The sequence below is a fragment of the Ochlerotatus camptorhynchus genome, unplaced genomic scaffold (assembly GCF_037179485.1).
Source record: "Ochlerotatus camptorhynchus isolate MF236.1 unplaced genomic scaffold, CSIRO-AGI_Acam_v1.1 ptg000274l, whole genome shotgun sequence".
NCBI classification, from domain to species: Eukaryota; Metazoa; Arthropoda; class Insecta; order Diptera; family Culicidae; genus Ochlerotatus; species Ochlerotatus camptorhynchus.
In genome coordinates, this window is record NW_027040763.1 from 4,830,433 (window position 1) to 5,983,865 (window position 1,153,433).

The 1,153,433-nt window shown below is 40.0% G+C and overlaps 9 protein-coding genes, 1 non-coding gene and 1 pseudogene across 26 annotated transcripts; 5 read left to right on the forward strand and 6 right to left on the reverse strand.

Annotated features, from left to right (window-relative positions):
- The first annotated feature begins 6,999 nt into the window (after positions 1–6,999).
- Positions 7,000–551,247, forward strand: Ca-beta (Ca2+-channel-protein-beta-subunit). 13 transcript variants are annotated; one of them, XM_065227502.1, is made up of 16 exons: positions 7,000–7,073; positions 14,871–15,428; positions 216,860–216,895; positions 476,758–476,874; positions 476,948–476,995; positions 477,190–477,225; positions 492,680–492,799; positions 492,869–492,970; positions 493,075–493,195; positions 520,954–521,188; positions 521,249–521,372; positions 521,437–521,577; positions 521,655–521,822; positions 521,896–522,016; positions 534,099–534,134; positions 548,103–551,247. In XM_065227502.1, exons 2-16 carry the CDS (start codon positions 15,318–15,320, stop codon positions 548,690–548,692), a joined length of 2,106 nt encoding a protein of 701 aa, XP_065083574.1. In that variant the 5' UTR covers positions 7,000–7,073; positions 14,871–15,317; the 3' UTR covers positions 548,693–551,247. The 13 variants fall into 13 exon arrangements, with proteins under 13 accessions (XP_065083574.1, XP_065083575.1, XP_065083582.1 ...); XM_065227503.1 differs by having other exon boundaries at positions 7,054–7,073; positions 14,932–15,428; XM_065227510.1 differs by lacking the exon at positions 7,000–7,073 and having other exon boundaries at positions 14,784–15,428; positions 493,075–493,108.
- Positions 389,902–391,217, forward strand: LOC135705733 (serine protease snake-like). The gene is made up of 4 exons (XM_065227577.1): positions 389,902–390,074; positions 390,141–390,161; positions 390,229–390,744; positions 390,801–391,217. The coding sequence occupies exons 1-4, from the start codon at positions 390,005–390,007 to the stop codon at positions 391,118–391,120; spliced, it is 927 nt and encodes a 308-aa protein (XP_065083649.1). The 5' UTR covers positions 389,902–390,004; the 3' UTR covers positions 391,121–391,217.
- On the reverse strand, positions 404,853–406,123 carry LOC135705864 (serine protease snake-like). The gene is made up of 4 exons (XM_065227717.1): positions 406,028–406,123; positions 405,936–405,956; positions 405,339–405,875; positions 404,853–405,283 (listed from the first exon to the last, which is right to left on the reverse strand). Exons 1-4 carry the CDS (start codon positions 406,089–406,091, stop codon positions 404,958–404,960), a joined length of 948 nt encoding a protein of 315 aa, XP_065083789.1. The 5' UTR covers positions 406,092–406,123; the 3' UTR covers positions 404,853–404,957.
- Positions 551,248–572,835: 21,588 nt separating the features above from the next.
- LOC135705713 (uncharacterized) lies at positions 572,836–593,891 on the forward strand. Of its 2 annotated transcripts, XM_065227551.1 has the most exons (3): positions 572,836–572,990; positions 591,432–593,533; positions 593,661–593,891. In XM_065227551.1, the coding sequence occupies exons 2-3, from the start codon at positions 592,319–592,321 to the stop codon at positions 593,745–593,747; spliced, it is 1,302 nt and encodes a 433-aa protein (XP_065083623.1). In that variant the 5' UTR covers positions 572,836–572,990; positions 591,432–592,318; the 3' UTR covers positions 593,748–593,891. The 2 variants fall into 2 exon arrangements, with proteins under 2 accessions (XP_065083623.1, XP_065083621.1); XM_065227549.1 differs by having other exon boundaries at positions 591,432–593,891.
- slmo (PRELI domain containing slowmo) lies at positions 575,616–604,045 on the reverse strand. Its single transcript, XM_065227593.1, has 5 exons — positions 603,887–604,045; positions 603,631–603,690; positions 602,789–602,954; positions 582,597–582,902; positions 575,616–577,574 (listed from the first exon to the last, which is right to left on the reverse strand). Exons 2-5 carry the CDS (start codon positions 603,660–603,662, stop codon positions 577,434–577,436), a joined length of 645 nt encoding a protein of 214 aa, XP_065083665.1. The 5' UTR covers positions 603,663–603,690; positions 603,887–604,045; the 3' UTR covers positions 575,616–577,433.
- Positions 604,046–609,483: 5,438 nt separating this feature from the next.
- PGAP5 (Per1-like protein PGAP5) lies at positions 609,484–610,908 on the forward strand. Its single transcript, XM_065227564.1, has 3 exons — positions 609,484–609,594; positions 609,662–610,498; positions 610,566–610,908. Exons 1-3 carry the CDS (start codon positions 609,499–609,501, stop codon positions 610,752–610,754), a joined length of 1,122 nt encoding a protein of 373 aa, XP_065083636.1. The 5' UTR covers positions 609,484–609,498; the 3' UTR covers positions 610,755–610,908.
- Positions 610,909–617,869: 6,961 nt separating this feature from the next.
- On the forward strand, positions 617,870–659,973 carry Oscillin (glucosamine-6-phosphate isomerase Oscillin). Of its 4 annotated transcripts, none has more exons than XM_065227585.1 (3): positions 617,870–617,936; positions 646,258–647,032; positions 659,781–659,973. In XM_065227585.1, exons 2-3 carry the CDS (start codon positions 646,265–646,267, stop codon positions 659,820–659,822), a joined length of 810 nt encoding a protein of 269 aa, XP_065083657.1. In that variant the 5' UTR covers positions 617,870–617,936; positions 646,258–646,264; the 3' UTR covers positions 659,823–659,973. The 4 variants fall into 4 exon arrangements, with proteins under 4 accessions (XP_065083657.1, XP_065083653.1, XP_065083655.1 ...); XM_065227581.1 differs by lacking the exon at positions 659,781–659,973 and adding an exon at positions 658,500–658,671; XM_065227583.1 differs by lacking the exons at positions 617,870–617,936; positions 659,781–659,973 and adding exons at positions 631,970–632,025; positions 658,500–658,671.
- Positions 659,974–690,151: 30,178 nt separating this feature from the next.
- Positions 690,152–690,224, reverse strand: TRNAV-CAC (transfer RNA valine (anticodon CAC)). Its single transcript has one exon. It is a non-coding gene; the product is annotated as a tRNA-Val (tRNA).
- Positions 690,225–791,258: 101,034 nt separating this feature from the next.
- Positions 791,259–933,208, reverse strand: dcma (decima). The gene is made up of 5 exons (XM_065227592.1): positions 932,594–933,208; positions 895,577–895,743; positions 792,759–792,895; positions 792,521–792,697; positions 791,259–792,465 (listed from the first exon to the last, which is right to left on the reverse strand). The coding sequence occupies exons 1-5, from the start codon at positions 932,651–932,653 to the stop codon at positions 792,347–792,349; spliced, it is 660 nt and encodes a 219-aa protein (XP_065083664.1). The 5' UTR covers positions 932,654–933,208; the 3' UTR covers positions 791,259–792,346.
- On the reverse strand, positions 861,292–871,540 carry LOC135705793 (uncharacterized; annotated as a pseudogene).
- A 140,137-nt stretch (positions 933,209–1,073,345) lies between the features above and the next one.
- On the reverse strand, positions 1,073,346–1,074,977 carry LOC135705815 (uncharacterized). Its single transcript, XM_065227666.1, has 2 exons — positions 1,074,924–1,074,977; positions 1,073,346–1,074,740 (listed from the first exon to the last, which is right to left on the reverse strand). Exons 1-2 carry the CDS (start codon positions 1,074,975–1,074,977, stop codon positions 1,073,346–1,073,348), a joined length of 1,449 nt encoding a protein of 482 aa, XP_065083738.1.
- Positions 1,074,978–1,153,433: the final 78,456 nt, after the last annotated feature.

Sequence of the window (1,153,433 nt, forward strand, 5' to 3'; positions counted from 1 at the left end):
TGGCTGTCGTTATTGTCAATAGTTTAGTAGTTGTTGTGCAAATTATTAGTGTCCTCAAGTGGTCGATGAAAATTGTTACCAAGTAGTTTTTTTCAATTAAATATCATCAAATGAAACCAAAATATGGAAAATCAACCACAACCACTAGCGTACACAGGAATCTTGGAGGAGGAGGGGTAATTTTTTTTGAATGGTGCGTTCAATCTGGGGATGGGAAGTTCTCCAAAGTGCGTGATGGATGTTGCTGTCCACGCACCACTGTTTCCCTACTGTTCAATTTAGCTAATTTTATTTATTTTTTGCTCCGGTGGTGGTTCATCTTCTTCAATGCAAACACCTTTCAGACAGCCAATGGAAATTGGCAATTTAATCCCATCGACGATATCGATGATGATCGGTTCGTCAAATGGTTGTGATAGTAGGGCTTTAACCGAAATGATACATTTGCTGCAATGTTGTTGCCTTGGTGATTGGATTCAGCAGAAGTCATGTCAGATGGTGGCCATAGCACCGACAAACCGACATGAATGACCAATAAGAATCGCATTATCCTTTCGCATGCACACTGCGCCGACAAGGTTCAAACAGTGCGCAGTGTAGCAGTGAACAAACAGTATATTGCTGTTTTTGTCGCTGTCAGGACCTCAGCAATGGTATTGACGATGGTTGTTGCGTCTGTTTTCAACAGCCGTCTCACCCCCACGAATGTTTCCGCCGGCCGATAATTATCAATATACCTGATAACAATCGCCAACTGCTCTTGGTGGCCACAATCGCTCGTCTCATCTGCAATGATTGCCACTGGTTTTCCTAGCAAGGTTTTCGCAATGTTCCGCAACATTACACTGTGCAACGACGTAATCATGTCATCATGATTTTCTTGATCTTTTATAACTTGGTCATTTTCAGCGAGTACGTTGAACTTGAAATTTTCCTCAACAACCCTTTGGAATTTCATTCAAAATTTGATTCTCTCGGTATTCTTTTCGAAATTATCTTGAAACTATCTGCAGGATTCACTAGAAATTATTCACAGAATTTTCATGGAATCATCCCCAGAAATATTTTCTTTTGGAACTGTTCGCAGAATTCAATACCCTTGAGGTTCTTCTCGGGAGTAAAGATTAAGTTGTCCGTCCATTATCCAAAACGTTGTAGTTTTTAAACCAGAAATGTTCAATAGAACTGTGAAATTTTTACATCAGGAATTTTCAATTCTGCTTGCCCCTCCATGCAACAGATTGTTGCAAATCTTACTTCAGAAATTTACAACACAAACTTGCCCCCAGAAAATTTCAATTGACCAGAACAATGCAAATTATCCACCGTTAATGTTCAATAAAAATTGTTTCTCCAATCTTCTGATTGGTGCAGATTTCCTTTTTCCATTTTCCACCAGACATTTTCAATATAGCTTGCTTCTCCTATCATCAGAATGTTGCCCCTATTTTCAGATTTTTCATCATAAATTTTCAGTAAAGCAGCTTCTCTTTAATCATCAGAATGGTGCAAATTTTACACCTGAACTTATTCTTAAAGTTTGTTTCTCTATTCAGCAGAAGGATGCAAATTTAAGACCAAAAATTTGCCGAAAAGCTTGCCCATCCGTTCACCAGAAGGGTGCAGATTTACCACCAGAAATTTTCAATATAGCTTAAAGCTTGTGCCTCAATTTACCAGACCAGTGCAAGTTTTCCACCAGAAATTTTCCGTTTTATTTTTCAGAACAATGCAACTTTTGCACCAGAAATTCTCAATAAGGCATGCTCCTCCATTCACGAGAACGGTGCACCAAAAATTGTCAGTGAAGTTTGTTTCGCCATGCACCTTTGTGGTGCTATTTTCAGGCTTTGCCTCCAGAATGGTGCAAGTTTTCCACCATAAATTTTCAATGAAGCTTGCATTCATCAGAACGATGCAAATCATGCACCAGAAAAATGAATAAACCTTGCTTCTACATTCACCACAGTGTTGCGAACTTTCCACTCGGGAAAAAATCCGATCTCCGAAACGAGAAAAATGACTCATGATTTCATGAACACAGCGTATTTTCATGTCATGAAAATACACCATAAATAATATTCATGATATGCAATTTTTGCTTTTTATTCGATTTACCACCACGAAGGTGAATTTTTCAACCTTAAATTTACCCTCTTCTTTTAACCCTCCTTAAGCAACCTTGAAAAAAAAAAAAAAATAACACCAGAAATTTTTTGTATGCACCACTTGGTACAATTTTTTGACCAAAAAATGTCATTGAAGTTTGTCCCTTCATGCACCTTTGTGGTGCAATTTTCAGGCACCATCTCAATGGAATTTACGTAATGAACATTTTTCAGTGCAATTGCTCCACGTTGCCCCACCCTGTGCACATCAATGATCACGACAACGACTAAACTATTGACAATAACGACAGACAATATGTTCCCTTTGCAAAAGGTCACATCCCATGGCCAAAACGTCGGGCAGATTACATCGTAGTCGTTAGAGTGTTTTAAGACTGAGAAAGCCGTTAAACAAAGCAAGTAATAATAATGAAATGTTGTTACCTACTGTAAACGGATGAAACGTAGCTTGTGCTATCGGTAAAGAGAGAAAATAAATTCAATTTCATTTGAAGTACTAACACTACATAACCATGGTTGTAATCCGATCCGGAAATATCTAAAATGTGCTGTTGAACACAAGAGGGTCGATGTCCGCCGGTTCGAGTGACTTTTGATGAAATTGTTCACTTGTTCACCTGTTCAATGATGTTTAAGTTCAAGAATATTTTAGTGATCTAAAGATATGTTGATTTTCGCGATAAAGTGCTTTCATATTTAAGTCCTATTCTTCATAAACCTTACGGTTTGTAGTAGTTTAAGGTGATACTCTCAGGGTGAATCTTCAAAGGCACAAATGTCAGCTTCCACAAAACATACAAATTTGAAATTACTACTCTCTGTTTGTAGTAGCACAGCAAACAAGGAGTAGCAATTTCAAATTTGTATGTTTTATGGAAGCTGACATTTGTGCCTTTAAAGTTGCATTTGCCGCAAAGATGATTCTGTGAAAGAATTCGAGTTCAAATAAACCGTGGAGGTACCATATTCGAAGCGGTTTCTAAATCGACGCACTCAATAATGTTCGACTATTTTCAATAATTATTTTTGAAATGTTACTTCTGCAATTATTAATTTCAGTGCTTAAGGGATGATGGTGTAACTAGGTTTTAAAAAATATCTTGACAAAATGGCACGGTTTATTTATACAGCGATGCATTTCGTGAATCTTAAGGGGTGGAAGGATGCGTGGAAATACCGTACCAAACGCTCCGAGTTATGTTAAGATTGAATGGAACAGTAATATGTAATGTATGAATGGTATATACAATATAGTGTAATAGAAGGATCTCACAAAAAGCCTCCAATGTTAACCAAATTCCCGATTTCCATTTGATGTGTGTCCGCTGTAAGCTTCTGGTACTTGAAACATTTGAATGAAGTCCTTTCTCGGCAACATGATCACACTGAACCATAGGACGTTTAGGGTTTGGTGGTATGGCAGTGGATCCAGGAACGAGCTGTGGGACATTGCAGATACATAGAGCTTGTAGGTCCTGCACATCGTCGATGTACGTGTACTCGCTGAGTTCCGAATGGATGATCTTCCGTTGCTGATGATTGGCCAATTGCGCCAGGAATTGAACTGCTCGTGAAAATATAATTTTGGATGTCGGCTTTGGTGGCGACCCAGAACCGAGCAATCGAATCCAGGTTCATCTATGATAGTTGTTGACAGGATCCGCACCCAAGTTTAAGTAATACAACACCGAACAACGCCATTTCATTTAAACAGTTAATCACAGGTCATAAGTAGAATTTTGTATCGTGGAAAATGTGCTCCAATCACGAGACAAACTAACTCACATAAATTATTAATTGCAACACGTCCGCCTCTGACTAAATTTTGAATTTTTTGTTGTAGGACTACGTCTGTGATTTCTATATGGGGGTACACTTTGTGAAAACCGAAAATGGAACATGTAACAAAATCATGAAAGATTTTGAACGTCAATAACTCAGCTGCCCCTGGACCAATATCAATAATATTATCACCAATCGATCAGAAATATTTGCATCTGTTAAAGTTAAGACTGTTGTCACTATTGAAAATTGCACGAATTACAACTGTTGCTATGATGATTAAAATGATCACCGATTGCCTGCGAAAAGCGATTTCCCTAACACAGATTTCAAAGTTGAACTCGAGCTGGTCTCACCAAACGGTGTTTATTCATTCACCGTGTGGTGAGTGGTGGTGTTCTCCAGTACACATTGAAAGGCTCCCCGCAAGCAGCTAGCTGTAAAGGCTGGCCTCAACCGTTGATCGAATTCAGTTCCAATCACCGTGTGTGGTGGTGTCCGGTCGTCGGCATCAGCAGCAGCAATGCTTTCGGTACGAACATTGTTCTCCAGTACACAATGAAAGGCTGCCTGCAAGGAGCGAGCTGGAGCCCACATGAGCATCAATAGAATGAGGAAGAAGCTGCGCCGCTATTGATCGGAATCAATAGCTCTTCGTGAGTCGTTGTGGGCCATCTATGTCAAGCGCATCAAATAAAAGAGTGTGAACAGAGAGAACCCCGCTCAAATTCGTATTCCTAAACAAAACACAAGCTCCTGCTGCAGTTAACACTTTAGATTTATTATATAAGACCACGTAGTTCTACTTCACTATTGCGTATAACCCCATAGGGCTGTCCCTTTTAGTTTTTTTTTTCCTGTAAAGGTAATCCAGTTTCCTACAACTTTTTCTCAGAATTCATTTAGATTGAACAAGCCGACGTAGAGACAGAACTAGGAAGTGTGATAAGCGGAAGAAACTGAAGATAAGAAGCTACGCATCGCTTTCTCAAAATGAAACATAACGTTTCAAAATATTTGGGTGTACATTTCTTCGGTCTAACTTACTCAGGACTATCAATATTTTGTCTAACTTGCTTCGGTCCAATGATTCAACACTACTTTAATCAACGATTGTATCGTCAGCCACCGACGAGGATAGACTTACATGGAAATAAATAAGATTGCATGTAGCCAGTGTGCAAAGGTTCATTTAAATAAAGTGAGTTTTTAGTGGAAGATTCCTGGATCACGTTCTTCCCTTGGAACAAGCCTGTTTTTTGGTGTTCGCAACACAGTTTCCGCTACGCACGGAAGGTACAGATTCAGGTGAGCCCAGGCCTGCCCGCACATATTTCTGGTGATTTGGAGATCTTCTATGATAAGCCCTACATTCAAAAAGCAAAGTAATGAGATCTTCAAGCTGAAGTTTGAGCGAATTTCAATCATCAAGCCAATGTACTTCAAATGCAAACACATAGAATTTCGAAGTTATGCTGGAAAAAGTGCATCCCGAGCAACATTTCTGGCTTTATTATGTCATTAGAGTCCAATATAAGCCTTATAAACCTCTTCAAGACCATGATAAAACTAAAATTGTTACTTGGAATGTCCATCAAGGATCATTGAGAACTTCTAAGGCAATCTAAAGAACTTCCACACAATTTCGTTTACCAGAGCGCCAACTGTCAACTCTAATTTTTGGTATGTCAGGTGAGAAGAAGTGTTGGAAACTTGAATACGTTATGGAAAGTGTGATTGATTTATGAAATTACTTACCACATGTTCACATTAAATTGCATCCGTCGGTCACGCGCATATGAGTGCGCTGGAGTGAGGGTTCAATTCCAATTCCAGCCTGTGGAGCTTTTTGTTTTCCTTAGGGGCCATGCATTAATTATGTCACGCTTAATTTAACTCCCTCTTCCTCCCTTTCGTCGTATTTTTCCTGTGCCTAATGCATTGCTTGCACAAAATTATCTCAGATCGTGACATAATTCACCCCCTACTGGTCAACTGGGTTGTTGTGCGGTGTACGTTATCTAGTGCTAACACCAGTCTGTACCGAGGGGGGCGAAACATCTAAATCTCAAAAATCTCACACTAGCGAATCAATCTTCAAAAAATCTTCTTGCATTTCTCGCATCTACTTGCATCGCGCATCATCTTTTTGCAGGAAATCTTCAGAATTGTCATCAATCTTCTTTCTATCTACTCAGCGTGCGAACAGCTAGTCACAGCACAACACAATCTTTCCTGCAGTGTAGATAGATTCGTCCTCCTCGGTCTGTACAACTTCTGTTAGAAGATGATGCACATGGTATTTCTTTCAATTTAAATCGTAGGGAATAATATCTAATGTTGGACAATGGTTTTATAGATGGGGGCCCTGATAATAATCTAAAAATGATCAATGTTTCTTAGTTGAATTCGTCACGTGCCAACACAAAGTTGTCCAATAAGGTCCTAATGAATTTATGCATGGGCTCAATATTACTGCCACTTATGTCGACATTATTAGGGACATCAGCATTTTCTAGCATTTTAAAATCCTCATTTCCTCCGTTCCAGATTTTGCCCATTTTACAACGTACCACGTGCTTTCCCCCGATCAACCACGTGTTATCCTCTGTGCGCCAGTTTTGCATTTCCCGCGCTCTGTGATTTGACAGCCCCCGTCAGGGGAAATTCTGCACTGGAAGTCCAAACCCCCTCAACGCGCACACTCGTGCCCTTCCAGTAGGTTGGGGAAAACCCTGTGCCATCATCGCGTTGTGTGCGACCATAGGAAAATCACCCTCCCGAACGTTCGTGTTCCAATGACACAACCGGCCTGCCATCCTAGGGATATGACCTAATAGCCCAGCGCCATCGCACGGCCGACGTCAGCAAACCACCTGCTTCGGTTGTCTCGAGTACAGGTTAGCTGGGGGTCGTCGTCGCTTGGCCCGAATTTTGACAGCTGCCGTAGCCTACCATGCAGGCGCGCGCTGGTTTTGCCTTGGTGTGCGTGTGTTCGCCTACCCAGCAGCTCTGTTTTGGCGTAGCTGAGCAATTTTGACAGTGACAGAACCTGGTAGCTTCAGAGTCAGGAGTTTTTCGGTGTGACAACCTAGAATTCTTCGATGAAGTTGAGAGAAATAATTTGCGGAGTTTTCTAGCTGAAATTGGAGGTTCAATCAGGTTGGAATTGATCGGTGAATGTCTTGTGTTGCGGATTGTGTAACTCGGAGGCGTTGCGAGTGTTTTCGGGCGGTAAAAATCGATGGGCAGTGATGATGTGGTGAAGTTTTGTTCTTGCAGGTCAGTGATGGACCTAGAAATTTGAAGCAAATCCGGGAGTGCATTCTGTGGGAGCTGGGTGCAAAATCGAGGATTGTGGGTGGAGGGGGAGGGGATTGTGAGGTCTGGTGGGTGGCTGGCTGGAAACGGAGGAGTGTTGTACTGCAGGACGGGCAAACCGAACACCACCCGAACAACGAACGCCCGAATGTGGCCGTGTTCGTCGCTCGTCGCATAAATAATTTTTCGTTTGCTGGTCTAGTGTAATGCTCTAGCCAGTACTGGAGCTGCTCCAATTTGCCTGTGTGTTATCAGTTTGTTTTCGGGGAGTGTGTCGAAATAATAATAATTTCCCAAATGTCATCGCGAATGTGCTCGGGTGTAATTGACGGAGGCGTATTCCAGTTCTTGATAGAGCTATAAAGTTGGAGAAAGCCTAGGCGGGAGGCAATTTGTTCGATAAAGTGTGTACAAATAGATGTCAATCGATGATGGGTGGAAGGTGACTGTTGATTCCGTTTCGGAGGACGACTATACGTGAAGGAAGAGAAATCATAGGCGAAAAACCGACTTTGATGGATACTGGCCCTAAGGAGTAGAAAAGGGGGAAAAGTGGAGCTGCTGACAGCCAGGAGATAATTAAGTGATTTGTGTTTTAGCTCGCCCTCCTCGAGCTGGGAAAAAGGTTAACGAAGAAACGAAACGCATGCTGACGTTCGTATCGGCATATATGTGTTGTATGTGTGTGTGTGTGTGTTTGCATGCCAGAGCGCGTGTCTGTGTGTTTGTATGTAACTACACAACACCGGTCCATGGATGACACTGCACTGGTGCAAGGTCCGTGGCTCAGGGGTTTGAAGGAAATTCAATTACTAGTGAGCAGCCCCTCGTCAACACGCGCGACCCTGGCCACCTATGATGATCTAATTACCGTCATCTAGTGGACACTGGACCAAACCCTTGATTTGTTGACTGTGTTAAACGGATTGCCTACACTTTGGGGGGAAACTTTTCAACTGTGCCTATATTGGAACCGTGTGGATTTAATTACCATCATCAAGTGAGCAGGAATGTCAAACATGAGAGGTTAATTCGATGAAATTTAAATGATCCCAGATTCCTGGGGTGCGTGAGTGCGATACAGTTCTTGACAAAAAATAATACAAAAAGTGCTCTATAATTCCAACATCACGATGTTTTGACTCCAACCTCAACCATCGAGCGGAGAGCTGATCGATAAAGCACAAAACTCCTTCCCCCAAGAGTAAACGTCAACTCATGTGTAACCCCTTTAGGGAGGGACGGAATCACACCTCCTCGTCATCATCGGCTTGACTTGGCACGGCTCGGCGACAAACGACAACACGATAATTATCCGGCGGCCTAATTACGTAATCATTAAGTGCAACTTGCGGCTTCCCTCATGTTACAAGAGCGACGATGATGGGGCAGAAGATATGGGAGGGGAGGGGCAGTAAAGGATTTCTTGCTCTTGTTCCTATACGTACCTTCGATGACGGGTCGCCTGCCGGGCTCGAAGTGCGAGCTTATCATAAAATACTGCAATACGTATATTGATTATTTCATGCTCTTTCTCGTTGGAAGTAAAACGCGCCACGACGATAGACTCCGGTCCGGCTGGGTTGAAGTCAGTGTGGTGCTGACGGTGCTGGTGGTGGTGTTGGACTTTGTATACTTTGGCGCCCACCGCCCCTCGGTGCCACCTCATTTTCCACACGTCCTTGCTGCTATGTGGCTTGGTTGGTATTTTTTCTTCCACCGAACCATCGTCGTCGTCGGCGTCGTGTCGGTACAGTGGCTTCCATGTCGAACTGAAGGAGACAGTGAAGCTCGCCTACAACACATAATAACAACAACAACAACAACAACAACAACAACAGAATAGAGCTTGGGTGTCTGTCGGCTTTCAGATGGTTTGTATACTCTCTAGAAATATGCATGCCGATTGTGGTTCGGTGTGAGACGGGTTGTGGAAGTGTTGTCGAATTGTGTTGGTTTTTCTGGTGTTTTGATTTGGGTTCCTTTTTATTGGTGGACATGTATACCCAAGTAACAATTTTGGTTTTATCATAGTCTTGTGGACCATTATTTGATCCTGAAGAATGCTTTATAACCCTGATAAAACTTTCAATTTTTGTTGGATTGCTCCCAAGTAACAATTTTAGTTTTATCATGGTTTTATAAGGCACATAATGAATTTGAAGACAACAATAAAACCAGAAATGTTACTTGGGTAGTAAGGATGAGTGATTGACGATTTTTCCAGAGTCAATACATTTACATGAATATAGCAATGAAATTTTTATGATTTTTGTGGCAAGATTATCCAATGAGTACAATTGTTTTTAAAGACCAATAAGGCAGATGTTCAAATATGTCGAGGGAGAAGGAGTTTTCAAAAAATAAATAACAACGGACGAAAGCAACAGAAGTTATTTAATAAATTAATTAACTAGTAACACATAGTCTCCTTAATGGTCCTTCGCTCAATTCCAACTTATGTTCAGTTTTAACACTGCCGTACTCTAGTGGAACTATCAATATATCCTCTTCCGAACTTTCTCTAGTTAACACTTATCTAAACAGTGCTCGCACTTATCTAAACAGTGCTCATTCTCACGCTTATCGCACTTATCTAAACAGTGCTCATTCTCGCGAAGAGATTTCAGATTCTAATAGATAGCACACGTATTTATACAGATTCATAACATTCTCCGTTTTCAGGTTCATGGCTGCTTGAAATTGAAAATGAATGATATTTATAATCCTACTATCAAAACAAGCTGACATTTGTACACACTCTAAAACAAAAAATATCGGTGACAGTTACTCCTAATAACCCTGTACATTTACAGGATTTCACAAGATTGATATATTTTCTAAATTTCTAAGATCCATAGAAATTTTGAGGTTTTAAGAAATTTTGGAGATTCACGAGCTTCTAGAAATTTTTCAGATTACCCAGATTTAAACACATTTTGAAGAGTTGTGCATAGTGAGAACTTCCAATGGTCGAATGATGAAAAGCAGTCTTGTAAGCGGTCACGGTAATCGACACATTTTCTGTGATAATCGACTGCCTTTGCGTCCAACAGTTGCAAAACAAGCTATCATAGTACAGTACCAAACTTAAATGTCATATGACATGCTCTGTCAAACGACACTGTCGCCGAAGACCGTCACGAATGTGTGTATTTTAGTTTTTCTCATAACAAGAGCTGCTGATGTCGTGCTTGTGTGAATTCTGAAAATAGCAAGCAATGATGTCCTAGTAATAACATTTCTGATAAGAATTGTTTTATTTTACACACAATTGAGGAATTAGAATCAAATCACACATGTCATATGATAGTTATTTGATAATTTTCTTTTTGCTCGAATGTCGAATGTATAAAAGATCCAATGGCCCAAAGAGGTACATAAAGTCGAATAAAGTAAATGTCGAATTGTGTCAAAAGGTCGAATGATCCAAAGAGGGACAAATGGTCTGTGCAAGATCGAAAAGAAAAATGATCGAATGGACAAAAGGACGAATAATTAGAAGGGAGTCGAAAGTTTACATGGCCAAATGGTCAAATGGCCCAAAAAGGGACAAAAGGCTGAACGACACAAAGAGAAAATACAATATAATAAAACATACCGATATCTTATTAAAATAGATGAAATTAATATGCTGATGTTGAACCAATCGGTTTACAAGTTTATTGCAGTTTGTACAGATTTTGCTATCCCCATCCGTAGTTGCACTGACACTGATAGCTAGGATTGTATTATTAATATTTTTCATATTATTCTGCACAGCTCGCTCTTTTATATAATAAAAAAATGAATCGATTTTGATGATCAGTAATTTAATATTCAACGTAACGGTGATTAAAGTCTGTCAAGTATTCTTTCCACTATTTGCCATCTGGCCAAGTGTGCTTCACATCAAAATATACCACCATACGACCAATTATTTTCATTCAACCTTTTGTCTCCTCTCTCAGCATTCTACCTTTTCACCATTCGACCTTTTGTGCCCTTACTCATCAGTCGATTTTTTGTCCTTCTTTGAAACATTCAACCTTTTGTCCATTCAACTTTTTGTAAATTCGACCTTTTGTCTATTAGACCTTTTGTACCTTGTACCTTTTGTCATTCAACGTTTTGTCCATTCGCCTTTTTATTTTGTCTCTCTATGAATCGTTCAACCTTTTGTCTGTCTTTGAGTAATTCGAGCTTTTCCCATTTGACATTTTGTCCATTCGAACTTCCCCCTTCTCATCATTCGACTTTTTGTCCATTATACTTTCTGCAAAGTCGACCTTATGTCCATTTGACCTTTTGTGCATTCGACCTTTAGTCCATTCGACTTTTTGTCCAGTCGACTTTATGTCCATTCGAACTTTTGTCCCCCTTTTCATCATTCGACATTTGTCCATTATACTTTTGGACAATTTGACCTTATTTCCATTTGACCTTATGTCTATTCGACCTTTTATCCATTTGACCTTATGTCTTTTTATTTTGTCTCTCTTTGAATCGTTCAATCTTTTGTCTTTCTTTGAGTAATTCGATCTTTTGTTCATTCGACTTTATGTCCATTCGAACTTTTGTCCCCCTTCTCATAATTCGACTTTTTGTCCATTATACTTTTTGCAAAGTCGACCTTATGTCCATTTGACCTATTTGTACATTCGACCTTTAGTCCATTCGACTTTTTGTCCATTCGACTTTATGTCCATTCGAACTTTTGTCCCCCTTTTCATCATTCTACATTTGTCCATTATACTTTTTGACAATTCGACCTTTTGTCCATTTGACCTTATGCCTTTTTATTTTGTCTCTCTTTGAATCGTTCAACGTTTTGTCTTTCTTTGAGTAATTCGATCTTTTGTCCATTCGACTTTATGTCCATTCGAACTGTTGTCCCTCTTCTCATCATTCGACTTTTTGTCCATTATACTTTTTGCAAAGTCGACCTTATGTCCATTTGACCTTTTGTACATTCGACCTTTAGTCCATTCGACTTTTTGTCCATTTGACTTTATGTCCATTCGAACTTTTGTCCCCCTTTTCATCATTCGACATTTGTCCATTATACTTTTTGACAATTCGACCTTATGTCCATTTGACCTTTTTTCTATTCGACCTTTTGTCCATTTGACCTTATGCCTTTTTATTTTGTCTCTCTTTGAATCGTTCAACCTTTTGTGTTTCTTTGAGTAATTCGATCTTTTGTCCATTCGACTTTATTTCCATTCGAACTTTTGTCCCCCTTCTCATAATTCGACTTTTTGTCCATTATACTTTTTGCAAAGTCGACCTTATGTCCATTTGACCTTTTGTACATTCGACCTTTAGTCCATTCGACTTTTTGTCAATTCGAACTTTTGTCCCCCTTTTCATCATTCGACATTTGTCCATTATACTTTTTGACCATTCGACCTTATGTCCATTTGACCTTTTGTCTATTCGACCTTTTGTCCATTTGACCTTATGCCTTTTTATTTTGTCTCTCTTTGAATCGTTCAACCTTTTGTGTTTCTTTGAGTAATTCGATGTTTTGTCCATTCGTCTTTATTTCCATTCGAACTTTTGTCCCCCTTCTCGTAGTTCGACTTTTTGTCCATTATACTTTTTGCAAAGTCGACCTTATGTCATTCGACATTTTGTCATTCGACATTTTGTCAATTGACCTTTTGTCTTTGGATGTTAAGGCGTACAATGGGTTCAGAGGTAATTAATTTGGAATTGAAAAAATGTATGGAAACAATACTACTGACATTTTTAGAGACTCACATTGGAAATTAAGAAAATAAATAACATTTTAGGGGATTTATCCTTTTTTTCGAGTCCTACTGATAATTTGGACATTTTTTACTAAAAGTTGATATCTTACGATTTTGGTTGTTTTAATTTGTCCAATATCAGAAAAGAAATCTATGACAAAGGTCGAAGGACTAAAGGTCGAATGGACAAAAAGTCGAATGGACAAAAGTTCGAAATGGACAAAAGGTCGAAATGGACCAATGGTTCGACCTTTTGTCCATCTAAATTTAATTCGACCATGTGAATATGTATATTAGAACTTTTGTAATTGTTATTGAATGTAGCAAAAAAAAAAACAATCCTATAGCCCAATTTAATATTTTGCTAAAATATTCTCTGGAATACGATGAACCTTCATTTATCTCCCCGAAGATAAGTGGTAAAGAAGTGCCGCTGCCGTCATGTCCCCTATATTTAGGAGTCCATATTCCTTAAAAAGCACTGGATTTCTTAATATTTATTTTTGAGAGCACATCTTCTAATTGACCATTTTTGGTCAAATCACTGAAATAAGCAACCCAACACAAAGCCTGATCAGATCAACACCAATTTGATTACCGTTTCCGCTCATTATCCTTAGATCAATAAGAGATAAGACGTCCTCTGCTTGCTCGACAGTTTGTGACTTCCCCACTCATTTGGAAAACAATCATGCCCTGATTATAGACTTCATCTTGGCATCGAATCCAATCCCAACCGGATCCGGATCCGATCCGTTGCCAAACAATCGAAAGAGCCCATCGCTGCTGGTGTAGGAATTGGGTCAATCTGCCACCACTGTGCGGTGCCACCACACACAAAACCTCACAACATTATCGGGCTGAGCTCTACCGACCTACCTACGGTCGTTGGGGATGGTGAAAAACGGAAAATCCTTGTAGCAAAATGAAAACACAGCCCCGATGAGACCCATCCGTCGACGACGACGGTTACACGCTTTTCCACGTGCGCTCGGTTCCGTTGGTTGGTAGGGATTATTGTGCTTGTGTGTGTGTACATGTATAGCAGCATGGCCACACTGGCTGGCAGCTGGTTGCACTCGTCTGTGTGGGTGGGCGCACAATGCAGTATCGACATGGGATCAAGAAGACGGAAAATCGACCGGGTTTTTTTTTAATGAAGAGCAAAACCGGGGCGGTTGGCTTCAAACTAGACGGTTGCAGAACGGAAGAAGATTTACACGGTTTTCGAGGATCGGTTTGGGGAGGAGTGGTTAGGTTTGTTTTCCGTTCATGGAAAAATCATTGACCTCTTCCCTGTGGGATGGGAAATTATCAACGGATCGAAGTTGTCATAGGAATGATCACACCAGGTCTACAACAGCTGCATATCTCGACTGCTAATCAGTTTTCCCAGAACACCTCCCTAGGCAAGCCTCGGAATCGCGATAGAGCACACACTCACAAAATCAATATCCGAAAGTCAAACAAACTAGAACTAAACATTTTCCCGGCCCCTTCCCGCAACCGGTGCTTTGGCTTCATCACCCTTTCAGGTGGTTTTGGACACCCTTACCCCAACTGGTAGTTTTGCTAGTTATAGTTTTTCTCGAGCGCACGTCGTTCCAAAATTAGAGGTTATGGCAATCGATTCAACAAAATCCTCAAACATCATCACGAAATGTCAATATCTGAACGCGGCCTACGAGCGGCAATGGAGGGCGAAGTTTTTCCCGCAGCAAACCTAGAGTACACACATATGTCCGAATCGATTTCCGCTATTGCCTGATTGAGAGTAGGCAGTCCTTGTTCCGTTCGTCGTGGGGGTTAAGCCGCTAGTTGCACTATTATCTTCCCAGAGGAGAACTGAGCAGGATTCATCTCGATTTTTTCGCTTCTTTCTTTCCGTTTTGAATGGCAACAGAAGAGAGCATTCGTGTTGAGTGATTCGGAAAATGAAAATCCTAGCTGATTGCTGTTGAAAGTTATACCCCTGGTATAGTTGTTGTTGTTGTTGGAGCAAATCAATAAGCTGGAAATCGGCCGGAGAAGCAGAAGCAGAAGCAGAAAGTCTATGTAATATATGTTATGTGTGATGAGAATCGTGATGTGTGTGCGGTAAATGTTGAAGCTATGCAGTGAAGTGAAAATCCGAGCAATTCCATACTACCCAATGATTGTCGTAGTAGAGTAGTGGCGGAAGACTCTACTCTGGAGAAGATTACTGAATCAAACCTATTATCAAATCGACGCGCTGAAAAGATTCAAGTGGCAATCAAGTGTCCGTGTCCGTGTGTGTCGTGAGAGCGCGCCCGCGGAATAACAGAGACAACCTGGTCCCACCAACTCTAGTCCAACTCAGCGCTGGTCTATGGTGATTGGGATGAATGCGAGACATCATCTCACAACGTCGCTATCCCAAAATTTGGATACCAATTGTACCGAGTTCCCGGACGGATTCGAGGAGACGCTGCAGCTGCAGGTAAGTTTCTTGTGAATGGATAATTTGAAGAACAGCAGACCTCCTGGATCTTGCTTAGTTGACTTGGTACTTTATTTGAAGCTTGTGGAGTTTGGAGGTAGCTGAAGAGGGTATTACTTGTGTTATGGAGAGTCCAACGAAGGTGTATCTTCTTAGTACTAGCAATAATTAATACGAAATAAACGGTTTAAAATTGGCTCATTACATGACTAGCCCATTGGTCCCGAGTACATCTAAACGTGTACCCCATTATTGTACTAGAATCTGTGTTTGCGGACACTTAGTCCATTAATCCGGACATGTTTTTAATGTCGATTATTACTGCCTACAATGCACACTGGGCCAGAAAGGCAATCTAGCGGAGCAAAATCAATAACTCTGTAACGAAGCATTTCCGCGACTGAGTAGGCTGTGGAATTTTGACTTCTTTGGACGAGTTGTTTATTTTATCAAGATAAACAACTTTGCCAAAGCCTTCAAGTCTTCAAAACGCCATTTCAATGCATTAAGAAAAGTTATAGAAGAAAGTACACGCTCCACTAAAATGATGAAATCTCAAAAGCACCAAAATATACCTCTCTCAAATTTTGATATTTTGTTTATCGAGTATTGCTTAATTTTTGCTGAAAATGTCAGGCTACGGTTTTTTTGCGCTTTGATAGATATTAAAGTTCAAAAATTGTTATTTTTATCGGTTTTCCAATAATATCTTTAAAACGTGAAGCTTAAATCAGTATGTTATTTATTTAATGCATTTGCTTAAGAAAAAAAATATAACATTATATGGTTGTCAGAAAAAAACCCGAAACAGAAAAAAAAACCATATTTATTAAAAAAAAAATACTACGGACAGCCCTCTGGGGTTGTACGCAATGGTGACGTCGGACTACGTGGTCTTATATAATAAATGTTGTTTGTTAACTGCAGCAGGAGCGTGTGTTTTGTGTAGGAATAGGAATTTGAGCGGGGTTCTCTCTGTTTATACTCTTTAGTATGACTATGATTGCCCTGAGAAGAAGCTTTTGATACACGCAAACCAAAAATCTATTACAATGAATGTTAGTTCCAGGTCCTATCATCCTCTGTTCATGAACATCGCAACGAATGTTAGGACCATGCAGGCGATGTAATGGTTTTTTGTCTTTTTTTATTTCGTGTTCCATCTACGCTTTCGACTATACCAGTAAGCTTGTAGAACAACGACGCACATTGTAGAAGATTGTAGAACGACGCACACACTTGTCTCGAATCTCTCCAGCAGAAAAAGCATACGAAGTCGAGCATGCGAGAGAATGAGCGCTTCATGTTTGCTTTTAGGCTAACCATATTCAGAAGCATGGAGAGAGCAGTTGAGAAAGCACAGGTCTGATAGTCGCAACGTCCGTGGTTCGAGTCCAGTCGGCAACCTTTTTTTCTATTTTTTTCGACATAATTAATTTCACTCACTAATACACTCCACATTTTTCGGTCTCCAATTTTCTTACATCGGACCGCAGCTAGGTATATCGCATCCTCGGTTCATGCGGTCTCCACTTACATCCTCTGATGATGAATCCCACATAATTGTAAGCGAATCTTACATCCACCGATTGTATGAATTTTAGTTGGGACATGTTCAGAAATTTAACTCTTTTGGAAAATCTTGGTGGCCCTGAAAAGGGCCGATAGTAGTACAGGCATAAATACCATGATACTGTTGCACCTGTAGTTTTTGGCATACTTTCACTGATTGCTTCCCGGGGATCCTTGTTCAGCCATAGCAAGATGTGCATGTGAGGACTTCCACGGTGCTGAAATTCAATCGTGTCAACCAGCTTGTTGAAGTACACGCAGCACGTGACTTGATCATCATTCATCAGAGTTGCTCTTTGTACTGCAGTCAATTCCTGGATAGGATCTGTTAAGTCATTGCCATTGTGTCCTTCTGACAATCGATGTAGGAGATTCAACAAATGGGGCCACTTCATCTCACTTGCACTGAGTGTGATGAACATCGTAGGCTTTCCCAATTGTCGCATCACGGTGAACAAATTTCTCTTCCTTTGTTGCCAATACTGTACTGAATTCGGTATTGATTTGAGGACGGATAGATTTCGCTAAATGCACTGCTCCATGGATAAGGTGGACCTTAAGGTCCACGTGTAATGTTTGCGGTTGCCGTGCACTTAAAAGTACATTGCAAGCCTTCGGAAACTCTAAGCCGTAAAACTTTCATTGTCATATACAACAAATGTGGTTTGGCCACACGCCTGTCTTGACGACGAGTTTCACTGGATGTCATCATGAAATATGTCACCCGAACCCCTGGCATGAATTTCCGTAGATGGCCGAAACAAATGGCAGGAAAAGAGGAACCCTGTTTTGTGCGGGAGCGATCTCTAGGCATTTGTTCTCATACCAAAGGAGCGTTTCCTGTTGCCCAAGCAGCAATTCTGTCTCATTATCCACGGCAATGGTTTCTAGCTCAATTTGAGGATCAAGGGTTTCACGACCATCTATGGCGATCTGATCAATTGTGATCCCGTAGCGGTGGTACAGTGGTGTCGTAATCTAATAAGAAAGCCACGCTTTAACCGTAGTTTGGTTTATAAAGCCGGACAAGTACGACGACTTATGGATTACGTGCTTTTTGATGAACACGTTGAAGGCCTGATCATCATCGAGCTGACGGGGAAGAGAGCGTCGTCTCTCTTACACAATGCAAACGGTAGAACAACATTGGAGCAAAAAGAAAATTATCAAATGACTATCATATGACAAATGTGATTTCGTTCTAATTCCTCAATTTGGTGTAAATTAAACCATTTCTGATCAAAAAGGTTATTACAGTGGTGACCCGATTTTGTCAGCCCCCGATTTTGTCTACCCCCGATTTTGTCCACCCCCCGATTTTGTCAGCTTTTTGACCCGATTTTGTCAGTCTATATGATTCAATTAGTTTTGGTTGAGGTGGACTGTTTTGTACAGTCGTATTCGTATTTTATTGATTGTCGAGCTCAATAATGAAATTTTTCGAGAATTAAATGTGCAGTGGTGGCAAGACCAAAGCAGGGGGAGGAGGGTTGAGGGGCTAGTTGAAAATTACGCAATTTTTTTTTTTTTTTTATAGTATGGAAAGCTTCAAAAGCCCGGCCTGTCACTGTGTTGCGTGTTTGTTCTCCTTCTGGCACAGTGTGGAATTCTTAACCACTAAAACCTTACTCTCCTCTAGCCACTATCCCCCCGGAACTTTCATAGAGTATTTCGTCGGGGGGGGGGGGAGTGCCTGTGCTCAAGCACATCTCTTTAGCTCAGCTAGCCGGCGTTTCTAACTCGCTGATCATCTCTCCATTTTCGCTGCAGCTCCGACAAAATTTGCGTCACTGCCTTGCTGACGACGCTCCACGTCCTCTCATCCCGGCACATTTCACTGACGACATTTCTCGCGCTAAGGGCCGGCATCTCCACTCGCACTGCCTCAAATCTTGGGCAGTCGAAAACCACGTGCTCCGGCGTTTCGTCCACGTTGCCACACTCCGGACAGAGGGGTGACGTTGTGTGTCCAAAGCGATGCAGGTACTTCCTGAAGCAGCCATGACCAGACAGGAACTGCGTCAAATGGAAGTTGACTTCTCTATGCTTTCTGTTCACCCAGGTCGAAAGAATCGGTATTAGCCTGTGTGTCCATCTACCGTTCTCAGCTGCGTCCCACTCCTGTTGCCACTTAGCCATCAACTCCGTTCTCACCAATGTCCGTACTCCTCTGGTATCTCTTCGCATATAGCATTCGGTGTCCTCCACCAAGGTGATGACGATGGGTATCATACCGGCGATAACGCATACTGCTTCCGTCGAAATTGTTCTGTAAGCACTCACGACTCGCATGGCCATGAGGCGGAACGTACTGTTCAATTTTCAGCGCTGCATCCCAGGCTAGACCTCTATACCTCAGTATCGATGACGATACACTAGCCAGAAGACGCCTCTTGCTGCTGCTTGGTCCAGAGTTGTTCGGTATGATTCTAGCTTCTCACATGCGTAGTCGACGTGGCTATTGAAGCTTAGTCGGTCATTGAGTATCACTCCAAAATACTTCAGCACGCGCTTTGATGCTATGGCGTTCTCCCCGACGGTAATTTTTGCTCACTGAACAGCTTTACAGTTACTGACCAATAGCACTTCCGTTTTGTGGTGGGCTATCTGCAGCTACCCTCCTTGCATCCAGTTGGAAACCGTGTCGATCGCCTCGGTTTCCAGCATTTCCACCACTTCCAACGTTTCGCCTTCTACCGCCAACACGACGTCGTCCGCAAATCCTACGATCTCGACTCCTTTGGGCAGCTTCAGCGTTAGCACGCCGTTGTACATCGCGTTCCAGAGCGTTGGGCCAAGGATGGAGCCTTGTGGCACACCCGCCGTGATCCGAATTGATTTCTCTCCCATGTCCGTCTCGTAGACTAGAACCCGGTTCTGGACGTAACTCCTTACCCAAGTAACATTGCAAGTTTTATGGAGGTTTTAAAGCATGCTACAAGTCTAAATCATGGTCTACAGAACTCTTATAAAACCGAAATTGTTACTTGGGTATAATGCTACACAGGGAATCAGGAAAAGTTTGAAATTCCAGCTCCCCCGCCCCCCTAAATTGGCTCGTATATATTGAATGATTCCTAAAGCATAAATCTTGCATTATCAAACAGCATTTAAAGATATTGTGTTAAAAAAATTAATCGAAAAAAAAATGTCCCGATTTTGTCAGCCCTAAATTCATCAGGGGGCTGACAAAATCGGGACATTACTGTACTATGACATCGTTGCTTGCACAAGCACAACATCAGTAGCTCTTGTTATGAGAAAAACTAAAATACTTACATCCGTGATGGTCTTCGGCGACAGTGTCGTATGCCAGAGCCTGTCGTATGACATTTTAGTTTGGTACTGTAATTTGAAAGCTTTTTTTGCAAGTGTCGGAAGCAAAGGCAGTCGATTGTCACAGAAAATGTATCTACGACGGTGACCGCTCACAAGACTGGTCTCGACATGACTTTTATTCGCCTTCACACGGCACCATCGAAAATTGTTCTCTTCATGCAAAGATTGACTGTATATTGACAAGTTGCAGAGGTGTATTTTACTTTATGCTTCTTTGCCTTCAGTTCTTTTGTAAAATTCGATTCTGAAGGGAAACGTACACTAAAGAAAAAGTAGAAGGGTCTGTGTCTAGGGGCACGAACGGAAGCTTGACGTAGGACCGCTAGTGGACGGAACAAATGTGAACATTTGGTGTTTTTAATTGATCAATCATCAATTATCTTAACTCTTTCCGTTTTTTATTTGTAAGCGTATCAAATTTGTAGTATTTAATTCAAAGAGAAAGTTGATGAAGAGAATCCAAGGGACTGTCAACTTGAGTATTTTCGATTCATCTACCCGACTTTAAAAGGTTGTATTTTGTTATTTATGAATTTTTAAGTTTTGTGTATTTTGGTATTATAGTCAATTCAATTCACCCCTCACGAGATTTCCTTCCGAATTATATGAATGTGGCGGGGCGGAAAGTATCGTTTGTGCAGAATATGTAAAAAAGGAGGGACTTCGAGAGATTGAACTCGTGAGAGCTAATTTTCTCACAAATTTGATTTTATTGGCTTTCTGGGGACTGAATATACAAAGCGAATTATTCCCACTTCTCTCAAATTCTATACGGATTTTTAACACTTCCTACCAGCGTGTTCTGGAAAATGGTCGGACGATGATTAATCTCACCAATACATTCGGGCCTACAATTCCACACCTTCTATAGAGACCAGGTTGGGCCTTGATAGCTAGCTGCTTGCGGGAACTGATGACCTTGACAAATGTCCAAATAATACTCTTAACAAATTTATGGTGGTCCTGAAAAGGACCGTTTTGTAGTGATAGTTGAGTAATGCTGAGCTGAGCACGACGAGCTACTGATTCCGATCCTAGCCTAGCGGTGGGACTTCTTCCTCCTTCTCTATGTTTGCTCATATGAGCTCTGCAGCTCGCTGCTTGCAGGCAGCCTTTCGTTGTTGTTGTTGTTGAAAGCACTCCTGCTGCTGCTACTACTACTGCTGCTGCTGGACTGGACACCACCACTTACGGTGATTGAATGAGCACCGTTCAGTGGGACCGCATCGAATTCGATTTTTAAGTCTGTGTTAGGGAATGCGCTGTTTTCAGACATTCGGTGATAATTTTGATCACCATTGCAAAGGTTGGACATTTGGTATTTTTCAATAGTGACCTATTGAAAATTAACTAAGTGTTCATTTTAGCAGATTGGTAGATAAATTTCCAATCGTTTGGCTTGTTTAGAATTCAAATCTATCTGCTATTGGTCGAAACCTGACCTCTTTTCGTAATGCTGTGCATTTTGGTTTTTTGAAATTGCGTGGATTCTATAGATCCTGTGGAGATCTATCTAGCTCTGATGTATGTGTTGGTAAAGGGAAAAATGTAAACTTTGTGGAAGACGATGTCTTAACACTCGAAAGCAATTTTGTGAAATATGAAGTAAAACAAATCCTAGCTAGTTCTGCATGATGATATTGTTTGATTATATTTATTTGTAAAGTCGCCGGGAAATACCAGCCGTCGATTTATTTTTTATGATAACTCCTTACTTGAAAACAGGCAAAAACCCACAAACAGCCTGCTTTTTCATGGTATACAGTGTGATAATTCAATAATCAATAAATTATCTCAACATTTAGTTGCAAACCATTCATAAATTTTGGAAACATACAAAAAATTCTATAATCCACATTAAATTTCATATGTAAGCGCCGATTGAAACAATCTTTTCGATGTCACTACAAGGGTGATTGATTAAACGAAAAAAACGAATCGTGCGGAATGAAAGCCGAGGATAAACTAATTGTACCAATTCAGGCCTACAATTCCACACCTTGTATAGACAGGTTGAGCCTTTATAGCTAGCTGCTTGCGGGAACTGATGACCTTGACCAATGTCCAAATAATACTCTTTAACAAATTTTTGGTGGCCCTGAAAAGGACCGTTTTGTAGTGATGGTTGATTAATTCTGAGCTGGGTATTCAACACGGAGGAGGCTGTCGAGCTGTATGTCGTTTGGAGCGAGGGTGACACGCATGGCATAGATGACCGACCCGCAGCGACTCACGAAGAGCTACTGATTCCGATCCATAGCATAGCGGTGCAGCTTCTTCCTGCTTTGATGGTTGCTTATGTGGGCTCTGCAGCTCGCTGCTTGCAGGCAGCCTTTCGTTGTTACTCGAGAACAATTTCCAACGCTACACACAAAGCACTGCTACTGCTTCTTCTAATTTCGACGACCGAACAACACCACACAGTGGTGTGACCGTTGGGAGCGTGTGGTCCTGAGTATGGCGATGAGTGTGCAAAATATTACGCAATTCCATCCTCCCTATTCGCACGCGCCCGAGGATCGGAGGCGAATGCCACTTCGACTTGTTTCGTCTACTTACTACTCTCTGACGACTGTGCTGGAGAAGCAGCATATGCATGTAGGTAATTGGTGGATTTGTTAGTTAATTCCACGCTTTTGGACAATGCTGGACATTTACCAATTTTCCAATAGTTTCTTGTTGAAAATCAACATTCGGAAGCATTGTTATCGATGCGTAGCCATATTTCTGATCGATTGGTGATAAAATTATTAAAATTGGATCAGGGGCAGCTGAGTTATTAACGTTCAAAATCTTTCTTAATTTGTTACATGTTTCATTTTCGGTTTTCACAAAGTGTACCCCCATATAGAAATGAAAGACGTAGTCCTACGTCAAAACCATTTAGAAAAAAACATATATTCGACATTTTTTTCTTTAACTCCACACAGCAAAAAAATAATTTTGATATCACATCAAAGTGGATGCACTACAATCATGTCGAAAATTTCATGTAATTTTTATGACCACATAAATAAACAAATGCAGTAAAAGCAGCGTAATGTCAGTTCATGCATTGTATTAATGATAATTTTGTCCTTTTTAGCAAGTAATATCACACCATATTTTCGACATGATTGTAGTGCATCCACTTTGACGTGATATCAAAATTATTGTTTTGCTGTGCATACAACTCGAAACCAGTACGCTGTGGAAATTTTACGTCTTCAAAAGAGTTGTTCATTTTGTCAAGGCAAACAACTTTACCCAAAACATCAAGTCTCCAAAACGTCAGAGAAAGAAGTTAGATTTTGGCGCCATCTTTGCGGAAGAGTTTTGAACTATTTGTTTATGTCAATGGATGCTCCTTATTATGATGTGAAACTTTACCCAAGACACCAAGTCGCGGAAATGCTTCGTTTCGTAGGTATTAATTTTGCTCCGCTAGATTGCATTTTTGGCCCAGTGTGCAAACACCACGTACATTTTATCATGGTTTTTAGTGTCATGAAGGATCATCACACATAGTTACATTATGTTGCAAAGAAGACGTAATATTTAATAAAAAAAATAAATAACCGGATAACTGGACCATCCAGTATTCGGTATATTACGGTACCTGTTTGTGAATTTATCGAATTCATGGGCCTACATTGTGCAAACTGATCTGAAGAAGTACCGTTCCGATTCAAATTTCGGACGATTCAAATTTCGGACACTTTCATTTTTAATTAAATATTACATCCAGTTAGAAACAAAGTAATAATGTTAGATGATCGTGGAGGGCACTAGTCAAAAAAATTTAAAATTTACAAGACATGTGGATCATATTCGACCGAGATAATCAACTTTTAAAAGTGTCCGAAATTCGAGTTTAAGTGTCCGAAATTTGAATCGGCACGGTACATAATTGTAACTCATTGAGGTTGCGGTGTGTGTTTTTAGGCTGGATTCAGTTCTGCCAACATTCCAGTTTATACTGGATTCTTACAGTTTTGTTTTGGACGCATCCAGTCAAACAGTTAGAGTTTGAAATCCTCCAATTTTTTGGCTGATTCAGTTTTTACAGAGAGAAGGAGACATCTTTATCCATCATCACGCCAATTCTTTTGTATTCTAGCATTCCCATAGCAGCGCTGCCAAATCTTTTGACGTAGGACTACGTCTGTGATTTCTATATGGGGGTTCACTTTTTGAAAACTGAAAATGGAACATGTAACGAAATTATGAAAGATCTTGAACGTTAATAACTCAGCTGCCCCTGATCCAAAAACCATTGAAAAAGTGGTAAATGTCAAGCATTGTCCAAAAGCGTCAAAATAACTAACAAATCCACCAATGATGTACATGCATATGCTGCTTCCCCGACACTGTCATCAGAGAGTCGTTAGTATATGAAACAAGTCGAAGTGGCATTTGCCTCCGATCCTCGGGCGTATGCAAATAGGGAGGATACATTTGCGTAACATTTTGCACACTCAACGCCATATTTAGAACCACAAGCTCCCAACGACCACAAAAAACTTGGAAGCAGGGGTGCAAGTGATTTTGATCGATTCTCTTCATCGACTGTCTGTTTCGTTAATAACTCGACGGCAAACTCATTCATTGATGCGTTTGTTGTTCTGGATGATAGAAAAGCATAGCAGAAATAGTGCGAACTAGGTCAGTGAAGCAATGGTCATCAAAAGAGGAAATCGATGAAAAGAATTGACTTTCACCCAGGGTTACTTCCACTCACTTCGCTATAAAATAAGTTTTTCGGAATTATGGAATCATTGGATGCTATTATGAAAGTTTAAACGTGTCAGAAACAAGAAGAGATTGGAAGGTAAACTGCCAATTTCGCTTTCAATGCGTAACAATCAGCGAATTTATGACTCGTGAGCGTTCACTCAGAGTGAGCGCTCACGAATCGTAAACGCTTTTGGGTTACACTTGGTTGTTGCAATTCCGCTGTTCGACATTTTCGAAAGACCACCAAAAAAACATGAAATTACACTATTTTCTAGGGATGCCTAAAAGTCCAATGATTCGATTAACGATTAATCGTAAAGATTTTTCCAGCAATTCGAATAAATATTTATTGAATTCTCAATTATTCGAGCGCGTACCCGACATCCCTTCCTATTTCTACTCCTTTGATTTCGCGCAGTAGAGAAAATAAATAAAACTACTAATTTATCTGAACAGGGATGGAGAAGAACCATGACGTGAAACAGGATCATAAATTCGTCAAAAAAGTGTTAAGCGTCTTTCTGCTAAAGGCTAAGATTTACCAACTTGTTGAGAGAAAGAGTTTAACGAGAAAAATCTTAAAAGGAGAGGAGCTTTAGCTGGGTGGACACTGATATTCTGCGGCCTTCCAACCTGTCGCAGACATCAGTTCAACCCCTGTCCAGCAGCAGACGGGCCTAGACTCTTGCGAGTGCCCAATCATTGAGCGCTCAACTTCCGAGCTGAACAGATGTATTTTTGCTACAGTTCTGTGGAAGTCGAACACAAGCTAATTACCAGTGCCAACTGTGCTTTTTTTTTTCTCTTTCTGCGCATCGCTGAGCCGTTACGTGTCGCTGCCCGTCCAAACGACTTCGCGATGGGCCGTCGAGAAAACACCTTTCGCATAGATTTTGCGAACGTGCCGAAGAAACCGGACAATGCCAAAGTTCACAAATTCTGTGCGACCATATTGGGTCTGAAGCAAGGTGAAGTGCTACGGATTCAGAACAGCAGAACCCTCGGAGTTTCTTTCGTGAAAGTCGTCGACCTAGCGTTGGCGCAACGAATCTGTGAGGAACACGACAACAAACACGAAATTACGGTCGACGGGAAAAAATATCCGTTGAAAATCACACTGGAGGAGGGAGCAGTGGAAGTGAGGCTCTACGATTTGTCCGAGGACGTGTCGGATCAAAAAATCACTGATTTTCTAGGAAGATACGGTGACGTAATCGCAATACGAGAACAACGATGCGGAACCGATATCGATTTCCCTGGCATTTCGACCGGCGTTCGTGTAGCAAAAATGACGGTGAAACGAAACATCGAGTCGTGGGTCACGATCGACGGCGAAGTGACGAATGTATCGTATTTCGGGCAGCTACAAACATGCCGACACTGCCGCGAATACATGCACATCGGGGCTACTTGCGTGCAAAATAAAAAACTGCTCGTGCAAAAATCATACGCCGATGCCGCAAAGCAGACGCCGTCGCAAAAAACGAGTCCAGTCGACTATAGTGCGAACCAAACCAACAAAAACTCAAACCAAACCGCTCCCATTGCGAACCTAACTAAAACGACCTCGAACCAAGCTTCCCGTCCTCGGTTCGAACCAATCTCGGCCAAAGCTGTTACCATGCCACCACCGAAACAAATTCCCCAGCGTCAACAACAGAAGCTGTTACCACCAGTTCTGACCGAACAGAATTTCCCCACGTTAGCCCCTACCTCGGCTTCGATTCCCCCATCGGACAGCGGGTCGTTGACTCCCTATACAAGTCAACAACGCCCCGCTAGCGGCGGAGTGGATCGCAAAACTGCTAGTGGTAAGTCCGATGGAAACGAAACAGATTCGTCTGTAGGGTCATCCAGCTCCAGAAGACATCTCCGCACTCGACCACCAGGCAAGAAGCCTCGCGTGGATGACGACTGCGATGACAAGCGAGATGGGAGTAACCAACCGTCCTAATGGCTGAGTTCTCCAGTTACAACCTCGCCACCATCAACATCAACAATATTACGAACGCAACGAAGATTGACGCTCTTCGAACCTTTGTACGAACACTGGAACTGGATATCGTTTTCCTCCAGGAGGTGGAGAATGAGCAACTCTCTATCCCTGGCTTCAACGTTATCTGCAAGGTGGACCAAGCAAGGCGGGGAACGGCAATCGCGCTGAAAGACCACATACAATTCTCGCATGTGGAGAAGAGCCTGGATGGTCGTCTCATCGCTTTGAGGGTGCAAAACACGACGCTCTGCAACGTATATGCGCCATCGGGGACAGTTGTTCGTGCGGAAAGAGAAAGATTTTTCAACGGCACGATCGCGTACTACCTTCGGTACAACACTCAAAACGTCATCCTCGCTGGAGATTTTAACTGCGTGCTACGTCCGAGCGACTCAAAAAGTTCCAACACAAGCCCGGCTCTCCAAGCGACCGTACGGCAGCTACAGCTTCACGATCTGTGGCTGAAATTGTACCCCACAACCCCCGCACCCACGTACATCACACACAATGCGGCATCCAGGCTCGACCGCATGTATGTCAGCGCTGGGCTTTGCGAGCATCTGCGGAGTGCTGCTACGCACGTATGCTTATTCACGGATCACAAAGCGCTAACAGCGCGCATTTGCCTTCCCCACCTTGGCCGCGAACAAGGACGCGGTTACTGGTCCCTCCGCCCCAGGAATTCCAAGTGCGATGGCAGTTTTGGACCCGCCAACGGAGAAATTTCCCCAGCTGGATGACATGGTGGCTCTCATGCGCGAAGCCAAAAATAAAATCTTTTTTCCGATGGAAGTCAAGTGAAGTTTTCAGGACTTTCAACGCAGAACAACAACGACTCTACGAGCAATTACGACTCGCATATGATGGCTATTACCAGAATCCCACCATGCTGGTGACCATCAACCGCGTAAAAGCACAAATGCTCACGTTGCAGCGGCAATTTGCGCAAAACTTCATCCGCATCAACGAGACGTTTATAGCCGGCGAGAGCATATCCACAGTTGGGTGATAGACGACGTAAAAAAACAACCATAACAGGACTGCAGAACGAACGAGGAGAGCAAATACAAGGCTCTCTGGAGATCGAGCAACACATGTTTCGATACTTCAGGGACCTGTATGCGGCGCAAGAGACGAGGCAGGTGGGGGAAGAAATGTTCGAAACTGAGAGAGCCGTACCCGAGAACGACGAAGCCAACGCAGCTCTAATGGCAGAGATCAGCATTGACGAGTTGAAAAACTCCATCCGAACGTCGCAAAAACGTAAATCACCGGGGATCTATGGTTTGCCGGTAGAGTTCTACCTACGAACTTTCGACGTCATCTATCGAGAGCTCTACTTCGTTATTAATGAAGCTATGACGAATGAGCTCCCATCTGAATTCGCCGATGGCACTATTGTGTTGGTTAAAAAGCGAGGTGGGGATGGGACAGCAAGAGCATACCGTCCGATCAGCCTGCTCAACGTCGATTTCAAAATCCTCTCCCGCGTGATGAAGGCCCGCCTGGAACGAGTACTGCGGATCCATCGAGTCCTGAGCGACTCTCAAAAATGCGCAAATACCGACCGTTCTATTTTCCAAGCTACACTCTCGCTCAAAGATCGTATTGCGCAGCTAATCGCGAGGAAGCAGAAGGGGAAGTTGATCTCGTTCGATCTTGACCACGCGTTCGATCGGGTCTCTCATGAGTTCCTGCATCGGACCTTGCTCTCTCTGGGCTTCGACCAGGGTTTCGTCTGTTGGCTCTCTCGAGTCGCTGCTGCCTCTTCATCACGGCTGCTAGTGAATGGGTGCCTCTCAGAGCCGTTCCGTATAGAACGGTCCGTACGTCAGGGAGACCCGATGTCGATGCTGCTGTTCGTGCTCTATCTTCATCCCCTCCTCACACGGGTGGAGCGTGTATGCGCTGGTGACCTTTGTGTTGCGTATGCTGATGACATCACGGTGATTGCCACCTCAAAACACACGATCGACCGTATTTATCAGCTGTTTGGTAGCTTCGAGATCGTATCCGGGGCAAAGCTAAATCGGCTGAAAACAGAGGCGATCAATGTTGGTTTTATCAATGGAAATCCACTGACGATACCAGGGCTGCAGACAAAGGAGAATGTCAAGGTACTTGGCGTTATTTTCACCAACTCAGTGCGACTGATGGTTAAACTAAACTGGGACGCTTTAGTATCGAGGATCTCGCAACTCATATGGTTGCATAACATGCGCTCCCTTTCCCTGCAGCAGAAAGTGCTACTGCTGAACATCTTCATTACAGCGAAGGTGTGGTACCTCTCGTCTGTTATTCCACCGCAATGTGCTCACACGGCGAAGCTGGCATCAACGATGGGGACTTTCCTTTTTCGTGGGCTACCCGCACGAGTCCCAATGCAGCAGTTGGCGCGCAGCAGAGAGCAGGGTGGATTGAAACTGCAACTGCCGGCGATCAAATGCAAAGCACTTCTAGTCAATCGTCACCTGCAGGAGATCGTTTCCCTTCCCTATTATCAGTCCCTTCTCGCCCAAAATATTCCTCCCCCCGCCGATCTTCCTTGCCTAAAACTTCTCTCACAGCAAATTCCCTTATTTCCACACCACATCCAACAAAACCCCTCCAGCGATCAAATCCATCGTTTCTACTTGGAACAAACTGAGCTACCCAGAGTGGAACGAAACCATCCAGGCATCAATTGGAAAAAGATCTGGATGAACATATCATCGAGAAGGCTATCGTCGAGCCAGCGTACTGATCTCTACCTGCTAGTGAACGAGAAGACGGAGCACCATAGACTGATGAACGTCATCGGCCGTGCAAACGACCCAAACTGTCAGCACTGTGCGATAGGAATCGAGACTTTGCAACATAAGTTTTGCGAATGCCCTCGAGTTGCTGCAGCTTGGGCACACATCCAGCGAAAATTGACGACGACGCTCGGCGGCTGGCAGAGGCTGAGCTTCGACGATCTTGTACGGCCAATCTTGGGTAACATGACAACAGCGAGAAGAAATCAAATTTTAAAAACGTTCATTAAGTACATCAACTTTGTCAATGTGAATATTAATAATAGAATAGATGTAGGCGAGCTAGATTTCATTTTGACTCTAGAAGATTGATATATTTTTAAATATCTTGAATATGTTATTTAAGACCTAAATAAACAATATTTTACAAAAAAAAAAAAAAAAAAAAAAAAAAAATCAGTTCAACCCCTGTCCAGCAGGAGACGGGCCTAGACTCTTGCGAGTGCCCAATCATTGAACCGAAGAATTTAGGATTGTCCGGTCCGATTTACTAATCCAGCTGCCTACACGTCATCATCATCTTCCAAAGGGCCACTAAGATTTTCCAAAAGAGTTAAATTTCTGAACATGTCCCAACTAAAATTCATATCAAAATGTTCTTTTCAGGGCAGTCATAGTATAAACGCTCAAATTCAAGCTCCTGCTGCAGTTAACAAATAACATTTATTATATAAGGCCAAGCAGTCCTACACACTTAGAAATACCTAATCTTACATGAGACGGAATTCATCTTTGGCATAAAAAATGAGACGTAAACAAACATTTAATGTAAAATTAAGTGCTCCGAGACTGAAAAACTTGAAAGTACGTTTGATTGAGCTGAATTTTGCGTCTATTTGGACTCAATTTTATGTCAAAATCGACGCTCGTATATGTTAGTCTCTGAGCACCTAAATTTACATGAATTTTACTAAGTGTGTACGTGTACCCCATAGGGCTGTCCCTTGTTTTTTTTTTTTAAATAAAATGCATCGGAATGAGTGTCGTTCCCTTTGAGTTTTTCATATTAAAAGAAACATATTTTGTAGTCTGATTACCAGTACAGAATGATTTAGGACAGAAGGTACAACTGGAATCCCGGAACCACTTTCCGAACGTGCAAAGGACGGTGAGTCTTAGGCTGCTGATTTTGGAGTGATAGAGCCTGCCGTAGACACTGAGATTTGTGGGCAGTTCATCGAATTTGCCACTGATGTACTTCATGACCGGATCGCTTAAAAGCGTCCGGATATTGGCAGCCCCCAATTGCTACCAAACAAACTTCGAATCAAAATGGCGTCCGCTACCTTCAACTATCCATTTCCCACCGTTCGTCGGGCGTTGGAGACGTTGGACTGCGTGAGCGTCTGAATAATCCATTCAGCCCGAATTTAAATATACATCTCCACCACACAGGCAGCATAAATTAACGGCAGTAAATCATTGGTGATTTACGATGAAAGTCGACCAAAGCTAGGCTAGTTGCTTGTGCTTGCCGTTGCCGCTGCCAACCGACCGGCCAGACCGAGCTGATGCGATGCTCCTCCGCAATCACCACCAGAAACAACCACTCCTCTTCGCGGGTAGGGTGGCGTGGATAAATGTAGTAACTTGTCTTGTTGCCTAGATGGGTGCAAATTGGAAACGATTATATGCCGGTCCGCTTTTCGGAAGGGGACACATACCTACCCACCTAGAGCCCGAGCGTGAGATTAGTGCCGAAAATGTTCAAAAGTAGTTAATGATTTTTTATCGATCCACCTTTTTTTTTCGTGTGTGTGGAATTCATGTGAACAGTTGCGGGTCCATGCCCTCGCCGAGAGTTGCATAACCAACCACTTAGAGTTGCATTGTGGGCTTAAGCCCTTGATATGATTATGGTAGTTTGTTTTGGGCACTTTGTTAGGGCCTCGTTAGTGCTTTACCAACTGAAATCAATGGGAACACTAAAATTTCAAATTGATTCCGGCAACAAAGGCATCGTTATTGAGTTGGTCATGGATTTCGTTCCTAAAATTTGGCATCACACGTGTTCGTCACGAGACAAACCACATCACAAAGCAGACCCAGCAGCCAAACGCGTGCGTTGATCCGACCGATCAACCATCCATCCATCCATCTGGACGTCTTTCAGGCTGTTTGGGAGAGAATCAGCCTATCGACTCGACGACGACGACGCGCGCGCCAGTAAAAAGGTGTCGAATCGATTTGTTTACGTTTTCTTCGCAGACCGGTCATCCATCACGTAGAAGTCAGTGGACGGACGGTCAGCCGTCCCACAGTCGACACACTGACCTGCTCGGTTACATATAGGTAGAGGACATAGTTTCCAAGAGAACCAAAACAAACTCTCACCTACGTCGAACGAAAAATGTGAACACAAACAAACAATTTTTGAATGGCCCAGTAACGGATGAGGAAGGAAAGTTGGCGAAATGTGTGATTGACGAGATTAGTTTGGGGATTTGTCCGTTTTCGTTGCTTAGGTCTATGCTGACTGTCACAGTTCTTCAAACCTTGATCGTGGTCAGCGTGAGAACTCTCAATTAACAACTGTGGTAGAGTTCTGTTACCACTAGGTTGAGAAGGGGTAAAGAATTCCTTTCGGGACTTAATAGCCAGGAAGGATAAGAAGGAGACTTCGGCCAAGGTCAGTGGTTTTGGTTTCGTACGACTTTGCCAAAGACAATGACTTGCGATTGTCATTCGATCGGTTTTCAAATCTGAGTATGGAATATTTCATGACAGCAACTACAATTATTAAAAATTATTAAAAACCCAAAATTTTAATTTTGCATCCATTTGGCTTGAATTTCATACTAACTATTAACCCCATCGTTATAGTTGACCACTGCACTCTTACTAGCAAAGTTGGCATTTGTAACAGTTTGTGCATAATACGAATGTGCCGCTCAAATACTCCAACTTCGACTCTGGCTCCGAGTCATCAAAATTATGTCTAACGATTCTCACTCCGACTGCGACTCCTAGGCAACATAATTGTTTTTCTTTTAATATTGCGCGTTTCACACGAAATTGGACTAATAAGCGCGTTTTCACTTATTAAAAAGTGTGATAAAACTGCAAGTTTACGTTTAATCGTCTTGATGTCTTCGGTGCACTTATTCCTTATGATGCAAGCAATAAGTGCTCCGAAGACATTAAATCGATTTGACGGAAACGTGCACTTTTATCACACTTTTTGCATTTTTGGGACAGTCCAGTTTCAGATGCAATCAGCAATATGTTCCCGAAATTACAGTGCACGCACATTTACATCTCAAACTTCCTAATCGTAGCCCTACACTGTGAAAAAAATTACACTGAAAAACATAATTGACCACATTTTTTAACTCATCAAAAAAACTTAAATCCGAATGATTGACAAATTTGTTTTTTTTTAATTATTTTAATTTTTTTTTCTGGCCAAAAAAAAAATGTACATTAGACTGGTGCAAATATTCCTTTCACTTTATGTACGGCATAACTCAAAAGAACACATTTTTGATTACTAGAAATTAGGGTTTCTTCTATTTTTCGTGTTTATTGAGTAGTTTGTGAATGGCCAGCGCCGCTGGTGTAGTGGTAAGCGTGACTGCTTTCTCACCCCAATGGGTCTGGGTTCAATCCCAACCGAGGTCGGTGGGATTTTTCTGAGGCATAAAAATCTCTGGTCACGAAGGAAGCTTCGGAAGGGAAGTAAAGCCGTTGGTCGTGGCCCATGTGTTTTGAATGGGTGCGATATCCTACGCAGATGTGGAAACTACCTTCCTTACACATCCGATTGCAGTCAATGGATGGCAATCGATGTCCGTCGGTGATTGGCACAAGATTGCGGAACAGAGACGTTAAATAAAGGAAAGAAGTAGTTTGTGAACTATTCTCTATGTATATATGGCATCATATAGTTACGCATCGGCTCTTCCATCCATTTCAATTGTTGTTCTAGTTTTGTCATGGATTCCAATTTAACTTGGTGGTATGATTTGGAAAATAATTGCTCTTAGATGATATCAGTATTCCACTAACACATTCACCTGTTATGGGTTTTGTACCATCATGAAGCTGTTGATCACTTGGGTAGTCGATACTAAATTTCCATAGCTCTCTTATTTTTGTTGGCTTTTGTGGCAATTTCTGTGATAAAAATTCTGTGTTTTCAATTCAGCTGCATGCTGAATAATAATTGCACAATTTGTTTACCACTTCACTTCTTCTGCAAAACCATTGTTCACACTGGTTTAGCTAATCTATTCAACTGGAACACAAAGCTTTTTATATGTGTTGTCCAACGTATTCAGGAAAACATTTACCAACCACAATTTCTTGTTGAAGAATCGTGATTTTATTCAGCTGCATGCTGAATAACAACAGTGCAATTTGTTTATCACAACTACACTGGTTTGGAGAATTTGTTCTACTACGGCATTATAAGTATAAGGTAAAGGAGTAGAAGCATCTTTTACACAACCTTTATAGATACATATATCACGTTTGTAGACACTTCCTAACAGCTGCATCAAAATTTAGTAGAGAGAAAATCTGAAAGGCGTTTGTTACACGCTTTCATGACTCCAAATAATCATTATACAGCAAGCGGTGAAAAGCGTTGATTACACTTTTTCAAGACTCCCTAATAACCGTTGTGTAAGCACTCCTACGTTACGGGATGTAAGATCTACCACCGATTCCTAGTACTGACTACTTCAAACTAGGAGAACAGGATTTTTCAGTAATCCAAGGAACACATCTTAGTCTTCATCTATGTGATTCCTACTCTTCTATTCGTTGTTCTCTAGTTTGAAGTGGTTACGACTAGGGTTCTGATGCATGGCCATTATCGGTGTCATTCCTTAATTTTGTTGCTAAGGAATCCAATTTTGACTGACAGAGGAGCGTGCCTTTGGAGGGTGTTTCAACACGCTGAAGGGTATAAATAGCTGAACCTTTCAATTCGAGTCGGATCCTTGCGATAAATGCAAGAATGACAACTGTAAAAAAATCGAATACTTCATCATTTCTAAATAGTGATGGAGTAATACGACATGCACTAAACTAAGGACACGGGATATACTATAATAGATCAAATTACTGGTCGCAGTGGTGTTAGGTCCCGAACAGAGGAAAAAAAAGCACTCCTAATATTCACAGATTAAAATTAGTTTAACAATTGCCGTGGAACGCCAACATAAGTACATGTACAATTTGTATTCATCTCGTTTATTTGTGCACATTGAAAAAATTGTAATTATGCCAAAATTCGCATTCTGTGATGATGGAAGAAGTAGTAACAAGCCATCTGTTTAATCTTTGATTGATCTTCTTTCAATTAATCATTCTAATGATTAATTGAAAGATCTTATCTTGGAATTAAATTCTTGATTATATAATATATGCGCCTTAAATTAATATTTGCATTTATTAATAATACCTATGTATGATTTACAGCTGTGTAGGATAAAAGAGCAGCGCATGCCGATTTTCATATAAAATGGTCAACTTTGACATGATGTTACTTTGTTAACATATGATCAATTGTGCTGACACGTTCGCCAAAGAACTACAAATATGTTCAATTTTACGATTACAAAATTTTTAGAATCACCTGCCGGAAAGTGAGATACCAGGTAAAATTGTTCAAAATAATAGCAGGTTTTTATTTGAAGATTTACGTGCTGCAAATATTTTGAACATTTTTAACTATTATGTACATTTGTTAATTGGGTGGGGATTGGTAGAATTTTAAGAAAAGTAATATTTAAAATCTTAAAATTAAGCCGAAAGGAAAATTAAGAGTACTGCTATTATTTTGAACAATTTTACTTCGTGTCTCACTTTCCGGCAGGTGCTTCCAAAAATTTAATATTTTGTAATCGTAAAATTGAACATATTTGTAGCTCTTTGGCGAACGTTTCAGCTCAATTGATCATAAGTTAACAAAGTAACATCATGTCAAAGTTGACCATTTTATATGAAAATCGGCATGCGCTGCTATTTTATCGATATATCTCATACGAGTGTTTCGCGAAGCAAGATTCGAACTCATGAATCCTGGATTGCCGGCCGCTGCTGTTTCCATTTGCTCTATTCTTGATTACATATTTTGATCACATGAGAAAAGTATATGAAGCTCATCTTGAGAGACTTCTCTTGCATTGCTTTACGGTCATATATATCATATAGGTACGTTTTATCACTTGTTCTATTTTTAGCAACGAAATTATGATTGGTATTTATAGCCCAAGTTTTATAAGTCATTAAACAACAACCTCATCAGAATTGATTAGGTGTTGTAAAACGGCTTTAAAATAATTGAATAAATGCTTAATAAACATATCTAGAAGCACTGTTCGTTGGGAAGTTGTTATCCTGCCTGTCAAAGAGTTGCAGTGACGATTGCAGAACTCCTTTGCAGCTTGTTTATCATCTTTAAGGCTCAAGACACAGTCAACCAATTGGGATTCTTCTTGCTTATGAAATATTTTCCAATCATCATCATTAATGTACACATATATTCACACACAAGCTATCCGAAAATTGAAAGCAAGTATTTAATGATTTTTCATCGGGCAAAACACCATCACTGCATTTACTTACTTGTGTTCTTCGTAGCATTCCACAATTTAACGTAATCGAATACACAAAATTAATATAAACTGGAGGTCAAATCTCTTGGTGAACAAAATAAAACACCAAGAAAATCAATTCGACTCCACTTCTTTGCTAGCGAACGTAAAAGAATAATTGAACAAGCATTGCCAGATGTATTGCCTCTAGAATGAATATAAGTTTATTAAACCATGCAAATACAAAGTTTAAACCAATAACTTATTTGAGTGGATGTTTTTAATGGCGAATAAATATCGAAAACTGAATAAATAAAACTAAAAGGACCTTCTTTGGAACTTGAACGTTCCAATTACAAAGGTGAAAACAGATTGAAACAGGGAAGATGGCACCATTGCATGTAGCCTGTTATTGGTTTTCCCGCTCAGGGGTGTAAAAAAAATGTCATACAGTGTGAAATGTGAAAATGGTCTGGCAGTGTGAATGTTTTGTCTACGACATTCTTATACACGAGCATGTGTGACGTCACATTTGCTGTTGTGTTGAAAAGTAAAAGAATGAAAGAGATGCTAGATTTCGCTCACCATACCAGTTTTGGCACGGCGACGCACGCTACTAATGAATTTTACCAATACTATTAGAAAGTGATGATTTAGGAATACAAGAAGAAGAAGCATTAGCAAATTGAGTGATGGTTAGTTGCCTCTTAAATATCCTTCTGGTTTTTGTGAGGGAATAACCCGTACAGCACGTTTATTAAGCAATAAAACCACATAGCTAGAATGTCCTAATAAGAGTTGCTAAGTGTTGAGATAAGTTGTATAAGTTTCAGGACAACCTGCGTGACAGAAACTTGTAGTGTAGTTGAACAATGTGTGCAGTGTACGTCAGCACAATGTAAGTGTTTTTGGAGTATAATGCTTTTATTCAACGTTCTATACAGCTCTTGTCAATCGATCGGTGCTATAGAAGTTATCGTGGGTCGTAAGAAGCAAATAGTTAAACCAAATGCAAGCAATCATAGAAAAGTGCTCCATGAAATTTTCAAAGCTTTCAACCAAATGGCAAAACAACTACATTCTTGTTCAACTCTGGAAGCTATTATTCAACGTTTGATCATCTCAGGTGTTTTATAAGTGCTCTTAATTGCTTGTTAGGTTACTTCAATATTCTCCAAAAAATTGAAATTTATGTATTTTACCCATTTTATATACATACATGATTTTATCATTTTCACTGATAGACAAAATAAAGTTTGATTATTTTTTGAATATTTCTCACTTATTTGGTTCACATTAAAGTAAACACAGAGTAGTGAATTTTGATATCTTATTTTTAATCTTCTTTTAAGGTTTCACTTATGGAACATTTAAAAAAAATAGAGTTTTACTCAAAGAAAACACATCAATTTGTATTGAAAAAAAAAAAAAAAAAAAAACGGTTACAAAAAAAGCGCTTACTTATTTTGGCTCAAGAAAAGATAAATTTAAGTAAAAGAAAAGCATTCCACCAGGTTCTTTAGGTACTGTGGATCTAGTTCCTCCCAGGCGTGCTCCAGGGCTTCAAAACATTTATTTTTATTGGTAACACCAGTTTTGTCATCCCTGGTATCGAGAATCGCCCACAAATTATCGATGGGTTAGAATTCAGCAAAAAAATATTTAAACAGTGATTCAGCACTACTGCAAACTGAAATTTTGGCATACTTCATATTTTTCCTGGAACTCGGTAACACTGGATGCCGAGCATCAACGCAAACAACATGTTCACTGACATCGGTAATCTGATATGCCGAGATTGTTTGCCGAGATTCGGAATTGTAGCTTTCATCCGCCATTATTTTTTATTAATTAGAAAATTTTCGCATGTTGCGTGCCGTGGAAGTGCTTGTAAAAAAGGACTGAAATCTCGGAATGCTCCAGCAGGAAGGCGTAAGATAATACGAAATCATTCGTGGGTATAATTAAAATACATGTTTATATTTCATTTGAGTCGATTATATCTAGCGCAACTTATTTCGCAGAAGCCACGCAAAAGTTGTGGGCTACATCCACAAACTTCAGTGGCATATGAATAATCATATCCAGAACATACAATTTACACTGTCTGTACCCCAAATGTAGGTTCACATATAATTATTTGAATCTTTGAAGAAGCATATTTTGCAAATAAATAAATATTGAATGATTGAAATTTGTCTTCTCAATTAAATTAAAATTTATAAAATTTAACTGAATTCTCGGTAAAGTTCATAAGAGATTTATTTATTTATTTATTTATTTATTCAACAATCAATCAAATCGTAGACTACATGTTAACATTAGGACTAATGTTCTATGACTTAGCAGGGTTCTGAAATATTTTTTTAATTCTGTTGAGGGCATATTTAGGTCAATCATTTCACAATGATGATTATAAACAGTCATCATCTGATTTACAGGTCCAAATTTAGCGTAATTGCAGGGCTGGTAGCGATCAATGCTGTCAAAAATAGTGATTTTAGTGACCATGTTGAAGAAATAAGTGACCAAATAGTGACTTATAGTTGTAAAAAAGTGACTAAAAAGTGACCTCAGGGTAGAAAATTAGTCGTTCTGATGGCATACCAAATAAATGTTTGATGTTTTAGACTTATTCAATTAGAATCTCATAAACTCTTAAATATGTACGAAAGGAACCTTTAGAGCGAAAGATTCAATAGAAAGTTTATGACTAAACCTCCAAGTGTCTACGACCTGGAAAATCTGGAAAAACGGGAATTCTCAGGAAATTTTATTTCTCCTGAAAATACCTGGAAGTCTCAGGGAATCTTATCATTACTCAGGAAATTCAATAATTTTCTTACTAAGGATATTCCAAAGAAAATAATGCATTTTAAAATAAAAACTTTCGATATTCCTAATTATGTTGGAACATTTGAAATCGGAGCATAAGTCCTCGTAATTTTATGGTGAATACTTAGGGGGTGAAGGGGATTCTAAAATGAAGATTACAGTTAAATCTGAGAATAGCTCCAGATCTTCAAAGAAATTCGGAAAATAATTCCAGAAGAGATTGCCAAACAAATGAAAATGAATTCTTAGGAGGCTTTCAATGTGAGTAGAATTCCAAGGAAAAGAGTGAGATTAATAAATAAATCTGAAATGAATTCGATGAAAATTCTGAGAATCTTTTTTTTTAGAATTTCTTACTGAGGAGAATTTCAAGGTAGTTCCTAGGAAAATTAAAAGAAAATAAGATTCGGAGGATAGTTGCGGGAAGTATATTATCTTTAATCTTGTGATATTTTTAGAGAATTCAGAGAAGCGTTTCAAGTGAATTTCTGAAATAATTATATGAGACTTTCAGGAGAACGCGAAATTTCATGAAAAATCTCCGTTAAATATGTAATGGACTATTCTGAGGTCTTCAGAACAACTTAAAAGTTCCCTAAATATTCATGAAGTTAATTAAACTGCCTGGAAGTTCTTTTATAGTTTGAGAAACTAGCCTGATGCTCGCAATACTTCTCATCATTGTTTTAAGGTTCTCTAAACTTTTTTGGACTTCCTTTAGTTTCCACAATTTTCCTAACGATCATGAATCTTCTCTAAAGTTTTAACAATTCACTGAATTTCTCTAAACTTTTTTTAAAATTTATGTCATTTCGCGGCTCTGGAATATCTCTGCTGATATCTGTTCTTTCTTGAAGTTTTTTTTAATGAGTTTTTTAGCGAGACCAAAATCTTTCTTGAAACTTCTTTAAAGTGTTTGTAGTTCTCCTGAAGCTTGCTGTACTACCCTGAATTTAATTGAACTGTTCTAAAAATGTTTAAGCTTCCGTGAACTTCTGGACTTGTGTGAAAACCTCAATAATTTTTTTAACATCTCTAAAGTTCTCTGAAAATCTGGGAACTTCTTGAAATTGTCCGCTAATTTAATGGAACTAATGGAACTGAACTCCTCTGAAATTTCCCTTGTTTTTGGAATTTTACTTAACTTATTTGAAATGCTCTCGAAATGTCCATATAAATTTCTGAAGTTCTCGGATCTTTCTTTAAGTTCTATAGACTTTTATGAAGTTCTCGAAATATTTATGACGATCTCTGTACTTATGTGAAGCTTTCGAAGTTATTCTGAAATTTCAGGAACTTATTTAAGAACTAAAGAATTAATATACTTCTACGATTTTACTGAAGTTCTCAAGATTTGTCTGAAATTCAAATTATGGAACTATTTCCCGAGTAGCACATTTCCGTCACAATAAGATGCAGCAACTTGTTTATGACTGATATAAGTTGTATAGAAGTTGCCACAACCGATTTGTGACAAGCGTGCTACTAGGGTTCATAACTTCTTCAACAGTCTAGAGTTTACTGAAGTTTTTAAAGCTGCCCAAAATATTTCTCAATTTCCTTAAAGTTCTCTATACTGCCCTAAATATCATAGTGTTTTTTTTTAAAGAACCAACCATTTTACTGGAAATGATTGAATTGCTTTCAAGTTCTACACTTTTCCTTAAGTTTATAAACGCTCGCGGAACTTTGCCTTTAATCACTAATTTTCCCTGAAAAGTCCAGCCCTGAAGTTTTCTATGCTTTGATGTTTTTTAGTTGAATATAACAATTTGCTGGCGATGAACTACATACGACTTAATCCAAGTGAGGAGCTTCATCTCAATTCCCATTTTTTCTAATTGAAATCAGCATTGGAATAATCAATTCTTAGTTGAAGATGCTAATTTCAAATCACAGGCAAAAGTGGTAATTTTTATACGATAGATGAGGAGATGAAAGTATAGAATTGATAGTTCCGAATGCGGCAGTGTGAAAATAGCATATAGAGAGTAGAAAGCGAGCTAACAACTTTTAGCAAGGTACAAATCGGTTTTATCATTTCTCTTTACCAATGTGGAGTAGTGTTAGGTCCCGAATAGAGGAATGGGGTGATAAAACCGATTTGTAACTTTCTCAAGTTGTCCTAGCTCGCTTGCTACTATCTATATGCAATTTTCACACTGCCGTACTCTAAACGGAACTATCACTTCTATACTTTTATCTTTTCATCTATCGTATAAAAATTACCACTTAAGTCTGTTATTTGAAATTAGCATCTTCAACTATGTAAATCGTTGACTTCACGCAAAAGTAATACTAAACATATAGTCAAAGTATTATCAATTCTGTCAAACGCTTTGCTGAAGTCCGTATATAGAGCTTCTACTTGGCTACCTCTGTCCATTGCATTTAATACAAAGTCAATACATTTCAAAAGGTTTGTGGAGGTTAAACGAACCTTAAAAAAGTCGTGTTGTGCATTAGTTATTATTTGTTTTATATGACAAAAAACGTTTTTATTTATAGTTCATTCCAAGAGTTTTGGAATGCACGAAATGACAGCAATCCCACGATAATTTCGAATATTGGATGGTTCGAGTGACACTTGCCTTTGATAAAAAAAAACTCGTCTACTGAGGATTCATATTTCTAAAAAAAATCATCTATCAATGAAACAGTCATCGGTCGTCATTGAAAAGCAAAAAAAAATACTATGTTCTGTCAATCGAATTGAAACTTTTATTGGCTCTATTGTATTGTGATTTTTAGCTAAAACGGCCTCTTTTCTGATTTTATCTCTCAAAATACACGAAAACTTAGTTTGAACGAAATTTCTTGAACAGTATAAGGAACATAATATATCATATGGGTGGAAAGTTCGTAGAACAAACACTTTAAAATTTTTCACATTTTAAGATGTCTTCGAGCATGAAACTAAGCCAAACTTCAATAAAATCACCTTGAATAGTCAGCCTCTAGTCACAAAGTTGGTAGATAACACATAAAGCTTCGCTATGAAAGTTGTTACAGCAGTTTTCGTTGTTTCAGTTTTGATATACAAATATTATAAGCCGTAAATTACCTAAAAACCATAAAATTAACAGGTGCTTCAACCTGTAAATCATCACCGATTTTACTGAAAATTTGCACAGAAGTTCAAATTAACATGACGAACAGTAATCACGGTTGACCAGCTGCATTCCGAACATTTCTGGTAAAAATGAACAGGTCTAATATGGGTATTAAGTAGGATTTATTTTCCATTTCTTCGGGAATATACTGGATTCAAGTGACATATTGAACAGCCAGAATAAAGGGGTTGTGAGTTTAGTTACTAAGTTTTTGATAAAAATTGGTGGGAATCCCTCTGGTCCTGAACCTTTAGTGGCGTCTTAATCTCTTAGGCCAAATATCATGAACGCAAATGTTATTAGCGCCAACAGTAGTTAAAAGTCAGGAAAATAAGAAAAATATTCATAATCACGATCATTATCTGAACATTTCGTGTATGTTTTTTGAAAAAAAAAGTGACAAAAAGATTGCATATAGGGGAAATTGCTCTACGGATCTTAGATTGGGCCCATCGCTAAAAACCTGCTATTTATCAATTTAATCTAGATGAATGCGTCATTGGGACGGTGCTAATGGACATTTTTGGTCGCTATTGAAAATTTAGTCGATAGCTGAATTTATGTATGGGCCCAAGTTTGGGCATTTAGGCCGACATTACATCCATTTACCCTATCATCATATATATGCAGCCATTTTTTGCTGGCTCACACCATGTTTGTATCCTTGTTAAAAGGTAAGTATTTTGGATCTAAACTAAAGTTTATTATTTTAAATGATAGAAGACGCTTTTACAAAACTTTTGGTGTAAAAATATCCGGCTAATGTTACTTTATGATTTTTTTTAGAGAGCCTCAAAGTTCAACTTTACATCTCCTCTGAAATGCGGTAAATTGTTTCCATCTCAGCAGCATTTTGGCAAGGCACAAGGCCGAGCAAAGCTGGAGATCAAATTTAAATCAAAATTTGCTGTTGTGATGTAACTTATTTTGAATACTCCAGTTCATCCCATTTTGGTTGACTTAAGATTAACACAGCAAAAATGAGAGCAAATTTTTAGACTGTTGAATCAAACGAAAAACTAATCTTGCTTTCAATGAAATCAATTGGATTACTGATTTTGCATTCATAATATCGTTAACATCCATGCTTCTCACACTGAAAGACTTGCGTTCAAATCTCACCCCGGACAAGTCACGAGTGACCTAAAATGTGTTAAACCAGACAAATTAGTAATAAGTGTTAGCTCAACGACCGTTGATCTGAAATTACATGTTCAACAAGACGTTAACACCAAAACTTGAAGTTAAGTTGCTTTCATTTAAAAAACTCTAACATAATAAAAGAACCATATGCTATCAGACTTATGTCGCGATAATTGAAAGCAAAATTAAGTTTCTTTATGATAGGAACTGCACAATTTAATATCGATTTGTTTTCATTTTGTTATCGACTTTGCTCGAGGATACATCAAAAACTCGTAATTTTTCGAAATTTACCTACAATTTCCCAAAACTTTCCCGTTGTCTTCACATGGAAATTGCTTGTGAGCTTTCTTGAGTGATCCACTGCATAGTGCGCAGATATTCGTTCTCTTTCAACATGATAGCTGTCAACCACCTAAATGATCCTTGTCAATCCCCATTTTACGTAAAGTCAAAATTATCATCAATTGGCTCATCGCCATTTCTGATGACATTCAGCCAAAGATTTATAGCAGCTCTGGTCAGGCGATGACTGAAGCCAATAAAATAGTTTACACAAACTCTCTAAACTTATCCTCTGCACTATGCATTTGAATTTTGGGACCACATCAAGCGACCGAAAATGAGCAACAAAGTGAGCCAATAATAATCAGTTGTGCCTGAACTAAAAAAAAAAAAAAAACGGCCGATTGCTTCCAAGGAGACGACACATGTTGATTGCCTAGGCTGGCCTGAGTCGATGCAGCTATTTTTGCTTAGCCCACCTCAATGTGTATTTATTCAGTGCTGGTTTGTCAGTTGGTTTACCCGTAGAAAACTGGAAAATATGTTTTAAATTTTAAGCTTAGGTACTTCTTGCAAGATTGATGCAACTACGAATTTATTAGATTCTGCACAGAATTTGATGAACCATTTAGATTTACTCCTAATTTTTCTAGGCTGCGCTTAAACTTTGAAAACTTTTGACCACACCAGTGGCAGAGCCATCGAGGAGGTATCGGTTTCGCAAAAATGCTTTTTATTTTCGAAATAGACCGTAATGGGTGTTTGCTGCCGTACTGTTTGTGATCGAAAACTAAGCGAGGGGCGCGGCGGGTGACGGAACGAGGGGCAGCCAAAACTACCCGTAAAAACTCGTCCTATTTGCATAATACCAAAAGTTTTTAATGATTTCCCCCTTCGGATGGTTCGGTCTTCTTCCACAGCAGCAGCAGCAGCGTGGCCGGCCAGGTTGTTGGTAAGCAGGTAACAAAAAAAAAGCCTAGTGAAGAATACGACAACGAGGAATCGAATGAGGAAAAAAAACCAGCATGTGTATAATGAGTAATATTCGTATAATTTTTCCTCGGTTTTCGGATGGGTTTCTTTTATTGCGGGTGAGACAGAGAGCGAAGATGTGCGCGGTTTGTTTGCTATTTGATGATGATGATCATTCGGTTTCGGCACCACAGCCACATCCACCACCACCATCGAGGCGCAAACATGACTATTATCCAAACAGCAAACGCTTCTTTTCGTCATTTGAACCGGTTTCAGTACTTATTGGTAAAGTTTCTTTTTTTTTATTACCATACGCCAACCAACCATTTGGTTGGTTGAATTTTTTATGTGAATTATGAATAATGGCGGGTTGAGTGCCGGCGTCGGTAAGCGATCCACTGAATAGGAGGAGCTTTTTGATCGAGTGAGGACGCAATTAACTCTAGGGGGATGGTACTTTTGAGCTGATGATGTAAGAAGTGGTGAACGGATTGGTAAACTGCGGAAGGAGGCATTAGGAAATACGGGGTGATGATTTTTCTGAATGTGGCTACGCATACAATTGATAAACATATTTCATAATCAATTGAGCTGGTTCGAATAGATTTTATGTCATTCATTTTCCAATCAAACTATGCCATTTTAAAATAAAAACATACAGCTGTTACTATTAGATAGAGAAACTTCTTACGCTGCTTATTCTTCATGACTTAAGACGTCCCAACTGGATCAAAAGCCAGCTCGCAAAACTCAGCTTGATAACAGTGTAACACACAACGTTATGGTCAATTTAAGAAAATATATTCAACTCTTGGGTTTAAGATTTAAAGAACAGTCGATGTCGGTTAAGATTTGTAGTTAAAATTGATATTCTAAACTAATATGGTCTCTTCAAATGATTTGCCATAGTTTTGTTTCTTGTTGAATGCTACCGTCCATTTTTACCAAAATAGCACTTGCATACTTTTCTGTTATTTCATCTTGTTTCTCTCATTTGCGTTTTGAAACGAATTGCCCTAGAACTGGTTTTTACATTTGGATTTATTTTCTACAATTGAATATTTTTTTGCATTCTGGAAAGTTAATTCCAAATGCTTCCGCATTTATCAATTCCCAGGTCTGCATTAGCATTTTGACATCTCATGATGAGATGTTAAATGTCATGTGGGAGATACCCCGTTTGGCATATGAACGTTTGGTCGAATGGACGTTTGACCAAATAGCCGTTTAGCCGATTGCAATAATCTTATTTATATATTCAGAAAAACTTTGAAATTTATTTAGAAATCTAGGTAAACGCTCCTTTCTAATAATTGAGTAAATATATTAAATAATTAATTTCACCATGATCCTTTGTACAATTGGGAAAATTAAAATTATAAGCTCGGGATTTTTTTTAATTATCGTCAGGTTTGGGCCAAACGTTCTCAGAATGCTATAAAATTTCATCCAAAATCAAATCATAAAAAAAATTAATGCTGATTTTCCAGGAAAACTTTAGTTGAAGTTGTCGGATTTTCCCGGACATAACTTAATTTGAAACTTGATAACTCTTGAACTCTTGAATGTTGTATTTTAAAATGATAAGGACATCTCAGCAATTAACTTAAAACATTATCTGAAAAATCTTCTCGACGAAATTTTTTACGATGGTGGAAAATCTAAAAGAAAAGCAGGAAACCCATTTGTGTTAAAAAAAAACAGCGTTGCACAGTGGGACGAAATAAAAAAAAATTGGACATGGACATTTGCGACGAAACTATTGAGTGCAGCATTTTGATGTCTTCTGCAATGTTTCTTCTTTGTTTGACTTCTTTATTTGAGTGGTGAAAATTTTTGCTTAAGGGGGGGTATACACTAAGATGACTTTTTTTTATGTCTTGATAAAATCGATGAACATCTATGAAAACATTGTAGATGACATCATTTTAAGAAACTTTGTCTAACAATTTTCTATCTCTCAACTGGACGAAGTTATAGGATAGAACCTTCTAAAAAACGGTTTCGTACCAAACATTTTTTGATTGAATTTTCAAAATTTTTCAATGTTCTACAAAGTTGTAAGTGCTTTAAAAATACACATTTTTACTGGAGAAAGCAAATCTCTACCTCTTCGTTTTAAGGATTTACGTTCGTTTATATAATATTTTTAACGCTATCTATAAAGGGGTGTATCTTGCAGGTTAGTAGATATTAAAGGGCGAACACGAAATTATTGCGACACATTCAACAGGGCATAGCTTTTTTACCATTGGGTAAAAATCAACCAAATTTTGCACACTTTCTCATTGATGTGTATTGTGTACATGCTGTCAAACTCGAAGTCGTATTTTTCGATTCAACGAAAATGGAGGTGAACCAACGCGAGTTGAGAGAACAAATTCTTTCCAAACACCTGGAATTTCCTGACCTGTCGCACCGGCAGTTGGGAAAAATGTTGAACATTCACCATTCAACCGTCTCCAGAGTGTTGAAGCGGTTCCAGGAGCGGTTGACGATGGACCACGGCAAAGGAGCTGGAAGAAAACCGGGACCGGAGAACAAAAAGACGGAGGGAAAGGTGAAGCGGATGATTAAAGCAAATCCCAACGTCTCAAGCCGTGATTTGGCTAAAAAGATCGGCATGTCGCAGAGCTACGTCCAGAATGCAAAGAAGAGAGCTGGACTACATACATACAAGGTACAGAACTTCCCAAACCGCGATGAGCGGCAACAATCGACGGCTAAAACTCGGGCACGGAAGCTCTACGAGAAGATGCTGACAAAATATGGCTGCTGTGTGATGGACGACGAAACGTATATAAAAGCCGATTTTAAGCAAATTCCGTGGTTGGAGTTTTTCACCGGCAAGAGCAAGTTCGATGTGGACGACAAATTTAAGAAGAAGAAAATGTCGAAGTTCGCCTCCAAATATCTCATTTGGCAGGCCATCTGCTCTTGCGTACTGAGGAGTGAGCCTTTCGTGACAAAGGGCACAGTAAATGGTGAGATCTAAAAATCTGAGTGCCTCGAGAAGCGCCTTTTGCCGTTCTTGCAGCAGCACGACGAAGCTCCGCTATTTTGGCCAGATTTGGCATCATGCCACTATTCTAAAAGTGTCCTGGAGTGGTATGAGGCCAATTCTGTCCATTTTGTTCCAAAGGACATGAATCCGCCAAACTGTCCGGAGCTGCACCCGGTGGAGCAGTACTGGGCAATAATGAAGCGGGAACTTCGGAAGAGCAAGAAGACAGTCAAAGACGAGAAGGACATGTTAAGAAAATGGAAAAAAAAACTGAGAAACTGGTACCGGATGACACTGTAAAGACTTTGATGGAGGGCATCAAGTGAAAATGCGTTCAATTTTACACTCAAGGCTCCATCGATTAACTTTTCTTTTGATTTTTGAAGTAAATATATGTATAAAACTACCCTAAAATTTTGGTTTGATTCTAAACATTATAAGAAAATTGGCATGACATTTTCGGTGTCGCAATAATTTCGTGTTCGCCCTTTAGTAGCTAATCTCAACGTTATTTTGTTCAGCATCTTATACCCGTATGTTACATATGCAATTCATATGGGGATCCAAGGTGATGCCTAATGAATTTTCTAATAAAGTATCTCAATGTTTTGCAACGTTCTGCTTTTTTCATGTCAATTTTTCCAAGTATTTACATTAGGGTGAGTTCCTCACTGCTTTTTCAATGCTTAATCAGGTCCCCAACAAATGGGCAAAATTTGAAAGAATTCGGTTATACTCTCGGTTTGCGGGAGAATTTCAAAATTTGGATGTGAAAATATATAGGAAACTGAACGATCCAAATATTGCTCAAATTTCATTAAAACTCGGACTTAGATTGAGAATACAATGTTTGTCCAATCTGCAATCCACTCTAATGTAAATAGTTGAACAAATAGACATGACAGCAAAACGTAGCAAAACATTGAGCTTCTTTATTAGAAAATTCATTAGGCATCCCCTTGGATCTCCCTATGAATAATAAATAAGCTAAACTAAATTTCGTTGAGGTTAGCTGCTAAAACCTGTTAATCCTTTATATGAATAAATAACGATTGGTTTCCTCAGCAAAAAATTGTATTTTTAAAGCAGAACACCTTTTTAAAACATTGAAAAAAAAAAAAAATAAAAATACAATCAGAACAGTTCTGGTAAAAAACGTTACTACAGTTTGTCCTCCATTTTCACCCTATAACTTCGTTCAGTTGAGAGATATAAAATTGTCGTCTTAGACAAAGTTTCTTAAAATGACTTCATGTACAATGTTTTGATAGATGTTCATCAATTTTATTCAGACAAGAAAATGTTATTTTTTTATCTTAGTGTATATCCCCCTTAATGGAAAATGTTAACCACTCAAATAAAGTACTCAAAAAAAAAAAACAAGAAAAAAACATTCTAGAAGACATTAAAATGCTACACTCAATAGTTTCGTCGCAAATGGCCATGTCCCACTTTTTTTCAAATTTCGTCCCACTGTGCGTTGCTCAAAAAAAAAATCGTGTTATTTCAAAAGACCATGTACAAAAAACGGCGTTATTTCAAATTTCGTCGTGAAAAAAGCTGAGCAATTTGCTTGAAAATATTGCCTGTACTTTCAAGCCCTGATCACCTTCCGGATGCTCAGTTTTGCTCATTTTGGAATTCTCATACCACAGCGGTAATGTGAGCAGTATGTTACCTAGTTTTACTGATGTTTCACGACAAATCGGCTTGATATTCAATGCCTTGACCCAAGTGAACGGTACTTACCTTTCAAATCAGGCTAAGGCCGAACTCATCGACCACCTCGATTTCGTCACCGTCAATCTGAACTCGGGGTGGGAGGCTAACATTGTCTTCCCTAGAACCTCTTCCTTTCATGTATTTTGTCTTTGATGCGTTGATGGCAAGTCCAATCCGTCTAGCTTCAGCCTTCAGTCTGATGTACGTTTCCGCCATCATCTCAAAGTTCCGTGCCATAATGTCAATGTCATCGGCGAAGCTAAGGAGCTGGATGGACTTCCTGAGTATCATGCCACTCGTGTCTATCCCAGCTCTTCTGATCACACCCTCTAACGCGATGTTGAACAGCAGACACGAAAGTCCATCACCCTGCCGTAACCCCCTTCGAGATTCAAAGGGACTCGAGACTGTCCCCGATACTCGAACAACGCACATAACTCGATCCATCGTCGCCTTGATCAATCGCGTTAGTTTGTCCGGAAATCCGTACTCGTGCATAATCTGCCATAGCTGATCTCGATCGATTGTGTCGTATGCGGATTTGAAATCGATGAACAAATAATGTGTGGGCACGTTTTATTCGCGGCATTTCTGCAGAACCTGCCGAATCGCGAAAATTTGGTCCGTGGTAGAGTGGGCACCCATGAATCCCGCCTGGTATTGCCCCACGAACTCTCTTGCAAATGGTGACAGGTGGTGGCATAGAATTTGGAGAGTACCTTGTAGGCGGCGCTCAGCAGTGTGATCGCGCGGTAGTTGCAGCAATCCAACTTGTCGCCTTTTTTGTAGATTGGGCATACGACACCTTCCATCCACTCCTCCGATAATATCTCCTCCTCCCAAATCTTGGCAATAACCCAGTGCAGCGCTCTAGCCAGTGTTTAACCACCGTATTTTAATAACTCACTTGGAAGTTGATCTACACCAGTTGCTTTGTTGTTCTTCTGCCAACCGATCTCCTCCTCAATTTCTTGAAGATCAGGGGCCGGTAGCCTGTCGTCTTCTGCGCGTGCTCCAAGGTCTGTTGCCGTGCCACCTTCGTTTTCTGCTGCTTCACCGTTGAGGTGCTCGTCATAGTATTGCTTCCACCTCTCAATCACCTCACACTCGTTCGTGAGAAGGTTACCGTCCTAGTCCTTGCACATATCGACTTGCGGCACGTAGCCTTTGCGCGAACTATTTAGCTTCTCATAGAACTTCCGTGTGTCGTTTACGCGGTGCAGATTTTCCACCGTCTCGCGATCTCGGTCTTCCTGCAACGCTTCTTCCTTCGGAAAACCGAGTTTTGTCTGTTCCGCGCTTGTCTGTATCGTACCACATTCAATCTCGTGTGGTGTTGCAGCATTCTCGCCCATGCTGCATTCTTCTCCTCTATTAACAGTTTGCATTCGCCGTCAAACCAGTCATTTTTTCGGTCCGGGATTGCAGTATCTAGTGCCGCTGCAGCAGTACTACCTATGGCGGAACGGATGTCCCTCCAGCCGTCTTCGAGATAAGCTACGCCAAGCTACGCCAAGCTGCGCCAAGCTGCGCCAAGCTGCGCCAAACTGCGCCAAGCTGCGCCAAGCTGCGCCAAGCTGCGCCAAGCTGCGCCAAGCTGCGCCAAGCTGCGCCAAGCTGCGCCAAGCTGCGCCAAGCTGCGCCAAGCTGCGCCAAGCTGCGCCAAGCTGCGCCAAGCTGCGCCAAGCTGCGCCAAGCTGCGCCAAGCTGCGCCAAGCTGCGCCAAGCTGCGCCAAGCTGCGCCAAGCTGCGCCAAGCTGCGCCAAGCTGCGCCAAGCTGCGTCAAGCTGCTCTTCCGTGGGTAGTGCAACTTACAGCTGCTGCGCGTAGTCCTGGGCAACTCCGGCGTCCCGCAGTTGCTCAATGTTCGGTCGCGGCGTTCGACTTCGACGGGTGTTATGCACCGTCGAGAGTACCCCGAGAGGCTGCAAAGTTCACGCATCGTTGGCCGTTGTCGTTCGATATGGCATGCAGGCTGTTTGGCCCGATTACCGGTCTATACATTGCCTCCCGTCCTACCTGATTTTGACGTCCCGTTGCGAACAGCCGTCGTACAGCTGCTCCAGCTGCGTATAGAACGCTTCTTTCTCGTCGTCGGGTCTCCCTTCGTGTGGGCAGTGCACGTTGATGATGCTGTAGTTGAAGAAACGGCCCTTAATCCTGAACTTGCACATCCTTGCGTTGATCGGCTGCCAACCAATCACGCGTTGGTGCATCTTACCCAGCACTACAAAGCCGGTTCCCAGCTCGTTGGTGGTGCCACAGCTCTGGTAGAAAGTAGTCGCTAGATGCCCGCTTTTCCATACCTTTTGTCCCGTCCAGCAAAGTTCCTGCAGTGCTACGACTTCGAAGTTGCGTGGTTGAAGTTCGTCTTAGATTAACCTATCGCAACTCGGGAAGCCGAGCGATTTTCAGTTCCATCTTCCGAGTTTCCAATCGTAGTCCTTATTTCGTCACGTAGGTCTGTGCCGATTGTTCCGATCCATATTTCATTCTTCAGTATTTGCAACTTTTTTTTTCCAGGGCGGCTTGTTGGGCCTGCCCCAACCCCCAGTCTCGTCGGGGGACCATCGTGCACAGCTCTGTTTAGAGTCCCACGCTGGCACTAGGACGGTGATCAGCCGCTCCTAACATGGAGAACAGACGCCGTTTTGAGCCGCACCTCCATGATGAACAGACGCTCAGGTTTGGTGAAGCATTTCCTCTATCACCGCGTACTATGGTTACCGCGCCAGTGTTCGCGTCGCACCTCTTCACTTTGCAATTGCCGGACTGAAAACATTGCTCAGGCTACGCCACCCAGCTGTATCCATGTTTCAGCTGGTAGTCTTTTGTTATCATATGACTCGAGGAGGCGTGAAGTAGGAACTTGTGAGGACCAGGGCTAGGTATTCCGCTCCTTCCAGGTTGTCAACTCACAATTTTGTAGCCCCACGTGAACGGTGTTAGGCGCTAATTGGAATCGTGACTGCTGCAGTGGAGCATTTGACGTTAAATAGCGAAAAAATGAACGATTTACAGATCTTACCTCTCAGAATTCTATGAAACTTCGAATACAATTGTAATTGTTCGCAAGGTACAAATGAACCAGGTTTGGGCTGTAATTCGGTCACTCCCACTCTCGCATGGTGGAATCTGTTCCAGATCAGTCTACGTATTTGGGATCGATTTTTGAAGACCGTCAATAAAATATGTACGCAGTGGAAGCTTCGCTTCTAAATCCCTAAAAGAACTGAGCAACCTATGATTTTTGGCCATCATTAAAATCAGCTGCTAAAACCAAAAAACGTCAATACTTGAGAAAATTTGATGCAACAAGTTTTTAAATAACATTTCAAGCATAATTTTTCATTAGGACGTAAGTCACAAAATCTCATATGGACATTGCCATCCAATGTATCTAATTTCCCATCAAATGTTACATACATCCTTTTGAAAAGTTATGCTTGAGTTATTTTCGATAATTTTTATTGCATATTTTGCACCATAGTAGACTCCTGCACTAAAAATAATCCCTCAAATTGTTTTTTGCTTTGTCCAACAAATATTGATATTTATCATTTAAATGTAAGAAAGTGCTATATTTTACAATAGAGTATGATATCGATGCAGCTGTAGCAGCAAAAGAACTTTGATAATTATTAATTTTTATTTTTCTAGTATGAGCGATAAACATTTTTAACGTAGGAGTCTACAATTTGACAACATGTTATACCAGCATCTAGATTGTGGAATGCATGTAGTTCTAACATATTTGCAATAGTTCTAACATAATAGGAATTGAAATTGTTGCTGGCCAAATAGTCAAAGGTAATAAGATCCAAGGAATGAAGAATCCTTGACTCTGAAATCGGTGTTTAGCCAATTGGACCTAGTAAACGTTAAGCTATGAACTCTTAAACTGTAACCAGTGTGCGGTATGTCCTGAAGTAGAACCTTGGAATGAACCTTCAAAATAAATTCTACTGTTTTACTACAGAACCTGGTCCAGTTATGTTCTAGTTCCAGTTATGTTAGGTGAGTTCCAGTTCCAGTTATCGCTAGGTACCACTTATCAGAAAACTTCTAGTGCTACATTCATACCACAAGCAAGTCACTGGTATCACACGTTGTTCAACATTCAATGCATACAATTTCTGTTAATGCAATAAGATTCCCGAGCAAAGTCTGTGATCAAATTTAAAACTAAATTTTATGTTGTGATCAGGGCTGGAAAGCGCCTCAGAGCGTTTACAAAGCAACTTTGTGCATGCATCTCACAACACTCGACAAAAAGTGCCGTGGTTCTCCCATTTGCTTGGCACACTCTTTTCCAACTAATCTTTGAGAAAGTGATCCACACAGTGCGTGGTACACTCTATGCGGCGCATGGAGCGAATATAATTGGCGTTGACGGCGACTCTGTAGCTCTTTACTCTTATGGTAAAATCCATAAGCAAACGTCAGACTGTGCAAGAAACATGGTGGACTTCGTACTAAAGGGTTATACGGTCAAAATTTGGTCAATATCAACTTGATGTATTTCTTTCAATTTTGCATTTAAAAAACCTGAACACCCCTCATTTTGAAGGTGTGTGTGTGTAGAATGTTGCTCCTATTTTGATTTTGGAATTCACTCTTCAGTTGTCAAAATGCCGTCCAAGCAAGAAGAGCAGCATATCAAAATTTTGCTCGCGCATCGCGAAAATCCGAGCTACTCGCACGCAAAGTTGGCAAAATCGCTAAAAGTTGCCAAATCAACCGTTACAAATGTAGATAAAGTGTTTGGGGAACGTTTGACGACAGCCAGGAAGTCTGGATCGGGGGGAAATCGAAAACCGGAAGCCGCTGAGACGACAAAGAGAGTTGCCGGTAGTTTCAAGCGAAACCCTAACCTCTCTCTCCGAGATGCCGCAAATAAGCTGGGTGTATCGTCTACAACCGTGCATCGAGCCAAAAAACGAGCCGGACTATCGACTTACAAGAAGGTAGTGACTCCAAATCGCGATGATAAACAAAATACGACGGCCAAAGCGCGATCCCGGAGGCTGTACACGACGATGCTGACGAAGTTTGACTGCGTGGTAATGGACGACGAAACCTACGTCAAAGCCGACTACAAGCAGCTTCCGGGACAGGAGTTTTATACGGCAAAAGGAAGGGGAAAGGTAGCAGATGTTTTCAAGCACATGAAACTGTCAAAGTTCGCAAAGAAATATCTGGTTTGGCAAGCCATCTGTATCTGTGGCTTGAAAAGCAGCATTTTCATAGCTTCCGGGACTGTCAACCAAGAAATTTACGTGAAAGAGTGTTTGAATAAACGTCTGCTGCCTTTCCTGAAGAAACACGGTTGTTCCGTACTGTTTTGGCCGGATTTGGCATCTTGCCATTACGGTAAAAAGGCCATGGAGTGGTACGCCGCCAACAACGTGCAGGTGGTTTCCAAGGACAAGAACCCTCCCAACACGCCAGAGCTCCGCCCAATTGAGAAATACTGGGCTATTGTCAAGCGGAACCTAAAGAAGACCAAAAAAACTGCTAAGGGCGAGCAGCAGTTCAAGGCAAACTGGCTTTCTGCGGCGAAGAAGGTGGACAAGGTGGCTGTACAAAATCTGATGGCAGGGGTCAAGCGTAAGGCCCGGCAATTCGGATTTGGAAAAGCGGAAGCCTAACTGAATATTTTTCCTGAATTTTATACTAATTGAACTTGAAAAAGAAATTTAATTTGATTTTTTAAATAAACGATTTCACCGATTTACACGCGTTTTCCCTTGACCAAATTTTGACCGTATCACCCTTTATCCTTTCACTCCACCGAAAAATCCCATAAGAAACTGTCAATCTTTTCTAAAAGAGACGATTTTTCGACTGTGCCATCAACGCCAATACAAGAAGCGCTAATGTCTTCTTTGAGTTCTTTGCAGACTTTGCTTACCACGACTGCATGCATAGAATAACGAAGGAGAATATAATAGGTTTCCCATTTGCAACCCTACACTGAGTGGCGCTCTTTGCGTTGGAGCCGTCAGAGCGATGGCTACACATTGAGCTTTCGTTATTTCTGGGTGTGTATCTGTATTCTCTTCTCCGCTGCTTTGCACTTATGGGGTGTTTACATTTATGCTATTTCACTAGCGCTAATGAGCCAGCTGCTAGCAAAAAAGCATAATGTAAACAGTGCATCAGCGTCTACCTGCATGAGATTTCAGGAGCAACTGAAATTAGTGCTAGTTGGCTAGTACACTAGCGCTAGCAAATCCACACAGATGTTAACACCGCATTACGCAGGGTTAAGAGCAAGCAAACTTTGTGTTTGCTTGATTCTCACTTTGTTTACAGTGCCAGCACCATATTTGATGCAGTTCCTAATGGTGACGCACTTGTGTTTTTTTAAATAACATTTCGATTTTGGTGAGATATTTTTAAAAGCACTATCATCCCTAGAGCACCGGAACTAATATTTGCAACGTTAACATTTCAGACTATTTTACTAAAATGATCGAGTGCTTCAAGTTAGAAACCGCGTCAAATATGGTGCCTTCATGGTAGTTCAGAAAATCAGTACATTGCGCGCATTGAGTGATCAGATGACAGCCCTGGTTGTGATGTCGCTGATAATGATTCATTTATTTAATTTCTGTATCAACAGGCTCGTGGCCTCAATGGTGGTTAGTTAACACTGCTGACTGTCATGTACATAATAAAACATGTAGTAAAATCTAAAAACCACCGTTCTATTTTTTTTGGAGAAGAAATCGTTATGTTCTCCGAAAACGTAGTAACTCACGTGACATGTGAAACTCAAACACAGATGCAACTCGGTTGAATAATCTTTGAAGACCGATGATAGCGCTATGCAAGCCGTAGTTAGTTCTAATAAGCGGCAATCGAAGCATCTGGTTGTTTCTCAAGGACCTAGGCTGCACATTCATATTCATTTGTTCCAATACAGCTGAGCAATCAACTCGATTCTGCAGAATCTCAGTGACAAACATAGCTCTTAGAGTGTCACGACGAGTGTTGAGAGGGTCTAGGCATAGACAAACAGACATAACACATTGAATGTTTCTCACTGTAAAACATCGTCGCTAAAACATTACCGCCATCTGTTGAGTACACTGTGGTGGGCACTACACTGAACAGATGGCGGTAGTGTGTAAACGTCAAACGCAAGGGAATTGACTATGCACGCCACAGGTGGCGTTACTACCAACTACGATACTTTTAAATTGTCCGTTAAATGCTTGTTAGATGAACAACTTACAAGTATTATGTATGTTTGTCTGTGGTCTAGGTGTATTAAGGTTCTACAAAGGGTAAATAATTTGTCTACTTATTCTTTTTGAAATATTCTTCGATCATCATTTTCTTAATGTATTGGTAAAATTCATTGGAAGTACATGTCACGTAGTACAAGTACATGTACGCCAAAACTGTCCATGTTTCATAAATATCAACTGTTATGGTGAGGAAAGTTTAACAATCTCTACCAACTACCCAAATTTGGGTAGAATCCACCCAGTTCGGTCAAAACTGAACCTACCCAAAAATGGGTAAACTGTGTTGGGAGTGACAAGTTGGCAAATGAACAAAGTCGATCGGATTCATGTCGATGTTGTTCATTTGTCAACTTGTCACTCCCAACACAGTTTACCCATTTTTTGGTAGGTTCAGTTTTGACCGATCTGGGTGGATTCCACCCAAATTTGGGTAGTTTTGAAATAGCGTGTAAGCTCCAACCGGTATTATCCTCGGATTCAATCCTGATCACGAATGTCAAGCTGTTATGGTGGCGATATCGATGTTAATCATTACGATCTTTAACTAAAATTTGACACATCCTTCAATCAGGACCGGTATGAAATATCCGAGTTGGAGCTTACTGATCCATCTTTGTGATAAATTTTGTTCACCAAGAGTTTTGTGAAGCAGTCGTTTTGAGTTTCGTGTATTCGGTTGCGTGTAATTGTGCTATACTTCGAAGAACACAAGTTAGTAAATACAGTGAATGTGTTTTACCCAGGAAATTTTTGAACTAAAATCATGAAATACATGTTTTAAATTTTCGTATTCATAATGTATGGATGTATGTGTAAACAAATGATGATGATTGAAGGATGTTTAAAAAAGAAGAAGAACACAACATTACTTTCTTAATGATCAACGTTCCTCATAGGGGGCAGCTTAAAAGGATTACGCCACGGTAATCGTCGAAGTGCGTAGCGAATGAATCTGCGTTCAACTGACTCGATTCGCTCAACTCCATTATGATAAAAAGGGTTCCAAACAGTTCCAACTATATTCTAATGTAGATCGTACTAGGGAACAGTATAGCCATTTAAGGCAGTACACGTCAGTGAAATCCTTAGCTATCCTCAAGATAAACCTCAAAGATCAGTTGTGAGTCCAAGATAATACCCAGGTCCTTCACGTAACTTACTTGTTCAATTGACCACTTTGTCAAGCAGTTTTGGTGTGACTTTCTACCAGCAATTTCACAAAACTGGACCAAGTAATTTCTATTTTTGTTTTATGAAACGCACAAATGCTGGCTACTTTTCTCGAGGTTCTAGAAGAAAAAAAATCTCAAAATAATGTTTTATTTCAAAGTTCGAGTAGTAGTAAACGTCATTTTAACTGCTCGAATGAAGTGGTTAATTGAAATACCGAGAAGTGTGTAATTGAACTTTAAGGGCTAGGGTTTACTGTCATGCAGTTCAAGTCACACCAGTCACTGAATCTATCAATCTGATTTTGTAGAAACATAGCGTCAGCATGCGTTTGAATCTTGAGAAAAATCTCAAGATCATCAGCGAATGACATACAAGGTATCTCTAGTACAAAGTTTACATCGTTGAAATATATTAAGAAAATTAATTAATTACTCAGGGTGGTCGTTTTAACGGTTAATTATCAAAATTTAGAGCACTATCGAGTTAATTACAGATTATCGAAAATAAACGTTATTTAAAAGCTTGTTGCATGAAATTTATTTGGCACTTTCATAAACCGGAAGTTGCCATCTTGGATTTCAATATGGCGTCGATAATCGATTTTTGGCCTTTACACATCGTATCTCTTTCGAAAATATCCTTATTGTAGGGTATTCGACAGTTTTTCACAAACCGGAAGTCGCCATCTTGGATTCCAAAATGACCTCAATCATCGATTTCCTCTACACGTCGTCCCCGTTTGTGTGATGTCAAGGTTATTAAATTTATATTGAATTTACATTCAAAACTTATGGGGTCGAAAACATGTGCCCATCGGTTGTCCGGTCGACAGTATCTTTAAAGGTACTGAATTAATTATGGTTTTAATACGCCATACGCACCGATCGGCCATTATAGTTTCCTTAATTTTATTAGTGTTATTAGCTGAACCCCGAAGAAATAATACACAATCGTGGATCTGCGATCATGGATGGCTCAGCGACAGGCGGCAGCAGCGATCGTCGAGCTGAGGAGGACAAAAATGCTATCCGAAATCTAAAACAGGTTTGATGATACTTTGGAAGATGATGCTATTGAAACTCCGGTAGATAAATTGTCCAATTAAAAGTTTAGTTTTGAAATTTTTCTCGCAGCACTAAAGCTGTAAACCGATAATGTATGCAAGAGATGGATAGTACGTCAATTTTGATATTAATGCTAGCGAAACATTTCCGTCAACAAGCGAGGATTTTCAATTCCCCATGGTTACACATCACGCCATAAATCGACAATAAATCACTACCCAACAAATCGCAGATCGATAATTTCCCGTCCTAGATAATCGGCGAAAAATGTTTGGTGAACTAGTTATATTACCATCGATTAGTCCTACATCGAAAAACAACATTTTTACTGATAAATATGAATTTAAATCAACAGGATAACCTTGAACAAATCACACCCATTTTTCCAAGCAGTGTCGCGTGAGATACTTTTTTTTATTATTAAAGCAACCAGGATCTCCAACTGATGATCAACAAATTTTATGCTTCACTTACATCTCCACCCAGCATCAGCAGCAGCAGCATGGAGGAGATTCCGTGAGAGCTCTCAGCTCACTGCAGATCCCCTCGTAAAATCATAATCAAATTGAACTTGCGTAAGGTTGTTTTTATAGCCTATACGATTTTCGTGCAAATGTCAAAATTTGAATAACTGGCGTTAATTTCGAATCCAGCCAACTAGTGATAGCTTGTGCGGCCACAGCAGCCGCAATACACAGCAAGAGAGAGAGACGGGTTGCGTCCGAACGAAACAAAATCCAAATGGTCAAGCATCATTTGTCGCTCTAACCTCAGCTTGGGTATTTAACATATCACATTTAAGTATTTGAGAGTGGGTATTTTTTTCTTCATGCGATTGGGTACACTGCGTACACGGGCTCGCGATCCAAGAGGTGAATTAACCATAAAATGACATCAATATAAACAAAATTTGTTACTTTCAATTTACATATTTTAGCCATTCGGAGATCTCCCCATTTTCAGGCTGAGTTGTGTGATCTGCTTTGCGTCTTAGTTTTTCACCTACGTGGATTGGATTTACCTTAGTTCAGTGTTCGTTCCATGACATATAGGAATACTGCAGGTAGTAGACGAAATTATTGAGTTGATCGATGTTTGAGGTAATGTTGGTTAATTTTTATGATCAAGTAAATTTGATATATAGCAAATCTGAAGTTTAAAAACAAATCAGAAGCTAAATTTTTATGTATCAAATATATGTTCTGTTTGGTCACCGTAGGAAGGTGAAAAATATCCGGTCATATGTGTTGAAGTGAAGAATACCCTTTGTTTTGATTTCCCCATGGAAGTGCGTGACCCACCTAGAGGAAAATATGTCAATCATGTCACGGCACTAGAAGCGGATGATGTTGAGATGAAAGCAACGTACTAAATTTAAGAGAGGAAAGCAGTTTGCCAAAAGTTATTGTCTCAAGCATCTGTGCTACATATTTGCTTTTAGGCATTACTCAGAGGATTAATTTGCCATTACGTGGCAGAAAGGCCCTGCACAATAGCCTAACCCTGTGATTATGATGACACAAAAGTTTGTGCCTGAAGCGTTAAAGGATTAAAATTGATTCATGAGCGTTTAAGTAGAATTATTGTATACCTAATAACGTTGTTTTTCTTTTAATTCTACTACTATTGCATCACTATCACTTTCACTAATTCACTATTCACTTTCACTATCACTTTAAAAAACTATGTATATGACTAGACACTAGACTGATGCAAAATTTGACTTTTTCGCTCCACAGTGCTTAAATGGTTTCAAATCGGGTCCTGATTATCCTCTCAAAGTTACAACTCATTTGGTTAGAAACAGACTTCGCACAAGCCATTTGAAGTTTACATGTAAATTACTATGAGAAATCTCAACTTTTTGTTCATTGCCTTCTAGTCTTTTTCCATATTGAGCTGCGCAGCAGTTCGATAGCCATTCTTATAGAAAATTTTCTCAGCTACAACTTTGCTGAAGATTGTTTCTATGTAAAACGAGACAGAATAATGTTATTAATTATTTAAGAGATTGGTAAAGTTATGACATGATCATGCAGCTGCTCTGTAGGCAACACTGTATTTTGCAGTGTGACATAGTAGCCATGATTTGTGTGTCCTATTCAACACCCCAGAAACACCAATGTTGCCTGCTGAGCAGTTGATTGAGCATGTTCATAAGACATCAGCGCATTGAACCATTGATATCTTTCGATCCTTGCATTTAATCAAAAAGTGGTCTTCAGCAAAGTTGTAGCTGGGAAAATTTCCTACAAGTACAGTTGAAAACTTTTGAAGCAGACCGATATGGTGAATTATTAGATAGACATGAACAAAAATCTTGGTTTTACCATAATAATTCCCATACAAACTTCAAATGGTTTGTGCCATCTCAGTTTCTCACCAAATGGGTTCTAATTTTGAGAGGTTAGTCAGGATCCGATTTGGAATCGTTTAAATATTGTGGAGCGAAAATTTCAAATTTTGCATCACTCTACTAGACACAAAAGAAGTTTGCAAGTAGTAAACGAAATACGTATCTGTTGCAGTTTTTTTTTTTTAAAGTGATAGTGAAAGTAAATAGTTAAAGTGAATAGTGAATTAGTGAAAGTGAAAGTGAAAGTGATACAATACTAGTAGAATTAAAATGAGATTCAGCGATAAAATATGTCTTCGAGTATGTTTTTACATTAGCAGTTCCACGCTAAATGACGAATCGATCAGACACGACCATCTCCGAAGCAATCATTCAAATTTGAGATAAAATTCGGCCTTTTTTAATCATGCCAATTTTCCAAAATGCTGTATATCAGTGTCAACTATTTAAAGTAAGTGCTCATCAATTTCTCGCGAATAAAAGCTCACTCATGAAAATTAATGACACCAACGTGTAGACGAATGTTTCCTCTACCAGCTTGCATTGTATAGGGGTGAGCTTTAATTTGCGAGAAATCAACGGCTAAAGCCATTGTTTACAAAAGCAATTACACCCCTTTGAAATGTTGACACTGATATGTCATTTTGCAATAAATCGTAGCACGGAAACTTCACTTCAAATCGAACTGACGTCTGAGACAAAGTGGTACGGAATGATACATTATTTCTAGGAAGTGTAGGGTAAAAGTTGTTCAATATTAATTTGAGTAAAAAATCAAATAACGTGTAAAAAATCTCAATGCAGGGTGACCAGTGAATCGGGTAATCAGGAAAACCGGGAAAAAGCTGGCTATAGATAAAACTCAAAAAAATAGTTTTCAGAATTAATTCTTGAGATGAATTCTAAGAAAATTGTAACCAGTGGTGTGTCTGTCTGTCTGAGATTAGTGAGATTGTCGCGATTAGTGTTTCGTATTTTATGTATAACAATATGCCAAGGAAAGGTTTAAATTACAAGCTACTAACACCACCCATCGCCCACAAAATCACCCATTGAACAGTACACAGCCACACCACTAAACGACAGAAAGATCCTCTACCTACCACCAGATAGCACTGTTTACTGGATTTGGAGGCCATTAGGAGGTGGCATAATGGAGCCATGATGAGGCGAAATAGGGCGGAAGGACGATGGCTCATCGAGGAGGAGGAGAGGAAGGAGGAGAAAGAATAGCCCAGCCGTCATCGTTGAGAATCATTTGATTGGCAATACTCAACAGTGAGGCTTCGTAAAGCAAGTTTAAGTAAGTTTGAAATTCAGTAAGAACCGTGAGGACGTGAAAGAAGTGAAGAAGGAGAGTGAGGTGCAGAACCATCCAGGACCCCATAGTTTACCGCTGGCAATTCATCCACGGCGTGGTCAGACCCCGTAGTGTCCGTCATTCGGCATACGGCGCGGTTAGACACGGAGCATCTTCCGATACGAAGGTATCCGGGAATACAAACCAACGGCCCATCGACCGTTAGACGCCACGAGTATAGTGAGGAGAGAGAGAGATCGAAGAGCCATCGCGGAAAGTACCGAAGTACGCGACCGGCTTGAGAACCAAGTCGAGGGTTCAAAGTCGAAGGAAAGGAATCGACTGGACTGTAAAAAGTGCCCAGAAGGAAGCTGAGGAAGGTGAATGAGTGGCTGTGGAAGGACCAACAGCGGGGGCCCGCGCTGAATAACAAGAAGAAACGTTAGGCGAAACGATGTAGGAGATAGCCAATAAGAAAGTGGGACGAAAGTGGGAACAATACAGGTACCTACACAAGTGTTGTGTGTGTTGGATATTTGAGTGTTTCCTTGGCCGTGATATTCGAGCGCGCATGCCGACCCCGAGGTAGTGTAGAGAAGGGTCTCATTAGTGCTGGGCAGTCTTGCAAAGTTCAATGTATTTTTTTAGTAGCTCTGTGGAAAAATCCATGGTGATTGTGCAGAGGATCCCCGGATCCGTGAAAAATACTAAGGGAATCGAATTTGAGAGTACAATTCCCAGATTTTTTGCTGATGGAGGCGAGGCATAGCAAGCCGTTCGATTGCATAATTCTTCAAGTAGGAGGGACTTAAAATGCTTATTTTTTAGCAGTACCGTCACGTTTTCTTCAGTGCTAGGTACTGAAATTCGGCAGTGGGTGTTCAAAAGGGCCTACTTGTAATGGTCGATTCTCTTCATAGATTTTCTCTTTACATTGCTACAGCTAAGCGAAACAATTCCAGCTGAATATTGCATTAGGTCCCAAGTAACATTGACAAGATTCTTTTCGTCGACTTTCTCCTTGAATCCACTCGGCCCAGGTATTTTCAGCACACATATCGATAAAAGAAGTTTTTATCGAGCATCTAATTGGACAAATACAAGAAATGGTTATGTGCTCAAGTTATTAACGGAAGAGAAAGTCGACGAAGAGAATCGATCAATGCTACTTAGGACCTAATGCAATGTTCAGCTTGAATATTATCTGAAATTTGTTCATTGTGCTGTTACAGGTTGTATTGGGTATCAAAAGCAACAGCAAACGCACCGAGGAATGTTTATCGAAGCGATCACGGTTACGTCCTTATGAATGCTAACTGTCGAATTTGTAATCTTTGATAGGTATGGGAGTCACTTTTTTTTCCACCATAGAAACTCCTCGTGTTCTTATGACAAATTATACATGTGCGTCGACAAAGCGCGAACGAAATCTTTAAAAATGTTTTGCTCAATCGGTAGATAAAAGATGTACCGAGAACTTATTGGAGGGATTTATGCCTATTCGAGATCATCCCGAATTGCTTTTGTAAACAAACACTTCAATCACCGATTTCTCGCGAATAAAAACTCAGCCTAGAAAGCTAACAACACATTCATGTAGAGGAATAATTCTTCTGCCATTTGGAATAGTTTGTTCGCGAGATTGAGCTTTAATACTCAAGAAATCAGCGTTTGACATATTTGTTTACAATAGCAATTACGCCCAAATCTCGAAGTTCTCCGGAGCTACGAAATGTTGCATAACATTGGTGCAAAATTGTGCACTTCGTTTTTGTGTGTGCATTCTTATTTTAGCGTTTTGAAGTTGAATCGCTGAGGAAACCTTATTTCTAATCAATCTCAGTACCACATAAAACTTTCAAGAGCACAAATATCAGCTCTCACGAAATTTATAACAAAAAAAAACTGGAACTTCACGTTTGCTGCAGTGCAGTACACAAGGAGTTTCAATTTCATGAGTGAAGTCACAACCGTCCAAGATTTATGCCCTAGAAATCTTGAAGTGATAGGGAATATCAGCCATCATGGCGGTCATTGGTACAAGTTTAACAATTGTACAAGAGAATTGCTGCCATCTACATGGTAATAATTTTTAAATCGAAAACTTCGAACAATAAGAAAAACACAGAAGCTGTTTTGAAATCATCACTAACGTAATTGTGTGGGATCCTTATGCATTTTTCTCTACAGACTTCTGCCCATTGCTTTAAGAAAATAGCCCTAAATGAGTTTATTTTGATATATCTGCCCTCGAAATAAAAACGTTTCACTAAAGATCAGAAAATATTTACTAATCAAACTGCCTAATAAGTTTCATCTTATTATTCTTTATTGATTCCAACTGATCTTGAAATAACACACTTGAACATTTAACAAACTTCTTCGTTTTGGTTACCCTTTCCACATCCCAACTTGCTAGAAATAGCCTGCCAACAACGGACAGAAAACGAACGAATAATAAACGATAGATTATTTTCTGACCAAGACACCCATAATGACCAAAGAGACTAAAGATCTCCGTTGTAGCCCAACAAGCCGCTCAAATTGGAACGCAAAAGCCAAAGCCGGGAGGGGTGCGAAGCAAGACGTGAAATCTAATATCGAACAATTATTTTAATTTCGGTTCCATGTGACCATTTTCTCAGGAGAAACTTTTAAAGCAAAAGCAACCCTCCTCCTCATGCTCACACAAATACACGTACGTATGCAAATCAGGGGGCGCTGCTCATACACACGGGCTGTACCCAACCAGTGAACCTCTCTGGGCGGATAATTAATGTAGTGCGGCTCGATTCAAACACACAACCAGTGCCATCCGTAGTGGTGGAGTTGCTTAATTTGAGGCTGATGGTGTCTTTTGCTGGCCTCGCTTCGTTTCTTTTAATACAATTTATTTGAATATTTTAACAAATCCGGCTTTCCCTCCCGCACCGCCACTGCCTCTCCCAGCTGGTACTACTAACTTGCTGGACAACATCACCCCAAAAGAAGATGCTGTACGAAAGAGGAAATTTATAATACGAATTTATTTATTGATAGAAATATTTTGATAAAAAAAAAAACTAAACGCGTGGTCTAGCCTAGGTGAGGGACCTCTTGGACACGTAAATTGAGTGTCTTCTTTGGTCGTTCTTTCTAGGGGTCTTCTTTCGGGTTCGCCGGCCATCAACAGCCATTGATACCCCCGTTTCGTTTAGAGCTTTTGCTTTTGGGTAAAAACTTTTCGATTTGAAATTTTATTGCTTTATGGCTTTAATTTATCGAACACTACCCCGCACTGGGCTCTGGACGTCTGGCCTTACGGGTTCCTCACCGGGAGAACAGTCAACGGAACGAAAGACGCAAATGATAATAAGTGAGACTCGCTGGACAGCCTCCTCAGCATCAGTATCATCACACACGGAATAAACTGAGAAAAAATGTGCCTAATCAATGTTGAATTTGAAGACGATATAAAACTCCGAACGAAATCACGACTTTTTATGGGTTTTTACATTTGAATTTCCCCCGTTTCTCCATACGGCCGTTGGCTTTGATTGCCTGCGGATGAGGATGTGTTAGTGCAGAGGCTTTGCCGTGCTTCACGGAGATTACATATTGGTCAAAAAGTGCTCATATTAAAAATTTTAATTCAAAGCGATTTATTTCCCTGGAAGATGTGTTGGCACATAATTTGGATTTCGAAAATTATTTCGGGGTTTTAGGTTTCCGTAGTCTTAGGACTTTAAAACTAATACTAGTGATTTTTTTTATAAATGATATGAGATATCATCGAATGCAACAGGAAGAGAAATTTAAGTTTATTGTTCAGAATTTCAAACTCATGTATATTTGGAATTTTACCGTTTGAAAATAGCAAGCTACTTAGATACAGTTTTAAATATAGTGGTCGAACATTTCAAAATTAAGTAGGTAGGGGAAATGGCTGTAGTGTCGGCATCTCTCCCCTATAATTTCTTCGGCAATAGTAAAAAAAAATATCTTTACCTTACACCTTCATCCCAACTAGTTTCATTGGCTAAAATTATGGTATAAGAACAACAATATTGTTTTGAATCTCGTGCTCTGGAAGTTTACCAAAATGCTTAAAAACAAGGCTAGGCCCATTCCAACACTGATACCGATGAATCGCTCCGATGATTCAGTGGTTCATCTGATAATCCCTGTAGAGAAGGCTGCAGCGATAGGTCAACACTTCGTCAGCTCCCACAATATCGGACAGAACAGCAAACCCAAGTAACACTTGCAACATCTTGGAAAAAAAAATCCAGTTGTAAATATATATAACATCCTGTTTTAGACGCGTTGTATTGTTGTTTGTGAAGTGTTCAACCTTTTTGACAAGCACTTGTTATCTTGAAATTATAATTCGATATTGCATGTGTCAATTACCAGTTTATAACACATTTATAACTGATTGTATTTGGTGAAAACTGGCTAGCCTTATGTACAACATGTTTTCATATATCATTCTTGGAAACATGAATACATCTGAGATATAACTTATTGATAATATGTTATTAATAAGTTATATTTCAGTTGTACTCATCTTTCCAAAAACGACTTATGAAAACATGTTGTATATAAGGCTAGCAAGTTTTCATCAAAAACAATCAGTTATAAAAGTGTTATAAATAGGCATTTGAGAGTTTCCATACCTAATTATAACTTCAATATACGATACAAGTAATGCACGCTATGTCTGAAGGCACTTTTTTTTTGCCACTTTCATGTACCTCAGTTTTATCTTCCCAGGAAGTTCGTATCCATCACAGATTTGATTGTTATGGTCATCACTAACATCCTGTTAAGAAAAGTCAGAGGTACATCAATGTTGAAAAAAAAGTGCCTTAAGACATAGCGTGTAATGTTCTTGTTTTTCGTGTTATAAACATGTTTTGATAACAATTATGAAATTTCTCAATGCATTCTACAAACTGCACTACAATATGGCAGACCAATGAAGCAATGTATAGAATAAAAAAAAATTAATTTGCGCTTTCAACATCACATGAACGTTTTGTAAAAGAGAAAAGTAAGATAATTAAAAAAGAAAGTTGATAGGGTTAAATACCCCATTTCCGGCCTGTTAAGCACAACCCATATTAGTCTTTCTTAATCTAGATCAGTTTAGCACCAAACAGAATGTTATTATCACTGATGGCTTCCAAATTTATTTACCTTTCCGTACATACCATAAGATTTGAAAACGAGAAACCAATCGTTGAGATATTGTCAAAAGACCAACACTGCTTTTTGACGCCAAACTCGGCCTAACGCATTGAAACGCAATTGAAACGCAAATGAATTCACTTCGGCCTATCGGATGAAGATAAAAATGGATTCTGTCGGAGCGCTTCTTTTGTTTTTGGGAATAATGGGTGCAAACTTTCATACCACGCGTTCTCATTGACTTCGTTCGGTAGCTTATTAACTAAAGTATCGTACCAAACGCATTATTGACTTGTTAACTCTGAAATCATGGAGCTATTTAAAGTTTTCTGCTCGATAGGCCCAAAATGGGCGATTAGGCCGAAGTAGTTCTCTACCCTATTCTATTTTTTTTTGTTTTTTGCAAAGTTCGGGAATTTTATTTAGGATTTTTTATGCAATTCAATTTATTATTTTAAGCTTTTTCTAAGAGGCGATGAGTTTTTTAGAAGTAATATGTATAGATTTACCATAAATTTGCAACCTCATAAATGTTTGCAGTCCGGTATCTCAGTTTAGGCACTTTATTCGCACGATAAAATTCCTCAGAAGAATAAGTTGTGTAAATTGATGATAAACAAATTCCATTCGTAGGAAGGATGAAATTAATTTACAACATGTCCAATACAGTAGGTTGCGTTATAGTCATAAATAAGTTGCGCAAGTCAAGCATATGTTATATATAGATCCCACCTCTTGCACTTTTTTCGATATAAATAAGTTGTATATAAGTGACTAGACGAAAATGTTTATCGCTGATATTGTCATAAATAAGTTATGTAAACCCGTTTATGACAAATTGTGTTGCTTGGGTAAGTCCACACGAGGCTGCGGTTGCTGAAAACGCAGCCAACCTCCATCAGATTCACAACATCTTTCCTGAAGAATCCAAGATCACAGCTGACGAACTGTTGACCGATATCAAATCATTTAAAAATATGAAGGCCCCAGGTTTCAAACATTTGAGTTCCAGATTCTTCAACCATCTGGCACTGATTTTCAACCAGTGCCTCCAACTTGGCTACTTCCCCTCGGGATGGAAGTCAGCTAAAGTCATACCCATTCGGAAACCTGGGAAGGATCCTTCCTCTCCTTCAAATTACCGAACCATCTGTCTTCTCTCAGGGTTATCGAAGCTGTTTGAAAGGGCAGTTTACAGCCGGCTTCTAACATCAGCCGAAGAAAACAACATCTTATTCGAGAAGCAGTTTGGTTTTCGAAAAGGTCGATCGACCGTCCACTAACTGACCCGAACGTAGCGACATTTTTAGACGGAACGTTAGTGATGTCTGGCATGATGACCTGGTATACAAGTTGCATCGATACGGTCTTCCGATCTTCCTTATGAAGATCAAACAAAATTATCTATGGGACAGGACGTTACAGGTCTCTCTGAATGGCATCACATCCTTGTATCCTTGGGCCCATCCTGTTCAATCTATTCACCTCCGATATTCCGGCTCTCCCTGATGGTGGATCGTTGTCTCTGTTAGCAGACGATACATCCATCGTCTACAAGGGTAGGGTCATCGGAGCTCTGACTATCAAACTCCAGAGAGGCTTGGATGTCCTGGCTGAGTATTTCAACAGCTGGAAGATCCGTATCAACGTAGCGAAGACCCAGGTCATAGTTTTTCCACACTCTAAATCTCCCAGACTTGTTCCGTCTGAGAATAATAAAATCTGCCTAAACGGCACAGTGGTGAAGTGGTCCAAAGAGGTAGTCTATCTCGGACTGACTCTTGACAGTGGGATGCTTTTCGGGAAGCTTCATCTTGATAACATCATTGTATCCACTTATCAACAGGAAGTCCACCCTGTCCCTGAAAAATAAGCTTGCTGTCTACAAGCAAATCATCCTTCCCGTGTTCGAGTACGGTATGCCAAACTGGGGGAGTTGTGTCGAATGCCATCACCTTAAACTCCAAAGGATCCAGAACAAGATCCTTAGGATGATCCTAAACAGTCCTCCGCGGGCGCGAAATTCTGAGGTCCACCGCCTGGCTGGTCTTCAGTCACTGCAAGAGCGAAGAACAAAGATCTTGAAAAGGTTCAGAGACACCTGTCTGAGATCAGATCATCAGATCATACGTTAGGTTAAGTTATACTCGTTGTTAGGTAGGTTATCACTTTATTTCAATTAAAACGAAATAATCCCCCCAAGGGGTATTTCGTAAACTAGATGCAAATCGCAAACATTAAATTAGAATATACAATCAAACAAAGATGAAGAGCCAGGTAGGCTAATCAATTGAAATGATAAAGCAATTTGATTTATTGATAACTTGATTTGAAGGTAAAATAACTACATTTCATAAAATAAGGGCACTGAAAACGTCCCAAGTAAAACTTCAAGCTGAATATTAAGAACAGAAGCTGATTATTGGTTGATTTAAGGTGTACACAGCTGATTAACATCAGGCTGAATTTATAGTTGATTAGTAGTGCATGAAGCGAATTGTATCCCCATAACCCAACCTATTGATTAGCTGATCCAAAGGTTGAACAAGCCTTATTTAAGCTGATCACAACTCCACAAATCAGCAATGTGTTACACATATTTTGATAGCTTGATTTGTAAAATGTCGTCAGTGGCTGTGTAACTCGTTGCATGTCCGGCATTTTAGTTCTACTAAATTCGCTGCCTACCAGGCAGGCAGTGGCAGCAGTAGAGACAAGGAATAGGAGATTTTTAGGAATAGCTTCAGGTAGAAGTGGTTTGCGAGGACGTCGGAAGTTTTAACATTTGTACTTCTATATTTTGACTGTTCACCACTTTATATTGCACTGAATTTTCAGACCGCATTCCAAAAATATTACTCAATTATGGCACTAGCATCCAAATGACCATCAAAATAAATCGCGTGCTTGTGTCCACATTGTGTTAAGTGCACTTGAAAATGAGAGGAATGTTTAACTGTCACCAATGCTTGCAATTCTGCTTTGCTGTATGATACTCTTCCGGTTGCTGTTATTCAACTTAAATTTGACGTGCTTCAAGTTAATGATCATACCTTTTACCACACATATGCCTAAATGGTCCAGTAGGTATGGTTGACGCCTATGAATCAGCGACTGCCGGTTCGAATCCCGAAATGCAAAGGTAATTTTTAAACTTATATTAACAATATAAATATGTTATTCCTATTAGTCAGCAAACAAGTTGAAGCAGTTCCCATATAAATGCGTAAGATATGAAGCGGTCTTCCATTATTATTTTTGAAATAAAACTAGAAGGCTGAACAAGGGTTGGAAAAAACTGTTATTTATAGCCTTAAAAAGCTTATAATGTATATTACTGTTAAGCTTTTGGCTGATTAAAATCATCAGATTTAGATGTTTAAAAGTTCGACACAGGTTAACGTGGTCTATGTACAACAATTATTCAATCTAAGGCTGAATTGAAATCGATTAATCAACACTTGTTAAGCATCAAATTGTTACCTGGGCTGTTATTGCGTCATTTCCTTTGAGATGGTGCCTGAAAATTGCACCACAAAGGTGCATAAAGGGACTTCCATTAAATTGTTTGGTCAAAAAATTTCCCCACAGTGGTGCATACAAAAAATTTGTGGGGAAATTTTTGTTTCAATCTGGTTCATGGAGAGTTAAAAGAAGAGAGTAAATTTAAGGTTATAAAATTCATCTTCGTGATACTAAATCGAAGAAAAAGCTTTTTATTGAATATTACTTGTGTAAAAACATCATCAAGGTGGTGCATTGAGGGACTAATCAAAATGAAAATTGGAAAAATTGAATCACGGTAAAATTGTGGAGGTGCACATGTAACTGAAAATTTCTGGTGGAAAGTTCGCTACACTGTGGTGAATGTAGAAGCAAGGTTTATTCATTTTTCTGGTGCATAATTTGCATCGTTCTGATGAATGCAAGCTTCATTGAATATTTATGGTGGAAAATTTGCAGCATTCTGGTGCATGAAGAGGCAAAGCCTGAAAATAGCACCACAAAGGTGCATGGTGAAACAAACTTCACTGACAATTTTTGGTGCACCGTTCTGGTGAATGGAGGAACATGCCTTATTGGAAATTTCTGGTGCAAAATTTGCATCGTTCTGATAAATGAAATGAACGGAAAATTTCTGGTGGAAAACTTGCACTGGTCTGGTAAATGAAGGCACAAGCTTTATTTAAAATTAAGCTATATTGAAAATTTCTAATGAAAAATATGCACCGTTCTGGTAAACATGGGCAAGCTTTTCGGAAATTGCTTGGTCTTAAATTTGCATCCTTCTGCTGAATTCAGAAACAAATTTTAAAAATATTTTCTGGTGTAAAATTTGCACCTTTCTGATGATTGGAAGGAAGCTGCTTTACTGAAATTTTATGATGAAAAATCTGAAAATAGGGGCAAGTTTTATTTGGTGGAAAACCTGCAACATTCTGATGATAGGAGAAGCAAGTTATATTGAAAATGTCTGATGGAAAATGGAAAAAGGAAATCTGCACCAATTTGAAAATTGGGGAAGCATTTTTTATCGAACATTAACGGTGGAAAATTTGCATCGTGCTAATCAAATGAAATTTTCAGGTGTACTATTTTCAGGGGGCAAGTTTGTATTGAAAATTTTTGGTGCAAGATTTGCAACAATCTGCTGTATGGAGAGGCAAGCTGAATTGAAAATTCCTGAAATTGCACAGTTCTGGTGAATGGAGGGGCAAGTTTTATTGAACGTTTTGGTGAATGGGCGGACTACTTAAACTTAACTTCCGAGAAGAACCTCAAGGGTATTGAATTCTGAGGACAGTTCTAAAAGAAAAGATTTCGAGGGATGATTCCATGAAAATTCTGCGAATAATTTCAAGTGAATCCTGCAGCAAGTTCCAAGATAATTTGGAAAAGAATACCGAGAGAATCAAATTTGGAATGAAATTCCAAAGGGATGTTGAGAAAAATTTCAAGGGAATTCCGAGGATAATTTCAAGCTCATTCTGGGAAGAATTTCTGGAGAATGCAGAGGAAATTCTTCTGAAACTTTAGGGGAATTTCAGTTCCAAGGTGTTCTGAGAAAAAAAAGTTCTTAAATATTGCGAGAAGAAGCTCAAGGAGATTGAATTCTTAGACAGTTTCAAAATATTTCTGGGGAGGATTCAAAGAAAATTCTGTGGATAATTTCTAGTAAAGAATACCGAGAAAATCAAATTTTGAGTGAAATTCTAAAGTGATTTTAAGCAAAATTTCAAGCTAATTCCGAGGAAAATTTCTAGCTCATTCAGTTCCAAGGTGTTCTGAGAAAAAATCATGAAGAGTTCTAAATATAATTCCAGTGGACTGCTATGAAATTTTTCAAAAGAGCTCTTAGAAGAGTTCTAAAAAAAATTCGAGAAGAGCCTCAAGGATATTGAATTCTGAGGATTTCTGGGGAGTATTCCAAGAAAATTCTGCGTATTATTGCGTATTCCAAGAAATTATTATTAGTAGTATTTCAAGAAAATTCTGCGGATTTCTAGTGAATCCTGCAGAAAGTTACAAGATAATTCCGAAAAGAATACCGAGAAAATTAAATTTTGAGTGAAAATCCAAAGGGAATTTTAGAAAAAATTCAAGGAGTACCGATAATTTCTAGCTCATTCCGGGAATAATTTTGTTGAGGAAATTCTTCTGAAACACCAAGGGTATTTCAGTTCCAAGGTGGTCTGAGTAAAAATCAAGAAGAGTTCTAAAAATAAATCCAGATGTTTTCTGTGAAGAATTTCAAAAGAGCTCATAAAGGGTGTCCACGATGAAATTGCCACACACAAAATTGATTCGCAAAATTCGAGTTTTCATCCGATTGCCATCAAATTTTCAGGGATTGAGAAATAACTATTAAACTTCATTTTACCATTTTACTCGTATTTTATTTACAGTCCATACGCAAATGCCTGCACCTTGGCCTTAACCCCGGCCATAAGATTCTGCACAACCTGTGAATTAACCGTTTTTTGCATGTAAACCCATACTTTCTTCAGTTCCTCGACTGTCTTCACTACCTTAGGTCGTTTAAGAAGGTGCTGCTTCATAATCGCCCAGTACTTCTCGATGGGGCGGAGCTCCGGAGTGTTGGGAGGGTTGAACATTTTCAGCACGAAATTGACCTTATTGTCCGCATACCACTTCAGCACGTCCTTGGAGTAGTGGCATGAGGCCAAATCCGGCCAGAAGATTGTTGGGACGTTGTGGGCCTTCAGGAGAGGAAGCAGCCGCTTCTGGAGGCACTCTTTTATGTACACCTGTCCGTTCATCGTGTCCTGGGTCACGAAAGGTGCACTCCGCTTCCCGCACGTGCAGATGGCTTGCCAAACCAGGAATTTCTTCGCAAATTTGGACATCTTCTGAGTGCGGACATGCTCCGGAACGCTGAAATTATCCTTGGCCGTGAAAAACAGGTTGCCGGGGATCTGTTTGAAGTCGGCCTTCACATATGTTTCGTCGTCCATGATGCAGCATTCAACTTTCGTCAGCATGTTGAGGTACAACTTCCTGGCACGGGTTTTGGCGGACTTGTTCTGCTTCTCGTCGCGATTAGGGGCCTTTTGTACCTTGAACGTTCGAAGCCCAGCCTTAGTTTTGGCCTTCTGGACAAAATTTCGGCTTAGGTGCAGCTTCTTAGCCACATCCCTAACGGAGGCGTTCGGATTTCGGTTGAAGGCCCCAACTACGCGGTTGTGATTTTTGGTGTTGTACGGAATACTTTTTCCTTCACTTCTGGGCTTCCGATCGGTGGTCAACCGTTCCTCGAACCGCTTAATCACTCGCGACACCGTGGAATTCGCGATTCCCAACGTTTTAGCGATGGAACGATGCGAGAGATCCTTGTTCTCGTGATGAATGCGCAAGATTTTATCACGCACGAGCTGTTATTATTATTTAGCTTTATTTAGGAGGCTTTCAGCCTTAGGCTGGTTCGCCTCCATAACGCACGAGCTGTTCTTTCGACTCCATTTCCGCGAGTTTTGATCACAGGACTTTAAAACTTGCAGGATGTAAATAATGCACTATGAACTAAATCCACCCAAATTTTCATTAAATTCTACCCAACGGTTAAAAAGTTAGAGCAATTTCATAGTGTGGCAATTTCATCGTGGACACCCTTTAGAGTTCTAAAAATTCCAAAAAGAACCTCAATGAATTCTGAGGATGGACTTTTTTGCAACTGTACAAAGTTTAAAGACAGCTTTTGAATTCCCTGATTGAAAAGTAGGTATTAGTTTGGCTTTGAACCTTGGTCTATTGTTGTCTTACTAAAAATTCGTCTAAGAATCTTCTCTGAAAATTTCAAGTAATTTGTTTCCGTAGTTAAAAAGTTACAGTTTATGTGCGTTGCAATAAATTTGTGTTTGTCACCCCGACTGGCGGTACTTTGAGACGGTTCATCATCGACATCGTCGATGGGATTAAATTGCCAATTTCCATTGGCTGTCTGAAAGCAGTTTGGGAAACAGTGGTGGGTGGACAGCACCATCTCCCACGCACTTTGGAGTACTACCCATCCCCAAATTAAATGCACCATAGAAAAACAAATTACCCCGCCTTAACAAGATTCCTGCGCACGCAAGTGCTTAGCAGTGCTTCTCACTCGATTAAAGTATTGACAATATACCGAGGTTTCATTCTTCGTATGAGGCTTAAGTGAATAACTTGATGTACATTAAACATTAAAATTAGAGCTATTTCTATTAAACATATTTACTATTTCCTTGGGGCCTCGCTTAGTTCAGTCGGTAAATGCGCAGCTTTTGTAGCAAGACCATGCTGAAGGTGGCTGGGTTTGATTCTCAATTCGGTCCCAAAGTTTCAAAAACTTTGGTTTGAAATGAAGAAAGAATTTGATGTTTGATTTGTCTATTCACAATAATGGCAACCCCACCACCAGCTCCGTCAAGACGATTATTTCCTTTAATGAAATAATTTGCGTCCTTTTTAACCTTAAGGTTTAAGGAACGTTTCAGTTATAACGCTGAAATGCACGTTACGAACTCTCAAAAAGTTAAATAGCTCGTCTTGATAAATCGAAAATTCCAATCCAAAATATTTAATGATTTAAAATCCATTACTGAATTTCAAAGTCATGACGACATTGTTCGCAAATTTTACTCCAGTTTGAATAGCATCAAACATAGAACTAGTTTTCAGCATATCAGTAATCATGTCGATTAATAATTTCAGTAATGCTTCCTTAGTCAATATCATCAAAAATTTCCGTTAGAATTATTATGGCTAGAATTTTGATTTCTTTTTTCAATCAGCTGCAATAGCAGCCATTTACTTGCTGAAAATTGTTAGCAGCAAGTATAGATGAAGACGAATTTAGAATTTGTTCCTTGCTGACCGTTGTTAACAGGAGAGAAATAAGAACCTGGACGTGGAGCGTTTTCTGCCTGTATGATCGCTTGCAATTTGAACATTTAAAATTCTTAGAATCCTTCACAGGACAGTCGTCCTTTGTGTGAGCGGAACCACCACAATTCATGCATTTAGCTGGCATGTAGTAATTTTATATTTCGTGACCCCATCCCTGCCACTTACAGCATTCGGTGAGGTTTAGGAAATTTCCTCCAGTCTTCCTGAAGTGTTGCCACTCCACTCGGACATGGAGCATAAGGCTTGTTTTTTTCTAAGGCGTTAAGGTTGTTTAGTTCACCAGACTTGAAGTGAACTAAATAAAAATCATTAGAAATCCCGTTACGTGATTACTTGGACTGGCACATCTCCAAGTAATTTTGTCAGTTCATCTTAAATTTGATCCACTGGGCAGACCTTTCATGACAACCTTGAACACACGTTCAGTTTTGGTGTCGTAAGTAAAAAATTGGTGCTACTTTTCAGTAAGATACTTGAGAAGACGTTTGAATTCGTCCAAGGTTTCAGGCAATACACTGCAATACATTTGAAGTGAAAACTTGAATTTAACAAAGTTCAAAAGTTCCGTTCGAAGAGCATGAAAATCGGAAGTGATTATCACAATAGAGGGGACCTTTTTCTTCTTGGCATTAAGCCGGGAAAAGTTAAGTGTAATCTTGTCTGGATGATGGATCATTCTCATCATCCGTCAGCATATCAAATTGATTGCTCAAATAAATTTCATCAGAAGGGGGATCAAGAGATTGCCGTTTTCTTTTGCGTTTAGGCACCATTGCGGCAGTAAAACGTTCCAATTCAAATCGACTTCAAAGCAGATTACTATAAGAATCCGAAGGACCAAAGAAGAATTTTCCACATTGATGTCCAAGTTTGATTATCTGGTAGGGTCGAAACATGGATCGAAGACGAATAAGAGTTGAATAAGGTTGAACATTTGCACTGAAAAGTGCTGTTTGAATTTGTTGTAGCTTTAGGTAGCAGTAACGCTTACTTCAGCAAAAAGCAACTACATTCGCAAGGCAAGGGAGCACGATGCGGACTGATTGTATGCATGCTTGCTACATGTTTTCAACGGTGATTAGAATACATATTTTTCTCTAAGTGGGACATGATTTGAATTTCTTCAAATTTACTCAAACTTATCGATCTAATTTAGACCTTTGTTTGGAAGTCTAACAGTTGTTATTCACTTCTCAACATTATTTAAATTAGGAGGGAAGTCCATTCATCTCCCTCCAAGAGCATCCACCTTATCATCTGTCCACATGGTTTGAGGACAGCCCTCAATATGAAAGTGACAATTTTGCATAACTCAAAATGATCTAATGTTTGGAGAGCCATTTTTTGCTGGACATTCCCCTCACTGTCATCGCTATTAATCTCCTCAATCAAAATCCTTTCAAAGAATGCACTGTCACCCAATCACCATCTGTGTGACCTTCTCACAGTGTTCCGGACAGTAAATCTTCTAATTGCGGTCATCCACGGTTGACACCAGATCCTAATCGACTGCGGTCAATATCATCAAATTTTCATCTCGAAAAAAAAAATCGTTATTGTTGTTGATAGTCTCTGCCGTCTCCAACTAATATATGCAAGATTACGCTCGATAAAAGTCCGGTAATGATTCGGTAATGTGCTCCATGACAAAAGATTCCAAGTGTGTCGTCGTCGTCTTCGTCACCACAATCTACACCACCGTCCATCGCAAACCGTGAGAGTAAACATCTCATAGCGCAGCATCAGCGTCGTCGTTGTCGTCGGCCGCAACCTTGCTGCTGGAATCAACGAGGATCTACAAGAAATCCAATAGATTCAAAAAAAAAAAAAAAAAAATGAGCGAGAGGGAAACGCCGAAAAAGCCAAAATATTTTAAATTATTCAAATGATCATAGAGGCTAGATATCGTTCGGCAAGGAGGGGATAAGGGAGCTGAAAATAAAACAAGAAATTCGAAATATAAAAAGTATAATCACACGCTTTACTCTTTGATCCTCGCTCTCTCAACCTCCCCCTCCACACCGGCTGTACTCGACGGGGTGTACTGGACTGACCCAGGGTGGATGGGAGATGTTGGTGACGATATTCCACGCCTGAATCGATGACGACGAAGAGCGGTCGGTCGGTGGTGGTGGTGCTGAGCAACTGTCCCGAAAATTTATTTTCATTAAGTGTCAGTATCTCATGGGTGTCATGGCAATACCGGAGGGATTCCTCCGGAGAAGAACATGCTTGTCCTGCTAAAGTGGATCTATAGCACGATAGCCGGCAGAGCGAGCGTGCGGGGCTTCGAAAATATTCGTTCTAATACGATAAATGGAGGGGGGAGGCCGAGAGATCTAGCAAAGCGAATGAGTGGTGATAATGCCTCGGAAGACGAAAATATATAAAATTCCAAAATTGAACACAGAGTGAAGACAATTTGTCGCTTTAGGCGAAGGAATTTGATTTGTTGCGATATGGTGGGGTATGACTGTAGATTTTATCTTTCGTCAGGTGGTAGGTTTTACGATGCGAAAAAAAAAATACTTTTCAGTCAGGTATCAACAAGCAATTTGGTTCTAAATGATGTATACATAAATTTTGATCGGCGAATAGACCACCCAAGATATCCCAAAACATTAAGACCTTCAAATGAATTTATTAATTGATCAGCTAGCTTCAAGCATATAACTGTTAAAGTGCAACAATTGAATGTCAATTTGGAGTTAAACATAACTATCTGTCCTCATATCAGCAAATTGAATTGCACAAAGTTTGCTCTACCATTAAAATCAATACTATCCACCCATCCATTTGGCACCGTTGTTGTCGACCCCATGTTTGGCACTAATCCGAATCTCGCACATAGCCAATCGCTGGACCTCGGCCAAACCGGCAGAGCAAAAACAATCAATATTTACCACCCAAAATGCACAAACAATCGTCCTGCTTGTTCACGGCTTGTTGTTGGTTCCCCTGCTTTCACACTCGTTTATTTTCAAGCTTGTTAAAAAAATCAATTACCAAACATTTCACCCACGGCCGGGTGATTAATCGTGATATGATGCTCCCGGTGCGACTCCCGGTAGTGGTGCTTAAAGTTCAAACCGAATGTTTACATATCCCACTTGGTTTAACAAGCGCCCCTATGCAGCAGAAGATTCCACTCGACCAACCATCATCCGACCGCGACGTCAACGCCGAGATTGATTGAGATACCTCGCCGCATCGATGAGATTCCCACTGAACAGTTTTTTTTTTTTATTTTCGGAATGAACAGGTAGGCCAAATAAATAGAAATAAAATTTGTTTTGACGCAAACGGGTAATAACAAGAAGTGAATTCTCATTTGTACCCCTCTGCTCCTCCAACGCCCCATCGCCGAATGGTTTCAAGTAAACATACCCGCAGCGTACATTTTATATCTACCTCGAGAGGACGCCGGACAAACATAAAATCATTAACCGGACCAGCAACGGCAACAAACAGTGAATGCAAGCAGGGTAATTAATCATGTAGATGTAGGATATTGAAGGTTCATTTTTTTCGGCTCGATTGCCCGGTACTGAAGGCCTTCTGACAGTTTGTCTAGACGGGGGAAGAAGAATTAGTCATTTTGTACAATGAAATGCTTTTATAGATGAGTTGTTCGGTTGGTTTGTTCTCGAGAAGGAGCAATCAGATATCTACTGGAAATTACTTATGAATTACGCGTCACGTATAGTGAACATATGGTGGTGGGCATGTTATTTTTTTATTTATTGGTATTACGTCCGAACTCGAACTTCACGCCTGCCCCAAACTTAGTGTTTCTTTCAGATCTTTCACAACTGAGAGCATTATAAGTTTATGCCATTTAAGCATTTCAATACTGTGAGTCCAGGAAAGTCATGACCGAAAACAATCAAGGATCGGACCGGGAGCTGAACCTAGGTAACTGCCATCTTTAACATGGTCCTTCTTTAAAGCTGCGTGAGTTTGTGGGTTGTGTTGCGTATGTTAACGTTTGATCCTGCTTCTCTCAAGATTCTCGAGCATTCACACTTCCTAGATATTGCTTCCTTTATCTCTGGGTCTGACCAGACACGAGGAAAATATATATTATTTTGTGAGAATATTGTCCCGCATTCATAAAGGGTGTCCCACATCAAAATGCATCATGGAAAAAACGCTGTGGAAAATTACCTAGTTATCCGATCTTTTTCAAATTTTCAGACATTAAAATATAACCCATTAGTAAGCTTTTGGCATATTTATTTCATTCAACTTCTATACCATAACCGTACGTTCGCACCTTACGCTTAACTCCACTCATTAGGTTCTGTACAACATCTGGCTGCAGCTTCTTCTGTACGGAAACCAACTTTTTCTTCATGTCTTCCTCAGGTTTGACTTCCTTGGGATGCTTCCGTTGTGCCTGCTTCATAATAGCCCAGTATTTTTCGATGGGCCTTAGTTCCGTGGTTCATGTCCTTGGGTACGAAAGTGACCCCATTGGCCTCGTACCACTCCAGGACAACATTTGAATAATGATACGAACCTAGATCCGGCCAGAAGATCGTAAGACCTTCGGGTTGCTTCAACAGAAGAAGCAGACGCTTCTGTAGACACTCCTTGAGGTAGATCTCGACGTTTACAGTCCCGGGAGTCACGAACGGCGCATGTATTGCTTGGAAAACTTTGAAAGTTTCTGCTTCCTTACTTCCTCCGGAACATCAAACTTGTGCTGGGCGGTGAAGAACAGTAACCCTGGAAGCTGCCGGAAGTCCGACTTGACGTAAGTCTCATCATCCATGATGAGACAATGAGGCTTCGTCAGCATCTGGGTGTACAGTTTCCAGGCCCGTGACTTTCCCACCGTATTTTGCCGTTCGTCCCGATTTGGAGCTTTCTGCACTTTGAACGTATGCAGTCCCTACCGGTCCTTGGCTCTCTGAACGAAAGACTTGGACAGATTCAACTTTTTGGCCACATCCCTGACCGAAACATTGGGATTCCGCCTAAACGCTTTCACGACACGCTTGTGATCCTGATCACTAATAGAACATCCATTCTGACAGCATTTCTCCTTCCGTTCGATGCTCAGAGCTTCGTAGTAACGTTTAATCACACGACTCACCGTTGACTGCACGATTCCCAGTTGTTTTCCGATGTCCCGATGAGAGAGTTGAGGATTTTCCAGGTGCTAAGTAGCGCAAAATCAATTTGCTACATTGCTTTTCGGGTGACAACATTTTTTTTCCACTTTCGAATACAGTGTAAACAATACACTCTAAATTACTTCTACCTAAAATTTCAAGGGAAAATACCCAATGGGTTATTTTCTACAACGTTTTTTCCGTGATGAAATGTGATGCAATTACGACGTGTCGTTCAAAAACTTCTAGTGCATGCAGTCGAAGCAGACAAAGTTGTTGAAAAAGTTAAAGTCTTTCTAAGAAAAATATGTATGGGTCATTCCATGTCAAGTGACCACGTAAATTTTCAAAATTGCATCGACCCTCTCAAGACATCAAGAGATGTATTCAACAAAGCGATACAAAAGTAGTACAATCAACCGGTGGAAACTAACGATTTTAAATTGGCTCACTACTTGACTAGCCTATTGGTCCCAAGCAAATCGATTAACGTACCCCATTCTCAAAATTCTAGTACTACACAATGTTTGTTTTGATTCGCTATGAAAGTTTGACAGATAAAATGAGGGGTTAGTGGATTTTCCTATGTTTCGAGGGGTGAATCGATTATCAAATGTAATTTCTTCTGCACTCCACTTGGCTGAAAATGAAGACAACCTTAACAGATTGACCAACTACTTGCATGAATCTGAATTTTGACATAACAACAATCTCTTGATCATGGCAACCTCTGAGTATCGTAATCAACATTTGTTTTTCTTCATTTGTGGCTGGATGTTTATTATCACCTCCGTTGTTGTCAATATTAGTATTTGTCTTCATCTTGGTGCAAAAATTGCAAATTGCATTTGTAAACAATGGCTGTAGCCGTCGATTTCGCGCGAATAAAAGCTCACTCGTGAAAAATAATGACACCAATAGGAAGAAGAATGTTTCTTCTACCATCTAGCATTATTATTTTGAAGGGGTGAGCTTTGAGATGCGAGAAATCGACAGCTAAAGCCATTATTTACAAAAGCAATTACGCCTCTTTGAAATGTTGGCACTGATTTTCATTGTACATAAATATAGCGCTGAAGGACGCGTCGTGTAAGTTTTTACACACAAGCTGATCGCGCACGGTAGGACCCGATTTTCTACGTTGTGTTATAATTAAATAAAAGAGGCCGATTTATTGGCCGTCCTGCCAGGACATTAAACTATATTCATATCACAGGGATAGCACATGACAGAGAAACAATAACAAATAGTTAAAATATACAACAAAACTAAGTAGTTGCATCTATCGGTTGGTACAGTAAATTGTTTATGCTAAGGGTAGAGGTAGTAGTTGTCGCCTGCACGAACACAAGCCGATGACAAATTATTGCATCATGCTGAATTGATGATAAAATCCCTCTTTTAGGCTCTGGAGTCAACAATATTCAAAATAATCATTTTGCCAAAAATGAATTTGAATATTTTGCTTTTGAGGATCATTTTGACATTTTTGGGTTGGATAATCAAGCACAAACACGTATTCGTTGATGTATAATGAACTAATTTGTTCATTTTGCTCGTACGTAACAGCGAAGATTTTCAAAACAAACGCAATTCATCTACACGGGTTGAAGCGCTACTCCTTGCGTGTGATGGTAAATGATAAAAACAGACAATGATCATGAAAAAGACACTCCGTACCGTTGATGACAGACTGGATTGAAATGTTCATTATTTTTTTCTAAAATGAAGAGTAGTTTAGCCTTAAATGCAGTACACATGGGTTCATTTTTGAACCCATGCCTTTTTTCACAGCTTCAAACGAAAAATCTCAATTTTTAGTTATTATCCATTAGTTCATCACGACCAACTTGATAATAAAAAGCTTTGTTCACGAAAATAGCCTTAGATACGTCAGAATAAATCCAGCTTAGGTTTGCAGTCGTTATTATCCAGTAGAAAATGGTGTGTTCAATTGTATTGTGGTTAATAAGAAAATGTACGGGCGGAAAACTACATAGGTCCTCGCGGCAGTTTTGATCTCGGGAATGGTACCTGTTCAAACGTCGATCCGGTGTTTTCTGTTCGAAACCTGTGAGTGAAAGCCATGCAAATCAGTTTGGACAATTTCATGCAGCAAATCAAAAGCAATGTTGCAATCCTTTAATTGTGCATGCCAATTATCGGCGAAAAAAAATTCTATTCGACTACTAAAAAGACTATTCGACAATATATCACGAAGATTTTCATCATTACAGAGAGGATGTGATTGTAGGTCACAAAATCTGCGTTCAGTGTGGTAGAGCAGTTAGATAAAACACTGCGAAATTCAAGGGGTAATCAACTCTGCACACTGTGCCAAAACTCAGCACGGCACACTGTTCGGCACGATAGGGCACACTTTGACTAGTAGCACACAAATGATATAATATAAAATTACATCACTGTTGAGTGTTGACGTTTTGCCAATCGTTGCTATTCAGTTAAATACTCTATTTAATCAAAAGTGAAGCTAGTGAGAGAATTTGTTGTCATATATAAAACTAGTAAAACAACGATTCAATCAAGAATTTAAGAACGATAAACCCGTTTCGAGGATCGCTCCGAAAAAATATGCGAGTATTCTCTGAACCGTCAATCTAGCAAAACTCAGTCCGTTTCATCCGATTCACAGCAAAAATCCCAGTGGCTCGTGATTTCATCCAAAACAGCTTCTATTCGGGATTGACTTCAATCTAGTTCATCCACACCATGGCCGGTCGAGAGGATATTGTCGATACGGGAGTCAAGACGCCTGAAACTGGTTACTTCCAGCTACCGACGGTTGGTTAAAAGCTACCTATGGTGCAAACTAGTTGTATCCCGTGATCATGAAAACCAAAAACAAACCTGAAGACAATGAGTCGCTTATTACGAGTGTCACTTCACGGTGAAAACGAAATGAAGTGACCACTTGTCACTCATGGTGATGTAATTGCCGTGTAAATCAAATGGGAATCACTACACCGTGAGTGATAAATTGTCACTTCACCGTGAAGTGACATCGGTAATAAGGGCCTGAACGTCAGTTTATACACGTTCGCAGTCATTGGTCTCAATTGATATTGGCTACGATGGGATATCCAGTGGATTTTATAGGGATGTCCATATAATGTTGAATGAAGTCCCAGTACTGCTGGGGGGAAGTCAATAGGTATTAACCTCACATATTCCATCAGACCTGGATCGGAGTACGATTACCTTAGTGCAATAGTATAGGATTTATAGGAACGGATCATTGCAGCTAAAAATGCAATTACATTCTATTCCACGAGTCCGTCAAGCATACCATGACTTTACCAGATCCGGTAATTTCGCTGATGCATCTCTGTCATCATCCTTTTGTAGAACTAGCTCGTATCAAGGGACCCCAGAACGATGGGTGGTCTACCGATCGGTCAACTGTAAGGCTTTGCTCATTACTGAAAATTTGATTTGAGGCTTTATTAAACACTGGCCCGAGGATGTTGCTCCTAGGTTGGGATTGAATTCTCGCCCGTTCAAATTCTGAGTTACTTTAGTAGGTGGCAATTTCATCCATCATCGATCGGGTTACGCCTTCGTTTCTGTACATCTGCAAGGAATCAGCAGCAGGGACATCGAGCCGGAATCTGGTGAACGAGTTGAACACCGTACATGTTTGATGGTTTCCACTTCCTCTTCCACCTCCCGATCCGCAAATAGCACTAATGAGAATGAAGGGAAGCCGAATGCTTGCCTTGAGCCATCTGATAAATTGAGAATGTAAACACAATAAAAAAAAAGTCATAACTCTCGGGGATGCCAAACTCATGGAATATTGACATATAGAAAGGCACACTTGGATTGAAACCACGTTCGGCATAGCCCTTGGCACAGCTTTCGGCACAGTTCAATCATTCGGAACGGATTAAGGTGTGCAGAGTTGAATACCCCTTGGCGAAAGTAGCTTTGCTAGATGAACCGTTGAACAAGGAAGAGTAGTGAAATTATTTCACTTTCACTACAAATGCAAAAATATTGTTTTTACGGTAGATGCTAAGGAGATGCATAGTCCAGCCGAAGCGTGAGAGGATTCAGATGCACCCGATAAGATAACATTTTAAAAGGGAGTCCATATAATAAACTCTGTGTTCATGCTGTTTTATGTTTAAAACAGAGTTTCAAAATGACAACGATGGTGTGGAAGCTACTGCAAACCTCGAATAATCCTTTTAAACTCTTAACACTACGCTGGAATCGCTTGGTCAGTCACCAATTACTAGAACCAAGGTAGCCGTTCGAAGAAGTACCCCGTAAAGAAGTATTCCAAAGCTATAAAAGTTTTGAAAACTTCATTTGATGCAGTTCTCAGAAAAGAATGCATTTCTCAAGAAACAAATTCCGGAAGCGGACAATATGCAGCGGCGGGAGATGAGGCAACTGAAAGAAAAGTGTCGGAGTTTGTGAGAAAGCAAGTGACAAAATTCAAATTTTGTCAGTACTAACAAAATTGTGGAGTTTGCGTAAAATTCAAAGCAAGTTGAATTGATCTAGAGCAAAATTTGAAACTAATCATTTGTTGAAGATGCTAATTTCAAATAACAGACTGTAGTGGTAATTTTTATACGATAGATGGAGTAGATGAAAGCATAGAGTTGAAAGTTCCGTTAGAGTACGGCAGTGTGAAGATTGTATATAGATATTAGAATAGCGAACTAGGACAACTTTTAAGGAAGGTACAAATCGGTTTTTTCATCTCTCTTTACCAAACTCCCCCTTTGGAGAGGGATGGTGAGGGGTGTCCCCCCTCAATGGTCGAAAGGTACACTAGCAACACCTACCCCACCCGTGTCCCCTCGAGATCGTCAAGTCGACGATGACAGGAGCACATATCGTGGTAGGGGTAAACAATAGTTGCAATTTCCAAACCTACGACTGGATGCCTTCCTTCAAATAACAATTGAAGTGCGGTAAAAATCGGTAGAACTGTTTCAAACACACAGTTGGTACTTGAACGGGTCGGTTTTCATCTCTTTTTGCCAGTGGTGGCGGGGAGGGGACACCCCTCACCATCCCTCTCCAAAGGGGGAGTTTGGTAAAGAGAGATGAAAAAACCGATTTGTACCTTCCTTAAAAGTTGTCCTAGTTCGCTATTCTAATATCTATATACAATCTTCACACTGCCGTACTCTAACGGAACTATCAACTCTATGCTTTCATCTACTCCATCTATCGTATAAAAATTACCACTACAGTCTGTTATTTGAAATTAGCATCTTCAACTATGTAAATCGTTGACTTCACGTAGAAGTAATACTAAAAAACATATAGTCAAAGTAATCATTTGTGATTGATAATTCCACAGACGAGTTTGAGTGCTTCGAGTGATTAGTGCGGAACACGAAAAATGCGTTGAAGAGAAAGGTATTCTCTGTTCACCCTATCCCAAAAAAGGTCATCCTCTTTCAGAAGACGTCGTTCAGAAGGTTTTAGCATTTTACCGTGAGGCTGACGTGAGTAAGAAGATAGGCGGAAAGAAATAATTCAAGAGCGTTCGAGATGGGAGTTCTCAAGCTTCCGGGGCTACTGTTACTGTCACCGCCCAGCACAAGTTTGATGTTCCGGAGGAAGTAAGGAAGCAGAAACTTTCAAAGTTTGCCAAAAAATACATGATTTGGCAAGCGATCTGGTCATGTGGCAAACGGAGTGCGCCGTTTTTGACTACCGGGACTGTAAACGGGGAGATCTACCTCAAGGAGTGTCTACAGAAGCGTCTGCTTCCTCTGTTCAAGCAACACGAGGGCCCTACGATCTTCTGGCCGGATCTAGCTTTGTGCCACTATTCAAATGTTGTCCTGGAGTGGTACGAAGCCAAGGACATGAACCACGCAAACGCACCGGAACTAAGGCCTATCGAAATATGCTTGGCTATTATGAAGCAGGCACTACGGAAGCATCCCAAGGAGGTCAAATCTGAGGAAGACATGAAGAAAAAGTGGGTTTCCGTACAGAAGAAGCTGCAGCCAGATGTTGTACAGAACGTAATGAGTGGAGTTAAGCGTAAGGTGCGAGCGTACGGTTATGGTCACATGCTTGCACAGGAATCTTGTGAAGGAGGGGCAATTGTTTTTTTTCTATGGCGCATTTAATCTGGGGATGGGGAGTATTCCAAAGTGCGTGGGAGATGGTGATGTCCACCCAACACTGTTTCCCTACTGTTCAACTTAGCTAATTATATTTATTTTTTACTCCGGTGGTGGTTCATCTTCTTCAATGGAAACTGCTTTCAGACAGCCAATGGAATTGGCAATTTAATCCCATCGACAATGTCGATGATGATCAGTTCGTCAAATGGTTGCAATAGTAGGACTTTAACCGAAATGATACATTTGCTGCAATGTTGTTGCCTTGGTGGTTGGATTCAGCTGAAGTCACTTCAGATGGTGGTGATAGCACCGACAAACCGACATGAATGACCAATAAGAATCGCATTCTCCTTCCGCTTGCACACTGCGTCGACAAGTACAAGGTTCAAACAGTGCGCATAGCAGTGAACAAACAGTATATTGCTCTTGATCAATCCAATATTGATCAGTGGTGTTGAGTACTTGGCACTGATGAAGTCTGCAAGTAGTAGACGAAATACGCGTATCTGTCAAAAGAAAATAAACCAACTCACTCAAAGCTCTCCATAAAAGTATATTGCTGTTTTCGTCCTTACACTTGGCTTGTACTCCAGCAGTGCTGCCAGCCATTGGGCTGGCACCGTCAAAATATACTGCCAACACCTGCTCCCAAGAAATCTGCATCGCTGTCAGGACCTCAGCACTAGTATTGAAGATGGTCGTCGCGTCTGTTTTCAACACCCGTCTCACACCCACGAATGTTTCCGTCGGCCGATCATTATCAATATAGGAGAAATGACTCTAATGTTGGCCTAAGGTTGGGCCCATCGCTTAAAATCTGCTATTTATCAATTTTATCTTGTTGAACGCATCATTGGGACGGTACTAATGGATATTTTTGGTCGCTATTGAAAATTTAGTCAATTGCTGAATTCATGTATGGGCCCAAATTAGGGGCACTTAGGCCGACATTACATCCATTTCCCCTACCTGATGACAATCGCCAACTGCTCGTCTCATCTGCAATGATTACCACTGGTTTTCCTCGCAAGGATTTCGCAATGTTCCGCAAAATTAAATTGTGCAACGATGTAATCATGTCATTTTGAATACGGTTACTTGTGTACTGGCAATTTTTGGCACCTTCCGCCAAGTGTTTTTCCAGCACAAGATCGTAATTAGCCACCAACTGGGTGACACACTTTCCGCTCCTTCCGAATGTTCACGAAGTGGTCGGCCACCTTTGCAAAGTATGCGCATAATATCGATGAAACGTTCTATAATATAGCGATTTTGTAGCAACTTTATCTTACTAGCAGCAATCATACCTCTTTGTTTGGTGGTCCAGTTCTTCGTCGATACCCTTCCTGATTTTGAAATTTTTTCAAGAGTCCATACTACCATCATAGGTATCACTGCGATTGTGTTTGCCCAGCATCTCGGTCGCTTTCTTCCAATTTTTGAACCCTGTAGGAATCGTTGAAATAATGTTTTGCGGTACGCTCTTCTTTACAGGTTAAAAATATAAACCAAAAAAAAATATACTCTTCAAGGTACTGGTATCATCTTTTATGCAGTTACCTTTCTGAATTTTTGTACAGTACGTTTTTGTATATTTTGAAGGTATCGTTACAGTTTATTTCAAGGTTTTGTAAGCCACTGGCATATGCTGTTGTAGTTACACACGTAACTATTACCGTTGCGAGTACGTTTTTTTTCCTTGATTTGGTTTCCGTCGATCTTGTTTTCCGTGCTGAGCACCAATGCTACCGACGCCAGGGAGGCAGCTCCGTCACCTGGACCCTACCTTTCGACCCATTAACTCATGAACCGGGGACCAACGGCTTTACTTCCCTTCCGAAGGAAGGCGTGATCAGCGATGTTATGTCTCAGAACATCCCAGTGGTGCCGACTGGGATTGAATCCAGGCCTGGTGGGGTGAGAGGTAATCACGCTTACCAATTGCGAGTACGTTAAACTTGGTCATTTTCAGCGAATTTTGACCTAAATACCAAGGCTAATACGATCATTAAAGAGGTTTAACAAATACGTAACGACTGGAACAAACGCGCACAAAACTATTTTGACAAACGAGAACATGATTGTTAACGGAATGACGATTTATGTGAAGGATTGAGCATGTCAACCCTGTCCCAAAGTATCGCCAGTCGGGGTGATTGAAAATAATACCGAACATTCAAGATGTTTTAAAGATTATATAAAGGATAAACCCGAATTTATTGCAACGCTCATAAACAGCTGTAACTTTTTAACCACGGTAACAAATGACTTTAAATTTTCAGAGAAGATTCTTAGACGAATTTTTAGTAACACAACAATAGACCAAAGTTCAATGGCAAACTAATACCCACTTTTCAATTAGGGAATCCAAAAGCTGTCTTTAGACTTTGTACAGTTGCGAAAAAGTCCATCCTCAGAATTCCTTGAGGTTCTTTTCGAAATTTTTAGAACTCTATGAGCTTTTTCGAAATTCTACTCAGAAGTCCTCAGGAATTATTTTTAGAACTGTTCTTGACTTTTACTCAGAACACCTTGGAACTAAAATTCCCTTGGAGTTTCAGAAGAGTTTCCTCAGTTTTATCCAAAAATTATTCTCGGAATGAGCAAGAAATTATCGGTACTCTCTTGAAATTTTCCTCAAAATCCCTTTAGAATTACAATCAAAATTAAATTTTCTCGTAATTTTTTTTCAGAATTATGTTGGAACTATCTGCAGGATTCACTTGAAATTATTCGCAGAGTTTTCTTGGAATACTCTCCAGAAATCATTTTGAACTGTCCTCAGAATTCAATATCCTTGAGGTTCTTCGCGGATTTTTTTTAGGGCTCTTTTGATATTCTTCTCAGAAGTCCACTAGAATTATGCCAAGATCTCTTCATGATTTTTTTTTCTCAGAACACCTTGGAACTCAAATTCCTTTAGAGTTTCAGAATTTTTTTTCGAAATGAGCTAGAAATTATCCTCGGAATTTGCTTGAAACTTTGTTTAAAATCCCTTTGGATTTCACTCAAAATTTGATTTTCTCGGTGTTCTTTTCGAAATTATCTTGGAACTATCCACAGGATGCACTAGAAATTATCCGTAGAATTTTCTCGGAACACTCCCTAGAAATATTTTGGAAGTGTCTTAAGAATTCAATATCTTTGAGGTTCTTCTCGGAATATTTTAGAACTTTTTTTTTCTCAGAATACTTTGGAACTGAAATTCCCCTAAAATTTCAGAAGAATTTCCTCTGTATTCTACAACAATTCTTCCCAGAATTAGCTTGAAATTATCCTCGGAATTCCCTTGAAATTTTCCTCAACATCCCTTTGGAATTTTATTCATTTTCTCGGTATTCTTTTCGAAATTATCTTGGATTTATCTGCAGGATTCACTAGAAATTATTCGCAGAATTTTTATGAAATCATCCCCAGTTTTTTTTTCTTTTGGAACTATCCTCATAATTCAATACCCTTTACGTTCTTCTTGGAAATCAAGTTTAATTTGTCTGTCCATTCACCAAAACGTTGTAGTTTTTCTACCAAAAATGTTCAATAAAGCTTGCCCGTCCATTGTGAAACTTTTAGATCTGGAATTTTCAATTCAGCTTGCCCTTCCATGCAGCAGAATGTTGCAAATCATACACCAGAAATTTTCATTAAAAACTTGCCCCCAGAAAATTTTACACCAGAAAAATTTGAATTGACCAGAACGATGCAAATTTTCCACCGTTAATGTTCAATTAAAATTGCTTCTCCAATCTTCTGATTGGTGCCGATTTCCTGTTTCCATTTTCCAACAGACATTTTCAAATAAAGCTTGCCCCTATTTTCATATTTTTCATCATAAGTTTTCAGTAAAGCAGCTTCCTACCCAGAAATTATTATTATAATTTGTTTCTCTATTCAGCAAATTTAAGACCAAAAATTTTCCAAAAAGCTTGCCCATCCGTTCACCAGAACGGTGCAGATTTTCCACCAGAAATTTTAAATTTAGCGTAATTTAAAATAAAGCCTGTGCCTTCATTTACCAGATTAGTGCAAATTTTCCACCAGAATTTTTCTGTTTATTTCATTTATCAAAGCGATGCATATTTTGCACCAGAAATTTTCAATAGAGCATGCTCCTCCATTAATCAGAACGGTGCACCAAAAATTGTCAGTAAAGTTTGTTTCACCATGCACCTTTGTGGTGCAATTTTCAGGCTTTGCCTCTTCATGCAGAATGGTGCAAATTTTCCACCATAAATTTTCAATGAAGCTTGCATTCATCAGAACGATGCAAATTATACACCAGAAAAATGAATAAACCTTGCTTTTACATTCACCTCAGTTTTGTGAACTTTCCAACAGAAATTTTTAGTTAAATGTGCACCTCTAAATTTTTAGCCCGATTCAATTTTAGAACCAGAGTTATTCATTTTGATTAGTCCCTCCATGCACCAACTTGATGATATTGTTACACCAGAAATATTCAATAAAAAGCTGGTGAATTTTTTAACCTTAAATTTACCCTTTTCTTTTAACCCTCCATGAACAAAATTGAAAAAAAAAATACACCAGAATTTTTTGGATTCACCAATGTGGTGCAATTTTTTGAACAAAAGATTTCATTGAAGTTCGTCCCTTAATGCACCTTTGTGGTGCAATTTTCAGGCATTATCTCAAAGGAATTGACGCAATAAAAGGATTTCAATTTTATCTTCTAATCAAGTTATCAAGAAATTAGATATTTTTTATCATAACTTTGAAAATGTGAAATAAAAAACTTATTTATAAAAAATGGGGCAATTGCCCCCACCTTGCCCCACCCTGTGCACGCCAGTGGTTATGGTATTGAAATTGAATGAAATAAATATGCCAAAACTAATGGGTTATATTTTATTGTCTGAAAGTTTGAAAAGTATCGGTAAACTAGGTAATTCTCTACAGCGTTTTTTCCGTGATGCAATAATGATGTATTGTAACTGGTAATGTCTTGTTCAGACTACAGTGCTATAACATGTTACAAGGCTTGATAATTATCAACCAGTAAAACGTTATCCAAATAGCCTTATAAAATTACACAACAAGTGGAATGACCAATGTGCAGCTTCTTTTTCCTTTGATTTGTTTTCCGTCGATCTTGTTTTCCGTTCTGAGTACCAATGCTAGCGACGCCAGGAAGAAAGCTCCCACACCTGGACCCTACCTATCGACCCATCAACTCATGAACCGGGGACCAACGGCTTTACTTCCTTTCCGAAGGAAGCCGTGATGAGATATGTAATGCCTCAGAACATCCCGGGGGCGCCGACTGGGATTGAACCCAGGCCTGCTGGGGTGAGAGGTATTCACGCTTACCACTAAACCACCGGCGTCGCTAATGTGCAGCTGTTTGGATGTAATATGCATCAACTCTGTATTCGTTCTATTAGTAAGTGGTTTGTGTCTCCAGTGGGATGCTTTGGCCCTCTTATCATTTTCAAGAGCTGACATCCACTAAATTGACCTGAAAAAGAACTGGCATCACTGTCAAGTTCAAAACAAGGTGACATGCTTAACGCTTCAGTGGTGCCACCCAGACACATGCGAGCCCATTCCCTACTAAACCTTATTTGAAAATTATGTTATTGTGAGCGTTTTGTCTGTGACATTATGGTGAAGGACTGGGACGATGAGTACAAAATGTAATCGAGCAGTTTTGAAACGACCTTCTTTCAGAGGTTTTAGGAATATGAGGCAATAAATTTAAAATGTTGTAGGCCAAGCATAAATAAGGCATAGGGCATTTTAGTGGTTCTAGGAGAAAGAATCTCATAATATTGCTTAGTGCTAAAGTTCGAGTGGTAGGATAAGAAACGTCGTTTTAAACTGCTCGAATGCAGTGATCCATTCTCATTTAAACTACAAAGAGCAAGTGCAGATCGAGTTAGTAAGTTTTTCGAGAAGGTTCAGGACCTGCTTTGGAATCGATAGAGTTGGTGGAGAAAATATGGAGTAAGCTGGAAACCATTCGGCCTGATGACCATTCAGCCAAGGACACAACACAATTCACAAATTCATAAATATTACAGACATAGATAGCGCGCCGGCAACAGCTGTCGATGTGCACAAGCAACCCAATGTTGAGGGCAGGCGTAAACTTTCAGTTGAGTCTAACAAATCCAAAAAAGATGAAGAGCCCAACAAGCAAGTATTATAACAAATTGAAAATAGCATACCATTCCTCGGCCAAAGCAGATAATCACCCCAATTAAAATTGATAGGTTCCATTTTTTAATTACCTATATACGGCAGGTCAATTGTGACCGGATGGTCGTTGTCGTCGTCGTTCATGGAGATCACCTTCGAAATGGTAATTTTTCGATGAGGCTCTGTTTTTTTTTCTCTCGATTCGGCTAGATTCAGATAAGCAAGCACACAGTCAGGGAGGAGAAAGCACCACCACCACCACCAACAGTCAGTTCGTCGATTGCGCGCTGGACTGGTCGATTCGGTTCGATGATGCGCGGAGGCTGGAGAAGATCCGAAGCAACGGAAAATCAGGTCCGAAAGGAAATAGACAAAGATGGGACGGCGGAGGAAGACGAAAACAAAAATTATAGGAACCAAAAAGATGCCGTACATTAGATGGGCAGATAAATGCATGAGTTTAGTTTTATATATGGGTATTAATGGTAATTTATACTAACGGGAGGATAAAAGAAGAAATTTGAAAATTTTGTCGTCTAGTTGCTTTCTTCTTGCCCTCTCCCACCAGGTGGTTAAGTCGGTTATGTTGCTTCGGCAGCGGATGCCTGCCTGGGCTGGCCGGTATCAGGTTTAATTTCCAACTAGCATTGGATTGGAGTTTTTTTTCCTTCTTCCTACACCGCTTGATCTTTGCTTTTTTTTTGGACTTTTATTAGTGCGCGAGTGCTTACGCAAAGTGATTGTGGAAGATGAGAAAAGACACAACACATTTCGAGTTTTTTTTTTGATCGGTGGCATTAGCAGAGTGCCAGCGGGAATGTCAGAGGGAGATGACCGTAAGGAAATTTGAATAGATAAATTTATTCGATTTATTTATTGGACTTATTTTTTAGTTTATGTTCGGGGACATAAATTCTTCACTGCACGGTGCTGGTGTAAGATGTCGTTTGGGAAAGTAAGAGAAATCCGGTATGAGTGAGGAGTGCTTGCATTGGATGGTGTGCTGGCTGGCATGAAGTGACTCATGTTTAGATGGATAATGAAACAAGTTACCAGTGTCCGACTATGAAGTGGGTATATTAATCAAATTGGAGAAATACTCGCTAGAAAAACTAGTCCTTTATTTTGAGAGAGAGAGATATGGAATAGTAATTTACACTTAACTCCACTTCCTTATTTGCTTATCTTTATCCACTGTATTTACTCGAGTGTTAGTACAATACACTGAAGAAGTCTGCACATTGTAGATGAAATACATGTATCCGTCAAGGATAAGCAGATAAGGTAGTGGAATTAAATGGGCATTACTAATCCTTCTCTCTTTTTATACAGGTATTCGCCCATCAGGATTCCCTTATTTTGATTTCCCGAGAATATTGAAATTAATTCAATGAAATTTTATGCCTCCGGTTGTATGCCAATTAGAGCTTATACCTAGAGAAGTCGAGAATGCGTCCAGCTTAAAATATACTCTATCAAAGGAATTGCATTGAGCAAATCGACAGCCCCAGCACATGCATCCAGGTCCAAAGTATTGGATAATCAGTGATTGCTTCATACATATAATTAACATGTCAAATGAAAACAGGTACATTTGGTACCATATTGTATGCCAAATCACTGCCTTACCTTTTTCACACGATTCAAGTGATCGATTTTTTCCCGGCCACCCTTCTAACCCGCAATCCTGCAGACAGGCCTTCCACTCGCAATCCCATTCCAATTGCCCATAGGCTAACCAGTTTTAATTAAAAGGCATATCCCAAAAGTTCAATTCCATGTTTCGCTTTTGTTATGAATTGGTAGCAAGCGGTAGTAACTACCTCCATACCTCTTCGTGCAGTGCAACTTCGAAAAACACTTCAAGCTTTAATTGAAGTCCGCGGCGGCGAGGCCAAGCGATCAAGTTGCGCGAACCAAATAACAAACAGAGTAGGGAAATAAGAAACAAAAGCAAACCCTGGGTACCTACCGACGACGGCTGACTACCTGCCGAAGCCGAGCCGGGACAGGGCGAGAGAAGAGCGATCCATCATGAAACAGGAATCCGAATTAGAATATTACTTATTAAAAGTTAAATTGAAAATAAAGCAAAAGGGAAAGAAGCAAATCGCGGCCAATCTCCTCTCCACCATCATTGGCACTGGCTCTGACTGGCTGCTGCTGAGCTGAGACGAACTCTGATTGACGGGGGCCTTTCGCTGGATGGGGTTCATGCGCCACACGTACCTACCCCTCCTCACGGGATGCGGTGGAGGAGGAGGAGGCGGAAGAGCAGGACTCGAGAATTCGATCCATCCATCCGATCTGGGGGGAAGAAGGGGAGAGGGCATCACCACCAGAAGACGAATTGAACCGAAAAGTGAAGCGGAAAAATATGACAAGTAAATTATAATTTATCCGAAAATAATGTAACACACGCCGACAGCGCAGTGGAGAGTGCTGGGGGGTTGCAACTCTTTGCCTTCCAACCGATCGAGCATAGTCAGTCATTGGCTGACTGACTGCCACTGACTGCGAGTGTGTAGAGATATCGAAGTGGAATTGGTGTTGCTGTTATTACCATTAGTTATTCTGGGATCTCGGCCATCTCTCGCTCGGATTTGTTGTTGGCCGTTTTAGATTTGGACGCACACGGCGGAATAAGTGGCCACGGTGCGAGGGGATTAATTTTGTTCGTCTCCTTCGGATTGTGTAGGTACATTAGCCTGATTTCGGTACCAGGTTTGTCAGTACCCCATCGATACCGAAAAGGTTCCAATCGGACGACCAATAGAATGGGAGGCAAATGTTGAATTTATGCGTTTTTGTAGTGTATCGATGTTCAGTTCCAGTAACGACAGATACTTATTGATCTTGACATTTCTTGATTTTCAAAAATTCCTCAGAGAAGACAGGATACGAGCTTTGTATTCTATCAAAAGCGTAGGGATTTTGGAATGGAAATGGTTGAATGAGTGCTTTTGACTTTTTGTCTAAGAATCTTTCTATTGCTGAAAGTAGTGATCATTTTCTTCGTATAGCACAATGGAATGTAAGAGGAATAAATAACATGTCTAAGTTTGATAACATTCTTTTGTTCTTAGATAGTATAAAAATACCTATTGATGTGTTTGTTGTGAGTGAAACGTGGCTGAAAGCTGATAATTGTCCATAGTTCAGTATACCCAAATATAATTCAATATTTTCTTGTCGTGATACGTCCTCTGGTGGTCTTGCAGTCTATGTCAAGAATAGGTTGAGCTTTAATGTAAAGAAAAACATCTCTATTGATGGAATGCACTTAATTCATATTGAAATTAATATAAATGGATTGATCTACGATATTGTAGGAGTTTACAGACCTCCATCGTTCGATTTCAATCAATTTCATAATGAGCTGGAGAGTTTGTTGTCAACTCAGGGTTCACGTCCGCTTATTATTGTCGGTGACATGAATATTCCAATAACTTTAATTAATAATAATATTGTTTATCGTAACATATACAACATATTGTTGGAATACATATACAACTCGCCCAGTTAGTAATAACATTTTAGACCATGTTATTGGACGAAAGAGGATATTGCTTGTACAAAAAATGATACAATTCATTCGGATATCAGTGATCACATAGTAATTGTTTCATCCTTCAGAATAAGCAATCCAAAAGAACATGTCGTGTTAACCAAAAAAATGTAGTTAATTACAAACTTAATCAACTCTTTACTGGTTTTTTAAAAAGTTTCGTTTGCTCCGAAGATTTTAATGAATCCAGTATCGCTATAAAAACGGCTTATAATTAGCACAATGCACCAAGTTGAAAACTGAACGAGTGAATGTTTGTGGCAATGGATAAAACTTAAAAACAAATATTTGACAAAAGTAAAGAAAAATCCTTATAATGATCATCTGAAAGAAATGTTGAAACATATAACTAAAAAGACTGATATTGCTAAAAAAAACATGAAAAATGATTATTTCATAAAATTATTTGAGGACACAGGTAGTGTCAAGGTTTAGAAAATATTAAATGGAATATTGGGAAGGAAAAAACATGCTCCAAATATTGAACTTCAATATGATGGACATAAAACATCAAATTGTTCAGAAATTTGTGAAATGTTTAACCGATTCTTCTCAAACATTGGAGCTAATCTTGCTAGTAGTATTCGAAAAAATAACTTAAATCCTTTAAGTACTATAAGTCGCCTAGAGCATACTATTTTTCTCAAACCTACTGATGTAATTGAGGTTTCTTCCTTGATTAATAATCTAAATACTAAAAAAAGCTGTGGCCCTGATAATCTTCCAGCAAGTATCATCAAACATAACCTCAATGAGTTTGCAAATATTTTTACTCAACTTTTCAAATTGTATACTGAGACAAGTGAAATATCCAGATTGTCTCAAAGTAGCAATAGTGGTGCCTATTTTTAAAGCCGGCGATGTGTCTGATCCTTGTAATTGTCGTCCTATTTCCACACTGTCTGTAGTTAATAAACTTTTCGAAAAATTGTTAGTAAATAGACTTGTCAATTTCTTGTATAAATTTCAATAAGGGTTTCGGAAAGGATGTAGTACTTCTACAGCAATAGTCGAGCTAGTTGATTTTTTTACTGAATAAAATTGATAATAAATGTATCGTAGGAGGCCTCTTTATTGACCTAAAAAAGCATTTGAATCACAATATTCTACTGCAAAAATTAGAAAGCTATGGCATACGTGGATTGGCTAATGACATTATACGTAGTTGAGTGATAGGAAACAGTTTGTGGTATATAAAGAAGCACAGAGCTCTCTCCAATCAGTAAATATAGGGGTTCCACAAGGTAGTAATATCGGGCCTCTCTTATTTCTTATCTATATAAACGATATAGGAAATTTACCTCTTAAGGGAATAGCTAAATTATTTGCTGACAATACAGCACTTTTTTTACCCAAATCAGGATACTGTATCTATCGTTTCCTGCATAAACGATGATTTACAGGTACTCATGAGATACTTTGATACTAACTTACTTTCGTTAAACTTATCAGAGACTAAATATATGGTGTTCCACTCACCGAGGAAAAATTTTTCTCCACACAACAGCCCGTCAATTGGGTCTAACGTAAATAATAGAGAAAGTATCAAATTTTAAATATTTGGGCTTGGTATTAGATCCTACGCTCTCTTGTACGTACCATCTATATGTGGCCTAATGTATCGTGTTAGTAAATTTGTGCCTAGGAACGCACTTCTAACTTTTTATCATGGCTGTTTTCATTCTCATCTGCAATACTTTATCATCGTTTGGGGACATGCTTGCAAGGCTAAACTAAAAAAATTTTAAATTTTTTAAAATTTTTGTTTTTTAAATTAAAAAACAAGGCTAAACTAAAAATAGGTGCATAAAAATCATCTATCACCTTCCACACGCAAATAATTCGCACAGTATTCTTCCGTTACGCGGTTTGTGCAAGTTACAGTCTTGTTTATTTATATATGATTCGCCAAAAAATCCCAACATGCATCGTAACCTCATTTTATCGATCACAAATCATGATCATAACACTCGGTATGCGAATAACCTAATACGCTCGAGAGCATTCACATGCCTTGGTCGAATACGAATTTCTTTTTATGGTCCATCTGTGTACAATGCACTTCCGGAATGTTTGAAAAACTTAAACAACCGACTATTTTTCAAAACCAGATTAAAGCGATACTACAAATCTAAAATCAACGAGTTCTTGATATAAATTTGTTTCAACTATCGATTTATAACTATAAATTTACACTCTCTACGCTAAGCTTAAGATATTAAATTGTATGTATTACTTTGTTCCACTGGGTACATCCTAACTATGTTAATGATTGTTATTTTGCATCACACACCTTTAAAATTAAAAATGTTATATTTATATTTCAATATGTTTTCTCTTGTAACGTTAAAAAAATATTATCGAGGAGTCCACTACCAAGGGGCTCTCAGTGTGAGCTCTTTGGTGTGGAGTGTGTTGGTGGACCTCAAAAAAAAAAAAAAAACACAAACAAAAAACGCTGAAAATGAAACCTGTAGGATCGTGAAAAATTAATCCACTTCTGAAAAGTTTTTCTAGGGGTGCATCATATCTAAATCTTAATTTTAGATGATCGAAAAATCTCACGCTAGCGAATCAATCTACGAAAAATCTTTTTTCATCGCTTGCATCTAAATCCATCTTCTCACATCGCTCTCCACCATTTTGCAGGAAATCTTCCGAATCTTCATCAAACTTCTTTCAGTTTTTTTCTATCTACTGAGCATATGCGCATCTCACAGCAGTTAAGCAAAACTTTTCCTGAATTTTGGATAGAGTCGTCCCTCTTGATTGGAAGTAGTAAGACCTCCGAATTTTGTCATGTTCGGAAATATCTCGATCAGAGGTGGTAAACGTACACCCAACCAAGACCCAACCCAACTCCAAGATTGGCTTACAATACTAAGGGATTCATCATCGCAGAATGTTAGTGTTTTTGGTTTGCGTGTAGATTTTTACCGCAAAAATGTCATCACTAAATTGTATGCGGGAAACTAATGTCATGACATTTTCCCCCATAACATTTCCATGACATTTATCACCACTTATCTTGATGAATGAAACGAAATTTGGGAAGGGCTTCAGAATTTTGCGAGTCCGAGAACATTAGATGATAAACTTAGTCCAGAATCATGACAATTTTCACTAAGGCAGGAGTCATACCTCGGAAGCATTCGGAAGAACACGGTACGCATGTTTCAAATAGAGAAAGAGATAGAAATCATTAATTTAAATTAGTTGGCCAAAGATCTTCTGAAACTATGGCTCAATATCGCAAGATGTTCCATTCCCAATTGAAGTAGTTTAATGAAGGTTTAGCTCTTGAGTTTTAAAGAATATTTACCACTGAGTCTGTGAATTGAATTTGTTGCTATAATTCTTGTATTTTTGAAGTTTTTGCTTGGAAACATATTAACTTTTTTATGCCTCTTATACCCCGTACAGACTATGGCTTTTATCATGTAATATAGGCTGTCTTGCAATGAGCACTCATATATAGGATTTCCAGTGGAAACTAGATGTATGAGTGTTCATTGCAAGACAGCCTATATTACATGATATAAGCCATAGTCTGTACGGGGTATTAAGCTTGTAATCATGATCTTCACGGCTCCGAATTTTCAATTACTTACATTAATGTCAGTGTTGAAATCATGTTTTTATCGGTAAAGGCGCAGCTACATAGCAAAGACCATGCTGAAAGTGGCTGGGTTCTATTCCCGATCTGGTCTAGGAGTTTTTCGGGTTGGAAAATTTCTCGACTTCCCTGGGGATAGAGTATGATTGTACTTGTTACACAATTATACTAATGCAAAATGGTACAGACATCGAAAGCTCTCAATCAATAACCACAGACAAACAGACGTAACACTTCATTGTCTATCTTCGTTCATGCATTTAACGGTTGATTTGAATATTATCAGTTCCGCGAACTACTCGCCGCAGCGCTGGCATCGGATCACTTTGACGTTTCTATACATTCTATAGAACTATTATGCAATATTGTTTGCGAGTTAGCGAGCAAGCTTGTTTTCCGCGAGAAGCCCGAGAGATGTCGTTACTAAGTTTCTATGTTTTGATATACTATGTTTTCAAGAAATTTTTTCCTATGTTCTGAACAGAATATGAGGTTTCAGGTCAAATTGTCCTTCTCAAATATTCACTGTCCATCCATCGCCTTTCTCACTGATATTTTTTTCCTGTAGTAGATGCTAGTAGCTCGAAGTACTGCCCAGGTGGCAACACACCGAGTTTGTGCTATTCATCGCTACGTGACTTCCTACCTACCGAGCTCACGGAGGAATGGTAGTAAACATCATAGGAAATGTATGAAAATATGTAGTTTTCTTGTTGAAAATGAATGTTTTTGAATAAATTATGAACAGAAAATGTGTAGTGTAATGAAATATTAATATCCAAGTTTAAATTTCCAGTCGGAATGCTTTGTTTGTCCCAATATTTCGATTCCACTACCCCTGAACCAGCAGTATTACCTGGTGCAATATAACACTTTGGATCATGTTCTAATATAGAAATTTTGTGAAGTGCTTGAAAATGTGCATTGCTGAGCAACTTTGCTAACAACCTGAGTAGACGAGAATACCAAAGCAAATTGTACTTTTAACCCTCCGTTACTCGCGCTGTTGTACTTTGTACAACACATATTAGTTTTCCATTGCCATTTTGTTGCTGTGTTACCAATCGATCTGAAACCAACGAGTATTCCTCAAAAAACTTGTTTTGATCTAAATAAGCTAAACTTTTAATACATTAAACACTTAATGCGGATAATTGGAAAAATGTAATTGGAAACCGCGTAAACTGTGACCATACTACGTGGGATCCCAAGTAACACATAAAACATCTTTTAGAAAAAGAATTAGAACGGCTTGTTGTATAAATGTATTATAAGAGATGCAGAAAACATCCCACGTTATATATGAGGTTTAAAGATGTTTTCTTCATACTTCTTTGATTCAACATTTTCCAAAATAGTTTTCTTTTGCTTTTATCTTTAAATGTTATTTGAACGTGCATCTTACTGTTTTAATACCACTATAAAACTTGTCGTATGCAAAATCAATCCAGATTGACGTAAACATTGACGGTGCCATTGAACCGGTCTGTCATGCACATGCATTGATTGACAGTTTCTTATGAGGTATTCGGAAGTTTGTTATAAAGAAAGTTGAAAATACTTTTTTATGACATCTCATAAATTAATACAACTGAAAATGTGCAGGTTGTCTTATAAGGAGTTGAAAATACGTTTACATAACATTCTGGCAATTAGATGTAGGCGTGTTGAACGAGAAAACAATTTTCATGCCATTGGCAAGAACATGATAGATACTTATAACAAACCTTTCATCAAGCGGTGTTGGTCTAGTTAGGTAGTAACAACTCTACCCCGCCAAGGACCAGTGATCGAATCCCATGCTCAAGTTTTTTTTTATTTTTTTTTGTCGTTGGTTTTTATGATGTTTTCAAAACAGGTTATAAGACCAGTATTTAGTTGTATAAGCTCCGCGTCTTGCGCTTTTTAGGTTATATAAATGTATTAAATGATGTATTTTAAAGTATTAGTGATTCTTTGCGTTAGTATTTTCAACTTCTTTATGACAAGCCTTGTTGCTTGGGATTTGACTTAATTGATTACAACATGGAATATATCGAGATCCTAACCAGATAGAAAGTTACTGTCTCCGACAAAGTTGTTCAGGAAATCAAAGCTGGCGGACAGTAGTACAGAATTTTCTCACTACGTAGCGCTAGTATACATGTGAAATTCTCGCATGTGATATATCTCGAGATCCTGACCAGATAGAAAGTTCATGCCTTTCACAAAGTTTTTCAGGAGGTCAAAGCCTAGTGTTTGGTGCTCAATAGTTCGAATTTATTCACTATGCGACGCTAGTATACACGTCAAATTCTCATATAAAATATCTTGAGTTTCCAACCAGATAGAAAGGTACTGTCTTCTGCATAGTTGTTCAGGAGGTCAAGGCTTTTTCGCAAGTGGACAGTAGTTCAGAGTTTTTTCACTTTGCGGCACTACTATACATGTGAAACTCTTTCATATAACATATCTCTAGATCCTGACCAGATAGAAAGTAAATGTATTCGACAAAGTTTGCAGGAAATCAAGATCTTTTTGTTGGGTGACAATAGTTCAGAATTTTCTCACTATGCAGCGCTAGTATATACGTGCCTTTCTCGTATATTCAATAGCTCGAGATTTTTATCAGCTAGATAGTTGCTGTCTTCGGCAAAGTTGTTTAGGGGTCAATACTTTTTGGCTGGTAAACAGTAGTTAAGAATTGTCTCACCACGTGGCGGTAGTATACATGTACACTTCTCGCATATGCTATATCTCGAGATCCTGATCAGCTAGAAAGTTACTGTCTACGACAACATTATTCAGGAGGTCAAGGTCTTTTGGCTGGTGGACAGTAGTTCAGAATTTTCTCACTTCATGGTGCTAGTATGCATGTGAAATTCTCGCATATAAAATATCTCTAGTTCTTGACCACATAGAAAATTACTGTCGTCGGCAAAGTTGTTCAGGATTATACAAAATTTTTGCTCGTGGACAGTTGTTCAAAATTTTCTCACTACGTAGCGCTAGAGAATTGTGAAATTCTTGCCTGTGATATATCTCGAGATCCTTACCAGATAGAAAGTTACTGTCTTGAACAAGGTTGTTCAGGAGGTTTTTTTTTTGTTTATTAATTTTTGTTGTACAGGCTCAATCAAATAAACTTTACAGAGCCAAGTTATCATTTTCTTTATACATTATAAATGGCTGAAATCTAAAATTAAAGGATTTAGCGTTAGCGTTAGCGTTGTTATGATATACTTCGTAGATTGGATACTAGCGACACTCACGTCTCTTCTGAAATTGTCAGTTAGACTACTTTCAGGAATAATTCTGGGGAGTAAACATTGATTCCAATCTAAACAAGAGTAACAGAAGCATGACTGTCGCTATTCCCGGCCACGCCCATCTTTACCATAACTAGGGATAGGGAAGGAAATATTGATGTAGTACTTACTTAACGAGAGGCCACCGAATTAGCGACACCCTCATAAGTGCTACGGAGGAGTTGGAGGGTTGGGCAGGGTATTCGGTTAGGATTCACCTCAAGTTGCCGATGCAACCAAAAGAACACACTTAGAAAAAATCACCGACTTCGGTAATTCATTTACCGAATTCTCAACAGCTGAACGGTCGGTAATGTTTTCGGTAATCGAGATCATTACCGAAAAATCTGTAAACTGGATCAGCAAAATTAGCTGTCAAATTTACCGAACGATCGGTAACGTTTACCGATGTGCATTGCTTGATTTGTAGTCGACTTTACCGGAGAACTGTAATTTTGAGGGCGATATGCAAATCGAAAATTACCGAGAGATTTGTAATTTTCTAAAAAGGTAACAGACTCAACTGTAATTTTCTTTAATATTGTTTCAAGGTGGCAGTCACTGCAACCCATGCAAAAATTTGGCTGTTGTCGTGATCAATAAGTTAGTGTTGCAAATTGCACCACCAATGAACAAAACCAAGTTTTTGTCGGAAGGATTCGGCGCTACACTGAAAACAAGGAAGCTTTGGAAGAATATTCCAAATGCTGTTTTCAGATTGTCACCAACGGGAATGGAACTTGGACCGACAGAAAAAAAACAAGCAACAACATCGGCCATCTGTAATCGGTATTTATTTAGATAACGAAAATTAATTATTTACGGAAAATATCTACGATTCACTCATTTTGGTGTTGAATAACAGCCTCCATATTTTCACCTTCTTATTTTTCACGAAAATAACAATATGGTGGATTTGACGTTTACCTAGACCATTACCGAACTCAGTAATAGAACGCTTTGTTTACCGAAAATTCAGTAAAATATTTCACCGAAGTCAGTGATGAGGCTGATTTACAGAACTGCCGGTTAAAATGGTTACCGTTTTCGGTAAATTAAAATGAAATTACCGAAATTCGGTCATTTCATTTACAGTTTTCAGCAATAAAGCGAGAAAATACCGAAACATCTGTTATTTTTAGCATTACCGATCTAAGACGGTAATTTTTTTTTACCGAATTCAGGGTCTCTGTTTAAGTGTGAATGTATTGTTTATTTGTTGTTTATTTAATCTCTCGATAGCCGGCTATCGAAAGAACATATTTATTTTGTTTAGTGATCTTAAAGAGTCATGACGGAGAGCTTGGGATCAAACCCATGATTTTCTGCTCAGTAAGCAAAAACGATCCCTCCAGGGTCATCGAGCATCTCAGAACCATAACGCTTCGCGACAATACAGGACTACGTTTTCGCTTGATATGCAAATAGTTTCCGAGGTTGATGTTCAATATCAAATATACAAATGATGGTGGCGATTTATTGTGCTGTGGAAGAGCTTGGGGTTAAATCCATGATTTTCTGGGTCATCGAGCATCTCATAATCAACACACAAAACCCACCAAATCCACTTGCAGTCACAATCAACGATTCTACGAATCACGAGCGCTCACGAATCATAAAACGAAATTAACAGGCTCTTTGCGTCAAACACCCGCCCTCCAATCTCTTCCCGCATTCAACAACACGAATCTCCATTACAACATCCGAAAATCACTCATCTATAGCAAGTGAGTGGAAGCAACCCTGCATGGAACCATTCTTCATGATACACGTTTTCTGCCTATCTTTCTATTAGGCCTGTGGACATGCGTTAGCTTCGAAACTTCTAATCAAACTGGGAAAATTTTCAAATCACAAAAAAAATCTTGAAAAAAACTTTCAATGGTAATTACAAGTAAAATAAATATTGATTATTTTACGCAAAAACGAGCAAGTAATATAAAATCTCTTGTATCGCATGCTAATGTTAATTGACTGTAACAAAAATAATATGCTTAAATAAAAAAAATATTAATAAAATTATATGCCAAATTTACCAGAAGATCACTACTTTATTGGTGAGAAGTTTCTAATAAGCCCTCCCAGTTTCTCTGTATACAGAACAAATCTGATACTATAATCAGAATTGCTCAGTCTGCATGTAGAAGCCGATTTCACCAAAGAAGTTCTATTAACAACCAAGAATTAATCGTTTGAGGCATACTGAAGCATTAAGAAGGTGATAAGTGTCACTATAGGAAATCATCATCGTTGCAAATATAAAGAAATTAAACATAACCCTTTTCTTCAGTACCGTCACCCTCCATGTCCATGGGGAGGGAACTTAAATCTAAAATTAAAGGATTTGACCGATAACTCGCGGTCTTCTCGAGGTTAGTGGATGACAATTGTTTGGATCGGGAGAGGGGATAGGAGATTTGGATTATGATTTATGATTCAAAAGTTTCACTATTTCTAAAACATATACTTAATCCTATCGACGTTCTATCAACTCTGTAATTAAACAATTATTACAGAAACAAAAATACAAAAAAAAACCACACACACAAAATACAAACTAAACACAAGGTTAATCAAACTTACCATCTATAATTAATATTCTTAAAGAAATCATATATGAGTTGCATAAGCTCCAGATCGCGTCTAGCAAAAATATCCCGAACTGGGACATTAGGTTGTCTACCTCGAGCCCGAAGGGAATCGTACAACTCGGATCTGACTCCACGGTGCTCAGCACATGACCAAATAATGTGATCTGCGTCTTGGTAACCTTGTCCACATTCACAGAGATTACTGTCCCCCAGCCCAACACGGAACAAGTGAGCGCTTAGCGAATAGTGATTGGACATGAGGGTTCAGGAGGTTAAAGCCTATAGTTTGTGAGAAAATTCTGAACTACTGTTTACAAGCCAAAAGGCTTTGACCTTCTGAACATCTTTGTCCAAAACAGAAACTTTCTATCTGGTCAGGATCTCGAAAAAAAACCACATGCGAGAATTTCACGTGTATTCTAGCGCTACTTCGTGAGAAAATTTTGAACTACTGTCTACTAGCGAAATCTATCTGATCAGAATCTCGAGATATTTTACATGCGAGAATTTTACGTGTATACTAACACCACGTAGTGTGAAAATTCTGAACTATTGTACACCAAGCAATAGGCATTGACCTCATGAACAACTATTACAGCAATTTTCTACCTGCGCAGAATCTCGAGCTTAGCATACGCGAGAATTGTACACGTTTACTAGCACCACGTGGTGAGAAAATTCTGGGCTACTGTCCACCACCCAAAAAGTCTTCACCCCCTCAACAAGTTTGCCGGAAACAGTAACTTTCTATCTGCTCAGGATTTCGAACTATTTTATATGCGAGAATTGCATGTGTATACTAGCACCGAGTAGTGAGAAAATTCTGAACAACTGTCCACCAACGAAAAGATCTTGACTTCCTGAACAACTTTGCCAAAGACATTTACTTTCTCTCTGGTCAAGAGCTAGTGATGTATCACATGCGTTAACTTAACATGTACACGAACACTACCTAGTGAGAAGATTATGAACTACTGTTAACCAGAAAAATGATCTCCTGAACAGCTTTGCCTAAGACAGTAACTTTCTATCTGGTCAGGATCTCGAGATATTTTATATGAGAATTTCACGTGTATACTAGCGCCGCGTAGTGAGAAAATTCTGAACTAGTGTCCACCAGCCAAAATTACTTGATCCCCTGAACAAGTTCTATCTGCTCAGGATCTCGAGCTATTGCATATCCGAAAATTGCACGTATATACTAGCGCCACGTAGTGAGAATTTTCTGAACTACTCCATCAACGAAAAGATCTTGACTTCCTGAACAACTTTGCCCAAGACAGTAACTTTTTATCTGGTAAGGATCTAGAGATATTATATATATGTGAGAATTTTACATGTATACTAGCGCCGCGAAATGAGAAAACTCTGAACTACTGTCTACCAACGAAAAGTCCTTAACCTTCTGAACAACTTTGCCGAAGACAGTAACTTTCTATCTGGCCAGGATCTCGAGATATTTTATATGAGAATTTCACGTGTATACTAGCGCCGCGTATTGAGAAAATTTTGAACTATTGTGCACCAAGAAATAGGTTTTAATCTCATCAAAAACTTTGTCGACGACAGGTACTTTCTATCTGGTCATGATCTCGAGATTTTCCATGTTGTAACCAATTAAGTCAAATCCCACGTAGTACGGACACCGTTTACGCGGTTTCCATTCACATTTTCTCTATTATCCGCGTTTTTTGCGGGTTAACTGTGATAAAAGTTTAGCTTGTTTAGTTAAAAACAATTTTTTTAAGGAATACCCGTTGGTTTCATATCGATTGGTAGCTCGGCTGCAAAATGGCAATGGAAAACTAAAACTGTTGTACAAAGTCCAACGCGCGAGTACTCGTGTTACAAAAGTTACCGCGAGTAACGGAGGGTTAAAATTGGGGAACAGACCATCATAAATTGCTATTATAGATTGTATATTGTAGTGTAGATTAGTGACCTCTTTCTCGTCAAAAGGAGTCCACGAAGGAATAATATTGTTATTTCCAATGAAAAGGGAAATATTCAAATTGTCAAAAAAATCCTAAAAGCTTGAAATGTCCATAATCTCAGGAATCTTATAAATGATCTTAGTAATGCACAGATAAGTTTAAAGGTCCAAACAACTTTGGACTTTAGAATAGACTAATTACAATTGACCTGGATTGGATATGTTATCCATTAATATCAACTCCTTTTTCGTACGGAATTTGAGACCTCAATGGAAGATCTGTGAAGGTTAGAACAGATTTGTCCACATTACATATTAATCTGAAATTTGAAATTTCATTTGGTAATCTATGACTGATTGACGTTTCAGTCAGAGCGGCAACTCTAAGCCATAAATTTCAATCATCCTGTAGAAATAACACCACGTCAAAAATCAACGTAAGTGAAATTCAAAAATACAGTTGATTTCTCCCTGAAATGCCGGATAATCACATCAACCAATGGAAAGACAGGTAGTTATGCGTAAAATATAATGACTATTTTACTCGCCACATGGACATGTGCTTCTCTTCTATGCATGATCACTAGTACGTCCAGCGCGATCCATCGCTCGAATCCCATTTTGACACAGAAGTAGACCCATTTCACAGACGACGGACCACCTCGTCGGCATCTCTTCCGAATAGATTCGAGAAGTAAAGATATGTAACTAGGAATCGATCAAAAGGTAAAAAGGTTCGAAATTAACTGGACCTCCTTTGGATTGCGATGGATATAAAAGAGAGCCGAGCAACATCCAACGTATTGGATGTATAATCATAATAATGATATTACCATCATTGTTATTATTATTCCTGCCCCCTTCGGAATGGAAATCAAATCCAAGGTTTTTTTTTTGCATGACCGTTGAATCGTTGGAATGACTTCAAAAGCGTATTAGAAGCCCACAGAATTCCTGACCTGATAGATGGCTTTAAGCGAAAATATATATTAAAATTGTTCTTATAGCTCTATTTCTTTTATTGCGTTCCACTTTGTGATCGTTTAATAGAGAGACATGCAATTTGAAGAAACATTAAGTTTTTTTTTCGAATGATTGCTTAACATTCAATTCAATGTACCTGCTAAAACATATCAAAACCGTAAACAACACAAACATTATTCACCAGCCTCGTAACTATCAATTCGCTCAGAATATAGCAAATCATTACACCCTGCAATACAAACCCAGGTAGGTTGAAACGAGGAGCTGCCATTAAAACCAATAAAAAAAGCGGCAATCGATCACTAAACGGATTTATTCACACTAGAGCAAATCATAACCACTTTTTCAATTATTACGATCCAACCAACAAAGCGCGGCTCACTCGCTGCAGCCAAGTTGCATCATCATCATCAGCAGGACCATCATCTTCGCTTTGCGGCTTTTGTGCAGCCAAAACGGTGATCAAGCACCAAAATTGAGTTAGAGAGAGGGTTTCAATTACGTAGTTGGTCGGAATTAGTTCCCTCGCGTAAGCAGATTGGCTTTATTACTAGCATGTCTTTTTTTGCACGTTCCGTTGGTGCAACAATATTGATGAAATAATTATTGTGGAAGGAAACTGTAGCCGATGGGCTCGAACGGAGCAACAAAGCCGCATGGGGTAGTTAATCTTCTAAATCTGTTGCACTTCCTGCTACGAGAAGCGGCATGACATTCAACTGACCTACCTGTGCGCTTTTGAGCGGTGTGCATTCGGAAGACGTCCTTCATCTAAAGGTGCAAATCGATTGCCCCCAAATTTATTGGTCAAAGATCACGCGGCTTCATTGTTTGCAGCGACGACGACGACGATGATGAATTATCTCGATCGGCTTTTGATCGGCGAAAAAAAAAACAAACAAACTGACGAGTCACTTCGAGAGTGGCTGCTTCTGGTGGTCTGGAGGCGACGAAATTTTACGCTGCTCTGGAATTTTGCCCTGGACAAGTTCGGAAGCACACGTTAGCTGCGCGGCCTCATCCCGAGACGATCGAGTTCAATGCTTATCCAGGGAACTAGTAAATGAGGCGAAGAATGTGCGTCTAGAAGAGATCTATAAATTTGACCGAGAAGGCCGTTCACCCAAGCGTGCTTTTTTCGAATCAGGTAGTCAGTCAGACAGTGATTTTGAATTTTGGTTTTGGGGTTCGTCGCTTGAGATTCAGACAAGTCTCAGTCAAGTTTTCTAGTGTCCGATCAACATATATAATTGGTTTGAATTTATATGTATAGTATTTTTAATGTTTTGTGTCGAGTTCTAAAAATTGATTTTGTAGTATAAATCAGTATGTAATGGACGATCAGGGTTACTTGCACTCACTTGCTATAAAAAAAATGTTTTTCGGAATTATGAAATCATGAAATAGTATAATGCTAATTAGTACTTGTAAGTTACAAGAAGAGGTCATGAAGTATATGTTTGACACATAAAATCTGTCAATATTGCTTTCAGTGCGTCACAATCAGCGATTTTTCGACTCGTGAGCGCTCACTCTGAGTGAACGCTCACGAATCATAAGATCGCTGATTGTGACGCTCTGAAAGCGAAATTGACAGATCACACAGATCAGTCAAACACATACTTTACACCCTCTTCTTGTTACTAATACAACATATCATTATAACATCTTATGATTGCATAATTCCGAAAAATATTTTTTATAGCAAGTGAGTGAAAACAACCCTGTGGACGATAGCTCAATTTTTATAGAATTACAGTGCTTTCCAGATTTTGTCAGCCCCCTCTCAAATTTTAGGCTGACGAAAAAGAGAAACTGACAACACCGGGTTTTTTTTTTCTTTTATTTTTTTGATGAAAATTATTACAGAATAATTAAACTATTAAACTTTCGACTATTATTTGTGATAACTCTTCTAAACTATAAAATAATTAGAATTATTGGATCAATTTTCCTTTGATGATGAAGAAATATAGGGTAAATGTCTCTAATGTTGGCCTATGGATCTAAGATTGGGCCCATCGCTAAAAATCTGCTATTTATCAATTTTATCTAGATGAACGCGTTATTGGGACGTTACTAATGGATATTTTTGGTTGCTATTGAAAATTTAGTCGATTGCTAAATTTATGTATGGGCTTAAATTAGGGACACTTAGGCCGACATTACCTGCATTTCCCCTATATCCACTTTCAAATCAGGGAAAATGCTTGTGTGTTTATATTAGGGTTGTCCAAAATATCGATTTTACTCCAAGCTGAATCGATTCTCGGCAGTTCTAAGAATTTAGAGAAGTCTCATGATTATCAGAAAATTGATTACTAATTGATCTTTATTTCATTTATTTTCAGGTAAGAAATGCACATGCACAACGGACTGAAGGCCACATGCCTCCCAACGAGTGAGTTTGTTCGGCCCACGAAAAGCATTCAGTTTGTGGAATATATGCCCGCAGACTGACCAAACATTTCAATGATGCTTTATGTGTTTTGTAATTTTATAATAGTCATTATATGCAGAATTAACTTTGAATTTTCCGCAGAATTGTCTTAGAATTGCTGAATTTTCTTGGAAATGTTTATTCATTTCAATCAGCCACTTTCAAAAGTATGCTTAAAATTTTCCCAGAAGTTCTTTGATATTCTCCTTACAGGTCTCTTGTAACTTTCCTCATGATTCGCAAGGATGTATGCCCCGAATAAGAATTGACCATAGATTTTTTTTGAATCTGATATCAAATTGAGATTCATTTGGATTTCTTATCAGAATTCTCTTGGAATTCTTTTCAGGATACCCTTGGATTTTTTGTCATGATTTTCTTCAATTCTGTTCTCAAACTTATTTTCAGAATTCCCTTTAATTTCTCTCGAATCATCCATAAATTGTCGTTATAATTTATATCAAAATTATGTTCGAAATTTCTCAAAATTCGGCTATTAATATTTTTAATTTTGTTGAATTTTCCCCAATACTCCTACAGCACTATCCTCTGATGTTGCGAGTTAGAACTTCCATAGAATTTGACTCAAAACACAGATAAATAACCGCATCTTGGCGTTCCTTCCTAGAATTGATTTGGAATCGAATCAACTTCAGATTCCTTTTAAATTCTCATTAGTGTGTGGGAGATCCTTCAGCCGAGATAATCTCTCTCATTTCGTTTCCTGGTTTGTGGATCTTTGGAAAACTTTTGATCCTAGGTAGAATCTAGATCAGAAAGGCATAACAAAATTATAACAACTGGAGTTATGTATCTAACAAAAAAAAAAAATATGTAACAGAACATGTTATAAGCATTGGCTTGTTAGTTGTTAAAATAACAAAATAGTGGTAACAAAATTATAACAGATCTTGATATGATTTTATCAAAATTATTACAAAATTAGATATAATCTATCGCATTCAAAAATATACATATATAACAACCGTTGTTCTAAATTAGATATAAAATTTGCCATATTTCTGGCAATGGTTACGTTATTTATTTTTCTCTTTTTTTTAATCTAAGTCAAATAATTAATTGGAATTCATCAACTGTAGGTCATTTTAATTAATTAAGAGTTATTTTCCTGGCTTCTTTTTCCATAATATGCCAGAATTCGTTTCATAATGTGTGGTGCTTCATCAGCCAAAGATTTTTCAGCAGCTGGTTTGTCTATCCGATAAATGCGGAGTTCCATCAACCGATCTGAGAGAAAAAAAAATTGTTTTAGTAATTCTGAATGAATGAATGGCTTGGTTGCCGTCGTTTGTGGTCTTCCACATGGATTGTTAGAAGATCTTCCATCAAATCATGAGATTCCTATGGTGATGGAATTTCATTCATCATCTGGTTCAGAAGCAGTAGGCTGCCAATCTATTTCGGATCGCGGTCGGTAGGGTTTTCTGATGACGAATCAGAAAAATCTGAAGATATTATACAAGCAGAATTCTTCGAAGGATACGATGAAAGATGTTCTAGATCGGTATTTATTATCTTATTAATTTAAGGTACACAAGACTGAGAACATCCTATCTTTTTTCAGGAGCCTTCGAGTTACGATCAATCGGCAAAATTTCATGACAACATTCGTCTCAAAGACATAAAGTTTATTGCACTGAATTTTATACATAAGGCACAAGCTTACCCAAGGAGGTTTCGAAGACTTTATGAAAATGTTGAATGTTTTCACGATAGGCAAAACTTTTTCCGAAAGCTTTATCACTTTTACTAATGCTTTTCCAGCTCCGAAAGGGTTTATTTTTGTGTAAATTGCCATGATGGGTATGTTGTCTTCTTGTGCAATAATGACAGCACACTAACAACCTATTTTATTTTAAGATGTGAAGCTACTCCACAACCTGAACCTCTATGCCCTGTGGAAAACTGTGAATCAATTAAAACGGACTTTTTCGTTGCTTTTCCATAGATCAGCAAATTAGATAATGTTTTTTTTTTTAAATACTCTAAAGAAATAGCTGATCACGAGACACCGGTTATTACTTAAGAAATTCACGATATCAGCCGTTTATGATTCAAACAATCTTTTTTTTTTTCAACAGTCATTCGAAAATTTTATCATTTCTTATAATTATACACAGATGCCTCTAATGATCGTCACTTAGGAAAAGAAAATATTGAATAAACTTATATTTTGGAATCATTCATACATATTTTATGTATTGATAGTAATTAAAATTGACTTTGTTATAATTATGATATGATGAGAAACTTCGCACAAACCCCTTTTCTCTAATATATCAAAATATAACACACGTGGATATAAATATCAACCATTGATATAATTGTGTTATAATTTTGTTATGCCCTTCTGATCGGGATAGGGTTTGAAACTTTCAATTGACTCGTAGTGTTGCCAATAAACGCCTTGCACTCTTTCAACGTTTTATCCACCTGTTTAACCATAGATGGGAGGGGGTCAATCCTCAACGGCCTGTATGGGCCATTAGTCATGTTTCCGTCATCCGATTGTCATAGTCTTCTTAGTCCAAAAACACCACTGCATTACCTTTGTCCGCTTTTGTATATAATACCGGCTTTGTTTTCAGTTCTTTGAGAATTAAAATTTCCTCTTTTTCGGTTTTACTAAGTGATGTCCCTTTCCGTTTTGTATTGTCTCTGAAATAATATTCCTAGCAGTCTCGTGTAATTGAATAGGAAGTGTGCGAGTGACTGCAGTCTCCATGTTAACGATGGCTTCTTCCACGTCAGGTTTTGAGGAGATCGCATTCCCTTGTTGAGAAGTGTCAATTGTTCTTCTGAGAACTGCTGCGTCGAGTGATTTACCACACAATCTTCGATGGGTTGAACCACAGCTGTGTTAACTGAACGGTGTGATTTCTGGTCTCTCTGGTGTGTTGTGTATTTCAAACCGTATTGTAGTGACCCCAGTTTGTTGTTATGTAACTTTCTTTTCCTTTTTTCCTCGCAGTCCTCCAATACTTTTACTTTAGTCAAAAACAGTGGAAATTCAATTGTGAATTGTTTGTCCAATTTCAAATGCAGGGAATAACATTCCAACGACTATAACGGGTCAGCCATGCAGTCTTCCCGTTTTCAAGTAAAAGTGACTTAAGCGCCACTCCCGAAAGAGACCACCTAACAGGGATAGGGTTACCCGATCGAATAAGACCTTTCAGGAGAAGGCTCTGATTTTCCCAAATTTTGGGCGGGAAGAAAGTTGGCTGACTGAAATGGTTCGAGTGCAAAAACATGCAACGAACCCCAAAATGCAACTACTAGGAGCGTGTGATCAACTGTCGGCCGGCGACAAGTCTGACTAGCAACGGCGATTCTCATCACAGTAAACCGTCTCATTTCCCTTGGACCAACACGTATACAATTAGAGAGTTGCTCGGTTGGATTCAGAGCCAACCTCCCCAGTAAGTTAAATTAGCAAGTAAATATATGCGAACGAAAACCCAGCAACATGAATACCTATTCAGACAGTTTCACTTAATCGGGATCTACTCTCAGCGACAACTGCAAACATAAGTTTGAAAAGAACTTTTGTTACAAAGAACTTTATTCTATTGTTAGGTTCGCAAAAACAGAGGAGCTTTTATTCATTTGTATTATCCGTTGTCTACCACAGTACAGAGTGTTCATTTGTGCTTCATACTCGTCTTCTATCTACTCTAATTCTACCTTTCCATAGATCCCTATTCCTATCGTGTGTGTGCTTAGCTTGGGGTGCTTATCAATGAATCAAATTCACGTGCATTTATTCGTTGCTTAGAGCCAGAACGATTTTAGCGCAAGATCGAATTAGGCCAAGTACGGTTTATGCTCGTACGCCTCGTAACCGTGCATAGCAATGGTTACGTTTTAGAGTCACATGTGCATGGACACTCACAACATATAGTACATGTACTCACGACCTTGTCATGATGCTGGTGATGGACGGTGGCGGTGAACTATGCTACTTCTGCGTCGTTCGACAGCGGAGACTGCCGGAAGTCTCGATGAGTGCTACGTGCATCTGATGAACCGGTGCGTCTTACTGACCGACTCGTGGTCTTGCACGACGCGGTTCGAGTGTTGGTATCTCTTTGGTCGTTACCAACGGGAGGAAAAACGTGTTGCTAACTGCTGAGCTGTTGAATGGCCGATAGCCTTGCCTAGGGTGCGTCGATGATGTTCGCGTCCTTCTTCCGGCGTACTTCGGGACCTTTGAAGCTGACGGTGGGGTCAGAAATGGCCACGGATGGTTCGTGTGGTGTGTTGGACGTAAATCGGCACTGCCACGAAACTGCTTCTTCACCAAAGCACAACCCGATAACGCACGACCATTCTCTCAGCAAACACTTCTCACTTCTACGCTACGAAAAACTTTTGGACAACACCACGGCGTGAGAACTACTTTGGGCCACTCCTGCCTCTTCCACGGATCGGTTCAAAGGGCACGAAATTAAGTTTGTAGATCCTCAGAATAACCGCGATGTTGGAATCTTCGCTACCGGAAATAATGAAGTTAAAATTCTCACGCTCCCATTAGTTTCATTGCGCGCAATTTTTTCATCTCTTTCCATAGAACGATTTCCATCCCCCAACCAACCAGGATGGGAGAGAAAATTAGGGAAAGGTGAACACATCGTGAAAGGATTTTCAACGGGTCGACGTTCGCGGTAGCTACGCGACGATCGAGCAACCCAGCGCCTGTAAGCTGATAAGAGATGATCAAAGCGATCGCAAATGTGTGGGGAACTCATTTAATTTTACTTTGCGCATCTGTGTTACTTGTGAACAAAATGAATATAAGAACTCTAATCGGGTGAATATTCATTAGGCAAGTTCATAAATGTATCTCTAGCGGTAATTCATTATTTAAGTAGTTAACAAATATTATTTGATATTGATGGTTTCTGAAAGATTTGTTCAACTACTACAATCTTTAACTTACCTACATTCAGCCCCAATGGCGTTTGGCATAGCAGATAAGACTTTGGACATCTTTCGAGACCGCGATCTTCAAAGCATTAACTTAATTTTAGAGCTCAGAAAATTTGATGCAGTTTCATAGCAATTTTTTTTAATTCCAAATTATTGATGCAACGATATTTGTGGAAAGTCGCTAATAAGAAATTCTTTGAATTCGACCTAAGTTTGTCAACCTTGGCCTTTGTCACCATCCATCACTATGGCACTGAGTGTGGCCCGCACTCATTATAGAAACTAGCAATATGGCCCGAGATATGCCTTCAGGTGAGCACCACTGATATAGATCATCCGGATCTTTTCAACGGGTCATTGGATTACTTAAATATATTTTAATTTGGAATTTTGTGAAGGTTCTCTCCTCAGTGCAAAATAATTTCACAAGAATTATCTTCCGTGAAACATTAATTTGCTCAATATCAAGGATAAGAGGTCTTTATTTTATACAGGGTGATTCAGAATAACTGTCACCGATTTCAGAAATATGCAATTCTCAATGGGTAAAATGGGTATATGTTCAAGTATTTTTGTTTTAAAGTGTGTGTCACTATCAGCTTGTATTGATAGTAGGATTTGAAATTTCATTCGTTTTCGATTTCAAGCAGTCTTGGACGTGAAAATGGAGCATGTCATAAATTTGTATAAAATCGTGTGTTATCTTTTAGACACTGAAAGCTCTTCGAAAGAATGAAACATTTATTTTTCGCATCATTATAGAGGTAAAAAGGAACCATGCGTGGAAAATCCGTTCAATATCTGTGCTTAGACGCATCGCCAGGACTTCAAAAGTTCTAGAACTAAAACTTGCGTGCCAGCTGTGATTCGTTTTCGTGATAAATGTGGTTGGTAATTAAAGGTAAAGGGAGAGAGATTTGAATTAAAGTATGCTAAGTTGAAGGTTATATATGTAGTATATCTGGAATATACTGATATCAAAAAATAATGCAAGCGTTTAATCGTTATGACCGATTTTAAAAGTGACAGTTATTACGAATCACCCTGTATATAGGGGGAATCTGCTCCCAGACACCTGAGAAGATAACTCAGGGTGTGGGGACGGGAGAAGTAGCACTCCCGACCCACTAAGCCTTACCCTGTGCTCTAGGCCCTTGCCCTCCCCGGAACCGCCCGAAAGCATTACATCATGAGAGGGGGCCGGTTGCGCTATGGCGCATCACTAGTGTTGCGTCAGTCGTGACACTCGCTACTGCACAGTGAGCAGCTATGCAGGGCCTTTCTCTTGTTGTTCGCTGTTAGTTGTTCACCTGAGTTCTAGAGCAGACGTGATAGTCAGCCAACTGTCCAGGGTCCATCAGGACAGATGTGACCGCTTACCAGCTGCGTGTGCTAAGCACTCTAAGAACCCGGTGTCACTCCTGCCTTTGCACAACGAGGGTTTGTGCAGGGCTTATCAACCTCCTGGGACGAGCTGGATGGGGTTCCAGCCAGGGTGCCTTCCATTCATTTTGACTAAACAAATGTTTTATGACATTATGGAATAATAAGATAATATGATAATATTTTGTTTGTGTAAGCAATAAGAAAAGATTGTAAAGTTTGTGTTTGACACATAATACCTACCAATTTTGCTACATGAGAGTCGCAATAAGCGATTTTGTGATTTATCTCACCCATTCTTCGCTCTTCACTCTTCGCGAAGAGGCCATCAGAAAATCGCTCATTGTGACTCTGTCAAAGCTAAATTTGTAGGTTTGATGTGTCAAACACAAACTTTACAATCTTTTCTTGATACTTACACATACAAAATATCATCATATTATCTTATGAACCCATAATTCCATGCAACATTGTTTTAGTCAAAATGAATGGAAGGCACCCTGGTTCCAGCGTCCTTACTCTGCGGTAGTTCGTTTAGCCGCAATATCTCCCCCTTGGGTTCGATAATTAAAGTTTCTAGGGCACACCACGAGGAGGCGAACTACTTCATGCCCCAGGATAAGAGGTCTGACAAGGTTAAACTGTTGGTTCTTTTACATTCGCTCGTTTTTAAATGAAATAGCAAGTTTGGCGACACACTGTAACGTATGAACTAAGAATATGTTAGGATAACTGAAACAAAAAAATCACAATATCATGAATATCTGAATCCAACACAACAGTGTCTCTGGTAGGAAAACATTATTATAAAAAGCCTTAGGTGCTCCTCTTACGTTTAAGGCAAGATCAAAATATTCTATCATGGGTAATTTTTGACGTAGGACAACGTTTGTGATTTCTATATGGGGGTCCACTTTATGAAAACCGAAAATGGAACGTGTAACAAAAATATGAAATATTTTGAACGTTAATAACTCAGCTGCCCTTGGACCAATTTCAATAAGTTTATCACCAATCGGTCAGAAATATTTCCACGCATCGATAACAATGCTGCTGACTGTTCATTTTCATCAAGAAACTATTGAAAAAGTGGTAAATGTCAGACATTATCCAATGTGCTTTCATTTGTGATAGTTTAATCATTGTTTTCATGAGATAAACGTTCTTCCCAAACCCAGTCGTCATAATCGAGTACCAATTGGTTGCACATCATTCTGCTAGAACCTGAAATGAAGAAATGAAGAAGCAGCAAATGCAGCAGTAGGAATGTGGTGGCCGGTTAGGTAGTCCACTCTTCTACCTAACAAGCAACAATGCTCAATGGGAAAAAGGGCTTGGTAAAGAAGGCGACAAGCGTCATCGCAATGTTCTTCTTGATAACATCCACGGTATTACTAAACCCGCCATCCGTCGTCTGGCTCGCCGTGGCGGTGTCAAACGTATCTCCGGTCTGATCTACGAGGAAACCCGAGGTGCGCTCAAGGTGCTGGAAAATGTGATCCATGATGCTGTCACCTACACTGAACACGCCAAGCGTAAGACCGTCACGGCCATGGATGTCGTCTACGCTTTGAAGCGACAAGGACGCATTCTGTACCGTTTCAGAGGTTACATAATCACCAACTTGGGCAACAAAACGGCCCTTTTCAGGGCCACCAAGCTTATTACAGTAAAGAGTAGGAACATAATTTATCTGTGCCTGTTTGTCCATATTCAGAACCACACGCCCCCAACGACCACACAAAATGCTCTCCAGAGTTGTAATCTAGTTGCCAAACCTGGAAGCAGGGGTGCAAGTGACTTTGATCGGTTCTATTCATCGACTTCTGTTTCGTTAAGGTTCTACAAAGGGTAAGTAATTTTGTGTTCTTCTTCTTTTTTAAATATCATAAAATCATCATCATTAGTTTACACATACATTCATATATTATGAATACGAAAATTTAAAACATGTATTTCGTGGGTAAAACATGAAAATTTCCTGGGTAAAACACATTCACTGTATTTACTTACTTGTGTTCTTCGAAGTATAGCACAATTAAACGCAATCGAAAACACGAAACTCAAAACGACTGCTTCACAAAACTCCTGGTGAACAAAATTCATCACAAAGAAAACCATTTCTACTTTACTGCTTTGCTAGCAATCGTGAAAGTATCATTGAAACAGCGGTGCCAGATGTATTGCCTCTAGCAATGAATTTAAGTTTATTTAAACAATTAATTGCGAAGTCTGCCTTTTTAACATAGATGAGTGGATGTATTTAATGGTGGATAAATATCAAAAACTGATTAAATAAAACATAAATGACCATTTTAAACATTTTACCGGTCCAATTAAAAAAGTCACAGAAGATTGAATTCAACACTAACAGGGTTGATGGCAGCAATGCACGTAACCTGTTATACACTTTCCCGCTCAGGGGTGTAAACAAACTTGCATACAGTGCAGTCTGGCAGTGCTTATGTTTTGTCTGCTACATTCTTATCCACTAGATAGTGTGACATCACATTTGCTGTTGTATTGAAATGAAGGAAGAAAAGAGATGGTTAAGTTTTCCTCACCATACCAGTTGATATTTATGAAAAATGGGCAATTTTGGCGTGGGGACATGCCCTTCCAATGAATTTTACCAATACATTTAGAAAATGATGATCGAAGAATATTTCAAAAAGAAGAAGTAAACAAAATAACGACCCTTTGTAGAACCTTAATAACTCGGCAATTGTTGCCTTTTGCTTTCATTGTAATTCTTGTTCAAAATGACGCTGCTATAGGGGAACTAGGGGCAAGAAGGTCACCCGGGGCAAGAGTGCCGCCCTCAATATATTTTGAAAATGAAAACATTTCAATCCTATCTCACTATAAATCTATGCATGGTATTCCTATGAAGCATTCTAAAAAAGTTTGTCCGAAACGAAGTCTTAAAACAATACTAAAAAGACTTTGTGTTGATGTATTGGAAAGCTAGTTTTTATAAGAATGAGGCTTCATAAAAAAGGGTTTTTTTTTTAAGATTATCAATCTCTTAAACAATTAGTAACAATTTAATTTGACATTTGGCTGAAAAAAGAGACTGCGCAAAGTTGTAGCTTAGAAATTTTCCCGTAAGAATAGTTATAGAAATTTTCGAAAAAGCAATATGGAAAATGGGTAGAAGCCAATGAACAAAAAGTTTGGTTTTCCCACAGTAATTTCCATATAAACTTCGAATAGTTTGTGCCAAGTCAGTTTCTTACCAAATGAGTTTGAATTTTGGGAGGCTAATCAGGACCTGATTTGAAACCGTTTGAGCACTGTGGAGCGAAAATTTCAAATTTTACATCAGTCTAGTTGCCCTCTTTTCCCGTAGCATTTTTTAGAGCAGGTACGACATGACACGACAAAAATCATTGAAAACTTTTGATGGGGTTTAGTTTTAATTTCAATTATGATGCATGGAGAGAACGTTGAAAAACTTTAAATTCGAAACATAAACTCCTATAAATATTGACGTAATCGCATATAACAACGCACTATCTTAAGGGTGGCCTTCTTGACCCAAGTTTCCCTAACTCGAATTTTTAGTTATAACATCAATTTTGAAAAATTCCCTTAGAGGTACCATCTAATTGTAATGCATGCCAAGCGCGTCACCCTCATTCCAAACAACATACAGCTCACCAGCCTCATCTTTGTTTAACACCCTAATTGCCCCGTAACGTGGGTAGATCACCTTTTCGTGGTACGTTACGGGATGTAAGATCTACCACCGAATCTAAGTCTTGACTACTTCAAACTAGGGGTACAGGATTTTTCAGTAATCAAAGGAACACATCTTAGTCCTTGTTACTTTTTATGCCTTGTTGATAGTGATAAGTCCTCGGGTTGCCTGTACCGAGGATGATCTTGGAACAAGGAAAAAATGAGTTAGTTAGTCTTCATCTATGTGATTCCTAATCTTCTATTCATTGTTCTCTAGTTTGAAGTGGTTAAGACTAGGGTTCTGATGCATGGTCATTATCGATGTCATTGCTTATTTTTATTGCTAAGGAATCCCATTTCGACTGACAAAGGGGCGCGCCTTTGGAGGGTATTCCAACACTCCGAAGGGTATAAATAGCGGGACCTTTCATTTAGAATCGATTCCTTGCGATGAAGGCAAGAATGACAACTGTATCAACACAGAATACTTCATCATTTCTCAATAGTGATGGAGTAATACGACATGCACTAAACTAAGGACACGGGCTATACTACAATAGATCAAATTACTGGTCGCAGTAGTGTTATGTCCCGAACAAAGGAAAAAAAAAACACCCTAATTGCTCAGCATTACTCAACCATCACGAAAAAACCACCATATATTTGTTAAAGAGTATTTTTTGGACATTTTTCAAGGTCAGCAATCGGATGTCAGTCCCCATATGTTTAATTCTAACATACCATGTATTTTAAGGCAACATTGGGGGTGCAATTTCAAAAACCAAAGTCGGTCGCGGCATGAACATGGTCCGATTTTGATCCAGATAGGAATTTTTTAAAATGTCACTATTGAAAATTGCGCGAATGTGCAACTGTTGCTTTGATAATTAAAATTATCACCGATTGCATGCGAAAAGCGATTTCCCTAACACAGATTTCAAAGTTGAATTCCATCCGGTCCCATCAAACGGTGTTTATTGAATCACCGCGTGGTGAGTGGTGGTTAGACTGATGCAAATTTTGACATTTTCGCTCCACAGTGCTCATACGGTTCAAAATCGGGTTCTGACTAGCCTCCCAAAATTTGAACTCATTCGATAAGAAACTGACTTGGCACAAACCATTTGAAGTTTCTATCGAAATTAAATTTGCATCAGTCTAGTGGTGGTGTTCTCCAGTACACAACGAAAGGCTCCCCGCCCATTGGGGTTGTACGCAATGATGACGTAGGACTACGTGGTATGATATAATAAATATTTTTGTTAACTGCAGCATGACTATGATTGCCCTGAAAAGAACCTTTTGATATGAATTTTAGTTGGGACATGTTCAGAAAACTAACTCTTTTGGAAAATTTTGGTGGCCCTGAAAAGGGCCGATGGTAGTACAGGCTTAAAGCCGTTGGAAGATGATGATGACGTGTAGGCAACTGCGTGTTCTTGAAGTTCGTCGAGTTCATGAAGAAATATTTGCATCTGGACATGGCTTCAAATTCTGCGGAGGCAACTAGTGCCCAATTTTGTCACTTTTCAAGTTGCAGCCAACAGCAAAGCCATGCTGCGTTCATCAGAACTCATCCGACAAATTAAACGGACCTTTTCAGGGCCACACAAATTTTCTGGCTTAAGAGTTAATTTCTCAATGTAATTCTTCAATGCATTACGTGTAAATATTTACTTAATTGACAAATCTCAGGCATTCATGACTTTTAGATCTTTGAAAACAACGCGAATGAAGAATCTGTCATGATTGCCTGAGTTTTGTCAAAAAATGTAAATATTTATGCTGTATGCAGTAAAGAATAGGCAGTCCTGCAGTTTTGTATCAACCATATGCTATGATCACCATAAATACTTCTATTTACGGCTACTGCTGGACACGGGTTACGCCGGCGCCGGTGGTGTAGAGGTAAGCGTGACTACTTTCTCACCCCAATGGGTCTGGGTTCAATCCCAGCCGAGGTCGGTGGGATTTTTCTGAGGCATAAAAATCTCTGGTCACGTCTTCCTTCGGAAGGGAAGTAAAGCTGTTGGTCCCGGCCCATGTGTGTTGAATGGGTGCGATATCCTACGCAGGTGTGGAAGCTGCCTTCCTGCACATTCGATTGCCGTCAATGGATGGCAATCGATGTCCGTCGGTGATTGGCACTAGATTGCGGAACAGAGACCGACGTTAAATAAAGGAAAGGAAAATGCTGGACACGGGTTGACCCGGTGGTTGGAAAGGTAGCGAGCTTCGCTACGAGAAATGGGCACTCAGAGAGTCGGCCCAGTTGCTTCAGGATTGGTTGCTACCATTTTGCTGGTTTCAGGAATTTGGTTCATTCCAAGTTTATTAGAAAAGTAGAAATCCTAAACCATCTCTTTTGAAATTAGTTATTGGCCCTGAAAAGGGCCGTTTCCGAGAGCTAACTGTCGCTTGGCGTCTTCAGAGTAGGTAACAGCGTCACGAATGACGTTTTCTAGCAACACCTTCAGCACATCTCGGGTTTCCTCGTGGCTCAGACCGGAGATACGCATTATCACTACGATCCTGACGACAATCTTGGAACTGACGATGACGCTTGGCTCCTCCTTCGCCGAGTCCTTTGCCTTCCTTGCCACGTCTAGGCAATGTTTAAGCTGCCCGTTACGGAGGGAAGGCTCCTCCTGAAATCGCCCAGGACTTTCAAGTCCGATCTGCGCTTCCAGAGCTCGGCCGTAGCAGGAATCTAGCAAGACCATCTGGTCGGTCTATTCGAAGATACCAACCTGTGCGTCATCCACGTCAAGCGTGTCACAATTATGCTAGAGTACATTCAGCTGGCTCATCGTATTTGTGGTGAGCGCTCTTAATTTCTCCGTCGAAATCGAACAAAACTGGCCTTTTTCAGATCCATTACAAGATTCCACAAGAGAAGGGAAGGAAATTTCTGCTGCTTTCACTTATCGCATCACAGTGAATCCTGATATTAAAATTGCAACCAGCAAGTGCCCTAGAACCAAAAGCGGTGTGATGCTAGTTTTCATTGCTGTGACGACTGTAAGGGGCTAAGAAGCAGAAGGATGAAAGCCAATTCTCTATCGATTTCCTCTTTTGTGATAACCATGGCTTCAACTACCTATTTCGCACTATTTCTGCTATCTAGACCAACAATTGAAATAGGCGGAACAACCAAACGCAAATTCCTGGGATTGAACCCGACCTTCTGCTCAGTAAGCAGAAACGATAACCACTGAGCTACCGAGCCCTCGTCGTAATGCCACATCGACATGTTTCGTCTAGGAATGATTCTTTGATGACTGTGTTGGGAAAGCAACACAAGCATGTACGTAATAGGTCGATTTATTAGTTAATTCGACACTTTTGGACAATGCTGGACATTTACCACTTTCCAATAGTTTCTTGTTGAAAATCAACAGTCAAAAGCATTTCTATCGATGCGTAGAAATATTGCTGATCGATTGGTGTTAAAAATTTTGAAATTGGACCAGGGGCAGTTGAGTTATTAATGTTCAAAATCTTTCATAATTTGTTGCATGTTTCATTTTCGGTTTTCACAAAGTGTACCCCCATATAGAAATCAAAGACGTAGTCCTACGTCAAAAAAGGTTCTGTTCTATTGTAAATTGTAGTGCTAAACTACATTAAAAATATTAAATTTTTATTAATGTTTAATGATTTCGACCAGGAAACAGAGAAAAAGAGGTGTGAGCTCTGGTGAGCCGACGATGCGATTATTTAAAAAAAGAACCGAGGATCATCCACTCTCCATACTGACCCGGATCTGATAGCCGATAGCTAGTAACAGAGATGTAGCCTGGATTTCTGTGTGAGAGGAGAGATGTGGTTGTAGTAGCAACTAACAATCAAATAAGCTAAAATAATACAGCGAATAGTTAGCTTAAGCAAAACCAAAGCTGATTTACGAATTTATTTTGATTTCATCAATATTCTTTAGAAAAAAAATCTCCATTTGTGAGATGCTTTTTTTTTATTCTTTACTCAATTTTTTTTACAAGCGCCACCGTATCAGTGACGCAGCATAATGTTGCCCATAGTAGGGCATTGTTATAGATTCTATTTTAGTTCACCAGCAATATATCTTCCTGACAATCGCATTCGGTGACCCGCTCGCTAGAGTAGCAGCAGCCAGTAGTTACTACAAAGGGAACCAAATCCAAAACGAATTGCGGTCATTAGAGAGCCGACCCGAGCCAAGAGAAAGCATAAAAGACATTGAACGCATGCGGTGCGCATTTTCGCCGATCATGTGCAAGTGCATCTCGCTCACATCCACCGTTCCTTCCCTTAAGGCTATAGAGAGAACATGCGGCAGAAAATAGATCGGAAAACACATGATGCGTTGAGAATTATTCTTGAACCCTAACCAAAAGTCCATGGATGCACATGCGGCAGCAGAGTGCTGTTTGTTCCGATGGTGGCAGGAGGAAGAAAGAGCCAAACGATGCCGACACTTGCGTGGGTTCTTCCTTCTTGAGGTGCAACGAAAAATGCAAAGAAAGTATCTTCCTCAAATTCGTAGACCAAGACGCTCACCAAGCGAGGGGAGTGGTGCACCGAAAATAAATAAATTGCTCATCTGGGCCAAATAATTCTTCTTCCCGTCCCTGCTCCTTGCGTCTTAGCAATTCACCATTCGAGACACTGGAAATGCCGGAAAGAAATTTGGTGGAAGATAAATCAGTCAGCATATTTTAACATTTAAAAAGGTTGTCGATGCACTTGTGGTGTTTTCCCCCTTTGCACCGAGGATGGCAAGATGGATGGATGGATGGAATTGTCCAATCTTTGAAGTTGTTTAACTAGGACCAGCGTTGTTTTCTGTTCGCCCGGATATGGTCAGAACAGCAATGGCAATCGATGCGGAGAATGCAAATGCAAACAATTTACCTATCTTCACCTTTTTCTAGTTTCCATTGGCATTAGGGTTTGTTGTTGAGGTTTTGTTTGTTTGGTTCTATTTCCGTTCTGATGGTGCCAATTTTGGTTGTTTTTGGTTATTATCGTTTCTGGGTAGTGTAATCGTGGATTGCCAATAGGACAGGACGTGCTTGAGCCAGTAACATTTCAGTTATCAATGTTTGTTTTCTCTTGTTGACTTGTAGAAGTTGAGCATTGCTTCAAAAGCTAGTTTCATTACCTTCTCATTAGAGTTAAGGCTCCGATGTAAAATAACTTATATTTGAATTTTTTACGAATTTCTTGCATTTTTTCTGGCAGACGACACAATATTTTAGCGTTCCTCAAGCAATAAAACAATCCAAATGCACCCATTGAATCGCAAAAACTGCTACTTCCAACACTTCGTCGGCTAATCTCGTCGGCGGAGCACCCGCGGAACCCATCGACACTGGCTACTTAAGGTCGAACATTCCTTTTCTTACCGGACCCTCCTCCCTTTTATCAAGCTTCTTATCTCGTCCATCAATCAATCGCACCTCCCTTCAACCCCCCGCCCTGCACCTTCGACAACGGCCAGCATGAAGCGCGCATCACGAAGTTGCTCTCCAGAAACCAAACGGCAGCTAGTTCGATGGGTCCCGTCCGTCGGACGTCTCTTCAATCTCACTCCCATTCATCTCCGTGCGCAGTGCCTGGGTTTCACAGCGCACAGATTTCGGTTACTTGCTTTTGGGGTCCGCATCTTTTCGCCCTATATGATTAATAGAAGCAAATTGATTTCTTAACTTCGATAATGTAAATACACCGGGCAGCGTCTCAGCCAGCATCGTTTCATTAGCGAAGAGGAGCGTCATTGCTGCTGTGTAGTGGGTATAAGACCAGACAGACAACTACAACCAGCAACAAGTGAACCAACGAGACGGGGTTCAAGAAATGGATCTTTCGCCGTGCGGCCGACCTCGCGTAACTGCTGCTGCTGCTGCCGCGCTGAATCTGGATGGCACTGTAACGAAAGCGGTTCAATTCATCCGGAGATAGATCCATAACTTTTATGACTGTGCTCCTCAGCGAAAGCCAAACTCTTACTCTTCCCGAACCATTAGCCAATTTATCGAATATGGAGAGATTGAAGTGCGGCAGTGGCCCTCCGGCGGCGGTGTGCACCGCCGATTTGTAGTTTCTTTATTTATTTCTGACTGATCACGGTTTATGGATTTAATTGTAGAGGGATTGAGTGCCTGCCTGCCTCTTGCTGAGCCGTTCTCTCAGTGGGGAGCGCAGAATTTGGCGCCGCCACCACCGCCGATCGTCGTTTGAGTGGCGCAGCGCAACCAGCATAAAGTGCTTTCGATGCTTGGGAGTTGTTTTGATCCATGTGACCTAGAAAAGATGCTCAAGTGATTTGGACAACATGGAATAGCTGGGTACATGTGCTGCATGGATGGATAGATTTCTTAACTCTTCTTTTATTTCAGTTTGATCTGCAGTAATATTGTAATTGAAGATGTATTTATTTATCTGGTTGAAAAAAACAGCGCAGTATTTTGGTATTCACTAGTTTCACTCTCGTGTCGTCTCTGTTAGACCTAAATTTTTTTCACGCCGGTGAACAGTGGGCGAATGCAAGAACCGGTAGTCATAATTTTTGAAATTATCCAAGATTTTAAGTCATTTGACGCTCCGGAATCCACCAATTATTCTAGGGTGATTCTAAATGGTAAAAAGGTAAATGAAGCATTAAACAATGACGATGTTCCTTAATAAGTAAAAAAAATCTCCTTAAATAGATCGGTTTGCTCCTTGAATGATTGATCAAAATACGTTAAAAATCTTAAAATGCTCAGTAAATATTTAAAGTACGCTCCCTAAAATAGAGACAACTGTACATTAAGCATTTGAAAATGCTCCTTAGTATGCACCGCTTTCCACCATTTTAAAGTGTAATTGTAACATATATCATCGGAAAAGCTGCTGTAGAAAGGTTAATAAGTACCATGAAATCAGCTGAAATGTTCAGTAAATCATTGTGTGCATTTGTGCATTTTTACTGAACATTTCAGCTGATTTCATGGTACTTATTAACCTTTCCACAGCAGCTTTTCCGATGATATATGGTACAATTACACTTCAAAATGGTGCAAAGCGGTGCATACTAAGGAGCATTTTCAAATGCTTAATGTACAGTTTTCTCTATTTTAGGGAGCGTACTTTAAATATTTACTGAGCATTTTAAGATTTTTAACGTATTTTGATCAATCATTCAAGGAGCAAACCGATCTATTTTAAGGAGATTTTTTTTACTTATTAAGGAACATCGTCATTGTTTAATGCTTCATTTACCTTTTCACCATTTAGAATCACCCTATAATAATTTTTAAATATCTTATTTTGTACGCAAAATATGGATTCCGGAACGTCAAATGACTTAAAATCTTGGTTAATTTCAAAAATAATGACAACCGGTTCTTGCAGTCGCTCACTGTTCACCGGCGTGAAAAAAAATGGATTCACTGGATTCACCCGAACCCTCAGAACCCGAGCTGACCTCGGACAACCTGTGGCGGATAGTTGTCCTTTCTTTTCTCGGTCTAAAACCCTTTTGACGGTCCACTGGGACACTCCCACGGCGATTGAAATGTCTTTTTGCGACATTTGCGCGTGGGATAAATCACGAATACGCTGCCACTTCGTCATGGTGCAACTGTCAAACTAAGTAAATCATTTTCTTTTATAGACAGCCTAATACGGTATGAGCTATAGACTAGTATAGCTATAGCTAAGACTAGTAGATCCCGAAGAAACGTTCTCAACTTTTTGGCTTAGCTCTGGTACTATCTTCGGTCCCAAGCTAATCGATTCACCCCTCGAAACATAGAAAAATCCAATAACCCCTCATTTCATCTGTCAAACTTTCATAGCGAATCAAAACAAACATAGTGTAGTACTAGAATTCCGATAAGAATGGGATACGTTAATCGTTTGCTTGGGACCAATAGGCTAGTCAAGTAGTGAGCCAATTTCAAATCGATAGTTTCGTATTCATTGTTGATACTACACCCTCGAGTGGTCACTAAATATAATCGTGAAAATCGATCTGCATGCAAAAACTTCTGAAAAATGCGGAACGAATATTTTGAAAGGAAATGAAAGCTGGGTGCATTTTAGTTATAGATATCTAAACATTATGTTCAATTTAAAGCAGTGATTAAGCAATATTAAAACTAAGTTAAACAAACCTTTAAATGGATTTAAAGTCATTTTATTGAATAAAATGATAATTTTCATCGTGAAGGATGCGGAAAAATGATGCCATTTAATTTAACTATTTAAATGTATTGAATTTATATGAAGATCAATGTGTCATACTTACTTACCAATCAGGCTAAGGCCTTGTTGTCCTCTGCTGTCCGATGAAGTCGTCTCCACTCTACTCGATCCATGGCCACAGTTCGCCAGCCTCGTAGTCTGCGAAGGGTCCGCAGATCACCTTCTACTTGGTCAATCCACCTTGCCCGCTGCGCGCCTCTTCTTCTTGTTCCTGTTGGGTCGCTTTCAAGAACCATTTTCACTGGGTCGTCGTGCGGCATTCTTACGACGTGCCCAGCCCACCGTAGTCACCCAATTTTTGTAATGTGGACGATGGATGGTTCTCCCAGCAGCTGGTGCAATTCGTGGTTCATTCGCCTCCTCCACATTCCGTCATCCATCTGCACTCCACCGTAGATGGTACGCAACACCTTCCGTTCGAAAACACCAAGGGCGCGTTGGTCCTCCACGAGCATAGTCCAGGTCTCGTGGCCGTAGAGGACCACCGGTCTAATCAGCGTCTTGTAGACAGTCAACTTCGTGCGGTGGCGAATTTTATTCGACCGGAGCGTCCTCCGGAGTCCAAAGTAGGCACGATTTCCTGCCATAATGCGTCTTTGAATTTCTCTGCTGGTATCATTTTCGGCGGTCACCAGTGAGCCCAAATACACGAACTCATCGACCACCTCGATTTCGTCACCGTCAATCTGAACTTGGGGTGGGAGGCTAACATTGTCTTTCCTAGAACCTCTTCCTTTCATGTATTTTGTCTTTGATACGTTGATGGCAAGTCCAATCCGTCTAGATTCAGCCTTCAGTCTGATGTACGTTTCCGCCATCATCTCAAAGTTCCGTGCCATAATGTCAATGTCATCGGCGAAGCCAAGGAGCTGGATGGACTTCCTGAATATCGTCCACTCGTGTCTATCCCAGCTCTTCTGATCACACCTTCTAACGCGATGTTGAACAGCAGACACGAAAGTCCATCACCCTGCCGTAACCCCCTTCGAGATTCAAAGGGACTCGAGAGTGTCCCCGATACTCGAACAACGCACATCACTCGATCCATCGTCGCCTTGACCAATCGTGTCAGTTTGTCCGGAAATCCGTACTCGTGCATAATCTGCCATAGCTGATCTCGATCGATTGTGTCGAATGCGGATTTGAAATCGATGAACAAATGATGTGTGGGAACGTTGTATTCGCGGCATTTCTGCAGAACCTGCCGAATCGCGAGAATTTGGTACGTGGTAGCGCGGGCTCCCATGAATCCCGCCTGGTATTGCCCCATGAACTCTCTTACAAATGGTGACAGGAGGCGGCATAGAATTTGGGAGAGTACCTTGCAGGCGGCGCTCAGCAGTGTGATCGTGCGGTAGTTGCAGCAATCCAACTTGTCGCCCTTTTTGTAGATTGGGCATACGACACCTTCCATCCACTCCTCCGGTAATATCTCCTTCTCCCAAATCTTTGCAATTACCCAGTGCAGCGCTCTAGCCAGTGCTTCACCACCGTATTTTAATAGCTCACTTGGTAGTTGATCTACACCAGTTGCTTTGTTGTTCTTCTGCTGACCGATCTCCTCCTCCTTTTTGAAGATCAGGGCCGGAAGCCTGTCGTCTTCTGCGCGTGCTCCAAGGTCTTTTGCCGTGCCTCCTTCGTTTTCTGCTGCTTCACCGTTGAGGTGCTCGTCATAGTACTGCTTCCACCTCTCAATCACCTCACACTCGTTCGTGAGAAGGTTACCGTCCAAGTCCTTGCACATATCGGCTTGCAGGACGGAGCCTTTGCGCGAACTATTTAGCTTCTCATATAACTTCCGTGTGTCGTTTACGCGGTACATATTTTCCATTGTCCCGCAATCTCGGTCGTCCTGCTTACGCTTCTTCCTTCGGAAAACCGAGTTTTGTCTGTTCCGCGCTTGTCTGTATCGCTCTACATTCAATCTCGTGCGGTGTTGCAGCATTCTCGCCCGTGCTGCATTCTTCTCCTCTACTAACACTTTGCATTCGCCGTCAAACCAGTCATTTCTTCGGTCCGGGATTGCAGTACCTAGTGCCACTGCAGCGGTACTACCTATGGCTGAACGGATTTCCCTCCAGCCGCCATCTTCAAGAGAAGCTGCGCCAAGCTGCGCCAAGCTGCGCCAAGCTGCGCCAAGCTGCGCCAAGCTGCGCCAAGCTGCGCCAAGCTGCGCCAAGCTGCTCTTTCGTTGGTAGTGCAACTTACAGCTGCTGTGCGTAGTCCTGGGCAACTCCGGCGTCCCGTAGTTGCTCAATGTTGGGTCGCGGCGAGTTTTGAGCGCATGTATACTGCAACTAGGTAGTGGTCCGAATCTATGTTCGCACTGCAGAACGTGCGGACGTTGATAATGTCGGAGAAGAATTTCCCGTCGATTAGAACGTGATCGATTTGGTTTTCTGTGTGTTGGCCAGGTGATCTCCAGGTGGCTTTGTGGATATCCTTGCGGGGGAAAAAGGTACTTCGAACTACCATACCCCGAGAGGCTGCAAAGTTCACGCATCGTTGGCCGTTGTCGTTCGATACGGCATGCAGGCTGTTTGGCCCGATTGCCGGTCTATACATTGCCTCCCGTCCTACCTGAGCGTTCATGTCGCGAATGACGATTTTGACGTCCCGTTGCGAACAGCCGTCGTACACCTGCTCCAGCTGCGCATAGAACGCTTCTTTCTCGTCGTCGGGTCTCCCTTCGTGTGGGCAGTGCACGTTGATGATACTGTAGTTGAAGAAACGGCCCTTAATCCTCAACATGCACATCCTCGCGTTGATCGCCTGCCAATCAATCACGTGTTGGCGCATCTTACCCAGCACTACAAAGCCAGTTCCCAGCTCGTTGGTGATGCCACAGCTCTGGTAGAATGTAGCCGCTCGATGCCCGCTTTTCCATACCTTTTGTCCCGTCCAGCAAAGTTCCTGCAGTGCTACGACTTCGAAGTTGCGTGGTTGAAGTTCGTCATACATTAACCTATCGCAACCCGCGAAGCCGAGCGATTTGCAGTTCCATGTTCCGAGTTTCCAATCGTAGTCCTTATTTCGTCGCGTAAGTCTGTGCCGATTGTTCCGATCCGTATTTCTTTCTTCGGTATTTGCAGCTTTGTTTTTTTTTTCCAGGGCGGCTTGTTGGGCCTGCCCCAACCCCCTGTTTCGCCGGGGGACCATCGTGCACAGCTCTGTTTAGAGTCCCACGCTGGCACTAGGACGGTGATCAGCCGCTCCTAACATGGAGAACAGACACCGTTTTGAGCCGCACCTCCATGATGAACAGACGCTCAGGTTTGGTGAAGCATTTCCTCTATCACCGTACAATGGTTACCGCGCCAGTGTTCGCGTCGCACCTCTTCACTTTGCTATTACCGGACTGGCAACATTGCCCAGGCTACGCCACCCAGCTGTGTCCATGTTTCAGCTGGTAGTCTTTTGTTATCATATGACTCGAAGAGGCGTAAAGTAGAAACTTAAGAGGACCAAGGCTAGGTATTTCGCTCCTTCCAGGTTGTCAACTCACAATTTTGTAGCCTAAATGTTTCATGCCTTGGTTAAAAAAATACAGTTTTTCATCGAGTTTTCATCTTTACCGCTATGCACAAAATTCAGTTCTTGTCGGATTATCCTGAAATTTTGCATTTGAGGCTAAAATCTTTAAGCAAATCTGAAAAAAAAATGTTTTTAAAATAATAATGCATGAAACATAATTTTAAATACGACCAGCTTCGCCCCACTGTGCGGTGCCTTGTACGAAAAAAAAAATCCGTGTGCTAGTTTACTCCTATACTTGACAACCTACCTTGTTATACATATACAAGGAACACTTTTTTAGATGGTGAAAACGTTTAGAATAACTACAAATACTCGCAAAAAAATCGTTCCCATTAGTTCGAAAACTAAAGGTTTAACACGAAACAATCCTTATTTGAACATCTGGTTGGTGCAAAGGGGGGTCACTCTACACACTTATTTTGCGCCAAATTTTTTCTCAGTGTGCCTCAGTGAGCCGCAGCTGTGCTGACAAAGCCGAAAAGTCACTAAAGTGACTTTTGTTTGCTTGTGAATAATACATTTTTTGGCAACCCGGAATTTTAAAAGTTCTTGTTTTTGTTTTGTTTTTCGGTGTTTACAAAAACGACATGGACTCCAGTTGGGGCTACACATTGGAAGCAGCCATCTCCAAAGATGCCTGCAACGGATGAGCCTCGTTGCTACATGATCCTACCATCTTCGGCGGAAAGCCGACCCCATACAACGTCAGCCATGGATAACAACATAGCCGACACCGATAAGCTGCTCAATCTGTTCTGCTTGTACGGAAATGTTATCAGGATAAAGTTCCTGATGTCCAAAGAGGGTACCACCATAGTCCAGGTGGTTTGTTTAAAAGGACGTTAATAGATGGAAGCACCATAGTCCAGATGGGAGACGCCATCGCCACACCTCGGTCTAGTCACGATACCGCTGTCAGCTGTTCTTTGTATGGGAGGAAATGTGCCGTCACCGGTGTAACGATTTTGATAACGGAGTGTTGCTATGCAAGCGATTGCCCTGATTTCTTCAGGCTGGGTGGTCGGAATAATTGTACGCAGTCCAGCTGATGTACCTAGTCCTTTGGACAGGCATCAGGATGTGCGCTGACCATTCAATTTAGGAGAATCCATGGTGAGACTTCGTGCAGATTCACGGTTGTGATTATATTGTGGCAACATCAATAACAAATGTTGACACATGCACACTGCGCAGGCGCAGAAAATGTTCAGTATTGCCAGTAATTTTGAAGATTAGAAAAATTGAAACCACGGGTGCCAAATAGTGCCAATGACTGTGCCCAATCTTATTTTTGGCAGACTGTGTGGAGTGACCAATCCCTTGTGTTGGGGTTTGAAAATGCGTTTTATTTCTCTTGTAATAGCTACACATAAGTAGGTATTATGTTTAGTGTAAGACCATTGTTTCATTCTTCCTTCTTACCATAGACCATTGCTCAAATTTTTTTTGGGCTTAGTTACGGAGTATTGACTAGATTCATCTCCTGGGAAACCACTGGATGCCATTTTCACTGTACCACTGTTTGGTGGAATTTGAATAGTGGCAGCTCGCCAAGTCCGACCAGAATAGGCAATCCACCTCATGCTGCTCCAGAAAAGGGAGTAGTCTCTGGTGCATGGTCCCAGAAGTAACGAAAGTTTCGCTTGAAAAGAACCACCACTTTCGCATGTGTTTTAGGATCCCCTGGCTTTGCGGGTCTGCCACTTCCGAGTTTCTGGGAGATGGTCAGACTTTTCCCGAACCATTCCAGAACGTCACACACCGTGGATTGCGACAAATTCAAAAGTTTTGCAAACTCTCGAACGAATAGACCGGGATTTTCGTTTCGAGCGTGCAGGATCGAATCGCGACATGCTTGCTCCGGTGAAGCCATGATGTAAACAAATGAACTTATCCTGACGACCAATGCCTACTGTGATTCTATACACGCTTAGCTTGCTTCAGTGATTCAGTGAAACTTTGAAAAAAAATTTCTCAAAATATGCCTTAATGGCAGCGTTTTTAATGTGTCCGGATTTTTTCGTGTTCAACCTTTATAGTTCACGGTTCATCTCTAGTATTAAATTCATAGTTAACGAATATGAGAATGATTTTTTTTTTGCAAGTATTAACAATTACTAAGCTCTTACCAACTATTAAAATCTCCGTGTTCAGCCAAATTTTGATTGATAGGAATAGGAAAATAGGATAAATAAAGAGTTATTAGAAATACGGATGAATTATTAAAAATGAAGGAAAAGAGCTTTTTTTGAAGATATTATATCGTTTTCCTTTTTTTTTGGGCAATCAAAACAAGCCTAGGCTATGAGCTTGAGGGAAGGTACGAGCACTTCTGGAAAACTGGTACTTTCAGGGAAGCTAAGAGAATTTTAGAGCGGTGCATTCAGGAAATATGTGGAAACTTTCAAGAAGTTCATCCAGAGAGAGTTCAACTTCAGGGGTACCCAGAGAAGTTCAAGGAAATAAAAGAAAAGTAGTTTTAAAAACTTCAAATTCAAATTCTAAGAACATCAGGAAAGTGCAAACTTTCAGTGAAGTATAAAGATCTTCAAGCATCAGAAATATTTCAGGAACGTCACCGAAGTTCAGAGAATAGAACTGTTTAATTTACTTCAGGGCAGTACCAAGAACGTCAGGAGAGATGCGTGTGCCTCAAGAAAGCTCTGAGAACCTCTGGGCAGGGTGGAGTCTATGAATTCCTAGTGCAACTTCAACTTCAGAGAAGTTCAGAAAACCTTCGATAATTTCCGTAAGATTCTGTTATAATCTCAGATATTCAGAAAAATCGGAAACTTCAGAGAAGTTCAAAGAACTTTAGGGATTAAACTTCAACGATGCTCCATGTGCTTCAGGGTAAGTCAAAGAACTTCATAACAGTCCCATTAACTTCAAGAAAATTACAGTCACTTTCGAGAAGTTCTGAGGGATTATTTATGGGAAAATCTTAAGATTTTAGGTATCCTTCGAAAACTTCCGGAAAATTGTCGGATCATGAGGGAAGATTCGGAAATTTTAGGGAAGCACCGTGAACTTCTGGGAAGTCCAGAGAAGTACAAGGATTTTGTAATCTTGAATAAATGTGAGAAATCAAAGCAATTTTGGAAAATTGCGGAAACTATTCAATAGTTCTGAGAAGTTCAGTGAAGTCTAGAGAGCTTCCGGGAAATTCCAGAACTTTAAGGAAAGTCTAGACGTTTAAGGAAGTTAATAATCTTGAAGAATTAGAAATTCAGGGCTTCAGTAAAATCTTAGAACTGAGCAGTTCCACGCCAAAAGACGCATTGGAAAATCTAGACCTTCTCCGATTTGCATAATATTTCTGATACAAAGCTGTTGATAAAATTAAAGTTTTTCTGTAAAAAATATAAAAATTTATTTTTTTAAAAGTAATTTTGAGTAATGCCGATACTGTTTTAAAAACTGAAATATCTAAAAAAGTATTGATTTTGTGTGTGGTACTTGTCAACTGCATTCATTATTCCCTTATAATTAAGGGAAATGACGCAAACGTGTAAGGTTGACATTTTCTTTGCCATTAAGTTAAGCGCATTAAAAAAAATCCCCTGGAAGTAGTGGTCTTTCTGGAAGTGGTGGAGTTTTATCTTAAGGCCTTCGAAATCATCGACCCTCAATTGAACTTGATCCTGAACGAAGCGTTCCAGGAGAACGTGCACAAGGAAATCATGCAAGGAGCCGTGATTTTTTGCATGAAAAAAAAACTTCTCTCTATATAACATAGACTGAGTTAAGTAATGGGGAATAACAGTTTGTTAATTCCAAACCAAAAGTGTTCAAATTCAAAATGGAACACATTCAAAGACCGAATAGTTGAAGTAAATTGCAAAAAGAAATCAGGCAAGCTAAAATCATTTGATTTGGACCATAGTTTTGATCGAGTTGATCACTTCAGCTCTTAGGATGCCTGAAATTGCAATAGCTAGAATCACATCGCAAATCGGATACTTATTATGGGGTCGTTTTCCTACAAGACTTCCTATGGAACAACTTACAACCTACGCCACCTAATTGTGGCGGCCTTAATCGTTATCTTCTCATGGACAAAAGCAAATAACCTCTGGTGAACAGATTCTGCTGTAGTCTTGAGCACATACCGTTCACACGAGATCTGTAAATATACATAGTAAATCCACCAAACATTGCGGTCATACCATCTTTGCCTAAAATATATAGGGAAGATGGTGCTCTATCTAGTGGAACAGATCATAAGAAACCCGTCATCAGAAGGACTAGACAATTTCTTCCGTGACAAGTTGAAGCGTCCAAACATCGTCCAAGAATCGCATAGAGGAAAGTATGGAGTAAAATAAACTGCAAACATCTCACATCGGTTGAACGATCAACATTCTTCCTAACCGGCTAGACAGTCCCATGTGTCAGTTCTGTCGAAATGTTCCAAAGGATGTAGAACATAAATTTTCCTGTTGTGTTCGTGTTTGAGATTTATGGATCTATCTTTTTCTGAAATTGGAGGCAATGATTTTATTTGTCTGCATCAACAGGCTGTGTAAAGCCCCAATGATGATTTAAGTAACTTATATAGGTAAATCAAAAAAAAAATAAAAACTAAGAATAAAATACATAAATAAAACACACAATCATTCACGGTTAACTGTGCCAGAAAAGAACGATGAGAAGTATCTTCGTAGCAGCTGTCGAGGCATATGGAAATCGAAGATGCCCGAGACTCGATTGAACACTCGTTGCAGCCCACCTATTGCACCGTTCATGCCATAGTTTGTGCGCTGAAGTGGCAATCTCAGCATAACGTTGTTACGTAGCGCACGGGGTTGGACGTTAATGTTGACTTGCCCCAAGATTGCACTGCAATCAATTCTACCTTCTTCTAGTTCGGAGAGGCTCCAGATCGATCAGCTGGCAACGACTTTCATAGCTGGGCAGATGAAATGGGTCTCTCCAAGGCAGCTTCCGCAGAGCGAGCTGCAGAAAACGGCGTTGAACCGACTCAACTTTCTCAGCACCATTGTTGTAGTTTGGACACCAGACCACATAACAGTATTCCAGAATGGATCGCACCAAGGAACAGTACAGTGACTTCAAACAGTAGATATCGGAGAAATTCTTTGCTATCCTGAAGATAAATCCCAATGTCCTAGACGCCTTGTCGACAACGTACGAGATGTGCTGCTTGTACGTAAGTTGAGAATCTAGAATAACACCCAGATCTTTCACATGGTTCACACGGTCGATTACAGTGCCGATAAGTTTGTATTCAAATGTGATTGGTTCTTTCTTCCGAGTAAAAGTGATCACTGAACACTTAGTGGGGTTAACCACCATTCGGTTCAAATTACACCAGCTGGCAAAGGCTTCGAACTGACGTTGAAGGAAGTGACAGTCATCAATCGAGTGGATTCGTTGGTAGATTTTAAGATCGTCTGCATACGATAGTCGTGGGCCTTCGATGACCAAGTTCACGTCATTGAAGTAGAGTAAGAAAATCAAAGGTCCGAGGTGACTTCTTTGAGGTATTCCTGACGTAGCTAGATAGATAGTGGACCGGTTGTCACCAATGGCAACCATCAGTTGCCGATCAGTGAGATATGAACGAAACCATCGCAAGAGGTTGCCGCTGACCCCAAGTCTATGCAACTTGGCAATCGCGATGGCATGGTTTAGCTTATCGAAGGCAGCTGACAAGTCGGTGTATATGACGTCTGTTTGAGTCCTCTCTGCCATGCTTTCCGTAAGATACGATGTCAAACACAGCAGATTTGTGGAAGTAGAACGACCGGAAGTAAAGCCGTGTTGATCACCACTTAGATACTGCTTACAATGAGGAAGTAGAGGCTCCATGATGACTAACTCGAATAACTTCGAAACTGCGCTCAACGACGTAATTCCACGATAATTGTCCACATCCCGTTTGCTGCCCTTTTTGTGGATAGGAAACATATGTGCAAATTTCCAACAAGATGGAAATGTACCACTCGAGATGGACAATCGAAATAGGTGAAGCATGGGCATCAGCAAGCTGGCGATATGCTTTTTCAGGAATGCGGATGGAACGCCATCGGGTCCTGGATTGAAGGACGACTTGAGTTGTGATGCAGCAGTGGAAATCATCTCGACGTTGACATCCATCGCACCCAGTGTTTGACCGTACAGTGGAACATTACTAGCTGCTAGGGTAACGTGTTCGTCAGTTAATCTCTCATTCGTGAAAACACTGGCGAACTTCTCAGAAAACAAGCGACAGATCTGCTGAGGAGTGGAAGCAACTGCTCCATTCAACACCATTGAAGAAGGTAGGCCGGATTCCTTGCGCTGCTCATTTACGTAATTCCAGAAAGACTTCGGGTGCGACTTGAGTTTCCTCTGAATCCCTCGTTGATATCGCGAATAGCATCGACGGCTAACTCGCTTGAACTCTTAATTGAGCCTAACGTAGTCGCGTTTCAGCGAAAGCGTACGATACTTAGTGAATTTTCTTAATGCGGCTCTCTTGGTCGACTTCAACCTACGCAGTTCACTCGTCTGCCAGGGGGGATGAGCAATTTTACGGTGAACTCTTTTCGGAACATGCCTGTCAATGACATAAGCCAAGACATGTGAAAATGTTTGCGCAGCGGTTTCAACATTATCAGGATCGAGGATGCTCTCCCAATCTATACTAGATAGCACGTTGACGATACTACGGTGATCGGCTTTCCGGAAATCGTATGACATGGTCGTGGAAATGTCGTCAAAGACCCGATCGTGATTGTCAGCAACAGTGACAACCAAGGGAGGGTGATGATGTACTTGCTTTACTAGTGGAGAAGGTGCCGTGGAGATGAAAGGAGCAGTGTCCTGAACGCTAACGAAGCAGAGGTCCAGGCTACGGTTGTTTTCGTTGACTACGTGGTTTATTTGAGATAGTGTTGCTGTACTATAGCAGTCGAGAAGGCTAACTGATCCTGTATGAAATACAGAGTGTACAGGGTCTGGGTAGAGAAAGCCGCTGTAAGATGGTTTCCAAGAAACACCGGGTAGATTGAAGTCACCCAGAACGATTATCTCATCAGTTGGTGTCGCACTCTCCATTATGGTGAAAACGGACCGGCAATGGGTATCGATAAGTTCGTTGTCACGAACCCGGTCAGGTGCAATATACACCGCACATAGGTACAGTGTGCGATCGCTCAGTTCTACGGCCACCCAAACTTGTTCCACACAGTTCCACAAGACGTTTTCAATAGCTCACGCCTTTAACCCGGAACGAACTGCCACGAGAACACCACCTCCAGTAGATTTCCGACTGTTTTTCGGATTTCTGTCACAGCGGAAAACCTTGTATTCGGATCCGAACACCTGGATGGAAAGCGTTCGAGAATCGAGCCAAGTCTCGACAAAAACGATGACATCGTAGCACCGGTCCGATACAGCTAGGTGGTAGTCAAGAACACCAGAATTCATTCCGCCTACGTTTTGGTAGTAGAAAATGACGTCGTGTTTACTACGGTCGGTGGTCGCACGAGGTAAGGCGTTTTCCCTGGAAGTCATGGAAATATCAGGTGGCGAATGGACATGAACAATCTCAAGTGGATACTCGCCGTAGTGAGTAGGTTGGAAGACCCCCTGATTGATTAAATATTAGGATTTAAGTACTATTTTTATTCCTGAACTAATAAATACTAGAAGAAAGCCTCCAACATTTTTGTAAAATTGATAGATGCCAACAATGATTTGTCTGTTCTAGCTCTGGATTTTGTTTCAAATTGCGAAAAATTTAACAAGTAAATTTTGATTTATACTAGTGTAATAAATATGTTTACAAAAAAAAAGTTTCGACGATAATATTATGCATGCAAGTATTGTGCATTTAGATAAACAATATCTGTATGTCGCTGGTTAAAGCTGTCAAAGAACTAACAATAACAACCACATCAATCTTAAAGTTAGACTTCTGAACATTAATTTAGTGCTGACAAAACACAATTTTAACGAGGCCGGTAACATGGTATTAACTACACGCTCAACTGTGATTGACCTGCGTTTTTATAAATTCCTCATACAACTGAGTAAAAATGACTCTCTCCTTAAGTTAGTCTCAGCAGCTGTGTACACCCTCCCCCTTTGTCTCTGTAGACTGGAGCGCAAGAATAATCACCCACCACCGATGAAAAAGTCCTGGGTTCGGCACTACCTGTGTCCATCCACTCCAAGGCCTGTACCGCTGTAATCGTCTTCCGGCACTATGAATAACACCTACAACGATAGTGGAATTGATCACGCCAATCCTGAATCGTATTTGCCAGCATAGAAGATTCGAGCAGTTTAAAGGCATTGGTTACTGGTCTCATAACTTATCCAATTGTTTTCCTTCACCTTACTCGCCAGTGCCTACCCCCAGCATGAAAGATTAACCACTCAGTGGGGGTTAGAAGCCATCAATTTCATTACATCCTCCTTAAAATTAGAAAGCAAACGAACGTAAAATCCAAACGGAATTCATTTGCCTGCCAAGCATCAACGTTTGTCCGAAGTGCAATTAAATCCGAACAATTAAAGCTCACTAGGAGATCTGTCGTTCACTTCGCTTGAATCATCGTCTAATTTCGAGTGCTGCAATGGCTCTTGTTGTACTGCCTTCCTCTTAGAAAGTGATTGTAAGCCCACTGCCTAGCTTTTGATGACGCAATAAAAAGTATCCGAATGTATCGAGTGGTTAAATTTCTAATTAAAAACAATTTTTATGGCATTTTATCGATCTTACCTTAGAGTACGACTCTCACGAAGAAAGAGCGAGAAAGAGATGGCTTCCTCCGTGTCCGTCCGTTCATGACTTCAGAAAGCGATTATTCTCTCGTTTTTCTCGTTAATTTCTTCCCCCTCGAGGCCAAAAGTGTCGCGACAGCATCCGATTGTACTCAGTATTTAGTTTTTGTTTCTTACACGTTTCTAATCATCTCCCGTCCCTGCCTTGCCTCCCTCGCCGACCACCCAAATCACCTCCGAAAACAACATTAAATTCGATCCATCATCTTCTCTATGATCGGAGTTTGCCGTTCCTTCCCACCTCGCTTCGCCCGAGTTGACTTGACCATCAGTTCTTCGTGGGTCCAATCAGGCTAGATAGATCTTTACTTCATTACGTACATGTCGAAAATGGTCAAATGTAAAAAATCAAACGCGAGAATACCCAGTCAGGAGAGAAAAGTACTTGTCACTCAATCTCTTTCACTTCAATCTTACGGCTGCGCGGTTGTCCGCCGAAAAAAAAAGTCGAAAGAAACAATCCGAAACAACTAACCGAACACGAAACCCAAAGAATGTCGGTATTTTGTTGGTGGGTGGGGGACCGGAGAAGCCATCATCAGCAGTGCGTGAGGAGAAGCAAGGAGGATCACAACAATTCAAATTCAACGAAAACAACCAACCCACCACGAGGAGCGCGGAGATATTTAAAAACAATCCCCTCGTATGACCACCAATAAATATCAGACATTAAAATTACCTCGGAGCTAGGATTGGAAATACATAAATGATAGAATGTGGACCGGAGCCAGCAGCAGCAGTGGATGAGTGGTCGATGAGCGGGTTGGAAGGAATATCGTAGGAAAGTAGGGACGGCGCTGAGTTTGGCTTTCGGGTAATGTAGAAAGGTAAATGAGATCAATCGTAATTTAATCGTCAACCGGTTGCTGTGAGAGCATGCAGCTGTCATGGACCAGTTTGAGAAGGAGTGAATTTTCGGATTTGGTTCGAAGCTCAATTAACGTTTTATACGGAAGAAATGGGAAATCATGATGAATTTTTATCACGAAAGAGTTATTTGGATTAGATGATTTACTATATTCATATATCATCAATCGTACTGAAGTTGCACGAAATGGATTTTTTGTTGCAATTTCAATAGTACGCCGCTTCGATACATTTACCATCGTAAAATTGGACTTTCGAACAGTTCTGTTCTATTTTATTCTCTTCAAACGCCTTTTGCCAACACGCAAGATAAATAACATGAACATCAAAGGTAATTTCCTGCATCTTCTGCATTTATTCTTATATGTAGTGGCAAATATCACAATGGACTGCAACGTACAAGCAAGTTTTTCTAGAATTAGTATTTTCTTATAAAAAAATCACGAGATGATGTCCCAGTCCCAGTGCATTCGGGAACACAAACTTTGGTCGATAATTTGGAGACTTCCTTTTTCGAAGGCAAGCCGATTCCAGCAGGAGCTTGGACATAGATTAACTTAATCGAATGTCTGTTTTGCTTCATTCTAACAATTCTTCAAGAAAGCTACAGAGTTTTATAAAATTATCGGATACCGGACCAATAACAATAAACCTATGTTTTACACAATCCTAGTCGTGATACTGAGCAGTATCGACCGAATTTCATGCACGCGGATTGCTCGTATGAAGGCGTTCAAGTAAAGATTCAGTTTGAATATGTGCAAGCAGAACAGTGCACATCCAGTGGAAACATCATAGATATTGCTATTTATAGACTCTTCAACAACCTCAATTTGGAAAAGTTTTGGAGATCTCGAATTCATAGTTATCTTAAATCACTCACAAAATTAATTTGGAAAATAAAAACTATTTTATTCATAGTGGCTTAGTGGTTTTCATTTCTGATTACTCAGCAGAATGTTGGGAGGTCAATCCCAGGTCGGTCACCTTCCTTGCAATTTTTCACCATGATTTATTCTATTCTATTGCTATTATAAATCTTCCAGCTACGTTTATTGAATGTATTCTATGCACACTAAGATTATTTTACCGAAATCTGTGAAATTTTGCCGAAATCTGTGAAATTTTACCGAAATCTCAAGAGCTGAACGTTCGGTAAACAGTTCGGTGATTTTTCACAAATTTTCTGTAATTTTTCAACGAATATCTGTGAAAAATCACAGAAAATCTGTGAAAAATCACCGAACTGTTTACCGAACGTTCAGCTGTTGAAATTTCGGTAAAATTTAACAGATTTCGGTAAAATAATGTTAGTATGTGGCTTTAACCTCCACAAAAACAAACCTCTAAGCTCTTGTGACACTTATGAATGGTGGTAGAGTTCTCTTCATCTCTCTTAAGTAAGCGCCCAATTAACAATACATCCTATTCTCAGCAGTTGCAAGGCCATAGTCAGAACAATTCTCGATTGTTGGAGATAGGGCTACTTCCATCTAAGAAGCCGAGATCAATCTCAAATCTCGGTCAGTACAGTACCTCAACCAATCAATGGTGTAGGACTTGTGCCATGAATTTATATAACTTGCTTAATGCGAATGCAAATGCGATTTATGTAATCCTAGATATATAAATGATCTTAAACATAACTAAAGCTCGATTCAAAGTAAATCTGGACGCACGGTTTAATACACCACCGCGCCCCTGATGGTTGGAACAAAAAACTTTTGACAGGCATTTGTTGATGTTTCATTGACGAAGAAATTGGTGAAATGTTTTTCTCGATTTCTCGACGCATTCCGAAATTACGGATCATGGAACTTGAGAAAAGAAAATTAATTGTGCACAAACATCTAGAGAACCCTTCGTGAAGAATTACCACTCCAACTTTTCCACCGTGTGTAACATCCTTTCAAGAGAAAGATATAAGTCTTTTTGTGCCAGTAAACATTCGAGTCGCTCCCTGAAACAAAATTTAGTGGCCAAAAAGCGAGCACGGTTACTATACGAACGAGTTTTGACGAAATTTGATGGCTGTATTTTAATGGATGACGAAACATATGTCAAAATAGATTATAAACAAATCCTCGGAAAAAAAATTTACCTGGCAACTGGTCGTGGGGATGTACCTTCCAGGTATAAATTTGTTTTTGCTGATAAGTTTGCTCGGAAACTAATGATTTGGCAAGGAATCTGCAGTTGTGGCCTTATAACCAAGGTTTTCATTACATCTCACACTATGACGTCGAAGGTTTACATTAAAGAGTGTCTGAAAAAGCGGATTTTACCCTTCAGTCGGCAACACAAGACCAACGTTATGTTTTGGCCGGATCCAGCCAGCCGCCACTACTCTAAGGAGGTACTAGAATGGTATGCTGCAAACAATGTTAATTTCGTCGCCAAAGAGATTAATCCTCCGAATTGCCCTGAGTTCAGACCGATCGGAAAATATTGGGGAATTGTCAAGCGAAAACTTCGAGGATGCGGTAAAGAAGTGACAAATGCACAACAAATGCGTTTAAAGTGGAATAAGTTCATGATGGCATCGATCACAAGTAAAGTGCGACAGTTCGTTCGAAACGGTAAAATGTAATAACTTGTTATATGTCGTTTGAAAGCTGAATAAATACCCTTTTGATTGACGTTTTGATCAACCACGTAAGTTGTTTAATTCTTGAGTTATGATCATTGAATGCGTCCAAATTTACTTTGAATCGGGCTTTAACTTGAATGATATAGGGGAAAAGTCGGCTTCGGCAATACTTTAACCTATTATCGTCAGGGGGGTGAACAACGTCCTTGGGAGCTCAATTTTGGCATGTTAATACATTGTGTTTCAGAGCATCTATTAACCAAATTTGAATGCTCTAGGATTTTGTTTAGGTTAAGGTATTGCCGAAGCCAACATTTCCCCTATATCCACTTTTTTTAATTGATTCAGAGATGCACCACTGAGCACAAATAGGGGCTTTTCGAAGTATGACCTTAAGAAACCCTGCACAATCTATAGCTATAAAACAAGACCACGCTGGATGGAGGTGGCTGGGTTCAATTTCCAGTCATGTCAAGGTATTTTTCGGAATGGAAAATTGATTGTATATTGCCACACAATACTATAATGCAAAAATGGTACGAGCTCAATGAGTTCCAAGAGTTCCTGTACTTGGTATTAATTGACTACGAAAAAGTTTTCGGTCGACTAAACCACGAAAACTTGTGGGGCGCTCTGAGACCCAAGGGAGTCCCTGATAAGATCGCCAGCCTCATCGAAGCGCAGTACAAGGCTTTTTCATGCAGAGTGTTGCACAGCGGAGCTTTGTCTGACCCGATTCGGGTAATCGCGGTGTGCGGCAAAGATGTATATTATCACCGCTACTGTTCCTCATCGTAATCGACGAGATCATGGTTGCTGGGTTGCTGTGGCAGCCTATTACCAGCATCTCAACGACTTCGATTTGGCTGATGATGTTGCGTTATTAGCACAACGGCGCTCTGACATGCAGAGTAAGCCCGACGACCTTGTGGAACGCTCCTCTGCAGCAGGTCTAACCATCAACTTCAACAAGACCAAATCGTTGGATGTCAACACGGAAAACCGTTCCAATTTCACGGTAGCTGGGCAGGCAGTGGAGAAAGTCAAAAGCTTCCAATATCTCTCAATTAACAATTATGGAAGTACTCAAAGAAGTTGTGAGCCAGTGTAAAGTTCCAGTTCGGAAATCAAATTTAAGCCTACTTAAGAAATACTATAGGTGAAGTACAGAGACCTTAACACTAATTTGTGAGAAACTTTAGGGGAGAGTGAATACACTTAAACAGTGGACCGAAGCTGGTGGTTATTGTTTTTATATTACCGTGCGGGACCGAAATCCGTACACCTAAGCACGAGAGAATCATTAACGGTCAATACTAAATAATGCTATCACATTATGCTCTGTATCACATCTTTTTCTTTTACATTTATCTTTATTTTTCCAATATTTGCAAACACCAGGTCTTAAAATTACCTTCAATTATTAGAAAAAAGGATTTAAATTGCACATATCTTGAATCAAAATCCGTACAGCGTTTTACGATTGAATCAAAATCCGTACAGTTTTGAATCGAAATCCGTACACTGTGTTGAGGATGAATCAAAATCCGTACAGTCATGAATCAAAATCCGTACATGAATGTAAATCGATCCAAATCAATGAAAAAAAAACGTGTTGCTATCTTGAATAAAGTATTTTTTTTTAGTTGCTTGGCTAAGAGTCCAAAACAGCTATATTCGTTTAAATACACTAGTCTACAGCATATTTGAACTTTGTACGCTGATGGTCATTTCCCATGTAAAATCGTGCGCTGAATCCAAAAATATAGTCAAAAAAATCTCGGCAGGATAGTTTTGAAGATATAGGAGTAAGAGAGGCATAGTGAACAGGTGAGGCATAGTGAGCATCGCGCGTGCTCCAGCTTGGACTTCCGGCCGTTCAGAACAAATTTGTTGGCTGTAGGATCAATATCTTAATGATATTGACCCTACTACCAGTTGATTTGTTTCATGCAGTTGGAGATCCAGAGCCAAAGTACGGGATGCTCACTATGCCACGCCTGTTCACTATGCCCCTCCTTCCCCTAGCTAAAAAATGAAATCTCACGTTAAAAAAACTAAAACACAAATATCTCTGGCAGCAATGAAGTGGTGTTAACATTTTAATTAACATTGCTTAAAAACTTAGCAGAAATTCAATTTTTCTTAGGAAAACTTAAAAAACAAACTATTAACTAACAACAATACCATCAATCTCACTGACAATTGATGTTCAATTGATCGAACGAAAAAATGTCTTACCTCTAATTTAACGTTAAAATAATTGATATAATCTCATTACAACCGGAGATATTTGTATTATAGTAATCAAACTTGTTTAAAGTGAATTTTCATTTTTAACTGTATCTCAAAAACTATCCTACTGACATTTTTTTCGACTACATTGTTGAATTCAGTGCACGATTTTACATAAGAATCATTCTTCAAAAGTTCAAGTTCATTTTTTTTTTTACTTTTAATTTTTTAACTAATGATATCAGCGTTAGATTAATTGTGGAGCATCGATTCAAAGGAGAGGTAACTGAATTCTTTTTATTTAAGAAGGTAACTGTTCTGGATTTTTATGCTAACTAATATCATGTTTAAGGATTAATTTCTTCCAAATTTTATTCTTTACCAGTGCTTTGGGTTAAATATTCTTACTGGAGTTTTCCTCCGATCAAAACTTCGAGGTTTTTGAAATTTGACATGTGATAACGTGCAAGATGCGCCATACTCTTTATCAATTTTCGCCCGCACTACTTTCATGTGTATTTCCGGTCATTCCTCGCTGGTAGCTGGGAATGCTCTCTGGCCTATTTCTGTCTGCTCTCTGTAAGGGAGCATCCAAAAATGACGTAGCATATCTTTGATCAATTTTATACTCCTCCCCCCCCCCCTCGTAGCGTATTTGGCTATATCCAATACATGGCCGGTCACAAAATCTGAAACCCTCACCTCCCCCCTCAAATGCTACGTCATTTATGCATGGTCCCTAATTTGTATAGGCGTGTTGGTGATATCCTGTAAGGGAGCTGCGTTGTTTTACTTTTCGGCTGGTTCTTGACGCTCTTCATTAAAAGATATTAATAATATAAAGTTTACAATACGAATAAAATAAGAGAGTAGCGATTCAATACGGCATCTCTTATGGTGGTGAATTGAACGGCAAAATCCCTGGATGCTTCTCGGTAAGATTTCTCCGCACGCATCATTGCCACAGTCTTCTCCAAATCCTCCGGCGTGTATTTAGTTTCCATGATCTGCTGAAAAACATTGGATAAAGTAGAATCGTCATTAGTGATGCACAAGTGTACGGATTTAGAATCAGCTGTTATATATGGATCGAAATCCGTACAGTACTAATTTTGATAAATAAATACCATATGAACGATCCATTGCTTAGAATTGAGATATAAAACGATAAACACTTACCTTTCCGATCGATCTTCAGGAAACTACTTGCAAAAATCACTTAAATACGCTTAACAACTGGAAGTAAATCCGAGACATTTTCTTAGAAAATCGTTAAGAACGCAACCGATTGACAGAAATGCCCGACACGTGATAAGGTTTTTATTTTTCTTATTTTAATTGCATGTTATACTGCTTAATTGTTGAAGTAAATATCAAGCTGATGCATGAATGAACATGAATATGTATTCATGTATAATATTTACATTGTTATGATGCATACAAATAAACAAATTCAACAGGGTGTACGGATTTCGGTGCTGTACGGATTTCGGTCCCGCACGGTATTTTCATAATATTCTTTCCAGATTCTCAGATCAATTTTAGCATCACATGCATAATTTGAGGATAATCTGACATGATCGAATACAGTCAACTCTCCATTTATCGATGTTCCATATCTCGGTATTTCGCCTTATATCGATGATTTCCACAGTCCCTTCAGATTCCCATACATTCAATTCTGTATATTTCGATATTCTCCCTATCTCGATCGTTCTCTATGTCGATGATCCCTAGAAAATCTTCGGGAACACATTACTCTCTATACGTTGATGGAAAAATTCTAGTTCACTAGTTTTTTCTCGGTTTGAAGTAATACACTCCTCGATTACTTTTTCGAAGGGACGTGTCAGGTTTTGTAAACAATGCATTTGATCGTCGATTTGGCGCAACTGGTATCCCGCCCACGCTTGCTTAGACTACCATCAGATAGGGGAAATTACCCCCTGCCTGATAGTGGTGTTAGCAGGGCTGAAAAAAATCACTAAAATTCAGCAAAGTTCACCATGGATGATGCATTCATTTCATAGTGAATGCTTGTGATTTTTTCAATCCTGGGTGTTAGTATGCGTGCGCGAGCTACCAGTTACGCCAAACCGACGATCAAATGCTTACTTGCTTACTTAACGATCCTGTGCACCTCCAGGGGTGCAAAGGGCCTTTGTGAAAGATTTCCATCATGGGAGATTACTAGCTTTGGCCTTGACCTGTGCCCAAGTCAAATTTCGGTCAACGTTCTTAATTTCACTCTGGGTCTGCCTCTGCTGTGATGTCCTGCTGGATTCCAGTCCAGTGCTTGCTTGCAGATTTCGTTTTCGCTCCGTCGTAGTGTGTGGCCGACCCACCTCCGTTCACAAATGTCTGTCTCTATCGGCTTCTGATGGCAGAAACGATGAAGCTGGGAATTTCAGATCCCATTGTGGGGCCACCAGACACGAATTATGTACCGCAGGCATCGGTTGATAAACACCTGCAGCTTTTGAGTGTTCTCCGCTGATTCACACCATGTTTCACTGGCGTATAACAGCACAGACTTTTCGTTCGAGTTAAAATTCGGATTTTGGTGCGTCGACTGATCTGATTCGCTGTCCATACATTTAGCAAACTGGCAAAAGCAGTCCTCGCCTTCTTAATCCGTGCACCTATTTCGCTCTTGGTGCCGCCGTCCGACGCTTTCTGGCTTCCAAGATATTGGAAGCTTTCGACTTTCTCCACTGCCTGCCCAGCTACCGTGAAATTGGAACGGTTTTCCGTGTTGACATCCAACGATTTGATCTTGTTGACGTTGATGGTTAGACCTGCTTCAGAGGAGCGTTAAACAAGGTCGTCGAGCTTACTCTGGATGTCAGAGCGCCGTTGTGCTAATAACGCAACATCATCAGCCAAATCGAAGTCGTTGAGATGCTCCATGGTAATAGGTTGCCACAGCAACCCACGGTTCGGTACACGGTCAACGGCTCCAACCATGATCTCATCGATTACGATGAGGAACAGTAGCGGTGATAATATACATCCTTGCCTCACACCCGCGATTACCCGAATCGGGTCAGACAAAGCTCCGCTGTGCAACGCTCTGCATGAGAAAGTCTCGTACTGCGCTTCGATGAGGTTGACGATCTTATCAGGGACTCCCTTGCGTCTCAGAGCGCCCCACAAGTTTTCGTGGTTTAGTCGGTCGAAAGCTTTTTCGTAGTCAATGAATACCAAGTACAGGGAATCTTGGAACTCATTGACCTGCTCCAAGATGATGCGGAGCGTAACAATATGGTCCACACAGGATCTTCCAGCACGGAATCCTGCCTGCTGTCGTCGGAGAGTCGCGTCGATCTTCTCCTTTATCCGATTGAGGATAACTTTACACAGAACTTTGGGAACAATACACAGTAACATTGTTTACTAAAGCTGATACGTCCCTTTGAAAAAGTTATCAAGACTTTTTAAACCCGCACTTTTAAAGCACATCTAGAATCTTACTAGTAGGCTAATAAATTACTGTTCTGAATGTCAAATCTCAATCTCAATGTTCCCTTCAATTTCGAAGAAAGGAAAGTTGACTGAATTAAATTATTAATATATTATTTTTAACACAAATGGTAGAATCAGGAGCATCAGATTACTTAAAAAGTATGTTGAAAACAATTTTAAACAACAGAAAATTTTACGAACGGTTTTGGAATGGAGTTGTCCCGTTTTATTTTTGGGTGTATCTAAGTGGAAAAATTAAAACTGTTGTTATATATCTTTATGAACACTCTAAAGTCTCCAAATTTAAAAATGAATTCCAAAAGAAATTTTTATTTGAAAGAAGTCCGAACACGTATTTTGAAAAATTGGGAGAGACTTGATGACATACATTTTTGTAAAGTAAAGTAGACCCATAGGATTTTGTTTTGATTCTCTCGAGCCTCTGACGTGATAAATACATTCAATTCTATTTTTGGGACCACCCTAACCAGTGCTGCAAAATATCAATATCAATACCTACAAAATGCTGAACTTCTCTAGCCTACTGATATCAGTATCAGTTCACACTTATTGGCCTCAATGTCAGTACGCAAATGACACTGAAATCGTAAAGAGGGCACTGATATACAAAGTTCTGCCGCATTTGCTTCTTATTTACGCCAGCTAATCGAAAATCGATCATTAGAAAAATCATCAGTAATATTAAAACAATGCAACGGTTATACAAAACCGTTGATTTATTGAGATAAAAGTAAGATTTTCAAGTTTTCCCTAGTGATATTTATATGGATAGTAATTTGAAAGCCGTACCGCCTGATATCATGCTTACTGCGAATATCAGTGTCGGAAGTGAAATTCAGAGCTAGAACAATATCTTACGTCACAATAGAAGATTTTTCACTGATGAATCACGCATTGATGGATCCACTGGCTTCGGCGTCTTCAATGAATACTCAACCGCCTTTTGGAAGCTTCAGGAACCTTGTTCCGTTTATGTTGCTGAGCTAGCAGCAATCAACTTCGTATTGGGGATGATTTCCGATATGCCCATAGACCATTACTTCATCTTCTCGGATAGTCTCAGTTCGATTGAGGCTATTCGGTCGATGAAACAAGGTAGGCACTCATCTTATTTCCTTTCAAAGGTAAGGGAGCAGATGAGTTTGCTGGTCGAAAGATCATATATGCACGGGAAAAAAAGAGTTCCCATATTCGTGAACCACAGCCGTGAACCATAGTTCACGGTGTATATTTGAGAAAATTTTGTTCTGTATAGCTGGCCGTGATTTTTAGTTCACGGTCCGTTCCCGTTTTCGGGAACGGATTTTTTCCGAGTGATTACCTTTGTATGGGTCCCCTCACATTGCTCAATCCCAGGCAATGAGAAGGCAGACTCTCTCGCAAAGGTGGGCGCACAACAAGGCGAGATTTATGATAGAAGAATTTCACATGATGAATTTTTCCCATTAGTACGTCAGAGTTCTCTTTTAAGTTGGCAAAACGATTGGACAAATAATTCTCTTGGGCGGTGGTTACATTCCATTATTCCAAATGTTTCTTCGAGAGCGTGGTTCAAAGGTCTGGATGTAAGTCGGGGATTCATTCGAGTGATGTCAAGACTTATGTCGCTAGACGCACATCTCTATAGAACAAACCTCGTTGACAGCAATATATGTAGGTGCAGAACCGGTTATGATGACATCGATCACGCAGTTTGGTATTGCCCGGGTAATGACGCCTCCAGAGCACGACTATTGGATACCCTAGTGGCCCGAGGTAGACAACCCTTCCGTGAAGTAAGAGATGTATTGGGAACACGTGATCTTCCCTACATGCAAGCGATCTACGAATTCCTTTGTTTGTCTGATGTTAGAGTTTGATGTGACTATCCCCTCCTTTCCCAACAATTTCCCGCCATTGTGTCCCAGTCTTATTATCCACCTGTTTCTGTGCTACTTGCCCCTGCCCAGTCAGCATTTGGTTAACCATTCGAGAGTAGTATCTGAAGAAGGCTTCAGAAACCTGTTCCCTACCTAGCTCCTTCCAATCAAAATTGTTACCCATTAACTTTTTGCCCGCCCCGAGTAATTGGTACCCAATACTAACCTAGAAATACTGCTATTTAAAATGTAAATCAAACATTACTGATTTTGGCTCCGCAAAGTGTCACACACGACTGAGTCTAGTAAATAAACGAACTAGTTAAAAAAAATATCTTACGTCAACTGACATTGTTGACAGCACGCAGCAATGTCACCCTAATGACAACATCAAAGAGTCTAATGTTTTGCGATAAGGAACAAAACTACCAATTTTTACGAAATTCTGAGAACCACCATATCATTTTGCAATGGAATGGCTGTAAACATACTTGGTAAAAAGTAATTGCAAGTAATTTTAAGAAAAAACAAAATCAAAAAAGGTTGTTGTTGTTGTTGTGTATTACCGACACTTTAATCAAAAAAGTGGAGAGGTTTGAGTGGGTTGGTTTATTTCCTTTAAATTCCGTTATAATTGCTATTCTTTTGACAGATACGCGTATTTCGTCTACTACTTCGTCTACTACTTCGTCTACTACTTCGTCTACTACTTCGTCTGCTACTTCGTCTACTACTTCGTCTACTACTTCGTCTACTACTTCGTCTACTACTTCGTCTACTACTTCGTCTACTACTTCGTCTACTACTTCGTCTACTACTTCGTCTACTACTTCGTCTACTACTTCGTCTATTACTTCATCTACTACTTCGTCTACTGAAGAATCCATCCTCAGTGGTGTTGAGTACTTGGCACTGATGAAGTCTGCAAGTAGTAGATGAAATACGCGTATCTGTCAAAAGATAGGCAATAATAACGGAATTAAAAGGAAATAAACCAACCCACTCAAAACTCTTCATAAAGGGATTCCGTTAAGAGGGTCAACAAATTTAAAGGATTCAAAAAAGGTGCTTAATACTTAAATTACAGAAAATGACCCTGTTAAATATTTTTCTTTAAAAAACAAATTGACAAATTCTTTCTTCTGAGGACCACTTAAAAATTAACACCATCTTTTCGAATTTTTAGAACTTTTTGTGAAATTTTTCACAGAAAATATTATTTTAAATTTTACTGCATTTCAGGAAAAATATACACAGTAATTCAAAGTTTCAAGTAATTTTGGAATAAAATACAAATTACATAAATTACAAAAATGAACCACTACCATTTTTTAGAACAGTTTCGATTAAAGGGCTTATGATAAATTCTACCATCTGTAATTCAAGGTAGACACATAAAAAATTACAAAAATCATAGAACATCAACTTTTGTGTATATTGTTTTTTTTTTTACTTTAAGTTTACATATGTTTTTGTAAATTATTGCACAGAAGTCGATTTTTACAGTAAAAAGATTACTTATTAATTTTTTTTTAAATTATAGTTGGAAATGCACTAATAAAATTTGGGTTAAAAATTATTGTTTACAGAGTAAAAAAAATTTAAGAAATTTAGTTGTAAAATTTTCAGCCTAGCTTAAACATAGAAGTTGTAGGGAATTATGATTTTTTTTCCTATAGCTAAATATTTTCAATTTGTGTTTTTCAGTGCACATTGGTTTATTTGTTCTATTTATAGCATACACTGTTCTCAACACTTCTTACATTGATAGCATCTTAATCAGTAACTTACTTTTAAAATTCAAATAAAAAAAACTTCTTTAGAAAAAGATCGTCCTTCAAAAACATGGCCCAGTCTCTGTTCGACCTTAAATTATTAAAACTATATAATATAAGCGCGTGTTTGATCAGTTGGGATGCTTTAATATTTTTTGCCAGCTGGAATGGAAAAATTCCCCACTGTGCGCCGGGCCGTCCCAGACTAGTGAAGTTTTTGTGTCATTCAAATTGGGATTTATTGCTGAAAATGGATTTATTTGCTTGTTAGGGTGAGTTATGGGGCTAGGCCTAGTTTACATCCCGTAACCCTGTCTTTTTGTGTTGATAGATGGTCCTCATTATAATAAGACTCCAAGTCTCAGAAATGCATCGTTTGGGAGTTATTAATTGTGTCCAGCTAGCTTGAATTTCTGGCCCACTGTGCATGCTAGCTAATACAAAGTATTCTTGAGTGAAAACGTAAGAACTGCTATTATATAAACTTTCCACAATCTGACGCAAATTTTACTATAACATTGCCATCCGTCTAAACCAGCACTGGCCAACGTGCGGGCCCGCAGGCTGGACGTGGTCTCTGGATCTCAGCAATGATATCATTTTTGTCTAATTTTATTCATCATTAAAATTTTAGCCCAGAATGAATGAGAAACAAACAAAATGTACTTTGAAACATGTTCATAAAAGCAAGTTTCGAAAGGTTGGGCAGGCCTGGTCTAAACGAAACTTTGTGCAAACTTGCCCGGAAACAAAATTTTTCTGGATTTCGAAAACAAACAGCGTGGGGGATCAAGTGTGTCCAGTTTCCCTATTCAAGAATGGGTACTGGGTTTGTTATGCAGGGTCATGGACGAAAAACAATCAACGAATAGAAGTTTCGACTGAATCTAATTGTTTTTAATTCGATTTAGTAAAATCCACCTGGACCACTCCTTTCAAGAACTGTTTGACCCTCTTATCACACACCTTGACTGATCTCCCACAATCGCCAGCAGAGGTACACGAGATTCCTAACCCCGAGTCCACAAATCATAAATCATACGCCAGTTACCCAGCGGCGGCCGATTAGAAATGCTTCTCCACATCTATCCGTTGTGTCCGCGGTCGGTCATCCACGAAACGATAGGGAGCGGCCACCGATCGAAACAGCAAGTTGGTAAATGGAGGCTAGTTAAAAGGCACTTGTGTAGGTTCACTCATCGGCATCTCTTCCGTTGACGACGCGGTGTATGATAGGTTCAATTTGCGGGCGCAGCAACTACCAAGCCAGGAGCAATCGGTGGTGGAAAGGAAGGTTAAGGTGCGGGGGCAAAAGGCTTTAGACAAATTGACAGCCATTTTTCTTGCGTCTCGCGTCCCGACCGACTTTCTCCCCATCATCATCGCCGGCTGATGCCAAAGAAGCAAGGAGTGTTGGGCGAAAAAAATCAAAACAAGAAGTTTGACCAGTAGGAAAGGCCATTTTTCAGTCGCGGCTTTGACGACGACGGTTCGACGACGTCTGCTGCACGCAGATGATGATGAACAGTTCAAAGAAAGGAGAAAAAATAACACGCTAAGAAGCAGGGACGCTTTAAAAACGGTATCGGTAGCATGGGGTAATTGATATAAATGTGAGAGTCATAGCCGAAATGTTATATTGAGAAGCTGCCGAGGTAGTTCGGGGCTAATAATGACTTGGCTGAAAGGCATTCGGTTCGTGGTAAGAGCTTTTTGGCTTTTGAATATGAGGAGAAAATGGACAACAACCAGAAAAAGAAGTGCGCTCATGATGGACTTCAATTATTTTTAAACGAATGTTTGATGGAAGAAAAATTGCCTTTTAACCAGCGACTATGAAGTAGGTCTAATCTCCAGTGTAGTTTGCGCCGTATAATTATGTTAATATGGTTTAAAATGGCTTCGACTTCAAAAGGTGGTTACGGTAATCGTCCGGTAGCTACCGAACATTTTGTCATTCAGGTGGCGGTATCGTACAGATTTGCTTAGAACATTTCCAGACTTTTTTTTCATATTACGCTGTTTGAAGTCAATATCTTGGAATTACTTTCCAATATTTTTCTTTTTCTTCTTACTGGCTTCGACGCGCTCAAGTGCCAGCAACTTAGTGTTCTTTGAAACACTTCAAATATATTAAATGGTCTATTGTGTGACCTGAATGCTACTACTCTATACTACAGTGCTCTCAGCTGAGTGGAAATGTTCAAAGAATACTAACTTGAGGGCAGGCCTGAAGTACCAAGCCAATTAGTCATCTCTCATGTATCCACCTATTTTAACTCACATCTCAAATTTTTATAGATTGTGCCGGATTAATAATACATAACCATACAATTGCCAGCCGGTTAAGGGCATGAGATGAACCACTAGCCTGCTGCGGATCGCCCCGAGAGTCCTTTCTCGAAACAAATGAAACTTTCGATTGAGAACAATAAAGACTGAAAATGAAAGGAAAATGTGGGCACCATTATGGCATACTTGAACCAGGTAGGTACACTGACTCTGCAGAGAGGCAGTCGGGGTCGGATCGGGGGTGGATTGAGAGAAATTGAAAAGAGGTTTGAAATTGAAATTGAATTTAGATTGCTTCATATATCGATGCCGCTGATAAATATTTTTCCTCGTATTCCGACGCTTGGAGAAATTGAATGGCAGTCCTCTGGCATCGGGAAAGTAGGCCGAAAAATAATAACAAACTCGACGACTCCTGACGGAGACCGGTCGGCGCGGGGAGGTTGGAAAGGTGGAAGACAAAAGGGTGAGAATGGGAAACAGAAACCGACGACCAGGATCATATCTCGGCATCTAAACAGCCCCGTGTGCTCCGAAGGCACTCGGAGTGGATTAAATCTTTCTTATTTTGTTTTTTTTTTTTGTTGGATGAAAATAACTAAGGTGAGGAAACAAAATATGCGTCTAAATATTTTAGCAAGGATAACAAGACGGAGAGTGCTGGCAAAAGGCAAACGGGAATCGACTGTGATGGACTTTTTGAAAGTTTCAACACGAAGTGCACCTTCCTGAGAATTGAGAGGGATTTTTTCCCGGCTTTTGTTTGTTACGTTTCGGTTCTTATCAAGTGATGTTTATTGCACTCATTCATCTAGTTTGGACTAAGTTCAAACTGGACGAAACCAAGAAGCGAAACTTTGGAATGGAATTGATGTTTTGAACATGATCTAGATATAAATTGTTTGTTGAAAGCAAAAATTCATAAAATGTAAAATCAGAGACTTGTTTTACTTAGAATTGAAACCTAGTTTTGGTTCAGAATAAAAAAAATAAACTAACTAACTATAATTGACACCCTATTAAGATAATCGAATTATCCGTCAAAGGGAACAAATGGTAAAATTGATCTCGAAGCGTGAATGACTTTACATACTCGATCTTACCACATTTCAATTTCTGCTGATCCTTCGACCAAAGAGAGCAGCCGAGGCAACCAAGGAGATAGGAAAGTAGTTGAAATTAATCCACAAATCTACCTGGACCGTCCCTAATTTCGACCCTATTTTAAAATCGTTGCACAAATCAGCACTTCCTCCATAGTGTCGAAGTCAAAACTTAACTATAGTTGTGAACTACCCAAAAAGCACGTTCAGCACCAATTGTTCGCTTGTACCGTTTTTATGACGTGTCCCAATAAATCCAATTCCAATTTCAGTGAACAACGAAAAACAACGGACCAAACATGAGCACTATGAAAGTGTAAGCCGCTGATGCACAGAAACACACACACAGACACACATGCCTCTGGAATCCGGCAACGTAGAATAATCCCAAACAAGCACATATTTGAGCATCGTTTTTCGAAGATTCTTCCGCCCGGCCATGGCAGTGAAAACAACAAGAACATTAATTTTTGGACCGTAAAAAGAGCGAACAACAATTACGGTCGTCTTTTGCACCAGCACCAGGATACTGTTGCGCCACTTCTGCTCCTACGCTTGTTGATCATCTTGAGAGAATGGAAGACATAGACATGCACATCGAGAAAGAAAAACGAAAATTCCTCATCAAACATTCGTCAAAATTTCAGCACTGCAATCATTCATCAATATTTCATACCAATATTTGAAGGGGAAAGAACCACGCTCATATCTACCAAGTTGAACGTAAGGCATGGCAGTGTGCTTCCAGACTGTAGGGGAATTTGAATTTCATGAATATTAGTAAATCCAAACCGGGGTAAACAGATAGCAATGTTGATTTGCTCTGGGTTGTTGATGAGGTGTGTGTGGGATATTGTTTGCAAACTTCGTGATGGTCAACTAACTCAAGTCGAAGTAAACTTATTAGTAGAATAAATTTTCCGAATCTTGAATATCAAGAGTAAAAAACTTATATATGTTTGGGGGAAATGCCTCTAATGTTGGCCTATGGATCTAAGATTGGGGCCATCGCTAAAAATCTGCTATTTATCAATTTTTCATTGGGACGGTACTAATGGATAGTTTTGGTCGCTATTGAAAATTTAGTCGATTTCTGAATTTATGTATGAGCCCAAATAAGGGGCTTTAGGCCGACATTACATCCATTTCCCCTATCTGAAATATTACAAAAAATGTAGGTCACTGTTAATGTTTGTAAGCACAAGTTTTGAAATCCCTCTAAGTTTTTTAAAAGCTCTAATATGACGAAACACTTAAACTACCCATTGCACCCTTTGAATATTACCCCTTTGCCCTCTTTTAGGAAATAAGGAAACATATTGTTGATTTTCAGGGCTGTGAAGTCGGCTGAAAATCGATCGACTCCGACTGCTCTAATTTGAAATTAACTGACTCCAACGCACAGTGGTGCCAAGGGTATCAAAACACGCGCTTTTTTATTTACGCTGAAATGGTTGAGTAAAGGTACTAGGTGTCTTCTGAGAAGTTTCTCAGATTACAACACTACTTCTTATGGTAAAAGGAAATAAAAGATTAATCCACCTAAAAGTGAGATGTAAAATTTATATGATAAGATAAAAAATAATTGTGTTGGGCAAAGCTGTAGAGAACATTACTGTGAACAACTTTGTTGAAGACTATAACTTTCTAGCTCTTATAACTGCTGTGATATAAAGGTTATATTGTGGAGACATCGTTAAAATCAGTTTTGTATCTGTAACTTTTTCTATAATATTTTTACATGTTTGGCATGTTCTACAAAGATGTTAGAAATAGCAAACTACATATATTTTCATAAGAATGCAAATTGCTATCATTAATATTTGAAAAGTTAGTTACATTTTTTGGTTGAAAATTACCCAATTTCCAATACCAATAACTTCTAAACGGGCAAAAACGAGCAGGCTGTAACCAGTTGGTTACAATCAGTGGATTTTCGTTTGTATGAGTTGTTGTTGTTTGGAAAATTCACGTTTTGTTAAACCTAAAACAGTAGACACACACAAGAGCGAGAGGGTTTGTGCCACTGCAAACAACAACGTAACGTTACTGAAGGGAGGAATATCTTGGCTTTAAAATAACAATGGATGCGCAAATTGGATGATGAATAGCTAGCCATCTTAGATTTGGAAGATTAGGCAGAAGTAATCAGGCGTCCGTGTAGACCGGTATCGTGAAGGGTAGTGCATATTTAATACAACCCCCCCCCCCCCTTGTGAGGGTTTGGGCTGGAAAGCCTACCTCCGTTCAGGACCTCTTGTGCTTTTGTACATTTTGTACACCTCGTACCGGAAATAAAACGGTCTTACACGGCTCGGCTCGGAAGTCAAGATGGCTTCCGCGCTTAACAGTAAATGATACTCGATCGTCCGTCAGGGACGATTCCCTCAGACCGGTGGCCTTAATTGCCAAGGAGGGTCCCGTCTCGGCTCGACCAAGGTGGCCATGCCACGGTCAGCCGATGCCGTCAACGACGGAAGACGCCTGCCAGTCAAATGAGCCAGCAACGCTTGCTGAGCCGTATGTGGCTGATGAACGCCACCAGATCCGCCATTCTCCCAAAGCGGCAACAACACTGTCTGCAGCCCACGCCGCAAGTTTCCGGCCACACGGTAGTGCAGGAGCAGCCGTGTGGGCCAACGCCAGCGTCGCGACGCCGAAGGAGAATCTGCTGCAACAGTGAGTACCGTACCGTTTATAAACTCTCGCATACACGCCACATATACACGCAAACCAAAAATCTATTACAATGAATGTTAGTTCCGTTTCCTATCATCCTCTGTTCATGAACATCGCAGCGAATGTTAGAAGTTGACCTTACAGGCGATGTAATGGTTTTTTGTCTTTTTCATTTCGTGTTCTTTCTACGCTTTCGACTATACCAGTAAGCTTGTAGAACGACGCACATTGTAGAACATTGTAGAACGACGCACACACTTGTCTCAAATCTCTCCAGCAGAAAAAGCATACGAAGTCGAGCATTTTTATTTCGTGTTGCATCTACGCTTTCGACTATACCACTAAGCTTGTAGAACGACGCACATTGTAGAACATTGTAGAACGACGCACACACTTATCTCGAATCTCTCCAGCAGAAAAAGCATACGAAGTCGAGCATGCGAGAAAATGAGCGCTTCATGTTTGCTTTTAGGCTATCCATATTCAGAAGCATGGAGAGAGCAGTGGAGAAAGCACAGGTCTGATAGTCGCAACGTCCGTGGTTCGAGTCCAGTCGGCAACCTTTTTTCTATTTTTTCCACATAATTAATTTCACTCACTAATACACTCCATATTTTTCGGTCTCCAATTTTCTTACATCGGACCGCAGCTAGGTATATCGCATCCTCGGTTCATGCGGTCTCCACTTACATCCTCTGATGATGAATCCCACATAATTGTAAGCGAATCTTACATCCACCGGTTGGGTGTATGTGAAAACCCACACCCACACGCCACAGAATAGGGCAAATAAATGTGTTATAAAATGTGAATATTCCTGTGTTTCATACTTTGTTCGCGTAGCCCCTCCGAATACCCAGTAACATGCCGGCCCTGCGACACAGTTCAGGGGTCTCATGTCACTGAGCTAGTTACCCGGGAGTGTCTGGTCATGCCATAGTCACAAGGCCATTCTTTGAGCAATTGAAAGTACAAGAAAATGCAATGAAATGGTGAAGCAACCAGACCGCCTCCACTTGACCCTTACCCGAAATACTTGCATTGAAACTTGTCAGTTTTCAGAATTTTAAATGGCGATTTTGTGAAACCACGGGACTGTTATCGAGTAGGTGAGAAAAGAGGCATATAAATGGATAACCAAGCAACCTGGGTTATTTATAGTGACTAACAAAATTACTCGGGATCAAAACCAGACCACCTTCAAACGACCCTTGACTGAATCGGTTAATACTATAAATATTTTTCGATTTTGTCAATAAACAATACCAACATCATTCATGTTTAATGTTTGTTACGTTCCGATTCAAATTGTACGAATCTTAAAGAGCGCATGCAGTTTCCTCTTCGTCAATATCACTGTTCTCGCCGTTTTCATCTGTGATGGCCAAAAGTTGAAGAGCATCCCCGGAGCACACCTCACTTTTGTTTTTCGGTAGCTCTCTCATATTGGAAATTAACGTCAGGTAATAAATCATATGAATACTTGGATAAATGTGTATTCAACTGATAACTCTTATACTATCATCAGGCTGCGAATTTAACTGCGAGAGGTTCGAAAGCTACGGAATAGAAACGGCTCGTAAACAAGTCGATCTATATCCATGGTACTATCTCCCCGTGTCTGTTCATAAAGTGCTCATACACGAGGCGAAAGTGATTTCTTCGTTTCTAATACCCATTGGGCAACTATCTGAAGAGGCCCAGGAAAGCAGACACATAGCTACCAAGCAATACAGAACCCACCAAACAAGAAAGATTTCCAGAGAAGCCAAGAATACAGATCGTCTTCACCGTCTTCTGGAATCCTCCGATCCGTTAATTTCCAACATGAGTTAACTACTGAAAACAAAAGTAAGGTGTGGTCCGGGGATGCTCTACAACTTTTGGCCACACAGATGACAACGGCGAGGCATATAATTTATATTGTTATTTATATGACAATTATTTATATGTCATATTATTTATATGACAACGGCATATAATTTCATTGCATTTTCTTGTACTTTCAATTGCTCAAAGAATGGCCTGCTCGTTTTCGCCCATTTAGAAGTTATTGGTATTGGAAATTGGGTAATTTTCAACCAAAAACTGTAACTAACTTTGATACTAACTGATTAATGATAGCAATTTGCAGTCTTGTGAAAAGATATGTAATTTGCTATTTCTAACATCTTTGTAGAACATGCTAAAAATGTAAAAATGTTATAGAAAAAGTTACAGATACAAAACAGATTTTAACGATGTCTCTACAATATAACCTTTATATCTCAGCAGTTATAAGAGCTAGAAAGTTATAAGTTGTTAATAGTAATGTTCTCTACAGCTTTGCGGAACATATTTATTTTGTATCTTATCCTATTAAAAAAATAAACTTTGCATCTCACTTTTAGGTGGATTAATCTTTTATTTCCTTTTACCATAAGAAGTAGTGTTGTAACCTGAGAAACTTCTCAGAAGACACCTAGTACCTTTACTCAACCATTTCAGCGTAAATAAAAAAGCGCGTGTTTTGATACCCTTGGCACCACTGCACAGTGGTTCCTGGCTGGCCAAAACCTCAAAAATTAAAGTTGATATTTTTTTATCATTTTTACATGTTAAGAGTATCTTAAATTGAATGATTTGTGCAGTTCTGTTGATTAAATATTTTTTTATGGCTGTTATAGTGTAGAGATATCAAAATTTTTTGAAAGAAATCGTAATGTTTCTTGTTACTGTTTTGCTCATATATAGCAAAAACTAATGTGTTTATAAACTTGGTTGCTTCAGAAGAAACGTTCCTCGGCTTATTTAACGTCAAATGAATGGCAAAAAAAAAGTGTCTTAGTGTTTTTAGTGACAGTTTCTGATATAAAAATTAGCAAAAATATACTTTATTCGCATTTAGACTAAGCAAAACATATGACAGACACATCCGCCCACTATCATTTAGTAACCAAAAGATAGCTAGAAAAGTTAGCTTTCAGATAGGCTTTAATGTGTTTTGCGATTTTTCGCGAAACATGTTGAAATCAGGAATAAGAAGTAAAGTGTTCTTTGAAAATATCTGTTTCTTAGTTATATAATCTGCGGTGTATACCGTAGCAAGCTTTACAATGCCTTTTTCAAAGCACACCAATACGCACACACATACACCACCATATATCTATCTTTTATGGATCATGAGTTATGATTTTTTTAAACAAGCAGGTTAGGGTGGCCCCTAGACAATCGGCATTCTTTAAATATCGTTTTATACGTTAATTTCTCGTGAAATTTTTATGCCATGTACTTTAAGAACTTTTTATGACGCATATTTTTACTTAGTTGTTATCTCTTTAATTTAAAAGTTATGACTAGTTTTGTTGAAAAATATTACTTTTTTTAATTTAATTAAATGCTTAAAACACAAAAAGTTCTTGCAGTTTTTTTATTACCAAAAATGAAAAAAAAAAACGATGTTTCCAATGAAGTTAAATATTTGAAAATCGGTTTGCTCCATTCTGAGATATTGACAATCGAAAAGAGTCATTTTTTCGAAGAAAATAGCCTTTAACTTTCTAATCAAAAAAGATAGTAACCTAGTTGCTTGACCAAAAATGTGCGTCATCAAAAGTTCTAAGTGTAATCACAACAATGTTTTTGCAAGGAATTAACGCCTGAAAAGATATTCAAAGAAAACCGATTTTAGTGGCCACCCTAAACTGCTTGTTTAAAAAATCATAACTCATGAACCATAAGAGATATAAACGTTGTGTCTTCTACAAAGTTGCTTTGAATTTAATGTTCTACAACTGTTTCGAACACTGCTTTGGTCTATCTCAAATAATAAAAAGTTTGTATTTTTAATTCACCAATTTTATGGACCAGCCTAATTTTACGAACATAAATAGATTGAACAAAAAATATGAAGCAACTTTCCCTAAGAAACCATATACCTAAAACTGACAGTTTGAGCGCAAACATTTTTGTCTTCCTAGGTTAATACGGCTGAGATCATTGTGCATTGGTTTTGGTTCTACTATACTCCTTTTTGTGACGTCTTGATTGTCAAGTTTTCTTCGTACAGCTAAAAAACATCTATTTCAACTGTGTTTTGCCTATTAGCAACAATTTTGAGGTTTTGGCCAACTTTTGTTCTAAGGGCACTGTGCAACGCAACCAAATGCAATTACCAAATATACAAATCTCCATTACTTTTTCGAAGCGACGTATAAGCTTTTGTAAAAAATGCATTTGATCGTCAGTTTGCCGTAACTGGTAGCTTGCACACTAGACTGATGCAAAATTTAAAATTTTCGCTCCACAGTGTTCAAATGGTTTCAAATCGGGTCCTGATTAGCCTCCGAAAGTTTAAACTCATTTGATAAGAAGCTGGCTTGGCACAAACCATTTGAAGTTTATATGGAAATTACTATGGGAAAACAAAACTTTTTGTTTGTTCTTCTAGCCTTTTTACATATTGTACTGTTAACAAATTCTATTGCTATTCTTATGGTAATTTTCATCAGCTACAACTTTTCAGCCAAATGTCAAATTAAATTGTCATTAATTGTTTAAGAGAATGATAATTTTATGGCAAGATTAAGCAACTGTATTGTGGGCAACACTGTATTCAGCAGAGTGACATAGTAGCCATGATTTTTGTCCTCTATTCTACGCTTCATAAATACCAATGTTGCCTGCTGAACAGTTGATTGAGCACAATCATTGATTGAGCATTTTCTAAAGAAGAGTGAACTGGTGAATTTTGAGATCGATATGAACCGAAATTGTCGTTTCTTCATAGTAATTCACATATAAACTTCAAATGGTTTGTACCAAGTCAGTTCGCCAACTGTGGTGGTGCTCACCAAGGTTCCGACAGACAGTGCTCCAAACGCGAGGACTTCAAACGCATCCGAAAACAGGCGGCAACTAACAACCAACCAGGACGCAAGAAGGGCAAAGTCCCGGCATTTTGGACGGAGGATTTCCCGCCTCTTCGTGCTCCTCAGCAAAGGCAAGAGAATTCGCGGGTGCATTCCGCTCAAGCAACTTCTGGTGATTCTGCTGGCCAAAGCTCTCCATCCCCCCCTGGATTCTGGAGACAACCACCAGCGCAAAACAACACCCCCGATCTGTTCTCAGCGGATGAACTGATGGAAATTTTCGTCAACATGTCCGGTGCTCTTCGTAAGTGCCGCAATAAACCCGAACAGATCCAAGTGCTCGGTAAGTTCATCATCCAGTATGGTGTCTAAACCGCTAACCATCGCTACCTGGAACGCTTGCTCTGAAAAAGCAAAACAGATTGAGCTTGCCGACTTCCTCCGCAAGCATAGCATCGACGTGGGTCTTCTAACCGAAACCCACCTAAAGTCGGGTGACAGCTTCTGGTTGCCTGACCACAACATTATCCGGCTTGATCGCACCAGCTCCAGGGGGGGTGGTGTAGCGGTCATCGTCAGAAAGGGAATCAAGTTTTGCACTCTGCCCCACATCCGCACTTCTATCATCGAGGCCATTAGTGTGGAGGTGGAATCACCAACTGGAAACGTCCGGTTTGTCGCTGTTTACTGCCCACGCCAGTGCACCGCCAGTAATGGTCTAGGAACTCAATTCAAGAACGACCTGACCGCCATCACCCGTACTAACTCCCGATTCATCGTTGGGGGTGACCTGAATGCCCGCCATGAAGCTTGGCGGAACTACCAGAGGAACCGGAACGGATGTCTATTGTTCGACCACGCACAACATGGACTGTACACTGTACAATTTCCAGACGAACCAACTTTCATCTCTCCGGCGGGAAATCCCTCCACACTGGACTTTTTCCTGTCAAACATCGGACTATCCAAGCCGGAGGCGCACAACGATCTCAGCTCCGACCACCAACCGGTGGTGACTGAAATCGGTGTCAACGTGGTTCCTGCTAGAAGCTGCCTGCGTAAAGACTACCACCATGTCAACTGGGTGCAGTACGGACGAATGGTGGACAGCAACATCGATGAAAATCCACTGCTCGACACTGTAGCTGACATCGACCGGGCGTTGGAAGGACTCCAACAGGCCATATCGGTGGCTGACGAGGCGTGTTCTCGACAAGTTCCTGTGAGGGGTAAGTTTGTTGCTATTGATTCCCACACCCAATTACTTATTCGGTTGAGAAATGTTCGTAGAAGCCAGTTTCAGAGGACTGGAGATCTGGGCAAAAAACGTGAAGTGGCCGATCTGAACAGGCAGATTGCTTCCAGAATGGACTCACTCCGAAATGAAAGTTTCGGGCGTGTTGTCCAGAATCTGGACGACCGCTCCAGACCATTCTGGAAGGTAGCCAAGGTTCTGAAAAATCATCCCAAGCCCGTTCCACCTCTCAAAGTCGAAAATGATGACGATCGGCTTTTAATTACCCCACAGGAGAAAGCAAATGCGATCGGCAAGCATGTCGCTTCATCGCATTTGCTTGGCTCGACTATCCAAAGTCCGCTCGATGATCAGGTTGCGCAATGCGTTCAAAACCTAGATGTCTCCCCTTGTGTCGTGCCTCCGGCGGATATGATTACAGTACAACATATTTGCTCAGCGCTGAAATGCATCAAGAACATGAAGGCTCCCGGGTTTGACGGTATATTTAACTTGATCTTGAAGAGACTCAGCATGAAAGTGCAGTCTCTTCTAACCGCTATCTTCAACAGATGTTTGGAACTGCACTACTTTCCAAGCATCTGGAAGACAGCGAAAATCATACCTATCCGCAAACCCGGTAAGGATCCAACATTGTCTTCAAGCTACAGACCAATCAGCCTCCTTTCAGCGCTGAGCAAATTGTTCGAGAAACTCATTCTCAATTGTTTGCTCAAGTTTGTCGAGGAAAATAACATTCTCCTTCCGGAACAGTTTGGATTCAGAAAGGGGCACTCCACCAATCACCAGCTAGTGCGGGTGATGAATAACATCCGAAGTAACAAAGCTGTATCCAAGTCCACAGCCATGGCATTGTTAGACGTTGAGAAAGCGTTTGATAATGTCTGGCACAATGGGCTTGTATACAAGCTCTGTAACTTCAACTTTCCATTACATCTGGTTAAAATCACCCGTAGCTACCTCCAGCAAAGGTCGTTTAAGGTATCGTTGAATGGTTGTCTTTCAGACACGTTTTCCATCCCTGCAGGAGTCCCGCAAGGCAGTCTGCTGGGACCCTTGCTTTACAGCATTTACACTTCCGACATTCCTCCCCTTGGAGACGGTTGCGTGTTTTTCCTGTTCGCAAATGATACCGCAATAGCCGTCAAAGGAAGGATGCCTCGCGAAATAACGAACAAACTTCAACGATGCCTTAACGCCTTTGCTGATTATGCCACCACGTGGAAAATCAAAATCAATGCTTCCAAAACACAAACAATCATGTTCCTCCATCGGCAATCGCCCAAACTAAAACCAGCTCCATCTTGTACTGTAATCATGGATGGCACAAGGGTTGAGTGGTCTGCCGAAGTAACCTATCTCGAGATGTTGTTTGATGAAAAGCTCCTCTTCCGTTCGCATGTAGAGAAAACAGTAGTCAAGTGTTCTGCCTTGGTTAGGTGTCTGTATCCGCTGATTTGCCGCAGATCCCGCCTCTCAAGGGTGAACAAACTGGCCGTCTACAAACAAATCATAGCACCTGCGATCCTCTACGCAGCTCCGGTGTGGGAATCATGTGCACAGACTCACAGGAACAAAATCCAGGTCGCTCAGAATAGAGTGCTGAGGATGGTTCTTGATCGTCCTTTCGACACTAGAATAACAAATTTACACGAAGAGGCAGGCATTGCCAAAATAGATTTCAGAATTAACGAAATTAAGACTAAATTTGCACAAAAATGTAATTTATCAGATCATGCTTTGATAAGCAATTTGTATATAGTAGATTAGGTGTATATAGTAGTTGTAGGTTAGTTGTAGTTGTAAATAGTAGTTATAAGTAGTCTCCTTTTTCAAATTTTAAAACAAACCAATCCCACCAAGGTGGTCATTCTCTAAAACAGGCCTGATAGGACTAGGAACTGTAATTAATAATAATTGAAATTTCACAGGAACTAAAGTTGAAAAGACGCATCTGTGTCACTTGATAAGTTATACATGTAAACCATACAAATTCAAGAAATATAGATCAGTTAAAGTCAAAGTACCAAGTCAGTTTCTCACTAAATGAGTTCAAATTTTGGGAGGCTAATCAGGGCCCAATTTGGAACCGTTTGAGCACTAAGGAGTGAAAATTTCAAATTTTACATCAGTCTAATTGCACACACATACTAACACTATGGGAAAACTTCCCCTATCTTATGGTAGTGTTAGCATGCGGGGGTGAGCTACCAGCTACGCCAAATCGACCATCAAATGCATTGTTTACAAAAGCTGATCCCTTCGAAAACAGTAATCGAGAAATATACGTATGGATCTGAGTACTGAGAACTAAGTCAAAATGCCTGTCATCTGGGAGCCGAGTCAAACTGTCAAACGGGAGCCAAACATTCAAAAGAGCTCAGAAGTCACGTAGGTAGTTACTGTTTGAACCACAAGTAAAGGTGTTGACACCTACTGAAAACAAATTAAGAATTATAATTATGAAACTGTCGAAACATCAACCTTAGTAGGCGGATAACGTAAATCATCGAGCGTGATGCTCGAAAAAGTGTTTTTATTTGATATTAATCATGCCAAAACTGGGTTGCTGAAACAAGAATGTAATCAAACTTTATAAGAGTCATGTGAGCTTTATGGGCAGGTGCACTCCCATCACCATGTATACGTTATTTCTGGAGCAGAGGAAGAGGAGCCAAGAGTTCATTTGACAGCATGTATATACAATTTCGTGAGCTGTTTCAGCAAAACAATTTGAAACTTCGGAAGATTTTCAAGATGTTTTCTAGTTCACTTGAAAAAAAAAATCGGCTGAGTTCGCAGTAATCAGGTACACTCAAAAAATTCCACACGTCATCATCATGTGTCTCACATTTAATTTTGCGCTTATTGTGAAACACATTCATTTCATGTATGAATCTTATGCTATGAACCATGCCTTAACACTATGGATTTGAATTGTGACACACTTGGATTCTATGTGCCTCATATGGTGATATCAATAGCTTTGCACATCATAGTTCAATATTCTACTTTTTCGACATCTACTTTACCGTTTCTAAAAATTAATCGACCAATATATAAACAAAACTTCCAGAGGCCAGAGCATTCACATATCTTTTTAATGGGTCTGATTTAGGATTCGATCATGGACTGTTGGGGTGTGCTGCTGCCGGAGTCTTCGTTCGATCCCACTGTGCCACGGCTGGTTGATAGGATAAAGTCACAACTCTTGTTTTCGATGTTTACCTTTATGAGCAAGCAATTCACATCGTATTGAAATGCAAAACACTTTAAATCCATCTGTTTTGAACAGTAGTGTGATTCAATGTGCAATACACTTGAATAGATAGTGAAATATTTTCAACATTTCAAAATTTGAAACACCAGAAATTAACGTGTATAACACATTGAACCAAGGTGAAATACACTTAAAGTAAATGTGATTGTGCATTTAAAAAATCAAGTATTTAAACACTTCGATCAAACGTGTGGAATTTTTTGAGTGTATGGATGACCATTAAACACTGTGAAAACATAACAAAAATCGAAAAATTGTCGGAGTGGAAAAAAGTCATTTATTCAAAAGGGGTATGTTTTTAAGAACTTAAACTTACGTTAATCATCGAAAGAGTTTACAGTTCTGCTAATATAGTCCGGATCCATATCTCTTTGTTTGTTTGCGGTTTGCTGTACTCGAGTGGCGTTTGGTACAGGCCTTGGCCTTCATGACGCGCCACACTGAATAATCCAAGGGGCTGGATGGCGCCCACATATCTTTGGTCACACATTTTTCGGCAAGAATGGCAGATGTTCCTTCAGCTAATTCTGCGTGTGACTCGAGTGATGCTCCTTGAACGAAAAATCCAGAAAACCCATGTGCTAAAGTTACTGTTTTGATTATTCCCATTCAATACGCCCAACAGTCGAAAAGAAGCCAAACAACTAAAACGAAAACTCAAAACATTCCACCCGAAGGAATGTGACCCAAATAAGGAACGAACCCCACCGGAGAAGCTAGCGCTCTTTTGCGATCAATTGCGGCGATGATTAGCGAAAACAGCAGTAACTCATTTCTGTTGGCTATTTGTTTAATCTCTAACCTCGTATCTTTTCCCTTGGCAAACCCGTCAATTGTCGAAAAGCAGCACGAGGGGCCAGGTGGTAGCTACCTCTAATTCAAAAACACAAATTGTTTCCCTCTATGATGACTGATGACCATTTTGAACTCTCGAGGGCATCAATCCGGGAGTAGGTACAAAATCTGCACCGATCAGTCTGACCGTACTAGCCGTAGCTGCAGGGGGAGGATACCTACAGGTGTGTTTTGATTGATGTACCTCGCGCATCATCGCAACCATCATCTCGTCAAGACTCGTTTCTGGTTGCAGGTTAAGTCAAATAGTGTTGGCTGCTGTTAGTATCGACACTACCAGCAGTAGTGGCCACGTGCTACCTGTGAAGTTGTTCGGTATTTTGCGTAATACTCATTTTATTTGCTACACCAAAACAACAAATCCGTGCGTACAATGGAAGCTACCACAGCTCGCGTGATTGGATTTCAGTTGCGCGATATTTATTTCAATTGAAAGTGAACTTGAGGCCGTACGTCTTGCCCAATATCCAACGCTGGCTGGCGCCGTTCGTTGGCCGTCTCTGGCTGGGTTTGAAAGTAAAGTGTGACCAATTCGGAAACGAGAGCGAAAGACGAGCAAAACGCAGCTCCATAGATTGTGAGACGGTTTTACTTCATTTGCCTGGGCAGCGTAGTTCGGATCGATTGGATTGATTTCAATAGGATACTTTTACTTTCAATCGAAACGGTTGCAAGCTTCCTCGGTGCTTTTGCCTGAGCGATGCTGGATTATAGAGCTACATACAACTAAATGAAACTGAATGTCGATTACGCGTGAGCTAGGAAGTTATGCAAGAGATGTGCTGAATCAAGTCTGATTGAAATGCAGTTTGAAATCAGAAAATTACATTAATTTTCAATTTAAGATAAACATCTAGACTAATTCATCTGCATACCTTTCCCAAATAAGGTCATTTCAGCTCAAGCGTACACAAATTAGTTAAAAATCACTTGTTGCGTCAACACTGCCAGTGTACCAATGGGAGTCAGATTCCAACATGAAATAATTTTGGATTTGATTATCTTATCAATTTGGTATCACCAGATGAATTATTTAAAAGCATTTACTCTATCTCACATACGTAGTTAGAGAGGGGGGCTAGTGACAGCCCGGCCCCCTGTCTCATATCTATAGATCTAAAGTTTCAAACTTAAATAACTTCGGAGTTTTTTTATCTTATCGATTTGGTATGTTCAGATGAATTATTCTAAAACAATTGCTCAATCTCATAAGCATAGTTAGACAGGGGGCTTCATATATTCCCAGCCTCTTCACTCATTTCAATTGGAGTAAAGCTTCAAACTGAAATAACTTCGGTGGTTCTCATCTTGTCGAGTTGGTATATCCAGATGTGTTATTCAAAAATATTTGCTCAATCTTATAAGCGAAGTTGGATAAAGAGTGTACCTCCTCCAGTTCATCACTTATATCAAAGGAAGTAAAGTTATTCTTCTTCTTGTTTGCATTTCAAGCTTATTGCTTAGCGCATATTAGCTTATTGCGAGCTCTCAACTTAGTGTTCTAAATGCACTTCCACAGTTATTAATTGAGAGCTTTCGATGCCAATACCAATGCATGAATTTGTATATTGTGTGGCAAGCACAATGATACTCTATGCCCAGGAAAGTCGAGAAAATTTCCAACCCGAAAGATTCCCTCGACCGGACTGGGAATCGAACCCGCCGCCCGTAAAGTTACAGACTGAATAAAATTCGGAGTTTCCCATCTTTCTCAAGTTGGTATATTCTGAAGGGTTATTTAAAACCATTTGATCACATTAGCTGACGTAGTTCAAAATGGCAGAACATTTCCTTCAACTGTTTACATAAAAACGGTTGTGCCTGTTATGTTTGCTGAAACAAAAAAAAAGCTAGGTTGAATAACACATCTGAGCATACCAACTTGACAAGATGAGAAACACCGAAATAATTTCAGTTAGAAGCTTTAATTCCATTGATATGAGTTAGGGAGTGAGGGCATTGAAAACCCCTCCTCGACAACTACGTTTATGATATTGAACATTTGTTTTAGAATAATTCATCTGAACACACCAATTCGATAAGATAAGAAACTTACTTACTTACTTAAGGGTCCTATGCACCACCAGCGGTGCAAAAGGCCAACGTGAAAGACTTCCATACTGGGCGGCTGCTTGCTTTTGCCTTGACCTGGGCCCAGGTCAGATGCCCATCGACTTGCTTAATTTCCATGAGCCCCTGGGTTTGCCTCTGCTGCGATGTCCTGCCGGATTCCAATCCAGCGCTTGCTTGCAGATTTCGGTTTCAAGATCTCACGTTCGAGTTGAAAATTCGGATTTTGGTGCTTTGACTTATCTGGTTGGATCTCCATACGTTTCGTAAACTCGCAAAGGCAGCCCTAGCCCTCTAGATTCGTGCACCTATGTCACTCTTGGTTCCGCCGTCCGACCCTATTTGGCTGCCAAGATATTGGAAGCTTTCGACCTTCTCCACTGCTTGCCCCGCTACCGTAAAGTTGCAAGGGTTGCCCGTGTTGATATCCAACGATTTGGCCTTGTTGACGTTGATGGTGAGTCCCGCCGTGGAGGAGCGTTCGGCTAGGTCATTGAGCTTACTCTGCATATCAGAGCGCCGTTGTGCTAGTAGAGCAACATCATCAGCCAAATCGAAGTCGTTAAGATACTCCATGGTGATAGGCTGCCAAAGCAGCCCACGGTTCGGTACACGGTCAATTGCACCTACCATGATCTCGTCGATTACGATGAGAAACAGTAGCGGTGATAGTAAACATCCTTGTCTCACACCAGCGACTACCCGGATAGAGTCGGACAAGGCTCCGTTATGCAGAACTCTGCACGTGAAAGCCTCATACTGCGCTTCGATGAGGTTGACGATTTTATCCGGGACTCCCTTGCGTCTCAGGCTGCCCCACAGATTCTCGTGATTGAGACGGTCGAAAGCTTTTTCGTAGTCAATGAATACCAAATAAAGGGACTCTTGGAATTCATTGACCTGCTCCAGGATGATGCGGAGCGTGACAATATGGTCCACACAAGATCTTCCGGCACGGAATCCTACCTGCTGCCGTCGGAGAGTCACGTCAATCTTCTCCTGTATCCGAATCAGGATAACTTTGCACAGAACTTTGAGAACAATACACAGTAACATGATGCCTCGCCAAATGTCGCACACAGTCAGATCTCCCTTCTTTGGGACCTTCACTAAGATGCCCTGCATCCAGTCGGCCGGAAAAGTCGCGGTGTCCCAGATATTACAGAATAGTTGATGCAACATTTGTGCGGATAGCATGGGGACCCCTGGAGCCTTGTTGGATTTCATGCTTCGGATAGCTGTTTCAATCTCCTGCAGTGATGGGGCCTAGGAATTGACGCGAGTGATGCGCCGCACCCTAGGCGGATCATGCCGAGATGTTGATGATTGGTTGGCCGTCGAAACTTGAAGAAGTTGTTCGAAGTGCTCAAACCAGCGTTTCAGCTGGTCAGTGAGGTCGGTAAGCTATTGTCCAGTCGTGTCCTTCACTGGCATCCTCGGTTCATCCTTACTCCACTCAGGCGTCGTGAGATATCGTAGAGGAGGCGTATATCGCCAGTGTTTGCGGCTTTCTTCCCTTCGTCGGCCAGGGAGTTCACCCACGCTCGCTTGTCCCGTCTGCAAGAGCGCTTGACTTCCTTCTCTAGAGCCGAGTACCGTTGACGGGCTTCGTTCTTGGCTCCTCTGGTTCTCGCCCGCTCTATCGCGGCTTTTGCTTCTCTACGCTCCTCAATCTTCCGCCAGGTTTCATCTGTGATCCACTCTTTCCTCTGGGTGCGCAGCTCACCCAAGTTGTTCTCGCTTGTTTCTATAAAGGCATTCTTGATGGCCGTCCATTGTTCTTCTACGCTGCCACCTTCTGGAACGTCCGCAGCTCGAGTCTCAAGTTCTTCAACAAAAGACCTTTTTACCGCTGGATCTTCAAGTCGGCGTGTGTTGAACCGCCGCCCGAGTCTCTCCTCCCGTCGCTGGATCCGCGCCATGCGTAGGCGGATTTCGCCGATTAGAAGGTGATGGTCAGACGCGATGTCGGCGCTGCGTTTATTTCGGACATCAAGAAGGCTCCGTCTCCATTTTCGGCTGATGCAGATGTGGTCGATCTGATTCTCGGTATGTCCATCACGGGAAACCCACGTGACTTTGTGCACTGGCCGATGGGGGAAGAGCGAGCCCCCGATCACCATGTCGTTATTGCCACAAAATTCTGCAAACAGCTCACCGTTCTCGCTCATTTCGCCGAGACCATGGAATCCCATGACACGCTCATAGTCCGTGTTGTCGGAGCCGATCTTCGCATTGAAGTCGCCAGTGTAGATCTTGATGTCACCCTTTGGAACCTTATCCACGACGGCATTCAGTTGACTGTAAAAATTCTTCTTGTCCTGTAGCTCGGCAGCATCGGTTGGCGCATAACATTGGATTATGGTAAGGTTACGAACCCGTGTTCTAAATCTGGCAACGATTATCCTCTCATTAACAAGCTCCCACTTGATGAGCGCAGCACTTTCCTGGACGCTAAGTAGGAGACCAACTCCACGATGGCGGGGAGCGTTTTCACCTTGAATACCAGAGTATAGTAGTACCTGTCCCAACGGCAGTTTGTGTTCTCCGAAGTTTGGCCAACGAACTTCACTCAGTCCCAGGATTTCTAGCTTCATGCGTCGCGCCGCGTTGGCGAGTTTACCCTGCTGGGCTAACGTCAATACATTCCATGATCCAATTCGTGTCCGTTGTTTTGCGCTAAAAGTCGTTGCCGTTAAATCAGTTCGATGTCTTTCTCTGTTGGTTTCTGTAACAATTGTAAAGGTTTCAGAGACAGTAGGTGGTTGGCCTAAGGTCTCCTATCCGCCGTGATGGGGCTGCCATCTTAGGTGTAGCTTCCGGGGAAGAGCATTTCTTATTCAACCGCTGGATGCCAGTCAGACGCTGTTTGAGCCGCACCTCCATGGTGAACAGACGCTCGGGTTGGCGAAGCATTTCCTCTATCACCGTGCTATGGTTACCGCGCCAGTGTTCGCGTCGCACCTCCTCGCTCTGCTATTGTCGGATTGACAACATTGCCCAGGCTACGCCAACCAGCTGTGTCCATGTTTCAGCTGGCAGTCTTTTGTGATCATATGACTCGTGGAGGCGTGTGGTAGGAACTTGTGAGGACCGGAGCTAGGTATATCGATCCTTCCAGATTGTCTCTCACCATTTTGTAGCCCAAGATAAGAAACGCTACAGTTATTTCAGTTTGAAACTATATTTCCATTGATATGAGTAAGGGGGATGGGGGATAGTGAAAAAGTCTCCCCAGAATCTGACTTTCATTAGTACACCGGTAGTGCACCGTTCATTCTTCGGCAATGTTATTTGGTACTTCCTGGACTTTAGTTTTATATGATTAGTTGCATGGTTGTGGTCCATAGGAATGAAAATGCAAAAGGTAGGTTTTCCCAGACTAATTTCCGTACAAATTTCAAACGCTATGCGGAAATCCGGGTTACAATCAATCGTACTTATCTTTGTTTCACAGTTGTTTGGGACCCCAAATGGAACCAAACAAAAACAGTGTTCTGAAAAAAATTATGATGACCCATCCTAATACACATACTACCTGAGTTCAATGCACAGTGGTCCAGAAATGAAAATTAGGAGGAAAATTATATTTTGACCCAGAAATTGCAACGTTGCCGGCAAAGTGTCTTGCTTGAAGTTGTTGTTTATAATAAGGTTTTTATTAAAATAATTTAAAGCAACTTCTGTGACCTTAGCCTGACTGGTAATGTAATGGAGACAACATTTGATACATTTAAGACCCCCTGTCCTGCGTTGACAATCGTCTACACAAATTACCAAAAAAAAAATGGATCGTAAACTTTTATCTTAAAGTTTTGAATTCAATTAGATATTTAATTTGTAAATCTTAAACCGAAATACATACAATGGTAGCCGTTCTATGCGTCATTTTTAAAGTGCCCTTTCAATAAAGGTTGGGTTTGATTTTTTCAAACAATAAATTTTAAAAGATTTCAGTATCCTGAACTCAGAATAACGTGTTTTGAGATATTCTAAGAGACATTTTCAATGTCAATTTTATTTGTTTTGATTTAAATACTGTCACTGAAATTTCAGGAATTATGAAAGTATTCGATATTTCAGCATCATTGCCCATTTCTGAACTGTTTTAAAGACAATCAAAATATGGAAAAGCAAAGGATTTCTCTGAAAAATGAACAGGTTTTCAGACCTCCTCATCACCTAAAAAAAACATTCCTAGCTTCGTCTACATGTTCATCAAATTGGGAATCAACATCTTTAACGCTCATCAATGAGCTGGCTCTCATACAGACAAGCTAAGTTTGTTTTCACTCCGTTTTAATCGTCCAATTTTACTGTTGTTTTGATTTTAACTAGTGAACCGTAGTGTTTTTTTTTTTTTTTTTTTTAACTTGTAGTTATTAATCGCTGTAATTAGCGTTAATCAAAAAGGTGTTTTTTACGCGAATTAAACGGCGTGAGTGCTTTTTACGAAAAAAAATTTCGCGAAATTCCCCCTTTTGTCCGCTTATGGGCGAGGGGGAAGAGTGATTTTTCGCTATCGAAGAAGCGATTAATCCCGTTCGTGTGTGTACAGTGCTGTGGTATTTTAAGAGTTGAGCCTCTCTCCTCTCACCACACGGGCTATTAGTATCGGTGCTTTGATTGCGGTGGCCCTAGTGGGCGATTTAATTCGAAAAACTTTCCTCTGGGACCAGTGAAGTGATTTTTGTCGTCTGACCGCGATATATATCGCTGTCAATTCGTCGCTGCAGCGCTTTTCACCGAAACGTCATCAGAAGCCAGGTGAGCTGCTAGAGATTTTTATTTGGGAGGCTGGGTTGGGGTCGCCCTAATGGCGACTTCTATGGGGGCCCTCCATCATGGGGGGACCAACCGGATCCAGGTGGCGGCTATCGACACGGCGTAGGAGGACGTAATGGAGCAAGGTTACCACCCTTTATGGACCCGCAGGGGAATTACGGTACGGTGCAAATCCTACGTCTGCAAGGGCTAGGAGATCCACGTCAAAAATTGCCGAATCGACCTTTTGATATTCGCAGGGATGTACAGCGTATTGCAGGAGGACAAATAGAAGGTGCTTTCAAAGAGGCGCAAGGAGCCACCTACGCACTGAAGGTTAGGAGTGCTCACCAATACGAAAGGCTGCTGCAGATGAAGCAACTTAAATGCGGTATGAAAGTTGAGGTGATACCCCATCCCTCGCTCAACTCTACGAGATGCGTAGTAAGCTGCCGTGATGTGGTCGATGATACCGAAAATGTTCTGCTCCAGGACCTAAGCGAACAAGGTGTCAAAGACGTCCGACGAATCACGCGCAGGGCTAACGTTGGTAGGGTGAACACACCAACCCTCATACTCACATGTGAGGGCACGTGCTTCCCCGAATACATCGATTTTGGTTTCCTCCGTTGTCGTACCCGGCCATATTATCCGTCGCCCATGCAATGTTTCAACTGCTGGGCCTTCGGACATACACGAATGCGCTGTAGGTCAGCCAAGCCGATCTGTGGGAAGTGTTCCGGCGATCATCCGATCGCTGAGGACAGATCGTGCAACAACCCAAAGTTCTGTCCCCGTTGCAAAACTGATGAGCACTCAATATCCGACCGAGCATGCCCGAGTTATTGCAGGGAAAACGATATACAGAAGCTCAAGGTGGACAGAGATCTGTCATATCCTGAGGCGAGAAGGTTATATGACCAAAGCCATGGGGCTACCTCCTTTTCGGGTGTCGCCTCGGCCAGCCTGGAGGGAACTCTAGCAGAAATGAGCAGGAAAATCGAAGACCTTGCCAATGCGGTTCGTGACAGGGACACGGAGATCGCCCAGCTCAAGGTTGCGCTTGCTATAAGGAATTCTGACAACTCCAATAACACGATTGACGCCCCACCTGCTAACCCGCCGCCACTAGAGAATTTTTTCGCAATGATGCAGCAACAGATGCTGCAGATGAACGATAACTTTCAGCAGTCCATCAAGGCCCTCGTGGCTACCCAGATTACCACTCAAACAAAACTACAACAGATTGAGGCAGCCATGAAAACGTCCGGTCGGTCCCCTCCGGTACCGGCTCCCCAGAGACCGCTATCGCAAAGGCCGAAGGCCACATCCGCTCCGTTGCAAGTAGCAACGGGCAGTAAAAAGATTATAAATACGTTTACCGAAAAACCCAGCACCAAATCAAGCGTAGGAAAGAAAATTGTAACCACCGCATATGTGCCCACCTCGGAAACCAAAACCGCCGAACCGGGCACACCTACGGCTAATACTCCTGTTACAGTCTCCTCGCCAGTCACACCCAGAAACTCACTGGATTTCAACCTGGTTGAAGTGATTGACGTCACCAGCGATAGATCCACATCACCGGGGAACGCCAGTGACAGGACGATCACCCCTGACTTCAGTCCGAACCCAAATGCCAGAGTCGATACGCCGCTACCAATTACCAACACGCCAAAATCCTCCAAACGACCGAGTAACGTTCTCAGCCCTCCGATACGGCCACTCCACATAACCCAGCCTCCCATGATACCGAAGTCTCTTCGGTTATCTCCGGAACCACCTGATACCGTTTGAACGGAAGTTGCTGCTTCCGTTCAACGGCCACCGACCACCGCCTGACACTGGATATCTCTAATGGCCATTCGAACACCTAAATCACCGCAAGCTACGAACCACCACGAAACTAGTTCGACTTCTGTCCCGGGCAACCGAGGCACCGTTGAACTGGAAGCCAAAACCCCACCGGAATCTTCGGACACCCCTCCGCACCCGAACAGATCGAATGAAAACCATAGTGCCTCAAGTACACGGGGCACCTGCAGTGCGGACGTCATTCCCACACCGGTACTGCTGGACCACCCCTGTGGCTCGTGGACGAAGAACCCAAAGAAGAACCCAGTGATAGCCCCCGGCAGTCGGGGCCCCGTTGGTGCGGAAGCCTTTCCCACACCGGAACTAACGGTAACCCCCCGGTACCGGATGGAAACTGGAAGAGGGACGGACAAGGGTGGAAACACCTATTCCCCTAAGGATCAAGAAGAAACGAAGCATCATCAAGATATCGGGACGGACAAGGGATGCTACGCCCATTCCCCGAAGGACTCCGAGGGACGCAAGCCACTGAACACGTCGTTTGACATCTCTTCTTCCGTTGCTGGGACATCCCTGCCTTGGTTGGGTGGAATACCTCCATCTGTTCCTGGTGGGGCTCTGTCTCATGCAACATTGAAAATGACCGTATCGGAGCTCATCAGCATCAACACCACCTGTACGCCAAATGCAATCATCGATCCCAACACCGTTGGGACATCCCTGCCCTGGGTTGGCGGAATGCCTCCGCCTGCCCCTGGTGGGGATCTGTTTCATTCTGGACCCAACAAACCGTTCAATGTAGTTTTCACGACCGACGAAAAGCCCTCACCTCCCCTTGGTGGAATTCGATCCCAATCGACACGGTTTTCAACCACTGAACCGGAGCCAAGCAGGGTTACCCGCTCACAACCAGCTAATGACTTCGCTGACGGGATCAATCATCCGCAAACTTGCCTAAATGTACGTCCTCCCGTTGGATCACCCCTGCCTTTGATGGGTGGAATACTTCCGCCTGTCCTGGGTGGGGCAATGTTTCATTCGGTCTGCTGCTCGAGCCCACTGGCGGTTATTTCCGCTGTGCCATCTCCGTCTTGGTTGGATGGAACGCCTCTATTCAATCCAGATGGACCTCTGACTGACGTGGATCCCACGGCCGATGAAATCGACGTCACCAGTCGCATGAACGTATCCAGCGTCATACATCACGATAGCATCAACATTCCCCTAGATGCACGGTCCAATGCGAAGAAATATGACCAATGGAAGGCCAGCTTTCTCCCACACTGGGCACCTACTGCCTGCTCGTCATTCGACCTGCCCGACATTAATGCAGCACCAATACCCAGCCAAAACGTACGTCCTCCCGCTGGATCACCCCTGCCTTTGATGGGTGGAATACTTCCGCCTGTCCTGGGTGGGGCAATGTTCCATTCGGTCTGCTACTCGAGCCCACCGATGGTTATCTCCCCTGTGCCATCTCCGTCTTGGTTGAATGGAACACATCTATTCAATCTTGATGAAGCCCTGACTGACACGGATCCCACGGCCGATGAAATCGACGTCACCAGTCCCATGAACGTACCCAGCGCGTCGTTCGATCTGCCTGACACTACCGTCGTACTAATACCCTCGCTCGCTGCAACGGCACCAACGATTGCGACCTTTGTGGGAATTACACCTGGGTTGGCACCCTCAGTAAGAGCCAACACCACACTCGTCGGCAATCATCAACACCGAAACCGGAACATTACGTCCAATGGACCAAGCAGACGTGCAACGGAAAATGCTTTCCTGGCTATCCAGTGGAATATTAATGGGTTCCAAAACAACATCAGCGATCTGGAGATTATGGTTAGGGATCATTCCCCAGCCATTCTGGCTATCCAGGAGGTACACAAATCCAGCGTCATCAGGATGAATCGGTCACTGTCTGGGCAATACCGATGGATCCTCAAGAAAGGAATCAACATCTACCACTCCGTCGCCATCGGGATTAGATCATCTCTTCCATTTGTCAGGATCACCACACCAGCTGACTTGCCAATAGTAGCTGCAAAAATACGCTGTCCGATCGTTGCCACGGCCATCTCGATCTATCTGCCCTGCCAGAAGATTTCAGACCTTCGAAACCGCCTGGCAAAATTCCTTGACACCCTGGAAGGCCCTCTCATTCTGATGGGAGACGTCAATGCTCACCATCAAGCATGGGGACGACACCCAACGAATAAAAGAGGAAGCATCATCATGGATATCGCCGAATCCAGGAATCTCATCCTGCTAAACGACGGGTCCAACACGTTCGCCCGTGGCCGAATGTCAACGGTTGACGTCACGTTCGCTAGTGCCAGTATCATACACCGATTACTGTGGATGGTGAACGATGACCCGAGGGGCAGCGACCACTACCCGATTAGTATACAGCTTGATGAATGCCCACCCGAAATATCGCGAAGACCCCGCTGGATTTATAAGCAGGCCGACTGGGAGGCCTACCAGATCGCTATTGAGGAAAACTGTCGGCTCAATTACCACCACACCATAAGCGACTTCACTAAGATGATGTTCGATACCGCTTCGAAAACCATCCCAAGAACAAGCGCGACTCCGGGGAAAAAGGCCCTTCATTGGTGGTCCCCAAGTGTCAAAGCGGCCATTAAAGCCAGGAGAAAGGCCCTTCGGGCAGCCAAGAAACTTCCTGCCAACCATCCGGACAAGGAAACAGCACTACAACACTACCGAACGAAGAGGAATGACTGCAGGGATATCATCCGTGAAGCTAAAAAGGGGAGCTGGGAGTCCTTCCTAGACGAGGTTAACCCCAGCCAAACAACAGCTGACCTCTGGAGCAAAGTCAATGCGATAAGCGGTAAAAGGAGAGCCCGTGGTATCGCCATCGAGCACGACGGAACGACCACACGAAATCCAGCTGAAATCGTCGACATTCTCGGCAGCTACTTCGCGTCACTGTCATCGATCGACAGGTACGACCCAGCATTCCGCCGGAAGAATTGCCCGACTATCCACTCCATAGGAAACATCCCGATCCCGAATGACAGCGACAACCTGGACATCAATCGACCCTTCCGCATGGATGAACTCGCCCTTGCTTTATCTAAAGCTAGAGGCGCATCTGCTGGACCTGATGAAGTGGGATATCCTCTCTTTCGATACCTCCCTATCGGGGAGCAGGCTAGGATGCTAGAGTTGGTGAACCAGGAATGGATGGGTGACACTTTCCCCGACCAGTGGAAACACAGCTTGATCGTCCCAATCCCCAAACCGAACTCCACAGGGCACGAGGTGGACAAATTTAGACCCATTTCGTTGACCTGCTGTGCGTCTAAGCTGGTTGAAAGAATGTTAAACAGGAGATTGATCCTGTACCTGGAGGAAGGGAAACACCTGGACCACCGACAGCATGCTTTTAGACCAGGTCACGGAACCAGCACATACCTCGGCTCCCTCAGCGAAGCTTTATCGTCAATGTCCGCAAATAACCATCACGCTGAATTGGTTGCGCTTGACCTATCGAAGGCCTACAACCGGGCATGGATGCCAGGTGTTTTGGACCAGTTGATAGCCTGGGGTCTAAAAGGACACGTGTTGAAGTTCATCCAGAACTTCCTCTCGCACCGGACCTTCCAGGTTGTCCTGGGGAACTGCCGATCCAAGATTTTCGACGAGGAGACTGGCGTACCGCAAGGGTCGGTGATAGCGGTCACCCTCTTTCTCGTTAGGATGAATGGGGTATTCACGAGGTTGCCGGTCGGAATATTCATTTTCGTGTATGCAGACGACATCGTCCTTATGGCAATTAAGGAGACTGTCAAAGCGCTTCGAAGAAAAATTATTCAAGCCACGGCCTACATCTCGAATTGGGCATCAAACGCGGGATTCCAGATGTCCGCAGCAAAAAGCGGGTACACTCATATTTGCCCGTCCAATCACCGGATCCTCAGCACGAAGATCAGCATCCAGGACGAGGTAATTCCGTTCAGAAAAACCCTTCGGATACTTGGTGTGCATTTCGACCGCTCTCTTACGTTCAACACGCACCTGAACGAGGTAAAGAGTGCTTGCAAACAGCGCCTAAACATCCTGAGGACACTAGCAGGCCGACATCCTAACGCCAACCGGACCTCACGCTTCAATGTTGCGAAGGCTATAGTAAACTCGCGGCTGACCTACGGCATCGAGGCTACGTACCTTGCCAAACCACGCCTGGTGGAAAGGCTTACACCAGTCTACCAGCAAGCACTTCGGATTTCTTCCGGACTCCTTCCTGGTACCCCCGGGATCGCCACCTGCATCGAGGGAGGAGTACTCCCCTTCGACCGCCTGATTACCGCGACTATATGCAAACGCGCCATCGGGCTGAATGAGCTAACGTCAGGTACAGACGAGGAAGGTTCCCTCCTAAAGGAGGCCAACAAGTTCCTCAGGGAAATCTCCAACCGAGCTCTCCCCCCAGTGTGCAAGACACATTGGGTTGGAGCCAGAGGCTGGAACAAACCGCCAATTAAGACCGACCACACCATCAAACGGCACTTCAAGGCTGGTTCCAATCCCTCTGCGGTAAATCAGGCGGTATTGGATTTGCAGAGAAGGACGTACGCTGGATACGCCATCCGTTACTCGGACGGTTCCGTAGCCCAGAAAAGGGTGGGCATCGGCATCTCCGGTGACCACCTAAAGGAGTGTCATAGGCTCCCGGATGAGTGCTCTATTTTTTCCGCCGAGGCAGCCGCAGCTTTTATCGCAGTTACTACCCCGGATACACGGCCAATCGCACTTTTCACAGACTCTGCTAGTGTAGTCACTGCACTTGAATCCGCAACCAGCAGGCACCCCTGGATACAGGCCATCCAAGAGTACGCGCCACCCAACACGGTATTCATTTGGTTGCCTGGACATTGCGGTGTAAAAGGGAATGAGGAAGCTGATCATCTCGCCGGAACAGGCCGTCGTATGACCAAATATACCCGGAAGGTCCCCGGGCAGGATCTGAAGAAGTGGGTCACCAAGACCGTAGACCAATCCTGGAGCCGGGACTGGCTCGCCGGAAGTATACTGTTTATACGGAAGATAAAAGGGGACACCAGCAGATGGGAGGATCCACCTCTCCACCGTGAGCAGGTTGTTTTATCGCGACTCCGGTCCGGCCACACAAACGTCTCCCACAACTATAAGGGGGACGGACCCTTCCGGAGGATATGCGACCACTGCCACATCCCACAGACCGTCGAGCACTTCATCTGCATATGCCCGAAATACGATGGAACCAGGAGAAGCTACGACATTTCCGGCAGCATCCGGGATGTCCTCTCCGATGATCCCGTTCGGACTGCTACGCTGTTTGTCTTCCTGAAGGAAACCGGACTCTTCAATACGATTTAAACTACTCGACCCACGCAACCCTCAATGACTAGCTCCAACTACCGGCATACACGATACGTTTCAACCCTGAACCCTGATGACAACTTACCGCAATCCAATTGGAAGTCCAACTGAATTAACGCAGATGTACCACGCCAGTTCTTATTTTAATAGGGTATACGTCCCTAACCTCGGTCTAATATGCAGCCATCGATTACGTTTTTAATCATAACTCATCAATGAATTTACCTGCAAACGATATTCTACTGCTAAATGGTATGCTTAGATATGCTTATCATGTCGTTTGCTATCAGAAACCACGAAAAGTTGAAAAACTTACTTTTTTTAAGACAATAACTCACGAGGGAAATGTATGTAATATGGGTCTATTGTCCCCAAATTGGGTCTATTTATGGATGCAACTTCGTCCTATCTTGTTTGATCCTCAAAAAAACGCTCTTGGTAACGTTTTCTGATGTATTTTTTTTATCACTATCACTGTTAACTTAATGCTCTTCATTCCTCAAAACATTTCTTAGAGAAAATTTTACGAAAACTACATTAAATCACTCAATTTAAAAATTAAAAATTAAAAATTTCGCTTATTGTCTTTTGACCGCAGAATATCTAAATCAGAACATTGTGATGTTCATTATACAGGTTTGGCAGAAAAAATCTCCCTTCCTGTTCGTTCCTTATCATCCAAATGCAAAACAACATTGTTGACGTTACTCTTATTGCTATATGCTGTCAAATGAATTTCATGGGCCATAGTTAGGAACATAGAAAAGAAATGTGTCCCTAAAGTTGGGTCCATGTTTTACTTGTTAAAACGTTGTTAAACAATTAAAATAAACATAAAATATTCAAACAGCAACTGTAAGTTTTACGTCTAGTGTGTATTATCAGGTAATTCCAATCAATAAATGCCATAATCAGGCCATTTGATGATCGTCAGTCAACCTTCCCATCTTAACCTTATAAGTCATGGCGGCTAAAAACTCCGAACATTGTGATATTCTCAACCAGTTTTATTACTTACGAGAGCTGAAAATGTATTGAAATGTTGTGATATAAATTGATTTGTGTGTGGTACACATTTATCAACCATCAGTGATCAATATTTTCCTTATTTTTTGTGTAATATTCCTTAATTAATTATTTATTTGCATGATAGGCCGAATGAAAGGACTAGACCCACATTACATACCGTAACCCTATGTCCTTTATGTTTATACTGATTTGTGTTTTATGTTAATGGTGTTAATGGTTATACAAACACTGTAGCAGCTCTAACAAACCTTTTGGAACTCCCTTCTGGAGTTCCCAAGGCGAACCAGCCAATGGCTGAAAGCCTTGTAAATAAAGGAAAAAAAAAAAAAAAAAAAAAAAAAAAAAAAAAAAAAAAAAAAAAAATGGGAATGCACTGTATTGCAGCTGTAAATTCATATTTACATTAACCAGTAGCTCATCCTGTTCGGTATAAATCCGTTGAGAGTAAAAACAGCACAATGAATCATTCTTTATCTCGTAATTAACCATCCGTACTAGCCATAAAGTAACAACTCCTGCAAAGGGTTCTGAAACAAGTAAATTTAATCACACATCACATCTTTCCACCCTTCATCCATGTAGCATTGAAGCACACAAATCACAGGTACCACCGAATCACATTTAAACATCTTACACAAAGGAGCAGCTTAAATCGTGTCACAAGTGATTTACACGTTTATCAGATTACCACAGGAGTATTACCAAACAGGTAGAGAAAGAAAAAAAATGAAATCAGACCTCATCATAAACGATACCCGTAAACATTAAACACGAACTACCAAAGCTATCGTACCTTACCGTGGATTACGCGGGCTTCCTCTTTGGTTAGCCTTCTACTCAAATGTTTAGGAAGAGGTTGTGCTTGATTCATTGTATGATGTGAGTCGCCTCTACAAAGGGCAGTGGATACATTGTGAGTGGCTAATTTCTCATTTAAATAGTCAAATCAAATATAAGTTGAACCAGACTAAGAGCTCATTTGTCATAAGTGCGGTATGCGATTGTCACTTTTGGACGAATTTTAAGCTTTAACCCATTAATGCCCGAACTATTTCACATTCATGATAGGCATGCGATTTTTTTCAGAAGTGTTTAATCCCAGTTAATTTTAGTCTAAGGATGATTTTAATGTAATTTTTAAGCAATATTTTCGGTCATAATTTTCGGAAACGCACGGTGGATCATAAAATCTTGAAAATGGTTGTTGTAAAGGGCGAACACGAAATTATTGCGACACATTCAACAGGGCATAACTTTTTTTACCATTGGGTAAAAATTAACCAAATTTTGCACACTTTCTCATTGATGTGTATTGTGTACATGCTATCAAACTCGAAGTCGTGTTTTTCGATTCAACGAAAATGGAGGTGAACCAACGCGAGTTGAGAGAACAAATTCTTTCCAAACACCTGGAATTTCCTGACCTGTCGCACCGGCAGTTGGGAAAAATGTTGAACATTCACCATTCAACCGTCTCCAGAGTGTTGAAGCGGTTCCAGGAGCGGTTGACGATGGACCACGGCAAAGGAGCTGGAAGAAAACCAGGACCGGAGAACAAAAAGACGGAGGGAAAGGTGAAGCGGATGATTAAAGCAAATCCCAACGTCTCAAGCCGTGATTTGGCTAAAAAGATCGACATGTCGCAGAGCTACGTCCAGAATGCAAAGAAGAGAGCTGGACTACATACATACAAGGTACAGAACTTCCCAAACCGCGATGAGCGGCAACAATCGACGGCTAAAACTCGGACACGGAAGCTCTACGAGAAGATGCTGACAAAATATGGCTGCTGTGTGATGGACGACGAAACGTATATAAAAGCCGGGGTTGGAGTTTTTCACCGACAAGAGCAAGTTCGATGTGGACGACAAATTTAAGAAGAAGAAAATGTCGAAGTTCGCCTCCAAATATCTCATTTGACAGGCCATCTGCTCTTGCGGACTGAGAAGTGAGCCTTTCGTGACAAAGGGCACAGTAAATGGCGAGATCTACAAATCTGAGTGCCTCGAGAAGCGCCTTTTGCCGTTCTTGCAGCAGTACGACGAAGCTCCGCTATTTTGGCCAGATTTGGCATCATGCCACTATTCTAAAAGTGTCCTGGAGTGGTATGAGGCCAATTCTGTCCATTTTGTTCCAAAGGACATGAATCCGCCAAACTGTCCGGAGCTGCGCCCGGTGGAGCAGTACTGGACAATAATGAAGCGGGAACTTCGGAAGAGCAAGAAGAAAATGGAAAAAAACTGAGAAACTGGTACCGGATGACACTGTAAAGACTTTGATGGAGGGCATTAAGCGAAAATGCGTTCAATTTTACACTCAAGGCTCCATCGATTTACTTTTCTTTTGATTTTTTAAGTAAATATATGTATAAAACTACCCTAAAATTTTGGTTTGATTCTAACATTATAAGAAAATTGGCATGAAATTTTCGGTGTCGCAATAATTTCGTGTTCGCCCTTTATAATGATTAGGCGAAACAAAATATTAGCTGCTCGTTGAATATTGGATAATTACTCGAATAATTTGAAGGTCTTTGTTGTTTAGAACAAGTTATTTTCAGGTTTAACAGGTTCAACATCAATTGGCGATCAAATGCCATAAAAAATTGCATAATTGTTCACAATTCACAATTGTTCAGGGGCAATTTAACCCTCACCTAATTTTCCAAACAATTAAACGATATTTTTCAACAAATCAATACCACGAAAATGGCTTATCAAATCAAAATTATGTCTGAAAAAAAAAAGGAAAATAGAATGCATTTTAAGATAAATCATACACACTAAAAAATCTAAATATTTTGACAAAAATAAAAAAAATAACAAATAAATACACGATTCTCGACAACCACTAAACCGAATTGGACGCAACATCCGCCAAATAAAACGTATTATGGTCCCATAGAACATGCCGGAGCATGCTCTGGTTTATATAGGACATGAGGCTAATTCTGATCTCAAACGAATGAAATTCATCATTTGACAACTCAAATCACATTAGAATTCAAAAACTAGTTCAATGGTAGTCAGTAGGAAGCCCAGTACCTTGAATCACATTAAAATCTTGCATGGAACGTATTTAGTTTAATTTTGATATTTAATTAGTATAGAATAATTGGACAGTTCTCACCTCTTCTGCGGCCGTTGATTACTTATTGTGGAATCTCTTGTACTTTATCTCTCTAATGCTTAATATTTCTCCAGTCAGAATATCTACCAGTCTCTCGAAAGTCTCCCATGTTATTATTGATGGGTTGAAGTGGCCACATTCAGACTTGGATCAAAATCCATCATGCAATGCCTTAAATCACACGAGAATTCATCTATTTCCTCTCTGCCCTGTTTAAGAAAGTTGTAACTAGGAAAGTAAAAAGAAAACGTAGTTTTTTTTTTAAGTTTGTTCTGAGCTAACGGCTAACGCGACGAGATGACATCGATTCAAATCTGCTGCATGCGAAGGAAATTGTAAGCAAACCGAAGCGCACCTGGCGGCCAATGCAGGAAACAACTAGGTTCAATCATGATACAAATATGAATTAGGAATTTTGTCAATTATTCAAACTTTTTAGTAAAATTAATGTATTAATAGTCTGCTAACATGAACTACAACATTTTGAAAAATCAGGCCAGGGTCAAAATGGTGGAATTCCAGACCAATCTTGTCACAAACGTCCGGGATAAACATTTTGTTAAATATAGTATTTTTTTTTTCAATATTCTGGACTTAGATCATTGTTTAGCATTCTGGGGCGTAACAATTTGCATTTTTCATTTTTGCGAATATTTTGATGATTTTTTCGAATTTCGAATTTCAGATTTTCGAATTCTACAACAAGCAAAATTGAAACATTTTAGCACCGTAAAACGAGGTGAAGTTGATCGTTGAGGTGAAGTTGATCACTTCACCGTTCAACTTTTGATTCTTAGTAATTATTTTCATGATATTTTTACAATATAATTTGTTTAGTATTTCATTAAGCAGTTAAAAAGAGTACAACTTTAAACAAAATAAGTCGAGGTTGATAACTAAACTAGTTATGCGATAGCAACTGAAAACAAAAGGATATCTGGAATATCAGACTTGTTTTCAAGATGAAATCAGGTTGTTATTTTACTCTACTCAGATAACACATAGGGGAAATGACGGCTTCGGCATGCCAGACTATTTTCGGCAACCCAAATTGAAACACTATTTTCACTGGATTTTCTTACGAAAACACTTCGCTGAATGCATGCAAACGATTCTTTATGCTTTCAGCTTCAATTTGACTATATTTTTACCACTGAGAAAAAGCAATCTAGCAAGGTTTTCTTGAAATGAAACACACGCACTACAAATTGTAGCTGATTTCGAGTTGCCGATAATAGAACAGCAGATTTACATGCAGTTCAAATGGAACGGCTGCCGAAGAAAAACTGGTTGCCGACAATACTCGCTCTCACTAGAGAAGATTGGAGCTTTGTAAAAGCGTTTCAAAACAGTTTTTGACAATTCTTTTGACTGAAATTGTTAGAGCAGCTGGCAGCAAAAGATTGTAAACAAACCAATACTGCATAAGTGTGCGTTCCTTAGAGAAAAAGGTTATAGAAAGAAGGTCGCTGCTTAGGTTGCCGAGAATACGTAAATTCCCCTACATTAATGAATGAGGGGGCTCGAAGTTTTTCTTCAAATCCATGCGATGGGTGTGGCAAGATGGGCCAGCTGTACATCAAGACGGGTACCATGAACAGACAAATCTACCAGGACGAGTATCTCCAGAAGCGCCTTCTACCCTTCCTGCGGTCTCACGGAGGTAAGACGCTGAGTCCTGATGAATGTGGGCGTCTTAGTGGAATACCTGTATAATGAGAGAGAGAGAGAGGGAGAGAAGTATTAGTTATTTCATTTTAATTCCACTCCCTTATTTGCTTATACTCGACAGTCGAGTATTAGAACAAGACATTGAAGAAGTCTGCACATTGTAGACGAAATACGCGTATCTGTCAAGAATAAGCAAATAAGATAAGACGCTGTTTTGGACGCTGTTAGACTACTACAGAGACAACAATGTTATTTTTGTATCAAAAGACGTCAACACACCGAACGCGTCGGAACTTCGCCCGATTTAGAAGTTTTGGGCCATCATAAAGGCCAGACTTCGTAAAACATCTAAAGTGTTGGAGAACGAGCTGGCTTTGAAGAAACAGTGGGTAAAAGTATCAAAAGAAATCGGTCCCATCATTGCTCAAAACCTTATGAGTGCTGTCATGTCAATGGCAAGGCGCGGGCATTCGGTTATGAAACGGAGATCCAATAAAGAAACCTAACTATAATGTTGAAGGGGAATTTACGTATTATCGGAACCCTGAGCAGCGACCATCTTTCTATAGCCTTTTTCTCTAAGGAACGCACACAAATGTGGTATTGGTTTGTTTACAATCTTTTGCTGCCAGCTGCTCTAACAATTTCAATCGAAAGAATTGTAAAAAACTTTTATGAACCGCTTTTACAAAACTCCAATCTTCTCTAGTGAGAGCGACTATTGTGGGTAACATCTTTTTATTTGGCAACCTTTCTATTTGAGCTGCGTGTTAAACAGCTGTGCTTTCATCGGCAACTCGAAATCAGCAGTATTTTGAAATGCGTGTGTTTCATTTCAAGAAAGCCTTGCTAGATTGCTTTTCTCAGTGGTAAAAATATAATCAAATTAAAGCTCGTTTGAATGCATTCAGCGAAGTGTTTTCGTAAGAAAATCCAGTGAAATTACCTGTTCAATTTGGGTTGCCGAAAAGAGCCTGTCATGCCGAAGCCGTCATTTTCCCTAGTTTATTCCTTAAGAGTTTGAAGAAAATAAAGCTTAAAGTAAATTTTTGGCGACCATTTTTGTATGTCTCACTTTTTCGAGAAACCGCTTAGAAAAATAATCAAAATAAAGATTAAAATATGGAGGAATTACAAAATCTCAGAGTATGAACTATTTTCAAGATTTCGCCATGATTACTGCCTAGTAAAAGGATATTGACAGAGGGATGGAAGTTGGAGATTGTGTTGCGCATTACATAAAATGCATTCTGTTTAGAATGCCCTAGAAATTATCGTTAGAACTTAATTGGATTTCTCCTCACAATACTAATAGAGTTCTCAGCAGAACTATTTTGAAATTCTGCTTAGGAGTTCTTCTTGAAATTTGTGAAGATCTTTTATCTCCATAATTTCCTTAAATTATCCCTCGTATTTTTTTAATTCTCTTCAAAATTCGTTTGGAATTCTTCTAAAAATTCTCCAAAGTAATTCTAAGATCTTTTAAAATATTTTTCTGATCCCTCTAATATGTTTCAACAGTTTCTTAAACTTGAACTGAACCTTGATTAGTTCTCATTGACGAGAAGTCCCAGAATCTTGAAGATTTTATCTGCAATATTATATTTTTTCTACGTCCATGTTATCTTATGTCTTTGTTATCTTATGTATATCGAAACGCTTTTCCTTGAAATTTTCCTAAGTATATTAGATCAATCTTCACTATACAATATTCAGGTCTAATGACTAAAGTAGCCCACCACGCAAAATTTGCGGAGACCTTGAACAAATAAAAATGATAATTATGAGAAATTGATAATTTGAAGTTGACTGCTTGTTATTATTATTCTCCTTCTTCTTCTTCTTCTTCTCTTCTTCTTCTTCTTCTTTTTCTACTTCTTCTACTTCTTCTTCTTCTTCTTCTTCGCATTTCAAGCTTATTACATATCGCCATATTAGCTTATTGCGTGCTCTCAACTTAGTGTTCTAGATGCACTTCCACAGTTATTAATTGAGAGCTTTCGATGCCTGTACCATTTTTGCATTTATATGATTGTGTGGCAAGTCCAATCATACTTCTATGCCCAGGGAAGTCGAGAAATTTTCCAACCCGAAAAATTCCTAAACCGAACTGGGAATCGATCCCAGCCACCTCCAACATGGTATTGCTTTGTAGCTGCGACTTTACCGGCTAAGCTAAGCGAGGCCCTAATTTGGAGTTGAAACTTGAACATATTTAAAGAATCTTGAACTTATCAAAAAATATTGTGTTACTGAGGTAGGAGGGGGCGCGTCGTCTCCCTCTGCCCCCTCTGGCTATGCTAAAGCGTCTTAGTCTCCTGAACAACATCGCAAAAACAGCAACTTTGTATTGAGTCAGAATCTTAAAATGGCAACCTTAAATATACACAAAGCCACCTAGTGAAAGGATTTCAAACTTAACTGTGAGCAAACAATAAAAAAATCTCTTTGCCCCCTAAAAATTGCGGAACACAGCACATTTGAATATTGCAGCTATCGATCCTTTATGTGACATGAAATCACGCAGAGATGTCGATCCTTCATATACACAGACTTTGCCAGATCATTAGAGCAAAAGATCTTAGTCTCCTGTTCGATATCCAAGAAAACAGCAACCTTTTAAGTAGCAATGATCATGAGATATCGATCCAGCAAGTACCTGAAGTTTATCAGGACACTAGTATCACCTAGTGAGAATATTTCGAACTAAACTGTCCACCATTCACAGTCATTTAGCTTGCTGATCAAAATATCAGAAAACAGCAACCTTGTATATAGCCAGGATCTTAATATTCCGATTTTGAATATACACGAAGTTTACCAGAACACTAGCGCCACCTAGTGATAGGATTTCTAACTAAACTATACAACATTCAAAAGGTCTTAGCCACCAGAGCAAAATTTGAAGAAACAGCAGCTTTGTTGAGGAAATGGCTCTAATGTTGGCCTATGGATCTAAGATTGGGCCCATCGCTAAAAATCTGCTATTTATCAATTTTATCTAGATGAACGCGTCATTGGGACGGTACTAATGGGAATGTTTGGTCGCTATTGAAAATATAGTCGATTGCTGAATTTATGTATGGGCCCAAATTAGGGGCATTTAGGCCGACATTAGATCAATTTCTCCTATATAGCCAGGATCCAATGAGCTGAAAACAGGTGAGGTCCAGAAAATTTGTCGTCTCTTTTGTTCCTCTGCGTCATACTCCGTCAACCATTTAAAATGCGTAGGAATAAAATACATGACAAATTTTCTGGGCCTCACCTGTTAACAACTCATTGGGGAGGATCGACATTTTAAGTACACGAAGATAACCAGAATACTGGTGCCGCCTAGTGAGACAAATCCTAACTAAACTATCCACGATTTAAAAGATCTTAGCCTAGCGAGCAAAATGACAGAAAACAACAATATTGTATGTAGCAAGGATCTCGAAAAGTTGATCATGCATTTACAAGAAGAACACTAGAATCATCTAGTGAGATAATCCCGAACTAAGTTTTGTACAATTTGAAAGTTCTTATTACAGAAACAGCAACCTCCCTAAGTAGAGGGAAATAGCAAATCCAAAACGAAATAATAACAAATTTTACTTACAATGTATAATTATGCTATTGGTAAGTTGTGTAAAATAACTTGCTGAATGCTTATCCTGCTATCAAAGCATAATTTGCTATTGATATGATATTTTTGTATAATGATTTTGTCGAACTAGGACTGCCGTTTTGTTTGATTATAACGGTGCTGGGACTGCACTTCAACTTGTTGATCACGTTAAAGACCTCGGTGTCATGTTGGATGAAAAGCTTACATACACTTGCCACTTCTCAACCACGATCGACAAAGCAAACCGTTAGCTTGGATTCATGTTCAAGATCTCTAAGGAATTCCGTGATCCTCTGCGTTTTAAAGCCCTTTACAGTACATTTTTTCTCTGTTCGGGACCTAACACTACTGCGACCAGTAAATTGATCTATTGTAGTATATCCCGTGTCCTTAGTTTAGTGCATGTCGTATTACTCCAGCACTATTGAGAAATGATGAAGTATTCGATTTTTTTTACAGTTGCCACTCTTGCATTTATCGCAAGGATCCGACTCTAATTGAAAGGTTCCACTATTTATACCCTTCGGAGTGTTGAAACACCGTCCAAAGGCGCGCCCCTTTGTCAGTCAAAATTGGATTCCTTAGCAACAACATTAAGGTATGACACCGATAATGACCATGCATCAGAACCCTAGTCTTAACCACTTCAAACTAGGGAACAACGAATAGAAGATTAGGAATCACATAGATGAAGACAACTAACTCATGTTTTTCCTTGTTTCAAGATCATTCTCGGTACACGGAGAAAAAATACTACCCAAAATTTGAGTTCTTTTTACTTAATATTGACTTCAGCCTCTCACTTGCACTCGTTATTGTTGTCAAAAAAGGAACGAGAGATTCGACCCAACGATATAGTTCAGCCCAATAAGTTACTTTTGAGTAAATTGCATATTCTCAAATTTGCGTGAATTAAACTTAATTTTGGGTAGAATATACTTAAGAGTAGGTAATTTTTTTTTGCTGGTGTTAAATGGAAACTACTATATGCGATTTACTCAAATTTGGGTTATTGGGCTGAACCCCGGAATTGAGGGAAAAGTACTTAATTTTGGGTTGTTTTTCATCTCCGTGCGGACAAAGCCGAGTCTTGTCACTATCAACAAGGCATAAAAAGTAACAAGGATTAAGATGTGTTCCTTGGATTACTGAAAAATCCTGTTCCCCTAGTTTGAAGTAGTCAGGACTAGGAATCGGTGGTAGATCTTACATCCCGTAACGTACCACGAAAAGGTGATCTACCCACGTTACGGGGCAGTACATTGGTACGCTCACTACTGGAATTCACGTGTGTTGGCTGGAATCCCTACCAAGCAGTATGGAGTGCACGATTCGAAGCTGTTCAACGCAAATTCGTCAGATACGCACTGCGCTATCTTCCTTGGAGTGACCCGCTGAATTTACGACCGTATGCTGACCGCTGTCGCTTGCTGGGATTGGATACTCTTACTGAGCGACGAAACATATCGCAGGCAGGGCCCCACAAAGTCACTTTCAATCGAAAATCGTCAAGTGACGATGAAGCTGTCAACCATCACTTTCAATTGAAAGACATTCTGTCTTCTCTTTGAGCATATCCCCGTCAACATTAACAGAACCACTTTCGATCAGTTTTCATGCTGTTTGTTTTGGCTTGACTCGTGTTCATTTCTTCTTTCATTGTCAAATGAACTTACTTTTGCATTGAAGCGAAGCTGTTCGATCCAAATTCGTGCAGTTTTTATGACTTTTGTTGCTTGTTCACTCGGTTCATTTAAGAGTATGTGCATAGATCGGTGCACGTGGATGTCAAATTTATTACTGTCGGGTGGTTTGTTTACCCATCAATATGGGTATTTTTTAATCGGGGTGATGTTCAGAGATCCGAAAATTGATATGCGACGCCATTTTTAAATCAAAGATGGCGGCTTCCAATTTAAGAAAAAGTGGAGAATGCTGTCAAATTCTTACCAATAATTTTTTTTTTTTTTGAATCGGGATGATGTCTAGAGGATGAAAATCGATATCCGACGCCATTTTGAAATCGAAGATGGCGGCTTCTGATTTACAAAAAAGTGGAAATACAGTATACAGAAATACACATCAATATTGGTATTTTTTAATCGGTATGATGTCTACAGATCAAAAATTGATATGCGAAGCCATTTCAAAATCCAAGATGGCAGCTTCCGATTTCAGATTAAGTGGGAAATACTGTCAAATACCCATCAATATAGGTATTTCTGGAGTCGGGATGGCGTCTAGAGACCGGAAATCGATATCCAACGCCATTTTTAAATCCAATATGGCGGCTTCCTATTTCAGAAAGAATGGGAATTGCTGATGCCATCCCATCAATGTGGGTAATTTTGGAATCGGGGTGACGTCTGGAGATTGGAAATCAATATCCGACGCCATTTTGTAATCCATGATGGCGGCTTCCGGTTTGAGAAAAAGTTGTAAATTCCATCAAATACCCCATACAAACGATTATTCTAGAATCAGGGTAATGTCTAGAAGCCGGAAATCGATATCCGACGCCATTTTGTAATCCAATACAGCCCAAGCAACAATTTTTCTTTTATTGAAGTTCTATAGCAGTTGATACAACCAAATTATAAAACCTTCACTGACGACCACATTGCTTTAACAACCTCCTGAGAACCGCTATACAGCCATGTCATGGCCAATTGGCCCAGTTTTAATGCATTCATTATAACTTGATATGCGAACTACCGTAGGAGCAAAGGTTTTATGTTAGATTTATCACACTCTACACGTGGTTGTTAAAAATGCAAACATAAAACCTCCTCCAGGTCAGAAAGTTTTAACAACCTTTTGATGACTACCATTAAACTATATTACAACCGCATAAATCGCTCCTGAAGAAGTTCATAAAACATGATACGCAAAACATTTTGACAACCTTGAAGGTTTTCAGCTGGGGTTTTTTGATGATAGTTAATATTGAGAAATATTTTATTGTGGTTCTATTCTTTCGATGTTTGATGTGGAATCATGATCCTTGTCAGTTGGTAATAATACCTGATATTATTGTATATTGAAAATAAGACGACTTTATTACAATTTTAAACCAATCTGTATATGCTTCACAGCATGCCGTGCAATATTTGTGGTGATTATTATACCAAATAGGAGCATAAATTCAGTGCGCCATATGAATACTAAAAAATAGGGATATTTTTAATTTGTCTGTATTTGCACCATGCATTAAAGAGTCATTAAAAGATTATTTATTTAGTACAAAACTGTTACTACTGTTGAGCAATAACCAGTCATTTATTATATAATTATACATAGATGTGTGAAAGTGTTTTATCGCCTATCAATTAAAGCGTAATTATTCATACTGTGTTAAATTTGTTCATACGGCGACATTTTTTTCGTTATAACTTGCTACTCCTTAAAAATATCTCAATATAACATATTCTCCTAGATTGGAATTCTATAGCATAACATAAACCTAATGGTTGTATCTTAGCATTTCGTAGTCCGAATTGAGAACGTTAAGTTATATCTAAGCTCTATAATAGCTTGCTGGTTTTATTCGGTACAGCGAATCAAAACAAAACAAAAACCATGGCAACCTGTCAAAAAGTCAACATTCCAAGCGATCCTCCTATTTTCTCTTGTAATCAAGATGTAAGAAATGCTTATTGGATCTTTTAGAAGCTTTTACAATACAAGGTGTGAAGCCGTGATGCAAATACTGGCCATCGCCAACCGGATTTAGTGAAACTGTCTGCGTTTTTTTAAGAAGGGTTCGTGAATCTGTCGGAAGTGTATCGGAAAGCCGCTTATTCAATATTTTTATAAGCTCATTCACCACACTGTGCCTTATGTTGAATGAGAGAGCCCATAACTGTAGATACTCCAGGAGTTTCATTATGGCGATTGTCTCATTTTCATCGTGTTTAAAAACACTGAAGGGGTTTTCATTACATGTATCTCAATAGATTTGTTTTTTTTTTTATATTGGTAATAATTTTCAGAGTATTTTTTGTTATTGTTGTAGTATATTTCTTATCTGTAAATCTTAGGCCTCTGATAAAGATGATGGTTGTAATGAGGTTTTGATGAAGGTCTAAGACTGCTTCAAGTTTTATATCGGTCATAAAAAGTATGCCATAAAACATAATTGTATGTTTTGTTTTGGTTTTATTCTGCAGTTATAAGCAGTGATATAGAGCCACCTTACAGCTACCATTAAAACTATGAAGTCTGAGTTTTAATTTAGTAGTCATAAAACAGTTTTATATTCGACTTGACGGCCTGATTTTATGACAAGCACACAAAACCGTAATACAACCACAGGCTGCAAGGGATGCTATGATAAAACAATGATAAAATAAGAATAAATCTTCCAAGCATTTAGATTGTTACTTGGGAGAGGCATCCGATTTGGTTAAAATATGGTTATTTTCAGAATGGGGATGAGACGTAGATGCCGAAAATTTATGTAACGCCGTCTTTAAATCCAAGATGGCGGCTTTGATTAAGAAATACTGTGAAATACTGTCAAATACCGATCAATGTGGGTTTTTATGGAATCGGACTGACATCTAGAAGCCAGAACTCGATGTCCGACGCCATCTTGAAATTAAAAATGGTGGCTTCCGATTTCAGAAGAAGTGTCAAATAGTCTACAAATGGCATCGAATGTCGATTTTCAGCATCTACGCGTCGTCCTCGTTCCGAAAATACCCAGATCTTAGGGTATTTGACACTTTTTGTGAAACCCGATGGCCGCCATATTGGATTCCAAAATGGCACCGGATATCTATTGTCGGCAGCCACGCGTTGTCTCCGTTCCGAAAATTCCCATATCTCAGGGTTTTTGACACGTTTTATGAAACTTGATGGCCGCCATCTTGGATACCAAAATGGCGTCGAATATCGATTGTTGGCATCCCCGTTCCGAAAATATCCATATTGTAGGGTATTTGAGACTTTTCCTGACCCCGAGGGCTGCCATCTTGGACTCCAGAATGGCCTCGTTGATTTAATTTTCGTTTAATATGAAATAATATATTATTACTACATATAATCCGGATGCCATCCCTATCGGCAACCGATATTGTGTGGATACTATCCGGATACTATATTTTGATGCCTGCGTCGTCAGTTCGTGACAAGTCGAATGAGCCCCGAATTGAAGTGAAAGTGGAAAAAAAAACGAAGGAAGCAGTTTTCGAGTCATTCTTTGCGCCAATTGAAACAAGTCTTTGCTTCAAATGAAATGAACTGAAGCACTTGACGAACGAAACAAGTGATAGTCCAGTCATGTTTGAAGAGAGGAATATTCATCGTGACTCGATAACAAGAAACACGATGACTTACACGAAAATGATATTGCTCAAAATGAAGCGATTCTGCGGAGGGTTCATTTTCTTTTCTTTGTTTCGAAAATGCAGAACCCTGATCGCAGGTCGCCTTCGTTGCTAAAGTCTTGCTCGAAGAATATGATGTTCCTGATTTACTGCCCGAACACTCCGTTCGAGAGCCTTCCCGAGCAAAGTTGGAGATCAAATTGAAATCAAAATTTGCTGTTATGATGTAACTTATTTTGAATACTCCATTTAACGGTTTTTTTTTTTTTGTTTATTAATTTATTTGATAAGGCTCAACCGAATTAACTTTACAGAGCCGAGGATTCTTGGTTACTATACAATACATTTCTAAACTATAGTCAAAAGGTACAACACAATAAACACGTTATCTTCCGCTATCCAAAAAGCCTCCTCCATCAGAACTGGAGCCGCTTCCAGTAGTTTCATTGTATGGCAAATTGTTGTACGCCAACGAGGGTCAGAGCGCGTCCATTGCAGCAATGGACGCAAAACGTGATCACCACTCACACACTCATCACGAAACGGTTGCTTTCCAAAGTCGACGACGCATCGACCGAAAGAACTGCTGATGAAGAACAATGAGGAGGACCACACAATGGTTGCTGCCGAGAAAACAGACGATCGCGTAGCACACATCCAGAGTGGCCTGTTTTTGTCGACAGCCGAGTGAACACTGATCCATTTAACGGTTGACATTTAACGGTTGACACAGCAAAAATGAGAGCAAACGTTTACACTGTTGAATCAAACTGACAATTAGTCTTGCTTTCAAAGAAATTAATTTGATTTCTGATTTTGCATTCATAATGATGAACTGAATACGGGCCTGGCGTAAATCGTTAGCATAGGTTAGCATCCATGCTTCTCACGCTGAAAGACTTAAGCTCAAATCTTACCCCGGGCAAGTAACGAATGGTCTAAAATATGTTAAACAAAACAGATAAGCAATAATCGTTAGATCAACGACAGATGAGCTTAAATTAAATTTTAAACCAGACGTTAACAGCAGAACTTCAAGTTACATTGATTTCATTTAAAAAGTCTTGACTGCATAATTAAACCACAATATGATATGAGACTAATGTCGTGACAATTGAAATCAAAATGAGTTTTCATTATGATGGGAATTGCATAGTTTAATATCGATTTGCTTTCATTTTGTTAACCGACATGGCTCGGGAAGAAGTACATTTAACCAACTGTGCTGCAAACAGTTCCAGTTCGCCATTATTCATCAATTCTACGAAGTACCTGACCTATTTGACTTTGACATTTATGCCTCCAGATTTCGTCATCGTTTGCTGTCGGCTTATTTTTAATTTTTAATGAGTGACTATATTTAGAATTAGGTGTTTCATTGAGACTACCAAGTCAGATGGACTATAATAATCTATCTATAATCTATCTATCTATCTATATTTATAAAAATGAATTTCTGTCTGTCTGTCTGTCTGACCCTTATAGACTCGAAAACTACTGAACCGATTGGCGTGAAAATTTGTATACAGGGGTTTTTGGGGCCGTGGGTTCTTATGATGGTTCGAGACCCCTTCCCCTTCTGTAAGGGGGGGCTCCCATACAAATGAAACAGAAATTTCTGCATAACTAGAGAACTAATCAAGCAAATGGAACCAAATTAGGCATGTGGGGGCGAGTGTGGGGGTATAAGGAGATAATCATAGGGGGTAACCCCTTAGACAATAGGGGGGGGGGGGGACTACGTACAATATAGCATGCTTTTTTTTTAAATCGGCGGATAAACTCAAGCTAATATTGAATCCCGAGCAAGACCGGGCACACTCAGCTAGTAAATTAATAAATAAATCAATAAATGAATAAATAAATGAGCAAGTTTTGATCTGAAAGCAGAATAAGTTATGGCATCATTTTTTTTTTTTCTAATAATTCTTTTATTTTTCTAGGCTCATTTTCTGAAGTTTTGCGGAGCCGATATTCATTGTTAAGATAACAAAATTACTTAAAACTAACGTTAGTAAAGCGGGGGCCGATTACTCGCGGCTATCTCGAGGTTAGGGGTAACAAATTGTAGCAAATGGATGGCATGGTAGGGATTGTGAACACAAGGTTTAGAGAGAAATGTGTTGTTGATCTCGAACTAGGCGACACTCTGATGAAAAAGACAAACATGGGGGTACACCGATGGGCAGCTAACAACTTGAGAGAACACAAGATGACACTAACTACTAAATCCTCAAATCTATCCGTTTTAAAAACACATAAATTAAATTCAAATAGTCGAGGTCTCGGCTCGCCAAGACATCTCTAACGGGTATCGCGGGTTGTTTTCCTCGGGTCCTGAGGGATGTAGATAACTCAGATCTGGCAACACGGTGTAAGGTACATGACCAAACAACTGCCACACGCACATAAATTGCTGCCTGAGAGCCCAATTCGATAGAAGTGCGAATCTAACGAGAAGTGATTGGAAATAAGCCTTGATATAACGCGTATAAAGTCGCGGCTCATGTCCAACTCTTTGAACCATGGTTTGTTCGACACCTGTGGCAGAATAGAATGTAGCCATCTTCCCAATTCACCATCATTACATTTTTGTTGCCAACTGATGAGGACTTGCTGACGAGCAATGGAGAAGAATTCGTTATGGCCTTAAATTGTTTAATTAAAAAAAAAAATACATACCAACAGCATGATGAGATATAATAGCAGGTGATATTAATTAACTGTGATTATTGATCTTCTTTAGATATGGCAACAACTGACTTTCCTATTACTGAGTTATGGTCTCATAGATTTTATGATATTATTTTTGATGTTTTATTTCCTATATCAATCAAACTAATACAGCAAATTTGGATATTCTATTTACCAAATTTAATAGTAAAACTTGCTATTGATTTGATATTCTCATCTACTTGGGGCGCCAGTGCAGCTGCCTTTGTAAAACAAAAATCATAAAACAAAAATGAAAAAAACGATATTTTCCATACGCACCAAAGCCACCTAATGAGTCGCTTCCAAACTATAGTTTTAATAATCTTAAAGGAAATTTTCCCGAGAAAAATATTGGCGGATCCATGTGATCTCTGTGGAGCTCAATTTTTTCAACAATTACTAAAAATATAACTGATCTATAAAAAGTTCACTGGGCACTAATGAGTTCAGGCGTAATCGAAGCGATCTTAACTCATCAAAGATTTGAGAGCAGTATTCGGTTTTGAAAGTTTCAGAAATCGGCAATGAAAGTTTGTTAAGCCAAAACTCTCTGGAAAGTTTACTTACAGTTAACTGTTGTAGCACAACATTTTGCGCCACCACCTACCATCGACATCGTTCAATATATTGCAAGACTAGATAGGTTGTAAAATTACCACCCATTTTGCATACCATTTACCCCATTATTGTCGGTTTATAGTGCGTAAAATTTTACAATTCAATAAAACCAGATTGCCGTTTTACAAAGCTAATGCCAAACCACTTTTCGACGACATAAAGGGTGCTCCGGTGTTGCACTTAACACTTAACAGTTGGATTACGTGATTGGTAAAATATTTGTCTAATAACGATATCTCTTTCTGCGACCGATTCCCAACTCGAGAGTGGTACTAACCATCTCCGGTCGTTCGAACAAAGATAATGTTATGCAAAATGAGCGCTCTTAAAACTATCAGCTTTCATTAGATTGGTATAATTATGTAAAATCTCAATTCTTTTGCGCATTTCTTGACGCTTGTTGATGAAAATGGGCTCGCGCGATGGTGGGGCGGTGGAATTGAATTCGCGAGCATGTTGAAGAAAAGCTCCAAAAATTAATGAACGTGTTTCACCACCATCATCGTCATCATCATGGACACATTGTCGTGAATCGAGCGCGGAATGGTGGTGGCGTGCAAGTCGGTATGGAAATGAGGCGAAATAATCAACAACTTTCGGCAGCTCAACTGCGAATGGCCGCGCGCGGACACTTACTGGGGTTGGAGAGACCGGTGGGAACGGAGGTGACGAGTGCTTCACGATGGGGACACGGAAATTTATGGACATGCGATTTTGATGCAAATCGAAGTGATTTCTGCGCGTGCGGCACGGGCTACGTTCGTTTTGCGAGGTTGAAGATTCGGAAATACTGTCGTTGCAGGAAGCATCTTTTTATTGGTCTTTTCCATGGAGAGTAGAAAGTTTAGATGGGCTAGTTAATTTCATTGATTGATTCCGATATGGATGGATGATCATTTGTTAATGTATTCTTCTTTATGACGTCACTGGAGCCCGGTTAAAGGGCAACGCCATGAGCTCAGCCGCAGTTCAAAAGGGTGAACGATCTGCTAATGAGGCTGAGTCTGGGGTCAATCGATTGCTTCCTGATCTCATTATCAGAACACTGCTCACTGTTCGGTGGGTGATGATCTTCTCCCCCGCTCCGATGCTAATGCACAGATCCAGTTCGAGAGGCGCCCCCCATTTTTCGCGCCGTCCGTTCATGATCCACTGCGGGCAACAACCAACAACAACACCATCATCGTGATTTAAATGGATTGATTAATGAAATTATTTTCTATTTTACTTCGATTTGTGTTACCTATAATTTTCAATTTGCTTCCTCCCCAAACTTGGCCTCGCGCTGAGGAAACTGCGTGTTGGAAGCTGGGCGAGGAAGTTTGCTCGCACGTTGCGTACTTTTCCTAAATAAACAACTCATAACCAGAGAGCGCAGCGTTCCTCGTTCGATCCGGTGGCACGCTGAGGTGAGGAAGAAATGAGCATAAATTGTGAAAAATATATGAATAAAAGAATGCATAATCGATGGATTGGATTGGAAGGAAGAAGCTATCAACGGCCGTGTCTACGTAAGCAATGACTAACTGGAAATGGTAAGGGAAAGGGAGTCGAGAGGGGAAACTCGACGAAAGAAGAACGAGACGAACGCATGTATTTATGGTGCAATTACCAAATTGTTTACAGAATCTTAATCGGTTCGAGCGCTGGCTGGACGGGAAGTACTTTACGGTACTTGGGGCTGGATTGGTTGCATTCTTCCTGGTAGCGAGAGCACCGATGGAAAATTTGAAATCTCTTTCGAAATCAAACGATTATCGAACCCAAAATATGATGAGAAATTTTCTGCAGTGCGACCATCACCAACATGGGCAAGGCAGTGATTTCCAATTATCGCCCTGTTGCTTCCCTGCGGGTAGTGTTGCTGCTGGGGTGATCAATTGCTAGTTTAATAATAATTGCGGGTGAACTGCAAATGAAAAAAATGGCAAGTGGCGCCAACGTGACGATTTGGAACTGTAGTTTCCACCAGCCAGGCAGGAAACTAAATCGGCCTAATTGTAAATGTGCATGCACAGTCAAACAGTTTGAAAGCAGAGGGCTCATCATTTTCCACAAGGTCTAAACATTTCCTTAATGAGGTAATTGATTTTCTTTTTCTCTCTCTCTCTCTCTCTCTCTCTCTCTCTCTCTCTCTCTCTCTCTCTCTCTCTCTCTCTCTCTCTCTCTTGCCCTTGCGCTTGTTTATGGGTTTATTCGATTTGGTAATTTTCTCTGCAATTAAGTGATTCGGTTGTAATGAATGGGAGGTGAAGCCAAGAAGGGGGATATTGTTTAATTATTTTTCGATCAAAAGCAATTACATCGAATCTGTTATTTTATTTAACCATCAGTGCAGTTTAATTCCTTAATGCATAAACAATTGAGCGCGTTTTCCATTTGGCACGAGAGAAACGGTAGAAGGAAGACTTCGCAAATTTAGGTACTTTGGCGTATATGTTAAAAGTTAAACGTAATTCATAACTCTTCGATAGGATGCGGGACTCAGATACCTTAGTCATTTGGTGTATGGTATAATCAAGCCAAAGGAAGCGAGTTCGAACCCTGGTCCGCATATTATGCATGATAGCATGGAAACTAAGTCCGATAGCAGTGGGATCACCTATCAGCATCCACAGGACAGTAAATAATCTTCTTCCAGCAACAAGATCAAACAATTGGTCAAAAATGAGCCATCTAACAGAAGGATGCCCCAAAGGCTGGGGAAAAGAGCCCACCCTTTACATTTCGTAGGTTTACAACAGGGTGTAGAAAGTTGTACTCTCCCCATGCAAGTCGCTTCAATTAGGTGCCTTTGTACAAATAAACACTTAGGATTATAATTCATTGTTGAAGAATAAGAACATGATATTTGGCATCAGAGTGTACTCTTACCCCCCTCCCCCCCCTAACTCAGCAACAACATGTTTTTATGTTATTTGTTAGTTCAATATTCTTGACAAATGTTCAAGCTTCAAGTTCAACTTCTAAGTCTCAAAATAATTTGTTTTTCGTGGTTCAAAAACTTGCTAAAGCATATGCAGTTTTTCGAAGGCCATTAGATCGATCGATATTGGGTTACATTCAACCCAATTATTGGATAGTAAAGATTGATCTAAGATTTAATCCTTGAGTTGTGATAAATGAGATGTCGTGGGTATGCAAAAATATGATTATTGCAGACAAAATCTTTAAGATTAAGGGACTTATTGAAATTTCAAGATTCTCATACTACTTAGGACTTTAAACAGACTTCGAGAAAATATTCCGTTAATGTGACTTATCTAGATAAGTTGCAGGACTTATAAAAATTTCCAAGAAATGCATTTTTAAATATGATAGACGAATGTGATGAAACGTCGCTAGAACTATTCCACAGCCGCAAGTCAAACGCGCACTTTTTTGCCTGTAGATTCGAAGAAATACTTTAAATCTCCTCGAACAGTGTATGAGCTAGGTAAAGAAGTGTGCGTTTGACTAGTAGTATCACATTAATGGTCCTTCGCTCATTTTAAACTTCTATTCAAATTTCATACTGCCGTTCTCTAGCGGAACTATCCACCTACCCTCTTCAGACCTTTCTCTAACCAATAAATTATCACACTAAAGCTTCATGTTAGATAGCATTTCCAACGGCCTCTGAAAATCTTAAACTTCACGTATGAATATAATAGAAGATTATTGGCTTTGCAATATTTTGAAAGCTCTTAGAATTGGATTTTTTTTTTGTAAAGTCTAGAACTTCCAAGGATTTTCTTGAAAATTTTGAAAAAATTTCCAAAGGAATTCTGCGAAGAATTGACAAACAATTTCCTTTCCTCTCTTTTTTCCTTGACAGTAGCAGATTGGTGCAAGTAAGAACCCGAGTAGAGGAGAATATCAAATCAATAGCAAGTTTTACTATTAAATTAGGGGAACAGATTATCTAAAATTACTATCAGTTTGATTGATATAGGAAGTAAAATATCAAAAATAATATAAACAATTCTATGGGAGTAATAGCAAAGTCAGTTGTTGCCATATCTAAAGATAGCAACAATGATGTCAAATTAATATCACATTCTGTCATTAAATCTCATCAAGCTATTAATATGTTGTTGATATTAATAAATTTAATGACATATTAATAGCACAGCCAAACAGACATAACATTCGAAAGTTGTTCATCGAACAAGCTTTTAATGGACAATTTAAAAGTATCGTAGTTGGTAGTACCGCCACCTATGGCACGCATAGTCAATTCCCTTGCGTTTGACGTTTACACTTTATCGCCATCTGTTCATCTGATATAATAATCCTCACCACAGTGTACTGAACAGATGGCGGTAATGTTTCCATTCCTTTATTAAACGTTGGTCTCTGTTCCGCTATCCATTGACGGCAATCGAATGTGCAGGAAGGCAGCTTTCACACCTGCGTACGATATCGCACCCATTCAACACATATGGGCCGGGACCAATGGCTTTACATCCCTTCCGAAGGAAGGCGGTAATGTTTTAGCGATGATGTTTTACAGTGAGAAATATTCAATGTGTTATGTCTGTTTGTCTGTGTTAATAGCCAAATCTGCTATAAGTCCAACATTAGCTCTTGAACTCATGATACCAAAATATAATATCAATAGCAAAACAGAACGGTCTACATATGATTTACGACAATAAATAAAACTATGCTTTGATTACAGAATAAACTATTAACTTGTTATATAGCATACAACTTACCAACATTGGAGGCGAACCAGCCCAAGGCTGAAAGCCTCCTTAATAAAGCTAAATAATAATAATAATAACTTACCAACAACATAATAAGATATTGATGGTAAAATTTGATATTATTTTGCTCAGGTTTTGTTATTTCTCTCTATCCGGAAATGATCACACAGTTCTTGTGAGAATAAAATTATCATGAGCAGCTGACAATAATCCAGTTGCTAAATAAAATCACTATAGAGGAAACAAAATCTAAGAATATTAATATTGATATATTCCAAAGCATTTCTGAGCAGATTTTTTCATGAACAAAAAAAAAACATGAGAATGATACCATGACAATCAAGTAACGTATAATTTACTAATGAATTTTCGAAAAGCAGTTTAAACAAATCTCTGGAAGTAATCCTACAAAATTCGATAGTTCATGCTGAAAACGTTTTAAAGAGTAATTTTAAAACATTTGATAGAGGGTTCTCAGAATAAGGCATGTTCGTGACAAAATCTGGACACCCCTTAACACGTCCTGAAATATCTCATCAACGAGTGAAATATTGTGGACGTGGTGTTCTTTCTGAAAATACAACCTTTGTTTACATTAGAAGATCTTAGTTGAAAATGGCATCGAAAAAAGAGTAAATCCGGATCTCTCGATCATAAAACATGCCCAAATTTTCGTTTTCCTGCAAGTACTGTTCACGTTTTAAAATTGTTCGATACTCGTTTGACAACAGCTAGGATGGCGATCGTTAGGGTGATACAAATATTGCGGAGGAGGCCAGATCTTTCTCTACGTACTGTTGCTCGTAAAATAAAAATGTCGCCAACTTGCGTGCATCGACAAGGAATGAAGTCATTCAAGGTGAAAACTGTGCCAAACCGAAATGGTAAGCAGAATGTGACGCCCAAAAAACGTGCTCATAAGATGTATCGCGAATATTTGACGATATTAATTTTTAACTAAATGAAATGAATGGAGTCCATGTTGTACCGAAGGAGGCGAATCCCCCCAACTGCCCGGAGCTACGTCATGTCGAGCGATATTGGGCTCTCGTGAAGAGAGAGCTTTCCCAGTGCAAACAACACGCAAATTTCGAAAATCGTTGAAATCGGCTGCAGAAAGGTCTGCACTGACTTTCATAGCTGAAGTAAACTCAAAAGTTCGTCAATTTTTGATGCAGCCTAATTAAGTAATGATGAGTTGTTTTTAAATTATTAACGATGCACAAATAAATACAGTACTTGTTCAAAAACTGGGCTGAAAGTCCAGCCCAGATAGCAAATTCCACTCGCAAACTGGGCTAGCTTGTCAAACGTGTTGAGCTGGGAGACAGCAATCTCTGTTAATGTGGACAAAGTTACCAGGACGCAGATCACATCATTTGGTCTTGTGCGGAGCATCGTGGAGTCAGATCTGAGCTGTACGGTTCCCTTCGGGCTCGAGGTAGACAACCTAATGTTCCAGTTCGGGATGTTTTGGGTAGACGCGATCTGGAGTTTATGAAACTTATATATGTTTTCCTGAATGTTTTCCTTAGATTGTAAAGGGCGAACACGAAATTATTGCGACACATTCAACAGGGCATAACTTTTTTACCATTGGGTAAAAATCAACCAAATTTTGCACACTTTCTCATTGATGTGTATTGTGTACATGCTGTCAAATTCGAAGTCGTGTTTTTCGATTCAATGAAAATGGAGGTGAACCAATGCGAGTTGAGAGAACAAATTCTTTCCAAACACCTGGAATTTCCTGACCTGTCGCACCGGCAGTTGGGAAAAATGTTGAACATTCACCATTCAACCGTCTCCAGAGTGTTGAAGCGGTTCCAGGAGCGGTTGACGTTGGACCACGGCAAAGGAGCTGGAAGAAAACCGGGACCGGAGAACAAAAAGACGGAGGGAAAGGTGAAGCGGATGATTAAAGCAAATCCCAACGTCTCAAGCCGTGATTTGGCTAAAAAGATCGGCATGTCGCAGAGCTACGTCCAGAATGCAAAGAAGAGAGCTGGACTACATACATACAAGGTACAGAACTGCCCAAACCACGATGAGCGGCAACAATCGACGGCTAAAACTCGGGCACGGAAGCTCTACGAGAAGATGCTGACAAAATATGGCTGCTGTGTGATGGACGACGAAACGTATATAAAAGCCGATTTTAAGCAAATTCCGGGGTTCGAGTTTTTCACCGGCAAGAGCAAGTTCGATGTGGACGACAAATTTAAGAAGAAGAAAATGTCAAAGTTCGCCTCCAAATATCTCATTTGGCAGGCCATCTGCTCTTGCGGACTGAGGAGTGAGCCTTTCGTGACAAAGGGCACAGTAAATGGCGAGATCTACAAATCTGAGTGCCTCGAGAAGCGCCTTTTGCCGTTCTTGCAGCAGCACGACGAAGCTCCGCTATTTTGGCCACATTTGGCATCCTGCCACTATTCTAAAAGTGTCCTGGAGTGGTATGAGGCCAATTCTGACCATTTTGTTCCAAAGGACATGAATCCGCCAAACTGTCCGGAGCTGCGCCCGGTGGAGCAGTACTGGGCAATAATGAAGCGGGAACTTCGGAAGAGCAAGAAGACAGTCAAAGACGAGAAGGACATGTTAAGAAAATGGAAAAAAAAAACTGAGAAACTGGTACCGGATGACACTGTAAAGACTTTGATGGAGGGCATCAAGTGAAAATGCGTTCAATTTTACACTCAAGGCTCCATCGGTTAACTTTTCTTTTGATTTTTGAAGTAAATATATGTATAAAACTACCCTAAAATTTTGGTTTGATTCTAAACATTATAAGAAAATTGGCATGACATTTTCGGTGTCGCAATAATTTCGTGTTCTTAAAGGGCGAACACGAAATTATTGCGACACCGAAAATGTCATGCTTTATGTGTTTAGTTTGTATTTTGTGTGTTTGGTTTTTTTGGAAATAATTGTAAAATTATACAGCTGATAACAAGTTGAATAGAAATAAGTTCATGTTTTAGGAATAATGAAATCTCCTCCTCCTCTCCCCATCCATAAAATTGTAAATCTCCTCTAACCTCGAAACGACCGCGAGTATTCGGTTCAATTCCTGTAACTCTAGATTTAAGATTAGGATTAAGTATGTATAACGAAAATGATAACTTGGCTCTGTTAAGTTTACTCGATTCAGCCTGTACAAATAAATCAATTCATAAAAAAAAAATCGCATTAACTTGAGAACGGCTGCACTATGGGAAAAAGTTTTAATCTAAATCCAAATTTTAGATATTCCTTTAATTTTCTTGATAAAACAAATACATAAAGATTGCAGGCGAACTAACACCCACCCCCCCCCGGGTGTTCTGAAATAATCATCGTTTTACGTTTTTTAATATTATTTACTATTTTTTTCAGTATATTTTTTCCTCAAGATACTTTAATTACCTACAACCTTTTTCAAATGTAATCTTGATCAGATCAACAGTTTTCATGTTATGATTTTTTGAAGAAACATAATTTACTTTTTTAATACGCTCTTTTCAAAAGTTGCTGAGAGGAAAAAAATCATATTCAAATGAAATTTGCAACCATTGTTAGCAGCAAACATGTGAGTGCTGGAAATGCACTATATCGTTTTGCTATGGAATGGCTGTTTTGAGATACTTGAGTTTTTAACAAGTTTTTGGGTATTTTTTTCTCAAAATCACAAAAAAAAATTTGTACTTGTTTCCAAGAAGGACTTTACTTTTCTCTACAATTTTGTTTCAGACGTCATTTCGTGCAACCATTTATTTAAAAATGACAAAGACGCCATTTTGAACAAAATGGCCGAGTTCTTGTAAAAATGTGAATGATTGCTCATAACACACAATTATGCAAAGACCAACGTAAAACGAAGAAGGTCGAGATTTTCCGATAAAGTCATTTGGCGTGGTTTTGAGATCTTCTAAATTTCACTGAATTGCTCTGCAGTCTAATAATCTTATATGCAATTCAGCAGATGGGATTTCCTGAGGCATAAAATGAGTTTATGGGTCGATGAGAAGGGGTTAGATATGGGAGCTGCCTCCCTGGTGTCGGTAGCATTGGTGCTTAGCACGGAAAACAAGATCGTCGGAAAACAAATCAAGAAAAAAAGGAAATTCAGGATATATGTTCAAAAACATAAAAAAAATCATGATTCAGGAAAAAAAACTCAGTGTTGTGAAAATACATGAAACTTGAAGACATGACCTTTATTTTGAAATATACTCGCGTCAAGAATAAAATTGCTATTTTTTTTTTAAATCATTTTCTAAAGTTATTGACTATGCTTTACACGTTATTTGGAATCTACCCAGTAACTGGGTAGATGGTACCCAGTCTTGTAGCCAGTAAGGAGTTGTCAAAATCTGGGTAAATTAGTTTTGGTCTGATGAGTAGGATCTACCCAGATTCTGGGTAAATGGTTCTAATTGAAATTTTCTCAAACTTAAACATGGCGCAGGTTTGTAAGAGAGATTGTTGCGCTGCAAGTGAAATGTTTACTGTTCAAAATATACAATTCTGACGCTAAAAATGTTACATCTACGGAACTGTTTGGATTGCGAATGCTACCAGCAGCTATAGTTAGTAAGTATATTGTTAGTTTCTGAACTTTAAGCTTTCTTATAATTCTAGGTTATTCCACAGTCAGTCTTGTAAGCGGTCACGGTAGTCGACACAATTTTTTTGTGTTAATTGACTGCCTTTGCCTCCGACACTTGCAAAACTAGCTATCATAGTACAGTATTTAACAAACTAAAATGTCATATGACAAGCTCTGTCATACGACACTTTCGCCGAAGACCGTAACGAATGTATGTATTTTAGTTTTTCTCATAATAAGAGCTGCTGATGGTGTGCTTGTGTGATATTCTGAAAATAGCAAGCAATGATGTCCTAGTAATAATATTTCTGATCAGAAATTGTTTGATTTACACCAAATTGAGGAATTAGAACGAAATCACACATGTCATATTATAGCTATTTTTATAATTTTCTTTTAGCTCGAATGTTATTCTACCGCTCGTGTTGTGTGAGAGAGACGACGGTAGAGCATGAGTGTTCGAATACAAACAGACTGTCGCGCACGACAACGAAGCGAGTGTAGTTAAAAACGTCAACTATTTCAACCCCTGTCCACAGTTATACATTTTTTTCGATAATCATTAACAGGCTAGCTGAGCCGAGAGATGAGCTATAGTCGGGTGAGGTTATGTTTGATAGAGCTGCTGCAGCGGCCTTATTAATAAATTTCTATTAAATCGATTAAATTTACCCAGTAATCAAATGTCAACATCTGAGCAACCGTTACCCAGTTTCTGTCGCAAGTACGTTTACGCAGATTTGGGTAAACGCATGTTTTCCCATTTTTTGGGTCGGTTCAGTTTTGACCAAACTGGGTAGACTCTACCCATTTTTTGGGTAGTTTTCAAGTAGCGTGACTTTTTTGCTTTTCAGTGTCGATCGACCGCTTTTTCGAGCAACGGTTGTCAAAATTTAATTTCTTGTCTGTCAGAAATAACTATGCTTGGATAGCAGGGTTGATCAATAACTTTCCATCTGTCAAATTTTTACCAAAATTTTAAAAAAATCGTCAAATGATTCAGAGAATAAATATTTTCCAAAGCGATTTATTAAAAAAATTAGGTTGATCACCTAACTAACAATTGGAGATGATTAAAATCTGAAAAAGCTATTTGAAGCCGAAGAAACTTATTTGTGACTAAATTTGCTCTTATTCATCTTTCAATTTTATTGGCAGTTGTCCAGGAAATTGGAAAATCCGGGAGTCCAAAAAACTCGTATATTTCGATGACTTACCAGGAAAAAATAAAATTCGTCCGATCTCCAGGAAAACAAATATTGGCTTTGATTGAATGTCAAGACCCTTAGACTTGACTAGATTTTCATGATACATTTTAAGATCTATTAAGATAATTTTGGTGAAGTTGATATAAAGAATCAAAATCAAAAAAAAATTATGAAAAATTATAAATTCATCTGTTCAAAATAAAAACAAACCTACATTTCAATCAGTTCTATCGATATCTATCAGTTATATCGATTTCTAACAGTTATATCGGTTTGTAAATTCAATTCGCAGATATATCAATATCAGTAAATGTTGTAAAATATAACTGTAAAAGTCATAATTGTGTTTGTGATGTTCATAATGAAAACAATAAGCATCCTGATTGACTCTTAAGAAAAAAAAAACTTTAGATTTCAGTGATGAATGTGGATGCTCATTTTATAAAATAGGGTAAATGATGGCTTCGGCAGACATCGACTGTTTTTGGCAATCACAATTTAAACGTTAATTTCGATGTGTTTTCTCACCAAAAAACACTTCGCTGAATGTATTTAAACGATTCCTTAGTCTTTCAGCTTCAATCCTAATAAATTTTTACGACTGATCAAACCAGTTATGCCAGGTGTTTCTTCAAAAGAAACATAAGCTCATCAAAATACGGCTGATTTCGAGTTGCCGATAATAGAACAGCTGGTTAACACGCAGTTTAAACGGAAAGGTTGCCGAAGTAAAAGAGGCTGCCGACAATAGTCACACTCACCTGAGAAGTTTGGGGCGCCTTAAAAACGTTTTCAAACTGTTTTGGACAGTTTTGTTGATTGGAATGGATGTAAACAAACAGACACGTAGAGTACTTAACAGTTCTATTAAAGTAAGTGTCGCACAGAATCCTGATATCGTACCTGATCGTTGGAGGGACAGGGATTGATACCAATTTGCCGTCCATGTTCTGTTTAAGCTTTCCAAATTTTCAATGCTTTTCAAATTCAAATCGGAAGGAGTCGAGACAAAATTGACACATTTTTTATAGTTGAAGATGCTAATTTCAAATAACAGACAGTAGTGGTAATTTTTATACGATAGATGGAGTAGATGAAAGCATAGAGTTGATAGTTCCGTTAGGGTACGGCAGTGTGAAGATTGCATATAGATATTAGAATAATTAGGACAACTTTTAAGGAAGGTACAAATCGGTTTTTTCATCTCTCTTTACCAAACTCCCGCTTTGAAGAGGGATGGTGAGGGTTGCACCCCCCCCCCCGCCACCACTGGCAAAAAGAGATGAAAACCGACCGCTAAAGTACCAACTGCGTGTTTGAAACAGTTCTACCGATTTTTTACCGCACTTCAGTTGTTATTTGAAGGAAGGCATCCAGTCGTAGGTTTGGAAATTGCAACTATTGTTTACTCCTACCACAATATGTGCTCCTGTCATCGTCGACTTGACGATCTCGAGGGGACACGGGTGGGGTAGGTGCTGCTACTGTACCTTTCGACCAATGACAGTAATTGATGGTATGCTCCCATCCAGAGTTATGTACTTTGACTACCCGCGTCCCCGCGAGATCGTCAAGTCGACGATGACAGGAGCACATATCGTGGTAGGGGTAAACAATAGTTGCAATTTCCAAACCTACGACTGGATGCCTTCCTTCAAATAACAACTGAAGTGCGGTAAAAATCGGTAGAACTGTTTCAAACACACAGTTGGTACATGAGCGGTCGGTTTTCATCTCTTTTTGCCAGTGGTGGCGGGGGGGGGGGGGGGGGGTGCAACCCTCACCATCCCTCTTCAAAGCGGGAGTTTGGTAAAGAGAGATGAAAAAACCGATTTGTACCTTCCTTAAAAGTTGTCCTAGCTCGCTATTCTAATATCTATATGCAATTTTCACACTGCCGTACTCTAACGGAACTATCAACTCTATGCTTTCATCTACTCCATCTACCGTATAAAAATTACCACTACAGTCTGTTATTTGAAATTAGCATCTTCAACTATGAAAATCGTTGACTTCACGTAGAAGTAATACTAAAACATATAGTCAAAGCACATTTTTTAGTTTATAAATGTTTGATTGATGATGACATACCTCTTCAAATAAAAAGAGCCAGTTATCAGTTTAAGTACTGTGGACCCCGTTCCATCAAATGTATCTATGATTTTATTTCCATAATAAATTATTTTCATATCTCTTAAAACAGCCTCCCCTTGTAAAGCACGTTCTTTTGTGTCCTCAGTGGACTGCTCAAACATACCAGATTCCTGAATTCAAAAATTACAATATAGACTTTACCTCTCATGCTATGGATCGAGACTGTAGCGGAGTGTGAGAGTCAATAGATTTAAACCATAGCGAGTGGAAATCAAAGCTCATATTCATCAGGTATTTGAAGATCTTAAATACTTAAACAAAACACAAAAATCATAGTATTATTGCATCTCATCGCACAATTACCAATAATTATTTTCCCATTTTGTTTTTTCTCGTTTCAGGAATCGTCGCCAACTCTAACTTTAATCTCATCAAAAGTAAGTTTACGAAATACTGCAACAGCATCAATCTTACGATCCCACACAGCCATACACATACACACACCCACACACAAACATACTCTTTCTCTCTCATGACCAAAATCCCAAATTACTGTCATTACACTGTTCCGTCCGCCCAAAATGAGCTTTGCGACAGTCGTCACTGTGTAATCCATCGGGTGGTACAAACTACATAGATACACAAACAAAAAAAAACTATTACTAATAACACGTAACCGATCCACTGATCCAAGGGAGAAAAGCAATTTAAGTGAGACCCCCTTTAACAACAACTGCGTATCTACAGCTCTTTTGGGCTAAATACTCTGGTCCGTGAAACGCAAACCAAATCTCTCGTCTTACGAAATATGAAACGGCAAAGCAGCGAGCCAAACCAGCACCAGCAGAGCGTAATCTAAGTGTAACGTGACTACCTTCGTCTTCCGGCATCGCCCGCCCTCGCGATAATGGTTATGACCCGTGCGTGCCCCCATCCATGAGACCTTCCCACCACCTCCTATTTACCAGTCCCCGAAAACATGTGGATAGATGATCTGTGGGTACACACGAAGTGCAACTCTACTCTACGCGTGATTATTATAATCAGTTTCGCGGGCTTAATCACTTTTTCCGTCGTTTTCTTCTTGCCCGGTCCGAACCCCCATCCCCACTGGAGCACAGGTCCGAAAAGGGAGGGAATGAGTGTGCATGTAGCAAGCATAACATAGTATTTTCGGTGGATGTTTTTTTTTCTGTTTTCCGTTCACAAGTACCTCTCACTCTCGACTAGTTGTTATACATGCTGGCGCAAGACAAAGAAATATGAAATTATTAGCTCTCTGACCAGTTGCTGTAGCCTCTATGATTCGTTCGCCGGGATGAGGAGAGGTGGACGGGGTGTGGGTAGGCCAAAGTGAAAAGTGTAATTAGTTTTTGTCATTAAATCTAGATTTGAAAAGATTGATGTTTCTCTTCCTCTCTGTGTGTGAGGTTTCGGTTGTTTTGACATGTTGATGTTTTTTTTTTTCTTCTTTTGTGTGTGTACATTTTTAACTGTTGAAACTAAGTACGGTCTTTTGACGTTTGAAATTGTTTTACCAAATGCTTGTCAAATTAATGGCTTTCCGAAAATTGCCATGAAAATTTCTTCTCACACAAGTAGGTTAGCGCTAGGCGAAATTACCGATGCGTCTCCCTCCGGGTGGAAGGGTAATGCCACAGAGTTCCCTATGACTCTCCTCCGCCTTTACGCTCCACGGGTGGATTAGATAATTCATCTAATGTGGTAATGAGAGTCGGTGGATATGATTTGATACATACTGTTTTGATGGTGAACACAGGTCAGTCACGCTTCTGATCTGCTAATGAGTTTCCAGTTCGGGTAAGGAGGATAATGAGCTGCAAATAAGAGGCCAACTACATGGCACAAAAATGTTTTAGAAAATTTTCGAACCTACCGCTGGAATGTGTAATGTTTTGGCATTGCTAAATTGAAATCATTATTTCACTAGCTAGCAACACTTTTGACTCGAAAAAAAAACTAATATTTCGTTATACATTTTGCACACCACACTGACTGCACTACTGAATGTTTATTCATTTGTGAGGTCTCTGCTGCGTTTGAGAGCGAGTGAGGCCTGATGCAATATGCCCATATCAAATGATAACATGCGGTGAAATTAATGCATGCACTTCTTATTCAGAGGACTTACGTAAACGTAGTGGTCAGTCGACTCTTTTCAATCCAATGATTACGTGAATACCGGCGAGTTCATCAATGGGTTGTAGATGATAATTATATAGAAGTACGATATTATTTTTGATGCAATATTTACATATAAGGGAAATGGATGTAATGTCGGCCTAAATGCCCCTATTTTGGGCCCATACATAAATTCAGCAATCGACTAAATTTTCAATATCGACCAAAAATATCCATTAGTATCGTCCCAATGACGCGTTTATCTAGATAAAAAATTGATAAATAGCAGATTTTTAGCGATGGGCTCAATCATAGATCCATAGGCCAACATTAAAGCCATTTCCCCTCTATGTAGAAGTTCCAATTTCCTCGTTGAAATTTATGATCGGAGCTTAGCTGCTGGAGTGCTAATTCTTCATAATATAGCTAAATCACCATGGCACGGGTCTTCCCTTCATCATTCAAGATTCCATCAGATTATATCAGCTGGAAAACTTTTGAATACTCCCTGAACAACCAACAGTCTTGAAAGATAATTGAATTTTTAAACAGTTGGAGATCCTCAGAACTTGATCAACCTGAAGCCTCGGAAAAATATCCAGAGAACTTTACTAATATCTTTGTCTATATGGAGACTGTAGCTTATGCAACGTTTCCTGAACATCTACAAAACTCCCTTGAGTTTTACAAAATTTCCTCAACTTATACGAAGATCTCTGAATTTATTACAAATTCCATATTTTTTTCAATCTGTTCTAACTATACGAAGATCGCTGAACATTTTTGCACTTCTGGAAAGACACCTATCATCTACAAACATTCTTGAACATCTGGAAAGTTCATTTAAATTTAAGAAGCTCATGGAGCTTTTTGAGATTTCTGATAAATTGCAACGAAGTTCCTTAAACTAAAGCGAAGACTGAAGGACTTCAGGGATCAATCCTTAGAAGTTTATTGAACTATTTATAATCGTCTACAAAATTTCCTGAATTCTTTCAAAATTCGTTACACTTATATTATATTTTATAGAGGTTTTAAACCAACGGGTTCATTCGCCTCTTTGGAGAAAATTTGATTATATCTTATCATATAGCTTACATTTTTTCAGAAATTTTATAGCCTTCAATTCTTTGTTCCAATCGTTTCCTAATGTAATGCTAAGGTCATTATTGATTCCTATTTCTTCGTGAATAAGATCGTATTTTACACACTGCAATAAGATATGCTCGATTGTTAATTCGGTTTTACGTACGTCGCAGTTACACTTATATGAAGTTTTACGAATCCTACGAAATTCGCAAAACTTTTACAAAGTTTGCTGCACCTCTACGTTTCTTTTTGACTTTTTCACGAAGTTCAACGAACGAAATTTCTTGAATTTTTACGTAATTTCAATCCCTGAGGCGACGAATATCGAGTCGTGATGGCATAGATCAGAGGTCCAACGATGCCCACTGGAATGTGCCTAGAGAAGCTGAAAGTCATCGTGGAAGGACTTTTCCCGAAGCACGACCCAACGACCTGGCCACCTACACCGTGCGGAGAGGGGGAGGGAGATAACGTGGAAGTCACCAACGAGGAACTCATAACAGTGGTGAAAGGATTGAATGTGAAGAAAACTCTCGGTCCAGATGGAATCCACAACGTAGCGTTGAAGCGGTGATCCAAGCGTTCCCGGACATGTTCAGGATGGTGCTGCAGAAATGCGTCAGCGCCAGCTGGGAGGCCATCGCCGAAGCGCTACAGGGGTGCAAAGGGCCTTTGTGAAAGATTTCCATCCTGGGCGATTACTAGCTTTGGCCTTGACCTGTGCACAAGTCAAATTTCGGTCAACGTTCTTAATTTCACTGTTTAGGCTCCGCCGCCACGAGCCTCTGGGTCTGCCTCTGCTGCGATGTCTTGCTGGATTCCAGTCCAGTGCTTGCTTGCAGATTTCGTTTCCGCTCTGTCGTAATGTGTAGCCGACCCACCTTCACTTCCGTTCACGAATTTCTGTCTCTACCGGTTTCTGATGGCACAAACGATGAAGCTCGGAATTTGAGATCCAATTGTGGGGCCACCAGGCACGAATTATGTACCGCAGGCATCGGTTGAGAAACACCTGCAGCTTCTGAGTGTTCTCCGCTGATACACACCATGTTTCACTGGAGTGTACCCCATTAGGCATAAATACGTTAGGCATACGGACGTTAGGCATACGATTGTTAGGCATAATGGACGTTAGGCATAAAGTCATTAGGCATAATGGACGTTTGGCATAATATACTTTAGGCATAATGGACGTTAGGCATAAAATACCTTGCTGCTGTGCAACTCTAGAAAACTGTTTCGAGCATGGTAAACAATGAAATCCATTATTTATCATATCATAAGAAATAATAAAGCACACATTTGTTGTAATATATTCTTACACACATATTGCAAGTCCGGGAAACTTTGAGATTTGGGCGTAATTGTTTTTGTAAACAGACATGTCAATTGCTGATCGTGAGTAAAAGAAAAATCTCGTGAACAAACTATACCAAATGATAGAGGAACCATTCATCTGCCTGTTTGTGTTGTTAGTTTTTGAGATTGAGCTTTAATTCGCGAGAAATCGTCAAATGAAGTGTTTGTTTACAAAAGCAATTACGCCCTAATCTCGAAGTTCTCCGGAAATGTCAAAGAAGATAAGGTTTTCCTCAAAGAACAGCTCATGAAATAAAGAATGGTGAATTCTGTGATTTTTCATTCAATAACAAAAAAAAAAACAGCTAAGGTTGAATAAAAGATGATGTCAAAGAACAGCTCATGAAACGAAGAATGGTGAATTCTGTGGTTTTTCATAAACATATCTGATACTTCCAGGATTTACTCCCATACTTTTCGATACAACGATTATGTTTTTGTTGTCATCAGAATGAATACTAGCAGGACCGTCTGCTGATGTGAGCGAGCGATACTTCCATGAACAGCGACGAGTTGCTGAAACAAACAAGGAACTGTGGCAAACGTACCATCTGCAACCAAATACTTTGCCTGTCCAAGACGTCGAAAGTTTTCATGAGTCCCAAAAATTAAGGCTCTTTTATTACTGTCACCGATGTCAGCAATCAATACACGGTCCCCATTATCATAATTCTGGAATTCATCCGGTAGATTATGCCTAACGTCCATTATACCTAACGTCCTTTATGCCTAACGTCCATTAAGCCTACCGTACAATATGCCTAACGTCCGTATGCCTAACGTCGTGTACCCGTTTCACTGGCGTATAACAGGACAGACTTCACGTTCGAGTTCAAAATTCGGATTTTGCTTCGTCGACTGATCTGATTCACTCTCCATACATTTTGCAAACTGGCAAAGCAGCCCTCGCCTTCTTAATCCGTGCACCTATGACGCTCTTGGTGCCGCCGTCCGACGCAATCTGGCTGCCAAGGTATTGGAAGCTTTCGACTTTCTCCACTGCCTGCCCAGCTATCGTGAAATTGGAACGGTTTTCCGTGTTGACATCCACCGATTTGGTCTTGTTGACGTTGATGGTTAGACCTGCTTCAGAGGAGCGTTCCACAATGTCGTCGAGCTTACTCTGCATGTCAGAGTGCCGTTGTGCTAATAAGGCTTGTACTCGAAAAAAAAAAATGCACCATTTTTATCCGTGTGTAACTTTTTTATCCGTGGGTAAAAATTGATGAAAATCTGGGTATAACTAGTTTGTGAATGAATTGTTTACATGTCCAAAATTTCATAACAATCGGTTCAGTGGTTATTGAGATGTCATCAAAACAAGAAGAAAATCGCCGGAGAATTTTGCGCACCGTCATGGAAAATCCGACTGCGACCATGAGATGGATCGGAAGACAACTGGGAATCACCCATACAACTGTCGCTCAGGTGGTAAAATCGTTTAAGGAGTCCCAGACGACCGAGCGGCGGGCTGGAAGTGGAAGAAAATCGAAGACAGCTGACCCTGTGAAGACCCGGAAGGTGTTGGATTATTTCAAGCGTAATCCGAACCTTTCGATTCGCGACGCGGCTCTGAAGGCAAATGTTCCACCTGGTTCGTTCAGCAAACCATGAAACGAGCTGGGCTTCGTGTATTCAAGGTCTGGAAGGCACCGAACCGGCGTGATCAACAAAACACGGTGGCCAAATCCCGCGCAAGGAAGCTGTATCGAGAGTGATTAACGAAACCGATGTATGCGGTTATGGATGACGAAACCTACATCAAGGCAGACGCAAAACAGATACCGGGGGTGGAGTTCTACGTTGCCAAATCACGGTTTGATGTTCCGGAAGACATAAGGAAGAAGAAAGTGGACAAATTCGCCAAAAAATACTTGCTCTGGCAGGCCATATGCCAATGCGGTAAACTGAGTAAACCGTACATCACAATGGGTACCATCAACAGCGAAATTTACTGCACCGAGTGCCTCCAGAAGCGTCTGTTGCCCTTTCTGCGGTCCCACGGAGGCGAGACATTATTTAGGCCGGACCTGGCATCATGCCATTACGCGCGATCGACGTTGGATTGGTACAGAGACAAAAACGTTGTTTTTGTACCAAAAACCGCCAACGCCCCAAATTCACCAGAGATTCGTCTGGTGGAAAGATTTTGGGCCATAATGAAGGCCAAAGTTCGAAAATCGTCCAAGGTGTTTAAGAACGAGCTGGAGTTGAAAAAAGAATGGATGAAAGTGACCAAAAAGGTTGGCTCCAGCATTGCACAAAATGTAATGAGGGGTCTTTAGGGAAAGGTGCGGGCTTTCAGCGATGAAAAGGAAATTTCAGCGATGGAAAGGAAATAAAGTAATTATGCCGAAACATAACCCATATGTATTAGTTCATTCCCTGAAAGTTTCAAGAAAATCCGACTTAAAATAAATTTTTGGCGAACACTTTTGTGTGGTGCATTTTTTTTTTTCGAGGACAGGCCTTAACGCAACATCATCAGCCAAATCGAAGTCGTTGAGATGCTAATAGGCTGGTAATAGGCTGCCACAGCAACCCACGGTTCGGTACACGGTCAACGGCTCCAACCATGATCTCGTCGATTACGATGAGGAACAGTAGCGGTGATAATATACATCTTTGCCTCACACCCGCGATTACCCGAATCGGGTCAGACAAAGCTCCGTTGTGCAACACTCTGCATGAGAAAGCCTCGTACTACGCTTCGATGAGGTTGACGATCTTATCAGGGACTCCCTTGCGTCTCAGAGAGCCCCTTAAGTTTTCGTGGTTTAGTCGATCAAAAGCTTTTTCGTAGTCAATGAATACCAAGTACATGGACTCTTGGAACTCATTGACCTGCTCCAAGATGATGCAGAGCGTGACAATATGGTCCACACAGGATCTTCAAGCACGGAATCCTGCCTGCTGTGGTCGGAGAGTCGCGTCGATATTCTCCTTTATCCGATTGAGGATAACTTTACACAGAACTTTGAGAACAATGCACAGTAACATGATGCCTCACCAGTTGTCGCATACAGTTGGATCCTCCTTCTTGGGAACTTTTACCAAGACGCCTTGCATCCAGTCGGCCGGAAAAGTTGCGGTGTCCCAGATATTGACGAATAGTTGATGCAACATTTGTGAGGATAGCATGGGGTCAGCATTGAACATCTCTGTTGATATGCGATCGACCCCGGGGCTTTGTTGGACATCATACTTCGGATGGCTGCTTCTATCTACCTGTGCAGGATGCTGAGGAATTATTAAACGATACGATACAGACATGGGGCAGAAATCGATTAGGATCACAGCGGGAATTCCACAAGGTTCCATCCTTGGTCCAACGCTCTGGAACGGGATGTACAACGGCGTGCTAACGCTGAAGCTGCCGAAAGGAGTTCAGATCGTTGGCTTTGCGGTAATAGGTGAGACGCTGGAAGAGGCGGAAGTGTTGGGACACAAGATGATCGCCTTGATGCAAAGAGCGAAGCTGCACAGGTAACTCACCACAAAACGGAAATGTTATTGGTCAGTAACTGTAAAGTGGTGCGCGTGCAGAAATCACTTGACGTCGAATATGCCTGTGAGAAGGCTTCGTAAGTCATCAACGCGATAGCTAGAATCATGCAGAACAACTCTGGTCCCAGAGTATGAGAAGTGCATGAGAACAGCCAGTAGCCGTTTCAGAAGAGAGCGTAAGGAATGGGTTTTAGTGGAGCTGCACTAGGCAACTAGAGGATACCACACCGAGCCAACTTCACTACAGGCCAGGCTATTAAAGCTTCCTAAACCTTACTAAAAAAAAAAACATTGTCTCTGCTATGTCAATTCGAAACATTTTTCAATCCGAAACATTCCTGGACTGGACCGGTAATCGAACCCAGCCGCATCCAGCATGGTCTTTAGAGTGATGCAAAATTTGAAATTTTCGCTCCACAATACTTAAACGATTCCAAATTGGATCCTGACTAACCTCTCAAAATTTGAACCCATTTGGTGAGAAGCTGAGATGGCACAAACCATTTGAAGTTTGTATGGGAATTACTATGGTAAAACCAAGATTTTTGTTCATGTCTATATAATAATTCACCATATCGGTCTGCTTCAAAAACTTTCAACTGTACTTGTAGGAATTTTTTCCAGCTACAATTTTTTTGAAAACCACTTTTTGATTAAATGCAAGGATCGAAAGTTATCAATAGTTCAATGCGCTTATGTCTTATGATCATGCTCAATCAACTGTTCAGCAGGCAAAATTGGTGTTTCTGGGGCGTTGAATAGGACACAAAAATCATGGCTACTATGTCACACTGCAAAATACAGTGTGCCTACAGAGCTTGCTGCTTGATCATGTCATAAATTTACCAATCTCTTAAATAATTAATAACTTTTTCCTGTCTCGTTTTACATAGAAACGATCTTCAGCAAAGTTGTAGCTGAGAATATGGTTATCGAACTGTTTCGCAGCTCAATATGGAAAAAGACTAGAAGGCAATGAACAAAAAGAACCAATTCCACGCCAAATCGGTCAGTCACCAAACTTGACTATCTTCGATCTGAATGATACTTGGCACATATTTTCAGTATGATAGACCAAGTATTTTCCGCAGTATATTTTTATTATATTATTTGAATTTTGAGGTTTATTTTTAATTTTTTTTTTTGTAAAAAAACGATAAAAAAAATCCGCGTATATTTTTTTTTATAAAGCCTTATTAGTTTCCTACAACTCCTTCTTAGTAAATTTTTTTCTACAACCAACTGTTTTCGAACTACATTTTTTTTAAAGCATGTGTGCAAAAACACATAGGCCCTTTTCAAAAATTACCCTTGAGTCAAAAGGGTCTCCTCTCCTGCGGAAAATACTTGGTATATCATACTGAAAATATGTGTCAAGTATCATCCAGATCGAAGATGGTCGAGCACGATTTCAGGTTTTTTCAGCTCATTCTGGATGGAATCCCTTTGAGATTTCCTATAGTAATTTACATGTAAACTTCAAATGGCTTGTTCGAAATCTGTTCCCAACCAAATGAGTTGTAACTTTGGGAGGCTAATCAGGACCCGATTTGAAACCATTTAAGCACTGTGGAGCGAAAAAGTCAAATTTTGCATCAGTCTAATGGTCTTGCTCTATATCTGCGCTTTTACCGACTGAGCTAAGAGAGACTGTTTACATATGAGTCGTTGGTCGTTGGGTTGTAAACTTTTTTTTTGCACGTGGAACATTGATTTTTTTAGACTGCCAATGCTAGAAATGTTTTCTGTTTTCTGTACATATAATTGATGATAACCCTGCCAACACGTTATAGTTTCCATACTGATAAAAACATTGGTTTTTCAGTTTTGTAGAATTAAAAAGAAATATTTTCACCCAGTGGGGAGATTTGATTGTGATATTTAATCATTAAAACGAACAAAACTACAGCAACCTGACTAATCATTATCAGCGATATCACCAAATCAGATTTAGTTTTCAATTTGATCTCAGATTTTGCTCGGGTAGTGTAACAACTTTTTTGATTGTCACATCAAAAAAGTTGTAAAAATATTGAATTTATTCACTACTGACTGAAAAGATACAGATACTGAAAAGAATCAAAAAAGGGATCAAGAATCAACTTTTAAAAATGTTCGGATTTGTGGATCAAGTGTCCGGATTTTTCATATTTAAAATAGTAATAAAGTTTTCATATTATTGACCATCTTTTCTTGGGCGTAAACTGAAATGAAAATAAATTTAATTTTTTATGTTACGATGTACATCTTACCCCCTCTTTTCCCCCAATCACATCCATTCTCATTCCTATTCCGTAACGCCAAAGAAACAAATCTTGTCTTCCGAAATCAACAACCTCATCCCTCCCCTTTTCCCTCCCCCTCCCGTCATGATTCTAGTTCACTGTTTTATTAACCCACTATCGTGTGTTTTCCACTCACCCAACCGAGTAAGCCAAAACGATCTGTCACAGTACCGAATTCCTGCCGGGATCGACGGCCTACTTACGCGAGTGTCGCCCGTTCCTCCTTCCGCTAGACGTTTGAAATTATGAAAACAAACCTCGGTACAACGGCACATCCACAGCCCAGCTACTATTTTGTTTGCATTTATTTTGAATTATGTGATAGAATAATACCCGGTAATGGGACGTCCCGTTTAGACGCCGACAGGACAAGACTCTTTTGATAGTCCGTTCTTGTGATGAGCTGCTGTTCATCTTGTTTGGTTTGCGTGGATTTTTGCTTTGTGACCGCGCAATTTTCCGCGGCGATTAAAACATTTCAAGAAGCAATTAATTGCGTGTGTGCGATACCACTTTGATACACTGTTGTCTCGGTTCGGTTTGGAGGAAAAAATGTTCTTTAATGTTAAAAATACGGAGGATTATTAATGGGAATACAACGAGTACCCGAATGACAGCGATATTTTCACTTATGCTCGGACTGTCTTCCGCCCCCACCCGAGCCGTGCGCAGTTAAATGGGATAATGTGATAAAGCGGATCGGGCGAGTAATTTCGAGGGTATTTGTTTGACGGGTCGAGACAAAACAGCAATTAAAAATTTAGCGTTTGGCAACTGTTGACCGCCGCCGCGATCAAAAAGAATGCCTGCGCTGTGCCATGGCCATTCCAGATGGAAAAATTATTCAAAAATCATGCATTTCATTCAATTCGAAGTAGAATCTACTTTAAAGCATCTCACTCTCAAAATAAAACAGGAAACCATTAAGACGATAATAAATCAAATTGATTGCACGTGTCACACCGTTGACGACTCGAGCTTAGAATGTATTCACTTTAAGTACGGGTTTATATCTTGCAACAGTTCGGTAGCGTGACATCTTTATACTCGCAGTGAAGCTCTGTCCGTTTTGTGAAACTGATTCGGAATAACGCCTGTACATATTTTTAGTACAAATTAACCGTTTAACTTTTAACTGTTTCACTATTTGCTAACCAATGGAATCGTATACTATGCTTAAAACAACTAAACTTTCATGCGACCTGCCAATCGCTACGCGGCAAATTTGCTGATTTGATCGTCGATTTTATGCCTCCCACTTTTATGCCCCAAAGTTGAGGCTCTTCGCCGGAATTCTCCCTTCAATTTATTGGTCAGAAACGATCATCTGAACTGCCGAAAGCGCATTAGCAGATCAGAGCAGCAAATGCTACCACCACCAAAGGATACCGCGCGCGCATAGCCTGTGTATGATTCACTGCAGGAGCAGCAGCAGCAGCAGTTGCCTCTTGGTCTTCCTCCTTGTCTCATTTCATGGTTGCATTTTGGCCACAGGCAGGGATTCGCGCCAAAGCGAAAATTAATTTATGAATGATTATGAGCGCGGCTGAAAATTACCCCCCGGAAAAATCACCGATCGACGCCGTCGCCTCAGCCGCCGTCGTCGTCAATGACGCTTCTTGGACATTAAATTCCATGCAGCCTGGCAGCAGACAGCCACGACCCGACGGGATCATTGACGATTGACGGTTGCGGTGCAATTAAAATGTACTTAGCCCCGAAACGGGTGGCCTTGGGATTTGTGCATCGCAGACGCAGTCTCAGGTTATTTTATGTCGGATTTGTTCCTGGAAATGGAACGATTTCAATGAGGGGGGTTAATTTTAGGACCCAAGTATGTTAGGAGGCATTTATTTCTTTTTTTGCGTCGTCGTCTAATTTCGTTTCGTCTGATGCCGTCAAAGTAAATCACCAACTTTAATTGGAAAGTGAGCAATCATGGGCTCTTTTTTTTTATGGCTCGCGGAGACAGTTCTCGTGCAGTGTGCAGGCCCCTTTCCTGGAGACCAAAATTTTGCATCTATTTTCGATACAGTAAACATATTAGCATCACGCGAGGAACAAACGGTACATTTGTCCTGCTTTGCTCCCTTCTTAGGTACCTATATCCCACCCGAAAACATGTTAATTTGCAACACGAACATTGGAAACATCAAATGTGTTCGTTTAGCAAAAAAAAGGGCCGTAAGGTAAGGAACTTAAAAAAAAGTAGGAGGTGCTTCCCTTATTAGTTACGCTGTAAACTTAAATTTAGTGGAATGATTGCAAAAAGGGGGAACGTATTAGTTTATAATGAAAGTGCAATAAATATATGGTGGAGTATTCACACATGTTCCTCTTGCTCAATAACATCATTCCCATCGTTGGAAGATCAAACAATATGTTGTAGAATTTGATGGATTTCGGATTGCTATATGAGCAAATTATTCATATTACCTTTTTTGAAAAATTATTTAAACTTTGCGATGCACAGAGGAGTATTTGTTCTAGAAAGCAGGCCAGTTCCGAAAAGCGAAATGTATGAACCTAATTTTGTTTCGATTTTTTTAGTAGCAACACATCTTGCTCATGACATAACCATTACTTTAAACCAACTTAATGAGTTTTTAAACCCTCCTACCTGTCAATATCTTAGCCTCTGTCGCAGTCAGTTGGGTGGTTAATAAAAGTGCGTTCTCTCAGTCGCACTGTGTTAAAACTTGAAAATTTGAATTTAAAAGGTGCTATACAACATAAATCGAATTTATAACGGTAAGTCGATTGTTTTTGAACAGTTTGCATGTTTCAACACATAATTTGAACTCATAGTTTTTCATGAGCAGCAACAATGCAATGCATTTGAAAGAAGTTAGCAATCGCATGAAATTTAACTAACGGGTTTATTCAATTTCCGGGAACTTCCGGGCAAGTTGTAATATTCCATTTGAAAACTCAATGTTTAAGGAATTTAATGACATAATAAAATCTTCCTTATGTTTCCTTTTTTTGATTTATTTTTAATTTTGTTCGTTGAACTGTTTTTACCGAGTCTGAAACATTGCATCGTTTTATATCAAGGCAATATTTATGCCAGATAATGGAAACATGTTCCAAAAAGGTACTAAATGACCGATTATTGTTTGTTGAGAGCAAGCTGGCCAACATTTTGAGATGTCCTTCTGAACGTAAAGCTACACTTAAGCGTGAGTTCTGCCACTTCAAATCCGATTTCAAAAAAATATGGATTGCCTCCCTTTATCGCAAAAGTTTTTTCATCAGTGCCAACCACGAATAGCTGAATTTTGAAATTCAATTCACTTCTTGGGGTCCTCTAGCATGCAGAAAAGGACACCGAACTAAAAAGTTTGAAGATTCAAGTGAGAGGTCAAAGCGTAGGAGAACTTCAGAACTCAGAGCAACCGCTTCGTTTAACGAATTGACATATGTTGCTCAAATGGGTCAGCGAGCTTATGGAAATACAGCTGCTGCAAATGTAATAAAATCAGTAGCAGCATTCCCCTCGACAGCTGAGAAACCTAATCGAGTTATTCTTAACCCTCAAAATCCATTATATCCTCGTCAACATACGCCTGAAGAAGCTTTAGCTATTTTTGTTGAGGCTGACTTAACGAGAAAGCAATATGAAATTATTCACATGGCAGATAAATGTTGTTTTGTTTGTTTGTTTATTAAGGACATTTTACATCTCCGCGATGCATTCATGTCCGTAGCAGATAAATCGATAACAAGGGCAGATAAATCGATCTACCCTTGTTATTCGGTTTTGAAACAAGCAAAAGATCACTGTTACCCAAAGAAAGAAGCCATTACAGTTACCGAAATACTCGCAGAAGTGCGTCTTCAGGATCTACTGGATCACACGGCATTACGGCTTTGCAAGTTTCGGAGCAGTTATCGGACGAAGAAAAATGCAGTATGCAGCTGTTGACCAAGCGGGGGTGTGACGGATCTCAGCAGACGCAGTATAAGCAAACTCACCAGCTGCAAATCTCAACAACAGAAAAACCTCCCAGACGTCGCTAAGAGGCGCATGTTGAACTTGTACAATCAGTTCTTGGAGCTCAATATTGTTCCCGACGATTGGAGACGAGTAAGGGTGATAGCCATTAAAAAGCCTGATAAACCCGCGTCGGATCACAATTCGTATCGGCCCATCGCGATGCTGTCGTGTATTCGGAAATTGATGGAGAAAATGATCCTTTTTCGCCTCGACAAATGGGTTGAGACGAACCACCTTCTTTCAGATACTCAATTTGGTTTCCGTAGGGGTAAGGGAACGAACGACTGTCTCGCGTTGCTTTCCTCGGAAATTCAGTTGGCTTTTGCTAAGAAAGAGCAAATGGCTTCTGTGTTCTTGGATATCAAGGGGGCTTTTGATTCAGTATCCGTTGAAGTTCTTTCAGAGAAACTCCACGCTTGTGGATTGTCTCCATTAATGAATAATTTTTTGTACAATTTGCTGTCAGAAAAACATATGAGCTTTTCTCATGGAAACTCTACAGCTTTTCGATTTAGCTACATGGGTCTCCCCCAAGGCTCATGTTTAAGCCCCCTTTTGTACAATTTCTACGTTAGAGAAATTGATGTCTGTCTTAGTGACAATTGCACGTTGAGACAACTTGCAGATGACGGCGTAGTGTCTATCACAGGGCCAAAAGAGGTTGACCTGCAAGGACCCTTACAGGATACCTTGGACAATTTGTCTACTTGGGCTATTCAGCTAGGTATCGAATTCTCCACGGAGAAAACTGAGTTGGTCGTTTTTTCTAGGAAGCATAGCCCAGCACAACCGAAGCTTCAACTTTTGGGTAAACCGATCACTCATTCCATGTCTTTTAAATATCTCGGGGTCTGGTTCGATTCCAAATGCACCTGGAGATCCCACATTGAGTATCTGAGACGAAAATGCCAACTAAGGATCAATTTCCTTCGATCAATTACCGGAACGTGGTGGGGAGCCCATCCACAAGATCTTCTGACGTTGTACCGGACAACGATTTTATCGGTTTTAGAGTACGGTAGTTTTTGCTTCCAGTCGGCAGCTAAAACGCACATCATCAAGCTGGAACGGATCCAGTATCGTTGTCTTCGTATCGCGTTAGGATGCATGCACTCGACTCATACTATGAGTCTCGAAGTGCTGGCGGGCATGTTGCCACTATCCGTCCGTTTTTCAGAGTTATCTCTTAGGCTCCTCACCCGTTGCGAAGTAATGAACCCACTGGTGATCGAAAATTTTGAGAAGCTTCTGGAGCTAAATCCTCAAACATGTTTTATGACTTTGTACTACCTATATTTAACACAGGATGTCAGCCCTTCAAGAAATATTCCCAATCGTGTAATCTTCTCCGATTTCGGCAATTCAGTGAATTTTGATTTCTCTATGACGCAGGAAATCCGCGGAATTCCAGAGCATCATCGTCCTATGATTGCTCCGTCATTATACGCTGCAAAGTTTGGCCATGTTGATTCTGCGAGAACGTTTTTCACAGATGGATCTCTAATAGAGGAGTCCGCTGGTTTTGGTGTATTTAATGAATTTCATAGCGCCTCTCGAAAACTTGAAGCTCCTTGTTCTGTGTATGTGGCTGAACTGGCAGCAATTCACTACACCTTCGAAACTATTGCTTCACTTCTTCCAGACCACTACTATATTTTTACGGATAGTCTCAGTTCTGTCGAGGCTATCCGTTCCATTAGGCCGGTAAAGCACTTCTCGTATTTTCTCTTGAAAATACGAGAACTGCTTAGTACTTTATCCGTGCGCTCTTTCATCATCACCTTCGCGTGGGTCCCTTCGCATTGCTCAATTTTGGGCAATGAGAAGGCGGATTCACTAGCGAAGGTGGGCGCTATGGAAGGCGACATTTATGATCGACATATCGCCTATAGTGAATTTTTCTCTATTTATCGTCAGCAGTCGCTCGTTAGCTGGCAACATCAATGGAGTGAAGGGAGCTTGGGACGATGGCTACATTCAATTATCCCTAAGGTGTCGAAGTTTGCATGGTTCAAAGGGTTGGACTTGAGTCGAGACTTCATACGCGTGATGTCTCGTCTCATGTCCAATCACTATTGTCTAAACGCTCACTTGTTCCGTGTGGGGTTGGGAGACAGCAATCTCTGTGAATGTGGACAAGGTTACCAGGACGCTGATCACATCCTTTGGTCTTGTGCGGAGTATCGTGGAGTCAGATCACATTTTTATGATTCCCTTCGGGCTCGAGGTAGACAACCTAATGTTCCAGTTCGGGATATTTTGGCTAGACGCGATCTGGAGTTTATGAAACTCATATATGTTTACTTTAAGGATATTAACCTTAGATTGTAAGTTTGATTAACCTTGTGCTTAGTTTGTATTTTGTACGTGTGGGTTTTTTTTTCAATGTTTGTTTTCAAGATGAATAGAAATAATTTCATGCTTTAGGATTAATTAAATAGTTGTATCGTAAACCACATTTCAAACCTCCTTCTTCCCTTTTCCCATCCAAAAAATTGTAAATCTCCACTAACCTCGAGACAACCGCGAGTACTCGGTCCAGTTCCTTTAACTTTATATTTAAGACAGTAATAATGTATAACGCAAAGGATAACTCGGCTCTGTAAAGTTTATTCGATTGAGCCTGTACAAATAAAGTAATTATAAAAAAAATCTCAACAACTGTGGTGAGATTGAGTTAAATGATTTTTGCTTTACACCCGAACGCAAACGAAACTTTCATAACGGCTGGCAGCAGTCACTTCGTGTCTGCCATCGGTGAACAGTAAAAAGAGATAGCATACTATACTTTCTCTTTCTGAAAAACGATGTGCAACGGAATGATTTTAGTGTCTAGTCAACTCTCCGCTTGATTTTTGTACGTTGTGAATAGTCTCGCAATATCAAAGGAGCTTGTTTAATCAATTTTTTTTTCTTCTATTTAACGTCGGTCTCTGTTCCGCAATCTAGTGCCAATCACCGACGGACATCGATTGCCATCCATTGACGGCAATCGAATGTGCAGGAAGGCAGCTTCCACACCTGCGTAGGATATCGTACCCATTCAACACACATGGGCCGGGACCAACGGCTTTACTTCCCTTCCGAAGGAAGACGTGACCAGAGATTTTTATGCCTCAGAAAAATCCCACCGACCTCGGCTGGGATTGAACCCAGACCCATCGGGGTGTTAGAAAGCAGTCACGCTTACCACTACACCACCGGCGCCGGCTTGTTAAATCAATATCAAGCATGATATTTTGTTCCAATATCACGTGTGATATTGAGAGCGGAAAAATATAATTTGATTGATGATTTTGCCAACACTGTTTCCAACAATGGTGAACGGCAAAGTATGTAGCTCTGCAACAAGTACAATGAGAACAATGAGATGCTACGTTTGATGTGATGTGATATGAATGGAACCCACCATCAGTGCAAGGATTACCAATGTCTGCAGATACTTTACCGGTTGTAAAGTTCTGCCTGATGGTTTGTTGCAGCAGGGTGAATCAGCGTCATTGAAGACCTTTGGAAGACAAAACGACCAAATGGCCATCTGTAATCACGTGACAAGGGACTGACAAATCCACGAACCCTCGTCCAGTCAACAAATCCTTTGATTCCCTTAGGCTGCCCCTCCCCAACCCAATATATAATATAATGTTTTAAAATATATGATTTACAGTAATGTTCCACCACATGTTCAAAAATGTGCAGAAATTTGGCGTTCAATGATGATTTCAAATACACAAAAAAATGGGATGTGTGGAGAAAACTCAATTAGGAATTTGCCAAATTTAAGAGAATCATGTAAATTTAGTTTATATAGATAAAATCAGATACGATCTCACCAAGTTAGTCCAAATGAATCCACAGGAAGCATCCGTGCTATTGTTGCATTGTAGTTCCAATCAAAGACGGTTCGCTTGATGGAGATCGACATAAACTAGTCCCGTCCTATGTAGAACCAATTTGAAGTGTCCAATCGTCGAAAATGTTAACCGGATTATTAACCAAATAAGCATAAAAAACTCCGAGAAAAAAAACGAACGTCATGTTCGTTCACACGTGCAGCCTACTCTCATGATGAGCACTTCGACAATGAGATGCTACATTTGTGGAAAAACTTCTAAGAGCTTCAACAGTCTTGACAAACTTCAGCCTTCTAATCCAGAATCGTTCAAATTTGGATTGTCGATTTTACTTGCAAGGATTAGATTTTTTGAATCGGTATTGCATATTTCTTACAAACTATCTATAAAGAAACGGCAGGTAAGATATTTTGAAGTAAATCTAAATCTAAATCATCTTCAATTAAACTTCCATTAGGTCAGAGATCCTGCAGAGAAACAGATAGTTAAGCGCAGGAAACTTGACAATCAGAAAGCATTCAAATCTGAAATGGGGCTAATAGTTGACGTTCCCAATCCAGAAAAGTCAGCAGCCATAACAGGACTTGACATTCGTCTCATTCACCGGTTGACAATTATTCTTGAAACAATATCATGTGGATACCAAGTTGACGCTGACAAGTTTGCCAAATTTGCAATGGAAACCGCCAAGATGTAAGTGGAACTGTACGGTTGACATGCTATGACACCAACACTACATAAGATTCTCGCGCATGGAGCAGAAGTAATCCGTCATGCCTTACTACCTTACTACTCAACTTTCTGAGGAGGCTGCGGAAGCAAGAAAGTTCAGACTCAACTTGTCAAGAAAATTCTCTAGAATCCAGTGCAACAGGGATGTGTTGAACAGACTTCTTCTCAGCTCAGATCCGTTCCTCAGCAGCTCCAGACAAACACCAAGAAAGAAAAGCAAACCTTTTTCTACAGAAACGCTGCAGATGTTCGCAAAAAAATCAATGGCAGGGCAGTGCTGAAGAATTTTTAATCCTTGAGCATTGACCTGCTATAAAATGCAACGGCAACTAACTTAAAGTCTGTTCCAGCTAGTATTAGTTGTCGTAGCAAGAAACAGTTTACAGTGTTTTGATCTGGAATGATTGTGTTTATTCAGTGGTGAGAATTTCATCAGGATTCATTCACACGTTAAAAAGTTATCGAAGATGGAACGTGAGACAAAACGTGAACAAATTATGCACTCTCACGTTTTCACTCAACCAAGGAACCAAGAAGGAATGATCGCAAAAGTTCTCAAATTTCCAAAATTTACTGTGAATACCGTGCTTAAACGTTACCGGAAAAACCAACGTTCGATCGTGTACAACAAATCAAACGTAGGGGTGGAACATATGACGCAAAATAACTTGGACTTTGGACAAATTCCGGATCAAAAATGTGACCTTGCCAAACGTAAGGAGAATGCCCAAGTAACCATAGGCACGGTATTTCGCCTTTTTGGCTACATACAGCTGAACAACGGCTGTACCAGTGTTTTCAAGTTCTGATGAGCATGCATGGCATGCACAGTTGTACACACCAACTGCTCATTTGTTAAAAACTTTTCATTGAGTTGTTGAATTTTTTTTTCTTTATGGTATTTGATAGTTGATAGATATGCAAAGAGTAGGTAAATCTTTACATTTGAATCAACACCAATGAAGTTTCACCCTTAAAGTCCGAGATGTGCAGCTAGCATTTCTCACTTCATTTTTACAACGCAAAAACAAATACTGTTTATTACTTAAGGGTGTCGCACATCACATTGCATCACGGAAAAAAACGCTGTAGAAAATTACCTAGCTGACCGATCCTTTTCAAACCGTCAGACAATAAAATGTAGCCCGTTAGTAAGCTTTTGGAATGTTTACTTCATTCAACTTCAATACCATAAACATACGCTCGCATCTTACGCTTAACTCCACTCATTAGGTTCTGTACAACATCTGGCTGCAGCTTCTTCTGTACGAAAACCCATTTTTCTTCATGTCTTACTCAGAGTTGACCTTCTTGGGATGCTTCCGTAGTACCTGCTTCATAATAGCCCAGAATTTTTCGATGGGCCTTAGTTCCGGTGCGTAGGGAGGGTTTATATCCTTGGGTGCGAAAAGACCCCGTTGGCTTCATACCACTCCAGGACAACATTTGATTAGTGCCACGAAGCTAGATCCGGCCAGAAGACCGTAGAGCCCTCGTGTTACTTCAACAGAGGAAGCAGATGCTTCTGTAGACACCCCTTGACGTAGATCTCCCCGTTTACAGTCCCGGTAGTCACGAACGGTGCACTCCGTTTGCCACATGAACAGATCGCTTGTCAAATCATATATTACTTGGTAAACAATGATGCTTCGCCAGCATCTGGGTGTACAGTTTCCAGGCCCGTGAATTTCCCACCGTAAATTGCCGTTCGTCACGATTTGGAGCCTTCTGCACTTTGTACGTATGCAGTCCCTCCCGGTCCTTGGCTCTCTGAACGAAAGATTTGGACACATCCCTGATCGAAGCATTGGGATTCCATCCATTCTGACCGCATTTCTCCTTCCGTTCGATGCTCAGAGTTTCGTAGTAACGTTTTATCACACGACTCACCGTTGACTGCACGATTCCGAGTTGTTCTCCGATGCCCCGATGAGAGAGTTGAGTGGGTAATGCTCTATAGTTTTTTTTTCGTGATGCAATTTGATTTGGTACACCCTTTAGAATTAAAATCTACTTTTTTTACGTATGTATAACAAGCTTAAACTCAATTATATATACTGTTTAAAAAAAAAACTATGTTTCATCAACTGTGTGCAAAGTTATTAGTAAATGAGCAGTTCGTGACTAAAAGGTGAAATAACGTGCCTATGGTTACTTAGGTGCTCCGGGTAAGTTCAAGTTTGTCGCTTTTACGTCGTTTTTCCCTTTTAATTATACTACTATTGTATCACTTTCACTTTAACTAATTCACTGTGAATTAGTGATAGTAAATCAGTGGAAGTGAAAGTGATACAAAAGCAGTAGAATTAAAAGGGAAAAAAAACGACGTAAAAGGCATAAAATTATTCTAATTATACGTTAATCAATCAATTTAGATCAAATGTGTCGTTGCAGTTAAATTCACTCGCAAGTTAATGATTTGACAAGGCATCTGTAGTTGTGGAAATAAAACAAAGGTTTTCATCACTGGAGCGACTATGAATGGACAACTTTACAAGGAGGAATGTTTCCAGAAGAGAATTTTGCCCTTCATTCAGTCACATGAAGGTCCCGTAATGTTCTGGAATGACTTAGACAGATCTAATTACAGCAGGGATGCCATGGAATGGTATAAGCAGAATAATGTCGATTTTATTGTAAAAAGTATCAATCCATCAAATTGTCCAGATTTCACCCCATTGAAAAATTATGGGCAATTATCAAGCGTAAATTGAAGAAACAAACAATCAAAACACCACCGATAACAACGCTCTTGATTGGCTTCTGACCTACTTGGAAATACTAGTTAAAAAAATCCTTTAAAAAGCTCCTTGTATAGCTAGTCTAAAAATTAGAAGGGTCTGTGCAACGAACGGAAGTTTGACGTAGGACCACTAGTGGATGGAACAAATGTGATGAGCATTTAGTTCTTTTCATTGATCGTATTTTTATGTTTTTGAATTTTTGAATTGTAGGTGTACAAAATTTGTGTTAATTTTTTTTTTTCAAAGAGAAAGTAAGAATCGACCAAAATCACTTGCACCCCTGCTTCCAAGTTTGGTTACACGATTACAACTCTGTAGAGCATTTTGTGTGGTCGTTGGGAGCGTATGATTCTGGTAAATTCGATTACAACTATTTACTGTTATAAGCTTGTTGGTCTTGAAAAGGGCCGTTTTGTTTCCAAAGTTGGTGATGATTTAACCTCCGAAACCGTACAGAGTGCGTCTCTGTCGCTTCAAAGCGTAGATGACATCCATGGCCGCTTACGCTTAGCGTGTTCAGTGTAGGTGAAAGCATCACGGATCTAATTTTCCATGAACACCTTCAGCACACCTCTTAGATCAGACCGGAGATACGTTTGACACCGCCCGGCTGAACCAGACTACTACATACAAATTGCTTATCAAAGCATGTTATGATGTATTGCATTTGTGCACAAACCTAGTCTTAATGTCATAAATTTTGGAATCTTATTTTGGAACATCCGCCTCTTGATGGAGATCTGAAATTCTTGTGTCAAAGGGACGATCAAAGATCATCCTAAGCACTCTGTTCTGAGCAACTTGGATTTTGTTCCTGTGAGTCTGTGCACATGATTCCTACACCGGAGCTCCGTAGAGGATCGCAGGTGCTATAATTTGTTTGTAGACAGCCAGTTTGTTCACCCTTGAGAGGTGGGATCTGCGGCAAATCAGCGGATACAGACACCTAACCAAGGCGGAACACTTGATTACGGTTTGAGCGGAATAGAAGCTTTTTATCAAACAACATCCCGAGATAGGTTACTTCGGCGTACCACTCAACTCTTGTGCCATCCATGATTACAGTACAAGAAGGAGCCGGTTTTAGTTTGGGCGATTGCCGATGGAAGAACATGATTGTTTGTGTTTTGGAGGCATTGATTTTGATTTTCCACGTGTTGGCATAATCAGCAAAAGTATCAAGGCATCGTTGGAGCTTGGTTGTTATTTCGCGAGGCATCCTACCCTTGACGGTTATTGCGGTATCATCTGCGAACAGGAAGAACACGCAACCGTCTTCGAGGGGAGGAATGTCAAAAGTGTAGATGCTGTAAAGCAAAAGGCCCAACAGGCTTCCTTGCGGAACACCTGCTCGGATGGAGAACGTGTTTGAAAAGCAGCCATTCAACGATACCCTGAACGACCGTTGCTGAAGGTAGTTACGGGTGATCTTAACAAGATGTAAAGAAAGTTGAAGTTACAAAGCTTGTATACAAGCCCAGACATCATGCTTGGCATGCACAGTTGTACACACCAACTGCTCATTTGTTAATAACTTTTCACTCAGTTGTTGAAATTTTGTTTTCTTCAAGGTAATTGATAGATTAGGATCATAGTTAACTGTAGACATGCAAAGAGTAGGTCAATCTTATCATTTGAATCAACACTAATCAATTTAACACTTAAATTCCGAGATGTAGAGTGAGCATTTCTCATCTCATTTTTACAACGCAAAAACAAATACAGTTTACTACTTGCATTAACATCTACTTTTTTTTACATATCTATAACAAGCTTACACTCTATTCTGTCTTCTGCTTCAAAAAGAACTATGTTCCGTCAACTGTGTGCAAAATTATTATCAAATAAGCAGTTCGTGACCAAAACTGTGTATGCCAAGCATGCCAGACATTGACAAACGCTTTCTCAACGTCTAACAAGGCCATGGCTGTGGACTTGGATACAGCTTTGTTACTTCGGATGTTATTCATCACCCGCACTAGCTGGTGATTGGTGGAGTGCCCCTTTCTGAACCCAAATTGTTCCGGAAGGAGAATGTTATTTTCCTCGACAAACTTGAGCAAACGATTGAGAATAAGTTTCTCGAACAATTTGCTCAGCGCTGAAAGGAGGCTTATCGGTCTGTAGCTTGAGCTAGCGTTGGGTCCTTCGCGGGTTTGCGAATAGGTATGATATTCGCTGTCATCCAGATAGGGTTAACTACCCCATTTCCAGCCTATTAGGCACAACCCGCACTTACTCTTTCTTAATCTAGTGCAGTTTCGGACCAAACGGAATGTGCTTATTACTGATGGCTTCCAAATTTATTTACCTTTCCATACGTACCGTAAGATTTGATAAAGAGAAACCAATCGTTGAGATATTGTCGAAAGTCTAACACTACTTCTTGACGGCAAACTCGGCCTATGGATTCTAAACTCGGCCTCACGCATTGAAGCGCCATTGAAACGCCAATGAATTAACTTCGGCCTATCGGATGAAGATAAAAATTGATTCTGTCGGAGCGCTTCTTTTGTTTTTGGGAATAATGGGTGCAAACCACGCGTTCTCATTGACTTCGTTCGGTAGCTTATTAACTAAAGTATCGTACCAAACGCATAATTGACTTGTTAACTCTGAAATCATGGATTTATTTGAAGTTTTTTGCTCGATAGGCCCAAAATGGGCGATTAGGCCGAAGTAGTTCTCTACCCTACTTGGAAAGTAGTGCAGTTCCAAACATCTGTTGAAGACAGCAGCCAGCAGAGAGTGAACCTTCATGCTGAGATTGTTCAACACTAGGTTGAATATTCCGTCGAACCCGGGGGCCTTCATGGTTTTGGTGCATTTCAGCACTGAGCAAATCTGTTCCACTGTGATTGTATCCTCCGGAGGGATAACACAAGGGGAGGAATCAAGGTTGAGTACGCATTGCTCAACCTGAACTTCGAGCGGATTTTGGATATTCGAGCCAAGCAAATGCGATGAAGCGACATGCTCACCAATCGCATTTGCTTTCTCCTGAGGGGTGATTATGAGCCGATCGTCATCATTTTCATCTTTGATTGGTGGAATGGGTTTGGGGTGTGTCTTTAAGACCTTGGCAACTTTCTAGAATGGTCTGGAGCGGTCGTCAAGATTCTGGACAAGTCACCCGAAACTTTCATTCCGGAGTGAGACCATTCTGGAAGCAATCTCCTTGTTCAGATCGGCTATTTCACGTTTCCTCGCTAGTTCTCCGGTTCTTTGGAACTGGCGTCTACGAAAATTTATCAGGCGAATCAAGAGTTGGGTGTGGGAATCAATAGCAATAAACTTAACCCTCAAAGAAACTCGTCGGACGCACGCCTCGTCAGCCACGGTAATGGCTTGGTGGAGTCCCTCCAACGCTTGGTCGATGTCCTCCACGGTGTCAAGCGGCGGGTTGTCGATGATGTTCCTGTCTACCACGCGTCCAAACTAGGCCCAGTTTACGCGGTGGTAGTCCTTGTGCAGACTTGAAGCAGGGGACACGTTGTAGCCCAGTTCAGCCACCACCGGTGGGTGGTCGGAGCTGAGTTCGTTCAAGGCTACCGGCTTGGACAAGTCGGTATTTGTCAGGAACAAGTCTAGCGTCGATAAGTTGCCCGCCGGTGAGATTATTGTTGGCTCATTCGAAAACCAAACGGAGTACAGCCCATGCAGCGAGTGGTCGAACAGCAGACGACCGTTCTGGTCCTGCTGGTAGTTCCGCCAGGCCTCATGGCGAGCATTCAGATCTCCTCCAACAACGAAGCGGGAACCGGTACGGGTGATAGAGAACAGGTCCTTCTTGAATTTAGCCGCTAGTCCACTGCTGGCGGCACACTGTCGAGGGCAGTAGACGGCGATGAACTGGATGTATCCAGTCGACGACTCCACCTCCATACCAAGGGCCGCGATGATAGAGGGGTGGATATGGGACAGAGTGTGGTATTTTATTCCTTTTTTGACGACGACCGCAACACCCCCCCCCCCCTGGAGCTGGTGCGATCAAGCCGAATAATGATGTGGTCAGGTAACCAGAAGCTGTCACCGGACTTTAGATAGGTCTCGGTTAGAAGGCTCAAGTAGATGCTGTGCTTGCGGAGGAAGTCGGCAAGCTCAATCTCCTTTCAAGCATTCGATAGTTCGGTGACGATAGTTAGCGGTTTAGACGCCCTACTGGATGATGAACTTACCGAGCACTTGGATCTTGTTGGGCTTAAAGCGGCACTTACGAATATCACCGGACATGTTGACAAAATTTTCCATCAGTTCATCCGCTGAGATCAGATCGGGGTTGCTGTTTTGCTCTGTTGGTTGTCTCCAGAATCTAGGGGGGGACGAAGAGCTTTGGCCAGCAGAATCACCGGAAGTTGCTTGAGCGGAATGCACTCACGAATTCGCTTGCCTTTGCTGAGGGAGCACGAAGAGGCGGGAAATCATCCGTCCGAAATGCCGGGACTTTGTCCTTCTTGCATCATGGTTGGTTGTTGGTTGCCACCTGTTTTCGGATGCGTTTGAAGTCCTCGCGTTTGGAGCACTGTCTGCCAGAACCTTGATGTGCACCACCACAGTTGGCGCATTTTAACGCCACGGCTCCATCCGCAGGGCAGTCAGAAGTGGCGTGTTCGTGAGCGCAGTTGCTACAGCGTGACTTGATGTTGCAGTTGCGGGTACCGTGTCCAAAGTTGAGGCACCGCTGGCAATGAGTTGAGGCTAAACAGCAGCGCTCTTTTATATCTTTTCAGGAAAAAGCAGAATAATGTGCAACCAAGTGGTGCTCGATTATGACGACTGGGTTTGGGAAGAACGTTTATTTCATGAAAACAGTGATAAAATTATCACTTTTCATTTGTACATTGGACAATGCTTGATATTATCACTTTTATTGATGCGTAGACATATTTCTTATCGATTGGTGATAAAATCATTGAAATTGGTCCAGGGGCAGCTGAGTTACTAATGTTCAAAATCTTTCATAATTTTGTTACATGTTCCATTTTCGGTTTTCACAAAGTGTACCCCCATATAGTCCTACGTCAAAATGTATCCAGCCAAATTTAGTGTTAGAAGAAAAGAATGCGTGTCCCCACTTTTTTGGCCATAATCACAGAAAAAAACAATACGTTTCGCTTTAAAAATTGGGCTATAAACTGATGGGTGGCAGGTCGTCGCATAAAAAATCGGTGAAAGTGTCTACTTTTTTAATGCAAACGTTAATATTTACTGCGTGAAGCAAGGTGATGTATTTGTAAAAGCTATATAATTATAAATAAAGGACGTAAATGGATAAGGCATTACAAAGACATGAGTTCAGGAGTGCTAAAAATACATATAATTATTTCAATAGAATTGACTATGCCCTTGCTCCTTAAAGTGGATATCTTTCTCATTTTACAGCTGGTATAATCATTTTGACAGATCGATGTCCTACTATACCACTTTAAACCACTGAAATGGGTTCGATTTTTGATGATCGAGTTCCACATATGTCATGTGGTAAAACGCAAGCAAGTGATCCTCAAATGATCGACGTGCTTTTTTAATTTCAAATAAACCATTTCCCACAGTGAAAGTTTCAAAACCAAGATGATCTTATCAAAAACTGGTACCGAAGCTAAACAATTTTGACTTTATTAATAAGAACAATGGTGCAGAAGCCAGCAATTCCTTATATAATTATCATTCATCCGTCCTAGGCAGTCACCGGAAAGCACGGAAGCATTACTGCATCAACTCCACAAAATAATTGCCTAATTTGAATGCAATCGAATTTACCGTGGGATTGTCCCCGAGGAAATCCTCCGGACAAAACCTACTATATAATTATCGCCCATCTGATGAGCTATAATTTATGTTAATCTTGCGCAAATGGCCAAAAAGTGTCACCCGTGCGCATGTTCCGATAAATAACCTAGAGAGCATGGATACAAAGAAACTCCCTGTAGGTAACACACTCGCTTCAGGAATCCACCGCCGCCGGCGCGCAGAATTAAATGGCATGAAGTTTGTTTTATTACCAACCGCCACCGCCGGCGCCGCAGCCCCCTCATCTGCTTCGAAACGATTGCTCGAGTTTTCCTGCCTTGTCTTTTCCTCCAAAACAAAATTACTCGACGACGAGTACGAATTGAGCGAGCGCGACTGGTTTCACTTCCAAAAATTTATTTAATTTTAGAATTTTTAAGTGGGTGTCTTTCTTTTAATGTAAGCAATGGCCGAATTTGGGTGGATCTTGGTTCTGTTTGGCAGGAGAAGGGGAGAGCGAGGGGGGGCGGTCGACAACGATGGAGCAGATCATCAAATATATGTGCGCGTGTAAAGTGGAATTAAAAGCGAGAAGTTGGTATTAAATGCTTCAGCACACTGCAAATAAAGGTCGTTCCGAGGGAGCCGGATCGCATGAGTGGCTTATGTGATCCGGGAATTTTTCGATTAGGGCAACTGACGAGTCGATCTTGCTGGTACTGAAAAGGTAGGATTGGGCAGTGCGGGTGCGCCGGTTTGGTTGGTGGCAAGGTAATTAAGTAGTGCATTTTTATGCTGCGTTTTCGTGGTTCTGTCGTTTTGATTATCTTCTTGTTCGTGTATTTTTGGAAGTCAGACAGGCGGATCTTGCGACTCGTCATCGTGTGTATTTTGAGGAACATGCAACCGGCTTTCAACGAGTATGTTTCAGGCTTGGATTACGGCTTATGATTGACTCATTTGGTGCCGTTTAGCAATGAATTTGTTATCATTTCTTGTTAGGACTTGGTCACTTGTCAATTATTTGCAGACGTTGTGACGATTAATTTACTAGAACTGTCGAATTGTAGAGTCAGTTGGTACCTTTAATCAAAGCTTTCATTACTGCTCCATCTAATAATATAGCGGAAGAAATAAAAGACTGAAATACAGTTCTAATTAATCCTACGAAATAATCAAGCCACTCTAAAATCTAGCTATCACATCATTCGGTACTACTTCAAAAACCTATTCAACCCAAACCCGTGCCTAGCGAAAAGCGAAGCAGGAAGTGATATCAATATCCAAAAGTCATAAATCGAAATTGGCATGAAAACATCGGACAACAACTTTGAAGATTCCTCTTTCTCCGCAGTCATCGAAATAACAGCAACCGAGCTGAAGAAGACAAAAACCCGCTCCGAGCGGTCAGTACACAGTCGCAACTTACCGATAGATACTATGGTTCGCGGTCTTGGGGGCGCCTTTCACACAGTCCTGAATCAAAACACGGAGAGATGGTTATTATTTTTATTAGCTATTTTATTTTCAACCTTTTTTTTTCTATATCAATTTTCAGCTCATTCCGCAAAACTTTGCGAGGCCGTAAGGCTGATGAGCATCATCCTTTATCGTTGTGCACTTTGTGCTCAAATTGTCCACCCGGCAACGTAGATCACCGCGTGCAGTCGCAAATTTTGGGAAAGAGTAGGTTGGCCGAAAATACATCCCATAAATAACGGTACATCAAACCGCGAGACACACATACACGCAGCCATACATGCTGGGTGACCCATTGGACGCTTCACACATGTGACCATTTGCTTGGAGAAATAAGAGAGACCCCAAAGTTTTATGCGTTTGGTTGTTTTGAACTACCTACGAAAGTTGAGTTTTGCAAAATTAGACGCTCGGGAAGAGGTGAGGTGAACAAGGGACGTTTTGCTGCTTGCTCTAGGTGATACGATTTGATAAATTTTGCTTGCAACTTCCTTCTTGGATGGAGATAACCCTATCGAATCTGAGTTTCCAAAAATTTGAAATTCAATTATGGAACAATGGTACCATAGGGGTCTTTTTGTTTATTTGTTATGTTTGCATCAACAGACTAGAAATAGTCCCAATGTTGTAAAAAAAAGTACAGATTATGCAGACACCATATACTACAGCTACAAATGAAAATAAGAAGGATAATAAGTTACTAAAAATGTATAAGTCTTAAAATTTACACTTAGCTGTTGGGCGTCAAGCGCCTTCGGTCAGCAAAAAAGAGAGCTTCCCAAAATTTGGTGCACGTGAAACTTTTTTGCTTCATAATCAAGTTGATTGGATTTGACTGCATGTCTTGAAAACTAACATGATCTGAAGTTTGTATCCTTTTTTTAGTTTCGATTAATGCAAACTTAACTATTGTACGTTTTATGGACACAAAAAGAATGATAGTTAATGTGATTACGTACCAGCGATTTGTGGTGCAACAAGGAAAAAATAATCATATTTTTAAAATAGGGGAAATGGCTCTAACGTTGGCCTATGGATCTAAGATTGTACCCATCGCTAAAAATCTGCTATTTATCAATTTTATCTAGATGAACACGTTATTAAACAATACTAATGGATATTTTTTGTCACTATTGGACGATTGCTAAATTTATGTATGGGCCCAAATTAGGGGCATTTAGGCCGACATTACATCCATTTCCTCTAATATCCCAGAAATTTTTGATTTGCCTTCCTTCGGCGTTAGCAGCATTGGTACTCAGTACGAAAAATAAGTTCGACGGAAAATAAATCAAGGATTTTTTTTTATTTGATAGAAGAATTTGCTTATTCTCGTCAATCTAAGCAGCGTCCGCACTTCTTAATATTAGGAATTTCTCAGCGATACGCACAAAAATGCCATGTTTGTTTATTTAGATTTATCTACTGCTTGCTATTATATCCATTTCAATCCACAGAATTATCCAAAACGGGTTTAAAACGTTTTTAAAACGCTCCACACTTCTCATGTGAGTATGACTATATTATTATTATTATTTAGCTTTATTTAGGAGGCTTTCAGCCTTAGGCTGGTTCGCCTCCACTGTGTGACTATAGTCGCCAGCCACTTTTTCTTCGGCAACCTTTCCATTTGAACTGCGTGTTAATCAGCTGTTCTATTATCAGCAACTCTAAATTCAGCGAAGTGTTGTAGTGTGTTGGTGAGAAAGTACAGCGAAATTTACGTTTAAACTTTGGTTGCAGAAGTCAATGCGTGCCGAAGTCATCATTTACCCTATATTGATTGAGGCAAAATATTGTAAAAGTTACGGGGAGCAGGGTTGCTTCCACTCATTTGCTATAAAAAAAAAAAAAAAAAGTTTTTCTGAATTATGCAAGCATTAGATGTTATAATGATATGTTGTACCTGTAAGTTTCAATAAAAGGTTGTAAAGTATGTGTTTAACACATACAACCTGTCAATTTCGCTTTCAGAGCGTCGCAATCAGCGATTTTATGATTCGTGAGCGTTCACTCAGAGTTAGCGCTCACGATTAGTAAAATCACTGATTGTGGCGTTCTGAAAGCAACATCGACAAGTTGTTTGTTACAAACATATACTTCACAACCTCTTCTTGTAAATTACAACTTCTAATTATCATTATAAAATCTAATAAATTCATAATTCCGAAAATTAATTTTGGTCAATCCTAGACCATTGCAGGAACTGGTGGAGTTTTCGGATAACTGAGGCCTCGATGGGTGATAGCTCAATCTCGAAAGAAAGTTCAAAAACTCTTATTCGGTCTTGAAAAAGACCAATTCGTTTCGGCTGGACATTCTCCCAGTGCTCCGAGAAGGGTGCAAGTAACAAAAACAACGAATTTATTCTTCGAACTGGTGAACTGTATATGACGGGAATTTTCTAAAATCACTTATTTATAATGACATTCTTCTTCATTTTCTTCTCTGAACTGCTCTTATTTGCTACCAAATGGCACCAATCAAGCAACGCGCTGTTTATTTTGATGTGGTGGTGAAGCTCTGCTTGGGAAGGCACCGTTGGCGGCTGGTCGATAATGACGTTCGTCGTTGTGCACCACACACACACTCACACACACAAACACACACACACACACACTCACACACACACACACACACACACACACACACACACACACACACACACACACACGCACACACACACACACACACACACACACACACACACACACACACACACACACACACACACACACACACACTCACACACACACACTCACACACACACACACACACACACACACACACACACACACACACACACACACACACACACACACACACACACACACACACACACACACACACACACACACACACACACACACACTTGGTTTGCGAAAAGTAAGGGAGTGGGAACGATAATATTTCATTTTCAGGAAAGGGGTTGCCCGTTTACTATTACGTTTTCGCATTATAGTTGCGAACAAATTTTTTATAGCAAGTGATTGGGAGCAACCCTGATGGGGAGTTTTGAAAAAATAAAAATATACATAATACTTATTAAAAATTAGCTGAATAATTGAAAATTTCACTTAGTTTTAAGTTTGAATCGTTAACAATTGGGAAAAATTAGGTTTGTCCGACCAAATTCATTAAATTTCATTATGATTTTATTTGGAATCAGTTTCTACAAAAATTTTGTCAATATTCGATAAAAATGGCCAAACATTTTGAAAATTTTCGTTAGAACTTACGCTTAATTTAATTTACAAATTTATAGGGAGAGATTCTTTGACTTCTTTGGACAGATTTTTGTAATCATCGACACGAATGTTCATTGATCCACAGGTGAGCTTCTCTAGGTCCAAACTCGACTTTGAAAGCGTGGTACGGCAACCACAGTATGCGCTGCAAATTAAAATGCTAGAGGGAATTCAGAAAAATTTCCTGAAATTTTCTTTTTTTTTTTTTTCCTTTGGTTTGTTTGTTCCGTCGATCTTGTTTTCCGTGCTGAGCACCAATGCTACCGACGTGCCAGGAAGGCAGCTCCCACACCTGGACCCTACCTATCGACCCATCAACTCATGAACCGGGGACCAACGGCTTTACTTCCCATCCGAAGGAAGGCGTGATCAGAGATGTTATGCCTCAGAACATCCCGGCGGCGCCGACTGGGATTGAACCCAGGCCTGCTGGGGTGAGAGGTAATCACGCTTACCACTACACCACCGGCGCCGTTTCCTGAAATTTTCGTTGAGAAACCTTGGGTGAAGTGGAGAACAATTGCCAGCATACCAAGACCTCTGCTGTCTGGTGGACCTCGACACAGTGAGTACGAGACACAAGATCGTCGACATAATATTTTTCTGCAGCATACTGAGCGGACGGACAAGGAGTCCGTTCCTCTACGCTCGGTTCAGCTTCAATACCAGCCCAGTTTCTCTTCGTCGCCGAAGGGTGTTCGATCGTCCGTAGTTTCAAGAAACTACACGCAGCATGAGCCTACAAGCAGATTTATGATAGAATTCAACAGACTACAAGACGTAATCTCTACAAATATGACGCCAAAAGTAATTCGAAGTAGACTTAGGTTATTTTTGAAAAGCCTGCTTAATTTTTAATATGTGAGACATGTACTTTGTGTCTAGTTTTTATGTAGGGTAGCCGGCTTACAGCATATAGTTCAAATACAAATACAATTTCCACTCATAACCAGGCTTGCTGAAACTCCTCAAACTCACTGGAGGTTTTGAAACACTCTTGTCCTGCGAGTTTAGCCAGCCCTCACCTCGAGTGAGTGGTGGCAGGAATATGGAAGAAGTAAACAAAAACTCATCGAGAGAGAGAGGAAGAGTGAACTTCAGCGAGAGGATGATTTCAAACTCGCGAGCGAGGCTCCATCAAACACATATTTGCTCCTCTCTGTAATGAAACCCTTCTAGGCCCTTGTAATCGTATATGGAAAATGGCCACTGATGAAGATTGGAAAGTGGTGAAAACGTCCGTACCATTTTGTTTTTCAATTAAAGCTAGTTAGAATACTGTCGATTTCTTTTTACATGTCAGCTTCCGATAATTATTGGTGATGGTATAGAAAACGAATAAATGAATCCTGATCATCTAACCTTTCCCAATGGATACAAAAAATTATTCAAAATTTCAACCAAGCCAAATAGTGCAAAGAAATGCAGAAAATCACGACTCGTAATTTGACTACGTGCTGCTTCACAATCAAATCGTGTCCATCCATTCCAATGACCATTTCAAAACAAAAAAATGATCCCGTCTAGAAAATCTGTTATATTGGAAATGTTCTCGACTTCCTTGGGCATATAGTATCGCTGTGTTTGTCACACCATAATGTTCAAACTCATACAATGGTTGGCGGCATAGAAAGCAAATAACTACATTAATTAATATTATTGTTGTTGGACCATTTCCTTTTTTTTTAATTCGGAGGATTAGATCAGATTTCAACAAGCTGAACTCTATAAGGCCGACTGAGTTTGGGTCGAAGGCTACCTAGTGGCAAACTAGTAACCGAAATTTAAATTTGCATGGTAACCAGCATATGCCGTTGTTTAGACTTCTCAGAAGTTCCCGGTGCATCTCTACAGTAGTTGGAACTTCCCTATGAATCTGTGAACTTCAATAAAAATTTTCAAAACATCCCTATTTTTACATAATTTTCTGAAATTTCCTCAATCTTACTGAAGTAAATGGAACTACCCTGAAGTTCCTGCAAAACTCCTAAAGTTTTCAAAACTACCTTAAAAATTATGTATCATTCCTTAAACTTTCAAAAACTTTCCTGAACTGCTCTGGACTTGCCTGAAGCTAATGTTCTTCCATGGTAATGTTCCCCTAATTTTCAATAATTTTGCAGAACTTCTCTAACATGCCAAAAATTTTCCTGATACACACGGTAATTCCCTGAAGACCCCTCGTGTTCCTGAAATCTTTTGTAATATTTCAGAAATTCTTGGAATTTCTCGGTACTTCCTGAAAGCTCATGCAATTGCTTATTGTAACTGCTGATCATCCTTCAAGTACTGTGAACCTAAACTTTCCAGAAAATAATGAAAGTACCTGAAAGTCTCAAAACTTCTCTGGACCTTGATGATTTTTTTGGAAATTATTTGAGTTTCTAGTCCTGGAGTTGCCTTCAAATTGTCCACTTTAGTGTTTTATAATATAAATATATAAAAAAATCATATTGTTCTAGTGATTTCGATTTTAATGATTATTTGCTAGTTTTTTTTTGTAAACATATTTTTTTCAGTTTCAAATTTTTTCCCCGAAGTCTAATTAGTTTGCTACAACTCGTTCTTAGTCACTTTGCTCTACAAAAATTTTTATTTGAAGTACAATTTATTAAATAATGCATGCCCAAAAACACATTGGTTCTTTTCAAAAATTACTTTTGAGTCAAAATGGTCTTTTCACCTGCAGAAAATACTTGGTCGATCATACCAAAAATATGAGTCCAGTTCCATCCAAACTGATCATGGTCGGAGAGGATTTCAGATTTTTTTTTTCATTCTGGAATCCTTCCAGTTTCTTTGTAATTGTCCTCAGAATTTCCCTTGGACATGATATTATAAATTTATGAAAATACTCCCTCAAAGTTTCTTCAAATTTCCGGCAAAATTTCTATGCAAAGCTTTCCTTTAAAAAATCCATGTTATTCTATTCTCCTGGAATTATGCTCATTTTATTAAGTCATCCTCCAAATTCTATTCTCTTGGAATTCTTTTTGGGATTCTTTTAAAAATCTGCTCAAGATTACTTTGGAATGAAGCTGAGGATTTTCTATGATTTGTTTCCAAATTTGTGATTTTATTAAACTACCAGCTGAACAGTTCCACACCAACTGAGGAGTTGAGTTCCACCTCCGAATTCCATGAAACTGTTTGTGTCGGAATTCTACCATCCTAACTCGTGCCTAATTTTTTTTATTTTTCAGATAAAAAATAAACCCGGAAAAAAAAGTTCGCCAAAAATGAAAAAAAAAAAGCTTCAATGATTAAAGAAAAAACATGTTTTAAAGATTTTTTTAACTTATATTCATTTAAAAGCTTATCAAAAAATGCTTACTTTTCTGAAATGGACACTTAAAAATTGATCAAAAATGTAAGTACAGCTTTTGAACAAATTTTCCACAAATTTGTATTGTACGTTTATTTTTAAAAATAATTGAATCGAATGCACAAGTCACATAAATATTGTGTATATTCACAATTTTTACATAAAGTTTAGGTTTTACAATTCTGCTAAATGTTGACCATTGTGTCCATTTCTGTAAAAAAAAATGCATTTTTGATAATTGAAAGCTAATAAAAAACATAAGCAAGTTGCGAAAAGAAGATTTTTTCAGCACGGGTCGTAGTTTATCCAAAGAGGCTAGCCGAGCTGGCTGATTACGACGAGTGTTGAAAAAATCCAATTTTGCAACTAGAAAAGTAGAACTTTTTGGCACTGGATGCTGAAAGGAGTACTCTTTTACGCTGTTATTTTAGTAATGAAAAGCCATTATGGCCATTATGTTATTCAAAACAGTGTCAAAAAGTGACACTTTTCAGTAATGAGTGCTAATAAAGTAATTTATTCATTGAAGCATTTAACAGATTTTTTTTTAAAGTTTTTGACGAAAATTTGTGATCATTTGTGAGTGTTTTTTTTTCCGAATACGCCATTTTCAAAAATTGGACATTAGCCAAATGACCGCATTTTAGCTCAAATTTGATTCATTGCCCCTTGCTAACAAAGTATGCAAAGTTTTATGGAACTCTGAGTGGAAAATCTATTTTGTTTTTATTATTTTTCGCTATTTGGCCTGGAACTGCTCAGCTGCTTATGGTAGTGACATTATTCAAGGAATTCAAGCTGAACATTGCATTAGGTCCTAAATAACATTGAAAGATTCTCTTCTTCGACTTTCTCTTTGTATCCCCACGGCCATGTAGACCTGACCCTGACCCTGAAGACCCTGAATTTTGAAGATAGTCTTTTCTTTTTATGTCCACGATTTCAAAATGTTGTATTTTGGGTGAAGATTGTGCTGCAATTTGTTCTTCTGTCTAGTTCTACTCTTTCAGATGTATCGGAAACGAAACGAATCTACTAAATTGTGCATGATGATGATGATGATGATAGTGGTCTACCACCGATTGTAGCACGGAATCTAAGTACGATCGCAGTGCGCTCTCTCCTCTGTTTGTCTTGATCAAGCTAATAAGTGGGGATAAGATCCCGCCCTTTATCCACGAAATGTTATCAACAGGGAGTTGGCATTCCCACTCTCTCCATTCAAATACCTTCAATCGGGTGCCCTAATTGCCCTTCCCAATCGCAGCATTGTTTTGTATAAATATTAGCAATAATAAAAGAAATTAAATTTAAAACGATTACACCAAATTTCACTGCTTTTTCACCCTTCTGTCCAATTTTCGTTATTTCTAATGTGTTCTACGACATTTCGTCCATTATCTTTGTATGACGATCTTGAGTTCCTAGTTGCATTTTATAAAACCGTAACACCAGTGCTGAAAATAGACAGTGTCCCCGCGTATTTCTTTAAAAGCATCACTCCATTGTCGTATTGCATGTGCTCCATTTTGCAACTCTTATTTCTCTTTTACTTTGTAAACTCCATGGTACCGGAAAAGTTATAGATACATGCATTATTAGCAATGCTGTGATATTTAATTGGTTTCTGAAGCCTCCTTCAGATACTACTCTCGGACGGTTGACCAAATCTTAACTGGGCAGGGGCAAGTAGCACAGAAACAGGTGGATAATAAGACTGGGACACAATGGCTGGAAATTTTTTGGAAAGGAGGGGACGGTCGCATCAAACTCTAACATCAGACAAACAAAGGAATTCATAGATCGCCTGCATGTAGGGAAGATCACGGGTTCCCAGTACATCTCTAACTTCACTTCACCGAACCGAGGTACGCAATTGACTTCGTACTTCTGCGGTCCGAGCTCTCGAGTGTCACGGACCCCGGAGTTGTAGCGTAATGGAGACTCTACCAACGGCTTTTGGCGACCGCCGGGAAAAATTTCGCGAGAAACCAGACGGTCCGGCGACGATGGATGCCGAACTCGCCGAAAAATTCCAACCCGTACAAAAAAGCCCGTTGAACGAGCTGTCAAACGCAAATTCACAATATTACTCATCTAATATTTAAATGAAAAAAATAATCAGAAATTACCTTTTTGTATTTAGAAACACTATTTACACAGCGGTTTGAAACGTGAACTACTAGCTTCAAGCAAGAATAATCTAAATGCACAAAAAGAACAATTGCATTAATTAACTGACTCGAACACTTGTTTGAAATTAATCACCTTAATCTTTTTGATCGAATTTCTCTGAGTTCACACTTGACTGACGAACTTGAAAACCGTGTCAAACACTACTGCTCTCCAGCCGATTTGTTAGCGAAATGGCAGAGACTTAAATTTCTTTTTCCCAAGAAACCACGAAATTTCTTAAAAGATAAAAGGATCGGATCTGGTGCGAAAAACCAATGTTCGGCTTCGCCATTTTACTCAGGTGTTAATTTGAATCCTATCTTTTTCACGTTTATACTCAGCTATAAAGGAAAGCTATATCTGATAGCTTGCTATGAATGCTTCATATCTATAACAATCACAGGCCCTTTTCTCGTGTTGTGCGAGAATTTTTTAACTGCAGCAGGAGCTTGTGTTTTGTGTAGGAATAGGAATTTGAGCGGGGTTCTCTATGTTTATACTCTTTAGTATGACTATGATTACCCCGAAAAGAACCTTTTGATATGAATTTTAGTTGGGACATGTTCAAAATTTAAACTATTTTGGAACATCTAGCGGGTACAGGCTTAAAGCCTTTGGAAGATGATGATGACGTTTACGCAGCTGGATCAGCAAATCGGGCCGGACAATCCCATATTCTTTGGTTCAATGATTGGGCACTCGCAAGAGTCTCGGCCCTTCTGCTGCTAGACGAGGTTGAACTGGTGTTTGCGACAGTTTGGCAGGCCGCAGAATATCAATGTCCACCCAGTTAAAGCTCCTCCCCTTTTTAGTTTTTCTCGTTAAACTCCTTCTCTCAACAAGTTGGTAAATCATAGCCTTTAGCAGAAAGACGCTTAACATTCTTTTCGGCAAATTTATGATCCTGTTTCACGTCATGGTTCTTCTCTACGCCTGTTCAGATAAATTAGTTCTTTTATTTATTTTCTCTACTGCGCTAAATCAAACGAGTAGAAATAAGAAGGGATGTCGGTAATGCGCTTGAATAATTGAAAATACGATTGGACTTTTAGGCATCCCTAGAAAATAGTGTAATTTTATGTTTTTTGTGGTCCTTCGAAAATGTCGAACAGCAAAATTGCAACCAGCAAGTGTAACTCAAGAACCAAAAGCAGTGCGATGCTAGTTTTCATTTCTATGACGAATGTGTTTGCCGTGTTGGGGAAGCAGCAATGCTACATCGACATGTTTCGTCTAGAAACGAATCTCTGATGACTACGGTGGGAAAGCAGCATATGTATGTAACGTAATTGGTGGATTTGTTAGTTATTTTGGACAATGCTTGGAATTTACCAAATTATAATAGTTTTTTTTTGTTGAAAATCAACAGTCATATGCTATCGATGCGGGGAAATATTTCTGATCGATTGGTAATAAAATTATTGAAATTGGTCCAGGGGCGGCTGAGTTATTAACGTTCAAAATCTTTCATAATTTCGTTCCATGTTTCCTTTTCGGGTTTCACAAAGTGTACCCCCATATATGGAAATCACAGACGTAGTCCTACGTAAAAAAAAGCGTTAAGATTTACCTACTCTTTGCATATCTATAGTAAACTATGATCCTATCCTAATCTAATCTAATCTAATCTAATACAAACACAGCCAGTACGAGAAAGCATCCTGGAAAATTATTAGGTTAGATGAGGTCTAATCATTTTTCTTGTCAATTGATGTTTACAGCATTTCTGAGATAAATATGATATAAACATCAATACGGCCAGGCCTACTGCGTTGTATTTGCCGCAAAGATGATTCTTGGAAATGAATGGGAACATTTCTTGAATCTACAGGGGTGGAAGGATGCGTGGGCATACCGTACCAAATGCTCCGAATTACTATGTGTAGTTGTGTGTAAATATTTTTACAATATTGAAAAATCATAAAATAATGCAATGGAAGGATCTTACCAAATTTTCTTCTATGTTGGTAATGATTCTTTTGCGCTTAAAAGTTTCGTTGGATGCATCCGCTCTTTTTTATCATGGGGTTTGGGATGCAGTTCCTCGTCATTGCCCGTGGTTATGTTTAGTGATGTGATGGAGATCATTTCTTTAACTAGAAACTACTACTCCTGGCTGTTGCGCCAGCCTTGCATCGAGCTGGAACCGCAAGCAAGCAAATCAATTGCCTCCTCGCTCGAATCCTTCGTTGTGAGTAGTTCCGATCGATACGCGCCCATTTTGGCTTGCAGGCAGCAGCACTTTGCAGGAGAAAATTTACACGTTCGATTTTAACCTACTTCCACTGGATATCACCGTTTCCTGCTGGACTTATTTTGTAACTTCCGGCTTCCGGATCGTTATGCACTTGTAACTAAACCCAAACGATCTGCTTTTTCGCAACGTTTCACGGCGGCGGCGAAGGAAGAAAACAACCCGGTTGGTTCACTCGCGGTAATCTTAAAAACTCTTTCGATCCTATTTTTTAAATAACCAAACACAGCACTAATAAACACACGCGAAATTATTGAAAAAGTTTTCAGGTGTCCAAAATGCACTAGCTAAAGGACTTATAGCACTACATTTTCAACAAACATCTCGGAAAATAAAGCAGCAGCAAATTCAAAACACGTCAGTTTAAATGCACGGCCTACCTCGATCCTCTAAACTATGATCCTAATCAACAACTGAGTGAAAAGCTATTCACAAATGCGCAGTTGGTGTGACTACAGGCATATAGATGAGCTTGTAGTACCTACAAGCTCATCTATATGCCTGTTGTGGAAAAGTTGTTTTGTATAGTATTTTCAATCTAAGTTCGAAATTTGGTGATATTTTATAAATATTTGCCAGCCTTTAAATATTTGGATTTTTGGTAAGCAAATTGATAGTATCAATCCGTTTTCCATACATTATCCCATACAAAATTGAAAATTATTCCGCGAATCGAGACTATAACCAAATTTGATCAAATTTTGCACAGTTGTTGGGGACCTCACTACGCATTGAAAGAGCAGTGGGGTACAGGGAGGTGTGAAGTGGATCTACCTTATTAATCATGCATCAGGGCCCTCATTTTAACCAATGAAGATTAGGAATCGTATAGAAGATTCACAATTGCTTCCATGTTTCAAGATTGTCATTAGTGAACAAACCCTTCATGCGACATCTGATATTGTGAATACGTAGAAGTCAAATGTTTCTAAATCCGTCCACTGGGAGCGCAGTAATAACCGAACATGTTTATTCCACTTATGAATGGGTCAAGCTTCATGATTGGCAGCTAAAAAAATCAAACAAATGTGCAAAAAAATATCATAGTTAGGGGAATTTACGTATTCTCGGCAACCTAAGCAGCGACCTTCTTTCTATAGCCGTTTTCGCTAAGGAACGCACACATATGCAGTATTGGTTTGTTTACAATCTTTTGCTGCCAGCTGCTCTAACAATTTCAGTCGAAAGAATTGTCAAAAACTGTTTTGAAACGCTTTTACAAAGCTCCAATCTTCTCTAGTGAGAGCGAGTATTGTCGGCAACCAGTTTTTCTTCGGCAACCGTTCCATTTGAACTGCATGTAAATCTGCTGTTCTATTATCGGCAACTCGAAATCAGCTACAATTTGTAGTGCGTGTGTTGCATTTCAAGAAAACCTTGCTAGATTGCTTTTTCTCAGTGGTAAAAATATAGTCAAATTGAAGTTGCAAGCATAAAGAATCGTTTGCATGCATTCAGCGAAGTGTTTTCGTAAGAAAATCCAGTGAAAATAGTGTTTCAATTTGGGTTGCCGAAAATAGTCGGTCATGCCGAAGCCGTCATTTCCCCTATTTGAAAATAAATTAGACATTAAGTTCTAAACTGTGCAGATAATTTCCATGAAATTTATGAAAACACATTGAAAAAAACATTAAATTTAACGATTAGTTACAGTGAATTTTCAGGGATCAAATTTCAATTATTCATCATCCAGTTCCGAGTGGGTCAATCTAACAAAGCGATAAACTGATATCTTTCCTTTCCTATCTAATTCGGTCGCAATATATTTAATACTGTACGGGGTCTCAGTTTTTTGCTACTTTTCCAACGGTCACGACGCCACGATTGGCCGGTGCAGTTGTTGTAGGAAATGGCGAAGGTATAATATATTTACCTTTTTTTTCGGTATTCCCTCTTTTTGGACTTTGCTAGCAGTTATTTTGCTTTCGTTGTGCACATTTTCCCGGCCGGCTAAGAATATGTTTAATTTCGTCAGTGTGGAGTATAATTAGGCGAAATATATTGTTCCTCTATTCCTGGAAGTTTTGCCCCGAGTTTTATATTTTTTTTGTAGTTCGTTTTCACTACTCTTCGGGAGGATGATACTTTTTTTTCCGCAAAGGTTTCTCCGATGCCGTTATTCAGCATGTGCTTGCTCTCCATGTATGCTGTCTCCAAACAGATTAGGTTCGATATTCATCGGCGGATGAAAATTTCCTTCCCAATACGAGCGCTGATCAGCTAGAGGAAAGTTCATCGAAATGAAGCATTACATAATCTTTGAACCACAGTTGCTAGGGGAAAGTGTAAACGTAGGAAATGAAGGAAGTCCGTTTTTATGCATTTGGAAGTGTTTAAACTAGGAAGGAAAATCGTCCCCCATTTCTTGATTTCTCTCGATCCGGGAGTTGTGATGGAAGGTGGACGGCGACAAGAGGGGAAAAAAAGAGTTAATCCACATCTTATGAATTTTAAAACAAAATAAAAATAAGAGCCAAAGCGTGTTTATCTCTCACGACACAGCATCACTGCACACGTTGGTGACATCGTCATGTGCCGTGTTGAATATGGGTGTCTAGTTGGAGCAAGCGTACCAGTGAGTTCATTATGATTATTTATTACCAAATTTTGTTTTCATTTTTTGACTGAAAATTATTCGAAATAATCGAGTCGTAAATCTTTGGGTGATGCCAAGTGGTGTGAAGGCGCTTTCCATATCCCCTATCCCTAATGACGCATTTCTTTGCTCTCTGGGGGCTAGTACGCCGAGCTTCATGAAGGTAATATCTTTGCGGTGATGTCATCCCGAGAAGTATTTTGAATAAACAATTTCCTAACATGTATCTTCCGCGGTGCTTGATCGTACGAGCCAAATCCAACGCTAACAGCAGCTCAAGGCCATTAGCCGTGCTGGAGCGGCGCGGTACGGTGTGTGTTATTGAAAATCGACTCACTCCGGAAATGCCTTGCAGCATCCAATTATCTGCGGTGAAGAAACATCCTCGAAAGCCCGCTTTCCAAGAATTGGGTGTGGAACGGAATAGCCACGCTAAATCAGTACCACCGACTGCGGAGGTCCTCGTCTCGAGGCTGCAAGTCGGTGAAGGAAAGGTGCAATTGAGTGCAATAAATTTTTCCGCCGATGCGGTGTGTGGAGTGTTTCCCCGGATCCCTATTCGGTGATTGTGATATTAGTCAGTCAGTGAGCCAACCAGTCGGAACTGGAGCAAGATTGAGATCGGGCAACATGTGCGATGACGTGGCTTATTGATAATTTCCGCTGCGGCATGGCAACTCTGCATAATGACCCATTTATTGCATGTGTTCGATGACGATGGGGATCAACGAATTTTTATCGAATATGTGTTGGCAATGAAATTTCAACGAAGTAAAGTAGCAGTAAGTTTACGATGTATTTTCATTGGGTATGAATTTTACATTTGATCTTACATTTCAATTGATTTAGCCTGAAGCAGTAGTTCTTAAACTTATATCGATTGCGACCCACTATGGAAAATTTCACAGGCTCGTGACCCACCAATATTGAATTCGCATATTGTAATGCCAATATAACTTCTAAAAGGTCTTCATACGACATGATTGGCTGAAACTTAACAACAGAATGACATTGAAATGGCTTAAAAATGCCAAAATAGCAAGAACATAAAAAAACCGTCAATCTAGGAAACACTGACTAGAAGAGACCTACTGGGGCTCGTCCATGTCTCTCGGATAACTAGCTCAGTAACATGAGACCCCTTAACTGAGTCACAGGGCCGGCATGCTACTGGGTAATTCGGAGGGGCACGTGGAACAACTTGTATGGAAACTGTGGAATTTCTTAGATTCGGGATATTGAAGAATTTCGAAAATGTTTAATGGGAAAGGAAATTTATTCAAACAACTGTGTTGGTATAAAGTGGTCACTAGACTGATGCAAAATTTGACATTTTTGCTCCACAGTGCTTAAATGGTTTCAAATCGGGTCCTGATAAGCCTCCCAAAGTTACAACTCATTTGGTTAAAAACAGACTTCGCACAAGCCATTTAAAGTTTACATGTAAATTACTATGGGAAATCTCAACTTTTTGTTCATTGCCTTTTAGTCTTTTTCCATATTGAGCAGCGAAACAGTTCGATTGCCATTCTTATAGAAAATTTTCTCAGCTACAACTTTGCTCAAGATCGTTTCTATGTAAAACGAGACAGGAAAAAGTTATTAATTATTTAAGAGATTGGTAAACTTATGACATGATCAAGCAGCTGCTCTGTAGGCAACACTGTATTTTGCAGTGTGACATAGTAGCCATGATTTTTGTGTTCTATTCAACGTCCCAAAAACACCAATGTTGCCTGCTGAGCAGTTGATTGAGCATGATCATAAGACATCAGCGCATTGAACCATTGATAACTTTCAATCCTTGCATTTAATCAAAAAGTGGTCTTCAGCAAAGTTGTAGCTGAGAAAATTTCCTACAAGTACAGTTGAAAGTGTTTGAAGCAGACCGATATGGTGAATTATTAGATAGACATGAACAAAAATCTTGGTTTTCCCATAGTAATTGCCATACAAACTTCAAATGGTTTGTGCCATCTCAGTTTCTCACAAAATGGGTTCAAATTTTGAGAGGTAAGTCAGGATCCGATTTGGAATCGTTTAAGTATTGTGGAGCGAAAATTTCAAATTTTGCATCACTCTAGTGGTCACTTGTTCTGTGATGGTTTGGTTTGACTTTTTGCAATGGCGGATTGGCGGTTGTTGGACTCGATGGTGGATGGCAAGTGGAATGACGTTTCCACTGAGATTCAGCCACTTACTTGATCGTGGCTTTGGCTATCGGCGTCTCCCTTGTTCGACGCAATCGACGGACCATGGACGATACAGTATTGGTCACGCCGAGAAAGGTCCACTTTGATGGTTAGCGTTCGATGCCCCAGGTAGCCCTCTTCTAAACGGTCTTTGAATGGTGAAAGTCCTTGACTGCTAGACTTAAACTAGTTTCCCGATTTAAGCCGACTCGTGTGGAGATAAGGATTCAGCACAAAGACACAAAATGTCCTGTTGATATAATCAGGAGTGTAAGATGGACTTGATAAAGGAGCATAACTGATGTTCCGTTAACCTGAATGAAGTGGTATTTTTTTTCTCAGCTTAGGACATAAAATCCATACGGAATGTGTGGAACACGGATCGACGGTTATGAAACTGATTAAAAAAAAAACTTCAGGGAATATGACATAATTTTGTAATCGAGTGAATCTTTCTTCTTTGGCTGTTACGTCCCAACTGTAACTTTGTGGGCTTGGGCTTAGTATAATTTTAGCACTTCCAGAACCGTTTACTTGAAGCTTTTTAAGCCTGCACCATTTTGCATTCCTAAATTATGTAAAACGTCAATAACATTCCCTGTACCGGATCGCTAATTGAACAACCTGCCTCCTCTTGCTTTGTAGCTGTACCCATGCAAAGTAAACTTAAATTCGATCATTTCAGTCTTAAATCTTCCCAAATCACGCATACAATTGCGAGCGTACGAGTGCTGTTAGTCATAAGTGCTTCTCTCCCGTCAACCTCCGTGAACGCCAAATCTCGCTGAATCACTCAGTTTCCTTCTTCCTGTTGGAAATGCAGACATCTGCGGGATCTCATCGAAAAAATCGCCTTCCAGTGCGCTTCTGCTACCCGTCACCGTCGCACAGTGGGCCGACTTCTAGCAAAACCTGGACAAAATTCTGAAATTTCTCGACAATTACCAAAAATTTCGTTTTCGAGTTTTTTTTTATTTATTTACAGGGGGATGTTTCTCAGAGTCTTAAACTATGCTTATCATCGATCGAGTTTCCACTTGCTGCAATTACGGCCTCCACACGCTTCCGGAATGCACGGCAGGTTCTAATAATGTAGTCTGGATCCATTTCTCTCCAGGTAAGGGTCAATGTTTGTCTGAGGCTTGCTGTACTCGGGTGGCGTTTAGAACAGACCTTGGTCTTCATGACGCGCCATATTGAGCAATCCAGCGGATTAAGATCGGGGCTAGATGGCGGCCAAATATCCTTCGCCCAGAACGGAAGATGTTCCTGCAACCACTTCTAAGTGTGGTTCGAGGTGTGGCACGGAGCCCCATCTTGTTGAAATACAACATTTGGCTTCGGACCGTACTGTTCTTTGATCCACGGAAGAATATACAGTCAGGAATCCGGCAATAAGGATTCCAAGCCTGTGTCATTGGATTCAGGGTTTAATTGGGAACTACGCCGCTAGAGGCGCTTCACTTTTATGTTACTTATGACGGGTGCTATAATATATGGATCATAGGTTCAACATAGAATATTTGGTGATCCTGGCCATATAGAAAGTTACTGTCTTCAGCAAAGTTGTTCAGGTGACCAAGTCCTTTCGGAAGATGGTCATATTATTTAAGTACTCTCTCAATACTAGTGTGGTGGTGCTAGTGTGCACATGAACTTCCTTAATATGTTATGTCTGGAAAGCTTGTCCATATAAGATGTTGCTGCGCAATGTGAGGACACGAAACGGAATAGGGATGACGTGTAGAGAGGCTGTAAATCGATTTCAGACGCCATTTTAAAATCCAAGATGGCGGTCATCGATTCAAGAAAGACTGTCAAATTCCCTACAATATGGGTATTTCCGGACCGGGGACGACGTGTAGAGGCAGGAAATCTATTCCAGACATCATTTTAGAATCCAATATGGCGATTACCAACCGGATGCGGTTGGTAATCATGTGAGTTTTTTCCGTGCCCTTGACTTCGCCCCGCAATCTTCCTTTACGATCTTCCGTGCCGAAAAGTCACTGATCCAGTGTTCCTTTGCCATTTTCCTTATTGAACGCACTGGATTCACCCGAATCTTCCTTTTGATAGCAGCGATAACCCTCGGAACCCGAGCTGACCTCGGACGACCTGTGGTCACCTTCGCGGATAGTTGTCCTTTCTTTTCTCGTTCTAAAACCCTTTTGATGGTCCACCGGGACACTCCCACGGCGATTGAAATATCTTTCTGCGACATTTGCGCGTGGGACAAATCACGAATACGCTGCCACTTCGTCATGGTGCAACTGTCAAACTAAGTAAATAATTTTCTTTTATACACAGCCTACTACCAACAATCAATACGAAACTACCGATTTTAAATTGGCTCACTACTTGACTAGTCCCAAGCAAACGCTTAACGTACTCCATTCTAGTCGAAATTCTAGTACTACGTTATGTTTGTTTTGATTCGCTATGAAAGTTTGACAGATAAAATGAGGGGTTATTGGTTTTTCTTATGTTTCGAGGGGTGAATCGAATAGCTTGGGACCGAACATAGTACCAGAGCTGAACCAAAAAGTTGAGCACGTTATTTCGGGACCTTCTAGTCTTAGAGTTACCTCTATGCTACTACGGTATAAGCTAAAGGTTACGTGCATGCAAAGAAAACCAAAGTATTGTATGCACAGGTGAAACGGAAACCTTATTTGTACGATGGTGCAAACATTATCACGCATACAGTAAGATCCAAATTTAGCCTAATTGGCTAAATTCGAAAATGGTACCGGAACATTTCTAGCGTCAAAGGGCAAAGTCGTCTGCCAAGAATTCTGGATGTATTTATCCTGCTAGCAATTCATCCTAGCTCAACAGAATCTTCATACTATTTTTCTCCCAACAACCAAATTTATTCATTTTATTTATTTATTTTGAGGGAAACTAGTGGGCGCAAAACCTCATCATTTCAGCACCATCACACATCCTACAGATACATTTGCTTGAACGAAGTCCTAAACATATAAAAAGATATTAATGATAACATAATTAACTTAATTTAAATACAAAAAAAAACAGAAACCGTCAGGAAGTTAAAAGTACATTATAAAACAGATTCTTAAGCCTGACACGGGAGATATTAAAATCAAAGCAGTTATAACATTTGTTGAAAATTTAGCTTAAGCTTAAGTCCCAACATTTTAGTATCCTTAATCGATTCCTTTCAATCCTAAAGAATTGATTTCCCAAATTCCTTTGAAAAAAAAAAACTAGATTAAATTCCATGAATCGAAAACCTTATTAAATGATAAACCGATAAAAAAATGTATTACTAGGCAGTTGCGCAAACAAATTTGAGGAGTCAGAGAGATTCAGTACAGGGGAAACATGTCAGAAGGGTCTAACTCGAAACGTAAACAACGACTTAAATCGTCGGTTTCTTGCTAATGACAACACACCCACTCAAACTAACTAAATCATCTGACAGACCAATTTTTGTTTTATGAGCTGGTGTAGTCCGATTCCATGGGTGTGTGGTCATTCAAGAGAAATCAACGTTCAAAGTCATTGTTTACCTTTCGAGTTATACCCTTCTGACATGTTTCTCCTGAGTTGATATCCGGGAGCCGAGATGGTTTTATCACAGGTGGGCAGGAGTTAACGGTCTCCCAGTGTTGGTGAGTTCTTTGCCGTTAATGTTCACAAAAAGTTCACTATTTTGCCATACAGAAACTCAAAACAAAACAAAAATATGATCGGATTTGGACAGTTTTTGACCTGTTTCATACGACCAGAAGGTGTATGCTGGTCACAAATGCCGTGCCAAACTGATTTCCTACGCAATTATTCAACCTTTGATGTGAATTTCGCTAATAAACACGAGGAGCATTTCTTATACCAAAACTTGCCATAACAAAATGGGCATAGTTCATGTTAGTAAACAAACTAACACTTCTTCCTTGTGTGTCACCTTTGATGAAGCTCCTTTTCCTGGAGCGATCCTCGCTGATCTACGGGAACGACCTGACTTTTCATGCTTTCCAACTTCCTTCCTTGTGACGTTGTTTGTATAGTTGCTCTCTGTACGTGAGTCTAATCTAACCCTTCTTCCATCTCACCCTTCGATAACAATATGTTGTGCCCTACTAATCCCTTATGTGTGTTTGGGTGCTCATATAAAAACAGTCCGGTACTTACAGTCCGGGCCTCCCTTAGCTCAGTCGGTAAAGGCACAGCTACAAAGCAAGACCATGCTGGAGGTGGCTGGGTTCGATTCCCGGTCCGGTCTAGGAATTTTTCGGGTTGGAAAATTTCTCGACTTCCCTGGGCATAGAGTATGATTGGACTTGCCACACAATTATACTAATGCAAAAATGGTACTGGCATCGGAAGCGCTCAATTAATAACTGTGGAAGTGCATTTAGAACACTAAGTTGAGAGCACGCAATAAGCTAATATGCACTAAGCAATAAGCTTGAAATGCGAATAAGAAGAAGAAGACTTACAGCTTGCTTCGGTTAGGTGGGTTACCCGGGACGGACCTTACGTCCGGCCGTTGAGTTGTCGGGATCATAATCCGAGATATGCGACGCTCGTGTACCACTACAGCGGGCTTGGGGTTTGAGTTACCCAGAGAACGGACTCTCCGTCAAACCGTTGATTTATTTCATACAAAGGGTCTTCAAACTGAGCTTAGTGAATATTGGCATACGGTCCGTGGTCCGCCGTGCGGCACAGCTTAGTCATGAAATTGGAACACGATCGTTGGCCGGTTGCCGTATCGATTTTCCGGATGCACTTTTTGGTCCTTCTGGTGAGTTGCTTGGTGTCCTTGGCTTTCCAATTATCCTTGTATACCATGGAGCTCAATAGACCGGAAAAAATCGTCGATAGGACGGCACAGGTAGAATTTTCGGATTCCGGTCTTTTGGAACATTTGGTATATTTTGGCTTTCCACCGTACTTCCGGATCATCCAGTGGCATTGAGATCTCACGGTTTGGATTTGCTCGTAAGTTTACTCTGGGGATCTGGTTTTTTTTCTACAAGCTATTTCCTCCTTCCTTAGAGAGTCTTGTAGATGTGTGACTTCGAACAACGGAATTTTCTGGTCGCTTCTCATTGATTTACTAAAGCTTTGTTCACGCTAACTTCTGCTTACTCACCAGGTGAGTCGATCGTACTCACTTTCGTCCGATGTATCGAGTTGTCAAAAATTGAGTAAACGAGAAATGTCAAACTGAGTAAAAGCCACTCCCCGCATATACAACAACCATAAGAAGCGCCTAACCACCAATTCGGAATATAATCCCAACTTAATGTGGTACGGTCGTACCATCTATGATATCGCTAGTGTATGGTACCCGTTTATTAGGGTCCGTCAGCAAAATTCTGGACTTGGAAAAAATGCCAGTCATGTCGGAGGAAACCTCATAGGAAATGTTACTTAAAACCGGCTGAAATGCCTTCAGGTAAGTACGAATTGCTTAGGGAAACGGTTTTGAACCAGTTTCTGCTCCTGTAGAATGAATCCGGAGCAGGCAATTTTCATGTCCTTGAAAAAAAATCAAAACAAAAACCCTCCCCGCAACTGAAAATTCCGCCGAGTGGATTTGACTCAGTCTACGTGAGAACGTCGTTTACTCAAAAGTGAGTCAACATAAGGCTACTCAATTTTGAGTAGCCCTACTTGCCGCTGAGATGAGTACATTCGACTCAATTTTGAGTTAACCAGAATAAGCGTGTTGATCAACATGTTGTGCAGCTAACGGAGCCTCTTCTTATTAATTATCTTTGTTGGACGGCCGTTAGCTCTCTTCCGGGTTACTTCCATGGATGCCAGGATATGACAGATACGCGTATCGAGACGCCTAATACATAGGTGCCACAGTCGGAAGAAGTGTTAGTTTGTTTACATAAATGAACCATGCCCATTTTGTTATGGCATGTTTGCTATACGAAATGCGCCTCGTGTTTATTAGCGAATTTCACATCAAAGATTGATTAATTGAGTAGGAAATCAGTTTGGTACGGCATTTGTGACCAGCATACACCTTCCGGTAGTATGAAACAGGTCAAAAACTGTTCAAATCCGCAGATAAAAAATTTTGTTTTGAATTTCTGTATAGCAAAATAGTGAACTTTTCGTGAACATTAACGGCAAAGAACTCACCAACACTGGGAGACTGTGAGTTCCTGCCCACCTGTCATTTACCATCGTGTACGCGTATTTCGTCTACTACTTGCAGACTTCATCAGTGCCAAGTACTCAACATAGTGTGGTGTTGAGTAATTATAACGTGAAATAAACCAACACACTCAAAGCTCTTCATAAAGAGATTCCGTTAAGAGGTTCGACAAATTTATAGGATTGAGTATAGCGCTTCAACCCCACGATGGAAAATGAACAGGTGGGCAGAAACTCACAGTCTCCCAGTGTTGGTGAGTTCTTTGCCGTTAATGTTCACGAAAAGTTCACTATTTTGCTATACAGAAATTCAAAACAAAAATTTTATCTGCGGATTTGAACAGTTTTTGACCTGTTTCATACTACCGGAAGGTGTATGCTGGTCACAAATGCCGTGCCAAACTGATTTCCTACTCAATTAATCAATCTTTGATGTGAAATTCGCTAATAAACACGAGGCGCATTTCGTATAGCAAACATGCCATAACAAAATGGGCATGGTTCATTTAAGTAAACAAACTAACACTTCTTCCGACTGTTACACCTATGTATTAGCCGTCTCGCTTCAACCCAATGTAGATGAATTGCGTTTGTTTTGAAAATCTTCACTGTTACGTACGAGTGAAATGAACAAATGAGTTCATTAAAAATCAACGAATACGCGTTTGTTGAAATTGTCCAGTGCTCGATTATCCAACTCAAAATTGTCAAAATCAGAAATGATCCTCAAAAGCAAAATAATCAAATTCATTTTAGGCAAAATGATTATTTTGAATACGGTCGACTCCAGAACCTGAAACCAGGATTTTATCATCAGTTCAGCATTAAGCAATAATTTGCCATCGGTTTGTGTGTAAAAATTAACACGACACATCCTTCAGCGCATTATTTGTGTAAAATGAAAATAATTATTTTGCATTTGATTCTCAAAATCATCCCCACTAAGATGAAGACGAATATTAATATTGACAACAAGGAAGGCGATAATGAGCGGATGTAAATTTTACAAGGTCTGGCCCAACCGGCTTATTGGTATTAGTGAAATGTGAAAATGTCTAGTAGTGGTCGTATTTCATCGCAATGTTTATCTTTTCACACGAAACAGCTGGTTTCTGTGACGACACGTCTGCTAATCGCAGTATGGAATGTTGTGCTGCCGTGACATCGGTATATGCTCAGCAATATTTACAACATTTTTGTTTCTAACACTAGCAAGCTGCCTGTTGTTCCAGACCTTGTATGATTTAGAGTCGGTGTATAATGAGTCACGCCAAGAGAAAAACAGTTGAACTCGCATCACGGTTTTCGAAAGATTTCCATTCTTTTCACTTGGCAACAGAAGACTTCTACAACAACTTCAAATGACTTCTAGCGAGAGAAAAAAATGCGGCTGTAGTAAATCATTATATCAGTGATTTTGTCAAATTATCTTAACAAAAAATAGTAGAAATTCTCATTACTGATCATTACCGAACGTATCCCATGACAATTTAAAGCTCACTGCGTGTTTATGCTCATTTCTTCGATTATATTTTATATTTTATTGCAATACCTTTCGTGGACCTTTCATAGCATCGTAATGTTTGTTTACTTTGCCCGATAGGTAGCCGGTTTGACGGTTCGATAGGTAGACTTGGCTTCACTCTTGGCGTGACTCATTATACACCGACTCTAGTATGATTGACATCGATAATGAGCATCCAACCACGAATGAACACGGTTAGAAAAAAGTGCCCAAAATTAAGTTCTTTTCACTCATCTCGGCACTTTAGTGCAGGAACCCAAAAGTAGGTAAAGCGGGTCAAAGTAATTTTCATTTACTTGTGTGCAGTTCGTATGGAATTTTCCACTGGCTTTTTAACCAAAAGTAAATTAGTTGTACCCGACAGTAGGTAAATATGATTATACTCAACGTTGGGCTCCCACACTTTACTACCCCTGGTTGGTGGTTTTGCTCCTCCGTTTTTGACAACATTAGTAGGAGAAAAGGAGACAAACTAGTCAAAAGTAGGTAAAAGTGAACTGGCCGTTGGGTACTTTTTTCTTACCGTCAAGAAAAACAAATGTTGACTTCGATACTCAGAGGTTGCCTTGATCAAAAGAATGTTGTTATGTCAAAATTCACGCCGGCGCCGGTGGTGTAGTGGTAAGCGTGACTGCTTTCTAACACCCCGATGGGTCTGGGTTCAATCCCAGCCGAGGTCGGTGGGATTTTTCTGAGGCATAAAAATCTCTGGTCACGTCTTCCTTCGGAAGGGAAGTAAAGCCGTTGGTCCCGGCCCATGTGTGTTGAGTGGGTGCGATATCCTACGCAGGTGTGAAAGCTGCCTTCCTGCACATTCGATTGCCGTCAATGGATGGCAATCGATGTCCGTCGGTGATTGGCACTAGATTGCGGAACAGAGACCGACGTTAAATAAAGAAAAGAATGTCAAAATTCAGGTTCATGCAAGTAGTTGGTCCATCTGTTAAGGTTGCCTTTGTGTTCAGCTAAGTTGACATTTCTCTGCGAATGTGTTAGAATAGAATTGGAATCATTCTCATTTTTAATGGACACCCGTTATTGAATTTTGTCGATCGGAAATTAGGTGAAAAAGCCTACAAACGTTAGTGCAGTGGGGTCATTTTTCCCCTGGAAACACTATGTAAATTTGTCATTATGCATTAGGAAAGCTAAAATAAAAATAAAAGGTATAATTAAATTTTTAAATAGGAGATAAAACACGTCTATGAAAAATGTAATTTGGTTAGACATTTTCGCATTTTTCCATTTTGCAATTCTACCAAAAATACATTTTTCTACCGATTGGGAACTTGGATTTTCCATTAAAATTTAATGAAAATTATGTTAAAACTATCAAATGATTCGTACCACTTGATTATTTTTCAATTCAAGACCAATAACTGAAATGGCCTCAACTCCATTTTGTAAACAAACATTGTAAGGCTATTTTCTCGCGAACCAAAGTCCGCCAACGCAAACCAACAAAATGAACAGGTAGAGGAAATTCTCCTCTACCCGATTATGTGTAAGGTTTGCGAATGTAGGTTTCGGTTCGCTAGTAAAATGGCCTTACAAGGTTTGTTTACAAAATGGAGTTGAGGCCTTTTCAATTGTTGGTCTTGAATTATGTCCACCCTCTACCCACTGTGCGTCCGCGTCTTGATTTTATGTTCAGCCTTCTTCATCGAGCGAGAGCGCATACTGACACACTGACAAACATTTTAATGCATCATCCCGCAATCGTGCAGCTCTTCTCGAAACTGCAGCGAATGCATTCATATCAACAGCAACAACAACAACAACAACTCGCACACTCCAAAATGCAGAATATTTCCGAGAGTGTTGATATCCCCCGCGCGATCCGGTGGCCCCTTCACCGATTGTGTGATTCTTTGTTTTGATTCCGTGATTCTTCGCGCGCTGGTCGATCGAAAAACCGTGTAAAAGTAATGTAGGTACCTTCCCGGGGATGGCTTTTCGCTTTTTTTTTTTGTGAGATTTTTGCGTTTTAGTGGAAATAATTCGTGTGTGTATTTTTATTTTTAGTTCTGGTTTCACTTTTATTCTCGATTGCTTGCTTCTCGGCAGAGCACGTTCTTGCGTTCGCTTCGCCAAGAGGATGCATTTCGGTTGGTAATTTAAGGCAAGAATTTAAGTGATTCTTTTATGAAAACGGAAATTTATTTTTATTTGCTGTGCACATGCAACAGATTAACCGGTTAGGTGGGTGTTGCTCTTCGGAGCGGTTGTATGCTCGGTGAGAATATTATGGCTTGGTTTTTTGAATCTATTTCATTCATCTTGGCATGGAGGGATAAATATTTCATTTTGGCTCAAATTTAACAGCATGTTTTCTAAAGCAATCATTGCTGAATACATAATTGTCTATATGAATTCACCCAAGCAATTGGGAAAAGATTTGTTGAGGTGCTTGCCACTAAATAGCGATCCTTTTACTTTTCAACATATTCTCGTACTTTTGAGTTGTCTCGAAGTCTCTAGACCTGGAAGAAAACCCCAGTTAACAATCACAACATTCAATTCATAGTTTGTCCTTCTTGTCAAGCGAAGCTCTTTGGGGTGGTGAACAAATTAGCAATCAATTATTCCATAACGCAGCACTAGTGTTTACTTCCTGAATGTCCATATATTTGTCAAACTGATTGGAACTCCGATGAAGACTGACAACTCCTGCCTAGCTGCTAACTGCTGCGGAGATGGTCCAACATTGATTTCGAATGCATTATTTGGTGCAAAAATTTGACTTGGAACCAATTGAGGATGAATTTGTTGAACCCCTGAGTCCCCGAAGTTTCTTTCTACTGTTGGAGGATTCTAATCAATTACCAACGATTGCCTACCCGACTACGACTACACAGCAAAAAATAAATTTAATATTACATTCAAGAGGATGCACTTCAATCATGTCGAAAAATTAATGTAAATTTTATGGCTACAAAATAAGCAAATACAGTAAAAGCAGTGTAATGTCAGTTCATGCAATGTATTAATGATATTTTTTTTCCTTTTTAGTAAGTATCATTTCACCATATTTTCAAGACGGTTGAAGTGCATCCATTTTGATGTGGTATCAAAATTTTATTTTTTTTTTCTGTTTAACATTATATTCCTGAGGTTCATCGCGAAGCACCCAATAGTCCTTCTCCACTTGTCTCCGGAATAGCACTGCTTCGAATTTTCTTTGTCTTGCGGCCTCTAGATTAAACCGCCTTTGGACCACTTTGTGTCGAGCAACACACAGCTGCGAGAGGGTTAGTACCGCAGCCAAAACACTCGAACGATACTGAAGGGAAGAAAATCGTAGCCTTAAGGGGAGGTTTACTTGGATTTTTTCAAAAAAATTGATTTTTTTGCATAAAATGAAAGCTACAAGTGTGTAGAATATGTGGCCAAAAGGATTTTACGATCCGAAACATATTTAGCGAGTTATGGCGCTTTGAGCGAACCTTTGTCATGCGCGCTGAGGGACGCTACAAAAACTTTAAACGCGTTTTTCTCGAAACCATATTTTTTATAACAACTTAGAGCATAGGGCTTGAACAAATGATCCGATTTACAATCGGAAAATTGCGCTTTGAAGGATACTATTTTTTGTATGGCTTATACCTAAAATGAAATAAAAAATTGTTAGTTACTATTTTTTAAGCAAGGTCAAAGTGAGAAAAAAAGGGGTAAAAAAGCACTAAATTTTCAAATGTCCATAATTTGGTCAATTTTTGTCGGATTTCGTTTTAGTTAGGTATAAGCCATAGGGAATATTATCAACTTTAACCACAATAAAAAAAATCATTTCAGTTCACCACCAGAGGGTGTGCACTCGAAGTTCTGCAGCAAAACCTGACTGACACTCCTCAACGCGAGCCGCCATTTTGAGCCGCCATTTTGTTTTTTTACCTTCAAAAAATTTCCAAGTATTCAGGAATAGTGGACAAATATAATTATCGAAACCGGAAGTTCGTATGTCTTTTCATTCTCCTGAAAAAAAAAATTCCAAAGTTCAACTGTTTTTCAGCCAAATCCAAGTAAACCTCCCCTTAAGCTAAAAATGGATGCGCACACGGCCAACTCCAATAGCTCAGCGACTGAATTCAATTGACTCAGAGCATTTTCTTTCCATACGAAGTTTACCCATATTTGAAAAAAAAAAACTGCAGTTACTCATATCTAATGTTTTGAGTCAATTGAATCCAGGCACTGCGTTATTGGAGTTGACCGCGCATATGCTGAAAAGAGAATTGGCAAAATTGATTGAGGATAGCCATCTTAAATTTAGAAGATGAGGCAGAAGTAATATCAGGGGTCCGATAGACGGAGATATCTAAAAGTGCAGTGCCATTAAATATTAAATTAACACTAACCCCCCCCCCCCCCTCACCTTGCGGGCAAGGGACATTGGACTGCCTCCGTTCAGGTAAATAGGTTTGACCTTATCAATATCAGACAGCCTGATGGAAATAATACACTACCAATAGGACCTTTTGTACATCTTGTACACATCGTACCGTGTTGGTAAACGGTCTCACATGACAATCGACTCCATCAGGCCGCTGGCCTTAATCGTCAAGGAGCATCCCTTCTAGGCTCGACCAATGTGGCCATGCCACGGTTGCCGATTTCCGCCAAGGAAGGAAGACGCCTGCCAGCCAAATGAGCCAGCAATGCCTGGCATCTCCCAATCCCGCACTGTTTGCAGCCCGCGCCGCGTTTTCGGCCAAACGGCAGTGCATGAGCAGCCGTGTGGGCTAACGCCAGCATCACAACGCCGTAGGAGATCTCGCTGCAGCAGTGAGTGAGTACTAAATTCATTAAACCCTCGTATACACGCCACCAATCTGTGAAAACCCACACGCCACAGAAAAGGGCAAATAGGTGTGCTAGAAAATGTGAATATTTCTGTGTTTTCATACTTTGTGTCCCTTGATGAACCGGTAGTAAGCCGACTCTGACACCCAGTTCGAGGAGTCTCTTGCTACTGTTGTCGGGTTAACTGTTGGACATGGGCTAGTTACAGACTACGATAGAAAAAAAAATCCATGATCCAAAACGGTATAATATTATGGAGCTAGAAATTTCAGAAAACTACATCAGTAATGTAGATGATAAAAATCATCTATGGACCTGCATTCAATATCCCAGAAATGGTGAAATTTTCTAAATTTAATGGCATGACAAGTTGTAATGGATCTTAAATTTTCTAAAATATTAAAAATTCCAGAGTCAACGACATTGCTTGATTTTTTAACATAATCTCAGACTCTATTTTTGGTTTCCTGTACTATGGAAAAAAATCGGAGCTTGAAGAAATATTCATTCATATAGTTACAACCAAATATTGTAATACTCCAATGAAATTCCTGGTGCTCAATAATAATACATAATAATGACTTGTTTTGTCTTTGTAAGCAGAACGGAAATGAATTGTGTTCCCTGTTGTAATTTTGCTCAATTTTACGCTTAAGCTGGGTTTAGACTAGGCAAATCATTTGATCAAATCAGTTGAATTCAATTGGTTTGAAAAGTTGAGCCTGGTTCAACTTTTTTCAATTCAAGTGAGTTGATCAAGTCAGTTGAATGGCATGGTTTACACGTTCAATTCGCGTTCAAGTCAGTTGAATTCAACTGGCTTTATCAGTTGACTTGCCCTGTCTAAACCCAGCTTTAGGGTGCAAACTTCAAATTGACCAGTCACGTGCTAGTTTTTTTTCAGGGCTGATAAAAATCACTAAAATTCATCAAAGTTCACTATGGAGCAGTTCCACACAGATTCGCAAATCGTTTCGCATCGACCTTCTACGATTATGATGAAACTTTGCACAGTTGTTTGTTATTGCCCAACATGCCATTTTACATATATGGTTCCCTAGTTCTGCACACGACTAACACTTGAAAAAGGCTTATGCAAAAATGATACGCATCAATAGCAAAATATATAACGGCGCCGGTGGTGTAGTGGTAAGCGTGATTACCTCTCACCCCAGCAGGCCTGGGTTCAATCCCAGTCGGTGCCGCCAGGATGTTCTGAGGCATAACATCTCTGATCACGCCTTCCTTCGGATGGGAAGAAAAGCCGTTGGTCCCCGGTTCGTGAGATGATGAGTCGATAGGTAGGGTACAGGTGTGGGAGCTGCCTTCCTGGCACGTCAGTAGCATTGGTGCTCAGCACGGAAAACAAGATCGACGGAAAAAACAAACCAAAGGAAAAAAAAAAAATAGCAAAATATATATCTCGTGAACGATTTGTTTGATCTAGATGGTGTCTTGCGCGAAGTTGCGGACAAGTATTCTGCCTTCCAAAAAAAAATATACACTATAAAAAAATATTTTTTTTACAATAAAAAAATCAAAATTATTAAAAAAAAATAAAATTACTCAAATTGCATATTTTTTTAAAATTATTTTTTTATACTTTGACTATATGTTTTAGTATTACTTCTGCGTGAAGTCAACGATTTACATAGTTGAAGATGCTAACTTTCAAATAACAGACTGTAGTGGTAATTTTTATACGATAGATGGAGTAAATGAAAGTATAGGGTTGATAGGTCCGTTAGAGTACGGCAGTGTGAAAATTGCATATATATAGTAGAATAGCGAGCTAGGACAACTTTAAAGTGACTATATGTCACTCCATCTATCGTATAAAAATTACCACTACAGTCTGTTATTTGAAAGTTAGCATCTTCAACTATGTAAATCGTTGACTTCACGTAGAAGTAATACTAAAACATATAGTCAAAGTACATAACTCTGGATGGGAGCATACCATCAATTACTGTCATTGGTCGAAAGGTACAGTAGCAGCACCTACCCCACTCGTGTACCCTCAAGATCGTCAAGTCGACGATGACAGGAGCACATATCGTGGTAGGGGTAAAAAATAGTTGCAATTTCCAAACCTACGACTGGATGCCTTCCTTCAAAATAACAACTGAAGTGCGGTAAAAAATCGGTAGAACTGTTTCAAACACACCGTTGGTACTTGAGCGGTCGGTTTTCATCTCTTTTTGCCAGTGGTGGCGGGGGGGGGGGGGCACCCCTCACCATCCCTCTCCAAATGGGGAGTTTGGTAAAGAGAGATGAAAAAACCGATTTGTACCTTCCTTTAAAGTTGTCCTAGCTCGCTATTCTACTATCTATATGCAATTTTCACACTGCCGTACTCTAACGGACCTCCCAAGTAACAATCTAAATGCTTGGAAGATTTATTCTTATTTTATCATTGTTTTATCATAGCATCCCTTCCAGTCTGTGGTTGTATTACGGTTTTGTGTGCTTGTCATAAAATCAGGCCGTCAAGTCGTCTATAAAACTGTTTTATGACTACTAAATTAAAACTCAGACTTCATAGTTTTAACGGTAGCTGTAAGGTGGTTCTGCATCACTACTTATAACTGAAGAATAAAACCAAAACAAAACATACAATTATGTTTTATGGTACACTTTTTATGACCGATATAAAACTTGAAGCAGTCTTAGACCTTCATTAAAGCTTCATTACAACTATCATCTTTATCAGAGGCCTAAGATTCACAGATAAGAAATATACTGCTACAACAAAAAATACTCTGAAATTTTTTGTCTTTATAAAAAAACAAATCTATTCAGATATATGAAATGAAAACCCCTTCAGTGCTTCTGAACACGATGAAGATGAGACGATCGACAATATGAAACTCCTGGAGGAACTACAGTTATACGATCCCTACATAAGGCACAGTGCGGTGAAGGAGCTCTTAAAAATATTGAACAAGCGGCTTTCCGATACACTTCCGAAAGATCCACGAACCCTTCTTAAAGCAACGCCGACAGTTTCACTAAATCCGTTTGGAGATGGCCAGTATTGGCATCACGGCTTTAAAACTTGTATTGAAAAAGCTTTTAGTGGATCCAATAAGCATTTATTACATCTTGATTACAAGAGAAAATAAGAGGATCGCTTGGAATGTTGACTTTTTGACAGGTTGCCATGGTTTTTGTTTTGTTTTGATTCGCTGTACCGAATAAAACCAGCAAGCTAGTTATAGAACTTAAATATAACTTAACGCTCTCAATTTGGACTACGAAATGCTAAGATACAACCATTAGGTTTATGTTATGCTATAGAATTCCAATGTAGGATAATATGTTATATTGAGGTATTTTTAAGGAGTAGCAAGTTATAACGAAAAAAATGTCGCCGTATGAACAAATTTCACACAGTATGAATAATTACGCTTTAATTGATAGGCAATAAAACACTTTCATACATCTATGTATAATTAAATAATATGTGACTGGTTATTGCTCAACAGTAGTAACAGTTTTGTACTAAATAGATAATCTTTGAATGACTCTTTAATGCATGGTGCTAATGCAGACAAATTAAAAATATCCCTATATTTTAGTATTCATATGGCGCACTAAATTTATGCTCCTATTTGGTATAATAATCACCATAAATATTGCACGGTATGCTGTGAAGCATGTACAGATTGGTTTAAAATTATAATAAAGTCGTCTTATTTCAAATGTACAATAATATCAGCCATTATTACCAACTGGCAAGGATCATGATTTCACATCAAACATCGGAAGAATAAAACCACAATAAAATATTTCTCAATATTAACTATCATCCAAAAACCCCAACTTAAAACCTTCAAAGTTGTCAAAATGTTTTGCGTATCATGTTTTATCAACTTCTTCAGGAGCGATTTATGCGGTTGTAATATAGTTTTATGGTAGTCATTAGAAGGCTGTTAAAACTTTCTGACCTGGAGGAGGTTTTATGTTTTCATTTTTAACAATCACGTCTAGAGTGTGATAAAAGTGACATAAATCCTATGCTCCTAAAGTAGTTCGCATATCAAGTTTTAATGACTGCATTAAAACTGGGCCAATTGGCCATGACATGGCTGTATTGCGGTTCTCAGGAGATTGTTAAAGCAATGTGGTCGTCAGTGAAGGTTTTATAACTTGGTTATATCAACTGCTATAAAACTTAAATAAAACAAAAATTGTTGCTTGGGCTATCAACCCTATACTTTCATCTACTCCATCTATCGTATAAAAATTACCACTACAGTCTGTTATTTGAAAGTTAGCCTCTTCAACTATATTTTTTTATGTTTATTTTGTAGTTTAGGTAAAGTATTTCCTACTGACACTACTTGAGCAATTTTCGTGTCAGTAGGTAATAACTTACCTAAACTACAAAATAAATATAAAAAAAAATAATTAAAAAAAATATGCAATTTGAGTCATTTTTATTTTTTTTTTTTGATAATTTTGATTTTTTTTTGTAAAATAAAATTTTTACAGTGTATATTTTTTCTTGAAAGGCACAATACTTGTCCGCAACTTCCTCTAAGACACAATCTCAATCAAACAAATCGTTCACAAGATATTTGTTTTTCTATTGATGCGTTAATAAAACAGCAAAAAAAGGTTATCTTCCATTTAATTCCACTTAATTAATTTTGGTATCCATGACAGATACGTATTTCGACTACAATGTGCAGTCTTCATCAGTGTCATTCCCACTAAAGAACTTATCAAAATCTAACCCCCTTAAGTACTCATCCCCTAGGTATAAAAGTCAAGATCACAGGTATATAAATGAAACTACAATGTGTTGAATCGGAACCTACCTAACTAATTAAAACCAAAGATTTAAGTAAGCTAAAGGAGAAAAATCTATTTAACTCTCTAATAAGGAAAATCCCAAAGGCTTGGTAGCCATCATAATGAAGCCTTTGGGATTTTCCTTATTAGAGAGTTAAATAGATTTTTCTCCTTTAGCTTACTTAAATCTTTGGTTTTAATTAGTTAGGTAGGTTCCGATTCAACACATTGTAGTTTCATTTATATACCTGTGATCTTGACTTTTATACCTAGGGGATGAGTACTTAAGGGGGTTAGATTTTGATAAGTTCTTTAGTGGGAATGACACTGATGAAGACTGCACATTGTAGTCGAAATACGTATCTGTCATGGATACCAAAATTAATTAAGTGGAATTAAATGGAAGATAACCTTTTTTTGCTGTTTTATTAAAGCATTCCGCTAACAACCCAATTTCATTACTTCATTACTTCATATTGATGCGTATCATTTTTGCATAAGCCCTTTTCAAATGTTAGTCGTGTACAAAACTAGGGAACCAAATATGTAAAATGGCATGTTGGACAATAATAAACAACTGTGCAAAGTTTCAACATAATCGTAGAAGGTCGATCAAAAAATTTAAAAAAATTAGTCAATTGAAATGGAACTGCTGTATGGATGAAACATTCATTTCATAGTGAATGCTGGTGATTTTTTCAACCCTTGGCATAAAACGAGTAAAATTTTGACAAATAGAACCAAAAAGTTGTCCGTGAATTATAGAATTGATTATGACTTACCATTATTGCAGAAAGGTTACAAAAACTGAAGAAAATCATGCACAATAACTAATTATTTCTTGAACCATTTGTTTATGTTTCACTTCTCTCACACGAAACGTGAAACTCAACGCCGTCTACGTGAGTCAGCCATCCGTGCCTTTTCGTAAATTGAAATTTCCCTGCTGGTCTACCGAGAGTTGTGTGTTGTTCATCGTCTATTGTTAGGTGTTCAGTCTGTACATCCTCTGGTTGAAGACACGATGCCAATTGTATTTTTCAAGTGTTCCATCGCTCATAACCATTCATGAACTAGATTTATGAAGGCATACATTCGCTCTTGAACCCGTGTCTGTAGCAAAACGGCGCACACTGGGGCAGATCAGTGAATTTCCCGGAAAAAATAATAACTTTTGAATGAAGCATCCGATCAGATTATTGTCTTCTGTAAAGTGGATCGGAGGCGAACCAGCCTAAGGCTGAAAGCCTCCTAAATAAAGCTAAATTAATTAATTAATTCTTCTGTAAAGTTGCTTGTTTTAGTTAAGCGCTTTCTCTGAGTAACTTAATTAGTTTGCAACATGGCCGTATAGATGGCGTGCGAATCTAAATTTTGAGTAAAGCGTCTTATGGTGTTTCAACAAAGTTGTGTATCTATCAAAATGAAGCAAAGTTACACAATACATGCAACTTCTATAACCATTAGTTTCGGAGATATAGGGTATATTAAAAAATATGATTTAAAATTCTTGTATCTTAACTTTTTTATATAGTTTGTGCTGTCATTTATTCCAATGAAAACAACCTAGGTGCGAATAACGGCGCCGGTGGTGTAGTGGTAAGCGTGATTACCTCTCACCCCAGCAGGCCTAGGTTCAATCCCAGTCGGCGCCGCCGGGATGTTCTGAGGCATAACATCTCTGATCACGCCTTTCTTCGGATGGGAAGTAAAGCCGTTGGTCCCCGGTTCATGAGTTGATGGGTCGATAGGTAGGGTCCAGGTGTGGGAGCTGCCTTCCTGGCACGTCGGTAGCATTGGTGCTCAGCACGGAAAACAAGATCGACGGAAAAAAACAAAACAAAGGAAAAAAAAATCGGAAGGGATCCATCCATGGCAGTTTATTTAGCGCATATCTCAGGAACCGTCGCTGAACAGACGCAACTATTTCGACACCGTTGTTGTAGTGAGGATTCCAGACAAACGAGCAGTATTCTAATATGGAGCGAGACAAGGAGCAGTACAATGATTAAAGGCAGTAGATATCCGTGAAGTCTTTGGCAATCCTGAAGATAAACCCAAGACCCCCTTCCCTAGATTGTTTACTAATTATTAGTTGTCAGCGAATTCATTGGTGGATTTGCAGCGTTTTTGGCTTATGCCAAGGCAAAGTAAGGAAACTAGCTCAATCAGCTACATTACCCAGGTAAAGTTGTGTGTGTGACATCATCATACATGCGGTGTGCTGCCGTGTCAACGCGATCGTGTACAGCGCACAATTTTTCATGTGCGCCAATATGTCGGTAATTGGTATCCGTCAGCGTGATTTTTTTTCAGTGATCAATTTTCGGTGTTGCGCAATAATCTAAAAAAGTTGATATAATGGATTCACCTTCAAGTAAATATAAATTTAAATTTTCAACAGTTATTTATTCTATACCATATGCTCAACATGCATTCAGTTTAGTGATGTATCACAATTAATTTTAGTTAAGATAATAATGCGAATTAAATCACACAAGCACATCAAATTTTTCTGGAGGAGTAGGCTGTGCGTCCGTACGGCCGTGACGTTTGTTTTCTTTGTCGCGTTTGAAAATTTGGAAAAAATTAAAATTATTAATTTATGTGAGACAGTTTGTCTCGTAATTGGAGCACATTTTCCGCGATCCGAAATGCCTCGAAAATCCAGTGATGACCTGTGTTATATTTATACTTGGGTGCTGATCCGGTCAACAACTACCATGGATGGACCTGGATTCGATTGCCCGGTTCTGGGTTGCCACCAAAGCCGAGATTCAAGAAGTTATCTTTACGAGCAGCTCAATTCCTGGCGCAAATGGCCAATCATCAGCAAGGGAAGATCTTCCATTCGGAACACCGCGAGTGCAGGACCTACAATATCCCCCAGCTTGTTCCTGGGGCCGCTGTCAAGCCAGCAAACCCCCAACGTCCCATCGTTCAGTGCGATCATGTTGCCGAGGTAGGACTTTCAAGTGCCAGAGAGAAGCTTACAAGCTGACAAACGTCAAATGGAAATCGGGAATTTGGTTAACATTGGAGGCATTTGGTGAGATCCTTCCATTTCACTGTATTTTATATACGATTCATTACATTGCATATTACTGTTACATTCACTCATAACCTAGCTCGGAGCGTTTGATACGGTACCCGAGTAAAGGATTATACTAGATTGATAACAAGTTCTTATACCCGGTTATCAAGATTTGTTTAACGGAAAATGTTATCATTGCGGTTGAATAAACAGCCAACATAACAAATATTATAACAAAAGAATACTCCTTGCATATCACAAAAATAACTGATTTAGTTATCATTGAAAATATCTTGATAACAAATTCTGTGATCCATGCGAATTTTTTCAACAAATTTAAAATTATTTAATCGATTCTGTATAACAGTCTTACGCTGATAAATGAAATATGATTGGCAGTGTTTTTATTTCTTTCCATGCGGATATTATTGGAAGTTTTGAACTAACATTGCATCATTTAATTTTCTTTCATGATAACAACTGATAACAAAATTAGTCGAGGTTGATAACTAAATTAGTTATATGATAACAACTGAAAACAAAATGATATCTGGAATAACAAAACTTGTTTTCAGGATGATAACAGGTTGTTATTTTACTTTGCTCGGGTATGTCCACGCATCCCTTCACCCCTAAAGATTCACGAAATGCATCGCTGTTTAGATATAACGTGCCAGCACCATATTTGACGCGTTCCTAATGATGACGCACTGACAAGATATTTTTTAAAACCTTGTAACACCATCATCCCTAGAGCACTGAAACTAATATTTGCAGAAGTAACATTTCAAAAATAATTAATTAAAATAATCGAACATTATGGAGTGCTTCGATTTAGGAACTGCTTCCAACTACCATCTGGCTGCCGTGTGTTTTACGCTGATGACGTCAGAATATACATGATCATTAAAGGTATCGAGAACTGCTATGCTCTACAATTGCTGCTGAATAGTTTTGCTGATTGGTGCACCCGGAACATGCTGACGTTGAGCATCCACAAATGTAACGTTATATCGTTTCATCGCAAGCTCAACCCGATTACGTATGATTATTCAATTAATGGTCAGTCCCTTGAGTGTTGTCTTCAAGTTCGTGATCTTGGTGTCATCCTGGATTCAGCGCTGACCTTCCGATCGCCACTACAACGATATTATCTGTAGAGCCAACCGACAGCTGGGATTTATGTTCAAAATATCCTGCGAATTTACCGATCCTCTCTGTCTCTGGTCTCTGTACTGCGCACTGGTGCGATCGATTCTGGAATCCAACTCTGTAGAATGGTGCCCGTATCAGTCAACCTGGACTGGTAGGATCGAAGCAATTCAGGGAAAATTTGTGAGATATGCCCTACGACGCCTTCCGTGGCGAGATCCGTTAAACCTACCACAATATGGAGATCGATGCAGATTATTGGGACTGCAGACGCTTGAGCAGAGACGGAATGATGCCCAAGCGGTGTTTGTAGCTAAACTTCTCACAGGAGAAACTGACGCACCGGAGTTACTAGGTCAACTTAACCTTTACGTTCCTGAACGATTACTTTTTGCTGCTTGAGCCCCGCAACTCCTTGTACGGCCTTCATGATCCTGTCCGCTTTATGTCCACTAGGTTCAACGAAGTCTACATCCTCTTCGACTTCAACTCTACTGTGGCAACATTTAAGCGTAGACTGACTGAATTGCATTAATGGATCGAGTGAGATTCGTTATTGTGAAAGGTGAGTAATATTCCATTGCTACTAAATTGTAACGATTATGCTACCTGTATCCTTTTTTTTCTCGATTCACCACTGCCGACGAGGATTGCTTCGGATGATGGATGTCCAATGGAGCTGATAGAATTATAATTTTTTTATGTTTTTGACTACAGTTGATATTTGAAGCCATGTTCACTTTATGTTATGTTCAAGGATGTGCTTGTTTTGTAATGTTTGTACTGTATTGTGAAAATATATGGGGTTTTTACACCACTTAAATTGGCTTTTCCCCATCACATTCATTAAGACGACAAAAAGTCAGATGAATAAATAAACAAATAAAAATATGGTGCCTCAACGGATTATTTGAACTCGAATCCTTTCACAGAATCATCTTTGCGGCAAATCCAACGCAGTAGGCCTGGCCGTTTTGATGTTTTTGTCATATCTCAGATATGCTGCAAACATCAATGTTGACAAGAAAAAATGATTAGGTATTATCGAACCTAATGATTTTCCAGGATGCTTTCTTGTACTGGCTGCGATTGTATTAGATTAGATTAGATTTGACAAGCACGTCAAATTTTTCTCCAACCAGTTAGTTGAAAGACAAAAAAACATCATAATCAGGAGTTTCAAATCAAAATAAACCATAAAATCTCAATGGATTTGAGTAAAAAAAATGTGTTTTGCCTTTGAATTTGAATTTTGGAATAATGAATTGATGATTTTTTTGGATCAGGATGCACGGGTTACTTTTTGAGTCTTCGATTTCTTTTCGAAAAAAAATGAGGAGTTCTGGGTTCACAGATTTGGATCGTCAATTAATATACATACAAGCATATATTGAACTTCATACAAATATCTAAAACTGATCAGAGGGGTGAGGTCAATAAACGATTAAGCTTCTTCGCTTCCGATTTCAAGAAAAGATGGAAGAATTCAAAGCGAGAAATTGATCATTTAAAACTAATCAGCACTGACTTGATGCTTCAATTAGTTTTCACAATTTTGGTTTTTCTCCTAAAAAAAACCTGCAAACCAGTACAAAGCTTCGAGGAATGCTCTGAAAGAGCTAAACAGCTCAAAACCTAGGAGCTGAGATCCACTCACGCTTCACAAGAATTAACATTTGCAGCTCAGATGAGCTTGCGTGCCGAAGGGTCTATTCGGGCTGCAAGAATAAATAATATCTCCGAAACTAAAGTTTATGGAAGTTTCATGTCATGTGTAATTTTGCTTCATTTTAATAGATAAACAACTTTGTTCAAAACACCATACGTCTAGGACGCTTTATTCAAAAGTTAGATTCACGCGCCATCTCTACGGCCATGTTGCGAACTAATTAAGTTATTCAGAAGAAGTGCTCAACTAATAGAAACAACTTTACACAAGACAGTAATCTGATTGGATGCTTTGTTCAAAAGTTATTAATTTTTTTTTCCGAGAAATTCACTGATCAGCCCCAGTGTGCGGCGGCGTTACACCTCGATAAGCGGTTGATAATTAATTTCGGCGACGGTGACGGATCAACCAGACCGCAGCAACAGAGACCACCTTCGCGCCACACCGTCGAAAGGTCCTCTCGTTAAGGAACAAGATTTATTTTATTGCGCTCACTGTTGCACTTAATTTTTTAACCGAATCTACACGTACCGGATGGGATACCAGAACACAGATCATTGCTTATGTATGCAAACGTCAAATTGAATTTTGGCCACTATAAAAAAAAATACAGAACGCCGGGTGGGTGCGGGTACGGCGGCGGAGTAATAAAGGTATATTTTCATCACTCATCGTCGAGCTGCATATTTTAAAATTTAATCGACGCCACCACTGCGAGTGTGAGTGCTGGGAGAACTTATTATTTTTCCGCAACCTGTTTACCGACGTTTATTTGCGGGTTCACAATCACCACACTTCGGTCTATGAATAATTTCGGGGGGCTGCTGATTTCATTTCGGGTGCGCAAACCACGGCGTAAGTTCAGAGCAAGACAACGGACCGAAAACTAATTCGACTACAAAGTGTTTTTTGTTGTTTTGGTTGTTTTCAGTCCGGGCTTGAGTTATTACCCAAATGGCCCAATATGAGCTGCAGCGGTGGCGGTGCAGCTGAGAGTTGCAGCTGTTTGGTCTCGTCGCGTCGCGCACCTATCATTTATCGACAAATTGCCCGCTTCTCTGCTCCAAATCGCTTTTAATCAACTCGCGACCGAGATCGAAGCTAAATAGTCCTACAGCGGCCCATGGGCCGTGAAAATGATAAGACGATGCGTTGGGCAAGCGATTTCCGAACCTGTCGGCTAGAGGTGGCTAAGCCGGGATAAACGATTCAAGTGGCTCGTGCCTACCCATGAGACAGCAGCAGGACGATCAGCCGTTGAGAAATTGCTGCGAGGGAAAACACCCATCTCGGAAATTGATCCATTCGCTGAAACGGGGAACGTCGGGTCAATTTGAATTGCCTTGTTCATATCGTACTTGGAGCCTACATCTCACCCCGATGGCCCAACTGTTGAGTAAATATCGGGAGGCATAAATTAGACTGTTCTTCTCAAAGCACTTGCGCCCGGGAGAAAAACTAAAACTCCACAGGTCTTCGCCAGCCGACAGTCGATTTCTACTACCCACTAGTAGTAGTAGACCCAAGGAAGACACATGGAGACGCGCATTCAACGCAGGTTGAAAGGGAACAAAAACAACAATAATAGCACATAAAGCTGGCATTAGAAATTAGAGAAGAAGCAGCTGCTTGAATGCATAATTTGTTTTTCGGCAATAAACGACTCTCGCCGTGTGCCCGTCGCCGTTGTCTGTTTTTGTTCTATAAGCCTTTTATATCAAGACTCCTCCTCCCCCCCACTCAGCCTGTCTCCACCATTGTAACAATCTAATTCCCGAGTGGAGTCGCGCGCGTTGGCTCGCCCAGAAGGTTGTCCAAATGTTCATTTTTGACGATTGAAGCGCAAAAAAAAAGATACCGACTCGCCCAGTGCAACAAATTTGCCGTCTCTAACATCTGCGCTTGCCACTTTTCCGCTGCTTTTCTAGGGCTATTTCATTGGAGCGAATCGTGTGCTGCTCCATCCATATAATTTCCCCAATTTTGTTTAGCTTGCAGAGGGCAGCATCGTGTACCTTCTAGGGATTGCATGAACCTACGGTCAATTTGCGCTTGAACTATTTTGGGTACAAATTAACTGTGGAGCAAGGGTGCGTTCAGTTTCCAAGAATTGATCCCCGATCCAACAGCAAGGTGCAATAGTGCGATAGTTTCAATTGAATGCGATCTGATGATAAATTACTTAAATAGGAGATTCATAAAGTTGAAAATTCTATATGCCATCAAATGACGCTTTTGGCCTATTAGGCCGTGTTGACGCTGTGAAAATTGCATTATTAGCCAAAGGCATATAGCGTAGAGAAGATGTAGAGTTACACTCTTGCGTTTCTATGAACAAATCACAAGTAAAATGTATTGTAAATTATTTGTAAGGCTCAATCACGTTAGCTTTACGGAGCCGATAATTCATTGTCCTTTGTTTGTAACAAAATTCGCTTAATTCTATGTCTAGTAGGAATTGGGCCGATTACTCGCGGCTTCCCCGAGGTTAGAGGGATACATTGTCGTAGGATAGGAAAAGGGGAGGAGCTTTGGGGCAGGGTTTTGTTGTCTCATCAGAGCAATGTCGCCAGTATGAACGGTAGTGTGGTTATAGATTCGTCTGGAGTTCGACCGGCTATGGTGACCAGTGGGCGACGATGAGACTCATCGAGACGGGAGACAACATTAACAAAAACTAATAAAGCGATAAAATAGACAAACGAATTAAATTCTTATAATTAATCGACTGCATATAGCAGAGATCGCGGGTACCCAACACGTCTCTGAATGCTCTGAACATGAGTTGATTATTTGATGGCATGTCAATGTGCACATTTAACATAGCAATTAATCATTCTGCATTAATTTCCCTTCAGATGTCACTGCTTAGTTCTTGTGACATCTATCGGAAATGACGCTTACAGTTAGTTCCGTTGATTGTTAACAGCGAGCATTGCGGTCAAAACTTTTATGGTACCTCTATACCCGAGCAAAGTAAAATAACAACCTGATAACATCTTGAAAACAAGTCTTATTATTCCATATATCATTTTGTTTTCATTTGTTATCGCATAACTAATTGAGTTATCTACCACGACTATTTTTTTTTTATCAGTTGATATCATGAAAGAATATGAAATGATGCTAGGTTAGTTCAAAACTTCAAATATTATCCACATGGTGAGAAAAAAAAACACTGTCAATTATATTTCAGTTATCAGCGCAAGGTTTTAATACGTGGAAAATCCAGGCCAGTCCCACATGTGGATCGCGAAACAGTTTGGAATCGACAATTCGACCGTGTCCCATGTTGTAAAATCGTTGAAGGAGACCCAGATGACGTAGCGGCGAGCTGGCAGCGGAAGAAAAGCGAAGACGACCGACCTCGTGAACGCAAGGAAGGTTCGATTCGGGGCGTGGCCAAGAAGGTCAATTCTTCCGCCTGGTTCGTCCAGCAGACAATGAAGCGGGCCAGACTGCATGTCTTCAAGGTAGTAAGGAAGGCGCCTTATCAACCGATAAACAGAATACGGTGGTCAAATCCTATGCCAGGAAGCTGTACCGTGAGTCGTTGGTGCAGCCGAAATGCATCGTTATGGACGACGAGACGTACGTTAAAGCGGACGTCAAGCAGATCCCCAGCCAGGAGTTTTTCGTCGGCAAGTTCCACCTGGATGTTCCGGAAGAAGAAGGTCTACAAATTTGCCAATAAGTACTTAGTTTGGCAGGCGATCTGTGGGTGCGGCAAATTCGGCAAGCCGTACATAACGGCACCAGAAGAAGAATGCCTCCAGTACGGAGTGGTACGAAGCCAACGATGTTGTTTTTGTGCCAAACGAGGCAAATCCACCAAACTCGCCAGAGCTTCGCCCATTAGAAAAATTCTGGACGATTATGAAGGGAAAGCTCCGAAAAACAGGGAAGGTCTTCAAGGACGACAAGGATTTGAAGAAAGAGTGGATGAAAGTGTGTAAGCAAGATGGCCCAAGTGTTGCACAGGATTTGATGGGTAGCGTTAAGTCTATGTGAGTCAAGGGGTAAGTCACTCAGCATATTGTGCCGGAATAATATTCTACACAGCTCGGGCACATTTTCGGCATACCTTCGGCACAATCTCGTAGGCATTAGATTGTTGTAAATAAAATGGGAGCACTGCTGGACAACTGCCATTGAAGTTTTTCAGAACATTACGTGCTTTTTGACTGTATGTTCAGGAACATCTGTAACAAGTACGCTGTTGCATTTATTTATTTAATTATTTATTTGCACAGAATTCCTATTTATACAATTTTCGACATTTGCTTATATTGCATTAACTTTCGTTTTTCAAATAAACCCATAAATTTGTTCACCGCCAAGGAACGAACATCCACTTACGTAGAGTTACACTTGTCATACAAAAAAAAGTAATGAGTTCCCTACGTTCAGATTGAAGCGCAAATTCAAATATTATAAAGCCTGTCGAGCTTGCCGACGCCACGAAGTTACAGCGTCGTAAGGTGGACATCGACCCGCCATATTTCCATTGAAAATGCAATGACCTTTTTCCGTTCGGCTTTGCGCACTCCTACCGAATTTCGGGGAGAGAGATGACTGGACTCTGAATAGTCCGTTGGAAGAGATGCTGCAAGGCACTAATAATCGGGTGCACAATTACGAGTGTTTGGTGGTCGTGAAATTGGGTGTCGTCCAAGTTCGCGACTTCCCGGGCAAAGGTCACAATCTAGCGGCTATCTGAGGAATTCCTCAGCTTTGATCGTCGACTTCGAATCGATCTGTGGAAGAGGCAAGAGTGGTCGGTGTTTTGTCTCGTGTCGTGGTGTGATTAAAAAGTAGTGTTAGCTTAGTGTAAAACCCTAGCAAGCTAGTTAGTAGGCGGCAAAGTGTGTGTCTCGAAGAAAGTACAAGGTTCGTGGCAGCGGAGGCCATTTGCCGTCACACCACCCTATTCTCAGAGACCGCTTTTGACCCCACCTATCGGTTTCGGATGATTCCCGGGGCACACGTGGCCGGAAGAGGGTCGCTATCGCCAATTTGCGCGCCCTGGACAGGCAGGCCAATACTCGTCCCATCTGTAGTCATCGAACAACAGAACAGCATACGTTGCACGTGTTCCAGTGTTCGGACGATCGAACGCATGTGCCGCGTTCAAGCGTAAGCCCGCGTTTCCGGTGAGTGAGACATTTCCAGCATCAGTCGATCGCATCCGCGATAGTTTCTGGGCCGAAGTAGTGCAATACGCAGCTTCGGTACCGCCGCCGTCTCCTCACCCATAGCACCGATGTAATTCCTAGGTTTTCGAGTGAGTACATGCATGTATATTTTTCGTTGTGAACGTCCATGCGCATGAGACAAACGAAAGCTTCGCAAAACATAACCGTCTCATAGAATGGGTGACCCGAAGCCATCCGTCAGCCCATAAATTGTTTCATTGAATGGGTTAAACGTGAAGCCGAGAAACACCAGGAGAGCAGGAATCGTACGGAGGAAACTCGCACCGAACACACGTATGGGAGTAGAATGAATAGTGCAAACGCTAGGGAGTAGGATAGGTATGTTAGAGGGAAAGGAAAGAACAAAGACCTAGGCAAACAGACATGTAGGGAGCAGGTGAAATACAATCCGTACCGAATAAATAGGATGGGAGCTTTTCTCTTAACTTTGTAGTTGAGCTTTGCTAGTACGGTGACAATTGTCATGTTCCGTAATAAATACAGTTAACCCCCTAAAGCCATGGTTTTTTGGGTAGCGTACCATTGATGAACTGTCGAGTTAACTTCTTATGAAGGATTTTCATGTCGTTTCGTGTTCGTTTCCTGTAGTTTCGTAGAGTCAATGTACTGGGGAAGTCAGCCCTGAATCTGACATTTATTGTGCCGGCAACTCTCCAATCTTTTCGGATTGGTTCGTTTGGACTTTCAGGCTGGGCCTGTGATGAGAACATCCCCTAACGAGATTTTTGGTTCGGACGAATTGTCGGTCTTGTGCACACGTAATTGTTAGTGTTTTGTAGAGTTTCTGGACAACGGTAATTTTAGTCAGCCAGTCAGCTTTCTTCCCGTATTCGGGACATATTGACCCAATCCCTTGGATGGTCTCAGGCCGGGCAAACCTACAATCTGCTGGGTGGTCTCCTTCTAGGAGTGGCGCTTAAGCCACCCATCTAACGAACGGAAAGCTTGACGGGCTAGCGGGTTACACATCTTCTAATTGAATATACCAAAGGAACTCAGACCAGCAGTTCACTTATAGATCTAAATACGAAATGTAGGTTCTAGAGTGGACTCAAGAGGAAGAGGCAGTTAATCAGACCTCATTAGTACCCTTAATTCAAATAATGCTGCAAATCACACAAAACAAACTAAAGAAGTCTATTCATCACCCGGTCTCGGTAGTCGGTCTCTAACAATGCTCCCCACCGGTTCCAACTCTTTCCGGCCGAAAGGCTAGATTTCTTGTCTGCCTTTGAGGGCATTATAAAACACTAAACCACAGGACTTTTATTACCCTATGGATCACAAAACACCGAAAGTTCACACATCCACCACTTCCCGCGTCATCCTCAATCTGATTTATCCTTGCGATTTCAAACCAAAACATTGTCTAGGATGGGTATTTTACAAACAATCGCAGCTTGCTCTATGACCGACACAATCGGCATACTTGCGGCACACTGACAAAAAAGATGACCCAAGATTGGTGTGCGGAGTGACCTACCCCTTGATGTGAGTGCACATAGCAAAACCGTGTAGAACGGTACCACAACGCATCGCTTGTTGAACAGGAAAACGTAAGCGAAATTGACAGGTTTTATGAGTCAAACACATACTTTACTCCCTCGTCTTGTTACTAACAAGTACAACATAGCATTATTGCATCTAATGATTGCATAATTCCGAATAATATTTTTTATATCAAGTGAGTGGAAGCAACCCTGCTAGTAACCACTTCGAATCTTTGAGTGCACAAATATCAGCTTCCACGACACACAGTTCGAAAAAGTAGTGTAAATTTCTGTCACTATGATGCACATAAATGGAGCGTCACATATCATACAAATTCACATTACAGATCGTGTAAATTTATGAGTCATTTAATGAAATATTCTAAATATTGTATGCAACCATCCATCTTTGTAAGCAATATATCTTGCAAGTTGCTAGTTTACGTAAAAAGGTAGTTTACATGCTTCAATTTTAGCATACATGGATATTTACATCACCATTAAAATTCATAATTTTTTGGTGTGCACGTACCACAATGAAACTGTTAGTCCACGTTTATTGCAGCATTCATGAAGTAGAGATTTCAGGTGAAATGGGGCATTATTTCCTAGATTTGTTTAATTGAAAATTCGACGTGGAAGCGCATGCATAGCCTACGTGGCGGCCATTTGTGGAACCTACAAGGAATCACCTTATACCGTTTGAAAAATCCATGTAAATTTCTGCAAAATATAGCGCACATAAAATTAACGCTAGATTTGGCGTAAATTTACGCGATATTTCGTGTAAATTTAAGCGCAATATCGCATAAATTAGCAATATTGTATGCAAGTTTGTAAACGATTTCGCTGTTTATGCCAAGTATAGCTCAAAGTTAAACGAAGGGAGATTTTACGCGATAGTTAAAATTCAGATTTTTTTTCTGTGTAAGAATATGTAGCGTTCGGGTAAACGGTCGAATGACATTCGGGCAAATGGAATTCGGGAAAATGTAATAGAATCGCTATGGAAGGTTCGTAGTTAATCGTAGTCGATCTACAAGGTATTTTTGTTTTCTGTAACGGTTCAAGAAAGCTTTCGGTTTGCTTTCATTCATATTATTTAACGAAAATAACTGCCACCACTCGTCAACCCAGACATGGGAAATCATCATTGGACAGCGAGTACGCAAACAATAATAATTTCATCGAATAAAACAGTTTGAACAAAGAATCAACCATGCCTTCAACCCGCCCGAAAACCTTCCTCTTCCGCTAAACTACCATGAGGCAATAGCAGCAGCAGCAGTGCCAGACAGTTTCATGTTAGGGCACTTTGCGTCTGTTGCTAATTTCTGAATTTATTCCAACTCGCCGGTCTGTTTTCAAGGTCAATTGTCGTTATGTTTTTAAATTAACAAAAATTGTATGTTAATGTGTGCGTCGGCAGTCAGTGTTTTGTTGATTCCGCTCTGTTTACCCTCCGTGGCCCAACTGTACGTAGATTCTCCTCTGTTGGCACTCAATATTTTGAGTGTGACCCATTGTGTCTCGGTTCTATGCTCTCTGGAATGACAAAAAAAAGCATCGTAATATTTTAGCATAACAGTGAATGGGAGCAGACGGGTTTGAGGGGGAGTAGGAGGAAGCGAGCGGGGACTCAATTACAGTCTGGCACATAGAGAAAGAGAAAACAATTCGTCCATTTAGTAGTCCTCATAAATGCAAGCAAACCGTTTAGAAACTGACACTGCCGTTTCCCCTTCGTCTGTTCTGGTTCGCTTTAGCGCCTCACCGAAGTCTGGCTTATGTTTGGGGAAATATGATAACCAGGCAGAAACAAACTTTGATATGGGACACGATCGTACGAACAGCATTTGAAGGCACCATCCGCGAGCAATATCGACAAAACACACACGCAACTTAATTTTTGCTGTTGTACACTGAATGGTTGATGGCCGTCACTCGAGCAAATAAAAAAAAATGATCGTTTGAATTGAAGATGTGAATATAAATAAATAATCGATGCGTTTACTTTGTTGACCAAGTCTGCCTTCACTTGCTAGCTTCCTTGACGCATACGAAATTGAACTTTTGTTTTAAACTCCATTACAGATAATAACAACAATAATAATAGGCAACGTGAGACCTAGTCACTTAACCGGTGCTTAGTGACTTAATTTGGGAATTTATATTCCTTCAATGTACTTCCTTATTGCTATTTGTCAGTTTTGCAAATACTGAACTGATCTTGAAATTGTTGGGCAGTAGTTCAATCGTCTAATTCAATAACACCGTCGAACTAAGGAAAATTAAAATAAGACCGCTGTTCAATTCTGTCACACACAATCAAAAATCTTGTCTGAAACGTGCAAACGAAATCGAAATGCATTCAAGGTCACCGGATTGAAATTCATATGCAGTTTCCAGTCAGCCACCTGCGAGACCACGACTGCATCATCACCGTCATCCTGATCCCTTACTTCATAGCAATTCTCATACCAATATGGACAAATCATCGCCTTTGCAATGCCAGTCCGAAAATGAAAGAGAAAGCAACAAAAACTCAACCCAACAGGCTAAATACCTACATGCAATAAGAATGATGATGATCGAGAAACAAATGAAATATAAATAATTCCATTAGCGCACATGAGCGTGCGGAGGATGACTTTTTCAAAGTGCTGACCGGTTGTACTGCCGGTGGAAGCATAATTGTCCCATGCGTATATGAAGCTCCATAGAACATGGGACAATTATGCGTCCACCGGCAGTACACCAGGTTGACCAGTGTTCCCCGGTGAGGACAATACCGCTGGTCGCAGATGACCAAGATGCTGAAATGCTTAACCGAGGCGAGCATTGAACACCACCGGATCGACGAGAGCGCAAACATTCTGACTGAGAATTAATAACTTTGAAACGCGACACTCCCTTCCTGTGCCGATCGGGCGGTGAGGTTGGTTCTGTTTCAGATTTGCGAGGCTGAAGCTGCTGACCAATATTTTACTCTGGTGGAAGGTAGCACTGAACTGGAGAGGAAGGATCGAACTTGAGCATTTGGGAGGATAGTGGGTGTCTCATACAGTCGAATTTGGTTAATTTTAACTCTCTAGTATTAGATGGAATTTTGACATGAAACTCTGCAGATTTTTTTTATAAATACCACTTCGGAATTTAACAAATAAAAATACATAGATTTTGTTATTTTTGTTGTTGTTTGGGACCTCCCTTAGCTCAGTCGGTAAAGGCGCAGCTACAAAGCAAGACCATGCTGGAGGTGACTGGGTTCAATTCCCGGTCCGGTCTAGGAATTTTTCGGGTTGGAAAATTTCTCGACTCCCTGGGCATAGAGTATGATTGTACTTGCCACACAATTATACTAATGCAAAAATGATAGCAGGCATCGATAGCTCTCAGTTAATAACTGTGGAAGTGCATCTAGAACACTAAGTTGAGAGCACGTAATAAGCTAATATGCCATAAGCAATAAGCTTGAAATGCAAAGAAGAAGAAGAAGAAGAAGAGATTTTTGTTAATAGCTTAAACTTCAAGGAGAAACTCAGTGGTTTTAACGCGCGAAACGAAACGGCCCGAAAAGAAATACTCGTACAGAGTAATGTTTATCGCACGTGACGTTCAACGGTGCTCAAACCGAGTAAAGTAAGGTGGGCACACATTCGTTTTGAGTTTTTCAAACCCGTAAAACTCAATCATTCAACAATTGTTTGGAAGGTCCATACAAATTGGTAATGTATCAGACAAACTACAGGGAAGATGAACATTTCAAAAGGTCCTGTCTGCTATGATCGATTCTCTTCGTCGACTTTCTCTTTTGATAACCACCGCTATGGAAACAGATGAAATGTTATTATTGCTACATACAGTCCACTCTCCATAACTGGATGTTCTAAATTTCGATGTTTCCTAGTCCCTTACAATGATCTAGTATGCCTGTCATGTTCTATATCTTAATCTCTCCAGATCTCGAAGGTCCCTTCGAAATTATAAACCAAAGAGATAATCGATGAAGAGAATCAATGCGGATAGGACCTTTTTAAATGTTCATCTAGAAATGTTAATTTCAAATTAAAAATTTATAGTATAAACCAAACTTTGGCAGCATAAACCATGATAAATATACAGTTGGATACATAGAAAATCCTCAATATTTTGCACGTTGAATCGGTTTAATGAATTTCGTTCTCATGTATTAAAAAAGTATAGTGGATATTTGGGAAACAAATCGTATTTTACTGATCTTACGGGATTCAGTCGTCGGACGAAGTTACTGCAAGGGGCGTTCAATTCGTCCAATCGTAAATTTATTCAACTTTCAAAACTGTTGTAAACAACGAAATTTACAGTTATTTAATTTTGAATTTGACTCTGTCCTGTACATACCGGTGAACAAACCTGTTAAATCTGAGGTACTTTAGTCAGCTAATGATGTCGCCAGTGGAAAATTAGGGAATATTCAGAAATTAAAAACTACAAGGGACAGCCCTATGGGGTTGTACGCAATGGTGACGCGTAGGACTACGTGATCTTATATAATAAATCTTATTTGTTAACTGCAGCAGGAGCTTGTGTTTGGTGTACACGCAGGCAAAAGAACGTAATAATTCCATAAGAAACACTTATGAAATTTAGCCACAAGTAATCAGTATGAATTTCATTGATTTGCCTTATGAAAAATTAGCAAAAAATAATAAATCGGAACAGACTGGAACCGAACCATGGACGTTGAGATTACGGGGCCCGTGTGTTGACCACTAGTCTTTCCACGCTTGGGAAAATACAATTGTTAAAGCCGTATAAAAGCTACCTCATGTTACCATAAGTCACGCATATGAAATTCATATGTGTTGTTCATAAGACGAGCCTTATGAAATTCTTAATTTTATTTACCTCAGTGTAGGAATAGGAATTTGAACGGGGTTATCTCAATTTATACTCTTTAGTATGACGCGCTTGACACGAAGAGCTACAGATTCCGATCAATAGCGGTGCGGCTTCTTACTCCTTCTATGGATGTTCATGTGGGCTGCAGCTCAATGTTCAACGTCACGCGCTGAAAGCTCTGCTGCTGCTGCTAATGCCAACGACCGGACACCACCACACACGGTGATTGGAACTGAATCCGATCAGCGATTGAGGCCAGCCTTGATAGCTAGCTACTTGTGGGGAGCCTTTCGTTGTGTACTGGAGAACACCCCCGAGCAAAGTCCAACATCAAAATTACAGCAAATTGAAATCAAGTTTTGATATCAACATCAAACTGAAATCCTAATTTGATTTCAGTTTATGCAATTGACAAATTTTGTTTTCATTTTGCTGTAAATTTGCTCTTCAAAAATATGTTGTTGCGGGTTTGTTTTCATTGCCTCAGCATAACATCAAATTGAATACTTGTTTTGTTATCAACAGGAAAAATTGACATCAAATTGAGTTTTCAGTGTGCTCTCACTGATAGCAGAAATAGTTTTCAATGTGATGACACAGGAAGATTTTTTTGCTCTTAATTTTGATATTTTAACCGTTATAACGACCAAAACGACAGCAACCTGAGTAATCATTATCAGCGAAATCACAACATCAAATTTAGATTTCAATTTGATCTCAGACTTTGCTCGGGCCACCACTCACAACGCGGTGATTGAATAAACCCTGTTTTGGTGAGACCGGATGGAATTCAACTTGGAAATCTGTGTTAGGGAAATCGCTTTTCGCAGGCAAACAGTGATAATTTTAATTATCATAGCAACAGTTGCACATTTTCTATAGTAACATTTTGAAATATGATAAAGTCTTAAATTGAACAGATGCGTAGAAATATATCTGATCGATTATTTATAAAATTATTGAAATTGGTCCAGGGGTAGCAAAGTTATTAACGTTCAAAATCTTTCATAATTTTGTTACATGTTCCATTTTCGGTTTTTACAAAGTGTATAGAAATCACAATCAATAAAATTCCACTTGACTGAATTTTCCAACATGAATAACTTTAAGTTAATGCTTTCCGTTGATACTGACTCCACACCCGTTTGAACCACACCGAAATTTAAAATGCACCAAAACCACCAAGCACCAATTAGCAAAATGGGACGTATTGTTATTTTGACCATATTCGTAAATACAATATTATTCAGAGTTGATTGGAAATGCTATCTAACATATAGCTTTAGTGCGATAATTTATTAGCTAGAGAAAGGTCTGAAGAGGATTGGTTGATAGTTCCGCTAGAGTACGGCAGCGGAATTATCAACCAATCCTCTTCAGATCTTTCTCTAGCTAATAAATAGTCACACTAAAGCTTCTTGTTAGATAGCATTTCCAACCAACTTTGAACATTGTAAACTTCACGTACGAAGTAACATAAAATCACTTTGAATGTAATAATATTATTATATAATTATAATAATTATACTACTGAAAGGACAACTTCAATTCCAAGATTCTAATTTCAGGTAAGTCCTACTGAAGTTCAGGGAAGTCTTGCCGTAGTTCAGGGAAGGCCTGCCGAACTTCAGGGAAGTCCTGACGAAGTTCAGGGAAGTCCTGCCAAAGTTCAGGGAAGTCCTGCCGAAAATTCTGCTGAATTTCAGGGAAGTCCTGCCAAAGTTCAGGGCAGTCCTGTCAAAGTTCATGAAAGTCCTTCCGAAGCCCAGGAAAGGCCTGTCGAAGCTCAGGAAAGTTCTGCCTAAGTTCAGGGAAGTATTTCCAAAGTTCAGGAAAGTCCTGCCGATGTTCAGAGAAGCTCTGCTGAAGTTCAGGGAAGTTATGCCGAAGTTCAGGGAGGTTTTGCTGAACTTCAAGGAAGTCCTGTCAATGTTCAGAGAAGGCCTGCTGAAGTTCGGGAAAGACCTGCCGAAGTTCAGGGACGTCCTGCCGTAGTTCAGGAAAGTCCTGCTGAAGTTCAGGGAAGTCCAGCTGAAGTTCAGGGAAGTACTTCTTCTTCTTCTTATTCGCATTTCAAGCTTATTGCTTATTGCATATTAGCTTATTGCGTGCTCTCAACTCAGTGCACAGGTGCACAGTAAGCAATTGAAAGCTTTCGATGCCTGTACCATTTTTGCATTAGTATAATTTTATGGCAAGTACAATCATGCTCTATGCCCAGGGAAGTCGAGAAATTTTCCGTCCCGAAAAATTCATAGACCGGACCGTTAATCGAACCCAGCCACCTTCAGCATGGTCTTGCGTTGTAGCTGCACCTTTACCGACTGAGCTAAGGGAGGCCCCTGTCATTTCAATATCAGGGAAGTCCTGCCATTTCAATTCTTGGAAATCAGGGAAGTCCTGATGAAGTTCAGTGAACTCCCGCCGAAGTTCAAGGAAAGCCTGCTGAAGGTCGGGGAAGTCCTGATGAACTTCAGGGAAGTCCTACTGAAGTTCAGGGAAGTCCTGGCATTTCAATTCTTGGATATTGGCTTATTTTCACAATGGTGGATCGAAGATGGCGAATAGTTTTCAAAATTGTGGATTTAAAATTTTATTTAAAAAATATTTCCTTTAGGAATGACAATTGTGGGTGATTTCTAAATTGTTCAATTTATCTAATTTTCTTTGAAAATATCCAAATATAACAGAATACCTCCATCAAAAAGGCTGAAATGATCCCAGAATATCCTCGAAAACTTGTGAATCAACTTGTAAAAATTGAGGATCAATTTTGTTTAAAAAATATTTCCTTTAGCAATGGCGAATGTGGGTGATTTCTGAATTAGTTTAATTAATCTAATTAGCTTTAAAAATATCCAATAGAAAAAAGGAAAATATTCAAACACCGATAATTTTCACAGAATTTTTCGAATTGAAATATCATAAGTTGCGTTACAAAAAAATGGTTTGTTTTGAAATAATGCTTTTTACAGGTATATTTTCTTCTGAGGAAATGTTCCTAACAATATTTTGAAACGATCAATGTAAGTCAAATATGACCTTTCATAATAAATACTTGTGTATGTAATGAGCAAAGTTAGCGACCTCTATGATTGTGGTTCTAAAATTGAACTTAGAAAATGGTTTTCAAAAAATTTAACCTATAAATGGATCTTGTAAAAATTGCTAGTGATAGCAAATTAGGTTTTCAATTTTCTGAATTTTTCGTAACTTGTCCTATAGTTGAAATTCCTCAAAAGTCTGGACCTTTTTTTAATTCTTGGAATTGCCCAGAAGTTATTGGAACTGAGCTGCTTGGAACTTCTTAAAAGTTTTAAGATCAACTGTATCGTTTAATACTGTATTGAAACGGCTACGCAGTCTTTGATAATTTAAACGAGTATTTATTTACCCGACGTCTCGACACGGGGATTGGGGCTTCCAGTGTTGGAAAAATATAAAAAAAATTGGTGGGGTTGTGTACAAGACACGTACACTACGTTAAGCTGTTTAGTGATATTCTCGTGCATTTTTCTAGATATTGATTTTAAATACAGTAGAAGCAACTTATGATTTCGGTCGTATGTAGATATTTTGGATTTCCTACATAGTAAAACTTGATTAAATTCAGGACTTCATAAAAATGCAAATCCATATTCAATTCCATTTGGTTTCTAAATTACAATCACATATGAAGCATATGAAGGTAGGGCTTTTTTTAGGTGATTCCTTGAAGCGTCCAACAATCTCTGTCATGATGGCTGATATTCCCTATCACTTCAATATTTCTAGAGCACAATTCTTAAACGGTGTTGTGACATCACTCATGAAATTGGAACTCCTTGAGTACAGAACTGCAGCAAACGTGAAGTTGTTATATGTTTTGTGACAGCTGATGTTTGTGCTCTTGAAATCTTTATGTGGTAATGAGATTGATAAAAAAAAAAATTATTCATTCATTCATGCATTCATTTTCCATCAGATGTCCCTGCTGGTGTTTTCGGTGACATCTATCGGAAGCTACGCATAATCTGTTCTCTGTTAATTGTTCATAGAGGGCAGTGTAATGTAAAACATGTCTGGTACCTCTTAATATGCATTTAGATTAACATCTGAAGTCCCTTCTTTTTTACATATTGTGCCCAAAAATACTTTATAAGCCCCTCCCCTGAAAGGATTTCCCACCGTTTTTTTTATGAAAGGAGCTAGACAGAAAGTATCTTTTGTGCAAAATATGTCTATGGATGTTAATCTAAATGCATATATAGAGGTACCAGACATGTTTATTAGTGTCAAGTACTTTTTAATATTTACTTAAAACTAACTTTAGTAAAGCGGGGGCCGATTACTCGCGGCTATCTCGAGGTTAGGGGTAACAAACTGTAACAAGTGGATGGCAGGGTAGGGATTGAGAACACAAGGTATGGAGAGCAATGTGCTCTTAACCTCGAACTAAGCTACATAGTGTCAAGTACTCTATTTTGTAATCTGTGAGAGGGAAATCACAAATCAAGTGTCATCAAAATACATGCCATGTTGAGAGATTGAGCTCGAGATAGAATTTTCTCTCAAAAATTTTATTTTTTGGCTCTCTGGGGACGGTTAAAAATGTACGAGAAACAAAAAAAAAATCATTTAATTTTAGCTTGTTGCACTAATTTCCTGGAAAAAAAAAAGTGTTCGGCAAAGTTCCTGAATGATTTCTTTAGGTTGTTGTTAAGAGTGTGGGGTATAAATGGTCAAGAAATACTACGCTATTTATGGATGGTCCCTAATTTTACTTAAAAGCCTGTGTCCCAATTGGCTAGTTATATTTAACTCGTGGATAAAAGGGACAGATCGAAAGTTATCGAATAATCCTGCTATCCGACCGTAGTTATTTCTAACCTACTGAGTTCTGTTTGAAAACCGATCTATCGAAGTCACCGGGATTTTCGAACATCGAAAATAACTTTCGAAATGTCACTTTTAACCACGAGTTAAATTTAACTCGGCAATTGGGACACAGCCCAAGAAGTATTTGTAGAACGCGGGATCGTTATCACATCACTCAGGCAACGTCGATCCACTTCGAAGTGCTTGCGCCATCGAGGCGACGGGGTTCGCTGCCAGCAGTCAGTCATCTCTTCTTTCCCGTCGCGCAAGGTTCTAAATATTTCATGACTTCCCTGAAATTTTGGGAAATCCTTGAAGGTTCCCGCTTACCTTACCTTACCAATCAAGCTAAGGCCTTGTTTTCCTCTACTGTCCGAAGAAGTCGTCTCCACTCTACCCTCGTAGTCTGCGAAGGGTCCGCAGGTCACCTTCTACTTGGTCGATCCACCTGCCCGCTGCGCGCCTCTTCTTCTTGTTCCTGTTGGGTCGCTTTCAAGAACCATTTCACTGGGTCGACTTTTGGCATTCTTACGACGTGCCCAGCCCACCGTAGTCACCCAATTTTTGCAATTTGGACGATGGACGGTTCTCCCAGCAGCTGGTGCAATTCGTGGTTCATCCACCGTCGATGGTACGCAACATCTTCCGTTCGAAAACACCAAGGGCGCGTTGGTCCTCCACGAGCATAGTCCAGATCTCGTGGCTGTAAACGACCACCGGTCTAATCAGCGTCTTGTAGATATTCAACTTCGTGCGGTAGCGAATTTTATTTGACCGGAGCGTCCTCCGGAGTCCAAAGTAGACACGATTCCCTGCCATAATGCGTCTTTGAATTTCTCTGCAGGTATCATTATCGACGGTCACCAGTGAGCCCAAATACACGAACTCATCGACCACCTCGATTTCGTCACCGTCAATCTGAACTCGGGGTGGGAGAGAACCTATTCCTGTCGTGTATTTTATCTTTGATGCGTTGATGGCAAGTCCAATCCGCCTAGCTTCAGCCTTCAGTCTAAGGGTTGATACATATATTATGTCACGCTCTAGGGGGGGGGGTCTAAGATTTTGTGACAAGCAATGCATTAGGTGTAGGAAAAACGTCACGATAGGGGGGGGGGGTAAATTTCTCCTCGATTTAGCGTGACATAATTAATGCATGGGCCCTAATGTACGTTTGCGCCATCATTCCCGCTGCATTTTTAAAATTAATAATACTGTCCAAAAGTTCTTGAAGTTTTTCTAAGGCACTCGGTATTTCCCTGAAGTTCCTGCATTCTTTCTGATTTTCATGGAACTAGACTGAAGTTTTTTCTTAAGTCACTGGAACTGCCCTGATGCTATCGAAATTTACACTTTAATGTACTTACATTTCCCCAAAGCTCTGAAAGATCTTGAAATTCTTAAAACTACTCTGAAGTTTCTGGGACTTTCTTGAAGTTCATGCATCGATTGCTCCGTTTAATTGCAATTTAAGCTATCCAAACCAACGAGGTTCTACGTACTCGACTAACTACGACTATACATTGGTGTTCATACGCCACAGAACAGTCGTTCGAACTTCGAAAATCTTTCATCGTTCACCATCGATTGTCAGACTAGATGGCGCCTCCCGTAATTCCTCATCACTTTCATTTGTATCTTCTTCAGGAACCATCGATCATTTCGCTGTATAGTTGTACAGGATATCAGGCCCGAGGACCATTGGCTACCCAACTAGCATTTTTAGCTTTATAAGCCAACTTTTCCAGCGTTGTGCGTTTAAGTAGCTAAAACAAAGCTGCAGAAACAGCTACAAGCAGAAGCTAGCAAAGTAGTTTTGGAGAGTGTTTACTCAACTTTTTCACAACCATGAGTAAATATAGAGCTTCACTGAAATAGTTGAAAACGTAAACCCGCTGGTGACAAATCGTCGTTTTACCCGTGTAAATTTGAACTGTTTTAGTAGTGTTTTGTGTTATAGAGTGCGAGTTCGTTTGGTGTACCTCTGTGAAGTGTAGGATTTCGTGTAGCTTTGTGGATAAGTTGAGAAATTGTAGATTAAAAGTGTCGTCCCGTGGAACAGTGGTGTCAATCTTCATTTTATTTACATTTTTTGTTTTGTATCTGTCGCTGCACTACTGCTACCGTATTTAGCGTACCAAATTTTTTTTCGTTACGTGGTAGTCTTTGTTGCGTGTATAAAGGTTGCGTCGCATTTTTTGTGATCATGGCTTGCAAGAAGTGCCAAAAAACCATTTCGGACTCCGAACGTATTGTTTGTCGCGGTTTTTGTGGTGACACATTTCACGTGATTTGTGCCAAAGTTGATCTCGAACTTCTCGATCAACTTGGATTGTACGAGAAGAATGTCTTCTGGATGTGCGATCACTGTGCGGCGCTTTTTTCAAACGGCCACTTCCGTAATATCGTGAGCCGTGACGTCAATCAGACTTCTGTGGCTCCAAACGCGGTTGATTCGATGAAAGAGGACATCGAGAAATTGAATTCGGCTGTTATTGCTCTTGCAGCCAAAGTGGAATCGAAGATCCCAGTCAGCTCAACTCCACGTTGGCCTAAAAATGACCGCTTTGATTCCGGTCGTGGCACCCCGAAACGTCGCCGTACTTCATCTAGCACTGACGACAAGCCCATACTGTGTGGTAAGAAAGCACCTATCGACTCGGTCAGAACCGTGGACCTGAACGATGATCTGGTGTGGGTTTACTTATCGGCGTTTCATCCCACTACTACGAACGATGAAATTTCATCTCTTGTCTCTAAGTGTTTGTGTCTGGAAACAGACGAGAAACCTCGGGTTGCCAAGTTGGTTCCCAGAGGAAAAGATCCGTCAACGTTAAACTACGTTTCCTTCAAAGTCGGCGTCAACCAAAACAAACGGGATGTTGCCCTTTCCTGCGATTTGTGGCCGGAGGGCATTCAGTTCCGTGAGTTCGATGATTCCCGGTCAAAGAAGGTGACCAAAATCACCCGTATTGGTCCAGCACAGTGACACCAGTTCCAGGATACTTCCTTTTCAATTACTAACGTGCTGTTGGGTGGATCTGGGACGCAACAACACAGCGCTTCGGAAGCCTCTGATCCCTCCGAACCAGTCGAGCTGTTTGTAGATCTAATCATCAGAAGTCGTCCTGGCCCTGGTTTTGGAATCGGTGACGAGGTCTTCCAGCCTGTACTTACAGGCAAGTATCGATACGTTCCAAAACCTTCTTTTTCTGAGCCACCTTCCGCTTCCAGCAGCGAATACTTAACGCAACCATCCGATCCAACGCCTTCTGAAAACGACGTAGTAAGCTCGATGTCTTCTGAACTCTAGATGAACCAATCTGCTTTGCAACCGGGACGCATCGTGGAAAGCTTTATGGAAGCCCCCGGTTCCTCTAACTCAGTCGTGCTAATTCCTGTCAGCGTTCATCATAGTCGTCCTGGCCCTGATTTTAGATGTGGATTGGGGGTCTTCCAACTTGCTAGAACAGGCGAGTACATAATTAATAGCGCAAATACGATGTCTGATGCCGATCCAAATTTCAGCACCTTGAATGCCGCCGAATCAACTCTCGTACCTCGGAGCCCGGAACGTGCCGTAGAAAGCCTCGTGGAAGCCCCTGATCCCTCCGTCTCAGTCCAGCCATTTACTGCCGCCGCTCACCATAGTCGTTCCGGACCTGTAGTCGGATGTGGAGAGGGGGTCTTCCAACCCAGTCACTATGGCGAGTATCATGGTATTGGTATTGGTAGTGGTATGGTATTGTTAATGTTCATTCGCTGCCTGATGCTTCCGTGATTTCTAGGGAGAACAGACGTTCGATTGTAAGCCGCAAGCAGGACATCGTGATTTTCTTCCAAAACGCCGGCGGAATGAATTCTGATGTTGACGACTACCGGCTTGCTGTATCGGATCGTTGCTATGATGTGATTGTCCTATGCGAGACGTGGCTCGATTCGCGAACGCTTTCCAGCCAGGTGTTCGGATCCGATTATGAGGTTTTTCGTTGCGATCGGAATCCAAACAACAGCCGAAAATCTACTGGTGGTGGCGTTCTTGTGGCTGTCCGTTCCGGATTGGAGGCGAGAGCAATCGAAAATGAATCGTGGAACAGTGTGGAACAGGTTTGGACAGCCATTAAACTGGGCGATCGCACATTATTTTTGTGCGCATTGTACATGCCACCAGATCGAGTTCGTGATCTTGAACTCATCGAGACTCACTGTCAATCAGTCTTCACAGTAATGGAAAGAGCGACTCCAATTGATGAGCTATTCATTTTTGGGGACTTTAACCTAGCAGGCGTTTCGTGGAGACCATCCCATAGCGGCTTCCTCTATCCAGATCCAGAACGTTCTGTATTTCATGCAGGAGCTATCGGCCTTCTCGATAACTATAGCGTAGCAACGCTTTCTCAAATTAAATACGTAGTCAACGAGAACAACCGTAGTTTGGACCTCTGCTTCGTGAGCACTCAGGACAATGCTCCGTTCATTTCCACAGCACCTTGTCCACTAGTTAAGCTTGTTCCGCACCACCCTCCTCTGATTGTCACTGTTGAGGACAATCTCGTTCGTGATTTCGATAGTCTTCCTGCTGCGGTTTCTTATGACTTTCGAAAGGCCGACCATCGAAGCATTGTAGATGTGTTGTCAAACATGGACTGGGAGAACATTCTCGATCATGACGACGTTGAGGCTGCTGCGCAAACTTTTTCTCATGTCTTGGCATATGTCATTGACAGACACGTCCTGAAAAGAATTCAACGCAAAGACTCTCACCCTCCCTGGCAGACGATTGAGCTGCGTAGGTTGAAGTCGATCAAGAGAGCAGCATTGAGAAGATTTACGAAGTAACGCACGCTTCCTCTGAAACATCACTACGTGAGGCTTAATCACGAGTATCAGCGAGCCAGTCGTCGATGCTTTCTGCGATTTCAACGAGGTATTCAGCGTAACCTTAAACTACACCCGAAATCCTTCTGGAACTACGTAAACGAGCAACGCAGAGAATCTGGCCTCCCATCGTCAATGGAATTGAACAGTGAAGTCGCTTCCACTCCGCAGGATATTTGTCGCCTTTTTTCTGTCAATTTTGCCAGTGTGTTCACTGATGAGAGACTAAGTGACGACCATGTTTCCCTCGCAGCCAGGAACATCCCACTAAATGGTCAAACGCTGAGTGCAATTGATGTCAACGTTGAGATGATTTCTAACGCTGCAACGCTGCTCAAATCGTCCTTCAACCCTGGACCCGATGGAGTTCCGTCCGTGTTTTTGAAGAAACATATTGCATGCTTGTTAACTCCACTTCACCGTCTATTCCGGATGTCTCTCTCCAGTGGTATATTTCCATCCTTCTGGAAATGTGCACACATGTTTCCTGTCCACAAAAAGGGAAGCAAACGAGCCGTGGATAACTATCGTGGAATTACATCGCTGAGTGCTGTTTTGAAACTATTCGAGCTTGTTATTATGGAACCGTTGCTCTCTCACAGCAAGCAGTATCTGAGTGCTGATCAACACGGGTTTACTGGCGGTCGCTCTACAACCACCAATCTGCTATGCCTCACATCCTACATTACCGATAGTATGACTGAACGGGTACAGACGGACGTTATATATACCGATCTATCCGCGGCATTCGATAAGTTGAATCATGACATTGCGATTGCTAAGCTTGACAGGCTTGAGGTGAGCGGTAATCTCTTGAGTTGGTTCCGTTCGTATCTTACTGGTCGCCAACTTATGGTTGCTATAGGAGATTGCAAATCAGCTAGCTTCTTTGCCACATCAGGTATACCGCAGGGAAGCCATCTGGGACCGTTGATTTTTCTACTCTACTTCAACGACGTGAACCTGGTTATCGAAGGACCTCGATTAGCATAATCAGACGACCTCAAAATATTTTTACGAATTTGCTCGATCGCTGACTGCCACAATCTTCAACATCAGCTTAATGTCTTCGCCAGTTGGTGTACTTTAAATCGAATGGTAGTGAACCCAGCAAAGTGCTCTGCCATAACGTTCTCACGAAAAAAGCAACCGATTGTATTCAGCTATGACCTGCTTGGAACGACACTCGAACGCGTGTATCAGGTGAAAGACCTGGGTGTGGTGTTGGATTCACAGCTAACATTCAGGCAACACATTTCTTATGTCATCAATAAGTCGTCTAGGACTTTAGGATTCATCTTCAGGATAGCTAAGAATTTCACCGATGTCTACTGCTTAAAATCTCTTTACTGCTCCCTCGTACGATCGACGCTTGAGTATTGTTCTGCGGTTTGGAATCCGAATTACAACAATGGTGCCGAGAGAATCGAATCTGTTCAACGTCGCTTTCTTCGTTTTGCGCTTCGTAGACTGCCCTGGAGATATCCGCTTCGGCTGCCCAGCTACGAGAGTCGCTGCCAACTGATAAACTTTGAACCTCTCCGGATTAGAAGGAACACCAACAGAGCTTTGATTATCGCCGACACTCTACAGGGACGAATAGATTGTGAGGCTATCCTAAGGCAAATTGACCTAAACGTGCAACCCCGACCACTCCGTAACAACCTCATGCTGAGACTGCCACTGCGTCGCACGAACTACGGGGCATATGGTGCGATTTGCGGACTACAGCGTGTGTTCAATAGAGTCGCATCTGTATTCGACTTTCACCTCACACGTGATGCGCTTCGTCGGAGATTCTCATCTGTTTTCGCCGGCCGCAGTGACTGACAGAGAAAGTTAGTGTATTTCCATTTATGTTTTTTTTTACATTCTGACCATGTTGCTTTGTTTTTCTTTCTGTGATTATTTGACATGTAATTTTACTATTATTATTATTATGATTAGTATTATTAACATCACTTGGGCTACAGCCAGCCTGTTGATGTATGGGAACAATAAACAACCATTATTCAATTTGTCAGTTGTGCTGAATAACAACAGCCAAACGCTAATGTCACTTTTATACACATGCTAATCAACTGGCAACTTGTAACTGCAAAACAAAGCTAATAAAGTGAATATATTACTCATTTCATGGCTTATATAGAACCAACCACTCTTGCTGAATAACATAAACATCAAAAGTGCTTTTTCAGCAAATAAACAACCTGTACCCATACTTTTTTTTACAGTCATACAGTCAACAGACGTGTGCAGTTTTACAGCTTTTACTCTGCTTTGTAAAGGCTGAAGAAACTAGTGGAGAAAAGTGCACTATTTACATGCCATTCTACAACAAGATCGCTGTGTAGAGGCTTTATCTCTACACTGCGATCTTGCTGTAACGGGTGTTCAATAAAAAATAAAGTTAGTCACATAGCTAGTAAAAAAAAATTTCAACGAATTCAGTATTTTTTATTAAAAACATTATGTTTATTCTTCAAAAAACATCAATGAATATTGGAGAAGGGGCCCTGGTCAGCCGTACGACGCAACTTAGTCACGATGCTCTCACAAGAACGCTGGACGACACTGAAATCATTCTCATTTTGTATTGAACACCCGTTAGAATGACATGTAAATTTGTTTACGTAAGTTTAAAGTGTTATTCATTCCTTTATTTAACGTCGGTCTCTGTTCCGCAATCTAGTGCCAATCACCGACGGACATCGATTGCCATCCATTGCCGACAATCGAATGTGCAGGAAGGCAGCTTCCACACCTGCGTAGGATATCGCACCCATTCAACACACATGGGCCGGGACCAACGGCTTTACTTCCCTTCCGAAGGAAGACATGACCAGAGATTTTTATGCCTCAGAAAAATCCCACCGACCTCGGCTGGGATTGAACCCAGACTCATTGGGGTGTTAGAAAGCAGTCACGCTTACCACTACACCACCAGCGCCGGTAGTTCAAAGTGTTGGCATAGCAAAGATGGTAATATCAAGATTTGCCAGTGCGGTCGTCTCGAATTCGATTCCAGGTTCCGGTACAGTGTAAATAATTTCGTGGTGATACTTATAATTCATTTAATCTGGCGTCAAGAGAAAGCTGTGCAGTCAAGGTTGAGTAAGCGCCTTTCAAGTTCTTACACAACTAAACAGCAGGATAACAGCTGTATAGAAGCGTAAATAGATATTCAATAAGAGCTTGTCCCAAACCGTCCCAACAGCCATAAATAGCTGACTAAGTTCGCCAGATTTGCTTGTATAGAGGTTGAGTAAAGGTTTCCTCATATCGTATAAAATTTGAATACAGCTTGAGGCTGTATAAATGAAATTAGTAATGCGTTTACATTGCGAACATTGTTAGTTGGGTATCAATGTTGAAAGAGGGATGATTTCCCAATTTGGTGGACTTATCAGTCCCATTGACCTTACTTTAAATCCATCGTCAGTGGTCAACGCTCGATAGGTTCAGTATTTCGTCGACCCTGAAAGCAGTATACCCAAGTAGCAATTTTTATTTTATGTGGATTCTATAGACTATGAATTAGCCATATAGAATGCTTTAAACCTAGGATATATCTACTGTACAGTTCAGCAGATATATGAAAATATGCTCTTGAAGTGTTTCTTCCTATTTCAGCTTCAATTTACAAAATTGGGAATACATTATTGGCCAGATTTTCTCAGCCCCCTTTTTGAAAATATTTTCTAATGTTCTTTGAAACCCTTGCGCTGTTTCAGTGGCCTTATTGCACCAAAGTATACTTTATGTATCCATCTTGAAGATTAATGAGAAAGATTTTGAATTACGGTTATGTGAAATTATTGAAAGCTTAAAGACTGATGCGCAGAGGGGCAAACAAAACCGGGTCATTACTGAAAATGGTATCTCAATGTTAATATTTTGCCCTATTCTATTTTAATTAATTCCACTGTCCATTAAATTCGGTACTTAACTTGAACAACGAGCGATATTTAATGCAAGAATGTACATAAACTGACTCACTATGAGAAGCATTTTTTCGCACAGCATCCTTCTCTCTGCCGAACATGAATGACCAACTTGCAGTGCGATGAACAGATTTTTGGATGCTGTACTAATCATGAGGACACACAGATTGATGAGGAAGAGGAGGAGGAGGGCGGAAAAGGTGAAACCTTGTTTGCACCTCTCTTTCTACTGGTCCGTTTCTACCTGAGCTGATTCAAATGCACTTGTCTGCTCCACACCATCGTCACTGTCGTCGACGTCGACGTCGTTGCTGGTCGTGATGGTGGAGCGAGGGACGGTTAAAATGGGTAATGAAAAATTAAATAAATTATTTCGCCCAGCCAGAAAGATTGGACGCTCGATAACGACATTTACGGGCAAGAGGTAGTCCCTGATTCTTTGTACGATTTTTTTTTCTGCTTCCGAGATTCCGTTCCTTGTCCGTTCTGTCCGAATGCAAATGCAATAACTTTGTTTGGTTTATTACAGCCGGGAATTATTGCTGGTCGTTCTGTTCGAAGAAGAAAAGCGGAAATTCCAGACTGTAGTCGGGATGCTTGCACGCTCGTCCATCTATGGATCGCTTTCTCCAATCAGTTCCCAATAACTGTGGCTCAAATTACTACACTTTGGAGAAACTCAATCCTGGGGCTTGTGTGTCCTTCGCCGAATACCCGGTAAAAACTAATTAAATTTCGTTAAAAGCCGTAATTTCGCATGCATTAAGCATGCAAACCTTCCATCATCTCCTAGCCTGTGCCCCGGATTCTGCTGCTGCTAGTGTTGTTGTTGTTGTTATTGGTGATGATGATGATGATGATGATGATGATGATGATGATGAGGACTACGGTGAAGCTGACTGACCAGCAACATATTTCAGGATGCTGCTCACAGAAAGGAGTTTGCCTTGGAGCACACTGTGTTCTGTTTCTCGTCGTCGTCGTCGTCGTTCGGATGGTGTTATGATAAATGCAATCTTGATACGTTTTGGGGGGAGCCGGGGTGTAGAAGTGTGAGATGGAAGGCTACCCCGCAAACATTAGAAATTAAGCCGAAAGCAGAACAGTTGAAAGCATATCGGACAAAGGAGTGCAGGGAAGCATAAAATTGCGAAGCATTAGTCGGTCCAGTTCGGCAGGTGGGGCTGGGGAGGGTTGGTAAAGTGGACTGCGCATGCATTCTTCACGAGCGACGAGGAAGCTGGTTGTCCTTGGATTGTTTCCTGGAAGCACATAACGAATCTGAAACGGTTTCGTCGCAGTTGCAACCGGCAGTTTTGTGGTGGATAGAGTGGAGAGGAGCAAGTTTGTGCAGCTTTTTGGGTTCTTTTTCTCAGCTATTCTTCAGAGAAACATGTGGAGAATGTGGAACGATCGATGTTCTCGGGGTTCAATACGGACCTAATTGAAAGGAAATGGAGTCTCGACTAACGGTAAAACTAATTGGATAAAGCGGAATTGAGACACATTGTTGTTAAATGGAGAGTTTTTTGGTTTCAAGGATACAAGACTAGCAGTTTGAAAGTATGCATTTCTGTATGGTTACTTCTGAATTATGATTTGCAAGTAGGATAGGGGTTCCAGTAAGATAATAGTGAATTCTCTGTAGCTAGACTATATAACTTCTGGGCATGAACCAGCATTACACATAAATTGAACATTTGTTGATACTCAGTTGTTGAAATTTTGATTTCCTTGAAGCATGAGTATTACCTTTGAAAGTCTTCAACTCCTTCTACTACAAAGTACAGACTCTTATTTGAATAACTTTGGAGGTTGAAGCTTAAGCTAGCAACCAAATTATTCACCAACCTATTTTGGATAAGTACTTATCGCTATTTTGGGTAAGTACCTACCGCAAGGAGATGAACTGCAACAAAGTGAGAGTAATCTGTTGTACTCTTTTTTAGAATATCCGTTGGGGATTATGAAATTGTGCAGGAACACATTTCCCATACATTGGCCAACAAACGAAGGATTTCAATTTCGAATAAGACAACGTTTCTCAATATATGGGGCCGCATGGTCTAGTTGTCGGGATTCCTGCTTTTTTTTTTATCGCAGGAATCCAGTCAACTTGGCTATGCGATATATAATATAATGCTAAGTTTGTCTGAACTTAAAATTATGATAGGATGTATAAATTGAGTTCAAATGAGAACCCTATTTGTTTTTATTTTTTTTTGTTAGTTGCGGAGTAGACAAACTTGATCCCTTATTTTAATTTTGGATATATGCCAAAACGTGGTCCAAAACGGCAATCTAGCAGGAGACAAATATTAACTCTGTTGTAGACATTGAAATTGGCCTCCTTTTTGTTAAAATTATGGAAAGGGTGGTCCACAGTTTAAGTTAAATCAGAAATCTCAATTTTCTTTAAAGTTATAGCTGGTTACATTCTTCAGCAAAGTTGAAGATACAAATATTTCAGGCAACTTTGCACAAGAAAACAATTTTTCTAGCATTCTCTATCCTAGAGCTATTTTTCTGCTTTAAATTAGGGTGTCCCTAAAAATTCATTTATTTTATTCTAACTTTATTCTAATGTCATTTAAGCGGTTTTGTGGCCATTCTGTTATTTTTGAAATTTAAAGGCAACTTTTGTCAGTTTCTGGTCTAATTTAACATTTTCAAACAGTGACAGATCAGGCTGAATTTGAAAGAGTCACTTAATTCAATTCGTAACCAAGTAACTAAAAGTTCTAATAAAAGGGATTTTATGGTTTATAGCATTCTAAGCAGCTTATAAAGGAACTTGTGCACAATCAACTCAAAAAATAATTGGTTAAAGGTTGAACATGAAAAAATGCGGACACGAAAATCTTGTTGGAGTTTAAAAATGCGTTTTATTTTTTTATAGTTCAATGTAATAGCTATACATTAGTAGGTATTATTCTTATTGCAAGATCATTGATTCAGTCTTCCTTCTTACCATAGGCCATTGTTTGAACTTTTCTTCGTACACGGCCCATCATCTTTTGCACGAGCCCTGTTCCCACTTTTTTGGCTGCCAAATTTCATTTACGCTTGAAATCCTTCAGGTCAATTGCAGTCCAGTATGTGCTTCACAATTGGCGTAGCTAAAGGGATGCCAAGGGAAGCAGGCCCCCTTCAGAATTATCTAGGCCCTCTCCAGGAATTTTGGGTGTTTTTTATACACCTTTTTTTTGTCAAGCAGCTGCGAGGTTTATTTTTATTTGAATTGATTTTTATGCATCTCTACTTTTGTTAATGTTCTAGACTAGAAAAAAAACAGTGTCGAGAATTTATATTATATCGACATTTAATCGATAACATAATAAGACGTCTTCAGGCTCCACAAATTGACCAAGAGTTCAGGATTTTTCTTTAACCTCAGGGAACTTTGTAAAAGTTAACGAAAGTTAGTAGAAATTCTGGAAAATCCATAGACCTTCAGAAAAATCCGGAAAAATTCAGGGAATTTTGGAAATGTTCAGAAAACTACGCAGAAGTTAAACACAATCAAAATTCAGGGAATCTTATTATTTTCATTTGATTTCTAAAAAACATATTTTTTGAAGCCTCATGAGCCTGGAGTAGCGTTCAAGTTCAAGAAATTTCGTACGTGGAATTTTCACGGAAAATAAACAAGAAACGTGGAGGTACAGAAAACGCTGTAAAAAATTTGCGAATTGCGCAGCATTTTGAGGAGCTGCAAAAAAAATCATATGTGCAGGGAATTTTGTAGAAGATCTAGCGATTCTTTCTTCAGTTTTGTTGCACCTTGTAAGAGATCTTTCTTCAAAAAGCTCAATGAACCTCTTAGAAGTTTTGTGAACTTTGTTAAATTTCAAGAAACTTTGCAGATGTTCAAGAATATTTGTAGATGATGGGGGTCTTTCCAGAAATTAAGAGATTTTCATAGAATAAAAGAAGAGAGATGATGAAAATATGGAATTTGGAATAAATTCAGAGAACTTCGTAGAAGTTGAGAAGATTTTGTAAAACTCAAGGGAGTTTTGTACAGGGATGAGCTATAAACTCAGAGTGGTGCAAAACATACTTGTGATGCTCTCAAATATGGGAGCGTGTCTCTTATCTTTGGTAGGAGAAAGAGACAAAGGAGAGAGCGATTTCATATTTGAGGGATAGCAGTTGGACTGCACGGGTCTTACTCGCGCATATCACAATCTAATAGTGCACTATGTGTTGACTAAGTATGAAATTTATTCTATGTGCCCATTGCAAGGGACTGACATCAAATGTTTCTACTATGGGATTTCAAAAATTTGACAGTACCCTCAACTGGTCTATACACTTATGGCCCATAACAAACTTGAACAACACATTCAAACTTTGAGGCTGTATTGCATATTTTACAGCTGTCGCTTACAGCGCATGTATTTGTTTTGCGTTGGTTGTAAGTGTGTGAGTGAAAAATAGCAGACAACCGAAAAATGCTGACTTAGCAGTCCCTTCGCCCATTGCCATATTTAAAAGTCAGAAATTTTGAAAATTATAAATTCATTGTTATTCATTTTGATACCTATATATAAGATTTAATTGATGATTAAATATAGAAGATCTAAAAAAATCAAGTTCATAGAATTATCTAAATCTGAGAATTTCTAGCATAAGAATTTTCTTAAGTTTGAGATCAATAAAATCCTTATGAGATCCAGACAATATATAATTTCATTACAAATCATCATGGCTCATTGCTGATCATTGCTGATTCAAAATCAGTAAGCTTTTAAGGCTCCCTCAAGCGTTGTTATGAAATAAACATAATAATATTTATTTTTTCATTATTATAATAATAGTAAGCCTCGCCATAATAGGTCATATTATTGGACGAAGTAAAAATGTATCGAACAGGAAAATAAAATAACATATAGCCTTGGCCCCTTTTGATTGAATAGCTATTCCAGAGATTCTATTTAACTGTAGTTTAGCAAAACAAAACCAATGCTGAAGGCCCCATTCTCTAGGCCCCCTTCAGTAAAATTTTCTATTTACGCCAATGTTGGGCAGTATTCCTCAATTTGCCTTAGTTCCGAAGTATTGGCCGGATTCATCTCCTTGGGAACCAATGTGACGCCATTTTTGCTGTACAACTGTTTGGTGGAATTTGAGTACTGGCAGCTTGCCAAGCCCGGCCACAATAGGCAATCCACCTCATGCTGCTCCAGAAAAGCCAGTAGTCTCTTCCGTAGGCACTCCTCCTGGTAAATTTGCTGGTTCATGGTCCTAGAAGTAACGAAAGTATCGCTATTCACCCACAACTGCAGATTGCATGCCAGATAAGGAACTTTTATCAGAACGTCATACACCGTGGATTTTAACAAATTCAAAAGATTTGCTAGCTCTCGAGCGAATACACCGGGATTTTCGTTTGGAGCGGGCAGGATCGAATCACGATGTGCTTGCTCCGGTGAAGCCATGATGTAAATAAATGAACTTATCCTGCCAGCCAATGCCTACTGTGAATCATGCAGGAAGAAAGATTAGAATCCGCACAAAAACAATTTCTATTATACGCTCTTCGTAAATTAGGTTGGATGCTTATAAACATACAAACATTAAAAGAGCGCCGTGATTATGGTTATGGTTTCATTTGTAAACGATATTTTCGCAGCGCATTGACTCCACAGAATTTTTATCAAAATTAAATTTCCATGCACCTACTCGGCAACTCCGAAATCGAAATTTATTTGCCATAAAACAACATCGCACAAATTATGCAAAATATGGGCCAATAAAACGCATGATGGCCTATTACAATCAATACTGCGAAACCATTGACTTTACAATGTCTCGGCATAAACTAAAACAATATTTTTACTCCATAAGACATTATAACTCATAAAAAATAGGAAAGCTGACACTGCTTAATTTTTATTAAAGACAAAATTATACTTTTAACCTCTTTTCCAAAGTTGACGAAATAAATAAATAAATAAATATAAGAAAACAAAACTTTATTCGAATATGTACTAGTCTAAGAAATAAATAAATAAAAAATAAAACAAAATAAGATTCTATACACTGAAATGTTGAAAAAAAAAATACTCCAAAATTTAAAAAAAAAACTAGCGGCATCCCACTCTAAACTTTGTATTGCTCAATAAGTCTACAACGCGCACAAAATGGTCAATTTCAAATTGGTGTATTTCAGTTAAAAATGCCTATGAAATATGCCGAAATGCTGCATTTGGAAGTTGACTGTATATACAATGGTTGCTATGATGAGTTTTCATCGTTTGCCCTCCAGTTTTCAAAATGACGTCCAAGCAAGAGGAGCAGCGGGTCAAAATTTTGCTCGCGCAGTAAGAGAATCCGACGTTCTCACACGCCAAGTTGGAAAAAAAAATGCTGGATGTGGCCAAATCGACCGTGACAAACGTTTTAAAAGTGTTCGGGAGCGTCTGTCGACCGCCAGGAAGCCTGGAAGTAGTGGCAATCGTAATCGGGACATGTCAGCGACGACGAAGAAGGTGGCGGTGAAATATAAGCGGAATCCTAACCTCTCCATTCGGGACGTCGCTGGCAAACTCAATGTCCCCATATTACTGTGCAGCCGGGTTGTCGACGTTTAAGAAGGTGAAGGTGGCGAACCGAGTTCGACTGTATCGTCATGGATGACGAAACTTATGTGAAGGCGAATTTCAAGCAGCTTCCGGGACAGGAGTTTTATACCGCATCAGGAAAAGGGAAGGTGGCTGAAATTTTCAAAACCATCAAACTATCGAAGTTCCCGAAAAATATCTCGTCAGGCAGGCCATATGCACGTGTGGTCTAAAAAGCGACGTATTCATTACTACGGGAACCATCAATCAAGAGATCTACGTCCAGGAGTGCCTGGAAAAGCGGCTGCTACCATTCCTAAAGCAACATAATAGACCTGTGCTGTTCTGGCCGGACTTGGCGAGCTGCCACTATGGGAAAAAGGCAATCGAGTGGTACGATGCGAACAACATGGTTGTGGTTACCAAATATCACAACCCTCCCAACAGCCCAGAACTCCACCCTATCGAACGGTATTAAGCCTTGGTCAAATGGAATCTAAAAAGAAACTAATAAATCCATGGAAAACGAGCAGCAGTTTTAATCTAACTGGCGTTCGGCGGCGAATAAGGTCGATGAGACCACTGTGCAAAATTTAATGGAAGGGGTTAAGCGGAAGGCACGGCAGTTCGGATTTGGCAAACCAAAAGAATAAACGAACATTTTTTCCTTTAAATGTATGAGTTGAACTACCAAATGAAAAAAATAAGAAGATTTTTGTGATATGAATTTTGACTGTTGCAGTCCATGTTCCAGTCTACATATAAAGTTCATACTGATATCTAAGATACCTGGAAATACTTAAAAATACTTAAAATATTTTGCGTTAGTTTGTTACCATCAAACAAATTTAAATTGTTTTTTATCTAATGTCGTCTGGGGTTTTGTGTAAAAAATTGGAGCGTACTGATCCTTTACTAAATATCTACTACTTATTTATATACCTTTAAGGCACAAGTGATGATGGCGCCTATTTTGGAAACTTATTGCAAGATGTCACGCATTCTGCTTGCATTTTCAAGAAGTTCACGCCTTGGTTGTATTGTACCACTAACAGTGATCCGTTCACCATGTTACAGGAATCATCCTAGCTAATAGTCATGGGAATCTTCCACTCGGTGCTCGTTTATTTGAATTGGATCGTTGTTGTGCAAATTTCATCCATTAGGATCTTTACCGTGTGAAAATAACTGAAGTAATTTAGGCTGATCGAAGCTGAATTAGACGTTCCACACACATTCATGATGCAAAGTGCTGGTCAGAAGGTTTGTCAAATAATTTTATAACCTACATGCAAACCAACAATTTATTACAATGAATGTTAGTTCCGTATCCTATCATCTTCTGTTCATGAACATCGCAGCGAATATTAGAAGTTGACCTTGCAGACGATTTTTAATATTTTTTTTATTCCGTGCTCTGTCTATACTTTCACCTACACAAGAAAGCATTTACCTTGATTTTTATGTATAACATTGTAGAACGACGCACACACCTTGCCTCTATTCTCTCCAGCAGAAAAAGCAAACGAAGTCGAGTATGCGCGATGTCAACAACACAGAAAAACAAAACAACCCACCGCTTGGGTTTTTTAAACTCAAATTTGAGTTATTTGACCTCTGCCCGTTTCATTTCCTCTCGCTATTGTTGTCAAAAATAGAACGAAAGATTCGACTCAACCGTCTAGTTCCGTACGAGAAGCCAAAATTGAGTAATATGCGATATACCCAAATTTGAGTTAATTGAAATTAATTTTGAGTAGAAAAAATTGAAAATAACTTAGCGATGGGTAATTTTTTTTGCCGTGCTTAAATGCAAACTACTTTGAGCCGGTTTACCCAAATTTGGCTTATCGTACGGAACATGGGAGATGAGTGAAAAGAATTTAATTTTGGGTTGTTTTGAATTTCTGTGTATACAAGGTCTGGCCCAGCCGGCTTATTGGTGCAACCAGCGTTGCCAGGTCATTTTCAGAAAAATCTGGACCAGTTAAAATATAAAATCTTGAAAAATCTGGAAGGCTCCAAAAAATCATGTTTTTTAACAAAATGTTATTGAAATCAAAGTGATGTGCCAATCTCCCGTAAAAATCGGTCAATATGATCATCTGGAATTGATTCAAAGTAATTCTTGACATAATAGTAGGCAGTCGGCAATTTTATTTTAAAGTAAAATTCCCCTTGGCTGAAGTGGGAATCAAAGTAGTTTAGGTAAACTGTGTGTGAGTACCACGATGTTAGTGGTACTCGCACACAGTTTACCTAAACTACAGGCAACTCAACTATTTGCATAATTTCATTATTCAACTAAAATGAACGTCTGAAAGCGGAATTTATATAGGTCCTGGGTCCAAGATCATGATTTTTTTTTTATTAGTCTGAATTTACTTTCTTTTTTGCAGAATTCCATTTTAACCATCCTAGAATTCCATCATACTTCTTTTCTGGATTCCCCTAAAATAATCAAAATAATCTTGATAATATCCTAACTTTTTCAGTTCAGAGTTCTTAGCATTATCTCTTGTAATCTCTTATAAATCACTCTCCTATTTCACAATTCCCTCAAACTGGTAATAATTTCCAAGAATTGGTATAATTTTTTTTTTTTTTCATATGTCTCTATGAAATTTCCATAGAATATTCTAAATATTTTACTTGGTACACTCTTTTGAATGACCGTCACACTGTTCTCAGACTTATCCGATAATTCCCTTTGAGCTGCTTTGTAGGTAAGGTCAGAATTGTTTTGAAATCCTCTTCAGTATTTTTTCTATCTCAATTCTTCACAAAATCTCCATGCAATTGTCATCAGAGTTTTTAAAAGACAACTGATGACACTGTTTTCAACCAGAGGTTGCACATACTGAAAAACTTAACACTAGAAATCTGACAACACACCACACCCAGTAGACCAGTAGGGAAATTTTCAGGTTGCAAAAAGTTCCACTGGCTGGAGCGGGAATCGAACCCTCACTTCGTGGCGTTCACTATACGCCTGAACGACGGGTCACACCGCACGACCTCGGAGCTTACAAAGACGGATGGAACTCTACTCAGAATTAATTTGAAATTCTCCTTTGGTTTCGCAAAGAATTCGCCTCACACTTCACTGTAAACTATTTCCAGAATTATCTTAAAAAAATGAAATTCTAGAGCAATTTAGAATTCTAAAGAAATTCAGACTGCTGTAACTCAATATTTACAGGTACTTAAAAAAATGCTAAAACTTATCAGATGCCTTTAAAATTTTGCTCAAAAATCTCACAAACATACTTCAAACTTGGTGGTTGTCTAGATTCAAAAGCCATGCTAATTTTCCAAGACTAAATTTATTGTTTTCGATCCTGAAAAGTTTTCGATTTCTCTAAATTAAATACATATGCATATTCTTCTAAATTGAAATTTTGATTTTTTTTTATATGCAGAAAAAATCTAAATAAAAACTTTTACTAAACAAACATTCAGGCCCAATATTCGCTTGCTCAGCAATGTTTACAACATTTTTTGCTTCTAACACCAGCAAGCTGCCTGTTGTTCCAGACCTCGTAGGATTGACATCGAAATATGCGAGGGAATAAGTGCTTCTTGTTTGCTTTTAGCCTATCCATACACGGAACCGAAAAATTACCCAAAACCAAGTTCTTTTAACTCATCTCCCATGTTCCGTTCAATAAGCTAATTTTCAGTAAACCGCTTATAGTAGTTTACATTTGACTACGGCAAAAATAATTACTTACTCGTGAGTATTTTCCACCTATAATTATGTTCAATTGACTCAAATTTGAGAATATCTCATATACTCATATATTGAACGATAGTCATGAGAAATTCGAATCTCTCGTTCCGTTTTTGACAACAACAAAAAGTGAAAGTGGAATGCAAAACTAAAAACTACCCAAAATTAAGTAAGAAGAGCTTAAACTTAGGGTATTTTTTTCTCTGTGTATCCCGAAGCATGGAGAGAGCAGTGGAAAAAGCACAGGTCAGATAATCGCCACGTTCGTGGTCCGAGTCCTTCAGTCGGCAACCTTATTTTTTCGACATGATTAATTTCACTCACTAATACACTCCACATTTTTCTTTCTCCATTTTCATGCATTGGACCGCAGCTCGGCATATCGCATCCTCGGTTCATGCGATCTCCATTAACATCCTCTGATGATGAATCTCACATAATTGTAAGCGAATCTTACATCCCACGGTTGGGTGTAGAAAATATTGATTTTGGAAAAAAAGTTGCTTGATCACTACACACTTAAAAATACCTAATCTTACACGTGACGGAATCCATCTTTGACATAAAGGATGAGACGTAAACAAAAATGTCATGTAAAATTAAGTGCTCCGAGACTGAAAAGTTCGAAAGTACGTTTGATTGAGCTGAATTTCGCGTCTATTATGACTCAATTTTATGTCAAAATTAACGCTCGTATATGTCAGTCTCAGAGCACCTAAATTTACATCAATTTTTCTAAGTGGGTACATAATGCATTTGCCCAATTTTAGGGGCCTCGGATGGCCTAGTCAATATAGGCCCAGTATTACCACGATTCCCGGTTCGGCCTAGGAAATTTTTCGGGTTGAAAAATTGTCTCGACATCCCGGAATATAGTGCATCATAATGCTTGCCACAAATTATACAAATGCATGCATTGGTTGGCATAGAAAGCTCTCTATTAAAATAACTGTGGAAATGTTTCAAGAACATTAATCCAGGTATAAAAAGAAGCATGTGCCAACGGGAGTATCATTGAGATTCCATGAAGTTCCCTAAACGAGCAGAACGCTTTTTCATTAACTTACATTCAAAATTAAAGTTGCAACCTTAAAGATCGATTCCATGTTCATTCGATATTTCTCATATGGAACCTTTTTTCTTTTTGGTTGAATTTCAATCGAAAAATCATCAGTAACCATCAGGCCAGGGTAAGACGTGATCAGGGTGCAGCAGAGGAGGATTTTGACTTCTAATGCCTTGGGCACTTCATTTCTTTGCCTCTCTATGTGTGAGCTGTTTCTCTTCTGAATGGGTCTGTTCGGTCCGCGTGCTGAAAATTGTGCCCTTTTGCTGTTACTGTTGCTGCTGCTGCGGATTGTGATGACGAAGGCTCATATAGCAGCAGCAACAGCAACAGCAGTGCGATGGTATATTTGCAATTTTCGTGCTTCCTCTGTATTATACGAAGAAATTGCAATATACGGCCCCGGAGGCGAATGGATAACGGTACATTTTTCTTTCTTGGGAATATTCTTCCTCTATCAAAAAGGATGAAGCAGACATGCTCTTTACTCGGTGCCGAAACGCAAGAGCGACAGCAATTTAGCGATCCATCGGTTCTAGGAAATTTGCACCGTCCTGAAAGTTCGATTGTTAATGGGATTGTTGAAAAATCCCTTCTGAAGCTTAAAACATTTAGTTTGCACCATTACGTCACCAATAATTCAACTCAAGTCCATGTTTCATCATGCAAGAATCGTCATGTTCATTGCAGTTCAATATTAACAACCCTATTTACCTTCTTTCCCTCCTTCAGCGAAACAATCCCCACGCAGTCAATGGGTGGCTTTAACAGTTCCAGATCCCGTCACAAGGTTATGATTATGATAAATCTGACCAGGGGTAAAGTAGTAGAAAACGATTGAATCATTCAACAACAAAAAAATCCTTAGGATTTTTCTTATCAATCGAATATGAAACTCCCGCTGACGGGTTATCACAATATGTTAGCTTCGCCTAGCGACTAGTGAGCACGACTGCCTGCTCATTCCAGCATCTCCATGTCATCTCAGATCAATAAAATGTTCACCCAACGAAAAAAACACCATAACTAATAACATGTTGCCTTCAAAGCCAAAACTCATAATTTAATAAATCCCAGCCGTTCCAAGACGACGAGCTACGCGGATCAAAAAAAAAAAAGTCACCACTAGTTCACAGACTTCAAACATTCTCCTCACATCTCGCGTACGGGTGCGGGTCGGGTTAGAATCTCCCATCGTTTTCCCCCAAATACCTACACCAGTCCAACGACAAATCCGGAGTGCGGCGGTATGGAAGAAATAAAAATATTTCACTTCCGTCGCACACGCAATGCACAATTTCGTTCCGCCGACCACCTGCCCCGCCACTCGCTCTCATTATAAATTAAAATCCGTAGAAATGAGCAACCTCCCGATGCTTGAAAAGAAAAACACTTATAACACTCCGAAATATTCAGTGCGCTCCACTGCCACTTCCACCGCCGCCCAAACGTGTATTCAGCATACGTCTGGTGAAAGGCAAACCCAGAAAAGAGGAAAACGAGACAGAAATTACACACATCGCGCATTTCCACTTTGAAATAAATTTCCCCCACTCACACAGGCTCACCTGCAGCGCAGCGTCGCCGTCGTCGTCGTCGTCGTCCAGTTGCAAAAGTGCGACATCTAACTAGGACCTAGCTCCACATCGGAATTACCGACCAGTGAGAGAGGATCCAAGAGCGCCACGAGCACGTTCCCTCTGCTCAACTCAGCTCAGCTCATCGTCGAAGGTGGCGTTGTTTTTCCAACCATCCAACCATTCAGAAGCACTTTCCACCCACTTTACCCACCTCCCGTCGTCGTCGTCATCGTCGTCGCGGCGGCGGTTGTTGTTGACGCGGACAAGGAGGGCATCTCCGCGATCGCCACGCTTTTCCTCCCACCACCCACGAAGAAGAAGATGGTCACAGTTCCATGTTGTTGTTGTTGTTGTTGTTGGTAGCTTGCCTGCTTGCTTGTACACAATCAAATGCGAGAAAGTGAACGCCAAGACGGGCAGAGTACCGCGTCTAAGAACACGTAAAACGATATAAAAACTGAAAAAAGTTCTATTTTTGATTTCATTAAAATTGAACGGAATTATTTTTAAAGCTGCCGTACGGTAATAAATTTTAGTGGACGAGTATTTTCCGCTGTTTTGGTTGGGCATGGCGGCATACTAACTTGCGAGTGAAAGCGGTGAAGTGGCGGTGCTACGATGAAACCAGGAATATGATGTTTTGCTTTTATGGTGTTTGAAATTTACGCAACCAAGTGTTTTGGGTGCTCCGGGCTTCGCTACCACTGGACTTTCTTCTGTAAAGTTCAACAGTCAATAGCGATGCTCAATTGAAGCACTTAGTTGCAATCCACGGTGATGGACCTATTTTCTGGTGTATGTCTAATATCAGCTTTATTAACTTTTTGTTTAAAGCAAATCTACAGAGAAGACCAATTCTAGAGTAACATTTGAAATGGGCCTATATCCAAAACGTAAACAAACCAGAATTCATATTTAAGAAAATTGAAGTATTTTAGGCATTTATATTGTTCACAATAACAATAGTAACTGTATCTCAGTATACAACATCCAAAATATGTAAAAACCTTTCAAAAATATATGAATCGATAGCATTTTAATTTCATAAATGAATAAGCCTTTTTGTGAATCTTTCAATGGATAGGCCCTTTTTGTTAAGCCGTTGTGCTTGTCATCAGAAATGGTACACCCTTTGCTAAGCTTTTTCGCAACGTCAAATAAATTCAAAACAAATCATCGACCCTGCCTCAAGCAGTAGGGCCTAGCTTAGGTTTGAAAAGTTTCAATCATTGGCCCTTCTACGTCACTAGGCCTATCAATGAAATGAAATAAATGAATGGTTGGCCGTTTTAGCGTGTGGGCCTATTATTGAATTGAAAAATTTCGTTGATCGGCCTTTTCGAAAATCGAGTTATTTTTAATGATTTTTCTCGATTATGTGGAACTTTCCTACACGATTAGTAGCTATCAAGCAGTGCTAAATAATGGTATCAAAACCCGATTTGTTTACGTTTTGGACATAGGCCCATTTCAAATGTTACTCGAGAATTTACCTTCGTAATGCAAAAGATTACGCAGTGTTTCCAGGCCAAAAATGACCACAATGCACTACACTGAACCAAAACATCCGCAATACTTCGAATGATTATTGCATTGCTCGAGCTCTTTAACAATATGCATTCGAATTTCGGATGATTTTCTTATGGTTGAATTCGTCGTCAGATGATGAACATCCATATGACTGTCATCCAAATACAGGATGATTTTCGTTTGAAAATTAGCTATAAAACATACGGCACTCAGAGGACAAACATTTAAGAATAGTGTGACATGCAAGTGCTTTTAATTAGATTTATAATTTGATTATCTACAATTCCATACTGAATAGCCATAATAAGCTATTGCATTATGGATACAAAAAAAATCGTGGTGGAGAAAACCTCCTCCACCACGAATTAGCCAAACACTGGTTTTCATCCTTTATCTTTTTTCGTAACAGCTCTGATAGCGATGCATTTGCTTCCACCTCGTTTGTCAGCTCAGATCAGCAAATGACGTTCGATAGAATTATTTACATCATCGTTTTGAATGATTTGCGTTATGGGGCTGAACCAATACCATATGCATTTCCATTTAGTATGACTGTCATTCTGCAGAGAGCATTACGCATTTCAACTGAAGGCCCTATCCCTTCTCATAACAAGTTTCATCCCGTATTCGAGAGGAAAATCATCTGATTTCAAAACAACCCTCATCCGGTTGCAGCTATCATTCGAAAAAAGCGATTTCGGTGTTTTGTTTTGAATGGTCTGAAGTTTCATTCGATCAGAGGATGGTGTTTGTGTACAGTGTAGGAAGGTTAAGCGAACAAATGTTTATGAACAAGAAAAATCTTGAAATCAATGATTCTCAAAATTTCAACAAGCAACTGGCAATGCAGTAATAAGGTCCAAGACAGAGGTATCAGAAATTATTCAAATTCACTTATGGTGACAATGGACCAAAACAACGAAATTTACCTACCTTACAACATTCACATTTTAACAAGGAAAACAATTTCAATCGCCGCTGGTGGTGTAGTAATAATAGCATTGGGCGATCTCGATCGTAGTGAATCGATTAATTTTTTTTTTGAAAATAATAAATTCACCGATTTAATCAATTATTTTGAATCGATCTTTTGAATCGATTCATTTTTCAAAATGACCCAAAAATTTTTCAAATATAACGGATCATAGTAAAGTTGGTGCAGTTTAATGACAAGTTCAGTCTAAAGTTGATATTACGTAACATATGCTATCTTGTTATAACATTTCACTATTAATATTCATTTAGTGTGATGATTGATATCATTTAGAAATAAATTGTGTAGTACGTACGCAGTAAAAGTTGTGAGTGTAACATACATACATGATGAGCATATAGTAAATTACTATATTGATATCATTTTACATGTAGAAGTTTTAATTCAATTTAAAAAACGAAAGAAAAGCAGGTAAGTACGGAAAGTCAATCATCCGAGAGGGATCCCAAGAAAGCTAATTGAGCCATGCGTTTTGCATTGAGCTGATATCGATTCTGTGTGGTTTCACCAGTTTTAGAGAATAGCGTCTCTGACAGAATCTTATTACTTACTTGTTACCATTCTTGATAAATAATCTCGAGCAATGGGGATATTCAGTACAGATTTTCTCCCATGCTTGAAAAGGATCGACAGAACGTGGGAAAATAGGCTGATGCACGAAATTTTGTAATTCTACCGATATCCCTAGTAGCACGCTTGTCATATATCGGTTGTAGAAACTTCTTTACGACTTATTTCAGTCATAAACAAGTTGCTGCAACTATTCTTAACGGAAGTGTGCTACTTGGGATGCCACCTTGGCGATCCTGTTCTGGCATAGCAGAGGACTGATGAACCTGAAATGTGTCATAAGAAGTGAGTGTTTGTACATATGTAGATTAATCATTTTCTTTGCCATCTCGTCATGAATATCCCACAGGCCTCTGGCTCGTTTTTGGTGGGAGACAGATGTGTGCATATCATCGTATACTCTTTCAGTACTGTAGATCTGCTCAAACACAATTTTAACTGCCCGAGCGTGAGCTGAAGACTTTTGAAACGGGGATCAAGGAGCGTTGCAATGGCAAATGTATCCACCAGCTTAACGTCCATGTTTATGGCAAGTGATGTACAAAGGTGTAGACAAAACAAATCAATACTAAATTACAAATACAAATGCACTAAAAATTTTATTGAATCGAAACAAAAATCGAATGAAAAGGATCGATCCAGTCGATTTTTGTCGTGTTTGAGATCGATTCAAAAAATCGATTAGACGAACCAAAAGAATCGATCATTTGTTTTTCGATTCAAGATCGCCCATTTGCTAAGTAGTAAGCATTTAATCCCAGTAGGCGCTGCCGGGATGTTCATAATATCTCTGATCTCTGATTCTTTGGGAATGGAATTAAAGCCGTTGGTTCCCGGTTCATGAGTTGATGGGTCGATAGGTAGGGTCCAGGTGTGGGAGCTGCCTCCCTTGCGTCGGTAGCATTGGTACTCAGCACGGAAAACAAGATCATCGGAAAACAAATCAAGGAAAGAAAAAAAAGGAAAACAATTTTAAGCATGTGCGGTAGGGTGATGGTGGGCTAAAGCCAGACGTCCCCGGCTCTCAATAATATGTTTCAAGAAATTAACCGTTGCTGTGTTTTGTATTCCCGCAAAGTATTTCTTCGAACACTAAAGTTGATAATATGAAAAGACAAATAAAAACTCCCACATAAACTGTTCGATTACGAACATCAGGGCCGGTTTACAAAGCACCAATCTTTTAAGATTCATGATAAGTCTAGTTCCCACCGCCTAAAATGCACTCGATTTTATGTTTTAAAAAGAGCATCTTAGGGAGAGGGTTCTTGGGTAAAGTTGTAACTTTATGATATTGAGAAATGCTGCCCAGGCATCAAAAACCTATGATTTACAAAAAGTAGGCGTACATAAAAAAAAAAATACCGCATCAAAGGCGTTTTCACATTTTTTTACGGATATAGTCTAGAGTATTTTTAACTATGTGTGTTTGTTAGAAAGTCATCTCGTTTGTTTTCAGTAAGTCAGAACTGAAAACCAGAAGAAGATGAGTTGTACAATCAAATTATTGACATATGGATTGAACCGAAGTAGTATTACAAGTTTTTTCAAGGTTTTAAAGCATTGTATGGATCGAAATCATGGGCAACAAGGCTGTGATGAAACCTAAATTGCTATTTGGGATATAATCTTCTTCCTTTTTTATCATGAAATACTGCCTGTGAAATATAGCTCGCTCGGACCAGAAGAAGGAAACGACCAAATTTTTGTTAAGCTGCTTCACGAAGTAACGCCGAAGATGATACATGTGGGTTGATTTGAATATTGTTTGTTATGTTTTTTCTCGATTCCCGTCAAGCTATGTCCTCAACCATGTATATTTCAACAAAGCAGGCATACGTGGAACTTCATGCAAAATAAGGTGCCGGTGCCGCCACACGGAGGCTATTTCTAGTATATAGCGAGCTATGTGATAGAAAACTATATTATAGCCCATAGGAACACCTAAACTATGACGTGATAGCTCATAGTTATGACTTGCAAGTTGTAGTTTAGAGCTATGACATAGAGCGAAATTCATTGTCGTGTGTACACTCTAGCGATAGTTTCTATATCATAGTTGCAAGCTATAATCTATTCCATCAAGCCGGAATAGTTCATAGTTTATTGGTCATAGTTTTTTGACAGCAGTCTGTGCGCGGCGCTTTTGTTTTTGTTTTTTCGCGAGTTTGGATAGAGATTTGTATTTTGTGTGTGTATAAATGGACCGTGAAAAGAAATTTCGGTTCATCGAGTTGTGGGAGCAGCATCCGGTGCTGTGGGACCCCACAAATCCAGACCGGTCAAGGAAAGGAGCGCAGAAAAAAGCCCGTGAAGCTATAGCTGCCGTCGTCGGTCTGGACGAAAAGACCGTGAAGAAAACAATAAACGGGCTTAAAGCTCAGTTTTCTGGTAATAATATTGATTTGTTAAAATGATGATAAATAGTTAATTTAACTGAATTCATTTTAGGCGAATGTTCAAAAGTGAGAAAAGGTGGAAAAAGTGGTGCAGGTGGAAGCGAGGTATATACCTCGAAATGGCAATTTTATACTGCCTTACAGTTTCTCTTTAGAGGAAAATCCGGGTCAGGAGACCTTGACTCGCTGGTAAGTATCTCAACCCTTCATCGCTTACGAGTTCATGGGTAATTTTAAAGTGAACTTACTCGGTTTTCCTGAAGTTCGTAGAACTTTCCGGATGTTTTTAAAAACTTTCCGGATGTTTTTAAAAAATTGTGAATTTCTCGCGTAACATTTTAAAAGGATCTATCAACTTTTGCAAACAAAACTTGCAACGCTAATTTTACGTGAACCGAAGCTCGCCTAAGCAAACCAAGAATACTATCGAGAACGCTGAGTTTCCTGTACCTCATGGTGGGGCGAGAAGAGCGTTGTATGTTTTATATACAAACATTGATAAGCTATTTTCAAATGTTACACAAGAATTAAGAATTAATTATTAAAACCCTCGGAACCGTTACGAACGTTAACCCGTATTGGTCTGACATAAAAGTTGAAGTACATGAAAAAATCTCAGCATGGATTTCTTCGGGTGAATTTCAATACTATGGACATAGCCCTAGTCTTGGTTGATTTAGTAGTACAAATCAACTGATCTCCAGCCACAGTGTTCCTTAGAAATGGTCTTAGTAGGGAAATTTGACCAAAATTGGCACAGAAAATCACAAAGCCTAAATTTTATTCAGTTGACGTGCAATTTCTGACAGGTTTTCAGCTCACACATTACACGGTAACCGCAAAATACCCAATTATGACTACAAAGTAAGTATTTTCAAGGGAAACTGGGACTACCCATTTATGAGTAATTACAACTACAAAAACAAGTAGTAAGTATTCATTTTTGAGTAACAAATACTCATAAATGGGTAATATGTTTACTCATTTAATGGGTAGTCCCAGTCTCGCTCGAAAATGCTTACTTTGTAGTCATTATTGGGTATTTTGCCGTTACCATGTACGATAAACCGACCCGAGAAAGCAGACCGACCTTTTTTACCCGACTTGACCCACCAACCCACCGGAATTACTCTGAACACGGACAAAATAACCCTTCAGATATTTTTCGATAAAACAAGATAAAATTCCCCATTCAAACTAAAAATGTCATAAGGATATGTCAAAAATGGATGATATGGTGATTTTTTTTAACTTTAACTTTTATGTTTTTAAATTTTATTAAAGGGAGAAAACAATTCTTAAATTTATTATTTATTTTTTGCAGGATGATTCATCTCAGTCTAACGATTCGCAGGATTTCCATGATGAAAATTATGATATTCCGGATATTCAGTACGTCGAGGACGAACTCAGGGAGGAAAGCAGTTCAACTAGTTTCGACGTTCAGCCGCAGGTTTTGGAGAAGGAAAAACAAAGTGGATCAAAACCAAAAGCATCAAGGGCTAATTTGAAACGCAAAAAAAACATCTTATGACGAAATGACTCTGCTGTCAAAGTGCGTTAATATTATGTCCGAGCCAGCAGCAACAACAAAGCCGAAAAATCGCGCCACACTCTTGGGCGAATCAACAACCTCCTTGGTGGAAACATTGTGGACTGACGATTTCGTCCTTTACAATCAGTTTGCTATGGAATTGCGTAAATTGAATAATGATTTTGAGCAGGCTTACGAAAATCGCATGATCTATAAAATGTCGCAGAACCAAGTGATTGTGGTACCATCGAATGATGCAGAGCTGAATGACACGGAATCAAACAGCATGTTCTACATTGCATCCGAACAAGCAACCGAACGACCAGAACCTGATGCAGGCTTAGAAAGCATGTGCACCGTCGATTTCGACAATACTGCCTCTGTTGAGCCGCCTCCAATCAATTCACTTATTCACATTCAACAAGACACTTTCGAACCTGAGCTTGATTAGTTTAGGCGTACGGATTTCAGTCTCTCACGGTTTACGCTTTTTCTCAACTGTTTTTCAACCAATGGGTCTGATATTTTGGATATAACTAGTGTCAATGGTGACCCAACAAACAATCGTCTATTGAAGAAACGACTTCTTGGCCATTTTATTCAACTACATGCTTAATAGTACTTGTACTATTTTCAATAATAACTTCTGTTCAGGCTTTGTTCACACAAATCTGGAGAATTTATTCAACCACAACATCGAAATATTTGGTGTTGAATAAGGTATGTCGAGAAGCTTTTATTCGACATATATTGAGTTGTAACAGAGTTTATACGATAAAATTAATAATTATTCAGCGTTTATTAGACATCACTGCTTCTCCTTAAAACAGTGATGCTCTGTATACGCTTGATTCTCATGTGAAGTAACGTTTAATTAGACATTATTATACATTTATTAAACGATTATTCAACTGTGGGAAAATTAACCTGAAAATAAGATGAACGGGGACAGGGAAGGGGGTGTTGTGGTGTGTTTTTCTTAAGTGTATTGTATTTCATTATGTCTGACGTGGCTCGCACCACACAGATGTTAGAAAATTTATTAAATACTTATACATGTCGTTGTATGGTATGGGATTCGAACCATGTACCTTCCGATCACCAGCCGCTTGCCTTGTCATCTGAGCTATCCTAGAATTCATCATATGGGCAACTCAATAATCTATAAAAGCTTGCATGAAAGTAAATACCTATCAGCACTCCCGATCGCAACTCTAGCTCCTTGAAGGCCCTGTGGGAATGATTAATTAATTCATCGTTGTTTTGAATGAGAACAATGTTGCCTCTTCACATCTCCAAGTCGAAAGAAAGGATGCTCGGTTATATTTTAAACTAGATCAATGCATTCATTATCGTGAGTCATGTGATCGATGATTACTATTTAAATTAATTATTGTAAAAAAAAGGTTTGAGCTTGGGATTGAACTCATGACCTTTTAATTGGAAAGCGGAAACGGTAACCAATACTCTACTGATTTCGCCTTGTTGTAAGACTGAATCAGTGTTGTCGAATAATGAATCTAATACGTCGTTTATAAAGCATTTACAAATCATGTGATTACAACATGGACGCATAGTGGTATAAGAGCTATTATGCTGACTGTATTCACCTTTTTGTAAAGTAATGCAATGCAATCTTATAAAGGAGCTGGAGAACATTTATTAGACGTATAATAAAGCATGTTATTAAATCAATTGAAAACAGTCGAATTAAAGTGTCAATGTATGTACAAATTACACTTATTCAGTTTGTTATTATATCGAACTTCTGACGTTGAATTGGGAAGACATTTAACACTTTTACAGCTTTTAATAAGTAAATTAATCAGATCAGAGCAAACAGTGGAATAAATGTGCATCTATCGATCTCAATGAGCTTTTTCAGCATATAATTCGACAACTCTTTTTATTCAGCATTGTACACTGTTATACAACATTTATTCAATATATTTGCTTATTTGTGACTTTGAATTGTTTGTTGGGTGGTATAAGAGCTATTTTGCTAAGTGTATTCACCTTTATACAGCAATATTGTAAAGCAATGCAATGAAATCTAATAATGGAGCTAGAAAACATTTATTAGACGTCTAATAAAGCATATTATTAAATCAATTGAAAACAGTCGAATTAAAGTCTCTATGTATGTGTAAATAACACTTATTCAGTTTGTTATTAGATCAAGCTTCTGGTTCTGAATAAGGAAGACAGTCAACGTTTATAAAGCTTTTAATAAGTAAATTAATCATATCAGAGCAAACGGCGGAATAAAGACGCATCTATCGATCTCAATGACCTTTTTTCAGCACATAATTCGACATCCTGTTTTATTCAGCATTGTACACTGTTATACAACATTTATTCAATGTGTATGCTTATTTGTGACTTTGAATTGTTTGTTGGGGAACTAGTCACTTGCAAAAAATCAGATCGATTGGTTGAAAACCCACCGAGAAAAAAGTGGTGGGTACAACTCAGTGGGCGTCATATTATTTGGGGGAAACCTGTACCTGTATTCACTCAAAAATAAATTACATCAAAAAGCTTAAAAAGTATGCAAATTCCCGCTTCACCTTATTGAGTCCGAGCCATGATTACTTCGGCAGTGCTCATGCATAATAAAATGCGAAATAATCACTTGCGATAAAAATTTATCTTTTCAGTATTAAATTTTATTCTTTTAGCATATTAGTATATAATCAAAAATGATTCAAATTCAGTCACAAATAATTAAAATAGAATTATAAATGATTAAAATTTATTATAAAAAGATAACTTTCAATTTAATCAACCAAGATTAAACTGGTTTAATATCAGATGATTATTTTTTAGCAAAAGATATTTAATTTTTAATCATTTGACATAATCAACTGAGTTTAATGTCAAATTGGTTATGTTTTAACCCAAATGATAATCGTTTAATTTATCAGTGTTCAGATGTGCGTTTTCCACTTTCTTCTTGTTCCATTTTTCATTCAATATGTACGGATAAAAAATAGTACCCAAAATTTGAGTTCTTTTTACTTAATATTGAGTTTAGCCTCTCACTTGCACTCGTTATTGTTGTCAAAAAAGGAACGAGAGATTCGACCCAACGGTAAAGTTCAGCCCAATAAGTTACTTTTGAGTAAATTGCATATTCTCAAATTTACATGAATTAAACTTAATTTTGGGTAGAATATACTTTACGCGATTTACTCAAATTTGGGTTATTGGGCTGAACCCCAGAGTTGAGGGAAAAGTACTTAATTTTGGGTAGTTTTTAATCTCCGTGTGTCTTCGTTCCTCATGTTTCCATTGCCACCGCAACCGAAAACCTGGGACCGAAAACAATCATAGCAACCGATTCCAAAAAAAGGCGAAAACATTCTTCGATGTCAATCAGTCTCCATCAAGTGAAATGAAGCTACATTTTACCCGCGACTAAGAAGTTAAAACTGTAGGATTATCACAAACACAAACTTGCCGATTGAATGCCGGAAAGTTCCACTGCTTATATGGACCACATACATCGAAAAATCCCTCCCCATAACGTTTAATCGTTACAGCTCAGGTAGCTCCAAAAGGACATAAAAGATGTTCTTATATTTTATGCGCTTCCGGTCCGGATTCTAAACATGCGTAACAGGGATTCCAAATATTTCCTGCGGAGATTCAAGACGTTTACAGCGAAGATCCTGGATATTTTCCAGATGTTTCCGAGATAATTCCATAAATTTTTGACAAAATTCAAATAATCTCTTTTGGTTTGGTTTTTTTAATCAACAGATTTTTTTTATTGTTTCTCAATAGTTGCTGCACAGAATTTATATGAATGATTATAATCAACATTGTGCAGTCGCGCACGGAACCCCTTTGGATACGGTTCTGTTTGTTCTCTGTTTTGTGCGTGCGTTCGCTTTCATAGTTTTCGGCTGCATTTGCGGGATTAGCGCTGGCACTCTGCCTCCCGGACGGTTATACGTGTGTGATTGGTGGTTTTCTCGCTTTCTGGGAAGTTTTAGAATCGAGAAAGAAAACGTGATTCATCATGTTTGCAAGAATAAGAAGATTTGGCGCTTTCTGCGTTGTTTGATTTTTTTCTCCCGGACCAGATATTTGTGGCATCGCGAGTGATAATGTTTCATTTCAGTTTATGTACGCGGTGCAAGGTGCGTGAAAGAGCTTGGCACGATCGGTGTTGATGTTGGTTCACTTGCAACTATTTTTGCAAATAAAAAAAAAATTGAGTTTTTTCGAAAGAAATTGATATTGAAAGTGTACCAAAAGTGCTTCTGAACGTGTTTCACAGTTGGGTGGTGAAATTCGCGGTTGTTTTCAGTGAAAATTCCCTTTTTTTGCCGTTCGACGACATCGGGAATGCGCTCCGGGATATATTGATTTCGTGAGTACGTTCCAGTTGAGGATTGTTCTTGTACATTTCTCGATTGCATTTTCGAGGGGACGTGTCTGTTCTTAATGGCAGTGCGTTTGATGGTCGGTTTGGTAGTATCCTTTTAAATATAATGTCTCATGTCCAAATAACCTCGATTTTCGGTCTATTGATTCAATACTTTAGTATTATATTTTCAAAACATACAATGATGCATTATGTCATTTCATGGCACATAAAACAAAAAGTGTGTGTATAGGACCCAATAATCTAGGTTATTTGTATTTTGTAAAACATCTTTATTTTTTATTTTATTTTAAAATTTACTACATATTTTATATTCATTATATATTACATGATTATATATAAATTCATAATGTAAATTACAATAAATACTGGGAGGGGAGGGAGCATCAGGGCATCATTGAAGTTGTAACTGGACAATGGAGTGGAGTGCCAACCGGAGTCTAGGAGGGAATGTGTACTGTCATTTTAGATAGTTACATTTCATTCCAACAGTTGCAATGAATTTGACGCGCTCTTCTTAAACAAACCATCCCGTGGAAAGCTTAACATGTATTGCGAATTTAGTTATTCATTTTGTTGGATCATATTGTTGGAAGGAGATTCTCTTATTCCCGCGGGTTTCGCGTAAGTGCCTCTGCTTACGGGCCCGTCCAACCCTTTTTGGCCCTTCATACAGCAGTATGTTGAATTCAGAATGATGACGGAATTTGATCTTGCTGTTGAGTGGAGCCGCATGCAGGGCAAGACCCAAGCAGGGATGGTGGCTACTTACATACATACATACATACATGATTATAATCAACATTGTGCGAACATCGGAAGGAACGTGTTAATCTATACAATTATACTGCCATGGAACTTGCCCTTCGTGACAAAAGTATTCTGTGAACTCCTTTCGAATGGAACTTGCCTCATCAGAACCCCTTCGCGGAATATGTTGAATTGGGTACAAATTTGCCCCAATTTCTCTGCGCCAGCTCCCATCATCTTTTGCCGGTGAATCAAAAGTTCCCGGAGGGGCGTACAAATGACAGCTCTCTCGGGACAGCAAAAAATTATGCAACACACACACTGCGCGAACTATTAGAGACACTCGATATGGCGGAAGTTCTGATGTCCGCGCAAAACGCGGAAGCGAGCTGAGGCAATTCCAAAGGCGTTTCCACAATCCTTCGCGCCCGGGACAGCCTGTAGTTAAATATTCTTTCGTTTACGCTTTGATTTCTGAAAGAATAAGGCTTCATTATATGTTGATGAAGAGGAAATGCGTCATCCCCTAAAATGACGTATGGCACGGGTTTGGCCCTCTGGAAAAGTGGTCTCGGCGATGGGAGATGTAGCTCATTCCTATACATCGACTTGGCGAATGAGCAGTCAGCAAATACCCCGCCGTCACTGATTCGACCTTTTGCTCCTATGTTGGTATAGGTGAATTTGTATTCAGCGTCTACCAACGCCATCAAAACGATGCTGAATTGCTTTTTGTAGTTGAAGTAGTCGCTGACACTCTTTGCAGAGGCTTTTATGTTGACATGCTTTCCATCCAACGCTCCTAAACAATTCGGGAATTGCCATTTTTCTTCGAATCCCTGGGCAATTTTAAGCCACTCTTCTTCCGTTGACGGCATCTGAAAATACGTACCGTCAAGATTCCTATAGTACGGATTCGTTTTTCCGAATTACTATAGTACGGTTGCAGCTGGATTGCTATAATAGGTTGATCCGGCATTAACGAATACACGTACCATATGGGATTTGAGCTAATTGTACGGCAATTTGAAGTGATAACTTCCTGATGTCTTTGATGAAGTTGTTAAGCAGATAGTTGGCTACCTTTTGAGAAGAGTCAGCAAAAAAAAATCCCATATGGTACGTGTATTCCGGTTAATGCCAGTTCCTATAGTGCGGTTCTTATTAACCGTACTGTAGTAAACATGACTGTATTGGAATTTAAAAAAAAAACAAGCTTCTATGGTATTCTTTCATGCTACTTAAATTTACTTAACTTTAATTTTACCTTTAAGAATTCGCCCTTCAATTTTACGTAAATAGCATTTACTGTCTCTGGTATTATTTTGCTTATAGTCGATCTTCCCAAGCGAAACAAATACATCAAGGATGTGTAACTATCTCCTGCAAACACAAATATTAATATTTAACTGTTTAGTTAGTTGAAAAGCACTTCTTTTACCTGTTGCCAAGTATCTCAGAGTCAATGCCAATCGCGTTTTTGGAGTTACAGCTTTGCGCATGTTGGTATCCTGCTTGGTAATAACCGGTGAAACTTTCTCCAGCACATAATCAAAATCCTGCTTTGTCATTCTGACAAAATTACGGTAGTATTCTGGATCTTCATCGCCCAACTCCTTCAGAAGATTAGTCTCAATTCCGAAGCCTTCACGCCGAGCAATCCACGATTTTATCCAGATTGTACGACGTCTTCGATTAATTCGCCTCTTCAAGATGAGGTACGCTAAAACTGCAGCAATTTTTTTCTTTTTTTGTCTAAAGCTATCGGAAGTACGCATTTTTGCTTTCCTGCAATTATTTTTTATGATGTGGACAGGTTCATTAAGTGTACAAAACTGCAATCGTGTGTACACTCGAAAATTCTATTTTATAGCACTACGTCATAGTTTTCTACTACATAGCTACTATTACGTCATAGCTCATAGTTTTTGAAAATTGCTTCCCAAATCTCATAGAACTATGATATAGAAATCTAAATCGTCTATGTCATAGAGAACTATCACATAAATATCATGCGCCGTGTGGGTGACTAAAAGCTGGCCCTTTTTATGTGTTGCCATCGATCTGTCAAAATAAAATTTTCATGATATCGACACTGAGCGTTCACAAGGACCAATGTCAAAAACGTAAACAATGGCTTCTTTCGTAAATTTTTCGCAGTTCAAAGTCAAGTAAGCCACCAACTCTATCGGATAGGGGGACTCTCCCTCTACATAATCATCGTGGTGGTTTACTTGAGATGTTTCTTTATTCTCGATAAATTCGCGGAAAACGATTACGTTTGCCACATTGGCTCTTATGAAAGACAAGCAGATATATGATTGCATGCTCAGTAAGCATTGACGCTTTTCGACGACTCTGCAACTTTTTACTTCTATGGTAAAATCCCATGAACAGCTGACAATCTGTGCATGAAATCTAGCGAACTTTGTCTTATATTTTTACTCCACCAAGGTACCAGTGAGGCGCCGTCTCTACACGCAAAGCTTGACAGTATCTTATGGGATTTTCACAGGAGTGAAAGGGTAAGGAAATAACCACCATGTTTCACGCACAGACTGACGTTTGATGATGGGAATTTACCATAGGAGTAAAGAGTTACAAAGTGGACGAAAAGGCGATTTGTAAATTGTAAAGGTAATGCGACCATTCTTTTTTCGAATAGCTCTACAGAGGACTTATCAAAGGACTGTTGAACTAGTATTTTCAAGTTGGTCGGAAGCCAATCAAGAGCGTTATTAGCCAGTAATATTATTTACTGTGCTATTAGTAATCAACTTATGAATGTTATGATTTCAGAACGAAATATTCTGTTGATGGATATTAACGTTTACATTTAAAAAAAAAATCGTATTTTTTCTTAAAAAGCTAGAAATAAAACTAGGGTAAGTTTGCCAGTTTTAGGCCCTAGAGGTCCTCGAATTGGTCCTGTCTTAAATTACACATTTTTACATTATTTTATTTTTTTTTTCGATACGACATTCGAACATATGTTTTGCTATAAATCTACGCAAACAAAACCATGAACATTTATTTCAAATTTGATTTCGGCCCTAGAGCCAAACACTGAACCATTAGTGTCCAAACAAGTAAACTAACCATACTTAAAATAGATCCAAACGATTGCTTTCGTTTGTAAATAGTGCTTAATTTTTCTAGGAAGAATAAGCGTTCCTGGTAACTTTGAGACAGCTAGCTGTGAGTTCCTGCCTGGGACCTTAGCTATAGTGGTTGAAAAAGGTTTGTTAGGATCCTGTTTAGCTCCTCCTTTGCCTTTTAGATCAATCTTTCCACGTTCTGGACTTCAAAATGTATGCAGTAAACACCTAATTTGCGGAGTCGTATTATTCCTCCTACGAAACCAAATGAATTCAAAGGTTGATGCAATGGGTGCTAAACAATCAGAAAAAGTATGACGAAAAAAATGGTACATAGGGGAATTTACGTATTCTCGTCAGTCTAAGCAGCGTCCGAACTTCTATTAGCGATTTCTCAGCGTCACACACATACATGACAGGTTTGTTTGTTGACATTTATCTGCTGCTTGCTGTTCTACCAATTCCAATCGACAGAATTGATCAAAACGGGTTGAACATGTTTTTACAACGCTCCAAACTTCTCAGGTGAGTGTGACTATTGTCGGCAGTCTCTTTTTCTTCGGCACCCTTTCCATTTGAACTGCGTGTAAACCAGCTGTTCTATTATCGGCAACTCGAAATCAGCCGTATTTTGTAGTGTGTATATTTAATTTAAAGAAAAATATGGCATAACAGGATTGCACAGTCGTAAAAATGTAATCTGATTGAAGCTGAAAAGGTAAGGAATCGGCTTAATACATTCAGCGAAGAGTTTTGATGGGAAAATACAGTGAAATTAACGTTTCAATTTCGGTTGCCGAAAACAGTCAATGGGTGCCGAAGCCATAATTTACCCTATATTTTTCTTCTTCGTTTGCAGAAATAAACTTTAAAAATATACCCGCGCAAATGTAGAATTAGAATAATTAAACAAGTTTTTGCGTGGAGTTTCCCCAACTTTTTGCTATAACTACAGAAATACATTACGCATCACTTTAAAAATTGGCCTGTAAACAGTTACAATATGGACCATATGGTAGCTTGTAATGACATTTCAGGATTGCCACCCAACTAGGCATGAAATATTAATATATGTTTTGCTGTGTGAAGCAAGGTGATGAATTGGTTAAATACAGCTATGCAGCTATAAATAAAGGACGTAAATAGTTAACGATAAAAAAGTCATAAGTTCAGAAGTTCTAAGAAGTCATAGAATTAAAAAGCAGTTTATTATTATTTTAATAGAACTGACTACCCCCTTGATTAACTTTCTCATTTTACAGCTGGTATAATCAATTTGACAGATCGATGTCCTTCTATACCACTTGAAATCACTGAAATGGGGTCGATTTTTGATGATCGTGCTCCACATATGTTATCCTTCTACAACTCCGATCAATTTATATTACAGAGAGAGTTTATCGTGGTAGCAGTACAAAGCGTTTTGTTTTTATCGATGATTGCTTTATGTGTTTCTGTTCGCTGTTCAAGATAGATTAAAATGAGTGAATCCTAAATTGAGGGATGCTATAAACCAGACTTCGTTACTGATCATGCTTGTTGAATACGAAATATTGATGAAAACTGATATCAACTCTTCTCTTCACAAATTTACAAGTATGAGGAGTCGTAAAAAGATTTAGTTTATTCAGTTTAAATATGTGTTAAAATAAAAGCTGGTTCGAAAAATAAATTTAAACGAAAAGGATTATTGCAAGAACTTATTTTTATTTCTTGTGTGCTAGAATTTGAAAATTGATGTCAATTTATAGGGGGCCCCGCAAACAAAAATAGTCCAGGGGCTCCAAGGGTGGTTAAGACGGCCCTGTATTCATGATATGATATGATATGATATGTTTACGACTGTCATGGAAATGGTTGATTGAAATTCATATCCCATTTTACTAAAATTAAATACAGAAATAGACCAATGTTAAACTTTTTGGGGGTGCCGCAGGCCAAAACCTAAATTTGATTAAAATATCTTAAAATATGTTATTTTGATCACAATGTATTTCGTCTATATGGCCAAATATCACGTGCGGATTACACACATACAAATGTGTCCGCTGATGATTTTGGATGCGCCGTCTATGTAATATTTTTGTATACTTTTAAATTTTTAAAGACGCGTTTTTCACCAACCATTGCACATAGTAAAACACAAACAAGGTCAAAGTTTGAAAAACAATACCGTGGACTTCTGGTAAACTGACACGCCGTGCAAACTATTGGTCAAATGACATTTAGCAGATGGAATGGAGAAAAGATAAATGGAACGATGCGAAACGGAACGCAGAATCCAAACAAAACAGCAAATAAGAGCGAAGAGAGCTACCAGAAATTCCATTTTCTGATGGTCATAGGCTTACTAGAACTTCAAATTAAAAATGATCTCCTGTAATCAGGCATGGTAAATCATTTGCATTCATTTCGTGCATTCATTTACATTCATTTGCCCCTAACTTTTTTCATCAACAGTATTCCGCAAAATGATGTACAGAGTTTTTGAAGGTTTTGTTATTAGCTATAACTTTTGTCAACAACTCAAATCCGTATCTCTTATGTATGACGAACCAGAGCGAACAGAAGCCACTACTGTTTTTCAGTGAATGTACTTTACATTCACTGAAAAACAGTAGTGGCTTCTGTTCGCTCTAATTCGTGATGCATAAGAGATACAGATTTGAGTTATGGGCAAAAGTTGTAGCTAATAACAAAACCTACTAAAGTTCAATACATTATTTTGCGGATTGCTGTTGAAGGAAAAAGTTAGCAGCAAATGAATGTAAATGATTGCATGAAATGAATGTAAATGATTTTCCATGCCTGCCTGTAATATGCACGAAATGTCGTTCATGTTAACGGAGGTCCACGGTACACAAAATGACATTGTTTCGTTTTCATACACTGAGGTAAATATACTTAAGAATTTCATAAGGCTCGACTTATGAACGAAACATATGAATTTCATAAGCGTAACTTTTTTAACTGATTTTCGTCTTACATGTGGTAGCTCTTATACGCCTTTAACCATTTCATTATACCAAGCGTTGAGAGACGAGTGGTCAACATACATGATTTCTACGTCCATGGTTCGGTTCCAGTGTGCTCCGTTTTATTATTTTTAAGGTCAACATTATTTTTCATAAGGCAAAGCAATGAAATTCATACCGAGTTTCTGTGGCTAAAATTCATAATTGATTCTTAAGGAATTCTTACGTTATTTTGCCTCAGTGAAGGACTGATTTTTTGAATCGGTCAACTATTTCCGCAGGTACCGGAGTTTCAAGTACATCCACTCTATGCTCATGAAAGTCGAGAAAATTTCAAACAGGTAAGATTTTCTTGACCGGGCTGTAAATCAAAACTACCATCATCGGTTTGGTGAAACTGCCATAACTGAATAATAGGAATGGCCAGAACCCGTACGTGACCCTAACGCGAAATGTGATTTTTTTTTAAATAACCGTACCAGATCAGAACCCGATAATTTAGTTTTCTGAATACCCGTACCCAAACCGTCGTCAGGTACGGGTATGGGTTGAGTTTTGGGTAAACAAACCAGTTCTTGATCAGGTATAGTTCAACGAACACCTATACTTCAAGACTATACTCGAAAAAACGCAACAGACAAAAATACACACTAAAAATACATTTTAAGTCGCCAATTCCATCGCCAATTTCTGACAAACGATCATTCAAACAAGAAAAGTAATATCACCATCGGACAGATGATATAGTCCTCCATTTATTGGTAGTAGAAATTTGTATGATTTAATTGTTATTAGATAGATATTGACGATGGAATTCCAAAGCGACAGTTACGACAGTTTAAAAAAAATGCCACAAGCAAACCACAATAAACACAATTATATTATAAACTCTTTTGATCAAGATGAGGTTTACAATATATCTTTTGGTATACTAATCTTATAACAGACAGCCACAACAATTCAGATATCCGGAGAACTGTTTTTCACAAACCTGGTAGCAGAATCGATCAAGTTTTTGCAAATTTCCTCTATGCTCAAGATTGTATACAATTTAGCAGAAATAGCGTTCTCCTAGTCAACTTTCAAGAATTGACCATTTCCCGGTGATTCCGGATATGCAGAAGACCGTTTACTGACCACCCGGTAGCAGATTCGATACCATCACCAATTCCTCTATGCTCATGATTGCTTGCAATTCTGAAAAAAAAACAAGCATCTCTAAGTCTATTTTCAGGAATTGACTATTTTTCCAGTGATTCCGGATACCCACAGAACCGTTTTGCAACCACCCGGTAGGAAAATCAAAATACTACTGATGACCTCGGCGTAGTGGTTAACATCCATACCTCTCACGCCAAAGTCACGAGTTCAAATCTCACCCCCGGACAAGTCACGAATGACCCAAGAGTGTTAAAGTGACTATAATAGAAAACATTATTTCGGTGATTCCGGATATCCAGAGTACTGCTTCCTGGCCACCTGGTAGAAGAAATGATATGGTATGGATATTTTCTATATATATGATGGTATGCAATTTACCAAAAACCGCAGATTTTCAGTTCTACTTTCAGAAATTGAGCATTTTATCGATGATTCCGGATATTCGGAGGTCCATTTTTTGGCCACGCGGTAGTAGAATCAATATGTTGGTGGCATATTTCCTATTCATGATTGTATGCAATTTAGAAAAAAAAAACACGCAGGTCTCTAGGGCTACTTTCAGGAATTGACCATTTTCCCGGTGATAACGGATATCCACAGGACTCTTTTCTGGCCACTCAGTAGCTGAATATATATGGTGATTGCGTGTTTACTCTATGCTCATGATTGTATGCAATTTTGAAAAAAATCAGCGGTCTGTAGGTCTACTTTCATGAATTGATCATTTTCCTGGTGATATCTTAATTTTAATATTTGTGTTAGATACAGTGTATCTCAAAATTGATCGTACAGCTGTACATAAATTTTAGAAAAACGGCTCTAAAAGCACAAATTAAAAAGGTTTGTCTCTGAATTTTTGGCAGTTGACTCAACATACATTTATCAATTATTGGCTCAGTATTGGGCATATTTGGTTGGGTTTACAACAAGTTAGAGCAATTTAAGAAATACGCCTTTTTCACGAAAAACCTTATTTTCTTGATTTTTTTTTTTTTTTTTTATTATATTCTCCGGAGAATGGAGAGGCCTCAGAGTGAGTAACCTCAAAATGCATGGTATATTAACATTTTGTAAATAACTTTGGTTGCTGGCTCTTCAACTTATATCGAAAAAAATCAAAATATATGCAATAGTGAAACAGAGGAACAATAGAAAACAAAATGATATTAAACAAGCTATCGAATAATCCAAACAAAACAGAGCTCAGCTGGAATGGGTCCAATAGGGGAAATCCATCCAGCTGAGTTGTCCCGACGGCTGAAAGAAATTCCTGTTATAACTAGTGGTAGATTTTGGCTTCTTTTAAGAAGGTTACTACCCAACAAACAATTTGAGTTGATCAAAAGCTGAATAAGCCATTTTTTAGCTGAAGAAGCTTATTTTTGCCTGAATAAGCTATTATTCAACATGCAATGTTTGTAGGGTAGTGCTGCCGAGGTCGGAGTATCATTCTCGAGCAGATCCCTCATGCTGGAATTTAGGCAGAGCGACTTCCGAATATTTTGGAACTCCGGGTAGAGTTTGGTGTACCCGCTCCAAAGCCGCGAAATCACGCGTTGATCCCTCAGGTTGTCCTGTTCACTCCATGCTTTAGTTGATCCATTGACTCTGCAGATTAAGGCAGTTCTGTTGCGGAATCACTCGGCCTCCCATGCCACTCGAATGGTCCGTATGATCCACTAGACTGATGCAAAATTTGAAATTTTCGCTCCACAGTGCTCAAACGGTTCCAAATTGGGCCCTGATTAACTTCCCAAAATTTGAACTCATTTAGTGAGAAACTGGCTTGGCACAAACCATTTAAAGTTTATATGGGAATTACTATGGAGAAACCATAATTTCGGTTCATATCTATCTCAAAATTCACCAGTGTACTATACTTTAGAAAATGATAGCTGAGCTTGTTGAAAATTTTCTCAGCTACAACTTTGTTAAAGACCACTTTTCGATGAAATGTAAGGAACTAAAATTATTAATGATTCAAGTCACTGATGTCTTATGATTATGCTCAATCAACTGTTCATCAGGCATCATTGGTGTTCATGGCGCGTAGAATAGAGGACAAAAATCATGACTACTATGTCACACTGCAGAATACAGTGTTGCCCACAATACAGTTGCTTAATCTTGCCATAAGATTATCAATCTCTTAAACAATTAATAACTATTTAATTTGACGTTTGGCTAAAAAACGATTTTGTGCAAAGTTGTAGATGATAAAAATTCTCATTAGAATAGTAAAAGAATTTGTTAACAGTACAATATGTAAAAAGGCTAGGAGACAATGAACAAAAAGTTATGTTTTCCCATAGCAATTTCCATATAAACTTCAAATGGTTTGTGCCAAGTTAGTTTCTTATCAAATGAGTTTAAACTTTCGGAGGCTAATCAGGACCCGATTTGGAACCGTTCGAACACTGTGGAGCGAAAATTTCAAATTTTGCATCAGTCTAATGATCCACCGTCTGACGTCCTGAAGGAGTACCTTGTCGGTGAGTCTGGGACCCAATGTCCCGGCTCCGGCAAGGTGATCAGCAGAATCGTTACCTGTCACTCCGCAGTGTCCGGGAATCCATGTGTACACGGTGTTCGGTGGGGCGTACTTGATAATCGCCTAGATCTATGGGTGTTTTGGTGCTGCCGAGGTAATCGCTTGAACGACGCTGTGTAAGTCGGTTAAGATAAGTATCGGTTTGTTGGCTGGCGTCGTATCGGCACGGAAGATCGCTGCAGCCTCGGCAAAGAAAACCAAGCACTGTGGAGGAAGACTGATGCTTTCAGCAGTACCGTCTCCGAAAATCCCGATACCTACTCCGTTTATCGATCAGGAGCCGTCGGTGTACCGGTGTACGTGGTCGGCTTAGTTGAACCCAAGTAACTCGGCGACCGATCTGCGCAGAATCACGGATGCATCCCCTGCTTTCAAGCGGTTCTTGATCCGATTGTCCAATTGGATTCGTGAAGAGTGCCAACTTTTCTGTCCATGCCAATACGTAAAGCATATAAAAGGAATTGTTTTTGGACAGATTCTATGCGTTCTTCGTGTATGGAAATGTATGGATTCCATACTAGGTGGCAGTATTCCAGAATTGGCTTTACATATGTGGTATATAATAGCTTAATAGTGTATGGGTCTTCGAAATTATGACTGAACCTTTTAATGAAGCCTAGCGTTCTGTTTGCTTTACTAATGATAGTATTATAATGTTGTATAAAAGTTAGTTTGGAGTCTAGGATTACACCTAGATCTTTTATAATTTTGCTTTTTTATACTATTTGGTTGCCTAATGATATTTCAATATGCGGTGTTTCAATTTTTCTGCTAAATGCTATTGCAGTACATTTTTTACATTCAGTTGAAGTAGACTTTTACTAACACCAGGTGTGGAATATATTGATTTCATTCTGGAATTCTTCTGCATCGCTAGAATTACTTATTTCCATAAAGAGCTTCATGTCGTCTGCATATACAAGCAGTTTTATTTTTTTTAAGTATGTAGGAAATGTCGTTTATGTACAAAATAAAAAGAAGTGGGCCCTTAATGAGAACCCTGGGGTACCCCAGAGGTGACTGAAATTTGGTTCTGAAAGTTTATTTTGAAAACGAACTATTGAATATTTCTTTAAGCCAATTCAAAATTCCAGGCTCCAGTCCTATTTTCTGCAATTTAAGGATTAATAATGGCATGTCGATGCGGTCAAATGCTTTACTGAAGTCGGTGTATAGCGTTTCAACGTGCTTGCCACTGTCCAACGCTTTAAGAATGAATGATACATATTCTAGAAGATTAGAGGTAGTTGAGCGACCTTTAAAAAAACCGTGCTGTTTACTTGTAATTAGATTTTTCACCTGCTGAAAAATATTGCCGTTTACGATTGATTCAAAAAGTTTTGGAATGCAAGAAATAATAGCAATTCCACGATAATTTCGAATGTCTGATTTTGCACCTGATTTGAAAATAGGTACCAAATAAAATGATTTCCAAATTTCAGGGAATTTTCCATTTTTCAGAGATATGTTGAAAAGTCGCTCTAGAGGAAATGCGAGTTCTTCAGAAAGGTTTTTCAAAAATATGGGTGCGATGCCATCAGGTCCAGACCCTTTCGACGCGTTTAAGTTATTTAGTGCATTAAGGACTTCATGTTAAGAAAGTTGGTTGACAGAGATGTTTTTAGAAATTTCAGGAATGAATGCAAAGAAATCGCGGTCACGATCTTCTTCGGAAAATGTGATGTATACTTCTTGGAAGAAAATTGCAAAGAGATTGCAAATTTCAGAAGAATTCTCACCTACATTTGCATCCAAATTCATTCGCGAAGGAAAATTGTTACTTTTTAATTTCATGTTTACATAATTAAAAAAGTTCTTAGGACATGACTTGACTTCATTTTCGACTTTGCGGTTATAGTCCTCATATGCAAAGTTGATGGCTGTATATAATTGGTTGCATAAGTTGTGATAGTTTCGCAAATTGGTTTCAGTTTTTCTCTTTTTTTTTGTATTGTTTATGAGCTTTATGTTTTTTATTCTTCAAATTTTTCAGTTGTGTATTGAACCATGCGGGTAGTTTATTGTTTTGTGTTCATCTTCTTTTTTTTATGGTACAGTTTCTAAAATTAGGCTTTGCAGAATTGAGTGAAATTTTTCTACTTCAGTATCGACATTTCCTTCAATACTTATTGAAGGGTGATGAGACGGACATACGTGGCATCGGATGCTCTTCCTGGCGAACAGCTGGAATCCCATCGAGTCGGTCCATTTGACGACGGCAGAGACTGCCGCTTGCGCTTGTCGTAGGATTCGGATCTGTGTGGGACCGGTGGCCACAATCAGCATATCGTCAGCGTAAACAAATATGTAAATGCGCCCAGGTAGCCGGTCAAATAAACCCGTTCATTGCCACCAGAAACAACGTGACTGCGATAACGGAACCTTGAGGGACTCCGGTGTCCTTGCTGAAACTTTTCGACCGCGTGTTCCCCACCAATACACGGAATGACCGGTCGGTCAAGAAGTTTCGTATGAAAATTTTCTTGAAATAAAATGGTCGTTACTTCTTGAAATTTTGGTCAATTTTAGTTGTAATAAAGATCATTCATATGCCACTAATTTTACGAAAATTTGTCCACTGGGTAAAAAGATAAAAATCGAGCGTTTTACTAAAACAAATCTAATTTCATACAGGTTCTTCCAATAAAGACCAAAACTATAGCAAATAAAATTATATATAATTCCTCTAGGGTGTATGATCAATTTTGAGATACACTGGAAGTAATCTTAAGTAGTGTTTTCTTATTATTTAATATGTTCCAGAGCATGAAATTGAAGTAAAAAAAATGATTTTTACGTTATCAAATCCAAAAATTTTAAATTCGAGGAATTGTGAAATTTTCTTACGTTATGATTTTTCAAACCCGTAAACTAAAAAGTTCGAAATAATCAAAATATTCACAGCTTTAAAACTTTGTGAATTATAACCGCCATATAATCTTGAAGAATGTTCAAAGCCCGGAATAATGAAATAATAGCTATATTACATTATATGAATGGGAATTCATACCCTTTCAATGTTCCTGAACTATTATTACATTAATCGCAGTCCAAAATCATTAAACTTTTCTGAAGAATGAAAACTTTTAATCATGCTGAAACAACTAAACTTCTTTTATTAAATTTATAGTTGTTAATATAGTCGCAAATACTATTAGAGTTAAAATACTTCGTGGCATGACAACGCACCCTAAAAATAGCGAAGAACTTCATGAAATCATGAAGAACTTCAATAGATCAAATCAACAGCACCAAACTAATGATTACATTTGATTCAACTTATTCAAAGATTTGGGTTGTGGAAAATTTGTTTATGTTTCGGCATTGCACAAAAAAAAAGTTGTTAAACATTTTCTTGCTGACTAATGTGAAGTTCAAGGTAGTAAAAGTATAGAAACCGCTGTCAAAAAACCAATAGAATTGTAACTTTAAGTTTACCGTCATCTTGACGAAAATTTAAGGCTAATTATTTATACAAAAGCATTCTAGTTTTTTAAAGATCAATAATAATATTATCATAAAGAATATTATGGCACTTACAAACCTTGAAATTAAACGTACTAATAATCATTAATTGCCGACAGGTACACGGTAGCTCTCTTTAACGGTTTTGCTCTTATTGTTGGTCAGGGTTGCTTGCACTCACTTATTATAAAAAAACGTTTTTCGGAATTATGAAATCATTAGATATTATAATGATAATTAGTAAACTTGTAAGTTACACGAAAAGGTTGCAAACTAGGTGTTAACCACATAAAACCTGTCATTTTAGCTTTCAGTGCGTCACAATCAGCAATTTTACGATTCGTGAGCGCTCACTCTGCGTGAACGCTCATGAGTCATAAATTCACTGATTGTGAAGCACTGAAAGCGAAATTGGCAGGTTTTATGAGTCAAACACATACATTTCAATCTGACCAGTACAAACTATCATAATAGCAATGATTCCATAATTCCGAAAAAAAAAACATTTTTTAAAGCGAAGTGAGTGGAAGTAATCCTGTTGGTATCCATTTCATTTTGTGTATTGATTCGGCCCTTTTCACACAACTAGCCACCATTTGCAACATTTAAAGAGTTTTAAGTTTATAGATTTTATTCAACTAAAAGAACTAAGCGCAAAAACAATTGTAACGATCAATCACGGTCCTGGGTCAAACTTCCATTCGTGCCTCGAGGGACAGACTCTTCTACTCCCCAATAAACAATTTAAGCTGGTTAAAGACTGAATAAGCCATTTCATAGCTGAAGAGGCATACTTTTGACTGAATTAGCTCCTATTCTGCGTCCAATGTTTGTTGGGTTTTTATTTAAAAATTAACTTGAGGACCACCCTAATTTTAAAATCAGCCTAAAGAAAAAGCTTTATCAGTAAAAAAGTTTACCGAATGCACCTAATGTTTAAATCTAGTTTTGTCTTGCTAAATTCCCACCCTGGAACACTGTGCATTGTAGCCACACGACAGTCCAGAACAACCAAAAATGTACTGGATGACCTTTAAGACTCCTCTGTAAGATTCCAGAACTTCAGACAATCCCTAAAAATGCACACTGCAATCAAACTACTAACACATTTTCGCCAGCAGCACGAATCGCAAAGTGATCAACTGACCCATCAAACTCGCGATCACGACTAGTCAATTACCACTCGCACGTCTTCCTGTACTCATCAGTCAACAACAGCAAAATCCTAAAACTGAGGAAAAAATGCAAGGGTTTATTCCCTGACAGATTTTATTTCCTTCTAAAGCCACATGATTGATTGCACTTTTTTTTCCACCCAGTTCCCCCCGACGGCGCACACACATGCACGCACCGCAGCAAATGCATCCGATTCCGATCACAATTCCTTCGCTCTCGTTTGTCGTTTATCGTTTATGACCCGTGTGTGCGCGCATGTTGCACACCAACACTGCCACTACCATCATCATCAGCATCATCGCATCCGTTGATCCAGAGTCAGCCGGAGCAATAATTGTAGAATAGTAAAACGAACACGCACATTTATGATCGATGTCAGCACGTGCTTCTACTTATGTTGCGGTACTCTCCAAAAATAACAGCCAGCACGTGCCTCTCCCCAAGGCTAGGAGGAGAAGAGGGGGTGGATTGGCAAGAAGGGGACACCTACTCAGGAGCTAGGGGCTACACTTTTTAATTAAGTACACACATCTTTTGGAAGTAGACTAAGCGCACACGATGGCGATGACGATGACGTTGTTGCATATACATAAACCATATTACGCAATGGCACTTTCCTTTGTCGCCATGCACGCGTCTGTCTCACTGACTGACTGTGTGCTGGGGAGGTGCATTATTTGCTTTTGTATTTATTTTAATGTTTTTTTTTCGCTCTTAATGCTTAGCATTTCGTTCTGTCGTGTGGGATCAGTTTCCCCAAAATGCTGAGCTGCTGCATCTTCTCCCGGAGGACTATTTTCGGAAACTGGCAGTCGGGAAGAATGACACTGCAGCAAAAGTCGAAAGGGGAAAACATTCGAACGAAATACGATCTCATCGAATGCAAAATGCAGAACTTCTCCGTTGTCGTGTAGTGTTGACACGGAATGCGTTTGCAATGTAGTTTGGAGGTTTGGCCTTTTTCAGAAACATAGCTAGGATTTTCCAGAAGCACCTGCACAAAGTCAATGGATCTGTCTCACGGCTCAAACAACCCATTGCTTTCTAATGTTTGTTTATCTTTTCAATATTATGTCATCACAAAATGCACTAAAGCGAAAGAATGGGGACCGAGCATCGAATACATGTTTAATACACAAGCTAGAAGAATAATAAATCGGAAACGCACATCAATTTTAACATCCTAACACATAATTTTCTTTTATTTCATTTTCAGGTAAGTGTTTGAACTCCAACCAGCAACCCCTCGTTCTATAGCCGACAGTCTAATCTGCACTTCTTGGTTTGAGAGTTGAACAGCAACACAAACCATCCCCCCGACATACGCTAAATTTGAGTCTTCAAGTCGGTGCAAAACCCCTTGGTACGGTTTGACCAAACGCGATAAATTGTTTATTTATAGCCGGCTAGACGGCAGGAAGGTAATCAGAAAACAAAATACTATCAATCAATTTTCGTTCTTTTTTTTCTGTTTCTTCAATTTCGATATAGTTTGCAGTTTCCGTTTTGCTAGCGTGTTCTTTTCTTCTCTAAGTAGCTTCGTTTGCTCATTTCTTCATCGAATAGAATTAGATACAAGGATTTCAAAATTGTTTACCTACTTGCGTTTCTATATATTATAGCGTTGCCGTATTTGTTCCGATTTCCCTTAAAAAACATTAGAATAGATAGAGGGCAAAGAGAATGGATAGAAATAATAAACAGCGGAATTGTCGTACCACCCTGAAAGCATAGTGAAGGAAAAGGTGAATTTAGTCGAGGCACAATCCTATCGGTGGTGAAATGAGCGTTGCGCTCTCTGTTGTATTACCGGTGCAACATGTATGTACGGTCGAAAAATACTATTCAAATTCAGTTTAGTTTTTTTTCATTTTCACCAAAATTTTGGATATTTACACTGTAAACGAATCATACTCAGAGAGTGAGTCAGTTTTATTCTTTCGTATGGAGAAATCTCTAAAAACGTACACGAAAACCGCAAAATACGCAAAAAAAAAATACAATAAAGGACTAAATTTTGATTATAAAGTATGGATATTCGAGGAAAAAAGACCCAAACATAAGTGTATCTTTAACACGTCTTGTGTGTATCTGTTACTCATAAATGAAAAACTTTAATTAATTTTTGTACTAGCAATTACTCATAAATACGTAAAATTGTCATATTGTCAATTAGTCATAAAACAGCTTTTTTTTGCAGTTACCGTGTAGGTTTCTCATGGTGTGAGTGACTTACGCTTTTAGAAATTTCTCCTTTCGAATGAGTAACAGTTACTCATAAATGAGTAAAACTAACTCACTCTCTGAGTTAGTTTCGTTTTCAGTGTAAATCTTAAACAAAATTGTACGAGTGTATATGACATTTACCCAAATTCAAGTAGATTATACTCAACCTACACGGCCAATGAGATAGACCCAAATTTGAGATTAGTTTACTCATAAATCCAGAGGACTCTATCCCTGTCAACCATATAAGCAAATTTCCTCATCGCTAAGTTCACACTCTTTTGGAGATTATGAGTAAACTAAACTCGATTTTGTGTTTATCTCACTGGACGTGCATTAGTAAACATGGATTTACCTAAGAGGTGACAATACGGGGGCGAAAATGAACCACTTTTCTGTCAAACGTGATAAAGATAGAGATAGAGATAGAAATAAAAGAGGAAGAAGCCAATTGTCACCTCTTCCTCTTAGGGATTTAGCGATACAGGTAAACTTCGATATAACATACATTTTGATTTCACGAATGTATGTTATATCGAATTGTAAGCATGATTTTTAAATTAAGAAACACATTTCATTTTTCATTATTCAGATAAATTATAAGAAAATATAGCATATTTTGGTAATATTGTTCAACCTAAAAGTGCAAAACAGCCTTGCTTAAAAAAAAATCATATTTTTCTTGCACAAATGGAAACCCCGTCGGAGATAAACTGTCGCTCGCGATTTTATGTTGTATTTATGCATTATTGATTTTATGGACATGCCTTGATCTGCATCCTGAATTATTTTTACTTTGTCGGTTAAAACAACAACGGAACGTTTCATTGTTTTCTTACAAGATAATTCTTTGGGAATTTTCGGAGCCATTTTTGTGAATTTGTTTCGATCTGATTTAAACTTTGAATGAATGTGTCTAAGCCACTGGTCCTACATGTATAACTAAAGGGAAGAGGAGACGTCTTACTCTTTTATTTCTATTTCTATTTCTATCTATATCTATATCTATCTCTATCTATCTCTATCTCTATATCTATCTTACGCACTTCAAATCGACCAATCACGAGCTGGTTCGCGTTTGACAGAAAAGTGGTTAATTTTCGTCTCCGTATTGTCTCCTCTTCTCTTACACTGTACCAAAAAACCATGCTCTGTTCGAATGAAACCTCAGACCATTCGAATCGAAACATCGAAAATGCTTTTTCGAATGATAGCTGCAACCGGACGACGATTGCTTTATAATCAGATGATGCTCCTCTCGAATACAGGATGAACATTGATACGAGAAGCGAATGGACCTCAGTTGAAATACGTAATGCTCTCTGTAGAATGATTGTCATCCCAAATTGAAATGCATATTGTACTGATTCATCCCCATAACGCAAATCCTCCAAAACGATTATGTAAAGCATAGGAACCGAAGATTGTCTATTTCGTGGTGGAGGAAGTTTCCTCTACCAACAAAAGATTGTGTATCCATGATGGAATGGCTGTTCCTGGCTATTCAATATGGAAATATAAACAAACGAACTATCAAACCAATTTTAAGCATTTGCAAGGCATCCTATTATTAAACTGATATCCTCTAAGCACTGTATGTTGTACAGCCAATTTTCAAATAATTATCATCCTTTATTTAGAGGACAGTCATATGGATGCTCGTCAGTTGATGACGAATTCAACCATAACCGGAGAATCGTTACAGACTTTTTAGTTTTTTTCACAGATATTTACAGGCTTTTTAGTTTTTTTACAGATATTTACAGGCTTTTTAGTTTTTTTACAGATATTTACAGACTTTTGTAATCAAGGGAAAATTTTAAAAACTTTCAACGTATACAGTGTAAATGGATGCATTTCAAACTCCAATTAGGTTCAATTCGTTAAAAGCAGGTCGTTTCTGCTCGAACATGACTTTTACTGATATTTAAAATTTCGCATCTTTTTCATAACCACCACCACCCCCCGTCACATGCAAAACTGCTGCTAATTTTATACATTTCTGAAATTCACAGACATTTCTGAAATTCACAGACATTTTTCGCAGACTTCTGAAAAAAAAAAATCTGGCATCTCTGAGCGTATTACATCCAGCAGCTGTGAAAAACCAATAATGAAGGGCCCTTTTCATGCACACGAAGGCCGCCATTACCGAGTGTGGAAAGCTAAATACCTCATTCCGTCCCCTATAAACCAGTGTTTGAAAACGTTAATATCGATTCAATTCCATCAAAATGCTGAATTTTATGAGTCTCTTGAAGTGAAATTCAGTTTTCCAGTGTCAAACTAAATATCACTGACATGAATATCACAGCGGCTCTGCTGATATTCTCTACTTGGTCGCTTATATCTCTAAGTTGCTTAATTTGTCGCTACTTCGATGGAATACGCATTCATTCAATAGACATTTGACAGTGTTCCATTCTATAAACTCTCATAGTTTTTATTATGGGTGCGCATTAATTTAAAATTAGTTGGAGCTGGAAAATCACTAAATGTAATTAGTGCACAGCCCCTGCAGACTTTCAATACCTGCACCTCCCCTATGCGAGGTCTCTGGACGGTCAATTTGGACTTATAATCTATTGTTCTTGAATCTTGAAACACTAATTCTGATGATAATAAAAATAAAAAAATAATTTTGAAAGGTGTATCTTATATCGAGGTAAAATGTATCTTATATCGAGTGACGCTATATCGAGGGTACGTTATATCGAGGGTATGTTATATCGAAGTTTACTTGTATTGAGTAAACGGAACTCAAGTTTCAGTTGCATTCGTACACGGCCGATAAGATCAACTTAAAATTTAATGGTTTTCACTCAAAAACGTAGCTCCCTCATAGACTGAATAAAATTTTCCTCGCTTTTCCTCAAAAATCTGCTCAAATATGAGGAATATTGATTAAAATTTTTCCTCAGTCTACGTGATTGGGAATTTGAGTGAATGAAACTCAATTTTAAGTGGTTTAATCGGCCATACAATAGGGAAAATTATCCCGACCGTTTTATCTCACTAAGTTTTTGAGTTCAGCTTACTCAAATTCGCAATAACGCAAGTCACTCATAGATTGAGTAATCTTTCCAAGATTTTCCTCAAATGTCCTTAATATTGCTATCCATAAACAAAGAATCTGCTATTATGAAATTAAAAAAAAAACGGGGGACGCTCAGCTGATGCGTAAGATTTCTTTGGGCCACCCTCCAGTTTGATTCATAACCTTAAAACATGAGTATAATCTAATCTACACATTCACAGCCAATTCATGAAAGAATCCTCGAAAATGATAGACGTTCGTCTACCATTTTTCATGACAATATTAATGTTTTTGGCACATTAGATATGTAACACAATCATTAAAGCAGCCAGACCTACTGTGCAGCGTACAAAATTGGGTAGACGTCTCAACTCAAATATCTCGAGTTTTTTTTTTTTTGAGTTTTGAGTCCTCTAAAACATAAAGAATGGGGACCTCACGTACCAACCATTCCATTAATTGTATTAAATTCGATGAGAGTTCATGATGATATGGAACTACCACTCACTGTAGCAAGACAACTGTCGGTAGACTGTGGACTAAAGGGTGATACGGTCAAAATTTGGTCAAGGTAAAACGCGTGTAAATCGGTAAAATCGTTTATTTAAAAAATCAAATTAAATTTCTTTTTCAAGTTCAATTAGTATAAAATTCAGGAAAAATATTCAGTTAGGCTTCCGCTTTTCCAAATCCGAATTGCCGGGCCTTACGCTTGACCCCTGCCATCAGATTTTGTACAGCCACCTTGTCCACCTTCTTCGCCGCAGAAAGCCAGTTTGCCTTGAACTGCTGCTCGCCCTTAGCAGTTTTTTTGGTCTTCTTTAGGTTCCGCTTGACAATAGCCCAGTATTTCTCAATTGGGCGGAGCTCTGGCGTGTTGGGAGGGTTCTTGTCCTTGGGAACCACCTGCACGTTGTTGGCGGCGTACCACTCCATGGCCTTTTTACCGTAATGGCAAGATGCCAAATCCGGCCAAAACAGTACGGAACAACCGTGTTTCTTCAGGAAAGGCAGCAGACGTTTATTCAAACACTCTTTCACGTAAATTTCTTGGTTGACAGTCCCGGAAGCTATGAAAATGCTGTTTTTCAAGCCACAGGTACAGATGGCTTGCCAAACCAGATATTTCTTTGCGAACTTTGACAGTTTCATGTGCTTTAAAACATCTGCTAAAGGAAGGGGAAAGTCCTTTTGCCGTATAAAACTCCTGTCCCAGAAGCTGCTTGTAGTCGGCTTTGACGTAGGTTTCGTCGTCCATTACCACGCAGTCAAACTTCGTCAGCATCGTCGTGTACAGCCTCCAGGATCGCGCTTTGGCCGTCGTATTTTGTTTATCATCGCGATTTGGAGTCACTACCTTCTTGTAAGTCGATAGTCCGGCTCGTTTTTTGGCTCGATGCACGGTTGTAAACGATACACCCAGCTTATTTGCGGCATCTCGGAGAGAGAGGTTAGGGTTTCGCTTGAAACAACCGGCAACTCTCTTTGTCGTCTCAGCGGCTTCCGGTTTTCGATTTCCCCCCGATTCAGACTTCCTGGCTGTCGACAAACGTTCCCCAAACACTTTAATTACATTTGTAACGGTTGATTTGGCAACTTTTAGCGATTTTGCCAACTTTGCGTGCGAGTAGCTCGGATTTTCGCAATGCGTGAGCAAAATTTTGATACGCTGCTCTTCTTGCTTGGACGGCATTTTGACAACTGAAGAGTGAATTCCAAAATCAAAATAGGAGCAACATTCTACACACACACACACCTTCAAAATGAGGGGTGTTCAGGTTTTTTAAATGCAAAATTGAAATAAATACGTCAAGTTGATATTGACCAAATTTTGACCGTATCACCCTTTATCCTCGCTGTTCGACTTGATCAAGTTTAATAGCCTCTAATTGTAATCAACCTGCCATTGTATGAAGGACCAAAAACCATTTCGGTGAACCACATCCAAAGGAATCCATGGCATAACGATGATTTCGAAGAGCTCCCATAGATATGCTGCTGCTACTTCTTCGACCGGTGTTAAAAACAGTACTCTCACCTTTCGTTCCTGACACAGCAGCGTAAAGCCCCATCAACCACGGAACACACTCTAGCTGCTCCAACTAGAGGGATCTCAGTAGAGAAAAAAGTATTGCGTCCGCTTTCCATCACCAATCACTCGCGACACAACGGCATCAGTTCGCCAGTTCACAGTCTGTAAGCCTCAACGCCAGCTCAACACCGGCCGAATCAACAACGCCGAAATCAGAACCGACAACTCCAGCGACCGAAAACAAACGCGTCTTATAGCGGTCACGGCACGCTTTGACTGCATTTTTGAAGCACAAACCTGACGACCTGATCGTTTTGTCACGCAGTGAGAGTTAGAGGCATGGCAAACAACAATCACCAGTAATGGTCGCTGCTCACAAGTAAAACGTTACACTCGCTGCTGATGATGAAAAGCACAACGAAAACAGTGAAGACTTCTGCAGTACGATCATGAGAAAAAGCGAAACGACAGAAGAAAATGAAAACAAACAATACGCATGTAACGAGTACCATACTTCTGAATTCAATTTTCATCAATATTTGTTAGGAACATGAATTTAAAATAAATCTCATAAATAATCACCGCTGTCGTTGAGTGAATTCTATTAGTAGGTAATGAATTCGAGAGTGAAGTAGATATCCACCACTTGACATAATGAAATTGTAAATGAGTTCTAGTTCAGTAGTGAGAACCGGGGTGGTATTCATGTCCAATTGCTGCAAGCAGGCGGTAGGTAGAGTCGGTGTATAATGAGTCACGCCAAGAGAAAAACAGTTGAACTCGCATCACGGTTTTCGAAAGATTCCCTTTCTTTTCACTTGGCAACAGAGGACTTCTAAATTAACTTCAAATGACTTTTAGCGAGAAAAAAAATAGCGACTGTTGTAAATCATTCTATTAGTGATTTTGTCCAATCATCTTAACAAAAAAAATAGTAGAAATTCTCATTACTGATCGTTACCAAACGTATCCCATGACAATTTAATGCTCACTGCGTGTTTATGATCATTTCTTCGATTATATTTTATATTTTATTGCGATACCTTTCGTGGACCTTTCATAGCATCGTAATGTTTGTTTACTTTGCACGATAGGTAGCCGGTTTGACAGTTCAATAGGTAGACTTGGCTTCACTCTTGGCGTGACTCATTATACACCGACTCTAGCGGTAGGTTGCTCGATCGTCGTTTAGCGCGTACGTACATCGACCCGGTACGGATCCTTTGATGATTTGTTAACCTTTCTCGAATTTCTCTCCTATCCCTGAATTTTGAGCCGAGCAGCGAATTGGATGATTGGAGTTGTTTGTTAGAGCAAGATGCCGATAGCGGGGGATGCAATTGATGAGAGCATGAGAACAATTTTCGTTGTAACACGAATATCTAACTTCGTTAGATTTACGTGATTTCCGGTGCCGAAGATTACGATAATGCGTTTAATTTGAGGATCCCCAAGAATTTATCGATCACTTTGGACTGATCAGTGGAAGAGGCAGGAGTGGTCCACCCGTAATCTCGCGCCGTGGTGTGTTTAGTAAGGTAGAAGTGACATGAGGTTCTTTCTAATTAGTAAAATTTAAGAATCGTTTCCCATTAGTTATTTCGATAGGCATTATTCGTTCCGAGCGCTGTGTTAAGCGTGTGTAGTGATTTTGGAGGAAGAAGGTAAAACTGGTGACAATTTCTGGTTTGTGCGATAGAGGCTTAACACGTGCTTGTGCAACGGTTTTTCTTTATACAGATTCGGGGCGAAGGTTGTGCACGCCCGACACACCACTCATTCAGCTAGTGACGTGATTTCTGACCCCACCATCGGTTTCGAAGGTAACCCGGGGTACGCCGGAAGAGGGCCGCGACCGTTAGAAACGCGCCCTAGGCAGGGCGAAACGGCCACATTAGTAACAAAACCCGCGATCATCTTTTTGGGGACGACCAAAGCGCGATCAGCGATCGTACTGCGTCACACAAGCCACGTGTCGACGCTAAGTAGCATCGGGAGTTTCTAAACCGACCAACGCGTTCATCTGCAGCATTTTCCACCTGTATTCGTGAAGGAAAGGCACCGGATGATTCACCGCCAACCCCTTCCGTTCATCCACCGCATCGCCGTCATCTGTATTGCAGCATAAATGGTCCGTGAGTACTGAATGAATCCCTTGGGAAATGTTTCGTCCATGCGCATGTTGACTTGAAACTTGAGAGCCCGCAACCGTAGCACTTTTCCGGTCTTGCGAGGCGTACACATTCTAACCGTTGTCACGATTATCCAAAGGAGAGCCGTTTGAACACGCACAGGAGGATGAAACCTACTAGAACATAACCCAACACACACACGCTCGATAGACAGGTAGATAAAGAGGGAAAGGTAGAGGTAATTAGCGAAGACAACAAACCAAGAAGACTGGCAACTTTGCCAGAATCCAAGCGACAGATACAGTAGCGCTGCACTTGAGTGAAGGTGGAAGCAACGCATAGAAAAATGAGCAAATACACAAACCCTTCTTCTGAGGATGTAATCTTTGCTATCAAATTCGTTCGAAGCATTTACCTTTGAGCGGCAGATGACGCGATTGTACCTGTCTCATAGCGTTTGTATGAGAAAATGGAAGAGTTGCCAGTCTTCTTGATTTGTTGTCTTCGCAATTAGGCAGTAGGTAGACAAAGCAAACAAAATGAACATAACATGAACTTTCGCGCCTGTAAGTAGACTAGACAATACACATTTAAGGAATAAAGCTCTCTTTGGTTTTGGATAGGCAAATATGCAATAAAGTCCTGTAATTTCGTTATGCCAAAAAAGGTTGTTATAGATCTGCCTTGATGAGATAGTGAATCTGTTTGGAAGATTTTCATGTCACCGGTCTTTTTTTTTCCGCTGTAGTTTTTTTCTCTTTTGAGGTTTTTACTGGAGAGGTTGGCTCCGAAACCAACTGGAAAACTTCCAAATCTAACACGGGTTGTCTCAGGGTGAAAGTAGAGTCTTGGCCTGTGATGATTACCACTCGCATTGGTTAACCTTGGCCCGGGCGTTTTATTTGCAGCATTTTCTTCTCAGTTGCATTTACTTCACTATTTATAACATACTTTTTCTAATCGAATAGCTCTAGTCAGCCAACTCGGTTTCCGCCCAAAATTTGGGAAAAATAGAAACCTAATCCTACAAGGTCTCATACGGTCGGGCAACCTCAAAATTTGTAAATGGTCTCCCTTGCGAGTGGCGCTTAAGCCATTTTATTTTCAACGGAAAGCTCGTCAGGCTGACGGGACGGGTTACACGCAGTCCAAGTTCGTCTCGGCAGGCGCGACTGTGTGAGTTACAAACAAAGTAGGCAACATGAAACTGAAGCAGTTGGGCTCACTCACCAACACACTCACATAAGCAAGCAAAGCAGCAACTGCTTCAAAACGAGCACAGATGAGTGTCGTGATTGTCGGGAATGACCAGATCGGTGATGGATCACAACAGAAGACCACATTCACCAGTTGCTTTTTACTTCTTTCGTCAACTTGATGGATGGTCATGGAGAGAGCTTCGACGAGCACATTGATATGAATGTACAAAGCGTTACTACCATCAGCTGTTTGGCGATCGTGATTGTGATAGGTCGCAACTCTGACGACAACATTCAACAAGCACTTTTCGTCCCAGAGAATCAAAATCACCGATTCTGATAAAGATAATTCCATTCTTATTTTGGGTACTCTCATGATAAGTACAAACCGAAAAATCACAACGGACAGTTCTGGAAACGATAATGCAATTATCATTTGTATTACAGATCATGATCATAGCGGTAATCTCCGATCATCATCATCAACTGGTGTCTCTGAAAATTCCCCATTATAGACAAGAAAAATCAAATACTCTATCCGCCATCTTGGATTTCAAAATGACGGCGGACATCGATTTTCGCCATCTACATGTCATCCCGGTTCGGAAAAAATCCATATTGTGGGGTATTTGACAGTTTTTTCTGAAACCAAAGGCCACCCCTTTGATTTCAAAATGGCGTCGGACATCGATTTCCGAAATCTATAATTTTGTGTCACTCCCATAGTTTTTTGTCAAAGCATGCAATAAAAAATTGTACACAAAAGAAAGTGTTGCATTAATGATTGGAGTACAATATTTATTCGCCCAAAATACATCAGAAATAATCACTATGGTCCAACAGTCTTAATGATCTTCACTTAAAATCTCAAAAAAGATCTCAGATCTCCAATAATTCAAGTTAAAATGTCTAGAACAGTTTCAAAGTCCAATTTTCATTTATTTTTATTTCTTTATTCAGTCCGTGAGGCCATTTATGTTTCTGAACTTTAGCAAAATATAAAATATCTGAAAAAAAATGCATCTTGGACATGAAAAATATACAAATGTTACAAATTAAATAAAAGTATAGAAATAACTGCTAAGCACAAAGTGATGCATTGATGATGATGATGGTCCCACCTCTTACCCCTACAAAGGTTTGAGCTGGACGATTTATCTTTAGGATAATTAAATATGACATTTTAACCAGGTTTGCAAACAAAATCGAACTGGTTACAGTTACACCTGAAATATTCAACAGTATTACAAGCGATCAAGAGTTAATGAACAACAAAACATTCTGTTACACTAGCAACCCCGCAATCTGATGTTATTATAATTTTCATCAATGTCAGGAATGCTCACGAACCCCCAACATTTGCCAGAAAACTTACTACTAACTCAAAGTTTCTTCGAAATAAGCTTCAAAATTGCATTTTTTTTTTATAAAATGTTAAATTCAGTCCTCTATATTCTTAATACGCGTGCGTGGCTGAAACCTTTGTAGACTACCTTTTTTTTATTAATCTACTATTAAATCAAATATTAAAAATCCATCATCACCATCGTGGCGAACAGAAAAAGTTTTTGCAGTGCTACAATAATTATTAAAAAAAAGTCGTTATGAGAGCTATCCATATAAAATAATCCGTTAGAGATAACTTCGTCATGATACATAATTTGTCAATTCATAAAAAAACAGTCACTGGATAACTGTTCAAAAGACAGTTTTAACGTGTGAAATGCAGTGTATTTTAAATTCTAAGTGTTGCTGAACGTTTGAATGTCTAAGCATCGAATTGAAAACATTTATTCCTTTAAAATATAATGAATTTTGTGAAGTACAAGTCAAGAAATGCGGTGTTCTTATTTCAACCGCGTTTCTAGTATTATATCTATGAAAGTCACTTCCTCTTTCAATTCGATCACACAAATATCGAGACAGCAAACCGTTAACTACTTTAAAAATGAACACCATAGTCAAATATACAATTCTTTGCTTCACCGACAGCCATTGTAAGGATGCTAGATAAAGTTGAGGAAGTGAATCTATTACATCTCAAAATCAAACGCATTATTCTAATCTGCAAGCGCTGTAATCTCGATATTTGTGTTGCATTGGACAGAAATAAAATGGATGGGCAAAAGTCTAGATGAGGAGAGATGATTGATTTGTATAGCTGTATTTTACTGGCAATAGTTAAATCGTTTTTCAATCGACATAGAATTCCATACTTCTTGGCAATTTTCTTGATGACATTGTCAATGTGAGAGTTGAACTTAATTTGTCATCAATAATCACGCCAAGATATTTAATCTCCTAAACGCGATCAATAGTCTCATCATCAATTACAACAGAGACGTTCTCATTTAATCGATTCCGCGAAATTACCTAAATTTATGGTAGGTGGTTTTACTTGTATTCAATTTCAACTGCTTATACTTCAACCATCTACTTAGAGAACGCAAATCTTCATTCAAGTGTTAAACGGCATCATCTAAATCCTTAGCTGCAATGAATAATCCAGTATCATCTGCAAAAAGATTAATGTCGCAAAATCGTAAAACAAGTCGCAAGTCATTAATACACATAATAAATAATAGGGACCCTAATACACTTCCCTGGGGCACAAGGTTATTCCCTTCGGAACTGGAAACATAATCATCAATAACAGTTCGTTGCGTTCTGTCCGACAAATAGCTTTCAAACCATTTATATGCAGTTAGACCTGTTCATTTTAAACGAAATGTTCGGAATGTAACGGGTCAACCGTGATTACTGTTCGTCATGTTAATTTGAACTTTTGTGCAAATTTTCAGCAAAATCGGTGTTGATTTAGAGGTGCTTCTAGTTAATTTTATGTTTTCAAGGTATTTTAGGGTAACCAACTTGAATTGGACCCCTACATATTTTGGACCCTTTTCATATATTTTCCTCGCTTACTGTCTAGTTTCTTCAAATTCATCTGGGTTGATGTTGTAATTACATTCTTTCAATTACTTGCTATGTCTCAAGATCATTAGTTCACCTCAAATTGCTTACAATTGCTCAATTTATGCAGTTTTAGAAAATGTTATCGAAAAAGTTTCATGTTTCGACGTTTGTTAAGAGGAATCGGCGTTAGTGTACTTGTTTTAAATTTGGTCTAAAATATACAATTCAATGATTTTTTTTATCAAATCAGTTTATCTGACATTGGAAGATGTATTTCACGTGTTAATAAAGATTTCATCTTAAGATTTTATTTAAAAAGCATTAAATGAAAAGTGTCCAAAAAAGATCGTAAAAAAATGTTACCAACTTATTTTGGACACTTATCAAATAAGAATCATCAAAAGAGCGACAAAAAAAATTCCGGTTGGTCGATCGTGCTATTATCTCAGATTTCTGATTAAATTGGTAAGTAAATCAATCAAAATTATATGAATTCATTGTTTTTAAATATATTTCTTGTTTATCAGGCGATTCAAAATGGGAAAAACGGCTTTCCTAGTTTTCCTAGTTCCTAGTTTTCCACAAAAGTTTTCCTATCTCCCAAACGCATTTAACTAAGGGGCTGTTCATAAACTACGTAGACGCTTTAGGGGGGTGGGAGCGCTTGGCAGATGTTTACGGTCCATACAATTTTTTTAAATTTTGTGTTTGAGACTGTCTTCTACGGAAGGGGGGGGGGGTGGAAATCTCTCAAAAACCGTCTACGTAGTTTATGAACAGCCCATACAAAAAATAATATGGACTGCAAGCATAGAGTCAGGTCTCCGTATTAAGATTTACTTCTGAATGATTTTTTTTTATGGTATGATCAGTTGTTTCCTTATGTTATGTTATATTTCCTCCGTTACTCGCGCCAACTTTTGTAACACGAGTACTCACGCGTTGTACTTTGTACAACAGTGTGAGTTTTCCATTTCCATTTTGCAGCCGAGCTACCAATCGATCTGAAATCAACGAGTATTCCTCAAAAAACTTGTTTTGAACTAAAAAAGCTAAATATTTATTACAGTTAACCCCCAAAATATGCGGATAATAGAGAAAATGTAAATGGAAACCGCGTAAATGGTGTCCATTAGGGTGTTTCATTTTGAAAAAAGTGATGAATTTTTGATAGGCCACCCTCCAGTTCGATTCATAGCCCCAAAATATGAACCTGTGCAAAAAATGGTAAAGATTGATGAAGGTTTAGAGGTCGCGCCAATGATTTGGATTTTGTATGGAGATTTTGGTGAATTAGTATGGGAAATTATTGATTTTCGTTTACATTGCTCTAACTTTGGTTGTAGTTGTCCAAACGTTGAAAAAAAAAATATGTGGTTGTCATGACAATGATCAACAAGCCTGTTGTTGTTGCGATGAAATTGGCGTTGTTGCCTTGTACATATTCATCTGTCAATTTACCCTATTTTGCCATTTTTTCACATTTTTATAATTCTTGATACGCTGCAAAACTGAGCGTAGCAACTGTAGGCTTTTTGTTTATTGCCATAGCAATAACATACTAATTTTTTTCGACATTTGGACAAGTAGAAGCAAAGTTATAGCGATATAAGCGATTTTTTAAATTCTTCCACAGTAATTCCCATACAAATTTCAAATCATTGGCGCGACCTCTAAACCTTCATCAATCTTTACCAATTTTTGCACAGGTTCATATTTTGGGGCTATGAATCGAACTGGAGGGTGGCCCATCAGAAATTCATCACTTTTTTCAGAATGAAGCACCCTAGTGTCCATACTACGAGGGTTCTGACTTAATTGGTTACAACATGGAATATCTCGAGATCCTGACCAGATAGAAAGTTACTGTCTTTGCCAAAGTAGTTCTAGAGATCATAACCTTTTTGCTGGTGGACAGTAGTTCAAAATTTACTCACTACATAGCGCTAGTATACATGTGAAGTTCTCGCATGTGATATATCTCGAAATCCTGACCAGATAGAAAGTTACTGTCTTCGAAAAAGTTGTTCAGGAGTTCAAAGCCTATAGTTCAGAATTTTTTCACTATATGGTGCTAGTATATACGTGAAATTCTCATATAAAATATCTCGAAATCCTGATCATATAAAAAGTTTTTGTCTTCGGCAAAGTTGTTCAGGAAGTCAAGGCCTTTTTGCTGGTGGACTTAAGTTCAGAGTTTTCTCACTTTGCAACGCTAGTATACATGAGGAATTCTCGCATATAAAATATCTCTAGATCCTGACCAGACAGAAAGTTACTGTCTTCGGCAAAGTTGTTCAGGATGTTAGGATCTTTTCGTTGGTGTACAGTAATTCAGAATTTTCCCTTTACGTGGCACTAGTATGCGGGTCATTCAGAGATATTTTATATGCAAGGATTTCACGTGTCTTTCAATGTCACCTAGTGAGAAAATTATGTACTTTCCACCATCGATAGGGTTTGATCTCCTGGACAACTTTGCCGATTACAGTACATTTTTAGCAGGTCTTGAGATATATCATATGCGAGAATTGCACGTATATACTAGTACCATGAAGTGAAATATTCTGAACTACCGTCCACTAGCCAAAAGGCCTTGATCCCCTGAACAACTTTGCCCAAGACAGTAACATTCTATCTTGTCATGCTCTCTAGATATTTTATATGAGAGAATTTAACGTGTATACTAGAACTACATAGTGAGAAAATTCTGAACTATTCTGCACCAAGCAATAGGCTTTGACCTTCTGAACAACTTTTTCAAAGACAGTAACTTTCTATTTGGTCTATTTGGATCTCGAGATATATCATATGCGAGAAGTGTATATGTATACAAACGCCACGTGGTGAGAAAATTCTGAACTACTGTCTACCAGTCGAAAAGTCTTGACCCCCTGAACAAGTTTGCCCAATACAGTAACTTTCTAGCTGGTCAAGAACTCGAGCTATTGTATATGCGAGAATTACACGTATATACTAGCGCCTCGTAGTGTGAAATTTTTGAACTACTCCACCAACGAAAAGAGCTTGACTTCCTGAACAACTTTGCTGAAGGCATTTACTTTCTATCTGGTCAGGATCTAGAGATATTTTATACACGAGAATTTCACATGTATACTAGCACCACGAAGTGAGATAATTCTGAACTATTGTACATTAAGAAATAGGCTTTGACCTCCTGAACAACTTTGCCGAAGACAGTAACTTTCTATCTGGTCAGGATCTCGAGATATTCCATGTTGTAACCAATTAAGTCAATCCCACGTAGTATGGACACCGTTTACGCGGTTTCCATTTACATTTTCTCTATTATCCGCATTTTGGGGGTTAATTGTAATCAAAGTTTAGCTTTTTTAGTTCAAAACAAGTTTTTTGAGGAATACAAGTTGGTTTCAGATCGATTGGCAGCAACAAAATGGCAATGGAAAACTCATATGTGTTGTACAAAGTACAACAGCGCGAGTAACGGGGGGTTAACTTTTATGCATACCGTAAAACGGGGTGTAATTGATCAGCGGGGCAAAATTGATCGCTGAAATTCCTCGAGGTATTTTTTCATGTGTAACATGTTTTTCGTTACTAAGCGTACGAATGTATCTTTGTATACATTGTAAAAATATTATGCATAAGTACAATATTGGGTATACTCAGCGATCAAATTCACTCCGCTGATCAATTTGACCCCGTTTTACGGCACCTTCTTTGAAAATTTTCCCACCTAGACGGACCTAACAAATGCGAGATAGGAAGAAGTGACCGTCGTAATTAATTTTAGGCTCATAGGTTGAAAGAACTTTAGCATGTCCAAAATATATTATTTCCCATTCAGTGTGTCCAAAATATATTATGGACACTGTCCAAAATCAAGTGGAAGGGTCCAAAATATGTGAATACCATGATGTGAAAAGAATTATTTTTCGAGTATATATCAATAAATAAAACATCTAGTGACATTTTACATCCAAGATGAGTAGCTTTCGAACACAACCGCATGTAAATTGCATAATAATAATAAACAAATAATATTATTTTGACATAAACGTGACCTCACTTCCTCTAGGGGTCCAAAATCAGTTGGTTACCCTACGGCTTATAATATTTGTATCTCGAGACTGAAACAACGAAAGCTGCTGTAACAACTTTCATAGCAAAGTTTAATGTGTCATGTATCAACTTTGTAACCAAAAGTTGACTATTCGAAGTGATTTTATTGAATTTTCACTTAGTTTCATGCTCGAAGATATCTTAAAAAAAGAATTTTAAAGTATTTGTTCTACGAATTTTCCACCCATATGATATAAAAATGTGTAGTGTACGGCATAATGTTCCTCATATTGTTCTAGAAGTTTCGTTCCAACATAGTTTTCGTGTATATTTCATAGATTGAGAGATAAAAATCAGAAAAGAGGCCGTTTAGCTAAAATTCACAAGACAACAGAACCAATAAAAGTAAATTAGATTGACAGAACATAGTTGCATTGCTTTTCAATGACGACCGATGACTGTTTCATTGATATATGATTTTTTCATAAATATGAATCCTCAGTAGACGTGTTTTTTATCAAAGGCAAGTGTCACTCGAACCATAACAGCAATTTATAAAATAACGAACATTTTGAATATGTAATATAAATATAAATGCAGTGATCGTAATTCCAAAGCACTTGATTGATCTTAACAATAAGGGCCTAGAAATTGTTTTAAAAGCGCGTTTAAGATCCAAAAAACAGCAACAATCGTATCTTTACACTCCAAGTTATTTTTCCACCTCGCAATACCAAATTCAACGCGGTTTCAGATCCCGGTTGTACTGGTATCAACAACCTATTTCTATTTAAATACTCCAACAGCTGGTCTTTAACAATAAGTTCTAAAATTTTCTATAATGTGTGCAACATGTTGATGGGACGAAACTCTTCGGCTTTAATCGTTCCAGCAACTTATTGAATAGGGACCACTAAGGATTTCTTCCAAATTTGTGGCACATGTCCAGTTTGCAATGGTTCATTAATAAGGTCCAGCAAGATGTGGCCAATGACATGAAAGCAAGCTTGACTAACTCTAGCATTCACATTATCTATTCCAGTGGATTTTCCTAATGAAAAACAAATAACTCTAAGTTCATCTAATGTAATTGGGTGAAAATCTTCAAATCTACAACTACTATTAACTGGCTGTTTTATTTTGTCAGGTTCATCGACCAATTCAATGGATTGATTAATCAATGCAACACTGTCTTCAAAATAATCATTAAACTTTGATGCAATTACTTGTTCTGACTGTTCTAATGTTCTAATGTTCCGCGGTTTGCAATTACTAGGTTTTAATAAAGATTTCAAAAATTTCCCTAACTCTTTGCTGTTGTTTTGATGCTGATCGATCTTCCTTTGAACATATTCACAACGAGTTTTTTTTATCGATTGTGAATACTTATTACGCGCGATTGTGTACCTAGTCCAATGATTGTCATAATTTGACCGAATTTTTTTTTGTACCATTTGTCCCTTTTCCGTTTAAGCGCAAAAGATCCAAATTGTACCAGCTGTTCGAGTTTTTCAAAGAAACAAACTTTTGCTCACCTAGTTGATTGGTACACGTTTTCAAAGCGTTATTAAGAACAGCTATAGATTCATCTCAGCTACCGGCCGCGAATGGAAAATCCACGCTCCTCTCAACAAGATTGGAAACTGATTGCTTCGAATATTTCCTCCAGCACTTCAATTTTACAAAATTATCGTTATCGTTAACATGGTCTAAGACATTAATCACTAAGGTCTCATGATCGGTTATTTTCAAATCAATATCCGTAACTGAACAAATGGAATCAAAATTGGAATAAACGTGGTCAATTAAAGTTCTACTGTGCTTGGAAATACGCGTATACTCATTTACCGTTTGCTTTAAATTGAAAAAAAAACTGAGCTAAACGCTTGATTCGAATTAGGGTTATCACGCCAATTAATATTAAAATAATTCAATATATAGTAGATAAAAGGTGTTCTCCTCTGTTCGGGTCAAAATCACTGTGACCAGGTGCTGATCATAATCACTGCGTGAAAATAGTCTCCACTGTTCTCAAAAGTAGGGAGGTCCCCCCTTACCCCCTGGAACCGCCAGTGTTGATCAACATTCCTTTCTTCCGCCTTAATATTTACCAACCTCTCTGCCCACGTCAGCCATCCATCCTCGACCCACGTGTTACTCTCCCATATGTCATCGTAAAAAATTCCACCATCATGGCATTTCCAATTGACCACAACCCTATTACCATCACTCTGATCATTCAATTTCGATCGCTTGCGTTCGGTCACTCGCTCACTCGCTCGCTCGCTCGCTCACTCCCAACTGATCCTCCTCAGCTCAAAGTTCCCATCGGTACCGGTTCATCGTGCGCTGCTATTGCGGGCGCGAGCATCATCATTCCCGGTCAGTACACCGCCAAGCAGACAAGCTGCAACCTACCCGAAGCACTGCTTTTGTGTACAAATTTTCCTCCCATTTGAACATCAAATATTTAAATAAAATAACGCGAATCAACAGCGATTGTTGAAAGCAAACGACCAAGCAGCTCCACCATCCATCCGTCGTACTGTCCGAGAAATGAGACATACATGACGACGACGACGACATAGACGATGTGGACGACGAGCGCTAGAAAAACCTTAAACCCCCAAGCCGACTCGAAGAGCCAAGATTTTATTTTTAAACTCAGTCTGGGTCCTCTTCGGTACGTGTGAGGAAATACGCGAAAATCCGCGATTCTTGCGCGCTTCTCGTCGATTATTAGTTGTAGAGTAAGTGTCAGCACGGCGACGACGACGACGACGACGACGACGAAAAAAGGAAAAACCAACGAATCCGGACGCGCTGCTGCTGCTGCTGGCTGTCGGAAAAGTGTGCCAAAATTCCAGCCACTCGGAGCGAATTTCACACGTTCAAGGTTTCCGCACTCGACTCGATCGCGCTCTACGATCACGGTCAACGGCGGGTGGATCGTAAATATCCGAGGGGGAGCGAGAATTTCTTCTCATTTTGTTGGGATGAACCCACGGCTGGCCGTAACGGGGCCCGAGTGCTGCTGCTCCGTCAGCGAATCGAAAATCAAGGTCGGAATTTGGTTCTAATTCGGTGTACCTGAGCAGCGAAAGGAAGAAGGTGGATCGTGAGTGAGAGGTCATACAACAGAAGGAATAGGGGGGAGTGATCGGTGAGTCACGGGCATTCATTGATAGAAAATCGTTGAATGAAAGCGCTGCTGCTGGGTGGCCGCTACGCGGATTGATTCGGTATTTGTTTTCAGCTGTATATAGTGGGAAGTGTGCAGATAGAAATTGCCCGTGTCGGAAAAGCGCAAATTCAAAAGGTAACACGTGATATCCGCACGGCTAAAGGTGAAAGCGATAATTTGCCCTACTGTGATGGGTGTACGAAGAAAAGGTTCGCATGATCGTTTTGAGTGAAGTGAGGTTATAAAGAAATTTGTTTCGATTTTCTGGTCATTTAGCTAAGAGTCTTACGAAGAAAATTTGGTCGTCTGTATTTATTTAAAGTGATAAAAAAAATGTTGAAACCCACATGAATAAATACGCATTTACGATGTCTACGCTCAAGCAGTGATTGAAAATTGTAAACACCTGAGCGATCGTTTCCAAGACAGCAACAAGGCTCAGCCATAATGCTGAAACACAAAAACCACAACCGGCATCATCGCCACAACACCACCTACAAAGCACCGTTCATGAGGAATCGGAACCGAAGGGTGAGTGATCGCCATCATCATTATCATCATCCGGACGCATTGTACCTATTAGTCAACCTCGAATTGCGATTCGAAAAAATCCCCTATGGTAGATAAGTTTTCGCTCAACACCGAATTATTTCCCGTAAGGACATTTACCCATACAATTGTAATGTACTTCGAGAGTCAAATGAAAGAAAGTAAACCCCAAATGTGATTGGGAGATGCAAGCGATTTATTTTGATTCTGCTCCAACTGTCTCTCACGCTCCCAAGTGAGCGAAAAATTCCTGTTTTATTTTGTGTCATAATGCTCTCCTCAACCATCATCGTTTGACGTTTCTCCGGAAAAGCATCCCGTGATTGTGAGCATGCGCCGTTCGGGCATAACAAGAATTTTCCGACAGCTGTCATTTTCTCGCAGTCGCAGCCACCTGACAGCATACAGATGGGGCATGTCTCTCTCTCTATCTTTCTCTTTCACTGTTCACTTGGTTCTCGTTTCTTTTTTTTTCGTTTTCTCATTTGACCGTGGTGGGCAATTATCGTTCAACCATCATCGTCATGTGTGCATGGTTGACGAGGAGTGTTTTGAGTGGCTTTTCTGTTTGGAAACCTTCAGCTCGGTAGCGAGCCGCATTCCTGGTGTTTGTGATGACTGATGACACACTTTTGGATTTTCGATGTTGGGCACAAAGGGTTTGTGCTATATTTTATGTTTTTTTATGAACACCGAATTTCAACCGGGTTATCAAACTTCAGCCTGTCAATTTATTCAATGTTCGGTGCAGGTAACAAAAACAGATCCATCATTTATTATATCAATGCGGAAAAATAACATACCAGAAATTAAAGAAATCTCGCATACATCCCAACCATACGATGACCACATGAAAAAAGGATTATTTTCTTAAGAAAACCATCAACTGTAGTCGAACCATAGCTGGATAAAGTTTTGACCATATCCAAACTAGCAATAGAAAAGGCCTCAACTCCATTTTGTAAACAAACCTTGTAAGGCCATTTTCTACATTCGCAAACCTAATCGGGTAGAGGAGAATTTCCCATACCTGTTCATTTAGTCGGTTTGTGTTGGCGGACTTTGGTTCGCCAGAAAATGGCCTTACAATGTTTGTTTACAAAATGAAGTTGAGGCCATTTCAATTGTTGGTCTTGATATAAACTACGGTCTTTGAAGACCTGACCATACAACTAAGAGTGGTTAAGAAATTACCGTACGAATTCTCACATTATACTTTATACCATGACTACACACTAAAAAAATCTGAATTTTACTGGTGATGTAAACATCCATGCATGCAAACATTCCTGCATGTAAACTTCCTTTTCACGTAAACTAGCAGCTTGCAAGAAATGTTGCAAACAAAGGTGGAAAGTTGCATACAATATATGGAATATTGCATGACATGTCTCATAAATTTACACGATTTATAATGTAAATTTGTATGATTTATGACGCTCCATTTATGTGCATCATAGTAACGGAAATATACACTACTTTTTTTTAGCTGTGTATAGTCTGACCACAACAGCAAAAAGAAAGAAAAAAAAACGGCAGGACGCCGCTTACCGCACTACCACAAAGCCCACCCGAGCAAAGTCTGAGATCAATTTGAAATCTAAATTTGATGTTGTGATTTCGCTGATAATGATTACTCAGGTTGCTGTCGTTTTGGTCGTTTTAACGGTTAAAATATCAAAATTGAGAGCAAACATATCTTCCTGTGACATCACATTGAAACTTATTTCTGCTATCAGTGCGAGCAAACTGAAAACCAAATTTGATATCCATTTTTCCTGTTGATAACATAACAAGTATTCGATTTGAGGTATTGCTAAGGCAATGAAAACAAACCCGCAACAACATATTTTTGAAAAGCAAATGTACAGCAAAATGAAAACAAAATTAGGTTTCAAATTTGTCAATTACGTAAACTGAAATCAAATTATGATTTCAGTTTGATGTTGATATCTAAACTTGATTTCAATTTGCTGTCATTTTGATGCTGGACTTTACTCGAGCAAGGTTTTAGTATGATTATTCAAACCTATTTCGATTAGCGTTCTAATAAGGTACCCAAGTAACTTACTTACTTTACTTAAGTGTCCTGAGCGCCATGCCTGGCGCAAAGGGCCAACGTGAAAGATCTCCATCCTGGGCGATTGTTTGCTTTCGCCTTGACCTGGGCCCAGGTCAAATTCCGGTCGACTTGCTTAATCTCCTTGTTTAGGCTTCGCCGCCATGAGCCCCTGGGTCTGCCTCTGCTGCGATGTCCGGCTGGATTCCAATCCAGCGCTTGTTTGCAGATTTCATTTCCGCTCTTCCGTAGAGTGTGGCCAACCCACCTCCACTTACGTTCCCGAATTTCTGTCGATATCGGCTTCTGGTGACACCGTCGATGGAGCTCGGCATTCGAAATCCAGTTGTGAGGCCACCAAGCACGAATTATATACCGCAGGCATCGGTTGATGAACACCTGCAGCTTCTGTGTGATCTCCGCTGATACGCACCATGTTTCGCTAGCGTACAGCAGTACAGATTTCACGTTAGAGTTGAAAATTCGGATCTTCGTGCGGAGACTAATCTGATTTGACTTCCAGATGTTTCGTAAACTCGCAAAAGCAGCCCTTGCCTTCTTGATCCGTGCACCTATGTCACTCTTGGTTCCGCCGTCCGACGCTATCTGGCTGCCAAGATATTGGAAACTTTCAACCTTCTCCACTTCCTGACCAGCTACCGTAAAATTGGATGGATTTCCCGTGTTGATATCCAACGATTTAGTCTTGCTGACGTTGATGTTGAGACCTGCCGCTGAGGAGCGTTCGGCGAGATCGTCGAGCTTACTCTGCATGTCAGAACGCCGTTGTGATACTAAAGCAACGTCATCCGCCAAATCTAGGTCGTTTAGATGCTCCATTGTAATAGGCTGCCAGAGCAACCCACGGTTCGGCACACGGTCGATCGCACCAACCATTATCTCGTCGATTACGATGAGGAACAGTAGCGGTGATAGAATACATCCTTGCCTCACTCCAGCGACTACCCGAATAGGGTCAGATAGGGCTCCGTTGTGCAGCACCCTGCACGTGAAAGCCTCATACTGAGCTTCGATGAGGTTGACGATTTTATCCGGAACTCCCTTGCGCCTTAGGGCGCCCCACAGGTTTTCGTGGTTGAGTCGGTCGAAAGCTTTTTCGTAGTCAATGAAAACCAAGTAAAGGGACTCTTGGAATTCGTTGACCTGCTCCAAGATTATGCGGAGCGAGACAATATGGTCCACACAGGATCTTCCAGCACGGAATCCCGCCTGCTGCCGTCGGAGAGTCGCGTCGATCTTCTCCTGTATCCGGTTGAGGATAACTTTGCATAGAACTTTGAGAACACAACACAGTAACATAATGCCACGCCAGTTATCGCATACAGTTGGGTCCCCCTTCTTTGGGACCTTCACTAAGACGCCCTGCATCCAGTCAGCCGGAAAAGTCGCGGTGTCCCAGATATTGCAGAATAGTTGATGCAACATTTGTGCAGATAGCATGGGGTCAGCTTTGAGCATCTCTGCTGATATGCGATCGACCCCGGGAGCCTTGTTGGATTTCATGGTTCGGATAGCAGCTTCGATCTCCGGTAGGGATGGCGCCTCAGAATTGACGCGAGTGATGCGTCGCACTCTTGGCGGTTCATGCCGAGATGTTGATGGCTGGTTGACCGACGAAACTTGTAGAAGCTGTTCGAAGTGTTCAAACCAGCGTTTCAGCTGATCAGTGGGGTCGGTGAGCAACTGACCAGTCGCGTCCTTCACTGGCATCCTAGGATTCATCCTTGCTCCACTCAGGCGTCGTGAGATATCGTAGAGGAGACGGATATCGCCTGTTGCTGCGGCTTTCTCACCTTCATCGGCTAGGGAGTCCATCCACGCTCGCTTATCCCGCCTACACGAGCGCTTCACTTCCTTCTCGAGAACCGAATACAGTTGGCGGGCCTGGTTCTTCGCTCCTCTGGTTCTCGCCCGCTCTATCGCGGCTTTTGCATTTCTCCGCTCCTCTATCTTCCTCCAGGTGTCATCCGTGATCCACTCCTTTCTCTGAGCGCGCAGCTCGCCCAGGTTGTTTTCACTCGTTTCAGTAAAGGCATCCTTGATCGCCGTCCATTGCTCTTCTACGCTGCCACCATCAGGAATATCCGCAGCTCTGGTCTCCAGTTCCTCGACGAATGACCTTTTTACTGCTGGATCTTCCAATCGGCGTGTGTTGAATCGCCGTCCGAGCCGCTCCTCCCGCCGCTGGACCCGCGCGATACGAAGGCGGATCTCTCCAACGAGGAGATGGTGGTCAGACGCGATGTCGGCACTGCGTTTGTTCCGAACGTCAAGAAGGCTCCTTCTCCATTTTCGGCTGATGCAGATGTGGTCGATTTGATTTTCGGTATGTCCATCACGGGAAACCCACGTGACTTTGTGCACTGGTCGATGGGGGAAGAGCGAACCCCCGATCACCATGTCGTTATTGCCACAAAACTCTGCCAACAGCTCACCGTTTTCGCTCATTTCGCCAAGACCATGGCGCCCCATGACACGCTCATAATCCGTGTTGTCGGAGCCGATCTTCGCATTGAAGTCGCCGATGTAGATCTTGATGTCACCTCTCGGAATTTTATCCACGACTGCATTCAGTTGACTGTAAAAGTTCTCTTTGTCCTGTAACTCGGCAGCATCGGTTGGCGCATAACATTGGATTATGGTTAGGTTACGAACCCGCGTTCTGAATCTGGCAACGATTATCCTCTCATTGATAGGTTCCCACTTGATGAGCGCCGCATTTGCTTGGGCGCTAAGCAGGAAACCAACTCCACGGTGGCGGGGAGCGTTTTCACCTCGAATACCAGAATAGAGTAGTACCTGTCCCGACGGCAGCTTGTGTTCTCCAAAGTTTGGCCAACGGACTTCGCTTAGTCCCAGGATTTCGAGCTTCATGCGTCGAGCCTCGCTGGCGAGTTGTGCCAGCTTCCCCTGTTGGGCTAGCGTTAGTACATTCCATGTTCCAATTCTTGTCCGTTGTTTTGCGCTAAAAGTCGTTGCCGTAATATCAGTCCGTGATCTTTCTCTATTGGTTTCTGTAACAGTTGTAAAGTTTCGGGGACAGTAGGTAGTTAGCCTAAGGTCTCCTATCCGCCGTGATGGGGCTGCCATCTTGGGTATAGCTTTCGGGGATAAGCATTTCTTGTTTCAGCCGCTGGATGCCAGGCAGACGCTGTTTGAGCCGCACCTCCATGGTGGACAGACGCTCAGTTATTGTGTAGATGGGGCTGCCATCTTAGATTTAGCTGACACAATACAGCATTTCTTATTCAGCCGCTGGATGCCAGTCAGACGCTGTTTGAGCCGCACCTCCATGGTGAACAGACGCTCAGGCCGTGTAGGCCGAACCCGCTAGGGGCCCCCTTCCCTGTCAGCATATGACCAAAGCTCCCACCGGGGTTGGTTACCCGATCTTCGCTAAGGTTGCTCATATCCCAGGAGACACCACGAGGAGGTAGGGATAGGAGTTACTGGGTAAGAGGCTAATGGACCACTAATGGGGTCTATTTTATCCTTCAAGTACTCGCGGTACTGGTGGTACGCATTACCCAGTCGTTTGCCCCGCTGGCCAATGGCCAGCGGTGATGAAAAGAATATGATACTTTTACATCATCCCAATATCATCCCATCATACCCAAGTAACAATTAGGGTTTTACGAGGGTTCTGTAGACTACGAATTAGACTTCTAGCTTGCATTAAATCCGTGATAAAACATGCAATGTTATTTGGGTAGGATGGGTATAACCAACCATTGTTTTGTTATTAACTTCAATATATTCTATCAACAGGTAGAAATGATCATACTTATTAAGGTATACAGTTGCATCTTACGTGGGCAGTGGCGTAGCGTGACTCGGTGACACCCGAGGAGGTTAATTTTCGTGTCACCCCCTAACTAAAGGGTGATACGGTCAAAATTTGGTCAATATCAATTTGACGTATTTCTTTCAATTTTGCATTTAAAAAACCTGAACACCCCTCATTTTGAAGGTGTGTGTGTGTAGAATGTTGCTCCTATTTTGATTTTGGAATTCACTCTTCAGTTGTCAAAATGCCGTCCAAGCAAGAAGAGCAGCGTATCAAAATTTTGCTCGCGCATCGCGAAAATCCGAGCTACTCGCACGCAAAGTTGGCAAAATCGCTAAAAGTTGCCAAATCAATGTAATTAAAGTGTTTGGGGAACGTTTGTCGACAGCCAGGAAGTCTGGATCGGGGGGAAATCGAAAACCGGAAGCCGCTGAGACGACAAAGAGAGTTGCCGGTAGTTTCAAGCGAAACCCTAACATCTCTCTCCGAGATGCCGCAAATAAGCTGGGTGTATCGTCTACAACCGTGCATCGAGCCAAAAAACGAGCCGAACTATCGACTTACAAGAAGGTAGTGACTCCAAATCGCGATGATAAACAAAATACGACGGCCAAAGCGCGATCCCGGAGGCTGTACACGACGATGCTGACGAAGTTTGACTGCGTGGTAATGGACGACGAAACCTACGTCAAAGCCGACTACAAGCAGCTTCCGGGACAGGAGTTTTATACGGCAAAAGGAAGGGGAAAGGTAGCAGATGTTTTCAAGCACATGAAACTGTCAAAGTTCGCAGAGAAATATCTGGTTTGGCAAGCCATCTGTACCTGTGGCTTGAAAAGCAGCATTTTCATAGCTTCCGGGACTGTCAACCAAGAAATTTACGTGAAAGAGTGTTTGAATAAACGTCTGCTGCCTTTCCTGAAGAAACACGGTTGTTCCGTACTGTTTTGGCCGGATTTGGCATCTTGCCATTACGGTAAAAAGGCCATGGAGTGGTACGCCGCCAACAACGTGCAGGTGGTTCCCAAGGACAAGAACCCTCCCAACACGCCAGAGCTCCGCCCAATTGAGAAATACTGGGCTATTGTCAAGCGGAACCTAAAGAAGACCAAAAAAAAACTGCTAAGGGCGAGCAGCAGTTCAAGGCAAACTGGCTTTCTGCGGCGAAGAAGATGGACAAGGTGGCTGTACAAAATCTGATGGCAGGGGTCAAGCGTAAGGCCCGGCAATTCGGATTTGGAAAAGCGGAAGCCTAACTGAATATTTTTCCTGAATTTTATACTAATTGAACTTGAAAAAGAAATTTAATTTGATTTTTTAAATAAACGATTTCACCGATTTACACGCGTTTTCCCTTGACCAAATTTTGACCGTATCACCCTTTATCAACCATTTTTTTCAACGATTTCTATTTATCAATATTTTTTAAGCCATGCTAAAGATAAAAGTTACCCCCCCCCCCCCCATTCAGAAATTGTTAAAGATTGTACACCTACGGTTCCCAGCCTGGGATACACGTTATATTTCGTATGATACGCAAATTAAAATGCTCAAACAATAATTTTCTGTTATTTTCAAAATCTGAAACGAATTTGCAAAAATGTTTCATATGTTTTTTTTACGATAAATTATTTAATAATAGAATTAAAGTTGTTTTTTAACTCTTTATTTGTTCCGAATTCAAAATTAATTACATTTTATTTTAACCTAGGTGCTCTAGCTACTACAGTAACTTACCAGCCTTAATTGTTATGATATTTTCTAAGTGTTTTTACACTGCATGTCAGTACAACAATTGACACATTAAAACTAAAAACTAAAACTAAATCTTATTTAAATATAAAGGGAACTAATCGTCATGAGGTTGTTAAGCTCACTAGACTTGAAGTGAACTAAATTAAAACCATTAGAAATTCCCTTACGCGGATCGCAAGGACGGGATTTCATTTTCATTTTGATTACTTAGACTGGCATAACTTCAAGTAATTTTGCCAGTTCATCTTTGAACTGATACAGGGATTCACCACTGGGCAGACCTTTCAAGACAACCTTGACCACACGTTCACGTTCACGCACACGTGGTTATCACAATAGGGGGAATCTTTCCGTCTTGGCATTAAGCCGGGAAAGTTTACTAGAATTTTTCCTGGATGATGGATCATTCTCATCATCCGTGAGCAAATCAAATTGATTGCTCAAATTAATTTCATCAGAAGGGGGATCAAGAGATTGCCCTTTTCTTTTGCGCTTAGGCACCATGGATGAAGTAAAACGTTTATCCAAATTGACTTCCAAATCAATATCCAATTAGGATTACCTTGGGTAGGGTCTAAACAAGGATCGAAGAGGAATAATAAAATATAAATTTGTATTTTTTATTCAAATCGATTTCCAAGCAGATTACTACAAGAATCCGAAGGATCGAAGAGAAATTTTCCAAGTCGATATCCAAGCAGGATTACCTCGGATAGGATCCAAACAAGGATCTAACAGAGATAAGAGTCGAGCAAAGGTAGAAAATTTGCAGGTAATTTGAGCACTGAAGAGTGCAGTTTTAATTTGTTGTAGCTTTAGATAGCAATAACACTTCCTTCATAAAGCTTAACACTTAGTTTACATATAGCTTATCAGGTTCCTGAAACTTATAAACGAATGCTTTGAATTCTGTAGCAACGATTCAATTGAAATTTATGGAATCCATTTAAATTTTGACAGGGTTAGAATTCTTCATAACATTAAATAAATTTGTTTTTTGTTCGTTAAGGTGATACTCTAAGGAAGCCTTAGCATGAAACTTTAAAGGCATAAATGTCAGCTTCCAGAAAACATACAAATCTGAAATTGCTACTCTCTGTTTGTAGTAGCACAGCAAACAAGGAGTAGCAATTTCAAATTTGTATGTTTTGTGGAAGCTGACATTTGTGCCTTTAAAGTTTCACGTTAAGGCTTCCTTAGAGTATCACCTATGTTAAGTACACAATTGATCAATCCATTTATTCTAATATGTATAAATTATCACGCAGCGGTTATTGTCCGTCTTCCATTATTAATCAACAAATTTAAATATTCCTAGCCCAAGACATAATGTATTTTTATGCAGTTCGAGTTTTCGAATGTTTTCAAAGCTTCAGATTGTTCAATATATTTTGAGTAAAAAAATGCTACCATTTTCAAATAAAATTATGCTGAAGGCTATTGGGCTGAATTTCAATAAGTTAAAGATTGATCTAAGCATTTGTTAATGAAATTTAGAACTTGAAATAATATTTGATCACATCTAGGATCTTGAGACTTCAGAAAATTTTTAAAATTATAAGGTTAGAAAAAATAAGCTTAATATTTTCGACTTATTGGAACAAATTTCAATGCATAGAAAACCTCCCAAGAAATAAAAAAGCAAACATATTTCAAACTTGAAGTACACTGAAACCTCCATTTACGAACCAAAACGGGGGTTCGTAAATCGAATTAGTGCGTAAAAAAAACCTCGTTATTTGGGATTTCCTTCGTAAAAAGAAAACTCGTTATTTGGGATTTACTTCGTAAAAAAAGAGGTTTTTGAAAATATTGTCAAATACCCCACGATATGGGTATTTTTGGAATCGAAGTGACGTGTAGGGACCGGAAATCGATGTCTGATGCCATTTTGAAAGCCAATATGGCGGCTTCCGGTCACAGGAAAACAGAAAAATACCGTTAAATACACAACAATATGGATATTTTTGGAAGCGGAGTGACCTGTGAGAACCGAGAATCCATATCTGACGCTAGAAATCCAAGATATTGAAATCCGGTTACAGAAACACTGGGAAATACTGTCAAATACCCCACAATATGGGTTTTTTGGAATCGGGGTGACTTATTAGGACTGAAAACCCATGTCTGACGCCATTCTGAAATTCAATATGGCGACTTCCGCTTAAATATAGACATAAAAATAATGTTAAATAGCCTACAATATGGGTATCTTAAGAATCGGGGTGACGTGGTGTTATTTGCCAATTTTTCTGTAACCGAAAGCTGCCATCTTGGATTTCAAAATGGCGTCAGACATCGATATCCGGTCCTTACACGCCACTCCGATTCCAAAAATACCCATATTGTGAGGTATTTGGCAGAATTTCCAAGTTTTTATGTTACCGGAAGCCACTATATTGGATTTCAAAATGGTGTGAGATATTGATTTCCGGTCCTTACACATCACTTTGATTGCAAAAATACCCATATTGTGAGGTATTTGGCAGAATTTCCAAGTTATTATGTTACCGGAAGCCACTATATTGGATTTCAAAATGGTGTGAGATATTGATTTCCGGTCCCTACACGTCACCCTGATTCCAAAAATACCCATATTGTGGGGTATTTCACAGTATATCCCAGTTTCCCAAAATCAAAAAAAAAACTCGTTATTTGGAATTTACTTCGTAAAAAGAAAACTCGTTATTTGGGATTTACTTCGTAAAAAAAACTCGTTATTTGGGATTTACTTCGTAAAAAGAGGGACGTAAATTGAATACTGCGTAAAAAAAGACTTCGTAAACGGAGGTTTCAGTGTATTGTAATTCTTAGATTCTGCAAGTAAAAGGAATATTTAATATGTCAGACTTTAAGAACATTCAAGATTTTCTTGAACATAGAAATATTTTCTTGGTTCCGGCATTTTAAAGAATATTTAAGAGTTGTTTTGTTATGAATATTTAAAGAAAATTTTGGAGAGAGTATAACATAATTCTGATTACAATTTAATAGAAATTTGTATTTGCTTCTAATCTTCAATAAAAAAAATCTGTACAGACTATATTGATAAACCAATTAAACGCTACGAATTCATGATTTAAACATCATTTTAGTCTGACCAGGGTCATTAAGGGAGCACACATCATTGAAGCTTTTGCAATAACGATCTAACGGGTTGCTCTGACCGTAGTGGGTGCGATGCCTTGGGAGCCACAGTGATGGTTGGCTACGAAGTCTTCTTGCCGGAACTTTGAAGTTAATCCTTAAAAACAGGTCGGGGCAATCAATATTGCCTGAGAGAATGTCGAAAACAAACAGCCGATTCAGCAAAGTCCTTCTGCATGATAGAGTGTTCATTTCGATGAGTTGGCATCTATCCACGTAGGCGGGAAGCAGTTGTTGTTAGAACGTAGCGAAAACTTTTTTTCTGAACCCTCTCAATACGATCGCTCTGGGTGGCATCATGAAGAGCCTAAGCTTGAATGGCATACTCCAAAATGCTCCAAACGAGAGAGCAGAACACAATTTCCAGCGTGTAAATATCATCAAAATCAGCAGCAGTACGCTGAATAAAACCTAGCACTGCAAATGATTTTGCGGTAGTAGCTGAGATGTGTTCAGCAAACCGTAGCTTGCTATCAACGATGACACCAAGGTCGCTGATAGACATAACTTGTTCTAGTGTATTTGACTCAAGCTGATAATCATAGTACAGCGACGAGCGAGTCTTACAGAAACTGATGATTTTACACTTACCGGCATTCGCTTCCATACCGTTCAAATAACACCAGTTCTCGAGCTGACACAAGCCATCTTGCATGGCAGTGGAATCCAAGACGGATGAAATAACTGGAAGTAGCTTCAAGTCATCAGCATACATTAGTTTATCGGAGTGGAGGAACGAGCACAGATCGTTGATGAATAATATGAAGATAAGCGGTCCAAGATGGCTTCCTTGAGGAACACCTGACGACGCAAGCAATGTTCTGGATTTGTGAGGGCCAATCTTAACATACGCAGTTCTGCCGCAATAGTCCGAGCGAAGCCATCTGATGCACTAGGTGGGGAGGCCTAGGCGGTCAAGTTTTTTTACCGCCGTTTTGTGTGGGACTTTATCGAAGGCATTGGAAAAGTCGATGTATATTGCATCAACTTGTTGCCGCTTTTCGATACACGCATTAAGGGAACTAACGTACGACATGAGATTTGTAACGGTGGAGCGTTTCTGAACAAAGCCGTGCTGATAATCTGACAAACTTGGTCGAACAGCTGCATATAGCTTTTCATGAATCATCGATTCTTCGATAAACTACACAGAATAGAGATACCTCTGTAGTTGTCAACTGAGTGTATGTTGCCGGATTTCGAATCGATGTTACGGGAAAACGCCATCAGTGATTGATGAGTTGAATATCATAGACACTGGGAGTGCTAAATGATCAGCCCAATCCATCAGGAATGGTGGAGGAAGACCGTCTGGTCCGGAACCTTTGTCAACATTATATAACGCGACCTTAGTGTCGTTAGCGGTGATGAAGATGAATATTGTCCTCTTCCATCAGTAGAAAGCCGAAACCTACGCATCTTATTTATTTATTTATTTATTTGTCGTCAATCACTGTAGACCGTTTTAAAATAGTGCTGTTGCCTTACATGCTATTTTAAAACATACATTTTATTTGAAATTGTCAATAAATGTAGACTGCATATACAAATATCTAAGAAATAAAAATTGTTTTAAACTTAACGTGATGAAATCCTAGCAGTTAGTGTTCTCCTTACTGTATCTTTAGACATCGTTAGATCTATATGCTCACAATAATTATTATACACTCTCATCATTCTATAAATTGGTCCATTTTTACCATAATTCGTTCTGTGAGGTGACAGTTGAAATACATTTCGAGTTCTTAACATGCGTGATGGTACGTAAAAATTTAATCTTGCTAATATTTTTTTCTGAATTTACGCGTTGTGTGATAAAATCATTAACAAATGAAATCATGAAAATTTCTCTTAGTTTCTTAAGTGTTTCAATGTTTATCAACATGCAACAGGATTCATAAGAAGGAAGGGGAAAAGAGGTCCAGCCTAGTTTCCTAAGAGCAAATAACAAAAACTGCCTTTGAACTGATTCTATACGATTTATATAAGTTTCATGGTATGGAGCCCAAACCACACTGCAATATTCGAGAATTGATCTCACGTAAGCTATATAAAATGTTTTGATGGTATATGGGTCTTTAAAATGATAACTAAATCTTTCTATGAATCCCAATATATTATTTTCTTGGTGAATTGTGGTATTCACATGATCCACACATGTCAACTTCGAGTCAAGAATTATTTCTAAGTCCCTAATTTTATCGTACCTTACAACCAGCTGGTTTCCTAGAGTACATGTAAAATCTAGAGTAGTGTGTTTTCTGGAATGAAATATAATATTGCATTTTTTCACATTAATATCCAGCAGACTTTTAACGCACCAATTGTAGAAAACATCAATTTCATTTTTAAAATATAGCAAATCAGAGTTGTTAAAGATTTCCATGTACAGTTTCATATCGTCAGCATATATGAGCACATTTAAGCGATTCAACACAAACTCCACGTCATCCACAAATAAAATAAATAATAAAGGACCTAAATGAGATCCCTGTGGAGCTCCCGAGGTAACATTAACTGGTGCGGACATTTTTCCTTTAAAGTGGACCATCTGTATTCTTTCTGTCAAGTATGATCCAATCCATTTTAAAAATCTGTCCCCAGCCCATGGAACATGATGTTCCAATCGATCCTATCGAGTTCGCAATTGAATGCAGGTTAGACTGAATCATCGATGGTTCCATCAAGACGTAGCGGGTGTCAAGTCGTAAAACAAAGGGTTTGTGATCACGGTCAACACGTATATACTTTTTGCCGAAATTCCATCAGCCGAGTATTTTTGCAATTTATTTTGCTGAGAATCAGTAAAAAAAACTGTTGAGACTCAGCTAACAAATAACATTTTGCTGAGATATCAGCAAAAGTAAATGCCGAGGGGATTTTACCGAACTAGATTAAGTGTGTTGGATCGACGTAGATGGCTCGATGAATTCCGCGTTGTCGGTGTCATTGATGAACGCCAGATCAAGAATGCGACCGTCCACGTTTGACAGTGTGCAGATCTCTCGAAGGGCAGCTTCAATCAGATTCTCGGTAAGAGAAATTTCCAGCTCGGACGACGCATTTATAGGCATTAAGCCATTGATATCTTCGCAGAAAATCCTTGACAAATGCGGAAGTTTGTAATCGTCCAGAATGAGAATTGTGTAATTATCGTTAGCTACACACTTAAATTTGTTGACCGAGATGGGCACCACCAAGCAGCTGGGAATTTTATTTTGCTGGATCTCAGTGAAAAACTTGCCAAGATTCAGCTAAATAAAATACTTGTTATTTGAGACCTCGGAAAAATTCCCATTTGTTAGCTGAATCTCGGCAAGTTTTTCAATGAGATATAAAATAAAATGCCGAGCTGCTCAGTGGTGCCCATCTCGGCAAAAAATCTAAGTGTGCAGATCCTGAATTTGACCGACGGCGACCGAGTGTGAGCAGTTCAAATACGGTACGCTGTTGGGCCGGAGTTTGAGGGAGTTTTATCCGTACAACTATCTGTTCAAGATGATCACAGTTTGTTGGAGCGACAGGCACACAAGGGAGACCATTTTAATAGCTATCAGAACACCACTACTACGTGTGAACTGACTGGTTGCATTGCTACGATCACATCTGTAAACTGAGTATCCAGCAGCTAATTCGGAGTTGGATACATCCGGACGAAGCCACGTTTCAGTCGGAGCGGCAATGTCATAATCCGATGAGGTTGACTTTACTGCGCATACCACCGACATTTTCGTAATATATCGTCAAGTAGTATGTTGGGATATCACTTCGTTGAGCCAATTGCGTAGGCCACACAAAGGGCTCGTCAGAGGGCATAACATTTTCTGGCGCATTGTGGCGGTGTTCTACGGTAGCATCTCTTGTGTCTCCTGGAACACCGGAACAACTAGCGATCACTGGCTGCAATTGCACGGCTATGACTGGGGGATCGAGGGCTGCCATAGTACCAGCACCGTTGCGTCCCAGTGCTCGGTGAACCTCGTCCGTGGGGCGTGTGATACTGTCATAGGCCGACGTCAGATCTTGATGATTCAACCGACCAGTAGACGAAAAGCTAGAATCGGGGAACCGTTCAACGGTTGAATTGTTCGTAACGTGATTATAAAGGGTTTTCCATTAAGGTGGGTCCCACGATATCTCATCACTGCTTTGACCAAATCGGATCACTTTTGGGGTGAAGACTCGTTAAACAGATCTTGTGTACATGACCAAGGCCGATTTTTACCCCGTAACGTGGGTATGATCACCTTTTCGTGGTACGTTACGGGATGTAAGATCTACCACCGATTTCTAGTCATGACTATTTCAAGCTAGGGGAAGAGGATTTTTCAGTAATCCAAGGAACACATCTTAGTCCTTGTTACTTTTTATGACTTGTTGATAGTGATGAGGCTCGGCCTTGTCCACCGAGGATGATCTTGGAACAAGGAAAACATGAGTTAGTTAGTCTTCATCTATGTGATTCCTAATCTTCTATTCGTTGTTGGTTAAGACTAGGGTTCTGATGCATGGTCATTATCGGTGTCATTCCTTAATTTTATTGCTGAGGAATCCGATTTTGACTGACAAAGGAATAGATATTGCCCACGGAATAGATTTTGTGAGTCTTCACTCCACATTTCAGCAAATTTGGTCCATCTAGTCCTGAGATATCGTGGGACCCGTAAATCAACTCTGTGTTTCGAGAAAATCCATCATCCATCGACCATTTTTGAAAAATCGATTTTTTGGTCGATTTGACATGTATGTAACCCTATCTTGAAGAAAACAAACTGTGTGTGAGATACTGACAAGATTTATTTTTCGATTGAAAGGCCCATCAGTGCCATTATGTATGGAATATGACATCATTCAAATGGCCGCCTCAGCTTCGCTTGGTAGCGTGCATCCGAGAAGTCCAATTTTCCATTACTCTGGCGCACAAATCGGGCTGAATCTCGTTGATGGCTTGAGTAATGTTGGCTTTGAGGGTCATCTACATACGCCAGTTGGTTTCCCGGAGTCTCCTCTACTAGCCGGATACTGGGACGCACTCTTGTCGCTCGCCTTAAGGAAGCCCCTTTTCCACTCTCCGCTTTCGAACCCTTCCCTCCAGCGACCAGCAGACATCCCGGTCCTGCGCTTGAGTCGAGAAACGGGGTTTTCCGAAATTGTTTGCCCGACAACGGACCTACTTGCACACCGTTCTTACGAAACGCTACCTCTCCTGCTATTGGACCACCACCATCACCACCGAGACGCATCGTGGATAGTACTGTGGAAGCCCCCGATTTATCTTCCTCAGTCGCGCTTACTCCAACCAGCGCTCAGCATAGTTGTCTAGGCCCTGAGTGTAGATGTAGGTCGAGGGTTTTCCAACCAGCTATTACTGGCAAGTATATTGACGATTCAGCCTCTCTTTTACCAGATACCGCTTCAACTTCTAGCTGTGTTTCCGGTTCTAGCCACATCATGTCCATGCATCCATCCTGCCAACTGCCAGCATGAGATATCCGTCTACTACCAGAACGTCGGTAGTATCAACTGTGATGTCGACGATTTTCGCGCAGCAACCTTGGATCTTTGCTACGACAACATTGTTCTCACGGAGACATCGTTCGATTCACGCACGTTCTCTCGTCAGGTGTTCGGCGTCGATTACGAAGTTTTCCGTTGCGATAGGAATGCTGCTAATAGCCGGAAAGCTAAAGGTGGAGGTGTTTTAGTGGCTGTAAATTCTAGGTTTAAAGCGAGGTTACTAGAAAATAATGCTTGGATATGCTTAGAGCAGGTGTGGACGTCGATCAAACTGGGCGATCGTACCTTGTTTATCTGTGCGGTGTACTTCCTCCCGATACCTTTCCTGTATACGCGAGCGTGACCTCATCGAAACCCATTACCAATCGATTTTCTCTGTTCTGGATACTGCTAAAGCAACCGATGAACCGGCTTCCTCTATCCTGATATGGATACTCTGCCATTCCAACGCTTCGTTCCTTCTTGACAATAACAGCTTGGCCACGCTTTCTGAAATCAATCATGTTATTAACCAGAACAACCGCAGTTTGGATCTTTGTTTTGTAACACCCCAGGATATAGCTCCTTTCTTATGCGAGGCGCCCACTCCTCTGGTGAGACTGGATCGGCGCCACCCGTCGCTACTGGTGACGTTAAGTACTAAGCTGATGCTGATGATGATTTTAATATTTCACCTGCCACCTTTTCCTACGATTTTCACCGACCATGGTAGTATCACCGAGTTACTTTCCAGTTTAGATTGGGACGACTTATAGGACACCGTTGACATTGAGTCCGCCGCTCAAACTATTTCGAATGTCTCGGCATATGTCATTGACAGACACTTTCCGAAAAAGATTCATCATCATAAGACCCATCCACCATGGCATACGTGCGAATTTCGTCTGAAATCCATAAAGAGAACCGCCCTTAGGAAATTCACCGAGCACCTCACACTATCCCTTCAACGTCACTATGTCAGGATCAATCACGAATACAAACGAGTCACGTCCCAGGCAGTTTTGGAAGTTTGTCAACGAACAACGTCATGAAGCTGGTCTGCCGTTGTCTATGATACATAATGGTAACGTGGCCTCATCTACGCAAGATATCTGGCAGCTGTTTTCTGAAAAAAAAATTGCTAGTGTCTTCACGGACGAGAGATTGAGTGACGACCATGCCCGACTGGCTGCCAGTTACGTACCACTCTTTGGCCAAACCATGAGCAGAATCTACATCAATCCCTTGGACAGTTTGTTGTCTCCACTGCTGCACGTTTTTCAACGGTCCGTGGACGTCGGCGTTTTCCCATCCTGTTGGAAGCTAGCGCACATGTTTCCAGTACACAAGAAAGGCAGCAAACAGGACGTTAGCAACTACTGTGGCACCACTTCGCTTAGCACTGTTGCTAAATTGTTCGAACTTGTTGTTATGGAACCGTTAATCGCTCACTGTAAGCCGTATAATAGTATCGACCAGCATGGTTTCATGGCTGGTCGCTCCACTGCCACTAACTTGCTGTGCCATACTTCCTACATCTCTAACAGTATGTCGAATCGTGCTCAGATGGATGTCATTTATAGGGTAGGATGGTGCAAAACGCACCGTTTAAGCAAAATCGTCAATTGCTGGCGTATGGAAGTTAAAATCAAGAAAAAAGTAATGGTGTTTGGTTCATTACCATGTTTTCTACGAAGATCAAGTGATTTCGAACTATAGAACGATGCATTTTCATGATTTTCAAGGTATTTTATAAATTGGTTCCAATATGATAGCGGGGCAAAACGCCTGATTCATGGTGATCTGACGCCTGATGATTATTCCTTTATGTTACATCAGAAATAAGGTCGCAATAGAGTGTTAAGCTGTGATTCATTAAGTAAAACATCTAAAAAAATACGAAAAGTGAATTAGTTCAATTTTTTGCGATATATGCTGTTAAAAGCTTAATTTGAAGTCGACGATTTTAACAACTGTATCATATTTTGCACAAAATGCTATTTTCTAAGGGAATCAGTAGGTCAAAATATGATTTTATGATCAAGAATCAATTGTGAAACCTCTAGTTGAAAACAAACACAATCCGTTACCCGGAAAATGCATCTGAGGAAAAGTTATCGCTGTTTTTCTATAAGTGGGCATTTTACCCCAGGGGTGCATTATGGGCTGTTCTCCCTTACTTACTTATCTGCAGCCTGCTTAAAATCGAGTTTGACGTATGTTTCGCCATCGATCAAAGTGCAGCCCTTGTGTTTCGTCAAAACACGGTCGTACAAGAACCTTGCACGTTTTTGGCCACGGAATTCTGCTTCATGTGCCAGTTCGGATGTTTACTGGCTTTGTGCGACTTGTATCCTTCCCTGGCAAGGATGTTCCACACCGTTTTAAAGTTGGCGTTGTACCTTCTGGCCACATCTCGGATCGAAAGACCGAGGTTGGCTGTAACGCACCTCAACACCTTGCTGCGCAGCTGACGATCCCTGGTTCCAGTTTTTTCGTAGGTCCGCTGATTCTTTTCCACACTCAGGGTTTCCTTGTAGGTTTTGTGCACTCGACAAACTGTTGTTTTCGGCATCTTCAGCACTTTAGCCAGCTTGGAACCGGGCCACTTCGGATTTTACTGGTGTTTGTGCAAAATAATTGACGTTATTTCTGAACACGATCGACTACTTTGATCAAACTTTCACCAGTTGTTCTCTATAGAAGTGTAAACAAACCACTGTCAAAGATTTTCGATTCCCAACACTAGAGGCGTGCTAGCGTCGCGCGAGGGGCGTACCAATTTACTTTTAGTCAACCTTTATGTACATGTAGATATACAAATTCCTTTATTAGAATCCAGGGCACTTCCTGAATGAGGGCGCATGGCTTTGAGGTGGATGGGGTGTGCTTATCTAAGAAATCAGTGAGTAACCAGCTCTAAATTTACCATTACAGTACTGAAATTGACTCCTAAGTAAATATTCATATTGTCTGACATGGAGAATAATAGTGCTTGCCTCACAATACACTAGTATAGACTTATACATCTTTCAAGTATCTACCGCGGCAGTGAACACTAAGCTTAAAGCAGGCGTAAAATCTCATTTGGAACGTAGCTTGAAAAAAACGTTCAAATTATCAGCACTGACTGCGATGGGGAACCCCAGAAATACCATCGGCCAATTCCACAAAGTGTTTCTCTCTCTCTGAAACATAATCACCTGCTCAAAAGTTCCCACTATAAGTCTAACAGCGGTCTAATCAAGCTTTAGTCTCCTTCGAACAACCAACCACGTACGGCGATTATTATAGATCGCAAGATGGCATCGAAACTTTACCTGCTGAGTGCGATGCTAGTGACACTGATCGCAGCAGGTTCAACAGTTGAAGGTAAAAATCATCATATCTGGTCGCTCAGTGGATCCCACACCTAACGTGATTGATTTTAATCTCCAGGAAAAAGAATTTCGCAAATCAGTAAGTTCCTCGGACGATCTGTTACCATTCCTTAGGTTTTTAATGGTGAAAAACTGGTTTTCAACAGAATGTGAGGAGTTCATCCGTGGCACGCAGCAAGAAACCAAAGTGATCGCACTGACACTGAATCCTACGCCTATCGTGTTCAAATCATTCGTTTGTTCTAGATCGGTAGATCTGATCTTGGGTGGAGAGGATGCCAAGGAAGCCGAATTTCCGCATCAAGCTTTGCTCGGCTATAGGACTCAAGATTCGGATGAGTACGAATTTGATTGCGGAGGAACCTTGGTCAGCGAGTGGTATGTTCTGACGGCTGCTCATTGTATGAAGAGAGGCAAACCCAGCTTCGTTCGACTGGGGGAATCAAATTTGAAACAGAGAAGCGCTCAGGAGTTTAACATCGAAATTGATTATATTATCAGACATCCGCAGCATAGGTTTAAGGAATCGTATCACGATATAGCTCTCATCAAATTGATGGAACGTGTATATTTTTCTAATTATGTGCAACCAGCCTGCCTTTGGGACGATTTGAACGACACTATCTCCCCGGTAATTGCTACAGGCTTTGGAGTTACGGAAAGTATGATTTGAATCCTTTTGATACTACCATATAAACATTGAGCAAACGATTTGCAGGTGAGCGAAGGTCGGACAAACTACGCAAGGTGCAGTTGGAAATCATGGATTCCAGTGAGTGCGAAAACATTTTCTGGGGACTTAGAAGTTTTACACGTGGTATTGTGGACTCGCAATTATGCATCGGTAGCTCGCGAAACCAAGGAGACACGTGCCAAGGTGATTCTGGTGGCCCGGTTCAGGTGCTGTTGAATCCAAATGGGTGCATTTATCACGTTTTAGCGATCACCTCGGTTGGTGCTGGGTGTGGCCAAGCTTCAGCTGTTTACACGAAAGTTGCCAGCTATATTGAATGGATCGAGAACATCGTGTGGGCGTAACGGCGGAAAGATTGGAAGTGAACGACGAAGATCATCATATCCTGCTAATTCATCTAAATTGTAAAAATAGACCAAACAACTCCCTTGCTGAGTGGGTTCCCACATTGAATCCTGGTGTTGTCAATAATGTGTTCGCGTGATTTAAAAAAAAAATTATCCATTTTATACATCATTTGAACTTTCTTGACGAAAACGACTAATGGTGGTAATTTATAAGCTTATGGTTTGTAGTCTCTGATGCTGAAAAATGAGTTTTATAATGGAAAATGCAAACTTTTTGGGTCACTGATCAATAAAGAATCCTCAGATGTTCTAATCATTAACGTTAATAGTCCTAAATCCTTTCTAAGCAAAACAATCGCAAATATGATTGATCAGTTAATAACAACGATGGTGATTCAATAAAGATTCAATCAAACATAACTTGTTGTAAACTGTTTCAAATTATATGCACAGACAGTGAAGATTCAATTTTATCACGGTTGAAACAAAATTTTGCATGATTTATTTGAAACGTGATAAAGGGGAATTTACGTATTCTCGGCAACCCAAGTAGCGACCAGCATGTTATAGCCTTTTTCTCTAAAGAATTCACACATGTGCGGTATTGATTTGTTTAAATATTTAACTGTCAGCTGCTCTTTTTCAATTTCAGTCGAAAGAATTGTCAAAAACTATTTTGAAGCGCTTTTACAAAGCTCCAATCTTTTCTAGTGAGAGCGACTATTGTGGGCAATATATTTTTATTCGGCAAACTTTATATTTAAGCTGTGTGTTAAACAGCTGTGTTTTCATCGGCAACTCGAAATCAACAGCATTTTGTAGTGCATGTCATCATTAGCGTAGCTACAAAATTTATCTGGAGGGGGCCTAGGAAGGGCCTGTTGTATTTATTTTTTTATTTTGCTAAACTACGGTATAAACTCGCGAAGATGCTATTCAATGGAATTGCGTCAAGGTAACTTGTCTTTGGTTATTTTTTCTGTGACATTGAGTCTTACTGAAGGGGTATTCAACTCTGCAAACCTTAATCTGTGCCAAGAGTGTTGGCAGTGCCGAAAGCTGTGCCAAACGTTGTGCCGATCATTCCGAAATAGGCCGAAGTGTATAAATCAAAGCGTCAATATCCCATGAGTTTGGCAACCCTGAAGTTAGACTTTTGTGATTGTGTTTACTTTTTCAATTTCTTTAATTCGTGACCATGGTTCATGGCAAATATTAAGCTTCATTCTCATTAGAATCAGAGCGAATTGGGCAGTGGAAGAGGAACTGGAAGCAATACCCGTCCACAAGAAACGGACGGTGGACGAAATTTTCACCAGCTGCCAGTAAAATGCTCCCCGATAAAATCAAACCCAGAAACGGACGAAGGTTCACTTCCACCCTAGAAACAACATCCTCGAAACAATTCTGATCGACTCAGAACCACGCAATCTCGAAGACATCACCAAGCCTATCGTATCGCAAATTATGATGTCTCCTACCATCACCCATCCTTTGCAGATGTGATACCTTCCACATGGTACCACCAATCAAAACCAATGGCCAATGTTTACCAGTGAAAACTATCAATGTCCCTCCACTTCATATCTGTCATACCTCGGAAATGGTGCACGATCCAGATAAACTTCGCATCTGCAGTTCAACTGTACCCTGTGGTTGTTGTTGTTCATCTGCACGCCCATGGAATTGTAACGGTAGACATTTTCGTTAGATTATATTTTTGTTACTTGTTCTTATTTATTTTCAAATATCCATTCTTAAATTAATCGTCGTTCAATTTGTAATATTAACTTAAATGGACTGAAAGTAAGCTAAAAGAAACGAATTGTAGTTTGCAACTTGTATGCAAGTCAGTTGCCTACGCGTAAAGAGGTTAGCGAAACGTATTGCTTACGTAGCTTCTCCGAAGAGTTTCACCATTCGTATTTTTCGTTACTCGGATAGAGAAAACCGAATGGGATAGTTCTGAGAGTTGTTAGCAGTAGAAGGGAACAAGATAGACAGACCGAGTTCGATTGAAGAGGGAAAGAGATACTTCATTTGATCTCTCACGATCGTAACTAATGAAATCCGTTGAACTTCCATTTCCGGTAATCATGCCTTGGGACTTTTCTGAGGAAATTCAGTAATCGCCTCTTTCACTTTGATCCTGACTGTGATAGAAGAAGGGCGCGATTCTGTAGTTTTTTCCGCGGTGTGATTGGTTAGTAGTAGAAAACGTGAAGTGTCCTCAGATGTATTTTAATCGATTCTATGTTCCCCGTATAGGCTAAAGCTAGATAGCATTATAGTGTTGTAATTGTTGTGCGAGAGTTGTGTAAGCGTTCCAGATAACGGCAAGGTAAAACCAATTTACGAAATTTGTGTGTGCCGATAATAGGTTAATTGTGTCGTTTGCACGGTCAACGACTTTCCGCGTGTTCGCTTTCTATAGGATTCAACAGCCAACAAAGCGACCGTTGATCAATAGCGCTGCCTCGCACCGCGGCTTTGCTTATTGTCGCCAACCCTTACCACGCTCGGGTATCAATGCTTCCCGGTTGCCTATCCGAAGGGAGTTGCCTACGTTACCAAGGCACTTCGGCTAACGTCCAGCAAGCCACCATCCGCTGACTGAGTTCGGCAACTAAGAAACTTCAAGCGCAGTAGGAGGACATCAGCCGTCGTTGCAACGACGGCATCGGTTGGGCGAAAGCCCGTAAAGCTCGCCAACGTAAGCTTCAAATCCTGTAAGTAGCGAACCCACACTTGCATGCAAGGCCGTTAGCACGGACACAGAATGATAGCGCGCTAGGCGAATAGTCCATCGACCGCACTAGTCAGATAGAAAGATAGAGGGGAACAGTAGTTAGGCCGACCAGAACCAAGATTGTAGATATGTGAATAAAAAACCCTATAGATAAACTAAATAAAAGTAGAATGTTCACTCCCAAAATAAATCAGTGTTCAGTGTTAGAAAGTTTTGATTGAGAGAGTCTGAAGGTTATTTCACGTTTCGTTCATCATGTTTAGTCTTTTTCCGTTGAATTTGTTGTGTTACTCGTCTTCTAAATCAAGCTCGAGTTGATGGGTCAGAGGGATTGCTTCCTGTGATGATACCCCTGTTCGGATTGGTTTTCGGGATTGGAAGTTTTTCGGACTCGGTAGTTAGGATCTTGGGTTTTCGGTGGGTATGCTCTCTCCTTTCTTGAGTCACTCGGCTCAGTTGGTCTTGTTCCCGACACTGTTGACGAATTTGAGAACTGACTCATTTGGCCAGTATCTAGCCGGGCATCGTGAAACACGACAGGTGGTCCTTTTCGGAGGTGGCGCTTAAGCCATCCGTTTATGAAACCTATCGGGAACAAACAACAGCACCGTAGCTGCCTCGGGGCCGCTACAGGATCTTGCCAAACAGCAAGTCGTCATGCGTCATGCACTTTCGAAATTGACCAAGGCCTTATAATTGATTGATTGGTAGGCCACCCATCGCACGGGGTCCTTTAGTGAACAGAAGAGTGAAGATTAGATCGTTGATGATGGGGTGTTTCGCTAAGGCAATCGTCCAGATCTGATGGAATATTTGGAGTTAATACGCATAAACATCCCCCAATAAGTACTGGGATTTGTATGAACATCCCTATAATGTCCTGTGGATTTCCCATCGTAGTCCAAACTGGCAAGGATACCTAAGGAAAACGTAGGAGTAAACGATAAAATGTTCATCCCGGAAGACCCTTGGCAAGACTGGGATTCAAACCTGGCCGAAATACAAAACCCATCACCCTATGATGCGGTTTTCTTTTCTTTATCGTTCGTTCTGCATAGCAACCTTGTAAAACAAAACAAATATCCTCCGCAGCTGGCACAATATTGTCGTCGTTCAAATAATTGTTGCCCATTCAGTTCGCCGATTGTATTTCGCACCGTACCGTCGTATTGGACGATCTTACAGGCATTTGACTAACCGTTGCTGGAGGGAACCCATTTTGGCCATCTTGACTGTTGTATCGACCCTCTAGAACGACCATGGTGTGGAAGAACTCTGTTGGCGTGAAGCTGGACGAAACCACGAGCCACTGGAATTTTCGCTACGAATCGGATGAGATAAACTTAGTTTCATGGTGCAGACAGGTGCAGGCAATACTCACAGCATTTTTTCTTGGAATCCGAGCCCAATGTGAAGCCCAATGCAGTAAACAAAGAAGTCAACCTTAGCAACGGTTGGCAAAACATCAACTCTCGACAGTGATGCCGATTTATATGATGTTGATTGTATCCTACTTGTCAACGTTTGTCCTAAAGTGCCGAATAGTGTGCCATGCTGTGTTTCAGCACAGTGCGCAGATTTGATTACCCCTTGGACTAACTAATATTTTAATGGTGCAACAATAGATTTTAATCATAACAACGATTGGGACCTCGATTGTAGAAGCCTTAAAAGCTTACTGATTTTGAACAAGCAATGATCGTTTGTTCATACTTTCTGTAATGAAATCACATATCGCCCGGATATCATAAATATAAGCATATCAATCTTAAGAAAATTCTCAGTATAGGTAATTCCATGAATTTTGTAACTACCTTTTTTTAAGATTTTGAATATTTCATCATCAATTAAGTCTCAGACATGAACTTAGATCAATTGTCATAATTCTAAGACAAAGATAAAATTGCAAGATCCTTCCTAGACATTAATTTCATAAAAATTCTAGTACATGAATATTAAAAACAAATCAAATAAGAATTGTTATATTTATAATATGTTTAACCTAAACAAAAGCTTCATAAAAACTCCATAAATATGCGTGAACAAAAATTGGACGAAATTTCGTTCAAAATAAATTTTAGGCAATAAAAAAAAAGTTTTGACAAAGACTTAGACATGCTACAAATCTCCTGGACTTAAAAAATCCTAATTCAAGATCTTGGGAAACTTACCTAGATTCTGAGACTTGCAGCGTTTTTCGAGAGGAAAATTCTTCGAGATAAGAAAGTAAGAAAAAATTAAGATTTAAAAAAATCTTAATCGGAAAATCTTGACATTTAACAAAAATGATGAAAAATCAGGTTATAATTTAATTTAATCAGGTTTTTAAGATACCGGATTTCAAAACTCATTAGATTCAATAAGCCTGTAAACGTTTGAATACTCCCTGAACAACCTACAGTCTTGTAAGAATATTTGAATGTTTAAACAGTTGGAGATCCTCAGAACTTGATCAACCTGAAGTCTTGGAAAAATATCCAGAGAATTTTACTAATATCTTCGTCTTTATGGAAATCTTTGAATGTTTCCTGCTGTTTAGGAAGGATGTCTGAAAAAATATTCTAAATTTTGTTAAACTTAAGCGGGTTTTTTAGATGTTCAGAAAACTTTGCATAAGTTATAGGAAAAAAATATCCTATAACTTATGCAAAGTTTTCTGAACATCTACAAAACACCCTTAAGTTTTACAAAATTTCCTCAACTTCTACGAAGTTCCCTGAATTTATTCCTAGATTCATATTTACGAAGATCTCTGAACATCTTTGCGCTTCTGGAAAGACACATATCATCTACACATATTCTTGGACATCTGGAAAGGTCCTTGAAATTTAACGAAGTTCACATAACCTCCAAGAACTTCATGGAGCTTTTTTTAAGTACGATCTCTGACAAACTGCAACGAAGTTTCCTAAACTGAAGGGAGGATCCTTTAAGTTCTTAGATGTTTATTGAGCTATTTTTAAATTCAACTAAATTTTCTAAACTTTTTCAAAATTTGTTCTACAAGTTTGCTAGTATTCTACGTTTATCGCGAGGTTCCACGAACGAAATTTCTTGAATTTGTACGTAATTTCCACTACTATTCAAAGTCCAAGAATTTATATAGAGGTTACCGATCAATAATGAGCTTCTCTGAAATAAAACAATATTCCCTTAACTTCTACGAAGCCCCTTAAACTTAAATAAATTTTCTACTTCTACACAGTTTTCAAAACTTCTCCAAGTTCCTTGTTTCTACGATTTTTTCAGAAGATCTATCCTAGAATATCAATTAAATTGCCTCAATTTCTATGATGACCCCTGAACTTCTTAGAAGTCCTTGAAGTTTTACGAATTTTCCAGAAGTTGAAGAAAAATTCCTGGGCTCATGGCCAGTTTGTAGAGCCTGAAGACGTCTTATTATGCCATCGATTAAATATCGATATAATATAATTTTTTAAATTTTTTTTTTCTTCTAGTCCAGAATATTAGACAAGTAGTCAACTTAAAGGAAAAAAACGTTTTTTGTGGTTCAATTTTATCAATCGCTGTTGAATAGTAACATCAAACTTGACAAGCTTGAAAAAATACCGCTTTAATAAACAAATATCATAAACGAACTGTATTCCGGATGGGTAAACTATCCCACAAATGGTCTGGATGATACCCCGAACACGTCGTTAAGTTTTTTTATAGTTATTTTTATTAGGTGGGGCTAGATAATTCTGAAGGGGCCTGGTCCCCTTGGCACCCCTATTAGCTACGCCAATGCATTTCATGAAAACCCTGGTAGATTCAAGGGGTATGCCGAATGATTGAGCTGTGCCGGCAGCTCTGCCAAGCGCTGTACTAATTTCTTTGACGGATCATGGCAAGCAATCAGCTTCCCTTTATTCTCATTAGGGTTGATGCATATATTATGTCACGCTCTAAGGGGGGAAGGGGGTCTAAGATTTTGTGACAAGCAATGCATTAGGTATAGGAAAAACATCACGATAGGGGGGAGGGGGTAATGTTTCGCTAGATATAACGAGACATAATTAATGCATGGGCCCTTAGAGCGTTAGCGAATTGGGTGGTGGAAGAGGAAGTGGAAGCCATCAAACTTGTAGGGTGTTCAAGCAAGTTCGACCCATCCACCAGATTCCGGATCGATTTCCCTTTGAACTGCTGATTCCTTGCAGATTGCCATCTGTCAAATTCTAAACGACCCTAGGAGCAACATCCTGGAGCCAGTTTGTATTAAAGCCTCAAATCAAATTTTTAGTAATGAGTAAGGTCTTACAGTTGTCCGATCGATAGGCCACCCATCGCCCTTGGGGTGCCTCGATACGAGCAAGTGCATCAGAAGGATGATGACAAAGATGTATCTGCAAAATCACCGGATCTGGTGTCAGGGATGTACTTGATGTGGATTAGATAAAATGTAATTGCATTTCTAACTGCAATGATCCGTTCCTATAAATCCTATACTATTGCGCTAAGGCAATCGTACACCGATCCAGGGCTAAGGAAATATGTGGGATTAATACGTATTGGCATCCCACAGCATTACTGAGGCTACTTTCAAAATGAAATGGGCATCCATATAAAGCCTTGTGGATATGCCATCGAAGCCCATATCAATTGAGACCAATGACTGGCAAGAATAACCAAGGGAAAACGGTGGGGAAAATGTGAAAATGTCTATCCCGGATGATCCTCGACAAGACCGGTATTCGTATGTGGGGATAAGTTTTTTTTTTCTTATTTATTGATTATTCTGCGTAGCAAACTTATACCTCAACTTTTGCAGGACGTCCTGTTCTGAACCTTCGTTGTACGCTTCGAGATCGGATATCCACGACAGTACAAAATATTTAGTGGGTGACCTTTGGCGAAAGCATATGGGCGAGCATATGAGAGTTCATCGAGGTTCATCCCCACCATATAGGGAATCCATTTGTTTAATATTGATGCGATTGTTTGCATGGCCTTTCACATGTATCATCAAACGCAACGACTGGGCATTTTTCGGTCGGTAAGCCCCAGTTTGACCAGCTTCAAATTTCCATACCATTACCCTGTCCCAGCGTAGTCAAAACTTGTCGGATGTACAAACAATTTCCTTCTCAATTCCTTGAAGATACGATCAAACTTCTTTAACATTTCTTACACAGACGGCTTAATTTTGATTTACGTCCCAACAAGGATACGTACTGCGAACGTGCATGAACTGATGTTCAATGTCTTCAGGTTTGATTTTGATTTTCATGATCACGGGATTCAACTAGTCTGCACTATAGAAAGACTCATCGACTTCGCCGGCCGTATTCCGAATTGTACCGTCATATTGGATGACGGGATCTTCCAGGCTTTTGGCCGACCATCGCTGGAGGTAACTCGTTTCAGCCGTCTTGGCTGCCGTATCGAGAAGACCCTCTCAGCCGTGATGAAACTTGATTGAATTGAAGCCCGATTAGAAGCTGTAATGGATGAAAACACGAGTCGCTGGAATGTTTGCTGTGAATCGGATGAGAAGGACTGAATTTTGCTAGATTTGAAGAGATTAACGGTTCAGAGAATACTTACAGATTATTTTTTTCGAATGGTCTTCGAAACCGGTTTGTCGTTCTTAAATTTTAATTGGCGTTGACGGCACCGTCGAAAAATTTGCTCTTTCAGCAAATATAGACAGTTTCTTATGGGAATTTTCGGTGGAGTGAAAGGATAGTACAAAGTCCGCCATGTTTCACGCACAGTCTGACGTTTGCTTATGGATTTTCTCATAGGAGTAAAGAGCTACAGAGTCGCCGTCAACGAAAAATTGAATCATTGTTCTACCAGTTTTATGTATGACAACGAATTCTCTCACTAGTCACTTTTGGGTAAACAAAGTATTCAATCGAGAAGTCAACCTTAGCAACGATTGGCTAAACGTCAAAACTCAGCAGTGATGCCGTTGTCGCGAATTGATGATAAGAAAAAAAATGAGACGCAGAGAAAAATGTTCAATGTCTCGGACTTAGACAAGTTTTGACAATTTTAGGACAATCTTTTTTAATAATCTTGGATAAAGAAACGCCTCCAAAATAGAACAATTTTCATAACTCAGGGACATTACATTTCTACATCTCATTATTCTTGGATGATGAAAATATTTCCAAATGGAAAGATCTGGAACATAGAACATTTTGCATGCGCCTGTTTGTGTGTGTATTCAATCCAATCCCCACTGGCCGGCAGTGGTCGAGACCGAGACGGCTAATACATAGGTGCCACAGTCGGAAGAAGTGTTAGTTTGTTTACTTAAATGAACCATGCCCATTTTGTTATGGCATTTTTGCTATAAGAAATGCGCCTCATGTTTATTAGCAAATTTCACATCAAAGATTGATTAATTGAGTTGGAAATCAGTTTGACACGGCATTTGTGACCAGCATACACTTTCCGGTAATATGAAACAGGTCAAAAACTGTTCAAATCCGCAGATAAAAAATTTTGTTTTGAATTTCTGTATGGCAAAATAGTGAACTTTTCGTGAACATTAACGGCAAAGAACTCACCAACACTGGGAGACTGTGAGTTCTCGCCCACCTGTCATAAAACCGTCTTGGGCAGTGGTATTATGGCAGAAATCTGCTTGGAATCAGTGATGCCACATGTACAGATTTATCTGTAATCATACAGATTTTTTTTTCAATATTTTGATACAGATATCTGTATATACAGATTACAGATTTTTGAAAAATATACAGATTTTTCAGATTTTTCAAATAAAGGGAATATATTTTGTATTGTTTTTTTTTTTTTAATAGATATTAACTAATTTTGTTCAATAATCGTTTCTTCCTTTTGAGCAGCTTGAATTCAATCTGAGCATCAAACCCAAATCGTTTTTTCACTAAATAAATTATTATTGTTTTAGCTGGACTGATGTTCTGATTTCTCGTTGGAAGGAATATTAGTTTCTCTTTCTATTTGTTTAATTAACCATGTCACATGGTGACAGATACGAAGGGTTATTAAATATATTTGTGTCAACTCGGTAAACAAGTCATTTTAGAAAACCCACAAAGTGATTGATTACAGTTTGTGAGTCGAAGAATCAACTGGATATTTTTACATTTAAAAAGCGTAATTACAGAGATACATAATATTGCATGCAATTTGACTAAAGTTTCTGTAAAAGTTCTGTGTTATGTCCAATGTCCAGATAAAGGTTTGCGTAATCTGAGACATAAATAAATCAAACTCTAGGGAATTGTGATAGTTACTTCAATAAGGAAATTTTCAGTCGGAAACAGATTTGTCTCATGTAACTGGTACTTAATGTTTTGTTTTTTCAGACAGTAGAAGAGATACAAAACACTACAAAAAATCAACATTGTCGGATTTCAAGATTTTTAAAATAGACAAATTCTTTAGAAAGCCAACTTTAGTAATTTTTCATGATTCTAAACATTGAACATACTCCTTCTGAACTATGAATTTGATCAATGGAGATTTACGTAAATCCACACTGAGATCATAATATAGAAATTATACAGATTTTTCTACAAATTTTTGTCTGTCAGATACAGATTTTAAAAAGATTTTTTGCGATGAAAATACAGATTGAACTTCAAAAAAATGTGGCATCACTGCTTGGAATAATCCTTGAAGTGACAATTGAATACAGTGTTCATTCGGCTGTCGACAGAAGCAGACCACTCTCGATGTGTGTCACGCGATCGTCGTTTTCTCGGCAGCAACCAATTGTGTGGTCCTCCTCATTGTTCTTCATCAGCAGTTCTTTCGGTCGATGCGTCGTCGACTTTGGTAAGCAACCGTTTAGGGATGAGTGTGTGAGTGCTGACCACGTTTTGCGTCCATTGCTGCAATGGAAGCGCTCTGACCCTCGTTGGCGTAACTGTCATACAATGAAACCACTGAAAGCGGCTTCAGTTATGATGGAGGAGGAGGCTTTTTAGATAGCGGAAGATAAAGTGTTTCTTGTGTTGTACCTTTTGACTATAGTTTTTAGTTTATAGTTTTATAGTTTTGTAGAAGAATCCTCGGCTCTGTAAAATTAATTCGTTTGAACCTTATCAAATAAATTAATAAACAACAACACCAATTGAATGCACCTTTAGTCCGTGATGTAGATTGTGATAGCTCTACTGCAGATCCAGCCATCCACTTCAGAATGCCACTTTCACATAAAATAAACACTATCGTTATCATATGGATAATGGTACTGCAAACACACTTCCAGATTTCAAAATGTGAATATTCCAAATCAGGCAAATATTTAATAGCAATTGGAAATATACATTGTAAATTGATTTACCATCAGATAGATCTCACAAAATTCCACCCAGGCTTGTTCACTCGCGGTATTCTAAAAAAATATCCATTCAGCCGAGCATGGCATTTGCAGCCACACGAAATTCTTGAGTAAGTCTCCGGGAGTCCATTAGTTAAGAAGTATTTAGTTTTTCACACTACATTTTCACTTAACACCCCGTAAAGACTATGGCTTATATCATGTAATATAGGCTGTCTTGCAATGAGCACTCAAAGATAGAATTTCCAGTGATAACTAGATGTATAAGTGCTCATTGCAAGACAGCCTATATTACATGATATAAGCCATAGTCTGTACGGGGTATAACACGCAGTAAAATTCGCGAAAAGTAAAGCAACAACAAAAACCAAACAAGTCAATTTCAATGCATAGCCTACCTCGACCTCTCATAGAAAATATTGTATGCGCCTGGGACTAAAATGACAACCTTGCAAATAATTTAAGATTACGGGATACATTTTAGAGATTTAAACCATTGTTTAACGCTGGGACTCTAAGTTCAAGATCTCTAGATAAACAAATTAGGAAAATATTGCTCAGATTTATGGCTAAATATTAGTATAGATTTTAGGCTTGCACGCATACAACAGTTAACTCATGCATTGATGTTGGCATCGAAAACTCTCAATTAATAACTGTGAAAGTGCATCTAGAAAACTAATTTGAGAGCACGCAATAAGCTTATATGCGATAAGCAACCCAAACAAAAATTTTAGCTGCAGGCTAGCTTATACAGCCGAAAATGGCCTTTTGCAGTTAATTTTTATCTGTATAAGCTGATCTGCAGCTAAAATTGTTTGTTGGGAATAAGCTTCAAATTTGTAGAAGAAGAACAGCTACGTTCATGAATGGAAAGTGTTTTTTCAACAAATGAAAATAAAGGCTCAAGGTTTATTTCTTCTTTATAATATAATAAAAAAGCATTCTTGCTCGTGAGATTGCATCTAAAAAATAAATTAATTACTCAAATAAGGGTATTATTCAACCAACAGTTGTCATCCATATCTGAAATTTTATGTATGTACCTGCTTATCTATCTGATTTCATCGTACTTCAGCACAACATTTTGGCTGTATCCCATAGGAACGTATTTTTCACTTTTAGGACCACAATTAAATTATTTCTTCTTCTTCTTCTTCGCATTTCAAGCTTATTGCATATCGCATATTAGCTTATTGCGTGCTCTCAACTTAGTGTTCTAGATGCCTTCCACAGTTATTAATTGAGAGCTTTCGATGCCTGTACCATTTTTGCATTAATATAATTGTGTGGCAAGTACAATCATACTCTAGGCCCAGGGAAGTCGAGAAATTTTCCAACCCGAAAAATTCCTAGACCGGACCGGGAATTGAACCCAGCCACCTCCAGCATGGTCTTGCTTTGTAGCTGCGCCTTTACCGACTGAGCTAAGGGAGGCCCCAATTAAATTATGGACAGAAGTAAATACACGAGCTACTTATGATTTTATAAGATGATAGCCCAGAACATGTGAAAAATACCATAAAAATATTATTGTGCCATCGACGTAAAGGAATAAAAAATATTAAATAGCTTTGATTTTCCACCAAAAAAAACTCAAAACTACCATTCACTCATCTGGTCATATCTCAAAAACTATTTGTCCAAATCATTTGTCCTTGGAAACACATCAAGTAGAACAGTTTTCCAAAGTGTGGTGAAAATTTGACCCCAAAACATTAAAAAATAAAAAATCCCGCTCATGGTGAAAATAGGCCATTTTTGACAATTTTGATACCTACCGCTAATCAGTCTGTTTACTGTAGTTACTATAACAAAAAAAAAATGTGAGTACACCTATAAGAATCTGCATTAAAAAAAAACCTTAAAATTGATGTTCTAAGACCGCAAATAGCTTATTTGGGTGTAGAGTAATCTCTTTTAAAGTTGAAATTTTTTTAAATCTTGAAAATCTAGGGTTGTAGCCGGTGTTTGTCCAGAATGCCAAAATAAGCGTTTTGGCCAAGTTTGGCTCAAATCGGTGACATCTACCACAGGTGGTGTGCCCCCTTGAGCTGGAATGATCCATATAATGGACTTGCACTGGAAACGCACTAAAGATTCAGCGACATGCATAGGGGGACCAGAATTTTTTAAGAAACCTCAGAAAATGTGTGATTATTATATGATCACAGGTAAGAGAGAAAATGGGCAATTTTCTATTCTGGACAAATTTTGTAGATAACACACTTGAATGTTTAATGCACGGAGTTGAAAAACAAAATCGATTTTTTTTTCATTCCGTCAACACCAACTGGACAGTTCTGGTCTGTTCGCAAGTCTTTTCGTCAGACTTTACACGCTGATTTTTAATTACTCTTTGTCGCACAAATTTGCCAGCAAATTTAGCTGTCATTTTATGTTACTTTTTAAAGGAAAATCCTCAACTCTGAACATTGGTCGTAAAAATGTGACTTTAGTGACTTATTTAAAAAAAAAACAGTGATTAGAAAATTTATTGTAACTCATAAATGCCTGAATATAGCAACTTACAGTCTTGTGCAAAAAGGAAGGCTATAGCTGGTTTTAAAAAATTTCGTTGCACTACTTTTTAATGTGATGTTAAACAAAAAAGTTCGAATTAAAAAACTGATTTTTGTAGGGCACCCTAATAAAAAGCAAAAGAATAGTTCTAGCAAGGTCAAATGAAGAGCTAAACACATGATATCTTCAGCAAAGTTGCTTGAAATGTGATTTATTTATAATATATTTATTCCAAAAACAATAAGGTATTAGTCCAATTTACCCAAGTCAAACAATCATGATCCCCATACGACGCTTTCGATCCAGTCAAGATAGCTGGCTACCTTGGTATAAACAGCCGGTTCCTTTTTCCCACACACAGATCCAATCGATGTTATACCAATCACATGGTAGATGCATCCTTTGGGATTCAACAGCACTTGAATCGGTCCACCCGAATCGCCTTGACACGTATCTCGGTTATCTTCTCTACTTCCGACACACATCTGCTGGTCCGCCATTCCCTCCCTGAAACCTCTAGTCGCACGGAATTGCTTGTCACATTCACTCGAATTCTGAACATTAAGCTGCACTTTACGAAGCGTGTTGGATCCCTCCAGATCTGGAAACAATTATGTTTAACAGAGCAAAACGAGATACGCAGTCCTGAAACTTACTGAAAGGGTTCGTTTTTCCAAAACCCGTCGCAATGACAGATGAAACGTTCGTGTTCGTATCATCCCACAAGCAGGCAGGTTGAACAAGCATGGAGAAGATTACCTTTTGCTTCAGTCGAACCAACGCTATGTCATTGTAAGATCGACCAAAGCGATGCTTCGGGTGCTTCAGAATACCGTCAATCTGTACATCGAATTGATCGATACTGTCGTTCATCAAATTCAATTCAGCGAAACGCACAATTGTGGGTTGAGGATGCTTAACGGATAATTTCCCAGTACAGTGAGCAGCCGTTAGCACATATCGGTCACTGATCAACGTTCCACCACAGTCAAATAAGTATTCCTGGGGAGTATCGGTTTCCCACCCAAGAAGCACATGATGAGGGAATTCCCCTCTTTTGGCGTTTTCTCCACCAACTATCAGGTCCACGGATTTCGAGCAATTGTAGTATTTTATTTTCATCGGAACCGGATAAAGTGTCATGTAGATAACACTGGTAGTGATTGTTGTGTCATTGATGTACTCTTCGCATTCTGTTGGAGGACAGAAAAGCTTCAACGAACTGAAAAAAAGCGTTATACTGATGTACTTACTTATTTGAGAAATTCTTTTCCCTGAAAGTGGATTAGTGACAACGTTTGATTAGCTAATAGATAATGTTGAGATTCAAGATGAAAAAATAAACCTTCAGCATTGCACAAAACGATCAGCCACGCTAGAAAACTGAACTGTAAGAATTTGGTGAACATTGTTAACGCTGCTACACTGCCAACTGCTAAGAACAAACTGATAGGATGATTAAAAATTATTGCTATTGTATTATGACATAACTAGGGTTGTAGTACCGCTAGTACCGGTACCGATTTTACCGGTTGTTAACGCAAGATCCTCGGATGCCTAAAATAAATAAAAGAAGTGAATTGGAACAATAAGTTTCTAATTACAAATAGAAACCAATAATACTTACCTCCAACAAACCATACCTACCTTGAATTTTATAACACCACACACACGCAATAAAACTCATTCCCAATAAACGCAATATCACATCACGTTCTTCCACACAAGAAGTGTAAACGATAGTCGAAATACAGTTCATTTGATAACATACATTTATTTGTACAACATCACATTTAAGATAAGACATAATCAACAATAGTACGCCACAATACTCGGTTTGCGGCTGCCGCTCTCCATCCTCGGTCATGCCCAATGCTCGCTAGATCACGCTCTACCTGGTCCGCCCATAGTGCTCTCTGCGCTCCACGCCTTCTTGTGCCACCCGAATCAGTAGCGAACACCAACTTTTCAGGGTTGTTGTCCGGCATTCTTTTAACATCCCCTGCCCACCGCATCCTTCCGGCTTTGGCCACCTTCTGGATGCTGGGTTCGCCGTAGAGTGCAGCGATCACGTGGTTCATTCTTCGCCGCCACTCACCATTCTCCTGCACACCGCCGAAGATCGTCCTTAGCACACGTCGCTCGAAAACTCCGAGTGCTTGCAGGTCCTCCTCGAGCATAGTCCATGTCTCGTGTCCATACATAGAGGTCGACCGGTCTTATTAGCGTTCTGTACATGGTACATTTGGTGCGGGGGTGAATCTTGTTTGACCGTAATTTCTTCTGGAGCCCGTAGTAGGCACGACTTCCACTGATGATGCGCCTTTGTATTTCACGACTCACATTGTTGTCAGCCGTCAGTAAGGATCCAAGGTAAACGAATTCCTCCACTACCTCGAAAGTATCCCCGTCTATCGTGACATTACTTCCTAGACGAATCCTGTCATGTTCGGTTCCGCCTACTATCATGTACTTTGTTTTTGACGCGCTCACCACCAGTCCGACCTGTGCTGCTTCGTGTTTCAGGCGGGTGTATAGCTCTACCACCGTTCCAAATGTTCTTGCGATAATGTCCACGTCGTCCGCAAAGCACACAAATTGACCGGATTTCGTGAAAATCGTACCCCGGCTCGTCGCATTACACCTTCTAGAGCGATGTTGAAGAGTAGGCATGAGAGTCCGTCACCTTGTCACAGTCCGCGGCGAGATTCGAATGAACTGGATAGTTCATCCGAAACCCTTACCGTCGATCGTTGCTCAGCCTGATCAGCCTCCCAGGAAAGCCGTTCTTGTCCATGATATTCCATAGCTCTTTGCGGTAGATACTGTCGTATGCCGCCTTAAAGTCGATGAACAAATGATGCGTTGGGACCTGGTATTCACGGCATTTCTGGAGGATTTGCCGTACGGTGAAGATCTGGTCCGTTGTCGATCGGCCGTCGATGAAGCCGGCTTGATAACTTCCCACGAACTCGGTCATTTTAGGTGATAGACGACGGAAGATGATCTGGGATAGCACTTTGTAGGCGGCATTCAAAATGGTGATCGCTCTGAAGTTCTCACATTCCAAATGGTCGCCTTTCTTGTGAATGGGGCAGATTACCCCCTCCTTCCACTCCTCCGGTAGCTGTTCTGTTTCCCAGATCCTGACTATCATCCGGTGCAGGCAGGTGGCCAACTTTTCAGGGCCCATCTTGACGAGTTCGGCTGCGATACCATCCTTACCAGCTGCTTTGTTGTTTTTGAGATGCTGAATGGCATCCTTAACTTCCCTCAGCGTGGGAGTTGGGTCAGTTCCGTCCTCTGCTGCACTGACGTAGTCGTTTCCTCCATTGCGCTGGTCTCCCGTGCCTACGTTCTCCTCACCATTCAGGTGCGCCTCGAAGTGCTGCTTCCACCTTTCAATCACCTTACGTCCGTCCGTCAAGAGGCTCCCGTCCCGTCCTCAGTTGATAAACGACCAGCAAATCTCTGGAATCAGGAATCTGTTCCGGCCTCGTTGTTGTGTTGGTGCAGTGTCTTATCAGTGACCATATCCGCAGGCACTTTGCTTTGTCGATCTCGATCCGTCCAAGACGAGAATTGACCCACACTTAGAATATACAAATAGATATTAAGTGGGAGAATTGCCCAAGGCTCACTTAGAATATAAATTGCCATTGTAAATTGACTTCCAGAAAGCCAAAAATAGCCTACCGTGTGAAAGCGACCACGTTGCTAACTTTTCAAGACCAAAAGGCCTCAACTCCATTTTGTATACAAACCTTGTAAGGCAATTTTGTCGCGAACCGAAGTTCGCCAACGCAAACCTACAAAATGAACGGGTATGGGGAAATTCTTCTCTACCCGATTGTGTTTCAGGCTAGCTTATGTAGGTTTCAATTCGCGGGAAAATGGCCCTATAAGGTATGTTTACAAAATGGAGTTGACGCCTTTTCAATTGTTCGACTTGTTTTATTCATCGCATTGCACTGTGTGTATCGTTGCCAAAGTAGAAAATCTTTTGCTGCTAGTGCGGCGGGATTTGATTGTGCAACAGTGAATAAGACGCCGCAAGTTCGAAGACACCGGGGAAAACCTGCGAATTAACCATTTCAAGCATAACTATTCAAACCGACGTATCTGCTTTTGTAAACAATCACTTCAACCGACGATTTGTCTTAACTGCTAAGAGCACCGCCACCGAAGGCGTTATCTCTATCAATATAACCATAGAGGCAAGTCTAAGACCAGAAGGTCCCGAAGAAACGTGCTCAACTTTTTGACTCAGCTCTGGTACTCTCTTCGGTCCCAAGCAAATCGATGCACCCCTCGAAACATAGGAAAATCCACGAACCCCTCATTTTATCTGTCATACTTTCATAGCGAACCAAAACAAACATAGCGTAGTACTAGAATTTCGACTACAATGGGGTACGTTAATCGGTTTGCTTGGGACCAATAGGCTAGTCAAGTAGTGAGCCAATTTTAAATCGTTAGTTTCCACCGGTTGATATAGCCACGAAGAACATCGTCATATTGTTGTAATATTTCATTTTTATCGGTCGATCAATGTGGCAAAAACTACAAGAGACAGCCCTATGGAGTTGTACGCAATGGTGACGTAGGACTACGTGGTCTTATATAATAAATCTTATTTTTTAACTGCAACAGGAGCTTGTGTTTTGTGTAGGAATAGGAATTTGAGCGGGGTTCTTTCTGTTTATACTCTTTAGTATGACGCGCTTAGCATAGATGGCCCACAGCGGCTCACAAAGAGCTGCTGATTCCGATCAATAGCGGTGCGACTTATTCCTCCTTCAATGGATGCAGCTCGCTGCTTGCAGGCAGCCATTCGTAGTGTACCGGAGAACACCACCACTCACTAAGCGGTGATTGAATAAACATCGTTTGGTGAAACCGGATGGAATTCAACTTTGAAATCTGTGTTAGGGAAATCGCTTTTCGCAGGCAATCGGTGATTATTTTAATTATCAAAGCAACAGTTGCACATTCGTGCAATTTTCAAAAGGGACATTTTAAAAATGATAAAGTCTTAAAGTGAACAGATGCGTAGAAATATTTCTGATCGATTGGTGATAAAATTATTGAAATTGGTCCAGGGGCAGCTGAGTCATTAACGTTCAAAATCTTTCATAATTTTGTTACATGTTCCATTTTTGGTTTTCACAAAGTGCACCCCCATATAGAAATAACAGACGTAGTCCTACGTCAAAAACCCGAATATCAACAGGGGTTCTCGTGCATAAGCTGAGTGACTGTTTTAATATTATTTCTCCGAGAATCCCACGTATAGCGATTCACAGTTTCGGTGGCGATTTCGAATGTCCCGAAACTTGTTTACAAAGATTGTTGCAGAAATTAAAGCCGCGAATCCCTACTGCGTGCGAAAGCCTGATGTGGCTGGTAAACTAGGATTAACTGGCCTTCAAAAATGCACCGTCGCAATCCGTCAGCTTGCATATGGCATGCATGAATACATCAGGATGGCAGGATTTCATGGAATGCTAGGATCCTTGGACAGCAGCCGTTACGTATCTGCCTTCTGGTTTGTTCCTTTGATGGGGTCCTGGGACACATCCTACCACGCAAGACAAAGCGCCGTATCTTCTTCGGATGTCCAGCTTTCACCTCTTGAATTGGTATTCATCCTCACAAAACGCAATGAAATCGATTTTCTCTTTGCATTGCTACAGCTAAGCGAAACATTTTTCTAGAATTTGTTCAATGCAGAGTTGTAACGGGTTGTATTGGCACCGAGAAACGTTAATTCTAGTGAGTTATTAACAAAAGAGAAAATCGACGAAGAGAATCGATCATCGCGTTTACGCCCTTATGCGTGCTCACTGTTGAAATGTACTGAACCACAAAGCAGCAGTGTCACAAGCAAACCTAGATAGAGCTGGAATTAGGGCGTAACAGCTTTTGTAAACAATGACTTCAATCGATGATTTCTAGAAATTCAAGGCTCGCCCACGCAAACCAACCTCCTCATCGGGTAGGGAAAGACTTCCCCTATCCGATGGTTATGTTGGTCTGCGTGGGCGTGCCTTGGAGTTTCTAGAAATCATCGATAGAAGTCATTGTTTACAAAAGCTGTTACGCCCTAATTCCAGCTCTATCTAACAAAATAGCGACCCAGACCAGAGTTTTAGTGGGGCGCCAAATATGAAAACTTATGATTTATTTCTTGTTGCGTTCTCATTTTCCAACCCCGTTTAGCTACTACCGGTGCCGACATAAGTTGCTATATGGGGCTCGGAAATAGAGATAGGGACCCGTATGGAGACTCCAGTGGCGGTGCTCGAACTCACCCACGCAAACAAACATCATCAGGTAGGGCAATCTTTCCCCTACTAGCTGGTGTTGTTAGTTTCTATGAGTGAGCCAGCAGTCGATTGAAGTGATTGTTTACAGAATCAGATACGTCGATTTGAATAGTTACTCTTGATTTAGTCAAGCTCCGAAAAAAGGGTCCGGTACTGACAACCCTAGCCACAACTCGCACGCCTGGGATGACGCAGTATGCCACTTGATAAGTGAGCGGTGTCAATAGAGGGATTCCCAAAGATTTGACCTTTTCACTGAACGCAAATAAACTCTCGTTAGACAGAACACATTGTTACAGTAGAGTCCAATCTTATCAAATGAATAACAATCAACCCTGACCGCAGTAAGCCATTCGTGGATTGAAGATGAGCAAAATTTAAAGCAAACCATAAGAAATTTCCTTTTACTAGCACTCCCTTCTGATTATCGAATACCTACGCCGGACCACTGACTCTACTGCTGCTGATGGTGCGGTGGTTGATGTCATCTTTGTTCGATATGGTTTTGTCTCTGCCATCCAGCGTGGCGCCGCGCCGATCGCATTGCAGTAAATCCCACTGAGTAGTTATCTCATCCTGCCCTGCACTCAGAATAAGAACGAGAACGTGTGACGACACCGAGTCTTACTGCAAACGGACACGCTCGTCACCACTGTCCGTTTTGTACGCAAAATAGGCCGTGGTGGAGAAAACCTTTTTTTTTTTAGGAAGGGGAGTGGTTTGTGGAATTGGGTGCAAAGTTGTAAATCAAAGGCGGTTGATGGTCATTGGATGCTGGGTGCGTGTCCTGGTTACTGGCCATGACATCGATTTCAGAAATTCAATCGTAAAGAACACAACTTAGGGCAAATGGTGGATTTGGCACCCATTGACTATTTCCGGACACCAAAATTTAATCATCAATTTCACTGTATTTTCTAACCAAAACACTTCGATACTTATACGTTACTTCGCAGTTGATACCCGATACTAAATTGTAACAATCATTGTTGTGTGGAATAAAATAGCACAAGATACAATCATCCTGTTATTTCCTTCTGGTCAGGAGCACACTTATTTGTAATATCAGCACTCCCTATGGGAAAGTAGGCCGAAGTCGTACTGAAGAGTAGAACAACTTACTGTGATGGTCAGGAAAAGAATGAAAAAATCTAGATAGAGCTGGAAATAGGGCGTAACAGCTTTTGAAAACAATGACTTCTTTCGATGATTTCTAGAAAGCCAAGGTTCACCAAAGCAAATCAACATCACCATTGGATAGAGGAACACTTTCCCTAACCGACGGTTATGTTGGTTTGCGTGGGAGTGCCTTGAATTCCTAGAAATCATCGAAAGAATTCATTGTTTACAAAAGCTGATACGCCATAATTCCAGCTCTATCTAGAAATCTTATTTTATTTTATTTTAAATATTTTTATGTAGTAACATGTCAGATAGTCAACACCTACTGGAGTTCTGTAGTTACTACACCTTCAACACTCCTTCTTGACAAACTCCAGCTGCTTCCCTGAAACGTGTTAATTGTTCGCTGCTTAAGGGCTTCGTCAACTTGTCGGCTACCATATTTTCGGTTGGACAGTACTGCATCTGAATCATACCATCTTCTTTGAGTTGATAGATGAAAAGGTATTTTGTATCGATGTGCTTCGATCGGTTTGTTGAACGGACGGACTCCATCTGCTTGATACAGGACTGATTGTCTTCGTGAATCAGTATTGGCTTAGTTGTTATCACCGAAAAGTCTGTCAACAATCGATCAATCCACGAACTGTGCTTCCGTACTACTGAAAGCAACGCATGTTTGTTTACGGGACCCCCAGCATATTGGACCGCCGCCAATTAGGAAAAGGTATCCGGAGCTAGCATTATGGGTTTTCTTATCCCTTGCCCAGTATGCATTCAAGTAAAGCTCCTAGTTGGATTCTCTTGATCCCAAGAAAAGTTCGTGGTGCAAAGTGTACTTCAGATGACCGAGAATTATTTTTGCTTTAGTCCAATCGGTGTATGTTGGTGCACTCACAGATCTACCCAGAATTGATACACTCACTGCTATGTCCGGTTGAGTTTTAATGTTTTAATGATTTTTTTTTTGTATTCGTCCTCACCGTGGGAAGCATTTACCATGTCATCCACGTAAATTACCAAATCCGTGAAATGTTTGCTGCTGCGCCTCAAGTACAAGCACGGATCGTTTTACGACTGCTGGAATTTCATCTGCTTCAGGACTTGGTTGAACTTCTAGTTCCAAACATAGCTTGCTTCAGTTCATACAAGGATTTCTGCACAGCCTTTTTGAAATCAGCTTCAAACCCGGGTGGCTGCAGCATAAATTTTACTCCTCAGTTCTCGGTTCAGGTATGCGGTCTTTAGATCAGTATGTTTTACCAGCATCCCGCTGGCAACTGTCAATAGTACTCGAAACGGTACTTGACGTACCACGGGTGTAAACACTTCATCATAGTCCATCCCGAATTGCTGAGTGAAACCTTGTGCGACTTGACGGGCCTTGTACCTTAACACATTACCATCTTCATCTAACGTGCGTTTGAAAAGCCATTCACTACCAACCGCCTTGCGACCCGGCGGTAAATCGGTTAGCTTCCATGTACCATTGCAATGCATTGTCGCTTAGAGATTGTATCTCGTCATCCATGACTGCTTTCCACAGTTCAGCTTTGGGACCCTTCATGGCTTCTTTGTACGTCTTTGGCTCGTCATTTAGTTTCCTCACCTCACCAGTTGTTTCTCGAAAACGTTGGGGTTACACTCCCTAGGTGCTACGGGATAACCATCGCATTGGAGTAGCTTCTTCGTTGTCACCGGGTTCAAATTCGTTTGATGTATCGTACATACTATAGACTGAACCTGCAAACTCCTTCTTAAACAAGATTTCATTGGGTAATCTGGCTCTGCATCTTCGAAATTCGACATTATGTCAAGGGAATCAGGAAATTCGTCATTGGGATCAGAACTGATCGTGGTAACTTCAGACTCGTACTCTACATATCGATGAACCGGAACGCTTTGTGGTTATCGGTATACCCAATAAACGATAGCTTTACCCCCTTCGGATCAAACTTTTTTCGTTTCTCAGCTGGCACATGAACGATTGCCGGGGCACCCAAAAATGTGCAGATTGCTGTCATCCGTTGCTTCCCGTACCACAATTCGAACGGAGTCTTCTCAATGGATCTTGACGAAAGGATGTTTTGTAGATATACAGCTGTAATCGTGTTTTGTATCTAGTAGCATGCTCTCCACTAGTTGCAGATTTTTGCGTTCCGCAACTCCGTTTTGTTGCGGGAAGTTGACCAGGTAAAATCTTCCCAAACGCTTCGCCTTGTATTCACCGCCCTGATCTGAGCGGTCATCACTCATTGTTAGGAAGTATCTTGATCCATCTGGCGTCACGGTATTCATTGGAGGTGTGCGTATGATTTAGATCCATCACCATCATTGAATGTTTCCCCATCTTCTCCGCGAAGGGCTTCCGTGCTATCTTCCCTCCTGCACTTTGCACAACTTCATCTCCGACTTCCATTGGACTTTGTCAGAATACCCATTGGATTCGTCTCAGAATTCCTTTGGACTTCATCTCAGAATTCTTTTGAACTTCATCTTAGAATTTATTTGGACTTCATCTCAGAATTCCTTTGGATTTCATCTCATAATACCTTTGGGATTCATCTCCGAGTTCTTTTAGACTTCATCTCAGAATTTCTTTGGAACTCGTCTCTAAATTTCCTCGGCTGTCATCTCAGAATTCTTTTGAATTTCATCTCAGAATTCCTTTGGATTTCATTTCATAATTTCTTTCGAATTCATCTCAAACTTCCTTTGGACTTCATCTTAGAATTCATTTAAAATTCATCTCAGAATGCGTTTGGAATTCATCTCCGGATTGCCTTGAACTTTATCTCAGAATTCCTTTAAACTTCATCTCAGAATAAATTTGGACTTCATCTCAGAATTCCTTTAGACTTCATCTACAAATTGTTTTAGACTTCATCTCAGAATTTCTTTGGAAGTCGTGTCATAATTCCTTTGGATTTCATCTCAGAATTCCTTTGAACTTCATCTCAAACTTCCTTTGGACTTCATCTTAGAATTCCTTTGAACTCCATCTCAGAATTCCGTAGAACTTCATCTCAGCATTTTTTTTAACTTCGTCTCAGAATTCCTTTGAATTTCATCTCAGAATACCTTTGAACTTCATCTACGAATAGTTGTAGACTTCATCTCAGAATTTATTTGGACTTCGTCTCTAAATTTCTTTGGCTTACATCTCAGAATTCTTTTGAATTTCATCTCAGAATTCCTTCGAACTTCATTTCATAATTTCTTTAGATTTCATCTCAAACTTCCTTTGGTCTTCATATTAGAATTCTTTTGGACTCAATCTCAGAATTCCTGTTGCATTTCTGGATTAAAACGTCATTTGCCAAGCCTTCAAGGACAACTCGTTGGATCGCTTCTTGATATCGACGCTCTAGTTTGCGATGTCAAGAATGAACCTTTATGCTTCGCTCAGTACATGTCTTCATTTTTTTTTTTTTTTTTTCTTTATTAGAGAGATTTTTGGCCTAAGGCTAGTTCATCTCTTTTAAAAATTACAAAAAAGAATTGGGACCTCAAAAGGAGGATCCCAATCTTGGCAAGTGGGCATTTAGCTTAATTATATAAAAGATTGTAAAACACTACCAAAAGGGCCAACGAATTCAAAAGCACAAACAGAAAACACTCAAATGTTGTAAAAAAGATTCGCCTCCTTCAGGAAGGCGATGAGGGCGTCTGCTGCCGGGGACTCGTCGCCAAGCAGACTTCGTATGCTGGTTCCGTCCAGACCGAAGGCAACCCGAAGGTCCTCGAGCTCCACACAGTTGATGAGGATGTGTTCTACGGAGGCTGGCACTCCGCAGGTTTCGCAGGTTCTCCGGAACGGTGTTCCTCCGAAATTATGGGAGGCCCTGCTATGCCCGGTGCGCAGCCTGGACACCACTTGCTGCTCCTTGAGGCTCGGTCGATCCTTCCAGGGATCGGTGGTCGCCTTGATTTTTCGTAGTTGGTGAGTTCGATTGTTCCTCCACTCGTTGTCCCACGCTCTCCGAACCGTCCGCTTGATCCATTTTTTGATGTCCTGGAACGGAACATTGTCAGAGAACCTGGGTCCGATGGGGACTGAGCCGGCGAGGTGGTCGGCGATCACGTTCCCCTGGATACCACAGTGCCCGGGTACCCACTTGTATACGGTGTTGGGCGGCGCATGCGTTACCGTCCCTTGTATCCACGGATGCTTTGGTGCTTCATCGGTTAGGGCCATTATTGCGCTTTGTGAGTCGGTAACGATGAGGATCGGCCGATTGGCCGGAAGGGTGGTTGCGTGAAAGACGGCCGCTGCCTCAGCGGAAAACACCGAGCACTGGGCCGGAAGTGAATTGCTGACGACCAAACTATCTCCTGAAACCCCCATTCCCACTCCGCTGCTGGAGAGCGAGCCATCAGTGTACCTGATTTCGTGATCTTGATAGTGCGCCCCGAGAGTTTCGACGACTGTCCGGCGCAAAGCCAGTGTGTTGTCTCCTGCCCTGAAGCGGTCCTTTATTCGGCTGTCGATTCTGATCTGATGTGATTGCCAACTTTTGTCTCCGTTCCAGTGGACCCTGGCCACTGGAGGGAGATCTACGTCGGCGACCGTGCGGAGGAGTCGGTTCGCCTCGTCGAGGAGAAAGATCCTGCTGTTTCCCGACGTTTTAGCGAGGAAGGCAGCGGCTTTGGTAGCGGTAGCTGCGGTGTAGACGAGCCGAAAAGGCAGAATACCGGCTTCCACGCACGCGGCGTCGGCCGGGGTGGAGGGCAGGAGACCGGAGACTGTTCTTACGTATCCGTTGTAGACCGGTTCCAAGATTTGGACGGCTTTCTCGGCGGCAAGGCACGTTAGTTCTACGCCGTACAATAGGCGACTGTCGATGATGGCTCGGGCTACTCGGAAGCGGATTTCCAGGTTGTTGGATCGGTGGGGGCGGGAGATGGTCTTCATCAGGTTGGATCGACTACGACAGTCCTTCTTCACCTGTTGGAAGTGCGGCTCGAGGGATAGGTTCCGATCGAGGAGCACTCCCAGGACCCTTATTGTGTTTTTGGTCGGTATCGCTTGCTGTTTGATCATGATGGGCTGTCCGTTGTTCCGATGCCGGGTGGTGCATATATGGCAGTGCACGCTCTTGCCGGCGGAAAGCTGGAACCCAACGGAGTCAGCCCATCTGACCACCGAGGAGACTGCCGCTTGCGCCCTTAATTTCGTCCTCTGCAGGGTGGGGCCCACCGTTACAATGAGGACGTCATCCGCGTAGACGAAAATATATATGTTCCTGGGTAGCTTGTCGAAGACCCCGTTCATGGCCACCAGGAAGAGGGTGACCGCGATGACCGAACCCTGTGGTACTCCGGTTTCTTCGCTGAACCTTCTGGATTTGACGTTTCCGACCGACACCCGAAAAGATCGGTCGGTCAGAAAGTTTCGGACGAAGTGTAGGATGCGTCCTTTTAGTCCCCATTCGGCTAACTTCTTCATTACTGCTGGTGTCCACGTTCTGTTGAATGCTTTGGAGATGTCCAGCGAGACGATCTCCGTATGATGGCCTTGGTCCTGTGCCTCCTTCAGGACTTCTCCAAGAGTGGCGAAGTAGGTGGAGGTACCGTACCCTTGCCTGAAGGCGTGCTGTCGATGGTCAAGCAGTCCCTTAGACTCCAGGTATTGCTTGAGCCTTCTGTTGACCATCCGCTCCAAGACTTTGGCCATGCAGCAGGTCAGCGCGATGGGGCAAAATCCTGTGACGTCCTTGGTCCCTATATTTGTTTTGGGGATCGGGATCACGAGACTTTCCCTCCATTCGTCCGGGTATTCTTCGTTGGTCCATAGCTGGTTGTAGAGTTCGAGCAATTGTGTTTTCCCTTCGAGCAGTAGATGCTTCAGCAGTGGGTATCCGATTTCATCCGGTCCGGCCGAGTTTCCATTGCTCCGGCTAGAGCGAACGAGAATTCTTCCCAGAAGAATGGTTGGTTGATCGGTAGGTCGTCGTTGTCTGTGGGAATTCCGAAAGTGGGCACCGAGGACAGCGAAGGACCGACTCGTCGTTGGAAACTTTCGCTGTACTCCGCGATTCCTGATAGTTTGGCGAAGTATTTTCCCAGTTCATCTGCTACGGCGTTTGGTTCGGTGATGGTAACGGTGTCGGCTTGCACTTGTAGCGGCGATGATCGCCGCTTGCCGCTGAGGGCATTGATGCGGCTCCACAGTTCTGCTGACGATTGTTCAGCGTTGATGCTTTCCAGAAAATCCGACCAGCTATTTTGCTTCGCCGTCCGGATTTCCTGTCGGCATTTGTTGTGCTGCTGGCGGTAGTTTGCGAGGATTTCCTCTCTCGCAGGGTCGTTCGCAGAGGTTCGCTTGAGCTTACGGAGTGCCTTCCGTCTGGCTTTTACAGCACTTTTCGTGTCTTCATTCCACCATCGGAGTGCCCTCCGCCCGGGAATACTGCCTGTTCTTGGGATGTTGGTGCTGGCTGCTTTGTGGATGACTCTCGTGATACTTGGGATGTCCGTAGGTTCTTCAGTCTGCGCGAGAGTTCGGTAAGAGAGCTGATAGCCCTCCCAGTCGGCTTCTCCATACCGCCACCGTGGTCTTCTGGTGTTCTCCGGTGCCATTGCGGCGGATAACCGGATCTGTACCGGATAGTGGTCGCTGCCGTGCAGATCCGGGTTGATGCCCCATAGCATTTTGCCCGCTAAGGAGCGGCTAACTGCGGACACGTCGATGGCGGTGGTGTGCCGTCCGTTAAAGAACGTCGGGCCCCCGTCATTTAGGATGACTAAATCTTCCTCCTCAAAAATATCGCAGATGGTGACCCCTCGTGGGTCCGCTCTTGGACAACCCCAGGCCGGGTGATGGCCGTTCAGGTCCCCAATGAACATTTTGGGTTCTGGTAACTGCCGAAGTATTCTGCGAATCTCGGTTCCTAGATTGGGTAGTCTTCCGCAGGGCAGATAGGCGCAGGCGATGTAGATACTAGTTGGGTCTTGGATCCGAATGCCGACAATAGGGAGGTCGGTATCGAGATCAACCATTTGATGGGGGACATTTTTACGGACTCCTATGGCCACAGATCTCCGAAGGTTAGATCCTTGTTTAATGGACCATAAGTAATCGCCGCCAAGTGTCTTATTCATCCGGTCCACCGTGACGTTGTTGACCTCTTGCAGGGCAATCACCAGGGGGGACGCACCGCTGCAGAGGAGTTCCAACTCCGCCAAGTGGAGAAAGTAGCCGCTGATATTCCATTGGAGCATAAGATTCACCGGAACCGGTAGGGCGGGGCAGGAAACCCCCGCTCCGATCCGCTGGTTGAAGGTCGTTCGATTGAGTGGTGATGGCTCATTGCGTAGTAACTGGAATTTGGGGGTGTTCCAGTCGGACTTGCTGCGGCAGAACTTTGTGCCGAATGAGACGAGCTTTATGGGTCTTTTGGCCGATTGGGGGGTTGAAAGGGATTTCAACGAGTGTTGTGGCATAGGAGTGTCGGGTTTCTGGCTATGTTTTGTGTAGGGGCTGGTTTCAGGGGTGAGGGTTTTGTTCGCATCGGATTCCGATAAGGCCGAGAAGTTGCTAGACACAGCGATGACTTCTTCTTCGGCCTCCTCGTACTCGTTCGTGGTGGGGGGTTTTTCAGAGCTGATTGGGGGGATGGTTGGGGGAGCAGTTTGGGGTTGAACGAGGCTTTTTGCTGGTTGGTTGGTACGGGCTACGACGACTGGTGTTCGAACGGCGGGTTGTTGAGGTTGGTTGCTTTGGGTTTTGACGACTGTTTCGAGCTCGTTCATCCTTTGTTGCGTGTTTGCAAGAACGGTCACCACTTCTTTCATCATTTGTTCGAAGTGGGCCGCTTGCGCCTTCAACATCTCTTGAAACGCATTGATGGGTGCTTCGGTTGGTGTCGGAGTCGTGTTGATGGGTACGGGTGCGGGGTTGCTAGTGCCGGCCATCTGCAGTGCGGCTTGCAGCTGCGCGATGACGGCGTCCTTTTCGCGAACCATGTTGGCCAGTCCTTCAATTCGCTTTTCCATCTCGGCGAGGGCACTTTGCGTCCCTTCATTCGTCACATTTGCATAGGAGTTACTGCTGTTACACCGTTCAAACAAGTTTCGCGCTTCCGGGTACGAAATCCCACGGTCAACCTTGATCCGTTGGATCTCGTTCTCCCTCTGGTAAGCGGGGCATGATCGGTGCCGCAGCGAGTGCTGGTCGGTGTCGCAACGGGTACAGTAGGCCGGGTTGCTGCACCTTTGTTCTGTATCAACCGGGTGATCTCCTGAACAGTTCCCGCAGACGGGTTTCCCCACGCGACATCGTAGCTTTGTATGGCCGAAGGCCCAGCAGTTGAAACACTGCATGGGCGACGGGTAGTACGGGCGTGTCTTGCAGCGGGAGTAGCCTACATAAAGGTACTCGGGCGCGCATGTGCCATGGCAAGTGATGATGATCGAGGCTGTGTTGACTATTCCCTTGGCATCTTTTCTGGTGATTCTTCTGATCTCCTTGACCCCCTGCTCCCCCAGGTCTGACATCAGATCCCCATCGCTCTCCTCAACAGAATCCCGGCAGGTAATGACACATCGGGTCGTGTTGAGGGAGGGATGCGGTATCACCTCAACTTCAAAGCCATTTATTAGTTGCTTCATCTGTAGGAGCCTCCGATAGTGATCGGCGCTCCTAACCTTCAGGGCGTAGGTGGCCCCTTGGGATTCAGGGAACTCACAAAAGGAGCTTCATTGGGTTCTGAGATGATTTTGAGCTTCACTGGTTTAGTTTTGTGTAAAAATGGTACGTTAAAAAAATCAGTTCAGGCATGAAAAAGTTTTTGCAAGAAATTTTTTTTTTTTCCTTAAAAGTACCCATCTTGCAATGTATGGACGGATGGTAGTAAACATAATTACCTATCTTGAGGCAAAGTTTCATCCAAATCAAACATGGCCATTTTTTTAAATCGACTTAAAATTTTAAAAATCGATTTTTTTAGTGTAGGTCTCAAATGAAATTTTTTCAGTATATTTTTTTCAATAATTTGGTCAATTTCCTAAAAGTCATCCATGGAACATATTTTTGTTGGAGTTGTCATTTTTCCATAATATTTTTTTGAAAAAAATCGGCAGAAAAAGTTTGGTCCTTCTCAAATGTTAGTCTAGATAAATTTTGGAAAAACTGATTATGCGAAAGTGCTTATTTAGTCAAAGTCTACACATCCAGAAAATTTTATTGAAATGTGAGAGGGTGCTGCCAGCTTCGATTCGATTTGGCGCGAAATGCTTCCGTTGTAACAGAACAAACGATTGGAACCAGCTCCATGAACATCTGTTGCATTTCCATCAGCAAGGGTAATGGTTACACCTGAGCTTCATTTCTTTAAAAAAAAGATCACTCGCAACACATATGACACGTTGCTCCCGAATCTACGATCCATGCCTTCATTTGCTTCGAACATTCAGTTGAAATGAACGCAAACAATGAGACTTTCGTTGTATTGCCTTTCGATTTCATCTTCTGGTGCTTATTTTTATGGATGACGTATTCGCCTTCTGTCCTTACCATAGGACATTCACGCTTGACATGTCCAGTTTTTCGACACTTGTGACAAATTATAACCTTCTTTTGTTCAGCTTTGGTGCGTAGGATGGACTCACTATGGTGAACTTTTTCAATTCTCTTTTGCTTTTAGTTAGGCCTGCGTTCGAACGGCTCTCTACTGCCGACGTAAGATTGTCGATGGATTCTGGCATGCTCTTCAGAACCATTGCCACCTTCAGATTCACATCTAGGGTTAAGACGCATTTGCCAGACTTGAACAAAGTTCTTCCATCCGGAACAAATGGCCCTCCGAGTCGCCATCCTCGTTGTATGCTGCTTTACAAAGTTTCTTCAACAGCGATACCTTGATCGTCATCGTCGTCTTTTGATCATGATTTTTGAGTTCGTTCCACGTATTCCACGCCGTCGTGCAATTTTGGATTAACAATGGATTGACAGTCGTTCACAAGAAGAGCAATCGTAGTCCACTCATCTGTCTGTGGGTTTGGAGCGACACGAACTTCCACAAATTCTCCCGGACTAACAGCATCTCAACCTTGAACCGCCAAGTTTCATATCCGCCGCTGCTCAACTTCTCTATGGACAATTTTTCTCAATCCATAATGGAAAAGATCTTGATATTTCGGTTTTAAAGGAATTTAACCTCGACTCACAACATATGGAAAAATAGGCCGTAGTCGTATTGAAGAGTAGAACTGCAGAGTTGCGACCTATCACAATCACGATCGTCAAACAGCTGATGGTAGTAACGCTTTGTACATTCCTATCAATGTGCTCGTCGAAGCTCTCTCCATGACGAAAGAAGTAAAAAGCAACTGGTGAATGTCGACTTCGGTTGAGATCCATCACCGATTTGGTCATTCCCGACAATCACGACACTCATCTGTGCTCGTTTTGAAGCAGTTGCTGCTTTGCTTGCATATGTGAGTGTGTTGGTGAGTGAGCCCAACAGCTTCCGTTTAATGTTGCCTGCTTTGTTTGGAACTCACACAGTCGCGCCTGCCGAGACGAACTTGGAATACCTAGGCATTATTTTCATTTTCTTCTGTCGTTTCGCTTTTTCTCATCATCGTACTGCGAAGTCTTCACTGTTTTCGTTGTGCTTTTCATCATCAGCAGCGAGTGCAACGTTTTGCTTGTGAGCAGCGACCATTACTGGTGATTGTTGTTTGCCATGGATCTACCTCTCACTGCGTGACAAAACGTTCTATCAGCGATAGTCGGTTGATGCGTAGACGAGTGTCACGTGAGTGTCATGATATTTTGCATCACTGAGTAGAACAACTTGCCTGTGTGATGGTCAGGGACAGGTTGAATAAATTTTTAGCAGTACACACTTAGAAAAATTCATGTAAATTTAGGTGTTCGGAGAGTGGCATATAGGAGCGTAAATTTTGACATAGATTTGAGTCATAACAGACGCGAAATATAATTGAATACAACGTACTTTTCGTCGAGAAACGAACTCGGAGCAAGTAATATTACATGGCATGTTTTTTACGTTTCATATTTTATGTCAAAGATGGATTCCGTCGCGTGTAAAATGAGTTATTTCTAAGTCTTCTAGTTTTACGTTTATTTCGGTTGATTATAATTGTACATTGATTTAACATTTCAATTGATTAGCCTATCTGGCTCTTCATCTTTGTTTCATTGAATATTCTAATTTAATGTTTGCGTTTTTCAACTAGTTTACAGAGTACCCCTTGGGTGGGAGGAGGTGTGAATTGGTTAAATTGAAAAATGTGATAACCTACCTATCTGCGAGTATAACTTAATCTAACGTGCTAGATCACGTATGATCTGTAGATCTGATCTCAGACAGCTGTCTCTGAACCTTTCCAGGATGAAAACTCTCTGTTCTTCTAATGTCTGAATTCCAGCCAGGAGGTGAATTTCAGAATTTCGAGTCCACGGGTGACTGTTTAGGATCATCCTAAAGATCTTGTTCTGGATCCTTTGCAGTTCATGATGATGGCATTTGGAACAACTCTCTCAGATTGGCATACCATACTCTATAACAGGCAGAATTAGTTGTCTATAGACAGCAAGCTTATTTTCAGGGATAAGGTGGACTTCCTGTCGATAAACGGATATAGTGATCTTATCTAGATGTTGCATTTGGTGCTAGTTTTATCAATGTGCTCCCTGAAAAGAAGCTTGCTGTCTAGGGTTAGTCCGAGGTACACAACCTCTTTGAGCCATTCCACCACTGAGCCGTTCAAGCAGATCTTATTATTTTCAGACGGAACAAGCCTTGGTGATTGAGAATGTGGAAATATGATGACCTGGGTCTTTTCCGCGATGATATGGATTTTCCAGTTGTTGAAATACTCAGACAGGACATCCAAGCCTCTCTGAAGTTTGGCGAGCTCTGATGACCCTTCCATTGTAGACGCTGGGTTTGTCATCTGCAAACAGAGACAACGTTCCACCTTCTGGAAGAGCCGGATTGTCGGAGGTAAACAAGTTGAATAGAATGGGCCCAAGGATACTTCCTTGCGGAACACCCGCGCCAATGTTGAAGGCATCAGAAGTGATGCCATTGAGAGAGACTTGGAATGTCCTGCCTGAAAGGTAATTTTGAACGATCTTCACAAGGAAGATTAGAGCACCGTATCGTTGCAATTTGTACCCAAGCCCAACATGCCAGACATTGTCCAATGCTTTTTCAACGTCCAACAATGCCATGGCAGATGTTTTAGATTCAGACTTGTTCCGTCTGAGAATATTGCTTACTCGAGTCAGTTGGGTAGTAGTCGACCGACCTTGTGGAAAACCAAACTGCTCCTCAAGTAATATTATTTTCGTCGACTGATGTTAGAAGACGTCGGTATATCGCTTTTTCCAGAAGTTTTTATGTCCCTGAGAAAAGGCTGATAGGTCTGTAACTGGACGGAGAAGAAGGATCCTTTCCAGGTTTACGGATAGGTATGACTTTAGCTAGCTTCCAACACGAAGGGAAGTAGCTAAGCCTAAGGCACTGATTGAAAATCAGTACCAGGTAATTATAGAATCTAGAACTCATATGTTTGAGTTCTAGATTCAAGATGTTATCGAAACCTAGGGACTTCATGTTTTTGGAAGATTCGATATAGGCCAACAGTTCGTCAGCTGAAATCTCTGAAACTTCGGTGAAGTTGTTGGGAATCCAATGGAGGTTGGCTGCATTTTCAGCAACGGTAGCCTCATGTGGACTAATCTGTTTTTGTTTCGAGCGTATGGGAGTTGATGAAGTGCAGGCCAATCACAGCAGCCTTCTCAACAGGAATTATCAGATGAACCAATGAATCATCGGGACGATTCAGTGGAACCAGTGGTGGAATGGGTCTGGGCTTATTTTTTAAGATTCTGGTTAGCTTCCAGAAAGGTTTTGCTCAATCTGGGAGAAAATGGATCTTATTGGCAAAATCGTTATTTCTAAGGTCCACCATCCTGGCCTGAATGATCTTTGTTAATCGATTATAGAGTGTTACTCACCTCTCTGAATACTGGCACGTGTTGCCTCCTGGCCCAGGCAATCGCCTCCTTGATGGTATGTAGACACCGGTCAACGTTTTCGGACCTCTTTGATTGGACATCGTAGTCGATGGTTGTGTCAACGCAGTGTTGATATTGAGCCCAGTTGACACGATGGTAGCTGCGCCGGTAAGCTTTGATTTGGTTCACCATGAACGAACTGCGACCACTACCATCATTGAACGAATCTTACATCAAATGGTGTGAAAAGAATTGAAATCCATTCATAAATGGCAAAGTTATAAGCGTTTAAAACGTGACACTATTTCGTCGCACAATATTTTTGATTTGCACTCCAGTATAGCCCACAAAGACGTAGTCCTACGTCATAAAAGTATTTGCAATCTCATAGGCTACCCTTCAGTTTGATTTATAACTCCCAAATAAGAGCATTGATTACCATGGAACCAGTTTCAATTTTACAAATATCGTTCTAACTTTGGTTGTAGTTGACGAAACGGCGTAAACAATTAAGTTGTGGATGCTACAACGATAACCAACAAGCCTGTATTTGCGAATCAATAAAGATAAAACTGTGGAAAAAATGGCTTAATAGCATTGAATATGTGCCTGTCAACAACAACAGGCTTGTTTATCGTTATAACGGCAACTACATATTCAATTTTGATGGCGTTCTGACAACTTGAACCAAAAATAGAGTGATAGTAGTGAAATTTAAAAAAATCCATACAAATTTCAAACCAATTACATGACCTATAAACCTTTTTTCTGAGCTGAGCACCAATGCTACTGACGCCAGGAAGGCAGCTCCCATGCTTAGACCCTACCTATCGACCCATCAACTCATAGACCGGAGACTAACGGCTTTACTTCCCTACGTGATCAGAGATGTTATGCCTCAGAAAATCCCGACGGCGCCGACTGGGATTGATCCCAGGCCTTTTGGAGTGAGAGGCAATCACGCTAACCACTACACCACCGGTGCCACTGACCTCTAAACCTTCATTACTATTATTTGAACAGGCTTATATTTTGGGGTTATAAATCAAACTGGAGAGTGGCCCATTAGATGCTTTTTTTTTCAAACAGAGCGCCCTGCTACACATATACGTTAACGGTAATGAGGTTACCGCATACAGAGACTCTGTAAAAAATTCTAACGATCATTTTAATAGGATTTCATAACATTGAATGTAATTCAATTGAGTTCAAAGGGTCACTTTAAAAATCATCTGAAGTTTTCGTTCGGAATTATAATTTTGGAAAAAATTCCTTGATCGCTACAGTTGTCTGCAAGTACTACCATTACATTCCTCGTAAGAAACTTTTACAGAAGATGTGAGAAACCATATTTACATTCAATGATTTTTTTTGTCTTGATTTGTTTTCCGTCGATCTTGTTTTCCGTACTGATTACCAATGCTTCCAACGCCAGCAAGGTAGCTCCCACCCACACCTGGACCCTATCTATCGACCTATCTACTCAAAGACCGGGGACCAAAGGCTATACTTTTCTTCAGAAGGAAAGCGTGATCAGAGATGTTGTGCCTCAGAAAATCCCGGCGGCGCCGACTGGGATTGAACCCAGGCCTTTTGGAGTGAGAGGTAATCACGCTTACCAATACACCACCGGCACCGCTATCAATGAATTTTTATCAAGCAAATGAAACGAGATCATTAAATCCAAGTCCAATGCGTTAAAAAACGAGCCATGTTAAAGCACCATGTGCCTCCATCGAACTGCTACCGCACGGTGGAGAAACATCTCCCCAATTCACCATTGCACCACCATTTTTCAACACCCCTCGAGACACGATACTTCACGATCTCTGTTTCCAAACAATATTCCCAAAACAGATCCCACCACCACAGTCCCTTCCCGTGTGCGTGAGGCCGAAAGAACGAGAGAAAACTAGACCACATTCGCTGAGCTGAGAAAAAAAACCGCCTGCCACACCGAGAAGGGTGGAGAGAGCCAGCAGCTGACTTGAACTCCACACTGACAGCACTTTATCTCACCACCCATCTGACTGACTGGCTGACTGGCTATTGCTCTCCTATAGTCTGATGGCACTGACGCCACTTTTTCGAAGCTGATTGTTCACAGGCGAAGAAAAACCCCCGAGTGGATACGGAAAAGTGCGTTCCAATTGTGAAGTTTCGATGTGACGGCCGTGTGAATTAAATCCGGCTAAGGTTCGTGAAGATCTTCCCCATTCTGAATCCTAGGATTTGACAGTGAGTGGCACTGAAATCGAGTTTATTTGGTTCAACATGTTTTCAATTGTATCGCTTGTTCCGATTTGCTTCCAAGTGGTGGGCGGCTGGAGGAAATGCAAACTTCTGAACTTTCATCGCTAACGATTTGGAAAAAGTGATTAGTTTTGTGATGGAAATGGAATTTCATCGCATGTAAGTGTGGAAAAGTAGGATATTTGTGAAGGAAACTCGTGAAAGTACGGTGTTCAACTTTGGTGAAGTTGCTTATCAGCAACATATTGCTGAACCGTAAACAAGATGAAAACACCTTGAAAAATAGTGAACCGTGGTCTAAGTGTACCAATTAGAAGTGGAAATTCATGGAATCATAGAATTAGTTGATTGAAAATTGCAGCTGATAGTCCAGCTGCGACGATTGGCATACCAAGTGACAGGAACAACCGATTTTCGCAATCGTTTCAGACTATCTCATCCCAGCACCGAAAATAGTGCCAACAAAACGTCGATTCGAGTGTTCATTTACCAATGCTCTTAAGCCAATCAAGTGTCGAATTTTCCACTCTAAAAATAGTTTCATTGTTTATCGGAAGATTTTCGTATGCAAGAAGCGCAGGGACGAAAAACAGCCAACGGAAGAAAAATATAACATCCAGAGCAAGAAATTAGCCCAACGCACACACACAAATACAAACATTTCAGTAGCTGAAAATCAACATTCCTCCACCCTCGTGTTCTACTTTCATCAACTTCATCGTCGTCGTTGTCGTCGAATATCGTCATCTTCATTCACTGGAATACAGTCTCCATCCCGAGCCGAGTGAGAGCGATCTCATTGTGTGTCTTTAATCCGCGACGACGGACGAACGGCTTTCCTTACCCCCGTTCTAGCTGTGAATTTTCCATCATCATCGCATTCCACAAACTGCTGGCTTTTCCGACCACCTCACGACCACCACCATCGCAAAGAGGAAGGATTTTGCGTTCGCTCGCGTCATCATCATATGTCAAGTGATTTGGTGTTTTTCTCGTTTCGCATTAGTTGCTCGCACGGGTCATACTGTTTTGGCTGCGTTCTGCGATATGTGTATGTGAAGAGCAGACCGAGAGAGCGAGAGAGATAGATTGCACGATGTGATGTTTTTCCTGTCTGGTGAAAATTCGAAACCCTTGAGCATGTGTGTGTGAGTGAGGAAGTGGTGGATAAGGGGCTGTGAGCGAATAAGGCCGTGCTCGTGTGTGACTAAGGAAAATGCGTGCAGAATTGGATTTGGAGCGTTTACGAAATGTAAACTAATGGGCTGATGATACCAACACTAATGAGTGATACATTGCCGTTTCAAAATTGTTGTATCCACTGAATGATCTTTTATTGCAATGACGACAGTGAGGTGGGTTCACGGAGTTTTTGCTAGAATAAGATTAACTCTATATTCCCCGACTGTTGCCGGGTAGAGTCAAAGAGCTGGGACATTATTAATTGGATTTTTCAACAAATGCTGTGCTAACCCTAATTAACAAATACCGTAAATGAAATCTCAAATTGTAGAACTATTTCACAATTGGTTTAGATGATGCTCCGAACACTTCGTTTAGCAAAATAACCAAACAATCTTTATAAGGGAATGTTTGGAAAGATGCACTAGGAGAAACGCTCCTATAGTTGCGGTACGTTAGAAGCGTTAGGTTCCTATAGTTGTGCATGAAGACTCAATACACAACTATAGGAACCTAACGCTTCTAACGTACCGCAACTATAGGAGCGTTCTCCTAGTGCATCTTTCCAAGCATTCCCTAATAAAGATTGTTTGGTTATTTTGCTAAACGAAGTGTTCGGAGCATCATTCTTTTTTTTTAATAAACTGAGTGCTAAATCATTTCAAAAATTGTGTTGAAAAAATTTTATTTTCTGCAGCAATTGAATAAGCTCTTAATTGTATTTAGAATAATAACCAATTAATAACCTTTTTTTTAAATGCAGAGTAGATATTGCCCTTTTATTCTAGTTCCAGCTTGCCAAGTTTCATTGAAAATCTTACAATTGTTCAAAAATAATAATTATTATGCACACATTGAAATTTAAAAAAATATCAAAAATTTTCAATCATTTAAATTTGTCGAACCTCTTAACGGAATCCCTTTATGAAGAGCTTTGAGTGTGTTGGTTCAATTCCTTTAAATTCCGTCATAATTGCTTATCTTTTGACAGATACGCGAATTTCGTCTACTACTTGCAGACTTCATCAGTGCCAAGTATTCAACACCAGTACTTGGTGTTGAGTACTTGTCACTGATGGAGTCTGCAAGTAGTAAACGAAATAAACCAACACACTCAAAGCTCTTCAAAAAATTTCACCTAAGTTAGAAAAGAGCAGTTCTCGCAGTCTCGAGCATTTTTTGTGTGAGGTTCTTAAAAACCATTTCTATCAAACTTATTCGATAACTCTAGCTATGTATATAGATAAATCGTTCTACAGTTTGTTGAATCGATGAACCTCTCATTAGCTAAGGGCTCGAACAGTTTAAGGAAAAGATTTGTTGTTAATTGAATGGACATTATTTGCAAATTATTGTATGAATTAAATCAATATATCTCCGAAAATTAGGAAAAATCAAACAAGACACACCGCCAAAGTTGTCAAGCAGTGGTTTCAAGATAAACGCATATGAGTGTTGGATTTTGCAGCCTCAATCTCCAGATCTTAACCCTATCGAGAACCTTTTGGAGATCGTTAATCGTGTAGGTGCTCGCAATAAGGATCAACTGTTCGAACAACTCCAAAAAGGCCTGGGCAGCGATTCCACAAAGCTTCATTGATCACCTGATCGAGCTATGCCTCAAAGATGCAAGGCTGTAATCGAGAATAAAGGATTCGCTAAAAATATTGAAAGCCAAATATAATGTGTTGAACATTGTTGGGTTGCACTTGTTTTGATCATCTATTTTTAAATACTTTTGATACATTTCTGAAATTTTGAATTCGAGGTATGAACTTTTTGATTAATAAAACCTGAAGAATGTTGTTTCTAATCAGTTGCATAATTACTTCTTCAAATTGACTAAATATAACCTTTTATATATAAAAAACTAAATTATATATAATTGGATGCGCTTGTTTTGTCCAATACTGTACGATAATTACGACGAGTGCTGATCATCCGTGAGCATGTGGAATCGTTAGGGTCAATTTCGTCACAATTAAGTCCCTGCTCTCCCGCTTTCGTATTTGGTGACTACAATCAAGCTGGTCTACAGTGGCGCTTAACAGACAGTGGCGCACCATTAATTGATCCACTGCTTTCGCATATGCCGGTTGCTTGCTGTGCTCTTTTGGACGGTTTTAACTTTTACGGGTTCACACAAGTGAATACTTTTCCGAACCGAAATGGACGTTTGCTAGATCTTGTCCTGGCAAATGATTCCACACTACCGGGCACTTCTGTTTCCTTGCCCGTCGAGCCACTGATTGATCTAGATGCCGATCATCCCGCTCTCGTCGTGTCATTTAGTTTACCTGCGCCGATTCTTTTTACGCCGTCATCTGAGTGCTACTCTTTGGACTTTCGCCGGGTCGATTATGTTGCATTGAACAATGCGCTTGCGGAAATTGATTGGCAATTTATCGAAACTGCCGCTAGCGTGAATGATGCAGTGGATTTTTTCAGTGCAGCACTGGAAGATGCTATTTTCCGCATTGTCCCAGCTCGACGACCTCCGCTAAAGCCTGCATGGTCTAACCCACGCCTACGCGTGCTAAAACGTCAACGCTCTGCCGCCCTCCGAAAGTATTGTAACTCTCGCTCGCCGTACTACAAACGACTGTTCAATTTTGCGAGTCGTAGTTATCGAAATTACAATCGTTTTCTCTATAATCGACACGTGAGACGCACGGAAGCGAACCTTCGCACGAATCCGAAAAGTTTTTGGTCGTTTGTCAACTCAAAACGGAAGGAATCCGGGTTGCCTTGTTCCATGTTTCTCGGGAATGACTCGGCTAATAGTGAAAGAGAAAAATGCGACTTGTTTGCTCGTCATTTCAAGCAAGTGGATGCTGCTGTTGGGATGCCACGTGATGTGTTTAGTTTCGTTATTTCGCGCATTTCAGAAGGCATGGTGATAGCCGCAACACGCAGACTGAAGCTATCGTTCGCCTCCGGACCTGACGGCATTCCGTCATCAGTTCTAAAACGTTGTGTAGTCAATCTCTGCCTTCCACTTGCGAGGCTATTCAATCTCTCGGCACAGCAATGTGAGTTCCCCTGCCGCTGGAAACTTTCTTATCTGTTCCCAGTGCACAAAAAAGGAGATAAACGGAATGTCATAAATTATCGTGGAATCACCTCCCTGTGTGCCTGCTCAAAACTGTTCGAGATTATCATAAATGGTGCTCTGTTCGCACGCTGCAAAAATTATATCGATACAGAACAACACGGTTTCTACCCGAAGCGCTCCGTGTCCACGAACCTGGTGCAGTTCACTTCTAACTGTCTGCGATGCATGGATTCAGGATGGCAAGTCGATACTGCGTATATGGATCTAAAAGCTGCATTTGACACGGTGGACCATAATATCTTGCTGGTCAAGCTGGAGATACTTGGCATCTCGTCAACTGCTGTGGATTGGTTCAGATCTTACTTGGTGAATCGCTATGTACATGTCAAGATTGGCGCGTCGGAATCGGATGTTTTCTCAAACAACTCGGGAGTCCCGCAAGGCAGTAACCTAGGACCGCTACTATTTTCGATCTTTTAAAACGATGTCGCCTTGCTGATACCATTAGGATGCCGCGTTTTCTATGCAGACGATACGAAAATCTACAAAATTATTAAAAGCCTCTTGGACTGCTGGGATCTCCAGAATATGTTAGGTATTTTTGCTGACTGGTGCTTAAGAAATTTGATGAGTGTAAGCATCGAAAAATGTAACATTATTTCCTATCACCGAAAAATCGAACCAATCATGTTTGACTTTGTTCTCTACGGACGCTTTCTTGCTCGTGTAAAGCACATAAAGGATCTCGGCGTTACTTTGGACTGCAGACTCACATTCAGAATCTACTACAATGACATCATCTCCTGAGCTAATCGACAATTGGGCTTTATTTTCAAAATTGCCGACGAGTTCCATGACCCACTATGCCTCAGGTCACTTTACTGCTCGCTTGTGCGATCCTTATTGGAGTCAAGTTCAGTTGTTTGGTGCCCTTTCCATGCTAGCTGGATCACTAGAATTGAATCCGTTCAACGCAAGTTTGTGAGATATGCTCTTCGTTTCCTCAACTGGCGTGACCCAACGAACTTGCCACCGTACGAGGAGCGTTGCCGTCTCCTGGGAATCGAGCCATTAGAGGTGAGACAGACGGTCGCTCAAGCTATGTTCGCTGGAAAGCTGCTTACAGGTGACATTGACTGCCCAACACTGCTGTCACAGCTAAATATGTATGCCCCTGAGAGGTCTCTTCGTCAACGCGACTTTCTGTTTTTGGAACTACGGCGCCGAAATTATACACAATACGGGCCAATTCGAGCAATCAGCCGGCAATTCAACAACTTTTTTTATATGTTCGACTTCAATGTATCAGCTGACGTGTTTCGTCATCGGCTACTTGGCCTTTTCCGTACCGTTGACCGTAACTATTTAGTTTAAGTTTTATTCATTTAGACAGTATTTGTCAGTTGAATTTTTCAATGAACAATAAAAAATAAACAATAAACAATAAAGGGTGATCGGTCAAAATTTGGTCAAGGGAAAACGCGTGTAAATCGGTGAAATCGTTTATTTAAAAAATCAAATTAAATTTCTTTTTCAAGTTCAATTAGTATAAAATTCAGGAAAAATATTCAGTTAGGATTCCGCTTTTCCAACTCCGAATTGCCGGGCCTTACGCTTGACCCCTGCCATCAGATTTTGTACAGCCACCTTGTCCACCTTCTTCGCCGCAGAAAGCCAGTTTGCCTTGAACTGCTGCTCGCCCTTAGCAGTTTTTTTGGTCTTCTTTAGGTTCTGCTTGACAATAGCCCAGTATTTCTCAATTGGGCGGAGCTCTGGCGTGTTGGGAGGGTTCTTGTCCTTGGGAACCACCTGCACGTACCACTCCATGGCTTTTTTACTGTAATGGCAAGATGCCAAATCCGGCCAAAACAGTACGGAACAAGCGTGTTTCTTCAGGAAAGGCAGCAGACGTTTATTCAAACACTCTTTCACGTAAATTTCTTGGTTGACAGTCCCGGAAGCTATGAAAATGCTGCTTTTTAAGCCACAGGTACAGATGGCTTGCCAAACCAGATATTTCTTTGCGAACTTTGACAGTTTCATGTGCTTGAAAACATCTGCTACCTTTCCCCTTCCTTTTGCCGTATAAAACTCCTGTCCCGGAAGCTGCTTGTAGTCGGCTTTGACGTAGGTTTCGTCGTCCATTACCACGCAGTCAAACTTCGTCAGCATCGTCGTGTACAGCCTCCGGGATCGCGCTTTGGCCGTCGTATTTTGTTTATCATCGCGATTTGGAGTCACTACCTTCTTGTAAGTCGATAGTCCGGCTCGTTTTTTGGCTCGATGCACGGTTGTAGACGATACACCCAGCTTATTTGCGGCATCTCGGAGAGAGAGGTTAGGGTTTCGCTTGAAACTACCGGCAACTCTCTTTGTCGTCTCAGCGGCTTCCGGTTTTCGATTTCCCCCCGATCCAGACTTCCTGGCTGTCGACAAACGTTCCCCAAACACTTTAATTACATTTGTAACGGTTGATTTGGCAACTTTTAGCGATTTTGCCAACTTTGCGTGCGAGTAGCTCGGATTTTCGCGATGCGCGAGCAAAATTTTGATACGCTGCTCTTCTTGCTTGGACGGCATTTTGACAACTGAAGAGTGAATTCCAAAATCAAAATAGGAGCAACATTCTACACACACACACCTTCAAAATGAGGGGTGTTCAGGTTTTTTAAATGCAAAATTGAAAGAAATACGTCAAGTTGATATTGACCAAATTTTGACCGTATCACCCTTAATCAAATTTCGTAACGAGTTGCATACAACATTTTTTACACTCATAAGAAAAGTAACACTTTTCGAACTGAAATTTTAGTTATGTATGTTAGGCGGTGTAGTGGTAAGCGTGATTACCTCTCACTCGAAAAGGCCTTGGATCAATCTGAGTCGGCGCCGCCGGGATGTTCTGAGGCATAACACCTCTGATCACCGGGAAATATAGCCGTTGGTCCCCGGTTCATGAGTTAATGGGTCGATAGGTAGAGTCCAGGTGTGGGAGCTGCCTCCCTGGCGTTGGTAGCATTGGTGCTTAGTACGGAAAACAAATTAAGAAAAAATTGTAAAATAGACCGTAAGGTTACTCAAAAGAATGTCGACAAGTAGTACTTTTCGGCTCTTAGTGCGAAACAATTGTGTTGTTTTTTTCGGATTAGTGATGCACCGAATATTCATATTAATAAAGTATTAGACCGAATATTAAGCATTGGCTCTCGAAATTTCTTTCAATCACCTTGTCTTAGTCACTTGTTGGCTGAGAAATGGTCGAATATCAGATAACGTTTTGGTGTAAACGCCGATTACCTGGCCGAATAGCACTATTCAGCGCATCACTACTTCGGATCACATAATTCTTGCTTCGTAAGGAATAATTGCACCGACTCGCACTTTCATCACACTTTTTTGATAAGTTCAAATTCATTTTTTGTCCAGTTTGTAAATTAATACGCAATACAACAATAGTGAATTTCTATGTATTTTAGTTGGATTTTTTTCCTCTGTTCGGGACCAAACACCACTGCAACCAGTAATTTCTATTGTACACACTTAGAACAATTGATGTAAATTTAGGTGCTCTGAGACTGACATATACGGGCGTCAATTTTCACATAAATTTGAGTCATAATAGACGAGAAATTCAACTCAATCAAACGTACTTTCGAACTTTGCAATCTCGAAGCACTTAATTTTACATGATATGTTTGATTACGTCCATCCTTTGTGTCAAAGATGGATTCCGTCACGTGTAAGATTGGGTATTTCTACGTGTGTAGTATATCCCGTGTCCTTAGTTTAGTGCATGTCGTGTTACTCCATCACTATTGAGAAATGATGAAGAAGTATTCGATTTGTTTACAGTTGTCATTCTTGCAAGGATCCAACTCTAATTGAAAGGTCCCGCTATGTATACCATTCAGAGTGTTGAAACACCCTCCAAAGGCGTGCCCCTTTGTCAGTCAAAATTGGATTGCTTAGCAACAAAATTAAGGAATGCATAGCATAGCATAAACCAGGTTGCACAATTTCGTAGGTGGTACGAGCTCCAAACTGTTGTTAAAAAGGAGACCCACCTTCATCCGTTGCTGTTAGATAGTAATTTGTGATTAAGAGGTAGTATTCTTGGATAAAGGATGTGTCTCCCTCAAACAGACCAGAACTGTCCTGGCCACGTCCTTGCATCTGGTGGGGAAAGGGGAGGAATGTTAGTCCGACACTTACTTAAGAGAGATGCAGAGAACTCTACGACCCCTCATAAGTGTCACGGGAAGGGTGGATTTTTGCTAGTAGGGAGGGTAAGCCATAGGATACGCCCAGCTGGCGTTGCTGGCAATCGTTATATCAAGCATTTGATAAATAACAGCTGTAAGTAGTTTATCTGTCCGTTGTTGCTGCCCATTACCTAAACATGTTATTCAAAACAGTCTTCAGATTTTGGAATTAAGAAACGTTATCAGCTCGATCCTGTTGCTCCTTTGCGCCTGAAAATGTTTGTTGATCCTAAATATATGCACAATTTATTCTGATCGATAGGAGGTTCTCATGTGTAAAAGGTTATTAATAGTATGTCGAATCGTTGATTAGAATGAAGATTCGCCCTTCGCCTAACTCCCACTGTCTGGCAGTGGCATTATGGATAAAATCTGCCTGCAATCATTTCTTATGAATGCAAGAAGCTTGAACCCGGGAGTTAGAAGGTGACAGCTATACCGCAGCTACAATAGCCCATTTCAAGAACGCTCCAATACAAAATGTACTGAAACTTTCAATCAAGCAGTAGTGCAATACTTGATTGACGCGTATTTAGTAAGTTTTGGAATGATCTTCTTGAATTAGATGGATATTTCCTATCGAGGAATGAAAAGGTAAATAAACTTAGCTGATTGTAACTACGCGTAGGTTAGAACAGTCGGCACCACATGCAACGGATAAGAACTTGAAAATTTTCACCTAATTCACTTTTCAACATCACTTCTGTACTTTCAAATTAACACTTTTTAAAAATGAAATTGTAAATTTAATTTATAACATTTTCACTAGAACGAAAACGATGCAACAAAACAAAAACACGTCATTTTTGCAGCGCGGCCTACTTTAATCCTTAGCAACAAAATTAAGGAATGACACCGATAATGACCATGCATCAGAACCCTAGTCTTAACCACTTCAACCTAGGGAACAACGAATAGAAGATTATGAATCACATAGATGATGACTAACTAGCTCATTTTTTCCTTGTTTCAAGATCATCCCCGGTTGATCGCAGCCCGTGAACTTATCACTATCAACATTCAACAATCCTGTTCCGCTAGTTTGAAGTAGTGAGGACTAGGAATCGGTGGTAGATCTTACATCCCGTAACGTACCACGAAAAGGTGATCTAACCACGTTACGGGGTATTTTTATTGGATTCCTTCCACGGGTAACCATCATTGCTTTGCAAATCGCATATCCCAATACTTTCACCATGCTCCTGTACCGCTAGTATTGGTTCCACCTCAGTGCCACATATCGCCCAAATATGTATTGGTGCAAGGAAAACAGTGAAATAGTTTCCAATTTTCCCTTCTTTCAGTCTACTCACACTTTCCCTACATGGTCTTGTCTCGCACCAACACCACCCATGGCCCATCCGTTCAAACACACCCATACACTCACGTTTGGCTGCGTACTGGGAAGGGAAATCGAGTTGGAGCAAATGTGACAGAAAGAAAAACTCCAGACTCGGGACGGCGAACGGTGTGTACAATACAAGTACAACAATACAGTACATTTTTGGATTGTGGATGCGAAAATCGACCGCAGCAGCAGCAGCAGCCAGCCAGCCAGCCAGCAGTAGTAGTAGGACGGTGGCACCGTGGAAGGACTCTCTCGCATATCTGGTGGTCGGTTCAGTTGTCGTCGTCATTGCAAAGTTCTTTTTTTCCATAGCAGTATTCTGTTTTTGGGAAGTGTTTTCCGAAAATGAAAAACCCCAATTTGGAGTTCGACGCTTGAAAGTGGGATCTTTTCCATGGATTCCAATAGTGCGTGACGTTTCGATCGGATCGAAGAGCTGTGGAAATAGTGAAGCAAAAGTGGTTCCTTTTTTCTGTGTCTGGTGGACTCGGTTGGATGAAAATCGAAATTTTTCCTTTCTTTTCGGCTACCTCCTCTGCGGGCGTCGCTTGAATCTGGAGAACTGCGGACTTTGAAGTGTGCGAAGTGTGTAGTGCCTCCGGGGTGAGTTCAACTCTTCTAAGGGTAGTCATCACAGATAGAGTAAGGGCTTGGAATGTGGTGCCAATCATCATCGTGAGGGCGAGTGATGTTGGCAGATGGAGTCCATCGGGAAGGAATGCTGCATGATGTCCTCTTAGTAACAACAATAAGGGGGCGACATCGACGATGACCACGACGGCAACGACGACGATGACGACGACAAGCATTCACTATTAGATTATGTCGTGGCAATTAAAAAATAATAATTTTATTTCCTCACTGGATGTTTTTGCCTCATCCTTTATGTGGATGCAGGACATTGGTTCTACTCGAAGCACACAGGAAGTGATCGAGAGCGCACAGTGTCAGTATCTGTAGTGGAAAGCTTTTAACTTATCTGCACTTATTTTTTCGGGTTATCCTTGTGTCTTACCAAGATAAATAAAAAAAAAAAAACAACAAAAAAATCAGTGTGATAGGCCAGTGTGGAGCAAAGTACAATACGTGAGAGTGAGCGAGAGGCAAGATGCGGAAAATCAATGCGTGGAGAAAAACCTAGCAGAGAGAGAGTGCAAGGCAGCATCATCAGCAGCAGCAGTAAGCGAATCTCGAGCGTGTTTTTAGAGTGTGAAGTTACAGTCATTTCCGGTCCGGCGAGAAGCTGTAAAGTGTGATGCTGTGCGCTGAAAATTCAACCCACTAGTAGCAGCTCTAGCAAAAGTAGAGGCCCAAAGGTGGCCAGTGTGAATCAAGTGTAATATTTTTTTACGAAATCAAAAAGAACAAACTACTCCATACTGAACGGGAAGAACGGGAAACGGCCTAGGCTGAGGTGCATTCCCACCGCAAAATATCCGATCTACAAGAAGAAGATTGGCGGCCAGAGCGGCCCATGGTTCAACGTGCCTCGTCGGATGCCCCTTCCGTGTCCGGGGGGCATCGTGAATCGCGTATGAGCCTCGGTATTGGATATCCGTCGTTCCAGAGTGCCGGATACAATAAGCTATTTACGCAGGTAAAGTTGGCCCTACGGGATGAGTTACGCACCGACAGCCGCTTGTTGGGGAAGGTTTATTTTTAAATTCGTAAACGTAACCTTGAACGGTAGGCGAGTGAATGGTGTCGTTCTTTGTTTTGTTTTAAGTGTGTGACAGATTTGACAACGTGTCATCGGTTTTGGAACTGGCAAAGTGTTATCAACAATTCCCTTGGCCACAATAACGAAATGTTGCTTGACGTCACGTGTGACGAAATAGGCCGAGTCCAAGCTTATGCATAGCTCAATCTTTAAATCTATAACAAACGTTTACTATGGATTCACACATGAATACATTTTGAATTTTTCAGGGGTATCATTTAGCCTAATCTGTTAAAAACCGGTATAACTAAACCCGGCCGGTTTAGAAAATCTGTCGGGCTGAAAGTTTTGTCTACTTTCCTAAGCATGGAGAAACATTGTGCATGCATTGTTGGCCTAGAATGCTGCCAATTAGTTACTGTGGAAGTGTTTCAAAGACCATTAAGTTGAGAACAGGCAAAACGCTTACGTAGAATGCGTCTAAAGGCAGAAAGAAGAAGATGAAAGATTTCATTACACAAAACACCAAACCAAACATTTTAGAAATTTTACAAAACTATGGGTTTGATCAAACGAGGCTTACGTCAAAATGTTCTTCTTTTAAAATAAACTTTCAGCATTGATGAAAATTCTACGTTGTATTTATTTAATGTTATGGTTTTTGGGTAATTTAAGTCTTTGAATTGCTTAAAAACCTCCACAAACTGGAATATAGCGTTTTCATAGACTAAATCCACTACTAAATATGCTCGATGTGAGAGATTTTATTAAACCAGAGAGATTGCATTTGTAAAAAACACGTCAATCGTCGAATTTTCGCAAATAAAATCTCCATCACGTAAACAAACTGTACCAAATGATTAAAGATTCATTGCTCTAGCTGATTGTGTTGTTAGTTTTTTCGAGATTGAGCCTTACGCACAAATCCAGAATCACTCCGAAAATGCAAACTACATGATTCTTATATATTTTCTTACCGTTACCAGTGTTTTATGATTTCCTCACTTTTCTAAGCATTTTGCACCAACAATGTGTAATATCTGCTAGAACTGAAATAAATCTATAAACAATACTCATCAATCAATTTAGAATAAAATATACGATAGAGCGTTTCCAGCCCAAAACGCACGAACAAATTTTGTCTCGATCCATTCCGATTAGAATGAAACTTTACTTATATATTGATTTTTTTTTTTTTAATGTTGCATTTTTATTAATATATGACTAGTTGAGTGTGCCCACCCTTGCTCGGGATTCAATTTTAGCTTGAGTTTATGCACCGATTAAAAAAAAAATCATGCGATATTTTTCTATTTTATTTGTATGGGGTCTCGAACCATCATAGGAACCTTTCCCGGCACCAAAAACCCATGCATACAAATTTTCACGCCGATCGGTTCAGTAGTTTTCGAGTCTATAAGGGTTAGACAGAAACTCAGGTAACAAATTGATGCTTAACAAGTGTTCTTTCAACGATTTTAATTCAGGCTTAGTTTTAATAATTGTTGTACATAGACCACTTTAACCTTTGTTCAGCTTTTAAACATCTAAATTTGGTGATTTTAATCAGCCCAAAGCTTAACAACAATCTAAATTATAAGCTTTTCAATGCATTAACCATCAGTCTTTTCCAACCCTTGTTCAGCCTTAATTTGTTATTTAAAAAAAATATGATGGAAGACCGCTTCATATCTTATATTTTTTATGAGACTGCTTTAGAATGTTGCTGACTAATTGGATTTACATATTTATATTGTTATTATATGTCTAAAAATTACCTTTACATTTCGGGATTCGAACCGGCAGTCGCTGATTCACAGGCGTCAACTATACCCACTCGACCACATAAGCATATTTGAGGCAGAAGGTATGATCATTAACATGAAGCACGTCAAAATTAAGTTGAATAATAGCAACCGGAAGAGTATTATACAGCAATGCTGAATTATAAGCAACAAATTGTGACAGTAAAACATTCTACTGCTGGTGCTGCTTGGGATTAGAAAGGTAGGCAGTGAATTTAGAATAACTAAAATGTCGGAAATGCAACTGACGACATTTAACAATATTGTGCAATAAATTCATATTATTCTATCAAGCTATCAGAATATTTGTAGTGTATTGCTGGTTTGTGGAGTAGTATTAAGCTTAAATAAGTCTTGTTCAGTCTTTATATCAGCTAACTTACTGAGGTTGAATTATGGGGATACAATTCGCTTCATGCACTACTAATCAACTGTATATTCAGCCTGGTGTTAATCAGCTTCGTACACCTTAAATCAACCAATAATCAACCTTTGTTCTTACAATTCAGCTTGAATTGTTACTTGGGAATGTTGGCCTATGGATCTAAGATTGGGTCCATCGCTAAAAATCTACTATTTATCAATTTTATCTAGATGAACGCGTCATTGGGACGGTACTAATGGATATTTTTGGTCACTATTGAAAATTTAGTCGATTTCTGAACTTATGTATGGGCCCAAATTTGGGGCATTTAGGCCGACATTACATCCATTTCCCCTATATTTATACATTATTTTTCAAGGCGTATCTAAAAATGGATTTTAATTTTTCAAAAAATCTTCTGGTAAATTACTTATCTGATCAAAATGACTGCTGAGAAGAAGTTTATGGTAATTAAACGTTCTTTGAGAACATCTACACTGGAAGAAAAAAATCAGTAAATTCACGTCAAAAAATAATAAACCTTTGATTTTCTAGGAGAGCCCTGCCCCTGCGATTTTCGTAATATTTTTATGAAATAAGCTGAAGCTATGTCTTAAAAGTTGGCAAAAAGTGTTAACCGGCAATTTGGTTAATTTTTTTTTATTGAATTTTAGAACCATATAAATCTACATTACATCCATTTCCCCTATATAACAAAAAATAGTGAAAGATCAGAAACAATACCTCTAATAAAATGAACTGTAAGACTAGATGAGACTCACCCTAGTGGCTCAACCAAGACTCCCGGATAACTAGCTCAGTAGCATGAGACCCCTGAACTGTGTCACAGGGCCGGCATGCTACTGGGTAATTCGAAGGGGCTACGCAGAACAAAGTGTGCAGAAACTGTGGGATTTCTCTAGCGATGGTGAAATTAATTGAAAGCTAAAGTGTGGGTGGAAAAAGTCTAAAAATTTATTGAAATTGTATTATGGTGCGGATGGTTTTATTGAGCTATTGTGGGTGTAGAACGGTTTCTTTTTATTTGGTACGTACCGGTGGTGTTTGCTGGACGATGGCGAGCGCTCGCGGGTGGTGATTATGTTGAGGCCGATGTTGTTTGACCGCGATGGCGGTGCGTAGCTTGATCACTCTGTTGACAATGGCGGATCGGTGGCTTCAACTGGGCTGGAAGATGGCGCCTGGTGACTGGAGCTGTGGTCACCACAATGGTGGATCAGAGGCTTGTGTTTGAGCATTGCGATGGCTGTTCGCAACCAGGGAATGTAGCGATCCCTGTGCAGCTACCGAAGTAGCCTTTTTTGTTGGCAACGGCGTCTCCCTTCGTTGGAAAATATCAACTGACCGTGACAAGGCCACCTTGGTCGAGCCGAGAAGGGTCTTCCTCCTTAACGATTAGGACTTCCGAGCCCGAGGATGCTCTCCTTTCTGGCAATTACAAGCCGGAGAGTGGAAGGTCCTTGAGTTTTAGACCAAGACAGTCGAGACTGACTTGGTCGAAACGTGCCGATCGTGAGGATATTCGGGGAACAAATAAAAAAGGTCCTGAACGGAACAGAAGAAGGTTGTTCACTGAACTTTGAGGCACTTTGTTCGGTTCACTCACGTCTTGTACGCACGAACGCTGGTATACTTCTCGGCAATTGCAATGGTCGACCATCCCAGTTATGGAAAGCCCTCGTTTTCCCATCCAGTTTTCAATACGTTCCTTATTTCCTCAATTTTCCTTCCTTGTAGCTTATCACCACCCATCCATATCATCTCCTTCGTCTTTTCAGTTTTTCTACCCCAGTTGATAACAACACCCTTTCGATCCTGTCTCGTCCAATTAAGTTTATAAAAATATCAGTTTAAATCTAATCCTACTAATACAAATTTATACATTTTACAATTTACAGCAATTTTACCAACAATCCTACTAATCCTACTAACCCAACACTGACACTGAACAAACACTACAGTTTCCTAAGACAACATGCACAAATTAAAACCTTGTTACTAAACGGTTACAACTGATATGTTGCAGCTCAGTATTGATTTCTAGCGGCGCCGGTGGTGTAGTGGTAAGCGTGACTACCTCTCACTCCAGCAGGCCTGAGTTGAATCCCAGTCGGCGCCGCCGGGATGTTCTGAGGCATAACATCTCTGATCACGTCTTCGTTCGGAAGGGAAGTACAGCCGTTGCTCCCCGGTTCATGAGTTGATGGGTCGATAGGTAGGGTCCAGGTGTGGGAGCTGCCTCCCTGGCGTCGGTAGCATTGGTGCTCTGCATGGAAAATAAGAAAATCAAGGAAAAAAAGTATTGATATCAATCACTGTTATTTTGAATAACACGGTAATCCAAGCCCGATAATCGAAAAGGGATGATTATAGCGAAAGATTTAGGAAATGGAAATGTTTCTTAAATACGGTTTTGAAAATATAAAATATTGTTTAATTTTCGAATAACAACAGGGTTTCGACTACATGAGAAAATCAAGGTAATTCTGGGACTTCAATTTTTGACCTGGAAACTCAGGGAATTCCAGGGAATTTTCATTTAATTCAGCTTACCACCAATCATTTAGGAAAGTGAAACAATGATTTTTTAAAGAAGGCTTAGACTTCAACAATTTAAATCCAGGGAAAATTTCTTTGGACTAGCAACATGTTTTAGAGATCCAAGTCATGAACCATTTATGCAAGGTCCTGGGACGTATTTCATTTTCACGGTTTTGTACTTTTGTATTCCTTTGCAACTGTCTTCACAGACGACGAAGTCCAGTTTGGTCCATCTCTCCAGGTTTTTTACTGAGCAAAATCTTGAAGATTGTGGACTTAACTTTTAATTAATAGCTTTGATTTAAAAAATATAATTTTGGATCATTTGAGCTTCGACGAATTCCAGATTTATTAATATTTTTAATATTCTAAACCGGAAAGGTGCGCAAGGTACTCATGAATTTTTTTACGTTGGACAACGTCTGTGATTTCTATATGGGTGTACACTTTGTGAAAACCGAAAATGGAACATGTAACAAAATTATGAAAGATTATGAACGTTAATAACTCAGTTGCCACAGGATCAATTTCAATCGATCAGAAATATTTCTATGCATCTGTTAAATTTAAGACTTTATCATTTATCACAATTTCACTATTGAAAATTCCACCATAAGTGCTACGACAGTTAAAATTATCACCGATTGCCTGCGAAAAGCGATTTCCCTAACACAGATTTCAAAGTTGAATTCCAACTGGTCTCACCAAATGGTGTTTATTCAATCACCGAGTGGCGTGTGGTGGTGTTCTCCAGTACACAACAAAAGGCTCCCCACTGTCAGCTAGCTATCAAGGCTGGCCTCAACTGCTGATCGGTTTCAGTTCCAATCACCGTGTGTGGTGGTGTCAGGTGGCGGTATCAGCAGCAGCAGCAGGGGTTTCGGCACGTGGCGTTGAAAATTGTTCTCCAGTACACATCGAAATACTGCCTGCAAGCAGCGAGCTGCACCCCACATGAGCATTCATAGAATGAGGAAGATGCCGCACCGCTATTGATCAGAAGCAGTAGCTCTTCGTGGGTTGTGGGCCATCAATGCCAAGCGCGTCGTCCTCATTCCAAACAACATCTGTTTTTAACACCCTAATCGCTCAGCATTACTCAACCATCACGACAAAACGGTCCTTTTCAGGACCACCATAAATTTGTAAAAGAGTATATTTTGAACATATGTCAAGGTTATCAATCGATCAGTTCCCATATCAAGATAGAGCTGGAATTAGGGCGTAACAATATAACCGACGGTAATATGGGGCAATTTAATTGCAAGGCGTGCCTTGAATACCTGAAAATCATCAAGAGAAGTCATTGTTTACAAAAGTTGTTACGCCTAATTCCAGCTCTATCTAGATATGTTTAAATCTAATACACCATGTTTTTGAAATTTCAAAAACCAAAGTCGGTTGCGGCTTGTAAGTGGTCTGATTTTGATCTAGAGATGATGGATTTTAACTCTTAATACGCCAATCGATAGGAATTGGCAAATCTGTTAAAATTGAGACAGTTTTTGCTATGTTAATTAAAATTATTACCGATGGCCTGCGAAAAGCGATTTCCCTGACACAGATTTCAAAGTTGAATTCCATCCGGTCTCACCAAACGGTATTTATTCAATCACCGCGATGTGAGGGGTGTTGTTCTCTAGTACATAATGAAAGGCTGCCTGCAAGTACCGAGCTGTAGCCCACATGAGCATCCATAGAAGGAGGAAGAAGCCGCACCGCTATTGATCGGAATCAGTAGCTCTTCGTTAAGCGTGTCATACTTAAGTGTATAAACAGAGAGAACTCCGCTTAAATTCCTATTCCTACACAAAACACAAGCTCCTGCTGCAGTTAACAAATAAGATTTATTATATAAGCACACGTAGTCCTACGTCCCCATTGCGTACAACCCCACAGGGTTGTCCCTTGTAGTTCTTTTTTTTTTGTAATTTCGAGGTTAATTTTGTTTAAGACCCCAGTCTTGAAACAAAAACCAAGGTTGCGAATAATTTGAAATTTATCGGATCTTCGAAACAGTTTAATTAAGATCTTGGAATAAGGAAAAAATGCAAGACCTAGACTTGCAAGGCTTTGAAATATTAATAAGATTCCAGACGAATTTTGAGCTATTTCGTAGATGTTAAAAATGTAATATCTCAAAATAACAGTTCAGTATCCTCAATTTTCATTTTTTTTTAATTCTAAGCTAAGACATTTATAATGTGACTTTTGATATCCTGGAATTTTGAAAAAAAAATCCGGCATAGAAAAAGGATCAGCTTCCAAAACCCAGACCAAAAATTGAGCTGTAGGACTTGAAAAAATCGATCCCGGATTTAAGCAAATTTCCAATATTCGTATGCATTAAAATGTTAACATATTTCGAACCCACCAAGATCCCGACTTTGATGCACTTATTTAGATCTGGTTGAATTCTCAAATCATTTTGAAAAAAACATCATCTTAACTCGATTGTTTAGTTTAGATATCTACCATTTTGTTCCGATATATTTCAATCTATTTTTTTTTTATCAAATATATTAATTAAATTTGCCGTTTAGAATATGTTGAATATTTCGAACATCACTCCGTATAGCATGACCTCAAAACCTTTCAGCTAATATTTCAAACTAATTAAACGGATTTCATCGAACATCATTCCTAATCTTGTTTGGCAACTCACTAGGTAAGCAGCCTTCAATCTGATCGATCCCTCTTATTCGCTGCGCACATCTTTGTCTTGTTCCAGTCCGGTCGCTACCAAGAACCATTTTCATTGGATCGTTATCCGACATTGTTACGATGTGCCCAGTAGACTGATGCAAAATTTGACTTTTTCGCTCCACAGTGCTTAAATGGTTTCAAATCGGGTCCTGATTAGCTTCCCAAAGTTAAAAATAATTTGGTTAGAACAGACTTCGCACAAGCCATTTGAAGTTTACATGTAAATTACTATGGGAAATCTCAACTTTTTGTTCATTGCCTTCTAGTCTTTTTCCTTATTGAGCTGCAAAACAGTTCGATAGCCATTCTTATAGAAAATTTTCTCAGCTACAACTTTGCTGAAGATCGTTTCTATGTAAAACGAGATAGGAAAAGCTATTAATTATTCAAGAGATTGGTAAACTTATGACATGATCAAGCAGCTGCTCTGTAGGCAACACTGTATTTTGCAGTGTGACATAGTAGCCATGATTTTTGTGTCCAACGCCCCAGAAACACCAATGTTGCCTGCTGAGCAGTTGATTGAGCATGATCATAAGACATCAGTTCATTGAACCATTGATAAACTTTCGATTCTTGCATTTAATCAAACAGTGGTCTTCAGCAAAATTGTAGCTGGGAAAATTTCCTACAATTACAGTTGAAAGTTTTTGAAGCAGACCGATATGGCGAATTATTAGATAGACATGAACAAAAATCTTGGTTTTACCTTAGTAATTCCCATACAAACTTCAAATGGTTTGTGCCATCTCAGCTTTTCACCAAATGGGTTCAAATTTTGAGAGGGTAGTCAGGATCCGATTTGGAATAGTTTAAGTATTGTGGAGCGAAAATTTCAAATTTTCTATCACTCTAGTGCCCATCTCACCGTAGTCACCCGATTTTCACATTCGATCTAGATTTATTAACTCACAAACCTGCTGCAATCCTACTTAATGAGTAATTTTTCTACAGTGATTCTTCAATTTCCGAGCTAAATCCAGGTTTTTTTTTCAAAATTGGTTTAAAATTTTTAGAAGTGAGTATTCAAGAAATTCCTAATTGAGGTGACTCTTTTCAAAGCAGAATCAAAACTGGGTCTGAACTTTTTTGAAGTGAGTTCAAACTTTCGAATAAGTCATCAACATTTTTCTAACTGAGTCTAAACTTTTCTGTTATGCTACCCGAACAAAGTAAAATAACAACCTGATATCATCTTGAAAACAAGTCTTGTTATTCCAGATATCATTTTGTTTTCAATTGTTATCGCATAACTAATTTAGTTATCTACCTCGAATTATTTTGTTATCAGTTGATATCATGAAAGAATTTGAAATGATACTAGGTTAGTTCAAAACTTCAAATATTATCCACATGGTGAGAAAAAAAACACTGCCAATCATATTTCAGTTATCAGCGTAAGGCTTTAAGGCTTTAATTAATATACTACAATAGATCAAATTACTGGTCGCAGTAGTGTTATGTCCCGAACAAAGGAAAAAAAAAGGCTTTAATACTGAATCGATAAAATAATTTGGAATTTTGTTGAAAAAATTGGCATGGATTACAGGATTTGTTATCAAGATGTTCACTAAATCACTTATTTTTGTGATATCCCAGAAGTATTCTTTTGTTATGATTTTTGTTATGTTGGCTGTTTATTCAACCACAAAGTTAACATGTTCAGTTATCAAATCTCGACAACCGAGTATCAGAACTTGTTATCAATTTGCTATAATCCATAGCTCGGGCAATAAATCCTTTTTAAAGTTGTCAAAGTTCTCCTGAAGTGATCCAACATATCCCGAACTCAACCTTTAAAGAATCGGTTTTGCAGTGATGCCACATTAGCTGATTTAATCCCTTTCCTAAATGAATCCAAAGTTTCCCTGCGTTGATTCAACTTTCCAAACTAATCAGAACGGGTTTGACATTTTCCTAAGTGAGTCCCAGATTTTTGTTAACTGCTTTGACATTTGGCAAGAACACAATCTTGTTTGGGTCATCTAGTTTTCCTTAAAGTTTAGAAAGTTGTCCGAAGTGAATCGACACTTTTCGAGCTTAAATTTTCCAAATGGAGTCAAACCTTTTCTGAAGTGGTTCAATGTCTTCTTTTGGGAATCCAAACTTTTCTGTTGAGTGATTGAATTATATTTAATGTTAGTCTGAGCTTTCCTTAAGTGATTTAACTAACTTTTAACGTAGATTACACTCCCCTAGACCCCTTCCTCGTTATTGTGAGATTCAATTCTTTGAAAATTAAGCTGATATTTTAAAAAATGGACCTTCGTGTGTTCATTAGACTGATGCAAAATTTGACTTTTTCGCTCCACAGTGCTTAAATGGTTTCAAATCGGGTCCTGATTAGCCTCCCAAAGTTACAACTCATTTGGTAAGAAACAGACTTCGCACAAGCCATTTGAAGTTTATATGTAAATTACTATGGGAAATCTCAACTTTTTGTTCATTGTCTTCTAGTGTTTTTCCATATTGAGCTGTGAAACAGCTCAACAGCCAATTTTCTCAGTTACAACTTTGCTGAAGATCGTTTCTATGTAAAACAAGACAGGGAAAAGTTATTAATTATTTAAGAGATTGGTAAACTTATGACATGACCAAGCAGCTGCTCTGTAGGCAACACTGTATTTTGCAGTGTGACATAGTAGCCATGATATTTGTGTCCTATTCAACGCCCCAGAAACACCAATGTTGCCTGCCGAGCAGTTGCTTGAGCATGATCATTAGACATCAGCACATTGAACCATTGATAAATTTCGATCCTTGCATTTAATCAAAAAGTGGTCTTGGGCAAAGTTGTAGCTGGGAAAATTTCCTACAAGTGTTTGGTGGTTTTTGAAGCAGACCGATATGGTGAATTATTAGATAGACATGAACAAAAATCTTGGTTTTACCATAGTAATTCCCATACAAACTTCAAATGTTTTGTGCCATCTCAGTTTCTCACCAAAGGGGTTCAAATTTTGAGCGGTTAGTCAGGATCCGATTTGGAATCGTTTAAGTATTGTGGAGCGAAAATTTCAAATTTTGCATCACTCTAGTGTTCATACCTGTTGGTAGATTTTTTTAAACAAGCACAATTGTTGAGAAAACTGGGTTTACATCAACAAAAGTACGTATTTTTATAGAAATTTGGATTTCTTGATCAGCCAAGTTGGAGTTTGTCTCCGTCCTTTGGAAAACAGACTTGGATTTTATAGAATAGACCTTTGTGAGCTCATACGTGATGGTAGATTTTTTTTGAAGCCAGGTTGGATTTCATATAATGGAACTTGCTGAATCCATGCGTGAAGGACGAACCTGGTTAATATTCTCAAAAGTAGGTATTTTCATTTTTGATTTTGATTTTTCTGTTTTGCCGAACTGAATTTTGGCTCCTATCTTTGAAAAATAGGCTTGTATTTTATAAAACAAAACTTGCTGAATCCATATATAATGGCTCAATTTTTGAGAAACCTGAGTTTACAAAAGTACGTATTTTCATGTTCAACTTTGATTTTCTGTTAGGCTCCGATCTTTGAAAACAGACTTGGATTTTATAGAATGGACCTTGCTAAATCCACATGTCAGGGTTTAATTTTTGGTTTTTTTAGAAAATCAAGTTTAAATTTACAAAAACACGTGTTTTGATGGAAGTTCGCGTTTCCTGTTCAACCAAGTTGGATTTTTGCTCCGTCCTTTGAAAAATATGCTTAGAGTTTATAGAATGGACCTTGCTGAATCTAAACGTGATGGTACATATTTTGAAGCATGTACATTTTTTTTTAGAAAACTCCATCCATAACAATTTGGGTTTCCTGTTCATCCAAGTTGAATTTCGGCTCCTTCCTTTGAACATAAGCGTGAATTTTATAGAATCTAAATCCATATGTCTTTCGTAGGTTTATAGATTCTATAGACTGGAACTTACTGAATCCATACGTGAAGGACGAACCTGGTTAATATTCACAAAAGTACCCATTTTCATAGAAATTTGATTTTTCTGTTCTGCCGAACATCGCCTCATATCTTTGAAAAATAGGCTTGTATTTTATAGAATGGACCTTGCTGAATCCAAACGTGAAGGTTGAACCGGGTTTGCAATTTGAAAAGTATATTTTTTATAAATTTGGATTTTATAGAATGGACCTTGCTGAATTCATACGTGATGATTATTGTTTTAAGCACACACAGGTTTCATGTTCAACCAAGATGTATTTTGGCTCTTTCCTTTGAATACTTGGCTTAGATTTTTTGAAGCACGCACAATTGTTCAGAAAACTGGGTTTAAATTTCCAAAGTAGGTATTTTCATATCAATTTGGATTTCCTGTTCTGCCAGGTTATATTTGAATAAGGAGGAACTATCGAAAACATAACGTTTTTTTTTCGATAAGAACTATTACGTTTGTGGTATTCCACTTGATGGTTTACCCGGAATTTATAAAAACCCAAAAATCAGTTGCTTTGATCCTGTTAATCTACATTATTACCAATGTTCTTCCCTGAAAAGTTACAAAAACTTATGCGCAAAATGGCTTGTTGATAACCCTAGTGTTACACATAATAAAGTTACCATTTGTGGCTCCTGTTATGCATTAGCGTAAAAAATCACGGCTTCAAAAAAGTATAAGGCTAAAGCGAAGGCTAAGAAGTAATGTAAAGGTTCGAAATATATGGTTTAGATGTGATGTAAAATGAATTTTGAATGTTTTTTTGTGTTTATTTTTTATTCCCCTCCCACTCGACTGGTGTGAGCATCGAGTGACAAAAGAAAAACTTGTGATTTGTTCCGGCCTAATTTGCTAATTACATTGCGTTCGTAGGTGGTCCAGTTAAGTGTCCAGTATATAAGACAATATTTCTTACAATTTGGATTTTCGAATGGCCTGGAGATATGAAGTCCAAGGTTATTGATTATTGATAAAAATTTATAAATTGTGTTAAATCGCTGTTGTTCATGAATCTGAGTAATGTTAAATAGCATAACAAGTGATAATACAGGTATACCTCGATATAACGTAACTGTCACACGCTATGTCTGAAAGCACTTTTTTTGCAATATTCATGTACCTCAGTTTTTTCTTCACAGGATGTTTGTATTGATCCTAACAAACAAATCTGTGCTGGTTTTAAAATATTTCATCTTGGGTTTTTTGAGAAAGAGTGTTTTGAAGTTTACAACGCCGATTATGAAAGCTTTTATCGACTATTGCCGATACCAAACTATTACGAATTGAACAAATGCAGTCAAGCAAGGTTCAAAAGTTGATTTAATTAATGCAAATGGCGTTGAAGAGCTCTCTTTGACTCGCAAGTAAGATCCGTATTGGTTATGACGAGTTTGCACAAAATCAATTAATATTTGTTGCTAGAACAACTTCTTGTATAATTTCTCTTCCCTCATTAGAGTTAAACAGAAAGAAAACGAGCAGGACAATCCAAGACATCCTCGTTATAATAGTAGGCATTGATTATCGTCCTGTGTCGAGTGTTTTTTTGTAGATTTATCTACAATTTATCTATCATTTATCTGGAAAAATTAAAATGATCTCACGAAGAAAATAGAGAATTCGCTTGTTGTACTCCGGAAAAGCGACCCGTAAAAAAAATTCACTCCGCTTAGTGACGATCGTCGAAAAAAAATTATCGGAGCTCAATAAAGGAGGTAGTAAGTATCCGAAATTTTTGTGTCCCGTTTTCAGTAGGTGGCGAAGGCGGCGTTTGCAATCCTGACGGGTGGAAAATTTGCTTAGATTTTTAAAAATAAATAGAAGTGTTTGACTCAACGGCGAGATCGAAAATTAATTCTGGTAACCATGACAAATTTGTTTGAAAATCGTTTTACCGATAATGCCCATAATATATGAATGAAACCTACACGAGGTTAGCTACTCTTGTGCAGTATGTTTAAGTAGCCCTTATCTTGAATTACTACAGCATTTTTAGAGCTTCTTGCAGTTCCCCAGGAAACTTTCAGGAAGGTTCAGCAACTTTCTAGGAAACTCCGCGAACTATAGGGGACTGTAGTTAATTTAAGGAAAGTTCTGTAAACTTTAAAGACGCTCCTCCAAAGAATCAGAGCAACTTTAAGAGAAGCTCATTGAGCTTCAGGGAAGTTCTACAAACTTCAGGAAAATTATTCAAACTTTCAAGATGTGCTTCGATCTTCAGAGAAGTTCTATGAACTTCAGGAAAATTCTGCCAAATTCAGGGACGTTTTGTGGGCTTCAGACGAGTTTATTGTCTTCCTGGTAAGTTTTACGAATATAAGAGAGTTTTGTGAACTGTAGCAACATTATATGAATTTTAATAGTGCTCTGCAAAAAGTTCTTTAAACGCAAGGAATTTTTTTGCAAATTTTAGGATGGTCTATGAACCACAGGGAAAATTTACTAACATTTGGAAAGTACTGTTAACTTTAAGAAATATCTGAGAAATCCAGAAAAAAATGACAAACTCACACAACACATAAGTTCTAAGATCATCAGGAAAGTTTGAAGAATTTCATCGATGTTCATCGAAATCTGAATAGGGATTTGAATTTGAATGTAGCTTGAATGTAACTGTCTCATCGGGAACAACTTCCACTCCATGTCTTTGAAAACAGGTATAATAGAGAGAATTTGTTGCGATATATATCTTTCTCTTTTACGCTTCCCTTATGAAATGTGATCCGGGTGGAAGGGGGTAAAAAATGAGAGTTCGCCACCTAAAAAAATATCGTGATTACGGCTCACGCATGTTACATTGCCGTTGAAGTTCACAAATATCCAGAAGAAAGATGTTAACAAGAAGTTCAAACCATTTTAACTGCCGAGGTGTGTAGAAATTTGCAAATCATGTCTGACGCAGGTTTCTCCTAAGAAACGTCATGCATGTAGTGAAAATCGGAAGCTTCAGTATCTCTCCGAATTGGCTGACGAAATTAAGGATCACTTTGCATTAGAGCACCGTTTCTCAATCTATGGGTCGTGACCTCCCTAGCAGCACACTTGTCATTTAACTGATGTGGTTACTTGTATGCACCTTATTTCAGTCACAATCAAGTTGCAGCAACCTATTTTGATGGATGTGTGTTGCTTGGGTCGCAAGCTACCCTCAGGTGGGTCGCAGAAATTCAGATTGTTGTTCATAGGTTGTTTAACTAGCATGTAGAATAATTCTGATTTTAAAATTATGCAGGGGTAATCAATTTAAAAGCCATTTTGGCATAATACAGCCAGTTTGGAAAGTCTAGTCCATTTTGGCTTATTTGGACCATTTTTGGGTATTTTAACGTGTCATGATTATTATAGGAGTTGTCATTTTCACGCTGTTGATAAGATTTGTAGACCAATTAAGCGTTTATGATGCAATTCTAGGTCGTTTTAATCTTGTTTAGCGATTCTGAGGCCTTGTTGGTGTTCTGACGTTTCTAAGTCATGTTAGCGTTTTGAGGCCTTTTTCGCGATTTAAAGCCTTTACACTGAAGTCTGTTTTTACACGGTTTTTTTCACGCGGTTTTTTTTTTACACGGTTATTTTTACACGGTTTTCCACGATTTACACGGTACGTTTTTAACGATTTCTCGACAACGATACAACCTATCGACTTGATTCCAATCACATTATCCGTTTCAAGCTATAGGTAATCGAATGGCATACTTAAAAAAAATCACAATTTTTGGTGTAAATACAGAAATTTTTAAAATATGTCTGTATGGACCATATCATGCTTTAATTACAAATGGCATCAAAATCCGATTTTTTAAAAACATTTAAGCATGCGAAAAATCAAAATCTCGTAGGTTTTTTTCACACGGTTTTTTTTACACGGTACGTATCCCCCGTGTAAAAAAAGACCTGAGTGTATTTTGGCTTCTTTTAAATAATCAGTCTGGAGTTAAAAGAAGGTCTTGACTCTGTTTTTTAACATCGTTATTAGGTGGTTTTCTAATAACATTGAACTTTCTACAGCTCGATATTCAAGGGACCATCAAGTTATAGAATTATCGAGTTATAGAATAACAATGCCATACAAAATCGCTATTACAGTAGCCATGTAATTAATGTTTACTATGATTCTAAAACTCAAAATCGAGTTAGTTGACATCGAGTTGTGGAGAGTTGACTGCAGTTTTAAACTTGATTTTTTTTTTTATGTTACTCATGCGTTTAGGTAGCTCTTTCAGAGTCTTCAGATAATGTTTGGATGGTTTTACCTATTTACCACAAATTTGTCATCGATTCTAGTCATTTTATCTTTGGATTGGATCATGGATTTTAAACATCATTTTGGCCTAATAACATCTCCATATAATATTGGTGGGTCACGAGCTTATACAATTTCTAAAAGTGGGTCGCAATCGAAAAAAGCTTGAGAACCGCTGCAGTTATTACAAAAAAAAAAACAAGCCGAGGCTAGTTTTTCAAACGTCGCAGGAAGACCAGTGGGTTTAAATTTGAAACAGTAAGATTTTTGCTTTAGATTTCTCACGAAGATTTACTCAGCTATAAGGAAGATCTTAATCTGAGTGTTAATAAGGTCAGCATTTAATAACTATCCAGCCAGGCCTCAAATCAGCTATGAGGATAGACAACGCGGCCAAAAATGATCCCAATAACGCTTCAAATTGGGTGGCTGCCACAAATGCAACTTGGCATGGGCAATTTGGATTCGCTGGTTGCCATTGTAGGTACTTGATAAACGCCATTGCTTGATAAATGCGTAGTTTTGGAAGGATGTAATTTTGATCATCAACTAAAGGTTTTGGACAATATGGATGCTATTATGAGACATTGTTTCGGTGATAAACTCATGGTTGAGTGCATAGGTTTTTTTTTTGGTTTATCGAAACCTCCGGTAGGCCATATTGTAAAATATGAAAACATAGATTTTAGCAAGAGTTTAATTATTTTATTAATTTAAACATTATGAGATCATAACAAGTCTACGACATCTTATGGTACCGAAAAAAGAATCTTACTATACCATTGAAGCATAGTATTTTGACTACTTTAATCTCTTTTGAATCATTTTCAGCTGAATTTGTTTCGATCCGTAACAGTTTTGTATAGTCAATAGTCCATATACGCCTTAATAAACGGCTAAGTGTACTTCAAAACACTTTTTCTCAAAAAACCCAAGATGAAACATTTTAAAACCTTCACAGATTTGATTGTTATGATCAATACTAAATTCCTGTGAAGAAAAAACTAAGGTACATAAAAGTTGCAAAAAAAGTGCTTTGAGACATAGCGTGTGTCACTTTTGACTCCTATCGTCGATTTGTCCTAAACAAAAACACACATAACATTTCCTACATATATAGGCGTTTATTTCATCTGTCCAATGATGTGTTTACTTAGCGTGGTTGAATGCGATAAATTGGCGATGGATGTGCAAAATGACAATTACGCTATATTGAAACTCGTTGGAAACTGTGCAACTTCTCTTTCCGAAAAGGTCCATGCAAACGCAGAATCGCTTACATTAACGAGTGTTTAACCATGCTTCTCCATAAATATCAGAATTTCCACCATCTGTTGTGCACCAGTTCCACACACACACACATGCATTCAAACAAAGTTCATCGCAAAGTTTTCCACGAACAAAGTTGCCCTGCAGCAGAGTAGAACCACCCCGGGAATGCATATTATATTTCCGTTACTATTTTGCTTGTTTTCCGGACACGGGCTGAATGCTCAAAGGACTAGCTACCTAGCCTGCTGCCGGAGTGTTTACCCTCTCCATTTTTCGCCTCATAGCGTTGGTAGCAACAACAGCAGCATAAGCCGCTCTCGCTGCTGCAGTAGCCGAGGGAAAACAAATTTCTGCAGTAAAATGAGCAATAAATTTCGCCATCGTTTAATATTCTAAAATTTATACACTCACCCTCTCTAAACTGTGTCCGGGCGGCGGCTGCCGCCCAGCCCTGTGCACTTCCACATGCATCATGCTTCATTTGAGAACGAATAAATACCGGACAAGTTGCTGGCTGCAGCAGCGGCAACAGCAGCTTCGTCTCGGATGGGACTCCGGTGTTTGAATAGGAGCTCTGTGAATTATATTATGGGATGTGTAATTATCATCAATAACTGCGTTATGACTCCGAGCCGCAATTATCCGAGCAATCGATCTAAAATTAGACACAGAGGTTTGGCACTTTGCTCAGGTATTAATAGACTCGGCTGGATATTTATAACCTGATGGTTGGTAAACAGACCAGGTATCGAATGATTTTCGCCATCCGCATATAGCTGGAGAAGGTTGGTTGCTCTTTCGCTAGCTCGACGGTTTGGTCGGACGATGATCGATTCCAAGGTTCGGTTTTCGAATGCGTTGGTTCGTTGTTATGATTCCGAGGTGCTATTTTGAAATATAGCTGGCATTTCGAGTGCGATGACTCAGAGTAAAAGTAAACACAATTTGGAGGCGGTGAGTTGAACTGTAAACAAATAGTGCAATGAAACGTAGAAAGACGTAGACTGCGAATGAAATTGATGGAATTTTTCGGCCAATGTCAGAAAGGAAATTTTATGTATCAATCACAGGAAATTTTTCGCTGCATCCAGCGCTGGGCAGTCGGATCTTAATCGACTGACTCCGACTCGTTTGATTTGAAAATAACCGTCTCCGACTCCGATTCAAACCACCAGCAATATTTCAGTGTTATTGAGTGAAATATTGTTCTAATTAATTTAACTCTACTGTATTTAAACAAGAGTATCCCACGAAAAATCCTTTGAGTTTTATTGATATATTTTTTGAAGATAAGTATTTTCATATCACTGGTTCAAATACGCTGGATAAAAATTGTTTATTGAATATCATTCCATCTATTAGCAGTTCCACGTCAAATGACGAATCGAGCAGACTCAACCTTCCCCGATTCGCATGAATCTTTGCATAATTGTTTGGTATGGGCAATTATTCACATTTCTGCTAAAATTCTGCCATTTTAAATTTTGCATATTTTTTTCAAAATGGCATAATCGACATTTTTTAACAAATCGTTTTTTTCTAATGGTTCCTTAGCCTTTCAGCTTAATCTTATTATGTTTTTACGACTGAACATTAGACTGATGCAAAATTTGAAATTTTCGGCTCCAAAAGTTTAAACTCATTTGATAAGAAACTGACTTGGATCAAACCATTTGAAGTTTATATGGAAATTGCTATGGGAAACCAAAACTTTTTGTTCATTGTCTTCTAGCCTTTTTACATATTGTACTGCAAACAATTTCTATTGCTATTCTTATGGGAATTTTTATCAGCTACAACTTTGCAGAAAATCGTTTTTCAGCCAAACGTCAAATTAAATAGTTATTAATTGTTTAAGAGATTGATAATCTTATGGCAAGATTAAGCAACTGTATTGTGGGCAACACTGCACTGTATTCTGCAGTGTGACATAGTAGCCATGATTTTTGTCCTCTATTCTACGCGCCATAAACATCAATGTTGCCTGCTGAACAAATGATTGAGCATAATCATAAGACATCAATGACTTGAATCATTAATAGTTTTTGTTCCTTACATTTGATCGAAAAGTGGTTGTAGCTGAGAACATTTTCAGCTATTATTTTCTAAAGTAGAGTGAACTGGTGAATTTTGAGATAGATATGAACCGATGTTATGGTTTCTCTATAGTAATTCCCATATAAACTTCAAATAGTTTGTGCCAAGTCAGTTTCTCACAAAATGAGATCAAATTTTGGGAGGCTAATCAGGCCCCAATTTGGAACCGTTTGAGCGCTGTGGAGCGAAAATTTCAAATTTTGCATCAGTCTACTGAACATACGCATTTTGTCAGGTTTTCTTGTAATAAAACATACGCACTACAAAATGCTGCTGATTTCTAGTTGCCGATAATAGAACGTGAGCACGAGCATGATTGACCACCCGCGTTTTCTACTCTGTTATTGCCAGATCAGCTGTAATTACACAAAGAACCAATAGACGATGCTTGGGACTAGCAATCATCCTCATTGAGTAAAAACTAGTGATCTCAAACTAAGCAATACCAGTGCCGGCCACGCCCGAACACAGGTCAAGAAAGGAATAGGTAGAAATGTGTTGACGTGACACTCGCGTTGATGGAAACCGAGAACACCTCTGCACTTCCACGAGGAATTACTGGGATGTTGGATAAGAGAGTTGGGTTTGCAGCAGGGTTCGTTTTGGTAAACATTGGCTGAATTGATAACCTAACGATCATATAGCGCGAGAGAGCCGTTCTTCTGCTCAGTAACGTTTGCATTTCAAAAAAATGGACAAAAATTGTCGATTTTTCATGGGTTTGCCTTCACCCGCACTGACGAAACTACCCATGCAGCTTTAATCATAGTAACCCATGAGTCAGCAGACAAAATTTGACAGCTCTATCAGTCAAACTCTAACTGTGATGACAAAAACAGTGAAGCAACTCCGTTCAGAAGTGTGCGCGTTCAAAGAACGGCACCCCACCGCGTCGCAAACGGTCATCGTACGCCCGTTCCGGCATCTACAACATCTTGGCACTATTAGACAACAATCAGAGCATCGAAAGAAAGCCCGGTTCCGGACGGCCAACGACCGGCCGAGCGATAAGAAGCTCCAAAGGATGTTGAAGAGGAAGACCGTGGGAAAAGTGGCTACATCGCTGCGTGCAACCGGCCAAACAGTGAAAAAGTACCTGGCGAACATGAACATACATGTCAAGAAGCGGAAGTCACGTCCACTGGTTTCGGAGCTGCAGGCAATGACGCAGCGGCAGCGGCTGAATAAGATGGTGAAGTTCATTTCACACACCAAGTTCCTCAAGAAGGTGCTGCTGTGGCTGACAATCAGCGAGAAAGAGATGTCAAAGCCGCTCTTCTTTCGCTCCGGACTGGCCGTGAACGGGGAAATTTATAGTACGAATAGCCTGCCGGAAATTGCGTCGTTCATCAAGAAATACCATAAGGGCGAAGGAGGATCGTTGGAGGAGATGGAGCGGCTGAATATCAATGTGGTATCCAAGTCCAAACCCAACGTCCCCCAGCTGCGTCCCATCGATAATTTCTGGGCCAACCTGAAGCGTAAGATCTACTCCAACAGTTTTGTCGCGAAAACGAGGAATTGATAAATAAAACGAAGAAAGATTTCAAAAACATGCCTACACGCATGTTTTCGTCTGCCATGGCGAATGTTCCAGTTAACTGCCGGAAAGCCGCTCGCAAGGGCGAAGAATTTTTTTGCAAGTAAGCTTAAATAATTACCTTACATGGGAAATGTATCAAAAGAAATTATCTGTCTTATCTTTTTTTTAATCACCATCCGAAAAAAGTCAATTTTTTTAATGCAAACGTTAAGCAAAAAACGAGCAAACGAGCGTCGTTTTTATCATCGAATTGCTGTTATTTCCATGTAGTCATATTAACAAATAAAATTATTGTTAAATATCTAACGTACGCATATATCATCTAAACAAATGTTTGTCTGTACCGTTCAGCCCGAATTATATCAGTATTGTTTTTTTTTTTACAATAGAGGCCCGGGATAGATTAATTCAGGCTTGGGTGCTAACCCATGATCTTCTAGCCAGAAAGCAAAAACGGTTGCTCTAAGTCTACCGTGCCATTTACCAACATCACATCAAGCTAATACCGACGATATATCAAGCCCAGGTAAAAATTAAATTCAAATAAAATGGCACCCCCGAAAGCAGTTAACAATGTTTTTTTTTTTCAAACCGGATCAAGCAATTTTAATATACTTATTACTTTTTCCGTACCGTTACGCCCGAGGTCTATCTGATACGATCTTTTACAATAGTGGCCTGGGATAGATCTTTACATCCTTTCCCAGCAAGACTCAAACATGTGTATGAATCTGGGTCGTGAAAAAGTCATTCTACCGAAAATAATGCTTTTGTATTGCACATTTTTCCAACAGTTTGCCAACGCGTACCTCATTAGTACAATAATACATTATTAATGAAACTTCAATCTAAACCTTAATACAATTAATGCAAACAAAAATCATTATACAAACCTCAACTGAAACACACTTGTTGTATAACTCCACCCTCATAAAGCGACATGAAACCCATTTTTTTACGTAGAACTTTGTCTTTGTCGACAATACTGGGATGCAAATCAAAAAATATGTATGGTGAAAAATTGTTAGGTTTTGAACGCTTTTAACTTTGTCATTTATAGATGAAATCGATAGGATATTACTTTACAAATCTACTGAAGTAAACATATTTTCAATTTTCCATAAAAAAAAAACTTTTGTAAAATGTACAAATGATAATTTTATCACTGTTTTCATGAAATAAACGTTTTCCCCAAACCCAGTCATCATAAGCGAGTACCACTTGGTTCCACATCGTTCTGTTTGAACCTGAAAAGATAAAAAAAAAAGCAGCACTGCTGTCGTGTCTCTGCTTATTACTGCTTCGGACGGCGTGGCGCTAGCACATCCGCACCCTTAGAGGAGGGGGGGCTGCTCTCCATCTACTGGTTAGGACGCTAGAGAAATTCAAATAAATTTGTAACAACCTTTGTGAGATTATGAATTTTTATTGGACCTATCGAAAAATGAATCATGTTGGACCTTTTTTTACCAGTACTAATTTAGTCCAAGAAAGTCTAAGAAACTTTTTCCAAAAGCTCATTATTATAAAGAAAAAGATTTGTTTTAATGATTAACATATTTTTGGATTTTTTTTTAAAGTTTTCAAACATAGCTCACTTTTAACTAATTTTCCCATCAACATGGTTCACTTAAGAACATCCACAAGAGGAATGATTACTTACATTTTCAAAGTTTTGGTGCTGTTAAATACTACTAAAAGATGTAAACTTAATGCTGGCAGACTATTATTGCATTAACTTTAATGAAAAATTTGAATATTTGGCAAAATTCCAAATGTATATTTGTATCATGGTTGGACCTAGTTACTTCCTGCATTGGCTGTTAGGTGTGCTTCGCAATTTCCTTCGCGCGCAGCAACATAATTTTCTGTTTATTTTCCTATAAACAATTTTCATAAACAGAGCATAGAGTAGATGAATTCTCATGTGATTTGAAGCAACGCATAATGGATTTTGATTCAAGTCTAAAACTAGCTACTTTCCTAGGGGTTTCCGGAAATTGACTGGATCCTGGCTATTCCTAATAACTGTCATTGAACTGGTTGTTGAATTTTAATGTGATTCAATGGTTTTAGACCATATTCAAAAACTGGCCACTTTTCCGAGGAGATCGGAACATGGCCAGGTGTGCCCAATGTGGCACAAGGCCCCCCAAATGACTACAATTGAACTAATTGTTTAATTCTAATGTGCTTTGAGGTGTCACATGATAAGTTTTATTCGTTTGAGGAACGAGCTCTTGCTCTGACTTTGATATTCAATAATTGAATCCCCCGTAATTTTCAATTAATGTTGTACTAAGCACCTACTTATTGGAAACCAAACGTTTGATTTGAGCAAAGTCACAGTATTCTATTTTGCATCATTCTACGAACACGCTGTAAACTACATAATGATGATGCATGACAATTTTATGTTAGGGTTGTCCTCAAAATTGAAGAACAAAGAGGTGCTTAAACCCCGTAGGATCGTTATACCCCTTCCTCCCCTTTTTCGCTGACATATGAACCAACATTTTGTTCAATATTGAAAGTACCGTCTTCTGACAAGGAAAACAACTGCCTGTTGCGTTATCATAAAATGCAACCTTCACTCTCTTCTCTGCTTCAGAGACCTAATTTAAAACTAATGATGAAGCTACTGAAAAAAAAATAACGTATTTTTTGGCAATTGTTTCATCCCACAACATGTATGGCGTCTTTGTGTATACTGGGGTGCTACTCCAAAATTTATAACGGCTTGTTTAGAATCCAGGAAAAATAATTGAACCAACATTGAACCAAAACCGAAACAATGAAATACTTTAAAAATTTAAGGCAAAGTATAGTAGTCAAAAATGCATCGATTTTGCGTAGTTCTACGTCATACTGCGGTCGTGTCTAGGCCGCACAATCACATATGATAAACTGATCCATATCTCTTCATTTCTCCCGGCTGGCACGCTCATCATCGATCAGCCACAGACCAAGCTCAAACCAAGCTTGGGGCCTCCCTTAGCTCAGCCGGTAAATGCGCATCTATAAAGCAAAACCATGCTGGAGGTGGCTGGGTTCGATTCCCGGATCGGTCTAGGAATTTTTTGGGTTGGAAAATTTCTCGACTTCCCTGGGCCTAGAGTATGATTGTACTTGCCACACAATTATATTAATGCAAAAATGGTGCAGGCATCGAAAGCTCTCAATTAATAACTGTGGAAGTGCATCTAGAACACTAAGTTGAGAGCACGCATTAAGCTTATATGCGATAAGAAATAAGCTTTAAATGCGAGGAAGAAGAAGAAGAAGCTCAAACAAGGGCATTTTATTCCATTTCCCCTTCAAACCACTCCGTGCACAAACACAATGCGCATCGCAAAAACCCAACCATAGATCAGCGCGGTCGAGTCACACCGGCAACAAAAGGAAACGCGAGAGCACACCAAGCACCCAAGCAACAGGTAAAACAGCTGCACAAACCTTTCCCAATCAAACCATCCCGGCCGGGACACAAAACCTACAAAATACGAGCACCGAAAAACTGCACACCAGCACAAAGACAGTGGAGTGAAATCACAACCGTTCTCGAATGATACTCAAAGGGCACTCTCTGCTGATTTCGAGTTGCCGTTAATAGAACAGGAGATTAACACGCAGTTCAAGTGGAAAGGTTGCCGAAGAAAAAGAGGTTGCCGACAATAGTCACACTCACCTGAGAAGTTAAATGAGTTTTAAAACAGTTTTTGACTAACATTTGAAAAAAACGTAACTCCAAAATTTAAACAAATCATATTTTGCCACATAAAGGGCGAACACGAAATTATTGCGACACCGAAAATGTCATGCCAATTTTCTTATAATGTTTAGAATCAAACCAACATTTTAGGGTAGTTTTATACATATATTTACTTCAAAAATCAAAAGAAAAGTCAATCGATGGAGCCTTGAGTGTAAAATTGAACGCATTTTTGCTTGATGCCCTCCATCAAAGTCTTTACAGTGTCATCCGGTACCAGTTTCTCAGTTTTTTTTTTCCATTTTCTTAACATGTCCTTCTCGTCTTTGACTGTCTTCTTGCTCTTCCGAAGTTCCCGCTTCATTATTGCCCAGTACTGCTCCACCGGGCGCAGCTCCGGACAGTTTGGCGGATTCATGTCCTTTGGAAGAAAATGGACAGAATTGGCCTCATACCACTCCAGGACACTTTTAGAATAGTGGCATGATGCCAAATCTAGCCAAAATAGCGGAGCTTCGTCGTGCTGCTGCAAGAACGGCAAAAGGCGCTTCTCGAGGCCCTCAGATTTGTAGATCTCGCCATTTACTGTGCCCTTTGTCACGAAAGGCTCACTCCTCAGTCCGCAAGAGCAGATGGCCTGCCAAATGAGATATTTGGAGGCGAACTTCGACATTTTCTTCTTCTTAAATTTGTCGTCCACATCGAACTTACTCTTGCCGGTTAAAAACTCCAACCCCGGAATTTGCTTAAAATCGGCTTTTATATACGTTTCGTCGTCCATCACACAGCAGCCATATTTTGTCAGCATCTTCTCGTAGAGTTTCCGTGCCCGAGTTTTAGCCGTCGATTGTTGCCGCTCATCGCGGTTTGGGAAGTTCTGTACACACAGAGATTATTTTACTGGGGCCAGTAATTTTTTACTGGGTTTTCAAACAGCTGAAAAAGTCAGTAAACTGAAAATAACGGTCACACGTAATGCAACGAACAATTTTAACATATTTTATTTTTATCATCAAATAAATGTAATAAGAACACAGTCTGTATAAATTTCAAGAAAAAATCACTTTTATACAATTTTTTACAATTTTTTTAAGTTTACTGACTTTTTCAGCTGTTCAAAAACCCAGTAAAAAATTACCGAACAGGGAGGCCGTGATTTTGTGTGTACCTTGTATGTATGTAGTCCAGCTCTCTTCTTTGCATTCTGGACGTAGCTCTGCGACATGCCGATCTTTTTAGCCAAATCACGGCTTGAGACGTTGGGATTTGCTTTAATCATCCGCTTCACCTTTCCCTCCGTCTTTTTGTTCCCCGGTCCCGGTTTTCTTCCAGCTCTTTTGCCGTGGTCCAACGTCAACCGCTCCTGGAACCGCTTCAACACTCTGGAGACGGTTGAATGTTGAATGTTCAACATTTTTCCCAACTGCCGGTGCGACAGGTCAGGAAATTCCAGGTGTTTGGAAAGAATTTGTTCTCTCAACTCGCGTTGGTTCACCTCCATTTTAGTTGAATCGAAAAACACGACTTCGAGTTTGACAGCATGTACACAATACACATCAATGAGAAAGTGTGCAAAATTTGGTTGATTTTTACCCAATGGTAAAAAAGTTATGCCCTGTTGAATGTGTCGCAATAATTTCGTGTTCACCCTTTATAGATGTAGAACAGTTCACAAACTACTCGTTAAACACGAAAATGTAGAAGAAAATATCACTTCAAATCATCAAAAACGTTTCTTCTTGCATGGCGTATTTGCAACTTTCAACTGCATCTGGTTGTTACGACTTGCACCAGAACTACGAATTATATTATTTTAATACTGATTCTGTAGTATCTAGTCACGCCCGATTAATTTGAAATGCATCCGATTGACATTTCACGTGTAAACAACGAACAAAAAGAAGACCAAAAAAATCTCCGGGCGTAATTCCATTCTCACAAAATTTGCGAACGAAGAATCAAGGCGGAACAACAAACAAAAAATCCCAATGGTGTATTTTCAAGGCGTATCACCAGTGTTGGCAGTTCAAAGGATGGAAGATCCGGGGGGGGGGTAACAACACGTAAGAAATTATCAGGGCGTATGATGTTTTCTTCTCAATTTCATGACAAAGAAAACTTTTTTGGAGTTTTTAGTGATGCATGCTGATAGATTTCAATTTTAACTATATGACAAGCTTGGTAAGTCAAGAATTAGGATTAATTTTTAGGCCATCAAAATTCGGAAGCGATTTTTTCGATATGGTCATTTTGGAGCTACGCCCTTTTCAAATGTTAGTCTAGAGTTTTGGACAATTCTATCAAATGGAATGGATTGAGCAATATGCAGCTGATGAATGTAAACAAATACACGCTTCATGTGTGTGTGTTACGTCGATAAAAAGACAATAGAAGCTCGTGGAAACTGCGTACATTTCCGAAAATACGTAAAATTCCCTATCAAAACATGTCATTGTTTAAAATTTTTTATTTTTCGTTTTCAAAAAATGTAAACTTTCAAAATATCGAAAACCTTGGAAAATTAACCAAAATCGTAGAACATCAACGTTTAACCAAATATTTGAATTTTTTTCGTTCGTACATCTGTTTTGTAGTCTTTTCACATATTTGTGACCTTGTGAATAGTTGGGAGTGCAAAAGTTACTAAAATATTTCTTTAAAAAAGGTCAAACCATTTGACCAAAAATGGTTATTCTAGAATTTTTGAAAATTTTAAAGCTTACATCGATTCTGTTTGAAGTCGCATCGGTAATAACGACGAAGGAACCCAGAGTCAGCAGAACGTGAGACAGCCACGTGCCTTTTGTTAGGGACCTCAGTTTAGCTTAGGGAGTAATTAATAAATTAAGTCTTGTTCCAACTTTCAGTAGCTTCAGTTCTTTTTTTTTTAAACCTATATTTATTAAAATAATACAGTAATGACCCGATTTTGATATCCCTTCCGAGCATCAGACTTTTATCTTTCAATAATTTCACACAACCGTTATTCCCAATCTTTCTCATTCATCTTCAAGATGGATGTGTAAGGTATACTTTGGAGCAAATAGACCGCTGAAAAAGCGCATGGCTTTCGTAAAACATTAGAAAAGATGTTCAAAATGAGGGCAGACAAAATCGGGTCATTACTGTATTATTAATAATAATAATCGGCTATTGGATCTGGCTACTTATGTAGGTCAAACATCAGGATTACCTGAGATTTTTCAAATTATATAACTATGCTGATCCCGTACATCGCACAATTCTTCGTCGTGTGAGAGCAACCCCAAAATCCACTCGAAAATCCCCCAGGAATCAGGCTTCAGTCTTCAACTCGTTCGGAATAACAAATGGCCAACCGAGCACCATTCGGGAGAATGAGAATGAAGCAAATCCTTTCCTGCCTCTATGGAGCCCAAGAGTGGCCAAAACCAAAAACGAAAAAAAAAAAAACTAACAGTTCTGCTCAATTTTGGCAATGGCTGATGAGAGCTCAGCAGCAGCAGCATAGCCATTATTTGTGACAAAGCAGTTTTCTTTTTCAGCACATTGCCCCCTGTGACTGCCGAAACTTAGTACCTACACTGCACCACCCAGTAGTACACAATATATTGTAGGCACATGTACAAGCACATAATTGGATTTCCTTTACGGAATTCATTTCGTGGCTCATTCTCACGACGTCGACGACGATGACTGGAAAGCCAACCCCAGTAGGAATACCGTCTACTTATTATGAGTGCAGGCAGACTATACACTTATTTCTTTATTCCTTCCTATTTGGTAGTTTTTTACTTCTCTCGGTTTTCAGGGGGGGAGGACAAATTTGGTTGGGCGTCTGATATGTGTGTGATTTTTCGGCCTTGTTGGTTTCGATACTTCGGGCTTGACGATAGCCGAACACGTAAATTGACGCGGTTGTTGAACATACCATGCTAGAAGGGACGGGTTCGATCTGGTCCGGGGTGTTTGAAGCTCTAAATTAACAACTGTGAAAGTGCTCAAAGAGTGCATACGTTAAGTGCCAGTTGGGGCGTGTAGAGTCATGAAAAAGAATGGTTTGATATGTTCGACAGATAGCCTTAGACGCACCTCGTAATCACCTGCGTCCAGCGTCGTCAGCTGTGTACGGAACCCGGACGACTCAGTTCAGTTTGTGTTCGATTTCGTGCGGTTGTGTTCAGTTTAGTGTTTATTTGAACGAATTATTTAAAATTGAGCGTGACTCATTTCAAACCTAGACTGTTAGTTAAGATAATCCGTTCTCAATGCCATATTTCTGCAGCGAAATTCAAGAATACTTGCTCATGAGCTACTTTGTCAAAAGAATTTTGCTCTACTTGAAACCAAAAGCCTTGTATTGTCCAGTGCGAAGGGTAAAGTGTTATTAACTGTAATAAACTACATTTCTTATTTGCTGTGTTGTCATTGCTTTAAATTGTGGTTTACTTTAGACAAATCTAGAAAACCATGTTTGAAAATATCTGAGTAATATAAAGACATTTTTATATAAGGAAAATATCTATTATAAATAGTGTTAAATTTGAAAAAGACTATCTTTAGGTTTAGCATTTAGCATTAGCTCACACTTTGATGGGTGAGGGGATTTGAGGTATTTCCTCAAATCCACAGGCAAAAGAGTGCGCGTTTGACTTGCTCATATACTGTCTGCGGTTATAGAATAGTTCGAGCGACGTCATCTCAGAGAGCAGCAGTAGGGTTTAGCAGTAGATGACTACGTTTGTCATGACGAGAGCTTTATGTAGTGATGAACGTCGCTAGAACTATTCTACAACAGCAGACAGTATATGAGCAAGTCAAACGTACATTCTTTTGTCTGTGGATTTGAGGAAATACCTCAAATCCACTCACCCATCAAAGTGTGAGCTAGGTAAAGGAGTGTGCAAACAAGCAAAAAAAAGATTTGGCTCTAGCTATTGGATGTTTATGTGAGATTCACTATCTGTAGAAATAGTGCCATTTTCGACCATATCGTGATGTCTTATTAAGTTTAGGATAATGTTTAGAAAAAGTGGATTAAAATAAATTTCATTGAAAATTTCATTCCCCTTCCCTTTTGAGTGGACCTAAATTAATCGATTTAAGAGCTGATATTTATTTTAGAATGACAGGCATTACAGGGTGACCAGCGAATCAGCAAATTGGGAAAAACCTGGAAAAGTCGGAAATGTTTAATCACTGGGAAAATTCCGTGAATTTTATTGCAAAATAGAGAATACATAAGATTCTAGACTTTGAAAAATTTTACAGACCCTTGAAGTAAACTGGATTTTTAAGATAAATCTCTTTGAAGCATTCTCAAGAAAATTTTGATGAAAATTCCATACTTATTTTGAGAAGATTTCAGAAAAAAATCAAGAGGTCATTCAGAGAAAATTATCAAAGGGAGTTTTGGGAAAAACTCAAAGATTTTTAACTAGAACTCGAAGGCAATTACATTAGTTCTGATTGGAATTGTTAAGAAGTCGACAGAGCTTCTTAATAATTCTAATCAGAATTAATGTAGCTCTGTCGAAAATTCCATGACGACTGCGAAAAGGATTTCAGGATCCGTGAAAATTATTAAGGGAATTGAATTTTGAGCGGAGGAGTTCTCAGAAGAGTTTTGAGAAATTTATCGAATAGTTGAGCAGTTTTTGGGAAACGCTCTACCAGAGATTATAATAAGATTGGGCAACTCATAGCTGATGTTTTGGGGAGCGCATAACTAAGACCCAATTTTTAAGGTCAGGGCTCTACGTTTTCAAAGCTCTAAAATTAACTCAAGTTTTGTTTCTCACATGCAACTGAACACGTTTTATTTCTATAACACCTAGCTAGACTATCAGCACGAAATGAAAATGAAAAAGAAGCACCTTAGCACGCGGCTGGCGGGGAATTTTCTCATTGTTGCTTTGCTCACCCCTTTCAATGAAAGTAACGTCGATTTTCGAATTGAAACGAAACCTCATTATGGCATTCAATCCCTTTCACCGACACTGTCGCCTGCTCTGTCAATTTGTCAATGCGTTTTGTCCCATTTTCGTCACATTTTTTAGATAAATATGGGTATGGTAGATAAATGGTGTGTTTTCCACGTGAGCAATGCTTAAGATATATATTTTCATTTTCCGTCATATACGTCATAAAACCTCGGTTGATGTGTTCTATGAAAGACGACACTATCAAAGTCGAGCGCTGATTCACTCGTCCGCTTCACCGAAGCATGAAATAAAGACGAATGAAGTGACGGAATAAAGAAAGACTAACGATTGAAAATTTGTTGGTATACACCGACTAGAATGCTGTGAAGCTGCTCGAGTTCAACAGAAAAAGAAAGCTAGCAGTTTCTTCGTCGCATCGATTTTGTCGATTGAAACTGATATTTTGACGGGGTGAGATACGTCATTTGAAACTGCTCGAATGATGTGATCCACTCCAAGGGCATCTCGAGAAAAATTTCTAATGTAAATCTGATCAGTAACGGGGCTAGCAACTACGTTGGCACGGTCTTTAAAAAAAAAATGTGAAAGCTAGGAAGAATTCTAACGAAAATTCAACGAGAGTTTTTTGAAGAATTTAGACCAGAACTTTAACTTAATTTTGAGAAAATTTGCTATATAATTCGGTGGTTGTTAATTGCATGAGAATTATTAAGAGAATGATTTGATGAAGGTTCAGTGAACTCCTGGAATAATCTTTAAAAAAAAGTCGAAGAGATACATAGGATGAATTCATTAATTTTTTGGAATATTCCCCACCTAAAGTAGCCTTCTATCTAGTCAAGATGTCAAGGCTTCAATCAAAGCGAGTGTCAGGTCAACACATTCCTACCCATTCCTTTCTTGACCTGCGTTCGGACGCGGCCAGCGCTGGTATTGCCTAGTTTGAGATCACCAGTTTTTACACATTGAGGATGATTGCTAGTCCCAAGCATCGTCTATTGGTTCTTTACGTAATTACAGCTGATCTGGCAATAACAGAGTAGCAACCGTGAGCGGTCAATCATTATCAAGCTCATGCTCTATCTAGTCAAGATGTCAAGTAAAAGCATACATTTAAAATTGTATTTGCACACTAGTGTCACCTGGTGAGTGATTTTTTAACTAAACAATTTAACTCTTAAAAGATCTATCTGTTTTCCATATTGAACATCTAGTCACTCTACCGAAGACAAGAAACTTGTATTTAGGCAAGCTTTCATGAAAAACACCTCTGCCGCCTGGTGTGAGAATTATGGACTGTGAACCATGCTTTTTAGATAATAAAAATTTAAAGAATCGTAAAAATTTAAATTAAAAACAAACAATTAGAAATTAAGATCCGCCTGAAGAGCACATTCTTAGCTGGATTGTGGTATTATATTATTAGCTTCCTGCATTATTGTTTTGACGTAGTAGGTGTCGCCGATACCCTCGTTGCAGCAAGTTGTTGGTGAACCAACTGACCGAACCCTCACGAGCGAAACGCCAATGCCGGATAAAGTGAACGGAATGACAGAGGTAGTAAACAATACATATGCATCGATAGTGAGCAGTTTTGAATTGTTTTGCACTGGCGATCACGCCTCACCTGCCCGGATTTGTCCGGAAAGGTCTCCAAAACACGTCCACGCTCCCATCGATTCCTCGAATGTTCGTCGACTATCACGACTAGATCGCCAGGTTCCAGCGGCTTTACCGCTTCGAACCATTTCGTTCGCCTCGTTAGCATCGGGAGATACTCCCGCACCCATCTGCGCCAGAATGTATCCACGATATGCTGCACAAGCTTCCAGCTGTCTCGCAGGATGTTTCCGTTTACAGGATCGGTTGCTGGTTGCTTGATGCCGGTTGATCCGTACAGCAGAAGGTGGTTTGGCGTGAGTGCCTCTTCGTCTGGTGCTTCCAAGGGAACGTAGGTCAGTGGACGGGAGTTGAAAATAGCTTCCGCATCCAACATGATCGTCTCCAACACCTCGTCGCTCGGATGTCGTGGACTATCCATAATAGCCTTCGTCGCCACCTTCACGGACTTGACCATACGCTCCCATGGTCCTCCCATGTGCGGAGCTGCCGGATCGTTGGAATGCCACTGGGTATTTGCATTGGTGAATGTGGCGGCGCAGTCCTCGATGATGTTCTGGATCCTCTGTTTCTCCTCTGACAACTGGCGATTGGCTCCAACAAAGTTTGTGACATTGTCCGAAAATACCTCCAACGATGAACGTCATCACGCAGGCGATCGATAAAAAACTGGGGACCAGCTCTAGGTGGACAGCCCGTATAGTGAGACAGGTGAATAGACAGATCCACCTTTTCACCACGCTGCGATCAACTTTGACTTCGAAGGGCCCCATGTAATCCACGCTGACGTACGTGAACGGACGAATAAATGGTGTTAGGCGTACCCTTTGGCAGTGACCCCATCAGTGGTGCCACAGGGCACAGGAACTGCTTTCTTGACCTTGCAGTGCTGACAACTTCCGCTAACTTTTCGTACGAGCACCCGGAGGTTGTGTATGTAGAACTCCTGCCGTAGGTCATTACAGACTGTTTCCCCGTTGGCGTGCAGGAACCGTTGGTGAAAAGAATCCACCAAAAGGAAAGTGATACGATGATCTCTTGGCAGCACAACGGGATGTTTCGCCGCGTATACCCGAACGACCCCGTATTCATCCAAAAATGGAACCAGCGAGTGCAGTGAACTTCGTTTTTCAACGCTGTGACCATTTGTTAGCTCGTGAACCTCCTCTGAATACGCCTGCGCTTGAGCCTGGCGCCAAAGTGTCTCCTTTGCTTTCACTAAACCATCTCGATCGAGGCCTTGCCGTCGACTTTCTCCGTACATAGTTTGCTTCCAGATCCTTACCGCACGGTGAACGTTGGCCATCGTTCGGAATAGACGACTCCATCTCGAAAAGCGTTCAACGACAACTACCTGGTCAGCCGTTTGATGTACGGCTACCATACGAAGTTCTTCACTTGCCGCATCCCTTTCGTCCACGACTACTGCTGATTCTCTTGGCCACTGCTCTTTTGTATCTCAAATCTGTATCTCGTAGGAATGGTGGGCCTTGAAACCAACGGTTATCTGGATCGAACGATGGTCCAGAATTCCACTTGGTGGCATCGTCAGCCACGTAGAGCTTTGAGGGTGCGTAATGCCATTCATCCACACTCGTGAGCGAAAGAATTTCACCAACCCGAAAAGATACGAACTGATGGTATCGGCGGCGGATCGAAGCCACGCCAGAACTAAGTCAGCAACTGAAAAGAACGGTGTTTGTTCCAACTTACGGGAACAGTAGGACTACGACTTTGTGGACTAAACTGGGATGCAAATAAAATAATTGTGTAACAAAATAGTGTTAGGTTTTCCACGCTTATATCTTGGTCATTTTTTGATGGATTTAAATTCTTTTCATACCACTTGATTCAGATTTGATGTAAAATTCGTTTGGTATAAACAATATAGCAATTTATTACATATTAGTAAACCAATGAAAATTGAACAAACTTTTATGCCGTAATATACCAATCACGTGCTCGCTTACTATGACTATCGAGAGAACAGAGAGAGTCGACCGGTTTCGAGGTTATAAAAGAGTTTTTTTTAAGAGGCTTTTCCCTTCAAGGGCATTCGTCTCTGAAAATTTAATAATTAATATTCACAAAATATATACATTTTAATTTTTCTTATATTTTCTATTTTTGTTTTTTTTTTCAAAAAACTTATCACTTTCACTTCGGCATCCTTACTGTTTCTTAATACAAATTCTACGTCGGCGGAAAACCCACTTCGTGACGCTGTGAGTTGAACTGTTGACAACCGATTACGATTTGATGAACAGTTTGGTTCCTTTTACAGGTATTGCAAACGTCTTGCGGTTTCCTTTCGAACAAATGGTGTTTTGTTAGCCAGGTGTGTCCAATTCGAAACCTCGTAAGAACTATTTGGTCTCTTCTGGTCCTTCTGGTCAATCCATCCAAAAACTGATGGTTTAACAATCCTAGTGATATGCCTTGCTGATCCATCCCATGTTGACTGATGAGTTTTCCATATTTCACTTTTACTCCATTCGATAATATCGCGTACTGGAACATTGTTTGTAGTTTTCTCTCGCTGTCGACCTTTATTTGCCGCTCTGTCAGCCTCTTCATTTCCGGTTATTTTCGAGTGACCGGGAATCCAGCAGAAGCAGATATCCTTTCCTTCTGCCTCCTTCTAGATAGCTTGAACGTACGGGTTCTTGGACTTTCCTGCTTCTATAGTGCTTGTAGGCAACAAGCAGAGTCGCTAAATATAACTGACTTGCAATTTGCTTCACGAATTGCCCATAACAAAGCTGCAGCTTCGGCTGTGAAAACTGATCTTTGGTCACGAAGACCAGCTTCAATTCTAATTGTAGGACCAATTACACCGAAGCCAACTTTACCATCAGCCAAAGATCCGTCTGTAAACCACGGGTTGTGCTCTTGGTATTTGTGATCTACTAACTCACGGATAGCTTCCTTGCTAGCTGAGGCGTCTGTCCTGCTTTGAATTTCGCTTTGATTGTCCAATCGATTGATGGTTTCCGTTTGTGCCAAGGTCTATGCTGAACAGTTACGAGTTTTTTCAATGGCGGAAGCGATTTACCCATAAGGTGTTGGAAGGCAGTGTTGGCTTTTTTTTCCATAAACTGTTGTACTCGTTGGGTAGTTTTTCCAGCACGGAACATGATTTCCTGATTAGTGAGATGGTGACCCTGTACTGGAAAGGTAAACATCACGATTCCACAGCCAGTAGTCCTGTCTTGCTCGTACAAAGGGCATCTGAAGCGATTCTTAGAATTTGGTTGTAGATCTGGTAGGTTCTCTTTCCTGATAATTTCCATACCATAGAAAAGTTTTGATGTTATCGTTGCATATGTAAAGAAGGGTCTTACTAGAGAGGGTCTAGTATAAGAGAGGAGCGGATTTTTAAAAAAACTACCTTGGCAACCTATGGCTAGGTGATTTCTAGCAACACTGCCAATGCAATCAAGATAGGCGCTGCTCTATTGGCTCTGGCTTTGACAGTTCGTTTTGCTCAAAACCAGCCAATCCGCTACTCTCTTATACTAGACACTCTCTAGGTCTTACAGTCTGCTTTTTTCGAATTTAGCTCTTAACAAATTCGGACTCGCTTACTATGACTATCGAGAGAACAGAGAGAGTCGAGCGGTTTCGAGGTTATAAAAAAGCTTACCTCTACGTTTTGCTTCAGACGGTTGTCACATCATTAGACGCCGTACACGGCCGATGAAACTAACTCAATATTGAGTAGGATTTATCTTAAAATAGTAGAAAGTAAGTAAAATTTTCCTCAAAAATCTGCTTGATAAAAAGATTGCGTCTTTTAATTCTATGAGTACACTAGTACACGTAGGTAGATCACCTTTTCGTGGTACGTTACAGGATGTAAGATCTACCACCGATTCCTAGTCCTGACTACTTCAAACAAGGGAAACAGGATTTTTCAGTAATCACATTTACCTTGTTGATAGTGCCAAGACTCGGCTTTGTCCACCGAGGATAATCTTGAAACAAGGAAATGAGCTAGTTAGTCTTCATCTATGTGATTCCTAATCTTCTATTCGTTCGTTTCTAGTTTGAAGTGGTTAATACTAGGGTTCTGATGCATGGTCATTATCGGTGTCATTCCTTAATTTTGTTGCTAAGGAATTTAATTTTGACTGACAAAGAGGCACGCCTTTGAAGGGTGTTCCAACACTCCGAAGGGTATAAATGGCGGAACCTATCAATTAGAGTCGGATTCTTGCGATAAATGCAAGAATGGCAACTGTAAAAAAATCAAATATGGGAAATGGCTCGTATGTTCTAGAAAAAATTTCTTGACCGTAATAGCTAAAATTTCATTTAAACGGCGCTCACTTTGAATTTGTTTAACGAGTATCCCTACGTATCCGAATGGCGCGAGGCAATGTAATGCAATTGTGAGTTGAACTCGACCCAGTTATTTTTTATCGGCCGTGTTAAATTTGGTTAAATTTTTTCTTGATTTTCGTTATGTTCGAGCAGATTTTAGAGGAACATTTGACACGCTCAGTTAGTAACCCCACTTTCTCTATTTTAAGTGAAATTTTCCGTGATGTCATGGTGGTTAGAACTATTTGCATTAAGTAACAATCTGCCTTAATCAAAACATCTTACTTTCATATACAATTTACTTTAATCGGAAATCTTTCTTGATGGGTGGAGGCGAACCAGCCTAAGGCTGAAAGCCTCCTAAATAAAGCTAAATAATAATAATAATAAATCTTTCTTGATCAAACATATACCTTCTTCGACAATGTAAGGGTTCCTGGGGTAAACTGCATTTTTTGCCATTCAAAATACCTTTTTTACCTCATTCATTTTAGCATTTAGTTAAAAAGTTATTAAGAATTAATGCTGGCTAAAAAATGTCTAAGGGAGTGAAAACATACAAACTGCTCTCAAAAATAAATACGTTCCACAATTTGACGCAAATGTCACCATAACTTTACCTCCCGTCTAGACAAAACTATGAGGAAACTCACCTGATTATTAAATTTACTCTGCATTTCGAGAAAACAGGGGGTGTCCCCGGGGATCAAGTGTGTCCAGTTTTGCCTACTGTAGCAATTGGTTTTCCATCTGCACTGCGGCTGCAGCCCACATTACAGGCTCACTCTTTAGTACCTAAAGGTGACGAACACACGAATCACACAATTCATTCACGCGAGTACTGCTCCATTTTAACGCTTCTTGATAATTTGATATTCCCCTGGTCCCGTATTTTTTTCAGAACACTAGCATTATTTTCCTCTGCTCACTGCATGTCATCGAGCAACCAGCGAAAAAAAACCTGCGTTCGTGCCAGTTTCCCGGTGTGGTTGCAGATTTGTTTATTTATTACGCTAAATGGAGCGTGTGTATTCGTCCTTGCTGCTCATTCATTTTCCCCCCAACTACCGCCATCCCAGCAATGCGCCTAGTTCAGTCAGTATGGTGACATCGTGTAACAGTGGGATAAACCTAGCGGAAGACTGAACTTGGATTCCACAGCATAATTTGAATCCGAACCATGCGTCTCCACGACCCAAATAAGTTGAGGAATTCTAACGAATTCCAATTTAACCAACCAGAAAAATCATCAATAAAATTTCCAGCTTTGCCTAGACGAGTGTGTCGCACATAGCAGCCTCTCTCTCTCAGTCTGTGTCTACCTCCATGGACGGGTGGAAGGTGGAGTTTCCCAATGGGGATGGGGACTCGCGAATCCACCCTGCTCTGCAGATGGCGTGTAGCCTAGATTAGCAAATTTGATATGGTTGAATGTCGTTTTCTTTTGTTTAATGAAGAATCGTTGTTTTGAGTTATTGCTTTCGGTCCAGTTGGGACTGAGTTCTAGAGCAGTTTTACCGTACTTTCGTGCCGACAAGAGTGCCGTGTCATAGCAATGCAGTTTCGGCTGCAATTATGCAGAACAATTACCTACCTATAGAGAATGAAATACGGTGATAGACCTAGCGATAAGGTGTTCCGTTCCAGCCCTGATAGAGGGACGTTTTCGATTGAAGATCGTTTGTTTCTTAGAGAAGACAGCCTAATATTTGCTCGTGTGAAAGCATACAAATCTAATTCTGAATTTTCCTCTATTTTCCCACAACAGGGTTCAGCGGATTCCAATTATTCTCAACCATCGTCCGATCTGTCGCTAGACGAGGAAAAAGAATCGCTTCGGCGAGAAAAGGAACGTCAGGCTTTAGGCCAGTTGGAAAAAGCAAGGGTGAGTATCTGGTTTTCCAAACGCTTCCAACCACATCCACACACTTCTCTAATCCTGCTTTATTGATGAATAGACAATTCCAGAGAACGCCACCATCACACACACGAACAATACACACACGGTAGAGAAAAACATGAACTTTTCCGTTTCTGTTTCCATTCTGTTGTTTATCGGATGCCTGAATTGACTCTGGTAGCCGCCGTCAATTCACGGAATCGAATTGTTTTCGCAAAATTTTGTTGTAGTCATTTGAATCCATCCCATCAGCAGGTTGTGCGCTAATTTGAAACTTCCATTTCACCATTTTCCATGCAGGCCAATGAAACTGGACCATTCAAATTCGATTCTGAAGTAAGAAAAAGGGCAAAAGCCCGTTTTGAGCAATGTTCTCTCTTACAATTTTGGCACTTTCGATTTTGCGATGAATGCTTATTGTTTCTGTCACATCGACTGCTCTGGAATTTTGTTGTAGCTTGTTGTGTGCATACAGTTGTACGTAACCAGTTACAACAGCCTGCAGAGCAGAGAGCTGTCCTGCTTGTCAGTCGACAACTGATAACGATCAATCTAAGTTTTGTTAAAATTTATCTTTACTGTTCCCTTGATGCACCTGTTTGTTTACTCGCTTCTCTTTCTATTACCCCGTTTACTGTTCTTTCTCTACAATTACTATTATATTTTAATTTCCGAGCACTATTCAGTACTTTCATTATCTATTTCTCAGAGTTTTTCTTCTCCTGTCTGTTAAACTTGTAAATTTCCATATTTTCTTCGTTCTCTTTTACCGCTTTTGCTTCAAGTTCTGTCATCCACGAACAAAATAAAATAATAGTTAAAACAAGATTTTCAAGCTCACAGGAAAATATAAAGTTCAACAGACCATAAATCATGATTCGTTGGAGATTTCATAGCCCTAAAGGGAAATGATCAGACTTGCTGCGGTAGATGTACCGATCATGGCTATACGTTCCTATTATGATGTGTTCCAATTATGGCGTATGGAATTCCCATAATCCATAATTGAAACACATCATAATAGGAACGTATAGCCACGACATGTGCACTGCTTATAATTGCAAATCAGTCCCATATGGATTTTCATAAGTTTCAATATTACACCCAACAAACAATTGCCTATTGAAGAAACGACTTCTTGACGATTTTATTCCACTTCATGCTTAATAATAATTGTACTATTTTTAATAATAACTTCTGTTCAGGCTTTGTTCACACAAATCTGGAGAATTTATTCAATCACAACATCGAAATATTTGGTGTTGAATAAGGTATGTCGAGAAGCTTTTATTCGACTAAAAAGAGTAGTAACAGAGCTTATTCGATCAAATTTTTGATTATTCAGCGTTTATTAGACATCATTTACTTCCTTAAACAGCGATGGTATAAAGGTGTATATAGACGCTTGATTCTCATGTGAAATAATGTTTAATAAGACACTATTATACATTTAATATTAAACGATTATTCAACTACGGAATAATTAATCCGAAAATAAGAACGACACAGAAGAGCAGGGTTGTGTTCTCGTCAGTGATTGTTGTGTCATTTATTTCGGTCGAAGCACGCGCACCCACCATACAAGATCTAGAAAATCTATTACATACATACATACATACACACACATTTCGTTATATGGGATTCGAACCATGACCTTCCGATCACCAGCCGCTTGCCTTGCAATCTGAGCTATCCTAGATTACATCATATGGGCAGCTAAATAAGCAATAAAAGCTTGCATCTGAAAACCTATCAGCACTTCCAGCCGTAACTCTAGCTAATTCAAGGAGATGTGAGAATGATTAATTCATTCATAGTTGTTTAACATTAGACCAACGTTATCTCTCCATCTCTCTAATTTCGATGCAAAGGATGCTATTATTTTAGATAGATCTATGAATTGGTTGTCCTGAGTGATACGATTTATGATTACGATTTAAATTAATTAGGCGTAGAAAATAAATAAAAAAAGGGTTGAGGCTGGGATTGAACTCGCGACCTTCTATTTGGAAAGCGGAAACGGTAACCACTATGCTACCAATTTCGTTTTGTTGTTAGCCTGGAGCAGTGTTGTGGAATAATGAATGAATACGCCGTTTGTAAAGCATTTACAAAGCATGCAATTAAAACATGGACGCATAGTGGTATAAGAGCTATTATGCTGACTGTTTTCACCTTTATTCAGCAATATTGTTAAGCAATGCAATGGAATCTAGTAATGGAGCTAGAAAACAATTATTGGACGTTTAATAAAGCATGTTATTAAATCAATTGAAACAGTCGGATTAAAGCGTCAATGTATGTGCAAATTACACTTATTCAGTATGGTATTAGATCAAACTTCTGGTGTTGAATCAGGAAGACAGTCATCGTTTGTAAAGATTTTAAGAAGTATATTAATCAAATCAGAGCAATGAGCGGAATAAAGGCGCATAATCGATCTCAATGAGGTTTTCTGAGCACATAATTTGACAACCTGTTTTATTCAGCATTGTACACTGTTATAAAGCATTTATTCAATCTATATGCTTATTTGTTACTCTGAATTGTTTTTTGGGCAGTGTTGTGGAATAATGAATCCAATACGTCGTTTATAAAGCATTTACAAAGCATTCAACTAAAACATGGACGCATAGTGGTATAACAGCTATTTTGCTGACTGTTTTCACCTTTAGACAGCAATATTGTAAAGCAACGCAATGAAATCTAATAATGGAGCTAGAAAACATTTATAAGACGTCTAATAAAGCATTTTATTAAAGCAATTGAAAACAGTCAAATTAAAGCGACAATGTATGTGCAAATTACACTTATTCAGTTTGTTATTAGATCAAACTTCTGGTTCTGAATCAAGAAGACAGTCAACGTTTATAAAGCTTTTAATAAGTAAATTAATCATATCAGAGCAAACGGCGGAATAAAGGCGCATCTATCGATCTCAATGAACTTTTTTCAGCACATAATTCGACATCCTGTTTTATTCAGCATTGTACACTGTTATACAGCATTTATTCAATGTGTATGCTTATTTGTGACTGTGAATTGTTTGTTGGGAATGCTATCCACTAGCAATTGGCATCTATTTTCATATTATGTGATACAACTACGGACTTGAGCATAACAAATGTGAAAACAACATCAAGTCAGTTTGTCCCATCAAGCAAAGTAATCGCATATCAGTCCCATGCTGAAATTCAATCGTCCAGAGGTCAAGCTACAGTGCTTCTTTTTGAATTGCCATATTTTTCGCATGTAAATGTAACGAAATATGCAAGCTTCAATGATTTCAACCTGAACAAATCAAGCGTAACTATTCAAATCGACGTATCTGCTTTTTTAAACAATCACTTCAATCGACGATTTGTCTCAAATGCTACCTCACTCACGCAAACAAACACCACCATCAGGTAGGGGAATCTTTCCCCTACTAGCTGGTGTTGCTAGTTTCTGTGAGTGAGATAGTAGTTGCCGCAAATCGTCGATTGAAGCGATTGTTTACAAGATCAGATTTGAATAGTTTCGTTTGAAATTATCTTCATGGAAATTGCAGTTTGTAACTTTGACTACCATTTTCTCAATGCCTACTTTATCCATGTGGAACTGATATGCGATTATAGGCAGTACGTCTACCCTGGAAAGAGTCTAGTATTTGAGCTTTATGCTCGTTGGTAAAAGACTGCAGGCATCATCCTCCTTTACAACTATCGTTGCAGTGCTCAGGATATGTTTTAACTCTGAAATTGAAACTTTAGACTAAAATTCTCTTCTGCAAAGTTGTTTCTCATAGTTAGGCCCTCATTTTTATGACAATGAATTCTAGGGTGGTTATTATTATCATTAAAATCAAAAATCTAACTTTTTTGTTTGAGGAAATTAAGGTAGGGTAGAGAACTTTGGCCTAACCGCCCATTTTGAGTCTATCGAGCAGAAAACTTCAAATAAATCCATGATTTCAGAGTTAACAAGTCAATTATGCGTTTGGTACGATACTTTAGTTAAGGGGAAGCTTACCGGCCCGAAAATAAAAAAAAATATTTCGATAAATTTTATTTTTCTAAAAATATTGGAAAAAAATATAAAAAATCCAAAAAAATCAGTTTCTTTCCTAGATTTTTTTCAAAAATTACATGTAAAAATATTTTTTCTATCTCATCATGAAAAAAAATTGGACTCTCAGCAAAACCGAAAAATCGATGTTTTGTGGTTTTTTGAGTCCAACTTTATGCCATAATAACTCATACAAAATGTTTTTGCACGTGAATTTTCTTTGAAAAATTAGACAAAATGTGATTTTTTTTTAGATTTTTGATATCTTTTTCCAATATTTTTAGAAAAATCAAAACGTATTTATTTTTTTCGGAGCGGTGAGCTTCCCCTTAATAAGCTACGGAACAAAGTCAATGAGAACGCGTGATATGAAGATTTGCTCCCATTATTCCCAAAAACAAAAGAAGCGCTCCGACCGAATCAATTTTTATCTTCATCCGATAGGCCATAGGCCGTTTCAATTGCATTTCAATGGCGTTTCAATGCGTTAGGCCGAGTTTAGAATCCGTAGGCCAAGTTTGGCGTCAAGTAGCAATGTTAGACTTTTGACAATCTCTCAACGATTGGTTTCTCTTTATCAAATCTTACGGTACATACGGAAAAGTAAATAAATTTGGAAGCCATCAGTAATAATAACATTCTGTTTGGTGCTAAACTTCGCTAGATTAAGAAAGACTAAGTGCGGGTTGTGCTAAATAGGCTGGAAATGGAGTAGTTAACCCTATACATATTTTGAAAAAGTTATAGCTGAGCTAATTTCAAGCAACTTTGTACAACAGAACTTTTTTGTATCTCTTAAATTGAGCGATTTAGAGCTATTTTCTTGAATTGAGCTAGGGTGTCTCTAAAGAAACAGTTGTTTTGCTCTAGTTTTTTGTATCGAATTTCTCGCAAAGATGTCTTCAAATAACTTTTAGATCTTTAGAAGGCGCAAATTTTTGCTGCAGAGAGCTTGTCGATATCTTTTGCCGATCTGCTAGAGACTTTTTAAGCTCTTTAAGACAATTTTTTTATAGCCCAAGCTGTTGCCTGTATCTCTTCTAAATGAAAAGATTTGCTCAATTATAGTAAAAAATATGAATAAATTCAAATTGATTTTAAAGGAGTTTAAAAAATAACATACCTCTTTTTTTTTAAGAGATACCAAAAAGTTCTTTTCTAAAAATTTGCTTGTAATTAGCTCTGCTATAACTTTGCTGAGAACTGTATACCTTAACTTCTTCAAACAAAATAGTTAGATTTTTGATTTTAATGATAATAAGAACCACCCTAGAATTCATTGTTATAAAAATAAGGGCCTTACTATAAGAAACGAGACTTTAAGTCTAAAGTTTCAATTTCAGGCTCAAAACATATCCTTCCAACTAAATCTGCATTCTGGACCACTGTGCAGTGTGATATTCGAAGTACTTTCGTTGATGCTAGTGCTAATACCATATAGGGGAAATGGATGTAATGTCGGCCTAAATGCCCCTCATTTGGGCCCATACATAAATTCAGCAATCGACTAAATTTGCAATAGCGACCATATCCAAAATGTCTATTAGTACCGTCCCAATGATGCGTTCATCTAGATAAAATTGATAAATAGCAGATTTCTAGCGATGAGCCCAATCTTAGATCCATAGGCCAATATTAGAGCCATTTCCTCTACTACGACTTCAGTAAAGCTGATTACGCCAGCATGAACTCCTTTCTCACAGATATTGATTGGGCTGAATTGATACGTGATTGCGATGTCAACCTAGCTGCCAGCACTGTTTGTAACATATAACTGTACGCAATCGATCAGTTGGTTCCAAGGAAGTTACATAAAGAAAACAAGTTTACCCTGTCTGGAGCAACTCTCGTTTAAAACTTCTACAAAAGATTAAAAGAAAAGCATTGAAAACCTTCAGCAAAGTAAAAACTGCGTCTTTTAAAGCCCGTTACTTAAGATCCAATAGCGTATATAAAAGACTGAATAAACAGCTATCAAAGCACGCACATCAAAATCGTTTGCAACGGAGTCTAAAATCGAAACCGAATGGATTTTTACGCTGTGTTAGTGATCAACGAAAAGAGACCGGACCTCCTTCAATCATGTCCAACGGTGATTTAGTCGGTTTCAACTACTGATGAAATTGCATCCCTTTTTCGTGAACAATTTACCGGTGTTTTCTTAAATGAACCAGCTAGCCAGTGGTTCCCAACCTTTGCAGCTCCACGACCCCCTTTGTGAACGATTGGGAGTTTCACGGTCCCCTGGAAAGTACCTCGTATAAATTACGCTGAGATGAATAAAAACCATTCATTTGATCTGTTAGTTATTCGTTTTAACTCGTTCAGTACGATTGTTGTAGATCTCGAATATAGTTACGATGCTGCGTTTGTGATCATGCCAAGCTCATATCTTCGTCAACGTTCAATCTGTTTCTTGTCATGGTTTTAATGTGGAGAAGAGTTGAAAATTCGCTCTCGTACGTACGTACGAAGATGCAAATGGGACAAGGATCTTCAATGTCTGCTAGGATACTTTGGGATACGACATGGCACGCCAGAACCACTGGTTCAAATCTTTTCCACGGAACAAATCACGAGATGCGGAATCATTTCTCAGGTCCAAATATTCGTCCCAGGTTTCATCAAGACTTCCACATCCATTGAGGAAGAAAACGGATTGCGGACTACATCAGCATCTTCTTGTATCAGCTCAGGGAAACACGGCTCACATTGATAATCCAGTAAGGGGCTGTCCATAAACTACGTAGACAGTTTAGGGGGGGGGGGGTTGACAATTATCCACGGCCCATACAAATTTTAATTTTTTTGTCTGGACAATTGTCTACGCAGGGGGAGGGGGGGTCAAGAATCCCAAAAAAAACTGTCTACGTAGTTTATGAACAGGCCCTAAGTGAAAATGAGCAATAATTTCTGATTAAAGACCGTTCACTTTTTTGTCAGACATACTTCAGAATCTATGGAGCATGGCAACATTTTCCATAATAACCTTTCGGAGTTTTGCTTGAATGCTTGAAGATCGTCTTGGAAGTGAATTAGATGGGTTTGCTAGCTCTCTGAGATGAACTAGCCATGGTTTACTGGACCCGTAGTTTCAAGTCCAGCGAATTTTGATGCACAAAAAATTATTTAACAAGCGAGGCGCTTATGCCAACCTTCCACACTAGAATTAGCAATGAAATCATTTTTCCCTTGGACTTCCAAGAACATTTTGATTTCCTCCTTCAATTCAAAAGCACGGTTGAGAACATTGCCTTTGGACAACCACCATGCAACAGTGTAGAAAAGAAGAACCACGTGATCTGAATTAATTTGCTTGTAGTATTCTTTTTAATAAACGAGTGTTCAGTTAACAATTTTGATGACATAATCAAGTTTTTTTTTTTAAATTAGTTCCGACAGAGTCTTGTTCTCAATGACAAGGGCATCTCGAACACCTGTGGCGTATGGAGCAAGCTTTATAATCTCTTTCTGAAATCTTGATTTGTTACCAAGCGTTGCTAGAGTGCCATCGGTATTATCTCCACTAACTTTCTCCCACTGTAAGCCACCCGATTTAAAAAATGATTTGATTTTAGCCATGATATTGATACTTTTGACAATTTTTTTTGACGTAGAGCTACGTCTTTGTCGACTATACTGGGGTGCAAATAAAAAAATATGTGTGGTGAAGTAGTGTTAGGTTTTGAACGCTTATAACTTTGTCATTTATAGATGAAATAAAAATCTTCTGAAATAAATGCTTTTCCAATTTTCCATAAAAAAACGTTTGAAAAATTTACTAATGATAATTTTATAAATATGTTCATGAAATAAATGTTTGCCCCAAACCCAGTCGTCATAATCGAGTACCACTTGGTTGCACATCGTTCTGCTTGAACCTGAAAAGATATAAAACAGCGCTGCTGTCGTGCCTGTGCTCATTACCGCTTCGGACGGCGTAGTACTGGGTCCTGCAGCAGGCAGGAGCGAGTCAGTAGTTAATGTGGTTTATATCTATGCGGATTTGCTAGCGCTAGTGTACTAGCCAGCATAATGTAAGCAAGGCATGTGCTAGCTGGAAAGTACACTAGCGAGGTGGACTACGGTGTGATCACCTTGACAACCTGCGATGAGGTCGAAGAAGACTTGGGTTCATTTATACAAATCCAAGTCTAAAACTGGCTACTTTCCTAAGGGTTTCCGGAAATTGGATCCTGGCTATTCTTAATAACTGACATTGAACTTGTTGTTGAATTTTAATGATTCAATGGTTTCTGACCATATTCAGAAACTGGCCACTTGTCCGGAGGAATCAAAACATGGCCAAAGTGTCACAGGGTCCCGAAATAAATACCATTGAACTAGTTTTTTTTCTTCTTTTTTTTTCATTCTAATGTGATTTGAGGTGTCACATGATAAGTTTTATTCGCTTGAGGTCGCAATTAGCGTCATGCCTTATATAAACCGCAGAATGTTCCGCTCATATTTTTGGAACCGGTTGATCGATTCCAAAAATTATGTGCTCTATGTGACCATAATACCTTTCATTTAGCGACGGTTGTTTGGTTTATTACACTCGGCCTTGCGGGCTCTTAAGCATACAAATGGTACTTTATATAATAGGCCATCATGCATTTTTAGGTCCAGCCATGATTCAAATTCATTGCTGAATAAAAACGTTCAATAAAATCCTATTATGAGAACATTATTCAATATTTGTTTGATAACTACTTTATTTTACTAGGCACAATCGAATAAACTTTACAGTGCCGAGATTTCTTATTCACTATACAATACATCTTAAAGCTATAGTCATGAGGTACAAGACAAAAAAAAAATATTTTATCTTTAGCTATCCAAAAAGCTTCCTCCATTCACTTCCAGTGGTTTCAAGATATGGCAACATTGCCAAAGGGGGGCATTGCACGTCCACTGTAAAAATGGACGCAAATCGTGGTCTTCACTCACACACTCATCACGAAATGGTTGCTTTTCAAGGTGTCTCTTAACGAAAGTGAATAATCACTGAGATTATTTCTGATAAAGTAGTTTGCGGTAGTACACAATGCCTCTCAAAAATAATAACAGTGAATATTCACTTCCGCTAAGAGATACACGTACGTTGAACCATAACCGAAATATTGTAATACATACTTGAAAAATTTAAGATAAAGTATAATAGTCAAAAATAATGCACGACATACACCAATTTTGCGTAGATCTACGTCATACTGCGGTCGTGTCTAGGACACAACCCTTAATATTTTTTTAGATCAAACAAACCAAGACCCTAGAGGCCCCTCTGAAATGACTTCGCGGCCCCCCTGTCGGCCGCGCACCACCGGTTGGGAAGCCCTGGCTAGCCTATAAGATATCGTCGATGCCACCGTCAATGTACCTGCCATTGGTCCTCATCATTCGATAACAACCGATGTTTAGCCGCAGCAAAACGATTGAAAAGTTCCACCAGTTTTGGCCCCGATGACATTCCAGCAATTATCCTTAAAAATTGCATCCATGCAATCGCATCTCCTTTAGCATCAATATTTGATTCTTCGTTGGCTTCTGGTGTTTTTTTCTTAGCTGCTGGAAAAAACTCATTCGTTTTCCCGGTTCATAAAAGAGGCCCATGTTTGATTTTGAGCTAGAATTGCCCTAAACAACGAAATTGATTGCAAGCTTGTATACTATACTGCTGATTCATGTGATTTTGCGGTTAAATTTACGTCAAATCTAGCGTTAACAACGTGTGCGCTAGATATGCAGAAATTTACATGTTTGTTTTTTTTTTTTCAAACGGTGTAGCTTATAATGTTGTGTAGTAATATTGGTTTTATTGCAGTATTAGAACGATATTAAGTAAAGAGTGAGTGGTGAAGTGAGGTCAAGCGCTGAATGGTGCCCTAAAGAGTTTAGGAGAAAAAGGAGACATTTGTCCCACAAACTTGTACCAGATACAATAAAAAAATTCCAAACGTCATAACCAAAGTAACATTGTAAGTTTTATAGTGGTTTTAGAGCATGCTAAAAGTCTAAATTATGGTCTACAGAACCCTCATAAAACCAAAACTGTTACTTGGGAATCATGTGTCTCACACTTAATTGAGCACTTATTGTGAAACACATCCATTTAATGTGTGAATCTTATGCTGTGAATCATGTCTCTTGTAGTCTGTGTGCCTCACATGGTGATATCAATAGTAGTAGTAAAATTTACGTTTATTTGCTGGTTTTTTTAAGCTTCAACATTTGGTTTTAACATTGCAATTGGTTAGCCTTTGGCTCTTCATCTTTGTTCTAATTAATTGGTTATTCTAATATGATCATTGCACTTAACGCTAATTTAAAGGATACCCTTTTAAGGGTATTGAATCTAAAAATTTTAAAACCTACCTACTTGAGCACAGAAACCTACCTAACTACTTGAACTAGGTTGCCAAATCACGAATGATCTGGTGGTTTGATCGCAGACAGGCGACTCTGAACCTTTCCAGCGTGGAAGTCTTTCACTCCTCGAGTGTTTGAAGACCTGCCAGGTGGTGAATCTCAGAATTTCGAGTTCGCGGTGGACTGTTTAGGATAATTCTGAGGATCTTGTTTTGGATCCTCTGAATCTTTAGGTGATGGCACTTAGCACAACTCTCCCAGATTCTCATACCATACTCAATAGCCGGCAGAATGATCTGCTTGTGGAGAGCAAGTTTGTTTTAAAGGGACAGGGTGGACTTCGTATTTATCAGAGGGTAGAGCGACCTGATCAAGATGTTGCACTTGGTGGATGTCTTGTCCACATGTGATCGGAATAGAAATTTGCCATCGAGGGTGAGACCAAGGTAGACTACTTCACTCGACCATTCAATGGGAGTGCTATCAAGATGGACCTTGACGTTAGCAGGTGGAACAAGCCGAGGTGAATTCGAGTGTGAAAACAGAATGGTTTGTGTTTTAGCTGCATTGATACAAATCTTCCAGCTCTTGAAATAGTCGGACAGAACACCCAGGCCTGATTGTGGTTTACTCGCCAGACGACGGATCACTCGACCATTATAGATGATGGAGGTGTAATCTGCGAACATTAACAAGATACCACCACCCAGAAGGGCAGGAACGTCTGAGGTACCCCTGCATCAATGTTGAACGTACCAGAGGGGACATTGTTTAAGTAGACCTGGAATGATCTGCCCGATAAGTAGTTTTTGATGATCTTCACGAGGTAGGTCGGAAAGTTGCATCGATGCAGTTTGTACACTAGACCATCATGCCAGACATTGTCAAACGCCTTCTCAACATCCAACAATGCCATAGCCGATGTTTTTGAAACGGACTTGCTCCGCTTGATGATGTTAGTAACTCTACTTAACTGGTGGATCGTTGAATGACCTTTCCTAAAACCGAATTGCTCCTTGAGTAAGATGTTATTTTCGTTGGTGAACTCCAGCAACCGGCTGAGTATCAATTTTTCGAATAACTTCGAGATGGAGGACAAGAGGTCGATGGGGTGATAGCTTTTAGCACTGGTAGGATCTTTGCCAGGCTTGTGTATTGGAATCACTTTGGCTAACTTCCAGCATGCAGGGAAGTAGCCAAACTCCAAACATTTGTTGAAGATAACGGTAAGATGGTTGAAGAAGTCAATACTCAAGTTTTTCAACTCAAGGTTGACTACACCATCCATACCCGCGGCCTTCATGTTTTTAGTGCTTCTAACAGCTGCTATCACCTCATCAGTCGATATTCTACTATCATCATGCACTACTACGGGGATGTCAGCGACTTTAGACTTTGCCTCCAGTACGGTAGGCCCATGGGGCCACCATGGTTTGGCCAAGATTATGTGAAATCACAAAATGCTGGCAAAGAGCATTGGCCTTTTCTACTGGGGTTATGAGTAGGGATGGTTCCAAGTTCTGGTCAACAGAGGAAAGCAGAGGGATCGGTCTCGACATATTTTTAAAAATTTTGGTCATCTTCCAAAATGGTTTTGCGCAATCTGGGAGAGAGCGAATCTTGTTGGCAAAATCGTTATTTCTGACTTCTACCATCCTGACCTGGATACTTTTGGTTAGCCTATTGACATTGGTCTTCAAGTGGGACAGCCCAGAACGCTGGAACTGCCTACGAATGGTGTTACGGAGCCTGATAAGATCTTTGGTTGGGCTGTCAAGGTTCAGAGTATGACTCACCTGTCTGGATGCTAGTACGTGTTGCTCCCTGGCACGGGATATCGCCTCTTCGATGGTTTGCAGACACTGATCAACTTCTTTGAACGACTTCGATAGGACGTCGTAATCGATTGCTGATACTGTTGCCAGTTGACACGATGGTAATTTCGCCGGGAAACTATTGGTCGAGGAACCTACTTCGGCCATCACCAGATAGTGGCCCGAGCTCAGTTCCTGATAGACGACAGGTTGAGAGATGTTATCACCAATGTTGCTGATGAAGATGTCGATGGTGGCATGAACTACGGATCGAATCAACCGGGTGGGAGTGTCCGGACACAGGATGTTGTAGTAAGCTTCCTGCAGATCGTTGTACAAGATTGTGTCATTCTGGTTTCGCCGACTATTGCCCCTGGCTTGATGCTTGGCGTTCAGGTCGCCAGCGACGATGAAATTTTGCCACCGTCGTGTTAGCTTGATGATGTCTCTTCGGAGGTCTGCGGCCGAGCCGTCCCTAATGTTGGTTTGCATGGGGCAGTAGATCGCTAAGATGGTGATAGGACCGAGCGATGTGTTCACCTCAACTCCGATGGCTTCGATAGTTTTCAGCCTTACGAGCCGAAAGTCGGTAAGGAAGACGTTCAGCTCGGGTTGACGGCTATGTCGATGTGCCGTTCGTTGAGAAAGTCAACAAACTCGATATTTTTTCTCTTCAAGGAGCAAGCATTCCAATTTACGATCTTGATGGCTTCACGGTCCATACTTAGTGACAAGGGACAGGGCAGCATGTATCTGTTCAGATCGAGTCTTGCAGTTGCGCATAATGATGATGACCTCGGCCACGAGCGTCACAAGTTCCTCCGAGGTGAACGGAGAATCGTCGACAGGCTCACCTGAGACAGCACCAGCGTATCATAAACCAGAGGCGGTGGATGCCGGTGGTCGCAGCTGTATCGAGACAATGCTGAACTGTCCGAATGTTGAGAACCATTTGTATGTTCACACGATTGGATTGTTGGTTGTTTAGCGGAAGTGGGGCTACGTTCGGAACATGTCGACGGGGCTGGAGAGCTGGTTACTGGACTTCCGTTAGTGCAAGAGGCGAACGATGATTACGGAGGCGACCGGGCTGATTGTTGATAGTAGCCTTCCGACGGATATTCATGAACTCCACTCGCTTGGGACACCCGCGATTGGAGGCTTGGTGGTTTCCACCGCAGTTGACACAAGTTGGCTCGATGTCATCATCTTGCTCACAGGACGCCGTTGAGTGAGTTCCAGCACACTTTCCACAGTTTAACTTTCCGCAGTTCATACACTGCGTAACATCACTATGTTGGGGTTTGTAATGCTCCCAACTGATGATGACCTGAAACAAGTCCCGGATTATGGATCTAAGAGCCGCAAGACTGGGGGATCCCTTCGTGAAGTGCGCCAGAACAACTGGTCACGTAAGCTGGTGTTGTGGTTGGAACACCGGCTCATCGGGTACACCACCTCAGGCTTGAGCCCAAGCCGCTCCAGCTCGGATTTAACCTCGGTCGCCTCGAACGACGGTAATCCACGCAAAACCACCTTCAGTGGCTTGTTCGATGACGTGAATAAGTCCACGTTGTTGGCGCAACGCGGCAGCACAAAACGAATCACAATCGAAAAAAGAACTCGAGCGAAAATACTGACTGAACAGCTCAACGGTCGAGCAAAGAGTGTGATATCAATAGCCTTTGCACATCATAGTTCAATGTTGTACAACATTCTACTTTATCGACTTCTACTTTACCGACTCCAAAATTGAATCGACAAATATAATATAAACAAAGCTGCCAGAGAACAAAGCTTACACTGAGGCAAATAGACTTAAGAATTTCATAAGGCTCGACTTATGACAAACATATATGAATTTCACAAGCATGACTTATGAATGATTTCGGGTAAGATGAGGTAGCTCTTATACGCCATTTCATTTTCCCAAGCGTTGAAAGACGAGTGGTCAACACACGGGCCCCCTAATCTCTACGTCCATTTTCCGGTTCCAGTCTGCTCCGATTTTTGTTTTTTGTCAACATTATTTTTCATAAGGCAAATAAATGAGATTCACACTCATTTCTTATGGCTGAAAATTCATAAGTGTTTCTTATAGATGTCTTACGTTCTTTTGCCTGCGTGTACAAACGCCTCTTTTCAATGGGTCTGATTTCCCGCATAAGCGCGAACCATAAATTGACCTTACCGATAATGGTTATAAATTGTTTATAATCCCTGCTAAACTTCAACTGAAATGGTTATGGAACTTTACATGAACGTTTAATGATGAAGTTTTAACCTTAAGTATTATAGTTTTTTGGAAGTGGACCTTACAAATAATGGGTTGTTAAGAACCATTACCATTCAAAATTCTTGTTTTCTCCATACATTTTCGGAAAGAAAACTATACTAAAACCTTTTAACTTATGGTTTGAGAACATTAATGGTAATGGTTATGGTAACCAGTAAGGTCCATGAATGGTTTTGTAACATCGATCAACTTTATGTGGAATATATCGCGAATTGGTTGCCTGTAAATTACTGATTACCAATTCACGATATATTTCACGTAAATTTGAGCGATAATACAAAACCATTAATGGACCTTACTGACTACCATAACCATAACCATTAATGTTCTCAAACCATAAGTAAAAACGTTCTAATATAGTTCTCTTTCCAAAAATGTATGGAGAAAACAATAATTTGGAATGGTAATGGTTCTTAACAACCCATTATTTGTAAGGTCCGCTTCCAAAAAACCATAATACATAAGGTTAAAACTTTATCACACAAACGTTCATGTAAAGTTCCATAACCATTTCAGTTGAAGTTTAGCAGGGATTATAAACAATTTATAACCATTATCGGTAAGGTCATGTGATGGTTCGCGTTTATGCGGGTTGGGAATTGATCCTGAAGTGTCTGGTTGTGCTGCTGCCGTTGTCTTAGCTCGACCTCCCTGGGCCACGGTTGTTCTCATATATGAGGCAGGTTGATAAGGATGAAGTCACAACACATGTTTTCAAGCAATTCACATCGCATTGAAATCCAAAACATTGAAGTTTTTCGAACTGTAGTGGGATTCAATGTGCAATACACTTAAATTATCAAAATTTCAAAGTTTGAAACACTAGAAATCAACGTGTAGAACACATTCAACCATGAAACCAAATAAATATGATTGTGCATTTAAAAAATCAAATGTTTTAACACTTCAATCAGACGTGTGAACTTTTTTGAGTGCAGTGTTATTAAGACCAAATTCAGTGTATTCAAAAAAGTGCTTTTACTGCAAGGTCAGAACCTCAGTATTAATCCTATGTATCTCCAAATTTAAATTTAATTGAATGATGCAACTCTTCGTCTAAGTGATTTGGTCAACCGTTTAGTTGGCACTTTCCACATGTTAGCATATAAATTCCATCAACCATTTTCACAATGCCAACCAATGAATATCTATTACACATTCCGCTTGCTTTAACAATATTCTCATTCGTTCCGTTACCCAATTGATACACAGTATCTTGGAAAAATCAGCTACTTTACCGCCACCTTCCATCTTTCATCGACAGAGTAAACCTGTTGCATTTGCTGTGAGGACGAATGTATCATACGATGGCAGTTTGGATGACGACTCGCCGGTTCACGGCAGTGCAGTCTCGTTCGAGGTCGGCGATTTTCTTCATATCAAGGTTAGTAGTCCATCTCATTATTTTAATCAAAAAACCTATATTTGCCCCATTTTCCACCGCGCTTTACAGGAGAAATATGACAATAATTGGTGGATCGGGCGATTGGTTAAAGAAGGCTGTGAAGTGGGATTCATTCCCAGTCCCGTTAAGCTAGAACACATACGAATGCAGGTAAGATCCGTGCGGATGGTTCATCGAATCTCATACAACACGAACACGAACTAACGGTGCAACGCAATTCAATTTTTCCCGCATTTTCCTGGATCCCCCCGCAGGCGTCGGCGGCACGTTCATCCAAGCTATATACAAGTAAGGGATCATCATCTAGCGGTAATTTAGGAGCACCTGGAGTACCAGGTGCGGAACCATCACGAGGTAGCACACCCCCATCACCTGGTATGACACAGATTTTTCTTTCATTTTATTCGTCTTTCGTTCGATATATTTGTCTCTCTGTGTTGGTTGGTTGTTGTTTCTTTCTCCAGGAAAAGATATGGACTATGTGTTTCCTTATTGTTATTAACTTTTCTTTTCCACTTATCTTGGTTTGGATTTGGTTTTGGTTTCCATTATTGTTTCGTATGTTTTAGTTTTCATTTTTAATTGTGGTTCTGTTCATTTCTAACGGTTCAACTAATTTCTTGGAAAATCAACACGTATGGTATTGGCTTTGTTTGTTTCAATTAACCATCCAACTCTTGAACAATGGAATCTAAGTATTCTACGATTTCCCTCCTGAAATACCTCCAGAAGGTCCACGAATGTAAAATTAATGTTCCATTTTTTCAATAAATTCTCCTCAATTTCGTTGCCTGAATTCCATCTTACCTGGTAGCCAAAACATCAAAAAAAGTTTTACAATCAAATCAAATAAACGTGCCGTTTTGAGCTGTCCCTAGCCATAGGGAACAGATACAAGCATTCTACATTTACGCAAACACGCTTCGGTTTATTTTTGATACTCAGTTTTTGTATTTAAACTTGTTGCTATTTAAGTATCCTATTTTGAGACTAATTTAAGTTCCTAAGTACAATATGAAAGTTAGTTAAGTTTCATTTCTAAAATACTATAATAGGAATGTGCAAATTGTATACACACAAAATCGCTTTTTATCAAACTTGTACTCCGGAAGGGACAAAAAGTACTATTTTTTCGTTCAACGCAAACCGTATAACTCCGTATGATTTCCAACACGTCGTTGTTATTGTGATATAAACGTGTATGTTTTTTTTTCGGGTAATTTTCTCAGTTATCTTCGATTTTTTCCGTTGATTATCCTTATTTCCTACACAAACACACACACACATAAACACGCACACTCTTTCCTAAAACACATTTCAAACACGCGCAAAACCCCTGTCACAAACTCTGAGGCAAAACATCCTTTCTTCACATAGATCAATGAATGAAGTTTAGAGTTTTACGCACATTTCTAAACTTTCAACGAAAAAAAACACGTTCACCGAAACACACTCACTCACAGTTCACTCACAATGTCACAAAATTTCCTTCCCTTTGATTTTCTTCACTAATTTTCACAGTTTTATCTAAACATTTTCTCGCTCATTTTCTTTTCCTCATTTTTATGTAATTGGAAGCAAAAAAACTCAAACATTACTCATTTATCTCTCTTAGACTAGAATCGGTTGTGTGTACTATTAGTGGTATATGTATCCTGCAGATTGGACAGTAGCGCTCAGCTGGAAAAAAAAGGCTTAATCGCATGTGTATTTCTATTCCTATTCTATTGGTTGCTAGCTTTCAAGGTTGGGGTGGTTAACAGATTTCAATATATTTTAGATAAATAAAAAACTTTATAATAATAATGGCTGCCGAAACAATAAGAATCATTTAGAACTCACCGACGACGGAACTGACGACGCATTTTTAATGTTCACGTCGTATTATTCTGGCAGTTTACCATATTAACGCCCGAATTATTTCACATTCATAATTTAGGTTCACGTATTTTTTTTTTCAAGGGCACTTTGATATAATCTAAGAATTGTTTTAACGACATTAAAATTCGAAATCTACTGTCACAATTTATTATAAAACACGGTGGGTCATATGTACCTAAAAATTAAATAAAAATGTGGTCATCAAATTTGTTAACAGCAATAAAATTTTGAGTGTGCTTCGATACATTTGTTGACCATACATTGTAACTAAAACAGACTGTTCATTAGACTTATGCAAAATTTGAAATTTTCGCTCCACAGTGTTCAAACGGTTTCAAATCGGGTCCTGATTTGCCTCCGAAAGTTTAAACTCATTTGATAAGAAACTGACTTGGCTCAAACCATTTGAAATTTATATGGAAATTACTATGTGAAAACAAAACTTTTTGTTCATTGTCTTCTAACCTTTTTACATATTGTACTGTTAACAAATTCTATTTCTATTCTTATGGGATTTTTTATCAGCTACAACTTTGCAGAACATTGTTTTTCAGCCAAACCAAATTAAATAGTTACTAATTGTTTAAGAGATTGATAATCTTATGGCAAGATTAAGTAACTGTATTGTGGGCAACACTACACTGTATTCTGCAGTGTGACATAGTAGCCATGATTTTTGTCCTCTGTTCTACGCGCCATAATCACCAATGTTGCCTGCTGAACAGTTGATTGAGCATAATCATAAGACATCAGTGACTTGAATCATTAATAGTTTTATTTTCAACAAGATAAGCTATCATTTTCTAAAGTAGAGTGACTGGTGAGTTTTGAGATGTATAAGAACCGAAATTATGGTTTCTTCATAGTAATTCCCATATAAACTTCAAATGGTTTGTGCCAAGTCAGTTTCTCACTAAATGAGTTCAAATTTTGGGAGGCTCATCTGGACCCAAATTGGAATCGTTTGAGCACTGTGGAGTGGAAATTTCAAATTTTGCATCAGTCTACTGTTCATAAACCGTGTAGACACTTGCCGGTCCATACAAATTTCCAAAAAATGTAATTGTCTACGCAGTCTCAAATACGGTATACGGTATTAGTAGTTTATTGAAAAAAAAAATATATAAGGTAGAATCAGATCACTATTGAGAGTTTTAGTAAAATATCAAATATATACATTGATTTGTGTGTTCCTGTATCACACCTACCCACATAGACACTCACGCGGATAGAGAGAAAAATAATCTAAAACAAATGAATGACGACGGCAATACGCTGTACATTGAAAGCTTAAGAAAAAAACAGGTACTAAAAACGAATCTTACTCAGAGAGTGAGTCACAAACGATAAGTCAAACTAACGTTCCAAATACTGGTAAAGCATCTCCATTTCTTCATCAACACATAAATCAAATTACCACGGTATTAGAACTTATTTTCTACATCTGGTTTCAAAGATTTGTTTGTGTATTAATTCATTTAATGAGGCTCAATTGAATTAACTTTACAGAGCCGAGGATTCTTGTTAAACATCGTAGAACTATAGTCAAAAAGTACAACACACTAAACACTAGACTGATGCAAAATTTGAAATTTTCGCTCCACAGTGCTCAAACGGTTTCAAATCAAGTCCTGATTAGCCTCCCAAAATTTAAACTCATTTGGTAAGAAACTGACTTGGCACAAACTATTCGAAGTTTATATGGAAGTTACTATGGGAAAACCAAACTTTTTGTTCATTGTCTTCTACCCATTTTCCATATTGCTTTTTCTAACATTTTTATAACTATTCTTACGAGCTGCAACTTTGCCGAATATCGTTTTTCAGCCAAATGTCAAATTAAATTCCTATTAATTGTTTAAGAGATTGATAATCTTATGGCATGATCAAGCAGCTGTTCTGTGTGCAACACTGTATTCTGCAGTGTGACATAGTAGCCATGATTTTTGTGCTCTATTCTACGCACCAGAAACACCAATGTTGCCTGCTGAACAGTTGATTGAGTATAATCATAAGACATCAGTGACTTGAATCATTAATAACTTTTGTTCCTTACATTTGATTGAAAAGTAGTTGTCAACAAAGTTGAAGCTGAAAAAATTTGCTACAATCACTGTCATCCTTTTTAGAAAGATGTGGTGAATTTGTAGCCAGCCCGGGCGATCCGTCTCTAAAAAAGTGTGGCTTAAGCGCCACTCCACAAGGGAGACCACACGCCCAATGTAAATTTGCCCGGTTGAGACTCTCCTAAGGGCGAGTCCATTAAATTTCCTAGAAAGGATTTACGGATCAGGCAAGCCGGCTTTCAACTAAACGTCCAAAACGGGAAAACCCTATTATCCTCATGAAACCACAACCACGAGAGTCACTCAGAGAGTCGGTGAGAGCTCACCCATACCTAAAAACCTCTACAAAGAGAATTTATCATCATCGGCAGTCTCGTCACTTGCCACTAGACGTCACCCCGATCTGGAAGTGGACTACTCTCCCGAACATTCAAACTCTCAACATGAGGACGGGACACGAAAACTACAGCGGAGAACGCGAAGTGATGTCGAATACATTCAATTAATTAAAGCTAAGGAGATGGTCATTTTACGAAAACATTTATTATTACGGAACTATTCAGGCGGTATAATTAGTGTATAACGGGTGTTCGAACATTAATTATCCTACTTATATGTATTTACATGTTTCAATTCATTTCGGTTTACTTGTGTGTGTTCGCTCCTATCTCCTATGTGTGTGCGATTTCTCTCTTCCTAACTAACGTGTTCATGTGCTCTACTTGTTCATGTGTGTGACGTCACTTTATCGGCAACTCAGCTCCAAACGAGTCTGTGCTCCTGGTGACAACGACGTTGGCGTTGAAAAACGTTACTTTTCAAAGGCGGGAATGCCACATCACGAGTTCCGGAAAAGCGTGTCACGGAAACTCGGCGCTACTCGCTCATCAGTCTTAGACTGGCAAAAAATCACTCCGTGGCGCCCTCGCCGGACGCCACACTCCAAAAATAGAAAAGTCTTGACTCACCAGATGAAGTTGATTTACGTGATGGTCACAGTCGATGACCTATCGACAGGTTCGACGCACTCTTTAGTGATCGTCGATGGTGATCCGATGAATGGAGGTGCTTCGCTGACAATGGCGTTTCACACGCCGATGCGATGGCGGTTACTCTGCCGTGCCGGTAGGTTGACGAACCGGCGGGTGGACCGTGTCCACGTGGAGCTCCCCTGAGTCTCCTCGGACCGATTACGTAACGGATCCGTCCGCTTCCGGCCGGTTGGCGATTGCCGGGAAATTCCGTCCGTTGGGGAGAAGTTGCTGCGTTTGGGCACGGTGAATTGCTGCGAACGATTTAACACGACTACACCAGAACAGTGAGCACAAGCACGAGCACGGACATGGACAGCACATATTGAGCACATCAAAAATTACCTGTAGATTTCTCTAGCCTTTCTCCTGATCGCACACAATTTACTACACGCACACTTATTCTACTAGCTAAAGGAACGAACAAAAATCTTTAATTAATTTTAAACACTAGACATCACTTTAAATTACATACTTTAACTAGGAAAAACGACCACGAACAAACGCGCACACTTCAAGAACGTTGGGAAGTCACGGACGAAATGATCGAGACCGTGAATCCTCAGATAAAAGAAAGTAAAACTCGGACGAACCGGAAGTCCATCATTTCCCGAAACCCTTCGTGTCCTATCGTGAATCTAAAGACACGAAAGATAACTTGGCTCGTTTAATTGCGCGACTGTCCCTTTCCTACCTTATCCATAAATTAAATGGACCCGTCTTAGGAAAGATTTCAGCAAAAATGCTTGTGTCTTCCTACTGCCTATCCTAAGGAATTTAATTCAAACAATTTAACCTTATCAAATTATATACAAATTTATACAAAATTCCTGATCGTTACAAATTGTTAGATCTATATGAACAAAAACATAAGTTTTCCCATAGTAATTCCCATATAAACTTGAAATGGTTTGTGCCAAGTCAGTTTCTTACTAAAGTAGTTCAAATTTTGAGAGGCTAAGCAGGACCCAATTTGGAACCGTTTAAGCACTGTGGAGCGAAAATTTCAAATTTTGCATCAGTCTACTAAACACTTTATCATCCGGTATCCAATAAGCCTCCTCCAGCAGAAGAGGATCCGCTTCTAGTGGTTTCATTGTATGGCAGTATCGCCAGCAAAGGGCAGAGCGCTTCCACTGCAGCAATGGACGCAAAATATGGTCATTACTAACACGCTCATCACGAAATGGTTGCTTTCCAAAGTCGACGACGCATCGACCGAAAGAATTGCTGATGAAGAACAATGAGGAGAACCACACAATGGTTGCTGCCGAGTAAACAGACGATCGCGTGGCACACATCGAGAGTGGCCTGCTTCTGTCGACAGCCGAGTGAACACTGGTTTCAAAGAAAATGTCAGTAAGGTTTTTGATCTAAGTTCCGCCCGACTAAGCACATTCCGCGCTTTACCTCTATTTTTTGAACGAATAAATGGAATGATTCTGCTATAGGTGATTTCTAAATTTATCTACTTTTCCATGGATTTGATAAAAATTCACAAATTTTAGAGATATTGTTAAAAATCTTTAAATTGATGAAAGTACGATAATTCCGAATTAAACTGTCAACGATTCAAAAGGTCTTGGTCTCCTGAACATAATTACAGAAAACATAAAATTTGTATCTAGTAAAAATCTTGAGGTATCATAGTGTCATCTAGTGAGAGAATCCCGTATTAAATTTTCCTCAATTAAAAAGGCCTTAGCCTCCTGAACAACAATACAGAAAACAGCAACTTTGTATCTAGTAAGGATCACGAGATGTTGACCCAGCATTTACACGAAATTTATAAGACCACGTGCGCTACCTGGCGAGAGAATTCCGAATTCAACTTTCCACAATTCAAAAGGTTTTGGCCTCAAGAACAACATTGGAGAAAACAGCAACTTTGTGTCTAGCAAAGATCCCGAGATATCGACCCGGCATGTATACGAAATTCATGAAAACACTTGAATCACAAAGGCAGAGAATTCCAAACAAAATTGCCCACAATTCATAAAATCTTGACCTCCTGAACAACATTGCAGAGAACAGCAACTTTGTATCTAGCAGGGATCTCGAGATGTCGACACAGTTTTTACACGACATTCATAGGAATACTAGTGCCACCTAGCGAGAGTAATCGGAATTAATTTGCCCTCAACTCGAAAAGCCTTGGCATCCTGAACAATATTGCAGAAAATAGCAATTTGTATTTAGCCAAGATCCCAAGATATGTCGACCCAGTATATACACGAAGTTTATAAGAATCCTGGTGCCGCCTAGTGAGAGAACTCCGAGCTGAGCTGTCCTCAATTCCCAAGGTCTCATCCTCCCGAACAACAATGCAGAAAATTGTATATTTGTATATAACAAAGGTCTCGATATATCGACCCAGAATTTGCATAAGAACACTAGTGCCGCCTACTTAGAGAATTCTGAACTAATCTGTCCTCAATTCAAAAGGTTTTAGTCTCATGGACAACAATGCAGAAAACTGCAACTTTGTATATAGCAAAGGTCTTGAGATATCGACCCAGCATTTTCAAAAAAATCATCCAGCCAGAGAATTCCAAACAAAATTTTCCACATTTCAAAAGGTCTTAGCCTCATGAGCAATATTGCAGAAAACAGAAACTTTGTACCTAGCAAGGGTCTTGAGATATCGACCCTGCATGTACATTATTTTTTAAGGACACTAGTGCCACCTAGCGAGAGAATTCCGAACGTCCACGATCGAAAAGGTCTTGGTTTCCTGAACAACATTGCAGAAAACAGCAACTTTGCTTATAGACTCGATCATGAGATATTGCATGTTCAGAAATATCACATGAACACTAGAACCACCTTGTGAGAGAATTCTGAAAAACACAATTTTTAAACCCCCTTCGAAAATTCCTTAGAATTCCCTTGGAAAAATATTAAATAAATCTAAGAAAATTCTTAGAACTCTCTTCAAAATTGCCTTTGAATTCGCTCAAAAATACTGCTGAAGATAAAAGAATCCTCCACCTCCCTCCAACTGCTTGGTCAGTAAACCATACACGTATAAAAAATGAGCCGTGGAAAATCGTCCCCTCCCTCTGTCAACTATCATTGTAAACAGCTTCTTGAAATGCTACTGCAACATGCCTCTTGGAATTCTCCTCAGCAAGTAAATCATCCAGGGCTTCCATAAAATTTTCTTCAGAATTTCCATAAAATTTTCTTCAGAATTTCCATGAAATCCTCCAATGAATTTCCATGCAACTCTACTCGCCCATGGAATACATCTTAGAATTCATTTATATCTAAGCTCTTTTAGAAGCATCCTATTGATTTCCATGCAACTACCCAGATCAACTCTCCACAAAATTAAATTCCCTTGGAACGCACCTAGGGGAATTTACGTATTCTCGTCAATCTAAGCAGCGTCTGCACTTCTACTAGCATTTTCTCAGCGTCACGCACATATATGATGTGTCTGTTTGTTTACATTCATCTGCTGCTTGCTTCTCTATCCATTCCAATCGACAGAATTTTTCAAAACGTTTTGAAAGCGTTTTTACAACGCTCCAAACTTCTCAGGTGAGTGTGACTATTGTCGGCAGCCTCTTTTTCTTCGGCAACCTTCCCATTAGAACTGCGTGTTAACCAGCTGTTCTATTATCGGCAACTCGAAATCAACCCCATTTTGTAGTGCGTATGCTTTATTTGAAGAAAAATGTAGCATTACTGGATTGCTCGATCGTTCAAATATAATCAGATTGAAGCTGAAAGGCTAAAGAATCGTTTGGACACATTCAGGGAAGTGCGTTGATGGGAAAACATAGTGAAATTAACGTTTAAATTTAGGTTGCCGAAAACAGTCAATGGGTGCCGAAGCCAACATTTACCCTATATTGAAATTCTCAGCAAATTTACGTCGGAACCAAATTCATTTGCAAATCTTCTCAGTATTCCTTAGAGAAGAAGCTCTGTAATCCCTTTTCAATTGTTTGCAGATTTCCATTGGGTTCTTACCAGAATTCACTGGATTTCACCTTATAATTTACTTGGGATTCTCTTCATAATCCCGGCCGAATTCACCATAAAATTTGACTGAGAACTTCTTTTGAATTATCCCTAAAGTTCTTCGCAACGTTTCCTTGGAATGTTATTCTCAGAATCATCTTGGAAATCAAAACCTATCCCCTTACTCCCTTAGAAACATGGAATTATTTTGAAACTCTCGTCGTCTTAGAATTTCCCAGGAATTCTATTTAGAAGTCTTTTGGAACTATTCTATAATGCAATTCCTTTAGGATTCTGCTCAGAAATCTCTTGGCACCGTAATGCACCGAAATCTGGACACTTAGTCCATAAATCCGGAATCTTTTAAAACTAGATTATCCAGACCAAAATGATCAAAATATCACGTAAATTTTATGACGATCCGTTAGTGTCGTCTATGTTCATCTAACATAATTATTATGTAGCCAAGTTGATGTAGTATTTAATAAGAAATTAAAAGACCGTCTGGTATTCGGTGCATCGCGGTACTTTCTTCATAAATCTCCTCAGAATTCCCATGAAATTTAGCAAAGAATTCCCTTGGAATTATCTTAACATTGTCCTTGGAACTCTTCCCAAAAAATGTTTCGAGTTTTCCTAAGAATTTATATTCTCTTTGATTTCAGCTCAGAATGCCTAGGAACTCTCAATTTAATGCTTCTGGAATTTTTCTTAGTATTCCTTTGAAATTATCCCTTAGAAATTACATTAAATCCCTTCGAGAAATCCCTTTGAATCATCTCATGGATTTCTTCTTGGATTTTCTTTCTACATCTTAGCTGGGATTTTCCTCTCAATATCCGTAGTATTCTTCTCAGAATCACCTTAGAATATTACTCAGAACTACTTTGAAATTGTCTCCTCTGATTTCCCTTGTGAACTTTGATAGGCATCACCTTGGAATAATTCTGAAACTCTCATACCGATTTGGTCAGTTGCCCACAAAGAATGTTCCCGGTCCAGATGCCAAAAATTTCGCCAAATCTGTCCTCCGTACCAACTGGTCCCACGTGTTACAACACATTTTGTCCCACCTCCGATGTGGACCACCGACCATATGGGAGGAGCATCGTCTTTTAGGAAGAGATCCGAACCCTGCACTACGACGATCACAGTCGAGCAAATCATTGTCAACTGCCTGTGCTTTCAAGGCATCCGTGACTTATATGGACTCCCGACCAGTATCCGAGACGCTCTGGCCAATGACCCGGCAACGGAAGCGGCATTAATATGTTTTTTGAAGGATGCCCGGACTGTACATGGAGATCGGACTCTATCTACCACCAAAACTAACCTTGACCTACTTCGATGCTACGGAAAATCGTGGTGAACCGAAGCACAGACAAACAGACCCAACGTTTTAAGTAAGTTTTTCTTGAAAACACTGTACCTAAAAAAGTAGAACCTCAGTAACGATATCTCTCGAGCTTCTCTCAGAAAACAATCTAGATTGCTAATGAAAGGTAAACAGAAGATATAGAAACGTCAAAGTGATCTGATGGTGAGTGGTTCGCGGAAATGATAATATTCAAATCAGTCATTAAATGCGTGAATGATGATTCAGAATGAAGAGTTATGTCTGTTTGTCTGTGGTACAAGATTGCTGTTTTCTGCAATGTTGTTTAGGAGGTTAAGATCTTTCGGATCTTGAAGAGTTTAGTTCGGAATTATCACTCTAGACAGCTCTGCTAAACACATAGCTTCTGGAAAAGGAAGGACTGACATCTTGAGACTCGAGACTGTATACAAGATGTCTGATTACTGCAGTGTTGTTTGGTAGAGTAAGATCTTCGGATTTGTGGACAGTTATGTTGGAATTGAGCGGTACTATAGAACAGATCAGCTTCCAGTACATACAGTATCTCGAGTTCCTGTCTAAATAATAAGTCACTGTCTTTGGTAATCGTTCAGGAGGCAAAAACCTTCAGGATCGTGTGGTTCGATATTATCTCACTAGATGGCACTAATATTTAGGGCAGCTTGTTGGACACGCAGGATTGGCGTATCGAATTCCTGGTTTTATATAACGTTTCTGTTTTCTGTAATGTTGGTTCAGGAGGCTAAGATCTATCAAATCATGATCTTTGTAGCTCTAGTGTACATGTGCGCTGAATGTTCATGCAATATCTCAGGATCCTGGATATATAGGGGAAAGTGGGGCAATTTCTCCAATGAAGCATTGTGGCCATCCGCTTAAAAATCAACTAATTGAACATATTTTACAAAAAAAAAAACTTGTTTATAACTCAATGCCAGAAGCCTACTCAAACTATACATTTCATTTTAGTCTAAAAATCTTATCTCTAGTGTGAATAATCAAAAACTATTAGAATAGCTCAAAATTTAAAATTTTTTAAATGATTTCTGAATCAGAAAATTAGGTCTATCAGTAATTTTTTATAACTTATCGTAAATATTCCTTCAACATCTATCTAAGTGGTCATTGGTTTCTTATATTATACGATGTTTTCTAGTTTTCAATAAACATTAAAGTTTTTGTTAACAAATTATTACTTCCATTCGGGGCAAATATGAGCATCATTGATATTCCAAACATTTTTTGCTTAAATTCTTGATTTTTTTATTATTTCTTTTATAAATATGACTGCATCATATGATTTCACGTTTTGAAGTAGCTGCTTTGGTAAACGGAATCAGTCATGCTCAAGCTTGAAAAATTAAAGCCTTAAATAGGCAATATTTCTTAAATTTAATTTTTTCTACAGAAAATAATTGTTTCTTAAATCTGTGTATGTTAAAACTGTTCATTGTGGACCGTCTAAAGAGAAAAGAAAATTCTTACCGGTTGTTTACAAGGGCGCTCATACCACCCCGATAGGGTGCTCATTTTTCCTTTTCCTTTGGTTTGTTTTTTCCGTCGATCTTGTTTTCCGTGCTGAGCACCAATGCTACCGACGTGCCAGGAAGGCAGCTCCCACACCTGGGCCCTACCTATCGACCCATCAACTCATGAACCGGGGACCAACGGCTTTACTTCCCATCCGAAGGAAGGCGTGATCAGAGATGAGGGTCCTCATTTTACTTCAACGGTTTTATTTCGGTTACAAAACGAAATTTTTTTTTTAAATCTTCTTTAATAAGATTCAAAAGTTAACTTTTAACATTCAATTTGTTCTATTGTTTAATATCCATTTGGTTAAAAATTATTCGAATTTTCCTCTGAATTTGGTATAATTAGTGATGATTTTCTTAAGGTGTCCAAACTGCCGCACTTTCCCTTAATACGTTATTTCATTGGCTAAATATAAAACTATTGGAATCGTGTTCGGTTCGGGATTCTCGGACTAGGTAGCAATTTATATGTAAATGTCTAGCAGATAATATATCGCATGGCCCTAGCTATATAGGTTGACGTCACCAGGAATAAGATTGTAAGCAGTTTACTTGTTAAGTAATTCTAGTGTACATGAGAATTCGTTCAGGTTGTGTTAAAAATTGCAGTATTCTACAATAATGTTTGGCTTACAGTACTCGACAGAAACGTATCCTGATAATTGTCTAGAATATTGTATAATGAAAAAAAATAAAGCACCTAAAAGTTAAGTTAAACATCCGACATTTAGGGCTACTACTATAAAAAAAACGCTACATAGCTCTGAAACTACTGGATTTACAACTTTGACTTTTTGCAGCATGTTTTAATATTTTCATCAGCTTATCTAAAGACATAATTACTCTTTATTTTAAAAGAAAAAAGTTAGTTTTTACATTTTTATCATCGTAAGACATGACTAATTTTTGTAATTTTCAAACTGTGGAGGATATTCACACAAACAAATCCACTGAAGATTGCTAAAATTAAAAGGTGGGCTCTAGGAAAAATGTTTCTTATTTTTCCAGTTCGTACCACTGTGGTTTAAGATAAAATACAAAAATTCAACATGAATTCAAATTTTCACGGTATGCAGCACCAACGTACAAGTATCATTTATATAATGTTAATATAATACTTCTTGTATTTGTAGCACAAACAAAAGTGACGGAGCGTTTATAACACAATCATCAAATCAGCTGCTACATTTATTTTTGTGTTTTTTTTTTTTTTAGAAAAATAAAAGTGGGTGAGATGAGTTAGTTTACTACTGATTGCTGAGTCAGAATAAACTTTAGCATACGACGGGGAAGCATGCGGTTGAATGAATTTTGATTAATAGTCAACTCTATATGTTACATACTTAAGGGTCCTGTGCACCACCAGCGGTGCAAAAGGCCAACGTGAAAGACTTCCATCCTGGGCGGCTGCTCGATTTTGCCTTGACCTGGGCCCAGGTCAGATTTCTATCGACTTGCTTAATTTCCTTATTGAGGCTCCGCCGCCATGAGCCCCTGGGATTCCTGCCGGATTCCAATCCAGCGCTTGCTTGCAGACTTCGTTTCCGCCCCGTCGAAGTGTGTGGCCGACCCACCTCCACTTTCGCTCTCGAATTTCTGTTGCTATCGGCTTCTGATGACATCGACGATGGAGCTCGGCATTCGAGATCCAGTTGTGAGGCCACCAGGCACGAATTATATACCGCAGGCATCGGTTGATGAAGACCTGCAGCTTTTGAGTGTTCTCCGCTGATACACACCACGTCTCGCTGGCGTATAACAACACAGATTTCACGTTCGAGTTGAAAATTCGGATTTTGGTGCGTTGACTTATCTTGTTGGATCTCCATACGTTTCGTAAACTCGCAAAGGCAGCCCTAGCCTTCTTGATTCGTGCACCTATGTTGCTCTTGGTCCCGCCGTCCGACGGTATTTGGCTGCCAAGATATTGGAAACTTTCGACCTTCTCCACTGCTTGCCCGCTACCGTAAAGTTGGAAGGGTTGCCCGTGTTGATATCCAACGATTTGGTCTTGTTGACGTTGATGGTGAGACCCGCCGCAGAGGAGCGTTCGGTTAGGTCATTGAGCTTACTCTGCATATCAGAGCGCCGTTGTGCTAGTAGAGCAACATCATCAGCCAAATCGAAGTCGTTGATATGCTCCATGGTGATATGTACATATGTTAGAAATCCTAAATTTGCATGTCTAGAACTTTAACCTGCATTTTAGCTAATGCAGCGATGCTTGCAACAATGCCAATGCACTAACTTTCAGTACCGGTTGATGGTACAAACTAGCCAGAAACTTCAAGAATTACGTGGAAAATGCAAGCACGCACATACACACTCCGTGAACATAAGTAAACACAAGTTTAAGACGTCAAACACAACGTGGTCGTTAAAACAACACGGAAATGCATTCCCTAATACTTTGCGAATTTGTAGGCACAGTCCCACTGAATGTTTTTTTTTTATAAAAAACAAGCTAAACTGATTTTAAAAGAAGTAGTTTTTGTTGATTTTACTACAAGAATACAAGGCGTTCATTCTCTCCTGCTCCTCCGGCTACAACCCTGGAACAGAATAATTTTCCATGGTACGCCTGGCATGTATGCATTTATCCAAACTTTAAACTATGCACGGACGATTAAACCAGCTCAAATTTCAATGTAGTTCACTCAAATTCGGAAAACGTAGGTTACTCATAGACTTTTCCAGTAAAAAAATTTGCGTTCATGCAAAAATTCGAGAGAGCCTCCATTAGTATACTCCTAGACTGAGTAAAAAATTTTACGATTTTACTCATATTCCTACAGATTTTTGAGGACAAGCAAGGATAATTTTACTCAGTCTATGTGTACCCTACCTTGTTGCGAGTTTGAGTGAAAAACAACTCAGCAAAAATAAAATAAAATATTGCTTTTCTCATCATAGTGTAGAAGGATCCACTACAAAAAAGAGCAATGAAATCCTTTGTAATCGAAATGAAATGTATTCAATTCACATTTCATTTCTATTATCATGTGAGCTAAAATATTGCATTTAAGCGAATATACTACATTAACAATATAGTTCACTCTTTTGTTTTTCCGGCGACACGATTTTCCACAAAGGTAAAAAATGTATTCTATAAACATAACGAGGGATGCTTCAAAGCTATAAGACAGTTTTAAAACAAAACATGTTTAGAGCAATAATTTCGTATTCCCATGGGCACAGGCTAAGCAATGTCCACATGATTTTTCATTGTTTGTCATTAATGTAATAGAATTCGATTTTCATGGGTTACAATTCCAATTCACTTACTTCTCGACTGTAACGAAATGTAGGTTGGTTGCAGCGTTGCCAGAAATACCGATTTATCGGTATTTATACCGATTTCCGAACTAGATACCGATAAACGGAATACCGATTTTTGAGATTTTATACCGATTTATACCGATTTTTTTTTAAATAATCAAAATTATTATTGCCTGCCCGAAAATTGTTGTGAGAGACTTGTATCTTTTTGAATACCTCATATTTTTTTAGCCTTCAAAATTCTAAACAATCATCTCTAAAGATGCCTTATGGTTGATACTTTTCGACTAATGTTTGCATTCCCTCATCGTTTTTGGCTACCCATCAATCGAGAAATAGTCGATGAAATATTTTTTAAACATCATTTAACGGAAGTTTTTAGTGATTTTTAAACTTCCTGAAGTTTCATTCCACTTTCCCAGGAATTTTCTTCCACCTTACCTTGGAAGCTCACAAGAAAATTATGAGAGCACTTAAGAGATTTCGAAATCTTCAAGAAAGTCCAGAGACCTTTAAATATGATTAGATCTATTCAGGTATTCTCATTATAATTATATAAATTGCTAGCGCTTCGAGGATGACCAGAGAACTCCAAAACAGCCCCTAATTTCAGGAAAATTATAAGAACTTTTAAGAAATTTGGCGGAATTAAGGAATATTTCTAAGTGTATTTCAGGAATGTTCCGAAAACTTCAGGGAAATTACGGAGTCTTCAGGGATGTTTTATGAATTATGTCCTTGTTTCTTTCGACTGTTTCGTAGGCGCTCTGGCTTCCCACATCCGTCAGATGTTTTTTCCAATCTACCTTAGGAAGTTTCTGCCAGCGGCTCCAAGAAGTTCAATTAATTCTCCCATAAATTTCTTTCGTCTTCTTCAGGAAGTTTGACCATAACCAAAGGTTTTTGGTTCGAATTCTATTGGATGGTTCTTCCGAGCTTCCTCTGACTTCGTTCGTTCAGAAGCTAATTCAAACATTCCCCGGAGTTTTCTTCTGGAATTTTCGGATCATGGTTCAAAAGCTAAAATTTTGCTTTGATTAACGGCTTTCTCAGTCTTAAAACACTGCAAAGACTACGATGTAATCTGCCCGACATTTCGGCCATCGGTTGTGGCCTTTTTCAAAGGAAAATATTGTTTGTCGTCAGGGTTGCTTGCACTCACTTGCTATAAAAAAAATAATTTTCGGAATTATGCAATCATTAGATGTTATAATGATATGTTGTACTTGTAAGTAACAAGAAGAGGGTGTAAAGTATGTGTTTGACTCATAAAACCTGTCAATTCCGCTTTCAGAGCGTCACAATCAGCGATCTTATGATTCGTGCGCGTTCACTCAGAGTGAGCGCTCACGAGTCGTAAAATCGCTGATTGTGACGCACTGAAAGCAATATTGACAGATTTTATGTGTCAAACACAACTTTATGACCTCTTCTTGTAACTTACAAGTACTAATTAGCATTATACTATTTCATGATTTCATAATTCCGAAAAACATTTTTTTTTATAGCAAGTGAGTGAAAGTAACCCTGTTTGTCGTTATTGTCAAAAGTTTAGTCGCTGTTGTGGCTGATTTTCCATATTTTGGTTTCATTTAATGATATTTAATTGAAAAAAAAAACTACCTGGTCACAATTTCGATCACCACTTGAGGACAACGATAGTTAAAAAAAATTAAGATTGTTTTAAGACTGAGAAAGCCGTTAAACAATGCAATTCCCCTCAAGTCGTCACCATCGTTAATTTTTTTGCTTTCAAAAACGGCAAAAATATATAATTAATTTAATAGTCAATACCGATAAATACCGATTTTTTAACACATCAAATTTTGATACCGATAAGCTTTAAAACAATCTGACAACGCTGGTTGGTTGCCTTTTCTGACGTTAAGTGACGTGTCGAACAGTAAGTTTCTATCCCCTGGGTGATGTATGGAAACTTGAAGAGTAAACTTTATTGTTAAATACTACATTAAGGTTAAAAAGAGGTTTAATTACGTTAAGAATTTAACAACTTTCTAAATGCTGAAAATTGAGTAATATTTGTTTTCTAATTTCGAAAACATAGGTATCATTATCATAACAGATAGCTTTTATTCTCATCGACCTGATTGTGTACATCCTCTCTGAAATCCAACTTACCAAATCGATGGAAAGAACCAGCACGGGTTGCAGTTATGTTATCGCCCGAATCACCCCATCCACACCTCCTTTTCCCCTTTCACCCATTTTTTTCTCTTCTCAGTCGGTCATGTGTCTTCTGCAAAATTTCCCCATTTATCTGCAATCATCTGCATGCGGTATAGCCTTCCATTATCCAAGTTTATGTATGCTTCTCGTCTCACCGTGTTGGCGTTGGCTGTTGCCGACTGCACACCAACCAACGACGACTACCGACCGCCGATTGGTTCTCTCATGAGCAAGATAGCGAGGGAGTCCATTTTCCTTCGCACCATCCCGACCTCCATTACTCCACCCAAACCAGTCTTAGTCACATGGCATCACACTTCTGTATGAATTATCGCTTTTTTGTGAAAAGAAAAAAAATCCCTAAGAAAAAACAAGAATGGGAGAAAAGAAAAAAAAACAATGATACAAACAACAGAAACAATCGACAATAGGCTGAAGGAAAAAAAAATGCAACAATAGCAAACAAATAACGCCAAAAGGTAATCTAGTAGAAGCGCACACACAGTAAATAAATGTGCTCCACCTCCGGTGGAAGAATAGAGTGAATAAAAACAAACGAAAGTGAGAGAGAATAGAAATGAAGACAAAGAAACTAACATGAGGTTAAATCACGAAGCAATTGAAATCTGTCAACTACCTCCATCATCCTACCTTTCATTCATATGCCCATGTATGTTACTTGTATGTACTACCAGTTTGCGGTTGCTTTGTAGTTTTTGAATGCTGAATGGAAAATGAAAAAAAAAAACAAATGTAACAACTGAATTGTGCTTGTCTGCTGCTGCTCGCTGTGTAATTAAAAAGTCAAATCATAAACGAAACTATGTCTGTGTGTATAAATGCATATGTAAAGCCATGTAAGTAAGTAATACGTTGATTTTGCCCTGGCTGTAGCGTTCTTCGACGTTGGTGATGTTATGTTGTGTTATTAGATATCTTTACTAGTTGATCTGCATTCCATATTCTTGTTTCAACTCCTCCTGTACATCCAAAATGCTGCAAAATGACCTATGGTACCACATTGAAAAAAGTAATGCCATAATCATACTGCCTTTCATGTACAGAAATGTCTATGGGAGATTAAAACAGTGTAACGTTTACATGTCCACTAGACTGATGCAAAATTTGACTTTTTCGCTCCACAGTGCTTAAATGGTTTCAAATCGGGTCCTCATTAGCCTCCCAAAGTTACAACTCATTTGGTTAGAAACAGACTTCGCACAAACCATTTGAAGTTTACATGTAATTTACTATGGGAAATCTCAACTTTTTGTTCATTGCCTTCTAGTCTTTTTCCATATCGAGCTGCGAAACAGTTCGATAGCCATTCTTTGCTGAAGATCGTTTCTATGTAAAACGAGACAGGAAAAACTTATTAATTATTTAAGAGATTGGTAAACTTATGACATGATCAAGCAGCTGCTCTGTAGGCAACACTGTATTTTGCAGTGTGACATAGTAGCCATGATTTTTGTGTCCTATTCAACGCCCCAGAAACACCAATGTTGCCTGCTGAGAAGTTGATTGAGCATGATCATAAGATATCAGCGCATTAAACCATTGATAACTTTCGATCCTTGCATTTAATCAAAAAGTGGTCTTGTACACAGTTGTAGCTGGGAAAATTTCCAACAAGTACAATTGAAACATGAACAAAAATCTTGGTTTTACCATAGTAATTCCCATACAAACTTCAAATGGTTTGTGCCATCTCAGTTTCTCACCAAATGGGTTCAAATTTTGAGAGGTTAGTCAAGATCTGATTTGGAATCGTTAAAGTATTGTGGAGCGAAAATTTCAAATTTTGCATCACTCCAATGTTTACTGCCAAAAAAAACTGATATTACTCTCATTGCTATAGTTCTTAACCGATTTCAATGAAACAAGCTCCAATCAATCAAGAAATTATCTCACGGAGGCTTAGTAAAATATAAGGGTTTCAAATCGATTCAATAATTAATAAAAAGTTATGTCACCCAACCTCACTTTTTGTCTGCCAAATGAGGTCTGAAATGTCAGTCGTGGAGAGATTGTTTGGTTCAATATTAAAGTGCAAGAAGACGCAGAATCAAACGCAAACTGCGGTGTTCCGCTTGACAAGCTATACTCAGTGAATACATTTTCATAAACAAAATTTCGGTTTTTTCTTATCAAAGATCAAAGATTGGAATCAGAAAGTTTAACTGTGCTTCAGAATCATAAAAATGACAGAAAGTTGTGAATCTTTAAAAAAAAAGCTTCAAGAGTGTTTTCGAATTCTAGTATGTGGAAGATGTTCTACTAAATCTATACAAATTTTCTTGATAATGTTTCTAAATCCATGAGCTGAAATTTTTTTCAAATTTTTAGGTAGGGGAAATGGATGAATGTCAGCCTAAATGCTCCTAGTTTGAGCTCATACAAAAATTCATCAAACGACTAAATTTTCAATAGCGACCAAAAATATGTATTAGTACCGTCCCAATGACGCGCTCATCTAGATAAAATTGATAAATAGCAGATTTTTAGCGATGGGCCCAATCTTAGATGCATAGGTCAACATTAGAGCCATTTCCCCTAGATAAATATTTTCATCTCCAGGAATCGGAGGTTTATATTTCCTTTTATTTTTTATAAATCTAAGCATTTTGAGAATGTTTCCAAGTTCGGTATTTCTTATTATTTTCTCTTCTGGTAGAGTGAAGTGGGGCTTCTGCCTTAGTTTTAAAATTCATGTATCTTTTTTACAGTAACATCATATTTTAGTTTATAACCGTGAGTCGATTCCTTGACTATTTGGCCACAATTTCTTGTGGATATCTATTTGAAATATCAAGACATTTTTCTTAAAATGTTGATTAAGTAAAAGGGTTCTGACTGCGTACATTTGCCCCGCTGGCAAAACGGGAAAAACGGACCACCTCCCGAAGTCAACCCTAAACGGGACCATCACCAATGGATTCTCCGATTTTTTTCACTTAAGATAGACTATTTCGCAGGACTGCTACCGTGCGCCGTCTAGTTAAGTGGGCTTTTGGGTAATTTTTTCCCCACTATGCACTGGCAGGGAAATTTTATTAAATGTTTCACAAACGTCTACTTTAATGTAATGAATGCTTCCTAAGTCAAGAACAAATCAAAATTGGACCTTAGACCTTCTTTGTTCAAATGTTGAAAGTTAGCGATTTTTTATGGTGGAAATTAATATAAAATCGTACAAATCTGATGTAATTAATATATTTGGTATTTATATTAATACACTACAATCCTACTAATTAAAGATAAGAAACAGCTTCTATCATCATTTTCCAAAATTGAAACGATATGTCCATCGTTCTAAGCCTTTCGTACTTTTGCCGCCCCACTCGAAGTCAATAATGTGAAGGGTCTCCCATAAATTACGTCTTCCTATATAGTTTGCTGATATATACCATAAAATACCTATCATATAGATCAATCATAGTACTGGAATGCTTAGGTTATAATCTTTGAAAGTAACGAGCCTGAAGGGCTACGTCCAAGATCCCCTAACCTCTGGTCAAGCCACGGAGGTCGTCTGGGGTGGGCAACACACGCCTCTTTTGTTACTAGCTCACCTTATAATTCAAATTTCTCAGGGTCGGCCACCGACCTCGGGAGGACTCAGAACAACCGTCGCTTACCTTGCTGTGCCGAAATGAAATAACGAGCGGACAATAAACCCTCATCTGCCGAACATGCTGGCTCTTTCGATCAAAAAGATTAGTAATTGGAAAGTGTTTTTTAGTTTGAATTACATATATTAAAGCCTATTTCTTGCTGCACTGTAGCGCTGGGGCCCCGTTGACGGTGGGAATTGGAAGGAGGGATGACACGTACCTTTCTGCTTCGTGGTGGTTTCGTCGAAATTACCGAATGGTGCTGTCGATCTCGAGGGGTGAACGAACGACGGCAACGTCAGTGGAGCAGAGATGCCAGATTTTTTTCTAAGCAATTCCGTAGACTTATTCAAATCTACGGATTTCTACGGATTTTTTTTTAGTCGAAGGTGATATTTACTGATTGCTTCCCGAGGATCCTTGTTCAGCCATAGATGTGCGCGTGAGGACTTCCACGGTGCTGAAATTCAATCGTGTCAACCAGCTTGTTGAAGTACACGCAGCACGTGACTGGATCGTCATTCATCAGAGTTGCTCTTTGTAGTGCAATCTAACAATCGATGTAGGAGATTCAACAAATGAGTCCACTTCATCTCACTTGCACTGAATGTGAGGAACATCGTAGGCTTTCCCAATTGGCGCATCATGGTGAACGAATTTCTCTTCCTTTGTTGCCAATACTGTACTGAATTCGGTATTGATTTGAGGAAGGATAGATTCCGCTCAATCCACTGCTCCATGAATAAGGCCGTCCTTAAGGTCCACGTGTAATGTTTGCGGTCGCCGTGCACTTAAAAGTACATTGCAAGCCTTCGGAAACTCTAAGCCGAAGAACTTTCATTGTCATATACAACAAATGTGGTTTGGCCACACGCCTGTCTTGACGACGAGTTTCACTGGGTGCCATCATGAAATATGTCACCCCAACCCCTGACTTAAATTTCCCCTGATTTGCGCGGGAGTGATCTCCAGGCATTTGTTCTCATTCCAAAGGAGCGTTTCCTGTTGCCCAAGCAGCAATTCTGTCTCATTATTCACAGCAATAGCTTCCAGCGCAATTTGAGGATCCACTACAGGGGTTTCAAGACCATCTATGGCGATCTGATCAATTGTGATCCCGTAGCGGTGGTGCAGTGGTGTCGTAATCTAATAAGAAAGCCACGCTTTAACCGTAGTTTCCTTTATAAAGCCGGACAAGTACGACGACTTATGGATTACTTGCTTTTTGATGAACACGTTGAAAGCCTGATCATCATCGAGCTGACGGGGAAGAGAGCGTTGTCTCTCTTACACAACGCAAACGGTAGAACAACATTTGAGCAAAAAGAAAATTATCAAATGACTATCATATGACCTATGTGATTTCGTTCTAATTCCTCAATTTGGTGTAAATTAATCCATTCCTGATCAAAAAGGTTATTACTATGACATCGTTGCTTGCACAAGCACAACATCAGCAGCTCTTATTATGAGAAAAACTAAAATACTTACATCCGTGATGGTCTTCGGCGACAGTGTCGTATGACAGAGCCTGTCGTATGACATTTTAGCTTGGGACTGTAATTTAAAAGCTTGTTTTGCAAGTGTGGGAAGCAAAGGCAGTCGATTATCACAGAAAATGTGTCGACTATGGTGACCACTTACAAGACTAGTCTCGACATGACTTTTATTCGCCTTCACTCGGCACCGTCAAAAATTTTTCTCTTCAAGCAAAGATTGACTGTATATTATGGCAACTTTCAACGGAGTGAAGAGATAGTACAAAGGCCGCCATGTTTCACGCACAGTCTGACGTTTGTTTACTCAAAAAACGGATAAGTGAGCAAGAAAACGGTTTTACTTTATGCTTCCTTGCCTTCAGAATCAGATTGTAAAATTCGATTCTGAAGGGAAACGTACACTGAAGAAAAAAATCGTAGAGACTGTACCAAATTCCGTAGATTTTGCCTACGGATCCGTATTTCCGCAAAAATTTGTAAAATCCGTAGATCTACGGAGATTCCCGTAGATCTGGCATCTCTGCAGTGGAGATGTGTGCCGTATCCTAGTGGTCTCTGCCACGTGGGTTCCACGTACAGTGGAGTCGGTCGAATCAGCCTTGCGGATCGTTAGCGGTAGCGTTTAATGCGAGGGTTTTAATTAGCTTCTGGTTTGTTTCCTAGTCCCGACTTGAGTGACGATCGCTCCCTCGGTAATCTGCTATCCAAGCCCTCCATCTTCCATCCTTTTCCTTTTCTCCCATCATCCTTTCCTTTTTCCTCCCGGTTCCAGTGTTGATGTGGCGGTACCAATTGCCCATTTACAGCGTTTACTCCAACAAAGGCTTTTATACCACTTGCTTTCAGGCGGTGGCTCGATAGTAAAACTATTTTTAAATTCAAGTTAACAATGCTAGATTTTTGTATTATAATTAATAAACTACTCGCAGTTTTCAATGAGAGCCAGCAAAAGTTATTTACTAGGAAATAATGTTAATAAAATCTAGAAATTCAGTCAGATGAACATCTATTGTTCCGATTTCAAGTGGATCGGTAACATCTTCAACCATGATAAAGAGTGTCCCACTTCAATTTGCTCACGGAAAAAACGCTGTAGAAAATTACCTAGTTGACCGATCCTTTTCAAAATTTCAGACAATAAAATATAACCCATTAGTAAGCTTTTGGAGTATTTATTTCATTCAGCTTCAATACCATAACCATACGCTCGCATCTTACGCTTAACTTAACTTATGAGGTTCTGTACAACATCTGGCTGCAGCTTCTTCTGTACGGAAACCCACTTTTCTTCATGTCTTCCTCAGATTTGACCTTCTTGGGATGCTTCCGTAGTACCTGCTTCATAATATCCCAGTATTTTTCGATTTCGATGGGCCTTAGTTCCGGTGCGTTGGCGTGGTTCATGTCCTTGGGTACGAAAGTGAACCCGCTGGCTTCGTACCACTCCAGGACAACATTTTAATAGTGGCACGAAGCTAGATCCGGCCAGAAGATCGTAGGGCCCTCCTGTTGCTTCAACAGAGGAAGCAGACGCTTCTGTAGATACTCCTTGACGTAGATCTCCCCGTTTACAGTCTCGGTAGTCACGAACGGCGCACTCCGTTTGCCACATGAGCAGATCGCTTTTCAAATCATGTAGGTATTTCTTGGCAAACTTTAAAAGTTTCTGCTTCCTTACTTCCTCCGGAACATCAAACTTCTGCGGTGAAGAACAGTAGCCCCGGAAGCTGCCGGAAGACCGCCTTGACGTAAGTCTCATCATCCATGATGAGACAATCAGACTTCGTCAGCATCTGGGTGTACACTTTCCGGACTCGTGACTTGTGGAGCCTTCTGCACTTTGTACAATTTGCAGTCCCTCCCGGTCCTTGGCTCTCTGAACGAAAAACTTGGACAGATCCAACTTTTTGGCCACATCCCTGACCGAAGCATTGGGATTCCGCTTAAACGCTTTCACGACACGCTTGTGATCCTGATCACTAATAGAGCATCCATTCTGACCGCATTTCTCCTTCCGTTCGATGCTCAGAGTTTCGTAGTAACGTTTAATCATACGACTCATCGTTGACTGCACGATTCCGAGAAGTTTTCCGATGTCCCGATGAGAGAGTTGAGGATTTTTCAGGTGCTAGCGAAAAATCAATTCGCGGCGTTGCTTTTCGGGTGACGACATTTTTTCCAACATTCGAAAAACCGACAGCGATAAACATACAGTGTAAACAATACACTCTAAACCACTTCTACCCAAATGTCCAAGCGAAAATACCCAATGGGTAATTTCCTACGGCGTTTTTTCCATGATGCAATTTGCACCGCATCCAAAAAATAAAAAAAAATGCAAAAATCGAAAAAATTACATATTTCTGGTGACCTTTCGGTGGATTATTCAAAATACGCGATATTTTTCTAGTAGGCTTCAATCTACTCATGATCATTGATCTATCATTCCGTTTACCTGCCTTTTGAACCAGTGCGTACTTTTGCCGCCTGCGTACTCTTGCCCCTCTTTACTCTATCCTGTTTTTTTTTTCCTGAATCCATGATTTAAGATTTAACCCAAGGTTGAGGTTGAATATTTTTTGATAAAATTCTACTTCTTTTAAAAAATTTCATGTCCGATCCTAAGTAACATTTTTTCATTTATGAGGGCTTTGTGAACTATGATGTAGACTTGCAGAATGCTTTAAAACCACGATAAAACTTGCAATGTTTCTTGGGGTACCTTTCATATTTTTATTCCCCTATCATTTTTTTTTCATGGCACTCTCCATTCTTGTGAGGGTGGGTGGGTTCTTTAATTTTGAAAAATATATCGGTTTTTATACATTATCTGAAAGGGGCTCGTTTTCCGAGTACAACGGTATTTTTTCCTATCAATTTACTTCCATCTCGAATTTTAAATCAACTATTTGGCTTTGACATGTTTGACACAAGTCCGAAGTACCACCAAGGGGCGCTAAGATGGTGATTTTTGCTAATGTAATCACACTTATTTAAAATAGTTCCAGTGTTACAAAATTGTTGAAATTTTGAATTTCGGTTCCATTTGTAATGCAGATTCCGAATATGCAATTACCTCAATACTCTTAAAGAACCTAATTCACTTAACTTTCTTATAATAAATCTCTTTTATCAGAAATCCGTTGGTTTTATGTCTCAAAATAAAAACTTTGATATTTTTTACAAAATGCCACAGTAATTCATTCCTTAAATTCCTTGAAATTTTGATAAAAAAAGTTATTTGAATTCCTCGAAATTCAAATAGTATCTAGTTTCAAACAGGGGCACAATCATACAAGTTTGGAGTTCATTCCTTTTGATTAGAATTAAAGTTAAATTTGCGAGTTTAATCTTGATTTTATATCTAACTTCGTAACTTTGGAAGTTAGTTAGTCTGAGGTATCGAAAAAAAAGCATTCTAGGTAAATGCTTTATAATTTTCCTTTTTCATCAAACGGAGGTGAACCAACCTCGGGCTGAAAGCCTCCCTAAACTTAATTTAACTTTTTTCATCAAACATTAGAATCTGGACATTTAAAATCCGGTAGTTATCTTAAGAGTCTGAAGAAAATTAAATTTTAATCTGATTTTTCATGATTCTTCTTTAACTGAGATTCAAGATTTTTCGAAGTTTTAAAATCTTAATTTTGTTGTTCTCTCGCAAAATTATGTAAGTCTCAATATGTAGGTAAGTTTCCCAAGATTTTAACCACGATTTTATTTTGAAATCCGGGAGATTCGAAGCAGATCCATAAGCTCAAAACTTTTGGTTATTTAAATTTCGAATATTTTTCAGGCATATTTATAGTTTATTTACTAAAATTCTTATTTCTTTTTAATATTGATGTAGGATTCATGGAGGATCTGCTATTTCATCTAAGTCTTATAATTATGATAATTGATCGAATTTCGCGATCTTTTATTTACATTTGAATTAGAAGAATGTATACTTACAATCAAGGTTACTTCCAACCACTTGCTATAAAAATTGTGTTTCCGAATTATGCAAGCATTAGATGTTATAATGATAATTAGTACTTGTAAGTTACAAGAAGAGGTCGTGAAGTATGTGTTTGACACATTACACCTGTCAATATTGCTTTCAGTGCGTCACAATCAGCGATTTAACGATTTGTGAGCGCTCACTCCGAGTGAACGCTCGCGAATCATAAGATCGCCGATTGTGACGCTCTGAAAGCGAAATTGACAGGTTTTATGAGTCAAACACATCCTTTACAGCCTTTTCTTATTACTTACAAGTACAACATATCATTATATCATCTAATGATCTCATACTTTCGAAAACCATTATTGTATAGCAAGAGAGTGGAAGCAACCCTGTTTACAATCTGTATCAGAGATATCTATTTTTATAGTAACTGAAGCTTTAAAACATATTGGGCTTGGGATCTCACAACAGTTTTTATTTTAGCTTACAGAATTTTAAGAATTGTTCATTGACATATATGTTGTAAATGTATTTATTATTTGTGCGCATAGCTATATTTCAAAGCCACAAATGTTAAAAATTAAAAATTAAAAGTCCTAGAATTAAATGTTGGTACCTATGTCTGAGATTTAATTGATGATTAAACGAACGTGAGAATTTTCTTAAGTTTGAGATCCATAAAATACCTATGAGATCCGGTCTATATGTAATTTCATGCTTTTAAGGCTCCCCCAAGCGTTGTTATGAAATAAAAACAATAAAATTAAGTGTGTCACCATTAAAATGATAGTAAGCATCACCATAATAAATCCTTGTTATTGGATGAAGTGGATATGTATCCAACAATAAAATACAAGAACAAATAGCCTTGACGCCTTTTGATTGAATGGCAGTTCCAGATTTCCTATTTAACCGTAGTTTAACAAAACAAACAAAATGCCAAAAGTTCCCCTTGGCCCTCTCGAGTAAAATTTTCAAGCTACGCCAATGGAAATATTGTCAAACTTTAGGATCTTAAATAAAATGCTGAACCAGGAATCTGAATCTTGAAACAATATAAACTGTTTTTCAAACCCTGAGAATATTGATAACATCTTTGTACTTTTTTTTACATAGTGATCATTTGAAGAAGAAAAAATCTTTGTGGTACCAACTAAAGTCATCTGAAAATCCTGCTTCATTGGATGACGTTGTTTCAAATACTTATGTCTTTACTTAAATCCTAGGTAATAGTCAGTTCTTATTAACGTGATTTTTTTTTTGCTAGCAAGTATATTTAAAATCTAGTTGTACTAAAGTCAAATATGTTAAGTACTACTAGGATTTAGGTATTCTATAATCAAATAGAAGTAGATTCTATGCCGATTTATTATTAACTCCTCCACTTTTACCGGAAAGGATCAAAAGCAGATCACGTTAATAAACAATTGAGCATGCAACAGTGCTTTACGCTTTTCTTGCTTTCATGTTATTGCTATATTGATCTTTTATGTCTTTAATGCTCAGAACAGCTTTAACCAAGGCAATGTACATATATAACACTAGATCTACAACTATCGATGTGTACTGCGAAGAGCAATACTGTTTAATCCACAAATTCTCTACTAAACACAAATCGTCCTTCTAAGCGAACAGATTCTAGAAGTTTTGGCAACACTCACATGCTCCGACACTGAACTACATCCATGCGATTTCCGTTCTTCTCTCTCCCTCGTCCCTTTCTCTCTCCCTCGTCATACCCATCCGTGATGGACCACTAGGAGACGATAGTGACTCGATGGGCGCATCCCGGCACGGAAAAACCCCACTCGCCACGCCACCTACCAAGGAGAAGCGGAAACCGTTCTTCAAAAAGCAGGAAACATCATCACCATATGACGTAGTGCCATCAATGAGACCAGTCGTACTAGTGGGTCCAAGTTTAAAGGGTTACGAGGTGACCGACATGATGCAGAAGGCGTTGTTTGATTTTTTAAAACGTCGATTTGAATCCAGGTTTGGACGGTTTTCTGCGGCGGAAAGGATCATGGCTAATTCTTTAATTTTGTTTTTCAGAATAATTATTACCCGTGTTCAAGCTGATATATCGTTAGCGAAGCGTTCCCTGATGAACAATCCATCGAAGCGAGCGATAATGGAGCGTTCCAACAGTAGGTCATCTTGTTTAGCGGAAGTGCAGGTGAGATCCTTCGCTGATACCAAAAAAACAAAATACTGTCACCTTTAACTTCCTTTCCTTCCAGGCTGAGATCGAGCGAATATTCGAACTAGCGAGAACACTTCAATTAGTTGTACTTGATTGTGATACAATAAATCATCCGTCACAATTAGCGAAAACATCATTAGCGCCAATAATAGTTTATTTAAAAATAGCTAGTAGTAAGGTAATGGCAGTTTCCATTCCACATCTTCATTCAAATCGTTAATTGAGGTTTGCTTTCTTACCCCACGGCGAGCACAGGTATTACAAAGATTAATCAAATCACGTGGCAAAGCTCAGGCAAAAAATTTATCAGTACAAATGGTAGCTGCTGAGAAATTGGGTCAATGTCCACCGGAGATGTTTGATGTCATCCTAGATGAGAACCAGCTCGACGAAGCGTGCAATCACCTAGCCGAATACCTAGAGGTGCGTATAATACACTCACAAACACACATCGGTTTCAACAGTCAACTCATGGTGCTTTGTCTCACTATTCCAGGCATACTGGCGGGCTACACATCCTCCCATACGACCAACTCCAACTGTTCCTAGACCTTTGCCGTCCCAAGAAGCGTCACCGTCGGGCGAACAGTCCGGTCGAATCGGTCCTCCACCTCCTGGTAAGTGAGATCCGGTCAAATTTCAAATTACATTTCCAGTCTCGCAGATCGAGAGCCAATTATGAACTAGGTACCACTGACTGTGTTTGTGTAGCGAATGGAGGGTTCACGCGGGTTCGCATCACCACCAATGAGTAGTAGGGCTTTTTGTTCACCTCTGAGTTGGCTTCGAATGCACAATTTGGTAGGATTGTTTTTTTTTTCTTTTTGGTTTTTGCTGGAAGTCGCGACGATCGAATGGAGAGATGTTGTAATGGGGAATCATTTCAAAAAGTAGGTATGCTCATACACATTCTAGAGGTTCAGTGCTACAGTTATTTCTCGAAATAACGTAACTGACTTTTCTCACTTTCATCGCCGATTTTTCTGAAACAACAGCCCAATCATACAAATCAACATTAGCCATAGATGAGGAGTTATCTCTTCTGTTCGATTGCAGTATAAATTTCCGTGCTTGAATGGTCGCTTGCGAGAGATCGGCGCTCGAAATAAAAAAAAAGCCAGATACCGTAAGATACGGGGGGGGGGCATTTTTTACCAATAAACCCGAATATATTTTCAACCATATGTTTAGCACACAAACAAATACCTTTCAAACCTGTACTAGCAAATGCTTTTGTAATGTATGAATTTAGATTATAAATTGTACGCTAGGTTTATTTTTTTTTAATTTGATTAAAAATAAAAACTATCCATTCTGGGGCGACGTTGATCATGCAGGTTATTACCGAAGACAACAAATCAAGAAGACTGGCAACTCTTCCAGTTTCTCATACGAACGCTATGAGACAGGTACAATCGCTTCATCTGTCGCTCAAAGGTAAATGCTTCGAACGAAATTGGCAGCAAAGATTACATCCTCAGAAGAAGGGTTTGTGTATTTGCTCATTTTTCTATGCGTTGCTTCCACCTTCACTCAAGCGCACCGCCATTGTATCTGTCGCTTGGATTCTGGCAAAGTTGCTGTCTTCGTTATTACGCAAATGCAATATTCAGAAGTTAGCATTTATACTTGGTTGTGTCTGGTGTAATTTAAACGATTTTTTGTGAAAACTGATGTTAATTGCCTGCATCTAGGCGTACTGAAACTATTTTGCTACAACATGAACACGCCTAAATATAGCCATTCAACATAAGTTTTCACATAAAATCATTTGTATGATACGAAATTGTCCATTTAACAAAATCTGATTTAAGATTTAGATTGAGCGACCTAAAATTATGTAAAATAAGTAATTTCACCGAACAATTCATCACCAGAATAAATGCTAATTTGGATAGGATGTTTAGGAACAGGTAAAACTGTAGTTCCACAAAATTGTACGTTTAGCTAGGTAAAATGCATCGTTTGTTAGGCGAAACGTTTCAAAAGGCCGGTAATCCGGGGTCAAATCGATCACTTAATAATCTAAATTTATTGATGAGCGTTTTAGAAGAATAATTGTATACCTTTTTCGTTGATTTTTCCTTTTCATTCTACTACTTTTATATCACTTTCACTTTCACTAGATCACTTTCATTAATCCACTTTCACTCTTTACTTTCACTATCACTTTGAACTATAACAGATACGTATTTTGTTTACTACTTTCAAACTTCTTTAGCCTATGACTAGACACTGAAGAAGATTGCAAGTAGTAAACTAAATACAACAGATACGTATAGTTCAAAGTGATAGTGAAAGTAAAGAGTGAAAGTGAATTAGTGAAAGTGAAGTGATACAAAAGTAGTAGAAAAATCGACGAAAAAGGTACACTTAATAATGCTAATATATAAATAAATATCTACATTAAACGAAATTGGCTCATGGTAATAATTAGTAGCTATAAGGTCTCTATGCAGAACATGATTACTTAACATATTGAGTGTTTCGTTTATGTTCGTTTTGAAACCTCAAATTTGAAAATATCGATATGGGGTGAAATCGATCAACCCCTCAAATGCCATTTGAGTAAATTGTTGTTTTTATTAAATTTGGATTGCCTGAATCCGAGTCAGATGCTAAAAACCTTGGGTGAAGTGTATTTTCAACAGAAATTGCAAAAATGATTTCTTGAAATGTATTGTTACGCCTAAATGTAAGCAATTTCTGTAAAAATCACTGTTAATTTCACAGTAAACCATTATTTTCTAAATATTGAAAATAGGTTACCAAATGTTTTATTATAATTCATATTCATTAACATCTAGTTTAATGAAAAATACAACTTTCAAGTTAAGGACAACAATTGTTGCAACCCAATGACAGCTTATTTGAATGCTGATATTGAATTCTATTAAACGTCAGTTAAATAAACATGAGTCTCATAATGAAATGCTATCAAGATTTCTCTTAATATCTGTCACCGAGAATTTTCTAAGTACCAACTAAAAACGGAAATCTTGTTCTTCTTTCTCGCATTTCAAGCTTATTGCGTATCGCACATTAGCTTATTGCGTGCTGTTAACTTAGTTATTACATAAATTTAATGCACTTCCACTTATTAATTACGAGCTTTCGATGCCTGTACCATTTTTGCATTAGTATAATTGTGTGGCAAGTACAATTATATACTCTATGCCTAGGGAAGTCGAGAAATTTTCCAACCCGAAAAATTCCTAGACCGGACCGGGAATCGAACCCAGCCACCTCCGGAATGGTTTTGCTTTGTAGATGCGCCTTTACCGACTGAGCTAAGGGAGGCCCTTAAAACATAACCTATAATGTTCAATTTCACCCCGGTTCAATTTGCCCACGGATTACGGTACTATTTAAAACTACTTAAAGAAATTGACCAATGCACGGAATGAACTCACGAAAAAAATTGACGTTTGAGAGGATGCCATGTTTACTAAAAATGAACACATGATGTAATGCTCGCGTAACTTTAGAAAAGGGCCAATCAACTTATATAAACAACTTGTTAGGCACCTTCACGCGAACCAAGAGCTTTATCGGGAAGGGGAGAATTTACCCTACCCGATGGCATTGTTGGTATACGGGGGCGTACTTTGGTTCGTGCGAAAGGGGCTTAATAAACTTTGTGTACAAAAGTTGATGGGCCATTTTCAAATGTTACGTGAGCACGACTCATGTGTTCATTTTTAGTAAACACGGCACCGCTCAAACGTCAAATTTATTCGTGCAGTTCATTCCGTGCATTGGTCAATAGTGAACAAATTAAAGAATCGAAAACTCAACGTTGTAGTAATCAACTTCACCCCGTTTTACGGTACGTTGTATCGATATCGTACTAATTTCTATGCATTTTGCAGAATGTCATCTTTGCCTCTCGGCATATAAAGTACTATCAGAGTATTAATCGCTCGGAATTATATGCTTGAATGGGTTCTGGGGAGTTGAGTTCAGTTGTAAAGAGACAAGGAGCTGTAGATCGAAAGACTTCGTTATCTCTGCGAGGACACTTGAGGAGTACGATGAACGATCTAAACAAGTTTTGTCAATTGAAGTATAATGCAAAACTAAATGCCGAATAATGTCTCTTCAGACTTAGGGAGCTCGAGATTCTGCGATTGAAGGTGATACCAAACATAGAACATTACAATTCCAGAGAGCAAAGAAGAAGTTCAAAGTAGACGAGTTCTGAATCTCTACAACAGTATCTTCGTGGACATGTCGTTGATGTTGGTAATAAGCAGAAGTAAGTGTTCGATGATTTGCGAATTAAATTAGGGACTGTTCACATTCCACGTGGACAGTATTTGAGAGAGTACCCCTCCATGGAACGTGGACATTTGCCTACCACCCTACCCACCTTAAACTCTTCACGTGGTATGTCAACAGCCCTGAATCAGATGGTGCGCGACAATTAGAAAATTTTTACCCCAAAAAGTCACATACAGAGTGTCCCAGAAAGTATAAGCACAGTTTTTTTTATTGGAACAAAACAACATTATGTTAATGAACTCAAATTTTTATTTCATATATATGTTCTCTATAGTATTCTCTTTCAATTGGATGAAAATAATCCGCAGTTCCTTTAATCGTATGCCAAAGAGCGAACTTTTGATCTGACGCTGCCCATGAGCTTCAGCACAGACTCATTGGCGATAATTTTAGTCACTTTTGTCAAGTCTTTTTCAAATTCTTCGATTGAATTCGCTGCCTTAAAATGTTTCTGCAGATAACCCTTGGAAAGGGCCCAACAAGTTTCGATTGACCGGGCCTCCGGACAATTCGAACTATTCATCTCTTTTGGCACGTATTGCACTTTGTTTACTTTGTGCCAAGCTACCGTGTCTTTCGAGATATCAAATCAGACCAAAATAGTACTTGGCCATCATGTTGACGGATTATGGGCCGCAGACGCCAATTCAAACACTCCCGAACGTAAATTTCAGTGTTCATCGTTTCTCTCGTCACAAATGGCTTTGACAACTTGTCACACTCACATATCGCTTGCCAAACCATGGCCTTCTTACCAAATTTTTCGCAAAAATTGACTTATCGGGCATCGTAAACTGACCATCACGAACTGTGTAGTATTGGTCTCCCGGAAGCGTCTTGTAGTCAAATTCGATGTATGTTTCATCTTCACACGCTAATTTTCCACACAATATAGATTCCGAGCCCTCGGTTTAACGGATGCGGTTTGTTTTTGACGCCGTTTCGTTGGACGCACGTTGGACGTTACGTTCTCAGTTCTTTACCCAAATATCGAACAGAGGCACTTTTCTTCTGGTCCACTTGTCGGTCCATCGGTCCCGGTTTACGGCTAGATTTCAATGTTTCCTCGAAGGTAACTTCTTCATTGAACTTCCGGATGGCGGTTTGGACTGCTCCGATACTTACTTCCTCCATTTTAACCAACTTCCTTACTGATAGGTTGGGAATAGTGCACGATCTGTTTTTCCGGGGAATGTCTCACATTTTGATAATTATGTAAAAAAAAATGCCCTTTGCGTCCACAAACTTGTTGAGCAATAAGTAAACAACAACACACATCGATGAGTAACTGATAAACTCCATCGGAGTAAAAGTGGTGGCGAGTTGAAAGTGTGCTTATACTTTCTGGGACACCCTATAGTGAATTCGTTTATTATCGGGGTTGGAACCAGTTTAAAGTCGCTATATTCATAGTCTGGCGGAAAGAGTCGATCTATCAAAAAGCGGAACCAATTTAATATATTGTAGACCAACAATTGAAAAGGTACTATCAACTTTTATAAACAAAACGTTGAATATTCTTTCCACGCCATTCGAATGTAAATTACCAGCATCATCGGATAGGGGAAACTTTCCCCAACCTAAAGATGGTGTTAGTTTGGGTAGATGAGCCTTGAGTCACAAGACAACGGTTTCCGAAGTGTTATTCGCAATAGCTGATGTGCTCTTTTCTGTTGTTGGTCGTGATTTGCTTAATTGGTTCCGCTATTTGACAGCTCAATTGGTTTTCGAGACTATGAATATAGTGACTATAGTTTAAACCCAGTACGAACCTCAACCTGAAGTAGGTTTCAAAAACAAATATGATCATCTGACGTTGGTCAGAAAACAAGCAAACCCAATCTTGATACCCGATCCAGATTGGAATTGAATAACAAACGAATCCCCTAACAGTCTTCCGCATCACCCTTGTTTACGTTTGCGACTCGAGCCCTTATGAAAGCTTAGTAGAGAAATAACCAGTACAGTAATTTAGATCTACACGGTGAATGAGAACGACCCAAATTTGAGTTTAGTTTACTCATAATTACCAAAAGTGCAGGAACTCAGCGATGAGTATATTTGCCTCATGGTTTCTTGTGGAAAACCCACGAACCTCTCATTAAAATCGGTCAAATTTATAAGGCGAATAGCTCTCGAAATTTACTCATAGATCTGCCCCTAAGTTCACTGTAAAAAGTTCATTCAGTTTTCCTGAAGTTAATGGAACAGCCTTGAAGTTTGTTCGTCTTCACAGAAGAACAGTTCCAGGCCAAATGACGAATTGGAAAAACACGATTTGGATAAAAGTTTGCATAATTGCTTGTAATGGTTCTCATTTTTGCTTAAATTCGGCCATTTTGGATTTTGTAAACAAAATTCTAAAAATTATAGCGCGGAAACGGAACTTCTGATCGAAATGACGTCTGAGACAATGTTGTAGATATGTTTTTCTGGTAAAAATGTTTTAAGTAATTTCAAGTAATTTTTTTTTTTAAATATTAAAATCATAAATATCTTTTTGACAGAGTTATACCGTGAAGGTGGGTTATTCCGCGCACTTAACGCGAGAGTAAAGTCTTTCTCTCTACAGAAACTTGGAATAAGAGAATAAATAGTTACCGTCAAATGTATCATTTGATAGATTTTCTATCGTATAAATATAAAATTTGTGAAAACTAGTTCCAAATTTTGCCTCACAAAATGATGTGACGGTGCACATAATTCCGCGCACTGATTCGAGCAATGTTTGTAATTCCGCTCAAAAATTCCGCGCACTTTTATTCAACTGAAATTTAAACTCTATGCTGGTTTTTAATTTGCTGGAAAGTCTTGCATCACTTTAAGGATTTCTGCTTTCATTAAAATAATATGGAAATTACAGTCAAGAACCCTTACTCCCGGTTAATAGGGAGCGTGAATAAGGATACCCACAGCTTATGGGATTTTCACTAATAGGGACTGTCCATAAAGTTGTTAGACTGGGTTACATCAAAAATATTGTTCTATTGGATATAGGTTTAATTGGGCACTAGGTCGCTAGAGGCGCTTCACTTTCATATTACTTATGACAGGTGCTATAATATATGACATTTGGACCCAACATAGAATAGCTCGTGATCGTGGCCATATAGAAAGTTACCGTCTTGAGCAAAGTTGTTCAAGTGACCAAGTCCTTTCGGATGGTGGTCATACTAGTTCAGAACTCTCCCACTACGTGACGCTAGTGTATTTCCTATATAAGCTGTATTTTGAGATCCTGGCCATATAAAATGTTACTGTCTTCAGCAAAGTTGTTTAGATTCCGGATGGTGGTCATATTAGCTCCGAACTCTCTCACTACGTGGTGCTAGCTAGCATGCAAACTTTCTGAATATGCTATGTCTCGAAGCTTACCCCATATAGTATTTTGCTGTTTAACGTAAGTATTTTTGGAACAGGGGTGACGTGTAGAAATTGAAAATCGATATTGGACGCCATTTTGGAATCTAAGATGGCAGCCATTGGTTTTAAAAATACTGTCAAATACCCAACAATATGGGTATTTTTGGAACGCAAACGACGTGTAGATGTTAAAATTCGATGTCCACCACCATTTTGGAATCCTAGATCGTAGCTATCGATTTTTGGAATAAAAAATAAACTATCTCTTCCTACAATATGGGTATGTTTAGAACGGGGACGACGTGTAGAGGTAGAACATATTACTGATTGCATCTGAAACTAAACTGCTCCAAAAATGCTAATAGTGTGATAAAAGTACATGTTTCTTTCAAATTGTTTTGGTGTTTTTGGACATAGATTTTTACCTCTACACGTCGTACCAATCGGAGCATACCCAAATTTTGGAATTTGAGTTTTTTTTTAATAAACCGATGGTCACGATTTTGGATTACAAAATGACGGCGGACATCGATTTTTAACGTCTACCCGTCATCCTCGTTCCAAAAGTACCCATATTTGTAAAGCTGCCTTCCACTACAGTTGTGCACAAATAACGGAAGAACTATACAATGAAATAAGCGGTAAGTCTGCTATTTTCTGGGTGTGTAAAGGATGCCGCGACATCATGGGTAACGCTCGCTTTGACATCAACGCTCGCTATGACATCAACGAACGCGGCTGCGATCGAACTCAACGACACGTACCAAAAAATAATTGAGGAGATCAAGAGTGAGATAAAAGATAGTCTAATTGCCGAAATTAGGCAGGAGATCCAGGGTGGATTCAACAAGCTCTCTCCAGCAGTGCTATCTCCTCTTCCTCCTCGAATGTTCACGTTTGGTAATCCAAAAACGCCAAAGAGACCCCGTGACGACGAATCATCGGCATCCAATCAGCCAAACATAGTTTTAAGTGGCACAGGCCAATCAACTCTCAACGTGACATCAGCCCCAATGAGTAGATCCGACGACAAATATCACCAGATGTATCGGAGGCAGACATCGAGAAACTTGCCAAAGATTGTTTGAATACGGATTAAGTTGTTGCCAAATCCCTGAAACCCAGAGGACGGCCTTTGTCACCACTGTTCTTCGTTTCATTCAAGGTTGGAGTCAATCTCGAAATGAAGACAAAAGCGATGGATCCTTCGTCTTGGCCACAAGGTATCGAATTTCGGGAGTTCGTTGAAGATGAAAGGAGAACGCAGAATTTTTGGAAACCGGTACTGCACATAGATTCTGGTCCAATGAGCAACGCCTAGAGTCAGCTGAACCAAGCACCTCGCCTCGCCAACCTAGCGTCTTGTGACCCTGCCAACATTCGCACAGATTTGACCGTATATTATCAAAACGTCCGAGGCTAGAGGACTAAAACTAACGCTCTGCTCCATTCGCTGCTTTCTTGTGATTTCGACATGGTGGTATTCACTGAAACCTGGCGTCATACCGACATTACGAATGCTGAACTCGCAAGCAATTACACAATCTACCGCTGTGACCGGAATTCTCGCACCAGCGCACTGCGACGTGGCAGTGGCGTCTTAATTGCCGTGAAATCCGAGCTGAAGTGTAAGGCTGTGCATCTTGTGGGCGTTGAGAGCCTCGAACAAATTGCTGTTCAAGTCAATCAACATCAATCGATCTTCCTGTGGTGCATCTATATTCGACCAAACAGTCAGCCCGACATTTACACCAAACACGCTAAGTCCGTACAACAGCTCCTTGGTATGGCGAACCCTCACGATACAACCATAGTTGTGGGCGATTTCAATCTGCCAAATCTAGCTTGGGACTTCGATGAGGATGTTAGAGGATTTCTGCCTTTCAATGCTTCATCTGAACAGGAACTCGCTGTAGTGGGGTCGATACTGTCTGCTGGATTGAAGCAAATCAACGATCTGGTGAACACGAATGGTAAGCTTCTTGACCTGGTTCTCGTCAGTGACTCCGATTGCATCGAGCTGTTTGAACCACCCTCTGTAATTATGAAAGTTGATTGTCACCACAAGCCGTTGGTTCTAAAAGTTGACTCCCGTTCGAGAGATCATCCGCTTCGGTACCCAGCAGCCCGCAGTGAGTATAATTTTGGATTGCCGCCTTGGATTGGGAACAAATACTTGACCAACCCACCATAGATGCCGCCGTCTCCGTATTCTACGACAACATCTATAAAGTAATCCAAGATACTGTTCCGGTAAAGACACGAAAATCTTGTTTGCAATTCCAATAACGTTGGTGGAATCCGCAATTGCGTAATCTGAGTAAAGCTCGAAAACGTTACTTTCGTTCCCGAACCGCAGCAAACAAGTATACGGTGCAGCTAGTAGAAGCAGAGTATAATAGTTTGCAGGAAGCTCGCTTTCGTGAGTACGTCGACCACCTCCAGAGGGGTTTCAAGGAAAATCCATCGTCGTTCTGGTCTTTTATCAACTCTCGGAAAAGATCAGCTGGTATTCCCGTGGACGTCACCTACGGTAGTAGAAGCTCCACCACCGACACCACTTCTGCTGACCTTTTCGCTGACTTTTTTCCGAAGTGTTTTCGAACCCGATCAAACTCCTCCACCGCAGCAATACATTGATCAGCTACCAAGATACGACATTCACCTGCAGCAGCTCATCTTCTCAGTCGATCCAATGAAAGGTCCAGGCCCGGACCGTATTCCACCGTCTTTCGTCAAGAACTGTGCAGCATCGTTGGCCACCATCGATCGCTAAGGATGGCGTTTTTCCAGATGCCTGGAAGCTCGCCTGAATTACACCAATCTTTATAATCTTTTACACCAATTGCCGACCTATCTCGATCCTGAACTGCTTGGCCAAAGTTCTCGAAAGTCTTCTGCATGATAAGTTGTATTCAGCTGTTCAACCCATAATCTCAGAGTTTCAGCATGGATTCATGAAAAAGCGCTCGACAGTCTCTAGCTTGATGACTTACACGAACACTCTTATAGGTAGCATCGAGATGCGTCAGCAAGTGGACTCCGTTTACATCGACTTCTCAAAGGCATTTGACAAAGTCCCTCACGACCTAGCCATTATGAAGCTAAACCGCCTTGGTCTTCCACCGTGGATCGTTTGTTGGTTGAAATCATACTTATCACCCAGGAAGGCTTTCGTTAAGGTACGTGATTCCACATCCGAGGTATTCCATATACCATCGGGGGTTCCACAAGGGAGTCACCTAGGACCTCTCATTTTCGTTCTGTTTATTAACGACGTTCTATGTTCCTGTAAGTTGCTATATGCGGATGATCTTAAGCTGTACCGTGTGTTCAAATCGATCGTGGATTGTTGCGCACTACAAGCTGATATAGAGCGATTGTCATCCTGGTGTCAGATGAATGGAATGCAAGCCATTGCTGCCAAATGCAAAGTGATAACCCTTACCCGCGCTCACTCTCCGATCATTTTTGATTACTCTATGAATCAATCGCCGCTGGAAAGGGTTAATGCCATTAAGGATCTTGGGCTCATCTTGGACAGCAAACTACGGTTTAACGAGCACATATCCATGACAGTTGCAAAGGCCAACTCCGCAATACTGCACAATTCGATGACGTGTACGCCCTGAAAGCACTGTACTGCTCTATGGTCGCGGTGTTTTTGAATATGGAGTACAAATTTGGACTCCATATCATGCTGTTCATGTACTGCGCATCGAGAGAATCCAGAAACGGTTTATAAAGTTTGCATTGCGACGTCTGCCATGGACAAATCCAGATAGTTTACCTCCGTACGAGCATAGATGTGCGCTTATTGGAATGCAAACACTAACAAATCGTCGAGTCTTTTTCCAGAGGATGTTCATATTTGACATGATTAGTAATCATATTGACTGCAGTTGTTTGCTCGGGAACATCAATTTCCACACTCCAGCTCGCCGTCTCCGCAACTATTACTTTTTGTGGACTCCCGGACATCGTACTGCTTACGGTTATAACAAACCTCTCGATAGATGTTGCAGACTGTTTAATGATGTGTGTGATGTTTTTGATTTTAATATAAGTAGAGCAGTTTTTAAGAATAGAATTAAGTCACTTTAAGCAGTCTGTATGGCTAAAATGTCAAAGATGGTGGTTAAATAAATATTGTTGGGTGTTTGACAGTTTTTATAAATCCTATGGCCGCCAAATTGGATTCCAAAATGGCATCCATAGTGAAGGGTATTTGACAGTACGGTTCTTCTTTATAAGTACATACAGGCATAAGCTGGCCCCAATAAAATCAAGCTGTTTTAATGTGCTGGGTACATCAAACTTTAAAACCGATGCGCTCATAGTTTTCATAGCACATTTGAAAGCAGACCTTTTTTTTTTAATTTGAAATGTTTCAATTTCATATTTGAACGAGCAGATTTAATCTGGATGTAGACAGCATACTGCTCATGTTGTATGTTTGCAGTTCAATTTTGTTCATATTACCGCATAGTAATCTGGATGAGCGTCCAAAAATGTCTCTTATGCATTTTGGTACGCAATTTTTTTAAGAGAAGCGCATGCATATCGACATTCCGCTATGCGCCCACGATCATCACAGAAAGGAATAAGATCAGGTAGTAGGTAAGAAATCGTTTTTGTAAACGATTGTAGTTGTGTAGTAATGTAAAGGGGCTTGGGGTGGATCCCACGGTTTTCTGCTCAGTAAGCAAAAACGGTCACCACTAGGCCATCGAGTTCCTTACATCACAAGTGTGTACTTTATGGAACGCCCCTATATAAACATATAATAGCTAAGCAATTGGATATCCAGCAAACATCTCTCCATTCGACACAACGACGCATTCCACGCACAAGGATAAATGATTTCAGCTTTTGATTTTTTGATTTGATTCTCACTGAAAATACACCTGATTTATTTGTACTTTTTCTTCATGTTGCTCTCCACCTTTCTCTCTCTCTCTCTCTCTCCCTATCATTTTGCCTCGCTGTCGTCATATTTTTGCCGTAACTATACAAATTAAAAATCCAAACACACAACTCCGAACTGAACAGACTCAAGGGATCACTACGGCTATAGAAATGAGCGAGGTAAATTCCCAAAATGTGTTGATTTTTATTCATCGTTACCTTTTCTATTCAGTAGAAGCGTTTTCCTTCTGGAAATATATGCTAGTTATTTAGTTCTGCCATCAGTTCCGAAAATGTAGCAACCAGCGTTTTACCCTCTTGGCTAAATGTGTCACTTGATCCTTTATCGGTTTTCTCAGGACTCACTCATGCTCCGGATCTTAATTTAGATTTCAAACCTCTTCCTCCCTTAATAGGTTATTTATGTAGAAAAGGAAAATTAAATGCGGAAATGGTGTTACATTCCTGGTCCGAAATCGGTTTAAAGTCAGATGCACACTATCCGGATTTCCGCTGTTCCTTATTCGCATTCGTTGATTTGTTTTAAGTTGTTTACTTTATCACGCTTTTTTCGGTTTTGTAATTCTTTTATTTGCAGTCTTCAATATGGCTGACGTAGAGGAGACGCTACTCTGAAATCGGGTTAGGAAACACACAGTAATATGCACAAACATACAATCGGGTGAATTTGTGGACGCAGCATCAGCAGGGCGTTCCCACTGTGATTTTTTTTATTATTGATTTTGGTTTGAATTATACGCGGATTTCCATTTTTTTTTGTTCTATTCTGGACAACCCGTCCAGAATAATTTGCGCCTAGCCGCATGTCGCGCGTTTTCAAATCAAAGGATTTAGATTGATTGAATGCGGGCCCAAGTTTTTTTTTTTTTTTCTGGGGGCAAAGTTTGTAATGCATATAAGGAACTCCTTGGACAAATCATGGACCACATTGAATGTGAGGACACACTTTTGTTAGATTTAGCTTTCTAATACAGTTGCGAAGTGAGTTTTCCGATTTCGATTTCATTTTGACGCTCAACGCTCTAACTCTAATGGCTTAGTTTTTAATATTTAATCTGCCTATACAAAACATTCTCTCAAGGCGCCATTCAAAAGTGACATCCACTCGTAAAAGGGGAGAAGGGGGTCCTACAACTTGTGAAAATTGAATATGTGAAATGGAGAGGGAGTTTTACACCCTGATAAAGATGTGCATGTCATATTTGAATCACCCCTAAAGAAAAACTGCTTCTACGCATGAAAGCAATAACAATAACAAGAAGCTTACCATGCTGCTAAAATATTAAAAAAAAATATGTTGGTAATATAAATTAACACAGACATTAATTTTAAAGATCTTTTATGAACAAAAAACTCTGCCTATACATTTAGAATATTTTTTTGAATTCTCGTGTAATATCTGAAAAGGGCCTATGACCCACCCTAATTAATATACTACAAATTCTTCCTGGAATTCTCTTAAATTTATTCATGGAACTCCCTCGAATCCTTTCAAAAAACTCTTTGTAATTTTAGCCCCGAAATTCGATTCCCTTGGTATTTTTCTTCGGATTCCATTGGAACTTTCGTGAGAACACTTGGAATTATTTTCAGAATTTCCTTGGAATTCATCACGCAATTCAATACCCTTGGAGATCTTCTCAAAATTTTGTTCGGATTCCTATCAGTATGTTTGTTCCGGTTTCCCAGTTCACTGGTCACCCTGTTAAGTGCAAAGCAACGTTAAATTATTACATATATCCACAACCAATTCATTCATTCCGTGATATCTAATTTAAAATCTGGCACTCCCAAATTTAGTTTAAAAAAAGTTATTTTCATCAGAAAAAAAAACAACCCAAAAGCAAAGGAGTTCATGGACAAAAAATTGGTAACGTTCATTGTCAACGCGTCAATTCGAAACGACCAATTAGCTTAGCACTCAAGACTACATATCAAATAGACGGACAACTCTTAAGCTTTCGTATAGTGTCTCCTACCCGGAAAATCCCGAGAAATTTACCATAAATCACGTTTCTGTTCCCTGTAAACAATTTTAGATGGATTTTTTGGAGCAAACTATAAGAAATTTCTCAAAGGAATCAAAACAAATTTATTACTAATGACCAAGTTTGAAGAAATTTCAAAAGTAATCTGAAGATCTTCTAAGGAAAATCGGAAGAATGTTCCGGAAGATGTCGGATGAGTGTTCCGATGGAAGCCAGAAGAAGTTGAAGATGCTAATTTCAAATAACAGATTGTAGTGGTAATTTTTATACGATAGATGGAGTAGATGAAAGCATAGAGCTGATAGTTCCGTTAGAGTACGGCAGTGTGAAAATTGCATATAGATATTAGAATAGCGAGCTAGGACAACTTTTAAGGAAGGTACAAATCGGTTTTTTCATCTCTCTTTACCAAACTCACCCTTTGGAGGGGGATGGTGAGGGGTGCCCACACCCCCCCCCCCCTGCCACCACTGGCAAAAAGAGATGAAAACCGATCGCTCAAATACCAACGGTGTGTTTGAAACAGTTCTACCGATTTTTTACCGCACTTCAGTTGTTATTTGAAGGAAGGCATCTAGTCGTAGGTTTGGAAATTGCAACTATTGTTTACCCCTACCACAATATGTGATATGTCATCGTCGACTTGACGATCTCGAGGGGACACGGGTGGTGTAGGTGCTGCTGCTCGAGATTGAATTTCCAAACCTACGACTGGATGCCTTCCTTCAAATAACAACTGAAGTGCGGTAAAAAATCGGTAGAACTGTTTCAAACACACCGTTGGTATTTGAGCGGTCGTTTTTTATCTCTTTTTGCCAGTGGTGGCGGGGGGGCACCCCTCACCAACCTTCACCAAAGGGGTAGTTTGGTAAAGAGAGATGAAAAAACCGATTTGTACCTTCCTTAAAAGTTGTCCTAGGTCGCTATTCTAATATCTATATGCAATTTTCACACACTGCCGTACTCTAACGGAACTATCAGCTCTATGCTTTCATCTACTCCATCTATCGTATAAAAATTACCACTACAATCTGTTATTTGAAATTAGCATCTTCAACTATGTAAATCGTTGACTTCACGCAGAAGTAATACTAAAACATATAGTCAAAGCAGAAGAAGTTTCCGGGGAACACCATGACAAACTTCCGGAGGAACCAGAAATTTCAATGCGAACCCAAAACTACTTATCAGGGAAATCGGAAGAAACTTTCGAGGATGTCAAAAAATAAACTTCTGGAGTTTTTTTTTATTATTTAAGCAACTTGGTGAAAACCTAAACCTTATGTTACACATTTTTTGCATTGAAACACAAATATTTACATTGAAAATAATCTACAACTCCAGTCCATCCTAATGATCATCACTTTGGTAAAGTCACTCATCCAGACCGGTGTACCGATTTTTATAAAACGTTTTCAATTATTTTTAGTTTCATTGAGGTCGTTGGGATCACCATTGCTGCTTTTTACTAGGATGTTCGATGACACTTTCTAATTTTTATTTGAAATATGGTAGCAAAGGCATGAGGTAAACAAATAACTGTTGTGTCTAATATTTTATTTTGTCCAGAGTCAGATAACAAATTGTGAAAAGTAATTAACTGATCGTCTAAGGATCATACGCTCCATCATCACAGGCAACTATCAGAGCTAAAAGTTGAATTTCTTATGACTAAATTATATCGGATTGCATCGACTGGTCGTTGATATTGGTCTTTAAGATTTTTTTTTAACTTTGTTAAGGAGATTTTTAGCCGACTGGCTAGTTCATCTCCAAGCCTTTTAAGATTTGAAACATACGTCGTCCTAGCATAATCCAATTTTTCGAAGGAAGCGTATTGCAAAACCAAACTGTCGTGACCGGACCGAGGTTTCCAGCCTCGTCCATGTCTACACGGATTTATGGTGCAGCTCCCACAGCAGCAATATCTGTTCCTTCTCAACGTCTGTCTCCTCCAAAATTTGTTAGAAGAATGTCGTCAACGAGCAGTAAAAGGAGTAAAATTTACGTTTATTTGCAGGTTTTTTAAGTCTCAACATTTGGTTTTACATTTCAATTGGTTAGATTTTGGCTCTTCAACTTTGTTCTAGTTAATTGGTTATTCTAATGTCAATCAATCCTCGTTTAGCGTTAATTTACATGATACCCTTTTAAGGGCTTGTTTCCTTTTGAATTTAAAAAAAATGATAACCTACCTACTTGAGCTCAGAAACCTAACTAACTACTTGAATTAGGTCACCAAATAACGAATGATCTGGTGGTTTGATCGCAGACAGGCGACTCTGAGCCTTTCCGACTCTGAGCCTCGAGTATTTGAACCACCGGCCAGGTGGTGAATCTCAGAATTACGAGTTCACGGTGGACCGTTAAAGATCATTCTGAGGATCTTGTTTTGGATCCTCTGAACAGTGCTGCAAAATATCAATTTCAATACCTACAAAATGCTAAATTTCACTAGCCACCTGATGTCAGTATCAGTTCACAAAGTTAGAATATCAATATCATTCGCCTCAATGTCAGTGCGCAAATGACATTGACATCGTAAAGGAACCACTGATATTCAAAGTTCTGTCGCAAATGTTTCTTGTATAGGCCAGCTAATCGAGTATCGATCTTTTGTAAATCCATCAGTAATATTAAAACAATGCAAAGTAGTTGATTTATTGAGATAAAAGTAAGATTTGCAACTTTTTCCTAGTGATATTTATATGGATAGTAATATCAAAGCTGTACCGCCTGATATTATGCTTTCGAAGAATATCAGTGTCGTAAGTGAAATTCAGTGCTAGACCAATATCTTATGACAATTGACATTGTTGACAGCACTGCCTCTGAAACTTTAGGTGGTGGCATTTAGCACAACTCTCCCAGATTGGCATACCATACTCAATAGCCGGCAGAATGATCTGCTTGTGGACAGCAAGCTTGTTTTTGAGGGACAGGGTGGACTTCCTGTTTATCAGAGGGTAGAGCGACCTGATCAAGATGTTACACTTGGTGGATGTCTTGTCCACATGGGATCGGAATACCAATTTGCTATCGAGGGTGAGATCAAGGTAGACTACTTCACTCGACCATTCAATGGGAGTACTATCAAGATGGACCTTGACGTTAGCAGGTGGAACAAGCCGAGATGAATTCGAGTGTGGAAACAGAATTGTTTGTGTTTTAGCTGCATTGATACAAATCTTCCAGGTCTTGAAATAGTCGGACAGAACATCCAGGCCTGATTGTAGTTTACGTCAACGAGCTTAGGTACATATCATATTTATACCTGCTAACTTAACAAAATTCTCGAACCAATTATATTCAGTTTACATACGGTCTTTCACGCTTCACGCTCACTCGATTCTACTCATATTTTATTCCACACTAACTCTATCTACCAAACAAACTTCTGGAGGTTTTGGTCGATGAGGAATCACAATAATCATTGTCTCTGTTCACTGTTTTTAAATGGGAAGCGTCTTTGTAAAACAAAAATTACCAAGCTCGGTAACGAAATTAAACACCGAGATCATCGATAGGGTGAAACAGCCATTGCCCCAAATGACGAATCGGAAAAGCTTGACCTTCTCCTATTTACATGATACATTGCATAATTGTTTGTTATGTGCAATGATTCAAACTTTTGTTAAAATTTGGCCATTTTGGATCTTGTAAAATTATCAAATGGCGTTCTTTATTTTTTCCAAAAAAATGGTAGCATGGAAACGACCTTTCTGATCGAAATGACGTCTGAGACAAAGTTGTGTGTGTATGTATGTAAGGTAGCCACCATCCCTTCGAAAATATTGTCCAGTAACTTCAAAGACAAAGTTGTAGAAAAATAATGACATTCTGGGAAAGTTAAACAAAACTGTTTTAAATTTTTGTTAATTAAAAATTTAACAGAAATGTTAAATCCACATTTTTTTAACAAAAATTTGCTCGATTAAAAAATATGCAAGCTTTTGGAATGTTTAAAATCATGGATACTTCATTTTTCAAGTATCCATGATTTTAAACAAAAATCTTTTTACAAGAACTTTGGGTCAAATTAATGAACTTTTTATTAGTACGCTTTATTGTGTATTTTTTCAAAGAAAAAGATTTAAAAAGGAATTGTTTTCTAAAATTAAATAACATAAAAAAATGTTTTCACAGAAAATTAAAAAAAAATACCAAAAGTTCTTGTTAAGGAGGTAGTACACTTTGAACGTCCAAAAAGTAAGGCATTTTCGTTAATTTTTTAAGCAATAAAACACTCAGGGAGAACAAATATGTTATAACCAATTTATTAGTCATCCTTCGAACTACAATTTTTATTTTTTTGAACTCGATTGGCGTCTCCCCGTGGCCGGTGCACCAGGTCGCGCGGGCGTCCTCGCGCGGAAGTCGGAAAACGGCGTGGGAAAATACTCCTTTCCATGTGATCCTGGAACATAAATCGAACAAAAATCCTGATTAGTAATAAAATTTGGGTTAAAAATACGTATTCCAATTTTTTTTTAAATTAATTTTTTCAAAAGTTGTGGTCTTAGGAAAAAAAAAGTCCATTTTTTCACCCTAAAAATGCTTACAAAATCGTGGATTAAAAATCCATTTTTGACAAAATCGAAAATGTGGATACGTATTTCTAAGCAGAATTTAATTCTGAACAAGAAAACCTAGGCGGTATCCAAATTTGATGATAACTGGTTAGAGTTATTTCTCACGCCAGTTTGAAAAACCCCGTTTCGAGATAAACGCGTTTAAAGATAAAATCTCTCTCTCTCAGCGCGCCGGTACATGTTTTAGGAAATCGCTTCGTTAAGCGGTAAGGAATATTCTGGCGGACTTGGAGTCTTTTCTAAATTAAAGTATACATCCCAAGGAACATTTTAAGCAAAAAATATGCATTTTTTTGAAAAATCAAAGTGTACTTCCCCCTTAAATGTGTCCATAATATTAAATATTCCAAAAGTTTGCATGTTTCATCACCTTTTTTTTAATGATTTTCAAAAATTGGACAAAGTCAGTAGATATATTTAGTTAAAAAAAATTTATTTGTACATGAAATTGCTAAAAACATTTTCCCCAACAAATATTTTTCTCCACAATTTGTCTCAGAGTGCTACAATTTTCTGAAAAATTTCAAAGACTCCATTTTGAAAAATTTTCAAGATCCAAAATAACCTATCCCAACAAAAATTTTAAGTTGATGAACAGCTGAATAAGCCATTTTTTAGCTGAAGAGGCTTATTTTTGCCTGAATAAGCTCTTATTAAACATTAAATGTTTGTTGGGACGTTTAGCAAATATATGAAGCATTAACCATAACAAAGTTTCAAACAAATCGGAGAAAGTTTCATTTTTCCGAATCTTCATTTGGCGAGGGAACTGCTCCTATTTAAATTTGTATGAAGAATAAGTACTGGTGCACGATACAACACTAGGAAAAATCCTCATATTATATTCATGTGCCGCACATACAGTATGTACAACAAGTGTTCATACCCATACTTAACTTATTTCTTCTTCAAATTAACAACCACGCATTGTATTTCCTACATTATTATGTGATTCCCTCTGCATAACATTATTTTAGTCTTGCCCGACCACTAAAATTGTTGCAGAAAGACCAGGGTATCAAAACACTGAGAGCAAGCAACAATATAGACAAAACGCTTGGGACTATTATCATGACAAATTCTCTCTGCAAAATAGCTTGATCGGAACGGTGCACAGTGGGACCATTCTAAAAAAAAAAGACGGTCAAAACCCTTTCCTGATCTTCGAAGAAGTTTCTTGAGATGTTTTTAAATATGCATATAAATTTTTATCCAGGTGGTACTACACTCATAAAAAACAAACTTTTTGAAATCACAAGATGATACGTCTTCGGCAAAATTGATGAACTATAAATTTAATGAAGCTAAATTAATTTTTACCAGAACTACTCTAAAATCTTATTTTTTACTTTTTTGCATCATAAATCGTAGCTATCGGATTCGACATGTTCTACAAAGTTTTCAATATCATCAAAATACACAACTTTTCTCACGGCAGCAATATTTTAAATCGTTAAATTTGCTTTGTTAAGCGATTTTTAAGCAAAACTTCACTTATTTTGCAATCAAAATTTCTTTGGAAATGGCAGATTCTGGCAGCCAAAATTAATAGTACGTTCAGACTATGGCTGATATCATGTAATATAGGCTGTCTTGCAATGAGCATTCTTACATCTAGTTTTCGCTGGAAATCCTATGTATGATATAAGCCATAGTCTGTACGGGGTATGACGTTGATTAATCAACAATGGTATGAAGTACTAATGCATGATAACATGATAGTGGTCTACCACCCACTGTAGAACGGAAATTAACCCGATAGCAGTGGGCGCTCTTCTCTGTTTGTCTTGAACAAGCTTTATAAGCTCTGATTGTCTTCAACATGTATGAAGGGCCAAAAACGGATTGGTTGGATCGATAGGCAAAGTCACCTATATGCATCAACGGGACAACAAAGAATCTCCTTCCAGCAACATGATCGTATAATTGGTCAAAAAGACGATCCCCCAAACAGGAAGATACCCCAATGCGAGGGGAGAAGCGCCCGCCCTTTATCCATGAAAGGTTATCGGGATTATGGGATTCCCACTCTCCCCTTCTAAATCGCTTCAATGGGGTGCCCTGATGGTCTCTCCCAATCCCAGAATTGTTCTGTATATATATGCAGGCTTGCAATTGCTCATTACAGCTAAAATGCTAGTTTTCGTAATTATGGAACTATGGGATACTATAATGATAATTTTTATTTGTAAGAAGCAAGAAGAGGTGGTAAAGTTAAAGTATGATGTATAAAATTTGTCGGTTTTGCTTTCAGAAGGTCACAATTAGAGATTTTAAGATCGCTGATTGCTCGCTCATCGTTACAGCTAATCGCTATTGTGACCCTCTGAAAGCTTAATTGACAGGTTTTATGTGTCATACACACACTTTACCTTCTCTTCTTGCATCTTGTAAATAATAATTATCATTAGAACATCTCATCCGAAAAATAGCATTTTAGCTAAAAATGAGCATTTGCAAGCTTGTATATATGAGTAATACAGGTATACCTCGATGTAACGTAACTGTCACTTTTGACTTCCGTCGTCAATATCTCGCGAATAACAATTGAATCATACAATTTAATAATACCAATAGATGAAGGATTATCTCATCTGTCCGATGGTGCTATTACTTTGCTTGTTTGAATGATAAATTTTAATAAAACGATTTCAGCAACTTTTGCAGTTTATTCACAATTCGGTCTCTGCATCACTGGTAGTCGCTACTAGTCTCCCATGTTATTTCTGATGTTTTCTACGACATTTTGACGTCCATGATGATCTTGAGGTTCTAGTTGCGCGTTATAAAATCGTAAGACCTCTGCGGAAAATAGACAGTGTCCCAGCGTATTTTTTTTTAACGAGCATCACTCCATTGTCCTATCGCATGTGCTCCATTTTGCAGCTCTTCTTTCACTTTTACTTTGTTGACTCCATGGTACCGGAAAATATATAGATGCATACATTATTAACAATGATGTGATATAACCACAACGAGATGGCCGTTCAGAATGGTTCAACGGATGTGAAATGAGGGAATATTTAAATTTAACACGATTTAAATTATTTCAATGTAACATTAAATTTTTTGATTTTTTAACACATTTTTCAATACATTATATTAACTAATTTCTGGAAGCATTTACTTGCGTTATACACAGTTAAGCTGGGTTTACACAGGGCAAGTCAATTGATCAAGTCAGCTGAATTCAACTGACTTGAACGTGAATTGAACGTGTAAACCATGCCATTCAACTGACTTGAATTGAAAAAGGTTGGATAAGGCTCAACTTTTCAAGCCAATTGAAGCCAGTTGATCAATTGACTTGAATCATCTAAACCCAGCTTTAGTATCAATGTTCCGTCATATCGTATCTTCAAGTGATCTTTGCAAGCACCACATTTCAGGCTCTTTGAAACTACATATGAAACGAATTTTTTAAGGTGAATTGCACATAACGATGCCCAGTGTCACCACTTAAGCTGGGTTTAGACAGGGAAAATCAATTGATTCAGTCAATTGAATTCAACTGACTTGAACGCGAATTGGACGTGTAAACCATGCCATTCAACTGACTTGATCAACTCACTTGAATTGAAAAAAGTTGAACCAGGCTCAACTTATCAAGCCAATTGAATTCAACTGAGTTAATCATTTGACTTGCCTAGTCTAAACCCAGCTTTACCCAAACATGAAATCTGCCTCGACCAACATGGCAGAACGCGCCCTAACCCTCACTGAACCAAAGAGCAGGAATCATGATGTGAAGTACTGATGTACCAAAAATCACTGTCGAGTCTGCTCGGGTACATACAGTGTATCTCAAATTGATCGTACACCCTAGAGGACAATTTTTTGAAACATGGTGAAAAGATATATTTTTTTTTAATAGTGGCTGGTGGTTGAACAGATGTTAATTGGATTATTGCAATAGTTTTGATCTTTATTGGAAGAGCCTGAATGAAGTTAAATTAATTTTAGTAAAATGCTAGATTTTCAACTTTTTACCTAGTGGACGAATTTTAGTGAAATTAGTGGCATATGAATGATCCTTACTACGACTAAAAATGAGCAAAATTTAAAGAAGTTATGATCATTTTATTTCAAGAAAATAAAGGTTTTCAAGAAAAATGCATTTTCCTAAAATTGCTCGAACTTTTTGTAAAATCAAACAAATATGCCCAATACTGAACCAATAATTGATAAATGTATGCTGAGTCAGCTGCCAACAATTCAGATACTTTTGTTTTTAACTTGTGTTTTTAGTGCCGTTTTTCTAAAATTTAAATACAGCTGAACGATCAATTTTGAGATACACTGTAGGTGTTTCCAATAGTCTTTTCGGTCGTTTTAGTTATAATGTTATTTAGTTTTGCTGCGATTATTAGTTTTATAAAAAAAAAAGTTAGCTGACGTTCTGAGTTATATTCCCCATTTTTTCATAATTTGAATTAGTAGGAAGGATCAGATCATTAAATCATTTTGAAAACTTTTGAATCGTACGTAAGTAGGTGGTAGGGCTTAGATCTACATTTGGGCCTTCTAAATACAACCCGTACTTTACCTTTATTTTTCGAGCGGATTTCAACATAAAATGGCATGTTTCTGCTATAGATGACGTCTAAATTTATTTAACTTTTCATAGGTGCCGTTAGATCTGATAAAGAGTCACAAAATGTGCACGGCCAATCATACCAACTCAGCGACTGAGAATAATTGACTCAGAGAATTTTCTTTCCATACGAAATTTACTCAGATTTGGAAGAAACTGCAGTTACTCATAGCTTATGAGTAACTGCAGTTTCTTCCAAATCTGAGTAAATTTCGTATGGAAAGAAAATTCTCTGAGTCACATTCAAAGTGTTTTTTATGTTACTTCATACGCGAAGTTAACGATTTTCAGAGTTGGTTGGAAATGCTAACATGAAGCTTTAATGTGATGATTTATTAGCTAGAGAATGATCTTTAGAAGAGGGTAGGTGGACAGTTCCGTTAGAGTACGGCAGTATGAAAATTGAATAGAAGTTGAAAATGAGCGAAGGGCCATTAATGCGACAGTTTTTTAAGATCGACGCACATTTTTGCCTAACCCGTACGATGTACGCGGGGGCTTGAAGTATGTCTCCAAGTCTACAGGCAAAAATGTGCGTCCCTCTTTTTGCTCATAAACTGACTGCGGCTGTGGAATAGTTCTAACGACGAGAGGAGCAACACAATAGTTGGGTAAAGAAGAACTGCATTATAACACACCATCGACTGGAAATGCTCTCGCAACGTGGGGCTTTAGGTAGTGATGAAAACGTCGCTAGAACTATTCCACAGCCGCAGTCAGTTTATGAGCAAAAAGAGGGACGCACATTTTTGCCTGTGGACTTGGAGACATACTTCAAGTCCCCGCGTACATCGTACGGGTTAGGCAAAAATGTGCGTCGATCTTAAAAAACTGTCGCATTAATGGCCCTTCGCTCATTTTCAACTTCTATTCAATTTTCATACTGCCGTACTCTAACGGAACTATCCACCTACCCTCTTCTAAAGATCATTCTCTAGCTAATAAATCATCACACTAAAGCTTCATGTTAGCATTTCCAACCAACTCTCTCTGAGTCAATTATTCTCAGTCGCTGAGTTGGTATGATTGGCCGTGTGGAGACATTGATGAAAATCTATCACTGATTCTTGATTCCAAATTCGTCCGACGAGTTTCAATTCCGTCCTAACACATTGAAACGTCAATGCAATTTCTTCGTCCTTCGGATGAAAATAAAATGGACTGGAAAAATTGATTCGCTTGGGGTGCGTCTTTTGTTTTTGAGATAAAAAAAGGTGTAGGGGAAATGGATGTAATGTCAGCCTAAATGCCCCTAATGTGGGTCCATACGTAAATTCAGCAATCGACTAAATTTACAATAGCGACCAAAAATATTCATTAGTACCGTCCCAATGACGCGTTCATCTAGATAAAATTCTAGATAGAGCTGGAATTAGGGCGTAACAGCTTTTGTAAACAATGACTTCTCTCGATGATTTCTAGAAAGCCAAAGCTCGCTCACTCATATCAGTGTCACCATCTGGTAGGGGAAGACTTCCCCTTCCCGTTGGTTATGTTGGTTTGCATGGGCGTGCCTTGAGTTTCGAGAAATCATCGAGAGAAGTCATTATTTACAAAAGCTGTTACGCCCTCATTCCAACTCTATCAAGCATTGATAAATAGCAGATTTTTAACGATGGGCCCAATTTTAGATCCTTAGGCCAACATTAGAGCCATTTCCCCTAAATAGTCATACTTTGTGCTCTTGCAAACTTTGTGTTGTAGGTTTTGAACTAAAGTAGGAATTTGAATCTAATTTCTGTCCTACTAAGCATAACCCACACTTAACCTCTCTTTTTCGAACGGATATGAACTAAAAATGGAGTGATTCTACTATAGATGACTTCCAAATTTATTTAGCTTTACATACGTACCATTGGATTTGATAAAGAGTCACAAATAATTGAGATATTGTAATAAGTCTAACACTGCTTCTTGATTGCAAATTCTACGAGTTTCAATTCCGTCCTAACGCATTGAAACGCCATTGGTTTTCTTCGTTCTTCGAATTAAGACTGAACAATGGATTTGCTAGGAGCGCTTCTTTTGTTTTGAGAACAATGAGATTAAATATTCATACAACGCACTCGTATGGGCTTTGTGTTGTAGCTTATGAGCTAACGCATCGCAACAATCTTATTATTGATTTGTGTACGATGAAATCATGGAAATTATTGGTGATTTCTGCTCAATGTAATGGAAATGGACGATTACGACGAAGTAGCAATCTACCCTCCTATCGTACCAAATATATAATATACAGCTTTCCCCCGAATAACGCGTTGCCCATTGAGTTGCACCCACCGCTATGTCTAGGTGGGTTTTCAAACAAGCGCTCTGATTTTCTGCGAGTGACTAGTTCTCCATTGACCCTACTCACATGCAAAAAATCAGACCGACTGGATGAAAACCCACCGAGAAAAAGCGGTGGGTGCAACTCAGTGGGTAACGCGTTCTAAATAGCTGTACTCGTAAAAACAAAATAAAATTTAAACATCATCTGCTATTTGGTCGAATTCAAGCAAAACCTCGTTATGTGGGGCTACGTGAACACAAGGGAGATCTATTTAATCAGTAACGGTTACAGTTTTATTCAGCTCATTCCGAAGTTAAAATGGTTAAAAATTTACTCACACTTTTGTCAATTTTACATTGCTATTCAAGTTCAAAAACATTTAATACTATTACTAATCAATGCTTCATATGAGTGATTTATTTTGGATTTAGCTAACTGCATGCTTCGTTCTGTTCAACTATTGCACCATTTGCTTAGTTTTCCCCCCTCCAATAGTTTTCCAAACTGTACAAACTGGTTTGAATTTGTACCCAATGTGTGAGTGCTGTTTGCAACCATCCGTTCAGCTGGGACCATCCCAACCATGACTGGGGGTTCGGCTGAAGAAAATCTCCTCTCTGTGATTGCATTGGCACCTATTAATACGATCTGTCTAACCAGAGCCTCGTCTTTCCACAGGTGCATCATATCATCACAATAGTAATAGTAGTAGACGACCAGCCTCCAATCGCCACGAGAACCGCGACCGGGACCGTCTGGATCGATACGAACGGGACCGGGAGCGGGATCGGGAGCGATTACATGCCCGTGAACGAGACATGTTGCACTACGACATCAACGATGACGATCTACTGAACGAGAGGAACTACGGTCCATCGGACTATGGCGGTGGAGGCAGTGGAGACGGTGGTGGTGGTGGAGGTAGAATGGTACGAGGTGACAGTCGAGACATTCGGGATCTACGGGAACGGGACAGCAGGGTGCATATAACCGGTGGGGTAAACGTTGGCGTTGCCAGCAGTAGTAGCAATAGACACAATCTCAACAGCGATATGCTCGATCACGACCGCGAGCTGATACGAGACGCGAGGGGTGACCTGTTACGGGGGGATCCGCGCTATCCGATCGCACAGCCACAACAGCTGGTGGCGCCACCGTCGTCGCAGTCCGTCCGCCGGGGTATGGAGCGGACGGACGGACGGGACCGCGACGACTACAGCCCGCACCGGGGAGGCGGTAATAATAGAAGAGTATTGAATGCCATGTAGGAATCGTGGATATAGGGATGGGATCAGGATGATGAACCTGTTGACGAGGAAAAGCTCGTCCCGGACAGCGAGGAGGACGACGGCCTCGAGTACGACGAATTCTACTGAGCGCGGTTGGCGAATGAAGAACAAGAACGACACACGCTTCCACACGAGTGAACGAAAGAAACGAAAAGAGGATCGGCATTCAGCGCCAATGCTCTCAGGAATGATTCGTCCGTACTCGGCAGATGTAGGAACGAACGGTAACACAAAGGAAACCTGTAAAATAGTACGATACACACAACCGTTTAGAGGAAAGTACACAAACACAAACACACACAAACATGAGCAAATGTGGTAACAACTTCAACAGAATGCACACGTACACAAACACACATACATACAAACAAAACACAAACGTTAGGACGCAAAAGAAAAAGAAAACAAAAAGATACGAAACACACACAAGAGAATTAATTTGAGAGTGAAAGCGCGTGAGTTGCGGAGATCGCCGTCGTTCGTTAAATCATCCTGATCCATTCCTATTGTATAAAAATGAAAATACTCATTTCTATATAATACCGCTTTCATCATCATTTTCGATCCAATGTCCAATTTCTTCCGCCTATTTCCATTTGCTGTCATTCCTTGTTTTGTTTTCTTTTGTTTTTTTCCAGTTCAGTTTCTCTTCATTATTTATTTTCAGTATTAGATCATTTGTTGAAAGCTGTGCGAAACGAATTTCTCGCGAATGCCACTGCGATCCGGTTCATCGTTGTGGCTTCCATGCAGAGCCTCTGTCAAGGGTTCGAATTTTTCCTGTTGGCCGAAATTCGACCGGCAACTGGCATCGCGGGGTCGCATGGCAACACAACGTTGAACTGATTTTTCACCCAACTTGTTTATTTGGCTTGCTGGCGACGCGACGTCTATACAATAGAGTAGTCCGTTTCGAAAAGACTGTTTGCCGATTGTTAGATTTTGTCGATATATTTGGTTCACCCGGCTAGGTCCGTGGTTGGTGTTCAAGTATATTGGATATTGAACAGCTTTCTGGCCCTTCATTTCGCAGCTCAAGTGAGTTGAACCGGGCTTTACTTATCTTCCATTTTCCGTAACTTTTCCCTGTAGATTGTAAGTGCACGAACCGGGTCGGCTCCGGTGCAGTTGCTCGAATATGCACTCACTGCGATGCCTTACGCCCATCATAGTCTGTTTACTTTTCAATTTATCTATGAATAATGCTCTGCTATTGATTCCTTTTTATACGTTTTGTCTTTTTCTTTTCTTCTAATAACTGGATTGGTTGGAGCGTTGTTGGGTTAGCATTGATTGTTTTTCTCTTTCTTTCGCAAGTAGTTTATGCTTAGCTCCTGTGGATGAGAGAAATGATGAAGAAAATTTATATAGAAATAGATGTACATTGATAAATAGTAATTAAATTTATTCAAATTCGATCGCAAAACCAAAAAAGCCCAAGCGTACGTAGGTAAGCAAGCATGATCTTGAACAGTTTCCAGGCATCAGTTTCCGTATTTTTTACTATTAAACCAAATCCCACGCCGTTTAAAATTAAACTCTAAAAACCTTTTAGGATTTCGCTGTTAATTTTCTAGTTTGTTAGCTTTAGACAAATATCGAATGATATTGATTTTTTGTATTGAAAGCGTTTATACAACACAAAACAGTAACCACGCCGGAAGTGGATCGTTTCCGAAATTTACTCGAACCGAATAGAAGGCAACTTTTCATACACACATAGGAAAAGCGAGAAAAAAAAACTAACGGGAAATAGAAATCTATTTAATTTTAGTACGAAGAACCGAAGCAAAACAAACGACTCAACTTTTAATTGTGCCAAAAACCAATAGGTAAATTGTGGAAACGAAACGTAAGCGGCAATAGAAGAGGGTTGGACAGGAGTTTGGCGTAAGGATCCACTGCGGCGTGGTACAAAACATGTAAACAATTTTTTTACAAATTCCCGACAAATGTAAGCACGATGAGGGGCGATAATTTTCGATAGGTTATGTTATGTATCTTATTAATCGACATTTAACCGTTTCTCTCTGAAAAGCTCCAGCTGCGAAAAATGCATATAAATATAAATAAAGAAAGCTTTAAATTTAAATTTAGGTAACAAATATGCAGATGAATTATGACACACAAACACAAAAAAAGAAGATGAAGAAGAATGAACGTCACTGGAGGAAGTTCGTACGAATGATAAAGTTTTGTAAAAAAAAAAGATAATTAAAAAATAATTACAATGTATGAGTAACAAATAAGCAAGACGCATCTTATTAGTAAGTCCAATTTTATGAATCATTTCCCGCAGTGATTCCAGCGTTTTACTAAAAAAAAACACAAACTGAAAAAAATAAGAGCTTGAACTTTAATCTTTCCGTTTGTAATTTGGAATCATCAATAGAGAAAACAAAATCGAATAAAGCAAGGACAAAACTCATACAGAAGAAACCCGTCAAAGCGGTCGATTCATTGTATCGCTTCGATGGCTTACGACCGAAATAAATAGGTGAAGAATTGCAAGAATCGAAAAGCTAAAATAACAATACTTTTACCTGATGTTAAGGTTTCGACTTTGAAAAAGAAAGCCACGCTTAATATGCGCTTACGCTGTTGCACTTTGTTGATTTCCCCTCGTAATCCTCACCCACAACGTAAAACGAAAAAAAAAAAACATATAGTAAACAAGTTCCCGTCATTCCACAGATCTTATGTTCCTTCGCGTAGCTCTTGGTCTTGCTATTCTTCGAATAAAAACAAATAAAAACGGGTGAGGCACAACTATCTATTGTTATACAAGGATCCAACCAGACTCGAAATCCATTCTACAAACTTTGTTGAGATAAATCGCCTAGCTCACGTTTTCCACTGTTGACTCTCTTAAAAACATAACTCTTAACTAGCATCCATACATCTCTCTCTCTCTCTCTCTCTCGCATCCACACACATACTCACGCGTCACAGTAAACTGCAGACATCCCTCTTATACAAACACACCCAAACACACACACACACAACTCAAGCGCATTGAATACATTATTTGAACTTGAATGAATGAATACCATAGAGAATATTAACAAAAACAACTAATGGAAAACTTACATTGTGATTACTTCTACTATTTAAAAAAATGGAAAGAAAATCTTAGCAAAAAAAATACCCGGATCTGGCGTGGACATAAACAAATTTGTATAAAGTAAGTTTAATACACGACGAGCATAAGAGAAGAAAATGAATCATTGCTATATACCAATTGCCTTGCACTGATATAAATTTACGGAGATTACTTAAAACAAGAGAAAAATACAAAAACCGAAAAAAGAGAAAACAAGAATGATCGATTGCTGGTGCATAAACCCTCACACATACACACATACACACAAACACTGTAAGATAAAAGTACACACACACTAACACACTTGTGCTATTGGGTAGCGAGGTGCTCCAGAAAAAAAAAGATCGGTAAAGTTGAACACACCCACACACACACACACACACACATACAGACACACGAACACATATGTCTTGATACCAACTAAGCCAGAGAATAGTGCATCGGTTTTCCTTCAATCTTCTCGACGGCAACAATGAGTTATTTTTTTACGACCCATTGAATATCGATTAAAGCGCTCCAAAAAAAAAAATAATCTAATAGAACACTGTAAAATTTGAACGGCAGTTAAAGCAGAAGAAGCTCTAGTTAAATTCAATAAAACAAATCTGTAAATAGTGCAGCGACCGCGTGCGAGACCGCGGTAGGAAGGAGTAATACACACTACTACTACTACTACCAGCAAACCTGATGAAATCAATCATGCCCCCATAGAAGAGATTTAAATTTAAACCAAAACACACACACCCACACACACAAAAAGAAAGAAAAACAGTAAGGAACAAAACTGAAAAATCGGAAATTATGCCAACGCTGCTGAATTTAGGAACACCGATTCCGGTGGTATGCACAACCAATTGCTTCGGTAGAAGATCGGTATGATATGTTGAGGGATTTATATTTTTCGAAAACAATCGTTGGTGTCGTAGCTTTTTTCTTCAACTACGTTGATGGTGGTTTCTATTTAGGAAGGGAATTTCTGCAGTCAGAATAAAAAATACATTCAAAAGATTATTTTGAATTCTGGGATTAACAATAATGACACCCCGCATAGAAAATAACCAATAGAATTGGTAAGTGCTTATCTCACGGCAGTTATGTGGTATCACCGGTGGAAAATAACGATTTTAAATTGGCTCACTACTGGACTAGCCTATTGGTCCCAAGCAAACCGATTAACGTACCCCATTCCAGTCGAAATTCTAGTCCTACACTATGTTTGTTTTGATTCGCTATGAAAGTTTGACAGGTAAAATGAGGGATTCGTGGATTTTCCTATGTTTCGAGAGGTGCATCGATTAGCTTGGGACCGAAGAGAGTACCTTCTGGTCTTAGAGTTACCTCTATGGTGGTATGGTCGTTATCGTTTATGTATTGTTTATCAGGGGTACGCTTCTGTTCGTCAGACAAAAATCGTTTCTGATCGTAAACAAACATTAACAAACAAACAACTGCGGCTGATATAACAAGCTGTGATATTGCCGCACCGAATAACAAGCCAACAAAACTCACCAGTCACCAGCTACAATCCTCACCAAACTGTGGTGAGTTTGAGTTTCAGGATTTTTGCTTCACACCCGAATGCGACCCGAAATTTCCATCACTGCTGGCAGCAGTAACTTCGTGTCTGCCATCAGTGAAGAGTAAAGAGAGATAGCAAACGACACTTTTCTTTTAATAAACAAAACGATGTGCACAGTGATGCCACATATACAGATTTATCTGTAACCATACAGATTTTGTTCAATATTTTGATACAGATTGTATATACAGAATACAGATTTTTGAAAAATATACAGATTTTTTAAATTAGGAGAATATATTGGATATTATTTTTTCTATTTATTAATTCTGATAAATAACCGTTTCTTACTTTTGAGCAGTTTGAATTCAATCTGTGAGCATCAAACCCAAAACGTATTTTTCACTAAATTATCTTCGAATGAGCTTGGAATCTTTTGAATGGGTTTCTAATGTTCAGATGTTTTGATTTCTCGTTGGAAGGGATATTCGTTTCCCTCTCTTTTTGGTTAATTAACCATGTCACATGGTGACAGATACATTATTTTATTAACTGTATTTGTATGTCAAATCGGTCAACAAGTCATTTTAGTAAACCCACGAAATTTTTCGTTGAAGGCATGAAATTTTTCGCTGAAAGCAGATTTGTCTCTCACTACTACTGGAACTTAGTGTTTTGTTTTTTTTTTTTCTGAATTGTAGAAAAGATACAAATCATCTAAAAAATCAAGATTATAGGAATTCATGATTAACAAAAAAAGAAAGCATACTTTATACCCCGTCCACATTACAGCGTATAAAGGGTGATACGGTCAAAATTTGGTCAAGGGAAAACGCGTGTAAATCGGTGAAATCGTTTATTTAAAAAATCAAATTAAATTTCTTTTTCAAGTTCAATTAGTATAAAATTCAGGAAAAATATTCAGTTAGGCTTCCGCTTTTCCAAATCCGAATTGCCGGGCCTTACGCTTGACCCCTGCCATCAGATTTTTTACAGCCACCTTGTCCACCTTCTTCGCCGCAGAAAGCCAGTTTGCCTTGAACTGCTGCTCGCCCTTAGCAGTTTTTTTTGGTCTTCTTTAGGTTCCGCTTGACAATAGCCCAGTATTTCTCAATTGGGCGGAGCTCTGGCGTGTTGGGAGGGTTCTTGTCCTTGGGAACCACCAGCACGTTGTTGGCGGCGTACCACTCCATGGCCTTTTTACCGTAATGGCAAGATGCCAAATCCGGCCAAAACAGTACGGAACAACCGTGTTTCTTCAGGAAAGGCAGCAGACGTTTATTCAAACACTCTTTCACGTAAATTTCTTGGTTGACAGTCCCGGAAGCTATGAAAATGCTGCTTTTCAAGCCACAGGTACAGATGGCTTGCCAAACCAGATATTTCTTTGCGAACTTTGACAGTTTCATGTGCTTGAAAACATCTGCTACCTTTCCCCTTCCTTTTGCCGTATAAAACTCCTGTCCCGGAAGCTGCTTGTAGTCGGCTTTGACGTAGGTTTCGTCGTCCATTACCACGCAGTCAAACTTCGTCAGCATCGTCGTGTACAGCCTCCGGGATCGCGCTTTGGCCGTCGTATTTTGTTTATCATCGCGATTTGGAGTCACTACCTTCTTGTAAGTCGATAGTCCGGCTCGTTTTTTGGCTCGATGCACGGTTGTAGACGATACACCCAGCTTATTTGCGCCATCTCGGAGAGAGAGGTTAGGGTTTCGCTTGAAACTACCGGCAACTCTCTTTGTCGTCTCAGCGGCTCCCGGTTTTCGATTTCCCCCCGATCCAGACTTCCTGGCTGTCGACAAACGTTCCCCAAACACTTTAATTACATTTGTAACGGTTGATTTGGCAACTTTTGGCGATTTTGCCAACTTTGCGTGCGAGTAGCTCGGATTTTCGCGATGCGCGAGCAAAATTTTGATACGCTGCTCTTCTTGCTTGGACGGCATTTTGACAACTGAAGAGTGAATTCCAAATTAAAATAGGAGCAACATTCTACACACACACCTTCAAAATGAGGGGTGTTCAGGTTTTTTAAATGCAAAATTGAAAGAAATACGTCAAGTTGATATTGACCAAATTTTGACCGTATCACCCTTTATCACGTGATATACGCTGTCTTGCAATAGATCAGTGCACGGTCCCTAACCTCACTTTTTGCTCCTTATCATTTTGCTTCTGAGTAAAAGAGATAGCAACGAATGGGAGTCAAAACAAACCACCCAAAACTGTCAAAACTTACGGGTGAGAGAAGAGTGCGGCAAATCTTCGTGAACTGATCAATGAGCACTCATACATCTAGTTTTCACTGGAAATCCTATTTATTAGTGCTCATTGCAAGACAGTCTATATTAGGTTGTAATGTGAACGGACTATTAGTCATTTTTCAAGATTCTAAACATTGAACAAACTCCTTCTGAACTATGAATGAACTCAATGAAGATTTAGATAAATCCACACTGAGACCATAATAAATAAATTACTGTACCCGTTCGTTTTTGACAAGGTGTTCGATTTTTGCACCATTACAATGTGATTGAAATTTGTAATTAAAAAAATTATTAATAACGTCTATGTAATAAAGATGACTCACGGTGTTGGTGGTTCATAATCATCGAAATCATAAATTAAATTTAAAAATAAAACCGTTCGATTTTGGTAACACTAAATTTTCGGGCTTGTTGCCAAAATACTGATTTTATTACAAATTTTAGTCAGCCAGATACAGATTAAAAAGATTTTTTTCGATAAAAATACAGATTGAAAATCAATCAAATGTGGCATCACTGGATGTGCAACGGAACCATTGTTTGTGTCGAGTCAACTCTCAGCCGGCGCCGGTGGTGTAGTGGTAAGCGTGACTGCTTTCTCACACCCCAATATGTCTGGGTTCAATCCCAGCCGAGGTAAGTGGGATTTCTCTGATGCATAAACATCTCTGGTAACGTCTTTCTTTGGAAGGAAAGTAAAGCCAAAGAATAATACTAATGCCGTTTTAGTTTGAAGCGAACCCTCACCCGGGTTGCGACATAAGAGCTGTCGAACTGATAGTTTGAACGCCAGTTACCAACCTCGGTTCACCACCAAGCAACCTGAAAAACGACTAGGTTCGACCCGAATTTTTTTCGAGGTTCATATGTTTCAGTTCACCCAGTTCACCGCAAGAGTGATAGTTTGAAGCAGTGTCTGTTTTTATCATTTACCATCACATGCAAGGAGTATCGCTTCAACCCAGCGTCGATGAATTGGGTTCTTTAAGGGTATTGAGGTAAATGCATATTCGTAATCTGCATTAAAAATGGAACCCAAACCCAAAATTTCATCAATTTTGGTAAACTGGAACTATTTTAAATAAGTACAATTACATTTGCATAAATCACCTTATTAGCGCCCCTCGGTCTCACTTTGTATGGGAGCGAGCTGTCAGTTTGTCAGTTTATTGTCAAATTGTGAAGTTATTATTTTGATTTAAATCTTTATTTAAAAATCAAGATGAAAGTGTGTGGGTTCGAAAAAAATATCGCTGTGCTCAGAAAACGAAGCTCTTTCAGATGATATATAAAAACCGATATATTTTCCAAAATTAAAGAACCCAATTGCGTTTGTTTTGAACATCTTCGTAGTTACGAAACGAGCGAAATGAACAAATGAGTTTATTATACATCAACGAATACGCGTTTGTTGATATTCATCAGTGCTCGATTATCAAACCCAAAATTGTCAAAATCAGAAGTGATCCTCAAAAGCAAAATAATCAACGACATTTTGGGCAAAATGATTATTTTGAATATTGTCGACCACACTGCCTAAATCATCGATATTATCATCAGTTCTGCTTGAGGCAATAATTTGCCGTCGACTTATGTCTAAAAACCACGTTCTTCAGCGCTATATTTGTTTAAAATGAAAATAATCATTTTGCATTTGATCCTCAATATCATCCCGACCAAGATGAAGACGAATATCAATATTTACAACAACAGAGGCGATAATGAGAATCCAGCCACGAATGAAGAAAAACAAATCAGTGCCAACATTTCAAAGGGGCGTAATTGCTTTTGTAAACAATGGCTTTAGCCGTCGATTTTTTGCAAATAAAAGCCCACCCTTCCAAATTACCAATGCTAGCTGGTACAGGAAACATTTCTCTACCTGCTGGTGTCATTCATTTTTATGAGTGAGCTTTCATTCGCGAGAAATCGACGACTAAAACCATTGTTTACAAATGCAATTACGCCCCTTTGAAATGTTGGCACTGAAATGTTATTTTTGATACTCAGAGTTTGCCTAGATCAAGGGAATTTGTTTAAATCAAAATTCAAATTCATGCAGGTAGTTGGTCTATCTGTTAAGGTTTTCTTCATTTTCAGCTAAATTGAGTGTAGAAGAAAGGATTTTTATCAGCACTGGTTTGAAGAAAATAACCCAGTTTCGAACCTGGTTCACCAAACTAAAACGGCATAAGATGAAACTGTCGGAAGAAAAACTATCTTTTTTAGTGTCCTCTTTCACGGTCCCTTTCATCCAATGAATACCCCCCGTATGCAAGGTAATTTTGTGGCTTTGCTGCCCCCTCGGTAGAGATGAAATTTTGCGCACTTTTTTTTTCAAAACAATCACACCAAAATCAGAGATGTCCCATTTTTTAATTGCTCGATTAACAACTAATCGATTATTTTTTGTTCGCTGTGCCCTTTATTTTTCCACCAATGAGAGTGCAGCACATGTTTGAAATGATCGGTGATGATCCTCTGGAGAAGTTAATGCTTATATCGGCATGATATAACCGATTACAAATATTTTACTTTTCGGTTCGTTCGTTTCGGTTCGATTATTCGATTATTCGAATGAAAATTGGCCAGCTCTAGATGAATGTGAAACGTCATTTCAAGTATAAGGACCGTACATAAATAATGATATAATTTTAAAGGGACCTAATCACAAATTACGTCCCCACGGTAACCGAAATAAACACGAGTGTTCACCGGTTAGTAAAGCCGTTGGTCCCGACCCATGGTCGGTGATTGGCATTGATTGCGGAACAGATACCGACGTTAAATAAAGAAATGAAGAAGAAAAAGAAGAAGAAGAAGAAGAAGAAGAAGAAGAAGAAGAAGAAGAAGAGTCAACTCTCTGCTACAAAATTTCACATGTTGTGAATAGTTTCGCAATTTGAAAGGAAATGTAAAATCAACTCATGGATCAGGGACCATGGCTGTAAAGTTAAATTTTAAATGGCTGTATCTTTGATCGATTAACATGTTACAAGATGCATTTTGTTTATTTCTCATGCCTTCTGCGCTAAAATTCATAATGATGAGTAAAACTGGGCTAGAATGATATCCTTGCTGATATACAGATAGCACGGCCGGCCCGCGGGGTGCACGTTGGCAGCGCTGTCCTATATCTTCATCTGTTACCATTAATGTGATTCCAAATACTTGAAATTATGTTTCAGATATGTGCCCATTTATCTCAATGAGATATATACATAGCAATACTACGAAACACTACGAAAGTGGTGACGACACAAGAACCAACTCTCCGAACAAAAATCGTGATTGTGACGGCGAAACTTTATTGTCTCTGGTGCCTGAAGCTTCGGGTACAAGGGACCACACTACCACCCATAAAGTTTGCCCCGCTTACTAATACATTCGTAAGAGGCACTGCCTCACCTATAGGTAAAGCACATCCCTAATAAAAATAACCATAAAAGAGAGCTTATCGACGTGTTCGAGGTATCATCCAAACCATTTGTCGGATAATTTACCCATCCGGGATGCAGTTTGTTTATGGTATTTGTTTATTAGGGATAGCATTTATCCGTTCTCTGGCAATAGTCGATTGCGATGCTGTTCATATACGAAGCCTTCAACGGTACTCACAGTAGTCGAAAGATACCGAAAAACGATTTTGAAAATATGTGGGTATTTGTATTTGTTTGCAGTCCACCAAGAGTAAAGCTGGGTTTAGATTAGGCAAGTCAAATGATCAACTCAGTTGAATTCAATTGGCTTGAAAAGTTGAGCCTGGTTCAACTTTTTTCAATTCAAGTGAGTTGATCAAGTCAGTTGAATGGCATGGTTTAAACGTTCAATTCGCGTTCAAGTCAGTTGAATTCTACTGACTTGATCAATTGACTTGCCCTGTCTAAACCCAGCTTAAGGGTTCTGATTTCGTCCACCTTTTTTTCAGATAGGGGAAATGGATGTAATGTCGGCCTAAATGACCCTAATTTGGGCCCATACATAAATTCAGCAATCAACTAAATTTTCAATAGCGACCCAAAATATTCACGATACTAATGGATGTTTTGGATCGCTATTGAAAATCTAGTCGATTGCTGAATTTATGTATGGGCCCAAATTATGGGCATTTAGGCCGACATTACATCCATTTTCCCTACTGTTCCAATTCATTCTTAATTATGGATGGTATGCACTTGGTTGATTCGCCCCAATTTCATCATAACGTTTCCAAAATCCGGATGAATTATCTGCTGGTTCAGCTGATACATGGCGTGATAATCAAGGATTTCGGATACAATTTAGTTCCTTGCCGTGTGAAGATAGTTCTCATGAATTAAATTAAGTTTGAACCTCGGGTCTAAAACTGTCGTAACATTTTCGTCAGCCGTGTTCTTAAATCGGGTATCCATGCCCGTTAACAGGGTTTGCTTTGTAAGCTCGATTGCTTTATGGTGGTTGTTTGGCTTTTTCAAAAACTAATTTGAGCGTCGCAACATAAGGGATAACCTCAGAAATGCAAGAATCTTCCAAGCTTACTGATAATAATCCATTCGTATTCTGTAAAATTCTTGACCGTGGGTATTTCTCCTGCATAATACGTTGCAAGTTGCTACATGTAAAACGTAGAATTCCAACGAGTACGAACGTCCTGTATAAGCTTTCGTTTAGGCAAATCTCAGTCTACTTGTTGCACGCCAGGGGCAAGTGATTAAAATGCGTCACAATGTTTCTAGATTTCGTTATAACATCATTGATCACCTTCTGGCATTCCAAAGCATCAAGAATCACAAGCTGAAGACTATGTAGAAAACACCCAACGTTCGAAAGTTCAGCGTTGTCTAGTCCCTTTCACATGTTTGATGCATTATCCCGGTAAACTTTGGAAACGAGGCAAGCACTTCGTGAATTTTCAGTCCGATTTCCTCTCCTGTGTGAGATCCGGGAAATTCGCTTGTGTTCAAGATGGCATGATGCTTGGTCAAACCGAGGGTCAAACTTATTACCGCTTTATTGCTCGGGGAAGACCAAAGATCCGTCGTGAACGACATGTACCCAGCATCCTGGGTAACGCATCCTTGATTGATTTGCATTTCTCGTATAAATCTGGCACCACCACCGTTGTGAAATGTTTCCTACTTGGAATCTGGAAATAAGAATTGTTGTGAGCGGAACTATTTGTATTTAATTTAAAAAAAAAACAATACATTTGGGTTGCGTCGTCGAAATCCGTCTTTATCAACCATTGATATAGATTGAAGATCCAGAGCAATTATTCCCGCGATTACTTTTCGTCACTTAAGGTGATTCCTTGTAGAGTCCACAAATGGCCGCCACGTAGGCTATACATGTACTTCCACTTCGAATTTTCAATTACACAAATCTCGGAAATCAGTGCCCCATTTCATTTGAAATTGCTACTTCACGTATGCTGCAGTGCAGCAAACGTGGAGCAACAATTTGAATATTGCACGTGTCGTAGAAGCTTATATTTTTTGCACTTAATGTTTCTAGGTGGTTCCGAGAATAAGGATGCCACAGCGAATCACCTTAAGGATCGAAAGTGATTTTCAGACATTCTTTGTCTATCGCCGAAAATACAGCGTTGGTTTTATCGCGATGGATACGTGACAAGTTAAGCCAGAATTTAGCATTGCCAAATGAAGGGTTTTGACCTGTGACAATATTCTGACTTGTTTTCTTGGATGCGTATTGAACTGCTGTGTTTTCCGAGTGACGTACCTTTACAGCTTGAGGGGCCGGGCAGAAACGCTTGGTGGTGCAGAAGAAATTATGGGCTTAGGTAAAAGCTGCTCAATTTTGATAAGCAGGTCATTAATTGCTTCCTATCATGATGCAAGCGACGTTAAGTCATACCTGCGCACGACATGTGAAACATTTCACCACATAAACCACATTAATAGCCTGGCCTAATAGAATCTGGCTTCTGGAGGCGGAAACCAGGAAGTCATAGGTTGGCTGGATGATTTATTCGGGGTTAAGTTGAACTGTCAAAGGCTTAGTTGGCTGCAGAAAACCGATTCAAAATTATTCTGAGCATCGAAAAAGCGATCCACCTTCAAAGAATGTTTCAGAAGGCTTTCCAGGAAAGCTTTAGCAGGTGACTTCCGGAAGCAAATTAAACAGTATGCCATATAGCATCAGGAAACCTGCCGAAAAGGATTCCGGTTGCAGACTAAGTTTCAAAAAGACCGTTGGAACAATTTTGCTGAGAAGATTTCTTATGTTGGCGGTAAGCTCCAACTCGGATTAACTTTTAACGTCCCTGTTTGTATGATCTGCAAAATGTTTGCTTAGAGTCGTGTTGATTAACTCGGATGTCAACGTCAACCCAGCCGGACAATCTTGATCGGGATTTATTAAGAGGATAATACCGGTTGGAGCTTACCACAAGTGAACTAAACTAAAGGTAGGTATGTCATAACATTCGGTTAGGGTTGGACAGTACCTCTGCGATTCCAAACAAATTATGTAAACATCTTTTAAAAAAAATTAACCAGTTTCAAAGTTCATAATCGAGTAGGTATTCATAATGAATGTCTTGTAAAATTCTCCCGAATTGGGTTCTTTGGGGGTATTGATGTAAATCAATCCCTGATAAATGTTGGTACACTGGAACTATTTAACGATTACATTAACAAGAATCAACATCATAGCACCCCTCGGTTGGACTTTGTATGGTAGTGAGCTGTCAATTTGTTAGTTTAGTGTCAAACAGTGAAGTAATTTGTTTTATTTTAAATCTTGATTTAAACATCAAAATGAAGTCTATGGGATCGAAAAATTATCATTGGGCTCAGAAAACGAAGCTCTTTCAGAAACAATTATGCCACAAGACGAATGACCTTGAAAAGCTACTTGAATATACATACAGATGATATGCCAGGCTTCTCATGGAGAAATTTACTCTTCAATGATCACATTTGAAAAGAGATTACTGACAAAACACTTTGAAGAATCCATTAGTATACTGTCCTAATCATCTGATAATATTTGCCCAAATCATACGATTTAATCGTGATAAGAACCAAGATTCACTGTACGGATGGCTTGATTTAATTGAATCTATGTTCCAAAGAGATGATCATTCTCTTTAATGACGTCAAAATTGTTGCATGTAGCATGATAAAATATTTGTCTGTTTACGTTTTGAAGATAAAAATACAAACACCAACGATTTTTCACAAAGCAAGTAGGTTTATTTTAATCCATTAGGAAAACTATTAATATAGAGGGTCTAGTATAAGAGGTTAACGTATTTAAAACAAACTGCCTTGGTGATTTCTAGCAACACTGCCAATGTAATCAAGATAGGCGCTGTTCGATTGCCTCTGGCTTTGACAATTCGTTTGGCTCAAAACCAGCCAGTCCGCTCCTCTCTTGTACTAGACCCTCTCTACTATTAACCATCTTTCTTCCAACTGCAAAACTAGTTTACACATAGTGAAAAAAATCGGTAGAATCACATCAACTGCAAATTAGGTTCGGTTTTAATTTTGTCTAACTGAAAAACAAGGCTGTATCTTCTGTGCCGAATAAATTTCTAGCCGTTACGGGAAAGAGACAATATTTGGCAAACTGGGTACAGTCTGATTAGAAAAGCACTAAAGCTAAAGTTTTCATTTAGTAATGAAAATAACAACTAAACGCCATCACAAACATCACTCACGAGTGCGAGATACTCACACCCCACAAACACCCACCCACATGCAAACACACATACACACTCCGTTATTGATAGGATCTAGTAAAACAAATACTGAAACCCAGTCGTCTGATTGCCAACAGAGTGATGGACATGGTGGAATGAGCGAAAATTTCTAAAAAAAAAGATACTAATACAAAAATCACACAAAAACATTCATACACACAACTCACGATTACAAACACTAACACACATTACTATCGAAACAAATCAACTATCAAAAGCACGATTGCAGTTTATCTAGCGTTTTTTAATTAACATACCGAAACCAACAACAACAACAACAACAAAGCGTGGGTTCCCAACCCATGAAACCAAATCTTAGTCTTCGTTAATCTCGATTTAAAACAAAACAAACAAGTAAACAATGCGACAAACGGTTACATAATGTAATGAAAAGAGGAAAACACATTTTTCAAAATACGTTTACGAATATAGCTATTTTAAATCTTTGCACTTTGAAGAAAGGAGCGTTACCAGAAACGGAAGCGATGATGTTGTGGAACATTGCTTCCACTTGTACAATAAACCCCCCCCCCCCCCCCACTCACACTCACACTCACACACACATACATACACAAAATGCAGCGATAGCATGATTGAATTCAATTCTTAGACCAACTAACCGAAGAAAGTAAATTAATTCATTTATCTATCCATTAAACAAACACAAAAAGTGAGATCACTCGAAAATCGAAAATTATATTGGTTGTCTCATTTTGTTCCACGTTATTCCAATGTTATCTATATTTCCCATGGAACCAAAGCAGCGCAGCAGAGCAAGTAACGGTTTAATAAATCGAACATTTCCCCAACAACAGAAGCATCAGAAACCAGTCATGTTTGAATATTGGACCGGTATATCCCATTGCAACGCGAAATGTACTTAAATCAACCAAAACCAAAACCAAAATAGTAACAACAAAATCCCATTAAAAAAAAAAAAAACCACACAAGAGTACATTTTTTCCCATTCAAAATAAAATAAGCGAAAACAACTTGGGATGCGCAAGTGTGACAAAAAAAAAGAGGAACATTACGTGACGTGACGTGACCAGCAAAAAAATCATGAATCCCGCGCAAAACTTCACATGTGGCCATCATACGCGCATATATCGACGACATGCGATGGTATGTGTTTAAACCAAAGTGAGAGAACGTTGCTATCACAAAGTATAGGAAAACTAAAAAAAAAAGAGACCGAGAGAGAAAACCGACGCTGATGAGATCCACACTGAGAAGCAAAAAAAAAAGGAGAGAAAAAGTAAACCAAAAAAAAATGATTATAATTGACATGGAAAAAAGAAATAAAATCTTTATTGTTGCCACATTTAAACTAAATTTAAATATTACAAATACATGAAAAAAAAAGAAAAAAAAATCATTTGTAAATATATAAAAAAATAAAATAATTTTTATCTAAAAAAAAGTGCGGGTAGACTTAACTTGATCCGAAAATTCCTCTTTTTCGTCTAAAGTGTTTTTCAAATCGACATTGGTAACTCTAAGACTAGAAGGTTCCGAAGAAACGTGCTCAACTTTTTGGCTCAACTCTGGTACTATCTTCGGTCCCAAGCTAATCGATTCACCCCTCGAAACATAGGAAAATCCACTTACCCCTCATTTTATCTGTCAAAATTTCATAGCAAATCAAAACAAACATTGTGTAGTACTAGAATTTCGACTAGAATGGGATACGTTAGTCGATTTGCTTGGGACCAATAGGCTAGTCAAGTAGTGAGCCAATTTAAAATCGATAGTTTCGTATTGATTGTTGCTACTAGTCTTAGAGTTACCTCTATGATGGAACTGGCCTAATTCGACTCACCGCTGTTTTCCTAGTTTTGAGTTTTTGGGTTTAACCTAGAAGGGAAACATTGTTAGCACACACGGGATTCATTTGTTTTAATTTTTTTAGAGTGAGGCTACACAGAAAGAAATCTTCTTATACCTTTTTGGCAAATTTTTATTGCTGATTATTCATAAAATAGTCCTTTTTCCTTTATTTAACGTCGGTCTCTGTTCCGCAATCTAGTGCCAATCACCGACGGACATCGATTGCCATCCATTGACGGCAATTGAATGTGCAGGAAGGCAGCTTCCACACCTGCGTAGGATATCGCACCCATTCAAACACATATGGGCCGGGACCAACGGTTTTACTTCCCTTCCGAAGGAAGACGTGACCAGAGATTTTTATGCCTCAGAAAAATCCCACCGACCTCGGCTGGGATTGAACCCAGACCCATCGGGGTGTTAGAAAGCAGTCACGCTTACCACTACACCACCGGCGCCGGCATTACTTATTCATAAAATGTATAAGTCAACTAATAAGCAGACGCCTTGCAAAAAGTTAATGTAGATCATGTATCAAATGAAATGTATAAGCGGTCATACATACCTTTTATGTATTCTTATAGGACCTATGTGGTTTGTCTTATGGAATGTATAAGGCTGATGTTTTAGCAAAAATGTATAAGTGAAACACATGAATAAAATAATTGATTTTCGTTTCGTGTACACGGTTAGAAAAAAGTATCCAAAAATAAGTTCTTTTCACTCATCTCGGCACTATAGTGATAATAGTGCAGGAACCTAATAGTAGGTAAAGCGGGTCAAAGTAATTTTCATTTACTTGTGTGCAATTCCTATGGAATTTTCCACTAGCTTTCAATCCAAAAGTAAATTAGTTGTACCCAACAGTAGGTAAATATGATTATACTCAACGTTGGGTTCCCACACTATACTACCCCTGTTGGGGGGTTTTGCTCCTCCGTTTTTGACAACATTAGAAGGAGAAAAGGAGACAAACTAGTCAAAAGTAGGTAAAAGTGAACTGGCCGTTGGGTACTTTTTTCTTACCGTGTAGTTCATTACTATACACAGAAAAAAAAAAGTTGTTGAATATTACATCCAAACAGCTGCACAGAGGTCATTCCGCCGGTTGTGTAATATTACGTTGTACGATGTACATCGATTTTGCGAACAAAATTACATCTATTGATGTAATATTGTATCTGCTTTTTGCTATTACATCATTATTTCATACACGGCGAATGAGAACGACTCAAATTTGAGTTTAGTTCACTCATAATCGCCAAAAGTGCGATTAGTAAAATTTGTCTAATGGTTTCCTGTGGAAAACCTAAAAAATCTGCCGGAAAATGAGAAAATTGACGAAAATTTTATTCAGTCTCGGAGTAGTACCAATAGACTGAGTGAATCCAATCTTTACTTTTCTCAAATTCAGGAATGTTTGCCTGGAAAATCCTGGGAAAACATGAGGCAAATTAACTCATCGCTGAGTTCCTGCACTTTTGGCGATTATGAGTGAACTAAACTCAAATTTGAGTCGTTCTCATTCGCCGTGTACATCAGCTTGAATTACGTTGATCGATATTACATTTTTTTTGCTGTGTGCGAAATTCATGGAAATTCACACTCACAGGGCTGGTAGGGGGAATGTGATACAGCGTTGCCAGATATATCGATTTATCGGTATTTATACCGATTTCCGAACTAGATACCGATATACAGATAAGGTTCCTCAGAATACCGATTTTTGAGGTTTTATACCGATTTATACCGATTTTTTAAATAATCAAAATGATTATTGCCTGCCTGCGCTCAGAATTTCGGGGAAAATTATTGTGTGAGACTTGTATCTTTTTAAATATCTCAAATTTTTTGAGTCTTCAAAATTCTAAAAAAAATCATCTTTAAAAATGTCTTATGGATACTCTTTCAATTAATGTTTCAATTTCCCCAGCGTTTTTGGCTACCCATGAATCAATAAACAGTCGATGGCTCCCCGAGCAAAGCTGAAGATCAAATTGAAATCAAAATTTGCTGTTATGATGTAACTTATTTTGAATACTCCAGTTGATCTCATTTTGGTTGACTTAACGGTTAACACAGCAAAAATGAGAGCAACATTTTACACTGTTGAAGCAAACGGAAAACTAATCCTGCTTTCAATGAAATCAATTTGATTACTGATTTTGCATTCATAATGTTTAACTGAATACGGGCCTAGAGTAAATGGTTACCATTCATGTTTCTCAAGCTGAAAGACTTAGGCTCCAATCTCACCGCGGGCAAGTCACGAATGACCTAAAATGTGTTAAACAAATCAGATAAACGATAATCATTAGTTCAACGACAGATGAATTTCAATTAAATTTTAAACAAGACGTAAACAGCAGAACTTCAAGTTAAGTTGCTTTCATTTAAAACGTCTTGACTGCATAATGAAAGCACAATATGATATCAGACTTATGTCGCAACATTTGAAATCAAAATGAGTTTTCATTATGAAAGGAACTGCACACTTTAATATCGATTTGCTTTCATTTTGTTAACCGACTTTGCTCGGGTAACTAACTCATTTTGTCCTTGTTTCAAGATCATTCTCGGTCCAGCCAACGCAAGGACTTATCACTATTAAGAAGGCATGCAAAGTAACAAGGACTAAGATGTATTTCTTTGATTACGGAAAAATCCGGTTCTCCTAGTTTGAAAAAGTCAGGACTAGGAATCGGTGGTAGATCTTACATCCCGTAACGTACCACGAAAAGGTGATCTACCCATGTTACAGGGCAACCTCCATTTCCATTGTTGAGTCAGAGACATTGAATATACTGAAGAAGCTATCCACAATACCAGAAAACGTGGACATGGGAGCATGTTCTTGCTGATTATTCAGCTGATTTTCTGGCCGAAAAACTGGAACATCTGGGGTTTTAGATGATCCTGGAAGTGACGGAAAGTTCTTGTCATAATTACAAGGTTTATAACCCGGTGGAATGGGTTTCGGTGAATTTCCGTTACCTCTTGATTTTTCCAAGGTGGAAGGGTGGTCCGTACGAGTGGCCTTACGAGGCTTTTCGGTGGTGTGTTTTTTGCTCGTTTTCTCGTATTGCCTTTAAAGACAAACGGACTATCCTCACCGACCTCTGAGTCAGAGTCTAGATCATCAACTGGCAAAATGGAGAACGTGTTACTGCTTTTTGGTGAGGTCTGAGAAGATGAAGCGGTATTCTTCAAGAGTTCTGCTAGAGTTCTCTTGGAGCGAGCTTGCAGAGACCGCTTAAGTTTTTCTCCCTGCTGTTTATACCTCGGGCAGTCAGTCAGGGTATGTAGGCTTTCCTTGCAGTACACGCATTTTGGAGGAGCACCGCAAGGGCCCTCTTGATGTTGCTCGCCACACTGATCGCAGCGTGGTTTGTTCGAGCAGTAGTCCGATGTATGACCAAGTTGTTTACATTTCGAGCAGTTCATTACCCGAGGTACAAACAGACGTACAGGCAGCCGAACCTTGCCAATAGCGACGTAGTGAGGTAACGCTGAACCCGAAAAGGTCACACGAAACGAGTTTGACAAGGAATACGTTTTTTTGGAGCCTACTACGGATACTGACTGCATTTGAAGGCAGTCCAATATCTTCACCTTCGGCAGGGCACGGTTTTTAAAGATTCCGAAGGAATCGGGACCCAAGAAATCATCACTTGTCAAACTCGCTTCGGTGACCACTCCTTCAATTTCTACCTCACTACTGGGTATGTAGACTCGGTATTCCAATGAAAAAAGCTCGCACGCAACAATTTGGTTAGCCTGCTTCCGGTCATCAACGGTAACGCGCAGTTTTATTGGTGTTACCTTGAAAATATCGGTAACGGCCGAAAAATGTGTTGTTAGATCCTTAGAGATCCTCGGAATGTTCAAAGGTTTTTGTTTGGGCCGGAAAAAAACAACCCATGGGCCTTTCGAGGCTTCTGGGTAAGCCTTTAGGCGGGGGAGCGCAGAGGTTTTCGGGGGCAATGGTGTGGGGGGTGCAGGTGGACAAGGAGGAGATGGTGGGGGAGAGGGTTGTGGGCGATATCTTTTCTTGGGATATGCTCCAGTATTTTTGCTGGAGAGCGAGTCAACTGGAACGTCAAGGGTTTCCATTTCCACAACTTCCTCGAGACTTTCGTGTGAGGTGGAATTAAGAGTTTCGTCGTCTGAGATGGAAAGCGACCATCCCCCGCCTTTATCATTTTCATCCATTGCGGTTAAATATCGCCGCAATGGTGTTTTTGGTAAATATTTTACAAATAATTACAGTAATTTCAAATAATATCAAAAATAGAAAAACAAAAATGCAAAAATAAACAAAAAAAAAATTGATATAGTTTTACCACAGACAAACAGACATAACACTCGCAACTTGTTCATCGAACAAGCATTTAACGGACAATTTAAAAGTATCGTAGTTGGTAGTACCGTCACCTGTGGCGCGCATAGTCAATTCCCTTGCGTTTGACGTTTATACACTACCGCCATCTGTTCAGTGTAGTGCCCACTACAGTGAACTCAACAGATGGCGGTAATGTTTTAGCGACGATGTTTTACAGTGAGAAATATTTAATGTGTTATGTCTGTTTGTCTGTGGTTTTACTCTACTAAAGAGAAATATGAAAGAAACAACAAAAAAACCAAGAAAAAAAAAATAGAAAAAAAATATATATATACTGAAAAAAAAAATTTGGATCACCCTAACGGTATACTCTACTTAAAAATAGTAGGAGAAAAAAAATCAAGAAAAAAAATTATAGATATATACTATTTACAAGATTTTGGATCACCCTAATTATGACCCAGCCTAATCTAATACTGGACCATGCGGGAAGATGCGATACTGGTGAAAACAAAGCGACACGGTATACCTATTGCACTGAGGCGGCAGATGACTGGTGCGATGCTATTGTATTCCCCAACGGCTGTTGGGTCGATAGCCTTGCTGTTGGTATGCCTCTTTCGCCTCGGTAGGCAATTTAACGTGCTTTCGTTGTTGCTATCAATGGGCCGATAGTGGTGATCTGTGGTGATGATTTTACAGATGTTGATGTTAAAGCTGGACCGTAATCAAAGCGCTCGGCGTATGATTAACGGCTTCCTCACTCGCGCACTAGTTGTCTTAACACTATGCCAACTAACTTTGGCGAGAAAAAACCCTCGCGTGGGGAAAAACTCAAAAACTCAAAAACTAGTGTCGTACAACGAGACCGATGCGACTTGACCGGCTCAGCGTGCGAGACGGAATGCGGATATTCCTTGGGGCCTGTCCAATGGTGAGACATTTTCATGATATTTTTTATTTCGAATATGAACCTTTTCGATGTCAAATCATAACCGAATCGTATATATGTGACTTTAAGGATCATGCACGACTTATAACTATGTATACCGGAAATGATAGGTTTTCCAAATCGTCCAGGACATCAGTTGATTTGTTCTACTAGATCAACCAAGACTGCAATAATGTCTGTAGTATCGAAAAATCTCCAATCAGATTCAAAGTGTCTATGTGGATCATTTCATGATCTATTTCCGAGAAATCCAGATGTTGTAGGTTCTTCAAATTGTCCTGGAGTTCGGATAATTTGATCTACTAGATCAACCGAGATTGGAATAATGTCTTTAGTATCGAAATATTTCCAGACAGATGCACAGTGTCTATGTGGATCATGCATGAACTATTGCTGCCATTTTGTTTGATTATAACGTTGCTGGAACTGTAGTTCAACGTGTCGATCACGTTAAAGACCTCGGTGTCATGTTGGATGAAAAGCTCACATACACTCGCCACTTCTCAACCACGATCGACAAAGCTAATCGACAGCTTGGATTCATGTTCAAGATATCTAAGGAATTTCGTGATCCTCTGTGTTTTAAAGCCCTTTACTGTTCATTGGTACGCTCACTACTGGAATTCGCGTGTGTTGTCTGGAATCCCTACCAAGCTGTATGGAGTGGACGATTCGAAGCTGTTCAACGCAAATTCGTCAGATACGCACTGCGCTATCTTCCATGGAGTGACCCGCTGAATTTACCACCGTATGCTGACCGCTGTCGTTTACTGGGTTTGGATACTCTTGCTAAGCGACGAAACATATCGCAGGTCGTCTTCGTTGCTAAAGTTTTACTCGCAGAATATGATGTTCCTGAGTTACTGGCCAAAATTAATCTATATGCTCCTGCCCGAACACTCCGTCCGAGAACCTTGCTACATGAAGTAGTACATGCAACCAACTATGCTGCAAACAGTTCCTTTGTCGCCATGATTCATCAATTCAACGAAGCCTCTGACCTATTTGACTTTGACATCAATGCCTCGAGGTTTCGTCATCGTTTGCTGTTGGCCAATTTTTAATTTTCAATGAGTGACTACATTTAGATTTAAGTGTTTCATTTAGACTATCAAGTCAGATGGACTATAATAATAATAACTATTGCTATATATACTAGATGTTTTAGGATCTCTAAATCATTCTGGAGTTCAGATGATTTATTCTACTAGATCAACCATGACTGGAAAAAAGTCTGTAGTATCAAAATAAAGGGTGATACGGTCAAAATTTGGTCAAGGGAAAACGCGTGTAAATCGGTGAAATCGTTTATTTAAAAAATCAAATTAAATTTCTTTTTCAAGTTCAATTAGTATAAAATTCAGGAAAAATATTCAGTTAGGCTTCCGCTTTTCCAAATCCGAATTGCCGGGCCTTACGCTTGACCCCTGCCATCAGATTTTGTACAGCCACCTTGTCCACCTTCTTCGCCGCAGAAAGCCAGTTTGCCTTGAACTGCTGCTCGCCCTTAGCAGTTTTTTTGGTCTTCTTTAGGTTCCGCTTGACAATAGCCCAGTATTTCTCAATTGGGCGGAGCTCTGGCGTGTTGGGAGGGTTCTTCTCCTTGGGAACCACCTGCACGTTGTTGGCGGCGTACCACTCCATGGCCTTTTTACCGTAATGGCAAGATGCCAAATCTGGCCAAAACAGTACGGAACAACCGTGTTTCTTCAGGAAAGGCAGCAGACGTTTATTCAAACACTCTTTCACGTAAATTTCTTGGTTGACAGTCCCGGAAGCTATGAAAATGCTGCTTTTCAAGCCACAGGTACAGATGGCTTGCCAAACCAGATATTTCTTTGCGAACTTTGACAGTTTCATGTGCTTGAAAACATCTGCTACCTTTCCCCTTCCTTTTGCCGTATAAAACTCCTGTCCCGGAAGCTGCTTGTAGTCGGCTTTGACGTAGGTTTCGTCGTCCATTACCACGCAGTCAAACTTCGTCAGCATCGTCGTGTACAGCCTCCGGGATTGCGCTTTGGCCGTCGTATTTTGTTTATCATCGCGATTTGGAGTCACTACCTTCTTGTAAGTCGATAGTCCGGCTCGTTTTTTGGCTCGATGCACGGTTGTAGACGATACACCCAGCTTATTTGCGGCATCTCGGAGAGAGAGGTTAGGGTTTCGCTTGAAACTACCGGCAACTCTCTTTGTCGTCTCAGCGGCTTCCGGTTTTCGATTTCCCCCCGATCCAGACTTCCTGGCTGTCGACAAACGTTCCCCAAACACTTTAATTACATTTGTAACGGTTGATTTGGCAACTTTTAGCGATTTTGCCAACTTTGCGTGCGAGTAGCTCGGATTTTCGCGATGCGCGAGCAAAATTTTGATACGCTGCTCTTCTTGCTTGGACGGCATTTTGACAACTGAAGAGTGAATTCCAAAATCAAAATAGGAGCAACATTCTACACACACACACCTTCAAAATGAGGGGTGTTCAGGTTTTTTAAATGCAAAATTGAAAGAAATACGTCAAGTTGATATTGACCAAATTTTGACCGTATCACCCTTTATGTCCAAACAGATTCATAGTGTCTATATGGATAAAATGTATGATTTATTTCCACGTATACCAGATGATCTAGATTCTCAAAATCTTCCTGCAGTTCAGATGATTTGTTTTACTAGATCAACAAAGACTGGGATAACATCTGTAGTATCGAAATATCAATTTGTAAATCTTAGAACATTTGGCATACACGGAAATAGGTTGGCATGGTCCACATAGACATTGCAAATTTGTTTGGACATATTTCGATACTACAGATATTGAATTAGTCTTGGGTTAGCTAGTAGAAAAATAATCTGATCTCCAGAATGATTTCAGAACCTATAACATCTTGTATACGTAGCAATAGGTCGGGCACGATCCACATAGACACTTTGAATCTATTAGGACATATTTCGATACTACAGACATTATTGCAGTCTTGGTTGATATAGTAGAACAAATCAACTGAAATTCAGGACGATTTGGAGAACCTAGAATATCCTGTATACATGACAATTACTCACGAATATAAAAAAAATCATGAAAATGTCTCACGTTGGACAGACCAGGGATTTTTCCGTGTAAATCCGGTGTGACTTATGGAATTGAGATCATTTCTCGATTATTTGCAGGGTGTTTGGTTTGAACCGGTAAAAAAAATGAGAGCCAAATGAACAACAAAATTGATGACAGCAAAAAAATCCAGGACGGAAAGGTTACAATGAATTCCACAATTTTTGTGACAGCACATCAGTTCCTTCGCGATTTTCGCGACATCATTTAATGTTTCCGCGATTTTCGCGACTGAAAGTTCAAATCCGCGACAAATCCGCGAAAATCGCGAAATCCGCGAAATTCGCGAAATCCGTGCCTGTTGTAACAGCCCTGAATATTTTAAAACATTGCAAAAACGGCTTGCTTGATTGCTATGGTGTCTTCACAAAAGTTGTGCAAAATTAAAATGCGATTCTTTAAAAAATATACACTGTTGAAAAACATGTATTTTTAATGAAAATGTAAAAATCGCGAAATTTTCAAAAAATCCTAACTTTTTTTGTTTTTGAGTTAACCATCACCAAACTTTGCCAGTTTGTAGAAAACATCATGAGCTTCAATAAGGTTTAAAACGAAAATGTTCAAAGGTAAAAATTAACTTAATTAACTTTTTTAATAACAAATATAATTTTTTTCATTGGAACAAATGAAATTTTTACAGTGTATATTTTTAACATTATTGCCAACATAATATCTACAACTTTGCTAAAGACACCAAATCAATCCAACAAACCGTTTCAGAAATATATGTTTTAACTCATTAGTACTATTTTTACACAGGCCCTGTTAGAAAAGTAGTCGTGATTCAATTTGAAGAACTGATAACACAAATTGGCATCTTTACTAAAAAAGAACAACTGTGCAAATTTTCATCAAAATCGGAGCCGACAAATTAAAAAAAAAAATAAAAATTCGTCAATCTGTAGAGAATTGCTCATGTTGAATAAAGACAATAGTTTGACTTTCGTTAAAACTACAAGTAAAGGTCAAAAGCTCATGAAATAGGATTACACCGATTACACCCATTTCAGGAGTTTGACCTTTACATTTTGTTTTATCGAAAGTCAAACTATTGTCCATATTCGACACACATTAATACGTTTATTGTGGTATTGTTCGATACAAGTAGTTAACCAGCGAACATTCGCAGATTCGGGAAAATGGTACATTCGGAGAAATTATTTTCGAGGACCTGTTCCATTCGGGGAAATGTTTTTTCTTGGAAAAGTTACATTCGGAAAAATAACTTTCGGGGGACTGGTTTTCGGGGAAAAGTCGTACAATCGTCTATTCTATAACTTCCAAGCCTGTTTTTCAAAGGACGGATCCAAAATCCAACTTGGCTGATCAAGAAACCCAAATTTCTATATAAAAAATACGTACTTTTGTGGATGTAAACCCAGTTTTCTCAACAATTGTGCTTCCTTAAAAAAATCTACCATCAGGTATGAACACACGAAGGTCCATTCTTTAAAATCTCTGCCTAATTTTCAAAGTATGTGAATCTCACAAGAACGAGGAAGGGGTCTAAGGGAGCGGAAGCTACGTTAAAAGTTAGTTCAGGAAAGCTCTGACTAACATTAAATATAATTCAATCACTCAACAGAAAAGTTTGAACTCCTTAAGGAAGGTATTGAACCACTTCAGAAAAGGTTGGACTGCATTTGGAAAAATAAAGCTAACTATCACTTTCTCTCTCATTCAGCATCTGAAGCTTTTCTGCTTTTACAACTGGTCCGCATTCACAAAAAAACCGAAGCCACCTTTTAATTAAATCGTCGTTAAACACTCAAACAAACATAAAAACAAAGCTACCCAAATTTTAAGTTTTTTTTTCCATTGCGGAAATCAAATGGCTTTTAAGTAGCTTCCATTATATTTTATTTCGAAGTTGTAGAATAATAACTATTGTACTCCCTTGATTGATATGCATCATATTCACTCCCATACATATTTTCTTCTGTCTTCTTACCTTTAGGAGTTGCTTCTGGCCCCCGTATCGTCGTACTACAGACGTCGCTGGCCAACCAACCAATGTGATATTCACTGCTGGCTAGGGGCTTTCGGATCCATTAAATGCTTCCAGAGTGATGTAGGAGATGTTTGAAAACCAAGCTATCACGCTCGCATATTTTTAAATTCTCTTCATCTGAAACATTACAACAATTTAAACGTTATTGACTGACAAAAATGTATGTTTGTGTGTGTGTGTGAGTACGTTTTGCTTCTCTTTCCTGTTTTTTTTTTATTTTTACCTACGTATTCTCTTCAATTTGTTCACAATCTCAGCCGTACCATTCAAGAATGTCGATCGCGAAATGTATTTTTTTTCTAATCCTCGCTGCCTCGAAAACAATTTCCAAAAAACAAATCGAAAAAGAAACCATCGAAACCCAAAACAAAAATTTTCCATTCGGCTGAGCTAATTCACAGACAATTTTTAACCTCTTTCCACAGGAATGTGTGTAAACCGGTACCACCTCTTGCTTTTCTGCTTCTATATTATGAATAAGGAATCTAAGGTCTTAACCCCCCGAATCCCTCTCTCCCTGTTGTCGTTCGTGGGTTTGTGTAATTTGAGAAAGTGTAGTCTCATACTCGTCAATCTCTTTCGTTCGATGCCACACAAACCACCTATTATGTGCGCCAGGATGGGGGATAAAAAGCTTCAAGGTTGCAAAAGAAGAACAACTATTGATTTCCTATTTCCTTCGCATGTCCTACTAATACTAATAGCTTCTAGATTTAATGCTAAATAATCACGTCACGAATATACCTTCGGTTAATTATTCAATAGGTAAGAGATATTTACACGGTAGTCGGTTATTAATTGATTCGCTCATTTCTCTTTCGTATCGGTTTATGCTGCACTGTCTAAAATTAATAAACTGGTGTCTCGTAACTTAGATCAATATTGTATCTGATTAGAATGACCACAATGATTGGTTTCTTGGTGCGCGGAACAGTATTCTTAGATATTACGCTTGAAGCTGCGGGGTCGGTAGGTGGGGAACTCTTTTGAGCGCGTATATTAGATAAAAAGCTAACTATATTAAAGGGTGTCGCGCGTCTTCGTCAGTTTGTGCATTCCTATTCCCGGCAGGGCTTCTTTTTTATTCGCAAAAGAGCCTCAATGTTGGCGAAAAGATGCTTTGAAGGGAGACAACCGACGAAGGCGTGCGACATCCCGATATTGTTTTTCGGGATAAAGGCGATACTCCGGATTGCAGGATTAGAGAGAAGAATTCAGTGTAGACCATATGTTTGTCGATTTGTACAATTGAATTTACTAATCATAATAAATAAATAAGCGACAAGAATTTTCATCTTAATTTTGAAACCGAAAAAAAACCAAACAAAAGTCAGGAAGAGAGGATATGGAGGGAAAACCGAAAGCGAATAACAGAATAGTACTTATGAGGAAAATCTATACGATTAACAGTAAATTGCACCGCACAGCGTCTCGTGCAAATTTGGCCCACAATCAGGATGACGAAGCGGTTGGCGGGATTGTACTAGACCTACTGGCTGAAGAGGATGACGACGGTGATGATGATGATGATGGTGATGCTGATGATGATGATGCTTTTCTTGTTGTAGTGTTGTCAGTGCTAGTTGCAGAATAAAACTCTTTAGCTGTTGTAGTTGCAGTAGTAGTCTTGGATGATCTTGGTGCACTGGCGCTGGTACTGTTACTCGATCGAAACAAACCGGTTGATGAACTGGAGGAAGCGAATTCTCCACTTCCATGGCCAGCCTTCGAATTAGTCGCCGCCGTACCCGATGTGGCTGCCGTCGTCGACGTTGCCGCCGTTGGTGTTGCTGTGGTAGAAAAAGAAGACGACGACGAGGAAGCAACCGCACTAGCACCGGTAGCACCTGTGCTGGGCGACGCCGTGCAACGTTTGTTACTATACGTGGATTTTCTGGGCTTTCGCACTGAGCTCATCCATGCTCTTCCGCGCCTGGTCCGTGATGTCATCCAGGGACTTTTTCGTGTGATTTAGGATTTCATTCGTGCTGGTAGCTGCGGAACTGGCCAGTTCTTTTACCTGGAAATAAATGAATGCCGTTAGTGATGTTGTGTAGCCGTTCAATGCACCATTCTTAATTCTATTCAACTTCAACAACTGACTGGGAAAATGATCTCGGTCAGTCTATGTCGGTCGCCTCACAAAATGGTGATACGACATGCTGATAAAGCAATCCCTAATAAGTGGGTACCATACTCTAACGATATCATAGATGGTACGACCATCCCACATAAAGTTGGGATGATAATGCATCCCGAATTGGTGGTTAGGCGCTCAGATTTTCGTCCCATCGAAAAATTTTGGACAATTATCAAGCGTAATTATCAAGCCTAATTTGGAGAAGCGGTGGAAAAAGATGGCAGATAAGGTTGACAGTAACCATAGAGGTAGCTGAGATTTGTAGATGGTGAGCAACTCGTGAATCGCTAAAACAATTTTTCTTCGCAGGTTATTGTTTATGCGGGATATTAAAACGGGGAATATATCACAATAGCTCTAAGTACTGGTCGCAGTGATCATTTTGCCTGTGAGCAGAGACTATCACTGATGATATTCACTTGCCATGGTTCTACCTCTCACTGCGTGACAAAACGGTTAGTTGATGCATTGAAGACTCTCGAGTGAGTGTCGTGATATTTTGCATCACTGCCCTAGGACACCAGGAGCGTGTTCGGATATAAAGTTATTAAGTTCCTTTGATTTAAACATAATAATTAGAAATCCTCAGAGGGCGAGATGAGCGGAGGGGAATGTTTTGAGCCAAATGAACTGTCAAATTCTGAGCCAATCGGACATTCCCATTATAATTTTAACGAGAATTTCCTATTCTTACTGGATCAAATGTGTGACTATTACATTCGAATAGAAATTCAATCACCTTTATTTTTCATCTGTTTCTCAAATTCAACTAGTTTTTAGAATCAAAAATGATATTCTAACTGCTTTGATTAATTGATCTTTGTTGGTTTATTAATGGCAAACGCTATCTTCTGGCATGGGTTGCAAGATAATTGACATACAAAACCCTGCTGCCGAATTGCATTTTGTTTACTCCGCCCATCTCTCTCTCTCTCTCTGAGGATTTCTAAAAATAATCACAAAATGCAGAAACTCTGCCTTTGACATATCAAGCTATAGAATCAAAATAAACCTACACAAATCATAGACCACATAGACAGCAATAAACGGCAGTGACGTCGGTGATTTCGGCGGATCCGACCACGGGCGGTAAGAACGGACCGAGAGAAAAACCCACAATCAATACGAAACTATCGATTTGAAATTGGCTAACTACTTGACTAGCCTATTGGTCCCAAGCAAATCGATTAACGTACCCCATTCTAGTTGAAATTCTAGTACTACACTATGTTTGTTTTGATTCTCTATGAAAGTTTGACAGATAAAATGAGGGGTTCGTGGATTTTCCTATGTTTCGAGGGGTGCATCGATTAGCTTGGGACCGAAGAGAGTACCAGAGCTGAGCCAAAAAGTTGAGCACATTTCTTCGGGACCTACTAGTCTTAGAGTTACGTCTATGGTAAAACTCCCACCTCTGGTGGTGAAGTCAGTGTCACTCAACAAGCTGGCTCAAGAGATGGCAACCCTCGGCGTCGCTGCCTAGTACAAGCTGTGCGGGATTGGCACGAATATCATCCTGCACACCAAGGCGAACTTCAACAAAGCTGTGGGTTTTCTGAAGAATTCCAAGATGGAATTTTTCACACACGAGATCCCGGGTGACAAGGTAGTCATCCGAGACCTACCGAACTTCGACACGAAGGTGATCGAAGCTGAAATCAAATACCGGTCCAAGCTGCCCCACATCGCCGTCTTCCGGATCAAGAGGAGGAACGCAAGCAAGAGGAAGTACCCGGATTGCCTTTTCTTGGTACACTTCAAGAAGGGGACGGTGACGCTTAATGCGTTGCAAGCAAACCTCTCCCAATTCAAGTTCATCATCCATTAAGAGTCCTACCGTGGTGGCCGCCTCTATGTAACGCAGTGTCAGCGCTGCCTCAACGTCGGGCACAGTGCTGAGGCTATCAAGTGTGTCAACTGTGGCGGTGCTCATCAGGGCTCTGACAGGCAGTGCCCCAAACACGAGAAGGATGCATCGACCACCAACCAACCAGGACGTAAGAAAAATAAACCCCTGACTTTCGGGCCAGGCGATTCTCCGCTTCTTCGAACCAACTAGCAACCGCGAGTGCAACCTGCTCCCCGACGCCCGGCGGACAAATTCCGCTCCCCCTGGATTCTGGAGAACACCACCAGCGCTAGAACGTAGGTACTCAATAGACGAGTGTTGGAACATCGCTTTCCGCAGGTGCACCAACTAGAACGAACAGTTCGAAACCATCGTGAAACTGGCTATGTATTATGGCGTCTAAACCACTATGCATAGTCCGGTGGAACGCTTGCTCCTTAAGGGCAAACACAATCGAGCAATCGCAAGCATACCATGGACGTGGGCTCCTCACCGAGACCCATCTCAAGTCCGGCGACAGTTGCTGGTTGCTGAACCACAACATCATTTGGCTTGATCGTACCAAAATATTGCAGTCTGCCTCATATCCGCCCCTCTATCATCGAGGCCCTTGGTGTGAAGGTGGAGTCATCGACTGGATACTTCCAGTTCATTGCCATCTACTGCCCTCGACAGTGTGCCGCCAGCAGTGGACTAGCGGCTATATTCAAGAAGGACCTGTCCACCATCACCCGTACCGGTTCCCGCTTCGTTGTTGGAGGAGATCTAAATGTTCGCCATGGCGGAACTACCAGCAGAACCAAAACGGTCGTCTACTGTTTGACCACTCGTAGCATGGGCTGTACTCCGTTTGGTTCTCGGACGAGCCAACATAGATCTCACCTGCGGGCAACCCATCGACGCTAGACATGTTTCTGACAAACACCGGCTTGTCCAAGCCGGTAGCCTTGAACGAACTCAGCTCCGACCACCACTCGGGGGTGGCTGAACTGGGCTGTAACGTGGCTCCTGATCTAAGACTACCACCGCGTAAACTGGGCCCACTTTGGACGCGTGGTAGACAGGCACATCATCGACAACCCACCGCTTGACTCCGTGGAGGACATCCACCGAGCGTTGGAGACTCCACCAAGCCATAGCCGTTGCTGACGAGGCATGCGTCCGACGAGTTCCTGAGAGGGGTAAGTTTATTGCCATTGATTCCCACACCCATCTCTTGATTCGCATGAGACATATTCGTAGATGCCAGTTCCAAAGAACCGGAGATCCAGCGAGGAAACGTGAAATTGCCGATCTGAACAAGGAGATTGCTTCCAGAATTGTCTCTAACCGGAACGAAAGTTGCGGGCGGCTCCAGACCATTATGGAAGGTTGTCAAGGACCTAAAGACGCACCCCAAACCCATTCCATCACTCAAAGCAAATGCGATTGGTGTGCATATTGCCAAATCGCACTTGCTTGGCTCCAACATCCAAAGTCCGGTCGAAGATCAACTTTGGTTCCTCCCCTTGTGCTATCCCTCCGGAGGATAGGATCTCAGTGGAACAGATTTGCTCAGCGCTGAAATGCACCAAAAACATGAAGGTCCCGGAACATTCAACTCACTCTCACTCTCTGCTGGCCGCTGTCTTCAACAGATGCTTGGAACTGCACTACTTTCCAAGCATCTGGAAGACAAGGAAAATCATACCTATCCGCAAACCCGGGAGGACCCAACATTAGCTTCAAGCTACAGACCGATCAGCTTCCTTTCAGCGCTGAGCAAGCTGTTTGAGAAACTGATCCTCAACCGCCTGAATAACTTTGTGGAAGAACACAACATACTCCTTCCGGAACAGTTTGGGTTCAGGAAGGGGCATTCCACCAACCATCAGCTAGCACGGATGATGAATACCATCCGAAGTAACAGGGTCGTATCCATCGAAAAGGCGTTCGACAGTGTGTGGCACGACGGACTTGTGCACAAGCTTTGCAACTTCAACTTCCCATCCTATCTTGTGAAAATCACCCGTAACTACCTGCAGCAAATGTCGTTCAAGGTATCGTTGAATGGCTGCCTTTCAAACAAGTTCTCCATCCCAGCAGGTGTTCCGCTAGGAAGTCTGTTGGGCCCTTTGCTTTACAGCATCTACGTTTCTGACATTCCTTCCCTCGGAGACGGTTGCGTGTTCTTCCTGTTCGCAGATGATACCGCAATAGTCGTCAAAAGAGTAGGATGCCTCGCGAAATAACAAACAAGCTCCAACGATGCTTTGACACTTTTGCTGATTATGCCACCACGTGGAAAATCAAAATCAATGCCTCCAAAACACAAACAGTCATGTTCCTCCATCGGAAATCGCTTAATGTAAAACCGGCACCCGCTTGTACTGTAATCATGGATGGCACAAGGGTTGAGTGGTCCACCGAAGTAACCTATCTCGGGATGTTGTTTGACGAAAAGCTCCTATTCCGATCGCATGTAGAGAAAACCGTAGTCAAGTGTTCCACCTTGATTGGGTGTCTGTATCCGCTGATTTGCCGCAGGTCCCGCCTCTCAAGGGTGAACAAACTGGCAGTTTGTATAGAACCTGCGATCTTCTACGCTCTTCTACTCAATCTTTGTACACGGTAACTTTAAACATACTTATAAAAAATAAGATCCCGGTCTAAGAAAACTCATCCAAGGGGCAAGAATATTTTACGATTGCAATCAAATTCCCGGTTATTTCCCGGCTTGTTTCAATTCTCGATTAATTTTCGGTTCTTCAGGTTTTCTAAGATGAATGACCACCCTGGTATTACAAGCTGGACATTAAATATCTTAAAATTCCATGCTTTGGAATCAAACAAACACCATTCACACATCGCTAATTCAAGGTTTACAACTTTCTCTTACAGAGCTTTGATTAATCTACAGTTCATTCGTAGCAAGAACGGTTTTTCTGAAGAGCGCGAACTTTTGCCCCACCGGCTGAGGACAGGCGTAAAGTATTGAATAGGGACGTAATAGCCAAAGATGCGAACTTCCCGAACACCGCCATCAAAGGTAAGGTGAATAAATCAATACTAACCTCCGAGTTCAGCTTCCCTATCACCCACTCGAGACCCTGGCGGCCCTTGCCGGCGTTGGTGCTAATGTTATTGGTCAGCACGTCCTCCATGTACCGATTGAGGGGCACCCCCTCGACCTGGACGGTGGCCTCCTGCTTCAGCAGCGTCTTGTCCGGATCGGTCGGATGTGGCACGTAGCTGAGCGTTTCGTACACCGACAGGAAGCTCCCGAAGGTCAGGTTGATGGTCTTCAGCGTCATCAGCTTTTTGGCCGGATCCACGGTGGACTGTTCACTGGCGTAGCACACATTCGGCGATCCGATCAGCTGGAATGGAACGAAAAAAATAAGAAAAGCGCCAGTTAGTTATTTGGGTAGTGAGTTCAACAAACGATGGGAGGTGAACCAGCGTGGTTACATGTGTCGGGTTTTTAAAAATATAGTAGTTCAACGATTCCTCGATGACGAACAGGGTTTGGCTATTTGCGCGCTTTATTTTTTTCTGTGATGGTGGATGGTATGCAAAAAATCACACGAGCTGTAGGTGTGCAACCGTGAGCTACCGTCAATCCCGTGCACCGGTAGATTATTAGACCGTATAGTAAACACGCGCCGGTTGATAATGAATGGAAGGATTAATAGTAAACAGACAAAGAATTTCCCTGTGTGCTTTGCGAAGCGATGATAAGAATGACGTTTTGTCTGATCACACGGCTTTAAAAGATGTCGGTTTGTGGGTCTGATAAACATAGATAAGTAGAAATTACCCACAGAAATGTTTCAACTTTGTACCCAAAATATCAAAGTAAGAATTCTTGAACACACATACTAGGTGCCATACATGTCAATAACGACCACACGTATGGTTCAGCGAAGTATTCATCTGACTTAATCCTCTTCTAGATAGATAAGATAAGGCGTGATGTTATCGCTAAACATACATTGCACCTCTATTTTCAGTCTTTTCAATTTTCGAACCGACATTTGATCGTATAAAATCCCCGTAATGCGACTTCCGTTCAGTCATTACCCAAATGTACTATAGTTTCAGTGTGCAGTGGCATCAAATGTGAGAGCATCCTTCAGTTGTTACGCAATCGCCCATCTGTTGTAGAGCTGCCAGTCCAACCGGTCGGTATGTACCTATATATCAATGAGGTACAGAGAGAGGTGGAGCAGATCGTGAAATAGGGTTGTATTAGTAAACCAAAAAATCAACGTAAACGCAAGTAGTGACGTCACTACTTGCGTGTACTTGCGTGTATCGTACAGTGGTTGTGTGAGTGATTGCTTCACCTCGGTAATCCAGCTCATTGCCTATATATCTCGTGCAAAATTATGTGACAAACAGCTGACGGCTGAAGGACAACCCGAAATGCAAAATGAAGTAACAGTGCAAAGAAGCAGCGAAACACCTACCTACGCGGAATAAAATCGATACTGTGTCGTCCACAGAGTATAGTGAGTACTTCCGAATTGCATCAATGTACATAGAGAGAGAGTGTGTAACACAAAACGTGTAGTAACGGTCATTTGTGTTGGTAGCTTAGCTATTAATATGTAATGAATGTTCACGTGCGGACCCGCTATGACAACGACATCCTCCAAGCAAGAAAGTACGACTCTGATCTACTAACGAAATCATCTTCATCGTCCTAAAGTAGAATGCGCTAATCAAATGTGACATCACGGTGACGTGACGTACGTGCATTTCGCGCCATGTTCATTACAATTGGTAATGCTCTGCTCTGATACTTCACTAGCTCTGTTACGCGTCAGCGAATGGATGCTAGTAAATTCTAATACAGCTGATAAATGTATGATGATACCTAGCACGAGCAAGCGCGTCAGCAAATTTTATCGCCGCCGGTGGCGTCGTGGACGTCTGCTCTTCGCGCGCACTTATTTCAAGCTTGTGACGAGTGGAAAGCGAATGCGCTTGGTGGCGGCATTCTCTTCTATTTTCAGTCTAGCTTGACGGTGAAAGTGTGGAGAAGTATATTGACAAGGGTCATGGCAACGGTTGAGCGGAATGAATGAAAATTTCCACACCTAAAATCATCCTGCTAGGGAACAGTGGTCAAAATGATGCATTAACCTTTTCTGGTGGATTTTACTTCGTAATTAATTCAAGTTAGCTAAAATGATCGAAATATTTGGGCCGGCTGCCAACAATTTCCGCTAAAGTAGATTTTTACCCACACACAAGCTTAAACATTGAGCTTGTATTGAGGGGGGAAAGCCGGTTCAGTTGACAATTTTTCATTTATGAATAATACCTACACATTTATTGAGCCAAGAGGGTCATGATCCAATGATTTTGCGAATTGATTTCTCAGCTGCCTTAATCAATTGGAGATCATTGATGCGATTTGATTGCACTCCTTGCACGCTTTCAGATCCACTATAGCTTCTTGGAATGATGGTTCCGATTACCTGGCGAAGATCTCTGCAGTTTGATTTGGAAACCGTTGGGCTGGGAATGAACTGTTGCTAACAACAAAAAACCAGCCCTATGAAAGGATGTCATTATCGCGTAGCCAACATGACGGTGGATTCTCTATTTACTTATCAGATCCTTACTCCTTAAACACTGACTAGACTGAGCAGAGAGTTATATTAAATGTTAATTGCAGGGCTGGTAGCAATCACTACTGTCAGAAATAGTGATTTTAGTGACCATGTTGAATGAAAAAGTGACCAAATAGTGACTTATAGTTGTAAAAAAGTGACTAAAAAGTGACCTAAGAGAAGGCACATCAAATAAATATTTGATGTTTTAGACTTATTCAATTATTATCTCATTAACACGATATGAACCTTTAAAGCGAAAGATTCAATAGAAAGCTTATAACCAAACCCACCGTATTGGTCTACTACTACTTGGTCGGTGTCTACTAGCTTCGAAAATCTGGAAAACCGGGAATCCTCAGGAAATTTTTTGTTTCCTTAAAATACCTGGAAGGCTCAAAGAATTTAAAAAAACATATTTTTTTTAAAGAGAATAATGAATTTTAAATTACAACCATTTAATTTTTCTCGTTATTTTTATTCACACTTTGAACTTTAGAGATTCACAGTGGATTAATCTGCAGTTACGAAAAATGCTTATTTACTAAAAAAAATAATTTGAACTAGTTCTGGACTTAAAAGCTATAATACTTCAAGAAATTTTCAAGAATCTTGAGTCAAATTCCATTCACAGTTTTAAAGACTCGAGGAATTTTATTATAATTTCTAAGGACCTCATTGCAAGGGAGCTCTGGGAAAAAGTCATTCAGAAAAACATCAAATGCAATCTGCTATCGAGGTTGTTTCTTATGAATTTTAGATTTCATGTGAAGCCTTAGTTAGTTAAAAGTAAATAGTTGAGTTTTTAACTAATTAAAGGGTGGCCACGATGAAATTGCTCTAACTTTTTAACCGTTGGGTAGAATTTAATGAAAATTTGGGTGGATTTAGTTCATAGTGCATTATTTACATCCTGCAAGTTTTAAAGTCCTGTGATCAAAACTCGCGGAAATGGAGTCGAAAGAACAGCTCGTGCGTGATAAAATATTGCGCATTCATCACGAGAACAAGGATCTCTCGCATCGTTCCATCGCTAAAACGTTGGGAATCGCGAATTCCACGGTGTCGCGAGTGATTAAGCGGTTCGAGGAACGGTTGACCACCGATCGGAAGCCCAGAAGTGAAGGAAAAAGTATTCCGTACAACACCAAAAATCACAACCGCGTAGTTGGGGCCTTCAACCGAAATCCGAACACCTCCGTTAGGGATGTGGCTAAGAAGCTGCACCTAAACCGAAGTTTTGTCCAGAAGGCCAAAACTAAGACTGGGCTTCGAACGTTCAAGGTACAAAAGGCCCCTAATCGCGACGAGAAGCAGAACAAGTCCGCCAAAACCCGTGCCAGGAAGTTGTACCTCAACATGCTGACGAAAGTTGAATGCTGCATCATGGACGACGAAACATATGTGAAGGCCGATTTCAAACAGATCCCCGGCAACCTGTTTTTCACGGCCAAGGATAAGTTCAGCGTTCCGGAGCATGTCCGCACTCAGAAGATGTCCAAATTTGCGAAGAAATTCCTGGTTTGGCAAGCCATCTGCACGTGCGGGAGGCGGAGTGCACCTTTCGTGACCCAGGACACGATGAACGGACAGGTGTACATAAAAGAGTGCCTCCAGAAGCGGCTGCTTCCTCTCCTGAAGGCCCACAACGTCCCAACAATCTTCTTGCCGGATTTGGCCTCATGCCACTACTCCAAGGACGTGCTGAAGTGGTATGCGGACAATAAGGTCAATTTCGTGCCGAAAATGTTCAACCCTCCCAACACTCCGGAGCTCCGCCCCATCGAGAAGTACTGGGCGATTATGAAGCAGCACCTTCTTAAACGACCTAAGGTAGTGAAGACAGTCGAGGAACTGAAGAAAGTATGGGTTTACATGCAAAAAACGGTTGATTCACAGGTTGTGCAGAATCTTATGGCCGGGGTTAAGGCCAAGGTGCGGGCATTTGCGTATGGACTGTAAATAAAATACGAGTAAAATGTTAAAATGAAGTTTAATAGTTATTTCTCAATCCCTGAAAATTTGATGGCAATCGGATGAAAACTCGAATTTTGCGAATCAATTTTGTGTGTGGCAATTTCATCGTGGACACCCTTTATAATGAATTTTTAATGAAAAATCTTAGGAATTTCTGAGGAGCACAACTCTTGTGAACTTCACCGGAAAATTCCAAGGGCATTCAGAGGATAATTTCATAAAGTTTGTGGGAAAAAATGAATCCGGAGCACAAATTCTTGGACATTTTTTGAAAATACTTAAAGGAGGATTACAATTAAATGTGAGAATAACCCCAGAACATATTCAAAGGAATTCGGAAAATAAATTCAGGAGAATTTTCCAAACAAATTATGAGAAGAAATCTAATCGAATTTCTGAGGAGTAATGTCAATGAATTTTTAGGAGACTTTCAATGTGAGTAGAATTCCAAGGGAAGGAGTGAGATTGAAAGGAAATCTGAAATGAATTCAATGAATACTCGGAGAATCTTTCCAAAGGATTTTTAATTGTGGAAAATTTCAAGGTAATTCCGAGGAAACTGAAAGAAAATTTAATTCTGACCATAGAGTCATCGAGATTTTGAGGAAATCTCCGTTGAACATGGAATGGACTATTTTGAGGTCTTCAGAACCACTTGAAAGTTCTCAATTTTTTCCTGAAGTTAATGAAACTGCCTTGAACTTTTTTTTTTGTAGTTTGATAAACTAGCCTGATGCTCACAATACTCCTCCTGAAATCCGGAACTTTGTAGGGCTTCCTAAAGTTTCCTCAATTGTTTTAACGATCATAGATCTTCTTTAAAGGTTTAACAATTCACTGAAGTTTTCTAAGCTTCTTTAAAATTTATGTGACTTCTCTAATGTTGACGGAACTCCTCTGAGATTCTCTGTTCTTTTCTGATATTCTCAAAACTTTTCTTAAGTGTTAGCAGTTCTCATCAAGCTTGTTGTACTGCGCTGAATTTAATTAAATCGTTCTAACAATAGTTTAAGCTTCAGTGAACTTCTGAACTTATGCGAAGACCTCAAACAACTTTTTAACGTCTCTGAAGTTATCTGAAAATCTGGGAACTGCTTTAAATTCCCCACTAATTTTCTGAAACTAATTTTCGGAGAATACTAAACTTCTTTCAAATGCTCCCGTATTTTGCTAATGTTCATAAAATTTCCTGAAGTTCGCGGATCTCATCTTAAGCTCCATAGATTTCTATGAAGTAATGTTTCTGAAGAAGTCCTTCTGTGAAGTTTTCGGAGTTTTTCTAAATTTCTGGAACTTTTGTGCTCCCGCAATTTTCATGGAATTCGAACGAAATAATTAATAAAGTTCTAAAATTTTTCACTGAAGATCTCAATATTTTTTCATAAAACTTCCCTTAAATTATCGACACTAATTTAAAACTTCTTCAATAGTCTAGACTTTACTGGTGCCTAGACGATTACTGAATTTCTTTAAAGTTCTCTAGACTGCCCAGAACTTATCAGTATTTTTAAGAACCCGCAACTTTACTGAAATCAAATAACTTGCCTCGAAAATGTTCCTTAAGCATTATAGCCGTTATTAACACTCGCTTATTTTCTCTGAACTTATCTATGCTTACCTGAAGTTCTATAAATTTGTTTAATAATCCAGCAAATTTTCTAATACATATTCATAATTCCCTGACGCTTCTGACGTTTAAGGATCATTCATAGAATTCGGAACTCCTTGTAAGTCACTGCAAATTTGCTTAAGTTAATGGGATTATTCTGAAGCTATCTGATCGTCCTCGAAGCACTCAGAACTTCGCTGATTATCTAAATTTAGTTCTCTGAAATTTCTTGAAGATATCGCTGCTTGCTAAACTTTCTCGCTTTTTTTATTAATGGAACTTCGTTGATGTTCTCTAATCAACTTAGCTAAATTTTCGCATTTTTTTTAAGTTCTTGAAATCTCAATGATACATCACCCTTAAAATACTCTCACGTTTTCCGGATGTTCATAAAATTTCCAGAAGTTTTCTCTTTGCTGTAGTTTTCGGAAATTCACGGAGTTTCTCGAAACTTCTTTAAGTTTTCAAATATTTCCTTGCACATCATGGAACTATCCTGAATTTATCTAAATTTACGATTATTGATTTCAAACTGCTTCAACACTCTGGACTATAGTTACGGGAATTGCTCTTAAGATCTGAAATTCCCCAAAGATCTCTAGATCTAGCTTTTCTGAGATGCTTAGAACTTCTTAAAAATGTGCACAATACCACTCAAGTTTTCTAAATTTCTCAAGTTCGCTTCACACCTGTGAACTTCTCTGAAATTCTAGGAACTTCATAAAAATTCCTGAAAAGTCACGGATGCTAAAAGAACCGCTTTGAGGTTCTTACAGCTTCCAGTAAGTTTGCCTTATTTTCACCGTGTTAACTTCCCTTATGTTCCTGCAGTTTGTATATAGAGCTTCACTGAAATTCTCAGCATTTCCTTTCATTCCTCAGAACTACAAAGTTCCTACAATTGTTGTAAAGTTAATGAATAATGGGACTGCATTGAAGATTTCTAATCTTTCATAAAGGTAATTATGAACTTGAAATAAATCATTTATTATTTTACTTAATCCTGGCACTTTGAATCTTTTCAATATCTTGAACTTGTACATGGAATACGAAACTTCAACACATTGAATATTTTTAGATCTTGGAGTTACTTGCTTGGAAAACTCAGGTAATGTTATGCAGAAAAATGAGTAGACATCCTGTATATAGAGAAAGACGATTAAAAGCCACAACGCAAAGAATAATGAATCTTGAAATAAATTCACGCTAAAAAAGTTGAAAATAGTGACTTTCACAAGAAAAAGTGACTTTAGTGACTTGGCCTTAAAAAAGAGACTTTTTAGTGACTGACTTGAAAAAATGACTCACTACCAGCCCTGTAACATGTTATAAGCCTACGACATTTTTCTTGTCGATAATTATTATAAAATATTCAGGGCAGTTACAAGATTTTCTAAATTTGATCCGCGAAATCCGCGATTTCTCAAAAGAAATCCGCGACAAAAAAAATGTTTTCATTACCTAACAATACCATTTGTATACTACTAAATGGCATTTCAAGCTTATTGCTTATAGTATATTAGATTTTTACCTGCTCTCAACTTAGTGTGCTTTGAAGAACCTTCACATTTTAATTGAGAGCTTTCTATGCCTGTGCCATCCTATGTCCAAGGAAGTAGAGAAATTTTCCAACCCGAAAAATTAATAGATCGGACGGGAATCGAACTCAGTCGCCTCCAGCATGGACTAGCTTTGTAGCTGCGCATTTACCGACTGAGCTACAGGAGTATCATTTATAACCTTTGATTTTTTTTGTTTTAAATAACATTGTATCATCTTCAGTTAATTATGTATAGTATAAATTCTGAATAATAAAACACCCTTACATTATGAGATTCTATTGAATAATACCGACCTAGATTTGATGAAACATTATTTAAAAAAAAATGCATTTTCATTTGAAATGCAAATTTTCTTGAAAGTTAACCTTTGCGTCTCTGACGTATTTTGCTGTCCTAAATGTTGTAGTTAATCTGGCTCTTGTTTTCTCAATTTTTGACCGATTCAAACCAAACACCCTGCACATAATCGAGAAATTATATATGTGGCTTTGTGGATCATGCACGACTTATTTCTACGTATACCGGATTTATAGGTTTTCCAAATCGTCCAGGACATCAGTTGATTTGATCTACTAGATCAACCAAGACTGCAATAATGTCTGTAGTATCGAAAAATGTCCAATCAGATTCAAAGTGTCTATGTGGATCATGCATGATCTATTTCCGAGTAATCCAGATGTTGTAGGTTCTTCAAATCGTCCTGGAGTTCAGATAATTTGATCTACTAGATCAACCGAGATTGGGACAATGTCTTTAGTTTTGAAATATTTCCAGACAGATGCACAGATACCAGATGATTTAAGTTATCCAAATTAATCTACACTGATAAAATTTCAAAGATTGTTTTTATGTGTCCCACACATGAATTTTTGCAATGTGATCAGCATATGATATCTATGTGTCGGACACATACTGAATATGTGTACACATAAAAGCCATGTGTAACCACGCATACTATTCATTTGACTCATAAAGTTCATGTGTGGCTCTGGGTGAATTCTGTTTATGTGTGGTCACATGAAAATCATGTGGAATTTTACATGGAAATTCGTCAATAAAAATGTGTGGAATTCTATTAGTGTAGAGGTCAGATGATTTATTCTATTAATTCAACCAAGACTACAATAATGTCTCTAGTATCGAAAAATGTCCAATCAGATTCGAAGTGTCTATGTGGATAATGTTTAATTATTTCCACGTATACCAGATGATCTAAGTTCTCCAAATCGTCCTGCAGTTCAGATGATTTGTTTTACTAGATCAACAAAGACTGGTATAATATCTGTAGTATCGGAATATCGATATGGAAATTCTAGAACATTTGACATACACGGAAATAGGTTGGCATGATCCACATAGACACTGCAAATTTGTTTGGACATATTTCGATACTACAGATATTGAATTAGTCTTGGGTGATCTAATAGAAAAATAATCTGATCTCCAGAATGATTTCAGAACCTATAACATCTTGAATACGTAGCAATAGGTCGGACACGATCCACATAGACACTTTGAATCTGTTTGGACATATTTCGATACTACAGACATTATAGCAGTCTTGGTTGATATAGTAGAACAAATCAACTGAACTACAGGACGATTTGGAGAACCTAGAATATCCGGTATACATCGCAATTACTCGCACATATACGGTTCGTTTATGATTTGACAACTATAAATGCTATGTTCATATTGGAAAAAAGGAAAATGTCTCACATTGGACAGACCTCGGGGAATTTCCGTGTAAGTCCGGTGTGACTTATAGAATTGAGATCATTTCTCGATTATTTGTAGGGTGTTTGGTTTGAACCGGTAAAAATGAGAGCCAAATGAAAAACAAAATTGATGATAGCAAAATAATCCGGTACGGAAAGGTTACAATGAATTCCAAAATTTTTGTGACAGCACATCAGCCCATTGGCGATTCTCGCGACATCATTTAATGTTTCCGCGATTTTCGCGACTGAAAGTTCAAATCCGCGAAATTCGCTAAAACCGCGCCTGTTGTAACAGCCCTGGATATGGTTATCAGAGACACAATAGACCGCTCTTTGGAAGCTTCTGGTTACTCCAGCCCAGTCGTGCCGATTCCCGCCAGTGTCAGCATAGTCGTCCTGGACCTGTGGCTGGATATGAATCAGGAGTCTTCCACCTTGCCTCTACAAGCAAGTACAATCAATATATTGACTATTCACTGCCTGATGCCGATCAAATGTTCAGCAATTCTGACTATGTTAGTCATTGATGCCTCTGTAACTCCCAATCCTGGAAACCCGGAACGCGCCGTAGAAAGCCCCATGGAAGCCCCCAATCCCTCCGTCTCAGTCCTGCCATCAGCAGCCTTCGTTCATCATAGTCGTTCCGGACCTGCTGTCGGATGTGGAGAGGGGGTCTTCCAACCCACTCACTATGGCGAGTGTCCAATGAGGCTTGATGATGGTCAGTTATTGCCTGATGTATCTGGGATTTCCCGGGAGAGCAGTCGTTCGATTCCTTGCCGCAAGCAGGACGTCGTGATCTTCTACCAAAACGCCGGTGGAATGAATTCTGATGTTGAAGAGTACCGCCTAGCTGGATCGGATCGTTGCTACGATATAACTGTCCTGTGCGAAACGTGGCTCGATTATCGAACGCCTTCCAGTCAAGTCTTCGGTCCTGACTACGAGGTCTTTCGTTGCGATCGGAATCCTAACAACAGCCGTAAATCTACTGGTGGAGGTGACCTTGTAGCTGTCCGTAGCGGGTTGGAGGCAAAGGCCATCGAGAACGATTCATGGAACTATGTGGAGCAGGTTTGGACAGCCATCAATCTGGGTGATCGCACACTATTTTTATGCGCTCTGTACATTCCACCTGATCGAGTCCGCGATAATGAACTCATCGATACTCACTGTTGGTCAGTTTTCACAGTTATCGAAAGTGCCACTCCAGTTGATGAGGTATTCATTTTTGGTGACTTCAATCTGCCAGGCGTTTCGTGGAGTCCATCTCATAGCGGATTCCTGTACCCAGATCCTGATAGCTCTACATTTCACGCAGGAGCTATTAGCCTTCTCGACAACTACAGCGCAGCGACGCTTTCTCGAATTAACCATGTAGTTAACGAAAATACTCGTAGGGCTCCATCAATTTCCTCGGCTCCTTATGCACTAACTAAGCTAGTTCCACATCACCCTCCTCTAATTGTCACTGTTGAGGACAAACTCGTGCGTGATTTCGACGACTATCCTGCTAGGGTTTCTTATGACTTCCGTAAAGCTGACCACCGTAGCATCATAGATGTATTGTCTAGCATGGTATGGGAGAACATCCTTGATCCAGATGACGTTGAGGCTGCAGCGCAAACCTTTTCACATGTCTTAGCATATGTCATTGACAGACACGTCCCGAAAAGAACTCACCACAAAGTGTCTCACCCTCCCTGGCAGACGAGAGAGCTACGTAGGTTGAAGTCAATCAAGAGAGCAGCATTGTGAAGATTTACGAAGTATCGCACGCTTCCTCTGAAACTACATTATGTGAGGCTGAATCACATGTACCAGCGAGTCAGTCGTGAATGCTTTTCAAGTTTCCAACGAGGCATCCAGCGCAAACTTAAGCTACGTCTATGGAATTCAACGGAGACGTTGGTGCCACTGTTCAGAATATATGCCACCTTTTTTTCCGAAAAGTTTGCCAGTGTATTCACTAATGAGATACTAACTGACGACCATATTAACCTGGCTGCCAGGAACGTTCCAGTAAATGATCAAACGCTGGGTGCAATTGATGTTAATGCAGAGATGATTTCTAAGGCCGCGACTCTGCTCAAGTCATCCTTTAATCCTGGACCTGATGGAGTTCCATCTGTATTTTTGAAGAGACATATTGCTAGCTTGTTAATTCCGCTTCTTCGCCTGTTCCGAATGTCTCTCTCAGGTGGCATATTTCGATCTTGCTGGAAATTTGCGCACATGTTGCCCGTCCACAAAAAAGGAAGGAAACGAGCTGTGGATAACTATCGAGGAATTACATCGTTAAGTGCCGTTACGAAGCTATTCGAGCTAGTGATTATGGAATCGTTGCTGTCCCATTGTAAGCAGTATTTGAGTGCTGATCAACATGGGTTTACCGTCGGCCGCTCTACAACCACCAATCTGCTGTGTCTCACATCGTATACAACCGAAAGCATGTCGGATCGGGTTCAAACGGACGTTATTTATTCAGACCTATCCGCAGCATTCGACAAGTTGAACCATGCTATTGCGATTGCTAAACTCGGCAGGCTCGGTGTATGCTGAGTTGGTTTCGATCATATCTTACCGGTCGGCAACTAAAAGTTGCCATAGCTAGCTTCTTCGCCACATCAGGTATAATACCTCAGGGAAGCCACATGGGACCGTTAATTTTTATACTGTACTTCAACGACGTGCATCTGGTCATCGAAGCTCCTCGGTTATCATATGCAGATGACCCCAAATCTTCCTACGAATCTGCTCCATTGTTGACTGTCACTTTCTTCAACGTCAACTGAATGTATTCGTTAATTGGTGCAGGTTAAACAGAATGGTAGTGAACCCAGCCAAATGCTCCGCTATTACGTTCTCACGAAAACAACAACCGATAATATTTAGCTATGACCTGCTTGGCTCGACAATCGAACGCGTGAATCAGGTGTGATCTTGGATTCGCAGCTTTCACTGATATAAAAACTTCACTGATATCTACTGTCTAAAATCTCTCTATTGTTCGCTTGTTCGATCGACGCTTGAGTATTGTTCAGTGGTTTGGAACGTCGCTTTCTTCGTTTTGCGTTGCGTAGATTGCCTTGGAATGATCCGTTTAGATTACCCAGTTACGAAAGCCGTAGTCAACTTATCGACCTAGAACTTCTCCGGACTAGAAGAGACACAAGCAGAGCCCTAACCGTGGCAGATATCCTGCAAGGAAGGACAGATTGCGAGGCTATCCTGAGGCAAATTGACTTGAATGTTCAACCCCGACCGCTTCGTAATAACCTTATGCTAAGACTGCTTCTACGACGCACAAATTATGGAGCATATGAATGCGATTTGCGGACTGTCGAGAACATTCAACAGAGTTGCATCTGTTTTCGACTTTCATCTCTCCCGTGATGCGCTTCGTCGAAAGAGACCAAAAGGCAAGAGCGACGATCGGATTGTTGGTGGAAGAGACCCAACATGCACTCATCCGGAACACCACGTCAGCGAAAAGTGCGTGGGAGAATTTGCAGAAACATCACGAAAAAGTTACGCTGTCAGCAAAAGTAGGCATTTTCTATCGGCTGTGTGATATGCGCTACACTGACGGGGAAAACATTGAGCAGCATCTGTACGATATGGATCAGTTGTTCGAAAAGTTGAGCAAAGCTGGAACAAATCTAGGCAGAGAGCTGGAAGTTATGATGGTCCTGCGCAGTCTCCCAAAGTCCTCCAGTACCCTGACGACGGCTTTGGATTGCCGGAAGGAGGAGGAAATCACACTGGAATTGGTGAAGCAAAAAGTGATGGATGAAGTGTTGAAGCGTAGAGGAGACGAAAAAAGTGAGAAAGCGTTGAAAGTGTATGAGAAAACGCAGAAGAAGAAAAGTGTGGTGTGTCACAACTGCCAGAGAGTTGGACACAAGAAGAAAGATTGTCGAGTGAAACCGAAACCAGAAGAAGATGTTCGGGACGATTCGAGGTCATCCAGGAATGCACAGGCCAAAGTGGCAACACACGCGGAAGAAGAAGAAGCTTTCGCGTTCGCGATCGGTGGCTCGACTAGTGAATGGACAATCGATTCTGGTTCGTCGTGGCACATTTGTGCAAATCGTGACTTTTTCGAAACCGTGAAGAAAAGAATTGGAAACACCTTAGTGTTGTGGTGGTGGCTGACGGCCGCAAGTGTACGGTGGAAGGCGAAGGAACATGCCGGATCTCTTGGGATCTAGGGGAAGTGCAAACAAATCGGTGAATCAAAAAGTGCTCGTTTTTCTGTTCAACGAGCGATGTGATGTGGTAGCGTTCCACATAGGCTTTCTATGTGCACTCACACTATCATAGCATGCTGCCTATCTTAACTGCAGGCCGAAGATGCCTTCTACCGCTAGGTGCGCTAGTGTTCGCAAATGACCAGTGGAGCCACTTTCTGATTTGAAGTTCCACTCCTGTGGTATAAGGCTAATTCGTTCCAAGCGTTCTGTGCACAAGAGGGAATATTCCAGCAGTTCACTACGGCGTATACACCACAGCAGAACGGTGTATCGCTTGTGGAGATGGGCAGATGCATGCTGCTCGATGCCAACATGGGCTACAAATATTGGGCGGAAGCTGTTAATACTGCCAACTATTTGCAGAACATACTTCCGACAAGGGTCAGAGATACAACTCCTTTCGAGACCGTTTTCAAGAAGAAGCCAGATTTGGAGAATCTTCACGTGTTCGGTTCGCAGGCGTGTGTTCTAGTTCCTTCGGAAAAACGCACCAAGCTGGAACCAAAAGCCGTACGGATGACATTCATCGGGTACTCTTCGCAGCATAAGGGGTACCGAATGATTGATTTGAAAACGGACAAGGTCGTCATAAGCAGGGATGTAAGATTTCTGAAGCAGGAGCAGTTGGAGATTTTCCGTCCGACAAAGCAGGCTTCGGAGGAATCAGATAGTATCGTTGAGTTCCCACTAACGGTGCAGAATGAAGTTGGCCCTGAAATTGATGATGAAAATGGAAGTGTATTGAGTGAATATGAAGATGCAGATGAAGAAGATTTCGAAGGATTTGAAGCAAGTTCATTTTACCGCGGAGACGAGGAACAGGAGGAGCTGCCGGACGGCGAAATGCGTCGGTCGCGGCGTAGTAACTTTGGAGTTCCGCCAGAGCGTTATCAGGTTAACGGTCCCGTGAAGGAGTTGTCTGGCGAACCACGTTCTTATCAGGAGGCTGTCAGTGGATCTGAAAAGGAGCAGTGGATTCAAGCAATATTGGATGAACTGGAATCGCTTCGGAAAAATCAAACCTGGGAGGAAAATCGTAGGATGCCGCTGGGTGTTCAAACGCAAGTATGACGAGGACGGGAACGTGATTCGTTATAAAGCACGTCTCGTTGCCCAGGGATTGACCCAACTCTACGGTACGGATTTCGATGAAATATTTGCTCCCGTTGCGAAGCAGGTAACCTTTCGAACACTACTTACTATCGCAGCTAGGAGAGGTATGATAGTGAAACATATAGATGTCAAGACCGCGTATCTCAACGGTGATCTAGACGAGCAGATCTATATGCGAGTGCCTCCTGGAGTGAAATCTACGATGAGTAGTACAGTTTGCTTGTTGAAGAAGAGCATATACGGCCTTCGACAATCGGCAAGGATGTGGAACCAGAAAATCGATAGTGTTCTACGACAAATGGGATTCAAGCCGTCTGATGCAGACCCCTGTTTGTATGTGCGTCATCGAGGTCAGAAATCGACATTCATATTGCTGTATGTCGATGACATGTTGGTCGCAAGTTCAAGTCAGCAGGAGTACGATGAGATTTGCAGGAGTACGATGAGATTTTCAGGCGCATGGGAGCCGAATTCGACCTAACCCAACTCGGAGATGTTCAACAGTTCGTTGGAATACAGGTAGAGAAGAAGAACGATCAGTATTGCCTCAGTCAGAAGGCGTACATTCGGAAATTGGCGGATCGTTTCGGTATGCAGGATGCTAAACCGTCAAAGATCCCGATGGACACAGGTTACATGCAGCAAAAGGAGGAGAGCGATAGACTACCAACCAATGACAAATTTCAAAGTCTCATTGGGGGTTTGCTTTACTTAGCTGTGCATACACGACCAGACATTGCTATTAGCACGTCTATTCTGGGAAGGAAGGTGAGCCAACCCACCGCTAGCGATTGGGTAGAGGCAAAACGTGTGTGCTTCGTTACCTGGTAGGTACTTGTGATTTGAAACTGTACGTTGGTGGAGAAGGAGATCTTGAGGGCTATGCGGATGCTGATTGGGCCGGAAACATTACCGACCAGAAGTCCAAATCTGGTTATATGTTTCGACTTGGTAACGGTACAATATCTTGGACTGCAAGGAAACAAGGTTGTGTGGCGCTTTCGTCTACAGAAGCGGAATACATATCGCTATCCGAGAGTTGTCAAGAGTTGCAGTGGATATTAAAACTCATGAAGGACTTTGGTGAGAAAGTTAAGCAGCCTGTAATAATTTACGAGGACAATCAGAGCTGCATTAAACTACTGAAGCAAGACGGAGGAACTAAACGGTCCAAGCACGTGGACACCAGATACCACTTCGTTCGTGACATGGCTGAGCAGAAGAAGATTGACGTCGTCGAGTAACATTGGTCATATTTCGATGAGTAGATGTGATTTAATATGTCGCTTGATATGGTTATGAGAGATATCAAATTTGACCATAAGGAGCCATAATCCTAACATCCAGAACCAGTTCTATTGTGACCATATGGCTCTATGGATGTCGTTTTGCAAGCCATTTATCATATTTCGTAGATGGTTTAGGTTACTCTGAATACCAATAGCGCAACATCATCAGTCAAAGCGAAGTCGTTGAGGTGCTCCATAGTGATAGGCTGCCAAAGCAGCCCACGTTTCGGTACACGGCCAATTGCATCTACCTTGATCTTGTCGATTGAGATGAGGAACAGTAGCGATGATAGTATACATGTATACATATCTGTTATGCAAAGCTCTGCCCGTGAAAGTATCATTCTGCACATCGCTGAGATTGACGATTTTATTCCACCTCACAGATTGGCGTGACTAAGTCGGTCGAAAGTCGTAGCAAATGAATACCAAATACAGGGACTCTTGAAATTCATTGGAACCTGCTCAAAGACAATACGGAGCGTGACAGTATGGTTCTCCAGCACGGAATCCTGCCTACTGCTGCCGGAGAGCCCCATCGATCTTCTTCTGGATCCGATTCAGTTTAACTTGACACAGAACTTTGATAATAATAAACAGTAGGATTTATGTCTCACCAATTGTCGCACACAGTAAGATCCTCTTTTTTTTTTGGACTTCGGTAAGACGCAAAGCGATACAAAAGACACGGTGCCCCAGATAGTACAGAATACATTTGTACGGATAGCATATGGTGAGCTTTAAGCATCTCTGCTGACATGCGATCGAACACTGGAGCCTTGTTGGATTTCATGCTTTGGATAGCTGCTTCCATCTCCTGCAGTGATTAAACATTCAGCGGAGTTTCATTTATCATCCGTCATTCACTCTTTTCTCTGAGTGCGTAGCTCAACCAGATCATCCTCTTTCCCCCTCGTTACGACAGAGGCATTTTTGATGGCCGTCTGCAGCCACTTTCTGGCTTCTTCAACGAAAGACCTTTTCACTGCTGGATCTGCAAGTCGGGGTGTGGTGAATCGCCTCTACTCCCGCCGCGTTAACCTTCCTAAAGAAATTTACATCTTTGTGTACGCTGACGACATTATCCTCCTGATCACTCACAGAACCATCAAGGCACTACGCAGAAAGATGGGCGCTGCCACAAGGGCAGTCTCCCTGTGGACATCACTGACTGGCTTCCAACTCTCAGCCGAAAAATGCACACTAGTGCACATCTGCTCTCACCATCATGCCGTCCTTTACACTCCCATCTGTATCAATGGTACAGCTATTCCCATCAGGAGGTCAGCCCGTATCCTCGGAGTTCGAATTGACCGATATTTGACCTTTTCTGCCCACTTCGACGAAGCCAAGAACGCCTGCAAGACACGTCTTAATCTGCTACGATCCATCGCAGGTCGACACCCAGACAGTAACCGGTCCATTCGTCTTCGAGTTGCTAGAACAATTTTAGAATCACGCCTCCTTTATGGAATCGAAGTTACCTGTCTCGCTCGCGAACAACTTATTACGAAACTAGCCTCTACGTACCACCAAGCTATCCGTATCTCATCCGGCCTACTACCATCCACGCCTGCAATTGCAGCTTGCGTGGAAAGTGGAGTACTACCATTCAACCTTCTACTTACTCAGACCATCTGTAACCGATCAATTAGCTGCGAGGAGAAGACAGCTGGCTCAGATGAAGGAGTTTTCCTCCTTACCGAGGCCAAACAACTCCTTTCAGCCACCGCCAATCTGGAGCTCCCCCCGGTGTCTAGCATACATTGGTGTGGAACCAGAGATTGGAACCTGAGCGGGCCCATTATCGACTAGGCGATAGAGAAGAAGTTCAAGGAAGGATCCAACTCTACGGCACTTGTGAGATCCGTCGCGGAACTCCAGAGAACCAGATACTGCAACCACACTATCCGTTACTCCGATGGATCGGTTTCCCGTGAAGGGGTTGGCATCGGCATCACGGGCCCCCAAATGTCCGTACTTCATCGACTTCCAGACCAGTACACTATATTCTCGGCAGAAGCGGTCTCTGCTTTTATTGCTGCTACCACTCCCTCAAACAAGCCGATTGCCGTATTTACGGACTCCGCAAGTGTAGTTTTAGCCCTCAACTCAGACTCTATTAAGCACTCATGGATCCAAGCCATTCAGCGATATGCCCCCAGAAAAGCTACATTTGTATGGATTCCGGGCCACTGCGGCATTCGTGGTAATACGGAGGCGGATCATCTAGCGGCTTCTGGAAGACGAGCCCAACTGTTCACCAAGGAGGTTCCACCAGGGGACCTGAAAAAATGGGTTGCCAACAAAATCTGGGACTTATGGTCAAATACATGGTCCCAATTAACTAGCATTTTCCTTACAAAAGTGAAGGCTGACACACGAAGATGGCAAGACCCCCCTGACCACCGAACTCAGGTTGTCCTTGCAAGACTCAGAACAGGCCATACCAGAGTCTCGCATAACTTTTCTGGGAGCGGCCCGTTCCGGAAATTTTGTGAGCTCTGCTGTTCAGTGGAACACATAATCTGCCACTGTACTCAATACGAAGGCTCACGAGTGCTGTACGGCATACCGGGCAGCATTAAGGGCGCACTGAGTAACGACCCGACTAGAATCACAGCATTAAGGGGCTTCCAGCACATTGACAGCCTCAGTATTTAACTAGAGGTGGCTTCTTACAGACCTCCTAACATGATAAAAAAGGAAAAAAAAATACTTTGTAACTAGATGAGGTCCCTTCTGGACCCACACTTTCTTTTCAGAGACGAACCAGCCAACGGCTGAAAGTCTCTATAATAAAGAAATCAATCAATCAATCTACTCCCGCCGATGGAACCGCGTAATGCGAATCTCGCCGGTGCCGGTTTATTCCGGCGATGCATCTTCGGCTGATGCAGATGTGGTTTGATTCTCGGTATGCCAATCAAGGGAAACCCACATGACTCTGGGCACTATAGTCGATGGGAAAAGACCGAGCCCCCGATCACAATGTCGTAAATGCCATAAAATTCTGCAAACTGCTCAACGATATCACTCGTTTCTTCGAGCTCATCCTTTGGAACTTCGTTAACGATGGCATTCATCAGTTGAGTGCCAACATTATTCTTGTCCTGTAGCTCGGCAACATTGGTTGGCGCATAAGCAGAACATTGGATTTGGATAAAATTTCAAACACGGATGCATCAATGTCATTGCGGATGCAATCGCAGTTCCAAAATTCAAACTGCAGGTCTCTTCAAAGCTTTCTACGGCTGCAGATTACTGTAGACACATGAAGTCTACCCTTTGAAATGTGCAACCCGTGCATCAATGTGAAAAGCTAGTTCATCTCGTAGTTAGCTACTGGTCAATTTACAGTTTTTTTTTTGTGTTAAAGAAAAGTCGATAGTCCTCAGTTCGCGTACCAACCGGCCAACCTCTACCAAGTGGCTTCTTCACGAATCAACTTAATGTCAACCGAATCCGATCAGATAAGATTGTTTGATTTTAATTCTGCAAATCTCCTAAATACCACCAAGCTTATCAGGCAAGTCAGGTCATGATGACGCGGTTATTTTATTCGAGATTTTGTGCACTGCTAAAGTTAATTCTCTCCAACACAGAACTTCCTCCGATTCGATTCGATGGCATTGCCTCCGACAGACAGGCTTATCTGTCCTTATTATTTGCGTCGCAAAATCTGCGCTTACGTAGGTATGTTTAGTCTTAACGCCACATTTCGAATACCCAAACAGACATTTCCATCATTGTTTTGTAAACGAAAAGTGCGTTTGATCAAACAATTCATAAACTAGTCAAACCAATACGATTTCTAAAGCCAATACAGCTAAACACCTCGCGCACACACATCTTCACATTCGATTCAACTGCGCAGAGGAGATTCGCCAACGGACGAATCAACGAGCAGCTAGCAGAGATATTCACTTGACATTGAAAGCGATAATTAGACGAAGAAGTCCGTCCGACAGCGCCCTGGTTTTCTTCCACTATAGTTAGCATCGTTGGCATTTCATTTTAAATTCACCTGTAAGGTCGCGGTCACATTCGAACCTCTCGGAACAGCTCGGTGGGAAAAGTACCACCGGTCTGCCTGATAACGCGCTAATACTAACCTTTTGGGCCCACTGTGGAAAGTACCATTTGGAACTGACTAATCGATGCGTATGCAGAACGCCATCGACGACCCTCCGCTCGACCACATCGGTGCCGATCACTGCCGTATTGATTGGATTCGGGTACTTGCGCCAGGCTGCCTGGGCCACGGTTTCCCATGGGTGGCTGTAAACAATAAAAAAAAAGAGACAAACGAAATGATTTGATTAGAAATAAAAGCAAACACAATCATGCTAAGGAAGTGGAGAAAGATATTCTTCTCAAGGTACTTCCCGACAGGCTGGTGGCTGGTGATGGTAGTGGTCATCACCCTCGCCCCAACCCACCACCCACGGGCAGAAGACCTTCAATTTCTGTTTAATAACACACCCTCCTCCCCTCGATCCCCACCCTGAACCCAAGCAAAAAGTAACCACCACCACACAGCTGTTCCACTCACATGCTCCTCGAGTGACGTAGATACTTTGCACGATCGAAATCTACCTCCGCGAGGAACAAAGACATTCCACTTTTCCACTCACACAGGCCCCACAAGCGCTCGTGTTTCGTTCATTCATTTGTCTCGTGAAACTCTGGTTCCAATTTCATAATCACTGACTGAGTTGCAGCTTGAAAGTGCCAGAAGTCCAAAGGTCACTTCACGCACCACCCCTCGTACTGTTGCCAGGTGAATGCATCAGTGCATCGGCGGTGCAATCCCTTTGAGTCATACCAATCCTGACCAAAAAGCGGACGGAAATTTCCAGAAATAAAGGTTTCCTTCTGCCCGCAGGCCTTTTACATAATCAATACATACAGAAAGAAAGGCACACCGTCAATGAAGCGGCTGCTGTCAACTTACTTGAATACATGCTCTGAAGTCCAGATTTTCATTGTGATTCGCTGAAAACGCCTTCGGAACCTAAGGAAGGGAAACGGAACAACGAGGATGCGATCCAGATGTTAGAACCCACGACAGAAATAATAATCACACAGAATAGCAGTAGATAATATTATCGGGTGCACTGATTGCAGGAAGGTGCGACTTTTTGCAATCAGCGACGAGGGTAATTATTTTTCTTTAACAAACTATTATTGAAAATAAGAATCACACATACACTCGCGCAATAGGAAAATTCGCCCCGCGCTCTTCGCACACCACTCGCGTCTAAAATCCAACCGAGAACGGAACGGAAAAAAGAGGAAAAAACCTTTCGCGGAACGAAAAACTCGAACCACCGACCGTCTCGCTACAGCTTGTATTATAAAGTGAGCGAATGAATGGCCGTCTTCCGTGGCCGCGGTCGGTCGCGGAAAAACTCGCGAGATGCGAAAAAGACTATGACGATATGTCAATGTGCGAACAAACTGTCAAACATTGAGCCCTTCGGAAAAGTTTCTGCCAAGGGGTAGTTGAATGGTAGAAAGTATCATTTAATTTGGTAATCAATTCTCACACCAAATTTAAATCCCTGAAAATCAGCAAAGTTTTGCTTATTTTGGACTTGTTGATATATCAGCAAACTATCCAGCAAAATAAAGATGCAGCAATTCAAACTTCTGTCAACATGAAATCATTTTACTGAATCTTCAGTATATCTGTTATTTTTTGCTGAAGTAAATGTTTTTTGACAGCACTTTGCTGGTTGTACAACAATATATTTGTTTTCCACTTTTGCTGAATTATCAATTATATTTTATCTATTTGTTTTTGTTTTGATAAATTGGGTAAATTAATGCAATACCTACACTGTATTTAATGCATGATTCCTTTTAAGAATAATTTATTTTTAAAAAATCACAGTATGCAGCTGATTTGGTAACATCGTTTCACCAAAGATGAATACTAAGATGAAACTGTCGGAAGAAAAACTTTCAATTTTAGGTCCTCTTTCACGGTCCCTTTCATCCAATGAATACCCCCAGCATGCAAGGTAATTTTGTGGTTTTGCTGTCCCCTCGGTAGAGATGAAATTTGCGTGCTTTTTATCAAAACAATCACTCGAAAATCCGAGAGGGGCGACACATCTAAATCTCAATAAGATGCTCAACAAATCTCACACTAGCAAACCAATCTTCGAACAAATCTTCTTTCATTTCTCGCATCTACTTGCATCGCGCATCATCTTTTTGCAGGAAATTTTCAGAATCATCATTAATCTTCTTTCTATCTACTCAGCGTGCGCGCAGCTAATCACAGCAAAACACAATTTTTTCTGCATCGTAGATAGAGTCCCCCCCCTCGCGAAAATCAGAGATGTCCCATTTTTTAATTACTCGATTAACAACTAATCGATTATTTTTTGTTCACTGTGCTGTCATTTTTTTCACCAATGAGAGTGCAAAACTTGTTTGAAACGATCGGTGATGATCCTCTGCAGAAGTTAATGCTTATATCGGCATGATATAACCGATTACAAATATTTTACTGTTCAGTTCGTTAATCGATTAATCGATTATTCGAATGAAAATAGGCCATCACTAGATGAATGTGAAACGTCATTTCAAATATAAGGACCGTACATAAATAATGATACAATTTGAAAGGGACCGGGGCTAATCACAAATTACGTCCCCACGGTAGCTGAAATAAACACGAGTGTTAACCGGTTGGTGGAAGTTTCCTCTATCCAATGATGGTGTTGGTTTGCGTGGGTGGCCTTTGCTTTGTGAGTAAAGGGCTTTTGGAACGGTTTGTTTACAAATGCTGATGGGCCCTTTTCTATAGGCTCTTTTCATGCACCATCAATGTAGAGTGCGCTAGGCGATTTTGAGAAGAAGTGTCATTCAAACCATTTGTTTACATCATAATGACGAATTTCAAAACTCTAAATAATGTATACTTTATTGGACAATTGATTTACAATTCAAATAAACACACATGAAAAATCCGGAAGATCATAACCACTGGGACAATTTCATTAATTTTAATTTTTTTTCATCAATCAATTTGGCAGCACCAGCCGGATCGCTGCAAAATCGATACAGAAAGTAAAAATTCGACTTGGGTGACGATTTCATGCACCTGCGAAGGATAAATTAATCAGGAAAGGTGAAAATATTTTGCTCTTCCTATGCTTCACGGTGAAAATTTCAGCCCTCATCACTCTTTTAAGGGTTCCCTTTTTCACCGCCAGAGGCTGAAACGATTGCTTAGTTTCTATTCGCCTATTGTTGATCCAGAACTTTTTGGCTCAGCTCTGGTACTATCTTCGGTCCCAAGCTAATCGATGCACCCCTCGAAACATAGCAAAATGGGGGTACGCTTTTATATGTATACATATGTATAGTATACTTGGGGGTAATAGCAACAATCAATACGAAACTAACGATTTTAAATTGGCTCACCACTTTAGTAGCCTATTGGTCCCAAGCAAACGATTAACGTACCCTATTCTAGTCGAAATTCTAGTACTACGCAATGTTTGTTTTGATTCGCTATGAAAGTTTGACAGATAAAATGAGGGGTTATTGGTTTTTCCTATGTTTCGAGGGGTGATTCGACAAGCTTGGGACCGAAGATAGTACCAGAGGTGAGCCAAAAAGTTGAGCACGTTTCTTTGGGACCTACTTGTCTTAGAGTTACCTCTATGGTAATAGGCTAGTCAAGTAGTGAGCCAATTTAAAATCGTCAGTTTCCACTGGCTTTAACAGGGTGAAAAGAAGGACTTTAGATGTTAATTAAAATGCATATATAGAAGTACCAGACATGTTTTGCAGTGTCAGCTACTCTATCTTGTAGTCTGTGAGAGGGAAATCACAAATAGTGTCATCAAAATACATGGCATGTTGAGAAATTGAACTAGTAAGAGCAAATTTTCTCTCTCAAATTGGCTCTCTTGGGACTGATAGTAAAGCAGGCAAAACCATAGAGGTAACTCTAAGACTAGAAAGTCCCGAAATAACGTGCTCAACTTTTTGGCTCAGCTGTGTTACCAACAATCAATACGAAACTAACGATTTTAAATTGGCTCACTACTTACACTAGCAAAAAAAAATGTAATATCGATCAATGTAATTCAAGCTGATGTATGAAATAATGATGTAATAGCAAAAAGCAGATACAATATTACATCAATGGATGTAATTTTGTTCCCAAAATCGATGTACATCGTACAAAGTTATGTTATACAACCGATGGATTGACCTGGTTGCAGCAGTTTGGATGTAATATTCAACAACTTTTTTTTCTGTGTAGCCTATTGGTCCCAAGCAAATCGATTAACGTACCCCATTCTAGTATGAATTCCAGTACTACACTATGTTTGTTTTGATTCGCTATGAAAGTTTGACAGATAAAATGAGGGGTTCGTGGATTTTCCTATGTTTCGAGGGGTGAACCGAGACCGAAGAGAGTACCAGAGCTGAGCCAAAAAGTTGAGCACGTTTCTTCGGGACCTTCTAGTCTTAGAGTTACCTCTATGGTAAAACTGTATGGGGAAAAATCATTTTTATTTAATTGAAGCTTGTTTAACAATAATTTCTGGGACAAAAATGAACGACAAAGTCCCTGTCTAATTTATTTAGGTTGTCGTTCGCTTTTTTTGACCTGAATATGCACCGAAAGCGAATTATTTCCACTTCTCTCAATTGGGTTCTTTAAGAGTATTGACTGAGGGAAAGACAGCTGCACTCAGAGTAAATTTGAGTTACTCATATTTACTCAAAAATGAACAAAGTAGTCTCAATTTTATGATCAAAGAAATATCGTCTGACAGCATATTTCGTTTGAAGCATATGTTCGCACATTTGACAGATCGAATCACTCGTTTAGCAAATCGAATTGTGTACAAACGAAATGCTACTGTGGTGGTTTGACTGCACGACGGTTTTACGGGGCTTGGATGCCTTTCAGGCGCCTTCACTCGTTGGTGAGGATTGACACGGCCTAGGACGATACAGGATTGACTGGAGTGACCCGTTCCAAAAGGGGAATGCTCCTTTTCGGTTAGCTGAGGTACAACCTGAGCTTGAAACTTCGTTCGTGGTCAATAGAATTGGGTTCTTTAATTTCGAAAAATATATCGGTTTTTATATATCATCTGAAAGAACTCATTTTCTGAGCACAGCGATATTTTTTTCGAACCCACACACTTTCATCTCGATTTTTAAATCAAGATTTAAAGCAAAATAATAACTTCACTGTTTGACACTAAACTGACAAGCTGACAACTCGCTCCCATACAAAGTGACACCGAGGGGCGCTAATAGGGTGATTTTTGCAAATGTAATCGTTCTTATCTTCCAGTGTACCAAAATTGATAAAATTTTGGGTTTGGGTTCCATTTCTAATGCAGATTACGAATTTGAACTTACCTCAATACCCTTAAAGAACCCAATTGGTCCTTGACTGCTGATTGTGGTATATTATGTTGCTGCTGATTCTAGGCCAGATTAGGTCAGCTCTGGCCAGCTTCGCCAGCGGAAGCAACCCAAGTCAACTTTAGCGCTTTGCCAGCAATCGTAAATGTATCATTGAAAAAGCGTTGCCAGATGTATTGCCTCTAGCAATGAATTAAAGTTTATTAAAACAAGCAATTGTGAAGCTGACTGGATGTATTTAATGGTGAATAAATATCAAAAACTGAATAAATTAAAAAAAGACCATGTTAGGCATTTTAGCGGTCCAATTAAAAAAATTACAGAAGATTGAATTCAACGCTAACAGGAGAGATGGTAGCAGTGCCACAAACTATATTGCTCTAAGAATTGAATGTATTGAATTAATTTAGCCTAATCCGAACCTATCGAACCACCCCAAAAGTCCCTACACAGAAATTCCAAGAAAGCACGTCAACTAACTTTGCTTGACAGCATCGGTTTCAACGTAATTTTCAATATAACAATCAGGTTGCTATGAGTATATAAGACATTGAGCAGCGTGAGTTACTCAGAGTTACTCAAAATTAACTTCGGTTTTACTCATGATCGATAGTGTCTTGCCCCCAGGGTATTGAGGTAAATGCATATTCGTAATCTGCATTAAAAATGGAACCCGAAACCAAAATTTCATCAATTTTAGTACACTGGAACTATTTTAAATAAGTACGATTACATTAGAAAAAATCACCATCTTAGCGCCCCTTTGTTGGACTTTGTATGGAAGCGAGCTGTCAACGAATAGATTTAGTGTCAACGATTAAAAATTTAAATCTTGATGTAAAAATCGAGATAACTGGATCGGGATCGATAAACAAATCGTTGTGTTCAGAAAACGAAGCTCTATTAGATGATGTATAAAAATTTGTTTCGAAGTTAAACAACCCATTTTCTATATGAGGATTTTTATCCCTTCCTACCAGCGGAACAGCGCCATCTCTGTGGAAAACGACCGGACGATATGATTAATTCGGAAATAATGCAGAGAGTACATTAAATCATTATATTCTAATTTCAAAGCTACCTGCATCAGCAAAGATGCCCTCGTTTTACGATATTTATAAAAGCAATAAAATTACTCGATTACATTGACTTTGTATTTATCTCGGTATTTACACATTGCAACGCCCCTTCACTTCATGTTCACCGATAAACGTTTCCGAAGGGTTTAAAAACTTCGATTGACGTTTGAGAGTGAGAAGCATTTCAAACGCAGTACTAGAATGTTTGTTTATATTTTTTTATCTTTTCTCTGCGTTGCAGGTGCACCTCCGCACACAGAATCGTTATCAGTAGAAACGCGCAGTAATAAATCGCCGAAAAAGAAGCAAAACTGATAAGGCAACGCGACATGCGACTTCGTGGCCTCCTGTTTCGGGCACTGATTGGGGCACTTTGTTTGTTCGTATTTAACGAATTTATTATCTACTATTTGGTACTGCTGGAGGTTGGTATAGGTCATGGTTTGCGAAAAATCGAAAAGTAAATATGAAATTGATACTGTTTGCTTTCAGTGCCAATGGCCGGGTAAATCTGACTCGGTCAATGGCCAGGAACCGGTCAAGGTGATGCTGCTGGCGGACACCCATCTGCTGGGGCCACTTCACGGGCACTGGTTCGATAAGCTACGTCGCGAATGGCAAATGCATCGAGCGTTCCAATCCGCCATGACGTTGTTTCGACCGGAAGCGGTTTTCATTCTGGGGGATGTCTTCGACGAAGGCAACTGGGTCAATCAGAAGGAGTTTGATGTGTACGTGGATCGGTTTAGGAAGCTGTTCCACACGCCGCAGGGAACTCGGTTGTTAAGTGTAGTTGGAAATCACGATATTGGATTTCACTATGCAACCCACCCATATCTGGTGCATCGGTTCGAGAAGACGTTCAATAATACCGGTGTAACACTGACCAGCATTCGAGGGGTCAATTTCGTGCTTATCAATTCGATAGCCATGGAAGGCGATGGGTGTCAGCTGTGTGAAACGGCCGAGAAGGAACTGCGTGCCGTTTCGGCAATTTTCAAATGTGGCCGCGGAATTGGCCAGTGCAGGGGCGTACCCAAGCTGGAGGAGTATAGCAAGCCGATTTTGATGCAACATTTCCCCACGTACAGGGATTCGGATCGGGAGTGCAAGGAGCACGATGCTCCGCAGATAGAACCATTCCGGGAACGGTGGGAGGTCATTTCGAAGGAGTCGACCGATTTGATTGGGGAACTGCTGAACCCTAGGTTGGCTTTCAGTGGCCACTCGCATCACTATTGTTACGTGGAGAAGAATCGGCTGGGAATTGAGGAACATACGCTGTCGTCGTTCAGCTGGCGTAACAAAAATGATCCGAGTTTTATTTTGGTGAGTTGCATCAAATTTGTATGGAAGTGTTAGCTAATTGTTATTTCGTCAAATTTTATTCCAACAGGCTAAAATATCTCAGGCGGATCACGCAATATCCCGTTGCATGATGCCAGTGGAAAACACGGTCATCAACCTTTATCTCATCGGTGGTATTTTGCTGGCGCTATGTTCGATCTTCCGATTGGTCAAATACCTCTGCCATCTGAGAGTTTTCTACGATGTTCGTAAAAAGTACTACAAGCTTGGCAAGTAGAAGGCTTTAATTAGTTTTAAGGTGATAATTTATTATTTGGTTAGATGCAGAATGTGCGTAGGATTGATCGAGTCATAAATTTTATCTTTATGCTAATTAAATCGAAACTTCTTCGTCGTTCACTAGGATTGTAAATTCTACCATAGATTAGGGTCACAAAGCTAGGGTTAGTTTGATTATGCAGTAAAGTTTTAGTAAGGTCATAAGTGTCGTGAAAAAATAAATAAACTTTGTTGATATTAGCGTAATGGAATTACTGCGCTTGATTTGGATGACATTTTTTTGTGTGAAATTCATTGTACATATTTTTATGGGATTTTTCCTATTCAAGGCTGAAAACCTCTTTAATAAAGAAACTAATTCAAACTAAACTTCTTGCTAAACCGTTTAAAGTTACACAAACCTCCCGAAGACTCTATTCCAAGCACGGAAAATTTATCGCGAACCCATCCAAAAGATGCTTTTCCAGATCATGCTGCGTTGTACACACTATTTCAATCTTACCCAAAATTGCAACAGTGGCGCTACTCCAATTTTGTGTGTAAGTTATTAGGTCGTATGAACCAAGGGGGGGAGGTGGCTGTCAAATACGAACAATCGTCGCCTACCTCACATAACTGGTTCCAAACGTAAACAAGCCATAAGAAACCTACAGCGTTTGTTTACGTTTGGAACCAGTTTCATACAAGAATGATCAGTAGGCTGATTTGACAGCACGTCCCCCCCCCCCCCCCCAGGTATGAACAAAAAGAGTTTACTTTCCTTTCCTGCGCTTTTCTTACGGATCACGTAAACTGTGTGTACGTAACAAGAAAAGATTGTAAAGTTTGTGTTTGACACATAAAACCTGCAAATTTAGCTTTGGCAGAGTCACAATTGACGAGTGCACGGATGGAGTTGAGTTCACTCACTCGACAAAAAGTGACACAACAGCGGGGCCCTGTTTACTAAAAATGAACACATATGTGTTCATTTTTAGTAAACAGGGCCCCGCTGTTGTGTCACTTTTTTGCCGAGTGAGTGAACTCAAATCCATCCGTGCACTCGTCAATGAGCAATTTTCTGATAGCCTCTTTGCAAAGAGTGGATGAGATAAAATCGCTTATAGACTTCTCTGATGTTTGTGAATTACACAAATATTAGTGCAGAACTTAAGAGTAAATTGAAAGGTTTTCTTGCACTAATATTCGAAATTTTGTTCATTTAAATCAAAAATATATAAACGGCGCCGGTGGTGTACTGGTAAGCGTGATTACCTATCACCCCAGCAGGCCTGAGTTCAATCCCAGTCGGCGCCGCCGGGATGTTCTGAGGCATAACATCTCTGATCACGCCTTCCTTCGGATGGGAAGTAAAGCCGTTGGTCCCCGGTTCATGAGTTTGATGGGCCGATAGGTAAAGTCCAGGTGTGGGAGCTGCTTTCCTAGCACGTCGGTAGCATTGGTGCTCAGCACGGAAAACAAGATCGACGGAAAAAACAAACCAAAGGAAAAAAAAAAAAAAATCAAAAATATATAGGTATGTTCATTATATAAAAATATAAATAGTTCAAAGTAAATTGAAAACACGTTTTCAACAAAAATATGTGTGTTTGAAATAAATCCAAAAGCATCCCTAATAAAAAATAACCATAAACGAACGATAACCCTAATCATTGAACTATTCCATAAATGGTTTGGATGATACCCAGAACACGTCGTTAAGCAAATTAACCATACAGTTTTTATTAGGGATGTTTATTTCAGCAATACATATTCTGGGTAAACAATTTTCAGCGTGTCCTTTTTTCCTTGTTGTTTACATTTGGAAAACTCAACCGAAAACCGGCTGCAAGCTGCGAAACCGAAGTACACTCAAAATTATTATTATTCTGAAATAGATTAAAATTTAATCCTTTTACGGATTAACGAATTCGTTATAGGGTTTTCGATCTAATTTGCGTCCTACTAAGCACAAAGCGCACTTTACCTCTCTTTTCTGAACGAGTTTTAACTAAAAATGGAATATTTCTGTCAAAGATGACTTCTAAATTTATTCAACGCAAGTAAGGGTTCCAAGCTCGACAAAACCGGTGGAACCCCACAATATCAACGTCACTTCGTCGTTTATGATGCCGATCCCCATATCATTCTCACCCCAACGCGACGTCGAAAGAAAAACAGATTATCCCACAACACCAAACGTAGAAAGAGGCCGGTATGAGGACCAGCGTGAGAAACGACAAAACGATACTAATATCACAAAGTTTCACCGGTTTTACTGAACTGGAACCCCCGGATCTTGGAACTGGATCCGAACACCCATAGACCACCCTTAAGGGCCCATGTATTAATTATGTCACGCTAAATCGAGCATCGAGCGTGACGTTTTTCCTATACCTAAAGAATTGCTTGTCACAAAATCTTAGACCCACCCCCCATCCCCCTTAGAGCGTGACATAATATATGCATCAACCCTAATCGCACCGAAAAATACCAGGAATATAGATGCCCTGTCTGCCGATTTCCATTTTAAATATTTTATTTTATCACGCATTCAAATGCTACAATATTTCAAAATGTTTTTTTTTAAACATGAAAAGCATTTTAAAAATAAACATTTATTTTTGATCACATATGGTTGTCAAATCAACCAAAAATATTCTCGTTTATTTTCAACAAGAATATTTTTAAAATAAACGTAACAATATTATTGTTTTAAACATTATTAACAATCATTCGACAGCCATTACTCGTATTCATCGGACGTGTGCTCTTTCTGCTCTACTTAACTTGGTGAAATATTGTAGAGAAAATGAGTGTAGTTCGTAAAAACACACTTGTTGTTGACTTCAGTGTCCTTCCAGTTCGTCCCAATGCGGGAAAAGTGCAAAAATTCTTCGAGAACAATATTGCTGATTGCATCTGAAACTGGACTATCCCAAAAATGCAAAAAGTGTGATAAAATTTCACGTTTCCGTCAAATCGTTTTGATGTCTTCGGAGCACTTATTGCTTGCATCATAAGAAATAAGTGCACCGAAGACACCAAGACGATTAGACGTAAACTTGCAGTTTTATCACACTTTTTAATAAGTGAAAACCGAGGTGAAAACGCGCTTATTAGTCCAATTTGGTGTGAAACGCGCAATATTAAGCTTCAATATTCGGACGTTAGATGCATTCAGTTTCATAACGTCCGAAATTGTGTTTTTATTGAAATGATAGACAATGAAGTTGCCTTGCGCTATGAAAAGGCGCACAACTATAAACACACGATTCTCTGTGCGAAGAGAGAGTTCAAAATCCCGGTATATGTGGATTGTGAAGCAGTGACCGTTCGAGTGCATGATCTTCCTCTGGCATGGCCACAAGCCACTGCACACTGGGCCAGAAATACAATCTAGCGGAGCAAAATTAATAACTCCGAAACGAAGAATTTCCACGACTTGGTGTCTTGGGCAAAGTTTCTCATCATAATAAGGACCATCTATTGACATAAACAATTAGTTCAAAACTCTTCCGTAAAGATGGCGCCACAATCTAACTTTTTTCTCTGAGGATTTGGAGACTTAATGTCTTGGGCAAAGTTGTTTGCCTTGACAAAATAAACAACTCTTTTCAAAACGTAAAATTTCCACAGCCTACTGATGCCGAGTTATATGGAGTTAAAGAAAAAAATGTCGAAAATATGGTTTTTTCTTTCTGTTTCGGTTTTTTGCTGACAACCATATAATGTTATATTTTTCTCTTACGAAAATGCATTAAATAAATAACTTTTGTGGTTGGTGCTAATGTTTAATTTGTTTTTGTATAATTTCAGGTGCTAAGGTAGTTCGGTGCCTCTGGATAGTGAGTTTGACGGTGGTTCAGCAAGAATAATATTGAGACATACGGAAATGCAACAAACGTGTCAAATTAACTGCATTGGTAACAAAAACACAGAGCAGCGTACACCTGATGTCACACACTAAGGTGATGGTAATAACCCTAATAAAATTGTTATGGTTATTTTGCTTAACGACGTGTTCTTGGTATCTTCCATACCATTTGTGGAAAAGTTCAATTATTTGGGTTATCGTTCGTATATGGTTATTTTTTATTAGGGAAGGTGGGTGATAATATGACATTTACACAAATGCGGAGATCAAATCAGATTGGTCAACAATTTTGCTCCGCTAGATTGCATTTCTGGCCCAGTGTGACTGTTATGAACCACATGGCAAAGAACGGGACAGTGATTTCCAGTCGACATGAGAAATGGAAGCACTACTTCCCAGGATTCATGAGCGGTGTTCGAGTTTTGCGAATGCGACTCGAAAGCGCCATTCCATCGTACAGCACGGTCGACAACGAAACTACGTTGGTAACGTACGACAAGCAACCAAAAACGTGCCGCCATTGTGGCCGAGCAGCTCATCCCAAACAGAAATGTTTGGATGTAGCCACATCGAACAATAGCACCGCTCCAGCAGCTCCACCAACCGAGGGGGTATTCAGTCTCGCTGATTTCCCGTCGATTGATATCGAACAAAACCAGCCAACGACATCGGGTCAATCATCTCCTGCTTTCACCGGGTTCTCAGCAGAAGAACAACAGCGAAACACCGACAATCAAACCGAGGATCATCACACTTCAAGCAACGACGGAAAACTCTAGCACCAGCTCATCAAACACAACAAAGGATTTTATTGAAAATACCAACAAACGCCGGCTGTCGAAACACAATGAGAACGAAAAAAAAAGAAAGTTCGTGCTGATCAGTGCACGCAGAAGACTGGTCAGCAAACAGATCGTTTAGATGAAAATAATGCAACTTATCAAATAGGGGATAATACGTTTTATTTGAAAAATAAAAGCGGGAAGGGATCTAATTGTTAATAATGGTCATCGGCCCAAGCAATGCCTAATAGGCGAGGGGGCCTTATAAATAAAAGCAATAAAAAAATATTAACAATGCTTCAAACATGGAATACGTTTGAAATCAACCTAGTTTATGTTTGTGGCCAGAACAAACTGAGTTTACGTTTAAATTTACCTCAAATATGTTTGTTTCGATGGTGAATTTTTCTGCGTGTACTTAAAATTTACCCCAAGTTCTGCACCAAGGCTGTGAACCATTTGCCGAGTTAAATTTAACTCGTGGTTAAAAGTGACATTTCGAAAGTTATTTTCTATGTTCGAAAATCCCTGTGCTGTCGATCGACCGGTTTTCGAGAAGAACTTAGCCAAGGTTGTCAAAATTTAACTTCTTGTCTGTCAGATCGGATAGCAGGGTTAATCGATAACTTTTCATTTGTCAAATTTTAACCAAAAGTTAAAATAATCCACCAAATGGTTCAGAGCCCAAGGTGACTATACATATACCAAAAAGAACCAATGCAAACTTTTATTTCAACCAATGGTTTTTTTAATTTTAGCAACGATTTTTCTTTGTGTGTAGTAGACTGATGCAAAATTTGAAATTTTCGCTCCACAGTGCCCAAACGGTTTCAAATCAGGTCCTGATTAGCCTCCCAAAATTTAAACTCATTTGGTAAGAAAGTGGCTTGGCACAAACTATTCGAAGTTTATATGTAAATTACTATGGGAAAAACAAACTTGTTGTTCATTGTCTTCTACCCATTTTCCATATTTCTTTTTCGAAAATTTATATAACTATTCTTACGGAAAATTTTCTTAGCTACAACTTTGCTGAATTTCGTTTTGAGCCAAATGTCAAATTAAATTGTTATTAATTGTTTAAGAGATTGATAATCTTATGGTATGATCAAGCAGCTGTTCAGTGGGCAACACTGTATTCTGCAGTGTAACATAGTAGCCATGATATTTGTGCTCTATTCTTCGCACCAGAAACACCAATGTTGCCTGCTGAACAGTTGAATGAGATCATAAGACATTAGTGACTTGAATCATTAATAACTTTTGTTCCTTACATTTGATTGAAAAGTAGTTTTGAACAAAGTTGTAGCTGAGAAAATTTGCTACAATCACTGCTATCAGTTTTAAAAGCATAGTGATGTGGTGAATTGTTAGGCAGATATGAACAAAAACTTAAGTTTTTCCATAGTAATTCCCATATAAACTTTAAATGGTTTGTGCCAAGTCAGTTTCTTACTAAAGTAGTTCAAATTTTGGGAGGCTAAGCAGAACCCAATTTGGAGCCGTTTAAGCACTGTGGAGCGAAAATTTAAAATTTTGCATCAGTCTAATGACTAGTGCCGAAGTAATCATGGCTCGGACTCAATAAGGTGAAGTGTAGCAAAATTGGCAGCTAGTCAAGTAGTGAGCCAATTTAAAATCGTTAGTTTCGTATTGATTGTTGGTGCAACAGTGTATTTTGTATGTCTGTACAAGGTATTAATGGTATTATCATAGAGGTAACTCTAAGACTAGAAGGTCCCGAAATAACGTGCTCAACTTTTTGGCTCAGCTCTGGTACTCTCTTCGGTCCCAAGCTAATCGATTCACCACTCGAAACATAAGAAAAACCAATAACCCCTCATTTTATCTGTCAAACTTTCATAGCGAATCAAAACAAACATTACGTAGTACTAGAATTTCGACTAGAATGGGGTACGTTAATCGTTTGCTTGGGACCAATAGGCTAGTCAAGTAGTGAGCCAATTTTAAATCGTTGGTTTCGTATTGATTGTTGGTATTATGGTATTATAGTCAAAATTGAGTCCTTTATAGTCATTTTTGCGTATTTTGCGGTTTCCGTGTAATTGATGTGATTGTGATACTTGTCTTAATTTCTTGATGGCATTTGAAAACACTTACCTTGCGTCACTGATATACGTTGGTCTACTCGTAACTCTCACGCAAAATGTTCCCATTTCTCACGCTCCCGAACAGTGAGCAAGCGCACGACTCATCGGTGATCTGGTACTTCAAACAAACCGATGATGCAAACGCCTAAGTTTGTTTACCAAAATTGAATCACCACCGGTCACCGCCGCCGCTACCACCGTGTACAGTAGATTCCAGGCAGGGACGAAGGAACTAGCTCCCATAATCCACCAAATTCCATCCATTTCGGTACTCCCGCTTCCAATTCGTAGGTAGACATATTTTCAGCTTCGGTAGTTCGATTTTGCTATGATCTAATAACGATAACTTTGTATTGTTACCGATTTTTAGCAATAGGATCCGGTTAGATTCTACGAGGTCAAAAGGTCAATAAACCGGCTACAGCAAAACGGTGAGTAGACAAATTCCATTCAATACGGTATTTGCATAGGTTATCTTAAGTGGAGGACCACTTATCTTGCTTGTTTGTATAGCACAGATAAACGCAACTGCTGATAGCAGCACGGTAATTTTGGCTTTCAATGGGCAATAAAACGACAGTGATTTTTGTTGCTATTTTAGTTTAATAATGAGATCACAAAATCTTCGAATTCAATTGAATCAGTCCACAGAAAAGAAATAATTTATCAAAATCACACGCTACGCTTTTGGGCAATTCCCATTGCCACAGTCTGCCATATCGTCCAGCTCGATGCAAATGTCGATTAGTTCCTGCAGATCGCAGAACTCCTCCCGTGGAGCATCATCCGTATACAAACGGTCTTCGACCAGTTCCCAGCCGTATTCACTCGCTTCATAGGTACAGTCCCGGCATCGACATTCCGAATCGTGTTTGATCGACTTTGCAGCGATACCGAGTCTGCTCGTGCCGAGAATCGGTGTCACATTTTCCTCCTGAACCACCACTGGTGCCGGAGGTGGAGATTCTACGACTTCATTCCTCTGCACGACTACCGTTGTGGTCGATTCTTCCTCATTTGTACGTGCTGTCCGCATATTACTGCAAGGATAACAACGAAAGGGGGCACGATGGCGTGACGTGTAATACGAATTCACAGTGGTCCGCGTTTCATGCTGCGCCGGAACTTGAGTTAATTCATTTGGCGTTCTGTGTTCCGATTCGGACTGTCCTACCCGTAATGTTGCCGTCGTTTCGTTTGCGGGAACTGCTTCACTTATAATTCCTGTCAAATGTTTTTTTGTTTCGTACAGATCAATTCAAAATTGATGGTTGATGGATACCATTACCTTGATCATCGTTGGTAATTGCGTCGGACATGATAATTCTTATAACAAACATAAAGTTTAATTACTCCACAGCTTGAAACAAATTAACTGAACGAACAACGGAATCGTGAAACCGTTTTGAGGATTTTTTGTTTTGATTTCAAATTTTCACAAGCAGCTACACGGCCGTTCAATTTTACTCAGAGAGAGAGAGAGAGAGAGAGAGAGAGAGAGTGACGTCTACTCAGATGAAAGAGATTTTCGTAGGTTCAGGGATGCCAGACTTGATGACATGGCTTAATTTGAAAGATATTTCTCGATTACTTTTTCGAAGGGACGTATCAGCTTTTGTAAACAATGCATTTGATCTTCGGTTTGGCGTTACTGGTAGCTCGTCCACACTAGAGTCGGTGTATAATGAGTCACGCCAAGAGAAAAACAGTTGAACTTGCATCACGGTTTTCGAAAGATTCCCTTTCTTTTCGTTTGGCAACAGAGGACTTCTGCATCAACTTCAAATGACTTCTAGCGAGGAAAACAAGTAACGACTGTAGTACATCATTAAATTAGTGATATTGTCAAATTATCTTAACGAAAAATAGTAGAACTTCTCATTACTGACCATTACAAAACGTATCGCATGACAAATGTAATGCTCACTGCGTGTTTATGATCATTTCTTCGATTATAATTTATATTTAATTGCAATACCTTTCGTGGACCTTTCATAGCATCGTAATGCTTGTTTACTTTGCCCGATAGGTAGCCGATTTGACAGTTCAATAGGTAGACTAGGCTTCACTCTTGGCGTGACTCATTATACACCGACTCTAGTCCACACATACTAACACCACTATCAGGTAGGGGAAAATGTCCCCTATCTGATGGTAGTGTTAGCATACGTGGGTGAGCTACCACCCCAATAAACAAATACCACAAACGAACTGTATCCCGGATGGGTAAACTTAAAAGCTAACCCCACACGGTAAGAAATATTGTCAATATTTACAAGTATTGACAATAATATTGATGATGTGAATACAGAAATATTGTCAATACCGATGTATTGAGTCAATATAAAATGTATTGACAATACGATTATTGTCAATACAAACTGTCGTGTAGGGTTCACTAAAGAGACTGAATTGGGTAAAGAGGCGACATCTTATCCATTTGACCGGTCTTCTGCTCGATTGGAATAACTTTTCCTATGACTTTGACAGATAATCGATTGTTCCAATTTTGACATGTCGTCTGTTTATAAATTCAGGCTCTTTAGGTAAACTATCCCACAAATGATTTGGATGATACCCCGAACACGTCGTTAAACTCTCTTTTATGGTTATTTTTATTAGGGCAGTTACGCCAAACCACCAACGATCAAATGCATTGTTTACAAAAGCTGATACGTCTCTTCGAACAAGTAATCGAGATTTGAAATTCTGAGGATATTTTTTTCTCGCAGACATTTTGAAGACATTTCAAGCGTATCATTTGAAAACGGCACAAAAAGCATTTGTAAACAAAAATTGTAAGGCCCTTTCCACGCAAACTAATGCCGCTATCGGAGAGGAGAGAATTTCCTCTACCCGATCTGATGATGTTGGTTTGCGTGGGCGTACTTAGTGTAATAATAAACATGTAATAATAGTAAACATAGTGTACACAGCAAAAAAAATGTAATATCGATCAACGTAATTCAAGCTGATGTATGAAATAATGATGTAATAGCAAAAAGCAGATACAATATTACATCAATGGATGTAATTTTGTTCGCAAAATCGATGTATTTCGTACAATGTGATATTACACAACCGATGGATTGACCTGGTTGCAGCAGTTTCGATGTAATATTCAACAACTTTTTTTTTGCTGTGTAGTACTAGAATTTTGACTAAAATGGGGTACGCTTATTGGTATACTTGGGACCAATAGGCTAATCAAGTAGTAAGTCAATTTAAAATTGTTAGCTTCCACCGGTTGGTACAACCATACCACATAAAGTTGAGATGATATTCCGAATTGGTGGTTAGCCGCAAGTCTACCTATCGAACTGTCAAACCGGCTACCTATAGTGCAAAGTAAACAAACATTTAGATGCTATGAAAGCTCCACGAAAGGTAGTGCAATAAAATATAAAATATAATCGAATAATAATGTTCATAAACACGCAGTGAGCTTTAAATTGTCACGGGCTACGTTTGGTAATGATCAGTAAGGAGAATTTGTGATATTTGCTGTTAGATAATTTGAAAAATCTCTCGCGTCACTTTTCATATAGACCAATGTAACATATCCGCCAGAGAAAATCGTAGTTTGATTTGAAGTTTGACAGATTATTATTTTAACTGTTTAAAAAAACACTACATTTTTCAAAACGCCTTTTTAGGCTGTGTTCCATTTGGTGAATTTTCACTTAAATTTGACAAATGGACAAATGGACTCAATTTTGGCAAACATCTTTTCGAAAATCGGACGATCAGCACGAGAGGGATTTTCGAAGAGTATAATTTATTATCGAAGTTTCAAATTTAAGTGAAAATTCACCAAATGGAACGCAGCCTTACCCTAATAAACAAGTACCATAAACGAACTGTATCCCGGATGGGTAAACTATCTCACAAATGGTTTGGATGATACCCCGAACACGTCGTTAAGCTCTCTTTTATGGTTATTTTTATTAGGGTAGGCTGTGAACCATTTGCCTAGTTAAATTTAACTCGTGGTTAAAAGTGACACTTCGAAAGTTATTTTCTATGTTCGAAAATCCCCGTGCTGTCGATCGTTTCGAGCCAAGGTTGTCAAAATTTAACTTCTTGTCTGTCAGAAATAACCACGCTCGGATAGCAGGGTTAATCAATAACTTTCCATCTGTCAAATTTTAACCAAAAGTTAAAAAAATCCACCAAATGGTTCAGAGCCTTAATAGAAACTAATCGATCGATTCAACCTCTGGTGGTGAATATGAGAACGTCAAAAAGAGTGCTGTGAGTAAAATATTTTGCCGTGAGACCAAAGATGAATAAAGGGCGAACACGAAATTATTGCGACACCGAAAATGTCATGCCAATTTTCTTATAATGTTTAGAATCAAACCAAAATTTTAGGGTAGTTTTATACATATATTTACTTCAAAAATCAAAAGAAAAGTTAATCGATGGAGCCTTGATTGTAAAATTGAACGCATTTTCGCTTGATGCCCTCCATCAAAGTCTTTACAGTGTCATCCGGTACCAGTTTCTCAGTTTTTTTTTTTCCATTTTCTTAACATGTCCTTCTCGTCTTTGACTGTCTTCTTGCTCTTCCGAAGTTCCCGCTTCATTATTGCCCAGTACTGCTCCACCGGGCGCAGCTCCGGACAGTTTGGCGGATTCATGTCCTTTGAAACAAAATGGACAGAATTGGCCTCATACCACTCCAGGACACTTTTAGAATAGTGGCATGATGCCAAATCTGGCCAAAATAGCGGAGCTTCGTCGTGCTGCTGCAAGAACGGCAAAAGGCGCTTCTCGATGCACTCAGATTTGTAGATCTCGCCATTTACTGTGCCCTTTGTCACGAAAGGCTCACTCCTCAGTCCGCAAGAGCAGATGGCCTGCCAAATGAGATATTTGGAGGCGAACTTCGACATTTTCTTCTTCTTAAATTTGTCGTCCACATCGAACTTGCTCTTGCCGGTGAAAAACTCCAACCCCGGAATTTGCTTAAAATCGGCTTTTATATACGTTTCGTCGTCCATCACACAGCAGCCATATTTTGTCAGCATCTTCTCGTAGAGCTTCCGTGCCCGAGTTTTAGCCGTCGATTGTTGCCGCTCATCACGGTTTGGGAAGTTCTGTACCTTGTATGTATGAAGTCCAGCTCTCTTCTTTGCATTCTGGACGTAGCTCTGCGACATGCCGATCTTTTTAGCCAAATCACGGCTTGAGACGTTGGGATTTGCTTTAATCATCCGCTTCACCTTTCCCTCCGTCTTTTTGTTCTCCGGTCCCGGTTTTCTTCCAGCTCCTTTGCCGTGGTCCAACGTCAACCGCTCCTGGAACCGCTTCAACACTCTGGAGACGGTTGAATGGTGAATGTTCAACATTTTTCCCAACTGCCGGTGCGACAGGTCAGGAAATTCCAGGTGTTTGGAAAGAATTTGTTCTCTCAACTCGCGTTGGTTCACCTCCATTTTCGTTGAATCGAAAAACACGACTTCAAGTTTGACAGCATGTACACAATACACATCAATGAGAAAGTGTGCAAAATTTGGTTGATTTTTACCCAATGGTAAAACAGTTATGCCCTGTTGAATGTGTTGCAATAATTTCGTGTTCACCCTTTACACTCGTGTGTATTTCAGTTACCGTGGGGACGTAATTTGTGATTAGCCCCGGTCCCTTTCAAATTGTATCATTATTTATGTACGGTCCTTCTATTTAAAATGACGTTTCACATTCATCTAGGGATGGCCAATTTTCATTCGAATAATTGATTAATCGATTAACGAACATAAAATATTTGTAATCGGTTATATCGTGCCGATATAAGCATTAACATCTCCATAGGATCATCACCACCGATCGTTTCCAACATGTGCTGCACTCTCATTGGTTGAAAAATGGCCGCACAGCGAACAAAAAATAATCGATTAGTTGTTAATCGAGTAATTAAAAAATGGGATATCTCTGATTTTGGTGTGTTTGTTTTGATAAAAATGAGTGCAAAATTTCATCTCTACCAAGGGGGCAGCAAAACCACAAAATTACCTTGAATACGGGGGGTATTCATTGGATGAAACGGACCGTGAAAGAGGACACTAAAATAGGAAGTTTTTCTTTCGACAGTTTCATCTTAGTATTCATCTTTGACCTAACCATGCCCCGCCTTTAGAAAATGAGCACCAATCATGTTAGGCAGTCCATATGTCCGAAGTAACAATCACCTCGACAATCACGTACCAATCATTTCAAACTGTACATTGGACAATTTTTGACCTATGATTATCTTAAATAAATGAAAGTAAATATGGATGGGCGTTTTTGTATCACATCCAATGATAGAAGAGCAATAGTGTGAAAATGCGATCTGTCATCAGGAAACCACCCATTCCGTTAGCTTGCTTCCGTGACCCGGGCGCGTCTTACCTGCTCGACACTCGCTCACGTAATGATATGATACTTCTGCTTACTCGCTCTCTGTGGGATGTCGGTGAGTCGACAAAGAGAGTACACAATATAGAGTGGCGCACGGTAGATCGACTCGCCCCACACAAGTAGTTTGTATCGATTAACTCGATTTGTTTACATTTGTTACTTAGGACCTTTTCAAAAGTGACGCGAGTCCACTCATTAAATGGTCGTCAGCTTGCATAATACGAACAGTAAACAGGGGTACCGTAAAACGGGGTATCTTTGTTAAGAGCAACCGTACCAGTCGTTGCCATTTGCGGCACTATTTTACTTAAGCACAGCGTTTCCATTTTGGCTTAAGGTTCAATTTACTTTGATGCTTTTTGGAAAATTTAAGAAGCAGTTTTTTCCGACGCATTATTTTAGATTGCAAAAAGCTCGCACTATTCGATTCTTTTTGATATTTTACACAAAATGACGCGAGCTTTTTGTAATCTCACATAATGCGTCGAAAAAAACTGTGTTTGATTTTTTAAAAAATGCATCAAAGTTAATTGAGCCTTAATCACTCCTCTCCACACCGGTCGTTGCTATCAGAGTCATAATTGAGGTTACCGTTTTCCACACCTGCAAAACAAACTTTTGGCGTTTATTCAAAATAGCAACCGTCTGATGCGTTGCTACCGGGTTGCTAAATTTATGAACTCACTACTTCCCAAGGTGCGGATTGCTATTTCCCCCACCTGAATAGCAACCCCCGGTACGTAAGTAGCGTTATGGTAGAGCTTGGTAAATGTGCCTTAATGGATCACATCATTCGAGCAGTTTAAAATGACGTTTCCTACCACTCGAACTTTAACGTGGAATATTTTAATATGTTTTCTTCTACAACCTCGAAAAAATAGGGTTCTATTTGTAAAATGCTTGAAACATCTGGAATTGATTGTTTCATTTCCGTAAAATCGCTGGTCGTCCCAAAACTGCTCGACAATATGATTAATTACTCATTGGTACGGTTGCTCTAATGCGGGTATCTTTGATAGTAGAATTTAATGACTAAATTGACCTTCTGCACTGTTTCCCAATTGAAAACATTGGTTCCATTTTGTAACTTAGGCTTTGATAACGTATAGAGTTTTTTTTTCCATAGTATATGTAACATATTTCCAGGTATCTGAAAAAAATATATTGCCGTAGGAGACAGTGCCCCGTCCGGCGGAGAAACCCCGACGGCAGAAAAAAATAGAAAGGTGAGGAAAACACGATCAGTGCAGCCATCGACGGGGGGCTAGATTTGATTATACAAGTGGGCGTCCTTCAGAAAGGCGATCAGCTCAGCTGAGGGGTCGTAACCAAGCAGATTACTGACGTTCTTCGGGAGTACATGTTGTTCGCGTAGCTTCTGGAACTCCGGGCAGACAAACAGCACGTGTTCCACCGAGGCGGGGATGCTGCAAATTGAACAAACCTTGCGGAAAGGTGTTCCACCGAAATTACAGGAAATCCTCGCAAGGTCGGTCCGGAGTCTTGAGATGATCCGCTGGTCCTTGTATTTTTGGCTGTCCAGCCAGGAGCGTACGGTTTCCTTGATCTTCCTCAGGAAAGTGGTCCGCGACTGGAACCATTCCTGCTGCCAGGCTTCCATAATAGTATTCACAAATCACAATCCAACGCCTGACATCTATGAGGGGTACGTTCCTGGTGTAGCGGGGACGGGATGCACCAGATCCCGCCAGTCTGTCCGCAATCTCGTTTCCGGAAACACCGTAGTGTCCAGGGATCCACGTAAAGACGGTTGAAGAAGGGGCGTACCGTGTAATGGGTTGTATTCAGGGGTGGCTCGGGGCTTCGACTTCCAGCGCTTGGATGACGCTCCGGTAGACTTTGACTCGTTGCAGTGTTCGGTCCTGCCACTCCGAGTCCAACTCCACCCCGTGACCGCGATCCGTCCATACGTGCCCCGGATAAACCGACCCGAGAAGCTCTGCAACAGAACGTCTCAAAGCTACAGAGTTATCTCCGGCTTGGAATCCACTCTTAATCCGCTTATCTATTTTGACGACGTTTGATCGCCAAATCTTCTCTCCATGTCAGTGAACCCTGGGCACCGGGGGGAGGTCACGGTTGGCTGCAGTTCGAAGGGCTCTGTTCCCCTCGTTGAGGAGAAAGACCCTTTGGTTCCCGGATGTCTTAGCAGCGAAGGCAGCGGCTTTCGTAGCAATGGCTTCAGCAGATCGATAGCGGAAAGGGAGGATTCGCACAATCTCCCGCCCGCATCGCTCCGATTGTGCGAAAAAGTGCGTCCTACCCCGGGGGTGCGTTATGTACCGTTCTCCGCTGATTCGAATTGCCATCGATTTTCGCGCAAAAGCAGCAAACAGCAGCCCGCAGTGAGGATCTTCTACTTTATCCTCGCTCAAATACCACACACAGTGCCCGAATTTTCCGAAATATCCGGTTCGAAAGACCAAAATTTTTGCGCCCGTCGTGTTCAAAATATTTCGGACACAGGAAAAGGACGTTTTTGCACAACATAAAACACTTTTATTCACGTGGACACTAATTACAACTTTATTAAGACGAAGGACGAAGTGTTTACTCCGTGATGGTTAATTTGTACTGATATTTTTCTTCTACTCATTCTACGTATCTATAGCAAACCCCACACGCATCAATATATTGACGCGAAGGGGAATTATTGACAATAATATTGATGATGTGAATTCAGAAATATTGTCAATCTCGATATATTGACGTCAATATAGCATGTATTGACAATACGATTATTGTCAATAAAAGCAATCGTGTAGGGTTCACTTATGTGCTACACAGCTGATCGGTAGCGATGGGTCGTCAGCTGTATGTACAGAAGCAGCAAGAACAGCCCGGCGCGAGAGATTCTCTCTCCAAATCTAATCTTAATTTGGGATGCCCAGGCAAATTATAATGTCGATAATAAATGACTTGTCTTGCTCTAGCAGTGTTCATAGGGTAATAAAAGTTCTGTGTTTTAGTGTTTTATAATGCCCTCAAAGGCAGACCAGAAACCTAGCCTTTCGTGACGTGAAATGCATCGGCCTATCAGCGACCGGAAAGAGTTGGAACCGGTGGGGAGCATTGTTGAATGTGACTATAGAGGATGATGAATAGACGTCTTCAGTTTGTTTTGTGTGATTGGCAGCATTATTTGAATTAAGGGTACTAATGGGGTCTGATTATCTGCTTCTTTCCCTTGAGCCCACTCTAGAACCTACATTTTGTATTTAGATCTATAAGTTAACTGCTAGTCTGAGTTCCCTCCCCTTGGCTAGTTTTTGCACCTTGCTGTTGGTGGGCGGGCTTAATTTCATGCTTTATAGTGGAGTGTTTGAGACGGTAGGTTTATGGCCGGCGTTGCTGGCTTATGCCGCGATAGAATCATAGAGGTAACTCTAAGACTAGAAGGTCCCGAAGAAACGTGTTCAACTTTTTGGCTCAGCTCTGGTACTCTCTTCGGTCCCAAGCTAATCGATGCACCCCTCGAAACATAGGAAAATCCCCGAACCCCTCATTTTATCTGTCAAACTTTCATAGCAAATCAAAACAAACATAGTGTAGTACTAGAATTTCGTCTAGAATGGGGTACGTTAATCGATTTGCTTGGGACCAATAGGCTAGTCAAGCAGTGAACCAATTTAAAATCGTTAGTTTCCACCGGTTGATAGAATGGCGCCATGGGCAGGCAATGGGGATTACTAAGCTTCCCCTCTCTGATAAACCACTGCATGAGAGAACCAAAGATCTAGTCTAGCAGTGATAGTATCACACTTGTTACTCCTTTCATTGAGAGCCGTATCGTAGTACGCTTACGTATTGGCACTGACGTTGGGTGTGATGCTGGCGGGTTTTGCTTCAAATCACTCTTATTTTATTTATTTTTACGCAGATAGATTTATTTGGGTTTGCAGGGGAATTATACTATTGAAATATTTCAGAAAGTGCCCAACGGTGCTCCTTCTATTTGAGTGACAAGCTTTCATTGTTGTTTTCATTGAAGTATTACTCAGGAAACAATGTTAAACATCATTTTTGTACATGGTATTGTAACTAATCTTATATGTGCCGAGGGGCGATTCACTTGTGTATTTTAGATTCAGGCCAACGTATTGATGAACGTATTGAAGTATTTTTTATCGAATAAAAGTGTATTTTGTGTAATAATGTATTATTTGGCACTTTTTGAATTTATGTAATTTTCGAGGTAATTTTCTGTGTATTAGAAAAATAAAGGTGTATTTTTATGCATTAATGTATTGAAAATCAGTTATAAGTGTATTCTGTCATTTCAGAATAATTTATGTTTACCACTTGAACCGAGGATCAAACGGATCAAACTCACAATGTTGACGTTTTGTTTGACAAATACACAACACACGCTAACTTTAAAATACCCACTTATGAGAAGAATTTCACCCATTTAAAAAAAAATAGAGGCCTAACTAATGAACTCATTAGGGGCTGTTCATTAACAACGTAGACATATTATTGATCCCGCCCCCATCTCGGGCCGTGGATAATTGCCAACCCCCTTTCCCCTAAATTTTCTACGTAGTTTATGAATAGTCCCTTACCTCGCTCTTTACGCATTACTAAGCATCTGTTACCAAGGCTTTTACGCATTAATGAATAAAGGCCCAAACCAGCCCAGTGGCAGGCGCGTAGGCAACATGTTATACCGTGACAGCGGGCCCAGCACAGCAAAATGAACGATTTGAGCCCGGGACATGCTGCCTACTGTCAAACGCTGCTGTTGGTAAAGGCCTCCTTGTCACTGGCCTGGCCCAAACGCAATGTGGACGGAAGCGGAACGGAAACGGAAAGTTTGACAGTTGTCACAAATGACATCAAGATGCCTAAACGAAGTCGATTTGGTTCCAACAAGTTTTCAATCCGACAAGTTGGCTTACTCAGATCGGGCTTTTCCGCTGCCGTTGCCGTTCCGCTTCCGTTGTCACTGCGCTTGGGCCTTAATCGTTATTAATTGTAGGTCACAACTATCCATTAATGTTTTTATTTATTTAATAAATGATTTAAGGCACTTTTCTTAAAAAAGGGGTAAAATTCTGCTCATTAATGCATTGTTTTGTGATTCGAGCTCGGATTAAAATACAAAATAATAAATTTACGCATTTTGTTCGAATTCAGCATTTTGATTTTGAATTTTTCGTGCAAATGACGAATTATCGTGTATTTTTATTATTCGTCGAATATTTTTGTATTTTTTCGAATTTTGTATTTTTTTGAGTAATGACGAGTAATGATAAATTTTTGTGTATTTTTTTTTCATTCACGTATTTTTGATTAATTCTCGAGAGCACTGAATTGCCCCTATATGTGCTTCATTTTGATTTGGGATAAGTGTTTGAACTATGGCTCGGGATTTCCAAAAATCCAAAATTTCATCAATTTTGGTACGCTGGACCTATTTTAAATAAGTGAGATTGCATTATAAAAAACACCACTCTAGCACCCCTCGGTTGAACTTTGTGTGGGAGCAAGCTGTTTTTTTTGTTAGTTTAGTGTCAAACAGTGGAGTTATTCGTTTGCTTTAAATCATGATTTAAAAATCGAGATGAAATTCTGTGGGTTCGAAAAAAATATCGTTGTGCTCAGAAAACGAAGCTCTTTCAGATGATGTATAAAATCCCAATTTTTTTTTTCAAAATTACAGAACTTCTATAATAAATTCTCTCGAAAATTGCAAAAAAATTCCAATAAGAAAGAATTCGAATGTATCTAAGATTATGCTGAATCGAATTCCAATGCAGACTATTTTTCAAGACAATCCTAGGATTATTCTGAAGGATATATCGCGATAATCCTGAAACATATTTTATCGAAATTTAATAGAAATTTCACAGACAGTAACTTGAGCAAATTTTTGGAAGAACGCTTAAGAAGTGAATGGTGGAGTTTTATAGGGAGGAACCTAAGAATGTCTTAGACGAATTTTGAAATTATGACTAATTTAGACACCGAAATTATTTCAAAATTACGTGCACAAAAAGTAGCTAATGATCCAGCTCAGACCTTTCTATAGCCATTAGTTTTTTTTTGTAAAAAGTAGCCAGCATAATGTAAGCAGGGCATCAGAGTCTACCAGCATGTTAGTACACTAGTGCTCGCAAATAAGCACAGATGTAAACACTCCTAGAGGTGGATCACGGCATGATCACCTTGACAACCCGCGATGGGGTCGAAGAGGACTGGCTTCAATTAGATCGAAACGCGGAAATTATTTAAACAAACACAACTTTCTTAAACAGAGAATAGAGGAAATAGATCAATTCTCATGTGATTTGAGGCATCGCACAATGGATTTTATTCAAAGTCTAAAACTGGCTACTTCCCTAGGGGTTTCCGGAAATTGACTGGATGTGGCCAGCGTGATCCTGGCTATTCCTTATAATTGCCATTGAACAGGTTGTTGAATTTTAATGTGATTAAATGGTTTTTGACCATATTCAGAAACTGGCCACCGATTGAATAGCTTTTTCTCTGTTTTTGGATAGCAAAAACTCAACAAAATGGTGAACAGCCTAATAATTTACTAATTTATTATCTGTTAATAACAATTTTAATCTTGAACTCGTTGAAACTTACAGCCATCTCCATAATCAGCCTCGACTCTTCTGGGTTTATCTTGAAGAATTTTTTGACCGCCATATAAAGTTAACTTTTCGCTTAACTGCCTTTCTTTCCAATATCGTTGGGCTCAGAAAACGAAGCTCTGTCAGATGATGTATAAAATCCGATACTTGTTTCAAAGATCCCAATTAAATATATGTAGGTATATTATATATTAACTATGGACATTTGCCGTATTTCCTACTTCAAATTGGTATGCACCTTATCCCCGTTTTCGTCTGTCGGACTGAATCAGGTCACTCTTCTGATAAGACCGGCCGACTGGACCGCAAATGTGGCATCAATGTCGTCGTTGGCCAGATAGAGATACTGAATCACCATCCAATGGATGGATGGATGGATGGATGGGAGAGAGCCGCAAATGTGTAAACAATGCAACACCATCACGAAATATTGATGAAGATAGAGAACCTAACCTAATTACTCACTTCCATCTACCCTGCGAACGGTTTTATGTGGCGCGAGGATTTATCAGGCAGGGACCACATGAGCTTGTCTTGATCACGACGTTGTTTTGTTGTTATAGTAAGACTTAATGCAATTAATTTACGGAAGTTGGTCAGAATGTTTGCGGTGTAGACTCCCTTGATGGGTTTTCATATGAACTCCCTATCCTGCAGGCTGAGTCGTGGCGGTGAGTGCTAATGAACGGCTTTTAATCTTCTCACAAAGAAGGGTATACATATCGCTTCCAAAAGCGTCTTTCGAACCGCGGTTCGGCCAATCGACTCATTTCAACGAGATCGAAAAATGTATGTGTGTGTATGTGCGTATGTGATGAAATAAACCAAATTGGATGCCATAAACGCCAAATGGAAGGTATTGTGGTTCCATAAAACACGATTGAATATTTTTTTTAAATCGGTGAACTGGTTCCGGTGAATACGGGTCGTGAGTCTATAATCGGCCTGAATCATGTTAAAATAAAATTCGCAAGAGGGTTCAGATCTCCCCATAGGTGGATAAACTCAGATTTTTTTTGAGTGCTTGCCTGCGGTTCATTGGCCTTTTTTGCCGAAATCCTGTTTTGCATTGCCATGAAACTTCTCCAACACACTCGCATCAAGGGCCAATGAGTGATGCATTCTGTGATTTTGGCTTTTCTGGTTTGGGGCAACGCAAATGGAAACCAGAATTTCTGGACAACAGCAAACAAACATTGATAAAAGTTCTGCCATACTCATCTGTTCGTTTTTGCATGGAGTCGTTTTTCGTTGATATAGAGTAGAGGCTACCTTCTACCCCTGCACTGTGTGGGTATGGTTTGGCATAAAATTTGCAGATGCATGTCTCGAGGGTTCAGTTGGTGCACGGGTGTCGGTCAGTTTGAACGTGTTGTTTCGTTGGGAAGTTTTCGCCGGTAGTTTGTTTCGTTTTTTTTTGTGATCGGTTGAGGTGGTTTTGTAAGTGCTTTGCGTGCGGATAGACGGGTAGAATATAGCGGAAGTTGCTGTGAGTATGAGCTTGGTTGTAGACTGCCATTATTAGTAACGTGTGTCCTTGAATGGGATGGGTAAATTTAGTTTTGCTTGTGCTATAATCTCTTCACCAGTTAGATATGGGTAAAGTTTTAACCCATACCTGCGTAGTAGACTCATGTTACTTTATATGAACAAGCGTGATAAAAAACTGATAGTGAACTCCTAGTGATCGTTGGCGTATATCCTGGAATGTCTGTAAATAAAGTGACTTATTTTATTGGATAATTTTCTATGCCCAAGATTTCAACGATTTCACCATGTCCCGAAATCTTTGAGAAATTGTTTATTCTGAGATTCGGAAAATTGGCAATACCTTTACCTATTATCATCAAGTGGGTAATTGAAGTCCTTGAGCACTAACAAGAACTTGGTTTACCCCCTAACGATACCAGGTAAAGGTATTGGCGATTCCAAGCAAAGTTAAAGCTGGTCACATGACACCTTTTCAGATCTGCAATTTCAAAAATGAAGATCTACACGGTAAGCAAAAAGTACCCAAAAGTAAGTTCTTTGCCCTCATCTCGGCACTATAATGCAGGAACCCAAAAGTAGGTAAAGCGGGTCAAAGTAGTTTTCATTTAATTGTGTGCAATTCGTATGGAATTTTCCACTCGCTTTCTACCCAAGAGTAAGTTAATTGTACCCAATAGTAGGTAAATATGATTATACTCAACGTTAGGTTCCCACACTTTACTAACCCTGTTAGGTGGTTTTGCTCCTCCGTTTTTGACAACATTACAAGGAGAAAAGCAAGCCAGTGCCAGTGACAAGGCCTATACCAACAGCAGCGTTTGACAGTAGGTATCATGTCCCGGCCTCAAATCGTTTATTTTGCTGTGTTGGGCCCGCTGTCACGGTATAACATGTTGCCTACCAGCGTTGCCAGATTGTTTTAAAACTTATCGGTATCAAAGGTATTTAAAAATCGGTATTTATCGGTACCTATTTACTATTTTTTTAATTTTCTATTTTTGCCGTTTTTGAAAGTGAAAATTTTAACGATGGTAACGACTGAGATTTGAGGGGAATTGCTTTGTTTAACGGCTTTCTCAGTCTTAAAAAACTCTTTATTTTTTTTTTAATTGAATTTTTAAAATTTTTGTTGTCCTTAAGTGGTGATCAAAATGGTTACCAAGCACTGTTTTTTTCGATTAAATATCATTAAATGAAACCAAAATATGGAAAATCAGCCACAACAATGACTTAACTACTGGCAATAACGACAAAAAATATTTTCCCTTGAAAAAAGCCACAATCTATGGCGGAAATGTCGGGCAGATTACATCGTAGTCGTTGCATTGTTTTAAGACTGAGAAAGCCGTTAATCAAAGCAACATTTTAGCTTCTGAACGGTGATCGAAAAATTCCGGAAGAAAGCACCGGGGAATGTTTGAATTAGCTTCTGAATGGAGCTGGAAAAATATCCAGAGAAATACGAAAGAAGCTCTCCTGGATGAAGTTCGAGAAAAGCTGACACGAATTGAGAAACTCGTGGCGAAAATTTAAATAAACTATTGGAAAAAAATCTAATGTCACATCCAAAGGAAGCCAGAAAAGTTTCGGAAACCGGAAGTAAATTTCCAGACGTAGCCATTTTCGGGGAAAGCCAGACGAAGCTTGGAAAAACCTTCCAAAAGAAAACGAATAAAAAAAAACTTTAACTTATGGTCAAACTTCCAGAAGAAGAGGAAAGAAATTTCTTGGAGAATTAATTGAACTTCCTTGAGAAGACGAAATAAACTTCCTGGAGACGCTGGCAGAAACTTCCTAAGGTAGATTGAAACAAACATCTTAAGAAAGTCAGAAGCCAGAGCATTTACGGAACAGTCGAAAGAAACAAGGACATTATTCCGGAAGAAAGAGATTCCTGGGGGATACAGAAAATTTTTCAATGATGATCCAATGATCCAGAAAATTTTTCCTGATATTCAAAAAACATCCCTGAAGACTCAGAAATTTCCCTGAAGTTTTCAGAACATTCCTGAAATACACTTAGGAATATTCCATAATTCCTCGAAATTCCTTAAAAGTTCTTGTATTTTTCCGGAAACTAGGGGCTGTTTTGGAGTTCTCTGGTCATCTTCGAAGCAAACTTCCCTGATTGTAATAAAACTACTGGAATATCTCTAATTATATTAGAAGGTCTCTGGATTTTTTTGAAGATTACGAAATCTCTTAAGTGCTCTCACAATTTTCTTGAATTTATTATAACATAAGTATTGAAGTTCTCTGATCTTCCCGATTTTTTTTTATTTTTTAAAAGTTATCGACACTGCCATTCAAAAACATAGAACTTCCCATAAAATGTTCTCACAATGATCTAATGTTCATGGAACTTCCTTTACGTTTCCTAAATTTACATGGACATTGCTGAAGTTTTCGGAAATTGTCTGAGTTTCTCGGAACTCCTTTATAATTTCAGCAATTTCATTGAAATAATTGATCTGTCTTGATGCTCTCTGAGCTTCACTAAAGTTCCTGAAAACCAATAAGTTACCCTGAAGTTCTTTGGACTTGTGAAGTTTTCAAAATATTTATGATGTTTCCTTAAGTTCACTGGACTTTTCTGAAGTTTCAGAACGACTTAAATGTGCCTGCAGCGAGTGTGGATCCGCAATAAAAATCTGAAAGCATCCTTGAAGCTCCGGGAAAGTTAAAAAAAAGCTGGCGGGAGAAGATAAAAGAATCGTTCGAGCGAAAGCTGAAGAAGCTTCCAAGGTAAGGTGGAAGAAAATTCCAAGGAAAGGTGGATGAAACTTCAGGAAGTTTTAAAATGAATAAAAACTTCCGGAAGTTAATTAATGTTTAAAATATATTTCTCGATTCCCTAGGAATTACTGGAAAGAGCAGAGCAATCGACTATGTCTCGATTGATGGGTACACGGAACCGAATTATGTTCATTTAAATCAAAAATATAAATTATCATTATATAAACATGAATAATTCAAAATAAATTAAAAACATGTTTGCTACAAAAATATATACGTTTGAATTAAAGTCAAAAGCATGTTTATTTCAACAATATAGAATTTGGGTAAACGATTTTTAGCGTGCCCTGCCTTTTTTCCCTTCTTGTTTACATTGGGAAAAAATTGCCCCAGCTTTGCCAATCAACTGAAAACGGCACACCTAGGTAAGTGTCTTAACAAAGTTCCAGCTCGATAAAACCGGAAGAACCCCACAGTATTGACGTCACTCTGTCGTTTCTGAAGCCAATCCCTGTATCATCCTCCTCCACAACTGACGTCGGAAGAAAAACGAAAATCCTAAATGGATTTCGAATCTATTCCGGATCAACCGGGGCGGCCCCTCCTTCAACACCGAACGTATAAAGAGGCCGGAATGAGGATCAGCGTTAGAAACGACAAAACGACGCTAATATCACAAAGTTTCACTGGTTTTACTGAACTGGAACCTCCGGACACTCACCACGACGGGTTTCCGCATCTCGCACCAGGACCCCAACATCCACAGCCCACCTTTAATCGCACCCGAAAAAGAGCAGGAGTTTAGATGCCCTGTCTGCAGTTCGTTTTTTCATATCTTTGCAATCCATTTTTTTGCTTTATCCTTAATGCTAATATAATTTAAAATTAAGTATGTTTCTTTCAAACATAAGAAGGATGTTTAAAATAAACATATTTATTTTTGTTCGCATAGTTGTCAAACCAAACAAAAATATTCACGTTTATTTTCAACACGAATATTTTTAAAATAAACGTAACATTATTTTTATTTTAAACATTATTATCACATGACTTCAAACATGGAATACGTTTGAAATAAACCTTGTTTATTTTTGTGGCCAGAACAAACTGAGTATACGTTTAAATTTACCTCAAATATGTTTGTTTCAACGATAAATTTTTCTGCGTGTAGCCAAAAACGGTGAGGAATGCAAACATTAGTGAAAAGAGTATCAAGCGTAAGGCATCTTTAGAGATTATTGTTTAGAATTTTGAAGGCTAAAAAAATATTAGGTGTTCAAAAAGATACAAGTCTCTCACAAAATTTTTCTCTGAAAATCGTTCGCGGGCAAATAATTTTGATTATTTAAAAAAAAAAACGGGAAAAATCGGTAAAAAATCTTAAAAATCGGTATTCTGAGGAACCTTATCTGTATATCGGTATCTAGTTTGAAAATCGGTATAAATACCGATAAATCGGTATATCTGGCAACGCTGTTGCCTACGCGCCTGCCACTGGGCTGGAGAAATGGGGACAAACTTGTCAAAAGTAGGTAAAAGTGAACTGGCCGTTGGGTACTTTTGACGTAGAACTACGTCTTTGTCGACTATACTGGGGTGCAAATCAAAAAATATGTATGAGCATGATTGACCGCCCACGGTTGCTACTCTGTTATTGCCAGACCAGCTGTAATTACACAGGGAACCAATAGACGATGCTTGGGACTAGCAATCATCCTCAATGTGTAAAAACTGGTGATCTCAAACTAGGCAATACCAGCGCCGGCCGCGCCCGAACACAGGTCAAGAAAGGAAGGGGTAGGAATGTGTTGACGTGACACTCGCTTTGATGGAAGCCGAGAACACCTCTGCACTTCCACGAGGAATCACTGGGATGTTGGGTAATAGGGTTGGGTTTGCAGCAGGGTTCGTTTTGGTGATGTCCTAACAATCATATAACGCGAAGGAGCTTGGGATTGCACTCACGGTCTTCTGCTCAGTAAGCAGAAACGTTTCCCACTAGGCAGACGAGCTCCTTTTTAATAATCAAGTTGTTGTTATTACCATGTAGTCATGTTAACAAACAAAACGATTGACGAATCTTGAATGTGGATGGGCTTGAGATTAGACTCATGATGTTCTGCTCAGTAAGCAAAACCGGTTGCTCTAAGGCCACCGAGCCCCTCATTTCACATTATAGCGTTACTCATGTTTTTATAACTATTCAAACCCGGCACCGACAACAAAGAAAAGTTTTACAAAATATACGATAAACAAGCGATCTTACCATACATTTTTAATATGAAAGGACCTGGGACCGCGTTTTTCTGCTCAGTAAGCAAGCCACTGCAACCGATGATCTTTGAAATCCTAAAACTAAAAGCTACGAAAGAGTACTTAAGCCATCATTAAGATCCACTTTCACGCGACGTTCAATGTTTCGATTTTCTCTTTACGCATGGTTCAGGCAATCATAACAAGCTATGACCGACGTGACGATTGTTTAAGTCCTGATTAAACAAACTATTCAAATGAAATTACGTTTTATAATTTCACTTAGGATGTAATGAACAACAGAAATACGCGATAATTCATATTTTCAGCGGTTGATGGTTAATTTTAAATATACTAACGGTAATGGTAGCGACTACGACAGCGACTACGACGGTGCCTACGACAACGACAACGACAACAGCGAATTTGTAACTTACCGTTTGTCTAGGATATAACACCTTTCCCCGGCACCTCCACTGGTTCTCCATGTCCGCTATCTGTCACTGTTTGCAAAAATATCTAATAGCAATTACCTTTGTTGTAATACTTCCTGCATTGCCATGGTCATCTGGGAGGAGGGTCGCATCTAGTGCTTTCCCCAGGAACCGTTCACGGCCACCAGCTACCGCCCGTCCAGTCTTGGGCGTATCCAGCGAGGCATCCTCAATCTCCGACACTCAATGCAAATCGCAGGCATACTTACGCTAGTTACAAAAAAAAACACACCAGTGCAAAGAAACGGATCCTATAAACGTCACTCTCGCAAACGTGCAAATCAAAAAATATGTATGGTGAAAAAGTGTTAGGCTTTGAACGCTTGTAACTTTGTCATTTATAGATGAAATTAAAATCCAAATACGCTAATCGATAGGATATTACCTTACGAATCTGCTGAATTAATTATATTTAAAATTTTCCATTAAAAACATTTGAAAAATGTACAAATGATAATTTTATCACTGTTTTCATGAAATAAACGTTTTCCCCAAACCCAGTCGTCATAACCGAGTACCACTTGGTTGCACATCGTTCTGTTTGAACCTGAAAAGATATAAAACAGCGCTGCTGTCGTGTCTCTGGTCCTTATCGCTTCGGACGGCGTGGCGCTAGCAAATCTGCAGAGATCTTAATACCCTTAGGGGGGGCTGTTCTCCATCTACTGGTTGGGACGCTAGAGGAATTCAAATTAATTTGTAACAACCTTTGGAGTTATGAATTTTAGTTGGACCTGTCCAAAAATGAATCATGTTGGACCTATTTTTACCAGTACTAATTTAGTCCAAGAAAGTCTAAGAAACTTCTTATAAAAGCTCATTACTATGAAGAAAAAGATTTGTTTTAATGATTAACATAATTTTGGTTTTATTAAACATAAAAAAATAGCTTATTTTAACTCATTTTCCCATCAACATGGCTCAATTTAAAACGTCCACAAGAGGAATGATTACTTACATTTTCAAAGTTTTGGTGATGTATAATACTACTAAATGATGTAAACTTCATGCTAGCAGACTATTATTGCATTAATTTTATTGAAAAGTTTGAATATTTGGCAAAATTCCTAATATATATTCGCAGCATGGTTGGACCTAGTTATTTCCTGCATTGGCTGTCAGGCGTGCTTCGGTTTGTTTACAATTTCCTTCACGCGCAGCAATATAATTTTCTGTTTACTTTCCTATTCACAACTTTCAACAGAGCATAGAGGAAGTAGATGAATTCTCGTGTGATTTGAAGCATCGCATAATGGATTTTGATCCAAGTCTAATACTGGCTACTTTCCTAGGGGTTTCTGGAAATTGACTGGATCCTGGCTATTCCTAATAACTGTCATTGAACTGATTGTTGAATTTTAACGTGATTCAATGGTTTTAGACCATATTCAGAAACTGACCTCTTTTCCGAGGGGATTGAAACATGACCACATCTGGCTATGCTTCGATCCCCTCGGAAAAGTGGCCAGTTTGGCCAATGTGGCACAAGGCCCCCCGAATGACTACAATTGAACTAATTGTTTAATTCTAATGTGATTTGAGGTGTCACATGATAAGTTTTATTCGTTTGAGGTCGAAATTTACCTCATGCCTCATACGAGTTTTTGCTCTGACTTTGAAATTCGATAATTGAATCCCCCTAATTTTCAATAAATGTTGTACAAAGCACCTACTTATTGGAAACCAAACGTTTGATTTGAGAAAAGTCACAGTATTCTATTTTGCATCATTCTACGAACACGCTGTAAACTACATAATAAAGATGCATGATAATTTTATGTTAGGGTTGTTCTCCAAATTGGAGAAAAAAGAAGTGCTTAAACCCCGTATGATCGATCCTCCCCTTATTTGCTGACATATTGTTAAATATTGAAAGTACCGTCTTCTGACAAGGAAAACAACTGCCTGTTGCGTTATCATAAAATGCAACCTTCACTCTCTTCTCTGGTTCAGAGATCTTATTTGAAACTAATGATGGAGCTTCTGAAAAAATAACATATTTTTTGGCAATTGTTTTATCCCACACCATGCATGGCGTCTTTGTGGACTATACTGGGGTGCTACTCCAAAATATATAACGGCTTGTTTAGAATCCCACATTTCATAATTTATTACATTTCAGGAAAAATGTTTGAATGAAATACTTGAAAAAAATAGGACAAAGTATAATAGTCAAAAATGCATGACATACATCAATTTTGCGTAGTTCTACGTCATACTGCGGTCGTGTCTAGGACACAACCCTTTATTTTTTTCTTACCGTTCACTGAAAAAAATTCTATGCAATTTGACAGATAGGTAAACGTCGTTAACCTTTTCACTCACTCGCCATCTGTGAGCAGTGCTGCATGCACACTGACATTCGTAGTAATCATGATACCAGGCGATGTGGCTTTGACATTAATATTTATATGAGTATCACTAGAAAAAGTTGGAAATCTTACTTTTATTTCAATAATTCAACTATTTTTTGTATAACCGTTGCATTGTTTTAGTATTATTGATGAGTTTTCTAATGATAGGTACACAAATAGCTGGCATACACACTTAATCTAGCTCGGTAAAATCTCCAACAGCCGATTACCTCGGCATTTACTTTTGCTGATATCTTTGCAAAATATCAACGGCGCCGGTGGTGTAGTGGTAAGCGTGATTACCTCTCACTCCAGCAGGCCTGGGTTCAATCCCAGTCGGCGCCGCCGGGATGTTCTGAGGCATAACATCTCTGATCACGCCTTCCTTCGGATGGGAAGTAAAGCCGTTGGTCCCCGGTTCATAAGTTGATGGGTCGATAGGTAGGGTCCAGGTGTGGGAGCTGCCTTCCTGGCACGTCGGTAGCATTGGTGCTCAGCACGGAAAACAAGATCGACGGAAAAAACAAACCAAAGGAAAAAAAAAAAAAAAAAAAAAAAAAAAAAAAAAAATTAAGTAAGCTGAGATCTCAGCAAAATTTTATTTGTTAGCTGAGTCTCGGCAATTGTTTTACCGAATCTCAGCAAAATCAATTGCAGAACTACTCGGCTGTTGGAATCTCGGCGAAAAAATTTAAGTGTGTATATAAGAAAAAATGGGGCAGAACTTTGAATATCACTGGTCCCTTTACGATGTCAATGTCATTTGCGCACTGACATTGAGGCGAAAGACATTGCTGTTCAAACTGATAGTGACATCATGTGGCTAGTGAAATTCAGCATTTTGCAGAAATATCGTCAATATTTGAAAATGCACTAGAGTGGGTCTAGTATAAGAGAGGAGCGGACTGGCTGGTTTTGAGCCAAACAAACTGTCAAAGCCAGAGCCAATCGAGCTTCGCTTACACACTCAATATTATATTTTTAAGTCGGTAAAATAGATTGCTGAACTTAATCGTTAAAATACGATTTTTGCTGATTTCTCGTTAGAAAACATGTTTTTACTGAATATCGGTATATACAATTAACGAATTTTGGTTATATGAAAGCATTTACTGAAGTTCGGTAATGGTTTACCATGAATTTAGTTAAAATCTTGCTTCACCGACTTCGGTAATAAAAAGTGACGAACCTCGGCAATTGAAAATAAGATTAAGTATCTGTCAGTTGTGCACATTCATTGTCAGCCATTTTGTCGGAGTGCGAAGTGTGATTCAATGAAGTGTGTAATGGAGGAAATATTGCGGCAAATCGATGGTGAAGAAGAAACTGTAAGCCAAAAACTGAACTTTTATTTGTTTTCAGATTTATAGATTTATACAGATAGGAGATGGCTTACGCTGCTTTTTCTGCAAACAACTATCCAACAAACATTGGAAGCAGAATTAGAGCATTTCCAGGCAAAAATATGCAGCTTCAGCTAAAAAATTGCTTATTCAGTCTTTAATCAATTGTTTGTTGGGTAGTTCCGATACACGCTGATGGGTGAGTGGAAGAGTGACAAAGAATGTGTCACAGAATTTCCACTAATTTGGTTTTATTATTATTATTATCGTTATTATTATTATTGCTTCTCTGAACAATCCAATTAATTTGAGTTGAAATTTCGACGATAGTCGGCAAAAGCTAAATCTATTCTTATTTTGAGGTATTTCGGCAAAATAAAAGCTGAACGCTCGGCATACAAGTACCGATGTTCTCGGTAAAATTTGACAGTTGAATAAAACTGATAATTACCAAGCGTTCGGTATTCTATACTTTTACCGAAATTTATAACGAAATTTCGCCTGTTGGATTCTCGGCAATTTATTTTGCCGGTCTCGGTGAAATAAACTAAGTGTGTATCTTGATTGCATTGGCAGTGTTGCTAGAATTCACCTAGGCATAGGTTGCCAAGGCAGTTTGTTTTGAATCCGCTCCTCTCTTATACTAGACCTCTAGTTCTAACTAGTTTTCAATCCGACAAGTAGGCTTACGCAGATCGGGCTTTTCCACTGCCGCTGCCGTTCCGCTTCCGCTGTCATTGCGCTTGGGCCTTGACTCCAACCAACAATCAATAATAATATATATACGAACAGTTATACATCAACGAATGCCTGAAAAAACGTGTATTGCCGTTCATTAGGTCTCACTGGGGTTCCGTCATGTTGGGGCCAGATTTGGCGAGTTGCCACTACAGTAAAAATGCACAACAATGGTATCGTGATAATGGTGTAGACGTCATTGATAAAGGGATGAATCCCCCAAACTGCCCGGATTTCCGCCTAATCGAAATGTATTAAGGTATCATCAAAGCTAAAGCCAATGTGGTCTGGAACACTTAACACGACTTGCATTGATCTTATTTTTGAATTCTGTAGTAATTTGATGTGTCGCATGATGGTTTTGATACGTTTTCCGTTAAATCCAGCGTGAAGGCCCATATTCACCGGATCTTATTCCGGTCATATCTCCGGAACCGGTTCACCGATTCCAAAACCGTTCAATAGCGTTCAATGGGACCCCAAGACCTATCATTTGGCGCCGAGTTTGTCCAAATCGGTTGAGCGGTTGCTGAGAAACGTGAGCGCATTCATTTCGTTACATACATACACACATACACACATACACACGTACACACACACACACGTACACACACACACACAGACATGTTTCGATCTCGTCGAGCTGAGTCGAATGGTATATGACACTCGGCCCTCCGGGCCTCGGATCGATAGTCGGTTTTTCAAGTGATATCTATAAAGGGTGTCCACGATGAAATTGCCACACACAAAATTGATTCGCAAAATTCGAGTTTTCATCCGATTGCCATCAAATTTTCAGGGATTGAGAAATAACTATTAAACTTCATTTTACCATTTCACTCGTATTTTATTTACAGTCCATACGCAAATGCCCGCACCTTGGCCTTAACCCCGGCCATAAGATTCTGCACAACCTGTGAATCAACCGTTTTTTGCATGTAAACCCATACTTTCTTCAGTTCCTCGACTGTCTTCACTACCTTAGGTCGTTTAAGAAGGTGCTGCTTCATAATCGCCCAGTACTTCTCGATGGGGCGGAGCTCCGGAGTGTTGGGAGGGTTGAACATTTTCGGCACGAAATTGACCTTATTGTCCGCATACCACTTCAGCACGTCCTTGGAGTAGTGGCATGAGGCCAAATCCAGCCAGAAGATTGTTGGGACGTTGTGGGCCTTCAGGAGAGGAAGCAGCCGCTTCTGGAGGCACTCTTTTATGTACACCTGTCCGTTCATCGTGTCCTGGGTCACGAAAGGCGCACTCCGCTTCCCGCACGTGCAGATGGCTTGCCAAACCAGGAATTTCTTCGCAAATTTGGACATCTTCTGAGTGCGGACATGCTCCGGAACGCTGAACTTATCCTTGGCCGTGAAAAACAGGTTGCCGGGGATCTGTTTGAAGTCGGCCTTCACATATGTTTCGTCGTCCATGATGCAGCATTCAACTTTCGTCAGCATGTTGAGGTACAACTTCCTGGCACGGGTTTTGGCGGACTTGTTCTGCTTCTCGTCGCGATTAGGGGCCTTTTGTACCTTGAACGTTCGAAGCCCAGCCTTAGTTTTGGCCTTCTGGACAAAACTTCGGCTTAGGTGCAGCTTCTTAGCCACATCCCTAACGGAGGCGTTAGGATTTCGGTTGAAGGCCCCAACTACGCGGTTGTGATTTTTGGTGTTGTACGGAATACTTTTTCCTTCATTTCTGGGCTTCCGATCGGTGGTCAACCGTTCCTCGAACCGCTTAATCACTCGTGACACCGTGGAATTCGCGATTCCCAACGTTTTAGCGATGGAACGATGCGAGAGATCCTTGTTCTCGTGATGAATGCGCAAGATTTTATCACGCACGAGCTGTTCTTTCGACTCCATTTCCGCGAGTTTTGATCACAGGACTTTAAAACTTGCCGGATGTAAATAATGCACTATGAACTAAATCCACCCAAATTTTCATTAAATTCTACCCAACGGTTAAAAAGTTAGAGCAATTTCATAGTGTGGCAATTTCATCGTGGACACCCTTTACCCTTCTTTGTAAGAAGGGTAAAAAGTAGGAAAATGGCTAAGAATGCTATTTCAATGGCCAGACATTGAAAAAAAAAAACAGCCGGTGAGGTTGACCAGCAGTTGTGCTGAAGTTAATGGCTCGTATCAAGCCCAAAATTCGAATTTTTATTAGAGAGGAATAACATTTTATTTTTTTTCCTTTGATTTGTTTTCTGTCGATCTTGTTTTTTGTGCTTAGCACCTACCGACGCCAGGGAGGCAGTTCCAACACCTGGACCCTACTACCTATCGACCCATCAACTCATGAACCGGGGACCAACGGCTTTACTTCCCTTCCGAAGGAAGGCGTGATCAGAGATGTTATCCCTTAGAACATCCCGGCGGCGCCGACTGGGATTGAACCCAGGCCTGCTCTGGTGAGAGGTAATCACGCTTACCACTACACCACCGGTGCCGCTACAATAAATACATAACATTTTCTTCTAATAACGTTTTATTCTAAGCCAAACTCATTCTGAGATACATCCGATTGAAAGCGTACTTATTCTAAATTGGCAGGGCTTTATTGACCAGGAAAACCGGAAAAAAACTGGAATTTTTAAATGGAATTTCAGTTGCCTCCCTGATAAATGGCCATGTTATAAGTGTTTAAAACATTAAATTTTTAAACCGTTTAGTTTTTTAATTGCCCCCGAATACAACACCATCCCGTTTTTGCCACATTATATTTTTGCCTTCTTTGCTATCTAGAAAATCAATCGAATTCAATGCTGCATTTAAAATTCACTCTTGGGATTAGAAAGACTTGATAACCGCATACACACATTCGTGGAAATAAATAGTTGATGAGGTCGTCTTGCCAAACACGGGAAGGCACTCAAAGACATAGGGTAAGTGTGACAGTTTTTAGCCCTAGGACCCAACTCAAATTTGAAATAAATGTTCTTGGTTTTATTTGCCTAGATATACTATAGCAAAACTTATGTTCTAACCTTGCATCGAAATACATTTGGTATATATACAACAACTAGGGAACAACTAGGACCAAAAACTAGCACATTTACCGTAGTCCTACGTAAAACCCCAGATTGTCGCACAGTGCTACCGATCATCGCGAATTTCAAATTCATTGCCAAGAAATGGCACACAGATCTCAATCATCTGCGTCTGCCTGCACTAACCAAAACAAACAACTTCACACACTGATTGAGCTTGGTGGCGCTTGGTGGTATCAGCCAGGTCGTATCCAACCTTCCACATGTTCCAACACTTGCACATCTACCAAAACGACATTGACCTACAATTTTTGCAAACACCTCATCAATAAGCGATTATTGCTCGCCAGCAGCACCTCGACGGACGACGATGCTAGCGATGGTCGGTTCGGTCAGTTGATCAGTCAGAAATGCGCGGTAACCTTAACGATACGATGTACCTATGTAGTAAGAAGGCCATACATGCACCGGACATCATCATCGCATCGTCGTCGCGTCGTTCAGCTGGACGAAAAAGACGAGCCACTGAACGATAAGGAAACGCTCGTTCTCGTTTCGAAGATTGGGGCGCGTGGCGAACCTGTATGGGTATTCGGTCGCTATGAACGTGTCCATCGAAAACGGTAGCAGTTTATGGATGACCGACCGCGACCAGTGCAATGTGCGAACTTCGGGTCTGGTTGTGTAGTCAGTCTAGAATAGCCACCGGACGGTCAACAGCTGATGATTGTTTGCATTAGTTTGTGCTATTGTATGGAATATTGATACCTCTCGCCTATCTGCGGGTGCGCGTTGTTTAGTGAGTGAGGGAGCAGCAGAAGTGGGTGGATATATAGAGCAGGTATTAGAGTATTATTGGATTTCCACCACCATCGCCACTTGTTGAACGCTTGGCGAGCAAACAACGTGCAAGGTTGTGTGTGATATCGAGACTTAACAAATCGAAAGTGCAACAGAATCAACAAGGAACGGTATGAATCATTATTTTATGGAGGCATTATTCTAGTTGGACGCTGATGTAGAGATGTAGATACAGATTCCAATTGTGCAGAGCTGTAAATTAATATTGAATTCCGTCAAACACTGTATGAAGGGTGTTGTGATATTCTGATAAGTACTTCTTTTTAATGGGGCCACCCTTTAGAAGCAGTTTGATTCATTTTCTACTTTGATTTGACGAATCCTAACAGCATTCCTGTCACGCACAGCTTCGATTGTGAAGGTCGAGGCCAGAAGTTTTTGACCACGCATTATTAGATCTCACAGACTCAACTAATCAAATATCATCGTCCCATTCCGTTTCTCACAACTCATTTGCAGAACAACCATGCGTCTCATCATTCTGGACACGGCGGACTACGTTGGCGAATGGTCGGCCAAGTACGTGACGAAGCGTATCAACGACTTCAAACCGGGCCCGAATAGGTACTTTACCCTGGGACTCCCGACGGGTTCCACCCCGCTGGGGCTGTACCGTAATCTGATCAAATTTCACCAGGAAGGAAAAATTTCCTTCAAGTACGTGAAAACCTTCAACATGGACGAGTACGTCGATCTACCGCGGGAGCATCCGGAAAGCTACCACTACTTTATGTGGCACAATTTCTTCAAGCACATCGATATTGATCCGGTGAATGTGCACATTCTGGATGGCAACGCACCGGATCTGGTAGCGGAGTGCAATGCCTATGAGGATAAGATTAAGGCTGCCGGTGGAATCGAGCTGTTTATCGGTGGCATCGGACCGGACGGTCATATTGCATTTAACGAACCGGGCTCGAGTTTAGTGTCGAGGACCCGGGTAAAAACTCTGGCCCAGGACACGCTGGAAGCGAATGCTCGATTCTTCGGAAACGACATTAACAAGGTGCCGAAACAGGCGCTGACGGTCGGCGTCGGGACCGTTATGGATGCCCGGGAGGTGATGATTTTGATTGTCGGAGCACACAAGGCCTTCGCCCTGTACAAGGCGATCGAGGAGGGGGTGAATCACATGTGGACGGTCAGTGCCTTCCAGCAGCATCCGCATACGATAATGATATGCGACGAGGATGCCACGCTGGAGCTGCGGGTCAAGACGGTGAAGTATTTCAAGGTAGGTGGTTGGTTTGGATTTCTTTTATTATAGAGGGCCTGTATGGTGAAGGCATCTACGTTCTACGTTTTCTAATGGGAATCTTCTTCAGGTTATGGCGGTGGTGTAGCTTAATGTAAATAAAGTGATGATTCCTGTATTGGTGCTAAACATTATGATGCACATTGTAAACGAAGCACTCGCATCTGCCTATGATTAACGGACAGCTTTTTTTTAACTAGTTGGTTTATTTACTAGGCTCAGTCGTGTGTGACACTTTGCGGAGCCAAAAATCCGTAATTTTTTAATCAACATTTTAAACAGCAGTAAATCTAAGGTTAGTATTGGGTACCAATTACTCGTGGCGGGCAAAAGGTTAAGGGGTAACAATTTTGATTGGAAGGAGCTAGGTAGGGAACAGGTTTTTGAAGCCTTCTTCAGATACTACTCTCGAATGGTTAACCAAATGCTGGCTGGGCAGGGGCAAGTAGCACAGAAACAGGTGGATAATAAGACTGGGACACAATGGCTGGTAAATGTGTGGAAGGGAGGGGATGGTCACATCAAACTCTAACAACAGACAAACAAAGGAATTCGTAGATTGCCTGCATGTAGGGAAGATCACAGGTTTCGTCTAGCGAGTACTGGTTAGACATAAGTCTTAACATCACGCAAATGAAGCCACGACTTAAAACCAGACCTTTGAACCACGCTCTCGAAGAAACATTTTGAGTATTGGAATGTAACCACCGCCCAAGAGAATTACTTGTTCAATCGTTTTGCCAACTTAGAAGAGAACTCTGACGTACTAATGGGAAAAATTCATCATGTGAAATTTGTCTATCATAAATCTCGCCTTTTTGTGCGCCCACCTTTGCGAGAGAGAGAGTCTACCTTCTCATTGCCTTGAGATTGCGCAATGTGAGGGGACCCATACAAAGGTAATCATATATGATCTTTCGACCAGCAAACTTATCAGCTCCCTTACCTTTGAAAGGAGTGTCTACCTTGTTTCATCGACCGAATAGCCTAAATCGAACTGAGACTATCCGAGAAGATGAGTAATGGTCTATGGTGTATGCGAAGTTGATTGCTGCTAGCTCAACAACATAAACGGAACAATAAGGTTCCTGAAGTTTCCGGAAGGCGGTTGAGTATTCATTGAAGACACCGAAGTCAGTGGATCCATCAGTGAAAAATCTTCTATTGCAATTGACTTGTTGGTAGGGGGTCAGACAGTTATTAAACGGTCTTTCGTTTCATAAAGTGGTTGCTTTAGATGAGGTTAGGGTGGATAACTTTCTATATTTTTTAAGTCGCTAGTAATAGCAGGGTGTCGACTACCTATGAAAACCTGGAAAATCAGGGAATAGTAGGGAATTTATTTTTGGATTTGGAAAATTTGGGAATCTTAGGGAATTTAATTCAAATTAAGCGAAATATTTCTTTACAACAGAAATTTATTAATAAGTATGACTGACTAGTTCCAAACTACTTAATTACTCGGTGTAGTTTGAGGATGATTTTTAACTATAAATTTTAAATGGAATTGTGAAGTGGTGGTTGTTCAATTCTTGCAATTTTTGCAAGTTGAGCTAAAGTTACTCAAGTAAAAGGGTATTTCGATGATTTTGAGCCTATTATAAATCTAACATTCTAAACATTCCTGAGTTGAACTGAGATAAAAATACATTTCCGTAGACGCTAGACGCTGTTAGTTGTTTCAAAAAATAAGCTACTAATGGATATATGCGTCTCTTAATAGAAGATACACCTAATTGCGTCTGATAAAATTTAACCTTCGAGTAGATTGGTGCGTCTGATCGATCCACCTGTATCCAACAAAAAATTGAGCGCATTGGACCGCCTTTCAGTAAATGCAAGAATGGTAAAGAATTAAGCTGGTTTTAGATAAGGCAAGTCATTGAGGAACTCAGTTGAATTCAATTGGCTTGCAGAGTAGAGCCTGGTTCTAAACCCAGTTTTTAAGAGAAGATGTTTTTTATGAGTAAAGGGTTTCCCACATCAAATTGTCCGTTTCGAATGAACTTAATTCTCCTCTACCAGGGGAACAGTTTAAAGAGACGTTAATAGACGGAAGCACGGAAGCAAATTGAATCACGGAAAAAACGCTGTAGAAAATTACCCATTGGGTATTTTCTATTGAAAATTTGGGTAGAAGTAGTTTAGAATGCATTGTTTACACTGCATTTTTATCGCTGTCAGTTTTTCGAAAGTTGGAAAAAATGGCGACACCCGAAAAGCAACGTCACGAATTGATTTTGCGCAAGCACCTGGAAAATCCTCAACCCTCTCATCGGGACATCGGAAAACAACTCGGAATCGTGCAGTAGTGTGATTAAACGGTACTACGAAACTCTGAGCATTGAACGGAAGGAGAAATGCGGTCAGAATGGATGTTCTATTAGTGATCAGGATCATAAGCGTGTCGTGAAAGCGTTTAAGCGGAATCCCAATGCTTCGGTCAGGGATGTGGCCAAAAAGTTGAATCTGTCCAAGGCTCCAAATCGAGACGAATGGCAAAATACGGTGGAAAAGTCACGGGTCCGGAAACGGTACACCTAGATGCTGACGAAACCTCATTGTCTCATCATGGATGATGAGACTTACGTCAAGGCGGACTTCCAGATGCTTTCGGGGCTACTGTTCTTCACCGCCCAGCACAAGTTTGATGTTTCGGAGGAAGTGGGGAAGCAGAAACTTTCAAAGTTTTCCAAAAAATACATGATTTGGCAAGCGATCTGCTCATGTGGCAAACGGAATGCGCCGTTCATGACTACTGGGACTGTAAACGGGGAGATCTACCTCAAGGAGTATCTACAGAAGCGTCTACTTCTTCTGTTGAAGCAACACGAGGGCCCTACGATCTTCTGGCCGGATCTACCTTCGTGCCACTATTCAAATGTTGTCCTGGAGTGGTACGAAGCTATCGGGGTATCTTTCGTACCCAAGGACATGAACTCCCCCAACGCACCGGAACTAAGGTCCATCGGAAAATACTGGTCTATTGTGAAGCAGGCACTACGGAAGCATCCCAAGGAGGTAAAATCTGAGGAAGACATGAAGAAAAAGTGGGTTTCCGTACAGAAGAAGCTGCAGCCAGATGTTGTACAGAACCTAATGAGTGGAGTTAAGCGTAAGGTGCGAGCGTACGGTTATGGTATTGAAGTTAAATGAAATAAATATGCCAAAAGCTTCCTAGTGGGTTATATTTTATTGTCTGAATGTTTGAAAAGGATCGGTCAGCTAGGTAATTTTCTACAGCATTGCTTTTGCTTGGAGTAGCACTTTTATGATTAATAATGATTCAAAAATACGTACCAAGCATTGCCTTGACAGCATAGAGTGGCTCTATTGAGTATTCTAGGTCTTCATTGGAAACCTATTGAGCTCATAAAATTAGCTTCTCAGTAAAGTTTAAGTATTGTAAGGTTGCTACTATTGCAATTTAGATGGAATTAACTTACATATTTTTTTTAGATGAAAGCGCTGTTTTTACGATTTCTCATTGGAGGAATCCACCCGCGAATTAGATTTTGGTTGAGTGTCTTATTCGGAATAATTTTCCTGCGAAGCTGGGTCTCAAGGCAAAACAAATATAATGGGATTAAAAACCAGCGATTTATATGTAAAATGTAGAGTGACCTGGTCTGGAAAAAAGCTGGGAATTTGAAGTCACCGGGACAAAACCGAAAGATGACAAATCTGGAAAAATATATCCCGTCCAATAGGATTTTGAGACCATTGGACTGGACTAGATTATCAGGATACAGTCACTTTGAAGAAATGTTAAGAAAATTTTTAAATTTTTTCCAAAACAAATTTGAGCAGATTTTAGAATGAATTTTAGAGATAACACCAAGGTATTTCAGAGAATATTTTCTAGGAAGCTTTACGAAAACCTCTAAGAGAGTTTTTACTGTAACTCCCAAGAGTCAAGATGGGTTCGTGAAAAATACCATGGGAAGTGAATTTTGAGGGTATAATTCCAAAATAATTCTGCGAAGATCTATAATGAAGTCCGTTTCGAATGGAATTTCTAGATAATTTTAAAGAAAATTCCATGCAGTTTGCTGAAAAATTTAGAGGAGATCTCTAAGGGTATTCAACTCTGCACACATTAATTCGTGCCGAGTAGTTGAATTGTACCGAAAGCTGTGCCAAGCGCTGTGCCGAACGTGCCTGTCAAGGTCAATCAAAGTATGCTTATCAAGGCGTGAATATTTCATGAGTTTGGCAACCCTCAAAGTTATGACTTTTGTGATTGTGTTTAAATTCTCAATTTCTCTGATGGATAGATGGCAAGAATTCAGTTTCATTCTCATTAGAGCGTTAGTGGGTCAAGAGGTGGAAGAGGAACTCCCAAGTAACAATTTTGGTTTTACGAGGGTTCTGTAGATCATGGTTTAGACTTGTAGCATGCTTCAAAGCCACCATAAAACTTACAATGTTTCTTGGGCTGGAAACCATCAAACCAATATAGTGTTCAAGCAAATTCTTCAAATTCTGGCTCGATGTCTTTTTGAATTGTTGATTCCTTGCAGGTGTACAGAAACAAAAGAGAAATCCAGGTTTAAATCATATGATCGACTCATAAGTGTGTGTCCTCAAAGATATAACCCAAGCCTATCGTATTGCTGATTATGATGCCTTCTACCACCTCCTAATTACACACCACCAAGCCTACCAAGCTACGATCTGATGCAGTTGAGGTACCTTCCGCAATGTACCACTGATGAACACTATGAAACATCTCCCCCTGAAAATCTGTCATGCTTCGAAAATAGGATTCTCGGCCACCGCAAACTTCAGCGGAAGCGCTTTATTCGGCGCCTGTAGGTCTTTATAGAACTCGAGAAGATTCCGCCCAATCAACTCAGCGCCACACAGATGACAGACGTGGGCGATTCTTGAATCAAGAGCTTATAGCCTTCTATTCCCTACAAAGTCCTGTGGTCATGCCAAGAATATCCGAGGAAAAACACAGGAGAAAATGTGCAAATTTCCGTCCCGAAGATACTCGGCAAGCCCCTAGGATAAGCTTGTTTTCTTCTTTATTGTCCATTCTGCATAATAAAATTGTTAATGTACCTCGATTCTCACAGAAGATCCTGCTCTGATCCTTCGTTGTACGCTTCGTATAAAATGCTAAGTTCAAAAATAAGAACTGTATTCTGGAATAATGCCTCTAATGGGTGACCTTTGGGTAAACCATGTGGGCGAGAATGTGAGCAGCGTTGGGAAAGTTTGGGATTTTCACTAAGTTCATCAAAGAAATCGCGAGTCGTTTTGAGTTTTGGTGAACTTTTATTGATAAAATAGTTTGTGTAGCCTACCGAATTTATCACCAAAAACAACCGTCCGGCCTTTTTTTTTTTTTTTTTTTTTTTTTTTTTTTTTATTATAGTCACTTTAACGCTCTTGGGTCATTCGTGACTTGTCCGGGGGTGAGATTTGAACTCGTGACTTTGGCGTGAGGGGTATGGATGCTAACCACTACGCCGGGGTCGCCCCCGCCGTCCGGCCTTTTTCACAATTATTCCATCATCGAAAACGAATCGTCTCTAGAGGTAACCGTTTTCAGCCGTCTTGACTGTCGTACCTACAAGAACCGGCCATGGTGTAGATGAACTCGACTGAAGTGTGGCCCGAATAGAAGCTGTTCTAGATAAAACACGATCCGCTGAGAGTTTTGCTGTGATTCGGAAGAGACGGACTAAGTTTTGCTAGGTTTGAAGAGATTCACGATTCAGACAATACTTACAGAATTTTTCAAAAGATCCTCAACATCGGTGGGTACACGTTTGTTGTTTTAAAATTCTCGATTGAATCCTTATCACCAGTTTTATGATCCTAGGTTTATGTATGACACTCTCTCATTTGTGAGTAAACAAAGTATTGAACCGAGTAGTAAACCTTAGCAACGATTGGCAAAACGTCAACACATAACAGTGATGCCGTTCTATATTATATTGATTGTGTCCTACTTATAAAAGTGTACCTTAATGTGTCCATGTTGTTTCAGCACAGTGTGCAGAGTTGATTACCCCTTGGGAGATCTCCAAGATAATTTTGAGCAAAATTTGAATACAATTCTCGGCAGGAGAATTTCCCCTGCCCGATAGTGTTGGCAGGGAAGGAGGATTACAACTTTTGCTCACAAAAGCTAATAAATCCTTTTCAATTGTTGGTCGAGAATCTGAGGTGAATTGTTAAAAAAATGTTAAAATTAATGGTGCTATCAAATCAAATATTTAGTTGTATCCACTTAAAAAAAAAAACAAGTCTTAAGTTTCAGCCGAAAAATTAAATTTAAATTTAGCAACACTGAAAAAAAATTATCTTGGTATTATATTCCATGTTTTTTTTTCATAAAGATTTTGGGAAGTTACGTATTCTTTTCCTTAAGTTTTCTGGACTATCTCTAATTTTTGAAACTTCGAGAAGGTTCACGCAATTTTCCTGATGATGATGAAACTACCCTCATGACTTCTCAGAACTGCCCGAAGTTAGGTCACGGAATTACTGTGAAGTTTTTGGAGCTTCTATTTGCTATTTGATCTTCACTATATTTCTAGAATTCTTCTTGAAATCTATGGAACTGCCCTCAAACTATCCTAATTTATTCTATACGATCCTTAAACTTAGCGTCGCCGGCGGGGTAGTGATAAGCTTGATTGCCTCTCACCCCAGCAGGCCTGGGTTCAATCCCAGTCGGCGACGCATGGCGCCGGTGAGGCATAACATCTCTGATCACGCCTTCCTTCGGAAGGGAAGTAAAGCCGTTGGTCTCCGGCTCATGAGTTGATGAGTCGATAGGTAGGGGTCCAGGTGTGGGAGCTGCCTCCCTAGCGTCGGTAGCTTTGGTACTCAGTACGGAAAATAAGATCGACGGAAAACAAATCAAAGAAAAACAAAAGATCCTTAAACTTCTTAGTAGTTCTGGGCGTTATTGAAGTTCTCGGAACTACCTTGAAGTTTTTGGAGCTTCTTTTAAATTAATGGAAATTCCATGAAATTCTCAGAACTTCTTGAATGTTTCCGCATATATTTTTGACCTATGACTACGTCTTTGTGGACTCTACTGGGTTGCAAATAAAAAAATGTGTGACGAAAAAGTGTAAGGTTTTGAACGTTTATAACATCGTCATTTATGAATGAAATTTAATTTTAGCTACACAATTTTATTCAGAATGAATGTAAGATTTGTTTGGTATAAATATGATAGTTGTTTATCAATGGTTACATATTGCAGGGCTGGTAGCGAGTCACTTTATTCAAGTCAGTCACTAAAAAGTCACTAAAAGTCTCTTATTTTAAGGCCAAGTCCCTAAAGTCACTTTTCGTTGTGACGTTTAATCGTCTCTCTCTATATACAGGATGTCTACTTATTTTTCTGAATAATATTACATGAGTTTTCCAAGTAAGTAAGTCCAAGATCTAAAAATATTCAATGTCTTGAAGTTTCTTATTCCATGTAAAAGAAATTGAAAATATTCAAAGTGCCAGAATTAAGTAAAAAAACTAAATGATTTATTTCAAGTTCGTAATTAACTTTATGAAAGAATAGAGATCATCATTGTAGTCCCATTAACTTAACAACAATTGTAGGAACTTTGGAGAAGGAAATGCTGAAAATTTCAGTGAAGCCCTTTAAACAAACTGCATTAACATAAGGGAAGTTACCACGCTGGCAATATGGGAAACTTACTGGAAGCTGTAAGATCCTCAAAGCGGTTCTTTTAGCATCCGAGACTTTTCAGGAACTTTTATGAAGTTCGTAGAATTTAAGAGAACTTCACAGGTATCAAACGAACTTGAGAAATAAAAAAAAAAAAAACTTGAGGGGTATTGTGCACATTTTTAAGAAGTTCTAAGCACCTCAGAAAAGCTGGATCTAGAAATCTTTGGGGAATTTCAGAGCTTAAGAGTAGTTCCCGTAATTATAGTCAAGACTTCTGGAGCAGTTTAAAATCTATAATAGTAAATTTAGATAAATTCAAGATAGTTCCCCGATGTGCTGAAAACAAATCGAGAACCCTTAATATGTTCCGCGGATTTCAGGGAAGTACAGAGACCTTCAGAGAATTTATGAAAACCTCAGAAATATTTCAGAAACTTCACAGAAGTCCAGAGAATTTCAGGGAAATTTAAAGGTGTTTACGGGAATTCCATTTATTTCCAAGCAGAACAGAGATCTTCAATAGAATTGAGAGCTTTAGGTGAGCTTCAAGAACATCTAGACAGATCAGATAATCAAAGGGCTGTTCAAATAAATTGTAGAAACCTTAAAGAAGTTTCGAGAAACTCAAAGAATTTCCGGAAACTTATGTAAAGCTCCCAGAGAATATCTGGAACGCAATCAAAATTATATGGACATCCGGAAAACGTGATAATTTAGCTAAATTGATTAAAGAACATCATCGAAGTTCCATTAATAAAAAAAAGCGAGAACTTTTAGCAAGCAACGATATCTTCAAGAAATTCCAGTGAACTAAATTTAGATATTTTTAGATAGTTTAATGATATTCAGCGAAGTTCCGAGACTTCGAGGACGATCAGATAGCTTCAGAATAATCCCATTAAATTCCAGAAATTTAGAAATTTAGAAAACTTCGGAAACTTCACAGAAGGACAGTGGTCTTCAGAAACATTACTTCGTAGAAATCTATGGAGCTTGAGATAAGATCCGCAAGCTTCAGGAAATTTTATGAACATTAGCAAAATGCGGAAGCATTTGAAAAAAGTTTAATAAGCTCCGAAAATTTGAGGAATTTCAAGGGGAAGTCAGTTCCATTAGTTTAAGAAAATTAGTGGGGTATTTACAGCAGTTCCCAGATTTTCAGATAACTTCAGAGACGTTAAAAAATTATTTGAGGTCTTCGCATAGGTTCAGAAGTTTACTGAAGTATTTTTAGGACGATTTAATTAAATTCAGCGCAGTACAACAAGCTTCATAAGAACTGCAAAACTTTAGAGAAGTTTTGAGAATTTCAGAAAAGAACCGAGGACCTCAGAGCAGTTAGAGAAGTCATATAAGTTTTAAAGAATTTAAGAGAACTTCAGTGAATTGTTGAACCTTTAAAGAAGATCCATGATCGTTAGAACAATTGAGGAAACTTTAGGAAGACTTATAAAGTTCAGAATTAGAGAAGTTCATCAAACTACAAAAGAACTTCAAGGCAGTTTCATTAACTTTAGGAAAAAGTGTTCAAGTGTTTCTGAAGACTTCAAAATAGTTCATTCCATATTTGACGGAGGTTATCTCAAAATCTCAATGAAGCTATATTCAGAATTAAATTTTCTTTTAGTTTTCCTCGGAATTACTTTGAAATTCTCCACAATTAGAAATTCTTTGGAAAGATTCTCCGACTATTCATTGAATTCATTACAGATTTCTTTTTGAATCTCACTCCTTCCCTTGGAATTCTACTCACACATTCAACACAATTTGTCTTTACGAATGAGTAAAAGAGACTCACTCTCTGAGTTAGTTTCGTTTTCAGTGTTTCGACTACATATGAGGTTGCTGTTTTTAGTAAAGTTATTGAGATGGATAAGACCTATTGAATACTGGACAGTTCATATTATGTACCATTTGATTTCTGATTGCTTGCTTTAATTTGACTGGTGTGCTACTTGCTGTCTTTGGAAGAATTGTTCAGATGAATACAACAAATTCCAAATTTTATTGTTACGTTCCAACTGGAACTGTGCGTCTGTGTTTAATTTTAATTTTATTTGACGTTACTTGAAAAATGGTGACTACTTCTTCTTCTTCTTCTTCGAATTTCAAGCTTCTTGCATATCGCATATTAGCTTATAACGTGCTGCCAACTTAGTCTTCTAGATGCACTTCCACAGTTGTTAATTGAGAGCTTTCGATGCCTGTACCATTTCTGCATCAGTATAATTGTGTGGCAAGTACAATCATACTCTATGCCCAGGGAAGTCGAGAAATTTTCCAACCCGAAAAATTCCTAAGCCGAACCGGGAATCGAACCCAGCCACCTCCGGCATGGTCTTGCTTTGTAGCTGTGCCTTTACCGACTGAGCTAAGGGAGATCCCAAATGGTGACTACACAAAGCACACATAATTTGTTTTGTCAAGCACCCATATTCTTGCCTTCGTTCGAAGCTTTTGAACTATACAACAATTTTTTTATAGTATGGTTCGACCGGTTCGAACAAAATCAAGAATATGGGTGAATATTTCACGATATATGCAATCTTTCTCGAAGGGACAGAGGACAAATAATAATGAAAGTTATGAAAATTTTAACTATAACTAAAACTATATGTTGTATATATGGGGATTAATCTATTCTATTGGGAGTTAATGCTACAATGAAACAATCAAATTTACATTCCAGCTATTCAATTAAAACGTTTGCTATTTTATAGATTTCTAATTGAGGACAGGTAAAGGTTAACTGAATTTAACTTAATTTAAATAAGTTTTAGTTGAAAGCCACTTGTCTGTCATAGTTCTGCAACATTAAAATGTGTTATGTCAGGTGCACTTTGATTTATAATGTTGTTTCGCCATGACTTACATTAGTATGTTTCCGAAAGTTGGGTGAACATGTCTGGAACTTACTCATGAATAATAAAGGAACTGATTTTCTAATTTGAAAAATTGTATCTTAATTTTAGGATTTTCTCAATAACCACCCAATTTCAAAAATTTGAATCATGAGTTGTTCATTTTGAAGTTAAGTTTCTAAACCATGTATATTGTTATTAATATATTAGTAAATGGAGCAGCAAAAGTAATCTCGTAGTTCTACGTCAACAATGCGTTCGTGCTTTGGACACAACCCTTAACTCTTTTTTTTTTATAAAAACGGTGTTCTGAAACATGATGCACCTTAATGCAAAAGATCAGCACTCAAGGGTTTCATATACTCCCTAGACGATAATAGGAAAAGAAGTGCCGTCTGTTCCTATAGGAGTGACGTTGACGAGAATATCTTGTCCATAGGTAAACTAGTTATTCTTGATCAATTAGCAGAACACCCTTTGCTTGAAGACTCATAGAATAACCATCATGACAGGCCTGTTTACACTGTGGAATGTGCGTTGACGGCCTAACCATTTTTTTTTTAAAGTTAAGTGTTTTACTTAATTTAACTTTTACCGACATTTTGAATCGGTTGATTGGGTTGGTTCCTTAAAATAATGATAAGCGTTAATTTGAACGGGCTTCCCTTTGCTTTTACTTAATAAATATTATTTAAATAACATATATTTTCGTTAGATTGCTGCTTCTTGTTCGATTAAACGGCAAGAGTTTCATAATGCTATTTAGCTTCTACTCTATCTCACATGCTGCTAAAACTTCAATGAAGGTGATGGGTCCAAAAATCATCACAATCAACGCCAGGTGCTAATGGTTTCCGTTTTTTTCAATTTATGCACACACGCTCACCACAATCATCCAAACACAACATCCAAATATGCTCAGGCTTTGAGTAACGTCCACCACAAACTGATCGAAGAGGACTCCGCAGACGTGAGGAAGCTGAAGTGAGGGCGAAGCGTTTTGGACCAACGAACTACTTGAAAGCTCCTCTAACCTACATCCTATTTCGCTAGTTGCTAAGCCCTTCGCCGTACCCTTTGATTTGATGTGACTCGTTTTGAAACAAACTACGTATGCGGTTTATTGTGGGGTGTACGTACAATCGTTCGTATCTCCTGGAAAACCGCCACCGCCATCACCGCCTAATACCCAACCTGGTTCGAATTTCAGACGCCCAAACATCAAACGGTAAATACGACTAGGTGCTGAATATTACAATGTTACTATCGCTAGCCTGCCAAGAGAGCACATCTCTAACTCGTACGAGGCAGCAACACCCCTCAAGGTGTTGAAAATTGTCCCAGTAATAATGTTGCACTGCCACCAGAGAGGACATTTTGAACATCTTTCAAATTCAATTTCGCCTAACCACCAGCACAGCACCGCACAGCACACTTGTTCACAACATCCATCGTGCTACTCGAGTATTGCACTTGCTTCCTGTTTCTATCTGGTAGGTACGGAAGACTATACATGGCAAAGGGTAAAGGTCAACCGGATACGATTATTGTTACTAAATTTACGATTGTATGTATGTTCCTAACACTGGTGGTTCTGACCTACCCTTGGGCGTTTCTACACTTTTATGGTTTTGGTCGTTCCATGCTGAACCCTGTGTCGGTTGGATGTGATTCGAAAAAAATGTCTGCAAGAGGTCACATCCAACTGCTACACGATCTGGCGCAATTTCTACTTTCAGAAAATACAACTGTTCCATTCTATTTTCTCTCAAATCCCTTTTTCCCAAATTAAAACATGGAAACCCATGTCTCTCATTCAACTTGGTCCTGCTGCTAGGATTGCTACGTTCTCGCCTCTGCCAGTGGAGACGTTGATGATGCTACTCGGCCCAACTGATCCTTGTGTGTGTGTATGTGATGGCAGTGACCTTGTGTAGCCGTCCATCCTCCCACTCACTAACCTACCAAATAAGACGGACTTGACCTTTGCCACATCATTACCATCGTCAACGCCACCACCACATCAGAAGAAGAAACAGGAAGGAGGGAAGTGTGAGTAATTTTCAGGATAAAGTACGGGTGTGCTGCTGCGGCTGCTGCTTCGAAGCGAATCAACAAGATGAAACGTTGACATCGGCATAGTATGATTAATTAACGTCTATTCAACCGGACCTGGAACGGTCCTTCTTTTCTCTCACCGCAGAGTCTGTACGACGTCCATTCGAAGCTGATTGAAGGCACGTAAGAGAGGTTCTGGCTGCTGACGGCGACGACGACAACGACGACCGGAGGCATATGCTGCCATCTCGGGCGAGTAAACATCACCCATTTACACCTTTTTATAGTCACTCGAATCCAAAGGGTAGAATTAACTTTTATAATCTGTGTAACAGTTTAAGTTTTGTTTTTTTCCCGCTTCTGTTTGGTCTAAACCTGTATCTGAAAGCTGGTCTATGCTTTCGCTTCTCCCAGAATAAAGATGGAAGTTTATAGATTTTTAACTGACCATGTTTTGAACCGTTGGAACTGAAAAGAAAGTTGCCCTTTATTAGGTGTCGGAAAACAGCAGCATCGCTGATTTTTGCTTTGCATTAGGAAATCATCTTTTATCTAAAATAATCGGAAATTTGATGCATACATTAGGAGGGTCGGGCATCTTCAAAAGAATCTCCGCGAATTGCAAATAAAGTTCAGGGAATTTGAAAAGAGTTTAGATAACTTCGAAGAAGCACAAGGAATCTTTAAACAAAATGTTCAGTGAACTTCTCAAAAGTTCATGGAACTTCCCAAGAGTTCAGGGAACTTCCAAAAAATTCAAATAATTTCCAAAAAGTTCAGGGAAACTCCAAAAAGTTCAGGGAACTTCCAAAAAGTTCAGGGAACTTCCAAACAGTTCTGGGAACTTTTAAAAAGCTTGCTGAACTTCCAAAAAGTTCAGCGAACTTCCAAATTTTTCAGGGAACTTGCAAAAAGTTCAGGGAACTTGCAAAAAGTTTAGGGAACTTCCATAATAGTCAGGCAACTTCCAAAAATTTCAGGGAACTTCCAAAAAGTTAAGGGAACTTACAAAAACTTCAGGGAACTTCCAAAAACTTCAGGGAACTTCCCAAAAGTTCTAGGAACTTTCAAAAAGTTCAGTGAACTTCCAAAAAGTTCAAAGAACTTCCAAATAGTTCAAGAAACTTACAAAAAGTTAAGAAAACTTACAACGAGTTCAGGGAACTTCCAAAGAGTTCAGGGAACTTTCAAAAAGTTCAGAGAACTTCCAAAAAGTTCAGAGAACTTTCAAAAAGCTCAGGGAACTTCCATAAAGTTCAGGGAATTTCTATAAAGTTCAGGGAATTTCCAAAAAGTTCAGCAAACTTCCATAAAGTTCAGGAAACTTACAAAAAGTTAAGGAAACTTACAAAAAGTTCAAAAAACTTCCAAAAAGTGCAGGGAATTTCCAAAAAAGTCAGGTTACTTCCAAAAGGTCCAGGGATCTTCCAAAAAGTTCAGCGAACCTTCAAAAAGTTCAGGGAATTTCCAAAAAGTTCAGGTAACTTCCATAAAGTTCATGAAATTTCCATAAAGTTCAGGATACTTCCAAAAAGTTCAGGGAACTTCAATTAAGTTAAGGGAACTTCTAAAAAGTTCAGGTAACTTCCATAAAGTTCAGGAAATTTCCATAACATTCAGGGTGCTTCCAAAAAGTTCAGGTAACTTCCAAAAAGTTCATGGAATTTCCAAAAAGTTCAGCAAACTTCCATAAAGTTCAGGAAACTTACAAAAAGTTACGAAAACTTACAAAGTGTTCAAGAAACTTCCAAAAAGTGCAGGAAATTTCCAAAAAAATCAGGGAGCTTCCTAAAAGCTCAGGAAACCTCTAAAAAGTTCAGGGAACTTCAAAAAAGTTCAGGGAACTTCCAAAAGTTCAGGTTACTTCCAAAAGGTTCAGGGAGCTTCCAAAAAGTTCAGAGAACCTTCAAAAAGTTCTAGGAACTTTCAAAAACTTCAGTGAACTTCCAAAAAGTTCTAGGAACTTTCAAAAACTTCAGTGAACTTCCAAAAAGTTCAAAGAACGTCCAAAAAGTTCAGAAAACTTCCATAAAGTTTAGGAAACTTTCAAAAAGTTAAGGAAATTTACAAAGAGTTTGAAAAACTTCCAAAAAGTGCAGGGAATTTAAAAAAAAATCAGGGAGCTTCCTAAAAGTTCAGGGAACCTCCAAAATGTTCAGGGAACTTCAAAAAATTTCAGGGAATTTCCATAAAGTTCAGAATACTTCCAAAAAGTTCAGGGAACTTCAATTAAGTTCAAGGAACTTCCAAAAACTTCAGGAAACTTCCAAAAAGTTCTAGGAACTTTCAAAAAGTTCAAAGAACTTTCAAAAAGTTCAGGAAACGTACAAAAAGTTAAGAAAACTTACAACGTGTTAAGGGAACTTCCAAAGAGTTCAGGGTTTCAAAAAGTTCAGGGAAGTTCCATAATGTTCAGGGAACTTACAAAAAGTTAAGGGAACTTCCATAAAGTTCAGGGAATTTCCAAAAAGCTCAGCAAACTTCCATAAAGTTCAGGAAACTTACCAAAAGTTAAGGAAACTTACAAAGAGTTCAGGGAACTTCCAAAAAGTTCAGGTAACTTCCATAAAGTTCAGGAAATTTCCATAAAATTCAGGGTACTTTCAAAAAGTTCAGGGGACTTCCATTAATTTCAGGGAACTTCCAAAAAATTCAGGGAACTTCCAAAAAGTTCAGGGAACTTCCATAAAGCTCAAGGGTCTTCCAAAATGTTCAAAGATCTTCCAAAAAGTTCAGAGAACTTCCAAAGACTTCAGGGAACTTCCAAAGACTTCAGGGAACTTCCAAACAGTTCTGAGAACTTTTAAAAAGCTTGCTGAACTTCCAAAAAGTTCGGAGAACTTGCAAAAAGATAAGGGAACTTCCATAAACTTCAGACAATTTCCATAAAGTTTAGGCAACTTTCAAAAAGTTCAGCGATCTTCCAAAAAGTTCAGGGAACTTGCAAAAAGTTCAGGGAAATTCCAAAACGCTTAGAGAACTTCCATAAAGTTCAGGCAACTTCCAAAAACTCCAGTGTACTTCCTAAAAGTTCAAAGAACTTCCAAAAAGTTCAGAAAACTTACAAAAACTTCAGGGAACTTCCAAAAACTTCAGGGATTTTCCAAAAAGTTCTAGGAACTTTCAAAAAGTTCAGGTAACTTCCAAGAATCTAGGAACTTACAAAAACTTCAGGGAACTTCCAAAAAGTTCAAAGAACTTCCAAAAAGTACAGGAAACTTACAAAAAATTAAGAAAACTAACAACGAGTTCATGGAACTTTCAAAGAGTTCAGGGAATTTTAAAAAAGTTCAGGGAACTTCCAAAAAGTTCAGATAACTTCCAAAAAGTTCAGAGAAATTCCACAACTAACAACTAAAACTTCCATAAAGTTCAGGAAACTTACAAAAAGTTAAGAAAACTTACAAAGAGTTCAAGGAATTTCCAAAAAGTGCAGGGAATTTCCATCGGGGAGCTTCCTAAAAGTTCAGGGAACTTCAAAAAAGTTCAGGGAACTTCCAAAAACTTCAGGGTACTTTGAAAAGGTTCAGGGTTCTTCCAAATAGTTCAGGGAACCTTCAAAAAGTTCAGGGAACTTCCAAAAAGTTCAGGTAACTTCCATAAAGTTCAGGAAATTTCCATAACATTCAGGGTGCTTCCAAAAAGTTCAGGGAACTTCCAAAAAGTTCAGGGAATTTCCAAAAAGTTCAGGGAACTTCCAAAAAGTTCAGAGAATTTTCAAAAAGTCCAGGGAACTTCCATAAGTTCAGGGAATTTCCAAAAAGTTCAGCAAATTTCCATAAAGTGCAGGAAACTTACAAAAAGTTAAGGAAACTTACAAAGAGTTCAAGAAACTTCCAAAAAGTGCAGGAAATTTCCAAAAAAATCAGGGAGCTTCCTAAAAGTTCAGGGAACCTCCAAAAAGTTCAGGGAACTTCAAAAAAGTTCAGGGAACTTCCAAAAGTTCAGGGAACTTCCAAAAGTTCAGGTTACTTCCAAAAGGTTCAGGGAGCTTCCAAAAAGTTCGGAGAACCTTCAAAAAGTTCAGGGAAATTCTAAAAAGTTCAGGATACTTCCAAAAAGTTCAGGAAATTTCCATAAAGTTCAGGATACATCCAAAAAGTTCAGGGAACTTCAATTAAGTTCAGGGAACTTCCAAAAAATTCAGGTAGCTTCCATAAAGTTCAGGAAATTTCCATAACATTTAGGGTACTTTCAAAAAGTTCAGGGAACTTCCAAAAAGTTCAGAAAATTTCCAAAAAGTTCAAGGAACTTCCGAAAAGTTCAGGAAACTTCTAAAAATTTCAGGGAACTTCTATAAAGCTCAGGTAACTTTCATAAAGTTCAGGGAACTTCCAAAAAATTTAACTTATTTCCATATAGGTCAGGGAACTTCCGACAAGTTCAGAAGTTCCAAAAAGTTCATGGTACTTCCATAAAATTTAGGAAACTTCCAAAAAGTTCAGGGAACTTCCAAGAAAAGCTCTGGAATCTTCTAGTCACGTTATAGGAACCTCCGAAAGCTGTACAAAATTTTCAGTAATCCTACTAGTTATATCAACTTCTGTGAAAAACTCTGGATTTGCATAGGAAGGTTCAGGGGGGCTTCCGGAACACTTGAAAGCAAATTTTGATGGCAAGTTAATGCATCTTTTAAACTTATTTATAGTGGTCGATTATTGTACTATCCCAAAAAGACAAAGAGTAATCCACAAAAAACTTTCAAAGGTATGTGGTGAGATTTTCCAAATCGATTTGAAAACAGCAAATTAGTTTCTGGATTCTTCCGAATGCAAGTTTTGTTTTATTTTGTTGTATCATAGTCACTTAAACACATTTGAGGTCATTCGTTACTTGTCCGGGGATGAGGTTTGAACTCGTGACCTTTAGCATTAGGGGCATGGATGGTAACCACTACGCCGGGTCCGTTCCCCCGAGTGCAAGTTCTGCAGTGTTTCAAAAGCAAGTTCTTTAAATTTCAAGCACCAAGTTCTGGGACTGGTGGAATGTTCAGCAAACTTCCATATGTAAGTTTCGAAATTATACACTGTCCATCATTATGATAATTTTACAAGCTCAAATGTCTTGCAAAATTTCAAACTTGGAATAATAAAGGATCTTGAATAGCCCTGTAGATTTCTGCAAAAATTCTACTACTTGGAATCTGGAATATCAACATTTCACCAAAACTATATTCAGGAATGTAGTATTGTTCGACCAAATTGCATTCGTTCAAATGACCCATTTGGTATAATGACAATCGAAAAAAAAAGTGTTGTTTGGCAAAAGGCATTTAATCAAATCATCGGACATCAATTCTAACCAAATTATGAAGCTCAAGCGTTCGGGTTAGTTTCGAGTTTTGTATTGAGAGGGATACTTATTTGACTTCTAAATTACTGGATACATGTTCATGTTTCTGCAATTAGTACGATCAAAAACAATTCAGGGAATAAGTTTTGAGAACTTCCGTAGTCAACTTTGAAAGCGCTTCTGGATGGATGGATAACTTTTTAGCATTTAGGGAGAAGGAATTTCAAAGAAGTTTATGTAAATAGTTCAGGAACTTCAATAAAAGTTCAGCGAACATTACAACATGTTCAGAGAGCTTTAAAATAGTTTAAAGGAATTTGAAATATGGTTGGGCATATTGAAATAATCAGGGAACTTTATAGGAAGTTTGAGGAAATTCAAATAATGTTCAGCGATCATCGATGGATTTTCAGGAAACTTAAAAGGAATTTAGGCGACTTTAAGGGGATGCTCACCACCCAAACATACGTTTTGATTTTTCTAAAACAATTTAAAAAAGATATAAATTTTTTTCGGGGAACTTCAAAGGAAGCTCAGGGAACTTCAAAGGAAGTTCAGGGAACTTCAAAGGAAGTTCAGGGAACTTCAAAGGAAGTTCAGGGAACTTCAAAGGAAGTTCAGGGAACTTCAAAGGAAGTTCAGGGAACTTCAAAGGAAGTTCAGGGAACTTCAAAGGAAGTTCAGGGAACTTCAAAGGAAGTTCAGGGAACTTCAAAGGAAGTTCAGGGAACTTCAAAGGAAGTTCAGGGAACTTCAAAGGAAGTTCAGGGAACTTCAAAGGAAGTTCAGGGAACTTCAAAGGAAGTTCAGGGAACTTCAAAGGAAGTTCAGGGAACTTCAAAGGAAGTTCAGGGAACTTCAAAGGAAGTTCAGGGAACTTCAAAGGAAGTTCAGGGAACTTCAAAGGAAGTTCAGGGAACTTCAAAGGAAGTTCAGGGAACTTCAAAGGAAGTTCAGGGAACTTCAAAGGAAGTTCAGGGAACTTCAAAGGAAGTTCAGGGAACTTCAAAGGAAGTTCAGGGAACTTCAAAGGAAGTTCAGGGAACTTCAAAGGAAGTTCAGGGAACTTCAAAGGAAGTTCAGGGAACTTCAAAGGAAGTTCAGGGAACTTCAAAGGAAGTTCAGGGAACTTCAAAGGAAGTTCAGGGAACTTCAAAGGAAGTTCAGGGAACTTCAAAGGAAGTTCAGGGAACTTCAAAGGAAGTTCAGGGAACTTCAAAGGAAGTTCAGGGAACTTCAAAGGAAGTTCAGGGAACTTCAAAGGAAGTTCAGGGAACTTCAAAGGAAGTTCAGGGAACTTCAAAGGAAGTTCAGGGAACTTCAAAGGAAGTTCAGGGAACTTCAAAGGAAGTTCAGGGAACTTCAAAGGAAGTTCAGGGAACTTCAAAGGAAGTTCAGGGAACTTCAAAGGAAGTTCAGGGAACTTCAAAGGAAGTTCAGGGAACTTCAAAGGAAGTTCAGGGAACTTCAAAGGAAGTTCAGAGAACTTCAAAGGAAGTTCAGGGAACTTCAAAGGAAGTTCAGGGAACTTCAAAGGAAGTTCAGGGAACTTCAAAGGAAGTTCAGGGAACTTCAAAGGAAGTTCAGGGAACTTCAAAGGAAGTTCAGGGAACTTCAAAGGAAGTTCAGGGAACTTCAAAGGAAGTTCAGGGAACTTCAAAGGAAGTTCAGGGAACTTCAAAGGAAGTTCAGGGAACTTCAAAGGAAGTTCAGGGAACTTCAAAGGAAGTTCAGGGAACTTCAAAGGAAGTTCAGGGAACTTCAAAGGAAGTTCAGGGAACTTCAAAGGAAGTTCAGGGAACTTCAAAGGAAGTTCAGGGAACTTCAAAGGAAGTTCAGGGAACTTCAAAGGAAGTTCAGGGAACTTCAAAGGAAGTTCAGGGAACTTCAAAGGAAGTTCAGGGAACTTCAAAGGAAGTTCAGGGAACTTCAAAGGAAGTTCAGGGAACTTCAAAGGAAGTTCAGGGAACTTCAAAGGAAGTTCAGGGAACTTCAAAGGAAGTTCAGGGAACTTCAAAGGAAGTTCAGGGAACTTCAAAGGAAGTTCAGGGAACTTCAAAGGAAGTTCAGGGAACTTCAAAGGAAGTTCAGGGAACTTCAAAGGAAGTTCAGGGAACTTCAAAGGAAGTTCAGGGAACTTCAAAGGAAGTTCAGGGAACTTCAAAGGAAGTTCAGGGAACTTCAAAGGAAGTTAAGGGAACTTCAAAGGAAGTTCAGAGAACTTCAAAGGAAGTTCAGGGAACTTCAAAGGAAGTTCAGGGAACTTCAAAGGAAGTTCAAGGAACTTCAAAGGAAGTTCAGGGAAGTTCAAAGGAAGTTCAGGGAACTTCAAAGGAAGTTCGGGGAACTTCAAAGGAAGTTCGGGGAACTTCAAAGGAAATTCGAGTAACTTCAAAGGAAGTTCAGGAACTTCTAAAGATAGGAGATTTGAAGTAAAATCGAGTTGATATAGAACGCAAATCCAATGGACGTGGAGGTGCCTAATACATGAAGGCTAGCATAGGGATTTGTATTGATTTACGACTATCATGCACCAAACACAAAAATGCTAAAAGATTAATACTAATATGAAGTTAGTCCTTGTTAACTATTGAAAACTGTTTGCCTCCGTTTTGTCACCCATCACTCATAAACATCCAATTAGATCCTAGGTCGCTAATTTTGATGACCCCAACCGAGCTTCTTCGACCAACATTGCATGCAGGAGAAGGAAATCGACGAACCAAAACCCCCCCCCACCACCGCCGGAATGCCATAAAGCGCGCTCGTTCTAAGTGGTTTATTACTCCAATTTGGTTCTTGTTTTCGCCGCATCACGAGGACGACGCCGACGACGACGACGACGACGATGGCGAGGGTGTGCCAGCAAAATGATTTTCCTCACTAACGACCACCGACCAATTATTATGATTTTCGAGAGACCTACTGCTGCTGCAGCACTAATACCGACGAAGGGCAGGAGAAGAGCCTGCAGTTTATTTTAGGCGAGTAGTTCTAATTTGCTTCGTTTAACGTTGCCTTAGTTGAGGAAGCCTGCCGAGAAGGCAACACTAGAATTATGAAATTTTACGATGATGTTATTTTTTGCGGGCTGGAAATATGCTCTTGTGAGGATCATAAAATTGCTTGCTAGGCGGTTGATCCGTTAGGGGAAATCACAGTAATGGATCCGAGATTTGGGATGTTGTTCATCGGGACAGTGTGAAAGTGCGAATAGTGTAGGATTCAGGGATGATAATTTATTAACCCGGTTCGGTCCCATGGTCTGGTGGGTACTGCGAAGGCTCGTGGAAACAGAGCAATGGAACGCAGTGTCATGGGATTGGATTTGGGTGATGAGTATAAATCTTGATTTAGTGGTGGATTTTCTGAGGATGTAAACGCATTTGTCGTCAAGAGAACGGTAATGTCATCTCGTTCAGGAAATAATCTCGCATCTCAGGAAGGAAACTTGAAGCAATATAAAGAGAGTATTGGTTCAACCCGAACCATTTAGGAGGGGGGTGTCAATCTAGTAAAACATGTAATCGATTTTCATCATTAAACCACAGACAAACAGACATAAGACTCGTAAGTTGAACACGCATTTAACGGTCTATTTATATGTTTCCTAGTTCGTAGTACCGCCACATGTGGCACGCATAGTCAATTACCTTGCGTTTGACGTTTACACACTAAATATCATCATCTGTTGAACCAACTGCCCATCCCAGTGTACTCAACGGATGGCGGTAGTGTAGTGACGATGTTTTGCAGTGAAAAGTACATAATGAGTTATGTCTGTTTGTATGCGATAAAAATGTAATCATCACTTTTTGCTGTGACGAAACAACATTACTAAATCATCAAGTTCTTTAAACTTCCCTGAAAGCCTAGACTTTACTGAAGTTTACGGAGCTTTTTTGAAGTTGTTTGAACTGCCCTAAATATCTCTGAACTTCATTGAACTTTTCTATACTTTCCTGAACTTCTCAGAACTTTGTATGTCTCGGCCACCTCAGTCAGGAACAATTATGAGACTCCCTGATTGCAATGGCCTCAGGGTCGATACGCAATTACGTGTTTCTTTATTCACTACCTTCTTATTCCAAATTTCTTATAATCTATCTAACATTCTTTCTTCGTTGGGGCCCCTCGCAGCACTTCCCCTACGTATCTTCGATCATCGACCGCTTGTCCTCGGTCGACGTTCGCTTCCTCTCTACTTTCTCCTGTCCTTCGCTCGCTTGCTGTAGTTATACGGGTTGGAGATTGTGAGCACCGGGTTACACGTCCTGGGCCTACGAATTGGCGACGTACTTTGACCGGCAGGGCAGGTACAGTGTAACCTTTGTTCAAGTTTAAAATTGCAACTATAACAATTAAAGTCTGGAACGCAAAAATTGGTCAACTTCAAATTAGTGTATTTCTGTTAAAAATGCATAAAATTCTGAAATGCTCCATTTGGAAGTAGAGTGTATATACAATGGTTGCTATGATGAGTTTTCACCGTTTGCTCTCCAGTTTTCAAAATGACGTTAAAGCAAGAGCAGCGTGTCAAAATTTTGCTCGCGCAGCAAGAGAATCCGACGTTCTCACACGCCAAGTTGGCAAAATTGCTGGATGTGGCCAAATCGACCGTGACAAATGTTTTAAAAGTGTTCGGGAAGCGTCTGTCGACCGCCAGGAAGCCTGGAAGCGGCGGCATTCGTAATCCGGACGTGGCAGCGACGACGAAGAAGGTGGCGGTGAAATATAAGCGGAATCCTATCCTCTCCACCCGGGACGTCGCTGGCAAGCTCAATGTCTCCCATACTACTGTGCAGCGGGCCAAAAAACGAGCCGGGTTGTCGACGTTTAAGAAGGTGAAGGTGGCGAACCGAGATTACAAACAAAATACGTCAGTAAAGCAGCGGCCGTGAAAGCTATATACGAATCTGCTCACAAAGTTCGACTGTGTCGTCATGGCCGGCGAAACTTATGTGGAGGCGGATTTCAAGCAGCTTCCGGGACAGGAGTTTTATACCGCATCAGGAAAAGGGAAGTTGGCTGAAATTTTCAAACTCATCAAACTATCAAAGTTCCCGAAAAAATCTCGTCTGGCTGGCCATATGCACGTGTGGTCTAAAAAGCGACATTTTCATTACTACGGGAACCATCAATCAAGAGATCTACGTCCAGGAGTACCTGGAAAAGCGGCTGCTACCATTCCTAAAGCAACATAATAGACCTGTGCTGTTCTGGCCGGACTTGGCGAGCTGCCACTATGGGAAAAAGGCAATCGAGTGGTACGATGCGAACAACGTGGTTGTGGTACCCAAAGACCACAACACTCCCAACAGCCCAGAACTCCGCCCTATCGAACGGTATTGGGCCTTGGTCAAACGGAATCGCAAAAAAAAAACTAATAAATCCATGGAAAACGAGCAGCAGTTTAAATCTTACTGGCGTTCGGCGGCGAATAAGGTCGATGAGACCGAGGGGGGCGACACATCTAAATCTCAATTCTAGATGCTCAAAAAATCTCACACTAGCGAATAAATCTTCGAAAAATCTTCTGTTCTTACCGGTACCGTGGAGGAGACCCTTAGTTCGGACACATGTAAAACACTCGCGTCGAAGTTACGAAGATGAACACCTTTTTGTGTAACCAAAATTTCAATTTATTAACCGACGGAGATCGAATTAAAAAGGCTAATTTATTTACTGCTATTAGGAGCACAATCGAGAGCTAACTGACTGTGCCCTGGTATATATTGAAACGATACCTAGGGTCAGTGGTGAATATAAAAACCGAGAGAAATACCGATCGCGTACGATCAGTCCTATCCTCATCTAGCTTGCGCCCTAGATAGTGATAAGGAAAACTGATAACGATGGCTGTGGGAGAGAACGGGAAACTACTATTTCATTGCTGTGGAACATGTCCGGGTTGCCAGTATTGCTGGTTTCTACTAATTCTAAACATGCCGGCCGCCTTGAAATCAGTGGGATTTTAAGCTAACTACTTCTACCTACTGCTACCGACACTGTTCTAATTTCCTATCTGAAATGCCGAATACAACGGCTATCTACTATATCGGTTTGTTTTGTTTGTATAATCATCGTCTGCTGCTGTCGAATGCTGAGTGCGATGACCTATCCAGTGTTGACCGAGAAACGTAGTGCTTCCTTCGAAATTGTTAGTGGTTGGTTGTTGTTCTTGCCTCACCGGTTGGTGGTTGGTGGCATCAATCGATTCTACAAAACATAGGGTGCTTTTTGATTTGAAATTTTGAAAATTTACAGAACTTGCCTGGAGCGGAGGCCACCTGGCCTCCGCGGGTGCCCCAGACACCGATGACGACGAATGGATCGTCGTTCTAGCTACGTTGGACAATCATCTGGAGCCATACTTGATGCTACGAGGCTGTCACGGTAGAGACTAGCCATCCTAACGGGTTGATCGGGTCCTATGGACGGCTTGCCGGTTACGAAAACAGCGGGACCGAGCGATGATACCAGATGCTTGGCTGGACTTGACGATGATTGGAGTATTGATGACATGCTGTGACATTGGCGATATTGGTTGACTGATTGCTAGCGAGAATGATTGTGCCAGAGAAGCATTAATTCCTAGGACTAACGGTAGCTAACATCGACCATGAACCGAAAGGGATAGAACATGCTGGACAACACACGGTGACGATTGACGGAATGGAACAGCTTGGACCTGATGAACTGAGCAACATCTTCCAGGGGGCCGATGTCCCACGGCTGGGACGGGCCGAGTGGCTAGGGAGTATAAACATTTCTTAAGCTTTTTTGCAATAAATTATTATTAAACTACTTAACTGGGAAGCGGAGGCCTCCGTAGTGAAGGTCTCCGCGGTGCCGAAGCACCAGCGATGAGAACTAATTCTCTTCGATAGAGGGTGCGTTGTCCTTGATCGGAAGAACGCAGATTTTCGAAATACCCCGTTTGAACGATCCATCCTTGGTGCGGACGTTGACTACTCGAATGTTTCCATCCGAGCCCGTGAATACTTCTTCTATTCGCCCCAACTTCCATCTTTGAGGGGGTAGATTGTCCTCCTTGACCAGAACCATGGTGCCTATTTTGACGTTGTCACGCTTTCTAGTCCACCTCGTCCTATTGTGCAGATCCGAGAGGTAGTGGGTTTTCCATTTCCGCCATAATTGTTGTACGAAGCCTTGGGTTCGTTGCCAGACTGACAAACGGTTTTCCGGTATTTCCTGCAAGTCTGGTTCCGGAATTGCTGTCAGAGGTCTTCCGATGAGGAAGTGTCCAGGTGTCAGTGCTTCATAATCGTTGGGATCACTACTGAGGGGCGTGATTGGCCGTGAATTCAGGATAGCTGCAGCCTGTTGTGTGATGGTATGCAGTTCATCATAGCTCAACTGCCTCGTTCCAACGACTTTCCGGAAATGCCCCTTGAATGACTTCACGGCCGCCTCCCATAGTCCTCCAAAATTTGGTGAGCGTGCCGGTATGAAATCAAACTCAATCCCTTCATCTTCTGCTGTGCGTACCACAGTATGTTGGAATCGCTGATCAAGGAACTGAAGGCGTAGCTCTTCTAACTCTCTGCTGGCTCCGATGAAATTGGTGGCATTATCGCACATGACCACCAGCGGCTTTCCTCTAATAGCCACGAAGCGCTTGAATGCAGCCAGAAATGCTTGCGTCGACAAATCTGCTACAACTTTCAAGTGAACGGCCTTGGCTACCAGACACACGAAGATTGCCACATAACATTTAACAGCTGTGCTGCGTCGAATGGGATATCGGATGTAGAATGGGCCGCAGAAATCTACTCCAACCTTGAGAAAAACTGCGATAGGACTAACTCGAACGGATGGTAGGTCAGCCATTAGCTGCTCGTGTATCTTTGGTTTGTTCCGGAAGCATGGAATGCATTCATGATAAACCTTGCGAGCTAGGTTGCGAGCGTTCGTTGGCCAAAACTTCTCTCTTACGGATGCAATTAAAAGCTGTTGACCAGCATGGAAGTGCTTCAGATGATAGTGCCGCATTACAAGTTTGGTGAACGGATGCTGATGGTGAAGAACCATGGGGTGCTTACGACCATCCGAGACAGGAGCGTGAGCAAGCCGGCCGCCAACGCGAAGCGTTTTATCCACCAGAATAGGATTCAACGATAGAATTTTCGACGAAAACTTCACGTCACGACTATGTGAGAGATCTGTCATTTCTTCAGGGAAGCTTTCTTCCTGGGCGATCCGAACCAAAGCTGTAGTAGCTTCTTTCAGCTCCTGAAGCCTAATAATTCCTGTACGTTTGTTGCTACGATTGCTTGGAGTGATATTGTGGATGAAGCGACGGATGTATGCCACTAATCGAATGAGATCGGTGTACGACGATCGAAGGAAGAAGATTTCGTTCGGAGGTTTGGCACGAGCAGGTAGAGCAACAGCGGGTCTCTCTTCCAATAGCGAATTATCGAATTCGGGTGGATGTGGTAAATTACTCGGCCACGTTGAACGGTCTTGACGTAACCAGAGTGGACCTTCAAACCAAAGCGTTTCATACTGGAGCTGTGCGGGTGACATCCCACGAGAAATGATGTCCGCTGGATTTTCTGCACCAGACACATGATCCCATACACCATTCTTGGTTATGTGCTGGATTTCCGACACCCGGTTGGCGACGAAAATTTGCCAGCGAGATGGTGGAGATGCTAACCAATACTTTACGATTGTAGAATCGGTCCAAAAGTATGGTTGTAACGGAATCTGGATGCTGCTGCAAAATTTTTCATAGAGATGACTCATCAAAAGTGCTGCGGAGAGTTCTAGCCGTGGTATAGATTGAGTCTTCTTCTTTCGCTTGAGATCTTCGAGTGGTGCAACTTTCGACTTGGCAGTAATCAGTCGAACAGTAATCGATCCGTCAGTGGTAACGCAGCGGAGAAACAAGCATGCTCCATATGCTACTTGCGAGGCATCGCAGAAACCGTGTACTTCTACAGTGGCTAGGTCTTGAGTGAAGGAAACCCATCGAGGTACAGTGAGAGTGTCCAAAGCCATTAGATTACGACGATATTCCAACCAGAAATTCTGCAGATCCTCAGGTAATAAGTCGTCCCAGCCGCATTTTTCCTTCCATAGCCTTTGTAGGAATATTTTAGCTTGGACCACTACAGGACCAATCAGACCGAGGGGATCGAAAATTCGAGCAGATTCTGACAGAACAGTCCTTTTGGTGATAGGAGCTTCGGTATCGAATTTCGGAACACTGAAGCTAAAAGTGTCGGTAGCTGGCTTCCAAATCAAACCAAGAGTTTTTACGGAGGACGTCGATGAATCCAATTCAAAAGATATGCGTTCGTCTTGGAGATCAGTGGGAACACACGCCAGAAGTTCAGCGCTGTTTGAGCTCCATTTTCGCAGAATGAAGCCAGCCGAATTCGTCAGATCCATCAGCTCTTTCACGAGGACCTTGCCTTCGTCCAGATTGTCTGTGCCAGTCAAAATGTCGTCGACGTAGAAATCCTTCTTAACAGCCTTTGCTGCTGTCGGATGAGTGGTTTTACCTTCACTTCCCAATCGCTGAAGGCACTTCGTTGCTAAATACGGTGCAGAGCTTGTTCCATATGTGACCGTAGTCAGCTTGTACGTTTTGATGGGTTCATTGGGTGAACGTCTCCAGTAGATGCATGTGAGAAGAAGATCTGCACGGCAAACCTTTATCATTCTGTACATTTTTGCCACGTCTGCAACGACTACGAATCTCCGGAACCGAAAGCGTAGTGTAATGGAATGCAGATCATCTTGCACGACCGGTCCAACCATCAATCCGTCGTTCAGTGAAATCCCCGTTGAGGTCCTGCATGAAGCGTCAAACACGACACGAAGTTTGGTAGTCGTACTGTCAGGCTTCAGTATGGCATGATGTGGCAAATAATATGCTGGTTCTTCCTCTGCAGAAACTTCCTCCATATGACCCATAGACAAATACTCGTCGATGAAGTCACAATATAGATCCTTCAATGTGCTATTCGAAGTGAACCGATGCTCAAGCCCATAGAAACGTTTTAGAGCGCTGGTTCTTGAATCTCCAAGCTGCTGGATCACGGCTTCCTTTTTTGGGAGTGTAACTACAAATCTACCATCCTCATTCCGTGTAGTAGTTCGCTCGAAGATTTCTTCGCACATCGATTGCTCTACAGACATCGTGCTTCTGTTATTGCAGGATTCCAATTCCCAAAATTTGGTCAATTGTTCCTGAAGATCGAGTGCAGCACAAGGATGCGACACAGTCTGCGATGATATTGAAGAACTTCTAGGTACGCAACCAGATACAACCCAACCGAAGACTGTTTCTTGAAGTGTGGGCCCTTCATCGAAAAGCTTCATTCTACCATCAACCAGTAGATCGTAATAATATTCAGCGCCAATAATTAGATCTATTGGACCAGGTTCAAAAAACTCTGGGTCAGCTAGAGCCAAGTGCTCGGGAATCGATAGTTGCTGAACATCGACGTACTCGGTTGGTAGATTGGTAGTAAGTTTCGGTAGAACGTGCAGTCGAATGTTTTCCGAATACGAAGATATTTTGAGCGACCGTGGGAGTACTGTCGCATTCACCATCTTCGTTGATTTTGTCGAAGAACAACCGATGCCTGCTATAGACAGGTGATTGGCAGTTTCTGTCAGCTTGAGTTTTTTGCAAAGGTTCTTCGAAATAAAGCAATACTCGGAGCATGAATCGAGTAAGGCTCTTGCGAGTTGCACATTTCCATATTGGTCCGTTATACGCACCAAGGCGGTGGACAACAGGACTTGGCGTGATGCAGTGTGCAGGTTGACAGGCAATGAGTGTGTGTCTATTGAGGGAGTACGATCTGTGGTGGGTGGTGGGTGTGGATTTGTGCTTGCGATAGGGAAATAGCTTGAGGAATGTCCTGTGTTTTGATTTGGTGTGGTTTGGTTCTGGGCGTGTGGCTGTGTTTGTTGGTTGTTCGATTTCTGTGTTCGATTCTGTTCTAGTGGGACGGAGGAACCATTCTGTGACGATGTAGCAGCTGCTCCGCCGTCTATTGATCCCATGTGCAAAAGCGAATGGTGCTTCCGCTGACAATGTCGACAGACACCCTTGGTGCAAAATCGAACCAGATGCGAAGGAGAAAAACAATTTAAGCACAGTCCACATTTCTTCACCTTCTCATATCGCTCAGACACTTTCAGCTTCAGGAATTTATGGCACTTGAACGCTGAATGCTGAGCTTCTCCACAGAAAGGACACTGGGTCGAAGAATGTGCTGAAGGGTGACTCACTGTTGGCTTCGGTTTTCGCGTCTCGAAGCTGGTGTGTTTCTCTGGAGCAATTGATTGAAGCACAGAACATTGGTTTCGTAAGAACGACAGCAAATCGTCGTACTTGGGCACCTCTTTGGAACAATGATGTGATTCCCAATGGCGAAGGGTGATGGAGTCGAGCCTTGAACACACCATGTGCACCAGTATTGTGCTCCATTTTGTGGTATCCTCTCCGATTTTTTCCATCATCTGTAGATTCCTGTCGTATTCGCTGATGAGATGATTCAATGCTTCGTAACTCTCTCGTTTCATCGGTTCAACAGCGAAGAGGGCATCGAGATGTGCTTTGACTATGAGTTTTTTATTTTCATATCGCTTTTGCAGGAGATCCCAGGCAATCGAATAATTTGCAGATGTCATCTCCAGTGACCCGATCTCTTGCAATGCTTCATCTACAAGTGAAGATCGCAAATAACTAAACTTGTCCATGTCGGATAACTGACGATTTCGATGGATCAAGCTTTGAAACATGTCACGAAATGTGACCCATTCACGAAGGCGACCACTGAAGTTTGGCAAACGCAATTCTGGTAGTTTCACCGTTGATGTAGGTGCATTCTGGTTTGGAACTACTGGAGTGTTTGCAGAAGACGATCCGGGGGTCATCTCATCCTGGAGAGACTGCAACGACGACTTCAACTCACAATAGTTATCTTCAGTTTGCTGGATTAATTCCTCGCTTTGCTGGCTGCGTCGTTCAGCAAGCGCTTCCAGGCGAGCGGTGCATTCAGCTGAACCTTCCTTTGACTCGGCTACCTCTTCCTCATCCATTTCATCCGAAATCTGATCGATCTTTCTCCGAATCGTGTAGAATTTCTTCATCGTTGCTTCTAGCATCTCCAGTCTGGTGCTGATCTGACTAAAATGCCTCTCCTTCTTGAATCGATCGATGAATTTTCTTACGCCGTCGAAAGTGTTTTTAAGCTGCCGTTCTTGCCGTCGAAGATCTTTCAGTTCACTAGCCATTTTAAAAAGTTCACTCTCCAACAGTTTATCAATGAACACTCACTTTCAACGTTTATAATGTACACTAGTCCAGTCAAAATTATTTGCCTGAAGTATTGCAATAATTTCAAGTTCACTTTGCTTCACTATTGTCACTATCCACTATCAACTGTAAATTTTATAATCCGCGATTCGCGATTCCTCAACGTCCCACGGGTGACAGAGACCGACAATTCTAACAATGTTGACTGCAGCAGGGGAACCAACCGAGCGAACAACAAGCCAAAAGTGAACGCCAGCAGAAACCAAGACCGTCAATCTAAAGGACATAAGGACAAGATTCCCAGAAGAAAATCGCATGCAATTGAAAGATAATTGATTGGCATTTTCAATACCCTTTTTATTACCACTTTAAACCCACTTTCAATTGGTACGCATCTCATGCATGATGCCACCACAGATCACAGAATTTCATGCGAATTGTACTTCCCTTTTGCTTGCCAACTCAATCCTTGCAATCCGTCCTTCCTTCCTATGATCCTGATTCGCTCCTCCAGTCCTCCAGTTTGTTCCTTCCGATTCCAACAGCTACTACTGCTTCAATGCGCGTGGACGCTTTCCGCCGAATAACGATGGACGATTTGATGGCACAAGTGCACTGTCCTCCAGATCACAATGACCGTTGAACCTTTTCTTCACAATTTCTTCTGGATCACTTCGATGGCGGGTACCAGAGCCATTTCAACAACGTTCACGATGGCTGATACCGACGCCACTTCTATTATGCGCACTTTTATTGTCCACGATACTGTTCAGCATCGTCCACTTCAGTACTATTGTCCACTTCTAGGTCCGATTTTCTCGGGATTCTCCAATCCAACGGTCCACCGGTCCCGTATCCGGCTCGAAGGACCAAAAATGTTCTTACCGGTACCGTGGAGGAGACCCTTAGTTCGGACACATGTAAAACACTCGCGTCGAAGTTACGAAGATGAACACCTTTTTGTGTAACCAAAATTTCAATTTATTAACCGACGGGGATCGAATTAAAAAGGCTAATTTATTTACTGCTATTAGGAGCACAATCGAGAGCTAACTGACTGTGCCCTGGTATATATTGAAACGATACCTAGGGTCAGTGGTGAATATAAAAACCGAGAGAAATACCGATCGCGTACGATCAGTCCTATCCTCATCTAGCTTGCGCCCTAGATAGTGATAAGGAAAACTGATAACGATGGCTGTGGGAGAGAACGGGAAACTACTATTTCATTGCTGTGGAACATGTCCGGGTTGCCAGTATTGCTGGTTTCTACTAATTCTAAACATCTTCTTTCATTTCTCGCATCTACTTGCATCGCACATCATCTTTTTGCAGGAAATCTTCAAAATCGTGATAAATTTTCTTTCTATCTACTGAGCGTACGCGCAGCTAGCCACAGCAAAACGCAATATTTCCTGCATCGTAGATATAGTCGTCCCCCTCGGATGAGACCACTGTGCAAAATTTAATAGAAGGGGTTAAGCGGAAGGCACGGCAGTTCGGATTTGGAAAACCAAAAGAATAAACGAACATTTTTCCCTTAAAATATATAAATTGAACTACCAAAAGAAAAATATGAAGATTTTTGTGACATGAATTTTGACTGAAAGAAACGATTTTTTGTCGACCAATTTTTGCGCGTTCCAGTCTTTATATTAGGGTAGCTTGCTATGATCAACCGTTTTAGCTGGTGGTTTTACGGTCAATGATTTTATATTTGGAAGTTGCCTGAAACCCCGTACAGACTATGGCTTATACCATGTAATATAGGCTGTCTTGCAATGAGCACTCATACATCTAGTTTTCACTGGAAATCCTATATATGAGTGCTCATTGCAAGACAGCATATATTACATGATATAAGGCATAGTCTGTACGGGGTATAAGCCATTGAGTCACTGCTCCAGGCTGTCGGCCGGACCATTCGTCGTTCATTGCCAGTTTGTCGTGCCTGTTATCGTCCATTCAAAACGGCCAACTCTATCGCCACTCCGAACAGGGTTGTGCGTCCATCTGGTGGCAGGTTTTTGCAATTGTTGGTGGGGTGGATGGCTGCTTTCTATCTTTGCCTATCAGAAAGTTTTCCAATGGAGAAAACTGCACAACACTCACGAAAACTACCTGCCACTATTTTTCAACAATGTAATGGAAACTAAAAACCATGACAATCTAAAAAATTCTCGAACGAAAGACGCTAACACTTGCAACTTTTTACAAGTTCCCTCAATTTCCTAAAGTTAGCTAATCTGAAGGAACTTCAGCTTTGATCTACCCTGAAGTTCCCGTTATTTCCCTGAAGTTTACGAGAAATTCCTTGAAACTTGTGGAACTTCCCTTAAATTCTCTAAACTTCTTTGACCTTCTCTGGACGTGCCTGAAGTTTCCGATCTTTAATGAAGGTCCCCCAATTCATCTAACGTTCCAGCATTTTTTTAATATCCATAGAACTTCCCTGAGGACCAGTGTTGGAAAAATATCAAAAAATCAAATCCCAAGATGACGCTTGAACAAGATGACGCTTGATTTTCGAAGACAAAAATCAACAAGCAAACAACTGCGGTTGATATTGCTAGCTGTGATATCGCAGCACGGAATATCAAGCTAACAAAACTCACCAGGCGCAAATCTCACCTAACTGTGGTGGGATTGAGTTTCATAATTTTTGCTTTACACCGAACGCAACCGAAACTGCCGTTGATTCAACTCTCGACTTCAACTTTACACGTTGTGAATAGTCTCGCAATATCAAAGGAGCTTTTAAAATCAATATCAAGCACGCTTGATATTGAGAGCGTATGAGAGCGGAAAAATATCAATTTGCTAATGATTATGCCATCACTGCTAACAAACAGCCAATTTTTGGAACATGCTTGAAATTCTTGGAATATTCCATAATCCCTCGGAGTTTCTTGAAAGTTCCTGTAATTATTTAATGGAACTGCTGTGTAGTTCTTTGGACTCCCTTCAAGATCTCGGAACGGTTCTGAAGTTTTCGGAAATTCCCTGAGTTTCTCAGAACTTCTTTCGTGTCAATTGAACTGCCCTTCTTTGGTCTTCTCTGATGTTATTAAAGCTGCCTTGAAGTTTTCGCAATTCTTGTTTTTGGTACTTAAATAAATGAAATTGTTCTAAAAATCTTTACACTTTCCTGAAAATCCTTAGACTTGTGTAAAGTTTACAAAATATTTCTGGAGTTTTCTAAGCTTTGCAGGAGTTCTCTGGGATTCCCTGAAATTCCCTGAAGTTTCATTCTACATTTGAAAGTTTCTTAAAATTTTCCTGAAGTTTATGAATATGCCCTAAAATTATCGAAACTAACCTTACCAATCATGCTAAGCCCTTGTTTTTTTTTTTTTTATTAATTTATTTGATAAGGCTCAACCGAATTAACTTTACAGAGCCGAGGATTCTTGGTCACTATACAATACATATTAAAACTATAGTCAAAAGGTACAACACAATAAACACTTTATCTTCCGCTATCCAAAAAGCCTCCTCCATCAGAACTGGAGCCGCTTCCACTAGTTTAATTGTATGGCAAATTGTTGTACGCCAACGAGGGTCAGAGCGCGTCCATTGCAGCAATGGACGCAAAACGTGGTCAGCACTCACACACTCATCACGAAACGGTTGCTTTCCAAAGTCGACGACGCATCGACCGAAAGAACTGCTGATGAAGAACAATGAGGAGGACCACACAATGGTTGCTGCCGAGAAAACAGACGATCGCGTAGCACACATCGAGAGTGGCCTGCTTTTGTCGACAGCCGAGTGAACACTGCTAAGCCCTTGTTGTCCTCTGCTGTCTGAAGAAGTCGTCTCCACTCTACTCGATCCATGGCGACACACGTCACCAGCCTCATAGTCTGCGAAGGGTCCGCAGGTCGTCTTCTACTTGGGCGATCCACCTTGCCCGCTACCCGCCTGTTCTTCTGTTGGGTCGCTTTTGAGAACCATTTTCACTGGATCGTCGTCCGGCATTCTTACGACGTGCCCAGCCCACCGTAGTGTGTGTGCGTGTGTGTGTGTGTGTGTGTGTGTGTGTGTGTGTGTGTGTGTGTGTGTGTGTGTGTGTGTGTGTGTGTGTGTGTGTGTGTGTGTGTGTTCAATCTTACTCTCACTGGCCGGCAGTGGTATTATGGAAGAAATTTGCTTACAACAATCCTTGATGTAATAAAAAGAGGTTTATGGATCAGTAAATATCAAGAAATACTTGCTTCTTCGCAACAAACATTAAGTATTGGTTTCAGCTACGTGCATTCCCAAAATCTTTGTCCTTGTGTCCATTCCCAAAATTGCACAGTTTTATGCAAAAAATGACTCACCAAAAAATCCCCTTAAAATTTATTATAAAAAATTCAAATATTGTCCAAAAACACTGTTTGTAAAACCGGGATTTTTTTTTTAAATTTATTGACCAGAAAGCTGGAATTTAAAATGAAAATTCACTTGCCACCCTGTCAGTTTCCTATTTCTATGTCTCAGAAGTGTCTGCGAATGACGAGATTGGTCCATACGGATGCAGCCACACCATGCAATCGAACTGTTTGATTGAGGAGCAGTGTCGGAGTCGGGCAAGAACCATACCGGTAACTCATTCGTTGGAAGGATTTCGCTGCAATCAACACATACCACTGACGAAGAAGAGAAGACCATCAGATCAACAAAGATCAATACGAAGAGCACCAGTCTGCATCTACCACAGCTCGCGATCGGTCATCGGAGGGCAAACCTCCGCACGTGGAAGTTAAAAATAAATGTTGAATGTTTTGATTAGTCTAATATAGAAATTGTAGTTCATTTTAAATAAAGTGTAGCCTTTTAATGTAAAATGTGTGTTACCTTGTGAAATAAGAGTGTCCACGAGGTGACTATAAGAGGTCCAGGATAGTTCTGCCTTTTCCTGCGGAGTAAAACGGTTCATCAACGACAGGTCAGGCGATGCAGTGACTTTGGCAAGGTCGCTCAAGGACGAACTGCACGGAATTATTGAAGGTATCCCAACAGAAGTCATGTCGAATAGATGAGCCGTCTTCGCGTTATAATTTATTGAAAAATATTGAATACGCCATTTTGAAAAAAAAAAAAAAAAATAGGCGTGAGTTGAAATGGCTGAATTCCAGTAAACATTTGGTTCATTGTCTCTAGCGAACAATTATGCGAAGTTTCATGAACTTCTGATAGGTAAAATCTAAAATTCGTTTATTTTATTGTTTTGATTTTTGGCCTGGAACTGCTCTTCTATCAAATATTCAGTATACGAACAATTGTTATATTTCTAATTCGGTCTAATGGCTAATAACGCTCGAAACGAAAAAAAAAAGGTTGTATCCCAGACACGACCGTAGCATTGACGTTGGATGACGTGCTCGGTATCAATATTCATCGACTGTGTTAGGGAAACCACATTTTCCTATCACGGGAGCGCCTCATTATCTGATGACAAATTTACGCATTTTCGTGCCCAAAACGCACGGAACTTTTGGTTTATTCAATAGATAATAAAAAAGCGAAAATTGATTGGAGGAATTTCCTGCTAAAATTTTCCAATCGCGAGATATTCGCGATCAATCATATAAATTCGAGATTTTTTGCTTTTTATAGCGTCCTCGAGAAAACTTTACCTTATTCGAAGTGTCTCTGGTTAATTGACAAGGTCATGTAGTATTCGTACCACTACAGTGCTGTTACGCATTTGACCACAACCGTTTGGTTGCATTATCAAAGAGCTTTGGGGTGATGTGGCTGGCAGCAAGGCGAGTGAACGTTCAGTGAAAATTACCCTTAACAACAATTATTTATGGTGGTGATGATGAGGCTAACGAGCTGTATGTTGTTTGAAACGAGGGTGACGCGCTTGGCATAGATGGCCCACAACAGCTCACCACGAGCAACTGAATCCGATCAGTAGCGGTGCGGCTTCTTCCTCCTTCTTCGGCTACTGGATGCTCACGTGGGCTGCAGCTCGCTGCTTGCAATGAGCCTTTCGTTATGTACTGGATAACAATGGAGAACAACGAACGCTTCTAGTTTTGTGCTCCAAATTTCTTTCCAAATCTACCCAAATACGCGTTTTTATTCGTCTGCATACCCAAAGTGCTTTGTCGTGTCACCAACATAAAGTTTCGGTCTATTGCCTGTTCCGTCGCGATTTTTCTTGGTTCTATGTTGACCGCTCTTGCATCAAAAAGTGTTGATCCGTAGCTGTTTGTTTTCATCACCGTCATCATTCATCGCCTATTGACCGCTACATACTTCGATTCACCGTGAACTGCATCATTCGGACTGTTTCACGGAGAAAAAATTGACTCGTTTCTGTCCGTGTTATTGTGCTGCCTACGAGAAGGCGTTCAACAGCAAGCTTGCGAGTGGGAAGCCAAGTGAAACCGAAATGGCAAAACAACAATGTGGCGAGTGCAAACAAGAGATCCATAATCTCGAGCCAATTTGCTGTGGTTTTTGTGAGGCTTCTTATCACATTAACCAGCAGTGTTGTGGTTTGAATTCTCGCACGATGAAAGAAGCAAGAAAGGCCGGTCCATTCGCACTTATCTTGCCGACACATTGATACGCCACCGGAGCAGTGTCCATCGTGGTGGAAAAACTTGGCCAAAACCCGTAGACCGCCGTGAAGATCGTAGACCGGAGTTATCTGTACCTGCCGTTAACGGAACGAAGGCGATTGATTTTGGCGAGATTCATCTTTCTGTGCCAACGGCGCCGGTGGTGTAGTGGTAAGCGTGATTACCTCTCACCCCAGCAGGCCTGGGTTCAATCCCAGTCGGCGCCGCCGGGATGTTCTGAGGCAATAACATCTCTGATCACGCCTTCCTTCGGATGGGAAGTAAAGCCGTTGGTCCCCGGTTCATGAGTTGATGGGTCGATAGGTAGGGTCCAGGTGTGGGAGCTGCCTTCCTGGCACGTCGGTAGCATTGGTACTCAGCACGGAAAACAAGATCGACGGAAAATAAACCAAAGGAAAAAAAAATCTTTCTGTGCCGTCTATCGCGCAAGCTGCGGCACCAGAAAAGTTTTGGCTGTACATGACTGGCTTAAATCCGCTAATCAGTAACAGTGACGTTCAGAAAATCGTTGTGCGTTGTTTGTGTACTTCGGATGCTGCTGATGTGGTGCGCCTTGTTCCTAAGGGCAAAGATACCACCAACTTGACGTTTGTATCTTACAAAATCGGATTGGACTCTAACCTCAAGGAACTGGCGTTGGAACCCTCGTCCTGGCCCGTTGGTATCCGTTTGAGGGAATTTGTCAATTTTTCAAAAAACTGGTGCTTTCTGTTGGTTCTACTGGATCAACGATCGACCACCGCAAATTTCCGGAAAAAATCAACTGACAACGAAACACGACGATTGACTAACGGAGCAAGCCATGATGGACTAACGACCCCGCGATGCATGTTAGATAGCACTTTGGAGGCCTCTTCTCAGCCCGACACAGTCCCGTCTCTTGCTGCCAGCGATCATCTTAGTCGTCGCGGTCCTGTTGTCGAGTCTGCAGTTGAGGTCCTCCAGCCTGCTCTTCCAGGCAAGTACGTTCAATATCATATGCTTTCACTACCTGATCGAAATTCCGTTTCCAGCGTGTGTCTCGTCGAGGACACTATTGGCTACAATACACCGACACTTAGTCCTCCACCACTTTTCTACGCTTCGTCTTCACACCATTCTCCAACGCAACCAAGATCACCGCCATCGAACCCGGGACGCCTGACACAAAGCAGTACGGAAGCCCCTGACCCGCCTAGATCAGTCGCGCCTCCAGCCATCATCGAAAACCTGTCGCAGTTCTCTCGTTTCTGCCATCCAAGTCGTCCCGGCCCTGAGTCTAGCGCTGGCGATGGGGTCTTCCAAGCTGCCTATCATGGCAAGTATCCTATTAGTAACGGCAATCCCCGCTCTGACGAATCTTCAATCCCTAGGACTGCGCCTCTAGCAAGTAATGCTGTACCTGCTTCTTCGAATGTCCTGATGTACTACCAAAATGTTGGTGGGATCAACAGCTCTCTCGCCGAGTACCAATTGGCCTTCAGCGATGGTTTCTATGATGTTTACGCTCTTTCCGAAACCTGGCTCAATGGACATACCTCAACGAATCAGTTGTTTGGCGAATCATATTCCGTTTATCGACAAGACTGGTCACCTTCGAATAGCAACAAAAGCACTGGAGGTGGTGTTTTGCTGGCTGTTCGCTCGAGTTTTAAATCCCGTACGCTGACCCTCCTGATGGCTCGGCGGTTGAGCAAATATGGATCGCAATTGCCACTGTCGATGCAACACTCTACCTATGCGTTGTGTATATTCCCCCTGATCGAGTAAACGATGAATCTTTGATCGAAAAGCATATCGATTCGCTTAACTGGGTGGTTTCGCAGTTAGGACCAAGAGACAACGTTATCATCCTAGGCGGTTTCAACTTGAGCTCGATCTCTTGGCAGCGTAGTCCTCATGGTTCCCTGTACCCGATTACATCACGATCCTCGATAAGCCTGGCATCACGGAAGCTGCTTGATGCGTATAGCACCGCTGGACTCAGACAAATGAGTGGAATTGCAAATGAAAACAATCGTACGCTTGATCTATGCTTCGTCAGGAGCTTTGCGAGCACAGCACAGTTATGCAAGCTCCATCACCGCTCGTTAAAATCTGCAGGCATCATCCTCCTGTACTGATGGAATTCAAGATAAGTCCACAGCAACGCTTCCAAGATATCTCTGAAAGCATCGCCTATGATTTCAGAAAGGCTGACTTCAACAGCATGAACGAGTTCCTCGCACATGTCAATTGGGACGAGGTGCTTCAAAATTGTGATGCCAATCTCGCTGCGTCGACCATATCTGGTATCCTGTGGTATGCCATAGATCAGTTCGTTCCCGTGAAGTCTAGACACGAGCCGGCTAAGCCAGCCTGGTCAAATGCTGACCTCAAGCATCTTAAGACTGTGAAGCGGGCAGCTCTCAGACGACATAGCAAGTATCGCACGGACTCCACGAGAACGAGATATATGGCGGCGAGCACTGAATACAACCAACTTAATAATCGTTTGTACAACGCATATCAGGACCATCTGCAAAGGCGCTTCAAGACACATCCCAGAAGTTTTTGGCGTTACGTCAATGACCAACGGATGGAATCCGGACTGCTCTCTACGATGACCAACGGATTGTTCGAAGCTGATTCCACCACTGACATCGCCAACCTGTTCCGTTCTCATTTCAGCAATGGTTTCACTAATGAACACATCGACCCGCAGGATGTAGCCGTCGCTACCAGAAATGTTCCTCGACTTTGGGCCTCTGGGCTACAGTTTGTGATCACGTTATATCAGCCGGAAAGGATTTAAAATCCTCCACGGGATGTGGTCCGGATGGGATTCCATCGCTTGTCCTCAAATGCTGCGCAGATACACTTGCAACACCATTAGCAAGAGTATTCAACCTATCTTTGGCTACTGGTGTATTCCAAACTGCTGGAAGCAGTCGTATGTTTTCCCAGTTTTCAAGAAAGGCTGCAAGCGGATTGTTTCGAACTATCGGGGCATAGCTGCGTTGAGCGCCACTTCTAAGCTGTTTGAGGTGATCGTTCTGCATAAGCTGGTTCAGAACTACGCACACTACATTTCGGTTGATCAATACGGATTTATGCCTAACCGTTCGACGACAACTAATTTGACTTGTTTCACTTCGTTCGTGATCTGCCAAATAGAAAATGGTCAACAAGTAGACGCTATTTACACAGACTTATCCGCGGCGTTTGATAAAATGAATGATCAAATCGCAGTTGCTAAATTCGACAAGCTGGGAATGAACAGTAACTTGCTTTCCTGGCTTCGATCCTACCTAACCGGTCGAAGAATGTCCGTCAAAATTGGAGACCACGTTTCGCCCTCCTTTCCGGTTTGGTCCGGTGTTCCCTAAGGAAGTCACTTGGGGCCGTTTCTATTCTTGCTGTATATGAACGATGTCAATTTCATCTTGAAATGCCTAAAATTCTCGTATGCCGATGACCTGAAGCTTTACTACATGATTAAGCAACCACAAGACGCGTTTTTTCTGCAACAACAACTGGAAGCCTTCGCTGAATGGTGCCATATTAATCGAATGTCGCTGAACGTGTCCAAATGTTCGGTTATTGCATTTGGCCGCAAGCAATCACTCTTCCATTTTAGCTATGCTTTGGGAGGCGTGAATCTACAACGTGATTCAACAGTCAAGGACCTGGGGATTCTGGTTGATACAAAATTAACCTTCAAGGATCACGTCGCGTACGTTGTGTCTAAAGCCTCATCGCAACTAGGATTTTTATTTAGCTTTGCAAAAAAGTTCAAGGACGTTTACTGCCTAAAAGCTTTATAGTGCTCAATTGTGCACCCTATCTTGGAGTATTCGTCTATCGTCTCTCCTTATTACCAGAATGAAATTCAACGCATCGAAACTGTTCAGCGAAAATTCGTCCGGTTCGCTCTACGTCATCATAGGTGGAGAGATCCATTCAACCTGCCCAGTTATGACAGCCGTTGTCTACTTTTAAATCTGGAATAACTAGAAGCAAGATGCAACGTGGCAACATTGACAGTCCTACGCTTCTTAGTCTCTTGGACATCAACACACGTCGTCGCAATCTTCGGTCGCACTCGTTTATCACCATCCCTCCGGCAAGAACTAATTATGGCTTACACGAACCTTTGCGAAGCATGTCCCGTGTATTCAACCGGTGTTATTATGTGTACGATTTCAACGTGTCACGAGATACATATAAGCGTAGTTTTAAACGAGTTTTATGTTAATTTATGTTATTCCTTAGTTTTGTATTTAGTTGTAGAAAAAGTGTCATTGGGGTAAACATTTTACCTGTTGACTGATAAACAATAAATAAATAAATAAACACCACGCGCCGAAAGCACTGCTGCTGCTGCTGATGATTGCGACCGACCGGACACCACCAAACACGGTGATTGAATACGCACCGTCCGGTGAGACCGGGTGGATTTCGATTTTGAACTCTGTGTTAGGGAAATCGCTTTTTGCAGGCAATCGATGATAATTTTGATCACGATTGCAACAGTTGGACATTTGTGTAATTTTCAATAATGAACTATTGAAAATTTATAAAGTGTTCATTTTAGCAGATCCGTAGAAAAAATTTCCAATCGATTGATTTGTTTAGAATTAAAATCCATCCGCTATTGACAAAGTTATAAGAGGTCAAAACCTGACCACTTTTCGTAATGCGGACGATTATGAAATTGCACCCCCAATATGTTGCCGAAAGACGTAATCCTACGTCAAAAATCATGATTCTGCATCTCATACAAATGTCGAGGTTTTGAGTCTTCGAAACAAATAATGAGGTTTAGAAAAAATGGGCTTAAAGCTTAAACATGTTTCAAGCTTCTTGAACATATTCAAATTTCAAACGTAATTTATTCGCCTCCTCTTGCTACACCTATGCCAGACATTGATATCCAGCCTCAACCTGTCGAGTCCGTTTCAAAAATACATCCCTGACACTTCTTCGGAAATCATGAAACCATAAACCACGTAAACAGCGTAAAAAGAAGTGGATGGAAAATGTCCAAGACTTACATTTTTTTTTTTTTGAGAATTTGTATTTTGGAATTTTGAACAAGAAGGAAGAGAGGTTTAAGGAGTTTTTTAGCCACGGGCTAGTTCATCTCCGACAAATCCCCAAAAACTATCTAATTGATTTGTGGACAACTCTGTCATTTCGAACTCCTTAATGGTGGTGGACTTTGACTCCCAACAACTATTTGTTGTTTGAGTTCGTCGAACCGAACTTGGGACCAACATCTTGAATTTAAATCCACCATTTTAATTACATATTAATCATCTTGGATTCCGGATTCTTCCTGATTCAAGAAACTACCGTAGCTTTTCCCGTTTATTTTTTCCAATCTTGGCCCATTTAATTCGAATTAATTTCAACTGACTAACCTGACTACGGGTCATCGACCATAACTCGTTTGCAAACGATCGGGAACAGCATACTTACTTACATTTTGCGCAATAAAGTCGCCACCAGTAAAAGTCATAAATATGTTTTTAATTAAGTCCAATACCTCCTAATACCCCTACATCGCGAACATCTGTTGACATCGGTTGCGAGACAGAATCACTGTGCAAAACAGCAGTAAAACTCTACATCAAGCATCATAAGAAACTGTGAAACCAACGCCGAGAACGACAAGAAGAAGCAAAATCCTGAATTTCCACCGGTGCCAATGTTCTCTCTTCCGTTTTAATCTCATTAAAACTGGGTACACACCCACCGATCACCACCATCCTTGGCGGTGCAAAGGCGGAAAGTGCAAATCCCGTGTCCGGAAAGCTACCCCTGGACCCCCCATCGGCGCGACGGCGAAGGCGGGTGCATAAAAACTTCTAACTAAATTAGTTTTCTTCGACGATACTATAAATAAAGTCGCTCTCACCTCTTGGCTTCCCGGCCGAGCAGAAAGAAAACTCGGAAAATAAGCTCAGCGGGTGACGGAGTGTAAACATCAGCCAGCGGAACAATATTGAAGAAGCTGCCGCCGCCGGTCGTTTTCCGAGGAAATTTATACCCATTGCTTTTGCGCCGGTTTTTCCTCCAACTGGGGCCGGTAGAACCATCCGAATCTATTAGTCAACAGTAGCTAGCTGAAGAGCAGACGTTCGAGACTTTCAATTAATGCACTGCACTGACCTAAATCAAGGGAAAACTGCACATTGCAGAGGGCGTTCATCCTCAGAGACCGTCTAACAATGTTAAAGGATATTCAACTATTCGGATGGGACCAAGTTGATGGATTAGGTACGTCTCAGAGATGAAATTTCCGTACGTCATCCACTACAAAACTAATGAAAACAGCGCACACCATGAACCCAAAAAAAAACAATATGTTTCCGCCCGGGTTCGAACCGGGGACCTTCTGCGTGTGAAGCAGACGTGATAACCGCTACACTACGGAAACGCGATGTGTGTCTATTCAATTGATACAGCCGAGTTTTTTTCAGTCTGTTTGCGTTCCACATTCGATGATGGCTACCTTACTCCTCTTCTATGTATGGTTAGGGAATATGCATAAATGACGTACCATTTATGCGGGAGGGGGGGCTTTCTGAAGTTGTGACAAGCCATATATTAGGTATAGCAAAATACGCTACGAGGGGAGGAAGGAGGGGTATACAATTGATAGAAAAATATGCTACGCCATTTATGGATGGTCCCTTAGGTAAGGTTGGTGAAGTATGCAAGGTCGTTTGCGATATCGTGTTTAGAGGAGCAATCAACGTTTTGAAGAACGAATGAACGAACCGCTGAGACTTGGGATGGTTTATTTCGGCTAATAAATTAGATTCGGAGGGGATTTTAACGTAATTACGCGGTGTTCGGTGTAGAAGAGGGACAGGTTTTTGTGTATTCGTTGCGTCCGGGTGATGAACTGCGTGTTATTGGCAACATTCAACCGACGTATAGTGGTGTACTTATTGAATTATCCTTCCCTTCCAAGGGAAGTTGAACAGCATTTCGAGATTATTCAACCGCTAAGGTAACCCATTGCATTGGGGTGGGTCAAGTTTGCATTGCGTGTCACAACGTCCAGCTCTCTACTACCTTTCAATTTGTAGTCATGTAGTCGATTGACGTCAAAGATATGGGCGATATCGAGCAAAATGTGTTTTTCTTCCGTTTCCAAGACATTTTCTTATTACTAAGGAATCAAATTTTGTCTGGCAACAAAGGGGCGCGTCTTTGGAGGGTGTTTCAACACTCCGAAGGGTATAAATAGTGGGACCTTGCAATTAGAGTCGGATCCTTGCGATAAATGCAAGAATTATAACTGTAAAAAACTAATACTTCATCATTACTCAATAGTGATGTAGTAATACGACATGCACTCAACAAAGGACAATAGATCAAATTACTGGTCGCAGTGGTGTTAGATCCCGAACAGAGGAAAAACATTCAAGCCGAACAATGGATAAGGTTGCAAGTAACAATTTTGGCATAGGACTACGTCTTTTTGGACAATACTGAGGTGCAAATCAAGCAATTGTGTAACGATATAGTGTTAGGTTTTAAACACTTATAATTCGGCCATTTATTGATGGATTTAAATTGTTTTCACAACTTTTATTCAGAATTGATGTAAGATTTGTTTGGTATAAAGCAATTGATCATTAGTAAACTATTGAAAATTGATCAAACTTTTAGGCGGCAATCAACCAATCACGAGGTTATAAAAGAGTTTACCTGTACGTTTTGCTTCAAATCGTCTGGGGATGTGACAGTTGTCACATCGTTAGACCCTAGAAGCGACCGATGAGACTATCTCAAAATTGAGTAGGATATATCTCAAAATAGTAGACAGTGAGTAAAATTTTCCTCAAAAATCTGCTTGAAAAAAAGAAAACAATTACGTCTTTTAAGTCTATGAGTACACTAGAACACGGCTTCTTGAATGGAATATATGAGAACATCAGATTTACATAATAATAATACACTTTTTTTCAGTTTTCATTCATGCGGGATGTATAAATTTTAATTATTTAAGCTTGCTTTCAGCTCTTCGATGATGAAACACCTCTAGGATTATATTATAATATTTCATTTATATTAATGAATTTTGCATTTATATTATAAATATTCACTTTTTCAGCTTAGAGATGATCTAGCCTACAGAAGTTAATGTAAAGTTAAAGTAAAGTTAAAGTAACGTTAAAGTTAAGTTAAAGTTAAGTTAAAGTTAAGTTAAAGTTAAGTTAAAGTTAAGTTAAAGTCAAGTTAAAGTTAATTTAAAGTTAAGTTAAAGTTAAGTTAAAGTTGAGTTAAAGTTAAGTTAAAGTTAAGTTAAAGTTAAGTTAAAGTTAAGTTAAAGTTAAGTTAAAGTTAAGTTAAAGTTAAGTTAAAGTTAAGTTAAAGTTAAGTTAAAGTTAAGTTAAAGTTAAGTTGAAGTTAAGTTAAAGTTTAGTTAAAGTTAAGTTAAAGTTTAGTTAAAGTTAAGTTAAAGTTTGGTTAAAGTTAAGTTAAAATTAAGTTAAAGTTAAGTTAAAGTTAAGTTTAGTTAAAATTAAGGGAAGATAAGTTAGAGCTAAGTTAAAGCTAAGTTAAAGTTAAGTTAAAGCTAAGTAAAATTTAAGTTAAAGTTAAGTTAAAGTTTAGTTAAAGTTAAGTTAAAGTTAAGTTAAAGTTAAGTTAAAGTTAAGTTAAAGTTAAGTTAAAGTTAAGTTAAAGTTAAGTTAAAGTTAAGTTAAAGTTAAGTTAAAGTCAAGTTAAAGTTAATTTAAAGTTAAGTTAAAGTTAAGTTAAAGTTGAGTTAAAGTTAAGTTAAAGTTAAGTTAAAGTTAAGTTAAAGTTAAGTTAAAGTTAAGTTAAAGTTAAGTTAAAGTTAAGTTAAAGTTCAGTTAAAGTTAAGTTGAAGTTAAGTTAAAGTTTAGTTAAAGTTAAGTTAAAGTTAAGTTAAAGTTAAGTTAAAGTTAAGTTAAAGTTAAGTTAAAGTTAAGTTAAAGTTAAGTTAAAGTTAAGTTAAAGTTAAGTTAAAGTCAAGTTAAAGTTAATTTAAAGTTAAGTTAAAGTTAAGTTAAAGTTGAGTTAAAGTTAAGTTAAAGTTAAGTTAAAGTTAAGTTAAAGTTAAGTTAAAGTTAAGTTAAAGTTAAGTTAAAGTTAAGTTAAAGTTCAGTTAAAGTTAAGTTGAAGTTAAGTTAAAGTCAAGTTAAAGTTAATTTAAAGTTAAGTTAAAGTTTAGTTAAGGTTAAGTTAAAGTTAAGTTAAAGTTAAGTTAAAGTTAAGTTAAAGTTAAGTTAAAGTTAAGTTAAAGTTAAGTTAAAGTTAAGTTAAAGTTAAGTTAAAGTTAAGTTAAAGTTGAGTTGAAGTTAAGTTAAAGTTAAGTTAAAGTTAAGTTGAAGTTTTGTTAAAGTTAAGTCAAAGTTAAGTTAAAGTTAAGTTAAAGTTAAGTTAAAGTTAAGTTAAAGTTAAGTTAAAGTTAAGTTAAAGTTTAGTTAAAGTTTAGTTAAAGTTTAGTTAAAGTTAAGTTAAAGTTAAGTTAAAGTTAAGTTGAAGTTATGTTAAAGTTAAGTTAAAATAAAGTTAAAGTTCAATTAAATATCATTTTATATTCTGTTTATACTCACGAGTGCGTGTGTGTGCATGTGTATGCGTGCGTTTTTGTGTTTGTGTACCTATTATAAATCACTACAATCAGCATTAGTTTACCAAAAACGATCCCTGCTGCTGCAAACCTTTCCCCACATCCAACATCCCAGTGATTTCTCGTGGAAGCGCAGAGGATTTCTCGGTTTCCTTCACAGCGAGTATCACGTCAACACATTCCTTCCCATTCCCTATTGGACCTGCATTCGGACACGGCCGGCGCTGGTATTGCTAAATATTAGATCTTCAGTTTTTACACATTGAGGATGAATGTTAGTCCCAAACATCATCTGTTGGTTCTCTGTGTAATTGCAGCTGATCTGGTAATAACAGAGTAGCAACCGTGGGCGGTCAATAATGCTATGCTATGCTATGAGTACACTAGAACACGGCTTCTTGAATGCTTTAGAACCCCGTTGAATAGTTAAAATTGCATTTAAATGGCACTCACTTTGAATTTGTTTAACGGGTATCCCTGCAGAGCGCAATAGCGCTACGCAATGTAATGCAATTGAGAGTTGACTGACGTGTAGACTGGGTAATTTTTTCCTCGATTTTCATCATATTCGAGCAGATTTTTGAGGAAAATTTGACTCAATCAGCTACCCAACTAACATTTTCAGCTTTGTAAGCCAACTTTTCCAGCGTTGTGCAGTAAAGTAGCTGAAAAGAAGCTGCAGATACAGCTACAAGCAAAAGCTAGCAAAATAGTTTTGGAGAGCCTTTACTCAACTTTCTCACAACCATTATTCAACTTGTCAGTCGCACTGAATAACATCATCCAATAACCGCTAATGTCACTTCTATATACACACACACACGAATATATTACTCATTTGATGGCTTCTACACGACCAACCACTCTTGCTGAATAGCATAAACATCAAAAGTGCTTTTTCAACAACTAAACAACCTGTACTCAGCTTATAACCTGTGTTGGAGCAACTTCGGAAGCATTTTCACAGTCAACTAGGTTTATTTTTAGACGTGTGCAGTTTTACAGCTTTTACTCTGCTCTTTTATAACTAGTCGAGAAAAGTGATTCATGTGCACTATTATAAAACCTCTACTCAGCGATTTTGTTGTAGAAGGGAATGTTGATTTGTTTACATAAGTTCAAAGTGTTGGCGTAGCACAGTTGGTAGTGTCAAGGTTTGCCAATGAGGTCGTCTCGAGTTTGATTCCAGGTTCCGGTGCAGAGTAAATAATTTGGTTATGATTTGTTGTAACTATTTAGATTAATTTGATTCACAGCAAAATAAACTCAATAAATTCCTTCATAAAAAAGTGTAAACAGTATTTAACCCGGCTTCAAGAGAAAGCTGTGTAGTGATTATTTGATAACCGGGAAAAGGTTGAATAAGCGCCTTTCAAGTTCACACACAACTAAAACAGCAGGATAACAGCTGTATAGAAGCGTTAATGGATAATGCAATAAGAGCTTCTCCCTACCGTTCCAACAGCCATAAGTAGCTGACTAAGTTCGCCAGATTTGCTTGTATAGAGGTTGAGTAAAGGTTTCCTCATATCGTATAACGTTTGAATACAGCTTGAGGCTGTATAAATGAAATGAGTAAAGCGTTTACATTGTGAAAATTATTAGTTGGGTAGTGACCGTCCAGGGTAACCAGTTATTAAAAACATATATTTATTTTAATTTCCGCGCCAAGGGTAATTCTCAATGAGTAACCAGTTTCAAAATTACTATGACTTAAATGGGTTGAAGTCTTCTTAAAAGATTTTCAGATGCATAAGGCCCATTGGAAGGAGAGCAGTTGAGTTCAGAATTCCACTAATGATGATGATGATAGTGGTCTACATGCACTGTTGAACTTGATCAAGCTTCCCAAGTAATATTTTAAGTTTTATGAAATACTACAAAGCAACTATAAAACAACATTCATAAAATCCTGGTCAAAGCTATTTTGTCATTAATGCATCCACCAAAACCTCATTAAGACTAGAATATGTCTAGTTGGCCCACCTAGGAGAAGGTTCTGAAGGGTGTATTTTCGAAGCTCTTCAAGATTGATTTACTGCCAAAGGTTGTATGACGAACGCATTGAGAACCATTTGAAAGCTACTATAAAAGCTATTTAGCAACATTCGAGCCATTTCCCCTAGCCACATGCTGAATCCACTAGAAATGCATCAACCAAGATAGAAAAGGATTTATGAATCCGATCTCATCAAAATAATTAAAATAGAAACTGATGGTATAAAAATCTTGCTGAATATCCAAATTTATTATAATAGTTCTCATTAAGTGGCTTAGTTTTAAGTGCCATATTAAATTTTATGTGAAATGTACATGAAAACATCGAAACAATTAAGTTCACCCTCGTAAAACGTCGATTTGACTAACTATTTAACATTGAAAAAAAAAAATTCTTCAGATCGAGCTTGGTCGAGACTTTTTTTTTATTATTTTCGTATTTAAATGTTTGCTCATTGCTAAATTTACCGAAATATAGTTATATCTAAGGAAACATTGTTTGAAAATCGAAGATTGTAAAAAAAAACAAGCAAACTAATTGTAACATGGCGGTGGCATAAAAGTTGATTTTCATGGGTCATTTGTGAAGAAGTTGTTTTGCTTTCAAGAATTCCTTAACAAATTAATAAGGTTTTAAAATGGTTTTTATGAAGAAAACTTGCAGGCTGAATTGTATTTATCTAAAGCCATTTTGCTTGATCCTTACCCGTTCAGATTTATGGCAGCATTTATGGAGGCCAAGTTGCCTGCAAAAGTTAAACGTCAAAGTTTGTTTATCTTTCGATAGTTGCGCTGAGAGATCCAGGATTCTTCCAGGCGGTTTTCTCCCGATGGATTGGGAGCAGTTACTCAGATAGTTTGCGATACTGTTTTACAACATTTCGCATTTCGAACAGCTGAAAGCGCAATCGTTCCCGAAAAGATCCCCTTCTTCCGGATGGTTACAGAAGTGCACCATCCAATGATGCAGAGATGTACGATTGAATGAAATTTTCGAAGAGTCTTTCGCCGAATGAAATCGCTGCTTTGGATCGGAAACCAGCTGATCTCCGCTAACTAACAGTTTCAGTGGTTTGCTGTCAGTTGTTATTTCGATTGTCATCGCAAGACCTGGAGAAGGCTGGTATGTCTTTCAACTTTAGACAATGTTTTATGAGTTCGAGGGTCCGCTCACTTTACTCTTCTCCGACCGATGGTCAGTCGTCGGTGATGTGCTGGTTCGTCTAAAGAAGTAAATTTATCTGAAATTGACTTTATTTTTTCATCCTACTTCGTCTATCCTTCGAGATTTCCTTGTCATAAATTTGGCATTTATTAACTATGAGGAACTATCTTTTAAGCTAAATTTGTAAACAAAGTAATTGAGGAGTTAATGGTGCTTCTTAAAAAGGCTAAAAAGCAACAATAAATGTTTTTTTCTCTAATGCAAAACCTAATTGTTTTATGGTTGCTTTTATAATGATAGGACACGTTTGTAAAGTATTTCATCATGACATTAATAAGCAATTACTAATGACGTTTATGCTTGAATTACAGAACAGTTTTAAGCAGGGTGCCTTCCATTCATTTTGACTAAAAAAATGTTTTAAGAAATTATGGAATAATAAGATATTATGAAAATATTTTGATTATGTAAACAACAAGAAAAGATTGTTAAGTTTGTGTTTGACACATAATACCTGCCAATTTTGCTACATGAGAGACGCAATAAGCGATTTTGTAATTTATCTCACCCACTCTTCGCTCTTCACTCTTCGCGAAGAGGCGATCAGAAAAAACGCTCATTGTGACTCTGTCAAAGCTAAATTTACAGGTTTGATGGGTGAAACACAAACTTTACAATCTTTTCTTTTTACTTACATATACAAAATATCTTCATAATATCTTATTGTTCCATAATTTCATAAAACATTGTTTAAGTCAAAATGAATGGAAGGTAGCCTGGTTTTAAGGAGGGATTGATAACTGTTTTAAATTTATTTTTAAAGCAAGACAGTTTTTGACTTTCTTGCCAGACTATAAAAGGTTTTTAAAACAGCAAAAAGCTGAATTACTAAGCAGGAATGTTTTACACTTTAAAATGCTATATTTAATCTAAATGGATTGTTCATTGCCGTTATAAAACCATCATAAATCAGAGTGGATGCTAAATGGTTACTGAATTGTTACTTGGGTTAATAACCTCTGATTGACATCAGCAAATCGCTGTATGAAGGGCCAAAAGCGAATGGATGGATTGATAGGCGATTCGCCTATTCATCTCATTGGGACAGTTAAGAATCTCCTTCCAACAACTTGATCAGTCAATTGGTCATAAAATGAGCCATCCATCCCAATGAATGGGAAGAAGAGCCAGCCCTTTACGAAATGTTAGCAACAGGGAGTAGACATTTTCACTCTCTCACTCAGAGATAATTTTGTAACAGTTGCAAATACTGAAGAAAGAAATACGGACCGGAACAATCGGCCCAGACCTACGCGACGAAATAAGGACTGCGATTGGAAACTTGGAACATGCTGCCAATCGCTCGGCTTCCCGGGCTGCGATAGGTTAGTCTATGACGAACTTCAGCCACGCAAGCACTGCAGGAACTTTGCTGGACGGGACAAAAGGTATGGAAAAGCGGGCATCGAGCGGCTACATCCTACCAGAGCTGTGGCACCACAAAAGAGCTGGGAACCGGCTTTGTAGTGCTGGGTAAGATGCACCAACGCTTGATTGGTTGGCAGCCGATCAACACGAGGATGTGCAAGTTGAGGATTAAGGGCCGTTTCTTCAACTACAGCATCATAAACGTGCACTGCCCACACGAAGAGAGACCCGACGACGAGAAAGAAGCGTTCTATGCGCAGCTGGAGCAGGTGTACGACGGCTGTTCGCAACGGGACGTCAAAATCGTCATCGGCGACATGAACGCTCAGGTAGGACGGGAGGCAATGTATAGACCGGCAATTGGGCCAAACAGCCTGCATGCCGTATCGAACGACAACCCCTAATAAAAATTGTATGGTTAATTTGCTTAACGACGTGTTCTGGGTATCATCAAAACCATTTGTGGAATAGTTCAATGATTTGGGTTATCGTTCGTTTATGGTTATTTTTTATTAGGGACGGCCAACGATGCGTGAGCTTTGCAGCCTCTCGGGGTATGGTAGTTCGACCCTACACACCAAAAAATTCTGAATTTTACGTGCGATGTAAACATCCATGCATGCAAACATTCATACATGTAAACTTCCTTTTCACGTAAACTAGAAGCTTGCAAGAAATGTTGCAAACAAAAGTGGACAGTTGCATACAATATATGGAATATTGCGTGACATGTCTCATAAATTTACACGATCTATAATCTAAACTTGTATGATATATGACGCTCCATTTATGTGCATCATAGTAACGGAAATTTACACTACTTTTTTTTAGCTGTGTACATTGAGCAACTACGGGACGCCGGAGTTGCCCAGGATTACGCGCAGCAGCTGGAAGTTGCACTGCTTATGGAAGAGCAGCTTGGTGCAGCTTCTCTTGAACATGGCTAGAGGGACATCCGTTCCGCTATAGGTAGTACTGCTGCAGGGGCACTAGGTACTGCGATCCCGGACCGAAGCAATGACTGGTTTGACGGCGAATGCAGCACGGGCGAGAATACTGCAACACCGCACGAGATTGAATGTGGAGCGATACAGACAAGCGCGGAACAGACAAAACTCGATTTTCCGAAGGAAGAAGCGTCAGCAGGAAGACCGAGATCGCGAGGCGATGGAAAATCTGTACCGCGTAAACGACACACGGAAGTTCTATGAGAAGCTAAATAGTTCGCGCAAATGCTACTTGCCGCAAGCCGATATGTGCAAGGACTTGGACGGTAACCTTCTCACGAACGAGTGTGAGGTGATTGAGAGGTGGAAGCAGTACTATGACGAGCACCTCAACGGTGAAGCAGCAGAAAACGAAGGTGGCACGGCAACAGACCTTGGAGCACGCCCAGAAGACGACAGGCTACCGACCCCTGATCTTCAAGAAGTTGAGGAGGAGATCGGTCGACTGAAGAACAACAAAGCAGCTGGCGTAGATCAACTACCAAGTTACCCAACAAACAATTTTAGTTGCAGACTAGCTTATACAGGCAAAAATTAACTGTATAAGCCAATTTTTGGCTGTATAAGCTAATCTGCAGCTAAAATTGTTAGTTGGGTAGCTATTAAAATGCGGTGGTGAAGCACTGGCTAGAGCGCTGAACTGGGTAATTTCCAAGATTTGGGAGGAGGAGATATTACCGGAGGAGTGGATAGAAGGTGTCGTATGCCCAATCTACAATAAAGGTGATAAATTGGATCCTACGTCAATAGTGGAGTCATGGTTGGGACACAACCCTTAATTTTTTTTTAGCTAAATTCGTTCATTGTTCTTCAAAAAAATAACTGATAAAAAAGGTAGTATAATAAGAATCAATTTACTAAAATAATTCTAACTTGACACAAAACTAGCCAGTCAAGTCAAGTCACAAATTATCAACCAGCAGCAAGAAATTTCAGAAATTTTGATGCAAAACATGAATAGTAACAGCTCGTTGTATTTATTTTGGTATGTCCAGTATTTCAAGAATAATTCTAAAAATGAACCTCCATTGTGGTTCTGAAGGATTCCAAGAGGGATTGCCGAATAGCATTATTCACAACCAACCAATCAATCCCAGTAGACGTGTGCTGAATCACCAGAGTTAGTCTGAAGAACCAAAAAGGAATTCTAGAGGAATAACCAAGAACCTCAGACGAACCAGCCCAAGGCTGAAAGTCTCTTTAATAAAGAAAAAAAAACCAAGAACCTCAAGTGCGATTCTATACAAAATCAAATTAAATTCTAGTGTTTTCCAAGTGTCACTATCAGTCAAGCAGGAATTTCAAATAACTCATAGAATCCAACTCGAAATTATAACGGCGCCGGTGGTGTAGTGGTAAGCGTGATTACCTCTCACCCCAGCATGCCTGGGTTCAATCCCAGTCGGCACCGCCGGGATGTTCTGAGGCATAACATCTCTGATCACGCCTTCCTTCGGATGGGAAGTAAAGCCGTTGGTCCCCGGTTCATGAGTTGATGAGTCCAGGTGTGGGAGCTGCCTTCCTGGCATGTCGGTAGCATTGGTGCTCAGCACGGAAAACAAGATCGACGGAAAAAACAAACCAAAGGGAAAAAAAAACTCGAAATTACATAGAATGCTAAATGGAGATGAAGAACACAGCAATGAATTCCAGATTCCACGAGGAATTGATTGACATTTTATTTGGAATTTTGGAGAATCCATAGAGAAATTTTGGAAAATATCAACATTTAAATTTCTGAAGTACTCTAAGGAGGATACTTACGAGTTCCCAGAGTATTTCTGGAGAATAAAAAAGGAAACCTGGAAAATGACAGAATTTTATATCTCACAAAGACTTCGATTTTAAATAATCTCAAGAAAGATCCAAACAAAAATTTAAGATGTTCCCAATAGAACGGAAACGGAAACTTTGTATTAAGGTGCCCTAATTTGTGCGATAAAAGAGTTTACTTTACTCACTTCGTAAGAAAAGCAGAGGAAAGGTTTACGGTTTATTGAAATATTGATAATCTCGCTTAGAAAGTAGGCTTTAAATATTGAAATAACCTGTCTAAATAATTAAGCAGAATAATTTCAATACTCACTCACCCGTCAAAATTTGAAAAAAATATGTATGATGTACCTGTATTTGATATTCACCATTTATAATATTGTCGATAACACCAATACCATCAAAGTGTAAAACAAGTACAAGTGAACACTTGAATGTTTGACATTTGTGCCTTAAGTAAAATCTATATTCTAAAGTTACATGACTATAACTTACAAACTATCTGAATTATAAAACTAGGTGAAAGTTAATCAAAAGAGCAGCATTAAATACACCACAGTTAAAATACCTAGAACGTTTCAAAAGTGCGGATCTTTACAAGGCAGCCCCACGGACGTTCAGTGAAAAGACGCTCAATTTTTCCATTGTAGTTAGTGCTGGCCTAGTCAAGCCTGCAAACGCTTATTGCAAACGCAATGCAGACGAAAAAGTGGTCAGAGCCAACGACGGTTAGTAAACCGTGTTCTATTAGGATTTTTCAATAAACGCGTGTGAGGAAGAACGATAGTATACACTTAGAAAAATTCATGTAAATTTACTTTCCCTGAGACTGACATATACGAGTGTCAATTTTGACATAGAATTGAGTCATAATAGATGCAAAATTCAGCTCAATCAAACTTACTTTTCGTCGAGTACTGAACTTTTCAGTTTCGGAGCACTTAATTTTGCATGACATGTTGGATGGATTCCGTCACGTGTAAAATTAGGTATTTCTAAGTGTGTAATGTAACGTCAAGACTGTTCCCCGTCAGCTTATTGGTGTCACTGCACAGAAAAAAAAATCTGAATTTTAACTATCGCGTAAAATCTTAGTTTAATTTTGAGCTATACTTGACATAAAGGGTGTCCACGATGAAATTGCCACACTATGAAATTGCTCTAACTTTTTAACCGTTGGGTAGAATTTAATGAAAATTTGGGTGGATTTAGTTCATAGTGCATTATTTACATCCTGCAAGTTTTAAAGTCCTGTGATCAAAACTCGCGGAAATGGAGTCGAAAGAACAGCTCGTGCGTGATAAAATCTTGCGCATTCATCACGAGCACAAGGATCTCTCGCATCGTTCCATCGCTAAAACGTTGGGAATCGCGAATTCCACGGTGTCGCGAGTGATTAAGCGGTTCGAGGAACGGTTGACCATCGATCGGAAGCCCAGAAGTGAAGGAAAAAGTATTCCGTACAACACCAAAAATCACAACCGCGTAGTTGGGGCCTTCAACCGAAATCCGAACGCCTCCGTTAGGGATGTGGCTAAGAAGCTGCACCTAAGCCGAAGTTTTGTCCAGAAGGCCAAAACTAAGGCTGGGCTTCGAACGTTCAAGGTACAAAAGGCCCCTAATCGCGACGAGAAGCAGAACAAGTCCGCCAAAACCCGTGTCAGGAAGTTGTACCTCAACATGCTGACGAAAGTTGAATGCTGCATCATGGACGACGAAACATATGTGAAGGCCGACTTCAAACAGATCCCCGGCAACCTGTTTTTCAGGGCCAAGGATAAGTTCAGCGTTCCGGAGCATGTCCGCACTCAGAAGATGTCCAAATTTGCGAAGAAATTCCTGGTTTGGCAAGCCATCTGCACGTGCGGGAAGCGGAGTGCACCTTTCGTGACCCAGGACACGATGAACGGACAGGTGTACATAAAAGAGTGCCTCCAGAAGCGGCTGCTTCCTCTCCTGAAGGCCCACAACGTCCCAACAATCTTCTGGCCGGATTTGGCCTCATGCCACTACTCCAAGGACGTGCTGAAGTGGTATGCGGACAATAAGGTCAATTTCGTCAATTTCCCAACACTCCGGAGCTCCGCCCCATCGAGAAGTACTGGGCGATTATGAAGCAGCACCTTCTTAAACGACCTAAGGTAGTGAAGACAGTCGAGGAACTGAAGAAAGTATGGGTTTACATGCAAAAAACGGTTGATTCACAGGTTGTGCAGAATCTTATGGCCGGGGTTAAGGCCAAGGTGCGGGCATTTGCGTATGGACTGTAAATAAAATACGAGTAAAATGGTAAAATGAAGTTTAATAGTTATTTCTCAATCCCAATTTGATGGCAATCGGATGAAAACTCGAATTTTGCGAATCAATTTTGTGTGTGGCAATTTCATTGTGGACACCCTTTAAACAGCAAAATCGTTTACAAGCTTGCATGCAATATTGTTAATTTATGCGATATTGCACTTAAATTTGCGTGAAATGTAATTGACGTCAAATCAAGCGTTAATTTGATGTGCGCTATACTGCCGGTAATCGCAAGTCAGTCCCATCTGCATTTTTATCAATTTTGAGTTAGCATCATTATTCAGTTTATCTTTCTATGTTTTTTGAGATGTGCTATTGAAAAAAGGTGGTATGTTCAAGAAAAATGAAAAACAATACCAAGTCAAAATGTCCCATAGCGAAAAGTAACCGCAAGTCAGTCCAATTAGAAAAAAAAAAAATATGTTAGAAATGTTAGACAACACATCGCATCATGAGATTTGTCTCAAGACAGATTTTGTCCACTTTCCCAAGGGTATCTGAAACATGTCCGGATGTTGCCAATATAGTTCTTACTATACTCAGTTTGACCGCCAATGAATTGGGCTTTTGATCTAATTTCCGTCCTACCAAGCACAACCCACGTTTTACCTCTCTTTTTTGAACGGGTTTGAACAAAAAAGGAATATTTCTGTCAATGATGACTTCTAAATTTTAGTCTCCTTTCCATACTGGATTTGATATAGAGTCACAAATTGATGAGATATTGTTCAAAATCTAATACTGGTTCTTGATTCTAAATTCATCCTACGAGTTTCAATTCCGTAAAAACGCATTGAAACCACTCCGGTGGCATCAAAGTCATTCAAGAACATTTTGCTTGAAGCCAATTTTTTGGTTCTTTTGGTTCGATTATATGTCAGTTATTGACAGTTGATGTAAACATTAGGAGTTTTAGCTTCGTTTATGCGTTTGGTATCGTTGCGGTAGGTGAAAATTTATAAAGTGCGTGGAGTTTTAGATTGTTGTTTCGGTGTATTTCAGTTGTTTTTCTATCGCTCGATGTAATGATAAGAGGGAAGTGCATGAAAGCTAATTCACGGTGGCTTCAAGAATCAATGACCGTGCTATTTATGAACGTGAGTGGATGGTAACGTATGAACCAAGCTTAAAATCACTATAACATCAACGCCACCATTACTACTGACGGCAGCTTTAAGAACCAATGGCCGTGCCAGAGGATTGATTGAAACGCCAATAGATTTTCTTCGTCCTACGGATAAACGTAGAAAAAGCGGATACGCTAGGAGCGCTTTAATTGTTTTGAGAACAATGAGCGTAAATATTCATAAAATGCGCTCTTATAGGATTTATGTTGTAGCTAATGAACTAACGCATCGGAACAAACCTATTATTGATTTGTGTACGGTGGAATCATTGATATTATTGATCTTTTCTGCTCGATAGAACCGAAATGGGCGATTACGACGAAGTAGCGCTCTACCCTATGGCTTTGCATTCTCATGTGATTTGATGTATCGCCTAATGGATTTTGATTTAAAAAGGATTTACCACTTCCCCAGTGTGGCCCACATGGTGCAGGTCACTCATCATGACTCCTATTGATCTTATTTTAGAATTCTCATGTGCATTGATTTATCGCATGGTGGGTTTGGCACATTTATAAAAAGTTGCTGTCTGATGAAGACACATACTCACCGGAATATGTTTCTGGAACCAGCGGAACAAATCCAGAAATCAATAACGTTCTATGGGAACATGGTATCTTTCTACTGTTCAATACTGTGCTAAACTAATGCAGCATCGTTATGGAATTGTGACTGACTTGCGGTTATTTTTCTCATTGACGTTAAATGTAATCGTAAGTCAGTCCCACTCGGATTTTGGCCATAAAATAAAAATTTCACGATATTTTTCCAATATTTTTGGGTAAACATAGATGCATTCTATCACATTGTACATTTATTTTTAAATTATCACTCCAAAATAAGTGTCAAATCAGAAAACTTGAAAAATCTTTGAACGCCGTTTTCTCATTTCCAGATTTTACAGATGGAACTGACTTGCGATTACCGGCAGTATATCTCGCAGAAATTTACATGAATTTTTCAAACGGTGTGGCTCGAATAGATCACGTAGAAATAAAGTGCATAAGTGTACCATTAGCTGAACATTTCAGCACCATTGGCCTCCATTAAATTACGGCCATAGTGTCACACCCTGTTCCCTTGTTACTAGTAAGAACGGAGAAATCGCACCCGCTTCGTCTCATCGAGAATTCCCGTCACTGCCTCTGTATGTCGACCAAGGTGCCACAATCGGCCGCTACGAGAACCCAACTTCACAAAACGTAACGCAAGTATCCAAAAATTTATACAATTTCATTTTACCCCATAAAAATCTCCAACATAAAACCCTATTAATGCTTGAACTAAATTGCCTAGTATTTATTTAATTTACTTAGAAATTTTACTTGTTTTCGCTTGTTTCCACTATTGACAATTATAATCGTTTAGCTCAGTGACCAAGGGTAAGTGGGAAGTAACTTCACTGGAATTAATTAAATCTGTTCAGGAAACCGATCAACAAAACGACCCTATTGGCTATCTCGAAAAGAGGCATTTGTTACGCCAACCATTGACGGCTGCCGTTGACTTGATCAGTAGCAAGGGGTTTAGCTAGGGGTCCTTCTGACCCTTGAGAGAGCCATATAAAATATAGTTCATAGAATAGACAGTTACATGTTAAAGCAGTATATTTGCCAATAATGTAATCAACCCTTGTAGCTTAGTGCAAGTTAACTTTTCTCGAAAAACTTTTTCTTTACACCCTAATGAGTAGTGATTTAATGCAAATACCTGTTGTCATGGTGTCTGTAAGGTAGTGCATATATATTCCACAACATATTTGATCTTATATTTAGTGCATATTGGGTTCATTATAATCACACAACATCTCTGATCACGCCTTCCTTCGGTAGGGAAGTAAAGCCGTTGGTCCCCGGTTCATGAGTTGATGGGTCGACAGCAAATCCAAACACATAAAGCAACCAACAATAGAGACAAAACGGTTGCTACGCCAAACTCGCTCTGTAACACAGCTCGATCGGAGTGGTAGAAGGATAATGATATATTGCTTGCCTGCTTTGTTGCAATACACACGGATGAGGACATAGCTTGATCTGAATCGAGAAAAGACATAACACAAAAATTCATATTAACACACGTGTATCATCTTCGGCTTTACTTCGTGAAGCAGCTTGCCAACAATTCAGTGCCAACATTTCAAAGGGGCATAATTGCTTTTGTAAACTATGGCTTTAGCCGTCGATTTCTCGCAAATACCAATGAGAGCTGGTACAGGAAACATTTATCTACCTACTGGTTTCATTCATTTTTTATAAGTGGGCTTTCCTTCGGTAGAAATCGACGACTAAAACCATTGTTTACAAATGCAATTACGCCCCTTTGAAATGTTGGCACTGAATTTGTTCGTTTCCTTCTACCGCCCCGAGTGAGCTTTGTCGCATGGGCTGCTTGTCATGAAAAAAGGAAGAAGATTATATCATTATTGCTTTCCACTTCTGACATAGCGTTATCATTCGGTTCGTTGATCGCTTGTCATTTTGTCATTTGGAGATATTTTTGATTCCTTGTGGGTCGATAGGACAGGTGTGAGAACTGCCTTCCTGGCGTCGGTAGCATTGGTGCTCAGCACGGAAAACAAATCAAGGAAAAATCAAAATAGCAAGTGCTTTTGAAAATCGAAGTTTTTCTGAAAGAAGTAGTGAAATGTGTGATCTACCATCATATTTCAATCATTCATTTTCTAAAACGTTGCCGGTACAGTGAGAGTACAGTAGCGATTAATACAGAAAAAACCAACTCCAGCCATATGGCAATTTTTTGTTTTTCACAAACAATTTTCCAAAATACCACCTCAACAACAAATATAGCTATCGAAATTTCCCACCCCAATCCAATCATAACCCAAATTGCAGTCAAATCAGCAGTCGCAAGATATCCGTCTTTCTCGTACCGTGCGTACTCTTGAGCGTATATATACCGTTGTTTTGCGCTTTTGATCCATTGCTCCAAGAATCCACCTTCCACTAGCCGGTCGAGAGAATTCTTGAATCTCCAATAATATCCGAAATTCCTCCTTGTGGTGTACCCATACCAACAAAAAACCAGCTTTTCTTCCATCATATAAAATTTGGGTCTCGCATCGTAGTTCGAACTCACTTGATCCTTGAAGTGCTGCTGCTCAATCAGCCATTTTCCTAACGAACAAATAGATATGTAAGCATAACGGACGTCCGTGAAATCATATTGTATGTGCGTCTCTTTGGATATCACTATTTTTCCTGTCAAACCCGGTGGTAGAAGCGGATTGAGTTTGAGCATAGCGCGAGTAAGAATGATTTTGTGGTCGCCATCAATGAACTGATTTATGGTCTCCGGTTGCGGTGTGAAGCGTACAAGTGACATGAATGAGATGGTCTTTGCTTGGTATGATTCACAGAGCAGAAACATGATAATACCGCATACTAGAAGATAGATCCGGACGTAGCGATGTTGTTGGTGTCCCGGAGTTGAGCTACCGAATAGAATCGAACAGATTAGATTATGTTTGAAAATGTGTCTGAAGATCATGTTGAGTAAGACGGAAACGACTGCAAGAGTGATGATGAAAATCCAAACACCGGTATCGAAGGGACGCAACAGATGATGAAGATAGTTACGTTGGTACTCCTTGGGCACGAGCAAGCAAATGCCGTCCATCATCGGTAGATATAACGTCCTTCTCAATTGACGGGTTAAGGGGTTTCGAGAAACATTGATGTCGACGTTGTGCTTCTTTAAAGCCATTTGCCGATCATTACTGGTAATCGATCGGAGAACGAGGAATCTGTAGCCGATCCCATCGTGTTCCAGTATTGTCCGAACCACTTTGGCATCGACTCCGACCGGACTTTCTCCGCGGAGTACCGTAAATGGTGGATGTGGTTCAAATAATACCGTTATATTCATTCCGGACCAATTGTTGTAATAATCAACCACCAGGAGGTCCAAATCAGTTTGTGTGAATTGATCAAGTCCAAATTGCCCAGTTGCGAAGTCGACTTTAACAATCACGCAACGAATGGCCTTAATCGTTTTGACGGCGACAGGAAGTCCCATGTCACTGTTATCAGTCAAAATCACAACAAACCGGTGTTCGATATCTGTTACGGTATTTGCGAACAGGATGCGGTTGAGTGTGTTTACCATCGCAGCAGGAGTTCTTCCGTGGCATTCGAGGAAATATACAGCTTTTGTACGTGGATGCTTAACGCTTGGGTTCCCGGATCGTGGCAAGTAGGGCAATCGTTGACTCACTCCGTCTATAATTCGTTGCATCCTGTCGGATTCGATGTTGACGTGGCAAATGTCCAATGATCCGGTGGACCGCGATTCTATTGTCAGGAGAAGATTCGTCAGAAAAGTCACCACTGGTTGGTCAACAGGATCAGGTTCTGCCATCAGACACGAAGTGAACAACGATGCCAGAATGAGGGCAAATGCTTTCGAAGCTTTCATTTTGACTTGTGTGTTTTGCGATGCAGTTGTTCTGTTATTTTATAGGCATACCTATATTGAGAGCAATAAAAGTTTTTTAAATTACTTCAATTTTATTTCCATTAGCGGGCACCTAATTGAGGTGATTGAGATATATCATTTGAATGACTGTAGGTCGAAAGTCTCTTTCTACCTTATGATTATCAGGTATTGGGGGGAAGGAGACTTCGTATCTGTAGCCATTGATTCATAGCGTTTGTGCAACTTGCATCCCTGTCCATTAGACTTATGCAAAATTTGAAATTTTTGCTTCACAGTGCTCAAACGGTTCCAAAATAGGTCCTGATTAACCTCCCAAAACTTCAACGCATTTAGTATGAAACTGACTTGGCACAAAACATTTGTAGTTGGTATGGAAATTATTATGGGAAAACTAATTTGTTTTTTCATATCTGTCTCAAAATTCACCATTTCTTGATTAATATTTGAAATGGGCCTTTGTCAAAAACGTAAACAAATCGGGTTTTGATCAGGGCTTGAAGAGGGAACGCATTCTGCCTGTGACTGCATGAACTTGTACATTTTCCTCATTCATCATTCGCAGTGATCGGCATTCACTGAACCTGATGAAAAAACAGTCGCACTGAATGGGATCTAAAAACAGTCAGATTTCCTTTCTACGCTGCATTGTGCTTTGTGCAGTTGCTTTGCAGATGCCGATTTTTAAATTCATTCCTTCTGCTTTGGTCAAGTTGATCGCCAACTGCGGGAGCTGTAAATTCAGACGGATTACCTATCGGCTACCGCACGGAAGCATTTCGCACACACATTATTTTCCTTTCCAGTGTGAAATAGCAGCGCTTGGAATATATACGTATGATACGATTCATCTCGATGATATCTTTTTTTATATATCGGCAGTCATATTAAGCGGGTTAAGCGTTGGAAAACAGCGATCCGCGACGCGGATTTCGCGTAAATGAAGGACTCCCGCACGATTAGGCAAACAATTAAACTTGTCAAATACCACACAATATGAGTATTTTTGGAACCGGTGTGACATGTAGATGCAGGAAATGGAAGTTTGACGCCATTTTGGAATCCAAGATGGCGACCTATGTTTGCTATAAAACTGTGAAAACTCGTCAAACATTATGCAATATGGGTATTTCCGGAACCGGTGCGGAATTTCGATGCCAGAAATGGGTGTTTGACGCCATTTTGGAATCCAAGATGGCGACTTCAGGTATGCTAGAATACTATAAATACTCGTCAAAAACCTTACAATAAGGATATTTCCGGAACCGGTGTGGAATGTAGATGCCAGAAATGGATGTTCGATGCCATTTTGAAATCCAAGATGGTGACCTCCGATATGCTAGAACACTATGAATACTCGTCAAATACCATACAATATGGATATTTTTGGAACCGGTGCAGAATGTAGATGCCAGAAATGGATCTTCGACGCCATTTTGGAATACAAGATAACGACTTCCGATGTACTAGAACACTATGAATCTGCAAATACCATACAACATGGATATTTCCGGAAACAGCGTAACTTGTAGAAGGCGGAAATGGATGTTTGATACCATTTTAGAACTCAAGAAATCTATTAAAATATTAATATTTACGGAGCTAACGTGACTAAACTCGTCAAATGTCATACGATGATGATATATAAGAACTCGGCATGACATTAATAAGTCAAAAAATATACAAACATCTACTCTTCTTCTTTTTCGCCTTTCAAGCTTATTGCTTATCGCATATTAGCTTATTTCGTGCTCTCAACTTAGTGTTCTAGATGCACTTCCACAGTTATTAATTGAGCGCTTCCGATGCCTGTACCATTTTTGCAGTAGTATAATTGTGTGGCAAGTCCAATCATACTCTATGCCCAGGAAAGTCGAGAAATTTTCCAACCCGAATAATTCCTAGACCAGACCGGGAATCGAACCCAGCCACCTCCAGCATGATGTTGCTTTGTAGCTGCTCCTTATCGAATGAGCTAAGAGAGGCCCCAAACATCTACTCTACAACTTGTTGAACTCAAATAATAGAAGTAATGGAAGGGTGATGATTTAATGAACTTCAAGGCAACGTGCAATCATTTTTAACAAGCATAGAAATAAAAAAAAACCTAAGTAGAGTAGACTTAGGTTTTTATGTCTCTGCCTGTTAAAAAATGATTGCACGTTGCCTTGAAGTTCATTAAATCATCACCATTCCATTACTTCTATTATTTGAGTTGGTTGGTTTATTTTGATAGTGAGCAAATCTTCTAGGGTGTTTTCACCCAAGGATGTGCGCTGATCTAAAATCGTTAACGCCAGAGCACTGAAAGCACGTTCCACTGATACTTGCATCGATGGAACGGCCTAAATTACAGCAGCTGCTTCAAAGAGATCCTTTTGCATGATTTTCTTCTGTACCCAGTACTCCCAAACGTTGACATGGTGTGGTTGTCGCAATCCAATATCCAACACACTTAACTGTTCTGGAAGCGTTTTGTTTGGGATACATTTCGGGTCTCCGCTTGAACCTGCTAGACAGCCTCCAAACATGTCCGCTAAAAAACTGTCCAGTTCATCCTGTTGAACAGTTGGCTCAGTAAACGTGGCATGCAAAGTGCAAGGTCTGAAATCCGTGCGAATGTATTTATGATGAATTTCTAAAAGGTAGAAGTTAATAGGTTGACAATTTAATAAAAATAAAATTTATTAAACAATCCTATATGAAAAGGCACTATAGATTCATTCAAATACTCTCATTCTGATAAACAAAAATCATATTGATTCTTGAATGTTGTTATTCAAAAACCAAACATTGTTCTTTCAAACCAACATATTATTTTTTAGCATCTAACACACCAACCACTTTGCTCGATGAATGCCGTTCATTGACTGTTTTTTCGGACATTCCCAACCCAAAACGAAAAAAGGAACCTGAATGAAATCAAAATGGGAATGAAACCAGAGCGAAAGGGAGCGACTGTACGGGAGAGGATTTTGAAGAAGAGAAAGTGGGAATGCTTTTTGGTATCTATTCGCGTTACTGTGCATCGGTATGTATGAATGCAAAGCGTAGTGTGGGGGTATTGAATGGTATACAAAGTACCGCACATAAGGGAGTGGTGAAATTGAATTCATACTGCTGCTGCCGTTCGCTAGAAAAAAGGAACGATCAGATGCCCTGGTTTTGATACAATTCTTTAGCACCGCTTGATAACTACTAATCGTGTAGGAAAGTTCTGCACAATCGAGAAAAAACATTAAAAATAACTAACATGAAGCTTTAGTGCGATGATTTATTAGCTAGAGAACGAATTTTAGAAGAGGGTAGGTTGATAGTTCCGTTAGAGTACGGCAGTATGAAAATTGAATAGAAGTTGAAAATGAGCGAAGGGCCATTAATGCGACAGTTTTTAAAGATAGACGCACATTTTTGCCTAACCCGTACGATGTACGCGGAGACTTGAAGTATGTCTCCAAGTCTACAGGCAAAAATGTGTGTCCCTCTTTTTGTTCATAAACTGACTGCGGCTGTGGAATAGTTCTAGCGACGTTTTCATCACTACCTAAAGCCCCACGTTGCGAGAGCATTTCCAGTCGATGGTGTGTTATAATGCAGTTCTTCTTTATCCACGTTGGTCATGACGAGAGAAGCAACACAATAGTTGGGTAAAGAAGAACTGCATTATAACACACCATCGAGTGGAAATGCTGGCTATCACGTCTGCTCTAGAACTCAGGCGAACAATTAACAGCGAACAACAAGAGGAAGGCCCTGCACAGCTGCTCACTGTGCAGTAGCAAGTGTCACGTCTGACACACCACTAGTGATGCGCCATAGCGCAACCGGTCCCCTCCCATCCCATGATGTAATGCTTTCGGGCGGTTCCGGGGAGGGCAAGTGCCTAGAGCACAGGGTAAGGTTTAGTGGGTCTTCTGTCCTTTATTTAACGTCGGTCTTTGTTCCGCAATCTAGTGCCAATCACTGACGGACATCGATTGCCATCCATTGACGGCAATCGAATGTGCAGGAAGGCAGCTTCAACACCTGCGTAGGATATCGCACTCATTCAACAACACATGGGCCGGGACCAACGGCTTTACTTCCCTTCCGAAGGAAGACGTGACCAGAGATTTTTATGCCTCAGAAAAATCCCACCGACCTCGGCTGGGATTGAACCCAGGCCCATTGGGGTATTAGAAAGCAGTCACGCTTACCACTACACCACCGGCGCTGGCTGGTTTAGTGGGTCGGGAGCGCTACTTCTCCCATCCCCACACCCTGAGTTATCTTCTCAGGTGTCTGGGAGCAGATTCCCCCTTGTATATATTATTATTATTTAACTTTATTAGGGAGGCTTTCAGCCTTGGGCTGGTTCGCCTCCAACCCTTGTATATATAAAAAAAGGGGAGGAGCATGGGGGTAAGGTTTTGTTGTCTCATCAGAGTGTTGTCGCCAGTATGATTGGTAGTGTGGTTCTAGTTTCGTCTGGAGTTCGACCGGCTATGGAGGCCAGTGGGCGACGATGAGACTCATCGAGACGGGGGGACAAGCCTAGAGGGTCCAATTTCCCGGGTCTAAAAAAATCCTGGGATTCGAGATTTTTTTTTTTTTTAATCCCGGGAAATCCCGGGATCCCGGGAAATTTTGATTCGCTTAAAAAAACATTATTTTCCAAAAATTAACGCTTTTATTCAACTTTAAAACTTAACAATGAGTAAATGAATGAATGAATATAGACTCAAACATGTTATAATCAGTTGCTCCTCTTAAAATAAAATTTCAAGAAGCAAAGTTCGTGGATACTTGCATCTGACAGTGATGATCTCCTTTTGGAACAGATGTTCGCCGAATCCGAAAAAGCTCTCTCGCTATCCGTTGAAGTTGGCTTGATGGATTTGAGAGCAGTAACAAGATTTTCAGACCAGCTGTTAGGTCTCCGGTCAACTCGTAAAGAGAAATCTCTTTTTGAATGACCTTTTGAGCAATGTTTCCGCGATCGGATTTCTCTGTCCTTGGCATGCTAACTACTAGATCCAGCATGCTGTTGGATAATGGTTTCCAACTCGTCCTTTAAAGATTGATGTTGGTTCTTACTCGTGTCATCCACCGTTGCTTCATGTTGGTCGTCGGAAGTACATGTGAAAAAACGAGTAGATTCTTCTTTGACGAACTTGAACAGCTGGTTGCGTGAAATCACAGGTAACTCAACAGATGATGTTGAGGCAATGCTGTTCTGAAGAAATTTTAGAAGTGAAACCAATTTGATGTTTCGTCTCTCATTGATTCTCTTCAGAACCGCCTCGTAGAGTTTCGTTGAAATAGGGTTGCCCATACTCTTAAGTTTTGATAAAAAAAAGCTCAGACTACCTTCCGCCGTCAACAACGTAGCATCTCGACGTCCTAAGGCTTCCGAAACGAGTCGTATTGGCTGCAAAGCTTCAAAGAGGGTTCTGACCGAAATAAAATCTTCACTGGATACAAAGGAAGTTTCTCCCAACTCTTCGAGTGCTTCCTCTACACAATCATGTTATTTGATATACCGCTCCAGCATTTTTTCGGTGCTATTCCATCTGGTTTTTACGTCCAGCAAAAGCTGAAGAGGTTTCTTGAATCTTCCAACAACTTTATTTTGCAGCACCAAGTTTTTCACCGGTGAATGACGAAACATCCGAACTACATTTCGGATCTGCTTAAGAGTTTTTCCAAATGTTTTGGTATTGTAGCAATCTGAAAAATAAATGACAAGATAATGATAGAAAAATAGTAATATGAAAAACAAATAACAGAAGTTCATAGCGTACCGGATGAATAGAACTTTTCGTTATCTTAATAATCGTGTCGGTCTTCGTTGTCACTAACTTCGTCATCATAATCCTGAATTTCAGAAGAAGAATGTTCTTCACTTGCCGTGGACTCAGATTCGTTGGAGTTCATTTGATTGATGACGTCTTGTACGGCAAGGTTCAATGCGTGGTTGTAGCATAGCTGGTGGAAATATGGCACGATTTTCCCAAATTTTACCATTACCGAAGCTGCGCCAATGTCAATGCCGAACTCCTTGGTAACTTGTTCGATAGCATGGGCAATCTTTTCTGCTGGGAAAGATCCGTGAATCCGAGACAATCCTAGGTTGTAACATGAACCATCTGCGAAATGAACGTTAATGTTCAAGTATCGCTTGTTAGCAGAACTGGTCCACTCATCTGTTGTAAAACTGACGAGCTCCTTTTTTTCAACGATCCTGTCGTGAAATTCCTTCTTGGTCTGATTTTTAATTTCATCGTAGTACTCATGGATGAGTTTGACTATCGTGGATTTGGATGTTGGCAGTTTAAATCCTCTAGCTGACACTGACTCTCGAATAAACTTGCTCTTCGTAATGGCAGCAATCGATATCCCGTCCAATGCAGCTAGACGTGCAACAATCTCGCGAAGTGAACTTCGTTTCAGAAACGGATCCAACGACGATTGCTTCACGGTTGAATTAACGGACAACTTGGGCTGCTTCGCCGGTACCGGAGTTGGTTCTGCACTTGGCAAATTATGCTTATTTTTTAGATGCCGCCACAAACCACTAGTTGAAGCACCTTTGCATAACAGAATTTGCGGACACTTCAAACACTGGGCGCGCTCGTTGGGAAGTTTATTAAAATGTTGCCACACGTCCGCCATAGCTTCTGCAATTAATTTAAGACAAATCGCGTAAGACCAACGCTTTGAGGATGAAAAAAAAAACAGCTTTGAGTGTAATTGTTTTCAAGCGTCGTATTCAAGTCGACGTCAACCAGTACAGGTCGAAGTCAATTAGCTCTCTGACCAATTGCGTTTTATAACAAAAATCGTCACTCCAGGGGTCTAAAAGCTTAATACCTGGTATAAGCTCCCCTCAGCAACCATGGATTCACTAAGGTTACACACCGTATTCATGGACATCCGCGGAATCCGCAACATAAAGTATCCGCTCATCTATGAATTCATTGCGGAGCAACTCCATTTAACACCGAGCGAAGTACAAGCGATCCAGATCGATCTGACCGAAGGGAAGGTCTACATCGAGCTTCTCACACAGCACAAGGTCCAGGAAGTCATCCAAAAATTCGACGGCAGGCGAGAGCTGGTATGCGAAAACAAGCCACACAAAATACGACTCTTCGTTGAAGATGGCGGCATCGATATCAAGCTGCATCATCTTCCACGTCGGATGCCACCAGAATGGATAGAACAACACATGCAAAAATTCGGCAATGTACTGAACATCAAGGATGAAATGTGCAAATCTTCAAGGTTTCCGAACACACCAAGCGGAGTGAAGATCATCAGGATGCAATTACGCCGAGCGATTCCGTCGTACATAAGCATTCGTGGGTACAGTACATATTGCACCTATGATAATCAGGTCCAGACATGCCGCCATTGTGGAAATATGATGCACAAGGGTCGTGGATGTGCTGAAAATAGGGCTTGGCTGGCCGCAGAAGAGCGCTCGGTCACCACGTACGCAGACATTGCATCCGACAACACTAACAACGAATTACCAACACAAGCTCCATCCATCGAGGAAAGGTCTCCTGCAGAAGGAAGTAAGTCGCAACGGCCAACAAGTGTCCCCGCGCCGATGGGAGCACAACAACAGCAACAACACCTCACTAAACGTCCGGCAGTGCTTAACGACGATCTTGAACAGCAGAGAAGAGAAAAATGAGCGAAAACCGACACCGAAGATCGAAACTCATCAACTGAGAGAAGAAACGGAGATACAGTGGTCAGCAGTGCAGATCGAGAAGTAACTCACGGGAACCCATCTACAACCACAACAACCAATAAGTCCAACGATTCTACGGAGATGATCGTCGACGAAGAAGGGATGCAGACTCGAGGACGGATTGGCCGAACTGCGACGAAGGCAACAACAGCATCAAAATCACGAGAGGCAAGTAAATCAAAAATAATGGATCCCTCTCTTGATCGTTCGTACACATTAGCCACAATTAATATAAACGCAATACAAAGCCAGACAAAACTTGCTGCTCTATCAGCTTTCGTGCGGATGCTTGATTTAGATGTAGTGTGCTTACAGGAGGTAGCGTGTCATGATATTAGTGTATCTGGTTACGAATCCATAATCAATATTGACGAACGCAGAAGAGGTACTGCAGTGTTAGTTAAACATGGGATTAGGACATCTCAAATTCAAAAAAGCGTAGATTCAAGATTGGTGCGCGCCACACTTGAAAATACAGTTACTATAGTCAACATTTATGCACCGTCTGGAACGAATAACAGATATGTGGGGGAAGATTTTTTCAATCGTGTCGTTCCACAGTATGTTTTAAACACCGCTACCTACCTCATAATAACCGGTGATTTTAATTCGATTACCGATACACGAGACGCTACTGGAGCGACCAATATTAGCCCAAATTTAAAAAGACTAGTCCAAGCTCAAAATCTACCTGACGCGTGGAGATTATTCAACAACTTCAACGATTACACTTTTGTACGTGGGCCTTCTATGTCACGGATAGATACTATCTACGTAAACCAGCCTATCGTAACCCGAATACGTTACTGCAGGATTCAGGTGAATTGTTTCAGCGACCATAAGGCTGTGGTGATGAGAGTTGTGCTTCCTTTCGTATCACAACGTCCTCCTCGTCCCCCATGGAAGCTCAACAACAATTTCCTAACCGCCAGCAACATGGAAGAACTGCAAAGGAAGTAGACGTACTGGAAAAGGACGAGGCAGAATTATCGATCGTGGGTCGACTGGTAGGTGGACTTCGCCAAGGGAAAGCTGGTTTCATTCTTCAAGTGGAAGCAGAATCAGTTCTTTACTGGTTACAACAACACCTTGGGATTCTACTACTCGTGCTTGAATCGAGCATATACTACACACTTAGAGAACTACAACACGGCAGAAATAAACCGGATCAAAGCAGTGATGTTACGCAAGCAAAAGGAATTCAACGGTTTCCTCAGGAAGGAGTCAATTCGTCATCTACCGGATGAAGAGGTTTCAACTTTCCAAATCGATGATCATCGTAAACGCCAGGCAGGAGCAAAAATAGAAAATTTAGAGATCAACGGGAGAATACTCAATGATCCTATCGAAACAGCTGTTTACGAGCACTATCGGTCTCTATTCACGGGTGAAGAAGTGGAAAACCGAGACACCTTCCATCCTACAAGAGCAGTCCCCCAAAACAACGAAGCCAACAACAGATTAATGGACCGGATTACTGAGGACGAAATCTACGATGCCATCAGATTCTCTGCTCCTCACAAGACACCCGGGAAGGATGGATTGACCAGAGAATTTTTCATGAAGTTATGGGACACAATCAAAACAGAAATAGTGGAAATTATCAATGACATGATGAATGGCTTAATACGTCCCGAACAATTAGAAGGAATCATCGTACTAGTTCAGAAAAAAGGAGGAAACAACTCGATCAGTTCTTACCGTCCAATATCACTGCTGAACGTGGAATACAATATTTTGAGTCGAGTTTTGAAAGAAAGGCTTAATAAAGTAGTGTCATTGGTTCTTTAAAACGAACAAAAATGCAGCAACGGGAAAAGGAACATTTTCGAAGCAACCTGCTTGATTCGGGATGAGATTGGACACTCCCACCGCACGAGACAGAATGGACTTGTCATGGCTTGTGATTTTAGCAGCGCATTTGACCGACTTTCTGGCAAAAACTTTACGGGAAATGAACATCAACAGCGATTTCGTGAATCTTATGTCGACTATTATGAGACACTCCAAATCACAGCTAGTTGTCAATGGGCGGTTAACAGAATTTTTCGACATCAACTGTTCAGTTCGCCAAGGAGACCCATTAAGTATGACTCTGTTTGTAGTGTACTTACAACCCCTAGTAGATCAGCTTTCACAAATATGCAACGATACAGGTGAGTCTATCACCGCCTATGCTGATGACATAACTATCATCATCAAACACACTGGCAAAACACAGTTAGTGATAGACTGCTTTCGTCAGTTTGGGGAAGTATCTGGAGCACGTCTAAATCTTCAGAAAACAGTTGGCCTGAAACTAGGAGCAGGAATTCCTTCACCATAGGAGCTAATCATCAGAGAACAAGTGAAAATTCTTGGAGTCCTCTATAAAACTACAATCGAACACACAGTTGCATTTAACTGGGCGAAGTTAAAACGGAGCGAAACTTCATTATTATGGATAAATCGTGCCAGGCTTCTGAACATTAAACAGCGGAATTGGCTCATTAACACGTACATCTGCTCCAAATTGTGGTATATTGCTTCTATCCTGCCACTACCATTAAGTATTGGAAAGTTTCTGAAACAGCAAATCACCAAATTTATTTGGATAGGAGTACCACATAGAGTTAGGTATTAACAAATAATAAAAACTAAAGCCAAGGGTGGCCTTGGTCTTCACTGCCCGATCAGGAAATCTAAATCTCTTATGGCCAATCGATTTCAACAGACGAAGGAGGTGCTTCCATATCAACAGGACTACGCTAATAGAGTACGGAGACGCAGAGTCCTAAGAACAATTCCAGAAGAAATGTCACATTTTAAGGAGATCATCGCAGAAGTGCTCAAGCTACCAAGTCGAATAACTGAGGAGTCAACAGCACACAAAATCTATGCTCACAATCTAGATTTACTTCCGGAAAATAGAATCGAGAGCTCGGTACAGCGGGATTGGGAGAGAGTATGGAAAAATGTCAATCATAAAGCTCTCACTTCGGAAGAAAAAGCTGTATACTACTTGCTTTGCAATGACAAATTGGATCATAATTTTTTGCGGTTTAGAGAAAATCGCATAGCAACACCGGCATGCGATGTGTGCCAAACTGAGAAAACAATAAGACACAAGTTTTCTACGTGCCCAACTGTAGAATCCTTGTGGAGACGAATAGCTGTGCAAATTGAATCCATAGGAATAAGGAGAAATCAACTATTCAAAACACTACAATTTCCGGAGCTGCGAGGAGTAAATCCTCGTACCTTAAGCAGAACCTTAAAATTATTTGTCAGATACATTATATTTGTAAGTGAAACTCCAATCGAAAACCTTAATGTACAAAATTTAGATTTCTACATGACTATGTATAACTAATTTTAATAAAGACAAAGAGGATTAAAAAAAAAAACGTGTCACACACCAATGATGCTTATATAAGGTCTGGTGGCACGAACATTACGATGAAATCTCGACGAATATTGAAAATGGTTCTATCTGTTTATATCGATTCTTTTCACCTATTTTCTCTTTCACTAACCACAGAGATGTAAACACAATCTCGAATATTTTTGCATAAGAGATTGAAAAAGAAAAAAAAAACACGTCTCTGATAGGAACATAGGGTTGTCTTCCTTGGGCCTCAAGGGTATTCAAAAGTCGCTCTCTGGCGGCGTCATTATCCGTACATTGCCAAACTGCGTGTTCGATGTCATCGTAACCGTTTCCACACCGACAGATGTTGCTGTCCACGAGGTTTATTCTATTGAGATGAGCATCTAGCGAGTAGTGGTTGGACATAAGTCTACTCATCACGCGAATGAAGTCACGACTTAAGCCCAAGCCTTTAAACCACGCTCTCGAAGAAACATTAGGAATAATTGAATGTAACCACCGTCCAAGATTTCCATTCTCCCAATCGGTTTGCCAACTCGACGCACTAAATGGTAAAATTCATCGTGTGAAATTTGCCTGGCATAAAATTCGCCTTCCTTTGCGAGAGAGTCCGCCTTCTCATTACCTGGGATTGAGCAATGTGAGGGGACCCATACAAAGGTAATCATATATGATCTTTCAGTACACTCATCTGCTCCTTTACCTTTGAAAGGAAATAAGATGAGTGCCTACTTGGTTTCATCGACCGAATAGCCTCAATCGAACTGAGACTATCCGAGCAGACGAAGTAATGGTCTGCGGGCATGTTGGAAATCATCCCCAATGCGAAGTTGATTGCTGCCAGCTCAGCAACAAAAACGGAACAAGGTTCCTAGAGTTTGCGGAAGGCGCTAGAGTTTTCATTGAAGATTACCTGTGTTTTGTCAAATAAGGTAAATATTTACATTGCTTGTACCAAAGAATTGAATCAACGTTGAAATTAGTATGTGATGGTGTTATATGCAAAGTTCGAAAAGAGAATAAAAGAAGTAAATAAATATGAAGGAGGAGGACCTTCAAGAAGTGATATTTTCATCGGATTCCCTAACTAACCATACTCAAGCAAAATAAGTATATACGAGCTATGTTGCGACTATATGGATACTTGGGTTTCAATATTACATCACAGACAAACAGACACAACACATTGTGCATTTCTCATTGTAAAACATCGTCACTAATATACTACTGCCATCACCCCATAAAAATCAACACTTGAAGGTTTTCTCGAAAAACTTTTCTTTTACACTCTAATGAGTAGTGATTTACATAAACGTTTTTTAAGCAAATGCCTGTTGTCATCGTGCCTGTAATGTAGTGCGTATATATTCCACAAAATATTTGATGTTATATTTAGTACATATTGGGTTCATTATAATCACACATCAAAGATAACTAGTGCTTTTGAAAATCGAAGTTTTTTTCTGAAAGAAGTGGTGAGATAGTGCATAAACTGGGAAATGTGTGATCTACCATCATATTTCAATCATTCATTTTCTGAATCGTTGCCGGTACAGTGAGAGTACAGTAGCAATTAATACAGAAAAAACCAACTTCAGCCATATGGCAGCTTTTTGTTTTTCACAAACAATTTTCCAAAATACCACCTCAGCAACAAATATAGCTATCGAAATTTCCCACCCCAATCCAATCATAACCCAAATTGCAGTCAAATCAGCAGTCGCAAGATATCCGTCTTTCTCGTACCGTGCGTACTCTTGAGCGTATGTGAACCGTTGTTTTGCGCTTTTGATCCATTGCTCTAAGAATCCACCATCCACTAGTCTGTCGAGAGAATTCTTGAATCTCCAATAATATCCGAAATTCCTCCGTACGATATACCCATACCAACAAAAAACCAGCTTTTCTTCCATCACATAAAATTTGGGTCTCGCATCGGAGTTCGAATTCATTTGATCCTTGAACTGCTGCTGCTCAATCAGCCATTTTCCTAACGAACAAATAGATATGTAAGCATAACGGACGTCTGTGAGATCATATCGTTCGTGTGACTCTTTGGACATCACTATTTTTCCTGTCAAACCCGGTGGGAGAAACGGATTGAGTCTATGAAGCATATTGCGAGTTAGACTGATTTTGTAGTCGCCATCAATGAACTGATTTATGGTATCCGGTTGCGGTGTGAAGCGTACAAGTGACATGAATGAGATGGTCTTTGCTTGGTATGATTCACAGAGCAGAAACATGATAATACCGCATACTAGAAGATAGATCCGGACGTAACGATGTTGTTGGTGTCCCGGAGTTGAGCTACCGAATAGAATCGAACAGATTAGATTATGTTTGAAAATGTGTCTGAAGATTATGTTGAGTAAGACGGAAACGACTGCAAGAGTGATGATGAAAATCCAGACACCGGTATCGAAGGGACGCAACAGATGATGAAGAAAGTTACGTTGGTACTCCTTGGGCACGAGCAAGCAAATGCCGTCCATCATCGGTAGATATAACGTCCTTCTCAAATGACGGTTTAAGGGGTTTCGAGAAACATTGATGTCGACGTTGTGCTTTTTTAAAGGCATTTGCCGATCATTACTGGTAATCGATCGGAGAACGAGGAATCTGTAGCCGATCCCATCGTGTTCCAGTATTGTCCGAACCACTTTGGCATCGACTCCGACCGGACTTTCTCCGCGGAGTACCGTAAAAAGTGGGTGTGGTTCAAATAATACCGTCATATTCATTCCGGACCAATTGTTGTAATAATCAACCACCAGGAGATCCAAATCAGTTTGTGTGAATTGATCAAGTCCAACTTGCCCAGCTACGAAGTCGACTTCAACAATCAAGCAACGAATGGCACTAATCGTTTTGGCGGCGGCAGGAAGTCCCATGTCACTGTTATCAGTCAAAATCACAACAAACCGGTGTTCGATATCTGTTACGGTATTTGCGAAAAGGATGGGGTTGAGTGTGTTTACCACTGCATCAGGCGTTCTTCCATGGTATTCGAGGAAATATACAGCTTTCGTACGTGGATGCTTAACGCTTGGGTTCCCGGATCGTGGCAAGTAGGGCAATCGTTGACTCACTCCGTCTATAATTCGTTGCATCCTGTCGGATTCGATGTTGACGTGGCAAATGTCCAATGATCCGGTGGACCGCGATTCTATTGTCAGGAGAAGATTCGTCAGAAAAGTCACCACTGGTTGGTCAACAGGATCAGGTTCTGCCATCAGACACGAAGTGAACAACGATGCCAGAAGGAGGGCAAATGCTTTCGAAGCTTTCATTTTGACTTGTGTGTTTTGCGTTGCAGTTGTTCTGTTATTTTATAGGCATACCTCTATTGGGAGCAATAAAAGTTTTTTAAATTACTTCAATTTTATTTCCATTAGCGGACACCTAATTGAGGTGATTGAGATATATCATTTGAATGACTGTAGGTCGAAAGTATCTTTCTACCTTATGATTATCAGGTATTGGGGGGAAGGAGGCTTCGTATCTATAGCCATTGATTCATAGCGTTTGTGCAACTTGCATCCCTGTTTATTAGACTGATGCAAAATTTGAAATTTTTGCTTCACAGTGCTCAAACTGTTGCAAAGTAGGTCATGATTAACCTCCCAAAACTTCAACAGTTGAGTTACTCATTTAGAAGGAAACTGACTTGGCACAAAACATTTGAAGTTGGTATGGAAATTATTATGGGAAAACTAATTTGTTCTCTCTCAAAATTCACCATTTTACTCTGCTTTGAAAAATGACAGGCTGTGCTTATAGGAAATTTTCTCAGTTGTAACTGCTGCTCAAGACCACTTTTCGTAAAATGTAAGGAATAAAGGTTATTAATGATGTCTTATGATCAGTGTTGGCAAAATCATCAATAAAAATAATATTTTCCGCTCTCACACGCTCTCAATATCATATATACCGAAACAAAATATTATGCTTGATATTGATTTTACAAGCTCCTTTGATATTGCGAGACTATTCACAACGAGCAAAAATCAAGTTGAGGGCTGACTCGACACAAACATGATTCCGTTGCACATCGTTTTCTTAGAAAGAGAAGGTATAGTTTGCTATCTCTTTTTACTCTTCACCGATGGCAGACACGAAGAGACTGCTGCCAGCCGTTATGGAAGCTTCGGTTTCGTTCGGATGTAAAGCAAAAATCATTAAACTCAATCTCACCACAATTTGGTGAGATTTGCAGCTGGTGATTTTTGTTAGCTTGATATTCCGAGCTGCGATATCACAGCTTGCAAAATCAACCACAGTCGTTTGCTTGTAGATTTTTGTCTACGAAAATCAAGCGTGATCTTGGGCATTGGTTGGATTTGATTTTTTGATATTTTTCCAACACTGCTTATGATTATGCACAATCAACTGTTCAGCAGGCAACATTGGTGTTTCTAGCTTGTAGAATAGAGTACACAAATCATGGCTACTACAGTGCGATGCATTCGTTTAGCCATATTTCAAAAATATAGCCGTCCGCTGCTTGTTAAAATCTTATTACGTATGCATGAGGAAGTCAGATGCTCAACCATGTTTACAAACTCTTTGCGACAGCTTCTACCGTTGCCAGTAGGTAGGGTTAGAGTCGGTGTATAATGAGTCACGCCAAGAGTGAAGCCAAGTCTACCTATTGAACTTTCAAACCGGCTACCTATCATGCAAAGTAAACAAACATTACGATGCTATGAAAGGTCCACGAAAGCTTTTGCAATAAAATATAAAATATAATCGAAGAAATGATCATAATCACGCAGTGAGCATTAAATTGTCATGGGATACGTTTGGTAATGATCACACTGAAAATAAAATTTCGTTTATACAACGAAATCGCTCGTTTGTTCTACGAATTTATTCGTTGTTTTCTGCAACGAAATGGATTTGTACATTGTATGAAGCTAGTTTCGTTAGAACTGCCACACTCGCTAACGCTACACCCAACCAGCGGTCCACAAGTGTTGGTTGTGGAAACCGAAAAATGTGGAGTGTGTTAGTGAGGATGGGTAAAAATAACTTCATCATTGGAAGGAATAAATATGACTAAAAATAAAAATAGGCTTTAGACCAGACTCGACTCATCAACCTTGCGATCGTTAGATCTGTACTGTATCTATCTCTCTCTCAGTGCTATGAGAAATGGTTAAGCTAAAGGCAAATAAGAAGCACTCATGGAGCGGTACTTCGATTTCTCTTACTTTTTCTGCTGCTTGCACGTATTTTTTTCTCTAACAGAAAACAACCGCGATGAGTAATTTGATTTATTGTGGTAGCTTGCATGTATTGGTCAAACCGACAATATTTCTAAAAAAAATATCCCATCTCCAACACACAATCAGCACTTTAGGAGACAATAAGCGAAGTTGTTGGTTTGATTGTACGAAGATGTATTTGTATATTATACGAATAAGGCGTAATATTGACATTGCGTCAGATGACAGGAAAAACGAATGTTTCGTACCATTTATGAAAGATGTGTTGTATGTACGATATTCATTTTTACGAAACGGTTTTCAGAGAAATAACGAAAATACATTTTCAGTGCAGTTATGAGAATTTCTACTATTTTTTGACAAGATAATTTGACACAATCACTGAAATAATGATTCACTACAGCCGCTATTTTTTTTCTCGCTAAAAGTCATTTGAAGTTAATTTAGAAGTCCTCTGTTGCCAAGTGAAAAGAAAGGGAATCTTTCGAAAACCGTGATGCGAGTTCAACTGTTTTTCTCTTGGCGTGACTCATTATACACCGACTCTAGGTAGGGTAAATGTCGGCATCGGCACCCATTGACTGTTTTCGGCAACCAAAATTTAAACGGTAATTTCACTGCATTTTCTCACCTAACACTTCACTGAATGTTTTCTAACGGTTCCTTAGTCTTTCAACTTCAATCTGATTAGGTTGTTACGACTGAGCAAATGGATTTTGCCAAATTGTTTTTAAAATGAAACATACGCACTACAAAATGATGCTGTTTTCGAGTTGCCGATAATAGAACAGAAAATTAACACGCAGCTCAAATGGAAAGGTTGCCGAAGAAAGAGAGGTTGCCGACAATATTCATACTCACCTGAGAACTTTGGATCATTGTAAAAGAGTTTTAAAACAGTACAATTCTATCAATTTGAATGGATAGAACAGCAAGCGGCAGATGAATGTAAACAAACAAACACCTTATATGTGTGCATTACGTCGATAAAAAGCCCATAGAAGCGCGGACGCTGCTTAGATTGCCGAGAATACGTAAATTCCCCTAGTAGATTTCATTTTGAGATATTTTCTGCTTTCGGCGCATTGCAAACGTTTAGACGCAGTAGATGTTTATCACCATTTTACTTAAAGTGCTTCATGTCTCGCAAAAATTTGTACTACATCTGTATTGAAGTATGTCTCCTCTTTGTTATTTTTGCAGTACTTGTCATTGGTTTTGATTTTTTTCAGACATGGGAAGGACAAAACAATTGGACGATGCCGAAATGGGCCAAATCCGGGTTCTGGCAGATTCTGGTCGATCTAATCGTGAGATTGCTCGGAAGATCAACAGATCCAAATGGTTGTTCGGAATTTTCTAAAAAAAACCCGAAGGAATATGGTTTCAAGGTACGTACCAAGGGGAAGTTTAGTTTTCTTTATTATGGAGGCTTTCAGCCTGAGGCTGGTTCGCCTCCGGAGCAACCAAGGGGAATTCAAAATTGACAGCCAGACAAAAAGGACAAATTCAGGCCGAAGCAACGCAAAATCAATTGAGTTGTCGCCCGATTATTACCAAACTCGATCTTCCAGTGCACACCGTTAGTCGCGTACTCAAAGCGTATTCCCACATAAAATGAACAAAACCGAAGTCAAAACCGAAAATTACATCCCAGCATAAATTCAATCGATTGAAATTTGTACAGAACCACATGCACTGGACTAATTAATGGAACCACGTATTTCTTCTGGTAAGAATCAATTTGGATGGTCCTGATTGTTGCAGCCATTATTGGCACGATTTAAGGGATAAAGAGACCATCCGATCCAAGAGAAATTTTTAATGGAGACCGGTAATGCTATGGGGTGCATTTTCCTACATTTTCCATAGCTTCATATCTGCTGAATATCCACGAGAATGAACTCGACCACTTACTGCGAGCTCCTAGAAGAAGTGTTGATTCCGTATTTGGAGGATTATCTGGACGATTCGGCTGTTTTTCAACAGGATAATGCCTCAATCCATGTATCATGCCAATCAAATGCATGGTTTAAAGGGCGAACACGAAATTATTGCGACACCGAAAATGTCATGCCAATTTTCTTATAATGTTTAGAATCAAACCAAAATTTTAGGGTAGTTTTATACATATATTTACTTCAAAAATCAAAAGAAAAGTTAATCGATGGAGCCTTGAGTGTAAAATTGAACGCATTTTGCTTGATGCCCTCCATCAAAGTCTTTACAGTGTCATCCGGTACCAGTTTCTCAGTTTTTTTTTTCCATTTTCTTAACATGTCCTTCTCGTCTTTGACTGTCTTCTTGCTCTTCCGAAGTTCCCGCTTCATTATTGCCCAGTACTGCTCCATCGGGCGCAGCTCCGGACAGTTTGGCGGATTCATGTCCTTTGGAACAAAATGGACAGAATTGGCCTCATACCACTCCAGGACACATTAAGAATAGTGGCATGATGCCAAATCTGGCCAAAATAGCGGAGCTTCGTCGTGCTGCTGCAAGAACGGCAAAAGGCGCTTCTCGAGGCACTCAGATTTGTAGATCTCGCCATTTACTGTGCCCTTTGTCACGAAAGGCTCACTCCTTAGTCCGCAAGAGCAGATGGCCTGCCAAATGAGATATTTGGAGGCGAACTTCGACATTTTCTTCTTCTTAAATGTGTCGTCCACATCGAACTTGCTCTTGCCGGTGAAAAACTCCAACCCCGGAATTTGCTTAAAATCGGCTTTTTATATACGTTTCGTCGTCTATCACACAGCAGCCATATTTTGTCAGCATCTTGTAGAAACGTCTGGTTCGGTCCGAGGTACAACTGATAATGAATATTTATTCTCATGCTTTAAGGTTGTTACAAAACCAATGGTTGCTTAGATCCTACATTCCCTCCTTACGTTTAATATTTAAAAAATTTAATATATTCAAAGTTTGTAATCTGCTAAGTATTTAGGTACATGTTTCGAGCGCTTGCTGGTAGCTCGGCTAGTCTCAAAAGGGCGTTTTCGACCATCGCATCGTGAGACCATCTGAGGTTCCGTAGTAGTTTGGCTGGTAGAGGATTGTTCCGTTGGATTCGTAGTACGTTCAGCAGCAGTTGGAATGGCTGGTCCCATGTCATCTTCTTCTTGTGTGCCCTCAGAGGTTTTATGATTATCTGCGTCATTCTCCTGTTTCATCATGGGATTCGCATTTAGGATTCGTTTGGTGTGGTTCACGTGTCGATTGGAGATCACACTGCTTTTAATGTTCTTCAAGTGGAGCCGTGATCCGTCGCGTTGTATCACAAGATGAGGTTCGGGGTTGAAAGTGGTTGTTAGCTTATTTTTCTTGACAAAATTTTTCACAATCACATAATCTCCAACATCGATATTGCATTGCTTAGCTCTCCTTTTTGAATCCGCATACATTCTTCCTTTTTCTTTCGCCTTCCTATCGTTTTCTCTTGCTTCAGTTCCATTGACTGGTCTTGAGTTTCCTGGTATTTTATCCCGAATGTTCCACCCAAACATCAATTCCGACGGTGAAAACTTTGTTATGCTGTGAGGTGTTGCTCGGTAAGAGTGAAGAAAATCTTGTAGATCATACCGCCAATTACGTCCCATAGTACAGCTTATTTTCAAGGTCTTCAATAAAGTTCTGTTTTGCCTCTCGACCAATCCATTTTGAAAAGCTGCATAAGGAACTGTATGCTTGATTGAGATTGCATTTGTCTGACAAAAATTCAAGAATTCTGCTGAAGAAAATGGCTGACCATTATCGCAAACAACTTCAATAGGATAGCCGAACCTTGCAAAAATTTCCCTCATTTTAGTGACTGTTACTTTTGCTGTCATTGAAGTAAGTATAGCAACTTCAACGTACCGGGAGTAGTAGTCTGTCGCTACAAGCAAATGGTAACCGCCAGGAATTTCCATGAAATCCACCGCTATTTTCTTCCACGGTCCGTTAGGCATCTCGGTTCTTGTTATAGGAAGTGTATCAGGTTCTGATACAAGCGTACATCCTGTGCAAGATTGGACGAATTTCTCTACCATAGAGTCCATCCTAGTCCACCATACTTTAGATCGTAGTCGACGTTTCATTGCTGCAATTCCAAGGTGAGGTTCGTGTGCAAGCTTCAAAATTTGGGTCTTTCCTGGACGGTACATTACTTTGAAATCGTAGAACATCAGGCGCAACTTCCATCGTTCAATCCTTGGTGACGGCTTCAGACGATCTCCAAAAATCACGACTAACGGCTTATGGTCCGTAACCAGATGGAAAAACTTCCCGTAAAGATAATAGTGAAACTTTTCACAAGCCCATACTAATGCTAAAGCTTCTCGCTCAGTCTGCGCATACTTCTGTTCTGTCGGAGTGAGAGTTTTAGACGCATAACAGATCACACGATTGCGATTATCTTTCCCTTTCTGTACCAAAACAGCACCAAGGCCAACAGGACTCCCATCGGCAATAACATAAGTTTCATCGTCAACATTATAAAATCCAAGGGTATTTTTGTTAAGTAGAATCATCTTAATTTGCTCGAATGCTTGTTGGTGTACTGGTTTCCATTCGAAGTTTATGCCTTTCCTTGTGAGCTGATTTAGGGGGTGTGTAATTGTTGCCATATTTGGAACATGTCGATGAACGAAATTAACCAAACCAAGCAGACTTCGAACTGCTTCTGCGGACTTGGGGACTTGTAATTTTTCGATAGCTTCCAGTTTTTCTTGAGAAATTGAAATTCCTTGTGTAGAAATGTGATAACCCAAGAAGTCTGCCACTTCTCCCAGCGGGCAGACACTGGTCCGTCGGCATCTTCGGCAAACGGAGGGATCAACTGGTTTACCTAGAAAACACGCATTTTAAGGTACTTTACGAGCTACACTACGTCTGTGACGTATTTTTATCAAAATTCATGTGATCTGCGTACTACACAAAACTCAGGTTCCGCACTGAAATACATATACACAGTATCACTCTGCGTACTTCATCCCAAATGTTGGGTTCCGCATTTAACATTCTCTAAGTTCAGATTTACTGCGTACTACATCCTTAAACGTCGGATTCCGCTTAAAATATCTCATATTTTCCTGCGTACTTCATTCCAAACGAAAGGTTCCGCTTTCTTTCACATTAGGAATTTCTGCGTATCCCATGAAACATTGGGTTCCACATAATGATACTTTTTACATATTTCACTGCGTACTTCATCCCGTTGCTATGGGTTCCGCGTATTTTGTTTAGAATTTTCCAGAATCACCGGGTCTCACGTCATCAACAAAATTGTTTTAGTGAGAATCATCCCTAAGCGATTAGGATTTTCATACCGAAAAAAAAAAAAAAAATACCCTGAACTGCCTCTATTTCTTAGGACGTTAAATTCCGGGTTTACGGGAGAAATTGAAATTCAATTTTCTCAGGTAAAATCATCCCTAAGAATTTTCTATCCACGGAAATGATTTCAGGTTTGGTACATTAGAATTTTCCACTGCAAACTCTCTCGAAAATCTGCTTTATCACAAGTACTCACCATAGGCCAAGCCATCTCACGGGGGTCCGAGTAAAATTTTCTGGGGTGGAGTGTCCAAATCCGTGGGTAACTTTTTATCGCTCGTCGCCAAAATGTAGAAACGTCTGGTTCGGTCCGAGGTACAACTGATAATGAATATTTATTCTCATGCTTTAAGGTTGTTACAAAACCAATGGTTGCTTAGATCCTACACATCTTCTCGTAGAGCTTCCGTGCCCGAGTTTTAGCCGTCGATTGTTGCCGCTCATCGCGGTTTGAGAAGTTCTGTACCTTGTATGTATGTAGCCCAGCTCTCTTCTTTGCATTCTGGACGTAGCTCTGCGACATGCCGATCTTTTGAGCCAAATCACGGCTTGAGACGTTGGGATTTGCTTTAATCATCCGCTTCACCTTTCCCTCCGTCTTTTTGTTCTCCGATCCCGGTTTTCTTCCAGCTCCTTTGCCGTGGTCCAACGTCAACCGCTCCTGGAACCGCTTCAACACTCTGGAGACGGTTGAATGGTGAATGTTCAACATTTTTCCCAACTGCCGGTGCGACAGGTCAGGAAATTCCAGGTGTTTGGAAAGAATTTGTTCTCTCAACTCGCGTTGGTTCACCTCCATTTTCGTTGAATCGAAAAACACGACTTCGAGTTTGACAGCATGTACACAATACACATCAATGAGAAAGTGTGCAAAATTTGGTTGATTTTTACCCAATGGTAAAAAAGTTATGCCCTGTTGAATGTGTCGCAATAATTTCTTGTTCGCCCTTTAAGGCAAAGGAAATCACCGTTCACCGCCATTCAAGCCAGCTTGTAGTCCGAAATGTAACCCTATCGAGAACCTTTGGGGAATAACGGCATCAAAGGTTTACGCAAATGGACGTCAGTTCAACACCGTGAAGGACCTCAAAGCGTGCATAAGGGAATGCTAGGAGCAAATCCACGGACAAACAATCCAGAATCTTGTTACCTAAATGCCCAAGTGAATTTTCGAAATCATTAAGAACAAAGGAGGAGCTACCAAGTACTAAAGAATCAACAGTTCATGAAACATTTAATTTTTTTTAAGTAGAACTACGTCTTTCGGGAAGATGGGGGTACACTTTATGAAAACCGACAAATGAAAATATGAAAGATTTTGAACGTTAATAACTTAGCTGCCCCTGGACCAATTTCAAATAAATTATCACCAATCGATAAGAAACATTTTTACGCATCGATAACAATCCTTTTGACTGTTGATTTTCAAATTGAAACTATTAAAAAAGTGGTAAATTTCAAGCATTGTCCAAGATCTTCGAAATAACTAACAAATCCACCAATTACGTATATGTATATGCTGCTTCCCCAACACAGTCAGCAGAGAATGGTTCCTAGATGAAACAAGTCGAAGTGACATTCGCCTCCGATCTTCGGGCGTGTACGAATAGCGAGGATGCCATTGCGGAACATTCTGCTGCCAATTCAGAACCACAGGCCCCCAACGACCACACAAAATGCTCTCCGTTTTTTCCTTGTATTTGTATTCCGTGCTGAGCACCAATGCTACCCACACCTGAACCCTACCTATCGACCAATCAACTCATGAACCGAGGACCAACGGCAGAGATGTTATGCCTCAGAACATCCCGGTGGCGCCGACTGGGATTGAACCCAGGTAATTACGCTTACCTGAGTGAGAGGTAATTACGCTTACCACTACACCACCAGCGCCGCTGCTCCTCAGAGTTGTAAGTCTATAACCAAACTTGGAAGTAGCGGATATTCTATATAAATTCTATTCTAACTTTTCAGGGCCACCAATGTTACGTTGTTGATAAGTTTTAACCTCCGAAACCATACAGAGTGCGTGCCTGTTGCTTCAGAGCGTAGACGACATCTATGGCCGTGGTGGTTTTGCGCTTGGCGTGTTCAGTACAGGTGACGGCATCACGGATCATTATTTTAAGGAACACCTTCAGAACACCTCGGGTTTCCTCGTAGATCAGACCGGAAATACGCTTGACACCAGCACGACGACGGATGGCAAGCCCTGGATGTTATCACGCAGAATTTCCCAATATCGACAAAGCTGCATCATCATGACTGTATGTAGCCAATGGGAAGCGAGAAAATATGGTACCGGCAGTTGTCATTCTCGCATTTATCACAAGGATCCGACTCTAATTGAAAGGTTCCGCTATTTATACCCTTCGGAGTGTTGGAACACCCTCCAAAGGCGCACCTCTTTGTCAGTCAAAACTGGATTCCTTAGCAACAAAATTTAAGGAACGACACCGATAATGACCATTAGACTGATGCAAATTTTGACTTTTTCGCTCCACAGTGCTTAAATGGTTTCAAATCGGGTCCTGATTAGCCTCCCAAAGTTACAACTCATTTGGTTAGAAACAGACTTCGCACAAGCCATTTGAAGTTTACATGTAAATTACTATGGGAAATCTCAACTTTTTGTTCATTGCCTTCTATTCATTGTCCATATTGAGCTGCAAAACAGTTCGATAGCCATTCTTATAGAAAATTTTCTCAGCTACAACTTTGCTGAAGATCGTTTCTAGGTAAAACGAGACAGGAAAAAGTTATTAATTATTTAAGAGATTGGTAAACTTATGACATGATCAAGCAGCTGCTCTGTAGGCAACACTGTATTTTGCAGTGTGACATAGTAGCCATGATTTTTGTGTCCTATTCAACGCCCCAGAAACACCAATGTTGCCTGCTGAGCAGTTGATTGAGCATGATCATAAGACATCAGCGCATTGAACCATTGATAACTTTCGATCCTTGCATTTAATCAAAAAGCGTTCTTGAGCAAAGTTGTAGCTGGGAAAATTTCCTACAAGTACAATTGAAAGTTTTTGAAGCAGACCGATATGGTGAATTATTAGATAGACATGAACAAAAATCTTGGTTTTACTATAGTAATTCCCATACAAACTTCAAATGGTTTGTGCCATCTCAGTTTCTCACCAAATGGGTTCAAATTTTGAGAGGTTAGTCAGGATCCGATTTGGAATCGTTTAAGTATTGTGGAGTGAAAATTTCAAATTTTGCATCACTCTAATGACCATGCATCAGAACCCTAGTCTTAACCACTTCAAACTAGGGAACAAGGAATGGAAGATTAGATGAAGACTAACTAACTCATTTTTTCCTTCTTTCAAGATCATCCTCGGTGGACAAAGCCGAGTCTTGTCACTATCAGCAAGGCATAAAAAGTAACAAGGACTAAGATGTGTTCCTTTGATTACTGAAAAATCCTGTTCCCCTAGTTTGAAGTAGTCAGGACTAGGAATCGGTGGTAGATCTTACATCCCGTAACGTACCACCAAAAGGTGATCTAACCACGTTACGGGGCAAGTCAGTTTCTTACGAAATGAGTTTAAATTTTGGCAGGCTAATCAGGACCCGTTTGAGCACTGTGGAGCGAAAATTTCAAATTATGCATCGGTCTATTGTCCATTAAACAAATGTTAAACAAATATAATTTGATAGATAATTTTGCTGAGACCTGGCATTTTATGTGATTAAGTGCTTTCAGTAAGCTGAACATCGAGAACCCACACATACATACATTTGAACAATAATACCCTTTGAATCACATGGCATCTGTTTGGTTGCTGATCATACTTATCCAAATATCGAATTCCTAGCAAGGTTGCCTCTTTTCGATTCGAATCGATATGCAAATTCAATACAGAATCTGACGAAATTTCGATCAAATCAAGTAATGATGATCCACAGCTCATCGTAATCAGAATGTAGGAAAGCTTCGTACTGGAAAAAAAATCGTCCTGAATGTACGACACTGCGCATGCTCCCGAAGTCGCTTTTGCTCGTCCAACATGTGTCTGCATGGCATCGGGGAAATGCTGAAGCTTTTGTCATCCATCCGAGCCCACCGACCGCCATCAGCTGTTGATATGTCTCGGTCGGCACATCGTCATTGGTTTTAGGATTCCCGCTTGCTCATACCAACGATAATGAGGACGATGATGATGATGATGATGATGAGAGAAGACAGAGCAAGGAAGAGCAAGCTCGTGGTGGTTCGTGATGTGCGGACTATCTCAGTCAGAGTTTCAAGATCTCCCGAGAGAAGAGCATCTCTTATCACTCTTATCACGTTGTGACATACTCATTTCACAGTTCCTTTTGGAGCACCGTCCTCTAGACGTGGTGGGAATTTAGATTTGGCTAGGTATAGTTTTATTCGATTTTTAAATATGAGTTGAAATGGTGTGTTTTGCGATAGTTGTGTAGATTATAAACTCCTTCTTATGCAGAATATAAAACGACTTTAGTAGGTAGTGAATGTTTTCGGCGGACAAACCACAGAAAAAAAAAATGGTTTTTGTAACATTAAAACGTTAAAGTGTGCCTTAAACCTTGGAACAATGCTCTTGCCCGTGATTTTTTTTAGTCAGAGAAGCGGAGCGACGGGCAAGCGTCTTGAAAAAGAAAATAATAAAAAAAAAGATTCTAAAACAAGCTTCCAGAAGAAGATTCTGAAAGAGGCATATTTTGGAAGCTCATTCTAGATGCTTGCCCATGGCACCGTTCCTCTGATAAAAAACACGGGCAGCAACGTTTTCATAGCTGCTCAAACAATATACACAATTGTCATTAACCCAGACTTAAATAAATTTTGCTGAAGGTCCTTACACAGTAGATAGTTTTTAAGGTTTTAAATACTTCAATATTTGTTCCAGCATCATGAAAATTTATGCGTGATTGGAATATTTGATAATAAACTTCTTCCTCAGCCTTGAAGACTTTTCTTAATCCAGGATCATGCAATTTTATAGATAAGAAATCTCCCAATTTATGAATTTATAAGATTTTTCTTATTCCTGGATCTGGATTATTTATTTTTGTTCGATATTTCGAATCAAATTATGTGTTGGAATCATCCTGATACCCTTAGAAATCTTTACAAAATTCCTTCAGTATTTTCTGAATAATTTGCTGGAATCATCTCAGAATACCCTCACACTTCACCTTAGACCTCTTTCTGGTAGTTTTATTATAATTTGCTCCATAATACTCTTGTTAATCATCTGCAGAACATTTTTTGAATTAAATCTGCAGTGCTCTTCAATTTAGTAATAATTTATGCAGTATTATCTAGGAATTCACAGGAGATTTCTCACTTGGAGTTCTCCTCAACAATCACTTTGTACTTGAACTAATCATGTTTCTATTACTTCATACGAGAAGGTAACGATTTACATAGTTGTAGATGCTTAACGTCAAATATCAGACTTAAAGAGGTCACTTATACGATAGATGAGGAGATGAAAGTGTAGAATTCATAGTTACTTTAGACAGTGTGAAAATTGTAAATAGAGAGTAGAAAACGAGCAAAGGTCAATTTTGAGGAAGTCACGAATCGGGTTGATCATTTCTTTAACTTTCCTGAAATTTGACCTTTGCTCACTTTCTACTCTCTGTATACAATTTTTACACTGCCGTACTCTAACGGAACTATCAACTCTATACTTTCATCTCCTCATCGATCGTATAAAAGTACCACTTTAAGTCTGATTATTTGACGTTTAGCATCTCCAACCAGGCATGGAAAATCATTTGCATTCATTTCGAGCATTCATTTACATTTATTTGCCTCTAACTTTTTTCATCAACAGCATTCCGCAAAATGATGTATGTAGTTTTTGTTGGTTTTGTTATTAGCTACAACTTTTGTTAGCAAGTCAAATCCGTATCTCTGATGCATGACGAACCAGAGCAAACAGAAGCCACTACTGTTTTTCAGTGAATGTATTTTACATTCACTGAAAAACAGTAACAAGCTCTAGTTCGTGATGCATAAGATATACAGATTAGAGTTATGAGCAAAAGTTGTAGTTAATAACAAAACCTACAAAAGCTCTATACATCATTTTGTGGAATGCTGTTGATGAAAAAAGTTAGAGGCAAATGAATGTAAATGTATGTATGAAATGAATGTAAATGATTTTCCATGCCTGTCTCCAACTATGTCATTAACTTTGTTTTATCCTGAAATACCTATGGAATTTTTCTAGGAATTCCTTTTTAGTTTTCCTCAGGACTGCCATAAATTCTTTGAAAATTTCATTTAATGCTCCTCACAATTCCCTTGGAACTCTTCTTTAAATGCTTTAAAAATTATCACCGGAACATGATTTCAATTCCCATGAAATTTTCCTTGAAATTTCTTCGGAACCATCCTCGGCATTCAATTCCCATGGAATTACCTTGGAATGCTCCTCAGTAAGAAAATCTTAAAATTATCAATGAATTCATTTCAGAAAGTCCTTTGATTTCTTCTTACTCTGAAAGTTAAGTTAAGTTTTCTTTATTAGGGAGGCTTTCAGCCTGAGGCTGGTTCGCCTCCGGTACTCTGAAAGTTTCCTACGATTTTGCTTGCAGTGAAGTAACCAATTCCATGGATTTTACATTAAAAATAACTTTAAATCAGAACTCCCCTGGAATGCTTTTCCAAATTCCTTTGTAGTTTGCATAGAATTATTTTCAGATTTATTTGTAATGCTTATTTTAGCATACTTCGAAGTATTCCCCAAACATTCTTATGTTATTGTGCTGCGGATTCTTATTCTCCCTGAAATTTCTTGAAATTATGCTCAGAATACCTTTAGAATTCTTCGTTGTATTTCTTTTGAGTCCTCCTCAGAATAAATTAGTAATAAACTTAAGAAATTCGCATAAGTGTTCATTAAAATTTCTTTTGAATCCAATTCAGGGTTTACTTGGAATTTTAATCAGAACTACCTTTGTATTCAGTTTTCACATATAATTTGGAGTTCTTCAGACGTCAGGACTACCTTGAAAGTAGATTTAAATAGATGTTTTCCACACTCCATATTTATATATATGTATATATATATTTATATATATATATACAATTCAAGCCTCTGAAGCTTTAAATTTATTTTGTTTCTGAAGTTAAATCCGCTCAGGATTTATTAAGTTCAATTAGTGAACGAAAATATTGAGGAAATTTAAAGGTTTGCACAGTACAATGTGTTATGTTCTTAGAAATAAATATTTAGTAAAACGAGATATGATGAAATTCCCTGAGGATTCCCGGTTTAATATTTTAGGTCAGAGACTAGACAAGTATTAAGTTGAATTCAAGACAGTTAAGGGCTAAACACAATGGTTGTGGCATAGCGGCAAGCGCAAATCATACAATACACTGAAATCCGTTTGACAACCCACAATGAGCGCATTTTGGAAAAACGCCGTGCGGTTGAGCGGCTACCTGAGAAGTGCTGAATGTTTTCAGTTGTGTTTTTTGTAATTTTGAACTATCCAGAACGTTCAAGACGGGAACCAAATAATCATCCAAGGTCGTAGTAAGCAGTCAGAACCATGTTGGCCGAATCCGGACATGACCGGGTACTCCCGGGGAAGTAGTCAAATTCTTCTTGAACCAACACCCTCATGCGACACATCAAACTACATCAGAGTTCAAAATTAAGATCATTGGTGGTCATATTAAGTACTGAAGACCACGTTAGCTGAATCCGGAAATGTTTCGGGTACCCCCGGAGAAGTGAAACTTGAACCTACATCCTCATGTGACACATCAAACTACATGAGAATTCAAAAATAAGAACATTGGTGGTCATTAGAGTGATGCAAAATTTGAAATTTTCGCTCCACAATACTTAAACGATTTCAAATCGGATCCTGACTAACCTCTCAAAATTTGAACCCATTTGGTGAGAAACTGAGATGGCACAAACCATTTGAAGTTTGTATGGGAATTACTATGGATATACCAAGATTTTTGTTCATGTCTATTTAATAATTGACCATATCGGTCTGCTTCAAAATCTTTCAACTGTGCTTGTAGGAAATTTTTCCAGCTACAACTTTGCCGAGGACCACTTTTTGATTAAATGCAAGCATCAAAAGTTATCAATGGTTCAATGCGCTGATGTCTTATGATCATGCTCAATCAACTGCTCAGCAGGCAACATTGGTGTTTCTGGGGCGTTGAATAGGACACACAAATCATGGCTACTATGTCACACTGCAAAATACAGTGTTGCCTACAGAGCAGCTGCTTGATCATGTCATAAGTTTACCAATCTCTTAAATAATCAATAACTTTTTCCTGTCTCGTTTTACATAGAAAAAATCTTCAGCAAAGTTGTAGCTGAGAAAATTTTCTATAAGAATGGCTATAGTTTTGTTCCGCAGCTCAATATGGAAAAAGACTAGAAGGCAATGAACAAAAAGTTGAGATTTCCCATAGTAATTTACATGTAAACTTCAAATGGCTTGTGCGAAGTCTGTTTCTAACCAAATGAGTTGTAACTTTGGTAGGCTTATCAGGACCCGATTTGAAACTATTTTAGCACTGTGGAGCAAAAAAGTCAAATTTTGCATCAGTCTAGTGGTCATATTAAGTACTCAGGACCACGCTCGCCAGATATGTTCCAGGTGCTCCCGGGGAGTTTCATAAATTTCCCGAAATTTTCCTGATGCCAATGGGACTTCTCTGGAGTTCTCGGAACTTCCCTGAAATTCTCTTCAGAACTACTCTGAAGGTCTCCTCAGAACTACTCTGAAGTTTTCATCAGAACTACTCTGAAACTCTCCACAGAACTACTCTGAAAGTCACCTCAGAACTACTCTGAAGGTCTCCTTAGAACTACTTTAAACTTCTCCTCAGAACTACTTCGAACTTCTCCTCAGAACTACTCTGAAGTTTTCCTCAGAACTACTCTGAAGTTCTTCTCAGAACTAAGTTCTTCTCAGAACTAAGTTCTTGTCAGAACTACTCTGAAGTTCTCCTCAGAACTGCTCAAAAGTTCTCCTAAGAACTACTCTGAAGTTCTCCTCAGAACTAAGTTCTTGTCAGAACTACTCTGAAGTTCTCATAAAATCTACTCTAGATCTTCGATGAAGTTTGCAACATTTTCTTGAAATGTACGAATTTGCCTGATTATTCTCTTGACTTTCCGGATATTCGGGACTTCCCTAAAGTTATCTTTGTTCTTTGAACTTCTCAATAAATTTGAGTTTTCTGGACTTCCCTAAAATTCACGGAAAGTTCCATAGGCTTCCACAATTTTCCTGATGTTCATAACTCTTCTCCGAAGCTCTCGATATTTCCCCACGGTTCATGGTACTTCTTCAAAGTGCTCCCAAATTTTTTGAAGTTAATGCAAATTCAGAGAAGATCATTGAACTTCGCAGAATTTCAAAGCCCCTTGGATACATTTACAAGAATTCAGATTGATTAATTATTCAGAAGACTTTCTGACTGATCAACTATTCAATTCCTCACAGATTTCTTTGCTATGTCAGCTGAATCAGAGATTATTCAAATAACCGTATGAATTCATAACGATTAGCTAGTTTGAAGATCACCAACTGACTGAAAGTGCAAAAGACGGCTCTAATACATAGATTTTGCTCGCATGCTTTGTGGGTAGGAATGCGGCAAAGGGTTGATGCATATATTATGTCACGCTCTAGGGTCTAAGATTTTGTGACAAGCAATGCATTAGGTATAGGAAAAACGTCACGATAGGGGGGGGGGGGGGTTAAATTTCTCCTCGATTTAGTGTGACATAATTAATGCATGGGCCCAAAGCCCAGCGGTTTGCACGATTTTAGTATATTGCGCGTTTGCCGCTGTGCCAATATTTATTTATTTATTATTATTATAGTCCATCTGACTTGATAGTTTCAATGAAACACTTAAATCTAAATGTAGTCACTCATTAAAAATTAAAAATTGGCCAACAGAAAACGATGACGAAACATCGAGGCATTGATGTCAAAGTCAAATAGGTCAGAGGCTTCGTTGAATTGATGAATCATGGCGACAAAGGAACTGTTTGCAGCATAGTTGGTTGCATGTACTACTTCATGTAGCAAGGTTCTCGGACGGAGTGTTCGGGCAGGAGCATACAGATTAATTTTGGCCAGTAACTCAGGAACATCATATTCTGCGAGTAAAACTTTAGCAACGAAGACGACCTGCGATATGTTTCGTCGCTTAGCAAGAGTATCCAAACCCAGTAAACGACAGCGGTCAGCATACGGTGGTAAATTCAGCGGGTCACTCCATGGAAGATAGCGCAGTGCGTATCTGACGAATTTGCGTTGAACAGCTTCGAATCGTCCACTCCATACAACTTGGTAGGGATTCCAGACAACACACGCGAATTCCAGTAGTGAGCGTACCAATGAACAGTAAAGGGCTTTAAAACACAGAGGATCACGAAATTCCTTAGATATCTTGAACATGAATCCAAGCTGTCGATTAGCTTTGTCGATCGTGGTTGAGAAGTGGCGAGTGTATGTGAGCTTTTCATCCAACATGACACCGAGGTCTTTAACGTGATCGACACGTTGAACTGCAGTTCCAGCAACGTTATAATCAAACAAAATGGCAGTCCTAGTTCGACGGAAACTAATTACGCAGCACTTTGAGACGCACAGGACCATAAAATTACGTTCACACCAATCATTAAAGATTTCAAGAAGGTTTTGTAGTTCTAAACAGTCGGCATAGCCTCGAACGACTATAATTAGATAAATCTTCAAGTCATCTATAATGAGAGAGAGAAGGATTAGTATTTTCCATTTAATTCCACTACTTTATTTGCTTATCCTTGACAGATACGCGTATTTCGTCTACAATGTGCAGACTTCTTCAGTGTCTTGTACTAATACTCGACGCCCACATTCATCAGGATTCTTCAAGTCATCGGCAAAAAACAATTTACCTCCACGTAGTAGAATAAACGTTACATCGTTCACAAATCAAGAGAAGAGCATTGGTCCCAAAGTGCTACCCTGATCTGTGCGAGAAACAGTACGATGAGTAGTTTCCAATGCATACTGTAACTTCACGTTGCACGAGGTACGATCTAACCCAGCTGCAGAAGGAAACAGAACATCCAATTTTTTCAAGCTTTGCTAGCAGAACGTCGTGCACAACTCTATCAAACGCAGCTTTAAGATCAGTGTAGATGGCATCCACTTGAATATATATGCCGCTATGCCGCTGTCATTGTGTTCCGATGTCAATTATACAAGGTCTGGCTAATGCCCTCTAGTTAAAGTATGAACGACTGTCACCACAAAACTGAAAAAACTGTTCCAATCGAGCAAAGCGTTAAATTTTGACGGTTCGATTGGAACAACTTGATGATGACACGTTTGCCATTCACAGTATTGAGATTTTCACGTCCGGTTGTATTGGTGCGATATGTGAGAGTGTGTTAGTGAATATCCGAGGAAAATACATAACAATTCGATTTCATACATTTTTTAGGTTAGCCAGAGGAAAATAATAAACAACTCTACACGGCGTTGCTTCCGCTAATGTGCGTGCGTTAAAACGTCACTAATCTCTATGGAATGTTGTGCTGCCGTGACATCGTCATTCGCTGCTCAGCAATATTTACCACTTTTTGCTTTTAACACCAAGAAGCTGCCTGTTGTTCCAGACCTTGTATTTATGATTGACATCGATTGTGTTCAACCCTTTATTCATCAGAATGTTAGTTTTTAACTTCTGTACATCGATTTACAAAGTGTAGAATACATTGTTATTTCCGTTTACGAAGTCTTATTTACGCATCATTCAGTTTACGTCACTTTTTTTTACTTAATAAATCCAAGTAACGCAGCAAATTCCAAATAACGAGTTTGTTTTTGCGATCCTGATAAACTGGGAAATACAGGGAAATATCCCACAATATGGATATTTTTGGAATCGGAGTGACGTGTAGGAACCGGTAATCGGTGTCTAAGCCAACAAACATCGATAGCTGAGTAAGAGCTTATTCAGGCAAAAATGTGCTTCTTCAGTTAAAAAATAGCTTCTTCAGCTTTCAATCAGCTTAAATTGTTTGTTGGGAATGTAAATTTTAACCCAAGATGGCGGTGTCCGGTTACAGCAAATTTGAAAATACTTAGTTGAAGATGCTAATTTACCGTGGTAGAGGTAACAATAGCTGCAATTTCAAAACCTACGACTGGATGCCTTCCTTCAGATAACAACTGGAGTACGGTAAAAATCGGTAGAACTGTTTCAAACACATCGTTGGTACATGATCATCTCTTTTTGCCAGTGGTGGCGGGGGTAAACACCCCTCACCATCCCTCTCCAAAGGGGGAGTTTGGTAAAAATAGATGATAAAACTGATTTGTACCTTCCTAAAAGTTGTCTAGCTCGCTTTATACTTCTATATGCAATTTTCACACTGCCGTACTCTAAACGGAACTATCAATTCTATATTTTCATCTCCTCATCTATCGTATAAAAATTACCACTTTAGTCTGTTATTTGAAATTAGCATCTACAACTATGTAAATCGTTGACTTCATGCAGAAGTAATACTAAATATATAGTCAAAGTTGAAAATACTGTCAAATACCCCACAATATCACCCCTGTTCCAAAAATACCAATAATGTGGGTTATTTGACAATATTAAAAAAAAAACTTATTTTATGAAGTAAATTCCAAATAACGAGTTTTTTAACGCACTGATTCGATTTAAGAACCCCCAGATTCATTCGAAAAAAGAAGTTTTAAAGAGACCGGTTGTGTTTGTTGAGGAGAAGGCGTTATTTCTCCGAGTGAATATTCCGGAACCGGTTCGCCGGAAAAATGGATACCAATAGAGTGCGTGATAAACCGTGAATTACATTAAGAGATATGGTTTAGTGTCGATAAATAAGATGAAAAGTTCAGTGACAGTAGTCTCAGCTTGCCCCTTGCTTGAGAATTTATAATACTGCTGTTGGAAATGTTGTGCCAGCCGGCTTAAAATTTGGTGAGATCGAAAATGATAAGTAAATACGACTCGACAGGGCATCGTTTGCTGGCTTGGCTGCGGTGGCTCTTCTTTTCTTTTTACCACTGAATACATAGAGCTGTACCTGTTGTGAACATTAGTACATCCTTTTCCTTCAAGTCCCCGGCAAGGTGACAGATAACCGTAGTTTCACGTACCCACTTACAAATAGTACATGTCGCCACACGACGTAAGCAAAGGGATTGTCCTTCACCACCGCAACGGTATTTCTAATTGGAAAACCAACTTTTTGTTTCACCATGTGTGGATGTCAAACAACAGACAAGGATGCCATATGAAAAGAGCTAATTTATGATTTTAGTGGTGAAATGAAACAATCCAAAACAAATTGAACCATGTTTCATCTTCTTATATCATCGAATGGCAATAATAATACTTTGGTTTCTTCAGTTATTTTTTCCTCTTGAGTTTGATTATCCTTCATATTATTGCTTTGAGCATAGTTGTGCAATGAAGGCTTGTTCTGTGCCCGTAAAAAAAGATTACTTTCCCATGTTTCTCTTACGGGGTAAGCAAAGTAAACTGCTGAAATTGAAAATTAGTCAAATTGCATGATATATTACATATTTAGCTTAAATGCATTTAAGACCTTCGAAAGCCGTCCAAAGTTCTCCACTGTACTCTTTAAAGCTAGTACATTTTGTAGTGCTAGCTCCGTATACAGTATCTCCCCACTCCGGCTCTCCTTAATTCGACATCACGGTCTCTTATGGAGCTTTTTTTTTACATTAGTAACATTTAGTTGTATGGACTTGACAGTCAGATAATCAAATTTGTTGGATTAGCGATGGGATACTGTAATAAGTACGCTTTTACTCACTGCAAAACTATTTTTTTTTGTTCATCATCGACGATAATAGTAATAGCATCGAAATTACCGATAGAATCCTCTTTAAATTCTCATTTGTTGCGATTAATTCGATGAAAATCACATATTTTCGTTTTACAAATTATGTGTTTAAACTTTTGATTCTGTTCTGCGCAAAGACACATGAGACTACAACAAAAAACAAGTTTAAAAAAACTGATTATGAATTGTACATACGACTGAAATCAAAACGACATTTCTCGCTGGCATTACTGGACTTCCTATGTCACTAATGTTAAATTTGGCGTCGGATGCGCGTTCCGGTTTGGTGGGCACGCAACAATGAGATGAATTTTATGCTTGGAATTTATTTATTGTACATAATTTCCGCATTTGCCCTATTCAGATAAACCTTCTGAAACTTGTGAGTTTGACAGAACCACCAGCACCAAATTTTCGAGGTACATTGGCAATATACTGGAGTTGTCAAGCAGCCCTCGGGTTGTTTTCCTTAAACTTGTCGAGGACACCCTGTCTTGCCTCAAAAGTAATTATTTTAAAGTACTGATCTACACAACAATAAGGCCACCATTACGGAGCATTAGATTTGATCAAATTGTTCACAGTTCTATTTGTCCACTGCTACTTGTTTAAATTTAAGGTAGCATAAGCATTTAAACGAAGACAACAAATCAAGAAGACTGGCAACTATTCCATTTTCTCATACGAACGCTATGAGACAGGTACAATCGCGTCATCTGCCACTCAAAGGTAAATGCTTCGAACGAATTTGATAGCAAAGATTACATCCTCAGAAGAAACGTTTGTGTATTTGCTCATTTTTCTATGCGTTGCTTCCACCTTAACTCAAGCGCAGCGCTATTCTATCTGTCGCTTGGATTCTGGCAAAGTTGCCAGTCTTCTTGATATGATGTCTTCGATTTAAGGTAGTGGAATGAAATGTAAATTACTAGTCCTTCTCGCTTTATTTATATCCTATCCGTTTTTAACTACCGCATAAGTTTCTTTCGACAACCCGGAAGTTTCTTCAATGTTCCTTGTTAATTTTTTCGACTTCGCATGACAATTTCTGATTCCCCCGGATGTTTTTCCCGGCCTCCCCAAAAAAGTCTTCAGACTTCGACTTCTTCTGGAATATTCTTCCGATTTTCTTTAGAAGATATTCAGATTCCTCTGAAAGTGTTTTCAAACTTTCTCGATAACAGTTTAATTTGACCCCTCTGAGAAATTTCATATAACTTTCACCCAAAAACCCATCGATCATTAAATTAAATATTCAAAAGTTATTTAACTCTTTCCGGCAGAGTTACCTCCAACATCCAATATCAGAGTGATCATACTTTGAGTGCAAATTTTCTTCATTCTCCCTCATCGGTTACTTTCCTAACACAATCTCAACATTCGCTCCCCTACTTTCCAAAGAATGTTTGGTCCTCGAATCAAAAAGTTGCCTCCGCTCGAATAAGCCGCCTGAGAAAGTAGGCATATTGAGGAAACGGGTAAGTGGATTGTTTGTTTTCTCAATTTGTGTATTTTGCTTTCATGCCTTCTATCATGGATGGTCGAACTGGGGGAGGAAAAGTCGAGCACACGCTAATAAAGTTGTTCAGTTTATTTGCAGATCGGAATGCGTCTCTCTCGGTCGGTGTTTGTCTCTGTGCATGTGCGTGACTGTGTGACAGGCTAGCCTTTTTCTGCATGGACCATATGAGGCAAGCTCGAGAGAGAACTTTTGCTTCAGCGTGAAGGATTTCATCGGCTGGGAGTTTTGCTTTTTGCAAGAATAAGTAGGGTAGAGCGCTACTTCGTCGTATTCACCCATTTCCGTTCTATCGATCAGAAAAGATCAATAATTTAAATCTTTTCACCATAGGTTTGTACCGATGCGTTAGTTCATTAGCGACAACATAAATCCTGTTAGAGCGCATTGTATGAATATTTACGATCATTGTTCTCGAAACAAAAGAAGCGCTCCTAGCGACCCCCTATTTCTACGTTTATGCGTAGGACGAAAAAAATCGAATGGCGTTTCAATGCGTTAGGGCGGAATTGAAACTCGTAGAACGAATTTAGAATCAAGAAGCAGTATTAGATTTCATACAATATCTCAAAAATTTGTGACTCTTTATCAAATCCAACGGTATGGAAAGGTGAATAAATTTAGAAGTCATCTTTTACAGAAATATTCCATTTTTTGTTTAAACTCGTTCAGAAACGATAGGTAAAGCGCGGGTTTTGCTAAGTAGGGTGGAAATTAGATCAAAACCCTATCAGCTTTAAATTATAATAATATAGATTTACTATGAAATGTTCAATTTCGCCGTAGGCTTCGTCACTTCACTAGGACCCCATGGTGGACTAAATTTAAGAGAATATTCATCTTTTAACCATCCTTTGGGATCCAATATCCAATAACATCAAAATCGTTCCAACCCGAGAGTGTGTTGCAACTATTTAACAATAAACTTGCCAACTATCATCACCTCACTCGGGGCATGCTTTCTCGAACGTCAAGCTTAGATTGGGATTCGTTTCCGTTCGCTCAACATTGAACGGAACATGAGGACGACGCGATACGGTCCGCAACCAAGCGAAAATGAGTAAAACGCTCAAATTGCCCCCAAACACTTGCTTTGATCACGTTTTATTGCTTTCCGATGATGGGCGACGTTATCGGAACGCGTTCGACTGAGTGGAGTTTGAGCGAAAGTGATGTGAGTCAAAAGATGGAAACGACGCAATGCTTTCATTCCACTGTCTTTCACACTGCAACAAGGATGCTGGCGAGCGATGTCGCGAATGGTGTGAATTGTTTCGTCAGTTAGGGTTACGGGATGTAACTAGGTCTGGCCGTCAACTCGGCCGAACAAGCAAATAAATGCTTTCCAAGCAATATTCTCAATTTTAATGATACAACAAGTATATTTCTAATTTAAAAATGTGATCCGCAAACGAATTACTTACATAGTAATGAGACGAATTGAGTACCGTAAAACTGGATGACGTTGATCACTTACTTACCTTACCAATAAGGCCTTGTTGTCCTCTGCTGTCCGAAGAAGTCGTCTCCACTCTACTCGATCCATGGCCACAGTTCGCCAGCCTCGTAGTCTGCGAAGGGTCCGCAGGTCACCTTCTACTTGTTCCTGTTGGGTCGCTTTCTAGAACCATTTTCACTCGTCGTGCGGCATTATTACGACGTGCCCAGCCCACCGTAGTCGCCCAATTTTTGCATTGTGGACGATGGATGGTTCTTCCAGTAGCTGGTGCAATTCGTGGTGCATTCGCCTCCTCCACGTTCCGTCATCCATCTGCACTCCACCGTAGATGGTACGCAACACCTTCCGTTCGAAAACAACAAGGGTGCATTGGTCCTCCACGAGCATAGTCCAGGTCTCGTGGCCGTAGAGGACCACCGGTCTAATCAGCGTCTTGTAGACAGTCAACTTCGTGCGAATTTTATTCGACCGGAGCGTCCTCCGGAGTCCAAAGTAGGCACGATTCCATGCCATAATGCGTCTTTGAATTTCTCTGCTGGTATCATTTTCGGCGGTCACCAGTGAGCCCAAATACACGAACTCATCGACCACCTCGATTTCGTCACCGTCAATCTGAACTCGGGGTGGGAGGCTAACATTGTCTTCCCTAGAACCTCTTCCTTTCATGTATTTTGTTTTTGATGCGTTGATGGCAAGTCCAATCCGTCTAGCTTCAGCCTTCAGTCTGACGTACGTTTCCGCCATCATCTCAAAGTTCCGTGCCATAATGTCAATGTCATCGGCGAAGCCAAGGAGCTGGATGGACTTCCTGAATATCGTGCCACTCGTGTGTATCCCAGCTCTTCTGATCACATCTTCTAACGCGATGTTGAGCAGCAGACACGAAAGTCCATCACCTTGCCGTAACCCCATTCGAGATTCAAAGGGACTCGAGAGTGTCCCCGATACTCGAACAACGCACATCACTCGATCCATCGTCGCCTTGACCAATCGCGTCAGTTGGTCCGGAAATCCGTAATCGTGCATAATCTGCCATAGTTGATCTCGATCGATTGTGTCGTATGCGGATTTGAAATCGATGAACAAATGATGTGTGGGAACGTTGCCGAATCGCGAAAATTTGGTCCGTGGACGTTGATCACTATATCGTTCAATTTTCGTTTCCAACAATTATTTTTCACGATATTGTTGTAAGCTAATTTGTATAATATTTCAAGTAGTTGAAAATAGTACTTTTGAAGCGTTTCTCCTAACAAACGATGCATTCTACCAGTCTCAATATACAACTTTGTGGAAGTGATAAAATATGCAACTTTTAACTGTTCCTGTTCCAGTGTGCTCTCCTTTCCGACATTGTGAACAATATTGCAAGCGCCATTCAATATGACCAACGTGCCTACAAATCGGCAACCCGTCACTATGTCAAGCAATGTATTTTGCGAACGGTCAGCAAACAGAACACCCCAATTTCGATACTTGGTGTACGATCCGGTTATTGAAAACCCCTCATGTGATCTAATCTCGAGCGGATAAGGGAAACGCCGTGGTGATCATGGACAGGGATGACTATGACTCACGTGTCCGTGATATGATTAGCTCCGGCCCGTACGAAGAATGCAAATTCAAGAATGGCGTCTGTCTGTCTGTCTGTCTGTCTGTGGAATAGCGCGTCTGATGGGAGAAGATAGGATCGCTATACTGTCCACCGAAGATCCACAAATATGCGGCTGGAATGATACCCGTTTCGTCAACACACAGACACAGACAAACAGACATAACTCTTAGAAGAAAATTCGTCAAAAAATATCGTCAAGCTTTTTTTTGCATGCGCACTAGCACCATCTATCATCCACATTCCCAAGCATTGTGCACCCAGAGCATCCCTCGTCCATGCCAATTTTTTCACCAGTTGCTTTTTCCTCGTTCTGTCAACGCGTCAGCTGTGTTGAATGAAAACAAAACAGATGGAAGTCAGTGCTGTCGGTTCTACGAAATTTTCCGTAGACCTATAGAATTGATTGAATTCTGCAGAAATACGGATGCGTAGGAAAAATTCACAAAAGCTAAGACTTTTTTTTTTGGGATTTGTTTTGTTTGTTTAGTGTCCTTTTTTTTGCTGGAAACAAGTTTTTAAACGAAGTAATGCATCACTAATTAGTGCCCTTTCTACCACCGCTCATCACTTTAATGTGTGTAGGGGTAAGAGGGGCATAGTGAACAGGTGGGGCATAGGGAGCATCCCGTGCACCAGCTTGGACTTCCGGCCGTTCGGAATAAATTGATTGGTGGTAAGATCAATATCATAATGATATTGAACCTACGACCAGTTGATTTGTTTCATGCATCTGGAGATCCAGAGCCAAACTGCGGGATGCTCACTATGCCCCACCTGTTCACTATGTCCCTCCTCCCCAGCAAAAAATATAATATGTATCAATCAATGAAATTCATGGTGAAGTATTGAACATCTATAACTGGTAAAAGTTATTATTATTATTATTATTTATCTTTATTAGGGAGGCTTTCAGCCTTGGGCTGGTTCGCCTCCAATTGGTAAAAGTTGATAGAGTGTTACATCAACATGATTTGTTCTCGAATTATGTGTTAATCGTACAGCGTAAAATATTTTTTTCTGTATTCTTCAGATGTGGTATGTGTCTCCAGTGGGATGCCTTGACCACTTATCATTTTCAAGAGCTGAGATAAACTAACTAGACGTGTCAAAAAACTGATAAGTTCGAAATGTGGTGGCTTGCTCAATGCTTCAGTGGCGCCACCATGACAAATGCAAGCACATTCCCAACTAAAACATTATTTGCGATGAATGTGATTGTGATTGTTATGTCTGTTTGTCTGTGGCTTGATGTTGCAGCACTATTCCCAAGCGTACCAATCCAGAGCGTAACATTATTGACTGCCTAGGCTGAGTGTGAAAGCACTGCACGATTCAATCCATTGCTCTGTGCAGACCGTTTGTATCAAACGGTAAAGTGGACCCTACACGATTGCTTTTATTGACAATAATCGTATTGTCAATACATTCAATATTGACGTCAATACATCGGTATTGACAATATTTCTGTATTCACATCATCAATATTATTTTCAATAATCCTTTAGATAAGTTTTGAGAATTTGAAAGATGAACAGAGGACCTCAGAACAGTTTCGTTAACATTACAGAAGTCATATAAATTTGAAAGAAGTTTAGAGAACTTCAGCGAATTGTTAAACCTTTAGAGGAGATCCATGATCGCTAGAAAAATTGATGAAACTTTAGTTCAGGGAAGTTTAAGAATTTGATCAGAAGTATTGTGAGCATCAGACTAGTTTCTCGAACTACAAAAGAACTTCAATTGACTTCAGGAAAAAATGGGAACTTTCAAGTATTTCGGAAGACCTCAGAATAGTTCATTCTATATTCAACGGAGATTTCCATTGAAATATTCCTCAAAATTTCGATGAAGCTATCCTGTGGGTTCAATTTTCTTTTTAGTTTTCCTCGGAATTACCTTGAAATTCTCCACAATAAGAAACCCTTAGGAAAGATTCTCCGAATATTTATTGAATTCATTTCAGATTTCCTTTCGGATCTCACTCCTTCCCTTGGAATTCTATTTACTCACATTTTAAGTCTCCTAAGAATTCATTGGCATTTCTCCTGAAAAATTCCTTAGATTACTTCTCCTAATTTGTTTGGCAAACTCTTCTGAATTTATTTGCCGAATTCCTTTGAAGATGTCCTGGAGTTATACTCAGATTTAATTGTAATCCTTCTTTTAATATTTAAAAAAAATCAAGGACCTATGCTCCGGATTCGTTTTCTCCCACAAACTCTATGAAACTATCCTCCGAATGCTCTTGGAATATTTCTCTGAAGTTCACAGGTTTGTGTTCCTCAGAAATGCCTAACTGTTGTCATTAAAATTTACTGCTATTCAATAATTCTTTTCAGGGTTTCTTGAAATTCTACTCAAAACCAACAAACCTTACACGAAATCTAAAATTCTTCATAACTACCTTGAGCGCAGATTGCATTTTATGTTCTTCTGAAAGATTCTTTTTTCCCCTAGAACTCCCTTGGAATGAGGTCCTTAGAAATTATAATAAAATTCCTCGAGCCTTTAAAACAGTGCATGGAGTTTTACTTCAGATTCTTGAAAATGTCACTTCAAGTGTTAAGGGCCACGCACATTAGATCCGTTTGCGTTGCGTTGACGTAAATTTGACAGTTAGACAATAGATTTAGCTGTCACTTTGCCGCAATGCGTCCGATCTGGATCTAATGTGCGTGGGCCTTTAGAGCTTTTAAGTCCAGAACTAGCTCAAATTTAAAATTTCTAGGAAATAGGTATGTTCCAAAACAAATCAAAAATTGTTTTTTTTAATTATTCGTTTCTGAAGATTAGTCCACTGTAGATCTATAAAGTTCAAAGTGTGAATGAAAATAACGAGAAAAATTAAATGCTTATACTTTAAAAATAATTATTTTCTTTAAATATCATTAGTGAGGAAATTATTAAAATCTCTGTCCAGGTATTTTAAGGAAAAATTAAATTTCCAGCGGATTCCCGGTTTTTCATGTTTTTGCAGTAGACACCCTGACTAAAACCGTGGTTACATCCAAAAACTTTCTATTGAATATTTCGCTTTAGAGGTTCATATCGTACATAAGTGTTTATGAGATACTAATTCAATAAGTCTAAAACATCAAACATTTATTTGGTGTGCCATCATAACGACTACTTTTCTTCTCTGAGGTCACATTTTAAAGGGTGATACGGTCAAAATTTGGTCAAGGGAAAACGCGTGTAAATCGGTGAAATCGTTTATTTAAAAAATCAAATTAAATTTCTTTTTCAAGTTCAATTAGTATAAAATTCAGGAAAAATATTCAGTTAGGCTTCCGCTTTTCCAAATCCGAATTGCCGGGCCTTACGCTTGACCCCTGCCATCAGATTTTGTACAGCCACCTTGTCCACCTTCTTCGCCGCAGAAAGCCAGTTTGCCTTGAACTGCTGCTCGCCCTTAGCAGTTTTTTTGGTCTTCTTTAGGTTCCGCTTGACAATAGCCCAGTATTTCCCAATTGGGCGGAGCTCTGGCGTGTTGGGAGGGTTCTTGTCCTTGGGAACCACCTGCACGTTGTTGGCGGCGTACCACTCCATGGCCTTTTTACCGTAATGGCAAGATGCCAAATCCGGCCAAAACAGTACGGAACAACCGTGTTTCTTCAGGAAAGGCAGCAGACGTTTATTCAAACACTCTTTCACGTAAATTTCTTGGTTGACAGTTCCGGAAGCTATGAAAATGCTGCTTTTCAAGCCACAGGTACAGATGGCTTGCCAAACCAGATATTTCTTTGCGAACTTTGACAGTTTCATGTGCTTGAAAACATCTGCTACCTTTCTTTTGCCGTATAAAACTCCTGTCCCGGAAGCTGCTTGTAGTCGGCTTTGACGTAGGTTTCGTCGTCCATTACCACGCAGTCAAACTTCGTCAGCATCGTCGTGTACAGCCTCCGGGATCGCGCTTTGGCCGTCGTATTTTGTTTATCATCGCGATTTGGAGTCACTACCTTCTTGTAAGTCGATAGTCCGGCTCGTTTTTTGGCTCGATGCACGGTTGTAGACGATACACCCAGCTTATTTGCGGCATCTCGGAGAGAGAGGTTAGGGTTTCGCTTGAAACTACCGGCAACTCTCTTTGTCGTCTCAGCGGCTTCCGGTTTTCGATTTCCCCCCGATCCAGACTTCCTGGCTGTCGACAAACGTTCCCCAAACACTTTAATTACATTTGTAACGGTTGATTTGGCAACTTTTAGCGATTTTGCCAACTTTGCGTGCGAGTAGCGCGGATTTTCGCGATGCGCGAGCAAAATTTTGATACGCTGCTCTTCTTGCTTGGACGGCATTTTGACAACTGAAGAGTGAATTCCAAAATCAAAATAGGAGCAACATTCTACACACACACACCTTCAAAATGAGGGGTGTTCAGGTTTTTTAAATGTAAAATTGAAAGAAATACGTCAAGTTGATATTGACCAAATTTTGACCGTATCACCCTTTAGTCACTATTTTTAAAACTATTAGTTACTATTTAGTCACTTATTTTTTCAACATGGTCACTAAAATCACTATTTTGACAGCAATCTCGTCGTAGTAGTTGGTAGTACCGCCACCTGTGGCGCGCATAGTCAATTCCCTTGCGTTTGACGTTTACACACTACTGCCATCTGTTTAGCGTACTACCCACCACAGTGTATTCAACAGATGGCGGTAATGTTTTAGCGACGATGTTTTACAGTGATAAATATTCAATGTGTTATGTCTGTTTGTCTGTGCAGCAATGATCGCTACCCTGTTAGCACAAAACAAAAAACATAAAAGTAATAATTGTCTTATTGGTTATTTAAATATTCTAGAAAAATATAATTCGAAAATCATATCATTAGAGATGACTCATGTATTCTCAACAGCAAAAAATGAGGCATTATCAAATCAACATGATTTTTACTTAGTAATGCTTATAACTGATTGAAATGATTGTGTAATTATTTTTTTCAAGAATATTTCGGGTGTTTTCGTTCAGTGTGCTGGCCTATGGGCATCAATGAATGGTATGAAATCAGCATAAACATGTGATCACATACTTTGACCAACAATCAATACGAAACTAACGATTTTAAATTGGCTCACCACTTTAGTAGCCTATTGGTCCCAAGCAAACGATTAACGTACCCTATTCTAGTTGAAATTCTATTACTACACTATGTTTGTTTTGATTCGCTATGAAAGTTTGACAGATAACATCAGGGGTGTGTGGATTCATGCAGAACATGCAGGGGTGAGTGAAATAGCTTGGGACTGCTTGGGACCGTTGTTCTGGTACTGAGTGAGCCAAAAATAATAATGATTTTCTTCGGGACCCAGTGGTCTTAGAGTTACCTCTATGCTTTGACTATATGTTTTAGTATTACTTCTACGTGAAGTCAACGATTTACATAGTTGAAGATGCTTATTTCAAATAACAGACTGTAGTGGTAATTTTTATACGATAGATGGAGTAGATGAAAGCATAGAGTTGATAGTTCCGTTAGAGTACGGCAGTGTGAAGATTGCATATATATTCTAATATCTATATGCAATCTTCACACTGCCGTACTCTAACGGAACTATCAACTCTATGCTTTCATCTACTCCATCTATCGTATAAAAATTACCACTACAGTCTGTTATTTGAAATTAGCATCTTCAACTATGTGATCACATGTCAGTCTAAGCGGGCCCAGAGCGTGGGCCCGCGGCTATGCTCGCTATGGCTACTTGTTATTAGCAGCGAATCCAAAAACATAAAGCAACAGACAAAATGGTTGCTACGACTACCATGACAAACTCGCTCTGTAACATAGCTCGATCCGAGTGGTAGAAGGATAATGATATATTGCTTGCCTGCTTTGTTGCAATATACACGGATGAGGACATTGAGCTCTCCAAGCAGGATCTCACGAACACTACACTAATAACATAACTTTACACACACTAGCGTATACTGTCATGTGCACGGTAAGAATCAAACATCCATTTATGAGTAAAAGTGAACCCATTGTCAATAAAAGCGGCACCACTAATTAATGAGTAATTCATTATGCCAATTACGTAGTAACTGTTAGCTACTGTTAGCAGAAACTCATTGTTGTTAAAATAATTTACTCATTAATGAGTAAAGCCACCTTTATCAAAAATGGGTTAACCTTTACTCACAAAAGGGTACTTGACTGTTACCGTGCAAGCGTAGGGTTTGTTTTCGTTTTGTTGTTTATTTTTACTTTAGAATGACAGTTCTTACAGCAAACAAAAAATTTCTCACAGCTAACAAAAAATTTCATCTCACTAACACACGTAAATCGCACCAATACGAATCGGCCTGGAGAGGACTATAGCTTGATCTGAATAGAGAAAAGACATAACACAAAAATTCCCATTACCACACGTGTATCATCTTCGGCTTTACTTCGTGAAGCAGCTTGCCAACAATTTGCTCGTTTCCTTCTACCGCCCCGAGTGAGCTGTGTCGTACGGGCTGCTCGTCATGAAAAAGAACGAAGAAGGTTATATCATTATTGCTTTCCACTTCTGACATAGCGTTATTATTCGGTTTGTTGATCGCTTGTCATTTTATCATTTAGAGATATTTTTGATTCCTTGGTTATTAGTAAAGCTATGCGTGCCACCTTCTTGTATGAAATACACTGAGAAAAGTTTTCACAATGTTTGTATTGGGAATGCATATCATATTTTTTTCTAAAAACAAAAAGAATGATTTTTTTCCAATGATAACACTAGTTTACAGCATTTTTGAACTCGGTAAGGTGATGATCATTTCCAATGCAAAATACTACGCTGAATTCAATGCCGTGGTCAGAAAAAATTAAAGTAGAGCCATTTTTGAGATATACAAAAATTTTGATTTTTTGAATTTTGGACAAAAGTACGATTACTAAAATGTCAATATCTTTGGAACTAGTGCACCAATTTTAAATCTTTTTTTTATAAAAATGAAGCTAAATAAATTCACTAGAATGTTGTCTTAATTAAAAATTTAATTTTAAAGTCATTTAAAAATTTACAGCATTTTTTTTTATTTTTCCTGCGAATTTTCCATAAAAATCTTGTTTTAATCAACATTTTAATGGGATAAAAAGATTCAAAAAATCATTCCATAATTTTTCTTAAAGTCCATTCAAATCGGAGAAAATGAGCCTTTAATGGATGAAATCGGTTGGAAATTGTCGAAGTTATGAGCATTTTTGTAAAACATTTAAAAATGTTGCTGAAATACAACAGCTTTAGAGTTCCTTTTCTAGGTGTCGTTGTAAGCATCCAAATCGCATGTAAAGTTTTCATGGGAGATTCTTTTCTCTACATATCAATTTGATTAAGGCATATCAGGATTTAAAACCGAGTTGATACAAAAGAAATTTATTTAGGTTTTATTAAAAATGATTGAGAATCCAATGACTTTGTCTTCGATGTTTTGAACTTGTTTCTCGAATCAGAAACCAACAATAGTCACCCATCATTGCTTCATCCCAAAACCCTTGGTAACGACGTTCCATCATCTTCATTTGTTGGTAAAAACGTTCGCCGTGCTCATCACTCTCGTCACCAAGATTTTCCGGGAAAAAAATCCATGTGAGAATGTAGGAAATGTATCTTCAAAGACATATTCACACCTGTGTTCAGTGAAATAAAAGGATTTGAAATTAATTATATGTAAAAAACACAATATTTTTGATTTATACCTATTTTCTCATAATTTTTGAGCAATTCATCGACGGCTTCCTCATAATCTGGGCTTCTGAAATTTCCTAAAAAGGTTGTGACAACACACTGGGACGATTTCCACGCTTCTTCCTCATCTGGTGTCAAAACTGTATTGAATGCGGAATCATTGAGCAGTTTTTTGATCTGTGGGCCAACAAATACACCTTCCTTTATCCTTGCGTCAGATAAATTTGGAAATACTGATTTCAAGTACTGGAATGCCGACCCTTCTTTTTGCAACGCTTTGACGAAATGTTTGAATAGCCCAAGTTTTATATGTAGTGGTGGAAGTATTATGCGTTCTTTTACCACAAGAGGATCATTTTTAACGTTGTCTTTACCAATTGTGAAATTATCCCGTTTTGGCCAATCTTTTCGGACGTAGTGTTCCTTACGAGCTCGACTGTCCCATTTACATAAAAAACACATATATTTTGTGTATCCCTGTTGCAATCCAGTCAACATGGCAACCACTTTAAGATCGGAACAAATTTTCCAATTGTGTTGATTGTAATTTATCAAATTGAGCAATAGAGCCATTGATTCATACGATTCCTTCATATTAACGGCATGAACTAATGGAATAGAAGGTTTCTCATTCCCTTGATGCAGTAAAACGGCTTTCAAGCTCAACTTGCTGCTATCGATGAATAAACGCCATTCAGCTGGATCATATGGCTCACCAAACTCTTCAAACAAGCCGTTTACGTCATGACAAAAACATGCCTTGTCATTTGTAGAATAATATTTGTCAAATTTCTTGTGACGATTCCTGTGACAAGAAATTTTGACCTCCTTGCTCCGCATGTTGTGTTCTTTCAAGCGTGATGCCAGCAATTCGGATTTCTCCTTCGATAAGTCGAGATCTCGCACCAAATCATTAAATTCGGATTGTGTAAACAGTTTTGGGTTTCTTTCCAATTCCACCTCGAAGTATTCCTCGCATTCCTCCTTGAATTCCTCCTCACTTTTTGTAACGGTCGATTCAACAGAGGGCGCTCGTTTCCGCTTTGGATAAACAGGATACGGGACCGAACTTGAATGTGGAACAGGTTGTGTCATAGAAGCCACTTGTGGATACTCAACTGTTTTGTGACGTCCTTGTTGCTTAACTTTTGTCAAGCAGAAATAACAATCCGTTGCATGACAAAACGGTCGACGCCATATGGTGGGCATGTCAAAGGACAAATAGCGACTGACAGATAACAAATAAGTGAGTTAGTAAGTAAGACAATCACATTTATCCAAAATAGATGAAGTAAGATAATGTCGATCAGGAAAGAACAAAGCACTACCATGCTGTACATAAATTGTTTATATGAAAGTTATTCAAAAAATCAATTTACCTTGCGCCTGACATCCACCTAGCCAAGCACGTTTTGCACGAACTACATAATACTTTTGGAATCCACGGTTCGTCAAAGTCTCCAGGATCAATTTTAAAATAAAGCCTGTATGCAGTTTGCAACGAAGCAGTGAAATTGACCGATTTTGTAAATATATAGTTGCCACACGCGTAACAAAACTTTTGAGGATCATTTTTACACTTGAATTCACGTTTTGTCGTATACATCGTTAAGCAATGTTAAAGAAAGAAAGCTGTCAAATTGAGTTGGTTGCGTTAGGTTCTCGCCGAGCGGTCTCACAAACACTAGCGTAAATTATATTGTTGAAAATATCCCATTTAATTTTGCGTGACAGCTGGTAGTGTTAGTGAAATGCACCGTATGCGTACACGTCCGCAGAAAGGCTTACTGGAAGTGGTGCATGAACCTAGGAGCGGGACAACGGCCAATCTTGGAACATTCAATTTCCATGATTTTACAAAATTTTTCATAACTTCGACAATTTCCAACCGATTTCATCCATTAAAGGCTCATTTTCTCCAGTTTTTAATGGACTTGATTGGAATGATTTTTTGAATCTTTTTATCCCATTAAAAATGTTGATTAAAACAAGATTTTTATGGAAAATTCGCAGGAAAAATAAAAAAAAAATGCTGTAAATTTTTAAATGACTTCAAAATTAAATTTTTAATTAAGACATAATATTCTAGTGAACGATAGCAAATTTATTTAGCTTCACTTTCATAAAAAAAAAGATTTTAAATTGCTGCACTAGTTCCAAAGATATTGACATTTTAGTAATCGTACTTTTGTCCAAAATTCAAAAAATCAAAATTTTTGTATATCTCAAAAATGGCTCTACTTTATTTTTTTTCTGACCACGGCATTAAATTCAGCGTAGGATTTTGCATTAGAAACGTTGGTCAACCACTAAAGTTCACACTTTTTATGTTGTTTTGTAAACTAGTGTAATAACATATGGGAAATGGATGTAATGTCGGCCTAAATGCCCCTAATTTGAGCCCAGCAATCGATTAAATTTTCAATAGCTACCAAAAATATTATACCTGTGCGCCGATCAAAATCTTTCGGCGGCGTGGCGGCGTTGGTCGGCGTGAGTTTATTTTTAAAGATGTAGAAAAAAATATTTTTCAAACCAATCGCTCATGGACAAAAAATGCTACCCACATTTGAGTTCAGATTACTCAAAATCGCTAAAACATAGGTCGCTCATTGTATGAGTTAATTTTCTGACACTTTCCCGGGGAAAACTTCTCGAATATGGAGAAAACTTAAGAAAATTATACACAGGTTAGAAGTGTACTAGTAGGCAGACTAAAACCACAATCAGTTTTCCTCGTATTCGAGAAGTTTTCCTCGGAAAAGAGTCGAAAAATATACTCATTCTATGAGTATCCTACGCTTTTGCGAATTTGATTAACCCACACAAGCAAAAAAAATTTTTCATGGATCCAATGTAAGATTGAATGTATTGCATCCTCTGCGTAGGTTTCATACAACAAATGTAATGGCAGTTCTTGAAATAGACGGTAGTGTACAAGCGAGTTTTCCAGAATGCATATTTTCACGAAATTATTTTCTACACGCAAAGCATTTAAGCGAACACATCATATCAAGAAGACTGGCAACTTTGTCAGAATCCAAGCGACAGATACAATAGCGTTGCGTGGTGGAAGCAACGCATATAAAAATGAGCAAATACACAAACGTTTCTTCTGAGGATGTAATCTTTGCTATCAAATTCGTTCGAAGCATTTACCTTTGAGTGGCAGATGACGCGATTGTACCTGTCTCATAGCGTTCGTATGAGAAATTGCAAGAGTTGCCAGCCTCTTGATTTGTTGTCTTTGATTTAAGGGCAACAAACTTTTTTCGAAAAATAAGCTAACACGCAAATTACACTATTATTTTAGAAACCTTCCGACGACCACATTACATAATCTGGTCATGTCACGAAACATTGCCAATTCTGCATATTTTTCATGCAAATCTGTAATAGATTCTTACATTTCCCGGTTGGGTGTATGTTGTATAAGTTATGGGAAATTCACATGGATATTTTCCACTGGTTTTGTGATTTATTTTACGAGTGTTTAGTAACCAAATACAGTACAGAAAATCGCTCGGGAGATGTCATTGCAATTGTCATTTGACATGCCAACGTTGAAAAAACAATTTCCTCAATCAATTCGGCATATTCGACCAGGTAGTCGAAAAGATTCCACATTTTCCCAACCATAAAACGAACAAATTATGTTACTTTACTCAATTAGGCAAAAGCCGTTCCGTGTGGGGGCAGGTCATCATTTCCATTGGCGAGCATATTGACAAATGTCTAATGATGGTAGTTAGCAGCCTACACGGACCGCAGCAGGGCCACGACAAGCAAGATTGCTCGCCGGCGAAGGAAATTGAGCCCGTGAAGCATCCATCCGGGCCAAGACCGCCGCCGCTGTCAGGCTGCGAACACCGTTGACGACGACGAGGTCGAAAAAGTGAAGCACGAAATTTAATTACGGCAGTAAATTTAATTTGAGGTTACAAACAACACCGTTGAGTCCTTGTCATCGTCGTCGTAGCTGTTGTTGTTGGTGTTGTTTTCGAATTGAATCGAATTATGCTGATACACAATGTGCCTATTGCTGGGAGAAAATGAAGAATGGAAAAAAGTTTTTTTTTGTGTGTGTGGGTTGGAAGTGCTGAAGTTTGAACGAACAGCGACAGAATTGCTCACCAGTTGGAGTAAAATCTGAACAGAGGAGCTGCAAGAGCTGTCGTTTTGGCGAACATGTTTGGTACACAATTGGCACAGACTCCATGACTCCAACCCTGGTAATCTAAGCTCATGGGAAGCTCCCTTTTCATAAAACGCAGTGCCCTTTCTCGCACAAAACTGCGGCAATCGCTCCATTGTTGGGTAGATTTATTAACGAGGACTAACGTATACCGACGACGTGTAAGTTGATCTTTGGGAATAAAGTGGATAATTGTGTTTATGAGCATACTTTTTTGCTGTTGTTCTCCTCAAATGGTGTGCTTAGTGATTATACCTAGGCACTATGGCTTGGGAAGAGAAAGTGGAGCTTGAATTAAATTAAGAAGAACAATTTCAAAGTTTACTCTACCGTTTGCTGGTTGCCAGCGGTGGTAATATGTAGGAAAATCGTTTGCCTAGTTTTCAAAGTTACAACGTAATATTTGTTCGTCTTCTGCCAAGAAAACTCATCTTCATTCTGAACCACTTGGGATAATGATCATTACTCGCTTCACCATATGCAAAGACTCCAACAAAAAAATCTAGGTGTTTACTTCTATGCTTCAATAAGCAAAACAGCGAAAGTTATTCTCAAACAAAACACTGCAGAAAATGATGGAAAGGCATCTAAGAAAATACCCCATTTATCCTGGGAAGTACAATGAAAGCTTGTTACGGCGTGCCGTTATGCTTTCTCGCTTCATTAGGTGTGTTGATCTTTTCCGAAAGTCTTCCGGCTATAGGTAGGTATATGACAAAAGAAACGACCTGGGCTCGAGCCCGAGTTGAACTCGATGTAGACGAAGGTGATTCAACGCCCAGCGTTACTCGTTTTCCCGAGTCGGGTTCCTTTTTTCCCCCGGGGTAGTGAGGAGACAAGAATAGAAGTTGGCTCCTTTCTTGCAAGATTACATCCAGGAGTGCTTCGCAAACACCTATTCTTGCACGTCACCATTCGTTGTGTATCCTTTTCCTGTTGTACTAGAATCCTACGGGCCGGTTCGTTATACCGTGTTGAGACTGCTGTGTGGATTTCCGCTGCAGGCTGAGCCGGAATGGAGTTGGGTAGGCAGTGGCCTAGTCGGACGAAGAAGGCACAGTGGTAGAAGAGTACTTTTCATGTTTTTCTGAGTTTGCTTTTTTCCGGACGCACGCGTGCCTTCCGAGGATAGCCGTATGGATTTGGGATCAGTTTTTCCCTTTCACCGTGTGTCGATATGTAGATCCGTATATGTAGGCATCCAGATATGCAGGAAGGCAACAAAATGAAACGTATGTATGTAGTATGCTAACAGCTAGGCTGTTTGCTTATCCTTCTGGTTGGAGCAGAGTGTCTCCTCCCAGGCGACGGATGATTCCTGACTCCTTCTACTGTGCGGTGGCTCGTGCCTGGGAGGCACAAGCCCAACGTGCTAACAGGAAAATTATGTAAACATGCTGTCATAATTTATACAACGCGTTCTCCGATGTCGTTGCTGCTGATGATGATGTTGTTTGAACACCTGAAGCGGCCTTGCTGAAGATTTTATGTGATTATGACTTGTTTGCGAGGTGTATTTCATATTAGTATGGATCGTTATTTAGATAATGACAACAACATCCATTAGTAAAGAATTCTCGACCAACAATTGAAAAGGGTCTATCAGCTTTTGTAAACAAAGCCCTTTTCTCACGAACCGAAGCTCGCCTACGCAAACAAACAACACTGCACAGTGGGCCAGGAATGAAATCTAGCAGGAAAAAAATATAACGATCTGGTATTACATCCAATTGAGTTGATGACTTCAGCAAAGTTTCTTGACTTAGTTAGGAATATGATTTGGTGCATTCAAAGAGTTTTATGTTACTTCATACGTGAAGTTTACGATTTTCAGTAGTGAGTAGTGGAGGTGTGATACATATTTTTTATTTCTCACACTACTCGGAAAAAAATCCGTTCCCGAAAACGGGAACGGACCGTGAACTAAAAATCACGGCCAGCTATCCAGAACAAAATTTTCTCAAATATACACCGTGAACTATGGTTCACGGCTGTGGTTCACGAATATGGGAACTCTTTTTTTCCCGTGTAGAGATTTGATGTCGTGGGAAAAGTTGTAGAACGTGAAATTTTATGAAAATTAACTAAAGACATAAAAGCTGCACATCTTCAAACAACAGAGATATACGATGTTTTGTAACCTGTTACGCAGCTGGAAAACAAGCCTTTAGTGAACAAAATAACACGCCATGTAAAGTTGTTTACTAATTTCTTCTGGCTAACCTCAACAATGTATGAAATTAGAAGAAAATGAGTTTTACAGCGATTTGTTATGTATTTTCCTCGGATTTTCACTAACCCGCTCTCATATATCGCACCAATACAACCGGACGTGAAAATTTCAATATGGAAGCAATTGCATCCTTTCAGCGCACCCGGGGATCAAAAAATAATCAAAAATTAACGAGAACGAGCTCCTTTTGCAACCTGTTCTCCTATTTATCCTGTTAAAAATTACGTATTAAATCGTAATTAAAATTATATATTAGCTGCACAACAGATTGAATTACACTGTTCGCCATCACACAGAGCTCAAATTATTTAAAAGTACTTCAATCGTAACGTGGGTAGATCACTTTTTCGTGGTACGTTACGAGATGTAAGATCTACCACCGATTCCTAGTTCTCACTACTTCAAACTAGGGAAACAGGATTTTTCAGTAATCAAAGGAACACATTGTAGCGTTCAATTTTAGTTATGTTAATACGATCAAAATTTAACTCAAAATCAAATTATTATTATTATTATTATTTATTAGTGACACTTTATCACTTCTGTGACATTCGTGTCGCTCTAAATCAAATGAAAAACCTTTAGAGTGTAAGCTAACATAGAAGCAAAAATAACGCAGCCATAATCAAGATTGGCAAGAAAGAGAAATTAGTCAACGTCACTGTCACTGTCTTCTGCTGACGCATCGAAAGATGGCGAACCGATGTGGTTTCCGCTGAAAAAGGGAAAGAAGAAAACGAAGAGGAACATAACAGTCTTGATTTGGTGGCTCAACGTGGTGGCAGTGAAAGTCGTCCGTTCGCGGTGAAAATTTGTATGGCCCGCAGTGAAAGTGCAGTGTAGTAATAGACCACCAACGTAGGCGTGCGCAGGCATGGAAAATCATTTGCATTCATTTCATACATTCATTTGCCTCTAACTTTTTTCATCAACAGGCTTCCGCAAAATGATGTATAAAGCTTTTATAGGTTTTGTTATTAGCTATAACTCAAATCTATAAAAGCTATACTAACTATAGCTCATAACTCAAATCTGTATCTCTTATGCATCATGAACTAAAGCGGGCAGAACTTTTTACTGTTTTTCAGTGAATGTAAAATACATTCACTGAAAAACAGTAGTGGCTTCTGTTCGCTCTGCTTCGTCATGCATAAGAGATACGGATTTGACTTGTTAACAAAAGTTGTAGCTAATAACAAAACCTACGAAAGCTTTATACATCATTTTGCGGAATGCTATTGAAGAAAAAAGTTAAAGGCAAATGAATGTAAATGAATGCACGAAATTAATGCAAATGATTTTCCATGCCTGGGCGTGCGCCGAAAACCAACGGGCGCCGTCCGCTTGCAGGAATCCGGAAGATCGGCGGACACATTAATCCGATTGAAAGTGGAAAGTGTGTTGAGAACGGGTTATTCCACTGCAGTTCCCGAGCAACAGCAGAGCCACGTCGCCACACCAACCCGATAGTAGACGAAAATTTAGAGCACCGCAAGGGTGAGTTGGCAAAAAGCGAGGACTGGCACGACATATACAAAGCCTCATCGTTTGGTTCCTGACGAACGTGGAGGAAACAAAGGAAGCCCTCAACAAGAGAGCTTCTTTTTCCCGGCTCGATAGCTGTCACGCCGAACGAGTCTAGCGACCGGCGCACGCTGGTAGAGCCTGGACACAATTAAAATCCGGGGGCAGCCGATAGGTCAACGACAGGGACATGTGCTGTCCGCACAGCCGTCGTGGGAAGGGGTCAACGTCCAGCCGACATCGAACCAGTGCCTGAAGGAGGCCGCAGAAGGCGTCAACGGCGTTGGCCTAGCAGCGACGATTGTAACCAGCATTTCCACAACTTGTGCTTACTCCTGTGTCTTCGTGAGGGCCATATCAGTGTCGCCGTAATCCTCGTTGACGCCTGGATCCGGTGAGCCAATTTAATGCCGCTTGCTGGCGTTGCATGTAGAAGACAGAAACGGATGTAGGCGTAGCCGTGAGTCAGGAAAAATTCATAAGTGTTATGTTTAAGGATGAGGCTTGGCAGGTCCAGTTAGGTAGGGCCTTAGTAGCAAAAGGTACCATGTTATCTGGTCTGACATAAACACACTTCACATTGAAAACGTTTGGCTCTTTATTCATTATTTTGGTAGGAAAACGCAATATTGGCGCCCAACGTGTATGTCGTGCCAGTCCTCGCTTTTTGCCAACTCGCGCTGGCGGTGCTCCAAATTTTCGTCTGCTATCGGGTTGGTGCGGAGACGTGGCGTTGCTGTTGCTCGGGAACTCCAGTGAAATAACCCGTTCTCAACAGACTTTCCACTTTAAATCGGATTACTGTGCCTCTGCCGATCTTTCGGATCCCTGCAAGCGGACGCCGCCCGTTGGTTTTCGGCGCACGCCTACGTTGGTGGTCTGTTACTACACTGCACATTCACTGCGGGCCATACAAATTTTCACCGCGAATCGACGACTTTCACTGCCACCACGTTGAGCCACCAAATCAAGACTGTTCTGTTCCTTCTCGTTTTCTTCTTTCCCTTTTTCAGCGGAAACCACATCGGTTCGCCTTCTTTCGATGCGTCAGCAGAAGACAGTGACAGTGACGTTGACTAATTTCTTTTTTTGCCAATCTTGATTATGGCTGCGTTCTTTGTGCTTCTATGTTAGCTTACACTCTAAAGGTTTTTTATTTGATTTAGAGTTAAATTTGATCGTATTAATATTACTAAAATTGAACGCCACAACACAGACCAACAGACATAACACTCGCAAGTTGTTCATCGAACAAGCATTTAACGGACAATTTAAAAGTATCGTAGTTGGTAGTACCGCCACCTCTGGCGCGCATAGTCAATTCCCTTGCGTTTGACGTTTACACACTACCACCATCTGTTCAGCGTACTACCCACCACAGTGTACTCAACAGATGGCGGTAATGTTGTACAGTGAGAAATATTCAATGTGTTATGTCTGTTTGTCTGTGGCTACAACATCTTAGTCCTTGTTACTTTTTATGCCTTGTAGATAAAAATTCTGAATTTTAATTGTGATGTAAAGATTCATTCACGTAGAATTGTATTTTATTTCACGCAACCGAGCAACTTGCAAACAATGTTGTTTACAAATATGGGCTTTTGTATACAATATTTGTAACATTGCATGAAATGTGTCAGAACTTTACATCATATTGAACAGAAATTTACACTACTATTTCGAACTGTGTAATTTGAAGTGGTCATTATCGGTGTCATAGCTTGTTTTTGTTGCTAAGAATCCAATTTTGACTGACAAAGGGCCGCGGCTTTGGAGGGTGTTCCAACACTCTGAAGGGTATAAATAGCGGGACCTTTCAATTAGAGTCCGATCCTTGCGATAAATGCAAGAATGATAACTGCAAAAAACAAAATCGAATACTTCATCATTTCTCAATGGGGGTTATTCCGAGAGTCGAAGTGACTTTTGTCACTAGTGAAGTGAGAAAGGTCACGTCGTGGTTACGTGACTCTCTGTGCAAATCAAATGGAGAGTCACTTCACCACGACGTGACTCGCGGTGGAAACTGGGTAGAGCTTGCTCAGATTTTGACGTTTGCTAACTGGGTAAAGCTTACTCATTTTTATAGAAATAAGGTATACATAAATGCTTACAAATAGTTTACAATTACAAAATAACAATTTATATTATATTATAAAAAAATACTGTGCATTGAATAAATTAAAATGTTAGCTACTCCTTCACCAATGACTTGAAAGCCTTGAAGTACCAATAACGATGAATGAGTCGCTGGCTTGGTTGGAGGTCAAAAACTGTTCTAGATTCCTGAAAAATTAAGTAATTAGGGAAAGTAGGGTAAATGTTGGCTTCGGCACCCATTGACTGTTTTCGGCAACCAAAATTTAAACGTTAATTTCACTATGTTTTCCCAGCAACGCACTTCCCTGAATGTGTCCAAACGATTGTTTAGCCTTTCAGCTTCAATCTGATTATATTTGAACGATCGAGCAATCCAGTAATGCTACATTTTTCTTCAAATAAAGCATACGCACTACAAAATGGGGTTGATTTCGAGTTGCCGATAATAGAACAGCTGGTTAACACGCAGTTCTAATGGGAAGGTTGCCGAAGAAAAAGAGACTGCCGACAATAGTCACACTCACCTGAGAAGTTTGGAGCGTTGTAAAAACGCTTTCAAAACGTTTTGAAAAATTCTGTCGATTGGAATGGATAGAGAAGCAAGCAGCAGATGAATGTAAACAAACAGACACATCATATATGTGCGTGACGCTGAGAAAATGCTAGTAGAAGTGCAGACGCTGCTTAGATTGACGAGAATACGTAAATTCCCCTATAAAGTTAGACAACTTTCAATATATTTACCAACAGGCTGCTGTCGTGTGTCACCATTCAAAAAGTTCCGTGGTTGCTGTTTTAAGCTGTATCATATCGAAACATTTAATTTTTACGCTGCGTAAAATACGTTTTTGGTGCACCATTTTGAATTATTTGGAAACTATTATTATATCCATTTACCCAGAATCTGGGTAGCTTTTACTCATCAGAACAACAGTTATTCAATCAAATTTTGACAACTTCACACTTGACGCAAGAATGAGTGGAGTCTACTCAGTCACTGGGTGGACTCAGAATAGCGTGTATACCATCAAGCCCTTTTTCAAGATGGTCGGTTTTAGAGAAAAGAAGATTAATTAATATTTTGAAGATTTCCTGCTAAAAGATGAAGCGCGATGCAAGTAGATGCGAAAAATTAAAGTAGATTTTTCGAAGATCGATTTGCTAGACATTGTTTACAAGTTGCTCGGGTGCGTGAAATGAAATACAAGTTTACGTGAATGAATGTTTACATCACTATTAACATTCAGAATTTTTATTTGTGTAGGGCTTCCAAACTTTATAACAGCCTTATATAACTAAAAAGGCAACTATCGGGCTTGTCAGTTACTTGAGAAATACAACCAGACAACCAATTGCTAGCACAGTAGGATCAATGGAGGACAATCATCATTTTCAGGTCATTTAAATAAAATAAATTTACCCTAAATCCCCCACCACTTTAAGAATGTTTCGTAGCAACCAGGTCGTCACCTCCCCATCCAACATCAATTGCAAATGTAGGCCTCCTAGATCCCATTTTTCTCAGCGAATAGCTACTAGGTAGGCCTTTCTTTTTCTGGGACCTCATTTCCTTTATTTATATTGCGTTTGCTGTCTCGCATCTACACTTTCTATTTCAGATGATTGCATTTTATTTTTCCGGAGACCCGGCCGTCGTCGTCGGCAGTGAAATAGGAAGTTGTCCTAATCTTCCGTCCGTATCCAGCGGCTTTGATGTGATTTCGGCTAGAAAATGTCTCCCTTTTGTTGTCGCTCGTTTTCTTTTGTGTTCATCGAAGGGACAGAGAGCTCACAGTCATTGAAATAACCGTTTCGAATTCCATTTATTATCCGAATGGAGCATCTTGTTAGCCGAACAGTGTTAGAAAAGAGACATTTGAATAAATGACGGTGGCTGTGATTGTGATGTGGAAAAGGATTTGCTGAAAATTTGATAACAATGCCGCTGGTAATAAACTGCTTTCGATAAACTCAAAGATCAACCGCTCCATTAAGAAGCTTTCGCATTTCGGTGCCACTGAAATCCGTGTTGCAAAACAGTTGGATGGATTGTTTGAATTTGAGCAACATTTCCTGAGAACCAACAAAAAACACTCAATACATTCGAGCCAATGTGCATAAACCAGCAGCTTGGAGTGTCCCAGTGGCAAAAAAGCAGAACCGAATAGAACGGTAACAAAAATCTCCATCCTTCCGGGCACAAGGGCAGAAAAAAAAAACAATTCCCTCGGTTGGGTTCTTTAGGCGGCAACAATAATAATTTCGATGTCAGAGATGATATCAGACCGCGTTAAGCTCTCAGCCATTCATTCATGAAAATGAGAATTTTTACGCAGCTTTTCCGCTGTGCTAAAGTCAAGTCGAGTTGAATGGAATTTTCGTGTTTGAGGAAAAAAAAAAACAGGACTGATGATGCCTACAACGCAAAAAGTGAACTTGTCATTTATGCAAATTTTAATCATAACGCAATTTTGGTCTCGTGATTCGCTTCATTTTAAATAATCCTTTTGCGATTGTGTGTAGGTCTGTGTGAAAGGGAAGCCCAGATCAATTGATTTACTGTTGGATTTGATGAGCCCTGTGTAAAGTTGCTTAAAGTATATGTTTGTGCAAAGCGTTTAGTACATGTTCAATCACCCTATTGTTTGTAGTAACGTTTGTATCCACGCACAGGTGTCGCTAGTTGTATACGCAAGTGTTTTGTCTTGTGTCTTGCTCTGTATACAAAATACTGTTTTGTATTGTAATGAATGATGAACGACAATAAATAAATGTTTTAATTCGTATGCTTCCGCCATCCCTAATAAAATTGTTATGGTTATTTTGCTTAACGACGTGTTCTGGGTATCATCCAAACCATTTGTTGTATAGTTCTATTATTTGGGTTATCGTTCGTTCATGGTTATTTTTTATTAGGGATGGCCGGACGGCCAGGCAATCGATCGTCTTTTATTTCTTAAATTGTAAAATAACCTAGCGTTGCAAAAACTCCTGCCCGTGCGCGATCAGTATATTTTAAACAGGTACAAGGGATGAATTGAATCAACTGAACTTTAAATCGAATATATTGAACAAAAACAAATGCAAGATAATGAACACTGACACAACAAACCGACATTAACTGTTCGTTGGATTCATCGTATGATAGGAAAGGAATCAAAAATATCTCCAAATGACAAAATGACAAGCGATCAACGAACCGAATGTTAACGCTATGTCAGAAGTAGAAAGCAATAATGATATAATCTTCTTCCCTTTTTTCATGACAAGCAGCCCGTGCGACACAGCTGACTCGGGGCGATAGAAGGAAATGAGCAAATTGTTGGCAAGCTGCTTCACGAAGCAAAGCCGAAGATGATACATGTGTCTTAATGGGAATTTTTGTGTTATGTCTTTTCTCGATTCAGATCAACCTATGTCCTCATCCGTGTGTATTGCAACAAAGCAGGCAAGCAATATATCATTATCCTTCTACCACTCCGATCGAGCTGTGTTACAGAGCGAGTTTGTCATGGTAGTCGTAGCAACCGTTTTGTCTGTATCGTTGGTTGCTTTATGTGTTTGGATTCGCTGATGATAGGACATTGTCCGAAGGTTTATTTACTCTAAAGGTGCTGTTCATAATCTGCGTAGACCCTTTAGTGGGGGGGGGGGGATTTTTCTAATTCTAATTTTTCAAATGGACATGGTATGGACGATTGCCTGCGAGGAAAAAAATTGGTCAACGTAGTTTACGAACAGCCCCTTATTGATGTTTGATATACACTCAAAATAATCCACACTTTAATACTACGTGAAAAATCACGTAACGTTTAAATTTTCCCACGTCAGTCTACTTTACGTGAGTCTCGTAAAATCTACGCAATGCCACCTGAATGCTAAAAGACATTCCAATTACACCCATTTATTTATCCAATGAAAATTAAGTGATTTCCACATACCTAGAATATATTTGCGTTTCACGTAAGTCTTAAGTGAATTTCACGTATGAAAAAAGCAGGGCACTCAGTTGGGTGTTCAACATGGCGGCTTGAGTGTAAATATGCAGATTTGGTGTATTTTTTGGACTGGTGAAAAACGTAAGTATAAGATTTAAATTATGCTGTAAAATATTCGATCTTTGATTAATTTATTTGAAGGTGGCAAGCAGCAAAAGCAGTTGAATTTTCTTTTCCTTTCCAGATCCACTATGGATCCTCGTCGGATACCATCGATAGTCATGGAAGCGAACATGCACGGCTCCTGCACTTCAACAAACGCTTCTACTTTGCTCAACTGTAGCAGTCGAGTTTACAGCTCACGGCTCCTCACCGGAACGGGAAGATAATGGCTGGTATTACCAGTCATAGGCAGCTCAAACGGAGCCGTTGACCAAACATCGAGTTCCTGATTGGGTTTTATAGCAATGTTGTTTTTATTTTGCTTATAATAAAATGAACGCTGTAAGGCGAATAAAAAAGTTATGAAATTTGTTGTACTAAGCATTAAAATTAAGAAAAATCAGCAAACAGCAGTTAAAATAGTATAAGAAACCACTATGAAATCTATGGACAGTATCACGTAACTTCTACGTGATAATCCTGTGATATTTAAGCTTCATGCAATGAGTGCCCCTACATGATAATCATATAGTTCTTACGTGAAAAGTACGATGGAAAAAATCTACGTATGTTTTCACGTAGCTGTACCTGTACCTGATGGGCGACGACTCGTTGAATTCAAATCTGCGCTGAACGAAGTAACCATCTCCATTAGTCTCGGTCCTGAGCCAATCGCTTCCAGTCGCCTTGGACGTTCAAGGACCTAATGTCCTCCTCAACTGCACAACGCCAACGCGTGCGTGGCCTAACCCGAAGCCGACGTCCTCTTCCGGGTTCCCTGCTGAATATTGACTTCGCTTGACGCTCTTCCGGCATTCGTACCACATGGCCAGCCCACTGTAGCCTGCCGTGTTTTATAAGCTTCACAATATCCATGCCGTTATATACTTGGTACAACTCGTGATTCATGCGACGCCGCCCGATGCCATTTTCCAGTTTACCGCCGAGTATTGTTCGCAGCACTTTACGCTCGAAGACACCGAAAGCTCTCCGATCGGCCTTTTTCAATGCCCACGATTCGTGGCCATAAAGGGCTACCGGCAGAATCAACGTCTTGTACAGCGCGAATTTCGTTTTCGTACGCAAGCTGCGGGACTTCGCGGCTGCAATACGCCTTTTCACCTCGCGGGTTACATCATTATCGCACGTCACTAAAGTACCAAGATAAACAAATTCGTCCACAACTTCAAATTTTTCGCCATCTAGCACCACTTCACTACCAACACCACTATTGCTCCCACGCTTTCTACCGGCGACCATGTACTTCGTTTTTGTAGAATGTATCGTAAGACCAATCCTCGCTGTCTCCCTCTTAAAAGGCGCGAACGCCTCTTCCATTGCTCTACGGTCGATTCCGATGATGTCGATGTCGTCCGCAAAACCAAGGTACCAAGGTACCGTTCCTCTGCACGCCAGCTCTCCTAATCGCTCCTTCGAGGGCGATGTTGAATAGCAAGTTCGACAGAGCATCTCCCTGCTTCAACCCATCTAAGGTCACGAACGAGGCCCAAATCTCGTCTGCAACCCGCACACATGATTTCGAACCATCCAGCGTTGCACGAATCAGCCTAATTAGTTTCGTCGGAAAACCGTTTTCTGGCATTATCTGCCATAGCTCGTTTCTCTTTACTGAATCGTACGCTGCCTTGAAATCTATGAACAGATTATGATTCTGCAAGTTGTATTCCCGGAACTTCTCAAGGGTTTGACGCAGGGTAAACATAAACATAAACGTCGTTGATCGACCCTCACGAAAACCAGCCTGGTACTCGCCGATGAAGGATTCCTCAAGCGGTCTCAATCTGTTGAACAGAACACGTGATAATGTTTTGTACGCCGAATTCACAAGCGTGATTCCTCTGTAATTGGCGCACTCCAGTCTGTGCCCCTTTTTGTAGAGGGGACAAACGAGACCATCCAACCAACTAGCGGGCAATTCTTCCTCCTCCCATATCTTGAGCAGTATACGGTGAATCATCTGGTGCAGCTGCTCACTTCCGTATTTGAGAAGTTCGGCCGGGAGCTCGTCATTCCCCGCAGCCTTACTGTTTTTCAGCTCTCGTATCGCCTTTTCACCTTTTCTAGCGTTGGTGGTTCCACAGCTTGACGATCATCGTCGATGTGTGTTCTGTTTGTAGATGCTCTCTCGTTCTCTCAGTTCAGCAACGTCTAGAAGTACTCCTTCCACCTGGCAGCCACCATCGTTTTATCTGTCAGCAGATAACCTTCACGGTCATAGCACATGGCGGGAGACGGCGCTGTCTTACTCCTCACGCCATTGACAGTTGCGTAAAACCTTCGCATATCATTTTGCTCCATACTTTCTTGCGCCTCAGCAATAACGCGTTCCTCGTACTGCCTTTTTTTTTCTGCGATGGGTTCGTTTCTCGGCTGACCTTGCTACCCTGTACAGCTCTCTGTTTTGACGGGTACCAGACACCAACATCCGGCTTCTGGCGACGTTCTTCTCCTCTGTCACTCGCTGGAACTCCTCGTCAAACCACCCGTTCCGGGGGCGCCTCTGAGCTGTACCTATCACCTCTCGTGCTGTTGTGCTCACCGCTCCGTGGACAGCTTCCCACAGATTGTTGAGATTCTCGTTCACGTTGATTTCCGCTATCCGCTCATTCAGCTTCTGGTGGTACTCTGCAGCAACACCATCTACTGTCAAACGCTGGATGTTGAAACGCATCGACCTCCGGTTTCTCGAACTCGTAACGGTCGATAGACGCGCTCGAATTTTCGCGACAACGAGGTAGTGATCCGAGTCGATATTAGGACCCCTGAAGGTCCTGACATCTACGACATCCGAGAAATGCCGACCATCCACCAACACGTGGTCGATCTGGGAGCAAGTTTCGCCATTAGGGTGTCTCCAGGTGTACTTTCGGATATCCTTGCGTGCAAAGTGGGTGCTACTGATGGCCATATCACGAGCAGCAGCGAAGTTTATCAGCTTCAGGCTCTCTGTTCCAATGATTGGGCGAAAGAATTTCTCTCTTCCGACCTGCGCGTTTGCATCTCCGATGACAATCTTCACGTCGTGTTTAGGGCACTCATCATAGGTTTTATCCAGGCTTTCATAAAACGCGTCCTTCACGGCATCGGATTTATCGTTAGTCGGTGCGTAGATGTTGATCAGGCTGTAATTGAAGAATTTGCCACGAATCCTCAAAATGCAGATGCGCTCGCTAACCGGTTTCCACCGCATAACCCGCTTCATCTGTTTCCCAATCACTACAAAACCAACTCCGTGTTCTGCTCTATCGCCACCGCTGTAGTAGATATGGTATTTGAACGATGTGTTGGCGATAGGATCTACCGCCCTGAATTCACGTTCTCCAGATCTAAGCAACCGTACTTCTTGAATAGGAGCCACACTCACATTCACCTTTTGCAGTTCACGGGTCGGAAGGCCCGCGGGTTTACGACCTTCCCGAATATGTGTCTGGAGAGAAAGTCTTTAGTTTCCTAAGTGCGTTCGGGGAAGTGATCTCAGTTCACGAGGTATCGTGGGGTGAGAGCAACGAATGTGAAGGCATACCGCTCGGCATATGGTCTGCTCGTATGCTAGTGAAGCGGAACATTGACTCGTGGGTCACCGTCGATGGAGAGCAAGCGTTCGTTGTTTACAAGGGACAACTGCAATCCTGCCGCCACTGCAAAGAGCAAGCGCACACTGGCATATCATGTCTCCAGAACAAAAAGCTACTGTACCAGAAAAGCTACGCGAATGTCACGAAGCAAACTGGACAGGCCAATAGGTCAACAGCCGGTCAGCAACCCAAAAAAGCTGGTGTGAAACCACCAAACACGAAACTAGTCGGTCAAAAATCCACTACGCCGCCATCGTTATAGTCAGACGTTTTCCCCGAACTGCCGAAGAGCCAGAGTGAATTCTCAGGCACGAAAACACACACACGCAGCCAGCCTGCAGCAGGGTCTGCGCAAATACAACGAGCGCACAATGCGTCAAGTTCGTTCCTAACACCACCACAAGCTGTCGTGGTTTTGGATCACGATGGAAAATGAACAGGTGGGCAGGAACTCACAGTCTCCCAGTGTTGGTGAGTTCTTTGCCGTTAATGTTCACGAAAAGTTCACTATTTTGCTATACAGAAATTCAAAACAAAAATTTTATCTGCGGATTTGAACAGTTTTTGACCTGTTTCATACTACCGGAAGGTGTATGCTGGTCACAAATGCCGTGCCAAACTGATTTCCTACTCAATTAATCAATCTTTGATGTGAAATTCGCCAATAAACACGAGGCGCATTTCGTATAGCAAACATGCCATAAAAAAATGGGCATGGTTCATTTAAGTAAACAAACTAACACTTCTTCCGACTGTTACACCTATGTATTAGCCGTCTCGGTTTTGGATGACGTGTTCAAAAAGCCAGAAAATGCGCTGCGATCGCAGAGCAGAAGCGGCAACGGGAACGAAACCGATGAATCCTCCGCTTCCACGAGCAGTAGACGAAGCCGAGGAAAACCAGCCGGTAAAAAACCCCGCCGGGATCGAGACGGCTAATACATAGGTGTAACAGTCGGAAGAAGTGTTAGTTTGTTTACTTAAATGAACCATGCCCATTTTTTATGGCATGTTTGCTATACGAAATGCGCCTCGTGTTTATTGGCGAATTTCACATCAAAGATTGATTAATTGAGTAGGAAATCAGTTTGGCACGGCATTTGTGACCAGCATACACCTTCCGGTAGTATGAAACAGGTCAAAAACTGTTCAAATCCGCAGATAAAATTTTTGTTTTGAATTTCTGTATAGCAAAATAGTGAACTTTTCGTGAACATTAACGGCAAAGAACTCACCAACACTGGGAGACTGTGAGTTCCTGCCCACCTGTCATTTACCATCGTGGACTACAAGCTCTTCTCCCGCATTCTCAAAACCAGACTCGAGCAAGTGATGAGAGAGCACCACGTCTTGAGCGACGGGTAGAAATGCTCCAACTCAGAGCACAACATATTTCAAGCCACTCTTGCTCTCAAGGACCGGATAGCACATCTCCGTCACCACCCACGATGGTAAATGACAGGTGGGCAGGAACTCACAGTCTCCCAGTGTTGGTGAGTTCTTTGCCGTTAATGTTCACGAAAAGTTCACTATTTTGCTATACAGAAATTCAAAACAAAAATTTTTATCTGCGGATTTGAACAGTTTTTGACCTGTTTCATACTACCGGAAGGTGTATGCTGGTCACAAATGCCGTGCCAAACTGATTTCCTACTCAATTAATCAATCTTTGATGTGAAATTCGCTAATAAACACGAGGCGCATTTCTTATAGCAAACATGCCATAACAAAATGGGCATGGTTCATTTATGTAAACAAACTAACACTTCTTCCGACTGTGGCACCTATGTATTTCCCATCGTGGTCACCACCGCCGTGCCGGGAAGTTAATCAGCTTTGATCTCGATCACGCTTTCGATCGGGTCCGGCACTCTTTCTATTCGAAACCATGCGCTCGCTCGGCTTCAACCAGGATCTCATCGGCACCTTTCTCGTCCGTTCGAAATTCAACGATCTGTACGGCAAGGGCACGATGGAAAATGAACAGGTGGGCAGGAACTCACAGTCTCCCAGTGTTGGTGAGTTCTTTGCCGTTAATGTTCACGAAAAGTTCACTATTTTGCTATACAGAAATTCAAAACAAAAATTTTATCTGCGGATTTGAACAGTTTTTGACCTGTTTCATACTACCGGAAGGTGTATGCTGGTCACAAATGCCGTGCCAAACTGATTTCCTACTCAATTAATCAATCTTTGATGTGAAATTCGCCAATAAACACGAGGCGCATTTCGTATAGCAAACATGCCATAAAAAATGGGCATGGTTCATTTAAGTAAACAAACTAACACTTCTTCCGACTGTTACACCTATGTATTAGCCGTCTCGCGGCAAGGGGATCCGCTATCAATGCATCTCTTCGTTCTTTACCTGCATCCACTAGTGTGCAGACTCGAAAGAGTGTGCGGGAATGATCTGCTAGTGGCGTATGCGGACGAAATCAGTGTGATCGTCACATCGACCAGGCAAATCGATGAGATAAATAGGCTGTTCACTCGTTTCGAGAGAGCTGCTGGCGCAAAATTAAATTTGCGGAAAACTGTTGCCGTCGATGTTGGCGAAGGCAACAGAATCAACACTCAGTGGCTACAAACAGACAATGTAGTTAAAATTCTGGGTGTTGTTTTCGCAAATTCAATACGTCTGATGACAACGATGAACTGGAATGCGCTAGTGGGGAAGTTCGCGTAACAAATGTGGCTGCATTCTCTGCGCACGCTGACGCTGCACCAAAGGGTCATCATGCTCAACACGTTCGGAACGTCCAGGATATGGTACCTCGCGTCCATACTACCGCCGATGGGAGTGCATACGGCAAAAATAACATCAGCAATGGGTACGTTCCTCTGGAGAGGGACTGTCGCCCGTATCCCAATGATGCAGCTGGCACGCAGCAGAGATAATGGAGGCCTGAAGCTGCAATTACCAGCTCTGAAATGTAAGTCACTCGCAATCAACCGATACCTACAAGAGATCCTTTTTATAGATCCCTTCTTTTCCACGATAATCCCCGCCCAGCCATCTCAATAGATCTTCCCGACCTTAGACAAATCCTATCAAACTTATCCCAAATTCCCCACCAAATCCAACAGAACCCCTCCACCGATCAAATTCACCAGTACTTCGTCCAGCAAACTGAGCTACCAAGGGTGGAACTGTGGTGGAACGTAACAGTCCAGCAAGTGACTGGTCACGCACATGGCGAAACATTGCATCGAGGCAACTTACTTCAGCGCAGAGGACGAAGCTTTACTTGTTGGTGAACGAGAAGATAGAGCACCGCAAACTGCTATTCGTGATGCGGCGAGTAGATGACGAAAACTGTACGCATTGTGGCAACCGTACAGCAGAAACTCTCTCCCACAAATTTTACGCTTGTGCTCGCGTCGGCCCGGCTTGGACGGTTCTTCAGCAGAGAATAGCTGTCATCTTGGGTGGATGGAGGCAACTCAAGTTCGAAGAATTGTTAAGACCTGCCCTATTAGGAATAAACGGCAGACATAGAGTGGCAATTCTGAATATGTTTATTACATATATCTGCTTCGTTAACGATTGTAACGGTAGAATTGATATAGCTGATTTGAACTTTCATCTTGATGTAGCAAATTGACGGTAAAACAAAAAAACTTTGTATGCTAAACTGGCAAATAAAACTTCACTTTTACAAAAAAAAAAGACCAGAGCTATGTTGGACGCTCTTTCCTCTGTGGTCCCTCACCATTTTGGTTTTCACGTAGCATTGAAGTCAACATTATTTTGAGTGTAGGTAATAGATATCCCCGTGTTAGTGATATGGAGTACATGTAAATTTTTTTCACTGTAAAACGGAATTGCATGATATCTGACCCGTTAATCATGACGGATATAATTTTTTTTTGATCAATCTAATTAATTGAAACTCGCTTTAACGAATTCAAATTCAATTTATGCTATGATTTATGTTTTCCCTTCAGCCAACATTAATTATAATCATCCACTTCTGCCCAACGCCAATATCTTCCACATCGGTGCTTATCGGATCAACGGGTTCTAAGGGGGCCATGTAGGTTTCGAATAAATTACCAAATTGGATGATTAAATGGATTGCCAGCAGAGCATCCGCCGCGCATTGAAGAGGAAAAAGTGGCACTGGAATGACAGAATAAATCAACCAAATTAATATATGTCTGTCCCTTGTGGGGTTCCATTGGATGTGATATTCAATTAGGTGTGAAATGTTTATACAGCAATCGATTTATGCTCCGGATGAAGGTATGTTCTCTATCTGTGAATAAATGCCAATCCACGTAACGCATTTTTAAATAAGTGTGTCACTTTTATTAATTTCTGATTTTCAATATACATTGTTTTCTGAGTATCTCTAGCATTTGATTTATGTGTGTTTTTTTGTGAGGGTGTTCGAGTGTCGTGTATCGAATAAATACGTTTTTTTTCTTTTGCGATTTCATACCTTTTTCACACAGGTTTTATTTTGATTCAACTGTGTGGTATTGTGTGGGATAATTTGATTTCGTTTTCTTTGATTTTGTGTATTTGATTCGCTAAGTGTTAGTAATGGATTCATTTTCTTCTTCCATATATATGTGCTGTCTACGAAAAATGGCCTTAAGAGGTACTCGCTTCAAAAGTAATCGAAATTGACTAACAGTAATATGTAACCTTAATCATATGGATGTTGCTACTCTTCTACGATTATTAGACTGAACGTTTTTGATTCAGTATTGTTTGTCTTTTGTTCATCGGTGTTGTTTGTGACTATTTTGATAGTTTAATATCATAAACAATTGGTCCTCGAAATAAGAAAGAAGTTTATTTCGTTTCAAGATGAGACATAGACCATTTTCACTTCGGTTGTTTAAATCTCTGATTGAGATCAAACCTAAGAATTGGTGTTTCATACATACTAATATAGAATTCAAAGTTTACGATACATCCTTAAACAATCTTAAACAAATCATTTCAATATTCAACGGTATTAGTTTTAAATCATTTTACAATTGTTCAACTATAACTTTCGGTAGCTTTGATCAAATCTGATTCGATAAATTACTTCATTCTTCGCGGTTAAATGATTTCTTTATCTTATTTTTATTCGAAAAAAAAAACCAACAATTGAGTTTATCTTCAAATATCTCGCTTAAATTGACAATTAGGACATCTATATCACAGTTATCACTAAAATTAAACGATTCCCCATTCTCATCTCGTCGAGTGATTATTATACTTTGTATTTCAATGTGTATTTGTGGGTGTGTATGATAAGATTGTAAACTTTTTAATGTAATTCCTTTCCTCTTCTAAACACAAAGAATGTTCAACCGAGTCCGGAAGCTTCCTCCGTAGTTGGATGTGCTACAAGCGAACAGTTAGAATAACTCAAGAACATAGACATTCTGCAGCTACCGAGTGCGAACCATGAGTGAACTATATCTCTACTAGATCAAGCAGTATAATCCTACTAATGTGATTTCGATCGGGACATTATAAATGCATTCTGATGCAAATGCGTTCAATTTAGTGTGCTGGATTTTGCGATAAATATCAATTCATGTTCGCTATTTCAACTTGGTTGCTGGAATCGCTTAAAAAGGTGTTCATCGTAACTATGTATATAGCGTTTATATGTTAGTGTCTTTCTTTTGTTTCTTTGCTTAGCATATCTTGTTGGTATAAATCTAGTTATCATCTACGATTTTTTTTATTTTACTTTCTTATATGATTTCTCTTATCTGTTGTTTCATCTCTCTTCTGTAATATGTATAATATTATTGCTTTTGTACATAATATTATTATCATTTCAGTGATGTTTTATCATGGATGTTTGTTTCTGTTTGTCTCATTTTGATTATTAATTTGATTATGTCAGTTTCTAGTGAAAATCTTCCGATAGTGGTACATTGTTGAGAGTACTGATCATTCCATTTTGGACGAGGACTTTTTCCGACGGTCAATCAATTTATAAGCTTTAAGTCTGTTTTGAATGAATCAACCACACCATTCAAGAGATGATCCTTGCTACGGGGGATCCAACGGGAAACAATGGTTTAATGTTTATTAGTTTTTGTATTTAATTGTACATAAATTATTACCCCCACCCCAACAGAATTCTAACCACAATCAGTTATTTAAAATTTTAATTACTATAGGCTAATTCTGATGATGATTTATTAGTCAAAGTTCTACTCACTTATTTCATGACTCAGTCACTCAGAATGAGCAAAATTTTCGACTTTTTTTTCCGAGGAAAACTTCTCGAATATGACGAAAACTGATTGTGGTTTGAGTCTGTCGACTACTACTACTACCACTCAAATCTGGACCAGATTCAAAATCGATATTTTGAACCACCCTAATGCACTCAGCCTCATTTGATACACGATGATGGGAAACAAGGTTTCGGAGGCAATGTAAAATTATCCCAATTAAATTAATAAAAATGCAGGACTCACCACAGGATCAGCCAAGAGTCCGGTACCTTTATGGCCTGGTGTGGCTCGTGTGGAAGTGAGTGAACTGAAAATAGCACACGTATGTAGTACCTAGCATAGAGGATAGACAGAGGGTAGAAAACGACAAAAAATAAAAGCTTCGACGTTGCTAACATGTGTCTGTTCGTATTAAACCGTTGTGACTCCAATTCCTGGACACTCGCGCTGTGTAAAATCTGTGGTGGTCGGGATTGGAAACTACACGGTTTGTTGTACATGTGCGCTTTCCGATTTATGTAGGGTTAATGTCCCTAACATTGGGTCCATTCATAAATTTCGAAGGCTAGCATTTTTATTCAATTTTGGACTAGCATCCTAAAACATCCATTTGTATTGACCAGATGACGGATTGTTCCAAGAAAAAAAAAAAAAAAAAACAAATTGAAATCAGAAGATGGGATGTAAGATCTACCACCGATTCCTAGTCCTGACTACTTCAAACTAGCGGAACAGGATTTTTCAGTAATCAAAGGAGTTTTAGTTAGTTAGTCTTCATCTATGTGATTCCTAATCTTCTATTCGTTGTTCCATAGTTTGAAGTGGTTATTAATACTAGGGTTTCGGTGCATGGTCGTTATCGGTGTCATTGCTAATGGTGTTGTTAAGGAATCCAATTTTGACTGACACAGGGGCGCGCCTTTGAAGGGTGTTCCAACACTCCGAAGGGTATAAATAGCGGGACCTTTCAATTAGAGTCGGATCCTTGAAATAAATGCAAGAATGACAACTGTAAAAAAATCGAATACTTCATCATTTTTCAATAGTGATGGAGTAATACGACATGCACTAAACTAAGGACACGGGATATACTACAATAGATCAAATTACTGGTCGCAGTGGTGTTAGGTTCCGAACAGATGAAAAAAAAAATTAGATCCATATGCCAACATTAGAGCCATTTGCCCTATATACTGGCTATAATCTGCAAGTGCTTATAGTTGATTGCCTTAACCAAGGAGCTGCTGAAAGGCTGGTTAAAGTGTGTTGGCGGTGGTGCTTTGTTGGAAGTACCAGGATTGGACCGAAGCTTTAATCCTGTTTAAATGACATTAATAGGATACTGGCAGTCCTATTGTGAGTTGTAGTGAGCATGTTGGAAGAAGAATTGAATACTTTGGTGACCAACTTTTCAGGAAAACCGACTGTGCAAATCCGATTTCGTTCTCCGATGTTTTGGTTGCGGTTTTCTCTATTTTGAAATGGTCATTGGAATGGATGGTCACGATTTTATTGCAAAGCAGCACGTAGTCAGATTACGAGTCGTGATTTCCTGCATTTCCTTGGAAACACAAATAGAGCATGGTTGAAATTTTGAATCATTTTGTTTATCCATTGGTAAAGGTTAGACGATCAGGCCTGATTTATTCGTTTTCGATACCATCACAAACAAATAACGGAAACTGACATTTAAAATGAAATTGACAGTATGGCAACTTACTTTAATTGAAAAACAAACTGATACTAAAGGGTGATACGGTCAAAATTTGGTCAATATCAACTTGACGTATTTCTTTCAATTTTGCATTTAAAAAACCTGAACACCCCTCATTTTGAAGGTGTGTGTGTGTAGAATGTTGCTCCTATTTTGATTTTGGAATTCACTCTTCAGTTGTCAAAATGCCGTCCAAGCAAGAAGAGCAGCGTATCAAAATTTTGCTCGCGCATCGCGAAAATCCGAGCTACTCGCACGCAAAGTTGGCAAAATCGCTAAAAGTTGCCAAATCAACCGTTACAAATGTAATTAAAGTGTTTGGGGAACGTTTGTCGACAGCCAGGAAGTCTGGATCGGGGGGAAATCGAAAACCGGAAGCCGCTGAGACGACAAAGAGAGTTGCCGGTAGTTTCAAGCAAAACCCTAACCTCTCTCTCCGAGATGCCGCAAATAAGCTGGGTGTATCGTCTACAACCGTGCATCGAGCCAAAAAACGAGCCGGACTATCGACTTACAAGAAGGTAGTGACTCCAAATCGCGATGATAAACAAAATACGACGGCCAAAGCGCGAGCCCGGAGGCTGTACACGACGATGCTGACGAAGTTTGACTGCGTGGTAATGGACGACGAAACCTACGTCAAAGCCGACTACAAGCAGCTTCCGGGACAGGAGTTTTATACGGCAAAAGGAAGGGGAAAGGTAGCAGATGTTTTCAAGCACATGAAACTGTCAAAGTTCGCAAAGAAATATCTGGTTTGGCAAGCCATCTGTACCTGTGGCTTGAAAAGCAGCATTTTCATAGCTTCCGGGACTGTCAACCAAGAAATTTACGTGAAAGAGTGTTTGAATAAACGTCTGCTGCCTTTCCTGAAGAAACACGGTTGTTCCGTACTGTTTTGGCCGGATTTGGCATCTTGCCATTACGGTAAAAAGGCCATGGAGTGGTACGCCGCCAACAACGTGCAGGTGGTTCCCAAGGACAAGAACCCTCCCAACACGCCAGAGCTCCGCCCAATTGAGAAATACTGGGCTATTGTCAAGCGGAACCTAAAGAAGACCAAAAAAACTGCTAAGGGCGAGCAGCAGTTCAAGGCAAACTGGCTTTCTGCGGCAAAGAAGGTGGACAAGGTGGCTGTGCAAAACCTGATGGCAGGGGTCAAGCGTAATTCGGATTTGGAAAAGCGTAAGCCTAACTGAATATTTTTCCTGAATTTTATACTAATTGAACTTGAAAAAGAAATTTAATTTGATTTTTTAAATAAACGATTTCACCGATTTACACGCGTTTTCCCTTGACCTAATTTTGACCGTATCACCCTTTAGCTCGTGATCTTGACCCGCTAAAAAGTTACTGTCTTCGGCAAACTAGTTCAGGGGGTCAAGTCTTTTCAAGAGAAAATGATTTGAACAAATAGTTTTTAGTGCGAGAATTGCACGCATATATTAGTGCCATTAAATTTAATACATTCTAAATCTTCCAGCCAAAAGGCCTTGACTCCCTGAACAACTTTGCCGAAGACAGTAACATTTTATCTGGTCAGGATCTCGAGATAATGTAGATGTGAGAATTCTACGTGTATACTAGCACTGCGTTGTGAGAAAATTCCCAACTATTGTGCACCAAACAATAGGCTTTGACCTACTTAACAACTTTGTGGAAGACAGTAACTTTCTACCTGGTCAGGATCTTGAAATATATCACATGTAAGAATTTCACATGTATACTAGCGTTACATAGTGATAAAATTTTGAACTACTGTCCACCAGCCGAAAAGTCTTGAAAGATCTTGTCTTTGCAGAAGACAATAACTTTCTAGTTGGACAAGATTTCGAGGTATTGTAGCGTATGCGTGATAATGTTTGCACCATCGTACAAATAAGGTTCCCGTTTCACCTGTGCATACAATGCCTTGGTTTTCTTTGCATGCACGTAACCTATTGGCGTCTTGTAGTGAAACTTTTCCAAGCTTTCGCCACCTACATTTCGAAGTGAGAACTACTAGAAGGAGGATAGTTTCCAAACTTTCCAAGTAAAACAGACGCTTTTTGGGGCAAATCGGTCCATAAAGAAAAACTAATAATTTCCCGTGGAAACTTTTGCTTGAATCGTGTAAGAAAACGTGTTTGCAAACTAACTGTTATTATTTCGGTATGGATCGGAGATGTTTTCATGGCAAATAACAAATTTGCACCCACAGGGAGAGGTTACCTCCTGCGCAGCTGCATTTTTCAGAAAATGGTAAATATGTGCGATTTTCACTAAGATGAAAGTGGAAATTAAATGAATTTACTTAGGAAAGCTTGTATCATGCTGGTGGTAATAGAGAATTGGTTGTATAGGACGACAATATTCAATAAATGTTCATTTAGGCCTTTTTTAAGCAAACATATTGATACTCACAATTTTCGACGGAAAACGCACCGGAACTTGATTTACTCAACACGCACCATGCTATAAAATGGTGCTAGATGGTCTTCAAAGTGATAACAAGATGACAAATCATCTTTATTTTGAGTAATTGAGCAATTTACTTCTGTTTACCATCATATTTACGATGCAGCATTGATGGAGCCGTGAAATGAAATGAATATATCTAATGAAAGTTTACCTGGAAAAGTCAAAGATGCACATCAGTCTGATCGTAAAAACGTTTTCTTCTTAAATTCGAATGTTGTATTGGAAGGATTTCACGCAGGCTTGATGAAAATTATGATTTAATGCTAATTTTCACGAATTTTATATGCAGTCTGTCAACTTTATCATCATCATGCAGTGGCGACATCTGCGTTGAGCTTTTGCGGCAATCTTGCAATAGCTCATACCGTAGTAGGCTGTGTATAAAAGAAAATGATTTACTAAGTTTGACAGTTGCACCATGACGAAGTGACAGCGTATTCGTGATTTGTCCCACGCGCGTCCCACGTCTTTTTGCGACATTTCAATCGCCGTGGGACTGTCCCGGTGGACCGTCAAAAGGGCTTTAGACCGAGAAAAGAAAGGACAACTATCCGCGAAGGTGGTCACTGGTCGTCCGAGGTCAGATCGGGTTGCGATGGTTATCGCTGCTATCAAAAGGAAGATTCGGGTGAATCCAGTGCGTTCAATAAGGAAAATGGCAAAGGAACATGGAATCAGTGACTTTTCGGCACGGAAGATCGTAAAGGAAGATTGCGGGGGGAAGTCGAGGGCACGGAAAAAAACTCACATGATTACCAACCGCTTCCGGGAGCTACGAGTCGAACGATGCAAGAAAATCTTGAACTTCCTTAAGCGAAAAAATCCGGCAATCCTGTTCACCGACGAGAGCATGTTTACCGTCAAATTCCAGAACCGACCGGTATATTAGTTCTCTTCCGGTAAAAGACGTGGCCGACGAGCACAAGAACGTGTATCTGACCAAGCATCCTGCCTGATAGCGTACGGTGTAATGGTGTTTGGATTGGTGGCTTCCGATGGCAAAAAATGGACCCTGTGTTCATTCCAGAAGGCGACAAGGTCAACACGGAGGTCTACATCGGGATTTTTAAGTAAGTATGTTCTTCCGTGGATCAAAGAACAGTACGGTCCGAAGCCAAATGTTGTATTTCAACAAGATGGGGCTCTGTGCCACACCTCGAACCGCACTCAGAAGTGGTTGCAGGAACATCTTCCGTTCTGGGCGAAGGATATTTGGCCGCCATCTAGCCCCGATCTTAATCCACTGGATTACTCAATATGGCGCGTCATGAAGGCCAAGGCCTGTTCTAAACGCCACCCGAGTACAGCAAGCCTCAGACAAACATTGACCCGTACCTGGAGAGAAATGGATCCAGACTACATTTTTAGAATCTGCCGTACATTCTGGAAGCGTGTGGAGGCCGTAATTGCAGCAAGTTGAAACTCGATCGATGATTAACATAGTATAAGACTCTGAGAAACATCCCCCCTTTGAATAAATAAAAAAACTCGAAAACGAAATTTTTGAGAATTTTTTTAATTTTGACATTGCTTAATGGTGCAAACACTATCACGCATACGGTATATGCGAGAATTGCCGCGTAGTAAGAAAATTCTGAACTACTGTTCCCCAGCGAAAAGTTCTTGATTTCCTGAGCAACTTTGCCCAAGACATTTACTTTCTATCTGGTCAAGATATATTTTATGTGCGATAATTTCGCATGTATACTAGCGCTGCATAGTGTGAAAATTCTGAACTATTGTGCGCCAAGCTTTGACCTCCTGAACAACTTTGTCGAAAACAGTAACTTTCTATCTGGTCAGGATCTTGAGATATTTCACATGCGAGAATTTCACTTGTATACTAGCGCTACGTAGTGAGAAAATTCTGAATTACTGTAGACCAGCAAAAAGTTTACGATCTGCTGAAAAACTTTGCATTGTAATTTATTCGGAAGCGATAATAACGAAACTTTTCGCTGCATTACAGAAGAACAGTCAATAGACGACATTAATTTAAGCGAGAATATGAATATCTAACAGATACAGACCTTAAAAGTAAGGCAAATGGCCTGAAGCTAACGTAACTTTCTTGAAGATCTCAAAGATCTGATTTTTTCTGGACTTCCTAGAAGTTCTCTGGACTTTCCTGAAAGTATCTGGACTTCATTGAAGCTTATTCCTTATCGCATATTTGCTTATTGCGTGCTCTCAAATGCATTAGATGCACTTCTAGCGTGACCGTGGACCTTCAATAAGGACATTACCAGCAGAGTTTGGTGAAATCATGAAGTTTGATATGTCAGTTTTGGTTCTTGTTGGGAATTGGCCACTCCCCCGGGGGCACTGGAACTTTTCCGGGATACCCAATTCGATGATGGACCATTGGTATAGCCGCCAGTTTTTCAATTACATCATTTGAGTGCAAAAATATGATGTGCATCGTGTGTATAATTATTACAGAACAGTAAAACCGAATGCCGACGCAGAATGACGCCGGAAAATACTCCGGAACCATGTATTGATCCGAACTTTTCCTGACGGATTCAAAAGATTCCCGACAAAATGCAACTTATTGTGTAGAAAAAGATTGAGAAATGATGTAGGCCTAATTGAATTTTGAAATCTATGCAAATTTAGACGTCAGACGACGTGCACTGATCTATTCTTTTGTTTTCGGAGCTACCCTGAAGTTCTCCCAATTTTATTTTTAGTTTTTGGTGCTGCTCAGACATAAATTAAACTATCCTTAAAAGTTTTAAACTTCCCAGTAATTTTCTAGACTTCAGTGAAGTTCCCGAAATATTTCTGACACTTATTTTTAAGATCTCTGGAGCTCTCTTGACATCCTTGAAATTCCAGGAACTTCCGCGCTTACCGATTTTTAAACTTCCCCAAAAGTCTGGACCTTCCCTGAAGTTGTTGGTACTTATTTGAAGTTGTTGGAACTGCCCTAAAGATATCTTAAGTTCTCTAAAGCTCTTTAGTCTAGCATCTAAGACCTACTATCTTAAAGTTTCCACAATTTTCATCAATTTACATTTCTAAGTTTTCTTGACTTCCTTGATGTTTTCAAGATCCCTGAAGTTTTTCACAAAATTTCCCTCATGTTCCCGCAGCTTGTTAATCTTCCCTTTGTCTTTTTTCCATTCATCAGAACTTTTTTGACGTAGACTACGTCTTACGGGAAGGTACTGGGGGTAAATCGAAAATCTAAAATTGCGACCGTCACGAAAAGGTTTAATTTTTTGAACGCTATAAACTTTATTATTTATAGATTAAATTAAAATCCAACTATACCAATCGATAGGAAATACCTTTTGTTAGCTGTTGCAATAATTTTTTTTTCAATTTTTCATAAAAAACTATTTTAAAAATTGACAAATAAAAAGTGAAAATTTTATCACTGTTTTCATGAAATAAACGTTCTCCCCAAACCCAGTCCTCATAATCAAGTACAATTTGGTTGCACATCGTGCTGCTTGGATCAGAAAAGTTATAAAATAGCGCTGCTACTGTGCCTCAACTCATTTTCGCTTCGGACGGCGGGTAAGTAGGTAGCAGCAGCAGTAGCAGCAGTAGGAAGGTGGTTCCTGTCAAGCGCGCAGAGTTCGAGTTTTGCACCTTGAATTTTGCGCGTCGTTTCCGTCGAGATCATTGGCTGCTGGTAGCGGCGTCGCCTCGATGGCCCAAGCGCTCCTTGCCTGAATGATAACTACAAATCTCGATTACTTTTCGGAAGGACATATCAGCTTTTGTAAACAACGCATTTTGTCGTCGGTTTGGCATAACTAATAGTTCGCCCCACATACTAACACCACTATATCAGGTAGGGGAAAATTTTCTCCTATCTGATGGTAGTACTAGCATGCGTGGGCGTCCTACCAGTTACGCCAAATCGACGATCAAATGCGTTGTTTACAAAAGCTGATACGTTCCTTCGAAAAAGTAATCGAGAAATACTTCTTGAGCTGTGTACCAATTGCCGAGTTAAATTTAACTCGTGGTTAAACGTGACATTTCGTAAGTTATTTTCAATGTTCGAAAATGCATGAAATTGATCAATTTTCAAACAGAACTCAGCCACGGTTACCAAAATTTAACTTCTAGTCGGTCCGAAATAACCACGTCCATACAGCAGGGTTATTCGATAACTCATCTGTCACTTTTAGCCACGAGTTAAATTAAGCTCACCCATTGCGACACAGCCGTGGAAGTAAAATTAGGGCCATCCATAAATGACGTATATTTTTGACCAATTAACCCCCCTTCCCCATCGGAGCGTGTTTTGCAATACACCTAATACATGGCCGGTCCCAACTTTTGAAACCCCTCTCCTCCCTCAACTACTACGTTATTTATGAAAGTTCCCTAATCATTGGGCAACACTGAAAGACAGCAGCACTCACCACACAAAATGGGTTGGACATTTATGCGAAATTTCGGTATTGATAGTCAATATTTCGCGATCAAAACATTTTAGCTTTAAGTCCCTCTATTTAATTCTCGGTAGGGTAAATGTTGGCTTCGGCACCCATTGACTGTTTTCGGCAACCAAAATTTAAACGTTAATTTCACTATGTTTTCCCAGCAACGCACTTCCCTGAATGTGTCCAAACGATTGTTTAGCCTTTCAGCTTCAATCTGATTATATTTGAACGATCGAGCAATCCAGTAATGCTACATTTTTCTTCAAATAAAGCATACGCACTACAAAATGGGGTTGATTTCGAGTTGCCGATAATAGAACAGCTGGTTAACACGCAGTTCTAATGGGAAGGTTGCCGAAGAAAAAGAGACTGCCGACAATAGTCACACTCACCTGAGAAGTTTGGAGCGTTGTAAAAACGCTTTCAAAACGTTTTGAAAAATTCTGTCGACTGGAATGGATAGAGAAGCAAGCAGCAGGTGAATGTAAACAAACAGACACATCATATATGTGCGTGACGCTGAGAAAATGCTAGTAGAAGTGCAGACGCTGCTTAGATTGACGAGAATACGTAAATTCCCCTATATCTTTAATTTATTGATTGAATTAAAAAATATCTCAATATGATTTTTTAAAGATTTCGTGCGTTTTGTGAACGCACATTCATTATTTTGCATAAGAAACCGGGAACGGGGTGTTTCTATGGTGATAAGAAGGATTTTCCTTCACAGATTGCAGTTTTCTGTTCCAAGCTCTGAAATTATCAAACGGTACCTCTATTTATGCTTTTATATTAGCTATGAAAGTCCCCCCTACATGGAAAATTATGCTATAGAACGGTTTATACAACCCCTGTTTTTTTTTTGCTGATAGGGGCGAGGCAGAGCCAGCCAGTTCGATTGCATAATTCTTCAAGTAGGAGGGACTTGCAATGCTTATCTCTTAGCATAAATAGAGGTACCGTCGAGTTTTTTCTAGGTTCTGAAATTCGAAAGTGAGCGTTCAAAAGGGCCTACTTGTAATGTTCGATTTCTTCATCGATTTTCTGTTTACATTGCTACAGCTAAGCAAAACAATTCAATCTGAACATTTCATTAGGTCCTAAGTAACACTGAAAAGATTCTCTTCGTCGACTTTCTCCTTGAATCCACTCGGCCCAGGTATTTTCAGCACACATATCGATAAAAGAAGTTTTTATCTAGCATCTAATACGTCAAACACAACAAGGAACGATTCTCTGTTCAAGTTATTAAGGCTGTGTTCCATTTGGTGAATGTTTACTTAAATTGGACAGATGGAAAATTTTCAAATAAACCTGCTTATGCAGCGGACTTATTTCTGACAGGCAAGCAATCAATTTTGACAGACGCTTTCTCCAAAATCGGCCGATCTACAACCGGGATTTTCGAACATCTTAATTTATTTTCGAAGTGTCAAATCTAAGTGAAAATTTTCCAAATGGAACACAGCCTTAGTATTTTTTTTTATTTGTTCAATCGGTAGATAAAAGATGTACCGAGAACTTATTGGAGGGATTCATGGCTAATTGAATCGCTGAGGAAACCTTATTTCTGATCAATCTCATTACCACATAAAAATTTCAAGAGTACATATATCAGCTCTCACAAAACCTATAACAAAGAAACTGGAACTTCACGTTTGTTGCAGTCCAGTACACAAGGAGTTTCAATTTCATGAGTGATGTCACAACCGTCCAAGATTTGTGTCCTAGAAATCTTGAAGTGCTAGGGAATATCAGCCATCATGACGGTCATTGTTGGACGCTTCAATGAATCACCTGAAGAAAGCCTTACTCATATCTGATTGTAATTTACGAACCGAATGAAATAGAATATGTATTCGCATTTTTATGAGGTCCTAAATTTAACCAAGTTTTACTAAGTAGGAAATCCAAAATATGTACATATGACCGAAATCATAGGTTACTTCTACTGCATTTTAAATCAATATCTAGAAAAAATGCACGAGAATTTCACTACACAGCTTAACGTAGTCTACGTCAATCCTGCGGTCGTGTATTGTACACAACCCCACCAATTTTTTTTTTTTAATTTCCTACAATTTTCGTGAAATTCATTGAAGTTCCCTGAAGATCTTTAGTCTTTCCTGAAATTCACAGAACTTCCCTGAAGTTTTTTTCTATTCTCCTGAGGATGTTTCTGTAATTGCTCTAAAATTAATGGAACTGCCCTTAAGATCTTCAAACTTCCCTTTACTTCTTCGAACTTCCATGAGCTGTTCCGGACTTCTGTGTGGATTCTTATTTTTTCTGATGTTCTTTGGACTACATTCATCATTTTGTACGTGATTGGCGTCAACCCTAAATTTGTCGCCTATAGAAAATCAGCTCAAATGGTTAGAAGACCCGAGCCGAGAAATCGCGATGGGTGGATGGCACCACCCCCCGCACTATTTCGGGGATTCCTGTATTCAGTAGTCAGTGCAACCCTGCACTTTCCATGTACCCTTTGACATTCACCGCAATCCTGCAGTGTGCAGCATTCCAGGGTGAGAGCATGTGTACACAGTGTACATCTATCGGAATAATTCGTACTGTTGGTATCAAATGGATTTTATCTTTCACCTCAGGTACGACGAAGCATTTTCCGAAACGGGACTGAGGATGGTTCGGCAAAACCACCAACCGCACTTTCCCAACCCGAGCTCAGCGCCAGCCAGCGGTGCTGGTGGGTGGTGACATAATTATTTTTTGTCCATGTGGTCAACCGTCTTTAATTAATGTCATGATTAGTTTGAAAGCTTCACAACGGTGGTGCTGTTGGTTGCTACAGAAGGGGGAAAAATGGACGGTGTCCTTTTTTCCCGTTGGCGCTAATGCGATCCAATTTCGGAACCAATTGCCTTTAATCCCTGTTGAGATCGGCGGCTGAAGCGGATCATCATCGAGTTTTACCAAGTCCTCCATTCCCGTGGAATATGAGCGATGGAACTGCCGTCAGTACCCTCAATTAAACCACGCTCTCTTTTTTCGATTATATGTTTCAGCTAGATCAATAGATATGGGTGCAGCAGCTGCCGAGCTGATGCACCAGTGCTTTTTCGCTCTCTATTTTCGGATTTTCCTCTTTACAATAGACTAAATAACACACATAGAAAAATAAACTTATCTAAAGGTACTGGAATTTGGTGGTTCTCGCTATATGCTGCTTGTGGTTTTTTTTTTGAGTCGCTTTAGCAACGACGATGGTGATGATGATGTGGTGTTTGATTGAGGTTATACTGACGCGATGGGAATACTTAGATTCAGTAGCAAGGTCCAGGATGATGGTTGGAAGTGATTATTGGAAACAGCTAGCTCCTATATTCATAGATAGTTGGGTCGCGACACACAGCACAAAAGGCCCATGTTTTTGTAGAGCGAGCCCCGTCGGCGTTTTGCTGGCCATGGTCCGTTGATTTCGGTCGTTAGGGCGATCGTGCGCTCTGTGGAAAATTAGCGGTTGGTTTCAGGAATTTTTGAACGAGTAAATCATTTTACCTAAATAGGTCTCCTGCTGGGGCATAAACTCTTGCAAGTCTTGCAGTATCCTGGCGATTTCCTGCGAGTCCTTGGTTATACTGCACAGTTCCTCCTGGTTGAAATCGGGTGTTATCTGCTTGCACAGTAAAATCTGACTTATCACATTCCCGAGATTTGACGGACCGGCGCGGTTTTCTGTGGAATCGATGCATTAGCTTTTAATTGATTCATACTCCTTTGGATCCCACGAGCTTACCATAATAACCGGACATATCCATAGGTATGACCTGCACTAGCCGGTGGCTTTTGATCAGTTCTCTTAGAAATAGTTGAGCTAGGTAGAAGAGCAGCACCAGATGAGGGTTATCCGCCAGGATGCCTTCGGCTAGGGCCCTGTAGAAGAAAAGAAAAAGAAAAACATAAACCCCTTATCATTCGAAGGCAATACACAATCTTATGGTGACCAATCTTCGATTAACACCTACTAAAAACATCGGTCCCAATCTAACCATGATTATTCGGGGGGAAACCATTTGCTCCACGCAACACCCACGGGAAGCTAAGCAAGAGAAAAAATATCCCATAACAACCCGAGAAAACGTGGTCGGTTCCGTTTTCCCAATGCAACCGCAGCAGCATTTCCGAGTGGCAGAGAGCTTCATCTATTATTAACCGAACAATTTAAGCTTACCAACCAACCAACCAACGAACTCGAGGGGAGAGTGAACATTCAGCATCTTTGTTCCGCCGTCGTAGTCGTCGTCTTGTAATTCCAACTACCCTCATCACATGAATATTTAAAGCTGATAGATGAGCGCGAGCGGTTTCCATTCTCGTGCTGCAGGGAGGAATTAACCTTGAACTTTCATGGGATACGCGTTACATACTAGCGAAATATAATCAAAAACGGGTTTTGCAATTCTTCGCTAGTGAACTTCGGAAATCTTGGAATTTTAATCTAAGTTTGTTTTTCTGTGAAGGTCAGGCAAAGCTTCACAAGAAACGCTTAAAAAAGCATTTCAAGTTGGTGAGATCAGATTGAAGTTTTGCTAGTACAACGTTGTGAATTGTGGCCTTGAAGGAATCTATGAGTCAAAACTTCAAGGGGCTTCAAGCATAACAAAGAACACACTAGAATTACGTGGGTGCAACTCTGCAACTTTCACGATCCAGATGGCGCATCAATCGAAGAATACTGGAAACAGATCAATAGGTCATCACTACACCCAACCGGGATATGTAAAATTCTTTTACAGATTTTCATAAAAAGTATGCAGAATTTGTACATGAATATATTCTGTAATGTTGGATGATTTAAAAAATATTATCGTAATTGTTATGATTGCTTATTCTTCGAACAAAGTTTGCTTCACGCTATGTCTGAAGGCACTTTTTTTGCAACTTTCATGTACCTCAGTTTTTTCTTCACAGGATGTTAAAATTGATCCTTACAATCATATCTGTGATAGTTTTAAAATATTTCACCTTGAGTTTTTTGAGGTAAAGTGTTTTGAAGTTTACAAAACCGATTATGAAGGAGTATACGGCCCTATACTAAAGCAAAACTATTACGAATTGAACTTAGGAGTTAAATAAGGTTTAAAAGTTGATTGAATTAATTCAAATTGCTTTAAAGAGCTCTCTTTGACTCTCAAGTAAGATTCGTATTGATCCTTTTACGCAAAATCAATTAATATTTGTTGCTAGAGCAACATCTTGTTTAATTTCTCTTCCCTCATAAGAGTAAAAGATAAAGGACGAGCAGGACAGTCTAGGACAGCCACGTAATCATAGAAGGCATTGTTTTTTGTCCTGTTCCGAGTGTTTTTTTATATATGTATTGTGTAGAAAATCTGGAAAATTAAAAAAAAAAAATCACGAAAAAAAATAGAGCGTTCGTTTTTTGTTCTTCGAAAAAGCGACTCCGTCAAGAAAAAATTTCACTCCACCTAAGTAGCGACGATCGAGATAGTAGGTATCCGACATTTTTGTGTCCCGTACTCAGCAGGTGGCGAAGGTGGCCTTTGCAACCCTGTGCGGCAAAACATTTGCTTGTATTTTTAAAAATAAATAGACATGTTTGACTCAACGGTGAGATTGAAAATAAATTCTGGCAACCATGACGAATTTGTTTGAAAATCATTTAACCGATAACGCCGATAATACAGGAATTAAACTCACATGATGTTAGCTACTCTTGCCCAGTGAGTTTAGGTAGCCCTTACCTTGAATTACTACAGAACTGGTGGATCTTCATTGCAGTTCGCATATTTTGTCTAAGGGAACTTTCAGGAAGGTTCAGCGACTTTCTAGGAAAGTCTGCAAACTATATGGAACTGTAGTGAATTTTAGTAACTTTCAGAGAATGTTTTTGAACTTTAGGGAAGTTCTACAAACTTCAGGGATTTTCTTTAAACTTTAAAGATATGCTTCGATCTTCAAAGAAGTTCTATAAACTTTTGGAAAATTCTGCCAACTTCAGGGATGTTTTTGTGCTTCAAGGGAGTGCAATGGTTTCCTGGTAAGTTCTACGCACTTTAAAAGAGTACTGTGAATTATAGCAACATTATATGAATTTCAATGATACTCCGCAAAAAGTTCTTTAAACGCCAGGAAATGTTTGTAAACTTTAGGATACTCTGTGAACTAAAGGGAAAATTTGATAACATTAGGAAATACTGGGAACTTAAGGAAATATCTGAGAATTCCAGGAAATGCTAAACTCAGAGACGTTCTGTGTACTTCAAAGAAGTTGTAAGAACATCAGGAAAGTTTGAAGAATTTCATTGAAGTTCAACGAAATCAAGGAAAAACTTATGAACATGGAGTTGAAATTGAATGTAACTTCTATAAGCTGTCTCATTGGGTTGCTGGTGGAACAACTTAGAATCCATGTCTTAGAAAACAGGTATGATAGAGAGAATTTGTTATGATATCGCTTTCTCTTTTACGCTTCTCTTATGAAATGTGATCGACGATAACGCTTCAAATTGGGTGGTTGCTGCAAATGCGACTCTGCATACGCAATTTTGGTTCGCTGGTCGGCATTGTAGGTGCTTTTTTTTTATCTAGTTCGTTTATTTGGAAGGCTCAATCGCGTTAGCTTTACGGAGCCGATAATTCATTGTTCACTGTGTGTAACAAAATTCACTTAATTCTATGTCTAGTAGGAGTTGGGCCGATTACTCGCGGCTTACTCGAGGTTAGAAGGATACATTTTCGAAGGATAGGATCAGGGGAGGAGCTTGGGGTAGGGTTTCGTTGTTGCATCAGAGCGTTGTCGCCAGTATGAACGGTAGTGCTGTTCTAGCTTCGTCCGGAGTTCGACCGGCTATGGTGGGTGACCAGTGGGCGACGATGAGACTCATCGAGACGGGGGACAAGACAAACAAAAACTAATAAAGAGAGACAAAAGACAAAAGGAATTAAATGAAGAAAAACATAAACGGACTGCATATAGCAGAGATCGCGGGTACCCAACACGTCTCTGATAGGAATATAGGGTTGTCTTCCTTGGGCCTCGAGGGTATTCAAAAGTCGCTCTCTGGCGGCGCCATTATCCGTACATTGCCAAACGGCGTGATCGATGTCGTCGTAACCGTTTCCACACCGACAGATGTTGCTGTCCACGAGGTTTATTCTATTGAGATGAGCATCTAGCGAGTAGTGATTGGACATAAGTCTACTCATCACGCGAATCAAGTCACGACTTAAGCCCAAGCCTTTAAACCACGCTCTCGAAGAAACATTAGGATTAATTGAATGTAACCACCGTCCAAGTTTTCCATTGTCCCAATCGGTTTGCCAACTCGAAAGGGTACTCTGACGCACTAAATGGTAAAATTCATCGTGTGAAATTTGCCTGTCATACAATTCGCCTTCCTGCGCGCCCAACTTTGCGAGAGAGTCCGCCTTCTCATTGCCTGGGATTGAGCAATGTGAGGGGACCCATACAAAGGTAATCATATATGATCTTTCGACCAGCACACACATCTGCTCCCTTACCTTTGAAAGGAAATAAGATGAGTGCCTACCTTGTTTCATCGACCGAATAGCCTCAATCGAACTGAGACTATCCGAGAAGATGAAGTAATGGTCTGCGGGCATGTTGGAAATCATCCCCAATGCGAAGTTGATTGCCGCCAGCTCAGCAACAAAAACGGAACAAGGTTCCTGAAGTTTGCGGAAGGCGCTAGAGTTTTCATTGAAGACACCGAAGCCAGTGGATCCATTGAGACGGGACCCGTCTGTAAAATATCTTTTCATGCAATTGACTTGTTGGTACTTTTCAGTAAAAATACGTGGGATAATAATAGGTCGAAGTTGATCGGGAATCCCATGAGTTGCTTGTTTCATGGTCAGATCATATTCAATTGAGGAACTGCGATTGGTGAAGTGAACACGGTCTGGAGTATAACAAGGAAGACACATATCTGATGATATGTAGTGGTGGTAGATTCTCATAAATCGAGATTGTGTGTTCAGCCCAAGAATTTCTTCAAAATTAGCAATTATAAGTGTGTTCGTCACTCCGCATTTGATAAGTATTCTGAGAGAGAGCTCCCAGAAACGGTTCTGGAGGGGTGTTACTCCTGCCAGAACCTCGAGACTCATGTTATGCGTTGAGTGCATACAGCCGAGAGCAATACGCAGACAACGATATTGAATTCGTTCCAATTTTATTAGGTGACTTTTTCTTGCCGAGAGAAAGCAGAAAGAGTCGTACTCTAGAACAGAGAGAATAGTTGTTTTATAAAGCGTTATGAGGTCTCCCGGATGAGCACCCCACCATGTGCCGCAAATTGAACGGAGAAAGTTGATCCTCTGCTGACATTTTTGCTTCAAATACGTAATATGGGCATTCCAAGTGCACTTTGAATCAAACCAGACCCCAAGGTACCCAAAAGATTAAGCTGCATTTGGGCTGGGTACTGCTTTCGAGTAAACACTACCAGTTCAGTTTTCTGCGGCGAGAATTCGATCCCTAGATTCCTAGCCTAAGAAGACAAGTTATCTAAGGAATTTTGCAATGGTCCTTGCAAGTCTACGGCATGTGGACCTCTTACGGAAACCACACCGTCATCTGCAAGTTGTCTTAGCGTGCATTGTTCTGCCAAACAGTTGTCGATATCTTTGACGTAAAAGTTATAAAGAAGAGGGCTGAGACATGAGCCTTGGGGCAGGCCCATGTAGCTAATTCTGGAAGTTGTCAGTTACCCAAGGGAAAAGTTCATTTGCTTTTCTGACAACAAATTGTACAAGAAATTATTTAAAATTCCAGAAAGTCCACATCTGTGCAGATTGTCTGACAGAATTTCAATGGAAACTGAATCAAAAGCCCCCTTAATGTCCAAGAATACTGAAGTCAATTGCTCCTTGTGTGCAAAGGCCAGTTGAATATCTGTTGAAAGCAGCGCTAGACAATCGTTTGTTCCTTTGCTCTTGCGGAACCCAAACTGTGTGTTTGATAGCAAGTTATTTGATTCGACCCAGTGATCGAGTCTCCGAAGGATCCTTTTCTCCAACAATTTCCTAATGCACGAAAGCATAGCAATCGGACGGTATGAGTTATAGTCAGGCGCTGGTTTGCCAGGTTTTCGAATGGCTATTACTTTGACCTGTCTCCATTCAGGCGGTACAATGTTGTTTTCTAGCAAGGAATTGAATAAATCTAGCAAGCGTCTTTTAGCGATATCTGGGAGATTTTTCAGAAGATTGAATTTAATCATATCGCTTCCCGGTGAGGAGTTGTTCTTTGAAAGAAGAGCCATAGAGAATTCCAGCATTGTGAATGGTCTATCCAGAGAGCTGTCGGTCGGAGACGCTTCTCGAAGAATGTGTTGTACTAGAACTGAGTCCGGACAGACCTTTTTAGCGAAATCGAATATCCATCGGTTGGAGTATTCTGCACTCTCTGCACTCTAGAATATGAGCGGTTACGCATGTTGCGAGCCACCCTCCACAAGGTGGTCATTGAGGTTTCTCGTGAGAGTCCCTCGACGTAATTGCGCCAATAACCGCGTTTTTTTGCTTTGATTAATTGTTTCAGCTTTGTCTCAAGCTTTGAATATTCCTCGAAGTAAGTGGAGGTTTTGTGTCTACGAAAAGCTTTGAAAGCATCAGATTTTTCTACATACAATTTTGTGCATTCTTCGTCCCATCCAGGTGTGGCTGGTCTCCTTTTGAAGGGCGCACTTGGAACTTTTCTTTTTTGTGCTTCCAGTGAGCTTTTGTAAATCAAATCGGCTAGGAATCGATATTCTTCCAATGGTGGAAGCGCATCTATTGATTCGACACCGATTGTCACCGCCGTTGTATATTTCTGCCAGTCGATGTTCCTTGTAAGATCAAATGGAACCCGAGATGGTTCTACATTGTAGGTGCTTGATAAACATGTAGGCATATGAACAGGCATAGCGTGTGCTTCTCCAAATACATTGCGTCTAGAAAATCATCTCGTAGGGTTTCATACAAAAATATGCGTTTTGGAGAAACTTTCTCGTACGCTGTAATCCATTACAAGTACTGCCATTTCATTTGTTGTATGGAACATATGCAGAGGATGTAATAAATCCAATCTTACATTGGATGTAAGAGAAAATTATTTTGCATGTAGAAACATTTTACATATGAGTTTTGAAGCGTCAAGTGTAAATTTCGGTATATTAGACGAGGCTACCGGTATTGAATTTAACTTCAAACGGTTTGAACCAATGTCAATGTCAATACTGTCAACTCGATACAAGTAAATCATATCAAATTATGCTGGATTTAAAATGCTAACCAAATCTGATATTCAGGGCTGGTAGAGCTGATGCGATATAATAGTAGTGACTTTAGTGACTAAAATTACGGAAATAGTGACCAAATAGTGACTTGGAAATACTAAGAAAATAACCATTGTATATGGTAACTTAGGCTCTGAACCATTTGGTGGATTTTTTTTAACTTTTGGTTAAAATTTGACGGATGGAAAGTTATTGATTAACTCTACTATCCGAGCATGGTTATTTCTGACAGACAAGAAGTTAAATTTTGACAACCGTGGCTGAGTTCTTCTCGAAAACCGGTCAATCGACAGCACAGGGATTTTCGAACATAGAGAATCACTTTCGAAATGTCACTTTTAACCACGACTTAAATTTAGCTCGGCAAATGGTTCACAGCCTTAGAAATTCAACTACGGTTTGATATTGAAATAAACTTTTTATGTTATTGCACTTAAAAATTAAATTTCATAAATTCCTTTAATATAATCGAAATCTCCTGTGAAGAGCATTTGAAGTGATTTGAATAATTTACTTTTGTTTACGTTATACATGATAACTAGCAAATAGTAATTCCCATTTTTATGATCTTGAATTTGATTCTGCGTTAGAAATCTTTTAAATTTTTATGTGTCTAGATAGATAACTTTGATAATTCGCTAATAACTTTTCACAGAATTTCTTTAGAATGTTCTCAAGAACTTGTTTAGAACAATTTCCTTTCTCTTTAACTTAGAGGCAAATAAGCTTTTACAAAAATAATATTGCATTCTTGAAATTGTTTGCAGAACAATCAACAAAATTCTTGGAAATAGATTATTTTCGTAGTTGGAAATGCTTAACATCAAATAGGGTAAATGTCGGCTTCGGCACCCATTGACTGTTTTCGGCAACCAAAATTTAAACGTTAATAATCACTATGTTTTCCCATCAACACACTTCCCTGAATGCATCCAAACGATTCTTTAGTCTTTCAGCTTCAATCTGATTGTATGTGTACGTCTGAGCAGTCCTGTTATGGCAGATTTTTATTCAAATGAAGCATACGTACTCTAAAATGGGGTTGATTTCAAGTTGCCGATAATAGAACAGCTGGTTAACACGCAGTTCTAATGGGAAGGTTGCCGAAGAAAACGAGGCTGCCGACAATAGTCACACTCACCTGAGAAGTTTGGAGCGTTGTAAAAACACTTTCAAACAGTTTTGAAGAATTCTGTCGATTAAAATGGATAGAGAAGCAAGCAGCAGATGAATGTAAACCAACAGACACGTCATAAATGTGCGTGACGCTGAGAAAATGCTAATAGAAGTGTGGACACTGCTTAGATTGACGAGAATACGTAAATTCCCCTATCAGAAATTAAAGTGGACATTTTATACGATAGATGAGAAGATGAAAGTAATGAGTTGTTAGTTCCCTTATAGTATGGCAGTGTGAAATTTGTATATAGAAAGTAGAAAGCGAACAAAGGCTAATTTTGAGGAAGGTACGAATCGGCAAGAGCATCTCCTTTACCAAGTTCATCCGTTACTGAGGGATGGTGAGAGATGTTTCCCAAACACGTGATGTTTGGCAAAAGGGATGATCGCCGATTTGCTTATGTACCTCCGATGTACGGAAACAGTTCTATCGATTGTTTCACACTCAAGTCGCCATCTGACGTAAACAACTACTTTCCTCAAAATTGTCCATTGCTCGATTTCTACTTTGTATATACAATTTTCACACTGCCGTAGGGTAAACGCTCCTATTGTTGCGGTACGTTAGACGCGTTAGGTTCCTATAGTTGTGTATTGAGTCTCCATGACTCAACTATAGGAACCTAACGCTTCTAACGTACCGCAACTATAGGAGCGTTTCCCCTACTACAACGGAACTATCAACTCTATAATTTAATCTCCTCATCTATCGTATAAAATCTCCACTTAAAGTATGACATTTGACGTTAAGCATCTGTAAATCGTTAAATTCATGCATGAAGAAATAACATATGATTATTTAAAGTAGATCATTTTCGATTTTTTATTGATTCTTCTAGGAGCTCCCTGAAGGCTCTTTCCATAAATCCATTTTAAATTTATTTGAATTCCCCTTAGAATTGCCATGCAATTAACCTCATAAATTTCATAAAATTCTGCTTAGAATAATCTTGGACTTCTCCCCTGCATTCAGTTGGAAATTAAATTCGTATTATCCTTCAAATTCCCATAGTATTTCTTCGGAATTCTCAAAACAGAAAACCATCACAAAATAACTTTGAAACTCTTCTCAGCATTCCTTTGCGATTGAACTTTCAAAATTCGATTCCATTGAAATTCTCGGAATTTATTTCGAACTATTTAGAAATCTTTTGGAATTTCAGAACTAATTTTGAATTCTTATTAGAATTTGACATAGAATCCTCATCCAATCTTCATAGAATTCTTCTCAGAACTCTTGTTAAATGGTAATCTCCTCTGATATATCCTGGTGTCATTCTTAGAATCCTATAAAATTCTCTTAAAATTTACTAAGGATTTTTTAAAGTTCTTAATCATCTTAAGACTTTTGAAAATCTATCACAGACAAAAACCTTTGGAAAGTTTCCAAGGTTTACAATTTATTTTCTGGAAAAGGAGGTAAATTTTCTCCGATTTTAATCGAAATTGAAGGCATTTCCCAATAGTTTTCCTGGTGTTTTAAAGTTTTTTGTTTGAAGTTTTTAAATTTTTAAACAGATAAGTATATTTTGTTAAAACTACTGTAGACTTTCTTAGTGCCAAGTACTCAATTTAAACATTTTGTTGATATTTTTAAATTTTACTTTATTTTAGCAGTGAAAAAGTGACTTTAGTGACTATTTTTAGGGAAATAGTGACTTTAGTGACTTTTTGGTGGAAAAAGTGACTTTTTAGTGACTTGCTTCAAAATAGTGACCAAGTCACTAAAAAGTGATATTCTAGGCAAGCATGGGAAAATTCATTATCTCGCGCGAGCAACACAGAAACAAAATATTCACCCTCACCAACAAGCAGATCACTGGCGTGCACAGGGTGGGGCAAGGTGGGGGCAATTTCCCTTCCTTTTATAAATAAGATTTTCATTTCCACACTTACAAAATAATGATATAAAATAATTTGATTTCTTGATAACTTGATTTGAAGGTAATATAACTTCATTTCATAAAATAAGAGCACTGAAAACCTTTTATTGCGTTATTTCCTTTGAGATGGTCCCTGTAAATTATACCACAAAGGTGCATGAAGGGACAAACTTCAATGAAATTTTTTGGTTGCAACACAGTGCATTTTTGCACACAAAAAAATTCTGGTGTAATTTTGTTTCTCAAGGTGGCTCATGGAGGGTTTAAAGAAGAGGATAAATTTAAGGTTGAAAAAATTCACCTTTGTGATGGCAGATCGAAGAAAAAGCTGGTGTAAAAATATCATCAACTCATAAAACAACTCTGGTATAAAAATATCATCAAGGTGGTGATTGGAGGGACCAATTAAAATAAAAATTGGAAAAATTGAATCACGCTAAAAATTTGAACGTGCAAATTTAACTGAAAATTTCTGGTGGAAAGTTCACAACACTGTGGTGAATGTAAAAGCAACACAGCAAAAAAATAATTTTGATATCACATCAAAGTGGATGCACTACAATCATGTCGAAAATTTCATGTAATTTTTATGACCACATAAATAAACAAATGCAGTAAAAGCAGCGTAATGTCAGTTCATGCATTGTATTAATGATAATTTTGTCCTTTTTAGCAAGTAATATTACACCATATTTTCGACATGATTGTAGTGCATCCACTTTGACGTGATATCAAAATTATTTTTTTGCTGTGAAGGTTTATTCATTTTACAGGTGCATAATTTGCATCGTTCTGATGAATGCAAGCTTCATTAAAAATTTATGGTGGAAAATTTGCAGCATTCTAGTGCATGAAGAGGCAACGTCTGAAAATTGCACCACAAAGGTGCATTGTGAAACAAACTTCACTGCCAATTTTTGGTGCAAAATTTGAGAAACTTGCACTGGTTTGGTAAATAAAGGCACAAGCTTTATTTAAAATTAAGCTATATTGAAAAATTCTGGTGGAAAAACTGCACCGTTCTGGTGAACGGATGGGCAAGCTTTTTGGAAAAAATTTGGTCTTAAATTTGCATCGTTGTGCTGAATAGAGAAACAAACTTTAATAATGATATCTGGTGTAAAATTTGCACCATTATGATGTTTGGAGGGAAGCTGCTTTACTGAAAATTTATGATGCAAAATCTAAAAATAGGGGCAAGCTTTATTTGGTGAAAAACCTGCAACATTCTGATGATAGGAGAAGCAAGCTATATTGAAAATGTCTGGTGGAAAAAAGAAAAAGGAAATCTGCACCAATCAGAAGATTGGAGAAGCAATTTTTATTGAACATTAACGATGGTAAATTTGCATCGTTCTGATCAGTGCTGTCATCGTAAAATTTGAGCTTGGTAGTCGCAGAAGTAATATAAGGGCGCACCAACTAAACAAATTAAGAAATTTTGGTTTCCGATAAAAGCTAGTTAGTCGTCGACTACCCGTGACTACCCTCAACTACAGCACTGGTTCTGATCAATTGAAATTTTCTGGTGGCAAGTTTGTATTGAAAATTTCTGGTGTAAGATTTGCAACAATCTGCTGCTTGGAGAGGCCTTATGTAAAAATTGCACAGTTCTGGTGAATGATTGGGGCAAGCTTTATTGAACATTTATGGTAGAAAAACTACAACGATTTGGTGAATGGGTGGACAACTTAAACTTGCTTTCCGAGAAGAACCTCAAGGGTATTGAATTCTTAGGACAGTTCTAAAAGAAAAGATTTCTGGGGATGATTCCATGAAAATTTTGCGAATAATTTCTAGTGAGTCCTGCAGATAGTTCCAAGATAATGTCGGAAAGAATACCGAGAAAATCAAATTTTGAATGAAATTTCAAAGGGATGTTGAGAAAAATTTCAATGGAGTTCCTAGGATAATTTCAAGCTCATTCTGGGAAGACTTTCTGGAGAATGCAGAGGAAATATTTCTGAAACTTTAGGGGAATTTCAGTTCCAAGGTGTTCTGAGAAAAAAAAAAGTTCTAAAATATGCCGAGAAGAATCTCAAGGAAACTGAATTCTTATGACAGTTCCAAAATATTTCTGGGAGAATTCAAAGAAAATTCTGCGGATAATTTTTAAAGCTTTTTTCAGATAGTTCCAAGACAATTTCGAAAAAATCCAATATTGAGTGTAAATTCTAAGGGATTTTAAGCAAAATTTCAAGTGAATTCCGAGGATAATTTTTAACTCATTCAATTCCAATATGTTCTGAGAAAAAATCTTTGAGAAAAATTCAGTTCTTAATATAATTCCAGTGGACTTCTGAGAAGAATTTCAAAAGAGCTCTTAGGAAAGTTCTAAAAAAATCCGAGCAGAACCTCAAGGATATTGAATTCTGAGAACAGTTCCAAAGGATTTCTGGGGAGTATTCCAAGAAAATTTTGCGTGTAATTTCTAGTTACTCCTGCAGATAGTTCCTAGATAATTCCAAAAAGAATACCGAGAAAATTAAATTTTCAGTGAAATTCCAAAGGGATTTTGAGAAAAATGTCAAGGGAGTACCGATAATTTCTAGCTCATTCCAGGAACATTTTTTTTGAGGAAATTCTTCTGAAACTCTAAGGGAATTTCAGTTCCAAGTTTTTCTGAGTAAAAATCAAGAAGAGTTCTAAAAATAATTCAAGAGGACTTCTGAGAAGAATTTCAAAAGAGCTCATAGAGTTCTAAAAATTTCGAAAAGACCCTTAAGGTATTCTGAGGATGGACTTTTTTAGTTTGCCATTGAACCTTGGTCTATTGTTGTCTTACTAAAAATTCGCCTAAGAATCTTCTTTGAAAATTTCAAGTCATTTGTTACCGTGGTTAAAAAGTTACAGCTGTTTATGTGCGTTGCAATAAATTCGGGTTTGTCTTTTATATCATCTTTAAAACATGTTGAATGTTCGGTATCATTTTCTGTCACCCCGACTGACGGTACTTTGGGACGGTTCATCATCGTCGATGCGATTAAATTGCCAATTTCCACAGTTTGCATTGAAGAAGATGAACCACCACCGGAGCAACAAAATAAATAAAATTAGCTAAATTAAACAGTTGCGAAACAGTGGTGGGTGGACAGCACCATCTCCCACGCACGTTGGAGTACTCCCCATCCCTAGATTAAATGCACCATAGAAAAAAATTGCCCCTCCTTAACAAGATTCCTGTGCACGCTAGTGAAGCAGATTATCTGATCCAAATGACTCTGCAGGTATGCTTGGAACTCTCAGCAATAGAAGGATAAACTGCCAGTCCGCATCGTGCTCTCTTGCCATGCGGATCTATTTGGTTTTTGCTTAAGGAAGTGTTACTACTACCTAAAGCTACAACAAATTTAAACAGCACTTTTCAGTGCTCAACCTGTAAAAATTTTCTACCTTGTTCAACTCTTATTCCTCTTCGATCCTTGTTTGGACCCTACCCGAGGTAATCCTTCTTGGATATAGATTTGGAAAATTCCTCTTCGATCCTTCAGATTCTTATAGTAATCTGCTTGGAAGTGGATTTGGATAAAAAATTTACTGCCGGCATGGCGCCTAAACGCAAAAGAAAGGGGCAAACTCTTGATCCCCCTTCTGATGAAATTAATTTGAGTAATCAATTTGATTTGCTCATTGATGGAAGGCCGCCCTCGAAAACCAACACTATTATCGGATAAGTGAAAAATTTCCCTACACAATAATGCTGTTGGTTTGCCTGGGCGGCCTTCGCTTTGTGAAGAAAGGGCTTTAGATTGGTTTGTTTACAAATGCTGATGATTCCTTCTCTATTGTTAATCTAGAAATGCTCTATTGGTTTGATACAACTAAGGACCAAATCTAGAGAAAATGAAGAAGTGACTGTTTTCTTTCGCAAGCAATACACAGGGGAAATGGATGTAACATCGACCTAAATGCCCTAAGATTTTTAGCGATGAGCCCAATCTTAGATCCATAGGCCAACATTAGAGCCATTTCCCCTATTTATTTTGTTTGCTGCGGTTTAATGTTCCTAATATAACAAAACTATAAACGAACGATAATCCAAATGATTAAACTATGCCACAAACGGTTTGTATGATACTTGGAACATACACTTCCGATCATAAGTTTAAGGACACAAAAAAAAACATGACAAATTTGTTATGTTCATATCTCTGTCATGTTACGTCCAATTTTCGTTCTCTTTATATCATTTGAAAGGTATTGAATGGAATTTTCCTCGTAGGCAAGTTGTTCAATATAATTTTGTGCGCTAAAAGTTCACCCAAAGTTACAATATTTTTCAAAATTTACTCTGAAGAATCGTGACTGATTTTCTCAGAATTGGGTTGGCCAAATTTTGAAATAAAAGTACTAGTAGAACACTTATGCTATACCATTCATACCATTCAAATAACCTTTGGAGATAGAAAATTGAACTTAAAATGAGAGATCTTGAACAAAACATATTTGCATGGTTTTTTGGGGGTGTCCTTAAACTTCTGATCGGTAGTGTAAGTATATGTATTAGACTGATGCAAAATTTGACTTTTTCGCTCCACAGTGCTTAAATGTTTTCAACGCGGGTCCTGATTAGCTTCCCAAAGTTACAACTCATTTGGTTAGAAACAGACTTCGCACAAGCCATTTGAAGTTTACATGTAAATTACTATGGGAAATCTCAATTTTTTGTTCATTGCCTTCTAGTGTTTTTTCCATATTGAGCTGGGAAACAGCTCAACAGCCATTCTGATAGAAAATTTTCTCAGCTACAACTTTGCTCAAGATCGTTTCTATGTAAAACGAGACAGGAAAGAGATTGGTAAACTTATGACATGATCAAGCAGCTGCACACTGTATTTTGCAGTGTCACATAGTAGCCATGATTTTTGTGTCCTATTCAACGCCCCAGAAACACCAATGTTGCCTGCTGAGCAGTTGATTGAGCATGATCATAAGACATCAGCGCATTGAACCATTGATAACATTCGATCATTGCATTTAATCAAAAAGTGGTCTTGTGCAAAGTTGTAGCTGGGAAAATTTCCTACAAGTACAATTGAAGGCTTTTGAAGCAGACCGATATGGTGAATTATTAGACATGAACAAAAATCTTTGTTTTACCGTAGTAATTCCCATACAAACTTCAAATGGTTTGTGCCATCTCAGCTTCTCACCAAATGGGTTCAAATTTTGAGAGGGTAGTCAGGATCCGATTTGGAATAGTTTAAGTATTGTGGAGCGAAAATTTCAAATTTTGCATCACTCTAATATGTATATCTGGCATCACTGAGTACTAGTTGTATCTGTCATACTGCCGCGAATTCTCGCGTAACTTTTCAAAAGGTCCTAAATAACAAATGTAAACAAATCGAGTTAATCAATACAAGCTATTGCTCTTCTATCATTGTATGTGATACAAAAACACGCATCCAAACTTACTTTAATTTATTTAAGATAATCATAGGTAAACAATTGTCTAATGTATAGTTTGAAATGATGGGTGCTTGATTGTTACTTCGGACATTTGGTCTATCTAACATGATTCGTGCTCATTTTCTAAAGGAAACTCAATCAAAGGTTATACATAATGATACTAGAGCTGGGACTTCAACTATCCGAATACTTCAGATTTTTCTCCAAAAATGACAGAGCACTTTTAAGCAAGTGCCGTTGTTAAAATTTCAATGAGACGGGCAGGGACATGAAGAATAAATTGCCGTTAGGCAATTTTCTTGAAAAGACAATCAACAGTCGAAATGGAAATGGCAAACGATAAAAAAGTGCATGCGTTCATAAACAAAAATTGGCTTTTTACGGTTCATTAAATCAAATCTTATGGATTGATTGCTCTTCAATATTTCATTAATAAAAAATATCTCGAGTTTTGCTGTATCAACAAGAAAAAAAAAATGCCATCAATAATTCTTCCCACGACCAATTTGCCTCTTCAAATATGCCTTGTAGAACAGCAAAAGCATCCATCTTCATTTCGACCAACAGCAGTCAGTGCTACCCTCGAATGAATTTCAAAACTTTTCCCCCCTCCAGACAAAAACTCTGCCAACATCTCAGCTGATTTGGTACACCGCCCTGGGGAGGAACAACATCTTCGAAAATAATCTACTGTAACAGAACAATAGCAAAGTAAGGCACAAAGTATGTATGGATTTTCGGGGTCATTTTTCCCCATCCCAGCTCAGCTCCTTCTCGGTGATTATGGTCCCTCGAAGCGGTCTTCCAGAATCAGAAGTAGAGAAATGCGGACTCGAGTCCATTTATTCCAGGCCTGCCGCAGGCGAGGAGAACACTCTGTCGACCGGCATAGTCATGGAAAAACTTAATTTATCAAACTCCACCAGAAGCCGCCTGCCATTTCCGAGAGTGCATTGAGAGGGCACACGTAGAGGGAAAGAAAAAAAAAACAAGTATTCCACTTGCTATGGTCCTCGAGAATCTTTTTCGGAAATGAAATTTAAAGACCGGAAGCGTTCCAGAGCTCTGGTAAGCGTGAAGATGCCTGTCTGTGTGCTGTTTAATTCTGGAAATGAAAAACCGCTCAATGAACGGACAACGAAAAAAGTTCACAAACGAAATAAAGGATAATTAAATTGCACTGCTGCTGCTCCTTCCTGCTGTTTGGATGGCAAATTTGTGGTGTGGTTTTTCCGACATTTTCCGGCTGCATTTGCCATCATTTGGGAGCCAACGATGCTTGAACAATGTCTGCAACTCATGGCCGCGTCCCAAAATATAAACGAGTTTTTGAAGACAAGGGTGGAAATATGGATGGTAAACGGAATAGAAAATTCGTAAAGTAGTCCTTGTTATAAGTTACAAATTACGAATGCTTCTTCAAGGTGATATTTAACCATGTTTAATGAATCACTTGATATTTATTTGATTGTTAACTGTTGATTCAGCAAACACACACAATTTTTATTGTGCTCAAGCAGATCCATGAATCATTGTTATTAAAACCATCAATCACATCCCATTTTCTTCAGATATAAATATGGAAATTCCTAGCATTATCATTTAAGCATAACCTCGTTGTCTACAGAAATTGCCATCGCTTATGGACTTTCTACGCCTCTAATCGTTCAACATACCAGAAGAAAAGAGGCCAATGTGTCATTTAAATGCTGATGCTTTTTTTCCCCTTCCATAAGCCCTCAAGCGTGTTCATCTAAGGCTTGAGGACTTCCAAATTGCTCTCAAATCACGTCAGCTTTGGCAACGCACTGAGGAACACATGTTGCAACAATAGGACCATTGCCGAATCCATCACCTGTTGGCTGTCCCCGGCAAAGTTGCCAGTATTCTAGATTTTCAGTCAGTTCCAGATTACCACAGATTTTTTTAACGTGTTGCCTTCAAAATACCTCTGCAAATGATTTCCTTTCTCATTACTGCTAAATTAATTATTATAGGTCATCAACGTCCACTATTGCAACATTGTACATGCAATTGTAATAGACAGCCCTATGGGGTTGTACGCAATGGTGACGTAGAACTACGTGGTTTTATACATACATAGAAGCTTGTGTTTTGTGTAGGAATAGGAATTTGAGCGGGGTTCCCCCTGTTTATACTCTTTAGTATTACGCGCTTGGCATAGATGGCCCACAACGACTCACGAAGAGCTACTGATTCCGATCAATAGCGGTGCGGCTTCTTCTTCCTTCTATGGATGGTCATGTGGGCTGCAGCTCGCTGCTTGCAGGCAGCCTTTTGTTGTGTACTGGGGAACAATGTTCAATGCCACGCGCCGAAAGCACTGTTGATGCTGCTGCTAACACACGGTGATTGGAACTGAAGCCGATTAGCGGTTGTGGGCAGCCTTGATAGCTAGCTGCTTGCGGGGATCCTTTCGTTGTGTATTGGAGAACACCACCACTCACCACGCGGTGATTGAATAAACATCATTTGGTGAGACCGGATGAAATTCAACTTAGAAATCTGTGTTAGGGAAATCGCTTTTCGCAGGAAATCGGTGATAATTTTAACTATCAAAGCAACAGTTGCACATTTGTGCAATTTTCAACCGTGAAAATTAAAAATGATAAAATCTTAAATTTAACAGATGCATTGGAATATTTCTGATCGATTGGTTATAAAACTATTGAAATTGGTCCAGGGGTAGCTGAGCTATTAACATTCAAAATCTTTCATAATTTTGTTACATGTTCCATTTTCGGTGTTTATAAAGTGTACTCCCATATAGAAATCATAGACGTAGTCCTTTGTCAAAAATTTGCTGCAAAAGTGGAATATCAGGATTATTGTGAGAGCCAGGGCGTCACAATATCAGGTTCAATCGACAAAATCGATGCGACGAAGAGAATGCTAGCTTTTCTTTTTCCGTTGATTTAGAACAGCTTCGCAGCATTCTAAGCAACGCGGTTTGTTTTTACACGGTATTTTTTTTTAAATAACACGGGTTTTTTAATCCGTTTTTTTTTATAACGTAGTGCAAAAATTCAAAGTATTTTCTGATGAATAAACCAAAAATAAACGTGGAAGTGTACTTCAAGTGGGTTCACCGGAAAATATTGGTTCAAATTTAAGGAACTGGAACGACGTTTAGAGGCTGGAAATCGATGATTCACGCTATTTTGAACCCGAGATGGTGACTTCAGGTTTTTGGAAACTGTCAAATACCCTTGAATATGGGTATTTTCAAAACGGGGATGACATGTAGAAACTGGAAATCGGAGGTTTGCGCCATTTTGGAATCCAAGATGGCGTCTTGCGGTTTGTGAAAAACTGACAAATAGCCAACAATATGGATATTCTCGAAATAGGGACGGCGTGTAGAGGCCGGAAATCGATGATTGACGTCTTTTTGGAATCCAAGTTGGACCAGACTTCCGGTTTTTGAAAATCTGATGAATACCCTACAATATGGCTATTTTCGAAACTGGAACTCGTGTAGAGGATCGAAATCGGTTATTGACACCATTTTGGCATCAATATGGCGATTTCCGATTAGTGGAAAACTATGAAATACCTTACAATATAGGTATTTTCTGATCGGGTACGACGTTTAGTAACAGTTGTAAAGGTTTCAGAGACAGTAGGTGGTTGGTCTAAGGTCTCCTATCCGCCGTGATGGGGCTGCCATCTTAGGTGTAGCTTCCGGGGAAGAGCATTTCTTATTCAGCCGCTGGATGCCAGTCAGACGCTGTTTGAGCCGCACCTCCATGGTGAACAGACGCTCGGGTTGGCGAAGCATTTCCTCTATCACTGGCAGCTGGCAGTCTTTTGTGATCATATGACTCGTGGAGGCGTGAGGTAGGAACTTGTGAGGACCGGAGCTAAGTATATCGCTCCTTCCAGATTGTCACTCACCATTTTGTAGCCCAACTGTCACAGAAACCAACAGAGAAAGACATCGAACTGATATAACGGCAACGACTTTTAGCGCAAAACAACGGACACGAATTGGATCATGGAATGTATTGACGTTAGCCCAGCAGGGTAAACTGGCACAACTCGCCAACGCGGCGCGACGCATGAAGCTAGAATTCCTGGGACTGAGTGAAGTTCGTTGGCCAAACTTTGGAGAACACAAACTGCCGTCGGGACAGGTACTACTATACTCTGGTATTCGAGGTGAAAACGCTCCCCGCCATCGTGGAGTTGGTCTCCTACTTAGCGTCCAGGCAAGTGCTGCGCTCATCAAGTGGGAGCCTGTTAATGAGAGGATAATCGTTGCCAGATTTAGAACACGGGTTCGTAACCTTACCATAATCCAATGTTATGCGCCAACCGATGTTGCCGAGCTACAGGACAAGGAGAATTTTTACAGTCAACTGAATGCCGTCGTGGATAAGGTTCCAAAGGGTGACATCAAGATCTACACTGGCGACTTCAATGCGAAGATCGGCTCCGACAACACGGACTATGAGCGTGTCATGGGACGCCATGGTCTCGGCGAAATGAGCGAGAACGGTGAGCTGTTTGCAGAATTTTGTGGCAATAACGACATGGTGATCGGGGGCTCGCTTTTCCCCCATTGGCCAGTGCACAAAGTCACGTGGGTTTCCCGTGATGGACATACCGAAAATCAGATCGACCACATCTGCATCAGCATCTTGATGTCCGGAATAAACGCAGCGCTGACATCGCGTCTGACCATCACCTTTTAATCGGTGAAATCCGCCTACGCATGGCGCGGATCCAGCGACGGGAGGAGAGACTCGGGCGGCGGTTCATCACACGCCGACTTGAAGATCCAGCGGTAAAAAGGTCTTTTGTTCATGAACTTGAGACTCGAGCTGCGGACGTTCCAGAAGGTGGCAGCGTAGAAGAACAATGGACGGCCATCAAGAATGCCTTTATAGAAACAAGCGAGAACAACTTGCGTGAGCTGCGCACCCAGAGCAAAGAGTGGATCACAGATGAAACCTGGCGGAAGATTGAGGAGCGTAGAGAAGCAAAAGCCGCGATAGAGCGGGCGAGAACCAGAGGAGCCAAGAACGAAGCCCGTCAACGGTACTCGGTTCTAGAGAAGGAAGTCAAGCGCTCCTGCAGACGGGACAAGCGACCGTGAGTGAACTCCCTGGCCGACGAAGGGGAGAAAGCCGCAAACACTGGCGATATACGCCTCCTCTACGATATCTCACGACGCCTGAGTGGAGCAAGGATGAACCCGAGGATGCCAGTGAAGGACACGACTGGACAATTGCTAACCGACCCCACTGACCAGCTGAAACGCTGGTTTGAGCACTTCGAACAACTTCTTCAAGTTTCGACGGCCAACCAGCCATCAACATCTCGGCATGATCCGCCTAGGGTGCGGCGCATCACTTGCGTCAATTCCGTGGTCCCATCACTGCAGGAGATTGAAGCAGCTATCCGAAGCATGAAATCCAACAAGGCTCCAGGGGTCGATCGCATATCAGCAGAAATGCTATCCGCACAAATGTTGCATCAACTATTCTGTAATATCTGGGACACCGCGACTTTCCGGCCGACTGGATGCAGGGCATCTTAGTGAAGGTCCCAAAGAAGGGGGATCTGACTGTGTGCGACAATTGGCGAGGCATCATGTTACTGTGTATTGTTCTCAAAGTTCTGTGCAAAGTTATCCTGAATCGGATACAGGAGAAGATCGACGTGACTCTCCGACGGCAGCAGGCAGGATTCCGTGCTGGAAGATCTTGTGTGGGCCATATTGTCACGCTCCGCATCATCCTGGAGCAGGTCAATGAATTCCAAGAGTCCCTTTATTTGGTATTCATTGACTACGAAAAAGCTTTCGATCGTCTCAATCTCGAGAATCTGTGGGGCGCCCTGAGACGCAAGGGAGTCCCGGATAAAATCGTCAACCTCATCGAAGCGCAGTATGAGGCTTTCACGTGCAGAGTTCTGCATAACGGAGCCTTGTCCGACCCTATCCGGGTAGTCGCTGGTGTGAGACAAGGATGTATACTATCACCGCTACTGTTTCTCATCGTAATTGACGAGATCATGGTAGGTGCAATTGACCGTGTACCGAACCGTGGGCTGCTTTGGCAGCCTATCACCATGGAGCATCTCAACGACTTTGATTTGGCTGATGATGTTGCTCTACTAGCACAACGGCGCTCTGATATGCAGAGTAAGCTTAATGACCTAGCCGAACGCTCCTCTGCGGCGGGTCTCACCATCAACGTCAACAAGACCAAATCGTTGGATATCAACACGGGCAACCCTTCCAACTTTACGGTAGCGAGGCAAGCAGTGGAGAAGGTCGAAAGTTTCCAATATCTTGGCAGCCAAATAGCGTCGGACGGCGGGGCCAAGAGCGACATAGGTGCACGAATCAAGAAGGCTAGGGCTGACTTTGCGAGTTTACGAAACGTATGGAGATCCAAACAGATAAGTCAACACACCAAAATCCGATTTTTCAACCCGAACGTGAAATCTGTGTTGTTATATACGCCAGCGAGACGTAGTGTGTATCAGCGGAGAACACTCAAAAGCTGCAGGTCTTCATCAACCGATGCCTGCGTATATAATTCGTGCCTGGTGGCCTCACAACTGGATCTTGAATGCCGAGCTCCATCGTCGATGTCATCAGAAGCCGATAGCAACAGAAATTCGAGAGCAAAAGTGGAGGTGGGTCGGCCACACACTTCGACGGGGCGGAAACGAAATCTGCAAGCAAGCGCTGGATTGGAATCCAGCAGGACATCGCAGCAGAGGCAGACCCAGGGGCTCATGGCGGAGGAGCCTCAATAAGGACATTAAGCAAGTCGATAGGAATCTGACCTGGGCCCAGGTCAAGGCAAAAGTGAGCAGCCGCCCAGGTTGGAAGTCTTTCACGTTGGCCCTTTGCACCGATGGTGGTGCACAGGACCCTCAAGTAAGTAAGGACGACGTGTAGAGGTCAGAAATCGATGGTTGACGTCATTTTGGAATTCAAGGTGGTGACTTCCGCTTTGTGATGAAATTTCGGATACTAATATGTGCAATTTCGGAACGGGGACGCCATTTTGAAATCCAAGAAGGAGACTGCCGGGTTATAAAAGTGCCGAATAAATGTTATGCAATTCTACGATTTTAAATAATGTTTATTTTCGATAATCTGAAATTATCCTTATTACAGTAACAGGAATTGTATACATTGAATGCTGAACAACATGTGGTTGATACCAGCGACTTGGTTGTGGAATGCATGTAGCACTAGAGATTTTTTTACAAGTGGTTATGGCATCAACAATTACCAACAATTACCATTACCATTCAAAATTCTTGTTTTCTCCATACATTTTCGAAAAGAGAACTATATTAGTACGTTTTTACTTATGGTTTGAGAACATTAATGGTTATGGTTATGATAGTCAGTAAGGTCCATTAATGGTTTTGTATTATCGCTCAACTTTACGTGGAATATATCGTGAATTGGTAATCAGTAATTTACAGGCAACCAATTCGCGATATATTCCACATAAAGTTGATCGATGTTACAAAACTATTCATGGACCTTACTGACTACCATAACCATAACCATTAATGTTCTCAAACCATAAGTTAAAAGGTTCTAATATAGTCCTCCTCCCGAAAATATACGGAGAAAACAAGAATTTTGAATGGTAATGGTTCTTAACAACTCATTATTTGTAAGGTCCGCTTCCAAAAAACCATAATACATAAGGTTAAAACTTTATCATTAAACGTTCTTGTAAAGTTCCATAACCATTTCAGTTGAAGTTTAGCAGGGATTATAAACAATTTTTAACCATTTTTGGTAAGGTCAATTTATGGTTCGCGTTTATGCGGGCAGTTTCTCCTGTGAGAATTTTAGCAACAAACACCGCTTGGGCATCATTCTGTCTCAGCTCAAGCGTCTGTAGTCCCAAACTATATGAAAACTTTTTTAGGTACAATAATCTACATCGACCTCCATATTGTGGTAAGGTGAACAGATCTTGCCACGGAAGGCATCGTAGGCATATCTCACAAATATTTTCTGAACTGCTTTGGCACAGGCACCATACTACAAAGTAGGATTCCAGATTCGATATCACCAGTGCGCAGTACAGAGATCGGAGGCAGAGAGGATTGGTAAATTCGCAGGATATTTTGAACTTAAATCCCAGCTGTCGGTTGGCTCTACAGATAATATCGTTGAAGTGCGATCGGTCAGAGCTTAATCCAGGATGACACTAAGGTCACGACCGTGTTGATCCGTAGAAATGTATTTTTTGCAGGAGTCGAAAAGAACATAATTTATTATGATTTCGAAAACCTCTGAACAACCACTCAACGAAGTTATTCCTTTGTAATTCTCGATGTTCTGTCGATCCATTTTTTTAAACATGAGGAACATGACTGACGTTTTACAGCTTATGGAAAAACTACACTTCCGTAATGATATGTTGAAAAGTGTCACAAGAGGAAAAATCAACACAAGTAAAAAATTTGGTTTTATGAGGGTTCTGTAGACCATTATTTAGGCTTGTAGAATGCTATAAAACCGCGATAAAACCTGCAATGTTACTTGGGAACTCTTCGCCGCATTTTTTTCAGGATGCATGACGGTATGTCATCTGGACTGGACACAGAGTATTTCAATTTGTTTATTGAGGAGCAGGCATGGAAAATCATTTGCATTCATTTCGTGCATTCATTTACATTCATTTGCCCCTAACTTTTTTCATCAACAGAATTCCGCAAAAAAATGTACAGAGCTTTTGTAGGTTTTGTTATTAACTACAACTTTTGTTAAAAACTCAAATCCGTATCTCTTATGTATGACGAACCAGAGCGAACAGAAGCCACTACTGTTTTTCAGTGAATGTATTTTACATTCACTGAAAAACAGTAACAAGTTGTGGCCGTTCTAATTCGTGATGCATTAGAGATACAGATTTGAGTTATGATCAAAAGTTGTAGCTAATAACAAAACCTACTATAGCTCTATACATCATTTTGCGGAATGCTGTTGATGAAAAAAGTTTAGTGGCAAATGAATGTAAATGATTGCATGAAATGAATGTAAATGATTTTACATGTCTGTTGAGGAGTCCATCTGATTCGACGTGATCGCAGAGCTTCTTATAGAACAGACATCACTAGGTGTATATCTACAACTAGACATAGAGTTAAGTGAATTTAATTACAAACAAAGAACAATGCATTATCGGCTACTGACAGCTAACGCGATTGATAATATGGTTCGATAAAACAAAACAAAAAGCAACGCTTTGTTTTTTAATATTAGTTACTTTAATCACAAACGATTCCAAACATGACCTCTAATCACAATCACATTTTTTGAAATGCAGCTTTCAATGTAAAACGAAAGCCTTATTAATCATACTGCAAAGAAATGGAACTTGAACTTGTTGTGAGCAGTGCTGCAAAAACTCGACAATACACGGCGATATTCAAAATTCTGCTTTGGTTACTCATTTAAGCTAGCTGTCATCGTCATGGCAAACCATGTCAATTGTCAGTGACAATGCTGTCAGTGACAATGCTGTCAGTGACAATGCTGTCAGTGACAATGCTGTCAGTGACAATGCTGTCAGTGACAATGCTGTCAGTGACAATGCTGTCAGTGACAATGCTGTCAGTGACAATGCTGTCAGTGACGAACATGGGCAGATTTTTTTATTAGTTGAATTTGAAACGAAATTGGATGAGCCGTTAAAGAGAACAAGCATTTACGGCCTGTGCTACTTGGATAACAATAATGTGATTTGCACGAAATTATACTTGTTACCTGGTAAATCGTTGTAATTGTCGAAAAACTGAATGAGATTTCGACAAATATGTAATATAGCTCGCTCGGGCCGGTAGAAGGAAACGACCACATTGTTGGCAAGCTGCTTCACGAAGTAACACCGAAGATGATGCACGTGTGTTAATGGGATTTTTTTGTCATGCCTTTTCTCGATTCCGATCAAGCTATGTCCTCAATCGTGCATATTCCAACAAAGCAGGCAAGCAACATCAATGACATTTATATAAGGTCTGGGCCAACAGGCAGCTTGCTGGTGTTAGAAGCAAAAATGTTGTAAACATTGCTGAACATCTGCGAACAGATAGATATACGTCACTGCCAACAGCTGTTTCGTGTAAAAAGATAAACATTGCAATATAATACGAACACCACTAACCATTTGCACTTATATAAACGTCATTGAAGCAACATATCATTATCTTTCTACAACCCCGATCAAGCTATATTATAGAGAGAGTTTATCGTGGTAGTAGTGGCAAGCTTATGTCTTAATCGTTGCTTGCTTTATGTTTTTGAATTCCCTGTTCAGGATACATGAAATTTCGGAAGCCTAATTTCTTTTGGATCCCAAATGACTTAAAACAAAACGTATGAAACGTTGAAAATTCCAGTGTTACCTCTTTCACCACAACGACTAACGAAGATCACAAGACTGTCACAAACCTTTCCGCGATTGTTCGCGTAGTATCATACTTACTACATTTCCAGCTACTATCCATTAAAGCCCTGCAGTAAAAGTATCGACGACTGAAACCAGAAACTAAGCGGCGCCCGTGGTGTAGTGGTAAGCGTGATTAAATCTCACCCCAGCAGGCCTGGGTTCAATCCCAGTCGGCGCCGTCGGGATGTTCTGAGGCATAAAATCTCTGATCACGCCTGCCTTCGGAAGGGAAGTAAAGCCATTGGTCCCCAGTTTATGAGTTGATGGGTCGATAGGTAGGGTCCAGGTGTGGGAGCTGCCTTCCTGGCGTCGGTAGCATTGGTGCTCAGCACGGAAAACAAGATCGACGGAAAACAAATCAAGGAAAAAAAAAGAAACCAGAAACTGAAAAAAAATTGTTCCAATAGAGCAAAGCAGTGCATTTTGATAGTTCGATTGGAACAGCTTTTGGCAAACGTCCAGACTTTTAATGTTGGGCTTTACCATCGATAGCTACATCACGCTAGTAGTATCAACCAAAATTGATTCCCACCAATGTGGTTTTACCTTTCAGTACTCTCACCTTTGTACAAAGTACAACATGAAAAAAAAAAAGTTAATGGTGCGTTGGAAATCATTCTCCTTTTTTAAATTTTTTTTTAGTTTGATTTTAAGTCACTTAAATCACCAGTAATCGCCCAACGTTAAACTAAATATATTGCATGGAATTTAATGTATTATACCCATGTCCAATAGACCAATACTTGAAGAATATTCTGGAGAATATCAGGTTTCATGATCCCCTGATATGAACTAGCCTACGGCAAAAAATCTCATAAATAAAGGAATAAAAAAAAACAAGGTGAAAATAATATATGGCAATCCCCCGAAGAGCGCGTTACCCACTGAGTTGCACCCACCGCTTTTTCTCGGTGGGGTTTCAACCAGTCGGTCTGATTTGATGCATGTGAGTAGTGCCAATGGAGAACTAGTCACTCGCAGAAAATCAGAGCGCTTGGTTGAAAACCCACCGAGACAAAGCGGTGGGTAGAAGTCAGTGGATAACGGGTTCTTCGGGGGAAAGCTGTATTTTGCGCAACGCGCGAGTGCTCGTGTTACAAAAGTTGGGTCGAGCACTGAAAGGTTATTCATTCCACTCTATACTGTATGCACTTTTCCATGGGACAACTCACGGGAATTTCAGCGGGGGATGATAAATTGATTCAATTCCGGCTGCTGACAGGCACAGATTACCCCGAAAACATTACCACAACCATTCACCAGCGACAGAGAGAAAGAGGTGGAGAGAAAAACCAACCGACAACTCGAGCCAAATAATTGGACTCCAATCGGGGACAGAGTTCAACAGCAGTGCCATGTCGCATCGAATCGGATCGGCTGAATTTGTCACATTATATTAATTTTTTCCCGCTTCCATTGTGATCTGCCACCTGTGGCTGGGTTTCCGATTTTTTTTTCTGGGAATTTTGTGTTACAAACTGAGGATCTACAGCAGAATATCAATGAACTGGCTGATTTAATCCTGCATGAATCATTAAAACCAATGGTGTCGCTCAATTGAACAAAACTCTGAAAATCCTTAATCCCATGAAGAATCAAGCACGACGACAGCCTCATCAAAATGTATGCAATTTGTTTCCGTTTCCTGTTGCTGTCACGGTTCGATTGGCTGGAACATACGTTTTCTAGCGAACATCGCATATGTATGAAGCTAGTGCATTGCTCGATGACGCTGACGACCTACGGAAACAGGAGGGCCTTTCATTTTTTCATACTGAATTTGGTAGAGTTGTAAGTTTTTTACTCCCTACCTCCATGTGCTACGTTCTGTATTTTTTACACCACAATGGACCTAGTCTGGTGCATGTATCGCCATCATAAATCCTTACCTGCTACTATGTAGGAGCACGTTCTGCGCTAGTCGAAGACTGTCGGAACGCATTTTGCAGTTCTTCTTCAACCAGCAACAAGAGCATTTATTATTTGGCTCGTATGAACGAACGAATGAACGACTAGAATTTGAACATGTGTCCTACTGGATGGGAAGCCCGAGCAAAGTAAAATAACAACCTGATATCATTTTGATAACTAGTTTTGTTATTCCAGTTTTGGCAACACGGTTTAACTCTAATATCTCTCGTGTTTTTGTCGTACGTGATTTTATTTAATTTTTAGTGTAACCAAGTGTTTTAAATTATCCATTCGAGCTAGTTTCTCTTGCTATATTAGCACACAGCAAAAAATTAATTATAATATCACATCAAAGTGGATGCACTTCAATCGTGTCGAAAATATGGTTTAATATTACTTGCTAAAAAGGGCAAAATTATCATTAATACAGTGCATGAGCTGACATTACGTTGCTTTTACTGCATTTGTTTATTTGTGTGGCCATAAAAATTACATGAGATTTTCGACATGATTGAAGTGCATCCTCGTGGATGTAATATTAAAATTAATTTTTTGCTGTGTACATGTTTAATTGTGCAGTATTAATACGCATGCGCAGTGGTTTTCGTCTGTTTTGTGATAGTAGCAGCAGCATCAAATTACTTGTTTACGTGTTCTTTAATTCTCCATTCATTTAGTTCACACGTTGCGAGCTGTCCAGAATAGTGCCCTTTGTTAAAATATCAGTTGCGGAAAACGTGAATGTTGACGAGCCTCTCCTGGAGCAGTTGGGGATATACGGAAATAATGTTTTCTGGATGTACGATGGATGGTCCAAACTCTTCTCAAATGCACATTTTCGCACTATGATGAGCAGTTTCGACGATAAAACGGTAAATCTGCCAAATGCTATGCATTCTATGCAAAAGCAAATTGAAAAACTGCACTCTGCGTTCGAAGCTTTATCGGAAAAAGTGGATGCGAAAACTAATACGCAGACTCCGTTTGCCACCCCGAACCCTTGGCCTAATGTGAAGCGTATCAACTTACTTACTTACTTAAGGGTCCTGTGCAGAGGTGCAGAGGGCCAACGTGAAAGACTTCCATCCTGGGCGGCTGCTCGCTTTTGCCTTGACCTGGGCCCAGGTCAGATTCCTATCGACTTGCTTAATTTCCTTATTGAGGCTCCACCCCTGGGTCTGCCTCTGCTGCGATGTCCTGCCGGATTCCAATCCAGCGCTTGCTTGCAGATTTCGTTTCCGCCCCGTCGAAGTGTGTGGCCGACCCACCTCCACTTTCGCTTTCGAATTTCTGTTGCTATCGGCTTCTGATGACATCGACGATGGAGCTCGGCATTCAAGATCCAGTTGTGAGGCCACCAGGCACGAATTATATACCGCAGGCATCGGTTGATGAAGACCTGCAGCTTTTGAGTGTTCTCCGCTGATACACACCACGTCTCGCTGGCGTATAACAACACAGATTTCACGTTCGAGTTGAAAATTCGGATTTTGGTGCGTTGACTTATCTGGTTGGATCTCCATACGTTTCGTAAACTCACAAGGACAGCCCTAGCCTTCTTGATTCGTGCACCTATGTCGCTCTTGGCCCCGCCGTCCGACGCTATTTGGCTGCCAAGATATTGGAAACTTTCGACCTTCTCCACTGCTTGCCCCGCTACCGTAAAGTTGGAAGGGTTGCCCGTGTTGATATCTAACGATTTGGTCTTGTTGACGTTGATGGTGAGACCCGACGCAGAGGAGCGTTCGGCTAGGTCATTGCCTCGCCAATTGTCGCACACAGTCAGATCCCCCTTCTTTGGGACCTTCACTAAGATGCCCTGCATCCAGTCGGCCGGAAAAGTCGCGGTGTCCCAGATATTGCTCCACTCAGGCGTCGTGAGATATCGTAGAGGAGGCATATATCGCCAGTGTTTGCGGCTTTCTCCCCTTCGTCGGCCAGGGAGTTCACCCACGCTCACTTGTCCCGTCTGCAAGAGCGCTTGACTTCCTCCCGTCTGCAAGAGCGCTTGACTTGCGTCTCTACGCTCCTCAATCTTCCGCCAGGTTTCATCTGTGATCCACTCTTTTCTCTGGGTGCGCAGCTCACCCAAGTTGTTCTCGCTTGTTTCTATAAAGGCATTCTTGATGGCTGTCCATTGTTCTTCTACGCTGCCACCTTCTGGAACGTCCGCAGCTCGAGTCTCAAGTTCTTCAACAAAAGACCTTTTTACCGCTGGATCTTTAAGTCGGCGTGTGTTGAACCGCCGCCCGAGTCTCTCCTCCCGTCGCTGGATCCGCGCCATGCGTAGGCGGATTTCACCGATTAGAAGCTGATGGTCAGACGCGATGTCGGCGCTGCGTTTATTCCGAACATCAAGAAGGCTCCGCCTCCATTTTCGGCGTATCAACCCTCTGGCAAATACACCAAAGCGCCGCAGAGGTACCGAAGGGAAAATTGTCGACACTCCCAGTGTCCCGATTAACTTGGGTTCGAAGGCAATCAACATGATCAAAACTGTCCATCTGGATGGCCGCCCCAACGACGATCTATTCTGGATCTACTTATCCACTTTCCATCCAACAACCTCAGAGAGTCAGATTGTGGGACTTGCTACTGAGTGTCTCGACTTAACCAATGTGCAACCAAAGGTGGTGAAACTGGTTTCAAAGGGAAAGGTCCTCAATTCGCTCGGGTTCGTGTCCTTTCAGTTTTCGAGAATTTGAGGATCGAGCAAAAAACGTTCCGAGAGTAGTCAGTCTATTTTCGAGGGATGCAATGGATTCGTCAACGTCGGGCGCATAGGAACCAATGAATCTTTTTCTTCAACACCGGGACGCACATCACAAAGCGCTGTGGGAGCCTCTTCTAGCACCGTAACAGTCGAGCCATCAACTGCTATTATAGACGTCATCAATTCAGCTAGCTGCCATCGCAGTCGTCCTGGTCCTGTTTACGAGTGTGTGGAAGGGGTCTCCCAGCCTGCACTCCCAGGCAAGTATACGTGTGTTATCAACCCAAGTAACAATTTCCAGTTGAAGAAACGCTTTCGTTTTGATTTTGTTCAGCTGCATGTTGAATAATAATTGCACAGTGTGTTCACCACAACTTTTATAAAACCCTTGTTTACACTGGTTTGGAGAACCTGTACAACTGCAACACAAAGGTGTTGTCTAACGTATTCAGTAAAACGTTTACCCAAAATCAATTTCTTGTTGAAGAAACGTGTAACATGTGCATTGCACATATTATGAAATCCTTTCAGTGTGGCCCAAAAAGACCACACCAGCAGTATCCATTTCTAAGAAATATTTGTTCCTATGCCATCGAACTGCCTATGCAATAAAATGCAAATGGATGCATAAGCATGGTCGATGACTCCCAACAGTTCCCAATAATTCTGACAAGACACAAATGTGTCGTACTCATATTTCACACGTAGACAAGCGAACTTGGCGCATCGTTGTCAAGCGAGCTTGTTGTTAAGAGCCTTCTCCACATTCTCTCATTTTCTCTCTCTTCGCTCAAAAATAGTATCGATCACTGATTGGTGATCGAGTAAATAAGAAACATACATAACTGATTCCCACTACCTCCTTAGGCTAAGCAGGGTAGCTTAAAACAATTGAATAAACATTCTTAACCAACCATCAGTTGAGTACGCACGTATTTTTACCACTGCCGAGTGATGACAGCCGTCTGTGCTACAAAGTATTAAGCAACATAATTACAAACGCTTCCATTGTGATTTTATTCAACTGCATGCTGAATAATAACTGTACAATTTGTTTATTACAACTTCTGTAAAACTCTTGTTTACACTGGTTTGGAGAACCTGTTCAACTACAGCATTATATGTATACGCGGTATAGGAGTAGAAGCAACTTTTATACAACGTTTATAGATACATATTTAAACTCAAGCTTTATTATTTTGGTGAAAGCTCTTATACAACGTTTGTAGACACTTCCTGACAGTTGCTTTGAAATTTAGTAGAGAGGAAACCTGAGAGGCGTTTGTTACACTCTTTTATGACTCCTAAATATTAGTTGAACAGCAAGCGGTGAAAAGCGTTTATAGCACTTTTTAATGACTCCTTAATAACCGTTGCGTAAGTACTCACAATATTCACAGATTAAAATTAGTTTAACAATTGTCGTGGTACGCCAAAATAATTGCTTGTACAGTTTTTATTAATTTAATTTATTTGTGCGCATTGAAAAAATATGTAATTATGCCATAATTCACATTCAGTGATCATGGAGGAAGTAGTAACAAGCATCTGTTTAATCTTTGATTGATATTCTTTCAATTAATCTCTCTAATCTAGAAATGTTATCGTTGATTATATTATATATGTCTTAAATTAATGTTTGCATTTATTAATAACACATATAGGGTAAATTATGGCTTCGGCACCCATTGACTGTTTTCGGCAACCGAAATTGAAACGTTAATTTCACTGTATTTTCCCATCAAAACTCTTCGCTGAATGTATTAAGCCGATTCCTTACCTTTTCAGCTTCAATCTGATTACATTTTTACGACTGTGCAATCCTGTTCTTCCATATTTTTCTTTAAATGAAATATACACACTACAAAATACGGTTGATTTCGAGTTGCCGATAATAGAACAGCTGGTTAACACGCAGTTCAAATGGAAAGGGTGCCGAAGAAAAAGAGACTGCCGACAATAGTCACACTCACCTGAGAAGTTTGGAGCGTTGTAAAAACATGTTCAACCCGTTTTGATCAATTCTGTCGATTGGAATTGGTAGAACAGCAAGCAGCAGATAAATGTCAACAAACAAACCTGTCATGTATTTGTGTGACGCTGAGAAATCGCTAATAGAAGTTCGGACGCTGCTTAGATTGACGAGAATACGTAAATTCCCCTATATAATTTACCTCTACTCCACCGAGGGTTTCTCGAAGCAAGATTCGAACTCATGATCCCGGATTGCCAGCCGCTTCTGTTTCCATCTGCTCTATTCTTGAATACATATTTTGATCATATGAGAGAAGTAGCTCATCTTGAGTGACTTCTCTTGCAGTCGAATAATCATTGCCTTATGGTCATATAAACGTGCCTATCACTTGTGCTATTTTTAGCAACAAAATTGTGGTTGGTGGTTGGTCGAACGTAAAAAATCATTTAAGAGTGCCCCAAGCAGCTTTTGAAGCGTTTAACCAAAAAGGCAATACAACTACATTCTTGTACAACTCTGGAAGCTATTATTCAACGTTTGATCAACTCAGGTGTTTTATAAGAGCTCCCAATGGTTTGTTTTGATGCGTTTATTCCACGTTCTATATAGCTCTTGTGAATCAGTTTAACTAAGGTGCTATAAAAGTTATCGTAGGTCTTATAAAGCATATAGTTAAACCGAACGTAAACAATCATTTAAGAGTGCTCCAACAGCTTTTAAAACTTTTAATCAAATGGCAATATTTACAACTACATTCTTGTTCAATTCTGGAAGCTATTATTCAACGTTTGATCAACTCAGGTGTTTTATAAGAGCTCTCAATTGTTTGTTGGGAAACCGTCTGTCCCTGATGATTTGCATAGTTTCAGCTCAAACTCCGACCCAATCCTGCCTACTAATGATGTGTGCTCACGAGGTCAAAGTCACCTTGCTCTTGTGGACGATGGTAGGACAGTAGCCGTCCAAGGTGATGCTCTTAGCATCATAAATCGTACTACGAATCTGCATACCGTCGTCCGAGAATATCATCTCTCCGTGGGTGCCACTGCTGCTTCAACTCAACACTCTGCAAGTACTACTCAAACTACAGGACGCAACGAGGTTAGCTCTAAAGAAGCCCCTAATCCTTCCACCACAGTCGAGCACACTCCGTCATCGGCCAACAGTCGTCCTGGCCCTGTGTGTGGTTATGGAGAAGGGGTTTTCCAACCTGTCATTCAAGGCGAGTACGATGCAATTCTAAGCAATATTTTGTCTGATCCACCCTCCGATTCCTGCGCGACGACTGGTCGTCATTCCAGTGGTGTTAACCAAACTTTGGAACGTACTGACATCCCTACATTGACCGAGCTGAACCCGCAGAGACGAACGCAGGACCGCTCCATGAATGCACCCGAGATTGCTTCGGTACGAGTTAATGATAGTGAGATGGAGAACCTCTCGGATTCAGTTTTCTCTATCTACTATCAAAATGTAAGGGGTTTACGTACGAAGATCCAAGAACTTCGTTTGAGACTGACGAGCAGTGATTACGATGCTGTGGTCTTAACAGAAACCTAGCTTCGACCGGACATATCCGACTGTGAAATTTCGACGGCCTACCAAATATTCCGCTGTGATCGCAATGAATCTTCCAGTCAATTATCCAGGGGAGGTGGTACGCTCATAGCAGTCAAATCTGTGCACCCTTGCTCCTTGGTTTCGTTGGAAAACTGTGACCAGCTCGGGCAGGTCATTGTCTGAATTAGTTTGGAGAACCGCTCACTGTTCATCTCCGGAATCTACGTTCGCCCTTTGTCAGGTCCTGAGCTCTACAAGTTACATGCCATAGCTATACGGAATATTAGAGAGGCGTCCTTGAACGATGATATCATCATGGTGCTGGGTGATTATAATCTCCCTCATTTACTCTGGAATTTCGACGAGGACATGAACGGGTATCTGCCTTCAAACTCATCGACGGAGCAGGAAGTGGCTCTTACCGAAAAAATGCTTGCTAATGGTCTAATTCAGGCTAACCCATTTGTAAACACAAATGGAAAGCTGTTTGATTTGGCATTCACTACCAATCCAGACGTTTTTGATCTCCTTGAACCAGCGGTTCCACTGCTTGATGTTGACATCCATCACAGGCCATTCATTCTGAACCTCGATGCGCACTTCAATCTACCTGATCGTCAGGATGCCGCAGCAGTATTTGACTGTGACCTAACCGCCCTAGATCACATACTTACAGCAGTTAATTGGTCCCTGGTTCTGAACGGTGATTCAGTTGACGTCATTACAAACCAGTTCTACGAAAAACTGCACGCAATTTTCCACGAGTGTGTTCCTCTTCGTAGACCTTTCTCCGGCTACTCTGCGTGGAAAACCTGGTGGAATACAGAGCTGCGTAACCTCCGCAACAAACTCCGCAAGGCCCGCAAACTGTTTTTCATCTCTAAATCCGAGAACAACCGAAATACTCTTCGTTCAATTGAAACTCGATACAACGAACTACTCGCCGCTAGCTATGAAGAACATGTTCAACGAACACTGTTAAACCTGAGGCAAAACCCATCGAATTTCTGGAAATTCGTGAAGTCGTAAAGGATGTGCAATCGCCTACCCAACACAGTTGTTCTAGACGGCGTAACCGCAACATCGCCGAAAGAGATCGCAAGTTTGTTCGCTACGTTTTTTCAAGGTTTTTATGGTGCAAGGCAAGCTAGCCTCCCCGCTTACAGCGCCAACGATCGACATGAATATCACTTAAATTTCCCCTTACTACGCTTCACGTCAGATGATGTCCATACAGTTTTGACCAATCTTAATGCATCAAAAAGCCCCGGATTTGACGGAATTCCTCCGAATTTCCTGAAATACTGCGCTCGCTCGCTGGCTTTACCGATTTGCTGTATATTCAACCGTTCGCTGTCCGAGAGGACGTTCCCCAGCTTATGGAAAACTGTTGCTATCGTACCAATACACAAATCCGGTAGCCGTAACCACGTTGACAATTATCGTGGTATTTCGCTTCTATGCTGCATTAGCCAGGCTTTCGAAACCCTAGTGCACGGAGCACTTTACAGTGTTGTTCAGCCTTCAATATCGGAGTATCAACATGGGTTTGTTCAACATCGTTCTACATCCACGAATCTGATGTGCTATACCAACACACTGTTCCGCGAGGTTGACTCGGTCTACATTGATTTTTCAAAAGCGTTTGACACGGTACCACACGCGCGAGCTTGTGACAAACTGAAAGCTATAGGACTCTCCGATTGGATGGTTGACTGGATTCAGTCTTACCTGACGAATCGTAATGCTTTCGTGTCGTTAAACTGTACTCGTTCGGAATCGTTTCAATCACTTCTGGTGTACCACAGGGCAGTGTGCTGGGACCATTAATTTTCGTATTGTTTGTAAATGATTTGTGTCCACGTATCTCATCATTCAAGCAGATGTTTGCCGATGACTACACGCTGGAATCTGTACCATTGGAACGAGTGTCATCATTTCTTGATCTAGGGGTTACGATTGACTTAAAGTTGAGCTTTAATAATCACGTAGCGATGGTTACTTCGAAGGAATATGCTGTTCTCGGTTTAATTCGGCGGTACACTTGGCAGTTCACGGATATCTACGCCAAGTAAGGAGCCTCCTAGAATATGCAGCTCCCATCTGGGCTCCGTTTCATACCTCACTCATTTCAAAAGTTGAACGAATACAGAGACTGTTCATCAGATTCACACTAAGAAATCTGCCATTGCGTGATCCCATGCACCTACCTGACTACACCGCTCGTTGTGCATTTGTCGGGGACCGTCCCGACCGATTGATGGTGACTTCTACTTGCCCGGCGAACGTTCGTTCTATCCTCCTTATTTTTTCTTGTTGCCTTCCGTCATCCGTAGACCTTCCTTCGCAAACAGAACAGTACACCAATTTCCACACAAAATACAATTTATTTCCACTAAACACCGAGTTAAACACTACATCGATTTATTAACAACAACACTACATTTATTCTTATTAACTAAACATAAATTTCGTACGGGGTTCGCCCCCGGTCGACTACTTGCGACGGTGTACCTTTTAGACTAATTTTAATTTCCTAATGTTTACATTTCTATTACCTATTCCTACTCCCACACTGTAAGACGACGATCCCTCTCCCTCTCCGTGCAGCTCGTGCGTAGTAGTGAGTGGCCGCAGCGAATTGGTTCACTACCACTAGCCACCACACTCAACCGATTGGTAGCACCGTGGAGTACCTAAATCCCAGTCAGTGCGTTTTCAATTGGCTGCATCCGCTGTTATTCTAGTTGCTCGCAAACATCCTCACCCACCCTGAAGTTACCCGGGAAACTTCTGAAAATAAAGAAAAGAAAAGAACTCCTCTCGACGCACTGGACCACCGACTCAATTTTGATCTGAGGATTGGTTTTGATCTGGTGATGGTAGTAAACACAATTTTGCTACCGGACGTTTCATCGAACCGGTTGATGTCCGTACTGTAACGACGCGAGTAACTCCATCGTCGCCTGGGTGAAGTTCTTGTATACGGCCCATCTTCCATTGTGTGGGTGGTTGATTTGTGTCGACAATAACAACAAGTCTGCCGATTTCAGAGTTACATTTTCCTCGTGCGTACAAAAATGTGCTGCCGAGACTTTCAACAAACCGTCTCCCGTCGCAACGAAAACAACATGTGACGAGAGAGAAAGAGACACGCGAGAATAAGATACGAGCGAGAAACAAAGGCGACACCCAAAAATCCTGGCGTGCGCGAGGCTCGCGCTGATCTCATGTGCCTCATCTCATGTGCTACGATTAATGCTAGAACAGCAGAGCTCTAAGTTCTGGAAGGTGTACACTGAGCGAATTTACCATGTCGTCATTGCATGATTAATCATTCAGAGCTATCCGATTTCTTTAACATCGAAAATAATATGAGATACCCGATTGACTGATAATTGACATTAAATGGGATGATTCATCATACATATCATAACAGGAAATAACATCAACCACTTAATGAAGTACCGTTCAAATTTTGAAAGGTATTAACAATAAATGAATTCAAGAACAGAAATGAACTAAAATCATCCAAGTGAACCCCATAACGAAAATCATACAACAACTGTCATGCGATTCATTTTCATATAGTTTCAGTCTCCCATTGCGTTTTGGCCTTACCATTTTTTCGCAGCTTGTTGCGACTCTCTCGAATAGCAGTACACAGTTTTTTTTTCGCATACCACGGGGAGTGTCACCAAAAAGCGAACGAGAAAAAAGTTTTCGGATTCATGTGGCAAAAAATATCTACTCGTTCCGTTCCCGTTTGATTCGAATGCTTCATTGCCCGTGGATTGTTCGCGATCCAGCCCCCCTCAAGGAGGTGGTCAGCGACTTTGAGGAAAGCAAATACCAGAACGCCGAACTGCCTCTTTCGTACTACGGCAAGTCGCCGAACGAGTGGAGTTTTACAAACTGGCCAAGTGACCATCGACAAAAACGTGTAATCAGAACAACATCCGCTGGTTGATTTAAATTCCTAGACTTCAGTAAGTTACTGGGAGGGAGGTCCTTTGTTTCAAGCAATATGATTCTAACAAAACAAATTTATCTTCCAGTGATATCTTCAAGACCAACCAGCTGATGAGCTCGTTTAGCAGATTTTGGACAACATTTTCAAACTGCCCGAAGCGCTTTTTGAGGCCACAAACAACCCGAGCCAACATCCTTAATTGCACAAGTTCCTACAGAACGTGATTGGCTTCGATTCGGTGGATGACGAGTTCGAACCGGCGAATCCACTGTTCGATGGGGACGCCAGGGGCGAGGCCGGCCCAGTGCAGCATTTAGTTTGGTTGTTTTATCATAAATGAATAAAACAATTGTTCAACTTATAAAACAGAAGCGTTTCATTCACAACATTAATCTACAGTTCCAACGATTTAGAAGAGATATATTTCGTTATGATCACAATTTTTAAACTGTAAAATAAGCTTTCTTCTTCCATATATTTTTCATTCAGATTGCTCTTATATTTCATTTAAACATTGCATTACAATTTATTTTGAAACTGTATGACGAGTCCGTATATTTCTCAATGTTAATCATACGGTTTGTTCATTACAAGTCTTCCTAAGAATGGATGATAATCATGCTGATTTAGAACTAATGGCTTACAGCGTGCAGAACGAAAATCATCCTGTTTTAGAATTAATGCTATTCAGTTCTTCTGTGCTTTGAGAGCTGAATCAGAGAATGATAATCTTTCACAAATAGAAAAATAATCCGTATGGGGCTCAAGTGAAGCAATAATCATACACTGATGTATGGACAATTTGGTTCAGTGTAGGTAAACGAAATACAGGCTGTTGAAACTTGGTTGCTTTGACCGGCATTTCATATGCGTTACCACAAACCATTCCTATTTTAGAGGAAAGGTAGCATATATTTGCAGTGCTTGAATTCTTGAAATTCTCTAACAGCCAAAGCCATTAATTTGCCGGTCAATTCAAGACCAACAATTGAAATGGCCTTAACTCCATTTTGTAAACAAACCTTGTAAAGCCATTTTCTCGCGAACCGAAACCTTTATTAGCAAACCTAAACCACAATCGGGTAGAGGAGAATTTCCCCTACCTGTTCACTTGCATGACTAACATCTTTTGACACGTTATTTTCAAAATATGTAATGGACAAAAATTCTACAAAAAGTGTACCGATGGTATGTACGTATGTACGGGGATTTGACCGTGGCAAGACGTTCATAAATTTTCAACGTAATTTAACCATTCATCGGCAACACAACTGGTAGGGTAGAGAACTACTTCGGCCTAATCCCCCATTTTGGGCCTATTGAGCAAAAATCTTCAAATAAATCCATGATTTCAGAGTAAACAAGTCAATTTGTGCGTTGGTACGATACTTTAGTTAATAAGCTACGGAGCGAAGTCAATGAGAACGCGTGATATGAAGGTTTGCACCCATTATTCTCAAAAACAAAAGAAGCGCTCCGACCGAATCATGTTTTATCTTCATCCGATAGGCCGAAGTGAATTCATTGGCATTTGAATGGCGTTTCAATGCGTTAGGCCTAGTTAAGAATCCGTAGGCCGAGTTTGGCGTCAAGAAGCAGTGTTAGACTTTAGACAATATCTCAACGATTGGTTTCTTTCTTGGATGTTACGTATTTTGAATAGATTATATCGGAATGCTACGAATGCAGCAATGTTATGATAAGTCAATGGGTCGAAGTATTTTATGCAGAACATTTTTTTCTTGGCGTATTACCTTTACGCTTTCACTTTTACTTTGTTACTATAACGTTAAAAATGTTCAGATTTTTTTAACGTGCCTCATGTGATCGAGTATTCAGATAGTTATATTGCCGTTGCATACCAACAGTGAGTATCGGTACCAATACCACAAAGCGACCACCAAGTGCCACCATATACAACAAACGGTTGACCCGAAAGTCGTACAGCCATCGCTACAACCTGCATCAGATAAACCAATCAAATCCAAGGGGGGGGGGTGTCAAATACGAACAATCGTTGCCTACCTCGCATAACTGATTCCAAACGTAAACAAGCCATAAGAAACCTACAGGGTTTATTTACGTTTGGAATTAATTAATTAATTTATCTTTATTAGGGAGGCTTTCAGCCTTGGGTTGGTTCGCCTCCACTTTACGTTTGGAACCAATTTCATACAAGAATGATCAGTAAGTTGATTTGACAGCACGTCTCCCCCCAGATCAAATCACCATGTTTCCACCAGCATCGACGCAGCACCGGAATATGATTCAAAATCTCGTCGCATCCGCTCGCTGGATTTCCAGATTGTATGGTTTAAATTTGGAAAATACCGTGTTGAAAGTTGATCTATCCATTTGAAACAAAATGATATTCAAAAACTTAAGCACATTCGTAAGTCATCCTTTTTTTTTGCAACTCTCTAATTCAGATCAGAAGAACATCAGCCAATGCTGGTATTTTTATACTTCCTGGCTGTCTAAGGATTATATCTGAAAGAATATCTTCTAACTTATGTATCAATAAAACAACAAAAAAAGGTTGTCTTCCATTTAATTCCACTTTATTAATTTTGGTATCCATGACAGATACGTATTTCGACTACAATGTGCAGCCTTCATCAGTGTCATTCCCACTAAAGAACTTATCAAAATCTAACCCCTTAAGTACTCATCCCATAGGTAAAAAAGCCAAGATCACAGGTTTAACTACCAAAATTAATAAAGTGGAATTAAATGGAAGATAACCTTTTTTGCTGTTTTATTTAAGCATTCCGCTAACAACCCAATTTCATTACTTCATTACTTATGCATCGTTTCCTGAACATCTACAAAATGTCCATAGGTTTGAGAAAATTTACTCAAATCTCAAAGTTCCTTGAAATATAACGATGGTCCAAAATCTTCATCTTCAGGAAAACTTCATCAAAGTTTGATGCACGTCTACGTTTTTCGTTGACTTTCCGCAAAGTTCGACGCACGAAATTTCCTGAATTTGTGCGGAGTTCTCTGATCTATTCAAGTCCATGAGATTTAATCAAAGTGCTCCGAAGTTATAAAAAAGGTTCCTGAAAAATAAAGAGGTTCCCTGACATTAAACAATTAACTTCAACGGAGATCCCTAAACTTGTATAAAGTTCCCACTTCTACGAAGTTTTCTGAACTTTTCCATGATCTCAGAACTTTAAATAATTTCACTTATTTTTGCTCATGCATCAATCTTGGTATTTATGCATAAAACAAAATATAATAATACCATAGAAACATTCAAAATCAGGACAGTGTTCTAGTGAAAACAGTTAACGGAACATTAGTGTCAAACGAAGCACAAGCGTTATTAATCACATTAGCGACAGTATGACAGTATTCAGCCCATACTGTCAATTACGAGCTGCGAGGTGTATGAAATGTAGTTGTCATATAACTTTTTCAGGTGCGTAGAAACAAAGTTACCGAAGTAGTTCAATAAAACTCTACACGGGAAAAAAATCATTTTCATGAATAAAAAATCAAAAAAAAAAAATTGTCAACATAACAATGATTCATGATTTTGTTATGAAAATTCATGATTTCATAATGCAGCGGAATCATGACCGCTTTAAGCGTTACCTAGAAAACCATGTTCACAGCACTACATAGATATCTCTTATATGCCTTTTGCCTTCCAGTTTATACAAGTACTGATAGTCTAGTGGTCAAAACTCACACTTAATGATAGTAAGGTTCTTGGTTTGAACCCAGTCTACTGCTTTATTTTATTTTTTATATGTTTCAGTTTAAAAACTAAAAGTTAAAAGGGGGCGACTCCAGCGTAGTGGTAAACATCCATACCTCTCACGCCAAAGTCACGAGTTCAAATCTCACCCCCGGACAAGTCACGAATGACCCAAGAGTGTTAAAGTGACTATAATAAAAAAAAAAATTAAATAAAAGTTAAAATCGTAAATTTAGTTCATGATTTTAACTCGGTTAATTCTTATCATAGCATTCTTATTTAAGCTCATGATATCATAAATATTATTCATGGTGTATTTTCATTACATGAAAATATGCTATGTTCATGAAATCATGAGTATTTTCTTTTTCATTTCGGATTTTTGATTTGTTCGAAGTTCACTGAAGTTCGGTGAGCTTCTACAAAGTTTGGTGAAACTTAAAAAAAAATCTGCACTTCATAAAAGCTTCCTGAACTTTAAAAAAGTTCTCTTAAGTTTCGCGAAGTTTCTTGAAAATTCCTTGCAACTAGGATAGAGGTTCGTACCCTGCACAGCAAAAAAATAATTTTGGTATCACATCAAAGTGGATGCACTTCAATCGTGTTAAAAGTATGGTGTAATATTACTTGCCAAAACGGAAAAAAATCATCCATATAGTGCATGAACTGACAGTACGCTGCTTTTACTGCATTTGTTTATTTTTGTGGCCATAAATATTATATAAGATTTTTGACAAGATTGAAGTGCATCCTTTTGGATGTAATATGAAAATTTATTTTTTGCTGTTAGTATAATGGCTGTAGATGCATTGTCAGACATCAGCAGTAAATCAACAGAGAAAGTGGTAGAGGTCCAGCATGAAGAGGTGGTGATAATGGACGTGCACTCAGGAGGCCGATAAAGCATGCAAAAACGAAGCCCAGCATCCTCGGCAGAAACGGTTTGCGGATCTGTCGAGATTCGATGCGTTGCAAACAAAAAAAAGAAGGAAACTGATTTAGATCTCCATTTTAATATTTGTTTAGTCCTTCGGCTCCGCAGAGCTTTCAAAGATATTGAGCCTACTAAAAAAACATTTTGGAAAACATGGTTTTCAATTCAGAGTGTGACAAATATGTTGGATTCATCCTAAAATTTACAATCCAGTTTTCTTATTTCTCATCATATTTTCAAGTTGACTACTACTTGGGATGAACACACCATGCTTTTTTTCTAAATATATAAGAAATATTATTAGATATATATATATTAGATAAATATTAGATTAAAAATATATTTGAACAGTTCTCAAATTTAAGTACATGTTTGAATTAACTAGTGATGTTATCGGCTACATCTTGAAAGGCTGAAATTACAGCTGTATGAAGTCACACGAATCAATTTCAACAGCGAAGACATTTTTTTAAAGGGCCCTCCGAATTATTGGTGCTCTGCCAGCTGCAAAGTACCTATTATATTATGATGGTTTCAATTTGATCCACCAAGATCAATCGGTTCCAATTAAGGCTGATCAATCTCCCAAAATTTTAGCTTATTTGCTTATTTAGCTTATAACTAATTCTGCACTGGCTCTTTGAAGTTTATATGAGAATTACTATAAGAAAAGAGTACTTTTGTCCTCATCGTTTTAGCACTACACCATAATGATTTACGGAAAAGTTGCCCATAAGGTCCCCTCTCCTTACGTGAAATTTTCCCAACTACAACTTTGTTCGAAACTACTTTTTAATTGAATGTCTAGAAAATTAGTTATTAATTTATTTCTAAGTTGATAACTTTCTGTTAGGACTAATCGGCTGCTTTCAGGGCAACACTGCATGACATAATAGCCTGACATAATAGCCTGGACATAATAGCCTGGATTGTTTTTCCTATTATTCCAACGTTGTCTGCTGAGTAGTAATTGGAGCATGTCATCACATCATCTTCCTAATCAATTAATTCCTAATTATCCTAACTTTCAATTATTCAATTCCCACATTAACTTCAAAGGGCCAAGTGCAGTATGAGCTCACATCCTAATGAGATCAAATTTTGACGTAGGACTACGTCTTTGATTTCTATATGGGGGTACACTTTGTGAAAACCGAAAATGGAACATGTAACAAATTAAGAAAGATTTTGAACGTTAATAACTCAGCTGCCCCTGGTCTAATTTCGATAATTTTATCACCAATCGATCAGAAATATGGCTACGCATCGATAACAATGTTTTCGAATGTTGATTTTCAACAAGAAACTATTGAAAAACTGGTAAATGTCCAGCATTGTCCAGAAGCGTCGAATTAACTAACAAATCCACCAATTACCTACTTACATATGCTGCTTCCCCAGCACAGTCGTCAGAGAGTAGTAAGTAGACGAAACAAGTCGAAGTGGCATTCGCCGCCGATCCTCGGGTGCGTGCGGATAGGGAGGATGGAATTGCGTAATATTTTGCACACTTATCGCCATATTCAGAACCAAACGCAAATTCTTCAAGATAACCACCATCCGTCGTCAGGCTCGCCGTGGCGGTGTCTGACGTATCTTCGGTCTGATTTATGAGGTGTGCTAAAGGTGTACCTGAAAAATGAGATCCGTGATGCTGTCACCTACACTAAACAAACCAAACGTAAGCGGCCATGGATGTCATCTACGTTTTTAAGTGACAGAGACGCACTCTGTTTGGTTTTGGAGGTTAAATCATCACCAACTTTGGCAACAAAACGGCTCTTTTCAGGGACACCAAGCTTATTACAGTAAAGAGTTGGAATAGAATTCATCCAAATTGTCCATATTCAGAACCAACGATCACACAAAATGCTCATGTAATCAAACTGGAAGTAGGGGTACAAATTATTTTGATCAACCTTGATCAACTTTGAATCGCCACGATGGAAGAAGCAACAATCTAGCATCTAATTCGACGAAGACGGCACTAAACATTTGTGAAGCCGAGTTATTTACGAAAGAGAGTGTCGATGAAGAGAATCGATCAGTGTAGATAGGACCTATTGAAAAGTGACGCGAGATTTGTTTTCCATAATGAGCTCCAATGCTACCGACGCCAGGGAGGCAGCTCCCACATCTGGACCCTACCAATCGACCCATCAACTCAACCGGGGACCAACGGCTTTACTTCCCGGAGGAAGGCGTGATCAGAGATGTTATGCCTTAGAATATGCCGGTGGCGCCGACTGAGATAGGACCCAGGCCTGCTGGGGTGAGAGGTAATCACGCTAACCCCCACGCCGATATCTTTCAAGGTGATATCACGGCGAATGAGATCGACCCAAATTTGAGTTTAGTTTTCTCAGAAATAAGAAATAAAGTGCAGGAACACAGCGATGAGTAAATTTGCCTCATGTTTTCCCATGTTTTTCCAGGGAAAAATTCCAGAATTTGAGAAAATTAAAGATTGCATTCACTCAGTCTATTGGTACTACTCCGAGACTGAATAAAATTTTCGTCAATTTCCTCATTTTCTGGCAGATGTTTTTAGGTTTTCCACAGCAAACCATGAGACAAATTTACTCATCGCTGAGTTCCTGCACTTTTGGCGATTATGAGTGAACTAAACTCAAATTTGGGTCGTTCTCATTCGCCGTGTACGCAAAAGGAAAAAAAAAACCAGTGTCGCTACTTGATAACAAACTACTCATGATGGGAGGACTCTTTGTAGCTTTTATACCACTTGGTTGCACATCATTCTGCTTTAACCTGAAAAGATATAAAAGAGTCCTGCTGTATGGCATTAGCTTATTTTCGCTTCGGCAGCGTGGTGAGCAGCAATAGCAGCAGTAGGAAGGTGGTGGCTAGTCCACTCCTTCACACCTAACAAGCAACAATTGACTGGTCGTGGCAAAGGAGGAAAAGGTCTGGTAAAGGAGGCCCCAAGCGTCATCGCAAAGTTCTTCGAGATAACCGCCATCGGTCGTCTGGCTCGCCGTGGTGGTGTCAAACGTATCTCCGGTCTAATCTACGAGGTGTGCTGAAGGTGTTCCTGGAAAATGAGGTCCGTGATGCTGTCACCTACACTAAACACGCCAAGCGTAATTGACCATGGATGTCCTCTTCAATAAAACGGCCCTTTTCTGGGCCATCAAGCTTACATCAGTAAAGAGTTGGAATAGAATTTATCTGTGCTTGTTTGTCCATATTCAGAACCACAAGCCCCCAACGACCACACAAAATGCTCTCCAGAGTTGTAATCTTGTGACCAAACTTGGAAGCAGGGGTGTAAGTGATTTTGATTGATTCTCTTCATCAACTTTCTCTTTGAAAAAAATTACAACAAATTTGGTATGCCTACAATTCAAAAACGGAAAGAGTTAATAGATGATTGATCAATAAAAAGAACTAAATGCTCTTCACATTTATTCCGTCCACTAGCGGTCCTACGTCAAGCTTCCGTTCATGCCCCTAGGCACAGACCCTTCTACTTTTGTAAGAATGATCAGGAGCTGATTTTAAATCATTTGAACTTGGTCGAGCAAAATCATGAACCATGAAAACTCCATGCGCATGGATCGGTAACAAATAACCCCGCCGGTAATTGATTTGTAATCGTTTAACTCATCTTCCGCTTGAAATACTTCTATAAAACCACAATCTCTCAACCCTCAAAATCTGAATACCATCTGATTCAAATCAATCAGCTGTACTAGCAACACTAGAGTGTGACAGGACTACTCGATCAACAGTTCTCTGTTGTTTTCTTTATCACCAACCAGCCACTTTTAGCATGCACGCAGGACGTAGGTACGCTGCCGATCTCCCTGGAGCTCGCCGAGCTTAGCTCATGAGACACAGCACATGTGACACGAATGAGACACGTAGGAATAAAAAAGGGACGCGAAATAATTCGTCTCGAAATGTACCAGGCACCTACGATCTGATTGAAAGCGTGTCTCTATCACGCGGGATGGATGCACGTGTACATTAACTCTGGCCGATTTGCATCTCTACTGCTGGCTGCCAATGTTTTGATCGTGATTGAAGCTGTGTTAAATATTCGCGACGCCAATGTATCCAGAAATCTTGGAGTTGCCGCTGGACCAATTTCCATCGAGTGAGGCGATTCATCTGGACATCACGTAAATCTGGATCTGGCATGGTAAGCAGTGAACCTCCAGTCAAGAAGTTTGCTGGTGTTAGCGCTTCTAATTCTAGAGGATCGTCCGATAATGATGTCAATGGTCTTGAATTCATACATCCCTCCACCTGTGCTAAGAGAGTGACGAAATCTTCTTGCGACACTGGATTGCCACCAAGAACTCGCAGAAGGTGGTACTTCGCAGAACGTACCGCTGCCTCCCATAATCCACCGAAATGTGGGGCGCTCGGAGGATTGAAATGCCAAAAAATACCTTCATTCGCACATTCTTTTGACACTGTCTCACGATGTTCTTTGCCTTTCAGTAACGCGATCAGCTCCTGAATTTGATTCCTGGCACCAACAAAGTTTGTACCATTGTCCGAGTAGATATCAGTACTCCGTCCACGGTGCGCGAAGAATCTTCGTAACGCTTGAAGAAACCGTTCTGTCGACAAATCAGAGACAAACTCCATATGAACTGCTTTCGTTGCCATGCACACGAAGATTGCAACGTAGCCTTTGGTCGGTTGTCGTCCACGTCCTGCTCGGGTGTATACTGGTCCAAAGAAATCGACTCCAGTCTTGGAAAACGGTTACATAACTCTAGCAGCCGGTAGCTCACCCATTTGTTGCTGAATGATCGACGGTCTCGCTCGAAAACAACGCTGGCACTGACGAACAACCTTTCGCACAAGATTTCTACCACCTAGTGGCCAATATCGTTGCCGAACCGTACCCAAAAGTAGTTGGGGCCCAGCGTGCAGATGTTTGTGATGATAGAAGCGTAAAACGAATTTGCGTCGTCGTTCATTGCGTCACATTGCGTCGTCGTTCTAACTCTTCTTCTGGTGGGTTTCCAGCTCCTTTCGGCCATTCTTCGGGAGAGTCCTCTAACCAGGTGGGCCCATGCCACCATAAGTCGTTCTCGAGAATATCTTTCGGAGTGATTCCACGGGAAATTAGGTCAGCGGGATTGGTGCTTCCCGAAACATGTCTCCAATTGTTTCCCTCTGTCAGCGCTTGAATTTTGGCGACCCTGTTCGCCACGAAAGTGGTCCACGTTCCTGGAGAAGAACGAATCCAGTGGAGAACACAGGTTGAGTCCGACCAGAAGTGAACGCTGTCGTCTGCCTTCAGCGATTCCGCTACCCTTTCCCAAAGCTGAGCCGCTAGGAGAGCACCACATAGCTCCAACCGTGGTAGTGATTGTACCTTGAGAGGTGCTACCTTTGATTTCGAGGTCAGAAGGTGCACCGAAACCGAACCATCTTGTCGTTCACTCCGAACGTAGATCGTCGCACCTTAAGCGAGAATTGATGCATCTGAGAAGCAGTGGTATTGCACGGACACCGCTGTTGGTGCTATGACACACCGTTGTATGCGAAGCATGTTCAGTGCAGGAATTTGCTTGTGAAATGCTCGCCATTCCTCACCCACCGTTCCAGGTAGTGGGTCGTCCCATTGCAGACATTGCCCGTGTTTGCCCTTCATACACCAGAGCCTTTGCATGAATATTTTCGCTGCTGTGATCGTCGCACCGAGCAGTCCCAGTGGATCAAACAATCTCGCAATGAAGCAGAGCACTTGTCGCTTCGTTAGGATCTGGTCATCCGTTAGTGGTGGTATCGTGAACGAGAACTTGAAACAGTCCACGTTGGAAAGCCAGGTCAAACCCAATGGTTTCACTTCTGCATCCTGGTCCCAGTCGATCCCATTAGAATCCGGTAGCACCAAATTCTCCTTCGGAATGTCTTCAAGAACAGTGGGACAGTTGGAGGCCCATTTTCGCAGCTTGAATCCTCCACTGTTCATCATTGCGTCAATTCGACCGCAGATTCGACGTCGTCCGCTCCAGAAATAACGTCGTCCATATACACGTCCTCTTCTACTGCTGGTGCAGCCAAGGGAAACTGCTCTCGTTCGTCACTTGCCAGCTGCTTCAACGTACGAGTCGCCAGATACGGTGCTGATTTGGTTCCATATGTCACCGTCAGAAGTTCATACGCTACAACGCTTCCATCGGTTCCCAACCAAAGAACGCATTGAAGAGGAGTGTCGATCAAGTTCGTCCAAATCTGTCGAAACATATTCTCAACGTCGGCTACAACCATCACCTGACGTGTACGACTGCGGAGAACAATTGACCGTAAGTCCTGTTGTACCACAGGTCCAGCATAGAGGGCATCGTTCAGCGAAACCCCAGAAGACGTCTTACACGAAGCATCGAAGACCACCCTTACCTTGGTCGTGGTGCTTGACTCCTTGATTACAGGATGATGTGGCAGGAAACATCGTTTGACTGTCCCTTCCTCATTATCGTCCACTCTTCTCATGTGACCGAGCTCGAAATATTCGGTCATGAAGTTGAAATATTGCTTCTGAAAGTCTGGATTCTTTTCCAGTCGCCGTTCCACAGCTCGAAGACGTCGTAGCGCGATGTCTCTCGAATCGCCTAGTTCCGCTAAAACATTGTCGTTCTTAGGGAGAGTAACGCTGTATCGGCCATCCAAATTCCGTTCGACTGTGCGCTCGAATTGCTCTTCCCAGCGCGTCTCGTTCAGAGATAACTTGCTGACGGCTCCCACTTGCTCGCAGGACCAAAACCGTGCCATTAGCTCCTCCAGATTGCTCGATACCGACATGTTGCATGAATATCTCGCACCATGATTTGATGTAGCGACCTCGCCTGTCACTATCCATCCGAAAACTGATTCGGTGTGTACTGGCAGACCGGTTCCCAGTGGAACCTCCCTTCCGGATGGGAAGAAGCTGAAGAAAGCTTGGATGCCCATGACCAAGTCGACCTTTCTCGAGCGGAAGAATTCTGGATCTGCCAGTTCGATGTCTGCCGGTATGTCCCATCCATTTGCCTGCACTGTAGAAGTAGGCAGACAACTTGTGACCTTCGGCAAGACGAGAAAATCCATCGGTCTAGAGTACGACGAGACTCGAGACTTGACAACGGCTTGAATCTTTCGCTCGTTCCGGATTGTCCGATGCCCAATATTGAAATATCGACCTTCTGGCTAGCAACCTTCATCAACTGACTCAGACTTTCAGAAATGAAGTTGCATTCCGACCCGGAATCTAATAGCGCACGTGCCGGATAGCGAGATCCCTGGCTGTCCTCGATCACAACTACTGCTGTAGCCAGAAGTACCTGTGATGTCGGAAGCTGCGCCGTGTTTGACGATGCTGTCTCGACCGATGCTGCATTCACTGCCTTGGGATCAGAACTCGAGTTGTTCCGGTTGCCACTATTACCCGAATTGGTTTTCTCGGGTGATCCATTTCTACTGCTTCTTCCTTCGCCCTTGAAGCACAGCAGTGTGTGGTGTCGAGCCTTGCAGTTGCGACACGAGAACTTTGACGAGCAATCTCGAGCTAGATGTCCTCGCTTGAGACAGTTTCGGCAGAGTGACTGTGCTCGTAGAAACGAGTCCCTGCTGGACAGCGACATTTTCAGGAAGGCTGGACACGTATGTAGTCCATGAACCTCCGTACACGATGGGCACTTAGCGGTATTCCATTGTACGGCGTTGTGGCTGACCTTCGGTGAAAACGACTTCCGTTTGGGTTGCTGTGGCTCGTTTTTGAGTTCTGCCTTCGCTGGCAGAAATTTACTATTAAATATTAATTTTACTAGCCACCACACTCAACCGATTGGTAGCACCGTGGTGTACCTAAAGCCCAGTCAGTGCGTTTTCAATTGGCTGCATCCGCTGTTATTCTAGTTGCTCGCAAACAGCATTGATAAACTTAGAAACGTTAAATGAAAGGCGTAAAATTTTCGACCTACTACATCGATTGTCCTCAATTACTCCAGGAAATGCCTCTCTATGTACCACCGCGGCAACTAAGGAGATCTCCTCTCATTGCTGTACCGGCACATAGAACCGTCTATGGTCAGAACAATCAACTAAATTCCTGCTTGAAAGCCTTCAACGACGTTCGTGTTCATTACGATTTTACTATTTCTAAGAATGTTTTTAAAAATAGAATTAAGAATATGTAGAGTAGTCTGTAAGATTCAATCGAAGACGAAACAATAAATAAATATATATTTTTATATTCAGCTGTTATCGCATTAATAATAAAAAAAATTGTGCTTTACACCGTTAAATATATTTCAGTTATCAGCGTAAGGCTTTAATATCAAATTGATAGCATAATTTGAAATTGGTTGAAGAAAAATGCATAGATCACAGAATTTATTATCAAGATGTTGTACTGATAACAAAATTGGTTATTTTTGTGATATCCATCGAGCATTTTTGATTGCAAATTTTTATTATGCTGGATGTTTATTCAACCACAATGATAACACATTCTGTTTTCAAACTTTGAAAACCGTTATCAATTTGGAATAAAATTTTAGTCGGGAGGACTGTTGGATTACCAGCTCTGTATAGGACCAGTTGTTTCTCCGGCGTGGTTCATTCTCATTGCTAAGGGTATTTTTTTTTCGTGTGTATGTCAACGATGATGAAGATGTTACTTCTGATGGAAGTAATTTTTCTCGTGCAGGGTGTTCGGATACCAAACCAAAATTTTTGTAGCAGCCTCTTTTTTTTGTGGCAGCTCAAACTGTAATATTAAGATTTTATTAGAAAATTAAATCCGATAAATTTGATTCCGAACTTACAAGAAGTGGTCTAATTCTACTTTTGTGCGCTACACAACCGTTTCCTCGTTCTAGCTCTTCCTTCTATTTACCACGAATTCTCCCGTTCAAATCGTCGCTAGCTTTCCTATACGCCTGTTCCACTAATTAATTATTTTGTGTTAATGTTTTTCTTTTCCAGGTACCTGCTTGAACTACTTACAATTATAATTTCCTTCTATGTTCGGGACGCCGAAGGGGAACCAGATGCACAATATAGACGAACTTTATGATCCGAAATATTCCTTGAATTCCTGTATAATTTCACTTTATCTGCTAACAATTTCTATCTGCTAACAATGTCCATTTATAAATTGTGTTTGGTTTGTTTTGGTTTTGTTTTTCTCTTCCCTTTCTTCACTTCTGACAACGGTACGAAATGGCAATAACATTAGGTACGCCAACCGCAGCTACGCACACCGTTGTGTTGGGTTTGCTGCCCTGCGGTGTTGACATACCCCAGCCCGTAACATCCGGTAGTTCCTCCGGAAATCCCGGATTTACTTTCAGACCTCCATCACCGCTAAGTTCGCTACAGCACGCCGGTAGACTCCTCTAGCCGTCCGCACTATCGCTTGCCTCACTCTTCCGTCTGGTCCTTGGAGTATCTCTTCCACGATCCCTCGGATCCAGCTTTTCCGGGTTTTTCCATCCACTATGAAGACCAGGTCGTTCACCTGTAGCGGCTTCTGCTCCTCGAACCACTTCGTCCGTCTGTTGATTGTCGGCAAGTATTCCTTGCACCATCTTTCCCACATTCGGTTCGCCAGGTATTGAGAACGCTTGTAAGTATCTCGTAGAGCCTCCGCAATGTCCACTGGCTGGACCACCAGATCCGCACTTGTCACCGACCCACGAAGGAAATGGTTCGGGGTAATCGCTTCTTCCTCAGCTGATTCCTGCGGTATGTACGTTAGCGGCCGGGCGTTAATCATGTCCTCTGCTTCAGCTAGTGTTGTGTGCAGAACCTCGTCGGACAATGTTCGCCCATCGTCCAGCGCCTTCATCGCCTCCTTTACCGACCTCACCATCCGCTCCCAGATACCGCCCATGTGCGGTGCAGCCGGTGGATTGAAGTGCCACGCGGTATTATCGTTCGTTATGCTGGTCGCACAGTCGTTGTTGATCTTCTTCAACTCGTTATCGGCACCTACAAAACACGTCGCGTTGTCCGAGAAAATTTCCTGTGGTACGCCTCGCTTACAGCTGAACCTTCGAAGGGCCATCAAGCAGGATTGCGTTGAGAGACTACGCACCACTTCTAGGTGTACCGCTCGTACAGCCAAACAAGTGAACACCGCGACCCATCGTTTCTCCTTTCTTCGTCCCAAAGTCACTTCTATCGGACCTAGATAGTCGATACCCACCGAGTTGAACGGTCGCAGATAGGGTGTGACTCGCTGTATCGGAAGCGGTGCCATCATAGGAACATGCGGCTGACAGCGATGGACTTTACACCACACGCAATTGCTCATCACTTGACGGATTGCAGCTCGGGTGTTCGGAATCCAGAACCTTTGGCGAAGCTCGTTCATCACCGTCTCTCGATTGGCGTGTCCATACTTCTCGTGGTAGAACTGGATCAGCTTCTCCGTTGTCGCGTGCTTTCTTGGCAGAATTATTGGACACCTTTTATCGAAAGGCATGTCGACGGACATATCCATTCTACCACCCAACCGCAGCACACCTTCTTTGTCCAGAATCGGAGTCAATTTGTACAGGCAACTGCTCTTCTTCACCGTTTCCATTACTACATCTGGTTGTTGTTCCAGATTCTTGGTGAGGATGCTCATCTCATCTGGGAATCCTTCGAACTGTGCTTGCTTCCACAGGATGATCTGCGCAGTTCGAAACTCATCTCTCTCGAGCGGACGTTGCATCGATTGCATCGGTACCAGGATTTGATGTTGCTGGTTATCTGTTGCCTTCAAGGTGACTATCGGCAGCCCTGCTACCTTGCGTTTGCAATTGTCGATGAACCTGACCGCACACGCCATCACCCTTTGCAGCGTTGTCCATCTCGAGCATCGGTCTACTTCAACCACGCCATGGAATGTCACGTGGCCCCTGGCTTCCTCGTACGTCTCTTCGATCGTCACCTCCATAGTCGGCCACTGGTCTTTGGGCTGGTGCAGGAACGGTGCACCCGTGAACCATACCCCATCGCTTTCCAGATCGTTACCTCGATGCCATTTCGTCAGGACGTCCGCCATATTCTGCTTCGTTGGAACCCATCGCCAATCCGTCGCTCGTGTCAACTCCAGTATTTCTCCGATCCTGAACGCAACAAACTGTTTGTATTTATGTTGGTCAGACCGGATCCAACTCCAAACTGTTCGTGAATCTGTCCACAGTATGCATCGATCGATTTTCAGTGAATGCGTAGCGATCATCGTTTGACTCATCCGCGCTCCAAGTACAGCCGCCATCAACTCCAGTCGCGGGATTGACTGCCGCGAATACACCGCACAGCTCCGTCGATGACTACTCGCAGATACGCAACACAGCCGTATGCGTGTTCGCTGGCATCCGTGAAGATGTGAATTTCAATTGACTCAACCGCAGACGACAAGGAATCTCCAAGATAGCAACGTGGAATCCTAATGTTCTCGACTTCCGGCAGTACAGCAATCCAGCGCTTCCACATTTCCCAGCAATCGTCGCTAATCGCGTCGTCCCAATCGCAGCCACTACGCCATAAGTGCTGCACGATGATCTTTCCGTGGATCGTGAACGGAGAAAGTAAACCAAGCGGATCGAAGAAGCCCATGACGCAGCTTAACACCGCACGTTTCGTTGGCCGTTTGTCTCCGCATAGGTACGGAAGATGCTCTTGGCGATGTTGGGTGGAGAAAGATAATTCATCACGATCCGGATCCCAGATCATACCTAGCACGCGTTCGTGTGACGTTACTTTGTCTTCGGTGATGTGGACGGCTGAAACCGGTTTCTGCTCACCGAGGCTCTGGAGAACTTCCGGCGAATTCGAAACCCAGTTCCTAATCTCGAAGCCTCCCTTCTGGTGAATGAACCTGACTTGCTCCGTTCGCTCGATCGCCTCGTCTACGGTGTCGACGCTATCAAAGTAGTCGTCGACGTAATGACGGTTGATAACCGCCGCTGCTGCCTCCGGATATTGCCCAGCGTACTCTTGAGCGTTGAGGTTCTTCACATATTGGGCCGAACAGGGAGAGCTCGTCGATCCAAACGTGGCAACGTCCATGATGAACACGCGTGGAGGTCCCTTGGAATCTTTCCGGAAGAGGAAACGTTGTACTTGCCGATCCCGAGCGATGATCTTCATCTGGTGATACATTTCACGCAGATCACCACCTACAGCAATTCTGTATTCCCGAAACCCAACAACAACAGTCACTAGCGGCACAAGCATGTCAGGCCCTTTTAACAGCTGTGAATTCAGGGAGATACCTTGCACCGTTGCCGCAGCATCCCACACGAGGCGTACCTTACCTGGTTTTTTGGGGTTCAGTACCACGTTTAGTGGAAGGTACCATACCTTATCGGGTTCCGTTCCAACGAGCTCCTCCGGAGTAGCAAGGTGCGCATACCCCTTCTCCTGATACTCATCGATCTGCTTACAAACGTTCACGTGAAGTTCCGGATTCTTCTCTAGCTTCTTCTCCAACTGCTTCAGCCTTCGCAACGCCATCGGGTAGCTATCCGGGAACCTTGGATCGTCCGTCTTCCACAGTAGCCCGGTCTCGAAGCGGTCACCGATTCGTCTCGTGGTCTTCTCGAGGATCTCGCGAGCTCTCTCGTCCTCAGCAGACTCCCGCGGTACGCCAACGACCGATTCTTCCAGTGCGTAGTGTGCCTTCAGCAGCTTATGAAGGTCTTCGTTTGTCACTTCCTGGTGGATTCCAAGATACTCGCTGCTCGCTTCGACAGCGTTCGCTTGCTTCGGTCCATAGACCGTCCATCCGAGCTTGCACCGCACGGCTATCGGATCAATAACTGCACCGAGCTTTGCTTCAATCGGGGCGAACGAGTGGATGTTGTTCAACCCGATGAGTATTTCCGGCCGTCCGTCATACGAGGAGATGGGCAATCCTCGCATATGCTTATACTGCCGCAAAAGCCCCTTTGCGTCCAAAGCTTGTGTAGGCAACATCAGCTTTTCGACAGTGCGGACCGTCTTCAGAAGAAGTTTTTCATCCGCATCAACAGCCGAGACCCACAAATTCATTCGCTTTGACTCCTTCTCCACTCTAGCAATGTCGGCCGTCCACTTTATGGTGAGTTTCTCGTGGACTCCGACTGCTCCCAAGCGATCCGCCAAGTTCCTTTCCACCAGAGTCACCGATGCACCTTCATCCAGGAAAGCCAACACAGTGATGGATATTTCTCCGCAGTGGAGACTAATCGGTATCATTCGGAACAAAGTGACGTTGTTTGTCCGAATGTGCGCTGTGGTACCAATTGCACCATCGATCGGATGCAGAAGATAATTGTGAGCTTGTCTGCATTCTCCAACGTTGCATCGCAGCTTGAACTTACACTGCGCCGAACCGTGTTCGTTCAGACACACGTGGCACAGCTTCCAGCGATCCACAACCTTCATCCGGTCCGCGTACGACAGGTTCTTGAAATCTTGGCAGTACCGCAACCGATGGTCTGTACGCTGACACGCCCTGCACGGCTTTAGATTCCTTCGTTCTCCAACGCCGGATTGACGATTATCATCTTCGCTGTGGTTGAACACCGCACCCTTCTCCTTCGCTTTGCTTTGGGCATTCCCGAACGGTTGTCGCTGCTAAACCTTCCGGTTGACTTGTAGTCCATGCTGACGTTCGCTTCGCAGGCCTCCGAGACTATTTCGGAGAGGAAATCGGTGAAGGTCCTTAGGGTTACTTTCTTTTTCCCGCGCTTGAAGCGCACCCACTCGCGCTTGTCGTTATCTGGGAGCTTTTCAACCAGATCTTGAATTAGAAGCGGATTTATCAGGTGCTGTTTGAGTTCCGCCGCCTCCAAGTGTTCGCACAGCTGCTCGACTGCCGTGCCGAACGGAATGAAACTGGCCAGCTTACCCACTTTCGGTGGTTCCAGCTTATGGACCTTCTCCAAATGGCTCTTCAGTAGCTGTTCCGGGCGGCCGTATAACTGGCGAAGTTTTCCAATAACCTTCGGAACCGATTTCGGCAGAAGAAGTTGTCCACGCACCATCTCCAGAGCAGGACCCTTCAGGCATTCTTGCAGCCGCACCAAGTTTTCAATGTCCGAGTAACCGCAGGCTTCATTCGATGCTTGGTACATTCCGTAGAACAACGGCCATTCTTCCGGCTTTCCAGAGAATGTGGGTAGTCTTTTACTTACGCCACTTCTCGCTGCCAGTTGAATTCTGGTCGGCCCGGATCGTGCCTGCCCCAGCCCGTGTTGGCTCAATCTACCGGACGTTTTCGTTGACTTGCTGTTCTTCGTAGCTACACTTTTCTCCGAAACACCATCGGATTCTTCGCCGGATTCGGTTTGATCATCCTCCATTTCATCAGCTGTCTCATCTTCATCGTCTTCATCCGAATTTTCGTATTGAGCAGCCCTCAACTTCTTCAAATTCTGCTCCGTTAATTTTCCGATCTTCGAATGGCGCAGTTTTGGCTTTACTCCTGAAGTACCTTCGCCGGCATCGATGTCCTTTGTTGCTCTCTTCTTTTCGGTGTTCTTCGTCTCCGACATAGCTTCATCCAGTTCCTTCATTTCGTCCGCGAACGACTGCTGCCTAGCTTTCATCCGGTTCAACTGCTCTTTTCGCTGCTTCAATATCTCCTCCTGGAACAGCTTTTCTTCTTCTTCTTCCTCTTCGCGTAACTGCTTCTCTAACAGCATCCGCTTCATCTCAATGGATCGCTTGAACTCCATCTCTTTCTTTTTAATCTTCATCTCCATCTCCAGCTCTTGCTCCATCCGTTTTTGTTTCTCCTCCATCGCATTCAATTTATGCTCCAGAGCGAGCGCACGGTCGGATTTGACACTGGAGCGATCCGATTCATCGTTATTTTTCTTGCTGCGACTCTTCTTCTTCTTGATCCGTTGACATGGTTCTTCGGTACAGTACCACGTACCTTCCTTCTTCGCATCAGTAATCCCGACGCAACGGATATGGTACCAACGTTGGCAACCATCACAACCGATCATCTCCTCATTTTCGGTCGAAACTTCATCGCACGACGCACAAGGAGTCTCCGTGAGGTTCAGAACGGGTGGAGCAGGATTGGCCATAGCGCTTTGAGGTTTATCCGATTCTCGTACACTTCTTTTTGAGAATGTTCGGATACCAAACCAAAATTTTTGTAGCAGCCTCTTTTTTTTGTGGCAGCTCAAACTGTAATATTAAGATTTTATTAGAAAATTAAATCCGATAAATTTGATTCCGAACTTACAAGAAGTGGTCTTGATTCCTCGCCGATAGCTTGAAGTAGCCGGACGTAGTTTGTTCGTGTCTCCGTTGCGGGTATTGGTTTCGTAGCCGGTGGAGTTTTTTTTCCCACCATAGTGGTTTTTTTATATCGCGCGTTATTCCTACCGTGGCCGAAGTTCAGTGCCCAAGGCAACCGCAGTCAGCAGAGGAAGTAGCCACCTTTAGCGACGCTATAGGTGGACTATCATCTCACCGTCATCATCTCATCACCACTCCAAAGCAGCAAGCAACAACAACAAAGCAGCAAACGGAGTGGCTGCACCAGCTCACACAGCCGGCACCGGCCGGTGTTAAGTATTCTATACAATAGTCTTCTCTAGCCCATTGCCGCGCTTTTGTTATTAAATTTTGCGCGTGGCTTTTCCCTCTCCCCTGATAGGGTTGTGAGGGCTATAGTGGTGCAACTTCTTGCAACTAATAAAAAGTTTTTTTTTTGTTTGGGTTTTTTTTTTTTTTTTTGATAATTTTTTTATTGTTTTTTTTTTTTGGTTGTTCATACACTGGGCAACAAAATATTAAGAACTAGTGGTTAAGTAGATTAATTGGTGAAGGTTTTTTTTTATATATTTTTTTTCCTTTTTAAGCGGTTGTGCACCGCTTTTGCGCAACACTTATGGCGTCTTCGGATGTCTACGTTGCGCGAACCAGGTACTACCAGCCGTCTTCAAAAGGACCATGGGTTGTCTTTTTTCGGCCCAAAAATAAACCTTTGAAAACTCTCGACATTTCGAGAGATTTGCTGCGTAAGTATCCGGGAATCTTGGTACATAAAGAGAGATTCAATAAACTGCGTGTAGAAGCACCGACGTATGATGTGGCAAATAAAATTGCTGAACACGAGCTGTTTAGTGTCGAGTACAACATCTACATCCCTTCTCGAGATGTGGAGATAGAAGGTGTGGTCTCCGACGCGAGTCTGAGTGTCGAGGACTTAAAACGAGCATCGGGTTGCTTCAAAAACTCGAAAATCGGAGAGCAGGTACAGATACTGGATGTCAGGCAACTGCATTCAGTATCTTTGCAAGATGGCAAGAAAGTTTATCAGCATTCAGACTCGTTTCGGGTGACTTTCGCTGGTTCAGTTCTCCCAAATTTTGTTAAAGTTGATGGTGCTTTTTTTCCGGTGCGGTTGTTTGTACAGAGGGTATATAATTGTACCAACTGCAAAAGGCTGGGACACTCGGCCAGCCATTGCGGCAACAAAACTCGTTGTGGCAAATGTGGTGAAAGCCACAAAGAGGATTCTTGCCACAAAGAATCAGTAAAATGCGCATATTGTGGCGAGAATCCTCACCCCTTGCAGGAGTGCCCGATGTACAAACAGCACTCCGATAAAGTGCAGCGTTCAATCTCTGGACGCTCCAAGCAGTCATATGCACAAATGGTGAAGGCTGCATCAGCCGTCCAAGATGAAAACCAATTTTCGATTTTGTCAGCTGAAGAATCGGACTCTGACTCATCCGATGAGGGTGACTCTACGGTGGTACACGCACCTTTGAAAACAAACGGATCCTCAAAACGAAAATGCTCCTCCCCGAAAGTGCGCCGTAAGAAAACTAAAGTCACTCCCAGAGGATTGCAAAATTCCCAGGGTAATGGGGATGAAAAAATTAAATCGAAGGCTCCCACTGCTCCACTTCCTGGCTGCAGTAAGGATTTTCCGCCATTACCCGACAAAGATAAGAAAAACAAAAAAGCTGCTCCTCAAACTTCTCAAAAGAAATCCAAGTCCGAACGAGGTTTGCTAGCTTTTTCGGACATTGTGGAATTCATATTAAATATGTTCAACATACAAGACCCTCTTAGAAGCTTAGTTTCTGCCTTGCTTCCAACACTAGAATCATATCTTAAGCAATTGACTGTTTCATGGCCCCTCCTTGCATCAATCATATCTTTCGATGGATAATTCGTCGAACGAGGTTGAAGATATGATCACTGTGCTACAGTGGAACTGCCGTAGTCTAGTGCCTAAACTAGACTCGTTCAAATTTTTACTTCACAATTCTGATTGTGATATATTTGCTCTCTGTGAAACATGGCTTTCTTCCGATAAAGAACTCAACTTCCACGATTTTAACATTATTCGCCTGGATAGAGACGATTCTTATGGAGGAGTACTTTTAGGGATCAAAAAGTGCTACCCTTTCTACAAAATGTCCCTTCCTGCTCTATCAGGCGTCGAAATCGTCGCTTGCCAAATAAATGTGAAGAACAAAAATATTTGCATAGCTTCAGTTTATGTTCCACCAAGAACCTCCATTAGCCGTAGTCAACTCTGGAATCTTGTTTCGATTCTTCCATCTCCAGTATTAATTCTGGGTGATATGAACTCCCATGGTACTGGGTGGGGCGATCTATATGACGACAATAGAGCGGCTATTTTTTACGATTTATGCGACGATTTCAATTTGACTATTTTGAACACTGGTGAAGCGACACGTATAGCAAAACCTCCGGCTCGAGAAAGCCGACTCGACCTATCTTTGTGTTCTAGATCGCTATCATTGGATTGTCTGTGGAAGGTTATCAATGATCCCCATGGTAGCGATCATTTGCCAATCATCATTTCAATTAAGTGTGCCCCTCACTCTGTAGAACCATCTCGAGTTCCATTTGATCTTACAAGGAACATAGATTGGCATAAATATGCAACGGCGGTGACAATCGGTGCCGAATCAATAGATACGCTTCCACCATTGGAAGAATATCGATTCCTCGCCGATTTGATATACAAAAGCTCACTGGAAGCACAAAAAAGAAAAGTTCCAAGTGCGCCCTTCAAAAGGAGACCAGCCACACCTGGATGGGACGAAGAATGCACAAAATTGTATGTAGAAAAATCTGATGCTTTCAAAGCTTTTCGTAGACACAAAACCTCCACATACTTCGAGGAATATTCAAAGCTTGAGACAAAGCTGAAACAATTAGTCAAAGAAAAGAAACGCGGTTATTGGCGCAATTTCGTCGAGGGACTCTCACGAGAAACCTCAATGAACACCTTGTGGAGGGTGGCTCGGAACATGCGTAACCGCTCATCTTTCAATGAGAGTGAAGAATACTCCAACCGATGGATATTCGATTTCGCTAAAAAGGTCTGTCCGGACTCAGCTCCAGCACAACACATTCTTCGAGAAGCGTCTCCGAGCGGCAGCTCTCTGGATAGACCATTCACAATGCTGGAATTCTCTATGGCTCTTCTTTCATCGAACAACTCCTCACCGGGAAGCGATATGATTAAATTCAATCTTCTGAAAAATCTCCCAGATATCGCTAAAAGACGCTTGCTGGATTTATTCAATTCCTTGCTAGAAAACAACATTGTACCGCCTGAATGGAGGCAGGTCAAAGTAATAGCCATTAAAAAACCTGGCAAATCAGCGTCTGACCATAACTCATACCGTCCGATTGCTATGCTTTCGTGCATTAGGAAATTGTTGGAGAAAATGATCCTTCGGAGACTCGATCACTGGGTCGAATCAAATAACTTGCTATCAAATACACAGTTTGGGTTCCGCAAGAGCAAAGGAACAAACGATTGTCTAGCGCTGCTTTCCACAGATATTCAACTGGCCTTTGCGCACAAGGAGCAATTGGCTTCAGTATTCTTGGACATTAAGGGGGCTTTTGATTCAGTTTCCATTGAAATTCTGTCAGACAATCTGCACAGATGTGGACTTTCCGGAATTTTAAATAATTTCTTGTACAATTTGTTGTCAGAAAAGCAAATGAACTTTTCCCTTGGACAACTGACAACTTCCAGAATTAGCTACATGGGCCTGCCCCAAGGCTCATGTCTCAGCCCTCTTCTTTATAACTTTTATGTCAAAGATATCGACAACTGTTTGGCAGAACAATGCACGCTAAGACAACTTGCAGATGACGGTGTGGTTTCCGTAAGAGGTCCACATGCCGTGGACTTGCAAGGACCATTGCAATATTCCTTAGATAACTTGTCTTCTTGGGCTAGGAATCTAGGGATCGAATTCTCGCCGCAGAAAACTGAACTGGTAGTGTTTACTCGAAAGCGGTACCCAGCCCAAATGCATCTTAATCTTTTGGGCAGAAACATTACTCAATCATTGTCTTTCAAGTACCTTGGGGTCTGGTTTGATTCAAAGTGCACTTGGAATACCCATATTACGTATTTGAAGCAAAAATGTCAACAGAGGATCAACTTTCTCCGTTCAATTTGTGGCACATGGTGGGGTGCTCATCCGGGAGACCTCATAACGCTTTATAAAACAACTATTCTCTCTGTTCTAGAGTACGGCTCTTTCTGCTTTCTCTCGGCAAGAAAAAGTCACCTAATAAAATTGGAACGAATTCAATATCGTTGTCTGCGTATTGCTCTAGGCTGTATGCACTCAACGCATAACATGAGTCTCGAGGTTCTGGCAGGAGTAACACCCCTCCAGAACCGTTTCTGGGAGCTCTCTCTCAGAATACTAATCAAATGCGGAGTGACGAACACACTTATAATTGCTAATTTTGAAGAAATTCTTGAGCTGAACACACAATCTCGATTTATGAGAATCTACCACCACTACATATCGTCAGATATGTGTCTTCCTTGTTACACTCCAGACCATGCTCACTTCACCAATCGCAGTTCCTCAATTGAATATGATCTGACCATGAAACAAGCAACTCATGGGATTCCAGATCAACTTCGAACTATTATTATCCCGCGTATTTTTACTGAAAAGTACCAACACGTCAATTGCGTGAAAAGATATTTTACAGACGGGTCACGTCTCAATGGGTCCACTGGCTTCGGTGTCTTCAATCAAAACTCTAGCGCCTTCCGCAAACTTCAGGAACCTTGTTCTGTTTATGTTGCTGAGCTGGCAGCAATCAACTTCGCATTGGGGATGATTTCCAACATGCCCGCAGACCATTACTTCATCTTCTCGGATAGTCTCAGTTCGATTGAGGCTATTCGGTCGATGAAACCAAGTAGGCACTCATCTTATTTCCTTTCAAAGGTAAGGGAGCAGATGAGTGTACTGGTCGAAAGATCATATATGATTACCTTTGTATGGGTCCCCTCACATTGCTCAATCCCAGGCAATGAGAAGGCGGACTCTCTCGCAAAGGTGGGCGCGCAGGAAGGCGAATTTTATGACAGGCAAATTTCACACGATGAATTTTACCATTTAGTGCGTCAGAGTACCCTTTCGAGTTGGCAAACCGATTGGGACAATGGAAATCTTGGACGGTGGTTACATTCAATTATTCCTAATGTTTCTTCGAGAGCGTGGTTTAAAGGCTTGGGCTTAAGTCGTGACTTTATTCGCGTGATGAGTAGACTTATGTCCAACCACTACTCGCTAGATGCGCATCTCAATAGAATAAACCTCGTGGACAGCAACATATGTCGGTGTGGAAACGGTTACGATGACATCGAACACGCAGTTTGGCAATGTACGGATAATGACGCCGCCAGAGAGCGACTTTTGAATACCCTCGAGGCCCAAGGAAGACAACCCTATGTTCCTATCAGAGACGTGTTGGCAACCCGTGATCTCTGCTATATGCAGTCCGTTTATGTTTTTCTTCAAATGTCTAGTATAAGAATTTAATTCCTTTTGTCTTTTGTCTCTCTTTATTAGTTTTTGTTTGTCTTGTCCCCCCGTCTCGATGAGTCTCATCGTCGCCCACTGGTCACCCACCATAGCCGGTCGAACTCCGGACGAAGCTAGAACAGCACTACCGTTCATACTGGCGACAACGCTCTGATGAGACAACGAAACCCTACCCCAAGCTCCTCCCCTGATCCTATCCTTCGAAAATGTACCCTTCTAACCTCGAGTAAGCCGCGAGTAATCGGCCCAACTCCTACTAGACATAGAATTAAGTGAATTTTGTTACAAACAAAGAACAATGAATTATCGGCTCCGTCAAGCTAACGCGATTGAGCCTTACAAATAAACGAACTAGATAAAGAAGTGGTCTAATTCTACTTTTGTGCGCTACACAACCGTTTCCTCGTTCTAGCTCTTCCTTCTATTTACCACGAATTCTCCCGTTCAAATCGTCGCTAGCTTTCCTATACGCCTGTTCCACTAATTAATTATTTTGTGTTAATGTTTTTCTTTTCCAGGTACCTGCTAGAACTACTTACAATTATAATTTCCTTCTATGTTCGGGACGCCGAAGGGGAACCAGATGCACAATATAGACGAACTTTATGATCCGAAATATTCCTTGAATTCCTGTATAATTTCACTTTATCTGCTAACAATTTCTATCTGCTAACAATGTCCATTTATAAATTGTGTTTGGTTTGTTTTGGTTTTGTTTTTCTCTTCCCTTTCTTCACTTCTGACAACGGTACGAAATGGCAATAACATTAGGTACGCCAACCGCAGCTACGCACACCGTTGTGTTGGGTTTGCTGCCCTGCGGTGTTGACACAGGGTTTTCAAATTGATTCTATATGTGCTGCAATCTACGATGTACTGTTCAATTTTGGTTTCAAATTACCAAATGTATGCATGAGCTATTGGTGGGTATGATGATTTCAATACAATTAACCCAATTCCAGTCCAGTCATCTTAAGCCGAAGTATCATAATTCTTGACTGCCGTATCTTCCATGATTGCAAATTTCTTTTCCTTGGTTCGATTTCCTGCTCGTTATGGTTGACGAGAAGTCATAAGTTTGTGAACGCAAGACAACAAGGTCGGCAATTTCTTCGTCCCTTCTATCTACCGTTACCATTCTGAGCTAATGTTTATCACTCGTTATGGAGGGAGTACCGACCACGATGCTTGGGGGTGAAACCAATTGTTCAGGAATAAACGTTTTACTAAGTAAATAATAAGACAGCATAATGGAATGATTTATGAGGATCCGTACTTTTCCGAAATCCCAGCTGGATTCAATGTCACGATTAACAAAACGGATGCAGCGTAGCGGTCCGGGAGGTGCTTCATTCCAGCAGAACGATCTGCTCGTGCATACGGAGGCATTTGAATTTATGGGGAACGATTTAAATTGCCCTAACCGGATTAGGAATGTGGTCGTAGGCAAGACAGGATTACCGTACATCTGGGGAAAGTTGTAGAAATGCTTCCTCGAATAATTGTTGGGCTCGCATTAGCTTGGAAAATATTTCAAATTCATCTGGAAAGTTGTACAAGGACGATGCTTGAACAAAACTAATTAGCAAACTTATGCCGGGTCTCAATTACAATTCAATTCCCGCAACGTAAAATGCAAATTGTACAAATATTCCAAGCCTACAACAGCGCTAAGGAAACAGAAGGAGCCGACAAATTATTTCCATTTGATGTTCCACCAAGCTTTGTGGCACTTAATTAGAGAACAGCTAGCAGTCGGTGCAATCTCGCACGTTTCAGCACGGTTTGAAATTAGTAGTACACAGCTGTTTGCTGGGAGCCTGGAGCCATGAACCTGACGGACCTAATTATTATGGTAAGTACTACTTTTACCGGCACACATTCAAATGTGGTGCAATTGAGTACCTACTGTTATTTGTTTCGTATTGAAATTGGTGGGATAATTATTGCTGCTAGCGATGCAGCTTGCAATTGGTTGTTAGAACAACTAATTGCTAGAATCGTCATCGACATTTCAATGGCCAGAGCCATGTTGAGGATTCTTGATTGCCGGGCATTGATATTTACAAATCAAAGGCGGTAAAGGCGGTTAGTGCACTACGTGGATTCAGGTGGCCAATGTCCCTCCCCATGGACAAGGAGGTTGATGGTACTGAATCAAGGGGTTATGTCTAATTTCTTTATATTTGCAACGATGATGATTTCCTAGAGTGCCGTATATCACCTTCTTAATGCTTCAGTATGCCTCAAATGATTAATTATTGGTTGTTAATAGAACTTCCTTGATGAAATCGGCTGCTTCATGCAGACTGAGCAATTCTGATAATAGTATCAGATTTATTCTGTATGCAGAGGAACTGGAAGGGCTTATTAGAAATGTATCACCAATAAAATAATGATCTTCTTGTATATTTTGCATATAATTTTATTAATGCAGAGTTGCTTCCACTCACTTGAGTGATTTTCGGAGTTTTGAATTCGTTAGATGTTGTAATGGAGATTTGTTTTGTTGGATGCGGGAGAAGATTGAAGGGCGGGTGTTTGACGCATAGAGCCTGTCAATTTCGCTTTCGGAGTGTCGCAGTCACCGGTTTTATGATTCGTGAGCGCTCGCGATTCGTAGAATCGTTGATTGTGACTGCAAGTGGATTTGACGGGTTTTGTGTGTCGGACGCTTGCTTTTTGGCCTCTTCTTGTGTCTAACATGTGCAGAGTATCATTATAGCGTCTAATGGTTTTGAGATTCCTGGTTGCGTGAAATATATTTGTGAGAATATCTTTTTGAGATTTTAGTAGTCACGTTTTGTTTGTAGTTTATATTTTATTTCTTTCGTACTTTGACGCGAAGCGCTGTGGATTATGAGATGCAGGGTCATCGATTTTGCTTACTGAACAGAAAATCATGGATTTAACCCCAAGCTCTTCCACAGCACAATAAATCGCCACTATCATTTGTATATTTGATGTTGAACATTAACCTCGGAAACTATTTGCATTTCAAGCGAAAACGTAGTCCTGTATTGTCACGAAGCGTTATGGTTCTGAGATGCTCGATGACCCTGGAGGGATCGTTTTTGCTTACTGAGCAGAAAATCATGGGTTTAATCCCAAGCTCTCCGTCATGGCTCATAAATTTCATGGTCACTAAACAAAATGAATATGTTCTTTCGATAGCCAGCTATCGAGAGATTAAATAAACAACAAATAAACAATACATACTTTTGGTTGCATCGCCAACTTGAGGTGAATCCTAACCGCATACCCTACCCAACCCTCCGACTCCGTAGCACTTATGAGGGTGTCGCTAAGTCGGTGGCCTCTCGTTAAGTAAGTACTACATCAACATTTCCTTCCCTATCTCTAGTTGTGGTAAAGATGGGCGTGACCGGGAATAGCGACAGTCATGCTTCTGTTACTCTTGTTTACATTGGAACCAATGTTTACTCCTCAGCATTATTCCTGAAAGTAGTCTAACTGAGAATTTCAGAAGAGACGTGAGTGTCTCTAGTATCCAATCTACGAAGTATATCATAACAACGCTAACGCTAACTCTTATCGACAGTGCATTATCATATTTTTTCAATAGTGGGCTAGAGTGAGATCTGCGGTGCCGGTGGTATAGTGGTAAGCGTGATAACCTCTCACCCCGGCAGGCTTGTTCTGAAGCATAACATCTCTGATCACGCCTTCCTTCGGAAGGAAAGTAAAGCCGTTGGTCCCCGGTTCATGAGGTGATGGATCGATAGGTAGGGTCCAGGTGTGGGAGCTGCCTCCCTGGCGTCGGTAGCAATGGTGCTCAGCACGTAAAACAAGATCGACAAAAAAAAAAATCAAGGAAAAAAATAGATTTTTTCAATAAAAATGTTCCTAAAAGCTTCTATTTTAAGCTTTCAATTGACGTATAGCGTGGTTATACTCAAATTAAAAGTATAAAATATTGACAGATCAAAAGAATGGCTTAGAAAAACGATGTAGTGGTTTTCAGTATTTCGTATTTTTTTTTAGTTTTGCTCCTTATCGCAAAATATAAGATTCATATTTTTTTTATTTTGTCATTAGGGTGACCATTTCCATGGTAGGGAGGTCCAACAAAAAAAGTTTGTTTTTCAAAAATGATTTTTTTTTTCCAAAAATACCATATCGTTTTGCTGAATTAACATTCGGTACAACTTTTACGATTATTTTTAGGATACCTAGGAAGGATTGAAATTAACTTATGGTTACTTGAACGACATGGAAGGGCGTCATTTTTGTGAATCTCTGTGTGTGTGTGTGTGTGTGTGTGTGTGTGTGTTTTTTTTTTTTTGCAATGAGGGCACACGGTCACGGTGACACGGTGTGTGGGCTTCTTACCGTACTAAAACCTCCTTGGCCTTGCCCTTTTCCCCCGGAACCACTTGTCGTATTACCTTGGAGGATGCTGTGCATTACGCACCTCACTTTACCTCAGCTAACTGGCGCTTCCACTTCGCTGATCGTCTCTCCAATTTGTGAGCCATTTAGCTCCCAGCGTTGCGTTTTACTCGGCTAACTCCCGGCGGTGCATTCAGCCTACTCCGACGGAGAGTTCTCGTGGCTTCGGCTTTCACTTCGCACTTGTGTGAGCACATTACTACTTTCTCACCATTTTCCCAACAGCGCTGACATGATCTGCGTTACTGCTCTGCTGACGGCATTGAAGGTGCCCTCCTCTCGACACATTTCTTCGAAGACATTCTCCACGCCAAGGCGAACATCTCCTCTCGCACAGCATCAAATCTAGGACATTGGAAGACCACGTGCTCTGGCGATTCTTCCACATTCCCACACTCCGGACAGAAGAGTGACGTTGTGTGTCCGAACCGATGCAGGTACGCAGGAACTGCGTCAAATGGAAGTTGACTTCTCCATGCTTCCTGTTCACCCAGGTCGAAAGAATCGGTATTAGTGTGTCCTGTGTGTCCATCTACCGTTCTACGCTGCATCCCACTCCTGCTGCCACTTAGCAATCGACACCGTTCTCACCATTTTTCGTACTCCTCTGGTTTCTCTCATCATATAGCATTCGTAGTCCTCCGCCAAGGTGATGCCGATTGGGATCATACCGGCCGGAACGTACTGCTCCATTTTCTTTGATTCTGCTTCATTTTCAGTGCTTCAATCCAGGCTGGACCTCCCTACCTTAGTATCGATGAAGACACACTAGCCAGAAGACGCCTCTTGCTGCTGCTTGGACCAGAATTGTTCGGCATGATCATGGCTATTGCGTTGATATTGATGACCTTCGCCGCCTTCTCGCAAGCATATTTGATGTGGCTGTTGAAGTTTAGCCGGTCGTCGATCATCACTCCCAGATACTTCAGCACGCGCTTCGAAACAATGGTGTGCTCTCCAACGGTGATTTCTGCCCGCTGCACTGCTTTACAGTTACTGACCAACATCACTTCTGTTTTGTGGTGAGCTATCTGCAGCTTTACTCCTTACATCCAGTTACCAATCGATCTATCGCCTCGGCCGCCAGCATTTCCACTTCTTTCAGGGTATCATCTGTTACCGTTAAGACGACATCGTCCGCAAAGCCAACGAACTCAACTCCTTTGGGCAGCTTGAGCGTCAGCACGCCATTGTACATTCCATTCCACAGAGTGGGACCTAGAATGGAGCCTTGTGGAACTCCCGCCTTGATCCTAAGCTATTTCTGCCCCGTGTCTGTCTCGTAGATCAGGGCCCGGTTCTGGAAGTAACTACTTAGAATCCTGAAGAGGTAGTCTGGAACCCTTATTCTATGGAGCGCCTTGGTGATGGCCTCCCTGCTGGCGCTATTGAATGCATTATTCACATCAATCGTACACACTTAGAAATAACTACTTTTACACGAGACGTAATCCATATGGGGCGTAAATCATAGAACGTAAACAAACATTTCATGTAAAATTAAGTGTTCTCAAACCGAAACATCAGCTAGTCGACGAAGAGAACGTTTGATTGAATTGATTTTCACGTTTCTTTCAACTGATTCTTATGTCAAAAGGCCCGCTTACGTGTGTCGGTCTCAGGGAACCGAAATTTACATGACTTTTTAGTAGTGTGTAATCACGGCGCAGTATCGGTCTCCTCTCCGCTTCTGTTTGGAAGCTTTCTCGGCTCTGTCAATCACTGTCCGAATTGCATCCACTGTCGATCTCCCTTTCCGGAATCCGAACTGCCTCTCCGACAACCCGTGTTCATTCTCCGTGCATTTCGTGAGCTTGTTCAGGATGAACAACTTTGCTGAAGAAGTCAAGTCTTCAAAACGCCATTTCAATGCATTAAAAAAAGTTATAGAAATAATACGTGCTCCACTAAAATGATGAAATCTCAAAAACACCAAAATATAACTCTCTCAAATTTTGATATTTTGTTTATCGATTATTGCTTATTTTTTTTCTGAAAATGTCAGGTTGCGATTTTTTGCGCTTTGGGAGATATTAAAGTGCGATTTTTTGCGCTTTGGGAGATATTAAAGCTTAAACTAGTATGTTTTTCACAAAAGTTATTTATTTAATGCATTTGCATAAGATAACAATATAACATTATATGGTTGTCAGCAAAAAAATCAAAACAAAAAGAAAAAAAAAACCATATTTTCGATATTTTTTTCTTTAACTCTATATAATTCAGAACCAGTAGGCTGTGGAAATGTTATGTCTTCAAAAGAGTTGTTTATTTTGTCAAGGCAAACAACTTTGCCCAAGACATCAAGTCTTTAAAACGTCAGTGAAAGAAGTTAGATTGTGGCACCATCTTTGCGGAAGAGTTTTGAACTAATTGTTTATGTCAATAGATGGTCCTTATTATGATGAGAAACTTTACCCAAGACACCAAGTCGCGGAAATGCTTCGTTTGAGAGTTATTAATTTTGCTCCGCTAGATTGCATTTCTGGCCCAGTGTTCCTATGGAAGAAATCTCTGTACTATTAATAGCTCTGAACTATATGAATCAGTGTTGGGAAAATATCACAAAATCAAATCTCACCAATGCCCAAGATCCCGCTTGATTTTCGTAGACAAAAATCAACAAGCAAACAACTGCGGTTGATTTTGCAAGCTGTGATATAGGAATGGGCGATGTCGATGCGATTTTTACAGAATCGATTTTTTTGCCTCGAAAAATCGATTTTTTTGATCCGATCTTTTTCTGTTCGATGTTTGACAGAATCGATTTTTCAAAGTTGATATCGATTTTTTACTCATTTAAACTTTTTTATAAAGCCTTTAAAAAAACAAAACGCCTAAATTACCAAAGGAGAAAATAAAATCGCCGAACTCTTTTTTATGTTGTTGTTGATTATGTTGAATCAAATGTTACACTAGTTTACAAAACAACATAAAAAGTGTGAACTTTAGTGGTTGACCAACGTTTCTAATGCAAAATCCTACGCTGAATTCAATGCCGTGGTCAGAAAAAATTAAAGTAGAGCCATTTTTGAGATATTCAAAAATTTTGATTTATTGAATTTTGGACAAAAGTACGATTACTAAAATGTCAATATCTTTGGAACTAGTGCACCAATTTTAAATCTTTTTTTATGAAAATGAAGCTAAATTAATTTGTTCACTAGGATATTATGTCTTGATTAAAAATTTAATTTTGAAATCATTTAAAAATTTACAGCATTTTTTTTTATTTTTCCTGCGAATTTTCCATAAAAATCTTGTTTTAATCAACATTTTTAATGGGATAAAAAGATTCAAAAAATCTTTCCATAATTTATTCTTAAAGTCCATAAAAAACTGGAGAAAATGAGTCTTTAATGGATAAAATCGGTTGGAAATTGTCGAAGTTATGAATTTTTTTGTAAAATCATGGAAATTGAATGTTCCAAGATTGGCCGTTGTCCCGCTCCTAGGTTCATGCACCACTTCCAGTAAGCCTTTCTGCGGACGTGTACGCATACGGTGCATTTCACTAACACTACCAGCTGTCACGCAAAATTAAATGGGATATTTTCAACAATATAATTTACGCTAGTGTTTGTGAGACCGCTCGGCGAGAACCTAACGCAACCAACTCAATTTGACAGCTTTCTTTCTTTAACATTGCTTAACGATGTATACGACAAAACGTGAATTCAAGTGTAAAAATGATCCTCAAAAGTTTTGTTACGCGTGTGGCAACTATATATTTCAAATTTCACTGCTTCGTTGCAAACTGCATACAGGCTTTATTTTAGTAAGTGGATTCCAAAAGTATTATGTAGTTCGTGCAAAACGTGCTTGGCTAGGTGGATGTCAGGCGCAAGGTAAATTGATTTTTTGAATAACTTTCATATAAACAATTTATGTACAGCATGGTAGTGCTTTGTTCTTTCCTGATCGACATTATCTTACTTCATCTATTTTTGATAAGTGTTAATGTCTTACTTACTAACTCACTTATTTGTTATCTGTCAGTCGCTATTTGTCCTTTGACATGCCCACCATATGGCGTCGACCGTTTTGTCATGCAACGGATTGTTATTTCTGCTTGACAAAAGTTAAGCAACAAGGACGTCACAAAACAGTTGAGTAGCCACAAGTGGCTTCTATGACAAAACCTGTTCCACATTTAAGTTCGGTCCCGTATCCTGTTTATCCAAAGCGGAAACGAGAGCCCTCTGTTGAATCGACCGTTACAAAAAGTGAGGAGGAATTCAAGGAGGAATGCGAGGAAGACTTCGAGGTGGAATTGGAAAGAAACCCAAAACTGTTTACACAATCCGAATTTAATGATTTGGTGCGAGATCTCGACTTATCGAAGGAGAAATCCGAATTGCTGGCATCACGCTTGAAAGAACACAACATGCTGAGCAAGGAGGTCAAAATGTCTTGTCACAGGAATCGTCACAAGAAATTTGACAAATATTATTCTACAAAGGACAAGGCATGTTTTTGCCATGACGTAAACGGCTTGTTTGAAGAGTTTGGTGAGCCATATGATCCAGTTGAATGGCGTTTATTCATCGATAGCAGCAAGTTGAGCTTGAAAGCCGTTTTACTGCATCAAGGGAATGAGAAACCTTCTATTCCATTAGCTCATGCCGTTAATATGAAGGAAACGTATGAATCAATGGCTCTATTGCTCAATTTGATAAATTACAATCAACACAATTGGAAAATTTGTTCTGATCTTAAAGTGGTTGCCATGTTGACTGGATTGCAACAGGGATACACAAAATATATGTGTTTTTTGTGTAAATGGGACAGTCGAGCTCGTAAGGAACACTACGTCCGAAAAGATTGGCCAAAACGGGATAATTTCACAATTGGTAAAGACAACGTTAAAAATGATCCTCTTGTGGTAAAAGAACGCATAATACTTCCACCACTACATATCAAACTTGGGCTATTCAAAAATTTCGTCAAAGCGTTGCAAAAAGAAGGGCCGGCATTCCAGTACTTGAAATCAGTATTTCCAAATTTATCTGACGCAAAGATAAAGGAAGGTGTATTTGTTGGCCCACAGATCAAAAAACTGCTCAATGATTCCGCATTCAATACAGTTTTGACATCAGATGAGGAAGAAGCGTGGAAATCGTTCCAGCGTGTTGTCACAACATTTTTAGGAAATTTCAGAAGCCCCGATTATGAGGAAGCCGTCGATGAATTGCTCAAAAATTATGAGAAAATAGGTATAAATCAAAAATATTGTGTTTGTTACACATAATTAATTTCAAATCCTTTTATTTCACTGAACACAGGTGTAAATATGTCTTTGGAGATACATTTCCTACATTCTCACATGGATTTTTTGCCGGAAAATCTTGGTGACGAGAGTGATGAGCACGGCGAACGTTTTCACCAACAAATGAAGATGATGGAACGTCGTTACCAAGGGTTTTGGGATGAAGCAATGATGGGTGACTATTGTTGGTTTCTGATTCGAGAAACAAGTTCAAAACATCGAAGACAAAGTCATTAGATTCTCAATCATTTTTAATAAAACCTAAATAAATTTCTTTTGTATCAACTCGGTTTTAAATCCTGATATGCCTTAATCAAATTGATATGTAGAGAAAAGAATCTCCCATGAAAACTTTACATGCGATTTGGATGCTTACAACGACACCTAGAAAAGGAACTCTAAAGCTGTTGTATTTCAGCAACATTTTTAAGTGTTTTACAAAAATGCTCATAACTTCGACAATTTCCAACCGATTTCATCCATTAAAGGCTCATTTTCTCCGGTTTTGAATGGACTTTAAGAATAAATTATGGAATGATTTTTTGAATATTTTTATCCCATTAAAAATGTTGATTAAAACAAGATTTTTATGGAAAATTCACAGGAAAAATAAAAAAAAATGCTGTAAATTTTTAAATGACTTCAAAATTAAATTTTTAATTAAGACATAATATTCAAGTGAACGATAGCAAATTTATTTAGCTGCATTTTCATATAAAAAAAGATTTCAAATTGGTGCACTAGTTCCAAAGATATTGACATTTTAGTAATCGTCCTTTTGTCCAAAATTCAAAAAATCAAAATTTTTGTATATCTCAAAAATGGCTCTACTTTAATTTTTTCTGACCACGGCATTGAATTCAGCGTAGGATTTTGCATTGGAAATGATCATCACCTTACCGAGTTCAAAAATGCTGTAAACTAGTGTTATCATTGAATTCTTGAAAAAAAGATAAACAAAATGGTATTTCACTATCCCAAAAATATGTTTTTATTGAAAATCAAGCGATTTTAATTTCATCGTCCTCAAATTTTGCTAAACACCCTTTCAATCTTGGGCTTTATTTATTTGTTACTTTTTATGTTGTGTGTACTTTGGACCCATTCTTTCTAATTCATCCAGCTGATTTTGTTTGCAAAAAAAAACACGCACTCCTTGATGCAAAAAAACATTGGAAAGGTGAGTTAAAACTACCTACACACTAAGATTATTTAACAGATTTCTGTAAAATTTTACCGAAATCTCAACAGCTGAACGTTCGGTAAACAATTTTACAGTTTTCCTGTAATTATTTACAGATAATTGTGAAACATTACAGGAAATCTGCGAAACTGTTTACCGAACGTTCAGCTGTTGAGATTTCGGTAAAATTTTACAGATTTCTTTAAAAATTTCTAAGTGTGTACAGAAGATTTTGAAAGCTCACTTAGAAAAAATCATGTAAATTTAGGTGCTCTGAGCCTGACATATACGAGCGTCAATTTTGACATAAAATTGTGTCATAATAGACGTGAAATTCAACTCAACAAAACGTATTTTTCGTCGAGTAACGAACTTTTCTGTCTCGGAGCATTTAATTTTACGTTACATGTTTGTTTACGTCTCATCTTTTACGTCAAAGATGGATTCCGTCACATGTAAAATTAGGTATTTCTAACTGTGAAGCTAAATATTCGCAATATTTCTTAATAATTCGGTTTCAATATTTAAATCGAGGGGGACGACTCTATCTACGATGTAGGAAATATTGTGATTTACTGTGGCTAGCTGTGCGTAAGCTGAGTAGATAGAAAGAAGATTTATCACAATTTGGGAGATTTCCTGCAAAAAGATGATGCGCGATGCAAGTAGATGCGAGAAATGAAAGAAGATTTTTAGAAGATTGATTTTTCGAGCATCTAGAATTGAGATTTAGATGTGTCGCCCCCCACGATTTAAATAGAGTGCAATTGCTTTTGTGAATTGGTTTTATACAAATAAATGCTCACACACATACACTAAAACAACAGGAAGAGGAATATTTCGTCTAATAGAAGATTATAAAGCATAATTCAAATATTAAAAAAAAAATCGATTTTACTCGAATCGATTTTTGTTCTTTCGATATTTTAGAGGATCGATTTTATAGTCAGTTTTAGAATCGATTCGACAACATCGATTTTTTGTTTCAAAACGCCCATTCCTACTGTGATATTGCAGCTCGGAATATCAAGCTAACAAAACTCACCAGCTGCAAATCTCAGCAAACTGTGTTGAGATTGAGTTTAATGAGTTTTGCTATACACCCGAACGCAACCGAAACTTCCATAACGGCTGACAGCAGTCCCTTCTTGTCTGCAGTCGGTAAAGAGTAAACAGAGATAGCAAACTATACTTTCTCTTTCTAAGAAAACGATGTGCAACGGAATCATTTTTGCGTCGAGTCAACTCTCAGCTTGATTTTTGTACGTTGTGAATAGTCTCGCTCCAGTCCGCGCCGCCGGGATGTTCTGAGGCATAACATATCTGATCACGTCTTCCTTTGCAAGGGAAGTAAAGCCGTTGGTCCCCGGTTCATGAGTTGATGTATCGATAGGTAGGGTCCAGGTGTGGGAGTTGCCTTCCTGGCGTCGGTAGCATTGGTGCTCAGCACGGAAAACAAGATCGACGGAAAACAAATCAAGGTAAAAAAAATAGTCTCGCAATATCAAAGGAGCTTGTAAAATCAATATCAAGCATGATATTTTGTTCCAATATCACGCGTGATATTGAGAGCGTATGAGAGCGGAAAAATATCATTTGATTGAATCCTGATGAATGTGGGCGTCTTAGTTGAATACCTTTATAATGATAGAGAGAAGGATTAGTAATTTTCATTTAATTCCACTACCTTATTTGCTTATCCTTGACAGATACGCGTATTTCGTCAACAATGTGCAGACTTCTTCAGTGTATTGTACTAATACTCGACTATTCAAGTATCGAGTATTAGTACAAGACACTGAAGCAGTCTGCACATTGTAGACGAAATACGCGTTTCTGTCAAGGATAAGCAAATAAGGTAGTGGAATTAAATGGAAATTACTAATCCTTCTCTCTCTCATTATCATTTGATTGATGATTTTGCCAACAATGATCTGAATCTTGGTTATCTGAAAATTGATATGGATTTTACCGTAAGCATTCTATAATAAACATTATTGAAACTGTCCCAAAAGAGCAATCCATCCCTGGGTAGAACTTCAAGATCATAGCTCCAGGATGGTTTGGAGACCATTAAATATTTTAATGGTACCATTGAATGACGTGCATGTTGTCAAAAGGCTCTTCTGAACTTCATGGAATCATAAGGATTTTCAGGACATTGTTCAATGCTTCATTGAGTCTGTAGAACTTCAAGATCTTAGCTCCAGAATAGTTTTGAGAGCCATTCCATGATGTGCGTGTTGTCAAGAGGCTCTTTTGAGCTTCAAGGACTTTCAGTAAATTGTTCACGGCTTTCAGAGTGAGGGGGGGGGGAAGCTTTACTTATTGTTGATTGCACGAATTTTTAGACTTCTGCGAGAAGATTTCAGTGACAGTTATGCTTGCGCACTCACTAATACTACTTAATCCTTATGTCAGACAGTGTTATGCAAACATTTTATTTGTATTTATCTCGTTCTCAAAGATTTATCTGACAGTTACAAGCAAATGTATGTTTCTTGCAACTATTTATTGAATTTTACACTATTTATTAATTGTTCCCTTTTATCACCAGGATGGCAGATATCCTTCAGGAAATTACCAAGCGCCGTGCATCGGATAATACCGTTTACCATGCTTTATACGGTTATTTCTTCCTGGGACTTTCGAAAGCCAAACTGGCGTCAATTTACCGGAAACATAAATCAACAATCGCTAACTGGATTTCTAATTACCAGCAAAACGGATGTTTTTCCAGAAAGGAGTAAGCTAGAGATGCAAAAAAATTCTGAGCGGATAAACGGCAATGGCTTGTGCAGCTGTTTAAAATAAGATCCAACACTGTACCTCGATGAAGCCAAAGAAGAATTTGAAAGAACTTTCTCCATGCTTATATCGACATCCTCTATCTGCCGCATCCTCCATAATGAAGGACTCTCATGGAAAGCTCTTGAACGTAGAGCTGTTCAGATCCGCAGAGAAGATATCTTGCGATTTTGTGAGGAGCTGCAAAGCATTCAATGGGATTATCACAACTTGATTTTTCTTGACGAGGTTAGTTTCGATAATCGAGGAATGTTGAGGACCCGAGGCTATGGAGTACGAGGGGAACGGCTGATCTGTCGAGGAGAATTTGTCCGGAAACCAAGAGTGTCTCTTTTGTGTTTCATTGGACAGGATGGGTTGAAAGAGGTGTACAGTACGGAAGGAACGTTTAACCGGAGTAAGTTTTTTGAATGCTGTCAAAAATTCATCAGGAATTCAACGGATGTAGAAATGTATCCCGGACACTCTTCCGTTTGGATTCTTGACGGCGCGCGTGACCCCATGATCATCTACTACCTGCGATCCTTGGGTATAATCCCCATTTTCTTGCCGGCTTATTGTCCGTTCTATAACCCTATAGAGATTGTTTTTGGACTTGTTAAACAGCACCTGAAAAGAACCTACGGAGAGTGTTCTCGTCGTGATATGAATTTGGTTGTAGCGGAAATCATGAAAGAGTTCTCTAGATATCCACTGGGAAACTTGTACCGAAAATGTGGCTATATCCGAGGTGGTCGATTCGACCCTACTATTGAGCTTGAAAATGACTTAATCATGCTTGGGTTTGAAGAAAACTCAGAGAAGCGACGTGATACAATATTCAGTTAGATCTCAATTGAGTGCATTCTAATAAACAAACGCATAGAAGCTTAATATAATTTTGTTTTATTCATTAAAAAACGATTATACCATCCCATCGCATTGCAAAACACAACCAACAAGTTAAAACGATCAATGAAATCAATAATGATCCACGTCTTCTTGCTCACGAACTCGAGCTGCTAGTTGATCAGAAAAGCTTGTCTCCTCAGTTCGAACCGTTTCCTCTGCTGCAGAAATAAATGATTCACCCATAGTATCACGTATCTCCAATGCTTCGATCGATCGATTTAGTTGCTCCATTTTAGTCGTCAAAGTTTGAACGATTCCCTCCAATTCACAGAACGTTTTGCGGATGACGACAGCTTCATCGTGGTAACCTGCATTCACGCTATGAGCCATGGCAAAACTCCGTTTTATCGATCGGATTGCGGGTTGTTCTCTGGTAGAAAATAGTTTAATTAAGTGTGCTGGAGGTGCCTCGTCGATCAAACTATCTCGTTGACAAGGATCAGCAGCAAAAATCGAATTGGCCCACATCATCCAAGCAATGTCTTGAGCTTGCCAGCAGCTTCCATGCTTATCACGCAGTTTTTTTGCAAGATCATCAACCATTCTGTTCGATGCAGCACCAGCCCTGTCCTTAGATTCTGGTTCCAGTAGTGAATCTTTAACCGTTTTGAAGACAGCTCTGTTGCTTACGGAAAGTGAATAAACGTGCAGAAGGAGGTGAATGTCCTTCTTCTTCCAGTGATTCAAAATGTTAGCTGTTACCTTGTCAACGGGATAGTATCTGTGGTTAGCCTTATCGTTGAACAAAGCAAATCGTGTGAAATCCATTTCCTGGGGGTTTTCCTCACCCTACACAGGTACAGCTTCGCCGCTTTCATTGCACCTGAATATCACTTCCCGCTTCAGAAATCGCTGGGACATCAACCAGCACTGGTGAAGAAATTCACTAGGCGTGTTTCCTGCAACGCCCCACTTGCCAATTTCCCGTCCAGATGAATGTCCCTTAAAATCCCGAACAGCAACAAGCAGCCAGCAACCGTACAGCCCTTCTGGAAGTTTCTCTTGTGAAAACGTACCACCAGCAACTTCTTCACCGACGAACGATGAATCACCCGATTTCTCCAGATCCAGCTCGTAGTCCATTTGCTGAGCACCTCCGATCGGATCTTCGGTTTGATCACTGAAATCGCAGTCCATACCCTAATAAAAAATAACCATAAACGAACGATAACCCAAATCATTGAACTATTCCACAAATGGTTTGGATGATACCCAGAACACGTCGTTAAGCAAATTAACCATACAATTTTTATTAGGGTATTTCCATCCAGATAATTTAAAAACTCCACGTTCAAGTACGAACAACCGCTTTCGTCACTTCCCCGGTGGTGATTATTTCCTGGTTCGGATCCCATTTCAGAATCGATTTCTGTTGAAAAAACACAAATAAAATTAATTCGAGTACGGAAACCAAATGCGATCATTTACCAACCAGAGTAGATTCCACATTAATTAATTTCCTCGATCGAAAATTCACAATTCAAAACAGCAGCAGCAAACCATCAAAACCAAAACAAAACAAAATAAAATTTCTCACGATCTGTCAAATCACAAGCCAACTAGGCTATCCAAGACAAGGAGAGGAGGTCTGGCAATGTGCAGCTTGTTGTTTTTTCCTTCGCTCGCATTCGAATGGAACAGTGAGTTTGACGTCACACTTGTTGTTAAATGGTAACAGTAGGGGAATGAAAGAGACTATAAAATTAGCATTGCCCGATCTTTCTCTTTGACATAGCTAGGCTACGTTTGTGTGAGTAAGAGATAGGTGTACGCTGGGTGTGCGAAAATATTCACTGTGCAGAAATTTTCTGGCCAGGTCAAGTAGCACTAATTGGTGCAGCTCTGATTATTTCCCACTAATTCGCCGAAATCTCTATACAAAATTCAAATCATTGGTGTGACATGTATCAATCTTCACCACTTTTGGCACAGGATCATATTTTAGAGTTATGAATCTAATCTGGGGGGTGGCCAATCAGAAATTCATTATTATTTTTTCAAATGAAGCACCCTACCCAACTTCTTACTTTGTCTCTTATTTGGAATCCAAATAACGCAGATACGCAGAATGTAAAAATTAGTGAGTAAATTGAAGTTAATATGGCTGATCTAAATTCTGGTTTTATTTTGTGTCAAAAATTGCAAAATATTGAAGAGGTATAAAAAAAATCAGACCTATTGAAAATCGTCACTCGCTCTGCGCTTTATCTTAAAACTACACACATTATTTTTATTATTATTAATTTATTAATTTAATATAAAATGAGTTGTTTAAACATTTGTTTTCTGCTCTTGTTATTTATTTGAGGCGCCTCCCCTCCCATCGACCTATTTGAGGAAGTAAGTAATTAATATTTGCATGAGTCTCATGACAAACAAACAATGAACAAATTATAAATGGTTAAGAAAATGGAAAACAGCGACTAAAAAGAAAATGAAAAAAAAAATGGTTTAATCATGTAAAGCAAACTGCAAAAAATACTTTAAAAAATACGGAATTTCGAATCAACAGAAAATGTTAAAAAAATCTAAAGAATAAAACTTAGAAAACTTCAAAATAAACATGAATTGAATAATAATGTTTAAATAATAACAATAAAGAATCAGAACAGAAATTCGAATACTAATGAGAATTAAGAACAATAAATAAAAGAGTTTAAAAAGGTGCACTCCAGATCAGAAATGGTAAAATAATTTGAGTCTAGCAGTTTAGTTTCATGTCTTACCCGTACAGGAAACGAAAATCAATTATTTTATTCATGTCTTTCACTAAATTTTTTTGCCAAAACATCAGCCTTATACATTCCATAAGACAAACCACATAGGTCCTTACCACATAGGTGTAATCGCTTATACATTTCATTTGACACATGAGCTTCATTAACTTTTTGCAAGGCGTTATTAGTTGACTTATACATTTTATGAATAATCAGCAATTGAAATTTGCCAAAAGGTATAAGGAGGTTTCTATCCGTGTAGATTTCCTTTAATTTCGTTTATCAATTCTATACCAACATTTAAAATAGGCGGAACAACCAAACGTAAACAAATTCCTATACAAAAAATCTCAAGAATCAAAACATTCCCACGCAAACTAGCAATGTCATTCGATGGCATTAGGTTGCTTGGATGTGCTTCGATTATCTGCCTATTACAAATGTTGGTCTAGAATTGTAATCTCCAGCCTTGACTAAGCCGCGGCCACCGATCAAATATCGTTTGCTTTATGACACCTTGTTTATCTAAAATTGAATTGCGGCTTCGTGGAGCTACCGAAATTGTGCCAAACGACTTATAGAACATACTTAAATTCCATGTGTATTCCCAGAAGATTACTTCCAACACCACATGCCATAAATGTTCAGCAAACGCTAATACAGACGATATCATTATATACTGTAAAGTGTATTAACATGTTTCTCGTCTTGATATTCCCCTCAGAATGTAAGTAACAAGCATGTGGTTGTTTTCCTACCTATTCAACATTTAAAAAAACCTGCAAGAATCTTCCCCCCAAGCCCCGACTGGCTAATGTCACTCCTCTGAGCTGATGGTTGTTGATCCTGACTTGTAAAATCGTGCCAAGCCCAAGCCATCATCAGGCAGACCTACTAACGGCAGCATAAGTGTGGTGCTGGCTGTTGGAGTCGCTGTCTTGGAAGGTTAAAAGCCGAACTTACCTCCTTTTTTGTTCTCGGAAGTGATACTCAGAAAGTGAGAGGCACTTTCGTCCGTTGCTTTCATAGACTGTGTGTGTGTGTGTGGGGTGGAATGTCTGCGGAAAGGTGAAACATAAAAACGTCAGCCACTTGAGCGCGTGTATTCATGTAAACAGTGGCATCAGTTGTTTTACTCTGAATAACCCCAGCGAAATTATGTCGCTGAGCCTCTTACGGCTACAGGCAGCTGAACGGTGTGTGGTGGCATCTGTAAGCGGAATGGAAACTAGGCACATGAAGACAAGAGCTACTTGTCTTCGTCCTCGTGAGCTGGATGAAGTTCCACGCTAATGAGGATTTTGGGCAATGTGGCGAAAAAGATGCTGACATACTGAGAGGAAAAGAAAATGTCTGTGCTGAGAGCAGAAAGCGTGATAACAAGACTTTTGAAAACTGTGACGTGAGCTTGTTTTACTCGATACGAGAACGACAATGCGTCTCCACTTTCGATTTGATTTCCAATCGGGAAAGTGAGGTCGTGTGTTCTATCCCACACAGATACAGGGGTCCCGAGAATAGCGTGGTGGATGGTGTTAACATGGAGGTTTACATGATGCGGATCATCATTATGACTAGCTGATAATTTTACATGTTTGAAACAGTTGCTTACCAAAAGCTTCTAATATTACACCAGCAATTTCATTGCATGCTCAATTTTTTTAATCGTTTGCAACATTAGGGTGTTTCATTCTGGAAAAAGATTGATATTTTTGATAGGCCACCCTCTAGTTCAGTTCATAAAACAAAAACAAACATCTGTGCAAAGAATCAGCTAAATTGGTCAACGTTAAGAGGTCGCGCCAACGATTTCAATTTTGTTCGGGATTTTCGTTAAATTAGTATGGGAGAAAATGATGACCCACTAAAATCATTCTAACTTTTTTCTTAATGAACCTATTTGCATGAAATTAAAATATGTTATACTTAAATCTATAATAAACAACTTTGTTCAAGGCTGCAAGTCGATTTGATGCTCCAGAAAACAGAAATTGGTTTTCGGAACTCAGATTGCAGATAAACCTTGATTTAAGCAGAAAAGCAGGTATCCTGATCCCTATTGTAACATATTATGTAACACATTATTTTTTAGTGTTTAGGCATCAGTGTTGGAAAAATCATCAATCAAATGATATTTTTCCGATCTCATACGCTCTCAATATCATTGCGAGACTATTCACAAGCTGAGAGTTGACTCGACGCAAAAATGATTCCGTTGCACGTCGTTTTCTCAGAATGAGAAAGTATAGTTTGCTGTCTCTTTTTACTCTTCATCGATGGCAGACATGAAGCTACGGTGGTGGGTGTAGTTTCGGGTCGCGGTCGGATGTAAGGCAAAAATAATGAAACTCACACTCACCATGGTTTGCTTAGAATTGTAGCTGGTGAGATTTGTTAGCTACAATCAGTGATGCCAGTAAAGGGTGATACGGTCAAAATTTGGTCAATATCAACTTGACGTATTTATTTCAATTTTGCATTTAAAAAACCTGAACACCCCTCATTTTGAAGGTGTGTGTGTGTGTAGAATGTTGCTCCTATTTTGATTTTGGAATTCACTCTTCAGTTGTCAAAATGCCGTCCAAGCAAGAAGAGCAGCGTATCAAAATTTTGCTCGCGCATCGCGAAAATCCGAGCTACTCGCACGCAAAGTTGGCAAAATCGCTAAAAGTTGCCAAATCAACCGTTACAAATGTAATTAAAGTGTTTGGGGAACGTTTGTCGACAGCCAGGAAGTCTGGATCGGGGGGAAATCGAAAACCGGAAGCCGCTGAGATGACAAAGAGAGTTGCCGGTAGTTTCAAGCGAAACCCTAACCTCTCTCTCCGAGATGCCGCAAATAAGCTGGGTGTATCGTCTACAACCGTGCATCGAGCCAAAAAACGAGCCGGACTATCGACTTACAAGAAGGTAGTGACTCCAAATCGCGATGATAAACAAAATACGACGGCCAAAGCGCGATCCCGGAGGCTGTACACGACAATGCTGACGAAGTTTGACTGCGTGGTAATGGACGACGAAACCTACGTCAAAGCCGACTACAAGCAGCTTCCGGGACAGGAGGGGAAAGGTAGCAGATGTTTTCAAGCACATGAAACTGTCAAAGTTCGCAAAGAAATATCTGGTTTGGCAAGCCATCTGTACCTGTGGCTTGAAAAGCAGCATTTTCATAGCTTCCGGGTCTGTCAACCAAGAAATTTACGTGAAAGAGTGTTTGAATAAACGTCTGCTGCCTTTCCTGAAGAAACACGGTTGTTCCGTACTGTTTTGGCCGGATTTGGCATCTTGCCATTACGGTGAAAAGGCCATGGAGTGGTACGCCGCCAACAACGTGCAGGTGGTTCCCAAGGACAAGAACCCTCCCAACACGCCAGAGCTCCGCCCAATTGAGAAATACTGGGCTATTGTCAAGCGGAACCTAAAGAAGACCAAAAAAACTGCTAAGGGCGAGCAGCAGTTCAAGGCAAACTGGCTTTCTGCGGCGAAGAAGGTGGACAAGGTGGCTGTACAAAATCTGATGGCAGGGGTCAAGCGTAAGGCCTGGCAATTCGGATTTGGAAAAGCGGAAGCCTAACTGAATATTTTTCCTGAATTTTATACTAATTGAACTTGAAAAAGAAATTTAATTTGATTTTTTAAATAAACGATTTCACCGATTTACACGCGTTTTCCCTTGACCAAATTTTGACCGTATCACCCTTTATTCCAGATTTTTCTGGATTTTCCAGATTTTCAGTAGTCTAGCCAGATACACAGACAGATCACGTTTATATCTAGATTTTTTAAATATGTTCCAGATTTTCCAGATTTTTAAAATGTGTTGCTTTATAAATATCACTGCAATTAATGGACCATCTAATAAAAAAATAAAAAAAGCCAAACATACTACTTTAATTACTAAAGGCCATCAACGTTGTACATTATTGCAACATCATACATGGAATTGTTACAACATGTTTGCAATGGGTTGCAGAATCATGAAAATTTAGACATTTTCTAAACATTTTTGGCTGTAAAAAATCTTAAAATTTTTAAAAATATCGAGCCAGGATTTTTTGTGTGTTTTTGTTTAGATTTTGGCTAAAATTATTTTTTTTGGAATCCTGGATTTATAAAAATCAATATTTCAATATGGAGGAATTTTCCTAATTTTGGAATTAAGAGAAATCGAAAACTGTTCAGGATTGAAAACAACAAATTGAGCTTTGGAAAATTAGCAAGGCTTTTGAATCTAAACAACCACAAGGACTTTGAAGTATGTTCGTGATATTTTTGAGGATAACTAATGGGATTTGTAAATAGAGTTTTAAAGTACCTTTAAATATTGAGTTACCTTAGCAGTTTGAAATACTTTAGAATTATAAATTAATTTTGAAAATAGTTTACAGTGAAGTGTAAGTATGCAGTCTGTGCAACCTTTGATTGAAGTGAAGACGGTATACATTGTCTTTTGCAAACTCTGATGACAATTGCATGGAGATTTTGTGAATTCCTTTCTTCACAAAATCTCCATGCAATTGTCATCAGAGTTTGCAATAGTTAGAATTCGGAAAAGAAATCATAGAAAATTCTTAACATGCTTAAGTAGAATGCTGATATGAATCGTGAAAATAATTTCAATGGAATTCTGCCAATGTTTCTATGGAGATTAGGTTTAATCAAGTTTTAAGAAATCTGGAAATTTCTGGGATACTTTCAAGGTTATTTTGGCTAGGTGAACACTTAGAGTATACTGAAGAGGATAAGTCTGAGAAAAATGTGACGGTCAGTCTGAAGAGCTTACCAAGGAAATTATTAAGAATATTCTAAGGGAATTTCATAGAGGAAAATTGAGACAAAATTATGACAAATCCTGGAAATTATTACCAGTTTGAGAGAATTGTGGAATCAAAGAGTGGTTTATAAGAGATTAAAAGAGATAATGCTCAGCACTCTTAGAATGTTACTGAAAAAGTATGGATATTATCAAGATTAGTTTAGAGGAATCCAGAATAGAAGTATGCTGAAATTCTAGGATGATTCAAATTGAACTCTGTAAATGAAGTAAATTCAGACTAACACAAAATTTCATGATCTGGGTCCCGGTAAAAATATAAGTTCCAGAATTTAGAATCATTTCAAAATCCTGAGACTTCAAACACTTTCATTTTAGTTATATAATAATATTATTCTTCGGCATAAAATTATTAATAATGGTCATGTGGAGTTACCCGTAGTTTAAGTAAACTGTGTGTGAGTACGACGATGTTAGGCTTTGATTCTCACTTCAGCCAGGAGAATTGTAGTTAAAAATAAAATTGCCTACTGGTCTACCGAGTGTTGTGAGTTGTATGATGTCAAGAATGAAATTGGAAGTCTGATCAATCGCAGAGTAATATTACAATTATTTAAAACTAATAAAAATTTTAAGACATATTCTGGCACTGCATCAAATATTAAGGACTAAATCGACTATTAGTTTAAAAAAAAATTATCCCATCAAAGTTGCTTGCCTCTTTGCTGCTTCAGAATCCTAGAAATATTTTCTGCAGTATTTTACCAAAAATTTAAATCAATTTTTTAATGCTGCGTAATGGATATTTTAACTTCTTGGGAACAATGTGTCAATACTTTTCTTAACTTTTGGATGATTTTAGTAGTGCTAACAAGTTGGCTTTATATATTTTTTCAAACATGGATTTCATAAACATTCTGATAGACTTTGAATAAATTCCAGATGATCATACTGACCGATTTTTACGGGAGATTGACACATCACTTTGATTTCAGTAGCATTATGGTAAAAACAGGATGTTTGGAGCATTCCATATTTATCTAGATTTTATATTTAGACTGGTCCAGATTTTTCAGGAAATGACCTGGCAACGCTGGCTACAATATAAGAGCATGTAACATCACCTGCCGTTTCTTGCTTGTTGATTTTTGTCTACGAAAATCAAGCGTGATCGTAGGCTTTGGTGAGATTTGATGTTTTGATATTTCCCCATCACTGGTAGGCACCTATAAAAAATCAGCTCAATAGGTTAAAGGACAACCGTGAAATAGCATATTCGGAGGATTCCTGTATCTAGATAATAATGGTAGATGGTTCATGAAACCTAACGCAAGCAATGATGCGTTGGTCGTACCGGTGGCGGTATACAACAGACAAAAGAATCCTCCCGCGTCGCGGTCTGTTGGGTGGTGAAGGCTCGTTGCACGTTCTTCTCATTAAACTTGCCGGAGAGAGGTCCCCTTCAGTGCATGATGCTGTGGATGGAAATGCTATTGTGTTGAAATCTCAAACTCGGGCAAGAGATTGCCGCAGAGGCCCATTCATAAAGCATGGGTCGTGCTAGAATAATGATCATCACCCGGACCTCGGTGGGTGGGAGAAAAGCTTGTCATCGCACTCTGTCGACACCGACGCCAACGCCGACGCCATCGTCGTCATTGTCACCGGACATTCTAGTGTAAAAGCTAGATTGAATCGTTAAGAAGAACGGTGATACCGTACAGTGCAGAGGTAGGTACTTCGGACTGTACATTGCCGGCGGTGTTTGAACGAATTGATGGTGAAACGGAGCGAGTTTTCGGTGTAGGTATGGGGAAAATGAGCCAAAATGGGAAATTGTTACCCTGAAGTCTAAGCGAATGGGTATTGTGTATTGTTACTGTTTGTTGTACGTTAGAGGATGTTAGTGCCAGGTGAAATTGTTCAATTCTGGTGAAGTTTTGAGTTGGGTTTTTGTGAGTTACACACATAGTTTTGTTTTCTTCAGCTCGACAATTGTTGTTCTGGATCTTGTCATCCAGTCTAAGTTTTAAAATAGTCTGAGGTCTTAAACCAACTGAACTGATTTATTCAATTTGTAATGTAACAAAACCTGTCGAAGCCCTGTCAATTAGCTGAGGATGATTATTTGAAAAATGGTATTTGTTCACCGTGTTGCTGTTGCAAAGGCAACAAAACTGCCGAGGTGTCTTCCATCGTAGGCAGGTCCAAGGGGGTTGGTGACATCAATGGCTGCCGGATGGCCATCTGCTGATGTAGGGATATGCCACGCTTGTTACTGTGCTACATTTGTGTTGCTGGGTGAAGAAATGCTGATGTTTGGACTTGGGTGCCGGGAGGTGATCGTGCTGACTTCTTTGCCAACTGCTGGGTCGTTGTCATCGTCCCCAGCGTTGTTGTTGTTGTTGTTGTTGGTATGGATGACGGTGAAAATGACGATAATAGAGATGAACCAATGAAGCGTTCGTTCTTAACTTATTACTGAGCTGTTAGTAAATATTATTTCCCGGGTGCTCGGCTGTGCAACCCAGACAACCAAAATTCACGTATATTCAAAGTTGTTTCTGTGATTTACAAACATATATACAAACAAACAAATAGTATAGAATGCAAAAATGGCTTATACGTACAAAAGTGGAGGCCATACACGTGAAAATTTCATTTTCTTTTTTAACGAGTTGTTTTGACATAATATACAATTTAATCTGTAATAACAAAATCAATTTCAAAAGTCTTATGATGTAATACGACTTAATTTGTGATACAGTACGATGGAAACATTATTCACCGTAAATAAGTCAGAAATTTGCATCCTATACGATTTAACTTAAACATAATGCGATGCATGTCATTCTTATATGCGTTGTTGACTTAAACTGTAGAAATTTACGATACTGTCTGTATATTGTTATACGACTTCTGGTTGTCTAGGTAATCTCGGCAAACATTCAGTGAGTACATTGCATTGGAAAATGATCTGACAGTGCATTAAAATAACTCTTAAACTACAGCAATTTCTCGAAGAGCTCATGTGGAATTTGAGTGAATTGGTTCCAACATGGAATATCCCGTGACTCAGGCCATTTGGAATGCCACTGTCGTAGGCAATATTGTTCAAGGGGTCAATTCCATTTGGTATAAGTATGTATAAGCTAAACCTCAAGAACCTTATCACCTAGAAAGTTACTGTCTTCGGATAAGTTGTTCAGATGACCAAGTCTTTCTGAATGGCGAGCAAATTTGGTCAAGATTTTCTCATCAGCGCTGCGTGTACATGTGAAGTTTTTGATGGGCTATATCTTGGCATTTTGGAAGTCTAAAGAGAGTGTATTTTTTCCAACATTCCAAATAACAGAGCGTTAATGATTTAAAGTTCCTAATAAATCTTTAATTTGTAGATGATGAAAATTTAATGTTCTAATTAATACTATACCATTTCATAGCAAAACAATATAGTGGTTATCAGAATTTCGTAAAAGTTTGAAGATTTGTTCGTTATTGCAAAATATTATACTCGTATATTTTTATTTTGTCAATAAGGTGAGCATTTCCAAAAAAAAATCGATTTATTTTAAAATGACTTTTTTTCAATAAATTTTATGGAAAGTGCACAGAGTGGTCCAGAATGCAGATTTAGGTGTTGATATGTTTTGAGCCTGAAATTGAAACTTTAGACTAAAAGTCTCTTCTACAAAGTTGTTTCTTATAGTCAGGCCCTCATTTTTATGACAATGAATTCTAGGGTGGTTCCTATTATCATTAAAATCAAAAATCTAACTTTTTTGTTTGAATAAATTAAGGTATACATTTTTCGACAAAGTTATAGCTGAGCTAATTTCAAGCAACTTTGTACTCAATAACTTTTTTATCTCTTAAATTGGCCGATTTAAAGCTATTTTTTTTTAATTGAGTTAGGGTGGCTCTTGAAAAAACAGTTTTTTTGCTCTAGTTTTCTTATTCCAAATTTCTCAGCAAAGGTGTCTTCAGATAACTTTTAGATCTTAAAAAGACGCAAGTTTTTGCTGCGCAAAGCTTGTCAATATCTTTCGCTGATCAAGAGTTATTGACGTTTTTATACTAAAAATATGCACTTTTCAAATGTTAATCTCTCTGGTTGGGGCAAAAAAAAAGATTTTTTACGGCATTTGAAAGGGCGTATGTAATTCTCAATATTATGACAAAATTGGAGGTATGTTATTTTTTAAACTCGTATAAAATCAATTTGAATTTAGTCATATTTTTTACTATATTTGGGTATATCTTTTTTTATTAGAAGAGATACAGGCAACAAATTCAAGTATAAAACATTCGTCTAAAAGAGTTTTAAATTTGTCTAGAAGATTACTTTCATGAGAAATTTCAAATAAAAAAGTTATTGCTAAAAAACTATTTTTTTTCAGGAACACCCTAAGTCAACTCCGAAAAAATATTCTAAAATGAGAACGATAAGAGATAGAAAAAAATTTTCTTCGACAAAGTTGCTTGCAATTAACTTAGCTACAACTTTTTTAAACAACACATGTTTTTATTTTGTAAAACAAAAAAGTTAGTTTTAAAAATTCCCTAATTTGAGGACCACCCTGACGTTTGTAAACACCAAAAGAAGGGAATTTTTAAGAACAAAACCTTCTTCGAAAACACTAAATGTCCAAATATTGGAACAAATGTACTAGCACATTTTATATAAATTTGTCATTAGAGTGGTCCTATGAAATCCATTTTTTGCCAATAACTTTTTTATTTGAAATTTCTCATAAAAGTTATTTTCTAGAGAATTTTAAAACTCTTTTAGACGAATGTTTTATACTTGAATTTGTTGCCTGTATCTCTTCTAATAAAAAAGATATACCCAAATATAGTAAAAAATATGACTAAATTCAAATTGATTTTATACGAGTTTAAAAAATAACATACCTCCAATTTTGTCATATTATTGAGAATAACATACGCCCTTTCAAATGCCGTAAAAAAACTTTTTTTTTTACCCCGACCAGAGATATTAACATTTGAAAAGTGCATATTTTTAGTATAAAAACGTCAACAATTCTTGATCGGCGAAAGATATTGACAAGCTTTGCGCAGCAAAAACTTGCGCCTTTTTAAGATCTAAAAGTTATCCCAAGACACCTTTGCTGAGAAATTTGAAATAAGAAAACTAGAGCAAAAAAAAACTGTTTTTTCAAGAGCCACCCTAACTCAATTCAAGAAAATAGCTCTAAATCGGCCAATTTAAGAGATATAAAAAAGTTATTTAGTACAAAGTTGCTTGAAATTAGCTCAGCTATAACTTTGCCCAAGAATGTGTACCTTAATTTATTCAAACAAAAAAGTTAGATTTTTGATTTTAATGATAATAGGAACCACCCTAGAATTCATTGTCATAAAAATGAGGGCCTAACTATAAGGAATAACTTTGTAGAATAGACTTTTAGTCTAAAGTTCCAGTTTCAGGCTCAAAACATATCATTCCACCTAAATCTGCATTCTGGACCACTGTGCACTGGGCCGATTTCAAAGATAAAAATACCACATGAAAAGAATCATTGAAAACCCATATTTTGAAAACTTAAAAAAATGAACTCAAAAAAGCAAACACATCGCTGATTTTTTTAAATGTTTTGTAGAAAATCCTAAATTTTCAAGGAAAAATATTAAAAATATTTAGCCCTCTGTCTACAAACAATGAAAACTATAAAACCAAATACATTAAATGTTTTACAATACAAAATCCCAACTTTTTAACACCATTGTATTGTTTCCAAAAAGATTTTTTTAATTACCTTTCATTTGATATTTTGATCCTTGCATTCGGCAATGTTATCATTTTTGAAAAAAAAGTCATTTTCAGACTTTCAGACTACAATTCAGTTGTGATCCAGTGAACTTCTAGAATAAGTCCAGTAAACTTCCACAATATTGCAAATGACTTCCCAACAAACATTGCATGCAGAATAAGAGCTTATTCAGGCAAAAATATGCTTCTTCAGCTAAAAAATGGCTTATTCAGCCATTATTCAGCTCAAATTGTTTGTTGGGTTCCAGAATATGTCCGATGAACTTTTGTTCGATGGACTTCCAGAACAATTCCGGTAAACTTCCATATTAATTCAGGTTAACTACCAGAGAAAATCCGAAAGACTTTCAGACCAAAATCCAGTAAACTTTCAACTTTCTGTGGACGTCCAGAACCATTCTGGACGAAGTTCGATGGACTTCCAGAACAATTCCGGTGAATTTTCTTATTCATTAAGGTGGACTTCTAAAGCAATTCCGAAAGACTACGAGAACAATTCCGAATGACTTGCAGACCAAAATCCAGATTTAGGTGGAAAGATATGTTTTGAGCCTGAAATTGAAACTTTAGATTAAAAGTCTCTTCTACAAAGTTGTTCCTTATAGTTAGGTCCTCATTTTTATGACAATGAATTCTAGGGTGGCTCTTATTATCATTACAATTAAAAAATCTAACTATTTTGTTTGAAGAGATTAAGGCATACATTTTTCGGCAAAGTTATAGCTGAGCTGATTTCAAGGAACTTTGTATAAAAGAAAACTTTTTTCTCTTAAATTGACCGATTTAGAGCTATTTTATTGAATTGAGTTAGGGTGTGTCTAAAAAAACCGTTGTTTAGCTCTAGTTTTCTTATTTAAAACTTCTCAGCAAAGGTGCCTTGAAATAACTTTTAGATCTTTAGAAGGCGCACATTTTTGCTGCACAAAGCTTGTCAATATCTTTCGTTGATCAAGAATTATTGACGTTTTTCTACTAGAAACATGCCCTTTTCAGATGTTAATATCGGAATACGGAATTTGAAAGGGGATATGTTATTCACAATTACATGAAAATTTTTTTGAGGTATGTTATTATTAAACTCGTATTAAATCACTATGAATTTATTCATATTTTTAGAATAATTGGGTTTATATTTTGACGTAGGACTACGTCTGTGATTTCTATATGAGGATACACTTTGTGAAAACTGAAAATGAAACATGCAACAAAATTATGAAAATTTTTGAACGTTAATAACTCTGCTGCCCCTGGACTAAATCAAAGACTTTACCATTTTTTCAGAATGTCACTATTGAAAATCGCACGAATGTGCAATTGTTGCTATGATAGTTAAAATTATCACCGATTGCTTGCGAAAAGTGATTTCCCTAACACAGATTTCAGTTGAATTCCATCAGGTCTAACCAAACGGTGTTTATTCAATCACCGCGTGGTGAGTGGTGCTGTTCGCCAGTACACAACGAAAGGCTCCCTGCAAGCAGCAGTGCTTTCGGCGCGTGGCGTTGAACATTCTTCTCCAGTACACAACGAAAGGCTGCCTGCAAGCAGTGAGCTGCAGCCCACATGTGCATCCATAGAAGGACGAAGAAGCCTCACCACTATTGATCGGAATCAGTAGCTTTTCGTGAGTCACTGTGGGCCATCTATGCCAACATACAGCTCACCATCGTCATCTGTGCAATAACTTAGCATTACTCAATCATCACGACAAAATGGTCCTTTTCAGGACCTCCATAAATTTGTAAATGAGTATTTTTTGGACATTTGTCAAGGACATCAATCGGATGTCAGTTCCCATATCAAGATAGAGCTAGAATTAGGGCGTAACAGCTTTTGTGAACAATTACTTCTTTCGATGATGACTTAAAAGTATTTAAAGGCTCGCCCACGCAAATCGACGTCCCCTTCCCGACGGTAATGTTGGTTTGCGTGGGCGTGCCTTGAATTTCTTTAAAAAAACATCGAGAGAAGTCATTGTTTACGAAAGCTGTTACGGCTAATTCCAGCTCTATCTAGATATGTTTAAATCAAAAATGGTTTGATTTTTAACCAGAGATGATGGATTTTAATTCTAAATACGCAAATCGATAATCGGTGTTTATTCAATCACCACCACGTGGTGAGTTGTGGTGTTCTCCATTACCCAACGAAAGGCTGCTTGCAAGCAGCAAGTGCAGCCCACATTACCATCCATAGAAGGAGGAAGAAGCCGCACCGCTATTGATCGGAATCGGAATCGGAAGTAGCAGTAGTATTCCTAAACAAAACACAAGCTCCTGCTGCAATTAACCCTCCGTTACTCGCGCTCATGTGTACACACATGAGTTTTCCATTGCCATTTTGTTGCTAAGTTACCAATCGATCTGAAACCAACGAGTATTCCTCAAAAAACTTGTTTTTAACTAAACAAGCTAAACTTTTATCACAGTTAACCGCCAAAAAATGCGGATAATAGAGAAAATGTGAATGGAAACCGCGTAAACGGTGTCCGTACTACGTGGGATTTGACTTAATTGGTTACAACATGGAAAATCTCGAGATCCTGACCAGATAGAAAGTTACTGTCTTCGGCAAAGTTGTTCTAGAGACTATAACCTTTTTGCTGGTGGAGAGTAGTTCAGAATTTTCTCACTACGTAGCGCTAGAATACATGTGAAATCCTCGTATGTGATATATCTCGAGATACTGACCAGATAGAAAGTTACTGTCTTTCACAAAGTTTTTCAGGAGGTCAAAGCCTATTTCTTGGTGCTCAATAGTTCAGAATTTGCTCACTACGCGACGCTAGTATACATGTGAAATACTCATATAAAATATCTCGAGTTCCCAACCAGATATAAAGGTACTGTCTTCGGCATAGTTGTTCAGGAGGTCAAGGCTTTCTTGCAGGTGGACAGTAGTTCAGAGTTTCCTCACTGAGCGGCGCTACTATACATGTGAAACTCTTGCATATAAAATATCTCTAGATCCTGACCAGATAGAAAGTAAATGTGCTCGACAAAGTTTTTCAGGAAGTCAAGATCTTTTTGTTGGGTAACAATAGTTCAGAATTTTTTCACTATGCGGCGCTGAAATACGTGCCTTTCTCGCATATTCAATATCTCGAGATTCTGATCAGCTAGAAAGTTACTGTCTTGGGCAAAGTTGTTAAGAGGGTCAAGATTTTTTGGCTGGTAAGCATTACTTAAGAATTTTCTCACCATGTGGCGTTAGTGTACATGTGCACTTCTCGCATATGCTATATCTCGAGATCCTGACCAAATAGAAAGTTACTGTCTTCGGCAAAGTGGTTCAGAAGGTTAAGGTCTTTTGGCTGGTGAACAGTAGTTCAGAGTTTTCTTACTGCGCTGCGCTAGTATACACGTGCAATCCTCATATATGCTACAGCTCGAGATCCCGAACAGCTAGAAAATTACTGTCTTCCGCAAAGTTGTTTAGGAGATCAACGCATTTTTGCTGGTGAATAGTAAATAGTTCAGAATATTGTCGGTATCCGGCGCTAGTATGCATGTAAAATATTTGTATATGCTATAGCTTAAAGTCAGGACGATGACAGTTACCATCGGCAAAGTTCTTCGGATGGTGAACATGCAAATTTTAATTTCAATTTTTTTTTTCAAGTCAATTCTGAGAAAATCAATTATGATTATTCAGAGTAAATTTTGAAAAATAGTTTAATTTTGGATGTTTTTAGGGGTTGTCCTTAAGCTTATGCTCGGGAGTGTACGGTTTTATAAATTTCTCCATTCAACTGAGCAAAAGCGCCTCACTCTCTGAGTTAGTCTCGATGTCCGTGCACACGTAAATATACGGATTTTTTTTTTATTCTAGACCCCTCGATAAGACATTTCGAAATTAGCCTAAAATGAAAGGAAGACTCTAAACATTCCTTTGGTGGAAGTTTCAGCGATATTGATCTTTTAAGAATATGTTTTCCATCTGAGATACGTGTTACCACTAATTTATAAGAGATATACAAGTGGAAGACTCACACCAATTTATGTATCCACAAATCTGCATGAAAATTTTCATCAGTAAAAGAAATCCAGAATACATTTGTCTTATCCCACTTAAGCTGATGTAAATTTTATTTTTATTTTATAATATTTGATATGCGAGAATTGCCCGCCAAGTTTTAAGAAATTTCTGAACTACTGTTCATCAGCCAAAAGATCTTTATCTCCTTAACGGGTTACGCCTACCTGCAAGACCGAAAAAAAGCGAAAGTTTGGATTTTTTTTTTCTCGAAAACGACGCAACATATTGAAAATCGGTTTTCTGCCGTTTATTGAACACACATTTATCAGTCGATGCTGTAAAAATGAGGTCCTGGTGCCCCGCACGGCTGCTCCCGTGGACGATGTTCTAAAAAACGCTTTTTGCGGTGCCAATTGCGGTTTGTGATGTAATCATCTGAAATAAAAAAAACCATGCCAAATCGTTAAGCATGTGTTAAACTAGTCCTTGATCGTTCGGTTTTTTTTTAATTTTTTTGACAAAATGGCGGCCTTGAAAAATTGAAGTACCGATTTTTGATCCTTAAAATTTGTCTTTGATCGGCTGTAAAAAATCGAAATTAAATGATAGACGAAATCCAAACGATCGTGGACTGCACAAAATAGTACTGAACAGAAATCAAAACAAATCAGACGAATCGAATGTATAAATTTCGAGAAATTTTTGGCACCGGTTTTGAAAATATCTCTAAATCTCTTGCATTGGACCGCAGCTAGGTATATTGCATCCTCGGTTCATGCGGTCTCCACTTACATCCTCTGATGATGAATCCCACATAATTGTAAGCGAATCTTACATCCACCGGTTGGGTGTACAATCTCGTGATAATTTACATGTGAAAATTTCACATGTATACTAGCGCCGCTTAGGAAATTCTCAACTATTGTACACCAAACAATAGGCTTTGACCTCCTGAACAACTCTGTCGAAGACAGTAACTTTCTATCTGATCAGGATCTCGAAACAAACCACATGCGAGAATATCACGTGTATTCTAGAGCTACGTAATGAGAAAATTGTGAACTACTGTCGAGCTATTGTCTATGCGAGAATTGCATGTGTATACTAGCACCGAGTAGTGAGAAAATTCTGAACAACTGTCCACCAACGAAAAGATCTTGACTTCCTGAACAACTTTGCCAAAGACATTTACTCTCTATCTGGTCAGAATCTAGTGATGTATCACATGCGAGAACTTAACATGTGTACGAGCTCTACCTAGTGAGAAGATTCTGAACTACTGTTCACCAGCAAAAAGGTTATGATCTCCTGAACAGCTTTGCCTAAGACAGTAACTTTCTATCTGGTCAGAATCTCGAGATATTTTAAATGAAAATTTCACGTGTATACTAGCGCCGCATAGTGAGAAAATTCTGAACTATTGTCACCCAACAAAAAGATGTTGACTTCCTGAAAAACTTTGTCGAATACATTTACTTTCTATCTGGTCAGGATCTAGAGATATTTTATATGTAAGAGTTTCACATGTATAGTAGCGCCGCTCAGTGAGAAAACTCTGAACTACTGTCCACCTGAGAGAAAGCCTTGACCTCCTGAACAACTATGCCGAAGACAGTACCTTTATATCTGGTTGGGAACTCGAGATATTTTATATGAGTATTTCACATGTATACTAGCGTCGCGTAGTGAGCAAATTCTGAACTATTGAGCACCAAGAAATAGGCTTTGACCTCTTGAAAAACTTTGTGAAAGACAGTAACTTTCTATCTGGTCAGTATCTCGAGATATATCACATACGAGGATTTCACATGTATTCTAGCGCTACGTAGTGAGAAAATTCTGAACTACTCTCCACCAGCAAAAAGGTTATAGTCTCTAGAACAACTTTGCCGAAGACAGTAACATTCTATCTGGTCAGGATCTCGAGATTTTCCATGTTGTAACCAATTAAGTCAAATCCCACGTAGTACGTACACCGTTTACGCGGTTTCCATTCACATTTTCTCTATTATCCGCATTTTTTGGGGGTTAACTGTGATAAAAGTTTAGCTTGTTTGGTTAAAAACAAGTTTTTTAAGGAATACCCGTTGGTTTCATATCGATTGGTAGCTCGGTTGCAAAATGGCAATGCATAACTCACACTGTAACGGAGGGTTAATAAATAAGATTTATTATATAAGACCACGTAGTCCTACGTCACCATTGCGTACAGCACCATAGGGCTGTCCCTTGTAGTTTTTTATTAGAAGATATACAGACCATAACTTTTACTATAAAACGTGCATCTTAAAATGCTTTAAAAGTCTCATTGGAAGATATTTTTTAGGATAATTGCAAGAGAGTTTGAGGAGAATACTTAAGTAATGCTGAAAAGAATACCTAATAAGTTATTTATTTGATAATATCATTGTATCTGTGGCAGTATTCCAAGAAATTTAATGGAAAATTCTAGTTGAATTTCGGAACAATATTTTTAGAGTGTCTTGATGAGAGTTCTTTGAAAATATATAGGAATACTCTGAGAAGATTAGAGTTCTAAAATAATTATGGGCGGAGTTACAAAGTAAGGAAATTGCATGCTTATTTTAGGGGTATTGCTATGAGTGTTCCCAAAATACTACAGATAATTTTGCAGATAAATTTAAGCAGAATGATAAACATTTCGAAGAGAATTGTAAAATTAATTCTAAAGGGTTTCAGGGGAGAATTCCTTGAAAATTTTGGAGAAAACTTCCAGGGAATAATAAATTGAATCCCAGGCTTATTCTTGAGAATTGTAAGACGAACTTTAAGACGGATGTAGGATTATTCAAATGGAATACCTGCGACAACCTGTGGAGGGATCGATCGAAGTTATTAGGGGGGAATTCCAATGTAAAGGGTGATACGGTCAAAATTTGGTCAATATCAACTTGACGTATTTCTTTCAATTTTGCATTTAAAAAACCTGAACACCCCTCATTTTGAAGGTGTGTGTGTGTAGAATGTTGCTCCTATTTTGATTTTGGAATTCACTCTTCAGTTGTCAAAATGCCGTCCAAGCAAGAAGAGCAGCGTATCAAAATTTTGCTCGCGCATCGCGAAAATCCGAGCTACTCGCACGCAAAGTTGGCAAAATCGCTAAAAGTTGCCAAATCAACCGTTACAAATGTAATTAAAGTGTTTGGGGAACGTTTGTCGACAGCCAGGAAGTCTGGATCGGGGAGAAATCGAAAACCGGAAGCCGCTGAGACGACAAAGAGAGTTGCCGGTAGTTTCAAACGAAACCCTAACCTCTCTCTCCGAGATGCCGCAAATAAGCTGGGTGTATCGTCTACAACCGTGCATCGAGCCAAAAAACGAGCCGGACTATCGACTTACAAGAAGGTAGTGACTCCAAATCGCGATGATAAACAAAATACGACGGCCAAAGCGCGATCCCGGAGGCTGTACACGACGATGCTGACGAAGTTTGACTGCGTGGTAATGGACGACGAAACCTACGTCAAAGCCGACTACAAGCAGCTTCCGGGACAGGAGTTTTATACGGCAAAAGGAAGGGGAAAGGTAGCAGATGTTTTCAAGCACATGAAACTGTCAAAGTTCGCAAAGAAATATCTGGTTTGGCAAGCCATCTGTACCTGTGGCTTGAAAAGCAGCATTTTCATAGCTTCCGGGACTGTCAACCAAGAAATTTACGTGAAAGAGTGTTTGAATAAACGTCTGCTGCCTTTCCTGAAGAAACACGGTTGTTCCGTACTGTTTTGGCCGGATTTGGCATCTTTCCATTACGGTAAAAAGGCCATGGAGTGGTACGCCGCCAACAACGTGCAGGTGGTTCCCAAGGACAAGAACCCTCCCAACACGCCAGAGCTCCGCCCAATTGAGAAATACTGGGCTATTGTCAAGCGGAACCTAAAGAAGACCAAAAAACTGCTAAGGGCGAGCAGCAGTTCAAGGCAAACTGGCTTTCTGCGGCGAAGAAGGTGGACAAGGTGGCTGTACAAAATCTGATGGCAGGGGTCAAGCGTAAGGCCCGGCAATTCGGATTTGGAAAAGCGGAAGCCTAACTGAATATTTTTCCTGAATTTTATACTAATTGAACTTGAAAAAGAAATTTAATTTGATTTTTTAAATAAACGATTTCACCGATTTACACGCGTTTTCCCTTGACCAAATTTTGACCGTATCACCCTTTAGAGAAAATACTCCTCTACCCGATTGTGGTTTGCGAATGGAGGTTTCGGTTCGCGAGAAAAAGGCCTTACAAGGTTTGTTTACAAAATGGAGTTAAGGCCATTTCAATTGTTGGTCTTGAATTAATTCCAAAGTAGAATTCCAATGTAGAAAACATTTCAAAATTACGTACTGAAAAAATATATTGAAGATTTAGAGACTTGATTTTTTTTCTGGTATTCTGGAACTGAGACTTGTGAGACTTTTGAGACTTAAGGCTTGTGAAAAAAAAACGCTCTCAATAATCAAACGAATGCGCATTGACAACGCATTAAACCGCTGATTTCCACTATATTCTCCGAACCACATGTGTCACGCTTTTTGTGTTGTTGTATTGCCGTCCCACTAAAAAAAATCATCTCGTTAGCACACCAACCCTTCCGATGGTTCATGCTGTTTAACTTGAATTTATGTGACACATGTTTGATGATGATCTTTTCCAACTGCCATTATACTCGACAGACCCCTTCAGGTTCTTTATCACCTCCACATCAAGCCTAAAAGGCTGGTATGCGTTTGAAACGACGACGACGACGATAGCTTGTAGGTGTGTAGCAGCTGATGCTTATCCTTTTCCTCCATTAGGAAGGATTATGTGCCTGTCGCCATATTTCGGCTCCGGGATACACTTCTCAGAAGTAAAAAAATGAGCGGAAAATCGCAATAAATTCCAATCAATGAAAATGGAAAACAGCCCCAACATCGAGCAAGCAATAACACGAACGAAAACAAAAGTTCAATCCCAAAGCCGGGCAAAGAATGACGACGGTAGGTTATAAGAGCTTAAAAACAATGGAACATAAATTTTGATTCGAGGAGCGGAAAGGAAATCCTTTCTCGTCTCGGGGAAGATTATTTCACGTGCGATGGTGGTGGAAAGGGGTTTTGGGAAAAGTTTTCCGCTGTGCTTTCTGATGATGATGTTTGGGAGGCAGCGTGATCGTCGTATTGTAAATATTATTATTGAAATGCGATTCGTTATTTTGAATACGTTGGCGGGACATTTTGCCAAAAATATGAACTGATAGAATTTGCGATGGAATGTTAAATGAAGTATGAAATTCTACATTCAGACATCAGGAAATCACTCGTGATTATCGCAATGTCTACATTCTGTTGAAATGTATTGATTCTGATGTGAAAAAAGGCTACTGTCATTAGCCTCGTAATGAAGAAAGATAGTAATCGCTTCCAACACGCAACGCGACGGGATGCGTTGATAAATGATAAAGTGTTGGTTTTAATGACTGAGTCAAATGACTTCATAATGTTGAGTTGAGCAATTCAAATTGGAATAGACACGCAAAGTTGGCAGTGAAAGAGACACAATAGGAACCAGATTATATGTCATGTCATGTAGAAGACTGATTAGTTGGCGTACCTTCTTTTAGTGCTGAACATTACTATTACTACAATATTTGATTTTATCGGAAGGGAAGCATTTTGGCTACATAAATACACGATGACATTAGACCAGTGTTGCTCAATCTATGGGTCACAACGCACATTGTTACGAACGCGATATTGAGCTTACAGTAAAATTAAGAACAAAACAATAATAATCATCAAATTAGTAAACCTTGTCAGTTCCTTGCCTTGAGCGAGTTCATCGACCTTATAGAAAACAAATATGTAGATCAAAGGCCATAGGTTTGGAGTAGTAGCAAAAACCATGAACCAAAACAGAACGATTATTCTCGGAAGGACAAATAGACAAAGAATACAGAAAAAAACAGTTTCCAATGATCGAATGTACTATAACGGCTCTATCCCTTTTCCTTCTAATAAGAGCGTGGCAGGAGAGTAAGAAAATTCAATACAACATTCACGACTTAACGTCTATGCAGCCTAATGCACTCCTATGCGTTAAAAAGAACCGCGCCGGCTCAGCTAGTAAATCTTCAGCAAGGAGAGATCAATGCTATGAGCGTGTGTAGGCGGACCATGCTTAAAAGAAAAAGAACAGCATGATGCGATCTCAAGTGGATTCGTTCATAGGCAATACCAAATCCCACGAAAATAGCGGTAAAGGACCAACGTCTAGTTGGAAATAACCTACTGCAAGAAGCCGTGTTATAGAACAGGCAAGGTGACTAGCATGAGACCCAGAGCGACGATTGAGGTTAGGTAAAAAAAAACGCTACCAAAAAAAAAATATGTTTGTGTATTAGAGAGCGGCTGGACCAGTTGAGCGAAGAATGAAATAAGTAAAACGACCCACGCTAAGTTAAACAAATTTATAGACCACGTATGGTTACATTTGGTTAATGGAAAAGCAAAAGGAAAACTCCTAACTAGGATGAACGAAAATCTGGCATCTCTCTTTTGCCTTAGACTTAAGTGTTCCCACTCAGGCCCAAATTTTACTATATAAGGAATCCAGATTCACTGAATAAACGATGCTTTTCGATGCTTTTACTCAGTCATAGTTGTACTTCTCATGTGAACGCTTCGAAAATTATCCCCAAATATTTCTATTCAATTTAAGACTCTCGGAAATTGGAACATAGACCTCAACATAGTTTGGTACTAGGCCGTTCCCAGTCTTCAGTCGAAATAGAAATCAACTTCTCTGAGGAATTGATTCTCTTTTGGCTCTCTGAGTTGCAAGAGAATTTTTAACCAAGGAAAAGACTATTTTGGAAGCCTTTTGCATTTCCTCCAATGAAATAAGTCTCCCGGAAAGTGGAAGATAGGCCACAACGTAGTATGGTACTAGTCCCTTCCCAGCCTTATCTCATTGTATGGAAGGTAAGATAATTTCTAGTGCACACGCATTTGAAATTGTCTCTAAAAAAGAAGCTCCGAACTTCTCGTATTACGGTAAAGTTAATTACGCCCTTTAACTATATCATCGTGACGGGCAATTCTAACCTTCGCGTTTCTACTAGGGAAATAGCTAAATTAAAATTAAGACCCCGTCCGCGACACACATCATGACACATATGTCGCTTTCCATGATCCCCGTTGAATACAGTTAAAAGGATCAAGGAAACGGATTACCTGTTTCACTGTAGACGTCACTGTTCATCAGGGTTTCTTATAATTCGCAGAAGCCGAAATCCATTCTTTATAAGACTCATTAAAATTTATGCAGCCAACTTATGATTTTCAGTACAGATCCATATCTCATAAGTGATTCTTATGGAATGCTTGAGTTTTGTTTCTCCAGTGTACAACCAGTAGCAACGCGCAGCTCTACCACGGAAGTCAAATTTCTCTGTACAAACTGTGAAAGGCGGCAAACTATATTAGCCAGTACAAAGTTCACCCCAGGAAGGAGCTATCAAATGAAGTGTTCATCCTTTATGTGGCACACGTGGGCTCATTTTAAAGTGTAAGCTCTATCAGTAAGGCCTGCTACGTTTGCACACGGAGTCTCCACCTTAAGGCTAGCTGAGTTTCTCTGTATGCACTATGGCGAGAAACCTAGTTAAATATTTGATGCCTCTAGCCATCGATGCAGAGAAAGGGAACTTCATACGTTCGTGTATAGGTAGTCTGTGCATTCAGCTCGTTGACTTTTCCCACCCAAGCTGCAGACTTCCAAGTCAAGCACCAGACTAGGCGGGTTTTGGTTGGTATTTGCTTTTCATTACTATGTGCTATGTTCAAACATTTTCGCTACGGTTGGCCCCAATCCTGACCCACACCCCTGCAACGGGAACGCAAAAGTAATACAATAAAATACTCACTGTCGGATCTGCGGAAGTATCAGCGCGGACGTGTGTTTGCATGCCTCCACGCAGGACCGCCGCAGTTTCCGGATCTTTTCGCGCAGTTCCGGGCAGTCCCGCGACTGGCCGACGTGTATTAAAAGGTCCCTAAACAGTGCTACTTCGCTGTTGATTTCGAGGATGAGCTGCAAATAGAGAGATAGAGAGGATAACATTATTTAATTTGTTTGCAAAGGAATGTTCACAATTCGCATCCGTTATTTTTTGGTGGCATCCTGAATCAAGAAAAAATAACCAAAGTATAAAATTGAAATTGATGGTTCGGGTGGCAAAAGTTGATTCCACGACAGGAAATCATGCATGCATTCATTAGCATCTATTATGGCGAAACGTGCATGAAGTTGTATTTCGTGCCCGACACAAGCAGCCAACAACGAACAGTCCGCGAGCTTTGCTAGTGAAAATACATTGTTGAAAAGTGGGAACAAAGCCCCACTGCATGTGCTGGAGTAAATTGAAAGCATGAACTCGGCACAAACATGTTCATTAGGGTGGGTCAAGCTTGTATGGTGGTTCACAATCCCTTGTTTCCCACTGCTCTTCTGCTGTGTGTTGAAGTCCTCAACGACGGCGTCAAATTTTTTTTAAATTTGAGAAATATTTAATTTTTTGGCAAGCAAATTAATGGACTCGTTTCGGTTTCCATACATCTTCCCATACAAAATTTAAAATTATCCCTCAAATCCAGATCAAACCCAAATTCGTTTAATTTTTAACATACAAAATTTTAAAATTATCCCTCAAATCCAGATCAAACCCAAACGAATTTGAGTTTGATCTGGATTTGAGGGATAATTTTAAATTATGAATGGGAAAATGTATGGAAAACAAAACGAATCAATTAATTTGCTTGCCAAATTTTTTTTAATATTTCTTAAATTTCACCAATATTTGGAATTAGATTGTGAGTACTGTACAAAACAACTTTGTCATAGACTGCAAATCGATTAGACTTGTGAGAAAAAAAAGTGAATATTAGGGTAAATGACAGCTTCGGTAATACCTTAACCTATTATCGTCAGGAGGGTAAAAAAAAAGTCCTAGAGCACTCAAATTTGGCCGATAGATGCTCTGAATCACAAAGTATTCACATGTCAAAATTGAGCCCTCAAGGTCGTTGTTTACCCACTGACGGTAATAGAATAAGTTAATGGCGTAACCGTCATTTACCCTATATTAATTTAGACTTATTGTACCGCACATACCTACAGGCTTATACGAGCTTGTAGGAAGTTGTGGAACACCTGGCCTAAAGTGAAAGATTAGTAACTTTTTGTACAAAGATCAAATCGATTTGCAGCCTTGGACAAAGTTGTTTTGTAATAGATTCTCAGTCCGAGATTTTGAGAAATTTGAGCAATACTCGGATTTCTGGTAAACAAATGAAAAAAAAAAATCGATCGGAAAATGTATGGGAAATGGAACGATCCTTTTCCGTTTCCCATACATTTTAAGATAGAAAATTTAACAATCTCCCGCAAATCGAGATTATAACCACATTCGTTCAAATTTTGAACAGTTGTTTGGGTCCTCCATACGCATTGAAAGAGCAGCGGGGAACAGGGGGTTCTAAAGTTGACCCACCCTAATGTTCATGGTATCAGATGCGAATAGGCGGCCGCGATGGAGGTGAATCAACCAACTTTATGGATTCATTCGAGTGCATGTTGTTTGAAATAGGTTAAACTGCTGGAGTTGGGAGGACAGCTGCTTTCTGGAGCATTTAATTAATACTACAAGAACCGTTGGTAACGGGACTAGAAATATCGTGTGGGGAGCTGTAGTTATTATATTTCATAAAGTGAAGTGCCTTTTCCCAGACTTTCTTTCCGGTTAAACAAAGTTGCATCATACAATGTAAGTTAAAGAGTTGACCTATAGGACCGCGACGGATTTCATCCTAATCATTTCGCTTCTCTCTTTTACTTAAAACAAAGTCGAATATCAAAATTATTACAAATTATGTGTTTGAAATGATGTTCATAATACATTTTGATATGCTATTTTTTTTTTTTTAATTTCGGTTGAATTCATATTTTGATATTATTTTGATATTTCTAAAAAAAAAATAATTAACACTAAATTTGATATTTTATAAAAATCACTTAAATCTTCATTTTTTTATTTCTTACTAGTCAATAAGGATGCTTGTTGTTTTCTTTATGAACATCACAAAGACAATTATGTTTTTTACAGTTATTTTTGCAATATTTAATTATACTAATCTACCTTCGAATTGAATCTACAATTCGATATAAAATTGATTTCGATAATAATAAAAGAGTAATCACAGCCTAATTTTTTACATGATTCGTGTGTCCTACCTAAATTGAATATTATTGCACTAGAATTTTCAATGAAAACTAAACTCTAAATTTTAAAAATTCACTTCGTCTATTTCTATGCTATTGGATCTAATAAACTTCAATCGTTCGTCATATTTTAACTTTTGGGTTTTCTTCGGTACCAAATTCGCGAATGCCAGTTTTTGAATAGAGGTTAGTCTGTTATTTGCAACTCGGAGGCAACTTGACAGCTTCAGTATATTGCCAGTGTACCCCGACATTTTGGTGCTGGTGGTTCTATCAAGCTCACAAATTTTAGAAGTATTATCTGAAAAGGGTGAATGCGGAAATGATGTACAGTTAACAAAACTTAAGTTTAAAATTCATCTTATTGTCGCACGCTCACCAAACCACACACGCGACGCTTAATTGTGCACTTATTGTGAAACATATCCATTTCATTTGTGAATCTTATGCTGTGAACCATGCCTAATCACTATTGGTTCGAATTGTGACACACTTGGAGTCTATGTGCTTCACATGGTGATATCAATAGCTTTGCACATCATATGTAGTTCAAATGCTGTACAGTATTCTACTTTATCGACTTCTACTTTACCGATTCCAAAATTGAGTCGACAAATATATAAAAAAAGCTGCCAGGGGGCAGAGCATTCACATGACTTTTTTAAATGGGTCTGATTTGGGATTTGATCCTTGACTGTTGGGTTGTGCTGCTGCCGCTGTCTTCGTTCAATCTCACTGAGCCACGGTTGTTCTCATATATGAGGCTGGTTGATAAAAATGAAGTCACAACCAGCGCTGCCAGATATACCGATTTATCGGTATTTATACCGATTTCTGAACCAGATACCGATAAACAGATACGGTTTTTCAGAATACCGATTTTTGAGATTTAATACCGATTTAAACCGATTTTTTTTTAAATAATCAAAATTATTATTGCCTGCCCGCGCAGGCAATTCGGAGAAAATTTTTGTGAGAAACTTGTATCTTTTTGAATGTCTCATATTTTTTGAGCTTTCAAAATTCTAAACAATCATCTCTAAAGATCCCTTATGCTTGATACTCCTTCGACTAATGTTTGGATTTTCTCACCGTTTTTGGCTACCCATCAATCGAAAAATAGTCGATGGCTCTTTCCGGTAATTCATAGGGAATCAAGATATATTGTTTAAACATTATATAACTTCCGGAAGTTTATATTGATTTTTAAACTTCCTGAAGCTTCATCCAAATTTCCATTGAATTTTCTTCCACCTTACCTTGGAAGATTTTTCAGCCTTCGCTTGAATGATTCTTTCATCATCTCCTGCCAGTTTTTCAACTTTCGCGGAGCTTCAAGGATGCTATCCGATTTTTATTGCGGATGTACACTAGCTGCAGGAACATTTAAAAAGTTCTGAATCTACAGAAAAGTCGAGAGTTTTGTGTAAGTTTCGATAAATCAAAGACAGTTTCATTAACTTCTGTTAAAATTCGATAGCCCAGAAATTTCAGAAAAGTCCACCATCTCCAGTGAATCTAAGGAAACATAATAAATATTTTGGAAACTTCGCAAGTCCAAAGAACTTACTGGAAATTTAATGGTTTTCAGGAACTTTAGTGGAGCTCAGCGAACATCAGGACAGATCAATTAATTTCAGTGAGGCAATTTCCGAAAACTTTAGCGATGTCCTGATGGGCTCATGCAAATTTAGGAAACGTAAGGGAAGTTACATGAACATTAGAACAATGTGAGAACATGGCAGTATCGATAAATTAAAAAATCAAAAAAAAAAAAAATCGGGAAGATCAGAGAACTTTAATGCTGACTCTCAAAGATGATTAGAGATATTTCGGTATTCTCATTATAATCAAGGAAATTCCAAGCGCTTCAAGAATGACCAGAGAAACAGAAGGTACCATAGCATCTAAAACTATCGATGCCCTTGAATCCGTTTTCATGGAACAAACATATCCAGAGACAATCCGCAGCGATAACGGTCCACCGTTCTCAAGTGAGGAGTTTTCAAGCTATTGTGTTCGAAGAAATATCCGGTTGATCCGCACCATTCCCTACTGGCCGCAAATGAAAGGCAAAACCAGGGTATTTTGAGAGCACTTCGAATTGCCAAAGCGGTGAATGCAGACTGGCGTGGCGCAGTCAAAGACTATGTACATATGTATAACACGACACCCCATACGATGACCGGCAAGGCTCCACTGGAATTGCTGACGGGAAGACCAGTAAAAGATCTCTTGCCATCTTTGAGAACCGAGCCCTATTGGAACCGCGATGCTGATGTGCGGGACAACGACGCTATTAAGAAGATGAAAGGAAGGATTTACGCCGATAACCGCCGGCATTCGAAACCGGCTGAAATCGTCGAGGGCGATACTGTAATGGTGAACAACTATGAGACTGGAAAGTTGGAACCCAACTTCAGACTTGAGAAGTTCAAGGTTGTTAGAAAGAATGGTAGCGATACAATTGTGGTGAATGAGGAGGGCGTACGGTACCGACGTCCCGTTTCTCACTTAAGGAAACGCACTTCCTCGAAACCCGTTCAAAGTTCTTCTGCGGGAGATGAAGCATCCGAAGCAGAGAAGCAAAAATCTCGAAGTGAACTTCCGGAATCATATGCCGCCAATGCGAGAGAAGAGGAAATGGCACAGGATAACGAAACAAAAGAAGAATTGACATCTAAGCGTCCGAAAAGGGCACGAAAGTTGCCAGCCAGATACGATTAGAGGGTAACCTATTTTTTTTTATCTCTTTTGTATTACTTTTGTTTATGTTGTATTTGTTTTCTTTCATTTGTTTTTTCTTCCAGAGCAGAAAAGGGATTGTAGAATCACGATCTAATCATTTATCCTCAGTATCCCTTATCTTCATGCTGCGAGAGAATCGTTGAAGAGACCGAGAGAGAGAGCAACCGAAGACGAATGAACGGCAGCCGAGACGGCAGGACCAAGCAGCGCGCGTTACATGTTCTATACGGTACTCGGCAGTTGCGTATGAACCTTTGTGAAAGAAAATCAAATAAAACTAAAGCTTGAGGCCGAAAATATTTAGTGTAAAGTGATTTCGTAAATTCCGAAAAGAACGTGATAATTCCGCCTCCCCCCCGACCCCCGGCAGATTCTACAGTACAGTTTGGTTACACACGACCGGTCCAAAAATGATTCCAAAACTCAAACATCCAGGTACATGGTAAGAAAAAAGTACGTTATTTTCACACATCTCGCCACTTTATTGCAGGAAGCCAAAAGTAGGTAAAGTGAGTCTAAGTAGTTTTCATTTACTTGTGTTCAAATCGTATGGAATTGAAAATTCGCTTTCTACCCAAAAGTAAGTCAGTATATTATACTTATAGTATATTATACTCATCGTGATTATACTCAAAGTCAAAAGTAGGTAAATGTGAACTGGCCTCTAGATACTTTTTTTTCTTATCGTGTATGTTTTTGTCTTTGCATCATTCTTTTCCCGCCTTTTAATATCTGATGGCTTCAGCCAGTGCAACCAGAATGACAAGTATGTTTTCTATAGAAGATTTGTAGGTTTATTTACATCCATTTCTTTTCTGGAAAAACAAAATTAAAAATGTTTTTAATTTTTATTAGTGATGGTTTTTAAATTGAACACAGTTGAAGCACCTTCAAAAGCAATAAAAACATTGTTTTTAAACACTTTGCTGCAATTGAATTGACAACACTGGAGACGATGATAGATGATTCGTACACACACCTTCGTTATGTGGTGTGTAGAAAAAGGTAAACAAATCAATTTCAGTTTATAGAATTATTCGCAGCTCGCGTTTTTAACGATGCAAATGATATGATTTAAGTAAATATCGCCTTTAAAAGTGAATTAACTTGAAAGTGTTTGTAGAAGCACTTTCTTATTAATGCAAATATTGCGAATGTGTGCATGAATTGGCAATATTTTGATGGGAAAATGTACAAATATGTATCCAGATCTTACTCATACAACTTTGACCCAGTTTTTAAGGTATGTAATTAGTAATTTACTATTTTGAAGGAAGATTTCTTTCGTACGCATACCAAAACACGTTTATTTAATTATTGTAGGGACAGCCATTGTTGCATGACGTGCCGTATCACCTTAAAGCATTCCGCTAACAACCCAATTTCATTACTTCATTGTGATGGCTACCAAGCTTTTGGGATTTTTTTCTTATAAGAGATTTGTATCGATTTTTATCCTTTAGTTTACGTAAATCTTTGGTTTTTTAGTTAGGTAGATTCCAATTCTACACATTGTAATTTCATTTTTATTCTTGTGATCTTGATATTTATACCTAGGGGATGAGTACTTAAGGTGGTTAGGTTTTGATAAGTTCTTTAGTGGGGATGACACTGATGAAAACTGCACATTGTAGTCGAAATACATAATACGTAAATTCGTACAAATATCCGGATAGTAAAGGGCGAACACGAAATTATTGCGACACCGAAAATGTCATGCCAATTTTCTTATAATGTTTAGAATCAAACCAAAATTTTAGGGTAGTTTTATACATATATTTACTTCAAAAATCAAAAGAAAAGTTAATCGATGGAGCCTTGAGTGTAAAATTGAACGCATTTTCGCTTGATGCCCTCCATCAAAGTCTGTACAGTGTCATCCGGTACCAGTTTCTCAGTTTTTTCCATTTTCTTAACATGTCCTTCTCGTCTTTGACTGTCTTCTTGCTCTTCCGAAGTTCCCGCTTCATTATTGCCCAGTACTGCTCCACCGGGCGCAGCTCCGGACAGTTTGGCGGATTCATGTTCTTTGGAACCAAATGGACAGAATTGGCCTCATACCACTCCAGGACACTTTTAGAATAGTGGCATGATGCCAAATCTGGCCAAAATAGCGGAGCTTCGTCGTGCTGCTGCAAGAACGGCAAAAGGCGCTTCTCGCGGCACTCAGATTTGTAGATCTCGCCATTTACTGTGCCCTTTGTCACGAAAGGCTCACTCCTCAGTCCGCAAGAGCAGATGGCCTGCCAAATCCAGAGCAACATGTGAAAAGGGCATACAAGCTTTTTGTAAACAAACCTTTGTAGGCCCTTTTCTCACCAACCGAGGGTCACCCACGCAAACCAGCAATATCATCGGGAAGGGGAAAGTGTCCCCTACCCGGTGATGTTAAAGGTTTGCGTTGGTGTCATATGGGTGGCGAGAAAAGGGCATAAGAAGGATTGTTTACAAAAAGCTTGTATGCCCTTTTCACATGTTGTTCTGGAAATGAGATATTTGGAGGTGAACTTCAACATTTTCTTCTTCTTAAATTTGTCGTCCACATCGAACATGCTCTTGCCGGTGAAAAACTCCAACCCCGGAATTTGCTTAAAATCGGCTTTTATATACGTTTCGTCGTCCATCACACAGCCTCAGCCATATTTTGTCAGCATCTTCTCGTAGAGCTTCCGTGCCCGAGTTTTAGCCGTCAATTGTTGCCGCTCATCGCGGTTTGGGAAGTTCTGTACCTTGTATGTATGTAGTCCAGCTCTCTTCTTTGCATTCTGGACGTAGCTCTGCGACATGCCGATCTTTTTAGCCAAATCACGGCTTGAGACGTTGGGATTTGCTTTAATCATCCGCTTCACCTTTCCCTCCGTCTTTTTGTTCTCCGGTCCCGGTTTTCTTCCAGCTCCTTTGCCGTGGTCCAACGTCAACCGCTCCTGGAACCGCTTCAACACTCTGGAGACGGTTGAATGGTGAATGTTCAACATTTTTCCCAACTGCCGGTGCGACAGGTCAGGAAATTCCAGGTGTTTGGAAAGAATTTGTTCTCTCAACTCGCGTTGGTTCACCTCCATTTTCGTTGAATCGAAAAACACGACTTCGAGTTTGACAGCATGTACATAATACACATCAATGAGAAAGTGGTCAAAATTTGGTTGATTTTTACCCAATGGTAAAAAAGTTATGCCCTGTTGAATGTGTCGCAATAATTTCGTGTTCGCCCTTTATGCATCCAAATACCCTTCTTAAAGATTATGTTTGTGTGTCATACCTTTACACACACACACACACACACACGCGCGGATAGAGAGACAAATAATCCAAAACAAATAAAAAAGCAGGCACTAATTCGGCATTTGAACTTATTTTCAATTAATGATTTCAAAGAAAATATCATTGTGCTTCATCAGCAGGTCGTCGTCGACTTTGGAAAGCAACCGTTTCGTGATGTGAGTGATGAGAACATTTTGCGTTCATTGCTGCAATGGAAGCGCTCTGCCCCCCGTTGGCGATACTGCCATGTAATGAAACCACTAGAAGCGGCTTCCGTTCTGATGGAGGAGGCTTATTGGACAGTGGAAGATAAAGTGTTTTTTGTGTTGTACCTTTTGACTATAGTTTTAAGATGTGTTGTATAGTGAACAAGAATCCTCAGTTCTGTAAAGTTAATTCAATTGAGCCGTATCAAATAAACAACAATAAAGTTCAAAAATTTGTCCAAAACATGTCCAAACATGCATTATATTAGAGATCATCTGAGAGATGTGATTTGGATTTGGATTATTGGATGATTGGATTATTGGATAGTTGCATAATGTTCCCACCGGTACCATTAGATTTTTTTTTAAATTAGCAAAGCTAAGTGAATGCTATTCACTTCTTATAAATTTGATCGTTTTATTAAATTCAATGGACGCTTAAAGAATGTGCGAAAAATAAATAACATATTCATTAAATAATAAAGCTACATTTCACAGTTATCAACGATTTTTTAGACTTCTCAGATGGAGAATAACTATTGGTACAGTTCTCTGGTCGACAGGGAATATTTCGTACTCTTGAAATGAAAGTTAATGCTATCTTTCTACAATTCACTGATCACATAATCATTTAAAAGAGATCTACCTTTCTGCTTGTGAATATGAGGTGAAAAATAATGCAGGTGATGCAATTGCTCGGGACATTAAGAGCTACAACGCATTGGCGAGCCAATCTTTTGGACAACACTCGTGCCGTTTACTCAGATGTAGGGGAGTTATTGATCTACTGCTGAAACGAATTTCGGAACATCGAGCAAAACCTCGGGACGAAAATCTTTTTGACAAAAGTATGATGAGTATAAATCCTGATGAATGTGGGCGTCTTCGGGAAATACCTGTATAAAGAGAGAGATAGAAGGATTAGTAATTTAAATTTAATTCCACTGCTTTATTTGCTTATCCTGACACATACGCGTATTTCGTCTACAATGTGCAGACTTATTCAGAATCTTGTACTAATACTCGACTGCCTACTCGAGTATTAGTACAAAACACTGAAAGAGTCTAGTGGTGGAATTAAAAGGAAATTTCTAATCCTTCTCTCTCTTTATATGATGAGTATGTTTTTTATGGTTACTATAAAGTGAGTAATCTTCTTTCTTTTCGATAAACAGAGTGGAAGCTACTCAGCTTTTGACATTTGGAATAAAAATGCTAAACTGAGTAGAAGTTACTCACTTAAAACTAAACATAAACGATCAACGAAAAAACATCAAGATTGCATGACCTAGACTAAAGTTATCTTGTGGAAATGGGAATTTTTACCCACAGTGCATTGTCAAGGTACCACTGAAATCTACCGGGTGTAGTGACAGTTTGCCAAAACATCCCAAGTTCTTTGTGTGGCTTAATTATCGCTAAAATGCGTTTTTCCAGGCACTGTTGTTTGTATAGCTTCGAGTCCATCATCTTTTTTTCCCCCCTTGATTTGTTTTCCGTCGATCTTGTTTTCCGTGCTGAGCACCAATACTACCAATGCCAGGAAAACAGCTCCCACACCTGGACCCTACCTATCGACCCATCAACTCATGAACCGGGGACCAATGGTTTTTCTTCCCTTCCGAAGGAAGGCGTGATCAGAGATGTTATGCCTCCGAAAATCCCCGTGGCGTCGACTGGGATTGAACCAAGGCCTGCTGGGGTGAGAGGTAAGTCCATCATCTTGTTTGTGAAGAAAATCTGTTTTTAATTCGACTGCAGCTGCAAATCTCGTGTTGTTTCCGTACAAATATATCCGCAAAAACATGCCGGAGACATCCTCTCGTGCTTCTTCCATGTGGCACAACTTTTTAAGAACTGACAACATGCTTCTTAGAACGAAGTTTTGCACACTGAAAGAGGAGCACTTTCAAAACAAACTGCTGTCAAAACATTGCAGAACTGACCTCTAGTGGCACTGCCATACAATTAACTGTGCTTCGGGATTCGAACTATACCATACTTTAATACTATAAATCCATGTTATGAATATTCATACTATTCAGATTGGAGAATTGTCAAGACTTGAGCTACGAATTTTAAGTCACAGGATAAACTATTGCATTTTAAGCTACTTGAGCAAGTTTAAATGATCCCAATAATATCGAATTTAATGTGTAAGAGCTGTCTCATGTGGTGATCCTTCTGTTTGAAATACTCGTGCAACTGACCTGCACTCCAGCGAAATGAACCACAATAACACACGCACTCGTTCGGTACACATATTTGCTAAGCCAGATGTGAACTAGCTATTAATTATGTAAATAATTGCATTTAACCAACCACGTCACATCACCGCTGTAAATCCTGCACTGGACATGCACCTGGCATACAAATGATGGTTATATTACCTACCTCTGCACCCAACCGAGAAATGCAAGATTCTGTTACAGATTTTGAAAAAGAAAAGTGATATATCCGCATAGTTCGGTAAAATAAAGTGCACATTTCATCCCGAAAGTGACGTGAAATTCACCGCGAAGTGTGGAAACCGCGTCGCCCGTGCCAATATACTGCGTGGAATTGGCGTGGCATCGAGACCGCGTGGTGGTGGCTTGGCTTGGGTTCACACCAAGGGGTCAATTGACAAAGGACCCGTGAATCACACAAAGAGATACGCTGATGCCTACTGTAAGTAGAGTGCATTCATGGTTCTAACCCTTTCATCGGATGAACTTTTGTGCGTTCCATTTGTTCGATGAGCAAGAAATTAGAGCTTTGGTTTGACGATTTGCGAAATTAATACGGGGTGGTGGTAAGCAAACTGTTGGTTGTAAGGCCAAGATCGATCTCCAGCACATGTTATCGGGTTTTGTGAGAATCTTGAGCTTCGACAGTATTGGAACTTAGAGAGTTTTTGGTGGTATAGCATAGATATGGCACCAGCTTCGAAGACGCTTAAGAAGCAGGAACGGTTCTGCTTAGATACGATGGAAAATTTGTTGCTGTTTATGCAGCGTTACGAGGAAGATAGGGACAAATTTATGATCGAAGGCTGGAAGAATCGCTTGAACGAAATTTTCGGACAATTTCAGTCTATTCGCTTGAAACTGGAATTGATTGATGAAGATGGGGAAGATGAAGATACAGCAGATCATCGCAAAGTTCGCGATGAATTTGAGAAGAATTACGTGAAGGTCATTGGTTTCTTATCGGCAGTCGAGCGCAAGGCAAACTCTCCACCAACACCTATCGCTTCTGGATCGGCTTACCCAAATGCTAATCCCGTTCAATCAAGAATCAAACTTCCTGAAGTTAAACTTCCTTCGTTTGATGGTACATTTACTGATTGGCTACCATTTCGAGATTCATTCAAGAGTTTGATAGATTTGAACCCTAATTTGTCCGACGTGGACAAACTGACCTACCTGGGAGGCTCACTAACGAAGGAAGCTAAACAAATGGTTGAATCAATCGAGATTACTTCAGCAAATTATGTTGTTGCGTGGGAGTTGCTCCAAGTACGTTACGACAATAAAAAGCTCATTGTCAAAACTTATCTCGATGCGCTTTTCTCAATAGAACCGGCCAAGCGAGAATGTTATGATTCCCTCGTTCGGTTGATCGACAATTTTGAACGGAATCTAAAAATGGTTCAAAGGATGGAGATAGACACTGAAGGCTGGAGTGTTCTATCAGCTTACATGGTTTACACACGGTTAGATTCGTCAACTCTCAAGCAATGGGAGAACCACCACAAATCAACGGAAGTACCGGAGTACAATGACCTGCTTCAGTTTCTGAGGAGCCACGCAATGGTTCTTCAATCAATAGCGCCAACCAAATCACGTATCGCCGATCCAACACCGACAAGCCGCGTGCAGAAATCTAAAGTTAGTAACGTCCATTCTGTAGTTAGCTCCCCATCCAAACCATGCCCGTTTTGTAAGCAGCCATCGCATTCTGTTTTCAAATGTGATGTCTTTCGCAATTCGTCCGTAGCTGAAAGGTACGAGTTAGTAAGAAAGAAGTCCCTCTGTATCAACTGCCTCTCACCTGATCATCAGATCAAGAACTGCAGCTCCAGTGTGTGTCGTGTTTGTGGGCAGAAACATCACACAATGCTTCACCAACAAGGAATCAATCGCTATCCAAACCAATCTCAAGCTCCGAAACAAATCCAAAGTCCACCCCACTCCGAACAAACGCAATCCCAAAATCCGAACGCTCTAAATCTGCCAAGTGTTTTAAGCCATCCTCCTCCGCCAGCCACGTCGGTCGTCTCTGTTCCTGCCGCATCACCGTCGCTCAGCCACTGCTCCACCTCCTTGGTTGCGAACATCCGCAAGATTCCATCAACGGTCCTGCTGCAGACAGCCTTAGTGAAGGTCATCGATTCCAGAGGATTCTTACTGTGGGCCAGAGCTCTCCTCGATCCAGCCTCACAGCTTAACGTCATCTCCGAACGGTTGGTTCAGCGATTACAAGTAAGGAAGATTAAAGACCATCATATCATCGGGGGCATTGGAGGATCCACGACTGTTGCAAATCACTCAGTCCTCCTCAGTATCCACTCACACTGCACGGATTTCAGTGCAGATTTGAAGTTCTACACCCTCAGTGAAATTACGAGCGATCTGCCATCTAACACTGTGGATGTCTCCGACTGGGAGTTGCCGTCCGACATCGTTCTTGCAGATCCAAAATTCCACGAACCGGCATCCGTAGATATGATCATCGGAATGGAAGTATACTATGATATGCTGCTAGACGGTTTTGTGAAACTAGGACCAGGGAAGCCGGTGTTGCAGAAAACAATGCTGGGCTGGGTAGTCTCCGGAAGAGTTGGTCTGCGTCAACCATCTAATTCAGCAGGCGTCGCTCACGTTTGCAGCATACAATCCTTGGAGAATCAGCTAGCGAAGTTTTGGGAGATCGAATCGTGTGAGTCTTCCAGCACGTTATCCGTCGAAGAATCAACCTGTGAGGCTCACTTCACTGCAACAACCACTAGGGACGAGGATGGTCGGTTTGTTGTTACATTGCCGAAGAAGTTGGAGGTTTTGCATCAACTTGGCAAATCCTACGATGTAGCTAAACGTCGGCTTTTGTTGCTGAGTCGTCGTCTCGAAGCAAATCCTTCACTCAAATCAGCTTATTCGGCTTTCATTGAAGAATACCTCGAGCTTGGGCATATGGAGGAAGTTCCCAACGAGTTATCAAGTCCGTCGTTTACATACTTTCTTCCACACCACTGTGTGGTTCGTCCAGATAGTCTTACCACCAAACTACGGGTTGTTTTTGATGCTTCGTGCGCCACGGACTCAGGAATATCCCTCAATGATGTATTAATGGTGGGTCCGGTAGTGCAGGAAGATCTAGTCTGCATTACCTTACGTTTCCGATTTCCAAAATATGCCATTATCTCTGACATTGAGAAAATGTATCGTCAAATCTGGATGAACTTCATTGACCGACTTCTTCAGCAAATTCTGTGGCAAGACAAACCTGGTGGATCAATCCGGGTCTTCAAACTCAAGACTGTCACGTACGGAACATCCACTGCACCCTACCTAGCCACTAAGTGTCTTCAAGAGCTTGCCAAACAAGGCCAGTCGTCTCATCCACTTGCCGCAAGGGTTCTCGCCAACGATTTCTACATGGATGATATGATTAGCGGAGTTGACGACGTGGACGAAGGAAAAACTCTATGCACTCAGCTCCTTGAGTTGTTGCAATCCGCCGGTTTTAGTCTCCGTAAATGGTCGTCAAATTCCCCAGAAATTCTGGAAAGCATCCCCGCTGAGCTCCGCGACGAACGTTCCGTTCTTGACTTAGATTCCACTTCATCGGTTAAACCCTGGGACTCAAGTGGACACCAGCCTCCGACAAACTCGGTTTCCACGTACCGAAGTGGAATGAAGAGGGTGCCGTCACCAAACGTATCCCCCTTTCTGATTCTGCGCGCCTCTACGATCCCCTAGGACTCGTAGGCCCTGTCATCGTACTCGCTAAATGCTTTATGCAAGAGCTCTGGGAAAGTAAGAAGACCTGGGACGAACCGTTAGAAGAAGAACTGCAACATCGCTGGCTGCAGTTCAGGGGCGAACTTGCAGCTGTTGAAACCATCACTGTTCCACGGCGAGTCATATCGATTTCCGAACCTATAATTCTCGAAGTACACGGTTTCAGCGACGCTTCTTTACGTGCGTACGGAGCCTGCATTTATTTACGTGCAGTATCCTCCAGTGGGGAAATCTCTGTTCATCTCCTCACTTCCAAGTCGAAGGTCGCTCCTCTGGGAAATAGTAAGAAGCAGAAGAAACTCAGTCTTCCACGCCTTGAACTCTCCGGTGCATTGCTACTGAGCCACCTCTTCCAGAAAGTACAACAAAGTCTGAAATTGAACCTCAAATCCTTCTTTTGGGTCGACTCAACCATTGTGCTACATTGGTTGGCAGCGACTCCTTCACGCTGGAAGACATTTGTGGCTAACAGAGTCTCCGAAATCCAGCACCTAACAACGCATGGAGTTTGGGGACACGTATCCGGATTAGAAAACCCCGCAGATATTATTTCGCGTGGAATGCTGCCTACTCAACTGATGGAAACTGACCTCTGGTGGCACGGCCCTCCCTGGCTTCAGCAAACCTCTAGATTCTGGCCGTCACACATACGTACATCCAACGACGATTTCCTAATTGAAGATCTGGAGGAACGATCGATTGCTCTTCCAGTACAAAGTCAGCCGCCAAACCCAATCCTCCGTCTACGATCGTCGTTTCCAGCATTAGTTCGTCTAGTGGCACATCTTCGAAGGTTTATCCACAACTCTAAGCGTGCGAACCGGCAGAATCGAACCACAGGGTTTATCGACACATCAGAACTTCATCAAGCAACACAAACTCTCGTCCGTATAGCACAATCCGAATCGTTCCAAGAAGACCTCCAATCACTTCGGACTAGTGAACATGTAAAGACAAATTCAAAGCTAAAATCTTTGCATCCAATCCTCGTCAACGGGATCCTGCGCATCGGTGGCCGGCTTCGAAACGCACCTGTTTCAGAAGACCGGAAGCATCCGATGATCCTCGCCACGCATCATCCACTAACTGAACTCATCATGGCGTCCTACCATCAGAAATTGTTACATGCTGGACCGCAGCTGCTGATAGCGAGTGTCCGTGAGAAATTCTGGCCACTACGAGTACGCAACCTGGCGCGGAAAGTAGTGCACGATTGTCTGAAGTGCTTCCGTTGCAAGCCCACTGTAACCGAGCAGATCATGGGAGACCTACCTGCCGAACGCGTTACTCCAGCTTTTCCATTTCTCAACACTGGTGTAGATTTATGTGGCCCGCTCTTCTATCGACACGCTTTGCGAAAATCGGCTCCTGTCAAGTGCTACGTTGCAATATTCGTATGCCTTGCAACAAAAGCGGTACATGTTGAGCTTGTAGCTGACCTTTCGACTAACGCTTTCATCACTGCACTGAAGCGTTTTGTAGCCCGGCGTGGCAGACCAGCAGTGATCGAATGCGATAACGCAAAGAACTTCCTGGGAGCATCAAGGACGTTAGCGGAGCTCTACGAGCAATTCCGTTCACAACAACATAAACACGCTGTCACCGCTCACTGTGCTGAAGAAGGAATTTTCTTCAAATTTATTCCCCCACGCTCTCCCAATTTCGGCGGCCTTTGGGAGGCTGCAGTCAAGTCCTTTAAAAAGCACTTCAAGGCGACAATCGGAACCACAATTCTACTCAAGGACGATCTCGAAACAATTCTGGCACAAATCGAAAGCTGCTTAAACTCCCGACCGCTGACACCACTAACTTCCGAACCAGAAGACCTGGAAATGCTCACTCCCGGTCACTTTCTGGTTCATCGGCCGCTGGTTTCTATACCAGAGCCTTCGTATGCAGAACTACCAACGAATCGCCTGGATCGTTACCAGAACTCGCAAGAGCTCGTCCGACGAATCTGGAAGCGTTGGAGCACCGACTACCTTTCCGGGCTCCACCCTCGCACGAAATGGACTCGTTTGGGCGACAACATCAGCATCGGGACGATGGTGCTGTTGAAGGATGAAAATCTTCCACCGCTCAAATGGCGGTATGGTCGTGTCATTGAAATCTTCCGTGGTGACGATGGCAACGTTCGGGTGGTGTCTGTTCGAACCCTTGACGGAGACTACCGGCGCGCAATTTCGAAAATTTGCGTGCTCCCTGTACAGCCACCAACATCCGCTGGTGAAGATAATGCACTCTCTGAGATGTAACAGCATGCTCAGCGCAATGGCGCTTTTGTGTCGTCCCGTATACTAACTAACATTACCCAACTAATGCTTCTGTTTGTTCTCGACCAACTGACTGTGACATCAATGGTAAATTGAGACTGGCTTCACTGGCACATCCGATGGCATCTGGCTCTGTGAGTTGACCGCTGACCTCGAGGAACATCGGACGACCAGGTGAACACTCATTTTGAACGCTACAAGCATGTAGAAGGATTTCCGTCAGGCTGCAAATACCTAGTTCCAAAGGTATATCAACCAAAACATCTGCTACGTCTGAGGTCCGTCGCCCTATCATCAACCCAGCCACCGCAAGTGCAAGAAGCCATTCCCGTATCCAATTGAACGAAGCAACCAGTCGGCAACCGCCGAACGAGAAGATATCGATGTCCCACATGTCAACAACCGAAGAGACCAGCAGCCCAAACTTGTATACGAAGAAGCACGTGTTACGAAGATTTGTTTATGTTTGAATTAGATCAGATAATCGACCGGTCCACCTAGTAGTTAAGATAATAGGGTCTCTTGAAAAGCAACCTTTTCAACGGTGGCCGGCTATGTTGAGAATTTAATTATATCCCAATGAAATACTCTATTGTAGTACTAGAGCCCTTAGCAATACTGATCTCTCTCTCTAGATTTCCTTATCACCGAATGATCACACGAGTAACCGTAGGTAGGGTTTTTAATTGTATTCGATCATGAGCATCTCATATAAAGGTTATACAAGAGCCAGATCAGTCTCAGTCGCAAATAAATAGCCAAACGAAAAGCATCTACTCCGATATCCGTTCATTATATTGAAGCGAGCAATAAAGCAAACCTTTTTCTTACACCGAGACCGGACCAAATAAGTTATTTTTCGGTACAAAAAGCATGCAGACTTTGTAATGTTTCATCGCATGGACGGATTCTGTAATGTAGCCGTCGGAAGGTTTTTTTTTGATAATTAATTTGCAATAAGACAATAATCTTGTGAATGTTGAATACGAATATAATCATTCTGGAAAACTGACTGGTACGATACAGTACAGTGCAAGAAATGACATTACATTTGTTGTGAGAAAGCATGCAGAGGACGTCAGAAATCCGCACTTTCATTTCCTGTTCATGCCATTTGTTTTGCGTGTACGTGTTGTGACAAGATTAGCCGTACTCCATTCATAAACGATAGGAAGCGATGTTTGGATCAAGGAATAATCTCCTCCACAGTATTAAACTGCAACAGCAATGACCACATAATTTAGGGTGTGAACCTGACAGTAAAGGGTGTATGTAAATCCCTATATTGTATATTGTTTTAATAGTAACCTTCACAATATTTTGCTGATGCTCGACTAAATTTCCGCCACAGCCAGGCTCCTAATTAAGAGCTGGATAAATGTGATTAATTAATGGTAAATGCTTTTACCGCACAGTGGCCTGGCTTTCCGAAATGCGGTGGCCTCTATATGGAAAGAGGGATAGCTTGTTTCAAATTACAGCAGCTTTTTGGATGGTGAAGGTCCGACACAGGAAGTGGAAATTCATTATTTCGCATATTTTCTCCCTTCTGTCGCGCTTTCCCTTGGAAACATTTTTGGCTATGTTTTATATATTTAACATTTGGGAGCAGTGGTCGATGGTTTTTGCGGGAAATTACATTTAGCTGTTTGTTTTCTCGTTTTGACTGGGTGTTAAAATAATTTTCATTTGTGTTTCGCAGTCATTATCTTATATATGAAAATTATGTCATCTCATAAATGAGCAAACTGTTGAAATGCTCACAGCAAAACAGATCAAATAATTTCCGGTAATCCTTCCACCCATTTCTCACTCTGAAATTATAGTGCTAGAATTAACACCCAAAGCTGTGAAGAATCCAACCGGGAAACATGAGACAAAACATCAAAATCTAATTAAAATCCTGCTGCTTTTTGTCGCCTCTGTTGGTTCAGCTTTTTCCTGCTCGCACACACTCATATCCTACTGCGCTACGGTTGGCTTTTTATCCTTAACCTTCCTGGGCGCTCCAGTACCACATCAACCCACATAGTTACACACGATCTTGTCACCTTCGTCGTCGCCATCGCCGTCGTCGTCATCCTCAGCAGGGGAGTAATTGCCAGTCAAAGCTCGACTAGGATTAAACAAAAACAAGCCACACATGGTTTCTACGAGGGAGCGCTATGCTATGCATGATGGACGTTCGCGCTCCCGGCGGGGTCCTTTTTTCGCCCACCTTATACTAAAGAGAGGCAGTCGTCAGACAGACCCTATATTCAGGATGACGGACAGGATACTTCCAGCTGGTGATGGCGCTTCTCTTAACGGATATGGATGGACAGACATACGGACGGATGCCGTCTCAAAGAAGCACGTCCAACTGAATCGGTATGTGCTACTAGTGGTGGGAGTGTGTTGATAAAAAGGGTAACGGGATTCTCGCTCATACACGCGGTGGAGATCTATATACGTGTGTGAAACAAGCACGTATTAACAAGAACCGACAACTAGCAGTAAATGCATGTCTGCTTTGATGGAATGCTGTTAAAGCCCTCTAAAAGGTAGCAGGGGATTCGTCTGCCAGGGGATTGCTAGTAGCAATCTCGGCATTTAGGACGGATTTATCACAAGTGATTGACGTGAGCTGCCATTAACACGATTTTTAAAAAGATCTATCTCTAGCAAGATACATGATTCCAGATCCCAATTCTATAAAAGAAAGGATATTTAGTTTGAAAAAAAAAAAAATCTGGAGCATAACCGTTATTCCAAATTTTTCTCTTTCATCTTCAAGATCGATGTTTAAGATATATTTTAGTGCAAGAAGGGCACAGAAAAAAACGCATAGTTTTCGTAGGACATTAGGCAATATTGGGGTTGAATAAATCGAGTCATTACTGTAGTTTATCTTTTAGCAAGATTAGTTAGGTTTGACTATCAATATTTCATAATAAATCCTTTCTTCTTGTAAAGATAATCAGACATTTTGAGTCACATTGCTCATTCTCATTTTGAGACGAGCGTCTGCACGAAAAGTGGTTAATTCATAAAAGTGTTTGGACTAGACTAGAATCAAAGTTAGCAGCACTTGCAAAAAAAATTCACCAAAATTTTCATTTCCATTTTAAACTAATTAAAAGTGGTCCAGGATGGCAATTTTGCTGGAAAGTAGTCCCAGAACTGTTGTTTTGATATTTAAACGTTTTGAGTCTTGGGTGAAACTTTTTGTGCATAAAAAATTCTTTCTTTTTGTGATTGTAAGTATTAGGGTGGTTCTCAAATTAATTGATATCCAATTTTCTTATTTTTAATTTATTCAACCTTTTTCTATCTCTTTTGTTTGAATGTTTTTGTGAAAGTCGTTTTCATGTTACTGTTAGAACTTGTTAGTATTCACATATTTGTCGATTATAGTAAATCTATATATCAGAAACATCACGTGATATTGAAGATTGTCTGTAAAATACTCCATTTTCAGATGTTACATGCTCATCATGGGTAAAATACACACAAATTATCAAGTAACCATTTAAAGAGACGTTACTTAAAGTGGGGAGAGGGGGTAGTTGAATTGCAATTGGGAGTAATATCTAGACAATTCATATGAAAATAAATAGATTAAAGCTAGTATTCTAGTTGAAATCGCGTAATTATCTTGTCCCAAACTAATAGGAAAGTGAAGAGTTTTTGGGGTGTGGTGATTTATTTCCTTTTAATCCCGTTATAATTGCTTATCTTTTGACAGATACACGTATTTTGTCTACTACTTGTAGACTTCATCAGTGCCAAGAAATCAACACCACTGGCACTTGGCGCTGACGAAGTCTACAAGTAGTAGACAAAATACGCGTATCTGTAAAAATATATGCAATTATAACGGAATTAAAAGGAAATAAATCAACACACTCGAAAAGCCCTTCATTAAAGGATTCCGTTAGGAGGTACGACAACATTAAAAGTTAATAGGAGAGCATTGTTTTCAGGCTTAGCAAAGGCTAAGATGGCCATGATTGAAGAAAATTTTCAGCACTTTGACAGCGCATGCATAACAAATCTGATTTCAATTTTGATTGAATCGATTTCAAGCATAATTCCATCTTATTCGTTCAGTATGCGAATATGCGTATTATTTAATATTCAGAACTTCCACTATTGATTTGGAAAGCATGAACTTGTTTTTAATTTTATCAATAATGTTACCTATAGGGTAACAACTGTATTTCAATTTAAAATTCAAGGATTTTTGCTGCTTTTGCTGGTCAATGATTCGAATTTTCCCGGTTGTATTATTCATTTTCTTAGCTGATAATTGGATATTTGTTATAAGAATATTTAAATGCTGCTATGAATTTTATTGAATCCACAGGAAGCATCCGTGCTATTGTTGCATTGTAGTTCCAATCGAAGACGGTTCGCTTGATGGGTATTAACATAAACTAGTCTAAATGTAGTGATCCTCCGGCTTGGGATAACATATAATCGGCTGTAGTCGATTGCTGGATCCGAGTGAAGGTAGCCAAGTAACAAGTCCAGCAAATTGCAATTTCGTGACGCGAATACGACGAAAAATGGAATATCTTGGTTCCATTAAAGGTTTCTCTTCGTTTTCGAAACCGTATATCAGCGACAAATCACAGTCAGTCCAGCTTACTTACCTTGCCAATCAGACTAAGGCCTTGTTGTCCTCTGCTGTCCGAAGAAGTCGTCTCCACTCTACTCGATCCATGGCCACAGTTCACCAGCCTCGTAGTCTGCGAAGGGTCCGCAAGTCGCCTTCTACTTGGTCGATCCACCTTGCCCGCTGCGCGCCTCTTCTTCTTGTTCCTGTTGGGTCGCTTTCTAGAACCATTTTCACTGGGTCGTCGTGCGGCATTCTTACGACGTGCCCAGCCCACCGTAGTCGCCTAATTTTTGCAATGTGGACGATGGATGGTTCTCCCAGCAGCTGGTGCAATTCGTGGTTCATTCGCCTCCTCCACATTCCGTCATCCATCTGTATTCCACCGTAGATGGTACGCAACACCTTCCGTTCAAAAACACCAAGGGCGCGTTGGTCCTCCACGAGCATAGTCCAGGTCTCGTGGCCGTAGAGCACCACCGGTCTAATCAGCGTCTTGTAGACAGTCAACTTTGTGCGGCGGCTCATTTTATTCGACCGGAGCGTCCTACGGAGTCCAAAGTAGGCACGATTCCCTGCCATAATGCGTCTTTGAATTTCTCTGCTGGTATCATTTTCGGCGGTCACCAGTGAGCCTAAATACACGAACTCATCGACCACCTCGATTTCGTCACCGTCAATCTGAACTCGGGGTGGGAAGCTAACATTGTCTTCCCTAGAACCTCTTCCTTTCATGTATTTTGTCTTTGATGCGTTGATGGCAAGTACAATCCGCCTAGCTTCAGCCTTCAGTCTGATGTACGTTTCCGCCATCGTCTCAAAGTTCCGTGCCATGATGTCAATATCATCGGCGAAGCCAAGAAGCTGGATGGACTTCCTGAAGATCGTGCCACTCGTGTCTATCCCAGCTCTTCTGATCACACCTTCTAACGCGATGTTGAATAGCAGACACGAAAGTCCATCACCTTGCCGCAACCCCCTTTAAGATTCAAAGGGACTCGAGAGTGTCCCCGATACTCGAACAACGCACATCACTCGATCCATCGTCGCCTTGACCAATCGCGTCAGTTTATCTGGACATCCGTACTCGTACAGTCAGTACAGCAGTATGACGCAAAGCCAGTATCCCTTGGGGATGGGATGCATTTCTCGCAGGGCTTCTTCGGCATAGATGGTTTGATTCCTTTTGAAACGGATAATCGCGTTCTTGGCCATCTTCAAAAATGTTAACTGGATTAATAACCAAATAAGCATAAAAACTCAGAGAAAAATAAATAAAACGAACGTCATGTTCACGCGCAGCCTACTATGAGAGACAGTTCAAAGCAAATTGACGTTCAGCATCACAAAAAATGTACATCAAGGCATCCTTCAGCTTGCTCACAATCTCCGACACTGGCGAGAGACCAGCAGACAAACACTTTTGCAAGCCGTAAACTTGCTGATTCACGGCTACGTCGGCCACCGAATCATTACCAAAACTCGCAACGGACACATTATCAGCACCGCTGATTACACAAAACACACCCGTGCAAAGAAACGGATCCAATAAACGTCACTCTATTATTTCTGACTGATCAGGAATCAATCTTGACAAACACCTTCTCAAAAATCGGACGATCAACAACAGAGGGATTTTCGAACACTATAATTTATTTTCAAAGTATAAAGTCTAAGTGAAAATTCACCAAATGGAAAGTCAGTCTTAAAATCTGTGATTCTCGGTAGGAAAAGTGAAAAATCGATAGACTACCATTAAATTGGTAGGTCTGGCCACCATGAACATTTTTTAGGATTGGGCGATCTTGGATCATCATGATTTCCGATTTTTCGGATCGATACTTTGTCCACGAGAAGATCGAAAAAATCGACCTTTTCTTTCGATCTTTTCAATCTTCAAAATAATAGATGTTAAATTTGTTAAGTGTATTTACATCGAAAAAACGATTTAATCTCACCCTAGACTGCGTGGTAAATTTAATGAACATATCGTCAAAATTAGCATCAACAATATTTGAAGGATTGTGCTACCTCCCTCCTGTGCTCATTACTCCTTACCGTCACGACAACATTTAATTGAATATTATAGAGGAAAGACTTTCTTGGGATACCAACGTAAACAAGGGTATTCAATAAAAATCAAAATATCGATCTACCAAAGATCAATTCTTTGGTACTGATTTAATCAGTGGATGGATTCTAGAGCCAAATATAAGATCGATCCGTAAAGATCGATCTTTCTATGAGGTCACCCAATCCTAATCACGTTTTCTTTCTCGATTGTAAAACTTCCCAGAAAGCGAGAATACCACCAATCACACACTATATCCTAAGGGGTTTGAAATTGCACTCTTTAACGGCAAACATACTTTTGTATATAAAAACTAATAAATCTCGCGTAAAATTTGAAAAGGGCCTATCCTCGTTGATCGATTCTCTTAATTGACTTACTCTTTGGTTTACCACGGCTACATAAACGGATTTTTCGCTAAGCTCGCAGCACAGTTCGACAGAAGACGATGTTAGCTTGTGCCTGAAACAACACACTGAATGGAAAATTCATTTGCAGTCGGGTTATTCGCCAAAGAGAAAATCGATGATGAGAATCGATCGACAATGATAGGCCCTTTTCCCGTGTAGCACGAGAAATAATCCATTAGGAATTGAAAAACATCAAAATGATTCACAAAACCCCGGTGAACACCCCTAAAACAGGGATGAAACGATCCACAAACAATCCATGTAAAATCAGCAACACAGCTACAAAAATATACCGCTAAAACTAACAAGAATGAGCACTGAAATTGTACAAATTACCCATATACCCAGGTAATTTGTATAACCTCAATGCTCACTCCTGCCAATTCCAGCGGTATACCCCTACAATTGCGATGCCAAACTTTACACAAATTACCCATGGATCACTCCACCCCCGTTTTAGGCCCCCCACCAGGGTTCTACGGAATACGTTGATACTCCGCCTCTCAATTCTTCATGGATCATTTAAAAAAACGTTCAATAATTAATAATAAAAAAAAACAGTGCACCAATGCAGATCCGACTAATCAAATGTAACATTAACACGACTTTGTTTCAAATTACATGTAAAACCGGTTTTCAGCAAACATACCCGGCTATGTCAACCCTTATTGCACTGGAATTCTAAAGAAAATTCGATGTTTTGAAACCCACCAACAGGTGTCCCCTCTTAATCCCACGTAACATTGCAAGTTTTGTCAAGGTTTTAAAGCGTTCTTTAAGATACAATCATGGTCTACAAGACTATGATAATACCAAACTTGTTATTTGTGAATGGAACTATTATAATGTTTTCTATATTTGCTTGAACTTTTCGGTTCCCACTCCCAAGGGCTCCCACCAGATGCATTGAAGTTTTCAGGCATTGTTCTTAGAACGTCTGTAAAGTTCTTGCATCTTTTTCTGGAGTTAATCGAATGCTTCTGAAGGTTTCAAAATTTTCCTGAATTTATGGAAACTTCCATTAAGCTACCAAAATGTTTCAGATGTTTACGGAACTGCCCTGATGATCTCAGACCTTGCCTAAAGATCTTTAAACACACTTCAGCTTTTCTGAAGATAGTGTATCACTACACTTGTTCAAAAAATCGTTTTTATTTCTCAGCGCTTTAAACTTACTTCATATCAGGATTCACGATGGCAACCAAACCAAGTAAAAAGGATGGAAGCAGGGTTCATCAAGGATAGCATCAGACGGCTATATAGCAAACTGGACATGAAGACTTTGGAATGTTATTCTCTACATCTCAAATTGGCCAAGGAGTATCCAATTAAATTCCAGGAGTTTCTGTCTAGGGCAAAGGTAGCAGAGGAGTGCAAATCGGATAGGAAACGGAAGCTGCACGATAGGAAGCTAGACAGACTACGACACGACCCACTAAAGACCAAGTTAACGTTTGAGGTAAAGCGGCTGTATTTAAAATAAGCTGTAATCATTTAAACAAAGTATATGTAGGACAAACCCAGAGTACTTAAGCAACTAGATTCAAGTAACATGTAGCGGAGGTTAATAAGGCCAAAAAGCAAGAGGATAATGGTCTAACATATGATTTCAAATCTAAGGTTGCAGAACATATCTTCACAAAGGACACCAACTATCGACGGAAGACATCACGATTTTACGAACCGTATCTACAACAAAGAAATTGAATGTTGCAGAGAGTTTCGAGATCAACAAACAACGGAATTCAACTTAACTCAACAGGGATCAAGGAAACGGACTCACATGGCTTTTCAAGTTACTACCTAGAACACATCAACGAGTTAGTAGTGCCTGTTGAGTACCTGTTTCTACATGAGATTAGCTTCTAAGTGAAAATGTATATATTCGTTAAAATGTGGTGTTTTCTTCAGTCGAGTATTAGTACAAGACATTAACGAAGTTTGCACATGGTAGTGCTTCGCCCTCCGGCTGAAAGGTAAGAAGGAAGAAGGAAGAAAGGTGAGTGCCTCGGATGATCCTGAATGTAGCTTTCAAAGTTTGCGACGAGGCTTCGGTTGCGTTGTTCACGATTTTCATTGCCTCCCGGGAGACCGGTTCACCGTGTTCGGATATCGCGCTTTCGGCGTGCGGTTCTGTCGAGGGTTTCGTCACCGTGTACGGGTTTGGGAAAAGTGCTGATAATGTGTCCGTAGCGAGTTTTGGTGGTGATTCGGTGGCCGACGTTGCCGTGAATCAGCAAGTTTACGGCCCCAGACAATCAGAAGTCGTATAACAATGTACACACAGTATCGTGAATTGCTGCAGTTTAAGTCAAAATCGCATAAGCGAATGGCATACCTCGCATTATGTTCAAGTTAAATCGTATAGAATGCAAATTACCGTCTTATATGCGATGATTCATTTTTCGGTCGTACTGTATCACAAATCAAATCGGATTACATCGTAAGATTTTTCAAAATGAACCTCTTATTACAGATTAAGCCATTTATTTGCATTCTATACGAATTGATTGTTTGTATATATGTTTGTATATCACGAAAACAACTTTGAATATACGTGCATTCTGGTTGTCTGGGGCTTGCAAAAGTGCTCGTCTGCTGGTCTCTCGCCAGTGTCGGTGATTGTGAGCAATCTGAAGGATGCCTCACTGGACGGAACGACGTGAACGACACCTGGGGAAGGAATAGACGCGAACCTCCTCCCAGGAGCGGCAATGCAAGACACTTTGTTTTCGTTGAAGGAAGTATTCCAACAAAGGTTATTGCTATTAGATATTTTTGCAAACAGTGGCAGATAGCAGACATGAAGCTCAAGTGGAGGTGCCGGGCAAAGGTGTTAGTTATATTATAGACAAATGGTAAGTTACAAATTCGCTGTTGTTGTATTCGTAGACGCCGTCGTAGTTGCCATAGGCAGTACCGTTAGCATATTTAAAATTAACCATCAACCGCTGCAAGTATATGAATTATCGCGTATTTCTGTTGTTCATTACATACCAAGGGAAAACTTAATCATATTTTGCCGTGGAGTTTTGAGGTTTTGAGATGCTCGATAACCCTAGAGGGATCGGTTTTTCTTAATGAGCAGAATGTCATGGGTTTAATCCCAAGCTCTCCCACAACATAATAAACCGCCATCGTTGGGCTCCGAGAGCATAGAGCGCAGTTAAAAACCAATAGTTGAATTGTTCAAACCATGAATTTCGGAAAGGGTGTATGCGTGATCTAGTTTGGAAGATATTGTTGGCTGCTTTCAGAGACGTCGCTTCATTTGAATAGCTTTTTGTTAAGTCGGTCGTAGATTGTGGTAATCTAAGGAGCACGGTGGCTATAGAGCAACCGTTTTTTCTTAATGAGTAGAAGATCATAGGTTAAAACCCAAGCCTCATTACATTACTGAGTTAATCTATCATCCAGGCCACTATTGCAGAAAATTGTCAATATCAGAAATTGGAGGAACGATTCAGAAAAGTAATAAGTATATTTAGACCAATGTGACGTACGCCTGATCCGGTTCGGAAGATATACTTTGATACTTTGGAGGATTTCTTTTCATTGTAATAGCTTCTTGTAACCGATAATGAACGATCGTCGGTCGTAGCTTGTTGTGATGTAAGGGGAACGGTGGCTATAGAGCAACCGTTTTTGCTTACTGAGCAGAAGATCGTGGGTTAGAACACAAGCTCCTTTACATTACTGAGTTGATAGGGTCGCGTCATTTGCTTAACAGGCTTTAATAGATCGCATCAGTTCCCAATGTAAATCCAGATCTAACTTACCCTTCCCACTAACAAAAATGTCCTTCCCGTGACAGCCGTGGAGTTGCAGAGGTATACTCGGTCTCTAGTAACAACGGTGAAATAACAATCCTTTCCCTCCGCGATGACCGTAAGGATGTGGCTTTCGCCGTTATTGACATCAAAAATAAGGATTCTCCGGAGTTTGTACACTAAGAATGGATTGCTAGTCCCAAGCCCCATTTATATGGTTCTCACGGAGTAGCAACTACTGAAATGTATGGTCGTCAATGCTCATGCTCAAAACATTGAAAAAGTCTGCACATTGTAGACGAAATACGCGTATCTATCAGGATGAGCAAATAAGGCAGTGGAATTAAATGGAAATTACTTATCCTTCTCTCTCTCTTTATACAGGATTCCACTTAGACGCCCACATTCATCAGGATTGGAAAAGTTTAATTTTCCACCCTTTATTATGAAATTAGTTCAAAATTATTTAACTGACAGAACTCTGCAGGTAAATAATCAAAATTTCAATTCTGTACGACAACCTGTTAGAGCTGTAGTTCCTCAGGGTAGCATTCTTGTAAAACATTTTCACTTCGGACCTTCCTGATTTGCCTTAGTGTTGCAACAAATCTTTGTTTGCCGATGACACAGTCATTTCCGCTATAGGAAGAAGTCTTCGTGTTGTTTGTTAAGAAAAGTTTAAATATTTTCTCTTCTTATTTACAAAAATCGAAGATTTCTCCCAACGCTTCCAAAACTCAACTTATAATATTTCCACATAAGTCTAGAGTTTCCTTTTTGAAACCTTCTAGTAGTCACATAGTCACTATGAACGGAGTTGCAATTTCCTGATCAAACCAAGTGAAATATCTTGGATTAGTACTTGACCAAAAATTAACTTTTAAAGATCACATTGAGGGCATTCAAGCCAAATGTAGCAAATATATAAAACGTTTGTATCCTCTTATAAACAGGAAATCCAAACTTTGTCTGACGAATAAACTTCTAATATTTAAACAAGTTTTTAGACCGGCCATGCTTTACGCTGTGCCAATATGGTCAAGTTGTTGCACTACCAGGAAAAAAGCACTTCAAAGGATTCAGAACAAAGTTCTGAAGATGATTTTGAAGTTGCCTCTCTGGTACAGTACTACCGAGATACATAGAGCATTTCTAGCTCAAATCGTTAAAAAAAATGTCAATTTTGTCTCGACCCCTTCTGATTTGAATGAAACATTGCTCACGTGTTCGCTGCTACTAATGGTTGCATTTTTCATTTAAATATCATTTTTTCCTCCAGAGTAACTTTTGAAAAGGGCGTATAAAAAAATGGATTATTTTTTATTCAAAAAATCATAACTTGAAAACTATTGATCTGATCAAAACGGCATATGAGAAGAAGTTTTAGGTAGTTAAATTATTTTTGCGGAAAAAATACACTGAAAGAAAAAACTTCGTAAATTAGTATTTAAAAACGTAAAACGATGATTATCTCAAAACACCCCCCCTTCGATCTTTATAAAATTTTTTTTCAAGAAAATTGATGGAATACCCTTGAATTTCGTGAAAAGTGTATGCTGGTAACTTCCTTAAAAAGAAATCTATAATTTTTTAAATTTTTGTTGATTTTTACAAGTTGATGAAAATGCATATTTTTTTGAAAAATAACAATTTATTTGGATTCTACGCATAATTTTCGATAACTTTGCATATAGAAATTTTTTTCCTTAGTCCAGCCGTTCTCAAGTTAATGCAAATTAAAAAAAATATAATTATAACAATTTTCAACATTATTGGCCATTTTCAAATGTTTGTCGAGATGTCCAGCAACGAGATTTTATTTCTTGATTGTATATTAAAAAACAAACAATTCATTCTCAGATATGGTAGCTGTCAGACTTACCCGTTTCTATCTAGAGGCAGCGGAAGAGAAGCACGTTGATATGGTCAAATGAAAGATTTGTTGAGATAAAAAACAGTATATATTTATTATTTTATTTTACAACTCATATTATTTGAATACATTGAATAATTTGGGTGTATCGTTTGAATTAGAGAATATTTTTACTGAAATTTGGTTGTTTGAAACTGGAATATAGCAATGATATTTTCGAGTTCCAGGAATTGGTTTCACTTTCTTAAAAATTGGATCAAATTCCGTGTCAGCCTTTTTGTATTCTTCCGTAGAAACATAACAAAATGACATTTTTGTTTGAAGATCTTCTTTACGACTATTTGCCCAGTCGTACAGTTGTTAATGGTTCGTTATAGGGTGCTCGTGTTGCTTAGCTAAACTTGCTCTGGTTGCCATTCTCTTAAGGGTACCGCCAATCACATAACAATGACCTTTGCCGTGTGAAGTTGCAAAAAAATGCCATTCAATTTCTACATTATGCTTATCTTTAAATCCACAAATGCTAGCAAAAATTTTTATGTTTTTGTATTGTGATGCTGCTCCATCTGACATAAAAATACACTTTTGGACTGTTATTTGCAACTTTAAAAATTCTAATAATTTTGAGATAAACAACTGAACTGCTACTGTGTCATGCTTTGAAATTGATTTAGGTAGAGGTTTACAACACTTGAAATTGTTATCCATCGTAAAAAACTACTTGCTTTTTAACTTGAAACGCTAAGAGAGATGAACTGAATGGAACAGGTGAAGATCGTCCCAATATATATATATATATGTAGCAGAATAAATACAATGTTGACATTATACCTATCTTCATTAGGTACAATTGATTATAGCAAACTTTTTTAAGTGTGAGTGTAAGAAGCCTCCACGGGGTGCCTTTTTATGTAGTTGTGATATCGCGGGATGAGCTCTTAAGGCACAATATGGTATACGTCAGAGAAGTACCTAGAGAATTTATCTCAATTACAGGTTTAATAACATATTTGTTTACCTGTTTATGTTTTGAGCCTCTGTTATGACATACACAATTCTATCCAGGTATACAACTAATAGAGGACAGAAAAAAGGCACATGAGTGGGTTTGTTGATTATTTGGGTATATTTGAGAGTATTTACTTATAAACTTGTTTCTTTTCCGCTGCGTCTAAATAGAAACGGGTAAGTCTGACAGCTACCATATTTGAGAATGAATTGTCTGTTTTTTAATATATATTCATGGAAAAACATCTCGTTGCTGGACATCACGACTAACATTTGAAAATGGCCCAAAATGTAGAAAATTATTATAATCATTTTTTTTAATTGCACTAACTTGAGAACGGCTGGATTTAGAAAAAAAGTTTCTATGTGCAATGTTTTTGAAAATTATGCGTAGAATCCAAATAAATTACTATTTTACTAAAAAATATGCAATTTCACCAACTTGTAAAAACCAACAAAAATTTCAAAAATTATAAATTTTTTTTAAAGAAAGTTACCAGTATACAATCTTCACCAAATATTAGGGCATTTTTTCAGTTTTCTTGAAAAAAAAAATTATAAAGATCGAAGGGGGGGTGTTTTGAGATAATCATCGTTTTACGTTTTTTAGATACTAATTTACTAAGTTTTTCTTTCAGTGTATTTTTTTCCGCAAAGATAATTTAACTACCTAAAACTTCTTCTCATATGCCATTTTGATCAGATCAATAGTTTTCAAGTTATGATTTTTTGAAAAAAAAATAATCCATTTTTTTATACGCCCTTTTCAAAAGTTACTCTGGAGGAAAAAATCATATTTAAATGAAAAATGCAACCATTAGTAGCAGCGAACACGTGAGAAATGTTTCATTCAAATCGGAAACACTCATGACCAACCGGTTTGCGTTTTGGGCTGGAAATGCTCCATAGCATTTCGAATGTTGAGACTTAAGAACAAATGTCCAACAAAATAATTAATAATTACTAATCGTTGCAATCCTCAAAATTCAAAATTTAAGATGTCAATTGTTATACTAACAAGCAGCAAAAACCTGTTTTAAATATTGAATTACCAAGGCAGGAACACTGAAATAACACTTAAATATATATATTATAGCAATTAAGGCTGGTAAGTAACTGTAGTAGCTGGTTAAAATGAAATCTATTTTAATTTGAATTTAGAACAAATACAGAGTAAAAAAATATATACATACAGGGTGAACCTGAGTTGATGGTCCACTCGTTTCCAATTCCTAGTAGCTATTTATGCAGTTTAATATCTCATAATTTTCAGTCCCAGAATGTTTAAAACAAAATAATCCAGTCCCAACATTTTTAACATTTGCTTCAACCAGTTATTTCTAACAAAAAGTTTCCTTGGACTTATTATAATTATTCTCTTGAAAATAAACGTTACAATTTCTTCGGAACCTCTTTGAATTTGCCGTTTGCTCTTGACGGAGGCCATTCCCACCACCCTCACCACTAGACTGATGCAAATTTTGACTTTTTCGCTCCACAGTGCTTAAATGGTTTCAAATCGGGTCCTGATTAGCCTCCCAAAGTTACAACTCATTTGGTTAGAAACAGACTTCGCACAAGCCATTTGAAGTTTGCATGTAAATTACTATGGGAAATCTCAACTTTTTGTTCATTGCCTTCTAGTCTTTTTCCATATTGAGCTGCGAAACAGTTCGATAGCCATTCTTATAGAAAATTCTCAGCTACAACTTTGCTGAAAATCGTTTCTATGTAAAACGAGACAGGAAAAAGTTATTAATTATTTAAGAGATTGGTAAACTTATGACAAGATCAAGCAGCTGCTCTGTAGGCAACACTGTATTTTGCAGTGTGACATAGTAGACATGATTTTTGTATCCTAACTTCAACGCCCCACAAACACCAATGTTGCCTGCTGAGCAGTTGATTGAGCATGATCATAAGACATCAGCGCATTGAACCATTGATAACTTTCGATCCTTACATTTAATCAAAAAGTGGTCCTCAGCAAAGTTGTAGCTGGGAAAATTTGCAACTAGTACAGTTGAACGTTTTTGAAGCAGACCGATATGGTGAATTATTAGATAGACATGAACAAAAATCTTGGTTTTACCATAGTAATTCCCATTCAAACTTCAAATGGTTTGTGCCATCTCAGTTTCTCACCAAATGGGTTAAAATTTTGAGAGGTTAGTCAGGATCCGATTTGGAATCGTTTAAGTATTGTGGAGCGAAAATTTCAAATTTTGCATCACTCTACTCACCACCCACCATTACGTCCCTGAAAAGACAGGAAACATGCAATGGACCTCAGGCTCGCCATGGTGGCACCATGTGTTCTGGCAACACTGGCCGTTGCCCTCCTCCATCGCTGCAGTGAATTTGGACGATGAGGAAGTAAGTATGACAGATGAAGTGACGGATTGAAAAAAGGAGGATAGATAGACACACAAACAATACAGTATCGTTTAGAAAGTGCTTAAAAGTGAGTTTTTAGTATTCTGTGCTTTGGGAATTTGTAGAAAGTTTGTGGACAATTTTAGGTCAGTGGAGGTTACAAAACACGGAACGGCAAGCAGACGACTCACAAGTAGGCGAAAGAACATTGCAGAGCGGTCAAGGTAGAAGAAAGGTTGTTTGCAGGAGGAACAATAACTAAAATTTTTGATCAACTTTATTTACGGTTGATTTACAAAAAAAAAAACGGTTTTGTTTTTCTTTGATCCGAACACCATGCATTCAGCTTATTTTTATTTTCAAGGTATGTGATATTTGACGAGTGATCAACAAAATCGAAGCCTAATTCCTAGCGATCAGTTGTCTAAAAACCAATCCACCAGCCATACAGATTTAAATCTGGCCAATTTTTTTTTGAAAATTAAATTATTTGTACAAGCTCAATCGAATAAACTTTACAGAGCCAAATTATCATTTGTGTTATACATTATTAATGTTTTAAGTCTAAAGTTAAAATCTAAAGTTAAAGAAATTGAACCGTGTACTCGCGGTCGTCTCGAGGGAGAAGGAGGTTTGAATTGATAAAAATATTTCACTACACCGTTGTCTCAACGTGCAGTTGTCACTAAGACAATTATCAATTTATTTGACGTAGCAATTATACCATAGGGCGCTTAAACATGAGCCCTGGGGGAGCTCATGTAGCTAAATCGTGAAGCTGTAGATTTTCCATGAGATAAGCTCATATGTTTCTCTGACAGAAAATTGTACAACAAGTTATTAATTGATGGAGAAAGGTCACATGCGTGGAGTTTGTCTGAAAGGATTTCAACCATAAAGAATCAAAAGCCCCGTTAATATCCAAGAACACAGAAGCCATTTGCTCTTTTTTTTAGAGCAAAGGCCAGCTGAATTTCTGTGGAAAGCAACGCGAGACAGTCGTTCGTTCCCTTGCCCCTATGGAAACCAAACTGAATATCTGAGAGTAGGTGGTTCGTCTCAACCCATTTGTCCAAGCGAGAAAGGATAATTTTCTCCAACGAATGCACGATAACATCGCGATGGGTCGGTACGAGTTGTAATCTGACGCGGGTTTGCCAGGCTTTCTAATGGCTATAACTCTCGCCCGCCTCCAATCATACGGGACAATATTGAGCTCCAGGAACTGACCAAACAAGTTCAACATGCGCCTCTTAGCGACGTCTGGGAGGTTCCTCTACAAGTTGAACTTGATCCTATTAGTCCCTTAAAATGAATTGCCACACGAAAGGAGCGCGATTGAGAGCTCCACCATTGAAAAAGGCTAATCTCGTCTACCGAAATCGTCGTTTCGCGAGGAATTAACCGTGCCGGCACGGAATTAGGACACACTTTTCGCACGAACTTGAGAATCCAACGATCCGAGTACTCCTCGCTCTAGTTGTCTGAAGACCGGTTACGCATCCTTCGCGCCACATTTCAAAGCGTATTCATCGACGTTTCGCGCGATAATCCTTCCACGAATTGCCGCCAGTATCCGAGTTTCTTCGCTTTGATGAGGCTCTTGAGTTCGCGTTCAAGAGCCGAGTACGCTTCGAAATTTACGGGTGTTCCACGTTTCCGGAAAAGCTTAAACGCGTCGGACTTTTTACTATAAACCTCAGTGCATTGCTGGTCCCACCAAGGGGAAAGAGGTTCCCTACGGAAAGACGTTCCAGGAACCGGCCGAGTTTGAGCGCTCTGTCCAAGATCAGATTGGAGAGGAATTTATATTCCTCCAACGGTGGAAGCCCTTCTACCGACGTTAGTGCTTCATCTATCACAGTATTGAACTTTGCCCAATCGAGATTAACGGGTTCCGACGGATTGAACACACTAGCTACTTTGATTGGCAAGTGATCACTACCGTGGCATCCTGGATTACAGTCCACGTGCAATCCAACGATAATTGACATGCAACAACTTCAATACCTGGAAATTGTGGAAGATTCACTCTAGAGAAGGAATGGTACTTTTTGATCCCCAAAAGTACCCCTCCTCCACGTGAATCTTCACGATCCAGTCGAATAATGTTAAAATCATGAAATGGAAGATCGATATCAGGAAATCCTGCTTAATATGACCCCTCAAGTAACATTGCAAGTTTTATCGAGGTTTTAAAGAACTCTTCAAGCCTAAACCATGGTCTCCAAGAGCGTTATAAAACCAAAATTTTTGCTTGGGCCGTAATACTTTATTGGTAACTTCTTTTGCTGTACTCCTTCAGGCACGTTATAAACATATAGTTTCCATGTAGAAATGCCAGTCAAAAAACCTCAACCTCTATGTATTTATAGCAAAAAGATATTTATTTGTTTTAATTTTTCCACTTCAAATTGACCCCAAAGATATATTACAATATGTCAAACAGTATTAATTGGAACAAAACTGGTGACCTATAGGGATATATAAATAACAATTAAACTTAGTCCTAGTGACCAATTCATTCCTTTTTCATTCGACCCAATTGCAGTTGCTCTAATAACCCCTTACCGTTATAAAAAGTCAAGAGTAAGAACTGTGAAAGTGCTCTAAGAACAAACACAATGATCAACACTTTATAGAATGCATGAAAAGTATGATTTTCGGCATTAAACTACGCATACACTCCAGTAGAAGGAAACAGAAGAAGGCCCAAATCCATCACATGAACTCGAAATAGTTTTCCGTTGCGATTTTATGTACGCAAGGCGAATGATTTGCAGCTTCTCGCGGCAGGATCTGTCGGTGATTGATGTAGATACCACCTATTTAAACTCATATGCCCACGAATACATATGACTTGAACTCCTCCTTCAGGAATGGTTCCGTTGCATTCTGACACCCGAAAAGCCGATATTATCGGAACGTGGTGCGGTTGTGGCTCTACCATCAGCAGCACCACGGTTGTTGCGGTTTACGAGATTTGTGTTGGACTTCGAACAAAGTGCGGTCAATACACTGTGAATGCTGGTTCGGATTGTGGTTGGACCTGAGAGGAATTTGCTTTCTCACATCCAGTGTATTGTCACGTACCCACGTGGGAGTTGCTGCGTGATGCCGAGAAAGCGCGTTTGATTATCAATCATAAACATAATGTTACGGTCTATCTCGATGTGTGTGCGTGGGTAGGCGAAAATGGCGAAAGGCATCATTAGTTCGTCGGGTTGGTAATGCTAGTTAGTCGGTTAGTGGGTGGGCAAATAGCCTTCATCGCTTTGAGGGCACTGAAGTTGTGGGAGTAATTGAGTGATTAATTTGGTTAGATTTCCTTGATACTTACTTGAAGGTGTTTGTTTGAGATCGTTCACAACTTTTCGCCCTGAGTACATTATAATGATGCTCAATATCGATGCCTCTGAGCAAGGGAGAATGTATATCGAACAATTATTTCTGCTGGCAAAAATATAAAATGTTATCGTACGGAAAACTCCGATACTTCCTGTGTCATTTTTTTTTAAAGTTAATCAGAAACAGGGAAAAGAAACGAACATTGCAATCATCGTCAAACATTGTCGTGAATGGCGGAGAAATTCAAAGAGAAATGAAATTTCGGTTTGTAACGCTTTTCAGTCGTTTCCTTTTCGTAGCCTTGAGGGGAAGTGAAAGCGATTTCATTGCTGTTGACAACGGTTCTTTGTCATATTTCTCGTTAAAATATTATTTAATTGAAAAGCTTCAGATACCGTTTTGAGTCACGTTCCTGAACACTTGAGGTTGTAAGGATATTTACTAGAAATATTTGACTGTATTTACAGACCAAATCAATTCAACCAGGAAATTCAAGATTTTCTTACGGATTTGAATTTACTCATGTACAGATTCAAGTCTCGTTTATCAATATCGACATTTAGATTGAAATAATTGATGAAAATGAGTTATGTCGTATGCATGTGAGTGAAATTATTGCATGCATAATAAACGATTTTCCCACGCTCTGGTTCATGTATCACTACAGATGTTTTTATTTTAAAGGAACATTCAAATCGTCATTATGTTACTCACCGTGTGCAAATTCGATATCTGCGTCAACTCCCCCGGAGTCATATGATGTAAGGCCAACATTGTTTCCTACAAAATATTCGATTTGTTCCCTTTGCTGATATCTTCTCGACTATTAGGTATGGCGTTAAAACCGTGGATCCAATACCTTTTGCCTCGAAACAGAAGAATAACTAAACACTTTTCCTCACTGTGTCGCACTGTCGAATACCGACGACGAAGAAAGAGACAGCAACAACAAGAACCAACAATAACGACGACGATGACAACAATAAGAACAATACCTGCAACTATCACCGACAGCCATTTTACTGCTCGTATTCACATTTTCCAGTGAGCATTGAGCCCTTTCTTAAAATCAGCACATTGTGCAAAAACTAAACCTGAATTGCTTTTGACTAAGAATAAACCACCCCGAGATTGCAGCTTCCATCAGATTCCATCGTTTCGTTCGTTCGATCGGCAGGCTGGTGGATGGCTGGAAATTTGATTTCACTTTTCACTGAACTAATTTTCTCTCACTTCTTTCGACTGCTGCAGTAGTGGCTGTACTGTGCTATATGTATAGGTATATACCTACATATTCCATAAACAACATCACAACACTTCACAGCATCTATAGCAGTAGCACAACGGATCATGCCAGGGCAGCATCCTATCCTAGCTCACTACTGGCTCGCGCGCCTCGACGATGGGCTGCTGCTGAAAATGAAGAAAAGCAGGAAAATGGCAAATGGGAACTAATGTCGGTAGAATCTGTGGTGTTTCGTTGGGTCATACACGTGGTAGGTCATGTGATTGGCTTCCGAACCGTACAGTTGAGAGAGAGAGAGAGTACATTCTCCGGAATCTTCCCCGACTGCAATACCCAGTCCAGAGCCATGGCTCGGCCGTAAAGCTATCCACACAGCTTGAGTGTACACAGACATGCTTGCACTTACAACAACTTGGACTTGTTGTTCATCGGACCGAGCGTGTGGACAAGGATGATAGCTTGTCTCCCGTGGGCCGAGCGGCTCCGTTAGTGGTTAGGACTCGAATAGTGGTCGTTCGTTGGTTTGCCGGTAGCAGAGCTGCAGTGCGGCGGCTTTTCTCTGATGATTATATTCCGGACTATGGAATTATACAGAGGAAACAGGTTGTAAATGATGGTTTGTTCGAATTGAGTTTTAAAGCCAGCATCATGTACGATACTGAATTGTGTTGTGGAATATGGGGTGGGCAATGGTTGATTATGGAAGCTACGATGAAATACGATAGGAAGGAATGAAAAGCACCTTTTTATAATCGAGATTATATTGTTTCTGTGAGAAGATGGTTCTCAAAAAAACATCATGTTTCAATTTAAACTTTAGTAAGCAGGGTAAAGGAAACTAGTTTTGATCATACTTGAGTGAAGTATTCATTTATGGATTCCAAATAATCAATAATTGTGTTTGAATGTATGGTCCTTGAGGGATGTAGTAATGGAGCCAGCTGATTGACTTCCTTTAAAATATGGCGAGTACTCATAATGTTCAGTTGTATATTGGTCATTCAATCTATATACAATGTTGTGGTCAATTTTTCCGATTTCAACCAAACTGCCAAAATGCTTGTTTTTATAATCTAAGAAAACCCCTTTTAGAATTGATGAAATGACCCATAAAAAATTGAAAAATAGTCCTAACAACACTCAAATGATCCTTTAAAAATCCGCTGAAAATCCCTAAAAATTATACAAAAAAAAAAACGTTCATCAATTAACCAGAAAGTATCCAAATTGATCCATAGAAAATCATGTTTGGGCACTAAAAATATAGCAATATTCCATAAATTAGACATAAATAGGGAAAATGGCTCCAATGTTGGCCTATGGATCTAAGATGGGGCCCATCGCTAAAAATCTGCTATTTATCGATTGTCACTGGGACGGTGCTAATGGATATTTTTGGTTGCTATTGTAAATTTAGTCGATTGCTGAATTTATGTATGGGCCCAAATTAGGGACACTAAGGCCGACATTACATACATTTCCCCTATATTTTTCATTTTTTGAACATTTTTTTTTTATTTTAATCCTTACATACTTATCCTGATCCAACATCCCTCAGGATTGCACCTGCATCACAATGTTACGCCAATTTACTCGGTCCGTGGCTGCTTGTCTCCAATTTCTTGACCGTCCCACACTTCCAAGATCCTGCTGCACTTGGTCTAACCACCTTGCTCGCTGTGCTCCTCTTCGTCTTGTACCGGCCGGATTCGAGGCAAACACCATTTTTGCGGGATTGTTGTCCGGCATTCTTAAAACGTGTCCCGCCCATCGTACCCGTCCAGCTTTCGCAACTTTCTGGATACAGGGTTCGCCATAGAGTTGCGCCAGCTCGTGGTTCATCCTTCGCCTCCATACACCGTTCTCACATACCCCGCCAAAGATGCTACTAAGCACTCGTCGTTCGAAAACACCCAGTGCTTGCAGGTCCTCCTCGAGCATCGTCCACGTCTCGTGCCCGTAGTACATGGTGTGTACATGGTACATTTAGTACGGAAGTGAAGTTTACCCGACCTCAGGGTTTTGTGGAGTTCGTAGTAAGCACGACCTCCGGCAATAATACGCCTACGAATTTCTCTGCTGCAGTTGTTATCCGACGTCACGAATGATCCGAGGTACACAAATTCATCCACCACCTCGAACTCATCTCCGTCGATTGTCACGCTTCTGCCTATGCGAGCCCTATTTTGCTCGGTTCCTCCAGCTAACAGATACTTTGTCTTCGACGTATTCACCTTTAATCCAACCTTCTCTACTTCACGTTTCAGCCTGGTGTATTGCTCTGCCACGGCCTGAAACGTTCTTCCGACAATGTCCACGTCGTCAGCGAAGCAGATGAACTGGCTGGACTTAGTGTAGATCGGGGCTATAAGGGCTGTGCGCGTTGATTATGCTGACATTGAACAAACGGCCTTTGAGCATTCTGCTATCGATTGGCCACCACTCAATCACGCGCTTCTGCATTTCGCCCATCACGATGAAAGCTGTACCCAGCTCATGTGTATTGCCGCAGCTCTGGTAGATGGTATAACCATCCCTATACGTATGCAACGACGATCCCTTCCAGCAAACCTCCTGCAGCGCTACGATGCGGACCCTCAATAAATCGGAAAGAATGCGGGTACTTCCCAAGAAATTGAGAGACTTGCAGTTCCATGTTCCGAGTTTCCAATCGTTGGTCCGTTTCCGTTGCTTGAGTCTATGTCGATTGTTCCGGTCCGTATTTACATTGCTTGCTTCCTGTACTTTTGTTTTTTTTTTACGGCTGGCTTGTAGGGCCTGCACCAACCCCCATTGTCTCGCCGGGGGACCATCGTGCTTAGAGTCCCACGCTGGAACCAGGACGTTGATCAGCCGCTTCTAACATGGAGAACAGACGCCGTTTTGAGCCACACCTCCATGGTAAACAGACGCTCGAAGACTGCACTCTCCGGAGAGAGGTGTCCCCCCCTACTCTTTCAGCATACGACCAGAGGAGGTAGGGATAGGAGTTACTGGACAAGAGGCTAAGGACTGCTAGTGGGGTCTATTTTATACCTGCAGATACGTGAAGTATCAATGGTACGCATTGTCCAGCCGTTTACCAGCCATCCATAAACTTCGGAAAATTGTTTCAGTACCGCGTAGCTACTCAGAAGGTGTTCTTGTTTCGATCTTGTTATGGGAATCCTTTTTGAAAGTCAGTCGATTTTTTGGCTAGAAGTACACCGGACTTGTAAGTGGACCGGAACTTGTTCCCGGATTAGCTCTGAAAGTTAACCGGACTTCGTCTGGTTTGCCCTGGAAAGCCACCAAACTTGTTTTGGAAGTTCACCAGATTTCTTCAGGCAGTCCACCAGAATGGTTGTGGATGTCCACCAGACTTGTAAGTCCATCGGACTGTTTTAAAAGTCGACATGATTGTAGTCTGAAAGTCCTTCAGCATTGCTCTGGAAGTCTTTCGGAATTGCTCTGGAAGTCCACCTGACCTTAAGTTCACCGAATTTGTTCTGGAAGTCCATCGAACTTGTTCTGAAAGTCAAGTGGACTATCTTTGAAAGTTAATCGAACTTCCTTTGGTTTGCCGTGGAAGGCCACCAAACTTGTTTTGGTAGTTCAAAAGGTTTCTTCTAGCAGTCATCCAGAATGGTTTTGGAAGTCCATCAAACTTCTTCTGGAAGTCCACTGGCTTGCTTTGAAAGTCAATTGGATTTTGGTCTGAAATTCCTTCGGAATCACCCTGGAAGTCTTTCGGATTGTTCTGAAAGTTCACCTGAATTGATATGGAAGTTTACCGGACTTGTTCTGGAAGTCCATCGATCGAAAGTTCATCGGACTTATTCTGGAAGTCATCTGGAAATATTGTGGGCTTATTTACTGGAATTATTCTAGAAGCTCACTAGACTGGATCACAACTGGATTGTAGTCTGAAAGTCTTTCGGAATTGTTCTGAAAGTCTTCCGGAATTGCTCTGGAAGCCCAGTTGACTTAATATGGAAGTTCACCGGAAATGTTCTGGAAGTCCATCGAACTTGTTCTGAAAGTCCACAGGACTAGCTTAGAAAGTAAACCGAACTTCTTCTGGTTTGCCGTGGAAGGCCACCAAACTTGTTTTGGTAGTTCAAAAGGTTTCTTCTAGCAGTCATCCAGAATGGTTTTGGAAGTCCATCAAACTTCTTCTGGAAGTCCACTGGCTTGCTTTGAAAGTCAATTGGATTTTGGTCTGAAATTCCTTCGGAATTATCCTGGAAGTCTTTTGGATTGTTCTGAAAGTTTACCTGAATTGATATGGAAGTTTATCGGACTTGTTCTGGAAGTCCATCGATCGAAAGTTCATCGGACTTATTCTGGAAGTCATCTGGAAATATTGTGGACTTATTTACTGGAATTATTCTGAAGCTCACTAGACTGGATCACAACTGGATTGTAGTCTCGAAAGTCTGAAAGTCCACAGGACTAGCTTTGAAAGTTAATCGAACTTCTTCTGGTTTGCCGTGGAAGGCCACCAAACTTGTTTTGGTAGTTCAAAAGGTTTCTTCTAGCAGTCATCCAGAATGGTTTTGGAAGTCCATCAAACTTCTTCTGGAAGTCCACTGGCTTGCTTTGAAAGTCAATTGGTTTTGGTCTGAAATTCCTTCGGAATCACCCTGGAAGTCTTTTGGATTGTTCTGAAAGTTCACCTGAATTGATATGGAAGTTTACCGGATTTGTTCTGGAAGTCCATCGATCGAAAGTTCATCGGACTTATTCTGGAAGTCATCTGGAAATATTGTGGACTTATTTACTGGAATTATTCTAGAAGCTCACTAGACTGGATCACAACTGGATTGTAGTCTGAAAGTCTTCCGGAATGGCTCTGGAAACCCAGCTGACTTAATATGGAAGTTCACCGGAAATGTTCTGGAAGTCCATCGAACTTGTTCTGAAAGTCCACAGGAAGTGAAAGTTAATCGAACTTCTTCTGGTTTGCCGTGGAAGGCTACCAAACTTGTTTTGGTAGTTCAAAAGGTTTCTTCTAGCAGTAATCCAGAATGGTTTTGGAAGTCCATCAAACTTCTTCTGGAAGTCCACTGGCTTGCTTTGAAAGTCAATTGGATTTTGGTCTGAAATTCCTTCGGAATCACCTTGGAAGTCTTTTGGAATGCTATGGAAGTCCACCTGAATTAATATGGAAGTTTACCGGACTTATTCTAACAAGTCCATCGAACGAAAGATTATCAGACTTATTCTGGAAGATATCTGCAAATATTGTGGAAGTTTGCTTGACTTATTCTAGAAGTTCATTAGTCTGGATCACAACTGGGTTGCAGTCTGAAAGTCCATCGGAATTGAATTGGCAGTCATCCAGCATGGTTCTGGAAGTCCATCAGACTTCTGCTGGAAGTCTACCGGACTTGTTTTAAAAGTCCACTGGATTTTATTCTGAAAGACCTTCAGAATTGCACTGGAGGTCTTCCGGAATTGCTCTGGAAGCCCACCTGACTTAAAATGGAAGTTCACCGGAAATGTTCTGGAAATCCATCGAACTTGTTCTGAAAGTTCACTGGACTTATTCAAAAGTTCATTAGACTTGTTAGGCTATGGTAGTACACTTCCGGGAATCCACCGGACTTGTGCTAGATGTCATTAGAAATTGTTCTTGAAGTTTCCCGCTCTTATTTGAAAGATCATCATACTTGCTTCGGAAGTCCACTGCAAACGTCCTGGAAGTCCTGCAGATTTGTTCTAGAAGTCTACCGGACTTGATTCAAAAGTTGACTGAATTTGTTCTGAAAGTCCATCACACTTTGTTCTGGATGTCCACCGGACTAGTAAAAAAACATAAATTGTTCACAGTTTATATTGAATAGCCGAACTTTTCAAAAAATTAATTTCAAACCAATTCAAATTGGTTTTTTACGTTGACAGTTCAGCTCGTGCCGTACTCTGTGTCTGCATGTTTTTTTCATTCCTTTGATTAACCGACGTCGATTTGGTTCTAACTAGTTTTCATTCCAGCAAGTCAGCTTACTCAGTAATGCGCTTGGGTCAAGGTTGGGCTTCAGAAATACAATGTGTGCCGTGGCCGCTTTTAGACGCGTTTGTTTTCGGTCACTGACGTTGTCGGTTCTGATTTCGGCGTTGGTTGCGAGTTGATTCGGCTCGCCGGCGTTGGTTACGAGTTTTGATCCTCCTCAGCAATAAGCTCTACCGAAATCGTCGGTAATTTTCGTCGCTATCGTCTGGAATTTCCGTTGAAATCGTCCAAATTCTCCTCTGCTGGGAACGACAAGAAACTCCGTAAACATCTTCCTCAGCCTAGTCCATTGCGAGGTTAAACATGAATCAGTGTCTGTTCTAAAATGAAGTTTAGAACGCCGGGAGAGTAGGCTGTGCGTGTGCGCCTCTTCTTCTTGTTCCTGTTGGGTCGCTTTCTAGAACCATTTTCACTGGGTCGTCGTGCGGCATTTTTACGATATGCCCAGCCCACCGTAGTCGCCCATTTTTTGCAATGTGAACGATGGATGGTTCTTCTAGCAGCTGGTGCAATTCGTGGTTCATTCGCCTCCTCCACGTTCCGTCATCCATCTGCACTCCACCATAGATGGTACGCAACACCTTCCGTTCGAAAACACCAAGGGCGCGTTCGTCCTCCACGAGCATAGTCCAGGTCTCGTGACCGTAGAGCACCACCGGTCTAATCAGCGTCTTGTAGACAGTCCTACGGTCCTAGCGTCCTACGGAGTCCAAAGTAGGCACGATTCCCTGTCATAATGCGTATTTGAATTTCTCTTCTGGTATCATTTTCGGCGGTCACCAGTGAGCCCAAATACACGAACTCATCGTCCACCTCGATTTCGTCACCGTCAATCTGAACTCCGGGTGAGAGGCTAACATTGTCTTCCCTAGAACCTCTTCCTTTCATGTATTTTGTCTTTGATGCGTTGATGGCAAGTCCAATCCGCCTAGCTTCAGCCTTCAGTCTGATGTACGTTTCCATCATCGTCTCAAAGTTCTGTACCATGATGTCAATGTCATCGGCGAAGCCAAGAAGCTGGATGGAATGGATCACATGGTAGTTGATATACACCAGTTGCTTTGTTGTTCTTCAGCTAACCGATCTCCTCTTCAACTTCTTGAAGAAAAAGAGGACAGTAGGCTGTCGTCTTCTGCGCGTGATCCAAGGTCTGTTGCCGTGCCCCCTTCGTTTTCTGCTGCTTCACCGTTGAGGTGCTCGTCATAGTACTGCTTCCTCCTTCCAATCACCTCACAGTTGCTGATCTGGTCAAATACAGGTCCAAAATACGATTTGTAGTTCCTCAGCGAGTTCACTAAGACAGAAGAAGTCCAGCGAGAGCTGCATCTCTATCTATTTAGTTTTACGTCCCTTTATGGACAAGTTCCGAAGCCAATTAGAACCAACACTCGAACTTATTAATAATGACAAGACTCGGGTGCTGACCACCCCCGTAATAAAATTTAAATTGTATGTTTAAAAAATAAATAAAGTTGTTTGTTCTTAGAGTATAAAAACCATTTTCCTTTGTCTTTCTCCATTTCTTTTCCTTTTTCTATCCCTCTTATCTATTCAGAAAGCAAATAATGGCGCATCATGGAACATCACTTAACTTTTCTAGCTTATAGATGCTTCCAACGACCGACCAATGATAGAATTACCGAAAACGGAACGTACGGTACGAAATGTTCACGTTTTATCCATTTATTGAATTCTGATGCATCGTGATGTTTCCTGAATCATCTTGCCCCTTAAATGCTCCACAGTAGTCCTGGCAACTGTGGTATGTGTGACGCATCTTTGATGTGAAACACATATCAAATTGACAAGAAAAATGATGAAGGCATATCCAAAATTTACCAGGATGCTATCAGGAACTGGCTGTGTTGGTGTTAGATTAGGTTAGATTAGATTATAATAGATTCGATTAGATTTGATTAGATTAGATTAGATTAGATTAGATAAGATTATATTAGATTAGATTAGATTAGATTACATTAGATTAAAAAAATAGAACGCCGAGGTGCAGAATTTTAGATCAGCTCAGATCTAAATATTTTGATTACTACCAATTTTCAATCAGGAGCACAGATGCCCTTAGAATATCAAAATCAGCATTTTGGCTTAATTTTGTTGAAATCGTTGACATTGACCACAACTTTGTCTACACTTGAGCTGGAATGACCCATATAGGTGTTTGTTACAACTTGATCAAACTGGATAACTTGAAGAAGTCTGTTTTCACCTTAAAAATAAATTGCATTGCAATGTTCTGACACCATCCCAAAGTCTTCACACGCCCATCATAAATCAACCGACGAAAATGAAACGGTTGATGCCCGAAGCGTGCTACGTCCCATTAAATCACCGGTTCCCGGCTGCTGCCATTTAGTGTCACCTTGCTTGGTGTGGTGGTGTCGTAAATTTATTTTAAACACAACAAATCTTTTGCACCGACCCATTACCGACAGCCAAGGACAGTAGCCTGCCAGTGAACGGGCGAACGAGCAAGCCAACAACAAGTGTTCACACCACATGGTTGTTGGAAAAGCACTCGCCCAAATGGTGTTTTTGCTGAGGTCAACCACCATCCCTTACCAGCTTGGATGGCCCGGTTTCACTTAATCCTGTAGAAGATAATAACGTTGTAAAACCATCGCACATACACGGTGCATTAAAGTGACTGAGGTCGTTTAACCTAGCTGTGTGTCCCCGAGTATCACATGGCAAAGTGGCTGTGGGTTTTTGGGCTGGATATTCCGTTAGTCAGCTAATGATATAGCCTCCGATGTTGAGTGTATGTGGATGTGGTCGCTCGTTTGACCATTTTGGATGAGTTTGTGTGACGCGAGTGTGGCCTCAATTGTGACATGGTGTTGGAGCGATAGAATAATGTCTAAAAGTAGCCGGATCATGGCAGCGGTGACAAATCGTTGAATTCTGATCGAAATAGATTTAGGTTATTCAGAAATCAAAACCTGCAATATTCACGTTTCAACCATGAATCGTCGCACCGTTGCTGGATTATGGGACAGTAAATCACACTTTCAGCTGCCTGGCATCTGTTTCGTCTATCGGGAACGATGTACGGCGCCACCTTTTTGTGATGTTACCCGAAGGGTTGATAATGATAAATGGTGAGTCAGGTCCCGCAGTACCTATATCTAAAACCAGCAATGCCACCGCCGGAATTTTGGCTGGCTTGATGCTCGATGATGAAACTCCCCGACCCGATGGCTGTAGAGATGAGGAAAGTACAAAGGACTTACTTTGGATTGTTCGAGTATATAATTTAGCACCAAGTGGTGCTCATGGATGTTCACGAACGAGCAAAGTGGCACGAAAGGATGTCGATGAAGGTGGGTCTGAGGGCAACTACCTTGTGGATGGGAGCAAAAACGACAAAACTATAGAAAAAGGAAGAACAGTAACATATCTCAGACGGAGCATGTGGTTTTTTTAGAAATGTGTGGAACAAGTTCCCAGAACCTACTAGTGGGTCACAGGAGTGGGGTTACTTGTGGGAAAAGTTCCAAGAATAGCTTTTAAGAATAGCTATCTTAAGGCTCTAATAGGGGTGTTCAAACTTTATCATCCCATAATCAATTTTAGATGAACAAATCGTTGGAGCACTGTATTAGACCAGCTATGGCAGATTATGCACGAAAACGGATTTCCGGGAAAACAGACGCGATTGGTCAAGGCGCCTATTAATCGAGTGATGTGTGTTGTCTTAGTTTCGGGGGCACTCTCGAGTCCCTTCGAATCTTGACGAGGGCTGCGGAAGTTCCTCTTGGCTTCTTGGCTTCACCGATGATTTCGATAGCATGGTACGGAATTTTGAGACGATGGTGGAATTGTTCATCAAACTAAAGGCTGCTGCCAATCGGATTGGATAGCTTCTGGCAGAACCACTCATCGTTCACATCGCATACGGTGGGCTGGGCACGTAGTGAGATTGTCGGAAAACAGCCCGGTGAAAATGGTTCTCGATAAAGATCCGACTGAAACCAGGCGAAGGGGCGTGCGCGGGTTAAGTGGATTGACCCAGTGGAAGGTGACCTACGGAGCCTTCGTAGACACGTGCACTGGCAACGTGCAGTCGTGGATCGAGTGAAGTGGAAGCGACTTTTGTGACCTATAAAGGACACCCAGGCCTGAATGGTATGGTCAATATTTGTATATAAATGAGATAATTGGTGAGTAGTAACAATTCTTTTTGGTTGCAGGTCATTAGGTCGATTGGGTCACTAGTCCGAATGCACCATCGCAATAGATTGAGCTATGACCATAGAGATTGTTGTGAAATAAAACTTCAGAATTGCTAGCATGCCTGATCTTGGCCTTAGTTCAGCTCATGAATTAGGCTGTTACAAAAAGCAAAATTCACGAAATCTCTCTCAAAATATGTTTCAAGGTTGCACTCTCAATATTTCAGAAAAAAAATATATTATCAAAACAATTTACTGATCAAAAGCCAGGGATAAAAATCAATATTTAGATTCCTCGACAAAGGAGACTGGGCAAATCTGGTCCTGTGATGTACACGAATGACATATATCTCATTTTAAAGGTTGGTATGAGGTCAAAACTTTTTATCGTGGGAGAAAAAAGTTATCCCGTATATTCTAAACGAATTTGAGGTGTTTTAGTTTTTTTCCATCTAGGGGAATTTACGTATTCTCGGCAACCTTCTTTCTATAGCCTTTTTCTCTATGGAACGCACACATATGCAGTATTGGTTTGTTTACAATCTTTTGCTGCCAGCTGCTCTAACAATTTCAGTCGAAAGAATTGTCAAAAACTGTTTTGGAACGCTTTTACAAAGCTCCAATCTTCTCTAGTGAGAGCGAGTATTGTCGGCAACCGTTCTATTTGAACTGCATGTAAATCTGCTGTTCTATTATCGGCAACTCGAAATCAGCTACAATTTGTAGTGCGTGTGTTTCATTTCAAGAAAACCCTGCTAGATTGCTTTTTCTCAGTGGTAAAAATATAGTCAAATTAAAGCTGAAAGCATAAAGAATCGTTTGCATGCATTCAGCGAAGTGTTTTCGTAAGAAAATCCAGTGCAAATAGTGTTTCAATTTGGGTTGCCGAAAATAGTCTGTCATGCCGTATATTATAGTCTGTAAATAGTCTGTCATGCCCCTATATTGAAAAAAAAAAAATGTCTGACATGTCAGTCTAAAAATCAAAAAAACGCTTTTTAAAATAAATTAATTTGAATAAATCAAAGCATTAAAATAAAATGAAAAAAATAAAGACAACCTGTTTTATCGCCTGGAGTTAGTAATCTGATTAAAATAATTCTTTTTTACATTTTTTGAAGCTCTCTGCTGGAAATTACATTTTTTAAAGCTTTAAAGCTGGAATCTTGCGTATCTTAAAAACTATACTACAGTCATAATATGTGCGCATCATCCTAGGGTTCTTTTGCCAGAAATGCATGAGCAATAATAATCACCTATTGCCTCTCTACCCACCTGGTCTCGACCAACAAGAATGTAACTATATTATTTTCATGATCCAGCGTGCCCAGAATGATTTCTGCATCTTAGCAACCAAATATTCCTGCTAAATCGCAAGTTCTGGTAGATCCCCAGACATTAGCAAAAAAGTTGCTCGCTGCCTGCTCAAATGGTTGTTTATATTCTTTCATTATTGATATCAAGGAAGTTGGGAGCCCGTGCGTTGTTCGCAACAGGTGGGTGGAACGCATTTATGAGGGTTGCTGCTACTCTGAAATCTTCAAACATATGCTGCATAACCACATTGAAATAACTTTGACGGAACAACTTGAAATCTCGCTTGAATAATCCGTTAACTACCTCAATCACCCATCGACAGATGGTAACCAACCATGACTGATTGGCCTGCTGCGTTGTCAGTTGATCTTGATTCCGGATTTTGGAATGTGGTATCACTGCTTCATAGCCAGTTCTTCCATAGCGTCCCGAAATCCTCTGTCCAAAATAAAAACATCACCTAGCCTAAGAAACCAATTCAGAACTCCTTCAACACTGTGCAACATATTTTTCAAAATTGTTGCATCCGACGTTGTAGCTGCATAAGGACCATTTGCTTCAATAATGTATCCATCACAGCAAACGATTAGAAATGGTTTCAATAGATTATAGTATTTATGAAGACTGTACGACTTTCGCTGGAAAGAAAAGTTGCTGCTTTTTTGAATATACGTACGTGCCATCGCAGATGACGATTGCTTTTCGCATTTCTAGTGGAACATCCATGTTTCCGTGTATTGCGTCTGGGATCATGAGATTTCTTCTCTTCTGAGATTGAATGATATTTACAAGGGTATCAATCAAAAAGTCCATAATGTCTTTTCATAAACGCCTGCTATGCGAATTTTCCATCGCAGGCGTTATCGAGTTATTGATTAACAACCCTGATATTACACTCATTTCATGGACAAAATGAAAGCCCTTATCATGGTGAAAACGAAGTGAAATCATTAGGAATCAGGGAATTTCAAAATTGTGAATGAGTCGACACCCTGATAGATTGATTGTTCCGCTAGAGTAAGGCAGTGTGAAAATTGAACAGAAGTTGAAATTGAGGGATGGGCCATTAATGCGACTATAATAATCAAAGACACACTCCTTTACCTAGCTCATACATACATTGATGGATGAGGGGATTTAAGGTATGCCCTTCTTCACAGGCATTTCTTTAAGGTTAATTTTCCTGAAATTCTTAATCCAAACAATTTATGTGGTTCTGAAGTTCTATAAATTTTATTTAAATTCATGGAACTGTCCTGAAATTATTGGAACGAATTCTTCAAGATCTTCAAACTACCCTGAAGCAAATACTATCCAACAAAATCGGAGCTTCCCTGAACCTATTGCAGCTACGCTACACAGAGACAAATGGACATAAGAATTTCATAAGGCTCGACTTATGAACAACACATATGCATTTCATAAGCGTGACTTATGAATGATTTTTGGTTAACATGAGGTAGCTGTTATACGCCTTTAACCGTTTCATTTTTCCATGCGTTGAAAGGCAAGTGGTCAACACACGAACTCCGTAATCTCAATGTCCACGGTTTGGTTCTAGTCTGCTCCGATTTATTTTTTTTTTGTCAACATTATTTTTCATTAGGTAAATCAATGAAATGGAATTCTTATGTTCTTTTGCCTGCGCGTAAGCATCTGAACTTTTTTCTCTTCATTCGGCAAAATATCGAAACTACCCTCAACTTCTCTGGAGTTCCCTAAAATTGCCAAATATCCCGGCAATCTTCCAATGGAACTTTACTGAAGATCACGCAAATGTTTTTGGAACAGCTCTGAAATTATCAGGATTTAACATACACAGTTCGAAAAAGTAGTGTACATTTCTGTTCAACATGATGCACATAAATGGAGCGTCACAAATCATATAAGTTTACATCATATATCATGTAAAGTTCTGACACATTTTATGCAATGTAGCAAATATTGTATACAAAAGCCCATTTTTGTAAACAACATTGCTTACAAGTTGCTCGGTTGCGTGAAATGAATCCAAGTTTACGTGAATGAATATTTACATCACAATTGAAATTCAGAATTTTTATCTGTGTAGTTCTCCAGAACTTCTTTAAATTAATGTAATTGCTTTAAAGTTATCTGATCTTCCCTCAAAGTACTCTAAACCAATGTAGTATTAAACTTATCAGCATTTGTCTGAATTACCATGTAAGTTTCAGAACTTATTGAATGTGTTTGCAGTTGTTGGAAACTAATGGAACTGTCTTGATGTTCTCTGATCATTGCTGAAGTTTTGTATTTTTTTTCTTAAGTTTTCGAAATTACTCTGAAGTTTGCGAAACTTTCCTCAGACTGTTCCGCAAATTTCCAGATGCTCTTGGAACTTGACTGATGTTGCCGAAAATTTAAAGTTATATGAAGTAAATGCTATTGCCCTGTATTTTTTGTATGTTTCCTGAGCCTCTTGGATCTATCCTGAATTTCTCACAATTCTTCGCCCCAGAAATTAATGAAACTACTCTAAAAATCTTAAAACATCCCTTTAGTTTCCTGGTCTTCGGTTAAATTTCTGATAAATTTTACGAAGTTTTCTAAAATTCTCACCCCAAAAGTTTGGAAATATCTTAAGATCTTGAACCTTCCCTGCAGCTACCTGAATTACGTGAAAGCTTCCTGAACCTCTTGGCATTTTTTCATTGTTTCCACAGTTTACCTCAAGTTCACCAGACTTCCTTTAAGTTCTCCAGAAATCTTTGAAATTCTAAGACCTTCTTGTAAGTTTCAGCTTATTTGAAGATAATGAAGCCATCTTAAATGTTCGAAACTTTTCGGAAGTTTCTTGAGGTATTGCAGTAGTTTTCTGAACTTCCTCAATGTTGCAGTAGTCTGTTGATGCAACTTGTCTGAAATGCCCGGAAATCTCCTGATGATGTTCTTGAACCTGCTGTGATAGTGGAATTGTAATAAAGATCCCTGAAGTGCTCTGAACTTCCGTAAATTCTTTTAACTTTTGCGATGTTTCCGAAATTCTGTTGAAGTTCTCTTAACTTCCATGGACTTCTTAAGGTCCGTTTTGCTGCATACAAAATAAACCGCCTTATTTTTTTACTACCGACATCTTTTGCAAATTCAATCATGCTGGTAATCGATTCAACTGATTCAAATTACTGATCCAAAAACATCTCACTCACTGATTTAAATAGTTAGCAATCAGTTTTTAGGCATTCAATCGGCTTCTCCCTCGGTAGAGAACATTTTTTCGGCTGTCTTTCAGTTTCTCCCTGTTTCGTTCTACTGCTGTCAGTTCCGAGTATAGTCCAGAGTAGTAATCCTATAATACAGAGATTCGCGGAAATATTATCAGACGTGACAAAAGCTGCAAACTCTTGCCGCGGAGTAAAATGTTCCAGCTTTGTACGTGACTTTATCGTTGCTTACTCTATGAGTTAGTTTGCTTACGTTGTTTGAATTCTCACTGAAATGGTGAACTACTTTTGCCAAGTTTTGTAATAACCGCGGTCGTAGAAGTGAAATGAAAAAACAGAAATATTGCGTTCAGTCTTATTGCGCACTTCATTCCAAATAGGACAAATAAGCGCGTTTTCACTTATTAAAAAGGGTGTGTGAATTTTCTTCTAAAGGGTGATACGGTCAAAATTTGGTCAATATCAACTTGACGTATTTCTTTCAATTTTGCATTTAAAAAACCTGAACACCCCTCATTTTGAAGGTGTGTGTGAGTAGAATGTTGCTCCTATTTTGATTTTGGAATTCACTCTTCAGTTGTCAAAATGCCGTCCAAGCAAGAAGAGCAGCGTATCAAAATTTTGCTCGCGCATCGCGAAAATCCGAGCTACTCGCACGCAAAGTTGGCAAAATCGCTAAAAGTTGCCAAATCAACCGTTACAAATGTAATTAAAGTGTTTGGGGAACGTTTGTCGACAGCCAGGAAGTCTGGATCGGGGGGAAATCGAAAACCGGAAGCCGCTGAGACGACAAAGAGAGTTGCCGGTAGTTTCAAGCGAAACCCTAACCTCTCTCTCCGAGATGCCGCAAATAAGCTGGGTGTATCGTCTACAACCGTGCATCGAGCCAAAAAACGAGCCGGACTATCGACTTACAAGAAGGTAGTGACTCCAAATCGCGATGATAAACAAAATACGACGGCCAAAGCGCGATCCCGGAGGCTGTACACGACGATGCTGACGAAGTTTGACTGCGTGGTAATGGACGACGAAACCTACGTCAAAGCCGACTACAAGCAGCTTCCGGGACAGGAGTTTTATACGGCAAAAGGAAGGGGAAAGGTAGCAGATGTTTTCAAGCACATGAAACTGTCAAAGTTCGCAAAGAAATATCTGGTTTGGCAAGCCATCTGTACCTGTGGCTTGAAAAGCAGCATTTTCATAGCTTCCGGGACTGTCAACCAAGAAATTTACGTGAAAGAGTGTTTGAATAAACGTCTGCTGCCTTTCCTGAAGAAACACGGTTGTTCCGTGCTGTTTTGGCCGGATTTGGCATCTTGCCATTACGGTAAAAAGGCCATGGAGTGGTACGCCGCCAACAACGTGCAGGTGGTTCCCAAGGACAAGAACCCTCCAAACACGCCAGAGCTCCGCCCAATTGAGAAATACTGGGCTATTGTCAAGCGGAACCTAAAGAAGACCAAAAAAACTGATAAGGGCGAGCAGCAGTTCAAGGCAAACTGGCTTTCTGCGGCGAAGAAGGTGGACAAGGTGGCTGTACAAAATCTGATGGCAGGGGTCAAGCGTAAGGCCCGGCAATTCGGATTTGGAAAAGCGGAAGCCTAACTGAATATTTTTCCTGAATTTTATACTAATTGAACTTGAAAAAGAAATTTAATTTGATTTTTTAAATAAACGATTTCACCGATTTACACGCGTTTTCCCTTGACCAAATTTTGACCGTATCACCCTTTAATCATCTTGGTGTCTTGGGTGCACTAATTTCTTATGATGCAAGCAATAAGTGCTCCGGAGATACCAAAACGATTTGACGGAATCGTGTACTTTTTCACACTTTTTGCATTTTTTGGGGCTGTCCAGATACAGATGCAATCAGCAATATAAACCAAACTAAAAAATCTATAAAAACTTTCCATTTACAATTTATTATATAATTGTTAATTGTGCTTAAACTCTCTAACATACGTATTTTACTACAGGGTTGAAAATTCTCTGGGGAGAATCACCCGGGTGCGAGAGATATCATTCTCTGCTTATCTCCTCGGAGATTTTTCGTTTCACCACTGGAGAGATTGTTAGACACAGCACGAGGGAGTGAGAGAGTTGACAGTTCACTGTTTGTTTGTTTATACACTCACTTCCGTGAGAAAGATGGCAGAGCAAATGCGTTATTATTTCTCCACAGATTCCGGCAGAGCTTGACGTGAGGGGACAAAGTGCAAACTATTTTTCACGAAGAAAAAACTGCGGTTTGACGACAGTACCGGTGGTTGTGAATTTTGTGCTTTGCAGGGCAAATGGAAAAACATTCAAAGTAGACACGGTATTCAACTTGAAGCGGCATCTCGTCAATATTCATCGGGTGTTCTGGTGTTGCTAGATCGCTGCTCCTCTCTCCACTGTCTCTTCAGCTGCTGACGGCATTCCAAGTGCCTTCCTTTCGACGACATTCTCCACGTTAAAGACGTCTCCCTTCGCACTGCCTCGAACCTTTGACAGTCGAAGACCACATGCTCCGGCGTTTCATCCACGTTGCCACACTCCGAACAGAGGGGTGACGCTGCGTGTTTGAACCGATTCAGCCGCTTTCTGAAGCAGCCGTGGCCAGACAGGAACTGCGGTAGGTGGAAGTTGACGTCTCCGTGTTTTCTGTTTACTCAGATCGAAAGAATCTGTATTAGTGTACGTGTTCCTCTACCGTTCTCCACTCCTATTGCCACTTAGCCAACCAATCCGCTCTCACAGATTTCCGTACTCTTCCTTCTCTCCACCTGCAGCACTCGCTGTCCTCCACCAGGGTGATGCCGATAGGGATCATACCGGCGATAACGCATACTGCTTACGACGAGATGGTTCTGTACACACTCACGACTTGCATGGCCATGAGCCGGAACGTACTACTCGGTTTCCTTTGGTTCTGCTTCGTTTCCAGCGCTGCAACCCAGACTGGACCTCCATACCTCAGTATCGACGTTAATATAAAAAGTAACCTTTAACAAATCTTTGTATGCAACAAACTAACAACCAAAGTCTTCACCGAGGTGATTCTCCCCGGTGAAGCAAACGAACTCTCTACGGTGCTCCCTAGTGATCACTCATCCGCTCCGGTGTGTTGGACTGTTGGAGGTGCGAACGTCAGAAACTATATTTGTTTGCGAAGTGGGAGAAGCGGTAGAAAGTGAAAACAAAATAAAGATCTCTCGGGTTAGAGTCGGTGTATAATGAGTCACGCCAAGAGTGAAGCCAAGTCTACCTATTGAACTGTCAAACCGGCTACCTATCGCGCAAATAACACAAACATTACGATGCTATGAAAGATCCACGAAAGGTATTGCAATAAAATATAAAATATAATCGAAGAAATGATCATAAACACGCAGTGAGCAATAAATTGTCATGGGATACGTTTGGTAATGATCACTTATGAGAATTTCTACTATTTTTGGTTAAGATAATTTGACTAAATCACTGATATAATGATTTACTAAAGCCGCTATATTTTTTTCTCGCTGGAAGTCATTTGAAGTTGATGTAGAAGTCCTCTGTTGCAAAGTGAAAAGAAAGGGAATCTTTCGAAAACCGTGATGCGAGTTCAACTGTTTTTCTCTTGGCGTGACTCATTATACACCGACTCTATCTCGGGTGAGTTTGCTTTTGTCATAGTGCGAGGTGTCTTTTCAACTCATCACCCTGCTTACACTGGGGAGAATGGCATCCCTGTTTTACTTTTATATTTTTTTTTCTTTTATAAACGTTTTGTTTGAATTTATTTCACCCCAATTACAATACTTTTCAACTCAATGAGAAATCCTCTGAATACTTTCTAATCAGAATGCTCGTTTGGCTCACATTTTGACAGTTCTTGCTGCTCGATTGGCTCAAAATGGCCGCTTCTGCGAGTCTCTATATTTAGGATTACTAGTCCAGAGTCACTTGGTATCAGCGTTGCCAGATATACCGCTTTTTGAACTTGATATCGATATAAAGATAAGGTTTTTCAGAATTCTGATTTTATGGACTTTATACCGATTTTTTTAAATAATCAAAACAGTTATTGCCTGCTCACGTTAAAATTTGAGAGACTTTTATCTTTTTAATATTTAAAATTTCGTGAGCCTGCTCGTAACAATATCCATTTCGTTAAATGTCTTATGCTTGATACTCTTTCGACTTTCGCCGTTTTTGGCTACCCAGGATTCGAGAAACAGCTTTTGACTCATCCTGGTAATTCCTGGGAATCGGAAAATACCGTGGACCCCCGGTAGTCTGAACGTTTTTAATCTGAACACTTTTTAGTTTGAACCCCGCTTAGCTGCACGCCGCTAAGCAATTAAAAATTTCTCAAACGTCATTTAGCAGATTGAATTGAGAAAAGCGAAATGGAACGATGCGAACCGGAACGCAGAACCAAAACAAAATAGCAAATAAAGGTTACCAGAAACTCTTTTTTCTGATGGTCATAGGGTTATTAGAAGTTCAAATTAAAAATGAACCCCGGTAACATGCACGAAGTGTCGTTCATATTCATATTCATAAAGGGTGGAACGGTAAAAAATTGGTCAATCATGATGAAGTGCACACTGATTATGTTATTGTATAAATGATCAAACTTTTGGTCGGCGCCGATGGTGTAGTGGTAAGTGTGACTGCTTTCTCACCCCAATGGGTCTGGGTTCAATCCCAGCCAAGGTCGAAGCCAATAGCTTCAGGAAAACTGCAGAATTTTTTAAGATATTCTGAATCGTCAGAAAAGTCCAGACTTTTGGGCAAGATTTAAGATGTATAAATATATATGTTCAATGTGTGAGGGTCAGTTTCGATAAATTAAGGGCAGTCTCATGAACTTCTGTTCAAATCCGAGAACCCGTAATATTCAGGAGCGTCCAGCAGTCTTGTAACCGGTCACCGTAGTCGACACATTTTCTGTGATAATCGACTGCTTTTACTTCCGACACTTGCAAAACAAGCTATCAAATTACAGTGCCAAACTAAAATGTCATATGACAGAGCCTGTCATACGACACTGTCGCTGAAGACCGTTACCAATGTATGTATTTTTTGTTTTTCTCATAAAAAGCTGCTTATGTTGGGCCTGTGTTAATTCTGAAAAAAAGCAAGCAACGATGTCCTAGTAATACAATTTTTGATTAGAAATGGTTTAATTTACACAAGTTGGTAAATTAGAACAAAATCACACATAGCATATGATAGTTAAGAGCATGAAAGTACGAATACAAATATAATATCGCGGCTCAGGACAATTGAGATAACTTTGAGAAGCTGTGCGAACATCAGGATAGATCAATTAATTTCAAGGAAATTACTGATTTCCGAAAACTTCAGCAAAACTCCGTGAGGTTCATGAAAATTTTGAAAATGTAAGGGAAAGCAGTTCCAAGAAACTCACGGAATTTTCAAAAACTTCAACAAAGTTTGGAAACGTAAGGGAAGTGATATCGGAAGATCAAAGAACTTCAATGCTGTTCCGAATTCATCAAGAAAGTCCAGAGACCTTAGAGAACTTCATGAAGTTTCATTATAATCAAGAAAGTTCCATAGCGGCGCTGGTGGTAAGCGTAATTACCTCTAACCCCAGCAGGCCTGGGTTCAATCCCAGTCGGCGCCGCCGGGATGTTCTGAGGCATAAAATCTCTGATCACGCCTTCCTTCGGAAGGGAAGTAAATCCATTGGTCCCCAGTTTATGAGTTGATGGGTCTATAGGTAGGGTCCAGGTGTGTGAGCTGCCTCCCTGGCGTCGGTAGTATTGGTGCTCAGCACGGAAAACAAGATCGACGTAAAAAAAATCTAGAAAAAAAGGAAATCATGCTCTGATCATGCTCGAAGTTGAAGTACTTCGAGCATGATCAGAGAACCTTAAAACAGCATCCGATTTTCTCCAGGAGATTCTTCCAGCGTCTCCAGAAAGTTTCTTCCGTCACCAGGAAGTTCAACTAATGTTCTACTGGATGAATCTGTCGAACTCTCCCAGAAGCTTCTTATGGTTTACTCTGGAAGTTTCTCCACAAGCCATTCTCCGTAGGTTTTTTCACGACATTTTCTGGAAGATTTTCCGAGCTTCTTCTGGCTTTCTCTGGAAATGGCTACTCCAGGAATTGGCTTCCATTTTCCAAAACTTTCTGGCTTCCTCTGGATTCGATTGTTTCCAAAAGTTTCTTCAAATTTTCGCCAGAAGCTTCTCTATATTTATCTTAGAAGTAAGCCGGATGTTATTCCGACTATTCTTAGAACTTTCTTCAAGATTCCTCCAGGAGAGCTTCTTTATTCTTTCAGTGGAAGTTTTTTCAGCTTCTTTCCGAAGTTAATTTGAATATTCCCTGGTAATTTCTTACGACTTATCGTGTCATGTAAACTTTCCGTTCTTAGTCCAAAAGTGTGAATTTTTGCGTTAAAAAACGGCAAATATAAATGTCAAATAGGGGAAATGGCTCGAATGTTGGCCTATGGATCTAAGATTGGGCCCATCGCTAAAATCAGCTATTTATCAATTTTAACTAGGTGGGACGGTACTAATGGATATTTTTGGTCGCTATTGAAAATTTAGTCGATTGCTGAATTTAGGTATGGGCCCAAATTAGGGGCATTTGTTTGAAATCAACCTGGCAAGGATGCTTGGTATGAAGAATTAACGCTCGTTCAGCAATCTGCCAGCAACCGAGAATGACTATTTCCCATTATTACAATTCACTATAACAGTTCATTAATTTTACATCTAATTTCTCACCTTTAACCCTCGTGATGAACGCAATCACAATTTGTCAAGAACAAATCGATCATAAAAAAAAACCGCATCAAATTACATCTTAATGATTACTGACGTCCCAATTTAATACTCTTACCGATCCGTAACTTAGCATACCTAGAGCATTTTTACATTAGTTGATTGAGGATTGCGACACTACTGAGCACACTCCATTTGTGAAGCCAAAAAATTTCCATCCCGGCAACAAACCGGGTCCTTGATCGAACCGGGAAGCTAACTCGACTCCAGCCTATCAGGTTGCACCTTTACTGACTTGGCTTTAGGGAGCCCCACCCTCATTTCCACTTAATGAAGATTGATTCTCTCTGTTTTTCGTTTCGTTGCCTGGAGCAAACAGGTTCGGTCTCATCGTCGCCTATGCTGGGATAGAGGATCATTAACTCGGGGTAGTACGAGAGAAGAAATTAAACCAATTTTCCGATCCCTTTCACTTAGAAGGTAGGTGCTCCGGGAAAGCAGTTTAATTCGGAAAAAGGTAAAGTAATGCTGCTGCTGTTTCTGTTTGCGAAGGGATGGCAATTGATTTAGGAAGGATGGATGATTCTATAAGGATGTTGAAGAGTGTGGTACTTTTTTACGGCCCGGATCTACAGATAATGGCGTTACATGTTTCGTAATCCCATACCTACTTATGTAGATTAATTTGATATTCAATATCCCAGCAATTGAGCAATATTTTCTACGATAACTATACACAGGTGGAAATAAGTTGCTGAACATAGTCTTGACAGCAGTAGAACGAACCAGAAGAGAAACAGAAAGAATATGAAAATTCTTTTACTGCCGAGTGCAAACCTGAGTGAATGCGTAAACGTTGAAGGCAAAAGATCTATTCGACAAGTAATTGTGATGTTTTGTATCCGTTACAAAATTATACTTTCTCTTGTTTACTCTATTGGAATAATTATTCCAGTTCAGTGTTCTTACTACAACCAAAATCAGCAACGGTTTCGCGCTCAGAAGTTAAAGTTAAAACGATCAAAATCGGGCCGGTTCGTCTCCTCTCGTTTGTTTCTGATGTCGTATGCGTATGAATGAGCAATAAATATTAAATGACACAATTTTCCCCATACCTTCCAACAGAAAAATCTACCCAAAAGAAAGCAAAGCTCCACTCCGACACTCCAACATTCAAATTTACATTATTTATCCATTTGAATTAGAGACGACCCAAAAGATCCATCATGCGATTCAATGTTCAATGATACCTTTCCGGTTCACCTTCAAAGGTATAAATACATTCGTGCCCAATTGGGTTGCTGTCACGACTGTTCCAACTCAGCTTTCGTAGTTGAACACACGACACCTCGCCGAGGCAGGAAATTGACTTCTACACGCAAGCCAATTTGACTTTGTTATCTTTCCTCACACTACTGTTGTTCCGTTTTGAAACAGGACTTTCCGGCGCTCAACCCATCAGCGCAAAAAGTGAAATCTAATCAAAATATTTTCATACTTAATTGGCAATTTGAATTCTCTTCCCTGTACCCTGCGCAATTTGTACGACATCGATTCAAGGCCCGGCAGGAAACAGCCACCACTGCGCCAATATTATATCATCCCAGCTGTTTGTCTTGATTTCCTTGCAATAAGCTCCTCTCCTCTTCATCTTCCCGAGAGCCTTCATTCAAACACTTTCCTGCCATCCAAAAATGAACCTGTCCGCTTTGTTAGTGTTATTGTTATTGCTACTGCTGGCATCGGTTATTGCAACAATGAACGTTTGTCAGGCACCGGCAGGAGCCAGACTGAAACATTTTTGATAAATTTGACAGCAAATGTGAACCATCCGTCATCCGAAAGCAGATGTGACTCCTTGTTTTTTTGCTTTGATGTAGATAGGAGCGCCGGAGCGGCAGAATTTCCTGAGATTTGCACCATGTCGTGGTTTCCCTTGACACTCATCAACAATTGTCTTGATGTCGGTTCGGCTTCGGCAGCATCGCATGTGACATTTGGAGAATGTTGTTGTTCGTGGCCACGGAAAACTGATGGACAGGTGACATTTGCTCAAAGTTTTTGGGTTGACTCAAATTTTGAAAAATGATCAGCATTTGCTTTAAGTTGTACAAATGATGAAGTAATTTCCTTTCATTTTTCGGTCTGCTTTTCCCATTCGGGGTGAGACAGTGAGGGTGTGAAAAACTTTTCCCTGCAATATGCAAATACAAAGAAGCCTCGTAACAATAACTTTTGGCACGATCGTGGCTGGTGGAGGAGGGAGGGAGAAGTTGCTGGCAATCGTCATGGAGAAAGGATGAAGCACCATTCATTTGTTTCCATTTACTGGCTGGTGTGGGGCAGATTTATGGTTTACAGTTTACTTGCTTCAACAATGGAATGAATTGTTTCTTTTGTTTCGAAGCTGTTAGCCATGAATTTTGCTTTATCGCTGTTCAGCAGGAATGGATTCAAAACGTAATGGAAATACGTTGAACTCGAGACGAATTGGGTTCTTTAATTTAGAAAAAATTATCGGTTTTTATATATTATCTGAAAGAAGTTCGTTTTCTGAACACAGCGATATTTTTTTCGAGCCCACACACTTTTATCTCGATTTTTAAATCAAGATTTAAAGCAAAATAATAACTTCACTGTTTGGCACTAAACTGACAAACTGACAGCTCGCTCCCATACACGGTAAGAAAAAAGTACCCAACGGCCAGTTCACTTTTACCTACTATTGACTAGTTTGTCTCCTTTTCTCCTTCTAATGTTGTCAAAAACGGAGGAGCAAAACCACCCAACAGGGGTAGTAAAGTGTGGGAACCCAACGTTGAGTATAATTATATTTACCTACTGTTGGGTACAACTAACTTACTTTTGCGTTGAAAGCTAATGGAAAATTCCATACGAATTTTACACAAGTAAATGAAAACTACTTTGACCCGCTTTACCTACTTTTGGGTTCCTGCACTATAGTGCCGAGATGAGTGAAAAGAACTTACTTTTGGGGACTTTTTTCTAACCGTGTACAGAGTGACACCGAAGGGTGCTAATAAGGTGATTTTTGCAAATGTAATCGTTCTTATTTAAAATAGTTTCAGTGTACCAAAATTGATGAAAATTTGGGTTTGGGTTCTATTTTTAATGCAGATTACGAATATGCATTTACCTCAATACCTTTACAGAACCCAATAGAGATTGGTAAAGTATGATTGTGTAAGTGATTTGTTTTCATCGGGAAAATTTTCCGCTATGAAGTTTTTTTTCCCGATGAAAACATTTTGTGTATACGTATACGTGACGCACACTACGTACGACAAACGTCAGCAATCTCTATTGAAACAGTGGACTAAGCTTACACTTTCGATTCGATATTGAGCAACCATTGAATTTATGAAAGACTGCAAGCAGATTTGCGTCCCCATTTACCCCATCCTCCCCTAAAAGATCGTGAAGTTGTGGAAAATAATAGGTTTGTTCCCGTATTTGCTTTTTTACTTTTGCTGTAAGTTGCTGTAAGAAAACAATACAGATGGAAGTAGGCTGTGCCCGTGAGCAAATGCCACGTACGTTTTTTCCTAAGCGAAAAAGGAGACTAGAGTCGGTGTATATTGAGTCACGCCAAGAGAAAAAACAGTTTAACTCGCATCATGGTTTTCGAAAGATTCCCTTTCTTTTCACTTGGCAACAGAGGACTTCTACATCAACTTCAAATGATTTCTAGCCATACATAAAAATAGCGTCTGTAGTAAATCATTATATCAGTGATTTTGTCAAATTATCTTAACAAAAAATAGTAGAAATTCTCATTACTGGTCATTACTAAACGTATCCTATGACAAGTTAATGCTCACTGCGTATTTATGATCATTTCAAAAAAAAAATCAAGCTGAGGATAAGGCATCATAGAGATCCAAGCATCACGTGCGGACCACGGGCCACACTTTGGCCTTCCCAGGAAGGAATCTACCACAAATTCAAGAAAATTTCAATAAAAGGCTTTCTATTGCTCGCCGCACAATTGAAAACACTTTCGGAATCACTGTCGCACGGTGGAAGATTTTGAAGTCACCGTTGCTCATGTCAACAGAGTCGGCAGAAAACATTTTTAAGGCTGTAGTGATGTTGATTTTTTTTTGAAATATCACATAACCATCAGTACGCTCCTCCAGGATTCACGGATACAATCGACAATGTAGAAAATGTGGTTGATGAAGAATGGCGCTTATATGTTGATCCCGAGTCGAGGACATAATGCTCCTCGGACTGCATTTGAAGTCTGCAATATTTTATCGGAGAATTCTCGTTACGAGCACATTGATTGAACAGCAAGAGGACAATAAAACCATTCTAAATATTTATGAGTACCATTCTTATTTCTCAAGGTTCACAACCGACAATACACAACAGAAATATCATTTATACAAAACACCCACACGTATATAGGAGACAAATTTATGTTCTAGGATCCGTTTCATAAACTAACAGGTAACAACAAAACAGTTTAACAATTCCGGAACGTCTTCCACGAGATCCATTTTCTTTACGTTGAAAATTTCAATGTTTTGATTCCGCATGCCGTGCCGCGCTTTTTTCAAAATATTGGAAAAAAGTGCGTTTTAGTACAACGCCGCGCTTGCCGCTGCGTGCTCATTGTGGGTTGTCAAACGTATTCCCATACTTTGGAAATTTGCGCATGCCGCTATGCCGCTGTGCCGCTGTCATTGTGTTCTGCCCTTTAAAAATCTCGCTGGTTCGCGTTAGACAGAAAATTGGTTCATAAAGGTCCCCCTATTGACGAGTGCACGGATGGATTTGAGTTCACTCACTCGACAAAAAGTGACACAACAGCGGGGTCCTGTTTACCAAAAATGAACACATGAATAATGCTCGCGTAACAACGGGCTTATCAACTTTTGTACACAAAACTTGTTAAGCCTTTTTCGCGCGAGCCGAATACTCCCACGCAAACTAACAGCACCATCGGGTTGGGGAAATTCTCCCCTTCCCGATAGTGCTCTTGGTTTATTATGGCATTATTTATGTGTTCATTTTTAGTAAACAGGGCCCCGCTGTTGGGTCATTTTTTTTTTTAGTAGATGAACAAAAGTTCACCCTTGCACTCGTTTATTTTTTTAGCTGTATTTTTTTTTTCGCTGCTGCTGCTAGCTGCTGATTTGATAAAAACGGCATTAGTGAAAAATCCACCAGGACCGAATTTCCAACAAATGCTGGAACCACAACAGTACACTCATAAAATTAATCACATAACCAGTGGAAAATATCCATGTGAATTTCACATAACTTTCATGTGATCCCATAATTGGAAATTACACCACTAAATCACATGAAATTTATGTGTCCAATGAAATCCATATGGTTTCTCATATATAATTTCTTATGCTATGTTTATGTGATATTTAGATAAAAATCATTATTTTTTTTATTGCAAAAATATTATGTGTGTTCCTAATAGAAACTAAGTGGAAACTTTTCCAGTGTAGATCAAATACTTAGTGAGTTCAAGTTTAAATTTGGAGTAACTGCCTCGCTTGGCTCGATCGCATCAATGAAAAGCAATTGGCAGTAAGGATCTTGCACTTGAAAATTCAAATCTATCCGAAAGCCGTTAATTCCAAGCGCAGGGAGGAAGCCATTCAAACAAACTCTACCACAGGCCGGATCGGTTTATATTCATCCCCGTCAAGCAATGGCTATTTGGATCAAATAAATGGTACTGCATTTGGAAGATGTATTTTGATCCAGCTTATAAAACACTAATTACAGTCCATTCGGGCGATATTCTTCCTTTCAATTTGTTTACAATATATTTAAACCAGTGTTTATAAAAACTTCACCAAATATGTTTATAAAATTTTAATTGAGGAGCTCGGCAAGCTTGATGGCTGCCGCTTTTGCTTACTGAGTAGAAGATCATGGGTTCACTCCCAAGCTCCTCCAAAACAAAACAATTACTATGGTCGCATCGTCTGCTTAAGCGAATACTGACCTACCCATCCGATCCAACTATCCAACTGAGTTGCGTTAAGTATTTGTAACCGAGACCGGTGGCCTGAAAACTGAACCGGAAGATCACCCAAGCTTTCGTCAATAAGAAAAGTGCCTCTGTTCGAGATTTGGCCAAAAAAAAAAACTGAGAACAGCGAAAAGTAACGTCCAACGTGCCAAGGCAAGAAACGGGCTGAAAACGTTGAAGAAGCAGAAGAAGCCAAAACGGAGTCAGAAACAAGCCGCACAAACGATGAAACATACGTCAAACCAATTAGGTTTTGCACCGTCGGGGTTAACCTCAATCTGATGACAGTTCAGTGGTACTGTTTACGTGGACTTAGTCGATTTTTTCTTGGGTAGATTTTCTCGATAATTTTTCAGACTGCAGTGAGATGTAAACCACACTTCTGCATTGTCCACGAGCAACATCCTTTCACCACGCATTTCCTCAACAATTTTCAAGTTTAAATTCGGAAATTTTAAAATATATTTTTTCGAAAAAACGACTAAGTGCTTGTAAACAGTACCACTGAACTGTCAAAAAGGTTCAGCCGTTTAACACTGAGTTCATTTGTGACGTCACGCTGCAGAACCTAATTGACCAATGTACGGAATGAACTGCATGAACAAATTTGACGTTTGAGTGGTGCCGTGTTTACTAAAAATGAACACATGAATAATACTCGCGTAACATTTAAAAACGGCCTATCAACTTATGTACACAAAACTTGTAAGACATTTTTCGCGCGAACCGAAGTACGCCCATGCAAACCAACAACACCATCGGGTAGGGTGAATTCTACTCTTTCCGATAGTGGTTTGGTTTGCGTGGGTGTTCTTCGGCTCGTGAGAAAAAGGCCTAACGAGTTGTTCATACAAGTTGATAGGACCTTCTCTAAAGTTACGCGAGCATTACATCATGTGTTCATTTTTAGTAAACACGGCACCGCTCAAAAGTCAAATTTTTTCGTGAGTTCATTCCATGCATTGGTCAATACTATACACACTTAGAAATACCTAATTTTATACGTGACGGAATCCATCTTTGACATAAAGGATAAGACATAAACAAACATGTCATGTAAAATTAAGTACCTGAAAAATTCGTTACTAGACGAAAAGTACGTTTGATTGAGCTGAATTTCGCGTCTATAATGACTCAATTTTATGTCAAAATTTACGCTCGTATATGTCAGTCTCAGAGCACCTAAATTTACATGAATTTTTCTAAGTGTGTAGATACTATAGATTCCATAGATAAGCGGAGGGACAAAAAGTTGTTGTGGCAACCATGAAAAGCTAAATGATTTTACTGGCATCCGTGAAAAAAGTTCATGCCATCATAGAACTCTTCGTTGTGCAGTTTTGTTTTGTTTCGTGCGTAAAAGTTCAAAATGAAGTGCAAAGCAAATCTTTGCAACAATGAAGTTTGCTTTATCTTTCTTTCTTCCGTTGTCCGCGAAATAAATCGGAATGTGGAGTGTAGAAAGCGTTTTGTGTTCATAATATTACAATACTTCTCCCGAAAACAACACCATGGTGACGTCATGCTCGTTTGGCTACATTAACTGACAGTTCTTTTGGCTACATTCTATCTATGGAATTTATAGTATCTATAGTCAATACCTAGGCGGGAAATAGAAAGGTGACACAGTAGGAAGAAGTGTTAGTTTGTTTACTAAAATGAACTATGCTCATTTTGTTATGGCAAGTTTTGATATAAGAAATGCTCCTCGTGTTTATTAGTGAAATTCACATCAAAGGTTGATTAGCGTAGGAAATCAGTTTGACACGGCATTTGTGACCAGCATCTAGGGGAAGGACAGCTCCAAATATCAGCATCAATACCGATGGTGGAAATATTAGATATTTTAATATGTGTGATATTTGCGAATCTTATACTTAGTCTGATGGTGTTATTTTTTTGTTTTTGACTATTTTGGTTTTAAGTGTACATGTGACATTCGTTTAATCAAAAATGGATTTCACGCGAGAGGCAAGTCATTCCTTTATGATCTTGCTGGCCACCGCCACCAAAATCCGCGCCTTGTTCTCGTAAATTCGGCATTCTTTGGACGCTGATCTCAGTGCACATAATCGACCGCACTTCTGTTCCCAGGAAATGGACATTAATTTCAACGAAATCTTCAACGTCTGCGAACCAATGTGCTGTCCTTCTATGGCTCGGGATTGACTGACAACGGCGCCCCTGTAAACGGAGTCCCAGAATGTTGGTTCCGTGGTCGTATTACGCGCGATTTGCCATCCCTAATAAAATTGTTATGATTATTTAGCTTAACGACGTGTTCGGGGTATCATCCAAACCATTAATTGAATAGTTCTGCCATTTGGGTTATCGTTTGTGTATGGTATTTGTTTGGCTAGGGATGAGCCTGCAAGTTGGAGAGATTTGCTGCTGGGGGATCAAAAGTCGAAGCCGATAACGATCTGAGCTATCGAAAACGTACTATGTAGCTTTCCGCTTGACAGTTAACATCATTAATATTTATACTAAAACTATAATAACTACCAATTTGAGCAATTTTTACACCAAATATTACTTCACATCAAGTTGTACTTCCCATAGACCAGCATACACCTTCCGGTTGTATAAATCAGGTCAAAACCTGTCCAAATCCGACCATATTTTTTTTTTGTTTTGAATTTCTGTATGGCAAAATAGTGAACTTTTCGTGAACATTAACGGCAAAGAACTCACCAACACTGGGAGACCGTGAGTTCCTGCCCACCTGTCGGGTCAATACTACATATACAAAAAAAAATCATGTTAATGTAGATGCTCTGAGATTGACATATACGAGCGTCAGTTTTGACATAAAATTGAGTCATAATAGACGCAAAATTCAGCTCAATCAAACGTACTTTCGAAGTTTTCAGTCTCTGAGTACTTAATTTTACATGACATGTTTGTTTAGGGCTCATCCTTTATGTCAAAGATGGATTCCGTCACGTGTAAGATTAGGTATTTCTAAGTGTGTGGACCAGTACTAATTTGGTCCGATTTGGTTTCAGTGCACTACTCGAAATACACAGTAGCTTGGTACAAAGCAAACAATGTGCAATATGAGCCAAAAGTGATGAATCCTTCGAATTGTCCGGAAGCCCGGTCCATCTAAATTTTTTGGGCCCTACGATATATCTACACACTTTGAAAAAATCATGTAAATTTAGGTACTCTAAGAGTGACATATACGAGCGTCATTTTTTACATAAATTTGAGTCATAACAGACGTAAAATATAGCTCAATCAAACGTACTTTCGAACTTTTCAGCCTCCGAGCACTTAATATTACATGAAAGTGTGCCCAAGTAGCAATTTGGGTTTTATGAGGGTTCTTAAGACCATGATTAAGACTTGTAGAACACTTTAAAACCACGATAAAACTTGTAATGTTACTTGGGTGTTTACGTCTCATCTTTTATGTCAAAGATGGATTCCGACACATGTTAAATTAGTTATTTCTAAGTGTGTAGATGTATACATATCTACGGAATCACTTTAAGGCAGCGAATTCAATCGAAGAATTTGAAAAAAGACTGGAAAAAAGTGGCTTCGCTAAAAAATCTGTGCTTAAGCTCATGGATAGCGTCAGATCAAAATACTAAATGGAACAAATGTATGAAATAGAAACTTGAGTTCATTAACGTTGTTTTATTCCAATAATAAACTGTGCTTATACTTTCTTGGACATCCTTTATCTATGATCAACTCATGCTTGGAATATGTTTGATGATATACAGTGTTCAAAATATCGATAAAGTATGATATACTACATATGTTACCGTTGGTAAAAACGAGCACCCGGTTGCGAATGGGCGAATGCCGTGAACGCCCCGTCCACTGACAGTTCTCCACGGCTGATGAAGAGGACCAAAATGAATGGCACACATACATGCACATGCAGCTGATCGCGCAGTGGGATCAGCCATCGCAATTTGTTATTGTTGACACTGAAGATCGAAACGAGATGGTGAAATTCTCATCTTGTAATTTAGTGAAGTGAATTTGTCTGTCCACTTGTAGTTAATTAGCAAAATAAGTGTGAAGTCAATTTTGTATGTGCAATAGTTTATTGTAAATATTGTGAAAGTTATATTTGGTGTTTTTGTAGATTTCGTCAGCTGATTGTTGGTCGATATTAGGTTTGCTCGTTCATGATATTTTGTGCTACTTACCGTGAGTTTGTTTGTATTTCGATAGTCAGTAAATGTAATAAATTAATGTTTTCAACATAGGTCCTCAAAACCGAGTATAGGAGTGTTGGCAGTGAGACTGGTAGTAGTTATATTGAGGAAAACTTAATGTAAGTTGTTTGTTATCAATGATAAGTGCATCTGTGATTAATGTTTGTTGTATTAAAATTTTAGTTTGAGTATCGCCGAGAGCATACTTTGTAAAATAGTTTTCTATGCTCGATCCGAAGGACTGCGAGCAACAACATAGTTGAAGATGCCAAGTTTCAAATAACAGACTTAAAGTGGTAATTTTATACGATAGATGAGGAGATGAAAGTATAGAGTTGATAGTTTCGTTAGAGTACAACAGTGTGAAAATTGTATATAGAGAGTAGAAAGCGAGCAAGGACAACTTTGAGGAAGGTACGAATCGGGTTGATCATCTCTCTTTACCAAACTCCCCAGTTGAACCCCACGTAGTTCATGTTAGAAGCATTTTTTAACAAGTTTGTAAAACAATTAAATTGAGGTAATATTAAGGTAATATATCTATTTTGCCCTGTATGGTCTTCTTGCCCCATCCCCCTTAATGTCATAAATTTGAATTTTATGAATTCTATAGAAATTAAAGAAACCAATAAAACATGTGTTTTCCAAAAACGGGAAGACACTGTCAGCATATCTTTTCTAAACACAGGTGCCGTTTCCCGGGAAACCCAATCAGGTTCCCAGGAGTTAAGAATCCTGATTTTTCGTTTATTTCCCCCCGGGATGTCCCCTGAGTAGGTGTACGAGAAAGGCAAAACGAGCTGGAAAATATAAAATATTTCTATCTGTGTGAAGTTGAGCTGAGCTAAGAGTCCAAAAAATCTCCATTTCAGTCATCGAGTACGAAATAAATTTTGGAGTTGCCCAGAAAACAGGGCTCCAGTTCATTGAGATTTCTGAAATTTGTTTTTATCGCCTAACAAATCAGCAGTAATTTACCGTTCTTCTAACCCTCCGCCCGTGGTAAGTCGGTAGTCGAAAATCTAATTTGAAAGTGTTTCTAAGAAAAATGGGGAAACACACTTTGAAAACAATTTCACGTTGCCTCGGGTGAAACTGGAAAAGGGATGCGAAATTTGGTTTAATTCAATCCACTGTTGTTGGGTTCCAGGCAGGACCCGGTGAAGGAAGTTCGCTGCAGAGCATGGCTTAACGATGGAAAATTTTCATCAACATTGTTGAAGTCGGTACTCACTATTCGTACCTACTGATTTAGGCTTAGGTAATTATTAGAAGGGTCTAGCTTGGGATTCACAGAATTAACAGGCAAAAGGATTAATTTTAATTAATGAAAGAATAGGTTGCTTGAGTTTCTAATGGGTATAGTGGGCTACTAGACTGAATGATAAACTGCGCAGTACACCCCTGAACCGTTGAAATCGATAAACATTAACCCATGTTGATTGACTTCTTTTTTTTTTCGAAACATAATTGAATGTGCCGAAGCTCATTCGTGACACACTTTTACACACACAAAAATCCCATCATCGATTGACTGTGGAGCTCTACGATTGCATGTTTCCGGGATAACGATGGAACAAAAGGTCCTCCAGCATTCAACCATAATGACGTTAGCATTTTGTTGAGGCAACTTTTACGATTGTGTTTGCGAGCATTTTCCATTTGAAAGTTTCCAAACAACGTCAACGCCGTTTCTGTTTGTGGCGCTTCTTAAATTGTAACTACTTTAGTCATTTGCAGCCATAGAGGAATCTCACCTCAATTCGACTATGGAGTTGGCAGCACCTTCTCGGATTCTAATGAAACATTTTGGGTGTACTGATTTTGTCTACTTAGGCAACCTTGCATACTTATTTTCCTTTAAAAATCTAGATCGCTATTTGAACAGGGCGTATTATAAAAAAATCTATCAAATAATATAGCTAAAAAATGATAAGACCTATAAAAATGTTGTCCAAGAGTTCAGGGCTGGTAGTGATAAATGCTGTCAAAAGTAGTGATTTTAGTGACCATATTGATGAATGAAGTGACCAAATAGTGACATATAGTTATAAAAAACTGACTAAAAAATTACCTAAGAGAAAAAACATAGTCGTTCAATTAGTATGACATAAACACCTATGTACGATATGAATCTTTAAACCGAAAGATCAGTTTAGATTTCATGTGAAACCTGATATATGTACTTTTGAGTAGAGTTTCAAGAAAACCATGAATTTAATTCATAGTCAGCAAAACTCCTGAGATCTTCAGAGGGAAATTTAAATGGGATTCTGCGGATACATTTAGAAGTATGTGGGAGAAAACGAATCTGGAGCATAAGTCCATGGAAATTTTAAGATAATACTTAGGTGGTTAGGGGAAGGTTTTTTTTATCTGGTTCGTTTATTTGTTAGGCTCAATAGCGTTAGCTTTACGGAGCCGATAATTTATTGTTCTTTGTTTATAACAAAATTCACTTAATTCTATGTCTAGTCTAACAGGAAGATTATAATTTTGTCTGAGAATAACTGCAGGAAACTTTTTTTTGCCTTGATTTGATTTTTGTCGCTCTTGTTTTCTGTACTGAGTACCAGTGCTACCGACGCCAGGAGGGCAGCTCCTACACTTGAACCCTACCTATCGACCCATCAAATCATGGACCGGAGACCAACGGCTTTACTTCATGTGATCAGAGATTCTTTGCCTCAGAAAAATCTCGGTGGCTAGGGGGCGACCCCGGCGTAGTGGTTAGCATCCATACCTCTCATACCAAAGTCACGAGTTCAAATCTCACCCCCGGACAAGTCACGAATAACCCAAGAGCGTTAAAGTGAAGAAGAAAAAAAAAATTAAAGGGTTGTGTCCTAGACACGACCGCAGTATGACGTACAACCACACAAAATTGATGTTTTTCATGCATTTTTGACTATAATTCGATTACAAATAGCTTGAAATGGATAATGTGACTGGAATCAAGTCGATAGGTTGTATCGTTGTCGAGAAATCGTTAAAAACGTACCGTGTAAATCGTGGAAAACCGTGTAAAAAAACCGTGTAAAAAAAACCGCGTAAAAAAACCGTGTAAAAAAGACTTCAGTGTATTTCAATGTTTCGGTTATGGTTGACTCAAAACAATTTACACATTTTTCTTGACAAATATCCATGTGAAATTCCACATGATTTTCATTTAACCGCACATAAACAGAATCCACTCAGAAGTACACATGAAATTTATACGCAAATGAATAGTATGTGTGGTCACGCATGGTTTATATACGTACATATATTATATATTATATACACATAGATATTGATTTGTTGATCACGTTGCAACAACTCATGTGTGGGATTTGAGGGGGGGAGGGATAGGAGAGGTTGTTGATGAGTGGGGGGGAGGGGTTAGGAAAGGTTGTTGATGAGTGGGGGGGGGGGGGTTTAGGAGAGGTTGTTGAGGGGGTGGGGAGATTGTTGTGAAGGGGGGAGGGGGAGAGGTTGTAGTGAAAGGGGGAGTGAGCATACATCCGTTACTTTTCCTCATTGTGGTCACGCCGTGATCCACCTTTAGTCGCTGATTTGGACCAAGTGCCACGCCGTCCGAAGCGACAATGAGCAAAAGCAGTAGTAGTAAAATGTTCGTTTATTTCTGTTGTTTATGATTTATACATTGATTTTACAGGTTCATTGATTAGCCTATCTGGCTCTTCATCTTTGTTCATTGGATATTTGGATAATTGGATAATTTACTATTTGCGTATTTCATCTAGTTAGCAGAATACCCCTTGGGGAGTGTGTTTTGTTTTAATTGAAAAATTTGATAACCTACCTAACTACAACTCTAACTTAACTTAACGTGCCAGATCACGTATGATCTGATGATCTGATCTCAAACAGGTGTCTCTGAACCTTTCCATGGAGACCGTTCGTCGCTCTTCGAGAGGCTGAAGGCCAGCCAGGCGGTAGACCACAGAATTGCGGGTCCGTGGAGAACTGTTTAGGATCATCCTAAGGATCTTGTTCTGGATCCTTTGGAGTTTGAGGTGATGGCACATAGCACAACTCTCCCAGATTGGCGTTCCGTACTCAATGGTGGGGAGGATGATTTGCTTGTGGATGGCAAGCTTGTTTTTAAGGGAAAGGGTGGACTTCCTGTTGATAAGTGGGTAGAGCGACCTAGTCAAGATGTTGCACTTGGTGGATGTTTTGTCCACATGGGACCGGAATAGCAACTTGCTGTCAAGGGTGAGACCAAGGTAGACGACTTCACTCGACCATTCAATGGGAGTGTTATCAAGGTGGACTTTTGAGTTAGCAGGCGGAACAAGCCGGGGTGAATTGGAGTGTGGAAACAGGATGGTCTGTGTTTTAGCTGCATTGATACAAATCTTCCAGCTTTTAAAATAGTCGGACAGAACATCCAGGCCTGATAGGAGTTTTCTTGTCAGAGCACGGATCACTCGACCCTTATAGATGATGGCAGTGTTATCCGCAAACATTGACAAAATACCACCACCCGGAAGGGGAGGAACATCTGACGTGAAGATGTTAAAGAGGATAGGACCAAGGAGGCTACCCTGGGGAACCCCAGCATCAGCGTTGAACGTATCAGAAGGAGAATTGTTCAAGAAGACCTGGAATGATCTGCCCGACAAGTAGTTTTTGGTGATCTTCATGAGGAAGATCGGGAAGTTGTATCGATCTTCATGAGGAAGATCGGGAAGTTGTATCGATGCAGCTTGTACACTAGGCCATCATGCCAGACATTGTCGAACACCTTCTCGACGTCCAACAATGCCATGGCAGATGTATTGGAAACGGACTTGTTCCGCTTGATGATGTTACTAACCCGTGCGAGTTGGTGGATGGTAGAGTGGCCTTTCCTAAATCCGAATTGTTCTTTGATAAGGATGTTATTATCATTTGAAAACACCAGCAGACGGCTGAGTATCAGTTGTTCGAATAGCTTCGAGATGGATGACAAGAGGCTGATGGGGCGATAGCTTTTGGCACTGGTAGGGTCTTTGCCAGGTTTGTGAATTGGAATAACTTTGGCTAACTTCCAGCATGCAGGGAAGTAGCCAAGCGTTAAACACTTGTTGAAGACCACTACAAGGTGCTTGAAGAAGTCAACACTCAAGTTTTTCAGCTCGAGGTTGACCACTCCATCGACACCAGCGGCCTTCATGTTCTTTGTTGATTTAATCGCTGCTATCACCTCATCAGCCGATATTCTACTTTCGTCAGGGACAACTACGGGGGTGTCAGCGACTCTAGACATTGCATGTGATACTGCAGGCTCGTGGGGACTCACCATGGCGTGGCCAAGGTTATGTGAATTTACAAAGTGTTGTCCAAGAGCATTGGCCTTTTCAAATGGGGTTATTAGTAAAGATGGGTCCGAATTTTGGTTAGGAGAGGAAAGGGGAGGAATGGGCCTCGGCTTATTTTTCAAAATCTTTGCCATTTTCCAGAATGGCTTAGCACAATCTGGGAGAGAGCAAATCTTGTTTGCAAAATCGATATTTCTGAGATCCACCTTCCTGGCTTGGATGATTTTGTTCAAACGGTTGCAATTGGTCTTCAGGATAGGCAGCCCAGTACGCTGGTACTGCCTACGAATCGTGTTGCGGAGTCTAATGAGGTCTTTAGTAGGCCTGTCATAGTTCAGAGTATTACTCACCTGTCTGGATACTGGCGCATGTAGCTCCCTGGCCCGGGAAATTGCTTGATCGATGGAGCGCAGACACCGGTTAACATCTTCGGACGATTCCGGTTGGACATCGTAGTCTACAGCGGTGTCGACGCAATGTTGGAACTGACCCCAGTCAACACGATGATAGTTGCGCCGGAAAGCTTCAAATCGATTTACGGAGGATCCCACCTCAGTCACCACCGGGTAGTGGTCCGAGCTGAGTTCCTGATAGGTGATAGGTTGAGCGATGTTGTTGCCCATGTTGCTGATGAAGATATCGATGGTAGCGTGAACACCGGACCGACTCAACCGGGTGGGAGTTTCCAGACTCAAGATGTTGTACTGCGCTTCCTGCAGGTCGTTGTTCAGGATGGTGCCATTTTGATTGCGCCGATTGTTGCCCCAAGTTTGATGTTTGGCGTTCAGGTCGCCAGCGATGATAAAGTTTTCCCGTCGTCGTGTTAGCTTGATAATATCTCGTCGCAGATCTGCTGCCGATCCGTCCCTGATGTTGACTTGTTTGGGGCAGTAAGCCGCGACGATGGTGATGGGGCCGATAGGAGTAGAAACTTCCACCCCTACGGCTTCGATGATCTTCAGCTGAAAGCTGGGTATCAGTCGACAGCAGATGTTTCTCCTTAGTGCAATAGCCACTCCTTCTCCTCCAGAGTTGGTTCGATCTAGCCTCACGAGCCGGAAATCGGGAAGGTAGACGTTTGTTTCAGGCTTCAGGTGGGTTTCAGTTATGATGGCAATGGCGATGTTTCGTTCATTGAGAAACTCAACAAACTCGATGTTTTTGCTCTTCAAGGAGCAAGCGTTCCAATTTACGATCTTGATGGCTTCACGGTCCATACTTAGTGACAAGGGACAGGACAGCATGTAGCTGTTTAGATCGAGTCTTGCAGGTGCGCAAGATGATTATGACCTCGGCCACGAGCGTCACAAGTTCCTCCGAGGTGAACGGAGAATCGTCGACAGGCTCACCTGAGACAGCACCAGCGTATGATAAACCAGGGACGGTGGAGGGACCTGGCATTGGCTGGGCAGCAGCAGCAGCGAGACGATGCTGGACTGTTTGATTGTTAGGAATACTCACATGCTTGACTTGTTGGTATGAGCAAAAGCATGACAGCAGCGCTGTTTTATATCTTTTCCGGTTCAGAACCTGATAGGATTTCCCACCGTTTTTTTATGAATGGGGCGGAGCAAAAAGTTTCTTTTGTGCAGGATGGACTTTGGATGTTAATATAATTGCATATATAGAGGTACGAAATATGTTTTTCAATCAGTTGTTGATAATTCATCGAGTGTATGTCTCCTATTAAGCAATATTTTTTTGAAAATGTTGGCTCTGCATGTAAAAAATTAATTGTTCATACATTATTGAGGTTTGCTTAAAATTTATTTCCCGAAAAAAAATGATCGTCAAAGTCCATGTCTTTTTCGGGTTATTGTTAAGGGGGAGGGGGAGGGGTTTGTTAAGCGGGAGGGGGTTTTATATGCACGTTTTTTCGTTTTTTCAAGTCTCATTCCTCATTGTGGTGGACACGCCGTGATCCACCTTTAGCCGCTGACCTAGTCCTGCTTGATGCAGGACTTAGTGCCAAGCCGTCCGAAGCGGTAATGAGCAGAGGCATGAGAGCAGCGCTGATTTATATGTTTTCAGGTTCAAGCAGAATGATGTGCAACCAAGTGGTATTCGTTTATGATGACTGGGTTTGGGAAAAAGGCTTATTTCATGAAAACAGTGATAAAATTATCATTTGTACATTTTCAAAAGTTTAACTACAGAAAAATTGGAAAAATATTTATCTCAACAGGTTCGTAATGTTATATCCTATCGATTGGCGTATTTGGATTTTAATTTCATCTATAAATGACAAAGTTACAAGCGTTCAAAGCCTAACACTCCTTCACCACTTATATTTTTTGATTTGCACCCCAGTATAGTCGACAAAGACGTAGTTCTACGTCAAAATCTCGATGGCACCTACTGTGATTGAACCCAGGCCCTTTGGGGTGAGAGGCTATCACGCTTACCGTTAAACTACCGGCGCCGCTAATCCAGGAGATCTTCAAAGGAATTCGGAAAAGAAGGAGAAATCTAAGGAATTTGTGAGGATAAACGTAAATTATTTCTTTTGAGACTTTCAATGTGAGTAGAATTCCAAGGGAAGGATTGAGATTCAAAAGTTTTTTTTTATACTTTATTTAGGACATTTTTAGCCGTAGGCTAGTTCATCTCCGTGAAAGGTGGGAAGCCTTTGAAAGTAGGGAAAACACTCCCATAGTTGCGGTACGTTAGAAGCGTTAGGTTCCTATAGTTGAGAATGGAGACTCAATACACAAGTATAGGAACCTAACGCTTCTAACGTGCTGCAACTATAGGAGCGTTTACCCTACAGCTGCTTGGGTTGAGGGCACGTCTCCTAGCATGTCCCGTACGCTGGCGGGCAGACCGTGGAGGCAACGAAGATGCTCGAATTGTGGGCATACGCATAACACGTGCTCCACAGTCGAAGGAATATGGCAAGTTTCACAGGTCTTCCTGAAAGGTCCTCCGCTGAAATCTCGTGCGATTAGGGCGTTTCCTGTCCGGATCATGGAAAAAATCCTCTGGTCTCGCAGGTTCGCAAGGTTCGTCCACTTTCCGATATCGCCTTTGATCTTCCTAATGAACGGAAGTCTGGCAAGGGACAATCTCTTCACGTTCTGCAAGGGCACCTTGTGCGAGTACCGAGGACCAGATGGGCCTGACTCGGCTAGGTTATCCGCCTCGATGTTCCCTGGGATCCCACAGTATCTGTGTAGCTAGTGTTTGGTGGCGCAACCTTTAGGATGCCCTGAATCCAGGTGTGGACCGGGACCTCCAACTAAAGGGCCTGAATAATACTGTGGGAGTCCAACAGGACTGGGGGCCTCCCTTAGCTCAGTCGGTAAAGACGCAGCTACAAAGCAAGACCATGCTGGAGGTGGCTGGGTTCGATTCCCGGTCCGGTCTAGGAATTTTTCGGGCTAGAAAATTTCTCGATTTCCCTGGGCATAGAGTATGATTGGACTTGCCACACAATTATAACAATGCAAAAATAACTAATAACTGTGGAAGTGCATCTAGAACACGAAGTGGAGAGCACGCAATAAGCTAATATGCGATATGCAATAAGCTTGAAATGCGAAGAAGAAGAAGAAAAAGAAGAAGAAAGAAGAAGAAGAAGAGTCCAACAGGATCAGGATCGGACGAGAATAGCCGCTGCTTCTGTGAGAACACCGAACATTGTTTAGACAGACTTTTACTCGTTGGGGAAATGTCACCAGCGATTCTCATTCCAACTCCAGCTTTCGATCTTGACCCATCCGTGTAGCGATGCATGACGTGCTGGTGCGATCCGGTCAACCCTGCTACCGATCTCCTAAGGGCTACGGAATTATCCCCGGCTCTGAACTTCTCCTTTATCCGGCTGTCGATGTATGGTGCGGGAGATTGCCAACTCTTATCTCCGTACCAGTGAATCTTGGCCACTGGGGGGAGCTGTATGGCGAACTCTCCCCCCTCCCTCGCTGAGGAGGCAGATTCTGTCGTTTCCGGAGGTATTACCTGAAAATGTAGCGGCTTTGTTGGCAATGGCTGCGGTACCGGAAAGGGAGAGTGCCAGCTTCGACACAGCTGGCAGCTGAGGGCTTTACGCTGCTGGTTTTCGGGATGGTTGCTGACACAGCTGCGTTTATTGCTTCAGTGAAATTCTCGATGCTTCTGAGTTACGTTAAAGGAGGAATTGGAAGGTTTCACCGTAACTCAGCTTCATCATTCACTGAGGTTAGATTAAAAATGAAATCTGAAATAAAAATCCTGAAAACCTTTCCAAAGGGTTTCTCACCTAGGAGAGTTCAAAGAAAATTGAATTCTGAGGATAGTACCATCAAAACTATGAGTAATATTTCAATGAAAATGTGAGAAATATTCTAAGTTTATTCTGGTGATATTTTTTAGAGAATTCAGAGAAGCGTTCCAAGTGAATTTCTAGAATAGTTTCAGGAAAAAAAAACAAATACTGAGAAGAACTACACGTGAATTTTCATGAGAAATTTCCGTTGAATGTGGAATGGACTATTTTGAGGTCTTCAGAACTACTTGGAAGTTCCTTAAATTGTCCTGAAGTTCTTTTGTAGTTTGATCAGCTTGATGCACAAATACTTCTCAAAATATTTTTAAACTTCCTACAGTTTTCCCAATCTTCTTAAGTTAAAAAATTTGCTGAAGTTCTTGAAGCTTCTTTCAAATTTATTCATTTTTTTTTAAATGTTAATGGAACTGCTCTGAGGTTCTCTGTTCTTTCCTGAAGCTCTGGGAACTTTTCTTAAGTTTTTTTTAGTTCAAATTAAGCTTTTTGTACTGCCCTGTATTTAATTGAAATGTCCTACACAATTTTAAGCTTCCGTGAACTTCTGGACTTACGTGGAGACCTCAATAATTTTCATTAAATCTATAAAGTTCCTGAAAATCTGAGAACTTCTTTTGAAATATCCCCCTAATTTTCTTAATCTAATGGAATTGAACTCCCTCTGAGATTCCTCTGTTTTTGGAGCTTACTAAACTTCTTTAAAATGTTCCCGCATATGGTTAATGTTCATGAAAGTTCCTGAAGCTCTCGGATCTCTCTAAGTTTCCACAGATTTCTATGAAGTTCTCGAAATGTTTCTGAACATCTCTGCACTGCTGTGAAGCTTGCGAAGTTTTTTTGAAATTTCTGCAACTTCTTTAAGTTCCCGCAATTTTCTTGGAATCGAAACAAAATAATTAATATTGTTCTATGATTTTCACTGAAGTTCTCAAGATTTTTTATGAAGTTCATGGAACTGCCCTTAAATCAAAGACTTCTTCAATAGTTTAGAAATTCTTGGTGTTATTTAAATTGAACAAAAGATTTATGAATTTGCTTAAAGTTCTCTAGACTGCCCTGTAGTTCTCAGTTTTTTTTAGAACCGCAAATTTTTTTGAAATCAATTTAATTGTTACAATTTTGCTTAAGATTTATAAACTTGATAAACGCTAACGGAACTTTGCCTTAAATCACTAATTTTCCTAGCACTTATCTGATCAACCAAGAAGTTTTCCATGCTTACCTGAAATTTGTTTAATGTTCCGGAAAATTTCCTGAAATAAATTCCTAATTTCCTGAAGCGTCAGGTTTTCGGATCAATCATTGAATTCTCTTAATATTCCATAATTCCACGGAGCTCCTTGTAAGTAGAGGTCAGCGCCGCCGTGCCACACGCCGTTGGCACTTTTTGGGCCACGCCACCGCCGACACAATTTTATCGACGCGCCGATTGTTCAGAAATTGTCACGCCGCCGGTCTACGATTTCCCACGCTGACGGTCAATTTTCTACAGTGGTGAATTTTTTACAGAAAATGATGAGGCTTAAGACAAATAAGAAACGCTTATAGAACGACAATTCAATTTCGTTTAATTTTCTGCGGCTTGCTTGTATTTGGTGAACATATTTCAAGTAAAAAAGCATGCCATTTCCATCATCACAACATCAACACAGGGAAGACAAGAAGAGCAGAAGAAGTTTCACTCAAGAGGTACGCAACTCTGCACATCTCAATATGCGCCAATTTTTTTTCTGTGCCGAAATCTGTGTCCAGCGTTGTGCCGAATGTGATGAAGTGTAGCAATCAAGCTGTCAGTCTCAGAAACCCATGAGTTTGGCAACCCGGCAGTGATGACTTTTGAGATTATTTTTTACCTTTTCAAGTTCTCACGGAAGATTAAACGAGTTATTTGTGTGCATATTACATAGTATGTACGATGGATTTTTTTTATGCGGTAATGATGTTGGTTCACTCGTAACTATTTTTGAAAAAAAAAATTAAGTGTTTTCGAACGAAAGTGTATTCCAGGTTGATTATGGAAATCCTTATTACAAAATTGCCCACCGATTCCTTTTTTTTTGCCGTTCGACGACGACGGGTGTGCTTTCGCGAGTGTGACGTTTATTGGATCCTCAGAAGTGGCCCCCCATAGGGGATGAAAGATCCGTCCTGTTCACTTGGTAGTCTAGAGTTTTATTTTTCGAGGAAAATGAGTATGTAAAGTTGCTTAGTTTCATTGGAATCTGGGAGGGTGCTGCCAACCACTGGTCGAGTTGGCATGTAATCCGTCTGAAAACATCTGAAGTGATAAACCGATGTCAATAACAGCACACCGGTCTAATTGAGATGTTCGTTTCCTCGATGCTGGAGTTGGTTGTTCGGAAAATTAAAATTCCATTCGAAACTTGCGCAATTTATCTCACTCGAAAGGTAGAAATCTCGATACCAAGAATTCGATGTAGCTGTGGAGTAGGCCCTCCACCATTTCCAACTTTATACAATCTCAAGAGGATTCTTGGGACTACGAACAAAAGTTGAATAGAACCGTCTAAACAGTGAGTTTATAAGTTGCACCTAATTTTGTTTTTTAAAGATCAGCTTACAACAGCACATTCGAAGAAAATTGATCCTATCATCGGATTCAATACCCACAAAGGATTCAAGAAAAGGTTGGTTTTTGCCAATCCATCAATAAGAGTCTTTTCCAAGAATTGTTTCTGTTTTTCTCGTGCCCAGGTAAGTGTTATGGCCCTTTTGAAAGCCAAAAGAAAGCAATGCTTCTTTCCTCCCCCCGGGAGATCTGCGCTGCCCAACTTGTTGACGTGGCGTGGCACTTTGGGGCTCTGTAGGATAATTTGAAAGTTTTTCTTCCGTTTCGTTCCATTTCACAGCTTAAGGTTCGATCCCGGCGACATTGACAGAGATGCCGTTCGACCCATGAGGTAGTGTTTTGAAGTGGAGATTACGTCAAATGAAGCGAAACATCGTTGGTCGTAACAAGTTGGGAAACTTCTTTGAGACTTTTTTTTCATTCAGTAGTGTGACGGAAAACGACACATTTGAGAATTGGGTCCATCAAGGAAGCCAGATGGGACCAAAAGACTGGAGCAAACATTTGAATTTTAATCAAATTTCTGTAACTTAAGTCACTTTAACACATTTTAGGTCATTCGTGCGTTGTCTGGGATGAGATTGTAACTCGCTCAATATTAGTAAAAGTCTTTCAAACATAACGATTCTTTCAACAAGTACCTGCAAAACTCATTCCGAATATTCAAATCTGAAAGAATGGAGCAAGTTCGCAGATTCAAACAGCTACGAAAGCTCCAATGGTATTAATTCCATCCATCAGCTCGCTAAACATAATGCCCATCCGTTGAGTTCACACTTCTCGTGCAAAACCCGTGTTCCATGCTGTGCTTCAGCTTGTTATTTTTCCTACCCAGGAGGCAACATTTCGCATTTCTCTCAACGAAATCATTCTGAACAACTAAAAAACATAAAAAAAAAAAATAACTTGCCAACGAGATGGAAAACGGCGAAAAATCACCCGCTATGTGAAGCACCCAAAATAAGAGAAAGACTCCCGGGTTGAGCACCCTCATGTCCCATAAACCGTCTTCTGCTTTGCAGCATCGACGAAGCAGTCGGAAAAATAATTATCCCGGCTCAAGAAAGAGAAGAAGTTTTCTTATTTCGCCTCCAGCAACAGCGTGGCATACGTCATTGAGTCATAATTTGGGAGCCTCTACGGAACGGTGGCCCCCTTTATCGGAGGGAGCTTTTCTTTCAATTAGTTGCACGTTCCACCGACAGGTACCTATGTGCTCCCGGAGGTTTATTTTTCCAATTTATTTGGCAGTGATTCGAACGACGAGAAAATGATTGATTTTTCTCCGCCGGATTTCTACCGCTAGCTAGCTGCTGGCTGGTCCCAATGGGGTTATTCCACCATTTTCGGTCGTAGCACGATGACGACGAGGACGATTGGATCTATGTTTCGGAGAACGGCTTCCCCAAGCTGGTGGATGGTAGAAAGCTAAGAAGGCGGATCAACTTTCGTGAAATTGAAACTTTTCATACTCTCGGTATAATCCTTGAGATTCTGGCTTCTGGGTCGAAAGAAAACTGAGCAGTCTGTTAGCAGAGGTGCTTCTCCGGAGTTGTGTTGTGTTTATTTGCCAGACTGAAGAAGAGCAAATCACTTAGCTTTCTTAGTTTAACTGGCTTCTCTAGGATTATGAGCCGGTCGTGGTTCTTTTGCAGCGCCATTAAACTTGGCGGATTTGCTCCTGGGAGAAGTTTGAAGGGGAGCAGAGGTACGGTTGGGAAAGCTTAAATTAACCTACTTTTCCAGTAGGAGTAAAGGATAAAAATAAGCTGATTTCAGCAATCTTATTTTTTCGTCTTATTTAACCATAAAAATACAGGGGACGCATTTCGTGCCAAATTGAATCAAAGTTGGTAACACCCTCTCATATTTCAATAAAATTTTCTGGATGTGTGGACCTTGATTAAATAAGCACTTTTGCATACTCAGTTTTTCCAAAATTTATCTAAACTAACATTTGATAAGGGCCAAACTTTTTCTGCCGATTTTTTTTCAAATAAATGTTATTGAAAAATGACAACTCCTACAAAAATGTGTTGTATGGATGACTTTTAGGAAATTGTTCAAGTTTTCGAAAAAAAAAAATACTGAAGAAAAATCCATTTGAGACCTACACTGAAAAAAATCGATTTTTAAAATTTAAAGTCGATTTAAAAAAATGGCCATGTTTGATTTGGATGAAATTTTGCCTCAAGACAGGTAATTATGTTAATTACCATCCGTACATACATCGCGGGATGGACACTTTTAAGGAAAAAAAGTGTTTCTTTCAAAAACTTTTTCATGTATGAACTGATTTTTTTAACGTACCATTTTCACACAAAACTAAACCAGTGAAGCTCAAAATCATCTCAAAATCCAATGAAGCTCAATTTTTGCTTAAATTTTGTCTAATCAACAACTAATCACTTGGATTAATCGAGAATTTCATATGAAAAGGGCTTATTTCATTAGAAAATAATATAATTGATTATATTGTCTACTACTGAGGCAAAATCCAATACTTCTATAGCCACTTAGCATTCTTAGCTAAAATTATCCACAAAGCATTAGGTATGAATAAAATTTAAATTGAGATCTTCTTTCGTATCAACAACGATTTGGGAAGTCAACGTATCGCATCATAATTCTATATGCCCCTCTGTTATTTATACCTAAACCATTAACATTATATACCTACCACTTCATTCTACCTATGAGCACTATAAAACTAAGGTTGATTTCATACAAGCAGCAGTCAATCTGATAACGAAAGTTGTGAAGACAAGTTTAGTAAAATTATTATCATGGACCAAAGTAGAAATTTGAGGCTCAAAGGATTGAAATGTTGTGCAAATATAAATAATCCGAGATGCAACGGTAGAAAAAATACATAAGGCCTTTTTAATAGAAACTAAACGATCGATTCAGCCTCTGGTGGTGAATAGGAGAACGTCAAAAAGAGTGTTGTGAGCATAAATTGTTGCCTTTAGACATAGGAAACGGAACACTTTTTTACTTTTCCTGATAAACTGATTCATCTGAGATGCTGCAAAACTTAATCTACAGTTGAAAAATTTAATTCTGTAACATTTTTGAAAAGATCCTGCTGGTGTTCGGGAATATATTTGTTGAGAAAAATGGAAAATTAGAGAAGTGCCTTAGTGGTTATGATGTTCCGGATTTCTTGTGTGTGAATAGTTAAGGTGCAAATCAGTTCAGATTTGTGGAAAATCGTACAATAAGACAATTACCGATGGAAATTGGCAAGATTTTGAATGAAAAATGCTGTTATTTGCGTTGGGGAAAATACTTATTCTGATGTAAACAAACGGTTTGGTTGACGTTTTTTTCTCGAACTCGCGTGGCGCACTCTACGTTGGTGGTGCATTGAAAAGGCGTATGGGATATAACCACAAATTTGATGAAACAATGAGCATTTGTGAGTCATGTCGTAGTGTGATATCTCATAATTGAAGTTCAGTTGTGATCGGTTGCCGATCGGTTGGAGATGAAGTTAATATCCAACCGTCAACTAGTGGGCAGCAGCATAGTGATGATCCAGGTCCATCAACGAGTTGCCATCAATCCGTAGATGAACTAGGTAAGAACAGTCATCCTGATGATTACATCAACTTTTAACTGCAACCTCCTAATTGCACTTATTATTTTTTGACGTTGGATAACGTCTTTCGGCAACATACGGGGGTACAAAATTGAAAACAGTCATGTTGGATGCGTTACGAAAAATTAAAGATTTTGAACGATAATAACTCAACCGTCTCTCGATAGATTTACGAGATAATGGCATCAATCGATTGGAAATATTTCTAGCAATTTGCTGAATGTTTCAAAACTTTTGATTTCATTCTGTAAACTATTGAAAAATGGTTAAAGTAAACCATTGTCTAAAGATGGTGAAAATAGATTGATTTTTTTTATATTCTTATACTTTCTCCAACCGAGACATCAGATGCGAGTATCTGACACCTCTGATATTTTCTGTTCTACTATATAAGCGTCCAACCAGGTCGCCCGTTCCATCATTGTCTATCCTATCGTCGACCCAGCTGCAGAGCAGCAGAGCAGCAGAGCAGCAGAGCAGCAGAGCAGCAGTACCAGAGCAGCGGAAGCAGAGCAACGGCAGTAGAGCAGCGGCAGCAGCGCCTGGGGGCGAAAGGGCAACTACGCCGAGTGCGTTGGTGCCAGTGCTCCAGTCCAGTATACTGGGCCGCCGTCATGGAATGCCCAGCTGCTGCAGTTCTCAGTCGGTCGTATTCACCGTCTGCTCCGCAAGGGCAACTACGCCGAGCGCGTTGGAAAAATGGCCACAACATTATCAAGAAAGAGTTTAACGTACGTATGCGAGTATCTGACACCTCTGATATTTTCAGTTCAACTATATAAGCGTCCAACAAGGTCGCCCGTTCCATCATTGTCAACAACATCAGCCCAACAAAACGGCCCTTTTCAGGGCCACCAAACTTTCGCAAAAGATTTATTAAGGAATATTCCTAAAATAAAGTACAACACATAACAGACATTATCCAACGCCAACCCTGCGGTCGTATCTAGTATACAACCCTTCCAACTTTTTTTTAATTTTCTTCTTTCCTTTAGATTCGGTACCATCGGTTCCATCATTGGAGTCGGTTCCATCAGCAGATGATCTGCAACGTCCATACAATGTTGAGAAGTTTAATGGCTTTGTGGAAACGTTGAATTTATGTCCAATTTTATCGAGGAACATGAGCAGCATGGATTATCGTTCAAAAAAATCTCTAGAAATTACACAAGCAGTGCGAAAAAATATATTTTGCATTGTATTTTGCTTGATTCTACTGGTATACATAATGTATATATTTGTACAATTCATGAAAATGTAAAATCAACAGTTTAAGAATTATGTCACAAGATGCAATAATAGAAAAAAATGCTTTGTAATATTTCAACAAGAACAACTGATTGCTTTTTCCATGCTTGCGAAAAGTGTGCTTCCAATGTAGGGTAGAGCGCTACTTCGTCGTAATCGCCCATTTCCGTTCTATCGATCAGAAAAGATCAATAACATCAATGATTTCACCGTGCACAAATCAATAATAGGTTTGTTCCGATGCGTTAGTTCATTAGCTACAACATTACTCCTGTTAGAGTGCATTGTATGAATATTTAAGGCCGGGCACAATAGATACGTTTTCAGGTTTTGTCAAAAAAACCGAAAACGCATGCATTGTGCGCCGGTCTTTACGCACATTGTTCTCAGTACAAAAGAAGCGCTCCTAGCGAATCCCCTTTTTCTACGTTTATCCGTAGGACCAGTGCTGTAAATTGTCATATCATTCGATTGAAGATGAACCAATACAACCATTCAATCTTGATGTAGTGGTAAGCGTGATTGCCTCTCACCCCAGCAGGCCTGCGTTCAATCCCAGTCGGCGTCGCCGGGGTGTTCTGAGGCCGTTGGTCCCCGGTTCATGAGTTGATGGGTCGATAGGTAGGGTCCAGGTGTGGGGGCTGCCTCTTGGAAAACAAGATCGACGGAAAACAAATGAAATGAAAAAACCATTCAATCAATTCTAGATAGAGCTGGAATTAGGGCGTAACAGCCTTTGTAAACAATGACTTCTATTGATGATTTCTAGGAACTCAAGGCACGCCCACGCAAACCAACACAACAACCGTCGGGTAGGGGAGGTCTTCTCCTACCCGAAGGTGTTGTGGTTTCCATTGGCAAGCCTTAACTTTCTAGAAATCATCAAAATAAGTCATTGTTTACAAAAACTGCTACGCCCTAATTCCAGCTCTATCTAGAATTATGTGTAAACGAATTCATCTTCCTCACAAATCGAAGGCCGCTCACACAAACCAACACCATCATCGTGTAGGTAGAAGTTTTCTCTATCCGATGATGTTGTTGGTTTGTGTGGGTGGCCTTCGCTTTGTGAGTAAAGGGCTTTGGAACGGTTTGTTTACAAATGCTGATGGGCCCTTTTCTATTGTTGATCCAGCTTTCTCATTCGAAGCTCATTGTCACTGTCAATTGAGTCACTCACTATCATTTGATATACGACAGTGAAGTATGGAAGAAATCCAGCAAAATGGTCCCGAACAGACAAGTCGACCTGATTTCGAATCAATGTTGTCGGGTCAATTTTAAGTTCATGTCAGGTCAATGTCGGGTCAACATCGGGTTGGAGTTTGGTAGAAGTCAGGCTGGTGTCGGGTTGGCTTAGCTTTTTCGGCGGAAGGTCGACCAGAGCTCCGTTTATGTGTAGGTTGCACTCAATTGAATGATATATAGCGTTTCTCAAATGAGAATGATCCATGCCTTTGTCAAATGACTAAGCAACTGATATCACCCATTCAGAGGAGGTCCCCTTTGATAGCGGATAGCTGCTTTTCTCATTTTCATCAAAAATGTTCAATTGATTTTGAGAATTTACAGCACTGCGTAGGACGAAGACAATCTAATGGCGTTTCAATGCGTTAGGACGGATTTAGAATCAAGAAGCAGTGTTAGATTTTAGACAATATCTCAACAATTTGTGACTCTTTATCAAATCCAACGGTACGCATGGGAAGGTGAATAAATTTGCAAGTCATCTTTGACAGAAATATTCCATTTTTTTGATTAAACTCGTTCAGAAAAGAGAGGTAAAGCGCGGGTTATGCTTAGTAGGACGGAAATTAGATCAAAAACCTTACATACTGAAGAGGAACTTACTTTGCTATTAGAATGAAATGACAAACAAGTGTTTCAACAGTGGTTGAATACTGATCATTATAATTTGGAAACTTGGGAGTCACCATTTTGGATTCCAAAAAGGTATCAATAATCGATTTCTGGCCTTTACACGTCGGCTCCGTTCAAAATTTACCTTCTTTGTTTCCATAAGTTTTCAGATTTAGGTTATAACAAATGTTAATGACTTCGAAAAAAAAATTGTAATCGCGCACATACAAATATTTTCAACTGAGAATTTTTTAGACTATTATTTAATAATTTAGTTTTCTTCTTATTTGAAACGTGAGCATCTCCTTCAAGCATGAAAATGTAAATATAACAACATTTCTAGATTTATCATACTAGATGTTTACGTTTTGAGACATTAGCAGTTCTTTTATATTGTAAATATCAATTCTACATTTACTCATTCATCATTGGTTAAAAATAAATGATAATATATACGAAGAATTATTTCAAGCGCAACAGTTTTATGTATTTTATGTGTCGCATGATCATTCTTATGAGAACATTTATTGTAGCCCTGGAATCGGTAACTCTAATATCTTGGTTTGGCCTCGTAAAGCAATTAATTGTTCTCGGAAAGGTATCGTTTTAATTAATGTTAATTCATCTAGGTTCTATTTTAAGAAATATTTATGGTATTTGATAAGTGACCAACATACGCACACTTAGAAATACTATATTTTACACGTGACGGAATCCATCTTTGACATAAAGGATGAGACGTAAACAAACATGTCATGTAAAATTAAGTGCTCCGAGACTGAAATGTTTGAAAATACGTTTGATTGAGCTAAATTTCGCGTCAGTTATGACTCAAATTTATGTCAAAATTGACGCTCGTATATGTCACTCTCAGAGCACCTAAATTTACATGAATTTTTCTAAGTGTGCGGGCACTATGGCCAAACTTAACTTTTATCGTTAATCCCTTGTCATTCGTGAAACGATCGGTTCTATTTACTAAAAGCTCAAAATTCTGACTCTGGCAAACAATAAATATAAACATAAATACAGCACCCTCCTACAACGCTCCTAAAAGCCGGATTTAGATGCTCTTGATTGCAGTTTTTTTAATAGCTTCTTCTCGTTGTGCTTTCATTTAGTAATCAGATATGGAATACGAACACGGAATTTTAATTCTGGACACTTAGCTTTAAAAATCGCGATGCCACTTAAATTTATCACACCGTGTGTAGTGAACTTAAGCATTATCGGGAAATACCAGGTAGATAAAAAATAAATCGTGAGGAGGTACTTCTCTAATCTAATCTAACACCAACACAGCATCCTGAAAAATGATGGATATACCTCCATAATTATTCTTGTCTATTTGATATATGTTTCACATCGAAGATGTGGCACACATATCAAAACGGCCAGGACTACTGTGCATCATTTAAGGGGCAAGATGATTGAGAAAACATCGGGCCTTCTTAAATCAAAGATTTAAACACGATGCTTCAGAATCCAATAAATGGATGAAACGTGGACATCTCATGCCGTACGTTCCGATTTTGGTAATTATATGATTGGTTGATTGATGGAAGCATCAAAATTACAAAGGTTAAGTGATGCTCCATTTTCTTCAGACGGTTGGGTCATGAGCACTAACTCTAAGCCTTTTATGGTTTATGGTTAAAGCGCCATTACTTGCTTTCTGAAAAGAGAAGAGGAAAAGGAAAAGGAGAACGACAAAGGGAAATGGATTATGTAAACTCTATGAACATAAACAATATTTTTGATTTGAAATATACAATATAGAAATGCTGGTCACTACCCGTCACATCATAAAAAGTAACAAGCACTAAAATGTAATCCTTTGATTATTGGAAAATCCTGATTCCCTAGTTTGAAGTTGTCACGACTAGGGTTCGGTGGTAGATCTTATACCAGTAACGTACCACAAAAAGTGATCTCCCAACGTTACTGGTTTGAACAGATAAAAATTTACAAAATAGAACGAACTCACCAAGTTTAGCCAATTGAACCTGAAGGCTGCCTGACATGTGTTGATGTAGAAGTCCAAATAGTAGACTAAGCGGAATGTCTTCCGTCGATTTGAGATAAACAAATGTTCAGATGTAGGGGAAACGGATGTAATGTCGGCCTAAGCGCCCCAAGTTTGGGCCCATACATAAATTCAGCAATCGTCTAAATTTTCAATAGCGACCAAACATATTCATTAGTACCGTCCCAATGACGCGTTCATCTAGATAAAGTTGATAAATAGCAGATTTTTAGCGATGGGCCCAATCTTAGATTCATAGGCCCACATTAGAGCCATTTCCCCTATGAAGTCGATTTTTGATGTGCATTGCCCAAGTAACATTTTAAGTTTTATGAAATACTACAAAGCAACTATAAAACAATATTCATAAAACCCTGGTCAAGGCTATTTTGTCATTAATGCATCCGCCAAAACCTCATTTAGACTACAATATGTCTAGTTGGCCCACCCTGGAGAAGGTTCTGAAGGGTGTATTCTCGAAGCTCTTCAAGACTCTTCAAGACTGCAAAAGGTTGTATGACGAACGCATTGAGAACCATTTGAAAGCTACAATAAAAGCTATTTAGCAACAATAAAAACCCTTTCCGAGTCATTTCCCCTAGCCACATGCTGAATCCACTAAGAAAGCATCAATCAAGATAGAAAAGGATTTGTGAATCCGATCTTATCAAAATTAGTAAAATAGAAACTGATGGTATAAAAATCTTGTTGAATATCTAAATTTATTACAATATTTCTCATTAAGTGGCCTAATTTTAAGTGCCATATTAAATTTAACGTGAAATGTACGTGAAAACATCGGAAAAATTAAGTCCACGTCGATTTAACTAATTGTTTAACATTGAAAAAAAAAATATATTCTTCAGATCGAGCTTGGCCGAGATTTTTTTTATTATTTTCGCCTTTAAATGTTTGCTTATTGCTAAATTTTCCAAAATATAGTTATATCTAAGGAAATATTGATTGAAAATCGAAGATTGTACAAAACCAAGCAAACTAATTGTAACATGGTGGTGGCATAAAAGTTGATTTTCATGGGACATATGTGAAAAAGTTATTTTGCTTTCAAGAATTCTTTAATAAATTAATAAGGTTTTAAAATGGCTTTTATGAAGAAAACTTGCAGGCTGAATTGTATTTATCTAAAGCCATTTTGCTTGATCCTAACCCGTTCAGATTTATGGCAGCATTTATGGAGGCAAAGTTGTCTGCAAAAAGTTAAACGTCAAAGTTTGTTTATCTTTCGATAGTTGCGCTGTGAGATCCAGGATTCTTCCAGGCAGTTTTCTCCCGATGGCTTGGAAGCAGTTACTAAGAAAGTGTGCACAACATTTCGCATTTCGCACAGCTGTAACCTCGATAATTCCCGAAAAGATCCCCTTCTTCCGGATGGTTACAGAAGTGCACCATCCAACGATGCAGGGATTTATTCATTGCCGAATAAAATCTCTGCTATGTATCGGAAACCAGCTAATCTCCGCTAACTAACAGTTTCAGTGGTTTGCTGTCGGTTGTTATTTCGATTGTCATCTATTCGCAAGATCTGGAGAAGGCTGGTATGTTTTTAAACTTTCGACATTGTTTTATGAATTCGAGGGCCACGCTCACTTTACTCTTCTCCGCCAGATGGTCAGTCGTTGATGGTGTGCTGGTTCTTTTAAAGAAGTAAATTTTGCTGAAATCGACTTGAATTTTTCTTCCTACTTCGTCTATCCTTCGAGATTTCCTTGTCATAAATTTGGCATTTATTAACTATGAGGAACCATCTTTTAAGCTCAATTTGTAAACAAATTGGGGAGTTAATGATGCACTTTAAAAAGCCTAAAAAGCAACAATAAATGCTCTTTGCTCTAATGCAAAACCCAATGGTTTTATGGTTGCATTTATAATGATAGAACACGTTTATAAAGTATTTCATCAAGACATTAATAAACAATTGCTAATGACGTTTATGCTTGAATTACAGAACAGTTTTAAGGAGGGATTGATAACTGTTTTAAATTTATTTTAAAGCAAGACAGTTTTTGACTTTCTTGCCAGACTATAAAAGTTTTTTAAAACAGCAAAAATCTGAATTACTAAGCAGGAATATTTTACACATTGAAATGTTTTAAACTAGATGGATTGTTCATTGCCGTTATAAAACCATCATAAATCAGAGTGGATGCTAAATGGTTACTGAATGGTTACTTGAGTGGTAAGCCTTTTCGTGGCCAATAGTCAGGTTCAACGCTGCGACTCAACGAATGATGGAACTAATGATGGGACGCTTCGTGGAGGTTCTACTTGGCTGAGGACTGAGGAACTAGAAATTGTCTCCTGGGACTGGTTCTGCTCAGCAACCGATTATAGATATAAAAAAAAAACTCAAAGGAAAAAAAACAAACGCCAGGTTCGATCACACGTACAGCCTAAACCATAAATCGTGGGGTGGAACTTCTGACCTTAAGCTGCGGTTAAGAATACGATACGAATTCGCATTTTCTCGGGCCCACATTTGGCGAATTACTTAATGTACTAAGATGAACTTGAATCTAAGAGTGCGCTGCAGAGAATCAAGCTTCTTCTTCTTCATACTACTAGTTTTGATGATTTTGCACGAGCTTTTACCTACTCTAAACTTATTGCTCTTTGATGCATTTCAACAGTTATTAAATGAGACCTTTATATACCAAGCAATGCATGCATTTATTTGTTGTAATGCAGTCAGAATGTTACTTTACATACATTTTCTATTTGAAAGATGTTCTACACACTTAGACATAACTAATTTTACACGTGACGGAATCCGTATTTGACATAAAATATGAGACATAAACAAATATGTCATCTAGTATTGAGTGCTCCGAGACGGAAAAGTTCGTTGCTCGACGAAAAGTACGTTTGATTGAATTAAATTTCACGTCAGTTATGACCCAAATTTATGTCAAAATTGACGCTTATTTATGTCACTCTCAGAGCACCTAAATTTACATGATTTTTTTCCGCACCGGGAATCGACCCTGCCACGTCCGGCTTGGTAATACCGTGCTTTAGCTGGCAAGAAGTGTAAATATTCTGTCAATCTTTTTTTTTCCTTGGTTCCTTGGCCAGGGAGGCAACTCCCACACCTGGACCCTACCTATTGATTCATAAACTCATGAACCGGGGACCAACGACTTTACTTCCCGTGATCAGACCCGAGTAGCACACTTCAGTCGCAGAAAGTTGCAACAACTTGTTTATGACTGAAATAAGTCGTATAGAAGTTTCCACAACCAGTTTGCAACAACCGTGCAACTAGGGGAGATGTTATGCCTCAGAACATCCCGGTGGCGCTGACTGGGATTGAACCCAGGCCTGCTGGGATTAGAGGTAATCACGCTTACCACTACACCACCGGCACCGCTTTCCCGTCAATCTTTTCATTTAGGAAAATAATAACGGAATCCTTGAAAACTGTACTGATGTCTACTGATATACAATGAAACGTTTGTAAAAATGAACTTCAGTTAGGTCCGAGGGGGGCGACACATTTAAATCTCATTTCTAGATGCTCAAAAAATCTCACACTAGCGAATCAATCTTCGAAAAATCTTTTTCCATTTCTCGCATCTACTTGCACCGCGCATCATCTTTTTGCAGGAAATCTTCAGAATCGTCATCAATCTTCTTTCTATGTACTCAGCGTGCATGCAGCTAGCCACAGCAAAACACAATCTTTCCTGCATCGTAGATAGAGTCGCCCCCCTCGGTCAGGCCTCAAGTAAAACATTTAATTTACCATTGCCAAGAAGATTGTCCCCGCTGTATTCGTAATTTTTGAATTCGCAGTTGTGGAAGGATAGTAAAAGTTTTTTGTAAATGATCAGATTCAACGGTACCATCGTCCCTTTGACACAAGAATTTCAGACCTCCTCCAAGAGGCGAACGTTCCAAAAATAGATTTCAAAATTGATGACTAACCTCGGTCTAATATGAAACCTTCAATTACATTTTATGTCATATCTTATTTAATAATTTAGCTGCAAATATATTTCACTATCAACATGCAATCTTAGACATTTTTATTATTTGGACGTAACTAAGCACGTCCGAACATTGGAAATTAAGTATTTTAACATGAAAACTCTCCAGGTACGTGGATGTAATGTCGGTCTACTGTACTCAAATTGGGTCTATAAATGGATACAACTTCGGCCTATTGAAGATGACCCTCGATCTACAAAGGCCCGGCATGTGAAATCTCGCTTATTTTTCACTCCTTATCATTCATACGTAACCACATTGTTGACGTCACTTACACTTCTCGCGTAAGAACTGATGAGGAAGAAAGAGACAGTGTTTTCTTTCCGGTTGATTCAGATAACATAAACCACGATGCTTTTAGAATCAACATAAAAGCCAAATAGATCATCTCACGACCACACATACGACGAACTGTCAAGTCAAATCTAGAGCAACATGTGAAATAAGCCTATGTTCCAGCCGGCGCCGGTGGTGTAATGGTAAGCGTGACTGCTTTCTAACACCCCGATGGGTCTGGGTTCAATCCCAGCCGAGGTCGGTGGGATTTTTCTGAGGCATAAAAATCTCTGGTCACGTCTTCCTTCGGAAGGGAAGTAAAGCCGTTGGTCCCGGCCCATGTGTGTTGAATGGGTGCGATATCCTACGCAGGTGTGGAAGCTGCCTTCCTGCACATTCGATTGCCGTCAATGGATGGCAATCGATGTCCGTCGGTGATTGGCACTAGATTGCGGAACAGAGACCGACGTTAAATAAAGGAAAGAAAAGGAAAGGAAAGCCTATATTCCAAATGTAAACAATGGATTTTAAACGTCGATTTCTCGCGGATTAAGACTCATTCAGATAAAACAACAGCAGTATCTGGTAGAGTAAGTGTGCTCTATCAAATGGTGTAGTTAGTTTGCGTTGGCGTGTTGTAATTCATATAACATGTACCTTATAACATGCTACTCTAAAAGTAATAGTACGAGAAGGGCCTAATCGGAATTTTAATGCATGGCCGTTGCGATCGACTCAAAATTGAGCGATTTTTCACTCATAATCGCGAAAATGTAGGTCATTCATGACTGAGTAATATGTCCTTACCTTTTCCTCATAAATCTGCTCGAATATCGACGATAATTTTACTCAGTCTACGAGTATACTAATAGACAATTTTCCTTATATTCCTTATATTCCCTGGAAAACCGAGCAAAATTTAACTCAGTCTTTAAGTGACCTGCGTTTTTGTGAATTTAAGTGAAACGAACTCACTGCACGTGTACTTTATGAAGTTAAATAATGTTTCTAAAAGGTACTTATTAATTCTAAGTCTTAATATTCACTTTTGGAATAAACACCACTTTACTGTTACCCAGTGAGTGGCAATGATAAGAGGAAAATGGAATAGTATGTTTTAACAGAAATTTAATCACCCTTTTGTACAGCAAGAACATACTTCGACACTCTCTAACACACTTCCACCAGTGATGATTACTGGAGACGCATAATGAATTATAGACATGAGGTATAGTTCATTTTACGCTATGACATCAGCCAGTTTGCCTGAAATGACTGATAATATTGTTGTTAATACTCTCAGCGGGTAGGTGTAACTATAAAAGTTTATTAAGGAATTGAAAAAAAAAAAACAGTTCATCAGAAACGTCTCTTGAAATGGTGTTTCTCCCCAAAACCAGAATTATATTTCAGTTAATTAGCAAAACATTGCATCAGTTCCTACAATATTCTCAATCGTCGCGAGTGCGCATTATGTTCACGGTTATCGACCATCGTTGGAGTAGTTCTTAGAAACGGCCAAGTGCCCCTCAAAGTGCATATTCTTTCAAATGTTTTTATCGAGCGTGGCATGGATCATTCGTGGCTTCCTTTCCCGGTAGCGGAGGAGATGGGCGTGGCCGGAAATGGTAATTGTCATGCTTTTCCTGTTCTCAACTTTGATTGGCAAACTATTCACTCCCAAATAGTTTTCCTTAAGCAACCAGAATAAGAGTTTTAAAGTAGATACATGACAGTTATCAGTATGCAATCTAGGAATAAGTATGTTACAAACGCAACATAATTAACATAATAGACTAGGTTTGTGCAGAAATACAATACATCAGAATATGCTTTGATAAGCAATTTGTTTATAGTACGTTAGGTGTATATAGTAGTTATAGGTTAGTTGTAGTTGTAAATAGTAGATATAAGTAGTCTGTCTTTTCCAATTCAAAACAAACCAAGCCCACCATGGTGGTCATATTCTAAAACAGGCCTGATAGGACTAGGAACTGTAAATAATTGCGGGTACTTCCTATGTAATGAGTGTGCGTGAGTTTGGTATGTCCGACTCTCAATCGGGATAAGATCCTTTGATCTTTCCGCTTTTCCCTGTCGTTCCATTTCTCTATGTTTCCTTTCACTTTTCTCAAAAATAGTTCGGTTTCGTTTGACCACGTAATGTTCCAGGCATATTTTATAGATGACACTATGTGTTTTCGAATATCGCCGCCGGGAACTTTAGTCCTTTGTCGCTGACTGGTTCTACCGTAAGCTGCAAGTCTATCGGCTTCTTCGTTGCCGGTGATTCCCTTGTGTCCAGGAATCCAGCAGAATGTTACGTTGGGGTTGTTATGCATATCTATAGACTGTATCCAAGGGTGCCGCGATTTTCCACTTTTAATAGATTTCAGAGCACTAGCGGAATCGGTGAAAATCACTGCGGCGGTATTCAACGGGGATATTGATTCTAGGGCTATCTTCAATGCGGCTGTTTCTGCAGAGAAAACAGAACATCGGTTGGGTAGTCGGAGTGATATACTTATATCTGGACCATGTAGGCCAAAACCCACTCTGTTTCCGGCTTTTGAGCCATCTGTATATATTTTAATGTGGGATCCATAGTTTCTCGCAACAAGTGAATTAAATTCTGCTTGTATTTTCGATGGGGGATCAGCCGTTAAAAGTATGTGCTTAAGTCGCCAATCAATTCGGGGGATGGGGTCATTCCATCTGCGATCACTTACTCGCATCAATGGTAAGGCTGTTGCGAGTTGATTTCCAGTAAGAGTGTGGTACAGATTTTTAGCTACCGTAATTAAGAGGTTTTTAGAAGGTTTGGAATTTCGCTCATTGTAGAATATTGAGCGTTTACTAATAACGAGTGCAACCAGATAATCGAAAGGCAGGACTCCTGCCTCAGCGCACGCTGATTTTGATGGTGATGATGGAAGAAGACCAGAGGCTTCACGAACCATTTTGTTGTAAAATGGTGCAAGCGATTTAATCAATTGGGTGGAATTTCGGCATGTGATTTCTACACCATAGAAGATTTTTGCCAAAATTAAGCTGCTTCCCACGTTCATGATTGTGTTTCGATTACTGGTGGACTGGCATCTACCAATAGTTTGCAGTAAGCAAATTTTCTTTTTTAAATCAGCTCTTAGATGTTCAAAGTGGTGATTAAGCGACAGATGTCGATCGAGATACACGCCAAGTATTTTAACGACTCTTCGGTACGGGATGCGCACGTTGTTCACCGTGACTTCACGTGACCAAGGGATATGTTTATGGTTACATATATGGGAGATTGAGCATTTCTCTGCTGCCATTTCGAATCCGCTAGAGTTAGCCCATCTAGCAACTGCTCTAATAGCTGCTTGCAGTTTAATACGGACTCGGGTAGCATTTGTCCCTACAACGACTAAGACTATATCGTCTGCATACACGAATATCTGAACATCTTTGGGAAGACATTTGAAGAGGGGCTCCATGGCGATCAAGAACAGTGATACGGCCAAAACCGATCCTTGAGGGACTCCATTTTCCTCTATATGAGAGCACGACGACTGATTTCCGACAGCAACTTGGAAAGTACGATCGGACAAAAAGGATTGGATGAACTTTGGTAAGCTACCATTCAATCCCCATTCCTTAAGCTGGCGGAGAACGCCTTCACGCCACACCCGATTGTAAGCTTTTGAAAGATCGAGAGTCGCTATGTCGATGTGCTTGTTTTCACTCATAGCTTGGTCAAGTGCACTTCCTAGGTCCGCCAAGTATGTTGATGGTCCACGACCGCGGCGAAAAGCATGTTGACCGGGATTCAGGAGGTTTTTTTCTTCAAGGTAAATATGTTATCAAACGACGATTCACCATTCGTTCCATAATTTTTCCGTTGCAGCTAGTTAAACTGATTGGTCGAAAATCACGTGATTCTTTGCATCTTGCTCCGGCTTTTGGAATTGGGATAACGGTACTATGTTTCCATTCTTCCGGGAAGAGTCCGGTGATCCAGAGCTGATTATAGCTGTTAAGAAGTTTTCGTTTCACATGAACAGGAAGTCTCTTTAGCATTGGGTATGCAACCAGGTCTGGGCCACAGGATTTTCCGTTGGCGTGGTCTAGAGCCCACAGTAGTTCTGACATAGAGAAAGTCGTGTTGTATGGTTCATTAGTGGTCGGTGAGGTGAGCGAAAAGTTTGTTGGATGTTGTTCTACTTTTGCTTTTTTGGCCAAAAAGGATTCTGAATACAAGACTGACGACGAAATAGAGCTGAAATATTTTCCAAGTTCATTGGCAATAAGCTCAGGGTCATCAGTTTGATTTGATCCAATAGTAAGTTGAAAACCGGAGAGACGTCTTTTTCCTCTTAGTGCATTCAATCGCTGCCAGACTTCTTGAGTGGTTGACTGTGGGCTAATGCCATCGACGAATTGTTGCCACGAGGTCTGCTTAACGTTTCGTATTGTTGATCTACATTCTCTTCTTGCTGCTCGCCATTGTTCCATTTTTGATTTGCGGTTCGGGTCATCTGGTGTTGTACGCTTCCACGCTCGTAAAACCTTCCGCCGTGATTTTATTGCTTTTTTAACCTCATCGTTCCACCACGAGACAGCAAGCTTCCCTGGTGTGCTTGAGGTTCTTGGTATGTGTTCCTTGGCCGTTGCGGTAATGATCTTTCCCAACTCCACGGCTGTGTATTCACGATCGATAAATATGCGGCTGTCGATATCTGCCTCGAAAGCTGACCAATTTGCGCGATCGAATAACCAGCGTCGCCTTCGTCCTGTCCTTGGAGGGCTGTCATTTCCGAGAATATCGATAGGGTAATGATCGCTACCAGCTGGGTCGCGATGAACATGCCAACGGAGTTGACCGATAATACTACTCGAACATAGTGACAAATCTATAGCTGTGTTCCTCTGTCCACTGGTGTAGGTGTCGCTCCCATCGTTCAGAACTATGAGATCGTATTTTGCGCAGATACGAATGATAACCGTACCTCTCGGGTCATCACGGGGTGATCCCCAAGCTACATGATGTGCATTGAAGTCGCCAAGAATCAGGAAAGGTGGTTCTAACTGGGATATTAAATGATCGAAGTCATGTTCCAGATTTGGGTAGGGTTGTACTGGAATATAAAGGCTGACGACTGTGCAGCGAATTCGTTGCTCAAGTCTAGTTGCCAGTGCAAGCATAGGTGTGTTTAGCGGTACGTCAACATGCTGTGCATCTACTTGTACAGCGAGGGCCGTTCCTTGGTATATGTTGCTACCGGTCAGCGTACGCCACGTATATCGGCCCCGGAGCAAAGAATCCAGATTACGTGTAGCGTGCGGTCGAAGGTGGTGTTCTTGTATGGCCAAGACTGTTGGTGCATTATCGCCGTTGATCATGATGTCCAAGTCACTTAGGTTTCGGTATAAGCCATTGATATTCCACTGAAAAGCAATTCGGCGGCGATTTTCTGGTATTCCATCGGAAGTATTGTGCGCATATACTGGAGATAATGGTAAAGGAGGTCTTCTATCTTGTGAAGAGATGTCAGATGTCCGGGACGCGTTCTTGTGAGGACTTGCTATGTCGGAGTTTCGGCAAGTTTGGATTTCTTCCGGGGTGGAGTTGTCGTGGTAAGATAGATTTAGATTGGTTTCTAAAAGGTGGCATTTTCGAGTAGGTTGCAATGGATAACAGCTTATTAGATGTTGAGAAATACTTGCCCTTGGAAAGGGGTGATCCACGTCGACTGCCGCCAGAGGCTCGTCGAGCAGACTCGGAACATCCCTGGTCAGGGTCGACGTGGAAGGCCTCGTGCTTGGCCATTCAGATGTTTCGGCAACAGTTCTGTTTGATAACGTGCAAAGTCGAGCTCTGTGGTGGTATTGTTGATCGTAAGTGGTTGAATAAGGTACAACTGCTATCAGCGGCACAGTTTCTGAAACGTTACATTTAGAAGTAGTTTGCGATGGATAACAGCTTATTACTGGTTGAGAAATACTTGCTCTTGATGAGGGGCTGTCCACGTCGACTGCCGCCAGAGGCTCATCGAGCGGGCTCGGTACATCTCTGGTCAGGGTCGACGTAGAGAGCCTCGCGCTTGGCGAATCCGGTATTTCTGCGACTGTTCCTTTTGACGACGTATCAGGTTCCACTTGCTGATTAGTCAGTTGATCATAGAAGGTAGAATTAGTCAATGCTGCGATTGGTAAAGATTTCCTTGAGAAAAAAGTCGGAAGAATTTTTCCATCCAGTCCTGCTTCCTTTTCTGAGTGTTGACATCGATGATCGATACTCCGAGGATGAGTAATTGCTGGTGCTGAGATGCTTTGATGGGGTTCCAAATCATTTTGCACTTCTTGGTTCATTGTAGAGCGAGCTCTGTTTAGCCTGGCGTAGCTATGGTTTCGTTGGGTGTCCATTGTCTTGTCCGTGTGCATTGCAGGGTCTGTCATGTTGAAATACATTTTGATACAATTGGTCAAAGGTTGGGTCGGTAAATTGGTCACTCGTCCCAATCAATCGTATGTGTTTCAGCATCGGGTGGCAAAGAAGGACGCTTGACATGACTATGACTGGAATCTGTTAAAGCTATTTCCATCGCGTGTTTCCTGTTTTTGCTGCGCGTTCGCATATCGTACTCGTTGAATGAATTGTTCGCATTTTTCATCATGGTGCTACGTGTTGCTGGTGGGACATTGTTGGTTCGGTCTTTCCGCGACAGTCGTTGTGAATTCTGGCATGATCCTGACGAGTTTTCTGTTGAAGTCACTGGTTTCGATGGTGTTTCCTGCTGAGCTTTCCTTTGCGAATCGCTACGAGTCTGATTTCTGTCATTCAAGATAGTGTTGAGTTTAGATTTCAATGATTCCACTTCAGCACGCAATTCTGCGATAATTTTATCTTTTGTAGATTCAGCCTGATCTAGCCTTTTTTGTATTTTACTGGCCATGGTGCTTTTCGTGGTCTCCTCAAAATAAATTTTACGAGCTTCGGCAGTTGAAATTTTGCAGTCAACTTGCATACGGATAATGTTCTCTTCGTCCTTGTACTTCTGGCATGTACGTGAGGTGCACGAATGAGAGCCCTTACAATGTTTGCAGTAAGGTGCGTTCTTGCATTGTTCTCCATCTGCTAGGTCGTGTGTCTCAGAGCATTGCAGACAAATACTCGTTTGATCGCAAAATTTGCGGGGATGACCGTAAGAGCCACACTTAAAACAAATCATCGGTGCAGGGTAATAAGCACGCACAGGGACACGAAGCCTACCAAATAGTACAAATTTTGGAAGGATAGTTCCAGTAAATGTTAACACTATAAGTGGAGTGTTTCTTACAGCATTATTAATCCGCTTAGTAATACGCCGGACAGATTTTATACCTTGGGGCATAAGGTACTTTCGAAGCGAGTCATCATCAACGTCTGTAGAATCTGGTTCGTAGACCACTCCTTGCACGACGTTCAGCGTAGGGTGGGGGATTACTTCGACCATGGTACCATCGGTGAGTTGGGTGATCTGGCACAATTTGTTGAACGCTGCCTTTGAGCTAGTGCGGAGTAAATAACGAGTTCCACGACCTTCCTTACTCATCGTTACTTTCGTTGCCTCATTCAAGCCTACCGCTAAATCTGTCGATGCACTGATGATGAAAGGATTGGGCAGCGGTATCTGCTTTTTGTTTATGCCGCTTGCGGTATCCGAAGCAGTATCATCCAATTTGCGACGCATCAGTAGCACCATTGTTTGGCCTATCTCATCTGCACTTAGCATCCAGTCTGGTAGTCTTGTTGCTCCTACTGTCCCCCCGGGGTCACCTGGTTGATCCCCTGAGGAGCCAGATTGATTCCCGGCCATCAGGCCAGGATGCTAAGATAACCTAGCACACAGTTGATTTTTCTTCTCCGACACTTCACTATTCCGATAGGTACCGTTTTCGGTATTGACTTCGACTCGGGCTATCAACAGTATACGATATGCACTATTCACAGAACAATGGTAGGCAAACTAAACAAACGAAGCCACGCTTGTTTGTGGTTCACACTCTCAGCAATAATGTTTTTGGGGTTTTTAAGTATTATTTTGCACTAATAGTCACATATATTTGGCAGTAATCGTTCGGCGATCCGTATATCACTACTTGGTCCAACTATTAGATATATATTCGAAGAGTTAGTCAGAAAAAATAGTGAAAAAAGACTAAGCACCACAGAGACGCGTATTGACGATTATAGTATCCCGAACTCGATTGCACCACGAAAAATTATTAGTAGAGTCGAATTACTGAATTTGATGCAGATTAATTCAGACAATCTCCTGAACCGAAATGTAGAATCACTGCAACTTTCCGTATCTTGGTCAGATTTACACCTGACATTCAAATCATTACAATTAGTATATGCTTAGAAACGATATTTGGATCGTCATGATCATAAAAATGGTCTCCAAGACTGAAGAAGAAAAGCTTCAACAAAAATAAAAATGCGGAATTACTTCTTCCGTCTACCTGTAAACGTTCAATTCCTACCAATCATATTTAAAACCCCCCAAACAAGTAGGTATCCCCTTTCCTTCACAACCATCCATCCATCCTTACGTTACCCAGTAGCCTATAGCTGGGCTCCATCACCAACCGGAATAAGACACATTAATATTTAATTTAGCTTCGAATTGTCGAATCGGTTTTTTTTTTTTCATTTTGAAACATTTTAATAGAACTGATCCCCGTTAAAAAAAAAAAAAAAAAAAAACACGTGGAGGAAATGGCTGACAATGAGTTTCGCAACACACGCAAAAATTTCTCCTGATTGCCGGTTGAACACCTCACGGCAGGTTGAAGAGAACATCCGTTGAAAAGACTTATCTACCTTTAAAAAGAGAGGAAAGGAAATCGATTTTCTCGTTTGGTTGTCCCGTCTGCATAAAGAAGAAATAAAAGTGTCGTCATGTGCCAGCAGAAAAAGGTCCCTCCTTCAAACCTGTTAGCAGCGGGCACGCGGTGGGGATTCCAAAATCTTGTTCCTCCCTATTTTTTGCGCTCCATAATGCGTGCGGAATTGCTGTGCTGGTGACGACTGACGGTGGTGTTGCTGGCGGTTCACCTACCAAGTCTTCCACAATTTGATTGACTTTGTCGGGCCCAACAGTGGCTTTCTCAGAAATCCATAAATTTTAGGCTTCCTCTCGCTGTCTTGACGGCGGGCTATATTTAGTACCACTGCAGTACCTTACCCGTATACGGTGTTAAGGTTGGGAACCACGGTGTGTGTGTGTCGTGGTATGTATTACTGAAGCCTCTGCTTGATGGATGGACGATTTATGGATAGGGTGGCCAGGTTGGGTGTATTTTTAAAATCTCTGCTCCCAACCTTCCATGATACTCTACTGGATGAAATTAGTTGCAAACAGTCATCAATTAGGTTAAGGGGTGCCGCATTGACAATGTATATTTGTATGAAAAATAGTATGAGAGAAGCTAAGCTTATGTGCGTAATCACTAGAAAATACATATGATTCATGAAGTCCACATTTCTTTTATCGACACAGATCAAACAGAAAACCTACCGAAAATCATTCTCCTGAATCCTGACAGAAAAATACTCCGAAACGAAGTGCCTTAAAAGATTAGCTTGATGACGATGATAAACAATTCACCGAGCAAATAAACAGATGTAATATGACACAATCACAACACAAATCCACTTGCTTCGTTCAGGCCCCTCACCATCGCAAAACTCCAGTTCATTCAATTGAGGCACAAGGCAAGAAAAATCCCAGAATCGACAAACAACCAGCCAGAGCCCCACATGGTATCTATGAGGGGTAGGATGGTGCAAAATGCACCGTTCAAGCAAAATCGTCGATTGCTTGCGTATGGAAGCTAAAATAAAGGAGGAAATAATTGAGTTTAGGGGAAATGGATGTAATGTCGGCCTAAATGCCCCATAATTTGGGCCTATACATACATTCAGCAATTGACTAAATTTTCAATAGCGACCAAAAATATTCATTAGTACCGTTCCATTGACGCTTTCATCTAGATAAAATTGATATTTTAGCGATGGGCCCAATCTTAGATCCATAGGCCAGCATAAGAGCCATTACCCCTAGTTCATGTTTCTTACGAGGATCCAGTGTTTTTTTTTTGACGTAAGACTACGTCTGTGATTTCTACAGGGGTTACTCAAAATAACTAGGATAGGCAAATTTTTGGTCAACTTTGGAGTGTTGTAACTTCGTCAAATATGGTCCGATTTTAAATCTTCCAAGAGCATTTGACTGGAAAACTAATATTGTTCTACGGTGTAACCACGAAAATAATCCTGGTAACCGGATACCGGAGATATTCCAGGTTTCCGGAGGGCTTGTCTAACTTGCTAAATTTTTGGTGAAATTGTATATATGATGCTGGTTAAATATATATATATTTTTAGTAAATACAACGGAAGAAGAACCATTTTTAAAGCGAATCATATGTCAAGAACTAAAATCGGCCTATAATCAACCGAGATATGGCCATTTCCCTGGAATCGGTTCTGGTGAAGGGTTCTGAATGCGGGCAGATCATTTAATCACTCAAAACATGCCGTGCGACAGCTTTTTCTGCATGGTTTCTCGTCAATAGACTTTCGATAAACTTTAAATGCATCATTGACCACATTGGCCACTCTCGGAACACCCAGTATGCCCCCGGGGGAACCTGGAGCAGGGGACAATTGCATTTGTACACCAAAACATGCCGTGTGACAGCTCATTCTTCATGGTTTTTCAAGAATAGGCTTTCCATAAACTTCAAATGAATCATTAACCACATTGGCCGTTCTTGAAATCACGGGATACCCCCGAGGGATCCTGTAGCAGGGGTCAATTGCGTTTTTACACCAAAACATGTCGTGCGACAACTTTTTCTGCAAGCTTTTGCATGAATAGGCTTTGACAGACTTTAAATGGATCAGTGACCACATTGGCCGCTCTCGGGACCTCCGGTATGCCCCCGGGGGAACCTGGAGCAGAGGACAATTGCATTTTTACACCAAAACATGCCGTGCGACAGCTCATTCTTCATGGTTTTTCATGAATAGGCATTTATTAAACTTCAAATGGATCAGTGACCACATGGGTCGCTCTCGGAACCACTGGGATGCCCAGAGAGAACCTGTAGCAGGGGACAATTTCGTTTTAACTCAAAAACCGTGCCGTGCGACAGCTCTTTCTTCATGGATTTACATGCATATTCTTTCTATAGACTTAAAGTGAATCATTTACTACATTGGCTGCTCTCGGAACCACTGAATACCCCCGGGGGAACCTGTAGCAGGGGACAATTGCATTTTTACTCAAAAACATGCCGTGCGACAGCTCTTTCTTCATAGATTTTCATGAATATGCTTTCTATAGAATTGAAGTGGATCATTGACCACATTGACCTTTCCTGCGATGACCACATTGACTGGAATGCCCTGGGGGGAACCTTTAATGCGGAACACGACGAGGACTTTACTCACCTGCCATGGCTAGCACAGTCGCCGGATTTAAATATAATTGAGCCACTTTGGTCGACGTTGTAAGCTCGTATTCGAAGCGTTTTTCCTCCTCCATCGTCGTTGAAAACGCTTGAGCATCTTCTGATCCAAGAATGGTACAGCCGAATCCAAGCTGATATTGAAGCAAATGGTGGTCCAACATCATATAAGACGGTTCCATTATAACATTTTCCGACAATTTTAAATGGCATTCTTAATTAATAAATAATAATTCATTAATAATACATAGCTTTGCAAATAGCAAATAGCTTTGGAACCCAGATTAAAAGCGCAACTTTTCAAATAAGAATGGTTTATTCGCACTGTCATTATTGTTTATTTGACTGATGGTCACTAGCGAGCACAAAAGTGCTGGTGAACATCTCCAGAGCTGACGTCGACAGTCATTTTGTTCATTAAAGAGTTGTTGTTGCTCTTGCTACACCTTACATTAATACAAGAGAGAGACTTTTATTGGTCTACAACCAGAGTTTAAAGAGCTCCCTATCCACTGCTAGTAGTCAATGGTCCATTTCAAGACTTCAGATAGTTCGAGGTGTCGAACGGCATTGTGAAGTGAAAATATAATTTTCCTCTTACATGTTATCCTGGGGCATCTGCTGGTTCTAGAATGAGCTCCCCAATTGCATTGTTTTGTGTAAACATGTGATTGCATCCTACTACAGGTTCCCTCCAGGGCATTCTTCTTATTCTTCTTCTTCTTCTTCTTCTTCTTCTTCTTCTTCTTCTTCTTCTTCTTCTTCTTCTTCTTCTTCTTCTTCTTATTCTTCTTCTTCTTCTTCTTCTTATTCTTCTTCTCCGCATTTCAAGCTTATTGCATACCGCATATTAGCTTATTGCGTGCTCTCAACTTAGTGTTCTAGATGCACTTCCACAGTTATTAATTGAGAGCTTTCGATGCCTGTACCATTTTTGCATTGATATGATTGTGTGGCAAGTCCAATCATACTTCTATGCCCAGGGAAGTCGAGAAATTTTCCAACCCGAAAAATTCCCAGACCGAACCGGGAATTGAACCCAGCTGTAGTATCGAGCATTTAATATTTCCCTGTTGTACACTAATGTGGAAAAGTAGCACCTTTAATATACATCTTGACAGTATGATACCTGATATGAAAATACTTTGTACCGAGAAAGAGTGAATAAAAGAAGGAGATATATTCCGTCTAACACCGCGTTCAGAGGTCTGTTATTGTTATCCGAAGCTCCCCGCTTAAAGTTTAGAGTCTACATTTGGCGCCGAGGAAAATTTTTCGATTGATTTTGTGTCGCTGCACGTGTTATTTGGAGGAAAAATCAATTCTGATAGTGAATATACCAAAATGCAGTTTTGGAAATTAGGAGTCAATGTGCAATTCCTTTTAAATTAAAAATAAAATTTGAGCGGTGAAACGAAATGGAGCGTAGTCATGGATGCTCGCTTGCAAAAATTTGTGAAGTGATTTCGAATCAGTCATTAGTGCATTAAGAAGACGGAAAAAAAAGATGGTCATTAAAATTTCATTCTAAAATGGTGGAATGGTTCTGAAGAATCGAAAAACAAAATGGTGGGATGCTGAGTTGATGACGATTCTCAATGATGAAACAGGTTAGAACGGGTAAGGCAAGATGGGGAGTTTTTTTTACCAAGTACTGTGCGTGTTGGTAGTTGTGTTTGAATTCTCATCACAAGAAGTGTTCGAAGCGAATTTACTCCCAGTGGAGTAGTGTGTGTGTGTGTGTGTGTGTGTTTAGAGATTGAAACAGATCAAGTGAGGAACAGTGACCAATTATACCATTGAAGCGAAACAGATGAAGCATGGAATAATGATGGTGACAAGGTGTTAGTGAGTAGAGAACGGTCTTACATGGATGAAGGAAATAAGACAAAAGTGGATGTAGTAGTGAATACTGGATTATTGCAAACAACGAAAAATGCAAGGATTGTGGTGGTGGTGTTAAAGGTGTACTACCGTTTAAAAATGTTGTGCAATACCGGCAACGGTATGGCAATGAGGTATGCATTCAGCATATAATCATCATTCTTCTTGCCAGATTCAGCAACCATAAGGAAAGGCGTACTGTAAGTAGAATGCATTTTTTATATACGATGACAACTATGTTTATCTGTGAGTACGTAAGATAATCAACATTATACAAAAGAAATTAATTGTGGTGATTTCTGGAAGGCAAACATAAATGGTTGCCAGACTTACTAATGAATACAGTGTCTATTTAAAGATGGTATACTCTGGAAAGGATTGTATACCTGATTTACACACCTATTTTTATTTAAGTTTTAATTATTTTAACGTTTATACAATGAACAAAATACCTTATTTACAGTTGATTTCACAAGATTCGAAAAAAGGCTAGATGCCGGATTAGATGAGTAAAATGGTTTTCTACTAGGTTGTAGTGAAATGAAATGTTAACTGGATTCATTATAACGTTATTGTGTACATGGACTGAGTGCTGGATTAAAATTATGTGTTGATTATGTAATGAAATGGGTTGAAAACCGGATTCATTACAATTCTGGAATATGAAGCTAGAAATTAGCAACAATGGAGAGTGGATGACATGGTGAGATAGCATTGAAATACATACTAGGTACATGGAACATATACATGTACGTACTATTTTTCGGATATGTGATGAAATGGACTGAACAGTTGAATAATGAAAAAAATAACGATCAATTTGTTATGGGAGTAATACGTAGTGAAATGGGTTGAAAACCGGATTCATTACAATGCTAGTAAATGAGAATAATAATAATGACAAAATAGTAATGAAAGTGAATGCCATTGCGTACGAAACATGAAGTTAAGTGATGAAATGGGCTGAATGCCGGATTCATTCACAGTAAAAACTAGTTTTGTTTGTTACTAGTCTGTGTGAAATGGGTTGAAAACCGGATTCACTGTATTTTGGACATTGGCTGCTGTTGTGAGTGTATGCAGCAGTATTACGATAACAATCAAATTGTCTTTAAAGAGCCCATGAGGGGAGGAATAAATATTGTAGAACCGGTTTTCCAGATTCCAATAATAAAAACAATAAAAAAAAAGTCAGTGAAATAACTGAATGTTGATTTCAATGAATTTTGTTCCAGTATATTTTATTGAATAAGAGTTCAACCGAGTTAAAGATGAGTGCGAGTTTTTGAGAAACTCTGTGTAGCCGGTAAACTATATTGAGCAACTGGTTTGGTACGTAACGATCAAGACCACAGAATCTGTTTTGGATGTGGTCGTCGTGGACATGCCAAAGGAAGTGACGGATGTCCAGCACGACAGGCTCAATGTCTGAGGTGCAAGTGGACGGGACACTTCGTTAAATGGTGCACAAAGAGATCCGAAGCAGATTACAACAATGCACCACCTGCAAAGCGAATCAAATCAGTATACGGAGCAGAAAAGCAACAGGATTCGGAGAAGAAGGATGAAGAGATTTGCTATGTTATGGGACAAAATACGTTCAAATTCAGAGTCGGAGGTGTTGAGATTCTCATGGCTATTGATTCAGGAGCTGCAGCAAACATGGTTGATGAGACTACATGGAATAGACTACAATCATTAGGGGCAAAAGTGCGCTTTGGGTCCGAACAGCCTCTGAAAATGGCAGGGAAGTTCACCGCAGAAATTCAAGCAGGAAAGAATAAAACGCATGCTGTGTTCTACATAGCAAAGAATGGCAGACAATGTTTGTTGGGTGACGAAACGGCAAAAATGCTAAACGTTTTAAAGATTGGGTACAATATAGGTTCAGTCCAGTCGACCGTTTTTCCTAAGATAAAAGGCATTGTTGTAGAAATACCGATCGATCCATCTGTGAAACCTACGCAACAACCATACAGGCGTGTACCATTTGCTTTGGAGCCCAAAATAGCTGAGAAGCTGCAGTACTTATTGAATCAAGACATAATCGAACGTGTGAACGAGCCATCCGCGTGGGTATCGCCAATCGTACCCATCGTCAAGGATTCAGGAGAAGTTCGTCTATGTGTGGATATGAGACGGGCTAATACAGCTGTATTGAGGGAGACGCATCCATTACCAATTGTCGAGGAATTATTCAGAGGAATAAATGGAGCTGTTTGTTTCTCGAAGCTGGATATCGAAGAGGCCTACCACCAGGTGGAAATATCTGAGCGGTCCAGGGAGATAACGACTTTCATAACCAAACAGGGCCTTTTCAGGTAAAATTCTGTAAAGATATTGTTTTGTTTTGACAGATGCAATAAAGACAACAATTCTTCTTAAATTCTTTTGACTAAAAACAATTATTCTTAACTAAAATCTAGGTATAAAAGATTGATGTTCGGAATTAGTTGCGCTCCTGAGGTTTTTCAGAAGGTCATGGAATCGATTTTAGCTGGATTAGATGGTGTGATAGTCTACCTGGATGATGTGTTGATATCAGGAAAATCTCAACAGGAGCATGATCTCAGATTGGAACAAACGCTTAACCGTTTAAAACAGTATGGAATTCTACTAAATGAGTCAAAATGCGTGCGAAATGTGTCTCGGTTGGAATTTTTAGGGCACGAACTCTCAAAAGATGGTATCCGTCCAACTGAGAGCAAAATGGCTGCTATACAATGTTTTCGTGAACCAAACAATGTCTCTGAACTTAGAAGTTTTCTTGGACTGATAACATACATTGGCCGGTTCATTCCTCAGCTGTCGGAAAGAACAGATCCACTGAGAAAATTATTGCGTACAGGAGAGCATTATAAGTGGAAGCCAGAACACCAAAAATCGTTCGAGGAAATCAAGGCTGCAGTGTGTCACACCAAGTTTCTGGGTTATTTCAATCCTATGGACATGTGCATTATTATTGCTGATGCAAGTCCTGTAGGACTCGGAGCAGTATTGCTACAAGAAGATGCATCAGGGCACATCAGGATAATTTCTTTCGCAAGTAAAGCTCTTTCTGACGGTGAAAAGAAATATTTCCACACTGAAAAGGAAGCTTTGGCACTAGTTTGGGCAGTGGACAAGTTTCAACTTTATTTGCTTGAAAAACATTTCAAACTAATAACTGATTGTAAACCACTTCAGTTTTTGTTTGGAGAACGAACAAAACCTAATGCTAGAATAGAACGATGGGTGCTTAGGTTACAGGCGTATTCTTTCGAAGTAGTATATGAACCAGGTACAGGTAACATAGCAGACGCTATTTCAAGGCTTTCAGTATCCAATCCTACCGATTTTGATGTAGTGGGGGAAAATTGCATATATCAGTTAGTACTAGCCGTTATACCGAAAGCTGTTACACTGCAGGAAATAGAAGAGGAAACTTTGAAAGACGGGATCATTCAACAAGTGATTCGGAACCTTGAATCTGGAACATGGTGTGAAAGAACGAAGAATTTCAAAATATTCAGAACGGAACTTTGCAAATTTGGAAATTTATTATTGCGAGGAGATAGATTAGTAGTTCCTGAAAAATTGCGCAACCAGATCCTCGAACTAGCACATGAATCACATCCTGGAATGGTGGCAATGAAAAGGAGGCTGCGACAAAAAGTGTGGTGGCCACAGATGGACAAACAAGTTGAATTGTTTGTAAAAAAAATGCAAAGCGTGTACGTTGGTTTCGTCTCCTGAGCCACCAGAACCGTTGAACCGAACTAAAATGCCGGAACAGCCTTGGACACATATAGCAGCCGATTTCTTAGGACCATTACCTTCAGGCCACAATTTGCTTGTATTGATCGATTATTACAGTCGATTCACTGAAATTGTAATAATGAAGCAAATAACAGCAAGTCTAACAGTACGTGCTTTACATGAAACATTTTGCCGTTTCGGAATGCCTGAGTTCCTCAGAACGGACAATGGACCACAATTCATCAGTTTCGAGTTGCAACAATTTGGTGAGCAATTTGGAATTCAACAGGAGAAAACGACGCCATACTGGCCCTAAGCAAATGGGGAGGTGGACCGGATTAATCGTTCGATCGGCAAACGTCTCAAAATAAGCCAAGAAACTGAGGGGTCTGATTGGCAATGGGACTTGAGGATGTTCATACTCATGCACAATTCAACGCCACATTCCACAACCGGGGTAGCTCCCTCTAGTTTGATGTTCGGTAGGATACTGAAGGACAAACTTCCAGGTCTATTGGTTAAAAGTAATAAGGTGCTTGAGGAAATCTACGATCATGATCATGAGAAAAAAATGAAAGGTGCGGAGTATGCGGATGAACGCCGGAATGCTCAGCCTAATACAATTGACATCGGCGATACTGTGGTGACAAAAAGAATTCAGAATGAGAATAAGTTGTCAACACCATTCAATCCGGAAGAGTTCTCTGTCATTGAACGAAGGGGATCAGAAGCTGTCATACAGTCGAAAGACTCGAACCGTATTATCCATAGAAATGTGTCACATCTAAAGAAACTAGTTACTGGAAATGGGCTAAACTCCTCAAGTGAGAAGAGCGTAGAACCGGATAATTCTTTGGATACGAATAGTAAAACCAAGGACCACTCTTGTGCCGAGACTTCCACAGCAACGGAAACGTCCGACCGACCTCGTCGAGCAACAAGGTTGCCTGATTACTTAGAAGATTATAAAGTTAATGAAGTTCATGAAAACTATAAGGAATAGGAGGGATGTATTATCGAGCATTTAATATTTCCCTGTTGTACACTAATGTGGAAAAGTAGCACCTTTAATATACATCTTGACAGTATGATACCTGATATGAAAATACTTTGTACCGAGAAAGAGTGAATAAAAGAAGGAGATATATTCCGTCTAACACCGCGTTCAGAGGTCTGTTATCCGAAGCTCCCCGCTTAAAGTTTAGAGTCTACTCCAGCCACCTCCAGCATGGTCTTGCTTTGTAGCTGCGCCTTTACCGACTGAGCTAAGGGAGGTCCCCAGGGCATTCCAGTGACTCCGGAAAGGTCAATGTGGTCAATGATCCACTTTAAGTCTATAGAAAGCATATTCATGAAAATCCATGAAGAAAGAGCTACCGCACGGCATGTTTTTGAGTAAAAACGCAATTGCCCCCTACTACAGGTTCCCCCGGTGGTATCGCGTGATTCCGAGAGCTACAAATGTGGTCACTGATCCATTTGAAGTTTAATGAATGCCTATTAACGAAAAACCATGAAAAATGAGCTGTCGCACGGCATGTTTTGGTGTAAAAATGCAATTTTCGTCTGCTTCAGTTTCCCCCGGGGGCATACCGGAGGTCCCGAGAGTGGCCAATGTGGTAAATGATTCGCTTTAAGTCTATAGAAAGAATATTCATGAAAATCCAAGAAGAAAGAGCTGTCGCACGGCACGTTTTTGAGTTAAAACAAAAATTTTGCCTGCTACATGTTCCCCCGGGGCATACTGGAGGTTCCGAGAGCGGCCAATGTGGTCACTGATCCATTTGAAGTTTAATGAATGCCTATTCATGAAAAACCATGAAGAATGAGCTGTCACACGGCTTGTTTTGGTGTAAAAATGCAATTGTCCTCTGCTCCAGGTTCCCCGGGGGCATACCGGAGGTCCCGAGAGCAGCCAATGTGGTCACTGATCCATTTAAAGTCTATAAAAAGCCTATTCATGCAAAAGCTTGCAGAAAAAGCTGTCGCACGGCATGTATTGGTGTAAAAACGCAATTGACCCCTGCTACAGGATCCCTCGGGGGTATCCCGTGATTCTAAGAGCGGCCAATGTGGTCAATGATTCATTTGAAGTTTATGGAAAGCCTATTCTTGAAAAACCATGAAGAATGAGCTGTCACACGGCATTTTTTTTTTTTTTTTTATTATAGTCACTTTAACACTCTTGGGTCATTCGTGACTTGTCCGGGGGTGAGATTTGATCGCGTGACGTTGGCGTGAGAGGTATGGATGTTAACCACTACGCCGGGGTCGCCCCCAATGTCACACGGCATGTTTTGGTTAAAAATGCAATTGTCCCCTGCTCCAGGTTCCCCCGGGGCATACTGGGTGTTCCGAGAGTGGCCAATGTGGTCAATGATGCATTTAAAGTTTATCGAAAGTCTATTGACGCGAAACCATGCAGAAAAAGCTGTCGCACGGCATGTTTTGAGTGATTAAATGATCTGCCGCATTCAGAACCCTTCACCAGAACCGATTCCAGGGAAATGGCCATATCTCGGTTGATTATAAGCCGATTTTAGTTCTTGGCATATGATTCGCTTTAAAAATGGTCCTTCTTTCGTTGTATTAACTAAAAATATATATATTTAACCAGTCATCAATCATATATAAAATTTCACCAAAAATTTAGCAAGTTAGACAATTTGACGAAGTTACAACACTCCAAAGTTGACCAAAAATTTGCCTATCCTAGTTATTTTGAGTAACCCCTACGCTTTGTGAAAACCAAAAATGGAACATGTAACAAAATTTAAAAGATACTGAACATTACTAACCCAACTGCCCCTGGACCAATTTCAAAAATTTTATCGCCATTCGATCAGAACTATTTCTACGCATTTGTTAAAATTAAGATTTCATCATTTTTGAAAATGACACTATTGAAAATTGCACGAATGTGCAACTGTTGCTATGGTACTTAAAATTATCACCGATTGCCTACGAAAAGCGATTTCTTCAGCACAGATTTCAAAGTTGAATTGCATCCGGTCTCACCGGTTTATTCAATCACCACGTGGTGAGTAGTGGTGTTCTCCAGAACACAACGAAAGGCTCCATGCAAGCAACTAGCTATCAAGGCTGGCCTCAACCGCTGATCGGATTCAGTTCCAATCACCGTGTGTGGTGGTGTCCGGTCGTCGGCATCATCAGCTTTTGAACATTGTTCTCCAGTAACCAACGAAAGGCTGCGTGCAAGCAGCGAGCTGCAGCCCACATGGGCATCCATAGAAAGAGGAAGAAGCCGCACCGCTATTGATTGAAATCAGTAGCTTTTCGTGAGTCGCTGTGGGTCATCTAGGCCAAGCGCGTCATACTAAAGAGTATAAACAGAGAGAACCCCGTTAAAATTCCTATACCTACACAAAACACAAGCTCCTGCTGCAGTTAATATTTATTTTATAAGACCTCGTAGTCCTACGTCACCATTGCTTACAACCCAATAAGGCTGTCCCTTTTATTTTTTATAGAGATTTTTTTACGAAGGTCGAGGATCCAGTGATTTTGAACGGCTAATTAATGTTGCGATGTAGAAGAAATGGCTCTAATGTTGGCCTATGGATCTAAAATTGGGCTCGTCGCTAAAAATCTGCTATTTATCAATTTTATCTCGATGAAAGCGTCATTTGAATAGTACTTATGGATATTTTTGGTCCCTATTGAACATTTATTCGGTTGCTGAATTTATGTATAGGCCCAAATAAGGGGAATTTAGGCCGACGTTACATCATGAGGTTCATCCCATCTTTTGCAATATATACTGTTAAAAGCTTAATTTGTAGTCGATGATTTACACAAAAGTGTCATGTTTTGCACAAAATTAATTTTTTTAAGGAATCAGTATGTCAATATTTGATTTCATGATCAGGAATTATTTGTGAAAACTCCAGATGAAAACACGTACAATCCCTTGCCGGGAAAATAGCATCTTAGGAAAAGTTATCGTTATTTTTCAACAAATGGGCATTTATCCCCCGGGTGCATTATGGGCTGTTCTCCCCTATGGTGCGGTATGTGAATGTACGCATCGAAAAGCAAATATCTGCAGGCGCTGGGTCACTCTATATATCAACATTCTTTTTTCCGCCTCAGCTCCACCAGTTTCGGAAGGGATAGCTTCGTAAACGACGAAAACTGCGCAGCACACGGCCGTTTAGTCCGACTCATATTCCACTTTCTTTTACTCAAATTCGCAAAAAAAGTAGGTCACTCAGACGAGTATAAGTGACTTTTTCATACATGTAAACCATGATTCACATTTTTTATGATTTTATACGTGAAATTGTCATTGATCGAATTTTTTACCGACTTCGAACCAACGGCTTTTCATACATGTATTTCACTTTTTTATCAAAATGTGTCGAACGACTTGTTATCGATATTTTAGCTAAATGTATCGAACTTTTCAACTTTTTGACGTATGATTACGTCTGTGATTTCTATACGGCCCATAATCGCACATCAGTCCCATATGGATAGGAAATCAAGCAAAGATGGGACTATATGGGGGTACACTTTGTGAAAACCAAAAATGGAACTTGTAACACAATTATGGAAGACTTTGAACGTTAATAACTCAGCTGCCCCTGGACCCATTTCAATACTTTTAACATCAATCGATCAGAAATATTTCTACGCATCAGTAAAATTTAATACTTAATAATTTTGCAAAATGCTGCTATTAAAAATTGCACGAATGTGCAACTGTTGCTATGATAATAAAAATTATCATCGATTGCCTGCGAAAAGCGATTTCCTTAGCACAGATTTCAAAGTTGAATTGCATCCGGTCTCACCAAACGGTGTTTATTCAATCACCGCGTGGTGAGTGGTGGTGTTCTCCAGTACACAACGAAAGGCTCCTCGCAAGCAGCTAGCTATCAAGGCTGCCCTCAACCGCTGATCGGATTCTGTTCCAATCACCATGTGTGGTGGTGTCCGGTCGTCAGCAGCAGCAGTGCTTTCGGCACGTGGCGTTGAACATTGTTCTCCAGTCATAGAAGGAAGAAGAAGCCGCACGGAATCAGTAGCTCTTCGTGAGTCGCTGTGGGCCATGTCAAGCGCGTCGTACTAAAGAGTGTAGACAGAGAGAACCTCGCTCACATTCCTATTCCTACACAAAACACAAGCTCCTGCTGCAGTTAACAAATAAGATTTATTATATAAGACCACGTAGTCCTACGTCACCACTGCGTACAACCCCATAGGGCTGTCCCTTGTTGTTTTATCGAAATGCGTCGAACGAATTTTTTAGCGAAGACCTTATTAAGATTTTGGGCGTGAAATTGTAAGTCTATGAATAACCTATGAATTTGAGTTAACGGATCTCAAATGTGAGTCAGATTCAACGGGCGTGCAGAGAAACATGTTTTTTGCGTTGATTTTTTTTGTTTTTATTAGGCACGAAAAAGTTTTCCATGGGGACGGCTCTCGCATAGTGGTTTACATCCATACCTCTCACTCCATAGTCACGAGTTCAAATTTCATCCCCAGAATTGTCACGAATTACCCAAGAGTGTTAAAGTGAATATAATATTAAAAAAATGATCCAACGGCATCGATGACGACAACATCGTCTTGTGTAAAGATGATGCACCTTCACATATTTGAACGATTTCCGTAAGTTTTACACTCCCTCCCAAGTCCTATGCATGTATGTAAGACTATCAGCTGGAAGCACCCATAACGGATCCAAACGATCAAGATCAAATTTCCTGGGCGGTGAAAGAACGAAAGACTACACCGGTGCGACGATAAGTGAGTGCGTATGCGAGGATGGAAGCGGAAAAGTTTGCGAAACTCAATTTCTAACGGTTTTCTTTTTCTGGCCCAGATACAGAAAGATGCCGTTCTTTGCGGGCGGAGTTTAATGCGGTATTGATTTGTTTTTCCAAATTCCTAGCTGCCTCTTTGGTACTAAGATTACAGACCTCAAGTGGTATCCAGTGTTGTTACCATTTCATCCGTAGATAAGTAAAGTTGTTTCCACTGCGTTAACACTCCGAACACGATGCGCCCGGTAAAATAGGTAACGACAAAGTTGTAATGTTTGAAAAAGCATAGGTCAGCCATTTATTGACAAATTTTAAACTATTGGTGCGATTTGAAACAACATAATTTAAACATTTGGTATCAATATATTTAATTTCTATTGAGAATTTGCAGAGCAATGGTTTTTCAAACATTGCCATTTTGCCGTTACATATTTTACCGGAGGCATCGTGTTCAAAGTGTTAATTGGCTATTGCTAAATTTAATGACTATATCGAAACACAATCATGGAAAAAATAATTTGTTTTAAAGTGATGAGCTTTTTAAAAAAATCATTTAGAATCTGTAAGGTCCGTAGTACATGAGCGATCTGATGCGACCTTCTCCGATTTGCGTAAAAGTTTACATAATTGTTTGTTATGGTCAATCATTCACATTCGTGATGGTTTCGAGTTATAATTTATTAAAAAATCTCGAATAAGCCATTTTAAAGTTTTTGTTTTTTTTTTAAATTCAAAATGCCAGATTCTAGCAAAAAACGTAAATGATTGACCATGATAAATCGGTAGAACTGACCACTCCAGGCATCAAGGAATCCAGGAATGAGAATATCAGACAAAACACCATCCGCAAACAACGGTACCTCTCTGTATGTGGAAGGAGAGAAACTCTAGACGTAAGACTGAAAGCTACGTAGGGTTAACTACCCCATTTCCGGCCTATTTATTAAGCACAACCTGCATTTAGTCTTTCTTAATCTAGCGCAGTTTAGAACCAAACGGAATGTTATTAATACTGATGGCTTCCAAATTTATTTACCTCTCCGTACGTACCGTAACATTTGATAAAGAGAAACCAATCGTTGAGATATTGTCAAAAATCTAACACTGCTTCTTGACCCCAAACTCGGCCTACGGATTCTAAACTTGGCCTAACCCATTGAAACGCCTTGGAAACGCAATTAAATTCACTTCGGCCTATCGGATAAAGATAAAAACTGATTCGGTCGGAGCGCTTCTTTTGTTTTTGGGAATAATGGGTGCAAACCTTCATACCACGCGTTCTCATTGACTTCGTTCGGTAACTTATTAACTGAAGCGTCGTACCAGACGCATAATTGACTTGTTAACTCTGAAATCATGGATTTATTTTAAGTTTTCTGCTCAATAGGCCCAAAATGGGCGGTTAGGCCGAAGTAGTTCTCAACCCTACCTACCTACTTTCCGGATTGATTGGAATTTTGTTGCTTTGAAAGAGTGAACGACAGATGGAGTCCAGGCGGGAAAGTGTGCGTAAATGAGCGAATAGTTTGCCAATGTTTTGCTTTTGTTTCAGCCAGATCGGTGTCAGATTAGCAGGAATTCTTCGTTTGGGAAATTAGTTAGATTGTTTACGAGAGGTTGGAGGGAGTATTTTTAGATGATATGGGATGTCCCAGAAAGTATAATCACAGTTTATTATTGGATTAAAACAACCGTATGTTAACGAACTCAAATTTTCTCTATAGTACTCTCTTTCAATTGGATGAAAGAAATCCGCAGTTGCCATAATCGTATGCCAAGGAGCGAACTTTTGATCTAACGGTACCCATGAGCTTCAGCATAGATTCATTGGCGATACTTTTAGCCGGTTTTGTCCACTCTTTTTCAAATTCTTCGATTTAATTCACTGCCTCAAAGTGTTTCCATAGATATCAATTTAAAGGGCCCAACAAGTTTCGATTGACTGGGCCTCCGGACAATTCGGAATTCATCTCTTTTGGCACGTACTGCACATTGTTTGTTTTGTACCAAGCTACCGTGTCTTTCGAGTAGTGCAATGACACCAAATTCGACTAAAATAGTAAACGTAAAAGCCACCAATGTAATCTGCTGTCGTTAATACAGTAACGCCGTACATCAGTCGAAACTGCTGTGCATCACACTGAATCTTTACACCTTTTGTCGCGAGCTTCGAAATCGAAATCTAATTCCTCTTCAGCTCGGGGCGAAAATTACGTCCGTCAATGTAATGGATATCTTCTGCGTTCCAGCATCAACACATTCGTTATTGCAGCCACCGATGCTTACCGATGCTAATATGCGATGTAGTGCCGGAATTGATTACCCACGTGTTCACGTCCCGCACCTTATTATGAACCATAAACGTAAACGACTGGTTGTCGTTTTTGCGCACTGTTCTTGCTTCATCCTTTTTCTAATCACTAATGCCTCTCCACCAGGAATACCTCTCAGTTTTGCTTCCAGTGCCCTTGCTTCCCACAATGACAGCAGATGACACTCTTCTGCTGACTGAATCCACTGGTCCGCAACGCTTGCTCTTCTACTTCTCTGCTTCATCCATAAGCTTCACCTTAACCAGGTCGAGAGTCAGTTTGTCCTCTTTGCGTGCCTCCAGTGCCGTAGTCAACGGATTAAGCGATTCGGGTAATTCATGCAAAATTAACGCCACTTTCAAACACTCCTTCATTTCGAAGCCGGATTTCTCCAGTCTACCGTACAACTTTTCGATTGCAGCCAAATAGGCCTCCATGTCATCACCCAATTCAAAATCATGATTGTTGATCTGCTTCAACAGTGTCACTTTCTGTCCGAGTGACGCCTTGTGGTGATGCTCCTTCAGAGCCGTCCAGGTAGCCTTCGCCGTTGTCTTCTCTCGAATCAGACCGTACTGGCTCTCATCTACTTCCAATTGGATCGTGGCCAACCTTTTGTCGACCCCTTCACACCAAGATTCCGTCATTGGATACGGGGGGTTCCGGGAACCACGTACTTCCACAACTGCTCACGACCTTGCAGCGCCTGCATCGCAAAAAAACATGCTTTGCATTTGTCAGTCTCACGATTCTTTCCCATTCCATTTTCAGTTAGCTTTCAAGAAAACAGGGATCTTCTAGTTTGATTTCTCCGGAACGATTTCTGCTTCCAAACTACTCTGGGTCCATAACCTGTTCGACAATCAGAGGTCGGATCAGGATTGGGAGTAATTATTAACGGTCTTAACTTAAGACTATTGAAAATTCTTTATAACTGTTTATGTACAATAAACAAAACCGTTACCATGGAGGTTGTCCCTAGCAACCGTTGATGTTACACTCATGGAAGTGCTTCCTACAACAACGGTTCCTCCAACAACGGTTCCTCCAAACTGCTTAACAGCTACTATTCTAGTCAAAGTTAAAATAAGTGTTATTTATTCAAACAGAAATTAAACATAAATAATTAATTCCATAAATGTGCCTTTTCATAACATCATGGGATGCTTCCATCAAAAAAATATTTTGATGTGAATTTTGTTTTACTAGCGAGCTTCCTCAAAATATAAAGCTGATCTAGATAAAATAGTAACCTAGATAAAAACGAATGATGTAAAAATATAAATCTTACTCACCAGAACAACTTTGCCAAAGACACAGAAGTTTAGGAGTTATAAGGTTTTGATCCATAATATGCTTCTACCAAGGGGCAATCAACTCTGCACACTGTGCTGAAACACAGCATGGGCACATTAAGGCACACTTTGATAAGTAGGACACAAACAATATAATATAAAACGGCATCACTATTGAGTGTTGGCGTTTTGCCAATCGTTGCTAAGGTTTACTACTAGGATCAATGCTTTGTTTACTCACAAATGAAGCTAGTGAGAGAGTGTCATACATAAAGCCTAGGATCAATCAAGAATTTAAAAACAACAAACGTGTACCCACCGGTGTTGAGGATCTTTCGAAAAATTCTATAAGTATTGTCTGAATCGTGAATCCTAGCAAAACTAAGTTCGTCTCTTCCGAATCACAGCACAACTCTCAGCGGATCGTGTTTGCATCTAGAACAACTTCTATTCGGGCCACACTTGAGTCGAGTTCATCTACATCATGGCCGGTTCTTGTCGGTACGGCAGTCAAGACGGCTGAAATGGGTTACCTCTATAGACCATTCGTTTTCGATGATGAAATAATTGTGAAAAAGGCCGGACGGTTGCTTTTGGTGATAAATTCGGAAGGCTACATCAACAATTTCATCTCAACACGACGATTTCTTTGATGAACTTCGTGAAAATCGCAAACTTTCCCAACGCTGTTCAAATTCTCGCTCACATGGTTTACCCAAAGGTATAGAATACAGTTCTTATTTTTGAACTTAGCATTTTATACTATGGATTGGGCGGAATCTATTTGAGTTCTATAAAGACCTATTTTCCTATTTTCGAAGCATGACAGATGATCCTATTTTCGAAGCATGAGAGATGTTCAACTGCATCAGATCGTAGCTTGTTAGCACACGAGTGGAACTTCGGATCAGAAAGTGGCTTCACTTGTCATTTGCGAACACTAGCGCACCTAGCGGTAGAAGGCATCTTCTGCCTGCAGTTAAGATAGGCAGCATGCTATGATAGTGTGAAAGCACATAGAAAGCCCGTGTGGAACGCTACCACAACACATTGCTTGTTGAGCAGAAAAACGAACCACGTTTTGATTCATTGATTTGTTTGCACTTTCCCTTCTGTTCTGTGCTGATAGGCTTGGTGGTGTGTAATCAGGAGGTGGTAGAAGGCATCATAATCAGTAATACGATAGGCTTGGGTTATATCTTTGAGGACACGCACTTCTGGGTCGATCAGATGATTTAAAACTGGTTCGACGATGTTGCTCCTAGCGTGGGATTGCACTATCGTCCGTTCCAGTTCTTAGTCGGGGAGGAATTTCATTCATCACCGATCAGGTTTCTCCTTTGTTTCTGTACACCTGCAAGGAATCAACAAGTCAAAAAGACATCGAGCCAGAATTTGTGGAATTTGCTTGAACACCATATTGGTTTGATGGTTTCCAGTCCCTCTTCCACCTCTTGACCCGCTAACGCTCTAATGAGAATGAAGCTGAATGCTTGCCATCCATCCATCAGAGAAATTGAGAATGTAAACACAATCACAAAAGCCGTAACTTTGAGGGTTGCTAAACTCATGAAATATTGACGCCTTGTTAGGCATACTTTAATTGACCTTGACAGGCACGTTCGGCACAGCGCTTGGCACAGCTTTCGGTACAACTCAATTACTCGACATGAAGTAATGTGTGCAGAGTTGAATGACCCAAGGCTTCTACCAAAAGATAGATTTTATTTAGATCGATATTTAGTAATCAGTCCAGTGTTGGGAAATATCAAAAAATCAAATCGCACCAACGCCCAAGATCACGCTTGATTTTCGTAGACAAAAATCAACAAGCAAACTACTACTAGCAAGCTAACATAACTCATCAACTGCAAAGCTCACCAAACTGTGGTGAGATTGAGTTTAATATATACATAAAGAGCTGATTTAGATCAAAACATAGTTATCTGGATCAATACGAATGATGCGAAAAGATGCATCTTATTCGCCGGAATAACTTTGCTCAAAACACCAAACCACTTTGACTTGAAGTTTAGGAGTTATGACGTGGGCCCAATTCAAGATCAAATTTTCATTATGTCTAAAGTAACATTAGCACCGATCCGAGCAAAACAATGTTTTGTTTTGATGACCGAAAAGTTATTCCTATTTCCAATTAAACAAATATAATTTCATAGTGATAGCAATGTTTAACGTATTAAGCTTAAACTCTGCTAGCATACAATGCAGGTTGCTAGCTTTCATGCTAAACAATACTGGTTAATGAGTCAAAAGTTATTGTACGTCGTTTGGTGGCCCCCTAATGTTACTTAAATCATAGTGTATTTACCAGGATACTCGGAAGGATTATCAATAGGATATTGATCATTTTAGGACCACCGAAATCATCTAAGCAACAAACAGTTCGATTTATTCACTTTAATAAATGAGAAATCGAAACGACGAACGTACACTATTCACGGGTTTCTCCTCGCTGTTAACTAAGACAAACGGTATTTCCATAGAAATCGGATGACTTAAGCAACATCGAAAAATATTTTGATCGAAAGGTGATTACTATAAAAAGCAATTTGAAAGGTAAATAAGATTAAAAATGGGATGTGATCCTATATTCTAACAGTATATAGTGTAATATAAGGAGCACCGATTGACACTCATAGGTCGACTTTGTTTACCTTTGTTACTTTCGGCGTAATGAAAATTTGCTCTTGAAATGTTACATTAATTTGAAAAAGGCATTTGTTTGAAATGGTGATGATAATGATGATAGCGGTTTACCACCCATTGTAGCACGGATACTAAGTCCGACAGCAGTGAGCTCTCTTCTCTGCTTGTCTTGATTAAGCATGTCCTTAACATGCCACTGTATGAAGGGCCAAACACGGATTGGGTAGATCGATATACAAAGTCGCCTATACGCATCTACGGAACAATAAAGAATCTCCTTCCAGCAACTTGATCAGCCAATTGGTCAAAAAGACAAGCCCCCAAACAGGAAGATGCCCCAATGAGTGAGGAAAAGAGCCCGCCCTTTATCCACGAAATGTTATCAACAGGGAGTTGGAATTCCCACTCTCCCCGTCCAATTCGCATCAATCGGGTGCCCTGTTGGATCGTCCCTTACCTTTTATAAATGTATTTCAATGTATATACGAGTTGATTGTTATGATTATTGTCAATAATACTTACATTTCTACGAAGATTGTGATACTTATCATTACAGAAACCAATCTTGAATCGTAGACCAGGTCCATCAACAAGACACTCGTTCCGAGACGGGGCTCTGTGATAAAGCCATCTTCTTCATCATCATGTTCGCTCACCACCCGGAGTGCATGCAAACGAAATACAACCAGGATTAGTTTTTTTTTAACTAAGATGGCCCTAGCTGGCGAGAAATAAACCACAAATCTTCCGTAGTATGGGGGGATTGACAAAATGTCTTTACTTCTAACATTTACGGGTGGTGAAAGATGTACGCTCTATCAGATTCTTGAAACTGAGTTTTTACAGAAGTTCAGGGAAAATTCGTAGAAGCTGTGATTTAAGAGATTGATTTTAGGGAAGTTTGTAGATTGTTGGGACTTTTTTAAGTTTAGAGAATGTTATATAACTTCAAGAAACCTCATAAAAGCTCAGAAATTTCACACAGCACATTAGAAAACTTTTTAGAATTTCAGGAACTGCGTAAACATTCTGGAAATTTTCTTAAAGTGTAACAACTTTTATAGGAGTTCAGCTAATATTGTATAAGCTCAGCAAACTTCATAGAAATCCAGTGAACCTCGTAAGACTTTAGTGAACTGTATAGATATGCACATTATTTAGTAGAACTACTATAAATATTTGTAGAAATTTGGGCAGCTCGTTAAAGTTTTGGAATTTTTCTTAACCTACATTGAGTTGCTTTAAACTTTAATGGCTTTGGAGATGTTCAAATGAAATCGTAGAAATACTTAGAAATGAAACATTATTTTGTCTTAAACAAATATATATTTAGAACAGTTTAGGGAATTGCATAGATTATCATTTTTTCCATAAAATTTCAGGGAACAAAAAATCAACGAAACTCTTAAAAGTTTGGAATGCGTCATAGAAAGGCAGCGAATTTATCGTAGATCATCGATCTTTATACAATTTGAGCGAAGAATAGAAATAGAAATAGAAAATCGAGGAACTTCGCAAAAACTTCTTTGAAGAACAAGGATTTATTTAGAAGTTCAGGGAACTTCTCAGAAGCTTAGCTAGGTTTGCGAGAATTTCGCGGTATTCAGAGAGTTTTGTAGATGAGAATTATCGAAATTCAACATGATGTTCTGAGATCTTGCTCAAATGTCCGGGAACGGTGAATGAGACATAGGAAATATTTACAAGTTCAGCAACGTTTGTAAAAATTTAGTTGTAGTTTGTGTACGCTATAAGCAAATCGTATAAGTTCGTAGGAGTAGACTCAACTTACAAGCAATTCACAGAACTTTCCAAAAATTTAGGGAACTTCATAGTGGCTCAGCAATAAGCTAAATGGATTGGGAAAAAGTTCAAGGTGATGTGTATGAGTTCATGGAATTGAATTAAAGAAACTTAGTAGGAGTACAGAAACTTTCACATTAGTTTTATAGAACGTAGTTGATATCCATGGATTTTCAATATGATCTCAATAAAGTTCTCTGGATGTGTTTCAGAAACACTTCTTCACAGAATTTCAAATGTTTTCAATATTAAGACATATCTTAACGAATGAAGAGATTCAACATTTATATGAGACGTTTGCGTGTAGCAAAAAAGTGAATAAATTCATCTGCCGTGAATAGGCTATTGCCTTCATTAGGGGAATTGAGATAAATGCATGCTCGTAATCTGCATTAAAAGTTGATCTGAACTCCAAAATTTCATCAATTCACGAGCCTCTTATTTAAGCCAATGTTTAAAGACCGCTGGTTGTTTGTAGCTGCCTGATCCCTCTGCTACCGTAGCCAATTTGCAGTAGCTCGTTCCGCTCGGCCAGCAAAGCAAACGGGAATGCAATGTGGATCTTAAAAGTAAGGCTTGTACTCGAAAAAAATGCACCATTTTTATCCGTGTGTAATTTTTTTATCCGTTGGTAAAAATTGATGAAAATCTGGGTATAATTAGTTTGGAGTGAATGTGCAAAATTTCATAACAATCGGTTCAGTAATTATTGAGATGTCATCGAAACAAGAAGAAAATCGCCGGAGAATTTTGCGCGCCGTCATGGAAAATCCGACTGCGACCATGAGATGGATCGGAACACAACTGGGAATCATCCATACAACTGTGTCTCGGGAGGTAAAATCGTTTAAGGAGTCCCAGACGACCGAGCGGCGGGCTGGAAGTGGAAGAAAATCGAAGACAGGTGACCCTGTGAAGGCCCGCCAACCCCCCAAATTCACCAGAGATTGGTCCGGTGGAAAGATTTTGGGCCATAATGAAGGCCAAAGCTCGAAAATCGTCCAAGGTGTTTAAGAACTAGCTGGAGTTGAAGAAAGAATGGATGAAAGTGACCAAAAAGGTCGGCTCCACCATAGCACAAAATGTAATGAGGGGTCTTAAGGGAAAGGTGCGGGCTTTCAGCGATGGAAAGGAAAAATCCGACTTAAAATACAAAACTTTTGTCTGGTGCATTTTTTTCGAGTACAGGCAGTTCCTTTGTTCTTGACATCCGCAACTCCAGCTCCAAACTTCATGCACACTTTGCAACACATGATCAAAACACAATTAAAATCACTTTATGGAACACTTATGGCGGTAAGCTCCAACTCGGATAAAATATTAATACCGACCCGGTTTGGATGATTTGCAAAATGTTTGCTTGGAGTCGTGATGTCGACATCAATGCAGCCTGACATTCTTGATTGGGATTTAATCCTATGATAATGTTGGTTGGAGCTTTTCACCATTAAAGTTAGGCATTTGTTTGAAATGATAGTCCAAAATACGTAGAATGGATTGCCGTGGACTCTCGTGAACTTCGTGCATATGAACGGGGCTCATTTTTAATTTAAACTTACATCTAGTAATGCCACGACCATCAGTAATGCGAGTTTCTGGTAGTCTTATTTGCTGTTTTGTTTTGATTCTGCGTTCCGTTTGGCATCGTTCCATTTCGCTTTACTCTATTCCATGTGCTAGATGACGTTTGAGTAATTTTTAGATTGCACGGCGTGCAGATTAGCGTGGTTTAAACTAAAAAGTGTTCGGATTATAAACGGTAAGGCTACCGGGGGTTCACGGTATTAAATTTATAAACAATTAAAATGTTTAAAATTATTTTCATACAGCAAGCATTTAAGGTGATTCTTTGTAGAGTCCACAAATGGCGTAGGCTACAAATGCACTTCCACTTCAAATTTTCAATTACACAAATCTCGGAAATCGGTACCCCATTTCACCTGAAATATCTTCTTCATCTATGCTGCAGTGCAGCAACCGTGGCGGCACAATTTGAATGTTGCACGTGTCGTAGAAGTTGATATTTGTGCACTTAAAGTTTCGAAGTGCTTCCTAAAATAAGGATGTCACAGAGATTCACCTTAGCTCAGTGAACAAGCATCTCTTTTAAAATGTCTTATATATCTTCATAAAAATAATCAATACATTGGCGCCGGTGGTGTAGTGGTAAGCGTGATTGCATTTCACACCAAAAAAGCCTAGGTTCAATCCCAGTCGGCGCCGTCGGGATTTTCTGAGGCATAACATCTCTGATCACGCCTTCCTTCGGAAGGTAAGTAAAGCCGTCGGTCCCCGGTTCATGAGTTGATGGGTGGATAGGTAGGGTCAAGGTGTGGAAACTGGCTTCCTGGCGTCGGTAGCATTGGTACTTAGAACGGAAACAAGATCGACGGAAAATAAATAAAGGGGAAAAAAATAAATAAATATCCTTATCATATCTCACGCAATGTCTTAGCTAGAACGTGCTTAAAATAAAAAATATTTCATCGGGACTTTTTTTTAGAAATTGTATTTCGTTTAAATTGGTGTCAGAGTCAGTAAATTACAATTAAAAGGAGTCAAAGTCAGGGTTGAAGTCGATCGATTTTCATTCGAATCCATAGTCTTGGTATTTGCCATATAAATTCAAATGATTTCTGCACAGTTAAAATTAATTGAGCTAAGATTTTGAGAGGCTAATCAGGACCTAATTTTGAATCGTTTTTGCACTAGGGAAAGGAAATTTTGAATTTAAAACCAGTCTTATGGGATATACTTCAATATAATGGAAAATTTACTCATCCTAGTTAACCGTCAATGCATGCGGTGTCGATTTTTCTGACTTGAACTTTATGATAAGTGCTTTCACGAGTAAGTTGCTTCCATCTGAACGGGATTCGCATGCAGCGCTTTCTTAAAATTTGTAATTTCACCCATGATGGGTTTTGCACTTGCATTTGGGAAGCTGTATTTAATCGTATCCGTTATTTACAACGTCAACGGTAAAAGCGACCGAGCTGCAATGAACAAAGCGATCAATAATTTGTATCGAGTATACAAACCGTCGGTAGTGTGATCGACACCGAAAAGTAAGTAGGTACAACTGTACTGTCTTCCTTCTACAAAAAAATGCGAGTAAACTGTTCAATATCATTAATGAAATCAAACCGATAGTTTGATTTAAACAAAATTATAAACTGTTGCTACTTTTTAGCGCACTTATTAAACGGGAAAAATAAAGCATTTTGCTATCTCAACCTCAATCTCATCCTCGACATGAATCGATTTAAAAAGCATGTTATCGTCCGTGCTGAACATTGTTCACTTTTCATTGACTCAGCGATGTGTATATATTCCATATACCTCCAGAAGGCAAAACTTTTTTTCTGCCAATGCAACTTTCTCTGTTCAACTACTGAAGGGGACCGTCTGGGAGGCATGATACTGCACTTTGTTGTTCGAAGCCGTAGGGATCTGTCTGGATTGTCAAGCCACCCTTGAACCGAGAAAAACCAGTTGTCAGTCTGTGGGTGCAGTGATTGAATTCAACAATTATGTCTATTTGCACTTTCTCTGTGTGTTGACGAAGTTTGTGCTGAATTACACTTTGAATGGAACCAATTAGTCACTGCTCCAGCTTCAGCCTCCATCAGCAAAACAGATAGGATCAACAGCAGACTGCCAGCTGGCTAATGGTGATTGATCGCCTCTGCTGGCTAAATTTTGATGGGTCATGGCAGATTTTCCACTAGCCTTACGAACAAAGAAACATTTTACTAATTAACTTCCAAAGCCGTGAACCAATGGTGGAGATTATTGACCGATTTGAATAATTCACAACGGAAACACCAACCGGTGGCGGTGGGAAGATGGAGAGTACCAACAGCCGAAGAAGAGACTAATTAATTTCTCGCTAATGAATGTAAAATACCAAAACGACCAGTCCTGCCCCTATCTTAGCACTGGCGCTCTGGCGGGAGTAAGATTAAACGTCGATAAGGTTCTTCGCCGAAAATTCATTCATTAGTAGAGGCTGAATGGAGGCTCCATTGCGTAGTAGACGATCTGACCAAATATGCCTTCAGGGGAATTCCGTCATCGTCCTTGCGTCGGTATCACGAGGCGGTATAATTTCCACAAACATCTTCCCTCGCTAGCGAACCATTTGTGGGTAAATTTGGAGAAATTTAGACGGTGCAATAAACGTAAGGCTTGAAATTGAATCGTAAAATTTTCCATTCATAATTTCCTAAGAATACGACATTTAGCCACCATTTTGAAAACATACCAATCAACAATTATGCCTAGCTTTGTTCTGCTTTCTTGGAAGACCCACTTTGGTTTTTCAAGCGAATTCCAGATTCCACTGCTTGATTTCTCGCTCCGACGCCTCCTTTGAAGGGTCCACGTGGTCATGGTTGCTCTTTCCTCCGCTTGAGCGACGACAACACAGCGGCTGCCTTCGTTGGTTGGCTGGATGTTTGCGCTAGGCCCGGGTAAGCAATAAAGCGTCGCAATCAATTTGTTTTTATTTGATCCTTCAACCGGCTTGCCGACCACTAGGGAGACTACACCATCCATTATGGAAGACGAAAAAAAAAAAAACCTGACGGAAATAAGCACCATCGATAAGCCTCTGTTCACCAATGCGTGCAGTGTTCGTCCCCGGCGGTCCCCAAAACGACAAGATGATTCTGTTTTCTTCGTTCTCCAGTTGGAATATTTTCGAAGGAGTGGGTGCGATAGGAAATTTCATTCATTTCTGTAATGGCCCGAAGGGATTGCCTGCGCATGTTGAGATGGGATTTTAAAGTTTCCGTGGAAGTCGTGGCAGGAGAAAACTTGTCGGCAACAATCCACTGACGGACATTAAATGGGGGGAAGTTGTGAGTTTATTATTTCTCGGGAAATTGGTGATCTGACGGTTGGTTGGATATTGGTGTTAGATTATGACATTTATGAGATTGCTTAGGAGAGCCTTCTGTCGTTGTTGGATTGAAATTTAATTTTCAATCAGTAATATGGAGTAGGCAGTAACATACTTTGTGTCCAGGAGTGAAAGTCTACCCATTGCACAATGTGAAAAAATGAACGAAAGTATGGTTTATATAATTTCTGTTGGTAACCAACTTGCGGAATCGAATGATAATGGATTATTCTGGGAAGAATAAAGAAAGTAGGAGATTTTTGTTTTTCTTTTCTTAAGGGATATTTTTTTTAGAAAGAAAAAGCAAAAAACTCATACTTCCAGTATTCTTCACAGCATGAAACCATTTCCATTCGATTCCGCAAGTTGTTTACCAACAGAAATGATATGAACAATATTTTTGTTTCAGCGAATTTTGGTGGTACACAATAAAATATATTTTTCCGTCCATTTTTCCCCTGTACGCTGCTCCTGACTTACTTAATGATTGGATTTACATTAAAAAGTGTCCTAAATCGTTCAAGAATTCAATTATGATATTTTTGTTGTTTATTAATTTATTTGATATAGCTGAAACGAATTAGCTTTACAGAGCCGAGGATTCTTGGTCACTATACAATACATCTTAAAACTATAGTCAAAAGGTACAGCACAATAAACACTTTATCTTCCGCTATCCAAAAAGCCTCCTCCATCAGAACTGGAGCCGCTTCCAGTGGTTTCATTGTCTGGCAGTTACGGGGGTCAGAGCGCTTCCATTGCAGCAATGGACGCAAAACGTAGTCAGCACTCACACACTCATCACTAAACGGTTGCTTTCCAAAGTCGACCGACCCATCGACCGAAAGAACTGCTGATGAAGAACAATGAGGAGGACCACACAATGGTTGCTGCCGAGAAAACAGACGATCGCGTGGCACACATCGAGAGTAGCCTGCTTTTGTCGACAGCCGAGTGAACACTGATCAATTATGATAGAATGATGCAATAATTAAACTTTTCTATGACATGATTCATGATCTCCTTGAATACATCTCACAACTCGTTCGAAATTTGTGGAGGCCTCAAGGAATCACTAGCTATTTCATAATTATAATAGGATTAGGAAAAGTGTAAAAATAACGGCAAACTGTATAGTGGAATAGACATTTAGTGCCACTACCACCGAATGACAAGTGGAGACAGTAGTCAATTGTCAACCCGATAGTGGTCGATAGGCACAATGAGTCAAGAAAAACGTTATGCGATTTTATTAATAAAAAGATAATACGAATAAACCGGGATCAAAGTATGCTTTGGCTACGAGTGGACGCTAGGGGCAGATCACTTGAGGTGCATTTATTATACCAACAACAAAAATTAAATGCATTTTCTCAGTGCATTTTTTGCTGTGTGTAGTTCTAAGTGACACCTACCACCAATACATGCATATATACATGAAGGGTTTTGTCCTGTTTTGATGTTCGCTTCGGTTCGCTCAAATCCACATTCCTGACTTAAAAAAAAAATCCGTAGGAAAAAATCCGTCGAAATTTCCGGTGGCAACATTAAAAATCTCCACCGGAATCTTGCAGAGCCGCGAGAAAACTCCGTCAAAGCTTGCTCGAACCTCCTTTGGCAGCACCGAAAATCTCCACCGGAATCTCTCGGAACCCTCTCCGCCGTGAACATCTGAAAACTCCTTCGAAACTTCCCTCGAAAATTCAGATGCAGCCAACGGAGGTTCCCTGAGACTTTCGACGAAGTTTCCACGCCCTTGTCGGCGAAAGAGATTCTGGACGATACCAGTGAAGAGATTGGATGCTGCAGACGGAAGCTCCAGGCATTTTCTCACGTTATCGATGGACGAAGTTCCGCGTGATTTCGGTGATTTTAGATGCTGCAAGCGGGAGTTCCTGGAAGTATCAACGAATTTTTTTAACCTTCTCGGTTCTAGGAACTTTGTCTTGTTCTGATAAAGGGTTCATCCACCAGGATTACGGTTGACTTGGTTTGACTAAATAAAATACATTGGGGCTACATTTAGCCGGTTGATGTTGATAAATAAATATATTACATTAAAAAATGCGAAATTTCGATGGCGTTTTCTTATATCTCGCATGCAGAAGGACTGGGTTTAATCTTAAAACAGCTCCAATACTACTTCTAATGCTGATAAATCAATACACGTTCATACCTGCATTTAGAAATAGCTTTCATATGGACCTGACTTTTTTTAAAAATGCAAACTAAATATAAAATTGGTGTAGAGGACAAAAACCTTTTTTACCTTCTTTTCTAAAAGTTCCGTTCAAGTTCCGTCAGAAGCTGCTTAGAATGCTCTTCAATTATGATACCGGAACTTTGAAGTTCTTATAACGACTTAAAAATGAGGCTGTTTTTGAATTCTATAGACCACCTTCAACCAAACTGCTTAAGCCACAAATAGCTTTTTTATCAGAACTTTTGGTTACTTGTTACATATGTTAGTCACAAACTTTATCGGTTGGTTCTCTGTGTAAATGCAGCTGGCAATAACAGAGCAGCAACCGTGAGCGGTAAATCATGCTCATGCTCATAAGAAGATCATGAACATTTACCTGAAATTGTCCTTGATGTTCCTCAAAAACTCCATAAATAATCTCTTATCTTTTCCAAGAAGTATGAGCATGAGCATTGAGCGTTGATGACCGTTCATTAGGTCAAACAAAAAGTTACCCAGGAATGATCAAAACACTGATGAATATAACGCCACATTTTCATAGGAATTTATTCTCAAAATTGATACGTTTGGCTCACTGAAATTTAAAAAAAATATTATAATTTGAGCTTTTAATTTTTTCTACATCAATTGAAATTTTGAATTGAAGTTTGGCTGTTATTCATATTTTTACGTTCGTTGAATGTCATTAAACCTTATAGCAACAGTTGAAAAAAACACAATCGTTCAGAGAAAAGTATCTAGTTCTAAGCATTTAAACATTTCCAGGTCAAATAGTTTCAGGCTCCACGGTTTTCATGAAACTTTGCATAATTTTTTGTCATGGTTAAATAATTTGAGTTGATATTTGACAATTTTGAATCTCACAAATAACTCCCAAATGGCGTGTTCGATATTTTTCAACAGATCATCCCTCGAAAACATTATTTCCCATCGAAATGACGTCCGAGACAAAGTTGTACGAAAAAAATAACTGTTTTTCAGGAAATGTATGTGCTTAAAATTAATTTTTTTATTGTTTTGTCACTATTTGGCGTGGAACTTCTCTATTTTGAAAATTGTACAGAATCCAAAATGACCGAATTTTAGCGATAATTTGAATCATTGCCAACAGCAAACAATGATGCAACGTTTCATGCAAATAGGAGATGGTAGAGTATTTCGATTCGTCATTTGGTGTGGAATTGCTCTATATTTAAAGTAGTGATTTTTTTTTGTGATTTAAAGAATGCCTCAACTCAAATGCACGACAATAAACATCTGTGACTTTTTAACCATGACACTAAGTAGCTTGATATTTTTAGAGAAGATTTTGAAATATTTTGAAATTCTAAATATTTTAAGGGGCGTCGACGGAATTTTCTGAGACATGGATATCTGATCACGCCTTCCTTTGGAAGGGCAGTAAGTCATTTGTCCCCAGTCCATTAGGTGATGGGTCGATAGGTAGGGTCCAGGTGCTGGCTCCTTGTCGTCGGTAGCAGTACGGAAAACAAGATCGACGGAAAACAAATCAAGGAAAAAAGGGGGTTTCAAGGATCAACGAAAAGCTTTGATCCAGATATTTAAGGAGAGTTTCGAGTAATTTCAGGATACCAGTCTAAGAAATAGTCTAAGGGAATTCTAAGGATAATATAAAATAAATTTCTATGAAGTCCTATGAAGAGTTTCTAGGGTATTCCGAGAAGTGTTTCAAGAGTTTTTGGCAGAGTTTTACAGGAAAATCCTGAAGAGGATTACATTGTTTTTTTTTGTGATGTTTTTTTAAAGATTAGTTGGCCAGAACTTCAAGAGAAATTGGAGGAGATTTACTAGACAATTCTGAGAAAGTTTTCGGAACCATTCTGAAGTGAATGCATTGCAGGTTTCCATAGGATATTTCATACAGAACTATGGAGATAAATCAGGGTCAATACGAAAACATTGCTCGCCTCTGTGTAGAAAACTGAATATGCTATTTCAAATAGATAGGTAGCGTCCTTTGCATAATTTCTTCTGATCATATTGTCTATAACTTTTCTTAATATGCCAATTCTTCATTTCATTTTGCTGTTACGGCCAGTTTTAAATCATATCAAGAAACATAGAACTGCGGAAATATGACGAAATACGGTAAATTACTGTATGATTATGTACAAGACAAATGATTTTCATTGATGCTGTAGTGGTGTGAGTGTACATCATGCACTACCGCAACTACCGTAAATATAGCTGCTAGAGTTCATTATTATTAGGCTAAGAGAAGAGGAGACAATACGGGGGCAAAAACGAACCACTTTTCTGTCAAACGCGAACCAGCTCGTGATTGGCTGATTTGTAGTGCGTAAGATAGAGATAGAGATAGATATAAATAGAGATAGAGATAGAGATAAAAGCGTAAGAAGTCAGTTGTCTCCTCTTTCTCTTAGTTATTAGGGTGCGACAACGGTGATGAGTGGTGTTATATCTTCATTTTATTTCAGCAACCTTATCTTTCAGCAGACGCTCTGGACAGCAATTTCACCATTTAAAAAGAAAAACAACATTTTCCAGCAACACTGCCTGGGTTTATTCTATGGCTTACCTTCCCTACTAACATAATCCCTGAATTCTCGAGACATTTATAAGGGGTCGTAGAGTTCTCTGCTTCTCTCTTATGTAAATGTTGAACTAACATACCTTTCCTATCCCTACCAGTTGCAAGGACGTGGCCAGGACAATCCTTAACTGTTGGAGAGGGATATGTCTTTATCTGGGAGATAGTAATTATTTCCTACTAACTATCTGTCTAGTGATAGATATCCGTCTTGCTCTTAATAGTTTTGAATTCGTACCACCTACGATATTGTGCAACTTGTTCGATGCTAATGCTAATGCTAAGCTCATATTTTGGGGTTGTAAATCGAACTTGAGGTGGACAAACAGAAATTCATCACTTATTTTAAAAATGAAGCACCCTAATGCGAATAAAGTGGCCCTGATAATACCAAGCTGATTGAGCTACAAAATGGTGAGTTGACAACCTGGAAGGAGAGTGATTCCTAGCTCCGGTCCTAACAAGTCCCTACCTCACGCCTCCACGAGTCATATGATTACAAACGACTACCAGCTGAATTATGGACACAGCTGAGTGGCGTGGCAATGTTGTCAATCCGACAATAGCAAAATGAGGAGGTTCGAAGACAAACACTGGCGCGGCTTTGCCTCCGAGCGTCTCTTCACCACGGAGGTGCGACTTAAAGCCCGATTCAAAGTAAATTTGGACGCATTCAAGTGATCATAACTCAAGAATTAAACAACATACAAAACGTCAAACAAAAAGGTATTTATTCAGCTTTCAAACGATATATAACAAGTTATTCCATTTTACCGTTTCGAACGAACTGTCGCACTTTACTTGTGATCGATGATGTCGCTGATGACACTGTACCGGCGAACTTATTCCACTTCGAACGCTTTATTGTGCATTTATCACTTCTTTACCGCATCCTCGAAGTTTTCGCTTGACAATTGCCCAATATTTTCCGATCGGTCTGAACTCAGGGTAATTCGGAAGATTAATCTTTTTGGCGACGAGATTAACATTGTTTGCAGCATACCATTCTAGTACCTCCTTAGAGTAGTGGCAGCTGGCTAGATCCGGCCAAAACATAACGTTGGTCTTGTGTTGCCGAATGAAGGGTAAAATCCGCTTTTTCAGACACTCTTTAATGTAAACCTTCGACGTCATTGTGTGAAATGTGATGAAAACCTTGGTTTTAAGGCCACAACTGCAGATTCCTTGCCAAATCATTAGTTTCCGAGCAAACCTATCAGCAAAAACCTATTTATACCTGGAAGGGACATCCCCACAACCAGTTCGTCCGGGGTTTTGTTTATAATCCGTTTTGACATATGTTTCGTCATCCATTAAAATACAGCCATCAAATTTCGTCAAAACTCGTTCGTATAGTAATCGTGCTCGCTTTTTGGCAACTAAATTTTGTTTCAGGGAGCGATTCGGATGTTTACTGGCACAAAAAGACTTATATCCTTCTCTTGAAAGGATGTTACGCACGGTGGAAAAGCTGGAATCGTATTTCTTAGCCAAATCACGTATAGAGACACCTGGATTGCTTTTCACGTACCTCAACACCTTTCTCCTCAGCTCTTTGTCCCTAGTACCACTTTAATGATAGATGCGCTGTGCTCTCAGAGTATCCTATATCTCTCTATAGAGATGAACTAGCCAACGGCTAAAAATCTCTCTAATAAAGTTTAAAAAAAAATCAGAGTATCCTTGAAACGTTTGATTACAAGACTCACCATTGACTTTGGGAATTTTAACACTTTTGCTATTTTTGAGGCAGACCACGAAGGGTTCTCTAGATGTTTGTGCACAATTAATTTTCTTTTCTCAAGTTCCATGATCCGTAATTTCGGGATGCGTCGATCAATCGAGAAAAACTTTTCACCAATATCTTCGTCATTGAAACATCAACAAATGACTGTCAAACGTTTTTTGTTCCAACCACCAGGGGCACGGTGGTGTATTAAACCGTGCGTCCAGATTTACTTTGAATCGAGCTTTAAAAAGCATCTGATTGGCATCCAGTGGCTGAATAAGATATGCTCTTCCCTGGAAGCTACACCTAAGATGGCAGTCCCATCAGAGGATAGGAGACCTTAGGCTTAGGCACCTACAAGAAGGCCAACAAGAGACAAGAAGGAAGATGGTTATCAGTTAGGTAAGTTACTTTATCATCAAAGGTAAGTCACCGTATATACTTTCACAAATGATAGCATATGCATATAAAACATTATATTATTGAACCAATAAATGATGGGAATGAAAGGGACCACCAGGGTACACAATTGAAGTGATTTGGATGGGGAGAGTGAAATTGTCAACCCATGTTGTTAACATCTCGTGGAAAAAGGGTGGGTTCTTCTCAACACTCATTGGGGTATCCTTCTGTCGGACGGCTCGTTTTTTGACCAATTGTATGATGATGTGGCTGGAAGAAGATTTTCTATCATCCCGTGGAAGCGTCTAATCGATCCACCAAAACCATTTTTGGCCCTTCATACAGTTACATGTTGAAGACAATCAGAGGTTCTTGATTAAATCCAAGGTTGCAAAGACTCATTTCAGCTAAAACAATGTTTTTCTAAATTATGAAATAATTAGATGCCATGATCAAATTTTGAATTGGTAGGATACAAGAAGAGGTTGCCAAGAATGTGTTTGACATATTAAACCTGTTTATTTCACTTCATGAGAGTCACAATCAGCGATTTTTCACAAACTCACTCACTCACTCACTTACGCACTCAGCGATCAGCAAATCGCTGATTGTGACTCATAGAAAGCAAAATTTACAGGTTTTATGTTTCCAACGCATACTTTGTAACCTCTTCTTGTTAGTTACAAGTATAACATGCCATCAAACCATCTTTTGGTTTTATTATTCCGAAAAACATTATTTTAGCTGAAATGAGTCATTGCAACCTTGATTAAATCAAACAGTGAGGAGCGCGCACTGCTGATTGATGCATCAAATTTAATAATTGATGCGCTCACAATTTTTCATAGCACATTTAAAGCATAAATTTTCAAAAAGACTTTTGCAACATTTGATAGGAAAAAAGAAACATTGGATAGCATAAAACAGCAAAAAAAAGGTTATCTTCCATTTAATTCCACTTAATTAATTTTGGTATCCATGACAGATACGTATTTCGACTACAATGATCAGTCATCATCAGTGTCATTCCCACTAAAGAACTTATCAAAATCAAACCCCCTTAAGTACTCATCCCCTAGGTATGAAAGTCAAGATCATAGGTATAAAAATGAAACTACAATGTGTTGAATCGGAACCTACCTAACTAATAAAAACCAAAGATTTAAGAAAACTAAAGGAGAAAAATCTATTCAACTCTCTAATAAGGAAAATCCCAAAGGCTTGGTAGCCATCATATAAATGGAAGATAACCATCATATAAATGAAAAAGGTTGAGTTTCCGCAAACACTGACAAGACTTTTAATAAAACAAAATGATACACCTTTTCCTTGTGTGCCACTCACATACACCTTGATTGATTTGTCGGTATCACACCTTGATTGTTACATACACCCTGCGTGATTCGTCGATTTGACAGATCTTTTTCACATGCGGCAGATCAGATACACCGGTTTTTGTTTTGCAGTGAAGATACGTTGGTAAAGCCTAGTACGCAGCTGAAAAGAAAACGGAAAAGTAATTTTTGAGGATTTTTCCCAAAAGAAAATTTGACAGCTATAGTCTGCTAAATTTTGAGATTATAGGGAGATGTCGTCAAATTGTAAAATCAACACTTATTAGTGTTTATGTTGTTTAAATGCATCCAAAACATCAGTTTTGCAATAAACGCCAACATTACCTAACGGAATAATTGATCAGACCATTATTCCGCAAGGAAAGTGAAATTGCATTCAGAATGCGCCACCTTCATGTCGATCACGATACTAATGTAATCGATCTTTTCTTTACCGATTTCTTTTGAACTGCGTACTGGGTCAAGAAATGCTGAGGAAAAGTAATTTCTTTTGCATTCCGTGTCCTATCCGGTAGCACGTAAAAACGTCATTACTTTTCAGCTGCGTACCAGGCTTAACTCGGAAATAATTGAGGATACTGCGAGAGTTCACGGCGAATGAGAACGACTCAAATTTGAGTTTAGTTCACTCAGAATCGCCAAAAGTGCAGGAACTCAGCAATGAGTTAATTTGCCTCATGTTTTCCCAGGTTTTTCCAGGATTTTCCAGGGAAAAATTCCCGAATTTGAGAAAAGTAAAGATTGGATTCACTCACTCTATTGGTACTACTCCGAGACTGAATAAAATTTTCGTCAATTTCCTCATTTTCCGGCAGATTTTTTAGGTTTTCCACAGGAAATCATGAGACAAATTTTACTCATCGCTGAGTTCCTGCACTTTTGGCGATTATGAGTGAACTAAACTCAAATTTGAGTCGTTCTCATTCACCGTGTTGTGAAATAATCCAAGTTTTAAGCGAAGATGAGAGGGTCATCGCATCATCTGCTGTCAAACGTTATACGTTTTGTGTTTAACACGAAAAGAAGTGCTGGTCAGAATGGCATGTGAAGTTCAATATAAAAGTGCTATGTTATTAAAATACTATTGAAATAATAAACATGCTGCTCCCGGAAATATAAAAACAAACATTTTAAGAAATTTTTTGCAGGATTCAAATTAAGGCTTCACCGTAGCCGGATGTAATCCTACAGGATCAAACCCACAACAAGTATCGGGTTGTCACGAAGCATCATCATCAGAACGGAAAGAAAATAATGGGTTGAGCAGAACACTATGACACTATGACTATGCACGTTTAGATCTTGGCTCGAAGGTAATCCTTCCTGTGGATTGGTTTTCACTTCTTCAATATATCCGACGCTGCGAATATGTGCAGAATAAAACTTTTATGACTCAAAAATATGGGTGACTACATTTAAAAACAATATTTATAATATTTATGTTTTCGTCACGAATATTTAACAAAACATACCCAGTAGTAGCTAAATCCCGTTAAAATAAATTTTGTATCTACTTAAGGCCTGTATAGAGATCAAAGCAAAGCAAAATACTACATTTTTCACCTGCGTGAAAAACGCCTTTTTCAAATATTTGACTTCGCTTTCAATTGTAAACAGATACGATCCAACGAAATCGAAATTTGTGGACCTCATCTTTTTCGCTTACGTTTACTTTTTTCACGCATGCAGCGCTCGCGAAAAGAGCAGTAGCTAAAAGAAAAGTTGACGTTTCGAGAAATAGCGTATCGGTCAGATTTTCACTACACCGGAGGTTTAAACTGATCGACTTCGTTTCACATGAACTGTAAACTGCGTAAAAAGGAAACTGGAAAATGTTCCACAAACATTTTTTCACAACCTTTTTCGCTAGCAAAATTTTATGATTTTTCTAGTGCTTCAAATTTCATTTCACTTCGATCTGTACACCCAAAAATACCCTTATGCATTTTGGTGTTCAACTTTTATGAAAGGAGCGTATGTAGATCGGTTTTCGAAGCGATAATAATCGATTTTCGAGGCATGTTACTAATTCATAAGTTACCTCCATGACAGGCCTGGTTAACGAGAAAATAACGTCTATAAAAACATGAAATAATAAAAACTAGAGAACAAACGTTTGAAAAGCATGAACGGCAATCACAACCCGATGATCGAAATGATATGAGTTTGGTTGGAAGAAAAAATCATATTCTTTAAAATCTGTTTTATTTTTAGAAAATAATGAATAATAATTCAAATACAAATAAAACATTATATAGGATAAATGGATGTTATGTCGGCCTAAATGCCGCTAATTTGGGCCCATACATAAATTCGGCAATCGACTAAATTTTCAATAGCAACCAAAAATATCCATTAGTCCCGTCCCAATGACGTGTTCGTCTAGATAAGATTGATAAATAGGAGATTTTTAGCGGTGGGCCCTTTCCTCTACATTGTGATTTGTTCTGACCTTAGTAAATAATAAGATTCTGAGAATCACTTTGAGTTGTATCAATTTTAGAAGTTTAAAATTCATTGAATAATATTTAAATGGTTGTAATATTTCATTGTTTAAGCACATAATATAAAGATTTAAAGCTATTCAATTTTCTACATGAAATCAATATATTGATCTAGGAGTTGGAGTCAGAGTCGGTATCCGTGAAATTCCTCCGACTCCAATGATTTTAATAATATTTCTGTTACATAAAGGCCCTATAATTCATTTTCACCGCCAAATGGCCATTATGTCAAACGGCATTATGCCAAATGAGGTAAAGCCTAAATATCATTATCAAAAACGTGATCCGGGTTGTTCAACATGATGTTAAAACAATACATTAATAATGTATTCAGACATAATATGATCTGTAGTTACAGGCCATTAATAATTGATACCTTTCCATCCAAGTCTAGTATAAAGCGTGACTTGCAAAACAGCGGTCATAATATCAGTTTATTTTAAAATTTTCCATTTTATATGAAACCTTATTGCGAGCACGGTTAGTAATAAATTGAAAGCTCTCCATTAACGGTGCTCAGTAGATCCACATATTATTCAAAGTATTGTTATACGACGAAATAAGCGTTTCATAAATGAAGCCCATTAATTCATGATATATTTTAATATTCACGCTTAAAAGCCTCCAATATTCATATTTCACGAAAATCAACAAACCCTTCACCTAAATTAAAACCGTATCGATTTCCCAGCACCGGCTTCCGACTTTTTCATGCTCGCCCAACATTTTACTCTTCCCGGAAACGACCCAATTGGATGGGGATGCATCCAAGAGTAACGATGAACTGGAGCGTTTATTAAGCCGGATAAAAATCTTCAATGAAAACTTCCTCAAAGATACACGCACGCACACATTCTGAGCAAGAGCACGTAAATATTTTATGACACTTCTTAAATACTTTTCTCGTTTGAAATGTCTTTCTCCTGAGTCTGCTTTTCGCGCGTCACACGTGCTGCTTTGTTGTACAAGTCCCACTTTTCATGGTCCCGTTTTCCCTCAGAACCAGTGAAAACCGTGGAATCCTCTTAAATATATTTATTATACTGCATCAGGTCCGTTTTTCCCCTCTCATCGACGATTCCGTTTTGGAGTATTCACAACTGTTGCTTTTCGGATTCAAGCCAATCATCATTATTACCACTTTCGCCTTCCATTTCGAGTATGACCCTCTCAAGTGGGTTGACCACACCGGCAGACACCGTTGTGACCGGTCGTGATGGTGATAATTGAATATCAGCCACCTTGACCAGCAACACCGTGAAAATGGTTGAGTTTGCTTACCGACTGTACTGGCGAGTTCCTACATATGAGATAATCCAATTCCGAAGTTGTCTCGTTCTTGCTCCATTCAATCGCAGTGCACACACGCTGATAAACAACTTCCCCAAACAGAGGAGATTCCCCCCCACACGGAACAAACACAACACACAGCGACCGCTAATCGTTATCCGTCACGACATCCAACCCAGTTAATCACCATAAATCTAAGATAGTGCGTCTTATATCTGCCAATGAACGAACAAATCTCCCGTCGTCGCTTCCGATCCCATCCGTTACTTCAGACAGAGGCTTTCAACATTTTCGCACACCCCCTTTTCCAATCGGTAGCGATTTCCCGAAAAACAACGCACATTAAGCTATTTATAATCACGCGCCTTTGGCAGTCAGTCACGTTCCTTTTCGCACCTGTAGTCGTCGGTCGTCGTAGTTCCGAGAATCCGAGTTTAGGGCAAGTAACCACACCAAGAACGCAAGCCGCGAGAGCTACTGCTTCGAACAGTCAGATTCGCACGAAGCACCGAAATTAACTGCCTGAGCTGGTCGGTTGTATCCTGCTGCGGATCCCGGCATAGGCCTTCTCCGCCCGTTCTGCTGTGGCTCGAGCGCCAGCTGGTTCGTACCTACCTACCTGCCTTCGTACACGGCTCCCGGTTGGAATAGGCATCAGCAACCGTCATCATTGTGAACAGTCAGCGGAGCCTGTTCGCAGAAGGATCCTGTCGGAGTCGGGTTTAAGAGAGCGGCAGGCGGATGGAAATGGAAGTTGAGAGTGAGTGGGAGAGTTGTGCTTCAGAGAGGGAGAGGAAAATTGAAGAGAAGTTTTCCGGTTGTGGAGCAGGTGGTTTGTTTTGAATTGTCTTTAGCAATGTGAGATTGATGATGGTGACTGGTGATGACGATGCTGATGGGTGTTTCAAAGCTCAGGGTAATTGATTGCAGCATCGGAGATGGAATAGATGTGTAGCATGGGAAAATTGTATCGTAAAATATCTGAATCTGAGTGAAGGACATTTATGGTTTGGAATTGTGTCCCATCGTATCGGAAATAAATAACAAATACATTCAATGTAGGCATTCCTCTCATTCGCGTTGAATTTTGTGTACTTTAGTTTACTTAAATCTTTGGTTTTTATTAGTTAGGTAGGTTCCGATTTATTTATTTTTTAGTCGTCAATCAGTGTAGACCGTTTTACAATTGTTGTCTTAAGTGCTACATTGTAGTTTCATTTTTATAACTGTGATCTTGACTTTTATACCTAGGGGATGAGTACTTAAGGGGGCTAAAGGGTGATACGGTCAAAATTTGGTCAATATCAACTTGACGTATTTCTTTCAATTTTGCATTTAAAAAACCTGAACACCCCTTATTTTGAAGGTGTGTGTGTGTAGAATGTTGCTCCTATTTTGATTTTGGAATTCACTCTTCAGTTGTCAAAATGCCGTCCAAGCAAGAAGAGCAGCGTATCAAAATTTTGCTCGCGCATCGCGAAAATCCGAGCTACTCGCACGCAAAGTTGGCAAAATCGCTAAAAGTTGCCAAATCAACCGTTACAAATGTAATTAAAGTGTTTGGGGAACGTTTGTCGACAGCCAGGAAGTCTGGATCAGGGGGAAATCGAAAACCGGAAGCCGCTGAGACGACAAAGAGAGTTGCCGGTAGTTTCAAGCGAAACCCTAACCTCTCTCTCCGAGATGCCGCAAATAAGCTGGGTGTATCGTCTACAACCGTGCATCGAGCCAAAAAACGAGCCGGGCTATCGACTTACAAGAAGGTAGTGACTCCAAATCGCGATGATAAACAAAATACGACGGCCAAAGCGCGATCCCGGAGGCTATACACGACGATGCTGACGAAGTTTGACTGCGTGGTAATGGACGACGAAACCTACGTCAAAGCCGACTACAAGCAGCTTCCGGGACAGGAGTTTTATACGGCAAAAGGAAGGGGAAAGGTAGCAGATGTTTTCAAGCACATGAAACTGTCAAAGTTCGCAAAGAAATATCTGGTTTGGCAAGCCATCTGTACCTGTGGCTTGAAAAGCAGCATTTCCATAGCTTCCGGGACTGTCAACCAAGAAATTTACGTGAAAGAGTGTTTGAATAAACGTCTGCTGCCTTTCCTGAAGAAACACGGTTGTTCCGTACTGTTTTGGCCGGATTTGGCATCTTGCCATTACGGTAAAAAGGCCATGGAGTGGTACGCCGCCAACAACGTGCAGGTGGTTCCCAAGGACAAGAACCCTCCCAACACGCCAGAGCTCCGCCCAATTGAGAAATACTGGGCTATTGTCAAGCGGAACCTAAAGAAGACCAAAAAAACTGCTAAGGGCGAGCAGCAGTTCAAGGCAAACTGGCTTTCTGCGGCGAAGAAGGTGGACAAGGTGGCTGTACAAAATCTGATGGCAGGGGTCAAGCGTAAGGCCCGGCAATTTGGATTTGGAAAAGCGGAAGCCTAACTGAATATTTTTCCTGAATTTTATACTAATTGAACTTGAAAAAGAAATTTGATTTGATTTTTTAAATAAACGATTTCACCGATTTACACGCGTTTTCCCTTGACCAAATTTTGACCGTATCACCCTTTAGATTTTGATAAGTTCTTTAGTGGGAATGACACTGATGAAGACTGCACTTTGTAGTCGAAATACGTATCTGTCATGGATACCAAAATTAATTAAGTGGAATTAAATGGAAAATAACCTTTTTTTTGCTGTTTTAGTTATCTTCCATTTAATTCAACTAAATTTATTTTGGAATCCATGAGAGATACGTATTTCGACTGCAATGTGCAGTCTTCATCAGTGTCATTCCCACATTGACATTTCAGATAAATTATCCAAATCCAGTTGCAGTTTTTTTTTCCGTTTTGGGTACTTTGATCACTGAGATGTATTGTGATATATACCCCGTTTTAATAAAAATTGCTTTCTCAGCATGACGTATCACCGTTTTGTGAGGCGATCGACATAGATTAACTCAGATCATTTTCCCAGTACATTTGGAATGAATTGTACTAAAGGGCGAACACGAAATTATTGCGACACCGAAAATGTCATGCCAATTTTCTTATAATGTTTAGAATCAAACCAAAATTTTAGGGTAGTTTTATACATATATTAACTTCAAAAATCAAAAGAAAAGTTAATCGATGGAGCCTTGAGTGTAAAATTTAACGCATTTTCGCTTGATGCCCTCCATCAAAGTCTTTACAGTGCCATCCGGTACCAGTTTCTCAGCTTTTTTTTTCCATTTTCTTAACATGTCCATCTCGTCTTTGACTGTCTTCTTGCTCTTCCGAAGTTCCCGCTTCATTATTGCCCAGTACTGCTCCACCGGGCGCAGCTCCGGACAGTTTGGCGGATTCATGTCCTTTGGAACAAAATGGACAGAATTGGCCTCATACCACTCCAGGACACTTTTAGAATAGTGGCATGATGCCAAATCTGGCCAAAATAGCGGAGCTTCGTCGTGCTGCTGCAAGAACGGCAAAAGGCGCTTCTCGAGGCACTCAGATTTGTAGATCTCGCCATTTACTGTGCCCTTTGTCACGAAAGGCGCACTCCTCAGTCCGCAAGAGCAGATGGCCTGCCAAATGAGATATTTGGAGGCGAACTTCGACATTTTCTTCTTCTTAAATTTGTCGTCCACATCGAACTTGCTCTTGCCGGTGAAAAACTCCAACCCCGGAATTTGCTTAAAATCGGCTTTTATATACGTTTCGTCGTCCATCACACAGTAGCCATATTTTGTCAGCATCTTCTCGTAGAGCTTCCGTGCCCGAGTTTTAGCCGTCGATTGTTGCCGCTCATCGCGGTTTGGGAAGTTCTGTACCTTGTATGTATGTAGTCCAGCTCTCTTCTTTGCATTCTGGACGTAGCTCTGCGACATGCCAATCTTTTTAGCCAAATCACGGCTTGAGACGTTGGGATTTGCTTTAATCATCCGCTTCACCTTTCCCTCCGTCTTTTTGTTCTCCGGTCCCGGTTTTCTTCCAGCTTCTTTGCCGTGGTCCAACGTCAACCGCTCCTGGAACCGCTTCAACACTCTGGAGACGGTTGAATGGTGAATGTTCAACATTTTTCCCAACTGCCGGTGCGACAGGTCAGGAAATTCCAGGTGTTTGGAAAGAATTTGTTCTCTCAACTCGCGCTGGTTCACCTCCATTTTCGTTGAATCGAAAAACACGACTTCGAGTTTGACAGCATGTACACAATACACATCAATGAGAAAGTGTGCAAAATTTGCTTGATTTTTACCCAATGGTAAAAAAGTTATGCCCTGTTGAATGTGTCGCAATAATTTCGTGTTCGCCCTTTACTTGGCTGGGAACTGATTTCCAAATATCAAAGGGCTCTGTCAGCCCCTTATTCAGAAAAATACGCCTCTTATGGAAGATTGCTGTACAAGAGCATAGCAGGTGTTCAGAGAGTTCGTTTTCTATGCCACATAATTGACACATGTTCTCTTGAAGTTTTCCTATTAGCTTCAAGTGATATTTACATGGACAGTGTCCTGTTATTAAACCAGTGTACATATTGAGATCATTCTTTGATAGTTCAAGAATTTTGCTAGCCATTGAAATTCTCGGATTAATAAACCATTTCGACTGCCTAGAAATGAAAGTGTTGTTCCAATTGGTCTCCACTTTCATTTTTCCCATTTCTTAAACTCCATTCTAAGAGAGCAAGCAGAATGGTTCTGGTCCTATAAATTGTTGAGATGATCCAAGCCTAGCTAGTGTATCGGCTTTCTCATTCCCTTGAATTCTGAAGTGACCAGGAACCCGAAATAGGTTCTCTTGGTTTTGGCAGGACAATTTTTGGAGTGACATTGCATATTCCCATACAAGTTTTGAATTACATGTTGCTGATTTCAAAGGATTTAGTGCTGTAGGGCTATCAGACATAATGCAGATATTCGAATGTCTATAATTTCTAGGTAAGCAAATTTTAGAACATTCATGAATTGCTTGGACTTCTGCTTGGAATACGGTAGGCCAGTAGCCCATAGATATTGAGATATTTATTCATGAACCTATTACCCCTGCTCCTCGATTATCCAATGTAGAGCCGTCTGTATAAAAGACAATTGATCCTGAACGAATGTTTGGTCCCCCATTTTCCCACAAATCTCAATCCGGATCTACTACATTGTAAAGACGATCGAAGTGATATTTTTTCTTCATTTTGTATCACATGAGAATCAATATCGAACACTCCTTTTGGCTTCTAATTGAATAAATTGATGCAACGGAAGCAGATACACTAGAGCATCTAGTGCCATACTTGGCAAGCTGCTAATTGCACCAGTTATTGAGAAGGTAGCTAATCTTTGCAGCCTCCCCTGCTTCTTCTAAGCTGATTTTTCATTGGTTTTAGGCTCCCAAACCAATGATGCATAGGTTATTCTGGGTATTACAATCGTCAAATAAATCCAGTGAGTAGTTCCACACAGATTCGCAAATCGTTTCGGATCGATGGTTTTAGAATTACTTGTTATTATACATAGGGGCTGTTCATTAACTACGTAGACAGTTTTTTGGGATTCTTGACCCCCCCCCCTCCCCCTGCGTAGACAATTGTCCATACACAAGTTTCTAAATTTGTATGGGCCGTGGATGATTGCCAACCCCCCACCCCTAAGCTGTCTACGTAGTTCATGAACAGCCCCATAGTTGTTAATTATTGTCTCAACATGTCATTTTACATATTTGGTTTCCTAGTTTTGTACACGACTAACACTTGAAAAGGAATTATGCAAAAATGATACGCATCAATAGAAAAACATATATCTCATGAACAATTTGTTTGATCGAGATGGGGTCTTGTGTGAAGTTGTGGACAAGTATGGTACCTTTCTAGAAAAAAGTATACACTTTAAAAACGATTTTATTATTCACAAAAAAAATCAAAATTATAAAAAAAAAATTGAAACTACTCAAATTAAATATTTTTTAAAAAATATTTATTTTTTATTTTTTATATTGTAGTTTAGATAAAGTGCTAATCACTCATAATGTGTATTTGCTGGGCAATTCATAAACAAAAAAGTTAAGAATTATTGAAAAAAGTACTATTTTCCAAAATACTACCTACATTTATCCAATATCTTAGAAATTGTGTTAATATTAAAACACATTGAATTTTCAACAATAAAGCTCTTAGTTGAATAAATGGCATATCATATAAGTAAAATGACATGTTGGACAATAACAATCAGCTGTGCAAAATTTCAACATAATCGTAGAAGATCGACCAAAAATTTAAAAAAAAAATCGTCATTTGAAATGGAACTGCTGCAGTGGATCATTTTAGCATTGGCGCAGCTAGAAAATTTATCTGGAGGGGCCCTAGGGAGCGGGTTGCATTTTTTTATTTTGTTAAACTATGGTTAAATAAAAACTCGCCAAGATGTTATTCAATCAAATTGCGTCAAGAGTCTTGACTCAAGACAACTTGTTTTTGGTTTTTTTTTTTCTGTGACCAATAATATGGCATTGAGGCTAACTATTATCTTAATGGTTAAAACAAATTTGAGTATATTTATTTCATTACAAAGATAGTGACCTCGATGTGAGAGCCTTAAAAGCTTAGTCATTTTGAACAAGCAATGATCGTTTGTTCATGATTTTTGTTATTGGATCACATAGCGTCCGGATCTCATAAATTAAAGTATCTAAAATTTAATAAAATTCTTAGAGTTAGGTAATTCCATGAATTTTGTAACTAGCTTTTTTTATTTTGAAATATAAATCATCAGTTAAATCACATATATAAAGGGTGCCCACGATGAAATTGCTCTAACTTTTTAACCGTTGGGTAGAATTTAATGAAAATTTGGGTGGATTTAGTTCATAGTGCATTATTTACATCCTGCAAGTTTTAAAGTCCTGTGATCAAAACTCGCGGAAATGGAGTCGAAAGAACAGCTCGTGCGTGATAAAATCTTGCGCATTCATCACGAGAACAAGGATCTCTCGCATCGTTCCATCGCTAAAACGTTGGGAATCGCGAATTCCACGGTGTCGCGAGTGATTAAGCGGTTCGAGGAACGGTTGACCACCGATCGGAAGCCCAGAAGTGAAGGAAAAAGTATTCCGTACAACACCAAAAATCACAACCGCGTAGTTGGGGCCTTCAACCGAAATCCGAACGCCTCCCTTAGGGATGTGGCTAAGAAGCTGCACCTAAGCCGAAGTTTTGTCCAGAAGGCCAAAACTAAGGCTGGGCTTCGAACGTTCAAGGTACAAAAGGCCCCTAATCGCGACGAGAAGCAGAACAAGTCCGCCAAAACCCGTGCCAGGAAGTTGTACCTCAACATGCTGACGAAAGTTGAATGCTGCATCATGGACGACGAAACATATGTGAAGGCCGACTTCAAACAGATCCCCGGCAACCTGTTTTTCACGGCCAAGGATAAGTTCAGCGTTCCGGAGCATGTCCGCACTCAGAAGATGTCCAAATTTGCGAAGAAATTCCTGGTTTGGCAAGCCATCTGCACGTGCGGGAAGCGGAGTGCACCTTTCGTGACCCAGGACACGATGAACGGACAGGTGTACATAAAAGAGTGCCTCCAGAAGCGGCTGCTTCCTCTCCTGAAGGCCCACAACGTCCCAACAATCTTCTGGCCGGATTTGGCTGTGGTGAAGTGGTATGCGGACAATAAGGTCAATTTCGTGCCGAAAATGTTCAACCCTCCCAACACTCCGGAGCTCCGCCCCATCGAGAAGTACTGGGCGATTATGAAGCAGCACCTTCTTAAACGACCTAAGGTAGTGAAGACAGTCGAGGAACTGAAGAAAGTATGGGTTTACATGCAAAAAACGGTTGATTCACAGGTTGTGCAGAATCTTATGGCCGGGGTTAAGGCCAAGGTGCGGGCATTTGCGTATGGACTGTAAATAAAATACGAGTAAAATGGTAAAATGAAGTTTAATAGTTATTTCTCAATCCCTGAAAATTTGATGGCAATCGGATGAAAACTCGAATTTTGCGAATCAATTTTGTGTGTGGCTATTTCATCGTGGACACCCTTTAGAAAGTAAAATTAAATTCTAGAGGTATATAATCTTCTAAAGTTCTAACTGTGAAACAAGGTATAGTTCACATATAAAAAATCTAATATATTTAGGACTTATGAAAATGTTCAAGATATATGTCCATGCACAATTATAACATTCTGAATGTTAAAATAAAAATAGTTTTGATACCCCATACCCATATGTTTTCAAGACATTGTAACTAAAAAAAATGATATCTTTGTTAGCATAAATTTTTCAAATGCAAATTTAAATTAAAGTCAAATAAATTCTAAGACTTAGATAAAATTGCAAGATCCTTCCTAGACACTAATTTCATGAAAACAGAACGATAAAAAAAAAAACAATCACAAGCAATATTTGTCAATACAAAATTGAAATTTTCTAAAATCACTAAACTTTTATAAAAAGTATTTTTAATTAGCTTTTTTTAGTGCTTTGAAAAATAAATTGGAAAAAATCATTTTCTTGGACAACTTGACCATGAAAATGGTCACCCTGATGAAAAAAAAAAATACGAGTCAAATATTTTGCGATAAGGAACAAAACGACAAATTTTAACGAAATTCTGATAACTGATAGCTAAATAACCAAGGCACGGGTCTTCCATATAAAGAATGTACAAACATGTCCATAAAATGTAGATTCATCATTCAAGATTCACCACTTCACTTTACTAATATCTCGTCTATTTGGAGATCTTTTGAATATTTCCTGCTGTCTATGAAAGATGTCTGAATGCAACGTTTCCTGAACTTCTCCATCCCTTAAATTTTACAAATTTTCCCCAACTGCTACAAAGCTTCCTGAATTTATTCCAAATTCCATATTTTTCCATCTCTGAACATTCTTCATTTTTTCCATTTCTGAAACCATCATCTACAAATATTCTTGAACATCTGGAAAATTCCTTGAAATTTAATGAAGTCCAAGTAGTTCATGGAGCTTTTTTGAAGCAAGATCTGTCAAAAACTGCAACGAAGTTTCCTAATGCGAAGCGAGAATTCCTGAAGATCTTAAAAGTTTATTGAACTATTTTTAGATCTTCTACGAAATTCCCTGAACTTTTTCCAAATTTCTTACACTTATATGAAGTTTTACGCAAACTCTACGAAATTTGCAATACATCTACAAAGTTTGGTGCATTTCTACGTTTCTTGTTGATTTTCCACGTAGTTTCACGAACGAAATTTCTCGAATTTGTACGTAATTTCCACAACTATCCCAAGTCCACGAGGCTTCAAAAAAGTGCCCTTATATTATATAGAGGTTCCCGATCATTATTGAGCTTCCCTGAAATAAAATAATGCTCCCTTAACTCCTACGAAGTTCCCAAAATAAATTTTCCAATGCTACGCAATTTTTAGAACTTTTCCAAGTTCCTTGTTTCTACGATTTTTTCTGAAGATCTGAAAACAGTGTGAATGAAAACTAGCGGAACCGTCTGCTGTCCAAGACGTCACCAGTTTTCATGAGTTCCAAAAATTAAGGCTCTTTCATTATTGGCACCGAAGTTAGCAATCAGGGAGATAAGGTCGAAGTCACCAACGAGGAAGGAAGCTCCCGGTCCGGATGTAATCCCCAACGTGCCGTTGAAAGCGGCGATCCAAGCGTCCCCGGACATGTTCAGGATGGTGCTGCAGAAATGCTTGGACGAGGGTCACTTTCCGGAAGATACAGCATCGTATAGGCATATATGCCTGCTGGATACACTAGGAAAACTCTCGGAGAGGATCATTCTAAACAGGCTGACGAAATGCACTGCGAGTGAGCACGGATTATCCATCCTACGCTCTGGAACGAGATGTACAATGGCGTGCTAACGCTGAAGCTGCCCAAAGGACTTGATATCGTTGGCTTTGCAGATGACGTCATCTTGACAGGTAACAGGTGAGACTCTGGAAGAGGTGGAAATGTTGGCGACCGAGGCGATCGACATGATTGGTAACTAAATGCAAGGAGCAAACCTGCAGATAGCCCACCACAAAACGGTCAGTAACTGTAAAGTGGTGCAGCGGGCAGAAATCACCGTCGGGGAACACGCCATAGCCTCCAAGCGCGTGTTGAAATACCTGGGAGTGATGATCGATGACCGGCTACACTTCAACATCTACGTCGAATATGCCTGTGAGAAGGCTTCGAAGGCCACCAATGCGATAACTAGAATCAACAACAACTCGAACAACTCTGGTCCCAGCAGTAGCAGGAGGCGTCTTCCGGTCGTCAATTATGAGGTATGAAGGACCAGCCTGGGTTGCAGCGCTGGAAACGAAGCAGAACCAAAGGAAACTGAGCAGTACGTCCCGGCTCATGGCCATGCGAGTCGTGATTCAGTACAGGATCATCTCGTCGGAAGCAGTGTGCATTATCGTTGAAACGATCGCTATCGGCATCACCCTGGCGGAGGAAAGCGAATTCTACAGGCGGAGAGAAACCGGAAGAGTACAGAAAGTGGTGGGAGCGGAGCCAAACACGGTGGAGAACGGTAGATGGACACATCGACTAATACCGATTCTTTCGACCTGGGTGAACAAAAACCACGGAGAAGTCAACTTCCACCTAACGTAGTTCCTGTCTGGCCACGGCTGCTTCAGAAAATACCTGCATCGGTTCGGACACGCAGCGTCATCCTTCTGTTCGGAGTGTGGCAACGTGGATGAAACGCCGGAGCATGTGGTCTTCGACTGTCCAAGGTTCGAGGCAGTGCGAAGGGAGATCCCGGTCCTTAACATGGACGATGAAATGTGTCGAGAGGAATGGCGTCAGCAGGGTAGTCGCTCAAATAATGTTGGAGCTGTAGCGAAAATGGAGAGAGGAGCAGCGATCTAGCAACGCCAGCTAGTGCTGAGAGTATAATAAGTGCCTGAGCACAGCCAGTCCCCGAAGATTTCCTGCGCCAACATAACATCGATGTCACGTTTCTAACCGAGACGTATCTCAAGCCGGAGGTCAATTTTAGCCTGCCAAATCACACAATTGCTAGACTGGACCGAGTTCGAGCACAGAGGGGTGGTGGCGTTGTGCTCTTGAAGCCATTGGAGTCGAGCTGACATCGCCGGATGGTCTCATCACACTCATTGCCATCTACTGTCCTGCCCAATGTAAGGAGTTGGATGGAACAATCGATCGTCTCAAGAATGACATCCAGAAGTTGATCCGTCGGAAGGGTAAGTTTATCCTCGCCGGTGATTTCAACGCACGCCACTCGCTGTGGGGCAATGCAAGAAGTAACAAGAACGGAGCAGTGCTGACCACGGACCTGCAGGCGGGACACTACGTGGTCCTCCATCCGGACTCGCCTACCATCTACTCACCAGCCGGTGTCGGATCCACCCTCGACATCGTTCTCACCAACATGGCGGACGGTTGCTCTGAGCCCCGTGCCATTACCGAGCTGTCATCCGACCACCTACCGGTGGTTTTCGAGATGAATCAAACCATCAACCAACGTCAGCAACATCGTAGGCGAAACAATCATCGAGCGAACTGGTCTCAACTCCAGCGGTTTATGGAGGATTGAGTGGTCGAAAATCCTGCGTTAACGACGACGGCAGAAATCGACGGCGTGCTGCAAGCGCTCTCCGATGACATAGGCGAAGCGGAACAACGGTTCATCCCGACAACCCCGAAATTAAACAAAATTATTGCCATTAGGGTGGAAAAACGTTGGAACAGGCAGTTTGCAAAAGACCTTAGTAGTTTACCAAATAACTCTAGGCCCTTCTGGCGTTTAACAAAAAGTGCTTAAAACAAACCAAAGCCCATGCCGCCTCTTAGAGTTGATAATGAGGTTTACATAACAGCCGTCGAAAAGGCGAACTCCATTTCTCAACATTTTATGGCTTCGCATAATCTGGGTCGAGATATTGTCAGCCCGATGGAGGGTCCAGTGCTTGAGAGCGTCTACTAGCTAGCTACTGAGCCTAGCGAGCTTCCGGCGGAACGGAAAATCACACTTGATGAGCTGGTGAACACCATCAAGTCGACGAAGAACATGAAGGCACCGGGTTTCGACGGACACTTCAACTTTGTCCTGAAGAACTTGGGACCGAAAGCGCATACTCTTCTGGTGAACGTCTTCAATCGCTGTCTGGATCTCGGACACTTCCCAGCTACCTGGAAACGGTCCAAGGTGGTACCGATACCGAAGCCAGGAAAGGATCCTACCAACCCGTCAAGCTACCGTCAGATCAGTTTGCTTTCCTCGCTTAGCAAGTTGTTCGAAAAACTTAATTTGGATTCCGACGAGGTCACTCGACGGTGGACCAACTCAAGCGGGTCTCAAACCTTATCAATCAGGCGAAGTCGGTCTTGAAGACAACGGTCATGGCGATAGTGGACATCGAAAAGGCATTCGATAACGTGTGGCACGACGGCTTGGTGCACAAGCTTCTGCAATTTCGTTTCCCCAGCTATCTGGTGAAGATCATCTCGTACTATCTCGACGGCAGGACGTCTCAAGTATACGTAGACAGTGCTCTCTTGGAACCGTATGATGTACCCGCTGGAGTCCCTCAAGGAAGCATCTTGGGACCCATATTGTACAATCTGTACACATCGGACATACCGACACTGCCGCAAGGTGGAACACTGTCGCTGTTTGCTGACGATTCGGCAATCAGCTACAAGGGACGAGTAATGCGCACTCTCGTATCGAGGCTCCAAAACGGATTGGATGCCTACACCATATATCTCACCGACTGGAAGATATGTGTGAACGCGGCCAAAACGCAAACCATTGTGTTTCCCCATAGCAACACCGACCGGCTCAAACCGTCATCAAAGATAAAGGTTCTGAACGCTGAAACTGAGTGGTCACCCGAGGTACGCTATCTTGGCTTGATTCTCGACAGTAAGCTCCTCTTCCGGTCGCTCGTGGAAGACCGAGTCAAAAAAGGCACCATCATGCTGTAACGTCTGCATCCGATCATCAACCGTCGCTCGAAAGCATCCACCGTCAACAAGCTGGCTGTCTACAGGTATGGAAGGGTCGCGCTAAAACACATCGGAAGAAGCTCCAAGTCCTGCAGAACAAGTTCCTGAAGATGATTGCCTCCGCGCACACGGATAGCCGACGTTCATCGACTGGCAAATCTCGGCCAAATTGACCAGAGAATGACTGCGCTCGCCAGTTGGCACCAAACTAGGACTCTAAATTCAGAGTTCGAAAAAATTAGAAATCTTTACCCATAATTTTGTAAATAGTAGGTTTAGTTAGGATTTAATGTAGTTAGATAGTAAATTTAATTAGCAAAAAATAGCCAATTGCTGTCAGTAATTTTAGGAAAGAATGAATAACTAATGTTGATCACTTACAATGTAAAAGTATGGTAAAACAAAACAACTGAATAAAAATAAAAAAAATAAAATGCCACTCCCTGAAGTAGTCGTTTCACCGTGGGCAGAGGAGAGAGTAAGGAATGGGTTTTATTGAAGCTGAACTAGACAACTAGCGGATACCACACCGTGCCAACTTCACTACAGACCAGGCTTTTTTAAGCTTTCCTAAACCTTACTACAAAAATAAAAATAAGAACGTACACATGTGAAATCGGTGACACTTATACCGAATCACCCTGAATGGATGCAGATTCATTCCTTTAAGCGTTAAGCTCAAAACCTGAGTACTACGAACTAACTCAAAATGCTTGTCATCTGGGAGCCGAGTCAAACTGTCAAACGGGAGCCAAACATTCAAAAGAGCTCATAAGTCACATAGGTAGTTACTGTTTGAACCACAAGTAAAAACGCCTACTAAAAACAAATTAAGAATTATAATTATGAAACTGTCGAAACATCAATCTTAGAAGGCGGATAATGTAAATCATAGGGCGTGATAGTACTAGTAAAATTATGTTTATTTCTGTTGATTATGGTAGTACATTGATTTATCATTTTAATTGATTAGCCTACCTGGCTCTTCATCTTTGTTTAATTTGATATTCTAATTTAATATTTGCGTTTTTCAACTAGTTTACAGAATATCCCTTTGGGGATGTGTTTTATTTGAATTGAAAAAAGTGATAACCTACCTAACTACGAGTATAACTTAACCTAACGTGCTAGATCACGTATGATCTGATGATTTGATCTCAGACAGGTGTCTCTGAACCTTTCCAGGATGAATACTCTCCGTTCTTCTAATGTCTGAATTCCAGCCAGGAGGTGGATCTCAGAATTTCTAGTCCGCGGGGGACTGTTTAGGACTATCCTAAGGATCTTGTTCTGGATCCTTTGGAATTTAAGGTGATCGCATTTTGCGCAACTCTCCCAGATTGGCATACCGTACTCGATTACAGGAAGGATGATTTTTTTGTAGACAGCAAGCTTATTTTTCAGGGACAGGGTTGACTTCCTGTTGATAAGTGGATACAACGATCTTATCAAGATGTTGCACTTGGTTTTTGTTTTGTCAACGTGCTCCCTAAAAAGAAGCTTGCTGTCTAGTGTTAGCCCAAGGAACACGATCTCTTTGGACCATTCCACCACTGTGCCGTTCAGGCAGATCTTGTTATTCTCCGGTGGAACAAGTCTAGGAGATTTAGAGTGTGGAAAGATAATGACCTGGGTCTTTGCCGCGTTGATACGGATCTTCCAGCTGTTAAAATATTCAGACAGGACGTCCATGCCTCTCTGAAGATTGGCAGTCAGAGCTCCGATGACCCTACCCTTGTAGACGATGGATGTGTCATCTGCGAACAGAGACAACGATCCACCATCAGGGAGAGCCGGCATATCGGAGGTGAACAGGTTGAATAGGATGGGGCCAAGGATGCTTCCTTGTGGAACCCCGGCACCGATGTTGAAAGCATCCGATGTGATGCCATTCAGAGAGACTCGGAACGTCCTGTCTGATAGATAGTTGTTTATGATCTTCACTAGGAAGATTGGAAGACCGTACTGCTGCAATTTGAACACCAGGCCATCATGCCAGACATTGTCGAACGCTTTTTCAACGTCCATCAACGCCATGGCAGATGTTTTCTAAACAGACTTGTTCCGTCTGAGAATGTTTGTTACTCGAGTCAGCTGGTGGACGGTCGAACGACCTTTTCGAAAACCAAACTGTTCCTCGAGTAACAAGTTGTTTTCATCGGCAGATGTTAGGAGCCGGTGGTACAGTGCTCTTTCGAACAGTTTTGATAACCCTGAGAGAAGGCTGATTGGTCGATAACTTGAAGGAGAGGACGGATCCTTCTCAGGTTTCCGGATGGCTATGACTTTAGCTGACTTCCAACACGAGGGGAAGTAGCCCAGTCTGAGGCACTGATTAAAAATCAGTGCCAGATGGTTGTAGAATCTGAAACTCAAGTGTTTGAGTTCCAGATTCAGGATGTTGTCGAAACCTGGGGCCTTCATGTTTTTAGATAATTTGATATAGGCCAACAGTTCGTCAGCCGTAATCTCGGATTCCTCTGGGAAAATGTTAGGAATCTGAAGAAGATTGGTTGCATTTTCAGCAACCTCAGATTCATGAGGGCTGACGATGTTTTGTCCGAGATTATGGGAGCTGACGAAGTGTTGACCTATCGCGGCAGCCTTCTCTTCAGGAGTTATCAGATGAACCACTGGGTCGCCGGGACGATCTAGTGGGGTCAGTGGGGGAATGGGCCTAGGCTTGTTTTTAAGAATGTTTGTAAGTTTCCAGAAGGGCTTAGCACAATCTGGGAGAGAGCGGATCTTACTAGCAAAATCGTTATTTCTGAGATCCACCAACCTGGCCTGAATGATCTTTGTTAATCGATTAGAATTGGTCTTCAAGTTAGGCAGGCCAGTACGCTGGTACTGCCTACGAATGGTGTTACGGAGTCTAATGAGATCTTTGGTAGGACTGTCAAGGTTCAGAGTGTTACTCACCTGTCTGGATACTGGCACGTGTTGTTCCCTGGCCCGGGAAATCGCCTCCTCGATGGTTTGTAGACACCGGACAACATTTTCCGACGTTCCCGGTTGGACATCGTAGTCGATGGTTGTGTCGACGCAGTGTTGATATTGCGCCCAGTTGACTCGATGGTAGTTGCGCCGGGAAGCTTCGAATCGGTTTACCGAGGATCCAACTTCGGCCACCACCGGTAGTGGTCCGAGCTCAGCTCCTGGAATGCCACAGGTTGCGAGACGTTGTGTCCCATGTTGCTTACGAAGATGTCGATGGTCGCATGGACCCCAGACCGACTCAACCGGGTGGGATAGTCCGGGGCCAAGATGGTATAGTGGCCCTCTTGCAGGTCGTCATTGAGGATGTTGAGGATGTTCAGATCGCTAGCGATGATAAAGTTCCCGCTCCTTCGGGTGAGTTTGATGATGTCTTTGCGGAGGGCCACTGACGACCCGTCCTTGATGTTGGTTTGCTTGGGGCAGTAGGCCGCGATGATGGTGATTGGGCCAAGTGATGTGCTCACCTCCACTCCGATGGCTTCAATTGTTTTCAGCTGGAAATTTGGTAGCAGCCGGCAACTGATGTTCCGTCTTGCAGCGATGGCCACTCCTCCACCTTCAGAGCAGGTGCGATCAAGTCTGACGAGCTGGAAGTCGGGAAGGAATACGTTCAGTTCGGGCTTCAAGTGCGTCTCGGTGATAATAGCAATGTCGACCTCCTTGGTGTTGAGGAAATCGAGTAGCTCTATATGCTTGTTCGTCAGGGAGCAAGCGTTCCAATTTGCAATTTTTATAGCTTCACGGTCCATACTTGGTGACGAGTGACAAGGCAGCATGAAGCTGTTCAGATCGAGTCTTGCAGGTACGCATGATGATGATGACCTCGGCCACGAGCGTCACAAGTTCCTCCGAGGTGAACGGAGAATCGTCGACAAATTCACCTGAGACAGCACCAGCGTATGATAAACCAGGGGCGGTGGATGAACCTGGAATTGGCTGGGCCGCAGCAACAGCGAGACGATGCTGAACTGTCCGACTGTTGGGAACCATTTGGATACTCGCGGGATTGGCGGAGTTTGTCTTCATGTGGCAGTTTTTGGTGCCATGGCCATATGAGAGGCAGTTCATACACTGCGTTACATCACGATGTTGGGGTTTGTAATGCTCCCAACTGATGATGACCTGAAACAGGTCCCGGATTTTGGATCTCAGAGCCGCAAGACTGGTGGATCCCTTCGTGAAATGCACCAGGAACAACTGATCACGGAAGCTGGTGTTTTGGTTGGGACGCCGGTTCATCTGGAACACGGCCTCAGGTTGGAGCCCAAGCCGCTCCAGCTCGGATTTCACCGCAGCAGCCTCGAACGACGGGAATCCACGCAAAACCACCTTCAGTGGCTTGCTCGATGGCAGATCATGCGTGAAGAAGTCCACGTTGTTGTTCTTCAGGAAACTTCCTATTTGTTTGTACTCCTCCAGGCTGGAGCACATGATTCTGGTACCGATGCTGCAAAACTTGAAGTGAGGCAGCAGCTTGTGTTTTGCCAGTTCGGCACCCAGCTTGGCAACGTCCTTCACCGGCGTGAAAAGCGGGGGAATCCACTCTCGTCTTGCAATGGGAACGGCGTCACCATCGCCATTTTCTTCCGGGAGTACTGCATACTGGTTGGCTTGCAGTACTCGGCGTCATCCTGCGACGCGCTGGGCTTGATTAGTACTTTCTTTGAAGGGCCCACTGCTGGCTCATTGGCACGTTTACGCACCATTTGTTTCGTGTTTGCAAGTTCAATTAAACTTGCCAGAACGCGAGAAGGTAGCGACACTTCTACGGCGCAACGCGACAGCACAAAACGAAACAAAGTCGAATCGAGTTCTCGAGCGAAAATACGGACTGATCAGCTCGACAGTCGAGCAAAGAATGATCGGGCGTGATGCTCGAAAAAGTGTTTTTATTTGATACTAGCTGAGTGTGCCCGGTCTTGCTCGGGATTCAATATTAGCTTTAGTTTATGCGCCGATTATAAAAAAAGCATGCTATATTGTACGTAGCCCCCCCCCCCTATTATCTAAGGGGCTACCCTCTATGATTCCCCTTATACCCCCAAACTCGCCCCCGCATGCCTAATTTGGTTCCATTTGCTTGATTAGTTCTCGAGTTATGCAGAAATTTCTGTTTCATTTGTATGGGAGCCCCCCCCCCCTTACAGAAGGGGGAGGGGTCTCGAACCATCATAAGAACCCCAAAAACCTCTGTATACAAATTTTTACGCCAATCGGTTCAGTAGTTTCCGAGTCTATAAGGGTCAGACAGACAGACAGACAGACAGACAGAAATTCATTTTTATATATATAGAAGATAGATGATAGATAGATTAGTAATGCCAAACTGGGTTACTGAAACAAAATGCAATCAAACTTTATAAAAGTCATTGAGCTTTGTGGGCAGGTGCACTCCCATCACCATGTATACGTTATTTCTGGAGCAGAGGAGGAGGAGCCAAGAATTCATTTGACAGTATGTATATACAATTTCGTGAGCTGTTTTAGCAAAACAATTTGAAACTTCGGAAGATTTGCAAGATGTTTTCTAGCTCACTTGAAAAATAAAATCGGCTGAGATCGCCATCTGTCAAAGATTCCACTAAAATACTTAACTACTTACTTACTTTGCCATCGGCTTCAAATTGTAAAATTCGGTGACGAATGTATACCTGAAAATAAAAAGGATTGAATGGAATTTTAGTATGACTTTGGGAAACAAAGTATAATTGAATTTGTAATATTCATGACAGCAAAACAGATAAATCTTGCAATAATTGAATGATAATTATGCAATTTGTAGCCTATTAGATTTAGATTAATTTAAGATTAAATACTTCAGCGATGTTTCAAGAACTTTAGTGAATATCCAAAGCGTTCAGAGAAGTTTCAAAAACTTCAGGAAAGTTCACATGGAACTGCTCCATAATGAACCTTCCGAGCTATCAGCTTTTTGAACACGCACACTTTCCACCGACGTCAGCCCTGTAAAGAGTTCCCCACTCAGTCGATGAAACCACGAAAGCTTCCGTCAGCTGTTCCACACTCAGCGGCAGCTTTTGGTCGACTTTCCCCTCCATTGATTCTCTCACTATGAGAATATCTCTCTCGCCAGAGCAGACTCTCAACCTCAGCATCAGCTGAGTTACCCTCGGTCATGACCCACTGCCTTTTCTATGGAAAGCATTTTCACGAGAACCAGTGCCTAAAGCGAACAAGACAAGCTTTTTCTCACCTCACCCCGCTGCTCTGGTGATGGCGGGGTGGTGTACAATTACCCTCGACCTCTGCTGATGCTCCCTTGCTGCTTGGAATTTGATGCTTTGATCTGTAGTGCGACTGAATGACTCCACAAGTGGGCTAATCGAAATAGATTGGATTGCTTTTCAGTGTGGGGGGGGGGGGGCGATTTATGCGTAATAGTGGTTGTTGTAAAAATAGTATATGTTTGCTCATATTTATTTACAATCATGCACAAGTGGGGGCCATTGACACCGTCTACGTCGCCGCCGTCGTCGTCGCCATCGCACACCGGTCGTTGTCGTCGTCGTGCTCCACGGGTGTGAATAGTGTCATTCTAATGCCAGCGAATGGTTATGGTTATGTTTGGTGCTCAATCTCCCCGTTCGATGATTGGAAATCGGGCGTTTGCTCGATTGATGGCAGTTTAACTGCTGTTTTGGTTGCCAGATGGGAGACAACGACCATTTGAATATTGTTTGTGTCATAACGACAAGCTGTTAGTTTTGCGGGGTGAAAAGGGGGACATTAAAGTTGGAATTTTCAAACCATCACTGTTGACATAGATTGCGGTTGCACTGTGAGTTTACGAGCCAAGTTCGACAATAGAGAACCATTTTCATGACTTTGAAGCTAGGGGGATGATTGTTTTGCTCTTCCCTTTAACCCCGATGTTTTGTTCGGCAGCTGCAGCAGCTTTTTGATTATTTCCGGTCAACTTTGAAAACAACACTCTAGCGCTGGTCTGGTTTCCGCATTGCATTCAACTTTGTTTTTCGTCTCGATGTCGCATACCATGCTGCTTTCGACTTTGTCATTCATGTTTGTTGTTTACTGTATTTGAGTTAGTCTGTATGGAAATTGGGTTGTATGGAGCCGCATGGTCAGTCGTAAAATCCGCTGTCAGCAATGTCCATCAGTTTATGAGGTTCGTTCCCAAGGGGAAATATCATCATTTATGTAGCAGAATATTGATTATTAAAAAAAGAGAAAAGAATATTCATCCAATCGAGGGACCGCAGCTGTCCCTCCTTCCTCTTGGGAATTGAAAAAAATATCTTGTTCCCCAAAGGGCACCAGTAAATCTACTTCTATTTCCTGATCGCCGTAATAATACTGTGCCAAGGCGAGGAAACACTGCGGCCATTTCTAGTGCCGCAACCCAACAAACCGGGAAAGGGAAATCATTACGAGGCCTGATGCTGAAGCTTGAGATTGAGATATGTATCCCGGCCCGATGTCAGAAATGAAAAATAAGAATTCATGACGACAATGCCTACAACAGACCAGATGAAGGATATCGCTCGGGTCGGGAACGGAAGGACGGAAACGAACGGGCGATACGAAAGGCGGTTCAGAAAAGAAACTCTCTTTTGGTCTTTGTCATCTTTGCCGACGTCCGTTACAACTTATTGCTCTCGCTGCATGGAATATTGACGCAGTTCGATGGGTTTCTCCCGCGGAGTCGCTGGTGCGATAAGATTGGTTTATTTGCATAGCAAGTGAAGAATGATATTCAGTGCTCTGCATGGGATTTTTTGATTTATGAGCTTAAAGCCATTATTGTTTGGAAAATATTAAACATGAGTGGTTAATGATGAGAGATTTACAGCTTTTTTGAGGAGAATTTTGATGTTTTTTGGAAGGCTTTGATAACAATGGGTGGTGAAATTTGTTGCATTCGTTGTATAATGCAACATTATTTTTAATAAAAGGCTGATGAAAATTTTAAATTTTTTTTTCAACAATTACAAAATATTGAATAATATATAAAAAAACTAGCTCTTTTCAAAAATTTTACTCACTCTGTGCTTTATTCTAGAACTACGCATTTTTTTTTAATTTAAAATTTATCAATTTATTATTGCATGAAATGTCACACTTTTTTAGCTATTTTTCTCGCTCCTTTCTATGTGTCAGTGAATTGATTATCATTGATACTGAAGGGGTGCGAGCGTACATCATGCACTATCACAACTACCGTAAATATAACTGCAAAAGTTCGTTATTATAAGGTCTAATATGTAACAGTTAGAATAATTATAAAGTTAAAGAAAGCGTTATATCTATCTTACTGTAAATATCCACCTTCTGGGTTTTTTAAAGATATCTATTTAACATCCAATATTTAAATTGTAGTGATATATCTATTCAATTTCCAAATATTGACGACCTACCATTTCCCCAGGACACCCCTTCCTATACAGACAATAATCATGTGCCTAAAGGGTGATACGGTCAAAATTTGGTCAATATCAACTTGACGTATTTCTTTCAATTTTGCATTTAAAAAACCTGAACACCCCTCATTTTGAAGGTGTGTGTGTGTAGAATGTTGCTCCTATTTTGATTTTGGAATTCACTCTTCAGTTGCCAAAATGCCGTCCAAGCAAGAAGAGCAGCGTATCAAAATTTTGCTCGCGCATCGCGAAAATCCGAGCTACTCGCACGCAAAGTTGGCAAAATCGCTAAAAGTTGCCAAATCAACCGTTACAAATGTAATTAAAGTGTTTGGGGAACGTTTGTCGACAGCCAGGAAGTCTGGATCGGGGGGAAATCGAAAACCGGAAGCCGCTGAGACGACAAAGAGAGTTGCCGGTAGTTTCAAGCGAAACCCTAACCTCTCTCTCTCCGAGATGCCGCAAATAAGCTGGGTGTATCGTCTACAACCGTGTATCGAGCCAAAAAACGAGCCGGACTATCGACTTACAAGAAGGTAGTGACTCCAAATCGCGATGATAAACAAAATACGACGGCCAAAGCGCGATCCCGGAGGCTGTACACGACGATGCTGACGAAGTTTGACTGCGTGGTAATGGACGACGAAACCTACGTCAAAGCCGACTACAAGCAGCTTCCGGGACAGGAGTTTTATACGGCAAAAGGAAGGGGAAAGGTAGCAGATGTTTTCAAGCACATGAAACTGTCAAAGTTCGCAAAGAAATATCTGGTTTGGCAAGCCATCTGTACCTGTGGCTTGAAAAGCAGCATTTTCATAGCTTCCGGGACTGTCAACCAAGAAATTTACGTGAAAGGGTGTTTGAATAAACGTCTGCTGCCTTTCCTGAAGAAACACGGTTGTTCCGTACTGTTTTGGCCGGATTTGGCATCTTGCCATTACGGTAAAAAGGCCATGGAGTGGTACGCCGCCAACAACGTGCAGGTGGTTCCCAAGGACAAGAACCCTCCCAACACGCCAGAGCTCCGCCTAATTGAGAAATACTGGGCTATTGTCAAGCGGAACCTAAAGAAGACCAAAAAAACTGCTAAGGGCGAGAAGCAGTTCAAGGCAAACTGGCTTTCTGCGGCGAAGAAGGTGGACAAGGTGGCTGTACAAAATCTGATGACAGGGGTCAAGCGTAAGGCCCGGCGATTCGGATTTGGAAAAGCGGAAGCCTAACTGAATATTTTTCCTGAATTTTATACTAATTGAACTTGAAAAAGAAATTTAATTTGATTTTTTAAATAAACGATTTCACCGATTTACACGCGTTTTCCCTTGACCAAATTTTGACCGTATCACCCTTTAGTCAACCAAGTCATGTAGTCATAGTAGTTGATTGATTCAAAACCACACTTTGTACACTTTGGTTACATGCAACCTATCCAAAAATGATTCCAGAACGCAAACCTCCAGGTACGTGGTTAGAAAAAAAAACTAAAAGGGACAGCCCTATGGGGTTATATGCAATGGTGACGTAAGACTACGTCGTCTTATATAATAAATCTTATTTTTTAACTGCAGCAGGAGCTTGTGTTTTGTGAAGTAATAGGAATTTGAGCGGGGTTCGCTCTGTTTATACTCTTTAGTATGACGCGCTTAACATTGGGGCTTGATTGGGGCCTTACTAAGCTCAGTCGGTAAAGGCGCATCTACAAAGCAAGACCATGCTGGAGGTAGCTGGGTTCAATTCTCGGTCTGGTCTAGGAATGTTTCGGGTTGGTAAAAGCCATTGTTTACAAAAACTGTTACGCCCTAATTCCAGCTCTATCATTTTATGCGAACTGACATCCGATCGATGACCTTGACAAATGTCCAAAAAATACTCTTTTACAAATTTATGGTGGTCCTGAAAAGGTTCGTTTTGTCGTGATGGTTGAGTAATACTGAGCTATTAGGGTGTTGAACACAGATGAGGTTGGTGAGCGTATGTTGTTTGGAATGAGGCTGACGCGCTTGGCATAGATGGCCCACAGCGACTCACGAAGAGCTACTGATTCCGATCAATAGCGGTGCTGCTTCTTCCTCCTTCTATGGATGCTCATGCGGGCTGCAGCTCGCTGTTTGCAGGCAGCCTTTCGTTGTGTACTGGAAAACACCACCACTCACCACGAGGTGATTGAATCAGGGATGCCAGATGATTTTTTCAAAAGTCTGTATGAGTGTCAAAAATATGTCTGTATTTATCTGTACACTAGAAAAAATCGACGCATTGCTGATTACGTATTTTCAACATGTATTTTGGCATTTAAATTGCTCGCCACACTAAACTGGATAAATAAGTATTTTTGTACTTTAAAAAGTTCGTTCATGTGTTTTTTTTTTTATTTTTATTCCTAGTACAACAAGTACTAAGTCAAAACTTAAAACGCATTTTGCTGTTTAAAATCACGATATTTCAAAAGATAACCCATTTAAGGTCCATGTACCGAACCATCGGAATAAAGTGAAAAAAAGGAACATGTGGGTAAGGCTAGAAAAAGGGAAAATCTATTATTTCAAATAAAAATAAATAAGAAACGATCAGAACTTACCGAACAGATGCGTTCGGCTGAAAGTCTCCTAAATAAAGATAACTTACTAACTTACCGAACAGATGTTATTATTTAGTCTTATCATATACATATGTTGTTTTAAAATAGTCGAAAAGCTGTTCATAATCATAACACGTACCATAATCATAACAAGATGCATACACTCGAAAATAATTTTGTTTATTTTATTTTAAATTTCAGGAACCAATTAGTAAAAATCTGTACATAATCTGTATTAAGTTTCAAATATCTGTATAATGTCTGCTTAAATACAGACATATCTGTATATCAGAGCCTCATAGCCTAGTCAGTACCCAAGTTAAATTTTAAGTTTTATGAAATACTACACAGCTACTATAAAACAACATTCATAAAACACTGCCTGCAAAATGTTAAACGTCAAAGTTTGTTTATCTTTCGATAGATGCGCTGTTCGATTCAGCGTTCTTCCAGGCGATTCTCTGCCGATGTGTTGGAAGCAGTTACTCAGAAAGTGTTCACAAAATTTTGCACAGCCGTAACCTCGATCATTCCCGAAAAGATCCCCCTCTTCCGGAAGGTTCTGGAAGTACACCTTCAAACGATGCAGGAATGTACGGTTGAATGATTTTTTTTTTCGAAGTGATGACCCTTTCACCGAATAAAATCGCAGCTATGGATCGGAAACCAACTAGTGTCCGCTAACTGACAGTTTCAGTGATTTGCTGGGTACTGACGTAAGTTATTCCGATCTTCATCTATTCGCAAGGTCTGGAAAAAGGTCTGTTTTCAGACTGTTTTGACAATATTTTATGAATTTGAGGACCACGCTCACTTCACTCTTCTCCACCAGATGCTCAGTCATTGATGGTACCCGTTCAGCGGGACGTGCTGGTTCTTCTCAAGAACTAAATTTTACTGAAATCGACTTCCCTTCGGTCGTTAGCATCGCTTGAATTTTTCATCCTACTTCGATTATCCTTCGAGATATCCTTGTCATAAATTTGGTTTTTATTCACTATAAGGATCCATCCTTAAAGTTCAATTTATAAACAAAGGAGATTTTATGATACAATTTTAAAAGCCTAAAAGGCAACAATATATGCTTTTGCTCTCATTAAAAACCTTATGGTTTTATGATTGCTTTTATAATGATAGAACAGGTTTATAGAGTATTTTATCAAGACATTAATAAAAAATTGATAATGAAGTTTATGATTGATTTATAGAACAGTTTTATGGTGGGATTGAGAACTACTTAAAATTTAATTTTAAAACAAGACAGTTTTTGAGTTCTCGCCAGACTGTAAAAGGTTTTTAAAACAGCAAAAAGTGAACTACTAAGCAGGAACGTTTTACACTGTGAAATGCTGTATTTGAACTAAATGGATTGCCATTATAAAACCATCATAAATCAGAGTGGATGCCAAATGGATGCAGAATTGTTACTTGGGTAAAGGCACGGTATTACCAAGCCGGAGGCGGCGGGTTCGATTCCCGGTCCGGTCGAGGGAATCTTCGGGTTGGAAATTTTCTCGACTTCCCTGGGCATAGAGTATTAGTGCTTGCCACACAATATACAAATTCATGCATTGTTAATTGGCATCGAAAGCTCTCAATTAATAACTGTGGAAGTGCATGTAGAACACAAAGTTGAGAGCACGCAATAAGCTAATATGCGCTAAGCAGTAAGCTTAAAATGCGAATAAGAAGAAGAAGAAGAATATATCTGTATATTATAATAATAAATTCCGTTTGGAGGGACCGCAATTCGCATTCTTTTGCCGACGCCAGTAAACGCGTTTTTTTTGGTTTTAATCAAGCCCTTAAAAGTTTTCTCGAGGTCGGTGTACCGCTCGAAATCCTCGATCTTACAGTATTTGCGGAAGCGTTTAAACGCGGCGGACTTCTCGCTGTTCACGTCGGTGCAATCCTTATCACACCACGGAGTGAGAGGTCGTTTGCGAATGGAAACACGTTGAACGCATTTCGTCTGTACTTGAAAACCACACTTTGTACACTTTGATACATACGACCTATCCAAAAATGATTCCAGAACGTTCCATGACCAAACATATTTGAATCTGATTGCTGATAAGATTTTCCATGAATCCAGTGATACTACAACCACCTTGAAACGATTCCTGCATCATATCCATTCCTCTGAGCCTTACTTGTTGGATATTTTTTCCTCGCTTTGCTCCATATTTTCCTATGAAAAAGCATGCAAGGAGTAGATATGTACAAAGAGCATAAAGCAGCAAAACAGCAGATGAGATGACACATTCCAGCCAGCCTCATTCACAGTCTGGTATTTCAACGAAGAAAAAAATGCTGAACCTACACTGATGTAAATAAGCTTAATAATTCAATAAGAACCACTTATGATTTTATGTCTCTTGGATTTACTATGGACATCATAGGTTAAACTTGAAACGTACATCATCATTAGCGTAGCTAATGGGGGTGCCAGGGGGCCAGGCCACCTCCAGAAACATCTAGGCCTCCTCCATAATTTTTGGTGCTTTTTTGACTCACCGGTATTTTGTTAAGCTTGTTAAATTCGATGCTACTATTTAACAGTGATGAATAAAATTGGACCACCAAAAGAGATTTTTTTAAAGTCCTTTATGTTGATTACTTTTTTTTATGTTCTGGACTAGAAGAAACAATTTTGAGAAATTATATTATATCAAATTGATGGCAATAAGGCGTCTTCAGGCTCTACAAATTGGACATGAGCTTAGGGATTTTTCTTTAACTTGTGGGAACTTCGTAAAACTTCAAATAGAAGTTCAGGGAAGATCGTAGAAATTAAGTATACTTGGTAGAAATTCTGGGAACTTCATAGACCTTCAGAAAAATTCGTAGAAAAAAGGAACTTGTAAGAGTTTTGAAAAGTGCGAAAATTTATTTAAATTTGAGGAGCTTCGTAGAAGTTAAAGGAATATTATTTTATTTTAGGGAAGCTCATTATTAATCAGGAACCTCTACATAATGTCATGTTATTTATTTTGGCCTCATGGATTTGGAGAACGAGAAACGTAGAAGTGCAGCAAACTTTGTAGAAGTTTTTCGAATTTCGTAGCATTTTGAAGAGCTGCGTAAACTTCATATAAGTGTAAGGAATTTTGAAAAAGCTCTTTGAATTTCGTAAAAGATCTAAAAATAGTTCAATAAAATTCTAAGAAATTCAGGGATCTTCGCTACAGTTTAGGGAACTTCGATGCTGTTTGTCAGAGATCTTCCTCCAAAAAAGCTCCATAGACTTCTTGGAGGTTTTGGGAATTTCGCTCAAGAATATTTGTAGATGTCTTAGGTGTCTTTCCAGAAGTGCAAAGATGTTCAGAAGTCTTTGTAGAATCAAGAGAGAAGGAAAAAATATGGAATTTGGAATAAATTCAGGGAACTTCGTAGGAGCTGAGGACATTTTGTAAAACTTAAGTTTTGTAGATGTTCAGGAAACGTTGCATTAGTTACAGGATATTCTTTCAGACATCCTTCATAGACAGCAAGAAATATTCGAAAGATCTCCATATAGTCGAAGATATTAGTAAAGTTCACTGGATATTTGGTAGGTTGTAGGTTGATCAGGATGTATTCAAAAGTTTTTGAAATAGCTTTTACCTGTATAAAGTACGTAAATTTAAAATATTGAAAATATCCCAACTTTTGAAAAAAAAAAGTTAAATTACTATCTAGTTATAAACAAGGACACAAGCATTCAAGTCTCGAGTTCATTGCTTTCGATTAGAAATATAGTTAAATCTTGATTTTATATACAACTCCGGATGTTAGTTAGTCCGATGCATCGAATAAAAAATTGTTCTGGATAAATGCGTTTTTTCTCTTCAATTATCAATATATGGTATCTTAAAAACGTGATGACATTAAATTATAACCTGATTATTCACAATTTTTTCCACATGTCAAGATTTTTCGGCATTTTTAAATCTTACTTTTTCTTACTTTGTTATCGAACAATTTTTCTCTCGAGAAATGCTGTGAGTCTCAGAATCTAAGAAAGTTTCCTAAGATCCTGAATTACGAATTTTGAAGACCAGGAGATTCAAAACTTGTCGAAGCCTATGATATCGAAATCGTTTTTAAATCAATTAAATTTATTTTGAACAAAAATCCATCGAATTTTTTTTATCGGACACATTTATTTTGTGGAGATTTTTCAAAACTTTTTATTAGGTCAAACATATTATATTTATTAAAATTCTTATTTCTTTTTAATATTGATATACTAGATTTTTAGGAAATGACTGTCTAGGAAGGATCTTGCAATTTTATCATCATCTTATAATTAGGACAATTGGTCTAAATTCGTTGACTTTTATTTACATTTGAATTCGAAAAATTTATGCTTACAATCTGTATCAGAGATATCCTTTTTTATTAGTCACAAAATCTTGAAAACATATGGGTTTGGGATATCAAAATTCAAAGTGTTTTTATGTTACTTCATACGTGAAGTTAGCGATTTTCAGAGTTGGTTGGAAATGCTAACATGAAGCTTTAGTGTGATGATTTATTAGCTAGAGAATGATCTTTAGAAGAGGGTAGGTGGCTAGTTCCGTTAGAGTACGGCAGTATGAAAATTGAATAGAAGTTGAAAATGAGCGAAGGGCCATTAATGCGACAGTTTTTTTGTAGATAGACGCACATCTTTTGCCGAACCCGTGCGATGTACGCGGAGACTTGAAGTATACCCTCTTCTAAAGATCATTCTCTAGCTAATAAATCATCACACTAAAGCTTCATGTTAGCATTTCCAACCAACTCAGGATACCAAAATGATTTTTATTTTAACATTCACAATGTTAAGAATTGTGCATCTGCAGCATATGCATGTACGTAATTGGGGAATTTGTTAGTTATTTCGACGCTTTTTAACAATGCTTGACATTTCTCATTTTTTCAATAGTTTTTTGTTGCAAATCATCTATTAGAAGCATTTCTATCGATGCGTAGAAATATTCCTGATCGATTGGTGATAAAATTATTGAAATTGATCCAGGGGCAGCTGAGTTATAACCGTTCAAAATCTTTCTAATTTCGTTACGTGTTCCATTTTCGGTTTTCACAAAGTGTACCCCCATATAGAAATCACAGAAGTAGTCCTACGTCAAAAAATTGTGCATCTTGAACATTTTCCTACGTCCTAAATGTATTAAATTTATTTTGTGTGCACTTAACCTTGAAACAGCCAGATTTTTATAAAATTATAAATTCAAACTCCTTGAATTTAATTTTGATTCCTATGCCTGAGATTTGACTGATGGTGAAATATTCAAAATCTAAAAAAAGGCTAGTTACAAAGTTCATAAAATTACCTAACTCTGATAAATTACTAACCTTTCATAAGGCATAAGGCGCAGCTACAAAGACTGAAGCAAAATTTGACTTTTTCGCTCCACAGTGCTTAAATGGTTTCAAATCGGGTCATGATTAGCCTCCCAAAGTTACAACTCAATTGGTTAGAAACATACTTCGCACAAGCCATTTGAAGTTGACATGTAAATTACTATGAGAAATCTCAACATTTTGTTCACTGCCTTCTAGTCTTTTTTTTCCATTTTGAGCTGCGAAACAGTTCGATAGCCAATAAATATAGAAAACTTTCTCAGATACAACTTTGCTGAAGATCGTTTGTATGTAAAACGAGACAGGAAAAAGTTATTAATTATTTAAGAGATTGGTAAACTTATGACATGATCAAGCAGTTGTTCTGTAGGCAACACTATATTTTGGAGTGTGGCATAGTAGCCATGATTTTTGTGTCCTATTCAACGCCCCAGAAACCCCAATGTTGCCTGCTGAGCAGTTGATTGAGCATGATCATAAGACATCAGCGCATTGAAACATTGATAACTTTCGATCCTTGCATCAAATTAAAAAGATCACTCATTAGATATTATTAGATAGACATGAACAAAAATCTTGGTTTTACCATAGTAATTCCTATACAAACTTCAAATGGTTTGTGCCATCTCCGTTTCTCACCAAATGGGTTCAAATTTTGAGAGGTTAGTCAGGATCCGATTTGGAATCATTTAAGTATTGTGGAGCGAAAATTTCAAATTTTGCATCACTCTAAAGACCATGCTGGTGGTGACTGGGTTTGATTCCCGGTTTGGTCTAGGTATTTTTCGGGTTGGAAAATTTCTGAACTTCCCTGGGCATAGAGTAAGATTGTACTTGCCACACAATTATATCAATGCAAAAATGGTACATGTATCAAAAGCTCTCAATTAATAACTGTGAAAGTACATCTTGAACACTAAGTTGAGAGCACGCAATAAGCTAATATGCGATAGGCAATAAGCTTGAAATGCGAGCAAGCAGAATAAAACTCGGTCGTTAGTTGTGGTTGGTAGGTATCCATTCGGTTCGAAATTTGGTGAGATCTATCCATTTAATACAAATTAAATGTATTCCATTACATAATATAAAATCCAACTATAAATGCAACAATATTAAAAAACCAAATACGAAAAGGCATTGTTTGTTGGCTGTTGCTGCGGCTATTGTGGGTTTCTCATGTACTGTAAAACGGGGTAACTTTGATAGTAGAATATACTGATTGAATTTACTCTCTGCGCTTTTTTTCGAATTGGATACATTGGTCCCACATTGTAGCTTAGGGTATTTCAGTTGATATGGAATATACATTTTATATAGAACCTATGTGATGCATATTTTACAAACATATTAAAACACAATTTTGTTGATTTTCGCTTGTTTGAAAAGGCACTCAAACCATCACTTATGAAATGTTTTTCCTATACAGCCATCACAAATTCAAAGTTGTAGTCTTATTGCTTATGATGATTTCTGATTATATACCTATTCAAAGCTTCATATTTTTAAAACTAAATTATTTGAGTTTCACGCATTTTCTTCTACATTCATCGAGTATTATCAAAGTAACCCCAAATCAAAATACTGATGTTCGGTCACAAGATTTTAATAATGGTGCAAATGCTTTAATTTCCATTAAACATATTAGTAGCGAATCGACTCTAGGAACATCAGTACTTGTTTTAAAACAAATAAATTTGAAAAACATGAATTGCTGTAAAAAATATTTAGAATATACTTCGAAAAACTGTCAAAGTAACCCCGTTTTACGATACCCGTTTCAAGCCTCAGTTGGGTGTGGTGGCTCTTCTTTTCCGTCTTTCCCTGAATAGATAGTGCGAATAAGGCATCTATGTGATCTTTTGCTGTACCTGTTGTGGACATTAGTATATCCTTTTCCTTAAACTTGTTGAGGATGCCTGGTCTTGCATCAAAAGTCATCCTTTTTAAAGGACTGATCTTCACAACTTAAAAGGCACCATAACGGAGCTTTAGATTTGATCCTCCCTTAGCTCAGTCGATAAAGGTGCACCTACAATGGAGGTGGCTGGGTTCGATTTCCAGTCCGGTCTTGGAAATTTTCAGGTTGAACAATTTCTCGACTTCCCTGGGCATAGAGTATGCTAATGCAAAAATGGAAAAGGCATCATCGAAAACTCTCAATTATTAATAACTGTGGAAGCGCATCTAGAACACTTGAGATCACGCAATAAGCTAATATTTGAGGAAGAAAAAGATAAAATCTTCTTCTTCCTCGCAGTTCTATTTGTCCTTACGCGTAAACGTGAACTATAACTTGACCTTACCGAAAATGGTTAAAAATTGTTTATAATTCCTGCTAAACTTTAACTGAAATCAGGGTTACTTCCACTCACTAGCTTTTAATTTTTTTCCTAATTATGAAAATTTAGATGTTATAATGATGATAAGAGCTTGTAAGCTACAAGAAGAGGTCGTGAAGTATGTGTTTGGCACATAAAACCTGTCAATATTGCTTTCAAAGCGTCACAATTAGTGATTTTACGATTCGTGAGCGCTCACTCTAAGCGAACTCTCACGAACCATAAAATCGCTGATTGTGACGTTCTGAAAGTAAAATTGACAGGTTTTCTTAGTCAAACACATATTGCCAATTCAGAGAAAAATTAGAATTTGGTGTCATATTTGACAACCGAAATTGACAACCGCCACTGACAGCTGCTTTAAGAATTTCGAGCACTGAACCAAAATCTTTCCTTGTTTGCATGACAACGCATAAAACATTACAAAACAATAACAAGTTAGATGGAAGTTCACAAGATAAAGTGTAGAAAACTGAAGCTATTTTAATTGAAAAGTAACTGAAAACTGCCTGCCAGTGCAAGAGTACATGATCCTCCGACCAACCTAAGGACCTGTATACTACTTTATTCCATGGTGGCACCCCTCTTCACAGTTGTTAGATCGTAGGTTTACAGGTACTTCCGGCACAGCCTGAGTGATAATCTAATGATAATCCAGCCAATCACGCGGAAAACATTCCGGCTTAATTTGACAGTTGTGGTTGTTTCTTCTTTTTCTTTGTACAATTTCAATGCATGCTATGATTTCTGTTAATTGACAATACTTTGAACCCTCTTCTTGTTACTTACAAGAACAATACATCATTAGACTGGTCCACAAAAATAAAAGTTCTAATTTTCCACGGGCCAACCTCTAGATTTGTGCCTTTAGGTTAGAAATCCATTCTCTGAAAGTTTTAGCTCATTTGGTTGTAGGATAAGCTGGCGCTTATGGGGATTTTGGATAAAAAATTTAAAAAAAATGACACTCCTACACTGGATTGATCAAAAAAAGTTCCCTTATTCTCGATTTGATTCAGATTTTCAAAACTTGTATTCCTTACAATAAGTAACAACTTTGCTGAAGACTGCATGATGAATCCGATTAGTTTTAATGAGATACTCGCTTTTGAATGTATATGAGCATTTTGTCTATGACAATTTCAACCAAATCTCCTATATTAACATTAAACCAACAGCGCCAGCCGGTTAACGTCGAAAATAGATGAAACAGTCAGAGAGTGGATATCTCACCTACTGACACGAGTCTGGATGTTGGCTTATGGAAAATATGAATTTTTATTATTTTAGTGATAATCTTGTTGATAAGTTGCATAAGCTGCCTGTATTTTACTGCAATATTCGAACAAAATGCACATGTAAATTCAAGAATGAATTTCTCCATAATACTAACTTGAATCATCATGCTGTCTCCAACAAAGTTGTTTCTCATAGATTAAGCTACATGTGCTGAAATTCTGAGCTTAAAAGAGTTTGCTGAACCAGTTTTATGCACGAAAGAGTGAAGGGATGTTAATTCTCCATACATTTCGAAAAAAAATCCCCACATAAACTTTAAGCCAAAAGCTCCAGCTCGTGTTACATCCGCATGAGCTGAAATTTTTAGAGAGTTGTTTTCTCACATAATGGCACAAATCTGGGAGTTGGCCCGTTGAAAAAAAAGATAAAAAAAATCCCCCATATAAATTTGGGCCAGTCTAATATATCATTGCATCATCTATTGATTCCATGATTCCGAAAAACATTGTTTTATAGCAAGTGAGTGGAAGCAACCCTGACTGAAATGGTTATGAAACTTAACATGAACGTTAAGTTTTAACCACATGTATTATGTATCGGTAATCATAAATTTACAGGCAACCTATTCGCGATATATTCCACATAAAGTGGATTGATGTTACAAAACCATCCATGCACCTTACTGAATACCATAACTATTACGATAATAATTCTCAAACCATAAGTAAAAAGGTTCTATTAAAATTTTCTTTCCGAAAATGTATGGAGAAAACAACAATTTTAAATGGTAATGGTTCTTAACAACCCATTATTTGTAAGGTGCATTTCAAATTGAACATGACATTTCTAGCTGTCAATGCGAAGGAAGAGCAAAACATAGCGAAAAGCGCTATGCTACTGAAATATTTCACTGTGCCGTTTCTAACTACAGTAGTTATTCAGTTTATTACCTATCATAATACCGGCCACCTTCGCAAATTATTTGCGAAACAAATTAGACTAAATCAAAAGTTAATTTACTAATTTCAAAAAAATGTTTTGTTGCTTACAAATTCATTGCAAATCTTATTCTTCTAAGGCACACTCCAAAGGGCAAATTTTGCAGACTGCCCTCTTCAGAATTCCAGTTGAGGTTCGAAGGCTAACCACTCGGGTAACTCCGTCAGCTCCGGGGTGAAGCTCAAGGATGCGGGCCAGTGGCCAGCGGGCAGGAGGAAGAGAATCATCTTTCACGATGACGACGTCACCAATGCTGAGCTGGTAACGCTTCGGGTTGGTCCGGTACTGTAGGTTCAACTCCTTCAAATATTCATTTCGCCAACGGTGCCAAAAAACTTGCGAGTGCTTCTGAAGCTTTTGGTACCGGCTAAGCCGGTTGAACGGAACATTTCGGATGTCTGCTTCAGGAAGAGGGCGGATCATATTTCTCACCAAGAAATGCGCTGGGGCAAGGAATCAAAAATATCTCCAAATGACAAAATAACAAGCGATCAACAAACCGAATAATAACGCTATGTCAGAAGTGGAAAACAATAATGATATAATCTTCACCGTTCTTTTTCATGACAAGCAGCTCGTGCGACCCAACTCATTCGGGGCGGTAGAAGGAAACGAGCAAATTGTTGGCAAGCTGCTTCACGAAGTAAAGCCGAAGATGATACACGTGTGTTAATGGGAATTTTTTTGTTATGTCTTTTCCCGATTCATATCAAGCTATGTCCTCATCCGTGTATATTGCAACAAAGCAGGCAAGCAATATATCATTATCCTTCTACCACTCGGATCGAGCTTTGTTACAGAGCGAGTTTGTCATGGTAGTCGTAGCAACCGTTTTGTCTGTATCGTTGGTTGCTTTATGTGTTTGGATTCGCTGCGCTGGGGTGAGGGCGGCAAGATCATTCGGGTCGCTCGAAAGCGGCAACAGCGGACGAGAGTTCATGCACCCTTCGATTTTAATCAGCACCGTGGACATCTCTTCGAAGGACAGCAAAGAAGAGCCGAGTTGACGAACGAGGTGAGTTTTGGCAACCTTCACTGCCGCCTCCCAGAGGCCACCGAAGTTAGGAGCACGAGGAGGGATCAAGTGCCACTGGATGCTGTCTTCGGCAAGGCGTTTGACGATCTTGTTGTTGTCGGGACCGGGTTGGAGCATAGTGTACAGGGCGTGCATTTCATTTTTCGCCCCGATGAAGTTTGTGCCGTTGTCTGAATACAAGTGCTGGGGCTTATTCCTCCTCCAAACGAACCGATCAAGTGCCATCAGGAATGCGGCTGTACTCAGGTCACTCACGAGCTCCAGGTGGACCGCCTTTGTGCTCATACAAACGAAAATGCAAATGTAGGATTTGCGGGCAGCTGCTTTGCGATGTGTTGGCTTGAGGAAAATGGGACCACAATAATCAACGCCGGTGCAGGCGAAGGCTTCGTTGGCGGTAACACGGGCGATCGGAAGTTGACCAATCGGTTGCTGGATGGGTTGCGGACCTGTATCCAACAGGGCACGGGCGATGTGATCTTGACCGTAGACGTCAGCAATGATCAGTACCATGGTCGTGAGGAAAACATTTGTGTTAGAGGATTTCACCGTTGATATGACTCTGGAGCGGGTGTTGCTACTACAGCAGTTGAAACACTGGAAATGCCAGGCGGAAAATTTTCGGAACTGATCGTGGCACTATCTTCGGAAGTAGACTTATTCATCTCGAACGGACCTGGGTGTATCATAGAGTGATGCCGCTTACCGCAGTGCTTGCAGCTGAATTTGGAGCGGCAGTTTCGGGCAAAATGATCGCTACGGAGGCAATTGCTGCAGAGCTTCTTGTCCGTGACCACCTTCAGGCGGCCTTTCGTATCTAGTCCGTTGAATACGGAACAGTCGAAAAGCGAGTGTTTCTGCTTGTCGCAGGCTGGGCAGATCGGGAAGATCTTTGACGGGATCTCAGCCGCCGCGATGGTGCTTAAGCGAGGCTGATTTGGTTTCTTCGATGCGGGGAACTGGTTGCCAGGCTTGGGGCTGGCATGCTGCGGCTGATTTATGGCAATCGTCCCCAGAATTCGGGCACGTTTCTGCAGAAACTCGACCATCTTGTCGTAGGTGGGATGTTCGTCAACGGCGACTGATTCCTCCCAGGCAGTGAGCGACGCATCATCCAGTTTATCCTCAAGCAATTCGATGAGAATAGAGCTAAACTGATCCACTGGTTCACCAAGCTGTTCCAGAACCTTAGTGTGGCGTTGGAACTCATCCACGATCTTGTGAAGGGCATCAACGTTGTTGTTCGGAATCGTGGGATGCTTGAGTAGGGCCCGAATATGTTTCTTACGGAGGATGGCCTTGTTGGAGTATCGGTTGACCAACGTCTGCCATGCTACGGCGTAGTTGTTGGCCGTTATTGTTACCGACTGTATCAAATTGGCTGCTTCACCCTTCAAAGCAGCCCGGAGGTAGTGAAATTTCTGTACCTGGGAAATTTCTGTCGACGAGTGAATCATCGACAAGAAAGTATCGTGGAAAGTCAACCAGGTATTAAAATCACCATCGAACTCGGGGAGCGATATGGTTGGTAACTTCACGTTGGCGAGAGTAGGCGTAACGGGTGGTGCAGTGGAAGGTCCAGAAACAACAGGAACGGGAGAAGGTGGCAACTTCGTAGCAAGCCCAGCTTTCACACGGAAATACAGCTGCTCCACTTGGGCACGCAACTCCAGGTTCTTCTTTACGAATTCTTCCTCGTCATCCATATCTTCGTACTCGTCCTGTATGGTCTCGAACACTTCCCATATTTTCTCCACACGTTCCAAGCGAAGTGTAACTTCGTGCTGGTGTTGTTCAGGAATGTAGTTGGCGAGGAACAAGTCCATGCGCTTGAAGCCATCGATGGCGTTCCGTCGTTTGGCTTCCTTTATTTTCATGCGCTTTTCGTCGGGCATGTCGAGCTGTTCCTCAATATCGTCGACACTATGCAGACAGTTTGACTGAAATGGTCGAAAAGAGACCAAAGAAGCACCACAAAACTGGAGGTGAGAAGGTTGGAGAGGTACTCACATTGTACCTCTTGAAAAGAGGCCTTGTATATTTATATTCTGGAACCAGCAGTAACTTCCAGAGGGGTATGCAGCGGCTCAATCGATCCAATGAGGTTATGTCGTTGATCTCACGTGGTTGGGAACGGGAAAACCAGGAATCCTGGTCACGGCACCAACGATAATCATTAATAATGCGTAGTTATAAAATTCATACGTGTCTTATGAAATCAAAACTGTCCCGGTTCACAAGTCATGCCTTACGGAATTCTTAAGTTTATTTCCCTCAGTGTACAGGACACACTACCAACCAATGCGTGCTTTCTGTGATGTTCGTTTGCTTTTTTCGGAATCAACCGACCATCATCATTCTCCGACAAGCCACAGCGATGCAGCACTCTTGTCTGATACCGAGAGGTCCTTCTCACAGACAGGAGCAAACAAAAATATGCGGCATGTTGCGGAGAGGTAGCTGAAATTGATACAAGTTCCCCACCCCTTCCCTTCCCTTCCCTGATGGGAGTATATTTACCGCTGGAAGATGAAGAGAAAGGAATTTTAGTTTGTGGATATTCTATCGTCGTTCGGCTGTTGAGAAATTGGCACACGTCCGTTTTTTTTTCTCTGTGTTATGAGATGATGTTTTTGTGACATAGTCATGGTTGAAATGCGGGATGGATTGCTGTCGACGTAATTGAAGAACACTACTCAGAAGCGATGTACTCGGAAATTTACCTTGATCTTATGAGAAAAGTTTAATCGTTATACAAAAAGATTAATTCAAAGTTAACCAACCGTTCCCGGGTTTCACCGTCCCCGGCACAAGCTCAAGTTCCTTTCGCATACCTACTCAAGCTTCTCGCCAATCTTATCTCTACTCAAGCCAAAACCTCCTACTGAAAGCTTCGATTGTATCTCGGAAAAGTTCCTCTGAAGGACCGAACACTGGCACGTAAATCAACAACCCCAAACTAACATTATTGTGATGATAGACTGAGCAATGGACGGCAGTGGGCCCCTATCCTCATCTTTCTGGAACTCTGTTTGAGTTGGGTGAGAGATGCTCCCGTTTTCGGTTGGATCGGTACATCGGAAGCCGGCAGATTTAACTTTAAATAAACTTTGTCGGTCTCGGTTGTTCCTTGTCCAAATCAAGTAGCTGCGTTGCGTCTGATATACCCACCCAAGTTTACTTTGAGTGGGTGCCAAGAAGGGTCCTTCGATAAATTCCTGCTGCTCAGTTGAAACCGGCTTAATGGATTGTGAATACTGATAGTCTCTCGGCGTTGTTCCAAAGTTTTAATCGCACGTTTGTCGAAAGGATTTTCATCTATTAGTTGCACGTGTCGCAAATTAGATAGCCTTTCGCCCAAGTTAAACATTAAGTTGCTAGAAAAATGTTTTACCACCGATAGACACTCTTTTCCAACCAGTATCACAATCCCAAATTAATCGCTCCAGTTGATCAGCTCATTGAAATGCACAATTTTCATGCTTGGCGAAGCAGCAACACAAAGATTACCTACCCTTGCAGTTGTAGTTGTTTTCGTTGTACCAGCAGTTGCCCCTCGCAGAGCTTTAATTAAATTTCCATTTCCTTTTCCCTGACCATTTGTTTCTTTTGTATGTGTATGTGTGTGTGTGTGTGTGTCTCCGGTAATCTCTCCCATCCGATGTTTTTGTGAACATGTTTCATTGTTGCGTAGCAGGGGAAACTAAAAGCATGATTTTGCTACTCATCGCGCCGCATGCAATGGAAATGGACAAGAACCATGTTGACTAGGGTGGGTCAAGTTTATATGGTGGATTACAACTCTATGCTCACGGCTGCTCTTCCGATGCGTATTGAGATCAACTGTGCAACATTTGAGCGAATTTGATTATGATCTGGAGAATTTCAAATTATGTTAGGAAAAATGTATGGGAAATGACACGAAACTATTCATTAGCTTTTCGAAAATTCAAATATTGCTCAAATTCAAGCAAACCTCGGATTTAGATTGGGAATATTATTCAGAACAACTTTGTCAAAGACCGCAAATCGTTTTAACTTTTTGGGAAAAAAGTTGTTATTATTATTTTTAATTGCGGTAAGCGTTTTTGCAGTATATTTTAATTGTTAATGAGAAAGTTAGACGATACTGAGAGGTAAGCACTAGAGAGGGAAACGGATTCGAAACTCAAATGTCATTAGCCAAATACATCCATAGACGATATACCTCCCCGTTGTATCATTAGCAATGCACCCGTGTACTGAATGGGAATGCAGGGTTCAAATCTCACCGGTGCCCAGGAATTTTTTCGCAAATTTCATAACACACACGTCTTTTACCGATGATATGTGCTTCCCTCTCAGTATCCTCTAACTTTCTCAAAAACAGTTATTATTAATTTACTCTAGGCCTATCGAACTTTTTGACGTTAAATCGTCTTTCTCTCTTTTTTTTCTATCTAGCACGCATGTATGAATCGACCGGTTGTTTTCCCACTAATCTGTTTCCCTCTTGTTCGCACTAGTTCGATATAAATGGTGCAGTAGTGTGCGCCGATTAAACGTCAAAAAGTTCAATTGCTCAGCATCTACCTACAGGCGTAACGACCTATAGTTGCTATATTTATAGGCAAACCGGCGCCGGTGGTGTAGTGGTAAGCGTGACTGCTTTCTAACTCCCCAATGGGTCTGGGTTCAATCCCAGCCGAGGTCGGTGGGATTTTTCTGAGGCATAAAAATCTCTGGTCACGTCTTCCTTCGGAAGGGAAGTAAAGCCGTTGGTCCCGGCCCATGTGTGTTGTTGAATGGGTGCGATATCCTACGCAGGTGTGGAAGCTGCCTTCCTGCACATTCGATTGCCATCAATGGATGGCAATCGATGTCCGTCGGTGATTGGCACTAGATTGCGGAACAGAGACCGACGTTAAATAAAAGAAATGAAATATTTATAGGCTGGCGGATAGAATTTCGATCTATCAAAAAGCGAAAACAATTCAATATATTGTAGAACAACAATTGAAAAGGTCCTATCAACTTTTATAAACAAAACGTTGATTATTCTTTCCTCGACAATCGAAAGCAAATTGAAACTTTCCCCAACCCAAATATAGTGTTAGTTTGCGTAGGTGAGCCTTGAATCACGATAAAATGGTTTCCAAAGTTTTGTTCGCAATAGCTGATGTGCTCTTTTCTGTTGATGGTCGTGATTTGCTAGATTGGTTCCGCTATTTGACAGCTCAATTGGTTCCCGAGATTCTATCCGCTAGACAATAAATATATCGACTGTAGTACGACCTTGTACGTACGAGTGAAGTATTTGGTTTAATATATTTTTAAACAGAAGTCGAATTAATTTGCAGTCTTCGACAAAGTTGTTCTGCATAGTATTCCCAATCTTAATCCAAGCTGAGCAATTTTTGAATGTCTGACAAGCAAATGAATAGTTTTGTGACATTTTCCATACATTTGTTCATACAAAATTTAAAATTCTCTCGCAAATCTAGATCTTAACCAAATTCGCTCGAATTTTGCACAGTTGTTGGGGACCTTAATACGCATCGATAGAGCAATGGCGAGCATGGGGTTGTAATGTGGACCCACCCTAATATTTACATGGTGTGCCAGTAGCAGCATTCATTCTCCGATGAAAATCCAAGCCTTTATGTCCGGCTTTTAGCTTGATCACACACTTACAGCTGCTGGATGGGCTATCGTATCCGGAACAGAAACATTGGACTGTTCTTTCTTTTCTTGCTGTGGATGATAGAATTGTAGCAAAGAATTTTCTCGAAACGTCCGGTTGTTCCATGGTCAGATGGTACCTACTACCTACATACATACCAACATCGTCAGACATCAGCAGAAGTAACAAAGTAAGCTCATATTGAAAGGATAATCTTACGAATAAATGAGACGGAAACTGAATTGGTGAACAGAACTTTTATATTCTGCTGAGAAAGAAGAACATTTCACCAAGTTTATCATCGGAGAATGCCGAGGATTTGTGTAATATGTGTGATTTTGCAGTTTAAAAAACTACAAGGGACAGCTCTATGGGGTTGTACGCCATGGTGACGTAGGACTACGTGGTCTTAAAGGCTGACTAAAAGTAAATTGAAATGCACTAAAAGATCTGTAATTCGTGATTCAATAAGTTTAAAGAGTCCATTAATGGTTGCTGTACAGTACTTTTATTAAAACTTCAAAGCATTAGATGGTTACATTTATCCAGTTCGAACGAAATCTCGAACCTTCCTCTTGATGGAGCCCATCAGTGCCCGCACAGTGGAAACGGACAAAGAATCAGCGCATTTCTTCCATTTTGCCCGCATTTGCTGGATGTCCTTGACTGCCCCGCCGCTCCTTCGATGTCGCTGCTTTGAAATTGCTCAGTATTTTGCGACAGACGAAATTCCGGGAAATTTGAAGGATTCATTAGCTTACGGACACAATCGATCTTGTTGACAGCATACCACTCCAGAGCCACATTGGAGTAGTGGCAGCTAGCCAAATCAGGCCAAAAGATGGCTTTGCCGCTATGCTTGTGGATGAACGGCAATCGACGCTTTTTCAGGCATTCTTCAATGTAAACTTGGGATGTCATCGTCGAGGACGTGACGAACGGTTCCGCTTTCAGGCCACAACTGCAAATCGCTTGCCAAATCATGGCCTTCTTCGCGAACTTGTCGGCAAACACGAACTTGAATCGTCCAGTCGCGATGTAAAACTTTTGACCGGGAAGCTTTCTTCTTTCGAGTTCCATTTGATGTTATTTCTAAACGCGATCGACTACTTTGATCAAACTTGTACCAGTTGTCCTCTATAGAAGTGTAAACAAACCACTGTCAAATATTTTCGATTCCCAACACTAGAGCTGGGGGCAAGATAGCTGTACTCAGAGTAAATATATTTGTAGCGAGTAAATTTGAGTTACTCATATTTACTCAAAAATGATCAAAGTAGTCTCGATTTTCGGATGAAAGAAAATATCGTTTGACTGCATATTTCGTTAGAAGCATCTGTTCGAACATTTGACAGATCGAATCGCTCGTTTAACAAATCGAATTGTGGACAAACGAAACGCTCCTGTGGTGGTTTGACTGTACGACGGTTTTACGGGGCTTGTCGTTCGTGTGTGGCTTGAATGCCTTTCAGTGAAGTTTGACTCATTAACATGGATGAGTGGATGTATTTAATGGTGAATAAATATCGAAGGATATTTCAAAAAGAAGAAGTAAACAAATTGTTTACCCTTTGAGGAACCTTAACATTAATAATCATGCCATGGCCAACAACCCAAAACAGTGCCGTACTGTTTGTGGAAACACGGCCTCATTTGTTTATTTCCTTAATGTTGTGCCCATAACACAACATTTCATGAAATATCAAACGTCTAATCCCTAAAGAAAGATCGAGTAATATTATAAATCGAATAAAGCTTTCGATGAAATTATAGATAGCATAACATGCAAAAATCAAATGTTACCAATAATGGGAAGGCACTGTATTCTTTTCTTTTTGAAAATCATGCAGCTTGTATGTACTCTATTATTTTTAAATATTTGTGTAAATAACGTTTTCATTGAGTTTCTGGAAGTTTAAAAAAATATAAACGTGAACTATATTACTCTAAGAATTGAATTTATTGAATTAATTTAGCCTAATCCGAACCTATCGAACCGCGCCAAAAGTCCCTGCACAAAAATTCCAAGAAAGCACGTCAACTTACTTTGCTTGACAGCATCGGTTTCAACATAATTTTCAATATAACAATCAGGTTGCTATGTGTATATAAGACATTGAGCAACGTTAGTTACTCAGAGTTATTCAAAATTAACTCCGGTTTTACTCATGATCGAAAGTTGTCTTGCCCCCAGCAATAGAGGCCTGGTAGCGGCGTGCGAGGGGCGTACCAATTTACTTTTATTGAGCCATTATATAATAAATGTTATTTGTGAACTGTAGCAGGAGCTTGTGTTTTGTGTAGGAATAGGAATTTGAGCGTTTATACTCCTTAGTATGATTATGATTGCCCTGAAAAAAAAAACTTTGGATATGAATTTTAGTTGGGACATGTTCAGAAATTTAACTCTTTTGGAAAATCTTGGTGGCCCTGAAAATAGCCGATGGAAGTACAGGTTTAAAGCCTTTGTAAGGTGATGATGACGTGTAGGCAGTTGGATCAGCAAATCGCACCGGACAATCCCATATTCTTCGGTACAACGATTGGGCACTCGCAAGAGTCTCCACTCGTCTGCTGCTGGACAGGGGTTGAACTGGTGTCTGCGACAGGTTGAAAGGCCGCCCAGCTAAAGCTCCCCTTTTTAGTTTTTCTCGTTAAACTCCTTCTCTGAACAAGTTGGTAAATCTTAGCCTTCTTAAAACTTCTTTTTTTGCGAATTTATGATCCTGTTTCACGTCATGATTCTTCTCTATGCCTGTTCAGATGTATTAGAGGAAACAGCCCTATTGTTGCGGTACGTTAGCAGCGTTAGAAGCCTATTGTTGTGTACACACTAAGATTTTTTTACAGTATACTGTAAATTTTTACCGAATACGGAACAGTTGAACTTTTGGTAATCCAGTCGGTAATTTTTCAATAAAAATATAAATAATTCATCAATCAAAATTAGAATTTCTATTGATTAATTATTTGTTTCTTTCATTCACCAACCCAAAAATTCATACTTCTGTTTAACCATATATATTTTTAATAGGCATTTCCATATTGCGTTCGTACAAACATAATAAAAAAACAGTAATGAAGCTGGACTCAGCAAACCGTGGACTTTTGAGCCGAACTCAGCACTTTTGAGGAGGATATTGAGTTGCCTAACGTCCATGGCGTCTGAAAGAAATTGACTCAAAAATGGAAACTAATTAAATTTTTGGTGTAAATTTAACACAATCTAGCAAAAAAAGTAAAGTACTTACATTCCACAACATAAAACCGAAGAACACTCCACATCGAAATAGCAGTAAAGGTTGTGTTTGACAGTACAAAGTTTACAAATCTGTTCAGTAAGTTTTACGGAAATGCTAATCTTTTACAAAAACAAACTGCAATAAAGTACGTACTTTATTGCAGTTTGTTTTTGTAAAAGATTATTTTTACAGTACATTCATTACATTTTTTACAGAATTGCGGAATCGCAGCCATTTACAGTTCCAATCAGCAAATTTGATTTAAAGTTTTCGGTAAATTTATGCAAATTATGGAAATTCAGCAGTTATGATTGCGGAAAATTGGTAAAATAATATTGATTACAAAGCATTCGGTAAAAATTATATCAAACTAAATCAAACGAGTAGAAATAAGAAGGAATGTCGGTTACGCGCTCGAATAATAAAAAATTCTATAAATAATTGAATCGAATGGCTGGAAAAATCTGTACGTTTAATCGTTAATCGAATAATTTGACTTTTAGGCATCCCTTGAAAAAAGTGTAATTTCATGTTTTTCGGTGGTCCTTCCAAAGTGTCGAACGGCACAAATGCAATCAGCCCAGTGTAACCCAAGAACCAAAAGCGGTGCGATGCTAGTTTTCATTGCTACGACGACGACTGAATTAAGGGGCTTAGAAGCAGAGGGTGAAAGTCAATTCTCTTCATCGATTTCCTCTTTTGATGACCATGTGCTTGCCGTCGAGTTATTAACGAATCAGAAAGTCGATTAAGAGAATCTATCAAAATCACTTGCACCCCTGCTTCCAGGTTTGGTTACAAGATTACAACTCTGGAGAGCATTTTGTGTGGTCGTTGGGGGCGTGTGATTTATTTATTTATATGACTGAACATCAACAGGCGTTATTTGCCCCAATGATGTAACTTAAACTAAACATGAAAAGTACTAAAACAAAACATCCATAAGTACATAGATAGTCATCTAGTAAAAAAAAGGATCATTACTAAACAAACTAAACTGATCTAGGAAAAAAACTAACTAAACCTCCGGTGAAGCAGCTGGCGAGTCAGCTCAAAATCAAACAGTGCGGAGACCCTATTGAAGAGTCTCTGTAAACCACCGATTGCACCGAACATGCTATAATTAGTTCGTTGTATGGGCAGGCGCAGCATTGAATTATTCCGTAGGGCTCGGGGTTGAACATTGATGTCAATTTGCTCAAGGAGGACAGGGCAATCGGTGCGTCCTTGCAAAATATCCGCAATTAGCAATGCCCTTGCTGTATCTCTTCGGACCGACAGGCGCTCCAGATGGATCAGTTGCAAACGACTTTCGTAGCTAGGCAATCGGAAGGGATCCGTCCACGGAAGTTTACATAGCACATATCTCAGGAACCGTCGCTGAACAGACTCAACTCTTTCGACACCGTTGTTGTAGTGAGGAGTTCAGACAACCGAGTAGTATTCTAATATGGAGACAAGGAGCAGTACAACGATTTAAGGCAGTAGATATCCGTGAAGTCTTTGGCAATCCTGAAGATAAACCCTAGAATTCTGGAAGCTTTGTCGACGGCGTGCGAGATGTGCTGCTTGAAAGAGAGTTTTATATCCAGAATCACGCCTGGTTCTGTATATCGCGAGTAGTGTGCAAAATGTTAGGCAATTGCATCCTCCCTATTCGCACACGCCCGAAGATCGGAAGCGAATGCCACTTCGACTTGTGTCATCTACTACCGACTCTCTGATGACAGTGTTGCGGAAGCAACATATGCATCGTTGATGGATTTGTTTGTTATTTCGACGCTTTTCGACACTGCTTGACATTCACTACTTTTTCAATAGTTTCTTGTTGTATATGGAGAGTTGGAAGTATTGCTGCGTATGCGTATACATATTTCTGATCGATTGGTGATAAAATTATTGAAATTGGTCCAGGGGCAGCTGAGTTATTATCGTTCAAAATCTTTCATAATTTCGTTGCATGTTACATTTTCAGTTTTCACAAAGTGTACCCCCATATATAAATCACAGACGTAGTCCTACGTCAAAAAGGATGAGTAATTTCCATTCAATTACACTACGTTAATTGCTTATCCTTGACAGATACGCGTATTTCGTCAACAACATGCAGACTTCTGTCGTGTTTTGAGCCAAAACTCGTTCTTAGTACAAGACACTGAAATTATGGGAACTCTCGAATTGCTTAGCAAGTTTCTAAGATTTTTCTGAACTTGTAATCAAAATTTTTTCACCTTCTTTAAGCATTGGAATAGGCTTTTAAGGTTTTTTTTTTATTTGTGAGCTTCCAAAAGAGTTATTTTGAAAAGTTTTGTTCCTCAGGGCAGATAATCGCTTTTTAATTTGTTTTGCAAATCCCGCCAGATAACTTTAATGGCAGGATTTCGTGTTCATTGATATTGCCTCCTACGGACTTTTTTTCAGACGGATCAAGAGCTGAAGATTGTCGTCTATTATAATTGAATCGAATTTAACCTCGCATTTTGGTACTGAGGCAGCTCTTGCTTCAACTATAGAAGTAGTCAGAGCATAATTAACATCATCTTTGGTTTGCAAAAGTGTGTTTGGATCAAAGCAATATTCCATAAATGTTCGATATTGCTCCCAATAAACTCTATGGTAATTGAAAGTAGAGCTGTTGGGATTAGAAATTATTTCTTGGGATATTTCAATTGTTACTGGAAGGTGATCAGAACCGAAGTCAGCATGGGTAACTAATTGGCTACAAAGTTGACATGAATCAGTTAAGACTAAATTAATAGTGGAGGGATTTATTTCCGAAGAAAAGCAATCATCAAACAGAATATTACCATTGGAATTGCTTTGAGCATTCTTCCAAGACCGGTGTTTTGTATTAAAATCACCAATAATAAATTATTTAACCCATGACGGGTAAGTTTCTGAAGGTCCCCCTTGAGAAACTTCTTTTGCTGATCTACGCATTGGAATGGCAAATAGGCAGCTATAAACGTAATTAGTCCAAATTTTGTTTTCACAGAAACTCTCAAAGTTTCGAAAATTTTGGTTTCAAATGACGAAAGAATTTGATGTTTGATACGGGTATGAACAATGATGGCAACGCCAGCAGAGAAATTAGTACCTCGTCGGGAACATGGTACGTTCCCTACCTGTCGCTTAGAACGAGATTGTAAAGGGTGATACGGTCAAAATTTGGTCAATATCAACTTGACGTATTTCTTTCAATTTAGCATTTAAAAAACCTGAACACCCCTCATTTTGAAGGGGTGTGTGTGTAGAATGTTGCTCCTATTTTGATTTTGGAATTCACTCTTCAGTTGTCAAAATGCCGTCCAAGCAAGAAGAGCAGCGTATCAAAATTTTGCTCGCGCATCGCGAAAATCCGAGCTACTCGCACGCAAAGTTGGCAAAATCGCTAAAAGTTGCCAAATCAACCGTTACAAATGTAATTAAAGTGTTTGGGGAACGTTTGTCGACAGCCAGGAAGTCTGGATCGGGGGGAAATCGAAAACCGGAAGCCGCTGAGACGACAAAGAGAGTTGCCGGTAGTTTCAAGCGAAACCCTAACCTCTCTCTCCGAGATGCCGCAAATAAGCTGGGTGTATCGTCTACAACCGTGCATCGAGCCAAAAAACGAGCCGGACTATCGACTTACAAGAAGGTAGTGACTCCAAATCGCGATGATAAACAAAATACGACGGCCAAAGCGCGATCCCGGAGGCTGTACACGACGATGCTGACGAAGTTTGACTGCGTGGTAATGGACGACGAAACCTACGTCAAAGCCGACTACAAGCAGCTTCCGGGACAGGAGTTTTATACGGCAAAAGGAAGGGGAAAGGTAGCAGATGTTTTCAAGCACATGAAACTGTCAAAGTTCGCAAAGAAATATCTGGTTTGGCAAGCCATCTGTACCTGTGGCTTGAAAAGCAGCATTTTCATAGCTTCCGGGACTGTCAACCAAGAAATTTACGTGAAAGAGTGTTTGAATAAACGTCTGCTGCCTTTCCTGAAGAAACACGGTTGTTCCGTACTGTTTTGGCCGGATTTGGCATCTTGCCATTACGGTAAAAAGACCATGGAGTGGTACGCCGCCAACAACGTGCAGGTGGTTCCCAAGGACAAGAACCTTCCCAACACGCCAGAGCTCCACCCAATTGAGAAATACTGAGCTATTGTCAAGCGGAACCTAAAGAATACCAAAAAAAACTGCTAAGGGTGAGCAGCAGTTCAAGGCAAACTGGCTTTCTGCGGCGAAGAAGGTGGACAAGGTGGCTGTACAAAATCTGATGGCAGGGGTCAAGCGTAAGGCCCGGCAATTCGGATTTGGAAAAGCGGAAGCCTAACTGAATATTTTTCCTGAATTTTATACTAATTGAACTTGAAAAAGAAATTTAATTTGATTTTTTAAATAAACGACTAGCGATTTACACGCGTTTTCCCTTGACCAAATTTTGACCGTATCACCCTTAAGGATCGTTTTGCGAGTCTTATGAACATTTAAATTGCTTAGGATCTTCTTTCACCGGACAGTCGTCCTTTTAGTGAGAGGATTCACCCCATTTCTTGCATGGCACTTACGGCACTGGTTGAGGTTTTGGAAAGTTCCTCCAGTCTTCCTGAAGTGTTCCCACTTCACTCGGACATGGAGCATAAAGCTAGCTTTTCTAAGGCCTTCAGGTTGTTTAGTTCACTAGACTTGAAGTGAACTAAATAAAAATCATTGGAAATTCCGTTGCGTGAATCGCCAGGACGGGATTTCATTTTCATTTTGATTACTTGGACTGGCTCAACTCCAAGTAATTTTGTCAATTCATGTTTGATCTGATCCAGGGATTTACCAATGGGCAGACCTTTCAAGACAACCTTGAACAGACATTCAGCGTTGGTGTCTTAAGGCCATCGTTCGGACATTTTGAGCCGTTTGTCTGTGATTTGGGTGGTTTTCCAGGAAACGTCCCGAAAATCCTGTGAAGGAAAGCGAATATCGGGAAACAAATTCCGTCCGATTGTAGCCAAGGATTTTGTTTTCCTAGTTGGGTAAAATTTGGGTGGAAAAGTGCATTCAACTTCAAGTGGTGTGCTTTTTCCGGGAAAGTGGCATTTCCACCCAAAGAGAATATGCACGTGAGTGTATATGTGCGCGCAAGGAAATGCAATCTTGCGCCTATGTTTTCCCGGGAATTTCCCAAGAAAGTATACGATATTTTTATACCAGGACATTCTGCAGACTATGCACAACATGATGGTATACATAAACATATGATTTTCGAAAATTTGTAGCATGGTTTTTCAATTTCCAAACCATGCGCCAAACATTCTCGCTGTAAATTCGTCACGGACATAGTAAAGAAGCAATCAGCAATTACGCATTTGTTTTACCACGTTGCCACATTTTCTTGTTCGTAGGTCCACGAGTCCTTTTTCGCTAGTTCGCTCATCATATCAAATTGATCAGGAATTCTTCCGAATGTCAAAAATTATATCGAAGACCTACGACGGATCCGAAATTAAAATTGAGATCTCTATATATTCTTTCATCATATCAAACTGAACAGGAGTTCTTCAAAATCTTATCTTATCTATCGAAGACCTACGACTTATCGGGATTTGAAATTGGATCCTGCATATTCCCTCATCACATCAAATTGATCATTAATTCTTCCGAATAATCAGAAATTATATATAAAACGTATGACTAATCGGAAATTGAAAATGAGTTCTCCATATATTCCACCAACACATCAAATTGATCATAAATCCTTCTGTAGACATTCGGGCAGTTAGAATATATTTCAAAATACAAGGATGGTCAAAAATTCTTCCAAACTATCAGAAGTTATATGGAAACCCTTCGATTGATTGCAAATTGAAATCAAATTCTCCATTAATTCCTTGATAATATCATATTGGAATTATCAGGAATTATTCCGAATAATAAGAAATTATATCGGAAAATGAAATCGAGTTCTCCATATGTTCCCTCATCACATCAAATTGATCAGGATTTCTTCCAAATTATCAGAATTAATATCGAACACGTATGACTGATTGGAAATTGAAATTGAGTTCTCCATATATTCCATCAACATATCAAATTAATCAGAAATCCTTCTGAAGAACTTCGGGCAGTTCGAATGTATTTCAAAATACAAGGATGATCAGGAATTATTTCGAAATTTCACCGAATTATCAGAAGTTATATGGAAACCCTATGACTGATTGGAAATTGAAATCGATTTCACCATAATGTGTACCCTATGTACCATATCAAAGTGTTCAGAAATTCTTCCGGATTATCAGAAATTATATTGAAGGTCTTCGACTAATAGAACAATTGCAACCAAGTTTCCATATATATCTCAATCAAATCAGGTTGATCAGGAATTCTTTCGAATTATCAGAAATTATAAAAAAAAAACTTCCTGATCAGAATTTGAAATCGAGTTGTCCTTATGCCCTTACCATATCAAATTGATCATGAATTCTTTCGTGTGACCAAAAATTGTATCGAATACCTACGAATGGTGGGAAATTGAAATCGAGTTTTATCAGGACATCTTCCGAATTATCAGAAATTATATCGAAGACCTACGACTGATCGGAAATTGAAATCGAATGATCCATATACACCCTAGCAAAGTGATAATGAATTCTTCCGAATTATCAGAAATCATATTCAGGGCCTTCGACTTATAGAAGAATTGTCATCGATTTTTCCATATAGGTATATCTTTATCATATCAGGTTGATCGGCTATACTTCCGAATTATCAGAAATTATATCGAACACATACGGCTGATTGGAAATTAAAATTGAGTTCCCCAAATATTCCCTCATCATATCAGATTTATAAGGAATTCTTCCGAATCAGCAGAAATTATAAAAAAGACCAATTACTGATCGGAAATTGAATTCGAGGTCTTTGAATATTTCCTCATCATATCAAAGTGATCAGGAATTCTTCCGAATTATCAGAAATTAAATCGAAAATCTACGACTGATCGGAAATTGAAATCAATTCTCCGTACATTCATCACATCAAATTGATCAGGAATTCTTGCGAATTATCAGAAATTATACCTAACACGTATGACTAATCGGAAATTGAAATTGAGTTCTCCATATATTCCATCAATATATCAAATTGATCAGAAATCCTTCTGAAGACATTCGAGAAGTTAGACTGATTTTAAAAATACAAGGATGGTCAGGAATTATTTTGAAATTCTTCCAAATTATCAGAGGTTATATGGAATCCCTACGACTGATTGGAAATTGAAATCGCATTCTCCATTAATTCCCTCATCATATCATATTGATCAGAATTGTTTACGAATTATCAGAAATTGCCACTGATTGGAAATTGAAATCGAGTTCTCCATATATTCCATCATCACATCAATTGATCAGGAATTCTCCCGAATTATAAGAAATTACATCGAAGACCTACGACTGACGGGAAACTGAAATTGAGTTCTCCATATATTCCATCAACATATTAAATTGATCAGAAATCCTTCTGAAGATCTTCGGGCAGTTAGAATGTATTTCAAAATACAACGATAGTCAGGAAATATTTCGAAATTCTTCCGAATTATCAGAAGTTAGTTGGAAGCTTTACGGCTGATCAGAAATTGGTATCGAGTTCTCCGTATATTTTCTCATCATGTTTAATTGATCATAAATTCATCTGAAGATCTTTTCAGTTGGAATGTATTTCAAAATATAAGGATCTCAGGAATAATGTCGTGACATTCAAATGACCAAAAATTGAATCTACATCGTTTGAATAGTATCCCACCATATAAGAATGATCAGGAATTATTCCAAATTCTCGCATAATATAAAATTCTTTCGAATCATCAGAAATTATGTAGAATTATTATTATTATTATTTAGCTTTATTAAGGAGGCTTTAAATTATGTAGAAGCCTCACGGCTGATCAGAATTTTTTTCTCCGAAACACTTTTTATTGTAATTCTGGTTTATTGTAAGAATTTCAATCAGAATTTCCTCCTGAAATTAAAATTCATATCTATGGCATTTTCAATCAACGCATGCTGATTTCATTCTTTTCTGATTCAGAAAATGAGAGCATTCTGCTCGCAGTCTTTGGTGTAAATGAGACATTGCAGTTTATTTAAAAAAAATTGTTTTCTTAGGACTAAACCAAATAAATCAAGTAAAAATCAGCAGAATTGCTTTCAAGATTTTTTACTTAGTCTAGTCACACGATAAAAGCGCAAGAGGTGATGTCTATATAAAACACATATGTTATGGTAAATATAATTGGCTAGCGCAACTTAATTATAATTATAACGCAACCTACTAATTTGGGCATGTTGTAAATAAATTTCATCCTTCTAACGAATGGATTTTTTTTTATGTTTCCATCATCAATTAACAAAAGTTATTATTCTGGGATATTTAATTGTGCGAAAAAAAGGCATAAAATAAGATCTCATACTCCCAATGCAGATGCAATTTTTTGGTGAATCTTTACATTCTACTTTCAAAAAACTCATGGGCTCTTTAGAAAAAGCTTGATACTGTTAATAGAATTGTACACCATATTCTTGATAAAATTCCCAATTTTTGCAAACATCTTTTTTTTTTGGGAAAAAATAGAATGTCAACTTATTTTTAGTTATCTTACGTTTCTCTTCTACACACCATACTTGGGATGATAAAACATGAATGAAATGTATTCGAAAAACAAGAACATTACTTGTATCATATAATGAAGTTATAATTCGGTATTGCAACTCTTAATTACCTGTTTATAACACATTTATAACTGATGGTATTTGATGAAAATTTGCTAGTCATGTGTACCACTGAAATATAACTTATTACTTTTATATTTTAAATAAGTTATATTTAAGATGTATTCATATTTGCTCACGTTTCTAAAACTGACATACGAAAAGATGTTGTTTATAAGGCTAGCAAGTTTTCACCAAGTTTTTTTTTATAAATATGTTGTAAACCGATAATTGAGACATTCAATACCGAATTATAACTTCAAGATAAACAGCATGTCAGAAAGGTTGAATACTTCACAAAAACAATACAACGGGTATAAAACAAGACGTTTTGCAAGCAATTAATATAGAACTTATTCACAACTGGGATTTGTTTTATTTGTCAAGAACGATGTTGCAAGTGATACTTGGGAACGGACCGTCAGAAAATTGTAAGATACTGCGAGAAAAAAATCTAATTCATATCAAGTCCTGTCAAGAGTTCCCCAGGGCTCGCACTTCGCACCTCTTCTTTTCATTTTGTACGTTAACGATATCTCTCTTATTTTGAAAAAGCTCAAACTGCTTATTCATGCTGATGAAGTACATGTTTTTTTAGACGTGGTGTTGTAAAAGTTTGTTTGATAAAATAAATAATATATAAAATAAAAGATTTACGTGTTTTTCTAGATTCTTAATAAGCAATTGTGGATCATTATAACACAATAATTCTTAGAGCAGGCAATTCATATTTATTTTATAAAGCAATTTTATTTTATAAAGCGTTTTGGTTTCCACTTTACACCTTACACAATTGAACGAATAGAGTCAATCCAAAAGTAGTTTTTATTATATGAGTTAATTGGGATGGACAGCATTTCTTCTCCCATCTTATGAAGCATGTTGCTTGTTAATCAACATTCAGGTATTGAAAGAGTATCGTCTCTTGGTCTCTTCCGTAAACAATATAGCTTCGCAACGCATTGACTCAGGTTATTTATTATCAAGACTTAATTTTTATGCACCGTTTCGAAAATTGCGTAATAGACATTTGTTCGCGGTAGATCGCCACCGCACTAGCTAAGCGAAATATGGACCGATAAGTTAGATGATATCTATATATAATGAAAACTGTGAAATGATAGTCCTAAATATGTCACCGCTAAAATTGAAAAATAATTCCAAGCACTGCGAAATCATAGATCATAAGTTATGATATTATAATGTAATCTACGCTTTTGATTAACGACTAACTAAATAAATAAATTGATAAATTGATATAATATTTCCTTATCAAATCGAAATTATTAAAAATTCTTATGAAGATCTTCGGTCACTAAGAATGCATTTCAAAATATAAGAATCACATGATTAAACATTAAAAATAATTCCATTGAATATTCTCTCATCATATTAGGTTGATTAGGAATACTTTCGAACTATCAAAAATTATATCGAAGACCTTTGACTAATAAAAAAATTGAAATCGAGTTCTCCATATATTTCTTTATCATATAAAAAAAATCCTTGGTTTGTTTCCGTCGATTTTCTTTTGCGTACTGAGTACCAATGCTACCGGCACCAGGGAGATAGTTTCCACACCTGGACCCTACATATCGGCCCATCAACTCATGGACTGGGGACCAACGGCTTAACTTCCCTTCCGAAGGAAGGCGTGATAAGAAATTTTATTCCTCAGAAAACCCCGGTGGTGCCGACTTGGATTGAACCCAGGCCTTTTGGGAATCACGCTTACCACTACACCACCAGCGCCCCTTTTATAACAAATATATCAGCAATTCTTCTGAAGATCTTCAGTCAATAAGAACGTATTTTCATAACATAGCGTTGAACAGGAATCATGTCGAAGATCTGTATACGGTCAGAAATTGAAATAAAATCCTTTGAATATTCGAAGTTTTGCTACATTCTATCTGACCGACGATCATCATAATAATTACTGATCACTTTGATATGATGAGCGAATATATGGAGAATCGATTTCAATTTCCTGTAAGTCGTAAGTCTTCGATATAAATTCTGATAAATTGGAGGAATTACTGATCAACCTCATATGGGACGATAATATTCAAAAGATTGAATTTCATTTAAGATCATTTGAAAGACTTCGACTAACCATCTTTATATTTTGAAAATACATTCTAACTGACCGAAGATCTTCGGAAGATGACTTGATATGAGAAGCGAATATATGGAGAACACAATATAAATTTTTCTATAAGTTGGAAGTCCTCGAAATAATTTCTTACAATTCGGAAGAATTCCTAACCAATCTCATATGATGTAAGAATATTCAAATGGTTTTATTTCAAGATTATTTGAAGATCGTCTACATGGCTCCTGATCAATGCTAAATTTTGAAAATATATTCTTACAGACCAAAGATAATCAGAAGGACTCCCGATCACTCTGATATGACCAGGGAATATATGGAGAGCTCGATTTCAATCTCCGATCGTAAGTCTTCGTATCATTTATGATAATTCGAATGAATTATTTATCAAACTGACATTGTTGGATAGTATTCAACGGGTTTAAAACAAATTTTTGATTATTTGAAAGTCTTCTATATGATTCCTGATCATTATTACATTTTGTAAATACATTCTTACTGACCAACTGACAATTTCTATTCAATTTGATGGAAAAAGGATATATATGGAGAGCTCGATTTCAATTCTTCTTTTAATCGAAGGCCTTCGGTATAATATATGATAATTCGGAAGAATTCCTGACCACTTTGATATGATGAAGGAATATATGGAAAACTCGATTTGGATTTCCGATCAGTCGTAAGCCTTCGATATAATGTATGACAATTCGGAAGAATTCCTGATCAACCTGATTTGATTGAGATATATATGGAAACTTGGTTGCAATTGTTCTATTAGTCGAAGACCTTCAATATAATTTCTGATAATCCGGAAGAATTCCTGATCACTTTGATATGATGAGGAAATATTCAAAGACCTCGAATTCAATTTCCGATCAGTAATTGGTCTTTTTTTATAATTTCTGCTGATTCGGAAGAATTCCTTATAAATCTGATATGATGAGGGAATATTTGGGGAACTCAATTTTAATTTCCAATCAGCCGTATGTGTTCGATATAATTTCTGATAATTCGGAAGTATAGCCGATCAACCTGATATGATAAAGATATACCTATATGGAAAAATCGATGACAATTCTTCTATAAGTCAAAGGCCCTGAATATGATTTCTGATAATTCGGAAGATGTCCTGATAGAACTCGATTTCAATTTCCCACCATTCGTAGGTATTCGATACAATTTTTGATCACACGAAAGAATTCCTGATCAATTTGATATGGTAAGGGCATAAGGACAACTCGATTTCAATTTCTGATCAGGAAGTTTTTTTTTTATAATTTCTGATAATTCGAGGGAATTCCTGATCAACCTGATTTGATTGAGATATATATGGAAACTTGGTTGCAATTGTTCTATTAGTCGAAGACCTTCAATATAATTTCTGATAATCCGGAAGAATTTCTGAACACTTTGATATGGTACATAGGGTACACATTATGGTGAAATCGATTTCAATTTCCAATCAGTCATAGGGTTTCCATATAACTATAATTCCTGATCATCCTGATCCTGACCTGATAATAAATAATTCCTGATCATCCTTGTATTTTGAAATACATTCGAACTGCCCGAAGTTCTTCAGAAGGATTTCTGATTAATTTGATATGTTGATGGAATATATGGAGAACTCAATTTCAATTTCCAATCAGTCATACGTGTTCGATATTAATTCTGATAATTTGGAAGAAATCCTGATCAATTTGATGTGATGAGGGAACATATGGAGAACTCGATTTCATTTTCCGATATAATTTCTTATTATTCGGAATAATTCCTGATAATTCCAATATGATATTATCAAGGAATTAATGGAGAATTTGATTTCAATTTGCAATCAATCGAAGGGTTTCCATATAACTTCTGATAGTTTGGAAGAATTTTTGACCATCCTTGTATTTTGAAATATATTCTAACTGCCCGAATGTCTACAGAAGGATTTATGATCAATTTGATGTGTTGGTGGAATATATGGAGAACTCATTTTCAATTTCCGATTAGTCATACGTTTTATATATAATTTCTGATTATTCGGAAGAATTAATGATCAATTTGATGTGATGAGGGAATATGCAGGATCCAATTTCAAATCCCGATAAGTCGTAGGTCTTCGATAGATAAGATAAGATTTTGAAGAACTCCTGTTCAGTTTGATATGATGAAAGAATATATAGAGATCTCAATTTTAATTTCGGATCCGTCGTAGGTCTTCGATATAATTTTTGACATTCGGAAGAATTCCTGATCAATTTGATATGATGAGCGAACTAGCGAAAAAGGACTCGTGGACCTACGAACAAGAAAATGTGGCAACGTGGTAAAACAAATGCGTAATTGCTGATTGCTTCTTTACTATGTCCGTGACGAATTTACAGCGAGAATGTTTGGCGCATGGTTTGGAAATTGAAAAACCATGCTACAAATTTTCGAAAATCATATGTTTATGTATACCATCATGTTGTGCATAGTCTGCAGAATGTCCTGGTATAAAAATATCGTATACTTTCTTGGGAAATTCCCGGGAAAACATAGGCGCAAGATTGCATTTCCTTGCGCGCACATATACACTCACGTGCATATTCTCTTTGGGTGGAAATGCCACTTTCCCGGAAAAAGCACACCACTTGAAGTTGAATGCACTTTTCCACCCAAATTTTACCCAACTAGGAAAACAAAATCCTTGGCTACAATCGGACGGAATTTGTTTCCCGATATTCGCTTTCCTTCACAGGATTTTCGGGACGTTTCCTGGAAAACCACCCAAATCACAGACAAACGGCTCAAAATGTCCGAACGATGGCCATAATGGACAACGTACACTTAACGGTCGGTCTGGTCGAGGCGATATGGCGTGCTCGTGGATGCGCGAAAATGGAGAAAATCGTTATGACGTTAGGGCATGAGATCCATTTTCAGACCGATCAACATCAACAACAAGATTGTGATTGCTCTTTATGTGTAGGAAACGGGGTCCCATGATATTACATATTAACCACAGAGTGAGTCGTTTGCTGATGCTGCACCGGGGAAAGTGGTTTTCCCTTTCACAGCGCGGTACTTTGCTGGATAAGTTGACGACCCGACTGTGTGTCCTCGGGTAGCGAGGGGCTGGTGGATTTTGCTTGCTGTCCCCTAGTGTCTGATCGATTGTCACTTTCCTAAATGGTGAAAATTAAGTCTTTCTTCAACTAATTAGCTAAGGAATCTCGAGTCACATGCTTGAAAGTCAGTATCAGTATGAGTAGCTGCCATACCTACATAACGTTCCAACAAACTGGAATGTGGATTGTATAAAACCAAGGTATGTACGAGTTGAGTTTCAGCCCAACATTTCACACGTGTTTGTTTGTAAAAGATGAAAATAGCCGCTTCTAGGATATTAAGAGTTAGTAAAATCCCAAGTACAATGTGATGAACTAGCCTACGGCTAAAAATCACAAAAAATAAAGAAAAAAAAAATCCCAAGTACACCAAAGCGGAGAAAAGCTTTTAATAATTTAAGAGATGCTTTGAGATTTTCCAAGAAACATCCTGACATGCAGAACTATAAATACAAATTAGGTAATCGCAAACAAGAGTTAGCTCAAGCTTTAAAAGATCATAAGGAAAAAGAAATTATGTTATTCTTCAAACAATTAAACAAGAATAAGAAAAACAAACAGTTATCTAAAAAACTTCAGAAAACAGAAGAAGAACAAGGCATCAAAAATAAGTACACGAGTATGTGATAATATTTTGAAGGATTGTCAAGGGCCAGAAATAGATTTTTGTAATGAACACGATTACGTTCCCTTACCAAACCCTCCTACCTTAGATGAAATTAGATTTATAATCAATACTTCTTGTAATGAAAAAACGCCAGGGCCAGACCGAATTTATTTAGAATATCTTAAAAATGCAGATCAGAGCACGATAGAAGAGCTAGTTAAAATTATAAAGTTGGTATATGTAGAAAACATAATGCCCAAAGACTGGAACAAATCGACGCAAATTCCAATTCCAAAAAAGGCAGGAGCTTCAGAAGCCGATCATTTTCGTAGAATATCTCTTTGTAATGTGGCTTATAAAGTATATGCTAAATGGATAGGTAACCAGCTTCGAAAATTCACAGGAGATCCAGGGTTCCATCAAGCAGCATTTACAAGAAGTAGATCAACAGATGATCATATATTCATTACTAGACGAGTCATGGAAGAATATTGGAATGCAGGAAACGATCTAATTGTTTTAGCGTTGGATATCAGTAAGGCATTTGATACAGTAAATGTGAAGAGTTTAAGAGAAGTTTTACTTAATTTAAATGTTCCATCTAGATTAGTTGACAGGGTGTTATTATGTGTTAAGGACGAGGGGGGCGACACATCTAAATCTCAAGTCTCAAGATGCTCAACAAATCAACAAATCTAACACTAGCGAATCAATCTTCGAAAAATCTTCTTTCATTTCTCGCACCTACTTGCATCGCGCATCATCTTTTTGCAGGAAATCTTCAGAATCGTCATCAATCTTCTTTCTATCGACTCAGCGTGCGCGCAGCTAGCCACAGCAAAACACAATATTTTCTGCATCGTAGATAGAGTCGTCCCCCTCGGTGAATGAACTAACTAGAGTTTTATGGCAAAACCAATTTTCAAAAGAGTTCAAAAGAGGTAAGGGAATTAAACAAGGATGTCCCCTGTCACCTCAACTTTTTCATTATTTAATACAAGATGTTCTTAAAAACGTTGCAAGAGATATTCCGGAATTAGAATTGATAGATGTAGATTGCTTAAAACTGCCGATAATTTTAGCATTTGTCGATGACATATTAATAATAGCAAGAAGTATAAATGAGTTAGAGAATATTCTTAAAGTACTAGAAGAGGAGCTATCCAAAGTAGGTCTTAAAATCAATAGGGAGAAAAGTCAAATTTTAGTTAGATACCCAAATGACACAGCAGTACAGCCAAATGAATTAATGCTTAATGGAACTGCTTTTAAAACTAGTGAATATATTATGTTTTTTTTTTTGGTTTGTTTTTTTTTCGTCGATTTTGTTTTCCGTGCTGAGCACCAATGCTACCGACGTGCCAGGAAGGCAGCTCCCACACCTGGACCCTACCTATCGACCCATCAACTCATGAACCGGGGACCAACGGCTTTACTTCCCATCCGAAGGAAGGCGTGATCAGAGATGTTATGCCTCAGAACATCCCGGCGGCGCCGACTGGGATTGAACCCAGGCCTGCTGGGGTGAGAGGTAATCACGCTTACCACTACACCACCGGCGCCCCTTAATATATTAAGTATTTAGGAGTTTGTCTGACAGCAACCCTAAATAGGAATTTAACCAATAGGCGTAGATCTATAAACGCTTTGAAAACTTCAAGATTAGTAGTAGATTTTTGTACAAGATTTCATCCGAGCTGGGAATTAGGAAAGCTTATATATAATACAGTTTTGGCGCCAGCGTTATTATACGGAACTAAGGTAGCGGTATTAACAAAGAAAAACAGGGTGGCACTAGCAAACTACGAAAAAATTAATCCAAGGAATATTTTTAATAGCTGTAAAAAATCAAGTAATATGAAATTTAATGCAAGTAAAATTTTATCAGAAAAACAACAAATAGACGACTTAGGGTAGGCAGAATAAGTTATTTTGGACGTATCAGAAGAAGAGAGATGAACCATCCACTGCAATTAGCGTATAGATTCAAATTCAACAAGAAAAAAGAGGGAGCCTTACTTGGAGGAAATCATTAAATCAGGACTTTGACTCACATATGAAGAACTTGATATAGAAGAATGGGAAGAACTAGCTAAGGACAAAGAAAAATTAAAAAAGAAAGTGGAAGAAATTTATAAGAATGAGGAGAGCGAAATTTCAGATGTTGTATCGACAGAGGAAGAAGATCAAGGAAAAGGAAGTTATAAACACTAGAAGAAAAAAGGATAAGACAGAGAATGTGTAACAAAAAAAAAGCTAATCCTCGTTGTATCTCTTTTTCATTTGCATGCATTCCGGGTGACGAGCGAACATGATGAAGAAGATGGCTTTATCACAGAGTCCCGTCTCGGAACGAGTGGATTGTTGAACGACATGGTCTACGATTCAAAATTGGTTTCTGTAATGATAAGTATCACGATCTTCATCGAAATGTAAGTATTATTGACAATAATCATAACAATCAACTCGTATATACATTGAAATACATAAATAAAAGGGAAGTGACGATCCAACAGGGCACCCGATTGAAGCGATTTGGACGGGGAGAGTGGGAATGCCAACTCCCTGTTGATAACATTTCGTGGATAAAGGGCGGGCTCTTCTCCCCACTCATTGGGGCATCTTCCTGTTGGGGGGCTTGTCTTTTTGACCAATTGGCTGATCAAGTTGCTGAAAGGAGATTCTCTTGTTCCGTAGATGCGTATAGGCGACTTTGCCTATCGATCTACCCAATCCGTTTTTCGCCCTTCATACAGAGGACAATCAGAGGTTATTAAGCTTGATCAAGACAAACAGAGAAGAGAGGCCACTGCTGTTGGACTTAGTTTCCGTGCTACAATGGGTGGTAAACCACTATCATGCATCACCTTGACGGCCAATTTTTAGTGAAATCCTGAATTTCACGAAGTTCAAAAGTTCCGTGCAAAGAGCTTGGAAATCGGAAGTGGTTGTCACAATAGGGGGAACCTGTTCCCTTTTGGCATTAAGTCGAGAAAGTTTACTGGATGACGGATCATTCTCATCATCCGTGAGCATATCAAATTGATTGTACAAATACATTTCATCAGAAGGGAGATCAAAGGATTGCCCTTTTTTTTTGCGTAGACGCCATAGCGACTGTTCCGGAGAACAAGAGGGCTCTTTGCCGATTTCTTTAGCAGATCGCAACTCGATGATTGGTGCGAAAACAGCTTTAAGCTGGAAATTTATTTTTAAGTTAGTTTATTGTGTTTACATAGAAAAAGGCGTTACTTACAATTTTTCGGTTTTGAGCGTGTTTTACGTGTTCTATTGTTCGTTGAACAATATCGTATTGTATTGTGTACCTCGTGTTTGTCTCACAATCTATGTTTTATAGTTTTTAGGTTAGAAATAGTATAAGAATTCAATTTTACTACAACTTACTATCTGTGATAACTTCACTGTGATATTAAGGTTTTAATTCAATTTGTACTGTGTAGAAATCTTTTTACTGTGAATATAGATAATTTTACATAATAAATTTCAAAGTTTCAATAGAATAATAAATCTCGCACCTTTCCAATCTCAGCTCACTACGTTATGACGTTTACGTTGGCATGAAAGAATACTCCGTTCTCCCGGTAAGGATGGCTGCAGTGGTTGCTGCTGACAGCTGTCGTTGACCCTGTCGAAGAGTGCGATCACAATCCGCCAACAGTGCCCCCAGTTTGCAACATCGACAGTAAAACGTTTCTCCAAATCGACTTCCAAGCCGATTACTTTAAGAATCTGAAGGATCAAAGAGGAATTTTCCAAATTGATATCCAAGCAGGATTACCTTGGGTAGGGTCCAAACAAGGATCGAAGAGGAATAATAGTCAAACAAGATAGAAAAAATTGCAGGTTTATTGAGCACTGAAAAGTGCTGCTTAAATTTGTTGTAGCTTTAGGTAGCAGTAACACTTCCTTCAGCAAAAAGCAAATAGATCCACACGGTAAGAGAGCGCGATGTACATAATACATAATACATAACACATAATAATTCTGCATAGATCATCGACTTGAGTGTGTGTGTGTGTTCAATCTAACCACCACTGGCCGGCAGTGGTATTATGGAAGAAATTTGCTTACAACAACCCTTGATGTAATAATTTAAAGCAAGTTTAGTCCGGGAGTTAGAAAGCGATAGCTCTACTGCAGATTCAGCAACCCATTTCAGAATGCCTGGTAATTCACGTCCATTCCGAGGTTACTTTCACATGCAATAAGCCCCGCATGTAAACACTACCGTTATCATACGAATAATGGTACTGCAAACACACTTCCAGATTTCGAAATGTGATGTTTCGAAATCTGGCGCGTATTTAGTAATATATCGAAATATGCATTTATGATTGATTATAAATCAGATGGATCTTACCAACTTCTGCCTCCGAAAAAGCACCGGTTTGTTCACTCGCTGTAATCGAAAAAATCCCCCACGTTGTTTTTACAACCGAACACGACATTTTGAATCACATGCGAAGTTTTTCATTTGCACCGAATTTTTGCCTGACACCTCATTTGCGTGCATCCTCCGGAAGGCAGAACGCCAGCACCAAGAAAAAAAAAAACCCGGTAAAACTCTTCTTGGGAGGGAGGCAAAGCACCAAAAAGCAAGCGAAAAGAAAAACCGACCTACGCGACACCACAGCAACACAGCTACTCGAAACAAATTCTTGTCCCAGATTTTTCACGTTAATTACAATATCACATTAACAAACGTCTTAAAACGTGATAGATCTTAATTTACACTTATCCATACGCGAAAACTAATATTTTTTTGATTTGATTTGATGAAATCAGCGCCAGCGAAAACAAAACCAACTGTTCGCGGGCAGAGCCTACTAGGATCTCCATACTGCATAGTTCATCGACTTATGAAGAGTACAATACATGGAAAAATGAAGGAACCGCAGTGATACCAGATATCGAGCTATAGAGTATCGAGTTGTGGAGAGTTGTATGTGAAGGAAAATTGAAAAACCAGACATTCTAAATATATTCTGACAAGGAATCAGATCCAGTGATAATGATTGTCATTTAAGTTATTTTTGAATATTTACTAAACTCTATCAAACGTGACAAAAATGCTCTCTTTTATGTTTATTATTTAGCTTTCACTACCTTCTTAATGTGCATAAAGCTCCCATGTTGAACACGGTGCTGCTTTATCTTCGATCTTGTACAATTTGCTAACTTCTAAAAATGTACCCTCACGTCTTATAAGCTTTTCAATTTTTTACACGTCTTTACCCGTTCGCTTGATTCATTCAACCATAAGCCATATGGCAATATAAAAAAGTTTATCACATATGTATGAACAATTTCCCCCGCAGAAAATAAATAAATACATGACACGCAAACGTGAGTTTGCCAAACTGATGGTGGCGAAAAAAAAAAAATTGCGCGCAGATGAGCAATTTTTTATTCCACTAGATTAATCTGAGTGAATTTGTTTTACGGCCGCTGCGCTGCTCATCCGTCGTCGTCGTCGTCGTAGGGAGCCGTGTTTGCTGCCCCCAGCCCCGTCCCCACCCAAATATACAAACACACTCACGCATCCTTCACAATCAACCGGGAAAAAAGGAGAGAGCAGGAAACAGAAGGCAAATAAGCAAATAAACGCGAACAAAATATAATTTGGAGATTGGCAGCGAAATATGTCCGCAGATGTCGAGCAAAAAAAAAAATGACGATGAATCAGGCGAAATAAAAAAAATGTGAGCTTAATGCGATCAAGTTTGAAGCGTGAAATGATGGATGATGTTTTAATTTTTGTGTTGCTTTCTTCTTCGGAGAAAACGACTGTGGCATGAAAGCTCCACAGCAAGGACAGCGAGTGACGTCATTATATCCGATGAGGAATCATGATGATTGGATGCCACCTCCGGGGATTTTAAAATGGGATTGCATTTCCCTGGCGGTGATGTTGATGAGACTAACGATGAGCAATGGAATACGATGCGATCAGCAAATTGATGGTTCAATATTTGAGTCTCTACGAAAGCAGCCATGGGACTTGAATGTTTATCAAAATTGAATCAATGAATTCCTCAACTGGATTCTATTAATTTCATATTTACTAAGCAAATTAAGCCATTGAGGGACAGAATCTGTTATTATTTTCTATTTCCTCACACCGGATCCAAGAGAAGGAATAATTTCCGACGGAGGCACTTTCGAGGCATGACCATCTCTTTTGAAAACTCCATCAGAAATTGACTATTAATTCAGCATGTACCCGACCAGAAGGAAGTATCAGAAATAATACACACTGTGTTACTGAGATATAAAATTATTCGTAACATGGTCTGTTATAAAACATGTACCGTTAGTAGTTAAAATAACAAAAAATATAACAAGAAATCTTCTACGTACTATCAAGAATATAACAAGTATTGTTAGGGTTATATCATATTTTTAACAAACCTTGTTACAAAATAACCCATTAGGGTAAAAACTAAAAAGGGTATGAACTGGACTTTTTAACACGGTTTTTGGGTAACATATTTTTTGAGTGTTTTATATTTTTAGATTGTTGATAAAATATTTAAAAAATCATCTGCTCTCCTCCCCCCAACACAGCTCCCCTCTTTCTCTCCTTTTAGCCTGCTTTACAAACACAAAAAGCGTATATATAGCTACCACAGGGATTCGAACCCAGGCTTTTAACAATCTTGGCTAGTGGGAAATCTGGTGCCGTTACCATCTAGTCTAAATCTACTGTTGACGAAGGAGTAGATGTAAGCTAACCTTTTGTGTATGCCAGGCAGAGCCTTTTTAGTTCGCTGGCGCCGGCAACTGAGTTAAAAATAAATCGTGTGTTCCCAACACCTCTCACTCTCTGCACTCTTGCTGCACTGACGTTAACGGCTAAATATATTTGTAACAAAGTTTGTTATAATTCTCAAATATTGCCGTTTACATTGCACTCGCTAATAAGAAATTTTATTTTTCCTGATTATAAAGTAGCATAAGCATTATGCTAAGTATTAAGTAGCAACTTAGCTATATGAAAGTAATTAATTTAAGTATATGTTACAAAATAAAAATAAGATGCAAGCGATTCATTGATTGCATATGCACTATTTGAATTCTAATACAGTGCTAGTTGCACATTTTGTTTGGTTATGCGTTGAGATATGTCTCCCAAACCATTGCAAATTAAAGATATACTCGAGGTTAGTTTTGATTGCTAATGTTCGACGGTTAGTGTTGCAATTTTCCATTGATCATTTTAATTTGTATATCATCAAAAACATATTGTCTTTCACAAATTGCAAAATATTTATTTGAAAAGGTGCACGCCAAAATTCATAGAACGCAACTGTACTGATAATTTATGTTTTTGGATTCCATTCATGAGCGAATATATCATTGGTTCACACTATTATTGCGCAATCGCTCCTAGATAGTTAAAATCTAGGTAAGCCTTTTGATCAGAAGCGTCTTGCAGTGACAATTTAAATTTTATAATGCTAGTTGTGCATTCTTAATCATCAATGATTCGACTTGCAAAATGAGGCCCCTGCACGGATAGAAATCTCCTTATACCTTTTGGCAAATTTCTATTGCTGATGATTCATAAAATGTATAAGTCAACTAATAAGCAGACGCCTTGCAAAAAGTTAATGAAGCTCATGTGTCAAATGAAATGTATAAGCGGTCACACATACCTTTCATGCATTGTTATAGGACCTATGTGGTTTGTCTTATGAAATGTATAAGGCTGATGTTTTGGCAAAAATGTATAAGTGAAACACATGAATAAAATAATTGATTTTCGTTTCGTGTGGACTTTCGAGTTAGGGAGAATCAAGTTAAGGAGAGATCGAGTAAGGGAAAGTTGACTGTAATAATTTATTATATTTGAGCATCCCAATCAGAAGAGAACGCTGTAAAAAAAAAATAGGAGAAAAAGCACTAAATTTGGCCTATGGATCTCTGGATCGTTCTAAAATTTTTCGTAGAACAATGACAATACAAATGAATATGTTTATCATAATCAAAAAAATGCTTGCCTTCGAAATTTATTTATGGGCCCATTAGGCTGACATTAGGGACATTAACCCTATTAGCCCAATTCCATGTGAAAACTTTTCCGTAGCCCTTAAAAAATTTTAAATTCTACTACCGGCTCAAGAATAAAACAAAACAAAAATTAAAATAAAACAAACCGTTTCATTTTTCGTGCTACTAATGCTAACAAACTTAGTTAAAATGTTGTTTTAAATTTTATTCTAACAAATTGTGTAACAATTTTATATCAAATACCATCATGATTTCTTATTCCTCATTTCACCACAGAGCTCTTAAAACAAGATTATATCAATGGTTATTATGTATAACAGAAGTTGATATAATCATGATGAAATTTTGTTATAACGTTCTGGTCGGGTAGCCGTCCAGGGCGAATTTATGCAACTGTTAGATATGGGTTTAGACCTTGCCTTCGCTTTGGACGGCCTCATAAAATCAAATAAAATAAATTCAAATAAATTCAATTACAGCGAACAAATCACTCGCTTTTCCACAACGCTACAGAAGAGTTGGGATATCTGGGCCAAAGGCAGTTGTTGAAGCGAGATCATCCATGAAGCTGGGAGACGGGAATCTAATTTTCTATTCCGCTTTGGATCATCCGCTGGATGTTCGTTTCTGTGAGGCTTTTATTTGATGGAGGAAACATGACATTCATTTTGGAAGGCGTTACAGAGGAAATTGACAACATGCATTACATTTTCCCATGGCCTTGAACACTCTTTAAGAAATAAATCAACCAATCGTTATTCTTTAGCATTTTGACCAATGGACATTTCATCAACATTCGTGCAGTCAGCGCTGGTGCTGTTTATTCTGGGATTTATTTTAACATCGTTTCAAAACTACCATCGTGTTACACTGAGCTAGTTCTAGACATTTTTAATCCCATTTCAGTTAATCACACGTGGACACGTGCTGTGGATGCTCCGTCATGTATTGAAACCAAATTATTCGAACACATACTGGTAGTAACCCAAGAAGATTAATCATTTTTGTTTTGTAACAATGGCACCCCTTCCGTTGCCACGTGTGCTTCATAATTCATATCGACCGAATTATCAGCCAGTTCATTGAGTGAAAGTTCTTGTCCTCAAAGTATAAACTGATCCCCGCAAAAAAAAAAACTTTACGCTTTTCATACTACCCCAACGCTTAAGCTCTCTCCATTTCCGCCAAGTAGATGAAACAACATTCCCAGAAGTTTATGAACCTCTCCAACGACACGACGAGAACGACAAAGCGTTCAACCCGATCGGAAACTGTTGGAGCAACTTTGCCCGTTAATCCGGCAGTTTATGCGAACTTTTAGTTACACCAGCGTGAACCCGAGAGTGTCGAGGGGTTGAATATGATGAGCAGGAGTCAAGCTATTTCGGCCAAACTGTGCACGGGGACAAGGTTACTATTCTACCTACTATATTGCGACAAGGGCGTCTGTTGATGAATCATTCATTGCGGGATTTGGCTCCCCCTTCTTGGCAGTGTGAAAACGTTAAACGCTTTCCATCGTGCTTTGATACAAAAGTGGGTACTGTTCCATCGTATTTACGGGATGAATAAATAAGCTTTTCCTTCCGCTCCCTGGAAGTGGGACGAGTAGATGGGAAAAGTTTTACCATTTTCGACAGGACTTTACGACTGCGGGTGTCGTTTTTTTTTTTAAGAAGTGTTACTGGTAAGCTTATTTGGTGCTTGTTGGTGTTGTGATAAGAGGTATCGATCACTGGCATTGTGGAAAATCGGAGCATACATTTGACTAGATCTCGATTCGCTAAAGGAAGAGTGATTGTCTTTCATCCATCCATCCATCAGCAAGCTTACACTTCAAGGAAGTGTTTCGGCTAAAGGGTGATACGGTCAAAATTTGGTCAAGGGAAAACGCGTGTAAATCGGTGAAATCGTTTATTTAAAAAATCAAATTAAATTTCTTTTTCAAGTTCAATTAGTATAAAATTCAGGAAAAATATTCAGTTAGGCTTTCGCTTTTCCAAATCCGAATTGCCGGGCCTTACGCTTGACCCCTGCCATCAGATTTTGTACAGCCACCTTGTCCACCTTCTTCGCCGCAGAAAGCCAGTTTGCCTTGAACTGCTGCTCGCCCTTAGCAGTTTTTTTGGTCTTCTTTAGGTTCCGCTTGACAATAGCCCAGTATTTCTCAATTGGGCGGAGCTCTGGCGTGTTGGGAGGGTTCTTGTCCTTGGGAACCACCTGCACGTTGTTGGCGGCGTACCACTCCATGGCCTTTTTACCGTAATGGCAAGATGCCAAATCCGGCCAAAACAGTACGGAACAACCGTGTTTCTTCAGGAAAGGCAGCAGACGTTTATTTAAACACTCTTTCACGTAAATTTCTTGGTTGACAGTCCCGGAAGCTATGAAAATGCTGCTTTTCAAGCCACAGGTACATATGGCTTGCCAAACCAGATATTTCTTTGCGAACTTTGACAGTTTCATGTGCTTGAAAACATCTGCTACCTTTCCCCTTCCTTTTGCCGTATAAAACTCCTGTCCCGGAAGCTGCTTGTAGTCGGCTTTGACGTAGGTTTCGTCGTCCATTACCACGCAGTCAAACTTCGTCGGCATCGTCGTGTACAGCCTCCGGGATCGCGCTTTGGCCGTCGTATTTTGTTTATCATCGCGATTTGGAGTCACTACCTTCTTGTAAGTCGATAGTCCGGCTCGTTTTTTGGCTCGATGCACGGTTGTAGACGATACACCCAGCTTATTTGCGGCATCTCGGAGAGAGAGGTTAGGGTTTCGCTTGAAACTACCGGCAACTCTCTTTGTCGTCTCAGCGGCTTCCGGTTTTCGATTTCCCCCCGATCCAGACTTCCTGGCTGTCGACAAACGTTCCCCAAACACTTTAATTACATTTGTAACGGTTGATTTGGCAACTTTTAGCGATTTTGCCAACTTTGCGTGCGAGTAGCTCGGATTTTCGCGATGCGCGAGCAAAATTTTGATACGCTGCTCTTCTTGCTTGGACGGCATTTTGACAACTGAAGAGTGAATTCCAAAATCAAAATAGGAGCAACATTCTACACACACACCTTCAAAATGAGGGGTGTTCAGGTTTTTTAAATGCAAAATTGAAAGAAATACGTCAAGTTGATATTGACCAAATTTTGACCGTATCACCCTTTAGTATTAAATGGTGTGCTGCCACTGATTTTGCGCATTTTGCACCGCTTTAGACAGCTGTGCGAAAAAAAAGAACAATATTATTTTCGCACAGGCTAGAAAATAGAAAAAACTCGACTTATTTGAAAGCAGTAGCAGATTTAGAACAGTATCACTACACTAATGAATTAGGCTCAAGAAAATTGTACGTAGACCAATATTTAAATTTCATGACCAGTGCGTACAAATTGCTGCGTATTTATTTTTGGCGCAGGAGTCTAGTGAGGTGCGAAATCTGCAATACCTTGAACTAAAACTGATCTCACTCTCTTCCATGAGCATGTTGGATGCTTTATTTTTGCTCGTGATTCTGAACGATTTGTATAATATATGTATAAGTAAGTATAAGTAATACAATATCCCCTCGATAATCGGACACTCTTTATTCTGACTCTTGAAAATCCGACGATGCAGAGTTAAGCATGATCATGAGCATGATTGACCGCCCATGCTTGCTACTCTGTTATTGCCAGATCAGCTGTAATTACACAGAGAACCAATAGACGATGCTTGGGACTAGCAATCATTCTCAATGTGTAAAAACTGGTGATCTCAAACTAGGCAATACCAGCGCCGACCGCTCGAACGCAGGTCAAGAAAGGAATGGGTAGGAATGTGTTGACGTGACACTCGCTTTGATGGAAGCCGAGAAATCCTCTGCACTTCCACGAGGAATCACTGGGATGTTGGGTCAGAGGGTTGGGTTTGCAGCAGGGTTCGTTTTGGTAAACGTTAAGCTATTTTGGACGTTTGGATTGACGTCTTCAGTGAAGTTTCTTGAGTTAATTAAGACTACAATTTAGAGTTAAAAATAGTTCCTGTTTTGGCCCCAAGGATGGCACAGTGATACAAACATTTTATAAAATAAATTTGATAAAATTTGCCTGTAATTCACTTTTTTATAATACAGTCGTTCAAAAGAATACTTTTATCATTTTTCCTCGATCGGTGCTCATCAATCCAATCTTTTCCAGATCATTGCTATTATTTTTAGAGCTGTATGTATCCAAAAGCTCGAAATAAACTACCAATGGTTGCGATCAATGTTCTCAAATAACATTGTCGCTTCTGTTGAATATTTGACCAGATTCGTAATGGACCATTTAAGGAACTTTCTCCATTTAAAAAATGTCAACGATAATTAGTTATGCCAAACCTTATTAGGTCAGTATTTAACATAAGACTAGCGGCTCCATTAAGTTGTTAGACGTAGGACTACGTATTTCAAAAAATTGTGTGACGAAATAGTGTCAGGTTTTAAACGCTTACAACTTGGCCATTTATGGATGGATTTAAATTCTCATCACACCATTTGATTCAGAATTGATGTAAGATTTGTTTGGTAGTTTGTCATTTTAAAACTATTGAAAATTGATCACACTTTTTGGCCGCATTCAACCAATCGGTTGCTTGCTATGACTAAACGAGAGAGTATAGAGAGACGAGTTTGAGGTGTCTGTACATTTTGTTTCAGTTCGTCTGTGGATATGGCGGTTGTCACATTGTTTGATTCCGTAGACTCGTTCCAATATTGAAAATCCGATCAAATACATAGGTGGTTGCTGTTTTCGACAAAGATTAGCATTAGCATTAGCGTTCGCATCGAACAAGTTGCACAATATCGTAGGTGGTACGAATTCAAAACTATTAAGAGCAGTACGGATATCTATTACTGGACAGATAGTAAGTAGGAAATAAACCCAGGCAGTGTTGCTGGCAAATGTTGTTTTTCTTTATAAATGGTGAAATTACTGTCCAGAGCGTCTGCTGGAAGATAAGGTTGCTGAAATAAAATGAAGATATAACATAGTGAACTCACCATCGTTGTCGCACCCGTAGCTAATTAAAAGGAAGGAATTATGTCGTGTTTTATCATTTTTTTTATTGATTGAGGGCAAAACCCGCGGGAGTGAAAATACTTTTACTACCTCTGCTCCCGTAGGCCCAAAACCTCTATGTCTTTTCAATTTGAATCATGATCAATTAAAGAAAACTTATATTCTTGTGATGTATTCAAAATAAACGAAATTTATGTCGTTTTTGTTTTTGCGGTGTTGCTACACCGGTGCTACACTGCCGTACACCGAAATAATTTAAGGTGTAGATATAGGATCCACCTTTGTTTACCAACAAATGATGTCGAGCTGTCAGTTGCTATTTTCGACAAAGATGGACAAAATATATTGAATGGTGGACTGTTAAGCTGAGGATATTTTCATTTTATTTCCACTACAATACTTCATATTGCTTCTAACAGTGCTCACGACCAAAGATCGAGCATCTTTCAAATGTATTGGCGGCTTGTAGAAAACTGACTTGAAAATATATTGCGAAATTAATTTTTCATTAAACTATCAACAATTGTTCTCTTTGTTCCATATATTATTTCTGCATAATCTTGAAAATGTAGACATTTTCTCATCGGTAAAAGGCAATATTATAGAAAAAATATTGCGATTTTCTGAAAATCTGCTTACTACAAATTGATTAAGCACCACAAACAGTGCGACATCTGCCGGATTCAATGTTGAAAAGTAGTATTTAATGGTTTGGTATAACTAGGTGTTGCGATATTCATCAAAGTTGTTACTCGGTTGATGAGGTCAGGCTTGATGGAGCATCACTCGCGAGTTTGAAATGAGCCAAATGTAGTTTTTTTCAGAGATTGAACCATCAAGTCAAGACTTTTTCACACAGATGGTGCTGTTCCATTGGTAGTAAGTTTTAAAAATCCCCATGTAGATATTCGGAAAAGGGGAACTAATATGTTTTTGAAACATTTTCAGGTCAAAATGGGTCGACGACAACCTAAAGAAATCATGTATGGACGTTTTCGTTCACTGTTCTCCCGGAAATTATTTTTAAACAAACAACAATTAAATAAAATAGTTTTCCCATATATTTTTTAACCGCTTTATTACCGCTTTATTAGACAAAGAAATTAAATTTGAGAGAGAAAATGCTCTCGCACGAGCTCAATCTCTCAACATGCCATGTATTTTTCCATATTCTGCATAAAATAAACTTCCAAGCCCCGTACCATTCAAAAAATTACGGGAAATCATGTTAGAAGGGGGACTTAGAAAGTATTTTTGTGCATAATATTTTTACAGAGACTTCGGATGTTAGTCTTAATGCATATATAAAGGTACCAAACATGTTTTGCACTAAATTGTCACATGAAAGCTCGTTGTGGCATATGTGCTGAGGCTCACAATACTACCGCCTGCAAGAAGGAAGAAGAAACTGAACCTAAGTGATTCCAACCATCTGGGCAGCAATAGGAGATGTCCTAAGCGAGCGGCTTTCATCCAGATCCGACAACAGGCTTCCACGAGGAACCAACCTGGTTGCCACCGCAATAATCGTGCTCCTATTGTCAACATGGACACGTTTTCAGTACTTCTGGCTCGTCGTATGGTCCCGAACCTAGCACCGTTTCCACTAAACCAGCGCCCTCCGTTGCGAATCCAACATCAGATCAAGCGGGTCCCAGCCACCGCTCAGCTCAGCATCGCCTCACTGCCGCTGCGGCCCAGCTGAGCCATGGCCCTACTGCCCCGGGATTATCGTACGCTCGTGCTGTGTCAGGTGAGTCAGAAGATAATTCTCCACCCACAAGCGACGAACTACCCAAGTAACATTTCTGGTTTTATGAGGGTTCTATATACAATGATTTTGACTTGTAGAATGCTTTAAAACCTCGATAAAACTAGACATGTTGCTTGGGTAGAGATCCTCGTGACTGAGGTGAGCATAATCTTGCGCACCACCAAGGCACTACCTGAACAGCTTCGTGCAGTTCCCAAGTAACCATAAGCACGTTATTTCGCCTTTTTGGCTGTATAAAGCTGAACGGCTATTTCAGTGATTGTAAGTTCTGATGAGGCCCGTATTTAGTCAAAAAGGCAAAATAACGTGTTTATGAATACTTGGGTTATGTCCCTCGTGCAAAATTATGGACCGTGAAGCCATTAAAACAGTCAATTGGTCGCTCAAGAGCAAAATCATTGAGTTCGTTGATTTCCTCAATGGCCTTGCATTGACATCGCCGTCATCACCGAAACACACCTGAAGCCGGAGATAAATGTTCACCTCTCCAATTTTCGGCACGTAAGGCTAGACCTTACCAGCTCCTGCGGAGGAGAAGTGTCTATCGCATTAAGGGGGTATTCCCAATCTTTTGCCTTTTTTCGGCCTGTTTTTCAATTAATTTTTTTTCAAGGAAAATGAATAGTAATGCGTCTAACTCTTTGGGATTCTTGTTTATTGAACATTAAAGTTTACAAATAAATTTTTTTCGACATAAAAAAAGACATTATTGACGTCACAAAATGGCGGCAAACAGACCCCTGTTCGCCGCAAACGCCTGGACGGGCGAAGACTTTTCTCTGGAACGGCTTCATCTGAAACAGATTTCGTGATGAAATTAATAATCTGATAAGATTCTCTGGAGCTTCTCCCGTTGGCAGCAAAAAATCTTGCAAATTAACAAAATGGCGGCCATATGAAAAAACAGGCGATTTTTAGCCCGCTTTTTTGCAGCTTTAAGGTGCTTCAAACAATGTTAAATGTTAATATTTTTGGCTGAAAGTGGGAGAAGCTCCAAAGAATTTAATAAGGAACAAAATGCGCAAAGATTCAAGTCAATATCTCTTATAGTTTCTGAGAAAAATCTTCGCCCGATAAAAAAAATGTGGTTTCGAGAAAAACGCGTTTAAAGTTTTAACTTTAGTTAAAACCATTTGGGGGTTCTTACCATTAGTCAGCTATGCCTGGACACCGAATTCGCTGATCAGAAAACGGCTTGGGGGGATGAAAGTATATAGTCTAAAGTACAAAAAAACGTGAAAAAAAAAATTTGATTTTTTGAAAAAAAAGATCGGGAATACCCCCTTAAGGAGAAATATTGGCTGTCAACTGCTACCGAGTTTCCAGCTGAAGGTGATCGAAGCGGTGGGTGTGGAAGTCTCCACTCCTGTCGGCCTTATTACCATCATTGCGGCCTACCGTCCCAAACAAGTCGCCATCAGGGACGGGTCGGTAGCAGACCTGCGGAGAAACATCATCAGACTAACTCAACGCCGTGATAAGTACATCATCGCTACATCATCGCAACGAAGCCTGCAAGAGGCTCACTACACCATAATAGCGCCGGTCTCTCCCACCCGCTTGAGGCGGTCTGTCGTACACTCCACCATCGACATCTTCGTCAGCAACATGGGAGACAACATCTCGCAACCTGTGAGCCACCAGGAGCTGAGTTCGGACCACTATCCGGTCTTTTTCAACCCATTCCAAGTTTCCCGACGCAACTACCATCGCGTCAGCTGGGATCAGTTCCAACACTGTGTCGACTCCACTGTCCACTACGGTTCCCTTCCGGAGACGTCCGAGGACGTTGACCGGTGTCTGCGTTCCATCGAGGAGGCGATATCCCGGGCCAGGGAACAACACGTGCCAGTATCCAGACAGGTGAGCAATACTCTGAACCTTGATAGAATTGCCAAAAATCTCATTAGACTCCGTAGCTCCATTCGAAGGCAATACCAGCGTTCTGGCTTGCCTGTCTTGAAGGCCCATTTTTATCGCCTAACAAAAACCATCCAATTGGTGGACCTCAGAAATCAAAACTTTGCTAACAGGATCCACTCTCTCCCAGATTGTGCAAAACCCTTTTGGAAACTAACAAAAATCCTTAAAAATAAGCCAAGACCAATTCCACCACTGAACCCACTGGATAGTCCCGGTGACCCAGTGGTTCATCCGATAACTCCTGAAGAAAAGGCTGCCGCAATAGGTCAACACGTCGTCAGCTCCCATAATCTCGGACAAAACATCGTCAGCCCTCACGAAGCTGAGGTTGCTGTAAACGCAACCAACCTCCATCATATTCCTAATATTTTTCCAAAGGAATCCGAGATTACGGCTGACGAACTGTTGGCCTATATCAAATCATTATAAAACATGAAGACCCCAGGTTTCGACAACATCCTGAATCTGGAACTCAAACACTTAAATTCCACATTCTACAACCATCTGGCACTGATTTTTAATCTGTGACTCCGACTTGCCTACTTCCCCACGTGTGCTAAAGTCATACCCATTCGAAAACCTGAGAAGGATCCGTCCTCTCCTTCAAGATATCGATCCATCAGCCTTCTCTCAGGGTTATCGAAAGAGCACTCTATCACCGGCTCCTAACATGTGCCGATGAAAACAACTTGTTACTCGAGGAACAGTTTGGTTTTCGGAATGATCGTTCGACCGTCCACCAGCTGACTCGAGTAACAAACATTCTCTGACGGAGCAAGTCTATTTCGAAAACATTTGCCATGGCGTTGTTGGATGTTGAAAAAGCGTTCGACAATGTCTGGCATTATGGCCTGGTGTTCAAATTGCAGCAGTACGGTCTTCCAATCTTCTTAGTGAAGATAATAAACAAGTATCTATCGGACAAGACGTTCCGAGTCTCTCTTCACATCGGATGATTTCAACATCGGTGCCGGGGTTTCACAAGGAAGCATCCTTGGCCCCATTCTATTTAACCTGCTCACCTCCGATATGCCGGCTCTCCCTAGTGGTGGATCGTTATCTCTGTTCGCAGATGACACATCCATCGTCTACAAGGGTAGAGTCATCGGAGCTCTGACTGCCAAACTTCAGAAAGGACTGCACGTCCTGTCTGAATATTTCAACAACGGCTTTACTTCCCTTCCTCGCCCCGAAGGAAGGCGTTTCAGAGATGTTATGCCTCAGAACATCCCGGCGGCGCCGACTGGGATTGAACCCAGGCCTGCTGGGGTGAGAGGTTATCACGCTTACCACTACACCACAGGCGCCGCTATCCCTATATTTTGATCTTCATATTTTCATATCATATCATATCTTCATGTTTTATCAACTTCTTCAGGAGCGATTTATGCGGTTGTAATATAGTTTTATGGTAGTCATCAAAGGCTGTTAAAACTTTCAGACCAGGAGGAGGTTTTATGCTTTCATTTTTAACAATCACGTGTAGAGTGTCATAAAAACTGACATAAAACCTATGCTCCTAAGGTAGTTCGCATATCAAGTTTTAATGATTTCATTAAAATTGGGCCAATTGGCCATGACATGGCTGTATAGCGGTTTACAGGAGGTTGTTAAAGCAATGTGGTCGTCAGTGAAGGTTTTATGATTTGATTATATCAACTGCTTTAAAACTTCAATAAAACAAAAAATTGTTGCCTGGGGAGGTCTACCCTGTCCTGAAAAATAAGTTTGCTGTCTACAAACAAATTACCCTTCCCGTAATAGAATACGGGATGCCAATCTGGGAGAGTTGCGCAAAAAGCCACCATAACAAATCACAAAGGATCCAGAATAAGATCCTGAGGATGATCATCGCGGACTAGGAACTCTGAGGTCCACCACCTGGCTGGTCTTCAGACACTGGAGACACTCAGCTAAGGACTGATTACTGATCGCAGTGGTGTTAGGTCCCGAACAGAGGAAAAAAAAATGGTAAATAACCAATACAAAACCATTCTAATTTTTGTTACGATTAATAATAATATTATCATAAAGAAAAACATTAAAATTACAGGTTCTAATTGTTATTAATTGCCGTCAGGTACGCGCAATGTTTAAAGCCTGGTACGCAGCTGAAAAGAAAACGGAAAAGTAATTTTTGAGGATTTTTCCCAAAAGAAAATTTGACAGCTATAGTCTGCTAAATTTTGAGATTATAGGGAGATGTCGTCAAATTGTAAAATCAACACTTATTAGTGTTTATGTTGTTTAAATGCATCCAAAACATCAGTTTTGCAATAAACGCCAACATTACCTAACGGAATAAACCTGGTACGCAGCTGAAAAGTAATGACGTTTTTACGTGCTACGGGATAGGACACGGAATGCTAAAGAAATTTCTTTTCCTTAGCATTTCTTGACCCAGTACGCAGTTCAAAAGAAATCGGTAAAGGAAAGATCGATTACATTAGTATCGTGATCGATATGAAGGTGGCGCATTCTGAATGCAATTTCATTTTCCTTGCGGAATAATGGTCTGACCAATTATTCCGTTAGGTAATTTTAACGTTTGTTGTAAAAATGATGTTTTGGATGCATTTTAACAACATAAAAATTGATAATTGTTGATTTTAAATTAGATGACACCTACCTATGAACTCAAAATTTAGCAAAAGACACCTCCCTATAGCTGTCAAATTTACTTTTGGGAATATTCCTCAAAAATTACTTTTCCGTTTTCTTTTCAGCTGCGTACCAGGCTATAATTGATCAGACCATTATTCCGCAAGGAAAGTGAAATTGCATTAAGAATGCGCCACCTTCATGTCGATCACGATACTAATGTAATCGATCTTTCCTTTACCGATTTCTTTTGAACTGCGTACTGGGTCAAGAAATGCTGAGGAAAAGTAATTTCTTTTGCATTCCGTGTCCTATCCCGTAGCATGTAAAAACGTCATTACTTTTCAGCTGCGTACCAGGCTTAAAGAGTTATCAAGTTTATAGATTTTAATCAGCTAGTAGAACTATGAAATCAGAGAGTAGGCTGTGCGTGCGTACGGACGTGACGTTTTTTTTTCTTTGTCGTGTTTGAAAATTTGGGAAGATTTAAAATTTATAATGTAGGTATGTATGATAGTTTGTCCCGTAATTGGAGCACATTTTCCGCGATTCGAAATACCAGTGATTACCTGTGATTAACTGTTTAAATGAAATGGTGCTGTTCCGTGTTGTATGTATACTTCGGTGCTGATCCGGTTAACAATTAGCATAGATATGGACCTGGATTCGATTGCCCGGTTCTGGGTTACTACCAATGCCGAGATTCATGATGTAATTTGCACGAGCTGAACGAGCAAATCAATTCCTGGCGCCTTGGCCAATTATCAGCTAAGCAAGATCATCCATTCGGAACTCAGCGAGTGCAAGTACATCGACGGTGTGTAAGACCTACAAGCTTTATGTCTCTGCAATATGCCCCAGCTCGTTCCTGGAGCCGCTTGCAAGCCACTAAACCCTTAACGTCCCATAGTTCGGTGCGATCATGTTGCTGAGGAAGGACTTCATTCAAGTGTTTCAAGTGCCAGAAGCTTACAGCTGACAAACCTCAAATGGAAATCGGGATTTTGGTTAACATTGGAGGCATTTTGTGAGATCCTTCCATAAAACTTTATTTTAAGTACCATTCTTCTTCTTCTTCTTCTTCCTCGCATTTCAAGCTTATTGCGTATGGCATATTAGCTTATTGCGTGCTCTCAACTTAGTGTTCTATATGCACTTCCACAGTTATTAATTGAGAGCTTTCGATGCTTGTACCATTTTTGCATTAGTATAATTGTGTGGCAAGTACAATCATACTCTATTATGCCCAGGGAAGTCGAGAAATTTTCCAACCCGAAAAATTCCTAGACCGGACCGAGAATTGAACCCAGCCACCTCCAGCATGGTCTTGCTTTGTAGCTGTGCCTTTACCGACTGAACTAAGGGAGGTCACCATTCATTACATTACATATTACTGTTACATTCACTCTTTACCTAACTCGAAGCGTTTGGAACGGTATGTCCACGCATCCTTCCATTGCTGTTAAAATATACTTTTATTTAAACACGAATCCTTTTACAGAATCATCTTTGCGGCAAATGCAACGCAGTAGGCCTGGCCGTTTTGATGTTTGTGTCATATCTCAGATATGCTGCAAACATCAATGTTGACAAGAAAAATGACTAGATCTTATCTAACCTAATCATTTTCCAGGACGTTTTCTCGTACTGGCTGCGTTTGTATTAGATTAGATTAATCAACTAGTAGAACTAAGTGCAAAAACAATTGCACCGACCAATCGCGATCCCACATCCCACATTCCGTTCGCGCCCCTTGGCACAGACTCTGCTACTTTTTTTTTTACGTCAATTCAATATGTTGGCGTAGCTAAATTAGTAATGTCAAGGTTTACCAAGCGGTTGTCTCGAGTTCAAATCCAGGTTTCCGGTGCAGGGTAATAATTTGGTGGTGTGCTCATACCTAATTTAAATTAATTTGATTCGCAGCAAACTAAATTCCGCTAACTAAGCATCATGCGCATTATTATTTAACTCTTGAAGCTGTGCAGTGATCATTGGATAGTCGAAGAAAGGTTGAACATGCGGTTTTCAAGTTCACCCACAACTAACCAGCAGAACAGCAGCTGTTTAGAAGCGTAAATGGATTTGTGATAAGAACTTGTCCACAACCGTCCCAACAGCCACAAATAGCTGACTAAGTTCACCAAGTTTGCTTGTATAGAGGTTGTGTAAAGATTGCCTCAAATCGTAGAACATTTGAATACAGCTTGAAGCTGTATAAATCAAATGCGCAAAGCGTTTATATTGTGAAAATTGTTACCTGGGATATCATTCAGGCATTACATTTAAATCAGTAGGGTCAGGCCTCACCATATTTAGGTGTAGAAATTAAGGTTTTTTAATACATTAATTTTGTCATTATTATACAGTTGTTATATAGAAAACTAGACCGGCAAATGGCAAATCACGAAATGTTATAGAACCGATTATATTTCGTCCAAAGTGGATTTAATCTAAAGGGAGTTGAATTTTCCGGACTTTTCCAGGAACAAGTTCTCAAATATGAGAAAAACCGATAGAAGTTCAACTCAGTGTATTAGAAAACTTATTGATTGAGTAAAATTTTCATGGATTTTCCTTATATTCGAGAAGTTTTTCCTTGTTTTCCACGGCGTTTGTCCGAAAGCTTCAACTCACTTTTGAGTAAGTTCCAATTTGACGAACTTGAGTCGACTCGACTGAATCGACCGTGTGGGGGTTCGTGAACCCCGGGTTGAAAATTGATGCTCTATAGCTCATAAAAGTTTTCAGGTTTTATTCTGCTTACTACATATTTCTTCTTATGGCAGCACGCGTGCAGCCATCATCGAAGCACATTTGCATAATTTACGTAACGTTTAAGCGTCACGTCTGTTCTTGCTGTCAGTTAACTGGTAACAGGTACCTGGTAGGTGCTCGTGCGATTATGATGATGATGACAAAAATAAACTCAACAACTCCGGTGGAGTGCCAGCGGAAATAGAATTCAGACATCCTTAGAGACTCTCTTCACCACCACCCACCCGGTGGAGTGATGCCTACTGGGTACTTCAACAGTGGAATAACGTTCCGTGACGATACGATACGGCGCCCCAGTTCGGGCAACCCATTACGGTTCGCGAATACTAATGCATCTCGAGTGGGTTCAAAAAGGGGTAAATATTGCTGCACTGTAAAAAGCAGACTGATGCGAGCGAATGAAATATGGAACCAGTAAATGGCACTGGAAAAGCTCTCAAGTGCAACTCGATTTGAAATAACATATAGACGATGCAGTGGCTAACGGTATAAACATTTCAATTTCATAATGACACTTGGCAGCCATTAGCAAGTTAATGGAAATGTAATGGGAAAATACTACTCACAGGATGAAACATTTAAATCAAATGCTCTTACGTAAATGGACTGGACACTCCACTCTGTTTGTGTTTGCCATTTTAATTAGAAAGCAAATGGTGTTTTTTTTAATTAAATGGAAATAATCTAGAGGGAGATCCTACAGCATTTTTCATCGATTTGCTGCCAGGCATTGAACGTTACACGCTTATAACCTTATTTCAAAGCTAAATTAAGCATACCTGAGCGGAATACAGAAATTCAGACTGTCAATTTCTGCTTCACGGTGCGGCAGAATACGCTTCTTTCACAGTATTAATCCGGTCAGAACGAGCGAAGCGCGCGTAAACTTCTGATCGGATAAAGTTTTCCTGCTGTTGCCTGCTAGTGGAGAGGCGAGGAATATGGCAGCGCCACCCGGTGAACGGTATGAATATCGATAGGGAAACTTTTCAGCCTACGGCCACGTTGCCTGGCAAAGTGTTACCGAGTGCTGGAAGAACACAAAACCGTCGCTGCCACCAGCAGCATGGAGAAGGTGCGCAATATAAACAGATCAAGGTGCGAAAAGATAAACAAGAGGTAACTTTTCGTTTTCGATCGTTATTTCGTTGTTTCTGCGGTAAGAAATCGGAGAGATTATGTGGGTGGGAAGCAGACACTTGCGGTCGTGGGTTAAGAGGAAACAATAACATTTTTGGATCATTTGGCGTTTATGGTGAGGATTACGGGAGGGTGACTTATATGACTTATGTGACATGTATCCTTTGTGAGTTCATTCGTTAAAAAAGCTCGTTTTTTTTTCGTGGTTTCCTCGGTAATTCGTACGTTTTTAATCTATGTTTTTTGTGTAATTGGAAGCTCTGGCTCTGTAAAATACGGAAATTGTGAAGATTTATGGACTGCTTCAGTTTCTATAGTGCTATACCGTAAAAACTAGTTTCCAGATATTTTCTAACAGTGAAACAAAACAAAAGCGATTGTATAATCAACCTACCACATCTTCACGCCCGTCCCAGGGCTAAAGAGGAAGAGAGCGTATACTATCATGACGTCGGTTGTTTGCAGTGTGTGCTCTCACAAAATCACAGCTGAAACTGATCGAATTTATAGCTTTGGTAGCTGCAAATACTCCATACGCGCTGCTCTGATATCTCTACAGCTGGAGCTACCGCAATAAAGGAGAATGTGGCTGTGAAGTATTTCTGTTTTGAATGCAGGAAAAAACAACGCACAGAGCTATCCCAAAGATTTGATGCGATGCACCAGCTCCTGGTAAATCTAGAATCAAATGTTTCTGCTGTGGTTAAGGCTAAATTGAATGTACTGACGAATGAGCTTCTACCGTCGCTACTCTCTGATTTCAAAAAGGAAGTTGTTAATGTGATCCGCGAAACTGAAATTCATGTCTCGAGTGATACGAAGGCAAAGGACACCTATGCTGATGTAGTTGGAGGTAAAAAGAAGCGAATAGAGAGTGAGTCAGGTAATAACAGACCCAAACAGAAAGACAACAATAAAGATAGCGACGATGAATATGGTGGTCTATTGAGATCCGGTAAACGTAGAATCAAGAAAAAACGGAACCGACCCGCCCTGACGTGCCGGGAAAGAAGCCTGCAAAAATATTGAAAATTGAGAAAACAGTTGTATTTCAACCAAAACGAAGCCAAACAGCTGATATCACCCAAGCTGACATTCGCAGTAACTTACATCCCGTCACATTCTCCGTGAAAGAAGTGCACAAGAAAACAAACGGGGAAGTTACGGTGAGATGTGAAACACACGAAAAAGCAGCACAGCCATTATCCTTTGAAAACCAGTCATTGTCGGACAGGTACTCCATTGAAGTTCTCAAGCCTCTCAGACCTAGGATGAAAATCGTTGGCTTTCCGGATACGATTGACGAGCAGCAACTAATCGACAAGCTCAGAAAGCAGAATGATCTCGCAGATACGGTTTCGCTCGAGGTCATTCGACTGATGAAAAATGTGAATAGACCATCAAATCCAATGAGTGCGCTGATCGAAACTGATTCTGGAATGTTTGACACTCTGATGAAACGGCAGAAAGTTAACGTTGGATGGGATCGCTGTAAGTTTGTGGAGGCAGTTGATGTTCTCCGGTGTTTCAAGTGCTCCAAATACGGACACAAGGCTTCTTCATGTCCAAATCCGTCCTGCTGCCCAAGATGTGCGGAATGTCACCAAGCCAAAATGTGTTAACTGCGATAAACTTAATAAGCGTCAACGACTGCCAGCTGATGATGCGTTGGAAACCTCCCACGCGTCTTGGAGTTCAGACTGCCCCATCTACCAGAAAAGGTTGAAGAATGCGAAGCAGCGAATTGATTACTCCAGCTAGCAATCATCAGCGAATGGTGCATACATTACCCCACCTGAGCTTCCTGTTTCTCCAGGTGAGCTTACGAATGGTATATGTCCCGCCGAATTCCGGCAGGATACTGCACCAAATTTGAATGAGCCTTCTTGGTTACAGTGCAATGAAGATAACAACCTTTGCCGCACATCTCTTAACGACAACGCAATCATCACCTCGGCCGATGACGTCAACCACCAGGAGCGGCCTTCCCTGTTCTTCCAGGTAAGGCAAACAGTGGTATATGTCTCGCCGAAGCCGGGCAAGATGCTATCACGAAATTGAATATTGTTCCCACGTTCCAGCCCGCTGTCGACTCAGTACAAACCTCTGCTAACACAACGCCCTCTGATGACATTGAAGATATCCACATCACTGTAAACACCGCGCCTTTCGGCACTGGGGATTTTTGTGCATATCACTCGGTTGCACTTCCAGTTTCACCAGGTAAGCTAAACAGTGGTATATGTCCTGCCGAAGCCGGAAAGGATACTGCACAATCTCTGAATAGTAACCACCTATTTCAGCCTGTCCGAGAAGAGTCCACCATCTCTTTGCTTCAGCCTACTACTACCACCTGCGACGTCGAAACCCACGAAACTGGTCGCCCACGCTGTGTTATTCGTACCGACAACATCGTAAGCTTCTACACCAGAACGTTAGGGGCCTCAGAACCAAAATAGGAGACTTCTTTCTCACTGTCTCGGAGATGGAGTACGACATCGTTGTTCTCACAGAAACCTGGTTAAACAACGAGATCTCATCGCCTCCAATCTTTGGGCCACAGTATCAAGTGTACCGTAGGGATCGCGATCCCATACGATCTGGTAAGACGAGAGGTGGTGGGGTACTAGTAGCTGTGCATACTCGATTGAGCTCCAGCATTTGTTCTGTCGCAGTGGATGCAGATATAGAACAGATTTGGGTAGTTATAGATGCAGGAGCTAGACATATTTACGTAGGGTCCGCTTACATTCCTCCTGATCTGGCAGACAACATGAACATTATTAGTAAGTTCGTTGAATCAGCTGATAGAGTTCTAAACTCGGCTCAAGAGCTGGATTTGCAAATGGTATTTGGATATTTTAATCAACCTTCACTTGTATGATACCCAACCCCGGATAGATTTGCCCTTACGGATCCCCACGAATCTTTATTTCCACAATCCAGTATTGCTCTACTTGACGGAATGACAGTACTTTGTTTAAAGCAGTTGATTTCGATCAAAAATGTAGGAAACAAAACCTTAGACCTTTTGTTCGTTAACGCAGACACCAGACCATTATGTGACGTCTCTGAGCCCCCTGAACCACTTACAAGCGTGGATCAATTACATCCGCCAGTCCAAGTTCTACTGCAGTGTTCTCCGCCCACCAGGTTTGAAGAACTAAACGACGACAGAGTTCAACTTCAGTAAAACTGACTTTGCCGCTCTGAATCTGGCTCTCTCTTCCATCGACTGGTCCCGACTGTATGAGTCTGTTGACGTTAATGAAGCAGTTGATGTGTTCACCATCACCTTGCACCAGTAGTTCCGTGAACATGTCCCTCCACCACGTTCTCGCCCATCACCGCTATGGTCAAATAGCCATCTCCGACAACTCAAACGTGAGAGAGCAGCAGCACTGAGGAAATACTCGAGGGACAAGAACCCCTTCTCCAAGAGAAATTTCTGTGTTGCTATTAACAGATACAAAAAGTATAATCGCTTTTTGTATGCTAGACATGTTCGTCGGCTTCAATCAGATCTCAAAGAAAACCTGAAAAGATTCTGGACGTTTGTTAACAACAAAAGAAAGGAAAATGGCCTTCCAACGAACATGTTCCTGGGAGACGAAACCTCTGACTCTATTGATGGTATATGTAACCTGTTCGCTGAAAACTTTGCAAGCGTATTTGACGAACTTATGGTGGACGAAGATCAAATAAGAATTGATCTTTCGGATGTTCCAGCGAATGCTCTCAACTTCCGCGTAGGTGACTTCGCAGATACGGATGTGCTCACAGCTCTGAAGAAAATGAAGCCTTCGCTGTCAGCTGGACCAGATGGAATTCCTGCTACCGTTCTGAAAAAAATGTGCTGAGAATGTCTGTGGGCCCTTGAGATTTATCTGCAATAAATCACTTTCAGACTCTGTATTTCCCGATAAATGGAAGGATTCGATAATGTTCCCGACGTTCAAAAAAGGAGACAAAAGAGATATCGCAAATTACCGTGGAGTAACATCATTGTGTGCTGGGTCGAAGCTGTTGGAGATACTGGTGATCAACATGGTTTTTTTTTCCAGGGAGATCCACTGCCACTAGCTTGATTCAGTTCACATCTAGCTGCCTTCTAAGTATGCACGATGGTCATCAAATGGATTCCATTTATACGGACTTAAAAGCCGCATTCGATCGTGTCAATCACCGAATCCTGCTCGCAAAACTCGAACGATTAGGAGTTGAAACTCGGTTTGTCAAATGGATGGAATCTTACCTTGTGAACCGTCGTCTTTGCGTGAAACTTGGCACTTTTGAGTCGCACACTTTCAGCAACAGCTCAGGAGTTCCACAAGGAAACAATTTTGGACCACTGTTATTTTCCCTGTTTTTCAACGATGTCTGCTCTCTCCTACCAGACGGGTGTAAAATCTTGTATGCAGATGATCTAAAATTGTACTTGATAATACGATCTATAGAAGACTGCCAGAAGCTTCAACAGTATATTGATCTCTTCGAAGGCTGGTGCACGCTATGTCTGAAGGCACTTTTTTTGCAACTTTCATGTACCTCAGTTTTTTCATCACATGAAGTTTATATTGATCCTTACAATCAAATCTGTGAAGGTTTTAAAATATTTCATCTAGGGTTTTTTGAGAAAAAGCGTTTTGAAGTATAGTTAGGCGTTTATGAAGGCGTATATGGACTATGGACGATACAAAACTGTTAAGGATCGAAGCAAATTCAGCTGAAAATTGTTCAAAAAGAGATTAAAGTTGTCAAATACTACGTTTCACTGGAACAGTAAGATTCCCTCTTCGGTACCGTAAGATATCGTAGCTTTGTCATGTTTAAATAAATAAAATAAGTTAATAGCAATGGTTTAGTCTCTAAATTTACTATTATTACACTAGTTTACAGCATATTTGAACTTTGTTGCTGATGGTCATTTCCCATGTAAAATCGTGCGCTGAATCCAAAAATGTTGTCAGTAAAAATGTCAGTCGGACAGTAGCATCCATATTGTCCAAAACCTTTAGTTGATGATCAAAATTGCATCCTTCCAAAACTAAAAGTTTATCAAGCACCTACAATGGCGACCAGCGAATTCAAATTGCGCATGTTGAGTCGCATTTGCAGCAACCACCCAATTTGAAGCGTTATCGTCGAGCACATTTCATACGGAAAGTGTAAAAGAGAAAGAGATATCACAACACATTTTCTCTATCATACCTGGAGTGTAAGTTGTTTCACCAGCGACCCAATGAGACAGCTTATAGCAGTTACATCCAAATTCAACTCCATGTTCATAAGGTTTTCCTTGACTTTGTTGAACTTCGATGAAATTCTTCAAACTACTTTGAAGTTCACAGAACGTCTCTGAGTTTAGCATTTGCTGGAATTCTCAGATATTTCTTTAAGTTCACAGTATTTCCCTAATGTTATTAAATTTTCCCTGTGGTTCACAGACCATCCTAAAGTTTACATAAATATCATGGCTTTTTGCAGAGTATCATTGAAATTCATATAATGTTGCTATAATTCACAGAACTCTCTTGAAGTGCGTTGAACTTACCAGGAGGACATTGCACTCCCCTGAAGCTCACAAAACGTCCCTGAAGTTGGCAGAATTTTCCAAAAGTTTATAGAACTTCTCTGAATATCGAAGCATATATTTAAAGTTTAAAGAATTTTCCTGAAGTGTGTAGAACTTCCCTGAAGTTCAATACACTTCTCTGAAAGTTACTAAAATTCACTACAGTTCCATATAGTTCGCAGAATTTCCTAGAAAGTCACTGAACCTTAATGACAGTTCCCTTAGACAAAATATGCGAACTGCAATGAAGCTCCAGCAGTTCTGTAGTAATTCAAGGTGAGGGCTACCTAAACTCACTGGCCAAGAGTAGCTAATTGTGAGTTTAATTCCTGTATTATCGGCGTTATCGCCTGAGCAATTTTCAAAACAAATCGTCGTGGTTGCCAGATCTTATTTTCAATCTCGCCGTTGAGTCAAACATGTCTATTTATTTAATAAAAAGCAAATGTTTTGCCGCACAGGATTGAAAATGCCACCTTCACCACATGCTGAGTACAGGACACAAAAATGTCCGATACCTACTATCTGTTTTATTGAACTCCGTTAAAAATCTTTCAACGTACGTGGCTACTAAAGTGGAGTGAATTTTTTTTTCTTGACAGGGTCGCTTTTTCGAAGCACAACAAGCGAACGCTCTATTTTCTTTGTGATCTTTTTTTTAATTTTCCAGGTTGTCTACACGATACATGTATGTTTTTATCGGAACAGGACGAAAATCAATGCCTACTATGATTACGTGGCTGTACTAGACTGTCCTGCTCGTCCTTTATATTTTACTCTTATGAGGGAAGAGAAATTAAACAAGATGTTGTTCTAGCAACAAATATTTATTGATTTTGCGTAAACGGATCAATACGAATCATACTTGAGAGTCAAAGAGAGCTCTTTAAAGCCATTTGGATTAATTCAATCAACTTTTAAACCTTATTTTACCCCTAAGTTCAATTCGTAATAGTTTTGTATCGTCAATATGGCCATATACTCGGCTTTGTAAACTTCAAAACATTTTTTTCTCAAAAACCCCAAGGTGAAATATTTTATAACCATCACAGATATGATTATTAGGATCAATTTTAACATCCTGGGACGAAAAAACTGAGGTACATGAAAGTTGCAAAAAAAGTGCCTTCAGACATAACGTGTGGTGTGACAGGAATCATCTCGTTATAGGTGTGAAAAAATGTGCCGTGATATCTTTCACCCGCAAGAAATCTCTAATCTGCTGGCCATACACGATTCGTGGAGAAGCTTCAGGGATCTTGGAGTGGAGCTTGATTGCAAAATGACGTTTCGGGATCATTACTCCAACAGAAATCTGGGATTCATCTTCCGCATTTCGAAAGAGTTTCGTGACCCGTACTGCTTACGATCACTGTACTACTCCCTTGTACGTTCCGGGCTAGAATCTGCTTCTGTCGTGTGGAGTCCTCACCACGAGGTCTGGATAAAAAGGATAGAAGCAGTTCAATCACGATTAGTAAGATATGCGCTCCGGTTCCTGCCTTGGAATAACCCAAACGATTTACCACCTTACGAGAGTCGCTGTCGCCTGCTAGGAATGACAACTCTGGAAAGCAGGCGAAGCCAACAGAAAGCAGTATTTGTTGCGAAGCTGCTGTTAGGAGAAATTGACGCTCCCAACATACTCTCTCGAATAAACCTTGGTATTACACCCAGACAACTCCGTCAACGGCAGATCTTGAGGCTTAAGGGGGTATTCCCAATCTTTTGCCTTTTTTCGGCCTGTTTTTCAATTAATTTTTTTTTTCAAGGAAAATGAATAGTAATGCGCTTAACTCTTTGGGATTCTTGTTTATTGAACATTAAAGTTTACGAATGAATTTTTTTCGACATAAAAAAAGACATTATTGACGTCACAAAATGGCGGCAAACAGACCCCTGTTCGCCGCAAACGCCTGGACGGGCGAAGACTTTTCTCTGGAACGGCTTCATCTGAAACAGATTTCGTGATGAAATTAATAATCTGATAAGATTCTCTGGAGCTTCTCCCGTTGGCAGCAAAAAATCTTGCAAATTAACAAAATGGCGGCCATATGAAAAAACAGGCGATTTTTAGCCCGCTTTTTTGCAGCTTTAAGGTGCTTCAAACAATGTTAAATGTTAGTATTTTTGGCTGAAAGTGGGAGAAGCTCCAAAGAATTTAATAAGGAACAAAATGCGCAAAGATTCAAGTCAATATCTCTTATAGTTTCTGAGAAAAATCTTCGTCCGATAAAAAAATGTGGTTTCGAGAAAAACGCGTTTAAAGTTTTGACTTTAGTTAAAACCATTTGGGGGTTCTTACCATTAGTCAGCTATGCCTGGACACCGAATTCGCTGATCGGAAAACGGCTTGGGGGGATGAAAGTATATAGTCTAAAGTACAAAAAAACGTGAAAAAAAAAATTGATTTTTTGAAAAAAAAGATCGGGAATACCCCCTTAACTTTCAGAGGACCGATTATGCTCAGAATGAACCTATTAGGGCAATGTGTGTTGAATTCAACCAAGTTTTTTTTTTATCTATTTGATTTCAATGTTAGTATTAATGTTTTCATTCAACGACTTCAATCAATGCTATAGTGTTAAGGGTGCCTAGTGTAAGTTAATTCATGTAGACCGTGGTTTGTCCGATGAATAATAATAATAATAATAATATCTGACTATTTAAGTAGATTCAAGGAAGCCTTGTTCAATACAAATTACATCACTTGTTCGCAGTTTTTTTCCAGCGCAGGAGTTTAATATCTTCTCAGTGATTGCCATACATTTTCAGCGTTCGGATGATGAAATTTGTGCCCCCTAAAAAACGTGGATTGATGCATCAGATCAGTATCGACTGAACCCTGTCATTAAAACGCCCATCAAAGGTAAGTTTATAGCGCAAAATTTGAGACAAGTGCTATAAAATTCTAATAAATGTGGCCCGCACGACCGAAATTCAGCAAAACATTCTTCTTTTTTGGATTAACATAAATCCGATCCCACCAAAGGGACGCCATAAATTTCACTCTGCCCCATGAACCCTTCCATAACTCATCGTACACTCACCTTGAACGGATCCCGGTCGTGCTGGGTCTGGTTGATGTACATCGACGTCCGCCGGCCGACAATCGAGCGGCATCCGATGGAGCTGCTCCGTCGTCCGGACATCCGATCCGCTGTTACCTGCAGCATTCTTCCTCCCCCCTGCCGACTGGGCTTCACACTGTGTAATCAAATTTATCCTCTGGAACGAACCCCCTTGGAAGCACTTAATATATGCTCTGCGCTCCTTTTCCTTTATCGCCCTCTGTGCAGTAGCTCCTCTCAAACACACAAATCTTCGGCTTCTTTTGCTTTCGACGCGAAGGGATGAGCAGGAAGCTGGATAAAAAAGAGCCCAAAGCCACCACCACCGGACAATGGATTGAATATTTTTGCAAATTTCTTCTTCTGTCGGATAAATCAAATATTTTCACAAGAGCACGGCGGGATTCTCCTTCTGCAGAAGGCTTACCAATTCGGCTTATCGTGCAGCGAATGGTATATTTACACTTCACACCACAGAAAGGTTGGCTATCGGAACTATTTTTTTATGCTGGCCACATCCAGCACAAACACGGATTGCACACTTTTATTCAATCGGGTTTGCACCTTTTCTTTATTGCCCACTTTTCTTCATTCACAGTTGCACCGAATAAGAATTTTTCTTCTCTTAGAGGGAAAACTATGTTTTCTATAATGGATGTGGGAAAATATGCTACCTGTCGGCAGCTGCTGCTGGTTCTGTGCCACCGTCGGGATGAACTTAATTTTTATGTTCTGCTAGAAAATAGACGATAGGTGTAAAAGTGCTGATCTGGAAAGAGAGAGCAAAGAAAAGATGCATTATTGAATTTGTCCAACATCTTGCTTGAATGATCAATGGAGACGTGTGTTGGATGCTTGAATTGGCTGGGTGTCATTGATTTCTAAGACAGACAATTTACAGTGACGTGAATTATACCGGATTGAGCTTTCCACAATGACTGTTCGACTGCTTCATTTAAAAAAAAGTAAGAGGTTGAATCCAAGACACGACGTGCCCAGCAGCAATATTCGGCGACTGTATTAGGGAAACCACTTTTTCCTATCACGGAAACGAATCGCTTTCTTATGACAAAATTACGCATTTTCGTACACAAAATGCTCGGATTTTTTGGATTATGCAATAGCGAATAAAAAAAAAAAAGCGAAAATTGATTGGAGGAATTTTTTGCTAGGATTTTTCAATCGCGAGATTTTTGCGATCAACCATATAGGGGGAATGCAGGTAATGTTGGCCTAAGTGTCTCTAATTTGGGCCCATACATAAATTTAGCAATCGACTAAATTTTCAATAGCAACCAAAAATATCTATTAGTAACGTCACAATAACGCGTTCATCTAGATAAAATTGATAAATAGCAGATTTTTAGCGATGAGCCCAATCTTAGATCAATAGGCCAACATTAGAGACATTTCCCCTACATATAAGATTTTTTTTATATTTTTAGCGTCCTGGATAAAACCTTACCTTTATTCGAAGTGTTTCTGGTTAATTGACAAGGTCAGTTGATATTCTGCATTTGACCACAAAACGTTTGGTAGCTGGGTACATTATCAAAAAGCTTTGGGGTGATGTGGCTGGCAACAAGGCAAGCGAACTCTAAGGAAGCCTTAGTGTGAAACTTTAAAGGCACAAATGTCAGCTTCCACAAAACATACAAATTTGAAATTGCTACTCCTTGTTTGCTGTGCTACTACAAACAGAGTGTAGCAATTTCAAATTTGTATGTTTTGTGGAAGCTGACATTTGTGCCTTTGAAGTTTCACGCTAAGGCTTCCTTAGAGTATCACCTTAAACAACAATAATGTATGGTGGTTTTGTCGTGATGGTTGAGTAATGCTGAGCTCAGGATGAAAGTTAAGTCTCATCCGAATCAAATGATTCCAAATGCTACGGATTCATAGAAATTAAGTTTAAATAGATAAAAGTAAAAAAAGAACAATCTAGTCGCGCACGGAACCCCTTTGGATACGGTTGTGTTTGTTCTCTGTTTTGTGCGTGCGTTCGCTTTCATAGTTTTCGGCTGCATTTGCCGGATTAGCGCTGGCACTCTGCCTCCCGGACGGTTATACGTGTGTGAGTGGTGGTTTTCTCGCTTTCCGAGAAGTTTTAGAATCGAGAAAGAAAACATGATTCATCATGTTTGCAAAATTGCAAGCATCAGAAGATTTGGCGCTGCGTGGTTTGATTGTTTCTCTCGGACCAGAAATTTGTGGCATCGTGAGTGAAAATTTTAATTTTAGTTTATGCGCTGCAAGGTGCGTGAAAGAGCTTGGCACGATCGGTGTTGAGTAAGTAAGTTTTTTCGAATGAAATTGATATCGAAAGTGTACCAAAAGTGCTTCTGAACGTGTTTCGCAGTTGGGTGTGGTGAAATTCGCGGTTGTTTTCAGTGAAAATTCCGTATCACAAATTTGCTCACCGAGTTCCTTTTTTTTTTTGCCGTTCGACGACATCGGGAATGCGCTCCCTGATATATTGATTTGGTGAGTACGTTCCAGTTGAGGATTGTTCTTGTACATTTCTCGATTGCATTTTCGAGGGGACGTGTCTGCTTTTGTGGGCAGTGCGTTTGATGGTCGGTTTGGTAGTATCCTTTTAAATATAATGTCTCATGTCCAAATAACCTCGATTTTCGGTCACATAAAACAAAAAGTGTGTGTATAGGACCCAATAATCTAGGATATTTGTATTTAGTAAAACATCCTTATTTTTTATTATATTTTTTATTTTATTACATATTTTATATACATTATATATTACATGATTATATATAAATTCATAATGTAAATTACAATAAATACTGGGAGGGGAGGGAGCATCAGGGCATCATTGAAGTTGTAACTGGACAATGGAGTGGAGTGCCAACCGGAGTCTAGGAGGGAATGTGTACTGTCATTTTAGATAGTTACATGTCACTCCAACAGTTGCAATGAATTTGACGCGCTCTTCTTAAACAAATCATCCCGTGGAAAGCTTAACATGTATTGCGAATTTCGTTATTCATTTTGTTGAATCATATTGTTGGAAGGAGATTCTCTTATTCCCGCGGGTTTCGCGTAAGTGCCTCTGCTTACGGGCCCGTCCAACCCTTTTTGGCCCTTCATACAGCAGTATGTTGAATTCAGAATGATGACGGAATTTGATCTTGCTGTTGAGTGGAGCCGCATGCAGGGCAAGACCCAAGCTAGGATGGTTTCTACTTACATACATGGTTGAGTAATGCTGAGCTATTAGGGTGTTCAACACGTATGTGGCTAGCGAGCTGTATGTTGTTTGGAACAAGGGTGACGCGCTTGGCATTGATGGCTAATAGTGGCTTACGACGAGCACCTAAATCCGATCAGTAGCGGTGAGACTTCATCCTTTTTCGGTGAATCGATGGCTCTTGAGGGCAGCCTTCCCAAAACGTTCTGATAAAAGGGTATTTGTAGCTTAAGCAGTAGTGGTGATGCTATATGATAGTAGTGACTTTAGTGAGTAAAATTACGAAAATAGTGACCAAATAGTGACTATAAATAATAAATATGGTAACTCAGAAATTCAAATACGGTTTGACATTGAAATAAATGCCATTTTTTGTCATTTTTTTTATTTGTTTATTTGTTTATTTAATAATTCAACTGACAATTAATGTCTTAATGAATAAAACTTAATCTAAATAGTTATGGTCAACGAAACGAAAACGATCAAGTAACCGGTGACGAAACACATTTGCTGATACGTTAAAGTCAAATTCGCAATAAAAGTAGTTAAATTGTCGGCTGATTGCACGAATTGGCTCATTCTGCGTATAATTTCTGCCTCGTGGCTCCAAAAACAGAAATTCGCGTTGACGAAGAGGTCTCTCAGGAGCATACTAGCTGGGCCAGCAACGTTGGACAGTCGATGTCACCCGTGAGAAGCTTTCCAGCAAACATAGCTTGAGCGACCGTCCGTCGCACCACTAGCGGTTCGATGCCCAGAAGACGGCAACGCTCCTCGTACGGTGGCAGGTTCGATGAGTCACGCCAGTTCAAGAAACGAAGAGCATATCTCACAAACTTTCGTTGAACAGATTCGATTCTAGCGATCCAAGTGGCTTGGAAAGGGCACCATACAACTGCACTTGATTCTAATATAGACCGCACAAGTGAGCAGTAAAGTGATCTGAGGCATAACGGGTCCCGGAACTCATCGGCAATTTTGAAAATAAAACCCAGTTGGTGATTGGCTCGGGAAATGATGTCGTTATAATGGATTTTGAAGGTGAGCCCGCAGTCCAGAGTAACACCGAGATCCTTTAATTGTTCTACACGGGCAATGCAACGTCCAAAGAGCACATAGTCAAACATAATTGGTTCGTTTTTACGATGATAGGAGATGACGTTGCATTTTTCGATGCTCAGGCCCATCAAATTTCTCGTGCACCAGTCAGCGAAAATGCATAGCATATGCTGGAGATCCCAACAGTCCGAGAGGTTTTTGATAATTTTGTAGATTTTGGCGTCATCTGCGTAGAAAAGACGACATCCAGATGGTAACAAGAGAGCGATGTCGTTTAAAAAGATCGAAAACAGCAGAGGTCCCAGGTTGCTGCCTTGCGGGACTCCCGAGTTGTTTGAGAAAACATTTGATTCCGTCGCGCCAATCTTGACTCGTACAGAGCGATTCACTAAGTACGATCTTAACCATTTCACAGCCGTAGACGAGACACCTAGTATCTCCAACTTAGCAAGCAGGATTTCATGATCCACCCTGTCAAAAGCGGCTTTTAAGTCCATGTATGCAGCATCAACTTGCCACCCAGCATCCAAGCTTCGCAGACAGTCAGAGGTAAACTGCACCAGGTTCGTGGAAACCGATCGCTTGGGGTAAAAACCATGTTGGTCCGTATCGATATAATTTTTACAGCACATAAACAGAGCATCATTTACAATAATCTCGAAAAGTTTAGAGCAAGCGCACATGGAGGAAATCCCACGATAATTAGCGACATTCCGTTTGTCTCCTTTTTTTGTGAATTGGAAACAGATAGGAAAGCTTCCAGCGGGAGGGGAATTCACTTTGCTGTGCCGAGAAATTAAAAAGTCGCGCAAGTTGAAGGCAGAGGTTGACTGCACATCGTTTTAAAACTGACGGAATTCCGTCAGGACCAGCGGCGAATGAGTTCTTCATTTTGCGTGTTGCGGCTATCACTATGTCTTCAGTGATGTGAGGTATGTCAAAACTAAAAACATCACGTGGCATCCCGGAGGTTGCGACCAACACCTGTGTCGGTGAAGCGGAAAAATCGTGGAAGACTTGTTTAAATTGACGAGCAAACAAGCTGCATTTTTCACTTTCGCTGCAGGCCGTATCATCTCCGAGGAACATGGAACAAGGTAGCCCGGATTCTTTCCGTTTTGAATTTACAAACGACCAAAAACCTTTCGGGTTCGACCGAAGGTTCGCTTCCGTGCGTCTCACGTGTATCATGGAACCTATTAAATAACATTTCATAAATTCCTCTAATTATGTCAATTCGAAAACTTTTCTCTTGCTTACATTTTACATGATGACCAGAAAATATCAATTTTAAAATTTCCTGGAGTTTTGTAAATTTTACTGATTGAGCGACATACATTTAAACTAATGTATAAACCAATGAAGCCACTAGGTTAAATAGGGTTAACTACAACTGCAGTACTTTTCGAAGATTTTGAATTTGTTTCTGCGATTGAAATCTTAAAAATTCATCGCAATGTTTTCAAGAACTTTTTTAGAATCATTAATTTACTTGAAGTCTCCTTAGAATTCACATTCAATTAACCTCAGAAATGTCTTAAATTTCTGTATTGAATGATCTTGGACCCTGAATTCGTCTTCTCCTAGAGCTTCCATGGAATTTCTTCAGAATTCTCAACAAAAAATCCATCTCGGAATACCCTTGAAACTCTTCTCACAGTTTCATTCTTGAAATTTCATTCGAATTCTCTTGGAATCAGCCTCAGAAATCGCCTCAGAATTCCTTTACTTTGGAGTTCACGGGATTTGCTTAAATAATTTATCAGAACTTATTTTAAAAACTTATTAGAATTTTGACCATCCAATTGTCATAGAATTCTTTTCAGAACTCTCGTTACAATGCACCTCTCAATTATCTTGGAATTCTTCCAAAAATTGTTTTAGAGTTGAATTTTGCGTTTTTAATCATGTAATATCAAAAGTGAAGCTCGTATGTGTCAGTCTCAGGGCTGTATTTGTCACCTCCGTTTAAGCCTCAAAACAGTTTTAAGATTCAAGCGGAGGTGAACAAATCGACCCTCAGAGCAGCAAAATTAACAAGAGACTTTCGTAGTGTGTAGTTTGGCATTCTTCTATGAAATATATTGGTATCATCCGTAGACTTCCTTTGATATTCACTTCAAATTTCCTTTGGAATTGTCCTTGATATTTCTAGATAATTCATTGAAGACTTCTGAAAATCTATCATAAACCAATACCGTTGAAAAGTTTCCAAGGTGCAGAATTTATTGTCGAGAAAAGGAAGTTTATTTTCCCCGATTTGTCTTCGAAATTCAACATTGTTCCAAGTTTGTTTCTCGGTGTTTTAAAATTCCTTGAATTTGTCCGGTTATAATTGTTTATTTTTGATAAATATGCGTATTTCGTCATAACTACTGTAGATTTCCTTAGTGCAAAGTACTCAATTTAAACATTTTGATGATATTTTTCACACCCTATTGGATAGGAAAAAGTGACTTTAGTGACTTTTTGGTGTAAAAATTAATTTTTTAGTAACTGACTTTAAAATAGTGACCAAGCCACTAAAAAGTGACCTGCTACCAGTCCTGCTTAAGCAGAATGGTTGAAGGTCTCAACAAACAATTCAAAGTCACAAATAAGCATAAACATTGAATAAATGCTGTATAACAGTGTACAATGCTGAATAAAACAAAATGTCGAATTATGTGCTGAAAAAAGCTCGGTCTAATAACAAACTGAATATGTGTAATTTGCACATACATTGTCATTGTCATACAATTGATTGAATAAAATGCTTTATTAAACGTCTTATAAATGTTTTCAAGCTCCATTATTAGATTTCATTGCATTGCTTTACAATATTGCTGTATAAAGGTGAATACACTCAGCAAAATAGCTCTTATATCACCCAACAAACAATTCAAAGTCACAAATATTGAATAAATGCTGTATAACGGTGTACAATGCTGAATAAAAAGAGTTGTTTAATTATGTGCTGAAAAAGCTCATTGAGATCGATAGATGCACATTTATTGCACTGTTTGCTCTGTTCTGATTAATTTACTTATTAAAAGTTGTAAAAGTGTTAAATGTCTTCCCAATTCAACGCCACAAGTTCGATCTAATAACAAACTCAATAGGTGTAATTTGCACATACATTGACACTTTAATTCGACTGTTTTCAATTGATTTAATAACATGCTTTATTAGACGTCTAATAAATGTTCTTCAGCTCCTTAATTAGATTTCATTGCATTACTTTACAACAGTGATGGAAAAGTTCGCGAAAACTCACTATGACTCGCGAACTTTTCCCTTGGTGAACTTCGTGAAATATCACGAACTTTTCCAACACTGCTTTACAATATTATTGAATAAAGGTGAATACAGTCCGCATAATAGCTCTTATACCACTATGCGTCTATGTTGTAATCACATGATTTGTAAATGCTTTATAAACGACGTATTAGATTCATTATTCGACAACACTGATTCAGTCTTACAACAAGGCGAAATCAGTAGAGTATACTCTACTATAGTGGTTATCGTTTCCGCTTTCCAGGTAGAAGGTCGTGAGTTCAATCTCAAGCTCAACCATTTTTGATTTATATTCTACGTCTAATTAATTTAAATAGTAATCATCGATCACATGACTCACGACTAATAATGCATCGATCTAGTTTTAAAGAAAAATAACCCAGCTCCTTTCCTTCGAATTGGAGATGTGAAGAGGTAACATTGGTCTCATTTAAAACAACGATGAATGAATTAATCATTCCCACAGGGCCTTGAAGGAGCTAGAGTTGCGATCAGGAGTGCTGATAGGTATTTACTTTCAAGCAAGCATTTATTGATTATTGAGTTGCCCGAGGAGTTACCCATACGATGAATTCTAGGATAGCTCAGATGACAAGGCAAGCGGCTGGTGATCGGAAGGTACATGTTTCGAATCCCATGCAACGACAAGTATATGTAAGTAATAAATTGTCTAATATCTGTGTGGTGCGTGTCACGTCAGAAATAATGAAAACAATCACTAAAAGAAACACACCCTTCCCCTGTGTCCCTTTTATTTTCGGGTTAATTTTCCCACAGTTGAATAATCGTTTAATAAATGTATAATAATGTCTAATTAAACGTTACTTCACATGCGAATCAAGTGTGTACATAGCATCACTGTTTTAGGGAGGAGTGATGTCTAATAAACGCTGAATAATCAAAAATGTTATCATATAAACTCTGTTACAACTCATATAAGTCGAATAAAAGCTTCTTGACATACCTGACACAACACCAAGTGAATCAATGTTGTGGTTGAATAAATTCTCCAGATTTGTGTGAACAAAGGCTGAACAGAAGTTATTATTAAAAATAGTACAAGTACTATTAAGCATGCAGTTGAATAAAATGGTCAAGAAGTCGTTTCTTCAATAAACGATTATTTGTTGGGGTTGTCTATAGAATTCTAATCAGCCTCATTTTTTAGTCGTTATAAGAACTTGAAAATTCCGGTACCATAATTGAAGAGCATTCTAAGAAGCTTCTGGCTCAACTGGAACGGAACTTTTAGAAAATAAGTTAAAAAAAGGTGTTTGGACTCTACACCAATTTCATATTTAGTTCGCACTTTTATCAAAGTTAATTCTAAAGCCAGGTATGACCGTGTATTGATTTATCAGCATTAGTAGAAGTATTAGAGCTGTTTGAAGAATTCTGCGTGAGAGCCTCATTACGAACCGCTACGTCATCTGAGCTGTTGTTCCGCCTACTGTTGGAGTTTTCAGTGCCCGCTGACTGACTTGAATACGAAACACAACACCATGATGAATTTTAAATTGGTGTTTGCCCGCATGGTATTCCAACACACTTGTGGGGCAGTGGTTATATCGCATACTGAATACACAGGTTCAAATCCTGGAAATTGCTCTTTAATATTTTTGTTATGTTTAGATAGAATATTGATGCAATGCATAAATATAAGAATTATGATTTATTTGAGCCACTGATCATTTCATATTTATGTAAATGAAATTTTGTTACTATTTAAGTAGCCATTGGCGGACCTTTTTAGAAACTTTCAAGTTGCTAAGTAGTTCCTCAGGGAACTTTTAAGATACTTTAAAGATGCTAAGAAATTCCGCTGGGAACCTGTTCGGAACTTTGTTGTGGCCATATTTTCAGCCTTGCCGGAAGTTCCTAAGAAGTGCTTATGGATACATTTTGGAACTTTTGTTGAGCTTCAAGTTGCTAAGAGTACGCATCGGAACTTTTTGGAGCCTGAAGTTCCTCGTGTGTTTTCTATAGCACGTTATGGAACTTGAAACTGGGTTTTACCGTTGAATGCGGAACTTTTGGTTGCTTGGGAAGAAAGTTCTGTAGGAACTTTATTTGAACTTTCTGAAACTGGAAAGTTCTGTCGGAATTTGATTTGAACTTTATGGAACTTGAAAGTTAGGTCGAAACTTTATGAAACTCAAAAGTTCTGTCAGAACTTTATTCGAACTTTATGGAACTTGAAGGTTAGTTTTATCATTGAATGCGAAACTTTTGGTTGCTTGGGTTGATAGCTAGCTACTTGCAGGGAGCCTACTGTTGTGTATTGGAGAAAATGTACAACGTCATGCGCCGAAAACACTGCTGATGCTGACTGCTGCTGACTGCTGCTGATGACGACCGGACACCACCACTCACCACACGCGGTGATTGAATGAACACCGTTCGGCGAGACCGGATGGAATTCGATTTTGAAATCTGTGTTAGTGAAGGCGCTTTTCGCAGTCAATCGGTGATAATTTTAATTATCATAGCAACTGTTGCACATTCGTGCAATTTTAAATAGTGACCTTTTGAAAATGGACAAAGTCTTAATTTTAACAGATTCGTAGAAAAGTTTTCTATCGATTGGTGTACTACGTATTAAAATCCGGGGGCGACCCCGGCGTAGTGGTTAGCATCCATAACTCTCACGCCAAAGTAACGAGTTCAAATTTCACCCCCGGACAAGTCACGAATGACCCAAAAGCGTTAAGTGACTATAATTAAAAAAAAAAAAAACCCCCCAATACTGCCTTAAAAATACATAGTTTGCTAGATCTTATGGGAATGACATCCAATTTCTGACAAATTTCCAGAAAACACTCTTTAACAAATTTATGGTGGCCTGAAAAACAATGTTCAACGCTACGCACTGAAAGCACTGCTGCTGCTGATGATGATGATGACGACCGACCGAACACCACCACACACGGTGATTGAATAAACAGCGTTCGGCGAGACCGCATGAAATTAGATTTTGAAATCTGTGTTAGGGAAAGCACTTTTTGTAGGCAATTGGTGTTCATTTTAGCAGATTCCTAGAAAAATTTCCCATCGACTGACTTGTTTAGAATTAAAATCCATTTGCTATTGCAACAACTGGTCCCAAGTACATCTCTAAGCGTACCCCATTCTAGTCGAAGTTCTAGTACTACACTATGTTTGTTTTGATTAGCTATGAAAGCGTGACAGATAAAATGAGGGATTCGTGGATTTTCCTATGTTTCGATGGGTGCATCGATTAGCTTGGAACTGAAGAGAGTATCAGAGCCAAAAAGTTGAGGATGTTTCTACGGGACCTTCTGGTTTTAGAGTTACCTCTATGGTTATAACCTGACCACTTTTTGTAACGCGGTCGATTTTGGTTTTTTTCAAATTTCACCCCCAATATGTTGCCGAAAAACGTAATCCTACGTCAACTATTATTATTATTATTTAGCTTTATTTAGGAGGCTTTCAGCCTTAGGCTGGTTCGCCTCCAACCCTACGTCAACATTATACAGCTACCCACACCGCTCCCCCTTGTTTCAAACTACAAAAAATGTGCAGGTAGATTAATTTCTTAATATTTATTTATTTGGAGATCTTAGAATCATAATTAAGGAACAGGGAAAAGACAGTGACTAGAACGATCTTGTGTAGTCAACTTGGCCAATCTTTGTATAGAAAATTGACGGAGCAATCATGGAACGATGATGCTCTGGGATTCCGCGAATCTCTTGTGTCATAGATAAATTAAAAAAAAAATAAACTTATAATAACAATATAAATATATTTAAATCCAGTTAGTCAGCAACAAGGTAAAGCAGTCCTATAAAAATATAAGATATGAAGTGGTCTTCCATTTATTTTTGAAATCAAACTAGAAGACTGAACAAGGGTTGGGAAAAACTGTTGTTAATTGCCTTAAAGAGCTTATAATTTATATTACTGTTAAGCTTCTGGCTGATTACAATAACCAGATTTAGATAATGAAGTAATAAAGTAATGAAAGTGGGTTGTTAGCGGAATGCTTAAATAAAACATCACAAAAGGTTATCTTTCATTTAATTCCACTAAATTAATTTTGGTATCCATGACAGATACGTATTTTGAATTCAATGTGCAGTGTTCATCAGTGCCATTCCCATCAAAAATCTATTTGTTGTTTTTAGATTTAAATATTTAAAAGCTAAACAAAGGTTAACGTGGGCTATGTACAATAGATATTCAAACTAAGGCTAAATTAAAATGGTTGAAACAACTCTTGTTAAGAATCAATTTGCTACCTGGGAACGCCTTTATAATAGATCAGACTATGGCGGATGATAGGAGAAAAAAAAGGAAAAAGGAAGATCCAGGAGCTGTGCAGCTGCTAGGCAACGAGAAACCCAAGGTGATCGCGATGATGTGAATCCAACAGTGACGTCCGGTCGCTTCTAGTGATACTGAGAGATGCCAGACTGTTGCATTCGATGGCAACGGGTAGCGGTTTTCCTTAGTCAAGATCGAAGAAACTTTTCTGAACTGTGTTCGGGACCCAGACAACCAGAATTCACGTATATTCAAAGTTGTTTTCGTGATAAACAAACATATATACAAACAAACAATTCGTATAGAATGCAAAGAAATGACTTATACGTACAAAAGTGGAGGCCATATACGTGCATATTTTAATTTAATTTTAAACGAGTTGATTTAACATCATATACGATTTAATCTGTAATAACAAATTCATTTTGAAAAGTTTTAGTAATCCGATTTAATTTGTGATACAGTACGACTGAAAAATGAGTCATCGCATATTGGTCGAAAATTTGCATTCTATACGATTTAACTTAAACATAATGTGAGGGTTGCCATTCTTCTATGCAATTTTGACTTAAACTGTAGCAATTTACGATACTGTCTGTACATTGTTATATGTCTGGGGAGCTTCAAGTTTTATTCGGGTATGACCTGAATTTTTATTTATTTAGTACTTAACAACATATAAATTTCACTAATACAGTACTAGCTGCAGTTTTTGCTTACTGAGCAGAAGATAATAGGTTTATTCCTAAGCTTTAGACATGTAGAATGCTATAAAACCTCGATAAAACCTGCAATGTTACTTGGGTAATTTCATTAATTTCGTATGCCTCCGCCATGGAAGGCATATAGCGGTGTGTTTTACTTTGAATATTCGTCTCCATACTCATCCACATCACAACACAATGTAGGGATCCCACCAGAGTGCTATCAAATAAGATTAAATTGTCACTATCCTTCATAATCAACACAGCAAAAGCTTTGTATATTTACATGTGGAACAGTGATATATGTTCTGGCCTTAGTTGAAACATGCAGCAATAAAAACGTCAATTTTACATGAAATTATTAAATAATACACTAATTTGAATTGAATTTTACATGCATCACAGAGTTTACATGGAAGTCAAAATTTAATAAAATTAAATTGTGTGCAAGATGGTTAATTTTCAAGCAACGTTTCTATTCACCCTCACAAAACTCTTCAGGACAAGTTGCGTATACAAAAGCATCTTTAAATTAAATCAGGACCCGAATGGCTCATGTCCCAACAAAGCTGGAATTGACAAGCTTAACCGCAAACAGACAGACCGAGATCGATTGTCATCCTATTTCGCTATCCATCTTTCCCGCAGATCATGGGTATGATACGTGACTCACGAAATAGATCCGAATTTCATTTGGCGGTTGTGGAATCTAGTCTCGCTGTATCGCATGCACCGCACATGGATATCGGGATTTCCGCCACCCAGCTCTTGGTGGTTGAATATTTTGGAGTGTATTTGCCAAATACTGTTCGAGGGGAAGAAAGATTCAGCTATGGGATGATGAGAAAAATCGTTTCTGTCGAATGAAAAATAAACAACGTCACCCCCGGAGAATAAGATTGATGATTGTACTTGAAGAGTATTTCTTTCTACCGCCGTCGCCGCCTGGCAAACGTTCCAAGTTTCACTCGGATTTAAAATGAGATTCCTTTTCCAACTGGTGCATCACCGTCGAATCACACACACACACACACACGGCTTACAAGTTGTGTGCGGAAACTTCGAGCCAAAACGGAAAATTTAAAACGATGATCCCCCACGTAGCTTTCGGATACCAATTCAATTTGGTTCAATTTTTGGTAAAACCATACAATCTTCTCACCATCTTTTAGCGCGATGAAAAAAAAAGAAAGTTGCAAAAGTTGAAATTTATTCCTCGCACATCGTTTGACCTTACGGTTGTAAATTTCATTTTTCCTAAAGCAGACGCAAAAGATGAAGCGCAGATTGAAGCTGCAGTCGTCCCGGCATTCGGCAAAGTGGTAGTTTCTTTTGCCGACAAAGTTACATCCGCCGGGAGATAAGATTTCCCACGTCGAGGTGATGAATGCAAATTAAGGAAAATTTGTTACAGCCACAAAAGGATTCAGGCTTCCTGCAGCAGCAGTCGGTCGTCGCCGGGGAGATCTGTCGCAATGAAATTCGCTTTATTCACGCCCACCACAGATTTCAGTGGGTCCTCTGGGATGAAGTGTGGGAAAAAAAAAGTTTTCGTCCCCATCAAGCGGCAGTGAGCAATGGGACTGGGATTCAAAGGGGACCGGGATTCATTGGCGTAGCAGAAAAGTACAAATTGATGCATTTCATCAAGCTGTAATTTGCTACGCTTCCGCTACATAGTGTGAACGTTATCGGATGGTGGTTTGTGTGAACATGTATGGAGCAGAGAATAAATCACTCCTCTCGGTGGCGAAAAGCATTTAACCAACTGACAGCAAGCAATCGGAAAAGTTTTCCATTCATTAAATGCTGGGGAAAATTACTACGCTGTCGCTGGGTGATTCATTATTTACGGAACAACAAATGGAAACAGCGAGTCGAACGAAGCGGATTTGGGAAAAGTCGTTCCGATCAACTTGGACAATGTGGTATCAGCAAAGTTTGATCGTCATAAATACAGTCAAGATTCCTATAGTACGGTTAATAGGGACCGTAATATAGGAACCGGCATTAACGAATACACGGTAGCATATGGGATTAGAGCTAATTGGGACCAAACACTGATTGTACGGTAATTGGAAGAGATAACTTCCTGATGTCTTCTGAGAAGTTGTTAAGCAGAAAGTTGGCCACATTTTGGGACGATTCGGTTTCCAGAAGGACACAAGTCTGATCCTGTGAAAGATCCGGAATATCCGTAAAAGTAGCCAATTCATGAAACGGATCCTAGAGCTGTACGGATTTTTCGAAACCACTCATAAACGTCTTATCAGAATGTATTCGGAGTTTTGACAGGAATATGGGCCCTGGGGACCACGTGATGGTTCACCGGAAGATCCGGAACATCCGTAAAAGTGGTATATTCATGAAACTGATCCTAGAGCTCCGTGGTTTTTTCAAAACCACTCATAAACGTCTTATCAAAATAAATTCTGAGTGTAGACCAGAATATGAACCCTAGGAACCACGGCATGGTTCACTAGAAGATCCGGAACATCCGTAAAAGTGGTCAATTCATGAAACTGATCCTAGAGATCCGTGGCTTTTCGAAACCACTCATAAACGTCTTATCAGAATGTATTCAGAGTTGTGACCGCAATATGAATGCTTGGACGGAAAATGGACCTTTGGGACCATGAGATGGTTCACCAGGAAGATCTTGAACATCCATAAAAAAAACATCAGTTCTTGAAACTGAGCTTAGAGGTCCGCTTTTTTCGAAACCACTCATTGGTGTCTTATCAGAATTAATTTGGAGTTATGACCAGAAAATTGACCCTGAGGACCAATGCACAAAGGTCCCAAAGTCGTATTTATGAAGACAAAAATATTAGCACCAAAACCATCACTTTTAGGTATATGGTGTCTTGGGGAAAGTTTCTTCGTATTTTTTGGCCGATTTGAAATCAGGGTGGTCCTTAAAATTGGTGAATTGAAATTCCACCTTTTTTATTACTTGAGATAGACTAATGCAGTGTTTTAAAAAGTTGTAGAACAATCAATTTGAACTAACTTTGCTAATGGCATCAAATTTTTATTTCTTATGGTTCCTGAATTATGGTTATTTTAAACGATTAGGTTAGAGTGGCCCCTAGAAAATCTTTTTTCAAATATTTTTATTGGTGATCAAAGTATAAACAATATTTATAGAAAGCCAATTTTATAGGGACCACCCTAACCTCTCATAAAAACATTGTTATAAATCCTGATGAATGTGGGCGCCTTAGTTGAATACCTGTACAGGGTGCGTGACGAATTTTTGCAGTAAATGGCATATTTGAGAAAAAATACACCAGTTAGTTATTCTACACCCAACCGGTGGATGTAAGATTCGCTTACAATTATGTGGGATTCATCATCAGAGGATGTAAGTGGAGACCGCATGAACCGAGGATGCGATATACCTTGCTGCGGTCCAATGCAAGAAAATTGGAGACCGAAAAATGTAGAGTGTATTAGTGAGGTAAATTTATTGTGTCGAAAAAAAAATAGGAATTTGGTTGCCGATTGGACTCGAACCACGAACGTTGCGCGATTATCAGACCTGTGCTTTCTCTACTGCTCTCTCCATGCTCCTGAATATGGATAGCCTAAAAGCAAATATGAAGCGCTCATTTTCTCGCATGCTCGACTTCGTATGCTTTTTCTGCTGGAGAGATTCGAGACAAGTGTGTGCGTCGTTCTACAATGTTCTACAATGTGCGTCGTTCTACAAGCTTACTGGTACCTATAGTCGAAAGCGTAGATGCAACACGAAATAAAAATGCTCGACTTCGTATGCTTTTTCTGCTGGAGAGATTCGAGACAAGTGTGTGCGTCATTCTACAATGTTCTACAATGTGCGTCGTTCTACAAGCTTACTGGTATAGTCGAAAGCGTAGATAGAACACGAAATGAAAAAGACAAAAAACCATTACGGAACTAACATTCATTGTAATAGAGGCATTCGAGGCAAGTGTGTGCGTCGTTCTACAATGTTCTACAACGTGCGTCGTTCTACAATCTTACTGGTATAGTCGAAATATCCACGCTAACACGAAATAAAAAAAGATAAAAAACCATTACATCGCTTGCATGGTCAATTCCTAACATTCGTTGCGATGTTCATGAACAGAGGATGATAGGAAACGGAACTAACATTTATTGTAATAGATTTTTGGTTTGCGTGTAGCAATGAATTTTGTGCGATTTATTTTCTTTCGCAACATATGGAAGTTGTAAGTAAATTTATTCAAAAAAATTGCCTTCCCTTTCAACGACTGTAGTGACAGTGTGGTGTGAGGGGTTCTATTGGTATCCCGTTGGACGACGCCCTATACAAAATAATCCAACGGATTGATATCGGGACCGCTTCGGGGGCCAAATTTCTTCCCCCCTTTATTAGCAGTATGAGCAGGTGCTCCGTCTTATAACTTTCCCAAGCCTTTTTTAATATTATACACTGTTCTTTCAGACACATTTACCGACCGAATTATTTCTTTCATGCATACTCCGGCGCGCAACAAAGCGACAACGGCTGACAGATTGCTCTCTTGTTTCGACATCTTTACGTTTACTCAACATTGTTTGTTTAAATCTTACACCTAACAGTATAAGCTATCCAGTGCTGCCAAATATATCTAAATCATGATGCACAAGCATGAGAAATTACTATTTTGAATTTACTGCAAAAATTCGTCACGCACCCTGTATAATGAGAGAGAGAAGGATTAGTATTTTCCATTTAATTCCACTACTTTATTTGCTTATCCTTGACAGATACGCGTATTTCGTCTACAATGTGCAGACTTCTTGAGTGTCTTGTACTAATACTCGACTCGGGCGCTGTATTTTAGAAGCGGCTCATTCGATTTAAACGGCGATTGAATTTTCGAGTTAAGTACCTTTTTTCTAGTCTTGTACGTAGCCGATTTTCAAAAGAATCAAAAATGGATTTCTGGTGCGAGCTTTTATCTCCAATTTTAGGGTACAAAAACGGACTGTTTTTTTTTCAAAACGTCGCCAAATTTTTATTTTTCAACCAAATCAAAAACGGCTACGTACAAGACTGGGTCATCTATCAGAGAATAACCACAAAAAAATTCGTTGTTCCAGCTCCAGTGGTGTGACCGCCAGACGTCCCGCCCCGCGACGACTCAGACGGGAGGTCTCCTGGGGAACCTGGTGCAGCGGCTACAGGAGACATCCAATCGCGCAAAAAAAAATCTCAATTAAAGAGGACATTTCAGTTGACAAAACCATGCATTCCTTTTTTTGAATTGATCGTTATTCACAGTCAAAAAAAAAAAATCGTGAAAATGACCTATTTTTATGCCGCCAGAGTGGACTACCCTCATTAATAGCTTCTAGACACTTTTAACGGATTTTTTGAATATTATTCCTTGGATTTCATGGACTCATTTCCCTTGACTTCTTGGAGATGTTTATCAGAGTCCAAATTCTAGTCAAAACCCCGAATTAATTGTAATAAGACGTCTATAAAAGGTTTAAAAAAAAAAAAACATGGAGCTCTAGGATCAGTTTCATGAATTGACCACTTTTATGGATGTTCCGGATCTTCCGCGGAACCATCCCGTGGTCCCTATAGCCCATATTCCGGTCACAACTCCGAATTCATTCTGATAAGACGTTTATGAGTGGTTTCGAAAAATCCGCGGAGCTCTAGGATCAGTTTCATGAATTTACCACTTTTACGGATGTTCCGTATTTTCCGATGAACCGTCCCGTAGTCCCCAGGGCCCATAATCCAGTTAGAACTCCGAATACATTCTGATAAGACGTCTATGATGTTCCGGATCTTTCGGTGAACCATGCCGTGGTCCTCAGGGTTCATATTCTGGTCAACATTCAGAATTTATTTTGATAAGACGTCTGTGAGTTGTTTAGAAAAAACCGCTAAGCTCTAGGATCGGTTTCATGAATTGACCACTTTTACGGATGTTTCGGATATTATAGTGGATCATTTCGTAGTCCCGAGTGTCAATTTTTCAGTCATAACTCCGAATTCATTTTGATAAGACGTTAATGAGTGGTTTCAAAAAAACCGCGGAGCTCTAGGATCAGTTTCATGAATTGGCCACTTTTACGGATATTCCGGATCTTCTGGTGAACAATCCCGTGGTCCCCAGAGTCCATATTTCGAACATAACTCCGAACAATTCTGATAAGACGTTTATGAGTGGTTTAGAAAAATCCGTACAGCTCTAGGATCAGTTTCATGAATTGGCTACTTTTACGGATATTCCGGATCTTCCAAAGGATCAGATTTGTATCCTACCGGAAACTGAATCGTTTCAAAAGGTGGCCAACTTTCTGCTTAACAACTTCTCAAAAGACATCAGGAACTTATCTCTTCAAATTGCCGTACAATCAGTGTTTGGTCCCAATTAGCTCTAATCCCATATGCTACCGTGTATTCGTTAATGACGGATCGACCGTACTATAGGAATCCAGTGGCAACCGTACTATAGGAATCCGGCAAGAACGAATCCGTACTACAGGAATCTTGACTGTATGTTGCTGTTCAGTTAAGGGATTGGAAGCCGTTTCCAGATGGTTATCCGTGGATGAGTTCGGTCTTTTTTGTGCTGCTGTCGTTTACAGCTCTGAAAGAAAATCAGCCTGTCAGAAGTATAGAAAGGTTACAGAATCCATTCTAGCATTAGTTGTGAATCATTATTCTTGTAGACACTGTTTGAATGATTGTTACGGCTTTCAGTTTTGGATTGGGAATTTTTCTGCTATTTATGGAATCTTGGTGCTCTTAAACAGGTTGTAATGCAGGTTCGTCGGTAATTACTAATCAATTTTAAGGTATATTACTTTCACACTTTGAAAAGTTAATGTACACACTTAGAAAAATTCATGTAGATTTACGTGCTCTGAGAGTGACATACGAGCGTCAATTTTGACATAAAATTGAGTAATAACAGACGTGAAATTCAACTCAATCAAACGTACTTTTCGTCGAGCAACGAACTTGTCAGTCTCGGAGCACTTAATATTACATGACATTTTTGTTTACATCTCATCTTTTATGCCAAAGATGGATTCCATCACACAGTAAAATTACACAGTTCAAAAAAGTAGTGTAAATTTCTGTTCAATATGATGCACATAAGTGGAGCGTCACATATCATATACGTTTACATTATATATCATGTAAAGTTCTGACACATTTCATGCAATGTAGCAAATATTGTATACAAAAGCCCATCTTTGTAAACAACATTGTTTGCAAGTTGCTCGGTTGCGTGAAATGAAATACAAGTCTACGTGAATGAATGTTTACATCACAATTAAAATTCAGAATTTTTATCTGTGTAGTTATTTCTAAGTGTGTAGTATTGGATGCTCTGATAACTGACATATACGAGCGTCAGTTTTTACTTAAATTTGAGTCATAATAGATGTACAATTTAGCGATATCCCGAGCCAGAAAACAAGACGTGCCAGTTTCCAGACAGGTGAGCAGTACTTTGAACTTTGTTAGACGAACTAAATACATTATAAGGCTCCGTAACGCCATGCCAGGATGGTGGACCTCAGAAATAAGGACTTTAGTGTGCCAGTGTACCAGATTGTGCCAAGCCCTTCTGGTATTAACAAAAATCCTTAAAAATAATCCAAGGCCCATTCCACCACTTGTACCGTTGAATCAACCCAATGATTCAGTCGCCCATCTGATAACCTCTGAAAAGAAGGGTGCTGCTATAGGTCCTACCTCCATCAAATTCCCAACAATTTTTCTGTGGAATCCGAGATTACGGCTGCTGAACTGTTGGCCTATATCAAATCATCTAAAAACAGGAAGGCCCCAGGTTTCGACCAAATTCTGAATCTGGAGCTCAAACACTTGAGTTCTAGATTCTTCAACCTGCCTTAGACTTGGCTACTTCTCCTCGTGTTGGAAGTCAGCTACAGTCATCCCCGTCCGGAAGCCTGGGAAAGATCCATCCTCTCCTTCAAGTTACTGACCCATCAGCCTTCTCTGGGGTTATCTAAGCTGATCGAAAGAGCAGTGTACCACCGGCTCCTGGAATCTTCCAGTTTGGCCTACGTAAAGATCGCTCGACTCGAGTGACAAACATTCTCAGACGGAACAAGTCTGTATCTAAAACATCTGCCATGGCGTTGTTGGACGTTGGAAAAGCGTTCGACAATGTCTGGCATGATGGCTTGGTCTACAAATTGCAGCGATACGGTCTTACAATCGCTTCCTTGTGAAGATAATTAAAAACTATCTCTCGGACAGGACATTCCGAGTCTCTCTGAAGGGCATCACATCGGATGCCTTCAATGTCGGTGCGGGTGTTCCACAAGGAAACATCCTTGGACCCATCTAGTGCGACCTGTTCACCTCCGATATGCAGGCTCTCCCTGATGGTGGATCGTTGTCCCTGTTCGCAGATTACACATCCATCGTCTATAAGGGTAGAAAGGTCTGACCGCCAAACTTCAGAAAGGACTGGATGTCCTGTCTAATTATTTCAACAACTGGAAGATCCGTATCAACGTGGCAAAGACCCAGGTCTTCATCTTTCCTCATTCCAAATTTCCCAGCCTTGTTCTGTCTGAGAATAATAAGATCAACTTGAACGGCACAGTGGTGGAATGGTCCAAAAAGGTAGTCGAACTTGGCCTTACCCTTGACAGCAAGCTGATTTTCAGAGAACACGTTGACATCCTCTCATCAACAGGAGAACCACCCTGTCTCTGAAAATCAAGCTTGCTGTCTATAAGAAAATAATCCTTCCCGTGATAGAATACGGGGTGCCAATCTGGGAGAGTACCGCGGATTGCCATCACCTAAACTTACAAAGGGTCCAAAACAAGACCCTGAGGATGATCCTCAACTGTCATCCACGCACTTGAAGCTCTGAGGTCCATCGCCTGGCTGATCATCAGACGCTGGAATTACGGAGAACTGCTACCATTGCAAGGTTCAGAGATTTCTGTAGGCGATATGATCCGTTAGATTAAGCTTCAGGTTAAGTAGGGTAGAGTGCTACTTCGTCGTAATCGCCCATTTCGGATCTATCAATCAGAAAAGATCAATAATACCAATGATTTCACCGTACAATAATTAATAATAGGTTTGTTCCGATGCGTTAGTTCATTAGCTACAACATAGATCCTATTAGAGCGCATTGTAAGAATATTGTCGCTCATTGTTCTCAAAACAAAAGAAGGACGAAGAAAATCTAATGGCGTTTCAATGCGTTAGGACGGAATTGAAACTCGTAGAACGAATTTAGAATCAAGAAGCAGTATTAGATTTTAAACAATATCTCAACCATTTGTGACTCTTTATCAAATCCAACGGTACGTATGGAAAGGTGAATAAATTTAGCAGTCATTTTTGACATAAATATTCCATATTTTGTTCTTACTCGTTCAAAAAAGATTGGTAAAGCGTGGGTTGTGCTTAGTAGGACGGAAATTAGATCAAAAACCCTAGGTAGGTTATCTAATTTTTTAAACTCAAGCTCAACAGAGCATATTCTGTAAATTAGTGCTAAACGCAATCGTCATACTAGATTAATCAGTTTAACCGAACAAAGATTAAGAGCCAAAGGCTAATCGATTGTACTGCAAAACCAGTGTTAAAACATAATGAATCAACTACTACTACAACTACAACTACTACTACTACTACTACTACTACTACTACTACTACTACTACTTCTACTACTACTACTACTACTACTACTACTTGGTTTACGTGGTGGCTATTCAAAGCGCAAGTGAATTAATAATTCTTTTTTGAAAAGTCCAGCTGTATGCAACGGATTGAATGGTTTAGACCTTGTGATATCAGTGGGCTAATAAACTGCGGTTCTTAAGGAAATCGGGTCTTTAGAACAGCTCGGGAGCGGATCGCCCTTCTCTAATCTATGTATCTATCTGCATGAAGTTAGTGAAATTGATCAGGTATTTCTATACATAAAATAGATGTGCGATAAACTTTTGTGGAGACACGAAATAGTAAAACTTCAAACTGAGGAATTATTGATTTTTTCCTAAATTAGATTACAAATAGGTCACACTGTGATGCACCTTGCACTCAATGATTAACAAAAAAATAAAAGGTTGTATCCAAGACACGACCGTAGATATTACGTAGGATTACGTGCCTGGTATTAATATTCGGAGACTGTGTTTAGGAAACAACCTTTTGTAGGCAATAGGTGATAATTTTTATTACCATTGCAATAGTTGGATATTTGTGTAATTTTAAATAGTGACCTATTGAAAATTGAAAAAGTGTTCATTTTAGCAGATTTGTAGACAAACTCAAAATCAATTGGATTGTTAAGAACAAAATCCATCCACTATTGACAGAGTTATAAGTGGTCAAAACCTGACCACTTTTCGTATTGCGGTCGATTTTGGTTTTTTTTTTAAATTGCACCCCCAATATGTTACCAAAAGACGTACTCCTACATCAAAAAAATCATAACCAGGTCACAAAAAGGATTAACCTAGAGAGTCTGACTCAGTGTTGTACACTTTTTTCATCAGATTCCATACCGCTATCACTCCACGGTCGTCGATGTTCGATAATCGATATGTCAACTTTCGTTCCGCGTTCTGACAGATGACGAGCACGTTTGGATAGGTGGGATGTAAAGCTTTTTATCGGTTAGGTACGAACTAGAGAGGGTCTAGTATAAGAGAGTAGTGGATTCAAAACAAACTGCCTTAGCAACCTATGCCTAGGTGATTTCTAGCTGCCAATGCAACAAGATATGACGCGATTGTCTCTGGCTTTGACATTTCGTGTGGCTTAAAACCAACCAGTCCGCTCCTCTATTACACTAGACCCTCTCTAGTACGAACCACTTTGGGATGCTAACAGAATAGAGAGTGGCATTTGTCAGGCTGCATCACTCGCACGCCGTCATCTCGCCGGTGCGTTGTGCCCTATAGAATCTTTTCCAAGCTACAGCAGGTCGTAAATGTAAATGTGGCGTCGTCGTCGCACGTCTTTGTTTTTGGTGTAGCGTAAACGATTTTCGATCCCAACAGACGAATTTCGATTCCTCTCAGAGGGGCTACCACACCAACCACAACCCAAAGCGAGCTAGGAAAAGAGGATTGCGTCGTTATCGACTTTTCTTGCTGATTGCTGAGAATGTTTCCCACGCGGCTTGTGAAGTTAAGTGAAAGCTATTCATTCCCCCGCCCCCTCCCACCTTTATTGTTTTTGTTTGTTCTCATCCGTCCCAATCGCCTTGAGAAACAGATTGTTTTTTGTATGTCTGTATTTCTATGGAGCGGTAAAATCTTACGCGTTGAAAGGTTTGCAGCTAATTCTGTGAAAACGACCAATCCGAAGGTATGTGAGTAGAAATCCCAATAAATTTCAGCACAAAGCTTGAAATTCTTTCAATGCTCAAATCTGCAACCCACATTCCCGGAAGCTCGTTTCAAGCTGGCAATTTCAAGATATCTCATCACAATTGTCCAAGGTAATCTGCCATGTTACGACCTTCCGGTTCCTGCCGTCCATCCACCGCTGCTGGCTGGCGACTGCTGTACAATGCGATGTGACGACTGACGAGAAAACGCATTGTAAGCCTGTCTGTCCTCGTCGTCGCCGTCGTCCGTTTCAATTTTCTTGCTTCAGTTTTTATTGCCCTCGCCGCCCTTTTTCTTCTATTTCATCGTCGTGTGACAATTTCATTTTAACATGATCCATTCTACTGACTGGGTGATGGTGGGGGAAGGGGCGGGAACAAGGATGACAACAGCTTTGGCGCACGCGGTGAAATCCTGTCGAGCAGTGTAAACATTGTCATAACGTATTTCGTTGGAAAAATGTGGTTGGGGGGGAAATTGCCGGGTTCATCTTTTTTTTTGTGATATAGATATTCAGCGGGAAATGTGTCGTTTCAATTTTCACTGGAATGCACTGAGCAATATAAATTTCTCCTTTCTTTTGACTGTGTTGTATAATAATTGCTTTAGCTTTGGTGAAGGAAATAACAGAAAAGGATGAGTTTCGCTCAAATTCGGCTTTTAGGAATTAGGTTAATTGAAGGTAACGTGATCAAAATCCAAACGGGGAATAGGGATAAATGTTTTATTTTTTTTAAATTTTGTTTAATATATATTCGACAGTAATCAATTCATAAAATCATATGAAATAGCTTCTTAATTCTTCTGGGGCTCGTTTTTTTTTTTTTTTTTTTTATTAAAGTCACTTGGGTTTTTTTATTTAACGATCATATAACGAAGCAAAAATTCAAATGATTTTGGATTGCAAATTTTCCGGGAAAACTTTAGATGAAGCTTCCGGATTTTCTCGGACATCACGTGTTGAAAATTCATAACTCAAGAACCAATTTATTTATTTCGTCAAGCATAATGGTTACAATGTTTTACTTACATACTATGCATTATTTCTATAATGTTTTAGTTGGTTTTTAATTTCTTTTTTTGACATAGTGATGTTAATGACTTCACAGTAGATTATACTGTCGCATCATTCAATTGAATTTTTCTGAGAACAATTTTCGTGTTCTTAGATGCCGACAGGGTGTGTAGAAGTTTAATTGTGAAAGTATTTCTGATGATTCTATGCGATGTGAAATAATAATTGTAGACCTAATATCGTATATCAGGTGATAAGAAAATTATCTCAGCAATCCAAATCAAATCATAATCTGACAAATGTACCTCACGAACAATTTTACCA

Excerpts from the sequence above, each read along its gene's own strand:
- slmo (XM_065227593.1), bottom strand. The coding sequence starts at position 603,662 with ATGAAAATCTGGACTTCAGAGCATGTATTCAA. Across the intron at positions 582,903-602,788 it reads TTCCACAGTGGGCCCAAAAG|CTGATCGGATCGCCGAATGT; the intron begins GTTAGTATTAGC and ends GTTCCATTCCAG. Across the intron at positions 577,575-582,596 it reads TAGGGAAGCTGAACTCGGAG|GTAAAAGAACTGGCCAGTTC; the intron begins GTTAGTATTGAT and ends ATTTATTTCCAG.
- dcma (XM_065227592.1), bottom strand. The coding sequence starts at position 932,653 with ATGTTGGCCTTACATCATATGACTCCGGGGGAGTTGACGCAGATATCG. Across the intron at positions 792,896-895,576 it reads ATACTTCCGCAGATCCGACA|GGCCCTAGCCGAAGGCATCC; the intron begins GTGAGTATTTTA and ends TTTCTTCTACAG. Across the intron at positions 792,698-792,758 it reads GGATATGTCCGGTTATTATG|AAAACCGCGCCGGTCCGTCA; the intron begins GTAAGCTCGTGG and ends TCGATTCCACAG.
- Ca-beta (XM_065227502.1), top strand. The coding sequence starts at position 15,318 with ATGGTGATTGGGATGAATGCGAGACATCATCTCACAACGTCGCTATCC. Across the intron at positions 476,875-476,947 it reads GCCAGTTGGAAAAAGCAAGG|ACAATTCCAGAGAACGCCAC; the intron begins GTGAGTATCTGG and ends ATTGATGAATAG. Across the intron at positions 521,823-521,895 it reads ACCTAGCCGAATACCTAGAG|GCATACTGGCGGGCTACACA; the intron begins GTGCGTATAATA and ends TCACTATTCCAG.
- PGAP5 (XM_065227564.1), top strand. The coding sequence starts at position 609,499 with ATGCGACTTCGTGGCCTCCTGTTTCGGGCACTGATTGGGGCACTTTGT. Across the intron at positions 609,595-609,661 it reads ACTATTTGGTACTGCTGGAG|TGCCAATGGCCGGGTAAATC; the intron begins GTTGGTATAGGT and ends GTTTGCTTTCAG. Across the intron at positions 610,499-610,565 it reads ATGATCCGAGTTTTATTTTG|GCTAAAATATCTCAGGCGGA; the intron begins GTGAGTTGCATC and ends TTATTCCAACAG.
- LOC135705713 (XM_065227549.1), top strand. The coding sequence starts at position 592,319 with ATGGTTATCAGAGACACAATAGACCGCTCTTTGGAAGCTTCTGGTTAC.
- Oscillin (XM_065227581.1), top strand. The coding sequence starts at position 646,265 with ATGCGTCTCATCATTCTGGACACGGCGGACTACGTTGGCGAATGGTCG. Across the intron at positions 647,033-658,499 it reads AGACGGTGAAGTATTTCAAG|GCTTTGAGTAACGTCCACCA; the intron begins GTAGGTGGTTGG and ends AAATATGCTCAG.
- LOC135705864 (XM_065227717.1), bottom strand. The coding sequence starts at position 406,091 with ATGTTCACCAAATTCTTACAGTTCAGTTTTCTAGCGTGGCTGATCGTT. Across the intron at positions 405,957-406,027 it reads CGTTTTGTGCAATGCTGAAG|GGAAAAGAATTTCTCAAATA; the intron begins GTTTATTTTTTC and ends ATCCACTTTCAG. Across the intron at positions 405,284-405,338 it reads TGGAAAAACGAACCCTTTCA|ATCTGGAGGGATCCAACACG; the intron begins GTAAGTTTCAGG and ends AATTGTTTCCAG.
- LOC135705733 (XM_065227577.1), top strand. The coding sequence starts at position 390,005 with ATGGCATCGAAACTTTACCTGCTGAGTGCGATGCTAGTGACACTGATC. Across the intron at positions 390,075-390,140 it reads AGCAGGTTCAACAGTTGAAG|GAAAAAGAATTTCGCAAATC; the intron begins GTAAAAATCATC and ends TTTAATCTCCAG. Across the intron at positions 390,162-390,228 it reads AAAAAGAATTTCGCAAATCA|AATGTGAGGAGTTCATCCGT; the intron begins GTAAGTTCCTCG and ends GGTTTTCAACAG.
- LOC135705815 (XM_065227666.1), bottom strand. The coding sequence starts at position 1,074,977 with ATGATTATCGTTGGTGCCGTGACCAGGATTCCTGGTTTTCCCGTTCCC. Across the intron at positions 1,074,741-1,074,923 it reads GTTTTCCCGTTCCCAACCAC|TCAAACTGTCTGCATAGTGT; the intron begins GTGAGATCAACG and ends CGACCATTTCAG.